Source organism: Cnephaeus nilssonii (genome assembly GCF_951640355.1).
Source record: "Cnephaeus nilssonii genome assembly, chromosome: 8".
In the NCBI taxonomy this organism is placed as follows: domain Eukaryota; kingdom Metazoa; phylum Chordata; class Mammalia; order Chiroptera; family Vespertilionidae; genus Cnephaeus; species Cnephaeus nilssonii.
Window position 1 is genome coordinate 42209576 of NC_137079.1, and position 1059551 is coordinate 43269126.

At 39.0% G+C, this 1059551-nt stretch overlaps 4 protein-coding genes and 2 pseudogenes across 11 annotated transcripts; 3 read left to right on the forward strand and 3 right to left on the reverse strand.

Moving 5' to 3' along the window:
- Nucleotides 1-4440: 4440 nt before the first annotated feature.
- HS6ST3 (heparan sulfate 6-O-sulfotransferase 3) lies at nt 4441-702824 on the reverse strand (the record flags this gene model as incomplete). Its single annotated transcript, XM_079778744.1, has 2 exons — nt 701652-702824; nt 4441-5149 (listed from the first exon to the last, which is right to left on the reverse strand). Exons 1-2 carry the CDS (start codon nt 702377-702379, stop codon nt 4441-4443), a joined length of 1437 nt encoding a protein of 478 aa, XP_079634870.1. The 5' UTR covers nt 702380-702824.
- On the reverse strand, nt 384143-389291 carry LOC307104429 (nuclear prelamin A recognition factor-like; annotated as a pseudogene). The gene is made up of 2 exons: nt 389247-389291; nt 384143-385399 (listed from the first exon to the last, which is right to left on the reverse strand). The product of its transcript is annotated as a nuclear prelamin A recognition factor-like (transcript).
- LOC307104430 (nucleophosmin-like) lies at nt 512449-522438 on the forward strand (annotated as a pseudogene). Its single transcript has 4 exons — nt 512449-512907; nt 513342-513561; nt 518153-518307; nt 522268-522438. The product of its transcript is annotated as a nucleophosmin-like (transcript).
- Nucleotides 702825-744462: 41638 nt separating the features above from the next.
- Nucleotides 744463-911383, forward strand: UGGT2 (UDP-glucose glycoprotein glucosyltransferase 2). Of its 2 annotated transcripts, none has more exons than XM_079778742.1 (39): nt 744463-744698; nt 749319-749401; nt 752075-752205; nt 753075-753187; nt 756492-756666; nt 759804-759900; nt 772761-772833; nt 775240-775340; nt 779550-779649; nt 782545-782605; nt 790604-790695; nt 793334-793484; nt 809490-809609; nt 810496-810581; nt 811098-811233; nt 819591-819722; nt 828932-829096; nt 829447-829570; nt 829667-829765; nt 832067-832161; nt 834276-834482; nt 837662-837793; nt 840707-840831; nt 843152-843247; nt 846489-846591; nt 848711-848790; nt 853130-853313; nt 862816-862974; nt 863359-863444; nt 871572-871656; nt 878611-878690; nt 881325-881423; nt 882953-883037; nt 889470-889652; nt 891234-891394; nt 892031-892145; nt 894791-894907; nt 900546-900672; nt 905347-911383. In XM_079778742.1, exons 1-39 carry the CDS (start codon nt 744544-744546, stop codon nt 905367-905369), a joined length of 4536 nt encoding a protein of 1511 aa, XP_079634868.1. In that variant the 5' UTR covers nt 744463-744543; the 3' UTR covers nt 905370-911383. The 2 variants fall into 2 exon arrangements, with proteins under 2 accessions (XP_079634868.1, XP_079634867.1); XM_079778741.1 differs by having other exon boundaries at nt 906630-911383.
- DNAJC3 (DnaJ heat shock protein family (Hsp40) member C3) lies at nt 910382-986137 on the reverse strand. The gene is made up of 12 exons (XM_079778743.1): nt 985901-986137; nt 967796-967906; nt 954619-954743; nt 942551-942625; nt 934284-934436; nt 932564-932745; nt 931958-932077; nt 928767-928872; nt 928562-928682; nt 914048-914180; nt 913145-913293; nt 910382-911548 (listed from the first exon to the last, which is right to left on the reverse strand). Exons 1-12 carry the CDS (start codon nt 985980-985982, stop codon nt 911391-911393), a joined length of 1515 nt encoding a protein of 504 aa, XP_079634869.1. The 5' UTR covers nt 985983-986137; the 3' UTR covers nt 910382-911390.
- Nucleotides 986138-1002853: 16716 nt separating this feature from the next.
- Nucleotides 1002854-1054252, forward strand: DZIP1 (DAZ interacting zinc finger protein 1). 5 transcript variants are annotated; one of them, XM_079778829.1, is made up of 23 exons: nt 1002854-1003103; nt 1003730-1003827; nt 1004179-1004392; nt 1005142-1005405; nt 1005659-1006078; nt 1011906-1011990; nt 1014802-1014926; nt 1018290-1018451; nt 1021513-1021650; nt 1024210-1024272; nt 1030224-1030364; nt 1030799-1030847; nt 1032017-1032073; nt 1033453-1033509; nt 1037938-1037997; nt 1042690-1042832; nt 1045453-1045615; nt 1045910-1046039; nt 1046618-1046671; nt 1048300-1048493; nt 1049813-1049943; nt 1051079-1051253; nt 1053074-1054252. In XM_079778829.1, the coding sequence occupies exons 4-23, from the start codon at nt 1005403-1005405 to the stop codon at nt 1053148-1053150; spliced, it is 2427 nt and encodes an 808-aa protein (XP_079634955.1). In that variant the 5' UTR covers nt 1002854-1003103; nt 1003730-1003827; nt 1004179-1004392; nt 1005142-1005402; the 3' UTR covers nt 1053151-1054252. The 5 variants fall into 5 exon arrangements, with proteins under 5 accessions (XP_079634955.1, XP_079634951.1, XP_079634953.1 ...); XM_079778825.1 differs by having other exon boundaries at nt 1005521-1006078; nt 1053074-1054251; XM_079778827.1 differs by having other exon boundaries at nt 1004184-1004392; nt 1005521-1006078; nt 1053074-1054251.
- Nucleotides 1054253-1059551: the final 5299 nt, after the last annotated feature.

A 1059551-nucleotide genomic window follows, 5' to 3' on the forward strand; every position in this document is an offset into this window, starting at 1 on the left:
TTCACTCCTATTAACAGGCTCCCTCACTAGACACAGGGGCTTACGGGCCAACTCTGCCAGTCTCCTTGGCATTATCTAAGTCACTGCAGTTCCATGAAAAGGTAAGGGAAGGTATAAATCAATAAAGGTTTAGATTCATATTTTTTTCAATTCCCAACCCCAAATCTGATGCTGAGCAGCACAAAATAGTAGGAAAGACTCCAAGTCAAAAGACTGGGGTTCCGAGCGACTTTCTTGTTAGTAAACTGTAATCTTTGGGAAATCTCTCAACATCTCTGAATTTCCATGTCAAACTACCTAATGGGTAATGTATAGAGGTCCTATTTAACATATAAGAATGTAGTGAAGATCAATGAGATACTAAAGGTAAAAATGTTTTTAAAAACATTAAATGCTATATAGAGTTACGAATTTTAATCCTATCTATTGTAAAACCTATGACAATTTAGATGACATCAAAAAGCACTTGATGCATTTTTTAATTCCCCTTTGTGTCAGAGACTAATAGTTTTATCAGTATTAATTTTTACATTATTTCATTGAATAATAGGACCTTCATATCAAGGCACATGGCAACCAATAGTAAAGACATTTCATGCCTTTCTTTGCTGCTAAATGTAGCTAATGGCTAGGTGCTAGCCCATAAGATGTGGCTATAAGTGATATGTGCAACTGCCTTCCATTTCCCCTCTTTGTTGTCTTAAATGTAGATGAGACGGCAGGAGCTGCGGCAGTCATCGTGGGCCAGGAGATGGAATCTGCCCATTAGGACAAAAGAGCAAGAGAGTGCCTGGGTTTCTGGCAATGTCACAAACCAGCTGTCCAAACAGTTTGTCTTTTCAGTGAGAGGACAATTCTCCCATATTATTGAAGTCACTAACATTTTGAGTTTTTTGTTAAATCAGCCAAATGGAAAACCTATCCAATCCAATAAACTACTTATAGTTACTTCTTTATGATCTATGCTCGCCTCCTTGCCAGGTCTATCTGGTAGACCTTCTCTCCCCTATTATCTCTAGACAGACTTTTGAACAAATCCTCATTTTTCAAACCATCGATCAAACTATGTATGACAGTTACCTCCTTTAGATGAGTAAAAAAACATGTTTGTATAAATTTTAACAGCACATGTGATATCTTTAACTGCTGCCTAAAACTAATTGCTAATGATATTAATTACTATAAAAAGGATCCAGATAATTCTCAGGGCAGGTTTTCTCTGGTTACCAAGAGGAGGCTGCCAATAAATGAGGAGGCAGAATAGCCTCCTTAGTCCTTAATAATGATAATAATAATTTAAACATACACAGATACACACACAGACACCTCATCCCAGTCTCATTACTGGGGCTGCCATTGCCAAGAAAAGGAAAGGAATGTCTACCTCAGAGTTGCAGGCGTCAATAAGATGTGGCACTCTCTGGGGAATTCTCTCTCTACTCTCTCTCTCTCTCTCTCTCTCTCTCTCTCTCTCTCTGGCTTTTAACACTAATGTAGCTGGAATTGATTTGGTTTGGGATCTGAAGGCCGACAACTTCCCCTGGATCCTTAGGCCCACATGCCTTTTGTTGGCATCGCTTTCCTGAGCTTCACTCAGCATGTAGGTGTGCAGTCAATTTTCGGAGAACAAACCGCATCCCCACCTCTTCATTTCTATCAACATAGGACCCCAGGGATATGACAAGTGTGCTGCTTTAGAATGAAATGATATGAGGGAGAAAGCCCTTGTCGGGCTTTTTAATTTGCTCAGCACTGGCCTCGGGCCAACACGAAGAGATGGTTTCTCCTCTGAACATCCTGATAGCTGGTCTCCAGTGGAGCACCATACATCACGCCTTTAGCAGCAAGGCCATGAAAGCCTTTTGATATCAATCCTGAGGTGCCTAAGGAGCAGTGTGAAGTTAGCAGAGGCTGCCTCCAAGTCTCAGCTATGCACGAATTCCCTGCCAAAAACTTAAAGTGAGTTTAAAGGAAACAATCTGAATGCTTTCCAACTTGTTTTGATTTTCCACATGACAAAAGACTAGATTATCATTGTGGGGTGTGTGTGTGTGTGTGTGTGTGTGTGTGTGTGTGTGTGACAATAGCAGGCAGAGGGTAATTTGCAGACCTGCCATCCTCGGCAGAACATTAGATGTTAACATCAAAATGTGAAGAGAGAGCGAGCTTCTCATTAATCCCAGCTGCAATTCTCCTTCCCTCCCTACCTTAGGAACAAATCATCGGAAAAGAACACATTAATATTTTGTGAGCCTAACTAATCTCTACCAAATAATAAGCAATATTTACTTGGCCCCTTTAACTCACCCTCATGAATGGCTGAAAAAGTACAATTGCTTAAAAAAGTCATCAATCTCTCAGTTTATTGATGTGGACAAGGCTGGACTCACCCAAGGCCCCATGGCTCTGCTCTGGGTCACTGCCACCTGTTGCTGTCCCAGTTGTGTCACCCATATGGGAGAGAGGCATATACTTCTGGGCAATAATGGCTGGATTCTTGCATGACTGGCCGAAAGCGTTTATCCCATATGAAAATCATGATGGAGTCCAAAGAGACTGCACTTTGCAGTCAGCCAGACCTAGCATACAATTCAGGAGAAAGCTACATTTTGTCAGTGGGTTTCACTTTACTCACCTATGAAATTGGGACTAATAATATATACCTGGTTGTGAATGCATTTAAAGTATGAAAAGGGCCTCCTATAGTTCCTGGCAAAAGGGAAGTCCCCAAAAACGCCTTCCCTCACGTGACAGATGAAGCCAAGGGAAGTGAGAGAAGAGTCTACGTGACTTTTCTAGCCTCCCTTTGATGGAGGCACCAGGCTTCCCTCCGTGCAGGCAGTCAATCCATGAATGCCTGTGGGTTGATTGACTCTCAACCCCAGAGAGAGTATTCCGGAGGATGAGATGTGGCTTATACAAAGCTGGCTTACACATCAAACATGTTGGATATCAATGAAATAGGCTTTTAAATCTGATTAAGGAGTTTCACTCATTTTGCCTTTAGCTCCTTGAGGGGATTGATCAGATAAATCTGTTGTGAAACTTACTACTCACTCTGATCCTCCTACTGATTGGTAGGTAGGCAAGGGATCGAGATTTCCTCTCCCATACTTCTCCCCTTATTATTCAAAAGCATTGTGTTATCATCGTTGTGATTGGGAAAAGGTGAAAATATGAAACATTCAGCGAGGCTGTGTATTTTGGGGGGTTCAGTTTTATACACTCTAGCCAGCGCCAGCTGTAGCCAGTATCTAACAACAGGTAAAGACCACGTGGGGAGGAAAAAGTTACCAGGCTAGAAATATTTAAGATTTGGGGAGGTAGAGTCTTTTTAAACTCCCAGGATAATCGCCCCATTGTGTTCCATATCTCCTGGCCTAAATCAAAATTATTATTTATTTAAGGACCTCAAATATGTTTTGTATACCTGATAGCTAACATAAGCTCATATTCTTCAAGCCAAATTCTTTTAAATGTCTTTCCCTCTGTGATAGTAAAATTTCAGACCTGGCAGTACCATATCAGAGAAGATGACTGCTCCAAAGAGGTAAAACTTGGCAATGTTCTTTAAAAAAACACACACCTAAGGTCTGTAGCCAGTTTGGAAATGGTAGGCAGGTATCCACCCTCCAACTTCCCCCCAACCCCCTTATCATTCATTCCTTCCATTGAAAATACAACTTGGTAAAGAGTTCTCTCCATAGGCATTAGTTAATAAGCACATTTTCTCCCAAATGCCCCTACCAACGTTCATTTCTCAGGGGCCATGGGCACCCTGACCTGCATCCACTTGCAGTTCCCTAAAATGTGGGGAAGGAAACATGGCTCAGGGCTGGGATGCAGGGCTTTGCCGGATGTGAGTCTCTAGTGATGGTCGATAGTAGGATAATTTTGTTTTAAATGACGGCAACAAAACACATTTCTCTTCTTCTGATTTAAACCTCAGTCAAATAGAGTTCAAAGACGACAGCCAACAGCAAAGTAAGGGTTGGCCTAAAAACCTCATCAAAGGGACTGAAAGGGACTTCTTTTTCTCTCTCTTTAAACAACCAGTATTTCCATTACAGAGACAGTATGAAACAGACCAGTTTCAGCAGAACATCCAAGCCAGGGTTTGGCTTTTCATGTCTGCCTCTGTGGGTCCAGCCACCCAGAGTGTAACCTGCATTGTGCCAAGGAGATTGCAAGGACACTGTTTCCTTTTTGGTGCTTCTCTCCTTGACCTTCTGAAGTAGTCTGTCCTGGATGCATTCCTACCCTACTCCATATCACAGCTGGGAAAATGTCAGGAAGAAAAGAACAAGACCGATCCTCTCCACTGGATAAAGATGAAGGAAAAGAGGAAGCAGGCCTCCAACTCCGGCCACATACCGCCAGATGTCCTCAGAATGGCCCAAGCGTCTCCAAGGTAACGCCACAGGGAGGAGAGGCAGGGGGTCACCATCTCACCACCTGACTGTTGTAGTCCTCAGTGACGGCCCCCTCTGTGTTCCCATCTTCTTTGGGCCACCGGTGGCTCCTAGACTCCCGCTGCAGCCTCCGCTCCTCCCTCCTCTTTTGCCGGTCCCTCTGGTGCTCCAGCTGCTTGGTGTGGTGGTAGCGCTGTTGGAAGAGATCTTTTGCGTACTCATAAAGCTGCATGTCCAGGAAGTTGAGCTCCTCAATGCGTTGGCGAGCACCGTCATTGATCTCCACATTGGAAGCCCGTGTGATGTTGAACTGTGTGAAGGGAGAGATGAACTTGAGGTTGAATGTCCTCTCAAAGAGAAACTGTGTCTTCCTCTGGAATTCTGTGAGCCCAAAGAAGGCCATGTTCTTCAGGTTGTTTTTCGCGCTCTGCAACAGGATGGTATTTCTTTCGCTCTCGTTCATGAAAGTCAAGTTGTAGCAGCCCACCAGGCTGAGGTCCGCCAGCATGCGCACCTGGCGGTTGTTAGCCAGGTTGTAGGTGCAGTCCATGAACTCTCGCAAGCTAACCCCAGACCAGTCATCCCCAGGGTAGCAGGTAGGTAGCTCATCGGGGGTGGGGCTTCTCCCATCACACATGTGGAGAGAGGTTTTCCACGTGGCCCCTCTCTGGACATGTTTCCACTCGCTCAGGTAACGGGACACTGGATCACGCAACATTGTGATGTAATAGAAATTCCTGGAAGAAATTAAAGGAAGAGTGTCAGTCACTGACAACTATAACTCTGGGATTCTGAACCTTTGTAGTCAATGGCTCTTCTGCCAGATGTTCATGTGAAAGTGTTTTCCGGGATTTGCACGGATCAGGCAAATGTTCCCATATGTGCATATTTCCATAAGCACATGTGAACCAGTTTTCAATATTAAGTTTGCTGGGCTTTTCCTCCCTCCTCTAGTGAGGGGAGGGAGAAATGGGGGAATAGATCATTCATTCATTCAGCAATTATTCACTGATAAATTACTACCAGCTATTACAATAGCTGACATTAAGAGAATACATCATGATATTTAAAATTTATTACCAATCAAATATCTATTTGATTCTTACAACAAACTTTTGTAGTAGACATGAGACTATTTGTTAGGGAACCATGCAAGGAGGTAAAGTGATTTGTCCAAGGTCATGGGCATAGAAAGGGCAAAGCTGGAAGCTAAGGCTTCTATTTTTCTGTTTACACTGCTGTTCTAGATTACAAGGGAGGTGGGGTTGGGAAGGATGAGCTGTATGTGAAGACTAATATTTACTGAGTAACTATTATGTGCTAGAAACTGTACTACGTATTTTATGGATACTGGCACAGATAATCCTGAATACAACTTTGTAAAATGAGATTTTTTTAATGAAACTGAGAACACAGAGACTGAAAAAGGTGAAAAATGTAGCCTAAGATCCTACAGCAAGTTAATACTTGAAATGCAATAGAATCTAGGCCTCTTTGATTTCATAGCCCCTGTGCTTTCCTGTGCACCAGATTGACATTTTAAAAACAAATATGCAGTGGGCCCCTGGATCCGGGTGAGCCTGGGTCCCGGGTCTGGGTGAGGCCGTAGGCCCCTGGATCCGGGTGAGCCTGGGTCCCAGGTCCGGGTGAGGCCGTGGGCCCCTGGATCCGGGTGAGCCTGGGTCCCGGGTCCGGGTGAGGCCGTGGGCCCCTGGATTCGGGTGAGGCCACACGACCCGGGGTCTGGGAGAGGCCACGCGCCCCTGGGTCCGGGTGAGGCCACGTGCCCCTGGGTCCGGGGGAAGCTAGATCCCGGGTCCAGGCGAGGCCGTGTGCCCCTGGATCCGGGTGAGGCTGAATCCCGGGCCCGGGAGAGGCCACGCGCCCCTGGGTCCGGGTGAGGCCATGCGCCCCTGGGTCCGGGTGAAGCTGAATCCTGGGTCTGGGCGAGGCCGTGTGCCCCTGGATCCGGGTGAGGCTGGGTCCCGGGTCCGGGTGAGGCCGTGGGCCCCTGGATCCAGGTGAAGCCGTGCCCCTGGGTCCGGCCGAGACCAAACCAGAGGGAGTTGGACCTGCATTACCACCATTTGTCCACCATCCAGAGCTGAGGGGTCAGTGCCGACATGTACTCATAAGGAACTGGTGGACATTGATATTGGGTCTCAAAAGAACTGTTGGTCCAGAAAGAAACTCACTACAGACTGATTCATTTGCCTGTCAGCATAACTATTATTGCTCGTCGCACATTCAATTCTTATAAGTATATCTCTAGTGACACATGATTTCGCTCATCTAGGGGAAATGATGAACAACATAGACTGATGAACAAGAACAGAACCAGAAACAAGGAGGCATCGATCGGACTATCGGGCCTCAGAGGGAGGATAGGGGAGGGCGGGGGGAGGGGGGAGAGATCAACCAAAGGTCTTGTGTGCATGCATATGAGCCTAACCAATGGTTAAGTTCAACAGGGGGTTGGGGCATCCATGGGGAGGGGTGTGGGATGGGAATGGGGGGATGAGGACAAATATGTGACACCTTAATCAATAAAGAAATTTAAAAAATAAAAAATAAATAAAAAATAAAAAAATAAAATAAAAAATAAAAAAAACAAAAAAACAAAAATGCAACAAATATTTAGTGAATGCGATTAATTGCCAGGTGCTGTGGTTATAATTACAGGTCTTATCTCATCTAAAGACTTTCAATGGAACTTTGAAAAGAAGTATCATATATAATAAAAGGCTGATATACAAATTGACCGAACGGCGGAACAACTGGTCTCTATGACACACACTGACCAGCAGGATGCAGACGCTCAACACAGGGTCAGTGCCCTCCCATAAGGGGAAGGCTGCTCAGCCAGAAGCCGGGCTCACGGCTGGTGAGCGCAGCAGCAGTGGCGGGAGCTTCTCCAGCCACTGCAGCAGCACAAAGGATGTCCAACTGCCAGCTTAGGCCCACTCCCCGTGGGGAGAGGGCCTAAGTTGGCATTCAGACATTCCCCAAGGTTTCCCAGACTGTGAGAGAGCACAGGCCAGGCTGAGGGACCCCCTCCGAGTGCACAAATATCATGCACCAGGCCTTTAGTATTCTATAAACTATTCACTCCAGAATGATCAGGTAAAGATCAGGGTACCTCTGGCTTAAAAGGACAAAAAGAGAGTTGGAGAAGTCAGCAGAAAAAGACACAATAGTAGACATTAAAGAAAACAAAAATAGATTCATAATGAGAAAAATCCTTCTCATAGTTTCAGCAGTTACCAGTGGAATGGGCTGCCCACTTTGTCAGCAGGAGTAACACTCAGAATTTTCCTGGGCAAAGTGTCCTGAAACATTCTGAAAAGAGCACCATACTTCACTTGGCCAACTAAACTGTGTGTGGTTTTTTTAGTGCATACCTAATAAAAGCCCTGACAAAAATAAGGAATTTAAGGGTACAATGTTTTTTATGCTGTTAGAAACAGCATAAAGATTGAGGAACTATAATATTTCAAATTATACATTTACTATATTCAGTTATTTTGAACGTCTAGCCAAATAATTTTGAAGTGTGCTAATGAAACTTCAAAATCTTAAGTAACACTCATTTCCCGTTATATTAGGAGGCAAAATTTACTGGAACTGCCCCAGACAGGCCAGCCTGAGCCCCTGCTTTTGCCAGCCAACACTTTCCATTACTCTGTTGTCTTTTCCTGTGACAGAATGACAATTCCATCAGTGGGAGAAAATTTCCCAAAAGGTCAGTAGGGAGAGCAGAAAACAACTGACACAGCTTCTGGGCTCCACAAAGAAATGTTGACGATAAAGTTTTGCTCAGAGATATTACTATGGTTGAATATTATGACATGTCATTATTAATCTTGCTTTGGGCCTATGTTGGGACTTGTTCACTTTCCAATTTTACAAGCAGAGACTGGCTTTTAATTCATAAGCAAATTTCATTGTAAATGTAGAAACACAGTAATGTTGATGATGTAACTCAGGTGTGGGTTAAGGATGCCAAACAGAAGAATTTAAGTCAGAGAGACCTATGCATTGGGTCAAATAAGACCACACATGAAACATTTATTATTTCCCTGTTAATTGGGCAAAACAGAAAACATAAAAAAGGATTTAAATTAAAAAGATGATGGCAAGCAATTGATAAGTCTCAACCTCATTTATGTCTCACATTTGGACACAATCCACATTTTTAAAGTAATCATATCAGCTGGAGGATTTTAGGGCTGGGAATTGTAATGGTTTGTGACATAAAAGTTCCACTGGAATCTGCTCCTGGAATCCTAGAAGGCTTTGTCTTACTTGGGAAAATTGGCCATAGAGTTCCTGATGCCTTCATTTCATTGGAAATTGACACAGTCTCAAAGCAGACTAAAACTGACATAAGCTTGAAATTGTCTTGGTTTCAGATTTAACTTTATTCAGTTTAACATTGTACCTAATAATGACTGACAAGAGAGTAGGGCCATGTTTACATGAGTAAAATTAAGTCCCAAATGTCTACAAGTTCTACTAGCCAAATAGATAAGAGGCCCATTTGTAACTAAAATTAACTCTGACATCAAGACATAAAAATGTACGAGTGGAACATTTATATTGATAAAGTTCAAAGCTGTTCCATCTCATGGGTTTGGAATGGAATGGCTAATAGCATTTGGGTTTTGCTTTATCAGACATATTCTCATGTATGTTTTGTTTGTTTCAATCCTGCAAAGCAGTCAAAATGATAAGATAGCAACAATAGTAAAAATAAAATAATAGGGTTGAAGAAGAATCACTATTGAAGAAAACCACCCCACAAAATTTGATTAATTAAATCATAATTCTCATTTCAATTTTTTTCTACTTTCAGTTGCTTCTCTATTTTCAGACAGAACACTGCAAAAATCACTGATGAAGTAATGTTCACCTCCATGCGTCATAACCATTTTTTATTAATTAATTAATTAATTAATTAATTTTAATCCTCACCTGAGGATATTTTTCCCATTGATTTTTAGAGAGAGTGAAAGGGAGGGAGGAGTAGGGAAAAGACAAAGAGAGAAAGAGAAACTCACATGGACAGATTGCCTCCCACATGCACCCCTGCCAGTGCCAGGGATTGAACCTGCAACCAAGGTACATGCCCTTGGCAGTGAATCAAACCTGAGAAGAGTTGGTCCATGGGTGGGTGTTCTAACCACTGAACAAACTGGCCAGGGCACACACCCAGCCTTTGTTGTGTACAAGCTTTGCTCCAAGGTCATTAATCTCCTCCCCACCTCAAAATAACGAAACTCATTTTCTTCTGCTCCCATAACCTCCACTTCAGTTTCTAAAACACTTATAGGGTCAGGACTACTGAAATCTGCAACTTTCCTTTTTAAGCCTTACTTATTCAACAGCACAATGGAGTTTCCGTAAAACAAAGAAAAGGGAGGAAGTACAAACAGTTACCAAAAAAAGCCTGTTATGGCCACAATGCAGAGGCCTTTATGCCCTCCTGTTCCTTCTAACTCAATCTCCTAAGCCTAGACAGCATCATCTGTTCATATATTTGTTCTTACAGTTAACCCAAACTCTGCCCAGGTTTTGAAATTATAAATAAATAAACTATTATGTTCCCCCCTCATCTATCCATTCATTCATTCGTTAGCTTTCCAAACATTAATTGAGCGCTCTCCCCCCGGTAATTGCTAAGTACTGGGGCTAGGAATCAGGACGAAGAGATGGCTAAGATGTTGTCCTCAAAGAGAATTCAGGCACCCAATGATTTTGGTAAAATAAAAGAAATTCAACCACCAACTTAAGGAGATTTCTGCCAACCTCCCTGGACCAGAACAATCCCTAAGACAGGTAACCTTGTGCCAGTGACAGCATCCTGTCAGCAGGTTTCCCATTAGCCACCTGCTTTGTTGAGAACTTGGGTGAATTCATGTAAGCATGTCTGTAAAGCAATTGCAACTCTTTAGCATTTCCGTTCTGTGGACCAGTATCCATGTACTCAGGTAGATTAGGGCACTGGTGCCACGGTTGCTTCAATAATCATTTTAACCCATCATCATCGTAGGAGCCATCATGGCTTATTAAAGTCCTAAGACACAGAACACACACTTTTCATGGCTGCTTTAGAATCACTTTAGCATCTTGCACTTCCGTAAGGTAATCATGTTAAAAAAAACAAAACACCTCTAAATACTGTACAAGGGTGTTACTGCCTTCCCTCAATCTTTGCCTTTTCCTTTGCTCATTTGCATCCAATTTAACCTTCCTGGCCAAGCTCAAGCCTCTTATCCATCTTCCCTGACTTTCCCAGGCTCTAGGATGTGCTGCATCACCTACCGCACTTTAACTGGTATGTGAAAGTCCTGGTCGCATCTACCCTTTAAGTTTCTTTTTGATAACTGGACCTAAGCTTTGTGTTCCAGGGCACCTAACACAAATCCTGCTCATAGCAAATGTTCAATAAATGATGCTACGCAAAATAAATGAGCATCATATCAGATAAATGTATTTTCATGACAAAGGTTAATATTGCCTTCGATAAATGACTTTTTCTCTCCTAAAAACTTCAAGGACAGGCAGTCAGTATAGACTTTGGGTAGAAAGTTGAATATTCCGTACAACAGGTAATTAGTAGCAATGAGATAGGTGCTTTTTTTTTTAAGTGTTAAACTTACTAGTTTTCTTCTCCACTGCAGTTTATTGTATAATTGCTCAGTTCTTTCATTATTAAGTCATTAAATTAACATGTGCTTATTGAGGGTTTGTTAATGTGAGGAGTCACTCTAGGAAATGTGAAGAACATCCTATCTAATAAAGAGGGAATATGCTAATTGACCCTCATGCCTTCTCAAAGATGGCAGCGCCCACAGCCAATAAGGATGGAATATGCTAATTGACTGCCCCACCCTCAAAGATGGCAGTGCCCACAGCCAATAAGGAGGAAATATGCTAATTGACTGCCCCACCCTCAAAGATGGTGGTGCCCACAGCCACAAGATGGTGGTGCCCAGTCCTCTCAGCCCCGCTGGGAGAGCAGGTGTGTGGCAAGGCTGGGCCCACCCCCAGGAGGGCCCGGCTGCTCCGCACGCCTGCCTCCAGAGTCCCCCAATCCCCTTAGCCCCCCAGCTGCCCAGGGCCGGCCGAGGCTCAGGTAACCAGGGCCGGCCGAGGCATGTGCTGCCGATAGTGGCAGCAGCAGAGGTGTGATGGGGTGTTGCCTTCCCCTGATGGCCAGGTCGCCTCCTGCCCTGAGGGCTCCCAGACTGTGAGAGGGGGCAGGCCGGGCTGAGGGCCCCCCCCCTCCTGTGCATGAATTTTCATGCACTGGGCCTCTAGTACAAAAATAAAATAAAATGCTCTCAAGTATTGTGGGTGCAAGGGTGGCAGATTAGAAAAAGGCATTGATTAGCAAGTTACGGAGGTAAGGAGTGGACACAGAAGATTTAAGAATGTACAGAAAGCAATGTGGCCTAATTACACCAGGAAGTTCATATTGTGCATTTTCAATAAACATTTGCTTAATAAATGAATGAATGGAAGGAAGGCATAAACTAGAAGAGGATGCTGAGGCCAAATTGTCATGGGCTCTGAAAGCAACTGTGAATTGCCAAAATAGGAAATGTGTTTATTTAGGAAGATTCATTCAGCAACAGGGTTCAGGGTGGACAGCAGTAGGCCGGGGGAGACATTCGGCAACCTTGGTGAGAGACCAGCAGGGAAGAACCCAGGAATGTGGGTGTGGATAAGAAAGTCTCCTGACAGATTCCAGAAATATCATACACCCAGCTGTCATTGTTCCCTCTGCCTTCCTCATTATCAGCTTCCTCTGCATTACCTTTCCCTCCTCAGTATTTTCTGTTTCCCGTTCAATCCTGTAATGGAAAAGAGGCAGAGCTAATGTGCTCATCAAAATGGTGGAACAAGAAGTATAAGTAGCTGGAATGACTCTGCCTGTGGTATTTTAAAATTCACCTTTCTTTTTTATTGCTAAATAATATTCCATTATATCTCACATCTTCTTTATTCATTCATCTATCAATGGGCACCTGGGTTGCTTCCATATCTATTGTAAATAATTCTGCAATGAATATAGGGGTGCATATATCTTTTCAAGTTCGTGTTTTCATTTTCTTTAGATCAATACCCAGAAGTGAAATTGCTGGGTCATATGGTAGTTCTATTTTTAATTTTTTGAGGAACCTGCATACTGTTTTCCATAGTGGCTACACCAATTTGTAATCCTATCCAATAGTGGGAATGTCCACTTTTCTCCACATCCTAGCCAACACTTGTTATTTGAAATTTTGTCATTTAAGTGCTTGGCAATTAAGTCAGATAGAGAAAGACAAATACCATATGATTTTACATATATCTAGGATCCAAAAAACAAAACAAACAAAACAAACACAGATTCATAGGCACAGAGAACAAACTGATAGTTTCCAAAGGGGAGCAGTGTAGGGGATGGGAGAAAAAGATTAAGGAGAATTAGACGTGCAAACTTTCAGTTATAAAATATAAGTCATAGGAAGGTTATGTACATCACAGAAAATATAGTCAATAATATTGTAATAACTGTACAGTGACAGATGATTACTAGACTTATCATGGTGATCACATCATAAGGTATATAAATTTAGAATTACTATGTTGTATACCTAAAACTAATATAATATTGTATATAAGCTATACTTTAATATGGAATTTTCACTTTTATGAGGCTATGACTTGCCTAGCCAATGAGAATATACCTGAAAGAACCTATAAAATGCTAGGTTCACAGGGGAGGTTTAATAAATATACAGGGTGGCAAAAGTAGGTTAATAATAATAAATAATATAATAATAAGTAGGTAAATAATAATACAAGAATAAACTCTGCTTTGTGTACTCATAACTGTAAACCCACTTTTGCCAACCACTGTATTCCTTCCACTACTAGCTTAACCCTTGTAAAATCAAGCAACAAAATTATTATCTCCATACTCCACACTTCTATGCATTCATAAAAACTAGCTCAACTAAAAATTCCTCCAGCCTGCCTTCTGTGATACCCTCAGTAGAAGGCATATCTGTCCCCCTGAAACCTATGCCTCTCATGCTTTATCTTTTTATTAAAAACTAGAGGCCAGATGCATGAAGATTCATGCAAGAATGGGCCTTCCTTCCCTCGGCTGCCGGCACTGCCTTTCCTCTGGCCAGAGCCACCTTTCTGCCTACCCACACTGCCCAGAGGCCCGGAGTGGCTGGGGCAGTGCGGAACACCTGCGTCCCGCCCCGCCCCCAGCTGCTCGGTGTCTGTGTATGCAAATTAAACTGCCATCTTTGTTGGGTTAATTTGCATACTCACTTCTGATTGGCTGGTGGACATCACAAAGGTACAGTCAATTTGCATCTTTCTCTTTTATTAGTGTGATTTTAAATGTTTAAAATTATAGTTGACATGCAATATTATGTTAGTTTCACATGTACAACATAGTGATTAGATATTTCATATTTTATTATGTGATCATGACAATAAGTCTAGTAACTGTCTGTCACTATATGTGGTTATTACAATATTATTGCCTATATTTCCTAAGCTGTATTTTACATCCCCTTGACAGTTTTTGTAACTGCAAGTTTGTTCTTTTTTACCATTCCCTCCAACCCCTTCCCATCCAGTAACCATCAATTTGTTCTCAGTATCTATAAGTTTGTTTCTATTTTGCGTATTTCTTTATGTTGCTTTTTAGATTCCACATATAAATAAAATCATATGGTGTTTGTCTTTCTCTGACTTATTTCACTTACCATAATACCCTCTAGGTCCATCCATATTGTTGCAAATGGTAAGATTTTATTTCTTTTTATGGCTGCATAATATTCCACTGTATTTACATACTTGCATGCTTTATCTACATTCCAGTGACTAGTGACTGTCTTATCCCTTAAGTAAGCTTTATGCTTTACTCATCTTTCTTTCCCCAAAGCATATGATAAATGACCTCATACACCATGATGTATATAAGGTGTTCAATGTTTGTGAAATGAATAAATATATAAATTTTATTAGTTACTCTTTCAGTAATTCTGATGGTGATGTGCTCAGTAGATCAAACTTGTTGGTGCCTTAACCAACAAAAGTGGTCCATGCGAAGGCTTTCTCTTAGGCTAGATCTTGTGAAATGTATGGGAAACAATCAATTCCTCTTCTTTCCTCTTGCCCTCCAGACTTTGAAATGAGTTTTCCCTACATAATTATGTTTTGCCAAAGCTCAGTGTCGCACAATGAATGAGAAATTGTAAGTTGGACTTGAAGGGTGTCTAAAGGAGATCTTTGGTCCTCACCATGGAGCATGCACAGACAACTGGTACATCTTCCACATAAGCTGATGTGTGCATTTCCAAAACGTGAAACTTAGCTCCCCCTCCACCCTCCTGTACTGCGTGCTGGAGTCATTTTCCAAATGTTCAGAATGGAATTAATTTCTTGACTCCCTTTAGAGCTATATACTCATTACGGGCTGCCCAGTCTTCATTATCTCAGTCGAGTATTATCTGACTAAACTGTATCTGATAGGGGGAATTGTGGCAGCTAGAGCTTAGCAGTCAGACTGCCCTTTGACACAGTGATGAAAAGGGCTTTTGTTCAAGCCTTGAAAACAAATTAAGGAATTTAAAAATGATGTGCTAAGCAAATGGAATATTGGGAACTATAATTGTTAAGTATCATAATAAAGTTTAGGAGGCCGACAGTGGTGTGTATCAGAGTAACTGGGTCCAAGGGTGTCTGGCATTATGATATTATGATGGGAAAATGCAGACATGTGCTGGTTATCTTACCTCACAAGAAGCCTTGCATCTGCCACACACACGCACCTTTCCCCACGAAGCTTCCCTTACCTCCACCCCCACGGTGACTTACAAAGCAGCTAGACCCTTTAGGCTAAGGCATTGCTATTTTACTTAGGACCCAAAAATCTAGACTCTTTTCAGTTGGAAAGAAAGAGAAGAGAGGAATGCCTGCAGTGCTTCCCTTAGGAGGAAAGAGGCTCTGTATTCCTTTTCTTACCTGTGTGCCTGATAACTTTAAAGGGAGAGTAGGATAGATGTAGCTGGTCTGGCTTTTTAATTTTTTTTACCTCATTAATTTCCCTCCCTTCCTCCAGTTAGAAGTGCAATACGTTGTCATTATGGAAAATATGAACAATGCAGAACAGAAGAAAAAGAGGCAAATAAAAATCACCTATAATCACTGCTCAGTTATAACCACAGTTAAATATATATACATATATTTCTTTTACAGATTTTAGATTATAATGTAGGTGATATTTTAACCTGTATTTTAAACTCAAACATACAGGGTGAACATCTTTTCCATTTTATGTAATGTTCTTCCATAAAAGCATTATATTCCAATTATGGATGTCCCATAATCTGTGTGACCAATCTTGTTTTGGACAATGAGGCTGACTATATTTGGAAGAGTACACTAGAAACAATAATCTGATGAACATCCTAAGCCAGAAATACTTGGGCAGAGAATAAATTGCTAGGAGTAGACTTTCTGAGTCAAGAATATTGTCCCTATTTCATTTTCAAAGTGCAAAAATACAACCGACCACAGTCAACATGACAGAGGACAGGGCCATTGCATGAGGCCCGACATCATCAAGCACCAGGGGACAAGGCCCCTGGGAGCCAGGGGAGGGCGGCACACAGGCTCCTGGCTCTGCTCCCTCTGGGCTGGGCCAGAGCAGGAGCCTATGAGGGACATTCCAGGACAGCCCGAGTGGGGTTTGTGACATAGCGATGAGGAAACATTCTCCCCAAAAAGATCTGTTTATTTTGCACTTAATGATCGGCTGGCATATCACATTAGAGACTAGACATTTGTGGAATCAAATCCCGCTGCATCAGCTCTGCAGCTGTGTTAAAGCTGACATCTGGATCAGAAAGATGGAGGTCCCTGGCCCGGGCATATTTAGCGCTGGTCCTCAAAGAAACAGCCGCTTGAGCAGCAGCTTGCCTACACTGTCCAGGTGTCAGCCAACTCTAACGAAGGGAAGTCACGCATGATACAACCCAACCAAACAGAAGCATGGAATAGAGGCTTCTGGGGGACACTGGTCATTTCTCAGTGATGATCAGCCGGCTCCCAGATCCCCAGAGAAAGGGTTAGTATTTATCAATAGGATAAAATTTTAAATCCTGTCATGTTGCTGCTTTATATTGATGTGAAACCTATGAGCCTCCAACTCGCTAAAATGCCATGACTTTCGGGTGGTTGTCATATTTGCTTTCACTTTTCCCCAAGCGGCTGCTGTAAGAATAAATTTCAGGGCAGGCATGTTCCAGGGACTTGTTTTTGCTATCTTTGCTGAGCACAGTTCCTCCCAGTACAGTTTCAAATGTGCCAGGGAGGGTCCTGCTCTCATGCATTATTCAGAGACTTCCGTGATTATTTGGTTCAGAGGTGCCCTGCTCTGCGCGGCCTCGCTGGGATTTGGGCACGAGGACGTGGCGAGGCGCTCTGCTCTGCAAAGCTGTGGTTTATGCATGCGGGCATCCAGCTGAAGCCTGAAGCCGCCCCAGAGTGAGATAAGGCCCAATTCAGTCTCACTCACAGCTCTAATCCCAGCCGGGCAAAGCAGAACACCAGATAGTACACTCAGATTGTGTTATCGGGCCATTCGTGTGCAGCCGGGCTCGCTCTTTAGCTAATTTCACAGGCGCTATTTTTAAGGAACGTGAGACTTACACAAGGTGGAACTGACCAGGTGTCTTCATTGCAATTGTTTTGCACTAGCCAATTTGGAAAGGAAAAGAAGGAAATCAGGATATTTAAGAGCCAGGCACGTGTTCCGGTATTTAGGTTTATATCTGACAGCTTTGATACAGATTTTCCTAAAGCATCATGGAACTGAAAACAAAACAAACAAAACAAACTAACAAACCTCATATCTGTCCAGAGTTTTCCATTTTTTTTCCATAAAGGATTATTTTGAGTTAGGATCTGCCTAAGATTCTGCTATCAGGACTGGGCAATCATTTTAGCATATTTAACAAAATACCTAAGAGATCCCCACTTAATTCCATGCCTTGCCAGTTCTCAAAGAAAGAGTGCTTAGAGATGATCCCCTAAGTGATGATTAGGAACAAGCTAACTTAAAATATGGAAAGTGCATGTGAAATAAAAATCGATAGCAATAGAAATAATAATAATGCCTAACATTTATTGCCTGCTTACTATGTCCAAGTGCTGTGTTCTGAGTGCTGTACTGCATTGACCAATTTAGTCATCAAAACAACTCTTTGCGTTACGTAGTCTTTTGGATGATGTCTGCAGTTTCACCAAGTGATGACAGTTTTGACAGTCTCTTCCATCATCTCGTACGCATCAGGCTGTAGAGATGCAATTTGTGACTTAATGCTGCAGTGGTCTGGGCTTTCTTGAATTCAAAGCTCCAGAAGCAAAACGAGCATCTCAGGGAAAGGGATTTGTGTTTCCCTGTGGGTAGGTAGGCAGCAGGAAACAAGATTGAGGGAGCACTTTGCAGGGTCAGGGGGACACAAGGCACCTGGCTCCTCTCAACGTCAGGCGTGAATGGGTGAAGAAGGTCCTCTAGATATTTACAGTGCAGAAGTCCTAGATACAGTTTTCCTGAGCTCAGCACACCCACAAAAGCGCATAACAAGTTGACACTTGAGGAAAGGGTATTAGAGGCAAGGGGGGATTGTAGCAGCTCCATTCTTTTCTTTATTTTTTAATGTGTTCTTATTGATTTCAGAGAGAGAGGGAAGGAGAGGAAGAGAGAGGCAGAAACATCCATGAAAGAGAAACATCAGCCTCAATCGGCTGCCTCCTGCATGCCCCCGCTGAGGACGGAGCCCACCAACCCAGCCTACGCCCTGACCTGGAATAGAACCAGCAATATCCAGGTGCATGGGTCGACACTCAACCACTGAACCACACCGTCTGGGCCAGTTCCATTCTTTTTTAACACTCCCAAGGAATTCAGAAGCCAAAAGCTGTAGTAATCCCAGGACAATAGAGGGTGGTTAGAAATAGTGGTGCAAGAGAATTCAGATAAAGCCAAAGCTCATGCAGTGCCATCATTCTCTTTTTGGCTTTAAAATGGGTTTTTGCTTTTTTTTAACACAATGCTACAGAGACTCAGAAATGTGTTCTGGAAGGTTGCTGGATTCTGAAGTTGGCTGTTCTAATGCCTTTATTCAGAAAGAGAAGATTCAATGAAAATAGAAGTCAAACTCTACTCATTTGGACAGAGCATGAACATGTAATTTCAAACATGTTGGAAACTTCACTTTAAGGTGCAGTGGGAAGAAAAAGGGTTTTGAAGTTAGAAAGGTCTGGGTTTCAATTTTGGGTCCATCTCACATTTGATGTGAGCTGGTTAGCTTATATGACCTCTGGCAGCCTTAGTCTCCTCATCTAATCAGCAGGGTATAAATGCTTACTTTATAGAATTGTAGGAATAAATGAATATAAAAAAATGACTATAAAGGGTTCAGCAGTAACTGATACACAGCAGATCCTCAATATAAGTGCACACTTCCCACTTCCACAACTTCCCTTCCTCCATGAATATCAGAATCTCAGGAATTACCCCAATACAGTGACATTTTTAAAATTTAAATAATAAAAGCTTTGTTAATAAAAAACAGCTGATAGCTCTTTTCTATTTGTACAACATACAGTTTTCAAAACACTTTCCTCATCCATTATTTCACTTTTTCTTTACCACAAGACTGTATCAGAGGCAGGATTTTACAGATGAGCAAATCAGTGCTCAGCGATATACAAGGATTTTCCCAACAACTAAAGGCTAGCAGAGCTGAGACTTTTCTTCTTCTTCCTCTGCTACAATACTAGTCTATTTATTTAAAAATATTTGTTGATTGCCTAGCCGGCATGGCTCAGTGGTTGAGTGTTGACCCATGAACCATGAGGTCACGGTTCGATTCCCAATCAGGGCACATGCCTGGGCTTTGGGCTTGATCCCCAGTAGGGACCATGTAGGAGGCAGCCAATCAATGATTCTCTCTCATCATTGATGTTTCTATCTCTCTCTCCCTCTCTCTTCCTCTCTCTGAAATCAATAAAAACATATTTAAAAAATATATATTTTTTGTTGATTATGTATTTTATACCAAGCACTATGATAGATTCTTGGGATATAATGACATACAGGACACAGCCTCATCTCAAGGAACTGGCCATGTGGTAATCTTTTGATGACCCCACCCTGTCTTATTTTGCTCTAATATAGTTAATTGTTAGAAAGCATGACATTAGCACATTATTCTAAGTTTGGAGATGTCCCAGATTTGTATATTAGCTCATTTGCTCTTTGAAACCCAACTATAAAGGGGAACCCCTGAAGAACTAGCCAGAAATACCAGGATATGGATACACCTTCAGGTAATAGTTAAAGTTGGAGAAAATATCATTCTGACATAATAAATGCTTGTTTCTTCATAGGCAATGTTGTGGACTTCAATCCGGAGGCACATAGAGGCTGGTGGTCTCTCTTTGTGAATGCATAGCCACAGATGATCATTCATTAGAGGGTTGCACAATGGTGATAGTCTAACTCAGTGGTCGGCAAACTCATTAGTCAACAGAGCCAAGTATCAACAGTACAGCGATTTAAATTTCTTTCGAGAGCCGAAAACTGACTTCTGTGCATGGGCCACGAAGTTTCAATCGCACTGTATGTGCGCGCCCGTATGTGATATTTTGTGGAAGAGTCACACTCAAGGGGCCAAAGAGCCGCATGTGGCTTCCGAGCCGCAGTTTGCCAACCACTGGTCTAATTCAATCATTTCTTTTTCATTTTGGCTGCCAGGCTTCTGTCACGAGAAACTTACCATATCAACTATTTGATCCTCCAAGGTATAGTTTTCATAGGAAAGGTAGATGAGTGCTTGACTCATTCTAATTACTGGTTTTCAAACAATAGGTTGCTTTCCTGGACTCCTCCAATAGGGATTTTGTTGATGCTGTTTGTTTGTTTTTATATCATTACTAGAGGCCCGGTGCATGAAATTCGTGCGGGGACGGGGGCAGGATGTCCCTCAGCCCAGCCTTCACCCTCTCCAATCTGGGACTCCTTGAGGGATGTCTGACTGCCCATTTAGGCCCGATCCCACCTGTCTCCAGCCTGATCATCCCCGAACCACTCCCCTACTAGCCTGATCGACGCCAAACTGCTCCCCTGCCGGCCTGGTCACCCCTAACTGTCCTCCCCTGCAGGCCTGGCCGCCCCCAACTGCTCTCCCTTGCTGGCCTGGTCACCCCTAACTGCCCTCCCTTGCCAGCTTGGTTGCCCCCAACTGCCCTCCCCTGTAGGCCTGGTCCCCCTAACTGCCCTCCCCTGCAGGCCTGGTCCCCCCCAACTGTCCTCCCCTGCAGGCCTGCCCCCGTGAACTGTCCTCCCCTGCCAAACCAGTCATCCCTAATCGCTCTCCCCTGCCAGCCTCATTGCCCCTAACTGCTCTCCCCTGCTGGTCTGGTCCCCCCTCAACTGCCCTCCCCTGCTGGCCTGGTCGCCCCCAACTGCCCTCCCCTGCAGGCCTGGTCGCCCCCACCTGCCCTCCCCTTCTGGCCTGATCACCCACAACTACCCACCCTGCTGACCTGATCGCCCACAACTGCCCTCCCCCGTGGCCATCTTGTGGTGGCCATCTTTGACCACATGGGGCGGCCATCTTGTGTGTTGGAGTGATGGTCAATTTGCATATTATCTCTTTATTATATAGGACTAGAGGCCCGGTGCATGAAACTTGTGCATGGGGGGGTGGCGGCAGTCCCTCAGCCCGGCCTGCACCCTTGGGGGATGTCCGACTGCAAGTTTAGGCCCGATCCCCGGGGTTGGGCCTAAACTGGCAGTGGGACATCTCTCTCACAATCCAGGATGCTGCATGCACCAGTGACCATACTTTTCATACAGGTGAAAGGCATCTTGCTGTTGTATGGGCAGCTACATTTTTTTGCCCTGATTATAAAAAGTAGTACATAACATAATCCTTCTGAGGCAGTAGTACCATTTTCCCCATCTCCTGGGTGGAAAAACTGAAGCAGAGGGAAGTTAAATAATTGGCTTTGTCACACAGTTATGAGTGTCAGAATCAGGGCTGAACCCAAAATGTAAAAGCCAGAGTCCATGCATGTCATCGCATCATCCTGTTTTTTCAGTGTTAGAGTAGCCTTGCCAGGTTTTAACCCTTTGCACTTGCTTGCTTTTTTCTTGATTCCTTTATTCTACTCGGGATTTAATTTTTTAAATACCCCAGATTTTACAAAGCACAGCAGTAGAATAAAAAACTGGAGTTTCTTTTCATACAAACTTATTTATTTGGATTTTTTTATATTTCAAATTATTGATACATTCAACGAGTAATTTGCACTCGACATCTGAGTGCAAAAGGTTAATTTTTAAATCTAAGAGACTGTTCCCAATATATAGGGTAGGATCCCTGGGCCTGGCCAGCAATCAGGGCCGATCTGCAGGATGACCAGCAGGCAGGGCAATTGGGGGCCCCCCGCTGGCACCCGCCTTGGCTGGCAGCCTGGTGCTGCCCACTGGCCGGCCCCACCCCCTGCCACCACCACCAGTTGCCTTCCTCTTAGGGGCAGATGCTCAATGCAGGAGGCAGCTCTGGTGGTCTGCCCCCTGGTGGTCAGTGCACGTCATAGGGACCGGTCATTCCGCCAGTTAGTCGATTTGCATATTAGGGTGTAATATAGGACTAGGGGCCCATTGCACAAATTTATGCACCTTGAAAGGAACTGTGGGTCACAAGGCTGCAGTGGGCATAGGGGCAGGTCTCAGCCCATCCTCTGCACCCCCACCTAGCCCCTCCTGCTGCGGCCCCCAGTCCCCTGTCTGCCAGCAGCCCCGCTTCTGCCACCACCGCTCCCATGCGCTGATAGTGCCGGCCCTGCTTGCACCCGCTGATGGCACCGAGTTATTGGGGCCAGCACCAGCAGTGGGTGCAAGCAGAGGCTCTGGCGCTGGCTGTGGGTTCGAGCAGGGCTGGTGCCAGCAGCAGGTGCATGCGGGGCCATTGCCGGCAGCGGGTGCGAGAGGCAGCTGCCAGCCCCGATCATCCCTCAGGAGCAGGGGGAGGTAGAGAAGCCCTGAGGGGCAATCGGGGCCGGCCACCACCTCTCACAGCTGCTGATGGCGCCAAGCAATTAGGGTTGGCACCAGGCGCCAACAGCGGGTGAGAGCAGGGCCAGCGCTGGCAGCAGGTGTGAGTGCCAGGTGGGACCATGACGCGCGGGAGCAAAGAATTTTCAGTAACCACCAGAGGCTCGCCCTGATGACAGCAACCAGCGCCCACCTTGGTCTGGCGCCCCTGCTCACCTGCTCCACCATCCCACCACGGCCAATGCCCGCCATGTCCCATGCTCTGCCGCCTGCTGCCGACGCCCACCATGTTCCATGCATGCCCCCTGATGGTCAACGCACATCAAAGCAACCGGTTGTTTGGTTGTTCTGCTGTTTGGTCTATTTGCATATTAGGGTTATATATATATATATATATATATATATATATATATATATATGACTCTAAACATATTTAATAAGTTTCAACACATTGCAGTCATTATCCTTACTGATGCTCAAAGTATCTAATTTGGGGCCAATAGGAGATTATTCAGGTGGACACCAAATCCTTTTGATACAACCCTGTGGCCATTTATGCATATTTGTAAAGGCTCTTTCACATTGCAAAAGTTCCATATTTAAAAAGAAAATGATGGTGTTAGAACTTGAAATTTTCTACAGTCCCTAAAGAACAAAGTGGTTTTTGCTCAGCATGTGATCCGGCCAGCTTTAGCTGTGCCACAGTCTCCTCCCTCCCTCCCTCCCAAGCCCTGGAACTGCTGTTTGTGCTAATTACACTGGTGCACTGAAGAGGAAACCCACCAGACACCGTCTTTCACTTTCGTATGTTCTACTTAGGCATCAACATCAGGGGTTTTCTGTTTCGTTTTTCCTTTTTCTTTTTTGTTTGTTTGTTTGTTTGTTAATCCTCACCTGAAAATATTTTTCCATTGATTTTTAGAGAAATTTGAAGGGAGGAGAAGAGACAGAGAGAGATAAACATCAATGTGAGAGAGACACATTGACTGCTTGCCTCCCACATGTGCCTGCAACCCAGGTGCGTGCGCTTGACCATAATTGAACCCGAGACCCTTCAGTCCGTGGGCTGACACTCTACCCATTGATCAAAACTGGCCAGGGCTTTCTTTTTCTTTTTCTCCTTAACCTCACATTTTCCTCCATGCTAGGAACAATAGGAGGGCTAGTGATTCATTTGTGACTAGATTCCAATGTCGTACCACAAACTATTCTAGGAGAATGCAAATTATACTGGAAGTAACATGGAGCCCTAATCAGGTTCCTTCCAAAATCCACTTCTTCATGATAATAGCCTGAGTTCCTTCCAGAAGCCCAGCTCACCACATGGACGCTCAATGGGATCTTTCAGCCGCACTGGGTTCCGGAGCCCTGCTGCAATTCTGCCTAATTAATAAAGCAATGACAGAAATTTGGGAAAATATATGCACAAGCATTTAAATCTCTCTGAGAAAAAAAAAAATCAATTCGTTCTGTCTAAACTTTGCCTTGGGCGCTCCCTTCATCAATTCAAGTGTGGAGCACAGTGACCTTAAGTTGCAAATATTTTTCTTCAGGCATGATTGAAGCATCAGAGGTAATAACTTTCAGCATTCATTTCTTGGAGATTTAAAAACACTCAAATGAGGACACTTATTTTCCTACTTTCCTCTGCTATATGTAAATCTGAGAAAATAATCTTTAAGACGTTCAAAATAAATGTAGCTTGGGGCTGTTAGAGGTGGCTTTTACCTTTGTGCAATCAATACATAGATTAAAAAGAATGGGGGGCCTCCCTTAAGAAGCAGACTAATGCGACTGTAATACCCTCATTTTGTAAACTTCCCTAAACGCCCCCCCCTCCATATTATTTCTCTTGATGATAAGAATCTGAGTTTAATAATCAGTAAAAAAAAACCAAGCATCCTTTTTCTTTTAAAATTGACACTGGCCATCATCTCTGAGTCCTTCATTGAAATTATATGAAATATGCTGATGCTAATATAAAATGAAAAACAACTCAAATCATAAAGCAAGCAAACAAATATAACCAAAGAGAGAGCTAGAGAGAGAGACAAGATAGAAAAACACAGTTAAAAGCTTTTCATTCTTTTTTAGTTTGGATTTATTATAGCCACAAGGGGGCTCTCAAATCTTTCCCAACACTAGGTTAAGTGCTGAGAGCTGTTTTTCTAGTAATTAATTTCCACAAATCAATATTACCTATTAATGTACATTACAGAGACAAGCTACAGACTTCTGACACTTTACGCTCAAGTTAAAGAGAGAGAATTTGCTATAAAAATTCTAGGGGCCCGCAGTGATTGTAAGTCAAACCCAAAATGAGTTGCACCTGTGATTTCCTGTGTCTGCTCTAGCATAAAAAATCCCAACACTGCAAATTTCGTCAAAGGTTAAAACTGAATTTGAAGCACTGTGCATATAATGGAATACATTGACCTCTGATGGATTTTAAAGGCTATCCCCCTCCTTCTGCCACATCATGCACCCCCAAAACAGCCATGGAAGCTGACACACAAAAGTGAAAATGCAGTGACCCTCTCCTGGGCCAGTGGGAAGTTGCTAGAGCCATTAGCTCTGGGGATTTTCAACTCACGCTGAGAGCTTGATGGTGCTGATGGTGTTTACAGCCTGGATCACAAAAGACACTTAGAAGGAAAGAGGGTATTTTAATTTTCTGTTCCAGGGCCACAAGATAGGGGCAGAATCTAGTGCAATACTTGGGCGGAATGGGAGGTTTCAGCCAGTAAAGCAGACTGGAAATGCAGCGTTCTCCAAAGCATTGACTAAAGAGAGAACAGCACCTATCACCTCTACCACAGGGAAAATACGGGAACAGAAGTGCTCCAAAAACATTGTCCGGTTAGTTAAAATACCAAAATCGCCTTCGTACACATTCAGAGCTTTGTGAAATGGCTTTCAGATGACTATCTTTTCTCTAGTGGAAATGTTCCCAAAGAAAGGTAAGGACTGGTGACAGTTCTGCCCCTGGGTGTGGCATTTGAGGTCCTTCTCCCTCTGGGCAGCTTGCTCTCCTAGAACTTGGAGCCATGGGAAGGGTAAGGGAGGACAGAGACAGTGACTCAAGCAGCACAATTGTCCCTCCTGGTGAGAGTTTCCCTCATCATGCTTCACTTTCATTCATTTCTTGGAATTAAGAATTGTCATTGAGTAAATGTCTGTCTCAGGAAGCCTAGTGTTCTGCCTCTAACACAGGCACCCAAGAAAGGTGTTCTGGAAAAACAAAGTTCTCCCTCACGAAATCCTATGTTGCTTGGCATATGCCCTAAATACAAACTGAACTAAATGTGGATGTAAGCTATGTAGAATTTCAGCCAACACTGTTATCAGACTAAACGGGTCCATTTGCCTGCCCACATCAAAGCCCAATAAGACACAAACATGAGTTTGCAGCTAAGAAAGTAGGGTTTATTTTTAGAAAGTGGCCCATACCTGGACACACAGGTGAGCTAATGTTTGAAGACCTGGCTACCCAATGGCTTCCAGGGGTTGGTTATATAGGGGAAAAATCATTCATCATGGTGACTAAGTTAGGGTCATGGTCAGGGTCATGGTCTCTATTAATTGGTCGGCAGTAGGATAAGCAGGAGCTGATCAGTGCCCCTGGTCCTGATGTCAGCCATGGCATCTCTTTGTCTGGTTTCCCTGGTTTTTCTGGGCCTGGAGCTTGAAAGACAACCGAGGCCTGGATGTTATCTCTAGTTTGACTGAAATTCTGTCTCTGTGGTCAACAGACCCCAAGGTTTTGCTCCTAAGATAATTTGATGCTGATCAGAACCTCGTTGTCCTGAGGGCTTAATGCCTGAGGGAGTGGACATGCAAGGGAGAAGGAGTCAGGGTGCTGGATAGGCCAGTTTGAATCAAAAGGAAAGAATGGAGAAAAGGTCATATTAAAGATATGAATTCTCTATGTAGTACAACACTTTTTAGAGTTAGTGCTTCCCCAAGTTTAATTCCCAGTTTAAATAGCAGTAGTCCCTCTTAATTTGCCTAAATTATTTCCTTTTAGAATTTCAAAAGGAGGCATCTTTTTTTTTCTAGTTCTAATCCAGACTTCCATTTAAATCCTTCCTATTCATCGCTTTTCAAGTTACTTTTGTGCTTTCCCACATCTATCCTAGAATTCTTTTCTCTCCTTCATGCACCCTCCAAGTGCTGATCTTCTTTCTAGTGGAACATCCCTGGTTAGAGCATCTGGCCATGACCTGGGATTGAAGTTTATAGTGTAGGGTTCATGAATCCAGATGAGAGCCTGTAACTGGGATCTGACTCAGAGCCCTGCCCCTCCAGCCCTAGGACTGAGGCAGACCCTGTGAAGGACAGGGATCAAGCACCAAGGAGGTAGAAACATGCGGCTCCTTAATGGATCACAGGGCATTTTGTTTTTGGACAAAGCACATCCAGTCAAGTTTAAATATAGTTTTTAAAATACATTTTGATATACATGCTTAAAATAACTCAAGGTGGTAAAGAGAAGGAATTTCTCACCTCTAGGCTAGAGTCCACTATTATTGGAATTAGAATTATAGCATTATTGGTTGACAACTTTATGAAAAGCAGAGTTTCACCTAATTGTTGGAGTGACCAATATATCAAAGCTTGAAGAATAAAAAGTAATGGTTACCAAGGCTAATGATTGTTAGCAAGCAAATGTCCCTTCTGTGGAGACCTTCACTGTCTTCACGTGCTAGGTAGGAGGACAACACTGATGAAAGGTATTTTAAGAATCAACTTTAGAATTCTTCTCAGTAGAACTGTTTTTGCTTAGTGACATAATGTACATCGGTGTTTCTATATAGAAAAAGCTCTATGCTTAGCAGGGAGTGGCGGAGGTCAGATAAAGCAAGAACTCAGATACTTTCTAAAAGAAGCTCTCTTGAATTGGGAGTAAAGGAAAGTAGGAAGGAAAAAGAGGTTTCAAGAAAGAGCGGGAGCGATGTGTCAAGCATCACGGTGGAGGCATGTGGCCAGCAAGAAGTTTCTGGTAGCAAAGTGGTTGAAAGATTTGAAGAATGGCGATGACTAATATTAACTCTTTAATTAATATCTGTGAGGTTCTGTAATATAAGCCCTCTTTGCAACCCCAAACCATGAGTAAAGTCTGCTATACAACAAGCATCTTGTGTGGGTGTGGATTGGGAAAATCAAGGGAAAGAGGCTGAATTCTTTAGCTGGGCCAGCATGGGAATGGCACTGAATTCAGACTATCAGAGCCAAAGGTGACCTTGAAAAATATGAAGTCCTCACAATTCATAAAAAATTTGGGGATGTTATGTGCTTCTATCCTCCAGGCCCTGATTCCAACTCTACCACTTCAGTCCACACATTAGACCCCAGCCTCACCACTCTAGGGCCAAGACTCCCCCATTACCTAAGTCTGCTCTGAGCATATTCTTTCTGATCTAATAGAAACTGAATTTGCTAGTTTGGCTGTGACTTGGACTTGAGACCCAGATATTAGTGGTTCTTTCATGCTTCCCTCTTCAATTTCAAGCCTTAATATTTTTCATATTTTCAACAAGGTTTTCTTTTGGTAGCAAAAGACTAAATTAAACTGGTAGGTACAAATGGTTATTTATCATATGGGTTCAGCTTTCTAATTTGTTTTTAATGAGGTCATCTATTCATATGTTTCTTATTCATTAATTCATTCAACACATACTTATACACCTCCCATGCTGCAGCCACTGGATATTCTGTTCTATGGAGTAATTCCATCTTTTTGTACGTCGAAAAAAATGTATTTGCTTCCCAATATAGAAAGGTTGAATAATATTAAGCTTTTCTTCGATATTCTTTTCACACACAAAAAAAAACTGTGCTTTTCATATTTACATAGAGCTCAAGACATCTATTGAACATTTTCCAAAGATTCTTTAACACTCCAGCCAAGTGGGTAACAAAGAATTGCTATTCTGATTCAAAGATGATTTAGGAACTGGGCCCAAATCATATGAGACGTAGAAAAGCCTTTTAAAAATAGGACCATTTCTTCCTGATCCTCTCTGCCAGGGCAGCACAGACCCGGGTCTCCTGATGGGGCCTTACTGCTTCCTAGCTAACATGCTGAGTGGATATTTCCTTTGCTGCCTGAGGTAACTAACAAGAATGACTTTTCATTGCTGCTGTTGGTTTCATACCAGTAACAATATTCATTTTACTTCATTAACAAGAAAAAGAGTCACACTGTCTAGGGGCCCTCTGCTCCTTCATACAGAACATTGTTTCCTTATCACTTGTCCTAAACAGACCCAGTGGAGTTGGGAGGTCTCCAGAGAATTTGTTTTTGGATGGCCCCTATTATCAGCACTTAGTGCATTGTTTGCAGCACAGAGGCCTGTAATTAAGCCGCAGAAAAGCTTGAGTTGTAACTTCTTATTTTTGACTAACACAAGCAATAAAACAATGTACCTAAGCTCTTCAGCTACATTTGTTGTTGTTTTATTTTATGTTTCATGGACAGGTAACAGCAAAGCAGATTCCCTCACCCCAAAATACACCTCCCCTTCCCCCCCAAATTCAAAGTTGGAAGCAAATTCCTCAAAATCAGGGCAACTTATATTTTCCCTGTTTCAACTTAATAACTAATCCATTTTTTTAAAATATTTTTTTATTGATTTCAGAGAGGAAGGGCGAGAGAGAGAAAAAAACAGCAATGATGAGAGAGAATCGTTGATCAGCTGCCTCCTGCACGCCCCCCACTGGGACTTGAGACCGCAACCCAGACAGGAGCCCTTGACTGGAATCAAACCTGGGACCCTTCAGTCTTCAGGCCGATGCTCTATCCACTGAGCCAAACCAGCTAGGGCAACAATTAATCTATTTTTAACATTGTCTTCAGATTTGCTCATTAGACAGAATCCAAGCTTTGACAACCCTTACTTGAACAAATTATTTAACCTTTCTAAGCTTTACTTTCCTTGTGTCTAAATGGTGATAAAAATAGTAGTAACCTCAAAGAGTTTCCTTGTAAGGATTCAATGAGACACATATGGAAAAATCTTAGTGCAGAGCTTATCACATGGAAAGCTTTTAATAAAGGTCAGATATTCTCATCATTCACAAAGTTTTATGATAATAATAATAATAAATAATAACCCAAACCCATGGAGCACTCTGATGGGCCCAGCAGGGGAGGAAATGGGTCTGCTTCCCTTTTCTATCTTCCACCTCTTTGTCTCCCTTGCCTCACTGAAGGAAGAGAAGGAGTTTCTAATAGTATTTGTTAGAGCCTGGGACACAATGGAGCCACATTTTTCTGATATGAAGAACTACCAAACTTTCAAAGTAAGCCACATGGTGAGATCACCCTGGACTTCCTTCTTTCAGGCCAGGTCTACACCACTTTCTCGAAATCAGCTTTTACCTTCTTTTAGTCTTGCAGGATATTGGATGCATTCTCAGCCCTTAATTCAGAGGAAATTTGATTTGTATTTACTATTTCTTCTTTGATAAGGAGCCCCAGTTGTAGCATTCTTGTGTGCTGGCCATAATCTACATTAATAAAGGGGTAATATGCTAATTAGACTGGATAGACCATATATCTTCCGGACAAAGCCATGGTGGCGGGGCTGAGGCAGAGGCAGTTAGGGGCAATCAGGCAGGCAGGCAGAGTGGTTAGGGGCAATCAGGCAGGTGAGCAGTTAGGAGCCAGTGGTCCTGGATTGCAAGAGGAATGTCCTTTAGGACATCCAGGGATCAGTCCTAAACTGGCAGCTGGACATCCCCCAAGGGGACCCGGATTGAGAGGGTGCAGGTCGGGCTGAGGGGTCCTCCCCCTCGCCCCTTCCCCCCGTGCATGAATTTCATGCACCGGGACTCTAGTACTATCATAATATACCAAGATCTTGCTCAAAATCCATCACCCCAGGAACTGTGCTAAGCTCTATGGAAACATAACCTCATGTAAGCTCCATACTCTTCATGTAGGAAGGTGTCATTAACTTCACCTTTCAGAGGACCAAGCTAGGTCTAGAGAGGTTATCTCCACTGTCTTAAAGCTAATAAGTCTCAGAGCCAACACATAAATCCAGGTCTGTCTGACTGCAAAGCCAGTGTCTGTAAGTCTTACATAGCTCTGCCTCATGTGCACTAGAATTTATATTAAGTACCAGGGATACCATGATCATTAAAACACAGCACTGCCTTCACAGAGCTCATGGTTGAGTCTGGGAACTCAGAGTCAATACAATGTCCCTCCAAGTGTGGTCTTCAGACTCCCTTCACATATGACCTGAGCTACTTCTTAATGTGTATGTTCCTAGTCCCCTTTTCTTAGTCCATTTGGACTGCTACAACAAAACTACCATAGAATGGATGGCTTAAACCACAAGAACTTATTTCTTACAGTTCTGGAGGCTGTAAAGTATAAGATCAAGGTGAAGATAGATTTGGTGTCTGGTAAAGACAACTTTCTGGTTCACAGACAACTTGTCTTCTTGCTGTGTCGTCACATGGTAGAAGGGGTGAGAGAGCTCAGCAGCTCTCTTATAAGGGCACTAATCCCATTCACAAGGACTCCACCCTCAAGATCTAGTCACTCCCCAAAGGCCCACATCCTTTTACCATTACAATGAGGGATAGAATTTCAACATATGAATTTGGCAGAGGGATGTGAACAGTTAGTCTATTATACCCTTTTACTCTATACATGCAGAATCAGAATCCTTCTGAGACAAACCTGAGGATTCTGCATTTAAAAATATGTTGCCCAGTGATTATTAAAGTAATTAAAAGTTGAAAACTACTAATTTTAAATGTAAAAGCAAAAGACAAGACAATAATAGCATATTCTTTAAAAATCTCCCTAAAACATTAATCCATAAGGATATTCTTTTTGCCAAACATCTCTTTCTAAATTCTTAGCCTGAATATTTTCTGGGGTTGCTTAAATCCACCAAACATAATTCTTAGTTAGGAAGAATCATGCTAGTATTGGATTACAATAAAAATTTTATTACTAGGCTTCACTTTTTAAAAAAGAGGACATTATTACAGGGCTAACAAGAACCATTACTCAAACATGATGAATGCAAAATGAGAGGTCCAAGTGCTTTTTCCTTGAGTCTAGAATATTAAGCCAATAGCTCAAATGATTAGAGGTGAATCTATAAATTCTCCCCAGATAAGCATGTAATTTCTTTGGAGATTTTTGTGGTTGTTGTTGTTCTTTTTTTTAAAGGAGAGTAATGCCACCAGTTTAAGTAAACTTCTTATGGTCTCACATCCTGTCTGCATCCTGCCTTGGCCTAACTGGGCTCCCTTCTCTAATCTCCTGGGACCATTGCTTTCAGATGAAACATCAAATTAACTTCTCACATCTAGCCCCTACTCCAAACCAGTATTAAGTTCCTGAGGAAAGTTTCTGCTTCTTACTCCGACATGAAAAATTCACTGCAGTGTACGCTTCCTCATCTTTTTTAAAAGAAGAGATTTCTTTACTGCTGAATCAGTAAGAATAGGCGGGGTCATCTGCAGTAACAAAAACAACCCCTAACTCCCTGTGTTTTAAACAACAAAGCCTTATTTTGTGGGTTAGTCAGGTGTCTATGGTGAGTTAGCAGAGCTGGCCCTCTTATACACCTCAGAGTCAGTGGGTGAAGTAGCCATTTTGAACATTTCTGGTGGCCATACCAGAGGATAAAGAGAGCTGGACAAGACCCAGATTTGCTATTAAATGCTTTGACCTAGACGTGGCACATGTCCCTTTGGCCCTCCACTCACTCATAAAACTAGTCACATGGTGCCATCCAACCACAGTGGAGTCAGGATGTTCAATTTCGTCAGTGGCTCAAGTGGGAAAACATGAATAACAGTGTCCACGACCAGCAAAAGTACTGATTTATATCCTATCATTACTAAAGGCTGAGCTCCAATATCTGCTCTGTTGCTTTTCCCACACAGCCTAGCTTGATAATAGTAGTATCTTTTCCCTTCACTCTAAGAACCTTTATTTTTTGTTCCATTTATATGGCACTGTTATATCTCAACATATAATGGGTGTTTAAGAGCATATCCAAGCATTGATTACCTTTCTAAATTACATTTAAAATATGGCTTCTATAATACTGCACTCCCATTTTATACCACTATACAGTACATTGGAGCTTTGAGTTCCTTGTTTATCCAGTTTAATTCTTCAGCAATTATTTCTCATACTATTTCCTTATTTGTTGGTTTTAGCCAGCACTTATATTTTATCAAGCACTCATTGGATATATTTTTAATGTTTTACATATATCTCAAATATAGGACAGGGCCTGACAAAGAAAAAGCACCCAATAAATATCTGTTGAATAATTCATTCTATGTTCAAAATGACCCTAAAAGCAAGTATCTGTATTTTGGAGATGAAGAAATTGATGGAAGCTTAGAGACGTCTGGCAAACAATGTAATATAATATCTATATTATAAAAGGCCAGTGGCCGTAACTCCATAACAACGTAACTACCAAAGGACCGGTCACCAGGAGGTGCATGGATGGGTCTCACGGCGTGGCGGGTCTGGGGTGGCCTGGGGTCCTGCCAGAGTGGCGGGTCTAGGTCTCGTGCAATTTCGTGCGCTGGACCTCTAGTTCTCATATAAAATAAAACTTATTTTATTAAAACTATTAAAAGGATATTGTTTTGATTTAGGGCAGAATTGATATTTTTTAAACTTTTAATTGATTCTAGCTGGGTTCTTTATGGCAATCAAGAGAAGCCAACTCCAGCTAACGTAGGCAGAAAAGGAATTTTTAGGGAAGGAGGTAAAGGAGAGTTTGTAAAAACAGCAAACTGGGTAAAGAACAGGTTCAGAAAGGAAAAGCAGGATCTAAAGGAGGCAAGGCCCTGGTGTAGTCCCAGGGCAGGAAGTCTGCTGCAGACGCCACGGTTGTGGGGCTCTACACCCTGCTCTCACTCTCTGACCGTCTTCAACTCTTCTTGGAACTATGAGCCACTTTCTCAAGATTTGACAAGCTGGTACCAGCCTGACAGAGCCTTCTCAGGTGTCTGTGTCAAAGATGCCCAATTGTGCAAGATGGGGTTCTGCCTCTACCCTATCTTGATAACCCCAAAATAAGAAGTGTAATAAATGAACCAAATGGCAAATTTCCAATCATTCACTTGATCTACCCATTATATGCTCTTAATTGTGGTAGATCAAGTGAATGACTTCTGAACAACACAGTTCTGGTCTCAGGGGAGATAAGCCATATGCACATGAAATAATAACTTAAAATATGTTGAGATATAACAGTGCCATATAATGGGACTGATCAGACTCCACAATCTGGACTGGCATTCCTCACCTCAAACTGTGATTAATACACTTGTATCAGACATGAGAAAGTGCATCCACAGAAATGATCCATTAGGATAGGTATAATTGCTATTTTAATCTCATAAAGAGAAAACCAAGTCATAGGTAGGTTACTAACCAGAACAACAACACAGAGTAAGTCAGTGGAGGCAGAGCTTAAATTTCTGTTCATTTTATCACATAAAACATTTCAATCTATGTTAGAATTCAGGGAAGATAAAAAATTTATTTATAAAAGATAGAACCAAGTTTTCTTTATCTATAACACTGCTTCACAACTTCTTTCATCTAACTGCACATGTAAAAAATGATCATTGTTGTACAGCCTTCTGCGATAAATGAATGAGGTTGCTCAGGTAAATCCAACGCCAGTTAAATCAAAACCCTATCAGATCCCACAGAAAGCATCAATATTTTAGATCATCCTATGTGAGAAGCTCTGATTTCAAAAAATAGCTACATGGGAACAATTAAAGAAAGCATTTTCTAACCAGTGTATCTGGGAGTATATTATCAACCGATACAGCCTATGACCAGAGAAAAACTCCCCAACATTAATTTCGTGCCTGCTATGGACCAATCATCAGGTTAGAGAAAGACAGGCCCCGCATGTTTGAAGAGTCCAGATTTTTATAGCCAACTCAAAAAAGCAAACAGCCAATTACTGTGCAGTGTGATGTGGTCACAGGTCAAGGAATGCTGGCGGCCACCAGAAGCTGAGGAAGCAAGAGAGACTCTCTCCTAGGGCCTCTGAAAGGAGCACAGCCCTGCTGGCACCTTGATTAAGGCCCAGTCTGGCCTCCAGATTTGCAAGAGAATGCATTTCTGTGGTTTTGAGCTGCCAACTATGTGGTCACTTGCTGCAGCTTGAGCTATAGTGTTTTACTGTCAATGTGGGAGTGCTGCTGCTTAAAACCCCTTCCTCTGACCAGCCCCAGGTTAGAATTCCCCAAAATGAAGTTATGTGACATTGGGAGGTGGAAGTGTGGCAGCAGCTGTTACACTGTAAAGGTCATTGTTGGTTAGAAGCCAAGGTATATGCACAGGTGTAGGTGGGTTCTCCTCTGGGCTCCCTCTTACCCTCTCTGCACCCACACCTCAGTCCTGACCGCTGGCCTTGCTGACCTACCATGCCTCCATACCCTCACAAAGCCAGTAAATCACAAGAAGTCAAGATCATTGCATAGGCTTCTACACCAACCACCCCATGACCCACAGTGTCGGCTGCACATGACTGTCTTCAAGATCTCCCTGTAAGTTTCAACTCATTCATCCGTTCCAGATCTGATTCCCACAATTGTGAAAGTTCTTGTTTGTACAGTAAGTTCTTTAATATGCATAGTGTTTTTGCTTTCCTGATTGGATCTTGGCTTATCCATATGTGTGAGCTGAGCTAGGCCTGAGCTAGCTAGGCTTTAGCCCAGTGATGGGCAACCTTTTGAGCTTGGTGTGCCAAACTTCGCCAAAAAAATGAGCATAACTCGGGTAGTGTGTCACTTTGAGGAAAAAAACATTATTTCGCAAATGTTTCATCCTCAGGAGCAGCAAATGTTTCATCCTCGGCATGCGGCTGCCTCAGCGGCCGCGTGTCATCAGAAATGGCTACGCGTGTCAGTGCTGACACGCATGTCATAGGTTCGCCATCACTGCCTTAGCCTAATCCACTTGGAAGGAGGAGAAGGCTATAAGCAAAGGTACTAAATAAGAAAGCTAGGGATGCTGAGTACGGTGACTGCATGTGGTGGTTGAGGGGAGAGCTAGAGGTGATATAGGATGACTCCCAGGTTTCTGGTTTGAGGTTAGGGGTGGAGGAGGGGTGTTTATTAGTTTGCTATGGTTGCCATAAGGTACCACAGAGAGTTTTAAACAAACGTCACAGTTCTGGATGCCAGAGTCTAAGATCAAGGTGTCAGCAGAGCCACGCTCCCACGGAAGGTGCTAGAAAATCATCTGTCCCAGACTTGTCTCCCAACTTCTGGTGGTTTGCTGGCAATCTTTGGTGATTCTTGACTTGTAGACATATCACTCTGCCTTCAGTTCACATGGCATTTTCCCTGTGTGCATGTCTTTGGGTGTTCATTCTGCTAAATTTCATTTTAACTGCTCACTTAATTACTGATACCTATTAGTAGATCATATGCTCAGTGATGAGCGGGCCTGGCTCTATTTTGTTTCCATTATGCCTCTAATACCTGGCATATCTCAATAAAATTTCTATGACCAAGTGAATATATCAGTTAATTGAACTTTGGTAATTAATTATTCTGGGGCTTGGAAACATTTCAAAATTGTTTCATGAGGAACAGTTTGGTTCTGCCCATGGACTTTCTGTGGAAGAATTTACAGTGACCTGTTTGCTTATGTGTCCTTATGAGCCTCCACCACATTTACAAAGTGGAATCAAGCTGGATTGAACAAGTGATATAGACATTTGCAATTCCAGGTATTTGTCAGGGAGCTTAAATACTTAATAAAATCTCTGAAATTGAATCTGTGGAACATTGCTTTGAGACTAAAACTACTCGTGCCTCTAGAGTATCATTGGGTTAAGCCAAAGCATTAGAATCTTTCACACATGAAACAACATTGCTTTCTATAGAAGATCTTTAACCAACTTCACTTGGACATAAATAACATTACACCAACTTTACAGGTTTCCTAATGCTATTTAATTCTATTAAATTCACCATAAAACTATGAGGATATTGTTCCCTATATTGCATTGGTGACCCATGGAGCAATATTAAATTCTATATTCTACTTCTTATGGAAAATGTTTATTTTTATCATATCGAATCTTGGTTTCCTTACCTGAAAAATGAGAACAGTAATTGTATCTGCATCATAGAGCTTGGGACAAGATAAAGTGGAATAATAACAACAAAATGCTTCCTTAGCACAGTACTTGGCACATAATAAGCAATTAATAAGTATTGACTATTTGTCACCATCATCGTTGTCATCATCATATCATATTACCCTTTTTTCATTTATGATTGGAAAACACCAAGGAATCTTCCTGACCTCCTCTACCAACTAAAATTACTTTATGGACAAATAACCTTAACTGCATCTTAATTTTTCACTCTCTTTTCCCTTGATCCAATTTTCTCATTTACATATTTCTAAGAACATTTTTGTTTCTACTTTGAGACACTGGCTTACAACCTTTGTGGAACAAAGTGAGTTATTAATACATACACCCGTTACATACATTAGTTTTCAAAGGGCAAAGATGAATCACAGAGAGGTGAAATGACTTCCACTCGAAGAAGCAATGCAGGAAAAATCCCTGTGTTCTAAATCTTAGCTGGAGGCCTTTTTCTCTAGAAGGCCACTGAAACTTCTCTTTCTCTGAATTTCCACACCCTCCCATCAAAGAGTTTGATGTGGTTTTTACCGCATTCCATGCTACTTATCATTGACATGAAAGCTTTTCTTCTTATTTGGCACACAACCTGCATTGAGGGAAGGAAGGGCCCCTGGAGAACAGATCACAATAGCTGGAAAGAAAGAAAGGATTCCTGGAGTGTTGTGTATGACCTAGGTAACCTAAATATCACATAGCCAACTGATATAAGCAGGGATTTTAAGATGATTTTTAAACAAAACCAAAAAAAAAAAAGTCGCTTTTGCTTTATTCCTGAGTAGCTGTGATTAATGTGTGGGGTTATGTAGAGGGAACAGCCAGGCACAGAGGCCTTGAGAATGTATGGCTCTGAATGTATAATAAACATAAGGTTGTAAATACATTCGTAAGCCCCAGGCTGTACCCTTAAACACTCAAGACACCTCCTACGTCCCTCTTTATACCACATGGCGTCGGGAGCCACATAAAAGATGTTTGGGGCTGTCACCTACCCTACATTTCTCTGCAGAGATTGGCTTTTCTCTGCTCCGACCACTCTAGTCGCATCTTTCCACCTCCACCACTACCATCTCCACTCTAGCTTTACACTCACATTTCCTCCATTTGGATCTGGTAACTCCAAAACGTGTGCCCAGGCACAATAGGACTGCAAACCCCACTGGGATGCACATACAAGCACTGTTCCACTGCTCAGCCTCCAGGCTTACATGTCCAGGTTCCAGGATATACCAGTAGAAATGTCCAGCTTCCTGCTAAAGTCGGAGGCAGAGATGGGTCCTAAATATTTTTCCTTCAGATAAGCTGCTGCTGCTACTAAGGGGAGGGCCCACTTCCCTCTCACTTCCCTCCCACAGTCCGTCCAGTTCTGCAGGACAGCACTCTTATTAGGAATGTCCTTTTATGTTCATTCTCCACCACCCAGACCCACACACTCACCATCTAGGGGAATAGTCCACATTACTTAATATGTACCTACATTAGAAGCCTATACAATAGAAACAGAATCACAATGTTCCTTTCCCACTGTCAAAGACTCCAGTTGCTAGAATTGTTCTGGCCCTAGCACAAAACTTCTTGCTGACCCACTCTTGGTATTGAATTTAAAACTATAAACAAATAAACAAATTATGGCAAGATTTCAAATTTGAACATAGGCTGTTTGCCAGAAAAATATTGAGTTCCCATTTTGGCTATGCTTCAGAGTCCCTTTTTGGTCTTAAAAGAAAAACAAAACAAAACACATTTTCTCATCAATTTGTGCAAAGTCATTCTCACCTGCCCTTCTCGGTACAGAGAGGATTAACGGCTTCCATTTCCTAGAAATACTCCAGTCCCTCCCAGGTAGTAAGTTAGGGATATGGGCCCATTAGCTGCAAATGTGGCTCTGGTGGCCTTAAAGGATTAATATACCTCCCAAACCTCTTAACTTACTGGGACAAATCTGGCTCAATGAGTTAATGGGCTAATTATTTAATTGTCAACTCTGCAAATATAAGAGGTCTTGTTATTTTGCACTTTATTAAATGCTGGAGGATTAACAATGACAGGGAGTACACACCAAGAGGATTTGAAAGAGGTTGGATGATTGTGACGCACAATGTTGGCTCTTGCCAAGAAACTCTTGTCCCACCTCTACTGGAAGAGTGAAGTGACGATGCCGTTTATTACATCCCATGGGTACCTATGGCAACCGGAGTAGTTGGGAAGAAATTGGAATCCATCATGTGAAAGTCCTTTCTATTGTGAGAATGCCTGTACCAAAGCAAAATGCAGCGTCAGGGTAGTTGGAGAACTGTCCGTTTCCATGCCATTGAGTGAGAGAGAGATCAGGTAGTGATGTTTGATCTGCAGATTATCTAGATATGTAGAATGTGAAGTACTTTATAGTGAAGCTTTATAATGCCACTTGCAAATATGGTTTACTTTAGAGCCAAAGAAAATAGCATGGGGACAGTATTTGAAAATATGAATATGCTATAAATAAGAATGAGGTGAGACCAGCACAGAGTGTCTGAGTTGCAGATACTATTAACAAGGGGGGAGTCATTGGAAGATGTTCAAATTGTCAGTCATGATCAGAGATTTTACAACTCAGACAACTTATTTCTAAGGAGAGAACTTTAAAATTGCAGGAGCCTCTGGATGATGTGGGAATGTGTTCAACCCCTTAGCATACCAGTGCTTTTTGACAAATTGGAAATCCTACACAGAACAGTCACAGACCAAATGATAGATAAACATTGCTGGTACCACAGAAAGCATGTTTAATTTAAGACTTGCCAACAAAGTAGCTAATTAGACTTTGGGGAAAAAGGATGTCTGAAGAATGGCTGAAAAGTTCTTAAAGTGAGGTTTTGTTAAAAGGAAAAGTGACTTCAAAATGAAACATACACAAACACTAATATGTAGTCACAGATATTGTGCCTAATATACTCCTTGAGAGACAGGTAGACCTTCTTGATTGCCTATGCAATAGTCATCTTTTCATGATGTCCAAGTGCTGATTTTTTTCATGTTTCCAATTCTCTCTCCTTCCCCATGAATCAGGTAGATAGATTCTGTAAAGCTAAGCCATTAGGATCGGTTCCTGCTGTCAAGGTGGGTAGGTTACAGGTAAGTAGCCAATTTTGTTAATGAGGTGTGAGAGGATGTCAACTGGAGGGCTTCTGAAAGTTTTCTTTCCTGGTAAGTTTCATAAGTCAGAAGTATCTCCTTTAGTAATGCCTATTGGTGTTGTGTTTTGGTATGCTTCTATAACTACTTCAGCCATCTTGCAATTATATGAAGAAACAGCTTTAGATGAAGCCAGCACAGAGGAGAGCAAAGAGAACTGGAAGGAGCTTAGATCCTCAATACTATCTTGGGCTACTGATCTTACTCTGACATAACTCTGGAGTTCCTTTCATTGAGATGATAAAACCCATTATTTATTCTGGTTGAATTGCATTCTCTGCTGCTTGCAGCAAAAGGCAGTCTACAAATCACCCCCACCCCCAAAGGCTATACCATGACTCCAAATCCCAGTTTGCCAGAGCAATGCTAAATATCACATTATACTTTTTTAAGTGCACCTGCAATAGAGTCAGACATGGGGGTAGGATTCTGACTCTGCCATTGACTGAATGAACTCGGATAAGTCACTGAAACTCTCTAAGGTTCAAGTTTCTGTCTATAAAGTGACAATAACCACTCACTCATACGGGACTTACAAAGATTATGTAAGAGAATGCATGCAAAATGTACTCAATAAATAATACCTAAAATACAAACACACATACCTTCTAAAAGCAATTCTGACAGATGTTTTGAAATAGGAAACAAACCAAGTGAGAAAATAAACACTATTCAAGCAGCAGGATAAATAAAACTAGAAAGACATATGGTATATTGGACAGCATCTGAGTATGAGACTCAAAGCTTTTTTTTTATTTTTACATTTAATCCAGGATTAAGTGCAAAAATATTGCTTTTTCTCAGGTCTCTTAGGAACCTAGAATTTGAGGGGAAGGTCCCTTAGGGACCTAGGATCTGAGGGGTACTCAATTGTAGGGTCCTTAAGATTGTCAGGCAAGGATCAAACAATGAGACTGAGATGAAGTAGCCAGTAATGTAAGTAGGGCAGGAATAAGTTGAATATGCTGAGCCAACAGCCAAGAGAAGAAAGCGTTCATGAAGAATAGAGTGAACAGTGTTGAATGCTTCTAAGAGACTAAGTACTATAAAAACAGAGATGTGAACATGTGGATTTCTGTGGAGGAAGATGATGAAAACATAATTGAAGTGGGTTGGGAAGTAAATGACAGTAGAGAAATTGGAGACAATGACTGTAACACCTTCTATATTTTACTAGAACAGGATAAAATGTAATATAGCAGTAACTAGAGGTCCACCAAAGGTGTGTTTTCTTTCTTTTCTTTTAAGATCTAAGATGCTAGAGGTTGTCTATATGCTGATGGAGTGATACAGTAAAGAGGGAGAAATCGATGGAGCAGAAAGAAGGGAGATGATCACAAGAGTAAAGTCCTTAAGAAGGAGAGATATTGAGACATCTGGCCTTAGGTAGAAGCTAGGACATTTTATTCATTATAATAAGACTAGAGGCCTGAGAAAATATTAACAGTGTTGGAGGAAACCAAGATGGTGGCATAGGTAAACAGCTGAACTGGCTGCCTCGCACAACCACTTCAAAACTACAACTAATGCCCTAGGTGGTTTGACTCAGTGGATAGAGTGTCGGCCTGCAGACTGAAGGGTCCCAGGTTTGATTCCGGTCAAGGGCATGTACCTTGGTTGCGGGTACATCCCCAGTTGGGGGTGTGCAGGAGGCAGCTGATCGATGTTTCTCATTGAGGTTTCTGATTCTCTATTCCTCTCCCTTCCTCTCTGTAAAAATCAATAAAATATATTTAAAAAAAAATAACTACAACTAAAAGACAAAACGGATATCATCCAGAACTATGGGAAGGCTGGCTAAGTGGAAATTATACAATTAGAAGGAAAGAGAAAAGCACACTGAGACTGGGAGGAAGTGCGGAGTTGTGGAAGTAAAGTGCAGAGGTACGGAGGCCCGCGCGGAAAGGGACTAGCAACTGAGTACACTGTTGTCTTTTTCAATCGGGAGGGAGACACAAGCTTCTGACTGCTCTGAACTCCAGTTCCAGACGAGACTCTGGAGACCCAGACTCATATGGGGAGAAACTGGACTGTCTGGCATTGGGATGGAACATGAGGGCAGCTTTCTCTCAGAGGTGATTGCAGCGATCATTGTTCCTGCACAGTGCTGCAGGACACAAGGACATGGGAACCTCTTTGGGGCAGGGCTAACGGTCAGCCATTGCTGTTTGCTCTACCCTGGTGATTCCCTGAGACACCGCCCCACCCAATTTACAACCCCACCCAACCTATGCTCAGAGGCTTTTGCATATGAATGGCCTGGCCCTTTGCAATCTGAAACCTAACATACTGCAGCTGGGTCAGAGAGCCCCAGAGCCTCCAAAAGAAGGCCCACGGCTGGACAGCAGCTTGCATTGCTTCACAGCTGGGCCTCATCTGGGCACCTACAAACCCCAAAGAGGAGGAATCTGCAGATCTCTCTGTAGCTCCTGCTGGGTGGCCTCAGGCAGTGGCTGACTGCACCTCCTTGGAGATCCAAGAGTCAGTGTACCCAGTGGTCAGAGTGAGACCATCCAGATTACAACTCTTCACATCCATAATAGACACACTCAGGGGACAGACTCAGTGAGCGCCAAAGCCCCACTAAAGCAAGTCTTGCCTCATAAGGGTGTCTCCAGCACAGAAGTTCTCCCATCGTAGACACAACTGATCCTCACAGCCAATTGGCTTGGAGGTCAATTCCTCCCAGTGATACCAACAACAATCAAGGCTTAACTACAACAAGACTGTACACACAACCCACAAAGGGGTGCACCAAGAGTGTCCACCTCAGGTGATTGGGGAGGCTGAGCCACTGGGCCCTATAGGACACCTAGCACACAAAGCCACTCTATCAACACAGGGAAGCAGCCAAAATGCAGAGACAAAGAAATAGGTCATAAATGACAGAAATGGAGGAAAGCAAACTACTGGATATAGAATTCAAAACCACGGTTATAAGGTTACTCAAGAATCTTCTAGAAACCTCCAATAAATGTAGTGAGACCCTCAAAGATATGAAAAAGGACCAACTAGAAATTAAGCATATACTGACTGAAATAAAGAATAATATACAGAGATCCAACAGCAGACTAGAGGATCCCAAGAATCAAGTCAAAGATTTGAAATATGAAGAAGCAAAAAACACCCAACCGGAAAAGCAAAAAGAAGAAAGAATCCAAAAATATGAAGATAGTGTAAGGAGCCTCTGGGACAACTTCAAGCGTACCAACATCAGAATTATGGGGGTGCCAGAAGAAGAGAGAGAACAAGATGTTGAAAACCTATTTGAAGAAATAATGACAGAAAACTTCCCCTACCTGGTGAAAGAAATAGACTTACAAGTCCAGGAAGTGCAGAGAACCCCAAACAAAAGGAATCCAAAGAGGACCACATCAAGACACATCATAATTAAAATGCCAAGGGCAATAGACAAAGAGAGAATCTTAAAAGCAGCAAGAGAAAAACAGTTAGTTACCTACAAGGGCGTACCCATACAATTGTCAGCTGATTTCTCAACAGAAACTATGCAGGCCAGAAGGGAGTGGCAAGAAATATTCAAAGTGATGAATAGCAAGAAACTACAACCAAGATTACTCTACCCAGCAAAGCTATCATTTAGAATTGAAGGTCAGATAAAGAGCTTCACAGATAAGAAAAAGCTAAAGGAGTTCATCATCGCCAAACCAGTATTATATGAAATGCTGAAGGGTATTCTTTAAGAAGAGGAAGAAGAAGAAAAAGGTAAAGATAAAAATTATGAACAACAAAGTGACAACAAATACATATCTATTAACAAGTGAATCTAAAAATCAAGAGAATAAAAAGTCTGATGAACAGAAGAAACTGGTGAATATAATAGAATCAGGGGCATTGAAAGGGAGTGGACTGACAATTCTCGGGGGAAGGGTGTGTGGGTGGTGCAGGAAGAGACTGGACAAAAACCGTACACTTATGGATGAGGACAGTGGGGGGTAGTAAGGGCAGAGGGTGGGGTGGGAACCAGGTGGAGGGGATCTATGGGGGGGGGGGCGAAGAGGAACAACTGTAATAATCTGAACAATAAAGATTTATTTTTAAAAAAAAGACTAGAGGCCTGATGTATGAAATTCGTGCAAGAGTAGGCCTTCGCAGCTGCAGCAGCTACCTCGATCCCATGGCTGCAACCCCGGCTTCTTCTGGAGGGTCATCTGAAAGTTCATCTGGAAGGATGTCTGGACGGTTATTCCACTGTTCAGCCATTTGATCGATTTGCATATTATGCTTTTATTATTATAGATAGGGGCTATGGAGTGTGTGGACAGATGCAGGTACTTTGGTGATAAAAAGATGAGTAGATTTCTATCGGTTGGCTTCCATATTGGACAATAGACAACATGACATAAAAGTTAAAAGATAAATAATCTCCCAGAAATGGAAAGTCTGGTTCTGATTTCAAAGTTTTGAGCTTGGGATAAAAGCATAGAATTCTGAGAAAGAATGAATTTGCCTCTAATTAGAGAATACTTTAATTGCTTAGACACTGAATAACTTAGATGAATAGCTTCTTTGGAATAGATACAGTACAAATGCTTTGGGTCAGGATAGTCATGAATTTAACAGGAAAATCAATTCTCTGACCATTGCCCAACTACTTGGTGTTAGTACAATGCAGTAGAAAGCACACAATTTGGGGTCCCAAGACATGAGGTGCATCTCCAGCTTTAAAACTAACACACATGATGCAATATTGAGTCAGTACTTCACCTTCTCTGCACTTTAGTTTCCCTACATACATATAAAATTAGTCTGAAAATAATTTGCATCTAACATATTTGATATGAAAATTGAATTATGTAATAATAAATAATAATACACCTTATAGTTATTAAGGCTATTATTGATTGGGTGCCTGGTATGGGGAAGTATTTCTTTTTGTTAAATTTATTGGTGTGACTTTGGTTAATAGGATCATATAGATTTCCAGGATACATTTCCACAATACAAGTTCTATATATTGCCCTGTGTGCCCACCACCCAAAATCAAATAATCTACCATCACCATATATTAGGCCCCCTTGGGACTATACTGTAAGGCTTAACTCACTATGTATACTGTTATGGGCTGAATTGTGTTCCTTTGCCCAATTCATATGTTGAAGACGTAATGCTCAGTATCTCAGAAAGTGGCTATATTTGGAGATGGGGGCCTTTATCAAGGTAATTAAGTTTAAATAAGGTCATTAGGGTGGGCCCTTATCCAATATGACTGGTGTCCTTGTAAGAAGTGGAAATTTGAACACACAAAGAGACACCAGGGGTGCAGCCCCACAATAAAAAAACCATATGAAGACATAGAGAAGGTGACCATCCGCAAGGCAAGGAAAGAGGCTTGAGAAAAAATCTAAACCTGTTGAAAGCTTGACCTTGGAGTTCCAACCTCCAGAAATGTGAGTAATAAATTTCTGTGCTTAAGTCACCAGTTTGTGGTATTTTGTTACAGCAATCCTAGGAAACTAATACCTCTATGTTTACACACACACACACACACACACACACACACACACAATCTCTTGTCTTTAACTCTACAAGGTGGATATTATTATCTTCAAGTTACAGATGAGGACACTGAGACTTTTTAGATTAAATGACTTCCTCAAGGTCACATATAATAGGTAAATTCTTACAAAATGCATGTTAATTATAGGATCACTCTCTTTTAAAATATATTTTTATTAATTTCAGAGAGTGGAAAGGAGAGGTAAAGAGAGAAACATCAATGATGAGAATCATTGATTGGCTGCCTCCTGCACGCCCCACACTGGGAAGTGAGTCCACAACCCGGGCATGTGCCCTGACCAGGAATTGAACAATGACCTCCTAGTTCATAGGTCAATGCTCAACCACTGAGCCATGCCGGCCAGGCCTATAGGATCACTCTTAAAGTTAATGGTAAAAAACTGAAGTTATAGAAACAGAAATTTAAAAACATAACCTTTGATTTGCTTGTTTCCCATAATCACACCATTAGATTCCAAGCTTACATGTTTTGATTCCATGACATTTTTTTTCAGTTATTTCCAGAGTCCCAACAGCACCATCTCTTCAAGGTTTATTAGAATTTTTAAACATCTTTCTTATTGCACCTTTTATTGGTCCCTCGTTGCAATTCCATCATTCAAACTCAATTAACCAGATTGTTTATTCTTCCGGCCTTTGTTCCCATGTCAGCTGGGATCACTCCAGGGGGGTTGCTGCTTGCCAGTTCAGCAATGAGGTTCTTAGATCAGAACTCTGAGCAGGACCCTGTCACTGGAAAAGCGTTGCAATCAGATGGAGCCTATGTCAGTGGAGCTTAAGAGCCCATGGCTTTGCAAACATCTGCGTTCTCTGCTTTCCCCTGCAGCATTTCACTTCCATTAAAAGTGGAGCCTCAAATATCCCTTGTGCATCCATGCCTGGGCACTGGGTGACTTCCAGTTGAAGGGTCAATAAATATAATTAAATGGCTCCTCCAACTGGATCTCATTCTCTAAGCATCTTCCCTGGGAGGGCCAACCTTCTCCATCTCATAAATAGATTTTTTTTAAACATAAGGGTTTTGAAAGGTTGCGGATGTCTTCAGCCTATTGATTTGCGTAGCTTAATGTCTGGCAAGTTGTACTCAGGGTCCTCAGACTCATAAGAACACTCCCTCACAGGCAGAAAGTTAACAGATAATGTTCATTGCATTATTCACCTGTCCAATGGTCCCCTACTGAAGAAATGATCATCCACTCAGCTCTCCTCCTAGGCAGGTAATGCCATGATCCATTACAAAATAACAGTGAGAGAAAAATAGTGGTAGCTAGTTTCTTGAGCAAGTATTATATGACGAAGCATTTGTTTATATCTTATATACCTTAGACCTAATTCTTGCAATAACATAGTAAGCTACCAATTATTTTTTAATTGTATTTTTTAATTGAATTTATCTGGGTGGCATGGTTAATAAAATTATGTAGGTTTTAGGTATACAATTTGACAATACATTATCTTTATATTGTATTATGTGCTTACCACTCCAAATCAAGTCTCCTTCCATCACCAGTTTTCCCCTCTACCCTCTTCTCCCTCCCCCCACCTCCCTTCCTTTTGGTAATCACCATATTGTTGTCTGTATCCATGAATCTTTTGTTTTTTCTTTGCTTTATCCCTTCACCCTTCTCACCAGCCCCCAATCCCATTCCCTCTGACAGCTGTCAGTCTGTTCTCTGTATCTATGAGTCTGTCTCCACTTTGTTAGTTTATTTTGTTCATTAGATTCCACATATAAGTGAAATCATATGGTACTTGTCTTTCTTTGGCTGGCTTATTTCACTTAGCATAATAAAAGTTAACATTTCCTTCTTTTTTATGGCCATTCAGTATTCTATTGTGTAAATATACCACAGCCTTTTATCCACTCATCTACTGATGGGCACTTGGGCTGCTTCCAAATTTTGGCTATCCTATCTAATAAAAGGGTAATATGCAAATTGACCACACCTCTGCTACACCCACAAGCCACACCCACAAGCCAATCAGGAGCGAGTATGCAAATTAACCCAAACAAGATGGCTGCAGCCATGGAGCTGCAGCAAGCAGGAGGCTTGGGTTTCCCCGGCAATGGAGGAAGCCAAGCTTCCCTGCTGCCCTGGCAGCCCAGGCCTACACTCAAGGCTACAAAGTTTCAATTATAGAAGATAAATAAATCCCAACAAAAATGGTTGTGGCCAGAGCAAGCAGGAGGCTTGGCTCCATTCAAGGCTACAAAGTTTCAATTATAGAAGATAAATAAATCCCAACAAAAATGGCTGCGGCCATGGAGTGAGCAGGAGGCTTGGCTCCGCTCAAGGCTACAAAGTTTCAATTATAGAAGATAAATAAACCCCATATACCAGGGCCTCCACTTGGGTCACTGGGGGGCGTGGCCAGCTTGCAAACCACCACAGGCCCCTCGCCCAGGCCACCCCACGCCCCCAAGGGAACCCCCACCCTGATCTGGGACATACTTCAGGGCAAACCAGCCGGCCCCCACCCATGCACCAGGCCTCTATCCTATCTAATCCTATCTAATAAAATAATTATATGCAAATTGACCTTCACTCCAACACACAAGATGGTTGCCCCATGTGGTCAAAGATGGCTGCCCCCATGTGGACACAAGATGGCCTCCACAAGATGGCCAACAGGGGAGGGCAGTCGGGAGGGACCAGGCCTGCAAGGGAGGGCAGTTGGGGGCGATCAAGCCTGCAGGGAAGGGCAGTTCGGGGGGAGGGAACCAGGCCTGCAAGGGAGAGTAGTTGGGGGGACCAGGCCTGCAGGTGAGGGCAGTTGGGGGGGGGCAGGCGTGCAGGGGAGAGCATTTGGGAGGACCAGGCCTTCAGGGGAGGGCAGTTGTGGGGGGGGGCCAGGCCTGCAATGGGGAGCAGTTATGGGGGGACCAGGCCTGCAGTGGAGGACAGTTGGGGGGAACCAGGCCTGCAGGGGAGGGCAGTTAGGGGTGACCAGGCTGTCAGGGGAGCAGTTAGGCATCAATCAGGCTGTCAGGGGAGTGGTTAGGGGGTGATCAGGCTGGCAGGCAGAAGCAGTTAGGGGCAATCAGGAAGGCAGGCAGGCAAGCAGTTGGGAGCCAGCAGTCCTGGATTGTGAGAGGGATGTCCGACTGCCTGTTTAGGCCCGATCCAGGTAGGGGTCCCAGATTGGAAAGGGTGCAGGCTGGGCTGAGGAACACCCCCCCCCCCCCCATGCACAAATTTCGTGCACTGGGCCTCCAGTTTTAAATAACACTGCAATGAACATAGGGGGTGCATATATTCTTTTGAATTAATGTTTTGAGTTTCTTTGGATATATTTCTTGAAGTGGAATTGCTGGGACATAAGGCAGTTCCATTTTTAATTTTTTGAGTAAACTCCATACTGTTTTCCACAGTGGCTGCACCAATCTGCATTCCCACCAACAGTGCATGAGGGTACGCTTTCCTTTACATCTTTGCCAGCACTTGTTTTTTATTGATTATTAATGGTAGCCATTCTGACAGGTGTGAGGTGATATTTCATTGTGGTTTTAATTTGCATTTCTCTGATGATTAGTGACTTTGAGCATTTTTTTTCATATGTCTATTGGCCATCTGTATGTATTCTTTGGAGAAGTGTCTATTCAGCTCCTTTGCCCATTTTTTAACTGGATTGTTGTTGGGTGTGTTTTTTTGTTTGTTTGTTTTTTTGGTGTTGTGTTTCATAAGTTCTTTATGTTGGATATTATCCTTTACCAGATGTATCAGAGAATATGTTTTCCCACTCAGTGGGTTGTTTTTTTTTTCATTTTGTTGATGGTTTCCTTTGCAGTGCAAAAACTTTTTAGTTTGATGTAGTCCCATTTGTGTGGGGGTTTTTTGCCTCTTGTTTCCCTTGCCTGAGGCAATTACTTCTCTCATTCTTAAGAAAATCAAAGCTTGGTGAATTTAAGTTATGTATTCAAGATCTCAGATTGTCTCTCTATCTCCAAGTCTCATGTCTTTTCATTCTATTAAGTTTTCTCTCAGCCAATCATCACTGACATTCCAAAAACATGAGTTTTCTTTAAAAAGTTACCCTTTGAAACTTCATTAAGTTGAATGGTGCTTTCTTATACCAACAATCTGAGATACTCGCCTGCTTTAGAAGTCTAGATGTTCAGTGATCCTTTGAATTGTGTGGTTTATTGCCATATCATTCAAAAGAAATGACAGTATGGTTCACTTTAAAATTTTCTTTTGCATCTGAGATTTTGCCAAGATCTGTTTATCGCTGTCATGTGGAGAAGGAAAATATGATGAGGCTTGAAACGTTCAAATGTGAAGTTTCTGTTTTCATATTCAAATAAGGGCCAGCAACAAATCAAAAAGGCAAGATTTCCTTTTCGGGGATTGACTTGGACAAACGAAAGGCTGAATAAATGCTGGATAAATTAGATGTGGTAACTGATGTTTAGACTGTGTGAATCTTAATGTTTCTGAAAGGTAACAGACAGATTAGAAACAGTTCTTCTATCAATACTAATGGTAACATCAAGGATTATGATGATGGTAATTTGGGTATGTGTTGTCTTTTTCTTTTCCACCTTCTCAAAGCCATCAATAGATTTATCAGGAAACAAAGCCTACAGCTGGACATGTATGGCGAGTGCCATTGTGCTGGACCACTATGCCTCATCTCCAACAAGCAGCAGCCCCTCTAGAAAGTGCAGCTCTTTGCCATTTGGTGGAGATTGCAAAGAATTCAGTCAGATGCTTGTTGCCATGGGGATAAGAGTCAGGAAAAGAGCTATTCAATGAAAACTGGTCTCCCAACATAAAACCCTTTCCTTTAGATATGATTCTCTTTGGGCTTTCTGGGGACCAGCTTGAAAATAATTTTCAAAGAGTCAGAAACTTAAGTGAGGAAAAGCATAACCTTTAATCATTTGTTATAGTTAACATCCCTATTGCAATTTTGTTTGAAAATATAAGGCAGGTATTAGTGAATGAGTAAAAGAATTATCAAGTTTGTAAAATGTTGATAGTTCAGCAGTTAAGAGAATGAGGTTGGGATTCAAAGAGATGAGTTTCAAATCAATTTCTACCACTTATTAGCTATGGGGTCTTGGGGAAATTATTGAGCCTCTTTTGTCTTTAGTCTCTTTAACTGTATAATGGAAATAATGGTGTTATACTTATAGAGCTTTTGGAAGAATTAAGAGCCATAGAGAATATCAAACATTCTTCAAGTAACTGGCACAAGGACAACATTAAAATCAGTAGATTTTAGTATTAAAATTAATTACTAATATTATAATATTGTGATGACAAAACTGGAAAATTATGTTGTCAATAAGTTAAAATACTATGTACTTCCAAAGATAGTAAATAGGATAAAGAAGAATGAAGGGCTTGAGAGATAATAAAAGGGCTTGTGCTGGAATGACTTTAATATAAATAGAATTTTTTGGACGGTGGGGTGTTTTAGAAGCCGCTAAGCTGAATATTTTTAAAACCATGCAGTAGGATATTCAGGTGAAAGTCACAGATGAAAATCAATATGCTTTGCCAAAAATATAAATAAGAAAATTCATCAGCTGGAAGAAGCATTGCTACAATGTGCATGTTGCCTCCATCTGGAAGAAAAATGCTAGAAAGAAACTTAATATTCATGACTGACACATTTTCTTTCTACTGTCAGTCAGCTGGAACCAAAATACACAGCTGGTTAGAAAGCCTATCTCTACTTCATGTTTCATCTGATGACATTATACATCAAATCAAGAATTGTGGGCTGAAACAACACTCGCATCCTACTTTATTTTTTAGACGGTGGTACAGTGACCCAAGTCTGCCACGATGTAGCCTGTTTCCTTTCTTCACCTTTCAAGTTCTTATAAGAAATAAACACCAAAATTCAAAAATATAAGTCCGCTTATCAGTCAAAGAATAAGGAAAGGAAAAAATACACACTTATTCAAATATCTTACTTGCAGGCAAAGTAATTTGTCAAATGGAAGATTCATTTTTGTTTTCAGAACATTGAAGTTATGTAGCGATATCTTAAAATATAGTTTTTGGAAAGTTGGCTGTAAATATTCAGGAAATCTAAATGTCGGAAAGAATCTTTATTATTTAAAATATGGCTATTTTTTATAGATTGTAAATTTTTGGAGTCAGATCCAATCTTTCCTTATACAGTTTCCTAGAATTGTAATCTGCATGAAGGAGTATTTATCAGACAGTTTCATACACACATGGAACTCATTTGCCTAATTATAAGTTCAGGGCCATACATTTCCACATAGGTGAGTGTCTAACATTTCACCATTTAATCTGTCATCGGGGATTGAAATAAAAGAACTGACACATGAAGGATGACACTGAAGTGTCTGGTCTCTTCAGAAAAAAAAGATCAGTGGCCCAGTGCCATTTGTCTGAGAGAGTAGAAGGTGACATAAGTGCTAAATCAGTAGAAGCAAAAGTAGTCAGGTAAATGCATGCCTAAATCTTCCTCAAGGACTGCATCCCTTCTTAGTGTGTCATTGTAGTCAATCAATAAGAAAATACCTGGGTGATGACACAACTAAAATGGAAAGCATTATTATCTTTAAACAATATTTTATGAGGAATGTAATTCTGAGAACAATGATAATATCCTTATTCCTTCTCAAGGGATTACTTAAAACTAGCATAGAATTTCCAGAGTACTGTAGTGGAAATAAATCCCTAGCTCTTGGGCCTTCTGAGAATTGATTGTAGATTTATATATCTTTGCTTGCTATCGTATGGCGCAGACTGTAAAGATCCCCGGATGATGAAGTGTGGTTGTGATCCTGCGGTACGAGAGATTTAATTAGACATCGAATGTGCAACGCCTAATGATGGTTGTTTAAATTACCAAGGCGCACACTGCAATTCTCCAGCCCACACGCTGGAAGGAAGCATGAGGTAAAAATCCCGTAAATTCCCTTTTGACATAATGGGATACAGGGAAATATCATGTTACCAATGGCAAGCTCACAACTCACTAACTCTTCTTCCGTAATGTTTTGTATTTCACAGATCATTGCTGCTTATTCTCTGTCTCCCAACTACCAAGTCTGCTCGCCATCACATTGATCAATTTAATAACTTGGCTAATTCACCTTAGAATAATGTTTCTGTTTATAGAAGTCTAGCTTCTGTGGTGAGCAAGAAACGCCCAGGAGTTTGCAGGGAAGCAATGATAGCAGATGCTGGAATGAAGAGGTGAGCCTCTCAAATAAAAAAACAACAACTCCCAAACAACCCCTACGTCCCTGTTTGTCAGTCCTCTGCATCCGTGGGGAAGTGGTGATTAGAAGCCAGCTGTGTGCAGCTGTGCTTCTCCAGTCAGCCTGTTGAAGTGGGAGCGTACAGAGACGGCATCTCATTACCATGACTTGCAGACTGTAAGGTGACAAATAATGTGAGATGAATCCTTTCAACTACAGGTAGGGGCTACTAGGGTATGTTGATGAGACACAAACTCACTGGCTTCTCAGAGCGAAGCAATTTGACTCACTTCCCTCCATCCTTCTAAAGTACAAAGATGGACCACACATGGCCAAAGAGAAGCAACTCTTGGTCCAACTCAACAAATTGGTGCGGTGCCAAGAGGGAAGGAAAACTTGCTGATTAGAGAAGGATTGATGGCTGTGAATGTTTCTCAGGTATAAACCATCTGGACAGGTGTCTTTTAACTAAGATTAATAAACATATGTCAGCACAAGTTTCTCATTACAGAGGCATGATACTGAAAAATCAAAATCTTCAAGTCAATCGGGTAGGCGGCCGCAGAGCAAAATCTCTCCAGATAAACAAAGCTGTGCCAGCTGGGGTAGGAAAAGCTGCCCTTACTACACCTGAAATATTATATGTCCAAGGTATACTTTTTCTCTGGAAAAGTGAACGTGACCAGAGTTCTCTCTGTCAGGCCCAAGCACAGGTTATAAAATGTCTTCTCAGTTGGCACCCTGGGCTCACATGGACCAAAGCAACATCCTGGCCTCTAAATTAATTCTTGAAGCCAACTATTTCAGGGCTTTCATTGTTGGAAAGAGCAACCATTTCATAGGGCAACTACACAAAAGTTGAAAACAATGGTGACAGATGTAGAAAGAATTTTGTGGAAGACCAAAGGGTAACACACATGGTCAATTCAAACTTTAATTTCTCCCAGAATGTAAAAATGGGCCAGGGCCGTGAGCTCCCAGGGAAACCATTGGAGCCATGGTTTGTGTTTCAAATTCAGAATCAAAGTATATTTCTACCTATAGCTCATGTGTGTGGATTTATCACTGAGCATTAGTTTAAATCTTTCTGTGAAACTGTGGGCAAGCTCTTTTCACAAAGACTGCTAAGTGCTTAGAAAACAGTGTATCTAACCTCCTTGTCCACAAAAGATAATTTTTAATTTTTCCATTTGCTTGAACTTGTATAGAATGTAGGGTAATGTGTGTGTGTGTGTGCATGTATATTATATGCACACATGCATATTATGTGAACATATTTATGTGTATCCTATATAATAAAGAGCTAATATGCTAATTAGACTGAACAGCAGACCTTCCAGACGAAGCTGGGGCTGCAAAGGCCAGCTGAGGCAGCTGGGGCTGCAAGGGCCGAGCCCCTTGCACAAATTTCGTGCACCAGGCCTCTAGTATATTATAAAATATATGTTAATATATATGTGGCATAGTATATATGTTTGTGCATATTATTTATATATATAAAATATAAAGACAGAGAAAAATAACCATATTATTTTGCTTCATAAAACCAGTATGGTGATGAGAAGAAGATAGGCACACCCTTAACAAGGACTTACAGGAAGTCACCATGAACTTAAAACAGTCATCAGGAACAGAATGTCAGAGATCTAAAACACATGATGTTACTAGAAAATGGCACGAATGTGCAGTAAAAGCAGAAAAAGAGAAGGACAGAGAAAGTCAGGGGTGGTCAGTGTTCTATTATCAAGGTAAAGACACTCCTTCCTGCTCTACCTTGCCACACACATAAGGTTTTTCACATAAGAAAGAGAATGGTGTTATTTTCCCTGATTACACACACTATTACCTGTTATAGCCTGGCATAGTCACAGCAACTAAATTTCACTTCATGTGTCAAATTTGATTGCTTGGTATGGTTGCCTGGACCTCTGTGTTCAGAAGGATTCTGAAGTGACATTGAAGAGAACAGGGATAATCAACGAGTAATATCTGCTCTGGTTATAAGACAGGCAGATGGTGATCACACAACACATACTTGCCATGATTCATTTTGTATCTAATAGGTATTTATTAAATATTTATCATTAACAGCAAAGAATAGATATTAGCATACCAGATGCCAAAAAGATCAAAGGTCAGAATTTAGAGGATGGCAGAAATCATCAAAGAGAAGTTTCCTAATGTCATGATAACTATATAGAGCCAGGTGGGTTCTGGGAGCAGCAGGGGGACCACTTTGTAAGGTGTGTAATTTTCTGGCCACTTTGCTGTACATCTGAAGCTGGTACAGAATAATACTGAATGTAAACTGTGTCTGAAAAATAAAAAAATAAAAAATAAATAGAAATTCAACCAGTTGAAATTGGCTACTGCATGAGGAAGTCATCTCTCAACCTAAGAGGATCACAAATCACATGGCAAAATGTGAGGACCTGGTACTAGAAATAGCCATTAAGAGCCAACACAAGAAGCTGCTTCAATGGCAGTATCAGAGAGAAAAAGACAAATTTTATTTTTTTGAGGGAAAGAGAGAGAGAGAGAGAGAGAGAGAGAGAGAGAGAGAGAGAGAGATCAATTTGTTATTCCACTTATTTATGCATTCATTGCTTCTTGTATGTTCCTTGATGGGGACTGAGCCCACAACCTTGGTGTATCAGCACAATTCTCTAACCAATTGAGCTACCCAGTCAGGGCTAAATATTTTTTTTTAAGGGAAGGGAGTGGTAGATTCAAGAAAAAGTTAGACAACTATTTTTCCGAATGCTGTGAGGGAATTAATAACCCAAGTTGATTTGAATCAAGGTGGGGCACCCAAACCAACTGTGAAAATAGCTCTCAAGCCACATTATGAAGTCAGGATGCACAGAACCTAGGACTGTGTATTTGATTATATCCTTAAGAGAATCTGACACATGAACAGTATTGAAAACAAACAATGTTTTACAGAATGTCTTTTGAAGTTCAATTTGGACAGAAAATATTTTGAAATAAATAAAAACCATGTCTGCATGAATACTGTACTTGGCACAGTACTTAGAATGCAATAGAAACTAAATAAATATAGGTTGAATCTGAATCTTGAGTCAGAATGCCTTGGATCTGGTTACATTATCAATGTGACCTTGAAAAGTACTTTTAACTCTGACTCTAATTCTGCATATGTTAAGTGGGGATAACACCTACCAACAATATTTTCGTGAGAATTATTGGTGTCTAGAATTGTGCAGGTTATAGCAGATGTCCAATAAAAGATGGCTTCCCTTCTTCCATGCGCCTCTTTCTCTCTGTGTATGTGTTCCTTTGTTGCTTCTCTATTTGTGCGAACCCTTCAGTTCTGTCTCATTTCCGGCCATTCCATCTTTTGCTTACTCTGTCTGGCACTGGAAAGAGAATCCAAGCAATTCTTCAAGCACAAGCACAGTCAAAGCCCTCTGCTTTCTTTGTCCACTTGTGATATTGGATTGGGAGACAGGCAGCTCAGATCCTGATTGGTTGAACCAGGTGGAATGGCTGTGTTTGTTAGATCACAACTGATTGAATGAGGTTGAACTCATTTCATGTTTCAGCTTTGTAGCACAGATAATCCCAGTTGTTTCCTGATCTGCTAGAGATTAGATTATTTTGGAGACCTGTTTTGGTCCTAAATTCTGTAATTCTAATTAAGCCCATGATTATCAAAGGCACACCTTTTCTCACTTGAACACGGCTGGGTCACTGAAAAATTTCTGGGAGGCTCTTTCCAGAGTCACTGTACCAATATGCAAAAGAGCTTTTCCAAATACTGTATGCTATATCAAAAGCATTCAATCCTTGTTATCTGTGAGGCAAATTTTATGGTTTCATTGTATGAAACACTATTTCTATCATTTCCTTGAGGATGCGCTTGACAGAAGGTACAATGAAATTAGAGAATCAAGTATAACTAATCAGATCAGTTGATAAAGTTCTAGTTTTCACATTCAATTTGAGGCACCTAATTTATAGTTCCTTGAAGATAATATATAACATCTATAAAATGCATTTTGAACAATTCTTTTTAGCCTACTAGTTAGTTGTCTGAAATAGAAATCCATTCTCTACTGATTTCTAAGCAAAGCCAGTTGGGTTTACCTGCCTTCACTCAAGAATAACATTACCATGCTTTAGCTGAACCCTGTCTTGCAACATTGTGTCTATATGTGACTATATTTTAGTACATGCTGTGTTATCCACTTCTGTACCCCTACCTTGACAAGAATAAATAGGTTAAACTTTAAATGTTACATGTCTCAAAAGCTCATTTCCTGAGGAGGAGACTACAATTTCTTCCTTTCTCCCTTTCTTTGCTAACTCCAATTCTTGAAGCATCAACTCTCACCAGACAGGTCAGTTAAGCTGGTCATATTCATTTCGGAAGGGTTTTCATTACCACCATTAATCTTTCCCCAGATCCTCAGGAGGGGATAAAGCAGATATCGATACAAATAAACATGCAATTTATTTATTCATATCAAAGCTCCTTTCTTCTTGGCAGGATGTGAATTTCAGCCTCAGTCTCTAATCTCCCAACAGTGATGAATCAAAAGGCTACAGCTGGAAAATCTACAAAATATTAAGATTTAGGAGGCCCTCAGGCCCTGGCTGTCCTCTGCTCTTTCTACTGAGTCTTTCTTCCGGGCATTGTCATTAAACTCATTGGTAAGTGCTGGGGTGCAGCATGGGGAAAGTTTCTGAAGATCAATGACACACCAGATATGATGGTTTTAAGGCACCTTCTCAGCCCAATCAATAACAGCTTTAATGCGATCTTGCGATGCAAAGTTCTTATCCCCATCGCTTCCAGGCTCTGTTGAATCAAATCTTGTCTTTCTATTCAAGAGTTCTCATTGCTGAAAACTGCACTGCTCATCCCCCAGTAAAAGGAATTGCTTTATATTGTCCCAAATTGCCTGACCAAGATTCATTGGTCACAGCCTGTTCATAAACTAAGGTATCAATGCCTAAGCCCCTGAAAGACTCTTCCTCCCATAAGAGAAAAAAAAAATCTTCATTTTTCTAGAACCCCATTATTGGTGGCAAGGTGTAGGGGGATTAATAGTAGAATTTACAATCCTATATAATAAAAGGGTAATATGCAAATAGACCAAATGGCAGAACAATCGAACAACCAATCAAAGCGTAATATGCTAATGAATGCTAAGTCTCCTCAACTGCTCGCTATGATGAGCACTTACCACCAAGGGGAAGACAGTCAACTGGTTGACCAGTCGCTATGACATGCACTGACCGCTAGGGGGCAGACAGTCAACCAGTCGGCCAGTCGCTATTGCATGCACTTGACTACCAGGGGGCAGATGCTCTGACCAGTAGGTTAGCTTACTGCTGGGGTCCAGCCGATCGGGACTGAGCAAGATGGGCCGTACACACCCTGGAGCCCTCCCGCAATCCCTCCCCGGCCTGATCGTGCACCAGTGGGGTCCCTCAGCCTGGCCTGCACCCTCTCGCAATCCGGGACCCCTCGGGGGATGTTAGAGAGCCAGTTTCAGCCTGATCCCGCAGGCCACTCCCCTTGGGAGGGCGCCAGATGCAGGGCTCATGGCTGGTGAGCACTGCTGTGGCAGTGCGAGCCTCTCCCAATCAGGACTGATTGGGCGTGAGCCCGCGGCAGGCACAGTGGGGCCTGGATGAGCAGGAGCGGCAGGTAGGAGCTGCAGGAGGCGTTGGATTGTGGGTTTCGGCCTGATCTCTGCAGGCCATCCAGAGAGACCCCACCCATGCACAAATTCATGCACCGCGCCTCTAGTCTATAATAATAAAAGGGTAATATGATAATTAGACCGGACATCATTCCGCACGTCCTTCCTGATGAACTCGGGGCCAGAGGGAAGCAGCCTGGGTCCCGGGTGCCTGCAGGCAACCCAAGGGAAGCCAGCCTGGGTCCTGGGTGCTGGAGGGAAGCTGGTGCCAGCAGTCGGGGAAGGAAGGCCTACTCTTGCATGAATTTTTGTGCATGGGGCCTCTAGTTTCTTAGTAAAAAAATATAAACTGTTTTGAATTTCAAACTCAGAGAAAGAAATGAAGACCAAGTGGAAAATGTCAAAGATTTCTACAGCCTGTATAACACAAAAATATTGGATAGAAAATGAAGAATTCAGTCAGGCTGCTTGATGGTTAGAGTGTTAATGCCCTAATGGGACTAGAGGTAAGAAAAGCAGAATCATGACCCAATATGGGGACAGATCAGCCGAGTTCAGAAGCCCAAAGGCTATAGCTACAGCTGTCAATTCCTAAGAAAGAAATGGTCCTAACACACAATCTTTGTGCCCTGGGAGTAAGGGCTCATTCAGTGCAATACATTGTTTTTATATTTTTGTGTCATATTCATGTATCCACCTAAGATCATTAGTTTCTAGACTCTTTGTTCCTTCAACAAATAATGTCTTCCATTTTGCCCTCATTTGGTCACATGGTTTGAAATAATTTACTTTATTTACATGTAAATTATTTGGGGCCTGGTGCCTCTGCCCCAAATTCTCATTCTTACAGATGAGAATTTCTGGCCTCTCAGAGTTTATCTTTCCTGCTGTAGATAGTGTCTGCTTATTTTCTTTTTCTCTCTTCAGAAAGAGGACCCAGAATATCTAGATTAAGGTATTTGGAGGGCTTTCCCGCTCTACTTAAAGCAAGTGATTTCAAGCGACAGACTAGCCTTATTCAATAAAGCTGTCCAACTTCCAAACCTCCCTTTATATGTACGTTCACCACTTCAGAGCTGGCTAATGGCCACTTAGCAACTCACTGCCACATGTCCATGGGCAAGAAAAGACACTGAAACAGAAGAGGAACAAAGAAAGTTCGCTTTCTCTGGCAATGATGTGATGTGTTCATGGCAACCATTTTGAAACTATGGATAAAACAGCCGTCCTTAACTCTGGAATAATTTTACTGCCCTCAGTTTCTTATATAAGTCAATGGCCTTCTTTGCTTAAACATTAACATTTAGGACCAGAGGAGACTGGTTCAAGGGCAGCATCAAGGCTAGATTGGTAAATTGACTATGTTCTCTGAAGTAAAGCATGAGACTGGAAAACACACACACACACAGAGTGTAGCTGAGGCAAGCTTGAAAGTTGACAATCAATATGGATGCTAATATATCACAAAATATGCCTTATCATTTCTACTTGTTTTCCTAACGGGTATCTAAATTATCCACAGTCTTTTCTGTTTCATATGAGAAGTTTATATTGAAGGGAAGTAGATATTGGATATGAGATAATTATTTGGGAACATGCTTATGAATATAAGATTACTTCTTCAGGGTTTTAGTCCTTGATTTTTCCTTCAAGATTTGACAACTGACTAATAATAATGCCAATAAACACCAACAATAACACACTTGTCATTCCACTATAATAGGTAAGTGGAAGCAATTTTAGCTAAACATGACCATCTCTTGAAAATAAGATTTGGATTTGTGAGAAATGAAAAAAGAAAAAAAAAAGGTTCATGTTCTCCCTAATAATGGGAAATAGATTATTTTTGAGGCCCAAAGACATCATAAGTTGTTTTGAATTGGGCTTTGTCTCATTATTGATATATTTTCATTTGTTGAATTGCGACAGAGTTATGATCTGCCCTGGTTTCTTATTGAGAGTTCTGTCTCTCCACTTTTATAGTACGTACTTTTTCAAAAGAGCAAACTTGCAGAGCAATTTGTCTAAGAAGTTACAGCTACTGAATAACGAGAAACTGTCATGAATACTGGGAGCAAAGCTTTGTCCTTGGCTCTTCACTTCGGGTAGCATTTGGGAGAATCTAGATCAAGGCTACCAAGTAGAGTTGGGCAAGTTGTTCACTGCACAAGGGCATCTGGCCAGGGGGAAAGGGGCTGAAATGGGGCCCATGCTTTGCTTGCTCAGCCAGATACCCTGGCATGGGGCTGCATCCACCTGGAATTTTACTGATTTTCACAGAGGCATTTATGCACTAGTAGTGGCCCTTATTTAACTTGAGGGCTAGCGTTGATTAGGGAAGCTCTGAAACGTTAAGATTAATTTCTGCTATGTAAAGGGCAGAAAGAAGAGAGTGTTTCTATAGGCAAGATGCAGGAGTTGGAAATAGGGAAGGGAAAAGTCCTTATTGTGAGACAGGCTTAACTACCTGCCTATAGATAAATCAAAATCGGCTCCTTCTAGACTCAGTTTCCTCATCAGTAAATTAGGTGTAATAATGTTTATGGAGCAAGGTAACGTGTATCATATAGTAGCTGGTACTTAATAGGCCTGCAACGCTTGGTGGCAGTTGTTATTGCTGCTGCTGCTACCATTTCCAGGGCTATGATTAATAACTCTTCATTCGCCTTACTTCCTAGTAAGACTGTCATTCTGCCAGAATCAGCTCATCCATACATACATGTGCAGTTATTATACTCAGGGGGGCGAGGACACTAGCTCAGCTTCACGCTGTCTTCTGCCTGTTGTACATACATAAGAAGGAAGCAGAGCCTTAACTTTTCCCAAGAGAAGCTAGGGTGTGCTGCAGAAGAGCTGGCTTGGTCTCATCCTGGACTGGTGTTCTCAGCCAGAGGGCTGAGGGAAGTCTGTGAACCCCTATAGCTATAGGAAATATTTGAGAGTCCATGAGTTTGAAATTCTCTGATGATGAATCTCTAGCATTCACTCAATTCTGAAAATGCCTCCCACCCAAAGGTTAAGAGCTGCAGCTCTGGACTAAGGAAAGAAAGGACCAGAACTAAGAATGATTATTTCTCCCTTACTCCAGGAAATGGAGTTCTTATCTGGAATGAATGTGTCAAGAAACTGCCTTGCCCAGCTTTTGCCTCCTTTTATCTCTTTCTGTAAGGCTTGGGCTGTCCAAGGCTGCTGGTTCTTACTAATGCAGGACAATCGCTCCTCACTTGAGCTGAAGCAAATACTTGGCATAGAATCAAGAGTATTTACTATTGCTTTCTGTATGTGCTGTCAGTCTCCGCATTGGTCGTTAATCCCTACTATCTACTTTCCTTCCCAGATTCTTAATCCTTGATACTTTGTCCATTTGGTACGTCCATTTTCCCTTGCTATAACTGCATAGTTCCATATTTGAGCCCTGCCTTAGGCACTGTATTTCATGTGTGCCCTCTGCCTACTCTGCTTTCTGATCTCCTGCTCCTAGTTCTTTGCCCTCGGTTCCTGCTCTACTCACACTGATAGAATCAAAACAGACTTTTTAAATTAACATGTTATTTAGCAATACATTCCCATAACTGCATTTCCATTCTGGGATTGAACAATAGGTCATCGAGACCTGCAGTTTATGATTCATTGTGGCTTCTTTCTAGTCCCTCAATTTGAATCACAATCTTGGTGAGCTAGACCACAAGGATTCAAATGCCCTTGCAAAAACAAACAAACAAAAACCACCCAAAACAAAAAACCAAACAGTATAAGATCAGTGATTTTAATAATGCAAATATGCTTGCTTGGTCTTGGGCAAGCCCAAAAGTCAACAGGCCATGAGTTATCTCACCTGTGTTCATTGATCTGCCCCCATGTTCATTCCTGCACTGTGTGTGGAGCATTCCATTTGTCTATATTTTTATCTCTAATCTCTTTTTACATCTTGCATTTTCAACAAGTATCATATCTGTCCTCTCATGGATATTCTGCTAGCTCCTCATTCTCAAAATGTCCAAACCCTCAATTTACTGTCTTTCCCCCCAAATGACCTCCAAACTCATATGCATTTTTCACACTATGCATTTTTCACACTATAGTCAGAGTGATCTTTCCATCATGCAGCTCTGATATAGTTATTAGCTACCTCCAAAAGTTCCAATCATATCCTATTCTCATAAAATAAATTCCTGTAGAGTGAAGTCTATTTCCCATAGAAGGAATTCTCATAAAACATATTTCGAACTCCTTTCTTTCCTAAAGAACAAATTCTAAACTTCTTAAGATGGCCTTTAAGACCACAATCTACTTGAAGGGGAAGAACCATACTTTAACCAACATTCCAGTAACTTGGAAGGATGCTCTTCTGAGTGAATGCCAATTCATAAACAGGTATCTATAAAAGTGGAGTGAATTTCTTAACATCCCTTAGCTATTGTTCATATAATGTTTCTAGCAACATGCCTGGCTCACAGAAGATGCTTAATAAATATCATTTTATTTCCTTATACCTGTAACATTAGCACAACTTTTCAATATTAATTATCACTATCGGGAGAGTCAGCCACTATCATTAGAGGCAGCTTCCTGGATGGGTACCTTCATGAGAGGCAGCAACTATCTTGAGAGGCAGCCACTATCAGGAGAGACAGCTGCTACCACAAGAGGCAGCAACAGGAGCCAGACTATGTTGGGACAGGCATCTACAGACCATTTCTGGGATAGGTAATAAAAACAAGATGGAAAATACAATATGGTGTCAAATGGTAGAAAAATTAATTCCAACACAAAATCTTTAATTTCTTCCTATTTATATTTATTATAAACTAGAGGCCCAGTTCATGAATTCGTGCACCAGTGGGGTCCCTCAGTCTGGCCTGCGGGATCGGGCTGAAACCAGCTCTCCAACATCACCTGAGGGGTCCCGGGTTGCGAGAGGGCACAGGCCAGGCTGGGAAGGGACCACAGGAGGGCTTCAGGGTGTGTCCAACCTGTCTTGCTCAGTCCCAATCAGCCGGACCCCAGCAGGAAGCTAACCTACCGGTCGGAGCGTCTGCCCCCTGGTGGTCAGTGCACGTCATAGCGACTGGTCAACCAGTCGACTGTCTGCCCCCTGGTGGTCAGCATAGGTCATAGCAAGCAGTTGAGCGGCCTTAGTATATCATTAGCATATTACACTTTGATTGGTTGAACAATGACTGGACACTTAGCATATTAGGCTTTTATTATATAGGATATATTTCTAGTACAGTATAATATTCTGAGTATTTGATGACCGTGGCCCAACAATTACATGATTCTTTTGTCCTGGGTCCATTTTTTGGTCTCTGCCTATATAACATTATTATTTTTGTTAGCCTTTATCTGGGCTTGCTTAGAGTACAGAATAGCACTGGAATCTACCATTTATGTTTCTATTATACTCTGGAATTAGGCATATAACAAATCCTATTAAATTAAGGCAAACCTTTTACCTCTGGAAGGTGAATCTCCAGATTGGGGATGGCAAGGGGCCAGAGGCAGCTAGTCCAATAGCATCAATTCTGATAGCCCTGCTGAGTTTCACTATCCTCTTAGGTTTCTCTCACTTTGATTAGTATGGCCTGCACCAATGTGGCTGCCAGATGTGTGCTATTGTCCAAATAAAACTGCCCTGTCCATGAACCCAAATATTTTCCCGTGCTGTCCCTCAGCAAGGCTAAAACAACATGGATTTTTTTTTTTTAAAAAGGACTTCATCAAATATAAAAGAAGGAAAATACAACAACAAAAAGTACAAGAAGCATAAACTCAGTCATGATATTCTTTATAGATTTGTGATATTTCATATTTAGTATTTCACAGTCACTGTTCATTGCTCATCCTTGGTAGAACTAGAACTTAAGGGGAAGATGCCTCCCGGCAAAAACACTATATATAGACTTCTGGTAGTCTTACTTCAGGTTAACGCCCAGTCTTTGGAGGATTTTTTTCAGTATGGTTGTGATTGTGAGTATCCAAGCAGTCATGTCAGGATCTTCTCTAATTGCCTGGGAAAGAATGAAATGCCTGCTGTGTAACAGAACAAAGTTGCCAAAATCATGGAGGGTTTGGCACATTGATAGAGGAAACAATGAATATTTGTTTATTGCCACTTTCCTAAAACGTTCATCTGCTCTATCAATTTGGGGCTGGACTAATGAGGTTTCTCTTTCCCTAACCGCTCATCTATTTTGGGTCTACTTATTTTATAATTTTATGAATAGTTGAGCAATACATCATTAGAATGCTTATCTAGGTTTCCCTAATTCTTGAAAAAAAAATGACTCTTGCATTTGATATATCATCAAATTTGCTGATTCAGCAAGGGCCATTGGATTAACTACCTCCTCCAGTGCTACCCTTCTTTCAGAGACAATGACTGATTAAACATCTGTCACCTCATCAAGACTATTCTTGATAGGGTGACCAAAGCATGCACACAAAAGCCCCCTAAAGGGTGAGCTCAGATTTTAGGTCTCAGCTCAACCTTGATATTAGTGAGTACCGTTTCAAACTCTTCTACTGATTTCTGACAGTTACTATACAATAATTAATCAATCCATAATTCAATACCAATCTATTGAATATTCACTGCACAATAAAATTTACTAGTTTTTTTCTAATATCTCCTATTTTATTCAAACCAAGAAAATCATATGCTCTTTGTTTTTTATTGTAGTTTTCTATATATTGCAGCAAGCAAAATTTTGCCTCATAAAGCCATTATTCATCTGAAATAAATGTAATATCCAAATACGAGTCACTCGGTTCTATAAGGTAAGCATGTAAGTAAAACATGAAAAGTGTTAGCTCTCATTTCTATTTATATATTTCTGATCACTTAAAAAGAATATGCCAACATTAAAATTATACTCAAGAGAAATTGTTTGAGAATTTCTAAATGGCAAAAAAGTACAATCAGGATCCATTTTTAATTAATAAGTTCTTCTACTGGAGCTCCAGTCTGGCTGCTACAAATAAGTGAACTGCACTGGGCAGAGAAGCCAATATTTAGAGGGAATAGCTGTGTGCACACATAGTTCTGGACAATTTATTATTCTGTGCAGTAAGTGGCTTGGCCCATAATTCACAAGTTGAGAATTAATGAGAATATCTGTCCCTAATACCCATAAGAAAGATAAGGACTAGTATAATGTGGTTTATCCAGTACTTCTGAGACTTTCAAGGGCAGGAGTGAAAGCATCTGACAGCAAAATGCAAGAAATACTGCACTGACCTACAGACTTCCTGCTCTCCCATCAAACCAATCCATGTGGATAGGCAGTAAGGAGCAATTCACTCTGAATAACTGTTCCCAAATAATTAGGTCCTTTTTAATCGCTGGCATACTTAACTTAATGATAACATCGTGCAGCTCCAAATAAGAAAGGGGAAGAGTAGGGATAGTAATTTATTTCTTCCTCATAACTTGGCCAGCAAAACTAGAAGAGGTATAAAATATTATAGTACATATCATATTCAAAACTATATATAAAACATATATTGTATATAGTCTATTCTAATATATGTATTCTGTTCAAAACTATGTATATATAAAATGTGTATATGTGTATATATATATGTATATATATGTATATATATGTGTATATATATATGTGTGTATATATATATATGCATATATATATGTACACACACACACACACACACATACACACACACAGCAGGGTGATAAGAGTGAGAAGCAAATTAAAGGAAGAAAATCCCCCAAATGACTAATTGTTTATCAATTTATCTGCTTTTATTACCAACCTTTAGAAAGTAAATATATGCTGGGGGTTTCATCAGAGCAGTAATAAATATTAATAATTACCAATTGACTAGAGGTTCTAAATGGTCCTTTTAAAACAATGTGTCAGCAATACTGTGTTCCTAGTAAGCACAGAATGGATGTCTGCATTAACAGCTTCTCCTCTGTTTGGGTTTTTAAAGTCAGGGATGTTCTCAATGGTCTATCCTAATGGCCCTCTAACTCTCCCTGCTATTTCTTTGAAGGCAGCTGAAATGTCTTGTAAAGAAGATGTGTTACCAGTCTGCGCTGAAATGAACCTACCAAATCTCCCACCTTAAATAAAAGCAGAGAGAGAGAGAGAGAGAGAGAGAGAGAGAGAGAGAGAGAGAGAGGAGAGAGAGAGAGAGGTTTTCAGGCACCTGACAGTGGGGGTTGTGGGCCCCTCAGCCAGGGGTGGTGCTCCTGCAAGAGGTTGTGAACCAGCAGCAGCATCACCTCACAGCTGGAAATCCCCAGGCTCCACCCATGGCCCATCCACTGAACTTCTGGAATGGAGCTCAGGAGTCTCTGTTTACAAACTGCAGGAGATGTGTTTGCTCACCGAAGTTTCTGAAGTGTTGGTCTAGAGTTTGGGGTATTTTTTTTTTTTACTCAATATTGTGCTGTGACTAAAGTGAGCATATGCAAGCAGATGTCAGAGGCTAAATAATGTGATTCCTGGCCTTTTAGATTTTATAGAAATTGGCTCAGAGGATCAATGGCATTGTTGTGTACTAACTGAAGAGTTCGATATTGCTTTTTATGAAGGGCATGCTCATGGGATCAAAGAAAGTGTCTTTTTCCCCTTCCTGCATTGTGGCTTATGTGGCAGGAAGGAATGCATTTTATTCTGAGTTTAATCACACTTCAGAGTACAAAAAATGGAGTTGGAGCATTCATGTTAAAATTCTATACCTTCAAATAACTGTGTCCGAGGAGAAATGAAGGAAAGGATAGATAAGAATACAAAAGTGACATAGTCAGAGTTTGTGATCATTTGCTCAGAAAGGCTTATGTATGTACTGCCTGCAAAATGCAGGCCCCAAATCATGGTTGGCAATTACTTTTCTACACGGTCAACTAGCTAAGGGAGCGAGTGACGTGTTCTCCATTTTACATAGTGTTCATTCCCCTCTCCCTTAATCCGTTGCCTCAAAGGCAGTTAAGAGCCATGTCTGCCTGCTGAGCAAGGGCAACTACCTTCCAGGCATCGGCAAGGTAAACAAAGAAAGGGGGAAGTTGGAGCTAGTGATTATAAAAATAATGACAGCACTCTTCTAGGTGCTTGGAAAAGAGGAGGAGTCTCTCAGACTTCGAAGTGTCTGCCTGAATAAGGAACAACAAAAAGGTACTACTGTGCCACCTCAGGTCCAGCCTCATTCCCGTAGCAAAAACAGGAGAGTAAACAAACTGTGGCTTCCCCGGGGGGCAGAAGTTACCTGGTTTAAATATTATCTCCTTCCAAGGATGCAACCTCCTAGAAACTTTATTTCTTTAATATGAGCTTTTCTCTTTCTTTCCTTTTGATTCAAAATGGCCTCATCCAGCACCTGACTCTCCTGCCTCCTTCCCCTTCTCGTCCACTCCCTTAATCATTGAGCCCTCAGGACAATGAGGTTTGAATCAGCCTCAAATAAACTTAGGAGCAAAACCTCTGGTCTGTGACCACAGGGACAGAGTTTCAGTCAAACTAGAGATGGCATCCAGGCCTCAGTTGTGTTTCAGCTCCAGGCCCAGAAAAACAGCAAAACCAGAGAAAGTTGATGCCATGGCTGACATCAGACCCGGTGCACGGATCAAACCACCCCTACCCTAGTGCCGACCAATCAGTGGAGAGTGCAACTTTGACCACAACCCTGACTCCCTTGGTCACAATTAATGATTTCCCCCCTGTATAACCATCTGCTGGAAGCCATCTGGGAGCCAGTCTTTGAGCATTAACCCACCTGTGTCTCTGGGCATGGGGCACTTCCTGATAATAAACCCTCACTTTCTTGGCTCCTGTTTATGTCTTATGTTGAAGTCCACAGGCAAACAGACCCTTTTAGTCTAGTAGCAAGGACTCAAGGCATTTCTGGTTCCAAGCCAGGTCCAGGGGATAGGGTTGATAAAGTTCTATAGATGCCTTTATTTTTTTTTTTTCACTCCTCAGCTAAAGTACAAAACAATTATACAGTATCTTGCCCAATTATTAAATTTCTGAGCCAATTGAGATTTGAGCAATATGTGAATTTGGCTGGCTTTGAGCCTCAGCTTGCATTCCTTAGTTCCCAGTCTAATTTGTTCATACTCATCCATTCCACATGGCTTGAGGCACTGTGGTGGGCAGTTAGACAGACATGAGCAAAGCAAGGACAATGGGCCAGGCAAAGAAGGTCACCAGGATGGAAAGCCCTGAGTGCCCAGCAAAGGACAATTGTAGGGTGGGACCTCGCCTCCTGGGTGTTCCTTTCCTCCCCTCACCTATCACTGGTCATGCAGTTTGGACCCCCTGACTTTTCCTCCCTAGACATAACATCTAGGCCTCAGTTGTATTTCAGCTCTAGGCCCAGAAAAGCAGCAAAACCAAACCAGTGACCCCATGGCTGACCTCTGTAGTCAAAATCAGCTGCATTGGATAATAACCCCCTACCTTGGCACTGACCAATCAATCAGTGTAGACCTAGACCCTGGAAGAACACTCCTGGAAAACCGCTGAATATTTTATTGAGATCATCCCGAGACCTCCTCTAAATCTCCACCAGTAAAACCCTTAGGATGGAGGACCCAGCAATCTTCCTTGCCCCTCCCAGGAGCACACCCATGCCTTTCCCTTGCCCTCCTCCTCCCTATCCGCCCCCCCCCCCCCCACCCACAAGGCACATAACCATTACTTTCCTCACTCCAAGGACCCTTCCTTTACCTCTATTACTTGTACCCTAAGCCCATTTCTTCTACAAATCACTTCTACCTCTGTGGTTTTCCAAATAAATGTTCTCTTATAGTTTGAGCTTTGGCTCTGAATGTTTTCCTAGCCAGAACTCAAGCACCAAGGTTGCTGAACCCAGGTCCGATCCAACGCCATGGGTCTAACACCTGGTGCCTTTCCAAGCACCCACAACAGCACCATTTCTCTCCAAACACCACCCAGATCTCCAATGGGCAGAATTTTTTTCAAAATCCTTATTTGTAACAACATGCGTGCACTCAGCTTTATTTCAGGGTTGCAGTTCCAGAGTTTATCAGACCAACATGGAAGTAGTACAAGACAGATAAACAGGTTACAAAAGGGCAATATTTTTTGTGTTTGCAATCCTCACCCCCAGCCCCCAACAAAGCCACAGTTTCATAATTTCTCACTATCACACAGTTTCCAAGCCAGTGGTAATGAGAACAAGGCAAACGAAGCTTTTGCCAGGTAGACAGAGACACAGATGATTTTCCTTATCTTAAACTCTAAGGTTGGGGTGCATGTATTTCTGTGTCTGTGCTTGTGTGTGCGCACATATGCACATATGGGTATGAGTGTATTGCATACAGGAGGTATTTGGTATATGTTGGTTGACTGAATTATTGAAAATATTTGTTGAATGCTTGCTAGGCAACTAGTTTTGTCCTGTAGTAGATGTTAAACAAGAAGACCAGGCTTGGGATTTTGACATGGGGTTGAGGATTCTAGGCATGATAGCATCTCTGTAGTCTCATAGTTAATGGTTACTTACTAACTATAACTTAGTAATGTAGCTCAAAGCCTTTGGTGAAGAGATGCCAAAAAATATAAGGTAATAATTACACTCTGCAGCAAAATACCTTGAAGTTGCAAATGCTTCCCGTACTTCACTCATAAGTTAGCTCAGTTCAAAATCAAGATATCTGATGTACAACATTGTGCCTATAGTTAGCAATATTGTATTTTACACATAAAAATTTAAGGGGATAGATCTCATGTTAAGGGTTCTTATGCTAATAAATAAAATTAGATAAATACACCAAAGAAATGTATGTTATTCATAACAATAAAAAAAAAAGCAAGTTACCATATTTTCCGGCGTATAAGATGACTTTTTAACCCAGGAAAATCTTCTATACTCCCAGTCGTCTTATACGCCAGAAAATACAGTACATCTGAACTGGAGTGAGTTACACCTTTTTGGTAAGTATGTTATTCTTTCAGATCAGTGGGGTTCTTATGGGGCAAAGTTAGTATATAATTTCCTGCATGCAACCAGAAAAGGTCTCCAATAATCTTGTTGAAGGGCAAACAGCCTAGCTGGGGATGGCCTCAAAGCCATAAATTGTATTTTGGTAACAAAGGAGGGATTATTTTAATCAGAAAATAAAAAGATGGAAGCTGTTGCAAGGTTGCCTCAGAAATCTTTCTCTATGACACCCCAAAGGAAGCTTATCCTTAGAGAAAACGGCAATTCTTTTGATGGATTACAAGTGAAAGGATTCTCCTTAAAGATGTTAGAGACTTCTCAAGTCCCACAAACAATTAGCTGCAATCATGTAATCAGTCATCTCCAAATGTTATCCCACCCAGGCTCATAAAACTTCTACTTAATGATTTTGTCAGAAAACTCTCCTGGAGGGAATTTCTGCCTGAAGAAAGTCAGGGGAGTGGGGTAGACAGACTTACTCCAAGAATCTTCCTAGTTAAGAGACTGAAATAACAAGCAAAAGACAATTAGCACATATAATCAGGACTTTGAAAATTCTTTGCCCCCATTGAAGGTTTTAAAATTCCCCCTTTTAAGATGATTAACACCAGACTGTCACATTTACTTTTCAAAGGGATATAAATAGAAAGTTGCATTATATGATTTTTAAAATCATTTGTTTTAGTTTGTAAACTGAGGTTCATAATTATCTCCCACTGGATAATTAATTGTTGCTCTTCCATGTAAATATCAGAAAAAGAAAGGAAAGTTTTTAATCTTTATATTTTTAACCTCAATTTTTCTAACTTTTTTTTTTTTTAACAACCTCAGGGCTACAAAAAGAAATGGAGCAGAGACCAAGTTGCAATTCTGATTGATTGACAACAGGCTGTAGTTTATGTTCAGAATGTGCACAAGGAAATTTGGAAGAATCTGCCTCACAATCAAATAAAAATAAGCTGCTACCCTGCTTTCATTAACTGTAATAGCATTTATTACAGTGTCATTTCTACATCTCAGATGAAACTTTTATCTCAAAATAGATGTCCTCATCTCTTTCTGAGACCTGCTTCATAGTAAAACAGCTGCCAACACTCATAAAGGAAAAAAAAAAAAAAAAAAACCTCTTTAAAGCTCTGAGGCTATATTTAGTACACAAAGCTTTTGTTGAATACATTACCATATTCTTCGCTAGCACTTGGTTCCAACATACAAGGTGAACATAAGAGCTACATTTTGCTAGATAGAGAAATTGAGAGAGAGAGAGAGAGAGAGAGAGAGAGAGAGAGAGAGCAAGTCACTGCTCACATAATCCACGATAGTACTGTCAAACCCAAGAGAAGTCCCTGGAAAAATGACAATGCCAGGACCAGAGGGACCTTTCAGTCATCTACTGCAATCTCTCCACCAAGCAGGCTGAGGCTAAGAGACATAATGTGTGACTACCGAGTGCTTCAAATATAGCTAGTCTATCTGAGGACATGCTATTGGGTAGCATGTCCTCAGATATACTATAGCAAGAGAGGCCCTTCCTATAGCCTTCTCTTCAAAACGGGGTTTAAAGACATGGCTGGTGGGTTAAAACTCCAAATAATTAAAAAGACAAAAGTCAGTCACAATTAATGAAATCCCCAAAGCTTTCTGAAATCAACCACAAACACGCCAGACATTCCAGGGGAAAGTGTTCAGTAAAACAAAGACCTACAAAGACCAACAACATTTGTGAGGACTTACATGCTTCCTCAGTGGCCGAAAGGATGAGGAAGAGTGGGAGTGGCACAAGAGAACAGCCAGGGAAGACCTTGTCATTCTGACCTCTCAGCCAGCAAGAATTCTGCCTGAACAGAAAAGGTGTGAAGGAAAGCTTATCCAGATGCAATTAATGATTAATTAAAGGGGGGTCTGCTGTTAACTCAAGATGGGGGGGGGGGGGTGCGCAGAAGGGACCAAGAAGATCATCCTGCCCATCTCCTTCCCCCATCATACACAAAATCGATAGGAGAGGATGAGTGGACAGCAGACACTAATCAAGGATATTGGATTTTTATTGCTATGTTAGCAAGTTGGAGGATGACCTTGGGAAGCACACTTAACTGGCTATCTCACTTGCTTCCTCTATTTAGAGAAATGATAATGAAAGTTGGTTTTAGGTGCTTTGGGAAGATAAAAGTGTAAGATATAATCATCACTTGTTCCTTTTTTCCCTTTTCCATCAGGCCATACTTCTCTCTCTAGTTAATAAGACCAATCACTTTCAAACCAGAGTCTAGTTTCCTGTTATGGAATCGTTCTTTGAAAACAGTCAGGCTTAACACTTATTTTAGCTTCTTTGAAAATATAACAATTGGAGCTAAAATTAGTGTTGTTCCTGTACTCAATAAAAAAGACTGAGATATTTAATAAAGGAACATGAGAGAAAGTCCGTAGAAGCTGAAGAAGTGAATATGAGTAAATGTTGAATTAAGAATACTATGGCCAGGCCAGAGTGGCTCAGTGGTTGAGCATCATCTGAGGAGGTCACGGGTTCAATTCCTGGTCAGGGCATATGCCCCTGTTGCGGGCTCGATCCCCAGTGTGGAGCATGCAGAAGGTAGCAGATGGATGATTCTCTCTCATCATTGATGTTTCTATCTCTCCCTCTCCCTTCCTCTCTGAAATCAATAAAAATATGTTTTTAAAACAGGATACTATGAACTGCCAAAGGGTTTTGGGTTCAATTCCCAACCAAGGGCATGTACTTCAGTTGCAGGTTCTGTGGACGAAAGGGGCCACATGCTAACCTGACAAGCTCAGGGAAGGCCTGCATGGCGGTCTTGCAAACTCAGAGACCTAAAGTAACCACAAAGGATGGTCTGAAATTAAACTTTAATTAAAAGCAGTTACAGTGGGTAGTTACATCCTAGGCCGGTATCTTCACTGACAAGGAGCCTATCTGTCTTTTTGCATCTATAATAACATACCCTTTGAAATGTTTAGGTAACTTGTAACTTCCCTTTTACTGGACCCTTTGGGGCACAACCTAATGTGCTGGGCGCCAGTACAGATACCACAGATTCCTTTATTATCATGTTAATTGTTCCTGCACCCACCATCATTTTACTTTTTATCCAATCCCTGGGGTTTCCCTGCTTTGCTTTCTCCTGCCTGTCTAGTCTATTACAAATGGATTTCATGTAACCCACCTATGTCCCTTTCCTTTAATTGCAATGTATAAATACAGATGTAACCCGCCAATCTCTGGAGCATTATCTCAATTTGTTGAGGTTCTGCTTCCCGGCATATGTCTACAGTTTGGCTTAAATAAACTCACAAAAATTATTTACAGGTCTCAATGGTTTTTTTTTCGTTAATAGTTCTATCCCTGGCCCCAGTCAGGGCATATATGGGAGGCAACCAATTGATGTGTCTCTCTCACATCGATGTTTCTCTCTCTCCTTCTCACCCCCTTCCATTCTCTCAAAAAAAAAAGGAAAAATCCACAGGTGAGAATTAACAACAACAAAGAATACTATGAACTATTTTTTTAAAATATATTTTTATTTATTTCAGAAGTGAGAGGGAGAGATAGAAACATCAATGATGAGAGAGAATCACTGATTGGCTGCCTCCTGCATGCTCCTAACTGGGATTCGAGCCCACAACCTGGGCACATGCCCTTGACTAGAATTGAATCCAGGACCCTTCAGTCCACAGGCCGACTCTCTATCCACTCAGCCAAAGCAGTTAGGGCTGAACTATTCTTTTTTGAAGTGCAAATGATTGTGATTCTGTAGGTATAACTAACTGCACACCACATTTTCCTTTGAAAACCTGCTTATCTTCTAACTTCAAGGTTACCACATATTAAATCTGACAAGCTCAGGGAAGGCCTTTGTGGTGGTCTTACAAACTCAGAGACTTAAAGTATCCACATAAGATGATCTAAAATTAAAACTTTTTAACTAAAAGTGAGTCATGGAAGGTAATTAGGTCCTAGGCCAGTATCTTCCTTGACGAAGGTCAGTCTTTACCTTAAATGAGCCTGTCTGTTGTCTTTTTGCATCTTTAGAATGTCAAGGTAACTTCCCTTTTTTGGATCCCTCAGGGCACAACAACCACACCAGAGACCATAAATCCCCTCATTATTATAGTTATTGTGTCAATTGTTGACTTTTAACTATCTTGTACCCACTGTGTAAAAGATGTATATGTCTATCATTTGACTTTTTATCCAATCCCAGAGGTTTCCTTGCTTTGTTTCTCCCGCCTCCCTAATCTATCACCAATTGGTTTCATGTAACCCACTTAGGCCCCCTCTTTTGCTTGTAATGTATAAAACTACCATTCTCTGGAGCATTTTGTCAATCCATTGAGATTTTGCTTCCTGGCAACTGTCATCAGTTTGGCTCAATAAACTCTTGACACTAAGAAAAATTATCTTTGAAACGCATACTGCTGCAATATGGCTTGTATCTTACTTTCTTTTCCAACTTTTCCCCATTTATTTATTTATTTTTTAGTTCATCTATTTAGGAAACTAGATAGTGCTTGCTATACAACACTGTTCTAAGCACTTTACAAATCTTAACTCATTTAATCAACAACATTAGGAGGTGAGTAACTTTATTCCCTCCAATTTACAGAGGAGGAAACTGATACCAAAGGAGGTTGAGAACCTTGTCCAAGACATGGAGCTCCTTGTGGTAGAACTGGGGTTTGAACCCAACCAGTCTGGGTCTCGCAACCATTAGGCTGTGCTGCCTCATTTTAGATATATACTTATGCCAAATTAAAAAAAAATGTAAAATTGACTGGCTTGACAAACTTTTTAGTAGGCCATACTTTTTTCTCAGTGCTGCTTTCTCACACCCTCTGTCCCCACTCTCACTTCATTTCCAAGGACTCTAAATGGGCAACATACCATAATCTCATATATACAAATCATTTGTCACAAAAAGAGCTAAAGCAGCACTTGAACAATGGCCATATTTGGAGACCATATTGGTACAGAAATGTAAAGGACAGAAATGAGAGAAGGCACAGTAAAAGGAAAGGAAGATGTGGAGGGGACAAATGAGAGAGGAGAAAGCACCGGGGAAGGAATGGAGAAATGCAGGAAAGAAGCAATACCTGTCAGCTTTGCGAAGCCTTGGAAAATGCTCAGTTCTCACAAGATAAATATAGTAAGTGCTAATTATTTAGAGTCAGTGACTTGAGTGTTATAGAACAGGTTGGACTTCAAATAAATATACCTTGTTCTGCCAAAAAGAAGCAGTCTTGAATAAGGCCATTGAGACAATGAATAATCTTTTGTTAATTTTATTCACAAGGTCAAGGACAACCTGCAGAACTAAGAATAAGGCTCCCACGGGAGTCTAAATGGGACCAGCCTACAACTGAGATCAGGACAGCTGCAAACATAACCTCCCACTGCTGAGTAAGTGCAATGTGAAAGGTGTAGGGTTTGTGTCCAAACAACTCTCAACACCTAGGACATTTTAAAATAACTGCTCCACTCTGATTTGATGGTGTCTACCTAAATATCTACATATTTTAATTGCAAGCAATAGGACTTTAATCTAATTTGTTGACATATATGTTTACTTCCTTTATACACACATTTATTTTTCCAGTTTTAATGAGATATAATTGACACACATTACCATATAAGTTTGTTGTATAGCATAATGTTTGACTTACATGTATGTGAAATAATTACTTCAATAAATTTAGTTAGCGTCCATCATTTCATCTTATATATAAAAGCCTAAGCAACTTTTTATGACTGAACGACTGGAATGGCTGGTCGACCAGTCACTATGACTTGCACTGACCACCAGGGGGCAGACACTCAATGCAGGAGCTGCCTCCTGGTGGTCAGTGTGCTCCCGCAGCCAACCTCCCCTGCTCAGCCGCCCTCCCCCGCCTCCCCCATAGGCCTCGATCACCGGCCAGGCTGAGGGACCCCACCTGTGCATGAATTCATGCACCAGGGCTCTAGTATAGATATAATAAAAAAGAAAAAGAAAATAAACATTTGTTTACTTATGAAAAATTAAGATTTACTCTCTCAGCATTTTTTAAACATACCATATAGCAGTGTTAACTATAGTCATTATGTATATTACATCCCTAAGACTTGTTTATCTTATAAATGGAACTGTGTACCTTTTAACTACCTTCCTCCAGTTTCCCTCCTGTGACACCTCCCCAGACCCCTGTCTCTGGTAACCATAAGTCTTATCCTTTTTCTGTTAATCCTCACCTGAGGATTTTTCCCCCATTGATTTTTAGAGATAATGGAATGAGGGGAAGAGAGAGAGAGAGAAAGAGAGAGAGAGAGAGAGAGAGAGAGAGAGAGAGAAATATCGATGTGAGAGAGACACATCTATTGGTAGTCTCCTACACATACCCCAACCAGGGCTGGGGATCAAACCTGCAATCGAGATATGTGCCCTTGACTGGGAATCAAACCCAGGACCCTTCAGTATACAAGCCAATGCTCTATGCACTGAGCCAACTGGCTAGGGCAAGTCTCATCCTTTTTCTATGAAATTCTTGGTTGTTTGGTTGATTCTTGTTTGTTCATGCCTCTTTTTTTTTTTTTAAGATTCAATATATAAGTGATGGTGAATCCATAATATATATAAAAGATCATGTGATTTGTCAGAATTTAAATTTGTTTACAATTTGAAAATAAACCAATATAATTCACAGTGTTCATTAAATAAAAGAGAAAAAATATATAATAATCTCAATAGATAAAGAAAGAAAACTGGCAATATTTAATATCATTAATCAGTTAAAAAATTCTCAGAATTACAAAGGTGGTTTGACAATAGAAGGCTTTAAATACAATTTATCACATTAATACATAAAATTAGGAAACAATCATGTATCCTCTTAATAGATAAAAAAATCCATGATAAAATTGATTTACTAATAATAAATAATATTAGTAAGCTAGAAATAAAAAGGAACTTCCTTAACCCAATAAAGAGTAGTTCCAAAAACCTAGATCAGAAACATTCTTAACAGTAAAATGTTAGAAGATATCACTTTAAAATCAAGAGCAAGAGAAATATGCCCACTAACTGCTGCTGTGCAAGTTGTATCAGGTCCTTTCTTGTGTAGTAATACTCAGAAACTAAAATCCTATATAATAAAAGCTTAATATGCTAAGTGTCCAGTTGTCAGGTTGGCCGTTCAACCAATCAAAGCGTAATATACTAATGATATACTAAGGCCACTCAACCGTTCACTATGATGTGTACTGATCACCAGGGGGCAGAGAGTCGACCGATCAACCAGTCGCTATGACATACACCGACCACCAGGGGGCAGACGCTCCAACTGGTAGGTTAGCTTGTTGCTGGGGTCTGGCCAATCAGGACTGAGCAAGATGGGCCAGACACACCCTGGAGCCCTCCCGTGGTCCCTCCCCAGCTGGCTAACCTCCCATGTCATTCCCCAGCCTGTATTGTGCACTGGTGGGATTCCTTAGCCTGTCCTGCACCCTCTCACAATACGGGACCTCTCAGGGGATGTTGGAAAGCCGGTTTTGGCCCAACAGTGGAATGACCGGTTGCTATGACACGCACTGACCACCAGAGAGCAGACACTCAACAAAGGAGCTGCCCCCTGATGGTCAGTACACTCCCACAGGGGGAGTGCCGCTCAGCCAGAAGCCAGACTCACAGGGAGCAGGTCTAAGCCATCAGTCAGGCATCCCCTGAGGGCTCCCAGACTGAGGGCACAGGCTGGGCTGAGGGACCCCCCACTCCTCTGAGTGCACGAATTTTGTGCACCAGGCCTCTAGCTTAAATATAAGACATGAAATGGTAAAAGCAAAAGGTATCATTTCTCACAGATGATATAATTAACTATTCAGAAAATCCAAAATAATTAGAGACATTAAATTAGTAAGAGAATATAGCAATCTGGCCAAAAATAAGATCAATACACTTAATCTATATACTTTCAATAACAATTAAGAAAATCTATTTTTAAAAAAGATACTATTTAAAATAACAACATAAATATAGAGTATCTAGAAATCTAACAAAAATTTCAGAACATTATGGATACAATTTTTATAACTTTATTGAAAGACATTTAAAAAGTCACAAATAAAGAGATTTAACATGCTCAGGGTTAGGAAAGCTCGCTACTAATAAAGGGTGCAATTCTCTCCTAATTTATCTGAAGATCCAAACCACATAAGAGTTTTACCTGTGATTCTTCCATTGATTTTTAGAGAGAGTGGAAGAGAAAGGGAAAGACAGAGAGAAACATCGATGTGAGAGAAACATATTGATTGGTTGCCTCCTGCATGCGCCCTGACCAGGGCTTGGGCCAGGGAGGAGCCTGCAACCAAGGTATGTAACCTTGACCAGAATCAAACCTGGAACTCTTTGGTCTGCAGGCCAACACTCTATCCACTGAGCCAAACCAGCTAGGGCCAGAATATTGCAATAATAATCCCTGTTTGTCCCTGGGGCTTGTGCAGAACTAGGTAGCACATAGAGAGGTACTTTCCAAAAGATGTTAGTTTAGTTGGACCATGTAACCATCCCTTTGTGACTTTTTACCAGCTGCCAAGCTTTGCAATAAAAGGTAATGGCTATAAGATCTCTTCAGTGGTATCAAGCTAATTTAAATATGTAAATGAGAAAATTTAGAATACTTGGTTATTTAAACTGTCTTTCTATTATAAGTGATGACATTTATTATAGGCAAAATACTTGAAAGAGATTTCTGTAGTTACTAAAAACTCTACACAAAATAATATCTCCTTCAATTTAATCATAGAATAGTATCCTGAGAGCCACGAATTTTAACTTTGATTTATTCTCATGCCCATGGATTAGGGTAATTGATAAATCAGTTTATTTATTGAATCCAGATTACGATATATAGGGGTATTATGAATAAATTAAATGCAGCAAAATAAAGCTAAAGAAAGCAGAGAAGTAAAATTACAGCAAATAAAAATAGAAATTAACTAGAAAATTAAAAGACAATAGAACTAAGTAAATAAAGCTAAATATACAGAGTTTTAGCCAATCTGATAAAAAAAGGAAATATAAATATTTGAAAAGTGGCATTACTACAGATACACAGATGATTTTAAAAATTATAAGAGTGTACTATGTACAATCTTATGCAAGTACATTGGAAATATACATGAAAGGTCCAGTTTTTAATGAAAATGTAAATTCGTTACCACATCTGACTCAAAAAGATTTAAATACTTCAGTGGACAAATGACTATAAGTGAAATTATAATTTAGCCAAATCTCTACCTTGAATTAAGACCAACCCAGATTTTAAAAAGACAATGAAAAATACCTTTCTTACTTAAACTATTCCAGAACTTAGAAAAAGATGGAAAGTTTCAACTCACTCTACAATGCTAATCTAATACAGACTTCCAAAACTGGACAAGGAGAGCACTCAGTGCACACACACACACACAATCCAAAAATTCATCTCATTTGTGAGTTGAAGGCAAGAATCCTAAAAAAAAATTTAACAAAGTATTTGAATTTAACAAATCTAAGCAGTGTACTGGCAAATTAATAAATATTTGCATTTATATTTATATATACATATATATGTAACTATACATATCATATATATGTATATATAAAAAACAAGACAATTAGACTGTATATATTGTTCTTTTTTCATTTAAAATGTGAAAAGAATATCTTGACATTATATCCTCAACAACAGTATTTTATTATTTTCATAGTATACCATTGAAATCACTATTTAAGGCAAAGTAAAGAAATAATTTACTTGTGTTGAACACAGCATATTTGCAATGATATGAGGGGGGAAAACAAACACCTGACAAGTACTCATTTTATACTAGTTTTAATAGCTTCCCAAGTAACTGTGGTATCAACTGTTTATTTTTTATTTTAGTGAGAGACCAACATGACAGAAAGAGAGGGCAGACAATGAGAGGTAATTCCAAAGATCTGGCGAGCTAAAAGTATTTATATGTTGAGGCTATTTTATTTCCTAAACTAAAGGGTAATAGGAGAGGAGAGACCAGAAATTTGTGGGGGGAATACCAAATGCCAACTCAAAGGAAGACAATTAGAATGACAAGAACTTATACTGTTACGCAACAGCTAGTACCAATCAGACTCTACCAGTTGCTTTACAAAAGCAAAAAAACAAAACAAAACACACACACACACACACACACACACACACACACACACAAACATGATGATTATTATTATCCACTTCATGACATTTTTGAGTTTCTACTATAAGCCAGGTAGAGCAATAAACAAGACACAATCACTTGATAAAGCTTGAAAATTTACACTGTGATCGATGAGACCAGGCAAAACCTTTATTCAAAAGAAGGCATAAAAAGAGAGCACATAAGGATTGCATCCGAGACATTTACAAATATAACTGCATGACTTAGATTGGTTTTTCTTGCATAGGAATAGCCATTATTAAAACATAATTAATAGCCAGCACCAAAGTCTTTTCCTCCATACTAACTGAGAAATTTTTGCTTTTGGCTTGTGGTTTTCCTCTCCAAATGTATTAGAAGGTTTTGCTAGTATTATTCCCCTTTTCATGACATCTTACACCCCCAGTCACAGAGTGCACAGCCCTGACCCATGCCTAGTCAAGCAAGCATTGGATCCTCATTTCTCTGTTTGTAATGATGGGTCCAGAACCGTGGTCGGCAAACTGCGGCTCGCGAGCCACATGTGGCTCTTTGGCCCCTTGAGTGTGGCTCTTCCACAAAATACCACGGCCTGGGCGAGTCTATTTTGAAGAAGTGGCGTTAGAAGAAGTTTAAGTTTAAAAAATTTGGCTCTCAAAAGAAATTTCAATCGTTGTACTGTTGATATTTGGCTCTGTGGACTAATGAGTTTGCCGACCACTGGTCCAGAAGAAGATACAGAATCCAAGCAGAGCTACAGAGAATCTTATCCTGGGAGTTGGATGAGATCTTTTTGAGACACCAGTTCTCTGTGAAACAAGGACATAGGAAATCTGGGGATGCCCGAGGCCATCTTTCACGCCATACGGAGAGTGCTTGTTTACAACAGCAGAGGATGAAGGAAACACAAGCGTGAAAGAGATAAGCTAAAAAAGAGAGATAAACCAAGAAAAATGCCCTACATCATGTGTGAAGCGGATTCACTTCCAGCCTTCCCACTTATGTGAGCCAACAAATTTGTTTTTTGCCTTAGTTAAAATTTCTGATACTTACAATTAAGTGCCTCCTGAATATATTGCCCTGCTGTCTGCCCTGCTCCTGAGACTTCTATATGTGTAGGATTCATGCAACACTCAAGCATCACCATTTTTTTTATTGCACTGTCCCCAGTGTCCCTGAGTCTCCATGTACTTCAATTGAACCTTTGTCATTATTCAGAACTGCCACACTATAAAACGCTATCCTCTAATAATTATGGAGATGCACATATTCATTACTAGCTGGATGATGGAAAACCAACAGTGACAGATTGCATAATATAATTAGGTGGAATAAAGTTTTTAAAAGACTCTCTTTTTTGGGGGGAGTATTATTGAAAATAAGCTGAGTATTCTATATAATACCTAGCTAAGCATATGGCACATAAAAGAGTAGATCTTGTTAATGATTTTCATTGCCACTATTTTGAAACACATGGTATTCTTATATATTGATCGGTTTTTATTCAAAATAGACAAAAAGGGAAAAACCATACCATTTCAATTCTGCCGAGAGCTAAATATAATTGATCTTTTTTCTTCACATTTATTTTAGCCTTATGCTGCATTTTTAGGAAGCATATAGAATTAATTAAGTGTGATGAGGGACTGAAATGTTCTGAGACAGCATTGGGATAATAGAGAGGTAAAGAGCTGGGCCACTGTTAATCATAACAACATCCCACTTAAAAGCTGGACTGCATCAGCAATCTGCTGTTGCCATATTGATTTCACTTAGCCCTTCTGGATGGAATATCAGGGAGATTTCCCAATGTAGAATCAAGACAGATGGTAGGGAGGTTGGGAGAAAAAAATAGTCTCGCAGTGTAATGGAAGTCAAAGCAAAGCTTTTTTGAAAAATATTATTATAATTCCTTGACAAACAACTGACATCAAACCAAAAACATCTATTAATACCATGGCAAGAATCATGGCATAAGAACTTGTTTACTTTTAATCGATGAAGTTAGGTCTTGCAGGATTATTGGTATGACTCCTTTACAGGTGGGTTCCTAAAATCACTTTATAAATCAAATCATATAATACCATTAATTAGATTAGGATTTCAGGGGAAATCTTGACTGAACATGGAATTTTCAAAGTAACATTTGATTACCAAGCAAGTGTATCAGTTATTCTACCCAAAGCATTGGAAGTAATTAGTTTAAACTAGTTAATTCTAGATAGTTACTACACTCTACCTTCCTTGTGTATATCTTTCCCTCACTATTCTTTTGTGATCTTTTTTTTTAAAATATATTTTATTGATTTTTTTACAGAGAGAAAGGGAGAGGGATAGAGAGTTAGAAACATCGATGAGAGAGAAACATCGATCAGCTGCCTCCTGCACACTCCCCACTGGGTATGTGCCTGCAACCAAGGTACATGCCCTTGACCAGAATCGAACCCGGGACCCCTGAGTCCTCAGGCCGACGCTCTATCCACTGAGCCAAACCAGTTAGGGCTCTTTTGTGATCTTTTAATTTTAAGAGGAACTAAGGTAATTCCTACTTTCTGTGATTTCAAAAAGGGATTGTTAACGAAAAAAACCATTGAAACCTGTAAAGAATTTTAGTGAGTTTATTTGAGCCAAACTGTCGACATATGCCGGGAAGCAGAACCTCAATGAATTGAGATTATGCTCCGAAGAATGGTGGGTTACATCTGTATTTATGCATTGCCATCAAAGGAGGGACATAGGTGGGCTACATGAAATTCATTGGATAAAGTCAAATGGTGGGAAACCCCTGGGATTGGACAAAAAGTAAAATGATGGACACATACTTAGGTGGGTACAGGAACAATTAACAGGATAATGAAGGAATTTGAGGCATCTGTCCTGGCGCCTACCACATTTGGTTGTGCCCCAGGGGCTCCAGCAAAAGAAGGAAGTTACAAGTTACCCAGACATCTCACAGATATGTTATCTTAGAGGCGAAAAGGCAAATGGGCTCAGGAAAGAAGATCTAAGTTGATCTTTGTCAGGGAAGGTATCAGCTTAGGAATGACTGCCCACTATAACCTGTTTGTAGTTAAATATTTAATTTTCAAACCATCCTTTGTGGTTATTCCAGGTCTCTGAGTTTGCAAGACTGCCACGCAGGCCTCCCCTGAGCTTGTCAGGTTAGCATGTGGCTCCTTTCGTCCACACATTCCCCTTTTGGTCATAAATCAATCCAAAGGATGCATTGATGACCAACCTTTTGGTTGGATAATGGAGTCCCACGGTGCTAGGAAGGCTCATTCCTAGGATGTCTCAGTGTCAGCATGTCTTGCTGAACAGGTGGACCACTGGGGATGGAGCAAGACCATAACCTTAGATGGCATTTAAGGTCGAATTATATATTTTAAAAAGGCAGGTAAATGGGAGGCAGTCAAATCCTATATGTCCTTGTTAAAAAGTATTCTGGATCATTTCTAATTTTGAGCCACCATGATCCGAGTCTTTTTGCTGTTTGTCTTACGTTTTGCTTTTCTGCATCTAATATAACATTTACATATCAAGAACAAAAGTAACAATAGTAAACCAATAATACTGATTAGGAACAGAAAATGTCTAATACTAGACAAGGAAAATTCTAAGGGGAACAAGCATCACAGCTAACCAAAAAACCCTTTACATGTATTATCATAATCTTTTATTAAGCTAATTATGCTTTCCTCCTTCATCCACTGTCATTTGTACCTTATGATATGTTTGGCCAAATGAATTAAGACTCTACTATTTCATTATCTAGAAGCTCTAATTTTCTTCTGGCCAATTAGTTCCCATAAAAATGGCTTCATGGGGAGGAGTTCAATTTCCCAATACATTGGTTTTTCAGTATCAATATTATCACAGATTTTATGAACACCAGGCAAAGTCATTCTGACTATAATTTCAGTATTACACCATATTCTAGTATTATTTAATGTAAACTTGGTGATATTACAGTAAAGATTGCTTTTAACCCTTCCTAGCAAAAACGCCCCTTTCCTATATACTATATTGTTATTTGTTGGGGTAGATACAATAAGCCAGGACTGGGTGAATTCAGTATTCCATATGGATTGAGGGCATAACCATTCACTTTTCCAATTTTCAGACAGTGAGATGGGTTCACATTGTTTATTATTTTTAAATATGGCCCATCTACTTCCCATTGGAAGTATTCTAGTATTATTGAGGATGGTCCCTATGCCGGCCAGTTGAACTACTGGGAATTTAAGCCTAGGATTTAACTCGCACCTGGGCTTTTAAAAACACAATATTGTAGATCACATTTCCCATTTAAATTTTCCAAATTCCTGGGGAACCATATGAGTCCCATAAGTGTCTGGCCTGGGCTTTTGCAGCCATTATAGTTGGCCATTGTTTCATAGCCACTTCAGATTCCTTGCATTAGCATAGACAACAGGCCCAGTTGAATTAGGGCACAAGCACATTCCTATTGTTGGGTTTGGACATGAGTTTAGTCTGTCGAGCCTGTTCTATCCATTAAACTAAGGCTTTATTATCTTTCCATGCTGCTTCCCACTGTTTTTCCTTCTTCCAGAAACAGCATTCCCTCTATGTGACCTATTTGAGATAAAAATCTTTTTCTAATGAATGACATTCTTCATTAGCTACATACAACTTCAGCTTGTCCCGGATACCAAGGCCAGCCCCTACTGCTCCAAGTATTCCCCTTTTGCTTCTTTTAGGGGGACCAATGTTGTTGGATCCACCAGGAATGTTGTTGCCATTGGGTAGCTATGGCTTGGGAGCAGTTAGGGTATACTGAGTGGAGCCCAAAATGTTGAGTTTCCCATGCCATAGTTAAATGGGGAAGGTGACCCCCAAATGAGCTAGAGTTTGAGTATTCATAGGGCTCCTCAAACGTCCAGGACACAAGGACAGTGGGGTAATTATAAACATATCTACCCACCAAGTGATGTCAATAATTTCTGAAATAGGGACCCATTGATTTCTTTCTTGCTTCACAGACATCCAGCCACAAGAGCATGGCTGGTGAGTCCGAGGACATGGTATGCTATGACAGATAGGACAGGCTGCTGCAAGCCTTTGGCCATCATATCCAGGTGTTTTTCTTAGCTATTCATCACCCATCTCTATAGCCATACAATATTCATCCAGATTACATCCATATACAATTCTACCAGTGGAATTATCAGGGAGATATTCTTGGAGGTATTTGCCTAAGGTGGGTCCTTTATAATAGATAGAGCCAAAAAACAACAACAACAACAACCAAAGCTTATATTGATAGCAGAAGACCAATGTGTGGCTAACAAGGCATTAATTTCACTATCATACCTGATAACCAGAACATCATTGTGTAGTAGGTAGGAAAGGTTAGCAGGTACCTAAGTTAAATTTTTCATATCTAATAAAGAAAGAGGTCTGGGGAGGTAGACATTGTTTCCACTAGGGAACCATAAGGAGGATAATAATAATATGAAAATCATTTTATATACATTCAATCAATAACAATCAGATGGTATAAAACAAGGTTCAAGCAGTATCAGTTTGTGAGCATACAGGCCTTGTTGATGTCGTCTTGGGATAGCTGTCTGCCTCTGTGGTCGGCGACTTCTCGTCCTCGAAAGGTCTCAGCTGTTCCTTGTCCTTGAAAAGTCTTTGATCTCCGCTGCAGACGGAGATGGGTGTCGGAGATGGGAGTAGACGTCCACTCACAGTTAGGTGCCTTTTTTAAATGAGAAATGTGAATCCATGAGCTAACTCCTTTAAGTTTAGCTGCACATGGGTTAGTTAGTAATACCTGGTAAGGTCCCTTCCAACGAGGTTGGAGAGAATCTTTTATTTGGTGTCTTTTCCAATACACCAAATCTCCTGGTTGTAAGCCGTGATCTTTGAAATCTTCGTCTCCCGGGAGCGCACTGTGAAATGAATCTGTTACCAATTTGTTAGTTCCTATAATGCAGAATGTCTGCTCTTTACTTTTCCCTATATTCAGGAAACAAGAGATTTAAGAGTCAACAATATTTTAAATAGAATCATAAGAATAATTATCTTCAATTCATTTAGTCCCATAGTTGTTTTTGTTTATTTATTCCTTGAAGTTCTATACATCTTCATCCAGTTCAAAATATGACCTGCTTAGAAGCCTGCAAGTTAGAGTAAATCTGAGTCCTTTTCATGGATTTTTCTAGACATATATACCTACAAATGCATCAGAATAAAGCTGTCCACAAATGACAAAAATTTAAAAGTGGCATGGTTATAGATTTGATAAAAACTTTGCTTTTCTATAAAATATAACATTCCAAGACAACAACTTCTTGGTAAGTAATAATCCCTATAAAATGACATAGAGAATAATATAAAATTTGTATACCTTTAGATTCAATTATAATTTCAACATATAAAGAATAATATGTAAGAGTTTAAAATGAGGCACATGGCTTATTGCAAGCAGTGTATTGAGCATTGAAAATAATACATAAACTCCCAATATGTGAAACGCAAATACCCAGAGTATCACTGGCAGACGCCCCCACAGGGAATCATGACTCTTGGCTTGCCAGTGTCCCTGACTGGACACATGCTACCCTCCTAAAGTTTCCTGTTTGAACTTAGCTCTGAGAATTTTTGCAAGTTTCTTTCTGAAGCAGAGTGCCTTAACAACGCACGTGACCTGTCCTTGCTCTTGATTGGAGCTCAGGCACACGGTCTTTCCCGATTGGCTAATTCAAAGGGAGGGGTTGGCCCTTGCTCTTTCAAGGGGAGCAGCAAGCCATGCGGCCAACATGGCGGCTGCCAAGTCACAGTCCAAAATGGAGGCTGTCTAAACTATTCTTTGACAGAGAAGATGATTTGTTTATTCTCACAACAAATAAGGAAAGAGCAAACCAAATCCCTAAAAGATAGACAGCCACAATTATTATTTTCAGACAAACAGACAGAAATCTCACTAGCTGTTTCTGGAGGCTGAACCCTGAGAGGGAGAGCAAGAAGAGCCCCCAAGATTAATAAGAATTCTTGGCAGCTGCTGGGACGTTCTTGCAATCTCTCTCACGCTTTCAACCCCACCACACACAACTAGGCTTCCCCAAAGCGGGAGTTGCCTCTTCTTTCAACAAATTAAACAACAACAAAGAGACACAAAAACATCAACACTCTTATACAGGCGCGCAGAAAACACACTAAGAATTTACACCAGAGAATGTCTAGCATTAAAATTACCAAAGCAGTGTCTTTTGTCCCCGGTTCGAGAACTGCCCCTCTCTAGAATTTCAGTACATTCCCAAAGGACTATTCAAAAATGGTTGTAGACATTTGTTAACTTCAAAATAGTTCTGAAACAGTCTCTGAAAATCTTTTTTATTAATTTCCATCTTATTGGAAGAAAATTTTTTCTTAGAAGCTTCTAGTTTCCAAATCAAGATACGCTTCCCATATACTCATTCACTTTAATTTCAGAGCCGGCATTTTTTTTTTTTTTTCCTGCATGCAAAATATTAACATAGGTACCCCAAACAAACTGCATATTTTTTCTTTCTTTTTTCTAGCCATTCCTCAGTTAATATTTTCTAGTTAAATTTTCTCATTTCTGTTAAGTACTTGCAAGTAAAGGCTTCTTATCAGGAGTATTAAATGAGGGCTGGGGTCTTGGGAGCTTCTAGCCTTGGAGGCACAATTTCCCATGTTAAATTTTTTTATTTTTGGATATCTGTAGTCTGAGCAAACTTTAGATATGTTATGTAGTAGGTCAAATGTGGCCTCAGTTTCTCTCCCGGCTGTCTAAAACCACAAAAATTTTTGGGGCCCGGGCATACCAAGTCTTTATGGTGGCCCCCTAGAAAAGCCATTTAGTTAATTACAGTTGCGTCGGAACTTCCAGATGGGGCTCCTGAATTTCTGACACTTCCACAAAATTCTTAGTCACCTAAGAACACCTCAGAATCGGACTATTCTTTAAAAATAAAGAAAATGTTGCCCCTTTATCTTCGGAGCTGAATGAGTTCAGCTCATTTATACGGCGAAAGTTACTTTTGCTCAGACTCTCAGCAATTCCAATTGAAAAGCCAAAATCAAAACCAGCCACCCATTTTTTTCCTCCAGTCCCGCCTTAGCCTGGGTTCTGCCAACCCTTAACCTGGGGTTCTGTCAACCCTGGTTCCACCTCGAGGATTTTAAAACAGCTCAAATAAAGTCAGACCCTCTACCAAAGCGAGGGAAGGTCCTGGATCCAAGAGACGACTCACCCACGTTCACCCAATGGGCGGAGAACCGGTGGGCTCAAGGGGCCCTTTGCTGGATCCTAGCTCCAAGTCCAAGTCCATAGGATGATCCTGGGTGAGTTTTCTTTGGAATCCTGCCGACTACGCCAAGTAATGTTAACGAAAAAAACCATTGAAACCTGTAAAGAATTTTAGTGAGTTTATTTGAGCCAAACTGTCGACATATGCCGGGAAGCAGAACCTCAATGAATTGAGATTATGCTCCGAAGAATGGTGGGTTACATCTGTATTTATGCATTGCCATCAAAGGAGGGACATAGGTGGGCTACATGAAATTCATTGGATAAAGTCAAATGGTGGGAAACCCCTGGGATTGGACAAAAAGTAAAATGATGGACACATACTTAGGTGGGTACAGGAACAATTAACAGGATAATGAAGGAATTTGAGGCATCTGTCCTGGCGCCTACCACATTTGGTTGTGCCCCAGGGGCTCCAGCAAAAGAAGGAAGTTACAAGTTACCCAGACATCTCACAGATATGTTATCTTAGAGGCGAAAAGGCAAATGGGCTCAGGAAAGAAGATCTAAGTTGATCTTTGTCAGGGAAGGTATCAGCTTAGGAATGACTGCCCACTATAACCTGTTTGTAGTTAAATATTTAATTTTCAAACCATCCTTTGTGGTTATTCCAGGTCTCTGAGTTTGCAAGACTGCCACGCAGGCCTCCCCTGAGCTTGTCAGGTTAGCATGTGGCTCCTTTCGTCCACAGGATATAGCCTGATGAAGAAAAGTAGAATTTTGAGGTCAAGGGTTTTAATTCAGTCCTATCATGTGTTAAGTCTTTGAACTTAGACAGGTTACTTAACCTTTTTAAGCCTTCAATTCCTCAATGCAAAATTGGAACTATATCAAATCATGTTAAAAATTAGATACATAATTATATAAAAGTGCCTGAATTAGTCCTCTTACTTTCCCTTAGTCTTGGAAAGAAAATACATTCTCTCTTTAAAGTGGAAGTGGGGCTGAATAATTTTCAAGTGGGGTTTTTTTCATCTTATATGAATCTAATGCATATCTTGGGTCTATACGTGGGGATTGATTGGCTACTTATGCCTTTTTATTTTTTTATTTTACTTTATTTTTAACTAGAGCTGACAATTTATGTCTATGAGGAAGGACAATTCAACCAGAAACTGCTGCTCCAACACATTGCTTGTGCTTTGTCTTTCTGCAGCAATGGAAAAGCTTGAAGATGAAAGTGAGGCCGCAGGAACAAGGCCAAGCAAGAAGAAGCAAGGTTCCAGAGGAAGTTTGCTTCCACCTCATGGCCAGCAGCCAGATGGCAACACGAGCAGTACTGGAGTCAAAATGGGAAGTTTCAGGGTGCGTATCAAAACCACCTCAAGTGTGGGACAAGCTGGGGATCTAACTTAATGCATTGAAATGTTATGAGATACTGAATATACATGAACTATAATTGGCTCATTCTGGAAACTCTTTGCCTTCCACAAAGAAGTCTGGCCGTGCCCTCTTCCATCGGGCTGAAGCCAGTTCACTATTAACCGTTACTTTCAGGACTTTGGTGTATTTCCGAAACATAAGTGTTTCCAGCTCAGCTCTGACATTTAGCTCCATGAGAGACTTTATTCATCTCTTTTAAATGGACATGGAAGCATGTATGTCTAGCAAGATGAGGGGTCATTGCTGTAACAACTTGGTTGGGCACTGCCTTAAATCTCAGGACATTTTGTCACAACCACTGTTGTGCACTTTGTTCTCTTTTTGCCTTTTCATCTTCTCCTACTTCCTCTTCTAGAGGTCTGTAAGCAGGTTCAGTTAATTGAGGCTATAATGTTTGAGCCAGAAGGTGCATGAAAAAATATTTATTTAAATGTCCTCATTTTTACAAAAACCAGGAAGTCAGGTATCTTGCAAAGGCCATAGGAATAGTGGTAGAGATAGAAGTAGAACTCAGATGTCATGAGTGATCTTTTGTACTTAACAAAGCAACCTATCTTCTTAGATACGAATCACACAATTTTCTGGGTACTAACTAGGTTTCCAATAATAAATGTTGGGTTAATATTCATTCCACAAGTAATTGCCAGGTAAGACATTTGATCAGTAAGAAACCAGATTCTTTTGTGAGGTTGATATAACATAGAAAACAATCTGGTTTATATGTCACCATTTTCTCCTTGTTTTTTTTTTTTTTCTTTTCTTTTTTTTTTTCTTTTTTAGACTTAAGAATTGTGAAACAGCACAAGTGAATGGAAAGAGCTTACGTGAAATATGCTGGCAAATACACAGGCAACAGATTTGGTTTTGATGGGCAAATATGGTCACCTTTTCCTCTTTCATCTTGGCTACTTTGACACTTCAGAAAGTTCTGCCCTCTGGATTACTGTGGATTTGCTTATGCAGAGTCAATATTAAAAATCTGGTTTGTCAAAAGAAGTCTTTTCAGAACTGAAGACAAGCTGTTCCTTTCCAACTGAAAATGTCAAACACTTACTCATACGGTTCTTACCAGACTTAATTTATATGAGCAACTGCCAGTCCTTAAACTCACCCCCATGCAAGTGCAAATGAGAAGCCTGCTTGTGCAGTCATTAATATCAGTTAGTTTTGTTTGCTATCCTAAATAGAAAATCATTTCTTCCCTCCATGTGGCAGTTACTGAATTTACGCCATCATTTACTTTAAAATCTTCTAGTTTCCAAATATCTCCATTGTTTACCTGCAGTGTTTTTAAAAACATGCTTACTTTCTTTATGGTTATCTAAAATTTGGCTTTAAAAAAATACACATTGTTTACAACCTGACTTGTAACTTGAATTCATATTTTCCAAGTCCAGTGAAAATTATTATACTTTTTACCAAAAGATTTAAAAAAATAAAAATTAGGTAAAATTTCATTTGTACTATGTTTCCAAGCAATAATATGGCTTGTATATTAACATCTATGCATTTTCTTAAGGACTCAATTGTTTTAAATAGATGATATATGACTTTCACAGAAATATTCTTTATATGAGCATTCTCAGATAATGAGAGAGTTAACAGGAAAAATGACATGTACAAGGTTGGGACAGATCAAAGCAAGGTTTTAAGTGAAAATTAAAAAAAAAAAGAAAAAGAAAAAAAGAAAGAAAGAGGAGCAAGCTTGGCCGTATAGAATGAGTCACTTAATTCAGATAGAGAAGAGGTTATCAGAATGCATGATTTATAGTTCCATGGTCCAATAAATCACGGCCAGGAAAAGGAGTTGTAAGGTATCAAGCATTTCCTGTGATATGCCTCTTTGAGCATCAGATTGATAAATCTTCAAAAATTGGTCCCTACACCCAAATGTATATTGTAGCAGAGAGCTGTCTTGAAATCTCCAAATTCACAACACCCTCATTGTCAAACTAACAAAGACGAGACCACAAGCTTTACTTGGGTCTTAATTCACACCGTACAAGGACTAAGGGCTCCAGAAAAACTGTAAAGAAACATGTCTCCCTTCCCCCACTTCAGGAAGAATAAAAAGATCAGTCATTCACTGAGCAGGATTTCCACTGTCATTATGGGATTTTTACTCAGTATGCAGTGATTTGACAAGAGAAAAATAGGGGGTGTTTAATGGCCATGTTCTCCAGGGAACACTGGGTCATCTCACGGGTTTTCCCTCCCAGTACAAATGCTGGGTCCAAAGACTGCCAAGAGGCTGAGCGAGTCAATATCAGGATCATCCCAGTGACTGTGTAATATCGTTAATATTTTTAAAGGGCACATTTTGAACCTCTCAACTTTTTTTCACACTCAACTTTTCCGCTCTTTTTTTTGGGGGGGGGGGGAGGGGGAGGTTGCACATGTCATTTTATCTAATTATCATAACAAACTAGCAAATTAAGAGTTATCTTATGCATTTTTATGGATGAAAAAGCCAATGTTCAGAGAAGCCAGGCTGCTTACAGAGTTAGTAACTGTCAGAGCCAGGTTCAAATCATAGTTTTGCAATCACAAAACTATTTTTTTCTGAATATCTAACTGCAAATGTGTCACTTGACCAATGAACGGCTTATTTTTACAATGTATGTGGCTGGGGAGAGAAGGATAGAAATATTAGGAACATGAATTTTGCTGATTATACTTATATTGGCTCATTTTTAAAATTTTGGTTTAGGGCCCTTAAAAAATAAATTACATTATCTACAGGAAGTACATGGATTCACTTAAAATAATTTAGCGAAAGTAGTCCTTTTTCACCTCTTCCAATTCTAATGACTTTCTTTTGAGACTCCTGATGAATAACTCAGAACAAAGAATGGCTTGAGACAGCATAACTTAACCACTGGTTTGACTATAAAGAAACCTACCACTCTCCCAGGATTAATAAAGTCACACCTGATCGTGCAAGGTTCCAATGAAACATGGAAGGAATTGGAGGTTTTCTTGGAGATCTCATACTCATTACTGCAGCCATATGAGGAAATGTATTACCACTTTAAAAAATCAGACACATTTCTCTATAAAGCATGGAGGATAAGAGAAAAGTTGGAAGGCACCCTACATATTTCCTGAAAAGATTCTTTCTCCACCCAACCTTGGCAATCTGAGCTAGTTTTTTGTCAAGGATGTTGCCAGTCCTCAGCATTCCCTCAACTAACATTTTATTGGGTGTAAGATTGCAGCTTCATGACACTCAAGTTCGTGAGCTATAGCAAAAACAGGATGCAATTTCCCACTGAAATATGATTCATATAGAATGTGTCTTCATCTAGAGCACTTTAATAAGAAAATGAAATTAATATCTCAATCATAGTAATATAACTCTATTTTATTAAAATTAACTTAGAAATTGGCATTTTCTAGGAAAAAAAATAACCGCAGAATTTAAAAGAAGCCTGAATATGCAGCTGAAATATCATGCACCTAGAATTGCGGTATTTAATTATGTGCTCTTTTAAAACGTATGGAAGCTGGAAATCTTACAGCTGTTTGTAACAGAATAATGTGACTGTGGTGGCCTCAAGTGCATTGATTGTTAATATCGTCCTGGTATATCTTTTCCCCCTCCTTTACCTTTAATCTTAATGTGCCCTTATGTTTTCACTGTGTGCCACTTGTAAACAGAATGTACTGAATTTCGATTTCCTTTTATCCAAACTCATATCTCTGTATTTTAAACTAGAGAGTTTATTCCTGTTATACCTACTGAGATTATCAATATATTTGAAATGATTTCTAATCACCTTTTTTATTGTTCCTATTTATTCTGATCTTGGTTTATTTTTCTCCTTTTCTCCCATAATTTGGATTCAGTTTTTTAAATTCCACTTCCCTACTCCCTGCCACTGGTTAAGACATGACACTCTCTATTTCTATTCAATAGCCATGTATACTTAATTAGGCTTTGTTCAGAGTAAGCAAAGCCCTTTGTACTTTTAACATCATTATAAGTACAGACGCTCCTCAGCTTATAATGGGGTATGTCTCAATAAACCCATCATAAGTTGAAAATGCATTTAGCACTAATTTACTAAACATCAGAGTTTAGCCTAAGCTACCATTCACATGTTCATAACACTTAAATCAGTCCACAGTTGGACAAAATCATCTCAGTGCCATTGCTCAGCATCGCGAGACAGTAGTGTATTGTATATTGCTAGCCAGGGAAAAGATCAAAATTCAAAGTACACTTTCTACTGAATGAGTATTGCTTTCACACCACCATAAAGTTGAAAAACCGTAAGTCAAACCATCATAAGTCAGGGACTGTCTGCACTGGCTTCATACATCCTCTTTCTATGGGCTGCTGGTATATCTTCAAAGGTGACAAAACCCGGTCTTGCTTACGGAGACATGGGATATTTTGTTAATGTTGTGAAACCAAAGAACCACACAGAAGGCAGAGCAGTGTAGGAGAGATGCAGGTACACCCATCACCCTCCCATACTGAGTCTGTGCTGAATTCATCCATCAGCCAGCCATGTGCTCAATGAGCAGGTCTTTGTTGATTTCCACTCAGGTGTGAATATATTTCTTGATAATAAAACCAAATTGCTTTATATGTAAGGAGTTTTTCTTCACTGACTATATTGTACATTTCAAAGGAACAAAGATGTTAGCTTCCATTTATTTTTCTACTTTTATTTTTTTAATCCTCACCCTAGGATATGTTTTGTATTGATATTTTGAGAGAGAGAGAGGAAGAGAAAGAAAGAAAGAGAGAGAGAGGAACATTGTTGTGAGAGAGAAACATCGATCCATTGCCTCTTGAGCGCACTCCGATGGGGCATCAAACCCACAACCTAGATATGTGCCTTGACTGGGAATCAAACCCACATCCCTTTTGCTGTATGGGACCATATTCCAACCAACTGAGCTACCCGGCCAGGGCTCTTCTATTTGTTTTCCATCTTCTCACTCAGTAGTTCTCAAATTGTAGTGAGCATCAAGATCACCAGGTGAGTTTGACAGCCTCAGGGGAGGCCTGGAGACTCGCATTTCTGACAAGCATTCTCTCAAATGAAGATGAAGCACAATCACACAGGTATAGTCTGTCCGGTCATTTCTGCACACAGTGATGATCCATAAATATTGACCAAGGTGAGGTAGACAGGTGCACGAGAATGGGTGGAGATAGAAGCCTACATTTCTGTAAACCAGTAGTTCAGGTCCTAGCTGACAAGGCCCTGATTGGTGTGGTGTGCAGCGTAAAAGCTACTCAAAAATAATAATAACCATGGTTACATTTTATCTTTATATTAATCTGACCCACTTCATCTTATAAAGTTGTACCAAGAACTTGATTCTTTCCAAATCACCTCTGGCTGAGAAGCTCTCATAATAGATTAGGCCAGGTAAGAAAGCAAGGGACTCCCTGAGACGGGGAAAAGGTTGCTCAGAAAAATGATACACATTAAGAGAATTTCAAGATTTTAATAATGCTACATAATGTCAAATGGCAGTCAATTATACACTTTTCTAGAAGAAGACATGTTTCTGGTGGTAAATTATTTTCCATACAGAGCATTACTTTAAAAAATAATGAAGAATAGATTGTTTTCCTTTGTGGATTTATATTTCAGTTGAAGGGGACAATGCTTAACGCTAATGAAGCCCCTTTGCTTAGCAACAGCATAACTGCTACTTCGAACTTTCCACAGCTATGTGCTAGCTGGTATCTGGCACTTGCTTAATCTAGTATTTTTTCTGCCCCTGTCATGTTGCCAGAAACACTGAGTCAGTCCATTCTGTGAGCAGCTATCCATCTGCTGACCTGAGGCTGGCCTCTGTCTCCCCCTTAGTGGAGAAGATGCGACCTTGTTGCTGTCACTCAAGAGCTATTTTGGCTTTGATCTCAAAAGCCCTGTCTGTCTGGACACCACTTTTCTGCAAATTCTCTTAAAAAGTGGGACAGTGGAATAAGAAAGAATGAACTAGTGACGGAGAATATCACCAATGTTCCTCCCACTGACGTATTAAAGTACCATATGATTAGTGGAGACATGTCCAAGATCAAAACAGTGTTGGGAGGCCTCAAAAGGGTATGGAACATTTCACATTCTTGGTTCAAAGTCTGTTACTCCATCCCAACTCACAGCTGAGATTAAAGCCTTTACCTTTATTTTAAAACTATTTGTAAATGATTTAATTTGATTTTTTTTAAATATGTAACAGCATAAAATTTAAAGATAAAAATGTACAGAATAAAAATCATTTTTACCTTACCCATTTTGTCCCCCCCCAAAAAAAAATCCAGTTGCCCTCCTCAGAGAAGCCTTTGTCACCATTCTCGTGTATCCTTCCAGAACTGTGCTATGCCCATATGCAAAATTAATAACCCTCTTAACAAATATTTATTTAGCACTCAGTATGTGTCAGGCATTGACTATGGTGAACAAAGAGCCATTTTCCTTGCCTTCAAGGAGTCTACATTCTAGTATGGAAAAACAGACAGTAAATAAGATAGATATGCTAATTTATTGTCTATTAGAAGATGATAATTACTATGAAAAAATTCAAACAGGGAATGTGAGTAGGGAATTTTGGGAAGGTATAGCAATGAGTGACAAAATTTAAGGGTGGTCAGAAAAAGCCTTATGAACAAAGAATATTTGAGCAGACTTGAAGGAGGAGAGATAGTGAGTTCAGAGTCTATCTAGGAAAAGTACCCAGGAAGAGTAAGTTTGGGAGCAAAGAATGAGAAATGAGATTAAGGTCCACAGTGGGCCAAATCAGGCTGAGATTTGTCACTGTAAGAAAGTTGGCTTCTATGCTGAAGGAAATAGAGAGCCACTGGAGGGTTTTGAGTGAATAGAGACATGATCTGACATATATTTTGCTGGATGCTTTCTTGAGAATAGCCTGAAAAGGAGCAAGAGTTGGGAGAGCAAGAAAGAAGCTCATTGCAATAATATAGTCAATAGATGGTGACTGTTGATGTGGACTAAGATGTCAGTCATGGAGGTGGTGAGAAAAGGCCAGATTCTGAATATATTTTGAAGGCAGGATCAACAAGAATAGACTAAGGCTTGCATATGGGCTGCGAGAGGAACTTGGGAATCAAGAGTGACTCTTAAGCCCAGCTGGCGTGTCTCAGTGGTTGAGCATCGAACTATGAACCAGGAGGTCATAGTTTGATTCCTGGCTCAGGTTGTGGGCTCTATACCCAGTGGGGAACGTACAGGAAGCAGCGGGTCAAAAGTGAGTCTTAAGGATTTTAGCCAGAATAAGTGAATGGAGGTGAGATAGGAAGCCTGAAGGAGAAATAGAGTTTTTAGGGGGAAGATGAGAAGTTCTGTCTTAGATATCAGAGGCTTGAGATGTTTATTAAACATGGAATTGGAGATGCTAAACAGACAGTAGGATATACAAGTATAAAGTCAGGGAATAGATTTGAGCTGGAGATAAGAATTTGAGAGTCAAAGGCAAATTGATGTTATTCAAAGCTGTGAGTTTAGAGGGGACCCCACATAAGTAAATGTACATAGAAAATAAGATGGAGCCCTGAGATTCTCCAACAGTTAGTCATGAAAGAGTTAAGGAAGAAAAAGCAAGGAGACTGAGAAGGAGCAACAGTGGGAAGGAGGAAAACCAGTGTGAGGTGTCTGTAAGTTAAGGGAAGAAAGCTATTTCAAGAAGGGGGCATGACAATTCTGTCTAATGCTGCTAAACAATTTATCAAGACCAAGGTCAATGGTAATATTGATGAGAAGAGTATTAGTGGGACAAAAACAAATTAGAATGGACTTAGGAGTAAGAAGCAGAAGAGAAACTGGAGAAAATTCCTCTTATAAACAATGATATATGATCTGCATCTTGGAGGTATTTTCCATCTCAATATAAAGAAAAGTACATTTCATGAAAGGTTGCAGCATATTCTATTTTGCCAGTGTACTATAGCGATTTAACCACTTCTTTTTTGGGCATGATTTACTTATTTTAAATTCTTTTGATGTTATAAAAATGCTGCAGGGAGTGTCCTTGTATATGCAATCATCTTTACCCTGTCCAGGTGAATCTGTAAGGAAAATTCCTGGATGTGCAATTGCAATCTGATGGATGTTCCAAATGGCTGTGCATAAAGGTTTTGCCAACCTATAGCCATGTCTGAGTGATCCATATTTATCCAACATATGGTGCTAGCAAATACATTAAACTTTGGAATATGATGTGGGAAGCAGAAAAGTGGCCTCCTAAAAATGCTCACTTCCTAATCCACAAAACCTGTGACTATATTGCTTTGCATGGTAAAAGGATTTTATGATTAATTTAAGGATCTTAAAATGAGGAAATTATCGTGGATTATTCAGGTGGTACCCATGTAATCACAGGACTCCTTATAAGTGAAGGAGGAAGGCAAAAGAGTCAGAGAAGGGGGTGTGAAAAGAAGTCAGGACAAGCAGAGATCCGAGCGATGTGACTGCTGCCTCTGAAGGGGGCCTGGGGTCTGCAGGCAAATTGAAATCCCCTAGAAACTAGAAAGGCAAACAAACCGATTCTCTCCTAGAGATCATAGCTTTATTAATACTAGAGGCCCGGTGCACGAATTTGTGCACAGGAGGGGTCCCTTTGGGTGGCCTGTGGGGATCGGGCTGAAACCTGCAGTCCAATGCCGCCTGCAGCTCCTACCTGCCGCTCCTGCTAATCCCGGCCCCACTGCACCATCTGTGGGCTCTCGCCCAATCAGTCCCTATCCGGAGAGGCTCACACTGCCACAGCAGTGCTTGCCAGCCCTGAGCCCTGCATCTGCCTCCCTCCTGAGGGGAGTGGCCTGCAAGATTGGGTCAAAACCAGCTCTCCGACATCCCCCAAGGGGTCCTAGATTATGAGAGGGCACAGGCCAGGCCAAGAGACCCCATCGGTGCATGATCGGGGCTGGGGAGGGACCACGGGAGGGCTCCAGGGCATGTCCAGCCCATCTCACTCAGTCCCAATCAGCCAGACCCCAGCAGCAAGCTAATCTACTGGTCCGAGCGTCTGCCCCCTGGTGGTCAGTGCACATGATAGCGAGCAGTTGAGCTGCCTTAGCATATCATTAGCTGCAGCATATTATGCTTTGATTGTTTGAACGTTTGACCGGATGACCAGACACTTAGCATATTAGGTTTTTACTATATAGGATCATACAAATTTTCCTCCATTTTATGTAATCTGAAACAGTTTGAATAGCATCAGAGTTATCTATTATTTAACATTTCAGTAGAATTATGATTTGAAATAATCTCTTACAAAAGTTGATCTATATAGTTGTTTTTTTTATTCTATGATTTCTTACAAATACTCCTCCTCATCTATATTCTTTCTTATGTTTGTATAGAGTGGAATTAAATAATCTCTTATGATTCTTTTAATTTCTACTGCACTTATAGTCATTGTCATTTTTTTGTAGTTTGCTTTCTCCTCTTTCTCTGTTTAAGTCAGCTAATAATTGACCTTTTTTTCTATATCAGCTTTTAGATTTACTTATTTTAAAATGTTTCTATTTTCCCATTCATTACAATGTTTTAATCCTTCATAATTATTCCATTGCTTTTCTTAGAAGTTGAAATTTTTTGCATATTAGTGAATTATTTAGTGCTATGACTTCTTGGAACATGACTTTCGGTGTATGCAATAGGTTCTCACATATGCTTTCATAAAACTTTTCTGGATGTTCTATAATTTGGGTTTTGATTTCCTTATTTTCTTAAGGACTAGTTAAGAGAAATTTTTGAAATTTCCATATGGCTGTTTTGTTGATTCAAATATAGTTATATTTTGAAATTTCTCCTTTTATTGCATTTGATCAAAGCATGTTTTTGCTCTTATTTTGGCTTTGGAGAATTTGATGACGTTTTTTATTAATGACCAATACATTAATTTTTGCAACTCCATTAATTTTGCAAATATATATTCCATCTTTTAAATTGTTATTTAGGTTTTCTACCCTTAATTATTTTTTGTCCATTTGGTTTATTGATGACTATAATAAATAACTTAAAGTCTCCAATTTTGCCTTCTATTTCTGGTGATTTTTATAATGAATCTTGATGCTCTTCTTTTTAATGATTAGATATTCACATTGTTAAGTGCTTCATTGTGAGCTGTACTTTATGTCCTTAGAAAGTGTCATTTTTTTTGGTCTAGATTTGCCCTGCATTCAAATTCACCCAGTAACAACATTGTGGTCAATGTTTCATTTTTGTTTGCACCTGCCTGGGATGTCTTTGCCTCTCCTGTGACTTTTTCCCTTTGTTGGTTATTTGATTTTTGGTCTTTCTTTAATACAGAATGTGGGTAAGAGTTGTGTGGCTGAGAGTTATTTGATCAAAGAATGGTTTGGGTCCTATTTTAGCTTTGGCAAATTTGCCCAAGTTTTATTGCTTTAAAAAAATTCTCTGTGCTCCTTTGTTTTTTTGCCAAAGGGGATTTTCTTCATACAGCAACCTAGGCTCTGAAAAGAAAAAATGCAGGTAAATAGCACATCAGAATTTTGTGGCTAATGGACCCAGCTGAGCAGTCTACTGCTCAATTGAAAGCCTGATGACTTTACTTTCTTTGTCAACTTAATGTATTATGTTCCTAATTTGAATGAATATAAATGTCAAAAGCCAGCATCCAAAATAGCCCTGCAGCATCTCAACCTTCAGCTTTTAGGGAGAATGCCAGAGTTTATTCTCTAAGATGCTTCTCAAGTGCTAATGATTAGCACCTCGAAGCTTAGAGGCACTCATGACTCCTCATCTGAAAAAAAATACCCATTAGCAGAAGCTACACGGTGTGTGTGAAGGAAGGAAAACAAATTTCTCCAGACACCATGTCCTGGCAAGAGAATCAAACGGTGGGTGTGCTGTCACTTGATCATTCTCTGCATTGCTGCTGCTTCAGGCATTGCTCATTTTGGTTTTGCAGGAGCCAATAATTGCATTAAAAAGATGGCCAAAAGATAACACTGACTGATGGAGAGAAAACATGCCTGGTTTAAAATACTCATAATTTATAATCAACTGTGCTTTAACAATGGAAACGTGTCATTTAAAATGCTCTGTATATTTAATCTATTCTGAGGGAGCAATTATATCTATATGAAATTCTAATGATTTGAATGTAATGTTCATCAAAGGGTTCTCCATTTTAATTTCAGTCTCCTCCTCTTTAACAAATAGTTACTTTAATCTATAGGAACTGCCTTCCTGAGTACTAAATGATTATTAAATGTCAGTGTCTGGATAATGAAGGTGAGGCAAATGTAGGAGCAATTATAGTTTTACCATTCCTCACTGCTAGACATCCGTGAGCAGTCTGCTTTAGAACATTAACCTAGGAGGAGAATCCCTGACCAAGCTGGGAGAAAGCAGTCTCTCTTTTTCCCTTGCAGCAATAGTGCAGAGTGCAAATATTCATCCAGCGAGTATTTGTGAGTGCCTACTGTGTGTTAGGCAATGTGCCAGAGACTGCCGGGTATAACTGAAATGACAGATTGGTCCCTGTCTTAGTGGAGTGTGTGGTTTAAGGGAAGCAGACAGCTCATCAGTAAATAAGGGGGTTGGATTTTATTTCAAAAAGGAATATGCCCCTGCAAGGTGTAAGCAGTGGAGTGGCAGGATGTGATTTGCACTTTGAAAAGGTGAAATCTCGCTGTTCTGTAGGCGGGGAACTGGAGGAGGGCTAGGCTGAAACAGCTTCAGAGACATAAAACCTATTGCAGTGATTCAGGCGCCAGGCACTGAGGTGGCCGTGGGTGGATGGGAGGAATTCTGGGAAAGGTGGCCATAGGACTTGCTCTGTGCTGTTTGGGAGTGGAGGAAAGAGGAAACCAATCACAGGTCTCTTCCCAATTTCTGACTTGAGCAATGTGGCAAAGGGAACCGTTTCCTGTGATTAGGGAAAGGGCACTAGGACTGTGTCCAGAGCCCATCATATGCCAAGAGTATGCCTAGGGCTTTACTTAAACATCCACAAAACCTCACACATTACATAGTATCCCCCTATCAGTGAAGAAACCGAGGCTGGAAGCAGTTATGTAACTTGCTTGAGGCCATTTATCTAATGAGTAGTAAGTCAGAATTTAACCGTATTCTGGCTTCTAAGCACAGACTCTTTCCCCTCTTCTGCCCTCTTGAAATAATTTAGGACTTTTAATTCCTCCCCCCGCCACACACACACACCTTTTTCTTCTTAATTATGTCCTCTTATGTGCTATGATAATTGGCATTGGTCTTCCTGTAAATATGAATTTATTACAAGATATGGCAAATCCTATAAGAAATTTAGTAGGACTAGAAGGACATCTTTAAAACTAATTAATATTAAAGTTGCTATAGAATATATATGTAGTATGTGGATTCCTTTCTTGCTTATTATCTATATTAGCACCTGGATTAAGGCAGTGTCTAAACTATCAAAAGAAATGTAGCATCCTTAAGTACTTAAAAGGATTCAAGAAAGTAGCTAAAAGCTGTTTTAACAAGTCTGTTACAAAAAAGATTTATGTTCTTTTTTTGATAGGGCTGGAGAGAGCCAAACACACTGAATAAAGCGCATGGCAGACCTGGTGACTTAATTTAGTTCTGCTAATGTTTATCTAGTGCTTATTATGTGCAAGGCAGTCTACTAGATTCTGGAACACTAATCACAAAATTAATTTAAAATGACTGGGTTTGAGCAATATCCGGAGAATTTTAAAATAGCTGGCAAATCCTTAGAAAGGAAATAAAACTCTGATAAAGGATAACGTCTTGAGCTGCAAGAAGATGACCAGAAGAGAGTAATGGAAATGAATGTCAGGTTCAGTGTGAACTACAACTTTATTAACAATCTGGAAGAAGATGTACATTAATGAAATTTCTAGATGATACTAAATAGGGGATTGTCAAGCATACCAGTGAAACAGAGATAATACTATGTGCAAAGGCTAATAATAACAAGAAATAAAGGTCAGGCATGCAGAAAAGATTTAACTGCATGAAATTCCATATTAAAAACTGCCGTATTCTACAAAAAGAATAAAGATTTTTAAAAAATCAAATAAAGCTAATTGCATTGAGCATGTACCAGAGGTGTGAGAAACCAGTAAAATAATAAAAACCCAGAGACCAATGTGTTATATATAGAGAGAAAATAAAGAGGACGTTGGAAAACCAATTGCTAACCAAATGAACTAAACATATTTTATGATTCTGTGAACATAGAAAGTATAAACCATTTTTAAAGCTTCAAACAAAGAGTAAACCAGAAGTCAAGAATGAAAGTTTACTGAATGAAGAATCTCATGCCATGCAGATTCTGCTCCATCTGTTTGTAGTTCAGGGTACAGAATGGCCCATGCTTTCTCGCTACTTTTTTGAAGGCTCCATATCAGCTGAGAGGGTGCAAGAATTGCCCTACATTTTTAAGTCAGTAAAGGTACTGTGCTTATAGCACCTCTGGAGGTTGGGATTCCAGCCCAGGGTGGCGTTCTACTTACCATCCTAGAGAAAACATGCCCTCCTCATCCCCACCCCCACCATGGGCATTGTCGTTAACATTGAACCTAGAAAACTCTTCTTTCTTTTTTTTTCCGTTCCCTTGCTTGCAGATATACTAATTGTATTATATAAATTTGTCCATTAGACAATGACGGGAGGCTCAGACTCTGCTCCTCAAGTACCCTCTGGGCATACTCCTGGAGATGATTCACAGTGCTCACCTAAACATGAAAACTCACAATTTGATATTAAACAAGTGTCCGGCTCTTTTGCTCTCTCTCTTTCCCACCTACACCAAAAGGAGGTAATTTCAATTACCATTACCACTTTGTTTTAGAGTTTTGGTTGTAAGCCGAATGGTACAAAGTACTTTTTTTTTCTTTAAGCAGAACTAGCTTTTATTTGGCAACAACTATAAGCCAGGCCTTTTGCTCATGTTCTCTTGTATACCATATAATAATCCTCTGACATAAAGATCACCAACTCCATTTTTAGAAAGTACTTCTTTAACAAGATATAATAGAAAACTTGTGGCTCTTTCTTCAGTGCGATTATTTTTCATGTGTTGGGACAGAAATGGTTGATTAAAATCATGATTGTGGGAAGGTTCTATGTTCACTGGGTTCCCAGATAAAGCTTTTCAATATTTGAGCATATCAAACTGTGAGCATGGTGACAAAAAATAAGGTGAGGCTTGGACCTTATAACACTGGAAGGACTCACTATTAAATTCATATTTAGCATAGTGCAGCCACTCTATGAGAAGACAATGTTAATATTAGAAACACGTTTTTTATAAATACTTAAGGCATTTCCTGTTTAAACTCAATTGTAGGGTATTTCTCTGTTTTATCTATATTTCAGAAACACAAAATGATCCATGGAAAGTGCCCTGAACTAGAAGGCCTGAATCCTGAAGTGTAGACATGGGTCTGATACAAATTAGGTACATGAATATAATATTGGGCTTCTTTAATTCTTTCAATATATTTATTGAGCACCAACTGGAAGTAATCTCTCTTCTGAACTTACATAATAATGAAAGTATACTTTGCCCTTCCTACTTTTTTTTACTCATTTACTCAACAAGTATTTATTGAGTGGGAACATTTTGCCAGGCTGTGTCCTAGTAGGCCACTGTTTTTACCTTTAAGAAGTTCTACAATTTTATAATCAGCGGAGGAGACAGACAAGAAAATAGACAATTAAAATCAGTATAACTGGAGTTATGGAGAGAACAATACATGTAAGAAAAATGTCCAAGAACAAGGAGGAAACCACCCTAAAAGATTAGAGAGAACATTACTTGGCTTCTCACTCTGGGCTCGGAATTGTGCCAGTTCCCATTGGTTAAACTAGATAATCTCAAAATTATGGGGTATTAAACCTATTTTCTAGTCCCACCTAAAAGTTTTTAGATGCAAGAATTCATTTCCAAGTATATTAACTGTATCCAAGTATAAAATTTAGTAATATTTATAGGAAGACCAAAACCCAACAAAATAAAAGTTACAATGCTTGGAAGCCACCCAAAAATTACCAGGCATGCGAAGAAGTAAGAAAATACCACCCATAATGAGGAGAAAAAACAATCAAAACAGATCCAATACTGACCAAGATATTAGAATTAGCAGACAAGAATACTAAACAGTTACTATAACTGTACTCAACATGTTCAAAAACTTAACCTGAGACATTGCAAATATATAAATAATACAAAATGAGCTTTTAGACATGAAAACAACAATCTACTAGGTGGGAAAGACCTCAGATAAAAAAATATACTGGGTGGGATTAATCACAAATTAGAGACTGCAAGAGAGTATTAGTAAATTAGAAGATATAGCAATAGAAACTAAATAAAACAGAGACAGGGTTTATTATTATTTTCTGATTAACTTGAAATGGGTCATAATTCTAAATGTTAAAACCTTAAACTCAAAAACTAACAGAAAAAAATAAATAAGAGAAAATCTTTGTGGTCATAGGTTAGTAATGATTTTATAAATGTGACACCAAAATCACAATCCATAAAAGAATAAAATGATATATTTTACTCAAAATTTAAAATTATGCTCTTCAAGATACTGCTCAGAGAACTGAAAGACAAGCCAAATATTAAAAAATCCCACATCTAACAGGATTTGTATTAAAAATATATAAAAAACTTGTAAAAATCAATAAGGAAACAAATAACAGTAAAAAAAATAGGCAAAAGATTTGAAGAGATTCTTTACTAAGGGAGCTATATGTATAGCAAATAAACACATGAAAAAATACTCAACATCATTAGTCATTAGAGAAATGCAAGTTAAGACCACAGATACCAGTACATATCCATTAGATACTACGCTCTTCTGTACCAAAAGCTGGGGTCGATGTGGAGTAAGTGAAAATCTCAAGCACTACTCTTTGGAACATAAAGTGGTGCAGCAGCTTTGGGAGACAGTTTGGCAGTTTCTGAAAAAGTTTAACCTATATCTACGATGTGACCCAGCATGCCATTCCCAGGTATTTACTCAAGAGAAATAAAAACAAATGTTGAGCCCTGGCCAGGTAACTCAGTTCCAGCATCATCCCAATACATCAAGGCTGAGAGTTCGATCCCCAGTCAGGGCACATACAAGAGTCAACCAATGAATGCATGAACTATTGGAAAAACAAATAGATGTTTCTCTCTCTCTCACACAAAAAAAAAGAAAAAAAAAAAAGAAAAAGAAAAAAAGCTCATTCATGGCTTGCAAAAACTGATTCTGGGAGCTTTATTTATAATATCCCTAAACTAGAAACAACCAGATTGCCTACCAACAGGTGAACAGATAAACAATTATGGTTTATCTATACCATGAAATTTTACTCAGTGATAAAAATGAATAAACTATTGATGCACACAAAATGTGAATGAATCTCAAAATAACACTCAGGGGAAAAAAGCCAGACAAAAAGAGAGTATATATTTTATAATTTCATTTGTATAACAGTTTCCAAAATGAAAACGAATCCATAGTCACAGAAAGAGGATCAGTGTTGCCCGGATGAAGGTAGGAGGGGGAGCCAATGGAAGGAATTACCAAAGGGCACAAGGAAACTATTGGCGGTGACGGACAAGTTCACTATCTTGATTGTGGAGATGGTTTCATGGTGCTTATATGTTAATGTTGATCAAATTGTACACTTTAAATATGTACAGTTTATTGTATGTCAGTTATATCTCAATAAAGCTGCTTTAAAGATTATAGCTGTAACAAAAGACACCTACCTTACTTCATTCCCCTTGCTGCTTCCTTACATGTAATCACTATTAAAGTTGACATGTATCTATTCAGTGCCTTTTTTCTTACTTTTTCCACATTTTTGTGTACCTAGACAATATATACTAATGTTTTGTGTGTTTTAAGTGTACATAAATGTTAACATAATGTGCACATTATGTTTTATTGGCCTTAATCTCTCCAGAGTGTTGTGAAGGATATATGAGCTTCACTTCTGAAGCGGTCCCACCTTCTGGGAAGAGGCCAATATAACCTCAAGAGGGGAATAAAGCAATGAAGATAAAACGTTTCTAAAATGAGAAAAATAAGACTAAAAAAAGAGGAAAGAAAAGATGTGATAAAGAAATTGGGAACAAGGAGGTAAAAAGAAAATCTAATAAAGTATTTCACAGGAAACATCAAAAGAGTTCTAGGATTATAAAATAGGAATTAAAGGAATTCAAAATGAGACCATTAAAAAGATCTTTAAGAGGCTAAAGGAAATGAAAGAAAGATGAAACAGGAATTTCATGGAAAATGATTTACATACAAACTACTAGATAAACTCAGGTCATGTTGAAAGGTCCAGAGAAAAAAGGCACTGCCAGGCAAGGGTATGGGAAGATATTATCCATAGAGGGTTGTGAATGCACCATAGGAATTAACCAGATGTCTAAAACTGAAAGATTTAGAACTGCAAAGAGAGTTTATAAGTGGCAATAAAAAGTGGATATGAGGACAGCTCAAGAAAACCAACATTATTGAAAGCTTTATCAGAAACAGGTTCAGCTATAAGTGTGAGAAAATCCAAAATAACAGTGGCTTCACAAGATGGACTTCAGCTTCTCTCTTTCATGAGGAAATCCAGAATCAGGTGCGACCAGCATTTCTGCTTTCTTTCTTTCTTTTTTTAATATATTTTTACTTATTTCAGAGAGAAAGGGAGAGGGAGAGAGAGAGATAGAAACATCAATGATGAGAGAGAATCATTGATTGGCTTCTTCCTGCATGCCTCCCACTGGGGATTGAGCCAACAACCTGGGCATGTGCCCTTGACCAGAATGGAACCCAGGACCCTTTAGTCCACAGGCCGATGCTTTATCCACTGAGCCAAACGAGGTAGGGCAGCACTTCTGCTTTCATTTCATTAGCTGCAACTTTGAGTGATGGCCATACTCAGCTTTACGGAAGGTTGGGAGACATAGTCGTCATTTATAGTGGCCATGCACCAGCTAAAAATTAAGGTTCTGCCATTAAGCAAAAAGAAGGGAGCAGAGACATTGGGTAAACTTTGCTACAAACTTCATTAAGCTAAGTACTATATATAGTAATATAAATTATATCTATCTATCTATCTATCTATCTATCTATCTATCTATCTATCTATCATCTTCCTGCTCCTAAATAAACCCTACAAGATGATTATCATTATCTTCACTTTAGAGGTGAATGAAATGAGGTATCAAAGTTTCAAGTAAATTACAGAAAGTCACAGTAGGATTAAAGTGTAGATATGTCTGGCTCCAAAACACATATTGTTTTACTTTTAAAATGGGAAATTTAGAAGAGAACCAAGATGGTGGCATAGGCAAGCACCTATATTCGCTGCCTCCCATAACCACATCAAAATTACAACTAATATACAGAACAACCATCATCCAGAACCACCGGAAAGATGGCTGAATGGAAGTCCTACAACTAGAGAAGTAAAGAAGAAAGCACACTGAGATTGGTAGGAGGTGTGTAGGCACAGAACAGGCTGGGCTAGTACCCACATGTGTGACTTTTTTAATTGGGAGGGAGATCATCCCTGCAAAGGCCGCTTGGAGGAGCAAGGAGTCCCAGCCCCACACCAGACCTCCAGCCCAGGGTCCCAGAGCTGGGAAAAGAAGTCCCTATGGACAGTAAGAACTACAGGCTGTAAAAATCAGTGCAGATTGGGGCTCAGTAACACAGAGGCTCCTGGAGACCCAGCTGCTCCTCTTAAAAGGCTGACACACAAACTGCACTTACATGATTTCACTTCCTCTGAGCTCCAGTGCCTGGTGAGGCTCTGAGGGACCAAGACACATACAAAGAGAAACTGGACTATCTGGCCTGAGGGCAGGAACTCGGGGGTGGCTTTCTTCCAGACAGAGGTGCTTACAGAGGTCATTGTTCCCCTGCTGTGACCTCCCTGGTTGCAGGGATGACTGGCAGCCATTTCTGTTTGCTCAGCCCTGGTGATTCCCTGAAACCCCACCCCACCCAATTTACAACCCCACCCAAGCTGTGCACAGCGGCTTTTACATATAAATGGTCGGTCCTTTCTCAGCCTAAAAACCTATCAAACAAGCTGCAGCTGGGTCAGGGAGCCTCAAACCTATCAATAAAAGCCCCAAGACCAGGCACCAGCACAGCCTGCCTCCCTTCACAGCTGGACCTCGTCTGGGCACTTCAAAACCCCATACAAAGAGGAGGAATCTGCAGATATCTCTGTAGCTCCTGCTGGGTGGCCCCAGCCAGTGGCTGACTTTGCACCTCTTTGGAGATGTAAGAGCCAGTGTACCTAGTGGTCAGTGTGAGACCATACCAGATTACAACTCTTCACATCCTTATGCGACACACTCAAGGGGCAGACTCAGTGAGCACCAAAGCCCACTGGAGCAAGTCCTGCTCCATAAGGGTGTCTCCTGCACAGCTGCTGTACATTGTAGTCGCAGCTGGTCCCCATGGCCAGTTGGCCTGGAGGTCAATTCCTCCCAGTGACACCAACAGCAATCAAGGCTCAACTACAACAAGACTGTGCACACAGCCCATAAAGGGGTTCACCTAGAGTGTCTACCTCAGGAGATTGGCGAGGTCAGGAGATTGGGGAGGCTGAGCCACTGGACCCTGTAGAACACCTACTATGCAAGGCCACTCTAGCAACTCAAGGAGACTGAGAGCAGCTTTACCCAATACATAGAAACAAACACAAGGAAGCACCCAAAATGCAGAGACAAAGAAACATGTCACAAATGAAAGAAATGGAAGAAAGCCAATTACTGGATAGTTCAAAACCACAGTTATAAGATTACTAAAGAATCTTCTAGAAACCTCCAAGGAACTTAGTGAGACCTTCAAGGATCTTAGTGAGAATGCCAAAAAAATGCAAAAGGACCAGAAATTAAGCATACACTGACTGAAATAAAGTATAATATACAGGGATTTAAAAGTAGACTAGAGGATCCCAAGAATTAAATCAATGATTTGAAATAAGAGGAAGAAAAAAACACCCAATCAGAAGAGCAAAAAGAAAAAAGAATCCAAGCATAACAACATCCGAATTATAGGAGGTGCCAGGAGAAGAGAAAGAGCAAGATATTCAAAACATATTTGAAAAAATAATGACAGAAAACTTCCCCTACCTGGTACAAGAAATACACTTATATATATATTAGAGGCCCGGTGCATGAATTCATGCATGGGTGGGGTCCGGCCAGCCTGGCCAGGGGGAGGGGACATGGGCAGTTGGCTGGCCTGCGTGCTGGTCGAACTCCTGGTCGAGGGGACAATTTGCATATTAGCCTTTTATTATATAGGATATACACTGAGTGGCCAGATTATTATGCGTTCAGAGATCATAATAATCTGGCCACTCAGTGTAGACTTACAAGTCCATGGAGCACAGAGAACTCCAAACAAGAGGAACCAAAAGAGGACCACTCCAAGATACATCATAGTTAAAATGCCAAGGGCTAAAGACAAAGAAAGAATCTTAAAAGCAGTAAGAGAAAAACAGTTAGTTACCTACAAGGGAGTGCCCATACGAATCTCAGCTTATTTCTCAACATAAACTATGCAGACCAGAAGGGAGTGACAAGAAATATTCAAAGTGATGAATAGCAAGAACCTACAACCAAGATTATTCTACCCAGTGAAGCTATCATTTAGAATTAAAGTTTCAAGTAAACTACAGAAAGGTCAGAAAAAGAGCTTCACAGACAAGAAACAGCTAAAGGAGTTCATCACCACCAAACCAGTATTATATAAAATGCTGAAGGTTATTCTTTAAGAAGAGGAAGAAGAAGAAAAGTATAAAGATAAAAAATATGAATAACAAAGTGGCAACAAATGCACATCTATCAACAATTGAATCTAAAAATCAAACGAATAAAAAAATCTGATGAACAGAATAAACAGGTGAATGGAATAGAATCATGAGCATGGAAATGGAACAGATTGATAATTCTCAGAAGGAAGGAGGTGTGGGGGGGTAGGAAGAGATTAGACAAAGATCTTGTATGCATACATGCATTACATATGGACACAGACAATAGGGTGGCGAGGGCCTGGGGCAGGGTCGGAATTGGGTGGAGGGGAGCCAAGGGGGGGGGGGTGGGAAGAAGAGAGACATCTGTAATAATCTCAACAATAAAGATTAAATAAATAAATAAAATGGAAATTTAAGAGTTGTGACCCTGGGAGAAAAAATCTTGAGAAAAGCATAAATGTGAATGCAAAAAGGAGGTGGGAGACCCAAGTAAAATGATTTAAATTGTATAAAAAAAAACACACGCACAGGATAGCTTATTAATAATTTTGTGTTTGTTTTTTTTAATATGAAATTAATAAGTAATATCCATGGAACATTTTTTTGCCTTTGTTAGTGAAAACCTGGGTTTTTAACATCTATTTTGTATAAGTTCATAGTCCCTTACATATATGCCAAATCCCCAATTCCTGAAAACCAATTTTTCTCCCTAAATAATTTATTGGCAAAACTTAATTTAAACTGATGTGAGATTCTTTGTTTTTATTATTTAACTTATTCTGTGTGACTATTCAGAAGTTTCACTGCAGTAATATTAATGAGCTTGACTACAGGGATAACTGTACAAACCCTGGATGCAATATAATACATGGTATATATACAGTACTACCTTTAAAAGTCTGAAACTTATTATTTAAGAAATAAGTTTCACCCTAAGAGTTCAGATAAGGTAATGTAGACTATAAAAATTTTTTCTATTGAAAATCAATAAGGTAATATCTGTGAAAATACATGGGGATGACTTAAAAATTCATAAATGTGTAATATATTATTACTAGTTCATGGCCATATTGGCTCATTTGCCTTTAGCTCAGTAAATGAAGACCTGAGATGTGTTTTCTTCCATAAAAAGAATATGTCTGTAAATTTCCCCGGAATGTAAATTTCTTAGACATTATTATTAGATAAATATTGTGATTTATGCTAATATTCTAATTAGCTTAGTTCAATTTGGTTGTAGAAATATCTTCCTCAGAGACAACACTTTACGTGTGGTTAATCCCCGAAGACTCCTGACTGGAACACAAATCACCAGCAGAGGCAAATATGAGGTCATTAAGTAGATAAAGATATAAAAATGCTGTGTCTTGTTCTAAAATAATATGTCTAAGCACCTGGCACTCAGATGATATGTACCATAAAAACACATAAACACCTTGTTCTTCAACAAGAAGAATTATCATTAGCCTCGGTCTATAGCAATCAGCATGAGAGGGTTTTGAAGAATTTAAACTTTCTGCAGAGTCTGCTTGTTAATTCACAGTTCCGAGGTCTCCACTATCAGCTCACCATGTGTCATTTCATAAATTGTATAGTTTTTCTTCAGTTCCTGCAGGGGTTATCATTACATAGTCTTTCATTGAGCTCTTATAAAATATATGCAATGAAGAAAGAACATGAAGATGTGCTAATGTGAATTGTTTTTTTAATGACACCCTTAAACACACGATAAAAATGACACAATACACTATTTCCTATGTGAGCAGCAAACTTCAAAATACTACAAGGCACATCTATGTCATCATCTTAGAAGCCAAAGGCCTATCAAGATAGGAGGATTATAAACAAAACAAAACCTTCCTTATTTCTATATTGCTTTTCATCAATAGAAGAAATTTCCTTTCACAGTACTTGTTGTCTTTTAATACGTCAAGATGAGGATAACAGCAATGGACGATGAAAAAGCAACAAAAGAGGGTATCAACGGTTTCTTCAGTGATAATTACCATAGCTAAACAGCTATACTAGCTCACCTGAAAATAAATTAGGGAGAACATAGGAGACCACTAACATGTCACTCAAATGGTCCCTCTTAGTTCATTTTGTTCCTGACCCCACACACTCCAAAGAGGCAAAATAAATAGAATGCCAAACCTAAGGATGGTATGAGGATGAATGCATGCCTCTCCAGCTGGATATCTCTGGATGCTCTTAGGGGTGGGGGAGGGGCAGCTTCAAACCATGCAGACGCATCTTTTGAGATTAGTCCCTCCTTCCATATTTCATTACCACCTATTGTATGCAAGTTGCTATGAGTAATACAAAAGGAAGGAAGATAACTGTGATCATGTAGAGTTTATAATCTACTTGTCTGAAATAAAAGTAGAACAAAACCAAATTTCATAGAAGGCAGTTTACATGAGTGACCACTAGGTATTAGAACCAATATACACTGTAGGAAGTGACCCAGGACTCTTCCAGAAGCCCTGTGACTTTTATCACTGTGGAGTGTCTGGGTGACCTAAAGAGGAAGGCCAGAAGGAGGAGGAGGAGGGAAAAACAGATGAGTCAGATCCTTTGGCATGTGGGGCCCCAAAGATACGTCCCTCCAATTTGTCAGCCAGGGTTCGAGAGTGCTTCTGTGAGTCAAGAAGCAATGTGGCTGTTTGGGAAGGTGTGAGATCTTCAGCACATAAGAGAGAAGGAAGAGACTCAGAGTATCAGAGAGACTGGGATCTCAAGGCTTTCAAGAGTCTGTGGGTATTCTTGTTCTGGACTTAGCTCAAATAATCTCTTAGACCACTTTGTGGAAGGCAGACTCACAGGTATAGGTAACACCATAGATGCTGAATAATTCAACTACATTTTCTTTAGTCCTGCAAGCAAGAGCACCATAAACCTGTAGAAAGACTGATTCAGGGGAAAAGCTGAGTGCAGATCACATAATGTAAACCAGTAATTATGTTGGCAATTACTCATTTTAAAGTCTAAGCAAGCTGGCTTTAATAAACCACAAACCACATATCACCAATACTCTCCTTTTTATTACAATAAAATAGCACTTTCCAGCATGTAATTGCTTTATAGACCTAGAAATAGAATGTTGATGAGATTATTTCCACAGGGTTCAAATATTTATGAAAATCCTAATAATGTTAAAAGTCAAAACACAAACATTAACAAAAAAACATAAAAGGAAAGTCTCTCTGTTGCTTTTGCTATTGTCTTTAAACCAAGAAGGAAATTGCTCTCACATTTTCTGGTTTCTTCAAATAGGAGCTTCTTATTTGCCATTTTTATAGAAAAGATTTTTATAGAGAAATTTGGATGGTATATATCTGGGCTATTTCTTAAAGTAATAAGCTTCTTTTTAAAGGTGAACCTTTACCAAAGCTCTTTACTAAAAAGCTTCACTATTTAAAGAAAGATGTAGCTGGAAGGAGAGAAAGGGATAAAAATTAAAGAGAAAGGAGGACAGAGATGGCTGATGAGTAACGTGGAAGTAGTAGCCACACAAGGACTAACGTGTAGGCATTTTCAAAATGTCTTCATCAGTTTGGACTGCTGTACCAAAGTACCATAGACTGGGTAGTTTATCAACAACATAAATGTATTCTCACAGATTTGGATATTGAAGCTTGAGATCAGGATGCCAGCATGGTCAGATCTGGTGGGGGTCTTCCTCTGGTTGCAGACTGCTGACTTCTCATTGTATCCTCATATGGTAAGAAGCAGAGAGGAAGCAAGCTCTCTTGTCTCTTGTAAGGGCACCAAACCCATTTATGAGGACTCTACCCTCATGACCTCATCTAACCCTAATTACCTCCCAATGACTCCACTTCCTAATACCATCACAATGAAGGGTAGGATTTCATCGTTTACATTTTGGAGGGGGCACATTCAGTCCATAAAACCAAATGTAGCACTCATTCGTTCTTTCATTTAACATAATTTAATTAGAGCCTCTTCTGTGACCAGCATTATTTTTTTGGAAGTTATATCAGTAGTTATTCAATTCTTTTTTTTTTTAATTAAATCTCTTATTACATCTCCCTATGTAAAAAAGATTAAAGAGGTATTTTTATGAAGCTAGGTAAATGTCATAAATTCAAGCTTACAATATTTATTTTGTACAGTAAATCACCAAGCTGTACAGCTATTTATATGAACCCTAAAATTTGAAATTGGTAGTTATAGAAGAAAGCATCCAATTTATTTTTTAATCCCTCCTTTTTTGTTGTTGTTGGTTACATAATATATTTGTAAAAAATCTTGATTCATGTCAAAGAGAAATCACAGCAGGGAACAATTCCTTAACAGCATGACAGCATGTCTTATAATTTCAGGGTACTCTTCGATTAAATAGAAGCATAAGGAAAACTTTGATCTGAGGTCTCCACAAAAATGATTTAACCTGGAACTTATTTGTAGGTTCAAAGAGTCATATAATGACTAGAGATAAAATGGTGAGAAACTATCTTTATCGCTCTTATGGAATTTATATCTGGCAAAGGAGATAGACATTAAACAAAATTAATCACACAAACTACTGTTTAATAATCCTATCTAATAAAAGAGTAATATGCAAATTGACCATCACTCCAACACACAAGATGGCTGTGGTATAAGTGGTCAAAGATGGCTGCCCCCATGTGGACACAAGATGGCTGCTACAAGATGGCCAGCAGGGGAGGGCAGTTGGGAGGGATCAGGCCTGCAAGGGAGGAAAGTTGGGGGTGATCAGGCCAGCAGGGGAGGGCAGTTGGGAGGGACCAGGCCTGCAAGGGAGGGCAGTTAGGGGTGACCAGGCCCACAGGAGAGGGCAGTTAGGCATCAATCATGATGGCAGGGGAGTGGTTAGGGGGTGATCAGGCTGGCAGGCAGAAGCAGATAGGGGCAATCAGGAAGGCAGGCAGGCAAGCAGTTGGAAGCCAGCAGTCCTGGATTGTGAGAGGGCAGTCGGACATCCTTCGAGGGGTCCCAGATTGTAGAGGGTGTAGGCTGGGCTGAGGGACACCCCCCCCCTGCCATGCACGAATTTTGTGCACTGGGCCTCTAGTCATTGTAATAAGTGCTACAGGGTGCTATGTGAATATGTGGCTAGAAAGCTGACCAAGATGAGGGATTTAGGAAACCTCCGAATTGAATGACTGGTTGGGTGTGGAAGGCTGGGAAGAGGGAGATGGAGCCTGAGATGGGACCCCTGAGTGGAGTAGGCTTGTTACCATCACTTTATTTTGCAGAGCAGGGGCATTGTATGTTTTATCTGCCATGTGTTAACATTTGAATTTCATGCTTCTCAGTGTATTTTATCATATTTTTAACGTACAGCTAAATGATGTATTAAATCATGAAATTTGACCCACATATGTGGAACCTCTAAAGCACTTCTCTGAGATCCTCCTTCTGATACCTTCCCATCAGAAGTCCTTGGGGACACACACCAGGGTTAAGTCCAAATCCACCACTATAGTGGAATACCAGTGATTCCTCGCTCATTGAAATGAAAGCAATATGGCCTACCTCATGAAGTATTGAGGATTAAATAAAATGAAATGTGAAAGGCATCTTGCTCAATACTTAATAACTAATAGCCATGTAATATGTTACATATAATTCCTTATCTCTTTCTTTTATTACTCTGCAAAACACATTAAGTGCCATTTTCTATGTAAAAACATGTAGAATGTGGTATACTCTCAAAAAGTATTAGGAAGGAAAAAAATCTGAAGAAAAAAAAAAAGCCTGAAAAATATGGTACTTCACACTTATGTGGACTAGACACTTTACTCTCTGCAGTACCTGCTCCCACTGGAAGCATAATCTATCACTTGTAGAAGGGCCAATGCACTCCCATTTTGCTACCTAAACACTAGTCCATAGTATGCATTGTTAGAAATTTGCTTCATGCAATTGGACAGCAGAAACGTGATCTGCCACACATGTGTCCTCCTTGTAGGATATTTGGTCCTGTCCAAAATGTCTGCCTGGCCCACTGCAAAAGGTCCTTGGTATTTAGTACTATCCAAAACACCCATGGAGACATTTGGTTCATGCCAAAATCTCCTTGATCATGTGCCATTACTAGTAGGCTACCAAGGCAAACAGAGTTATTATTGGCAATACAGCCACACCGCAATTATTGAATAAAACATGGTCCTATAAATCAAAATTATAAATAATTTTGAACCCTGGGATGCTTTCTAAGCGTGGATGTCTTTGACAAAACCAAATACCTAGAACCATTTGGCATGGACCAGATGTCTCTGTGGATATTTTGGACAGGACCAAATGTCTGCTAACCTATCATCCCTACTCTATTAAACTGTACTCTCTTTCTTGATTACATGTTTTCCAGATTTATGGACTCAAAAATTGAGTGATGTACACTGCTTACAAATTACTCCTGGATATTTAATGACATCCCACACATAAAGAACTAGATATTCCTATGCTGTTCAACTTCTAATTTCCCACCAGAGCTCCACGTTTTGGATTTAGACTTTGGATTTTGCTGTTGGACCCAATAGTCAGGCTCAGTGGATGAAGGAAAGTGACACCAGGCATTCTTCTATTACAGTATGGCATCAGTTCACTATCTTTGTGGCTAACATTTACTTGCTCTTCTACTTGGGCCACTTACCCACACTAACGGAGGGGTCAAGAGAACTTGCTATCTTTACCCTTATTTTTCTTCTTCTTTTCACTTGGGTTTTACTATATGCTGTGTTTGAAAAGTCTGAACCATCCGTGTCCTTTCTGGAATAAGAACAGAAATAAAATGGCAAAGAGATAGGCATATATTTACATGGAAAGCTAGATAGATGTTAGTCAGATAGGTGATAGCTAGATTAGGTAGGTAGATAGGTAGATAGGAAAGAAGAATGAAGAGAGGAAAGAGGGAAGGAAGGAAGGTGATAGAGTTGTAGACAAAATTCTAAAGATGCCCCCACCCCCAAGATTCTCCTACCCTGGTTATTCAATTAAGCACTAATTTAGGTGCTGCTTTAAGGGATTTTGCAGATGTAATTAATGTCCCACCTGGGTTTGATCTAATCACGGAAACTCTCTAAAGCAGAGAGCTTTCTTCAGCTGATAGCAGAAGAGTATAAATTTGAAGGTTGAAGATGAAGTGGGTCACATGAGCAGAATACAGGTGGCCGAAAGGAACAGACAGTAACCCCTAGCTGACAACCAGCAATGGGGCTTCATTCCTAAAACCACTGGAAACAGAATTCTGTTGATCTTCTGAGTTACTTTGGAATCAGATTCTTTCTCAGAGCCTCTAGGTAACAACCCAGCTTGGTTCACACCTTGATTTTGGTCTTGTGAGCCCCTGCATATAGAACCTAAGTCCACCCAGACTTCTGCCTACAGAGCTGTGAGCTAAACTTGTGATAATTTGTAACGCAGTAACATAAAACTGATACACATAGACAGACTGACAGAAAGATATCACTGCAATCATTTTGAATTAAATATTAATTGAAATGACTCAGTGACATGTTAGGAAGACAATTGGGTGGTGAGCCCAGATCAAGTATACTCTCTTGGTTATTGCTAGAGAGAGAAGTTATGTTGCACACTTGTTTGTTATTTCTTTCTAACAAAATTTCAACCCCAGTTTAATATAATGTCAAAGATTAAAAAAATTTTTTAATAAGTAATTTCATGATGATGGGTTATGCTTTCAAGTAGTTTCTTTCTCCTAGGCTTTTGACTTCTGTGAGGTAATTTAGTTATCTGTCCAGATTCATTACTACTTAAAAAAAAAAATCTTTCCTAATCACATCAGCCCCTCAAATGGAATGCTTGAAATTATGGAGCATTTGAACAACTCAAGGAAATAATAATGGTGGGTAATTCAAGAAATAAAGGCAATTAAAATTTCCAGGAAAAGCAATATGAGAAGGAAATGAAACTATGATTCACTGCTTGGATCTATTTTAACCCACATTAAATAATCACAATAATATAAATATTCCTCATTGATTTTGATCTTTTAGAATTAGCTCAGAGTCCAGAAAATTTAATTATGATTATGGAACAGAATGTAGATGTTATTGATCTGAATAATGTAAAAGCACACACACAAAAAAAAAACATCTCAGAGGCACAAGGATGGAGAGTGGGAAGAGGAACCCATCTTAGAAATAAGAGGAGCAAGAAGCTATTTATACCTGATGGAACAAGGAATTAAGATTTAAGTATAACATGTTTCTTAAAATTTAATGCAAGCCAATAGAGAAATTGAACATCTTGATATAACTATATTTTAAAACTGTGGAGGAAAGGTGGTAAGTGGTATAAGTGAGTACAATCATTAACTTTCATCCTGGGGGGATAGATAATGTTTCAATTAGTAGAATTTTTACCTTAACTAGAGACACAGCAGTAATTGCTAGAAGGAATAGCTGAAGGTGGTTAATAATGTTGCCTCTGGGAAGTGATGCAAGGAATGGAAAAGAGTTAGAAAGGACACTATTCTGTGCTTTTTAAAATTTAAAAATAAAAATATTTCAAGAATTCAAAAATTAGATAATAACATAATAAACATCCAAGTACACCTAGCTTTATCAAATTCAGTATTATTCCATATTTGCTCTAGATATTTTCTAAATAAAAAAATGGTAACATTTAAAAAAATTAAAACAAGTGAAATACAATTGAAGAACCCAATGTACCTCCCTCATCCATTGTCTTTGGTCCATCCATAAATGAAAGGCTAGCTTGAGGTTGGTGTTTCATTCCCTTGACTGTTTTGTTGCTCCTTTTATAGGTATAAATCCATAGCATTCATGGTATTATTTAGCATGTTTTCAAACTTTAAATGACCAGTTTGCCAATATTTCCTTCAACATTATTTATTTGATATATGTTGCTCTACTCCATTTCAGATGTTTGTTTCTTTTGGTATTTAGTATATTTAGCCAAATGAGATTTGCATTTTATGACTATTCTACAATTTACTTATTAATCCTTCCATTAATGGAGACTTGGCTGTTTCCAAATACTCACTATTATACTAGTAAACAATTATGAATAGCCTTATAAATCTATTTGTGTATTAATACACATGTATAAGGGTTGTTCTTGCCAACATATTACATCTAAAGCAGTGATGTTAATTAAAATTCCTACCAGCCATACATGAGAGTTGCTGTTGCTTCACAATCTTTCCAACTGTTGGCATTCTCAAACACATTAATTTTGCATACTTGATAAGGTAAAATGGCATTGCTTTGTATCATTCTGCCTAGACCTAGTCATCAGGAAGGGAGAGCACCTTTTCATATGTTGGTCAGATATTTGAGTTCCCTTCTTTGTGATTATTCTACTTGTACCCTTTACTCACTTTTCAATTCTGTTGTTTTTTGTAGGTAATAGGCAGAAATTATCTATACACTCAGGACACTAATCCTTTATTGTAAGATACATTTCCAATATTTTTTCTACATTGTCTTTCTACTTGGTTTGTGATATATTTTTATATAGGTATTATGCATATTTAATATATCCTGATTTATCTATCTCTGCCTTTAAAGTTGATGAGGTAGATTAAGAAATCTCTTCCTACCCAGAAGTCATAAAATAGTCTCTGATATTTTCTCTTAAAAATTTTTAAGCTTTTCATTTTCACATTTAATTCTTTAATCCACATGGAAACTATTTGGGGCCCAAATAGTGATGTCCTTGTGGATAACCAGTTATCCTGGCATCACTTACTGACCAGCCCATTCTTTCCTTCACTGGTTTATATGCTACCTCTGTCGTCACGTTTCTATGCATGTGAAGGAGGTGCCTAGGCTATTTGCTCTGTTCCAGTAATCATTAGGTCTTCTGAAGTAATTATTTTAACCAATATGTAGGTTAACTTTGAAATAATAAATATATTAATAAAAATAGAAAATCTAATCTGTTTTTTACTTTAAAGGTAAAGAATTTTCCCTTTTTGTACTGGCTTTGGAAGCACATATACTAAAATTGGAACATACAGAGAAGATTAGTATGGCCCCTTCATAAGAATGACATGAAAATTTGTGAAGCATTCCATATTTTTGCAGGAAGAGATTAACCAAAGAACTTATATGCACATATGCATAACCCATGGACACAGATAATAGTGCAAAAAAGGCCTTGTGCAGGAGGGTGGGGTAGAGGGGGTCAATGGGGAGAAAAAAGGGGATATCTGTAATATTTTCAATAATAAAGATAAATAAACAAAAAAGGAATTTTCTTTTTCCTTTTTGTTTTAATAAAAGTGCTTCAGTAAAACCATGGCTGGCTACTTCTACAAAAGCACTACCCCAAACAAATTACTTTTACAAAGTCACAAAATTGTCGAATGTGCATGCTTTGAAATATGTATTTTATTTAAAACAATGGGTAAATTACTCAATAGCATAATCTCATCCCTTGGTATAAAATAAAATTCATATATGGGAGGTGTTCACGATGTATTCTTGGAGAGGAGTTATAAACGAGTTCTAATGCATCTATTGGAGCCATTAAGCCTTGCTGGGTAAATAATGTGTGTTTTAAACATCCTTGAATCTATATTTACAGTCATATGATAAATGGTAATGGCTCTAAAGAGAAATGTTAAGATCTAATGGACATTTAAAACAGCACCTCAATATGTATTTATGCAAGGGATCCAAAGAGATTCAAAAGCAGTTTAGTTCTATTTGATCAATGGCGATCAATGGTTTTGAAAGATGTAGAATATTTAGAGTCTATATTTAAAACTCCTATAATAAGAAGGTCTACAAGCTGATGGTTATAAATGTTTCTTTGTAGCTTGGGACAGATGTGTAATTCTGAAAATATCCCATTAACATCACATCAAAAACAGGCCAAGAAAATTTAGCACAGAAAAAGATGACATTTCACAACAGTAAAGTTGTGGTACCAAACAAGAAAAGCTGGTGCATCCTTTTTATATCCTCAAATGGATTTTGAGGAGTCATTTCAAGATAATTTTCTCTAAAAATAATATTTGAAATTTTACTGTTTTGAAAATTTCAATTTGATCTGCTGAATCCTTTAAATGCACTGGTTGTGTGGGGAGGGAGAGGATGCCATAGACTAGAATTTGCATCAGATTCTTGGAAAGCCTTTATTGGCTAAGAGTGACAGGAAACTGGGGGACATTTAGAAACTATCCAACAATTGCCTATCAACATATGAAATAGTCACCTTGATTGATTTGGATGGTATGCCAACACTTCTTACTCTGAAAATATGATTATTTGACATTCTCACAGTATTAAGATGCAGTGTTGGTGGCTACTTCTTTCTCTCATTCTCTGGCCACACAACACCACCCCTCAATCTTCACCCTGGAACAATAGGCACCATATGCTCTTGCTGGGGTGAGTCTGGTATCTCATTGAGTTCAACATATTGAATTCCAGTCCAACGGAGTCTATTACCATGAAACTCAAAATTCCATAACTCCAAATTACCCAGGGCTGCCCAATCCATCTGCTCCCTGCTGTATTGATGTTCCAAGTTTGTTCAAGGCTATCACATCAGGAAGTATCTACAGAGATACTGGTGTCAAGAAAGATGAATCTGTATTTCTTAGGGTTCATTAGTGTTCATGCCCTAAAACTGTGTCTAATTCTCTCTACCACTTACTTCATTGCAAATCAGTTCAATTTAACAATTTTTCATGAATCTAGGCAGCCCTTATACAATCTCCAATCTACAGATCACTGAATGAAGAAAAATCAGGACTGGTTCATTCAATAGGTAAGAAATGAAATCAGACTACTTCTGGCTTATGTATCTCTGGACAAATGTGCCATATTAGACTAAAGCATCTGTTAGCCCAGAACACTGGATTTCTAGACAATCATACATTTTATATTCTACTGGGTCAGAGAATCATAAGAAATCCTAATTTCACACATAGAAGACTAAGTGATCTACTCAATCTATTGCAATTATATTTGATGTCATTCTTTATATAGAACACACCAGAATTTATAAAACAAATAAGATTGATCACAATCTGGATTATAAAACCACAAGGTAGGGATATAAATAAACATGGAGTCATAAACAGTAACCCACAGAGAGAGTGTGACACAAAATATATTGGAACAAACAAGAAAGTCTGGAATGAGCCACTTAATGAAACATAAATAGAAAATATGTGGGAAGACAGCCTCTGGAAAAGTCCTTTGGATATGCAGGTGCTTAATTGATGCTTCGAATGGTGGCTTAATAAGGAGACATGTTTAGAAGTTAGGAAAAATAAATATATGTATGCACAGTAGAAACCAAGAGGTTCACAGAAGGACATGAACTGACAAAATCCAGAGAGAATCAAGACAGGTAAAGATGAGGACCATATTGCCATAATTTCTTATATTCCTATTTTCATACAGAGACTTACTTAGTAAATGTATATATTTCCCAGAAATAAAATGATTCATCTCCATGTTAAAATGTGTCTTTCTTATTGTTATTTTATTACCATATACTACTTGATTAATAAGTTATACATATAGTTAGGAATTTATGCATTATGCATCATTAAAGTGCCTAGTTACTTTATTTTCACTACACAAATATCTGGTGTTCTGGCTGGCCAGGCTCTGAGAAGTTGGGAGAATGGGTCATTCAGGCTTGGCCATTAGGAGATATAAGCTGAAGTGTGGTCAACAGGTCTAGACAGGTCAGGCTGAGGTTACTGGTCAGTGCAGGTAAAGGTCTAAGAAAGAAAGAATGGGACATAGGCTGCTCACCTTCCTTTGGACTGGGCAGGTTACACACAAGGCAGGAGCAGAGGTAGGACAGACTTACGATGAACAGAAAATGTTTGTTGGTGAGACCAGCTAAAGACCAGTCAAGGTATGAAATCATTGAGAAGGTGAGAGAAATGTGTTGTTCTGATAACAGCGTGGTTCATCCCAGGTCCAACTGGCCAAATCCACTCTTGTTTCACCTTCAAAAACAGGGGCTGTTTATTTAGGGCAGAGGTAGATATATTTAGATTCCTAATTATAAATTATCCAGAATTCTCCAGGAGGCCCTCACCACCACTAGAAAAACATTTCTCTGTGCCCCATCAGGGGTCTCTCAGCTTGGATTTGTGAAGGGCTGTTGCATGGGAGGCAGCACCTGCCAGAAGGTGAAGTGTGACATGGGTCCCACTGCAGTGGGGTCAACCTGCTTCTCTTTATGGCAAGAGGGGCTGGGGGTGGGACTGTGCCTGACGCTTGGTAACCATTTAATAAACATTAGTTGAATAGCATATGAAAAAGTGAACTATCTGCCTAATCTATGTATTTATTGCAGAATAGAGGTCCGGTGCACAGATTCATGCACAGGTGGGGTCCTTTGGCCTGGCTTGTGAGGTTTGGGCTGAAACCGGCTCTCTGACATCCCCTGAGGGGTCCCAGATTGTGAGAGGGCGGTTCTCGGGTGACGCACCACCGAATCAGGCTCCCTCCTCTCCAGTTCCAGGTGCATCACCCGAAAATCGAAAATCGCAGCTGCCAAGTCACCACAGCTTGGCAGCTCCTGCGTTAAGCGTCTGCCCCCTGGTGGTCATTGCACATCATAGCTACTGGTTGGGGGGTCGGTAGGTCGGACGGTTGCTTAGGTTTTTATATCTATAACTAGAGGCCCGGTGCACGAAATTCGTGCACGGAGGGGGGTTGTCCCTCAGCCCAGCCTGTACCCTCTCCAATCTGGGACCCCAGGGATCGGGCCTAAACGGGCAGTTGGACATCCCTCTCACAATCCAGGACTGCTGGCTCCCAACTGCTTGCCTGCCTGCCTTCCTGATTGCCCCTAACCGCTTCTGCCTGCCAGCCTGATCACCCCCTAACCACTCTGCTGCCAGCCTGTTTGCCCCCAACTTCCCTCCTCTGCCGGCCTGGTTACCCCTAACTGCCCTCTCCTGCAGGGTTGATCACCTCCAACTGCCCTCCCTTGCAGGCCGGGTGCCTCCCAACTGCCCTCTCCTGCTGGCCATCTTGTGGTGGCCATCTTTTGTCCACATGGGGGCAGGATCTTAGACCACATGGGGGCAGCTATATTGTGTGTTGCAGTGATGATCAATCTGCATAGTACTCTTTTATTAGATAGGATAGAGGCCTGGTACAGGGGTGGGGGCCAGCTGGTTTGCCCTGAAGGGTGTCCCTGATCAGGGTGGGGTTCCCTTGGGGCGTGGGGCAGCCTGAGCGAGGGGCCTGTGGTGGTTTGCAGGTGGGCCACGCCCGCTGGCAACCCAAGTGGAGGCCCTGGTATCTGGAATTTATTTTCCTTCCACAATTGAAACTTTGTAGCCTGGAGCAGAGCCAAGCTTGGGGCTCCCTCTGAGGCCCGCAGCCATTTGTGTTGGGGTTATAATTGAAACTTTGTTGCCTTAAGCGGGTAGGCCCGGCCAGGGTGTGCGGAAAGCTTTGCTTCCCCTGTTGCCGGCGGCAATCCTGGCCTGCTCTCTCAAGCTCCATTCTGCCGCCATTTGTTTGAATTTGTTTACTTTCTATAATTGAAACTTTGTAGCTTGAGTGGAGGCTTAGACCTGGCAACGGCTGGCGGAAAGCTTGGCTTCCTCTGTTACCTAGGAAACCTTGCTCTCAGTGGCTGTAGCCATCTTGGTTTGGGTTAATTTGCATACTCGCTCTGATTGGATGGTGGGCGTGGCTTGTGGGTGTGTCGGAGGTGCAGTCAATTTGCATATTTGTCTATTATTAGATAGGATAATAAAAGCGCAATATGCTAATCAGACCGGACGTCCCTCCTGATGTCCTTCTGGATGACCTTCCGGACAAAGCTGCAGCAGTGGGAGCCAAGGCAGAGGTGGCTGCCACTGCAGTGGTGGGGGCCAAGCCACTTGCATGAATCTCATGTATCGGGTCTCTAGTATATAGATAATATCCCCATCGTTACTTGCATTTACCTGAGAAAGGCCAAGGCCTGATAGAGCCCAAGTTTATCACTTTTGCCTCTGGGATCTGAAGCAGCAGCTCTGGGTGGGCTGTGCTCAGGAAGCCTTGCTGCTGAGTGCAGCTTTCAGGGGTGACCCTTCAGGCTGAACTCTGCTGCCTCAGTCCCCAAATGAGTGAGACCAGTTCAGCCTGGGTCTGCACTTGTTTTTATATCTATATGTATTGTTAGATAACACTGCTTAATACTTTGTCTCCCTTTAGCTATTCTTGTAGCCATTTTCAAAATCTTGAATTGTATATTTAGTGGGCTAATTTAATATAGTGGGAAAATTACAATGATAGTCATTACAGTAGACATTAATACCACTAAGTGATTATTTACTATATATACTAGAATTATGTTAGTTACCATATCCTCCTTACCTCTCCAAGTGATTGAGAAGCAGCACAGAGTTGCAGTCAAGGACAAGGACTGTAGACTCAGATACAAATACAGCTTTACCACTTAGAGTCCTTTGAATTATAAATTATTTTCTTACAGCTTCTCCAAGTTACAAAATGGTAATCATAATAAGAAAAATGGAGCTTTCTATTTCAGTTTACCACTTCACATAGATATTAAAATTAAAGAGTATGTTATAATGCTTCACCTTCAGCAATCTATTTGACATTTATTGATTGCTTACTGTCTTAGCTCAGGCTGCTATAACAAAGTACCATAGACTGAGTGGCTTAAACAACAAACATTTATTTCTTACGGTTCTGGAAGCTAGAAGTCTGAGATCAGGGTGCCAGCATGGTCAGGTTCTTAATAAGGACCCTTTTCCTATTATACAGACAGCCACCCACCTGCTTAATCTTACATGAAATCTCTCTCCTACCTCTTCTTATAAGGGCACCAATCCCATTCATGAGGACTCCACCCTGAGGACCTAATTACCTCCCAAAGTCCCTACCTCCTAATACCATCGAACTGAAAATTAAGGCTTGGACATATGGATTTTGGGGAGCATAAAAATTTAGTCCATAACACTTATCATTGGGAGGAAATCCACAGTTACAAAGATGAATAAGACACAATTTCTACCCTGAAAGGAACCATAGTCATAAGCAGTGTGCTTGTGTGCATGACAGTGAGAAAAAAAATAAAAAGGAAACAGACTGAGAGAGCATTGAGAGAGAGAGAGAGAGAGAGAGAGAGAGAGAGAGAGAGAATTTTTTCTTCTATCCTGTCTTCCATCCTATCAATAGCTGAACAGCATCTACTTTGTGACAGTGGCTTCTGAATGCAATGTTGACTCATTGCCCATATACTGTGAAGTAGCAAACAAGTAAACAAGAGTTCTGGAAGGATCTCTGGCTGCTGTTTTCTTGAACTCATGACACCAGCACTTAGTGTTTTCTTCAGGATGACTGAAAGGTTCAGAAATCCAATATCCCTAGGAGTTATTTCATTAGATTTTCTAACTTTAAACCCATCTGGAATGCTCTTATTCCTTTGCAATTCTTATTGACTGACACTGATTATGCCATCAGCAAACCTCGCTAATTCCAGCTCTTCTTTTAGATCATTAATGGTCAACAGAGGACCTGAGATGGTTCACTATTAACTTCTTTTTATTCAGAGGACTTACATTGAATACGTTTCCTTTGTTTTTCACTGCATGCTTAGCTTGGGTCTCTACAGGGAAAAGAGGAGGAGAGTGAAATAAACAAATCTGGATCCTTCTAACATTCTTCCTACATGTACATGGGCCCTGTGATTGTCAGGGCATCTCTATGTGAACTGAGCGCAGAAAGCAAGGCAAAAAATATTCAGTCTATCTGGCTCCCAGTGCACATATATAAAAAACCATGAACCACGGCCACAGTCTGAAGGTACTTGGGGCTCAGCTCTCCAGGGTCAGCCCTCAGGCTCAGGCCTGACTGGATGCATCACAATGTCTTAGGGAGGCCTGAAAACACAGATCCACAGCCCCACCTCTAGAGAAACTGATTGGGTAGATCTGAAGTAGAGCTCAGGAATTAATTTTTTAAAAGATGCTCAGGTGATTCTAATGCAAACCTAAGTTTGAAAACTGTTGTTATGGAAAGCTTTCAACATCTCTCCATTGCTCAAAAGTGGTAATAGTTGGAATGAGAAGAAAAATTATTTGTTGGTGCAGCCAGAACTACTCAGCCATGTGAGCATTCAGAGCAGGCTAATAATTTGTCACTCCTCTAAACTAGTAGGCACTCTAAACTAACAGGCATGAAATATTGTTCTGTTAAAAAACAATAACATTTATATGTGGGAGAGTTTACATAGGGGATGGCAGGAGATGGGTTATTGGTCAGCCTTATGACTTCCTAGCCTTGAGACATTCAGCCCTGGTCCCAAACTCACAGCCTCCACACCCCACCCCACCCCACCCCACCCCCAATCTCCCTGTAATCCCCAGCAAAACAAAAGCTTTGCAATTAAATGAGTTCACTTTCCTGAGAAGAAATTGACCTGACCATTAGTTATAACCAAGCTTGTCTCTTGGGAGGCCACTCACCAGCTACACTTAACCTACATGGTACTTTTCCTGGTTAATATAAGATCTTTCCTTGTTAAATTTCCAGTGATGTTTTAGGTTTCAGAGGGTATTTTTGGCGTATTTTCATGTCTTTTTTGTTTGGAGACCCAGGCTATTAACAGCTCTGCCTGCTCTTCAGTCCATTTCCAAATGTAATAGATAACCCCAAACCCAGCTTCCAGGGACTGCCTACTCATTTTCTGGTTGGATGATCCTGGACAAAGAGAAGCATGCTCATTTCCTCTCTGCTCTGTGGGGACAAACGTATTAAAAATGTGAGGTTCCTTATTTGTAAAGAGTAAGAAGACAATTCAAGATTACATTTTGTGGAAAGTCGAGTGAGGAAAGTAATCAGTGCATTATTCCAAAAGAAAAGATCCCTAGATTAGTCTGGACTTGGCAAACTCTCATATTAAAAGCAGAGACATAGCCAGGTATCTAGGAGGGAAAGAGGAAAAGAGGGTGAGGGCTAGTGAGAAGTGTCACTGTCACCTTCCTTTGGGTGGAATACACAAGAGTTTAATTGTGAGACCTATGGTAAAAGATTTGGTGAGACCATCGTCACCTGTCCAGGTGTGTAGAGCACCAGTAGAGGGGATAGATAAATGCTTACGTGGATTGCTGGAGCTTTTCAAGCAGGCTGGGTTTCTGCCTACCTGTAAGGTTTCCTGTGCACTGCAGGTTAAGAGTTTGCTGTGGGGGAAAAAATGTGCATAAAGCAGCTCCCTGAGGATCTAAGTCATGGAGAAGAGATGAGGCTCAAACTGAAGGCCACCCACCTTCCAGTTTCACATGTGGGCTCATGGAAGAGCGGTCAGGATCTGGGTGCGAGGGAGAAACATTAAGAGGCTCCGATACCCGAGTGAGTTGGTTCCAGTACCTTTTTGCAGAATGTGTATGTAACTTCTGATTTAAGACACTCTCGGGAAGGAAAACATGCTAAAATGCACAGTATTCCATAAAATATATCACCTGCAAGAATTTGGGTAAAAATCACATTGAGAGAAGAGTTCAGTTGAATCATTATGTGGACCACTTTACCCTTCTAAAAGTCATCCTTATGTTGGTTCATTATGCAATTTTAAAAGTCCCAAGAAGTTAGAGGGGAAGGAGGAAAGATTTGGTGGAGCACAGAGGTTTTTGAGGGCAGTGAAACATTTTTGTATTATATGATAATGATGGCTACATGCCATTCGTCCAAACTTATAGAACATGCAACACCAAGAGTGAATCCTAATGTAAACTGTGGACTTTGGGTCATAATGATGTGCCAATGTAACTTCATCAATAGTAATGAATTACCACTTTGGTGGGGGCTGTACATGTGTAGGGACAGGGAGTATGTGGGAAATTTCTGTACTTTCTGTTCAGTTTTGCTATAAACCTAAAATAGCTCTAAAAATAACGTCTATTTTTTAATGCTTTAATATAATTTTTTAAACAAAATTTTTTGCTTAATCAGTTTCTGAAAAGAAGCCAGATAGTACCCCATGGGATCCCAGGCAAACAGATCCTTAACAGCTCCCTTCCCATCCCTGCTAGAGACCACAGGTTACCTATATAGCTTAGTTAGTCTCCTGACTCAAATCTCCCTGTGGACCTGGTTTCTTAGCCTGCTTTTCAGCCCAAACCTCAGAGCATCCAACTCAAGAGCCACATCTTAATTTCAATATAGAATTTTAGAAATGAAATAGGAATTATAGGGGAATATAGGCATGTTTAAGGGATTTTTAGAATTGGGGTCCATGGAAAAAATACAGGGCTACAGACTGGGAGAAGTTACTAGTACATTTGCATTAAGACAAGGGAAACTGGGAGAAGGTACATTTCCATAACACAAGGGAGTGGCAACAGTTACATTTGCATAAGAAAGGGGAACTGGGAGTAGCCAAAAGGTCTATACTTACAAAATAAAGGAGGAAGAAAGCCCTGAAGGAATAGGAGGACAATGAGGGAGGAGGATTTTTGGAGTTACTATAGTAACCAATTCAAAAGGGAATATTGACCAATTCAAAAGAGAATATTAACCAATCAGAAGGGATATCAGAACACGGGGACTTGCAGCCTTTATAAATGATGGAGACAGGAAGTTGGGGGGGGGGATCTTTCCCCCTCCCCATGTGGGCGTCTGTACTTGTTCTTCAATAAATCTCCACCTTGGCAATACCATCTTCTGTCTGTGGATTCAATCTTCAACTCTGGCCAACAAAGAATCCGGGAACCATCCTGCCCAGGGGAACACGGCATGTTCCAGTCCAAAAATCACATATCAGAAATATTACTTCTACATAGATTAAACAATCTCAATATCTGGTGTTTGCTCCTGATGAAATCATACCTTTGATCATCTATAATTATCTTGCCACTGGAGCCATCCACATCAATCTGACTGATCTAACTACTGATGTTTGCCCTCGGCAAGATGTTGAGGACAGACTGGTTTGGGAATGAGTCCCATATATTATCCAGATTAGATCCGGAATTTGTATGAAGAACCCACCGAAGGACTTCTGGGCTGGGATTTATTGTGGAGACAAAGGGCAGACTCTGTAGGAATGCAGGTGCAGAATGCCATATGATGTGTATGAGAGACGGGCTCACTGTATGCTATTATAACCCACTGACCTCTGTTTGCTTTGGGGCAGGTTGTAGAGTTGCTTGAGATATTTAGGGCAGATTAGAAGTGCCTACTTAGAACTACTTTGAGGGCAGGGACTAATACCAGCATGTTTAAGCCAAATTCTTTTATAACAGAAGATATATAGCATCCTTTAAGTGCCCTAGTAGTGAAGTAAATAATCCCAACAAACAGCAAACAAAATATAATAGAACGATTGCCAATGAGTAGTGGTAACACTGATGCCTGAGAATTGGCTGCATTTTCTTTGTTATCCCTACCGTAGACATGTGAAAATATTTGCAGCAATTTTATGCTGAACATAAAGCAAGCGCTCAATCAAGCTAAGTGCCTCTGATGAGAGCATAACATTATTTTCATTCTCCATTTTTAATTAGGATGCACTAGAAAATTACAGGTTGGTTACTCTTCTCACAACCTTAGCAGATGCAGATGAGCAGAGCTGCTTTGCAGGTTAACACTAAAAGTTCTCAGTGCCATTTGTTAAATACAGTTCTTAAGCAAGCCAAGTAAAAGAATCAATGATGGACGATGCCAATGTCAATAGATCATTTAGAAAAGTTAGCCTTTAGTGGAAACTATCTCATAGATATGCATGGCTTGTTATTTGGAAGCAGAAACTCTGGTAACAGAGCTTATGCGCTGTATTAGAATTTGATTTTAATGTGCATGTAAGCAATACAGAGAGCAAATATTTTGAAACTGGGAGAGACTGGACCTTGAAGATCCTATAGTTGAATCACTGTATTAGACAAAGAAAGAAGTCTTAAAGTAGTTGAATGGGCTACCTAAAAGCCAAAGACACAGAGAAGAAAACAAGAGTAGTACCTTCTATAGTTTAAAAATACTTTCCAGAATATTATTCCTGTTGTGGAAACTGAGACTCACAGATTTTTATTGACTTGCCCAAGTCATTTACACCCTTCATTTCTCACTCCCTTTGCTCCATATCTAGCTAGTATGTCTTGTGAACTTGAATACTCATGGTAGGGAGATATTTAAAAGCCCCTTTAAGAGATTCATATCCAATGATTTTTGTTTTATTTCTCTTGGACACTTTCTGAAATTAAAAGATTGGATCCCCCAAATTTATTTTCTTTTTTCTTTTTTTGGTTAATTCTCTCCTGAGGATATTTTTTCCATTGCTTTTCAGAGAGAGTGGGAGAGAGAGAGAGAGAGAGAGAGAGAGAGAGAGAGAGAGAGAGAGAGAGACATTGATGTGAGAGAGACACATGAACTGATTGCCTCCTACATGTGCCCCACTAGGGATGGGGAGCAAACCTGCAACCCAGATAAGTGTCCTTGACCAGGAATCCAACCTGGAGACCCTTCTGTCTGCGGGCTGACTCTCCAACCACTGTGACACACCAGCCAGGGCAAATCTCCAAGTTTCTCTTTTCTATATATACAAGCAAATGATTTGTTTTATAGATTTTCAGGAGCGAAGTAGACAGCAGGTTTGAAACAGCTGTGCTGGTGCCCAAGCTGGTATCAGCAAGAAAGAAGCGGGCTGTCCTCATTATACCCTCGTAGTTTCAATATTGGATTTTAAAAGTAAGGTAGGAATGTGTTTTATTGGTTAATAATATTGATGTGGCTCATTTGTGTACTCATTGGCAGTATTTCCTTTAAAAAGTACCAACTGAACTATCTGGAAATGTCCTCAAAGGGCTATTCTGAACATGAAACCACCAGAATACTTTGTCTGAAAGACTATAAATACAGGCAGAAAAATCATAAATAAAGCAGATTTCTTTTGCATCATCTTGCTGGATGACTGAAGAGAGCTTTGGACATGAAGGGAATGTTCTTAATGGTCTCTTCTACATTTATGATTCTTCCCTACAACTACAATAAAACAGACAACCAATATTGCCTCTAATTTACTTCACCTAAACATTTAATTCCATACCTATAACACAGCCATACATACTGTTCCTCTAATCATCTTCCTCTTCACATTCTCTCTCTGTTCATCTGTTTGGGAAATCCAATGGTAATCTTGATCCAGCCTCTATTCTTAAATCCATTGCCTATACTATATGTTGTTTTCTTCACTTAGAGGTAATTCTTGCATCTTTCATATCTCTGTCATTAAATTATATGTAATTTGGACATGGGGACCTCCTTTTTATTTCCAAGAGCCCAGTATTCAGTAAAGTGCTCTGAGTATTAAATTTTGATTGACTTTCCTTCCCAGCTCTGTCAGTTCCATAGTATCAGATTTAATTTTTATGCCCAGAAAAACAAAAGAAAATCTAAAGTAAGTTAAATATATGTATTTAACCACTTCCAATCATTATTTAAAACCCAGCCTCTTCTAGCTTTATCCTTAAATACCATAATTAGGATTTGTCTATACATAATGTAGAATCTCAATGAGCTACCACATTATTCGATGAGTCATTCTCTGCAGCTTCAGACCGGTAATTAACATTTCACCTGTCTCAAATTGCGCGTAGTGTCTTAGATAACATGAAAACAAAGTGAAAGGCTGGATTTAATAATACACCATGCCAGTTGTCATGATAGAAATGTTGTGACTCTGGTAAGTATAGTACTTCTTTTGTTAGATGGTAATTTTGATTGACAGATCCACCCAACTATTTAAAATAGCTGATTATTATCCTACATGTTTCTTCTCCCAAATTCAGCTAAAATAAAATTGTTCTGCTTATTGTGATGATCCAACAATTCTGTAAGTAAACCATCACCCTTAAATTGTGACCATGTCATTCCAGAAGGTAAATTTCCACCAGCTCCATTGTTTCTTCTGGTGACTAAATAGGACCCTGACGTTCAAATGCCCTTGTCTTACAGAAGTAAGGAATTTACACTCATTAAGTCATTATCTAGCTTAAACCCAACAAAATAAGAGTGAATCATTCACTCTAGGGGAAATGTGTCATCTATTTTAGACCAAAAGGAAACAATTTTGCAGATGACCTTTTCCAGTGTAACAAGCAGTCCCTTTGGAGCCAGGAGGAATTAAGACATCATCTTCCTTACAGTGGATAATTTTCCTTTCTCTCATACACAGACCCAGATATGGTAAGATGTCAAGCAAGGAACCCAAGTTGTTTCTTTTTACTTTTATGGCTAACAAATTTATTAGTTTAAGTTTCAAATATTAGCTGAAACCGGTTTGGCTCAGTGGATAGAGCGTCAGCCTGCGGACTCAAGGGTCCCAGGTTCGATTCCCATCAAGGGCATGTACCTTGGTTTTGGGCACATCTCCAGTAGGGGGTGTGCAAGAGGCAGCTGATCGATGTTTCTAACTCTCTATCCCTCTCTCTTCCTCTCTGTAAAAAGTCAATAAAATATATTTTTTAAAAAAAGAAGTTTCAAATATTAAGCTAAAAGTCAGCATTCACACACACAAAAAATGTTGACAATATACACAACGGGCTGTTCAAATAAAAAGAATTGATTTAAAGCTTTGGTGAGGTCCTGAGTGAGGAAGGTATGTCTTAGGGTCATATAAATGAAAAATAGTTTAGAGGCCCTTAGACTGCCAATAAGTTTAATAGGATGCAGCAAAAAGTGCTGTCACCAAAAGGCTAATGTGATCTTAGTCCACTGCTCAGTAGAAATAAAGTATTTCAAAGGACTTATGTAATAAACCTGCATGATTCAGTACTGATTAGGCTACAAATGGTATTTTCTGTTTGTTTTTGTGTATCACACTTAAAAAGCATAAAAAACATATTACACCGGTCTCTAGAGAATATCAGAGTATAATATAAAAACACTCCCAAAGTAAGTAAACTAACCCATCATTTCACTATCCAAAGATAGCCATTAGCTAGTAGAACTCTGTTATCAAAACCATTTTCCCTCCTGGTTTTAGTGTAAAGGCATTGCACCATTGTCTTCAAGCATGCATGGTTGCTGATGAGCATAACTTAAAGGGACAGAAATTTTTTCCTGGCCAACGTAAAAAAGAATGTTAAAATTAAAACAAATTAAAAATAATAATGAAAAGATAAATTAAGAAAAAATAACAATAGTATCCTTAGATGAAATGGGCTTTCTCATCAGTAGACCTGTTTAAGCAACTAGCTGGTATGCTATCAAGCAGCAAATAGCTGAGCTGTTGAACCAAAAAATTTTTAAGGATACTCCCAACCCAGAGCTTCTAGGAAGCCGTTATTTCTGTGCAGATGTGTGTGTGTGTGTGTGTGTGTGTGTCCTTTATTTTGATAAAGTTGTTTTTCCCCATAAGATTTAAAACTATGTGCAGGGAAAGAAGATATGACTGCCTGCAGCTATGAGAAGGATATTACTGCTTAAGCTCAGTTGCTTTTAGGGTTTTAGGTCTGTGGGTTATAAATGGCTGCTGAGGGCAGCAGTGAATGTGTATTAAGGGTCATATCTTGGCCTGTGTAACTTTAATTTAAAGATGAGTCTGTGTGACAGGGCTGGAGCCAATTTCCAAATGAAAGATGTTCAGAGATTGAGAATGTGAATATGAAAGCAGTTGTTCTGGCTTTAACCTCCATGAGGTCACACTAGCTCTGCCTAATTTTCCCTAATTTTCCCCAAGTTGTGCTTAGAGCCAATCATCATTTTACCTCAAAAATAAATAACTGAAACAATTTGGAATACGCAGGAACTCCAATGCAACTCTAAAGAAACTCGCTAATTTTTAAAATTTTTATATATTTTATTTTTTTTCCATTGCCATCTATCCCCTCTATACCCTCATAAATCTCCACCCACTCTAACTAAATATTTTTGACACAGCAAAATTACGTATATCTGACATTAGAGAGGTTGTTATATACTCAATGATGAGGCTGGGATCTGTTGTTGTTTCCACATTAAAAAAAAAAACAACAACAACAAAATAAAACACACAGGTGAAACAGAACAATGAACTTTACAAGCAGTCTTACCGACATAAAAGTAAAGTAATATATGGAGGGTCAATTTCATCTTAGATAATTAAAATGAAATTATGAATTAGGATTGTGGATGGATATCAAATCTTGAGTGTCATTGTACTTGAGTATGAAACTTCCTTTTTCAAGTGGGGATTATTATTTGGCCACAAATGGCGTTTTCAAGCACAAATTCTAACATGGGCTTGGTAAATATAGACCAGCCCTCAAATAGCACATTTGACAAAGCACCAGTCTAACAACAACATCTCTCCTCCTACACAGTAATTTTTGAGAGTGGTAATTAGATTTACATAATTCTGAATACAGACATCAGATAAATAAAACACAAAAGGATTAATAGGAGACTGGAATTAGTAAATAAGTGAATGGAAAAATATACATTTTTGCTTACTAATTTTACCAATAATAGCTATGCCAGAAAAAGAAAGAAATGAAAAATGAACATCTGTTATTCCATGAAACATTATTAATATTCATATAGAAATAGTTGCTCCTGAATCATTCAGTATGGCATCTTAATGTAGTTTAATTATTTCCATCTACAGGATTTGCACAAGCTCTCTGAAAGCAATCTGTGATTAAAGTTCCCAACAGATTCAAGAATCTGTAGTCATCCCAATAGCGGCAAGCATCCTTAAATATACTATGAAATAAGCCCCCAAGGCTACACAACCCTGCAGAAATAAAGAAATTATTTCTTTCCTAGAAATACTTGTTTGAATGAATCTAAAAATTTCAGTCATAGCTGATTATTGGATGAACAATGTTTAGCAGTCCAAGTATTAGTCTTTTTCTAAGTCACAATAAACATGAATTAGTTCAGTGAGGGCAGTTGAAGTAAAAGTACGCTGTATTTAGGCTTAGACTCAAGTCCAAATGCTATTTCTCTCACTTGCAACTGTGTGACCTTGAGTTTACATTGTTTCACTTCTCCCATCATTTTTTTTCCAATATAGAGTTAAAATATTAATATCTACCAAATGGCGATTAATTAGAATAAGATTTAAATGAGAGGAAATAGTCCCTTGATTAAGAGTTAATTAAGAGCAGATATTCATGTAAGAGTTAATTTCTTTAGAGCACACATCCATCAAATTTGTTATTTTTCTTTAAAATCTTCTCTCTGCTGAGTTAGTATTCAGGTTGTTCCAATAATATAGGATGAGAAAAGGCGAAAAAAAGAAGAAAAAGGAAAATAAAAATAGTGAAAAAAGAAAGAGAGGAAAGAAAAAAGAAAAACTAAGAGTTGCCTGAGTTGGCTAGCAATTTCAAAATATGTTAGGCCAATCTTGCTATCTTACAAAGTAAAAAACTTAAATTATAATATACTAGAGGCCTGGTGCACAAAATTCATGCATGGGAGGGGGTCCCCTCAGCCCAGCCTGCACCCTCTCCAATCTGGGACCCCTAAACTGGCAGTCGGACATCCCTCTCACAATGCTGGACCACTGGCTCCTAACCACACACCTGCCTGGCTGCCTGGTTGCCCCTAAGTGCCCCCCCATGCCTGCCTGATTGTCCCTCACTGCCTCTGCATGCCAGCCTGATAGTCCTTAACTGCCCCCCCCCCACCGCTGGCCTGGTCGTCCCTAACTGCCCCACCCCTGCTGGCCTGGTCACCTCCAACTGCCCCCCCTGCTGGTGGCCTGGTCGCTCCCAACTACCCCCCTCTGCTGGCCTGGTCTCCCCCAACTGCCCCACCCTGCTGGCCTAGTCACCCCTCACTGCCCCCCCTGTCAGCCTAATCACCCCCAACTGTCCCCCCTGCCAGCCTAGTCGCCCCCAACTGCACGCCCCCCCTGCTGGTCTAGTTGCCCCTAATTGCCCCCGCCCCGGCCGGCCTGGTTGGCCCCAGTTACCCCCCTTGCTGGCCTGGTCCCCCCAACTGCCCCTCCCACCCCCCACTGGCCTGGTTGCCCCATGCAGCCTGCTTGGTCAGTCGTTTGATCATCCTTCATTAACCCCCCTGCTGGCCTGGTCGTAGGCAGTCATCTTGTGAGGGTGTGACAGTCAATTTCCATATTACCTCTTTATTATATAGGATTCATTTCAATCCCAACCAATTATCCCCTCCTTCTGTTCTCTATATATGCCTACCAGTTGTAAGAAAAGATACAATGGGATTCCTTCATTGACCAACAATTTGAAAAACTATGGAGTTCAGATGAGTGAGGGGAGGGACATATGGAAGCATGCTCCCAGTCTTACAGTTAGCAGCCCACTTTAAATCCCTTATCTTCAGTAGCCTGTCACCAGAGCAATCATTTACACATGGCCCTCTGACAACTTATCAATCACAAGACAGCTGCAAATTAAATATTTTGGCTGAAAACACCCCCTCCTTATGTCAGGACACATTAATTTGAAATAAACATTTTGCTGAGATGTGAAATGAAGCAGATCCATTAAAGGCTACTAATCATATGTTTTGATTTATTACTTTCTGATGTAGCATTTGCTGTTGTGCCTTCACCTTAGTAGTTGACCAAGGTGATGAATTCTCCCTGGGACCGAAAGGGAACTGGAAATTATTATAGAGGGCTGCTGTGTGCCAAGGACTGTGTTAGACACTTTACTTTTTCTATTTCCCTATAATAATCTATTAGGTAGGCATTTATTCCCAATTTCAGAATTGAAAAATGTGGAACTATCATAGCTGAGCAGTGACAATAAGAATGAAAGCCATATTCAGATTATTTTCTTACATCTCTTGAGGGCATTCATTTTACAAGGGACAAGACCTTCCCACGTGTTTGGAATAGGTTTTCTTATTTCACTGTTCCTGTGTAGTTTCCATGCAGAGTAATGATCTCTGCACAGAGGCACTTTGAAAAGTGATCCAAAAATGCATTTCAACAATTTCAGAAGTCCTTGACAGTGCTTGAAGGGTAATCTCTGTTCAGGTAAATGGAGGTAAACATTGCGAGATACCAGAGCCAATAGGACTTCCTCAGTATTCCCATCTGGCCTGGGAGATGACTTTCATTTCAGATGATCCATGAAGGTCCCCGGGAGCACACTGGAGATGTGTGTGTTGTATTTATAAGACAGTCCATTATCTGGTTTCAAATACCAAGTCGGAAGGGAGTCATGCAATAGTGTCTTGGAAAGCTTTTGTTATGAAAACTCAAAATACCAATCTATCAAACAAAGATGGCTTGATTGCATTTTGAATAGTAAATCATACACAGCCTACTATGCCTGCATATAAATTACAACCTGAGTAATGAAACCAAATGCTCTAGCATTCTTGTACTTTCGCCTAATGTTTACAGTCCATCGGTTCTTAGTTGCCAGTTCTTTTCTTAAGGATACTTTTTAATTTACAGTTTTATTTTATTTAATTCAAAGATTCATTCATGTTCTTAAATCTAATATGATGGGATCGTATGAAGCCCATTTTGTGAGAGCTGTGTCAAATACCTCAAAGCTATGACATTGCAATGTTCGGTGCTGAAGAGGTGATTTCTGTCCATAGCATCCATCAGAAGTTTTCTTCACTGAAATTCAAAACATGATCAACTAAAGGACACCTAGGGCTTTTCTCAAAATGAGCCAATTTTTCCTTTTTGTATTCCCTGTGAATGTTCAGCCTAATAGCTGGTTTATAAAATAGCTGAATTATCAACATGGATAGAAAATCAAAATTGGATGTTGCATATTATAATAAAAAGGAGGTGCCGATGGCCAGCATCATTTGAAAGTTAGTATAATATTTCTCAACAAGTATCTATTGACAGAAAAAAACACCAAACTTCAGAGTGCTGAACAGCAAAAAATAACCAAGGAAGCCGTGTTCCACTTTCTAGGAGGATGGGCCCAAAATCGGACTCTGTTTTCTTCTTCATACTTATGCTTAGTTCTATATGTCAACCAACCACACAAACAATTATTAAAAAGAAAAATAAGTCCACAAACCAATTGGTATTCCTTATGAGGAAGCAACCAAGTAAACCGCTTTTTTTGGAGATCCCTTTACTAAATATAAGCTAAGAAATTGTGCCTGTTCTTTTACTTATTTATTTTTTTTGGAGGTGGAAAATTTCTTTATTGATAAGTAGGTTACAGTGAAATAAATAGAGTGATGTTTAGTTGGGAAATAAAAAGTCCAATTAGAATCTTAGTCTCTCTTCACCTCCACCTCTAATTCTTGGCTTCTGCCTTCTTACTGGTCCCTTTGGGTGACGAGGCCTTGACAGGCATGCCAAGTCTTCTTGGGCCCTTGGGGACCTCTGTCTTCTAGGTACAGGTACCGTCTTGGACCCACTGTCCTTAGGGGCAGCAGCGGCCTTGGCTTTTGACTCTTCCCTGGTTCCCTGAGCAGCGTCCTCTTTAGGGACCTTGTCCTCAGTCTTCTTTTTGGTTGGGGAAGCTGCACCATTCTGGCTCTTGGTAACCGTGGGTTTTTAAATTTTGAGTCCAGCTTCGATTTTCCTGTAGGCCTTGGCATCTGCCGGGCTGTTCTCTCTACCTTTAACCCAAGGGATCCTCTGACACCAGGAGGGGCCTTTGTGGCCGTGCCTGGCTGTCGGGGCCCACCCTGGCCTTGTGCAGTCTTGCCTCTCTGTCCTTGGTGTGGCCACCGTTCCTGGGGGCCTCCTCCATGGCCTCATCAGGTCTCTGGGGGGGCTGACATGGTGGGTATCTATTTGGACTGGATTGTTTTATGTTTTTGGGAACTAATTTGAAGCTTCCAGTGTCCCCCTTGGCCTTGGAGCTGGTGGGACAAGGAGAACGCATTGCAGACCAGCGTCCAGGGCCCGCTTCCGCAGGTCCTTGAGCCAATGGCATCTACCACAGGGAACTTCCGCAGGACATAAACCTTAATGGCCACCACTGAGGGGTCCAGGGGCTGCTCTCCTGCCTGCAGGACCTCCAGCACCATGTGCAGCACCAGTGGGTGGTGGTGTGGGCTCTGATGGCACTGTGGCCCTGGCCTGACTTTTCAATCCCAGACTACCTGGATGTGGAGGTCATGGAGGTTAGGGAGGCAGAGGAGATCAGGTGTCGCTGGAGGCCACGCTCCTGGGAACCATTGTACAGGTAGATGCAGAGGCAGACATGAGGCTGCCAGTGGCCTGGCCCCAGGACTCGAAGTAGCCCCTGATTGGCTGGGAGGCTCTGAGCTACTGAGTGGGGTGGGAGGGCTAGGATGGGGCACTACAGCCCTGCCTTGGGCACTTATACCCCAGCTTAGTCTGTGTGGCCTTGGATGAGTCACTGGACTTCTCTGGGTCTTAGCCCCCTGGTGAAATGATGGGGGCTGAGATGCTTGGTCCCTCCTGCACTTGGTCCCTCCTTTGCTCACCGAGGCTATAGATGGGGAGAGAGAGAGAGAGAGAGAGAGAGAGAGAGAGAGAGAGAGAGAGAGAGAAAGGAAGGAAGGAAGGAAGGAAGGAAGGAAGGAAGGAAGGAAGAAAGAAAGAAAGAAAGAAAGAAAGAAAGAAAGAAAGAAAGAAAGAAAGAAAGAAAGAAAGAAAGAAAGAAAGAAAGAAAGAGAAAGAAACAGCATTACTCCCAATTATGCTGAATTCTAAGCAGAGTGAGAAATATTGCACATGATCAACATGTTTTGTTCTGGAGATGGGATAAGCATAGGGGTAATCACCTTCTTGGAAAGTACAACCCAAGTTGGGAGGACAGAGTGGGTGGGAGAGAACCCTCCCATGCCTGTGGCAAAGTAAAGGAGTGTCCACCCCCAAACAAACCTGAGCCCAATCCCTTCTGGGGAAAAAGGGGTGCATGAACTCCCCCTACTCCACAGGCCCTCACTTCTCTCTGCTTTCAGCCCTAATAAGAGCCGTTCTGCATAAAGTACAAGTGAAAAGATCTGAAGGTAACATATTCCAGATTATTATATACTGGAGCTCGGTGGAGGGAGGCTGTGCCCCTGCTTCCCCTCAGTTGACACCCATCATTGGGAGGGAGCTGTGGGGAGACAGGAATACACAGAGTAGCAGGCCTCATTCCACCCCAAAATGGAAAGGATAAAATAGCTTTATTGGGGAGAAGGTAACCATCTTGCCCACCGCCCCAATTCCTGCCACTTACATACTGTCGAGGTCCTGAGGGAATCTGTGGGTATGGAGGGAGCAGGGGGTGGGGGTAGGACTGGGGGCCTCCTTCCAGGCAGGTTCTGGGGGTGGAGGCAGTGGTAGGGCAGCCTGGGCCATGCCAGGTTGAGGTGGGTGCAGGGCACTCAGCAGGGCTGGCAGTGAGAACAGGGGCAGCAGCTGTGCCAGTGGTGGTGGTGGGGGGCAGTCCAGGGAGCAAGGCCTTCGTTTCCCAGGGCCTGCCCCATGGGAATGGCTGCCTGCATAATCTTCTGGTGCACCTCATGGATCTTCAACTGCAGACAGACCACGGGGGTGGGGGGTGGTGGAGAAGATGTCTGCCTAGAGGGCCTGGAAGGCTGCAGTGGCCGGGGCTGATGGGGAGAAGGCAGGGTCCTGGCAGAGCTGCATGACCAGGGTTGCGCTGGTCCACAGAGGGCCACTGTGACAAGTATGGCACTTGCTCATATTCCAGCTTCCTTGGTACATCCTTGGCTTCCGTACCTGTGTGGTCAAAGGTGAAGATGTCCCCCTCGCACTTGGCACCCTTGGGGGTATTAGGCTCTGAGCTGGAGTGTTTCTTCGTCTTGTGCTTGGGTGAGGTGGGGTCCTTGGGATGGAGTCTAGGTCAGTGGAGTTCTTCCTTTTCTTGTCTTAGGAGCCCAGGATGGCCCAGGGTGAGGTGGCCAGATACCGCAGGGTAGGTGAGGGCAATACCTCCTCAGGCCAAAACTCAACTCGGGCAGCTCAGCATAGTGTTGTTAACGTCTACTTCTAACAGAACCTTGTCCCCAGAGTCAAAGGTCTTCTTCAGGGGGTGGGGCCCCACCATCACTGTCTTGCATGTATCAGCCGCCTCCTTGCACTCAGCCTGCTACTGCTGCTGTTATCAGGGGCTTTGCTGGAACTAGGCGGAGATGAGGCCGGACTGGGAGGGGTAGGGGGCTCCCCAAGACTCTTCAGGCCCAGCCAGGAATGTGCTAGTCTAAAGGTCAGCTGGGGAATTTGCTGGCCATGGTCTCAGGGCCCTTGGTGCTGGTCACTCCTCAGCAGGTGGGGGTGGTGGAGGACTGCTCTGGGCAGTAGGATTATAAGTTCAATAAATATTCATTAACAAAAACACACTTAAATTCAGAGATTATGGATTTGATAGCCGATAGCTTTAGAGAATAAACCTCTCTATCAAGTGAGCATCTCTTCTCTATTATTCCTTCAGCAGTATCTCTCAAGACCTGAAAAGGTGGGCAGCAACTAAAAACAAAGAAAGTACCTTCGGTCTGCCATCGTTAGGATCTGGACTAAACTCATCCTACCTCTATGCTACCAGCTGGAGGAAGCCACACAAACCACAAATAACAAGATGCATTAAAATAGAAAAACAAATTTTATTTACATATAAAAACACAGCATTCAGACAAATTCCTACAGCATAGCTTAGTACCACCAGGCAGAAGTTTAAAAGGGTTTGGTTGACAAAACTGGAGCCGGAGAGTCAATAGATCTATTAGACAAATGATATGAATGCGTAAACCAGGGTTTGACTATCTCATTCACTGTCTTAGTCAATTTTTAGTGATAAATTGTACTGTCAATCATCATGGCTCACTGGCTTTTGCTTCTTCATTTATTATCCATGCCCCTAAAAAGACAGACGGGTCTTAATCTTTGCCATCCCCTGCCCCCCTCTTCCCCCCCACCACCCCGCATTTTATTCCTCTAGTCCCAAAGCTACCAACCAGCATGCCTGCCCTCACCTGGGATAACATTTAGATCCATTGAGCCCATTGTGTGAACTGCCTCTTGGATTGACATGCACACTACAAGATCATTTTAGAGATGGAAAGTGTTTCAGATTTTTCAGAGATTGGCTCATATGTGAGTTGGAAATATATAATCATTTCTGCCCTTCATTGCCTACAAATCTAAAATACCGAAGTGAGCTCAACTGTGAGCATGTTTAGAGACATTCTGCATATTGTAATCATTCTTCAAATTCACCCTGTCTAGATGTGTTACAAACATAAGTTGCCCAAATTCAAAGTAATTGACTTTCAGCCAACTGTGACCAAATCACAAAAAAAGAACACGCCATGTGTTGCAGCGTGGAATCCCATCCCAAACCCAGAAGTTTTCACCCCAAGGAAACTTTTAATAGCCTGTTTTGAAACCACACACATATTCTACTGTGGATAGAGATAATATATTCACTGGAGGTGGAGGCTGTAAATTTGTCTCACAGCACAGATTATTTTTTAACAGAATTATTTTGTCTATTTGTTATACTGAAAGTACTCACAAAATGAACATTTTACCACCATATTTGTAAAAAAAATATATATAAATAAATGTTCTTCTAGCTCCTTCAGAATGTATTTGGTATTTGCTCAATGTTTCTTTAACAGAAAGGAAAAAAGAGAACCTGGAGGGAAGGGAGCAGTAAGCATGCATACATTAAATTGTACTTTTATCTCCCGTAAATAGTAAATACCCAAATCCACATTTTACTATATCTGATTATCACATGCATTGGACTCTACAACGGGAAATGGTGTAAAAAGTAACTATACACAATAGATGCCAAATAAAATGTATCTATAACATATGGCTGCGAATCCCATTTCTTAACACCAGTGTTATACGGAGTTATCTTCTAAGTCTGTTTCCGCAATAAAAAAAAATTAAGCTCCAGAGCTATAATTTTACATACGGACAACGATTAGAGAACTGGAACAAACATATGGCATTTTAACTTTTCTTGACTGTAAGCGTGCTTGCTTTATCAAGGAGCCTTTTCTGTTTTATTATTTAGTTGCACAGATCATGAGCTTCTTGATGGAAGGGGCTGTCTTGCGCATTCAGTGTCTTAGGAATGGAAGTTATTAGATGTACTAAATTAAAACAATAACAGCAGCAATAAAAAAATGACTATCAATCCTTCTCAGACGTGCCTAGCCAACACAAAATGGAACATTAAGCCTGAATAGGTTCAGTTGCCTTGCCTTCGATAGAAAACTACAATAACTCAAGACGTTTTTAGATGGCTTTGGCCTCTACGCAGTATGGACTAAGCACCATTTCAGCACTATTTACACAGGTAATAAGCTGTAATTATTAAAGGAAAATATGTGCATTGCTGTGGGCTAAACCACAATCTGGAGTTTCACATCAATAAAAATGTTTTTTCACTTGTGACAGTTATTTTCCTGGCTCGAAAGATCATCATTTACTTGAATAATCTGGCAAAGAGGAAGTTTTTCAAGCTGTGTTTGTAAAGAAAATGAGACCCCAAATTGGAGGAGATGTTTATGGTAATGAGAAAGTGTGATGATGTGTTGTGTGTAACTGCAGGCAAACGCCTTCCTCCTCGTATGAAAATTTAATGATGGGTTACTTTTCCAATGGGTAAGTAATAACTTAGGTGAGTAAAGTTGTACACTCCAAAAATGAAATTATTTTCAGCTTTAAAATATAACCCTGATACTATATACCTGCAATTTTGTCTGCCACTGTCATTAACTGAGCATCTTAAATGAACAGCTCATTCTCTGAATTACTCTCTGGCCCTTACAATTTGGCAGGGAGTTAGACAACATGACACAGATGTGGGCTACGTTTCTCAGTTCCTTGGAAGTTCTGGGAAATTATTCTGGGTCAATGAGGGAAAACAGAAATAAAATGCAGTAGTTGTCATCTTTCCCAAGGTGTGTCTGAGTTTAAGAAATTATATTTTAACTAGAGGGCGGGTGCAGAAAATTCATGCACTGGCGGGAGGAGGGTCCCTCAGCCTGGCCTGTGCCCTCTCACAGTGCAGGAGCCCCATGATCCATTGCCTGAAAGAGGTAGGCCCCGCCCCACCCATCTAGAGCTCCTCAATGGATTGCCCCAAAGAGGTAGGCCAGAGCTGCGGGACCCGCCTCCGCGCCCCACGGAGCCACAGGACCCCGGCGTCACCATGCGGAACCACGGGACCCGTCTCTGTGCTGCACATGCAGTGTCAAGGCCCTGTCCACCCATGTGCACACGCAGCCCCGCCACCCACGTGCACCCGCTGTGCATGCAGCCTCCTGGTGATCGCTCGTCATGGCGTGAGGGCATCACAGCATGAGGGCATCATAACCATATAGGCTTTTATTAATAGGTTTAGAGGGCCAGTGCACTAAATTTGTGCATGAGGGGCGGGGGTTGTCCCTCAGCCCAGCCTGTACCCTTTCCAATCTGGGACCCCTCGAGGGATGTCCAACTGCTGGGATCAGGCCTAAATAGGCAGTTGGACATCCCTCTCACAATCCAGGACTGCTGGCTCCCAACTGCTCACCTGCCTCTACCTGATTGCACCTGACCGCTTCTGCCTGCCAGCCTGATCACCCCTAACCACTCCCCTGCCAGCCTGATCGACGCCTAACTGCTCCCTGGCCAGCCCAATTGCCCCTAACTGCCCTCTCCTGCTGGCCTGGTCACCCCTAACTGCCCTCCCCTGCCAGTCTGGTCGCCCCTAACTGTCCTCCCCTGCATGCCTGGTCACCCCTAACTACCCTCCCCTCCTGGCCCAGTCACCCCTAACTGCTCTCCCCTGTTGGCCTGGTCACCCCCAACTGCTCTCCTCTGCTGGCCTGGTCACCCCTAACTGCCCTCCCTGCTGGCCTGAACGCCCACAACTGCCCTCCCCTGCTGGCCCGCCCCCCCCCAACTGTTCTCCTCTGCCGGCCATCTTGTGGTGGCCATCTTGTGTCCACATGGGGGCAGCTATCTTTGACCACATGGGGGCAGCCATCTTGTGTGTTGGAGTTATGATCAATTTGCATATTACTCTTTTATTAGATAGGATTACTTGAGATATAATTCTACTTATTTTCCAGTTTAACCCCATCATGGAAGAGATACAGTGTTAGATGGGTGGACATAATTCCATTCTGTCTCATTCCTACAGAATGGAAGATCCTAATTGCATGATGCCTCAAATATTATTGACTAGGGGCCCAGTGCATGAATTCGTGCACCTTGAAAGGAACTGTGGGCTGCAAGGCTGCAGTAGGCACAGGGGTGGGTCTTGGCCCATCCTCCTTGCCTGGCCCCTCCCACTGTGGCCTCTGGTCCCCTGTCTGCCGGCAGCCCCACTCCTGCCGCCACCACTCCCATACGCTGATGGTGCCGGCCCCAGTCACTTCCACAGGGGCTGGTGCCATCAGCGGGTGTAAGCGGCAGCTGCTGCCCCAATCACCCCTCAGGAGTAGGGGGAGGTAGAGAAGCCCTCAGGGGCGATCAGGGCTGGCAGCCGCCTCTTGCACCCTCTGATGGCCCGAAGTGATTGGGACCAGCACCGGGCACTGGCAATGGGTGTGAGCAGCGGTTCTGGGATTGGCTGCAGGTGTGAGTGGGGCTGGAGCTGGCAGTGGGTGTGAGTGGCAGCTCCAGCACTGGCAATGGGTACGAGTGGGGCCGATGCCGACAACAGGTGCAAGTGCCAGGCGGGACTGTGGCGCACAGGAGCAAAGAATTTTCAGTAACCACCAGAGGCTCGCCCCCATGACAGCGACCAGTGCCCCACTTTGGTCTGGCAGCCATGCTCACCTGCTCCACCATCCCGCCGCAACCAAAGCCCACTATGTTCCGCACACACCCCCTGGTGGTCAGCGTATGTCAAAGCGACCGGTTGTCCGGTTGTTCCAGTTGTTCCACCATTTGGTCTATTTGCATATTAGCCTTTTATTATATAGGATGCTCAGCACATGTTAATTAAATTAGTGAATTAATATCTTGTTTATTGTCTATGTATTAGCTAACACAGATAATACATGCTGTTGGTATGAAACTCACTACATAAATGCATGATTAGAAACATAAATTTGTGCTAATGATGTAAACTTGAGTAAAGCCACAAAATACAATACAAACTTTGTCCTTCCACATTCCTAAGCCAGATATTTAAGAATTAACCTTCCTTTCACAATCAGTCATCCTATTTCTATCTTTTTTTAGGACAAAAAAGAACAAGAATGAGGTAATAAGAGAAATAAACTATCCACATATAAATCCTTGTGTCTTAAATAAAATAATCAATTTCTGGTCTACTTAGTGCCAAAATGATTGGTTTGACCTGCATTATCACTTTCCATGGGCTTGTTTTAGAATCATGGCAGAGAGAATAATAGTTAAATGATACTTATCTATTAAAAATAGAAGACTCAGATGAAGAGAGCCAGCCCCTGCCAAATAGATCACTGCTGTGGGCTGTGTACTGACTACTCATTTTATGTATTGATCACACTTTTCATCCACATTTTTATGCTGCATGCTAAATAAGCAAATAAAAATAATGCTGTGCAAATAATGTTTGTGTTGTGTGTTTACACACACACATACACCCACAACCACATATGTATTAAATGTACAGGGTGGGCAAAAGTAGATTTACAGTCACTCACATAGAAAATAATACAATAATTAATAAATAATAATACAAGAATAAACTGTTTTGCATATTCACAACTGTAAACCTACTTCTGCCCTACCCTATATTACACACACACACACACACACACACACACACACACACACGCACACAGACGCACACACACATGCGTGCACACACAGCATTTTTCTACTATGGCTGTCCCAGCAAGCAGCTCATAAGTACATCCAGTACCTCTTGCTTGGATGTGTCTTCTGCCAGCACCCAGCTGCCTGTCACACACTGCCGTGGAGTGCATTGTAATTAGCTGTACATTTCATGCCTTGGAGCTGCGCTAGCAAGTGGTAACAGGTTAAGGCTGTCAGTTCAGGTGTCAAGGGTGTGAAAGGATCTTAAGTGCAGGGATGACAACACAATGAGAATACTTCAAATCCAGGAGTCATTCAAAGTTTTGTCTGCTATCAGCAACAGGCTACCTGGGGGAGAGAATCCATTTCTAGCATCAACTGGCATACCCCTCACTGCCATGGGCACACTGAGAACTTAGTTCGTAGGCTTGAGTTTTGGAGAAGCCTCTAAAATTAGACACACGTCTCCTAGGCCTGATTCCACTTACATTTCTGACTGTAGGTGAAGACTTCAATTCTAAAGCATTGGATGGTCTCAAATAGCCAATGACCACATTTAATTCAGATACTTAATACAGTTCAAAAATTAGACATCTTCTATTGCCTCTCCACACAGTATCTCCAGATATGTAAAATGTAGTTTAAAACACATCACCTTTTGATGAATTCATGTAGAAACCAGTGAAAAGGAATATTAGGGGAAAATCAAAATACAAAAGAGATATGAGGATAAAAGATAATTATTTTACCCTGGTTCCTCGAAATTCTATGTAATAGAAAATGTAGAACTTTTTACTCTAGGAAAAATAGTTTAGTTGTTGGGACAATAAATGTATGTGTGAAATCAGTGTTTAACCTGTTACAACCATACCTACTTTCTCCAAAATTACAAATGCTTAATTATTTCTACATACGTAAATATTAATGTGCTTGTAGAAAATGGCTTAGCTCTCAATGCGACCTTTCAGATTTCTCAGCATACAAAGATCATTTCAATTAGCGAGATATGCAGAGTAATGCGGCACAGAAATGCCTGCTTCTATTAAAAACAAACACTAGCCTTCAAATCTATACACTCACATTTCAGTTGTTTTCAGATCCTCTGTGGTTAGTAATTCACATATTGCAAAGTGTTTATAAACTGAAGATAATATAGTATTGGTGATTTATTATGCTAAATGACTTAGGAATTGTTTAGGTTTTGCTATCATTATGAAGGTTTTCCCCCTACAAAAAAGTAAGATTCTTTCTTACTTTGTTTGTTTTTTTGTTAATCTTCAACTGAGGATATTTTTCCATTGATTTTTAGACAGAGTTGGAGGGATGGGGGGGGAGAGAGAGAGAGAGAGAGAGAGAGAGAGAGAGAGCGAGAGAGAGGAAGGGAGAGAAAAGAACATTGATGTGTGAAAGACATATCAATTGGTTGCCTCCCATACACACCCTGACCAGGGCTGGGGATCGAGACTGCAACAGAGGTAAGAGCCCTTGACTGGAATTGACGCTGGGACCCTTCAGTCCGTGGGCTGACACTCTATCCACTGAGCCAAACCAGATTCTTTCTTAAGCCAGCATGAGTCCAGTACAACAACTAGAAGTTAAACATATGATGTGAGAATATTTCCCTAGGACCAAAGATTGTTTCACAACAATACAATGACATAGCCAGATAAACCAAAATCCACTAGTACAAATGGCTATCAGTCCTATTTCCACAATGCTTTGGCTAGCAGTTTCTTGAAAGAAACTGACAACAATAAGTGAATTATGAATGTATTAAACCAATGATAAAATAATTCCAGCTAGGATTCATGGTCTTACAATGTCTTAATGTACACGCAATAGAAAAGAGACTGCTTTAACCATGGCCGAGTGCTCAGTTGGTTGGAAAGTTGCAGGTTCGAATCCTAGTCAGGGCACATACCTACCAGGTTGCTGGTTTGATCCCAGGTCATGGCATGTATGGGAGGTAACCAATTGATGTTTTTCTCTCACAATGATGTCTTTCTCTCTCTCTCTCTTTCTCTTCTTCTCTCTCTCTCTTTCTCCTCTCCCTCCCTTCCTCTCTCTCTAAAAATCAATAAGAACATATATTTTTTTAAGTTTAAAAAGAGGACTACTTTAGAGAGTTGTCTCCATCAGTAAAAATGCTGCCAGAGCACATTTAATTAAAATATCAAAATGTGGCAGAGAAACATAATTTGACAAATAAATGTGAATATCATGCATTGTCACTCAGCCTTTCTAATGAGATTAGAGTCTTTCTTTAATTGACATTTCCAACTGAGGCACAGATAAGACAGATTTAAAGGGAGCAGTTATATACAGCTGGACTCTAGCTGGATGAGCAAGTGTTTGACATTTAAATATCACAAACGATATATTACATGCTTCCCTCAGTAATGCACTGTCAATGTTAAAAAGGATAAGCAGACACTTTAGATATACAAGGCACAGATAATAGCACAAGTGGTGCAAATAAACCTGATGACTGCACTGTTGCATCAAACAAACCTTCATGAAATCACTCCCATTCAATGCTTGTAGGGCCTTATATGAAAAAGAAAAAAGCCTCACATACTAGTAGAATCCCTAAAGGTAATTTAACTTCTTGTTTATAAAAAGGAATGGGAGGATATAAAGTTGCTTCTGAAAGTGTGTCAAGGATTTTTTTTAAATAACGCTAATAAGGTGCTTTTCTGGAATTATTTTCATTTGGCACTAACAAAAGACATGGGAAAAACCCATTAACTAATGCAAGGTTGCATCATGATCAAGACAAAAGAAATAAACCTATCACTTATTTTAAAATATCAATACAAGAGCCTCTTTCATTATTGGACTTTAATGAGGTTTCCACCATGAATTCACCTTAAGCACTTCAGCCTAATGAACAAAATTTGCTATTATGAAGTCTCTTTTGTATCTGCTCTAAAATCCAGGTATTGTGGCTACAGGATCTATGCACCATCCACTGCTTTCAGTTCTCTAAGAGTCACTGGTGGCCTCCGGAGTCAAGTCATTCTCCTCCATTTGCCCAGTTTACAGCTGCAGTTCCTCTGATAATACAGCAGATACCAAAGAATCATTGTGTTCCTAGAAATCTTTAAACATAATTACACAGGAACAAAAGATAGACTAAACAGAGAAGAGGAATAAAGCACTCAGCTTCAGGAGGCAAAGTTTTACTGAGCATGGTGAATATAAAAAGAAAATAAATGATATATAGTCATATGCTTTAAAAAAGTTGTGAGGATTAGACAATTAGCTAAGTTGATAAGAAAAACAAATAAATGATGAAATGGATAGTGTGGCAATTAGTAAGTACAGTTAAGGTAAATCAAAATATGAATCTAAGCAACTCTATATTATTGTCAATTCTTCATGTCACCGTTGAGTGGCCAATCTTGCATTTATTTGGTTTTAAGTGTTAGCCTGAAAGCTATAAAATGTGTTATGAATAGGAGTATTATCAAACATCATGGACCAAAGCCCTTAAAATATTTCTATACATTAAAGAACAAAGTATAAACACTAAATACATGTTTTGATCAAGTATATTCACTTAAATTTGAAATGATATTTATGAGTGTAGTATGACTCAAGTTCTCAAGGAGCAAAAAGAGATGTAATCAAATATTTACAACACAGTGTCATAAAACATATAAGAGAATTGAGTGCAAAGTGATATGGGCACAGAGTTGCTAATAAGATCCCGAAAATAAATCTCTTTTAACAAGAAATATAGCACAGGGAATGAAAATGACATGTAACCTTCTCCTTCACTTTAATTTTTCTTGAACAAAAGAGTGTGATATATATGTGTACAATACATGCGCGCGCACACACACACACACACACACACACACACACACACACACACCTGAGAATCACTCATGGCCATTGTAGAAAGAGCAGCCAATCACATTCTGCTTAGTAGAAAGGCTTTCATTTCGGCTAGATGCCACATCCACCGGCAAAAAGTGGGGAGACACAGAGTCAACCAAAATGTAATCAACAGAATTCTGACTAATTAACTTTCCCTTTCAATGGTATTTGTCTTGCATTTTGTTTCATCTTTATTGATGGAGAGCATCTATCCTATCAAGATACAAATCAACCCAACTTGCCTTAATACAGGAAAATAACTCTCAAAAGACAACAATGTAGATGTTCTTATACTTTACTCCATATAATGTAATCTAAGACTCAATTCATGTGGCAAGAAACTTTTTCTTTTGATCTGAAAATTTCTCCAACCACCTATAGAGATGACCTCAGAGATGTGCTCTAGCTCAGAGATCTGTTACATGCATCATGATCTAGTATTTGAAAAAAAGTAAACATAAAGACAACTTTTCTCTACGGTGATCTTGAACTTCCTCCTGTTTCTAGTTCACTTGGAGACATTTTCTAATAAAGAAAACCTGCTGATTACCACACCCAACCCAAGACAAGAGTGCTGAAAGAACCAAAATAACTTTTTGAGGAACAAATCACCGCCATCTAAATTACTGCTCTGACAGAATAATGAATCTCACAGATGAAAGGAAGCAGAAGGTGTCATTTATCTTGACTTCACAAGACTAGTCACCTTTTCTTGGTCTTTTCTGAAGAACACAATAATACATAATTTAGGAAATTATGACTTAGACCTCAAAAACCTCGAGATAGACAACCACAACCTAGGGATGGGGACTTTAAAAACAATAATTGTTTATGTCTCTAGGGGGTAGAATGGAAATCATAAAGCAATTTATCAGGGAAATGTATTGAGCCTTGGACTATCTACAATTGATATGAAGAATTCATATCTTAAATCATTCAAATTCATTTAATTCAGTAAGTATAAATTTGTTTAGTGGAACTGTAATGGAGTTGAATATTGCATTGGGTGCATCAGTTATGGTGTTTATGCTGTGAGAGTTTTTTCTGGTCAAGCAGCTCTGCCTCCATAGAGCCTGCTCTGGGTTGAATTGTGTCCCCTCATCCAGGCTTATAATTTTAATTTCTAACCCCCCAGTAGCTTAGAATATGACTGTTTTTAGAGATAGAGTCTTTAAAGAGGTAACTTAATTAAAATGAGGAGGGCTCTAATCCAGTATGATTGGTATCTTTCTAGGAAATTTAGATGCAAACACACACAGAGGGGCAGATGATGTGAAGATTCAGAGAGAAAAATTCTCTTGAGAATGGGAGAGGAGACAAAAATCAGTGATATCACCCAATTTTTTGAAAGCAGAGCTAAAATGCAAGTCTGTAGTGTGTGGGAGGGAGGAAGGGGATGCAGCTAGGCCAAGAAGAAGTGAGCACTGCTGAACCACAGAAATTGGAGGTGCCATGTGTTTCTAAGGCTCTTCTCCATCCCAAGGAAGGAATGTTTATTTCTGCTGAGACTACATCAGATTATGTGAACTCAGTAACAATGAGTCTATTTGAGGGCCATGTAGGAGAGGCCTAACGGAGGCAATAAGTGAAAGTCTGTTCTTCCCCACTCAACTCCCACAATGCGAGCAGCCTGGCTCACACACTCCAGGAGTAATTAAGAGGGTTCTTCTCTGAGAAAAATAACCACCTGTATATATAGTAATAAATAAAAAAGAGAAATTGACACTTTCAGGACACCCAGGACCCCCCTTCCCCCCAAAAAATGCTGAGCCATTAATGATCACCTTAAAAGTTTTTTATTGCCTCACTATTAAGTATAAGAAAATATTTAAACATTTGAAAAATTCTTCCCACATAAAAGAAAGTGGTAAAAACAAACTGAATTTTCTTCTAAAAATAGCACTTAAAAAAAAGAGGTGATATAGAAAGTTTTAAAACAACTAACTAAGAAATTCTCAGAGATGAGAAAACATTGTGGTCATGAAACAAGAATTGAATGCTATTAAAAGGAATAATACAATATTATATATTAAAAATTTCATATTAGAAATGGAAAATATTAATAGGAGGATTGGAAGATATCAGATCCATTGAAAAAAAAATCTTCCAGGAACTGGAACAAAAAGTTTAAGAAACAAAAAACACACACAAAAATATAAGTAAACCAGAGGATTCACCTAGAAAGCCCTGGGAGAGTCCACAGTGACAAGAAGGAGTTCTTGAAGAAAATAGGTAGAATATTAAAGAACAAGTGTTCAAATAATCAATAGAAAATATTCCTGATATAAAGAACACAATTTTCTAGATTAAATTGTCCACAGAATGTCTACAAAGCAAAAGATTAACAAAACTAACACCAAAACATATTAGAAATAAAATTCTAATTTAAGCCACTAGTCTGTGGTACTTGGTCATAATACACTTGAGAACTGCATTATGGTAACGGTCCTGTTGAGAACCTGGATCCAGGACATACTTGCAGTTAGGCCTAGATCCAGTTGAAGGAAAATGGCACTGTCAATTATCTTGGGAAGAAAACAAATCCTGGCACAGGAAATGAGCAGTCCTGGAAATAATAGGGGAGAAGAGTCTTCCTTCTGATTTGAGTTCTAAAGGATTTTGGAGGGAGTGGATGATGGCATTCAAGCCTGGACTCTAAGCTCTGAAAACATTTGGAGCACTCCTAGTAATGGGTTGAGCTAGCTCCCCTCAGCCCATGTGGAAGCAAGAAGGAAACTGACCCAGTAGAGATTATATTAAAATTAGATTTGGACAGAGAGGGGTGGTCCCTTTTACTCATAGTTATAAGCTACTCTCTGCTGGTACTTTCATTCTTCCTAAGTGTCCAGTTAACTCAAGTTCACAGCCTATTCCTGTTACACTGGAGCTCTGATCCCAGTTATTAGAAGGCATGTTCAAGGAACAACCAGAGTGGACCTCCAAGGAGACAGGAAGCACTTATAAAATCTTTGGCCACACAAACACAATATTTTTCATTTTTGTTTCCTGCTCATTATTTATTTGGCACAAGGGGCCCCCTCTTCCAAGAACCAATGGATTGTTCAAAGACCTAAGAAAATATTTGATTACCTGAAACAAAATTTGATTCAAATATATAAAAGAGGAGTTCAATATTTTATTTAATGAATTGAATTTCTAACGTTTCCCATCTATCTAACCTCTATTCAATAACCATAGATGAACTCTCCATGGATGATCTAGAATCAATAGTCCACTTGTGCACTGGAAGACATCCCTTCCTTGGCACTTCCTTTCTCTCTAGCATCATCATTTCTTTCTTCTACTGAATAATTTCCACTGGTATACATTCTTGCCATAAGATCTCATACCTTAAAACATTTTATTCTTGAGCTCATATTCCCCTCTACTATCACCTGTTCTCTATTCCCCTTTATATTAAAGCCTCTGAAAAGAGTGTTTCTATTCAATAGCTCTGCTTTTCATCTGCCATTGTCGCTGGAATCTACTTAAATAGCCATTGTCCCTATTACACTACCCAAAATGACTGCCAAGGTCAACAAGGAACTCCTCTTATTCAACCTCTAAATAGCACTAAACACAGCTGGCCACACAGATCTTCTTAAAGCATTCCCCTAGTTTTTCTATTTCATCTCTGGCCTTGCTTCTTTTGAGTTTTCTTTGCTGGTTCATCCTCCAGTTTTCGGATCTCAAAATGCTAAAGTGTCTGAGGTTCAGTTCGTCCTATATTGACTTCACTTTCTATATTTACTCCTTATCAGGGGTGGGGAACCTTCCCTTATCTGCTGAGGGCATTTGAATATTTATAGCACCATTCGTGGGCCATACAAAATTATCAACTTAAAAATTAGCCTGCTATATTTGGTCAAACAATTAACTCACCACTAATGCCTTGGCAGAGCCAGACCAAATGATTTTGAAGGCCTTATATGGACCACAGGCCAGACGTTCCCCACCCCTGCCTTAGGTGATCTCATGTAATCCCATGGCTTTGAAATTAATCTATAAAGTGATGGGTCTCAAATTTAAATCTCTGGCCTCAATTTGCCTCTTCAACTCCACACCAGTGTATTCTATGCTACTTAAGCCTCAGTTTCCTGCTCCTACTCCCAACCCCACTTCTTTCACATTCTTCCCTGCCTCAAGGAACAGCAGCACAATTGGCTAAGGAAATCTAACTGCTATGATGACAATACCCTACTACTTTTACCTTAGGACATAAAGTCTTAATTATGTTCCTCTCTTATCAGAGAATTTTTAATATTTTTAAATAATATTGCAGCATAACAGCCTCCATCTTGGGTAAAAACTGCTGTTTAAAATTTAACCCTGCTATTCTGGCTTCTGTAAACGTTTGCTTGCTTAAATAATAGGGAAAAATAAGACTACTCCCCATTCCAGAGAGGCCATAAACTATGCCCCAGACAGAATCGTCAGTGCTGGCGCCAGGCCAGGCCTTGAGATATGGTCTCATGGCCCTGTCCCAGCACACAGGACTTTTTCTCAGAAGGTCTGGAAGTCTCTTTCCAAATTTGGAAAACAAAAAGCTGAAAAACATATAAATAGGAAAGACTTCCACCATATTGGGCCCCAGAATTTGAGAAGCAAGATTTCCTCTGGGCCCACTAGCGCTAGCGAAATGAAAAGGACTCCAAATAAATTTGGCTTATTGATTAAGGTGTCTTCTGATTTACAATATAACAATATCCCTTTCAGAGAAAAATAAGGATATAAATATAAAAAACTTAAGTGCTAAAGAAAAGAAAGAAGGTTATCTATCCAAGCATAAGAAAGTTGAACAATTAAATCACATATATACTCTGCTTACCAACTCTTCAGAAACTGAATGAGAAGATACAGGTTTAAAGCATTACGGGAGAGATGGATAGAGGCCTGAGGGAATGCTTCTTCCATGTGAGTCCAGATGGATCCTGGCGAGAAATGGGCCACTGAGGAAGGGAGGGCCACATTGTCCCTCCAAGCGTTGACAAGACTTGGGTAGGCAACAATCTGTTCTGGAAGATCTTAAGACAACATGACCTCCCTGGAGGGAGGAGGAAGGATTCAATAACCTCCCGAGGGCCCACGAAATGCTCAGATTTACAGTGCGCCCTTACATAACCTACACACTGGAGACACGGTGCAGTGCTCATGTAACATTAAACCAGGCACCATCTGGGATCTTCCTTGGCTTCGGCAAACTCAGTGGCATACAGGGTTTTCACCTAAGGAGGTGTACTCATGTATGTGTGCCTTCAGCAAATTTTATTTTATTATTTTATTTTCATACACAGTGCCCTTCAAGTTTCCTTTTCAGTCTACCCAAATAACAGGTTTTAGCACATCAGGTGATATTTTGCTTCCTGAAGCATTTAAATTAATTTTCTATTACCAATGCAAATGTGTACTTTCCAATTTACCCACTGCACAATAAAACCTAATTTAAAGCAATTAATGTTCATTAATGGCCCCATCTGCATGTTTATCGCTTTATCCTTAAATACTTGAAACATGGTATCCATATTTTATAGCACACTTCTTATCAGCAAGAATCCTTATCCTCAAGGGTAAATGTAAGACTAATGTGCCAGGATCTCATTTCTTTATAAGAAAACTACACTGCTTTTTTATTTTTTTGCAAAAGCTCGATGAACAAGACGAATGTGCACAATACTTAATGTACCTAATACAAAAAAAAGAGGGTCTGGACTCGTGTGCTCAGCTCCCTCTGTTGTCTTCCTTTGCCCTCAAAATGTGTGGCGCAGCAGTGAGTGTGTGCCCACCAGCTCTGCAGCCCTCCCACAGGTTTTTTTTTTTTGGTCAGGAATGAGAGGAAACGGGATTGAATGCAGCAGCAGCAGCAACTCTGTGAGGTCTTCCTACCTTGGCCCCCTGAAATTGGACAACACCTTGTATGTGAGTGACAAGTCACACGATGTCACAAAGCATTCTAAGCACATGTGTTAGCATTAGCCAGGCACTGCTTTGCCACTTATTAGCTGCGTTAGTTGTGTGCACTTGAGGACACTGTTTGACCTTTTTGAGCATTATTTCTCTCATCCTGCTGATTAGGTTTTTCTTAGGACTTAATAAGGTAACATGATAGAAAATAAAAGCATGTCGTGAAGAGGGTAGGTTCCACCCAACCAGACTGCCTGGGTTCAAATCCTGGCTTCACCTCTTACCAGCTGTGTGTGAGTGGGTATGAGACCTCTCTGTTTTCTCATGTGAAAAATGGGTATTATAACTGTTACCTATCTCAAAGCATTCTTGCAAAGATGAAAATGAGTTAATATGTTAAATAGCTTAAAACAGAGGTTGGCAAATTGTACGGATTTGGTGAATGTGCGAAAAAAATAACAAAACAAACAAAAAAACCCCACAAAATAGTAGGTACTTTGGAAATAACAGCTATTTTATTAAAGGCTTTCCCTTTAATAAAAATCACAGTCTGTGATGCCGAAATGTGGCCTCTGGGCTTAGAGACAAGAATCCTGGCACAAGGGCTCATGCAGGTGGCAGTTCTCACCACCCCTCTCCCCATCCTAGAAAAAGGCAGAGTAAGTACCCTCTCTGTGACACAATTATGTCTAAAGCCCTGACAGCCAAATGCATGTATAATGCTTGAAAAAAACAAAGAGAGAGAAGAAAAACAGGGAAAATAATCAATAATATGTTTACACCATTGTAATAAGAAAAGCAAATGAGTTTGGATGGAATATTTATATAATTTTGCTGATCCAAGATCAACCCATCTGATTTCCCTATTCATTAAAAAAAAAGGCTATTAAATGTTTCCACACGTGTGATTTCAATGAAATTTACATTTATAAGTCATTATCATTTGGTGAAAGGCAAAATGATACTCGGCTTGTCACTGGAGGGGCAGATGGGGATGGAGTTTAGGAAGTTGACACACTAGCTGACAAAAATGAGTAAAATTTACGTTCCAACCAACCTAATGGCAAGCAATTATCTCTGAACTAGGATAACAAATGTGCCTTTATCCTCAAAAGATGACATGTGTTATAGAAGTTTCCAGAAGGCATGTTTTCTCTAACAAAATAACTGCTTCTGTATTCAACATTTAGTGTAAGGGTTTAATTGGATACTGACCCTTTCAAAAGATTCTGTTGTAAGTTAGTTAGATAGAGAACAGAAAAATCTACCTGAAGTTGTCTGCTACTTTCTGTTATCTATTTTTCTGTTTAAATATTGCCTTACAATGTACTTTTACTTTATATTCAATACCATTTATAGATTTTTGCATTAGCAAAATATAAATTGCTCTTTGTACAACCATAGTCATATTATCTTATGAGTATCATAAATAAAACAAATAGATATGGGGATTTGGTGTTTAATTTGACTTGAAAGGCTATATTATAAGAGAAAGATGTTTTTGACTCTATGATTAAATGACATCCTATGTAACAAAAAATTGGCAAATATATAGGCATAATTCATCACAGGTGACATTATATAATTAAATTTTATTAATATAAAGCCTTAAGACAATTTAAATGCCTTCTAGTCTGAATTTATAATGTTTTGACTTACAAATTTATTCAACATAAGAAAGTAACCAAACTAGATACACGGTCCTATCTACAAATTACATATCTTGAAACAAGATGAAATACTTATATGAATGACTTCTATTAACTTATTTTCATGAAGGCATAAAATATAACTACTACTTGATAAAGAAGTAAAATTTTGAAAATTAAGTTACACAGAAAGTCCAGAAATATACATCTACAGCCTATTACACATGGAAACAACCAGTTATTATGTAAATCAAATCACTTACGTTAGAAATAAGGAAGCTGAAGCTCAAAAAATGTTGATGTCATATTCTAGCTGTGCTATCAAGTAACAGCAATGATAAAGAGAAAATGAAAATATCTTCACCCATTTTAAAATTAACCATAACTATATTTTAATAGTAACAATAACTAATCTAACAAAAATGTTGGAAAGAAAGCCATATCAGAAAAATGTCAGCATGAATGTGCTATATTTCAATGAAATGACAATGGTTTGGTCAGATCGAAGGAAAGAGCAAAAGAAAGGAATAGGAATAGAGATAATATTGAGTACCTGCCATATGGCAAAATCAACAGTAACATAACTTATTCAAAAATATTTAGTTCAAAATCTGTCTTAACACTCACTAGTCAGTGCCATTGGGTGAATCAAGCCCTATGAATCTCTGATCCCACAATTCAAAGTGAAGCTTATAATACCTAGATCTATTGTGAGGACTAAACAAGAGAGTTTATGTAAAGTATTAAATTATTCCCCAGTATAGCAAGACTATCATCCTCTTCGATCTTCAGTGAGTTCTATTACTTAATGCTCATGACCAAACCATGGCACAAAGTCAGGGGCAGAGCTGGCATTCAAATTAGGCCTGTGTGTAGTCCAAAACCCAAGCAATTCTCATTTTTTAGCCTCAAGACACTTATTTATATACTGGCTTGGGTGAAAGTAGGTTTATAGTTGTGAGTACCTGCAACACAGAGCTTATTCTTGTATTATTATTAATAATTATATGACTTTCCATATGAATAACTGTAAACCCATTTCCCCACTCTGTAGATAATTTCCCTCTGCTGGGGATTCTTCCCCCACTCCCCTACCTTAAATCTCCAACTATTGTAAAACCCCATTCTTCTTTCACATTCATTTTAAATACAACTTTTTCTAGTGAACTGTCCCTGGAGCTGTTAATACATGTTCTTTTAGTACCCTGATATTTTTTTCTTTGTTGTACTTATTAATAATTAAAATTAATTAGTCCTCCAATTATTTTTAACTAGAGGCCCGGTGCACGAAATTCGTGCACGGTGGTGGTGGGGGGGTGTCCCTCAGCCCAGCCTTCACCCCCTCCAATCTGGGACCCCTCAAGGGATGTCCGACTGCCCGTTTAGGCCCGATCCTGGTGGGATCGGGCCTAAGGGCAGTCAGACATCCCTCTCACAATCCAGGAGTGCTGGCTCCCAACTGCTCGCCTGCCTGCCTTCCTGATTGCCCCTAACTGCTTCTGCCTGCCAGCCTTATCACCCCCTAACCACTCCCCTGCCAGCCTGATTGATGCCTAACTGCTCCCCTTCCAGCCTGTTTGCCCCTAACTGCCCTCCAGTGCAGGCCTGGTCACCCCTAACTGCCCTCCCCTGCAGGCCTGGTCACCCCCAACTGCTCTCCCCTGCAGACCTGGTCACCCCCAACTTCCCTCCAGTGCAGGCCTGGTCACCCCTAACTGCCCTCCCCTGCTGGCCTGATCGCCCACAACTGCCCTCGCTTGCAGGCCTGGTCCCTCCCAACTGCCCTCCCCTGCTGGCCATCTTGTGGCGGCCATCTTGTGTCCACATGCGGGCAGCCATCTTGTGTGTTGGAGTGATGGTCAATTTGCATATTACTCTTTTATTAGATAGGATAGAGGCCTGGTTCATGGGTGGGGGCCGGCTGGTTTGCCCTGAAGGGTGTCCCAGATCAGGGTGGGGGTTCCCTTGGGGCATGGGGCAGCCTGGGTGAGGGGCCTGTGGTGGTTTGCAGGCTGGCCACACCCCCTGGTGACCCAAGTGGAGGCCCTGGTATCTGGGTTTATTTATCTTCTAAAATCGAAACTTTGTAGCCTGGAGCAGAGCCAAACCTCCTGCTTGCTCCGTGTTGGTAGCCATTTCTGTTGGGACTTATGTATCTTCTATAATTAAAACTTTGTAGCCTTAAGCGGAGGCCTGGGCTGACCAGGGTGTGCGGAAAGCTTGGCTTCCTCCATTGCCGTGGGCAACCCTAGCCTCCTGCTCTTTCCTTCTCCGTGGCTGCCACCATTTCTGTTTGGATTTATGTATCTTCTATCATTGAAACTTTGTAGCCTTGAGTGGAGGCCTAGGCTGGCAAGGGCAGGCGGAAAGCTTGGCTTCCTCCATTGCCAGGGAAACCCAAACCTCCCTCCTGCTCTCTGTGGCCGTAGCCATCTTGGTTGAGTTTATTTGCATATTTGCTCCTGATTGGCTTATGGGCGTGGCTTGTGGGAGTAGCGGAGTGATGGTTAATTTGCATATTACTCTTTTATTAGATAGGATTACTGTTTCTCTACTAGAGTGTAAGCTTCATGAGAGCAAGGGTCATCTCTTTCTAGCTGGCCATCATGTCTCCAATTCCTAGCAAGGTATCAGGAACAATATAGGCATTCAATAAAAATTTGTTGGGTACATCAATGAATGCATGAATGGATAAAGAATAAAGAGGAGCTTTAGATTGGTAAGTGTTTTTATCGGTTTTGCTTATTAATAGCAAAGTGTTGACCATAAAAAAAAAAAAGCACCTGTTATATGCCAAAATCAAAGAAACATTTGGAGAAATTTAAGATACAACAGAGAAATTATGAGAGGTAGTGTAGGGTCCCTGAGGATGTCAAAGGACTTGATTCAGGTCAGAGGAACAAGAATTGCCTAAGAAAAGGAAGAGGAACAATTTTGACCTTGTGATAGAAAAGAAGGTCAAAAGATAACTGTAGATGCAGAAATATTATCAAAGGAGAACCCTTATTAAACATGATATTCTCTGTAAAGTAGGAGGTGGCATTAACATATATGAATGAGTGATTGGAGGGGCATGGGTCTTGATATTTTAGTGAAGAGAAAGGGAGAATGTACTGAGTGAGAGACACAGGAATGCCAGGAAACATCAATCATTCAGATGATGCATTTTTAATGTTACCCATTTACCCAGGTTTGGGTAGTACTTTCTACAGCACAGTTCAGTAACTAGGGTCTGGAAGACAGATGGTTACATTCAGTAGAAAGATGATAATGATGATGATGATGATGATGATGATGATGATGACTGCTACAAACACTGACTCATTGTTACTCTATCAAGCACTGCCATACAAAGCTGTGTCTATGAATTAATTACATTTTTTTACACATGCGACACATGCACACACAATGTGGTATACATCCATTTTTACAGATGAGAAACTGAGACTTTTTTATACAATTTTCTTAAGGTAGAATTTACATACCATAAAATTCAACTATGCACATATACAACTAAGTGATATTTATAAATTTATAGAGTTGGCAATCAAACCCACAAGTTAGTTTTTGACCATTCCATCACTCCAAAAAATTTCCTTGAGCCTGTTTGCACTCAATCCTGCTTTAACCCCAAAACCCAGGCAACCATGATCTGCTGTCTCAATAAATTTACCTTTTCTGAACATCTCATATCAATGAAATCAAATACTATAGAGATTTGTGTGTTTGTGTGGCTTCTTTACTTATGATAATGGTTTTGTGGTTCATGCAGTTTTATATATCAGTATTTTGTTCCTCTATTATTGCTGAATAGCATTTAATTAGATGGCTATACCACATTTTGAAATTCATAGGCATTTGGATTGCTTCCAGTTTCGGGCTATTTTGAATGATACTGCTGTGAACATTCACGTGCAATTATTTGTGTGAACATATATTTTTACTTCTCTAGTATAAATTCTTAGAAGTGGAATTTGGAATCACAAGACTATGTGGTAAGATTATGTTTAACATTTAAAAACTGCCAAAATATTTTTCAAAGTAGATGTGCCATTGTATATCCCCACAAGAAACGTGTATGTCAAATACGTTTTCTGTGTCTACTGAGATAGTCATGTAGTTTCTGTTCTTTGTTCCATTAATATAGCTATTTACATTGGTTGGTTTTTAGATAGAAAACCAGCTTTGCATTCCTAAAATAAATTCCACATGCTCATGGCATATAGTGTTTTTTATATGCTATTGAATTTGTTTTGCTGATATTTTGTTAAGGAGTTTTTTAATCTCTCTTTATGAAGGATATTGATCTATAGTTTTCTTTTCTTGTGATGTTTTCGTTTGGCTTTGGTATCAGGGTAATTCTGGCCTGAAAAAAATGACATGAAAATTGTTTCCTTATTTATTTTATGAGTTTGTAAAATCTGGAATTTCTTCTTTATATATTTAATAGAATGCACTAATTAAGACATGAGAGGCTGGGCTTTTGTTGGTGGTAAGATTTGAAATTACTAATTATGTTTCTTATTCAGGTCTTTTCTGATTTTCCATTTCTTCTTGAGTGCATTTTGGTAATTTGTAGACACAATTTCTGCTCTAATCTTTATTATTTCCTTCCTTCTGTTTACTCTGGATTTAGTTTACTTTTCTTTTTCCAGTGTTTTACGGTGGAAGCTTAGGTTATTGAGATTAGAAACTTTCTTCTTTGGTGTTATAAGCATTTAGAGTTCTAAAGTTCTAAACATTCCATATATTTTATCTGTTTTGTTTGTTTTCATTTAAGTCAAAATAATATTTTTATTTCCCTTTTAGTTTCTTCATTGACACATGGCTTATTTTAGAAGTGTATTAAAAATCAACAAAAGACAAGTGTTGGCAAGGATGTGGAGAAAAGGGAACTCTCGTGCACTGCTGGTGGGAATGCAGACTGGTGCAGACTTTGTGGACAACAGTTTGGAGTTTCCTCAAAAAATTAAAAATGGAACTGCCACTTGACCCATTGATCCCACTTCTAGGAATATATCCCGAGAAACCAGAAACACCAATCACAAAGGATATATGCACCCCTATGTTCATAGCAGCACAATTTACCATACCTAAGATTTGGAAACAAGTCTAGGTGCCCATCAGCTGATGAGTGGATTAAAAACCTGTAGTACACCTACACAATGGAATACTATGCTGCTATAAAAAAGGACTTCTTACCATTTGCAACAGCATGAATAGACCTAGAAAGCATTATGCTAAGCGAAATAAGCCAGGCAATGAAAGATAATTATCATATGATCTCACTCATATGTGGAATATAATGACCAACATAAACTGATGAACAAAAATAGACCCAGAGACACAGAAACCTTGAACAGACTATTAAACCTCAGAGGGAAGGCAGGGGAGGATGGGGGATGGGGAGAGTTCAATCAATGAACTCATATGCATATATGCATAACCCAAGGACACAGACAGTGGGTGGTGAAGGCTTGGGGAGGGGGAGAAGTGGGGAGGAGAGGGCAATGGGGGAAAAAGGGACATATTTAATACTTTCAACAATAAAGATTAAAAAAATTCTCAGATATTTGGCACAGATTTCTCTCTGTTCTTAGATACATGTACATTTATAGTTGATATATCTTTCTAATGTATTAATCCTATTAAATTTATGAAATGTCTCTCTTTGTTTCTAATCCTATCTAATAAAAGAGAAACATGCACATTGACCGTACCTCTGCTAAGCCCACAAGCCACGCCGACCAGCCAATCAGGAGTGAGTATGCAAATTAACCCAACAAATATGGCAGCAGCCACGGAGCTGGAGAGAGCAGGAGGCTTGGGTTGCCCCTGGCCATGGAGGAAGCCAAGCTTCCCTCCTGCCCTGGCCTGCCCTGGCCTCCGCTCAAGGCTACAATGTTTCAATTATAGAAGGTAAATAAATCCCAGATACCAGGGCCTCCGCTTGATGGCTGGCTTGCAAACCACCACAGGCCCCTCGCCCAAGCCACCCCAAATCCCAAGGGAACCCCCACCCTGATCTGGGACACCCTTCAGGGCAAACCAGCCGGCCCCCACCCATGCACCAGGCCTCTATCCTATCTAATAAAAGAGTAATATGCAAATTGACCATCACTCCAACACACAAGATGGCTGCCTCCATGTGGACACAAGATGGCCGCCACAAGATGGCCAGCAGGAGATGGCAGTTGGGAGGGACCAGGCCTGCAAGGGAGGGCAGTTGGGGGCAATCAAGCCTGCAGGGGAGGGCATTAGGGGTGACCAGGTCGGCAGTGGAGGGAAGTTGGAGGTGACCAGGCCGGCAGGGAAGGGCAGTTGGGAGTGACCAGGCCTGCAGGAGAGGGCAGTTAGGGGTGACCAGGCCTTCAGGGGAGGGCAGTTAGGGGTGACCAGGCCTTCAGGGGAGGGCAGTTAGGGGTGACCAGGCCTGCAGGGGAGGGCAGTTAGGGGCAATCAGGCAGGCAGGGGAGCAGTTAGGCATCAATCAGGCTGGCAGGGGAGTGGTTAAGGGGTGATCAGGCTGGCAGGCAGAAGATGTGAGGGGCAATCAGGAAGGCAGGCAGGCGAGCAGTTGGGAGCCAGCAGTCCTGGATTGTGAGGGGGGTGTTGGACATCCCTCAAGGGGTCCCAGATTGGAGAGAGTGCAGGCTGGGCTGAAGGACCCCCCTCCCCTGTGCACGAATTTCATGCACCAGGCCTCTAGTATTTATTATATGATGGTTTACTTTGTTTCATATTAATATAAATACTCCATATTTATCATGTCTAGTTCATGCTAAATCTTTTTCCAATTTCTTACTCTTAAGCTATTTGTATTTTTGCACCTAAGTTGTGTAACTTTTAGACAGCATAATCACACCACAAAACACCAAAGAAAAAGTCACTTTTTTCTCCTTAATTAGCACCCTAACGATTTAAGTTGTAAAGCTAATGAAGACACTATCTACCCTAACCAAGAAGTTAGAAGACTGGAAGTCTCTTATGAATTAGAGATTTGTCCCGGATAAGGTCTGTTTCCTAATGAACAGATTAAAATAGCTTTCCCAATAAGCTAAAATGATGTTATGCTTGTCAAACTTTTATTTATCAATGACAAAATGTTTTTATATCAATTTTCATGTAATAGGTTTTGTTATTATTATAATTCTGGAAGATAGGTATTATTGAGTCCAAATTACAGCTGAGACCTATCTGTACAGTTAATAAGTGGCAGAATCTTGATTGGAATTCAGTTCTTTTGATGCTGTATTAATGTACCTCACATTACATAACAGAGGTTCTCTTCATTAAAAATTTAATTGTCTTGCTATTCTTACAGCACTTGTATGGAACAAGGGTGCATAATGATTCAGCATACGTAAGAGAGAAAATACATTTAATAATTGAGTTTGCAAGCCATAAGCGATTAAATAAATTTTAGTGCAATCATAAATTAAATCCTATCTATCCATTAAAAGAAAATTATGTTGAATATTTATTATCCATAACATACCAAGTAGAAAAGAAAATGTGTAAATAGCATAGATGGTCCAGAAATCGATGCACACACATACAATCAATGGATTTATGACAAAAATGTCATTAAAATTTAGTAAAAAAATAATTTATTTTCAATAAATAGTTCTGGAGGAATTAGATATGTATATGAGAAAAAAATAAATCTTGTCTCATTATTTCAAACTATATTTTAAAATGACATGAAATGGCCCATGAACCTAAATGTTAAGAAAATACAAAACATTAAATTTCTAGAGGAAAACAGAATATTCTCATACCATTGTAGGGTAGAAAACAATTTCTTAATTAGTGCATAAAAGCAATATATGTAAAAGAAAATGATAATTATGATTAATTACATTTAAGAACTAATTTATCGAAAGATACCAAAAGAGAATTAAAAATAATCTGAGCCTGGCCAGGTGGCTCAGTTGGTTGGAGCATCATCCTGCACACCAAAAGGTTTCGGGTTGGATTCTTGGTCAGGGTACATACCTTGGTTGAGGGTTCAATCCTTGGTCGCAGTGTGTATGGGAGGCAATCAATTGATATTTCTCTCTCTCTCTCTAAAAAAATCAAGAAAAATATATCCTCAGGTGAGGGTTTTAAAAAATCTGAGGAGAGAAGATATTTATAATACATACATCCAACAAAAAGCTAATATATAATATATCTCAAAAAATTTCTACAAAGTAACAAGCATTGTACAAAAGATAATATCCAAATTAAAAATCAGCAAAAATCAATACAATTGATCATCAGAAAATGCAAATTAAAATAACCATGCAATACCACTACATCCCCTTTGGTAAAGCTAAATCCAAATGACCGATAATACCACTTATTGTCAAGGATGTGGAGTAAATGGAACATTCATATCTTGCTGGAGCAAGACTAAACTGGTGCATCGACTTTGAAAAACTGTTTGCCATTATCCACTAAAGCGACATATATGTTAACACTATGATCTAGCAATCACACTCCTAGGCATATACCCAAGAGAAACAGGTGCATATATCACTGAAAAGTCATATACAAGAATGTTCACAGAAGCCTTATTCATAATAGCCAGAGGCTGAAAAAACCCCAAATATTTATCAATCGAAGAATAGATACATTGTGACATACAATAGAATAGTAGACAGCATTAAAATTTATCAAGTTAATGATAGATGAAATAAGGGGGATAGATTTTATATACATTATGCTGAGGAGCCAGACACACACACAAAATACAATGTGATTCCATCAAGAATATATAGAATAGGCATAATTAATCAATGGTAATAGATGTATAAAAAAATGTTACCTCTAGCGTGAAGGGATACAATGAAACATTTTGAATGCTAGGGATGTCCTTGATATTCATGTGAGTGATAGTTATATGTGACGTCAAAGTCAGGTGTTGCTTAAGTTTTAATGTATTTCCTTATGGCCAGTGCCTCTTAATTGTTTTAATGGGTTCAAGTCTGACTTGAGCTACTAGCTATGGTGTGGAGCTTTTTCTTCACAATTTTCTGGATGGTAATTTTGAATACTGAATTTTTACTGATTAAAACAAAGTTTAAGAACAGATACTTTTCAATCCTCCTCCTTTCACCTCTTTTTCTACCTCTACTGCCAGATAAGATTCTGAAAGTCACTACTGAATACCTATGGGGTTAGCTTGACCATTAACAGGCAGCTTCTTGATGAAAACTCTTTTTGCAAAAGTCACCAAGTCATCTTTAAACCACCAGCACTCACAGCAAAGCATTCCTCAAGCTTCTAAACAATTTCTTTCGAAACAATGATAAGGGGATATATTCTCGCTTCTTAAAAGTGAATGAGTTCTAGATAATGTCTTTTTTCTTTTGCTCCTTAAAATTATTTTTGTTACTTTCATAATTTTGAGTTTTGATAAATAAAAATAATAAATGAATATGTCCCTTTTTGTTTGGGCTGAAAAAAATATTAGCATTGGCTGGGGTTTACCTTTTTTCTTTTCTTGCTTTGCCATTTGAGGTATGTCTCCAAAACACACAGACACACACACACAGACACACACACACACTTATTCTATCACTCTCATACACACATTCAAACTTGTACACACACACACACACACACACACAGACAGACACACACACACACACACACTTACTCTATCACTCTCATACACACATTCAAACTTGTACACACACACACACACACACACAGACACACACACACTTACTCTATCACTCTCATACACACATTCAAACTTGTACACACACACACACACACACACACACACACACAATTAAAAGAAGTCAGAATAATCCATTTGGCCATGACACATCTAGGTTTTGGTATCCTGCATCCAGTGGTGAGGTATTCCAAATATGGCTTTAAAGCAACCGTGAGACTGTTTTATACATAATAGACATAAAATCAGTCAGTCTGAAATTAAGGGTTAGAACCTGCCTAAAGTTTGGAGCTCAGAAAAATCAGCCCTAGTTTCTCAGTATAGCCAGTTTGTTTTAGAATGTAAGCAGGATCCCTATGCTATCTTATTGCCCCTCCTTTTCCTTCCTCCATTCCACTACAGTGGGGCTCAGAGTGAAACACTGGCCAAAGGGGAAAGCTTTATTGTAGCACTTTTCTTTCATTCTTTTTTTTCAATCCTCACCTGAGGATATTTTTCCACTGATTTTTAGAGAGAGTGGAAGGGAGAGGGAAAGTCAGAGAGAATATTGATGTGAGAAACATTGATTGGTTGCCTCCTGCAGGAGCCCTGACCAGGGCCTGGGCCAGGGAGGAGCCTGCAACCCACATACATGCCCTTGACCAGAATTGAACCTGGGACCCTTCAGTCTGCAGGCTGACACTCTATCCACTGAGCCAAACCGGCTAGGGCAAAGGGCCTTCCTTGAGCTCCAAATCTTGGCCCCAAACACACCTCTTCCATGCAACCATATTTTAACTTCCTTGCCTCTCTACTTTTCTGGCCTTTATTTTAGTTGTAAAATGAACATAAGTTTGAAATATGGTCAGAATTAGTTCCAACAATGTATTTCTAGTCTATCTTTTTGAAGATGAGTTCACTATCTAATAACTTCTGAACTTGAACTTTTGAGTTGTGATAAGAATAAAAATGAGGTCCCCCTTAATAAATGAAAGGGTATGAGACATAATTAGGATATTGTAAAACATCCTGAGAAACCATGGATGGAAAGCGTTATCGGAGAATTAATTACTAATTGCATTAGTGGTCTTCTCTGTTCCACTCAGCATATAACTTTAAACTATATCTGGCATCTAGGCCCATTATTGTAATGTATTTTCTTGCATTTAAAAAATATCAAATGAGTTATTTTTAATAATGCTTTTTTTCAAAGGTAGATCAAAGACAATCTTCATAATTCTCTTAGGTTATGAACAAAGACACAGAAATATTAGTCTAAATTGGAAGCTCTCAAGGGGATTTTATCTATTACTATATTTTATACATTATCTAATTTCCTCTTGGCAACCACAGATTCTGAATTATAATTCTGGTAATAATAATAACAATGAAAATGAGTGACATATTTTACTACAATTAACTATGCTCAGCCCAACCCTTTGTTCTTGAGATGTGGGATCTTTCAGAAAATGTAGAGACTTGAGCAGCTGATAAAAGGTTGACCAGTAAACAAGGTTAGGAGACACATTTTTACTCTCTATCAGTGTTCTCTGACTGTTCTTTCCCAGCCATTCCTACACAATTTCCAGGAATAGAGTGTGTATCTGGTTAGTATGGAAGGGACAAGATATTTGAGTGCTTGGTAGTGTTTCATTTTACTTTTTATCGACAATGCCTGGTTTTCCTCAGAACTAGCAACAGTGTTACATACCTCAGCATACAGTCAGAATGTTCTTATTGGAGAAACTCATTATAGGTATATCAGAGGGTCTTCAAACTATCATGTAAATGAAGTTATATATATAATTTCCAAGAAGACTATTTTAGGATAGATACAGATGAAAAAAAAAATGAGCAAAAATCAGCAGCCTTTCCTTTGACAGCCCATTCACAAGTTTTGAATAAGAATCCTATATAATAAAAGCCTAATATGTTAAGTGTCTAACTGTTTGTTCGAATGTTTGGTCGCTATGATGCACATTGACCACCAGGGGGCAGATACTCCGACCAGTAGGTTAGCTTGCTGCTGAGGTCTGGTCAATCGGGACTGGGTGAGATGGACAGGACACACCCTGGAGCCCTCCTGCAGTCCCTCCCCAGCCCCAATCGTGCACCGGTGGGGTCCCTCAGCCTGGCCTGTGCCCTTTCACAATCTTGGATCCCTTGGGGGATGTTGGAGAGCCTGATTCCAGCAGGCCAGGCCAAGGGACCCCACCGGTGCATGAATTCATACACTGGGCCTCTAGTTTAAAATAATTATGCTGCTTTCAATTGTATTCACCCTCCTGGAGATAAGCAGTCATTGTGTGCATTCCAAACTCTTTGGTAATATTCTCCATTACACTAGACTTTGAAGCACACCTTCTAATACATCTAAAATGTCCCCTGGTTTAGTATCCTTAAGGAAAGTTGACAACTCACCCATTGTTAGGGGTTCACAGTTTCTCTAGTCCCTGTCATCATGAGTGTGTTAGACTGGGAAATTCAGTTGAATTGAAAAGCATAAAGTAAGAAACTAAGATGCTCACTTTGCTCTCCCCTTGGCAGAGAGAAAATATAAACTTAACGATGTCCTAAGGGCTGAGGTGATCTTTCCCCCCCACTTATAAACACGTTAAAAATCACGAAAATTGCTGGTGAGCCAGCTAAGACAGCCAAGAAGTTCCTCCTTCAACATTTCATATGTAAACTCTTGAGGGAAAAAATTGGTACTGTCCTTGTCAAATTAAATAATCACTTCAGACATGTTAACTCCAGGCATTTTCTAATAATGATGGCTTTAGGAACAGGCATATCTAGCATGTGTAGAAAAGATAAAGATGGGATGTGTGTTCTTACATTGTCAATTAAAAATAAGCCATAGAGAGCCTGGTTCTCTCTATTTTTTATTTGTTTGTTTGTTTCAATCAGAATTTTTTTTTCAAGTAGTGATTTTAAAAACAAAAAATATTAAAGATTTTAAACATCGCCTACTACTCAGCCTCTTTCTTTGGGAGGGAGTGGAAATTAAAAATCAAACACACACTGTGAACAGATAATTGGGTTTTCCACTACTCTTGGTTCAAGACCAGAATGAGTAGTAAAGTTCTCCTGCCTCTGCATTTACCTCAGACAAGATTTTAGCAAACCAAAGACCCTAAATAGTACTGACATTAATTTTTTCAAAAATGTTTCTACTTTCTTGCAGAGCAGGAAACTAGCACAGTTTAGCCATCAATGATGATTATTACGATGTGACTGGAATTTTATGATAGCATCAGAAAATCCTCCTCACTACCACTATCAGAGATGCATGTTGTTGTTTTTTTATTGTTGACACTATTACAGATGTTCCCCATTTCCCCCTCGTTGTCCCCCTCCAACCTGCGCCCTACCCCCAGCCTTCAGCACATTATTGTCTGTGTCCGTGCGTTATGCATATATGTTCCTTGGTTAATCTCTTCCTATCCCCACACACCTCTCCCATCTGAGATCTGTCAGTCTGTTGTATGCATCCATGCCTATGGTCTTAATTTGTCAGTTTATTTTGTTCATTAGATTTCACATGTAAATGAGATAATATAGTATTTGTCTTTCTCTGACTGGTTTATTTCACTTAGCATAATACTTTCCAGGTCCCTCCATGCTGTCTCAAAGGGTAAGAGATCCTTCTTTGTTATAGCCACATAGCATTCCATTGTGTAAATGTGCCACAGCTATTTTATCCACTCATCTACTGATGGGTACTTGGGCTGTTTCCAGATCTTAGCTATTGTAAATAACACTGCAATGAACATAGGGGTGCATATATTCTTTCTGATTGGTGTTTCTGGATTCTTAGTATACATTCCCAGAAGTGGAATCACTGGGTGAAAAGGAAGTTTCATTTTTAATTTTTTGAGGAAACTCCATACTGTTTTTCACAGTGGCTGTACCAGTCTGCATTCCCACCAACAATGCACTAGGGTTCTCTTTTTTTCACATCCTCACCACCACTTGTCGTTTGTTGATTTATTGATGATACCATTCTGGCAGGTGTGAGCTGATATCTCATTGTAGTTTTAATTTGAATATCTCTGATGATTAGTGACATTAGAGATGCTTATTTTAATGGCATTTCTAAAGAGCAATGACAGATGAGGAGGAAGATGGCCCAGCAAAACTTTTCAAAATGCACAATTTTAGAGTAATTATGAATCCTATTAGTAAATGCAGCAATATTGTCAGAATCCATACCCCACCAAAGGTTCTCATAGACTGGAGACATAATTCACATCACAGAATACCAAGCACCTGTTTGGCTGAGTCCAATCTTCCATTCAAAGAAATGTATGAAAAATCTATTCTAATGTACTGTACAATCAAGAACAAATAGGCAAATAGGTAGTGAAGACCTAGAAGTAAGGACTGGGTGGAGGACTGGGTAGAGGAAGGTTAAGGGGGGGAATGGGGGACATTTGTAATACTGTCAACAATAAAATGAAATAAAAGAAGAATAAATAGGTGAGATGCTTTCAAACCATAAGCCTGTATATCAACAATTCAATATAAGGTGATGATGGTTATTTTAACCATCTGTGGTTTCTATTGTATGTACCCAAGTACAGGAAAGCAGTGTCATTACTTAAAAATTAAGAATGAGAAACAAGAGATGGGCAGATAGACAAAAGGGAGAAGGAAGGGAGAGAAGGACAGCAGGAAAGAAAAGAAGATAAAAGCAAGGAAAGGAAAAGGAAGAGAAGGGGTGGAAAGGAAAGGAAACCAGCAAAAGTGTGTTTGTGCATCTCCTCTTAGACCGTGGACCACAGATGGAGGCTTACTGACCTGATGACTGGCCAGGAGTGAATTACCATGTCTGAATGAGGGTGAATACATTTACACTTACGGAAATCTGTTTTTCACACAACAGAATCACCTAGCATGCCACCTTTTCCTGTGTTCCAGAAGGCCTAACCTCTTCCTGGAGAGGGTTGATCCACGAGATGAAAAGAGAGTTTGTCACTAATAAGAGGGTTGGCTTGACAGGCATGGTCTCAGAATATCTGTGACAAAAGGATGGGAGACCTATGGAACACTCTCACAGTTCACAGCAAGGGGCCTGTGTCAATAACACCCATGTACTGGTATAACTGCTTTCCACGCGTGGCCCATGTCCTGTACTCAATAGCCCTGACACCATGATGCTTTTGTCTATACTTCCTGTTAGTTAACTAGAGAGCTTTCTCAATATATTTAGTCCAAGGTAAGGAATTGGGTAATGTTAAGCTTCTATTATGTACCAGGGATTGCATACCAAATTTTATATATATATAAAATTATATTAATTATATATACACATACACACACACACACACACATACATATGGAGAAAGAGACACTACACTATATACATTAGTAGAATTTAATAATATATGTCTATATATATAAAAGCCTAAATGACCATTACAACCGGTTGATGGCTCGACTGGTTGCTATGACATGCCCTGACTACCAGGAGGCAGACACTCAACACAGGAGCTGCCCCCTGGAGGTCATTGCGCTCCCACAGTGGGAGCGCCGCTTAGACAGAAGCCGTGCTCACAGCTGACTAGTGCAGCTATGGCATGGCACCAGGCCCTGTCTGGGGCTCCTCCCTGGCCGCCTGCCACTTTGGCATTGCTACATCCCTCGGGAGATGTTGGACTGTCGAATTGGGCCAAAACCAGCAGTCCGACATCCTCCAAGGGGTCCTGAATTGCGAGAGGGTGCAGGGACCCCAGAGGTGCATGAATCCGTGCACCGGGCCTCCAATTATATATATATACTGAGTGGCCAGATTATTATGATCTCTGAACACATAATAATCTGGCCACTCAGTGTATTTGTATCTCAAATGGGTATCAAAAGTATTTTAGACTTTCGATAGAATACTTTTTTCAACCACCTATTTGCCCTGAGCTTTCTATCAGCCAGTGCAAAGGGGAAAACTGATCAGGTGCATGATTTATAGTATCTTTGATATGAAATAAATGAAGTACTCAAGAGAAGTGCACTGAGTAGCCAGATTATTATGCATTCAGAGATCATAATAATCTGGCCACTCAGTATATATATATATATATATATATATATATATATATATATAGAGAGAGAGAGAGAGAGAGAGAGAGAGGCCTAGTGCACGGATTCGTGCATTGGTGGGGTCCCTCGACCTGGACAGCAATCAGGGCTGATCGGTGTGGGGGAGGGGGCGGTTGGCTAAGGGGAGGGACTGTCGGAGGTTGGCCAGCTGTGGGGAGGGACCACAGGAGGTTGGCTAGTCACCTGCAGGGAGAGACCACAAAGTTTGGTCTGCCATGGGAGGTTGGCTGTGGGAGCACACTGACCACAAGGGGGCAGCTCCTTTGTTGAGCGTCTGCCCCCTGGTGGTCAGTGCATGTCATAGCAATCGGTAAGCCAGTCGACTGGTCATTCAGGCACTTAGGCTTTTATATATATATAGATTAGAATTTAACTTTATATATATGCCCAAGACCAGGTATTAAGCTTCTACATATCTGGTGTGTGTCATGATAGTAACATATGGAGCCAAAAATAGATACACTCATTCATTCCACAAAAATTTACTGAAGACTTGCTATGAACAAAGAATTAGACCACACACTATTGGGTAGAGAACCAATGAGCATACAGTTTTTGTAATCCAAATGAGCCTTCTAGCCACATGAGGGAAAAGGCATATACATAACTTACTGAATTAAAAACAGTTTGAAGCAAATGCCCTGATACAGACAAAACAAGATGCTGAGAAGAACTTAAAAGAAAAAAAGGATGATTGTGATAGAGTCCAAGGGTGGAAGGGGACAGAGAAATGAGCTTATTTTAACAGGAAGAGGAGTAAGAGTTGTGCAAGCCAACAGAGAAATGTGAGTCAAGACATGAGATAAGGAGGGTAAAACATGCTGAAGAATGGCACGTAGATTCACTTATCTAGAGAGGAATTTGCAGCAAGGTAGCCAGGCCAGGGGTAACAAGAGGAACAAGGTTGTCTAATGTGTGAATATCATGCTGGGTTTAGATCAGAAGATGGTGCAATTACTGATGTGGTCAGCTATTGTCATATTTTAACTAAGAACTGAGTATTTTAACTAAGTACTGAGAGATAAATATAATTTCTATAGTCAGAAGTGTGATTGAAAAGAACATTCCAGAAAAAGAGAATGGCATTAAGAATGGAGTAGAGATAAGACCATATAATATGGACTTAGGGAATGGTGAATGGTACAATTAGAAAAAGAAACTTTTGCTCATTCCTGACACTTGTTAGAAGCTCAATAAATATTTGTTGAATGAATAAATAAATAATTGGTCATATAGAAGGGAGAAAGAAGTTTCAAAATATGGTTTGGGGTCAAACCCTGAATTCTGGACTAAAAAAAAAATCAGGGCTTAATCCAGTAGCCAATGGGAAAGCTCTAAAGGGCTTTAAAAGGAAGAAGTGATAGGATCAACACTGTGATCTGGAAGATCAATCTGGTATTGAGATAAAGGATGGATAAGAGAGGGTGTATCAGAAAGAACAGACTATTCTTGTATCACAGACTCAAGTTAATAGGGATTTAGGTAACAGTAGGAATGTAATGCATAAAATGATTAGAGGAAACATCAGATAGGCAGAACTACTGTATCTACTATTATCACATAGATTTACCCAACTTATCCACCCACACAGAGCAGGGCTTTTCAGACTTATAGATTAGATAGATAGATAGATAGATAGATAGATAGATAGATAGATAGAGATATAGATATATAGATATAGATATAGATAAATAGATATGAGGGATAGAGATAAAGATAGAGATAGATAGAGACAAATATGCATATGCCACAGACCTCCAGGCCTACTTTGGTTATTCGGGTCTTCATACTTTGCTTCCCCTCCTGCATCATCCTTATATTTCTGTTTTTTTACCCTTTAGTGCTATTGCCTGTTTCCAAGCAAGTTTCTACATGCCTCTTGGACTTAAAGGAAGTTCTACTTCCCCGACATCATATTCAGTACTCATTCTTGTACTCTTTCTGTTTCTGGTTGTTTCAGGTAAACATATCCCTCACCCCAGCTCCAGCCCCAGCCTCTGGATAAAACCCTAAAGGTGAGCCACTTGCTCAGAATGTACCTTATTCCTTGAGCTCCTCAGAGGTAAACCCACCAAGGAAGGATTTAGGAGAGGAAGGACTTCTGTATTGTGTGGATGTGGGAAGAAAATAAGAGTCAAGGATGAATTAAGGCAGATCATTCATTCACGGATATTTATAGAGTTTCCACTACATGCCAGTCATAGTTCTTTATGCTTGATATAAATCAGTAAATAAAACAGCCAACATCCTTTCTCTGTAGCTTGTTTGCAGGTGGGGTAGACAAACAATAGACATGATAAATGTATAAATGATGTAGCATGGCTGAAGATGTTAAGTGCTATGGAAAAAGCAGGCTCTGGGGGAATCAGAGCCGAGGGAAGAAGTGGGTAGGATGCTATAGTGAATAAGGCTGTCAGAGTGGGCCTCATGAGGAAGGGGGTATGAGCAAAGACTGAAAGAGACAAAGGGACTTAGCAAAATGAGTATCTAGGGGGAGAACATTCCAGTCAGAAGGAGCATGTCTAGCAAGTTCAATAAACAGCAAGAAGGCCAGGATAGCTGCTTCAGCATAAGCAAGAGGGGGTATAATAGGAAATGAGACCACAGTAAATCTGAGGCAAATCTTACTGCTTTTCCAGGCAATAATAAGAACTTTGGCGCTCACTCTGCATGAAACAGGAGCCACTGAAGCATTTGAGTCAAGAAATAATATGATCTGACTTACATTTTAAGGATTACTCTAACTGTGCATTGAGAAAAAGTTATAAAACATAGAAACAGGGAGATCCAGGAAGAGGCTCTGCACTAATCCAAGTGAGACATGACAATTGAGGTGGTGAGAAGGGAGCAGAATCAGGATATAATTTCTTGGTAGAACTGACAGGATTTCCTCCTGACAAATTGGATAGGAAGTATAAAAGAGAAAGAGGAATCAAAAGGTCCCGTTCTCCCCACCCCCTCCCCACCCTACCCCTTGAACAACCAGAAAGATGGAATTGCTATAAATGAGACAAAGAGGACTGGGGTTGGGGCAGATTTGTACAGACAATTAGGAGTGCAGTTCAGCATGTGACAAGCTCGAGATGTCTAGTAGATAGCCAAATGGGGATGCTAAGTAGGCAATTTGACGTAAGGGTCTGCAGAGAGGTCTGAGATAGAAATATAAATTAGAAAGTGCTCAGCATAAATACTGTATGTAAAGTCATGAGACAAGATGAGATTATCAAAAAAGGAAGTATAGATGTGGTAGAGAAAAAAAGGAAGGACAAGGACTGGGTCCCGAAGCACTCACTGTAAAGAGATTGAATGGAATTAATGGTGCTGTGCCTAAGGGAATAAGCAGAAATCCGAGGGTGGTGGAGGAGGTTTGGCTGGATAGATTAGTTCTATCTGTATAAGTTTTGTTTGAGGTGTAACTATGGTGTGCTGGTAAATACTTAACAACCTCCTCCAGGGAAGGGGAGTGTAATTTGTAGTATTTAGCAATTGTTCTGGTGTGAATACTCCCATCATGGCCAACTTTGAACCACCAACTTGAAGTCATTGCATTGAGTGACAGCTGGAAATAAAGGACATCAGACCAAAACAAATATTTATTAAATATATTTTGAGAAATCATCTCCAGAGAGATGGTCATTATGTCACAGGAAAGGATGAAGTCTTCAGAGGGTAGATTGTGATAAACAGGAGAAAACTAAAGGTAAGATGTGGGTAAACGTTCAAACGCTGGTGGGGCTCAGATTTCCAAGTAAAGAAAACAAAGTAAGAGTTCCAGAATGATGTTCCAACCTAAGATCATTTTGCCACTGTTGCAAAGTATCTGTTCTTTCCTTTTTTTTTTTCTACTTTTTTCCTGGCAAGTGAAAGTATATGAGATTCAGATACAAAAATTTTTCCTTTTAGCCTTTCAGGGAATAGGCACAAGTTCTTCACCATATCTATATAAGGATTTCAGTTTAAAATTATTCAAGAATAATTTTACCTACTTTCAGCTTTCCTTAAAATAAAATGTCATCAGGATATCCACATATTCAGCATATACACCATTTGGATTTTCCAAATGGTCAATGTAGTTTCCTAGATATGTTCAAAAAAATTTTTTAAGTCAGTTGATATTTTGTACAGGGCACTACACTTAGCGAAAGGCATGTTTCACTGATTAGTAATAAGAAAAGCCATTAGGAAAAGGTGGTACTAGACAATTTGCCTTTTTGTGTGTGTATACTACCTAACTTTATTAATGAAGAATAGCATTAAAAGTGTATGGTTATTCTTAATTATTTAAATACAAATCATGGTATGGACAACTAGACTTAAAACAATGAGTCATATGATATAACTTTAAAACTGTATTTAGCTTTGAGGTAGAGTATGCTAATTAGATTTCTAGAATTTTTAAGGACAGTCTCAATAGTTTCATAAATGCTCATGTAATTGTCAAACCCTGTATTCTAATTTTTTTCATTTAAAAAACATGAACACAATTAGCAGGTTTGCTTTGGGCTGAATTAAATTTAGATTGCACGCCAGTGTCCGCTGGATGGTGGAGAGAAGCCTACCTACATGTAAGAATTCCTTGTGGAAAACACACCGAAAACCTAACCCATATGCTCATTGGGTTTGGAAAGCTCAGCAGTTCAACCTTGCTGTAATACTAAACATTTTCTCAAATTGCCCTAGTTCTTCGTAGCAGTTCTGAGTCAAATGAGCTCTGTGTTCTCAGAACATTGAAATTATTATGACTTGAAAAGAAAAAAAAAAAAAGAGCTAGTTATTGCATTATTCCCGATTGAAATTCACGTTGAAGACAGAGAACCATTTCCTAAAGGCAGAGCGCTGGCTCACGGTCTGGGGACCTTGTGCAGCCTCCCTCAGGGCCCATACGTGAAATGAGGACAATACGGAGACCTGTGTGTTCACATAATTGATCCACTTCTATCCGCATAAAGGGATGAGAAAGTCTCAAATTATTAACAGTCCAGTGCTTTTACAGCTCCCACCTACCATGCACTCATCACTTTCAGATTTCTCCTAATTGAATTACTGAGATCAGACCAAATGACCTTAGTTGTCCAAGCACTATTTATCACATTTTATTTTAAATGAATTGCATTATTAAATGAAAATATTCTCTCCATCCATTTTCCATCTTATGGCAATTACAGCCTAATTTTCCTGTGACTTTTCCTTTCAAGAAACAACTATTAACTTTCAACATAGGCAGTGACCTTGTTTGGATGACTCTGGACCCTCAGGTGACCTTGTGGCAAAAATTATAGAGGCATCAATTGGCAAGTTCACCAGCATTCAGCAAAGTATGAAAAGGGTAAGAGCTCTTCATTTCCCAGCACTAGCATTCATCATGGAAAGTCACATAAAAAGAAAGGGCAAATTCCAATGACATGCATCCAATAAATTGGAGACTCTTGTCACAGTAAACGCCAACTCAGCAGTTTATAATCACAATGCATACCAGGGCTACATTACTTACTTTTTAACCCTCTAAACTGGGGTTTTCATTACTGGCCCTTTCCTGCCTTCCTTTTTTTTTAACCACTGAAAATCCTAAGTTTTGCATGAGATCATCTTTTTTAAGCTGTTGAGTTTTTTTCTTGGCTTTTCCCAACAAATCCTTTTTGCAATGGCATCCAATCAGGAATCATAGGTTGAAGAAATCTGAAAGGCCACTTAGTTCCAAGTAGACCACTGTGCAAACTGAACTGAAGTACAGATGAAAGAAACTACCAATTAGTTTGTCAACTATTTTCAGGTACAACAAACCCCGAACTCCTCTTAGTTTACATGGCATTTCATCCCCTTTAAGCTGGTGAATGGGGTCCAAATTCTCTTGTTTGAATTGAAGTTAATGTTGAAACCAACAATCAAGATAAAACATCATTCCTAAATATATTTATTTACGAACTAAAAGAATATAGTTCAGCATAGATTGTATCAGTATCAAGAGAGTGCCCACACTATATGATTTCTCTATTAAATGTGCTGAATTTTTTTCAGGTAGTATGAATCCTAAGTGCATATAATAATAAAGTCAAACACACTTATAAAGCTTTCAATGCATGTTCAGTTTCCTCAATATTGTATTTCACCTAGGTGGAATATGGGAGGCAGAGCAGTAACATAGAACACTGGGGAGGAAATCATGGGGTAGGGCTAAGGTACAGCTCTCTGACTCATGAATTTCATTCGACAGTCACTCAAACTCCCTGGGCCTCAACTCCTCTTTCATAAAACTATTTCTGAAGTCATGTAATCATATAGGTTATGTTGCTAAAAGTAAACTCCAGTTTAACAATAGGCTTTTGTTCTCCTTCTCCTGAAACAAAACACAGGAAAAAAAACAAAAACAAAAAAGGCAACAATAATACAACTTGCTTCAGTTTATACCTAAGATGGTGCTGAATTTTCCATGTTAGCAGTCCTACTCCCTCAAGCACTGTGAGGGCATTTAGCCCTTGCAAGAACCACTATAGTGTTAATCCATGCTGGAATCCTCTGATGATGCTCTAAAACCTATTAAATAATATATTTCTTTTTTTTTTTTTTTAAGTCTTAGGTTTCTAATCTCTTCACGATTTACATCTAGTGAGTAGTGAGTGTGTCTGGTACAGTAATGATCCAGATTATAAAGTAGAATACTCCCTCCAACTAAAACAGTTTCCTTGAGATGATCCTTCAAGTAATTGCCATTTATGGAAGTACGTCATCTCTGAAGAAAGATCCATAGAGAAAACTATTTCTAGAGAGTTCTTTTCTGAAGCATGGTTTGTCTGCTTGCTATACCAACAAGTGAACAAAAGGATTCAAAAGAACAATTTTGTTTTCTTAAAAAGATGCTCTGATGACATTTCTGATCCTAAGGTACAGCCATAAGTTTCTGCTATTGATTTTCACCTCTTCTTTTTAAAAATTTATCTTTATTATCGAACGTATTACAGATGTCTCCCTCTTTCCCCCCATTGACACCCTACTCCCTTCCCCTCCCCAGGCTTTCCCTGCACTATTGTCTGTCCATAGGCTATGCATATGTGCATATAAATTCACTGGTTAATCTCTTCCCCTACCCCCCCACCCCGTTTCCATCTGAAATACAGTAGTCTATTGCATGCTTCAATGTCTCTGGATCTTTTTTTCTCATCGGTTTATTTATTTACTAGAGGCCCGGTGCACGAAATTTGTGCATGGGGGGGGTCCCCTCAGCCCAGCCTGCACCCTCTCCAATCCGAGACCCCTCAGGGGATGTCCAACTGCTGGTTTAGGCCCGATCCCAGGGACATCCCTTTCATAATCCAGGACAGCTGGCTCCTAACTGCTCACCTGCCTGCCTGCCTGATCGCCCCTAACTGCCCCTTTAAATAATATGTCATTTGGTTGTCCCTCGCTAATCCCCCTGCTGGCCTGGTCACCCCAAGCAGCCTGCTGTTCAGTAGTTTTGTCGTCCCTCATTAATGCCCCTGCCAGCTTGGTCACCCCACACAGCTTGCTGTTCGGTTGTTACTGTGAGGGTGTCCTGACCAATTTGCATATTACCCTTTTATTAGTATAGATTTCTTTTCACATCTAATATTGAGTTTGCTGGCCACATGTTAGGAAGCCAGTCCTCACTACAGCCCAAGCTGAACATCAGTCAGTTTTTCCAGGCTGCTTCTACTCTCTAAACTCCATACCCTGAGGCAATGCCCTAATCATCTCAGAGCCCTGGCAAATCTCCATGCCCACAGGCAATGGTAGTCTCAAAACTAGACCCACTAACAAGACTGCCTCCTGCCCATATGATGTTATTTCAGGGATCTCCAGGGCTTTCTGCTTTAAAAACAAAATTCCACTTTTTCTCACTGATGCTTCAAACTCCTTTAAGGGAAGAAAGATATGTTTTGACTCAATACACACTTTCCTGTGAGAGAAAACATATGACCAGAAATCTATATAATTGATTAATATGACATAATTGATTAATATCAAATCTCTTCCTGAGAATGGGCTTTGTTGAGGAGTTCAATGGCAGGTGAAATAAGAAAAATGCAGTAAAAAAGGTGAAAGAAACCAGATATTTTGCTTTCTTTTTGCTTCATTATCATTTGTAATATGATAATAATGTTCATCTCATGAGGCTATTGAGCTAACTGATAATGATAAACAAACACCATTTATTGACTTGTTCAATAGTGAGAGATAGCCCCCATGAAAATGCTGATAAAAGCAATCCAAAAGCCTCTTCTCTATGAAAACACTGTCAAAAATTATCAAAATTGACTTCTTTGTAACTCTGAATATTAGATATTAGTTAAAGGCTGGCAGCAATCCATAGACAATTTTTTTAAAGGATGAATCACATTAAGAAGACCTAACCTCAGAGTGTCTTAACTTGCCCTATTCTCACCCTTCCACTCCCAGATTTGCAATACTCTTGAAAACTGACAGCCACAATCACATTAAAACCAGTATGGCAGTCATGGGAAGGAGCAGAATGAGGTTGGAGCTTTTTCCACTCGCCATTCCTAGAGAATTGGTCATTATTTGACCTATCTAGTAGTTCCCTGGAAGACTCCACTTGCAAGGCTCTCTTTACATGGCATGACTTTAAGCTTACCCAATGGGAAAATGCTTTTTTCCCCAGGGATGTTTGCCAACAAACAAACAAACAAAAACCCAAAGGCAGTTGTTTAACATTGCAACTACCTGAGGCAATTGGTAATAGTTGAGACAATAGGCTAAACAAAAGCTTAAAAGGAAAACATGGTAATGAGGTGAATCCTCAACATATTCTTGGAAATCTAGAAGCCCATGTGCATGTGGAGAGCACTGCATCTGATGAGGACTGTGTGCATGCTCAGGAAGACCTAAGAAAGTCTAACCTCTTGCTAAACTTGAGGTTCTGTGCAAGAAAAAATTAAGGCTAGTAAAAAGCAGCCTCACTGGGGTGTTAAAGTTGTTCCCCAGCATACATACAGAGTTCCATACAAGGAAGAACACAGAATTTGTTCAGAAAAGTCATTTAAAAAAATAAACAACAGAAACAAATCCTGGTGAAGAGATAGAATCTGATTTTCAAAGTTGACACATCATATCAGCTAAAATATTCAGTTTTCCACAAAAGCAGCAGACATGCAATGAGACAAGTAGGTATAGCCCATACATACATGGGGGGGGAGGGTGGACGGCAATCAGTAAACACTGTCCCTGGGGAAGGCCAAATTTTGGGACTTACAACAAAGACTTTTTAAGTTAGCTATTTTAAATATAGTCAAAGCAATAAATAAAACCATGTCTAAAGAACAAAAGAAAAATGTGAGAATGATGTTTTACCAAATAAAGAGTGTAAATAAATTATAAAAAGGAATCAAATAAATATTCTGGAGATTAAAAGTACGATAAATGAAAGGAAAATTTCATTACAAGAACACAACTCAGATCTGAACAGTCAGAATAAAAAATTAGTGAGCTTAAAGATTGATCAATTGAGATGATCTAGCCTGGGGAACAGAAAGAAGAAATAAGGGAAAATAAACACAGCTTTAAGAGCATCAAGCAGACCAACATGTGCATAATGGGAGTCTCAGAGGGAGAGAAAAGGGGAGGAAAAGGGGGCAGAAAGAATATTTGAAGAATTAACAGATAAAACTTTCCAAATTAAAAAAAAATTAATCTACCTATCTAACAAGCTCAATAAACTCCAAATAAAAAATTTCCACAGCTAGAAGTGAGAGGGTTAACTTGAAATGCCGACAGATAGGGCAGGGGTCCAGTGGAAAACAAAGGCAGGTGGAACATAGGCAGAGGCAGACACGGCAGTTTGAGCAGCCTAACCACAGGAACCAACCAAGCAGAAATAATAAAATGTTTCTGGACTCAAATCGGGAGGCATGGGAAAACAAGGGAGGGCCTGCAGTCACAAGGTATACTAACGCATAGAAACAGAGAAAGTTCACCATAGGAACAGAGAAAGAACACATAGAAACAGGGAAAGTTCAGTATAGGAACAGAGAAAGAACACATAGAAACAGGGAAAGTTCAGGTCTGTTGCTGAGCAAGAACAATTGAGGAAATCAATCAGGTGATGACACAGATAGACGTAGAGCAGGCTTATAGCAAATATATACCCCTGGACTACAGGGCTTTAACGGGCAGTACATTATTGGGACTCCCTCCTCTTGTGGGGAGCCTGAATCTGCTTGTAATAAACTTTCCACACTTTTGCTTAAATCTTCTGGTCTGCAGAGCTCATTCTTTGGCATCGGGAGACACATCTCTGGGAAAACACCTCGGCTTGCCATTCTGGTCATCAAAATGATCATAATCAAATGGTTGGAAGCCAAAAACAAGAGAATTTTGGAAGTTTCAAAACAGAAGCCACTCATCATATTCAAACAAGGGCAGAAAAGCAAGAAAATAATTTTTCTCAATTTTGTATCTGTGACTGTCTTAATTTCTACTTCATTTTTGAGGCTAGTTTTACTAGAAGTAGAATTTTTGGTCGATAGTCTTTACCTTTCAGCACTTTGATTATGTCATCCCATTGCTTTGTGGCCTTCAGGGTTTCTGAGGAGAAATCAAACTGGAATAAAAGGATGCTAGATGGTAATGTGAATCTATGTAATGGCATAAAGGACATTGGTAAAGGTAATTATATAGGTAAATATAAAAGACAGTATAAATTGTTTATAACCCATTCTTTCCTATTTGACTTAAAACACAACTGCATAAAGTAATACTTGTAAATATGTGTTGTTGGGCACAAAATGTTTAAAGTTATAATTTCTATGACAATAACAACAAAGGAAGGGAAGACATGGAGCTATATAAGAACTAAGGTCTGTATATTATTGAAATTATATCGATATAAATCCAAACTAGATTGCAGTAAATTAGGATGTAAATTGTAATCCCCAGAGCAATGACTGAGATAATAACTCAAAGAAAATATAATAGAAATAACAAGGGAATTAAAATAGCACACTAGAAAATATCCATGTAAACTAAAAGAAGGCGGTAATGAAGAAAACATTAAAGACATAAGACATATTGCCTTGGCCAATGTTGCTAAGTGGTTAGAGCATTGGCCTACATACGGAAGGACTGCAGGTTCAATTCCAAGTCAAGGGCACGTATCTGGGTTGCAGTTTCAATCCCTGGCCCCAGCTGGGATAAGTGCACGAGCCACCAATTGATGTCTCTCTTTCTCTTCTCTCTCTGCCCATCCTTCCCTCCCTCCACTCTCAAAAAAAAAAAAAAAAAATCAATGGGAAAAATAGCTTTGGGTGAGAATTAACAATAATAACAACAAAATATATACAGAAAATAAATAGCAAAATGGCAGATGTAAAACCTACCTTATCACTAATTTCATATAACATAAATTAATCAAACACTCCAATTAGGAAAAGGAGACTGGCAGAATAGATGAGGAAAAAAATAGGATCCAATTATATGATATCTACAAGACACACTTTCAAAGAAACAAATAGGCTGGAAGTAAAAAAGATATATCATGGAAATAGTAACCAAAATATAAGCATATTTTATCCACACCAATTGACCCTTTGGTATTTGGTCATGTCCAAAACATCCATGCTTAGAAAAAGTCCTTGTGTTCAAATAGCCCATAACACTTATCTCTGCTTTTGGTTAATAGGATTAATACACAAAAAATACTATCATGGTTTATTGGTCCAATAATTGTGTTGTGGCTGTATTGATCATAATAATCCTTTTCACCTCAGTAGCCTAGCTAGTAATGGCACATGGGGTTAGAGAGATAGAGCGGGGTTCGAATCTTGCAGAAGAGTGGAATTTATAATAACTATGGACCAAATGTCTCCATCAATGTTTTGGGCAGGACTAAATTTCAAGGACCTTTGGTATAAACTAAATGTCACCATAGATGTTTTGAACAGGACCAAATGTCCTGTAAAGGAGATACTTTTCTTTATTGTATTGTCCATAACCAACATGCTCCTAAAACCTCTCCCTCCTCCTCCTGCCACTCCTCCTTATCTTTCTCCTCCTCCCCCTCCTCCTCCTCCACCTCCTTGTCCAATTTATACAAGGTCCTTACTGTAATTCACTCTCACAGCATCCTATTCTCTTTCTTCATAGAACTTTTCACAATGTAAAATTATATATTTCTGGGGCTGAAGATGGACAAGTAGGAAAGATAAGTAGTGTGAACAACTCAACCTGGTTTGCCTGAGACTTTCCCAGGAGTGACACTGGTAGTCACAAGTACTGAGAATCATCTCAGTCCTGTAAACCCAGGGTGGTTGGCCATACAAAAGAATAAGCAAACTACAAATGTTTCTTCACTCATGCCACACAACTAGATATTTCACCCAGAAATGAAAAGAGCTATCACCCAGAAGATAAGAGTATTACAGCCAACCCTCTTTCCCCCAATTACCTCAAATGGCTTATAGCCCAGAGGAGGTATTTGTATCTACCCACTATAAGGCATCCTTCTCAGTCACCATAGAAACAACATGTATAAACTAAACATAGATGGGGTTTTATCCTGGGATTTGAACAAACAAAAACAGAAACTCTATGAGAACTCACTACCCTTTGGGGAGGAAGGGAGAATGCATTATTTGTTTACCTGTTTATTCTGCTTCTTCCCAGAAGCTATTTATATTTACTCCATAAGGGCAGGGGCCTCACAATTTTGCATTATTATTCACAATTGAATATGCAGCATCTAGCAAATGCCCAATACTTGGTGAGTATTCAATAAATATTTAAACCAATGACTATGTAACTTCTCAGGTCTTGCTCTTAATCACCATCTATTACTTGCCTTGATTTAATACTTTAATTCTCTTGCCTTAATTCAATACAAGCTAATAGTATAAACTACTCACAACATCCCAGGCATAATGTTATTGCAATTCATCAACAGAACAAGCTTTTGAGGTAATAATTTCCATTTTTTCAGATGAGAAAACTGAGGAAAGGAGAGATTAAATAACTCCAGGACCTCTAATGTGTGCTGTAATTTCTCAACTCTGTCCTTCATGTGGCAAGAAATATTTCTGTATCCACAGTGTCAAGTACAAAATATCAGGTACTTAAATGTTCCTCCAGTGCCTCCAAAATACTTTATTATCCCAATCTGGTAAGTCTGGCACAAAGGCAGTCTCAGCTGGGTCCCTCTTTAATTAATATGAATTTTATTAATTAACAAAGAGCTATGTACAGCTACTGTAGTTGTAATAATGACCTCTGAATTCATCAAGCACCAGCAAATTTTGAGTCCACCATCACTGAACTTGCCAACATTGTTTTTCTTCTTCTAATTTCTAGGAGGCATCAAGAAAACCCTTTTCATTCCTTTTTTTTATTTCTTATTTTATTTTATTGTATTGTCCATAACCAACATGCTCCTAAAACCACTCCTCCTCCTCCTCCTTCTTAAGAGAATCCTCAAGTGTACATGCATATTTAAACTAAACTCCCTACAGCTGAATACAATTTATCTTCAGTCGAGAAGAGAAGAGGGAGGAGCACAGAAAACTTCAAATGTATATAAATTCATAGCTAGCTTCTACTGAACTCCTGCCCTTGTCAACTCGTTTAGAACACAATTTTCCAAATGCCAATGCTTTCTGGGATTCAGGGGAGGGTAAGAGAGCTCTTTCATTTCATTAGATTTGTGTCAGCTCCATTCTGGGTTTCTAGCAATAGGAACTCTTGGAGAAAATATGCTGAGCTCCCCTTCAGGGCTGGGCTGCTGCAACTCTGGCATCACAAAGCATGTGCCAGAGAGATAGGATGAGAAATCCAGTTGATGTGCCCAGACCCTACCTCCGGTGGCCTGCTGCTGTTTTCTCAGTAGCCAAAGCTGCGGCCAAGATTGCACACTTGGATCCAAATTCTCCCCTCAACTTAAGAGTAGGCAACTTCATCCAAAGTCAGTAGGTGTGGAGTATGTATCTAAAAGTGACATTTGGCAATAGAGCCAGTTAGTCTTATTGGCCACATACTTACTATGCAGTAAATGCCTTTCTATCAATTTCTGCACAAACGTGAGCCTGTTTGCTATTATCAGATGGCAGCGCTAGCTGTACAATTTTCTCACTTTTTAAAGCTTTTTGTGTTTTGCCAGTCAGGAGCACATCTTGCAAGTCCCTGGCAAACACAGTGTACTTTCATCTTGGCTTCAACATTTGCGGAAGCCAGATGAAAGAAACGTCTCCCAGGGAAAGCTTTGGATTTTATCAACTTATTGATGAGGTAGTCCTCTGCCTCTCCAGTCAGGTTTTGAAGGAGTTGTGTTTCCTTAATTGAAGGAGTAAAGTGCAGAAAAGGGTAAGTGAAGAAAAGAGCCGAAGGTTCACCTCATTTAGGGAGTATTGCCTGATCCTTCCCTCTGCGCTCCTCCCTCAGGCTGAGTTGGAAGTTTCCACATTCCATGTGCACCTCATATCATACTGAGTGAAAGTGGGGTTTACAAGGTACACAGATCTCCGACTGTCCAATGAGGGCTAACGGAAGCAAGGCCAATAAAGAGTTTATCTCTGTATTTCTGGCATATAGCAAAGAAAGAGTTTGGCAATCAGGTCAAGAAACTTTGTTGTCTACCTACTCTGTGTTGGGCACCTCACCTCCTCCCAGGAATAGAGTGGGACTGCATAGTTCTCCTTTTGAGGAACTCAGAGTCTACTCAGGACACGAATGCATAAGCATAACAGTTATGCACAATGTGAGTAGAGGTTACGTACAGTATGACAGAGAACAACAGCAGTGTAATCTTGGTGGTATAGTTAAGACTGCTGGGAGGAGACTGCCAGAGCGAGGCCTGAAAATAAACAGGAATAAAGTCAAGAATTAGCAAGTAATGGAGGGGTTCTAGGGGTTCTAGCATGAGCAAGAGGGCATGGAACAAAATGGGTGGGTAGAGACTTATAGGTGGTTTGTTCTGTAAATTTCAAGGGCCCAGCTGGGAACAGCAGGCCACTAAGATTGTAGAGGTGGGCACTGTCCAGGTAATCAAGGATTTTTGTTTAAGTTGATCATTTTTCAGAAAGACAGACATTGAAAGATTTCAACCCTAAGAGAAACAGACTTATATCTGTGTTTTAAACAGTTTAAATTGGGAACTTAATGAAGGGCATGGATTTTATTTGGGCAAGACTGAAAACAGGGAGCCCAACTGGGAAGCGATTTTAATCATCTTGGCAAAACACTACAGGAGCATACATTAGGGTAGTGGTATTAGTGCTGAGATTAAAACTGTGCAAGAAATATTGACAAGGCAGAATGGGAAGGACGCTGTGCTGGGTAAGAGTCAGGAAGTAGGTATCTTGAGGTATTCATTGGGCCTTGGGATATCTGAGCTTTGAAGTCAGAAATTAAGATTAATTATGTGACTTGAAATTTATAGGAGTAGAAATAATCCTTGAGAGAAGATGAAATTTCCCATGAAGAACTTGTTAAAAGAGAGAAGCAGCAGCTGATAATCTTTGAGGGAACAACCACCATTTAGGGTTTAGGCTGACAGCAGGTACCGCTGAAGGTGCTGAGAAGATATTTCAGAGACCTGCATGTGATGTGAGACAAAAAGAGTAGGAATCCTGGAGGCTCAGCATGAAGATTTTCATAGAAAAGGTAAAAGAAATTTGATGCTACATTGTGGAAGAGGTAATATTGAGTCATATCTAATAGCTTTGGCAAAAAGGAAGTCTTTGAAGACCTTTTCTGCTTAATATTGTTTAAGAAAATATGTGAATGAATCAATGAGACCATGTCTTTGAGACTCTATGACCTTAGGATGTGAAGAGGAAGATATCATTTGTTGTGTGAAGGTTGAACTTCAAAGGAGCCCAAATCGCTAGCCTAACAAACCCTTAAAACAAGTGATTCTGTTGCCAGGCTTTTCTTACTGACCTTTCTTCTCCATGCCCCTTGCCATGCATATTAGCAATGATAGATGAGGCCAGTGTTAAGGTGGAAATGCAGATGCCAGGGACAGGCTCCCTCCATCACTTGTCACAAATAGGACTCACTTCCACATTTACATGCATATTTGGGGTCACAAGTTGGCAGACTGTGTTTGGAAGCATTAAGAACTAAATGCCAGGAGGTCGGAGCTTTAGTACCAATCAGCTCTTTGCCCAGCTCAGTGCCTCGAGCTAAGTCCATTAAAATATCGCTGGGCCTCCATTTTCTCATTCTTGAATTGCAGAAATAGACTAGTGAACTTCTAACTTTTCTTCTACTTTAAAGATTTTCCGGAGTCTTCAGTGTATAATGCGTTTGGAGCATAGTGCATTCACTCAGTAAGTGCTCAACAAAGATTCAGTCGCTAATTCAGTCCTTTGAGACTAAAAGTTTTATCCTTAAGCAAACAGAAATGTGTGCAGCTTGTTCCTGAACCAAGCTGAGATTTATTTTGCTTTCTGCAGTTGCTCTTCATATCTGCTCTCCCTGTTGTGTTTGTACATATGCCTGCACTTTATATTCCTGCCTTTCTCTCTGGCAGTCTGAGAAATACTGGTGGTCCCTGCCAATGCGTACACCCATGCTGACTGATCCATGGAATGGTACCTAAATCCGCTCCTCCATATTTTGAGTCACGGCAGGGAAGAGGCACACTGCCAATTTTGCAGCTTCTGGTGTTAGAAGAGTGACAGGAAAGCAAGATGAAAGAATCAGAAAAGAATTAGAAGGGGCTCTGATTACAAGTGTGGTTTGCAGCACAGTGAGAGGAGAAACACAAACAAATGACCTGGCTGATTTCACTGTAAACATGCACATCTCATTCACACATTCGCAACTTTCTCCATCTACTAATGTCTTGCCTGGTGTATTCAGACGATGCACCATATGGACAGAGGCAATGTTTTCCTTAATCCTTAGTGTAGTGTACAGCCTGAACTATCCAAGTTCCATCACCAACACTAACAATAAAATGAAATGGTATTGCTGCTGAAAAACTGATTTGCTTTCAGAATGGAAGCTGCGAAGGGAAGGGATCCTGTTTATATTATATACTGTTCTCAGAACTCACCAGGCAGTGACTGTATGGCAAAGCCAGAGAGCCCATCTTCCTTCACTGATATCAAACATTTAAGCTCTCAGCAGTTGCCTAAATTCTCCGTGTTTCCAAGGGTTGATGCTTTGGAACTGCTTCGCAAAGGTATTTTAACAGATTGAATTGCGGGAAGCAAACAATGTTCTGATGTTCAGAAATAGAGTTACATTAGTGCATATTCTGGGGCCTCAAAAATAACCCCACTACTGTCCACCTGTTCATATTCTTGACCTGGAACAGTTCTCCATTACATCACATGTATAGAATAGTCCACTCACTCCTATCTCAATGAACCTGAACTCTAACTTTTGTGTATTTCAGATAATCTCCACTGGGTTTGCTAAATGGCAGCCTTCTCACTCTGGTTTGGCATTCATAGCCCCCTTGGTTTTATTTCAAGGAAATTTTCATGAACCCCATAGCACTGATTCTGAAACCTATCATTGCTGGAAATGTTGAAGAAATATATGATACCTCAATGAAATTGAACTGAAATTGTCTTTTTAAGAAATTTGCAATACTATTTGGAGCTATCTGGAGAAAACCTTGAGTTGTTGTTTAAGAAAGAAAACATAAAACCAAAGTATACTAAAGTTAATTACATTTTAGAAATTTTGCAACATGTCTGGGATATCAGTATATAACTGTGAGATGTTACAGACAGGGGCTGAGAACCAATCCCTAATACTAGAATATTCCCACAGAATGACTGGTAGTAAGATCGGTAAAGAGAAAAAGAAAATGGAATAAGTAGCTATTTCCTTTCCTAAACAAATGCCATTGTTGACTCTAAAAACTTTATTGTTTACCTTATTAAATTTTAATAAAAATGTTATTATTGCTATACCATTTGATCTAAATGGGACCAAAGGCTGCTAAAACTTCTATTTTTAGAAAGTGAAGAATTGATAGATGATATCCAGACACAAAGGAGAAGAAAGATCCATAATCTATGCTGGAATAAAGCCACTCTGAAATACTGAGAAATGCCTGGGAAAAGATGAGGTGTTTGGTGTATGTCTGACCCGCACTTGAAATGAAAGGGGCCTGCCTGAAATATTGCCACTACCTTCCAGGTCATTTGATTACAAACCAGTTTTTATAACCTTATTTCCTCATAGAAAATCATTAACAATCTCTATATAATATGCATTTAAACTCACATTTAGAATGTTTCTCCCTTGATTTTACACTTAAGAACACTGAAAACCATTGATTTCTAATCATAATGGTGAGTTGCATTTCTAAAAAATGTAAAACTCAATAAAATAAATTTCATTCATATCCTTCATATATAGTATATATATCCCATTTAGAGAGGACTTCCCATTTCTGATGGCAGGCTAAATTTTCTGTTTCTCTTTGAAAGCTCCCAAAACCATCAAATAAAATCATCTTTAAAACATAGCTTTTAAAGCCATCTCAGAGCTCATGAGGGGAAAAAAGGAATCTCAGATGAATTGAATTCCTCAAATGAAGTGAAAGCCAGATCCCAGAGAGGCAAGTCAGCATCAAAGTCTCAGCTGTCCTGAAGGCATTGGCTGAATTTTGTACCTTGACTCTCTATTTTGATGGTTTGTCAGGGCACAAGAGGTACGAGATAGATGCCAGGGTTTACTCAGAGGGAGGAATTTAATAGAACGCTACCTAAAGCTGAGATTCCAAAGTGGAAGAGTAAATGATAAACAATCCTCACCCTCAGGGAAGGATAGTAAGGAAACTTATCTGTCATGATTTGACCCTAGGTATGAGAAAAAATAAATCTCCCTGAGAATTGGTAGTCACAAGTGAATCCCTGGAGAGAATGGGATTTGTGACCACATTTATGCTTTCTGTATGTATTGAAAAATTGCAAGCATAAAAATGAATTAAATGTGCAGCCAAATTGGTGGTAATCCCATATAACCTCTCTAGCGGAACTCAATATCACAATGAAGCTCTAATAGTTCTCACAAATAATTCCAAGAAAAAACAAGGAAATCACAATAAAAAAGATTACAATACACACAAGAAACTGCATACCAAGAATGAAAGATGGCAGAATAAACTCTTAACATCTCAGATATTGAATACACAATAATATAATTGTAATAAAAGACTCAAAATCATAAAATAAAATTATATTTTAAAACACAAGTCAAGTTTTAAAAGAATATATTAGAGTCACTAATTTTTAAAATAATATTTAAAACTCAGTAGGAAAGATTAGCAAATTAGCTAAAGAGATAATTAATTAACTTGAAGATAAACCTGAAATAATACCAGAGAGATATTAAAATTTTTAAAAGTTGAAAAGAAATAGAATAGTCTGAGAAAGTTTGAAATGTATCTAAATGGCGTTTCAGAGAGAGCTAATGAATACAATTTGGAGAAGGAAATATTGAAAAAATAAAAACGAATATTTTCAACAATTTTTGAAAGATACTAAACTCATATCTAACAAGCTCAATAATGTCAAAGCAGACTAAATAAAAAGAAATCCACAAGTAGACATACTGAAAATAAAAATATAAACAGTCATATATCACTTAACAATAGATTATGTCCTGAGAAATGTGTTGTTAAGTGATTTCACTGTTGTGTGAACATCAGAGAGTGCACTTATCATAAACATAGATGGGATAGCCTACTACACAAGCAAGCTATATGGTATAGCCCATTGCTCCAAGGTTACAGACCTGTATAACATGGTACTTTACTGAATACTGTAGGCAATTGTAACACAATGGCAATTATTTGTGCATCTAAACATAGAAAAAGTACAGTGAAAATATGGTATGAAAGATAAAAAATGCTACACCTCACAAGGCACTTACTATGAATGAAGTCTGCAGGACTAGAAGTTGTTCCATGTGAGTGAGTGAGTGAGTGGTAAGTGAATATAAGGGCCTAGGACATCACTGTATACTACTGTAAACTTTATAAACACTGCATCATAAGCCCTCCCTTACATCTTTTCAGCAGGGCTAGAAATAGAACATTGGAGCTGTCAGTGCCGCTCCATGAACAAGGATGTGGCCTACATAGATTGATTGGAAATATTGAGAAGAAACCAGTGGGTAAGACACAGATCATCAGAACAGTAACTGTCAGGAGTCAGTGGATGGTGGTCTGAGGATCAGTAGGAATAACAAATCAAGATAGAGAAATAAAGGCGTATAGAAGATTATCATGGCGATGTTATTTTGGCTATTGCCTATTGGAGTGATGGTGAACCTATGACACGCGTGTCAGCACTGACACGCGTAGCCATTTCTGATGACACGCGGCCGCATGCCGAGGATGAAACATTTGCTGCTCCTGAGGATGAAACATTTGCGACTAGAGTCTTGGAGTTAGTTTTTTCCTCAAAGTGACACACTACCCGAGTTATGCTCAGTTTTTTGGCGAGGCTTGACACACCAAGCTCAAAAGGTTGCCCATCACTGGCCTATTGGAACAGTGATCAGATTAAGGAACTTTCTGGTATCCATACAAAAAGAGGGTATTTAGCATGGAGAGAGTATAGAACTGAGAACTCAATATTTTGACTTTGAAATTTTGTTTTTGGTCCCATTGACCCTATCTGGCACAAAAAGCTTTCTCTGGCATTGAACTGATGAAAGAAATAAAACTTATTTATACTTTAAATCATTAGAACTTGAACATATTTCCAAAGTACAGAAGCAGGCTAGCACCACACTACCACAAAAGCTTTTACTCAAGTAGCAGTGGCACTTAATACTTGTTAGGGTAGCTCCTGGCATCCTACGTCCTTATAAAGAATCTTAGGTCCTCAGAAAAGAATTAACAGAAATGCACTCTGAAGACCATCAGGCTAGATCTGGGAGGGCTGTAGCACCCTCTGATTATGTATCAGTGAGGGGACAGGCTCCTCTGTGCTGAAACAGGCCAGTGGCTGACTGATTGGGATGTAACCTGTGCACTCAAAATTGAGGCGCTATGAGTGAGAGGGAATCTATCACCAAGTCCTACAGATACTATTCCCATCAGAGAAATAAAATTCCTCCTGAACCACATATCCTCCTAATCCTTATAGGAAATTCAGCTCCATTATAATCATATGGGACCACCATCACATATGCAATCTGTTATTGGCCAAAATGTTATGTGGCATATAACTGTAACACTGAAAATGAAGAAGAGATTATATGAAGAAGAAAAATCACTTACAAAGGAACAATTATACTAATGGCTAACTTCTAAGCATAGCAATAAATACCAGAAGACAAAGTGTAATACAGGGAGACAAAGCAACCACCACTCTAGAATTTCATACCCAATACAACTAACTTTCAAGAACAAGGGCAAAATAAGGACATTTTCAGAGAAGTAAAACCTACAAGTGTTCCTCATATATAGACTATACTTAACTGCAACTCTAAAGGATATGCTTCATGAAGAAGGAAAATTAGTCCAGATGGAAAGTCTAAAATGCAATGTGGAATCCTAAATAAAGGTATTAGTAAATACATAATACAGGGAGAAAGAAAGTAAAAATTAGTTAGACTGAGAAAATAAAAAACAACAACACGTGGCCATTCAACATCTAGAATAATAGACATAGATAAAGCCACCTGAAAATTAACAGAAAACTATATATTTCCAAGTATATACATAGCTACAAACTATCATGACAACCCTTTCTTTGAGTGACTATTGAATTTTTACTCACTGAGATGTGTTGTTCTATTAAATCATTAACTATCATAAAACCTTTTATTTTTAGAAATCATATCAGAAAAAATAAAACATCCCATTGTTCTCTATATGATCTAAGTCACTTTGACACAGAGGCAGCCTCAATTTCCAATCCAGAACATTAAAACATGGGGTCTCTAGACACAACATTATACATGAACTGTAGCTTTCAAAGAAATAGGACCTCAGATCCACTTCAGAGTCCAGACTTAATGCTAAACACTTTGCACATAGCCCTACTTTGCTTTGAGACTATCCAAACACGGCTTCATTTAAATTTCACCTAAGCTACATTATCCCTCAAAATCCTATAGTAGCCTCTGTCATTTAATTTGGTGAAATGCCCAACACTTCTCCTGGTGAGTGGTCGCTCCCATTGCAATGATGCAATAAACCTGACTTTGCTGAATAAAAGTCAGTTTCCAGCAATCTCAGTCTGATTGAGCTAGGACAGGAGACAAGGAAAATCAAATCAAATAAACCAAAATATAGAGTTATATTTTTAGTATTTACAGAGTTATGTAGAGAGGACGAAAAAGGGGGTAAATGATACAATAGAATTATTTGGTTGGTCTGAAACTAAATAGGGAGCGTTTTCAGAGATGATAACTTCTTAGAGAAGGCTGGTCTTAAAGAAAGAGGTTCCTTTATGCTCTACTACGGACATGGAACCAGTGGCAGAAGAGCTTAGAGAAAAAGCCTCCTTGCTTCATTTGCAGCTGCACGTACATTTCCAGACAAGGACAGCTCCTTGTTCACTGTAGGCAACCCACGGGGCTCCCAGAAAATTGAATGCAGCCTGTAACAAGTGCCAAAGCACACTCGGGGATCCAGCTGCTTCCCAGATCTAGGGCTGAGCTCCTGGGCTATATTTTCAGCAGCAAACTGGCAGTCATAAATGTCAAGCCCTGATCAGCATAATCTCCTTACTTCTTCCAGCTTAGTTCACAGCCAGTGAAGGTGGCATCAAGAAGATTTCCTATTTTGGAAGAAAATAATTGCTGAACTCGGATTAGCATAATATTAGCGTATTAACGTTCTATATGGCTTTTATCTCCACCAGGTTCAAGATTACTTAAGCATTTGAGGGAATTAGATTTCTTTGTAATCAAGACAAAACATAACATTTTGGTGCCTTCTCTGATAGCTAAGCGTGGTGATTTTTCAGGTGGGGTTTCGAACAAGAACATATCTGGTATAATGCCACAGTAAAAATAATTTAAAAAGTGAAGCATAATGAAGATATAGCTCTTCGATATCCTATTTTAAGAAACCCCCACTTCCCCCCTTGCCTTCTTCAGCGCCTATGGCTTCGACCTTAAACAATGAAAGTAATACCTACAAGGCCTGGGGAGGCTATTTAGAGTGTCTAGTTACTGTAAACTCGGAGGAAAATTATGCATAAACCAAGCACAACTGCATTTTTAATAACTTGAAAATTGTTCTTGTCCTAACTAGTTCATCTTTAGATTACTATACCTTCCTGGGATCTACCAGTCAATGTGTATGCTTTTCTAAGCATTTTTTTAAAATGCTAAATATGTTGATTTTCTTGACTAAAGCATATTGAATAAAAATATCAAAGAGTGTGTGTGTGTGTGTGTGTGTGTGTGTGGTAAGGGAGTGATTCTAAAACAAACATGAAGAGATTGAGGACACAACTTTTTTTTATAGTACAGTTTGGGGTGCTTAAAATAATTCAGATAGGTCACGCATGGATACCCTCTCAGCCCCAATAGACAGCCTTATCACAGAAGACGCAACGTGCCCCTCACCTGCCAATCTCTATAAGTGTCAGCCGTGAACAAAGAATATGACAACCAGCTTCTCAGCAAGGGAAGGGATCTGCCAATTCACCTACTTGTATATTTCCCAGATAGGAAAATTTAAAAGGTTTCAAGTTGGGAAATTTGGTTGTTTACACTGATCCTGCCACTGATATGTTGCTGGGGCCTGTTGCTGATATCCTGTCAACTTTGTCCAAACCACCCAAAAAGGAAGCTGTAAGGGTACATGTGCCATTACTGTAGAATATGGGATATTAAAATAAAAAATATTCCAGCTCTTTGATTTCCTCTGATTTTGTGGGCAATACAATAACCAGAATGAGATAGCTGAAACCAATAAAATCTGATTTATAGCATTAAAGGCAATCTTTACAGCATTTATGGTACATTACATCTAAAATCCAATTTCACAGGCTGCTGTTTGAAACTTTCTGTTCAATCATAAATACACTACATACACCGTACCTCAGTGCCATGGAGTTAGATTATATAACTATCTGTATCCCAAGAAGGTACATATTAAAATTTGGTTACTATGTTGGGGAGTGAGCTCGCAGTCATTTTCCTAACCAACTCTTCAACCAAAAAGATCTAGTCACTTGATAAATACTGAAAATGCTAGCACTAGTATCATTAACCAAATTTAAAAAAAAAATAAAAGATCAAATAACTCTTCATTCTGGAATAAAATTAATTGAAAAGAAGCCATAGAAAAATGGGATAATCAATTGATGGTGCTGAAGGATACTTGCATTAATGTGGTAAGGTACATTTTCAAACCAATGAGCAAAAGAACTTCCTTGCACCTTGCATGACACCATCAGTATTAAGAGAGACACATGGCTAAGTCTATACACGCTACTTTGGAAATATAACCTTAAATGTCTACATTCATATACTTCAGTGGAGAAGACTACATTCTGTTCAATTACTATAATCATTGTCAAAGAGAGGACAAAAAATGCAGTTTGACTTTCAGAGAACTGTCATTTGAATCTTAAGCAACTTCACATTGGTTTTAAAAGGTTTTTGTCTTTAAAAAATTCAGTTCTCCATACGCTTTGCTTGCCATGTATTAGATAAATGTAAATGGAGGGGCTGGAATCCTTGCCTGACCTGACAAACAAGCAGACTCCTGCTTTGTGAGAGAATGCACCCCTGGGCACTTAAGTTTTGTTTCCTAAATAGATTTCAAACTCATTGTCATCCAGGAATGTGTACCATGCACTCATTATCTGGCTTATGTGCTATCCTGGTAAGTTATTCCACAATATAATTCAGGATCCAAATGTAAATGACAACAAGTGGCAGGAGGAGTGAATAGACTAAATGGCAACAGAACTAACACTTATTAAGCCTCTGGCATGTGCCAAGCATTGTACTTTGCCAGGAGTGCATTGGGATTCTGTGAAGGCCTGAAGCAAATACAATTTAAGGATCCTCATTAAGAAAAAAATAATATAAACTTCAAATACAAAATTAGGGTGCACACTTATTACTATTATTTTAAACTTAATATTATTTAGAAGGGACTTGTACAAGTGAAGGTCCAACACTTAAGCCTCATTAGCAACGTGGGAAAAGCATCTCAAGATCTTGATTTTCACATGTCATTTCTAATCCTCACAACTGTCCAGCAAGGTCAGCATTATTTTTCAGAGGAGGACCCTGAGATTCAGATGGGTTACCATAGATGGCTGAGTTGGGAATCTGTTCACTAGGATGCAAGCTCAAGTTTGTCTATATTGAAACTCATGTATACCATTAAGTTTCTGTTTAACTTAACTGAGGTTTGAGTTGTATTACTTGGACTTCCCTGAGTTAGGATGGTATTTTTAGTTGTTTTAGCTCCCAGAAAAATCTTCCCATTAAGGGAAGATCTAAAGTGGTAGTGCTGAGACTTGAGCATGAATTAGAATCACTTGGAGGGCTTATGAACCCACAGATTATGGGGCCCCACCTCAAGGCTTTCTCATTCAGTAGGACTGGGTGAAGTCTGAGAATTTCCCAGGTGATATGGATGTTACTGATTAGAGACCATATTTTTAGTCACTAGTTTTGACCTAGAGAAACTGAGTTAATTCCAGTATTCTGTCCATCCATTGTCTTCCTCAAGTGAAACTACAATTACCGAAGTTCAGATTTACATTTAACAGCTCAGCTAGAACTATACCCAATCCCTTCATGAAAGCCTTGGGCTGGATTAACAGTCTGGAATCCAAAAGATGCCAAAAAGGAAGACCATTAGTGAAGGTTTATGTTGGAAGCACAGACTGATTCTTTAAATTCAATCCAACCATGATAAACTCATTGTATTTAAATTAGTCTCACTATAGCATAATTTAAAATTGTTAAATTACTGTAGTTAAGCAAGCTTATATAATGCTCTAATTTTTCTGTAAACTAATAGAAAAGTAGGATCAATGAATACAATGAGAAGCCAAGGAAAGAGAATCACCAAGTGTGTGTGTGTGGTGGGGGGTGGACTAAGGGACTAAGGGCATGAAATGTCACTTGAAATTGAGTTAGTAGGGCTTAATCAAGGTATTTAAATGCATTCTACAACAGAGTACAACTTATATTCTGTATTTAAGCCTGATTCAATATAATAATGATGGACTTTTATTATATGATAGTTATTCAGTGATGCTTATGAAATGATTGTAGACAAATTATCACTATGACATACTACTAAAGTCACATCCATAAATTAGTTTAAGATGCCAGCACTAAGTATATTAAGGTTCAGAAGACTTCAGTTCACTTTGAACTCTTATATTTCTTGAACTTGTTTACAGAAAGAAGAGATGACCTTTTGCCACTAGTGTCTTATGAATATTCTGTAGTAAGCATCCTATGTATTTGTCCTTTGGTTGGAAGCCTATGAAGCTCTTCGTTCAACAGTTACTGACACCTACTAGGTACCAAGGATATACAAATTAAGATACTGATCTAGCTTTCAAAGAATTAGTCAACGACATTATTCTCTCTTACTACTTAGAGAAAGAAAACAGAAATAGTACAACTACCCAATAAATCATCTCAGAGACAGAAAAAAAAATAATTTGAGCTTTGGGTTCATGGTGAGTTTTCTGTTGATAGTTTGTATAATCTATACAAATGGATGGTCAAAGGTTCATAGTTTTCTCAGTGATGTTTGTATTGGAGAATTTCTAGGAAATATTACAAATATAGTCTCTGATAGAATATTTTCTGCTTTTAGGAGCATTTGTATATGCTGGCATTTACATAGAAATTATTTAAAGAGTTGGAATTGGTGGTTGATAAAGAGAAGAAATTAAGACTTTTCCCAAATAGAGACAGAGTTTCATAAAAGAAACCACTGATTTTCTGAGGAACCAGTAATAAAATATAACCTTTGATTTAAGGTTTTTAAAAGTTCTGTATTTTTCTACAAAATGTACCATTAATGGAAATAAATCTTAGTTCTGGCTTCTAGTCAATTATCTAGTTTGTAGATCAGTATATAAAAAACTGAATTCCCAACAATTATCACGAGATGCAGGTATCTATACTAATAAAAGGGTAATATGCAAATTGGTTGGGACACAGTCAAAGTAATGACCGATCAGCAGGCTGTGCGCAGCAGGCGCGGGTGGGCAGGGACTTGCAGCGCTGGGGACATGATGGGGGCTGCCACTTACCCAGGACTAGCCCTGGGCAAGCAGCAGCGGGGATGGGGGCGGGGGAGGCAGGCTGACAGCAGCGGCTGTGAGCACTCCCTATGGCTGCTGCCACTTGCCCAGAAGGACCGCAGGTTCCTTCCGCCAAGTGGCAGCAGAGCTGCTCTGCCGGGAAACCTCCACACCGGCAGCGAAGGCAGGTGAGTGAGGGAAAGCCCAGCAGCAAAGGCAGGTGAGCGAGGGAAAGCCCAGCAGCAAAGGCAGGTGAGTGAGGGAAAGCCCAGCAGTAAAGGCAGGTGAGTGAGGGAAAGCCCAGCAGTAAAGGCAGGTGAGTGAGGGAAAGCCCAGCAGTGAAGGCAGGTGAGTGAGGGAAAGCCCAGCAGTAAAGGCAGGTGAGCGAGGGAAAGCCCAGCAGTAAAGGCAGGTGAGCGAGGGAAAGCCCCGCAGCGAAGGCAGGTGAGCGAGGGAAAGCCCCGCAGCGAAGGCAGGTGAGCGAGGGAAAGCCCCGCAGCGAAGGCAGGTGAGCGAGGGAAAGCCCCGCAGCGAAGGCAGGTGAGCGAGGGAAAGCCCCGCAGCGAAGGCAGGTGAGCGAGGGAAAGCCCCGCAGCGAAGGCAGGTGAGCGAGGGAAAGCCCCGCAGCGAAGGCAGGTGAGCGAGGGAAAGCCCCGCAGCGAAGGCAGGTGAGCGAGGGAAAGCCCAGCAGCGAAGGCAGGTGAGCGAGGGAAAGCCCCGCAGCGAAGGCAGGTGAGCGAGGGAAAGCCCCGCAGCGAAGGCAGGTGAGCGAGGGAAAGCCCAGCAGCGAAGGCAGGTGAGCGAGGGAAAGCCCAGCAGCGAAGGCAGGTGAGCGAGGGAAAGCCCAGCAGCGAAGGCAGGTGAGCGAGGGAAAGCCCAGCAGCGAAGGCAGGTGAGCGAGGGAAAGCCCAGCAGCGAAGGCAGGTGAGTGAGGGAAAGCCCAGCAGCGAGGGCAGGTGAGCGAGGGAAAGCCCAGCAGCAAAGGCAGGTGAGGAAAAGTCCGAGCTCCATGGCTAAGAGCTCCCGGCCTGGCCACACCCCACCTTGGCCTCCGGCACCGTGGGTCAGGGGTTCTGAGTAAGGCAGCTCCTTCCTACGGCTCCTCAAACTCCCAGGCTACCTCCATCTCCCCTCAATGCCCCTCGGGTCAGGGTCGGCAATTGGTGGAGGCCTCCAGGTGTCCGGGCAACCAATGTAGGGAATTCCCTCTAGCAGCTGGACCCAGTGACCCAGGGCCGGAGGGAGACCTGCAGCCTCCCCTGCAGCCAGGAGAACCATGGAAGATGCAGTCTGCCCCTCACCAGATGAGCACACCCAATTGGTTAAGCATGGGGAAGCTCACGGCCGATGGCCGCTGCCACTTGCCCAGGGCCAGCCTGGGGCTCTGGCAAGCCGCCGATGGCTGCTGCCACTGCAAGGGCCCGAGGCTCAGGCAATGAGGGCCAGGTGAGGCTCAAGTAAGCCGCAGTGGCTGCGATGGCCGAGGCTCAGACAGCCTTGGGGCCAGCAGTGGCAGCAGCAGAGGCGTGATGGGGGCGTCGCCTTCCCCTGATCGCAGGGTCACATCCTGCAGAGGGAGGCCAGAGGCAGCAGCAGCGAGGGGGTGATGGGGTGGTGCCTTCCCCTGATCAGCCTGTCACCTCCTGCAGAGGGAGGCCAGACTGTGGTTTAGCCATCAGTAGGACATCCCCTGAGGGCTCCCAGACTGTGAGAAGGGGCAGGCCGAGCTGAGGGACCCCTCTCCCCTCCGCCCCCCCCCCCCCGTGCACAAATTTTGGCATCGGGCCTCTAGTCTATAATAATGAAAGCATAATATGCAAATCGACTGAACAGCAGAATGACCGTCCAGGCGACCACACTATGACTCACACTGGCACCAGGCCAGTCAAGGTGGGTGCAATGCGATTGGTCAGGGGGCCCCGCCATTGCCCCACAATCACACCGCAGAGGGAGGCCCAGGCCACCGGCTGGTGGGGCAATCAATCTGGGGGGGGGGGCTCTGTGATCACCCCAAACAGGGAGGCCCAGGTCACCCTCTGCAGGGCGATCAATTGGGAGATTTCCGGACTGCGAGAGGGTGCAGGCCACGTTGAAGGACCCCTCCCCCGAGTGCACAAATTTCGCACATCGGGCCTCTAGCCTTTACATATAAGAGATTCCGTAAGAAAATAACCATATGCCGGAGAGAAACCAAGATGGCGGCATAGGTTAAACACCTAACCTACAGCCGGGCACAACAATATCAAAAACACAACTAAAAGTCAAAACGGACATCATCCAGAACCACAGGAAAGCTGGCTGACTGAAATGCCCACAATTAGAAGGAAAAAGAAAACCACAAGGAAAATCAGAGAAGCCGTAAAAGCTTGAGGTATGGAGACACAGGCGGAGACACGAGCCCGTGCGCGTGTGGGGAATACGGAGCCGGAGAGGAAGGGGCGGCTGACGGCCTGGCTGGCGTTCTCTGGCGGGAAGGAGATAAAAGCGCCAGATTGTGCTGAACCCCAGCTCCGACTGCACTGAACCCCATTTCCCGGCGAAACCCTGGGAAGCCGGGCTCATGCTGGGGGAGTCTGAGCTGTGGGACGGAGGCACAGAGGAGCTGCGCCGGAGCCGCGCACGGGAATGTGCGCAGAGGAGGGTCTGTTGCCTGTGCCGCTGGATTGCCCTAGCGGGAAGGAGACAAAAGCTCCGGACTGTGCTGAACCCCTAGTTCCAACTGCACTGAACCCCAGTTCCGGGAAAGACCCGGGGAAGCCAGGCTCATACTGGGGAAAGCTGGGCTGTGGGGCAGAGATGCAGAGAGGCCGCGAAGAGCAGAGCACCGGAGGCGCGCACGGGATTGTGCGCGGAGGATGGGCTGTTGACTGTGCCGCTGAGTCGCCCTGGAGGGAAGGAGACAAAAGCGCCAGACTGAGGTGAGCCCCAATTCTGACTACACGGAGACCCAGTTCCGGGAGAGAATCTGGGAATCCAGATTCATTGGGGGAGAGACTAGACTGTTTGGCAGCGCGCGAAACTCCAGGGCACTTTTCTCTCAGAGGTGTTTGCTGGGAGTACGGAGGGACACAGGAACCTCATAGGGCGGGGCTGACAGGAAGCCAAGGCGGTAGGCTCCGCCCTGTAACTCCGCCCCATCCAAGCTGAACACAGAGGCTTTTACAATTTTGCAAGTCTAGTTGAATGGGGCTGTCTCCCGGCATAGACACAGCTGATCCTCACAGCCAATTGGGCTGGAGGTCACATCCTCCCAGTGTACCAACAGCAATCAAGGCTTAACAACACCAAGACTTTGCACTCAGCCCACAAAGGGGGATATCAAGAGCGACCACCTAGGGAGATTGGGGAAGCTGAGCGATAGGGAGGCAGCCAAAAGGGGAAGGCACCCAAACAGGTCACGAATATAAGGGATGCTGTAATTCCTGCTGAGGGGCCACAGGCAGTAGCTGACCTATACTACATTGGAGACCCAGAAATGAGGGCATCTAGTGGTCGGTGTGAGATGACACCAGACTTCGACCACTCCCATAAGGGACACATTCAAGAGGCAGACGCAGTGAGCGCCGAAGCCTTGCTGCACCAAGACCCGGCACATAGGCGTGTCTTCCGCACAGCAACTCTTCCTTTATAGACACAGAGGGTCCGCACGGCCAATAGGCCTGGAGGACAATTCCTCCCAGTGACACCAACAACAATCAAGACTTAACTATACAAACAAGGACCAAGATGGAGGCATAGGGCAGAAGCCTGATTGCTGCCTACCACAACGGTTTTGAGACTACGACGGGAGAGCAGAGCAGACACCATCCAGAACCACCAGAGGGCTAACTGAGCGGATGCTATACAACTAGAATAAAAGAGAGGGGTACGCGGGATGAAGCTGATGCCGGTGACCCAAAGACCACACTTTAAAAACTACGGCTTAGGCGACACAATGGCGGCCTGGAACGTGCTCGGTGCAGTTCCCCCAGCGGTCTCCGGCTGAGGGGAAGGCTTCACTCGCTGCCGAGCACGGACAGACGAGCCCCTGGGAGACATGGGGCGGGAGACTACGCGCTTGCTGACCTCCGAGTCCTTCAAGAATCTCAACACCCCGGAAGCGGCCAGGTGCGCACGCTCGGCGACCGGCCACCGCTGCAGACCCAAGGGCCGACGCAGCCACCCCGGACCAGCCCGCCGCCGCGCACCGGGCACACCGGAGCTTCGCCGAGCCCGCCGCCCAACGAGTTCTGCGGTGGCTGCCCTGGAACTCTGAGAAAATGGCCGAAGGAATTGCTGAGAGGGAATTGACCAACAGGAATTGGGATCAAGAAGACGAAACCCCGCTGGGTCCCGGATCCGGGTGAAGCCGCGTGCCCCTGGGTCTGGGTGAGGCTGGGAACTGGGTCAGGGTGAGGCTGGGCCCCGGGTCCGGGTGAGGCCACGTGCCCCTGGGTCCGGGCGAGGCCATGCGCCCCTGGGTCCGGGTGAGGCTGAATCCTGGGTCTGGGCGAGGCCGCGCGCCCCTGGGTCCGGGTGAGCCCTGGGCCCCGGGTCCGGGCGAGGCCGCGGGCCCCTGGATCCGGGTGAGCCCTGGGCCCCGGGTCCGGGCGAGGCCGCGGGCCCCTGGATCCGGGTGAGCCCTGGGCCCCGGGTCCGGGCGAGGCCGCGGGCCCCTGGATCCGGGTGAGCCCTGGGCCCCGGGTCCGGGCGAGGCCGCGGGCCCCTGGATCCGGGTGAGCCCTGGGCCCCGGGTCCGGGCGAGGCCGCGGGCCCCTGGATCCGGGTGAGCCCTGGGCCCCGGGTCCGGGCGAGGCCGCGGGCCCCTGGATCCGGGTGAGCCCTGGGCCCCGGGTCCGGGCGAGGCCGCGGGCCCCTGGATCCGGGTGAGCCTGGCCCCGGGTCCAGGTGAGGCCGTGGGCCCCTGGATCCGGGTGAAGCAGTGCCCCTGGGTCCAGCCGAGACCAAACCAGAGGGAGTCGGACCTGCATTACCACCATTTGTCCACCATCCAGAGCTGAGGGGTCAGTGCCGACATGTACTCATAGGGAACCGGTGGACATTGATATTGGGTCTCAAAAGAACTGTTGGTCCAGAAAGAAACTCACTACAGACTGATTCATTTGCCTGTCAGCATAACTATTATTGCTCGTCGCACATTCAATTCTTATATCTATAGTGACACATGATTTCGCTCATCTAGGGGAAATGATGAACAACATAGACTGATGAACAAGAACAGAACCAGAAACAAGGAGGCATCGATCGGACTATCGGGCCTCAGAGGGAGGATAGGGGAGGGTGGGGGGAGGGGGGAGAGATCAACCAAAGGTCTTGTGTGCATGCATATGAGCCTAACCAATGCTTAAGTTCAACAGAGGGTTGGGGCATCCAAGGGGAGGGGTGTGGGATGGGAATGGGGGGATGAGGACAAATATGTGACACCTTAATCAATAAAGAAATTTAAAATAAATAAATAAATAAATAAATAAAATAAAATAAAAAAAAAGAAAATAACCATATGCCATATAATTTCAGTATTTAATATCATTCTTTTTTCTAAAATAACTTCTATAAATTTACTTTTTACTACACATTTCTTAGGCAGATGGCTTAAAAAATACACACACAAAAAAGAATTCTAGTTGGTGTCAACTGTTTCTATTAACCCACAATATCTGGAAATAATTATTTTGGTCCTCTTTAAGAGTTGTTAATAGACAACATTATTTAGTATAATTAAGCAAAGTAAAAAAATCCTAATAGAAGCAGATCACTTAAATGATACAACTGCCTTACCAAAGAGAACTTCAGGTCACATATATTGAAAAGGGCCAATGTTGATATAAAACTAGCTTTTAGTACATTTCATATGAAGAGATGTTATTGCAGAATGCTTAATATGACAAGTCCAAATGTACTTCATAGGTGTCACCAGGTCTTAAAACCTTCATGCTTCACCAAAATCTTCTAAAAGATTCTTCTAATGATTATATTTATTCTTCTTCATTTACTTTCAAGTTCAAGTTAAATCTCAGAAATTTCAACTAGAAGGGACCTTAGAGATGATTTCATCTCTCCCCTTCCAACTCATTTTCAGATATGATTTATTGAGACCCAGAAAAGTCTGGTGATAGGTCCAGTGTCTCCATCCGGGTGTTGAAAGGGGCAAGATTGATTAAAATCCTGGTCGCGTGACTCAGGTGCTGCTCTCATTTTGCCACTTGATCAATGATCTAGCATGGTTCCCTGATAACTTATTTGGAATTTCATACTCTCAACAGCTAGCTACCTGAGTGCATTGCATCAGGACATTTGAAGAGCAGGTAAAAAAAGAAGCAGGGAAATGTTCATGGAACTCAGAACTAGCTATGCTTTGTCTACATCACAGAACTATTGTAAGGATCAACTGGTAAAATGTAGGTAAACTGTTAAAACAGCAGGTTTTGTAAACTGTAATGAATGATACAAATGTAAGAAATTTTTAAGATCATAAAACCCAAGACATAGCTATTAGAAATTTTCTTAAAGAAAAACCTAGATGTCATGTCAAGATGTAGGGGATGCCACAAAATATCTATGCCAAATTTTACCCATAAATAAGCTGATTGGATACATTTTAAAGATATATTAAATATATATTGTTAAGAGTAATCTTATACAAATGTAACTGAGGTGGAAATAAACCTGAAATTCAGCAAAAAATCAACCAGCATTTTTAGAATTTTGGCTGCTTTCTAAAATTTTGCCAAAATGTTAATTTTAAGAGGAAACAGTGAAATAAAACTATAATTTCACATTTTTACTTAATTAAAAATACATTTTAAATCACTTATAAAACAGCATATTATTTTATTTACTGTCAGCAAATTTTATACATATGCAGTTTTGAGCCTCCAATGGTCTTATAGCCATTTATAGAGTTAATAAGGAATTGGATTCTCAAAAATTGATAGACTTTTACCCTGTGAAAGACCAAGCTGAACAATGATTCACAACATGGTAAGTTTCCATTACTCAGGCTTTTTTCTCTGTCTGGAAAGTCTTCTATCCACCATCGCCACTAATACCCCCATCCTTAAGTTGCCTCTACCCTTGAGTCAGCCTTGCAAATACTCATTAACCTTTAAGACACCTAACAACCTCTCCTCCACCAAACCTTTCTTGTCACTTCTTCCTCTTTACCCAATTCTCTGAACACATGGCTCTATGTTCCTGTTATATCCTAGAGATATTTTTGAATTTACTTATTTACTAGTCTATCTCCTGGACTATGAACACCGTAGATATAGGAATACCTTACAGGTCTTTATACTCATAACACAATGCTCGGCACTTGCCATGATCACTATCAGCTCAGTTTAACAAAGCTAACATTCCTCATCAAATATCTTTTTACTGACTATTCCCCACAGTGTAATTAAAAGGAGGCAATTTTAGAGACAAGCTTTCTTTTGATTAATTTGCTTAACTCAGCACATGACCATAAAAAAGCAGTCAAGTATTTAATATTTAGTGTTTACTGCTGAGTTTACAATAATAGTGTTTTAATAGAAAATGGAATCATGCAGGCTAATAAAAAAATTCAGAGTGCTTTAAAAAAAAAGAAACAAATGATATTCTCGAAAGAAATAATCTATGGTGTTTGAACAAAAACAAACTTTCTGATTTCTTTTCTTTCTAGATTTCCACAAGTTTCTGAATATAGGAAAGAAGTGCTACACTGCCACCTCAAATTAATATAGCCAAAGATTATTTATTCATTAAATATTGGGCCAGACCACATTCTAGATGCTGGGGAAGCAGCAGAACAATGAAGAAAGCCAAGTCTCTGCTTTCAAAAGACACCAAAACTTAGTGTTGACTAGGAGTGCTGACTGCCTGGGTTTGAATCAAAGCTCTACCACATACTAACTGTGAGATGTTACTCGTATGTAATTTACTGAAACTCTCTGCTACAAGTTCCTAGTCTATAAAATGGGAATAATATTACCTATGTCATGGGGGTTGTTATGAGTTAATATGTGTAAAGTTCTTTAAAGAGTGTCTGACATTTTTGTTACAGGTGTTGGACAAAATTTCAAGGACCTTAAATTCTAACAAAAAGAGACACACAAAACAACTATATTACAGGTAACCTGGTGATTACTGCTGTGAAGAAAATAAGAGGTGCAAGAGAATAGAGGATAGAGATGGGTCATTGCTATTCTGTACAAAGTGCCCTCTCTCAGGATGATTCTCTGAGAATCTGATTTTTGAGCAGGAACCTAAATGAGTGAGAAAGGAGCTCTGCATTTTGGGGGATGAGCTTTCCAAGATGCGGGACCCACAAGTGGAAGGGCTCTATGGGGGAAGACTTCTTAGAGCACTGAGAGAACAACAGGAGATTAACCAGAGCCAGTAAAGCAGGGAAAGTAGCGGGGTGTGGGGGGCGGGGGGAGAAGGAGACTGGCCCAGGGCCAGGTCACAGTGGGACGGAGGGAGTAAGGTCTGCCAGGTCATGGGAAGGACGGCACTTTTTAACCAGCATGAGATGAGAAACCACTGAAGGATTTAGAATGAAAGTGTAATGTTATTGGACTTTTGTAATAAAAGGTAACTGTAGCTGCTATGTAGAGAAGAGACTTAGGGCTGGGATCAAGAGTAAAAATAGGGAGATCAGTGAGGAAACAACAGCGAGAGATGATGTATCTTGGCTGAAGATGATTGCAGAAGAGACCATAAGAAGTGGCCATGCCCAGCTGGTGTGGCTCAGTTGTTGAGTATCAACCTATAGGAGGTCATGGTTCCATTCCTGGGCAGGGCACTTGTCCAGGTTGCAGGCTCCATCCCCAATAGGGGGCATGCAGGAGGCAGCAAATTAATGATTCTCTCTTACCATTGATGTTTCTGTCTCTTTCTCCCTCTCCCTTCCTCTCTCTAATCAATAAAAAAAAATATTAACAACAACAACAAAAGAATAAATGGGCAGGTTTGGGTTATTTTCTAGGTATAGTTCCTAGGATTTCCTGACTGAGGGATCTAGGGTGAAATAGGAGTCCAGGATGATTGAAAGGTTTTTGGCCCATGCCTCTGCAAGGATGGAGCTGTTATCATTTGAGATGTGCAAACTAAGAGAAAGTTTTATCTGACACAAGTCATATATTTTCCTCCTTAGAAGTCCTCAATGGCCCCCACTGACTTTGTGAGGTAGGTCCATTTCGCTGGGCATTCTATTCAAGGTCATGCCTGTTGACAACCACAGTCTTGTCTCCATCCATTTGGCTCTTTCTGCTCTCGTCAAGCTTGATGGTCCCCAGAACATGACAATTTCATTACTTTTCATGATGTTCTCTTTCATGGAAGCACTTCCTTCTCTCAGGTACCTAGGAAACACATCCTTCTGTAATTGACTCAGAAATCCAACTCTCTAATGAAGCCTTCCCTGATATTTCCTGGCAGAAGGCTTTGGGTTTTGTATTTTTATCATAGATATTTCACTTCATTTTAAATTATCTTATATAGCTCTTTGTTGTCCTGTTTCAACAAATAGACTGAAAGCTCTTTGAAGGTAGAGATCACGTTATTTATGTCAATTGGTCCATAGTTCTTAACACACTGCTTGCATCAACTAAGCATTCATACTTTTGTTAAATTAAAATAAATATCTGTACCTCTTAAAATATCTTTTTACATGAAAAATATCTCTTTAAATTATGTTAATTTCATAATTTTATTCTTATTTCATTAAATAAATCTCTATTTTTAAATTGTTCTTCATTTATAATATATTGATAGATAAATTGGAGAAGAAAAGAAAGAAAAGGAATAATGAAAGGGAAAATTGATATGTCTCTGATATTTTGCTTTTGTTTTTAAACCTAATAACATATTGTTGGCTAATGATGTAGGTAATTCCCATGAGCTTTACATGATAAGGTAAAATTTTTATTCTATGATATTCTAGTATATAGTTCAAGCAATATGTCTTAAGTTTTTTCTTTCTTTCTTTCTTTCTTTCTTTCTTTCTTTCTTTCTTTTTTTTTTTTTTTTTTTTTTGTGTTCAGCACAACTACAAGCCTCTCTGGGAAACCAGCTATAATGCAAAGATTTGGTATTATCTGTCTCTTCCTTTTAAAAAAACTACAAATTATGCACTTTGAGACATGAGGAAGTAAAACATTGATTGTATAGAACATTTCAGTGGAGTAGAAGATATTCTAATTAACATGATAATCAACAAAGGCCTTTTCATGGGAACAGATTGCATAATTGAACATTCTTTATGGATTTTTGTTAAATATACTTTACTCTCTGAGGGACTTCATGCTTCTGGCACTATTTCTCCTTTCTGAACACCAAGGTATAAAATTAAGACAAAAGAACAAAGGGAGAACCTAAAATTTACTTATAATAGGTTATTGATTGAATACATAAGGCAGGGGTGGAGAACGTTGGCAGAAAAATTGTTTCCCACCCCTGATAAGGGAATAATATCAGTTCCTGACTCTTCTGGATGCTAATTAGAATTAATCATATCAGGGACACTGGAAATTAGTAGTGGCCTGAGAAATCCTCTAACATTTTTGATAGTCATACATAAGCCTCACTCTTCATCCCAAATTTTTGATAAAAAAATTAAATAATTCTATTTGTGGCAGAAAGATCACCAACTTCATTATCTGAAATAGTTACCATTAATTGAGCACAAACTTTGCCAGGCATGGAACTGAACATCCTATATAATAAAAGGCTAATATTCAAATCAACTGAACGGTGGAAGGACCAGTCGCTATGAAACAAACTGACCACCAGGGGGCAAATACTCAACACAGGAGCTGCCCCCTGGCGGTCAGTGCACTCCCACAGGGGAGCACCACTCAGCCAGAAGCTGGGCTCATGGCTGGCCAGTGCAGCGGCAGTGGCGGGAGCCTCTCCCGCCTCTGTGACAGTGCTAATGATGTCCCACTGACGGCTTAGGACCACTTCTGCAGGGAGTGGGCCTAAGCCGTCAGTTGGACATCCCTCAAGGGCTCCCAGACTGCGAGAGGGTACAGGCTGGGCTGAGAAACGCCCCCCTCCACCAGTGCATGAATCTCATGCACCGGGCCTCCTCTAGTTTTATAAATAAAATAATTTAATTTTTACAATAATCCAGAGGGTAGCTAATTCTTTCCCCAAAATAAATAAATTGAAGCTTAAAGAGACTAAGTAATTTCCTCAAAGCTACAGAAGTTATTAACTGAGTTCAAATCCCAATGTAGGAGCTAGGATTTGAACCCAGGACATTTGATGCCAAAATCTATGCCCATAGTAATTCCTTTATGTTAATACTAGAGGCCTGGTGCATGTATTCGTGTACTGGTGGGGTTCCTCAGCCTGGCCTGTGGGGATTGGGCCAAAACCGGCTCCCTGACATCCCCCAAGGGGTCCCAGATTGCGAGAGGGTGCAGGCCAGGCCGCAGGACCCCACTGGTGCATAATTGGGGCCAGGGAGGGACTGTGGGAGGGCTCTAAGGTGTGTCCGGCCTGTATTGCCCAGTCCTGATTGGCTGGACCCCAGCAGCAAGCTAACCTACTGGTGGCAACGTCTGCCCCCTGGTGGTCAGTGTGTGTCATAGCAACTGGTCAAACAGTCGAACGAACGGTTGGACACTTAGCATATTAGGCTTTTATTATATAGGATATCTATTTCCTGAGATCCACCTAAATTTCTATGTGCCCTGCACTGTGTTGCCACTAGGGATACATTAGTGAAGATCAGCACAGTACTTCTCTCCTGGAGTTTACCTAATACCTCCAGGAAAGAGAAAGGAAAATGACTATTATCATGCATGTTTTCTTGAACATTTAAGGGAAAGCCATATTGCCCTTCCTAAGTCATTTTTAATCTTCACATTTTATTAGAAGCATTAAAATATTAGATATTTCAAATTAAAGTATGTTTTAATGGAATTATATCCATTAAATTCACAGGTAAATTTCCATAAAACATAATGATTTATTCCACTGTCACATTCTTGCTTTGTAATTGAAGAAAATGTTCCTATTATTTTGAAAATACATAATTCTATCTGAGAGGACCTATTGATGAATCTACTGGCACATACTGGGAGGCAGCATCAGCAAGTTCTGACCCCGGCATTGCCATGATGGACTTGGGTATGTAGTGACAACAACCCATTACAAACTGAGGCCTGCATATAATGCACATCTTCTAGTAGAGAACCAAGTCTGTTATCTAGCATCTATGCTTTGTAGCTCCTGGAAACATTTTGCAGTGTCATCCCTCTGAACACAGGTTCCCAAAGACATCCAGGTAGTCTGTTTTGAAATTACATTTTACAAGGATGTAAAAAATAAAAATGTCCAAGGGATAACACACAAAAAACAAAACAAAACAAAAAACAACCTCTCTTTAGAATTGGGTGCTATCCAACCAGACATTTTTACATTCATATTCAACCAAACAGAAATCCTTGACTTCTTATATTGGTCAATTTAAAGTATTGACTTGCTTAATATTTTTGGATTTCTTTTTTGCTTGGTCTTTAAATTTTAATGGAAGTTTCTATTGAAAAAAGAATTCATAATAAAGCACTTGTGTTATGCACTGGGATGGACTAGTGTCAATGACATTAGATTCTCCAGGTAGTAATAAGGGGGGAAATTGGGTGTGGGAGATGATATGATCAATATGTGGGGCTCAAGAGCCTTAGGAAAGTATAGTACGTAATATTTCATAGACACACTCTAAGAAGTAATAAAACCTATAGCTTTAACTTATCCACTCCAATAGAAAAAAGATACAAGTGAAATCTGATGGTATTAAAATGTGTGCCTCTAAGATGATTAATTTATTTTAGACATGATGATTAGTTCACTGTCATTTTTTTTCTAGAATTTAGTCATTATTTCAAAATAATATTAATGCAGCATAGGCTCCTGTAATCCATAGGAACATTGTACTAGTTATTCTCCATTCCCTCAGCACAACATACCCCTTATCTTTAAAGGGAATAATATATTTCTGCTGATAGGTAAGAATACCCTCAGTTTCCATAACCTATAAGAACTGGAGTGGAGGCTTTTAAAATCTGTTGATAAATTATTTAAAACTGACTGAGCTAGAAAACCACCAGGAGAGAAAATATTTGGTAAATGATGTAGAAATCCTTTTTAAATTTTTGAAAATAATCAATACTGGAATATTTTAAAGCCCCTTCCCTTTTCTTTTCCACCTCTCATCTCATCCATCAATTCTCCAAATGTCAGCTTGAACCCTCTGGCCAAATCCTCTTTCAGGGAATCTACTTGTGGAAGTGGCACAGCAGGCATTAAAGATGCCATTAAACTGACATCTGCTCCTGGACACATGAACCTTAAATGGCCCGGCAGCATATAATGTGCCATGCCAACTTAAGAGAAATAAAAAGACAGAAGCACGAGAACAGAAACAAATTAAAAATGTACTTAAATGAAATTTTAATGTCAATGTGTGCACATGCATGCACACACACACATTAATATGCTCAACTTGATTTAGATTCATGTCACTGAGTACAGAATTGGAATACCATAAGCTCTATTCTGATAGTGACATATGTTTTGCATTATTTTTAAAGAACGAATCCTTACACTCATTTTGCTAAAGTGTTATAATATCATTGATGTAATTTACATCTCTGAAACATTTGGTCATAAGAGAAAGCTTCTTTTCTTGTTCTTTTCAAATAAGACCAAACACACCTATCTTATATACACATCGCCCAATACGCAGTGTCATCCCAATGAACTAAAATTCTTTCCTCAGCACCTTGACCTCAGTATCCCCATCTCTAAAATACAGTTGAAACTAATGGAAAGTTGAATTACACCCACTACCTCTATTTTAAAAAGTATTTTTACAAAGTAGCAACTTGTCTCCACTCAGTAAAAATGATGGATTATTGTAAAGTGGGAAAAAATTAATGAGCAGATGAAATACCAACCCATTAGTCATTAAAATATTGCACTGGGTTAATTCAGCAAATAAAAATGGAGAAGAGAGCAGATGGCCATTTATAGTTCTCTTGATTTCTTAAAATACTTCCTTACAGCCAGAACTGCTTCTATATTTTACTTGAAATGCACAGCTCTTACCATATGCACAGTAAGCAAGCATTCATGTGACCTCATAAACTTTTCATGTAACACAGCAATGATTTTTATGATTTGGTTAAAGGAACACTATATACTTACAGAGTAAGTTATTCCCATATCCCCGATATTCTGGGGATAATTTGAATTTCCTAGACTCAGTAGATCCTTGTCATCATTATCTGGTTTGAAGTAGGTTCAAGTAGGCACATGGGTAAAATTTCACAAAAGAAAGTGATCCAGCTTTGTTATAAATGCTGAAGTATGCCAAGCATACATAAAATCATTACAGAATAGCCAGTGTTTGTTTTAAAGTAACACTTTTTTCCCCTTATATCCAAATTTTGTAAGTTACTGCTTCTTAAAAATTCTATTTTCATGTAGAGCTAAAGGATCTCTCACACAAGTAAGCTGAATCCAATATGCTGAAAAACTGGCAGTATCTATTCATAGCTGAACATATACATATTCTATGGCCTACCAATTCCACTCGTAGGTATATACCCAATATAAATGTGTTCACATACCCACAAAAAACACAAATATGAATAGTCAAAGAAGTACTATTTGTAAAACCAGGAAACAACCCAGATAGAAGCAATCAATAAATTGTAAAATACTTATACAATGTATAATAAGAGGCTATGAAAATCAATGAACTACTTACTGCTATAACAACACAAGTAAATATCACAAACATGAAGTTGAGCAAAAGAAAGCAAACACAAGAGCATGTACTATATCATTCCAATTACATAAATGTCAAAGGTTGACAAAATCACTCTGTGATGATAGAAATCAGCATAGTGGTTGCTTTGGGAAAAAAGTCAGGACAGTGACTGGACAGAAAGTGGGCTGTTTGGATGCTGGCCATACTCTATTTTCTGATCCAGGTGGTTGTTACATAGGTAGATTCCTGTTGTAAAAATGTATTGAGTTATCTTTTTATGATTTGTGAACTTCTTATTTAGGTATGATAGACTTCAATGTTTTAAAAAAGTTTACTATGAAAGAAAGGAAAAGTCCTCTATATAAGTGCCAAGAATAGCGAAGAAATTATGCCATGATTAATAGCAAGAACTATATTTCACTGCAAGTAACACAAGTGATATAATACAACAAATATTATCGAAATATTTTTTATAAAATTCTCCAATCTCCATATTAAAAGAAAGTCTTCAATAACTTCTCACTGATACCTTTACCCTGTTATATAGACACTAGAGGCCCGATGCACGAAATTCGTGCAAGAGTAGGCCTTCTTGCCCCTCCCCCCCACTCCCTCACTTCCCAGCTGCTTGCACCGGCTTCCCTCTGGCACCCAGAACCCAGTCTTTGTCTAATTAGCATATTATGCTTTTATTATTATAGATGTGATGCTTCACCCAAACATTGGACCTTGTTCCTTCTGCTGAGTAACCTAACGTTTATTTGTGAAACTTCTTTCCCTAATTTTCCTTCATGTAGTTTGTGCCCAATGATGGTCTTCCCAATTCTTCAAGTGAGTGCTGGATGGCTCAAGCCAGTTTTCTCCATTGGCCATTGTTCTCACTGGGGCAGGACAACTCCTTGTTGTATGGGACTGACCCATGCACTGTAGTATGGCTAGCTTCCCTGGACCTTACACAAGATGCCTGCAGCCTACTCGGCCTGTGATTCTTATTACATGTGTCCTGGTGTTCATGACTAGGCCTCTCTATAAGATATCAGAGACAAGAGACCAGGCATAATGACTTTTCATTGTTACTCCACTTATGGCTACAGTGCCTGTGGAATGCTAGCTTTTCAACAAAACCCATTTGAGTGCATTTGGCATGAATTCAATAAATGATCATTGAGCACCTTTATGTGCCAGGAATAGTTCTGGACAATAAGGATACATCAGTCAATAAAATAGACCAAATCTTGTACATATTGTTTCTCTTCTAGTGAGAAAAAGAGATGTTAAACAAGAAACACTACAGAGAGCGGTAAGTGCTATGAAGGTATGAAAATAGGATAATGTGACAGAAATAGAGTGAAAGGAGGCTGGTTGCTTCAGTGGTTCTCAATAAGGGGTGTTTTGTCCCTGGGGATATTTGATGAGACATTTTTAATTGTCACAACTGAGCATATCTAGCAGGCGGAGGCCAAGGATACTGCTAAAAATCTTGGAATGCACAGAACAACCCCACAAAGAATAACCCAGCCCCAAAGCTCAATAGAGCCAAGTTTGAGAAACTCAATGTTAGATAGAGTGCTCAGAGGAGGCTAATACCTGAATAATGTGAGAGAGCCAGGTGAGCAAAGTTTTAGAGAAAGGGCATTCTAAACCTATGGGACAGCAAGTGCAAAAGCCTTAAGGTACAAATCAGTTTGGGTGGTTTGAAGGAAACAAAGAAAGGTTAAAGGGGCTGAACTTAGCCAGGAAGAACAATAATACATTCAAGACAAGTTTGGGCAGGTAATAGTACAATCAAGATAAGGTTGAGCAAGAGGTCTGGACTAGATCATTGAGGGCCTTGCAACTCATGGTAAAGAGTTTGAATTTTATCCTAAGACAAAGGGATACCCCTAAAATTTTTTAAGCAAGAATGTGACATAATCAGATTTTTAAAAAACACCCTGCCTGCTGTGTGGAGAATGGCTTGTAAAAAGTGAAAAGAAGGGGGTGAAAAAAGATTATAGCAGTGTTCCATGAGAAATAGGATAACCTGGATGCTCCTATGTATACAGTTGCCAAATATAATACAGGATGTTAAGCTAAATTTGGATTTTTAGATGAACAATGAATAATTTTATATAACTATGTCCCAAGCAATATTAGAGACATATTTATACAAAAAATTGTTGTTTATCTGAAATTTAAATTTTACTAGGCATCCTGTATCTTTATTTGCAAAATCTGGCAACCCTCTGCATGCATGAATGGATAAAATAACTGCATAGGTAAACATCGAATTATATATACTTGGAAAATGAGCCAACCTGCTATATTTCTCAAATTCAAAACTAAAAGGCTCTACATGAATGGTTTCTGTATGTGGAAGAGGTATCTGTTCAAACAGATATTGTTTGTACAGGAAATCAATTAAATACCTAATCAATTTTGACATTTGTATTTCCTGCTTATTAGTTTAAAATCTCCAACTAGCTCAGGTGATCCCTTTTTCAGTATCTCAGTACAAGCGGGAAAATATATAATACATTGGTTCTCATTGCCCCCCAAGCTGTTTTCTAACTCATCAACCTGGAACTTCCAAGTTCAAAACCTTGGAGTAGACTTCTTGTATGAATTTTATTTTCATAGGTGAACTAATAAAATTTCCAACTTCTGTCAATCTTTTGCAATTTCTCTTAAATTAGACTCCCTTTTCCAGTTTCCGTATATCTATTTTTGTCTCTATCTGATTCTTGATCATTTCTTGCATGGTTACCCTGACTCTTGTATTCACTATTATCATCATGTCACTCTCAGGTTTAAACCTTCCAATATTCCTTGTTATTGTAAAGACTGTAGACTGGTCATTTTTAGGCTGTATCAGGCCAGTAGATATCTTTAATTTGGTTTACACAGTATAATTCCATTGTATGTTTGAGTCAACATTTAAAATTAAAAGCATTTTCTTAAAAATCTGTGTGTCTGGCTGCAGTCAAAAGATCTGAAGATATGGCCTCACCAGATCTGCATTTACTCATGGCTGCAACAGCTGAACTTGAATAACAACTTTCTTCTTTAGACAGAACATATAAGTCCTCACCTGCTTAGGTGAGTTGGCTGGAATTGTGACTGGAATTGGATTACATCAAACACGTTTATAGCAAGCATTACAACCTCTAAAAAGCACTTTCCCTGTTCCCCACTTCAGTCCAAACTCTCAGGCCAATAGCCCCAACAATCTGGTTTGTCCCCTGCTCTTTCACCTCCGCTAGCCATGAGAGCTTGAGTCCACATTTTTTCTTCATCCAGATTTTTTCCTTATTTTGATTTGCTATTTAACATTGTTTCTGATCAATCTCAATACCATTGTTCTTTACTTTGATATTCTTTCTGAAAGTTAACATGCATATATTCTCTAGGTGTTTCTTAGGCACTTTTCATGCTTACCAAGACTACCATGTCAGCTCCTTGAGGAAAAGAGCCTTCCCTGCTGTTTCTTCTAGCAGTTCTGGGCATCCCAAAGGAGTCCAAAAGTAGTTGTTGCATGAAATGACTATACTGCAATCTAATCAGCATATAAAGAGAAAAGTGGGTCTGAATTTATTCCTTTTTTGAATGGTATACAAGTAGGATTTAAACTGTAATTTTTCCTGAAATCAACTATTTTAAAAAATAGAATGTAAGAAATTGAAACTAAGCTTGCTCTTTTAAAGTTTCTGTTTAAAGTAATTTAATAAAACCTCTCTATTAAACTATACTATTTCATTTCATTCCACAGATATATTTGATTCTATGACCAATAAAAACTAAAAATTTCACTCATTTTGCTCTTACTTCTTAGGAGATTATTAAAACGGAGAGATCCAATTTTCCATCATTTTAAGAAGGCTGATTATTTAAGTATTAAAGGCTTGAATTGAGGAAATAAAGCATTCTCTGGCTTTGTATGTCTCTATTATAAACATAAGGGAATAGATGAGAAGTCTGATTTCTAAGAAAAATATTTCTTACTATGTGAGCAGAAATCAAAATATATTTAAACTGTTTTATAAACAATAGTGAGGTTTTAAAAATATATTAATTGATTTTTTAAAATTTCTTCATTGGTTTTGGTATCACATAATTTTCCTCATCCCCCTATTCCCATCCCAAACCCCTCCCCACATATTTAATTGATTTTTGAGATAGAGAAAAAGAGAGATCACTTTATTATTCCACTTATTCATGCAGTCATTGGTTGATTTTGTATGTACCCTGATTGGGGATTGAACCCACACCCTTGCTATATCAGAAAGATGCTCTAACCATCTGAGCTAGCCCACCAGAGCCTAAAGAATTGTATTGTGAGTTTTAAATAATTTACTTTAGTCATATGCCTTAAAATTAATAATATTTAAAAAGAGAGGCCCTAAAACCAATACTTTCTCATCAAAAAATTCTTTCCATTCAATAATTACCTAAAGAAAGGTTTTTAAAATGTTCAAGGTCAAAAAATAATTAGAAAGCTATCCATTCACAGTAGGGATTAGCAAACAATCTGTGTTTTCTTAAATCAGCTCCTCTTGATGTGTTGTCAGGATCATGAGGCATGACAAATTTTAAATGGGCTTACTGCTGAGAACTCATCCATACGGTACAACCACACACACACGCACAAACACACACACACACACACACACACACACACACACACAATTCAAAGTAGTGGATAAACCAGCACTCATGTATGGCTTGGCTGCTTCCATCATAAAGTCAGTTAGCGATGATGAAAATAATGAACATTATAGATAAATCTTTTAGGAAAGGCTCGGAATATGGAAGGAATGGAATATGAAGTGGTGCAAGTGAGTTGGTAAAAAAACAGGAAAAAACACACAAAACAATGTCTGCAATTATATACTTTTAAAGAAATACAAATCAATTATTTTAAAGTAAATAAAAGTAACCACTTAAATACTACCAAATATAAGTCCCGCAGGACTTATTTTTTTCTGTGTTCTTTATAAGCTTATACCTAATATGAAGTTACTTAGGAAGATACTTAATAAGCTATGTGAAATACTAGATTGTGTTCTTTATAAGCTTATACCTAATATGAAATTACTTAGGAAGATACTTGTTCATAATCAAATAAGAAAAAACAGTCAAATTGAATGTTTGAAGGCAGTATAGAAGAATTTTGGAGAAAACTATTTATACTAGTATAAGGACACTAGTTTCTGATTAGATTAAGTCATAAGGTATCATAAAAAATGAATAAAAGTCAAAGAAAATGTGAAAAATCACTAAACAGAGAAAATGAATGATCAACGAATATAAGATAGCAGGTCTTAATTATCCAAGGGAGACTATAGTGTTCATTACTCAGCACAAGACTTAATTGATACCAGAACATTTGCATAAAATCATACCATATCACATTAACACTTAAAAATGATTGCAATGAGTATCTAAGGCCTGTCACTCTAGAAACACCACCAGAAAAACCCTGTACAGTGACTTGCCCAAGTTCACTCACTTTGTCAGTGACTGAACTTATATGCAGATATGCATAACCCATGGACACAGACAACAGTGTGGTGAAGGCCTGGGCAGGGGCGGGAGAGGGGGGCTAGAAAGGGTCAATGGGGGGAAAAGGGGACATCTGTAATACTTTCAACAATAAAGAATTTTTTTAAAGAGTAGACTGGGAGATATTGAGCAGGGGACAGGATTAAGAAAGTGATGCTAAGAGATACTCAGTTTCAAACTTCTCTAAACATCAATGTGCAAAGGGAGGTCCTAAGAAATAAGACACCTTGCTCGAGTTACAGTGAATTGGTTACAGAAATGGAACTAGAGCCCTGTATACCCTACTAGTCTAGGGTTCTTTCCTCTGTACCTTATCCTTGAGTGTGTCTTCAGAGTGAGGTGTCCTTGTTACATTGAAAAAAGTTTTTCACGAAATAAGATAATAATAATAAATGCAAACACCGTACTACACAATCTGATATAGGTGATTTTTTATAATTTGGTATAGTTGTACAATGAGCCTATTATTGCTTTTTGTAATTAGAATAGATAGACAGCCAGTGCCTTAGTATCTTACTTACATGTCTTTAATGCACTAGTTCATCATGGGCAAACAGGGACCCAGGAAACACCAATAACTTATGAACTTCAGAATTAAAACTCATGTCAAGCACTGGCTGAATTAATGTACTAAATCTTCACTGACTCAGACCATATGGGAGGAATGGAATATGAAGTGGGGCAAGTGAATTGGTAAAAAAACAGGAAAAAAACCCCACACAAAACAATGTCTGCAATTACATACTTTTAAAGAAATACAAATCAATTATTTTAAAGTAAATAAAAGTAACCACTTAAATGCTACCAAATATAAGTCCCGCAGGACTTATTTTTTTCTGTAAGGTTTACTTTAATAACTGAATAATTCATCTGTAATTAGAAGACAAATTGTTTATATGCAAATGGCATCAGAAATCATTCAAAAATGCTTTAGCATATTAAAAATGTACAGTTGAATCTTAATTATTCCAAACTTCACATGAACAACTGCAAAGAGTAGAGAGGTAAAATTTAGTCTAGTTCTAATTAAATTATCAAAAGGTCTTATAATAATAATGATTTGATTACCATAAGTGATAATGATAGTAATAAGAATTCATTTCCTTTTCACTCCTCATAGAGTCCACGCCTATTTTCGAATTAAGAGCTCTATGTACTGAGGGTACGTAGAGGTGAAGGGACTTGCCCAAGATCTAGCAGCACTAAGTTCTACAGCCTGGACTAGAACCCAGGTCCTCTAACCCTTGCTAAGCACCCTTTTGCTCTTCCATGTGCTCTCCATGATGGAGCACAGGGAGTTAGGCCAGAGAAGCACTAAGGCCATTTATTGCTCCCAGAGTCTATATTTCTGTGCTTTAGGTGAAAGGTCCACATTACACATATGCAATACAGGCTCACACTGGACTTCAGGGACTCTGGATTTCCTTTCATTGGGTTGTTTTCAGTGTTTCATAGGTCAGTACCTGTGCTCAATACTTAAATCCTTGTTGATATGAGGTTGGCATACATATTCAAACTATCTTTGGTTCCTGCTTCCTACAACTCTTTTTTCTAAACCCCAGGTTTTAATTCATAGTACTTTGATTAAACCATTACTCTATAGCACTAGCCACAATCTGTAGTAATTTCTTGATTAGCTACCTTACCTATTAGATTGCACATTCCTCATGGCCAGGGTCATTGTGTTATTCCTTACTACATTTCTGTTATTCCGGGTCACCTTAATCTTGTACCTTTATCAATATGCTGTTTCCCAGTGTCTTGCACACTGTTGGACATAGAGTAGGTGTTGTATAAAGGCTTATTGACTGAATGAAAGTGGGAGTAGTCAGGACTTAATGGATAATTAGATTTGTGTGTATTGAAAACTCTCCTAAATGTAATATGATGACCTAAAGTCTCAACTCCTGACCTTTTATTTAGGTTACAAACTTGAGTGCATAAATCTTTATTCAATTTTAATATGCTATACACTTAGATTTCAGCCTTACAGTAATCTGGGATATTAATTCCACCAGCACTTTCAATGGAAGCTATAATTTATAACACTGGAAAACATTGTTGTGGCTTAATTTTCAAAGGTGTAAGAATACAGATGACATTAAACATTAACTAGTCAAAGAGGTATGAGTAAAGAAACTGTACTATGTAAAAAGTTAGGGCCAAAATTAAGGCTAAACCATTTCATAATTAAAACAGGATGAAACAAACAAGTGTCAGAGGTCATGCACTAATCAGAAAGGACATAAATCAAACCAGACACATTTATTGCTTACAAAATATCTTCAGGCACTGGCATTGTAGCTCAGTTGGTTACAGAATGTACTGACATGCCAAGGTTGCAGACTCAATCCCCAGTCAAGGCACATACAAATATCAACCAGTGAATCCATAAATAAGTGGAATAACATGGCAATGTTTCTCTCTTTCTTCCACCCCTTTCCTCTCTCTCTCCCTCAAATCAACAAAAAATATCTTCAACTTCCTAAAGTATCATAAGTATCAATTATTTATAAAAACACTGGAAGTATTGACACTGTATATTTTTATAAAATGAAGCATAAAATAATAATGCTTCAATCTTATACAATACCTTCAAGAGGGTCTTGTGAAGTTTTAGATGGGCAGACATTAATGACCGCTCAGAAATGGTATTGTTTGTGTTAATACCTCAATCTCTTCTCTATTTAAACACTCTCTCTTTCAGACAGTATTTAGTGAGATCTAATCTTGTCATGCTCAGTGACCCTGAGTAAAGTTTGTCTTTCTCTGGGCCTAAAATTCCCTATTTAAATAAAAGGGTTAGAATAACGTACTTTATTTCCCTTTAATTTGATATTTAATATTCAACTATTTCTATTTCTAGGGTTTATTTTATTTGTTTTCCTTGCTCTTACTTCTCACTCAGAGGAAACCGTTGGTGGTCTAATAAAAACATTTGTGACTTTTAGCATATTTGATAGCTGCAAAGGCAGTTTATTTAAAAAATGTATCCATTGTGGTGCTTCCAGTCTCTAGTAATTTGATGCAAAAGCATTATCTCATATAATAGAATATCCAGAGTGTAGATGGGCTCAGGGCTGGGTAAAAGGTATTACAAGGACCCAGGTTCTTCCCATCTCTCTGCTCTGCCATCCTGGGTGTCAGTCTCCTTTTCTGACTTACAACAAGATGGCTTTTCTAGGTCAAGGGTACAATGGAGAATACAAAGGGAGACCAGACACATAAATCAAATCTCCTGGGAAGAGGTCATCATTCTCCTCCAAGCTAACAGTCAATATCTCAGCTAAGCATCTTCTCCTTTCTGTCATATTATTAAGGTAGTTTGTCAAGTACCTATTGAATGCCTAGTAGAAGTCCAGTACGATGCTAGGAACTGTTAGTGACACAATGAAGAGAAGTATAAAGGAAAACCCATTCAGCCTTTCACTGCAGGGTCATGACTAATTCTGAAAATGCAGTTCTTCTGTTTCAGAGACTCAAAGCAAGACAGACATACTCTTTCCATGAGGCTAATCCAGCCCTACCTGAATGAGACAGTGTGACCTCATTCTTACTTCTAGAACAGAGCAAATTCCCCATTTTTAAAATGTTTTTATTGATTTTTAGAGAGAGAGGAAGGGAGAGAGATAGAAACATTGAAGAGAAAGGAACATGAACATCAATTGGCTGCTTTCTGCACATCCCCTGCTGGGGATTGAGACCACAACCCAGGCATGTACCCTGACTGGGACTTCGACTCGTGACCTCTTGGTGCATGGGTTGATGCTCAACCAACTGAGCAAATCAGGTTGGGCGCAAATTCCATATTTTTAAATTTCATACTTAAGAATGATTTTTTAAATAAATTTATTATCATGGGCTAATGATAACATTGTTCTTGAGGTGACTAATGCTCACCAGTGAAGACTGATGCATTTCAGATTGCAGTGGATTGCAAACCATAATTGTTTGAGATATACAGAAAATTTTCAGCAAGAAAAACACAGTATAACACCAAAACATAATCATAGCATATGGTATTTATAATCCATTGCCAAGCTCACTGTTCTCAGATATGACCTGTTTTGAAATGGCGACTATTGTATTATAATCTAAAAATGGAGAAGGCAATGAAATAATCATAATAGCCAGGCCCTTGAATATAAACATTCACAAAATCAAATTGCAGTATTTGTTTTTTAAAAAACACTGTGGTGTGAATACATCACAGAATATCTAACAAATTCTGTGTATTGTATTTCCAGTAATGTTGTAGTAACACTCATGTACGTAGCTTCTGGAGCATATGAATAACAGTTTCTCTGTGTTGGAGACCTGGTAGTGGAACTCCTCCTGGGTCAGAGGGTCTGCACATTTTTCATTTTCATAGATGCTGCCAAATTACCTTCCAAAATGGTTGTACTGCATCCCACCAGCTGTATATGACAGTGTTTGTTTCACTACATTCTCACAAACACACCATATGATAAGGCATTTTCATTTTTACCAATCTGGTGGGCAAGAAATGGCATCTCATTTATGTCTTCATTTATACTAGTACTTCCCAGATTCTCAATAAAAAAACTTAAACATTTTCTTGTATGTTCATTTTCTTTCAGAAAAATGCCTGTTTGTTCTGTTTGCTCATTTTTCCATAGGGATATTTTCAATTTTCTATTGACTTTATATGTTTTTCATTTATATTTTGGTTCATGTGGGTTAATGCCTCTTTTATTCCTTACTCTCATTTTCTTTTTTTCCAGTTTTAATGGGGTATGATTAACAAATAAAATTTGTGTATATACTTAAGCTGTGCAACATGATTTTTAAAGTGATACAACATGATGGCTTAATATACTTATCTGGCACATTGTGAAATGATACTCACAATCAAGTTAATTCACATATTCATTGCCTCACATTGCCTCACATAGGAATGCAGATGCTGATTTCATTTCCTTTGGATATATGCCTAGAAGTAGGATTGCTGAATCATATGGTAGTTTGACTTCTAATATTTTGAGGAACCTCCATTATGTTATCCATAATGGCTGTACCAATTTACATTCCCACCAACAATGTACAAAGCTTCCTTTTTCTCCACAACACTTGTTAATGCTTATCATTTTGATAATAGCTATCTAATAGGTATGCAGTTATATATTTTATGATATTGTGGTTTTGATTTTTGTTCCACTGGTAATTAGTGATGTTGAGCACCTTTTCATGTTATTGTTGACCATTTGTATGTCTTTTTTGGAAAAATCACTGTTCAGGTCCTTTGTCCATTTTTTAGTCAAGCTATTTGTTTTCTGACTTTTGATTTGTAGGATTTCCTTGGATATTTTGGATATTAACCCCTTATCACATATATATGGTTTGTAAATATTTTCTCTCATTCTGAAGGTTGCGCTTTCACTCTGTTGTTTCCTTTGCTGTGCAGAACCTTTTTAGTTTGATGAAGTCCCACTTATCTATTTTTGTTTTTGTTGCCTATGCTTTGTTGTCATATCAAAAAAAAACAACAAACAAATAAAAAACAGTCATTGGCAATGTCAAGAAGTTTTCCCCCTATGTTTTCTTGTAGGAGTTTTATAGTTCAATCGTTTTGAGTTAATTTTTGTGTATGGTATAAGATAGGGCTCAATTTTATTCTTTTACATGTGGCTAACCAGTTTTCCCAACACCATCTTGAAGAGCCTATTCTTTCCCCATTGTGTATCATGGCACCGTTAACAAAAAACAGTTGACAATATACGTTTGAGTTATTTCTGGGCCCTCTATTCTGTTCTATTGGTCTATGTGTCTATTTCTATACTAGTGCCTTACTATTTTGATTAGTATAGTTTTGTAACAAACAAATAAAAGGCATCCAAATCAGAAAGAAAAAAGAGGTTAAATTGACACAATCAATTCCAATAAAAACTGTTATATCTAATAAACAAATTCCAAAATTGCAGAATACAAAAACAATATACACAAACCAATTGTATTTTTATATATTAACAATAACCTATCTGAAAAAGAAATTAAGGAAACAATTCTAATTACAAGAGCAACAAAATGAATTAAATATTTAGAAGTAAATTTAACCAAGGAGGTGAAAGATCTGTACACTAAAAACTATGATACACTGATGAAAGAAATGTAAGACAAAACTAAACAAAAAGGTATCTTAAGATCATGGATTGGAAGACTTAATATTATTTAAATGTCCATATTACCCAAAGCAATCTACAAATTCACTACAATCTCTATTAATATTGTAATAGCATTTTTCAAAGAAATAGGAAAAGTAATCCTAAAATTCATATGGAACTACAAAAGACACCAAGTAAACAAAGTATTCTTGATAAAGAAAAACAAAGCTGAAGGCATCACACTTCCTGATTTCCTTTATTCTCATTTTACCAGGGTTTGGAAGAGGAGAGAAGATAAATGCATGTGGCCAGCCCATTATGTCAACTACAAGTTCTGAGCTCTCTATACTTAAGACCCTCTCCACCCATTATACAAGCTGGTGTAGGTACTGTAGATGCAGCTGGAATGTCACCATGGCCTCTTGACATGTCCCTCTAATATGTCACCTATTATAATACTTCTAATTTATTCTCTTACCAAAGAGTCGGATAGAGAGAATGCTTTTATTATTGAAATGCACATGGAAATGGATATTTTCCCATGGATTCAACAGGAATTTCAGTTACTATGCATTCTTTAAATAATTTGTGTGTTTCGTTTTTTAAAATTTGTTCTATTCTTGATATGTTTGATCATTATCCCAGAGGTCAACTGAGTAACTTATTTAGATTCATGAGGAATAGCTTACTTGTTTTAAAACTAGGAATGAGAATGAAGAAAGATTCAGTGTAATGAGATAGTCTATCATTTCTATAAATTGAATTAAGAGCTCTTTATTTCATATTTGCCCCTATCATTTTATTGTGAAAGCATCCCCATATTAATTCTCATGACCTTGTGCTTTCTTTTATTTTCATGTATATGTGTATTGCTATGGGTTCAAAGAGTCATTCCAGGTCAGATAGGGAATTTCTTTTGGTTTTGTGACTAAATGATGCTTAAGCAGTATGCCAATGAGACATTCATTATACAAGGTGCTTAGGCAAAGCACCCAATGATCTGTGAAGGAAATAGAACTTCATCTTTGGTATTTAAAAGTACTTTCCAAGACAGATTATTGCAGTACAACATAAAGGGAAAAATATTCTCAAGTAATTTTATAAGACAAAAGAGTAGCAAGTATGTAGTATCTTCACTTAAAAACACATAAACTGCATGCAGTCTGAGTTATTCCCAGAGTCCCTGAATAGGTAGAAGAAAAGTTCTACAAAATGCATCAGCCAGAAGTACTGTGCGAAATTGCCCAATTACTCATGCTCTATAGAAACTTTCAAAATGCAGTTCACACTACTTGCCGAACTTGTTAGTTTATTTTCAATTGCAAGGAACAACAGAGCAGTTTCTTTTTCCTATTTTTGGGCAGTGAAAACCAAGCAAGGTCATAAACTAGATATGTATCATTATCATTTATATCTGAAGAGGCTACAGCCAATTATATTATTTCCTGTGTTATCTGCAGGACAAAAATAGGTGCAAGAGAAAAGTCAAGATGGTGTTTACACACAGGCTGGTCACACTGATATGGCACTGAACTCAGGGTTGGGGCCAAAGCGATAGGTGGGGAGCAGTTGGGGAGGTACTTCTTGAGGTCAGTTCTCTTCGAAAAGCCCATCAACCCAGAAGGAGTCTGTATCATAAAGGAAGATGATGAATTTTGCTATCAGGCATGTGTCTCTAAAACATGGCCATTAGCAAGGCACTTAATCTTATTTTTAATAAGGGTATGATAATATATACTCCACAAGGACTCCATGAAGGTTAAGAGATACAACCCTTGAACATGGGTAGCACAATGTGTTGCACTTAAGAGGTGCACAATTAAGTTCCTTGTAACTCCTCCTTTCATGCCCCATTATGGATCCCAATCAGATGACTAAGTGTCATTAGCATGCTGGGATGCTACACTAAAGACACACTTTCCAAACCTTTGAGCATCATATCCTTTGGGACGATTAGAGGCTTCCTACATGTATACCCTCCCTAGAGCTTCTGGCAGTAAGGTCTGAAGATGATGACCAGTTTTCCTTTCCCTTTCTTATATACTTCAGTCTTCTTCATAAATGTAACTTGAAGTATTTTTCCCCCGTGGCTATAGTGCTTTTCAAGAATAAAAGCAAATACCTGAAGGTAGGATAGCTTTCTAAAAAAACTTTTTAAGACTAATGGGTGTTCATTCTAAAGGACTGAGGCATCAAAATAACTTTCAAGCAAAACAAATGCTGTTGCTCTGTGGTTTGATTCCTTTAAAAGTTTTTTTCCACTCTTTCTTATACATAAGTGTGACCCTTTCGCCATGTATTCAGGAATGGGGTTTGAGACAATGTGATAGAAAGAAGTCCAGCCTTGCCTTAGTCACCACCTAACCTAGGTCACAGGACCCATTTTATTAAAATCTCTATTAAGATGACTGGAAGTTTGATTTATTAGAAAAATTAAATGAGGATCAAGAGAACATATTTTATTGGTTGAATTGCTGACTAGCTCTCCATGCTGAGGCTCTTTTTCTGTTTCTTCTACTTGGATCCATTGTTCAGTGCAGCCCTATTTCCAGTGGCAGCTCCAGCTTCCTCTTCCTTACAGAAGGCATCAGATACCTGACCTGAGAGTTTCTGTCTGGATCTCTGATCTCAGCATTTGCTGCTTTCTCTCTCTGCTTCCCCATGAACCACAAGCAAGGTTCCTCTTGCAGCTTCCAGACCTCTAAGATCCCTACATTTTCAACCCCAACCACTATCTGCTACACGAAGGGCTCCTAGCTCCTTACCTCTGGGTGAAAGATGCGGCTCCCAAGCACACCATCCTCCTGCCTGCTGCATGTACACGATGAAACACAGCTGACTATTTTGCTGAAACTCAATAGCTAGGTAGATTTTTCTTTTTCTGTTATGATCCTGAAAGAAGTTTAATTTGCTTGGTCATTTAAAAATTAATTTTTAAGAATAAAATAAGAAAGACTTTGGAAATTGTGTGGGAAATAAGACTAAACTTACTGGTTAAACCTTATTTCTGATGTTCAGCATTTTATTTTTAAAGAGTTACCATTTATTGAGCTAAGAGCTCAGTGCTAAGTGTTAACTTAATACAAATCATCTCATTTAAATCTCACAAGACAACATTATTCTCAGAGGTGATTAAGCAACATGTCCAACATATGGCCACTAATAAGTCCAGTACATGTCTTTGAACCCAAGCAAGTACACCCAGGAGCCCACATGCAACCCCCAACACCAACATCTTTAAACGAATAATGTATCTGTCCTTCATCAACTAGGTTAAATAAATGTTAGGGTTTTTCTCACTATAAGCTTGTGAAGGGCTTGAGCTGAAACTCTCATAGATTTCAACTCAGGAATACGCACAAAGGAATCTTGAATCCATAGTTTTTGATTGGGATGATAATAATTAAAAATAAAATTGTATGAATGATCATAGGGAATACTGATTAGACCAATTTAATGAAACCTCCATCACCACTCCACTAAAGATACGTTTTAGTATCTTGATGATTTAATAGAAGATTGCTATATTGCAATTCCCAGCTGCACAAAACCTATTCTCAAGCATGATCATTATAATCTCGTGCTTTATTAAACATCTGAAAGAAATGGCATAATGGCCCTTCAAGGACAGCTCCATTAGGAAAAAAAATAGAATAATCTAGAGCATAATGTGTTTAAAATGCTTTTTAAAAATAGTGTTGTCATTAAGGTGATCAGCACCTGGGTTATTCTCAGTGAAACAGCCTGAGGTTTGCTGATTAAAGAAACAGTTACACCCTTTTCTTGGCCCATTAAATGAACCAAAGATATAATCTACCCAAGTCTTCCTGTGGCCCAGTTTTCATTAAGATGGAAATCTTCAAAAGCCAGTTAGATATCAATGCAATAAACTAGGTTGGTAAATAGAAAAATGGAATGGTACGTAGCTTTATTGACTAATAAAATTTAATTGAGTATATATATTCTCACTTACAAATTGGTCAAAATGGCCCCCTAATTCAGTTAGACACTAACAGAGCTGCCTACTGAAGTTAGAACACAAATTTTAAAAAAAGCACAAGCCCAGCATACTTAATTTATAAAAAAGCACAAGCCCACCATACTTAATCTTTGCTTGTCCAAAATTACATCAGACATGCAGAATGAATCTTGACCAATAGTCAATTAATATTCCCCAATCCACATCTAAGATTACAGGTGGGACTCTAAAAAGAAATAAAAAATCTAAAAGTCTGAAATAATAATAAAATTTTAAAAACTTATATTTCTCTTATGACATAAAATTTATAAACAACTTTCACATCTGTTTCCATTTTAAAATCCTCATATCAACAATAGTATGATTCCCATTTTTCAGATGAGGAAAATGAGGATCAAAGAGATGACATGACTTACCTGAGATGACATAGAGCCTAACAGCAGATTCTCAGCCAGAATGTTAAACTGACATTTGGCTTTTTATACTATGCTATCTTTTTTAAGTTAAAAGTTTCTTCTTACCTGGCACTGGCCATACTGCCCAAATTCTCCAGAACATTATTACATGCTTTGTAAATTAATCTGTAAATGGTTTGTGAAAAATGAACCCCTTACACGCAGCAGGCATCAGGCAGTGATAACTGTTATCTACCTGCTGTGAGACTTAAGGCAAGTCAGTAAATCTCTTTGAAACTTAACTTTCTCTTCCTAATATGAAAATAATAACATTCTTGTCTTTGAGAGAAATCAATGAAATAGCACGTCGGAAAATCTCTCAAGAACTTGGCAAGTAGTGAGTCCTCAAGAATGACCTATTTAAGATGCATCTCAGTTTGAACACTATATGAACCTACATGATAATTAAAGCTGTGAAAGTAGTTTTTTCTTTTTTTCTTTTCAAATGTGGGATTGTTGGAGGTAAAATAAGTAGAGCGTGGACTTGATGGCATGCTCATTTATAAAATAAGAAATGAAAGAGCGTTGGGAGGAGACAGAGACAGGTAAAGAGCAAAAAGGTAAAGGCTGAGGGAAATAAAAAAATAAGAATTTAAAGAAAAATGATACCCCACATATGTGTGTATCAGCCTATAGATGACAATAGAATGGTCCAAAGCAGACAGAGCATTTACCTACTTATTAAATCTTCCTGATAACCCTATGAGATAGATAGTATTGTTATTGTCTCTATTTTACAAAAGAGTAAATTGAAGGATAGAAGGGTTAAGTATCTTACCCAAGCTCACACAACCAATAGGTGACAGAAATGAGATTCAAACCCTGGCTCTCTCACTCCAGAGTCTATGGTCTTATTCCTGTGCAATTCGGCTCCTGGTCTGAGCTGGGTTAGTCAAAGGCAACAGAGAGATAGAGAGGGTACTGAAATACTCAATTACTCAACTAGGGGCTATCTGTCTTGAAGACAAACCCCCCCTGAGTGTGCTAAGGTTTGCACATACCCAGTCCAGTGCAGCAAGTCACTAGGAGCTTGGGACTATGAGACTATAATGTAGACACTGTTCTTTGTGCCTTTGGCAAGATTGTTGAGTGATCACACATGTAGGTTGAGGTTGAGTGGTTGTGGCTGAAAGACACTGAATTTTCCCAGAAAACCATTCCAAACATTGGGCTTGAGAGGCCAGTCTTTCGAAAGATCAGGGAAGTCTGGGAGAGCTGGCTGCCAGGTTTCCATCTCAACGTGGTGTTATTCAGGGTTTTTCTTAGGCTATTCTTTGCCCTCCTTACTCATAAGCACTGCCATTTCAGTTTATCCTCAGTAGCTGCTTAGATATCTTACCACCTGTCTTTACCACGCAGACCCTAACCGTGGAACCTTTCAGTACTGGCTCTGGTTGGAGCTAGTTCAGAGTGGGTTGTACCATTGTCAGCTGCATGACCTTTAGACTCCTTTTCATTTAACTTCCTTGAGTACATCACCATTTCTAGAGTTGGTATAACAGTATCCACCTCCCAGGGAATGTGTAAAGATGCAATGAGATTATATCTGGTAGCCTATAAACATTTGATGAAGCAAGACATCAGTAGCTAATATTACTTTTGAACAGCTGGACTGACTCTTTCTAGACCTTGCTGCTGGTGAATCCATCTGAGTTTTAAAGATGACCTATAAATCACCTGAATTAAGTAGTTCAAAAAACTGGATGTGACATCAGATATAGGACCATCTCTTTTCAGCATACCCAACAATGGCACTTGGCTATTGCTGCTGCTACCGACAAAAATGAATGTAGCCAAAATATCCTGACCATTATTATATATCATTAATGTCACTTTTAGCATTGGAAAATTGCTTTTCTGTCATTTTTATGACTAATGACTCACCCGTGCCTGGGACACAGTACTATTGTTCGCTTTTCTCATAGAAGTGAGTAGTTTGGAATACACAAAAGCAATGGTATCCAAATCAGAATAAAAACTGCCTTACTTGTACTGCATAGCCCAACCAAGCCTCATCAACCAGTATTAAAATAAATCATTATTTTCTAAACAAATAATCTTCTCAACTATCCCTAATGTATACCCAAGGAGAAATTTGTTTTAATGACCAAGGGTAATTTGAATTGACAAATTTAGAGATGATGAGTTCTGGACAAATCTGAGCTTGATTATGGACATTTAGATATCAATGTATACAAATAGATACCTAAGAATAGAGGTAAAATCTATATGAAATATTGCTTATGCTGGAAAGTATAAAAGCTTTAGGTTAAAGCTAAAAAAAAAAATAGGGACCATAACTCAAATGACCTAATTACACACCTAGTTAGTACAAAAACTAGCATTAAAACCAAATTTTCTTTCCTCTAAGTCCAGTGTTGTTTCTAAAGCATTATAAATACATACGCATGAAAACCTATGGCAGTCTTATTACTTTATGAACAACCACCTCCCCTAGCCCCCACCCCCACCCCTAATACCAGGGAAAGCCTAGCTGCACTTCTCTCTACATTTAAAAATAGACCAGGAAGGGCATTTTACAAGTACTGGATTGATCAAATATCCATTGTCATTGTACTAAGAGGGGTCCACATTCAAGGGATTAAAACCCAGAGAAAACTTGACCTTCAGACCCTTACTGAAAATTTGCTTTCCCCTTAATTCTTATGCACAGGAAATCAAGGTATAATGATCTATGGCGTTAATTTAAGGTGGATGAAATTCTGAACAAATAAATTCATTGAAGCAATTTTCTTGCTAAAAAATCTAGAATTTATTGTCTCAGTCTGGAATTTATTGTCATTAACATCTATATGTGAAGATTTTCAGACAAGAATGTATTGTCTTCTACATCTCATTCTGGTTCACTGCACTGTATTCCATTTGGGACTTTTTTTTTAATATTAAGAACCATCTGTTTAAAATGACTTTATTAATTCCTTTTGGTGTATTTTTGACTTGTCTATAAATTACAGGTCATAAATTTTCTAACAGCTCTAGGCAGAACCTAATATGAGATTCTCAATATAGAAGTGGTATTTTATATATACCCAAGTAATTCACATGTAATGGAAGCCATGTTTGCTAACACCAAGATCACTGGTGGACAAGCTCTGATAACACAGAAAACAATGGACCTGTAGAGTTTCCATTAGGTCTAGTGAACTCTGCAGTAAGGTTGCAGTTTTACTCTCATTATACATCTCCATCTTATCTCATTGTTTTCTTCAAAAATATCATAATTGATTTGAACCTTAAGGCATATGTTTTCTAAGAAGTTTTCACTCAGCCCATTATTATTCCTTTATCATAAACGATTTGGCCACTGGCTCTGTTTCCATTGTGTTCAAAGGAACAGAGGGAGAATAAGGTGTGATACTATTTATTTACAAATATCCACTTCATTCTGCAGAATATATCTCACTTTTCAACTACCACACTCTATGAAATCCCACAGTGCCTTTTCCTAGCTCATGACAGAAAGTAGCTAAGGGAGCTTGGGACTATGATGTGGGGCTACATGCTGGGAGGAGGGCATGAGCAGCTAATGAAACAGAGGCTTTTAGGCCTAGAAGCTGATGAGAACGGCCTTTGCTGCCATTTTACAGGTTCCTTCCCTGACCCAAGGCCCACAAATAAGACCATGCCCAGACTCTTCCTCAGAGAACCCAAATAAAAAGTATCTGTGCAGTGAACACTGGTTTTGCTATAGCAAAGACAGGGAACTTCTGTCAGCTACTTTTTTTTAGCTTATTTACATTATGAAAATGAATATTAATGGATGGATGTACTTGTTTGTCTATTATATTCTTATTCATCTTACTTGTTGATTTTTATTGTTCTATCTATATCCCATTGTAGTTAATTTACCCAAACATATTTAAGTCACATATGTATATATATTTTTTAATGGAGAGAAAGAAATGATAGTTTCTCCATGAAACTCTGATTTCTTGCTTAGTAATACACTTTCCTGGTCTTCATCTATTCTGAGTGGTTCTTTCTCTGTTGCTTTCTATTATTCCTCCTTTTCCTTTTGTGCCTTAAGATAATATGAACTCCAAGGTTCTGACCTCTCTTCTGTCTTAATCCCTAACATATCCCCTGAGTCATGGCACAATATTCTAATTACTTGAATATGTTCACACCTATTTCCAGCTAGCTGTCTAGTCAACCTATTGGCATTTCATTCTTTGGCATTCATTACCTAGCCTAGTCAAGTGCACGCACAAATGATGCACATCCACACTCAGCACCAACTCCTCCTTCTAATTTCCCTAATGCTATTTATTGTACCAATATTCTCTGAGTCAATCAGATTCAAACCATAGCCATTTTTATTCTTTTTTTCCATCACCAAATTGTTACCATCACAGGCATTTTATGATGGTGTCACAATTGCATATGATTTCTGACATGGCCTTCTTCTGTGAGTCTCCATTTAATTCATTCTGCTAAAACTAAGCAACTACTTTTTAAATGTATTTTTAATTGATTTTAGAAAAAGGAAGAGAGAGGGAGAGAAAAAAAAAACACCTATCAATAATGAGAATCATCCTGCACGCCCCCCACTGAGGATTGAGCCCACAACCCTAGGAATGTGCCCTGACCAGGAATCAAACTGCAACCTCCTGGTTCACTGAGCAACACTGGCCAAGCTAAGCACCTCTTGATTGTATTAATCTTATGCATAAAATATCCAGTAAGATTCGGGAACTACCACACAAAGCTTCAATGAAATTTAGTGGGATTAATCTGACACTTAAGACTCTGCCCAATGTAGACATCTCTGTGCAAGGTTACCTTCCATTGTAGCCTTCTGTCTCCTTGTTCTAAATACCAAAAAGCCTAGAGAATGCTTCCCTATATGTCCACCTGCTCATTCCTCAGCCTTACCCCCTTCATCTACATTTATTGAAATTTTACCCTCCTCCAAGGGATAACTCAAACAAGATTTCCTTTGAGAAGTTTCTGTGCTTCCTGGGAATCACTTTTTCTGCCCCTACCCTGCTGAGCCACTCTAGACAATTCGTACCACATCTCTGATACATGGCCTTGACTTGTCCTCATTTGTCCCCTAGTCATACCTCATCACCATAGTGTCAACATATTCAGATGGGAACTGTGTTTTATTGACCACAGTAACTTGAAGAGCATCCATCACATGGTCTTGTACATGGTAAGTGCTCTGTAAGCACATGTTCAATTTTGAACAATAGGCATTTGAGTTCCAAGGAAGAGGGGAAAAGTGCTATAAACCAAGGAATAGAGGGATCCTAATGTACAACTAAGAGGAGATAAGGAAATAAACTGTGTGGGTAAGAGTTGCAAGAACCCCTTCAAATACACTTTGAAGTCCAGTATCTTCAGTGACCCTAATATCTATACCACAGGGAGGACCCATGGTCAGGGTTCTCCTTTGCCAGCCCCTATCTCACTCCTGTCCGTACAGCTGGTCAACTCAAATGCCTGCTATTTTCCAAGAACCTTTGCTACAAATTCTGTTCTAAATTTTTATTTCAGCCTCTATACCTAGGCTTATTTCTACTTCCATCTAAAATTCCAGTTCTGGTGACTGGATCCCTTTGTTTTATACCGTTGCTATGCCTTATTAATCTTCCCTGCTCCCAGTCTCCTGAGTTTTGGATTCGAGTTTGTGTTTCTCAATACTGTCTTCACACCTCCTCCAGCATAAACTCCTACACCTGAACCTCAGCCCAGTGCCCTCTACCTGTTGAAGCAGCTATTGATACCAAGTACCTGCCTCCTGTAAAGCCACTGTCAAGCTCCAGCCACTTGTTCTGATGCCCGAGTGGTCCTTATTATGAAGGCTCCCTTGTGTTGGCTCTTGCTGGCCTGGATACCTACGTTGGCAGGCCACTCTAGATTAGCTCCAAAAGCAGGCAGCTGGATATATGCCCACAGAGCAACTAGCACCTGGGTGGGAAGGTCTGGATTTGAACCACTGCCCTCAGACCCTTCCTGCTCTAGTTGACTTGGATATGACCACAGATGTGACAAATTGGCAGAAGGACAGCTATAGAGAACCCAGAAAACACACAGCAAAACACCATGTCCTTTCAAAGCGGTTGGGATCATGCTGCCTCTAGCTGGATGTGCCCTCAGTAGACCTTGCAAGGTTGTGGTCAGAAAAATACAAAGGAACATACATCAGTAAAGTGGAACATTTTTAAGAGGAAAGATTTTGAAAATATCATCATAAGCTGCTATATTTCTGTAATAGGTGCATAGCATGCATCTAAGCAATAAATATATGCACTTTGAATTGCTCCAAATCCATTGAAATAAACCAAATTTCATTTTTAATGCATGCAATAAACTTTTTCCCTAGGATATCAGTTAAGATTGCTCTGACTTAAAAACACACACCTAACAACTGACTTGTTCTGTATTCCTATAGCTCCGAATAAATAGATCAACTAACTTTAAAGTTGGCAGGTTTACAGTTCTCACAGAGAAGAGAAATTAAAACCAAACTGAAGATAAATTGTAAGTATTTTTTTATCTTTATGAAGTCTTAAAATTACAGAGCTGAACACACAAGGTCAATACAGAGCTGGCAGAGAGCTGAAGTTAGATGTTTCTGATGCTAGTTTTATTTTCTAAAATGAAAAAGTGTGATTTAGGGGGCGGGGACGTGAGCTGAGCAATAGGCAATGATGGGCTCTGGGTCTGGTGCTCTGGGCTAACAGCTCATCCTGAGTAAACATTTACAGGCAAATCCTCAACTCAAGGTGCTGATAAATCCCTTCCCAGAGACATGTCAAAATATGAATTGTGAAATATAGTGTTTTCTTAAGCATTTGCAAATAATTCTGTCTTTGTTTTGTATGTATTGTCCTGTGCATTTGCGTTTCCTAACCCACCAGGACAAAATTTCTGTTTTCCTTGTCTACAGCCATAATCCCTAGGTCAAGAATAATGCATGCGGCAATTTTTCAATGAAAATTGGCTGAATGAATCCATTTTTACTTCCTACTATGACCTCCTCAAGGGAGCTCACAAACCTTAGCTCTTATTCCATGCTCAAAAAAATCTTTTTGCTTGTTCACTAAATATATGAGGGCATCCAAGCACTGTAATTTAAGGTGTCACTTTCAAAGGTAACATTTTATTTTATCAATTTGAAAGCCTGTCTCTAAGCATGAGAAAGAATATTCATTTTCCTTGTACTAGTATTTGTCCCTGATCACTAGAAACTTATTAACATTTAATTGTCTTGAATTTGAATTTGGTTTCCAGGAAGCTTCAAAGAATTAGCACACTCTGAGTAAATCCTTGTAAGATATTAGTTTTTTATCTCAAAGGATAGTTAATTTAGCTTGTTTACATGACAGATTTGGACAGAGTTAAAGGTTAAACTCTCACTTGAAAGTCTAAATATAAGTGACAGTTGATATTAATAATTTTATAATTACTGAAACTATGATTAGAATTATCTAAACATCTTGTGCTAGTAAAAAGTGTCATTTGGTTCCAACTCATTCTTCTGGGAGATGACCTGACTTTTGAATTTTCATTACTCCTAAAATTATCAGCTTCAAAACAGCACTTATGAAAAGAAATTAGCATAAACCTTTAAACGAGTTTTTTTTTTTTCTGAGAAGCTACTTGCTCATATAAAATTCAAAGTCAACAATGAAATTACTTAAATTAATCATTCCTTCGTTCACTCAAACACAATTATTGTGTGTCTGGTGTATGTTGTTTACTATGCTAGGTTCTGGGGATGCCAAAAAAATAAAAATAAAAGATCCAGAAGATGTTGTCCCTATTCTTGAGGATTCTAATAGGGGAGTCACATTTCTATTTATTGATTTAATGAGCATTGGTATTTACAAAGACAACAAGTCTTGGGTTCACATTAGGCTTGAGAAGCTCCAGGAGGATAGGAGCCAGTCTGTGCAGCTCACCATTGACTCTCCAAGGTCAGGGGTATTAAGAAGCATGTATTAATGTGTGACGTTGGTGCTAGTGACATGGGAACAGAACAACACACATTGTGACAAATGAGATAATGAAATGCACACTGTGCTTTATTTTCTGGAAGGAATGTCTAAGTCTGCCTGCAGAAACCAGAGAAGGCCTCTCAGAGTAGGCACCGCTGGGCCAGAGCATGGTCGTGCCAGATGTGAGAGGGTATTCCAGGCTGGCAGAACAGAGTGAAAGCAGGAAAGAACATGGCATGCTCTGAGCCCACAAATGCTTTGGTACAACTGGCAAGGAAATTTGAAGAGTTCTGTGACATAATCAGTATTTTTCTCAGATTTTCTAATAAACAGTTACCTAGGCCTTTGGGCGCTAAAGTTGATTTTCTATAATTATTAATCAAAGGACAGAGGACCTTTCACTATATAAATTACAGAGTTTAATTATAAGCTTTCTTTTCAAATATTTGTATTTTTTATTACTTCCAGAAAAAAACAGTTTAACAATCTATACTAATAATAGCCTAGGTCAGTGGTCGGTCGGCAAACTCATTAGTCAACAGAGCCAAATATCAACAGTACAATGACTGCAATTTCTTTTGAGAGCCGAAAACCGACTTTTGCATATGGGCCACGACGTTTCAATTGCACTGTACGTGCGCACCCGCACGTGGTATTTTGTGGAAGAGCCACACTCAAGGGGCCAAAGAGCCGCATGTGGCTTGTGAGCCGAAGTTTGCCGACAACTGGCCTAGGTGGTTGTCACGCCCTCACGCCATGATGCCCTCATGCAGTCACAATCCCACAGTCCATCACCAGGAGGCGGCATGTGCAGTGGGTGCGCACGGGTGGGTGTGGACTTGACATTGTGTGCATAGTGTGAAGGCGGGGCCTGGCGGCCGCTCCTCACGACCAAGCCTGGGGGTCCTGCGGCCCTGCACACCACAGAGGCAGGACCCCTGGCTCCAGACTACTTCTTTGGGGCAATCCATAGAGGAGCCCTGGATGGGTGGGCAGGCCCTACTTCTTTGGGGCGATAGATCGCAGGGCTCCCACACTGTGAGAGGGCACAGGCCAGGCTTGGGGGTCCCCCTCCCCGAGTGCACAAATTTTGTGCACTGGGCCTCTAGTTTCTATATAAGCCTAGAACCAAATCAGAGCCACAGCTGTTCCTTGATGTAATGAGGATTTAATATTCTAATCTTCTATACTCTGAAAAAGTCAGCATCAAAAACGCCAAACCTCATGCCACCTTTTCTCCCAGTTTGATAAACTATCTCAACTGTGTACTAAAAAACACACACAAGTAAATTAACATATGCATCCAAACAACTGATAAACAGTGGTTCCTGAAGGCTGTAGAGGTTCTTTATTTTGGGTGCATATCCAAAAATAATTTCTACTGAGTGGCTAAGGAAAATAAAACTTAAAAGACAAGGGAGGTCTGGTCATCCCTGAGAAATGGAGGAGAGAAAACAGCCCTCCTCCTTGGGATGGAATATTGGGGATGAGGGATGGTGGAGACAAGACAGTGCAATTTACAGGAGGGCAACAGGGTGCCAGTGTATCTCAAACTCAGCCAAGGATGGAGTGACTAAAGCTCTGGGATGCTCAGGTTGAAACACTGAATCTAGAGGAATAATGACAACTGTCTTCTAATGTTGTAGGGAAAGTGGGAGGGTGACTTTTATGTGTCCACTTGGCTGGGCCACATATTTGGCCAAACATTATTCTGCGTGGTTCTCTAAGACTGTTTTGGGATGAGATTAACATTTAAATCAGTAGACTGAGTAAGCAAGTTGCTTTCCCTAGTGGAGGAGGGGGCTTTATCCAATCAGCTGAAGGTCTGAATAGAACAAAAGACTGACCCTCCTGAGAAAGAGAAGAATTCTGCTTGATGGCCTTCAGACTGAACAGCAGCTCTGCCTGGATCTACAGCAGGTTCCAGCCTTCAGACTTGAACTGGGATGTCAGCTGTGCAGATTTTGGACTTGTCAGACTCCATAATTATGTAAGCCAATTCCTCATAATGAATCTCTTTAGATGATAGGTATATAGGTAATCCCCAATTGGTTCCGTTTCTCTAGAGTACCCTGACTAATAGTGAAAGTAGTCATGAAGGGGATATACCATGAGAAAATATGAAAAATTGAGAAAGTATAAGACATTTTCTGGTAACAATGGATAGGCCAGTTTATATGAATAGAGTTCCTATAGGGGTATTGTGGAGAAGAAGATGGAACAGTTAAACTGGAGCCATGAACATATAAGTGTTGACTCCCTGAAGATCTTTGAGCAAGATGGGGATGTAATTAACATATTGTTTTAGGAAGATGTGTCTGGATACAGTTGTATAACCTCCTGGAGGAAAAACAGACTAGAGGCCCCAGGTCTAATCACACACTGATGCAGTGCGAACCCAATTTGGGCTCAGTTGGTTGAGCATGTCCCCTGCAGCAGGAGGTTGCTGGTTCAATTCCTGGTCAGGTCACATACCCCCGTTGCAGGCTCAATCCCCAGGAGGGGGCGTGCAGGAGGCAGCTGATGGGTGTTACTCTCTCATCAATGTTTCTATCTTCCTCTCCCTCTCCCTTCCTCTCGCTGAAATCAATAAAAACATATATATTTTTTTAAAAGTTAGGTTGGCCGGGGTGGGGAAGGGAAGACACAGTTCAAGTAAAACAAAATAATTGAAGAAAATGTAAGAAGATGATTCTTCTATAAACATTACAATTTTTCCAATTTCCCTGCATTTCTCCTAAATAAAGCCCTACAGTGGAAGAGAATTGTCAGGACTTCCTTGGGTGCCTTTGTGACAGCTTCATTTTTCTAGCAAATCTCTATGATTAAAAAGAAAAAGGATTCCCAGGCCTTAAAACACCCAGTACTGTTAATTCTTTTAAGCCAAAAGAAAACTACAGACCAAGCAACACGAAGACCTAAAATTAGAGCTTCGCCCATTGCAGCAGGTAAATACACTACTCATAGATATGCTGGCCAAACCCCAAACAACTCAGGTGACAAATAAAGATGAAGCAAAAACAATCAAGGTGGCAGATAAAGCATATGACTGTAGAAAAGGCAGAAGTAATTTAAAGGCCTAAGCTGAATTCACTCTTTCTTTCTCGTAGGCCTTTTCCTTTTTGCCAACAAAGAAACCACTAAGATTAATCTTAGGGAAAACTATTCTATCACGTTTAAGTTTCAAAAGCAATTCTAAGAAAGTGATAAACACCATATTCATTTAATACCTCTAATTTGACTCTAATAAAGATATCTACTAATGACAAAACTCTGTTTCCAGTGCCTTTTCAGTGGTAAAGAAATACTAGACTTAGGGGTTGGGCAAACCCCCAAAGGAGAAAAGAGATGCCAGTATTGCTGATGATTTGCTATGAGCTGTGGTTCGTACCAAGTTGATGTTAACAGCTGCCTGATCTTACCTTAACCTTCACCCACACTCTACACCACCTCAAGGTTCTCTCCGGGGTTAATTTCTTCCAGAGAATAGTTACGGTACCTTACTGAGAGTAGCTCTCCCCAATATCTCTCACTTCCACTCTGTTCCCGGGCACTTATTAGTAACAGCCAGCTTTCACCTAACTTACTCCCATAAAAAAGCGCAACCGTTGCCAGGGACAATGATACCACGATACTTTAAGAAGTAAAACCCAGATAACCGCTGTACCTTTTCCCTTCTGCAATTTCCTGTTTTCTCTCTAGCCTGAGGGGTGGGCTACCTAGAAAATACTAGTATTCTCCTCCTACTGTTATTTGTAGAAAAATACACAAGGGCCACAGAGCTGGAACAACAGTGGACATTGCTGGCCCTGTAGAAATCTTCCTTTCATAGTCCCAGGCCCATGCTGAAATATGTAGTCTAAAGTAAATGTCCATTGTGACTTGGGAGTTTATTTTAAATTGAATCTTTAATATGCAAATGGGAGATTCACCTGGGACACCATAAGAATGAAATCTATCCTCCATCCTGTCATGCACTTTTACATTAAAGGGAAGAAGAGTAATTTTTAACACACCCCTACAATGGTTTTATGCAAATTCTTAAAGCTAGGCAAATTATTTTTGTGTTAAAATTTCTCAACCCCATAAAAACAGGAGTGAATTTATGTGGCATTTTAAAACGATGTTAGGCACATTGTAAAGCGATTTCATCTCATTTATGTAGAAGAGTGAACATAAAAACAGGACATGGCATAATTAATGATGAAATAATTTATAGCAACCTACTCCTTTTACATAAACACTTATGTATTTTCTGTACTGTGGTGCAAATTCTTTTCTTCTAGACCCCCAACCTCTGCCCTTGCCACCGGAGAGAAAATGTCATCAGGTGAAACACACAGTAGGCAGCTTAAATTCCCTAATACACATATCACACACAGTTCTCAAATTGGCTGCACACTAGAATTTCTGGAGAGGCCTAAAAAATACTGATACCTGGGTTTCACTTCTCAGAGGGTCTGCTTTAATTGATTTTTTTTAAAGATCCCAGGTAAGGCTAATATATAGTTTGGGTTGAAATCTACTACACAAGTATTTTAAGATTGTTAGGCCAATATGAAATTTAAGCCACCCCTGTTAAATAAATTGAAGAGTAAACTCAGAGGCCTTGAGAAAGGCTGTTCCATTTTCAATTTACTCTGCAATTTATGATTTATAGCAAGTTCAAAAAATATTTATTGAGCACCTACTGTATGCCAGGCACTGTAGTAAGCCCTGGAGACACAAGAATAAATAAGACAGACATGCCCTGTATTCACAGAGTATAGAGTTCACTAGATATTTGTAGGCAGCTTTTTCAACTTCCTGTGTTTCAGCTACTATTCTACCTGTTCTTGATATTTACAGACTATATCAGGTATTTCTTGAAGTAGGTATTGAGTTTTCTACTTGGAACTTCTTCTTTTAAATTTCTTACAAATACAGTTGAAAACTAGTGAACTCATATATCTTTATAACACCAATAAGAACACAGGTGATATAAATTGATTTTGAAATTAATTATCATTTCAAAGAATCACGTGAAATATACATAGGACACATTATAGGCTTATGACAATTCGACCCTCTATTAAGAAGTCTATAAGAGACATAAAAATCAGCATAAACTATACTGACTGCTTTTATGATAATACATGTCTGATCTCCATCAGAAGTGTTGACATATAATTTTTCTCCTTCCCATGATTATTGATGTGGGTTTGAGTGTAATTTGAGTTAAGCTTTTCACAACAGTAGTTTTGTCTGTGAAGGGAGTGCAGAATAGTAAATATGCTCCATCATTGGTAGGATGTCATTTAATTTCTCTTGACTATGATCATCTGAGACATCTGCTCACTGTGGTTTGATGAGGTAAATTGAAATAATTGCTCCATTCTTACATGGAAAAACATGAATACAATGAGCAGTGTTATCAAACTTACAATGCAAATAAGTAGCAGAAATTTGAGCAAGAATTGATTCAAAAGAAACTCATATTTTAGTCCTGCATGGAGCTCACCACAAATTTCTCATGGCTGACCCAGGTTGCATAAATAATGCCAGTGGGACCTATTGGTATACAGAGATGTTCTCAAACATTTCTATTATATATTTACCAGGTAAGGAGTGCATTTTCCATTTTTTTAATTAACAAAGATTCTTTTAATTCTCTCTAGAATACCAATTTTGAAAGAAGTTTCTGTATTGTTATAATCTCCAAATATTTCTTCTATTACAAGCTTCATTTCAAAGCAATACATATGTGAATTCCTAACAAGGTACACTTTTAAATAGTAGAATGAGTCAGATTTCCTCAAGAGCCCGGGTCACTCTGGGTACATTGCTGAACCTTCCGGGCCAGTAGGGGACTACCTGTCACGTTCTGTCAGTTATCCACCAGTGAAGGTGGCCCTGAGAAAATTGATGCCAATATCATGCATGCACAACGAGGTAAATTATGAAGGACTCCAAGCTGGGAAAAACTCATATTTTGGAGTTTTTTATATTGTGGATCAAGAAGGAAGACAAACAAAGAGTTGTCTTGAAGATGATAATAATAACTAAAATAATAAAGACAACTAACAGTAATTTACATTGTACAGATCTGTTCAAATCCCTACTTGAAATTTTCCATGACAAAGCACTCACCACTTTCTTAAGTATGTTGTTCTATTTTTAGCTGGTTCTAGTAAAGAATTCCTGTCTGTCCATCATTACTTCTCTTGTACAACACAGTTTCCATCTATTAACTCTTCCATATGCTAGCCATGTAAACATCTAAAGAAACGTATCATTTCTATTACAAGCATTCTCCTTCTGTGTTAAAGTCCTCAGTTCCAGAAACAGTTCATTGTATTATATAATTTCAGATGCCCTTTGATTTGATTCAAACTGCTTTGAATGCTCTCTGGTTTGTAATTATCCTTGTCAGTGAGTTCATCTCCAAATTAGACACAATATTCCAGACTTGAGCTTAATAGGACAGATGTCTGTGGGAATATGTCTTCGCTCGTTTGGAGCACTTGACCTTTCGTTTCCATGCCGCATTGTGGACAGAGAGTAAGTTCATGGTCTACTGAAGCCCTCGCGGTCTTTTTTCATATCAACTGTTGTCCAGTCATGTTGGGGATTTCCAACCCTGAATTAGTGCAGATAAGGTTTAGTGTTTAGTACTTTATATTTGTTACTGTCATATTTCATATCTGTGGTTGAAATACATCATTCCATCCTATTAAAAATATTTAGATTCTGTCATCTATTCTCGGGCTTGCCCTGTTCAACATTTAAAAAAAAAATAACTTGTATAAAGACTGTTTTAAAATGCATTTGCCATCCTTCATAGTTTGTGTCTTACACAAAACTCAGAAGTCATTTCTCTCACCCACTCTTTCCTGAAATGTCACATGGACTGAACTGATTCCCTTCATACAAAGAGTAGAGGAGAATGTCCTGGTCAGGGACATCATGCTTCTCTTTTGATTATGCCATCTCTGAGAATTTTTATCAGGATTGAGTGCCTATTTGGATTACTCAGTGGATGACTTCCAAAATGAGCAGAACTATTATACCACACACTGGTCAGAAGTCCTTGAACCAACCAGATCTGGGAAAGTAGGGTGGGTAAAGTCTCCCAGGATATTATTATAGACTAAATAAATCAGGCATTGAAAAATGTATTGCTGTAGGAGGCTGTTTGTCTGAAAAAAAAAAAAAGAATAGGAAGAGAGATAGATTTCCTGTCTATGAGTGGGAGTGGCATTCCTTAAAAGGAGCCAAAATGATGGGTATGTAATGATATGGATATGGATATGTGAGGAGTTTAAAAACTATAGTGTATTTTTTCTATAGCATTAATCACTATCTAAAAGCATTTTGTTTATTTGATTTTCTTTAATTGCACTCTCCTACCATCAAAATATAAATCTCCACTTGAGCAGGGACTCCCATGATATATTTTTCTCAAGTGCCATACCATCTAGAACAGTGCGCAGAAAGGCTCTCAATTACTATGTGTGACTATAAGGAGATGCCAGAGTAATACAGAGCAGGACTTGAAAGTGGCAGAGCAATGACCTACACTATATTCCTGAGAGAAAATATCTATTAAAGATGGAAACTTATTTGTCCTTTTCCTTTACTGAACACCTGAATAGCCTTGAATGGTGGTCATGTGAGCAGTCAAGAGATAGAGTAGTAGAAATGAATGTAGTCACTTTCACATTCACCACTCTGCTGAAGTTCATGAAAAGGAAGATACAACACATATAGCATACTGAGGGCAGGAGTTGTTAGAAACATGACCAGAAATGAAGTTAATAACCCTGATTGCGTTAAGAATATGAGACCAGGCTCTGCTTTCCCAAATGTGCCAGGAGAGGTTGACGCTTATAGAGTGGGAGACTGCCACTTCATTTAATTATGCATTTACAAAATCATGAATAAACATACCAAATGGGACTACAGATTACCTTTAAGGTGACATGAATTAATACTTTACATATAGGTGTTCAATCAAGGGTGTCTATCTTATTCTATTATGATGCCATACAATTTCTCTCTGTTCACCACAAGCAGATACATATTGCTAGAAAAGCTGCTGGTTATCTTAATGAAATGAAGATACACTGTGTCAATAGTTTATGGTTTTCCCCTTCATCTGCCAGTCCAATAATCCTACCCACAAATATGAGGAAGTAACTTTGTCACATCTTGTTCTTAATGAGCCAGGAACCAGCTCTTTCTTGTGTAATTGTTCAAGCATAATTCGTTAAGTATTTGTTCCAGAGGATTTTGCGCTTGGGATCCTTGAATCAAAAACATTTTCAGATATGCATCTATAATCCACAGGTGGTAAAACATATTTTGATCCAATAACGTTAAGAAAAAAGTAAAACAAAAAAAAACTATCAGGAAATGTACACATCAAACTTTACCTCAATAGTCTTAACTTTCAATTGACCTTCAAAGAGCAATTGGTAAATTGTGGCACTACCTTTAAAGGAAATAATACAATAAATTGTCTTACTAAGAAAATTACTTTGAAAATAATTTAGCATTGGTGAAGATACTTTACATGTTAGGCCCCTTGGTGACTTTTGGACATCACAGTTACAAGCCATGGCATAATGGGCAAACATTCCTATAGATTTCATGAGGTCACACAGTATTGGTCGATTTGAAGAGGCACCTCCCATCTGGCCCTGGGCAGATATAATATCATCCCATTTTCATAGGCTCCTCAGTACAGTTATCATTCTCATTACAATTTTGCATTTTTACAGCACCTGTAATCATAGCTCCCAGGCACTATACATTGCTAATTTATTACACTCGTTTCAATTTTGCTAGTTAACTCTCAGGTCCCCTGATGTGTGAAGCCCTAAAATCAGCAGGAAGAACTAAAACTCTTAAACACTCAAACCAGTGTACATTGTCAGGAGTGAGGAGACCTGGGTTCTCATATCGATATTTCCACTAACTGGCTCTTTGACTAGAGGAAGTCATTTCTTACTTCTGGTCCCATCTTCCTGTGGATAGAATGTCAGATTTGGACTAAATGGTCTCTAATATCCTCTTCAGTCTCTAAAATTTTCTGGTTTGTACATCAGAGTTCTCAGGAAGATGTGTCTGACATATGTCAGTGCATAGATATGGATTAATCTGTTCCTGAGGTCACTCTTACTCCACACTCTTTAAGTGCATCATCCATCCTGGTGCTTGCCAGCTGACAGCTCCCTGTGGAGAACTCCATGTCAAATCTAATTCCATAAGGTCCTCAGAACCAGAAATAAATAGGATTGCCTAGGGCTAATTTAGATGTCCCAAGCTAAGCAAAGAGAAATGATTCCTTCATAAGATTTATTTTAGAACAAAAATGGTTTGCAGAGTGAAGTGAAGGAAATGGCATTAACTTACAAGAGCATGTTAGTTAGCAACTAATGACATAGCTTAAAATGTCAATTTAAGAGATTATCCTTGGCAAAGAATCCATTAACCAAATTTAAACAATGCTGATAAGGTCTCTTTGGCTGAGGAGGAATTAGGGATATTGGTTTAGATAGAGGGGCTCAGAAAACACCCCTAAATGTTTCTTGCCCTTCACCTGCTTATAATTTAGCAGGAAAAGAAAGAATCAAACATTTAAGTGAAGGGACAAGTTGAAAAAATAAAAAGAAATGTAGGAACTGATAAATATTTGGAAAATCTTGAATAAGTTTTATACCCAAGTGCTGTAAAGACCTTAGAGTGAGCATTGGAGTAAAGGTAGAATTTGTCTGAAAAATGGCTTAGGAGACATAAATACAAAACATATATTAGAAAGTATCTGGGAAGAAATGCCATCAGGTTGACCTTATCAAAGAGTCCATTTTGTATTGAAATTTAGAGTTGTGCTCACCACACAGCAAGACCAAATCTGCTGGAAAACTTCAGAACTCTGCCTGGCCATCCCGAAACTCAGTTTTCAATGCCATGTCCCCATAAAGGAACTCTTCATGGAGATCGGGTTTTAGCTGACAGCCACTGCCCACTTGCAGGGTCTGTCAATGATCAATACCCAACACTTTTTTCTTGCTGTCTATCACAAAGGCACCAAGAGTAAAGGAATAAAGTAAATTATCACCCAGAGGAGGTCCAGGCCCTGGGCTACAGAAAAATACCAAGCGCATTTACACGTGGGCCACAGGGTGAGGGCTTGAGTGAATGAAAAGTGGAAAATGCAAAATCAGAGCTGTACTTGAGAATATTATCTAGGGAACCAGAATAGCAAGTGGATGCATCAAGATACAAAAGGGAGCCCTGAACAGTTTGGTTCCGTGGATAGAGCATTGGCCTGCGGACTGAAGGGTCCCAGGTTCTATTCTGGTTAAGATTTATCTTTTTCTTTTTTATCATCACCCAAATACAATATATGTTTATTGAGTTTCAGAGAGAGAGAGAGAGAGAGAGAGAGAGAGGAACATCGATTGGTTGCACCCATACAGGGGAGCCCTAGCCAGTTTGGCTCAGTGGATAGAGCATCGGCCTGCAGATTGAAGGGTCCCAGGTTCAATTCCAGTCAAGGGCACATGCCTGGGTTGCAAGCTCAATCCCCAGTAGGGAGTATGCAGGAAGCACCCAATCAATGATTCTCTCTCATCATTGATGTTTCTATCTCTCTCTCTCCCTCACCCTTTCTCTCTGAAATCAATAAAAATATATATTATAAAAAACAAAACAAAACCTGCAACCTGAATATATGCCCTGACCGGAAATCGAACCCATAACCATTTTTGTGTATGGGATGATGCTCAACCAACTGAGGCACACCATCCAGGGTGAGAAGATTTTTTGTAGTTTAAGTCTTGCTTAATTTTTATATGCTTTAAATATTACTAAAATCAATTTCCACATACTCAAATATTTCACTATGATATCTCATAATATTTTAAAACAAAAACTATTTTCCTCTCAAACATTTATAATGCAAAAGATCTCCATAATTAATACATAAGGCAAGAGAGAGGCATGACCACTGTCTTTTTTTTCCTTCAAAGTGTGATTAGAATTACTTCATAAATTATTCACATGTTCTGCCAGAATAATAAAACAGCATCTCTTGCTCCATAAATCACATTAGTTATTTGGAGAGTGTAGTAAAGTTCTTTTAAAATGTTTCAATAACACGTAAGACAAGGCACCTTGAGCTATGATTAGCGTTTGGTTCATCCTATTTTGAAGTATACAGTGTGGGTATCATGCTTGCATTAACATCTGCTTCATCTGCACCTATTTCAGCTGGAGCATAACCTTTAAGGTATGCCAGGCCTTCAGCAGAATTGTGAGGTTAAGGGAAATAGTCTCTTTATCTCACCCGCCCCCCAATTTTTCTGGTACCCCTCTTTCCCCTTTGAAAGCACCCACAAATTACATCAAGCTGACCCTGCATTTCACCATAAGCCTTTGTAAACAGAGGCAGACTCTCTCCCGCTCTCATTTATAAAACAGATTTTAACATCCAACCTACCATCAAAAATTTATCAGCCCTAAGATAGGTTTATTTATTAGCATTCTTGCTTTTTGAGACACGTTAATAAAATGAACTGATCCACATTAAGATGATTTTTTCCTGTTGCATTATAATTAACATGTAACTATGAGAATAGCACTCTACTAGTCATTAGATAAGTCAATTATACAAGGGTATATGAAATGTCCCTTGTCCTGAGAGAAGTTTATAATTGTCTGATCTATAGGGAAAGAAAGAAATGCCCATATTAGAATGAATGGTTTGAATAAGAGAGCAACCCAGAAAAATAAGTGCCCAATATAGGATGAACGTGGAAGTGGATGTAACTGAGAAAGGGGATCTCTTTTCAATCATGGTCCTGCTAGAAAATCTTCCCCAGGTCTTTGAGGCAAGATAGAAGTGCTTTAGCCTAACTATCAGAGTATGAGCTTCTCAAAGGCTTTATACACAAAACCAAGGGCCTAATAAATGTTTAAAGAATAATTTTTAAATGAGAAGAGGCTAAAAAGGAGGAGCACCAGGCAGGTAAATAGAGGAGTCTTTCCCCCAAAAGTAGGCTATTGGTATCCTTCTGAAACCACACACGTTAGGTAACCTCCAATGCGAGAGTCTTTTTCTAGCATCATCATTATGGAGAAAGTATTACTCAACACAGGCTCTGAGATCTCCTAGGACCACATTCTACCTGGCTGTTTCTGATTATCCTGAAAAAAGAATGGCAAGCACCACCCATCCCTTGGGGACCATAGTTTTCCACTTTGCTAGGCCAACAGAAGTCAGCACTCCGGGCATCACTTTGCCTCTCCCCCTCCCCAAGCACCAATAGAGAAGAGCCGCAATCTCCAGCTGTCTTGAAAGAAATGAACGCCTTTAGCTAAGAGTGCCCTTTATATTTGCTCATTCAGGATCTGCACAGAGTTCTTCTGTAAGCATCCCTGTGTGTGTAATGCATGTGGAGAGAGAGCATCTTGTTTTTATGTTGTCTATAATAAATTATAAGTGTAACAGTGGGAGCTTTCTCAATACTTTTTGTAAATGCAGCCAGAGGCTATTAAGTGATTGGTGTATCCAATAAATATAATTAGTAAATAGCAAAAATAACATGTTTGTAAACTGCCTTTGGAAACATGTGATTAGACCAAAGACAATGATTTCTGCCAATGCTTTAAAGTGTTTTCAAGAGATACGAGAAAAATGCTTCAACAATTTCATAACAACATTGAAAAATTTCTATGTAAATCTGTTAAGAAGGCTGACTGTATATTTATTTAGTACAAACTCCTTTTGAATGCTTCACGTTGAAAATTTAAGTGTAAGGGTATGCTTAAGTTGCATCATAATTTTTTTTCACGGAATAAAAATGTGCTTGATTATTGACTATAAGTTTTTAAATTGGCATTTGATGAGGTTAAGCAGAGTTATAAATATACCTCCATGTGTAGAGTGCTCTCAGACTATAGAGTTTTTCCTCAATTACTAACGCTTGAAATTACTCCAGCAAGTCAATCAGTTTGGAGCAAGATGAATTCATCTTGCCCTTCTCTCTTGTTGGCATTATGAACGGGAGTTTGTTCCTTCCCGGTGATGTGCTACTCACTGTCCAGCAATAGAAACTGAAGAGTAACCTAAACCCATTGATTCTTCCCCCAAGAGATGCAGAGCAATGTTTACTTGTCCCTTACTCATCTTCCCTTATCTCACACATGATTCTGCAAAACCTTATTCGTTCATTTCTCACATCTCAGCCTCTCACATCCAATCCACATTAATGACTCAAGAAACTCACTTTTATATGTAACTTCCTGGTAAAGAATCTAAAATGGATCTCTGCATTCATATCAGGCCACAAGTTTAAACCCTACCTAGCTTTCAAGATTCTACAAAATGTAGCTCTGTCCAGACCTACACTTTCTACTCAAGTCAGGCTAGTCTCCTTAATATTCCCCAGACCCACTCCCAGGCATGCCTCCATTGCTCATATCATTAAGGACTCTTCTTTAATGGCTTGCCCTAAGAGCTACATGCTTTCCCAATAAGTCAGATGTCTCCATACAAACCCAAGCAGGCCCACATTTGAAATTCTATGCATTTATGTTCTGTTCTGCATTTCTCTGGCACACTATTCCTGTAAGTGTGTCTTTTTTCTTGTCTTCCCAGGCACTAAGAAATTTCTTCTGGGAAAAGAGCAAATTTTATATTTCTCTTGCCTCCTCCACAATACCAAGACTAGTGCTGAGCCAAAAGCATGTGAATAATGATAACTATGATGACAATGACTATAAACTATGATGGTAACAAAGGTATATTGATTCTTTGCTTATGTGGCAAGCCCTGTGCTATCCAATGTTAATAATTTATTGCATTTTAAATCTCATAGCAACTACATGGGATAGCTATGCTTCAATGTGCCATTTAAATCATGATAAAATGGAGGTCTATAAAGGTCAGTTTGATTAGTTTGCTAGTTAATCAAACCTGAATTTCGAAGAGGTAGGTATACTCAATCGTCCTTAATATAGTCAGTGTATGTATCTGGATTACATTGGGAAATACATGGCTCTTAATCCTATTGATACTGTTATAATAATCTGGTTATTAATGAACAGAAAAGGAGTAAAGGAAAAACTTGATAATATAAGCATGCCATTTATACAGTTTTGCTAAGTTAACACTCTCCAAGTCTGTTCCCCACTGATCAATGGGGAAAGGGGCTGGACAAAGGCAGTTTGGACTCATACCCAGTAAGGTTTGAGTAACGTGGGAAGGTACTTACCTATCTGTCAATCACCCCTAGGAACAGGTAAGTGGCCAGAATAGGTATGGCCACTGCAAGGGCACAAAACCTGAATATTTAAACTCATAGACAAAGGAGCATATTCTCTTGGCTCTTGCCTCCCCTGCTTGCCTGTGCTCCTGGTACTTCTGTTGCAGGGGGTGCACACACCTGCATTCACCCACATGGCCCAGGGCCAGGTGGACTCCACACAACAGACTAATGAACTTTAATTAGCCTGTGGCTGAACTGGACTCAGCAGCAACATGGAACAGAAGCTCTGGAGACTGGCCCTGCTTTTGGCTCTATGGACCCCCAGCTGCGCCTTTCAGGACTGAGTTAAGGGGCTGGGACTTTGCAACCTGAGGATATAACTCCACACAAATAAATTATTTTACCACATCTCATGCTCCCAGTGGGGCTTCTGAAAATGCTTATTTCAGCAGTACCCCAAGAACCCCACTGGCGATGGAGAAAACTGCCCCATTAATTTCTCTGGTAAACACTATGATCAGAGCATTCAATTGAGTTTCATGAACATTCATTTACTCACTGATTCATTAAAAATGTACTAATTAAGCCGACTCTATGTGCCATATCCTAATTTCTAAGTTCTGGGGATAAAAAAAAAAAATTACTAAAATATGGTCACTGCCTTCAAAGAGCTCACAATCTTGGCATTTCACAAAATTACATCTATCATCTAATTTCCCATGAGTTGGAGCCTGGGAGAGAATAGCTAAGATGCTAGAGAAGGAACATTTTAAAAGCAATCAAGATCCAATAGTCATTTTAGGCCCTGGATGATAAACGCCTGATAGGCGTTAAGAACAGTGAGAAAGGAAAAAGGTGTATAAGGAAAAGTAGGTTGGGTAAGTGACTGGGAGAGCTCTAGCAGAACCTTCCGGAAAAGCAAAGACCCAGTAAAGATTTCTGGGAAAATAATCTCTGGACTCCTGGGGCAGTGTGCTAAAGCCCATATTTATCTGTCCGTAGCAGAGGTGTGAATGTGTGCAAAGACCTCAAGGCCAGATCAAATGAGCCTATGCTTCTTTCCAGTTTGGGGGCCTTTGGGGATTGCTTTAATACCGAGCACTTAGTCATCATGTTTGATGGCTTCAGTGGCCTCATTTATCAAGGATCTATAGTTAAATTTAATTTTCCTGTGAGTGGAGGACAGCCATGGCAGCCAGGCTCCTTGTTGCTGATCTGCCCCCGTTGATGCCTTCTGAAGTGGAAATGATGGATGCCACATGTTCTGGCTGTGATTAAATTTGCTTTGACAAAGCAGCATGGAAATCTGATTTTCTATAGACTTCTGCATTTCACCTAGTGCTGAGTAAACAGATACAGAACATAATGCTTCTAAGGCTGTCAGGCCGATAGCTAATTCATTGTGCCCATCTAATCAGGTTGTCCATTAAATTATTATTTGTCAATAACATGAAGGATCATTTTTGAAACTCTGAGGAATGGGAAGCTTGTTTTTAAGTAAATAAAGGTGGAAGACTTGACAATGTCCGGGGATTATCCTAGGAAGATCCCAATACCTCATCAGTCTCCTTGTCCCCACATCCCTGAAGAATCAAAGAACCGTTTAAGAAGTTTTTAGTTTCACTTCACTTGGCTCCCATTTCAAATGCAAACAACATCATCCAATTACAACAGAGAATGAAGCTACAAACACTGACACATTTGCTCCCCAGTTTATTTTTAAAGGAGAATGAAGCAGAAAATCACGTTAAGTATGCATCCTACGTTAGAGCTTTTAACCTCCTGCCTAGAAATGCTGTGTGCAGACCACCTCCTGAAAAAGGCTTCTTCCACTTTTGAGAAACACTGGAGAGACCTGTCTCATCTGCAACCAAAAGTGGCAGAGAGTATGATTGTTAAGGCTCATTCTTTATTTTTTATTGTTTGAAGTATTACAAATAGTAGTACATATGTCTCCTTTTTTCCCCCATTGACCTCCCCCCGGCCTCCCCTACCCCCCAGTACATGCCCTCACCTGCCCCTCCCCCCCCCAGTGTCTTGTATCCATTGGTTATGCTTATATGCATGCGTACAAATCCTTCAGTTGATCTCTTAATGCTCATTCTTTTGTCCCATCAGTGGTATAAGTATAGAATCCAGGTTCCTTGTAATATTAGGAAAGGTCTGCTTTGTTATTCTAGCACAGCTTTCCCTCTTCAGTCCTGCTCACACACCCAGATGTCTGCACTTCCAGAACTTATATTCTGGAGTTCAGGCCAAGCACTTTCTCATCCTCCTGTGAGTCCTTCATGGAACATCTAGGCCTCTATCAACACTCTCCTTTTGAACTGACCCCTTGCCAACTACCCTCATAGTCTTGAAATATATTTGCTAACTAAACCCACAGCCCTGATATTTTTCATTATTACCAAGAAGTTCAGATTGTGCAACACACTTGCATATTCACACTCACAACCTAGACATGTGTCCTGATGGGGAATTGAACCCACACTTCTTTTTTTTTTTTTTTTTTTTTTTTTGTTATACAGGTGACACTCCAACCAATTGAACCACCCTGCCAGAGTGAGCACATTTTTTAAGCTCTCTAAGCCCACACTCCTCATGGAAAAAACTATGTATACATCAAAGTGCAGCTTCAGGAATTAAGTGGAATAATGTATGTGTAGAAGAAGCTATTTTTTCCCTCATTAGTTAGCTCTTGTGACCCATCAAATAGGGATTCCCCTCTCAGGAGTACTAGAGTACCAGCTATCAGTCTTCTTGTAAGTCATTCTCGCCTTTCCAGAGAAAAGGGATGACTAAAAGATGTGACCTGGCTGTTCTTTGGATCCAGTTGGAGTGGGCCCTAAGGACAGCATGGGGCTGATGTGTCTGGAATGACCTGTGGTTACTTGTCTAGCTCACCAGCTTTTGGAAGAAGGAGAGAAGGGATTGCATTTAGAATAATACAACTGTATTATTCCATCCAGCTTTACCTGTAATAAAATTGATCTGACAGTGTTTATTTCTCAAAGGGGAAAGGACTCAGGAGAGAAACAGCACCAATTATTTATTACATACACTAGAGGCCCAGTGCATGATTGAATCATGCACGTGTAGGGTCCCCTACATGCTTTCGCTTTTCTCGGTGGAGCTGGGTGCCTGTCCACTGGTGCCAGAGCAGACAGGCACCCAGCTCCCCCACTTTTGATGGTCCACGGCCGCTGAGGGGGGCTGCTGCGGACACCTGGCTACCCTGCCGTTGAGAGGCGCAGTTGGGTGTCCGCATCAGGCCCCCTCAGCGGCCGCGGATCTGGCCGTTGAGAGGCGCAGGGGGTGGGAGTCCCACCCCCTGCGCCTCTCAACAGCAAGGTAGCCCCCTCAAGTGGCAGCAGATCCGTGCCTCTCAATGGCCGGATAGGCCACCCCAAGTCCCGCCCCCAGCCTCCCGCCGCCCAATCGTGGGCGTAGCGGAGTGATGGTAATTTACATGTTACTCTATTATTAGATAGGATTGCCTCAACAATGAAGACTGACGCTTAGCAGCTATTCCATTGTGGAAGGGAAAAAAGGGGGTTCTATGGAAAGTAACCTACTTTACAGGGTGGTCTGATTATAAATTCCTAACTGGGCAGGTCATGGTGAGTAGCCACACCTCATGCCTGTAACTTCTTTACTAAAATTCTTAGCTTTGCATTAAGCACCCCTGTCTATTGTTTATGTGCATTTAGGTTTACACACCTTTGAAATGCCCCTTTTCAGGCCCCTCTTATTAATACATGACCACCTTTTCAGACCCCTCCTTCTATAGCATGCTGGAGAGCACAAATAATCTTAACCATCCGGTAATCCAATCCCCACTGTGCTTTCTCCCACCTTCATGTAATCTTCCGTATGTTCCCTCCTCTATCTCAAATGCATAAAAGAAACTGCAAACTGTTATTCTTGGAAGCATTTATCTCAGTCTGTTGAGATCTTGCTTTCAGGTGTAGCCTCTGTTTGGCTCAAATAAATGTTTATAAAAATTCTCTATGGGTTTGAACATTCTTACATCGATACCATTCCTAGTGGATTTAATAATAAACAAGTACTTTTATGAGATACAGAATGGTGGTAATGTTTTTTTATCTCATTTAGCCTTCACAACACCCCAGATAGGCAGGTTGGGCAAATAAAACCTCCATTTCACACATGAGGAAACTGAGTTTCATAGGTGTTTGGTGATTTGCTCAAGTTCACAAAACTAGTGGGAGCCAAGACAAGAACTAGGCTTTGCAACGCTCCCTCAAGTGCACTTTCCACAATCCACTGCTTTGTCCCTTATGTGTGTCCAGGAGGAGCGGCATCCCTACAGCAGTCCCCTGGGTCCTGAAAGTCCCTTGCATTTCTCAGTGAAAGTTTTCTTTTCAGCTTCAGAGACCTCAGGTCACTATGCTACTTCCTTACTCAAAATCATTTTGTTGCCAATATCCTGGCTCCCTCAAGGAAGCTGGCATTTTCATAATATTTACTATAAAGAGGGGCATGGATTGGCCAATGAGACTGTCATAGCCAGAAGGATGGTCCTAGCTGCAATGATACTAATTGGTCACAGTCCACTCTCCGTCCTGCTGACCTGCACTGGAAGAGCAATACATATTAAAAAAACACAAAACAACAAAACAGTTCAAGGCTTAATGTAATGATCGGGACTTGAAATTTATGAAACTGACACCCAGACAACAACACTGAGATGGTCCCAAAACACTGCTCGTCTAAAGTCTGAGCTTGTAATCATCTTACAAATGACTAAATTTTTATTTATTGACTTTTAGAGAGAGAGGAAGAGAAAGAGAGAGACATCAATTTGTTGTTCCACTTATTTATGCATTCATTGGTTAATTCGTGTATGTGCCCAGAGCAGGGATCAACCTGAAACCTTTGCCAAGGTATTGGGACAATGCTTGAATCAACTTGAAAAAGAATCAAATCTCCCACAGTATGCCTGAAAGGCAAGAAGGGACATCTGTAAAACATGGTTTAATCCAAGGGAAATTCCACTTTTTCAAATATCAATTTGCCACCAAGCAGGAGAATTTGAATCTTTCATGGCCTGGCTGTATGAACAAGGTGAGAGAAGGGGTTTGCAAATTTTTACTTTGTTGCAAATAAATTCATTGTTTATTAGAAGAATGATTAGAACAATAGTGAGGGCAGAGAGATATGGCTAGAAACAGATTTAGAGATAGTTTCTGATCAGCATAGAATGCTGCTCTGAAGATGAGACATTGATAAGCCACGAGGGGTGTTCAAAACCCTTGCCTACTCAGTGTGGCCAATGAATCAGAAGCATAGGATTTGTGGGAAAAGTCTTAGAAATGCAGAATCACCAGATCTACTAAAAACAGAATCTGCATTTTAATAAGATTCCAGGTAATTCTAATACACATTAAGATTTGAGAAGCCCTGGTTGGTTATGGTTTTAAAGATAGGGATTGGTAGTATCACATCTGTGTTTCAGCAGGCCTGGTAGGGGGTTTGGGAGTGGGGAATCAAGAATGCATGGAGATAAATTATCAATAAGGAAAGACCACAGCCAATTGTGATTTTATGGTAATGTACAGATGATGATAAAGACCAAACTGTTGTTGGAAAGAGAATGAAGGGAATAGATTTGAAAGACATCAGAAATAGAAAGACTGCATTTGTAGAGTAATTAGATAAAGAAAATCTGTGTAAAGAAAGATTTAAGATGAAGTTCTAAGGCTTCTATTCTGGGTTATCTGTCAAAGAAGGGGTTGTTCACCTTGTGTTCATACCTGGCACAGAGAAGGAATACATTCCATATGAGTTTTAATGATTGCATGCTCCAGCTGGAGCACAGTAATATCCTACCTAATAAAAGAGTAATATACAAATTGACCCTAACTCTGCTACACGCACAAGCCACACCCACAAGCCACACCCACCAGCCAATCAGGAGCAAATATGCAAATAAACCCAACAAGATGGCTACAGCCACAGAGAGCGGGAGGGAGGCTTGGGTTTCCCAGGCAACAGAGGAAGCCAACCTTGCTGGCCTAAGCCTCCTCTCAAGGCTACAAAGTTTCAATTATAGAAGGTAAACAAATCCAAACAGAAATGGCGGCAGCTACAGAGCTGGAAAGAGCAGGAGGCAAGGGTTTCCCCTGGCAATGGAAGAAGCAAAGCTTTCCGCACACCCTGGCCGGCCCAGGCCTCCGGTTAAGGCTACAAAGTTTCAATTACAGAAGGTACACAAACCCCAAAAGAAATGGCTGCCGGCCATGGAGCGAGCAGGAGGCTGGCTCCGCTCCAGGCTACAAAGTTTCAATTGTAGAAGGTAAATAAATTCCAGATACCAGGGCCTGCAAACCACCACAGGCCCCTTGCTCAGGCTGCCCCACGCCCCAAGGGAACCCCCACCCTGATCTGGGACACCCTTCAGGGCAAACCAGCTGGCCCCCACCCATGCACCAGGCCTCTATCCTATCTAATAAAAGAGTAATATGCAGATTGACCATCACTCCAACACACAAGATGGCTGCCCCCATGTGGTCAAAGATCCTGCCCCCATGTGGACACAAGATGGCCACCACAAGATGGCCAGCAGGGGAGGGCAGTTGGGAGGCACCAGGCCTGCAAGGGAGGGCAGTTGAGAGGGACCAGGCCTGCAAGGGAGGGCAGTTGGAGGTGATCAACCCTGCAGGGGAGGGCAGTTAGGGGTGACCAGGCCGGCAGAGGAGGGAAGTTGGGGGCAAACAGGCTGGCAGGGGAGCAGTTAGGCATCAATCAGGCTGGCAGCGGAGTAGTTTGGGGGTGATCAGGCTGGCAGGCAGAAGCGGTTAGAGGCAATCAGGAAGGCAGGCAGGCGAGTGGTTGGGAGCCAGTAGTCCTGGATTGTGAGAGGGATGTTCAACTGCCCGTTTAGGTCCGATCCGGGCCAAAACAGGCAGTCGGACATCCCTCGAGGGGTCCCAGATTGGAGAGGGTGCAGGCTGGGCTGAGGGACAACCCCCCCTCCGTGCACGAATTTTGTGCACCCGGCCTCTAGTCCTATATAATAAAAGCCTTATATGCAAATTGTTCAACCAGGATTTTGACCGCTCGCTATGATGTGCATTGACCACCAGGGGGCGGTAAAGAACATGGTAGGCGTCAGTGACACAGCGCTGGCAGTGGGCGGCAATGGAGGCACTGCTGGCCTTGATGGGCCCTGACGAGAGTGGGACCATGGCAGGATGGTGGAGCAGGTGAGCAGGTGGCGCCAGGCCAAAGTGGGTGCAAGCAGGGGGCCCGATTGCCCCACTGATCGCCCTGCAGACAGCAACCAGCGGCCAGCAGGCCCTGGTCGCCCAATTGGGACTGGGCCCCAGGCTGAGATGGGGAAATGTGGTGGGTGGCAGCAACCAACCTCCTGCAGTGCCCGGGTGGGGGGCTGCGACATCTCGCTGGCTATCTGGGGGCAGGGGTGATGGGGACAGAGGTGGAGGTGCAGTGAGAATGTGGATTGTCTGCAGAGCTTGCTCTCACTCCCCCTGCTACACTCCCCCAGGACACCAGGGCTCACTCGCTGGGGAAGCCCCCATGCTCAGGTGTTGGGCGCCCACGAGTAGCCCACCTCACACCTGTGCGGCCTCTTCCAGGTGAGCTGGGCTGCAGCCACCAGGACCACAGGGGCCGGTCGGGCTTCCTGTAGGTTTGCACAAGAGCTGGTCTGCGAGGCCAGCTGGGAGAGAGCGCGCTGCCTGCCTGGTTTCTGTTAGGTGCCACGGAGTGGCCCAGAGGCCCATGCTGCAACCCGTTGGCTGCGCTCACTATATCTCCACGTGGGGATTTAGGCGCCGTGACTCAGGTGGAGGGGGGCGTGCGGGGGCCCTGGGGTCCAGGTGCTGCCCAGGGCTCAGAGGTCATCTGGGAACTGCCCTTCCACACCAGAAACTTGTGCTTTGATCACCAGCCAGGCCTAGGGATCGCATCCATGCACGAATTTCGTGCACTGGGCCTCTAGTTTTGTATATAAATGAGACCTTGTCATATCTGATGTTTAAATTCTACTTACCACTTCTCATTATACTTAGAATACAATCCAAATCCTAACTTGGGATCAGCAGTTCTCAAATTGGCCTCAGGATTTCAAATCATTAGTAACAAACAAATTCCTGAAAAGTATTGAGGACCACAAAGAGCTTTTGTTTAAATATATTGATATCTACTGTAGTTTCAATTAAAACTGGGAAATATTAAAAATATTAATTTACAAATTTGTTTATAAATAGTAATAATAAATCTAGTGCAAGTGAACATAAATAAAACATATTTTTAAAAAATCTATACTAACTTCCCCCATAACCAGTGAGAAGTATGGTTTAATTTTTCAAATCATCTTTAATATCTGGCTTAATAGAAGACAGCTAGATTATCATATTGCTTCTGCATTTAATATTTTGTTTTATTTTTTAATTTATATTTTTTTCAATTACAGTTTACAGACTCAGAGATACAGAGAACAGATTGATGGTTGCCAGAGGGAATGGGGGGAGGGAGGAGGTAGGGGATTGGGTGAAAAAGGTGAAAAGATAGAGAAGTAGAGTAGAGATTGGTTGCATTTGATCTGTTTTGATATGTTATTTTGGTTGAAGGATATGAGGATATCTGGCTCCCCACAAATAAGTAGTTGGAAATAGAGAAATATTTTAATGCCACTTTCAGATAATTGTGGATATTTTTCTTTGGTATACATGCAAACGTGATGAGTGGTAGTGTCTTATGGTTAGCTGCAATGTGGAACCTGAAGCTTTATCAATTAAACTTTTATAAGATACTAGAGGCCCGGTACATGAAAATTCATGCACTGGAGATGGGGTCCCTCAGCCTAGCCTGTCCCCTCTCACAGTCCGGGAGTCCTCAGGAGTGGGAGGCGATCCAGTGATCAGGGGAAGGCGACGCCCCCATCACACCTCTGCTGCTGCCACTGCCAGCAGCGCAAGCCTTGCCCGGCCCTGGTTACCTGAGCTTCAGGTGACCCTGGGAGGCTGGGCAGCCACCATCTGAGGCTTACCTGAGCCTCGGACCACCCCTGGGTGGCTGGGGGGCTGAGGGGTCAGAGGGACTCTGGAGGCAGGTGCACGGAGCAGCCGGACCTGCCTGGGGGTAGGCCCAGCCGTGCCACACGCCTGCCACCTCAGTGGGGCTGAAGGGACTGGGCGACGCCATCTTGTGGCTGTGGGTGCTGCCATCTTTGAGGGCGTGGCAGTCAATTAGCATATTCCCTCTTTATTAGATAGGACTAGAGGCCCGATGCACGAAATTCATGCGCGGGTATGGTCCCTAGACCTGGCCTGCAATCAGGGCCATCTTCCCCAGCTGCCTTCAGCTGGCCCCGCCCCCCGCCTTCACCCACCCCCAGTTCTCCATTCACCATCAGGTGATCGGTGCCTGCTGGCCAGGGAAGGAACCAAGAGGTGGTCAGTGCACCTCATAGTGACTGTTCCAGTGGTCGTTCTGCCATTAGGGTCAATTTGCATATTACTCTTTTATTATATAGGATAGAGGCCTAGTGCACGGGTGGGGGCGGGTAGCTTGCCCTGAAGGGGGCCCCGGATCAGGGTAGGGATCCCCACTAGGGGGCAGGGCTGGCAGGGGTGAGGGGCCACGGAGTTTGCAGGTCGGCCCCATCCCAGATCAGGTGGGTGTCCCCGCTGAGGGACAGGGCCAGCCTGGGTGAAGGGCTGCCGGGGGTTTGCAGGCCGAACATGCCCCCGATTGGGGTGGGGGTCCCTGCTGGGGGCGGGGCCGGCCTGGGCAAGGGGCTGCTGAGGGTTTGCAGGTCAGCCAAGCCCCCGATCGGGGTGGGGGTCCTCTCTAGGGGGCAGGGCTAGTCTGGGCAAGGGGCTATGGGAGGTTTGCAGGCTGGCCATGCCCCCGGCTTTGTCAGGAAGGATGTCCGGAATGACATCCGGAAGACGTTCGGTCTATCTGGCCTAATTAGCATATTACCCTTTTGTTAGTATAGATTATGTAAAATACATTGGTCTCTCCAGCATTTTGAATGAATATTCAAAATGATTTTTGACATTCTGCATTGGTCATTGAAAACCATCAGTTCTTGGAGTTATCTAGAACCTCCAAATGTTGGCATATTTTATTACATAATATTAAAAAATCACATTTGTTGTTAATATTACCACCAATCTCATTAGTAAATTTTTTTAAAGTATTGGGCACCTGTCATGGAGGCTGATATAAGTTTTCCAAAAATTCTAATTTTCTCTTGAGAGCTGAAATTTTATCATCAGCAACAATAATGTCATTTGTTTCTCTTGAAGTGATAGACTCACCTTTGAAAGGATAGGTTCATTTTTGAAAAAAATATCTGCCAAATACCTAGAGCTAAGGAACCATAATTTGGAAGACATTATTTCAATTGAAAATAATGTTCCATTAAAAGATTGCCAGTTCAACTCACTATAATTTGCACCAGTGCTTTTCTGTGGGAAAGCCATCATATTGGAGTCTGCTACAGAATTATTTAACATATACAGTACTTCTCATTTCATTACAAAGAATATTAAAAATATGTGTACTCACAGCTCAAGATTTAATGCAATTAATAATGACACTGCTTTAGCAAGGTCATTCTTAAGTGAACTTGGCATTATGTGTACAGATCCTTAATGGCCATCAAGAATTCAGTTTAGTGCTCCTGCCTTAACAGGCAGCAGGCTCCATCATTGCCTTTCCAGCAGAAGAACAAATATTAACACAGTAAAATAGATTTGACCTTACAGATGCCCCTGAAAGGTCTTGGGAGCCCCAGGGATCTGTGAAGCACACTTTGAGAACAACCCTACCTGCTTTTTCAAGGTGTCTCCTGCCACCCACTGCCCCAGCCACAAAGACTTTCTTGCCACTTCTTGAACAAAACGAGCTTGTTCCTATCTCGGGGCGTCTGTTTGCAGCTTCTCCTGCGGGTGATGCTCTGACCTTCGATGTTTATGCAGGCTGGCTGCTCCTCATCACTTCTAGTTTCTGTGTAAGTGATATCTTCTCTAAGATGCGTTTCCTGACCCCCCCTGTCCACATTAGGCTCCATCTTCCTCAGCAGGGCCTCAGGAAATGTTCTACCCCCTTGCCCTGTTCTCCTTGGTCACCTCACTCCTCAGTAAGCAGAACTCTCCGAGTGTTCACATGCTTGTTGATTGTCTGCTTCCCCCACTAAAAGATAAGCTCCTCGAGAGCCAGGACCTTGTTTTACTCACCACTGCAGCTCCAACGGCTAGCATAGTGTTTGCCATATCATATACTCACTAAAAACTTGCATTATGAATAAATTAATTTACTTTTAAAATATAGTCCCTTAAATGCTGTTACTATGTTATCTTAGAGTGAATAAGGGAGAATCTTCTGGATCAGTGCTGTTCAAAATATAAGCCACGGATGTAATTTTCGATTTTCTAGCAGTTACGCTAAAAAGAGTAAAAAGAAACAGACGAAAGTAATTTAATAATTGATTTTATTTAGCCCAATATATCTGAAATATTATGATTTCAAAATGTAATCAATATATAGTTATTATGCTATATTTCTTATTTTTAGTACTAAATTTTTGAAATCGGTGTGTATTTTACATTTACAGAACATTTCCATTCATATTAGCCATATTTCAAGTGCTCAGTACCTACTGTGACTGGCGCTGTAGTGGAGAGTGTAATCTAAGGAAAGGTGGAGAGAAACAAGATCAAGGCATTTGCTTTCTTTCAAATCTAATGGAATAGAGAAAAATTATAAGCAGTAGTAATAAATAACAATAATAATTACCACCTGCTACTAAATAAAGGAAGACTTCAACTTAATACCCTGAGTTTTGCAAAATGATGGCCAAGAACGAGAAAATTTTTGTAATAGTTCCTCACTCCTAACCATCACCACTGCAACCCCTAGAAACAGTAGTGGGGAAAAGTGTGTGTGAGTCACCAATTTACTGAGAATTTGCACTAATACCTCCCAATTTGGAGAGGATTAGAAGGAGGAGGGGAGCAGGCAGCCCAGCCCTTAACTATCACTGCTGGATCTCAGCAGAAGTAAAATAAATCCTCCGCAGCACCACACGGATAGGGGATAATTCTAAGTCTCCACACAGCATCCAGGTGACCTTTCTAAAATGCAATTCTGATCATGGCACTCACCTATTTTTAATCCCTCACTCGTGCGCCTCATCCTCAGGAGAAATTCTAAACTCGTCAACACATCACACAGAGCTCATTACGGTTGAGCTCGTGTGTCCCTGCCCGGTCTTCATCCACTTTCATCTGCTTCCCCTCTGTATCCCAAGCTCTCACAACAGTAAACAAGCTGCAATCCTCTAAATCAGCAGCCTCTGTACCTTTCATGAGCCACTCCCTTTGCCAGAATACATTCTATCTTCTCAATTCCTGGCTAACTCCAAAAGCCTTCCAAATTCAACTCAGCAACTTACCAAAAATCTTTCCTATTCCCCCAGTTTATCTAATGATGTGTCCTGGGGTTTGAATAGTGTCCCGGGAAACCTCTAACTTAGTGAATACACAGCATGATAATTGTGGCTCTGCTTGTACATCTTGCTGAGTGAAGTACAACATCAGTGAGCTCAGGCACAATGTCTTTCACTATTTTGTCATCAGAGCCCAACAACATGCCTGGTTGATAGCTTACACAGTACATAGTTAAAGAGTAAGTGAACTGATATGTTTAGACTTGTCATTTACAGGTTCTCTTCACACTTCTTACTAATAGGTACATTACAAAATAAAATTGACAGTGAGACAAAAACATTCTAACTAGGTGGAATAATAATTCCCAATTGAAATTCTTTCAAAGTCACAGATTACATCTAAAATAATTGATAGCAAAACAGATGGGTAAAGGCCTAAAATCAAGATTGGTGTGTGTGTGTGTGTGTGTGTGTGTGTGTGTGTGTGTGTGTGTGTGTGTATGTGTGTTACTGATACATTAGGAATATATTCAAAGCTTTTGTGTCAATATATTTTCAGGAGCTGGTGTTGGCTATAGAGGTAAGAGCCAATTTTCCTTGTGAACTCCCAGAGCAGCCACAAAGCACAGAGTCTGCTAGTGACCAGGAGGAGTGGGAAGTGAAATAGAAAATAAGATGTGTAATTTAAAAAATACACTACTCCCTAATCTCCTGTCTCCATCCTAGCAGGCTCCAACAATGAGCAGCTCAGATTTCCAGGCAAATCAAACTAAAGATCTTTCTCCTTTTCTTTCTTTTTTTTACAAAAACTAAATAATTTGCCTGTGGAAAATTAGTGTGTGTAGAGAGAGGGATTGAGAATCAAACTTGTTAGCTTATTTCACACCAAAATACTCTAAATTTACTTGGATAAAAGAAACATAATTCAGCCCTAACCAGTTTGGCTCAGTGGATAGAGCGTCGGCCTTCGGACTGAACGGTCCCAGGTTCGATTCCAGTCAAGGGCATGTACCTTGGTTGCAGGCACATCCCCAGTAGGGGGTGTGCAGGAGACAGCTGATTGATGTTTCCCTCTCACTGATGTTTCTAACTCTCTCCCTCTCCCTTCCTCTCTGCAAAAAATTAAAAAATATATATTTAAAAAAAGAAACATAATTCAGTCAACAAAAGATAACTTTCAAAAACTGAATTATTATTTTTATAGATATTTAAGAAGATATTGCTACCATAGATTACAATGAAAAAGAATCATCTAAAGTGAAAGAATATAATTATCTTTTATAATTATAAGTATGCAATTATCAAGATAAAAATTCAAATGAATTAGAAATTATTTTTAGGAAATTTCTAGCATGGAGATAGAAGAAAAGGAGAGAGAAAACATAAGATAAAATTTAAGAGAAGAAGATATTCAATCCAGGAAAGTCAACATTGAAACAATAGGAGTTCCAAAAAGAGAGAACAACAACAACAAAAAAAAAAAAAAAAATGGGGGGGGGGGAGGATAGAATCATATAAATAACAGAATAAAATTTTTAAGACCAGAATAAAAAATAAAAAGATTCTACACCTCGCCACCTCCTTATGAAATTTTAGAACAATCAAGATTAGCAGAAAATTCTAAGAGTGTCCAGAGGAAAATAAAACATGAAGATTATCTACACAGTAATGAGTATTAGGTTTTTCACTTTCAACATTAGAGGCTAAAAGGCAATGGAATGGTACAAAGTACTGAGGGGACATTCCATTGTCCTAGAGTTCTATGCCAACCTGAATCATAGGGTTAAGTGTGAGGATAAAATACTAACATGCTCAGGCATTCAAAGACTCAGAAAATCTCCCTCCCAGGCACCCTTTCATAGGAAGTTATGAGAGAGTGTGCTCCAACAAAGAGACTTGCTTTGCTCACCTTATTAAAAATTGCAATCCTCAATAAAAAGAAATAAGCTATAAAGCCACGATAAGATGTGGAGGAAGCTTAAATGCATATCTCTAACTAAAAGAAGCGAGTCTAAAAAAAAACCACCTACATACTGTATGCTTCCAACAATATGACATTCTGGATAAGGCAAAACTGCAGAGATAGTGAAAAAGATGAGTAGTCACCTGGAATTGGAGACAAGGGAGGGAGGGATAAACAGGTAGAGCATAGGGGATTTATTGAGTAGTGAAACTGTTCTGTGTGGTGCTGTAATTAATGATGGATACAGGGCATTATATGTTTGTCAAAATCCACAAAATGTTCAACAGGAAGCAAGAACCTTAACAGTATTCATTCATCCATTGTAACAAATGTGCCACATTAATGCAAGATAATAATAAGAGGACCATTGTGGCATAGTAAGGTTAAGTAATTTGCTTAAAGTTTCATAGCTAATACCTCACATAGGTGGAATATAAACTCATTTAGCCTGACTCCAAAGTTTGTGCTTCTATCTATTATACCATACTGTTTCCTAAACTGTAAATGAACAAGTAAGTGTCACCTCAGGTAAGTTTAAACTTCCCAAGGGCAGAACTATTTATTATTATTCATCTTTCTATATCTGTCAATGGCCAGCTCATTGCCAATCACATCATCAGAATCCAATGAATGGTCAGACCATGCACATAAATACTGATTAATTTATTCCTCTGTCCCTCAGTGGGTCTGCCCAGGTACGAGTTCAGTTTAGACATAGTCATTCAAAGCATGGAGACAAGACCTAACACAAAATAGCCAATCTCTGACCTATAACTTAGGGATAGTGTATAGGTCACTGGGTGAAACCATAGTTCTTATCTAGCAGATAGACTAGCAAGCATTACTAATTTCCTACCAAACAACTAGGAAACTGTTGGAGCCAGTAAGAGCAGAGACCACCATACGTTAACAGTGATTCAAATGCAACACTGACCATGTTTTAGACCCAGAAGATTCTCCAATATTTTCTCTGCTCACTAGGAACACATCTTCTGAAAGTCAGGGAGAATGAACTCCATTATCTTGTGCTAAGTAAATAGCTTTTAAACAAGTATTTTTTAAAAAAATAATTTTAGGCAATTTACCAGTAAAAAATAAAATAAACCAGAATGCACATATTTGGACCATAAACTCTCTATTCTAAAGTCATTTTCAGCCAAAATGTGAAAATAAATGTTTTCTGAAGGCTCATACATAGAAAGGAGAGGGAAAATGTTCCAGAACATAGAAACCTGTTTTTTTTAGAAATAAATAAAATGATTTTTAGCATGAATGCTGCTTCATAAAACAGTCTGAAAACTGTAAGATGACTTTGAATGAAGGATAGGCATTATAAAATGTAGCACAATAAATAAAAAGTCCAAAAATACTATTTGACATTTCCCTTTCTCATGATATTTCTTTTAATAGGAATACAATATAGATGAATAATGTCATTATTGCTGCCTTAATCCAGGTATTCTAATTTCTACAACTTAAGAATCTAGTTTACTACTCATTTAATATAAATAGCTAATTATACTAAGCAAGTATGCTTGCAGAATTTATTTTTACCACCTGAGGGGGAGGAAAAAGAGGTGGTAGTGATGTACATACAATAACATTCTTTTGTGATATTTTTATAAATAGACTCAAAGTTGCTATATAACATACCTAATATACTAAATATATTAAATAAATAGTACTGCTCCTCTTAATATCATGCTCTAAGCAACTAAATTAACTAGGACTATTCCAACAGCTTCTCATAAAGAAGAAAATAAGAATTTGCAGATGCCCTCTACCTCATACAAAACATATTTAATTAATATTTGAATGATCTTAACCAAAATGAAATTCAGAATGTTCTAAGTTTCATTGATTTTCTTTTAATAAACATCTGTTTTAAAATGGTGTCTTCATCATGGAAAAGGAAGCATTTCAAGAAAACCCAAAATGATCAGAGAAAAGAGAGGTTTCAGTAAAGGTGCATGGGTCATTACATTTATCTAAGCTTCTATATCAAGGAAAATTTAAAAGCCATTTAAAAGCCCAATGTGGTATATTTGATTATTGTTCCTATTCTCTGGTCTTCAACCCCTGCCTTGCCCTCCATGGGAGGCATATACTTCTCTGCACTACTACTGAGTTGACCATAAAATCTGCTTGGGACAGTGGAATACAGGGGGAATGATGATATGCCAGTTCTGAGCAAGGCCTCTTTCCCCTCTGGTAGCCTCCAATCACTGCCACAAAGAGAGTATGTCCTTGGTAATCCACTGGTCACAGAAGAATGATAAACACAAGGAGCTGACCAGTACTTCACCATGGCTTTAAAGCAAGAGTAGCTAAACCCAGACCTGATCAGAGAAACCCAGAAATCTCACAGATTCATCTGTGAAAGAAAAAAAAAAATACTTACTGTTGTATGCCATTAGATTTTGGAATAGTTTGTTACACTGCCTTGTTGTGACAACAGCCAAAGTTAACCCAATAATTTTAAAAACTATTTAGGTTTTCAATCCACCAAGACTAAAATAAATGCAATTTTTTCAGTGTGTTCATTGAGATTCTACTCCAAATGATTACTCTGAACTAGATTCTTTCCTTCTTTTCCTATGCATAGAGAAAAAAAACCCCATGAAAATATAAGTTAAATCTTCATTCAAAAAGTAAGGCAAATTTAAGAACATGTAAATTTCATAAAAATATATCAGGGATAGAAAATGTTTTCCTATCTAATCAATATTTATTGAGCATTCAAGTGCTCAATAGATGTGGGAATATAGAGACAAATAATACAGGTTAAGTAAATAAGGTAGTGTCAGCCACTTAATAAGTAGGATATAAATGTTAATGCTGTTGCTATCTTCTTCATCATCATCATCATCATCATCATCATCATCATTTAGACAAACAGCAGAGTATATTATAATAAAAGTGTAATGCAGTAACTACTAAATGGAACTCTGCACAAAGCTGAAATAGGAGTTTATAGCACAAACAGTCTCAATCTGCTTTAGGGAGTCTGGAGGTAGCTCTTAAGGTGAAAATAGGAAGATGCCTAAGAGTTTGCAAATACAGGTGCATGGAAAAGGCACTGTAGCACATGCAAAGGCACAAAACATGGTGATGATGATAAAGATAGCAACAGTATGTATATATGAATGTGCTCAGCATGTGTAGAATCAATAAAGCAGAAGGGACTCTACTAAATGGTAAGCAAGACCATCTCCTTCAGGCCTACCTTTACCAAGTGTTAGGGTCACCAAAGGAGGAACATATGAGGCCAAAAGGGATAAGGAATTATGAATTTATTAGGTCATCTGGGAAACCAGATGGGCTGAGCCCCAAAATGGCACCAGCACCCAAGGACAGGGAGTCAGAGATTTTAAAGGACTCTAGGTGAGCTTTTTCTGGGCAGAGAATTCTCTGGGCAGGTCTGGATCTTTGCAAGGTCCGGAGGGGAAGGATAATGGTCTTAGCAAGTGGAATGTGGTCTAAGCAAAAGGGAGTGTCGGTTGTGAAGTGGTCTAAAGGTCAGTTCCCAGGAGAAGGTATTGATTCAATTATCTGATCATACCTAACACGAAGGACCTCACAAGCTCAGTGACTCAAATGATGGTCCGATCCCTACGATTTGGACGAAGGGACTGCATACTTATTTGATAAATATAATTGCTTTATTCAATTCATTAAGAGGAATTACAAGAAACTTCACAGATCTAATCTTTATTAGAGCTGCATCTTAGTGATTTACTCAAGTGTACAAATATTTGGTATTCATAAACAAATGTTATATTTTTCCTCAAGTTAATGTAAAGGAGTATAGGGAGGGGGAGGCCAGCTGCCACACCAACTGCAAAGCTTCTTCCTCCAAGGCAAAGGTGCACATAAAGACAGATTGAATTCGTACCAATTTCAGAAAAGATGCTTTGTTTTTAGTGCATAATCGGTGTTGCCTTGAGGTAGCTGACTTTCAATTGCTATTCTAGGTTCTTTATTATAAATTACTGTTAGTTTTACCTTTGTCATTGTTAGCACTTTTCTCCTGAATTGCTTGCTACTGGACAACATCAATTGCATGTACAACGGAATCTCTAATTTAGCTTGTCAAAAATCAAACTCTTTAATTAATAACACCTCCTGAAAATAACTAAGTAAATAAAAAGGTACTTCACTTGGGGTTACTGTACTAGTATGCTCCGGCTGCCATAACAAAATACCTCAGATTGAGAGGCTTAAAAAAACAGAAATTTATTTCTCACAACTTGGAGGCTGGAAGTCCAAAATCAAGGTGACAGCAGGGTTGGTTTCATTCTAAGGCCTCTTCTCTTGGCTTGCCAATGGCTATTAAATGTTGTGTGTTTACATGACCTCTTCTTTATACATATGTGAATAAAGATCTCTCTTTTTCTTTTTCTTTTTTTTTCAATCCTCAGTTAAGGATATTTTCCCATTGATTTTTAGAGAGAGAGGAAGAGAGAGGGAAAGACAGAAATATCGATGTGAAAGAAACACATCGATTGGTAGACTCCTGCATGAGCCCAGACCAGGGCCTGGGCCAGGGAAGACCCTGCAACCAAGGTACATGCCCTTGACTAGAATCAAACTTGGGACTCTTCAGTCTGCAGGCCATCGCTCTATCCACTGAGCCAAACTGGCTAGGGCTCTTTTTTTCTTTTTGTAGGACTAGTAATCCTATCAGATTAGGGCCCTATCTTTACAACCTCACTTAATCTTAATTACCTCCATAAGGCCCTATCTCCAAATATATTCACATTGAGGATTAGAGTAGCAATATATGAATTGGTGACACATTTCAGTCCATAGCAGTTATCTATGATGAATTGTATCACCAGTCACTCCAGTGACTAGCCCAAGAAAAACCTTGGATATGGACTGCTTTAATTTTTTTTCTCACATTGAATTTATCACCAAATCTTGCTGGCTCTACCAAATCCAGTCAATTCTACCTTGATCCACTCCCATCAACCTAGTACAGGCAGTATCATCTAATCTCAAGGTTATAACATTCCTATTTATCTCATTCCACACCTACCCTCCCAAAATCTATTCTCTACACAGCAGCCAAATGGATCCTTGGCAAAATAACAAATTATATGATATTGCTCCTCTACTCAGATACCCTCCCCCACCGGCTTTCCATCCCACAAGGCTCATGAGCACACTCCTGACCACCCCTCCAATTGCATCTCCTCCCACTGTCCCCTCACTTGCCTCATTAGAATCACAGTGCACTCCTTACTCTCCCACAAACTTTAAGAACATTCTTCTTAGGGCTTCTGTACTTACTCACCCCTCTGCATGGGAATCTTTCCCCCAGATAATCACATAGCTCAGTTTCTCATTTCACCTCACTCAATTCAGCTCTCTAGGAAACCACTTCTCTCTTTAACCCTCTTCAAAATACCTGCTTACTTTAGTTTAACGTAGTACTTAATATAATATACTTATGTGTTTATTATCTATCTACTCCCATTAGAATGAAAGTTTTACAAGGCAGGGTGGTTCCCCTACACCGCACCCCTCCCTGCCCCATTCTTCATTTTCCTCCTTTTTCTTCTTCCCTCTATCCTCTGCCTAGAGCAGTACCTAGATCATACTATTTATTTATTTATTTATTTATTTATTTATTTATTTGAGAAAGGAATAGATTTACATTGTTAGTGTTTCTTGGTTAGTATTACAATATGTAATGATACATATTGCATTAACATTACTGTAACTTACAATTACTAATAACTAGACTTTAAGATACCTATGAGCTATGATATAAACCATCCAATTCCTCACTTGTAAAGATGCAAACCTAGCACTCCATGTTTGTTCATACTTTATCACTGTATTGTTGTTGTCAAGTTATTTTTCCACTGGAAAGTAGGATCTGACAGCATTGACCACAGATAAAATGTTTGAGAACCATTGTGCCAACTTATAATGAACAAACTCTCAGCAAAAGAAATATGAATAATCCTTTATAATTGTACATAAATCTATCCTTATTTACACAAATGTAGTTTGTGTGAAGTATGCAATACACTATATGAACACATCTATATAATTTGAAGTCCTGATAAAGATGAAGAATCACCTGAGAGCAGGTGAATACCTCTTTAAACCTTAAACAGGACACAGATGTTCTCCAATTTATGCATATAGTCTTGAAAGGGATGTCCCCAGATCCTTAGATTGGAGTAATGAAATATAAAGTCATGACCATACACACATGAAAGGTGGGTGATGATGCTATAAATCAGTGCTATGGAAAATCATGGAGAGTTTGCTGAAGAAGAACTCATGCCACAAACCTATTTCTATTATTTATCATCTATCTTTCCCTCAGGGGGGACCAGGGCATATAAAGCAAAGGAAATAAAGAGGATAGACATCCAAGAGCCACATGGCAGCAGTATGATATTGTGACCAGAAGAGTTTTGTTCTGGGCCATAGCAATCTCTTCCCAATGAGAGAAAATTATCCCTAGTGAGATTGAGTGAAAAGAGACTTCAGACTATTTCAGCTCCATCTAACACCCTGATTTCATTGTTCCCATTGCTGCATGAGAAATCATCTAAAAGGGTCTAGTAACACAATAATGTATAAAATCTTGGAGAAGGAGGAGAAAAGGAACAGAGCAAAAGGCACCTTGGAAATATATTATATATATTACAACAGGCAATATACAAGGACCAAAGGCAAAGTTCAGATAGTTCTCTGTTGCCTCAAAGATATTATTGGCAGCATGATAGTTCTAAAGAAAATAGCTCAAAAAGAGATACAAGAGTTCAAAGAATAGTTAACACAACATAAGGAAATATAAGAAGCTGGCAGAGCTCAGAGAAGAGGTGGAAGGGAAAGAAACATTAAAAAAAATGACAAAAACTGGAATTAATACACATTTTTTAAAAGTAAGGAAAATCATGGTGAAAATCATGCAGTACAAAATAGAAATTAGCAAAGATATTTCAATGATTATGGCAATGAGCATAGACATGAAAACTAAGGAAACTCAAAATGAATATTATTGGTATTCAGAAAGCAGAGAACAGGAAGAAAAATGGAGGGGGGGTGGGGGGGGGAGTTCAATGACATAATAGAAAAAAAAAGTTCCTAAAATAAAGACTTGTATCTTTAGATCTTGTCCTAGGGGAAAAAAAGCTAAAATAGATCAAGGCCACAGTGTATTATGGGAAGCCATTGAACTTCAAGGATAAGGAGAGATATTATATAGAAATCCAATAAAAAGGGGGTGGGGGAAGTCATTTAAAAGAGGAAAGATACAGTTTGAACTCAGATTTAGTGAAAGCAGGTCACACTACCATGTAATAGTGCAGTAGCCCACAGAATTTCAAGGGAAATTAAAGGCTTTACAATAATTTTAGAATCATCCAATGGGAGTAACAGAAAGATATTCTCAAGCTTACAAGAACAAAGGAAAAGCAATTACCATGAAGCTTTTCTTAGAACTATCACTGCTTCTATAGTGGAAGATCTGCCCATATTATAGGAAACAAACACACAAACAAAAAGAAATGAGAGATTACAGATCAAGATGATGAGAGAAAGAAAATAAACTATCCTTATTATTTATAGACTAGAGGCCTGGTACATGAATTTGTGCACTGGTGGGGTCTGGCTGACCCGCCCCGATGGGGGCCCATCAGGCTGGGCTAGAGAGGTGGAGGGGCTGTGGATGATTGGCCAGCTGGGCCCACCCCCAATCAGGGTGTTGGGGCTGATCAGGGCCCAGATCAGGCTGGTTGGCTGCCTCAGTGTACGTCATAGCCACTGGTCATTCCACCATTCCGGTCTCTGGATTCTTATATATATAGATGATATAATTGACCACACAGAATAACCAACAGAATCAACAAATTACTAGAACTAATAAGAGGTTTCTCTGAGGTTGACAGATACAAGATCAACTCATAATAAAAACAGTAGTATAGTTTTACAATAACAATAAACTGCTAGAAAATATAACTAAAAGTTAATATACCACAAACAATAAAAATAAAATTATAAAGTGTCTATGAATTTTAAAAGAATTCATAGATCCTTAAATAGAAAAAATTTAAACCTATTGAAGGACTAAAAGAAGACATAATTGATGAACAGTTATACTCTTGGTTGAGAATAGTTAATATTAAGAAGAAACCAATCTTCCCCTAAACAAGCTAAAATTCAATGCAACTAAAATTAGAATGCCAGCTGAATTTTTGGTGGATTTTAATGAATTCAATCTAAAAATTTCAATAAAGGTTCAGTAATAGCCAGTTCAACACTGCAAAATAAAAGCTAAGAGAGGGAACTTGCAATAAGAGCTATTTTTTTTTAAAACAAAGTCAGTAATAAATACAACATGATACTGGGACAAAAAAAACAATATGCTACTGTTTTTATTAGTCTAAAGTTGACATCTTAAATCAGTGGATAAATCTATATATATATAAAAGCTTCATATACCAGCTGACTGGCCACTGACCACCAGGGGGCAAACGCTCAATGCAGGAGCAGAAAATACAAGTATGGAAACTAGGAACATACTGATGAATCTCAGAGGGAAGGGGTGGGGAGCATGGGAAGAGATTAATCAAAGATCTTATATGCACACTAGAGGCCTGGTGCATAGATTCATGCACTGGTGGGGACCCTCGGCCTGGCCTGCAGGGATTGGGCTGAATCTAGCTCTCTGACATCCCACAAGGGGTCCCAGATTGTGAGAGTGCACAGGCCAGGCCAAGGAACCCCACTGGTGCATGAATTCGTGCACCGGGCCTCTAGTATCAGTATACAAAGTGAGTAATGTTAGTAAAATTAACTCACTATATCTTGAAAAACAAAATTGTATTCCTATCTAACAGTGTTTACAAAAGTGGGTTTCAAACCCAAATGTAGGAATTAAAACAATAAAGTTAAAGTAAATGATGTAGGAAAAGATTCATAACATAGAAATGCAGAAGGATTTCTTTGACATAAGCCCCACACACTGACATAAGTAAAGTTGATGGATTTGATTAAAGATTTTCTGTTCAATCAAAGACACCATGTGCAAAACTAACAACAACAACAAAGATAGAGAGATGCCTGCAATCTAACACCAATAAGAAAACTATATCTAGAATTCCCACAAATCAAAATGAAACAAAGAAAAGCAATAAATCCATTTACAGGCATTTGAGTGGAGGAGGAACCTCAAAGGCTAGCAAATTCAAATTCATTATTACTTAGAGAAATTCATATTCAAATAACATTGAATATTCCTTTAAACCCATCAGACTGACAAAATCTGAAAAGCTGCCTAATGTCAGATGTTGTAGGGACGTGGGAATCTGAGAATGTACTACTGATAAAGTTGACACAGCTGAAGTCATTCTGCAGCACTGACTGTCTAGTTAGGCAAATCAATCATATATACATCTCTGACCCAGTAGCCCCTAGGTATACATTCCTGAGAAATTGTCACAGTTACATGAGGGACATACACAAGCATATTTATCTCAGCATGGTTAGTGAAGGCACAAAGTTGGTCTCAACCATACTTTTCATGAATATAGCCCTGAAAATATAAAATGTGGAAAAGTTATAGTAAATATAAGGCAACTATGCATCTTGGTGGTCTGGGTCAGTCCCAATGCATGTTCACTGGTATAATTATTAACAGGGCCCTTTTTAGGCTTAAAAATGTCTCTTTTTGGACAATAAATTACACATAATTCTGTGCAGAGATAAAAGCACCTAACTAGATTACATACGCAGAAACATGGATAAAACCTTAAAAATATAATGTTGAGTGAAGAAGCAACAAATTCTATTAGGTCAATACAATGTCACTTATGCAAAATACAGTAGTACACATTTTACAAGGAAGCAAATTCACATGTACCAAACACATGGGATATTCACCAAGCACATTAGAACGATTATAAATGGGGTAGTCTAAGGAGAATGAAATTAGGGAATAAAAAAATAATAAATAAAAATATCAACAATAATAAAACAATAATAATTTTTAACAAAGAGGTACTGTATCATATTACCTATGGAACAGAATTAACCCATTCTATCAAACTGAGGTCCAAAATGACAGAGGCAGGAGGATGGCTACTGCTTAACAGATCCAGACAATTATAGAATGAATCAAAGCAAACCCTAGAAATGGAAAACTAGTAATAGAAAGGCTTGAATTAAGCATTCTATTCATTTAAATATCCATTATGGGATTAAAATCATCCAGCAAAAGGTAAATGCTATAAACCTTGATAATATAAAATCTAATCATGAAACTAATAAAAATAGTGGGTGGTGAGGTATAAAAGGGTAAAAGTGTGCTAATTTCCTCATCTTTCATAGCAGGAAGTGAATAAAGTCTAAATTTTAAATCTGTAGGTATAATAAGAATTATGATTTCAACTTTAACAAAAATAGATTTAAAGTTCTTCATTAACTCTTATTCTTAACTTAGGATTCTGTCAGATTCCAATATTCCTTGTGAAGGACTTGCCTGAATTCCAAGTCCTTTATGTTATTCAGCTTCTTTTCCTGTTATATAAAATTCAACTGAATAGTTAACATTAAAATAGTATATATGGTATAATGCATTTTAAAGTTATTTTGATTTTATTTTTATCAATTTCTCTACCTATCTCTTAGGGTAACATCTAGAATATTAGTAATGGTTATATCTGAATGTTTGTTAGTTTTCTTAGTCTTCTTTAATTGTTTAAATTTTCAAGATGCCTGTAGAATTTTACAGAAACAATAAAAGTATTACTAATAAAATGAGAGAAAAATAGGAAGTGGTGACAATAACTAGAACCCTTACTAGCTGTTAGGTTACAAGCGGAAGTAGAAAGATAGGGAAAGAGAATCAAGTTCTGTATGTGAAGATTTCTCAGGATTGTATATTAGTTACAGGAAATTTGAAAGCAAACCTGAGATCCTAGTTGCAAAATTCTACCTCCTCTTCCAGAGATCAGATCTATCTTAAGTAAGATCTCAAAAAGGCATAGCCAACCAGGGTCTGGCCTGACTCCATTGTTCATTACCGGAAAGGCAAAACCACAAGGCAGAGTGAATAGAAATGATGTCAAATTTGTCATTGACAACCAACCACTCTCCATTCTGCTCAGGACACACCTCATTACATTTTACATTAAAAGGTAAGGCTAACCAAAATAGTGCCCATGACTGATGCACCAAATTGCCATGCAGAATTTTCCAACAGAGGCTGCAGTGTAGCAGTTCTTAATGTCCATAGTTATTTGAGTTAAATGAAGTCTGACGTATTCTCACATGGAAATAGTGAGGAGAAACATATTTTTTCAGTCTATTAAATTTAATTCACTGTGTATGTTTTCCTTCCTTATCAGCAGTTTAAATTAATTTTTCTCATTGTCAACAGGCTGACACTCTCCCCACATCTTTAAATCCGAGCACACAGTATTTGCTAGGACTATCCATTCCCGCAGGTGTGGAAAACAACATGTTCATTCCATTAGGTCTTAGCAAGGCTCTAACAATTATACAAAATAATTTATCCCTTGACGATCAGGTACAGCTGTATCTAACTCCTCCTGTCAATTTCCATTTCAGCAGCAGAAATGGTGATGTTCTCGGGAGAGGAGTGATTGGTTTTCAGTTACACACTGTTACAGCTGGAAGTCATCTGAAAACCATAATGCCAGCATATGGATAACCTGTGTGGCAGGATAATAATATTTCTACGTATCTTACAAGTGCTTACCCAGGACTACAACAATGTAATCAGTTTCATGGGGGAGAGAAATAACATGGATCTCTCCATTCACTGATTGCATTGAGCACTGAAATAATGATCACCGTCTAAATGGAAGGGCAGCATTCAATAGGAAAATAAGTGATAACTGCAAAGAAAGGTTTCTTATCATACTTAAGAGATGAATTAATGGCAGACAGCTTAGAGAGGCAGCATTCATGGGAAGTTTCCCCATTCATACATAACATGCAGTGAAAACACGTTTGCCATTTTTAAATCAGGAACAGTTCCTGGAATCAAAAATACTGTTTTTGAAAATTAACACTCATTCCAACATCTCTCCCTTCATTTTATTTTTCATCTGCAAAATGAGGAAGCTGATACTTTCTCGTTCTTACTTTTTAGGGGTATTTTAAGGACAAATGAAAGAATAATGTAAAAGTGCTTAGAGCTTTTGGAAGAAAAGTTCTCTGTTAATCCAAGCTCTTACTATTATTATCCCTGGCAACTAGACAGTGGTTTCAAATTATAAATCTAAAAGCTTTTTCAGACATCTATTATTCAAATCTTATTTTTAAAAAATCCTGTATTATTTAACTCCTTATTAGAGGTGGGTAAACTGAGACCTAAAAAGAATGAGAAACCTCCTCAAGGTCACAAAATGGCAGAGCAGGTAAAAGAAATATTGATTGTGTATGCAACATCCCACATACACAGCAGCAAAATGAAACTCAGAATCATTAATATCAGAAAGGGCCTGAACCAGCAGCTTTTAAATTTAAAAAATATCCAATTAAAAGCACTAATCCAGCAAATATCTTAGAGAACTTTGCAGAAAAAACATGCATCAACCATTTTTTTGCCATTTCTTTATGTGACTCATTTATTAACACAAAGAGAGATGTACTTCCATGTATATATTTTATTTGTGCTTATGAAAGGATTTTTAAAACAGCCCCCCCCCCAATTTCTTCATCAAATAACTAGAGATCTAACCATGTGAAGCTGTCTTGATTTGCAATGTATTTTTAGACAAGATGAAGGCAAGTAAATATCTTCCTGCAAACGTTATTTCCCTCAACTCATTTAAATCCAAATGTTTTCAGAGTGCTTTGCATATGTCAGTGTTCTCTGGGTGACAGCGAGGGCAGTAGGGAGATGTGGGGCCAAAATGCATGTTTAAGCCCACAGTCTCATGGCAAACTCAACAACACTCAGTTCTATCTTGCGGAACATTCTAACTTATAACCTGAGTTACGCTTTGAGAATTCTTAGAACTATCTTCCAAACACAGAGCTCCAACTAAAAGGACTCATTACTGGGATGAGCATGGGGAGAGCAGTCCTACAAAGGGGACCACTTTCTGACCTACTTGCGGTTCTTATTAGTGCTTTTTCATTTCATGGAAGCCTGCCTCTTCATATTTTCTTACATGTTTTTGATGAATTTAAACTGCAGCCTGCCAATCTTCGGGGAATTCTCCCACGTGATTACACGGGATGTAAAGAGGCAATTACAAAGGAATAAATTTGTTCCACATTACACATATTTTCAGCTGCTTTGGAAGATATTTAGAAAATATGTGAAATTTTCCATCTGGTTGGATTAGCGTTATTTACACCTTATAGGAAGGATGGCACCAAACTTTAGTACTTGAGTGTATATACAGTACTTTGGTCAGAGTTTACTCATGTGGGGCAATATCTTCCAAAAGTGGCAGGTAGAGAAACTGGACTTTCAGTCATTTGTTATTTTGAATTTTATTTTTACATTTCTGTTCACTTTGAAATTCTGATATTATTTTATTATTGTTGCATAAGAATTATACAACAGAATTTTACACATTTTTGTAAGCTTGTGTATGACTAGTTAACTTCTTTGACACTGTCGTCTGACATCACAACATGCTCCAAGAAAGAAGTTAAGAAGAAGAAGAACAACAACAACAACAACTATATATATATATATATATATATATATATATATATATATATATATATATATCATTCACTAAGGGGGAAAGGTCCTATTTGATTATGTGAAGTACTTTGGGACTAGGTTGAAGCAGAGGAGAGCTAAAGCACTCTGAATGTAACTGACATGAGGCGTCTGCCATCCCATCACTCTGTAACATAACCACTTTTCCTCCTCCTTCTCTCTCTGTTAACATTTTCTTTCTGTGCCTCCCTACTTCTGACTCTGTCTCTCTCTGTCACTCGATGTCTCCTTTTCCTGTCTACATCTGAAGGCATGCTGAACTCTGTTGGCAACATTCATTGCTAAGCAATTGCTAACACCTGTTCAGAACCTGCTTCAAATATCTGCAGTTTCAAGACTCCTCACAACACATCGGCAACCACAGTCACCAGCCACCAGAGGCAAAACACTGTATTAGTTACAGATGCAAGGGTTGCAGTGTTGAAAGTCATGCTGCTTGGGTTCAAATCCCACCTTTGTCACTTATCAGTGATGTGACCAGTGGGCAAGTTACTTCAGTTTGCCATGCCTTAGTTCATCTTCTGAAAAGTGGGAATAATAGTAGCAACTTCTTCATAAGGTTTTTGGAATCATTAAATATATTCACAGATATAAAGTATTTAGCACATGGCATGGCACATAATAGGTGCTTAATAAACGTGAGCTATTATTATTAGCCCTCTGCTCTGCTATCCCATTCAAGCTGGCTTCTTTGCCGTTCTAGAGCGCACCACGCTCACACACATGCTCTCCCCAATGGTGATCCCTATCCCACCAGGCGGGAATGTCTTCCCCACGTTCCTACAGTTTCCAATCCTACCCTTTCCTGTTAGGCTCACCTCCACCATGAGCTCTTTTGGGGATATGTCAGGTCACAGTGATCTCCCCCTACTTCTTCTGTACCATTTACACTCTCGTGTCTTTTCATTGTATATTAGATACTCCAATATGCAGTCCTCTAATGGTTTCCCATGTATTCATGTTACCTTCATAGCTAAATACTAGCACAGGCACTGCCCTGATGTAGGTCTCATGGGGCAGACACTGACCAATGGGAATTCTAAACAGGTGTTGATTTACTCCTTTTTGAACATCCTAAAGGGGACTGCTGTGCATTTAGCAAAATAAAAGTGAAACTTTCCAAATTTCCTCTTTCTTTTCATTTCGTTCAGTCTTAGCACTTAGAAAACAAGCTATGCATATAAGGAGGGGTTCCAGTCATCATACAAAATGAAGCTCACTAAAAGCCTATCTAAGATAAAAGAGCTCTTTTGTGACCAACATAGACAGTAGCTAAATTTAGTTATGTGCTTTAGTGATTTAGTTAAGTTACATTCCAGTTGTAGTCAAGTGACCTAATCAATACTTTCCAGGGATGGTAGCTTACACCATCCTATAGAGGAGACTCTCATGACTCAATTAACAGAGGCTTTGCTAATTAGTATAAGGAATGTTAGAATGGCTTTTCATTGACGAAATTCATTGTTTGTTCATCCACACAAAGGCTGTTAAAACTGGATTCTCATTGGTGTACAACACACATAGTTTGGCTAAAATATTTTAGCAAGATTCCCATCCTCAAATAAACAAGGTATAAGAACTGCTGAGGCCAATCACCTGCACCATGAGGACCAGCGCCTGTGGCTGCTTCCAGACATGGTATTGGGAGACCTCAGTTGCTACCTACAGAAGCCTGTATAGAAAGAATCCTTACTTTGGAATGTTGTATCTCTTACACCAGGGACTTTCTGGCAAGGCTGCATACCCTAAAAGAATAGAGAGCTGAGACTTCCAATGTACAGAGAAAGCTGTATATCTGCCTTTCCCCTGCTTGATAACTAATAGATTCTTTAAATAAAATTTGTAAAAATGTTCATTTGTGAGAGAATGTCAGGAGAAATGCAGTATTTTGAACCGTTTCTCTCTACATGTGGAAATTTTGTATCTATTCCCATTTAGAGCATCCCAAACTGCCAAATGAAGGAAAAGACTATGATACAAATGTGCACACACATGGACAAAGCAAGATATTCTGGCCCTTTACTAACCAGAGAGCTGTGGAAATACAACCAATCAATCAACTAATATTTACTGAGTGCCTGCTAGGTGCCCAGAATCGTGAAACTACAAGATATCAGAAATTGGCATTTCAGATATCACCTAAAATAAATCTCCAAACTGGTCAGGAACAGTAAGCTAACTGAATACTGCAGTCTACACAGTGAGTTAGGGTACCTGAGGGTGGCTAGAACATTGTTATTTATTATTCCAGCTTTCCTTGAGGGGGAAATGTTAGATATCTGTCATACAAAGCCTTAACAAACAGTCCATGATTTATGGTCCAAATATTTGGTTATAGGTCTAAAGAGAGAAGAAAAATATAGAAGGCATTTAAGTAAGAGTATAAGGAGCAACGTGACTTATGTCTCATTTTCCTTGAAATTTTGTTCCATCCAATATTACACTTCTATGTTAGATTACAAAAGTTTTGTGGTCTGGATGTGTCAAAGGCCAAGTTCACAAGTCCTAAACAATTGCATAAATTCAGCTGAACTGATTTGATGCTTTACAGGACTTTAAAGCATCAAATGCTTTAAATGGATGCTTCCTATATTCATCAGGATTTCTTAGCATATCAGAAATGTAATAGATAAGTTAGAAAAACAGTAAATCATGTATAATGTGTTATTCTTATGTGTGTTGGGAAAAGGCATCATAACATGGATGGAAAGAACCCAAACTCTCTAGCAGAACATAGTTCATATAGGTGCATGGAGCACTCACCATAGGCCAGGCTTTGCTCTAAGTGCCTTAAAAACAGTAATCCTCACATCTACTCTATGCAGTAGGTCAGTAGTATTAGCCCCATTTATAACTAAGAAAGCAGAGCACAGCACAGTTACATAATGTGCCCAAGCACAGCAGCTAATAAGCGACAGTATGTGGAATTTGAACCCAGAGAGAATATGACTCCAGAATTCACAGCATCCATTCAGAAGATGTAATGAAGGTTAACATAAAAGGTATATACAGTAGTAAGCACTCGATACATTTACTCTACTTTCCCTTATTCAGAAACCAATTTTAGGTCCTATGTGTATTCAAAGTACAGACACCCTTCTGTTTAGCAAACAGACCATTAGGTTCTAAACAGCAGCACTGGCACAATATACTAATGACCTCATCAACCACGGGCATCAGAACTTGACAGATGTGGATTGTCCTCTCTCTCTTTCTTTCTCTCTCTCTCTCTCTCTCTCTCTCTCTCTCTCTCTCTCTCTCGTCACCCCAGAGACATTTTGTAGTCAGAAAATATATGGGCTCTACTTTTTTCTATCTCTACCTTCCCCCACAACTCCTTCCATTCAAACTTTCACTCTACCAAATTAAAATAGAGATCGCCCTGACATGTCATCAGCTATAAGGCATTTCACAGCTGGAGAAGCTTACAGTTGCTGAAAACATTTAAATAATATGGACACAAAGTTCTTCTTTGCACGCCAACTACAGTTATGCCATGTGGCTCTAATATTAGTGGACTGTTGTATATTAATAGATTTCATATTGATCTGGTATAATATCATTAGCTCTATGAATAGAAACCCTCTAGAAAACATATGCCACTGAGTGCTAATCCATTAAATATGGGGCTTTTCCTGCCATTTCCAGGATGGTAGGCAGGCGTGTTGATGTGTTGTCATGGCACTCATCCTGAGCAGTGGCTGCCATCAAGGGTCTATATTCTAGGACTTGTGGTTGGTCAAAACAACTTATCCTGCAGACCTTCGTCTCTCATCTGGATTACTACATTAGCCTCTACCTTTGACCCCCTCCATATATTCTCAACACATCAGACAGAGTGATGCTTTTAAAGCATTCTGCTCACAGAAATATACCCAAGAACACTGAAAACATACATCCATACAAAAACCTGTACATGAATGTTCACAGCAGCATTATTCATCATAGCCAAAAGGTGGAAACAATCAAAATGCCCACCAACTGGTAAGTAGATAAACAAACTATGATATCTCCATACAATGAAATATTATTTGGCAATAAAAAGGAAAGAAGTACCAATATATGTTACAAAATAGGTGAACCTTGAAAACCTACAACATGGATGCTAAATGAAAGAAGCCAGTAACAAAGGACCACATATTGTATGATTCCACTTACGTGAAATGGACAGACTAGGCAAACATATGGAGAATTCAACAGGAAAATACATGATATGGAGCGAAAATGGACAACCCAGGTGAGCCCAGTCCAGATTTTCACTTTGTCTGGCATCTCACCTGGGGGTGGTTAGAAAAATTGGAGAGGGATGTGGGAGCAGGCATATCGCTTTCTGCACGGCCTCTCCAAGAGTCTCATTTGACAGAAGTAGTCTCAAGTAGTGAGATCTCGTACTTCCTAGCTTCTAAAAGGAGGGATGACCCAGAATGTTACATCGGCCACATGTTATTGATCAAAGCCAGTCAGAAGACCAGCCCATTCAAGGAGAGGAGATATAGACTCCTCCTCTTGGTGGGTAAAGTAGCATGAGCACACAAAGGGGAAGGAGTTGGTGGAAGCAAGGTCCACAGGCTTTACAGAGATATTTCTAGGAACATCAGACATTCTCTTACATAGTCTTCACTTCATTCCCAGGGAGAATGAAATCTGCCCAAAGTCAAATATCAACTGAACAAAATATGGCCATTGGAATCAGGCACCGTGCATTTAGGAATAGGAAGAAAAGGATCTGAGGTATAATTGGATTGGAGCACAGCCTTGTTCTTGGAACTTTCTTTAGTGTGGTAAGTGCTCTCTTTGGCTCATTGCCCTTTCTACTCACCCTCTTCCTCTAATGTAGTCCAAACAACCAAGCAGTCCTGGAATCACCTACCACTTATGAATCCTCTGCCTCTGTTTATTGCCTCTGGATGCTGGATTGCCTCAAGAAGGCTCAGCCAAGGACATCTCAGCTTGGAGAAGAGTGTTCACGCTGCCTGTGTCCAGGCCTCATGCTGAAGGAGTGAGAGAAACCACTGCCCTGTTCACAACAGGAGCAAGTATTTGAGAATAAATCCAAACCTTAGTGAATTTAAAAAAAAAAAGATACTCGCTTTGATATATATATATATATATATATATATATATATATATATATATATTCACAAATCTATTATTATAGGCATGCAAAAGGATGTATTGAAAAATATAGCCTGGCTGGCTGATGTGGTTCAATGGTTAAGCATCGACCTAGGAGGAGGTCATGGTTTGATTTCCAGTCAGGGCACATGCCTGGGTTTCCAGCTCAATCCCCAGTGCGGGGGCATGAAGGAGGCAACCGATCAATGATTCTTTCTCATCACTGATGTTTCTATCTCTCTCTCCCTCTCCCTTCATCTCTGAAATCAATAAAAAAATATTTTTTAAAAAAATAATATGAAAATTCAGGTCTTGGCCACACATTTAGACAACTACCAATTTGTGAACCTATGAAGCTATATCAATTACCCTCCCTTTTCTCTGAGTTGAAATGATATTGGAGTCTTCATTAAATGGCTCTTTAAGTAAAGAGGCAGTATACTCTTTTCATTAAGCTTTTAATAATCTAAGATTGAACAAGACTACAGAAATCACTAAGAGAAACCATCAACAAAACAAAAACAATCTCTCCACTTACTCTGGGGCTATTTTCCCCCTCAACTCTTTCCACCTAAGATGGAAAACCACAAGCACTCAGTGTTTAATATACTGTTAAAATTCTAAGGAGGAAACAGTAAAGCAAAGGTGTTTTCTCTTAATGAAGTCTGTTATAAAATATTGGCAATAGGGGAACTGCTAACTAACCAAAAAAATAAAATAGGGGGAATATATTTTACCAGTGGAAACAGCCTTTAAGACAAAAATTCTCATGACATAGCATCCTCTATGCCAGCATTGCAAAGGAGATTTCTGCCCTGGCTGACATTGCTAAATGATTAGAGCACTGGCCTTAGGACCAAAGGGTCACAGGTTCGATTCATGGTCAAGGGCATGTACCTGGGGTGCAGGTTGGTTCCCTGGCCCCAGTAAGGGTGCATACAGGAGTCAACCAATAAATCTCTCTCTCACTGTCTTCCCCTCTTCCTCCCTCCCTCCCTTCCATTCTCGCTAAAATAAATAAATAAATAAATAAATAAATAAATAAATAAATAAATAAAATCAATGGGAAAATTATCAAAAAGAAAAAAAAGGGGGGGGGGGTTTCCAATTCCATTAACAAATTCTGCACCAATGAATTCTTGAATCTATTTAATAAGAATTGGGTGTTGTAAATGAGATATTAAAAAAACAACAACACATTAACATCTCCCTTAAAGTGATGGTCGAAAAAGAAGCAGTGTAATATCAGTCAGGAGGAGTGAAAATGATGGCAACACAGAATGAGAAGAAAAGAAGCAGGGCAACTAGGGGAGGGTAAGATGCAGGAGTAAGGACAGGAGAAATGGGAAGTTTAGAGTGAGGTAACAGACACACCACTACATGCAGTCAAACTCTATTTTGTCCTTAGGGAAAAATATTCCCAATTATTCTTTATAATGCTATATGCCTTAAGCATGTATCAAAGATAGGTCTCAAAGGAAGGTCTCCCAACAACACAGTTATGCTGAAGCACAGATTATTATTGGGACCAGTAGCAATATAGAGGTCATCCCATTACCTCTATGTTAATATCCTCTAATAATGTGGTTCCCCCTGGTGTATGTGCCAGGGCATGTGCTCAGAAGCACACTGTCTCTTTTTCTTATGCCTTCCTTTGAATGTGTGCATGAGTTCCTGGTGATTATGAAGCTTGATGTTGCAGAATTTCCAGTGGAACTTGATAAAAATGTTAATTCCTAGACCCTACCTACTTTTAGAGATCGTGATGTAGTAAATACATAGCAGCTCCAGGCATTTTTCATTGCAATAGGCTCCCGAGGTTATTCTGATACATCACAAATAATGAGAATCACTGGCACAGTGAATAGAGATTAAGGACTGTATGTTTGAATCCTGGGCCTGAACTAATGGTTTTTAAGCAATGACCATGAAATATTAGGTAAGTCACATAGCCATTCTAAAAATTGTATTTGTTTAAAAATGTGACATGTTGACATTCATACCTTAATAATTCATATTTCTCATAACTTCCTATACTTGCCTATGTCTTTTTGTCATTCTACTAATTTGATTTTGAGCACATCATTTGAAGTTCAAAAGGCATGGCTATTTAGAGAGAGAGAAAGAGAGAGAGACAATTTAGCCTTTTTTTAGAGTCTTTTGGCAAAGCAAAACCACAACATATTTAATATTTTTCAGAATTGAGGAAACATAATTCAGTTCATAAATTGGAATATTAAAACTTTCCTCATTATTATAAAGGTTAAGAGGGTGACATTAATTTATTTAAACTGATGAATGCCAATACCACTCTGAAGAAAAGTCACCCCACACTTCCTGTGCCACATAGTGTCAGAAAGGAAAATGATAACATCTACACTGAGTGTCCAGATTATTATGATCTCTGAATGCATAATAATCTGGCCACTCAGTGTATTTGTATCTCAAATGGGTACCAAAAGTATTCTAGCCTTTTGCTGGAGATCAACCACCTATTTGCCCTGAGCTTTCTATCAGCCAGTGCAAAGGGGAAAACTGATCAGGTGCACGATTTATGGTATCTTTGATATCAAATAAATGAGGTACTCAAGAGAAGTACACTGAATGGCCAGATTATTATGCGTTCAGAGATCATAATAATCTGGCCACTCAGTGTATATTGAGGATGGTTGTGAAGAATAAGTGCAATAATGAGTAGCTTTAAACTCTGTAAAACATTCCAAAACCTAAGTGATTATCATTATTAGGTATACAAGGTGAGGCAAAGTAGGTTTACAGTTGTCTATATGGAAAATAATACAATAATTAATAAATGATAATACAAGAATAAACTGTGTTTCACGTACTCACTACTGTAAAACTACTTTTGCCCCATCTTGTACTAGTATATGAAGCAATGTGCTCTGTTAAGATTTATATATATATATATATATATATATAGAGAGAGAGAGAGAGAGAGAGATATCAGAGAATTACTTTGACATTCTTGAGGAAAACGTTGAGAAAGATGAATAGAGATACCGAGTCATTAAAGTATTCTCCCTCAGAATGGTGGACCATCTGGAAAATGGGTATAATCAGACCTTTTGTGTTTTAAGAACAGGAAGAGAAAAGCTGCCCAACCTCTAGGTACAGGTCTCCAGGGCATCAAAAAAAACCAGTAGATCTTGGGAAGCCATGACCTTGGGAAGCCAAGTGAAGGGCATCTTTCTCTGAGCCTGGCTCTGAGAAATTAAAGTTTTCCCCACTCAAAAGTCAACACTGGCACAGTGCCCTTAGCCAGTGTGGAGATGCGAATTAGCAGCATCTGTCATAGCAGGGAGCATGATTTTGTCAACAGTCACCCAACTTGGCAGCCATAAGCAATAGCATTAGCAAACTGAAGAGGATTAATTCTTTCCTCCTTTATAATGGAATTGGGACTGACCTTTCAGCCCCCATTTGGATTGAATAAGCCCTCAGGTTTCATGGAAATTTTAAGAGAGGAAAGACCCTCAAAAGGGAAGCTACTGTACTTCTTTCAATATATAAGACTCAAATCAATTTTAATTTTAAAGTCATGGAAGATTTCATATATAGGGTCTCAGTAAAGGATATTATTAAAAAAGATTAATGTTTCCTTAGAAATGGTGAAGTTATTGTGGGATTGATCATCTATCTATAGACACTATGACCAAAATTCTACAAGGAAGAAGAGAGGTAACTGAAGGACTTGTATGCATGCATATAAGCATAACCAATGGATGCAAGACATTGCGGGGGAGGAAGGGGTGGTGAGGGCATGTGCCGGGGAGTAGGGGAAGCCAGGGGAAGGTAAATGGGGGGAAAAAAGGAGACATATGTACTACTATTTGTAAGACTTTAAACAGTAAAATGAAATTTAAAAAAAGAATATATATTGGTGGCCCTGGCCGGGTAGTTCAGTTTGATAGAGCATCATCCTAATATGCCAAGGTTGTGTGTTCAATCCTGGTCAGGGCACATGCAAGAATCAACCAATGAATGCATAACTAATTGGAACAACAAATTGATCTCTCTCCCTCTCTCTTTCTCTCAAATCAATAAATAAAAATGTTTTAAAAAGAAAGAGAGAGAGAGAGGTAAAGAACATCCCAAAAGGCCAAGCACTCAGCTTACTGAGGAGAAATTGAAGGCTGTGCACCCTAACATAGGACTAGGTCAGGAACAGGGAGGAAGATGTACCTATGATGCAGAGTAGCATCACACAATAGCCTTAAAGCCAGCCTCTCAACAACTGTTCCTTAATAGAACAAGCTTTAAAGTAAAATGAGATGCTAAGCTCTCTGAAGCTGGCTGAAAGAACTGAGATTCTGTCCAATTGCAATAGAAAGAGTGTTACTGCATGGGGAATGTGAGGATTTAGCCACCAAAGCAGCCAGAATAAACCAATTCCATGAAAAATGTAGACTAACCAACAAAACGGCATCTTGTTCTCCAAAATATTTCCTGTTGCACACACCAAACAAGTCAGTCCAAGACTAATGACGTGGCAATCAGCTGCTAAAATATCCACTGCTGGTATTAGTGGAGAGAAATGGTGCGCCTGCACTTAAGGCGCGTAAGGGAAATGAATGCAACACGATTATAGTAATTAGTCATTAGGGAACATTGTAGTTCATTATTAATAATTATGTATAACAAGATATTGTAAAAATTAAGTTACGAAATTTTTATTAAAATGTTTCTTACATACTGTTTTATTGGCTGGGCTGCAAAAATACTCATTGTGGGCCACATGCGGCCCTTGGGTCACAAGTTTAACATGCTTGCTCTAGATCTAGAATATAAATAAACTTTTGAGAAGGATAAATGTAGGGGCCCCAGAATCACTAAGGCAACCTCCCTCATAAGGGCAGCCAGAATTGGAGTCCCAATAATCAAATCTGGGTTGAAACTAGTTCTATCGACCTCATTCTTAAACAAGCTTTTCATTTTTCTGTTGAGTATAGACTTAGAAAATAAGAGTTTAATAATGTATCTGTCACACCTGGAGGAATGAAAATCACTGGCAAAGAGGATGTCTCCTGAGTTACTGTGAAGATTTAACATAAATGACACAACTTACTGTAGCTTCATTCCCAAGGCCATACCTTCACAGAATTAGGTAGCCACGCTGACACAGTTAATATTTGCTAAATATGACTCATTTACTAACTACCAAGCCTCTATGGATCACATGCTAACAGCATGGGAAGCAGAAGAGCTGTATGAGAATGTCCGGTTGCAGTTATCAGAAAGGGATGAGATTTTCAGTGCTGGACAAAAACATGTAGAAGAGATTTTCAATTCAGTCAAACTCAATTAATTTTTATGTTCCAGGTACAACTAACTAGGTACCATGCACTTCCAAAGAAAGCACAGACAAGTCAGAAAGACAAGGTGAGAACATAATCTTGGTGGTTACTGAAATGCTTTTTCCAATTACTGGGCAGAAGTTAAAATGAGGGATGACTCTAAGCAAATGTAAGATGCATATTTGTTTATTTTTATTACTCAAGTAAGGAGAATAGTTTGGAAAGTACCATGGAAAAATTTATTTATAAACATTAACTATGATTCATGTTGCACTATGAATTAACTCTCTGGTTGGGAGACAATAGGCAAGTGATTTTTAAAAAGTTACCCAAGAGATCCCTAAGATATACCTGTCAGCAAGAGTGGCTGGACTTGAGAGATCTAGAAATGAGAGCAAAATGAGCACAGGCATCATGACCATAATCTCACCAAAGGCTTTATTTAGCAAACTAGAAGCCTGATGCATGAAGATTCGTGCTAGAATGGACCTTCCTTTCCCTGGCTGCCAGCACCCCCTTCCACTCCAGCCCAGCCCTAGAGCCACCTCTTTCACTCTGGCCTTGCCTTCCCACACTGCCCAGAGGTCCTGAGAGATCAGGGGGTGGGGCAGAACACATGCCCCAGTTGCTCAGTGCCTGTGTATGCAAAGTAACTACCATCTTTGTTGGGTTGATTTGCATATCACTCCTGATTGGCTGGTGGGTGTAGTGGAGGTACGGTCAATTTACATGTTTGTCTATTATTAGGTAAGATGACTGAGTCTGGAAGAGGCCATGTGTATATGGTTTGGCTAGTAGGAAATATTGCTCACAGGTAGGGTATAACTTATTACCCCAGTGAGGCCCACATGCCTTTTAGTGTGCAAGCTAGGAATATAGGCAGGTGATGGCAAATAATCCACTGATGAAAAATGTCACATTCAGGAGCAGGAAATCCCCACTTTCACTTTCACGTTCCTCTCTAAGTCGCATAACCATACATCTGGACTGTTCTGGGTATTTTATGCACATTAATACTACAATTACAAAGTTGCTAATAACCCTGTAATAGGACAATCCCTTTATTCCTTTGAAAGTAAAGTATCTCTCCATTTTCCTGCTCTTTTACTAATGGTAGTCTGAAATGTGTCCCAGAGTCCTTCCAACCTGCCACAGAACACTGAAACATTACCCATGGGAAGAAATCCCAGATAGTTGGCATATAACTTTGGAACAACTTTTAGCAATCATCACAATTATTATTTTAGCTTTTCAAAAGGTGTTTAGTTAGCAAAATGTAATAGGATAATTCCCTCAAGTAAATGGAATCTCCTTTGAACTTAACTAGCTACCAAGTATAATATTTGAATTAATATGGGTCTTCTTCAGAACTGGCTCAATAAGGTAAATTATGTTAAGAACTTATACCCTATAATCATATTATTATATTATATTATATTATATTATATTATATTAATCATATTATTTCCCAGTATGATTATCAAGGAAGTTATTATGATAAGTATTCAGAATGGTCCACTAGCTTTCACAAGCCACACACTCATGTCCTAAATACACAGTAGCAGTAAGGGTCTTCCTGTGGTCCACCATAGATGGCTCCTCCAGGCTGTCCAGATGTTGTGCAATATTGATTGCTAGGACAACAAATAGTACAATATGCTCCAAGATTTGAAGTAGCAAAGCCTGGCTGTGTTGATACAATAATAGGAACAGAGCATGGGGTGATCTATAAGTTCATCTATGACCCTGCAAATGCTGTAAAAAGACCTATATTTAATGGATTACCTCTCTGTAGATATTCTGGGAAGTTCTAGTTATAGACCAAAGGATACAGATGAGCCAGTAAAATATGTCCCTCAAGTGACATCATAATTGTGAAATGCATTTGTTTAATACTTAAAAAGACAAAGTGTGTAACCATGGCATTTAATATCCTCAGCATTTTCAACACTGTGATACGTGTACTAGTATTAATACTTTTAATATATTCTTAGTCTGGTCAATGCAAAATAGTTATCTCATAAATCTTTCAGCATTGTAATACTATTTAGATTTTACGTATTTTAATACCCTTAAAATTCTGCCCTGCACATTTATTTTTATTTATGACCCTTAATATACATTGAAAATATTTGTTTATGGTTGAACTCTTTGCAACAATTTAAACTTCAGTCCATTTTCTGAGGTTTAGATCTGTATGCCATGTACCATTCTTCTTTTTAGGAGTCTACCATGAAAATACATGTCAGATGCCCTTATTCTGTTGTACACATAAACATGTAACAGTTCTAGAAATAAGATTCTGGGTCTGAACTAATTATGGACATTTTCCTATTGAATTAAGCTCAGCTGCTGCTAAATTCAAATATGTTTTAAAGAATCTAACTCCATGAATTGATACCATTGATTATAATTATTACTCTATATAAATGAAAGACCTAACCCTCAGAAATTTAAGATACAGGGATGGACAAAAGTATGTTTACAGTTTTAATAGAAATAAATAATACAACAATTAATAAATATAATACAAGAATAAACTGTTTTGTGTACTCACAACTGTAAATCTACTTTCTCCCACCCTTATATTTGTCCTTGTATGAGGCTACTGAATGCATCTCTGGGTGTCTTTAAACAATAAGGAAGGTTCAGAGTTGAGTATGAGTGGAAGGGCTAAATGGAGCTAATTTGCTCTACATAAGAAAATAGAGTGCAATTTATTCTTATACATAAGAAGGAAGGAGCAAAAGTGAGAAGAGAGAAGAAAGATTGGCTGAGTTACATGGAGGAGGACATATTAAGAATACTATCATCTGCTATGATGTATATATACTCTTTCCCCCCAAATCAACAAACTCTGCTCCAAAAATATGTGAAATATAAGAGTACCTGTGTGTGCATGCCTGTGCTATTTAGACAAGTTAACACCAGTTCCTGGCACTTGGAAAACCCTTAATGAATGTTAACTCTTATTATGGTTCACATTAATATTATTTACCATTTACAATGTTGCCTGAAGATAGAGACACTATTACAATACACAGAATAAGTGCTATTAAAATGATGGGTTTCTTTTAGAAAATTTGGAAAAACATTGAAAAAAAATTCACCAGGAACGACAAGAGCTAGTTATTATTACTAAAAACAAAATATAATTCTAAGTCTCATAGCTGGTAATTAAAATTAGAAACACGTTGTTTTTGTTTTTTACTAATTTGAGAAAAAAATATATGTTTGTATACATAGAAAAAAATTCCTGGCACAAAAATCTCATGAGTTTATTGTGTATCTTGACGAATTAAGAGTCATCTAGTAACATGAAGAGTTATTTACTAATGTAGTTTGTTCTGTAAGTAGTCATTTTGCTATAAATAGCCTGGATAAAAGCTGAGATATAACGTTGAATCATAATTTCAAAGGCAGTTCTTTGGGGATGAAAGCTAAATAGAGGCTAGAAATGCTATTTCCTCTTATTTTGATGATATAAAATACATCTTAGAGAAGCTAAAGGAATGGTTTGGTTAACATGCCCATTGTTATATCATTTATTATTTTTCATGAATATTTCTGAGCATCATACACTTTGATAATATGCCTCCTCAGTACATAAGACACACTTGCTCCAAAGACCACACATACTATCTTAGACATAGGCTACCATTAAGCATAAATTCTTGAATTTTTTTAATCTATTTTCACCATGAAGCAAAAATAAAATGTTTATTAAGGATTTCAAAATTTTGTGTTGAAAGATTAAACATATGTGTTCTAAAAGTCATATTGATGCAGAAACCTTCAAAGTGACCAATAACATGATTTTAATTATATGTGAGTTCTACTTTAAAAAAGAAAAACTACTATACAGATAGATGGTAGTGATTATTCATAATATAAAAGATGATTTGATCAACAAAGGTTTCATGGTCCACATCCTTACTTACCAAGTGCATTTTCCTGATCTTTATAAATAGTGAATACTTGATGGAGAAGAAGCTATAGGGGGGAAAAAAGCTTAGCCTTGAAAACATAAGGCAGCATTGCCAATGGACATTCAATCCAGTTAAAACAGAAGTCAATGGGGAATGATGAACCAATTGACAGTCTAATGGTCAGGAACCCATTCCTCTTACTGAAGTATCCTTATATATGAATACCAACACATGATCTAAATAATACACATAGTGTATGGCATCAATAATTTAAAGATTTCATCTTAGAGGCATCCTAAGAGGCACCTGTTTTCAAATTCAGGAACATACTTTCAGCATATCAAAGTGCAGCAGTAGACAAATAAATAATGTTTCTCACTAAATACAACTGACGCACAGACTATAAGCAGCAAGGCTGCCCTTTCTTACCTGTACAAGAGAGAGAAGCCAAGTTCACAGCGTCCATTCACATCAAAGAGAGGGAGCCGAAGGGGGAGAAAAAAAAAAGATACAAAGGATCATTTTGAGTAAAAAAGTATGGGTGACAATAAAAATGAAACCTTTTACAAAGAAAACCATTCATTTCCTATACAGAAAGCATCTAATTGTGTGGATTTTTTCAGTTAAATTGTTTTTTTCTGCCAACTAAACTTGAGTTAATTTGTCTGTAAGGTAGTTGATCTCTCATACTAGTCACTCTCAAGTGGCACACAGCTATTTCTATTCACAATGACACATGTACAAAACCAGTCTCACATTTTGAACATAAGCAAGCAATATAGAAAACCTTAGCAGAAACATTGAACACGCCTTATGATATCAATGAACACACATTCAGATGCAGAATTCTGAGACAGGAAGATGGCTGCAGATGGGAAAACAGGCTGCAAGATAGTGTGTGAGTGAGAGAACGAAAGGAGAGAGTGTGGACGTGGGGGGAGAGTCTATTTGTGAGTGAGGGACAACTATATTCCAAGGGACTGTTGGGGACTGCCGTACCGGTTCCCCTGACCGGGTAGCCCCTACTGCTGCTGAAATCTCTCATGGAGTGGCCAGCTCTGCCGCAGAGACTGCACCATCTTGAAGGGGAGAGTGGCTGTGATCAGAAGCCTAGCCTTACCTTCAACCAGAAAGAATCAGATACCTGCCAGGACCCTACAACTACAACACCCAGGGACCAGCTGCAAACCCACGAACACCGGGTCTCAAGCAGTTGCGAATACGCAGATGCAGACGAGCCCTGCACATTCTCAAAGAAAGGTTAAATATCGCCTAGAGAAAGGTGAGGTCTGTGATCCAGGCTGGAGGGAGAAATCTGTGCCCCACAAAATCCACGGCCATTGGGGTCAGGATAGCCCGCGAATGTGGAAGGGGGTCCACAAGGCTGCTGGCAGAAGGGAACTCTAGAAATCAATCCATAGCTGGGCTGGACACAGAAAGGCAGCCGTAAGTTCTACAGTATACCGGCTGCACAGTGCCAAGGGAAAAAGACGTGTGCAGAGACATGCGCAGAGTTACGCGCAGTGCTGGGGGAAAAACTCATGAGTCCACGAGCTTACTCTGGCTTTTTTTCCCCTCTTTAAATCCTTGCTTTTGATTATTAAGCCCAGTACATAGGATCTCCTAATTAAAAACACTCTCAGAGACTGCAGGGGAAAGTTGTTTTTGTGGAACCTGGGAATCAGAGTGGGGAGAAATGATCAGAAAACCAGCTCTGGGGCAGTCCATTCCCCCAACCCAGTATTAAGTGCGGCAGGGAAAACAAAAACTAAATACTGGGTAGAGAGGACTTATAGCCCCAGATGTCAATACAGAAACACTGCCACCCAGGGGTTGAATCACAAATTGACTCTTACGTAAATACATCTAAAGGCAGGTTGAGAAACAAAGAAATACCACCTGCTTGAAAACAGGATGTGGTTTACCACAAAGAGGAGCAGTGGAACTCAGGGAACTTCAATACTGTCCTGACTACCTGACAGAAAAGAGGTGTGTCAAACAGAACAGTAGAGGAAGTGAATGACATTCACTACTGCACATTTTTATTTTTTATCTTTTACTTAAGAAACTAATTTTTTTCTTTTTTTCTCACTTGATTTTAACTTTTTAATTATTATATTTTTATTTTTAATTAGTATTATTACTACTATTATTTTTACCTTTTTTAAAGTTTCATTTTATTTTTTCTTTATTTTGTGATTAGTGTCCTATAATCTATTTTCATTTTTCCTTTAGCATCATTTTACTCTATCTCAACTTTACCTTTATGCCAACGCTCTCTTCCTCACTTTTCCCACTTTGTTGTCCTGTTTCTCTTACCCTATTCCTGCTTTAGATTTTCCCTATTCCTTCTTTTTACCCCCTGTTAAAAATTCATTCTACTTATATATCTAATTTCCAATCCCCTGCTCCAAGTATATACACACTTCTCTCTTCTCTTTCTTCACTATCCAATTTTTCCTCTCTTCCCTTTATTTTTCTTTTGTTTTATGGTTTTCGTTTTATTTTGCCCTTCTTTCTTCTGTCCTATTGTTGTTGTTTGTTTGATTGTTGATTAGTTTGATTTTATTGTTTGTTTGTTTGTGTGATTGTTTCTCTTTTTTTTTGCTTTTGTTTTTCCTCTCCTTGCTTGTTATTAGTTATTGTTTGTAGTTTGCATTCATCTCTGGGTGTTTGTTGTTTGCATTTTTTTGGGGGGGTTAGTTGTTGTTCTATTGGAGTTTTCTCCCCGTATAAATAGTTTTTCCCCTTCTTTTTTTATTCTCTTTCTTTTCTATCTTATTTTTTTCCTTTTCTCAATATCATTTTTGCACTCTTTTTTTTTAAATCTCATAATTCTCTTTTCTCTGGTGGTCACCTTTATTTGGGGTTATTAGTATCGTGAATACATTTGTGTTCAGTGCCTTGTGTGATGTGCCTTTAACCCTTTTCACTCGTTTGCTTTTTCTCAATTCCTTTATTCTACTCGGGATTTAATTTTTTAAATACCCCAGATTTTACAAAGTGCAGCAGTAGAATAAAAAACGAGTTTCTTTTCATACAAACTTATTTATTTGAATTTTTTATATTTTAAATTATTGATACATTCAATACAATTCCACATACGAGCTGCTACCGATGCTAACCGTGTCGAGTCACACTCAACATCTGAGTGCAAAAGGTTAAGTCAATGCAGGAGAGAGAGAGCCACATAAACAGACACCCGGAGAGGAGCAATAATGGGGAGACAAAGAAACAGCCCGCATATGAAAGAAAAGGAGGCATCAGCAGAAAAGGAAGTAAACAAAATGGAGGCAAGCAATATGTCAGAGAAAGAATTCAGAGAAATGGTCATAAGGTCACTGAAAAGAATGGAAGACAAATTCAACAATATGTGTAACAACCAAGAGGAAATAAAAAATGGCATCGCTGCTATAAAGAACTCAATAGAAAGCATCAACAGTAGACTAGAAGAAGCAGAGAAGAAGCAGAGGACTGCATCAGTGAGCTAGAAGAAAAGGTAGAAAAAAATAGCCAAACAGAGCAGCATCTAGAAAAAAAAACTTAAAAAATAGGAGAAGAGCCTAAGGGAACTTTGGGACAACATGAAATGAAACAACATCCGCATAATAGGGGTGCCAGAAGGAGAGGAAACTGAGCAAGGAATAGAAAACTTGTTTGAAGAAATAATGACAGAAAACTTCCCTGATATTGGGAAGAAAAAACTCACACAAATCCAAGAAGCTCACAGAGTCACAAATAAAATGAATCCCAAAAGACCGATGCCAAGGCACATTATAATTAAATTGGCAAACACCAATGACAAAGTAGAAATATTAAAAGCGACCAGAGAGAGACAGAAAGTTGCCTACAAAGGATCCCCCATCAGACTAGTGACTGATTTCTCAACAGAAACATATCAGGCCAGAAGAGAATGGAATGAAATATACAAAGTCATGCAAAGGAATACAAAGGAAGGGTCTGAATCCAAGAATACAGTACCCAGCAAGGCTATCAATCAAAAATGAGGGGGAAATCATAAGCTTCACAGACAAAAAAGGACTAAAAGGGTTTATTACCACCAAGCCAGCAATGCAAGAAATGCTAAAGGGTCTGCTGTAAAAAGAAGAAATAGGAAGCGAAGAAGGAACACAGATGTAAAGAATAAAAATGGCGACAAACAAGTACCTATCAATAATAACTTTAAATGTAAATGAATTAAATGCCCTGATCAAAAGACATAGGTTAGCTTAGTGGATGAGTAAACATGATCCATATATCTGCTGTTTACAGGAAATCTACCTCAGAAAAAAGGTCTCACACAGACTGAAGGTGAAGGGATGGAAAAAGGTTTTTCAGGAGAATGGAAATGAAAAAAAAGCTGGGGTAGTAATACTTATATCTGACCAATTAGATCTCAAAGTGAAGGACATAACAAGAGATAAGGAAGGCCACTTCATAATACTAAAGGGAGCAATCCAACAAAAAGAAATAACTCTGGTAAACATATACGCACCCAATACAGGAGCACCCAAATACATAAAAAAAAAACAAAAACCTTTTGGAGGCTACCAAGGGAGAGATTGACAGCAATACAGTAATAGTAGGGGACTTTAATACCCCACTATCACCATTGGACAAATCCTCTAAACAAAAAATCAGCAAAGAAACATCAATCCTAAATGACTCACTAGATCAGATGGAATTAATTGACATTTTCAGAACATTTCACCTCAAAGTCGCAGAATATACATTCTTCTCAAGTGCACATGGGTCATTTTCAAAGATAGACTATATATTGGGTCACAGGCAAAGTCTCTTCAAATTCAAGAAGATAAAAATCATATCAATCATCTTCTGATATCACAATGGCATAACTAGAAATCAACTACAAAAAAAAAAAATCAAACACCTGGAGGCTAAATAGCAAGCTATTAAATAATGAATGGGTTACCAGAGAGATCAAAGAAGAAATAAAAAGCATCATGGCAACAAACAACAATGGAAACACAACAATCCAAAATCTATGGGACACAATGAAAGCAGACTTGAGAGGGAAGTTCATAGCTCTACAAGCCTACTGCAAAAAAAACAACAACACAAGAAACAATGGTAATAAATTACCTAGCCCTACAACTCAAAGAGTTAGAAAGAGAGCAACAAGAAAAGCCCAGGTTAAGCAGAAGGAAGGAAATAATAAAGATCAGAGTGGAGATAAATGAAATAGAGACCAAAAAAACAATACAAAAGATCAACTAAACCAAGAGCTGGTTCTTTGAAAGGATAAACAAGATTGATGAACCTCTAAGCAGGCTCACCAAGAAACAAAGAGAGAGGACCCAAATAAACAAAATCAGAAATGAAAGAGGTGTAGTAACAACTGACCCCACAGATATACAAAGGATTGTAAAAAAATACTATGAACAACTCTACTCCAACAAACTGGACAACCTTGACAAAATGGACACATTCCTTCAAATATACAAGCTTCCAAAACTCAGTCAGGAAAAATAAAAAAACCTGAATAGGCCGATAACTACTGATGAAATTGAAACAGTAATCAAAAAAGCTTCCAGCAAACAAAAGCTCTGGATCAGATAGCTTCACAGGGGAGTTTACTGAACATTCAAAGAAGAACTAAAACCAATCCTTCTCAGACTATTCAAAAAAATTGAAGAGGAAGGCACACTACCAAGCTCTTTCTATGAAGCCAGCATTACCCTAATCCCAAAACCAGATAAAGACACCACAAAGAAAGAGAATTACAGGCCAATATCCCTCATGAACATAGATTCTAAAATTCCCAACAAAATTCTAGCAAACCGGATCCAGCATTACATTAGAAAGATCATATAGAAAGATCATACACCATGACCAAGTGAGATTTATTCCAGAGATGCAAGGATGGGACAATATCTGCAAATCAATAAATGTGATACATCACATAAACAAATTGAGAGACAAAAATTACATAATCATATCAATTGATGCAGAAAAGGCATTTGACAAAGTCCAACACCCTTTTCTGATAAAAATGCTCAGCAAAGTGGGAATAGAAAGATCATTCCTCAACATAATAAAAGCCTTATATGACAAACCTACAGCCAACATCATACTCAGTGGGCAAAAACTAAAACCATTTCCCTTAAGACAAAAACAAGACAGGGATGCCCGCCTTCACCACTCCTGTTCAACATAGTACTGGAAGTGCTAGCAACAGAGATCAGACAACAAGAAGAAATAAATGGCATCCAAATTGGAAAAGAAGAAGTAAAATTGTCATTATTCACAGATGACATGATACTGTACATAGAAAACCCTAAAGACTCCATCAAAAAAATTATTAGACTTAATAAATGAATTCAGCAATGTAGCAGGATATAAAATTAACACCAAGAAATCTTTGGCATTTTTATACACAAATAGTGAACTTACAGAAAGAGAGTTTAAAAAAACAATCCCATTTACCATCGCACCAAAAAAATTAAGATACCTAGGAATAAACTTAACTAAGGAGGTAAAAGACCTATACTCAGGAAACTATAAGATGTTGAAAAAAGACATAGAGTAAGACATCAACAGATGGAAGAACATACCTTGTTCATGGATTGGTAGAATCAACATCATTAAAATGTCCATACTACCCAAAGCAATCTGTAGATTCAATGCACTCCCTGTTAAAATACCAACGGCATATTTCACAGACCTAGAAAGAACTCTCCAAAAATTCATCTGGAATAAAAAAAGACCCAAAATAGCTGCAGCAATCCTGAGAAAGAAGAACAAAGTAGGAGGGATCTCAATACCAGATATTAAGCTGTGTTACAAATCCACTGTTCTCAAAACTGCCTGGTACTGGCACAAGAACAGACATATAGACTAATGGAATAGAATAGAGAACCCAGAAATCAACCCAAACCACTATGCTTAATTAATATTTGACAACGGACATCCACACAATGGAATACTATGCCGCTATTAAAAAGAAGGAACTTTTACCATTTGCAGCAGCATGGATGGAACTGGAGAGCATTATGCTAAGCGAAATAAGCCAGTAGGAGAAAGATAAATATCACATGATTTCACTCATATTTGGGATATAATGATCAACATAATTTGATAAACAAGAATAACTCAATCTAGAAACAAATGGTAGGGGAGGTTAGAGAGCAATCAAAGGACTTATATGCATGCATATTAGTGTAACCAAAGGACACAAACACTGGGATGGTGGGGGCTTGCCTGGGCTGGGAAGGAATGGGGGAGGGGATCAATTGGGGGAAAAGGAGACATATGTAAAACTTTAGACAATAAAAATAAAAAATAATAAAAAAATTGACAACGGAGGCAAGAGTATACAATGGAGTCAAGACAGTCTCTTCAATAAATGGTGTTGGGAAAATTGGACAGATACATGCTAAAAAATGAAACTAGACCACAAACTTACACCATACACAAAAATAAACTCAAAGTGGATAAAGGACTTAAATGTAAGATGGGAAACCATAAAAATAGTAGAGGAATCCACAGGCAGCAAAATCTCAGACATATGCCGAAGCAATGTCTTCCCCGATACAGCTCCTAGGGCAATGGAAACTAAAGAGAAAATAAACAAATGGGACTACTTCAAAATAAAAAGCTTCTGCACAGCAAAAGAAACCATCCACAAAACAACAAGAAAGCCCACCGCATGGGAAAACATATTTACCAATGTTACCACCGATAATGGTTCAATCTTCAACATTTATAGGAAACTCATACAACTTAACAAAAGGAAGATAAACAATCCAATAAAAAAATGGGCAATGGACTTAAATAGTTACTTTTCGAAAGAAGACATAAGGAAGGCCAAGAGACATAGGAAAACATGCTCAAAGTCACTGATATCCAAGAGATGCAAATCAAAATGACAATGAGGTATCATCTCACATGTCAGAATGGCTATCATCAACAAATCAACAAATGACAAGTGCTGGCGAGGATGTGGGGAAAAAGGAACCCTCCTGCACTGCTGTTGGGAATGCAGACTGGTGCAGCCACCGTGGAGAACAGTATGGAGTTACCTCAAAAAACTAAAAATGGAACTCCCATTTGACCCAGTGTTCCCACTTCTAGGAATATATCCCAAGAAACTAGAAATACCAATAGCAGCACAATTTACAATAGCTAAGATATGGAAACAGCCTAAGTGTCCATCAGCAGATGAGTGGATTAAAAAACTTGGTACATCTACACAATGGAATACTTCGCTGCTATAAAAAGGAAGGGACTTCTACCATTTGCAACAGCATGGATGGAGCTGGAGAGCATTATGCTAAGTGAAATAAGCCAGTCAGAGAAAGACAAATGTCACATGATCTCACTCATTTGTGGATTATAATGAACAACATAAACTGATGAACAAAAACAGATCCAGAGACAGAGAAGCATCGATAAGATGCTCAAACCTCAGAGGGAAGGTAGGGGAGGGTGGGGGTAAGGAAGAGAGATCAACCGAAGGACTTGTATGCATACATATAAGAATAATCAATGGATACAGACACCAGGGGCGGGGGGTGAGGGAATGAACGTGAGTTGGGTGGGGGGACTATGGGGGAATAAGAAAACATATGTATTACCTTAATCAATAAAGAAAAAAATGCAATTCTGGTGGTTCTGAGTTACTTCACAACAAACTGATTATAACTAAAGAGGGTCCAAATTTATCCCTTATTTACCTTATATGAATCCTTTCCAGATAATGCCTCATTCTTCCCCAATCACCCTGTTCCTTTATCCAACATTTGCCAGATTTTACATTCCCAAATCTGGAAATGCTGCCTATTTGTAAAGTCTGGCCCAATGGCACTTTTGCCATCCCGATTACTGGCTGTACAGTTGAAGATGCCATGGATCAGATGAAGGCGGCTCTAATTCCAGGCTCCCAGCCATTGATATTAGTCACTCTGTACCTTTAATCTATCCATTCAAAGGTTCCTACTGTACAGAGAATTAACAAGGAAGTACATACATTTCTAAAAAGAATTTGGGAGCTATGAAGTATCTTAAACAATATGAACTACATCAGAACAACTTCATATGTGTTCATAACACTGTTAATTTCATTCATCTCTCTTCTTCCATCCATCCATTTACTAAAAACCCTTTTTTTCTGTTTTAATTTTCAATTACAGTTGACATTCAATATTATATTAGTTTCAGAGTTACAGCATGGTGATAATAATCACCCATTATATAGCAGGTACTGTGCTAGGCACTAATGTGTAAAAAAGATACCAGAAAAAAATCTCTCAAGGATGCTCATATCTTGAGTAAAACATATCTGTGAGACAAAGATACACAACAATATAATATGATGAGTGATATTACACTGAGCCAAAAATCTGTATACTCCAAATTTCCCAAACTGAATATATTTCCTTATTTTGAGAGTATACCTTATCCTTCCTTAACTATGAAGCTAAACATCTCTTTTAAAAATAAAAATTGGGTTATATTACAATGCTTATTGAAAATGCTTTAGCCACTTCAACATGACCTGGCATGGATGGCCTGGCATGGGTGCTCTAGATTTATCCACCTCTCCCTCCTCATCCTAAACCACTGCCCCCCTATTCTCTTTGCTCCAAACACACTTCCCTCCTCTCAGTTCCTCAAAGATGCCAGACACTGTCTACCACTGGGCCTTTGCACCTGCCACTTAGTCTCAGTGGAATATTGTCCTTTAAAACTCCACCTTTCATCTGGGTAATTCCACTCATCCTTTAGATCTCTAGATCACTTCTCTGACTCCCACACCCTCCAAATCTGGTCAATTCTGTGGTGAAATACATTCATTCATAAAACCACATTCCTTTCCTTTAGAATTTAGATCTCAATTTGTTTTTATACTTTCATTAGCATGATCATCAATGAATGTAAGTTCCATGAAATGGAGACTACATTTCCTGCTGCTAATTAGTTATCTTCAGTACCTAGTATCTGGCACATTGTAAGTATTCAATAAATGTTGCTTATTATAAAATCTATTGATAAATTAAGGGTTTCTTTTAGTGTATAGCATGTAAAAGTAATACTATAGAAAAAGTACACATTTTTGAGGGGGGGCATCAAAGAAGTCAGAACAAGGTTATCAGTATTTAAGGCATGGGCATAACTTAATTTTTCTACTTAACAATTTTTCCTATGGTCTCCTTTGAATAGAATATACCAACAACCCAACGGAACATACCTATGCAGGCTAATCTCTCTGTTAAGTTTTATACTTTCCCATAGATTTCTATTTTACCTACTGCCTTATATTTAATGATTGATTGAACTTGATGTGAAGAAAGACCATTACCTTTGGGATCGAAGGAAAGTCATTTTGAAAGCTGCTCAGGATGTAGACAGATTAAGGTGCCTCAGCCCAGGAAATGACCTTAATCAAGTCATTTGATTGTTATGGGCTTTTAACAGCACTGCCAAGGAGACCAAATAAAAGTTAGTTCCCATAGGACAGAAAATGTTATATCCAAGCTGAGCTTTATGGAAAATAAAAATGTGAATCCTAAGTTATTGAAAAATATTGTCATAAGAGCATAGCATACATTCTGTTTGGTTTCAAGGAGCCAGATATGAAAGCTAATGATCTCAGTATCATAACTAGCCTCTCAATCCGTCTCCACTGGGAGGGACAGCAAAGAAAGCAGATAGACAGACCAAAATAATGAGCTGCACTTGCCCCAAGAGAAAGGACCCTGAAGGTCAGTGTTATAGGTAACTAGTAAATATCACCACTGGTGTAGAAACAGATAACTCTCTGGGTTGTTATTAATAGGAATATTTATAAAGTGTCCACAGTGCATGAGAGGCATCGTGAATAATAGACTTGAGGACAAGAAGGGAGACAGAGAAAAGAGCATTTTGCTGAAACTTTCAGCAGTCCTAAGGGATTCTCCCTTTCCTCCCATTTGTATTCTTTTATTTTTGGAGTTGATGAAGCAGAGGGTAGAGATCCAAGAGCAAGGAAATAAGCATGTTGTGAGGAAGACAACTCGAACAGGACACAGAGAAGAACAAAGAAAGGAAGAAAGACACAAAGGTGAGCTAGGTGAGAGCATGAAAATTTTAAAAATAATTAGTTTCCCTTTAGAGCTCATCGCATAGTGAATTCCAGTTTCCAAAGCACTTTGCGCACTCTACTTTATGCCACCTCACATCAAGGTTGTAAAACAGACCAGGCAGGGATCACCACCCTGGTTTTTCTGTTCTACTTGATCACCAAGGTTCCGAGAGGATGCAAAATGCCCAAGTCCCAGAGCCAGCAGAGAGGCAGGACCAGTCTGCACCATGTTTCTGACAGCAGAATGCATCTGGGAAGGGCAACAAAGAAACGGCACGTATTGAGGTTGGTAGAGCATGAGCCTGTGTAACTGCTGGTACTATTACCTGCCTGTGGGTTAAGCAGAGCAGCTTCTGGTAAAGGAGAAACTCTTAAGTTTTGTTTTTCTACTATTAACTCAATCTGCACACATTTGCTGCAAGCCTAGTATGAGCCTGTCTTAGGGAAAAATGGAACCTGAATCCTCCCTAAACAAACTTACCACTTCCCTCTCTGCTTACACAGAGGAAAAGGCAAGCACAGTTCTTGTTGTGATTGCTTTTTGGGATCAACAAGCATGTGTTTTGTTTTGTTTTTGTTTTGTTTTTTCAATTTTCACTTTACATCATAACTTTTCTCCACAGCCTTGACAAGAATTCTAGATCATGTGCTCTTGGATTTCAAAAATTTCATCTGACTTTAATTTGATTAGTATAAAGCATAAGACAGAAATGTTCATGGTATATTTGGTTGTTGATTAAGATCCTGAAACTTATTATGCAGAGGAAATAAAGAAATGTTTGTCCTTATTAAAGCCCTGAGTCTCATGTTAAAAATAGAAGAGAGGGGTTTTTAGATAGAGAAGATATTTTTGTAATTAATCAATCTTATTTATGGTTTGGAATGAATCTAAACAAAAGATGTCCAAAACACTTAGTTTCTCTTTAGCACATTGCCATTTTAAAGTGATGTAAACATTTCATAAGCACCTGGGTGCTATGAGCTCCAGAGTACATTCAGGCCATGCTAAAATGAATCCAAAATCTGGGTCAGTCCACACAAGGATTGAGGATTGCTGGTGAGTCACTTCCCAGTGTTGCACAAACTTCCCATAAACCATTTTTAAAGGGAGACTTATGTCAAGGTGACAGAAGGTGGACAGGAGTCAGGGTAAAGGTAGTGAGGTGAGGAGGACAAGCTCCAGAAGCTTAAAGGACCCAGCAACATGCATAGATACTCTCTAGTAAACATTGATATCGTCTTCAGGACTAAGCAGCCAAATTTGTAAAAGCCACCAAGATCTGCATGCCCTCTCTCATCTCATGAATCGGCCCCAAACTTGAAAAGCTAATCCACTGCTGTCACATAAGCTCCCTTCACTCTACCCACACACATACATATGTTCTTAAAGTGCAGAACTTCCTAGTCCTTGGGGTAGACAATACTAGTGCATTCTTGCTCTTGGATTGGTCCATATGATTTATTCTAGCCAATGAGATAGAAGCAGTGAAAAGCTCAAGCACATCTCCAAGTCTTCCTCTTCCACTGTCCTGATGATTGCAGAAGAGTTCTCGTGTGGAGATTAAGCTAATACAAGGTTGGAGCAACTGGATCACTGAGCATGTTGAACAGATGCCTGAAAGAGTTGCCTCAACCTACAATGGACTCCGTGTGCAAGAAATGAGCTCTGTTACACTATAGAGATTTGGGTGCTGTCTTTTTATAGCAGTGTAACTTAGTTCAGCCTGACTAATTCAGTCCACTTGTCCATATTATTAATCACCAAGTTCTCCTCATTCCATCTCATTGATAGTTCTCAAATCCATCTAATTCTAACCATTGTTACTACCTTATCAGGTTATCATTCCCACCTACCTATTAATGAAACAGGTCTCCTTGCCTTAGGACTTGATCCATTCTAATCCATTTCCGGTACAGCCAGCGTCATCATTCTAAAGTGTAAACAGGAATCTTTTGTTCCTTTACCTAAAATCATTCAATGGTTCCCTATTGCCTTGAGGATAAAATGCAAACTCCTTCCCATGACCTTCCATGCCCTCTATAGTTAGACCTCTGTTTACCTTTCCATTCGCATCACTTGACATTCTATTCTCTAGGGTCAGTCCTATCGATGTCTGATCTCCAGGAACTACCAAGGTGTGGACTCATTGTTCCTTCTCCCTAGAATGCTGTTATCCACCCAGTCCAACTTTCTCTAAGCTAATTCCCTAGAAACCTGTTCAGGCAATACCTCCTTTCCTGACTTTGTAAGGCTGAAGTGAGTGTTCCAGAGTCAACCTCTGCTCACCCCTGTCAATGCTCACTTCTTCAAGGAGCATGATTGCCCATCCCCTTGACACTCTTCTGCCAGAGTGAGAGCTCCTTGACACAGGGACTGCTTTCCAGTCATCACTCCATCCCCAGGACTAGCACACAACAAACTTGTAACAAATATTTGTCAAATGAAAAAATGAGTGAATGAATAAATGCTTAAATCCAAAACATCTCTCTTCCAGCTTCCTCCCCTTCTCAGTGATCTCAGGCATAGAACAAAAGGAAAGAGGCAGGAAAAAGTTAAAGTCTGCTCAATCTGGCTTTAAATTTTCCCACTACCACTTGGAAACTGTGTGACCCCAGGCAAATAACCTAATCTTTCTTAGTCCCAAATCTCCATTTGTGAAATAGGAGTAATCACATCTCCATTATGGAGTAGTAAAAATTGGAGTTGTGAACATAAAACAGCCACAGACGGAGAGGCACAAAGCAAATGCTATATATAAATGGTAGGTATAATATTATTCTTGTTGTTATTATTATTGATCATATAAAAACTAATCTGATGGCAGCAATGGAAATGCACTTACTTGGAAGTGAGATCAGCTTTCATTTCAAGCAGGAACAAAGAGCAAACAATTAGACTGGAAATGAGTCTAGGGAACTATACGGGGATAATGGACTCTTACTCGGCTCCACTGCCAGCTTCCTCTGTCCTCCTCATTCTTTATATTTTTCTAAATACATTAATTTTTAAGCTATTCCCAATATTCCTTTTTGTTTCTCTTAGAACTCCTGCTCTTATGGCCTGCATCCTGTATTCTCCATGCTCCCTTCTCTTATCATCCTTGAAACTCCTCTCTGCACATTTCCCTTTTTACATCCTGAGAAGAAGAAGAAGAAGGCTGCTAATGAACACTAGTAAGACTGAGCAATCAATCCTTCCTTAAATAGTAAGTCTACATTCCAGGTCTTCAAAAGTCTACATCTGTCATTCACTCAACACACACTGAATGAGTACCCACTGATCTAAGCCTGGGGCATTGAGCTAGGTGCTGTTTTTTTGTGTGTTTTTTTTTCCTCTAAACAAACATAATTTATAAACTATTGCCCATACCTAATTAGAATAAAATGTCTTCAAGGAAAAGCTAGTCCCCTTTCATACTCAGGCCTTCCTGGTACCCAGGCAAAGAGAGGGGTTTTTATTTTGTTGTTGTTGTTTTTCATAAATCATGTAGCAAATTGGTTTTACAGTATTTAATTTGCAGCATATATGAGACTTGATTTTTAATGAAAATTAGCTATTCCTTTGAGTGAGCCATAAAGACATGAATGCATAGATGCCATTTCTGCTACTCTAAGAACCTGAAACTACCCACATAAGTGCATTTAGCTCTTTACCCTAAATATCTCACAGCATAGAACAATGTCACATATTAAAGGACATAGTCATTTCTGAATTATTTTACTGTGTGCAATTTGAGGTTGTTATTGCTAAAAAGGTCTGATGATCAAAATAAAATTCAGTTTATATCTCTTTATTATTCCCTATCCCATCCCCCCACACTGCCTCCTGTATAAATTAAATGAGGCAATAGTATCATAGAGAGTAAACAGGTCAGGAAGTTCAAAGATGTACCTTCTAGTAGTGCTCATTAGAGTGTGGTGTGTAGGGGACATTGGCCTCTGTTACTCTCTGATTCCTCATAAAGAAAGTGGAAAGAAATGCTACAAGATCAATGTTTTACTAAAAGGGGTTATTTAAAAAAACAAACAAACAGAAAATCAACAAGTTGTTAACCTTTTTCAATAACTGATATTCAATATTAAACAGCCCTCACTTTCACAAAACTCCTCCTTATGACTTTTTCCAACCCTTGGTATGTGTGAAATGCTCTGAATTATTTCTAGAAACTCAAGTACACTATCAAATCAAGGTGCTGTCATGGTAAGCACCCATCCACTATTCTTTGATATGAACTCTTCCTGAGATATTGGTTTTCCATTGTTAACAGCATGAATATATTTCTCCTTCTATGATTCAAGATATTACACCACAAATAAACTCCATCCTAGTGAGTCACATTTAGCCACATTCACAAGATATAATGTCACCACAGGTAGTAAACACTCTCAAGGAAAGATTCAAGTCTTAGATCTCTGTCTCCATAGACAACCCATTCATCGGATTTGTTTAGGGGATCCTGAGTAGCTGTGGAGGAAAACTGACCTAATTATCTGTGCTCTTGGAATGTAAAGGCTCCTGCACAGGCTCTTACATGTCCATGCCAGATTTATTCCTTAAATTTAAGAGCTTCCATCAGCTATGAAGAAGCAGCATTCATCCCTTTCAATAAAAAGATAGTTACCTCTTATTTTCAGATGGTAGTTGTTTTTTTCAGGTAAAACTCTACCAGCTGCCCAGATCCCTGTGCATCTCAGCAGGGAAGGTTACGTTCTTCTATTGCAGGTTGAACATGAGGGCTGAGAGGCCAGATTGAGGTTGGTTGGTTTATCTGTCTGTTTTATATCATGGTTCTTCCTGCCTTTTCTCCTTTTGAACATTTGTCAATGAGGATTTTTGGATGAGGTTAAGCTAATCATTGTAGGTTCCATTTCAACTTCTAAATCCCTCATTTTGGAATATGACTGCAGATGTCTTTGCAACTTACCAGGTTTACTATGGGACAAAGCTACAATGATTTCACCTAATCTTTTTCCTGTGACTATTGTGGGATGAGTAAAGTCCCTAATTAATTAGCATATCCCATTACCAAAACAAATTCAGGAGGGTTTGGTCTTTATAATACTGGCTGATGGGTAATGCTGCTATTTTCTCAGGCTACCTTTTAGCCAAAGAGCTTCTGCTGACATGTGACTTAACAGACTGCTGATGGTCAAGGAGCAGACAGAGTTTCCCAGGAAAATAAAATAAAACTTGCAGAACTAGCTTGAAGGACACATTACATATCTGTTATCAAGAAACTAAACTATTATGTTTGTACTAGAGGCCCGATACACGAAGATTCGTGCAAGAATAGGCCTTCCTTCCCCTGGCTGCCGGCAGCTTCCAGCACTGGCTTCCCTCCAGCACCTGGGCTGTCACTCTGGCCACCGCCTTCCACTTTTGCTCCTGCTGGAGCCACCTTCCACCTTCGCTCTGGTCCTGCTGCCCTCCTGTAGCTCCCTCCACCCCCCGCGCCCCTTGTCATAGCAGGTGTCCTGTCCCACCCAGGCTGCTCCGTGCCTGCATGTGCACGCTGCCCAGAGGCCCGGAGCGGCTGGGTCAGGGCGGAACTCCTGTGTCGTCACCATGGTGACAACGCAAGCATCCCGGCCCAGCTGCCACCATCTTTGTAGCGTCAATTTGCATATTCCCTCCTTATTGGCTGTGGGCGCTGCCATCTTTGTCATAAAGGGACGGTCGATTTGCATATTATCCTTTTATTATATAGGATTTTTATTGATTTCAGAGAAGAAGGAAGATGGAGAGAGAAATAGAAACATCTAATGATGAGAGAGGATTATTGATCAACTGCCTCCTGCATGCCCCTCACAGGGTACTGAGCCCACAACCCAGGGCATGTGCGCTGACTGGAAATCAAACCATGACCTCCTGGTTCATAGCTCAATGCTCAACTACTGAACCATGCCGTCCAGGCAGGAAACTTTGATATTGAATATTGGAGCAGGAGTTTCCAAATGCAAAATATTAAATTAAAAGGCTAATTTAGAAAGAAAACAATAGTCTCCAAGGTGAAAAAATAGATTACATTTCAGCCTTAAATCTTACTTTTTCTGCTTGGGAAGATTCTAACTATTGACTGCATCCCTATAAAGTATTATGTTTCAATAACCAATCAATTAGCAAAGTTTTTAGTGTTTGAGTTCTCATCCAAGAATTGCTTTTAGCTTCTACTTGCTCTTATAAAATTGTTTAAAAATCCTGTGCCTTAGTTTCTGATCTGAAATTAAAAATATGAAGAGCAATTCAATAGTCATTTGAATGAAATAACTAAAACAAGTTGTAGCTTGAGACAATAAGTGTTGTAGGTTACTACAGTTTCCTTTTCATTCCTTTCCCATTAACTTGACCAAGCCTTCCTGGGGCAAACATTCCAGAGAGGTCATAATTCTGGATTTTTCTTCTTGATAGCCAAATTATTTTTCCACTTAGTGAGCTGACCAAAACCATGCAAAGAACTCCAAACAATTCACCTATTACATTAAACTTATGTTGCTGTAGACTAAACGCTATTTTCTTCTTCGCATTCTCATAAAAACATTGTGCAGTAACTTTGCATTAAGTCAAAGATACCTCCGAAATCCTATAAGTAGGCCACATGGATTTGGCACTACTCTCTTCCTAGGGCCCCACGCTTGCTCTTCCCTTATGGGACCTGTCTCCAGTCCTTATCCTTTGAAACATTCCATATCCACCTGCATATAATAATTCCGGTCTCTAAGCTAATCTATTCAATCCTAGTACTACTCCCCACCCCCATCCATCCTTTGCATCAGACACTTTCTCTATCAGAAGCAAGACTCATCTTCCCCAAGCTTTAGTTTCCTTTCACTGTGCTCCTCTCCAAACCTAACACATTGCCATCACTAACAACCTCCTGTGATTAAAGGAACCGGCACTCTCAGTACGGTGCTTGATGCAGAGCAGTAACATTAAGATGTGTCCAACAGGGGGGAAAAATTGAACAAAGGGGTACATAAAATGAAGAGGATTCATTGACCAGCAAAAATCAATGAAGCAAAAATGGACCATTTTCCTCTCATTGATTTTCCACTGCTCATTGTGTGTTGACAGCCATCTCTGCAACTTTACACTCCCTGTGTAGCTCCCAGGGAGGCCATGTGACAACATGGGAACGCTCACAACTCTTGGCCAGGCGCTTCCTAGTCCACAGGGTTATAACAACATACTGGAAAGAAATTCACCCTGAGGAAACAATCACAGTTTCTGACGCAAGAGTTAAATGCAGCCAACACAGTCTTGAGCAAGGCTGCCCTCCCTGGATTCGGAAGAAATCACACTACAGCCCTTGCTCAGTGGCCTCTTGACTTTGCCTGGCCAAGTTCTCAGTTATGCAGTCCTGGGGGAACCAAGACCTACCCTCTTCCGGACTCAACCGCTCAGTATTCTAGAGAAATCGCATCTCACAAAAAGTGCCATCCATCATCTGCAAAAGCCAGGAAGTTTTAAGTCCCTGCCAAGAGCAGGGGCAGATATTCTGAGTAATTGGATGCTGCCTCTGTAACCTAACTGCCGCCCGAGCAGCTGGAGACAAGAGGTGAGGTGAGGAGAAACCTTCTCAGAAGAGGATGCCAGACACTTTGGATTCCATCTCCGAGGAAATCAGGTGTGTGTCAAACTCCCTGCCTATTTTTAAACAGCACATGCATTCTAAAACAAGTCAGCATAGACTTTTTTAAAGACGTTATTTACCAAGATGTGTCATGCAGTCACTTAGGCTCCAGAGAAGCTCAGATAAAGATAAACTCCTTTTGATATATGCCTAGAATATGGAGGAACTCCGCTCTGGCTGCATTCATCGCCCTTTGTTTTTCCAATAGGAAAATGACTTAATAACAACGAAGTCCTCATTTTCTTATTAGCATTCCACCAGGGGTACTCAAGGCTGTGCACTCAACTACAGCAGTCAATAATAGATCAAGAGTGCTCCTGTGTAATTAAACCCACCCATGTTCAGACAGATATCATGTGACAAGGTAGTAGCCACAAAATATTTACAGGGAAGTTGGAATGGCACAAATTTGACTTTGGGGAGGGACTAAGGGTTTGCACCTGTGTTTACAGTATTCAATATCTAGATGCTCTCAATGAAAGAATAATGCCTATAAAATTGAGGTAACAATGATATATTGGTTAAGGTTTACCATCCTTAATTTTAAAAATAAAATATATCTAACATAAGCTTACTGGATGAACCCAGAGAATAAGTTGTTCCTCAAGTAACCAACCACCACTTTTCTTTCCTTCTCTTTCTTCCTTCCCTCCTTTCACCTTCTTGCCTTCTTGTTCTTTCCTTTCACAGACATTGATTTAATGCCTCTAGGTGGCAGGCCCAATGCTACAAGTTGACTGAGGTATTACCATACCTCTTGAGGAACATTCAGCTCTGTCTGGAGGAGCAGATAAAAGCAATGATACATCAAAGAGGAATAAATATAATGATAGAGAGAAACACAAAATGCTAAGAAGCACAGAGAAGGGGCATTCTGGGACAGAATCATAGAAGGCTTCTAGGAGGAGGTCTTTTCTTGAACTTAGTTTTAATTGTTAAGGAGTAGTTAGCTAGATAAAAAAAAAAAGCAAGGATAGTCAGAAATAACAGCATGAGAGAAGGTATGAAATAACATGCTAGATTCAACTGTGATTGAATTTGGCTTCAGCCAAAATGTACATCTATGAAGAGAGATGAAAGAAAAATGAGGCTCAAGACAGCAGCCAGAGGCAATTACAGACCTAGCAATCACATATACCAAGCTAAGGAATTTGAACTTTACCTTAAAAATTAAAAATTCATTGAAATTGTTTTAGCAATTTAAGACTACAGTAGTTGAACTTGCCCTGTCTTCAGCTTTAACCAATAGAATAGGACAGCTGCCACATCTGATCTCAAGCCTTCAGAAGCATCCTATATTTCTGCTCAGGTTTCTACCTAGGAGGAGAGAGTATCAGGTAGCCTCTGTTCCTTCATCCCAGGCCCTGGAATGAACAGACCCAAATCTGCTTGCACCAAGCCCAACCAACCTCAGCCAAAATCAGCCAGATCTCAGCTCCTCTGGACCCATGAACAAACAAAAACATTACACATTGTTATAAGCTCCTGAAATTTGGGCTACTGCTTCTTATATTGTCTTATTGTAGCAATAACTGACTGATAAAAGCATGGAGTCCATTCTTCCCACTTTTGAAATCAAAATAATAAGGTGATGGTCAATTAAGACTCTATAAGAAATCCATTTCTCTTTTATAAGGACAATACAGGCATACCTCAGAGATATTGCAGGTTAGTTCCAGGCCATGCTAATAAAACAAAATCACAATACAGAGAGACACATGAATTTTGGGAGTTTCTCAGTACATATAAAAGTTATGTTTACACTATACTATAGTCTATTAAGTGTGCAATAATAGCATTATGTCTAAAAAAACAATGGACATATCTTAATTTAAAAATACCTTATTGCTAAAAATGCTAACCATCATCTGACCTAAGCAAGTAATAATCTTTTCTCTGGGGAAGGGATTTGCCTTGATGTTGTTGGCTGAGCAGGGTAGTGGTTGCTGAAGCCTAAGTTGGCTGTGGCTATCTCTCAAAATAAGACAACAATGAAGTTTGCTCATCGATTGACTCTTCCTTTCATGACTGATTTTTCTGTGTTGGTGTTTGACAGTATTTTACCCACAGGAGAACTGCTTTCAAAATTGGAGTCAATCCTCTCAAATCCTGCCACTGCATTATCAACTAAGTGTACAGAGTATTCTAAATCCTTTGTTTTCATTTCAACAATGTCCACAGCATCTTCACCAGGGGTAGATTCCATTTCAACAAACCACTTTTTTTTGCTCATCCATAAGAAGCAACTCCTCATCCATTAAAGTTTTATAATGAGATTGCAGCAATCCAGTCTCCAGCCTTGACTCTTAACTCTAATTCTCTTATTTCTTTTTTTCTCTGTTTTTATTTTTATTAGTATTTCTTTTATGCTGAATTCACTCCTGGGCCATAAGTTTTTTTTTGTTTGTTTGTTTGTTTTTAAATATATTTTATTGATTTTTTACAGAGAGGAAGAGAGAGGGATAGAGAGTTAGAAACATCGATGAGAGAGAAACATCGATCAGCTGCCTCCTGCACACCCCCTACTGGGGATGTGCCCACAACCAAGGTACATGCCCTTGACCAGAATCGAACCTGGGACCTTTGAGTCCGCAGGCCGACGCTCTATCCACTGAGCCAAACCGGTTTCGGCTGGGCCATAAGTTTTTGTTTCTTCAGTTTCTTCTGGGATATCTTTTTCTGAGCAACTTCCTCTTCTGGTTTAGGAATAATTTGCTCTTTTTCACTAAGGATCATCTATCTCAATGTGGCAGAGAGAGCTCATGCATGGGTTAACCCGTGCATGAGCTCTGTTACTTCGGTGCCACAATTTTGGGGCTTTGTTCACCTGGATGTGTTCAATGATCAGAGAATCTACATCTTATTCCTTAAGCTCAGCATTACTTCCTGCATTTTTAAGCATGTGCAGCAAAAATTCAGCACCCTTTTTTGGCCACTGACTCTGTGTCCAGCTCTACTGTTTGCCTGGGCACACCTACCAACTCCACCATTATGATGGAATGGTACACACGGCTTCTGTAAAGTGACATCATTCACATATGTCAGTGATGGGCAACCTTTTGAGCTTGGTGTGTCAAACTTCGCCAAAAAACTGAGCATAACTCGGGTAGTGTGTCACTTTGAGGAAAAAACATTATTTTGCAAATGTTTCATCCTCAGGAGCAGCAAATGTTTCATCCTCGGCACGTGTCATCAGAAATGGCTACGCGTGTCAGTGCTGACACGCGTGTCATAGGTTCGCCATCACTGACATATGTGGTGGCTTTTTGAATATGCATATCCTTGATGGCCTGGGAAATTTCATGAGTCTTCTATAAGTGAACACGCAAATTTGAACCTCTTGATTTGCATGATTCTGGGTCATGTGAATAGTAAACCATTTTCAGAGGTCACCACTGGCAACTTTCAGGAAGAGTAGTTCTCTTATTATTTCCACCACATCTGCAGTTATTTCCTCCACTGAAGTCTTAAACCTCTCAACGTCACCCAGAGGGTTGAAATCAACTTCTTCCAAACTCCTGTTAATGTTGACATTTTGACCTCTTCCCACGAATCATGAATGTTCTTAATGGCATCTAGAATTGTGAGTCCTTTCTGGGAGGTTTCAATTTATTTTACCCAAGTCCATCAGAGGAATCAATATCTATGGCAGCTATAACCTTATAAAATATATTTTTAAATAATAAGACTTAAAAGTTGAAATTACTCCTTGATACATGGCCTACAGAATGCATGTTGTGTTGGAAAGCATGAAAACAACATTGATCTAATTTTACATCTCCATCAGAGCTCTTGGGTGACCAGGTGCATTGTCAATGAGCAGTAATATTTTGAAAGAAATATTTTTCTAGGCAGTAGGTCTCAACAGTGGACATAAACCAGTAAACCAGGTAAAAACAAATGTCCTGTCATCCACGCTTTGTTCCATTGAGGGAGGACAGGTGGAGTAGATTTTGTATATTTCTTAAGGGCCCTAGGATTTTCAGAATGGTAAATGAGCACTGACTTCAATTTACATCACCAGCTGCTTTAGACCCTAACAAGAGAGTCAGTCTGTCTTTTGAAGCTGTGAGGCCAGACATTGACTTCTCCTCTCTAGCTACAAAAAATCCTAGATGGTATCTTCTTCTAATATAAGGCTGTTTCATTGGCACTAAATATCTGTTGTTTCGTGTAGCCACCTTCATAACTTATCTTAGCTAGGTCTTCTGGACAGCATACTGCAGCTTATTCAGCAGCACTTGGTGCTTCACCTTGCACTATTATGTTATGAAGACTGCTTCTTTCCTTGAAACTAATGAACCAACCTCTGCTAGCTTCAAGCTTTCCTTTGAAAGCTTCCTTACCTCTCTCAGCCTTCACAGAATTGAAGAGAGCTGGGACCTTCATCTGGATTAGGCTTTGGTTTAAGGGAATGTTGTGGCTGGTTTGATCTTCTATCCAGATTGCTAAAACTTTCTCCATATCAGCAATAAGCTTGTTTTGGTTTATCATTTGTATAATCACTGAAGTAGCACTTTTAATTTCCTTCGAAAATTTTTGGTTTGCATTCACAACTTGGCTAACCATTTCCTACAAAAGGCCAAACCCTAATTAGTGTTTGACATGCCTTCCTCACTAAGCTTAATCACGTCCAGTTTTTTATTTAAAGTAGGGGATGTACAAGTCTTCCTTTTACTTAAACACTTGAGGGCATTGTAGATTTATTAATTGGCCTAATTTCAATATTGTTTTGTCTGAGTGAATGGAAGGGTCTGAGGAGAGAGAGAGAGAGATGGTGGAATAGCTGGTCAGTGGAGAAATCAGGACACATACAACATTGATTAACTTCTCTTATATGAGCATGGTTCATGATGCTCCAAAACAATTACAGTAGTAACATCAAGAGGTTCCAGTCAAGATGGCAGGGTATATAAATGCAGTACTTAAATTTTTCCACAACCACATAAAAAATAATAACTAAAATTCAAAATAACCATCATTCAGAACTGCCTGAAATTTAGCAGAACAGAAGTCCTACAACTAAATATATAAAGAAGAAGCCACATCAAGATGATCACTGGTAGGAGGGTCAGAGTTGTGGAACAAGCACCAGGGACACAAGGGAAAAAACTGAATTCTCTGATATCAAGACGAGGGCTGAAGGGGCAGCTTTCTCCTAGACAGAAGTGCTGGCAGAGGCCATTGTTCCTTTGCTAAGCCCTCTCCCCACAGAACTGGCAAGCAGGCAACATATCCGAGTCTCCATTAATCTGTTAGCCCCACCATGGTGATTTCCTGAGATCCTGCCTCACCCAACCTGCAGGCACACCCAAGTCATTTCCAGTGGCTTTTCCATACAGCCTTTCCTGGCTCATGCTTTGGACTTTCCTAAAATCTTTTAAACAAGCAGCATCTGGCCTCAGAATGTTCCATACCTTTCATTAAGTGACCCCAGGCCTGGCACTAGTGGTAGCTGGCTTCTGTTCCCTGCTTGGTCTCTCCTGGGCACCTCCAAGCCCAGCACAAGTAGTAGCCATCTGCAGATTTCTTTATGCCCCGGGCAGGGCACAGGTGGCAGCTGACCTTGTTCTGCACCTCAAGGAGACCCAAGAGCCAGTGTACCCAGTCGATGGCTTCAGATCACAACAAAGCACCATCCAACTACTTCCACAAATGACACACTCAAGGGGTAGACTCAGTGGGCACCAGAACCCTGCTGATGTAAGTCCTGCTCCATGCGATTGGCCCCTGCACAACTGATCCTCCATGGTGGTCACATACAGTCCTTGCAGCCAAATGACCTAAAGGCAAATACCTCCCACTGAGGTGCCAACACTAATCAAGTTTCAACTAAAATAGGAGGGTGTACAGAGTTTACACTGGGGGTGCAGCTGAAGTGCCCAGCTCAGGTGATCAGGGAGGCTTTGCCACTTGGGCCCTACAGGACACATACTAAATAAGGACATTCTACCAAGCCCATGAGACATAGCAGCTGTACTTGATACATAGAAACAAACACAGGGAAGCAGCCAAAACGAAGAGCTGAAAAAAACATGTCCCAAATGAAAGAACAGAACAAAATTCCAGAAAAAGAACTAAATATGATGGAGACAAGAAATCTACCAGATGCAGAATTTAAAATTCTGCTTATAAGGATGCTTAATAAATTTAGGGGAAGAGTAGATGAACTTAGTGAGAACTTCAACAAAGAAATAGAAAACAGAAAAATGGAGATAGAAAATGTAAAAAAAGGACTGTCAGAAATAAAGCGTATATTAACTTAAGTGAAGATTACATTATAGGGATCAGCCAATCAGAGAAAGGCAAGCATCACACGATTTTACTCATATGTGGAATCTAATGAACAAAATAAACTGATGAACAAAACAGATCCAGAAACATAGAAACATGAAACAGACTGATGATGACTCTCAGAGGGAAGAGAGGAGATGAGTCGAAGGGGCGGGGGAAGGGAAGTTAGTGGCAGAGATTAACCAAAGAACTTATATGCATAACCCATGGACACAGACAATATTGCAGTGAAGGCCTAGGGGGGAGTTCAGGGCGGGGAGAGGGGAGCAATGGGAAATACAAGGGGGATATCTGTAATACTTTCAACAATAAAGATACATTTTTAAAAAAGAATACATTATAGGGAATCAACAGTGGAGTAGATAAAGCAGAGTAAATCTCAGATCAGAGATTTAGAGATAAAAATGCAGAAAACACCATCAGAACAGCAAAAAGGAAAAGAATCCAAAAAAGATGAGGTTAATATAAGGAATATCTGGGACAACTTCAAGTGTACCAACATTTGAAACATGGGAGTGCCAGAAGGAGAAGAGAAAGAACAAGGATTTGAAAACCTATGTGAAAAAATAAGGATGGAAAACTTCCCTAACCTGGTGAAGGAAACAGACATACAAGTCAAGAGACAAGATGAACTCAAAGAGGCCCATACAAATACACATCATAATTAAAATGCCAAAAGTTAAAGACAAAGAGAGAATCTTAAAGACGCAAGAGAAAAGCAGTTAGTTATCTATAAGAGTGCTCCCATAAAACAAAGTTTCTCAAAAGAAACTTTGCAGGCCAGAAAGGAGTAGCAAAAAATATTCATTGATGAAAAGCAAGGACCTACAACCAAGGTTACTGTACCCAGAAAAGCTATTATTTAGAATCAAAGGACAGGTAAAGAGCTTCCCAGACAAGAATAAGCTAAAGGAGTCCATCACCACAAAATCAGTATTACATGAAATGTCAAAGGGTCTTTTTTATAAAGAAGAAAAAAGATTAAAAATATTAATAATGGCAATAAATATATATTTATTAACAATTAATATTAAAAATGGCAACAAATATATATCTATCAACAGTTACTTTAAATGAGAATGGATTGAATGCTCCAATTAAAAAGCATATGGTGGCTGAATGGATAACAAAGCAAAACCCTTACATATGCTGTCTAAAAGATTCTCACCAGATTGAAAGACACACACAGACTGAAAGGAAAGGGATGGAAATAAATATTTCATGAAAATTGAAACAAACAAGAAAAGCTGGGATAGAAATACTTTTACCAGATAAAATAGACTTCAAAATAAAGGCCATACAACAAGAGACAAAGGAGAACCCAGCAATTCCACTTTCGGTTTTTATCTGAAGAAACCAAAAACATTAAATTGAAAAACTATATATCCATTATATATATGCAGCATTATTTACAATAGCCCAGATATAAAAGCAACCTAATAGATAAATGGATAAAAAAAAGAGGTGCATATATAAATGGAATATGACTCAGCCATAAAAAGAATAATATAGTCATCTGCAACAAACATGGATGGACCTAGAGGGCATTATACTGAGTGAAATAAGTAAGACAAAGGAAAACAAGTGCCATATGATTTCATTTATATGTGGAATCTAAAAAACAAAATAAATGAACATGCTGAACAGAAACAGGCTGTTGCCAGTTGCCAGATGGGAAGGGAGGTGGGGGATGAATGCAAATGGTGAAAGGATTAAGAAGTACAAATTGGTGGTTACAGAATAGTCACAGGGATGTAAAGTCAAGCCTAGGGAATGTAGTCAATAATATTGTAATAACTATGTATGGTGTCAGATGGGATACTTATCAGGGTGATCACTTCCTAAGTTATATAATACCTAATCACTGGGTTGTACACCTGAAACTAATATAATGTTGTATGTCAACTGTAATTGAAAAATAAAAATAAATAAATAGTAACATCAAAGATCGTTGCTCACAGGTCACCATAACAACTTTAATAATAATGAAAATGTTTGAAATATTGAGAGAATTGCAAACTCATGGCACAGAGAAATGAAATGAGTGAATGCTATTGGAAAAAAATGTTGCCAATAGATTTTCTTAAAGCAGGGTTGCCACAAAACTTCAATTTGAAAAACATGCAATACCTACAAAAAGCTATAAAGTGAAGCACAAGAAAACGAGATATGCCTGTATATACCATTGTGGAAATAAGGGAGGTGTAGAGGAATGTTGAAGCTCTCCTGGATAAAATCACTCCTTGTCAGTGAGAAATATTAGTGCTTTGAGCATTTAGATTGCTTAAGAAAATGAGAGAATACTGGGAGCAAGAGATGTTCAATCTTTCACCAGATTTTTAAGTGAGCATGAAATGGACATATATTGGAGTGCCTGTTCATGATTCTCCTTCCTCTGTGAGTAGCACACAGCACCCTCGGGGTGCGTCCCTGAAGCCATGTTTCTATCACTTGTCCCTATTCCCCTTGGCATAGAGGACAGGATGTAGCAACTCAGAGGAGGAAAAGAGAAGCCAATAAGTAGGTAAACCTGGTCTATAGATAGGGGGACGGAAGTGGGGGGAGAAATGGGGCCAAAACACAGAAAGAAGCAGACGCTAGTAGTTATTTGATCTTGGAAGGCAAAGTGCATCCAAGATAAATTGTTTTGGTTCCTACAGTTGTCTCTTCCTGTTTTAAGTCCCCATAAGGCCTAGTGACATTTCCTGCTTTTTGACCCAAGATTTAACTCTGATTCGCAATAATAAATCCTGCATTTGCTTAAGCTCTAGCAAAGAATTGTTACTTGAAACAAAAATAAACTTAAGGAAAATAGGTATCTATTATGCTCCATGATGTAAATGCAGATGCTAGGGAGTACTTTCCAGACTTGGAGTAGTCCAGAAAGTCATCTTGAATGATCTGATAATTAAGGTGAGTTTCAGTTCACAAGTTTACCAGAGAGGGTGTGATTAACTAGGTCAGATGCCATCTAGGTGTCCAGTAAGAGTCTAAGAAATGGCCTCTCAGTTAAGCAAAATGATCACTGGGTAATATTGAGAAATATTTTGTGGAGTGATCAAAACAGAAGCTGATAACAGTGAGTTGAAGAGAAGAGTGAGAAAATAGAAATCAGGGAAGACAACTTTAATAACACTTTTAAGAACCATGACTATGGAAGAGGCAGGGCTTTGAGTGGAGGGGTATGAGGAATGGAATGAGGAGTTGTTTGTTGCTTTGTTTGTCTTGGTGGGAAACATTTCACATTCCAGACATGAGGAATGGGTGTCACAGGCTGACATATTTAGAAGAGGATACCTTTTATGGGAAATGATGAGCAGAAGGAATAGTACAATGTAATCCTATATAATAAAAGCCTAATATACTAAGTGTCCAGTCATCCAGTCATCCATTTAACCAATCAAAGCGTAATATGCTAATGATATGCTAAGGCTGCTCAACTGCTTGCTATGACATGCACTGACCACCAGGGGCAGACAGTCAATAGGTTGACCAGTCACTATGCGTGCACTGACCACCATGGGGCAGATGATCCGATGGGTAGGTTTAGCTTGCTGCTGGGGTCCGGCCAATCGGGACTGAGCGAGACAGGCCAGACATGCCCTGGAGCCCTCCTGTGGTCCCTCTCTGGCTAGCCAACTTCCCACGTCCCTCCCTGACCCCAATCGTGCACTGGTGGGGTCCCTCAGCCTGGCCTGTGCCCTCTCACAATCCGGGACCCCTCAGGGGGGCACACTGACTGTCAGGTAGTTCCATCCTATATAATAAAAGCCTAGTATACAAATTGTCCCCTCGACCCGAGATCTTCTGGGAGTTCAAGCAGGGGGCGGGCCAGCCAGGGGAAGGGAGGGAGGCCCCGGCAACCCCTAGGGACCCTACCAGTGTACAAACTTTGTGCACTAGGCCTCTGGTCTATATAATAAAAGCCTAAGTGACAGTTATGGCAGAACAACCAGAACAACTGGTCACTATGATGCGCACTGACAACCAGGGGGCAGACACTCAATGCAGGAGCTGCCCCCTTGTGGTCAGTGCACTCCCACAGGGGGCTTGCTGCTCAGGCAGAAGCCGGGCTCAAGGTGACAGGACTAAGGAGCAACGATCCGAGCGGTAAGGAGGAAGCAGGCGGGCAGTAAGGAGTGAGGGGTCCTGGACTATGAGAGGGTGCAGGCCAGGCTGAGGGACTCCCCCTGCCCCCAATGCATGAATTTCGTGCACCAGGCCTCTAGTTGGGAAATAATGTGTAAAGGAGATAAAGACAGTATACTCAAGAAAATGTAAGTTTAGTCAAACTAAACTGTTATTATAAACCAACTGCTTGAGAGGAAATTATTTGGGGGGAGGGGGTAAAATGCATCCTCAAATGGAATGCCCAAAAAGTAATTACTATTCCTAACTTACTTATCTCCAATGCCTCACCAACATGATCCTTCGGTAATAGATTCATATTTCAAAGTACAGAATGAAAAAAATGTGCCAGCTAGAAATGGCACAGAGATAGTCCTCTCAGGTATAACAGAAATTGGAAAAGAGAATGTGGGGAGATTTTTTACACTACTAAATTTACAAAGTTGGTTTCCTTTTTATAATTCTCGCTTCCAAAGAATACTGAATGCATACCAAGTAAGTGAACATTTATTTTGTTGACTTTGAAAAATCTCCAATATGTGTGTATATTTGATAAAGGATTCCCTTATTAAAATTAATTGTGGTTTTAGACACAAGAAAATATTAGCATAGCAAAAGAACTACCTATTGTGAAATGAGCAGAATATAGAAATAAAAGTGTTGAACCGACTACATTTCCTAGAATCTTAAGTTGAATGCTTTTAAGCCACTGCCATGACCCTGCCACCACCATCATCTTTACTGTCATCATCATCACTGTCACCATCTCCATAACCACCCCCCAACATCACCACTGCCATCATCGTTACCATCACCATCACTATTACTACCACCACCACCACCATCATCAGTCATTACTACAAACCATCTCCCCTTCCATTTGTACCACCATCTCCATCACCACCACCACCACCATCACCATAACTACCACCTCATCAATATCATCACCACCATCTGGTTTCCTAGTATGATTTTTGAACTATGAGTTGCTTTATGAATCAGTAATTTTAGATATGGCTCATTTAGTTGCACAAAGTTCTGTGCTACTTTTTCTCCTGAAACTCCCTTTTTTCTCTATCTGTAAAATAAATACAATAAATATACGAATGTAGGCTTATGGCAGAGGTAGCAGAAATGGAGAATTAAAACTCAGGGCGAGAGGTGAAGGAGCAGGATACCAGGTAACCATGCTGCCACAATGACCTGACTCTCAAAGCACACTGGCCAGCTGCAGGATGGATTCGTGATAGAAACTTACAAAAACAGCATGTGCAGCCAGGGCTTTATTTTTAATGTCCCAGCATTGATCAAAAAAAAAAAGGGGGGGGGGCCTCGACTAAACCAATGATGGAGAAAACTAATTTCATGGTAAAATAATTCTAAAATGTATTTAAGGTGCATGGGCAAGACCACTTTCAAAGAAATCTGCATTACAAAACATGCATGGGAATTGAAGACTCCATTCAGATAACCTCTGGCTGCTAAAGAAAAACTGTTATTCTTTAGCTCTTTCCTACTATTTAGGGTAAACAATTTTATGAGGGAGGAAAAGCCTCCTTACCACATCTGCCCTTGTCAAAAGAAAGTCACAGCATGGTGTAAATATTTTGTTTTGTTTCTTCCATTAGCAAACCTTTCTTTCCTAGTAAAAGACATGAATAAACAAGAAGAAAACATGGTGCTCAAATTATTTACTAGCTTCCTTGAAGGAGATCAATATGGAAAAGTAATCGAAAATGGCTTTTTTTAGGTCTTGCCAAAGAGGAGCTCAGTGAGGGCTTACCTTCCTGTGAAATGTTGTATTTTACACTTAATGCCAAAAGATCCAAGATAGATATTTTACTTCTTAAAAACATCTCAAATTCTAAATTATGGCTTCCACCGCCTTTGTAAGCAGGGCTCCATAGTGTATATACAGATTTTTCTTATTGTTTATAATGATGACATCTACCCTGGCCTGTGTGTGTTGGATGAACGTAAACTTGCAGTGGGAACTATCATTCAAACTCAGCCTTGTATTAGCATATCTTTTACTTTCCGTTTCCTTGTTTTTCTTACAGAAAAAGATGATTGATCATACAGTGATGTGTGTGTGTGTGTGTTTTGTGTGTGTGTGTGTGTGTGTGTGTGTGTGTGTGGCCCATTAAGTGAAACTGAAATGACCATACAAAATTGTTCAATTAAATGACCACATAATCAAATAAATGTTCCATCACTTCAATTTCTCTGTTCTTATTCACACTTATTTCATTTTAAAGACATCCAATTTCTTACTTCCCAAGCCTTCTCATATTTATGAAAAAAGGTGCCCATTCAACATGCCTAGCACATCATGCCATACATTGTACATCTGTTTCCAAGCCTGATTTGTTGTGTTCTTAAACTTAAAGCTAGGTGCTCTCCTTTAGGATCATATGCAGACATTTAACATGCAAACAGTTGCTGGAAGTCAATAATAAGCTATGTTTAAAGAAAACAGAAAATTTAATCATTAGGAAGACACAGACCTTGGATATCAACATGAAGAAACAGAACTGAAAAACACCAAATACACCACAACACCAGGAATGGGTTTTTCATGAAGTCAGTTCCAAATTCCTGAGTTTCAGTTGGAGTCCAGACACTGACTAGTGTTGTTTCAGGCCATACCTAGCCCTTGCACCAGCCTTGTTCTGGGCTTTATTTATCAGTGAACTTCAACTCCATGGCATAGACGGTACAAATAATGGGTTGAGAATTGGGTTACCTGGTTTTTAAATTCTGACTATGCACTTTAGTAGCTATGCGACTTTGGACATATGATCTCAATTTCCTCATTTGCAAAATGGTGCCAAATAATACACATGTGATATAGTTGTTATGTAGACTATGTGAGTTAATATATGAAGACTGCTTATCATCTAGGAAATGCTAAATTAATTCTGTGGTTGTAATTCTCGTGCATCATAACAATTATTATTTTAAATAAATATTGTATATATTTAAGGTGAACAACAAGAATTTTTTGTGATTGTGTGGTAAGAGAACCTGAAATATTATCTTTTAGCTAATTTCCAGTACAAAATGCATATTATTAACTACTAGAGGCCCAGTGCATGAACCGTGCATGGGTAGGGTCCCTAGGCCTGGCTGGCAATCAGGGCTGATTAGGGACTTCCAGCTGCTGGCTGGGGCCTTCCTTCCCCTGGCTGTCGGCCGCCGGCCGAGGCCATCCTTCGTTCTGCGCCGCCCCCTGGTGGTCAGCGCACATCATAGCGAGAGGTTGAACTCCTGGTCGGTCAAACTCCCGAGGGGACAATTTGCATATTAGCCTTTTATTATATAGAATAGTCATGATCTCTCGACTTATTCATCCTATATAATGTTGTACCCTTTGACAAACATCTCCCCATTTCCCACACCTCCCAGCCTCAGTATCCACCACTGTTCTCTCTGCTTCTGTATATTTGAATGTTTTTTGATTCCACTTATAAGTGAGATCATGTAGTATTTTTCTTCTGTGTCTGGCTTATTTCATTTAGCACAATGTCCCTCATATTCATCCATGTTTTCACACAGGTCTAATCTTCTTTATTAAAGCTGAATGATATTCCACTGCAAAAATATACCACAATTTCTTTATCCATTCAGTCAATGATAGACACTAGCTGCTTCCATTATTTTGGCTATTTGTAAATAATGCTGCAATGGCACAAAAAACTTGGGCAACAAAAGCAAAAATAAACAAATGGTGCTGCATCAAACTAAAAAGCTTCTGTATAGCAAAAGAACCAATCAATAAAATAAAAAGGTAACCGATGGATTTGTATAAACTATTTATAAACCATATGTCTGATAAAAGGTTAATCCAAAATATATATTCAAAATATATAAGGAACTCCTATAGCTTGATAGCAACAACAAAAAACCCAATTTAAACATGGGCAGAGGACCTGAACACACATTTGTATCCAAAGAAGTCATACAAATGGCCAATAGGTATAGGAAAAGGTGCTCAACACCACTAATTATCAGGGAAATGCAAATCCAAACCATGATGCGGTATCTATCACCTCACACCTGTTAGGATGGCTATTATTAAAAAGATAATGGATAAGTGCTGGTTCTGGTGAGGAAGTGGAGGAAAGGGAACCTTGTATGCTGTTGGTGGAAGTCAATTAGCATAGCCATTATGGAAAACAGTATGGATGATATTAAAAAAAATTAAACATAGAACTACCATTTGATCCAGCAACTCCACTACTGGGTATATACCCAAAGGAAATGAAATCAATACCTCAAAGAAATATCTGTGCTCCCATGTTGATTGCAGCATTATTCACAGTAACAATTATTATTAAGTGGCTGGCTGTTCCTTGAGGGAAATGCCCTGTACATGTGTGTAGTCTGAACAATACCTTGTTACACGGTAGGGGCTCCATAAATTAAACCTGCTTAACCTCCGATTTTTATCAGAAACTTGACTGAGGTAAAGATGAAAAATGACCAGGACCAGGAGCACAATTATAACAGGATTGTGAGGATTCCAAAAGGATCCCCTTTTACAGCATGGTCTTGCTTCTCTTTTCCTAGAAGAGAAATTAAAGAGAAATGGGAGTAAGGACAGATTTAAGCAGGAAATAGCGCCAACTGCTAATATGCCGTTCCTGCAAATTGCCCTGCAGTCTTTACCCTTCACATTATATCAAGTGGAGATGCTTGAATGGTAACTTCCAATTTAAAGGCAAATAGAACACAAAGAGAGTTGGAAAATATAATCGTATTTTGAAACCTATCATAAGCAACAAGGATGAGATCTGGGTGGGTGATACTTTAAGTACAAGCAAGCATAGTGGACTCAAATAGGAGAGGAGTTGATAAATAAAACCAGTAATAAGCAAACAAACCCCTAGACAGACCACCTATTGACTATGCCCCTTTTTCCACCCAAAATGAGAAGCAGGGCATGATGTCACATTGAAAAAGAATAAGAAAAAACCCCCAGAAAACTCCAATCTCACTCTGATCTCTGATAAGCCTGCCTCCCATTTGACTTGCAAATGGAGTCAGACAAAAACAAACTAAAAAGAAACATGTACAGGTTAAATACCTGAAACAAAGGAAACTAGCTTGGAGTGACACTGCACATTTTTTCTAACGTTTTTCCCTTAATATTTCTTGCTAAGGAGAACAGAAAAATCAAATTCTACTCAGGGGTCACCTTTTTCTTCTACAACCAGGAAACGTTCATATGTGACACACGTGCTGAATGTTTTCCAACTTAAAATATGGTAACAGGATATGTGACATATCTCTTAGATTATCATTTTCATTTGAGGAACATAGAAAGAGCAAAATTCAAAAAAATAAAATAAAACGCTCTGTACTTCATGGCCCAGAGAAAGTATTGTTAATATTTTGGTTTATTGTTTCCTTTTTAAAATTTTCTATGGTAAAATTGACCATAATATAGAGAGAACATATGAACATTTTAAAGAATTATAACAAAGTAAGCACCTATGTAAGCACCATCCACTTTCAAAAATAGAAAATGGTAGCATACCTTAGAAGCTCTTGGTGCGCCAATCCCAATCGCCCCACCCTTCCTCATCTTGTCTCCATCCTCTTTCTCTGAGCCTAGCATCTGTTCTGTCACCTGTGGGTTGCATCCCTAAATAATATTTTAAAAGTGTTTTTTTACTTTACATAAATGAAATCACCCACTATGTATTAATGAAGGCTTGCTTCCTTTCATTCATTATGTTTATTTAAGATTCATCCATGTTTAAGGCATAAGCTGTGTTTCAGTTATTTTCATTGCTGTGTAGATTCCCACTGAATGAGTAAACCCATGTGTATTTCTTGATTCTATTGCCAATGGCCATTTGAGTTCTTTCCATATTTTGCTTCTCAGAATGTTTTTATGTATATTTCCTGGTACAAGTATGCAAATGTTCTCTAGGGTTTCCACAAAGCAATGAAGCCACTGGATTCATGAGTTTTGTTCAGGTTCAAACTTACTAAGGAATACCAAAGTGCTTTCCAGAGTAGTTATACTAATTTCTAGCAGTCCCTATCTACACCTTAACATTTAGTGTTACCCAGCTTCTTAAAATTTTTACAATCTGATGGATGTGAATAGTTTTAACACTGATAACTCTTGAGTTGGAGCATCTTTTTCTACCATCTTTGCTACTTGAGTTTTTTTGTATCTCTCTCTCTGGGTATGCATGTATATACACACTTGAGTGTAAATTGTCTTGCCAATATCATAGTATATTTATCATGGATGCTATGGATAACTATGTGCTATTTCAAATTAATCAAGGGAGATAGGAAGTTTCTATGGCCATCTAAGCCTTTAAAATTTGAAGTAAATAAGCAATAATTAGAAATAATATCATGGTTAATAGTGCCACTATTGACATAACTGTCCAAATTAGAACCAGAAATCATTTTACTTCTCTCACTTTCCATTACTCTACCTACCAGTAGGTAATCAAATTCTATTCAGACTACTTCTTAACCATATTTTTAGGTCTAGAAAACTGGTTCCTTTCCTTTCATGATACAAATACATAACTACATATTTATATGTTCTACTCCTGAAAGACATCTAGGTTGTTTCCACTTTTTAGCTTTACCAACTATGATGCAATGAACATTTACATATAACAGTACAAAAATTTCTCTAAGATGTATATTAAAAATGGTATTTAGATTTATGAGTGAACGTTTAAAGTTATTGAGAAATCCCAAAACTGAATGACGGTTCTCTGCTGCTATCATAATACTCTATAGTTTGGTAGCTTTAGTGGATGGATAAAGGTTTTTAATTTTCATTTCCCAGCCTATCATATGTTTGTGAGTCTTTTAATTTTCTTTTTCCTATGTTCTATTAGATTGTCTTTTTTTTTTCTTTTACTGAATTAAGGAAGTTCTTTTGTGTTAACTGGATATAATTCTGATTACTTGCCAGTTGTATGTGCTGCCAGTTTGTGGCTCGTCTTTTCACCCTATTTACAGTGTCTTTTGCTAAACAATATCTTACTTTTAATATGGTCAATTTAAATCCTTACTTTATGGTTTGAATTTTTGTGTTTTGCATCATGCATACCTTTGCCAAAAATAAAAAAACAACAACAACACATTTTTCTATTTTGTGGTCATAAAAACATAATCCTGTATTTTCTTCTAAACTTTTCATAGTGTTCTCCTTCATGTCTAAAATTTTAATTACTTTCAATTACTTTTTGTAAGGAGATAAGCATCCATTTTTTATCTTATCATATGATTAATTATTTGCCCTATTATCATTTCCATGTACAGCCATTCTGCAATGATATCTCTATAAATAGTTTTCATATATGCCTGAGTCTGTTTGGGCATTCTTCATTTTACTCCATGGGTCCACATAATAATCCTGTGCAATGTCTAAACTAGAATATAAACTTAAATAAGCCTGATTATTTGTAAGAGTTTGTATCCCTTGTTCTTCCTTAGGGTGCTTTGGGTATTTCTTATACTTTTTTTTTTCCAAATAAATTCTTTAAAAAGTTCACCTAGTTATACAAATACACACAATTCTGTTGAGGTTCTTATTAAATTGGAATTGAATCTATAAATAAACTTGGGGAAAATTAGTATCTTCCTACCAAGGACTCTAAAAATAGTCTCCATTCACTTATATATTCTTTAAATTTTTAGGAACAAAATTTACGATTTTCTATATTTGTTCCCTAATTCTATTTTTCTAACCCCACACATTATTTAAATGGGAATATAGACTTAAAAAACGTTTATAGGTTTATTTCTTATTATATTATATATATATTACTTCTTGATGTTAGCATAAAGAAATATAACTCACTTGTATAAAATGAGTTTATAGCCAGCAACTTATTAAACTGTTTTATTCATTCTAGTAATTTTTATGTCTTTGTGAGGTTTCTACAAAGATAAGCTTTGAACAATGACAGTTTTGTTTCTTCCTTACAATCTATATTTTTTGTCTTATTACATTGGCTAAAACCTCCAATAAAATATTGAAGGGAAGTGATGACAGTGGACATTCTTACCTTGCTCTTGACCTTCAACTTCAAAAGAGTTCTTTCAATATTTCACCATTAGTTGGATTTTTAATATAGGTTTTCTATAGATTCCTTTTATCAGACTAATAAAGTTTCATTATTCTCCTACTTTGCTAAGAATTATTCTATTTAAGTAATAAATAGATACGGAACTTTACTGAATATTTTCCTGAATCTGTTATTTAAAAAATCCTTGAGTTTAAAAAAATTCTTCAATGTGTTTGTATGATATATTACGTTCATCAATTTGTTAACATTAAATAACTTTACATTCCTGAGATAACATTATAAGCTATCTTTTTTAGATGTGTCTAGATTACATGTGCAAAATCTTTAAGCAGATATTTACATCTTTGTTCATGAGAAGAGTAGCCTATAATATTTCTTTCTTCTAATGACCTTGCTTCCTTGCCCAGTTTTTGTATCAAGTTTATCCTCACTTCATGTAATAAGTTTGAGATTGTTCCCTCTTCTTTCCTCTCAGAAATAATATATGTAGCATTGGCATTACCTGTTCCTCATCTATCTGGTATAACTACAGGGTCCTGATGTGATAGTTCAAAGTCTCACAGATTTGGCCAAAACCCTCACACTTAGAGCTCATCCACTTTGCAAAATTCAAGCTTTATCTTTAGATTTTGCCTCTTCAGGTTTGTTCCTTTTGTGTTAGCTCAGCAAAAAAAAAAAAAAAAAAAAATTCAAATTTTTTTTTTTTACTAGCCTGTGGTTATTTTAATCAGGTGGTCTTTCATACTGTCAGAAATCATATACCAGTGGCTATGTTCTTCTAACATTTGATCTGTCTTTACTTCTGAGAACATATCTAGTCTACCCCACCTACTATATGCCAGGTCTACTCTGGTATATAGTAGAGGCTTTGGTAGAATTTATTAAATGAACAGATGAATACTACAACTGTGTCCAACATATTTAGCTACTGTCCTTATCACAATTCATTATAATTTTTACTTACATGTTTGTCACCATTGCTGAACTGTCAGCTTTTAAGAATATAAAGTTGTTTATATCTGTTTTATGTCTCCTTATCTCCAATGTCTAGAACATACATTAATGAATATACAGATAAATCAATCACTGTAGTTAATTTGAATATATGTAGATTAAATTTTACCCAGGTGCTTTTTAACCTGCTATCAAATAGGTAATTAATGCAATGCAAGGAAACTAAGATGTAAATTATTGAATTCTGCAGCAAAGTAAATTTACTGTCATTTAATTGGGTGCATCTCTCATTTGTAGAGTTGCTTATGTAAATCTCAGATAATTAAAAGCCTACAGTGAGTTGTTCGATAGTACTTACGATAGCTTTTTTCCTATCTGCCCCAGGCAGCTGGTTTTTGGCAGTAGATGCCTAGCTCACATGCATTACTTGAACATAAGTTATACTTCTTGACATGATGCTCTGAACCTCACCATTGAAAGAGGGATTGAAGTAGGCCTATATTGAGCAGGCACCCTGCCAGACCCTATTTCCTTAATCAAAAACTACCTGCAAATAGAATTTAGAGTCATATGAGCTGTTTTAATTCTTAAAGCCACTGTTACATGAAGTAATAGCCTCCCATAGTTTACTACGAAATATAAAGACATAGAAAAATCAATATCCATGCACATGTATTTCTCTGAAGAAAAACAAATGCACCTGCAGTAACTGACAGCATCTAGTCTCAGAGTGTGTATAGGCAGACCAGGCCAACGGCTCGGTGACCCTGCTATCTTCAAAGTCTGAAAACAGTAAGATGTTTCCTAAACCTGAGAGCTCAGATAACATAAACCAAAATGTATATTTACAAACCATCATGGAGTCTTACAAAAAAACATAAAAGCCCTGAGAAGAAAAGTGTTCTAGGATAAAGCTTAATTACCAAATTAAAATAATTTTCTCTCTCTATAAAACCATCAATAACGTAAATAACAAGTAGAAGAATTCCAAACAAATAAATCACTTTCACAGTTAAACTCCTTTATTTTGTTCAAATTCCTGGTAAATGTCTGGGAGTCTAAAGCTAGACTTCTCTATCCATTGCTGGGTTAGCTTTCTGCTCTCACACACGAATAATGTCACAGTGGCTGGGTTAAAACCACAGAAGAATGGTTTAATCCTGTAGAAAACAACACTCTTTCACGGAAATTATTTTTTTGGCTGTGTGTCATGAATCTTGGCTCTATCTTTAGTTCCAAGTAAAGGAATCTAATAAACCTCTTGCCTTTATTAATTGCAATATAGTGCATTTAACTAGTCAAAATTACTTAAAGTAAACCAACTTGCTCATTAATCATCACTACACTCACAAAGAGAATCCAACAAACAACCTTTCAAAAGGATTCTCAGGTCAAACTTCAAATCACTCCTACAACTTTCAAACACTGAATTTTAAAGGGTGGTTTACAAATATATTCACACGCTATAACCAGTTAATTAAAGCAGATCTTAATTACACCATTATTCAATTGACCATTTTTTTAAGTTATAAAAGCCAATGTGAATGCTGATCAATCTCTACAGTGTGGAGGGCATCATTCTCGGGAAGGTAGGAGTTACAGATATTTTTGTGCCTATAGCTAGGAAAGGAATGTACTAGGCAATCTTCATAAGAATTGTTGAAAACAAGCGGTGCCTGGAACCAATTCCAGCATGTAATAATTACAAGAGTTTCACCAAAAGGTTGGTGAAGCTTGGGTGGCTCAACAAGGGTGAGTCATATATGTAGTTTACCTGTTGGAAACCGCTAAACGGCACTTCCCCCAAACCTGAATAGGATTGTTAACTGCCAGACAGCTCAGGGCATTTTATTGCCTCCTGTTGGCCAAACACCTGAACAGCTGTAGGCTATTCCCCAAACTGACAATGCTTCTGTACCCTTTGATACCTTACCCAATGAAGTGTATATTTCCACCCTGCCTTGGGACAAATTGTGTTATAATAAAAGCATGGGGTCCTAGACAAGGAGAGAGTCTTCAGTTTCCTTTAGCTGAAGATCCTCTGACCCCCAATGCCTTTCAAAATTATCTTTCGTCCTTGGACTCCTTCTTGAATCTACGCGCAGCCCCTTTCTCCAGAATGCTGAACCCTTTGTAAGGCTGGGAAAAGAACCCCGACAAAGAGGAAAATTAAAATCACCCTTTCACCTGGGGGAATATGTAGGAATAGACATATTGCAACACACCAACAGTAAAAATCGGAGAGCCCACCTTTATTCCTAAACTGCATGCCTAGTCCTGAATCAAGGATATAAACTGACCTACTTAGAATCGTACCTGTACTTTCAGATATACTAAGCATTTCTCCTTATTGCTGTATACTCTACCCTGAAATTAGCATGCCTTTCAGTGTGTTGGACTTTTCCAATGCAAAGATGATCCTCATTATCAGCAACTAAATGATGATCTTGACATCCCTTTTTTGAGGTCATTTATGTCTTTTGGGTTCTGAACAAGATAAAATGTATATCTTTTTTCTTCCTTTGCCTGATGATGCCTACAGAAATTTGTTTTTTCTTCCTTATTTATGATAAAATTAATAAAAATCAAATGAGTATGAATTCTAATCTCAGAAGGACACCTTTCACCGTGTCCCAGTCTCTCCTGTCAAGTCCAATTACAAACTGTGAATGCTTTCCCCCTTTTCACACCACCTCTTTCTTACAAACCCCTTCATTTCCATCAGTGCCTATTGCAGTCTCCACTTCCCTGATGGTTTTAATAATGTTCCAGCTCCCTCAGAATATGTATAGTAGGAAATGGAAATATGATCTGGGAATTTCAAATCTCAAAACTGCAATTCAAAGATCATTCTTTTTTTGTCTTTTTTTTTTTTTTTGTCTTGAGAACCTGACAAATGTAACAGATTGAGCAGGACAGTCTCTTAGAACCTATTCCAAATGTTAAAAAAGAAATTCAGATCAGAGCCACAGCACCTTGAGTCTGAAATGCAGCTGCTTGCCAAAGCTTGCTTCCTCTCCATTACTTCCTACTTCTTTCAGTGAGTCTGAACTTTATCCCAGCACTTGAAGAAATGGCTCCATTAAAAGAAAACTGAGCAAAAAACATCTTTTAAAAACATATTTGTGTGTTTTCCTCTAAGATGGGAGTATCATATCAGAGGGCACACAGCCAATCTATATACCTTATATAATTTTGTTACTATAAGTATGATTGATTATATGGATTAATGCATAAAATAGAAGGATATACAGTGTATTCTTGATTCCAGGTTATCAGCCAGTTACCTTTGAGCATGGTAAGGCTCAGTAAATGTTCCTGAATAAGTAAAGGTAAGATAGTATGAGAATACATAATACAAAACAGGATTTAGGTTAACCTGGATAATGATAAAAGAAAAACACTGTTATGCTATTAGCCAAAATGATTCTCTTTTTATCATTATATTTATTCAGTTCCTAAAACTATATACAATACTGCCAAAGAAAAAAGTTATCCATCAGAATACAGAATAACATGGAATAGGGGTATTATCCACAAACTAAGGTCCTCTTAGAAGTCTTATTGAGGAAAAAATATTAAAAATCAAGAAATATTTGACATATTAAAAAATAGAAGAACATAAAAACAAATTTTACTGTGAAAAATTGCATACATTCAATTTATATAGCAACTAAAATATTTTAAATCTTACTCAAGAGTATTGAATGATGAAATTTCCAGGCCTAAATTAACAGAGCCACTTCTTCTTGATACAGAAATAGGTTCCTATTGATCAAATTCAGCAGAGGGCAAACTAAGCAGTCTTGTCTGGCCATCTGTATGTGTTTTGCCAACTCAGAATATCCCTAAAGAGGAACAGAAGTGCTTGGAATCAATACTGTCCAATCCAATTTTTTTCATGGTTATCAAAGAGAGTTCGGTAATCAAGAAGCAATTCCATTAAAATGTCCAGCACCTATTCTATAATCAACAGGGACCCAGGTGATTCTTTGTTTATGAAATACTATTTGTGAGTTCACTTTGTACATCACATTTTTATAACTGCCACATTGTCACCTAGCAAATAATCGTTTTCTCTACCACCTGAGCTGCCAGAGGTTGCAAGTTAAGGGAAAATCACTTTATAATGTTTGAGGTTTGAGTTCCTTTTAAAGAGGCCCATCCTGGTATTATGAAGCTTGTGATGTTAAGCATTTTTTGCAGTTTAATGTTTCCCCCAAGTGTTTTTTTTAAGATAGAAGGAGCTAGCCTTTATCCTTTAAAAACTATATAGATATTTATTGATTTTAGAGAGGAAAGGAGAGGGAGAGATAGAAACATCAATGATGAGAGAGAATCATTGATGGCTGCCTTCTGCAAGGCCCCCATTAGGGATCGAGCCTGCAACCTGGGCATGTGCCCTGACTGGGAATCAAACTATGACCTCCTGCTTCATACATTGACACTCAACCACTGAGCTATGCCGGCTGGGCTCCCCTAAGTGTTTTAAAGATAAATGTCAATCTGGCCATATTCAAATAACAGAAATTTTCCATTAAAAAGATACATAAGTTTGACCCTTGAAATATAATTTAGAGCAAGGACAAATAAAAGGAGGGATTTAACCAGGGTGATTAAGTTAATTGTAATCAATCTCTGTGTAACTGATGGAATTTAAAGTTAAATGTATCAGCATATTTGCCTATTATTTTCATACTTTGTTAAAATATCGCAAATACAAGTTCTAGAGGTTAAAATGATTTGCATTTACTAAAGATTGTTATCATAATAATTCATAAAGATTAATTTATTTCATTCACATGCAATCATCATAAATATGTACAATGGCTACATTTTGCAAAGAAATACTCAACACAACAACCAAGTTATTAATGTGTGATTGAAAACATTAAAACCAGGACTGTGCATAATATCAATGACTTATGCCAAAAATTAGATGTAAATATAAATAAAGTTTTATAATTTCATATAATTGAAGTTGAAAGGGAAAGCAGATTAGACCAAGAAAATCTCAGTTTAAATACCACCATCACTGGGGCAGGTGGGGGAGGGGTGTGGTTTTTGGAAAGTTCCTAATTAAGGAACTTTCTCAGATGACTTTAAAATAAATTAAACAGAAGTGAAATAGTCTTCTAGGCACTTAAAATCTAAGACTTCTAGAACTGATAAAGGACATGTATAATAGATGCATAACAATAGATGTTTACTGACTACATAAATAAAATTAAATATTGTGTAACATCCCTAAAAATGCACTTGCTTACACTTAGGAAAATGCACTTATACATCAATAATTTATGTATTTGGGGTAGAGGGTTTCTTGACATTCACATCTGGATATAGTGGGTGACTTTAACTTATCTAAAAACTGATTGCATATAGATAATGCATATTCTGATTAATCTACTCTTTGTCATTTTTACACAGCAGAAATGATTCATCACAAAGGGTCAAAATGCTGATTATACAACTAGATCAATCTAGTCTTCTCCAGTTTTATACAACAGTAATTACAACAAAAGGATCAAAACACTGATTACACAGTCACTTTATAATGGTATACTTACAGTATTCATTCTGCCACACCCAGATAATAAGACAGAAAACTAATTTCTTCTTCCCAAAAATTTACCTAGAAGAGCTGAGTTTTTATAATTCCACTGATGTCTCAAAGTCCAAGTAAACATATGCATAATAAAAAGCATTCAGAGAAGCTGACTCCTCTACAAAAGATAATGCAGCTTCATCACTCTGCCAGGAACAACTCAGAGACTATTTAACTCAAGAGGCCTAGGTTTAGGCATCAACTTTTAAAGGATATTTTTCTACAGTAATTCCACTGTCCTGGTTACTTCTGTTTCAAGGAAGTACAGGCTGTCTGTTTCCACTATAAAAACCAGCATTAAAGTGTTTTAAACTAACATAAAATCCATGAGATAGCTTGACCATGGATAAACGTTCCTGATGGTTTATAATAAAGACAAAGTTGTAAATCTAACCACTAAAATTTTATTTCAAAACTACACTGAAAGTACTAAAAATAGCCCAGCTATTCGTATTCAAGTCCTAAGTACGTAATTTCTTTTAAACTTGTTCCATCTATGAAGTGCTTGGGAAACGAGTATGTTGCCTGTATAGTAGATACTCAATAAATGTTTGATAGACTGACTGGGGCTCAATCATTTCCTTGCATGCTGAAAACATGATTTTATGGAGCGAATACTAGTACTTACTGGAGATACTGCTACTCTGCTAAGATGCCTTGCTTAGTTTTACTTCATTCCAATTTCATGCCAAATAAACAAAATTTGTGTTGTTATTAATCCTCACCCAAGCATATTTTTCCATTGATTTTTAGAGAGAGTGGAAGGGCGGAGGAGAGACAGAGACCAGAGCCAGGGATCAAGCCTTGACCAGAATAAAACCCGGGACCCTTCAGTCCTGAGGCCGATGCTCTATTCACTGAGCCAAACCAACCAAGGCCACATAAACAAATTTTAAAGCAAAGTGGTCTTGGTAAAATCAGTGGTCAAACTGACAGACAAAAATTTAGAGAAGAAAGTTGTGTCCTGACTCAGAAGTCAGATAAAGGAGAAAATTACATCATACATCCTCCCATACACAGTTAACTCCTTAAACTTCAATTTATTTCAGTATGTCAAAGACACTGTATACTCTTCTCCTTGGCTGGCATGAAAAGAGACATCTTTTTTAGTGTTTAATAATATCATTCCTCGGTAATAACAGAAGTGGCAAAAAATAAAAATTAGAGGCAAACTAGCTACGTAACCACTGGATGCAAAGTCTTAAAATGCCAACACTCTTACTATTCCTAACCATTGTAATCAAGATATGAGAATGCTACTGTCCATAGTGACCCACAGTCAAACTGACTGCAGTTATCTTTTCTAATGCAAATGAGCCTCTCCATCTATTAAAACACACAGACACACACACAAATACTTAAACCCTAAATGTTTTAAGTTGTAGTCAGAAAGCCCTGCTGCTTTAATAGACACCCATCCAAATGAAGAAGGAGTATCGTACAAGAGCAGATTTACTAGTGGTGTTATAATCAGTGCAACCTAAAATCATTGATCTGACACTTATTAGTATTATGAATAAATCATTGTGCTGCACAGTAATTAGGGATAAATGCTAAGTCATTCACATAAATGACTAAAATTAATGTTAGGTTTACACAGCAAAATCAAATTTTCATAGTACTACACTTTTCATTAAATTATCCCCAAAACCCATGTCTGCTATCATATTATAGTAGCTCTCATACCCACATTGAAAAGGCAAAGGTCTGAAATCCTAGTTCCTCATGGCTGGTGGACACTTCCACTCTGAATTACCAGAGACCCCACTATGATTTCTTACTGGCTCAGATCTGAGGCACATACAGTTCCTAACACATGCCCTTGTCTCCCCAGGCGTCCTCAAACTACGGTCCGCGGGCCACATGCGGGTGTTTTTGCTGTTTTGTTTTTTTACTGCAAAATAAGATATGTGCAGTGTGCATAGGAATTTGTTCATAGTTTTTTTTTAAACTATAGTCCGGCCCTCCAACGGTCTGAGGGACAGTGAACTGGCCCCCTGTTTAAAAAGTTTGAGGACCCCTGCTCCAGACCGTTGATCCACAGGCCCGATGAAAGCACCTACTGTGTAAACACATTCAACTCGGCAGCATCTCCTGGCCAGAGAGTCAACACTACTAAGGTAGTAGAGACCCTACGCTCAGAAAGCCCCGGATGAGCTAGGTAGGGAGTGAACAGTAGGAGTGAAAGTAAGGAAGACAGTCTTCCCTTTTCTATCAACTTCTCTTTAAAAAATCTTACACAATTCCTTCCAATAAAACCCAGGGAAAGATACAGAGAATAAACTTAAGGGTGGGGCAGCAAAGAAAGGAAATCACAGTTACCCTTAAGATAACTCTTTTCTATATAAATGTTTTGATCAAGCCTGGCTTACTTAAAGAGTCAGCAAAAGTTGTCCAAGAAATATTTAAAATTTCAGAAGTGGGGGGAAGAAGGAGTTTTGTGTGCTGGGGGAACTTTGATGCAATCCTAGTTTCCTGTCATTGATTTCCAGGTGTGTGATGAAGTCTGAGAGGTTCTTCGAAAGAACAAAGTAACCGGTGGTTAATGAGGGAACTTGTGGCTGCACTTAAACTATTATACTAGAACTGGTTTTCCTCTCCCTCCACGTGCCACTAAAAAACACCAGAGAAACGCTATTTGTGGAGATGCATATTGAGGCAGGCCTGTCATTTTCACTTGGTAGTGTTGAGACACAATCCTCAAAGGTGTTTCTACACATCTTTTTTTTCCTTTATTGATTAAGGTATTACATATGTGTCCTTATCTCCCCATTGCCCCCCTAACCCCCCACTCATGTCCTTACCCCCCCCCCTGGTGTCTGTATCCAGTGGTTAGGCTTATATGCATGCATACAAGTCCTTTGGTTGATCTCTCCCCCTTACCCCCACCCTCCCCTACCTTCCCTCTGAGGTTTTACGGTCTGATCAATGCTTCTCTGTCTCTGGATCTGTTTTTGTTCATCAGTTTATGTTGTTCATTATTTTCCACAAATGAGTGAGATCATGTGATATTTATCTTTCTCTGACTGGCCTATTTTGCTTAGCATAATGCTCTCTAGTTCCATCCATGTTGTTGCAAATGGTAAGAATTCCTTCTTTTTTACTGAAGCAATAGTATTCCATTGTGTAGATATACCACAGTTTTTTAATCTACTCTTTTGCTGATGGGCATGTAGGCTGTTTCCAAATCTCAGCTATGGTAAATTATGCTGCTATGAACATAGGAGTGTATATATCCTTTCTGATTGGTGTTTCTAGTTTCTTGGGATATATTCCTAGAAGTGGGACCACTGGGTCAAATGGGAGTTCCATTTTTAGTTTTTTGAGGAAACTCCATACTGTTCTCCACAGTGGCTGCACCAGTCTGCATTCCCACCAGCAGTGCACAAGGGTTCCTTTTTCTCCATATCCTCACCAGAACTTGTCGTTTGTTGACCACTCTGACTGGTGTGAGATGGTACTGCATTGTCATTTTGATTTGCATCTCTTGGATGATTAGTGACTTTGAGCATGTTTTCATATGTCTCTTGGCTTTCTTTATGTCCTCTTTTGAATAGTGTCTCTTTAGATCCATTGCCCGTTTTTTGATTGGGTTATTTATCTTCCTTTTGTTAAGTTGTATGAGTTTTCTGTAAATTTTGGAGATTAAACCCTTATCTGAAATATCATTGGCAAATATGTTCTCCCATGCAGTGGGCTTTCTTGTTGTTTTGTTGATGGTTTCATTTGCTGTACAGAAGCTTTTTATTTTGATCGAGTACCAGCTTTGGTTCAGCCTAACTTTTCAAGGGTGTTTGTATAGCAAACAGCCTTAGAAGATAAAGATAGTGTTTCCCTCCAGGGCAAAGGCTGGTCAGGTTTATACACAATCCATTAAAAAATATTGGGTTTCATACATATCCTCAGTAGTCCTCAGCTGTGCTGAAAACTCACTGTGTTGCATCATCTACCTGGGCCACTCCTCATCACCTTCATGAAACTTGGGGCAGGGAAGGTGGGTACTGGATGCAGGTGAGGGAGAGTAGGGAAGAAGGAGAACCAAAGTGAATATAAAGTTCATGCCACTTGTTATGTTATCAGTAATAAAGTCCTTTGTCTCTAACCCAAGGATTTCATATCTTTTGCCAGCATCCATGAAACTGTGTTAGCTTACTTATTTGTTTGTAAGTAGACAAAATCTCATTCCTGTAAGAGTAAAGTCTTATCCCTGGATGATAAGACTATCCTCCTACATAGCAATGTAGGAAGTTGTTAAGAATTCTCCAACCACCCAGGGGAAAAAATAGGAATATGTTTTGTCCCAGTGTAGGTGGGTCTGGTGCTAAAGGAAGAATAAATAGCCAGGTAAAAGGAATTTCTCCAAGATCTTGGGGATATCCATATTTCCCCAAATCTAATAATTCCCTTTATTGTGCATTAGAAAAATGTATATTATTTTAAAACACAAGACTTTTTTTTTGATTCCTGATAGAATTAGAATAGTTGGCAATTCAAATAAAATTAAGACGTTCAGAAAACTAGGATAATCTTAAAAATCATTTTTAAAAAGAAAATACTAATGACATTAAAAGTAAGATTTGTTATTATCCCATATTAATTTCTAGTCTGCCCACAAAATATCAACATTAAGCTCAATAATTTTCCTGTCATTTTTTTGCAATTTTTTGAAGTGAGAAAGGAGAATCTTTATAATTCTCTGGAGTATGAAAAAAATATCTCCATCAATACTTGGGTTTCTACAGCTTAACTGTGTCATTTGGTTGGAGCACAAACTCAATTGATATTGTTCCAAAAGGTAGCTGTTTACCCTCAAGTTCTGAGCTTGTATGAATTTCATAGGTTTACTATTGAGATTCTGCTGATGATTATGGTTCTCCTTGGTTAATTAACACTGTGCAACATTTAATTTTGCATTACATAAATACCAGTAAAGAGTGAAAAATAAAACTAGATACAAGTTTTATGTTCATTGCAATGCACAAATTAGGCCATAGAAAAACCCCTGGCTGGATTCAGAGTTTTCTTGTGCCAGCTAGAGTCTTAAAAAAAAAAGTTAAATTATTTTTCACCAATTCAACAGAGGTAAAAACGATCACATAAAAACCAGACAAAACAAAAACTAGTCAATGAGGCTGCTATACATATAGCTTTATACAAATGAAGGGCTATCAAAACATTTCAAAATGTCAAAAATTCATTTAGAAATTTACAGTATCTTAAAAAAAAAAAAAGCCACCCTGGTAGAAATTTGCTTTTCTGTAAATATAGCCTCCTCTCATTATCACAAAATTTTCAGTCTTCTAAATTCCTAGAACTGTCTCTATAATGCTAATTTGCAGACTATAAGCAGTCTATCAGTGTCATGGCCCAGAGGTGGCCTCCTTGATCAGATGTTTGAGAAGATGTCATAGAAGGACAAAACTGTACAAAAACAATCACAATGTACAAGACAGTATCTCAGAATCACTTTTAGATATGCATAAATCATAGATGTGTTTGTGTTAGGTAATCACTACTAATAAAGCTGAGCAGATAATTAAAACTTCAATATGTAGCTAAAAATTTTAAATGCAGCATCTGAATTAAACTAATACTATTGCTTAGAAAGCAAAGATAAGGCATTTTTACATTTTCTAGATCTGATACAAATAGGGCTGGATAATATGACTGTGTGTGTTGCCCTTTAGACTAGAGCAAAACTAAAACACAAAGAGATACAAAAAACATCCTTGCTTATATTCAAAATTCAAAGTAAAAGCACATCTTGGGTTTTTTAAAGGATAAACTATGTTATCTACCTCAACATCATCTAATTTTCATCTTTAAGTTATAGATAAAATAAGTAATGTGACTATCATCTATCCCTTCTCTTTTCCTTGTTAACACAGGTGATTTTTTTTTTAAAAAATTAATTGATTTTAGATAGGGAAGAAGGGAGAGAGAGATAAAAATATCAATGATATCAATGATGAGAGAGAATCATGGATTGGCTGCTACCTGCATGCCCCCTACCTGGGATCAAGCCTGCAACCCAGGCATATGCCCTGACCGGGAATCCAACCAGTGAACTCTTGGCTCATGGGTTTACACTCCACCACTGAGCCACTCTGGCCCAGCATCATCAGGTGATTTTTAATGTTAGAGGAAATAATGTTCTATGACACTCAAAAAAACAACAACCAGAAATAAACTAACATAGGTATAGCTACAGTCATAGGAGACTGAATCTGCTTCCATAATATTGATTGGTCTTTTGACATAGCAAACATTGTCTCATGCTCCCAACTGGGGTCTTCACATGGGGGTTTGAAGGCACCTTCATTATGACTTCACAAGCTTTAGCCCAGTGTTTGTCTAGTATCTGCATGCTTGATACCTGCCCAGACTCTTTTGTCAATAACATAATTTCACCTCTTTAGTAGAAATGCCAAATGCTCTATGACAGGCTACAACTGTGCATTCGGTTACAGCTATTTCATAATGAGCAAGGACAGTCACTGCCTTTCCCTCAGCAAAGAAAATATTGCTACAGCATAATTTCTTATTAATCACAAGCACAGTTTCTAAGGATGATTTAGCCAGAAACCTCTTGGGCTATTTGTATGCTCAACACAATCATCTCAGCTTCTTATGGGACTGGTAAATCTTTGCATTGAAGAATGAAAGAGAGGTGGCCCGTTTCTAGGGTATGGAAAAAATATTCAATAGCATTCTAATCCAGCCAGAAATAATAATAAAAAAAACAACAACATAGAGGTAGGCAAGCAGGGGTCTCTATTCAACACAAAGTGTTTAAAGACATCTTAATCTAAAAATAAGCTGGTCTTACAATAATTCTATAAAAAGTCAATGTATGGTGAGATATTTCACTATCATCAATGTTCTGTTGAGATGAATACACAAGTTTTTAAATAAATCTCAAAACAAATCATAAAAGTTCCTATGGCAAATACCAGGGGGAAACAAGAAAGTTCCAATCCATCAAAAGGCTCATAAAGCTGATAAAAAGCCAATTGGACACCCACCAATAATGATTTTGTTTAAGCCAACTCAAATTTATTAGAACTACCTCTCAGAGAGTGAGTTTCCAGATTCACTGAACTACCACTGAGCAAAACATTTGTCTGAGGTCAAAGCAAGGCAGGCACTACACGGAAAAACTAGAAAGATCTTGGGAGCAGAAAGCACAAACATGAAGAAAGGACATTTATAAAAATTACTAACTCACCTGGTCTGCTCTGTCATGTGTTTTTTCAAATCCAGATCTGTACTTGATCTATAGTTTTTATAAATCCAGTTATAGTTTTAACAAGCAATATAATGTAATGTTTCTGTACTTTTTATCTGTACAGAAACTCTAACTCTCAAATTTATAATATATTTTTATACAAGAGAAGTGCAATGGAATTACCCAATGTTGTTAAATGTCTTTGGACATGTTCCGAAGAGGTAAGTCTATTGTGATAGTTACATAGCCTACAACCGGATAATAAAGAAGATCTATATTGATAAAGCCTTTGAAGATTTAAAGATAGGTAGGTAGGTAGATAGGTAGGTAGATATAAAAATATATCTATAAATAGATACACACATGTATACATATGGGAAATATGGTCTTCTGGAAGTTTATTTATTTACTTCTGATTTAACTATGGGCCCATCCTATAAAGAGATCTGTTTAGTAGTATTATTTGGTAACAATGAAACCATTGTCCACAAGGTAGAGTTCAGTAAGGGGGATGAAAGACTGAATCACAAGAAGCATCCTTTCTTATAGGAATGCTAAAAGAACTAGAATCATATAAACTGGTAGCAGAGATATAATTTTTATTTCTCTCAGCCTGACATGGTAAATGTCATAAAGAGCATTAGCAGTGTCTTCCTGGGGTGGAAGGAGTGAGAGAATCTTTCACCAATAATAGTTCATCTCAATATGACCTGAGATGAATTTGATCCCCAGTATGGGACATGCAGGAGGCAGCTGATCAATGACTCTCTCATCCTTGATGTTTCTATCTCTCTCTCCCTCTCCATTACTCTCTGAAATCAATAAAAATACATTTAAAAAAAATAAGAATCCTCAAGTTTGTAGGACAGAAGTCAAGATAAAAGGACGTGGGAAGAGTAATAGCTCCTGCTTCAACCAGCGGTATTTACTATACCATGGACAATTAGGGGAAGGGAAGAGTCTCCACAGTGGTAAAACTCAATTAAGTCTTCAGGAAGAAGAGCACCTACTCCTCAGGCTATAATAAGATGGAAATAAAGAAAACACCATGGAGATAGGACTACACAAGGGCAGGCCTTCTGGTAGCTGAGAACTGAGACAAAAAAAAAAAAAAAAGAATTGGGGAGAAAAAAGGGGTGGAGGAAATGCCTGGCTTTGGACAGTTAGTTATAAATGGAAATGCGGGAAAGCTGATGACCCTGTTATGTTAGTGAGCTTTGTGTCCAGAAATCCCTCAGCTGGTAAATTTGTTGAGAAGGACTGAAGTATATGTTAATGCTTTCCTGAGTGTCCTGACCTGGGAACCAGGGGAGTCCAAGAATGGAGTATGGAGTATGGAATATGAAGAATGGAATGCAGTATGAGCAGATCACTGCAATGAAATCTGGTAATGCTCTACTACAACAGTAAAGAAATTGAGGGCTATAGTTAGGAGATTGACAAGTTGGAGATTAAGAGATCTTGGGGAACACCTAGGAAAAAAGGTGTGAAAAATGAGAGGACTTCCAGGCCCGGCTGGTGTTGCTCAGTGGTTGAGTGTCAACCTATGAACCAGTAGGTCACTGTTCAATTCCCTGTCAGGACACATGCCCGGGTCACAGGCCCAATCCCCAGTAGGGTATGTGCAGGAGGCAGCCAATCAATGATTCTCTCTCATCATTGAAGTTTCTATCTCTCTCCCTTCCTCTCTGAAATCAATAAAAAAAAATATATTTAAAAAATAAAGAAAATGAGGTTTCTGGTGGGATAATAAGATCAGTGCTAGTTTCACTAACTGAACTAAGAAATGCAGAAGGACCACATTTAGAAGGCAAACTGCTTGCCTCTCTAGGCCTAGTTTCCTTTCCACGTCTATAGCATGTTCTTGTGAGCCCTAACATCCTTACCAGCATTGGCTGTCTCTGCAAATAAGAATTCATCAAGAACATTCCACTTTCAACTAATGAATTTTAGCCACATAGCTCTCCTGGATCCATCAATATGTTTACTCTTTTCCACTGCCAGAGCTGAGTATGAATGTGGGGAAAAGAAACCCCTGGAATAAGAATAATGAAGCCTACTTTAATGGTGTTAGGAGTACCAAGTATTATCTTTTAAGATGGTGGTCACACCTCAGATCTGTCAATCATGTTCCCTTATCATTATGAGAAGAGAAAAATACTCCCACTTGTAACCCTGTACCGCTATTTTCACACAGAGAATTCTTTCATTATTAAATAGCAGAGAAAATAGAAAAGCATACATATTGGAACGTATTACTGTTGGGTAAGTCAATACACATAGTAAAATGCTGCTGATTAAACTTAACCCCCATTTCCTGGTCTAAAAAGAAATCCTAAACATCAAAAAGTAATTATCTTACTCTAGAACTCATTATTTTTTATAATAAGTATAGATATTGCAATTGATAGCTGACTTGCATGAATTCCATAAATAAACTATATTTACTTTAAAAATTAACATTAATTATAACAATTTAAATAATTATTTCTACTAAAACAATATGGAGGAATATATATATATTCCTCCATATCGTTTTAGTAGAAATATATATATATATATATTCTTACTAAGTGATATATTGATAATAATGGATTTAGTTGCTCTATATAGAAGGCATTTTAGGTTTAGCAACAGCAAAATATAATCTAGAAGATTTCACATTATTTTAAAAACATAAATGTTAAATATAAATGAACAAAACTGTTTGGTTTTCATCAATGTTGGTTACCCACACTGATGGCAAGCATCCCTCTGACACACTTTTTGCCCAATTGATTGTTTTATTTCGTAAAAAACATAATCGCTTTAATGTTTTCTTCTTCAGTAAACACTGGGTGATATCTGGTTCAATGCTCTACAGCATAAAATTATGCCAAAGAAAAGCCAGTGTAATAGGTTTGACCTATTATTTTTACCCATTTCTTTCCAATTTCCACAACCTATTCTGGCATCAAGCATCTCTAATACAGGGTAATTCATTTCAGACTTTACAAGTGACCCCTAACTATGCAGAGGTCAATCACTATATTTGATGTCTCCCATTTTTTTAACGACTTCTCCTGACATTTAGATTATGTTTTTATTTAGAAAGAGTATAGTATGCGTTATATGTTCTGATCCTGAAACAATATGTTTATGAGTTTCAAGTGTAGTTTGAAATTGAGAAAAAAAAATCTTAGAAAATGCTGTTTCAGCAAATGCCATCTATTCAGCCTGCTTACTTCCAGATGAAACTACTAGATGAAACCTTTGGTCTCACATCACTATCCCAAGAGATGGCACATACATAAATAGCATAGTAACAATATGTTTTATATGCCATATAATTACACACTTGATCATGTTCAAATCCTTTTATTGCCCATAAAATGGTGAACTCTGTTATATATATATATATATATATATATATATATATATATATATATATATATATATATTCCTACATAAGAAACCCTATCATGTAGGTATCAGAGTGAATTCAGAAAGCCTGATACAAAATGGACTATGTACAAACCCATTTGTGTTCTATACATAAAAATTAAATGTCATGATTTTAGCTTAAGAAATTAAGATTAATTAATTAATTATTAGTCTGTTCTTGATACTCAAATTTTTTTCAGTTCACAGAAATAAGAGTGAGATTTCACTGTTTAAGTCCATTTTAATTAAGCATGTAATGGTCATTAGTGAGAAATCCTCATTATAATAAAACTTCCTTTTTGGCTCCTTCCCATATCAGGGCCCACTCCAGAATAACTGCTCAGTGTTTTGAAGTCTACATGCCGTGTGATATAGGCTCATGCTCTGATCACTCCCAAGAAGCCATTAGGTCTAACGGTGTTAAATTACACAGCACTTCCCTTCATACAGCCCAGCTCCATGTGCCCACTGTATTAGGTAATTTATTTTTAAATTTTGACCTAAGTACACATGCCCTTGATTTAAAAAACGTGTTCCAGTGGATCTATAATGAGAAGAATACTCGATACTTTCTCTATACTCTATACTTTCTCTACCTCTCCTCATCAGCTTCTCCCAGCTGTTAACAGAAATCTAGGAATAATGATAGTGTAGGCAGTTCATAGTGTAGGTACAGACATTTATATATGTGAACACTTCAAGCAGTGTCAGGATCATAGTACAGACTATGTAAGTGTAATCTGTGATGAGGAATGCTTTTACAGTTTCAGGATCATCAAGATCAACAACAATTAAAAAAAAAATCGACAACAGTTACTAATATATTCTGTCCTGTAACTAGAATTAAGTCTTTGCCTTAGGGTCGACTCCAGATGTAGAACACAAGTAAAGAGCACTTTATTACAACCTTGGGGAAACTGTTTACTTCTCCATTCAAGCAGCACATATTTACTGAGCATCTACTATGGGCCAGATAGTCTTGTACATGCTGGGAATAGAATGGTGCACTAGACCAACATAGTGCTTCCATTCCAGTCAGGCAGAACAATGAACAAGCAAACAAATGAATAACATGATTTTAAATAGAAATTGTGTTATGGTTTCCCATCATGCCCTATGACTTTTGAAAGAAAATATTCAAAAAATTAATCCTTTTTTTAAAAAAATAATAGTCCATGGTTGCTCAAAATTAGCTGGCAATTTTGGTTTACTTCCTATTTATAGATGCCTTTCTATATCTTTTTCTTACTTAGTTCTTGTTGGAAATACACTTTTCTGATTTGTCCCTTAATACCATTCAATTTATTCATTCTTTCTGTTGATTAAAACCTTTCCATTTATCTTGAAGCCCAATAATTTCCTAATCCCGTGGTCGGCAAACTGCGGCTCACGAGCCACATGCGGCTCTTTGGCCCCTTGAGTGTGGCTCTTCCACAAAATACCACGGCCTGGGCAAGTCCATTTTGAAGAAGTGGCGTTAGAAGAAGTTTAAGTTTTAAAAATTTGGCTCTCAAAAGAAATTTCAATCATTGTACTGTTGATATTTGGCTCTGTTGACTAATGAGTTTGCCGACCACTGTCCTAATCTGATGTGGGCTAGTTATTTCATAATTAAACTGGACTTTCTTGTAAAGATTTTTTTTTTTGAGAATTTCAAAATTAATTTTTATGCTCTATTTTTATTATGCTCTCAAATATTTTCCTTGTTGTTAATTATACTCTTTATTATAATGAATCCATTATTTTCCCCAAATCCTCCCACTTGACATCCTCTTTTCTCTTCTCCCCTCCATTCTCCTCAGATGTCCTACAGAAATGTCACCCAGCAATTTTCCTTTACTGTATTCTTGAATGCACTCTTTTTTTTGAAGCTTATAACTTTTTTTGAGTTCTCACCCTCTTCTTGCTGCTGTGTATTGTCAAGTAACTTCCTAAGAGTGCATGTCTGAAAATGACTTTATCATGGCCTCCTGATTGATAATTTATCAGGATATAGAATTCTTGACTGAAAAGCTTTTCTTTCAGATTTGAAAGTAATGTTCCATTGACTTCTAGGATCCAGTGTGCTGATGGACATCTGGAGAAAATTTGGATTTTTTTTTTTAGGTCTCTGCTTAATTCTCTCTATTAACCTTGATATCATAAAATTTTAAAATGACATTGTTACTCCACTCAGCCCTCTTTTCAATGTGAAAATTTGTAACAATTTTTACCTCTGGGAAATTTTCTTATATTATGTAAGGTTTATTGCCATCAAATGTTTCACTCCTTAATTCCTGGAATTCCTATTAGTTGAACACTGGAGAGACCTTTCAGATCAACTTCTATGTCTCTTATCTTTTTCTCATGTTTCCAGTCTCTTGTCTTTTTGCTCTACATTCTTGCAGATTTCTTAAAATATAATTTTCAAATCTTCTATTGTATTTTGTATATCAGTAATATATATTTTTGTTTTCAGGGCTCTTTCTTTTTATATTGTTTAAAGTATTACAAATAGTAGTACATATGTCTCCTTTTCCCCCCATTGAACTCCCCTGGCCTCCCCTACCCCAGGCACATGCCCTCACCCCGCCCCTCGCAGTGTCTTGTGTCCATTGGTTATGCTTATATGCATGCATACAAGTCCTTCAGTTGATCTCTTACCCCCCACCCCCAGCCAACCCTCTCCCACCTTCCCACTATAGTTTGACAGTCTGTTCGATGCTTCTTTGCCTCTGTACCTATTTTTGTTCATCATTTATATCAGGGCTCTTTCTTATTCTATGATTATTCATGTTTACAGCATTTTGTTCCTGTTTTATAGATGTAATATCTCAAATCTCTCTGAAGATACCAATTATAACTTTTTATTTTACATCTGTTCTGAGTTCTGAGTCACCTGCTTCCTTTAGGTTCAGGTTTCCCATGTTTTTGTAGGTCTTTCTTTAATTTTAGAGACTTTCCTTAGCTATCTTGTGCTTCTTTGCTGCTCATTCATAATAATAATGGTCCTCTGAGTTCATGGGTGAGCCTTGTCAACTGGAAAACTCCACTTTGGAGTGAGCAAATGAGAAGCTGCCATTGTGTGAATGGCTCCCCAAATACCATCATGCGTAAAGCTTTACTTTGTGGCACAACAACCCCTCCAGTTTTCTTGGTTCTCCCCATCACTCCCCAAAAAGGTGTGTTTAATTCCATTTTTTATCTACCCAGTAATAAATACTGGAGAAAAGGTGGTGGTGGTGGTGGTGGTGTGTGTGTGTGTGTGTGTGTGTGTGTGTGTAAAGGGATTAATTAATCTACTTAATGATCTCTATTTTTAGCTACATTTCTCATTCCCAACCTCTTATATTTTCTCAGGTTATAGTCTTGCTGTGGTTCTTTTGGTCAAGCCTCTGCAGTTGCCAGTGCTCTGATTAGCTAATCATCTTCCATTTTACATCATCTAGAAATCTGTGGAACTCCATTTTCCTCTAGTAGCCTTCTCTTCACTTGTATGTGATGATGCCATTCTTACTCCTTCAGTGTTATATTAATAAATCCTCAAAAATAAGAGAAGATAAAGTGTGTGTTCGGCCTGCCATCATAAACCAGGAGCACTTCTGTGTTTCTACATAAGGGAAAATTAACTTCACAGTTAGCCTCAAAGACACAAAGAAGATACAGACAGGCAGTATCGGCCTGAAGAATGCTTACCAGTATTAAGTGGTGCATATCAATCAGTACATCAGCATATCAGCAAATCAGCCCAGGCCAGTGGACGGCAAACTGCGGCTCGTGAGCCACATGCAGCTCTTTGGCCCCTTGAGTGTGGCTCTTCCACAAAATACCACAGCCTGGGCGAGTCTATTTTGAAGAAGTGGCGTTAGAAGAAGTTTAAGTTTAAAAAATTTGGCTCTCAAAAAAAATTTAATTCGTTGTACTGTTGATATTTGACTCTGTTGACTAATGAGTTTGCCGACCACTGGCCCAGGCCTTTTTAAAATTGTCCCAGATCACCATATCCAGAAGAGAGTTCTGCCTATTCTATTTTTGTCTGGTTTTGACTACCCATCTAAAGCAAAAGACGAAATTGACCATTGACTACCCAAAATGACCCAAATTGGCTGAAATGAATTTAACATATAACTAGAATCCTCTTACATGCAGAATCATCTGATTAGGTTGTTATAATAGCAGATCTAACTCTGGATAACCACATAACTCTTCACCCTCTACCCATGTGTCTAATTTAGGGATAACAGCTACACAGTGCCTACTCTGAGCCAGACAGCATTTCAAGTATTTAACATCCTAACTCAATCAATCAATCATCACACCACCCTACAAGGTAAGGACTCTTACTACTCCCATTTCAAAGTTTTCAGGAAACTGAGGTACAGAAAGGATGAGTAACTTCCCCATAGCCACAGAGCTGTTAAGGTGAAAGAGAAAGGAAATCATATTACAATACAATGAATAGAATGTATTAAGACACAAGAACCAGCCTGAACTGAAAACAGACATCAGTCCCTGGACACAGTGGAGTATATATTGAATGAATGGCAAGAAATATAGGTCTAGAGCAGTGAAACTCTTAAAAGATGAATGTTGCTGACATTTGTAAAGAGTAAAAAGTCATGACATCATAACAGAGTGTCCCCCAGTGAGTTCATTGTTAAAAGTGTTACTCCTCCCTGAGACAGGTCAGAGATTTCCAATAACATTTATCTGTGTCTCTGACTGTCAAAGGAATTTATTGTGCATTTACACAAGCAAGAAAGAAAAATTAGAAAAGAGACCAACCCTCATACTTTTTAACGTGAGGCATATCCCCAGTAGGATTACTGGGAAAACAAAAATTCTCTTTAAACAATGTAAGCATCTTTTCATCAGATGTATTAAACCATCAATATCAGTTTTCTTTTCCCTAACACATCATGAACTGACTACAGCAAGAAAGATACTGAACAAGAAAAGGCAAAGGTTTAATCTAGCATAATAAATCTAGCTTTGCATTCAAACATTTTCTTCATTTCTGAAAACATGTTGATAGCTCCTACCAGCCCTGTTTCTGATCACTTGTTTCCACCTCCAAACAGACATGAGGAATCAGAGTTGTCAAATCCTCTGAATTGAATTCAATTTCTGTGTGTTCAGTGGTACCTTAGTTCCTCTGGGATGCAGACATGACAGAGATGATGGGGAAGAGTGGAAATGAGAAAGAAGTGACAGCACTCTCCTAGCGTCCAGAAAACAAAATCTTCAAGCCAAATAAGACAAAACATTGAAGAGGTTAAATAGTGACTTGAAACTGATGATATTCAGCAACTAGTAAGCAACTTCAGTGAATAACGTGAACAACAAGAAACTGAGGATGGAGAAGAAGAGGTCAGTGTAAACTGGGGTAATCAGGGCTATCTCCAGGAAGGAAGGAAAATTAATGTCATGCAGGAGAAGGGGCCTGGTTTGGTTATGTGTGAAGAAGCAGAGAGGCTTCCTGAGTTGGTAACAGCACTCAAACAGCAGGACTAAGAGGCAACTATAGAGACAAAGAGGGAACGAACTACAGGATGGTTTAAGTTTTGAAGAATATTCATGACATGTTTGGTAACTATCCTGACCTTCTAGACCACTGCCCTGAAGTCTGTTCCCACAATGAATTTGTGTGGATAACAAGAAGACTTAAAGGAGAAAAACAGAAAAGAAAAAGAGGCCATTTCCTCCACCTTTAATATCCTCCATTTGCAAATTTATCAATAAATATATTTGAGTGTTAATTTTTGCTATTTGTTCAGGTTTCCATAACAAAATACTACAGAGTTTATTTTCTCAGTTCTGGAGGCTGGAAGTCCAAGATCAAGGTATCAGCAGGTTGGTTTCTCCTGAGGTCCTCTCTCCTGGGCTTGCATATGGCTGCCTTCTCACTGTGTTCTCACATGGTCTTTTCTCTGTGCACACACAACCCTGGTGTCTCTTTGTGTGTCCAAATTTCTGTTTCTTATAAGGACAACAGTCAGATTGATTTATAGAATTCTTGTAAAAATGTACCAGGTAATCAATCTCTCAGTCAAAATTTAGTAATAGGCATACTTGTCTAGCTTTGGAAAAATACAGCAATATTTGTATACTCTACACTATATAAAGATGTCAACCTTGCTCAATCAAGGAACTAGAACACTATGTACAACTTTGTTGTAGACCCTTTTAAAAATCAGAACTGAGAATTTTATTGTTGGCCAATTATTTTACCTGATATAAAACTATAGAACCCATGAAAATGTGTTTTAAAAAAAGAATAAGAGTAAACAGTCTGTGGTTTGACTAGTCCCCAGCCTAATTTTTCTTGCTATTTATTAGCCAAATAGGCCTACTTATTATTTCAAGTCAAACAGGGAAGGAAAATTTCCCATGCACTATTCACTTATGATTTTCAGTATTTTAAAAAGAGCTTAAAGACCTTTTATTTTATACAATTGCCAGTAATCATCTTTATAGTTTTATTGGTATTAATTTCATCCAGCTCATTTAGAATGTCAAGCCACATATGCAACATAGTAATAAAGTTATTATTACTGCATAGAGATATAATTATAAGTAATTTTGATTCTCTCATTTTTGTTCTCTCACTTTCTTCGCATTTCTGCCCATTCTCGTTTTATAAGAATGAAGATGAGTTTACTGACCTTTTGATAAAGAACATTTAGTATGAAGAAACTGATGAATTCCTCCTGATTGAGGCCTGTGAAACTTATTTTCTAGCTCCATTGACTTTTTCAGAGCAAGCCTGATTATACTATTACAGATAAACTCGGAATTCAGAGGAGAATGCAAATGCTACACAACAGTAAATACTTCAAATAATATTGAGCCCCTTTAGCCAATGAACCATAATTCAATATAATGTTTTCCCCTTTATTAACAATATATCAGAGAATATATTTAAATGAAAAGAACAAAGGGATTAGGAAAAATGAAATTTCTCATTATTTGTTAAAGATGTGATGACATAGATCATTAAATATAATACAATCAAGTTTTTCAGTATTAGGTCAGCAATTTTAAATATGTAGTAAATGTACTCTATGCCCACTAAAGCAATTTGCATATTCCTATAGGCCTCATTAGCCATAATTTGAAGGACTTTGTGAATCTATTAATTCTTACATGAGAGCATACTATCTGGGCCAAGGTGGAGATAAGGTATCATTTTGGAAAATATTTTAGTTCCAAATGTAAAAGAGAAAACAGAAAAATAAATGGAAGGTCCTATTTCCAGGACAGGTATTGACCCAGTGCTTTTTCTACACTCCCTTCTACACGAAGAGGGATTAAAACCTGGAATCTTAAGAGGTAGGAAAACAAGCTTGTATAGTGGAGAGATGAGATGGTGGGACATACTTTTAGTGCTGACCAGGCTTTTGTGCTGGGAGAGACACAAGTATAGACCATTGAGTTATGCAAATGAAAAACAAAGAACATACTGTACAGTGGAAAGTTTGAGAAGTTGGGGCTTTGAGGAACTAAGTTAGCCTGAAAGAGACGATTCTGTAATCAGCAAGAGTTGTACCTCTGAACACAGTCTTCTAATTGGAGAATAGTGCTTGCCAACCATTATTTATTCTGGTGCATGTTTATTCATGCTGTTTGCTCACAGGTAAGCAGAACCTGAGAACATTCAGATGGTAGAACATCTCTGAATAGAAACTGCTGTATTAGTCTTGACAAAGCTCCACCTAGAAGTCTAACACGTGGCATTATGCAAAAATGAAATTCATAGACGCTGAGAAATGTCTAAGTAAAAAACCTGCCCTTTGCTTTTGTAAATTAGAGAGAGAAGATATAAGGAGGAGGTTTATTAATGTAGGACTACAGCTTTCTGGAATGTGACTATTTTGGGGGAGAGAAAGGTTCAAACCACACCTCTATGAGGGTGGGATTTGAAGGGACTGGGTATTCCTACTGTCAGTCACCCTGAAGAGACAGGCAGTGAGATTTGGAGAGTGGGACCAAACCAGAAAGAGGGAACTCCATCCTCTCTCTTGGTGGTGTTTTCTTAGACCTGGACCCAAAGGAGTCTACCTCAAGGGTATTCTTACATAGTGGAGGATATATGCCTCTCATGCATGAAGACAGGCAGGGGGCTGGCAAAAGAGCACCCTTTAACCAAGCAAGGCAGCACTATGTAACTGAGCAGGGAAGCAGCTTCAGATGGCCTGGTTGAATGGGCCAACCTTTGAAAGGAAGCACAGCAAAGCCAGTCTGGATGGTGCAACTCCTGGGTTGTCACTGGGCTTGTATTATAGGTAATGAGTAGAAGTCCAAGGTGGTAAAGAGAAGAGCAGAACTCTCTGAGATTAGCATAGAGGGCGCTGATGCAGCAGTAGGAGTCCAGGTGCCAACATGCAGATACTTGTGATGAAAACTCTAATCATGGCAATGGTGAGAACTGTAGCCCCCACAGAGCTGAAGTCAGCTCTCTGCAGTGGAACAAAGAGCCAGACAGTGCTCTGGCATCAGAGGCTCTTGGAGACACAATCCTGGAAAAATATTAGGGGGTCCTGAAGAATCCAGAAGGGAGAGAGTTCATCTACTACAGCAATCCAGGCAAAGAGGGCAGTCTGAATTCAACTGTTAAATGTGACATCATTGTATTTCCCATTCTGGTGAGACTGCATTACATTTCAAATAAGTAACTCCTATGAAGCCAGAAATTAGGGTAATTCTAATTTCATAGACAGAAATTTAAAGACTATGTGATTTCCTCAAACTAAAAAGGGTAATACCAAAAATTAGAGCCCAAATCTGCTAACATTCACAGCTATGCTAAGGCACTAGCTGTAATGTTGTCTCAGAAAGTGAATACACAGCAGGCACACACTACATCAGAATTGTGAAAGTATAGCGATCAACGTCAATTTGGATTCTATGAATGAGCCCCTAGATTTTCCATGCCTTTCTGTCAGGGTTTATTATCTGTTAAGAGGTCTAAATCTACAACAGAAAAATATTTCTGTGAAATCCAGTAACACACAGTGGTTAACCATAGCTGAATTTTATAAACAATGATTTGTCGAGTAATTCATGCTTTTCCCCAAACACAAGCCCCTGCATTATTCTGACAGCAAAAAGAGTTTACCTAGCCCCTATACTTTTCCACTGAATCTACAGCATATTTGCTTTACATGGATTCTTAGATGGTTAGGAATTTAAGCCCCAAAACCACTTTGTGCTGAAAAATGTAAAGTCTTAGAGCTAAAGGAACTTATAATACCATTTTCCTGGACTTCAAATAATACCACACATGTAACAGTTCAGATTTAGCAAACGACACTGACTGTGCTCTTTGGGCAACATCTCAATGTTGCTAAATTTACATTAGTAAATCTGTTAAAAATTATAGTAGCTCATTTAATCCTTCAAAATAATGACAGGGGGTTATGGAGAGATTAACGTGGAATTTGTATGCTTATATGCATAGTGCATGCACACAGACAATAGTGTGGTGAATGCCTGGGATGGGCTCATGCAGGTGGAGTGGGTTAATGGGGGGAAAAAAACCAGCACATCTATAATACTTTCAACAATAAAGATAAATTTTTTTAAATGACAGGGGTTAAGCTCTGTGTCCAAGATCATCCAGATGAATGGTAGAAGCAGATTTAAAACAGATGTACTTTAACTCCAAGACCAATGTTCTTTTTTTTTTTCAGTTTTTTTATTAAGGTATTATATGTGTACATATCTTACCATTGCCAATGTTCTTTTTATAATTATCATGCTTCTTCCATCTGTAACCTTTCTGGTATTTAACCCTTGTTTCTGTCAAAAATGTTTTTATTCTATTCTAATCTAAATCTTACTCATTGCCATTTAAGCATATTAACTTGAAATCTGTTCTTGTAAAGTTTTGAAACAGCTGGTCAGTGTCCTTGGTTTCAGAACTCCCTCACATACAGCGCCTGGAGATAATTAAATCCCTCCATCAGCAATTTCTTCTTATGATTGAGTAAGCCTTTTCAATGATTACTTTAAAAGATTTCTGTGCCTTTAAATATCTTGCAGCATCCCCATATCATGTTGACTTTTACAGCTGGAATACTGGCACATGATTTTTTTTACAGTTATTTATAACTCCAAGGACCAACCCTTCCCCCATCCATATCACGTTCTTTAACCAACTGAGTTCCATTTAATGCATAAGCAGCTTGGTTCTCCCATTGAGCATTTTGATCTCATTGAGTTTCATTATATCTGCTGTGACCGTTTTCTCTAATTTGCCAAGAAGCTGTTTCTATTTCTAAGGAGCAATGCAGATCATTTTCCATCCTGGTAATCCTTTGCCTCTGCTATTTTAGTGCATGTCTCTACTTGAGAAGCACCTGCTATGGGCTAAATTCTGTGTGCCACCGCCCCCCCAACAAAAAAAATTCATATATTGAAGTGCTAACTGCCCCATTCCTCAAAATGTGATTATAGTTGAAATCAGTGTGTTTAAAGGCAAGTTAGGTTAAATAAAGTCTTTGAGGTAGGCTCTAATCTAATGACTGTGCCCTTATAAAATGAAGAAATTAGGTCACAGACACATGTACACAGTTAAGACCATGAGAAGACTCAGGGAGTGGATTGCCATCTGCAAATCAAGGAGAGACACCTTAAAGGATATCAACCCTGCCAATATCTTGATCTCATACTTTTAAACTTCCAGAACTGTGAGAACATAAATTTCTGTTGTGTAAGCCCTCCAATCTGTGGTACTTAGTCTCATTTCACTAACTATATTATTTATTATGTTAAGAACCCCACGCATACCAGTATTATGTACGCTTAACAATGAAAAGGGCACATTACCCTAAAACTGCATCAACTCAATCCATAAGCAGGCAGAAGACAGTCCTTCATGGTGAGGCATTCTACAAAATAACTAAGCAGTGCTCTTCAAAGTGTCAAAGTCAAGCAAGGAAGGAAAGACTGACAACTGCCACATAATGGAGGAAACTAAGGACACATGACAACTAACTGCATTGTGGGATTCTGGGTTGGATCCTGGAACAGAGAAAAGATGTTACTGGAAGACTGGTTAAGTCACATAAAGTCTGTCCTTAAGGGTTTCTTTTTTAAATCTTTTTTTTTGCATACTTTATTGTTTATTAAACTTAAGATTATAACAACATTTTGGGTGTGGTCATATCATGCACTTATCCTTGGTTGTAAACCTCTTCAAGGTATTCTTTAGTTAATAGGACTGTACTGACAAAACTGTACTTGATAAAGGTATTATTGTTATGCAAGATATGAACACTAGGAAAATCTGGGCAAGAGGTATATGGAAACTTTCAGTTTTATCTTTTCAATACTCTTACAATCCTAAAATGTTTCAAAATAAAAAGTAAAATAATAATAAATACATAACAATGTATACTAATAAAAGCCTAGGTGGCCCTCGTGCATGACATCATCACAAGATGGCCGCCACAAGATGGCCACATGCACAGCAGAGGCAGGGCCCGGCGACCATTCCACGCAGCGAGGCCTTGGGGTCCCGTGGCTCAGTGTGGCGTGGAGGAGGCCAGTCCGGGGGTCTCCACCACCTTGCGTGGAGGAGGCAGGTCCTGGCAGAGGAGGCGGGTCACGGCAGGGGAGGGCAGTTGGGGTGATCGGGCTGGCAGGGGAGCAGTTAGGCATCAATTAGGCTGGCAGGGGAGGGCAGTTGGGGGCGATCAGGCCAGTAGGGGAGGGCAGTTGGGGGTGATCGGGCTGGCAGGGGAGGGCAGATGGGGGTGATCAGGCCGACAGGGGAGCAGTTAGGCATCAATCAGGCCAGCAGGGGAGTGATTAGGGGGTGATCAGGCTGGCAGGCAGAAGTGGTTAGGGGCTGATCAGGCAGGCAGGCAGGCGAGTGGTTAGGAGCCAGCAGTCCCGGATGGTGAGAGGGATATGGTGGTTTAGGCCCAATCCCTGCAGTCAGACCATCAGTCAGACATCCCCCGAGGGGTCCCAGATTGGAGAGTGCCGGGGGTTTTTGTCCCAGCCTTACAAAGGGTTCTGCATTCTGGAGAAAGGGGCTGATGCGTAGATTCAAGAAGGAGTCAAAGGATGAAAGATAATTTTGAAAGGCATTGGGGGTCAGGGAAGCTTCAACTAAAGGAACTGAAAGACTCCCCCTTGTCTAAGGACCCCATGCTCTTTATTTAACACAATTTGTCCTAAGGCAAGGTGGAGATATACACTTCAAAGGGTAAGGTTTCAAAGGGTTTACAGAAGCATTGTCAGTTTAGGGAATAGCCTACAGCTGTCCAGGTGTTTGGCCAACAGGAGGCAATAAAATGCCCTGAGCTGTATCACAGCAAGTGATTAGGTTTGGGGGAAGTGCCATTTAGCCATTTCAACAGGTAATTACATATGTGGCTCAGCCATTGTTGGGCCCCCCAAGCTTCACCAACCTTTTGATGAAACTCTTGTAAGTATTACATGCTGGAATTGGTTTCCGGCAGGAGAGGGTGCAGGCCAGGCTGAGGGATACCACCCCCCATGCATGAATTTCATGCACCGGGCCTCTAGTATGTTATAATATAACTATATTTTAAATTATATATTTTAAACACATATTATAAAATAATATATGATACAAACAGAATAAATGAACCAATAAATAACCACCAGGAGAGTAAACCTACATGTTTAAACACTGAAGTATCTTCTGCGATAAGCTGTATATTAAAGAAAAGAGAGAAAGAGTATCTAATATTTATTGAGATGATAGTCTCATGCACTTAATCCTCACACATTACTCTCATCTGTAAAATGTTACAACTGATGAAACAGAAGCTCAAAATATTTAAGTAACTAATCCAGGTCACATAATAAGTGAGAGACCTGAATTTTATACCTAAGTCCATTTAAAACCAATAAACAATACTTTTTTTCTACTGGTTAATAATTTATATGTCCCCACCAACTAAATATTCATCTAATTGTATATATTCTAATTCCACAACTCCCATTCTTGACTGCATAATGGAATCACCTGGGGAGTTTTAAAAACTCCTGGGTCTCATATCCTACCCCAGGAAATTCCGATGTAATTATTTTTGGATTCAACCTGATCTCAGGATTTATAAAATATCCCCAGATGATTCAACAGGTAGAGAAACAACATCTTTACTAGTATTTCAATATTAAGGTCATACAGAACAGAACTGAAACCTCCCAAAGACAGAGCATTGTAACTACCATCTGTCCAGGAGTACACACATATAATCAAAATCAATTAAATTTGATTTGTGCAACATATTCTTCATGGGAACAACAAAAGAAGAAGAAATTCTTTAAAGGACACATGGAGAACAGGGACCAGCTTTAGAAGGGCTGTCATCAGCTAATTGCAGATAGTGCCAAGAATTTAGAGGCAGTTGACTTAGGAAATGAACCTCAAAACTCTTCCAATACAGAGAAGAAAGTAGCAATCTTTTGACTACCAGAAGTCAAATGACTTATTGTCTTTGATTTTAATTTCCTCTGGTCCCTTGAAAATGGCAAAGGGAAACTATCAAGCTTTGTAAGACTCTAATTGAAAATAAACATTTTCCTACTTTTGAGTGGAATTAAAGCTGGAAAAAACTGAATAGCTTCAAGGTGAGGAATGAAACAGAAAGCACCATCAAGAAGCCTGCAATGAGGGTATTTGAAAACCATTCTGTTTGCTGAATTGTCAGCCATGCAAGCACTTAGAGGCAATTACAACCCTAGAAAACAAATAAAAAGTGTGTAAGTAGGCACTCTGATACTTCTTCCTAATTATAGGGTTTACGAGCTGGATTCTAAAAACACAAATAGAGGCAATGAGAACAATAGTAACCCTGAAATGAGGTTATGAAGCTTATTAACTTTACATAATTACACAGCTGTGACAGGTTGAAGAGACCCCTGCCTGGAGCACAGTTCCTCTCTTTGCACTATTACAGCAAGGGTGCCACCTTTTTATTTTAGCTTTTTAAAAAATATAGTTTAGGTTGAATCATATGGAACTGCCAATATTTGACCTGCAAAAATGTCAATTCCATATTCTGAGTTACAATATGAAGATCTCCTTCATCTCCTTTGGGTTTCTCAATGGCACAGACTTATTTTATAGAGCTTTAAAAACATTGATATCACCAACCAAAAGTTGTAAATAATAGAGGGTGCTAATGAAAGGCTTATGTAATAAACGAAATTCACCTACCTAAACAGAAAAGCTAAATTTTCTAATATCTAATTGTACCTGCAAATCAGCTATCTGCAATTGATAAAGAATGATTACTGCCCGGCCCGCGTGGCTCAGTGGTTGAGCATAACCTATGAGCCTGGAGGTCACGGTTCGATTCCTAGTCAGGGCACATGTCCAGGTTTCGGGCTCCATCTCCTGAGTGGAGCATGCAGGAGGCAGCCAATAAATGATGTTCTCTCATCATTGATGCTTCTATCTCTCTCTCGCTCCCTCTCCCTTCCTCTCTGAAATCAATAAAAATATATTTTTTTAAAAAGAATGATTATTTAATCTTCCTCTTGATTTGTTTGTACAGAGCTTTGGAAAGCCAGGGGTGTTAGAGATCTCTGACTGTATTTGCACAGGAAGGAAGGAAGGAAGGAAGGAAGGAAGGAAGGAAGGAAGGAAGGAAGGAAGGGAGGGAGGGAAGGAGGGAAGAAAGGGAGGGAGGGAGGGAAGGAAGAGGAGACTTGTAATTACTATTTTATATCCAGAACTTACAAATGTGAATAATTGATTTTCAGTTTTTTAGATATGAGAAAGAAAATCTAGAAAAACAAGGGAAATCCACAAGAAACACGTGGGCTAATTCTTTGGTATGTTTTAATTTATTAATAATGAAAACCTGTGCATGAACTATGTCAGGCAAGCATTTTATCTTGAAAAGCCATTATGCACTTGGCAGATTGTTCTCATGTATGCCAAAGAGAGCTTTCTCTAGGAAGTTGCATTCAAAAGAAGCACTCCAAAGTTCTTCAAGGCTTCAGGCAGCACACGGCAGGACATCATAAAAGCGCACATTTATTTAGTGCTTGCCATGTTTGCTGTTCTAGTGCTTTAAATATATTAGCTATTTAATCCTCACAATGATCTAAAGAGGATGATAGTGTTTACTCCATTCAGTAGAGAAGTGAGGGGCATCAATAGGTTATTTGCCCAAAGTCACACACTTGTAAAAGGCAGAGACTGGGCTGTGTCCAGGTGGTCTCATCCCAGAGCAGGTGCTCAGACTCACAACTCTTCTCCTGCCTCACATGGTAGATCATGCCAGCCAACCTGCTATAATGTATCTGCAATTATATTCTAGAATTATGTAACCCAATTGTGCATTATTTTGATACTAGAGGCCCGGTGCACAAAATTTGTGCATGGGGGGGGGGGGGAGGCAGTGTCCCTCAGCCCAGCCTGCACCCTCTCCAATCTGGGACCCCTCTCATAATCCAGGACTGCTGGCTCCCAACTGCTCGCCTGCCTGCCTGATTACCCCCTAACCACTCCCCTGCCAGCCTGGTTGCCCCCAACTGCCCTCCCCTGCTGGCCTGGTCACCCCTAACTGTCCTTCCCTGGAGGCCTGGTCACCCCCAACTGCCCTCCCCTGCTGGTCCGGTCACCCCTATCTTCCCTCCCTTGCCGGCCTGGTTGCCCCGAACTGCCCTCCCCTGCCAGCCTGGTCCCTCTCAACTGCCCTCCCCTGCAGGCCTGGTCCCTCCCAACTCCCCTCCCCTGCTGGCCTGATCACCCACAACTGCCTTCCCCTGCCAGCCATCTTGTGGTGGCCATGTTGTGGTGGCCATCTTGTGTCCACATAGGAGCAGCCATCTTGTGTGTTGGAGTAATGGTCAATTTGCATATTACCTCTTTATTATATAGAATATATAGTAAGATTAGTAGCACCTTCTTAAATGTTGTTTGATTAAAAAAAAAAGTCATCGATCTTCCATACAGGCATACATTATAAGTTTCTTTTATTAAGTTTATAACTTCAGGGTTTATTGCAAATTCATTGTATAAAAAATGCTTATAAAAAAACACAAAATGTGCTCATTAAATGTGTACTGTGTTTCTAAATGAAATAACTAGCAAGCAAGTGACATTATAGTTTATAATTCTTTTAATTTATATGATTGGGTTTTGTGTTTGGAAACTAATTAATTGAAATCATTTATAGGTATAACCATTTTACAAGAATTGGTTGAACCCAAGTTTTATCAAAATAAGTGAATATGAATTGAGATGTTTTTATTTTAATTGGAACTATTCCATTGTTCTGGAATTCATTTGTTGGGTAATGTCAATGGCAAAAAAAAAAAAATTATCTCTAATAAGTGTGGTCATTGTAATTGGATTTCCTAATACAGAACTAGTGGAGAATAATGATGCTTTATAGGAAACATACACCAGTAATATGAATAGGAACCGTCCCCGTGGTAGTTTTGAATCCAGTTTTGATGAAGTGTAAAATTGGGATAACAGGTTTAGCATATTTAATGCACGTGAATAATTTGGGTTATTGCATCCAAGACACAATTGCATGTTTGGGAAGGAAGTTTGGAACCCCACAGGTTGTGTTATTACACAGTCACCTAGAGTGCTGCAGTAGTCTCATAATTGGTCTCCCTAATTTCATGTTATTCCCCACCTGTAGTCTATTCTGAATACAGCAGCCAGTAAAACCTAACTTATTAGTTACTCTCTTGAAGTGTACCATCACAGAAAGAATCCTATATAAAAAAGATGTAATATGCAAAATGGTGAAGCATAACGAATGACCACGTAATGACTGGATCACAGATCAGCAGGAGGGTGGGGCAGCGAGCTACAAGTGGGCAGCAGAGAGCTACAGAAGGGGACAGGGCAGCAAGCTATGACGGGGGAAAGGGAGGCGGGGGGATCTAGAGGAAGGCGGGGCAGGGGTGAAGAACTACTGGAGGGCGGCAGTGAGCTACTGGCAAACTACTGGCACACGGATTCATGCGCAGGGCTACTAGTAAAATATAAAAGGCTTACCAGTGCCAACAAAGCCCAGGTTCCTTTCTGTTCTAGCCACACTGGCCTTATTGTCAGCCCTCAGACTTGCCACAGGGACTCCCATCACAGAGCTTTGCACCTGCTGTCCTTTCTGCCTGAAATGTTATTTCCAAAGAATTTCAAATGGCCATTACTCTCACTTTATCCAGTGCTCAAATGTTACCTCTTCAGAGACCTTGCCTGTCCACCCATCACAGTCACTCTCATGCCACCTCAGCATACTCTCCAGGCAATTGACCCATTTTATTTATCACTTTTCATTACCTGAGAGCATGTACCATTTGTTTGTTGTTTGTTTGTGTCCTGTCTTCCCAGTAGAAAGTAAATTCATTTAGAAACACATTTATTTTGGGAGATGGGGTAGAGGAGGACCCAGGACAGTGTTAGGTATATAATAGACATTCTCTAAAAATTTTTGGAATAAATTAATGAATGAATCTGAAAAACTGAGGGTAAGTTTATGAATGAATAGCCCATTCTGGCTTACAGTGAAATACCAGAATTAGAATAAAGAAGAGACTTTCATCTGAAAAAAAAGTTTGCAGATTCATAAGTTCTATTTGAATAACCACTTTTCACTAATCCCATAAAACATTGGGTAAAATAAGTGGGTTCCTGAAAAATAATAAAGGGAGACTTTTAGTATTTTTTTCTATTACCCATGGAGAATTTTTGTTTTAATTCCACATATATTTCATTTTACTGTTAAATATGTATGCTTCTTTTAATGTCCACATTAGAGGTATATTACTTACAATGTTATGATAACAGTACATAAGCTAGGTTGTAATGCTAGATGCTTAAGAAAGCAGGTAAAAAAGATAAAACATGCTTTAAAAGTAAAAGATAAATGGGAGTATTTATTTTTATTATTACTTCTTTCTAGTTTGTTTTGAATCCCTCTTATCATATGCTTCACTAGCTTGAGTTTAATTCTGAGTATATGCACGCCTCATTTAGAGGATAGGAATAAGGGATGGTGTGTGCATGCCTAGATAGGTGCTTTAAGAGAATTAGTGCTAATGCAAGTCACATGACATGAAGTCTCCATGGAGATGCATCACAGTGGCAGTTGTTCCTTCTTCCTCCTCAACATCTCCTGAAATCACTTTCCTCCATGGTTTCTTCCAGACACCACTCTTAACTGTCAAACATCCTGCCCAATCTGCAGTGATGTGTGTGTGCCCCTTAAAATGCAAGGGACTTAGACCAACCTCTAATTTCCCAATATTATCTTCTATTTTCAAGAACATCATTTAGAGGACACTTAGGTCACTATAAAACCCACATTAAAACATCCAAAAAGATACTCTTGCTTTGCAAAAAAAGTTCACCAGAGTATAAGACACGTGACAAAGAAAAGGAACACTGCTGACCAAACCCTGTGTTACAGAACTGACTCAACTCAGAATAGCACAGTGGGCTCATTGGCTGAGAGAGTTTACAGTATGATGTGCTAAGGCTGTCTGGCCAGGAGTATGTAGTAGTCTGCCATAGCTCTCTCTGGCTGAGAGTGCATGGAAAGAGCATATATTACCAGTGTGCTGTAATTTTGTTTTAATTACAAAAATACTTCAAAGATAAACAGTGCTAAAATGAATCAGTGTTATGCAGGGAAGCATGAAACGTGCAATATATTCAGAAAGAGGTGATAATTATTTCACAAACGAGGAAACAAATTATGTAAAGTTTTGAAAAACTGAATTGTGGAGAAAATGAGCTAAGGCACAAACACAGGCATCCATATAATAAACATTTACTTATGTATGTGCAAGAGAGGGATATTTAATCAATACCTGATTTTATAAACTCAACGTGTAAAAATGAGAAGACATTGTTTTTTACCTTGAAGAGCTTGCAATCTAGCATGAAAAACAGATGTGCAAACAAACAATATATTGACTGTTTTATTAGAGCTGTCTGCAAAATACTATGGGAACTCGGAGGTAGAAGACATCCAATTCTTCTGGATGAGTCAAGAACACCTTTAGTAAAGATTACCAAGAACAGAACCTAAGAGGATGAGTGTGAGCAATTAGGTAAATTGGACACAGAGGGCTTTCCAGGCTGAAGGAATAGCATGTGCCAAGGTAAGACGCAAAATGGTACTGCAGGTGACTGCATGTCACTAAGTATAACAGAGGTCAGATAATAAAAATGCTTTATGTACCATGCTAAGTAGGATCTTGGTCTTCATCTTGAGTAAAACGGAAAGATATTGAAATATTTTAAATAAAGGAATGCTATGATCATATTTTCAATCCAACAGTAGCAGAGTGTAAAGCAGTGCTGCCTTCTTCCCTTCCCTGGGAATCTGGGACAGACAATACCCTAAAGTTCTCTACAGAGGAGAGAGGAAGTCATGAAAGAATGGATAAGTTAGTACTTTACAAATTTCTCTTCTCTTTTATCTGTGGTAATAAAGCAATCCTAATTTTATAGCTAACCTAGGCAAAGGGTGTTTTTGAGCAACAATCCAAAAAACAGGGTTTTAATAATTCAATGGTAATTAATATTAACACTTGTTATTAGCTTTCTTATGTAACTCTGATTTCCACCCATAAGTAACCTCCAGCAGAATCTAGTATTGGCCAGGAACTCTCAATAAAACATCACAAAGAATAAATTATATGTGAGTACATTGTCTTAAAGTGGGAGAATAACAAAGGTTCAATTTCCTGAAAGGAGGTGAAAACTGTAGTTCGGAACACATTCCCATTCACTTACTGTGTAAACCTCAACAAGTGGTTCACACTCTCAATTTCACTCCCTTCAGGCAAAGTGGGAATAACTACACTACTCTCTCACTATGCAGAACTGTTTCCCAAACCAAATGAAAAACATGCTTATCAGTAAAAAGTAAAAAGTATCTATCTATATGGCATTACTGGTCTAGGTTATGAAGATCTGCTCAACATACCAGTGCACATAATATAAGATGGAGTAAAAAGTGCAAACCTGTCATGAGACTGTCATAATTCCAATACTAGTGCATATTTAATCATCGATTAAAAGCTATTTTTAAATATTTAAAATGTGAATTTGTTCATTTAATGGCAGCTCTTCCCCCAGATATTCATCAACTAGCAAAATAAATAAAAATTTGAAAAAAATTCCTTGTCCTCTAGAGTCCAACTAAGTGTAATATTACAGACATGAATCTGATAAAAAGAAAAAAAGCAGGATGGCATAAAGGATGGGGGAAAAGGAAGAGGAAAATGTACAAAGATCCCCAGAAAAATAGACATAACACAGGACTCTTCCGAACACAAAAACTTGACTCCCCCCCGCCCCCCAGCCGCCTGCCCTTAAAGATGTACCATAAATCTAGGTACTCATCAGGTACTTCCCTGGACTCTTCCCCCAGCCCAGCCAAAATGAAGTTGGTGCGAGTGCAAAGTTGCAGGACAGGTAAATGCCAGCTGTATGTTGTTTGCTGCTGTTGGCTGGAGAGCTTGAGGAAAACCGCCAGCAGAAGGGGAGTGGAGAAGTAGTCCACAGACAACTTGTGACTGTAAGGTTGTGCCTCAAAGTGAAATACAAGATTGTCATGAATGATGTAGTAAACCCTTCTGTTATGGGGTTGAATCTTGTCCTCCAGAAGATATGTTGAAGTCCTACCCCTGGTACCTGTGAATGTGACCTTATTGGAAATACTGGAGAGTCTCTACAGGTGTAATAAAGGTAAGATGAGACCATTTGAGTGGGCCCTAATTCAACATGACTGGTGTCATTAGAAGAGGTAAATTCCATGTGTACACAGAGACACATGAGGCAAAGAGAAAGGGGCTGCCAAGGATTGTTGGCAAACACCAGAAGCTGAAAGAGGGGAGGAAAGATTCTCCACTAAGGGTTTAGAGGAAACATGGCCCTGCTGCCATCTTGATTGGACATCTAGATTCCAGACTTGTGAGACAATAAACTTCTGTTTTTTAAGCCACCTAGTTTGTGGTACTTTCATAGGGCAGCCCTAGAAAACTAAAATACCCTCTTATGCAAATCCATCTATCTACCTTTCTCTCTCTTTATCTATCTATTATCATCAAAATACCATACCAAGTAGAGCTGGTGCTTTTGTAAGGACTATACCACAGAATCCAACCAATCTCTGCCCAGGCCAAATCAAATTCAAACTGGTCAAACTGCTCTCTTTTTTAATAGGCTGTTCCATTTTCTCCCTATGCATTTACGTAGCTTCAGTATTAAGGTTTCCTCTTGCTACAGACACTAGAAGGATGGTTTCACATCAAAATAAAAAAGGAACTCATAATTAATCATTTCCATTTGTTGACTAATTATATTTTAACTAGAAAGCATTCACACTAAATTGCTACAACTGAATATTGTTATGATCTTTTTCTTGCCTCTGTAATTATAGAATGAAAGGCTTTTCTCCTCAATAAAGGTATTTCAGGCATCTGCCTATTCAACTGACACTTGAAGAAGTCTGACTTAAAAATCTGTAAAAGACCTTAAGACAGTTAATCAATCAAGAAGACATTTATGGGGGACCTCCATGTCCTGGTGCTGAGCTGTATGCTTCCAAAGATGCAGACATGCGTCAGGTCTCTGCCGCCTTGAAAGGACTGCCAATCAGCTGGGAAAGGCTTGGTATTCAAAAGGCTGGGACCAGCAAGTTTCTAAATTCCACAGCAGAAAAACAGGAACCGGACGCAAAAAACAGAAAGGGAGGCCCCGTTGCCACCTGGTAGAGTTCAGACAGCTTGTGATTTCGTGTTTACCCACACTGCTGCTTCTTGCATATCTCTTCCAGCTATTTTTTCTCCAGCTCATTATTCAGAACCCCTGGGACAAGGTCAGGACATGCAGGTGGGCTGATGGAAGCACTGAACTCTTTGCATCTCTTATGGTGCCTACTGGGATATAGGCAGAGAGAGCATGTTTGGACTGCTGAGCCCAGCACTCAGGGGAACAGGGTTTATCTTTTCTCCCTGCTCTAAACCCAAAACTGCATTCCCAATTTGGGATTACAACTCATCCAGAGCTAATTGACAGCTCAGAACTCACTGATAAAGACAGAAGACCCAATTTAACATCTATCTATCTATCTATCTATCTATCTATCTATCTATCTATCTGCCATCTATCTATCGTCAATTCTCATTATTTACAGCTTCTGTATGTGCAAAATCAACCACTCCCTAAAATTTATTTGTAACGCCAAAATCAATACCCATGATGCTTTTGCGATCATTCACACCACATGCTCAGAGTGGCAAACCCCACAGGCTTGTCCCAGGCTGAGGTTGAACAAGGCAGCACTCTGCTTTCTTCTTTCAACTCTCATACAGCAAATAAGTGCCTTTTTAGTGCTCTATTTAGTGCCGTGTCTTTTTTACATTTTTGTGCTCTTTGTTGGTAATTTTGCTGCTGACAATGGCCCCCAAGTGTAGAGCTGAAGTGCTCTCTGGTTCCCCTAAGCACAAGAAGGCTGTGCTGTGCCTCACAGAGAAAATATGTGTTAGATAAACTTCCTTGCAGGCATGAGTTATAGTGTTTTGCGTGAGGTCAGTGTCAATGAATCAGCAATAGATATTAAATAAGGTGTCTTTAAACCAAAACAAACATAAAACCAGGTTGTGTATTGATCGGTTGATGAACATGCTGTGACCAGAGGCTTGCAGGAATCTGAACCTGCATTTCCCCTAGGAGCAATTAGTACTCACCAATTCAGTGTTTGCAGCAACTTTATAGAACACAGTTATCACAAACAACAATAGATTCTCTCTTGTTCTTTCTACATATACATGTGGGTATGTGTGTGTGTGTGCGCACGTGTGTGTGCGCGCGCGTATTATGTATACACAAAGTTGAATATATGTGAAAATGACTACATGAATACATATATAAATACACATGTGTATATATTTATATTGTTATACATATGCTATATTACATTATGTTACATATTTTTCGCTTTGCTGGGCCCTGAATAAATGGAAGTCAACAAAACAAATATGGCTCCAGCTCTCTTGGGCCCTGAAGTCTAGTAAAGGAGTAAAATATTCATCAGCAAGCTCTTTGGGGTTGCTAAATCAAAAGCCACAGTCTCTAATCAGCTTCATCAGTGGTAACACTTAATGTGTTTATCTTCACTGTTTGATTCCTCTCTCTCTCTCTCTCTTCCTCAACTGGCTCTGAAATAGGGCAAGGAAGAAAAGTGTTGCAGGGGAATGTAAGCTCAGTGGAGCAGGAACCTTTGCTTATTTTACTCTGAACCTCCAGCTTCTAACACAGGTACCTCGCACATGGTGAACACTCGATAAATGAATAAATTTATTGGTCCACTAAACACACCAGCAGTTGGTACCTGTAAGAAAAGGGAGCAGAAGAAAAGTGCAAAATAAAACTTCAAAACAGATACACTTATAATTGTTCGAATTCCTGTCCCCTTGCTAAGCATTTTTGAATGTGTGCTGGCAGCCAAAAGTTACCCCATGCCTCTGGTGATGAGCAAGCAGGTAGGCCCTCTAAGAGTGGAAATTTGTAAATGAGCTATCCCTCCAAAACACTTGGCTAGTTGACTTTTCTTTGTGCCTACCAAATTCCTTTATGTTCTCCAATCAATCAGTGTATTCAGTTTTTAGTTCTCAATCAATTTGGCCTGCATAACCAGCAATAAAAATACTTTAAGCACTTCACTTGAAATGATCAATATCATAAATAAAAAAATCATCCATAAGATATTTTTGTTGTTTTTTAAACTCATAACCCTATACTTATTAAATGCAATATTTATATCAACCCAGCTATTAATCTCAATATAAGGCTAAAGAAGGTATTCCCCATCCAACTATGCAAATGGTTAAAAAATTTAAAGGGAAAAATAATTTTTCAATTGACTGCAAATATATTTTAATGCACGCATCCCAAGGTATTGGCAACACCAACTGGATGAGAAGAGGCAATTTGGCCAGGTGCCATTTTGCCACTAACTAAAAAAGCTAAGGACTGCTCTGCAAATCTCCTAAATAAAAAAGCAATCTAGTTTCTGGCAAGGAGATCAGCAATGGCCATTTCATATAAATGAATCTGTCATGATTTCATTTGCGCACAAGCTCGATCATCCAAAATAACAGAAACAGCAGGCTGTGGCGTGGCTTTTCTTTATCTGTTTTTGATAGACTGCTTCTCCCTTTTCTGCCCCAAATGATGTCTGCCATTGACGGAAAACTGTACTGTGAAATTGCAAGAAAATTATTCTCAATTTTAATAGCCAACTAACTTACCAGAGAGAAATTGTACCTTTTATTTTGTTAGTGCTTTACAGATTCCTAACACAAGATCTTCCCTTTATATGTCTTCATCAAAATAAGATAAGTGGAGTATGACAGGCTGTAAAGCACATTCTTTGCTTATTGGTATGCCCACCTGTTCCAGATCATTTGCAGGGCTGCCAGTAACAGAAGGAAGTGGCATAAATGAAACGTCTTTTTTTTTTTTTTCAGTAAGATTCTCTTGCAAGATCCACAGAGAACATCAACCATTATTTTCTAAAGCCAATCAAGGGTCTTCTGTGCCAATATGCACATCTCCACAGCTCTGCAAGCTGGTCTTATTTCCCCCAACTCCAGCTATTCCAGTCACGAGGTGCCTAAGCTGCTTCATTAGGCAGATTCAGCAAAGACAGAGTTTGGAAATGGTGTGCCCTTCATTCCAAACAAAAGCAGAGCGCTTTATTTTTCCTTTCAATGCTAAGGCAATAAAATTGCTTAGCAAGAGGAGAGTGGAAGTGCATCCCTGGGCTGGAGAGGCTTCAGGGTTGTATTATAATGTGTCCTTTTCATCAACAGGACTTGGGGTCTCACCGTAGATTCTTGAGATTTCCTGGGAAAAGAGTAAGATGACTCTTCCTCCCTCCCCCCTCATCGGCTCCCACCCCATCTGTACTGAATATCATGTTCCCAGACAACTTCCCTCAGGAACTGTAATATTCTGATTAATGATACACTGTGAGAAGATTCAAAATGGTTGAGCAGGTCATCCCATTCCCTAAAGAACCATTATTGCAAGACAGCAATATCCTAGCCAGAATTTTTCAGTTATGTGTAATATATCCTATTTTTAAGTCTACATTTTTGAGTAGTTAATTATTATAACTATGGAGGCTAAGTTTAAAAAAAAACACATCAAATATGCTGACTGGAAAAATGTTTCTGCTTTTGTTTTGTTTTTAAAGGGACAAAGAGTTTAATGTCTCACTCAAATATCATAGCATTCTAAGAAAGGCTCCATCACTTCTTGTAAAATACACCATTTTTTAAACACCTAAGAGTCACTTTTGTGTAAAATGAAAACGAGCCCATATTTATTCAGCAAGGAGAAACACTGTGTGGAGAAAGAGTACTAGAACATGCATCAAGGAATTTGAATTGTTGAAATCCCAAGACTAGCTAAAATTTAGGTTTAATAAACATACCTCTTTGGACCCTGTATTTTGCATACACAAAATATAAGATCAGACTAAATGATGTTAAAATTCTTTCAAAGTCTAAACTTCAATTATTCTAATCAGCTAAGGATCAATCTGAGTAAAAATAATTTCTTAATTATTTTTATTTAACACTTAGTAAACCACAATGAAATATACAGTACTTTCCCTCTGCAGGAGTGATCTATGTAAAATTTTATTTTATTTTTGTTAAAGTAAAGTTGACAAATAATATTATATTAGTTTCAGGTGTTCAACATTGTGATTCAACACTTAAATATCTTATGAAATATCACCACGATAATTCTAGTACCCATCTGTCACCATACAAAGTTATTATGCTATTATTGACTATCTTCCTATGTTGTACTTTACATCCCTGTGACTTATTATTTTTATAACTGGGAGTTTATACCTCTTGATCCCCTTTACCCATCTTCCCAACCCCCTCCACTCTGGCAACCATAAGTTTGTTCTCTGTATCTATGAGTCTGTTTATACTTTATGTTGCTTGTTCATTTTGTTTTTAAAAATTCCACATATATGTGAAATCATATGATATTTATCTTTCTTTGTAGGACTATTTCACTTAGCATAATACCGCTAGTCCATCCACATTGTCACAAATGGCAAGATTTCATTTTTTATGGCTAAGTAATAGTCCATTGTATATGTATATAGGATATCACATCTTCTTTATCCATTCATCTATCAATGGACACCTAAACTGCTTTCATATCTTGGCTATAGTAAATAATGCTGCAATGAAAATATATCTTTTCCAATTATTGCTTTTGTAAGATAAACACCCAAAGAGGAACTGCTGAATCATATAGTAGTTCTATTTTTAATTTTTGAGGACCCTACATATTGTTATCCATAGTAGTGACACCAATTTATTAGTACACTCCCCCCAACAGTACACATTGGTTCCCTTTTCTCTATATGCTCACCAACACTTATTCATTGTTGTCTTTTTGATAATAGACATTCTGACCAGTGTATGGTAATATCTCATTGTGGTTTTGATTTGTATTTTCCTGATGATTAGTAATATTGAGCATCTTTTCATGTATCTGTTTGCCATCTGTATTTCTTTTATGAAGAAATATCTATTCAGGTCCTTTGCCCTTTTTTTAATCTTATTTTTTTTATGTTGAGCTGTATGAGTTTATTATATATTTTAGATATTAACTACATATTGGATATATCATTTGCAAATATTTTCTCCCATTCAGTATGTTTCCTTTTTGTTTTGTTGATGGTTTCCTTCTCTGTGCAAAAATATTTTAATATGATGTAGTCTCATTCACTAGTATTTTTTCTTTTGTTGCCCTTGCCCGAGGAGACATATCCAAAAAGATACTGCTAAGACCAATGTCAAAGAGTTTACTGCTCATGTTTTCTCCTAGGAGTCTTGTGGTTTCAGGTCTTACATTTAAGTCTTTTATCCACTTTGAGTTTATTTTTTTTGTAACGTGTAAGAAAGTGGTCCCATTTCTTTCTTTCCTTTTTCTTTTTTTTTTATTTTCTTTTTTGTTGTTGTTGTTTTGCATGTGTCTGTCCAGTTTTCCTGGCACCGCTTATTAAAGACACTGTTTTCCCCCCAGTGTATATCCTTGCCTCCTTTGTGGTAGATTAATTGACCATATAAGCATGGATTTATTTATGGACTCTCTATTCTTTTTCACTGACCTGTGTGTCTATTTTTGTGCCAGTAGCATACTGTTTTGTTTATTATAGCTTTATAGTATAGTTTGAAAGTAGGGAGCATTATTCCTCCAACTTTGTTTTTCTTTATCAAGATTGCTTTGGTTATTTGGGGTCTTTTGTGGTTCCATATAAATTTTAAGATTACTGGTTTTAATTCTATGAAAAATATGATTGGAATTTTAAAAGAGATTGCACTGAATTTGTACATTGCTTTGAGTAGTATAGGCATCTTGACAATATTAGTTCCTCCAATTCATGAGCACAGTATATCCATCCATTTATGTGTGTTCTCTTCAATGTCTTACATTTTCTGAGTACAGATCTTTTACCTCCTTGGTTAAATTTACCTCTAGGAATTCTACCCTTTTAGATGCAATGATAAATGGGATTGTTTTCTTAATTTATTTTTCTACTAATTAATTATTAGAGTATACAAACACAATTATTAACTTGCATACTAATTTAGTATCCTGCAACTTTACCAAATTTGTTTATTAGTTCTAACAAGTTTTTTGGTGGAATCATTAGGATTTTCTCTATATAGTATCCTATCACCTACAAATAATGACAGTTGTACTTCTTCCTTTCCAATTTAGATGCATTGTATTCCTTTTTTGTGTCTGGTTGCTGTGGTTAGGACTTCCAATGCTATATAGAATAAAAGTGGTGAGAGTGGGCAACCTTCCTTGTTTCTGATTTTAGAGAAAAAGTTTTCAGCTTTCAACCATTGAGAATGATGTTTATCATATACTAGAGGCCCAGCACACGAAATTCATGCACAGGTAGGGTCTCTAGGCCTGGCTGGCGATCAGAGCTGATCTGCGGGGTAACTGGCAGGGCAATCGAGGGGCCCTCGCTGGCACCCACCTTGGCTGGTCTGGGGCCTGTTGGCTTGGGGCAGCTCCTGCATTAAGTGTCTGCCCCCTGGTGGTCAGTGTGCATCATAGCGACCAGTCGTTCCGCATAACTACCTGTGCACGAATTTCGTGTGCCAGGCCTCTAGTATATGATAAACATCATTCTCAATTGATTTGCATATTAGGCTTTTATTATATAAGATGGCCTTTGTTATATTCAGGCATGTTCCCTCTATCCACACTTTGTTCAGAGTTTTTATCATAAATAGATGCTGAATTTTTTCAAATTCTTTTCTGCATTATTGAAATTATCATATGATTTTTATCCTTTGTTTGTTTTGTTATTGTTGTATCACACTGATTGATTTGCCAATATTGAACTATCCTTGCATCCCTGGAATAAATCCCACTTATTATTTCATCTGTTAATTTATCTCCTAAAATGCATTATTAAAATATCTTATTTCTTTTTTTTTCTTTTTTTTAAAATATATTTTATTGATTTTTCACAGAGAGAAAGGGAGAGGGATAGAGAGCTAGAAACATCGATGAGAGAGATACATCGACCAGCTGCCTCCTGCACACCCCCAACCGGGGATGTGCCCGCAACCAATGTACATGCCCCCGACCGGAATCGAATCTGGGACCCTTCAGTCTGCAGACCGACGCTCTATCCACTGAGCCAAACCGGTTTCGGCAAAATATCTTATTTCTTAAAGGTATGACTAAACAAGGTCTGTAAGTCAAGAATTTTAAAACTGTAACAAAATTTTAAAAATTTACCATACAGTTTCAAAGAGCTATTGAAAGTTTTGACTTTGCCATGTTCTGGAAGAAATTTGGCTATAGCCCAGTATCATTTATGTAACACTGTATTGCTTGTGTTTAACATAATTGCAAATATGATATTCATTCATAATTGAAACCTAAGCTCTAATAGCTTATTTTTCATCTCCTCAAAAACTAGCTATAGGAAGAAAGGAATTCTACTATGGATTTTGGTAAGTAAAATGCTAGACAACATCAATAATCAAAATCATTCACAGGACAACTATATGAGGCATAACTAGTTGGTAAGTTTCTAGACTGGTGATGTTTGAAAATTTTAGGAGATGGTTTTAGACCCCAAACAAAGTCATAACAATTATCACATAATGCATATTCAAGCTTTCATATCCACCAAATGCTATATTATTTGCACAACTTTAACCTTTATAAGCAAATTCAAGAAGGATTTGAGAAGTGACACAAAACCAAACATGAAGCAAATACCTGGATGCTGTTAAAATTATTTAATTTTAGTAAAGATTTCTTCTAAAAATAATGTTGCTGTAATGTCCTCTATCAATTCTCAAACTTAATATTTTACAAGACAATGGATAGTTTGAAAAATTTTAAGTGATATAGCATAAAATAATACACTGGTTTTCTATATCTTTCACCCCCAATTTCTTCTCTGACCACATTTACTAAGTCTAACCTGTGTGCCACAGTGATACTAGCTTATTTTCTGCTCATTCTAAAAATAAAATTAGGTGCTTTAACCAATTAAGTTTTACATTATGTATACCCTTTCACTTTATCTCCAGATTATTTTCAGAAGTGTTTGAAGTATGGTGACTCATAAATTTAAGAAACACTTTGACTAATCAATGAATAATATTCATAAAGAGATGAAACAATATTGAATCTAAGGCTTGAATCTCATTTTTTCAATTAAAAACAATGTGAGCTGATAATGACAGTAAAACACAGAAAGCATCACTTCAAAAAGGCCTTTCAAATAAGAGAAGAATCATATAATATGCACATAAATGGACATGTTATCTAGGCCTAAAACAAAGGTAGCACATTATCATTCTCAGGAGAAGGTAGAAAGTAACAGAGGGAGAGTGTGATTTGGGGAAGGGTGGGGAGAAAACCACATGAGAGTTATCTCTATATTTCATTCTTTCTACTTTCTCTATTCAATTGTTTATTTAATAAATATTAGTTAATACTATGTCTAAGGCTTATATTTACACTAGAGGTCCGGTGCATGAAATTTGTGCACTCGGGGGGGGGGGCGGGGGGGAGCGCGTCCCTCAGCCCAGCCTGCACCCTCTCGCAGTCCAGGACCCCTCAGGGGATGTCCGCCAAAGCTGACAGTTGGAAATCCCTCTCGCAGTCGGGGACCCCTCGCTCCTTACTGCCCGCCTGCTCACTGCTCCTTACCACTCAGCTCGCTGCTCCTTAGCACTGCCATGGAGGCAGGAGAGGCTCCCGCCACTGCCACTGCACTCACCAGCCATGAGCCCTATCTTTCTGTGTAGTTGTCTGTGGGCCAACTGGCTCTCTTCTTTCTCACTTAGGGCAAGCAGCATGTGAGGGCAGAGTGCACTGTTGTGGAACGCAGAGGGCTGCCAGGAGCTGAGGGGAGTGGCCGGGCCCACGGGGTGAGAGGTGGACACAGAGGATGCTATCTCACCCAATTGTGGGGTGGGCTGGCCGGCCTTCATCTGCCTGACCTGACCCCACCCAGGGAGGGACCGAGCAGAGTGTCTGCCTCTCCATTCTCCATCCTCCATCTGTGACACCTGTCAACCTTGCCAGGCCTCCCCCAAAGTGAGTTCAGCTCAATCCCTGAATGTAAAAGGGCCCGGGGGGGGGGGGGGGCGGGGGAGGCTCCACTCCAGTGCCCCCTGATTCCCAGCGACAGGACCTGGTCGATAGGACCTGATCTCAGGATGGTGGCCACAGCTGCAAGAACATAGATCTGTTTCAAGAAAAGTTGGGAATGCAGACTTTCGTATGAGCCCCTATTCCAAAAGGTGGCAGTTTATTCACATTGTGGCAAAGACACCTTCAAGAGTAACATAAGTGGGTAAAGTCAGGGCCAAACCGGGCCATTTCCCCATCCAATCTCTCTGAGGCGCATGGGCAGAACCAAGTTTCAGCTCTTCGCAGGACACTTCTGGGGGGGAGGGGGGGGGCGGTTTAAGCCTAAAGGACAGTAGTCTGTCTCCATTCTTGTTCTTTGGAATTTTTTCATCGTCGGATAAAAGGATACATACATTGGGGCAATCCTCTTGAGATACAATATTCCAGTTGCACCCATGTGATGATGACAGCGCCCCACAGAGGGAGAGAGCCGACTGATGGGGAGCAGGGAATTCTGAAAACCAAAGCAATGACAGAGATGCTAAGCCTGACCACTTGATGTCCTGGCAGGCTGCCCTGGGCCCTGCTAGGCGGTGTGCAGGGCTGCCTGGGCCCAGGGGGTGTCGCGCCCCACCCCCCGCCCCAGCCACTCCTAGTACAGCTCCTGCACATGGGCACGGGTCCCCGGGGCCACACCGGGATGGCAGCATAGATGCCTTCCATCTGCCGCAGCATTGCCCTGTCATCCACCTGGGCCTGGCCCCTGCCACTTAGGCATCCCCAGCGCAGGCCAGGACCTCCACGAAGTGGCAGGGGAATTTGCCCCTCTACAGCTTCAGGACCACTTCTGGATGTTCCGAAAGCTGTAAGCAGCCTCAAAGCGTAGCAGAACCTCTCTGTCCCTTTCAAGGGTGACCTCCTGGAAGTCTTTGTTCCTCAGGGTGCGGTAGGTGAGCACCCCCTCGTCCTCACTGAACAGCTCCTTGGCCATGTGCCTGAAGGTGTGTGCCAGGTGCCCGTTGGAGCTGGCACCCTCGTGGAGCCTCACCTCCTTCTCCTTCATGTCTCCAAACAGTGTCCACGGCGGCGTCATTCAAGGCGAGGTCACTTTGCTCCATTATCTGGACAATTTCACTTGAGGTTAACACGCAGTCAGCACCCTGGGAACTATGTAAAGCTGTGGGAACATCATCTCAAAGGGCCTCCAGTTTCTTGTCATAACACGGGGCCACGATGACGTGGAAAATCTTGTCTGGGGACAGGTTCTGCCATCTGGTGAAGTAATCCTTCACCAGAGAGCCCATGATCTGCTGGGGAGACTTGGCCATGGAGAGGTGGGGGTGATGGGGGGACCCAGCACACGCTCTGCATATCTGTCCCAGCCGGGGCCGGCGGAGGTCAGCATGGGTAGCTGGGGCTCTTCCATACGTTGCTGGCAGTACCGACGCACAAATTCCTTCTGACTCTCCAGGATGCTGAAGTCCGCAGCTATCTTCACGTCAAAGACAGTGCACCCAAGGCTTTTGAGGAAGCTGAAGAACCTTCTGGATGCATCAGTGACACTGAGGCTGAATTTAGCAGCAAAATAAGGCAGAGACTGAGGACACACGGACACTGCCAGCACCCTGTGCTGTGAGGTATCACATTTCTTATTAAGGTTCAGAACATGGAAGAAGTCCTTGGTATTCTGCTGAGAAACTTGGACTCCTTCCTCTGCGGTCACACAACTGTCACACGCCAGGCAGTCACTCAGAAATATCTTGGCATCGGCCAGCTTTTGGAATTCTCCCTTCTCTCCGTTCTCCCCAGTTCCGCCCCACCTCCGCCACCTATTGATTGGAGTCTGAGGGCCAGGAAGAGGGACCAAAAGACCTGCCTTCCAGCTGCTCGCCAGTCCCCGGCCGCACCACTCACTCTGGTTTCCTGTTAGCCATCCCCTGATCAATGGGAGCCTGTGGGCCGGGGGAGGGACCAGGAGGTCTGCCTTCTGCCTGCTCACCAGTTGCTGCTGCCATGGATTCATTGGAGCCTGAGGGACCCGGTTGGTTTCCCATTAGCCATTCCCTGATCAATGGAGCCTGAGGGCTGGGGTATTGACCGGTCGTCTGTTTGGTTGTTAAAGACCCTGGCTCTTTATATATATAGATTTATATGTACATATATATTACATATACAAAGACATATTCCAAAATGGAAATTTGTAGGTTTTAATGAAATGTATTTCTTATAAAAACTGACCTGGAGATATTTTATTGAATGCCTACAAAGTACTGAATCAAAGAGATCCAATTGAAACCAGCCAATACTTCTCTCACTCATTTTCTTTGTGGCTTTGACACTATCTTATTGTGGAAATTCTCTTATTTATGACTTATATAATAGATTCTATTAACTTGCCTGTCAGCTTCTCTGCATATTACACTTGACCATTTATTTCTATTCAAGAACCTTCTTAATCCATCTTATTATCTGTTGATTTTTTCACAATTACATCAGCCACCCATTTTTCTTTTTTTTTTTCTTTTTTTACTTTTTTATTGATTTCAGAGAGGGAGAGGGAGAGAGAGATAGAAACATCAATGATGAGAGAGAATCATCGATTGGCTGCTCCTGCACACCCCTTACTGGGGACCGAGCCCACAACCCGGGCATGTGCCCTTGATTAGAATCAAACCAGGACCCTTCAGTCCACAGGCCGATGCTTTATCCACTAAGCCAAACTGGCTAAGGCTACTTTTCTTTACAAAAACTCTCTCTAGGATATGCTCTCATTCCCATCCTTGACTTGGAATTTTTAACTCCAATCTAGATTGCCATCCTGGGCCCCAAAGACATTTCAGTCCACTGCTGGGACTCTCTTCTTAGAAATGTCTCATATCTGCACCACGTGCACCACCTTTCTCTGTTTCTTAATCTGTTTCTCCTCCTACATTTCCTTTCTGTACAAAGAGTACCACCAATCCCCTGTGACCTAACCCTGAAACTTCAGGTCATCTTAATCTTGCCTATTAATAACCCCTCCCTTATTCATTTTTCATCTAGTATTATTGTTCCTATCACTTTTTAACATTTCAAATCCATCTTCTGTTCCTCCTATTGCCACTTTCTTTGTCCCCATCTTTATTTCTCACTTGAATTTCTGCAATATCTAACTGTCCTGCCTCTAATCAGATTTCCGACCAATTCATCTTCCAGGTTGGTATTGGAGCAGCCTTTCTGCAACATAAATCATAGTGTGTCACTCCTGTTCTATGCAACCTTAATTGGTTCTCATATCTTGCAAGATGAAATCTTGATTCAATACAGGAATTGGACCTTGTTCACTTAGTTTACTCATCTCCTGTTACTTCCCCACATTTTCTTTTGGCTGCAGCCCCACCAAAATTCTTACACTCCCAGAATTTGCCATATCATCACTCTATCTGAGTATTTGCAAATATCTTTCCTCCGCTTACCCTGTTCTTTTCCCCATTTCAGCCCACTTAAGTCCTAATATATTTTCCATGACAACTCTTTGACTCCTGTGTCTGACATAGAAGCATTCCTCTCAAAAGAACCTGCTCCCTCCCTGGCAGGCAGCACTAGAGAAGCAGCTCCTCACTTCACTGAATGTTAGGGGGATCTGTGGTCTAGTCTCCAAATAAAATCTTTGCCTAGTTTCATTAAATTTTGAAACTAGTTATTATCTTCAACATGTAGATCTTCCTAAAAGACTTTTTTTTCTTCTAGAATAATTTACTACATGCATCTCAGTTTTACCCTTGAACTCTAGTTGTTCTTCACTTAGTTGCATGTTTTGTTTTGATTTTCCCCCACCAATGATGGTTTGTGTATTCTCTGATAGTGAGGTTGAAGAACTTTCATCTGGAAATTCAATATCTTCATTCTTAACTCAGTGCCAAGGTTCACTTATAATTTTAAATTGTGTAGCAAAGTATTTCTCATTACTTTTTAAAATATATATATAGTTTTATTTTCCTATCATTTTTTAATTATAGGGAATTTGGGAAATATGACCTTCATAATATAACTAAACTTTTGCCACAATGATTAGCATTTAAATGCATTTGTTCCTAGACTTTCTATTTATCTTTATTGCTATTTTAACAAGGTGATATATTTTATATATTGAACAGAAGGTTAGGAGGCACTTCTTATGTCCTTAAATATTATACCTAAATGTGGCTAACTAACATTCCATTGGATAAAATTGGAATAATTTGGCTAACTAACATTATAACTAACAAACTATAATTTAACACAATTGGAGGTAATACTGCAAAAAAATATCCCAGCAACATATTAGAGTGCTTTTCCCATAATTTATCTCCAAGGCAAAGATTTTTTTAAATCACTATCAGCTTGATATTTATGTAATATGAGGTATCTAACTATGTCTTTAATTTGTTTTCTTTAATTTTTATTTTATTTAATATCAGTAAGGTTGTACATGTTTTACATACTTATTAACTTGCATTTTTTAGAAAATTACTTGTTAATTTCTTCTGTCCATTTTTAATTGTGAAATTTATTTTTTCACATTATATCTTATATTATATTACAATATCATGGATTTAATCTACTGATAGATGTTTTGTGTTTTTACAATTTGCCATTTGTTCTACAACTTTGTGCATGGTATCTTTTTATTCTTTTGATTTGTAGAAGCTAAAGTATTTATGTAGACATATCTATCATTATTTTCATTGTTCTGCTCACTGCTTTTTTACCCAGAATGCCTTTTCCTCTTTATGAAGAAAATATTAGCCTTATCGTGCTTTTATAATTCCTTTTTTTTCTTTTTCTTTTTTTACATTTAATTCTGTTATTCATTTGACATTTACTTTAAAAAATTATTTGAGGTAGAAATGAAACTTATTCACCACTAAAACTAACCTCATTTTCTACTTATTAATCACACCTTTATTTTTGCACTTGTTTTAAAAACCATATTATCATACACTATTTGTGTGTGTAATAGAACCTTTTAGGAGTTTTCTTTTTCTGGACTCGTTTTCAGGTCTTAGTGATTTTGTGTCCTTGAATAAGTCAGTTTATTTCTTGATGTTGAATTCCATTGTCTGCAAACAGAGCTAGATCTACTTGCAGATCATTTTAAAGATTAGAGATGATTCATATGAAATTCTTATCACAGCACACGGGAAATGAGAAGCACTGGATAAATAGAAGTTCCTATTTATTGTTTGTTTTATTGATCTATATTTCATCTTATGCTAGTAACACAATGACAAACACATTCTCAAATTTAGCATATGCTCTGACACATCAGCCATGGGAAAACTCTTGACATATTTACTTACCACATAAGCCTAACTACCAACGATCTCCACCTAAAAGTCATAAATTTAACAAATACTGGAGTACCTGCAATGTGTAAAACACTGAATTAGGCACTATAGGGAATGCAAAGATAAATGAGAAATAGGAGCACTGCTCAGCATTTTTCTAACCCCAGCTTGCTTCTATTATGCACAATGTAAATTTATTCAACCAATTACTTATTAGCAGCCACTATGATCAGACACAGTGCTAGAAGTTGAATGTAACTATGGAGTATTCTGTCCCAGATTCCACATACAAACTGACCGTGCATATGTTAGATATGAACAAATATATCCCATTTGGGGAATTCATTGAGATAACCTCATTTCAAAATTCAACTCAAATACCTTCTCCTTCAGGAAGTCTTCCATGATTTCCCCATTAGAGGTCATTGTTGTTTACTCATACTCATCTTTTGTTCCTCTTTATTTCTCTCTTATAGTTGCTCAAGAGACATATTCTTCTGGCTTTCCAGAGCATTTGAAAAAAATTCTATTAGAGCATTTTTGTCTTGAAACTGTATTTGTAGGCCTATCTGTTACTCAACTCCCTCCCCTCTTTAGGCTGTCTCCTGAAGGTCAGAGCTACACCTTTGTATCCCTAGCAAACCACTACCTATTCAATAGTGTAATATATAAATGATGCTCAGTTTCTTTCCTGATTTAGGATATGATAATTGAATAAACTTATCATACTGCATCTTATATTTTAGCTCTGTGTGTATTTGTGCAATGTGCTCCTGGCCAGGAAATATTTTTCATTCATTTTTATATATCCAGCTATACCATGTTGGTCCTTATGAAGCAAAGCACAAATATTGTACTTTATTTATACACTATCTACTTTGAAATATGAATACTAGGGGGAGAATAGAATATATTTACCATCATCAGTATTGAAAACAATGCTAAAAATCCCAAATATTATCAATATTGAAGTTTTGAGTTGTTACTAAATCTTTCCTGAATCCTGAGGTTTGAAATTTTATTTAACTCCTAAAATTCTTAATTATGTCACTTATTAAAATTTTTGTAATTGTCTTTTATCATTTCTCCTGTTACTTAAATTCAATATTATTCTTAAATTTTTCAGGTCTTATTCCCCCCTCTGTAATTGTAATGTAACTTCCTTACGGACAAGGACAATTTCTTATTTTGCTTTACATGTTCCACATCAACTAGCACAGTTTCTTGATTTCACTAGGTCATCAAAAATCTTACTTATTGATTTAATTCATTAAAACTTTATTCAGGGATATATTTAATAGATTACCAAAGTGAGTACAACCTATCCAGCTTGGTGTTTCAGAATCAATTTTGTTTTCAAAACCCCAAAGCAATGACTTATTCATTCAATAAGTAATTTTGAGTACATGTAAGATACTGTGCCAAATATGGTATATGAAAGATAAACATTTATTGAGTTCCTAATATGTGCTCAGTATTGGGCACTTTATATGTTATTGCTTATTTAATCATCACAACTCCATGAGATAAATATTATTATGATTCCCATTTCATCAGTTAAAAAATAATAATAATAACAAAGCTTAAACAACTGGCCTAAATTTTAAAAGGTAGTGAATAACTGAGCAAAAATATAATCCAAATTTATCCAGGGCCAAGCTTCACATCTAACTATTATGCTATATTGCCTAAAGATGTATGTAAGAATTTATCACTGAAGAGATAAATTACAGTTTATCCTTCATCAGATAAAATTGATAGAAACTTTATAAATAAGTCACTTCTTTTAAGATTAAAATTTCACAAAGAATATTTTAAGTTTCAATATTAGCAAATTATTGCATTAAGTTTCAATTTTAACAAATATATTCATTTCAACATTATCTGTATTTAATGTCAAATGCTATGAATAATGTAACTTTTTGTAACTCACTACACTATAGACTGTTAATACAAATATCTTGATACTGAAATGGAGAGAAATTATTAGGATGCAGTTTCCATTAAAAATAAGAAAGCTATATTTCAAATATACAGTTACATATGTATCTGGTTTACAGAACATGTTTAATTAATGTTGACCTAATAAGTCAATATGAAAAGAGAATCACAAGAGATTCCCTCTACAATCAAATCAAAAACCTATTTAAGAGTACGTTCTGACAACTGAAGATTCTAAATACCTGATATGCACCTTTACCGAACTCAAAGATCTTCATCCTCCCCACTCCCAAAGGCACAAAGACATATTATCCTATATAATAAAGATGTAATATGCAAATGTAGCAAGAGCTACAGGAGGGGGCAGGGCAGCAAGCTATGAGGGGAGGGGGGGAGTGGGGGAGATACAGGAGGGTGGGGCAGCGGGCGGAGAGCTACTGGAGGGAGGCAAGGAGCTACTGGTGAGCTACTGGCGCACGGATTCGTGTGCAGGGCTACTGGTGCTTAAATAAAGTGTCAGTGTTGCTCTTTTATATTTTATAATTCTTTGACCTGAAAAGAGCACTTGCATTTCTAAAAAACAAGCCATTCCGAAGAAAATTGAGAATGAATATAGATCCAGTTCCTATCTTACTGTTAGATTTGTCTACACTGAACAGTTCCCTGGTTGTGAAATGTAAATGATAGCTAAAACATTCTGTTAATTTCAAAGTTCCAATGTAAAATGGATTCACACAGCACTTTAGTGTTCCGGTTTACAGCTAATGGATAGCACTGGTTTTTCCACAGACATAAAAACAAGCTATTATAATTCCATGAAGCTATGTAAAATGTGCAGGAATAGGTATTGGCTGTATTCACTAGTATTTGAGAAGAAAAAAAAATCAGCATACTGAGCCTAAGAATTATGGTACAAGGTCTTATATTCTTCAAAATTGAATGTTTTCTTTTCCCTTTTTTATATTAAATAGGTCATAATTACCTATGTGTAATACCAGATTGTCTAAATAAAAATATAAAACTGATTAGAAAAAGTTGAAATTGTAATTAAACTGCTCTAATCCAAAATCAACACAATAGTCTAATGTCCTTGGTATTTCAGCGGCTTAAACGTTGTGGAACCTAGCGTAAAAGGATTACAAATTTCGAGGAAACTAAATTAATCACACAGCTAAAACATGAACTGGGGAGGGGGGGGGAATGTTTACAGTCTTATTCAACAAACTTGAAAATTGTATTTTCTATTGTCCTAAGTTTCCAAAGTTCAAAGGTTTTCTTATTTACTGGACAAGTAAACAGCCCTGATAGCTTATGAATTTGATCTCTTTATAAAGTAACTATAGGTCACTCTAAAGGCAATTGCAAGAAAATGTGAATAATCCTCTGAACTGCTATTCCAAACTTGTCCCTCTCAGTACTGTCAGGCCGTTTAGCAACAGTCATTCCAAAGAATGTTATAGGCGATCTTTTTGTATTAAGAAAGGCCATTTACACCAGCAAAGGAGGTAGAAAATGTAGCACCCCTATAGATGTACTTACTATTATAGAAAAGGGGCTTCAAGTAGTCTGTCAAAAAATCTGTCATTACTAAGAAGTACTCAAGTCTGCTAGCAAGCTCCTGAATCAGATTTTATTCCATCAGCTGATGCTCCTTATGTGTCTAGAAGCAAGACATGGTGTCAGATCCTGAGGCAAAAAAATGAAGTGGGAAGGATCCTTCCCACTAGGAGTTCCCATCAACCATGACCAAACATGGTAACAACATATTTCCACATATAGCAACATCTTCATATCCTTCACCCTCCCCCAAAGTAAAACATTAACATCTGTTAACATTACAAATGCCAATCAACTAAAAATTTAGAGCTATCTGTTTGTACAAACGATGGTGTATATAGAAGTAAAATGTAGAAAGAGCCCTAAACTTGGGGGGGAAATACATAAACAAGATATTTTCTTCCCTTGGCTCTCTCTGAATATAGTACCACAATTTATTACCCAACCTTCATTCCCCCAGCACTCCACTATCCTCTGATTCACTGTGGCTCTAGTGTGAGGTATTGGCTGCCTTTTTGCTATTTTTTAAGGTGCTGACCTTTCATGAGTTTCTTGGCTGATTGGCCTGATTTGGCATGAAGAACTCCCCAACTTTTCTTTCCAAACTATTTTTTCCTACATTGCTCTATAAAATGTCTTCCATTCCTCTCATGCCACAACTCTCACTTATTCCAATTTTTCCCCAATCCTTCATCACACTGACAGATGAGAGTCTGCAACAAAAGGTTCAGAAATATATCAGCCCACTCTTTAAAATGTTAACTAATTTCTCTCACTGTCAAGTAAAGAGGAATATTGAGCTGGGTCTTTCCAGGCCAGGTGATGCCTCCTGAGAGCACATTAAGGCTCTTTTGGAAACTACCTTAAATTTTTTTAGGTCATACAGTATATAACACTAAATTGTATCCTGAGGGCATATATAAGGTACTGAGCAGCTTCCAAAGGGATTCGTCTTATTCCTAGGGAATAGTTTTTTTTCCCCTCCCAAAATAATGTTATTTAAAATGAAATAATTGGAGGATGACTTCACCAGTCCTTTATATGGAATTTGGAAAGGGTGTTAAAGGGTTAGAAATGTTATAATTGTAACCCCTCTCATATGAACAACAGATGTGGAAAGAAATCACTATTCTACAGAAACAGTTCATTTTAAAATAAATCAATTAAAGACATTACTGAAGACAAATAAAAACATCGAGATATTTCTCATTTATATTCAAAGCTAAGGATTAGGAGAACAACCCAATTACTCATCCAATCTGCCCGTTTAAGCACCTGTCAACTAAAGGGATTAATATGCCTTATGTTTATGGAATTAGGGGCAGCTCTGTCACAGTCTTTGCCTGAGAGCCATTAACAAACACATTTTCTAAGTATGTATTAACATTCCTTAGCTGTCACTACTGTAATGACCCTGATATAAGCTAATGAAAGCATTCAAATTTCACAGCTATGGTGGTGTACTTAGAAGGTTATGCCCTGCCCGCCCCCCCTCCCGAAAAGAAAATTGCTCCCCCACCTTAAAAAAAAAACAGTTGTTGCAAATATCCAGTTCATAGAAACTAATTATTCTTATATTCTCACAGGGATTTTTTTTTTATCCTTGAAGAGACAAATTAAAACAACTGTAGGAAGGAAATGATTAAGTCACAAAACTGTAAAAATGTAGAGAGCCACATAATGTAGAATCTGAGTTATTAGAGATACCATATGTAGCATCTGCAAATGATTATCACTCTCAGATGGTAGCAACACCTGCCTTGGCTCTGGTTTTGGTGTGAAACTCTGAAACAAAGGTATTGATACTTTACTGAGTCTATTTGAAGATGAGTAACCACTTTGGCAGTGATTTCCTTCCTTTGACAAATGGAAAAAACACATAAACATTCGGTATGTATATAAATAATTTAATTCAAATCAAATAAGAATAATCAATAATAAAGACAAACCAGTTAAAAATTGGCAAAATTCTTGAATCCACACTTCACAAGGGAAGATGTATGAATGGCCAATAAGCATATGAATAGGAGCTCCTCATCACTAGTCAACAGGTAAGTGAAAATGAAAACTATAATGAGATCCTCTTCACACCCACTAGCTTGGCTGAAATGGCAAATTGAGGTCAATGAGGACTTGAAATTGGAAATCTCATAAATTGCTAATCTGAATATAAAAATGGTAAAACCATCTTGGAGAGTTACTTTTTTTAAAAGCTAACATGCACCTAGCCTATTATATCTGGTGATTCCATTCCTAGGTCTTACCAAAGAGAAGGAATCATGCATCCATGGCAAGATCTATATTAAAAATATGCATTGCAATTTCATTCGTAAGAGCTCCCAATCTAGAAACAACCCAAATGTTCATCAATAGGAGAATGAATAAACAAGTTGCATATATAATGAAATGTCCCTCAACAATGAAAAGGATTGAACTACTGATACATGCAGCAACATGAGAATGTAAAAAATATGATGCAGAAAAGATGCAAGACACGAATACATCTTCTATGATTCTATTTTTCTGGAGTTATATAATAGGCAAAATTAATCTTTGGTAATAGAAATAAGAATTTTTTTCCTCTGAGAGACAGGAGATTGACTGCAAAGGGACAAAGGAACTTGCTGGGTGATATAAATGTTCTATATCTTAATTGGAGTATATGTAACATGAGTGTGCACAGTTCTCAAAGGCATACAATTGTGCACTTAAAATTGTGTGTTTATTGTATGTAGAGTATGCCTCCTTAAACAAATGCAGACCTAAGAATGATCAGTTACATTAACACTGACCACTTCAAACTGCTAAATGATAATAACTAAAAAGTATATAGTTTGCATATATGCCAGCTGTTCTAAGCAGTTTAGATATATTATCTCACTTAATCCATTTAACCATCTTAAGAGGGTAAATGCTATCATCCACATTACACAGATGAGAATCTGAGAGGCTAAATAACTGATCCAAGGTCTTATAACTTGTACATCCATCCACATCTTATAAAAAGAGTTAATAAGTGTAAATATATATTTATATCAACTTTAAAAAGTCCTAAGTAGTTCAGAGAGTTTGTATTGATGAGCTCTTTAATACACACATTACACAAATTTACATGGTAAATAAAAAAGTCATTAAAGAGTATTTCTGACTTCTGAATGTATATGCTTGTGATAATTAAAACGGTCAACAAAAAAAAGCTATATGAAACTGAGAAAATATAATTTTTATCAAGATTCATTGAGTATATTCAGGCATATTCAGCCTGTAGAGGCAGGACAAATGTGTATAGCTCTGGGAGAATTATCAATTACTAAGGGACATCTACCAAGGGGAGTTGGAGGCCTGATACAGCTGGCATCTTGAATGGTGACTTGGATGATGAGAAAACAAAGAATGCTTATTAAGTCTGCATTGACATCTAATTAGGAGAGCTAGAGGGTCAAACACAGTTTCATGACCCCTACAAGTTGGAGTTAAAAATAGAATGATGGTTAATATTAACAAACATAGGTCTTTTCAATTAGGGAAAGAAAAAGAACACAAGGTACAAAAGAAAAGTCTTTTGTTAAAATATTGCTGGTAAAAGGAGGGGATGAGCCTCTTGTCTACTCTCCCAGTTTCCAAACCATTGTAATTATTTTGACGTCTTCCCTATACTTGCTTAAAATAATTAGACATTTAATAATCAACATATCCTTAATTAGAGACACTAAGTTTCATATTCAAAGAATTTCATTCCAGATCAGTGTGCTCGAAAAATGGTGGTTTTTTTTGTGTGTTTTTTTTTTTTTTTATATTTTAACTCTTTACACTGTCTTTACACTATCTTCATTATCTTGCAAATTAACACTGTGGGTCTGAAAACCAAGAGGTCAGTTACTTGGAGGAGGAAAAGAAAATGCCCGGATATTGATGGAGTATAATGCAAGGACATTTTACACAATTATACACACATGCACACAAATCGTACAAACCACAACATATCTTCCTGCTCCAAAGTTTGCCAGAGAATTATGCTACTCTCCCAATTCCAAAACCACAAAGCTTTGCACCATTGGAGGTATTTTTCTTCAGTCCTTCATATTAATGCCTCTTCTCATGTCTCTTATCCACTGTGGCCTTGTCTTTCCACAGCATCTCCTTCCTGATATTCTCCTGTTATTAAGTCTCTAATTACAGCCATTACCAACTCCCCAGTTCCCATCAACTGTAATAAGTTCCCGTTATCAACCCTTTAATTATGTCCATTACCCACTTCCTTATCCACACCAACCAATTAATTAATCAGTTAACAAACATCAAATTAATACCTATCAAGGTGCATCACTAGATACTGTAGTGGATAAAAACTGGCACATGACACTCTTCTCTAAACTTAAGAAATGCGAAGTCTATTTAGGGATTCAAGAGTATGAGTACAAGAGTGTGTTTGAGTGTGTGTATGAGTGTGTTTGTGAGATTTCAGCACTAACAAATCAAAAGGAGTATTTCCGGTGTGTTGAGATGAGCAGAAGTGCTCCCCATTGAAGGGATGGAGGACTTGAGCTTCCCTGTCTCAAGGAAGAGCAGAGTTCAAATGTGTAGTGAGTTACATGGACAAAGCCCAGAGGTGGACATGATAAGGTCAGCTGTCCTTGAAAAGAAATTTTGAGTCTGGAGTGGGGGCTTATAGGGCTGAAGCACTAAATTAGGCTACATCACTGAGGAAAGACTCTAAATAGCAAGGTGTAAGAGTTTTTACTTATTCTATAGGCATAATGAGTCAATGACTCAACTATAGCTTGCATCCCCTACAGTACACACACACAGTGAACATTAAACGTGGGTCTCCCAGTCCTAAGTCAGAAGCCAATTTATCGATAGCCCTTGAGATGATGATGACACCAGGCAGTGGGCATGGGTGGCTCTTAGCTACCTCCAGGCCTATCTCCACTCTGACAACTAGTGGTCTTCTGTAATGGGCATGGGTCTGATTCAGGCCAAACACAAAAGCATTTTCTTTGCATTGGTACAATGAAACTTTGGGCATTTCCTCACTTCTACAAATAAAGAATATAATGAATATTTATATGAATTCAAGATCTCTTTCAGCGTAATCTTATAAAAATATCTATGAAAAGCTCATAATGTACAAAGACAAAAGAATATAGTATAAATGAGATTCAATTTTTTCAACTATAAAATAAAAAGGCAAGACTAACATTTCTTTGTCTAAAAGTATCTGTTTTATTTTTGTAATCACACTCATATTTTAAATTTGTTAATAATTAAATATTATTAATAGTCATTCAAAAATTTTAAAACTAGCTTTTATTTGGCTCTAATTACAAATTAAATTTAAGATATATTTTTGTATAATACTAATATGGTAAAAATGGATCCAAGTAAGATAGGTATTCAGAAATTTGTGTAGAAGGGTATATTAGTTACTTACTGCTATGTACCAAATAACCAAAAATGTAGTAATAAAGTTGACTTCAAACAACACATTTATTATGTCAGTTTCAGGGGGTCAGGGACTGGGCACAGCATACTGAGTCCTCTGCTCAGAGTCTCAGAAGGCTGGAATTACGGGGTCAGCCAGGCTGCATTAATTTCTAGAGCTTGGCGTCTACTTCCAATCTCATCAGTTCCTAAGGTTCCTATCTATGTGATGGATGTCATCCAGGGCCACTCTCAGCTCCCAGAGGCCAATGACACCTCCACGCCATGTAGCCTTCTCCATTGGCCTTTCACAACATGTCAGGGCTAGCTGGAGAATCTGGCATTCCCATCTGCTAAGACAAAGCCCACAGGAGGGACATCTTATCACCTTTGCCAAATCTAACCCCCACCGATTGCTCCAGGGTGGTGGATTATATAAGGGCAGGATTCATTGGGGGTCACCTTAGGGAATGTTTCCAAAATGGGGAATGCAAAACAATTGGGCTACTACACTAACCTATGTTCTTTCAATTATTTTTTTAAAAAAAACTTTAAATGGATAGTTAAGAACTAAAATGAAAATGGAAGGATGCTATTGGAAAACTTTCTTGTAACAGTAGCTATAACAAGAACAAGAGTAGAAAGCACATGTTCAGCACTCTTACGTAGTAAGCATTGTACACATTATTACACTTAATAGTCACAATAGCTCTATGAGGTTGGATTATTATCCTCAACTTACAGTAAGAAAAGTGAGGCAAAGACAGGTTAAGTGGCTTATACAAGGTCACATAACTAGAATGAAGTACACCCTGCTTAAAATGCATAAATTCTGTTTCCTATACAAAAGCAAAGGGAATGTCTAGTAGTTTGGTAAATCTAGTAACTAAATTATACATCAAATCATAATAGGCTCAAGCATCAGTTTCCTCATCTATAAAATAGGTAAGATAATCTTCTAAGGTTATTGTAAAGATAAAATGATAATAAAATACATAAAGCACTTTACCCCAAAACTGATACTTAGTAAATGCTTAAAAAATGGTATCATTGCTCTTCTGTTTATGCTCTCTGTAAACTCTAAAGTATTATACATATGACAGTACAGACAAGGATGCTGAGTTTAATAATGTTTTATTTGTTTGTTTTTATTAGCAGGAAATTTTCAGGATTCTTTAGTAATCAGCTCACTACTTTCCTATGATTAAAAGGCCCTCAAGGAATAAAAAGGAATAAATACTCCATCTATCTTTCCTTAAGAGAAGCAATAAAACTCTCTTCTCCACAAATAACTTGAAATTGTAAAATACATTTTTTAACAATTCATATTGGTGGGTCAAAGAAGCAGACTTCTTATATGCTTGATAAGAATGTTTGATGTAGCCTTTGTTAAAATGTAAAGTGTTAAGATAGACAAAAATGGATTATTCAAAAGAATGAGTGGATCAATGAAAAAATAATATATTCAGAAATATTTAATATGTTGATTATATTACAGGAGATTATAACTGGTAAGTCATCCTTAATAATTCTACAGCATGCTTTAAAATTAGATACCTATATTATAAATCAGCTAGTTTTAAAAGGCAGATATTTCTGAGACCAGTGATGACTGTATATTTCTCCTTGAATTCCTTGGCTTTGCCTTGAGCATAAAGTTGTTTTTCATTTTTAATTGTTCCTAATCAAATCAATGTTTTCACCATTTATAAGTGTTGACCTACCATAGGATACTTACAAATAGGACACCAATGACCTCGCCCAAGGACCATCTATAGGACAGAGGCAGGAGGGCCCAAAGCAGTGCTGTGCTAATAAACGTTTAACAACCAGTCTTTGGTAGGGGAAATATTTGCCAGTTTCCATGGACAAGTTCAAGGTACCTAAAGGACGATCAGGAGATGGGAAATGGCTTTGGCACACCACATGGCCCTAGTGGGAAGATCAAAAGGAAGCCAGTAAGAAAACATTAAAATGCAGTTTACTGCAGTATAACATATATCTATATGCTGAGAATTTGGAATTTCCAAACTGGGTTGGATTGAATTAATTTGGGAAGACTTCAAGGGGAAAGATAGGATTTTTTTTTCAAAATAAAGATTGGAAAGAATGTACTGTAATTAATCAAACTACAGATAGTCTATAACTGTTCTCTCAAGTAACCCCTAATTAACCACAGAGATAGTTATCATTTCCCCCATTTTACCAATAAGAAAATAGAGGCTCCAGCAAACGTTCTTATAACTAGCAAGTAAAAAATCCTTCCATCCTTTTGTCCCTTTCATATCTCATTCCTTTCATAGCTTGTCCCTACATTTCTTTCTCCTTCCTTTCTTACCTCCTTCCTTCTCTTCCTCCTATCTCTTGTGGTCCTCCTTTACTAAATATTTATCTAGTATTTACTATGCCCAAGAAAGTGTGCCTAGAACCAAGTATATAAAGTAAATAAGTATATATTTTTTAAAATTTTGTCTTCAAGGAGTCAACACTACTGAGATGGAGAGGGCAGGGGTCATGACAAACAAAACATCTAGTTTTAATGAGATAAGTACAATAATAGCAATGTGAACAGGAACACTAGGGTAGAACACATGAGTTAGAGGTTACTACCCAAGTCAGTATTCAAAGTCTGGTCTCTGGATGCTTTCTGTTAATGCATTGCTAATGGTAGTTGATATGCTTGGAGGAAAGAACCACATGGGCCCAAAAAGAGAGAGAAAAAACATACTCATATTATAACAGCAGACTTAGCATTAGATTGCCTACTTAGGATTGAGAGTAGAGTTTAGTCTGCTATTAAAGATAAATTTGACTTAACTAGTTTGTTTCTTTATGAAAATATTTTTTAGACTTAACAGGGGTGCTGTAAAACTAATAAGCACTCTTCTTTGTTGTTTTCCAGAAGTGTATACTATAAAAAATTTACACTAGTATTATTATAAAAATATAATTAATCTTTTAACTCAGATGCTTAAAAAAGGAAATACAATTTCTTCAACATCCTCTTCCAAATATTATAAGTCCCATTAGCCCAAGTTTTCTTTTAGAGAAGACCACAAAGCATTAAATGAGCACATGAAGACTTAACAGAAAGATCTTGGTGTAAATAGGGAAAGGCGGTGATATTTTAGTGGTTTAGCCACCTTCTCCATTCAATTTTTTGCTACTGTTAATAAAAAAAGTAATAAAATACATCCATTAGTTTTCACACAGTATATAAAAGTGAATGCTTTCTATATTTGATATTATAATTCTCTCACCTTTGTGTATATTTCTTCTTTAAAAGATCTAAGCCTCATTTGGTACAAAAATGAGTTTGAATTTGCAGTATTCTAATACTATATTACATCATAGTATTAGGAAATGTACCATAAGGTAGGAAAAATTCAAATAATAGAATCATAATCTAAGCCCTTTATTTCAAAGATTATTGGCAATAATCTATATTCATGCCTTTCTTCATGTTCTTCCCAATGAGAACTATACAATTTTATACAAACCATTTTCCTACCAGAAATGCAACATCACCCGTAAAGCTAATTTATCAAACTTTAGGTGTAGCTTTATAAAATGACAGCATGCTAACTTAAAACTGAGACTACAAAGGATGAAAAAGCCCCTACCATGTCAAACGCCAAAATTAAAGCAGGAAAGGAGTTAAGATTGGAAGAGAGACTTAATTCCTTGCTAGAGCCTGAAAGAGTGGCTCTATTCTTTTATCCCTAGATGTGTTAGAAGCCTAAATACTACGAACTCCTGATTACCAGTTGTGGCCATTCCATTCTAGAACAAAGCAGGAAAACTGTTGAGTCTATCTCTAATTACAGTACTCCTCTTTACAGGGAATTCATACAACTTAACAAAAGGAAGATAAACAACCCAATCAAAAAATGATCAACGGACCTAAATAGATACTTTTCGAAAGAGGACATAAGGAAGGCCAAGAGACATATGAAAACATGCTCAAAGTCACTAATCATCTGAGAGATGCAAATCAAAATGACAATGAGGTATCATCTCATACCTGTCAGAATGGCTATCATAAACAAATCAACAAATGACAAGTGCTGGCGAGGATGCGGAGAAAAAGGAACCCTCATGCACTGCTGGTGGGAATGCAGACTGGTGCAGCCACTGTGGAGAACAGTATGGAGTTTCCTCAAAAAACTAAAAATGGAACTCCCATTTGACCCAGTGGTCCCACTTCTAGGAATATATCCCAAGAAACTGGAGACACCAATCAGAAAGGATATATGCACCCCTATGTTCATAGCAGCACAATTTACAATAGCTAAGATTTGGAAACAGCCTAAGTGCCCATCAGCAGATGAGTGGATTAAAAAACTGGTACATCTACACAATGGAATACTACACTGTGGTAAAAAAGAAGGAATTCTTACCATTTGCAGCAGCATGGATGGAACTGGAGAGCATTATGCTAAGTGAAATAAGCCAGTCAGAGAAAGATAAATATCACATGATCTCACTCATTTGTGGAATATAATGAACAACATAAATTGATGAACAAAAACAGATCCAGAGACAGAGAAGCATCGATCAGACTATCAAACCTCAGAGGGAAGATAGGGGAGGGTGGAGGTAAGGGGGAGAGATCAACCAAAGGACTTGTATGTATGCATATAGGCCTAACCGATGGACACAGACAACAGGGGGGTGAGGGCATGAGTGGGAGGATTGGGGGGGGGGGGGCAATGGGAGGATAAGGACACATATGTAATACCTTAATCAATAAAGAAAAAAAATAAAGACATGATTTTCAAGCATTAAAAAAAAAGGTGAGCCATTAAGAAATTTAAGCAGTAAAAGAACCTCAGCTACAAACAAACCTTGCTTCCCCAATGCAGATAGTAGAGAGTGGCAGCTAAGAGAGCACAGAGATTACAATCTGCAATAAGAGGTTAAGAGTATTGGGGTAAAACATATTTCAGTTTTACTGTATTTGCCTAATCATTTAAAATTGACACTTTATAAAAAATTTCAAAGGACATATGACTAAGACCATTCCTTCCCCGAAGTTAGGTTGATTATTGAACAATTTTCTTGTATCAGAAGCTAGTAATGGTTACCAGCATCTGAGATGTCAACCTGTGACCTCATCCACTAAGAGGAAATCTTGGTCTGTTTAAGCTTTGGCTGCTCATTTTCCTCAAACACCCTCCCCCCGCTAAAATTTTAATTTTAACCTAGAAGTTGACAACTAATATTTTATAAGGGATGAGAGGAGTTTTTATTCTTACTGTCTCTATACAGCCCATCTTCCTTCCTTGTCACAGGTTCTGCAGGCTGAATTCTCTCTCCAAAAGAGTAACTTTGCATATTCACTACTAAAAGCAGCCACACACTTTAAATTCTTAAGTGCTTAGCTTTCCCTTCTTTAAAAAGCGGAATTATTAAGAATTTTACTGGCAAGCAATCAACCTTTTATATCCAAAAATATATACTTGTCTATGAGCATTATTTCAAAATGTATAGCATCAGTATGAAGGTAATAATTATTAAGAAAAAACTCAGCCTTTAAAATTAAAGGGAAGGAATTTAACTGTAGTTAAACTATTCACCTCTTACGTGTGTATAACATTTAAAATAAATCTTCACAAGTTTAGTAGTTTCTTGGATGATTACAATAACCTCCCATCTGGCATCTCCCTGGGTCACCCCCTTGGCTACTCCCATCCCTTTATAATCCATTCTCCATACTGGAAGCTGAGTGGCCCTTTCAGAACCCAAATATGCTTATGTAACTTCCAGATTAAAAATCCCTGAATGAGTTCTTCAGATATTTCAGATATTTGCAAGTATTTTATTTCCATTCAGGTTGGAGGAGGATAAAGTGGGAAAAGGGGTTCAAATATATGGTAACAAAAGAAAACTAGACTTCAGGTGGTAAATACACAATAGAGTACACAGTTGTCAAATTATAACCTTATACACCTAAAACATATAATGTTAATAACCAACATTACCCCATAAATTCAATAAAAAATATATAAAACCCCTGAGTACCCTTCTACTGCTTGTAGGATAATGACTGAAACCATCAACATTGTCTTTAAGTTCCTTAGGGTTTGCTTCGTTCTATATCTCTACCCCTTCCCTTATTAATCTCACCTATACTTATTGCTCTTTGGCCATAGAAGTTACTTTAAGTTCCTTAAATTTGTCATGTTCCATTCTGCCACAGGACATTTGTGCAGGCTACACATTCATTTGGTACATTCAAAATTCTCTCCTACCCCTATTCCAACTTCCTGTACCCACTGAGCTTCCACTAACTCTTTGGTTTTCAGAATACATGTCACTTCCTCAGCATGCCATCACTTCCTTCAAACCAACACTCTAGACAAGGGGTCTTTGTTACAGGCTTCCATAGAATTATGTTCTTCTCCTTCACATACTGTTTCATTATCATGTCTAATTATTAAGAGTTCTCTCCTGTTATGGATTAGGACAGGGGCCTTGTCCTCTCCCTGCTTATCATTGAATCTCCATCATTGACCATCATGCCTGGCACAGAGGAAAAGTTCAGTAATTATTTATTGAGTTGATTACTCCATCAGTCCTTTCTTATGTGGTTGGTCAAAGGATAAAATAACAGTAGAGCCATGCTGGAAATTTGTAAGGAGTCAGCCTATACATATGGATTGAAGTAAATTGTTTATACCACATACAAAATGCTTAAGGAACTACTGTTTCTGTGTGGGTAGTATTTCTTCTTAAGTAGAGAGTGTGAATAGAATGTCAGAAAGAGAATAATGAAAGGAGAGAAATGGACAAAGTTGGAAAAGCAGTTGCTGCCACAGACAGTGGGTCTGATCAATTGATCTTTCTCTCTCTCCCAAGTCAATTTAAAAAAAAAATTTAAAGTGAGCCTAGAGGTGACACAGCCTGAATGAGAGCAGCTAAAGGGAAAGGGTAAAAAGGTGCACATGTTGGCATATACTTAAGAGGTGAAAACCAACAGGGTTTGTTGACAGATAGAGTGTGGTAGATGAGAGAGAAAGGGAAGAGTCTGTTGAAGACTTGAAGAATGATCTAAGCATATCGCATAGCACCTTTAATTATCTACAAATATTTTTTAATGTCTATGAGCCCTTATATGCAGATTGTGTGCTCATGGAAAAAAGATCATTCAATGCATGCTTATTGGATGACTTAAATATCCTACATAATATTTTGAGTGATACTAAAATTACAGATAATTTAAACAAAAGTCTTTATTTTGTATCAATACTAAAGACATTTTCAAATTTTACTGAAAAAAAATGGCAGAGAAAAATAGTTTCAGCCCTAAAGAGATCTTGTCATCAATACTATTAAAAAGAGTAGAAAGCAAGAAATTTCAAGCCAAGTTCAAAAGTGACAGTTTGGTTTTGGTGACCTCTTATTTGCCTCCTTTCTGAGTTGGTCTTCAGTAAGCACATATTTATTTAAAATGTCCATTTTTCCCTGATATATGGGAAGAGTAATGGCTTAAAAGATAGAAAATCAGAGTTCAAATCTTAATTCTATCAATGTTAAAATCTTGGCCAAGTACCTTCAGCTATCTAGTCCTGAGTTTCCTCATCTATAAAATAAAGGGTCTCAACTAAATGGTTTTTAAAATCCATTTCCACCCATTGTGCTAATTAAAAGCTGAAATATTATATACTTATATTCTCATACATAGTATTTTTGTAGAGGAATGGTGAATTTAAGGGACCTGAATTCACTAATGACCTCACTAGGTAAATGACTTAACATATTTTTTTTAATGCTAGGCCTCAATATCGGTGTGTTCCAAACAAAGAAAAAAAAACACCATATATATATATATATATATATATATATATATATATATATATCTCCACTGGGGCAGGTTTTTAAAAATAATTAACAATTATTTATGTCAATTTGTTACACATATTTGTCTAACCTATAACTTTATTAAATGTTTAACAAATTCATAAGATTTACACAAAGCTTTCTCAGCCATGTTAGGTTAAGGATGCAGCCAATAATGAAAAGTTTTAGGAACTTTTCAAAAAGTACAGGATGAATGACATTTCCTCCTTTCCTATTGTCAGAAATTTTAGCTATGATCACATTTTTCATCAGCTCTAGGCCTATGGGCCCATTCTAATTTGAAGGTTTGTTTATACAACCTACTTTGTTAGCAGAGGCTTTTGAAATCATTTTAGTTAATTATTCCTCATAACCACCATCTTTCTTAGTAAATTAATATTGCCTTATCATATGCATGAAGAATATATTAGGAAGAAATGTGATGGCAATCCTTCAAAAACTACACAATACACCATCTTCATGAATATTAAACTCTTCGTATTACAATCCATGGATTCACAGCTCCTAGAACCATGTCCTTATTACTCAACTTATTACTCAACTAACTCAACATGGCTTTCTTGATTCTTTATGGATATTCACATAGAATTATTTCACACTTGCACTGTGATTAAGCTCCACAAATGCAAATGTAACAAACACCCTAATTTGGATGTGACCAAAAGTACATGATTAAATACCTTGAGGTTTATTTTCCATCAAACAAATCACAGATGAAACTACGGCAGTCAAGACAGATCAGAGGATAGTTGACAGTTTAAAGGGCATCAAAGTTGGCCAAATAGTTGTTTTATACCAGAACTGTTGGTAAATCTACTGTTGAGGGCTCTGTGGCTCTAAAGAATCAGAAGCCAAGACTACACCAGATGGCCAACAATCAATAGACCTGGCACAATCACCTGCAAATGGCCAATAATACACAATATTGGAGAAAAGACAGGTTTTATGGACTCCCTGCTTAGGGCATCATGTAAAACTTCTGTGCATTGGTAGATCCAAAATAAATAAATAAGTAAATGAATAAACAAACAAGCAAACAAACAGTGATGCATGAAAGATTTACTTTTCCTAATTGATTGATCCTGCTTGGGTCAGACAATATTTGGGGCCTTGGGGTAACTGGAGTGATCCAGTTGGTCCATGACTATAAACATGTTTTTCCTCCAATATAGAATAATAAAGTACAATGCAAAATTTAAGAAACCTTTATAAAATGTCAGCCTCCCCACTGGAGTCTGTTCAACATGGATTTTGGCTACATTATAATTATTTGCCTTCCAAGCCATCTTTGTGATTTCCAAGATAAAATGTTTTAACCAACATGCACATACAGATGATAAATAGCTTCATGAGATGAATGGTTCCTGTACAGAAAAGCATAATGGTTCAACCATCTAATCTTATATGCAGAAAGGGGGTTTAAATGATTAATTTTGTAAATGTCAATTATTTGCTTTGAGGATCATCCATGGCTAATTTAAAAATCTGAATCACAATACACCCCTGATTATCTATCTATAGCATTCAAGGTTATACTCAGGAAACACAAAGTGATCATGGGCTTAGACAAACATAATAGGATGATATAAAAGAGTGATTGTTCAAAAGTCATGTAATTCATTCCAAAGCTATACATTAATGTCTTATCTATGTCACAGTTTTTTCCAATGCAGAATATTGCCAAGAATTATATTTATTTGAAAAAAGAGTCAAAAGCTTTAAAATAAATCTGGCATTACAACAACAGACTCAAGTCCTAACTGTTTCTTAAGCACTTGCCTTTGGCCTACTACATTGCTTAATGCTGTAACAAACAAGAAAAAATGGTGAACAACATATATATGTTTTAAGGGAACTTAGAGTTTTATTGGACAACAAGACTCACATACACTCTGGCCGGTTTTGCTCAGTGAATAGAGCGTCAGCCTGCGACCAAAAGGTCCTGTCAAGGGTACGTACCTTGGTTGCAGGCTCCTCCCCAGCCTGGGCCCTGGTTGTGGTTTGTGCAGGAGGCAACCACAAATCGCTGTGTTTCTCTCACATCAATATTTCTCTCTGTCTTTCCCTCTCTTCCACTCTCTCTAAATAACAATGGGAAAATATCCTCGGGTGGGAATTACAAAAAAAAAAAAAAAAAAAGAAAGAAAGAAGAAGTAGAAGACTCACATACATTAAAAAATATCATAGCATAGCATCTTACAAGGCTGAATATTAGTCGTCATCAAATCAGGCTTATAGTTTATAGACTACAGTGCTATAGGAATTCAGGGAACACAGATCACCATAAGCAGAATTAATCAGAGAAGATTCCTTGGGGATGTGGACCATGGGCTGCCCTGAAAGAAGAATCTTCTACTTCCTTCATACACCCAGATCACCTGGCACAGTGCAGGAGTCACATAACAACTTTCTGAATTTAACTGAAGGGAATGTAAGGTTTGCAATAATGAAATGGAAGTAAGAGAACATACAAGCCAAGAGAGCAACTTGAAGAAAAAACGTAATAAATCAGTATCATCTATATGTAATTTTGCTTAAATGTTTAACCAGAACATAACTATGAGGAAACCTCAGACAAATCCAAATAGAGGGACATTCTAAAAAATGCTTGTTGTGAACTCTTCAAAAATATCAGCGTCATGAAAGATGAAACAACATGCAGGAGTGTTCTAGATTAAAGGACACTAAAGAGATATAACTACCTAATGCAATGCAAATTCCTTGATTGGATCCTGAAAAGGGGAAAAAACAGCTATATACAACCACACCTCCAAACTAGAAAAATGTGAATGTAGGTAACAAAATGTGAAATTTAGGTAACAATATTAAATCAGTGCTGAATTCTTGGGTGTGATGATGTTTGTGTAGGAGAACGTCCTTATTTTTAAGGGATGCAACTGAAGTATTTAGGGGTGATGCATTATGCCTGCAACATAGCCTCAAATGGTTTGAGGGCAAATAAATTTATAAATAAACATGCACCCACAAGGCAGAGATAAAGCAAATATGGCTTTGGTGAATCCACTGGGGGAAAAAAAATAGTTATGGGGAGTGAAATAATGAGTCAGATGGGACTAGAGTAAGTGGATGGGTGGTACTGAGAAGTGATAAGACTGGGGCTAAGTTCTGAGAATAGGAAAAGAATAAATAACTGATGGAGATCTTTTCATTACAAAATGAGGAACTTGGCCTTGATTTGGAAAAATGATAAGGACACAGAATACACAGTAGTCTTTGGCTTAAAAGTAAAATAATGACTTTACATGTTAGGCAAATAAATATGACAGCATTTGGCACAAAGCACCAGAAAAAGAATGAATTGAAGGCCAACTAGAAGAGTTTCTCATAATAACCAAAGGAACACAATGAAAACTTGGGCTCCATAGAAGCAGAGAAATGATACTCAAGAATAGATCCAAGAATCAGTAGGAAAGATACGCATGGATGGATTGCTTACATGGATGATGAATTCATCTAGGACTGTTTCCCTCACCAGCTTCCCCCAAATCTAAGGTAAACCTCCTTGTCACTCCTGATTACACTAGAATTTGACCATAGAATAACCCCACTCCAGCTGAGATCTCTCTCACAGGAATCAAAGTCTAAGGAGCAAGTTAGGTCCAATAAACAGCAAGTTTCAGGAGAACAAGGACTGTGTCTGTCTGGTTCAACATCAATGCCCAGCATCCACACAAGAATCAAAAGTAAAGACACAAGCAGGAAAAATGGAGGTAAAAAATACCAATGAGATTGCCATGGAGATTCAAAGAAATGGAGACATATGAAAGGAGCTCACTTGGGGTGAAGGAATCATTCTCCATGTTATTTAGAGGTGAGAGTACGTGAGTGGAAGGAGAAGTGCCAAGTTATATCAGGAACTGTCTGCAACAAGTTTTCTTCCAAGATTGTTTTGATGTTTTTGTTTAAAATACAGTAGCTATACTTACATAGTTTGTCCAATTTCCTGTCAAATCAATATTTATTCATACAAATTAATCTTATTGCTTTGTCCCTGAAGGCATTTGGTCAATTTGTGTCACTATAAAGCAACTTTCCACAATTTTTTCTCCTGTGGATCTTTTTTCTTCCTATATAATTTATTCCTTTTTTTCTTTTCTTATTACATGATTCATTTTTGTTTAGATTTCAATTCCTTTCCAGCCAAATCATGTTAGAACTTTGTGTATTTTTCTACATGCATTATGTGTACATTATAAGAACCCAGATGGACTTGAATTTGCATCCCAGGTTTGCTACTTCCTGAATAAATAACTTGGACAAGTTACTTAACTTCTATAAAATACTCATACATACCTCAGACACACCTTAAATAAGATAATTCATGCAAGTTTCATTACCTGAAAAATAATAACCACTGAAAATATAATATTTTAAATATATTTTTAAAAATTATATTAGAGAGGAAGGGGAGAGAGAGAGAAACATCAATCAGCTGCCTCCTGCAAGCCCCCTACAAACCCCAACCCAGGCATGTGCCTTGCCTGGGAATCAAACTGGTGACCTCTTTGTGCATGGGATGACACTCAACCAATTGAGCCACACTGGCCAGGCAAAAAAATAATTTTTATTATTCTAATTTTAATTACTATTAGTTATATGTTACTACTAGAGGCACGGTGCATGAAATTCATGCACTGGTGTTGGGGGGCACTCAGCCCAACCTGCACCCTTTCCAATCTGGGACCCCTCAGGGGATGTCTGACTGCCAGTTTAGGCCCGATCCCTCTCACATTCCAGGACTGCTGGCTCCTAACCACTCGCCTGCCTGCCTGCCTGACTGCCCCTAAACCGCTTCTGCCTGCCAGCCTGATCACCCCCTAACCTCTCCCCTGCCAGCCTGATTGCCCCCAACTGCCCTCCCCTGCAGACCTGATCACCCCCAACTGCCCTCCCTTGCAGGCCTGGTCGCCCCCAACTGCCCTCCCCTGCTGGCTATCTCGCTAGAGGAGAGCTGGAATTACTACCCATATGATTTTAACTCATTCCTACAACCGATGCCTTGCTGCAGTGTAAAAAGTTAGCAAAGAGGAATACTAATTGAGGCCTTCTGACATGAAATAGTTGCTGGGGCAGGGGAAGACTTTATATTTCTAAGGGCAGGGAAAAGTCTTTTGACAAATATTGATACATATTATTTTTGGAGCTAAAATTCTCCTTAGGGAAAACTTATTTTAACCAGAAAGAACCACTTTAAAGCCCTTTTTAATTAAATGAATCCAAATCAAGTTCCCAATGCTTTATCTTTGGGTTATACAACAGGATTTAAACTTAACTAGAATCTGAGCTTAATAGTAAGTAAGTGGATGGAATTGCTTTGTCTCTCCCCTTAGCCATTGCTTTATAAAGGTTAAAGGTTATTAGAAGGGGGTTATTCACATTTGTATCTTGGAGGTATTCTGGGAAGCAAGGTATTGAGAATGCAAAGTCTTCTCTATGATGTTCAATGTTACCAAACCCTGCCAAGTTAGCCCTGGCTAAGGCCAAGTTGGAGAAGCCCCCGAGAACAAATTCACCATAAGAAAGAGGAATACCTCTGGCTAAACTTAACACCAGGTTAGGGAAAGAACATTCTCATTGATGGTCACAGCCACAGTAGCAGACAGGACTACTTAGCAAAAACAAAAACTCTCATTGGCAAAGGAAGCAATAGTCCCAACAGCCTGGACTTAAATGAGAAGACTAAGGAGATGTGGCCTTTGGTTTTCAGTAATCACCCTTGGCAGTCTTGGATATAACTTAGGAGGAGTTTCTGAGAAGGAACAAAAAATTAAACTTACTGTTAGTAAGGTGGGATCTCAGAGTTATTACCATTTAAATATTGAAATAAATATAGCATTATTTGTAGTCACAAGCTGAAAGACTATGGACACCTTATTGTAATCCCAAATAAGGTTATATTAACAGATCCAACTAAGGCTCAGTCAGAGGCCCCTTTTGAAAAATATAACTTCAGGTCTCAAATAGCCTCCACTTTTCATGGTTCACTTCTCCCTCTGGTATCTCAAGTTCTTAGGCGTTGTCTCCCATGTGCTGTGAGCTCCCCAGGAGCTGTCTCAGTGCCACCTCTGCACTGGAATGAGTTGCCATCTGCCCTGAACTGTCTTCCTTACTTTGGTATTTCAATGCTCTGGGGCTGCATTGTGTATTATGAGGCTTGAGGCTGCACCAGGTCTGGGACTCATCCTCAATCTCCTTCACACACTACAGGTCCACTAACATTCACCCCAAGGACAACTCACAGTTCTCAACCACTTTGTGTTCACCGCACTTGGCCAGCTGGGAACCGCTCCTCTTCCTCCATGTTCTGTCAGAGGTCATAGCTCATGTTTAGCCCCCATGATTTGGCCCTTTTGGGTTTTATACCAACGGGTGTTCACCTTTTAGGAACAAACTATCAAGGGCCTGGCAAAGAGCAGGGTCAATCAACAGCCACGCACCTGACCTAGGCATGGCTCCTCTCTGAACTTCAGCCTCTGTTGACAAGTGTCCCTCCTTGTTCCATAAATTTATTCTTCCAGGATGGATTATTATAATCGCTCTTCAATTGGGTTCTCTTGAATCTCAATCATTGACACTGCATGTGTTTTTTTGTGTAGATTAGGCCCTTTACCCCATATAAATCAGTTGGTACAAATATACACCACTCTATGAGGGTATGAGAGTGGGTTTCTCACACTTAGTCTGTAGATTCTGCAAGAATATGCTATGATATGCACAGTCATACACACAAACACACACAGAAAAATTTTAAATAGATGAATGCATTTTTTTTCACTTTGGTCTGGCTATTTATTCCCATTAATAGAATGTACCAAAAAGAAAAAATCTAAATTAATCCTTGATTAAGGTAAGTGGATAAGTAGAAAGAAGATATGTCCTTAATTATGTAGTTCTTCATAACTTCGACCTTATTTGTCAGATGCAAATATTGATTTGAGAAGTAAACCAGCATGATCAGTCAGAAATCTAACTGATGTCTGCTATTTATAAGGTAAATTTGATTATATTCACCCTTTACCAGAAGTATGTGGCCCTTGGGCTTTAATTACTAAACTGATATGACTAAGTTTGACAGTTATGTTGGTTATATTATCACAAATCTTCCTAAAACTCATTAATTTTCCATGTTAACACACAGTCCTTGACTTTAAAGGAAAGAAAGAGAACTTCAGTAAAAATTTAAGAGAGACCTTGACTTATGCAAGGGAGTTTACCAAGATTTTTTTTCAGAACATTATAGTCAGAATACAGGCAATACTTCCAAAATCATATTCAGTACTAGTTTATTTAAGAACATTGCATATTTGTGGAGTATGTAGTTAATAAGACACATTCATTTAAAGTCATACCTCTTACAGTGGAAGAGATATGGCTGTGATGAGACGAAGTGAAGTCATCACTCACAATGTGGTGTAAGACCTAATATTAAGATTCAATATTATGTTCTGTGTTGGTAAAACTGGCCTCACTGCAGGTTCCTCTCCACACTCTGCATCTGCAGAAAAGGTCTTCTAACCATACAATCCTCCTATCAAAGCTCAGTTCTTGCTTCTCCTTGAGTAGTTAGTTGCAGTTTCCCGCCAGCCCCCAAAATTATTCAATCAAGTCAATCACATCCTCCCACAGAGTCAGGAGATACCTCAACCTTCCTGACACTGAGAGCCTGGCTCCCACAGCCCCTGGTTGTTCATTCTGTTCCTGAGCACAAGCCATTTGTGACCCTACATAGTGCACTGTCCTCCTCTCTGGGTTGTGAGTATATGCAACTAAGAAATTATCCTTAATTTCATCTTTCCAGTGTCAGGTGTCCTGTGTTCAGCCATCCACATAACCCTAGGGCAAGGGCTCCCTCAATTCACCAACAGGGTAAATAGGAGGATGATCAAAACATAGAGCAAGCCCATGGCAGAGATGATACTCCAAGCCAAGCTTTCTGACTCCAAACCACTGCTATTTCTCTCCCCCAGAGGTATTCATACCACATGATGATAGCACTTAGGGAGAAATTTCTATGGCCACACTCTGTGTGAGCTTTTATCTCATTTAAGCCTCACAACTATCCTGTGAAGTAGCTACTATTATTTTTCCCTTGGTACAGAAGATGAGATTAAAGCACAAAGAAGTTGAGTAACCAGCTAGTGAGTGGTAGAACTGGGATCCCACAGCACCTTTAACTCTACTGCCCAAAGAACTACTGGCATCAGAATGAATGAGTCCTCTGGTAAATGTATTTTACATAAACAATCTCACCAAATGAAAATACTTGAAAAATATAAATTTATGAATGCAAAGTTGGGTTTTCAAAGGTTACTATGACTTCAGTTTTGCCAACCACCACTAAGTAAATAGTGGTGTCTATTGAGTGTGCAAATTGAAGGATAGGCCTGCCCCAAGCATGGTTAAGAAAGAGCATCACACAATCCAGATATCATTATCTTCTATAGTCACAGTTTTTATTAAATTTCTTGAAAAAAGCTTAGTATATTTTAGGCCCTCTCTTCTTAAACTATTCTCATTTTCAAACAAATATAATTATACATGACTAGAGGCCTGGTGCATGAATTTGTGTACCAATGGGATCCCTCAGCCTGGCTTGTGGGATCAGGCTGAAACTGGCTCTCAGACATCCCCTGAGGGGTCCTGGATTGGAAGAGGGCACATGCCAGGCCAAGGGACCCCACCGGTGCACAATTGGGGCCAGGGAGGGATGTGGAAGGTTGACCGCGGGATCGATCCAGGGTGTGTCTGGCCTGTCTCGCTCAGTCCTGATTGGCTGGACCCTAGCAGCAAGCTAACCTACCAGTTAGGGCATCTACCCCCTGGTGGTCAGTGCATGTCATAGCGACTGGTCAACTAGTTGACTGTCTGCCCCCTGGTGGTCAGTGCATGTCATAACAAGCGGTTGAGTGGCCTTAAAATATCATTAGCATATTATGCTTTGACTAGAGGCCCAGTGCACAAAATTTGATCCTGGTAGGATCGGGCCTAAACGGGCAATCGGACATCCCTCTCACAATCCAGGACTGCTGGCTCCCAACTGCTCACCTGCCTGCCTTCCTGATTGCTGCTAACCGCTTCTGCCCACCAGCCTGATCACCCCCTAACCACCCCCTGCCAGCCTGATTGATACCTAACTGCTCCCCTGCCAGCCTGATTGCCCCTAACTGCCCTCCCCTGCAGGCCTGGTCACCCCTAACTGCCCTTGCCTGAAGGTCTGGTCCACCCCAACTGCCCTCCCATGCATGCCTGGTCCCCCCAACTGCTCTCCCCTGCAGGAATGGGTCCCCCCCAACTGCCCTTCCCTGCAGGCCCAGTCGCCCCCAACTTCCCTCCTCTGCCAGCCTGGTCACCCCTAACTGCCCTCCCCTGCAGGCTTGATTGCCCCCAATTGCCCTCCCTTGCAGGCCTGGTCCCTCCCAACTGCCCTCCCCTGCTGCCTGGTCACCCACAACTTCCCTCCCTTGCAGGCCTGGTCCCTCCTAACTGCCCTCACCTGCTGGCCATCTTGTGGTGGCCATCTTGTGTTCACATGGGGGCAGCCATCTTGTGTGTTGGAGTGATGGTCAATTTGCATATTACTATTTTATTAGATAGGATAGAGGCCTAGTGCATGGGTGGGGGCCAGCTGGTTTGCCCTGAAGGGTGTCCCGGATCAGGTTGGGGGTTCCCTCGGGGTGTGGGGCGGCCTGGGCGAGGGGCCTGTGGTGGTTTGCAGGCCGGCCACGACACCCGGCAACCCAAGCAGAGGCCCTGGTATCTGGGATTTATTTATCTTCTATCATTGAAACTTTGTAGCCTTGAGCGGAGGCCAGGGCCGGCCAGGGCGGGTGGGAAGCTTAGCTTCCTCCATTGCTGGGGCAACCCAAGCCTCCTGCTTGCTCCAGCTCTGTGGCCAGCCGCCATCTTGGTTAGGTTAATTTGCATACTCGCTCCTGATTGGCTGGTGGGCATGGCTTGGTGTAGTGGAGTGATGGTTAATTTGCATGTTACTCTTTTATTAGTGTATATTGGTTGAATGGACGACCAGACACTTATCATATTAGGCTTTTATTATATAAGATGTGTCTAGTTCAAGCTACCTGTGCTCAGATTTCCTGAATCTACCTTCTATGCTTTTAGCTGAACATGTTACCAGCTCAACATCTCAGACTCAAACTTCTATGTTACCAGCTAAACATCTCAGACTCAAACTTATCACACTCCCAACATCCATTTCTTTCTCCTCAAACTAGACAATGACCTGCTTGTGAATAGTGACCAGGTCTTACTTATTTATTTTGTATATCACCAAACTCTAGCTTAGTCCCTCAATGTTTTTTGAAAGTGAATAAATAAGTTAATATAAAAGTAAATAGAGTCAAGCAAGGAACCATTTCTTTTTTAAAATGTCAAGGTGTTAGCAGCTACTTTATTTTGTCTAAAACTAGTTATTTAATTAGAGTCTGGATTTTTTTTCCTGAACATTTTGACAAATGTTTTAAACAGAATTTGCAGTTTTCATATACAGGGATAAAGCAGTTTCCCAAAAATATTTTTTAAACCTGTCAACTTAAAAAAAGTATGATAATTAGAACTAATATCTATTATACAATTCATATGCTTTTTATGAATGCAAATACATCTACACCTGCACCTGCAAGTGCAACTGACCAAAACAGTTAATGACCAACACTAAAACAGAATCTTCTATGAAGCAGCCAGCTCCTTAGTAAAAACAGAGTGCTCAATGACCACTCATTGCAGGGTGTGGAAAAGAAAATTTCTGCCTACAGTCTCTCTCAAGTCAGTTTTAATCGCAAGGTTATGGTTTTACAAACATCTTATTATTCTTTATATATATATATATATATATATATATATATATATATATAATTTTTTTACAGAGAGGAAGGGAGAGGGATAGAGAGTTAGAAACATCAATGAGAGAGAAACATCAATCAGCTGCCTCCTGCACACCCCCTACTGGGGATGTGCCCACCACCAGGAAATGTGCCCGCCACCAAGGTATGTGCCCTTGACCGGAATCAAACCTGGGACCCTTCAGTCCACAGGCCAACGCTCTATCCACTGAGCCAAACCAGTTAATGGAACATCTTATTATTCTTATATAAACTTGATTTAAATAAATTTCCTTACTTTTCCTTGATTCTCCAAACAAACAAACAAAACCCATTCTTATATATACTAGGCTATGTGAAAAATTCTAGGAAATTTTTCTTACATGTAACTTTTTGATAAAGCACAGACTTGTCCTAGTCAATATTTACCCTGTTCTCAAACTTTCAGTTTGTAAGAATCACCTAATGATGTTATTAAAGTGTAGATCCTAAATCACACACCAGAGATTGTAATTCAGTAGATCTGGAATGTGGCTGAGAAAACTGTATTTTTATTGAGTACTGCCTGATTTGGGGGTTGTATCAGCTATATTTGAGAAAATATTACTTCAGAAAATGTGAAGTCAGTTTGAACAGCAGACTAAAAATAAAATTTTTGCAAGGCAATTTGTGGCAATGTGGAGAATGATGTCAGGGAAAGTGGCTGCAGCCAAGAAAACCTGTTACAATAATTCAGATAAAGTTTATACAGAATTGAAGAAGAGCACAGGATGGAAAGAGGCTAGTAAGAAAAATATTTAAGAGGTTCAATAATCTCAACTAAATCAACAAGACTTACTGATTCAATAGTTAGGCAAAATGGGGTGAAAAGGAAGGGAAGGGAAAATGGAGATACTGTAACAATATCAACAATAAAAGAAAGATAAAATTAAAATTTAACAGAAAAAAAAAAGAATACACAAAACTGCAGAACAACCATTATTCAGGTCCACCTAAAATCAAGCTAAATGGAAGTCCTACAACTAGGGAATTAAAGAAAAGGCCACATTAAGACTGCATCTGGCCTCAGTGAGCCCCATACCTCTGGATAAGTGGCCCCTGCCCCAGCACTAGCAGTAGCTAGCCTTAGTTCACAGATTGGACTCACTAGGGTACCTCCAAGCCCAGAACAAGTAGCAGCCATTTGCAGATCACTTTGTAGCTCAGGCCAGGTGGCCCTGTGCAAAATACAGGTGGTGGCTGACTGCACCTCCCCAGGGGGCCCCGAGCTAGCACACCCAGTGGAAAGCTTCAGACCATGTCGAAGTACCACCACCCACCCAACTACCCCCACATGCAACACATTAAAGGGGCAGACTAAATGGGCACCAGGACCTTGCTGACATAAGTCCTGCTCTGTGGGGTGGCCCCCTGCACAGCTATCCCAGTGGGAAGTTCATCCACTGTGGTTGAAGGTCAGTGATCAGTGGTCACAGCCAGTCGTTGCAGCTGATTTTCCTGGAGATAAATCCCTCCCATTGATGTGCCGATAACAATCAAGACTCAACTATACAGCCCACATGGGGGTACACCTCAAGTAGCCAGCTTGGGCAATTGGGGAGGCTGTGCCACTGGACCCTACAGAACACCTACTACATTAGGCCATTCTACAAAGTCTGGGAGACAGAGCATCTCTACTGAGAACATATAAACAAACACAGGGAAGCTGCCAAAATAAAGAGAAAAATAAACATGTCCCAAATGAAAGTACAGAACCAAACTCCAGAGAAAGAACTAAACAAAATGGAGACAAGCAATCTACTAGATGCAGAGTTCAAAACACTGGTTATAAGAATGCTCAATGAATTTAGTGAGAACCTCAATCACATAAAAAAGGAACAGTCAGAAATGAAGGATACATTAACTGAAATGATTTACAGGGAATCAGCAGTAAAGTAGATGAAGTCAAGAATCAAATCAGCAATTTGGAATATTAGAAAGCAAAAAACACCCAATCAGAACAGCAAAAAGAAAAAAGAATCCAAAAAAAATTAGGATGGTGTAAGGAGCCCCTGGCATAACTTCAAGTATACCAACATTCCCATCATGGGGTTGTCAGAATAAGAGAGAGAGAGAGAGAGAGAGAGGGAGCAATAAATTGAAAACATCTGAAAAAATAATGACAGAAAATATCCCTAACTTCGTGAAGGAAATAAGACATAAGAGTCTAGGAAGTGCGGAGAGTCACAAACAAGATGAATCCAAAGAGGCCCACACCAAGACATACCATAATTAAAATGCAAAAGGTTAAAAATAAATAGAGAATCTTAAAAGCAGCAAGAAAAAGGCAGTTAGTTACCTACAAGGGAGCTTCCATAAGACTGTCAGCTGATTTCTCAGCGGAAACTTTGTAGGCCAGAAGGGATTGGCAAGTAATAGTCAAAGTGATGAAAAGCAAGGACTTACAACCAAGATTTCTCTATTCAACAAAATTATCATATACAATCAAAAGACAGATAAAGAACTTTCCAAACAAGAAAAAGCTAAAGGAGTCACCACCAAACCAGTATTATATAAAATGTCAAAGGGTCTTCTTTAAGAAAATAAAGATCTAAAATATGAATAATAAAATGGCAGTAAATATATATCACAATTGAATCTAAAAAAAAAAGAAATAAACAAACAAGCAGAACAGAAACGGATTCATAGATACAGAGAATATTTTTATGGTTGCCTGATGAATGCAGGGTGGGTGAAGGGATGGGTGAAAAAGGTGAAGAATTAAGAAGTACAAATGATTGTTACAGAAGTGTCATGGAGATGTAAAGTACAGCATAGGGAATATAGTCAATAATGTTCTGAAAACTATATATGATATCAGGTGGGTATGAGATTTATCACGATGATCATTCAGTAAGTCATGTAATGTCTAATCACTGGGTTGTACAACTGAAACTAACATAATAATGTATGTTAACTATAATTGAAAATAAAAAATAATACAATTTAAAAAATACTATTCACATCATTTTTTAAAACAAAATTTGGGGTTCTCTGTTTTTGTTCTAACTTATCCCAATACAGTAAAATGATATGAACATGACTAACTTTGTAAGTAATGATTCAATCTATTAATCCCATAAAAACTCAGCAAATAAAGTAAAATAGGTTTCTTTTGAAACTTTCCCCATTGTAAAGGAGGAAAAATTCTACCAGACATTTTATTGTACCTCTTTCTCTTTACCCAAAGTTGCATGTTATTCTATAATAAAACATTTGTCTGATTTTGACTACCTCTGGCCCTATAACATGTTGCTTTGTAAACCTGTTCTGGGTTTTCTCTTTCTTTTCAATGGTGTCACTTTTTTTGTCACAGTCACTTAATTTCCTTGTTCTTTTTATAACAATGCTTAAACTGTTTTGACTGAAGATGTGCACCAGATGGAAACTGCACAGATGTCAGCACCTGTATGCTAAGTCTGTGCATTCATGTATCATTTGGTTCATTGTTTTACAGATTTTACATTCATAGTAGGAATCGTTGCATCTTTAGAGAAAATAGCTTAAGAACTCCTTCCTTCTTTCCTTCCTTCCTTCCTCTTTCCTTCCTTTCTTCCTCTCTTCCTTCCTCTTTTCCTTCTTTTCTTTCCTTATTTATATAAGAACTCCTACTATTCGTTAGCGCTCCTTGTGCCTAGTAAATCTCATTAAATGCAGCAAAAATACTTGAGAACTACCAGCAATAATTACATATGTGTGTAGTTTTTTAATTTTAAAATTAAACTACATTGTCTTTAAAAAGAACAACCTTTTAACTCTCTTTTTTTTAAATAACTTTTTATTGATTTCAGAGAGGAAGGAAGAGGGAGAGAGAGATAGAAACATCAATGATGAGAGAGAATCATTGATTGGCTGCCTCCTGCACATCCCACACTGGGGACATGTGCCCTTGACGAGAATCGAACCTGGGACCCTTCAGTCTGCAGGCTGACACTCTATCCACTGAGCCAAACCAGCTAGAGCCAACCCCTTAACTTTCAATAAGTCAAAGTTTCTAGGGAAAGTAATAACAGAATAGAGGGAATAAATAAGCATTTATTGAGTATATACTATTTTCAAGGATTTTACAGTATTTCTCATGACACCCTCACAATAATTCTGTGATACTGGTATTACAGGTGAAGAGCTTCATAAATATTCAGAAACATGCTTAAGACCACAGATAATGGCATACTCAGTAAATGTCATAGATGCTGGTAAAAGGCAGATCAAGGATTCAATGTCTGGTTATGTGAGGCTCTTGCCATGGCCCAGTCTTGGACATTTTTGAAGAAATGCAATTTTTTCCCAACAAAAGATTACAATTCATTTTGAGAACATGATAAACCTATGTCATGTGAACAAATTTATCTCTGGATCGAATCACTTTGCAATCTGAATGCTTGACATGAAGGACAACACAATGGCTCTCAAGCATATGTCTATTTACCAAGAGCCTCTAGAGGAGTTTACAGTAACAAATTAGCATCTGTCATTATTCATCCAAATGCAATCTTAGATATCAATCCATAAAAAGCACAAAAGGTACTTGTAGTGTACATATGTTCTCTAAAAGATAAAAAATACATGTGTGTCTCAGTTAAGCCATTGAGGCTAGTTTCTTTTTTCTAGCTTACTACCTTGAATATTATTATCCACCCTTTTAAGCTCCATCTGCTCTTATGACTCGATTCATACCACCTACTTGGTAGAAGCCTCAATTATATTAATCATTCAGGGTTCCATATGCTTCTGGGGGCATGGTTACCATATTGCCTGACTAGCAAAGCTCAGAAAACAGATTATTAAGGAAATGAAATGCCAGGGACTCAAAATATTGAAGACAAAAATACATAAATAAATCCAGAGAGAAATCTTGGCTGACATTATCATTGAAATATAGTCTTAAAAACATACACACAGAGAAGCTTTTATCTTCCCAGGGCCTCCCACATCACTAATTGGATGCTAGTGTCACAAATAGTAATATCCATAAAGAAAACCTTCACTAGTAATATCTAAGTTGTTTAAGTCCATAAAAGATATTATCCACATCAAATAAATACTAGCAATCAATTTTCATTCAAAGTCAAGTGTAGATAGTATATTACAATTTTCTAGAGTTTAGGTAGCAAATGTTAATTGGCTTTTATCTCATGTCAAGAGATATTAATAAGCAATAAAGACAAATAATTGACAACCAAAATAAGCACCCTGCTACACCAACTGACTTAGGTCACAAGCTTGAAGACAGATTCTTAGTGAGCTCATGATTATTTATTAAATCTGCTTTATTAAAGAGCAATATGATCTGTTTGGAAAGATTAATTCATTTTTGGACATCTAGCTATACACTCTACTAGGCACTGAGATACATCTGGAATAAACCAGAGCAGATTCCTACCTTCAAAGTTGTAAAGAAAATGAGTAAAGTGATGGGAAGCAACTAGGAGGTGAAGGTGAATGGATCAAGGGGCAGGTCTTTACAGAGTGGTCAGGTAATGTCAACTGAGAAGCTGACATTTTTGCTAAGTGTTAATGAATGAGAACGGAAAAGCCAGAGGAATGCCATGCAAAGGAAAGAGCAAATGCAAAGACGCTGAAGCAAGAAAGAGCTTTCTATGTTAAAGGGAAGGGAAAGGTGCCAGTGTGACTAGAGCATGGTGAGCAAAGAGGAGGTTGGCTTGTGATGAAGGTAAAGAAGTGGGCAGGGGCAGTTCTTCCTTGCGTGACATGAAAGACTTAGAAATGATAAAGGTTGGTAAAAAGTTCCTTGTAACTTGGTTCATATATAAAATTAGTGCAGTCTATCTGGGCTAGTGAGTAACTTAGAAGAAAAAAATAATAAAACTTTAGAATTGAAGAAAAATTATGGATTATCTATTCCATCCCTTGTTTCCTAGGTATTAACCAGGAAGGAACAGTGTTGTCAGTGAAGAGGACAGTCAGAACTCCAGGTTTTCTGACATCTAGTGACCATTTCATGACACCCACAGGCTTACAGTTTTTTATCATGGAGACTCTACTGACTTGGTCCTAGTCTTTGTTCCACAGCAAACATCCACTGGCTGAAGAAAGATACTCAAGCTCTTCTCAGAATACAGAAATTAAAAAGAACAAGAGAGTGGTACTGCATGCTTATGGGAGGAATGTCTTAAAGGCCCTCACAATTGGCTCTTTCTTAAAAAAAACTACAGCTTTAAATAGGATCTAGAGAAAGAGACAGGGACAAAGATAAAGCGAGGGCCACGCAAAGGAAATATTTGATGAAATCACCAAGAAAGTGAAAACCTACCAAATGAAATAGCATAATTTGGCAAAGACATGGGGTTTGCCAGAGATGTAAAATAAACATATAAAAGCACATTAAAAAATAATCTTGGGTAGAGGGAGGCAAAGGAGGGGATATGGGGAACATCTGTAATAATGTCAATAATAATAATAATAATAAACTTTAAAATTTCAATATTAAAAAATCTCCAATTATTGATTGTCAATTAGATCAGAGTTTATTCCTAATATATTTTAAAACCCTTTTCAGGTTTTTTGACTAATCAATACAAGCAAACAAAAATACTATAGAGTGTAAAACAATAATGTCACAATATAAGGACTCATGATAGGATACTTGCTTGCGGAAAAGACTAATAAGGGTTAAGACAGGGCCTCCCCTTCTGGAGAGAAAGAACTTGGACTGGTCTGGACAAGATGTTTACCTGATTGGGGGCAAGAAACTAGACCAAATAACTTTGCAATTAATGCTCCTTCTAACAAAACTAATTCATTTTTGTTCTCCCTGAATGCATGATTAACAGGGTCAAAAAATGTTTAAATATATTTTATTGATTTTTTACAGAGAGGAAGGGAGAGGGATAGAGAGTTAGAAACATCGATGAGAGAGAAACATCGATCAGCTTCCTCCTGCACACCCGCTACTGGGGATGTGCCTGCAACCAAGGTACATGCCCTTGACCGGAATCGAACCTGGGACCCTTCAGTCCGCAGGCTGATACTCTATCCACTGAGCCAAACCGGTTAGGGCAACAGGGTCAAAATTTTATAAGAGAGAAGGAAAGCAGATTTAAACTAACATCATGACAAAATAAAATAACTGCAACTTAGTAGTTGTGATAGTCAGGCACAGCAGTGTTTTTTATGTCAATATCAGTGTGCCAGGCAATCCGTGATTTGTATACCCCGGGGATTACAGTGGGAGAAACCCAGCCACTTATTTCAATCAAATTGATGAGAACAGACATGATTGAAATAAGCAGAGAATGCTTGAGGAAGATTTTGCTTAACACTCACAGCTTTACATAAAAGTGTCCTCTTACATCTGCTTAAAGCACATATTTGTTAACATCATGAGCAAAAATCCAAATGGTCTTGTTTTCAAATTGGTGAGGACTGCATCTTAATGAAACACAGAAAATAGGAGGCTTGCCTTGGCCAATCTGGCTCAGACGGTTGGAGCATCCTCCCATACACCAAAGGGTTTCAGCTTGGATTCCCGGTAAAGGCACATACTTAGGTTGCAGGTTTGGTCCCTGGTTGGGGCGAGTATAGAGGCAATTGATTGATGTTGCTCTCTCACATTGATATTTCTCTTTCTCTCTCCCTCTCTTGTTCTCTCTCTCTCAAAAAATAAATAAATTAATTAAATAAATAAAATAAGATAAAATCAATAAACATGTCCTTGGGTGAGGATTAAATTTTTAAAAATTAAAAAGAGCCAGGCTGGTGTGTCTCTGGTTGAGTGTCGACCCAGGAACCAAGAGGTCACCAGTTTGATTCCGATCAGGGCACATGCCCAGGTTTCAGGCTCAATCCCCAGTAGGGGGTGTGCAGGAGGCAGCCACTCAATTATGTTTTTCTCACATTGATGTTTCTGTCTCTCTATATCTCTCCCTTCCTCTCTCTCTAAAAAATCAATAAAAAACACATTTTATAAGAAATTAAATTACCCTCATAAAGCATCATAGTGATGTTATAACAACAATTGTTATTTATACTCGTTTTTTAATAAAAATAATACAGAGCCAAAATCCTTTTTTAAAATGTGTTTTTTAAAATGTACATATAGTACTATTCCATTCAAATAATGTAATATTTGAAGATCATGTACTTTAGTTTAAGAAAGGTAGGTGTCTTGGGGGTGTTAATGGTGGTCCTCAAAATGATATGTCCATATCCTTTAGGTACCTGTGAATGTGATTTTGTCAGGGAGAAAAAAAGAGTCTGCAGATAGTAGAATTAAGGATCTGGAGATCAGATCATCTTGAATTATCCAAATGGGCCCAAAATCCAGTGTCAAGTCTCCTAATAAGAGACACACAGAGGGTAAACATGGAGAGAAGAGAAGGCCACATGAAGACTGGAATCAGAGACTGGAGTGATAGAGCCAAAAGCCAAAGAACACCTGGAACCACCAGGCTGGGAGAGCAAGGAAACCTTTCCTTCAGAGGGAGCACAGCCCTGCCGACACCTTGATTTTGGACTTCTGACCTCTAAACCTGTGAGAGAACAAATTTGCTTGTTTTAAGCCACCAAGTTTGTGTTCATTTACTACAGTAGCCCTAATTAAAGTAGCCCTGGTAGTATCTTTCTGCTCTTTTCCTTGATGACTATAAAAGCACTATTGCAACATTAAAGAAATGTTTGACCTGAAGATCAAGACAAACCATCTATATGCTCAATCAAATATAACAGGTATTTTCATTTTAGCATAGTCCTGTTGTCTATATAATTACATTACTGTCCTCAAACTATTCACATGATGATTGTCCTTTCTTTTACCAGACTTTACATCATAAACATTTTCATTGTGACTATATGGCTTTCAAATATATTGAAATTTCTGCATAAATTCCACTGAATTGGGATGCCATATAGTACTTAAATATTTTGCAAGTTTTGTAGACCCAGACTGATTCTTATATTATTAATAAATTACTTTCAACTATAGTTAAACACAAGTCCTAGATATTTTTGATGCCTTTTATATAGAGAGAATCATGCAGCAATATCCATCAGTCAATCACCCAACAAGTATTTCTTGAGCTAGAACTAAGTACCAGGCACTGTTCCAGGTCTTAGGAATGCTGCAGTAAAAAAAAACAAGAAAGTTTATGGGCTTTTGGTTTTATAACAGCCAGAAGGAAAATTGATAAAATGTTTTATAAACACAATAAACTGATAAAACTGATCAACAAAGAAGAAACAGAACTCTTAGCAAACTAGAAATGGAAAGGGACTTCCCTAATATATAGAAGGCATCTCTCAAAAGCCTACAGCAAACATCATGCTTCATTGTTGAAATGTTATTTAAGCAACAAGCATTTCCTTTAAACCCAGCAATAAGAAAATGATGACAATGTCACTATTTCTGCTTAACATTATGCCAGAAGTCCTAAAAACATTAAAAGACAAGGATGAGAAAATACAGAATTAAAAAGAAAGAGATAAAACTAGAATAGTCTGCCAAAAAAATGACTATCTATATAGAACACCTCTCCCAAATATCTACAGATAAACTATTAGAACTAATGAATGTAGTAAGATGGCTTGATATACGATATTAAGGGACTGAAACATTTCTTAAAAAAGGTACAGAAAGCATAGTTATAAAAGAGAAAAATGATGATTTTGACTATGTTGAACTCAATCATTTCTCATCAAGCTACTATAAAATGATATTTGTAACACATAAAGTTGATATTTTCACATTTGAGTCTTGCTAGGAATTAATATAAAAAATATATGAAGTACTACATGCTGATAAGGAAATTTTAAAAGAACCATTAGAAAAATGAGTAAAAACCTTGAACTGGCCTTTTATGCAAATAAAAACTCAAGTAGCAAATAACACAGTAAAAGATATTTAGTAATCAGGGACTTGCCAATTAAAACCACCAAGAAATACCAATTTAAACACATTAGATTGGAAAAATTCTAAGGGATTACAATAGTATGTGTCCATGACATGGAGTGGAGTAGAGTCACATGTAACCCAATGTCCATTGCCAGAAGGATGACAAAATCATACTGCGCTATAGTCATACAAATGGAATACTACATAGCAATGAAAATGAATGAAATACAGCTATGTATGGCAGGAATGACTCAGGAATAATTTCAAGTGTAAAAAGTAAATTGCATAAGATAATATAATAGAGTATAATATTATTATTTATAATACCCCAAATGCAGCAAAAGTAAGCAATATATTTTTATAATATACAGTGGTGGACAAAACTAGGTTTACAGTTGTAATACAAATGAATAATTCAATATTAATAAATAATAAAACAAGAATAAACTCTGTGTTTGGCATACTCACAAGTGTAAAGCTGATTTTGCCCACCCCTGCATGCAGAGGGTATAACAATAAATATTTTAAAAACAGGAACGATGAAAACAAAATCCATAACAGTGATTATCCTTGAGGGACTCAAGAGAAACACATAAGCAAGTCCAATAGTCATGGTAATACTCTAATTCTTAAGTTAAAAAATTTGTTCATGGGTTTTCATATTATTGCTATGCTTCATAACCTACATATATGCTGTAAAAATGTTTCATGTATCACAAATATTACATAGAAACCTTTCAAACGAAAAATTAAGAGTAAACAAAAGGATTGACAATATTTAATTGTTCTAAGGGGAGAAAAAAGTTGCAAATAAACAATTACAAAATATTGCTGCTGAAAATTAGCATATAAGAACTGTGATTTTCAACCCTATTGTACATTAGAATAACTTGGAAACTTTTTTAAAAGAGCAATGCCTAATCGCCACTTGAGACCAAAAAAATCAAAATTTATGGGACTGGAAACCAGTCAACTCATTTGTTTTCCTTTTGGGTTTACCTTCACCATTTGCCAGATGATTCTAATGCCCAGCCAGGGTGATAAATCACTGATCTAGACCAATCCTCCTATTTTCTGTTGATAAAATAAAGCCAAAGAGAAGTGATGTTATATTAGCGGAAATCCCAGGCTCCAAACCACCCACTAACTCATCAATATAATTATACTGCCAGGAAAGTTCATCAAACTTGTACTAAAATATTTTTTTAAAGAGCTAGAAAAAGGACAATATTTCTTAAAAGCTCTCATTCTGAAAATAGTCCCCAGTGCTCTGACATTCTAGCTCTCCCCACACATTTTCTCTAGGCAAAATTTATATAAAGCTTTATCTTTTCCCCCTGCTTTTCTTGGTTGGGGGGACCCACCCTGCTTATATTCTTTGCTCCACTTTGAACTTTCTAAAGTGCAGTGAAGCCCCAGAAATCACCCTGGAGAGTTGTCTAACAGCCTCATCCCTGCGCTCATCAGTCTTTTTGAGAAACTGTTGCCCAGATGACAGAGCCAAGCGAGGTGCTGATAAATGTGCCCGGCTGGCAAGAAGGAGCACAGATGAAAATATCACTTTCAGCATCTTCTTTCTCTAGGCTTCACCCAGAAAGGCTTTGGTAGTGACCCAAACGATGGCTCAAACGTGGGATCCCTGGTTATACTCCCATAGAGCCAACAGACAGCTGTTAACAATACCTGAGGCAACTGGGTATGTTAAGGCATCTGCTTTCTGCTTCACTGTGCAGAAAACTGGAGAAGGGGTGGGTGATCTTTTCATTCAATAACCAAATGTCCTTCTGCCCACTCTCCTGCAGCTGGTTCTGGCAGGGGAATTGCCACTTGATGGTTTTGCTTGATGTACTTTCAATCTCTCTCTCTTACATGCTGCAAAAGGGTTAGCCCCACTAATGGAAGATTTGGTTTTTTGCTCTAAGGAAATGGATAACGAAGCTGAAATGCATGTTTATGAAATGCATGTTTATAATTGCACACACACTCCACTCCCACATCCCCTCCCCTACACTCAACCTCAAGGAGGCACCATTTTTCTCTCACACACTTGATCCTCCTAAGTTCAAACACAGTACATTGTGATGGAGTTTGATGTCTCTCCCAGACTCTATTAAGATAAATGTTTCCTGGGAGCAAAACATGTCCTGTACACATGTATGCCAAGAAATATGAATTAGGAAATTTGTAAAGACTTAGATTGCTAGTCATAATAAACATTGGCACGTGCCAGTAGGTTGGATATGTCCTGCTCTTGAACCTTTGTAAATCCTCCCAATATCATAACTAACTTACTCAAATTTAGTCTCCTTTCCTTTCCCATGTGAATCCACAATGTTTTGTCTAAACTCAAAAATGAAGAGAAAGAGGAAAATGAATGGACTAATTCCCAACACAAATTCTAAATAATTGATAGCTAAGAAGAGAAAATATATAAATATGACTGACAAAAATCACATTTTTACTCAGTTTTACTATATTTCTGTTAAAATAAAGAATTATACTGTAGATCCTGAATTATACCACATAATTTAAAATGAAGGAGAAAATTATGGCTTTTTAAAAGCTCTGAACATCAGGTTTGCTGGCTCGAGGCTGAATTATATTTATGATATGAGAAGTCCTTTTTTTCATTGACCATGTCTACCAGCTGAATTGAAAACATTTCTAATATAATACACATTTCTAGACAATATCCTTTAATACAAAGAAGCCTTCATTTTATTCCTGAGTTCTAAAAATATTGTTTTTTATCAGCACCCATCTTCAATCCAGACAGAGTGGCCCTATGTCTGAAGAACCCTTTATTTTGGAATGGATAATAGGTTTCAGCCTTCAACTATAGAAGGTGAGCCTCACATAATAAAGGAGAGAGAAACTTAAAGTTTATGAGGAAAGAAAAAAGAAGTTGCTGGCAATACTAGGCTCTGTGGGATGGATTAGGGTGTAGTGAAGTGGGGTGGAGGTGAAGAAACCATAGGGAATGTGGGAAATTTGGGAAGTTTTTGAAGTGAAATACTCTCTTTGACCTCATACATTTATGGGGGGAGAGGGAGGATACTGTTTCAATTAACTTAGTTAGTAATAACAGGAAAGGAACAAATGGGGAGGCCAAATATTATAGGCATGCCATTTGGGCAGCTTCACCAGGAAGCTAAAGCTTTATACTCCCCAGGGAGCCACCAGTCTATTTCCAGAATTTTGCTGGGGTAAGAAACTGGGCAGGGAGGAGAATAGATGCACGTGCAGTAAGTTGAGGAAGGTACTTGTCTGTCAGTCACACCTGGGGACAGATCATTGGCCATAATGGGCGTGGCCACTACAAGGGCTAGAAATTTTGGATATTTAATCCCCTAAACAAAGGAGTTCGCTCTCTTGGCGTGTTGTCCTTGACTCCTGGCTTGTAGGGCTCTCTCACTCCTGCTTCCTAGCATTCTCCTGTGTGGCCCACGGCCATCTGGACCCCACACACAATGGATTAATGAACTGTAACTAGGCTGATGCTGAACTGGACCCGGCTACATGGATTGGAAACTCTGGATACTGGCTTTGCTTCTAGCTCTGCTGAAACCCCAGCTACACTTCTATAACCGCACTAAGGGAAATGGGACTTCAGACAGCCCAGGGGCATAATTCCACACAAATAAAAATCACTCATTCCCCCATGCAAGTCTCAGAAAATTCTTTTCCTCAAGGTATCGTAAGGACCCCACCCCCAGCACTCAGTGGGGAAGATGATACCCCAATTTCCCTGATAACAGGGGGACTAAAAATCATGAAATGAGTTTTTGTTGAATTACCAATACAAACTTAAAAAAACTGAGTGCTACTCCATGTGGATGTAGAGTTAGAATAGAATTGGGGTTGGGGGATGGGGGAGAGAAGAGTGGACAGTTGGTAAAGGGATCAGGTTACAAAACATACTGGATCTCAAGACAAGTCCAGCCAATTAAACTGGAAATTACCAGCTACTCCTCCTCTGTAACTTCAGTGTAACTGAGATCTAGACCATTCTGAGTTGTTTGCATCAACAATAATAATGGTTAATGTGTATTTCTGTTCTTAGATTTTGCAAAGAGCTTCAATATATCACGTTTGCATCCCTTTCATTTTCATCCTTGTTAAGCCAACTAGTATTATAGAACAGAAAAACGAGCCAGTAAGAACTGAGGAGCAGGCAATTAGGAGTTTATCTCAGAAAATAAGCATGATAAGATTGTACCAGCCTCACAGTCAGCAGCTATGATTTGACTAAAGCATGGATCAGTTTTTAATTAAACACATTAAAGACAGGGAACAAAACATGCAAACATCATATTTGCAAAAGTAAAGCTGAACCCTATCATCCTGTAATCAAATTTAAAAAGCAAATCCTTTTATCGTTCATTTTTCAATAGTGTTTTCATAATATCACTGTTATCTAAGAATATTATCTTAGAGATATATAAAGTTTTACCATACAAAAGTAAGAAATTTGTTTTGCTTCAGCCTTTCTCTTATAAAAATAATTTTAAATATTGCTCTTAATCTATGTTATAACAAGTACTATCTTCCTTTATACAACAAGAAAATGAAAATTGTAATTATTCAGAGTGTAGCAACTTATTCTTTAAAGCCATGTTTTTAAGTGATGGTTCTTAAGAATCATCTGGGGTACTGACGACTGGGTTTCACCTGCAGAATTCTGGTATAAGGGCTCTGGTACATCCTGGGCATGGTGAATTTTTTAAACTCCCTAGGTAATGTTGACGTGCACTCAAGATTGAGAGCTACTTCTCTTCACTCATGAAAGAATTTCTGGGCGTGAACCCTAGATTCTGAAGCCTTAAAAGGCCCCCAGGTGATTCTTAAAAACAGTAAGTTATAAGAATATGAAAAAATGTTTTTGACTGACATATACCTAAAAAGGATTCAAAGATACTCAAATGCATAACAAAATTCAGTATCCTCCATTACTTTAATTCCCTCCCTAGAGAAAGACAGAACTAATTCAGTAATAGATATGATTATTTTAGATATCTCTTTAAAGGGCCTTGGTGTTTCCAAAAGATTTCTTTGTAATTTACTCTTAATATGGTAACAACTTTGTGTGATAGTTGTATTATGATCATCGTATTTAAGTATTAGAATATTTAGGATCAGGGCTTTGACTCACCCAGAGTGAATTAGCTAGTAAGTTGTAAAATTGGAACATAAGAATCCCAATTTCTTCCTGAAATATCTGCTCTTTCCTCTATATGCAGGATAACCATATTTTTCCAAAGAAAATCATAATTCCTGGCCTTAGAACAATACTAACCTTAAAAATATACTTTATACTCATGACCTCTCCTTAATCTTCCTGTTTTAGAAAGTTACAAATCATAGTTTTTAGAAACAATAGCATTTACATGCTGTATGCTTACATGTGACAGTTGACAAAGTGTTTTCACAAATAAGAGTCATACAATATAAATAGAACAGTATAACAAGTATAATTTGAACTCCTTATTTATAGAGCTTTTGTTTATACCCATTGGTCCCCAGAGCCTAGCACAGAGCAGTAAAAGAGATAATCTAATCAATACTTGTTCAATGAGGTCGGGCATAATACTGGTGTCCTACCTAATACCCTTTCAGTGCCAATGTGCCAGGCTGGCATACTATATCTGAAAAGAGCACTATAAAAGCCTTGTGGCCACAAAATACATCCTTTTAGCTTAAACTACCCAGAGTCTCCATGTTCAATTTCTCATGCAACATAAGAATGGTATATTGTGAAAATGATTGTGTTAAAGTGAAATATTTGAGCATCAGGAAAGGGGAAGTCCACCTCATAGTCCCAGCAAATTTCATCTAAAATATCTCTGCCCAGACTTCTACCATTTGACTCATGGTCACCATGACCCAAAAGATGGCCTAAACTTGGCCTACCAAATGAGAGTGTCCAGTCCCACCCTGCTGGGTCACTTTTGGAAGAAAAGGAAGAATGTTTCAAAGAACTTGCAGCACATCCCTTTACATAAATACTTATAAAATCTAAAAGTTTATCAGCTCTTGGAAATGCTGTATTATATAATGTTTACTAATTAGAAGGGAGAATATGAGTGACTTTTAAAATATATTGAGATAATCTATTCCTTTCTCCTTATTTGACACTAGAGGCCCGGTGCATGAAAATTCATGCACTGGAGCGGGGGTCCCTCATCCCGGCCTGCCCCCTCTCACAGTCCGGGAGCCCTCAGGGGCAGAAGGCGACCCAGCGATCAGAGGAAGGCAATGCCCCATCACACCTCTGCTGCTGCCACTGCCAGCAGGGCAAGCCTCAGCCGGCCCTGGTTACCTGAGCCTCAGGCCTGCCCTAGGCGGCTTGGCAGCCAAGATCCAAGGCTTGCCTGTGCCTCGTGCCGGCCCTGGACTGCTGGGGGCCTAAGGGTGGGTCCAGCCGCACTGTGCGCCTGCTGCCCCCCACACCCCAGCTGGGCTGACAGGACTCCAGCAGCAGGCACAAGGAGTGCCAAATTCATGCACTGGTGAGGTCCCTGGGCCTGGCCTATGGGGATCAGGCTAAAACCAGCCATCTGACATCCCCTGAGGGGTCCTGGAATGCGAGAGGGGACTCTGCGAAGTTGCTGTCACTTGGCAGCTCTTGTGTTGAGCATCTGCCCCCTGGTGGTCAGTGTGCATCATAGCTACTGGGTGGTCAGGCAGTCGCTTAGGCTTTTATATAGAGAATCCTGTGATATCTCTAAGATGAGTGCAGCCATTTTCTTTAAAGTCTTAAGATATTTTTCTTCCAGTATTTTTCCTCCTACTTTTTGTTATTGTGATAAAATATACATAACATAAAATTTACCATTTTAACCATTTTTAAGTTCAGTCACATTAACTATATTCACAATGTTGTGTGACCAACACCCTATCTATTTCCAGAACTTATTCATTATCTCCAACAGAAACTCTATATGCATTAAGCAATAGCTCCCAAGATTTTTTGTTGTGGCAGAGAAGGCTAGCCTGTCTAACAAAATCCCTTCCACATTCCCCAGTACTCTTGCAGTTATATGTGGCCATGCAATCAGTCCTTGTCAATTAAGTCTAAGGGAATGATGTATGCCACTTCTGGGTCAAGTTTCTCTTCTTTAAACTTTTCATTTTGATATAACTATAGATTTACAGAAAGTCCTAAAAATTATACAGGTAGGTTCCATGCCCACTACACACAACCTTTTGTGCTGGGAATATGCTTCATAATTCTAATGTAATATTAAAAACCTAAACATTTTTACAATCCATAGACTGTATTCATATTTACAGGCACTCATGTGTGTGTGTGTGTGTGTGTGTGTGTGTGTGTGTGTGTATAGTACAATGCAATGTTATCACATGTACAGCTTCATGTAATGGTAGTGGTACCACCCCAATCACAGAACTGTTCTGTCACCCATGCTATACCTTTGTAGTCACAACTTCCCTCTCTCATTCCCAGTCCCTGCCAACCACTAATTTGTTTCCACATCTACAATTTTGCTCTTTCAAGAATGTCATAAATAGAAGTATACAGCATGTAATCTTCTAGGACCAGCTTTTTCATGCAGCATGCTTTAAGGTTTAACAAATTTGTTCCATATAGCAATGGTTTATTGCTTCTTATTGCTGAGTAGTATCCTGTAGTATGGATATACCACAGTGTGTTTAATCATTAACCCATTGAAGGATATGAGGGTTGTTTCCAAGCTTTGACTACAATGAATAATAAAGCTACTATGAATATTCATGTGCATGTTTTTTGTTGTTGTTTGTTTTATTTTTCACTTGATTCCATCTTTTCATGAAATCTTGGCAGCTGGACCTTAAAGGTTATCAGTTTAGACTCTTCCCAAAGCAAGAAACTCCTCTACATCACAAACAAGCCAAGAGCCCACTCTCTGTTTTCAGCACTTCCAGGGATGGGTAACTCAGCCTTGTGTTGTCTTCAAAGAGTTGAGACTGTCAGATGGGAAAAGGCTAGTGAGGTGTTATTTTAAAATAATGTGAATTAGGATCCAAACTCAGATGTGGGAGGATGAAACCATCTTAGTGTTCCCTAACAGCTTTTTAAAACAAAATCTTTAAAAACTTCTTACATTTATTATTATATATTATTCAGAATAAGAGGAAATTTTAAAAAGTCTTTTAAAATGCGACAAAAAACATTTTTTATGGTAAGATCAGCATAGCCTTGTGAAAAGGCAAGCCATCAGGTTGGGCTGGAATCATAGTCTTCTATTAATAAGTGTGTCAATTAATTACTGTTAACTGGGACTTCTCCATTTGCAATATGAAGATAAGAGAGTGCCCCTTGCTACTCACAGGTGCTCCACATCAAGTAATTGTATCAAAGCATTCTCTAAACTGGGACCACCAACTCTTTAGCTATCAACAGCTTCATTATTCATATTATCACTAATTATTTAACTACTAGAGGCCCGGTGCATGAAATTCATGCACTGGGGGGTTGTCCCTTAGCCCGGCCTGCACCCTCTCCCAGACCGGGACCCCTTGGCGGACATCCCTCTCACACTCTGGGATCCCTCGCTCCTTACCACCTGCCTGCTCGCTCCTTACCGCTCAGTCGCTGCTCCTTAGTGGCAGGCTCCTTACTGGCAGGCTCTTTACCTCTCGGCTCATTGCTCCTTAACACTGCCATGGAGGCAGAAGAGGCTCCTGCCACTGCCCCTATGCTCGCCAGCCATGAGCCCGGCTTCTGGCTGAGCGGCTGCTCCCCCTGTGGGAGCGCACTGACCCCCAGGGGGCAGCTCCTGCATTGAGTATCTGCCCCTGGTAGTCAGTGCACATCATAGCAACCAGTCATTCTGGTTGTTCCACCGTAACGGTCCCTTAGGCTTTTATTATATAGACTACTAGAGGCTTGGTGTACGGATTTGTGCATGGAGGGGGCCCCTCAGCCTGGCCTACACCCTCTTGCAATCTGGAACCCCTCGGGGGATGTAGCAGTGCGCCAACCAGCAGGCAGGCAGGGAGTAGCCCAAGTTGGGGCTGGGCACCATGCCACTCACGCTCATCCTGGCCTGCTGCGCCTGCCACCAACACTTGGTAGCACTGCCGCAGAGTTGGGAGAGGCTCCCGCCGCTGCAGCTGTGCTCGCCAGCTGTGAGCCCAGCTTCTGACTGAACGGCGCTCCCCCTGTAAAGCGCACTGACCACCAGGGGGCAGCTCCTGTGTTGAGTGTCTGCCCCCTAGTGATCAGTGTGCATCATAGTGACTGGTCGACCGGTCTTTTCGGTCATTCCGGTCGTTTGGTCGTAACAGTCGCTTAGGATTTTATATACATAGATAGCATTCTTACCTAGAGTTACCAATAATAGTTTAGTCCCTTGGTTAAGCACTCATAAATACCTAATGTATACTAGTAAGTGGCCTTTTGCATATAAATGCCCTTTGCCTCCTCTTGCTTTTTTCTTTTAATTATACAAAAACATCATTAATCAAGGTTGTCTGTCTCCTAAGAATTTCAAAATAACCATTATGTTCCCTATTTTGTTTAACCTCTCTATAGTGGTTCATAACAATGGCTCCCCCAAACTTCAGCTTACCTTGGTTTCAATAGAAGCCTACCCTATAAGGATGTTAGCAGCTCTTTTTCTGATAACGAGTGATTGACATTTTTTCAGTGCTCTCCCCAGTGCCTCCTGCCTGTATGACTAGCATAGGTTTGCCTTGCTCCTCTGCTCCTTTCCCACAGCCAGCTTGAAGGTCTAATCTCTCCCAAAGCCCTGGAGGGATTCAACATTTATCCCATTTGTCTTGTACCCCAACAAAGGAGCACCGAGTTAGACATTTTCTCCCTCTCCTCTATTTTTGTCTGTAGGTCCACAAAGTACTCAAAGGGTGCCCACCTTTTTGGCCCAGATGCTAAGGTATCCAGGTTCTTTTGGTTTCCTCCCTCCAGAGTGGAGTCTCTTTTAAACTGAAGCATCAAACCTCTTTTAATCTCAAAGTGGAGTTTCCTTTAACCTCCCTAGGAAGGTCCCTAACTGTTTGTCTTCTTGGATTGTGCCAACACTCAATCCTTCAACAATGGATCTAGCTCTTACTCTCCTAGACTCTGCTTAGGAGCAACCCCGAGCTGGCCAGGCATACTGCTGATTTCATCTCTCGCCTGTCTTTTTGAAGTGTGTCCTCACTTTCTATCTGGATGACCTTGAGTAAGTCACTTCCCAGACTTTCCCTTGGACCTGAAGTCCTGCCCAGTGGTGGGATGGGATGGCTATCGTGTGTCCCTGTTCTTCCACCTCACACTGACTCCAACTTTATGGCTAGCTTCTCTTCTGCCAAGTCTTCCGTTGGCCCTGCTGATAACTAATAATGGATAGAATTGTTTTGCAACTTGTTATTTTTGGAAGTGTTAATGCACGTTCTGATGCTCTACCTTATTAGGCCAAATCTCCTGGAATTTTTCAGTGCTTTTAGGAAGTTCTGTTCAGTGGCACAAAGTATTCCAGAACCTGTGTGTCAATGAGAAGACCTGTCAATTTCATTCACTGAAGAAGGCTTGTTAAAGACAGATTGCAGGGCCCCAATCCCAGAGTGTCTGTTTCACTTGCATTTCTAACAAGTTTCCCAGATACTGAAGCTGCTGGCCTAAGAACCACATTTTGAGAACCAGTTAATGGTTAAAAGAAAACCTTTAATGAGGAACCAAGGTCTTCTTTAAAATTTACCAATTGATTAATTTGCCTATGTAAGAAAATAAGTTTTCCACATTCTTAGATGAAAATCAATCCAAAAATTTTGAAAGCAAATGTATTTATGATGAGCTGTCCAACACTCTTGACAGTTAATTCTAGAGCACAAATAATACCATCAAATACCAGCAGTTTTAGGAAGAAAAAAATGACCATGAGTAAAGCTGCCTCAAAAGTACATTCATTCACATTAGCAAAAATAAGAGTCCTATTCGTCTTACAGAATCAAGATGTTCAGAAACACCCTTCCCTAAACTTTGTAATTTTGCCCCGAAGGCAAAGATGAAGTCATTACCAAGAACCCACTAAAGTATCTACCAGAAATAGTTCAAGCCACTAATCCATACTTAATATTTTTCTTTTCATCCTGTAAAATTTCAAACCTAGAGAATATTATAATAAACAACTGCGTATCCTTCTCTTCTATTCATCAATTATTTTGCCACATTTAATTTCTCTTTCTATATATTTTTCCTTCTGATTGCGTCATCTAAGAAAATATTTTCCTACATAAATATAAAACCAACATTACACCAAAGAAAACTAACATTAATTCAATTTATGTCCCGTTGTACAGCCTATATTCAAATTGTTCCAATTGCTCCTAAAACTCTAAAATGTCTTGTTTAATATTCCCTACCACCCCCTGCCCCCTTTTAAAGTCTAGTATCTAAATTTCATGAATTAAATTTGATTGTTAGGTCTCTCTCACTCTTTTTAATTTTCATATTCCTCCTACTTTTTAGTGTGATTCATGATATTATATTTTTTAAGTCCAGGCCAGCTAGTTGTCACAATGTTTCACTTTCTGGATTTGTCTGACTGTTTCCTCATTAGATTTGATTTAACATATTTGGCAAGAGTATTAATTAGGTGATAGTCCATCATATCAAGAGGTGTATAAATACCATATTATTCTATTACTGATGATACTAAGTTTGATCACATGAATAAGGTGACCTCCACTATAGGTACATTTTTCATTTTCTAAGAGGTAATCTGTGAGGAGAAACTTTGAGACCATGTATGTATTCTGTTCTCAACTACCTTTTTCCAAAAGGTGTTATATCCATTGACATAATCCTCAAATGATCAACTATTGAATTGGGGGTTATAACACTGTGATTTTCTTATTCTGTCTTTTCTTCTATAATTAATAGTTAGCATTCTTCTGTTAAGAAAAAAAAAAAAGAGGGGTGTGGCATGCCAGCATGGCCAAGGGTGAACCTGAGGAGGGCCGGTGAAGGATTGAAGAAAAGACAGACGAGAGAATACAGCTGGGGCTCGGTGGATCTCCTGTGCCTGGATGAGGACACAAAAGACCCAGCCTGCAAGCCGATGCTTTATTTTATAGTCTGATTAAAACAAGGGCATATTAACATGTATACAAATGTTCTTGTTTTGGCAACATTTGCTGCACCTCCCACAGCCCATTAGCTACTTAGGAAAGAATTAGGAAGGTCTGGCTTAATTATGCTAGGAGAGCTCTGTACTCCAGTCTGGGACTTGTTTGTGGCCCTGCCACAGGTCAGCCCGAGGCTTGACCCTAGAGCCGCTCCCTACAGAGGGGGTCTCTATACATATACATGTATATACATATATTCATATATATCACTATAGACTGACTCATGCTTTTACTTTTATTTAATGTATTATAATCCATTATTATAATTATTAATTTTTTTATTTCAAATTGTCCAAATTTGGTCAGTTATATCTATTTTTTGTCAATCCTAGAGGTAGACACATTCTCTCTTTGGTTAGTTTTTTTATTTGCTTAGTTGCTTAATTTTTTCAATGGACTCTCATTTTAAATGGATTTTGATATTTTCTATGAGAAAGTAGGTAAGTGTAAAAATTATTGATCATCTGAAGTTAGCTTCATCAGAATAGTCTGGTACTGCACTCTAAATATTGATTTACAATATGATTATATACCTGATAGAAAGTAATTCTTTAATTCCATTTTAATAGGGTTTATTTTTAGAGTACTTCATTTAAATAAATTACTAATGCTAATAGTAAGTGGTGTAATAAATTAAAAATTAACCAGAATCTCATAATCCCTATATTTTATTTTTTTATTTAAGTCACCACTATGCATTTTACATTGTTGTAATAATAATACATATATTATTACTTGTTGTTTTACCTATAAGTAGACATAAACTTATATATGGAATTTCATATCAGATACTATAAAGTCAAATTGTTTCACAGACTAAATTTTTAATTATTAATTTTTATTTAAAAAGTGGTATAAACACAGACCAAAAATAGAAAGTCATTAAGTACAAGATGGAATATAATAAATTATATTTCCTTCTACTCAAGAACCCTGTCTTTCCCTCCTCAAAATCACCTACTTTTCACAGATTCTTGAAAAAGATATTCCAGAAATTTCAAATATATAGAAATATATGCAGGTGAATCCTTTGTCGTTGCTGTTATTGCTAAACAAATGAGAATTTACAACAACCAGTGTTCTGCACTCGACTGGTCCCTCAAAGTGAATTGGAGAAACTTTTCATATCAGCACCCCAATCAGCTAACTTTCTTTACGAGATATATACCTAGTTTTTCACTGGTTTTACTATAATTTAACCAGTTCCATATTGGTTGAAAGTTTTCATTTGTTTATTTGATTGTTTTTTGCTGTTTCAAACAATGGTGCAGCAAACATAACTGTGCACATATCTTTGGGTACATGTGAGAGTATGCATGTAGATGAAATATCTAGTGCTAAAATTACTCAGTCAAAAGGTCAGGATATATTTTATTGTTAGAGATATTGTCAGTATCTCTAAGAATTACCTCTTTCCCCTACACTCTTAGTAATACTATAAAGCAGTGGTAGGCAAACTCATTAGTTAACAGAGCCAAATATCAACAGTACAACGATTGAAATTTCTTTTGAGAGCCGAAAACCGACTTCTGCGCATGGGCCACGAAGTTTCAATCACACTGTATGTGCACGCCCACACGTGGTATTTTGTGGAAGAGCCACACTCAAGGGGCCAAAAGCCACATGTGGCTCGCGAGCCACAGTTTGCCGACCACTGCTATAAAGTAATGAAATTTTAATATCTGCCATATGCCAATGTGATAGGTGAAAATTAAGTTTAATTTCTTCAATTTAAGATTGAGCATTTTTCATGTTTATATACTCTCTATATTTTTGCCAATCACCATCTCTGTGGTGTTTTCATTGAAATATACATCTTTGCTTTATGTAAGAACTATTTATAAATGTGGAAATTAGAGCTTTGTTAGTTGCATCAGTGAAGATATATAATTTTCCCTAGTTTGTTGTTTATATTTTGATTGCTTATGGTATATTTTCCATATGTAGTCACATTGATCTACATAATTTTGTCATTTTTCTAGTATGTAGACAATTGATTATTCTGCATTTTTCAGGAATAAAATCATATCATCTGCAAACAAGAATAATAATTTTGTTTCATATTTTCCTTTTTATAGCTATTATTTATTTATAATTATTTATAGCTATTATTTTATAATTGAATTGGCTGATGTAATAAGTATTAGCTTTAAAAAATGTTTTATGGCAAAAGACATGCTAAACAATTAATATTCATCAATTTGATTTCTTCCATTATTCTGAATATTCTTGTCAAAGATTGCTATCTTAACCAATGTGGTTGAAATAGTTAACATTTTTATAATATTTAATTTTAATAGAAACATTAGAAATTAATTTAATTGTATCAAGTAAAACATTTATTTGAAGCTCTTAATAATATGAATAAAAAATGTAAGATGATAATCATTGTCACAGTTCACTATCTTTCATTGACTATTCTTAATCCTGCTTGACCTTTAACCAAAAAACTTCGTTCTAATCCAAGGAAAGTAGAAATTAGAACTACATAAATAAATAAAAAATGTGCTTCTAAATGAAAAGGGTTAAAATTGAGAGGAAGCAACAGCTTGACATTGCTTAGGAAAATAAAATCTTCCCAAATAGATTTTTCTTTTAATACATTTCAAAAGTTTTAAGTTGAGAAACAATTTCTGAATGACACAGGATAAGAAGAAAGCAATGAGGAATATTTTTGAGACCCAGGAAAATGAGATCGCTACAGGGGAACTGATAAATTGATTTTTTATTATGTTAGGAGCTTATAAACCCTCTCTTCATTGTGCTGCACTAAGAGAATACTAGCAGTTGTTAAAACACCCTCCAAAGTTTTCCAATTTCTTTATTATGGCTATGTGAATGAAAGGAAAGCCAAAATAACATCCAGGTAAGTAAAAGATTCATTATTACCTGAGTTAAAGTGTCAATTTTTTCCTTATCTACTTCTAACAGAACAACATCTAGCACTTTATATATAGTAGAAGGCAAAATGAACATATAAACTTAGAGTTGGAGACCCTACATTTTGCAGATTCTAATTCTAGAAACATTAACTTGCATGCAAATGATAATTCTGCCTGAGAAGACCCTCTTCTGTGCTTTACAGATAAATGTTATGCCAAGACTTCCCAAAGTGACTTATCACAATGCCAGATTTATAAGGCAGGTTTAATCAACACTAGCAGAATCATTGCATACCAAACACTGCAGGATTTACAAGAGTACAGACCGTGACGGTAACATGTAAGCTGGCTTTTTCTGTGCTTAACTTGGAACCACAGACGTGATCAGCTTTTACCTTTTCAAGACTTAACATCTGTTGTGAGCATGATGAAAACAATTGGCTGGGGAAATTGGATGTATTTCAATAGTAATTTCAGTGGCCTCACTCAATGTAGCTACAGGATTGATATGAATAATGACAAGAGCAAGAAAGACTATTTAATCCAGGCAAGGAAATGTTGACTGTTATGACTCTGCAGATTTGAAATCTACAATTGGGACACAGCAGAATATTCTTTTCTAGGGAATACCCAATTATAACCTTCAGAAGCACAATGTAAGATTTACTGCAGCACCCTAGTCAAGAACTAAGGAGAGAAGGTTTCATCTTCACCTACTATACCATCTGAACTGGGGTTATATGATTTTGGTTAAAATAAATATTTTGTGAATTTTCTGTACACCCTATCATAACTCCAGTCAACATTTCCACCAACAACATTATTTGATTTCCATTGGAATAAATTCTCCTTCGTCTTTACTTAACACACATATCAAGGTCTTGGCATTAACAATTCAACCCTATTTTCTTTGTAAAATTTTCCCTTCCTTCTTTACTTCTGCTGAACTGACATGCACAAGGTTGTTTAATTTTTTTGCTGTATGTTGCAATAAAGTCCAACAACACATGTTTGAAAAATAAACTTGCTTTGAAGAAAGATAACTGGCAAGCTAAAACTTGCACCAAGCCACACCATCAGTATATTTTCAGAAGTGGAGTGAATCTCGATCATCATGGGGTTGATATATAATACCCCTGGTTATTTCCTTTTTCAGGAGGTGTTGTGGCATTCTATTTAATTTTTTTTAATGTTATGCACTAGTTTTGGAGAGAGTTGTTTGGAAAGGGAGAAAAGTAAAGTTAAACAAAGAACAGTATGATTCTAAAACAAACAAACAAACGCACCACAATAACTTCCTTAAAAGTATAATTTAAAATACACAAACACACTTGACTCTTGACTGGCTTATTTCAAATTGTGGAAAAAGCATAAAAACCAGAGAATACTTTGCTTTTTAACTTTCACTTAGCAGACCAATCCCCATTAAAAACTCAGAAAATGTTAACTGAAAATTGGATTACTACTTTAAAAATGTTATTGCAAATATACAAGGAAATATAAAGTCAAACATTGGCTTGAACATAAAATTAAAGCTTTCATTAAAGTTTACAAATTTCTGTGTATAGGGAGTATAACATTTAGGGTAGCCAGTGAAGGACAAAGTGTTCCAGGACATAAATTGTCATGAAATCTTAATTTTGTAAATCTTAGACTTGTTGAATCTCTTCACCTCTTGTGGTCTGTATTCAAACATTCCTGACTTTTAGTCATGACATAATTACTAAAACTCTATAAGTGCCACATGTGACTAAAGACACTTTGATTAGTTATCAGGCTTTTCTTCACTTTTACTCCTCTTTGAGCAAAAAGTCCAGTCTTTAAGAACATATGTGGCCTGCAGGGATCTAGATCAATGAGACTGGCTGTTCCCATAAGTGTCCACCACTCTGAAGAGTGCCTTGGGAAATCAGTGGAGACCTTTCTGAAGCTGGGCTGCTTTAGCTGTCCTGAATGCCTGCTTTCTGGGTGGCAAAATACATGCCTACAGACCTTGTAAAGATCAGTCAGAGACCCTCTGTGAGATAGCCTTTTACAACACAACATTCAGAGATTTTTCACTGAATCCACAAGTACACAGTTTGGCTTCAGTAACCTTGACAAATGGTTCTTTGGGGGAAAATGCTATGGAAGGCATATTTGCCAATTATGTCACAGAGTTAAGTCTCATCTTACATGTTAGTCATTGATTAATGCTATTTCAAATGCTGAAGTACTTTAAAGCACATTCCCTCAGACCCTCTAAATATGATAACTCGTGGTTCTCAATATTATGTGAATAGCCAGCACATACTGCAGCTGATTAATTGGAACCTCAATAATAGGTCTTCAACCTAACTCAAATGGATTTTGAATGTTACACCTCCCTAGGTGGCTTTCTCTTTTGCAGAATCAATATCCAAAATTCTTGAATTTTCCAGTAGAGTGTTTTTATAATACCGCAGAAAAGCAAGTGTCAGTAGTTTTCCATGTAGATTTCATGGGACAAACACATCCTCCTACATTTTTGCTGACTTCATTGATAAAAATTCTCTGATTGCATATTATTGGCATTTAAATTCATTTATTTCTTCAACAAATACTGAGTGGTTATTCTATATCAAGGAATGTTCTAGGTGCTAGAGATACAGAATGGATAAGCGATTTATGCTCCTTGCCTTAATCGGCATAAAGCACATTGGGATACAAATAATTAAACACTAGCTCTTCAGTATAAGCATTCTGAAATGGAAAACACATACAGGGGTATCAGCCTCATCATGGTGAAAGGGGAAAATGAAGAATTGAATCAGGTAAAGTATCTGTAAGGAGTGTCATTTAATTGGGATCTAAAAGGTTGTTGGGTGAAAAGATATATAGCATAAGATGGAAAAGGACAACAGTAGAATTTTTCCTAATCACAAAACACACATAAAATGTTCTGTTCCTCTGAATTCTAAGGTAAAAAACAATGCGGTATCACAGCCCAGCATCTTTTCTGATTATATTATTAATTACTATTAATGTTAACTGTGGTCCAGTAAGAAGGAAGGGATTTATTATAGATTGTAAATATTGGGTGATCCTACAGTATAAAATTCTAAAATTCGCCCCAATTGCAAAGTTGGAATATGTACACAGGAATGCTTTCATCAGGCTACTGGTTTCATTAATGAACAATGACTAATGAAACAATGATAATTTCCTGAACAATGACTAATGAAACAATGAAAATTTCATTGAGCCCAGGCCTTAGGTGGAAAAGAGGCAGCAAAAAAACATAATGAGGGTCTGGCCAGTGTGCCACAATGGTTGAGGATTGACCAATGCAGCAGGAGGTCAGGGCACATGCCCGGGTTGCAGGCTCGATCCCAAGTAGGGGGAGTGCTGGAGACAGCTGACCAATGATTCTCTCTCATCATTGATGTTTCTATCTCTTTCTCCCTTTCCCTTCCTCTCTGAAATAAATAAATAAATATATTTTTAAAAATCATAATGAGGCATGAACATAGTTTGAATAAATATATTTTTAAAAATCATAATGAGGCATGCTTTTGTTGGCAATGCCATTTCATAACAGAATGGAAGGTTGGGCACAAAATTCCTTGGAAGCAGTTATAAATCTGGGCTATAGTAGTTCTTTATTACTTGTGTAACAAATTACCACAAAACTTAGCAGCATAAATCAATCATTATCTCATAGTCTCTGTGGATCAGGAATCCAGGCACAACTTATATGGGTCCTCTGCTTCCAGATCTCTCACAGGCTGTAATGAAAGCATCAAAGTTGGGGTCTCATTTGTAGCCTTGACTTAAGAAGGAGTCACTTCAAGCTTATGTAGCTGTTTGCAGGATTGTTCTCCTTGCTGGTTGTTGGCCACCCTTGGTTTCTTGACATGATGAGCTCTCCAACTGGCAGCTTGTTTCATCTAAGCACAGGGCAGGGAAGCTAATAGAGTCCACTATCAAGATAAAAGTCACAATCTCTTGTAACCTAATCATGGAAATAACATTCCTTCAATGTTGCCATATTCCATGTGTTAGAAGAAAGTTATTCAAGGGGAATAATGAAAGTTACTCATTCATGCCAGAAGGCTTGGATTACAGGGAGCCATCTAAGTGGCTGTCTCCCTTACAGGTTGACTGGTGGTTCACTCTTAGTGTGGGTGGGCTCAGTGTAACATGTACTCAAGTTTTAGCACATTTCAAATTATCTAGCAAGACTATACAAACATGGAATTACAGTACCTGTTTCTCTTGGCTTTATTTTTTAAAGTAATATTTAGTATGATCACAAGCACAGCTGGTTGCAACAGAGGATTTTACTACAGACAAGAAATCAAATATTCCTTAATCTCTCCATGCAGGATACAAATTGAGGTATTGAATGCCTGTTCTTTTGCTCATAGATAGATGAGGATTCTGATGACAGGATCTTTTGGCTTTCTCCTTGTATTATTTGCCTGTCCACATGTAAATAATAAGGACAAAACAGGAAATTCTTTTCAATTGTGTCAGGATCAGATTTGAGCAAAAGTAATAGAACACAGGTGCATTTTCTAGTAAAATTATCTTCAGAGTACAATACAATATGGTAAACACTGTCCTCTAGTACACATGACGGAAACACAAGGAAATGTAAATGGTAAAGATGGGCATGGCAAAAGTAGATTCTACTGGACAAATAAAATTGTTACACACCTCATGCTTTTTTAAATCAATTAGCAACATAACATCCTCATATTGTTCCAATAAATAATACTGGGTATTAAACACACACACACACACACACACACACACACACACTTGAAAATTAACCTAGTCACTAAGATAAACATGCTTTAGAAAATAAGCTGTCTAGCCTGATAACAACAAAGCTCTGAAAGAACAATATGAATAGAAATATTTCAGGTAAATTGCTAGAGGCTATATTTTGTTTTCTAAGTAATTGCATTTTTCAAGGATTGATGATAGCCTTATGAAAAACAAGGCACTATGAGTTCACTTTAGGGAAGATTTCTCTGTAGGCTACCTAATTCAATACAAATATATCTCTACAACAAAACAAACAGCAAAATGTCTCTTAGCACCCCTTATTCTAGTGTGTTTCTCAAATGCTGCCTTAATCAGTACTGTGGGGTGAGATTATTACTAACCCAAATGTTTCTTCAACATGAACTCTGAAGATAATTTTACTAGAAAACATACCTGTGTTCTATTACTTTTGCTCAAATCTGATCCTGACACAATTGAAAAGAATTTCCTGTTTTGTCCTTATTATTTACATGTGGACAGGCAAATAATAAAAGGAGAAAGCCAAAAGATCCTGTCATCAGAATCCTCATCTATCTATGAGCAAAAAAAAAAAAAAAACACAAAAAAAAACAGGCATTCAATACCTCAATCAGCAGGCTCATCACACTGATACTTAGAATGGTGTTCCAGATTGTTCACAAGCAATGACCTTCATAAAACGGAAACATCTAATGTGAAAGTAACATCAAAAAGGGGAACTGAAATACAAACTCAACAGTTCTTTGTGATAGAGGACAGGTCAGGGTCAGTGTGTGCTACTAACCAACACAGGAGAGAATACAAATTCGATAAACATATACCAGAATGCAATAAGCTCACTCACTATGTTTAAAAAGTAGCAAATCAATAACAAAGAGAAAGGACAGTGGCAATGCATAACCAAATCTATACATATTCATAAAGCAGGATAGTGTCCTATGATACAAATATCATAAGCTTTGACATCCCAAGTATTTATCAACTGCCAACTGTCTGACCTTGGGCAAGTCTTTTAAATTTTGAGACTCAATCTAGGAAATGATGGCAATTATACTTAGCCTACAAAAGATATTTAAATAAGTATATCTTCCCTCCTGATTACTTCTATAGTTTTTTTTTTCAGTTTTGTTTAATTATAAGTAAGTTACATGAATAAAGAAAAATTATGTTGATTATTGAAGATTATTTAGACAAATTATTTTCTCTGAGACATAATTTCCTCATCTGTAAAATATAGATAAAAACAGTGCCTATCTTAGGACAACCTTATAGCATTCTTATGAAGATAAAAGTTTTAATATTTTTTAAAAGCTTCACTGGCATCTACATATACACCTATATAACATATACTATAGGATGTATGTTTAATAAAGTAAAAATAAATAAAACATAATAAATGGGTGAGTAAGGGATACTGTGAATATGGAATAACAGGGAAGAAAATAAGAGAAGTGGAAAGATAATTAAAAGTTTAAGAGTTAGAAAGAAAAAAGAATAGGGGGGGGGGGAGAATAGTCATAGGTCATAAGAATAATAAACCTTGCCCTACCTCCAAAAGCTATGAATATGTTATGTGATATGACAAAGGAGAATTAAGGTTGCTAAATAGCTGAGTTTAAAACAGATTATCCTGGATTATCCAGGTAGGCCAATGTAATTACAAGGTCCTTTAAGGTGGCAGAGAGAGGCTGAAGAGATCTAGAGAGGACAACTGAACCTCTCACTGCTGGCATTAAAGATGGAAGGGGCCAACAAGCCAAGAAATAAGGGCAGTTTCTAGAAGCTGGGAAAGTTAAGAAAATTGATTCTCCCCTTGACCCTTGAGGAAAAAAATGCAGCCTTGCCAATACCTTGATTTTAGCTCAGTGAGACAAGTATTGGACTTCTGACTTGTATTTCTTCTGTAATAATTTGTTACAGCAGCAAAAGTAAACTAATACAATAAGGGTGAGGGGTAGCAAGACAGCACATCTCTCAGGCAGAAAAGGAACAGACTCATGAGTCTGGTTGTCACTGATAATAAAAATTGAGCAATCCCTTCTGTTATTATATAATTCCCTTCAGATGAAAGAAAAGTTTCCATGACTCTTTGGCTCGTTTGTTGGTTATGACAAGTCCTTAAGAGAAGAAAGAAGTAGTGCAATATTGAGTATACTGAATACAGACGTGGAGTTTGAAGACATGACATTTAGCCCTGAGTTACTTAGAAATCCTTTCAGAAATATATCAGTTATTTCTAAACTAGAGTTACAGATGGAAGAATTTCTTCTTGAATGACATGAAGCCCAACAACAGTGAGAAGAGCAGAAATGTGCCCAGATAAATGATCTGCACTTGGCACAGCATGGCTTCTCTCTAGATAGGGTGAAATTTTTAGCTGATAATTAAGCACTAAATGAACCATTTGAAAATTTCAGTGCCATGAGCAGAAGAAAATTAAATTAAATCAGAATTAACATATTAGGTCTGGGTTGAGTAAAGACAGATTATTGCTTTGTCTGAATTCTGTCTTGTTAAGGAGAAGCTATTCTTCAAGACATTCAACTCTAAAACACAATTCCTAGGATGACGTTAGCAAGTAAACATGATAATTGGATCATTTTTAAGTTCAAACTAATTGCAACAGAATGTTCTGTTGGTTACAAGGGCAATGCTTAAGGGAAACTATATGAACATGTTTGTTATTCAGTTACACTCAACACCTACTGTTGAGCCAGACCTATTATGAGGTGCTCAGACTAATAGCTAACTACAGGCCCAGGGTGCACGAAATTGTACATGGTTAGGGTCCCTAGGCCATCTTCTGCCCACTTGCCAGTCCCTGCTGCCACCCCCTGGTTCACCATGATTCCCCGATCGTAGCATGGTTCCGGTTCCCTGGAGCCTGTGGGCTGAGGGGAGGGACCAAGAGGTCGCAGTTCCACCCTCTCCCCACCCCACTGCCACTCACCTTGGTTTGCCGTGGTTCCCCATTCTCCAAGCTGAGATCGAAGCCTGAGGGCCAGGGGAGTAACCAAGAGGTCTTCGTTCTGCCCGCTTGCCAGTCCCACCCCGCTGCCACTCACCTCAGTCCCCCGTGGTTCCCTGATAGCAGCATGGCTCCGGTTCCCTGAAGCCTGTGGCCCCGGGGTGGGAGGGGGGGGGACCAAGCGGTCACCGTTCTGCCCACTCGCCAGTCCCACCCTGCTGCTCCATTTTCCGTGGTTCCCCATTCGCCATGCTGCGATGGGAGACTGCGGGCCAGGGGGAAGGGACCAACAGGTGCTCAATGCACCTCATGGTGACTGGTCATTTGGTCATCCTGGTCATCACAGACACTGGCTTTAGATAAATAGATAGATAGATAGATAGATAGATAGATAGATAGATAGATGATAGATAGATAAGACACAGTCTTTATCCTTCATGGAAGTCATAGTTCAGAGAAAGAAAATGGGGGTGGGTAAACAAATAACTAAAATATGACAAATAATATGCAAAAAAATACAAACTGCTTTTGAGTCTCAATGAGTTCAAATGTGGAAAGTAACCATATGTTTATAAATGTTCCAATTTGTGAATCACAATGTTTAAAAGGGGGAGAGGGGGTATACTCAATAATATTGTGATAAGTTTGCACAGTGACAGATGATTACTAGACTTAGTGTGATGATCACATCGTAAGGTATATAAGTGTCAAATCACTATATTGTACACCTGAAACTAACTTGATATTATATACTAACTAAACTTAAATTTTAAATCAATAAGTTCTTAATATTATTTTCACATTAGAGACCTTCATGAATCTAATGAAAATCATGAACCTTTTTTCAGTAAAAAACTAATGTGTTTGGTTGTCATTGATGCTGAAGAGTAAAAAATAAAACCTTTCTATTAGTATGTAATTCCCTTTGGATAAAAGGAAAGTTCAGTGAGGGGAGAGTGTAATAAATACAAACATACACATGGATGCATTTAATTTCAGAATATTTGTCTGAACTGATTTAGAGTAACCTATGTCAACTAAAATATGTAAATTGTAAGTCACTTCTACATATGGTAATTAAAATAGATATATTAAACAATTCTTTTAAGCAAATTTTATATAAAAATTTCATACTAATGGTAGAGGAGAATGAAAATGTATTTTATAAAGTATGGGAATCTACTCTTAGCAAGCAAGACATATCCCCAATGTTTTAATTTTTAGTTTTAAAAAGTCCGTAAGAATTTTTATCTAATTCCATAATATAACTATGTTTTTATTATTTGAAAAGTTTTAATACTTACCATTTAAATAGTACTTAACATAGCCCCTAAAATTCAAAGAAATATTCCAGGAAAGTTGACCCCCTGTAAATATATGTCAAGTGCCATATTCACTCCAGGCTTCACAATATCCCTGTACATTACCACACAGCTCCAAGGTTGAGAGTATCTCAGTTTGAAATGCATCACAAAGAACTTGGTAGAGTGGTCTATTCATGGAAAGAATTTGTATATAATGCAATTTACAAAACAAAATAACTTTATATATGGACTGCATCACATATATTGGAAATTATACATACACTAGAGGCCTGGTGCACGAAATTCGTGCATGGGGGGGGTGTCCCTCAGCCCAGCCTGCACCCTCTCCAATCTGGGACCCCTCAAGGGATGCCCGACTTCCGGACATCCCTCTCACAATCCAGGACTGCTGGCTCCCAACTGCTCGCCTGCCTGCCTGCCTTCCTGATAGCCCCTAACCGCTTCTGCCTTCCAGCCCGATCACCCCCTAACCACTCCCCTGCCAGCCTGATTGATGCTTAACTGCTCCCCTGCCAGCCTGATTGCCCCTAACTGCCCTCCCCTGCAGGCCTGGTCACCACTAATTGCCCTCCACTGCAGGCCTGGTCCCCCCTAACTGCTCTCCCCTGAAGGCCTGGGTCCCTCCCAACTGCCCTTCCCTGCAAACCCGGTTGCCCCCAGCTTACCTCCTCTGCCAGCCTGGTCACCCCTAGTTGCCCTCCCCTGCTGGCCTGATTGCCCACAACTGCCCTCCCTTGCAGGCCTGGTCCCTCCCAACTGCCCTCCCCTGCTGGCCATCTTGTGGCAGCTTTCTTGTGTCCACATGGGGGCAGGATCTTTGACCACATGGGGGCAGCCATCTTGTGTGTTGGAGTGACGTCAATTTGCATATTACTCTCTTTTATTAGATAGGATATGAATGTACATATATTTACAAATTGCTTCACTTTAGGATTCACATGGTGCAGAGTTGCACACACTGAAGAAAAACTAGTCCTACAAAGTGAAACAAGAGCCCTTCCTCATAGCAGATGAAAGCATCCCTCAACTGCAAAACAATTTTAATGGATTAAATTATTAATTTTAATTTATCATTTTAATCCACCCATTGAAAATGTAGTACTTTTTAAATTAACACCATTAATATTTTAAGCCACTTTTTAAACATAGTAAATGTTTTTGAAAGTAATGCATCAGATTTTCTCTTCTTCATTTGAAAACTGGCCTCTTTATGCACACAGATCTAAATGAAAAGAACGTTTAGTAGATTATTTTATTACACAAACAATGAATGCCATTTCCCCCATGTGAAAAATGGCTGATTTTTCCACATATATCTAGAGATGACTCAATTTCAAACACCTTATTGGTTAATTCAGTCATTATGTCTGAGAATAAAATATCCAACATATTTGTAAAAAAAGGCTGGGGGTTTAGAAAAGCTTAAGAATGAAAACAGTGATAAGTACAGGGTGGGCAAAAAGTAGGTTTACAGTTGTTCATATGGAAAAGACATGCAGGCTATTACTATAATAGTACAAACATAAGCTCTATGTTTCACATACTCACTACTTTTGCTCTGTATATATTCATTCAAAATTATTTACTGAACATCTCAGTATATAGCACTGTGTTAGGCCATGAGACTGGCTATAAAATGCATTGTGATGTACAGGCAGAGTACACGGTTTGATATGAGAAAAAGATACATAAAGGAAACAATACAGGAGAGAAGTGTTGGCATACTCGGGAAACCTCAGACTGAGTCTGAGGACCCCAAAGGTGCCCACTCATTTCTGCACATCTCAGGAGGTCACACAGCAGTGTGTCTGTCTCTGCAGGGGAATTGTTATCAGAGTCTGGACTAGCACAGTTAACCTTGCACGTTCCCTCGGTGCCAGGCACTCTGCCACATGCTCCACACACCCTACCTCAGGTAATTTACCTATCAACATTGTAAGGTACGATTATTATCATCCCCACTTTATATTTGAGGTGCAGGAAAGCACTTTAGAAAAAAAAAAATTTATATTCCATGAACCCTTTCTCAGGGTGATACTAGAGGATGTATTCTACCAAAATGAAGAAGTAAACCTAGACAAATCCAGGATATAGGGGATTCGATATAAGTGATAGGCCATGTAGACTGATGGCATAAAGGAAAACAGAGACTCTGGAATAAAGCTGAAAGCAAAATCCAGTAGGAATTTCTTCAAGGAGAAAAATAAAACTGGACTGGCTGGTATGGCTCAGTGGATTGAGCATTGTCCCATGGACAAGAGGTCCTGGGTTCAATTCTCAGTCAGGACACATGCCCAGGGTGCAGGCTCGATCCCTAGGAGGGGGCATGCAGGAGGCAGCCAATCAATGATTCTCTCTTATCATTGGTGTTTTTATCTCTCTCTCCCTTCCTCTCTATCTAAAAATCAATAAAAAACATATTTTTAAAAATAAATAAATAAAACTGATCAATTACTTCATGTGCTTGTATCTACTGAGAAGAAATTGAGAAAATTCTTCTGTTAAGAGTTGAAAAAAAAGTAGTGACTGGTTATAGAAAACTGATTAAATAAGTAATGAAACAATAATTAATTTTAGAAAGAACAAAAGGTTATATACTAGTTACACTAGAGGCCCGATGCACGAAAATTCATGCAAGAGTAGGCCTTCCTTCCCCTGGCTGCTGGCACTGGCTTCACTCAGGCACCCAGGACCCGGGCTGCTTCCCTCCTCCAGCCGCCCACAGGCACCCGAGACCCAGGCTGGCATCCCTCGGGTCCCGGCTTCGTCAGGAAGGATGTCCAGAATGACTTCCGGAAGACGTCCGATCTAATTAGCATATTACCCTTTTATTATTATAGATAGTGCTTCTATACTTCTTGGTTAACTTGTCATAGTGTTTATAATATTACAATCCCAAAGATTGACTTAGTAATATAATAATAAAATAACTTCAGATATTGATTCATGTAAATTCAGGATGCAGATATGAAGCTAAACTCTTATCTTTTTCCTATACCAATATATTTATTTGCTAGAGGTGTCTGAAATATGTGTGTATATGTATATGTATATGTATATGTATATGTATATGTATATGTATATGTATATGTATATGTATATGTATATGTATGTCTCTGCCCTTGGTTCCTGGCAGAGCTCCTAAAACCCTTGTAATTTCCTAAGTGATAAGAGCACTAGAAGTGTCTTTTGTTTTAATATTTGGTCTTTCACCTCAGTTCCTGAAACATGGCTCCTAAATCCCTTGGAATTTCTTAGTGATAGGACTGTCTTGTTCTAATGAGCTTCAGGATGGGAGATGGTCACCAAAAAGACCAAGTCATGATTAAAAGCTTGTAACTTTCTAACCCACCCTCCCCCAACCCATTCCAGCAAGGAGAGGGGACTGGAGATTCAGTCAGTAATGGATCATGATGAAGCTCCTGCACAGGGACCCTGCCAGCCTCTGTCCCCATGGAGTTGGGGTGTGTCCTTACCCTCAAAGTATGTGGATGTGTTCGCCAATTCAGAAGCTCTCTAAACTGCACACTTCTGTAATTTTTTATGGAGACTTTGAGACCCCTACCTTGGATTTAACTGTTTGCTGGGAAACAAAAGGATATGATAAAGAATGCAGATGAACAGCCAGTGTCATAGAGAATTCCTTGGTGTGTGGGGAAAAGCCATACCTGAGGTCTTGGAAGTATGAATGTGGCAGCAGTGTGAGAGTAAAGGAGAAACACGGGAGGGGTGTGTTTCCCTACTCAGGTTTCCATAATAAATATCACAAACTGGGGGCCTTAAATAGCAGAAATTTATTTCCTCACAGTTCTGGAGGCTAGAATTCTAAGATCAGGGCATCAGCAATGTTGGTTTAATTCTAAAGCCTCTCTCCTTAGCTTGTAAATGGCCTCTTTCTTCAGGTGTCTTCGCATGATCTTCCTTGTGCATGTTCATGTCCTAATGTCATCTTATAAGTACACCAGTCAGATTGAATTGGGGCCCATCCTAAGAGCTGGATTTTAACTTAATTACCTCTTTAAAGGCCCTGCCACTTAATATAGTGACATTCTGAGGTACTAGGGATTAGGGGTTCTAAACATATGAATTTTGGGAGAAAATAATTCAGCCTATAACAACCAGTAGGTCAGTAGATAATAATCTAAAACTAGAAAATTGTATTATAAATATGGAGGCAAATAGTACAAGAAGCTGAAAGAATTCAAAGTAATTGTCTCTGCAGAGTGGAAATCGGGGGAACAGAGGATGAAGGAATTATGTTTATTATGTCTTATAGAGCTAGTTGTCTTTTTTTAAAGCACACTTAAATACAGTAAGAATAAGCAAATTGAAGTATCCTACCTAATAATAGACAAATATGCAAAATGACCATACCTCCAAAACACCCACAAGCCACGCCCACCATCCAATCAGAGCGAGTATGCAAATTAACTCGACCAAGATGGCTAGCTACAGAGAGCAAGGTTTCCTAGCTAACAGAGGAAGCCAAGCTTTCCACCTGCCCTTGCCAAGCCTAAGCCTCCACTCAAGCTACAAAGTTTCAATTATAGAAGGTAAACAAATTCAAACAGAAATGGCGGCAGAATGGAGCTTGAGAGAGCAGGCCAGGGTTGCCGCCGGCAACAGGGGAAGCAAAGCTTTCCGCACACCCTGGCTGGGCCCACCCCCTTAAGGCAACAAAGTTTCAATTATAACCCCAACAGAAATGGCTGCCGGCCTCCTTGGAGGGAGCCCCAGGCTTGGCTCTGCTCCAGGCTACAAAGTTTCAATTGTAGAAGGAAAATAAATTCCAGATACCAGGGCCTCCACTTGGGTTGCCAGGGGTCGTGGCCGGCCTGCAAACCACCACAGGCCCCTTGCTCAGGCTGCCCCATGCCCCAAGGGAACCCCCACCTGATCCGGGACACCCTTCAGGGCAAACCAGCTGGCCCCCACCCCTGTACCAGGCATCTATCCTATCTAATAAAAGAGTAATATGCAGATTGATCATCACTGCAACACGCAATATGTCTGCCCCCATGTGGTCAAAGATCCTGCCCCCATGTGGACACAAGATGGCCACCACAAGATGGCCAGCAGGAGAGGGCAGTTGGGAGGCACCCGGCCTGCAAGAGAGGGCAGTTGAGAAGGACCAGGCCTGTAAGGGAGGGCAGTTGAGAGGGACCAGGCCTGCAAGGGAGGGCAGTTGAGAGGGACCAGGCCTGCAAGGGAAGGCAGTTGGAGGTGATCAACCCTGCAGAAGAGGGCAGTTAGGGGTGACCAGGCCGGCAGAGGAGGGAAGTTGGGGGCAAACAGGCTGGCAGCAGAGTGGTTAGGGGGTGATCAGGCTGGCAGGCAGAAGCGGTTAGGGGCAATCAGGTAGGCAGGCAGGCAAGTAGTTGGGAGCCAGCAGTCCTGGATTGTGAGAGGGATGTCCGACTGCCCGTTTAGGCCCGATCCCACCTAAACGGGCAGTCGGACATCCCTTGAGGGGTCCCATATTGGCGAGGGTACAGGCTGGGCTGAGGGACAAACCCCCTCTGTGCATGAATTTCGTGCACCGGGCCTCTAGTTTACCATAAATGCCATACCAGTCATTCTGTGGTTTGAACAGATGTTAGTTATCTGCCTGGGTGGTGTTTGGCTCCAATGACACATTTGACTGCCGGCTTTGCCAACTGAGCAGCACAAGAGCTTGTCCCAATGGCACTGGCTTCCCTTTTCTTCCCTTCTGTCTTTGGTTCTTTGGTACCACTGTAAATAGGACTCTATTTGCTGCCCACACCAGCTCTCCTTTAGCTATAGCTGGATGAATGTTTCCATGGTGATTCTAACTTCTGCAATAAGACATCTATGAAGGGGGAGTTTGGACTGGTACACATGGCCCCAGTTGACTAAATTACTGCCTATGGAGCATACTTTTATAAGTCAGATGGGGATTTGTGTGATATTACTCTTTATATTTTAAAGTTTATCTTTATTGTTGAAAGTTATACAGATGTACCCCTTTTTCCTGATTGGCCCCTTCTAGTAATATTACTCTTTAGATTTATTCTCCCAGTCTCTTTGATAGACTCCTCTTTGATAGGATTTTAATGACTTGCATAACTATTCTTTCTTTTTCGCAAAAGATGTATAGAAAACAAATAAAAATATTCTCTCTCTCTATTACTCTGTGTGTGTGTGTGTGTGTGTGTGTGTGTGTGTGTGTGTGTCTGTGTATGTATGTGTTTGTGTGTGGTCGAGTACTCTCTTCTCTTCAGTCTCCTACAGACTTGGTCTTTCTTTAGGGTATTGGTACCTGTGAATTAATAAATCAAAATGTTTGACATTTGAAAACACTGTGAGTTCTAGTTAGTTTACCACCATTTTCTTAATTATTTATGTCTTAAACATCATAAATTATTGTGTCCCCAAGCATCTGGTAATAAGCTGAAAGTTTTGCCTAATTGGTAATTATATATTTTTTGTTATTAATCACATTTTTATAATTATTTTTATATCAAAACTAGAGGCCCGGTGCATGAAATTCGTGCATGGACGGGGGTTGTCCCTCAGCCCAGCCTGTACCCTATCCAATCTGGGACCCCTGGAGGGCAATCAGACATCCCTCTCACAATCCAGGACTGCTGGCTCCCAACTGCTTGCCTGCCTGCCTCCGTGATTGCCCCTAACCGCTTCTGCCTGCCAGCCTGATCACCCCCTAACCACTCTGCTGCCAGCCTGTTTGCCCCCAACTTCCCTCCTCTGCCGGCCTGGTCACCCCTAACTGCCCTCTCTGTTGGGGTTATAATTGAAACTTTGTTGCCTTAAGGGGGTGGGCCCAGCCAGGGTGTGCGGAAAGCTTTGCTTCCCCTGTTGCCGGTGGCAACCCTGGCCTGTTCTCTCAAGCTCCATTCTGCCGCCATTTCTTTGAATTTGTTTACCTTCTATAATTGAAACTTTGTAGCTTGAGTGGAGGCTTAGGCCTGGCAATGGCAGGCGGAAAGCTTGGCTTCCTCTGTTACCTAGGAAACCTTGTTCTCTGTGGCTGTAGCCATCTTGGTTTGGGTTAATTTGCATGCTCTCTCTGATTGGATGGTGGACGTGGCTTGTGGGCGTGTCGGAGGTATGGTCAATTTGCATATTTGTCTATTATTAGGTAGGATACGCCACCATTGGGACAAACCCTTAACAACAACAAGCCTGAGTGGCTTCAGAAACTTTTCAATCCCTTTCAACTTGCAAGTGCTCCTGCAATATCTTACTCTGAATATAGTTCCTACTTTATCTGTTGGTTTGGTCCCAAGGCTCCCCTGCTTGTGGGGATAGCACTCATGATAGGCCACTTTCACAAGCCACATCCAAATAGCAACAACCAACACCCTCCCCTGTTATTAAGATCCTCTGCCTCAAGGAGACAACAAGATGCTCAACAGCCATATATTGACCAATTTACACAAAAGTTTTGGGTGATGTTGGATGGTGCTTTCTAAGGTCATTGAGTCCCTTGAATACTTGTCCTCCCCTGCCACTCATCAACAGAGCTCAGAAGCATCAGTCAGGTATTTGAACAACTATAAAGAACATATACCTGCTATAATATAGTGTTGTTGTTTATTTTTAAGTGCTGTCTTGATCCAGTTTTGAGGCCCTGGCTAGAGGTCAGTCAGCCTTCCTTCTTGCCCAGGGAAGTAAGTCCACATCCCAACCATTGCCCTGATCATGTCTCACACGCCAGGCTACAGTGCACCTGCCCTCATCACCCCCGGGCAGGTACCAGACAACAAGTGACCAACGCAATACCCTGGAGCCTGTAGAATTATTCAAATTATCAAATCCATAGAGAACCCATGAAACCTAGCTAACCCCACCCCATTTGCCATAAGCTGCCCCCTGCTGCTCTAGCTTGCTGTTTCTCTGTCCCTGGGAACAACCCGCCTGTGTAGCCCTGCCAGGAAGCCTGCTCTTGTTGGGAGCGGTAAGGAACCGAGTTCTGCCTTCATCTAGCTGAGGGTCAATGTGCTGTAACCCACCATCAAAAGAATCTTGAAACCTTATAAAGCACCTACACCAAGATCCACATCTTGCAGAATTTGCCGATAATGATGCATTGTGTCCTTCCACCCCTGGCAATTTCTTCTGCAAATCCCAGAACTACTGCTACTCCAAAAGCTTGTCAGCAGTTGGGGAAAGCTAAAGGCTTTCCCAAAGCTCTCAGCTATCCAGCACTACAGAACTCCAAAAACAGGAGTGACCTGGTGCTCAGACTCTCCCTCTCCTCTGGTTGCCTTTCCTTTGCTTGTCATTGACCTTACCACAAGTCCTTACTTACCCTCTATGGAGTTATCACTTTAGATTAATGACCTGCCAGGAAAGGTCACAAGTACTCTGTGGAAGCCACCCTGTACCTCACCCTAAATTATAAACACAGAATCTTAGTCGAGAGCTTCCTCTGCTCTGATTCTGAGCTCAGTTGTCATATGTGCAGTTGTGGTCCTAAATATTAGCCTATGACCCAAAATAAGTCCCAGCAATGTGCCTGCAAGCAGATGTCGTCAAATAAATGCTTACCCGTGTGATCCTGAGAGAACATATAAATAGGCACCACATAAGCCAGTGCATATTTTAAATATGCAGCAATCCCCTGAACACAATGTGAAGTGCCTTCAATTCTGTTTCACAGCAATCCCTTAAGTCATAGCGGCATTCTCCAATTTCTCACAAATCAAGCAGTACTTTCTAAAATTAGATATATAAAAGGACCTCCCATGATTAAGAGAAACTAAAGCCAGAAGAAAGCAAGAAAGAACACCTGCAGAAACCAAGAGAGCATCTCAAACAGTGCCATGCAGATGCTAAATTCTTGGGAGGAAAAAAAAAAAAGCACATATCTAAACTTTGTCAGGTTCCACAAAGACTTTCAAGAGGCAAATTAAACAGATTGTTGGAGTGTTATAGGTTATAAAATGAAATAAAAAATGTGAAGAGACTTTCTCAAGGTCACCAGTTAGTTGGTAGTAAAACTAGAGCTAGAACTAAGACCCAAAATTTACAAGGCCAACAAGAGCCATATATACGCAGACCTTCGGTATCTTTATGTATTTGACAAAACTGTCATGTATCTTTAAAACTGTGATATAAAATTTGGGGAAAAGAAATCTGAAACATGAAAGAATATAGCCAAATATATCAGATATGTTTAAAAGTTATGGATCTTCATAAATAGAGTAAATTGGATGATATTAAATATTACTACTTGAGCATAGTTTTCCCACTGTCTTGTCTATAATTCACTTGGTATACAAGGTTCCTTCCAAGTTCATTATCATTATGGAATTTTAAGCCACGGGTCTCTTCTTAGATCTTTTCTTTCTTATAATAACTTCAAACTAAATCAAGTACTTTAAAAATACCGCTTTGTGTATATATTACCATGTTTTTAAGGTGCATAATGAATACAGCAAAGAAAAGAGTTTAACATACAAATCCACTCTTACTGACATTACAGTCTGTCAATTTAATTAATTTCACAATGTCCTTAGAACTTTCTCAACCAATTTAAGTGATCAAATTTAGTTCCTCAAAAAATAACCCTTACTCCCAGACTCCATTCATAGTCCCAATGGTTAATGTTAAATGTTTAAGATTATGTAAAAATATTTCCTTACTTCAGAAGAACTTAATATGGCATGAAAGACTGTTCTTATATCAAATAAAAATTTTAAATGTATGAAAATATTCACTAGGGAATGAGATGAGAAAGTGTGTTTCAATTAGATATATGTTTGTGTTTGGTCTTACTGGAGCTTGTTTGTGAGTTTTCTCTGTGAATGTGTTTTGAATATATTGTTTAACCCAAGTATCTCCTTAGTTCTTTGAAGCCAAAGATCAAAAACTGTGTCATTTAATAAACTTCTTTACGTATAAAAAAAAGAATGAAAGAAAGAAATGTCTGGAGTACCATTTATATAAATTGCAATTGTAAAGTGATTATTTATCAAAAATACTTCTTAGAGTCTAGCTTCAAATAGTTAAACATAACCTGTCCTTCTGTTTGTAAAGTCAGCCTTCTAAATGATATATGTAAAAAAGCACTAAAAGTATAGTTCTTTTTATTAAATGTCTGAGAATGTTACTATATCATAATTTAACCAGCGAATAAATGGTAGATGGAAATTTTCTCCAGGTAATTAAAGTCTAAAGCTCTGGGATTTAAATAAATTATCAGTCCCAAAGTAATATGTCCAAGCTATACACAATAATAAAAATTTAAAAATGTATTAGTTTCCTAGGGCTGTCATAACAGAATACCACAAACTAGGAAGCATAAACAACAAAAATGTATTGTCTCACAGTTCTAGAGGATAGAAAAGGAATGCAAATGGCTTCAGCCATTCCTTGGGCTTGAGGTGTTATTCTCCCTGTGTCTACACATAGTCTTCCCTCTGTATGTGACTTTGTGACTCTGTGTCCAAATTTCCCCTTTCTGTAAGCATAGAGTCCCTATCCCACCTTAATGATCTCAATGTCTGCAAAAAAATTATTTCCAATAAGGTCACATTTACAGGTACTGGGGGTTCAGACTCCAATATTTTTTGTGGGGGGAGGGCAACATTTCAACCCAAAACAGGTACTAACTTCGCATCATGAAATCTAATAGCATTGGCAATCACTTCCCTTAGAATTCTTTAAGAAAATTAAGGAAAAGGATAATTTATGCCCCTCTCTTAAAGATATTTATGAGGCCTTCAGTCCTATTGGTGAAGCCACACAATAAAGCTTTTGAAGATGTCTAGAGAAGGAGTTTCTGAAACTTCTATTAGCCTATTCATGCTAAACAGCTGCCTCTTGCTTTTCTGTTGGAGTCTAGCTTTTCTGCCCTCTATGCAAAAAATCTTCATGACTAGCATAGAGGCACAGAATATCGTTAAGTATCCTTCAGTTTCTCAGCGTGGTTCACTTAAAGACTTGTCACCTCTTGTCAGTAGGGGAAAGGGGTAAGTTATTAAAAAAAGAGGCCCAATTTAAATCCACACAGTATTCATGTGGCAAATATTTATTGAGTTTTCTTTATGCCAGGCATTGTTCTGGGCTTTGAATGAAATGGACAGAGATCCCTGTCCTCATGAAGCTTATATTCTATGGGGGGAATAAAAAAAGAAATAAAATAAGGTATAAACTATATAGCATGATAGTTGGTTATAAATAAAGAAGGCAAATAGAAAGTAACAGAAGGCAGCAGATAGCCACTTTAAATGGGTTCTTCAGAGAAAATGATGCTGAGTAAAGACAGGGAAAACGGTATGGTAACAAACACTCCTAGTAGAAGGAACATGAAGAGCAAAGACCCTGAGGCGTGTTTGTGTTCTGGGAAATAGCCAGGAGGCCAGTGTGGCTAGAACAGAGTGAAGAGGCCACTAGAAGATTCAAAGTGTTACAAAACACTTTTTGTTGGTATTGTATTGCATTAAATAAGAAAACGAAAAGAAGACTACCCTATATTTCTTTTTTTTAGTTGAATTTATTATACAGAGTCAACAAATGTCCACTGATTACCCATCATAACCAGGAAGGGATGAAAAGGAGTAACCATGGAGAGAATAGTTCCTGGACCAAAGAAATAATTTTTGTTGTATTCCTCAGCGCTCAGAAAGTGTCAGAAATCCACATTACAATATCTGAAGGTATGAGGCAAACGCTGATCTGATCTAGAGCACCATCGATACCCAATTGAGCTGCCATAATGGGCCACAGAACAGAGCAAGCAGTCTCTGCGAAGAAGCAGGCTCACTGAGGCACCAAAGGTTTGCGGCAACAGAATGACCCAATATTCTACTCACTACAGAAAATTGGGTTCCAGCATCATCGCTTTTCCCTGAAACCCTGCAACCAGCTGATGGTCTATGCCCGTGGTCAGCAAACTGCGGCTTGTGAGCCACATGCGGCTCTTTGGCCCCTTGAGTGTGGCTCTTCCACAAAATACCAAGGCCTGGGCGAGTCTATTTTGAAGAAGTGGCGTTAGAAGAAGTTTAAGTTTAAAAAATTTGGCTCTCAAAAGAAATTTCAATCGTTGTACTGTTGATATTTGGCTCTGTTGACTAATGAGTTTGCCGACCACTGGTCTATGCTGACAACTACTGACAGCATTAAAGTCAGCTAAAATGCCACCCTGAACAAAAATAAATAGGACATTCTAATGTCAGTGAAAATTTTAAGTGGGAATCAACAGTGTGATGAATCTCAATCCGATCTTAAAGAGAACAGGGCCTGTTTTCAAACCTTCTGTATTTCTTTGTCAGCTTTCTGTACAAATTTATGCCTCTGTGCAGCCTATTTCCTTCCTTAACAACACTGCTATGTGCAGTTGTGAAGAGTAAAACTTATCAGAACTGAATGTCCTCACATCTCAGTGAAAACTTCAGGGTAGGAGACTATATAACAAGAGGCACTGTGAAGGTTTGGAATCTCTTCCTCCAACAGTTCAATTTTAGGTCAAGAAATACATTGAAATGTACTTAAGGGCTGTAAATGAGAAGTAAACAATTTTGGAATCCAAAGGGAGAAAAATATAAGACAAGCATCTTGCTAAGAAAACAATGAGCAAAAGATCAAAGTGTATGCATGCCAATGAGCATAACCAATGGACACAGACAGTAGGGGGGTGAGAGCCTGTGCTGGGGGGTGGAAGCGGCCAGGGAGAGGTCAATGGGAGAAAAAGGAGACTTATGTAATACTTTAAACAATAAAGAATTTAAATTTAAAAAAGATCAAAGTGTTCACTTAGGCACCAGAATGACTTTTAAGGACAAAAGAAGAATTCCACACAACACCATGATATTATGTGAGAGAGTTCTCTGATAGATTTTTTTTTTTTTTAAAGAATCATTTGAGGAGTAACCTAAAATGCCACTGCCATTGAAGCACTCACAGCAAACCTCATCAGAAGCCAAAACCACAGACTCCTATCTGATGTCCTGGGAGAACAAAGAAAAACAGTCTCTGGGGCAGCACTCTTGTTTTTCCAGTGTTCAGAGAGCTCTAGCATTGGTAAGATTCCTGACGCCTAGTGGAGAGCTATAGAGAGACTGTTCTCAAGTGTTACACAACCACATTTTACAATGCACCTGCAAAAGGTTTAACAAGTTTATAATTATTGGTTCTGGTATTGACATTGTAATGTTGGGCCAAAGTATAGACTTTTATTCTAGTGTGACCCAACAACAAAAATCCAATTAAAAGCTAAGGGCAAGGAGCAACTGGAACTCTCATACACAGCTGTTGGGAATGGGAAATGGTGCAACAGCTTTGGGGAACCGTTTGGCTGTTTCTCAAAAAGTTAAATATAGAGTTACCATGTAACTCAGCAAGAGTAATAAAATATACAACCATGCAAAAACTTGTACATAAATGTACATGGCAATATTATTCATAATAGCCAAAACATGGAAATAACCCAATGTATATCAAATGATGAATGGATAAATAAACTGTGGTATATCCATGCAGAGTAATATTATTTGATATTAAAATGAAGTGTCAATATATGCTACAACATGGATGAACTTTGAAAACATTGATAGAATTAAAAACCCAATTATGAAAGATTACATGTTTTTTAAATTCCATTTATATGAAATACCCAGAACTGGTAAATCCATAAAGACACAAGATACATTGCTTGTCACCCAGTGTTGGGGAGGTTAGAGGGAAATGGGCATGAGGTTTTTTTGGACTGATGAAAATATTCTAAAATTAATTGTGTTGAAGGTTGTACAACTTGGTGAGTAGACAAAAACCACTAAATTATACACTTAAAATGGATGAAATGTATGGTATATAAATACTATCTCAATTAAGCTATTATTTTAAAAAACTAAGGACAGATATTAAGCCATCATTAACATTTTTCTTTATGAATATCTATATATGCCAAAAGTTGTTTTTTTCTTCTTGAGTGCTATCATTGGAATTTGGGCTTGACAGGTAACCAACATATAAAAAATGATTCATTGTGATTTAAGAATGCCTGTCCACTTTTCCATACTGCTTTCTATATAATACAGAAAGTTGGGGAAAAAGAGAAAGGGGTAGGCGTGTTTGTTCCTTTGAGGAGAAGAAATGTCCAGAAGCCAGAAGAGTAGCATCTGCTCCTGTTGGCTATGACTAAAATGAATCTCTAATTTAGCTTTCAACTAAAATTATCATAATTGAAATAAAAGTAACAAACTGGATGTGACTTGCAATTTTCTCATCATTTAGGAGAGAAGAGAACAAATGGTAACTTTAGAATAGTGGCTTCTTCCATGAAGGGTAGCCTTATAGTTTTGGATGGACAAGACCCTCTCCACTCAGAACTACAACTCTTCCCAGATCCTATAAATCCTAGATAAGTAAGTTGTATTTGGAGAAAATCCAAGGAGGCAATGGAGATGAGTACTTGGGGATAACGTGGGACTTAGGGAAATTATGGGTTTTTTTCTTTTTTTCACTATGCTTTTTGATTATTTCTTAGAGACTTTCACATGCTATCAATCCTATTCACAAACCTACACACACTACACACATACATACACAGATGTATGTTGTATGCTGTGTATGTATGTATTTATATATGTGTATGTATATAATCTTGTATCTATAGTGGTCCACAAGTACTTATTTAAGAAAACAAAATAGCATTTATCACAAATAAGAGTTCCAAATATGTGTTCAATAGAAACTGCAAATATTAACATGATACTGATAATTTAAAAAATACAACCAGAAGTGAGTACTCCAGGGTTCTGGAAAAAAGCTAAGTGTTGGCTTGCTCCACAATAGTTTCAACTCTTGTTTTTCTTACAAAAGGAAAAAGGGGGATGTGGTCTTATTATAAAGGACACCCACTGACTTCATACACAACTTGGAAAAAGTCACATCTCTCGTGGGTATGTATTCTACCTACTCACAGGACTAGCAAGCTCACTATTGAAAATGCAGAGGAACACAGATATCCTCAGCTGAAAAGTACTAAGTCTGTGAAAATACATATAATTGTATGATTAGTACAAACAGTCCTTTATTTAAAAAGCGGCATTTTCATTTGTTATATTGGGTGACAGGAGAACCAAGTAAAAAGGAAAGAAATGAATAAATAAAATAGGGAAATTACACTCCATATTACACAAAGCTTTAATTTCACCATGTGCTTTGACATATTCTGTACAGAAAGACTTGCTGGATTTTTTTTCCCATTTGTTATCTCTGAAACAGGAACCTATCTAAAAACCTAAATGTAAATGATGGCAGCTATTATTCTGAATAGAAATAAGGTGTTTAAAAGCTTATTCATGCACTTTGAGCAATAGATCCCTAGCTATTAGGTTAAACAATGTGTTATGTTTATTCTTATTTATTCTACAACTATTAGTAATAATTGACTATTTTTTAATTTTTCTATTCCCACAGAAATGATGATGGTCTGTTTCTTTCTGTTTCTTTGAAATGGCTTGGGTCATAAGCAACCAATATCAGTTGTCAAGATCTTAAAGAAATATGTCTGAAACTCACAGGAATAATTAATCTAAATTCTTTGTGCAGACACTGGGTGTAGTATGATATGAGTCACTGATTTTCTCCTCTACAGTTGATATATTCAGCAAGAAGAAAGGCTTTTTGTTTAGTGGCAATTGTACTTTATTTTTTCCCAAGGTCAAATATATTTAGATAAGTTTTGTTTATCCAAAGATAGATCTAATGCCAGACTTTGGAAATTTAAGAGTTTCTGATACATTCTGCTTTGTTAATATTTGTGTATTATTGGTAAATTTTTTGCTTTGTCTAATTTATGTATTTATTATACTTTGCAATATAGCATGTAAACAAAAGAATATATGAAAAATGTATAAGTGTAATGGTATAATTTAAGGGAAAGTAATAAAATGAAATACTTGCATCTGACTCTCAGACCAATTAAGTAGAACATTCCCATATATCCCAAAATTATGTTTACTACTTTCACATGTAACTACAGTTAGTAGTTAGGTATCTGTTTTTACATTTTACTTAAATGGAATAATATCTAATTATACTGTGTTCTGAGAATTGTTTGTTTCACTCCACAATATGTTTTTGTAATTCATCCATATTGATAAGTGTATTCTGTTGTTCATGATGTTGGTTTATTTTTTTCACACAAAACACCCCCTCCAAAGATAAAATACTGATTTGCCTCATATGAAATACACAGTTCTCCATTTCTCTCTTTCTTTCTCTTTCTCTGCACCCTACATTCACATCCTTCCCTCATAAAAAAAAATCATTCCTTATAGAGCTATTCCAGTTTGTTTATTTGTGGGGTTTTTTGTTTGTTTTTGTTTTTTGGTGTTTGTTTTTAACTTGGAATGATGTCAACTGAGAAAAATGCTAAAATTTTTTACTGTATAGGTCTTTCTCCTTCTTAATCATGCCACCAGAAATAACTAGCAGCAGCTGCATCTTGCCACCTGGGTTCTTACCTCCTAGTCACCACAGTGCTAAAGAAAGGCCTGAAAGAAAGCACAAAGCTAGCCTTGAGCTGCGGGAGGAAGGCATGTCTGAGTTAGGGCAAAAGTGAATGAAAATACTATCCTCCTAAGAGCTGCCCTGAGATTTGGGTTTAGGAAAATACCTGAAAGTATGGATCTTCAGAAATGAGTGGGGAAATCATACTTAGTATTAGAAATAATCAAAATTTGGGAATATTGGGAAAAGAGAGAAGCCAGGAAGTTGATATAATAATGTTGGAGCAACATTTGGGGTAAAGGTATTCAGGTAAATTATTCCTGATGATGGAATAGAAGAGTGTTTTTTAAGAAAATATCTGGAAAATAAAGTTAAATTTCCTTGCATTCCTGAATATGGATCTCCCCAATATCTTAGTAAAGTGTACTATGATGGTTTCATTGTGGAAGTTAAGAGGATGAATTTCAGATCTGGCATAATGTGGAGATAATAAAACAGAAAGCATGGCATGTAAATATGAACCATCAACAGCTAAACCTGTGAAAACAGGAGACTGGAGACAGAGGTGAACTTGAGAACCACACCTCTACCCCAGCCTTGAAAACGCCAAAAAGCTTGGAGAGGGTTTTGTACTAGTACTCATGCTCAGTGCGCAAAGGTGGCTCAAGTCAATCTTATCTTCATTTTAAGAGACAAGGAGACTCCAACTGACATCTCAGTGGGAAAGAACAGCAATATATTAACATTTTTTCTGTTTTCTGAGAATATCATAAATTTAGAGAACAAGGCAAGATTATGAACCAGAAAGTTACTATTTCTGTGATAAAATGTAAGAAAATAATAGAAGTTCAGAAATGGAGTACATCAGTGAAGAGGAAAATAGTTGAAACCATCATGTGGGATGTAAAATATTTACCCTACTTAGGAAGAATCTTTGAAATTTAGGAAGATAGGCAAAAAAAGGTAAAGTATTGTTGGAGAAAAGTGGGTAAGAATTGTGTGAGATAAGATAAATAAATGAGAATTGTCTACTACCAAATGAATTCAGCACTCAATGAAAGTATAAGTAATATGGGAACCAGAGGAAGGGATGATTAATTTTGTCTGACAGAAGAGCTCTCTAAAGAGGTAGCTATAGAGCCTTTTAGAATGATAAGAATTTAAATAGACAGACAATGGAGGAGAATTTCTGTTTCTCACAAGATAGCAGATAAAATAAACTTCCTAATATTGGATAAAATTCTTTATAAAAAAAAATTCCAGTGCGTGGCTGAGCTTGCAAGGCAATAAGAAGGTAAAGGAAATCCTAAGAAGGTAATAGAAAGCAAGAACAAGAACCCAAGGTATTAAGTAGGCTTTCAATCCAGCCACTACCCTACCCTATACCCTAACTTCATAATGAACCATAATGGAAATTGGAAATATTACATATCAAAACCTGGGAAGTCCAACTAAATCATTACTTAGAAAAAAAATGTATAACCTGAAATGTTTGTATTAGGAAAAAAAGGCTGAATATTATCAGGCTAAGCATACAATTTAAATTAGAAGCATAACAGAAAAAAAAATTCCAAAGAAGCTGAAAAGCAATGCTGGGTCAGACTGTGTAGCACTGTAACGGGGCACTAAGGAGCTCTATTTTGCTCTCTAGTGAAGACGGAGAATGTGTGCTCTGCAGGAGGGGACAGGTGTTATATCAGTCAGGAATCTTTGTAGGTGACAAAAAAACAACAACAAAGCCGATTAAACATCAACAACAAAAAGGAACCTACTCGATGATGAAAATGAATAAGCTAAGAGAGATTTATCTAGGGGCTCAAACAATGTTCCCGGAATCCTCTCTCTCTCTCTCTCTCTCTCTCTCTCTCTCTCTCTCTCTCTCTCTTGAATCCCACCCTCCTCTACATTTGGTTTTTATTCTCATTCTTCTTTGTGGGTAGATGGTTGCCAGGAGCTACAGATCCACATCTTCCCTGGATTTACCCAGCCCCAGAAAAACCTCATTGTATCTCATGTGTCATCTCAAAATCAATTACTCTGAGCAGGACATTGCACAATGTCCTATTTGGACAGACCTGTATCATGTCCACCTCAAATACATGGACCTCAAATATCTGATATGTGCAGAAGAGGGAGTATGTCTTCTCAAATGAGAGCCAGTTTACTTTTAACAAAATGAACAGCCAAAAATGAACAGCCACTTCAACCTGCTTTAAACCCTTGTTTCCTGTGACTACTCCAGTGACAGTATCAAAGAATGAGTGAAGTAGCAGCCTCTTCGCTTTGATGAACTTCATCTTCTATCTTACCCTCTTAACACTTCTGGAAAGTACTCTCCCAAATGCCAAAGTTTAAATTTCCTGTGCTTTGATGACTTGAAAGATATGTGTATGTTGACATTCCACTGTTCTAGAGGCTGTGGCAGCTGAAAAAGAGGCCAGAAATTAAAAACGCATATCAATATTACCAAGGATCTTTATTAAACCTCACAAATCTACCCTCCCTGGCAATTCCCTAACAATGATTTAGAGTTAAATACTTAGATTCCTTTTATAAATATAGTACATAATATGGTGGTATTTTACAACTTAATGTCAAATATAAAAATAGTTATCAAAGCCACTCATTAGAATAGTTTGGTTATTTATCCTCTTGAGTTATCTGCACCTGAGGTAAAAAATATTTCTGAATTTCCACTTACAAATATGACTACAAGATTTAGATAGGGCTTTTTGTGTGTGTGTGGAAGGTGGTTATAGGGATCCACTCAATTCATACTGGGAAAGGTAGGTGTAGCACAAATATCATAATAATTGCTGGAAACCCTCTAGTTTCCAACAAAACAAAAACATTATTATAAGTGAACAATAGCTAAATATTATCAAGGCTAAGCCTTTAAGGAAAAAAAGACAGGAAGAACTCAAAACAGTGTCCCATGCAATGTTAAAGGATGTAGCATGTGACATATCCCCTCGTGGGTGTTTTTTGTGTGCGTGCATGCATGTATGTATGTGGGGGCGGGGGGTGGGGTAGAAAAGAAAGGGAAGCAGCCAGAAACTCCCTTCATTGCCTTCGCTAATTGTATAGACAACATGGGCACGTCCCATTTCTTTCATCACTGGTTGGTTGAGTTAACTTGTTTTCTCCTGCTCATCTATATTCTGAATTCTTCCAAATTCCTGTCTGAACCCACAGGGTTGAGACACCCCTTCGGCCTGCTGCAAATCCAGGACTGTTAAGCAAAGGATAGATTCATTGACAACAGAAGCATACGGTCCTCACAACACAGTAATAAACAAAATTTTGTTTTGATGATGTTAAAATTATTCCAATGTCTTTGAAAAAGATTGCTCTCCCTGTTGGATACATGTATATTTATGTATATGTGTATATGTTTCTGTTTATATTTAAATTTTGAAGAAAGATAATCAGCCTGACAAAATGCAGAGATCTTCAAAGAGAAAGACTTTCTGAGTAATAGGTACCGTGTGTGTGTGTGTGTGTGTGTGTGTGTGTGTGTGTGTGTGTACTATATACAGGGTAGGGCAACAGTAGGTCTACTATTAGGAGTGCAGGAGACAGTTTATCATTATTTACTTATTTATTATTGCATTATTTTTCATATGAATAGCTGTAAACCTACTTTGCCCCACCCAGTATGTATATGAGAAGGGGTTTATAAACAACATAAATTTATTTCTCATAACTCTGGAGGCTGCAAGTCCGAGGTCTGAGAGCCAGGCTGGTCAGGTCCTCTTTCAGGCTGCATATCACTTACTCTGTCCTCGCATGGTAGAAGGGGCATATTTTTAAATACAGATTTGAATAACCAAAATTAAAATAAAAATCTTATAAGATCTACCACCCATGAATAATCACTGCAGGTAATTTGAGGATCTTTATTCTATACATTTAGAAACATTTTATGTGAAGTATATTTAATTAAGTACAATATACCTACTATACATAAGTTTTGTAACCTACTTTCCCCCTTAATATTTTTAGCTATTGATTTTCTTTAAGAATACTTCTCTTGTGTAAAGTCTCTTATTTTAGTTTAAAATAAGGACATTAATGTGTTTTTAAAAGCCTGAAGGCAGGGTTGAATAGGAACATAAGTTCTTATTTCATTTTTTATCAAAGTTTAATTCAAATGATAAATCACAGACAGAACATGTGAAAACTGACAAACTCTGGACTTTGCACCAAAACAATTACTCTTTAATTCAGTTTATTTTTTTAATCTTGTTTAAGCCACAGACCTCTTTGAGAAACAAATAAAAGTTTTAATCCTCTCTCCAGAAAAATGTACATGCATGCAACATTTTGCAAACTATTTCAAAAAATCTGTGTTTATATTAAATCCATCTCTGGAGCCCCAGTGGACAATTGAACTTGCTTTAAGTACCCCAGTATATGTAAAAATAGAATAATCTCACTCAGAACAGGAAATTCAATGAAATATTAATAAAAACGTTAGCACCAACCTCTTAAAATGTTACATTTACATTTTTATCACAGTTAAAAATGAAGCCTCCCATCATTTTGATCATCATGGATGTTGACTATCATCTCTCAATTAGGCAGTATTTGCTGAGCACTATCATGTGCCATGCTCAGCATGGAACCAAGTAGATGCTGAAATAAATGCCCTCTCCCTCAGAAATGTATGACTAAGTGAGAAAAACAAATCATAAAACCCAGAATGTGATAAGTGCTAAGTTAAAAGTATGCCAAGTCAGATGGCATCCCCATGCGTAACCTAGAACAATATTAGAATACAATTCGAGGAAAATAAATATTTGTAAACTGTGCCAAGTATATATTTGAGCAGAGAATTCACTTAGAAAATATTTTAAATTAGCTTTTCCACAGTGTGAAGACTATATAAATACTTTGTACAAATATAGGAGAAATATGCCAAATATAATTTCTCTTTCTTTCCCTCTAGACAAAGTTTACTCTTCCTAATCTTCCTAGGAAATTCCTTGATTTCCTACCAGTAAAACTCTCTTCAGTCAACATGTGTATGCAATTTCTTTACTGTAACAGACTATATCATGCAAGCCACACGACAGCAAATTGTTATGGACAGAATCTTCGCTTCCCAGAATAGCATGCATATTTATGAAGCTGTGAACTTGAAAAGAACAAGCTCATCTAAACCAAACATGGCTGGTGAGAGGAGCTCTTGCTGGATCCCAGACCCAAGAGTTTACAGGAAGAAAGGAGTAAGGTTGGAACAGAAAGGGAAACAGAAATGAAAATGGCTTTTGAGAAATTACCTTCCAGAGTTAATAAGTCTTGCACTATCTTTTAATAAGTCTGACACCTGATGCAATACCTACCAATTAATTACTGACAAAGAAGAGGAAACAATGTTGGTTATTTTAATGAACTTTACACTAATTTTTTAAACTGTCGACAACTCAAGTGTCTTATTTTGGATATTGAGTTGCCCATATTTTCTGTTTTCCTAATGCCTCGCATCTACAGCATTGTCTTGGTAGCAGCAATAAATATTTTCTGTCTAATTATAATTATTTGACTAAGAAAAAAAGAAATGAATCTCAATTACTTTTCCAGTAGGATAATGAATACCAAATCCAAAGATCATCATCACAAATGCTTTCAACAAAGCAGTATATAAAGAATTGATTGTGTTCCTTTTAATGTAACATCTAATGTTGTCAGTTAAGCAAAATGAAAATTATCTAAGGAATCAGTTTTCTAAATATAAGAATAACTATTTTCTTAAAGATTGAAAAGTATAAAGTATGAGACTGACATTTTAATAAATGCTTTCTCTCATCTTACTGATCACCATATTAAAGTAGTAATTCAATGTCATTACTTCTTAGTATTAATACCCTCAATTCTTCATCTTATCTCTTTAAAATAAATTAGTTCTCAATTTCTCAACAACTGATGGAAGTGATGTAAATCCAAAAAGCAGCAATTATGCAATAACTAAAGTCAAAACTGTTTCCCCCCCTCTCTAACAGCTTGTAAGCATAATTAATCAAATCAAGCTTTCCTCTCATCCTGAAGAGCTATAATTTCAAACAGAAAATTACAGCATTCTTGCCATAGAATATATAAAGTAAATGAAGAAAATATGTACATCAAGTAGGAATTTGTTCTGAATAACAAATTTTATTTTATCAAATCCCACTCTGCTGCATAAATTAATATCCATGTTATAAATACTGCCCATTGAAGGGGCTATCTTATTAGCAATTGTGAATAATTCAAAATACAATAAATTAAAATATTTTGTCACAATAAATCAATCAAAAGAACAAAATAAATGGACACCTCATCCTCAGGAATAATCTCAAACATATCTAAAGTATTATATTAATGGTATACCTTACCAGGTTTTTATAAACAGATTTATAACACACCTTATAACAAAAAGTAGCATTAAAAAAATAGCTGTCCCTAGTGCACTATTGGTGAGAATGCAAACCGGTGCAGCCACTGTGGAAAACAGTATGCGGTTTCATAAAAAAATTTTAAATGGAACTGCCTTTTGATCCAGTGATCCCACTTCTGGGAATATATCCTAAGAATCCTGAAACACCAATCTGAAAGAATATATACACCCTATGTTCATGGCAATGTTATTTGCAATGGCCACAATATGGAAACAGCCCAAGTGTCCATCAGTAGATGAGTGGATATAAAAGCTGTGGCACATTTATACCATGGAATACTATGTTTCTGTACAAAAGAAGGAAATCTTACCTTTTGTGATAGCATGGATGGACCTAGAGATTATTATGCTAAGTGAAATAAACGAGTCAGAGAAAGACAAATATCATATGATGTCATTTATATGTGGAATCTAATGAACAAAATAAACTGATGAACAAAATAGAAACAGACTGACAGCTGTCAGGGAAGGCGGAGACTAGACGAAAGAAGGTAAAAGGATTAGCCAAAGAATATATATGAATAACCCATAGACACAGACAACAGTATAGTGATGGCCAGAGGGAAAAGGGGACAGGACTGGGTAGAGGTGGACAAAGGAGGGGGAAGAATGGGGAGTATCAACAATAAACATAAAGTTTAAAAAAATGTCCATAGTGTTCCAAAATGTCCACAATTAGTGTATTATCAACTTCTAGTGAGATATGCCTCTTTTTTTTTTTCAATTTTTCCAGAAAACAAGATTTAATCATTACTCCCATTGTTTGCAGAAATATGTGGTTATTGCTCTCCCAGTTTTGGAGATTCACTATGACTATGTATCTAAATTATTGCCCAAGATGATGAATGCCGACAAAAACTGAAATAGTAATTTGCCACCCAAGGATGATATTAGAGAGAGCATTTTCTTTCACTGAAGCATATCTTAAAATCTCTCCTCTTTCTTAAGGACTAATTGAATGTAGAAGACTAACAAATTTCATGGCTTACTACCACCCTTTCCTACATAATTATTCCCCTGGGGGTTAAAATGTTATTAACTCATCTACTTGATGTATGCATTTTTTTTATTTTAACATTGATTAAACTGTCTGTATCTGCCTTGTAGTTATTTGAATCAGTGTATCCTGCCTACTTTGCACTCAACCCAAGACCAGCTCAAAATAAGGCACTTTCAAAAGATGTTTGCTATAAATTATGATGATGAAAATTATTTGTTAAAGTCAAGATTTCTTATTATCTAAAATTCAGTTTTATAGTGAGGTAAATATATTTTCTCTTAAATGTGAAGAGCTTATTTATTTGTCAAACACTTCCTTACAGAAATCGTGGAACACACGCACACAAAGCTACCGACTTGCACGCTGAAGCAAGAAGGGCATCTGTGCAGCACAAGCACACAGGCTTTCTGAACAGAGAAACTGGTTCAAAGAGCAGAGTCCCTCACCGGCAGCCAATGGGATTCTTGTGGTGCTCCTGGAAATGACAAACTAGTAACTAGCATTTTACTCTAAGAGGGACAGTATTTAACTCACTTCCATGCAGATCATTTGAAGCAAAAGTAATTTGGACTCATTTTCACTAAGAGGTAATAGCAAACCGTGAGCTAGATAACAATTCATAGCAAAGCCATAACAAACCAATCTTGAATCAATTAGGTATGTCCAAGGTATATTATGTAAATTCTTATGGGATGCATGTAGATTACAATACAAATCACGAAAAATTATTTTTATCTATAACAACTGCTAAAGATATTAAACTACTATATTAATGATTTACATGGGACTTGGTATTAGATTCTAAAATTACTTATACATTATTTTATGTAAATATAATAATGCAAAAGAACTTACATTATTTTCATATTTATTAGAAATTCCATATGCAATATGTATATTTACATGTTAAAGTCTGTACAGATCCTAAAGCATAAATTGTATAATTTCTGGAAATACAGAATTGTCTAAAATTTAATAAGAATAATGCAGAAAACTCTATAAATGATATATTTTATATGTTATCAAAGTACAGTGTCTATGAAATATAAATATTAAAACATTCATGAAGTGTCTTAAAACTAAATGTTTTCTGAGGATATAAATGTGGATTTGTTCAGAAATTATTTATAAACATATCAGGCAAATATGAATGATAATATTTGACAACTAAATTTATCATTGACAATAGAGTTCCCGTAACTTATTTTTCTAAATAAAAAAGTCATTAGGTTTACCAGCCATAATAAGATCCAAGCTCACAATGCTCAGAACCTACAGATGGTAATTAATTTCAGAGCAGTTATTAAATACCTCTAATCTCTTGATAAATCAATAAATTTGGAAGGAAGGAAATATGGAAAACTCAAAGCAAGAAAATCATTAGAAAAACATCCAGTAGTGACACGCATGTAGTTGAGCTTTGAAGCCTTCCAACTTGTACATTCTCTGCTTAGTCCTCTTTCCCAGGCAATCAGTGAGCTCACAATGCCCTCCAAAGACATCCCCAATTCCAAAATTATCAACCTTATACGCTCCCACCACCATTATCCCTATTAACTAAGGCAGATCTCCACTAGAAGGTCACTTGATTATACCTTGGCACTAATGAATAACAATTAAATGCTCGTTAGGTCTAATCATGTCTCTGGTGCAAAGAAAGGCATTTTGAATCAAATAAATGTCTACATGGAGAACTAGAGAGAAAGTATTAGAAGCAAGGGAAACTCTAGAGCCCCTTACTTTTTATTCTGGATGAAAGCAAATCCCCCCTCAAAATAATCCACCAAGAAATATAATTCCTCAATGACTAAATAGTAGTATGAACATCAATCTAGAATCTGCATTAGGTAGAAAACATGGACCAAACTTCAATATATTTGAAAGCTGCAAATTAAAATTTTAAGAAAAGTCTTCCTAGTACTAATTAAAATCTCAGATGAGCCCAACCAGTGTGGCTCAGTTGGTTGAGCGTCATCCCATGCACCAAGAGATCACTGGTTTGATTCCTGGTAGTCAGGGCACATGCCCGGGTTGGGGGTTGGATCCCAAGTGGGAGAGTGCAGGAGGTAGCTGATCAATGTTTCTCTCTCATGCATGTTTCTATCTCTCTTTCCCTCTCTAGAAAAAAAAAATCAATAAAAGCGTGTTTTTTTAAAATCTCAGATGAATCTGGTAAAATCTTAAAAAAAACAAATGTGAGAAAAAATCATAGTCAAATCCATACAAAACACTAACTCAATTGTTTCACAGATGTATCATATACTTCGCCTTCATTTTTTCAAATTTCTACAGACCTATCATATTTTCCCAGTTCTCAAATATCTTTCCAGTGCCATATATGGGCTTTGAATCTCTCCTTATCCAGAATACATTTCTCTCTCCATTTTGTTTCTTCCTATTCCTCAAGGTCAGGGACTCTTCACTCATCCTCCATAGCAGCCACAGAATGCCCTATGCAATAAATATTTTTTTTTATTGACATGAATAAAGTATTTCACCTTCAGTTGGAAAGTGGGCTAATAATTTTGCAAAAAAAGCAACAATAGCCCATTTTCGTTCCCATGAAACTGGATCGGGAATAACAGTGTGCAGCCCAGAAGGTCAGGACACAGGAGCATGAGAGCAGGCCCAGATCTCTTAAGGCACCCTCTTGATCTAAACCTCTAAACACCTCTGATTCTTCAATAAACGTATGAAGTTGGACCTTGCTCTTTCCTGGCCCTGTGAATTTAATATTCACAAAATTATTAAAATATAGACCTTCATAGAATTTTAGGCATCAAAATTTATCTGAAATAATATTAAACTATATTTTAAGAGTAGTAGTGTATTTTTTAAGTAATGGAAATTTCCAATTCAACATTCTAGAATAGAAGTCAGAAAAATATTTTTAATTATAGTTGAGATACAATATTATATTAATTTCAAGTGTACAACATAGTGATCACCACAATAAGTCTAGTAGTCATCTGCTACCTTACTAAATTATTAGGATATTATTGACTATATTCCCTACTACTGTACATTACATCCTTGTGATTTATTGCATAAGTAGTAGTTTGTACCTCTTAATTTCCTTCACTTTTTTTGTCCATCCCTCTACCTCCCTCTCCTCTGGCAACCATTAGTTTGTCCTTTGAATCTATGAGTCTATTTTCTGTTTTGTTTCTGCAATGCGCCAGACAATTAGTATTTTAGACTTTGTGGGTCATGTGGTCTCTATCACAACTACTCAACTCTACCATTGTAACACAAAAACAGCCATAAGTAATATATATATATATATATATATATATATATATATATATATATATATATAATCCTAAGCAACCTTTACAACCAAACAACTGGAATGACCAGTCAACCAGTCACTATGATGTGCACTGACCACCAGAGGGCGGACGCTCAATGCAGGAGCTGCCCCTTGGTGGTCAGTGCACTCCCACAGGGGGAGCGCCACTCAGACAGAAGCCGGACTCATGGCCAGAAGCAGACACAGTGGGCCAGGATGAGTGCGAGCGGCTCAGGCTCCTCCCTGGCTGCCTGCCACTTGGTGCACTGCTACATCCCCTGAGGGGTCCCGGATTGTGGAGGGCACAGGCCAGGCTGAGGGGCCCCTTCCCACTCTCTGTGCACAAATCCGTGCACCAGGCCTCTAGTATGTAAATAAATGGCATGGCTGCATTCCAAAAATAAAACTGTATTTACGAAATTGTGTAGTAGGCCAGATTAGGTCTGATGGCCAAGGTGTGCAATCCACTGTTTTAAAACAAAATTACAGGATTATAGAACCTTAGAACAAGAGCTAGTACTACAAACTATCTACTTTAGCAACTATTTTATAATCAAAATTATTCTATAGCAATAATTGTCCTTTGTAAAATACATAAAAAAACATTTCACTGAAGAAAAGTTCTAAATAAATAGAATAAAGAAAAAAACAAAAGTCACTTCTAATCTTGTGACACTGAAATAGCTACTACTGTTAACATTTTGGTATTTATGTTTCCAGTCATTACATATAAATCTCATATGTATAAATTTCATGTTTTTTCATATTATATATGCACTCTCTTACAAAGTAATTGTCATGCTGCATATTCAATTTTGTGAACCATTTATCTATTTAACAACTTTTTATAAGCATTTGCTCACATCCTTAAATAATCTTCAAGAGTATCATTTTAAAAGACTATGTAATTTTATCATCAGCTGCATATGTCATAAGTTATTTAATCTGTCCCTTAATATTAGACATTTCTTTCTAGTTGCTATGCTATTATAAATAACTAGACAATAAAATTTCCTTATGCATATACCTCTGTATGACAATCTGATTACTTCCCTATGGTAAATTCCTACAATGAATTGTAAAGTCAAAAAAAATTTTTTTAACTCTATGGCTTTGGATACACATTGCTAGGTTGCCTTCCTGAGAGAATTTATCAACTTGTATCAACTTATACAGCCATCATCAGTAAACTTCAATACCCACTGGCATTGAAGTTTATGATGTTCTTTTTCTTATACTGGCTAATTTGATTAGCTTAAAATGCTATCATATTATATTTTAATATGTATTTCTTCCATTACTGAAAAGGTAACATCTTTCCTAATTTTGGAAGATTCGTTCTTTCTTTTTTTTTAATCCTCACCTGAGGCTATTTTTTCCATTGATTTCTAGAGAGAGTGAAAGATACCAAGAAGGGGAGGGAAGGAGAGAGATAGAGAAACATCTACAAGAGAGAGGCACATGGACTGGTTGCCTCCCACATGCCCCCCTATTGGGGCTAGGGAACTTGCAACTAAGGTGCGTGCCAATGGCCAGGAATTGAACCTGGGACCCTTCGGTCTGCAGGCTGACACTCTAACCTGGCAAAACTGGCAAAGGAAATTATTTCTTGTTTTGTGAATTTCAGCTCTCACTTGAAAGACAAGGAAGATACTGAGATTCAGAGAGATAAATATTATCTCCTGGTTACCAAGTTAGAGAGACTGATCCACGACCAGAACTCTTGACTGATAGGCTAAAGCTCTTCCCATTGTACAACACTATACCCACATTACCTATCTACATAACATGTGCACTTGGATCGGTCTGATAAGTCTCTAAACTTGTTTCTAGTTCATCTTAATATTTAGGTTTAAGAGCAAAATAACCACAAACTTAATTTTCCCTTTGTTCTTTTCTCTAGCCTAAGTGTTTCAGACCAAGATCTAATGGAAAGGCAAATTTTAAAGTGAGCGTTTAATTTTTTTTTCTTGTGTGTGTGCATTGGAAAAGAAAAGCTAACACTGTACAAAAAAATATATGAAATAAAAACTATTCCCAATGCTGTATGGATTGTTCTTAGATGACCATCCAGCTTGTTTAGCCACAAACTACCTAAAACCTCTTATCCAGCATAATAATTAATAGCATCCTCTCTGACTCTAAAAAAAAATTCCCATTAATCATAGGTATACTTCAGAACCACTGCACAGAACAAGCAATTGTCTTTTTTCTGCTAGAACACGAGATCTCAATGACTTCTTTCTGAGGGTGTTTCTGGTATTTTTCAACATCAGCTATGCAAAGGATGGTCTAATCAACATTCTAAAACAAAATTCTCATGAAGTCATTAGAGTTTTACTACTAATAAGAATCTTTCAAAGTAATTTAAATGATTAATTTTTATTATCATTTAATTTTTAGTTTTGAGAGCTAATAGAGGAAAGGATTATTTTCTGAACATATTGAAGTATATATGTACCCTATATAATAAAAGGCTAATATGCAAATTGTCCCCACGGGTGGGAGTTCGACCGACCAGGAGTTAGACGTGCACTGACCACCAGGGGGTGGTGCGAAATATGGCAGTTGTCAGTGATGCGGCACTGGCAATGGGCGGCAGTGGAGGCACTGTCGGCCCCGATGGGCCCTGACGAGGGCAGAACTGCGGCGGGGTGGTGGAGCAGGTGAGTGGGAGGCACCAGGCCAAGGCTGGTGTGAGCGGGGGCCCCAATCACCCCACCGGTCACCCCACAGATGGACCCTGATCGCCAGCCAGGCCTAGGGACCCTACCCATGCACGAATTTCATGTACTGGGCCTCTGGTATTTATATAAAACTATAAAGTAACTTAATAAACAAATCAGAGATAAATAGTCAATAAATATTCATTTTCTCTAAACGTTTTTTTTTTTTTTTTCATAAAAGAAAGACTAATCTCTTCCACTGGTTTTAAAGTTCTGGAAATTTTATCTCTGTAGGTGAGACTTCATATCTCAATTTGGAATATTTTAGTTGTCTGGTCTGGGTTATAACATTACCAGCTTCCTTCAAAATATCCATGTCACGGTGGTTTTTTACCTCAATGCAAACCTGAGTATGCCACTCTGCTAAATGCTTCATGGACTACTGGTAGCCTTAATACTGAAGTGCAATTTCTAGCTTTTCCCCCAAGTCCTTTCATAATATGGACTTGCTGCCTCTACAGCCTAAGCCTTTGACATTCCTTAGAACACAACCATTGTATACTTTTTTTATGCTGTTGTGCTTTTTCCTGCTCTGTTCCATCATCCTGGAATGCCCTTCCCAATCAGTCCCATTTGGTGGCCATTTTCTCTAAGCATGGTGATTCTTACATATTTTCTAGACTTGGCTCAGATGGCACCATCTGTGGGAAGCCCTCTATGAACTGAAGCAGGTACCACTCCTTCATGTTCCTTCTCTACAATATCCTGAATAGCATCTAACATGTATTTATTCAAGGCATTATGCCAGACGCCAAGGAATGTAGCAGTGAATAAGATAGACACAAGCCTGCCTATATGGAGTTTTACATTCTAAACTTTCATCATGCCATTACATTGTCATTGTTGTTTTACTTGGTTACCTAAGCTAATATATTGCAAATCCCATGCAAACAAAGACGGCCTCATTTGTCTTTGTATTTCCCAGGGTATGGATTAAGGCTTGGAATTTAGTAGGAGTTTAACCTTCCATGAGCAATAGCCCAAAGAAAGATGACATCACAACTTCTAGTAAAAGAATCAGAAACCATTTCTCCAACAGGAGGGTTGGATGAATTAAGTACATTTAAACTTCTACCTTACTTTTTTAAAATTAAAATTTTCAAAATATTGTTTTCTCTACCATTTTGAATTTACAGGTTGAAAAGGTAGATTGATTTTTCCTTGGACTCCAATATATATTACTAATCTTCTATTTTTTCCCTGCAATATAAAATTTCTTCCACTTAATTCCAGGTGTTTGGTAGAAATGGAAGCTACCACCACAAAAAAATAGGTACTCAGCTTCGCTTCTGCTGAGCTGTTAGTTCCTGCCCTAAAATAGGCAGAGGACACAAAGGTCAACTAGGATAACCTCATTCTTTGTGACAGGTCAACTAATATCTATAAAGTTGAAATGGAGTTCAGTAATAAAAAAAAATTTGCAATCACTATAGAACAATTTGGGTGCTGCTTTATCTTGATTTAGGTAGCAGACTATTAGAGATTTCTCTGGATTCACAGAATGTGCACAAGAAGAGGGCAGAGCACTCAGCCTTAAAGGACCCTCTGTGAAATGAACAAACACAAACCCATGTGTTTGATCTCAGAGCTACTGTTCTTGGTCAGTGGGCCTAAGGAGAAAATGTACTGCATAAAACTTATCTTAGCATCAGCCTCCTAATAACCTATGAATGTAGGGATTTTTGTCTTTCCTATTTTCCATTTCTCCATTTCTTTCCCCACACCATATACTATGTGCCTTGTATGTAGACATACAAAACCATGGTCACATGAGTGCAAAAACACTTCTGTTTACCTCATTGGAAACTTTCTATTTCCTATCTACTGAAAATCCTGACACCTTAACATTTAAGCATACCAAAGAAGAATACATAACATAATCTTCATTTGAAAAGGTATCTCTCTATATTTAAATCTGACAAACTTGAGTATTTCAGTAATTGCCTGACTACATCATATCTAACCAGCTAAAATTAAGAAGATAATCATTGCCCCATCATAATCCAGAGTCCAGTGGTGGAATGGCCAAATTGCTGGTGTCATTAAGAAATTTTCACTTAAAATATGTAGCTGTGTAAATAATGTTTCATGAAATGCTTAAGCTTGGAAATAAGTGATTCCATTCATTTATTTATTTAAAATACATTTTTTTGAGCATGTACTGAATATAAGATTAAGTGGTAGGCATTGTGGGAAATAGAAAAAGCTGAATCAGCAGTAAGTTGTTACCAAGGAGCTCCTCCTCCCACAGGGGAGATTATGAATGCCAGTGGGAATGAGGATAAAATGTTCTAGGAGTACAGATGAGGCGTGAATATTGCACACTGGGGCAATCAGAAATGCCTTCAACTGGGACACAGCCTTTGTCTGTATGCTCAAAAATTGTGCCAGATGGGGAGGGGGAAATAAAAAACATGACATTTAAAATACTTTTTATTTTTTGCCCTGGCCAGTAGGGCTCAGTTGGTTGAGCATCAACCCATGCACAGAGAGGTCATTGGTTCAATTCCCAGTCAGAGCACACGCCCAGATTGTGGACTCTATCCCCAGTAGGAGCAAGGAGGAGGCAGCTGATCAATGGATTTTCTCTCACATGGATGTTTCTCTCTCTCTCTCTCCCTCTCTGTTCCTCTCTGTTCCTCTCTCTAAAATCAATAAAAACATATTTAAAAATAAATTAATTAAAATAAATGAAAGGCTTTTTTATTGATTTGAGAGAGAGAAGCATCACTTTGTTGTTGCACTTATTGATTCATTAATTGGTTGATTCTTTTATGTGCACTGACCAGGGATGAAACCTACAACTTTGACCTCTTTGGGACAATGCTCTAACCAACTGAGTTACTCAGCCAGGGAAAGGAACATGACATTTAGAAGAAAGAGCATTATGCAAGGCAGGGAGTCAGCAAAACAAGACTTAGAGAATTAATTCCATTTGCACAGACCACTGAAGGAAGGAACATTGTGAAGATTAAGATTGGCAAAGTAGGTTTGGGCCACATAATGGCATACCATGAACACCAAGCGGAGAGTTTCATTTACTTTAACCTATACTCTGTAGGGAAACCTGAAGTTTTTTGAGTAAGGATTCAGAGTTCAGCTTTAAATCAGTTAATTTGCAGAAGAAGAGATATTGCCTCTTCTGAGAAGAGTGGAAGAAAAAGCAAAAGGGTGAAATATAGAGAAATTTAGAGGTATAAAAGAGGGAACTAAAAAAGCAACCTCAATTTTTACAGGAAAATAAAATGGTCATTGTAGAGAGCAAGAAGACAGAGATGAGGTTAGGAACCTATGCAGAAAGGGAAGTGTTAGTTATAAAGACTTGTGGATTTATTGGGAATATGTTAGAGTAAGAGGAAAGGTTTCAAAAGAGATTCTTGTAAATATAGTTTAGAAACAGTAGATGATCAGTGTTTGAACAAAATGCTAAGTTTGGCAGGATAGTAAGAAGCTAGAAAAATTCCTGGGCAAGTAGAATAGGGAAACTGAGACAAGAAAATTAAGCAAGGCCAGACAGTTGGGGACAGCTTGCTGCCAACTTGTGAATCACAAGATATTATCTTCCCCAACTGAGGACTCTAAAGAGCAAATGGTTTATACCTCTTCTCCCTAACCAGAGAATATGTAGCTTAAATCACACAGGCCTGGGAAAATAAAGAACAAATACCCAATAAGTGTCATTTGTGCTAGCTAAACCCAAGGACAAATAAAATCTGGGGACAAACAACAAAACCCCATAAGCATTTGGATGATAACTCTTCGGGATACTGGGCAGGAAAGATAACTGTTAAGACAGGAAAAGGGTAGGGAAGAGGAAGGGGAAAGAAGGGTGAGTTTTACCTCAGCCACTAAACAAAGAAGTCAGCCATCTTAGGACTTGCCAAATAAGATGACCAGATATATGTACAAACACCCCAGGATAAGCCACAACAATGTAGAAAGAGACTTTGAAACCTAGTCTTCTATCCAACATATCTGGCAAGGAAACTTTGAAACTTATAGGGAGAAGGGTATAAAACCTCTTGAACCCCCATCAGGAAGGGCGCTCAGACTAGCTAAGTTGCTCACTTGTGCATTATGCCAAATGTATTCTTAATAAATCCGCTTGCTTTGCTTCAACACTGTTGTCTGTCACTCATCTGAAATCTTTCTTGTAAGATTGACAAGAGCCAAGGAGGGGACAGCACCCCCCCACTCCAAATCAGGGGACTGTCCAGTAACACTAAGGTCTCTGACTTTAGTAAAGCAAGCCATGAGAATATACAGAATATGATTAAGTGTACATTTTAGGAAGATAATCTTAGTACCAGCATTGAGGATAGACAGAAGAAAGGATTAACTGGGGACAACAATATCAGTTTGTAGACTAATGCATAAACCAGTTGAGAGATGAGGATATTTAATTAATTGTATTAATAAACCAAAGCATAATCACTTTTAAGATATTGAGAAGGGTAGATACAGCAGAGTTAGTTAAAGTGTTCTTTGTAAAACATGTGAAACTATGTAACCTGGAAAGATGCAAATTGGAAAATATTTGAACCCCTTCACTCAAAGCAGGTAAAACAGATAAATTTCAGGGTAAAGTAATCATAAGCTCATCCATTTAAAATCATTTTAACAGTTATAAAAATAGTAAATTATTTTATTAATTCTTTAGAATGGAAAATTTTGGTATTTTCTAAACACTGGGAGTTTTGTGCCAGCTTTTCTCTCCATAGTTCTGCAGTTCATGAAGATATGTAGACTACCATCAACTTCTCAGGTGTCTCTTCTGAAGGGTTATCCAGGTATCTAAAAAAATTTTTAGCTACACTAAGAATCCATTCTTAAATCTCTAAATCTAAACTCTCACCAAAGGATTCAAATATTAAGCTAGAAGGAATAGTCATTCCTCTAGAAAATAGGCTAACCATTCCTCTAAAGTAAAGCTGACAGTTTTTTATTTTAATACTATAGATTTAAAGGAGTCACAAGACCACTGAAGAAATCCTTTTAAGAATGTAGAGTATAAGTAGAAACTCTGTAGCATATGGGTCAGTCATATATTTAAAATTCAGAGCAATTTAATCCGATAGGATATTTTACATGATGAAAATGAATGTTCTATGTTTTCATTATTCAATGCAGGAGCCACTAACCACCTATATAGCTCCTGAGCACTTGAAATGTGACTACTGTGACAAAGAAACTAAATTTTGAATTTTATTTATTTATTTTTTAATTTAAATAATTACATTTGGCTAGTGGCTCCTATACTGAGGGCTCAGATCTAGATTAGAGTAAGGGCACACCCTTCAAAACTCAATCCCAAGGACTTAAAAACAACAGAAAATTCTATTAACATGTTTCCAAAGAAAGCAAAGTAGGGCCTCCATTAGCAACTGTTTATGGGAAATCAGAGCCCCTCCTCTCTATGTAGCTAAGTCATCTTTAATGACAATCAGCTAATCAAACCATGATGGTTCCCATTGCAAACTCAAGTCAGCAGCTAACATCAGACATCCTTGTTAGTGTATGCTAATGCTTCCATTTTATACTTACTAGACACCAAAGCTGTCCATAGAACAAAAAGTATAAACACAATGTTCAATAAAGCTTGGCAGGCTTTTAATAAGACACATGGGAAAATACTAATCCAGATTTCTGTAGGCAGATACTTCATAAAAGGTTAATCAAAGTGCTGGGCAATGTGGGAACATCTGTATCAGGCTCAGCACTATTTTTTTAAAGAGAGCTCAACATCTGCACTTAGGCCAGGATTATTCCTTTGGGACAACCCTGAGCCTTAAAACGGAAAGATTTGCAACTGCATCAACTGTTATTATGTTAACATGGCTTCTCTTCAGCAACTACTTCTAAATCACACTGACACTTGGTGGGGAAAAAAGAAAACACTTCTATGTTCTGATACTGAACATTTTTCTTTGTAAAAGAAGAAAATTAAGTGAGCGTAAATAATTAAATATTAAAATATATAAAGATATATCTCTGTTAAAAAGCTAAAAAATCTATTTGAGATAAACTAATAAGGTTTGAAAGTAAGTATTTTCATCCTATTTATTATATGTAGCCTGCTTTAAAGGTATAAATACTGGGCTATGGCCATCTGGTGAAACAGCTGGAGAGTAAAGCCTGGCCATTGATCACCCTCTGTGATTGCTACCATGACCCTGGTTTTAAGCACATACTATATATTTACAAAACAAGTGATTATAAAAATTCAACTGTTTTTTTTTAATTCTTGGGGTGACATTTATTAATAAAATTATATAGGTTTCAAGTGTACAATTATATAATACATCATCTGCCTGAATAGATACTTCCCCAAAGAGGACATACAATAGACATATGAAAAGATACTCAATGTCACTAATCATCAGAGAAATGCAAATTAAAACCACAATGAGATATCATCTCATACCTTTCAGAATGGTTATCATCAATAAATCAACAAACAACAAGTGTTGGCAAAGATGTGGAGAAAAGGGAATCCTCGTGCACTGTTGGTGAGAATACAGATTGGTGCAGGCATGCTGGAAAACAGTATGAAGTTACCTCAAAAAATTAAAAATGGAACTGCCTTATGACCCAGCAATTCCACTTCAGAATATATCTGAAGAAACCTAAAATACTTATTTGAAAGAATATATGCACCCCTTCCTTCATTGCAATGTTATTTACAATAGCCAAGATTTGGAAGCAGCCCAAGTGTTTATCAATAGATGAGTGGTTTGCCAAAACTGGTTTGGCTCAGTGGATAGAGAATCGGCCTGCGGACTGAAGGGTCCCAGGTTCAATTCCGGTCAAGGGCATGTACCTTGGTTGCGGGCACATCCCCAATGGGGGGGGGGTGCAAGAGGCAGCTGATCGATGATTCTCTCATTGATGTTTCTAACTCTCTATCCCTCTCTCTTCCTCTATGTAAAAAATCAATAAAATATATTTTTTAAAAAAATAGATGAGTGGTTAAAAAAGCTGTGGTATTGCCCTAATCGGTTTGGCTCAGTGGATAGGGCATCGGCCTACAGACTGAAGGGTCCCGGGTTCCATTCCGGTCAAGGGCATGGTGCCTTGGTTGCAGGCACATCCCCAGTGGGGAGTGTGCAGGAGGCAGCTGATCAATGTCTCTCTCTCATTGGTGTTTCTAACTCTCTTTCTCTCTCCCTTCCTCTCTGTAAAAAATCAATAATAATAATTCAAAAAAAAAGCTGTGGTACATTTACACAATGGAATATTACTTGGCTATAAAAAAAATGGAAATCTTACTCTTTGCAATAACAAAGGGGATGAACCTGGAGAGTATTATGTTAAGTGAAGTAAGCCAGACAGAGAAAGACAAGTACCAGATGATTTCACTTATATGTGGAATCTAATGAACAAAATAAACTAACAAACAAAATAGAAACAGAAACAGACTCAGAGAGACAGAGAACAGATTGACAGCTGTCAGAGGGGAGATGGTTGCGGGGGGAGGGGCTGGGTGAAAAAGGTGAAGGGATTAAGAAAAACAAAAAAACCTCATAGACACAGACAACATTATGATGATTACCAGAGGGAAAGAGGGTGAGGGGAGGTAGAAGAGAGTAAAGGAGAATAGTGATGGAAGGAGACTGGACTTAGGAGTGAACACACAATACAAAAACCCAATTGTTTGGTTTCGTGCTGACTCCTTTAAAACAACTCTCATTCTATCCCAAATAACAAAGGAAAATTTAAATTACAGAGATTACAGCAATCCTATTAAGGATCAGGCAGGGTTTCTATCACATGCCTTCATTCTATATGATATTTAAATAAACACATGTCTCTCATTCAGAAAGAAAAAGCCCAGCCCAGCTGGTGTAGCTCAGTGGTTGAGTGTCGACCTATGAACCAGGAGGTCACAGTTCGATTCCTGGTCAGGGCACATGTCTGGGTGGCAGGCTCAATCCCCAGTAGGGGGCGTGCAGAAGGCAGCCTATTAATGATTCTCTCTCATCATTGATGTTTCTATCTCTCTCTCCACCTCCCTTTCTCTTTGAAATCAATAAAAATATATTTTTAAAAAGAAATAAATAAATAAAAAGCCCATTTTCAATACCAACATCCACATTTTTATTATCTAAACTAGTAGCCCATTTGCAGGAAGAATCCTGCAAGCGGCCGCTGCGCCGCGTGCACTACCGCTGCCTCGCCTGCACCCGCGCTCCGCTGCCGCCCGCCCTGCTCCGCCCAGCCCTGCCCCGCCCCGCCCGGGCTTTCCCTCTGTCAGCCACCTTGCTTTCTCTTTTTCCTCCCTCTTCCTTCTAAGTTGTCTTCAGTCTTCACTCCTCCCTCCCTCAGTGTATGCAAATTAACCGCCATCTTTGTTGGGTAATTTGCATACTCACCCTGATTGGCTGGTGGGCGTGGCTTTGGCTGGTGGGCATGGCTTTGGCTGGTGGGTGTGGCTTGGGCATAGCGAAGGTGCGGTCAATTTGCATATTACTATTTTATTAGGTAGGATTAAACATATAGTCCATAACATCAGAGTATTTTTAAAGAATCTGAAAAGTAAAGTTACCCTACAAATGGCCATGGAATAAAATAACCTCCATTAGGCTATCCTACCTAATAATAGACAAATATGCAAATTGACCGTACCGTCACTATGCCCACGATTGGCCAGGAGGCGCGGGGGGCGTGACTTGGGGTGGTCGGGGTGGCTGATTGGGCCGGCAGGACACTGAGCTCGCGTCGCCAGCAGCGGCGTGAGCTCAGCGTCTGCACCATGGCTGTGCTGCGGCACAGAAGGGGCCTCTGGGGCAGCGAGCCCACGTCCCGCCGCGGACCATCAAAAGCGGAGGAGCTGGGTGCCTGTCCGCTCCGGCACCAGGATGGCAGGTTAGACCTAGGGGACCCTACACGTGCATGATTTAATCATGCACTGGGCCTCTAGTTTTATATAAGTGTATAAATACAATCTTTTTTCACAAACTCATTTGAATACTATATCCACCAGTTCCTTCACCTGTCTTTATTGTTCTATTTAAGTTAACTCCACTGTTTTTGGTTTTTGTCTTTTAACTTAAGTTATTGCTGTGAGCCAAGAAATAATACTGTAGTAACTGCAGCCACCATTGCATTATTACTTTATACCATAAATTAGGAATATTGCCTGAAACATGAACAGAAGAGATTCAATATACCTATACAGAAACTGTTCTGAAAAAAATAACCTAAATGTTGTACTAGTAACAAATAATGATCATAATATCAGTTCCCTAAATAGCCATTCACATAGAAGAACATATGTAATTTTCTATGTAGAATTATCAGGGTATAGACTCTTGCCTACAGATAAGAAGGAATAAATGACAAAACAGCATTACCAAATTAATCTAAGCTTGAAAACCCAAGAAAGGCAATGTCACTCCTCTAGACATTAATAGCCCTATTACTGGCTCCCCAAGATGCAATAGATCTTAAATCTTGAACTATAATTTAAAGATACTGCCACCATCATGCAACCTCAAAACTCCTAAAAATGCCAAGTTAAGAAAAGTACATGCACAACTAATATCCTCTATTAATCACCCCTTTTCCTTAATCTGGGGAATTTCTAATGGAGATGATGTAGCATCAGTTTCCTGTGAAGACCTTACATCTCCCCCTCCCCCATTCTGCATCACAGAGACAGTGGTCTCTGAACAATTTTCAGTTTATTTCCTTTTCTCCAGAAGCAATACTGAAATTGATCCTAAACTGCTTAAGAGCTGGTTGGAACATGAATATCTAAGAATCATGTCTTCATAATATTATTAAGAGAAAAACATTTAAGATTTATTAAATATTGTATTGATAACATAGAACTCTGAATAAATACCTCTATATAGGTAAACATGTGAGAGGTAGTATTTTTGTATGTATGTGTTTTATTTGGTGTGAGCTTAGGTGTATTATATGTGTACATACATGTGTACAAGTATGTAACACACATATAGAAATTTATTATGAGAGTCACCTAGAGATCAGTTCACCTAAGATCACTATATGAAAATATGGTGCTCTCTATGTATACCTGAAGGAGTCCATGCAAAGTTAAGTTGGATATACCAACTCTTAAGTGTTGAAATCTATCAATGCTCTTGCTCGACCTTGCTCTGAGCTTTAAAAATAAAGCATAAAGTCATAGAAAAACCCTAAAAGTACCAATATAGGAGCAGAGGACCATCAGTAGCCCTGACCTTCAGGAACTGTGATTACAACTGCTATTTTTTTCTGAAGAAACATCAAATAATTTTTAGATACAATCCTCCAAATATGTTGAATGGTTAAGTTCCTACTTGAACCTAATTGTTAACAATTTTGCAAGCTGTTCTTGCTCTATTTCAAGGCATTGTTTCATAAATATATATTTTACGTTTTATTAATAATATAAACCCTGATTGAGGGGATGGGTGTCATACCTTCTTAATATCTCTACATTATGTCTTTTTAAAAGAGAAACAATAGGATTCAATATCACTGAAGGTCATCATCCATTAGTCATAGAATAAATCTGTGTCTTAAAAATTAGGACATGATAATACAGAATATAAAAGCAGCAATTCATGTTTAGCATAAATTATTTTATCTAAGAAACATTTTGTTATTTAGGATTTTCATTCTAAATTTTGAAAACATTTGAAATAAAACCAAACAGAAAAATCTTTTATTTATAGTTGATAATTATGAAACAGATTAAAGTTATTCTAATAATCTCACTTTTATTCACCAAGTTGAATTCTGCATTAGAATGAATTTGCCTTGGGGACAAAGATTTTATCTCTCTTGGTTATAGTTCTATATTGTGCTGGCACATTGGTAAATTCAATAAATATATGTCAATCTACTGACTATTTAGCTGAAGTACTGTATATATAGTTTTATATCTTTAACAGAAATTTAAGTAAAATTAAGATTTTTAAAATACATCCATTTCTTTCTATAGATTTTTAAATGTCCTGAATAATTAAAAAGGACTGATTTTAATAAAACACTTCTAATTTAAATGGCTATTTTTAATAAAAAACATTTGAACAGATATAACCCCCTATATCCATGATGAATCATTCAATTGCTTGGGGAGTATTAAAAATTCTAAATTACTTTATCAAAACTTACTTTGTTAACATAAAGTGACAGACTGTCTTTTTCTTTAGGTAAAAATGCTAAATGAATATTAAAATAGTCAAAATTAACTGTCAATTTTTTAAGTAATATAAATCTTTTAAAATTATAAATATCTACTTTTCTGAATTTTAAATACTTCATATTAGCAATATATGACAGTTGTTCTAAATTGCCTTGCATTGAATACCATACTCAAATAAATTAATAAGAGTTCTATAATAAAAGTTTCCCATCATATGGGAATTATAACATATTTCAAAACCCATCTTAGATATTTACAATTGCAGAAGTCAAGGTTTTCTAAACATATTTTAGAACAGAAAGAACTTTTTTGCAGCACAGCTCTTAGCATCTTGCAATATCGCTTTTCAATGAACACCACTTTGACAAATGAGACAAACAGTATGTACTCAATAAATACTTGATGGTATGAACAAAAATGTGCTTTTTTGGGGGAAAATTATAATCATTAGCATCTTCCTGGGTGATGAGTAAGATCATTATTTTATATCAATTTCATTTGAATGGAATCCATGAGCTTTCCAAAAATCAATCACATTTTTGTATGGGTTTTCTGAACAGCACTTCTTTTTCCAGTTTTAAGTCATTAACAGAAAGCTCTGTCATAGCACCAAAAAACATTTCAATAACTCTTTATACCATTAGATCAAGAAATTTTTTATCTTCTGAGAATATAATTTTTTAATAAATGCATTTATCTTATTCACTTGTCAGGACCATCAGTGTTTTTATTAAAAATAAAAGTTTATTTTCCCAAACTAAACCCCAATCAGATATTTCATTTTCCTAGCAAGATTTCTCTGTCTTAAGGAAAACCTGTGTTATTTTTCAACTCCTAGTACATGCTCCAAAAGATAACATTTCCTATCATATCTCAAACATGGGCCACACAATGGATGCTAGAAGTCAGCATGTCTCTTTTGAGCTCCTCACACACCACCAACCCTTGTCACCAACACTAAATAAGATTAAGGCTAGCAGCATTAAGCCCTTATTCTTGTGTCATGACCATTTATTCATTTAACAGATATTTATTGGGCATCTACTCTATGTCAGAGACTGTTCTAAGTCCTGGATATACAATAGTGAATGAAACACATAGGGACCTCATAGGTCCTACAAACACATAGGGACCTCATAGGTCCTACCTACATACATAGGTCCTACATACAAAAAATAAACAAAATAAGTAAGTAAAATGCACAATATATTGGTCAATGCTAAAAAGAAAAGAAAAATAGGCATTGAAGACAGATTGAAAATGTCAGGGATGGGAATTTGAAAAATTAAAAAGAATAGTCAGGAAAGGCCTCACTGAAAAGGTGACCTTTGAATACTAGTAAATGATGAAAAAGAAAGGGAGCAAGCCAAGCAGAAGCCAGGCAAAAGGGCATCATTCAGCAAGGGCAAAGGCCCTGAGGTATAGTGTGGTTGGCCTGTGAGAGAAATGATGAGGTCAGTGTGGCTGGAGCTAAAAGAACAAAGGGACAGTGGTAGATGATGAGATCAGAGAAGTAACAAACCACATTATGTGGGGCTTTACACGTTATTGTAAAGACTTTAGCTTATTCTCTAAGAAGCCATAGGGAATTCTCAGCAGAGAAGTGAAGTGCTCTCACTTCCACTGTAATGGGATTACTCTGGCTGCTATAATGGGAATAAACCCAGATTGGAATGAGAGTAAAGTAGGAAGGCCAATTCAAGGGCTACTTTGTCCTAACGCCAGCATTAGAGAGATGATGGTTGCTTTAACCAGAGCAGTAGCAGTAGCATAAATGTAAGAAAAAGGTAACTCCAAGGTCTGGGCAATTCTTGACAATACTACACTCTTCTTGTGGCAGAGGCCTAGACTAAAAAATCTACTGAGGAGGTCAATCACCTTGTCATATCGCCCATTTGGATTTGAACTTCTTTAAAATGCCTTTTTATATATCCTTCTGCTATTGTAATGAATACTGTTGAGAAAATTTCCCTGTGGGCAAGAGACAAAACAAAGGGATTGACAACTCCAGAATCACAAGAGTTTGTTAAGGAGACTAGCAAACAGAAGCGCATCTTGGATAGCAAGCAGCAAGATGGCAGATCTGTGTACCCAAGAGAGGATGGGGCTTGCTATAGATAGCCAAGTGACACCTGCTAACACAGATGGTTTACAGCCAGGTGGCATGTATTTTTTAAAGAGCTGTATACCAGTAATCTAAAACAGTAAAACTTAAAGGGGCCATTCATCTGTGCAAGAATATTCCTTTCAGGTGATATGGACCCCCTCTCCCTGGATGAATGGACATTGGTCACATTAAGTGCCAGGAATGATTTCACCTAATAGATACAAATCTTCTCCTCTCCTCAGATCCCCTTGGTCATATTATCTGCCTCTTAGACCCCACTAACACCACTGGGGTCCAGCCAGTCACCAGCCATGCAGGCGTCAGGCCATCCCCCTTGGTCATTATGGTGGGTGTTTGGTTGACTAGTTGTATGCTTAGAGTTTTGGGACGTTTTGTCGCTTTCAGACTACAAAGAAACAATGAGGGTCATGAGAATTGGTATGCGGTGGAGCCATTAGCACAGTCTAATAACACACTTGGAAAGCTAACCAGTCATCAGACAAGCATTGACCAATAGGAAACAAGACACAGAAGGGAACTATGCAGATCATTTCCCTTCCTAGCACGCTCCCTGGACTTTTCCAAAGCTGCATTCCCTTTCAGCTCATCTGTGAAGTCCCATATCCTGAGCATATACACCTGCCAAGGAACTTGCTGTGTCTTACTGTGTCTTGTGAAGCAATTACACATCACTTCAGATGTTATCACATATTCTCTTGCTTCTCTTTTTTTAATCCTCACTCTTGCTAACCTGGATGTGTACTTTACAAATAAAGCATTATCACTTTAATCCTGTCTCAGACCCTACTTTCTTCGGAAACTGGGCTAAGAGACCCATCAACTTGTCAAACTTCTTTGATTATTATTATTGTTACATTTACATACCATATACATTAAAAATAAATCATCATGTTATGGTCTGTCTATTGTTTTTGTAGTATCTGCCATACTCAAATTTTTTATTTTTCTGTAGCCAAAGTTATTTAGTAGCTTCCTGATTTCTTGTCTTGGTTAGACAGGTCTCCAGAATCTGTATGCTACCACATACTAGTAAACTATTGGTTTTCTTCTAGAATTTTATCATTTAATTTAAATCTTTTTCTAATCCTACCTAATAAAAGGGTAATATGCAAATTGACTGTACCTTCACTATGCCCACGATTGGGCCGGCGGGAGGCATAGGGGGTGGGACTCAGGGTGGCCGATTGGGCCGGCGGGAGGAGCGGGGAGCGGGGAGGAGCGGGGAGCAGGGAACGGGGACTCGCAAGTCCCCGCCACCCGCTCCTCCTGCCGGCCCCATCGGCCAACGCTGAGGGGGGACCGATGGGGCTGGCGGAAGGTGTGGGTGGCGGGGACTCGGGGTGGCCGATCACGTTGGCCGACACTGAGGGGGGACCCATGGGGCCGGTGGAAGGCGCGGGCAGCAGGAGGCGTTCTGATCGGCGGGTGGCCAGAGCCAAGGCCTGGGTCCCAGGTGCCAGAGGAAAACTGGTGCCGGGGGAAAATTGGTGTTGGCAGCCAGGTGAAGGAAGGTCTATTGCACGAATCTTCATGCAACGGGCTTCTAGTCTTATATATGTATGAAGTAGTGGTAACCATTCTTTTGTGATTTCCAGCTTTGTGAGCACAATTTATTAATAAATCATCCTTCTCATAGTGAAATAAAATATCAGCTATATCATATATTAAGTTTCCCTATATACTGAGATCTAGGTCAGGGTAATTATTCTAGTCAACCCATTTATTCCCACACCATATTGGTGTTATTGCAGTTGTTTTATAGTACATTTTGGTATCTGGTAAAAAAAAAAAAAAAAAAAAAAAAGGTGGGGAGCTCTTCATTATTCTTCTTTTTCATATTTTAATTCTTTCTTCTCAGACATTCATTTTTCCTAACCTTGAATATTTTTTATTAAATTCTAAATATCACTTGAGATTTTAAATAAAATTGCATTGAGTTTATATATTATGAATAGGAATATTAGTCCTCTTCATTGTTTATGTCTTGCTTTATATCCTTCAATACTACTTTGTAATTTTACTCATATGGATCTTGTGATTTTCTTGTTAAAAATTTTACAATTTTTTAAAAATATATTTTATTGATTTTTTTACAGAGAGGAAGGGAGAGGGATAGAAAGCCAGAAACATCGATGAGAAACATTGATCAGCTGCCTCTTGCACACCCCCCACTGGGGATGTGCCCGCAACCAAGGTACGTGCCCTTGACTGGAATCGAACCTGGGACCCTTCAGTCCACAGGCCGACGCTCCATCCACTGAGCCAAACCAGTCAGGGCAAAATTTTACAATTTTTTGTTATTCCTGTGACTGACATACTTTTACCATTTCCATTTTAAGTGACCATTAGTATAAATCTTTAAAAAATATTTTTCTTGTAACCAGACTCTTTATAAAGTTCTAGTCATTCTTACTAACATATTTTGGGATTTCTAGGTATAAAAGAAATATCTTCAGAAAAAAAATGAAAGATCTTACTTTTAAAAAATATTTATCATTTAACTTTATTTTCCTGACTTTTTTATTTACTTCAACCTATAAAACAATGATAAAAATAACAGCAATTAGAAGGTATTCTTTTCTCTGTCTGGATTTCACTGGATAAGAATTTTGTGTTTTACTATCAAGATAATGTTTGCTGTTGGTCTTAGTAAATAGTTTTTATCATACTCTAGTATTTTCCTTTTATTTCCATTTTGCTTAACTTTTTATTAGAGATGGCTACTAAGTTTGTCAAAATGGTTTCAATAAACATATGAATTTTTCTCATTTAGTTTGTTGATGCAGTAAATATATTAATAGTTTTCTGACTATCTGATCATCCTTATCTGCATTGCTGGATTCTAGCTGCTAACATTTTGAGCGATTTAATCCAAAGTACAATTTTTTTTTAAATAATCACCAGAATAAATTGTAAGAAACCTATTTAAACTCAATTTTCAGTAATTTATTAAGAGGCAAAATAAAAAGGAAAACAACCTATAAGAACAAATTCACATGTATATATTTAAACAAAGGAAAAAGTCAACAATAGAGAATATAATTTTCAGATCAAGTTCAGAAAAGAGTGTAGTCAATAGTTCTCAAACTTAAGCATGGGTCAAAATCACTTGAAGAACATGTTAAAACAGATTGGCATGACCCATCCCACCATAGCTTCTCATTTTATAAAATCTGGGCTTTTAACAAATTCCCAAAGGATGCTGTCACTGCTGGTCTAAGGACAACATTGTGAGAACCTCTGCAGTACAGCACTGGAAGCTTTAAACTCTCTAACTGATTAGACCTTGAAGACTCAACTGCAACATCTGAAAAATGGAGATAACCATCATTCCCCATAAGATTACTGTGAGAATTAAATAATACAATGTATGCAAAGGATTTAAATGGAGCCTAGTACCTAGTAAACATTAAATAAAGGTTAGTTATTTTCATAAGAAAGTAAAAAATTAAAGAACAAAGAAGAAGAGGGAGAGGGAAGAAATAAGAGCTAAGAAAAAAGGAAGACTAACACACCAAATACCTGTTGACTTTTGGCATTTTATGTTGTCAATATCTAACATATAAAATTACTGGCAAGAGAAATTAAATTAAGAAGAAGAGTAGGAACACTCATGCCTGTATGAAGACAGGGTAAAAAATAGTATGACTTTCAGCCCCGAATCTTAAGTTCTCTGAAAAATAAAATAAGTCCCCAATGTTACTTTAAATTTCATGTTAGGTATTATTCCATTTTGAAATTTTTGCTAAATTACTTTCTGTATCAGTATAGTTCAATATTAAATAACGACATATTCAGCTATATGTGGGTAATGCTCTTTAAAGATCTTAAAATATCTCTAAAGAGATAATAATCCTTAAGGATCCTAAAATAGCCAAATATTAAAGTATTTCAAGATGTTATATGAGATTTTCCTCTATACTTTTATGGTTGAGGCTACTTGAAATTAGGTAACTCAGAATTATTTCATAGATATTAAACATTGGAAAGTACACCTTAATAAAAAGGATTCATTTAGATTTTAATTAGGAATTGGACAAGGACTTATAGAATGTTATATAGAAGCTCATCTGATTTACTTTTATGAGAAAACATTGGGGATTAGGAAATATGACTATTGGCGTCCTTTTCTACTATGCTGTGCCTTAGCAACAAGATCTCTGTGTTCTGAAGTCTCCAGAGAGAGGCTCTGCCCTTATGATGCTGCCATGGGAGCTGGGGGATTCAATTTCACTCCCAGATCATCTCTTTTCCTGCTTCACAAAGCTCAGCCTGGTGACTTCTCCCCACAACACACACACACACACACACACACACACACACACACACACACACACAAACACACACCTTCTCTCCTCAGGCAGGTGTGCCATCCTGAAATCAGGAGTATTAAGTGAAAGCTGATATACCCAGTGTTAAAACGCCCCCTCTTCCTCTCCACTTAGCTCTGAAGGTAATGGAGCCAAGCTTATGCAAGCATCTCTCCCATCAGGGGCGTGAAGGGGCCTTTTCTGGGGAGTATAAACCACCCAACAGAAAAGACTTAAGGATACTAAGTTAAAATTTTGGAATTAACATTTACTTAGCTATAATCAATGTTATCTCTTGGAGTGTATCCTACTGGATATCTTTACTGTTATCTAGATATCATTATGCCTATAGATCTATATATTCTACTCATATATGTTTTAAAAAATATGGTCTATAGCTATTTTGGGCTCTGCCTTTTTACTTATATATTATGAACATTTACATGATGTTAAATATTATGCAATATTTTTTTGCAATATTATTTTAAATGATTATATCAACAAGGCATAACTGCCTCCACCACACATACACATACTTAGAGATTTCAATCATCTTAAAGAAGCTGATAATTAAGGAACGAAATATTTCTAAATTACAGCAATTTAAGGGTTAAAAGATTGAGTTAAATAATGGAAGAATAAAAGAGAGGTTAAAATAAAGGATAGATAAGGAGAGATCCAACTGGCTAAGCTACCCAGAAGGCAGCTTATTCTGCTCTCTGAGATTGCCACTTATCAGACAATGTCAGCCTCAAGCTGTAGGTAGCCAGCTTGGGTACTCCCTGGAAAAAAAAAATGAAGCCAACTCCTATGAAAACAGAACTGAGCTGCAGAAGGAGCTGATAACTTGATTAAACCCCGATCTCTCCATGCCTGAAGCTAGAGAACCATAGAATTTGCCAGTCACATGAGCACAGAAATTCTCCTCCTGGCTTAAATTGATTTCAGATGAGTTTCTGTCACTTGCAATGAAAAGACATCTTGTCCTTTAACTAAACTTCAACTCTTCTATCTCTAAGCAAGCTAGAAAGAGTCTCAAATCCACAACACACCTATCATTATTTAGAATTATGATAAATATTGTGTTAAGTAATTCATTACATTCCTCAGAACACTAATTTCACTAAGAGACAGACTTTAGAACCAAAGACCCAATTCTCTAGTCTCCAACACTTTATTAAAGAACATGTAACATGGGCCATAGTTTCCGGAAGGGCTAAATAACTCTTCTTAAAGTGGAAGCTGATCGTACCTTCAAAGTTGAACACTGTGAATTCAGAAGTAGAGAAAATAGCACTAAGTAACAAGCACCTATTACTCTCACTGGAAGTAAAAGTATTGCTAAATAGTATATCTTTAAGAGGATCAGAAGTGCCCGTTGCTCCTTGAAATTTCTGTGCTGGAGAACACGAGGATGATAAATCATCTACATATCAGAGTTGTAGATCTTTCAGCTGAATATCATGTAACACATGATCAAAGTTCTGCCATGTAGCTTCCTGCTCTTTCCTCCCAGGTTGATTATCTTACACTATTAGAACCTTATCAAAGCCAAAGTTTCAGGAAGTGATGAAGTGCAAGACTAACAAAAATATACATTAAGTCCTACCACCCAAGATATCAAGATCTACATAGCCAACCTATATTAACAGTGCCTGAAAATTCCAGTTTTTTTAAAAAAAGATGACCAGTATTCTCCCTATAGAAATTGTGATAGAAAAGCATCTATCCAAGCACCTACGAGGGAAAACTTGGTTTGATATTTATTACCCAATGGTTTGTAAACAGGGACATTGCTCATCATTGTTCTTAAATAAAGGGAGTGAACCCCATAATTCTTTTCACAAATACCACCTTTCCAGAAGAAATAAATGTATGTTTTCAGGAAGACATACCTGAACTTAATAAACAAACTATTTTAAAGTAAGGCACCATCTGTTCATCAGCAAGATGAACAAGACCTGCGAGCCTTTTAGAAATGTGGAGCCACAGGCCCCACTGTGGACGTGCTGAATCAGTCTCCAGATTTTAACAAGTTCCCAAGGTGATGCTCATGCAAGATAAAGTTTAAAAAGCACTGCTCTACAAGGAACAAATGACAAGAATTTTTTAGAAACATAATTTTGTCTGAAAAAAAAGCAAATCATAGAAAATTATATATATATATACCCATTTTGAGATTACAAAAGAAATGAAACTAAAGCATGTAGTGTTTAGAGATTCAGACTTGTGTGATAAAAGTACAAATTAAAAAGCAATGTAGAACAGTGGGTAGAAGAGGATGGAGATGGAATAGGAAAGGACTTTTGCACAGGCCAGGTATGTGAAGTGCAAAGAATTTACTTAGCAGCCTTATAGGGTGTTATTAAGCAAGAAGAAGAATGACTTAATATGAGTAATAAAGAATGCTTTATTACTTAAGAGGGCAAAAGATTACAAGTAACAAATGCATCAATAAACTGATAGGTCAAATATTGATTTGCATTTTTCTTCAAGGAAAAAAAAACCCTCACCCTGCATCACTGACATCTTTCTGAAACATGAGAAGCAACTGGTGAGTCTGGGACAGCAGATTCTCAGAGCACAGTGAGGAAGAGACATTCAAGAGATGCTGAGCCAGTTATCCATCACAGACTTTTGGAGCTAGGGACAGCTGTGGAGTGAATGGATTTTTCCAGCTAACAATGATGCCCTCAGGTAACTAGGCATATGTTCCTTATTTGCAATTTTGAGTTAAACAATAAGACATTTTAAAAATTCATGCTCACAACAGTCCTTTGTGTAAACCCTGAATTCTAACACTCTACTTGCAAGGAAAGCAACCTGAGTGAGCAAATATGCAGCCTCAGGTTTTCATAATCCTAATCAGAACACTGTTTCAGTAACTTGCATTCAGGTCGGATGCCTTATGAGAAAGTGAATCTTCAAATCATAGGATCTCGTGTTTCTTATAAAAACCTTACATGAAGGGAGGAAGATGGTGGCTGGCAGGACGGCAGTGAGGAGGATAGTGTGAAAGAGTGAGGGAGCGAAAGGGGAGTATGTGGACATGTTGTATGTGTGTGTGTGTGTGTGTGTGTGTGTGTGTGTGTGTGTGTGTGTGTGAGCTAGGGACAGTTAGATCCTGCAGGACTTTCAGGGGCTGGCGGACTGGGTAGTCTTAGACTGCAAACCCCGCTGCCGCTTCAAACACTCCCTGGTGGCCAGCACTGGCACAGAAACCATGCCATCTTGAAGGGAAGAACTGCTATGACTAGGATCCCAGTCTCACCACTACCCAGACTGGCCTCAGATGCAAACCGGGACCCTACAGCCACTCTGGACAAAGACCTGCTACCACCGCTGCAGACCCACGAGACTCCATACATCCCAGCAACAGATTCCTGTGAGTCACAGAGCGCATCTGCCTCCCCTCCAGCCCACTGCAGCGGCCCAGGGCCCATGTGACCGTAGCACGTGAGTGGGCCTCCCGCCTACACAATACATGTCGTAATTACAATGGAAAACATTAACAACAAAGAGAGATTTTAAGGGTGTGTGTGTGTGTGTGTGTGTGTGTGTGTGTGTGTGAGAGAGTAGGTAACAGAGAGTTACCTACAAAGGATCTCCCATCAGATTATCAAATGATTTCTCAACAGAAACACATCAGGCCAGAAGGGAATGGAATGAAGTATATAAAGTGATGCAAAGCAAAGGATTGAATCCAAGAATACTCTATCCAGCAAGGCTATCAATCAAAATTTAAATGGAAATCAGGAGCTTCGCAGACAAAAAAATAAAAGGCTAAGTGAGTTTATCACTACCAAGCCAGCAAAGCAAGAAATGCTAATGGTAATATTGTAAAAAGAAGTAGAAAGGGAAGAAGGAACACAGGCATAAAAAGTAGGAATGGCTACAAACAAATAGCTATTGATAATAACATTAAACGTAAATGGATTAAATGCTCCAATCAAAAGACATCGAGTGACTGAATGGATAAGAAAACATGACCCATATATATGCTGTCTATAAGAGAGCCACCTCAGAATAAGGGGCTCACACTGACTGAAAGAGAAGGGATGGAAAAATATCTTTCAGGCAAATGGAAATGAAAAAAAAGCTGGGGTAGCAATACTTATATCTGACAAAACAGACCTCAAAGTGAAGGCCATAACAAGAGACAAGGAAGGCCACTTCATAATTCTAAAGGGATCAATACAGCAAGAGGATATAACTCTGGTAAACATATATACACCCAATGCAGGAGCACTCAAATACATTAAAAAAAAAACTTCTGTAAGATATCAGGAGAGAGATTGACAGCAATACAATCATAGTAGGAGACTTTAGTAAGCATTAGCATCACTGGATAAATCCTGTAGACAAAAAATCAACCAAGAAACAGCAATCCTAAACAACTCACTAGATTAGACCAGGTGGACTTAATTGACATTTTCAGAACATTCCACCCCAAAGCTGCAGAATATACATCCTTTTCTAGCATATATGGGACATTTTCAAATATAGAATAAATATTGGGACACAGGCAAAGTCTCTCCAGATTCAAGAAGATTGAAATCATATCAAGCATCTTCTTAGACCACAATGGCATAATGTTAGAAATAAATTACAATAAAAACAATCACAAAAATTCAAACACTTGGGGGCTGAATAGCTTGCTATTAACCAATGATTGGGTTATCAAAGAGATCAAAGAAGAAATAAAAAACATCCTGGAAACAAATGGCAATGAAAACACAACAATCCAAAATCTATGGGACACAGTAAAAGCAGTCCTGAGAGGAAAGTTCACAGCATTACAGGCCTACCTCAAAAAACAAGAAAAAGTGGTAATAAACCATCTAACTCTGCAAATTGAAGAATCAGAAAAAGAGCAACAAGGAAAGCCCAGAGTGAGCAGAAGGAAGGAAATAATAAAGATCAGAGCAGAAATAAATGACATAGAGACAAAAAAAAAATACAAAAGATCAATGAAACCAAGAGCTGATTCTTTGAAAGGATAAACAACATTGATGAACCTCTAGCCAGGCTCACCAAGAAGCAAAGAGAGAGGACCCATATAAACAAAATCAGAAATGAAAGAGGCAAAATAACAACAGACCCCACAGAAATATGAAGAAATGGAGATATTCCTAGAAAAATACAACCTTCTAAAACTCAATCAGGAAGAATAAAAAAATATGAATAGTAATCAAAAAACTTCCAACAAACAAAAGCCCTGGACAAGATGGCTTTACATGGGAGTTTTATCAAACACTAAAAAGAGAACTAAAACCTATCTTCCTCAGACTATTCAAAAAAATTAAAGAGGAAGGAACACTACCAAACTCTTTCTATGAAGCCAGTATTACCCTAATCCCAAAACCACATAAAGACACTACAAAGAAAGAGAATTACAGGCCAATATCCCTCATGAACATAGGTGCAAAAATTCTCAACAAAATTCTAGCAAATCGAATCCAGCATTATATTAGAAAGATCATACACAATGACCAAGTGGGATTTATTCCGTGGATGCAAGGATGCTACAATATCTGCAAATCAATAATCATGATACACCATATAAACAGAGAGATAAAAACAATATAATTATATCAATTGATGCAGAAAAAGCATTTGACAAAATCCAACACCCTTTCTTGATAAAAACTCTCAGCAAGGTGGGAATAGAAGGATCAGACCTCAACATAACAAAAGCCATATATGACAAACCCAGAGCCAACATCATACTCAAATGGAAAAAACAAAAACCATTTCCCCTAAGAACAGGAACAAGACAAGGATGCCCACTCTCACCACTCCTGTTCGACGTAGTACTGGAAGTGCTAGCCATAGCAATCAGACAAGAAATAAAAGGCATCCAAATCAGAAAAGGAGAAGGAACATTGTCATTATTCACAGATGACATGATGTTGTACATAGAAAACCCTAAAGACTCCATCAAAAAACTGCTAGACTTAATAAATGAATTCAGCAATGTAGCAGGATACAAAATTAACACCCAGAAGTCTATGGCTTTTGTATACACCAATAATGAACTCACAGAAAGAGAAACTGAAAAAACAATCCCATTTACCATTGCAACAAAAAAATTAAGATATCTAGGAATAAATTTAACCAAGGAGGTAAAGGACCTGTACTCAGAAAATTACAGGACGCTGAAAAAAAGAGATAGAGGAAGACATAAACAAATGAAAGAATATACCATGTTCATGAATTGGTAGAATCAACATCACTAGAATGTCCATACTAACTAAAGCAATCTATAAATTCAATGCAATCCCCATTAAAATACCAATGGCATACTTCAAAGATCTAGAACAAACTCTCCAAAAATTCATCTGGAATAGAAAAAGACCCCAAATAGCTACAGCAATCCTGAGAAAGAAGAACAAAGTTGGAGGGATCACAATATCAGATATCAAGCTATAGTACAAAGTCACAGTTCTCAAAACTACCTGGTACTGGCATAAGAACAGATATATAGACCAGTGAAACAGAACAGAGAATCCAGAAATTAACACAGCCATTATGCTCAATTAATATTTGACAAAGGAGGCAAGAGCATACAATGGAGGCAAGACAGTCTCTTCAATAAACAGTGTTGGGAAAATTGGACAGATAAATGCAAAAAAAAATGAAACTAGACCACCAACTTACACCATATACATAAATAAATTCAAAATGGATAAAGGACTTAAATGTAAGATGGGAAACCATAAAAATCTTAGAAGAAGCCATAGGCAGCAAAATAGCAGACATTTGTCGTACCAATATTTTTACCAATACAGCTCCTAGGGCAATGGAAACTAAGAAGAAAATTAACAAATGGGACTACATCAAAATAAAAAAGATTCTGCACAGCAAAAGAAAGCATCAATAAAACAATAAGAAAGCCCACTGCATGGGAGAACATATTTGCCAATGTTATGTCCAATAAGAGTTTAATCTCCAAAATTTACAGGGAACTCATACAACTTAACAAAAGGTAGATAAACAATCCATCAAAAAATGGGCAAAGGACCTAAATACCGTATTTTCCGGCGTATAAGACGGCTGGGCGTATAGAAGATTTTCCTGGGTTAAAAAGTCGTCTTATACGCCGGAAAATACGGTAGACACTTTTCAAAAGAGGACATAAAGAAGGCCAGGAGACATATGAGAACATGCTCAAAGTCACTAATCATCTGAGAAATGCAAATCAAAACAACAATGAGGTACCATCTCACACCTGTCAGAATGGCTATCATTAACAAATCAACAACGGACAAGTGCTGGAGAAGATGCGGAGAAAAAGGAACCCTCTTGCACTTCTGGTGGAAATGCAGACTGGTGCAGCCACTGTGGAAAACAATATGGTGTCTCCTCAAAAAATTAAAAATGGAACTCCCATTTGACTCAGAAATCCCACTTCCAGGAATATATCCCAAGAAAATAGAAACACCAATCAGAGAAGATATATTCACCTCTATGTTCATAGCAGCACAATTTACAATAGCTAAGATTTGGAAACAGCCTAAGTGCCCATCAGCACATGAGTTGATTAGGAAACTGTGGTACATCTACATAATAGAATACTACACTACTGCAAAAAAGAAGGAATTCTTACCATTTGCAACAGCATGGGTGGAACTGGAGAGTATTATGTTAAGCAAAATAAGCCAGTCAGAGAAAGATAAATATCACATGATCTCACTCATTTGTGGAATATAAAGAACATCATAAACTGATGAACAAAATTAGATACAGAGACAAAGAAGATCGAACAGACTGTCAAAATTCAGTGGGAAGGCAGGCGAGGGTTGGGGGGAGGGGTAAGAGATCAACCAAAGGACTTGTATGCATGCATATAAGCATAATCAATGGGGGGGGGGCGGTGAGAGCATGTGCCAGGGGATGGGGAAGGCCGGGGGGAGGTCAATGGGGGGGAAAAGAAACATATGTACTACTATTTGTAATACTTTAAACAATAAATTAATTAATTAAAAATAAATAAATAAAAACTTTACAGGAAAATGTATATATTCTTTAACATACATAGAGCACCCTAATCTTGTCAACGAGAGGTAGAGAAGAAACTAAACAGATATCATACCCAAAGATATAGGTTAAATTCCTGGCATCCCATTGTCTAGGGAAGAACAATCCTGGGTAAATTGGTTCATTCCACCCATCCTCATGCAATTTTCATTGGTTAACTGAGCATATCAAGTTTTTTCCATGTCCTGTGATTCAGCAGAGCCAGAAACATCTCTGATCTTCACCTACTTTACCTTCACCTGTCGTTAGTCGCTAGTTTGTGTTTCTGCCACAGCACATCCAGCTGGACTTCTTCTGGCCACCTGACCTTGACCGGACTTCCTGACCACTGACCTTCTCATTCTCTGGTGGGATACTGACTCTAGACCCGCCGCCCCCCCATGCATGATTGGCCAAGGGTGAGGACTCATGACATGCCTTCCCAGGCTCACTTTGCAGGCTAAAGTAGACACATAGAAGACCACATAGAAGATATTTTTAAAAGTTTAGAATAGTTACCGAGAAGAACTAGGAGATTAGAGAACTATAAAGGCTAACCCATCAAAAAATTTTATAAAATTTATTAAAATTAAGATTTTCCCAACCATCACAGAAAATTTAGAACTTCACATAACTAGTATCACAACTAGAGGTCCTAAGTTCAGCTCTGTCACCAAGTGGACCCACTAGAAGATTCTTACTACAAATCTTCTTGACCTTTCCTATAGTGTTGGTTGGATCATAAGAATAACAAGCAATTACACAAAATGCAATGACCTGGTGCTTTATGGGAAAAGTCCAAAAGAACTCACAGCTCTAAACAACCTTGAAGAGAACCCAATATAACTTCCTAGTTTTCTACTTTTAGAAATATGCCTATAACTACTATGATTTGTAACTACTACCAGGAGTAGAACCTAGAGCTCAGTCCAAAAATAATTCCAGTAATTTTATGATGTCTAGTAAATACTTCTCAGTGGAAGCAATTTACACTCCTCAGACTGGTGAATCTATGCTGTTTTTAAAGCCATCAGGACAAAAATTTCACAATGACCTTCTGAATTATGTTATAGGGCTTGAGTGATATTACCACACAATTCTCTAAATCACTCTTATTCCAATTATACTTATTTTCTTCTATTGGTGCTGACAAAGAGCATGCACACTTGTTTTTAATTCCTCATCACTGGAATACTCACATTCATGATAAATTGGCTGATTTTCTTTATAGAGCTCAAAGCAATAACCATCTTTAAAGATATAAATTCCTGTTTCTAAACTGGAGTATGCTAAATAGAGCTGTCCTTAGGAGAAGCAGCATATCAGAAACCAACGCCTATAATTCAGAGTACCTCTCCTGATTAATTTGATTTGAATGTTATATTGCAAACACTGTTTGTTTTATAAAGATCTGGTCTCTTAATATGTGTGGTTTGTCTCTCTGAAATTCCAGTATCTCAATATAGGGGTGGGCAAAAGTAAATTAATAATAATAATAAAGAATACAATAATTAATAAATAATGATACAAGAATAAATTCTGTTTCACGAACTCAGAGCTGTAAACCAATTTTGCCTGCTCCTGTATGAGGTGCTATTTTAGCAAATGACAATTGTATTGAAGTACACCAGCATAAATTTTGCTTAGACCACAAAGCCTCTTTTAAGATAGACTATACTAGACCTGTCCTCTATTTTACTCTCCAACAGAAAATACATCCAGCAGGTTTTGTGTTATGTGATACAAGACAGACAAAAACATAATTCACTTTATATTGATTACAAAATATATACTCTCTCTCACAACTCTGATTGTTCAAACAATTTAGAGAAAATTTACTTTTCTATTTCATTTGTTGTTGAATGGAACATATCCTGAATTTGTCATTTCTTCTTTCTTTACTCTGAATCTCTCATGTTGAAAGTAATCAGTCAATCGGTTTACAATATAACTCCTGATAAATTGCAGTTACACATCACTTCACTGATAGAAATAATAAACCTAGAATGGAGAAATGGTAGACATTTTTTAAATGGACAGAAGAAAAGAAGGTTTCATTGGCAATTTCTTGGCAAATACATCATCAAAGACTGGGATATAGGGCCAAGAAGAAATGGTTCATTTCTTGAAGAAAAAAATATTTCATCACAGCCATTAACCACCAGGTAAGAGACATGTCAAAAAAGAAAATTTCAGTGACACATCACTTTTGCAGAACCATCCAGGAGCTAATACTGTGCACAAAACAAGCTTTGTGTTGACAGACAATAAGAACCTGCCAGTGTAATATGTTGCCAAGCTACTGATTGAGGGCACTGAGGCAAAGAATTGACAAACCCAGAAGCTATGTCCACATACAATTGAAGCCACAAGAGCAAAAATTCACAACATCTTAAGGAGTTATGGTTCCCTGCCATTTTTTGTACAGTTTGACCATTTTCCAAAATGAGTCATATCTCCTATAAAAGTAAAATATAAATAATCTTTTCAAAATAGGATTAAGGGAGCACAAAAATATAGTTTTATGAGGAGACACTGAGAAGAAACCCCTAAACACTAAGCAACTGCAGACACATTGGGAATTTCCAACTGCTGCCAAATTATGCCCAGCACAGAATGAAAGGAACATACTGACTGAGCACCCTTTGATGTGATAGCCCAAAGACAAAAGAGCAGTTATGAGATAAACAAGGTAAGAAAGAAGAAAGGGGGGCAAAGCAGGGAAGTAGGTTGGCAGCTGACAGAAGCAGCAGAAATTACTGGCAGAATGGCTAAGGCTGGGCTCTGCATATATCCTCCTCAGCTTTTCATTCTCAATTTGCCAATTTACTTTTTGAAACAAACCTTTTCTGGTCCTTTCTGACAAGATTAAATTTCCCTCATAACAATTTCAGGGTATTCTCCTAACACCCTGAAACTTACCCTTTGTATCACTTATAATTTGTATAGTTATTTGTTTAATATTTCTATTTTCCTGCCCCTCCATTATAAGCTCCATAATGGTAGAAGTTTTATCTGTCTTATTCACTGCAATATCCACAGTATCTAGGCTGTGCTATATACCCAATAAATACTAGAATAAATAAATTGAATATAATCGTTAATGTAACTATTTGGAGAGGCAGGATAGCATAATGATTAAAGGCAAACACTCTGAAGCCTGACTGCCTGGATTTGAATTCGGTTTCTGCCATTCACTACCTACATCAGGGGTGGGGAATGTCCAGCCATACGGCCATATAAAGCCCATGAAAACATTTGGTCTGGCCCTGCCAAGGCATTAGAGGTGAGTTAATTAAATGTTTGACCAAATATAGCAGGCTAATTTTTAAGTCGATAATTTTGTATGGCCTGCGAATGATGTTATAAATATCCAAATGGCCCTTGGCAGGAAAAGGTTCCCTACTCCTGATTTACAAAAACTCTGGCAAGTTTCTTAACCTAGCTGTGACTTTGTTTCCTCAGTGCAAAATGAGGTTAATAATGGGACTTTCTTCACAACCTTATGGGAATTAAAAACATATAGAAATTAAATATTTGTAAAGTGATTAGAACAATAAATAGCCATGTTAATCACTATATAAGTATTAGTTAAATGATTATATTTGAATGTTAATAAAACTTATATTTGCTTGTAAACAATAAGAATTAAATTTCTTAAAATATATTTTTATTTCTTTCAGAGAGGAAGGAAGAGGGAGAGAGAGATAGAAACATCAATGATGAGAGAAAACCATCCATCAGCTGCCTCCTGCATGCCCCCAACGGGGGATCAAGCCAGCAACCTAGGCATATGCCCCTGACCAGACTCAAACCTTGGACCCTTCAGTCTACAGGCCAATGCTCTATCCACTGAGCCAAAGCAGCTAGGGCAAGAGTTAAATTTTTAGGTATGTTAACTATGAATCCAAATTTGGCATTCCCAAGTACAATAGACTACTACTTTCAACAATGTGATATGTTCCAGTCAATATAATTCTAAAGACAAAAATTACTCCACTGACATATTGAATAACTTGTTAAAATTTATCTTAAAGTGCCCAAAGAATAACAAATAATACATAGAAAAATCCATAAAAACAGATGAGAGAATGACATCAGCAAAAATGGCAGAACAAAGTCCTCTGAAAATTCTCTTTGCCATAAAAGTGATAAGAAAATTAGGAAAAATTTTCCAAAAATATTTTTTGATAACTTTAAAAATTAATCAAATGTTTGCAAGAACCTAGTCAGCATTTCTTCAAGACCTATGTGGCATTTTGACTTGCCATCCCTTGCCCTCTGGCTCACATTTGTGTTAAAAATCAGCCTCCTGGCAGTCAGCAGAGGGAAGCTGGAGCTCTTTCAAAGCCACATCCCAGAGAATTGTCATTATTGACCTGGTAGTGCCTCTTTGGAAAACCCCACGTGAAATCTGTCTTCTGTATTTGACCTGACTTGAAGTTTACCCAGCAAAGAAAAAAAGAAATTCCCCCCAATCCTTTCTCTTAGGGGTGTTTGTCAACAGACATTACAGAAAATTTATGGCTGTCTGTGGTAGTGAACAACAGTTAGGGCAAATAACAGACTAACTAAAAAGCCTCAAAGAAAAATATGGGAAATGAGATGTCCATAGGGACTTTGAAAATCTCCAACATATTCCTGGGAAACTAGAAGACTGTGTACGTGTGTAGTGCTATACATATGTCCAGGGCTGAATGTGTGCTCAGGAAGCTCCCACTCCTGGCTGATCTGGATGCTCTGTGCAGGCAAGAAGTAAAGACTGAGGCAGAGTTGTAAACTGTCTAGCTGAGTGTTGAAGGCATGTCCCAATGTGAACACAGATCAACTAGATATTCTAGAGATTAAAAGCTACAATAAATGAAACATAAAATTCATTAGAGGAGCTCAACATCACATTTGAGCAGGAAGAAGAATAAATCATCAAATTTGAAGATAAGTCATCTAAAATTATCCAGTCTAAGTAACAGACAAAAAGAAAAAGAAAAGAAAAAAAATGAACCAGAGCCTCAGATACCTATGAGACACCATCAAACATACTAACATATGCATAAGAAATGTCCCAAAAGTAGAGGAGAGAAAGAGGCAGAAAAATATTTGAAAAAAAATAATTTCCCCAAACTTCCAAATTTAATAAAAAAGTTATATATTCAACAAATCCTAAATCAAATAAATGCAAAGAGATTCAAACCTAGACACATCATAGCCAACACTCAAAAGACAAAGACAGACTCTTGAAAGCACTGAGATAGAGAAGCAACTCATCATGTACAAGGGATCCTCAATAAGATTAACAGCCAATTTCTCATCAGAAACTTTGAAGGTCAAAAGGCAGTAGGATGACATCTTCAATGTGCTGAAAGAAAAAACAACTATCAAACAAGAATTCTTTGTACAGTAAACCTACCCTTCAAGAATGAAATAGAAATTAAACACATTGACAGATAAACAATAATTGAGAGAATTCAACACTAGCAGACATGACTTACAAGAAATACTAAAGTAAATCCTTCAGGATGAAATGAGAGACACTACAAAGCAACTCAAAACCACATAAAAAACAAAGAGTGCTGGTAAAGGAAACTATATAAATAACTATGAAAGACAATATAAATGTATTTTTGTTGGTGATGCATCACTTCTCCTATCTGATTTAAAAGACAACCTCATAAAGCAATGATTATAAATCTGTGTTAATGGATTCCCAAGGGGGTGAGAAATGCAGCTACACAGGATTAAAATTATTTTATAATACTAAAATTAAACTGGCATTAATTCATACTAGATTTTTATAAATTATGAATAAAAAATGACCAGGGATATAAGATGGTACACAAGAAAATATTTAACACAAAAGTAGGCCATAATGGAGGAAGAGAGAAATGAAACCAAGAAATGTAGAAAACTAAAAATTAAAACAATCTCTGCCTTTAATTGGAATTTTCAATCCATTTAATTTAATGTAATTACTGATATAGTAGGATTTATATCAAAAGAAAGCTGGAGTAACTGTACTAATATCAGACAACATAGATTTTAAGACAAAATTGTTACTAGAGACAAAGCAGAATATTTTATGATAAAAAAGTCAATCCATCCAGAAAATATATAAAGTTATAAAAATTATAATACATGAAAATATAAGAAATTATAAACATATATCAACTTCATCCAAATATCTAAAGCAAAAACTGATAAAAATGAAGAAGAAAAAGACAATTAAAAAATAATGGTTAAAGCTTTCCACCACCTGCAGATACAACCAGAAGTCTGCAACCTAGAAGACAGCCCTCACCCCAATCTTGGATTCCCAACTTCCAGAACTATTGTGAACTAAAGGCCCAAAAAATTATCAGTTTAAGGTGGATAATGATATAAATGAGTACCAATTATCTTTAAGAATAATCAGCTTAGGGGCTGGTACAGGGGATGAATTGTACATTGTTGAAGCAGAGGCAATGAGTTATGAAAGCAGTCCAATTAAAGTAACACTGGTAACTTTGAAAATGTCTGTCCTTGGTGGCTTCAAATAACACTACTGTGGTCTCATGGTTGAAATGTGGTTCAGGGCCTGTGCATATTAGTTGACAGCACTTAATAGCTATAGAAGAAGATGCAGAGTCAGAAGGTAAAGAGGAGGATGTGAAACTCCTATATATCTGGAAAGCATTCTGCACTGATAGTTGTAGCAAGTTTCACACACAAAAAAGTAAAACTTGCTGTTACTGAAGATGTTGATGAAGATGAAGATGATGATGATAACGATATGATGATTTTGATGATGAAAAAGCTGAAGAAAAAGCTAAATTAAAGAAATCTATATGAGATGCTCTAGCCAAAAAAATGCACAAAAATCAAATCAGAATAGAAAAGACTCAAAACCATCAACACCAAGATCAAAAGGTCAAGAATCATTAAAAAAAAAAAAGGATCTCTTACCATTTGCAACAGCATGGAGAGATCTGGAGAGTATTGTGCTAAGTAAAATAAGCCAGTCAGAGAAAGATAAGTATCAAATGATCTCACTCATATGTGGAATCTAGTTAACAAAATAAACTGATGAACAAAAAAGATCCAGAAACATAGAACCATGGAACAAACTGATGAATTTCAGAGGGAAGAGGGAAGGGGGGTGGGAGGGTTAGGGGGTTGTGGCATGGGAGGTGAGAGATTAACCAACCAGGGAATTTATATGCACATATGCATAGCCAGGGACACAGACAAAAGTGTGGTAAAGGCTTGGGAGGGGCAGGTGTGCAGGGTGGAGGGGGTCAATGGGAAAAAATAACAACAGAAAAACAAAGAAGACATCTGTAATACTTTCAACAAGAAAGATAAATTTTAAAAAAAGAAAGAAAAAACTCCTAAAACACCAAAAGAACCTCATTCTGTAGAAGACATTAAAGCAAAAATGCAAATATTTTAAAAATGGTTCTCTTTTCAAAGTGGAAGCCAAGTTCATCAATTATGCGAAGAATTGCTTCTGATGAATGACCAGAAGGCTAGTCATGATCTCTGGCAGTGGGGGAAGACTCTTTTAAAAAATACTTTAGCCATGACCAGGTGGCTCAGTTGGTTGGAGCAAAATCCCATAAACCAAAATGTTATGGGTTCAATTCCCAGTCAGGGCACCTACAGAAGGCAACCTATCTAGGTTTCTCTCTCACATCAATGTGTTCTCTCTCTCTCTTTCTCTTTCTCTCTCTCTCTCTCAAATTAATTTAAAAAACATACCCTCTGGGGAGGGTTTAAAAAATTAATTTAAACAGTTTGTCAAAATTTCCTATCTTATTTTATTTTATTTCTGTAACAGTTGATATCTAGCTGCCCTTTTTGCAAGGCAGAGTGAGGACTTTCCCTACCATGTCTGATAAAAGTTGCCCAGGTTCCATTGCCAAGAATGTGTTGTCCAAAATGCCTGTTTAGTTTTGTGGACAAAAGGGGCCACATGCTAACCTGGCAAGGTCAGGGGAGGCTAGCATGGCAGTCTTGCAAACTCAAAGACCTAAAATAACCACAAAAGATGGTCTGAAAATTAAATATTTAACTACAAACAGGTTATGGTGGGTAGTCATGTCCTAGGCCAGTATTTTCCCTGACAAAGATCAACTTAGATCTTTACTGAGCCCATTTGTCTTTTTGCCTCTAAGATAACAGATCTGTGAAATGACTGGGTAACTTGTAACTTCCCTTTTTTTCCGGACCCCTCAGGGCACAACGAATAGCACCAGGACATTCCCTCACTGTTATTTTTATTAAGTTAATTTTCAACTGTTAATTATGTTAAATTATCCTGAATTCATCTATGTAAAAGAAGCATATATCCATCATTTCACTTTTTACCCTATCCCAGAGGTTTCCCCACTTTGCTTTATCCCACCTCCTTAATCTATCACCAATGAATTTCATGTAATCCACCTAAGTCCCTTTCCTTTGATTGCAATGTATAAATACAGATGTAACCCTCCATTCTCCCGAGCATTATCTCAATTCGTTGAGGTTCTGCTTCCTGGCATATGTCAACAGTTTGGCTCAAATAAACTCACAAAAATTCTTTACAGGTTTCAATGGTTTTTACATGAACAGTTTTTAAAGATGGAACTCCACCCTCTGCTTGGTTTTAGGTCTGTATGGAATTTTATGATAGGACATAGTAGTGGTGGTCAGACAAATGGAAATGGTGGGAAGACAAAATTATACATGTGAAATAAACTCAATATTTTAATAAAGTTAAAATAATAATAATGATTGGAGACTTCAATGTCCCACTTTCAACATGTATAGAACAACTGGGCAAAAGGAACAGAAAAATTTGAACACGATAAACATACTAGACCTAACAGTTCACTATATACATCAAGAGCAGCATATACTTCCCAGGTATCAGCACAAACAAAACGTTAGGATATAAAGCAAATCTCAATAAATTTATTAAAAGGATTCAACTCATACAAAGAATATTCTCTGGTCACAATTAAGTGAAATAAGTAATACCTATAAGTTCATTTGTTATTTAATATACGTGCAGACACTGTGAGGTAGAGCACTAACAACTCAGGTTCACCATGGTAATCCCCATCTGGGGCCTCTGTTCATGGTCCTCTGTTCCTGGAATTCCCCCTTTATTCTTCTGCAAATTTAAAGTCTATCCATCTATATTAGTTTGGATATAGGTTAGCTACTCTAATGGGGAAACCCAAAATGGCAACAGCTTAACCAAGACATTAGTTTATTTCTCTTATGTATAAAATTCTCAGGTGCCATGACAATTCTGATGAGGTAGACACATGTTTAGGCTCCTTCTTTCCTATCTGCCATATTTAAACAACACAGCTCCCGGCTATTTTATCTGTGTCCCACCCAGTAAGACAGACAAAAAGGAATAAGGGATGGGCATCCTTCTTGCTGTATGGAACAATCTAAAAGCTACACACACACTTCTGCTTAAAACCCATTGTACAGAATTCGGTTTCATGGCTATACATAGAGACAAGAGGCCTGAGAAGTGCAGCCTTCAGCTAGGCAGCTAAATTCTATTCCTGTCTAGAGAGGTAAGAACAAATATTAGGGGAAACTAGCAGTCTCAGCCATACCATCCCTCAAGCCTCCACTCAAGTTCCATGTCCTCCAAGGAGTTCAAGACGATTCAAGCTTTCCTACTTTTCCAAAATTACTTTACCTACAATCGGTTAACAAGTCACCTTGAAAGTCACTTACTATCCCCCAGCCAGCATGGCTCAGTGGTGGAGCATTGACCTATGAACCAGGAGATCATGGTTCAATTCCCGGTCAGGGCACATGCCCTGGTTGTGGGCTTGAGCCTTGGTGTGGGGCATGCAGGAGGCAGCCAATCAATGGTTCTCTCTCATCACTGATGTTTCTCTCTCTCTCTCTCTCTCTCTCTCTCTCCCCCTCTCCTTTCCTCTCTGAAATCAATAAAAAATACATTAAAGAAAGCCAGTTATTCTGTTTTATATATGTCCCGTCTGTCTGTTCCTCCATTTATATTATAAGTTCTTTGAACAAAGAATCTATACCCTATGCTGCTTTTGACTCACTTCTCTGCTTCTATGGTGCCTGGCACTGTGTTTGAAATTTGCTGGGTAATTCTATATTACTAGTTGATGATTAAAATAAAGCAGGCAAAATACCTGAATAACCCAAAATTACATTAACATTTCAATAAATATGCTTTGAAAAATATTCAAAATGTGATTGTTGAAACCCAGGAGTAAATTGATAAGTTGTAGTTCCTCCTAAATACTGCTAAAATAATTTACAAGGCTTTGAATAAGGTTAGATAACCTATTACTTATAGAAGTGTAGCTACTTAAAAAAAAAACAAACTAAGGTTAAAATTATAACTGATTCATTTTATTCACAGCTGATTAATTATAAGAGTTGATCAAAATTAAGCAGTTGATGTGAAACTTCAAAAGAAATTATTGATTCTTCTCATGAGCAACAGCCAATTAAAACAGTATGGTGCAAGACTACTCTAGTTCTTAGTATTCTAATTTTGGATATTTTCTCTTCATTTTTTTAAACAAAGAACATTATAAAAAGACTTCAAATTAGCTCTTGGCTTTTCCTATTCAATATCAACCACTTACCGAGTGCCAATCATTTTACTGAACCTTCTTTTAAAAAGACTTTTGCCAGTGGCACTGCAAATGAAAGGAGATGATGAGATAATCACAGCAAAATCCTACTCCGGTGTGCTGCCTTTTCTTCCCTGATGAAAACCCCATGGGACATTGTTATGTGGGAAAAGCACACGATGATTCCAATACCAGAAACAGTTTCTTGTCACACAAACTAATATGAGAGCACAAATAAGATGTGGATTGTGAATAAAAGAAGTTTAGGGTATTAAGATTGTCATAGGTCTTGAATTTCAGATATCCTACTGGCAGTTTTACTTTTGGGGGGAAAATTGAAATATAGAGTTTATTTTATAAACTGCAGGATTCCAAGATGGCTCTCCTAAGACATGGTAACCATGTCTTTAAAATATCTCCTATATTAAGTGAGTATTCATTATTATTTTAGACAAGAGGCCTGGTGCATGAAATTCGTGCATGGGTAGGGTCCCTAGGCCTGGCTGGTGATCAGGGCCGATCAGACTCCCAGTTTCCCAGCCTCCCAGCCTCCTCCTTCCCTCCTTCCCTCAGCACCCTGCTGCCGCTGGTCACCTGCCATCTTCCATGCTACCCCCTGGTGTTAAGCGCACGTCATAGTGAGCGATCAAACTCCTGGTCTTTCAGTCGAACTCCTGAGGGGACAATTTGCATATTAGCCTTTTATTATATAGTATAAAAAGTAAATGCACAGGCTATCAGAATTAGCTCATACATTGAAGGCTCTTGAAGTCTCCATATAATTCATTTCATTTTCCATTCTCAGAAACTGAGTACTTTTACCATAGTTGACCAGAGTCCCAACTATCACTGCATGTTTTTCAATTATTATGAGAACAGTATTCTAGTATTAAAAGAAAATAATTCACCCATTAATCTGTCACCCAATGATAACTGTTTTAATATTTGAATTCTCTCCCAGCCTTTATCCATGTTTTTCCATAGCTGCAATTTTAGTAAAAACATAATTTTATGTTCTGTTATCTTCACTTAAAATTAAAATAGGATTTGTAACATTTTCATGTTGATATATAATCATCAGCATTATAATTTTCATGAATGCATATATTCCATTTAATTAACACAATATACTTAACCATCTATCTATTCCAGAGACATTTCAAAAATCTGTCACCTTTCTGAAGACTTGCAGTTTTAAAAATTCAGGCCCAGGTTGCAGGCTTAATCCCCATGGGAAAGGCAGGGGGAGGGGTGGCATCCAGGAGGCAACTGATCAATGATTCTCTCTCATCATTGATGTTTCTATGTCTCTGTCCCTCTCCCTTCCTCTCTCAGAAGTCAATAAAAAACATATTAAAAAAAAAAAAAAAGACTGGTAGGAGGGGCAGAGAGGTGGAAGGGCTGGTCCAACACCCCCACATGTGATCATTTATAATTAGGAGGGATATCTTGGCTCTGCAAGTTCCCCTGAGGAGCAAGGGATTCCAATTCCACCCCTCAGCCCACGGTTCCATTGCCAGGAAGAGAAGTCCCCATAATTTGTGGCTATATAAACCAACAGGGACTGTGGCTAAGTGGGATGAAGGCTGCTGGAGTCCCAAGCAGTTCCTCTTAAAGGGCCCACACGTGGACTTACTTGAAATCACTCCCTCTGAGCTCAAGCAGCTTGAAAGAAAACAGGGACATATGGAAGGAAATAAATTGTTAGGCATCAAGGTAAGAGCTGGGGGGCTGCTTTTTGCCAAACAAAAAATGCTAGCAGAGGCTATTGTTCCTTTGCTGAGCCCTCCCCACCCCCTTCAGAGCTGGCAAGCAGGAGCCATATCTGAGTCTCCATCAACCTGGCTCACCACTGTTTGCCCCACCCTGGTAATTCCTTAAGACCCCACACCACCCAAGTCATTTCCAGTGGCTTTTCCATACAACTGGCCTCTCTTGCTTCATGATTCGGACTTTCCTAAAATTTCCAACAAGCAGCATCTGGCCTCTGTGTAACCTGCACCTCTTGCTAAGTGGCCCCAGGTCCAGCACTAGTGGCAGCCACCTTGGTTCACAGCTTGGCGATCCTGGGCACCTTCAAGCCTAACACAATAACAGCCGGGTTTGGGTACGTATGTGCTCAATAAATGTTTGCTGGGTGTTAAAAGTTAAAGCTAATCAGTGGGAAAGATTAGGGGATGGGATCAGAGAATGGCCTGATGGTTCCATATAACTGGCCTGTTAGGAGCAGGGTGCTAGGCAGGGTAGTGTTATGGTTCCAGCTCCATGGAGCAGGAAATAGGGCTGAAGGAAGGAACAAGGCAGGAGTTCTGCCTCAGTGGGGAAAAGATGGACTGCTTAGACAACTGGGGTAGCAATTCATTTCTGACACCTAGCGAAAAGACAGAAACAGGCAAAGCTCCCCTTGCCACCAACTGAAGGCAGGTAGACACTACCAAGGCATAATGGGAACAGTGGGCAGATCCAAAAGGAGCTATGCAAACTCACTCCTCCTCACACTCACAAGGCTATATTCAGGATATGCTTAACAGGCATGAAGAGACTTGCAGACCTAATTTTATGTGTGTTTGGGAGTTAATCCAGAACCACTTAAAAAAAAAAAAAAAGAATGTTAGTGGCATTTATATTATTTAACTTCAAGGCTACTGACATTTCAGAAAAGCCATGATTGTCACCTTGAGCCTTACATAAAATCTAGGGAAAACAAAGGAACACAACTTCAGTAAACAAGGATTTCAAAGAAGAAAGCTTTTAAATAAAATAATAGCTTATGGATGTGTGTTTTACTCTTTTTAAACACTGAATTTTTACTGTGGATACATAATCCATTCTTAACAACATCATGTAAATAATGAGAAAGTATAATATGACACTTTTACTTTGGAAACATAATTCTATTGATTAGAAATGTCAATAGAAATGGAGGGGATGGGGGGTGCATACACGGAAATTCTCTGAAAGTGAGAATGAAAATGCACTGCCTGCTGTATGACGCAAATTCCCCAAATAATTATTGGTAGGGCCCATTGCCATCTTGTTGTATAAACATAAATGAGCCCAAGATAACACCCAAAGCTCAAAGAGTAATGACAAAGGTGGAAGAGATGGTCTAGTCAGGCATGAAATTGATTTTATAATAACAAATATCTGTTGCCTTCTATGTGCTAAGTAAATAATTCAGAAGCAGGGGGTAAAGATAATAAAAACAAAATCATTAACTGCTTCTACTAAATCAAACACAGAAAGAAACCCATTGTCATGTTGACCCTGAAACCTGTTTAATGGCTAATTAAAGCAATTATTTTCATCATGACACAGCCCTTAATCATAGGTACCTTCAAAGTTATAGAAGAGTTTGGCTGGTAACCTTGTTGGGAGCAGGTTTTCCACTATCTCCCCAAAATTTACATGGAAAATATGAGACAGGAGAGGAGGACAATAGGACATGAACTCAATGCTGAGGTCTGCAACCAAATCATAGACCACACAATCAAACCTTTGAAGACAGGTTTAAGATGACATAATCTAACTCTTCAGTTTGAGGTGGGGGGTTTTTTATTTTTATTTTAAAAAGGGTTAAGTTAGCTAACTGCAGATAGTGGAAGTTTATGGCCAGCTTTAAAAAGTCACTTTGAATGTCATTACGTCATTTATGTTCCCACAGCTCAGTTTAGTTAATTAGAGTATACTAGTAATTCTATGGAGAGCAGAATTTCTGGTTCAATGCCCATGTGTGTCAGTTAGCTTTAGTAGGCCCCTTGGCCCCACAACTCACCATTTTTCTACTGAGATATTTTCAAAAATGAGACTTTTATCCAAAAATAATCACACACAAAAAAATGAATATAGGGAAAAATATGATAAATTTTCCCAAATTCCAGCAATAACACAAGAAAAAGTTCTAAGCAAGTACATTAATGGTGTTTGTCTATATCCAAGAACACATATGAAGTAAACATACAAAGTTTTGTGTGTGTGTGTGTGTATGTGTGTGTGTCTTCCTAGCACCCCATTCTCCTACTCTTCTCTGTATCCCAATGTAGTTCCCAGGAACGCTGCCTTAAATGACTCAACCTCCTGGTGTCAGCTGGTTGATCGAGAGGTTGGCACCTTTCAAAAATGGAGCCAAACAGAAATCCTTGCCTGGGACTTTTGAAATTGAATTCAGAGAATATCTGTAAGTCTGTCTTACAGATATTGATGGAAGCAGTCAGACTCAGCATTTAGAAAGTTGCTGATGGCCCTGGTTTGCCCCTCCGTGGAGGAAACTTGGCTTTAGTGAGAGGCAAGGCCTGTACACTGGGACAGAAGGCCTGGCGGCATTTGATCAGATTCCCCAGCTCAGCTCCAGCTTTTACCTGTTGTTCTATATTTTAATATTTTTAAAATTCCAAGTGCTACAATATTCCTTTGTGTTTACCTGAACACTTCTGAGTTGAGTGTTTTGTCTGTCTGTCACCTGCAATCCAAATAATATGCTAGTATACACACCCATTGAAAATCAATAAATCATTAAAGAGAACGTCATTTTCAGTTCTGGCACTGAATGCAGGTATCTGTCTGAATAGGTTGTGCTACAGTAACAAACACCAGTCTCAGTAGTTTAAATAAAAATGGTTTCGTTCTCTAACTGACCATACTTCTTGTTTGGTCAGGGCAGTTCTGATTTATGCTTACTCTCTCAACTAAATTATTAATAGAGACTCCTCTAAACCCCAAAAGTGACCTGGCTTGAACAAAAAATTATATGGTCACACTATTTATTTCTTACTTAGGCTACCTATACACCACATGAGGCCAAGACTGATAGAATGATCACTATCTGGAACATTGCCCATCAACATAGTACAGGAAAAAGAGAGTTCTGGTGCCTTCAACTAGCAATTAAGTGCTCCAGACTGGAAGCATCACCTAGAAGCACCATGTCCCCTCTCAAATTCCTGAGCAGAGCTTGGCACAGCCCTACCTTATCACAAGGGGACCATCCTACAGAAAACCAAGAACTCAAATTTTTGGTGAATAATACTAATGACTTCCAAACTCCAATTCTCTCTTATTGTATATTAGTTTTCCTGTTTGCAAATCTACAATTTTTACTAATTTTTCTAATGAAATATTAGGTGGGTCCTTAGGTTAGATTAGGTCATGATTACTTTTCTTAATTTGTCTTTTTGACATCCTGCATTATTTCACTTGACATTCATTGGCTACCTGATTACTCAACATAGTGCTAACCCTTGAAGGATACACAATGAATAAAAAACAACCCCTGCCCCCCAAAATTTAAGCCACTTTTTAGTATTCTTTAGACTATCTTTTACTTTAGTCTATCAGTAATTTACAAAAATGATTTCTTTAAGAACTTCCAGAGCTAATATCCCTAAGGTATGGTTCACTCACCTGGTAAGACCTTTTAACGAAAATCTCCCTGCAAATGTAATATAGCATATTCTCCTAATTTAATTTTAACTGTCTAGCTTATATTCTTTTGCAGTGAAAACTCTGTTCTTAATTAAATAAGCATAATACAGAAAATCCTAATATAAAACACTTGCAATATACCTTACATAGAATTTACTTTTCCATTTTAGCTACTAGAACTCCCTCCGCAATCCAGAATTTTAATCTATTATGAGTGAAGCACTTGGATCTTAACTTTCCCCGATATGACTAAAGCTGAAATTGCATCATGATGTTCCTATTCCTGTTGATCCAAATCTCAACAGGAAATGGGGAGGAGGAATTCATGTACTTGTTGCCAGAGATGCAAAAACAGACAATGTGGATCTAGCACCAGAACTGGAACTTGCAGTGCATTTTCTTGCAGAATATTCTATAAAGTGCTGAGGTGTTACATTATTAGTGCTGTATATCAGCAACATTATGAGTGAAAAGAGCTTTTATGGACCAGTCTAGAGATCTCACTACCATTTATAGGCAGAAATATGTTTAAATTCCAAGCAATTAAGTAATACATTAGCTTTCAGAATACTATTTCAAAAGTTGGTTTATTTGAATACTATAAGTACTAGGTGAGGATAATTGAGTTAAATGTCCAACTAAATCCTTTGTTTTCAATTCAGTTACCCTTTATCATGGCTGCGTTATATACTTTCAACACCCTGGCGAACCATCATTCAACCGACATGCACTAAGCACCACTTATGTACAAGAGAATATTCTAGGTGCTAGTGATATGTTAGTGAGCAATAAAGATAGCTCAGTATCATCTCTGATCCCTTATGCAGAGGACCCTGAAACCATATTCTTCAGAATGCCCTTCCCAGCATGATGCCAGGTTAGAGTCATCCAATGAGAAGTGCCCACATGGGATTTGGACATCTCTGTTGGCAGTTGCAGGCCAATTCCTGGACAAAAGGCTGGTTCTTCTGAATCCCTAAGATCAGCAATGGCAGTTCCCACTGGGACTGGGAGATTTGCTGTGACAGCTTCTGCGCAGGTTCCTACAAGGCAGCTGCACCCAACGGCATGCTTCCCTGACCTTCCATCACGGTGAAAGCCTCTAATTCCTTCTATGAAAGTCTCCCTATTTGGAATTCCTAAATGGCTTCTGTTGTCCCAACCAAAATTGACTGAGAGATCAAAACCAACACAGTCCCTGCCTTAACATACTTACATTCTCATGGAGAAGACATTAAATAACGGTTTACACATAATTATGTGACTGTCAGTGGTGTGCAGAAGCCAGCTCCTGACAGTTGTCAGAGCTCTTTGCTAAATTTTCAGAATTTTCCAGCCAGTCATTAGCTATAGTCAATATTTAAAATTAAATTATATACTTTTAATTAATTATATGAAATACTAAAATAACACTTTATGTTCATTATTTCCTATTAATTTTCTATTTTCTATGCTTCTGAAATTATTTAAGTATATATTTACATTTTTATGGTGGCAATTTAATATAGTGGTTTGCTACTCTGCTTCTCTGCTCAACTTTATATTCAATGACAGCACCTTGGTAGCTTGTTATCACTGTGCTGGAAGTATGTATACCACTGAAATCAGCAAGCACTACAAATCAGGGCATCCCCCAGCCAATAGAGCAAGTAGTAAAATATTTACCAAAACATTACTAATAATTGAGATAATTACCAGAAGTATAAGTAAATATTAGCATAGAACAGGGAGACTCCACCATAGCCATGGATTTCAAGGAAACACCCCAAAGAAGTGACACCTGAGTTGAGCTCTGGCAGTTGGTTAGGTATAGGAGTGGGAAAGAGCACTCCAGGGAAAGAAGCATATGAACTCTATGAGAGAATAAGCTCTTGGTCCTGGCAACGAACTGAAAATCCAAAGGGATAGAATACAAAGAGAGAGGGTATGTCAGTTAGCCCATTCTGTTCAAATTTCCTTTTCTGACAGTCACCTTACAGTACTGTTATTTGCACATTTCTCTTTTCTGTCACTCAACAGACAATTCTGTTGAAGACAGAGGCCATGTTGTCCTTATCTTCCCATTGCCAGGCGCCTACCCCAGGTGCTTACAAGGCCTGAGCACATTTGTAAATGAGTGAATCCTTACAACACTAAGCCCAGTAAACATTAATAGTCAAATCTCCAGAAAGAGGGTAAAATTCATAATTCAACTTTTTAATTAAAGTAAATAAAAATAATATGTTTCAAGTCAAAAGAGACTAATGTGTATCAGGACTAACTATGTTAGAAGAATCAAAACTGAAGTTATAATTTGAACATATTCAACATTAAAAGATAGTTGTATTAGTCTTCTAGAGGTGCCAGAACAAAATACCTTAGATGGGGTGGTGGCGGGTATTAAGCCACAGAAATTGATTTCTCATAGTTCTGGAGGCTGGAAAGTCTAAGAACAAAGTTGAAGGTACCAGCAAGGTAGGTTGCATTTTGAGGCCTCTTTTCTTGGCTCGTAGGCAACTGCCTTTTTGCTGTATGTTCACATGACCTCTTCTGTATGTGCATATGAAGAACAGAGAGATCTCTGGCATCTATTCCTCTTTTATAAGGATGCCAGACTTGTCTGTTAGATCAGGATCTCATCCTCATGGCCTTATTTAATCTTAACCAATTCCGTAAGGGTCCTGTTTCCAACATAATCACATGGAAGGTTAGGGCTTCAACATGGAAGTATTGGGCTGGGTGGGGGAGACACAATTCAGCAATGTTGTTTAATATAAAAACATAAAACAGTTATTTGGCTCAAGATACAAAGAAATCATTCCCAAAATTACATCAATAATCATGACAGTCATTGCTGGATATAGATATAAGACATTCTCTATTATACAAAACTGAAATATGCGAACTTGAAATGATATAATTTAGCTATATCATTTATATTGCATGTACTACATCTTGTATACTATATGTAACTTAACATAAAAATTTAAAGTAATGCAACCCTACACACACAGACACATACACGTGTGCGTGCGTGCGTGCACACACACTTTAAAACCATCCATGAATCACATTCCTTCAAAGCTGGCAGTTGAGCTTCTTTGCTACTCTGTAAGGCAGCGGCACTTCTGCTGGTCTGCAGAAATATCAGAAATAAAAGTATGCCTTGAACCACACTCAGCTTTAGAGCCTGGGAACATTCCTGAATGATTTTGTGACTATCGTACTGCTATTTTAATGCTTAGTACTATTATAATTTACAATTGTTTTTACCTACCATAACAATATCCCAAAATGCATTGAATGGTGATGCTGTTAACTGTGCCCCCAAATCAAAATCCATGGAGTGAAATTAGCTGTGATAAAAAGCTTTGAAAAGGGTCAAGGTTTTATAGTATATTTATTCATGTGTTATTTTTATGTAATTTGATATACATAAAAAGTATATTTAAAGCAAAATTATACTACAATTGGAGTAGATTTATGAAGTCTGGGAACACATTTCCCTGCGTTCAATTTATTACAATAGGAAAATTAGTGTTGAATTATGTGAGTTTTGAAAAATGCAAAGTCTTTATGAACCTATTTCTCACATAAAATGTGACTGCCTCATGCATACAACTGAGAAACATGGACATCTTGTTATGCCAAAAACAGGGTGGGGGAGTACATCCCTGTGATTACTTATTTAAATAATCTATAAGAGAAAAACTGTGTCCATTTCCTTGATAGAATTGACTAAATTAACATAGGGAATGCTAGACTCAAAGGAAAGTTGTCTTTCGCTCTAGCTGAGCTCTCTTTCTAAAGTCATTTGACATGTGAGACACACCCCCATCCAGAATCATTAATGTACAATTTTGCTGGGAAGCATGAGGATAAGCAAGATGATCAGATGTCCTTTGCAGTCTGATAAATGTAGGTAATTGTTGGCAGTTCAGAATTTAGCTGTATTAGATTTTATCTTTTCCTTGAGCCTAGACCCTCTGCTCTAATCAGCTACCTCAGCCACTCAAGAGAATTATCTGATAAACCTTGTTGGTATCTGGCTCCAGACACACAATCCCTTCTCCCAGCAAGACTTATCAGAATGCAACCAAGGGCAATCAGACTATATCCTGGGGTCAAGGGTGGGAGCCCAACTATACCTGCTTATCTATCTCAAAGCCAGATTTTTTTTTTCCCCCAACTTAACTCATCCCTTATAAGCCCGTTCCTTTGGGCTCATTCACGGCCTACATACCAAGAATCCCATTTCATATCCATTCCTTCCTATCAAAAAGGTTCTCACATGTTAATTGCAAAAGTAAGCAATCCCCCCCTCAGGGACAATGTGCTTCATTCCACACACACTCACACACAATTATTGAATTTTCAGGCTAACAAAATTTCTCACCCTAACAGGAACCACCTTGTAAATGTTATAACATCACACTTACAAAAATCAGTCTCAGTATAAATTTTATAAAACAGTTTATATTAGCATGAAGAAAATTAAAAGATGTAATCTAATAGCTGAGTTCATTACCATACTGAAGGCAACCACATAGTAGTACACAGTATGGTGCCTTAACAAAGCCTGGTAGATTTTTTAATAACATAAAAGGTATTCATGTGGTCAGAAGAACAGATTTTCTCCTTTTCCACTGAGAAAAGGCAGAAAGGAAAAGACTTAAGTGATATCAGAGGAGGTTTAGTTAGATTTAAAGATTTAGAAATTGTTATTTAGGATTAGGTGAAGAAATCTAAAATAGTCTTTACTGTTGATGTGTAAGAAGAAACAGTCCTCTCTATTGGGAATGCTTAGAAAATGTAACTCAGGGTAGCCAGAATGATAATTCCTTTGAGGCAGTTACCATATTTATCTTGTTCACTTTTGATTTATCTGAACGTGCAACATATGTGGCATACAGGCTTTTATAGAATACATATTCAATAAGTATTAGTTGGTTGAATGAATGCCTAATCAAAATCTAAAGACAAATATATTATGTATAGTGTATTCATTTTAACCAATTCTTACTTATCACTATTGAAAGTGAGAGAGAGAAAAAGAGAAAGTGAGAGAGATCTTCGAAATATTAAGTGATGTGACCACAATTAAACAGGAGATAGTAACAGATGGAAAACTTGTTTTCCCAGCCGTAAGTGCTATCTGTTGACGTAAAAATATTCAAACCTGTAAAGAATTTTTGTGAGTTTATTTGAGCCAAACTGTTGACAACAGCCGGGAAACAGAATCTCAATGGATTGGGATAATACTCTGGAGAATGGCAGTTTTTCACTTTGTTTTATATATTACAATTAAAAGAGGAGAAGTAAGTGGGTTACATGAAATCCATTGGTGATATATTAGGAGGGCTGTAGAAAGCAGTGGGCCGGGGGGGGGGGGGGGGGTGAGAAGGAGGGGAGGACCTTTGGGATTGGATAAAAAGTAAAATGATAGATACATACTTTTTTTTCACTTAGGTGGGTGCAGAATAGTTAACAGTCAAAAATTAACATGATAACAATAACAAATAAGGAATTTATGGTCTCTGTCCTGGTGCCCAGGCACATTTGGTTGAGGTGGAGAGGGGAGTTACAAGTTACTGATATTTCATAGGTATGTTATATTAGAGGCAAAAAGACAATAGGCTCAGTTAAGGTAAAAATTAACCTTGTCAGGAAAAGTAATGGCCTAGAGCCGTGGTCGGCAAACTGCGGCTCGCAAGCCACATGCGGCTCTTTGGCCCCTTGAGTGTGGCTCTTCCACAAAATACCACGTGTGGGCGCCCACGTACAGTGTGATTGAAACTTTGTGGCCCATACACAGAAGTCGGTTTTCGGCTCTCAAAAGAAATTTCAATCATTGTACTGTTGATATTTGGCTCTGTTGACTAATGAGTTTGCCGACCACTGGCCTAGGGCATAACTACCCCCCATAACTGCTTTTAGTTAAAATTTTAATTTCAGACCATCCTTTGTGGTTACTTTGGGTCTTTAAGTTTGCAAGACCACCATGCAGGCCTCCCCTGAGCTTGTCAGGTTAGCATGTGACCCCTTTCATCCACATATCAATTAAAGAACCATGGAACTCTGCCCAAGGAAGAAGCATTAACTTATATTTTCCCCAGAAGATGATGAATCAACACATAAGCCCTCTGAGACCCAATAATTGACAGTAATTTCAGACTAACCAAACTACAATACCTTGTGTCCACTACTGGCCAACAATTACAGTGGTGATCTTACATACATGGTTATTACTTAAACATCTGGATTTCTCTGTGGGGTAAGGATTGTTATCTCCATTTCAGAGATAAAGAAAAGGCCGCAGATCAGTTAAGCAAACTGCCTAACTTTCCTCAGTTAGCACAGATTTGAAAGCCAGATATTTTCATTCTACTGCAATTCTCCTTCTACTATATCTTGAGAAACCATGGAATTCATTGAACAATTAAGCGACGTAAACATCCATTTCATCCTCCAAACAAGGACACTTTTTGAGGGATGAAAAACTATGAGAACAAGCAAAAACTGGCTGTTCTGGGCAAAGCCAAAGGAAGATCACCCTGGTCCTGTCCCTTTTTCCCTCCCTCCATCAGAACAAGTCTGCGACTTCACCATAATTCTAAATCACACCATCATAAAGCTTTACTGCTTTCTGGATCAGCCCATGAGTAGTTCTATCTGTAGTTCTTAATATTCCTAAGTAGGAATTTTCACTTTGCTACTATAAAAATAGCTGGAGTGTTTCGGGGATTCTAAGTGAATCAGAGTCAATAGTGCTGTAGAATATTAATTAAATTAGGACTGCTTAAAGCAAGTCAATTTCTAGTCAAAATTTTCAAGGAACACTAAACCCTTTTTCTGCTTAAGGTGATCTCAACAGTACTTCGCAGGGGGACTGAGAGAGGGGTGGAAGCAGGTTAGATGCTGAGACCCCAATCTCCTGCACAGTACCACAATGCCATTCTATATTTATTTAATGGCTTTAGACTGGGAATTTGAAAAGAGAAGTTATTAGCTAGGTAACGTCTCAGTAACTGGTAGAAAATGTCAATTCCTACTTATTATTGCTTAATTAGAACTTTTTAAAAGGTATTTTCAAATTTCAGCATTTTGAAATGTCAACTTGTAACACTTGCAAATAATTTTTTAAAGGCTATGAAACTAAGCCTTATATCTTCGCCTTTTAGAAATAACACATGGGGACCCTAGCTTGCTTTGGAGAACATCTAACCCTCTCATCTTGCAGAGTTCACTCTCCTGTACTGTAAAATAAAGCTGGAAAAGAGGTTTGAATTGGACTTAACACAGGTTTGAGCTGAGTCGAACAGTCAACTTTCTGTTTTCAGTCATCTATGATCAGCCTCACACTTAATTGACAGGGCATCTTTTTTTTTTTCTTATGATTTTTGAAATTTTCTTTTTTAGAGAGAGAGGAAGGAAGAAGGAGAGAGAGAAACATCAATGTGAGAGCAGAACATGGACCAGCTGCCTTCTGCATACCCCCTACTGGAGATCGAGCTCGCAACCCAAGTATGTGCCCTGACCGGGAATCAAACCAGCAACCTTTGGATACACCGGACCAACCCCACCAACTGAGCCACACCGGCCAGGGCTAGACAGGGCATCTTTGAAGAGAGGCCAGATTGTTTATTATTGTTCTACTAGGAGCCCGTTGCACGAAGTTTCGTGCAATAGACTTTTCCTTCACCTGGCTGCAGGCACCAATTTTCCGCCAGCAGCAGTTTTCCTCTGGCCACCTGCCAATCAGAGCGCCTCCCACCAGCACGATCAGCCACCCAGAGAGGAACTCCGATCGGGAGGCGCTCCGATCGGGGCGGTGGCCAGAGGAAAACTGCTGCTGGCGGAAAACTGGTGCCAGCAGCCACGCAATCGGCCACCCCGAGTTCCGCCACCAGCGTCTTCCACAGCGCCGGCCGTTTAAGCCGGTGGGAGGAGCGGGGGTCGGGGACTTGCGAGTCCCTGCCCCCCCCCCCCGCTCCTACCATCAGCCAATCGGCCACCCTGAGTCCCGCCCCCCCCCGCCTCCAGCCGGCCCAATCGTGGGCGTAGCAGAGTGATGGTAATTTGCATATTACCATTTTATTAGGTATGACTAGAAGCCCGGTGCACGAAATTCGTGCACGGCGGGGGGTTGTCCCTCAGCCCAGCCTGTACCCTCTCCAATCTGGGACTCCTGGAGGGATGTCCGACTGCCCGTTTAGGCCCGATCCTGGTGGGATCGGGCCTAAACGGGCAGTCGGACATCCCTCTCACAATCCAGGACTGCTGGCTCCCAACTGCTTGCCTGCCTGCCTTCCTGATTGCCCCTAACCGCTTCTGCCTGCCAGCCTGAACACCCCCTAACCACTCCGCTGCCAGCCTGGTTGATGCTTAACTGCTCCCCTGCCAGCCTGTTTGCCCCCAACTTCCCTCCTCTGCCAGCCTGGTCACCCCTAACTGCCCTCTCCTGCAGGGTTGATCACCTCCAACTGCCCTCCCTTGCAGGCCTAGTCCTTCTCAACTGCCCTCCCTTGCAGGCCGGGTGCCTCCCAACTGCCCTCTCCTGCTGGCCATCTTGTAGTGGCCAACTTGTGTCCACATGGGGGCAGGATCTTTGACCACATGGGGGCAGCTATATTGTGTGTTGCAGTGATGATCAATCTGCATATTACTCTTTTATTAGATAGGATGATACTGAAAACAGAAGTAATCTAATTTGCTGCAATCCATGCGCTGAGTGAATTGCCCCCATATGTAGACAAGCCAGGACCAGTCAAACACTCACATAGAAATCTGAGGGTTTTCTGCAGCTAGGGAGAAGTTGGCATTTTGTTGTACAGCCTTTGGAGCACCTTTCAGTGAAAGTTAGTTAAAAATGGTTGTGTGAACCAAGCACATTTCCTTCCATGATCTTTATTCTGGAGACCTCATTTCCACACCTCTGCCAATATTTACACAGTCAGTCCAGGGAGCCATAGTAATATCTGTCTGAATGTGGAAGACAGATTCTTTACTAGTAAAAATTGCATTATCTGAGATGAAAACAAACAAAAATTTTCATTGGCATAGGTTTATGTTCCAGGTATATTGTCCAGCCAACTGTACCCCATCTGACCATCCAGATAAAGCCACTAATACCACAACATTTTCATACAGCTAGGGGTAGGGAGGAGCATCCCCTACCGTAGCTGGCTCCTCTCCCCATGAGGTGGGTCAAGAGTGGCTCTCACTCCTCAGAAGACCAGGCTCCATCCTGAGCCCAGATATATGGCTGACACCACTGTGAATTCCTTACCCCTCATTGATTAGGAGCCCATTGTCAAAGAAGCTGTTTTTCCCTCTGGGAATATGTTAATCAAGACACTGTAAATCAAAATGAAATATCCAGACCTGGACCTTGGTCAGTGCTGCTCCGTTCTTGTCCAAATCTGTTTGTATTTTGTTTCTTTTGTAAGCCAACAGTTTAGGTAATAAATATCTGAATCTTGATTCCTGCCATTGGTAATCTATATCAAATCTTTTGTGTTTCACTAAATACTTAAAAACTATCTATCTCAGGCATTAAAAAAATATTAATTTTCTGAAAGTTTGTTCACAGTCTTTAAATAATTATTCCACCTGAAATATATATACTCATGGTTTTATATCTTAAGGAGAAAGTTAGGGCTGAGAGGTATACTCAAGCAGATCAATATTTTCTATCAAGATCTAGTATTATCTAATTATAATAAATACTACAAGATCAATTTATTTCCTATTAATTATATTAATGTGGGTGTTTATATCAATTTTCCTGTCCTCTGCAAAAGTTAAGTCAACTGTAGAGTACAGACCAGGAGTCCTTGAACTCTCATATGGACAAGGGATAGAACCCAGAGAGTTCATTAATTTGAATAGAAAAAAAATGCATCTTTATTTTCTCGACCTCCAGTGGAAATTTAACATTTCCTTCAACTTTGAATGTTGGCAACATATCATCACAGTATTAGTCAATTCTGTTACTGGGTTACCAATAGAATTAACATATATTTTCATATCACATTAAGTTATAACAGCTGTATATTCATCATTACTTCAAAATCATGGTACTTAAGACATCTCCCCCCATACCACATTTTTTTGTTCAATTTTGAAAACAGTGTTTTAATATAAATTATTTCTTTCATAATCATATGTATTGTATTTTATGCATTTAAAAGCATTAATCTGAGAAGTCATTCAGAGGCTTCTACAGTCCAACAAAGAGGTCCAAGGTATAGAACAGGTTAAAAATCAGTGCTAGGCACTCATATTTAATAAAATTAATAAATGCAGGGACATCACATAAAATAAAAAAGCTTGCTATACTCAAGTGCTTTAATAAACAATACTGTATATCATATTCCCTGTTTTGAATTAACTGTGGATTTCTATTCTCATTAGTTCTAGTTCTTTAAGAGGCTGAAAAGAACGCACCCTCCCAGTTATCTGGCAGATGCAGTGGTATAGCAGTCAGGTGGGCTGAGTGAGGATTAATTACTGCTATGGTAAACCCAGGATGGGCCGATGGGTACACAGCCAACCATGCTGCTTATGAAGACAATCCACAGAAAATCTTTCTCTTATTATTTTTTTGCTGCCTGATTTTTCATTTTATTAAGTATGGTTATGAACCAAATCATTTATTGTGTGAGGGAACAATTACATTCTAAGTTTTATTATAAATCCCTTGACTTTTCCCCAAGAAAGCACATGCTGTCCTCCGGGACATAAGACACAGAGGGCAGAAATATCCACCTAGACTCTTCATGGTTTCAGACTTACCCAGATGCTTAAACACCTCTGTCTGACTATTTAGCCAAAAAGTCCAGACCAGGACAAAACAAAAGATACTCAGACAGATATTAAAACTTTGTCCTAACAGTTTGTGTTTTTTTTAAAAAAAAAAAAAAAACAGGTCTGGTTCAGTGGTTGAGCATCAACCTATGAACCAGGAGGTCACAGTTTGATTCCTGGTCAGGGCTAATGCTAGGGTTGCAGGCTCGATCCCCAGTTTGGGGCATGCAGGAGGCAATCAATCAATGATTCTCTCTCATCATTGATGTTTCTATCTCTCTCTCCCTCTCCATTCCTCTCAGAAATCAATAAAAATACATTTAAAAAAATAAAAAGTAAACAGAAAGTGTTTGCTTCTATTGATCCTATTCTTTTAATATTTTTTTTACCTGCTACTTTTTTTGTCCTACCTTCATTTCAGTAGAGACAAATAGTTCAATGGTCCTTCTCAGTGTCCTAGGGATGAAGGTATCTACTTGTGATGTTGTTGACATCGTACTTTTAAAACATTCCTGAGTGACAGATGGTGGTCCACCACTCTGATGGCCTTCATTCTTTCCAGATAAACACCACAAGGGATAACTCTTCTCACTGTCATGGTAAAGTACATTTACTTCTAAAATGATTAGAGGACTCCCATCTGCCTTTTTCAACACAGTTGATCCTTTCCTGTTTCTTCTAAGAAAAACTTGGTTCCAATGACCTGTGAACTTGCTGTAAATCCCTAACACATCCACCAGACCTAGCTGATATGAAATAGTCTAGGACACACAATACCTTTATTTTCATATTTCAATGTAAAGCAAGCAAACAAAACCAACAGGGACCATTTTCCCCATAGATCCACAGCCTCTATACATAGGGTGTCCCCCAAAAATGTATATACACTTAACAGCTGATAGGTCAATCTTTATTTTAAGATTTAACCCATTGGAATGAATAATTATTCAAAGTGTGTATACAATTTGGGGGACACCCTGTATTTCTATCTTCACACCACTAACCAAGCTTTGAAGAATGACATTTTTAAGGACCCTAAAGTGCAACTATTTCAATCTCCAGACTTCGTAGATAAAAAAAAGTTAGACCTAAACAGACTGAGTGATTCATGCAAAATCATTCAGCTGCCAGTGCTGAGGAAAACACATTTCCTGTGGTTTTTCTTCATTTCACCACGGCATCTTCTCACCCTCAACTTAGAATCTCTGTTTTCTTGTATTTATGGACATTTAATATTGGGGGGGGAAAAACTATTATCAAGGATATTTGCTAACATTTTTTAAAAATCAGTATATAATCTATTTATATTTTATTCACAGCTCCATATCCCCTTTTGCAATTGGCACTTTCCTATATCTTATTTTAGTTCAACAATTTGAAGCCTAACATTACTTACAAATGCATACCTAAAAAAAATTCCTACTTGGAAGTGTTTATATTAGCTTTTCAACTACTAAACAAAGAATCAATACCTGTTATTAATTATTAAAATTTACTTTTATTTACTAATGAATTTTTATGAAATTAAATATAAAAATTTTAAGGTACAACTCAGACATTTTTAAAGTAATTGATTTGTTAAATTGAACAATCTTTCAAAAAAGTGTTTAAACATATGAATTCATGTACTTTTAAATAAATCCCGTTTGTTTTTTTAGCATAAATCTAGGAAGTCACCCTCTGTAAAGTGGATTAAAATGAGTAAATGAACTAACCTATGAGAGAATTCACCCAATGGAAAATATATATATATTATAAGCCATTCAAGATGGAATCCTAGAAAAACAGTGACCAAATTATTAAACAAGGACATCAAAGAATATTCAATATAGTAGTAGTATGGAACACTTTGCTTCATTTTTGGTTGTAATAACAAAAGATATTATAAATGAAAGGCTCATATTCTTGACTCATTTTGTTCATCTATAAAATTCAGATGGAAACAATACAGTCACCACCCAAGTAATGACACCACTGAGAAAACAATATTTTATGGAAAATGTTGCTAAATATTCAAAACATGGCTTAACATAGCTGTTAGTTTAAACTTCATATTGTAATATAAAATTTTTGGAAATAAGAAACAAAAATTGTATCTCTCTTTGTCTATAGCTACTCTCTGACAGGAAAACTAACCAATGGTTACTTTTTTTCCTAATTAAACAATTGCAGGTTGAAAAGGGAGAAGATAGATAGAAAATCCAAAATTAAATAATAAAAGTTAAATGTTTGTAAAGACCTAAGATAGATAAAAACAATTAAAGGAACATATGTTAGAACATAGTGGCTTTCAATGTTAAAAAAAATTGTCTTTATAGTTAAGTTAGAAAATCTTAAAAAATGCAAAGTATTTTCCATGGTTCTTAAAATATAGAAGAACCTCTACTTCTACAAACCAAACCACCATTGGATTTCTCTAGATTGTATATCCAATCAGTCCCAAGTCCTATCATTCTCATATCCTAAGATTTTTTTGAATCTATCCCATTGCTCTCCCCAGAGCCTCTCTCTATGTGTTCCCATGTCCTCTGTCTCACTTGGAATACCACCATCATCATGTAGCTGACCCTCCATGTGGCAGCCAGAGGGCCCTTTCTAAATCTGTTCCCGTCTGTCCTTGGGTAAAATCCTCTGTAGGTTCCCCGTCACCTTTAGGGTAAAGTTCAGGTGCCTGCCTTGATTTGCCTGCTTGCCAACCTTTTCACTCCAGATTCCACCAGGCCCTCACTTTCCCCAGACCTGAAACACACACTCTTTGCTTTCCAGATAAGAAAAAAATCTTGCAGTTCACAATATGCTCTCTCCTCCCTCTGAGTTCTTGCAAATGTAATTCCCTCTACATAGAGTACCCTTCCCTGTACTATATCTTCATGATGGACTTTGCTCAAATATCTCTTCTGTGAAGCATTCCCAGACTTCCCCAGTTAGAGTGAGGCACTTCCTCATCTTTGTGCTACTAGTACCTCACACAGGCTCTACAATGTACTCATTATACTGTATATTCTTTCCTTCAATGCTATAAGTCCACATGGGGAGGGGATCGGGCCTTATTGACTTCTATTTCTCAAGTTCTTAGTATAATAACTGACAAAGGATGGATATTTAATGAATGTATGATGCATGAGTGAATTTAGTTAAACTATTATTCATTCAATATTGAATAAATATCTAGTACCTACTATATGTCAGACACTGTATTGGGTACCTGAGATGTACTAACAAACTATGATCAAGAAACATTCTAGTGAATGGCAGGCAAAAGGAAATTGCCTATACTAAGTTCCACAGCTGCTTTAACATATAAGATCCCATTTCATCCTTACTCTGACTGTATCCATCCTATTTCTCAGACAGGCTCTGAGAGCTTAACAAATTATTGAGGTGCATAAAATTAATCCCAGAGCCAGAATCTGAATACAATTTGACCTAATTCCAAAGCCCATAACCCTCTGTATCTTTGTATTTTTTTAATGTTTATACTTGGGCTTTTTGTTGTTGATTTTAAAAAAATATATATTTGACATGAAAATTGGGAAATCTATTACATGGATACTGTAATAAGATGACCCTGCTCGGATCACTCTGCAGCATTGGGTCTCAGACCATTCTACCCAGGATTTAGAAACAGTCATTGCGGATGCTGTCTGACAGTGCTATGAATGTTTTCATTTTCCTGTTTCATTCAGAGAACTCAACAGTAGACATATTAAATCCACTATGGTCTCATCCAGACTTCAATAAAGACCCATCATTTCAAAACCTCTAAGTTCTGAGGCTGGACCACTGTATTTAACTGATAGAATGAATTGTCAAAATCAAATGGAATTTAATACTTTCTGACAATGATTATGATATATTGATGATAGTGGTGACAATATTAACAATAGCAAAAATGATTACAGCAGCATCCCTGAAAAATTCACAGCACTAAAAAAATAAAGGAAAGGAAAAATTGCATGTGTCTCTTGGGCTCATTATCCCAATAAAATACTGGCTCTTATAACACAGAGATTTCCATCTTCAAATCTCCTGAGGAATGTATTTCCTACTGTTATTCTCTCAAAAGCCCCAGTGCTGTCTTATAGCCCTTACGTGAGTTTTTTTGTTCTTTCCTTTCCTCCCATATTTATGCCTGTGAGCATTTTAAGCTTAATTATCACCAGCACCTGATTATATGTAGAAATTCTATTAATATTTTACTTACAAACACTTATATAGTTCTTGCTAAGTATCATGCAATGTTATAAGCATTTTACAAGTATTAATCCATTTAATCCTCACAACCTTGCTATGAGGTAGGTACTATTATTATCCACATATTATTAATGAAGACACTAAGGAGAAAGAATTTAAGTAAATGCCAAGGTCACAAAATTGATAAGTGTGCACAGCAAGGAACCAAAGGCAGGCCATCTGGCAGCGAAAGTCCTTGCTCTCACCACCAGGTAGGCTGTTTCTCAGATAAAGTTGATAATCCATACAGAAATCCTGGAATGGAATATCAGCATGGGACACTGGATAATCTTTGAATGATCTTTGAATTTAAATCATAGAGTTTTATATTCCAGGTACAACACTAATTAAACCCCTCCTGTGGCTATACTGGTAGATGGTGAAAGCTTTTCTGGGGGCAGATGTTATGATTAGGAGAGGGGAATCCTCTGATATTCTGATAAAGCTATTGATCTCAAGGCCTGGTACCACTGTTCAATTAAGGACAGTCAAGGGGCACTAAAAGCCTGCCTCCGGAAGGATCTCTAATGCTCTGAGAAAGGCCATCCTCAAGAACAGGCCACTCATTTAGAATGTGGCTATGACATTAATTCAACAGAAACGCTAAACCTTAAATTAAACCAGATCCCCAGTGAAGAACATCAGCCACGAATAGGGTGGCCATCTATCTCCGTTTGCCTGGGACAATTCCAGATTTCACCTGTGGTCCAGGAAATAGTCATAGTATGCTCTTTCACTCGGGCTGTGTGGAGATGGGCCAAGGGGGGAGAAATGGGACATCTGTAATAGTGTCAACAATAAAAAATAAAGTTAGAAAAAAAAAAAAGCATTCTAGTTTGGGTGATAAAATATGTAGCAACCCTTACCATAGATAAACAAGGGTTGGTTGTAACTCTTAATACAACTAGGAGAGAATTATCTCTGCAGATGAGCTTGCACAGCTTATCTAAAAATCTTTAAACTTACCATTTGTTTCACAACTCTTCATCTAAATTCAATTCAATTACTAAATCACCTTAAAGATCCTAAGTAGGGGGAAACTAACTAGTAAAAAAGACTTTTGAACTATGTAACAACCAGTACAAAGCCTCATAAAGTCATGAAAGACATGGTCCCTGCTATCCAGATGTGCACCATCCATGGATTCAGAGAAAGCGGATGTCCCATCACTGGCTCCCACCACAGAAGCAGCACTGTGCTAAGCCCTGTAAGCATAGTACTTAATCCTCACAACAATACTATGAGATAGGAATCAGTAGCTTCTTTTTAGAAAAAGAAAAACAGGCTTGAAGGTCACAACTGATACAGTAAATTAATAATTAGGACACTGTTGAAATAACATGGAATTTTTAGCTCCCATCCCTACTGCACGTTTGCGATGACAGAATGTTTTAATATACACATGACAAGAGTCTTCAAGATTCATAGGACCTTGACTTTCATTTACTGTACAGTGGAACTCCACTCCCTCTCTAGTACCAGTTCGGTGTATGTTTCTGCTGATGAAACATCAGGTTAAGGTATGGCCTGATGGCACTAGCACTGTCGGTACGGTAGCATTTATGTAAGTATTTGAATATCCAGTTGTTGTTTTTATATACCAGAGTAAAAGACAGAAAGATGAAAATGTTAATACTGGTACTAATGCAATTTGGGAAATGTGTGTTGTATTTAAGCATGGAAAAGCAAGACATTAAAAGCTCCTGGGACATAAGCTGATCAATTGTGAGTTTATTTGTAAAGGAAACAGCAATAGCCCAATAACATACATAAAATGATCAAACTAAGGTCAAACATTGTGTCTACAATTTGAGGTCCAGGGGTGGAGAAAATGGAGAGACCTATAAATTTGTGAATTAAGAATCAATACCAGAAAAGCAATTAACTGATTCAGATGCAAAGGAAAACTCAACTCCACTAAAGCTGTTGATATGAATAAAGTTTTCCACAAATTTCTTATCAAGAGAGACAAAGACAAGTTTCAACTTTCTCACAGCAAATTTTGTATGTAAGTCCCCATTAAGGTCAGCATCATAATTGCCTGCTGGATCCCCTGAAAAATTACAACCAGAAATCCGGCCACACTATTAAAACACATTTCTTCTATCTCCCAAAGTCATGCCAAGTAATTTGAGATACCTAAAGCCTTAAGTAGGAAATTACTTTTAAAATAAAGTCACATTATATGTGTTTACTACTTAACATCGTTTTTAGCATATTAGACAAATACACATACACTGTAAATTTTTAAAAGAACAACCTAGGGTCCATATACCACAATTAGGGATTTTATAACATTTTTCACTTCTATGAGATGGTCTTTTTTTGACTCCTTGCTATTAACCTGCCAGTCTGAGTTACTCAGCTTCTGCCCATGAATTCCATCCTGGTTTTCAGGAAGACATTCTATAATAAAATAGGATAAAATGAAAACTGTTTGCTTTCACAGTACGTCTGTGGTAGGGGAGGTCCCACAGCCCTAATTTAGACCAGGGTCTCCCTGGGGTGGAAACTGGCTTATCCCTGAGCCTTCAGTGTTTCCCCTTATTCCAGTTGGACAGAAGGAATTAACTGCTTATTGAATAAATTTTAGAGAATCTAAAAACTTAAGGATATTTCCAAAGGTAAGAAAAATAGAATGTCTTTTCTAACCTAACATCCACCATTCACTTTGACTCACTCTTTTCACAATTGATGTTTAAACAGCTGAAATCTACTTATAATTCTCACTGAATGTTGGCTTTCTACTCACTGCTATGGAGAAAGCTATAAGGTCAGAAATCAACCTATTCAGCTTTTCTTCTTTAGGTTTTCAGAACACACAGTCTTCTTTTTTCTGGAACAACATGAAGTTCCTTCTTCTAAAGCAATTTTTTTTTTCCTTTGAGGCAAAAAGTCTCCTTTCTTTGGTTCTTCTGAGCTAGATAGTTTCTGGGCTTCTCTCTGGAGTCCCTCCATCCCTTTGAGCTTTTCCACATCTTTAGACCTTAGAGGCCTAAAATGACATCACGTTCTTTGGCTGATTCCAACTGAGCTTCTGGCAGAAACTGTGAAGATTAACTACAAACTATCTTTTTAAAGGGCTCTTGGAAATAGGATAGATCACTAGGCACTAATCAGGTAGGCTGTCTTCAGTGTATTTGTTAAAAGAAAAAAAAAGTATATTACAGAGCAATATGCTCTGTGTGGAAAACTATATTTATAATCTGTATACATCCAGAAAATGAAAGGATACATTCCAAATATAGCAATTAAGGACAAAAATTGTCCTTTTCATTTTCTATACTTATGCAATCTTGGAAATATAAATAATAACATGTTTATTTTGTAATTGAAACAATAAAGAAGCAATAGTTAAGCTTTTCCAGTATATGATGCCTTCTTGACGTAAGACCCTGCCTTAGACACCAGAGATGTAAAGATAGAGCCCCACCATGATACAGCTCATCATCTCTGGGAAATGAACACATTTAAAATAATACTATCATCAGTTTGATCTAGATCCAATGAGTAAATAAATACTAGCTATTTAATACTTAGAAATAAAATGATTTATTCACTGGTACCATTGAATCCTGCAAAGGAATTTAAGAGTGAAAAGAAAGATGAACAGGCAGGTGGGTTTTGGTGGAAAGTACACAAGCTTTTTAGGCAACAAGAGCTACATTCAAATCCTCACTGCATCTTTTATCCACCATTAGACATAAAGTAAATAACCTCATCTCCACAGCAATCATTCTTAAAATCTAGCCTGCATAAGTATTATAGGAATATGATTGTAAAAAATACAGATTCCGCCCTGGCTGATTTGGCTCAGTGGCTAGAGCATCGGCCTGCGGGCTGAAGGGTCCTGGGTTCAATTCTGGTCAAGGGCACATACCTGGGTTGCAGGCTTGATCCCCAGTGGGTAGCATGCAGGAGGCAGCCGATCAATGATTCTCTCTCATCATTGATGTTTCTATCTCTCTCTCCCTCTCCTTTCCTTTCTGGAATCAATTTTTAAAAAATACAGATTCCTGGAGAATATCCAAGAGTTTCTGATTCATGAGGTCCTGGACAGGACCCAGGAAATTGTATTTCAACAAACACCACAGCTGATTCTCTGACAAACATTTCCCCATCTGAAACACACATGTGGCCTACCTCCTTTAGGTTTTGGTGGCATGTGAATCAGACCAAATAAAGATGGTTCTACTTTTCTAAGAGTTCTAGAAGTCAGTAGACATACCTTCAAGATACCATTGGAATCAGCTGGAAGCTGATCCTCTCTGGTGGAAGCTCTTGCCACTGTCCAATGACTAGTAAGATTTTCCAAGGCATGGAGGTGGAGATGGTATTAGTTTCCTAGAGCTATTGTAACAAACTACCATGATCTTGGTGGCTTAAAACAACAGAAGTTTATTCTCCTATAGTTCTGGAAGCTGGCAGTTCAAAATAAAGGTGTTTGTAGGGCCCCATTCATCTGAATGCTCTAGAGAAGTATTGCTTGCCTCTCCCAGCACAAGTCCAATCTCAGCCTATGTCTTCACATAGTCTTCTCCTCTGGGTCTTCTCTTCTGTCTCTTATTAGGACCTATGACATTGGATTTAGGGCCCACTCGGATCCAGGGTGATCTCATCTCAAGATCCTTAACTTAATTATATCTGCAAAGTTCTTTTTCCAAATAACACCACATTAACAGGTTCCAGGGGTTAAAGTACAGAAATATCTTTTGGGACACCACTATTCAACCCACTTCAGGGGTTTTATAGTTTTGTTTTGTTTTCAATCTGACCTCTGCTGACATTTTGCAGTTTCTAGATCATCTTTCATCCTACACATGGCATATAGCCTCTATCTCTACATTAACAAAGATACACACACACACACACACACACACACATACACACACACACACACACACACACACTAGAGGCCCAGTGCACCAATTCGTGCACTCAGGGGAGGGGGTCCCCTAAGCCTAGCCTGCGCCCTCTCGCAATCCGGGAGCCCTTGGGGGTTGTCCAACTGGCGGCTTACTAAGCCCTCTTCCCATGGGCCTAAGCCATCAGTCAAACTTCCTTAATGCTGCTGTGGAGGTGAAAGAGGCTCCTGCGCTTACCAGCCATCTTCTGGCTGAGTAGCACTCCCGCTGTGGGAGCGCACTGACCTCCAGGGGACAGCTCCTGCGTTGAGCAGGATTGGGCCGAAACTGGCTCTTCGACATCCCCCGAGGGGTCCAGGATTGTGAGAAGGCACAGGCCAGGCTGAGGGACCCCACCAGTGCATGATCAGAGCCTGGGAGGGACACAGGAGGTTGGACAGCCAGGGAGGGACCGCAGGAGGGCTCCAGGGCATGTCCAGCCCATCTTGCTCAGTCCCTATCAGCCAGACCCCAGCAGCAAGCTCATCTACCAGTCTGAGTGTCTACCCCCTGGTGGTCAGTGCATGTCATAGCAAGCAGCTGAGTGGCTTTAGCATATAATTAGCATATTACACTTTGATTGATTAAACGGCCAGCTGGATGACTGGACACTTATCATATTAGGCTTTTATTATATAGGATATGGAAAATATTCATAACATAAAATTTATCATTTTAACCATATTTTAACCATTTTAAGCATACATGTCAATGTCATTAAGTACATCTACATTGTTGTGCAACCATCACCACCATCCATCTTCAGAGTTTTCCCATCTCCCAAACTGAACCCCTTACACATTTGCATCCCTTAAACAACAACTCCACCTTTCGCCCTCCCCCTACTTCCTGGTAACCTCTACCTATTATCTGTCTCTATGAATTTGACTACTTTAGGTATAAGTGAAACCATAGAATAGTTGTGCTTTTGTGTCTGGCTTCTTTCACTTAGCATGTCTTCCAAGATTCATCATGTTATAGCATATATAAGAATTTCATTCCTTTTATGGCTGAATGATATTCCATTATATAGATATACCACATTTATTTATGCATTTATCTGTTTATGGGCATTTGGGTTGTTTCCACCTTTTGGCTAGTGTGAATAATGTTGTTCTAATCTAATTGTCTGTAGATTAGTAAATTCACACATAGAAGGCTGTGTGTATGTAGCAGATTATATGAGAGAGTTGAAGACATTTATATTGCAAAGAATATACACAACCTAAATTTTACTATCACACTAACCTGTCCTTAAAAGTCCTTTAGCCCTTTCTGCCATTTATACTTCTCTGTAAGTTTTATGGCCACTTTCTCCTTTGTTTCTTTCCTTTCTTCTCCTACTCTTTTTCTCACCTTCCCTTCAAACCTGAAATCTCTGTTCGTCATGTGTCCAGGGTCATTTAGTTACCTTTTCTTGCTTTGTTTTCTGTCAGCCTTTTTCCTCAGGGTCTCAATTTGCAACATCAATTGGCTTACAGGGTATTTTCCTACCCAAAGTCCACCGCCTCCCAAGAGGGATTTATGGGCTCCACTGTAAAGATAGCATCTTCCCTGCTAGGTTACATTTTAACTGGGACAAGTCATTAGAAAAGCAGCTACTTGGAAATGAGAGACAAGAGGATGAAGAAGAGAATAGGGTTTAAGATGAAGAATTCAGGAGAGGAATGAAAACAAAAGCTGTGGTCAGGGCACAGAGGAAAGAGAAGACTTAAGAACAATAACCCTTTAGGAGATAGGATTATTAAAAGAGACTGAAAAAGACACAATGAAATGGAAAGATATTCTGTGTTCATGGATTGGAAGAATCAACATAATTAAAATGGCCATATTACCCAAAGCAACATATAGATCTAATGCAATCCCATCAAAATCCCAATGTCATTTTTTAAAGAAATAGAATCATCAGATTTGTATAGAACCACAAAAGATCCCAAAGAGCCAAAGCAATCCTGAGAAAAAACGAAAAAAACAAAACAAAAAAATAAACACGAAGCTGCAGGTATCATGATATCTGACTTTAATTTTTACTACAGAGTTATGATCATCAAAACAGCATGGTATTAGAAGAAACACAGACACACAGATCAGTGGAACATAATTGAGAGCCCATAAATAAAACCACATGTATATGAGCAGATAATTTTTGACAAAGGAGCCAAAAAACAATGTAGAAAAGAAAGCCTCTTCAATGAATGGTGCGCCAAAAATTGGAAAGCCATATGCAAAGAGTGAAACTAAATTACAGTTTGTCCCTATGTACAAAAAGTACTCAAAATGGATTAAGGACCTATAAGAACTGTTGAAATAATTACATAGAAGAAAATATAGATACTAACTTATGGACCTCGGTTGCAGAGAACATTTTATAAATTTGAGGATTATGTCAAACTAAAAAGATTCTGCACAGTGAAAAAAACTGAACAACAAAACAAAAGACAGCCAACTGAATTGGAGATTATATTTTCAAACAACAGCTCTGACAAAGGTATCAAGAACTCATATAACTCAGCACTAAACAATCAAATTTTAAAAATGGGCAGAGGCCCCGAGCAGACTCCTCTCCCAAGAAGACATACAAATGGCCAACAGATATATAAAAAGATATTTAACTTCACTAGCTACTACAGAAATGCAAATCAAAACTACAATGAGATACCACCTCACACATGTTAGAAGGGCATTATCAACAAAACAGGTAATAACAAGTGTTAGAGAGGTTGAGAAGAAAAAAAAGATCCTTGTTCACTGCTGTTGGACATTTAAACTGGTATAGCCACTATAAAAAATTGTCTGGTGGTTCCTCAAAAAAATTAAGAATAGGGTTACCATATGACCCAGCAATCCCTCTTCCAGGTATCTCCCTGAAAAAGTTGAAAACATTTATTCACAAAGATATGTTTTCCCCTATGTTCATTGCAGCATTATTCACAGTGGCCAAGACATGGAAACAACCAAAGTGTCCTTCGATAGATGACTGGGTAAAGAAGATGTAGTACATATATACAATGGAATACTACTCAGCTACAAGAAAAGATGAAAGACAATGCCATTTGCTACAACATGGATGGACATTTAGAATATTATGCTAAGCCAAATAAGTCAGTCAGAAAAAGCTAAGAACTATATGATTTCACTCATATGTGGGATATAAAACTGAAACTCATGGACACAGACAACAATGTGGTGTTTACCAGAGGGAAAGGGGTGTGGGATGTAGGGAATGGGAGGGGGCTTAATGTATGGTGATAGAAGATGATTTGACTTTGGTGGTAACCACACAGATCTTGTATCATAGAAATGCACACTTAAAACTTATATGATCCTATTAACCAGTGTCACCCCAATAAGTTTAATTACAAAAAATAAATAAATAAACATTAAAAAATATTACAGGAGAAAGAAATTCAGTAAGCATTTGAGAAAACTATCAAGAAATCCACACAAAAAAAGAAAGAAATCCACCAAAGATTATAAGTATATTGATGGATAGAATAGGTAGCACATCAATTATACTGGATGGCAATTGTGAACATCAGTCATGTTAAAGATTTCAAGATAATTTGACTAGTATAGACTACTACAGAATTTATATGTTTGTGCTCAGAACAGAAATATAGGCATGCCTCATCTAAATCCAATTCTTTTATGAAAATTTGTTGCATAGTAGTTTCCAGGTGGTGGGAACCTCTCACTCCATTATCTTAAATTGGGAAGATTAATATGTTCCCAACACATCCAAATACCCCTCCAGATTCCCCAAATATCAATTAAACACTTGGAAACATGTTATAGCAATCAGAATTCACCCAGGACTTCTGAATAATATAAGTAAAATCATTTGAAACACCAATTGCCTAATTTTTAAAAATATAAGAAAGGATTTGGAGGGTATGTTTGTATGTACTACACAAGGGATCCTTTCTTCTAATAGCAAATAAAAATTATATTTTCCTTTTACATGAGCAAGGACTATATACTGTCATGTAAATAAACAATGGTATAACATGTTAGAGATAGTAAAGACACTATCTAAATTAGAGCCCGGTGGAAAGTGCTCCCAACTCTGGGTAGAAAGAAACTGAGGCTCAGAAAGGGCCAGATGCTCAGGAACAAAGATTGGGAAGATGACTAGAGACAATGCAAACACTTTTAAACAACCTGACCAAAGGGCTTCAGACTGCAGCCCACCCATTCTACATCCTCTTGCCTGATCTCAACAACAACAAAAGGTTTTTATTGTACACACATGCATATTGATTATGGTGAGAGGCTGATTCAGACAGTGAGTGTAGGGTCAAAGTGTCTACAAATCCTGACGGCAAATTTTTAATTAATGCAAGTTTATACACTTGTATACTTCAAAAGGAAAACAGACTAAAGGGAATGAGGTGATAATCTTACATACTCTCACATTATATTAATTCGGAATTAAATCCCAATTTTCAGTTCTATCTCTAAGGGATTAATCTTATAGAGCTAACATAGAGTGAGAATCCAGCTGGGAGGCATATTGAAAACACAATTAATTCTATAATTATAACCTTAAAAGATTACATAAAATTAAAAGTTCTCTCAATCTAGCTGAATATACTAAAATATGAAGCTGCAGTATGCCGTGTGTACTTTAGCTTCCCAGATTCAACAAAAAAGAATTATATAAAAAAATAGCCTCTGTTACAGATTAATGGGTTTTTTAAGTAAAAAATAAAATACACACACACACACACACACACACACACACACACAGTGAAATATTATTCAGCCTTAAAAAAGAAGGAAATCCTGTCATTGTCAAGAACATGAATGGCTCTTGAGGGCATTATACTAAGTGAAATAAGTCAGACAGAGAAAAATTAATACTGTATGACTTCACTGTAAAAAAAAAAAAAAAAGCTGAATTCATAAAAACAGAGAGTAGAATGGTGATTGCCAGGATCAGGGACATGGGCGAAATGAGGAGATGTTGGTCAAAGGGTATAAACTTTCAATTCTATGAGGAGTAAGTGCTAGGGATCTAATGTCCAGCATCATGACTATAGTTAACAGTACTGTATTGCATACTTGAACGTGTCTAATAGAGTAAACGTTTTTATTGTTGACACTATTACAGATGTCCCCCTCCCCGCTCCCCACTTTGCTCTCCTTTACTCAACCGCTGATCTCTCGGGGCTTCACCACATTGTTGTCCATGCATATATGCTCTTAAATGTTCTCACCATACACTCACAAAGGTAATTATATGAGGTGATAATCATTTTACATACATACGTCACATTGTACACCTTAAACTTACACAATGTTGTATGTCAATTATAGCTCAATAAAGCTGGGGGTAAACTAGGCTCTGTTGTACTATCATGTTATTTGATTTTGGCAGTTCAAAGTTGTTCACTACAAATTAGGAAGGAGGGAGGGAGGGGCTCCTCTCAAACAGGTGTTTCCCTACCCCAAATCCTGTTAAATAGATACATTGCCACCAAAAGGGAAGAACCCAAGGACTGGAGAGGTGTTCTGGGTGAAGTACAAGAAAGAAAAGGTCCTCTGGAAATTTTTTCTTGAAAGCTAAGATTTTTAAATATTACCATAATAAAAGAAAATGTTTTATTGGCTTTCCAAAATGTACCTCTCCCAGCCAGCGAGTAATGAAATACAAAGTAATCTCTCTAAAATATGTCTAAATCTCTAAACACACACACACACACACACACACACACACACACACACACACAAATGTGAATATGTGAATACTTGGCTTTAGCCTTTCTTCTTCTTCTTCTTTTTTTTTTTAATGCAACACAGTCCTCCAGGTTTGTTTTTAGCAGACACTAAGCAAAATCAATTACCATTACCAAGAAATAGTCCCACTGAAAGATTATTTGTGAAGCCTATCACATCTTTTACACTATCTGGCCCATAAAGTTATAAATCCTTTCCCAACAGAAATCCATTCTATAGCGAGGAAGAAGCTAAAGTTCTATGCAGTCCAATCTTCTCTGGGGATCTGAAGACAATTTCACACTTCTGTTTTTAAACATCTTGAAAAATCCTTACATTTGCTTGAAAGGGCAGATTGCTGTTCCCTACACACACACACACACACACACACACACACACACACACACACACACGCAGAAAACAAACACAGTAAATTTAGAGAAGCTACCACGGCAGCTTCTGTGGTAAATATATCAATCAAGACTATATTTGTAAACCTTTTTTGAAATGTCTGTCTTAAAATCATGTAATCTAAAAACCAGGGTAAAGAAATCAACTTCCATAAGCTGTTTTGTCCCTGATTCCACAGGACTGCCCCCAGGCCAGAGCAAAATGGTAGCGGCCTAACCATTTTTTTAAAATAACCACTGCAAATGTCCTTGATAATACATTTCAATGTTTCCACCTATTAGCATCAAAAAGTTCATCCTGATAACTAACCAAATTTTCTTCAATTGCAAAACAGTATCATTCTCAGGCAAGGAGGGAAAAAATGAGGAAAGAATTCTCTGAGTCAGAAGATCTGTTTTCACGACCTATATTTGCTGTGTGACTTCATGCTAGTTATCTATGGGTCCCTGTTTCCTGACTGTTACAAATTACTGAACTAGATGGTCTTCAGAGATATGGTTCTGTTCTAAAAGAGAGAAACTAAATGATTATCACAAGCCAAACAGAACAGTCACATGTGTAGGTATGATACATAAAATTCGTATTTTAGATAGCCTTCTTTTACTCAGACTGACCAATTCTAATCTGTTTTCACATTTCTGAAACTCTATTCAGTTTGTTCTTGTAGAGAATAATATTTTTGACATAGTAACCGATGTGGATTTTTTCCTTCTTTATTTCCTATTAGCCCAGGACACTCCCCCAACTCCCACATTATTGCAATCTAGGAGACAGGTAGACATTAAGGAATTTCTAAATCAGAGAAGAACCAAAGAGTCAAAATCTTGACTTTAGCATCTGAAAAGCCAGGGACTTCACATGAACAAGAGACTTATAATATGCTGTTTTTTAACCCCACCAGGAGACTACTCCAGTTTGCATGGGGTGTGTAGGCACCCTAAATGAGAACAGGGAGTTCCAGAATGGTGTGGAAAAGGCTCTGGGAAGATCTAGACCCTGAAGACCGTATAATCAGAACAAAGAAGGTTTGCAGCAAGCTGTAAGGACCAATCCACAGAGTCCAGAGAGAGGACCAGAGTGGGCCTTCATGTCTTAGTATCTTCAAGATCCCTCAAAGTAAGTTGGGACCTATGAGGAAGCAGAAACCATGCACTGAGTTGAGGAAACACTGAATTGACAGCTATTACCTTGAATTGTCAAAAGACTTGAAATGGAAAAAAATTAAGTTACAGCTTTTGGAGACCCTAAGGTTGTGGTCTTAATGCCATGACTCTTGCACTCGTCTCTACGTGATTCAATTCTCTGAATCTTGTATAAGGAGTAAGGTCCAGCCGAAACCGGTTTGGCTCAGTGGATAGAGCGTCGGTCTGCAGACTGAAAGGTCCCAGGGTCGATTCCAGTCAAGGGCATGTACATTGGTTGCGGGCACATCCCCGGTAGGGGGTGTGCAAGAGGCAGCTGGTCGATGTTTCTCATCGATGTTTCTAGCTCTCTATCCCTCTCCCTTCCTCTCTGTAAAAAATCAATAAAATATATTAAAAAAAAAAAAGGAGTAAGGTCCAAACTAGACATGATGACTGAGGGGCCAGCTCTAAGAGCAGTCCAGGAATCACCTGGTTGTTTGCAGTGTTTTGTGGTGATTCCAAATCAGCATTGGAAGCCTGGTTTCGGTCATAGGAGATGATTTAGCAACAGCACACAAAATTAGCACCACAGTAGCTGATCACATTCATCTAGGTGGGTTATGAAGTGAAATCTCACTGCTGCTGAAAGAGATTAAAATTAATGCTCAGTACATGCTGTGACTTCCTAGCATAGACAAGTGAATAACATTTAAAGCTAATAGTTATTAGCAGTAGCCAAAATTTTATTTCAAAACACAGTTACACCTAGCTCAGAGAGAAAAATGCAATATATGCAGATTTCCCTTGAGGGAAACTGACAACAGTTCATTATCTATGTACAGAACAAGTCATATTTGGCAGACTTCTGTTATGGGCCACCCATAGACTTTAATTCCTAGCAGGATGCACATCAACAATTAGCACCAGAGGCTTCAAATTTCAATTCTATTTCTTCTGGTAAAAGTTTAAAACTAGTTTATATAATCCTCTTCCCATCTGTGAATTACCTAGAACTAGATGAAGAACACAGTTGGGTTTTCCTCCCCTTTGATTAATACCAAAATAGATGGACTACATAACAACTCAATTTGCTTTATATTGTGATAGGATTAAGCAATTCTTTTTTAAAATATATTTTTGTTGATTTCATGGAGGAAGGGAGAGGGAGAGAGAGAGATAGAATCATCAATGATGAGAGAAAATCATTGACCAGCTGCCTCCTGCATGCCCCCTACTGGTGTTTGAACCTACAACCTGCGTATGAGCCCTTGACAAGAATGGAACCCGGGACCCTTCAGTCTGCAGGCCGATGCTCTATCCCAGTGGTCAGCAAACCACAGCTCGCGAGCCACATGTGGCTCTTTGGCCCCTTGAGTGTGACTCTTCCACAAAATACCACGTGCAGGCGCGCACATACAGTGCGATTGAAATTTCGTGGCCCTTGTACAGAAGTCGGTTTTCGGCCTGGGCGAGTCTATTTTGAAGAAGTGGCGTTAGAACACTCAAGGGGCCAAAGAGCCGCATGTGGCTCGCAAGCCGCGGTTTGCCGACCACTGCTCTATCCACTGAGCAAACCAGCTAGGGCAAGCATTTCTGACTTACCACAGTGACATCTTCTATTCCCCATAAAACTTTCAGGAAATCAATTGCATCAGTTAGGAGTAAATTAACACAACTTCTTTATTGCTGTAATATAGTGGTCATAATTACAGAAAGAATAATGTTCCCTTTTCATGCAAAAGATCTCCACTCTGCAATTGCTACAAGGTTTCTATTGCAAAACTGATTTTAATAATATAACTTTATTTTAGCATAAATTTATTAGAACAAAGTGATCACTTTGTCAAACCTCCTCCCTACTCAGTACAACTAAGTTTTTCTAATGTCACAGAGCTGCAGCTCAACAATCTGCACTACTGAATTCATATCATTGCATTCAAAATGGTGGAGGCTAAAAAACATTCCTACAACTTGAAATAATTAGTTTTTTCATTTACCCTGCATGTAAGGGTGATGTAATTTTCCCCAAAGGAATGGTTAAAATACTGTGCTAACAGTTCAGGCTAACTTTTTAAAGCAGCATTATTATCTCCCTACATTCATTTTAATTTGAATAAATTAAGATTCTCAAGGGGCCCTTTTTCACTTTGTTTATTCTGAAGGCCATAGCTCTCAACATAAAGTCTTAGTAAAAGGAAATAATGACATTTCCAGAATCTCTAGGCAAAACTCCTCCTCTCCAGTCCCCTAAAAAATGAAAAGTTTCTAAGAGAACAGCTGGAATAGCTAAGCCAATTTATTTTCAACCTAGGTTCTCACATAAGTCAAATATAAAGTGTGATAATATTAACCAACTTGACAAGTACCCTAGAGAAAATTTAAACTCATAATTTTTTAAAAGAGTATCTAATACCTTCCAAAGAACTATTAATTTTTATGTAAAGATGCTCATATTAAAAATAAAATCTGTGAGACTGGATATATAACTGAAAAGACACCACAGTCCCACACCCCAGGATGCTCACAAATTTAAATGACTGTCTAATTACACAGCAGCAGCAATTAGCAGCCTTGTCAATTATTTAAAACTGACAGCTTTGTTGTTCTAAAAAGTGCTATCCTATTTCAAAAGGGCCAGTCAACAGACTGATATCATTAAGATGGTTTAACGAAAAGTTCCATTATTCAAAATAATTCAATAAATGTGGCAGACTGGGATATCTTAATGATGGCTGAGCATTATGCTGAGCACCTTGAGAATATCAAAGTTTAAACCATGATTCTTGCCCTTAAGGATCTTATAGTCTGCTAAGAAAACTAAGAACACTCAAGAAACAATCAGCAAATAAAAATGGAATTTTTAGCACTAATACTTGTCATAGGGATTTTTCACTGTCCAATGCAGTAGCAACTAACTGCCTATGGCTATTAGCACTTAAAACATGCCTACTCCAAATTGAAATGAGCTCAAGTATAAAACACACACTGAATTTTGAACTTAGTACCAAAATAGGATATAAAATATCTCATTAATAATTTTTTATATTGATCTCATGTTAAAGTGACAATATCTTGGATATATTAAGTTAAATAAAACATATTAAAATTAATTTCAACTATTTATTTTTACTTTTGTGAAGTGGCTACTAGGTAAATAAAAATTACCTATGTGACTCTATATTTGTAGTTTGTATTTTTTCTCCTACACGGGGCTGGTAAAAATTATAAGTACAACTGGAGTGTGGAAATTTCACGGAGGGGGCTGGCCTTTAAATAACCTAGAGCACTTGGATAGCTCGAGTTAGGAGGGAGATAAGTTCCAGGCAGGAGTTGGAATGTTACTAGTACATTTCAGGGCAGAGGGGAAGTTGGCCTGAAAGTGCATTTGCAGGTTTGGATATTTGGGTTGAGACCAAGTTTTTGGTCAGGCAACGGGGCACACACACACACACAGTCTCTTCATAACTTCTCATCTCACTTCTTGTGCACTTTATAAGCAAACTCAATGTAAGATACACCATACAGATGTACAAGGTACATTTATAAAACCTTCAGTGGGGAAGCAAGAAGTTGAGATTCTATCTGCCATTCTCAAAAGTGGATAAATGATTTATCATCTCTGCCTCCAGTTATCCCCATCGTCTCTTAATATTATGTAATTTCTGGTAATTGTCTTAATGACTATGTTATTTATTGACTTTAATAATTTCCTGCCAATAAGGACTTAAAGAATATTACATACCTAACAGATTGATATCACGCTAGGATTATGGTCAGCCAACCTGGAGACTGGCTTCTCACCCATCACTTGATGCTCTTGTTCACCACAACAACTAATTCAAATATTATACTCTCTTTGGATATGCTCTCCCCCTCCTCCATGCACTCTCCTAAATGGCCTCACCTCCAATCCCACAGAGAAGGCCTACTCACATCTAGCCAGCCTTTTCCTGCTTCCTTTCCTTATTACACAGATGAAAGTAGCAGGATCTTTAAATAAAGATACTTCTGGGGCCCTGGCCAGTTTTCCTCACTGGTTAGAAGATAGGCTCACACACTGAAGGGTCTTATGTTTGATTCCTAGTAAAGGGCAAGTATCTGGATTGCAGGTTCAATCCCCAGCTCTGGGTAGGGAGTGTGCAGGAGGCAACTAATCCATGTGTCTCTCTCATTGATGTTTCTCTCTTTCTCCCCTCTTTCTCTTTCTCTTCCTCCCTCTCTCCCTTCTACTCACTAAAAATCAATGGAAAAAATATCCTCAGGTGAGGAGCAACAACAAAAAGATGCTTCTGGGAATCTAACCTATGCCTTTTCCCTTTCCACTCTGATTCCCCTCTCTAGATCAGTGGTCCTCAAACTTTTGTTCTCACATACCCACTAAAATAATTTAGAAAAACCTTTCTCAAATTTGTAACTAGACATCCAAAAATTACCATATAATTTCATACAGAATATCATTGGCAGAGGATATAATTGCTTCCATTTTGTAAATTTTGTAAGAACATTAAAAAGCATAACCGTGATTTCATTCTTCTAAATATGTCCAATGTCTAAACCATGTGAAATCATCACCCTGATTTCATTCCCACCTTTATCCAGTTAAAAAAATGCATAAATAAGCTCTTCTTTAACATTAAAATATGTTATATAATTCTTCTTTCTCTTGGAACTCATAATTCTGTTCTACTTCAACAAAATTTCAACCCAATGTAATATATTTTATGCTTGAAAGTCTTTTATTGATCACCTTATCCTATATCTTGCAAAAAATATGTTGGTAAACATAGTGGGTTTTTTTTAATATCCTAGGAGCATACATTTCTAAGTGATAACATTTTTCTTCTGGATTGAGCTTTCATTGAACTACCATCACATAAAATTGATAAACACAATGTAACATATTTTATATTTTGACAGATATTTATTAATTATATAAAACAGGATGCATATGGAACTATTAATTACTTAAAATGATTTTTTCAATTATTTCAAAGGTCCCTGGATAATATAACTTATTCCTGGAATCAGACAATGTTCTGCATCAAGATTATTCCTGTTTTTCATTTTCTATGTGAGTGCCTAGAACATTTTTTACACAAGTATATAGATAGAAATGGAAGGAGTTTTATTATAGCAATGTCACTCAATTCTTTAAACTACTTCTGAGTTATATGCCAAAAATCCAATAGTGATTTAGCATCAAAAATTATTTTTAATGATCTATCAGGTGACAGTTCCATTAGGCATTCATTTCATTTCATGGAGATGAAAAAACAAGCAAACAAACATAGGAAAATTTACCTGAGTTACAAAAGGATTTATCACCCATTTGGGTCATTCACTTTCTCCAGATAAATGTTATTGATTTTCGTGGGGCCCACAGAGGTACTTTGGCAAGTAGGAATAAATTGAAGGTTTTCCCTTCTCTTTTCAATGGCAAAAGAACTCTGTCAAAGGAGATATGGGGAAGAAGAACCTACTTGACCACAAAAGGATTCTCAGAAATATTGATCTTAGGAAGACAGCATATGGAAACTGAGGACCTAGCAAATGGCTTCCCTTAAAATTATTTGTGTGCCCACATAAATCTTGGAGTTTTCATGTACACCCATAAGTACCTGTATGAGTGCCTCAGTATGAACACCATTGCTCTAGGCCTTTACTAAAGCCCATGACTTCAGTTACAATATGTCTAAATGCTGATAACTTTCAAGCATCTATCAGATCAGTCCATTCTCCTGAGATTCAGAACCACCTATCTACCATCATGTTGGCCATTCTAAGTCATAAACATTTCTTCAATCTACCCACTAGTTTCTATCCCTAGCTGCCCTTGTCCAAGAAAGTCACCATACTCTCTTGCCTGGAATGCCATATTGGCATCCTCACTCACTCATATCTCTGCATTCAATCCTATTTCTTTCCCACCCGTTCTCCACACTACAGCTAGAATGATTACAAGATAAAATAAGATTGGGATCATGTTCTGACCCTCCTTAAAAATTTTAGTGGCATCCCAACATTTAGAATAAAGTACCAACTTCTTTATTATGACTCACAAGGCAATCCAATTCTGTTCTCCTTAACTCATCTTTGCCATTTTTCTTACCAGCCAGTCTGGACTTCTTTGCATTTATCAAAGGCTTCAGGACCTAAATACAAGCTTTTTCCTCTCTCTCCTTTTCCTACCTCCTACACAAATGAAAGGCTCAGTTTATATGCATAACCTATGGACACAGAAAATAGGGTGGTGAAGGCCTGGGTGGGGGGTGGGGGCAGGCTGGAGGGGGTCAATGTGGGACACAAGTAATACTTTCAACAATAGAGAATTATTTTTGCCCCAGCTGGTTTGGCTCAGGGGAGACCGTTGGCCTGCGGACTGAAGGGTCCTGGGTTCAATTCCGGTCAGGGGTACATGCCTGGGTTTCAGGCTCAAACCCCAGTAGGGAGCATGCAGGAGGCAGCCGACAAATGATTTTCATCATTGATGTTTCTATCTCTCTCTCCCTCTCCCTTCCTCTCTGAAATCAATAAAAATATATTTTTAAAAGAATTATTTTTTTAATGAAAGGCTCTATTTAACTGTTATTTCCTCCAGGAAGCCTTCCTTGATCGCTATTTTTAGATAAGAACCTCACAGTTGATTCGCCTGTGGTTCTATTAATTCCTTTATCACAGTATTACATGTTGCTGGAGCAACCTGTTTAATGCTTCATCACACCTTGAGACTATCAACTTTATACTGCAAGAACCATATCTTTCTTACATACCTAATAATGAACCTGAAGTATTGTCTATATCTAGTACTGAACCTGAAATGTTCTAAGTACTACATAAATGAATAGTTGGTGAATAACAAAACATTTTCTAATTAAGTCATAACCACAATTTTATTATCAGTTTATTCATCATTCCCTAACCCAAAATTTGTTTGATATATGTAATTCTCCATTATCACTTGAAGGCAAGTTTAAAGTTTCTTTCTGATGACTCATTAAAGCATCAAATATTCCAAAGTGACTAAATATAGAGATCTAAGCACCAATGGTTTACTTGTCTATTGTGTTAATGGTGCTGTTAAGGAAAAACCCAGCTCTCTTGAGAGGACACCATTTATACCTTTTACCAGTATTCCATTTAGATAGAATTATGTCAGCCATCTACAAGGACCCAGGTAGAAATTTCATTGATTTAAAGGCTTTCCTTCCCTGAATGTTCTAAAACAGCTTAAAATAGAAGTTAGTAATTTCTGACAAATTTCCATATACTATATTAGTGTCTGCCTTGGCTTTTATATATAATCTTTTTGTGTGATAATGTTCATTATTTTTATCTGCATGCTCACAGTAATTGACTATTAAGCACTTCAAATTTCTTTTGTACAGTAAAAATTAGCAAAAACTAATATATAATAGGCTTTAAGAAAACAAATGAATGCATTGCAAAAAGTACAGTTAAATTGTATTCTCTAACAGTGTTTGCCTTATTAAACCACCCATTACAATTGCCTTTATGGATAGCATCTTTCACATAAAGTAGTGCAATATGATAAGCCAACTGCTGTTAAATGATCAATTTCATTTATGTGGCCAGATAAAGGAATGCCTTTCATATCAAAACTAAGGCTTAAGACAATCAACAAGGGAATTCTTTGTTAGTCAATAAACATTAGTCATAAAAATAATTAACCTTCTAATTCACCATTTCCATGGTATGCATTCATGCACTTACTGATACATACGTAGATACTGAGGACTGACATCTGCACAAACGTTCTCCATTTTAATGTCTTTGTGGTTCCTGTTCTTTATTCTATCTTGAGTAGTTTTATGAATTCTATTTTTGAGTCAGGTTGCCTGAAGAGATTTTTTAAGTATAAGCTCTCCCACAAAAGGTAAAGAATACTGAGCTCCCAGTTTTATTTCCTCAGACCTTATTGCCCTATTTCCTCATCCCTGCAAAGGTATAATCATTTTGTCATTTCTCAAGTTCTAAACCTCACTGTTGTATTTTCCATTTCCCCATATGTGCCACCAATCCTTACCACTTCGCCTGTGTCACCTGGGCATCACAGCAATCATTTTATAATCTGGATCACTTTTATCTTATCTCTTCCTATCAGCACCAAATAAAATCAAAACTTGGCAAATATTCATCTATTCATTCAACTCACAAATATTTATTGAACGCATACTATTTACTATGCACAAGCACTGCACTAGATAATGGGGTAAAAGACTGATCAAAGGAGTTTCAACTTTGACCTCAGGTGCCTTCCGGGCTAGCAGAGAAGACACACCAATAAACACATAAATATCATGATTAGTGATCATAAGGGTTGTAAAGGAAACTATAATGGTTCTGTGTGGGAGCATAATTATCTACTTCATCAGGATGTTGAAGAAAGCATCTTGGAATGAATTACATTTAATCTGAGACCTGCAAAATGAGGTATCAGTAGCAAAGGAGATGGACATACAAAATAAGATTGGAATGACAGACCAACGAGTTTTGTAAGTTATACATAGTAAGGAGTCCTTAGTTCATCTAGGAGGCAAAATCAGATTCGACTTTTTAAAAAGGCACTTTTGGCTGAAGAATGAGTGAAAGGTCGCAAGATTGGGAGCAGAGAGAATTAGGAGGCTGTGGCAGTAGTCCAAGTAAGAGACCATGCCATGGCAGTTTAAGATGTAGATATAAATAGATAGTAGTAGAAGGTTTTGAGGTAAACAGAAAGTGAAAACTATAGATTTTAGTGACAAATTGTATGTGAGAGGTGAAAAGGACAAATTAAGTATGACTTAGAGTGTTTTTCTCAAACAACTGGGTAGATGCTAGTAGTCCTGATGAAGATAAGGAAGACTAAAAGAGGAACATGTTTGGAGGAGAATGGAATCCAATGTTGCCTTTTGGGCATGTTAAGCTTGACAAGCCTATAAGCCAATCAACTGGAGATGTCAAGATAGCAGTTGGAGACAATATTAAATTCACAGGTAGAGAGTGAGATCTATTAGAGAGAAAGTATATATATAGAGAGAAGGGGGGAAAGGCCCAGGTTTAGCTGATGGGAACATCAAATTTTTAATGCAGAGGAGAGAAAAATCACCAGTAAAGTAAGAAAAGAACAGAAAGTGTCTGAGGTTAAAGAAGCGGAAATGAGATCATGTTTTAAGAAGGAAGTAGCCAACTGAATCCAGTGCTGAGTGAAGTTTGAGCACAAAATAGAGCAAAGATGTGGCCACTTAATTAGGCCATGTGAAGGTCAAGTGTGACCTTTACAAGAGCATTTTCAGCTGACCAGACTGGAGATGAAGCATTAGAGACAGTATGTATAGACAAATTTTTAAGAGGGTGATTACTAAGAAAACAGGAATGGATCCAATGTTTGAGAAGAATATAAGACCAAAGATTTTACTTTTGTTTTTATACACTGATTTAGAAGTGAGGAAAAGATCATTGATACAGAGAAAAGGGTTAAGATCGAGAAGGAAGTCCTGCAGAAGACAGAAAATTGGGAATAGAATCAGGTGGAAAGTAAAAGAATTCGCTTTTGTACTAACAGGGAAGAATAATGCAAATGAGTTTATGGATTTGGTAATGAGAAGACAAATAAGTATCTTACTAATGGCTTCTATCTCCTCAGTGACATAAGAAATAAGGTCACCAGCCACAGGAGAAGAGGTGTGAGAGATATGAGGATAGCAAATGACATGAAACATCCATTTCAGAAAATGGGAAAATAAATTTACTGGAGAAATATAGTAGGATAGCAGTTTAACGCTAAATGGCTATTTGACATTTGTGATCATACATTTAAAATTTAACCAGACAGTCCTCTTGTATATTTTTTTGCTTGGGTGTTGGCAAGGAGATGGTGAATGGCAGATTCATAGTGTCAGAGTTTTTCTAGAAATAAATCACAAAGAAAGAAAGGTTAAAAAAAAAGTTAAGGGATTTTTCAAGAGAGTTATTATGGTAGACAACCGTGGAATCTAAGCTGGGCAAAGAGAAAAATGAAGAGAGTATGGTGGTGATGAATGAACAGTGAGAATGTATTGGAGAGTGCAGTTGAAGAGATGATTGTATAAAATGGTAGCAGACTACATTGATGAGTAGATGGGTGTTATAGTCACTGAGAATCAAATAATAAAAGGGTTCAGGAGGGGAATAAGACTATGAATCAGGAGCTAAAGTCTTCAATGAATGAAGAAGGATGACCAGGAGATCAGTAGATGATAACATGCATTTGGGGGTGAAGGTGGTATATATCTATTTGGTGTAAAAATCGAAAGATCAGGTGTTGTTAATGTAGGTAGGGGGAAGGATCAGTCTGAAAACAGTAAGAAAGAAAAAGGGAAAAATCAACCTCGCCTCTCCATAAATTTTTTGAACATTTCATTTAAAACTTGTTTACTGGCCTTTTGAATAGAAACAGAAATTTATTTGCCATGAAGGATGATCCCATCATACATCTGCTGGAACAGCACATGGCCTCCTCTTTGCTGATTTCACGTTTAGCCCCAAAACAGCCTGCCTGTATTTGAGGTTCTCAAGCTATCAGTAAAAATAGTTTCTGCTTAATGGGGCTACAGAGACCCACCTTCAAACATCAGTTGATTGGCTTTCTTATTATCCTGCAGTTCAACCATAGAACTCCCTAAAAGCCAGATTTCCAGATAGTCCTCTTAATATGCATGTTTCTATTAGTAACCACAAATAATGACAAAATATCCAGTATCCATGCAACATTCAGACGTACATATTTTTCCCATATTGTACACACTATTTGTAGAACTGCTTCTTTCCACTTAACAATGTGTCGTAAGGATTTTCCAATAACATCAAATATTCTTCTATAACATGATCATAATAAATGCATTGTATTACATTAGATCCATCAGCTGAGATTTATTTAAGCAATGTGCTAGTATTCTATGTCTAGGTTGTTTCCAAATTTGGGATATTATAAATAATGCTGTAATGAACACCCATAGGCATAATAAATCTTTGAAGACATCTCTAATTATTATTTTTGATAATAAATCCCTTGAGGTAGCATTATATGGTCATAGAAAATGGATGTCTAAGACTTCCCGTGTACCTTGCCAAGCTTGGGAAAATTATTTGTTTCCTTTCTTTATTTTGTTTAATAGATGAAAAAACAAGGACTCAAAAGGAAGGGTCTTATTCATAAGTCAGCATTATTCCAGGACCCGGGTCTGCTGGTGTGCCAAGATCTGTCCATTCCATCACGCACTAGGTAACTGTATTCCCTACACACACTTCCCCTAAGCAACCCTTTCTAGTTTCTTTCTGCACCTGCACCCTGAATGATAATTATCTTCCCTGCTGTCATTGTGACCAGTCAGTCCTTTACACAAAATCCCCCAAAGCTCCCTGGATTAAATATACGTTCCTTCACAATTCGGATTGCCTATTTACAGATTTGCTCAGACCCCATCCCTAACCTCCCAGGGCTAACTCATTATTAGTTTGCTTCCCAAACTCTCCAAATCCTTCACTCCTGTCAAATTTAATTTCAGAATTAAAGCTTCCAGGTAAACACAAACTGTTATCATTTTATCTTTTCTATTGTACTTCATTATCTCTTTTTGTTATTTTTCCAATTTCCTTCTGCTTTCTCTTATACTCATAACTGGTTTCATTTTGATTTGTTAGGTATTTTTTCCACTCCTCATCACTGTCCTCTTTCCATTTCAAATCTATTTTTGCTGGAGCTCTTTAAACTATAGTTTCTTTCTTATTTCAAACCCTTCATAATAAAATGAATGCTCTGTATTTGTCAAGTTCAAAATTACATTCCCCGCTGGCTATTGCTTTCAATAGAACAGTAACAGTTACTACACAAAACTAAAGGAATATAAAGAACAAAGAACCAATATTGCAATATTGTTAACATCTTACCCATTCTGGTAAACATGACAAGCCTTTTGCATAGGGTATGTTATATAGCTTCAAAACAATAGGGCCTCTTTCTGGATGGAAATTCTATTTTTGATGGCCTGATAATGGTCCCAATTTGGCAAGAAGTTAGAACTTCATTCTATTGTAATTTTCTGTTTTCTAATTTGTATGGAAAAGATATATTGCCACAACACAATTACAGGAAAAAGTATTATCTAAATAAAATCTAATGTTTTCATAATGGAAAACATATATTAATCAAGTATTAGATTGTTCTACATTGTCTATCAAAAAAGAATGCTTAACATATCTATCAAAATTCTGGAATTAATCCTTCTTTAAAGTTTTCCTGTTTGATATGCATAAATAAGCAGACCTTTTTGGCCAACCAAATCATCCTAAAATAGGGCTAAGAACTCCAAATCATCCACCCTGGGATTAGGTTTACCGATTCCCTTCCAAAAACTTTTTTCACTCAACTCTCAGTCAGAATCCCAAGAGCAGTCAATAGCATCTCTGCCCCTTCTCTTTGCTGTCATCTTTCAGCACTTGGACAAGGCTAATCCTCTTTAGTTATCAATCATTTCTCCCATTCTCATCTTCATACTGCTCTTCCCTTTCTCGTCCTTCCTCCTGGTTTCTCCCACAGCCAGTTCCTCTCCAATCCTTTTCTCTGGGCTTTCTGAAAACACTCCTCCCCACTGCCACTCTAGCCCACACCCTCCCACTGCATACTGTCAACATCATCTCGGAATGCTCAGATTCTCCCCCAACCTGTATAGATCCTGCTTTTCTAAGCATTTGTTTCCCCCTTTTAGCTGTCTATAGTGGAAAATCTCTTACACCCCATACATACACAGCATTCTTGTGCAGCATTTTCTCTGCCATTTCCAAACCATTACTTTCCATCCTGTATCATGAGCCTCAGAGGCTCATGACATCTGCCTATTCCATCCTCAACATCTTCTTTATCTCGTTATTATGATCCTGTGATCACTCTCACAACTGATGAGGACTTTGGCATCTGTCTTTCTCCAGCCCTCAACATTGCCATCTATCTGAACAATCTTTTTGCAACCCTGACAACCACTGTTGGCTCTCACACTCTCAGAACACACAATCTTACGACATCTCACTTTCTCACATTTACACCTTAAATCTCCTTCCCTACGCTACATGCTCTATCTCTTTCTAAATCAAGAGTAAGTCAACATGTCACATTTCTTTAGCAGTCCTACCACAGCCCACTTTGGACCAACTGTCTATGTTCACCTCCCACTCAAGCACAGAGAGAAACACTGATGGAAACAGCACACAATCATTTACATTGGTGCCAGTAATGTGTTAATTTAAAACTTTAAGGGGGAAAATAGCTTTTATTTGCCCTTTATGACTGGTCAATTCATAAGCTAAGGCTGACTGACTACAAAGGGCCTTAATCCCTCCATATTCTCTATTATCATCAAAGCCCCTCTTCCAATTAAATACATAAAGTAAGTAAAAATGGTGAGTATATGCAAGTGCAGCTTCTAGAAATTACCCTGGTTTTTTTGCTACTCAAAGTTTACTGCATGGGCCTGTAACATCAGCATCACTTGAGTCTTGGTAGCTTGTAAAAAATTAAAGCTCTCAAGCCCTATCCCAGACCTAGTAAATCAAAATCTACATGTTAACAAGATCCCCAAATGATATATTGATATATAACTACATTAAAAGTTATGGGAAGCACTGTCCTGGCCCTACTTGCCTACCTGCTCTTTTCTCCAGTCTCTCCCTGAACACACACACACACACACACACACACACACACTCTCTCTCTCTCTCTCTCTCTCTCTATATATATATATATATATATATATATATATATATATATATATATATAGAGAGAGAGAGAGAGAGAGAGATAACGCCCATCTGGTATAAAGCTTCTTTTAACATATATATATATATAAAGATATGGGGGATCCACTGGGAAAATCCACTCTCCTAACTGGCTATTCCCACCTTACTCTTTATACCTCTTTTTCCACTTCACCTGAAGTAGTTGGCCTTACCACCTCTTTTACAGACAAGAAATAGGTCATCAGATGGGAACTCCCTGGGCATTTAAGTCCCTAATCTCTAAAGTTGTCAGTCTCCTTTTTAAATGCATGACATCTTCACCAAGTGCACTCGAAGGTCTGTTGGAGACAATAAGACCTTGTGATGAAAAGTCATTTATTTGCTAATAAATATTGTAAGTACTGCACATTGTTATTTATAAAATTATAGAACACTTTTGTCATGTTCCAAAATTTGTTTTAGGCCATTGGAGTGAATAGTTTAATTGCTTATGACTTTATAGATTATTATTTATGTATGAAACAAAGCAGGAAAACATATTGAGGATTTATGTTTAGAGAGGACTTCTTTAGTATGTTACATTTCTAAAAGTAAACATATTTTAATGAATATTTAAGTAATATTTAAAGAAACTAAAGTAATGATACAATCATAGTTTTCTGCATGTTGTCAGTGCCAAAAATAAAACCATTTTGATGGTAAAATTTTTTTAAAAAAATTTTTTAAAAAGTTGTCCATCTCCACAAAGTATCCTCATCTCTTTCTGTTCATCTTGAATCCCCTTCCTATCCAAGGTAATCCTTCCACTCCCTGCTAAGCTCTTGCTCCATGAACTACTTCCTTTCTCTGCTATATCAAAAACCCATTGGTCTTTACTCTTGACTGGCTCCATCATCTCAGTCTGAAAACATGCTCAGATAACGCCCATCTGGTATAAAGCTTCTTTTAACCTTGAGTCCCCCTCTAAGCACAATCTTGTCATTTGCTTAAATTCAGGTGTGATATATATTGATTTCAGAGAGGAAGGGAGAGGGAGATAAACATCAATGATGAGAGAGAATCATTGATTGGCTGTCTCCTGCATAGCCCCTACTGGGGATTGAGCCAGCAACCTGGGCATCTGCTCTTGACTGGACTCAAACCTGGGACCCTTCAGTCCGCAGGCCAACGTTCTATCCACTAACCCAAACCGGCGAGGCCTCAGGTGTTCTTTTTAAAGTTGCCTACACTGATATTTCCACTTCTCAGTTCCCATTCTATCTTCCATGGTCTTCCTTGCAGCTCCTCTGCTCTTCCCTGAATATTGGCCTCCACCAGAGTTCCATCCTGGACCTCACATTTCACAAGGCTCACCCTCCCTGCCTAGTTTCCTCAGCTCTAAAGGCTTCTACTATAATTTCATACTGATTGGCTCCCAAATCTGTATCTCCAGACCCATATTTCATGAGGGGGCTGGATAGTTACACTTAGAACCTCAAATTCAACATCACTGAAAACTAAATTTACCTTTTATCCCACCAAATCAACCCACTTATCCCCATCTGGCTGATGATCACACAACTATAGTGTCTGAACCAGTACTCTGAGTATTTACTAAGACTCCTCTATCCCCTCATGCTATCTTTTTCATTCCCATTCTCACTTCCTGCTAACTTTACATCACTTTCCACGTGGTTTAAAACAATGGATTTTTAATTTGTTTCCTTGCCATCTACCTTCTATACTGTGCCCAAAGTGATGACCAATCTGGTCATATCACTATTCTGCTCAGAGTCCTTCAACAACTCACCAATACCTACAAGATAAAGTTCAAAAACTCCTTAATATGACATGAAAGAACTTCCAAATTCTAAACTCTAGCACCTTCGTATACTCTTTTCCTGCCAATCCAACAAGTGCTTCCTATGATCTAGCCATGGTGATTTACCTGCCTTTCCTGAATGCACCACATGCTTTTCCAACTCTACCCCTTCTGGTAAGACTATTCTCTCCTACCTGGTTAACTCATACACATCATTTGAAACAAAGCCCAAATGTTGCCCACTCTGTGAATTATTTTCTTGCTCTAGCCCCCCAAGCAGAGTTTAGTACTTTTTCCTGTGTGTTCTCCTTACAAATAATGTTTCCCTTTATTTTAGCACTATCACTTGGTGGTACTAAGAACCTAATGGGGTCTCCCTTTGAGATGGCAAGTCCCTCGAAGACTGTAATTATGTTCTATTCTATTCTTTATATCTCCTATATTCAACTGTTATGGGCCGAATTATGCCCTCACCAAAATTCATATGTTGAAGTTTTAACCCTCAAATGGGGCTTTGGGTGGGAGTAATTAGATTTAGATGAGGTCATGAAGGTGGAGCCCTTTTATGGGATTAGTGACCTTTGAAGAAGAGACACTAGGTCTCTCTCCCTCTCACTCCCTCTCTGTCATGTGAGGAGACTAAGAAGGTGGCTGTCTGCCAGCCACGAAGAGGAACCACATCTGCCAGTACCTTGATTTTGGACTTCCCAGCCTCCAGGGCTATGAGAAATAAATGTCTGTTACTTAATCCTCTCAGTCTATGGTATTTCATTATAGCCACCAGAGCTGATTAATACACTAGCACTGTTTTTAACTCACAGAAGGTGGTGTAATAAGTGATTATTGCATGGCCAAATGTATATACAGCAATGAAAAAATAGCATGTGTCATTCAACAACCAAGTGATAAGTCTCAAAAAATCAGTACCTCTCCTGGGTTTACTAGCAAAGAACATGACATACAAAGTAAACTGATAATTAATCTTGACTTTGGGTATATATTTGACTATAGAAAAGAGCAAAACCAATCTTTGAAGTGGCTTGATCTTGGTTCTCTCACTATCACCTCCTGCAACTCTTGCTAAATTCAAAAACATATTCTACCAGTTCTTGTCTGAGTTCCATGTCTCTCAGGACCTCTTCTTTCTCACAATTCCCCCCAACCCACACTGCTGCTCTCACATCCACACCCACACTCCTCTGTGAAAATGGTTTCTCCTTAACTCATCCCTCCCTCTCCCTGGCTCCTCTTCCTTCTTCCTGGGCTGGCTAGAGAACGAGTATGGTTTGGGTTTTAGCATTTAACTACATTCTGTTTTATGATATTGATATGCTTTTATGCAATTGACTTTTTCTTCATCTGAATGAAAAGCTCCTTGAAGACAGGAACAACACAATACTCTAAGTACAGCACTAATTATGTAGTACAGAGTTTCATGAAATACATTAGAACGGGGTCAGCAAAATGGCCCATGGGCCGAAAGCAGCCCACCCCCTGTTTTTGTGTGGCACACGAGCTAAGAATATTTTTTGCATTTCTAATTGGTTACAAAAAACATAAAAAGAAGAATATTTGTGGCATGTTAAAATTATATGAAACTCATATTTCAGTATCCATAAAGTCCTATTACAACACAGTCGTGTTTTTGCATGTACATATGGTCTATGACTGCTTTCATGTCAAAACAGCAGTTAAGTGGTCACAAGGGAGACCTAAGCTTTGTATGGCCCACAAAGCTTGAAATATTTAATATTTGATCCTTTACAGAAAAAGTTTGCAGATCTCTGCATTAGGAAATTGAAGCTATTGAATTAAGTTCACAGAGTTTATTAAAATCTTCCCAAAAATACCTTCCCCCCTCCCAAAAAAAAAACACACACACAAAAAAACACAACTTTTAAATGAGTAAGTAGAGGGTGGGGAGAAATTGTAAGTCTTCTCCTGGACTACCCAATTGCAGAACTGTACATAATCTGATATTGTGAGATCACAAAGCAACCTGAATTCAGGAGAGAAGGGCATGTCCCTGTATCATTTGCACTAAAAAAGTGTGTCTAAATGTGAGGCAGCAAGCAGTGAAGGCCTCCTGCACCCCTAGACAATCCATTCAAAAATTAATGTAAGAAAATGTAAGCCCTCGTTGTACAGAAGGAATATGAATCATGGATCGGAAACAATGAGGCTTCTTGTCTAATTAATCATTTTTATGCACTTGTCTCTCACTGCGGGATAGGGATCAGTAAAAAAAATGACCCAGAAGAGCTGAAACTTCCATAGCTGCCTTTGCTTCCTGCAATGCTGTGAACAAATGAAAGTCAAAGCCAGAGCTGTCACAGCACAGAGATACTTGGATCAAATGATGAGAAATGCAAAACTTGGAGACTTCGGTAAAGTTAATAAAGTGCTGCCTTTACCCCGTTGTAACATCTGTACTTGTCCGGCCACGGCCATATAGGTGCTAACACATTAACTCAATCAGCTTTCTACCTGAAATCTCAGCTTAATTAGGACCATTTATCAAAATGACACCTGTTTTAGAGGCCAGATCAAATTGATTACCGTTGTTCTGCAGGATCTCTACAAATGCTGTTAGTACCTATTTTTAGAGCAAAAGATGGGTAAATATTTTTCCCAAAGATTGTAGTAAATATAGTCTGTTGACAGAAAAAAATATATATCTGACACGTGAAAAATATCCACACTTAAAAGGTAAAAATAAGCATATTTTTACTTTTTCGTGGAACCTGCAAAATATGAGATCCTGCAAAATCAACATTTTAGGGCTTATTCTTTCAAAAACATTAGTAAAAACAGTTCTAGCTTGTGTCATGATAAAGTGACTTATCTTAACAACCATGAATTTAACTGGCCCAAAATTTAAATATAATAAAAATACTTATGCAGAATATTAACTAGATAAAGTCACCATAGAGCATCAAGAAGCTACTGACTCTAAAGGTTAATATTTAATGTGAATTATCTCAAGATTATCTAGGTTCAATCAATAATATCTATTTCCAAAATGCTTTACCTGTAGCCCTGATCGGTTTGGCTCAGTGGATAGAGCATCGGCCTGTGGACTGAAGGATCCCTGGTTCGATTCCGGTCAAGGGCATGTACCTTGGTTGTGGGCACATCCCCAGTAGGGGGTGTGCAGGAGGCAGATGATTGATGTTTCTCTCTCATCAATGTTTCTAACTCTCTATCCCTCTCCCTTCCTCTCTGTAAAAAAATCAATAAAATATATTTTTTAAAAATGCTTTACCTGTAATATACCTGACAAAAATATAACTTCATATTTTGGTTTAATATTTTTTACTCTATGTATATACCGTATTCATACACACCAAGGTATGTAACCTAGATTAAGGCCTCCAAGGACATAACTGTGACATTATATGTTTTTACACAGAAAAATATTATATTGTATATGACAGAATTTGAAACTATAGTGTTGTCACATTCAAATGGTATGTGTTTAGAAGAAATTTCACATTATGACAAACATATAAACAACAACAAAACAAAAGATAATGTAATATGTTAATTTCCTCATCTAAATCCTGAAATTGCTCAAGATAGTTCTCCTTTGAAATGTATATATAAATCCAGTTGTTCATTTGTTCATTTTTATTGCTTTAAATTCTTTAAGTTAGTCCACCAAATCCATTTACCTATTTATTTTTAAATTATAGTTGACATACAAAATTATATTAGTTCAGCTGTATAACATAGTGATTAGACATTTATATACTTTATTAAATGATAACTGATTAGTGTAGTAACATCAATCACCAGACATAGTTATTACAATATTATTGACTATATTCCCTATGTTGTACAGTACATGCCCATGACCTATTTTATAAGCAGAAGTCTGTACTTCGTAACCCTCTTCATTTTTTTTTTCACCAATCCTCCTACCTCCCTTCCCTCTGGCAACCATCTGTTTGTTTCTATGTGACTATGAGTTTTTTTAATTGAATTTATAAGAGTGACATTGGTTAATAAAATTATATAGGTTTTAGGTATACCGTTCTATAAACATCATCTGTATATTGTATTGTGTGTTCACCGCCCAAAATCAAGTCTCCTTCCGTCACTATTTATACTCCCCTATACCCTCTTCTTCCTCCCCCAATCCCCTTTCCCTCTGGTATCATCATACTGTTGTCTGTATCTATGAGTCTGTACCTTAAAAAAACAGGGGGACACATTCAACATAATTACCTAAAGTAATTCTATATATGCAGTGAGAAAAAAAATAATAAAAAGCATGATGTTTATTACCAGTAAAAATGTTCCACTTTAGGGGGAGAAAAAACACAAGACTTTTAAAATATTGAATTCTTCTTAGTTTGTGGACTTTAGATATTATTTGATAAATCATGAAGAGGTTTCCAAAAGGAATATTCCCAGAATAACTTGTTGTTTACACCTCCTACTATAGGTATTTTGTAGTAACAGCATCAGCATTTCTACATACGCATGTTCCCAGGTCACTGAATTAGGCCAAACCCTATTTGATGCACATTTACTTCTCAAATGGCCTTGTATATGGGTGTACCTCTCAGGTATGACCAATTAAGTCTACTGACTGCAAAGGAAGTCTGTGATCAAAATTCATATTTTAAGCTCCCAAAATACTTATGATGCTTGGAGGAAATGTTTTACTTTCAGTGACTCCCTCAATTGCCAACTTACAAGCTGATATATTGCTGTGCATAAACCATGCATTCAACTTTAGAATAATTCAATTACGCTTTGGAAAAATTAAACACACTTCCAGTGGCAATGCAAACATGCTCCATTTAAACAAACATAAAAGTCTGCCCAAATTATTTAAGAATAACCTAAAAGAAATCTGAGTAATGCATAACAGAGAGGACACGCCTTTTTAGAAAGGATCCCTGCAGCCCAGCCAGTGTGGCTCAGTGGTTGCACTTTGACCTCTGAACCAAGAGGTCATACCCAGGTTGCAGCTCGATCCCCAGTAGTGGGTGTGCAGGAGGCAGCCGATCAATGATTCTCTCTTATCATTGACTAGAGGCCCAGTGAACGAATTCATGCACGGGGGGGGGGGGGGGGGGGTCTCTCTGCAGGGATCGGGCCAAAACCTGCAGTCCAACGCCACCTGCAACTCCTACCTGCTGCTCCCGCTCATCCCAGCCCCACTGCCCCTGCTGCAGGCTCGTGTCCAATCAGTCCTAATCAGGAGAGGCTCGCACCGCCACAGCGATGCTCACCAGTTGTGAGTCCTGCATCTGGTGCCCTCCCAAGGGGAGTGGCCTGCAGGATCAGGCTGAAACCAGCTCTCCAACATCCCCCAAGGGTTCCCGGATTGAGAGACGGTGCAGGCCAGGCCAAGGAACCCCACCGGTGCATGATCAGGGCCGGGGAGGGACCAAGGGAGGGCTCCAGGGCCTGTCTGGCCCCCGTCTCACCCAGTCCTGATCAGGGCCCTGAGCTGGCGGCTGGGGAGGGATGTGGGAGGTTGGCCAGCGAGGAGGGACTGCAGCAGAGCTCCAGAGCATGTCTGGCCCATCTCATTCAGTCCCGATCAGCCGGACCCCAGCAGCCAGCTAATCTATCAATCAGAGAGTCTGCCCCTGGTGGTCAGTGAATGTCATAGCAAGTGGTTGAGCAGCCTTAGCATATTACACTTTGATTGGTTGAACAGTCGACAAGTCACTGGACGACCGGACACTTAGCATATTAGGCTTTTATTGTATAGGATGTTTATATCTCTCTCTCCTTCTCCCTTCTTCTCTCTGAAATCAATAAGAAGAATTTTTTAATGCAGGGGTGTTTTGTTCATTTCTAATAGGTGACAAACAACTGATCTCAAATTTCTCTAAAATAATATCTAATGTCCACAAAGACCCATATTAGAATTTGGTGCAAGTTTCAAGATCTTAACTCTTCCCTGTCCAAATCAGCAGTACTCACAGTGATGGGGCTCTAGACTCTCATTTGGAATCATTAGCCTTAAGAGCCACAGGACACCGGAAAGCACTGTAGAGGCTAATATCCTGATATAGACATTAGAACATCTTGAAAACCCACAGGTGACATGTGAAAGGAGTTACGTGTGCCACTAGGATGGACAGCTTGCTGCTGCGGGCTGAGTCATGCTCTTATATATTCAGTTAATTTATGCTCTGCAAAAAGGAGAAGAGAAAAGAAGAATGAAAATGATCAGGATATTTTGCTTGAGAATATATAAAGAACTAGCTTCCATCTGAAAGAAACTGCCATGGTTTAGAGACAGAGAGAGAGACTAGAGTTCCTCAACGGGACATCCCAGGATAGCATTTTTTACCTTTATATGGTAGCAACTTTCAGGCGGTTATATAGTTATTGCCAAAAATTGTAGTGTATATGTTATTGCAACATCTAAGCAATTTTCTTCCTTTTCCTACCACCCCCTAAGTTAGATACAAATAAAGGAATAACCTAAAAATGAAAAAAACATAAAGGTTTTTTCCTGCATTCATTCCAGAAAGAACATCCTAGGGATTATTTTGTATCACCACAAAGTATAGGTTTTCTGTTCTGAAAGCAATTGCTCTGTTCCCATCATGAATGTCAATACCAGAGATGGTTCTTAGGATCAGACTCGGGCCAGTGCATCAGAAAGACACTCTGCATTCTTCTCCCTGCCAACATCAATGCGGAAATTAGCTGAATGGTGTCAGTGGAGGGTTTGAGCCACTGTGGGGACAACCATATTGTAAAGGGCATTGGAACAAATTGTCTTGTTCTACAGTTGGGGGCTGTAATGCAACAAGAATGCCTGTGCATTGTCACCTCGGCCACAGGGCATTGGCTAAGCAGCCACAGTTACATTTTCTATTGCAAAATAAGGGTGACTCATCATCCCATCCATCTCTGCTTCCCTCCTCCAACTTTGCTCACAATTTACCCACTCTTGTCCTGACTGGATTACACAACTGACACACTAATACTGAAAATTCAAACAAAAAAATTATTTTTTGGATTTGACGAAATCAATATTCCAAAACAAGCATGCTTACAACAAGAGAGTACTTAACATACAAATGCATTCTACACATCAAAAACAAATATTACATGGCTACACGCTAGTTCTAAATTAACACACAGAATGCCTTTAATCTTGCAGTTTTGAGATGTAATAGACACCTTTTACAAAATTCATATCCATAAATCCAGTGAAATACATCTACACAAGCTATGAGAAGACTCATCCCCTCCACAAAAAGAGTCCTATCATTAAACTGTGCAAGCTAAAGTATGCTTCCAGATAAATGAGAAATTAATTTCTGAAAGGAAAGGGATGGAAATCAAGAAATTAATGGCATAGAAGTCCCAAGTTTTAAGCAACCTAATTATTCATCCAAAATTTGCTAACACACACAATAATTCTCTGTAAATAAATGCATTTTAATTATTCCATCACTGACTCAGTCATCAGGACAATTACTAGTTGTTAGATCTGAATAATATGCTCCTGTTTAAACAGTAGGGCTCTAAGAGTGAAATCCTCCAGGAAGGAGGTAGACAACCAAGCCCATTTACCTGGGATGAATTCCGTGGGCAATTTTCATTAAAGCAAGTTAGTTTTTGCTGATCCTGTTAACTCCTTGCTTGCATATTAACTTTGCTCCAGCTATTTGGCCTCTGGTTTTCTCTGAGCATTACTACGTCCTTTAATTTCCTGTGTTCCTAATCTTCAGCCCAGGGAAAATGAAACTGATGTTGTTCCCTCAGAAATGTTGCTTGTCACCTTTCCATGCAGACATCTGTAGCATCTTCTAAGGCCTGGAAATTATTAAAATACATTTCAAGGCCTTTACTCCCTTGTCTTATGTGATTTTTGCCTTGTTAGAAAGGAAATCAATTTATTTCCTGTTACATCATAAAATGGCTGAGCGGGGGAATTATATTTACTTCAGCATCTCAGGATTTTCCTATGAAGTTTTAACTAAAGAATTGAGATGGGTGTCTTATGGTTGCCCACAGAAAAAGAACCTTGATTTTATCCCATAATACCATCCATTTCACCATCTGTATTTCAGAATTTGAGCAATTTTAAAGTCATCATGTTACAGTTTCTTGTTCAACCATCTAGAATCAATGATAAATTTTAAAATAATTCATCATCCTAATAGAAAACTTAATATTATAACTAATATTTCTTCCCATTTTGAGGGGGAAAATATAACCATTTTTTTCCATGAATCCATGCTAAAGAGACAAAAATCTAAACTAAGAGACTATGTCTTACTCATCTTTGTATTTCAGCACCTCAGTACATGTAATCTGCCAGATCGCTCACACCTTACAACCTGCTGATAGACATGCCATCTATCTAGAGTTACAGGGGCCATGTGTCAATGGCCCCTTTCCCTCTGGTCTTTGAGTTTTTTGGAACTACCTCTTCCCTTGCTAGACTCCAGAGGCCATCAGTTTACCCATGCCACGCCTTTCTGTCTGCACCATATTTACCTCTACTATTTGCTGCCTGCTGCATGAACTTTATTTAGGGCTTTTAACCGAGTCCATTCCCCCAAATCTTGCTTCTCTACCCCCATTCTACTGCAGTTCAACAGAACATGCAGCTCAGTAACAAATTCACTGGACAAATATTTTTGGAAGCTACCATTAGCATTGTTTTCAGTGCCTGCAACACTATTGTATTTTAGACAACCACAATCCATAAGCTTGAATTCTACAGATGAGAATAAGCCATAAGCAATGAAACAAATAAATAAGTGACTATTGCCGGGAGTGTTGATCACCTAGAGTAATTCTCGTATTTGCCCAGCACAAATAGTGACAATTCAATTATTATTCCCCCAAAAGACTATCCTCAACTTTAACTGCTTTCTAATCATTCAAAAGGGAAATGTGCCATAAACCAATTTCCCATCAACAAAGAAGCACCTATTTTCCCTGTAAAAAAAAATATGTTTTGCTTTATTGTTTTGTTTCATGGTGAACAGAGGGCAGGAGAAGTATTTGAGACCCAAGGAAAGCACATTTTCTTCTTTACCAGCTATTTGTCGGCTCATTTCAATCTAATGTATAATAATATTTAAGATGTACAAATGTTAAAGTATTCTAAATTAACCAGACATATCAGTCAGAATTGTAGCAAGAAACAGAAGGAAAACACAGATCACTCAGATTGAGTAATGTCAGAAAGGATGAGAAAAGGGACTTCTTACAAAGACGGACCAGATGCAGGGCAAATAGAGAAAGTGCAGGGATAGTGTGGTACCCTGACTGGTAACAGCAGGGCTGTCATCACCACTGGGCCTGAACTGAAATAGATGCAGTGGCCACAGGACCTGGAACGAGAGGGGATGCGTGGAGAGGGCTGCCTGACAGGCACTGTGAACTTGGATCAAGGGACCAGCCAACTCATGACAGGCTTAACTTTACTTTTCTGCTTCCTTCCATCAATTTGATGCTCCCCATGACCAAACTCAACAGTTACCCAGAGGCAAGGAATGCTTTGATGTGGTCTGTATAAATCAGCTTCCTAGGGGTTATGGAGTGAATATTTGTGTGCCCCCCCCAAATTTCACATGTTGAAGCCCTAACTTCCAATGTAATGGTATTTGAACATGGAGCCTTTGAGAGGGTTGGATGGGATCATGAAGATGGTACTCTCATTCTGGGATTAGTGCCCTTATAAGAGGAAACACTAAAGAGTTTCTCTCTCTCCACACCCACACACCAAGAAAAGCCATGTGAGCACACAGCAAGAAGGCTGCAATCTGCAAGCCAGGAAAAAAGCTCTTTTTAAATACCAAACCCTGTTAGACCCCGATCTTGGACTTACCCATCTCCTGAACTGTGAGAATTTTAATCTCTGCTGTTTACACCACCCAGTATGTTTTATTTTGTAATGGCAGGCCAAGCAGACTAATACAAAAGAAAACAAAGCAGGTGGAAAAGGGCAGGAAGATGGATCTAAAGAGGCAAGCAGACAATATTCAGTATGCTCACATGCATTTTATAAAGTTGTTATATGAATTGGTTGATATTTCAAGTATTAATTCAGTCAGAAAACATGTTATTGCTAAATATATGGTGTACTGACTTTCTTTTAGCCACCTAAGGATAGAAGTCCTCCTCAAATGTTTTTGCCAGCTTGCCAAAACTATTAACAGCCAAGTAAAAACTTTTAAAGGAGCTGGCAAAACAAATGTTCATTTTTTGCTCCAGTATTGTTACAGTTTTAAGAATATTTTTGATATTTAATTTCTCAGTGAGATCAGTGTTCTGTACTGGATCACCATAGTTTCAGTATCCATGCATTTATTCCAAACAGGATGCTTCAACCCTAAGGCATAAAAAATGGGACACTCATGACATTGTCTGACCACATTAATTTCAATGATTACAGGATTAATTCATAAAGCCAGTGAAACAGCTTAAAATTTTTACATCATATGGCTTAGCTGCCTAGTATGTAAATTTAGAGAAACCCTGGGGCAAACAAAATGTCACAGATTTATTAGGGTATATAAAACTATTATCAGGAAAATAAGTTAAAATAAAGTTTCTTAAAAGTTTGTTGTTGTTTTTAAGATAAGGTGTCCATATGGAGCAGATCGTCACAAACCCAGGACCTCTAATAAGCTCATAGTTTAGAGAGAAAGAAAGTCACCACCATTTCTAATTAAGTGGCAGAAAAAAAGAAAGGTGACTTTAGATGTCTGTAAGATAACTGCTCTTCCTTACACCCTTTAAAAAAATGTGTCTTTCCTTACAACTTAAAAGCCAAGAAAACAAATCAGAAAATTTAAAGCTATAATAATGCTTTTAAATTGTCTATTTAAAAAGGTCTTTCAAGAATATTTTCCCTCCAGATGATCTTTAGCAAAACCCTTTAAAATGTATCTAATATCATGTTGATTATCTTCAGGGAAAGGATGACAAATAAGATTCATTAAGCAGCTACTATGTGCCCAATTCTAGGTTGGCTGCTTTACATATAATCTCATCTCATCTGAACAATGACTCTCCAAGATAGACATTATTTTCACCATCTCATAAAGGCATCTGCAGGCTCCTTTGTCCATCTCCAATTCACCAGAGCCTAAATAAGTGCTTGGTACTCAGCAGGCACTCAATACATTTTCTTGGAATGAATGAATAAATGAAGGATGCTACTAGAATTTAAAAATGCCACCTACAATAATGTGAGCTTGGGTCTATCTACCTCCACCATCCATGTTTTTATCAACATACCATGTTGAAAAAACAGAGTAAAATAGAGTTCAAAATACAGTCACAGTAAATAATCACCACAAAATACTGTTCTTGGAAAATGAAACGTTTATCGCCTACAGAAATTTGTTCGTGTTATTTAGATGGTGTTCCATGTTTACAATACCTTCACAAAGTGGATAACAAGAAAGAAGGGGGGATAGGGGGAAAATGCCAAGAACTTAACAAGGCAATTATCTAAGGCCGGAACTTTAGGCAGAAAGGGAAAGAGAACAAGACCATTGGTGAACCAGGTAAGCTATCTGAGTTTGTGTGATTCTAGAAATATATACTTATATGTAAGGTTCTTAATCTAGGCAAACTATTTAAAGGGAAGATGTACAGGAACCTTCCAGAGGTCACAGTTGGTCCCAGGGGATAGCGAGGGAGGCTATTGGTGCCTTTGTGGAAAAAACAAAGCAGCACACGAGCCCTGACCAGTGTGCTAAGTGGTTAGAGCATCAGCCTGTACACTGAAGGGCCGTGGGTTCAATTCCCATCAAGGGCACATACCCAACCCTGGTCTGGGAACCTGTGGAAGCAACCAAACGATGTGTTTCTCTCACCTTGATGTTTCTCTGTCTCTCTCCCTCTCTCTCTCTTTCATCCTAGGGTGAGGGTTATTTTTAAAAGCAGCACACCCAGTCAATGGTGCTAGATTCTTGACTGAAAATGTCCACCAAGAAGTCCTGTGGGCTGGGACCAGAGGGAAAAGCAAAAATGGTGATGAAAACTGTCCCTGCCAAGAGCAGTCAAAGCCCTGATGAAGAAAGAATGGCGCACATCCAGGCTTGGTTCAGCACCAGGAAAGTCCATCTGTCAAGTGACAGACAGCAGCAAATAATGCCAGATAGCACAAGGCAAAATTACTCAGAAGCTTCTTAAACCACAGCCGCCAAGTGGCAGGCCACATTTCTTCCTCGCAGTCTCTCTCCACAGCCAGCCGGTTCCTGACTTGTGCTTTTAAACATATCCGCAGTGCTTATCTTCTCCCCACATGGCAACAAGTGACTTGGGTATCTGACATTTGGTACCTGGCATGTTCCCAGAGGAAACACGAGGTGCCAGATAGAGCCACATTAGTAGAGAGAGAGAGGCACTGTACACAGTCATTTTCTGCCAGATCTCGTCCCTCAGCCCCTCCACATCTTTCCCTGTATCCACACTGCTCTCTCCCCAGAGGTCACCTGTATAGACTACAGCAAGGGGCCCCTTCCCCCTGGCTTTCACTTGGGTTTGGCAGATGGGGAGCCTAACGGGTATTAGAGAGAGAGAGGTCTAGGTATTTATTCTCCTGACTCCCTCCCTGTAGGGTCCCCTCAAGCTGCTGTGTCCTTCATCTGACAGTCAGTGGTCCTCTCGAGGTGGCCTGATCCACACTTCTCTCTCCACTCTGTTTTCAGGAACCTCCGCCTGGGCCCTGTGCTGACCCCTTATCTCTGTGGACACAGAGATGGTGAAGAGCATGGCTGCTGCCAGTTCTGAGTCTCTAAATTATCGTGGATCTTCTATCCTGTATCTTTATGAGTCAATTCATAAATAAACTCACCTTGTATTATTTTAATTTGAGAGCACCATTTCCTTCATATCTTTCATATTAGGACCTTGACTTACATCAATGTATTAATTCATTCAGAAAATATTATTAAACACCTACTGTGTACCAGACATTATTCTATGTACTGGAAATATAGCAATAAATAAGAGGTATATATACAGTAAATATATATATATACACATACATATAAGTACCAATTAATAATGCGAATTTTATAATCAAAGAAAACACGATAATTTCAAGAGAAACATCAAAAGTGCTTTATTCAAAGTAATGTCCATCGCTAGCTACACATTTCCCCCAACTTTCAGGTAATTTGTGGATACTGTCCCGAGTAGAACTTTTCTTGTTTTGAGGCAAACCATTCAGAGACCCAATTTTCCACTTCTTCGTACATTTTGAAGTGCTTCTCAGAAAGTGCATGGACCATCAATCGGAACAAGTGGTAATCTGAAGGAGCAGGGTCTGGTGAATACGGCGGGTGGGTTAATACTTCCCAGGCAAGATCTTTTAACATGTCTTTAACTGGTTTTGAAGTGTGTGATGGTGCGTCATCATGAAGCAAAACTACTTTGCCGTGTCTTCTGACCCATTCTGGTTGTTTTAGGATCAAAGCATGGTTCAAATTGATTATTTGTTGTTGGTAGATATCAGTATTAACGGTTTCACCTGGTTTTAGAAGCTCATAATACACCACACCTTCCTAATCCCACCAAACGCAGAGCATTGTCTTCTTTCCAAAGCGATTTGGCCTTGCAGTTGATGTTGATGGTTGACCTGGATCAACCCATGATTTTGTGTGTTTGGGATTCTCAAAATAAATCCACTTTTCATTGCCAGTCACAATTCGATGCAAAAAAAGACTTTCTTTCATGCTGTTGAAGCAACATTTTACTGATGACTTTTTGGTTTTCCATTTGTCTTTCATTCAGTTGATGTGGCACCCATTTTCCTTCCTTTAAAATCTTTCCCATTGCCTGTAAACGATCAGAAATTGTTTGCTGAGCAACGCTTAATCTTTCTGCAAGTTGTTTCTGAGTTTGACACACATCTTCATCCAATAATGCTTATAATTGTTGGTTTCAAACTTTTTTGGTTGGCCTGGACGTTCTTTGTCTTTCACATCAAAATCATCACTTTTAAAGCGTTTAAACCAGCGTTCACAAGTATCTGGAGATGGAGCATGTTCACTATAAGCTTCCAGAAGTATACAATAACTTTCCGCAGCACTTTTCTTCAAAATAAAGTAATGAATTAAAACTTCCTGCAAATGCTTTTTTTGGGGCACGAAATGCGACATTTTTAAGCATAAAAATATCTATGATGTTAACACCTTCAGCAAATTTGATATATGAAGTTTTGAAGCTTGCTGTCAATACAACAAAATAGCATACATATCAAATTGCATATATATCAACATATGTGTAACTCCATCTATTGGGAAAAATCCACATTATTAATCAGTACCTGTACACACATATATAGTCACACACAAAAACATGCGTATATACTGCTTCTAAAGTTAAACTATTTGGTTTCAAAATCTTGCCCTATTCTTAACTAGCTGTAAGATTCTGTGAGAATGTGCCAAAACTCTCTCTGCCTCAGGTTATCTATTTATAAAGTAAAAATTAGATAGATAATAAGATCTACTTCCTTAGGTTATTGAGAAGATTGAGTGAGACAATACAAATGAAGCTTTAGTGATAAGCAGCTAATAAGACCTGAATAAATAGGAACAATTTTTACTGTCTCCCAGAGCTTACATTCTGATGTATGGGACAGATAAGTGAAAATGGGCTTGGTTAAATCATAAAAAGACAATGGTGATCTTGAGTGCAGTACTTCAGTTCTCTGAGATTCAGTTTTCTCACCCATTAAACGAGGAAAATAAACCCTATCTTGCAGCTTAGAGAAGCATTAAGTTAGATTACATATGTAAAACACCTAGTGTAATATGTCACTCAAATAATGCTCATTGTCTTCTATCTTTTTATTCCTTAATTCAGATCCCTTGCTTCTTAGAGTGGATAGTTTTCCAGATGGCTTCTCCTATAGTGTCCCCTTGAAAATTGCTGGCTTCGGTCTTGCTCCCTGACACCCCACAGTGGCACTGAGGCGGGAGAGGATAAGCCATCAGAGACGAAGATGGGTATGGTTCCAGAAACACACTCTGGAGTTACAGATGGGCCCAGAACAGGAGGGAACATGGGGGTGAAGTGGGGAGAGACACAGGCAACTCTATAGGCAGAGGGGACCAGGAGAGTCCAGGCCCAGGGGCAGGGGAAACAAGGCAAGTGCTGACAGAAAATTCAACTGTTCATGCTTCTTGTGTGTGTTTTTTCCTTCCCCAGTGATTTTTTCCTTTATTTTTAGTACAATTCCGTTTGAAAATTGTCACCTCCCTTAGTGTGCTAAGAGAAAATAGGAATCGGCAGACCGCTCATGCTTATGCTGGGATAATACAGGGTGACCGAGGTCACCTCTATGGTAGGAAGGAGACTAGAATGAAGGTAGCCTTCAAGTCTAAGAGGAGGACTTTGACAGATTGTGTCCCCCATCTCCACATCTCTTGCCCCTGCCCACCCCATGATGACATGTCATTTCTTTACAGAGGAAATATTTAAAGTAAATATGGTAACACATCAGCTTGTAATAATGTGGTTATTGAGTCATACATGTCTCTTTGTTTTCTATACTTCTTTGTATACATGAAGTATTGTAAAAAACAAATAGAAAACTCTGCCCTTGGGAAAGAATCACAATCTTCAACAACTGAAAAGCACAATAACATCTCTCTAATCATTATTTATCAGTGAGGAAAAAGAAAAGGAAAGAAACCTTGAGTGGCCAATATTGAGACTCAGTGAATCATGTTGTACTCATTCAGTGGAATTTTATGGAGTCTTTAAAAGGACTACTTATAGTGTGGATTATGTGAAAAGATAAAGCAAAAGATTTATACGCAATGCAAACAAACAAAATGTGCTAGAATGTCAGCATTAATTGACCAGTAATTGCATCATCATAATAATAATTAATGTGTGTAGTAAGGTTTATTTTATATTGCTTATGTAGGTTAACTTACAAATTCTCAGAATACATGTAGGATTAAACACTAATATTACCCCATTTTATCAATGAGGAAACTGAGAAGTTACAAAACTTGTCAAAGGTTATACAGCTAGCAAGTGGCAGCAATGGGATTTGAGCCCAGGCAGTTAGCTCTTGAAACATGCACTTAACTACTATGCTATACTACCTCCCATAAACAGACTAATAATAACAATAGCTATCAATTGTTAAGGGCAATAATCATCTAGGTTAATACTCACAACAACCCTGTGAATAGCTATTACTAATCCTATTAAAACGATGGAAACCTCAGCAGAGAGAGGTCAAAGTAATTCACCCAAAAACACAAAGTTAGAAACTAAGCAATCTAACCTCACTCCATAGTCCACGTCCTAATCATGACACAATACATTAATTCTTCTTTGCACTGTTTTCTAAATCTTCTGCAATGAGATTATGTTACTTAGATTTTTAAGAAGGAAAAATAAACTGCAAAAGGAAAGCTACTTTTAACAGCAAACAAAATTTTTAACTACAAATTAATGTACCATTTTAGATAAAAAACAAAATTTAAGCTCCCACTTCATAGCTTCCCTTGAAGTCTTTTTTAATATTCATTTCTCACATTATTGTAAAAGAGTACATACAATTTTATATTGCTAAGAAATAAATTTGACTGTTAACACTTGGAAAAGGCATTTCTTTATGCGACTGGTGATTGGTTGGATAAACTCACTGCCCTCGGCAGTTCATATTGAGGATTCAATTTAATGGAATGACCAATGATTTTTTTCTCCAAGCTATCCAACTTGTGTCTCATTACCCATTAACAACCAAGAATTGCTAATCACTGGGTGAGCTGAAAGCCTTGCACAGGCACAAGACAAGTCACAAAAACAGCCTTGCTTCCTCAGAGAATATTGCTTGTATGCAGCATCGCAAAGTGGACAAAGCAGGTCCATGATATTTTCAAGCTGCTGTAGTAACGCAGACATTTAGAGAGATGAAGGGCCTGAAAAAGCAAGCTGCCGTTACCACCATCCTTCCCCATCCTGAAACCTTGTTTCATGTCTGAATACCCCCTCCCTCCCACTCTAGTAAAATGGGGCTAGTGAGGGAAGGGGTGGGGATCAGAAATAATTCATCCAACAAATCACATGTAGGCTGGAACCAAATATCTGCCAGTGCTCTGCTCACTTGCTAAGCAGCATGTCTCCCTTTTGTTCAGGATCCAGTTGTATTTCAATGATCTAAACCTCAAATTCTTACTTTTGCTCTTAAAGTTATAATGGTCATCTTCATTTACTTTCAAATAATAAGCCTCTGTATTTGATTTTCTTTAAATATTTTTAGAGCTAGATATTTCTAGTATTTGTTTGTTTCCTAATTATGCTAACTGGAGAGAACAACAAGGCTACCTATTCACAGCTCTGGGCTCAGTTACATTTGCTACCATTCTGGGCCCTCAATAATGTACATCCACAATCTATATAATAAAAGCCTAAGTGACTATGGCGGAATGACCAGAATGACTGGTCACTATGATGCACACTAACCACCAGGGAGCAGATGCTCAATGTAGGAGCTGCCCCCTGGTGGTCAGTGCACTCTCACAGGGGTAGCACAACCGGGCTCACAGCTGGCAAGCGCACCAGTGGTGCTAAGGAGCAGTGAGCCGAGTGGTAAGGAGCAGCGAGCTGGTGGGAGGTAAGGAGCAAGGGGTCCCGGACTGCGAGAGAGATGTCCAACTGCCAGCATACTCCCGATCCCCGTAGGGAGCAGGCCTAAGCTGGCAGGTGGACATCCCCCGAGGAGTCCCGGACTGTGAAAGGGCACAGGCAGGGCTGAGGGACACCCCCCTCCAGTGCACAAATTTCATGCACTGGGCCTCCAGTATTTAATAAACTATAAAATAATGGATTGGGGGATAGGTAGCCCAACCTTAGAGGCTAATCCAGTTAATACAGACATTCTAAGCAGTAAATGTGTGTGTGTGTGTGTGTGTGTGTGTGTGTGTGTGTTCACTGTCACAAAATTATAAATTTTACTTAGCAGGACTCTAAAGGTTTGTAGGAAATAGATCACGATGGTAGGATTACTCCCAAAGAGAGAACCAGTCAGAAATGAAGTGAGATTATACTTCCTGGGGACTTGGTGGGATATGTGAGCAACTGTACCTCCATGCAATTCCTCCTTACCAGAGCCACCACCCACCCCTTCCCCAAATGAAACTGTGCAAAAGTTATTAGCTCACTAACATGTTGGGTGTAGATTTTTTTAAAGAAATGGTTAGTGGGTAGAATTCTGGATTCTAACCTGACTGGTGCAGACTTATAAATTGATAACATATGGTTTACAAGATTATAAAAGTAGAACATAATCACAAAAATGCAAACTGCAGAAATGAAAGAGCAGAGAGTAAAACTCTACAAAAGTTTCTTAATGACCTGAGTGAGAGAACAATATCTTAAACAAAAAGCTAAAAGGAAAAGATTGATAAAATAGATTATGTTCAACAAAGCCACCATTTTTTTAAAGTAAATTGAGAAGCCCAAGAGGGGCAAGACCTCTACCATATATGTAACAAAGAATTAAAATGCAGATATATAAAGAATTTTACAAATCAGTAAGAGAAAGATCACATTATTATAGGCTGAATGTTTTTGTCTGCCCCGCCCCCCTCCAAAATGGATACATTGAAATCCTACCCCCAATGTGATAGTATTAGGAGGTGGAGCCTTTTGGAAGGAATTTAGGTCAAAAGTGTGGATACCTCAAGAATAGGATTTGTGCCCTTTCAAAGGGACACCAGAAAGCTCTCTCATGCTCTCTCCACCATGTGAGGACACAGTAAGTAGGCAATCTGCAACCTGGAAGAAGACTCTCATTAGAACTCAACTGTATTGGCACCCTAATCTCAGACTTCCAACCTCCAGAACTGAGAAATAAATTTCCATTGTTTATAAACTACCCAGACCTAAACAAGACAACCATCAAAAAAGGCAAAGGCTATTTAAAAATAATTCATTGACGAAAAAACTTAAATGACCAATAATCATATGAAAAGATGATTAACCTTATTATCAGGGAAGAGCAAATTTAAAAAGACAATGCGATACTATTTCTATATGCACCAGATGGACAACAAAAATTGAAATTCAAAAATCTGATGATACCACTGCTGGTGGGGATGTGGAGCAACTAGAACTCTTTTACACTGCTGATGCAAGCATAAATTAGAGAGCAATCTGGTAATATCTGATAAAGTTAAAGGTATGTGTGCATCTATGACCCAGCAATTTCACTCCTAGGTAGATGCCTTAAAGAAAATCTCCGTCATGCATACATGGTAATGCATATTGTGTCAAGAATCCAGAGTATTGGGAAAATTAAAATGCCCATCAACAAGATCATGGATAAGTACAATCTGGTAAATTAATATAATTAAAAAGTATAGTATAATAAAAACAAGTAAACTATATCTATATGCATTAATGTGATCAATCTCTAAAACACAATGTTAAGGTAAAAAACAGATTGTGAAAGCATAGCAGGTGTCATGATGGCTTTGTCATACAGTTTATAAAATATCAAAAACAGTCATCTCATTTCTGTTTTAGCTGTACACATAGTAAAAAGTATAAAAATATGCAGAAAACAATCACAGACTCTTAAGATAGTGATTGTGTCTAGGAGAAAAGTCATGAGACCTGGGAGGACCCACAGGGATCTTCAACTGTATTTGTTAGGTTTTATTCTTGTTACATTATTCTCTGTACTTTTTTATAGATATAAAACATTTCACAATAAAAAATAGAGAGTAAAAGAACTCCACTAATCAAGGTAGGTGTAATGGGTGAAGTAAGGACACAGAGGTCTATGACACATTTTCTGTAACATTATTCCATTATCAGAATATCCAAACTTAGCATTTGGAACTCATTTGCAAAGGTTAATGTATTTTGCTTATCTCTGAAAGTGACTAAATGCACCTAACTTAAACACATAAGTATTAAATCTTCCTACAGAATGATTTCATCAATTCCCAAGTTTCTCTTCTTTTTGTAGAGAGAAACTGGTTTTTTTTTAGTGAGACAGATATATCCTGAGATTCACCATTCACTGACATCGAAATGTCCTGCTCTGGGGCAGGAGTCAGTTAGAGGCCACAGAGTAGATGACATTAACTCACTTATCATGGTCTTCACCTCAACTGTCATATCACAGATGGGATAAAGGAGACACCCCAACACAGCAATACACTGTAGAATCTTTAAGTCTGGGCAGAATTAATAGTTAAGAACATATCCCCAGTACAGTTAGAAGAAAGAGCAAACACAGGGATCACAAAAAGAGTAATATATGTGGACACCGCAGTGTTGCCTCCCAATACTGAATCATGCCCTTTTTATGGCTGGATGATGGGAAATAGATGATGAGTACATGTACTAGGGGGCTACATTTTAAGGAAAATTTGTGGCTGTCTTATAAAAATCCCAATGGGTTCAATTAGATTTTTTTCCTTTGAAAAGTCAATATGTGGATTTGTAAAGTCCAAGATAAGCCAGTACAAAATGGCATAAGAAATCCCTTGACCTAACTCACAGTTTACACATTAAGTCAAACCAAAAATAAGTTATCAGCTGCTCTGTCAGTATAGAAAAATCAATACTTTCCTATCATACCATCTGCTTTTGTGGTGCAAGATAATAAATTTAGCAGGGAAAATTTTCTTCTCTCTTTGGATTCTGGAGAGAGAAAATATATTTTCAATAGTTAATCTAGTCACTTATTATATAGAGCAATGAAAAATGAAATGTTATTATTTGAACATGTGAGCTTGCTATGTTTGGTAATAGAATTCTTCACCACTGAAGCTGCAAACCTGTGTTACATCTATGATTCAGGGCACTTCACCTCCATCCTCCTGCTATCCTACTTCTTGCCCTTTTTGCCCACAAAAGGGTATCAGCCAATCAAGAAAACAAAATAACTCAAACTCTAGAAAGCAATTTAGCATTTGGGACCCGTTTTCAAACCTAAATGTATTTTGTTTTTCTCTGAAAATGGAAAATTGACTACATTTATATAACTTGAACACATATGAACTAGATCTACAAACATATTAAGAGAATTTTTCTAATTTTCTTAAATTTTGTAGGAAAACACTGTTACTGAGACAGATACACATTGAAATGCATCATATCCTAATTTTGCATATCTTTTGAAGAAGATAAGTTAAATATGACTTTAACTTTTAAAACTAGACAAATAGACAACATGGGTGGACCTGGAGAGTATTATGCTAAGTGAAATAAGCCAGTCAGAGAAAGACAAGTATCATATGAATTCCCTCATATGGGAATCTAATGAATAAAATAAACAAAATAGGAACAGACTCATAGAAAATAGAGAACAGACTGACAACGGTCAGAGGGAAAGGCGGGGTGCAGGGCTGAATGAAAAAAAAAGTGAAGAGATTAAGAAAAAATATCATAGACACAGACAACAGTATGGTGATTACCAGAGGGAAGGGGAAGTGGGGGGAGACAGAAGAAGGTAAAACAGGGATAAATGGTAATGGAAGAAGACTTGACTTGGGGTGGTGAATACCTACTACAAAATACAGATGATGTATTATACAATGTACACCTGAAACCTATATAATTTTATTAACCAATGTCATCCCAATAAATTCAATTAAAAATGAAACAAAGAATACACAATAGAAACAGGCTTTTATAGGAATTTTTAAAACAATGAAATACATATTGGATAACTACTCCATGCCTAGCATATATAATGACATCATGTTTTCTTATATGTGTTGCATTAAAACTGATGCCAGTATTTCAATTCTATTCCTCTTTTCTTCTATTTCAAAAGTTCTATGAAAAAGCTTTCTTTTAATTTTTACCCTAGAGATATTTTCCTATTAATGTGCCTGGCAGCAATTGACCAGTCAGATAAAAGCTCCTTTTGATGTAGGTTTTTAAGTTAGTAGGGTATTTCCAAATTGGTAGAATCATCCTAATCAGGAAATAGTCTGATTTGAGAAATTAACAGAACTTTCTTGCTTCTCGTATACTATACGATGCCATGAAAACTATCCCTTCTGTAACTTCCTTTCTATTTGCCTTTTATCTTGTCCTCTGGGGTTGTTGAGAGTTAATATCTATAAAATGTTTTGTGTTTTCTTGACAAAGAAAAGGCAAATGTAAGAAGTATATCTCTACAATGTGTAGACATTTTGCTGAGTTCCATGCAATCTGAATGTAAAATCTTAAGTATCCCAGAATCATACTGTAAAGACAGCCACCTATGGTGCCATACTTCCACAAGAAAACAGCATTCTCTTTATTATCTCTCCTTTTTTTTTCCTAGAGGAAAAGAAAATAAAGATTTTCAGTGTAAGGAAGCATCTAATAAAACAATAGAAAACAATACATTTAAAGGGTTTTGACATTCTCACAATATAAAAGACATTTAGACAATACATAACTCTGTTCTCTGAAGATTAAAGCTGCTAACTCAATTCTGCAAAGTAAGAAATGGATTCAACAGTCCTGTTGTACATATATTTATGTAAACATGAAAAAGCAAGCTGAGAATCATAGCCATGGTGCGATCACTAGGGATGGACATTACTCTGCCTTACTATCTGTGGTATTAACAACTATTCCCAAACTAACAAAAGTTAACAAAGAACAATAATAATTCTCAGTTCACCTAGTGTCCTTTCAGCTAAGGATATAAAGTACATTATTTACATAATAGCAAATAAAAGGATTGCCACCATTTAACATTGGCTAATGTTGTGTTTGAGTAAAACATCAAATGAAAATTGCATACTATCCTTGTTCCTCCCAAATTCAACCAGGTTAAATAAAATAAATATTAATCCACAGGCCTCAACAATAATCTGTCTAGTCATCAAAAGGAGACAAAATATTTTATTCTAAAATACTTGATATTACTTAGTCTCTGAAGAATCAGTCAAACACTAGGACATTAAGCAGAGTATTAAAATGTTAAATGTACATTTTTAGCAATCCCATTTCTGATCATTCATCATACAGAAATAATTGCTTATCTGTGTGCATATCTAGAGACAACTAATGTTCAATGCAGCAGGAATACCAAAAATTTAGACATAGCCTGGAAGTCCACCAATAGCAAAATGATTCAATAAAATGTGACATATAGATATAATAGCTCCTTTGTAGCTATGAAAAAAAATGATTTTTAATGGGAAATGTCTATGATATAGTAAATGAAAAATGCAAGTTGAAGACCAATATATTCAGCATGAGTGAGTGGTAGAGGGTAATAATAAAGAATATGTGGAGGAGAGTGTCTTAATATTTTATTACTTTAGAATTATTAAAGTAATATGTATTTTTGAAATAGTAAAAAATAAAACAACAGATGAAACTATAGCAGGGGTTTGGTGAGTGTCATCCATTCTTTTTTAATGATTTGCCAAAATGTGCACATTTTTAACCAAAATTAAATCTTATGACACACATTAATCTGAAACTTGCTTTTAATACTTAACACGTTATAGGATGAATGTACCCAAACTTTTTCAACTGGTATTCAACTGGTCTCCTTTTGATGAATATGAATATCTTACTTTTTCTTTAAAACAATATGAAATATTTTAAGATATGGGAATGAGTATAAATGTTAAACAGATAGTAAACTTTGAGATGTGAGATTAGAGTAATGTGCAGAGGCTCTGACTAATTTCATATCTTTATGTAGTACCAATAAAAGAGTATAATTCTGAGTGGTATTTCATATTTTATGTATTTTTCAGATATTTTAATTATGAACTCTACTTTGAATGTAGGAAAAAGACAAAATCCATTGTCCATGTTTCCCTCTCGGCTTCATCCAAAATATTTGTCATATAGTACATGGCTTCTAGCATCTTTCCCATGTCAACAAGTTAACTCACAAGAAAGTAGTCCTGGTTAGAAAGGGGTGTGATGCTCTAATTGGAAATATAGTTAATTAAAACAGACTAAATCTAGTTTAAGATAGTTGAACAGAATGGGGTCTAGATTAAAGGAAAGATCAAGCCCAAAATACCTGCATAGGGAGAAATGTGGCTGGCACCATGAGTAAGAGACAGACAGTAAAATGAATGAATGATAAATAAATTTGATGAATGAAATGGATGAACGTGAGAAGACCTTTATCCAATGATCAGTCTCTTGAATCTTCTCTATGACCTACAATGAGTTTGCTTCCTAAGTTCATCTTGAAGCTTATCACATGCTGCAGAAGATCTCTGAAAAGTCAGAGACACAGTAATAAAGAGTTGAACTGACATTTACCTAGAGGAAAAGAAAGGCTTTCTGTTCTGGTGAACTAAGTAATTTTCACAACAAGTAAGTCAATTCTAAATCCCCATCAAATCAAATCAAGATTGGTGTATCTAACCTTTGAGATCATTTCTTAAAACTTTTAGAGATAAAAATTCCTTGAGAGCTCTTGGGATGGTAGAGGCGATGGAAAGAAGTTAACACAGATCAGAGCTGCCTTAGGGGAATTCTGAAAGGAGCAGTTGTAGTTGGACAAGATGGCTGTTCCAATTCAGGATCTCAGGGTTGTAGCAGGGATGTTGAAGTGCATATTATCAGAGGCCAGTGAGTAAAGTGCCTTGGGATGGGGGAAATGCCATGCAACATCATTCCAAGATGAGACAGCAGTGCTGATGGCTGCAGATGATTGGGGTAGTAGGGAGTAAGGACTAAGGCATCTGACAAAATTAGTGCAGCTGCATAAAGAGGAAGTGAATGGCAGAGGGAACAGCAGCTAGAAAGTATTTAAAACTTTTATCAGGAATTTCAAATGAATGTGAGAAGCACCTGAATAAGAAAAATACATTCCCCCTCTACCCCCTTGAATCGTTTCATAGGGCATCAAGGCATTAAAACACAGTTCACTGGTGTGGTTCATTACAACAAGTTTCATTGGTGCCAAGTCAATTCATTTTTCTAAAAGTCCTTAGAAGGGGATGAAATAATCTCTTACAGCCTCTGCAATGTATCATGGCATTCAACACTATGCAGGTACTCATCTTAGAGTGCTTATTTTAAAACAGGTCTATATGGAGATATGCTGTTCAAAGTCATCACAATTTTAATTTTAACTAAATGTTTTATTTTATTTCACAATATATAAATTCTCAATTTTAAGGTCACAATTCCTTTGATACAGCATTCAGTATTTGGCATGCACACACATACACATATACATATACAAAGAAGTATTTTTTTCATGCATTTACAACACTGAAAAAGTTAAACGAATATATAGATAGAAACCTATTTTATATTAAAACCTGAAATGAAACTGCTATTCTTAGCATCTAATAAATATTAAATATCCACCCTCAACAGTTTCATGAAAAAGCACTCATATAGCCTCCACATGGTGCTTGTTGCATGCCATAAAACAAGTGAATTGGAGAGTCCTCGGCTCATTATTTACTACCTTTCCATTCACATCTGAAGCTTACACTCTAAGAATAGTACTAATGCCAACATATTATATGGTTCATAGAGCCATGTACCTCGAGCACTGGAAGAGATCCTTTGCAACAGAATTAAAAGTTAATGTAGCATAATTCATGCAATGGCACCAAAACACGACCTCCATAAAAATGATGGATTTTCACTTTCTATATCAATTTCTAAATTTTTCTGTTTCGCTAAATTTCTTGTGGATTTCACAAGTAAAGACCAATATTAGTCACAGAAACCTGGGGTGGAAGATATCATTATTCCAACCAGCCTAATCTAGTATGGCTTCCTCCATGCAAGGGATTTAGAAATTTGAAATGGAAACTAATTGGAAAGCATATCTGCTCTCATCTGAATTTCTGATGATGCCATTTAGCAGGCCACGCTTCCTTTTAGGCAAGGAATTCTGCCCCTTATATCAGGTCCCAAGTAGCTCCATCTATTTAGCCACCATCATCAGAAATTCTGAGACATGCCAGAGCTCAGAGTGAAACAGGTGCATCTGTATACAGCCGTCTAATGGATGCACAGCCAGTCCCATGCACAGCTGGGATGTGGTAATAGATGGTTGGCAGGCTGTCATTTATCAACTATGTCTCTAATCTCAGAGATAACCAGGCAGAATACTATGGCCATCTGCCATGAATTCACAGCCATAAGTTTTTTGGCCTGGGCTTTGCCCTGACTACCCCATGGGTAACACTAGAACACACACAAGAAGGAATGAAAAGATCAGGCTGGAGATGAATGAAAGTTACAGTCCAAGGCCAAGTTGGACCATATTTTGAAGAAAAGGTAACTTGTGAAGAATTCCAAACATGAAGCACTCTGGATGGGGCATACAGTATAATCTGTAGTCATCCATTCAATAAATACAGCCAGACACCGTTCTAGGTACTTGGGATACATCAGTGAGCAAAACAAAGATCTTCGCCCTCACGTAGCTTAGAGAAGACACACAAAAGCAAGAGATACAGAAAATAGAAAAAAATAAAGTTATAAAATAATAAGTAAGAATGAAAATGAAATAGCAAAATAAGGAGGATTGAGTGTGCTGGGGTTTAGGAAAAGATGGCAAACTATAACCTTAGGTAGGATAGTCCAGGTAGGCCTTATTGTGAGACTATGATATTTGAGCTTTGACTTAAAGAGGACTTGATGCAATTAACCATGTGAATATCCAGGGGAGGAGCTTTCCAGGTAAAGGGAGCTGCCAGTGCAAACTCCTAAGGCAGGAGCATGAGAGGCCTGTTGAAAGAGTGGGTGGCTGCAGTCAAGCAAGTGGGAGATTAGTAGACAATGAAGTCCCAAAGGTAACTGGAATCAGACCATGTGGGCCTTGAGAACCAGTGTAGGGATGTTAGATTTTACTGTGAGGAAAATGGGCAGCTATTACAGAGTTGACTCTATATAGAGTTCAAATGATTAGTTTACTTTTTGTCTCCACCTCAAAATATGGAAGGCATTTTGGGGACATTGAGGAACAGAGCTAAAATATCTTGAAACATTCTACTTCTAATACTTTATCTTAATGGAAGTGATATTTTAAGTGAGAATATAGAACTAAGCATGCTCTATAGTTCCTGAAGATGTTTTATTTGGTGACTTAAAATACATGGATGTAATTCAGTGTCTGTATCATTTTTCCACTCTTAGAAGGGCCATAGAAATCTGTTACTCTGAGAAGTTTTAATTTTAATCTTATTCTCATTTGGCCTGCTAGCAAGCTTCTCAAGTAATCACATGAAACCAGAATCTGCAAGTCCTTTGACCTTTACACTGGCTAAAAGGCACTCCTGGGCTTTTCTTAGCAAATATGAATAAAATTATCAATGGTTGTTTCCTTGTAGGCCTACCTTGTATATTCCAGGTCTAATTTTAAAATAAAACATATGATAATTTGCAAAAGTGTCAGCCTGGTCTTAGATAATGTTTAGTCTACCTTTTAAAATTACAAATGAAATGATATACACAGAAGTGATGCAGAAATCAGACCCCCCCAAAAAATATCAATATATGTTTAATGGTTCGCATTTCTTTGTGGCCAACACTCAGTTATTAAAATGAATTTATGCTGAATAGGCACATGACTACATAATAGCATACTAATTCCCATCCAGTGAGCATATAATTAATTTTAAAAGTAATAATTGAGATCCTGAGGAAAACATGTAAATATCAAGAGATCCTCTGTGGTTGTTCCTTTTTAAAGTAAAGCAATCTGTAACCTATATACAAGATCTCACCTTCACTTTAATTGTGCAGCCATACACACAAAGAATACAATTTCATGTTGCCAAAGTCCTGTTTTAACTCAATAAAGCAAATTAATTTATATATTGTTAGTGTCTACATGTACTTTGGCCCTAACAGCCAAAGAACATTTTTAATCACCTACTTATAAAATATATTTAGATCACCTATCATATCATTTTCAATAAACCAGTCCTCCGTGAATCCCATAGATCCATCTGGAGGTCACATGAAGAATAATAGAGCCAGCAACATGAGACTTAGGATGGTACAGAAACACTCGTCAGAATGTTATATTTCAGAGCAAGGAAGGCATTTCTTAACCCTGAGAAACAAAGGCTGTGAGAGGTTTAGCAGCTGACCATTGAGAGGGCTGCAGGAGAAGCCACATACTTGGGGACAAGCCAGGTTTCAATTCAAGTCAAGGAGATGGGAAAATATTTGGAGATATAAAAGGAACAGGAAGAGAGAAGAGTGGAGGGCTGGTTCATGATGACAATGGTGTGGGCATGATAGTGACCAGAGAGACTTGGGTTTGTAGCATTAATAATAATATAAAAAAAACAAGAATGTGAAGCATGAATAAATTCAGCCCCATAGTGCTTGGGAGTGATGAACAATCAGGCTTGAGAGGATTCCACTGTGGCCCACAATGGTGCCCAAGAGCTATGGTGCAAAGCTGGGCTTTGATTTTCCCAGTGTCCATTGCAGTGGTGGTCAGTAGCAATGAGCAAATATAAGCCACATGGCCCTTCACCGAAAAGGTAGGTTGTTTGTACATATAGTTGGTACTTTCCAAACCTGGGCCCATGGCTACCACTCTCAATGGCCTCATAATTGACAAGGGTCAGACAATGAATGGATGAGCCGCTAGCCTGGAGATGATTCCTGTATCCTGAACCCAGTGGTGGCTGGTACAGGAAACCTGCTTCCCTAACTCCTTTATACCGTGGACTCCTGTGTGCCCAGAGCTCCTCTGTTGGCCCTTCATGCCTGTTCATACTGTCCCTTGTGCCTTTTCTCCCATGTTTTATATTTTTATACTTTTCTTCTAGATGCTGTTTTGATTAACTATAGAGTTAACATAGACCTTACTGTGTTTCTTGTATACATTTGGTGACAAAAAAGACAGAAGTTTCTTTCTTTCCTACATAAAAGTAGTCCAGGGAGGCCATTCAGGTCTGGTCTGACAGATTCATGATGATATCAGGGACCCAGTTTCCCAGTAAGTAGCTTCCACCCTCAAGATCATCATTTCTGAGTTGTGGGCCAGGAAGAAGGAAGTCAGACAGAGAAAGGCATCCTACTGGGTCAGATCCATTTCAACAACACTCTCAAAGCTTCACACAACACTTCACTCACAACTCCCTAATGAGAATTCTTACATGGCCACATCTAGTGGCAAGCAAGGATGAAAAAAGTCGTCTGTCTCCGATGGTAATATGGTTAGCTAAATACTGGGGTCCTAAAACAAAGAAAGAAGGAGAAATGATTACTTGGTAGAAACCAGCTTTGTCAGTCACATCTGTGGAGCTGTTCTTCACTTGTAATCCTCTTGACAAAGGTCCCTCAGAGACCTCTACTGCCCACCTGGGACAGCTCTACCCATTAGCACTAACATGCTATAGCATGAGCATCCTCTTCCTATTGCTCTGACTGCACAATTACCAAGTTACTAACCACCATCAACATGGTCCTCAAGACACACCAAATAATTAATCAGTCCTACACCTCGGGAAGTTATCTATTCTCTCTATGCTACTTACATCAACTGTACATGGGAATTTTAAATGCCTACCGAGGATCTGAAGATGGCGGCATAGGTAAATGCCTGTACTCGCCACCTCCCACAACCACATCAAAATTACAACTAACATACAGAACAACCATTATCCAGGAGTGCTGGAAAGCTGGCTGAATGGAAGTCCTACAACTAGAGAAGTAAAGAAGAAAGCACACTGAGACTGGTAGGAGGTGCAGATGCGCAGAATGAGCTGGTCCAGCACCCACACATGCTGCTTTTTAATTGGGAGGGAGATCATCTCTGCGGAGGCTGCCTGGAAAAGCAAGGGGCCCAGACCCTCACCAGACCCCCAGCCCAGGGTTCCAGAGCTGGGAAAAGAAATCCCTACAGACAGTAAGAATTACGGGCTATAAAAAACAGTGTGGATTGGTGCTCAGTGACACAGAGGCTACTGGAGACCCAGCTGTTGTTTGTAAAAGGCCGGCACCACGAACTGAACTTACAAGGTCCTGCTTCCTCTGAGCTCCAGCACCAGGGTGAGGCTCTGGGGAACACAAACACATACAAGGAGAAACTGAATTGTCTGGCATCAGAGCAGGAACTCGGGGGTGGCTTTCTCCCAGACAGAGGTGCTTGCAGGGATCATTGTTCCTATGCTGGGACCTCCCCAGTCGCAGGGCTGACTGGCAGCCATTTCTGTTTGCTCCACCCTGGTGATTCCCTAAGACATTGCCTTATCCAATTTACAACCCCACCCAAGCTGTGTGCAGCAGTTGCTGCATATGAATGGCCTGTTCTTTCTCAGGCTAATATCTCTCAAACAAGCTGTAGCTGGGTTAGAGAGCCCCAAACCTATTAATAAAAGGCCCAAAACCTGGCACCAGCACCAGCCTGCCTTGCTTTCTAGCTGGGCCTCTTCTGGGCACTTCAAAACTTGATACAAAGATGAGGAATCTGCAGATCTCTCTGTAGCTCCTGGTGGGTAGCCCCAGGCAGTGGCTGATTTGCACCTCCCTGGAGACCCAAGAGCCAGTGTCAGAACATACCAGATTACAACTCTACACATCTATAAGCAACACACTCAAGAGGCAGACTCAGTGAGCACCAAAGCCCCACTGAAGCAAGTCCTGCTCCATAGGGGTTTCTGCTGCACAGCAGTTCTCGCACTGTAGTCGCAGCTGGTCTTCACAGACAATTGGCCTGGAGGTCAATTCCTCCCAGTGACACCAAAAGCAATCAAGTCTCAACTACAACAAGACTGTGCTCACAGCCCACAAAGGGGTGCACATAGAGCTCCAAGCTCAGGTTACTGAGGAGGCTGAGCCACTGAGCCCTATAGAACACTTACTACACAAGGCTACTCTACCAACTCAAGGAGACTTAGTAGCTACCCAATACATAGAAACAAACACAGGGAAGCAGCCAAAATGTGGAGACAAAGAAACACGTCACAAATTAAAGAAATGGAAGAAAGCAAACTACTGGATATAGAATTCAAAACAATGGTTATAAGGTTACTCAAGAATCTTCTAGAAACCTCCAAAAAATGGAAAAGGACCAGACAGAAATTAAGCATACACTGACTGAAACAAAGAATAATATACATGGATTCAACCATAAAGTAGAGGATTCTGAGAATCAAATCAGTGATTTGAAATATGAGGAAGCAAAAAACACCCAACCAGAAGAGCAAAAAAAAAAAAAGAATCCAAAAATATGAAGATAGTGTAAAGAGCCTCTAGGACAACTTCAAGCGTACCATCATCTGAATTATGGGGGTGCCAGAAGAAGAGAGAGAGCAAGATATTGAAAACATATTTGAAGAAATAATGACAGAAAACTTCCCCTACCTGCTGAAAGAAATAGACTTACAAGTCCAGGAAGCAGAGAACCCCAAACAAGAGGAATCCAAAGAGGACCACACCAAAACACATCATAATTAAAATGCCAAGGGCAAAAGACAAAGAGAGAATCTTGAAAGCAGCAAGAGAAAAACAGTTAGTTACCTACAAGGAAGTACCCATACGACTGTCAGCTGATTTCTCAACAGAAACTATGCAGGCCAGAAGCGAGTGGCAAGAAATATTCAAAGTGATGAACAGCAAGAACCTACAACCAAAATTACTCTACCCAGCAAAGCTATCATTCAGAATTGAAGGTCAGATAAAGAGCTTCACAGACAAGAAAAAGCTAAAGGAGTTCATCACCACCAAACCAATATTATATGAAATGTTGACAAGGGTCCTCAAACTTTTTAAACAGGGGGCCTGTTCACTGTCCCTCAGACCATTGGAGGGCCGGACTATAGTTTAAAAAAAAAAACTATGTACAAATTCCTATGCACACTGCACATATCTTATTTTGAAGTAAAAAAACAAAACGGCAAAAACACCCGCATGTGGCCCATGGGCCATAGTTTGAGGACACCTGCTTTAAGAAATGGAAGAAGAAGAAAAAGAAAAAATCAGAAATATGAACAAGAAAATGGCAACAAATACATACCTATCAACAACTGAATCTAAAAATCAAAATAAATGAATAAGAAATCTAATGAACAGAATAAACTGGTGAATAAAACAGCATCAGAGGCATGGAAATGGAACAAACTGACAATTCTCAGAGGGAAGGGGGTGGGAGGATGGGAAGAGATTAAACAAAGATCTTATATGCATATATGCATTACCTAAGGACATAGACAATATGGTGGCAAAGGCCTGGGGCAGGGCAGGAATCAGGTAAGGGCGGGGGTGGGGAGAGAGGGACATCTATAATAATCTCAACAATAAAGATTAAAAATAATAACAATAAATAAATAAATACCGAGTGAGGCTGTTGTGGGGATTTCAGTTAACACAGAACATTTCTTCTTCCTGTTTGATTTACCTTCCAGACAGTAGACAGGTGAGGGGACATTCTGAGGGGAGACATTTAGGGAGATGACAATCAAAAAACCAACAGACAATATACATGGGTCAAAATCAGAATAGGCAAGGCCAATAGTGACAGACCAGCTAAGAAAAGTGACAAGGACAAGGATGCAGAAACCTGATAAGAGGAGGGATATGAATAGGAAGGGGGAAGCCAGGCACTTCTTGCAGGGTGGCCCTCGAAATTCTGTGGGTGGCTGCCTCAGCCTTTTATACAGAGTGCAGAGAGGAAGCAGTTAATATGCTGACCCAGCGTGACACTTTCTACTAAATCACTCTTCATTTTCACACACATCTATGCTCTCAGGAATATACTGGGAGAGTACAAAATTATGCCTTACACTTCAGGAAAAAGCACACAAGTAAAAGCAGATCTAAAATAGAAAGAAATCATTTGCTTCCTCAGATTGATGATTTAAAGCCTATTCTTCAGAGCAAAAAAACATTGCTTTAAACTAACATTTATCAAAAGCATATTCTACTATGTGATACACACTGCTCGAGGTTCTGAGTGTTTTCATTTCATTTAATGTGATGATGACTTTATGTGAGAGAGACAATAATATCCCTAACTAGCAAACAAGGAAACTGAGGGGTTACATTGAAGGTGTCAATGAACGCTTGGAGTAACTGGGTGTGGGGATGAATGACAATTTGTGGCAATGGACCAAGCGATGCTTTTCAGGCACTGGCTCTACATCAAATGCTCAATAATGTTGACCACCATGGCGAGGAGCTCACATCCAACCTTATAACCCTAAAAAAACAAGTACAGAGTGATCATCCAGAGCCATGTTTTACATCAAGCAATAGAGCCACACACACACAGTGCTTCTTGCAGTTATTCACAACGAGGTCGTAGTTCCTTCCTGACAGAATTTATGCACTCACTCGAAGATATGTAGGGCTGTGAAGATGGATTAAGCATGCCACTGGGAGTGCACGTATGCACAGAGACGAGAAGATGCTCAGGGAAGGATAAACTATTTCTGCAAAGGTTTTTTTTCTTAACCTTCGAAGCTATACAGTAGTTCCTTTTATCAAACAAAAGCTCCAAGATGGCATTAAAGATTTTCTCTGTTATTCATTGCTATTTTCAGGAAGCAGGAAAGTTTGCAAAAAACATGTTCCATCTTCCAATGTGACATCCTCAAATAATATAATTTCCTACGTGGGTCTGTTAATGTTATTTTTGTTTCCTTTTTTAGTTGTGACATTTCAAAAAGCAAATCCTTGAAACTGGCAGACAAATCTTGAACTAGTAACAGTGAAGACATCATTTCCACCCAACATATTGCTCTCTTGAAGAAAATAATGGTTTTAGACCTGAAATCAATAAAATTGCATTTTAAAATAACCCTTACATATAATATTCACATTAATTCCATGAATAGCACATGACCTCTAGATTTAATCAATAATAAAATGTTAATTAAAGCTTGGAAATGGGATCAATTTATCTAATAGGAATGACAGATAACTGTTATAATAAAGGCTAAAGGGAATAAAAAGAAAGGAGGAATATAATAAAATGAATTTCTTGGTAAAAAGAAAGTCTAGAAAATAGGGACCTTGATATTTTCCTGAGTTCATGATTGACAAAATGCATTAAAGGAATTATTTTAAAAATTCAGAGACCAGGACTAAATATCTTCAAATATATTCTGTCTTATTTATATCTCACTTTTTGATTTAGTTTCATGGCAATCAGGGTTAGGCAAGCACAATATACTTCCTGTGAGAAGATTTTTGTGTCCTTTTTTAAAATTTATTATTATTATTATTATTATTATTATTTATTGATGAGAGAGAGAGAGAGATTGGCATATAGGGATGACACTCTAACCAACTAAGCTACCTGGCCAGGGCAATATAAATAATGAGATGAGGATGCCAAGGAAACAGTTTCAAGGTGTGAAATGGCAGCAAATAAAGAGGCTTTGGGAATGTGCTGGGGAAAACACTCCTCATAGGAATATTGTGCAGATTATTGTGTAGAGAATTACATAAAACCCTGAGCACAGTGCCTAGCACATTGTTGTTATTACTGAAAAGCAATAAAATTATTCCTAGAATGCACATTTGGAAGCTTCATGGGCTCCTCAAGGAGTTCCACTTAATGAAGTAGCAGATTACCAAGTGTATTAATTAGCTCTGTGTCCTGGAAGAGTTTATTCAATTTCCAAAATAATAAGATAGCTAGAAAGGGGCTTAATGAAATCCCATAAGAAACTTCACTACCTCTCTTTCTAAATTCCCTGTACACTTATGTAAAGAAACTACCAACTCATAAAAACATAGGCTAGGTCATTATGGTGTTCTCTCTCTCTCTCTCTCTCTCTCTCTCTCTCTCTCTCTCTACCCAAATGCAGCTCTGACAGTTCAGTGCCTCTCTTCATCCTTACTTTCCCCATCACCTATTCCACTGATCTCCCAGAAAACTTATACCAAAGCTCCCTTCACTTTTTGTAACGCTTGCCTTTGTTCAACCATGTGGTTCCTCAGTTTTAGTTATTTATACTTCCTTAATAACATCTGCAAGAAATACAGAATCAGGTACCCTTTGGGAGCCTAAAAATGCTGGAATGGAATTGAACTGTCAAGCAATGTTCCTTCTGATTTCTTTAAGCTTTGAGTAGATGATTCTACTCTAGCAATAAGAACACAAACATCTTTGCTAGTGGCAGGGTAGAGGTGGGAAAATCCACTGGGCTCATTTGATCCCACCTAAAACCTAAGAAGAGACCTCTGGGGTATGGCAACCTTGATTTCTCTCATTTGTCTCTAAACAGAAACCTGGGATCAAAGGAATCAGAAAGACCAAAGGAAGCACTAGAGATAGGGCTAGAGTGGAAAAAGTAATGGACTTGGCATTTTTGCAATCTGCTAGAGAGAAACGTAAGCTGCACAAAAGAAGCAGGGGGTGCTCCAAGACCTTTCTGAAGACTCTTGAATGCCACCACACTTGAAGAGCTCAGAAAAACTCTTTCCTCCAACCTCACCACATATTGTCCCATTTTTCACTTCTTCCCAACATTATACTCATTCTAATTGAATATATTTCTCTAGTAATTCACTATACTAAGTATACCATTTGGTTGGCATTAGAAACCCTTGATGAAAATAATCATATCTCTATTTTAGTACTTTTGATAACAATAGTAACATTTGTCAGGCATATTTCAAAGCAATTTCATTCTCACTTACTCTTCACAGTAATGTTAAGCGAAATAAGCCAAACAGAAAAAGAAAAATACTGCATGGTGTCATTTATATGTGAAATCTTAAAATAAAATTTTTAAAAAGCCAAAAGCATAGAAAGAGAGATTGGAAAAGTGGTTGCCAGGGCTGAGAAATATGGAGAGATGGTAAAAGAGCACAAATATTCAGCTTTAAGATGAGAAAGGACTGAGGATCCTTCATGGTGACTATAGTTGATAACACTGTATTGTACAATTGAAATGTGTTAAGAGAATGGAACTTAAATATTCTCACACACACAAAAAAAAAAGATGAATGAGTTCATTAACTAGATCAGGCAATCTTTTCACAATGGGTATGTATATCAAATCACCACAAAAGAGCTAACAATTTTGTCAATTATACTTCAATAAAGCTGAATTTTAAAAAATATGTTACCAGCAATTAGAAAATGCCACAGTTAAATTTGAACACAAGTCTCTGACTCCTGAGCATGCACTGGGTAAGTTACTTGACCAAAGTCACATAGTGAGAATAAGATTCAAACTGGTGTTCTGACCCCAGACTCAATTTTCTCTGTGCTGCACTGAGCCATCTATGCTCTCTATCTTGAAGGGATGCTCCCTTTTTCTATTTGCCTAACCCTACTTCTGTTCCAACAAACAACATATATCCCGAGGTTTAATTAACTCAACTAGCTTTTGTAGAGCACCTTTTATTTACAAAGCACTGGCTGACCCATAGAGGAAAAGATGCTCTTTCTTCAAATTTTTGGCTACTTAAATTACACACATATATTCATCTATTCAATCAACACATATTTTTAAACATCTACTGGTTCTAGGCACTGTGCTAAATCCTTGAGATGCAAGTGAGTAAGACAGACAGAGCTTACACTCTGAGGAAGACAGACAGGAAAAATGTGGAATGATGCTAAAATGGGAAGGAACAAGACAAGAGGCAATAAGTGTAGATGTGAAGCAGTTAACCCAGACAGAGTTGTCAGGGAAAATTATCCTAGGCCTTGGAGGGTGAACTGAAGTAATTCAGGTGCAGGAATGGGGAAGAACTAAGCATGCCTAGTTATGGAGGTGGGAGGACGGTGACACGTATATAGTGCAGTAGGACTGAAAGAACAGTTACTGTTAGTAACTGTGCAAGGTGGGGTGGGGTAGAGCATAAGACAATTGGAAACACCGAATATCTTTCTCAATGGGATTGACTTGACTGAAGTTGCATTTTAGAAAGATCACTCTAGCAATGAGATGGAAACCAGGCTGGAAGTGGGCAAGTCTAGGGCACAAAGACTACCCTGAATGGTGATGGCATGGACTGGGGAGGTAGCAGTGAGGTGGATGATCAAAGAAGCTTTTGGAAAACAGAAATAGAAAGTCACAGAGATTGATTGGACATAGGAATAAAGAAGAAGGAGGAATCAAGGATAATGCATAGGCTTCTGGCTTAATGGTGGGGCCACATGAAATGTGGTGGACTTGGACCATATTTACTACAACCTTCAAAATACATCATGTCTGAATGTAGCCTCGCTCCAAGCCCACCTAACTTAGACACTTACCAGACTGGTCTTCTGTATGCTCCTCATACCTCAAGTTTGTCCCTCCACCCCCAACCACAGGTCTTTGCACCAGTTGTTCTCTGTACCTGAAGCAGATTTTTTCAAGATCTTCACATCACTGATTCCTTTTTGTCACTGAAGTCCCTAATGAAATGCCACCTCCTCAATAGACCTGCTTGACCACCCTGTCTGTTGTTTTATTTTTATTTTACTTCTCACTAGCTGTACTTCATTTCCTTGTTACTTACTACCTGCTTACTGCTGTCTCCCCCTTCTAAGTGCATATTGTATAAAAACAAGAAGCTTGTTTTGTTCATTGCTGAACCTCCAACACCTCAAGCAGTACCTACTATATGGTAAATAGTATTATTTGTTGCATAAATTAATGCGTAAATAAGTAATAAGTGCATGTATGAGTGGGGAACTCATACAGAGAGACAGTTTGAGAGGCATGAAGACTTCAATTTTGACAGGAGACACCAAAGGAATATATACCAATAAAATATAGGTTCCATCTTGAAGGTAGTTAATATGCAGCTCAGAACAGACTCTGTGCCTGAGAATAAATTCAATCATCAATATACATATGGTAACTGAAGCCATGGGACTAAAGGAGGATGCCCAGGCAAAGAACAAGAAAGAAGGCAAGGGAGTCAGCACCTAGAACTGTACCTATCACATAGTAAATACTTCATAAGTATTTATTGAAAAAATTAATAAATGAATGGATGCATATATTATAGTTAGTTGCACACATTCATGATCCTTTACACTATATAAGTTTCATTTGAACATCAAGTTTGGACCATTTATCTTTTTAACTATAGTCTACTACATGGTTCAATGAGGGAATTCACAATATATTATGAATGTTTGTCACCTAATTTATTCTCTAACATCTAGCTGGGTCCAGAAGATCTGAGTCAATATGGGTTGAACTACGTCATTGCTCACAAATATCCACTCTCTCCTTTTGCCAGTGACCCACCTCTGTCCTATAGCATTGTCCATGCAATTTGCTTCTGCCAATGGCCTGTAAGTAGACATGAGGTATGTTACATAATGACATGTCTCTAAATCCAATTGTGTAGTTGATTCAGCCTTTGGGGTTCAAAGGCACTACCAGGAGATATCCTGGGTAGGAGTTGCTCCTTTCAACCTGTGTTCTAAAATGATAACACACATGGAATAGACGCACAGTCATCCAGAAGCCTGTACCTAAGCCACAACCCATCTACAGCCATAAGTAACATGACCAAGAAGCAAGTTGTTGCTGATGTCAGCCACTGAGATTTGAGGATTATTGCTGCAGCAAAATTTGACTTATTCTTTAATTCCCAGAAGACAGTGAATGCCTCTGGGGTGAAAATAAGTGAGTATGGACCTCAAAGACAAGGATCTCATAGACAAATTCCTTATCAAAAAACTCTCTCGAGAAATAGCCCTACACTCCTTCCTACAAGGGAGTTAAATCCAAGAAGATGTGCTTTTTACCTTTCCTAGTGGAATGTGTCACACTGAAAATTAATGGATAAATAGTCTAGGAATTTATTTTCATTATTAAGTGGAATTTTATTTGAATTTACTATTATAGACTCTATTATGGCCCTCATGTTCTATTTCCCCACTTTGTATTCAGCCCCCACTCACCATCTGTTTTGAATGTTTTCATTGCCAAGCCTACAGTTCTTTAAGCTCCTCTGAAAGAAAACTCAATAAAGCTATAAACATAAACGAGCATTAAAATTAAAATAATGATAATTAAATAATCAATTCTCATTTCTTTTACAGTCCTATAATTTCTATAGATTTAATCAAGCCATGAAATTTTATTTATAGGAAATTCTAGATGAAGAAAAATGAACTGAAATACATTTTTCATTCTTGCTTAATTAAAATGTTTTTCTTGAATAAAACAATATAAATACCTGTATTAAGAAGCTTATTGCTGCTGGTTATAGCTACATAATTTTAATGATGTGACAATATGGATCTTAATATTTTGTATCAAACATTAAATAAAATATGAAATAGTATATTGGGAGAAAGTTTTTAAATTAGCATATGTTATCTAGACTCTTATATCCATATCTTTTAATGAACTCTTCCAATTATTTACAATAAATATCCTAAATGCAGGCATCTGATAGCAATAACAATAACATATAGATAACTATAATGATAAAGCAAACATACCAAGAAAATGGGCTAAGAATTACTTTGCCAATGGAGTCGGGGAAGGGGCTGGGCAGAGGTGAGCAAACGGAGGAGGACAGGGGGACATCTGTAATACTATCAACAATTAAAAAAATGACAAAAATTACTTTGCAGTAATTCATAGTTTATAAAGGAAGTGATATACCATTTGGAGGAGTAATATGACAGATACCACACAAGGCACTTTATATATACTCCCTTTCATTAACAACATTTAAGTAAGAAGCATGTATACTTTCTCTGTGTTACTGATAAGAAAATTAAAAAAGAATTAAAACCTTGACCAAGATTTTACTTAATTTTCTAGAAATTTTACATTATTTTAAAACAAAAACAGTATTATATATAAATTGTAACGAAGACTGATATTCAACTGTATCCAAAAAATACTTTGAACATCACACTTGCTAAACTATAGCCCTATGTATCACAATACATGTCAAATTCTCTAAAGTTTATTACATGAAACAGAACATATGGTAAGCATTACTTGTGATAGGGCTTAAGTAATCATCCTGGGATGAGGGCCAGTGCTATATCCATGACCCAGTGCTCCAAAGGAAAGGGGACACCCCAGAAAATAGGCATGAACCTGTTTCTTATACATATGAACTGTAAGTAATTCTGTATATAACCAGCAGCACTCTATAAATGAAATTATTAGAATTTGAATGTCTAAAAGTTGGCAGTGGCCAGAAGAGGATCAATGGTAGATAACACCCTCTATTTAGAAGAATGTGAATTTATATACAGGTGTTCATTATCAATGGAGAGAAAGAAACGGTCACTGAATTCTGCTACCTGGGGAGCAAGCTCTTTGACAGCAGCTTGACAGATAAAGAAGTAGCCAGCCAAATCAGAAAAGTCAACATGTCCTTCAGAAGGCTGGCAGACAGAACACCAACATGGCATTGATCTACCAATCAAAGGGTGGTTCCTGGTGTCAACTCCACAATGCATCAAGGTGGTAGAGATCTGCCAAAAATAGAGTTTTGAAAACTGGTCATATGAATCATGGAGTCACATAGCCAACAATCAAGGGCCAGAACCTATTATTTGACCCAAATGTGAAGCCATGGGCACTACAGTCACATCACATAAAACATGGGCTTAAAGTCAGATAGACCTGGGTCCTGAGCTGGCCCTGCCACTATTAACTGGGAAATCTTGGAGAAAGTGGCATTCTGAGGATGAATGTGAAAAATGCTTTACTTTTGTGGCAAAAAGTAAATGAGATAGCATAGGCAAGATGTCTAGCACATGGCAGATGCTCAATAAATGACAATTATTTATGTTATTAATCACTTGATCAGTGTGGAAGTGGGGTTCTCAGCAGTACATTTACTATTAACCAGATTCAGGAAAGAAATGTAATATCACAAAACTTGCTGCAAGTTGACCATTTTCAGGCAAGTATGAAAGACAGCAGAAAAGTGTCTTAAAGGCACACTGAAGCTCAACCTCAAACAGTGCTTTTTCCTGCAAAATACTGATAAACAGCAGCTGCCGCTGCCACCAAACTACAGAATGTGTTAGGATGCCTCCCTTGTAGCAACAGTATTGGATAGATTGTGAGAAGAAAGCCTGAACCTCCAGTAAATCAGATCTGATCATTGCTAAGAAAGCCCTGTGTCATAAGCCAAGAAACTGTTTTCATAGCAAATAATATTGCAGAAACTATTAATCACAGTGGTCTCCTCAATCACATCCACACCTCACGACTAGCATACTCACAGCTAGCATCACCTTTGAACCTGAAGGAAAATAAAATAAAAAATCAATCCATTGTGAATAAAGGTGAAGAACACCTTTGTGAGAGTTATGAGTATTCATACATAGATCTAAAAATAGGAAGAGACTTATCTATCAGAGTCTGATGAAAAATATATATTTGAAGGGGCATTCAAGAAAAAAAATGTAGCTTCCCATAGAGAAGTGTTTTACACATTTGTCCACAGAGTCAAAAATAATATAAAACAGTGCCCCTGCTGTACACAACTTACTTTGGATTTTCAAATACTTTAGATAAGATTTTGAGACCTAGGGAGTTTTATACCCACACACAAAGGTCTCCTTAGTGGAAAGGCATTCAGACATTACTCGGAATCACATCAAACTTTCCACACAGCAACCACAGGTGCATAATAATTAATGTAAAGTTAAAACTTGTGTACATGTGCCATAAGGCTCAGCAGAAGAAAGATCACTAGAGACTGGTTAAAGAAACATTCAACCCTAGCTGTTGTGGTTTAGTTGGTTGGATATCGTCCCATGCACCGAAAGGTGGCAGGTTCGATTCCTGGTCAGGGCACATTGTTCGGGAGGGAGGTGCAGGAGGCAGCCAATTCATGTTCTGTTCTCACATTGATGTTTCTCTCTCTCTCCTTCTCCCTTCCTCTCTCTAAAAAATGAGTTAAAAATTTTTAATTATAAAAGAAACATACAGACATCATCTACCATCATATGTGCAGTCTCTTTCAAAATTCCTCCCTATTGATGAGACCTGATAGGGCGAATTCTAGTGAAATGTAGACAGCTCCACCTACCTTAGACTGTAAACTGTATTCTTTGTTCTCTGAGCCATCTTACTTTTCTTCTTTCTTTTTCACTCTTTTCATTGCACATACCAAAGGTGAGGCCTCTAGAAAAATACTCAGACTACTTTGCTCATTGTCATAAGGAAAATATTATAAATACACACACACACACACACACACACACACACACACACACACACACACACATACTAGTATATCAATATACACTGAGTGGCCAGATTATTATGATCTCTGAATGCATAATAATCTGGCCACTCAGTGTGTGTGTGTGTGTATATACATACATATGTGTGTATATATATATATATATATATATATATATGAGGCCTGGTGCATAAATTCGTGCATGGGTGGGGTCCGGCCAGCCTAGCCAGGGGGAGGGGACATGGGTGGATGGGTGGTTGGCTGGCCTGCCTGCTGGTCGAACTCCTGGACAAGGGGACAATTTTCATATTAGCCTTTTATTATATAGGATATACACTGAGTGTCCAGTTTATTATGCGTTCAGATATCATAATAATCTGGCCACTCAGTGTGTATATGCACACATACATATGCTTGTGTATATACTTATATGCACATCATATATGTACTAGAGGCCCGGTGCATGAAAATTTATGCACTGGAGGGGGGGGTCCCTCAGCCCAGCCTGCCCCCTCTCACAATCCGGGAGCCCTCAGAAGTGGGAGGTGACCCAGCGACCAGGGGAAGGCAACACCCCCATCACACCTCTGCTGCTGCCACTGCTGGCAGCACAAGCCTCGGCTGACCCTGGTTACCTGAGCCTTGGGTGGCCCTGGGCAGCTGGGCATCCACCATTAGAGGCTTGCCTGCGCCTCGGGCAAGCCCTGGGCAGCTGGGGGGCTGAGGGCGGGTCTGGCCACACTGTGCGCCTGCCGCTCCCCCTCCCGCCCCCCCTGGCGGGGCTGAAAAAACTGGGGGACTCCGGCAAGGATGAGGGGACTGGACGCCGCCATCTTTGTGATGGTGTGACAGTCAATTTGCATATTCCCTCTTTATAATATAGATATACATGTATGATATATGAATAAATATATACACATACAATGTACACATACATATATATGCATATACACACATACACAGACACATATTCATACATACACATAACACACCTATACATATAGTATATTACTTCATTTAGACCTACTCCACTTTTGTTAGCATCTCTGTCCAGTTTGGGAGGAGTGGATGTACTCTATGTGAATAAATGTTTCCAATTGCAAACATCACATGTAAGTACCCTCCACAGGTTCAAATGCATGTTCAACAAAAGCAAACAGAAAGAGACATGGAGTCAAATTCAGAAAGCTAAATAATTGTAAATGTCTTTATTTTTTCCATCTCTAAATCCAACTGCTACTGAAAAATTATGTGGAGTATATGTATATTTGTCTGTTTCTGTCTATTGACCAGAGCCTTAGTCAATCCATTTGTGAGAATATTCAACCAACTTGTACAGGTTAAACTCACCATGATTTAAAAACATAACGATAAGAATGTATGTTGTTATAGCACTTCAGAATATTCAAAATGGTCCCTGTCCCTCAGCTATGGTACAGTGAGTAGACAGAAATCATGCCAAAGACAAAATAACAGACATGTAGCCAATGGGCCTTTTTTTTCTTTTGTTTAGTTCCACCTTTACCACTCACTCTCTCTAGAATATCAAAAATAAAGTTCCTCTGCTCTAAAAGACAGATTATCATACCTACTTTACCAGATAGCTATGAGGCATAAAAAGAAAATACTTTGTAAATGTTAAAGCACCCTACAAGTAGAAAATTAAAAAATATAATCTTTATATCTATGCTAAAGTGGATGGTACAGGTTTCATTATCCTAATTTCACAGTAAAGAAACTCTGTGATCATGTGACAAAGAGCAGTCCGCAACATCCAAGTTGGTAACTGGCTGATCCTACTGGCTTCTCTGAAGGTATAATTCCTCAGTTGTTAAGATCATATATTAAGTTATTAAGATCATATGTTTGAAATACCTTGAAACAAAGTACAAACACAATTTTTCAAATCCATGTTTTTATGGTATGATGAGCTATATAATATATCTGAAACATTTTAAGAAATTATTTTTAAACTGTTAAAGTGCAAAAGGTTGTGAAAACATGTATTTTTGTTTACTTATTTAATAAATTCATTGAATGTCTACCATGTTCTTTACTCTGTGTTGGAGGTCCTGGGGGTTTAGCAAAGAAGATGAGATCCTCATGGAGTGTGTATTTTCCTACAAAAGAGAGTCAATGAACAACCAAACGAACAAGGAAAAAACAATGTGGAAACTATGCTGAAGAAAATAGAGGGGTGAGAGCAAGAATACCTGAAGCCAGAGTGGAAGGCAAGGGAGGATTTGTTAGAACAGATGGTGACAGAGGCCGTCTGTGAGATATGATCTTGCAGGAAGACCTTGAAAGACCAGAAAGGCAGCTGAGAGAAATAATGAAGGAAGAACATTTCACGCAGAAAGAGCACCAAAAATCGTTTGGAAAAATATAGTTGGAAACCAGTTAGGAGTTGTCACAGGAGTCCAGGGGAAAGAGGATGGCAGTCTAGCCTAGAGCCACTGTGGCCCAGACCAAAAGCAGTGGATCGAGTAGAGATATATTTTGTGAATAAAATAACCTAGATTGGGGAATGGATTAAATGAGAGGAAGGGGAGAAAAACCAAGATGGCGGCATAAGGTATACACCTGTACATGCTGCCTCTCACAACCACACCAAAACTACAACTAAAAGACAAAATGACTATAACCCAGAACCACGGGAAAGCTGGCTGAGTAGAAGTTCTACAACTAGAAGGGAAAAAAAAAAAAGTACATTGAGACCTGGTAGGGCGTGTGTAGGGCATGCAGAGGCGCGGAAAAGCAGAAGTACAGAGGTGCGCGAATCGGGCTGGCGACTGGGTGCACTGCTTTTTTCAATCGGGAAGGAGATACAAGCTCCCGACTGCTCTGAACTCCAGTTTCCAGCGAGACTCTGGGGACCCAGACTCCTACGGGGAGAAGCTGAACTGTCTGCCATCAGGTCAGAAAGTGAGGGTGGCTTTCTTGCAGAGTTGCTCACAGGAATCATTGTTTACTGCACTGGGGGAGGGACGCGGAGACGTGGAGACATAGAGACAGGTGACTGGTAGCCATCACTGTTTTCTACACCCTGGTGATTCCCTTAGACCCCGCCCCACCCAATTTACAAACCCACCCAAGCTGTGTGCAGCAGCTTTTGCATGTGAATGGCCTGCCCTTTCGCAGCTTAACCTAACAAACTGCAGCTGGGTCAGACAGCTCCAAAACTTCCAAACCCCAAACAAAGAGGAGAAATCTGCAGATCTCGCTATAGCTCCTGCTGGGTGGTCTCAGAAAGTAGCTAACTTGCACCTCCTCGGAGATCCAGGAGCCAGTGTACCTAGTGGTTAGTGTGAGATGACAACAGATTTCAACTCCTCACATCCATAAGTGACACACTCAAGAGGCAGACTCAGTGAGCACCAAAGCCCCACTGAAGCAAGTTCTGCCCCATAAGGGTGTCTCCAGCACAGCAGTTCTTCCATTATAGACACAGCGGGTCCTCACAGCCAACTGGCCTGGAGGTCAATCCTCCCAGTGTACCAACAGAAATTAAGGCTTAATTACAACAAGACTGTGCACCCAGCCCACAAAGGGGTGCACCAAGAGTGTCCACCTCAGGTGATTGGGGAGGCTGAACCACTGGGTTCTATAGGTCACTTACCACACAAAGCCACTCCATCAACACAGGGAAGCAGCCAAAATGTGGAGACAAAGAAACATGTCACGAATGAAAGGAATGGAGGAAAGAAAACTACTGGATATAGAGTTCAAAACCACAGTTATAAGGTTACTCAAGAATCTTCTAGAAACCTCCGAGGAACTTAGTGAGACCTTTAAGGATCCTAGTGAGAATGCCAATAAAATGGAAAAGGTCCAGTCAGAAATTAAGCATACACTGTCTGAAATAAAGAATAATATACAGAAATTCAACAGTAGACTAGAGGACCCAAAGAATCAAATTAAAGATTTGAAATATGAGGAAGCAAAAAACACCCAACCAGAAAAACAAAAAGAAAAAAGAATCCAAAAATATGAAGATAGTGTAAGGAACCTCTGGGACAACTTCAAGCGTACCAACATCTGAATTATGGGGGTGCCAGAAGAAGAGAGAGAGCAAAATATTGAAAACCTATTAGAAGAAATAATGACAGAAAACTTTCCCTACCTGGTGAAAGAAATAGACTTACAAGTCCAGGAAGCACAGAGAACCCCAAACAAGAGGAATCCAAAGAGGACCACACCAAGACACATCATAATTAAAATGCCAAGAGCAAAAGACAAAGAGAGAATCATGAAAGCAGCAAGAGAAAAACAGTTAGTTACCTACAAGGGAGTACCCATACAACTGTCAGCTGATTTCTCAACAGAAACTATGCAGGCTAGACGGGAGTGGCAAGAAATATTCAAAGTGATGAACAGCAAGAACCTACAACCAAGATTACTCTACCCAGCAAAGCTATCATTCAGAATTGAAGGTCAGATAAAGAGCTTCACAGACAAGAAAAAGCTAACGGAGTTCATCACCACCAAACTAGGATTATATGAAATGCTGAAGGGTTTTCTTTAGGAAGAGGAAGAAGAAGAAAAAGGTAAAGATAAAAATTATGAACAACCAAGTGACAACAAATACATAACTATCAACAAGTGAATCTAAAAATCAAGTCAATAAAAAATCTGATGAACAGAATAAACTGGTGAATATAATAGAATTGGGGGCACAGAAAGGAGTGAACTGACAATTCTCGGGGGAAGGAGGTGTGGGGGGTGCGGGAAGAGATTGGACAAAAATCTTACACCTATGGATGAGGACAGTGGCGGGGGGTAAGGGCATGAGGTGTGGGGGGGAATTGGGTGGAGGGGAGCTATGGGGGGAAAAAGAGGAACATCTGTAATAATCTGAACAATAAAGATTTATTTTAAAAAAATAAATTAAATAAATAAATAAACGAGAGAAAGGGAACTTACAAATTTTGCATTTGAGTACCTGCATGAATGTTTTATAAGTAATAATTAGAAAAGATGAGATGATCTAGTTGAGGAGAAAATATCTAGATAGATGATATAATAGAAAGTTATCAAAATTACTTTTTATTGTGATAAAATAGACATAACAAATTTTACTATCTTAACCATTTTTAAGCATACAGTCCAGTGGCATTAAATACATTTACATTGTTGCACAACCATCACCACCACCCATCTCAAGAACTTACATCTTGCACAATGGAAACTCTGCATCCATTAAACAATAAATTCCCATCCCCATCTCTCCCCCGACCTGGGCAAGCACCACTCTACTTCCTGTCTCCATGAATTTGACTAGTACTCTAGGTACTTCATAGAAGTAGAATCATACAGTATTTGTACTTTTGTGTCTGGCTTAATATCCTCAGGGTTCATCCATGCTGTAGCATGTGTCAGAATTTCCTTTAGAAGAGGAATGTGGCCATGGAAAGAGTAACAGAGTCTAAAACGCAGTCTATCTGGGCCTCAAACTGAAAGAAGCAGGGAATAACTGGGCTCAGCTATGCTCTCCCTGGGGTTATACTTGAAGGAGGATAGGGACTGATATATATAACCTTTAGGACTAGAGAGGGGAATTAAAAAACACCTCCAGGTATCCACAGTAATTTAATGTAAGACACATTGAGTAAAGTGAAGATCACCCAAAGATTTTTTTTCTCCTGAAGCATCTAAGTTTCTACAAGTCACTAGCATTGGGGTGAGACCCTGTGGAAATCAATATATTTCACTTTAGTTCTCTCACCGAACATGAAGCTGCACCTAGACAATAGCAAAAGTGAAGAAAAATCAACTGTTATACAAGCCCCCTCCCCCAATAAGGGCTTTAACAGAGCACTCTATAATTTCCAACCTTATATTTGCAATTCAGTCATTTTCCAAGAAAACGGAAGTTATCAAAATGATTGTTATTATCCACAACATTTGGTAAAAGAAAAAAAATGGGGCCATGTTCCATGTTAGCCTTCATTGCCATCTAGGATCTGCACTCAAACAATGTCTATCATTTCCTTAATTCACCAGGAGGAGCCTACTGACACAACATGGAAATGTTTCGTCTCCAAATACTGGATAAAGAAAAAAATTGTAGAAGACTTTGAAAGGAACCTGATCATTTAGGTTTGAATGACTGGGCTGGCTATTTTTCTGCTATTTTACTTTATTTGATTCCTAATCTCACAAAGGTCTGTAGTTCAGGTGAGAGCCTTCCAAGATAAGAAGGCAAGACTATGACATTATTTTGCAACTAAGTACTGGTAGGAGGAATTTTGTTAGAGATTTTATTTGCTTACACACATCAGGTATATTACATTTGATGTGAGGTCTGCTGCAAATTGCAAAGGGTTCTTTGCCTATATTCACAACAGGTACTGAATAGGAAGAAAAGGCAAAGCTGTGATATCAAGTTCTTTACAAATCCACAGCCGATACAACGGCAAATGTAGTATAATTCAACTAAAATAAAATCAATACTCTTCATTAACATTCTACTCCAAAGCTTAAGAATATTACCCATGAATATCTAATTGCCGTTTTCCCTCATAAAGTTCTATTTTGAAACCTCTGTCAAACTGAAATTGAGCTCCCTGATCACATTAGTGAGCAGAATTATTTTAGGAATAAAGGATTCTTGTCTTAAATCATTTCGACATTGTCTTTACGGCCCAGCATACTTTTAGCAACTGCTGGCATCACTGTGCCCCAGAAGTCATAATGAATTGCAGGATTCGACATCATTTTAGCAAAAGTCAAGGGTTGACAACATAGCAAAGCTTCAGAAACTCAATGTAATTAAAGGAATCATATCATGCCTTCCACAGCATACCATGCCTCCTGTGTAGTTTTTCAAGACAGAGTTTTTCAGCAAGAGATTCTGCAAAGCAGATCGTCTGCAACTCTGCCAGCCACGGTCTGTGAGGAGGCAGGAGGATGGCTAGAGAACCTGGAAGCTTCTGGCTACTGAGCTCAACCACGGCAGAAAAAAAATCTCTTCTTTCCTGGGGAAAATATTTGGAGGGAAGTTTTTCCAGTCATTGCTCACTGTGATAATTACATTTGACATTTTAGGAGCACGACTCAATAGCGAAAACATACAAATGTAAATGACTTGCAGTAAGAAATGCAAATGGGCATACATTCAAAAACCAACTGCCCCCTCTTCTGAGGAAATGTGCCTCCAAAGTTTCTCACAGTTGCAAATTAAAAATAAAAAAGTTCTGTAATATATCATGAATTTTGAATAGAAATTTTTTTCAAATTTATAGCAAATAAAATCTCTTAATTCAATTACGTTGAGTAACTTATGTAATAAAATAACAACATATTTTTCTACCACATGCAGAGTAAAATTTAAAAACTGAAATCCAACAAGCCACTACTGTTCATTAATAATAAAGGCTTGTGATAATAGAACATTATTATCTTAAGCAGAACTTTTTTTATATATTCTTTTTTTTCTTTTTTTATTGTTTAAAGTATTACAAATAGTAGCACATATGTCTCCTTTTTTTTCCCCAATTGACCTTCCCCCAGCCTCCCCTACCCCCGGCATAAGCCCTCACCCCCTCCCAGTGTCTTGCATCCATTGGTTATGCTTATATGCATGCATACAAATCCTTTGATCTCTTACTTCCCCCTGCCCCCCAACCCTCCCTAGCCTTCCCGTTAAGCAGAACTTTTTTTAAAATTAAGTATGTCATGGTAAATGAACTCTCCATAGCACCATAAAAAGAAAAGAAGAAAGGGAGGAAAAGAGGGAGGAAAGGAGGTGGGGAAGAGAACAGCAGGAGGAGGGAAAGAAGGAAGAAAGGAAAGGAGGAAAGAAGGGAGGGAGGGAGGGAGGGAGGGAGGGAGGGAGGGAGGGAGGGAGGGAATATTATATTTGACTAGAGGCCCGATGCACGAAATTAATGCAAGAGGCTCGGCCCTCACAGCCCCAGTTGCCTAGTGGCCCACCCCACCCCACCCCCACCGCACCCACTGGTCATTCAGGAAGGTCTTCCAGAAGGTCGTTCCACCATCCGGTGTAATTAGCATATTAGCTCTTAATTATATAGGATACTTTGATACAAATTGTTATGGTCAGTTCAAACATCAGACTCATCACTTGATACATAAGGACAAATTATTTAATATCTTTAAGCTTCAGAGTCTTAATCTGTAGTAAATAGAGATAGGACAGGTACCTGCCTCATAGGATTGTTGTGAGGACTAAAACAGTTACTACATATAAAAGACTTGGCTCAGTACCAGGTATATATAAGTACTCAATCATTCTTATTGTTTACACATCAAACGTGTGCCATAAGGCAATTAATCTCATGGTTTTCAAGATCCTCTTGATATCATTAAGAAGAGTTTAAATTTTTATCAATATTAACACTTTCTTTTTTTTTAGTGCAGTGTTTTATTATATCATATATCAGATACCATGCTTATTTCTGTCTTTCTAGAAGGAACCCTAAAGTTTTATGAATAAAAACTACACTTTTATTTTCAAAAGCAACAAAAACAATTATAATTGAGGTAGAAGTGTTCTAACAATAATGCCCAATATCGGAGAAGGGAGGCAGACCTAATTTTCATTCTCCTCTTGGTAGGAAGCTGACAACTATAAAGGAAGGCATCAAGCTGCTGGCAGAGAGAGTCACAGTGAGGCATGAGGCATTCGGTTACCTGCTTTGGACCCCCTACTAGCACATGAACAGGGTTCTGTTGGTTGGCTGGTGTGTGTGTGTGTGTGTGTGTGTGTGTGTGTGTGTGTGTGTAGTAAGAATCACATAATTACGTCCTAAAAGTAGGAAAAATAAAACATAAATAAGGGTGCAGAAGGTGGGGGGAAATAATACATAATAAATGAATTATGTTCCTAACCTAATGGAAGAGACAGACACCTAACTATAATCTAAAACAAACTGTAGTGAGTACTATTTTAGGGATGCCCAGTAAAAGATGATAATTTTTAGAAAGAGTGACTTAGTTAGTATAAGTCCCCTGAACATTGACCCAAGGGACCATGGGTGATCTCTGCAAGACTCTTAACTCCAAGAATGCAGGGACCTCCTTTATCTCATTCACCATAATGTCCCCAACATCTAACAGAGCCTGGTACATACAAGCACTGATACGTATGTGTTGAATGAATGACAGGATAAATAATGATTTCAAGATTATGAGCCCAAGGAGTGAAAAGACAGCATTACCGGGAACTTCAATGGAAAAGACAAAGACAATGCTAGTTTGCAGCAGGGAGAATGGGAAGGATAAAGAGTCTGGCTACTGATGCAGTGATATTTTTGCAGACGACAGAGTTAATAGTGACCTTCAACGGTACAGTCTTATCAGAGTGGTAAAAGTTTAAATGGGATTCAGACAATTAAAAATGCAGCCTGGATTTCTTTTCTAAAAGTTACTTTGCCCAGGGCACACTCATGCTCAATTCTAACTTTCCTAGTGGAGATTTTATCCATTTAGCTCACAGATCTTAGTTGAGTTTGTCATTTTCCAACCTGGAAATTTCACTGTTCAAACCTGTTTCATTTTCTTAATTTTTTAATTTTATTTTATTAATCTACTAACTTCATCTGCTGAAAGACTCATTTATTTCCTTTGTGTTAGCCAGTCTCTCCATTTTTTAATATTTGACTCAAAGCCAATATAATTCAGCTTTTAAAATAAACCTCTATGTAATACTTGGTCAACAACTTTTAGAAAAATAAGTGAAAGATCCACCTATAGTTTTAACTTCATCAGACATGTATTTCATGAGGCAATAGGGTTTTTAATCAAAGGAGAATTCTAACCCTCCATTCCTCTACTCCTACCTGTAAAAAAGTATTCTTGGTCTGCATAAGAGCAAGGACAAAGCCATTTCCTGGGAATCTGATGGGAATGGTGCTTAGACACAGAAAGATTCACTTCAAACTAAGGGACTTCAGGTAGAACACATTCCCCAGTGGGCTGTATAATGATAATCAGGCTAATTTTACTGCAAGACCTATTTTCAGAACACTCCCCACCCTCATAGATACTGACAGCTGGGACATTTGCCTCAAAATGAAACCTAAGATATGCTCTGAAAAGAATTTATCAAGGCAGATTACAGTTCCAGGGCAGGACTGGGTGCCCCAGAAGTGAAGATCTGCATGGAGCTCAAATGTCAGCCCTCCTCACAAGAAAGAGGTCTTGCAGCTAAAGAGCCCCACTGAATCACCCCCGCCCGCCCCCCCAAAAAAAAGGAAGAAAGGAAAAAGCAAACACACAAAAAATATGCTGGCTACATATTTTGTAACCCAAAATGGTTTTTCCTTCTTTATTCTTTCATACTTTTAATTATTAAAAATTCTAAACATATAAAAAGGGAGTATACTATAATGCATCCCCATGTACCCAACACCCATCTTCAAAAGTATTAATTTGGGGCCAATCTTGCACTATATATACCCCAATCTATATAATTGTTTAGAAATTCCCAGACTACTCTATCAGTAAACACTTAGGTATATATCTCTACAAGACAAGGATTCCCCTTTCAAATCATAACCACAATACCTAAGTCACAGCCTCCCAAAATCAACAATTCCAGGATATCATCACCCAGTGTTCATACATTTAATTGTCCTATAAATAATCTTTTTAACATTACAATTTGTCTATTTGAATCAATACCCAAACAAGGAGCATATATTATGATTGATTGATAGGTCTCTTGGTTTCTTATAATCCATAGATATCCTTTCTGTCCCTTTTTTTCTTTCATACAACTTAAATTTGTTAAAGAAATCACATTATTTGATCTGTAGAGTTTCTCAAAGTCAGGATTTTGCCTACTGCCTCTACACGGCATCACTTAACATATTCCTCCATTGTCCACATTTTGTGTACATTGATAGATTTATTGAAAGCTTAATCTAATACTGGTTCTTTTTTTTTTTTTACAAGACCACTTCAGACATGGTATGTGCACCTACATCCAGAGGAACATAATTTCTAGTTGTCTCTCTTTTTGCAAAGTTAGCAGCCATTAATAGTGACTGCCTGAATCAAGTCATTCATCAGGGTTACATAAAGATGATATTCTTGGTCTACCACTCCTTCATTAATTTGGAATACTTCTATAAATATAAGTTTCCCTTCATCAAATATTCTACTATCCTGGGTTATTTTTTAAAATAATTTTTTGTTTATTTCAGAGAGAAAGAGAAAGGGGGAGAGAGATAAAAACATCAATGATGAGAGAGAATCATTGATTGGCTGCCTGCCTCCCGCATACCCCATAACCAGGGCATGTGCCCTGACAAGGAATTGAACCATGACCTCCTGGTTCATTGGTCGATGCTCAACCACTTAGCTACACTGGCTGGGCTGGGATACTCTTTATATAAGAAATGCAAGATAAATGCCTTCTCTTTATGTACCAATTTAAAAAAAAAAATGAGTTCTGTATCTTACAAAAATGAGCCATGTATTTGAGAGATGGGGTATTGGTGAAAATAGTTGTTTGATTATGAATCCATGGATTTAAACATATTTGATATGTTTAAATTCACTATAGTTTTTTTTTTTTTTAAGTGGAAATTGTCCCAGTTTTGTCCAATAGGAATCCATATAAGCTGGCTCCTGAATCCTTTTGACATGACCCAGCAGTCTTTGGTAGCTTCCCTGCTTTATAGAAAGACAAGATATTGCAGGCTCATCTTGTATATTTCTTACCCCTGCCCAGTAATCAGCCATTTCTTCAAGTTCTTTCATTTTAATGAAAAATAGTACTTAAAGACCACAACCTTGATGCTAGGGATTGCTACGAGTTGGTCACCGTTACTTCAGTTGTTCAATGGAGAGAGCTACTAATACATACAAGGTTGTACCAAAAACATGTATACACACTCTAACAGCTGATAGCTCAATTGATGTTTCTTTCTTTCAGGCCAGATTAAGCTTTGAACAAAGAAAATTCATCCTACAATGCTATTGAAAGTTTGAAAACCCAGTGGAAGTACAAATACTGCCTTTATAATTATTCAAAAGTATATACACTTTAGGAAGACACCCTATAGATGCATTAATACATATAAATACATGTACATACATACATACATACAATATATCTCACAATTTCATAATGATATTCCCCATTCAAAATTGGGATAACAGAACTTTAAACTTAACACTATTAATCTTGTGTATCTTAACACCCATTCTCCATGCCAAAAATACCAATCCTCAATAACACCAACATAATTGCTAGTTTTCTTATTGTATATTACTACTACTGATATCGAGAATAACATCAACAATATAATTGCTAAAAACAGTTTAAGATATTTTTGAATTATTTTTGCCCTGGGGCATAATCCTCTAAGGATATACAGATCACTATGTTTTAAAGCACTTGGAATAGTTCATCTCTGTCAACTGAATATACAATCAGATTCATTGGTCTCATTTTACTATCAATTTGGGGGTAGTTGGAGGTTATCTTTCAAATTTTGATTTTGCATTATAATTATGTAAAACATGTACATGGTTCCAAAGTCAAATTTACAAAATAGCATCACCTTATTCTCTCTCCCCAAAAGCTAGCTTTTTTTTAATTCCATGGTTTATCCTTTCATTTCTTAAAATATAAGCATATATATATATAATATATATAAGCATATATATAATATATATATATATATATATTATATATATCCCCTTCCTCAGCAATTATCATACTATACACACTTTCTATACCTTGCCTTTTTTATTAATCTAACAAAATATCTCATAGACCACTCCATATAATATCTTTTTTATAGTATCATCTCACTTAAGGGGCACATGAGTTATTTCCAGGCTTTTACTACTGCAAATAATGCTACAAATAATATCAGTAGTCATGCACATTTTCATACTTTTACATTTATTACAAGTAGTTAGCCCCTTCATTTTAAAAGCTAAACAGAGAAATAAATGTCACCCAAAATTTTAAAAATCAAAATCAAAACACAAGAACACTGTAAGGTAGGACAATAACAACTGACTCTAGAGAAAGTGATAATAATAATTATTTTTTAAATTAATTAATAATTATTTTAAAACTCAGAGAGTTTCAAGGGTATAGTGCAGTCATAAAATAAGAATAAACTGCTTTAAAATTTTCAGAAGTGGGAGAACAAGAGTGATATTAGCTTTTTTTGTTGTTGTTTTTAGCCAAATTCAATAGAAGGGCTGGAAGATCACGTTTTTAAAAATCTCACAAAGTATAGAACAAATAGTCAAAAAGTTTAAAATCTGAGAGAAAAGTTAATAGGCTTAGAAAATCAATTCGCTATTATAACTATCTAATAAGATTTCCAGATGAAAAGAACAAAGAAAGAAAGAGGAGGAATTGTTTTTAAATAGGCAAATACTTCCCAAAGCTGATGACATGGAATTGAAAACCCACCAAGTGTCAATCAGAACTACAACTTTACCCAGCCTTATAAAATTACAAACAATAAACAAAAGGAGAATATTTTAAATTTTTAAAAAGAAGGGGGTGGGGTGGGAAACCTATTATAAAAGGAAAAGAATGAGACTGGTATCAGACTGTTCATAAACAACACTGGGTAATTGGGAAAAAAAATGCAGTATTACCTATTAAGTTCCAAGGGAACATTACTCAAGCATCTGTAACTCCACCCACCTAAACAGAAATATAATAACATTTTAAAGTAAATCCTATATAATAAAAGGCTAATATGCAAATCGACTATACAGTGGAACAACCAGTTGCTATGATGCACACTGACCACCAGGAGTGGTCAGTGCACTCCCACAGGGGGAGCACCACTCAGCCAGAAGCCGGGCTCACGGCTGGCGAAGTGGTTGTGGCGGGAGCCTCTCCTGCCTCCCTAGCAGCGCTAAGGATCCCTCGGGGGATGTCCTCTTGCTGGCTTAACAACCCCCGAGGGGTCCTGGACTGCGAGAGGGTGCAGGCTGGGCTGAGGGACACCCCCCCCCCAAGTGCACGAATGTCATGCACCGGGCCTCTAGTATTAAATAAGAGAACAAAATGTTTACAGACACATATCCCCCATATACTCCTTATGAGAAAATTACAAAAAAGACTTCAAGAAAGAGTGTATAAAGAAGCAAACTAACCTAGCAGTGCCATTAAAAAAATTCTAAGGTGGCAGGTATGTAAGTCCAATAATAATGTCTTTAAAATAAGAATAGATTTCATTTAATAAAACCCATAATTTTTACACTGGAAGATCTAATGGCATGGTGAAGAAGACATATTCATTGTGTCAACAACTATAAAACAAATTTATTAGAAGCTCCAGGAAAAATAGAAAGTTGTGCCCTAAAGCCATGTTCTAAATTTGAAGCAAACTTAAACTTTGGCCTGATTCTGAGAAACTAATACAGATATTTTTTAAGAGGAAATTCTTTTGACTATAATTCCTGGACCTTCTCCTTTGAGAAGCCAGAGTTCAGTTCCACAGAATTACATTCTTCTCTGAAGGTCAGACATACAGTTGATTCTACAGTAAATAATACTTACTTGAATCATAATATTGCAAGTGTGGTATCTTGTTTTTCAGTTTTCAACAATTAAATATATAAATACTGAAAAATATAAAAGGAATTGAACTAAAAATAGAAAGAGAGAAAGTAATCTAGAGGTATTAATTACATATTAAAGTTAGAAACTTGAAAATCTAAAACTAATATACATGGGTGAACATGGTCAAAAGGTATAAACACCAAATTATAAGATAAATAAGTCCTGGGCATGTAATGTACATCATGACAACTATAATTAACCATACTGTCTTGTATATTTGAAAGTTGTTAAGAGAGTAAACTTCAAAGTTCTCATCACAAGAAAAAGTATAACAATGTGTGGTGATGGATGTTAGCTAGACTTACTGTGGTGATAATTTTGCAATATATATCAATTCAATTATGTCGTGTACCTGAAACTCATATGTCAATTATATCTCAATTTCAAAAATAAAACATTATAAATTGTCTTACCTTATAATAGACAAATATGCAAATTGACCGCACCTTCGCTACACCCAAACCACGCCCACTAACCAATCCACGCCCACCAGGAAACCATTGCAGGGACATTGGGGTGTGGCGGAGCCCAAGGCCGGGAAAGCCTCGGGCGGAGGCTTTCCCGGCCTTGGGCACCAGAGGGGAGCCTGCACCGATCGCAGGAAACCACTGGGGGTCGGCTCCTGCGATCGGTAGCAGGGACGCTGGGTACCGCCGAGCCCAAGGCCAGGAAAGCCTGGGGCGGAGGCTTTCCGGGCCTTGGGCACCAGTGGGGAGCCTGCACCGATCGCAGGAAACCACTGGGGGTCGGCTCCTGCGATCGGTAGCAGGGACGCTGGGTGCGGCCGAGCCCAAGGCCACCGCCCGGGGCCAAACCCCGACCCTGAAAAAGGCAGAAGGCGGTGGCCACAGCCAAGGTCCCCGGTGGCCTGGGTCCCCGGTGCAGGCAGAAAACTGGTGCAGGCAGCCAGGTGAATGAAGGTCTATTGCACAAATCTTCGTGCAAACGGGCTACTAGTATATACTATAAAATATTATAAAATTATGTATAATTTTGGAGGGGAGAGGTGAGAATGTATAAGATAAATTCCTCTTTCACAACCGGAATTCAATAGATACTGTCTAAAGTTGATAAATTAGGGAATAAGCATATAACCTATTATAAATATATAAGCAGAAAAATCTAGAAATGATTATCTCTGGGGAGTAGCACTAAAGTTGGGAAGCCATGTATGTTTCATTCAATACCACTCTGCATGCTTAGAATTTTTCATAATATTTTAATTAACAATAAAATGTGAGAATGAATAAATATGAACCGGTATTTACATGCTTTCCTTTGCAACATGTTTCCCAGAGCACTGAGAAACTGAAGACTATTCTTATCTGCAGAAAGTCTTCCAAGAGTAGTGTTAACAGGTGATAATTTACTCTGATGTTCAAAACACAATGTGTCAGACATGATTTACCTATAGCTAACACATGCCCCTTGGAGTCTGCTCAGCATCCTTCTGTCCATCAATCCCTTGCTCTCTTTTCCAACTACCTGGTCATAATAATAATAATTAAAATACATTACTATCTCTTGTATGTTGTCTTTATTATATGATCCTTTTTCTGTCCTTAAAATTCTAGTGTAATATTTTACTTTTCTTTCACAGAAAGTGAAATTAAGTTGTTTAATTTGGAATGCTATTCCCAATTGATTTTTCTCTTAGTAGCTGCCAATCAAAATGAAAATGATCTTTTTGCTTGAACTAAATAAATTGTACTGTCCTCTAGACCCCATTATTTTCCAACTGGAGAATTTACCTCTTCAAAGAAGCCAAGTCTTGTTTGTCCTCAGAGAAATCATTTTGCACTACACTCCAGGCAATGTTTGAGTATTCAATGATTCCACCCTTCTGTTAATAGTTTTATATCCTTGATAAGTATGCAAATGAGACTGATCTTTCTGTAATTCTCAAGTTATAGGAGGGAGTTCATGTTAGAAAATTTCAGGTACTCAGATACAATGACTTATCAACTCACACAGTTTGACAAATATGTTAATAATGTTATCCTTGAATTAATTAGGACTCTTGGTTGCATTGCATCAGTTCCTTAATAAGAGTGATTTGAAACCCAGCTATCTTTAAAACGACTAAGGTAAACTCTTAACCTCTGTGAGACTCAGTTTCTTCCTCTATAAAATGGGTATAATACCACCAATTTCACAGTTACATCCTTCATCCTATCTAAAATAATATCTCCATTATTCTCTTTCCCCTTTATCCGAGTTATTTTTCTTAACTGTATTTTTATCTCTATTTGCCATTACTCTTCATATCTGTTCTTTTCTTTGTTTATTACCTATCTCCCATACCAGACTACATATTTCTTGAGGACAAGGCTCCACATGCTTTATTCATATCTATATCTGCAGCCCTTAAAACAATGCTTAGCATAGATCAGCTGCTCAATAAATGTTTCTTGAATGAATGCTTGAATGAAGAGTATTGCTGAATGATTAAAATGATATAATGTATGTAAAATGTTTAGCACTGTTAGGAGATAAATATTCACTAACTTGTCTGAACTCAACTACTTAATAAGCAGAACCATTAAATTTATTTGTGTTTTTTGCCTATGGGCAACATGAAAAAAAATTTACTGAGAAGCTAAGGGCTCCATGAACCAATAAAGTTTGTATGCCTCTGCTGTGTCAGTTACAGACAAACCACATTATCACATGCAGACTAGAAAATAAATTTCATAATTTGCCAAGAAGTTCTAAACTATGGTGGCCCACTGAGAGAAGAATATTGTTCAAAAGAAATATTCAAGGAACCAGAGAAGCCTGAGCAAGCTTCTTGGATGCTGAGTCAAAGAGTGGGCAAATGAAACTCTTGAAGAGTATTCCATCCCACAAGAACAACCCCTACCGCTCGTGCCATTCTTCCCTAGGTACAAAGAAAGAAAGAAAAGACATTTTGCGCACACCATTCCAACTCTGAACTGAGAATCTACTCAAGCAGGACCGATGCAAGAGGTGGGTAAGTGAAGGAAGGGGAAGGAAAAGGCTGATAATTGTGGAAATTCAGGTTTCATGCTTATTAGTACTTTGCCCTCAATCACCTTCTATAAAGTTTCATATTCATATTAATAAAATTATTCAACTTCTAAGCATTTCTTATCATTCCTGATCCTAAAACTATGTGATTCAGTGGTCTTAATCAAAAATCTAAATTCTACATTTTTTCATTAAAAGATATTCATCTAATACACAGGATATCCCCCAAAAATGTATACACACTTTAACAGCTGATAGCTCAATTTTGAAGACTGCCTTTATAATTATTCAAAGTGGGTGTATACATATTTGGGGGATACCCTATGTAGATATATTTAAAGTCCCTCTGCTTGCAGTCTGGCTTGACATTAAATCTTTCCCAATCTTTAAAAAAAAAAAAAAAAGTACTTTCAATACAATCTCATTGACCGTGTGTGTGTGTGTGTGTGTGTGTGTGTGTGTGTGTGTGTGTGTGTGTTCCTTCCACCAAGTTCTTGTCCTACATCAAGGCCTTACTTGCTGTCAATTTCCCAATGATTCATTTTTGGTATTTTTAGGTTTCTAGAATACAAAAGCATTTCTACCACTTCCAATGCTTATTAGTTATGCAGTCAAATAGGTTCACTATATTTTCATCCACACTTTCCTCCCCCACATCATTGCCTTCCACCTCATTGCCAGTGAGGCCTTTATCAATCTGTGTCTTAAGTTTCTTCTTACTCATCATTACTCTAGTCATTAACTTTTAAAAAAAATCACTCTCCCACCATTTTTAAACTTCAGGAGATCTGCAAACTTAAGAAAATTCCTTGGCTTCATCTTTGCTTCAGCAGGAAGCTCACCATCGGGATCACATGACATGACTTATTTTTAGGCAACAGGAAGAAAATGTTAAGAGGGCTCAACTGCATGGATATCAAGTTGCTAGTCTCATTTAAGGTTTTCAGTTTGCTGGGAGGCAGCAGGCCAGGTTCAAATCCTAGCATCACCACTCAGTAACTGTCACCTTCAGAAAGACACTGAACCTTCCTGATTCCCAGTGTCCTCATCCGTAAGATGGTGACACTATCTTCTTCACCTTATGGTGAAGACTGAATATATGTGAGTGACAGGTGGAACACATCACACAGTGTCATTTTTCTCTTTTTCCTTCTTGTGTTATTTATTCTTGGTACTGTTAATTATCTGCCAATCAATTAAACACTTAAGTTATCAGTATGGATTCTCTGATGGTCCTGAAACAATAAAAGTGGAAAGATTAAAATACAAATCGCAGTGGGTTTTGTATTTGACTGCTCTACCTCATAGCCATTCCCCTATCCTTCAACAATTCTACAGTCAATAAGTCTAACTAGGTAAGTGAACAAAAGAAGGAAACCACGTGTATTTAGACAGATACCCGAGCTTCTGAGCCCTGCCCTCCTCAGATTGTGCCTCCACACATTTTGAGAGCTCATCTTTAGATCAGAAGAGATCGCGTGAGGTATTACAAATTCTCCTGGTGGATTATACACATGCTCAAGGTTCCTTTCCACTTTGTGACTCCAAAACTCTACCAAGAGAACTTCTAAAATTCAAAGGGTGCCAAACAATTTTCCAACAAGCAGTGTTACTTAAATAAGGGACTTGGGTTTACCTGGAAAACCTGGGATTGTCTTCATTATAAACCAGAATGAGAAAACAAAAACAAAAAAAAACAAAAAACACCACAATGGAAATCAGAAACTCAGATTTGAAAAATCAGCTTTGAAATTCTAGGATAAGGTTTCAGCCCACCGCAGAGCTAGGTACAACAGCAGGCCATAAATAAACCTGTGAGAACCACTGCCTCTCAGGAAGGGACATTGCCACTTTCAGCACTGGTTATCTTTGAGAAAGGGGTGGGGGGGCGGGTAGAGAACAATAATTAAAGGAAAAAATAACAGATGTGGATTAGGATCATAAGCTGCTCCCTGCTCTCAGTTCTAAAAGAGTAACTTTAAACAAACTGGTCAAAGATGTGCCTTTGTGCTCCAGAAACATTCAGAAAAGGACTCATGGATGTCTGGAAGATAAGGATTCTCCATATTAATAATGTGATTTTCTTTAGGGGCTCAGAAATTATCCTCACTGCTGGCTGCCATAGACATTTTTCCTTATAGACAGCATGTACATATTCTCCTCACACACCCTAGGGAGTGATTAATTAGCACCATCATGGGCCCAAAATAAATAGGAGACTAGTCCTCACTGTCTAAAGGCCCAGATTATTTTAACATTCCAAGAGTAACCAAGGCAACCAGAGTTTGAGAAACACAGTATTACTGCCAATAAAACTTTCTAATTTGTTCGATTTTCAAGACAGTTATTCTTTAAAACTGAAAAAATTGTGTTAAGTTTTAATGACACTTGGAAAATTTTTCAGTATTAACTTCCAGCTTTATAATCTAACTAAGCCCACTCCAATAAAGCTTAATCATCACCAAACATTTCTCTCACACACACACACACACACACACACACACACACACACACAGTATATATATCAGAAATGCCGTATCTTTAGCATACATTTATAAATAGGCCCAAAGAGAATTTTTCACAGAAATGTTAATAATTTTCATAAAACTCCTCACATACTGCATGACACTTGCATATAATATTTTAATTAATTACCTATTCAGGAAGCACTTGGGTACTTGTGCAATCCAGCATGATTAATGCAGCCTTAGTGTGAGGACATAGTAAAAATTGCCTAATAAACCCTTCCTCAACATGCTTCATATTTTCAAAGCACTAAAGCTCAGTAAATGATCCAGGGGCCGGCAGAAAGGCTCCAATCTGTCCTGCACAAGATCTGGCCTCTCTGGCCCAGTCTGATTGAGGCCAGGCAAGCCGCATAGGAAATCCTTGGGCTCTGAGGAAAGACAGAGCAAGAGCACATGGCACCCTGCAGCGCCCAGAAGCCAATTTGAAAATATACCTGTGTCCTTCCTACTAAACAAACACCTGAATTATGATGGCTGTGGAGAAGTCACTCTAGCAGAGGGGAAAGAAGAAATGGAAGATGTTCCTTTCCTAACAATCGCTACTACTTATTTGTGCCTACTGTGTGCCAGTGCTGTGCACTCTGCAGACTTTATCTGATACATTCTCCAAAACTCCCTGCAAAATATGCATGACAAATCCATTGATCTGATGGGAAACCTGAAGCTCAGAGATAAGGCGCAAGGAGTTTTTGCAACGACAAAGTTTTGTAACTTCAAAGACCATCCCATGCCTCTCCTTTAAAGGTACTAAACTGGAAAATCTATAATATGTTCATAGTGATTTTTATTTTCCTACTTGATAGACACAAGGGGTTTTGAGAGCCTCACTTGACCACTCACCACATCTTAGTGCAAGGAGCTTAGAGGAGAGAGAAATTCTCCACGTGGTTGCTGGCTGACCACGCGGCGACCCGTGAGCCGTCCCCAGTGAGCCCAGGGGTTAGAGCAGAAATCATTTGTTGGCCATCAAAGGACCCACAGAAGCGACAGGGAAGAAGTGTGTAAACAATTGCTATAACTTTCTTCACAAGTACTCCATCCTCCAGGTAGTGGACATTAGGGGTTGAACGTTTCTTCTGTGTTTTACTTTGTTTTGTTGATTTGACTTTCCTTTTGGGTGGATGGGTTAAAAGGTTAATTCTAGATATGTTCAGTCTTGGTGGAACTCATTACCCTACTTTCCATTACCAAAGCCAAAGTCAGAGCTCACACTCTCCCCACTATACAAGGCCAGGGCATGGATATGTGAGAGAGCTCACACCTCTCCATTACCCAGTGTAGTGGCCTTGCTGATGCCAATCAGATATTCCAGCCCAGACTTTGACTCTGGAGCAAAACTGAAGGAATAGCCAGACTTTAGGTCACAGCAACTACAGAAGTATCTGGTGGTAACCACATCTTTGCCCAGCAGTAACAAAGTTCTGACTATACTGTCCCTGCCAAAAGTTGCGGGGGCTGCTTTCTCAAGATCTGCTAGATATGTTTTTCAAATCTGATTCTTCACCTCCCATCAATTCTGTGCATTTTCCCAATTAAGCAGCCAACATTGATTTGTTCCTTGCAATCAAGCAAATCGCACACACACACACACACACACACACACACACACACACACTACACTATAGTAGACTGCATTACAGTTCTTAAATATTAACCAAGATGGCCTTCACATACTCCTCAACTTAACTAAGCTTTAGACAGTTTTCCTCCTGACTCTAGGCCCCTGACCTCCCACTGAGAAGCATTTACTTCAAAAACTTGTAAATTTTCAGAATTGTAAATTCTTTCTCTGCCCAAGTGAGATGTAAACCTTTTTTAAAGCCTCTTACCAGTTTTTTTACACCTGAAATGTTTTCCCAAAGACCTGGGAATCACCACTTGGAAATATAATCCTCAAAGAAGATAGGGCCCCAATCCCCCAGATTCTGAAATGGTAGATAGAAACCTGAGTTAGGTAGGATTCCTTGCTCCAACTTATAAAACTGCCTATCATAAAGACATGAAAGTTTATGTTTCCTTTTGGTAAAGCCAATTAGCAAACACAGATGGCCAATGATCCCCACACCACCATTCCATCTCTTAAAACCCTCCCACCCTTTGTTTTGTGGAGTTGGGTGCAGACTCAGTTCAGGTCTCCTTCTCCTATTACAATAGCTCTAAATAAAACCTTCCTTGCCTGATTAACTTTGTCCAGTGTAAATTTTGTTTGGACAATGTCCACTGCCCCTACTAAAGAGAGGACCATATTCCTCGCCCCCACTGACACCAGGTTTGCCAATGAACTTGCTCTAGTCAATGAAAAGTGAGCTGAAGGGATATGCTTGCAATAACCTCACCTATAGTGTGCCCAGTCTCCTCTTCCCAAGATAAAGGCTGATGTACCCATCTGAGTTCTCAAGACAACAGGAGCACAATCACAGCTGATCCACGTGTGCACGTGTGGCATGAGCAAGAGATACATCTTGGCCATTGTAAGCCATTGAGATGATGGTATCATTTGTTACTTCAGCACAACCAGCAATCTTAACTAGTCACATTTCTGGCATTTGGCACTGCAAAGGGGAAGTTCTAGAATGAACCAATTGTCTCCTGGAAGCCTGCCCTCTGACATTGCCTTTCCTAAACTAGTTTAGTGAGCTTCAGAAGCCCTCCTGGACAAGACATCCCAGAGGGAGTACAGGGTAAACTGCGGGTCTTTAAAAGCAGCCTGCGTACTGCACCAAAAGAGGTAAGCTTGTGTGAGCAAGGGGCCAACCAGGTCTCTGAACAATCCCAGAATATGTTTCAAGGAGGCCTTTTCTCAGTGTTATTCAAAATACTCTGTTATTCAAAATTCCCCCTAAAATAATTTTGAAAAAATTTATGAATTCCCTTTACATATTTTAAAACTGCCATCCAAAAATTTTCACAAGTTTGAAAATTAACTTGTTAATAAAAGATAGTAAATATTAAATATTTTATAAGACAAAATAAGATAAGGATTGACTTTAACTGAAATCAATGTTTTATGACATACTTGATAAAATGGGTTTTAACTATTGTACTGAAAACCACACTGAATCTAAAAGAAACCACATGAAATATGTATTTGTAGTTTTACCCAATGTATCTTTAAAATGTTATTAGTCCTGGAAAACATGGATTTGATTTTTTTTTTAAATCAGCACCACTAACCTACTTTGTAAGGCCCAGCTTCATCCTTATCAGAAATATATGTAAGCTACAGAAAGGCAAGAAACCCACCAGGTTTAAGTGTCCTTGATTAAACATTAAACAAGCCCTTCTCCAAAAACCAATATTTCTCATCATCCCTTTCTTTGGTGCATGGGAGGTCTCTAATCCTGGGGCAAATGCACTCTATTAATATTTCACATAGATGAAAAGTAGGCCTTTATTTTGTAAAGTGATGGAACAAACATACAAAAGCAGGAAATGTCTAAGGCAATTTTAAAAAAGAATAAATGTGGAAATTGCGAATTTTGAAAGCAGCGTGTCACTGCAAATTCTTAAAAATACCCATGCATGAGTACCCTTGGAAAGCATGCATGCCCATGTTTGAAGAATGTGTTTTATATATGTATAAAACACATCTGGTGTGTTTGTGACAAAGAAGCAGATGGGCAGGCGAGTTCTCAGTGGTGCTTTTGGATTCACAAGACAAGTTTGAGCAGAAAGCCTAATCCCATGTGAAGTGACTCCTCCCTGAGGCCAGGGGTGAGGCCTCACTGCAATGCAATCCACAGCAGCTACCGTAAAACACCAGGAATCATTCCTGGGCACCCCTGAAGACTGAGAATTGTGTTTCCCGAACTCAAATCATGTATCTTAGAATGCCAGCACGACCACAAATGTTTTCCCAGCTTTATACATATTTAAGAACTCATAAGTAATATACCTAAACTCCTCTACTTAAACACACACACACACAAACACACACACAAAAAAAATAAAAAATAAATACCTGCTACTAACTACACTTTTGAATAAAGAACTGTCAACATTGGCAGATTCAGAACTTCTGCTGAGAAGAATTTATCATAATAGAATGATCTCTAAGAACATCATGTCATTGAGTAGTAGTTTAATAATGATATATTCCCAGGCTGGGGGGGGGGGGTGTAATTAAGCTACGGATACATTAAATATTATTATAAATATCATCATAAATTAATCTTATAATTATTATTTCAATGACATTTTCTAAAAAAAACACACAAAAAACTATAGTTCAACATACCACCTAGGCAGACACCAAGAAAAATATTGTATTCTGCCCTGCTTTTAAAAAAACTATTTCAGAAATACTTACATACCAACAATCATTGAAATGTCACAGAAAAAAATATATGTCCACTGCCTCATGAAAGCAGCATGTTACTTTAAATGCAAAAGAACTACTTTGTAAAATTAGTAACTCTCCTCTATCAATAACTCTATTCCTTTAAGAATTGGTGACTATGATGATTCTATCCATGTTAGAAGTTTGGGGTCAAATCCTAAAATAATGTTTTATTTAAGTTGACATCAGATTACTTGAGTGACCTTTTATTTGAGTAATTTAGTATCCATGATGATTTAATTACACATTTCTTTTGGAAAGGATGTGGAATAGAACAAAAACAAAAAAAAAAACAAAAAAAAAACCCACCATATTACTGTTTATATGAAGAAAAAAATCCTATATAATAAAAGAGAAACATGTAAATTGACCATACCTCCACTATGCTCACCATCCAATCAGGAATCAGCATGCAAATTGGTCCAACAAAGATGGCAGGTTAATTTGCATATGTGGGCACCCAGCAGCCTGGGTCCCGGGAACATCCTTGGGACTCAGGCTGATCCGAGCCTGTGGGCCCTGAGCGGTTGGGGTCGCAGAACGCCCCCGGCCAGGAGTGACCTATGGGCACTGGCGGCTCGGGTCCCGGGACGAGCGGCTGGGGGCACCAAGCGGGCTGGGTCCCGGGACAAGCAACCAGGGGCACCAAGCGCAAGTGCAAGCAGGATGGATGAAGTTCCCGCCCCACAGCTGCCTGAGCCGCGTCGCCATGCCGACACAGCGGAAGTTCCCACCCTGCAGCCGCTTGCGCCTGTGCCAAGCGGCCCGGGGCCACGCCCCCCAGCCCGGCGGACACAGAAAACGCACGGCCACCGGGCTTGGAGGCGTGCCCCCGGCGGCCGGAGACACACCCCTAGCCCAGTGGACACAGACCAGGGGATCCTTTGCACATGGGCTGCAGAGGAAAGACCTTTTCTTTTCTTTTCTTTTTAAAATATATTTTATTGATTTTTTTTTACAGAGAAGAGGGGAGAGGGATAGACTGTCAGAAACATCAATGAGAGAGAAAAATCAATCAGCTGCCTCCTGCACACTCTGCACTGGGGATGTGCCCCCAACCAAGGTACATGCCCTTAACAGGAATCAAACCTGGGACCCTTTAGTCTGCAGGCCAACGCTCTATCCACTGAGCCAAACCAGTTCGAGTGTAAACACGTTTTCTGACCGCTCATTGGCTAAGCTCCCTGTACACCTTGACTTGCAGTGTTCTTGGTAACTTGGGTAATAAGAATCCAAAAAGGTGATCTAGGGTTTTTCAACAACACCCCTGGAGAAAAAAACGAAGGTCCGCTGCTGGAAAGGCTGAGAAATGTCATATCCTGCCCTAGCCAGTTTGGGTCAGTGAATAGAGCCTCAGCCTGTTGACCGCAGGGTTTGATTCTGATCAAGGGCATGTACCTAGGTTATAGGCTCCTCCCTGGCTGGGGCCCAGGTCAGGGCTCATGCAGAAGGCAACCAATCAAAGTGTCCCTCTCACACTGATGTTTCTGTCTGTCTCTCCCTCTCTCTCTCTTCCACACTCTCTAAAAATCAATGGAAACATATCCTCAGGTGAAAAAAGGACGAAAGGAAGGAAGGAAGGAAGGAAGGAAGGAAGGAAGGAAGGAAGGAAGGAAGGAAGGAAGGAAGGGAGGGAGGGAGGGAGGGAGGGAGGGAGGGAAGAAAGGTCATATCCTATGAAAGACACATCTTGAAAATGCCTAAAGAAAGTTGTCATTTTTTCATGGTGAAGGGACTGGAGTCCATGTTGATGAAATTCCTTGGTGGCTGCGGTGGCTGGCAGTGGCTACAGCAGCAGGGTGATGGGGCTGACGCCTTCCCCTGATCAGCCCGGTTGCCTCCTGCAGAGGGAGGCCAGACTGCGGCTTAGGCCCGCTCCCCACAGGGTGCAGGCCTAAGCCAACAGTAGGACATCCCCTGAGGGCGCCCAGTCTGTGAGAGAGGGCAGGCTGGGCTGAGGGACCTCCCCCCCGACCCAGTGCACAAATTTTGTGCACCGGGCCCCTAGTTAATAATAACTAATGGTTAGCTAACATATTAACTAAATAACATAATCCAAACACAAAATATAAAAAAGAACAGCAAGATAACATAAAATACAATTCCTTTCATCTTAACTGTGGTACATTTTTAGTGGGACATACCTGGTACCTCTTTGTGCCACAGTCAACTTTATTTAATAAGTTAAACCACACAGTCCAATAATAAAAATCAAATAGAATTCTTCAAATCACATTTTATCATATTTTCCATTAAATTATGCACTTAAATTCTTTCAAGTACTGTATTTGAGATCTTTTTACTACCTCTCCTCTGAATGTTCACATAGCTATTTTTCCTGTATTTCCAAGCCCAAACATTCAAAACCAAACTGAAATGCTTTGCCCACAACTTTCTTTTTCTTCTTGTATTCAGTAGCCCCATCACCTATTTATTCCCTTAGGATGCTTCTCAACTCCTCCATTTTTACACCTGATACCCAGATATTTAAGTGCTACAAGTTTTTTACATATTCATCTATTCAATTCATTCTTTTATATTCCCATTATCCCATTTCTCCCCATTTTTGTCTTTTGATCTGTACTTTCCTCTTATCAGATGGATGTTGGAATTTATGAATTCATCCTCCACATCTCTTAAATTTTCTATCATTTCTCCCCATATCGTTATCTCTGTTGGATCCTGGGAAAATGCCTTAAATTGACCTGCCAAATTTGGTTTACTATTTGTGGCCCATCAGCTATGTTTTCATTATAATAATTTTAATGTTTACTTCCAAGATCTCCAGATGAGCTTTTCATAAATGTTTATTCTTAATGTGTAAATATTTGTTTTGGAATGGGTTTTTTTTCAGTTTTAGACATTCATTTTTCAATTATAGTTGACATACAATATTATATTAGTTTCAGGTGTACAATACAGTGATTAGACCTTTACATACCTTCAAAAGTTATTGCCTTGATAAGTCTAGTACCCATTTGACACCATACACAGTTATTACTATACTACGAAACTTATGCACATTAAAAGGGAATTAATTAGAGGAAATATTTTAATATTGCTATTTGCCCTTTCTCTATAATAAAAGTGTCAGAGATGAAAGAAAATTAGTAAAATGTATATGAAAATCTCCCTCCTGTCAGAGTCTGGGGTGCGCCATGGGACCTAGAGTCAAGTCCCTGCCCACTACCTGCATGCACTTTGAAAACGCAGGAGACCCAGACCCGGCTGGCCCCACCCCCATTGGGTGAGACCCAGACCCGGCCAGCCTCACCCCTGTCAAGCCCCTCCAGGCAGGGGGGGGGGCACAGCCTCAGGTCCCCTGGCCTAGCGCCAGGGCGGGGGGTGCAGCCTGAGGTCCCCCGTCAAGCTCCACCGGATGAGTGGCATGGCCTGAGGTCTCCTGGCCCGGCGCCAGTGTGGGGGGCACAGCCTGAGGTCCCTTGCCCAGGCCAGGTGTCATGCAGCCTCAGGTTACTGCTGTTCGGTCGTGACATTATGGTGTCCTGGCTAATTTGCATATTCTTCTATTATCAGGCGTCCTCAAACTACGGCCCGCGGGCCACATGCAGGTGTTTTTGCCGTTTTGTTTTTTTACTTCAAAATAAGATATGTGCAGTGTGCACAGGAATTTGTTCATAGTTTTTTTTTAAACTATAGTCCGGCCCTCCAACAGTCTGAAGGACAGTGAACTGGGCCCCTGTTTAAAAAGTTTGAGGACCCCTGATATAGATAGATTATTTACTATAATCTTTATGCTGGTAATTTACATTTGTGTGACCACTTTTATAACTGATAGTTTGAACTTCTTAATCTCTTCACCTTTTTCACCCATCATCCCAACTCTCCCTCCCATCTGGCCATCATCGATTTGTTCTCTGTATCTATGAGTTTGTTTTGGTTTTGTTTGTTCATTTATTTTGTTTTTTAGATTCCATATATAAGTGAAATCATATGGTATTTGTCTTTCTCTGGATGACATATTTCACTTAGCACAATACCTTCTACATCCATCCATGCTGTCACAGAGGCAAAATTTCATTCCTTTTTATGGCTGAGTAATATTCTATTATATTTATACACACAATCATTTATTGATGGATATGTAGATTGCTTCCATTAGCTATTGTAAATAATGCTGCAATGAACATAGTGGTGCACATATCTTTTTGAATTAGCATTTTGTTTTATAAATGTAAAAACATTTATCACCCTGAAGATATTAATTTTTTTTTTCATTTTAAAGCCTTTTCAGACTATTCTATTATCTCTGTTTCCTCAGGAGTAAATTCTTGTGTGTATTAAGTCATATCTTAATATGATCTCTTTAATGATAGTGACCTTATTCAGGTCTTTGAAATTCCCTAACTTATTTTTTGTGAGAGAATTTTTCTGTGTGCTCTTATGTGTTTCTGCTTAATCACATGTTTTCATAGAGATATCTATTTGCTGGTTTTATAATCTTCCCTTTTACATATTTCCCTGAGTTTTGTGGGGGAAGGGAAAATTTCAGTATGTGCTTTTTTCATCAATCTTGAACTTAAAGGTCTTTTATCACCTGATCAGGGGATTTGGGCAATAGCCTCCTAACTCATCTGTCCTCCCCAGCCTCTCAAGTCACACTACAATGAATGTTATCCTTAAAGGTTCAGCTAAGGACCTAATCATTGAGTTTGGTGTTGCCTAAAAATCAATAAAATGTGCTTCTAAATCCTTTACTCCCAAGAGAAAAAAAAATAACTCTAAAGTGGAGATCTTAGTAGGCACTACAAAGGGTAAAACCCTTAAATTTTAGACCTATTTTCTTTTCCAACCTACTTCTCCACTGCATCTCTTCACATACTATCCTCTAGCCATCCTGACGATGCAGAGAATCTATGAAATTTTATGCTTCCCTGACGTTGATGAAGCTCACTTCACTTCCATGTCACATTATCTTGTCAAGATCCAGATAAAATGCTAATATCTCTTCTATAAAACCTTCCATATGTTATGGACATTTCATGATCTGAGCCTCCATTAGATATTACCCATATTCCTATTAGTGTACTTATCTCATTCTTCCTTAATGCATTAGAATCCCCAACTAGGTAATAACATCTTGAGGCAAAGGTTAGTTATTATTTCTTTCCATATTTCAAACAGCACCTAGTACAATGTTCAGCATATAACAGACACTAAAAACTTTTTTTTAAATGAAAGATAACCCTAATTCCAATTACTAGAAATGCTGTTTAGCAAATATCCTATATAATAAAGAGGGAATATGCTAATTGACCCTCACACTTTTGCAAAGATGGCAGCGGCCACAGCCAATAAGGAGAGAATATGCTAATTGACTGCCCCATCCTCAAAGATGGCGGCACCCACAGCCAATAAGGAAGGAATATGCTAATTGACTGCCCCCCCCTCAAAGATGGCAGTGCCCACAGCCACAAGATGGCCGGCACCCAGTCCCTTCAGCCCCATCGGGGCGGCAGGCACGCAACAAGGCTGGGTCTCCCCCTAGGTAGGCCCAGCCACTCTGTGTGCCTGCCTCCAGAGGCCCCCAGTCTCCTCAGCCCCCCAGCTGCCCAGGGCCAGCCCGAGGTGCAGGCAAGCCTCAGATGGCAGCTGCCCAGCCGTCCAGGGCTGGCCTGAGGCTCAGGTAACCAGGGCCAGCTGAGGCTTGCGCTGCCCGCAGTGGCAGCAGCAGAGGTGTGATGGGACGTTGCCTTCCCCTAATCGCCAGGTCACCTCCCACCCCTGAGGGCTTCCGGACTGTGAGAGGGGGAAGGCCAGGCTGAGGGACCCCACCCCTCCAGTGCATGAATTTCCATGCACCGGGCCTCTAGTACATTCATAAAATTAAACTGAAAGAGTTAAGGAATTAAACTTAAGAGAAATGAAGACTTTCAAACTAGGATTCAGTATCATAGCTTTAGAAATTTCCTCTTCTTGAATTTCTGAACCTATATCAACCTCAAGTACCATCTATCTCCCTTTGTTAAAGTGATAGCCCAGCCTTCTGGGTTTTACTGCATGCCCTTCATTGCATTTACCACCCTAAAGTACAACTGTGTGTGTACATGTCCATGCTACTATGGATTATAACCCCTCTGAGAATAGAAATCAGATACAGAGACTAAATAAAAGTGTGCTGACTAAACAAATGCTTAAATACCACTTTTTCCCTTATTTGTGCTCAGAATAGCCCCAAGCTATAAGGAAACCTGCTATTATTCTCATTTTCCAATAGACAAACCAGAGTAAATGGAAGTTAAATCAACTCATGGTCACAGGGGAAAGGAGCTTGGTAGCAGAATTAGCTCTTCTTGAAATTAATCACTACCTTTCTAGATATTTCAACATAATGTTAAGCATCCACAGTCAGGAATAGAAGAATGGGGAAACTCAGATCTCTTTACATAAAAGCAATAGCCCTCCCAATAATCTATATATATAAAAGCCTAAGCGACCATCTGACCATTCAAACATCTGACTGGTAGCTGTGACGCGAAATGACCACCAGGAAGCAGATGCTCAATGCAGGAGCTGCTGAGCTGTGGTGACTTGGCAGTGCAGTTATTGGGTGACACATCTGGTACCAGAGAGTAGGGAGCCCAATTCCAGGGTGTGTCACCCAAGAACCGCCCTCTTGCAATCTGGGACCCATCAGGGGATGTCAAGAGCTGGATTCAGCCCGATCCCCGCAGGCCAGGCCGAGGGACTCCACCGGGCCTCTAGTATAGTGAATAAAACTGACCCTTAAGTAACACATAGAGTTCTGTGTCATCATTCTACCAGCTTCCAGAACATAACTAATAATATAAACTAAGTTGTCATCTATACACTGATAAGCACAGCATAATCATTTCTAGGTGTCCAGAACAACCATATTAATGTAAGCTTTTCCTTAAAGAAGGATTATAAAGAGCTATAAATATCATCTGATTTAGTGTATGTTAATTTCTACCATATTCAACATTTTCATTACACAGAACATCCTCTACTACAAATAAGATGCTTCTACTAAAACCTCCCATAGCTATTTAGAATTTGTTATTATTGCTCTTATTATTCATTTTACTAACTTCATTGGGTGTTTACTATATGCCAAGCATGTTGCTAAGAGCTACATAAATTATTTCATTTACTTCTCATAAAAATATTATGAATTAGGAACTATCGTTACTGCATTTTAAAAGAATTGAACTCAAGATATGAAGTAATATGCCCAAGGTCATGCAGCTAATAAGAGACTGAGGTGGGAATACTTCCTAATGCTTTCTAGTGCCACAGCCCTGGCTCCTACACTCTACAGACACTGCCTCCCATTAGTATTAACTAAAAGGATATATTTTGTCAAATATTCTCATGAGTTTGACATTATTATCACATTGAGCTATAAAATTGCTTTTGTTGACCAAAAATGGTTCAACCTAGTAAGAACTTAAGATGCTAGTATCTGTAGCTTTTGATTTCTTGCCCATGTATTAATTTTATTTTGTACAGTGAATGTATTTAATGATTCCTAAAATTACGGTTATTAAAAATTACAGTATAACCAATAAAACATAAACTCCAGTCAGTCCCTTAATTCCCCAATGCTGATCACAGATTGATAATATGAGAAACACACTGAAAAGATGTGTGGCCAGGAATTCTCCCCCTAAGAAAACCAGTTCCAAATCAGCACATGCTAGAGCTATGGGCAAAAATTGTTTTCTGCAAACTTGCAATAGTTTTATTAACATGGTATTTCCATTTCCTTTAAAATGAAAGCAAAAAGACAAACTAATTCCAAGAAAAGAGAATAGAATAAAATAAATACTAGCAAATGCTCACATTTGGGAGCAAATGCTCCTTTTGGTTAAGATAATTTAAAAAGTAGGGCATTCATGCAATCCACTCTCCTCCTTTATTGATCCCTTTGTCTTTCCGTCTGGTCTTAAAGGGAAAAAGTGTCCTGCTCTTTCTTCAAGGACTATTCCTCCCATTCGTAGTCTTTATCCCACTCTCCATCACCTCTTCTGGAAAATTCCTCCATAAATTTTTCCCTCTCTGTATCCTCACCTGCATCCCCCCTCCTCCTGCCTTTAGCTCTCAGATCAAACATGAATATGTTCAGGTCTCCTGGATCTATATACACACAAGCCCTTCCCTCAGAACTCTCTTTCCCTTCCTCCTCTTCTCCTCCCTGCCAAAATTATTAACAAAGTGGTATGTTCTGCCTATACTTCTGCCTCACCTCCCACTTACTCATCATCCTTGGCTTTTGCTCTCACCTCTCTTAAATCCTTCTCAGGAATGTCACAAGTGACCCCTAATTACTATTCTTACCCTATTTGATGTCTCCCTAGATCACGTTAATGTGGTATGCTCTCTCCTCAAAGCCCTCGCTGATATCATTAATACCCAACTTCCCTGGTTATCTTCCTGTCTCTATGACTGTTCCTCTCAAAGCCTTCCTTCTTTCTCCATCTTAGTCACAATTTTTTCTCCTTTGGTCCAAGAGTTCAAACTATTCCTCATTTGTCTCTTACCACACTCTCCTCCTCTCTCCCCAATATACCACTTTAAAATACTGAAAGCCATGTACCTTCTCTCTCTTAAAACCCACTCCTTATTTTTGACCTTAGATCCATTCCATCTCCCAAGTGGAAACCACCCAGCATTCTGCAGTCCTTTCCCAACCTGTCTACAGCCTCCTCTCTTTTCATTCCTCACAGACAATCAATCAAACATGGAGGCAGACCAGGGTCCTCATCTTGGATGGCCCACAGCACATATACCTTATACATAACTAGAGGCCTGGTGCACAAAATTCATGCACAGGTAGGGTCCCTAGGCCTGGCTGGTGATCAAGGCTGATGGGGGCCTTCTGCCAGCTGCCTCCTAGGGCCTTCCTTCATTTCGTGCCACCACCTGGTGGTCAAAGCATATCACAGCGAGCAGTTGAACTCACGGTTGGTCAAACTCCCAAGGAGACAATTTGCATTTTAGCCTTTTATTATATATAATGTTTTCTTTACCTGATATAGGCCTTAATGTTCAGATTCCTGCTCAAGTGTCACATGTGTTATGAAGCTTCTTCTATCTCTTCCTAAGAACATTCATTTCTTCCTTGGTGTTCTCAAAGCACTTTGTGTATACTGGTAATTTATATTGGTACCATAATAATTTTGAGTACTCCTGCCCCCATTCATTTGGGTTCCTATCTTCATTGTTCCTTAGCAAAGGAGACTGTGTTGTATTCCCTATTCTATGTCATGTAACATTGAACAAGTACCTAGCTCATAGGAAGTCTTCAAAGATGTCTGTTTCATTGAGCTGATCCATCTGCCTGGTGTTGTTTATAAAAATTCCTAGTTAGAGGAAAGGGCTTATATTAAGTAATTTTTTAGTCCCTTTGGACACAAATAATTCATTATGTGAGACATCAAAAAAATTCGAGGGAATTAATACAACATTTTTCTTCCTGAAATAAATGTTAACACCAAATATGATCCTTTATGGTTCTTGTGCAGAGAAGGTTACCTCCACTGAACAAACAGAATAGCTTCTCTTGAGAACACCAGTTTCCAATGTCAATCAACTGCTCACTACTGCTTTCCTAATTCCTACTTTAAAAGTCCAAAATGACAAATTATCTTACAGGTCCCTGCTCAAATACTTGATTGTCTTCTGGAATGTCAGTGCTGAAGCCTATTCCTACTCAATTTGGCCTCACTTTAAACCAATGGAAATATCTCTTCCTGCCAGCTTACATTTTATTTTATAAAATTCTTTGTCTCCTCTCTTACTTTTCAGGATAAAATTTCTTTGATAAACTTCCTCTAATTTCTAAACCTTGGGGAATTAAACTCTCCATAATTATGTTGTCCCAATTAATGGCAGGAAAAAGAAACTAAGTTCCAAGTAAGATGACAATAAAAATAAATACTGGAAAAATGATAGCCAAAGACTTTTCCAGCAATAACATTTAGTAAATGTTATCAAATACTTAAGAAATAACAAAGTAGGTTAGTGACTAAAGATGTTATTATCCAATTTTAATCCTCATCAAAACTCTGCAAGGTAAATGTCATTATCATTGCTTAACAGATCAATAAACCGAGATTCAGAGAGGTTCAGTAATTGCTCAAGGTTAACCAGATAATAAATGGCAGTTCCTTGCCATATGTTGGAGTGACCTGAAGTAATTTTCTCAGGAAAAAAAATTTGACCTGCCTGAAGGTCACTGCCTCTGCTCACTGACATGTGGTTTCTTGTCAGACACCATTATTCCAGAACAGAACTCCAATCCTATACTCTGCCTGCATTTACACTGTGTGCTGTGCTAAGAGCCTTAATACGTTTTCCTCACGTGAGTATTGAATGAGTTATGAATGGGGCAGTATTATTTATTGCCTTACAGATAAGGAAACAAATCTCAGGACCTGAAGCCTCCCAGTTAGTGGAGCTGATTAACAGTGTTCTCAAAACCAACTCTGCTGTCTCCTTCAACTACAAATATGGCCCACACTGCCCTAGATCAGCAGGATCTTGCTTGAGAATATTACCAGAAACTTGGCACTACCATTTTGAAATTTGGTCTTAACAAGTCATTTTTAATTCTATTGGTCTTCTAGATCTTCTGAAACATCTCCTCCTATCATACCAACTAACCAAAGAGCTGTGTACCTTTCACTCTCTGGATTTCTCATAGCAACGCCTGCTCTCGCTGATTCACCTTTGGGTTTTCAGGCACTGTTTGCACTAAGGGGCACTGTAAGAAACAGTAGGGAATGGTGTTAAAGTGTCTGTGCTATGAAACTAGTCTGTTGGGTTCCAATCCCAGGACTGCCACTTATCACAGTTCTTACTACATAATAAAGTTCAAAAATATTAACTAGATATTTTACTGAGATGACTACATATTGTGAGAAGAGAGAAACAGAAGGAAAACATTTGAACATAGTTTCATGGAAGCTGAAGAGAAGGCATGTTTAAAGGAGTTGAGAAATCATGTGCCTGGTCTCTTGCAAGGTCACTCTATTAGTCTGCCAGAGGCTGCTATAACAAAATACTACAGACTAGATAGCTTAAACAACAGACATGCATTTTCTCACAGTTCTAGAAGCTGGAAGTCCAAGAGGAAGATTCCAGTTGGTGTCTAGGGAGAGCTTTCCCCTTGAGTTGTAGACAGCTGCCTTCTCTGTGTGCTCCCATGGCCACACCCTTATGACCTCATTTAACCTTAATTACTTCCTCAGAGGCCCCATCTCCATAACAGACACACTAGGACACTGGGAATTAAGCATGAACTTGTGAATGTTGGGAGGGCAGGGGCTTTCAATCCATAACAGTCTCTAAAAGGTTTGGCCTAAAGTAGGTCTTTGGTGAACTTAAAGTTTTCATCCATGCTGTTGCAAATGGTAGGAGTTCCTTCCTTTTTATAGCAGCATAGTATTCCATTGTGTAGATGTGCCAAAGTTTTGTGTGTTTTTTAATCCACTCATCTGCTGATAGGATGGAGCTGGAGAGCATTATGCAAAGTGAAATAAGTCAGTCAGAGAAAGATAAATATCACATGATCTCACTCATTTGTGGATTATAATGAGCAACATAAACTGATGAACAAAAACAGATTTAGAGACAGAGAAGCATCAATCAGATGCTCAAACCTCAGAGGGAAAGTAGGGAAGGGTGGGGGTAAAGGGAAGAGATCAACCAAAGGACTTGTATGCATGCATATAAGTATAAGTGATAGACGCAGACAACAGGGGGTGAGGATGAGGGCAGGACTGGGGGCATGGGAGGATAATGGGGGAATAAGGACACATTTGTAATACCTTAATCAATTAAAAAAAAGTTTTCATGACTTTATTACTTATTTTCCAAACACTGTAGCAGGTTTATGATTCCTCCCTATTTATTCAGGGAAACATTTTTGGAAGATTAAATGCAATCCTAATTTTCGTATGTTTTGACAGAAAAATAGTATATTAAGTTACAGACCACAATAAATGAACTGTACTTATGTTGTTAGTAGCCATAGAAAATAGAAGTAGTTGGTATGTAGAGAAATGTTTTTCTATCAGTTTTTCATTATTAAAAATTACTGCCATTCCTAGCCTTTAAAAACAATTCTTAACCTTTTTTTAAAAGAAAACTTGCCAGAATAGCATGGACATGAATTTTCATTGTATAAATTATCCCAATCAAAATTTGTATTAACCTCTGACATCTTCATCCTCTCCTACTGCTGAATCTAGGGCTAATTAATACCTATTTAAGCATTCAGCTTTTGCCCTGGAGGCCAAGATAAATTTGTCCACAAGGCAAGAATATATTTGCCCAACAGTAAATCTCAATGAGGTGAGAATGCCCTATTTTAAATTTTATAAAACATTTTATATAAAATATAACTATGGCAAAGAAAATTTGGAGAATGTAAACAGAGAAAAAATTCATGATACCACCTCTCTTAGTAATTATCACTATTATACAGAGTTTCCTTCAAGTTTTTTTTTCCATTCATACTTTTATAAAACTTTAATTATTGTGTATAAATAATTGTATATTATTTTTATAAATTAACATTACTATAAACAGTTTTAAGTTTTACATATGTACATATGTATATTAAGTATTGACTGCACTATATGTATCTGAAAGATTATTTCTCCATGGTGGCGGACATTACCTGTTGCCTCTAGTCTTCCTAATTTTAAATAGCATTACAAGGAACATTTTCCTGCTTTTGTATTCTTTTCTTATGTTTAATTTCCAAATTAAGTATTTGTTTAACAAGTATAAATATTTATCTGATTCTTGATACATATTCTCAAACTGCCTTTAAAAGGGTTGCACCAATTTTACTGCCATCAATATTGTTGGTAAGTAATCAATGTCACTTGACCCTGATTCTCTCAGCAAAAAGTTTTCCTATCAAATAGGCAAGAAATAAAGTAGATACATGGCTGTATTAATTTTACTTTCCTTATTACAGAGAACATTTGTCTTTTCATGGTTATTTTCCAGTTTTACTTTTCCTGTGTGAGTCATCTATTCATTAGCTTTATCTGTTCATCTGTTAAAAGCTTCATCTTTTTTCATTGATTTGTATGAGGCCATCTCCTTTACTCATAAAATTATTTAGTACTAAAAGTAAGAATATTAGAAGGATCCTTGACATTTTACTGATGTTATACTAAGCTGAATAGTGAAATCAGACACTAATAAATTAAAATTAAAATATCTTGGGAACACTTCACCAAGTTCTGACAGTATTTGAGGGACAATTTGGAGGCTTTAATAGTCTTTTGTTTCACTGAAACTTACCTGTTATAATTATACTTACCTTTTGAAATTAAAATAAAGGGTTTTTTTCTACAAATATGAAACGCCAACCAATTAAAGACCAATTTTCTTATTCCCTATTCCTCCCCTGACCTTTTAATGCATTACTGTAACAATTTAATTAACACAAATAAAACTGATGATATTGCCACCCTGAAACTGATTCTTACACCAAATCCCAAATTATCTGACATTATTGAATATTAGCATTATTATTAATCACCTCCATCCACTAAAAAATTACTAAGTGCCAGTTGGCATGCTGTCTTAGATAAATTATCTCATTTTATTCTCAAAACAAACCTTCAAAGCCATATTAGCCATTCCAATTTACAATTGAGAAAGCATGGGCTCAGAATGGCTAAACACCTGCACAAGACCAGCCGGCTAACAGGTGATGGAGAGGGATACCAACCCAGAGCCTGTGACCCTAACAATTAAGCATCTGGCCTTATAGCATGCAGCCCTTACCATGGCAATATTGTGTACTAACTGCTGATTAAAAGAAATTTAGATAAGGATATTTTATCAAGGGCATTTAGTATATTTATTCTGGTTGGAAACTCCTCAACTGATACCTCCATTAATAAACATAGCACCACTGGTTACATTTTTTAGAGCTTAGCCTATGTAACGACTAAAATTTAAAACAGAATTTTCATACTAGTAGTTTTAATAGCAGAAATAACATTTATGTAAATGTAAAATTCTCAAATTAAATAGTTGCTTGCTTTTAATATATTTTGCATGCAGAACATTAGATTGATCCAGAAAAACTATATGTCCTGCAAATTGAACCAATTGCTTAATCTTCTAACCACTTTCAGAGGAAGTAAAACCCCCCTCCCAAACAATAGGGGAAAGAATGGGTACACTCTATCCACTGAGCCAGTTTGGCTCAGTGGATAGAGTGTCGGCCCACGGACTGAAGGATCCCAGGTTCGATTCTGATCAAAGGCATGTTGCAGGTTCCCCAGCCCTGAATTCGGGGTTTGCAGGAGGCAACCAATCAATGTCTCTCTCACATCAATGTTTCTGTCTCTCTCACATCAATGTTTCTCTCTGTCTCTCCGTCTCCCTTCCACTCTCTCTAAAAATCAATGGAAAAATATCCTCAGCTGAGGATTAACAAAACAAAAAAAGCATGGGTGTAAGAAACCTGGCCCAGCTGGTAGGGAGATGGCAAAGAAGTATTCTTTCCTATTGGTTTCAGATAAAGCATGTTTCTATGGAGACCTGGACTTTAGGCTGCTGACCTCCAGAACGGTGAGAAAATACATATCCATGTTTTAAGCCAACCACTTTGTGGTACTTTGTTAAAGCAACTCTAGAAACTAATAAAGTTTTTTTAAAATAACATTTACTAATTTTTTTCTTATTAATGGACATCCTTAGTGTCTATAAGGCATCTACTTAAAAATTGGTTCAAGTCATTAAACTTCATGCCATAAGGAAAGGGTGATAGATTTGCTATCCACATTTCCACATTTCTTCACTCAAGTCCCCCTTAAAAATCATTAAGAATAGTTTTCTAGCCCTAACCAGTTTAGCTCAGTGGATAGAGTGTCGGCCTGTGGACTCGAGGGTCCCAGGTTCAATTCCAGTCAAGGGCATGTACCTTAGTTGCTGGCATATACCCAGTAGGGAGTGTGGAGGAGGCAGTTGATCGATGTTTCTCTCTCATCGATGTTTCTAACTCTCTATCCCTCTCCCTTCCTCTCTGTAAAAATTCAATAAAATATATTTTAAAAAAAGAATAGTTTTCTACTATAAGGTGTTACTTTTAGCATATTGGAGCAAGGATCATCAATAATTGGCATTCTAATTTGAAAGTCATCAGGGTCTGTCTATTTCAATGACCTTGGATCAATTTATTGTCAAGACTAGTTTGTTTTCCTGCCCTTCAAGCACATTGCTTCCTATTCCATTTTCTAACTTATACACTATATTTATGATGAATGCTAAATGTTCTTTACAAACAACTGAATTCTGCTTTTGGTTTTGTTGCCAGTCCTCTTCTTGGCACCTAATAAAGAGGCTGTGTTTTCTCAGTCTTCCTTTCACTTTATGCATACCTAAAGAGTATTTTGTCATTTTGGGTGCATTTCACCTTCTATTCACCATATGTTTCCTGGTTTTATCCTTACTTGCCTTATTTCTGGTTTAATAGTCCTTTCTAATCCTTACTCTCTTGGGCATTTGAAATCTGCACTTCAGTGTAGCTACCCAGGTTTCCTCTGTTCTTTCATCCTCTTGCCATCCTTATAAGTGTTGCTTTAAGAAAAATCTAGTTTGCATGGATCCTTCTACTTATGCATCCTTTCTTATAACTTATTTAAGCTTAATAAAGTTGACTTTCCTGAAATTTACTTTATTTACATTACTGTTTTTACTTTTTTGTCTCATGGTTCAACTCCACTGAACAATTCAACACTAGCTAATGCAAGTGTTTCCTTATTAAACGCACTAAGCTCTGTGATCTGTGGAATTTAAAAAAAAAAAAAAAACTTTAAAATAAACCATAACATACTTGAAAAACAATATTTCCAAGAGATTTCTACACAAGGTGAGTACATGTGGATATGAATTAGTTTATAAAATTGCTTTTCTCCCAGGCTATCATAAGACCCCTGGCAAGCAGAGCCAGGCGAGAATGAGAAGAATGGTACATAAACTCTATGACATGATTTGCAAATATATCTTACAGAAATCCAAAAAATATACATTAAAGCACACCTATCAGGAGTTTCTGTCTTATTTCCTTAAACATCAAAGTTTGCTAATCAATTTAAATTTGTATTCTTTTTTTTAAAATAAATCTTTATTGTTCAGATTATTACAATTGTTTCTCCTTTTTTCCCCCATATCTCCCCATCACCCAGTTCCCTCCCCGCCCCCCGTTGTCCTTATCCATAGGTGTATGATTTTTGTCCAGTCTCTTCCCATACCCCCCACACAGACACCCCTTTCCCCCTGAGAATTATCAATCCACTCCCATTCTATGCCTCTGATTCTATTATGTTCACCAGTTTATTCTGTTCCTCAGATTTTTAATTCATTTGATTTTTAGAATCACTTGTTGATAGATATGTATTTGTTGTTCATAATTTTTATCTTTACTTTTTTCTTCTTTTTCCTCTTTTTAAAGAATACCTTTCAGCATTTCATATAATACTGGTTTGGTGGTGATGAACTCTTTTAGCTTTTTCTTATCTGTGAAGCTCTTTATCTGCCCTTCAATTCTGAATGATAACTTTGCTGGGTAGAGTAATCTTGGTTGTAGGTTCTTGTTATTCATCACTTTGAATATTTCTTGCCATTCCCGTCTGGCCTGCATAGTTTCTGTTGAGAAATCAGCTGACAGTCGTATGGGTGCTCCCTTGTAGGTAACTAACTTTTTCTCTTGCTGCTTGTAAGATTCTCTCTTTGTCTTTTGCCCTTGGCATTTTAATTATGATGTGTCTTGGTGTGGTCCTCTTTGGATTCTTGTTTGGGGTTCTGTGCACTTCCTGAACTTGTAAGTCTATTTCTTTCACCAGGTGGGGGAAGTTTTCTGTCATTATTTCTTCAAATAGGTTTTCAGTATCTTGCTCTCTCTCTTCTGGCACCCCTAAAATTCGGATATTGGTACGCTTAAAGCCATCCCGGAGGCTCCTTATGCTATCCTCACACTTTTGGATTCTTCTTTCTTTCCGCCTCTCTGGTTGGGTGTTTTTTTCTTCCTCATATTCCAGATCTTTGGTTTGACTCTTCGGGTGCGGTGGTCTACTCTGTATATTCTTTATTTCGGACAGTGTATGCATAATTTCTGACTGGTCCTTTTCCATTTTTTTTGGTATTCTCATTTAGGTCCTTGAAGGTCTCTTCAAGTTTCTCAGCGGTTTTTAGAAGATTCTTGAGTAACCTTATAAATATGGTTCTGAACACTGTGTCGTCCATTAGTTTGCTTTCATCTATCTCTCCTACTTGTGACATACTTCGATGTCTCCACATTTTGGCTGCCTCCCTGTGTTGATGGAGTGGCTTTGTGTGGTTGGTGACCTATAGGGGCCGGTAGCTCAGCTTCCCCAATCACCCTAGGTGGTCGCTCTTGGTACTCCCCTTTGTGGGCTGAGTGGAAAGTCTTGGTGTAGTTAAAAGCCCTGATTGCTGTTGGTACACTGGGAGGAATTGACCTCCGGTCCAATTGGTTGTGAGGGCCTGCTGTGTCTATAACGGAAGAATTGCTGTGCTGGAGACACAGTAGGGCTTTGGTGCTCACTGAGTCTGCCTCTTGAATGTGTCCCTTATAAGAGTGGTTGAAATCTGGTGTCGTCCACACTGACAGAAAAGTCACTCTCACTCTCCAACTGATGGCCGAGAGTCCCGTAGGCGTCTGGGTTCCCTGCGTGTCCCCAGAAACTGGAGTTCAGAGTGGTTGGGATTGTTGGTATCACTGGCAGGAATTGATCTCCAAGCCAGTTGGCTATGAGGATCAGCAGTGTCTCCGCTGGGAGAGCTTCTGTGCTAGCTTGGATGGGGCAGAGTTTCAGGATGATGCAGACAAGCTTTGGTTTCCCATCTGCTCCGTCCTAAGAGGAGCGGTTTCTTCGTGCCTGAATTAATGGCTGCGCGCCTCTGAGAGAAGGCAGCTTTCGAGCCTCTCCCGCTGCCAAACAGACCAGTTTCTCCCCAACCGCAGCTGGATTTCAGTGCAGTCGGGAGGTTTTGTTTTTCTCCCAAACGAGAAAGCTAGCCACGCAGCATCTGCTGCCCTCCCTCTCCGTGCGCTGCGAGCAAGCCTGCCGTCTATTCAGCTGCCCGCCCTTTCCGCGCTCACGGATCTCCGCACCTCCACAGCTCCTGAGGCTCAGTGTCCCCCTCTCTTCTTTTTTCTCTAGTTGTAAGTTTTCCACTCTGCCAGCTTTCCGGTGGTTCTGGATGGTGTGCGCTCTGTTTTCCAGTTGTAGTTTCAAAATTGTTGTGGTAGGCAACAGTTAGGTGTTTACCTTATGCCGCCATCTTGGTTTCTCTAAATTTGTATTCTTTAAAAAGAATTTTATTTAGAAGCAATTTCAGGATCACATCTAGTCCAAAAAGTACATAAATTTAGATCTTTTTAAACAGAACTGTTTGATGGTGAACACAAGCTGAAGAAAAACTAGGGTTTTTAAGAGTTCTCACCTTGAACTTTCTCTCCTGCTTATGTCTCCTAATTCTAGTGACAATCTTCTGTGCATTAAATAAAAGCTATGAGTGCTTTTTTATGATTAGGACTGTCAACTGCATAGAATTATGAATAATGGGTCATTACATTTGTGTGCTAAAACTCTGGCCACTGATATTTCTGATAACTACTTTTCATAGTATACTTAGCAATCTTACTAGTAATATAATCAATATTAAGATTGAATATTTTCTAATATTGAATATTTTCTAATACACTGAAAGACACACTCAGGTAAAAATTATGAATATGTTATATACCAGATTTTAACATAAATTATTATTAACTAGAGGCCTGGTGCATGAAATTCGTGCACTCGAGGGAAGGGGGGGACCCCAGCCTGGCCTGTGTCCTCTCACAGTGTGGGAGCCTGTAAGATCAATTGCCCCAAAGAGGTAGGCCCCACCCACCCATCTGAGGCTCCTCGATGGATTGCCCCAAAAAGGTAGGCCGGAGCTGCGGACCCCCCAGGCCTCGCGGTGCGGAGCCACCGGGCCCCACCGCCTCCATGCTGTGTGAAGCCACGGGACCCCCAGGCCTTGCTGCACGGAGCCGCTGGGCCCCACCGCCTTCACACCACACACACAGCATCATGTCCCCACCCACCCACATGTGCCCGCTGCTCACGCAGACTCCTGGTGATGGATTGTGACAGCGTGAGGACATCACAGTGTGATGGCATGACAGTGTAACAGCGTGACGACAACCTAGGCTTTTATTAGTATAGATTCTCATAACAACTCTGTATGACAAATATTTCACCCTCTATGAACTGATCTATACTAATAAAAGACAAACATTCAAATTGACCGTCCCTCTGCTATGCCCACCGGCCAATCAAGAGTGTATATGCAAATTAACCCAACAAAGATGGCAGCGGCCACAGAGCTGGAGTGAGCAGGAGGCTTAGGTTGCCCCCAGCGACCGAGGAAGCCAAGCTTCCCGCCTGCCCTGGCCACTGCTGAAGGAGTGGCTGGGGGCCGGGTTGCCAGGGGGCGTGGCCAGCCTGAAAACGGCCCTCAGCCCCTTACCCAGGCTGGCCACGCTCCCATGGAGTAAGAGTCCCTGCTGGGGAGCCTGGCCAGCCTGCAAACAGCCATCAGCCCCTCACCCAGGCTGGCCAGGCACCCCAGCGGGAACCCCCACCCTGAAGGGGGTGTGGCCAGCTTGAAAACGGACCGCAGCCACTCACCCAGGCTGGCCACGCCTCCCCAGCAAGGACCCTCACCCCATGGGGGCATGGCCGGCCTGCAAATCACCACAGGACCCTCACCCAGGCCGCCCCACGCCCCAAGGGAACCCCCACCCTGATCCGGGACACCCTTCAGGGCAAACCAGCCAGCCCCCACCCATGCACCAGGCCTCTATCTATACTAATAAAAGGGTAATGTGCTAATTAGACTGGGAGACCTTCCAGGAGACCTTCCGGATGTTCTTCTGGACAAAGCCGGGGCCGAGGTAGAGGCGGTTAGAAGCCAAGAGGGGAGGGCAGTTGTGGGTGATTAGGCCAGGATAGGAAGGCAGTTGTGGGTCATCAGTCCGGTAGGGGGTCTGTTGGGGGTGAGCAGACCAGCAGAGGGGACAGTTGGGGGTGAGTAGGCCGTCAGTGGGGGTCAGTTGGGGGTGATCAGAACAGCAGGGGGGCAGCAATTTGGAGTGAGCAGGCCAGCAGGAGGGCAGTTGGGGGTGAGCAGGCCAGTGGGGAGGGAAGGTTGGGGCGAGCAGGTTGGCAGGGGGGGTGCAGTTGGGGGCAAGCACACTGGCATGGGGGGCAGTTGGGGGTGATTAGGCTGGTGGGGGGGGGAACATTTGGGGGCAAGCAGGCCGGCAGCGGGGGGCAGTTGGGAGCGAGCAAGCTGGCAGGTAAGTGGTTAGGGGCAATCAGGTAGGCAAGCAGGTGAGCAGTTAGGAGCCAGTAGTCCTGGATTGCGTGAGGGATGTCCAACTGCCGGTTTAGGCCCAATCCCTGTAAACCAGCAGTAGGACATCCTTCGAGGGGTCCCAGATTTGAGAGGGTGCAGGCCGGGCTGAGGGACACCCCACCCCCCACACATGAATTTCATGCACTGGGCCACTAAACTATCTTGCCCAAGTCATGTTAGTAATGGCAAAGCTGGGATTTGAACCCCATTGTCTGATTTCAAAGCTTTTCACTAAATCAAACTGCCTTTATTTTCAATTAAGTTTAGGAGTCCCTAAATTAATGAAAGCATACATACCATAAATTAAAACTAACAGTACATTGAAAACTTGATTTTAGTTAACAGCTTTTGGTCAAAACATTTTCCTAACATTAATAAGAAAAATATTGACTCATCTAACTTCTGTTTCTTCAGGCACTTCCCTCTACCATCCAGCCTGATTAGGATACTGGTAAGCACTAATATGAACAGAAGGTAGACAGAAGTAAAAAAAAAAGGATGAAAATCATAGGGTCTGAATGATCTACAAGCTGGGTTACCATCTCCCAGATAATCATGGGTAAACTGAATTAAATGGTTTATTATTTAGAGTGAGTCTAGAAAGGGAAAGCAATTCATTTTCAATTTCAAACAATAGTCCATGTTTGTTTGTTTTTTTCAGAAAATTATGTTCACTTGAAAAATAAAAAAATTATTTCAAATACTTAAATAAGGCTATTTTTAGATATCTCTTCAACTTAAACAATTTAGAGATTCAATTCTAATCACTTGCAATAAACCACTTATATGTACTTAAGGTTATTCATGAGAATACCCTGTCTATTTAATATATACATATGCGATCACTTGCCTAGATATAAAGAGGTTGAGAACATTTATGTATTACTATTTTTCCTCCAAGATTTTGTTTTGATCTGTGAAAAGTTTTGGGGAGCTCTGTAAATTTTGAATGCTCATTATCTTATCGCAGAGTGATATTAGTTTCGTTATGCGACAAAAGTGAGGCATTCAATCACTGCTATCAATAGGATCTGTGTTCATGCATAGAGACATTTCAAATGAAGTGAGAAACATTTGCAGACTACATTATGCTATGATAGTGAATGATTTTAAAAGATGTCAAGTTCTGCTTAAGGAGTTTTATAGAAATAGCATCTACATTAGAGAGATTTGGGGGAGGTAAAAGATGTAAGTCATCAGAATTTCATTTATTTTTAAATACAATTAAGCGCTCAGAAAGCATTGTCACTTTAACTTTGAAATATCGTTTTGTAAAGACATTACTAAAATATCATATTACAGTTTCTCCATTTTCTAATGCGTCCCTGAAATGAGTTCACTTTAATTAAGTGGGAGGATTTATGAAGAAAAACAGACTATAAGCACAAAGGAAAGATAAAATATTTAATTGCATCAATTGTACTTTCATGATATGCCATTGTTTCTGACATGTATTTATCAGATTTACAAACTTCCAGAACAATACTATAAGATGTGGCATGTGTCTCAGAATTACCCGTAGCTACAATTGACATACCTTTGCCACAGGCAAATATACACACAGGGTGTTCCCAAAAAATATATGCACACTATAACAGCTGATAGCTCAATTTTGAAAATGAAATGTATTTTAATAAACACTTTTTTATAATTGTATTCAAAGTGTGTGTATACATTTCTGGTATTCCCTATATTTACGATATATACCCTTCTGATTGTGCAAAGTACCAATCTTGTGAATATTATATTACATGTAATATCAGCAGTTTTTTAATATTATATTACATGTAATATCAGCAGTTTACATTTTGGTTGAGTACTGAAATAACTGCCTTAGGAGTAACTGGCTTTATTGCAGATTCTTTTCAATCAGTCTCACTTTGCCTGCACTAATTCTGAAATTTACTAGTAGATGCAGAATAATATATTATTACTTCTTTGGAAGGAAGTGTTTTCCAGAATGACCTATCCAAAAGTGGGAAATAACACTACTAAAAATAAGAAGAAAAACTGTGAGATAATTTTCATATATTTTTCATAGAATGCAATCTTTTTTAAATGACCTAAACCCTAATTTTAATGGAAATTGATAACTATATTCATCTGTAATGTTACTTTCATTTCCTTCTAGTATATCAACAGGGGAAAATACTCCTTTCTTCTGGTCCAAATTATACACTTGGTTCAAGGCCCAAGTACCACACCCAAAAAATGCACTGAAGTTTATATGCCCTTTGAACACTATTTGCTCTTTTATGTATTTTATATGGCACTGAGCAGAATCCCACTAACACATAATAGGCAATTACTATTTTGTTATTGAGAAGTAAAAATCCTACCTAATAAAAGGGAAGTATGCAAATAACCATCACTCCACTATGCCCACAATTGGGCCGGTGGGAGGCTGGGGGCGGGACTCGGGGTGGCTGATTGGGCTGGCGTGAGTCCCCGCCCCCCATTCCTCCCACCAGCCCCAACGGCCGGCACTGCAGGAGGACCCATGGGGCCGGCAGAAGGCGCCGGGGTGGCCGATCACGCTGGCAGGAGGCGCTCCGATCGGCAGGTGGCCAGAGGAAAACTGGTGCTGGCGGAAAACTGGTGCCGGCAGCCAGGTGAAGGAAGGTCTATTGCACAAAACTTCGTGCAACGGGCTTCTAGTAAATATATAAACTTCAATTCTTATTTACCTTACACATGCTGTGAGTCCTATGCAAAACTCAAGAAGAAAAGTTATTCTTTACTATGAATATTATTTATTTAAAAATGATCATTTCCTTACATCTAACAAATTATTTTAATTTACATGTGCTTTTTTTTTTGCTGAATCTTTTAGTAATTCATTAAAAAAGTTTTTATTCCCAACTGACAATAGGGAATACCAGCTCATCCTTAATTCATTAAGTGCCATTTTTTACCACTTGCATTTGTCAAATTATAGGATTCATTAGAACAGGGATGTAGAGCTATGGCTTTAGCTCTTTTTGTTCTGATCCTTTTTTCATGCATTCTTTCTTTTGATTTGTGACCTTCATTACCATGAGAGCGCACTTACTGCTTTCAGTTCAGTTCCAGGAGGATAAGCAGTCAGATACTGTAGGAATTATTTTACATACCACAGTTATTAACATGATTACTCAGAGAAATTATATTAATATCCAAGGCACTCCACTTTTGGAAAAAAAGAAAATGCTTCTTTAATCAGAATTTTTCCTTTAGCATAGAGAACACATCCTTAACCATTTACAGTTAAAATCCCCAAGGGAAAGTTTCCTCAGCAAAGTAAAAGTGCATTATAAAGAGTTTGTTGTAGATGTAGATCCCACAGTTCACAGATTTGTTATTTTCATTTTTTTCTGATTCTAATAAAATGTATTCTGATGATACTAAATTTAAAAAATAAGAAATTTATAAATTAAATAAAATCACCCATAATCCCACATATCCAGAAATAACCATATCATTTTAATGTTCCCTTCTCTTTTTTTCTATTCAAGTTAAAGGTTTTTTGTGAGTGTAAATTTAAGATTATTCTCTATAATTTTATGTCACTTTTTTTCACCTAACATTATATCATGAGCGCTTCCCCTAGAATTAAATATTCTTCAAAAGCCTTATTTTAATTTTAACAGAATATAAATGTACCATAACTTATTTTAATACCTCTTTACTAAAACTCTACAAAATACAAACTATAGTGACAGAAAGCTAATCAGTGGTTGCTGAGGGTGGGGGAAAATAGTGCAAGAGAGAGAAATTCTAAAGGGGCACAAGAAACACTTGGAGATAACACATATATTCATTATCTTGGTTGTGGTGATGGTTTCGTGGTATAAACATGTCAAAATGTATCAAATTTTATACACTTTACAATTTGCAGTTATTATACAATCATGCCTCAATGAAGCTGGTAAAAATAACCTTTAAAAATTCTCTTACTGTTGCACAGTGGTTTGGTGCCGGGAGCCAATTCCAACATGTCATAATTACAAGAGTTTTATCAAAAGGTTGATGAAACTTGGGGGCTCAACAAGGGCTGAGCCACATATGTAATTACCCGTTTGAGTGGCTAAAGGGCACTTCCCCCAAACCTGAATAGGATGATTGCTTGCTGCCAGACAGCTCAGGGCTTCTTAATCTACATGTTATTGCCTCCTATTGGCTAAACACCTGAACAGCTGTAGGCTATTCCTCAATCTGACAATGCTTCTGTAAACCCTACCCTTTGAAGTGTATTATCTCCACCTTGCCTTAGGACAAATTGTGTTAATAAAAAGAAGGGATCCTGAGTCAAGAGAAAACCTTTAGCTCCTTTAGCTGAAGCTCCTCTGACCCCCAATGCCTTTCAAAACTATCTTTCGTCTTTGGACTCCTACTTCATCTACGCACAGCCTTTCTCCAGATTACTGAAACTCCTTCTTAATGCCAGAACAAGAACCCCAGCATTAATGGCGCCCAATGTGGGGCTTAACCCTGGCAGCACCAACAGTTTGGTGTCAATGTTTAGCTATTATGAACAAAATAATCTACTACTTTATTTCAAAGAGAATACAATTTTGTATATTTAAAACTAATTCATGGATTTGATGAAGAGACATTTTAATTCTTTTACAATTCAGAACATATTTTATTAAAATTTCCTAAAACTCGTTTTACTAAAATATTTACTACTGCACATAAGTTTAGGACTAAAAGGTATTTGGGGCAAAGTTAGGTAACCTACTTATTGTTATCATTAGAGATCACATTAACTGAAGACTTTCCATGAGCTAGACACTGTGTTAGCATTTTACATTACACAGCAATTATCTTCTTTCTTGTTTCTTTCAATTAAAATAGGAAAAATGAAGTAAAAATATGACAATACTAAGTAATGAGGTCTAGAGGAAGCTTACCTCCAGAATTAAAAGTCCTTTGGATATGTTCAGCATTGTTCTTTTAAGTTTCAAGCAACAAATGAAATGCAATAACATGCAGGATAAACCTCCAAAAACATTAGGGTGAGTGAAGAAAGCCATAAACAAATGGATAAATGTATGATTCCATTTATATGAAGCCCAAGAATAGGCAAAACTAATTTATAGCTATAGAAGTCAGAAAGGAATTTATCTGGGGAGTGGGGTGAAAATGGTGAAGAAATCATTTAAAAAGGAGTATGAAGAAATTTTCAGTAAGTGGCTACACGTGTATATGCATTTGTCAAAATTGGTCACACTAACCATTTAAGATCATGCATTTTATTATATATTTCCTTAACCTTAAATAAAATTGGGATAATATAAATATCTGGGAAGCTAAGTATTAGCTGTAATATGGTTCCAATCCAATTTACATTTTTTTGCCTAGCATGACCCTAAGTTATATTCAATTAATCCTACTGGATACCAAGACAACACCACCACCTGGATGGAATATAACCAATGCTAGATAGTACTGAGGAGAAAATATTTCCTTTTCCCCATTAAAATAATTAAAATTATATAAGGAAATTCATTTCAAATTCAAATACTATCTTTTGAAATAAGCTAATCATGTCATTTAAAATCCAATATAAAGCCAGAAGTAAAAACAAACATAAGACCAAGAAATCATAGAACCTTCTAATCTTCTAAAATTAGCCTATCATGGTCCACTTGGAAGCAGCATGTTGTATGTTTGAACAGTTTTCATACATGAATTGCTTTTCTTCCATAAACGCAGCCAAAGCTGGCTCCCTGTAAATTCCACCGATTGTATCTAGTTCTGTCCTAGTTAGCAACCTCCTCTTCCGTGGCAGCCCTAGAGACATCTGCCAATAGCAAACAAATTCCCTTTAATTTCCTGTTATAATTAGACTAAACAATTTCCTCAACTGTTTCTTCTTTAGTATGATTTTTTTTTAAATATGTTTTTATTGATTTTTAGAGAGAAAGAAGGGAGAGGGAGAGAGATAGAAACACCGATGAGATAGAAACATCGATCGGCTACCTCTTGCATGCCACCTACTGGGGGCATGTATCCTGACCAGGAGTCAAACCAGTGATCTGTTGGTACATAGGACAACGCTCAATCCACTGAACCACATGGGCCAGGCTATAGCATGATTTTTAAGTTGCCCCACCTTTCTGTTTTTACAGTATACTGTTATTGATCCATAATATCATTCATCCATATTTCTATTTGATATTTTTTAAAAAGGAAGCCCATTGGTAATAATCATAGTCCATGTGTACCCCATAATGTGAGAAAGAAAAAAATCAAGACACATCCAGGATTCTACCATAAACCTGCTGGAGGGGTGGCAGGTCAAACTTAACATACAAAGCAGACTGAGGTAGAAAAGATTTCAGAAGCATAACTGTGGTCAAGCCTCCTTCCAAAATGGTCTTTTGGCAGTTTCCTTAGCAATGCCAGGCCTCAGAGGTGGCCTTCCCCTGCTGATCTCTTGTTTGAGTAATGCGGCACACTGTGAGCACCTTGCTTGCCCCTATGTTTTTGTCAGACACAAAGGATGTGAGACTAGCCAGCTCCTAATAAACAATTGGCTGATATGAAATACAAGGAGAGAAAAACTTACTAATTCTAATATAAAATGGGCCTTTACTATAAAGAGGATCATTAGAGGACTTGGATAAGAAATGTATCATATGCAACCCTGCAGGTATCAATTTTCCTGGAAATCAACACTAAAGAGTTATTAGAGCTATTCTACAAACCCAAAGGAGCAACTGTTAGGGACAGCCAGGAGAAAAGCATCTAAACTCTGTGATTACTGAGAATTTCCTTGCAATTTTCACCCCCAGCAAAATATATGTGTCTGTAACTTTAAAAAATAATAATAAAAGAAATTAAAGGAACAAAATACAAAAGGAAAACAAGAAACAGACAAATAACATGAAAGGGTTTTGAAGATCACAATGCAAAAAAACTAGTAAAATTAAAACTTATACAATAGATAAAACCAAAACCTCAGAAATAAAAAGAGAAAAAAAATCACATTGTTAAAATATAACTGGATAAAAATAATAATCAGAAAAAGAGCAAAAAAAATCAAAGATAGAAAATTTAAGGAAGATTAAAAAAAGGTAAAACTATACACTAAACAAAAGAGGGAGTAAAAAATGAGACAAGTAAAAATGAATAATTACCACATGCTGGGGTTCTTATCCCAGCATTGCAAAGGGTTCAGCAATCTGGAGAAAGGAGCTGCGCACAGATACAATAAGGAGTCCAAAGACGAAAGATAGTTTTGAAAGGCATTGGGGGTCAGAGGAGCTTCAGCTAAAGGAACTAAAAACTACCCCTTGTCTAAAGAACCCATGCTATTTATTAACACAAATTGTCCTAAGGCAAGGTGGAAATAATACACTTCAAAGGTTAAGGTTTACAGAAGCATTGTCAGTTTGGGGAATAGCCTACAGCTGTTCAGGTGTTTGGCCAACAGGAGGCAATAACATTCAGATTTAAGATGCCCTGAGCTGTCTGGCAGCAAACAATCCTATTCAGGTTTGAGGGAAGTGCCGTTTAGCCATTCTAACAGGTAAATTACATATGTGGCTCAGCCCTTATGGAGCCCCCAAAGCTTCACAAACCTTTTGATGAAACTCTTGTAATTATTACATGTTGGAATTGGTTCCTGGCAACCATGTAGAATATTTTAAAAATAAGAAATTCAAACATTAAAAAACAGAAAACTGTAAACTACTAGGAAAAGCTCCTAGACATCAGTTTGACAATGATTTCATAGATATGACACCAATAGCACAGACAACAAAAAAAAAACACAAGTGGATCTAAATCAAACTGAAAGCTTCTGCAAGCCCCGCTGGCATGGCTCAGTGGCTGAGCATCCACCTATGAACCATGAGGTCACAGTTCGATTCCCAGTCAGGGCACATGCCTGGGTTGTGGTTCTGTCCCCATGTGGGGCCTGCAGGAAGCAGCCAATCAATGTTTCTTTCTCTCTCCTTCTCTCTCCCTCACTGAAATCACTAAATATATATATATATTTTAAAGTTCCTGCACAGAAAAGGAAGCAATCCTGCAGGGTGAAGAGGTAACCTATGGCATGAGAGAAAATATATGCAAAGCATGTATCTGATAAAGGGTTAATATCCAATATATATATTAAAGAGCTCCTACAACTCAGTAGTTAAAAAAAATAAAAAAGCCTAATAACCTGATTTTAAAATGGTATAAGCTCTTGATAGACTTTCTCCGAAGATAACATACAGGTACAGATGGTACATGAAAAAAAATGCTCAGTGTCACTAGTCATCCGGGAAGTAAAAATCAAAACTACACCGAGATATCACTTCACAACTGTCAGCATGGTGGCTTGCAAACTGCTGGTAGAAATACAACATGGTGCAGCCACTATGGAAAAGAGTATGACGGTTTCTCAAAAAATTAAAAATAAAACATATGGTCCATCAATCCCACTTCTGAGTATTTGTCCAAAAGAATTGAAATCAAAGAGATTATCACTCTTTTGTTCATTGCAGCACTACTTATAATAGCCAACATATGGAAAGAACAAAAATGTCCTTCCACAAACAGACAAATGGATAAAGAAAATGGTGTGTGTAGGTGTGTGTGTGTGTGTGTGTGTGTGTGTGTGTGTGTGTACAAAATGAAATACTATTCAGCCTTAAAAAAAAAAGAAGGAAATTCTGCAATATGGATAAACCTTAAGGACATCATGCTAACTGAAATAAGACATTCACAGAAAGGCAAATATAACATGATTCCACTTATATGAGAAGTATCTAAAATAGTCAAATTCATAAAATCAAAGAGTGGAATCTCGTTTTCAGGGATGGGGAAGGGAAATGGAGAGTTACTAATCAACAGGCATGGTTTCAGTCAAATAGAATGAATAAGCTCTAGAGATCTGCTATACAACTCTGTAACTATAGTCAACAATAATATATTGTACACTTAAAGTTTTAAGAGGGTAAATCTCAGGAAAGTCCTTTCTACAATAAAATAATAAAAATTAATATGATAAAGAAATAAAAAATAACAAAAGTAAATAGCAAAAAAGATCGTTTTAAAGGTAAAATATCCTAAGCATTAAGTGAACTAATAAACTAAGACAAACAATCTAAAGGAGGATAAATGGAAACAGTTTAAATGAACAGAATAGATTCTTTATATAGTAAAATAAGATATACACTTCTCTTAGATGCTGTTAAGAACTCACTTTGAGTGCAACGCAAAGGCAGCACATCTCCTGCCGATTTGACCTTCCAAGACTTACAGTTCCTGGCAAAGGATATCAAGACAGTTATCATGGAAAGCTGAGGGCAATGAGCTGATGAAAGCCTAGAAAGATCAGAAACAGCACACTTCTCATGGCAGATGCTCACCCAAGCCCTGACATCAACTGACCCCCAAATACCTTGCTTAGGGGTAAGAAGAGGGAAACGAGGAAACAACGTGGGTAAGATTTGAACATTTAGAGTAACTAGAGAGAGCGAGGCATCAGAGAGTCGGGAGGTGAAACTCTGAGAGCAGCGATAATTGAAGGAGGAAGTTCCAGACTAGATGGGATAGGATAAAGAGCTCAGAGAAAGCTGCAGAGAAATTCATTAAATGTAAATCCTTTTATAAGCAGTTTTTTAATGCAATACTACAGAGCTCACTGAAAAGCCCAAGGCTTAACCAATAGGGCCAACAATGAATGCAGATTTGGGGATATAGTTGCTTCTGGCATTACTTCGAGAAAAGGGAATCAGGGGAAAGACAAGTTCACAATGGCTGATTATTTTTCCCCATAATATTCACCCCATGTTTCATAGGCCCTAAAACTTCCCCAAGTATGGCTACCCCTCTCCCATTACAGCATATATAATTAATCACTTTCCCAGAAATGATTATTTTTGCCTATAGGACAATGTAACTAGTTTTAATGTAGCAAATCCCAACCCACGCAAAGAGTATAATTAACCCTCAGCCATGGTTCCTTCTGGGTACATTCAAAGTAGTAGCAAAGAGTGTACTCCTGCTATCTTTTAAAAGCCCAGGGTTCCAGGCCATCTAAAACGAAGGGCTGGATGGAGAGAGGGACAGCAACCAGCTCTCTGTTTATACACACGTACATCCTTTCAACCAAAGAAAACTGTCCTGCAATTATCTCCTTTAATTAAATATATATATATATCCTGCCAAATAAAGTTTAGAAACTCCTAAGATAAGTTACTGTATTTACCAAAGTTACCATCCTACTCCCCAAAATTACATACTCTTCATTATGGAGGAAATACGTTTAGAATTCTTAGCTATTATTTTCCCCTCTTGAACTACAGAGCTAGATTAGTCAAACTAACATATCTAATGGGAACTGCCATTGAAGACATACTGTGTTGGTTATGGCTGTCATAACATACTACCACCAACTAGGTGGCTTACACAACAGGAATCTATTGTCTCACAGTTCTGGAAGCTAGAAGTCTGAGATCATTGGCTGGGTTAGTTCCTTCTGAGACCTCTTTCCTTGGCTACAGATGGCCCTCTTCATGCTCATGGGGTGCTCTTTCTGTATGTGAATCTATCTCCAAAGTTTCCCTTTTTATAAGGACACCACTCCTATTGGAATAGCTTCCACCATAAAATAACCTCACTTTAACTTGGAAAAGACCCTCTCTCCAAATAAGGTCACATTCTGAATCCTTAGGTTAGGATTGCAATAAATGGACACAATTCAACCCATAACACTGATAGTTGGACATATGACCATTACCACTACTTATAATCATCATTCAGATAAATTTATTCAAGATAGGACTAAATGCTCCAAATTAACTTTGATTCTTGGTTCTCAAGCATTCTTGTTTCCATACAAACTAACAAAGATACAGATCCCAGGGACTTTAAATGACTTTGTTGTAAAATCACCAAAGACAATGTTTCAACAAATCAAACTCCATATTATATACAGCGAACTATGATGTAGCTTCCACTCTCTGCAATTTAGTTATTAGAGGATGCATCATTGCCTGCCATGCATCCTCCTTCAGAAGTTAGAAATGATCTTCTTACAAAAACTGAACCAATCATGATCAGAATAAACCACTCACAATATTGCCTATAACACCACCAAAATTGTCATTTTTAAGAAACAGCTTTGAAGGAAACATTTCAGAAAGTGAGACAGAAAAATTTTTATTTCCAGAATTATTCTTAGGAAGAGCACAGAAGAAGAAAAAAAAAAAACACTTTGATTATCTCTTTAGGATGAAGGAAAAGATCAATCCCAAGCACATTCAAATTAAAAAATGACTGTTATTAAGTTCTCTGCATCAAATCAGGAGGGGAATGTGTGTTGCTCTTGATAGAAAAAGGTAATGGGAATGAAGGGAAGACTGAGAAAGGAGAGAAGCAGGGAGAGGGGAGAACTTGGAGATGTAGAGTCTGCATGGTATAAGATGTAATCCCCACATGAAACCCCAAATTGCCATAAACTAACAAATGAAAATAAGGTCCAGGAACTTGAAAAGAGCTGAGCATTGTATCCATGTGGGGCAAAACCATTCAGTACTCTCCTGGAGGAGTCCCGTAAGAAGGAGCCCCTCAGCTGGCATCTAGTTATAGGAATTAACTTCTGCCATCAAGTTATCTCTAAGGCTAACACGTTAAGGTGAACCCACCCTGAGTGCACTGTGATACAGCATCATGCAAGGCCAGCAACTATCTGAAAGAGAACATCTATCAGACAGTCAAAAAAAACCCTGCCTCAAAATATTCTGGGCCACCGCACTGCTGGTACCTCATGAGACAGAACCTAATACTTAATCAACTCTACTAATTATAAGCACATTCAAAACTGCTTTTAGAATAAAGTTCTGATCCTGCCTGTGGGTCCTCCTACAGCCAGAAAGCTTACACATTGACTAGAGAATACAGATAAGGCTCTTCAATTTCCATAACAAAATGTTGGCTTTCCTAACATAGCACGGTAACGGACATACACTCAATAAATGTGTATCAGAAGCAACTCAGGAATTTGTTAACAATACAGATCACCAGGACCCACCCCAAACACACACAAGCAAAAACTCAGAGATAAGGTTAGATAAATATATTTATGTGATTCTGTTGCAGTAGGTGTGGGATCTTCATAACCTCCGAGACTTATGCTCGCTGTCACCTCCTCATGCTTCCATATGCTCTTCCTCTAAAGCAGTCCAAGTCACCAGAATATTACATGTCCACTTGGCTTCCCAATCAATCAACAAGCACACAGGGGTTGATGAAACCACAAAGATGTGTGAGAACTTCCAAGGAGAGCAGAACTAAGGACATATATCTAAATAACATCAACATTTGAAAGGCATCTGAAGGAAAAAGAGAACTTTAGAAAGACAAAAGAGGTAATAGAGAGCTAAAAGGAGAATCAGAAAAGCATGATATCAGCTTTAACCAATAATCAACTAATCATACCCTGGCATGTAGTCCATGAGCCTCTGCCTCAAGAGTAGAAATTCAAGGTAACCCTAAACACCAGCCCAAAGAATTATCCATCCTCATTGACATCAGATGCTTAAAGGCTTTTTAAGTCTAAGTTGTCTATACATTCCATTACTGAAAGGAATGAAACAATCGCTACTTAATTTTATCTTTTATTTATCATATTTAGTTAGTTATTTCCCATCTATTCAAATAAACAAGGAATAAGGAATGCCAAAACAAGGAAGCAGGTGGGGCTCATCGGCCAAAAAAGCTTGGCTGAAAAATGTTGTCCACAGAGACCTTTAATGCTTGGAATCAGATCTCCCATTCAAGTCCCCAATGGCCCCCTTGTCCTAAAGGATGGTCCTCTTGAGATGGTTAATAACTGCACACCTAAAGTCGCTGTTCCTGGCAATTCAGTGGAACAATGGGTTAGAAATTGCCATCAAGAGAGCAATAAGCCCTACCTCTAAAAACTATTAAGGAAAGCTCCCTAACATTTTGCTTTTTTTTTTAATACCTGAGATGATTCAGTCCCCATATGACAAATATGAGAGCTTAAATCCATAATCTTCAACATGCTTAACCTTTGGCCAAACCTCCTAATCAGCCCATGCATGCAGCAACTAACATCTCTATAAGCTCTGCATTTTTAATTTTCTAAAAACAAACAGGTGATCCTTTTATATAATGTTTCCAAGAGGGAGGCACAATTGAGGATCCTTATTTATAACTAGAAGCCCGGTGCACGAAATTCGTGCACGGCGGGGGGTTGTCCCTCAGCCCAGCCTGTACCCTCTCCAATATGGGACTTCTGGAGGGATGTCTGACTGCCCGTTTAGGCCCGATCCTGGTGGGATCGGGCCTAAATGGGCAGTCGGACATGCCTCTCACAATCCAGGACTGCTGGCTCCCAACTGCTTGCCTGCCTGCCTTCTTGATTGCCCCTAACCGCTTCTGCCTGCCAGCCTGATCACCCCCTAACCACTCCGCTGCCAGCCTGGTTGATGCTTAACTGCTCCCCTGCCAGCCTGTTTGCCCCCAACTTCCCTCCTCTGCCAGCCTGGTCACCCCTAACTGCCCTCTCCTGCAGGGTTGATCACCTTCAACTGCCCTCCCTTGCAAGCCTGGTCCCTCTCAACTGCCCTCCCTTGCAGGTCTGGTCCCTCACAACTGCCCTCCCTTGCAGGCCGGATGCCTCCCAACTGCCCTCTCCTGCTGGCCATCTTGTGGTGGCCATCTTCTGTCCACATGGGGGCAGGATCTTTGACCACATGGGGGCAGCTATATTGTGTGTTGCAGTGATGATCAATCTGTATATTACTCTTTTATTAGATAGGATAGAGGCCTGGTGCACAGGTGGGGGCCAGCTGGTTTGCCTTGAAGGGTGTCACAGATAAGGGTGGGGGTTCCCTTGGGGTGTGGGGCGGCCTGAGCGAGGGGCCTGTGGTGGTTTGCAGGCCGGCCACGCCCCCTGGCAACCCAAGGGGAGGCCCTGGTATCTGGAATTTATTTTCCTTCTACAATTGAAACTTTGTAGCCTGGGGCGGCAGCCATTTCTGGGGTGGCAGCCATTTCTGTGGCAGTTAATTCACCTTCTACAATTGAAACTTTGTAGCCTTAAGCGGGTGAGCCAGGCCAGGGTGTGCGGAAAGCTTTGCTTCCCCTGTTGCCGCCGGCAACCCTGGCCTGCTCTCTCAAGCTCCATTCTGCCGCCATTTGTTTGAATTTGTTTACCTTCTATAATTGAAACTTTGTAGCTTGAGTGGAGGCTTAGGCCTGCAACGGCTATGGAAAGCTTGGCTTGCTCTGTTACCTGGGAAACCTTGCTCTCTGTGGCTGTAGCCATCTTGGATTGGGGTTAATTTGCATACTCGCCCTGATTGGCTGGTGGGCGTGGCTTGGCTGGTGGGCGTGGCTTGGCTGGTGGGCGTGGCTTATGTAGCGGAGTGATGGTTAATTTGCATATTACCATTTAATTAGAGAGGATACTTTGAATCCTCAGCAAACTAACTTTTCTGGAATAACCTTCATAATGATTTTTTTCATCATATAAATATTTTATATGCATTCTTCACTCATGAAAATTAAGAGATAGCTGGATATAAGAAAATCATAACCGCAACAACTCTGCCCTTCTCATAAGAGATATCACACCAAAACTCCTATGACAATACACTCTACTTGATAATTCCAGACCCCTTCAAGGGAAGAGAATTTATACGTACTAGTCATACTCAATACCATATTTCCTCAATAATGGAAACTAGTTGAGAAATTTCTTCAGCTGCTTTATAGCTCTTGATAAGAGGGAACAGAAAGTTTTCTCCTTTTTAAGTTTTTTCTTTAATCTTTATTGTTGAAAGTATTACATGTCCCCTTTTCCCCCCATTGACCCCTGCTAGCCCGCCATACCCCAGAAAGTTTGCGTGAGTTGGCCTAAAGCAGTTCAAAACAAACTAACCAATATGAAGAGCTTGAACATTGGCTCTAATTCTTCTTTTCCAAAACCTTTCATGAGACTTTGACCAAAAAAGTCACCCATTCACGATACCATTTGTCCAATGCTCACTCTGTTCAAGCTGAACACTTTGTACTCACCAGATGTTAATAAGTGAGGAAATCTATTGCACTTGAATAATATGTGCTTGCTCTATTATTTAAAAATACTTGATTTTTCTAAAAAAAAGAAAAGCAAAATAAATAGAATATTTTTGTAGAACTCAATAAATGTTATGCATAGGTAATAAGTAAGCTAATAGCTTAAGACAAGAGACAGAATTCATAGGATGCACTAAGTATAGATAATAGTTTGTGAGACATAGGCATAAATGTTAAATACAGATAGGAAGTTAGTAAGTAAACTGTAAGCAAGTTAAAGATAGAATAAATGGAATTTATTATGGAACAGGCAACAGTATAACTTTTTGATTGGAAGGCTCAGAAAAAACAAGTCTTAAGGTAAAAAATCGCACCATTGTGGGTTGATAACTATGTACTTGCTTTTGCGTCTCTCTGATAGAGCAAATATGCCCCCAAATACCTTCCATCTCTCTGCTGGGTCCCCTTCCTCAAACCCAGTTCTCATCCTTGTAACCACACCACCAGTTTGGACGCTGATGCAACAAAGAAAAAGACAAGACATATGAGCATTGTATAACCAGAATTCAGGTTGTGGGTTTCCTTTCGCATACTATCCTAAGTGCAGTAACTTACCCCATCTTTTTCCTCCTGATTCTTATTATATGTGTTTCATTGATTTAATAAACCATGTGATTGGAGTATCTTAAGTTTATCCATGAGCCCTTCTGTTTGGTGGTCTCTGGTAGTGAATTGGGAGGCTACTATTGCATCAGTGTCATTTCCCATAAAACAATGTGAGGAAATATATTAGGATATGCATAAAATATATATAATATACTTAGAGGCTTTGAAAAAGAATAATTATGATTATATTAGTAGAAATATAATATACTATAATAATAGATTTAGAAGAACATGTTCTTTAATGTTGTCTTGTGACAACTGAAGACAACAGTCAAAGACTTAATTGGAAAGAAGCAAATGCATATAGCTTAGTATCTGGGATTTGGGGGTCAAATGCAAATGCATATAAGTAAGTTTGGGGGCTCCTGAGATCAAATCCTGACTTTACCATTTCCTATCTTTTTTCCCTTGGGCAAATTTTCTCTTTGTGCCTCGACTTCCTCATCTGCAAAATAGTGATAACAATAGTAATAAAATAATAATAATAACCCTACCTAAAAGGGTTATTATGACAATTAAAGAAATTACCAGCATGTAAGTCTCTTCAATATTCAGATCATAGAAAATGGTTTATATTTTTTTGTAATTGAAAAAGAGTGAAAGTTAGAATATGACCAAAGGGAACAAAGTCTTGGCTGACATGTTTTTGTATAAACCTTACTCCTCCCTTATTGCCATGGTAATGAGAATCTCATCTCATGCTAATGCAATTATAATGGGTAAAAATAACAGCATATACAGCAAAAGTAATCAATATGAAGTCACATGTAATCTTGTGAATTCCTCTTCAAGGTTGGGATAGATTTTAGGAGGACTTGTGTACCAAACAAAGAGTGAGTTCATTTGGAGAAGGGCTTGGGTGGTAAATGAAAAGTGGTCCAGCCCTAGCTGGTTTGGCTCCGTGGATAGAGCGTTGGCCTACCTACTTAAAGGATCCTGGGTTCAATTCCAGGTTGCGGGCTCAATCCTCAGTAGGGGGCGTGCAGGAGGCAGTCAATCAATGATTCTATCTCATCATTGATGTTTCTATCTCTCTCTCTCCTTCTCCCTTCTTCTCTAAAATCAATAAAAATATATTAAAAAGAAAAGTGGTCCAGGGAGTCCAGCAACTGGAAAACTTTGGGGCCCAAGGCCAGCTGCTTCTCCAAATAGAATGACTGCAGCCAATAAAAATAAACCAAGTGTTCATGAATCTGTAATGCTCTACCCATAGCCACTGTTAGCAGGAAGAGACCTTGGACTAGAGGAGAAATGAGTTCACTCTTTGGGTGGCTGTTATAAACTGGCCTGGGCTTTTAGAAATTGTGGCCATCTGCTGCCTTATTTTCTTTCTCCAGGAAGAAAGATGACCATGAGGTGTCAAAATACATTATAACTTAATCAGAGCAATAAGAATATGCCTTTTCTATACTTCTCTCCATTTCATACCTCTCAGGGTGACACTTACCTCAAATAATCCTAGCCTCACTCTACATTTGCTTGGCTCCTTAATAAGTCTCTAATAAACTATACCAAGAAGCCCATAAAACATACCTGCTCAGATATATCTCAATTCAGCTAAATTAAATATATCTAAGTCTAAAGTATTAGTAAAATCAGTAACTCTCAATGGCACTCTTTAAAACCCCAAAGAGAAATGAAGGCATTTTTTAAAACCTTAGAGTGGTTGAGAATATACTTACAAATAACTGAAAATGTTCTTCTGCTAGGTGTGCAAACGAATTTAAATCCTCTGTGACCAGTGTTAGCAGTATCTATTTTAGAAGGTCTGAGATTTGGAAAATGAAATTCTCGGTGCCCAAGTTTTATTTGTCAGTTTGCTATGCAGCCCAGGACAGGTAATTTCATTATAGGCCAATGAATCTCCATTAGCTTTAGAATCGCTTATATCCATCCCAAACCTTACCTGGTTTCAAGATGAGACTGACCTGCTGTGTCTTAATGTATGGCTTTTCTAATGCTTTTGTAACACATGTCTTTCAGATACATCAGCCTCCCATATTTTATACATGAACTATTATGCTCATGTTAGGACTCTTGTGTGCCTGAACTGGTAATGGTTCCGCCAAGCTTCATGCAAAGAAATTTAAATTGAAAAAAGAAATGTTTATAATTTTGTGTTTTTCATGAGGGAGCATAGTTGCCTAAATCACAAGAAGACAATATTAAATAAAGTATTACTTCAAAAAATTAACATTTATAGATTTGTCTCTTTATAAAAATTTAGAAAAAATATGATGAAGAAAATAAGAATTATTCAAAATGCTCCCAACCAGAGAAAAATAGTTTTAACAATATGATGTATAGAAAACAAATTGGATGAATATACATATGTACATTTATATATTTTAGATAATAGGAGTCAGAGCATACATAATATTTTTAAAACTGCTTTTTTTTAGTAATTACTATATTGTATCTTTTTTGTATCCTTAAAATATTCAAGAATATGCTTTAAATGGCTACAGAAATGACATAGTCATTGGGTTCATTTCCTAGGGCTGCCATAACAAAGTACCAAAAACTGGGGTAGCTAAAAACAACACAAATTTATTCTCACACTTCTGGAGGTTAGGAATCTGAAATCTAAAATAGCAGTTATTTAATGCCATTTTACTATTTATTAAGAGATTAATTTTTATTACATTTTTCAGATGTGTGAAGCACTAGAATATATGGATTTATTTGATGTTATAATTATGCTGAACTCATTACTATAATAATTTTTAGTTGATTTCTTGGGGTTTTCTATATACATAATCATGCATACATTTAGTAAGGTAAGTTATGAATCTAGTCCTTCACATTCTTCCATGCATAGTCCTGCGGCAAGCAACTCTAATATCATTAATTTGGAATACTAATAGAAGGTCTTTCAACACTTTTCTTAAATTCTCCTTATTTCTTCTCTTCCAGGATAGAGGGAGTCTCTCTACTTCCTTCGTATGATTTTCATCATCACTTTTTCATTTGAGATCAGTATTAACTTGCTAGGATTCCATAACAAAGTACCAAAGACTAGGTCCATTAAACAACTGAAATGTATTTCTTCACAATTGGAGAGGCTAGAAGTCTGAGGTCAAGGTATTGACAAGGTTGGTTTCATTTTGAGGCCTCTCTCTTTAGCTTGTAAATGGCCATCTTCTCCCTTTGTCTTTACACGGTCTTCCCTCTGTGTGTCTGTGTCCTAATCTTCTCTTCTTATAAGGACACCAGTCATATTGGATTAGGGCCCACCCCAGTAACCTCATTCAAATTCAATCACCTTTTTTTTTTAAATCCTCACTCAAGGATTTGTTTTTCATTGATTTTAGGGAGAGAGGAAGGGGGAGAGAGAAACATCCATGTGAGAGAGAAATATTGAACGGTTACCTCCTGTAAGTGCCCCGACTGAGGATCAAACCCACAACCTAGGTATGTGCCCTAACGGGTAATCAAACCCACAACCTTTTGGTGTATGGGACGATGCTCTAACCATAACTCTGTGAAGAATAGCTACAGAGTTATGGGCTGAATTGTGTCTCTCCCAAATTCATATGTTGAAGTCATATTTGAGGTGCTGAGGTTAGGACTTCAACATATGAATTTGGGAGAGACACAATTCAGCCCATAACTCTGTAGCTATTCTTCACAGATTTACCTCAATCTATTTTCTAGATTCATACAATTCATTACAATGCATAAATTAAATGTTTTTAATTTAATCACTTATGTTACAATGTACAACTAATGTAAATCTTTACTGCAGGCTCTAAGTCTATTCTCTGTAGCCTGTCTTTTTTTTTTTTTTTTTGTATTTCTGCAGCATTTCCATGTACTGCAGTCATTCATCATCACTGCATATTTTTATAGATATTATGTCTTTCCTATCTTTTCAAGTGGATATCATCATTCAACCTTATCTCTTTGTGATTCGTGATATTTGTTTTCCATCTCTACCAGCGCAAATGCCTCGTCCTGAAAATGTGTTCTTCCTCTTCGGTGTTAAAATACTTTCACAGTGAGATATGGTTTTTTATTTTAAGTTTTCATTTATTGTTTTCAAAGGTTATTTTCCCTTTGTGATACTTATTATAATTTTTGTAATTCTTCTGCTATTATTGTGATATGTTTATACCACAGGGGGCATCTTACAATGTTAATTCTTCTAGCATGTTCCTGGAAGTCCTTGTCTTATGAAATATTCAGGCCAAAACAGTCTCTTTCATGCTACAGAAATTAGGACTCTTAAGACTCCATTCAGAATAACTCTCAAAGCACATAAGGAAGTAAGAAGCAAGGAGAGAGAAGGGAAGAGAATTAAATTACTAATACCTACTACATGCTAAAAATTTCATTTCACAATCTCATTTAATACTCCAACCTAAAAATTGGATTAAATTATTTATCTCATTTTACAAATGAGTAAATTGAGGCTCAGAGAACGTAGTAACTTTCTCAAGTTCATATATGTAGTAAATGATATTAAGCTTAGGGTCAAAATTAATTTGTAGTCTCCAAAACCTATGCTTTTCCCATGACTTCATATAAACTCCCATTGACACTCAAATACATTTTTACTTAATTTGAAGTTTCTCTGAGCCTCCCTGCATAAGAGAAATGATGAGAACATGTCAGATGCCAATAAAATCACAGTAAGATGGTCGTTCTGCCATTTGGTACCTCTCTAGCCTTCCTGTTTAATCAATAGTTTAAAATGGTGGTGGGCAGGCATTCACTGGAAAATTTATTACAATTTAGCATTTGCTATAATGAGTGAACTAGCAGATATTTTAAATTTCAGTTCAATAAATGTATGGCTCAGTGACTGAGGGTCAATCCATGCACCAGGAAGTCATGGTTCAATTCCCAGTCAGGGAACATGCCCGAGTGTGGGCTCAATCCTCAGTAGGGTTTTTGCAGGAGACAGTCGATTGACAATTCTCATCATTGATCTTCCTATCTCTCTCTCCCTCTGCCTTCCTCTCTTTCTAAAAATCAATAAAAAATATTTAAAATAAATAAATAAATGTATATTGAGCACTGTCTGCATGCCAGAAACTACTCCAGTTTCTTAAAATACATGGATAAATAAGACATCCATTTACCACTGAGAAACTTACAGTTGGGGTCAAGTGAGGAGGGGAGAGTGCTACACATTAAACATGTGCTGGGAGTTTGCCATGTTGTTATTCCTTTCTCAAAGAACCTTCCCCAGACTCCATCTCTACTGATTAGAAGACCACCATGTGTACATCACCACTATACTCCCTCCTACCACCCTCGCACTCCAGTTGGACAGATGAGGTGGGCCAACCAGTTTTCTCAGCCAAAAATTTATAATTGGGCCTATAAAGAACAAGTCAGGTCGTGACAGTATAAAAGAAGCCAATGAATGAAGAGAATATGTGGTCATGTCAGTGATGGAGAACCAGTATTCATGCATTCCTGCTGCCCAGTTCCTGAAGTTGAACAGATTCTTAAGACCCTTCCTGACACCTGCTGTTCTAGTGTCCGCTTTCCAGAGATATCACTGTGTCCTGCCCGCATCTTAAATAAACACCACTTTTAGTGTGAGCTAGTTAGATCGGTTTCTGCCACTAAGAAATAGGTGAGCGCCAACTAATGCAAAAATGTAACTATAATATAATAAATGCTATCACCTATATCAACCAGTTCCATGTCTATGCCAAGAAACAGATCCTAACCTAACCTCAACAGACAACACCTGTACTGAGTCTTGAAAAACTAGTAAGCATAAATATATTGATTGCCTACAATGAACCAGAATGTTATAGAAATGAGTGAAATTAGACTCCTTGTAGTTACAGTCCAGTGCCAATCAATGGCTTTGCTCTCTACACAAACACTTATGAGAAGTCAATGTCTATTTATTATGCATTAGGTGATATTTTGTGAGAAGAACAATGTTTTGTTTATTTGGGGGATTTTATATCCTTTTACATCTTATTAGATTCAACTGACAACTAATACTGATATAATGCTTTATGCATGCCAGGCACTTTTCAAAGCATTTTACAAATATTAACTCATGTAATCCTCACAGTTCTATAATGTAGGCACTATTAGTATGCCCATTTTACAGATGAGGCACAAATATGTGAGTAACGCCCCACAGTTACTAAGTGGAAGAAAATCAATAAAAAAATATTTAAAATAAATAAATAAATGTATATTGAGCACTATCTGCATGCCAGAAACCTACTTTAGTCAGACTATAGAAAGTAGTCTGACTATATGTCAGGAATAAAAAAAAAACTTAGTACAGCCAACTTTTTTCATTAAGAATCTTAGTTTCCCTAGTCGGTTTGGCTCAGTGGATAGAACATTGGCCTGCGGACTGAAGGGTCCCAGGTTTGATTCCAGTCAAGGGCACATGCTCAGGTTGCGGGCTCGATCTCCAATGTGGGGCATGAAGGAGGTAGATGATCAATGATTCTTTCTCATCATTGATGTTTCTATCTCTCTCTCCCTCTCCCTTCCTCACTGAAATCAATAAAAATATATTTAAAAAAGAATCTTAGTTAATAAGTAAACAACTAGAAAAATATTCACTACATCTGTAAGCAATGCAACTAAAATACAAGTTAAAAAATAATATGCAACTTATACCTACTAAATTAGTAAACATTAAAAAATACAAGCATAACATCCAGTCCTCATGATATTATGGTGAAATGTGTTCATTTATAAGATTGTAGCCTTCCATTGCTGATTTACTGGTATAGAAAGTAGTCTGACTATATGTCAGGAATAAAAAAAATTGCTCATTGACGTTTGTACCAGGAATCTCACACTTGGGAATTTATTCAAAGGAATTAATTCAAGAGAAAGAAAAAAAAAATATGTACTGAGATGTTCCACCATTATTTTAATAGCAAAGAAATGGAAACCCAGGGAACACCTAGGAATTTATTTATTTATTTATTTATTTATTTTTAATTTCTTTATTGATTAAGGTGTCACATATTCATCCTCATCCCCCCATTCCCATCCCACACCCCTCCCCACGGATGCCCCCACCCCCCTGTTGTCCTTAACCATTGGTTAGGCTCATATGCATGCACACAAGTCCTTTGGTTGATCTCTCCCCCCTCCCCCCACCCTCCCCTATCCTCCCTCTGAGGCCCGATAGTCCGATCGATGCCTCCTTGTTTCTGGTTCTGTTCTTGTTCATCAGTCTATGTTGTTCATCATTTCCCCTAGATGAGCGAGATCACGTGTCACTAGAAATATACTTATAAGAACTGAATGTGAGACGAGCAATAATAGTTATGCTGACAGGCAAATGAATCAGTCTGTAGTGAGTTTCTTTCTGGACCAACAGTTCTTTTGAGACCCAATTTCAATGTCCACCAGTTTCTCATGTGTACATGTCGGCACTGACTTTTCAGCTCTGGATGGTGGCTAGGAATTTATTTAGATGGTAGGGGAAATGAATGGTTAATCTATGGTAGAATAAATTGATGAAATACTATTTTCCCATTAAAATGATAATTATTAAGACCGGCATGTTGGAAAATTTTGAGGCACTGTTAAATTAGACACAAAATAATATTTATTCAGTGACCAACTTTGTATCCCTATTGTTAAGTTTTATAAAGAAATATAATAAAATGAAAAAGTGAAAGTGTGGGTAATTTTAATTTTTTCTTTATTATTATTAAAAGCAGCATGGAGTAGTAGTTAAAAATGCGGATTCTCAGATTACTGGGTACATATCTCAGTTCTTCCACTTAGTAACTGTGGGGAGTTAAAAGGATGTAAAATCCCCCAAATAAACAAAACATTGAGAATGTAATAGTTTTTCTACCATTCTGAATGCCTTTAAAGACAGTCATTAATCCTTTCCTGTCATACTTTATATTTTTCCTCATCTGCTTATTGGGGTCCTGGAAAGCAAGGTCCTAAGATGCTGCTCAGTGATACCTGGGCTCAGAGTTGGCTTTCTCCCCATAGATGAAGCTATGACCTTGAAAAGGGTGAGTCTGGCTCAAAAACCAGGAGGGCTTGATAGTTGTAAATGCCCCCTTAAATTTTAAGGGAATTCATTTTACGTAATTTATCCCTGGATGTTGACTTAAGCTCTGAGTACAAAAAAGGCTGAGGAGCAGCAAGATTTGAGCTTCTCAGATCTGGAGGAACACCACCACCCCCCACCACCACCACCACCACTGTGGGGACAGTGCCAACAAGTCCACCTTACCAGAAGCCCCACACACGGGAAAGAGCTGTTGGATCCACTGCATCTGCTCCTGCTCTCCGTGACCTCCTCATCCCAGCAAACCCTGTACCCTCAGCTAAATAAATCAGGAATTAATCGAATGTGCATCTGCGGTATTCCTGCCAACCCAGACTCATTGGAAACTCTGCCCTCCTCTTTCCTATTTTACTTCAGTTACATTGTTTTCACTGTACACAGTTCAAATATTTACTATCGATAACTCTCAGGCTTTCCCTTGTGCTTTCTTTCACCCTTTCCTGTTTGGGAAAGGATCACTCTTTTCAAGGAACTCAAATATGCGTAGTTTGATATTCTCCCAAAGCTTAAATTTCTTTTTATGCTTAACTACTAAATTCATTTGGAACATAGTTTCTTATATGAGACATGGATCTGAAAGAGTTTGCTGTGTTTCTAAATGTTGTTGGGAAACTGGTTATTAAGTGAGTATTCCTTTCCCTCTTCTGTGATAGCTACTACATCATACATTCAATTCATAAATGTCATTGTACCAATTTCTGGGTCTTGCCACCCTATTTATGAATATTTCTATCTGTGTATCAATAGATGCAGTTTTAATTGTCATTTCTAACATGGTTTATATTTGGGACTAACTCTACCTCATTTGTCTTCTTTCATAATATTTCTGGTATCCTGTGATTTCTTTTTTTCAGAATGTTTTAGAATTAATTAGTCAAGTAAAAGAATAGATTTTTTTATTCTTGAATTTAAGAATTTACTTTATAAACATTTACCATCTTTATAATATTCTTTCTTCCATTCAGGAAACACTTCTCTATTCTTTGTTCAACTATATATATCTCCAATAAAATGCTGTCGTTTTCTTTACACAGTCACAGTGATCCCTAAAGAAACTATTTCTAAGTATTTTATATTTTGTCACTATAGTGAATGAAATGTTTTTCATTACATTCTTTAGACATTTCATGCTGATATACAATATCTCTGTTTTACAGAGTTGATATAAGTAACAGCCTTTGAAGAATTTTTCTGTATCTTCTACAAAACCATTGTGAAAACATTGTTCATGATGTCAACCCATGTCCCTTTAAGCAATAAATTCCTTCCAGAGGTCAGAAAAAGGTGTTTTGTTTTGTTCCTGAAACAAATTTAACCCAATGACAAATGCTCTCTAAGTATTTTATTATTTGCCTTAGCAATCAAGATATTAAAAGCTTAAGTTCATGTTTAACTGCACAAATGAACTCAACTTAGATGCTTGGCACACACGTTTTTCTGTTCCTTTTAATTTGTTTTGGTTTTACTTGTATTTTTAATTTTTCTATTTTAATTCTGTAATCCACCTTAAATTGTCTTTAGAGGTCAGCAGTTAGCCTAGGAAGGTTATGTACCTTAATATGCACATTCACAAGTAATTAAGCTATATGATAATTGAATAGTATTGTTCATCTGTTCCTAATTATATATGCTAAAAACAGTGTAATCAACCTTATTCCTCCAGGACACACTGTAAATCTACCCGTTTGTATCCCACTGAAGAAAGCATTTATAGCATATGAAGAGTGATCCCCCAGGTCACCTTTAGTCCTCTTATAAATTAAAGAAAAATACAATCATTTTTCATAAACTAGCGTACTTCTAATATTTTTTGTAATAAATCATTTATGGTACAACTTAATTACTGGTCAATGTGCAGCAAACAGCATGTCATCAAGACATATCCAAAACACAAATGGGTAGAAATGAGTTTGAAGAAGTTCCTTGGCAAGGTTAAGTCGTGAGCAGTTCTTGAATCATAGCTTAAGCCTTTCCTGCTGCTGCAGGCAATGCCTTATCTCTTTACTCTGCTGTCAATGCACCTCACTGCACTGGCCATTACAGCACATCCCTCCTTACATTATAATTGTCCATGTTTTAGCCTGTTCCGTCTAAGTTCTGATTCACCTTTTAATCTCCAGCGCCTAGCACAGTACCTAGCACTTACAATCGACTCACATTGTGTCTTAGCTGCTAAAATTGTTGTCTCCCATCAAGAAAGTGACCTTTTTTTTTAATCATCAGGGCCTTAGCCACCTCTGCATGCCCAAACATGTCATACTATCAAACATTATGTGTAAGGACTTAATAAGTACATGTTGCTGTTCATGTTCACCATTTGTATTCTCCTATTCTAGCTTTTGGGGGCCATTTTGGGAATCTCATTCCTAGGCCCTTATTTGGTACTTCTTGATCTTTGGAACTTATCATGCTGCCTTCAGTGCTCTCCAGAACAGAGTGAGAGAATATCAGATTATGAATAAATGTAAGTAGTTCTCCCACTGTGGGAAGAATTGAGCTTTAGACAAAACACAGGCCAATCTACCAATGAACAAGGCCCTTTATGCATATAAGCAATGCATAACCTTTTGGAAACTGTCCTAATTATCCCCTAATTCATCCTTCTCCCAGCCCATCTCATCAAAACCACAAGTGGTCTGAAACAGTGCAACCCTCTTTATGAAAGTGAGTTATCTCCTCAAGAAATCTTTATTTCTCAGAAATCTATCTACTCACATATTGAATATGATCTGCTGAGTCTTCTGGTGAACATGTTATTCTTCGTAATCCTTTACCCCAGGTTCTATCACCATGGGCCTCCAGACCTCCAGCACCAGGCTCGTTACTTTCCTTTCCAAGCGTACTTTTACCATCATTCTTGACTTCAACATCCACATGGATAATCCATTCAACATCTTGTTCCCACCATTCTTCAATATTCTTAGCTCCAATTATCACTTCTCCCCCCCATTTACACTTCATGCACCCATTTACATAATTCATATAAATTATAGCACCCACTCCAGCATCCCAATTTCAAACACCCTGATCTCTGACCATTATGTCCTATAGTCAAGCACACTTACAGCAGCAACTCCTACAATTCCCCAACCTCAGCAAGACCTCCACAATCAATTCTTGCATCCTTGCTCATCTCCTAACCAGTCTAAGTTACATGTTCTGGCACTAGAAATGCTCCCTTGCAAACAGCCATAACTCCCTTGCTCCTTCCTTGGTAAAACCCAAATCCTGGTTGAATCCAACTATGCACTTACTCCATGCCTCTATCCGAACAGCTTAATGTTGCTGGAGAAAACTACAGAACCATGTTAAATGGACTGCTTTCAAATTTATAATCACAGGTCTCAAAACAGAACTCAATACTGCCAGACAGCTTACTTCCTAGGAAATTTGTTTTCCCAACTTCTGAGATAATTATTCACACCTTCTCTGCTCTCTTCAAATTTCCAACATTCCTTCCTCTTAGTTAATGACCTTGCTTCATACTTCATAGGGAAAGAAGATGCAATCAAATTAGAATGATCTCATTTTTCAACTATCAATTCCCCAAGCTTCCCAGATCTGTGTTCAAATATTCTGTATTCATTTCTGTCAAAAGGGGAAGAAGATAGATGAAATCCTGTTCTGTTATCAGATCATCTCTCATCTTCTTAAAAACATCACTCCTACAAGCACTCCTCTTTGCTTTATCATTCCCGTTAGCAGCATTCAAACATGGCCCAGGGTCTCTCTCACAAGGCTGCAATCTCTGAAGACTAGACGGGAGCTGAAGGATCTCCTGCCAAGCTCACTCACATTGCTGTTAGCAGGAAGTTTCAGTTCCTCGTTATGTGGGCTTCTCCATAAGGCCACGCAAAACACAGCTTCACCCAGAGCACAGGATCCAGGAGACAAAGAGAGAGAATACCAACACAGAAGCCACAATCCTTTTATAACCTAACCTTAGAAGTGGCAGTTCATCCTTTTGATTGAATTCTATTCATTAGAATCAAGTCACTGAAGTCAATACTAGTAGCGGGGAAAGGAATTAAGCTTCCCTCTTGAAGAGAAGAGTATCAGCTCTGGCCGTGTGCTCAGTGGTTAGAATGTCAGCCTGCACACCAAAGTGTTGAGGATTTGATTTCTGGTCAAGGAACATACCTGGTTTGCAGGTTCAAATCCCATCCCCTGTTGGGGTGCATGTGGGAGGCAATCAATCAATGTGTTTCTTTCACACCATGTCTCTCTCTCTTTCTCCCTCCCTCCTTCCCTTCCATTCTTTCTAAATATTAATGGAGGCTAACATCAAAAAAATCAACAAACAAATGCTGGGGAGAATGTGGAGAAAAGGGAACACTAGTTCACTGCTGGTGGGAATGCAGACTGGTGCAGCTACTATGGAAAACAGTATGGAGTTTGCTCGAAAAATTAAAAATGGAACTTCCCTTTGATCCAGCAATCCCAATTATGGTAATATATCCTAAAAACCCCAAAACACCAACCAGAAAGAATATAAGCACCCCTATGTTCATAGCAGCGTTACTTACAATAGCTAAGATTTGGCAACAACCCAAGTGCCCATCAGTAGATAAATGGATAAAAAAGCGGTGGGACATTTACACAATGGAATACTATGCAGTTGTAAAAAAGAGGGATCGATTACCATTTGGGAAAACATGGATGGACCTGGAAAATATTATGCTAAGTGAAATAAGCCAATCTGAGAAACACAAATATCACATGATCTCACTTATTTGTGGTATCTAATGAGAAGAACGAACTGACAAACAAAATAAGACCCAAAGTATGCAGGCATGGAACAGACTGACATACCTTGATGTGGGGTTGGAGGGAAGAGAAGAGACAAACCAAAGAACTAATATACTTATAGGCATAGCCCATGGACACAGGCAATAGGGAAGTGAAGACATGGGGGGAGGCGATGGTAGGGGCTGGGAGGATGAGGGTAAAGGGGGGAGGGGAGATACTTGTAATACTATCAACAATAAAAAGTACATTTTTAAAATAAAAAGCAAAAACCTTAAAAAATCAGTGGGAAAATTACTCTTGGGTGAGGATTAACAATAAAATAATAAAATAAAGAGAAGAGTATCAAATATGGACATATTTGTAAAACCATCACTGTTTAAGTTATTCTAAATTTGATACTAAATCAAAAATAATTAAATAATTTTCTCTGTCCAGCATATATTCAGGGCCCTCTATATACTGATTTATGGCCATCCCAATATCACCCTATCTCTTCAGCCAATTCAAATCCTTTATTATGTGCCTTCTTCATTTCTACAAATATTCACACTCTTCCTTTCTTTTAACATACCTTCTTCAAAAAACTTTTATATATAGTTCTGGTTATAATACCATGAATTGACTTAACTGTTGTGATGTAAATATTTCCAAGTCATTTTGCCTATGATTTACATAACTATGATTTCACTCCATAACAGGACAAGTCTTCTCCTCTGTATCCTCTCCAATGCCTGGGAATTGAATCAGTCAATATAGCTAGCTAGCTAACTAGCAACAGAAAGAAATGACTTCAAAATAAAATTAGGTATTTTTATATCTCTCTTGTCAACCAGTCAATTACAACATTGTTTAAATACTGTATAAAGAATTGGCTGTTTCATGTTTTGCTTGGTTAATTACAATTCTACAACCCTTCCCGTCTCTCCCTCCTCTTCCTATATTCATGACCTCCTATAGCTTAGAACCATTTGTCTTAAAGACTTGGCCCCACTCCAGTCTCTGGAACCAATCCACAATCCTGACAATGGATGTAAGGGCACTGATCCTGGACCTAGTCTCAACCTAACTTTGGACCTGTACTCTAAAAACTGGTTTCTATACTGTGTCAGAACCCACTTTTTACCATTTTATGCTTCTGTTTAACTAGATTCTTTGTCCTATATTTGAGTTTAATTCTTGGTAACTGTTTTAAGGATATCCAGGATTTGTTTTAATCATGTATGTTAAGTAGATATGTGAATGACTATCAAAGGTTTTTTATATTCACAGATTCCTAGAAATAGGAGGCACAGCATACCCCACCCATGTGCTACCTGGGGAAGCACCAGGGTCATTCAGGAAGTAGAGGAAACTGGGGGAAAATGTGGGCAAGAGCCTTCATTACGGTTTCCAAAGGAAGGAGCAAGCGAGTCAGGGAAAGCAGTTTTAGGGTTGGCTAATTTGAATAATTTCAGTGGGCTCTGGGTTCTCCTAAATTGTCTGGTTCTTGGCCATAGTAGGGCATGGGCAATAGTGATTAGGGCATGGACAATAGTGGTATCAAGAGCATGATAAAGGAAGTGGCTGCGGGTATGCATTCTAAATTGGTTATGAAAGGCATGTTCATTTACTATCTCTAGAAATGAGCTAACCCTGTGAGGGGCAATCCCTCCAGGGTCGGCAAAACCCAAGATATCAAAGCATGAAATACAAAAACTAGAAAACAAGGTTATTATAGTAACCCACATAGGTTTGACCTTTGTCCTGCCTTGCTTCTGCCTGTTGTCTTACTAGCAGCTCAAATAGCTTTCAAATACACACAACATCAACACAGCCTAGGTATTAAGAGATATGGTTCTGAAATCGTATCTTGGTGAAAATACCTAACTGCTCCACCAATGAGTAGTTCTGCACCATGGGTAAATCACTTAACAGCCCTGAACTTCATTCTCTCTTCTGTATAATGGAGATGATAATAATACCTACTTAATGGAGATGATAATAATACCTACTTAATGCAGGTACTTAGATACATAAGGCACTTTGCCTAGAGCCGAGTAAACAATCAAAATGTATCAGCAAACATCAATTTTAGGATAACTTCCTCAAAAAGGTAAAGCAATATTTCTATTCCCTCTGATTTCCTTGAAATTGTATGTGATTGATAATAGTAGATATTCAAGAAATATATGTTATGCCGAGACCAGTTTGGCTCAGTGGATAGAGCGTCGGCCTGCAGACTCAAGGGTCCCAGGTTCGATTCCGGTCAAGGGCATGTACCTTGGTTGCAGGCACATCCCCAGTAGGGGGTGTGCAGGAGGCAACTGATCGATGTTTCTCTCTCATCGATGTTTCTAGCTCTCTATCCCTCTCTCTTCCTCTCTGTGAAAAATCAATAAAATATATTAAAAAAAAAAAAGCAGCCCTCCAAGACAATAAAAGCAGCAGAGATGTGTAACTTGCAGTGGAGTTCAGTTTATTAAAAAAAAAAAAAAAAAAGAAATATATGTTAAAGTTGACTGAACCAACAAAGGGATGAATAAAAAAAAAGAATAAATGAGTAATTCCAATTCTTTGACCAATCAAAGAAATGCCAGACTTTTAATAAAAGTAAATTAGTATAACTGACAGGCTAGAACTTAGGAGTTGAGGTCTGGATTTAAAATCTATCTTTATAGTTTAATCCTATGTGCCTCTCTAAAACAGGATGGAAATATTATTGGTAGCCTCTCCAACATACACTCCCCCAGCCCCCTACCCCCGTTTCCCTTTCTGAATGAACTTCTTTTTTGTTCTGCTGTCCACTTGGAACTCAAGGAAGTGTAACCCTATCCTCATCTTAAAGAACAAATCCTAGAGTCCCATACCCATTGCCAGTGATTGGCTTAGGAATGAGAATGTGACCCTTTCTGGCCTAGTGGTCCATTTGGCCAGGAAATTCTGCAGCCAACTGAACAATTGTAGCCTTCTTGCAGCCATAAAAGAAGCCACCTATGGCCTAAGTCAGCAAGTTCAAGATGGCAGAGTGAAGATATGGAAAATACCTGGGTCCTTCATAAAATAACAATAGCTAATATTTAATAAGTGCTTACTATGCCTCAGATATTCTTCCAAATGTTTGTGTGCATTAACTCAGAAGACCCTCATCACTAATACCAGGTAAACGTTTCATCACTGTTACAGATTGAGAAATGGAACCCTGAAAAGTCATGCAATTTGTGCAAAGTTACAAGGCAGAAAGTGACAGAGTCAGGATTTAAAACCACAGTTGGGCTTCAGAACTTATAGTCTTTGCTCTCTGCTTCACTGGATCTGAAAGAATCAACCAATTCTCTCTGGGCTTGTTATGAGATATGAAATGTCTTATTATTAAGCCAATTTGAATTTGAATTTTTGTTAAATGCAGCTGATGGCATCCTACACGAATTATTCATGTGTAAAATGGGGATACTTCTACATTGCCTCATAGGATTGCTGTTAACATAAAGAGTTCAATAAATGATAATGCCCCCTCTCTTCTGGATCACATCATACTGACAGTCATCACACATCTCATAGCGTACTAAAGTTCATCCAAGACTCCACCTCAGCCCAAGACTTTTAGGTCTTCACCCACGCAAATGTGTATATCCTCTTGGAAGTGACCAGGCATGTCTCACAAATGAAAACCAGCTCATTATTCAGCAAAATTATTCTCTGATAGATCTCTTTTGTAACAGTAGAGGCCCGGTGCACGAAATTTGTGCATGGGGGAGGGGGGTGTGCCTCAGCCGAGCCTGCACCCTCTCCAATCTGGGACCCCTTGAGGAATGTCCGACTGCCTGGGCAGTCGGACATCCCTCTCACAATCCAGGACTGCTGGCTCCCAACCGCTCACCTGCCTCTGCCTGATTGCCCTTAACCGCTTCTGCCTGCCAGCCTGATCACCCCCTAACCACTCACCTGCCAGCCTGATCAATGCCTACCTGCTCACCGGCCAGCCCAATTGCCCCTAACTGCCCTCCCCTGCCAGTCTGGTAACCCCTAAATGTCCTCCCCTGCAGGTCTGGTCACCCCCAACTTCCCTCCCCTGCTGGCCCGGCCACCTCTAACTGCCCTCCCCTGCTGGCCTGGTCACCGCTAACTGCTCTCCCCTGCAGGCCGCCCCCCCCACACACACACAACTGCCTTCCCTTGCAGCCCTGGTCCCCTCCAACTGCCCTCTCCTGCAGGCCTGGGTCCCCTCCCCGCAACTGTCCTCCCCTCCAGGCCTGGTCTCCCCCAACTGCCCTCCTCTGCCAGCCCAGTCAACCTAATTGCCCTCCCTGCTGGCCTGATTGCCCACAACTGCCCTCCCCTGCAGGCCTGGTCCCCCCCAATTGCCCTCCCCTGGTGGCCTGGTCCCCCCCAACTGCCCTCCCTTGCTGGTCTGGTCTCCCCCAACTGCCCTCCGCTGCAGGCCATCTTGTGGAGGCCATCTTGTGTCCACATGGGGGCAGCCATCTTTGACCACATGGGGCGGACATCTTGTGTCTTGGAGTGACGGTCAATTTGAATATTACTCTTTTATTAGATAGGATAAACTAGATTCTGAAAGATTTTTTTTCTAAAGTAACTTCTTGATTTCGTCGTAAGTAAATGCAAAACCAAATATGTGCTGAATAGCACAGTGGAGTAGCACATCCTAAATCAGCTTAAATAAAGAAGAGTTACATTCTTAGCTCACTTTCAGGACATATTAACCAGGTAGCTATAATGTATAGCTGTCAAATGAAAATAATGAATAAAGTTCTGAATATAAAACTAAAAACATCAATTTTAGGATAACTTCCTCAAAAAGGTAAAGCAATGGAAAAAAGGAACTTTTATACCTTGATCTGTGCCAGATCCCTGGTAAAAAAGTTTTCTGATGGTCTAAGGAAAAGAAGTGTGCATTTTTAATTTAAATCTTTATTGGTGAGAGTATTATAGATGTCCTTCTTTTTCCCCCTTAATTGCCCCCCTCCAACCAAATCCCATCCCACCTCAGGCCTTTACCACCCTATTGTCTGTGTCCATGGGTAATGCATAGCCTATATAATAAAAGGGTAACATGCAAATTGACCCTAAAGGTGGAACGATCAGAACGACTGCTGGACCAGCCACTATGAGGCGCACTGACCACCTCTTGGTTCCTTTCCCCGGCCAGCAGGCTCTGATCACCTACTGATGAACAAGGAACTGGGGGTGGGTGGCGGGGGATGTGGGTGGTGCCAGGCCAAGGCCCCCACCCCGCCAGTCACCCCACACACAGAGGGCAACCCATGGCAGGGGCGGGGCTGGTGAGCAGGCAGTAACAGCTGACCTCTCAGTCCCTTCCCCCGGCCGTCAGGCACTGATCACCGTATAGCAAAAGGGGAACCAGGGGTGCGTGGCGGCAGGTTTTGGGGCCGTCTGTGGGTAGCCGGGAAGGATGGCCCTGATCGCAGACCAGGCCTAGAAACCGTACCCGTGCACAAAATTTGTGTGCTGGGCCTCTCGTCTATAATAAAAGCGTAATAGGCCCAGGCCACCCTCTGCACGGCAATCAATCACAGAGTCCCAGCCGGTTGGGCAGGGCCTTCCTCTGCTGGGCGATCAATCACGGAGCCCCATGATCAATCGCCCCAAAGAGGGAGGCCCAGGCCACCCAGCTGGCAGTGTGGGTGGGTGGGGCCTCCCTCTGCAGGGTGATCAATCTGGGGCCCTGCGATCGATCACTCCACAGAGGGAGGCCATGCCACTGGCCAGCGATGCTGTGGTGGGTATGTGGGGCAGACCAGCGATCACCCCACAGAAGGAGGCCAAGGCCAGCCAAGTGATCGAACCCCACGCCTGTCGCCCATAGAGGGAGGTGACCGGTAGAGGGGATGGGGGGCAGTGCTGCACAGATGGCAAGCAGTGGCAGCGGCAGGGGCTGGGTCAGCTGCCAGCAGCCGGGGGAAGGAAAGCCCTGATAGGCCCTGATCACCGGCCAGGCCTAGGGACCCTAACCAAGGGGTCTGGATTGCAGGAAGGCTCCGGCTGGGCTGAGGGACAACCCCTCCCCCCCCCCGTGCACGAATTTCGTGCACCAGGCCTCTAGTATGCATATAAAATCTTTGGTTAGTCTCTTCCCACCTCCCCTCCCCACTTACCTCTGAGATTCTTCAGTCTGTTCTATGTTTCCATGCCTCTAGTTCTTATTTTATTCATCAGTTTATTTTATTGATTAGATTCCTTGTTCATTTATTGATTTTTAGATTCAATTGTTGATAGATATGTATTTATTGCCATTTTATTGTTCATATTTTTATATTATTATTATTATTATTATTATTATTATTATTATTAAAGACCCTTTAACATTTCATGTAATACAGTTTGGTGATGATGAACTCCTTTAGCTTTTTATTGTCTAGAAGCCCTTTATCTGACTATCTGACCTTCAATTCTAAATGATAGCTTTTACATAGAAACAAAGACAGAGAAGCAGCCAAAATAGGTCCTTGCTTTTCATCACTTTGAATATTTCTTTCCACCCCCTTCTGGCTTGCAAAGTTTCTGTTAAGAAATCAGCTGACAGTCATATGGGTGCTCCCTTATAAGTAACTAACTACTTTTCTCTTGCTGCTTTTAAGATTCTGTCTTTGTCTTTAACCTTTGGCATTTTAATTATGATGGGTCTGGGTGTGGACTTCTTTGGGTTCATCTTGTTTGGTACTCTCTGCTTCCTGGACTTGTATATCTATTTCTTTCACCAAATAAGGGAAGTTTTACCATCATTTTTTCAAATAAGTTTTCAATTTCTTGCTCTCTCTCTTCACTTTCTGGCACCCCCATGATGCAAATATTGGTACACTTGAAGTTGTCCCAGAGGCTCCTTACACTATCTTCATATTTTGGATTCTTTTTTTCTTTTTGCTATTCTGATTGGGTGTTGTTTGCTCCCTCATATTCCATATTGCTGATTTGATTCTCAACATCTTCTATTCTACTGTTGATTCACTGTAAATTATCCTTCATTTCAATTAGTGTATCCTTCATTCCTGACTGGTCCTTTTTTATGTCATTGATGGTGTCACTAAGTTCCTTGAAGTTCTCATTAAATTCCTTGAGCATCCTTATAACCATAGTTTTGAACTCTGTACCTGGTAGTTTACTTGCTTCCATTTCATTTACTTCTTTTTCTGGAGATTTCTTCTGTTCTTTCATTTGTGACATGTTTCTTTGTCTCTACATTTTGGCTGCTTCTCTGTCTTTGTTTCTATGTATTAAGTAGAGCTGCTATGTCTCTAGGAATTAGTAGGTGTCCTGTAGGGCCCAGTGGCTCAGCCTCCCCAGTCACCTGAGCTGGGCAATATAGGTGCACCCTTGTGTGGGCTGTGTGCACTGTCCTATTGTACCTTGATTGCCTTGATTGCTGTTGGGGTCACTGGGAGAGATTGACCCTTGGACCAATCGGTTGTGAGGACCAGCTGCGACAACAGTGGAAAAGCTGCTATGCAGGAGACTGCCCTACAGAGCAGGACTTGCTTCAGTGATACTTTGGTGCTCACCAAGTCCATCCCTTGAGTGTGTCACTCATGGATGTGGTAGGGTTTTAATCTGGCATGGTCTGAATCTGACCATCAGGTGCACTTGCTCTGGGGCCTCCTGGGAGGTGCAAAGTTAGCTAATGCTTGTGCCCTGCCTGGGGCCACCTGGCTTGAACTACAGTGCAATCTGCAGATGGCTGCTATTTGTGTTGGGTTTGGAGGTGCCCAGGAGAGGCCAAGCTGTGTACCTAGGCAGTTGCTGCTAGTGCTGGGCCTGAGGCCACTTATCAAGAAGTATGGGGCATGCTGAGGCCAGCTCCTGCTTGTTTGAGAGGTTTTTAGAAAAGTCTGAAGCCTGAGTCAGGACAGACCATTCATATGAAAAGGGCACTGCAAACAGCCTGCAAGTTGGGGGGAGGGGGTCACCAAGAAGAACATTGTAAGCCAGGTTGATGGAGACTCAGATATGGTGACTGCCTGTTGGCACTGTGGCAGAGAGGTCTAGCAAAAGAGCACATTTTTCTGGGAGAAAGCTTCCCTGCCAGCTCTTGCCCTGATGCCAGACAATTTAGTTGCTCCCTGTATGTCCCTATATCCTTTCAAGCTGTTGCCCCATCACTGGATCTCAGAGGGAGTGAGTCCAAGTAAGTCCATGGGTAGGCCCTTTAAGAGGAACTGCCTGGGACTCCAGCAGTCTCCTTGTAATTCAACCACAAACCCTGCTAGTTTTCACAGCCCAAAGTTATGAGGACTTCTCTTCCTGTCACTAGAACCCTGGGCTGAGGGGTATGGTGTGAGGCTGGGACCCCTTGCTCCTCATGGGGACCTGTGTAACTGAGGTATCCCTCCTGATTAAAAAAAAAAAAAATGCCACACGTAGGTGTCAGATCAGCCAGTTCTGAGTCTCCATCTCAGTTTCAATGTGGTTTCTTCTTTAATTCTCTAGTTGTAAGGCAGAATTCAGACAGATTTCACATGGTTGTGAATGCTGGTTGTTTTGTTGGCTTAGTTGTTTTTTTGATGTGGTTGTGAGTAGAGGGAAGAACCATGTTTAATCTATGCCACCATCTTGACCCTCCATGACATATGCCTTTTGATAAGCCTTTTATGATCTATTACATCCTGTTTTAAAAGAGACTGGTCATTACACTAACAAATTGAGCTGAATGTGTATTTTGCTTTATCTTTCAACTGCATCTTTGTCACTTCCAATTTTTGAAACTCTATAAAAATTATATATTCATTGCATTTTCCAAAATCCAACTTTCCTTCCTTTTCCATTTTATTTCAAAAGGCTTCTCACTACCAATGTAAATTTAAAATTGTATAGTACTTTATGCTTTCTAAGTGCCCTCATAGTCATTTCCTTAAACCACAATAACTGTAAAAAAGGAAATAGGACAAATATTCTTATCCAAACTGTCCAATAAATTAGTGAATTTATTTATGGTACCCTTTTTTCATAGTCCCTATTCTAGGAACTGAAAATACAGAAGGAAACAAAACAGTCACATCTTCAGGAAACTTAAATTTTGGCAAGAAAGCCACACAATAAATAAGTAAACAAGTCAATGAGGAAGCCTAGATTCAAATACTGTGGTTGTTGATCACAAATTTAAAGCTCTTTTTAGGATACCAAGTTGCTTCTCTGGTCCAAATTAGCTGATGCAATAGATCTCTTTGCCATGAATTTTGGCAGTTTGATTTATTGAACTCAGATCTCTTTGCATTTCCAAAAGGTCTCAGATATTTCCCACTCCTCTGAAGTAATTGAGTGGACAACTGCCAAAACAGCATTAGTAAAAAATACATTCAGAGCATTATTACAGATAGTTAGGAATGACCATCCCCAATTCCCCCAATAAAAGAGAATTTTTGGATTTAAAAATTAACTTGAAAAAGGAAACATATACATAACTGGAAAAATAAATACACATAAAATTTTAAAATACAAATTAATATCTTGCAAGAATCAATGCATTTAGTTACCAGCAGTTGTCTGGTTACACGATGTCTCTATACAGCATTTCAAATGACTCCCCTTTGCCTGCTTCCCATCTCACAGCACTCACTAGTAAGTTAACTTGTCCATGTATCATTAGTAATTCATGACTTATTTGTGAAAGTGCAGGGACAGCACTACTACAGACCTAATACAATGAATATCTTATTAGGAAGAAATTAACAAATGAATTGTTGCCAATCAATAGGTGCTGAAAAGAAAATTACAATGATAGTAAAGCCTAAATAATTTATACACAATATTGATTTTTTCATTACATTAATTATTCTTTATAGCACACATAAGGAACTTGGAGAATAAAACTTTCCAAGCAAAAAAAATTTATCTTCAGTGGTGTTGTAGGCTTAAGTCTGAATTTAAAAGGCAAATAATAGGGCCATGATAGTTGACAAATATTTTTAGATTAAAAATGTATCAGAAACGTATTTGCAAATGTTATCACTGATAAAGGTTTAATCTCCAACATCTACAGGAAACTTATACAACTCAATAAAAGGAAGATAAATGATCCAATAAAAAAATGGGCAACGGACCTAAATAAAATCTTTTTGAAAGACAGAAGGAAGGCCAAGAGACACATGAAAACATGCTCCAAGTCACTAATTATCCGAGAGATGCAAAGCAAAATGATAATGCGGTACCATCTCACACCAGTCAGAATGGCTATCGTCAACAAATCAACAAACGACAAGTGTTGGCAAGGATGCGGAGAAAAAGGAACCCTCGTGCACTGCTGCTGGGATTGCAGACTGGTGCAGACACTGTGGAGAACAGTATGGAGTTTCCTCAAAAAACTAAAAATGGAACTCCCATTTGACCCAGTAATCCCACTCCTAGGAATATATCCTAAGAAACTAGAAACACCAATCAGAAAGGATATATGCACCCCTATGTTCATAGCAGCACAATTTACAATAGCTAAGATTTGGAAACAGCCTAGGTGCCCATCAGCAGATGACTGGATCAGAAAACTATGGTACATCTACACAATGGAATACTATGCTGTCATAAAAAAGAAGGGATTCTTACCATTTGCAGCAACCTGGATGGAACTGGAGAACATTATGCTAAGTGAAATAAGCCAGTCAATGAAAGAAAAATACCACATGATCTCACTCATTTGTGGATAATAAAGAACATTATAAACTGATGAACAAAAAGATAGATACAGAGGCAGTAAAGCATCAAACAGACGATCAAATTACAGCGAGAAGGTTAGGGAGAGGTGGGGGAGATAAAAGATCAACCGAAGATAAGGACTTGTATGCATGCATATAAGCATAACCAATGGACGCAAAACACTGGGGGGTGAGGGCATGTATGGGAGTGGGGTGGGAGGGGCAGTGGTAAGATATGTACACATATAATACCTTAACTTAAAAAATGGAAAAAAATATATCAGAAAATAAATTTGACACCTCCAGAATACCTAAGTTCCTTCATGTTGTCCAATGATTTTATACATAAAATGTTTGCTATTTATCAATAGGCCTATTGATTGGAATGTTTGTTAATGGGAATATTAGAATTAAAACTGTCTGTTAACCCACCTCTTTCATTGCATATACAAAAGGCACAATGACAAACTCAATAAAGCTCTGTGGGAAAGAAAACCTTCTCTGACATCTCTCCCAGATTCTTTAAGTGAACTGGACTTAAATCCAGTTGAATGGAGTACAGGTTCCTTAGAGCTAATAATTTTCACAGCCAGCAGAAAACAATTCCTGATGCAATTTTACCATGGCAAGTAACTTTCATAGAGGCAAGGACATGAAGGTGATCCTCGGGTTTACAGCACATTGCTGACTCTAGCCATGTCACAAAAAGAGAGGATTGTGTGCAAAGGCTGTAGGCAGGGTGTAGTTGGGGGGAAGGGAGCAGGGATGGGGAAGACAGCTGAAAGTTTGTATGCTCTTCATGGGTGATGTTCCCAGCAAGTCAAATCCCCTCTGATGCCTGGGAGAAATGAACTTAACACATATGTACCAATCCCAACAGGTGTACTTGGTATGGATGATGCACTGAATATTGTTTTGTCATCTACAAATACATATGTTGAATTGTTTTGCTCATGGCATTTTGACTCTTTGAATTAAAGCAGTTATTGATAGTCCTTGTATCAAGTTCCCTGTGCTAAGCCTCTTCAGATATCAACTTTATTTAACTACTGGAAGCTCAATGCACAAAAATTCTTGCAAGAGTAGGCCTTCCTTCCCCCGCTGCCGCCGGCACCCGGGACCAGGGCTGGCTTCCCTCGGGCCTCAGCTTCATCAGGAAGGACATCCAGAAGACATCCAGTCTAATTAGCATATTACCCTTTTATTATTATAGATTTTTCAGTATCTAATGTTACAAGATTCCAGATTCATAATGCTTTACACTGAAAGTTGCTTGTATGCATACTTTCAAGCATCTCTTATCTCCCCTATACTAAATATGGAAATAGTGTTTCAAAAGTCATTTAAACTAAAAATATTAGAATTGTTTCAAACGTAGTATGCCTTTTCTTTCTCACCTTTTGCCTTCAGAGACTTAAAACTGCAAACCTATTACTCTTAATTTTCTAAATATTCTTGGAATAAAATCCAGCTACAGAAAGCATCTTATTTTCTAAATACGCTTTTGCCAACTACAGCCAGTTTTGCAAACTATTTTGTCATGCTTTAACTAATACTGTTATATAATTTCAAATTCATAAAATACTATACACAGATGTAATATAAAATGTGTACTGTATACTATGCATCATAATACAGCTCTAACTGCCCAAATCTGTCACTATTACCAGCTGACTCTAGGGTACTTACATGACAAAACACCCAAATTTAGCATTATTTTTATTACTCAGCAAAAAGTCCCTTGTCAGTGGTGACTGCTCCTGAGCTGAGTGTCCTGTTGCATTCACCTTTCTTTAGGTGGAGACTTAACAGTCCATACAGAAAACATGTGGTGCATATATTAAAAGAAAGGGTATGTCTTATTTGTAGAACTGAACGAGGCATCCATAAATGAATTAGAAGAAATTTCAAACTATTTTAAGGCACTGTGCTAGTTATTCTCCATTTCCGTCCTCCATTTTCCATCTTTCTCTGCCTTGTTGTTGGCATGGAATGTATCAAGTAGCTCTCTTGTCCTTTAGTTTCCAGATGGATTCAGCCAAAGGAAGACAGTAGGAAGAGATGGATGGATAGAAGGTGAAAGTGTCAAGAAAGTCCCTCCCCTACCCCTTCCTCTGTGCCTCATCTCTATATTTCCGGCAGTAGCTGCTTTCTACAAACAGCTCCTATGGGGAAGTCCTTCCTAGCATGGAGACTATAGCTCCTGTCAGGCTCCAGCAGACAGTGGATGCTGACAACATGGTTCTCTCCCTCTGTCTCTTAACCCCAGGGAGGTTAACTGTCTCCCTTTATTCCTAGTTGTGAAGTATCTCAGGTCCAATGTTTGTGCCTTTACCCCATCCATACCTCTGTAACTAGTCCCTTTGCAATACCTGATTGTGCCTCTGTTTACTGTCAAGATGCTGACTAATACATAGCAACCTGATACTGAAAAAGAATGTAAAAGAGCATTAGCAGCATTTAAATACACCAGCCCTCTGAGTCAGATAGCCTCCTAGATAGTTGATTACTTCCCATAAATGTACTAATGAGACAAACACTGCACACAAGATAAATTTCTGACCTCTACTTTCATTATTACCTTCTTTCTGATTCAGTTCTTTTAGGATTTCATTCTTCACCTTGACTACTTTTGTCCTTCTCTCCCTCCTCTGTAGCATCCTTCTAATTTACACTCCGCATTCACTGTCTGTTCTCTCTTCCATGGTATGTCACCTTGTTTTTTACTGTACTATACTGATCTTACCTTGAAATTTACACACACAGGTTAAGTTACTGCATATCTATCTGTAAAGTCATGTTTACTCATCTTTCTAGGTCTATGTTTTCATTTTTGAAGTAAACATATAAAATTCTACAAATTCATAATTAAGGCACACAAAATATGGAAACTATCATCCAGGTTTACAGTCAGACATCCATAACCTTGAATTCTTTGAGAGAAATACCCTGTAAAACCTAACAAATAAATATGGAGGACATCAAGGTGGTTAGCATTTCTACCCTCTTATGTTTATAAACAAACTAGAGTGCACGAGCAACCATGAACATAGTGTTAAGTGCAAGATTCTGACAACAAATGACACAATACTTAGCAATAAAAGCATGGTAAGATATTAATCATAGCAATGAACTACAAATATTTATGTGCCCACAGGCAACCAATTCAATTTCACTGCAGGATTGCTTCACTTATTAATTTAATTGTATGTGTTTTTAAACATTTTTGTTACTGTTTCATTAATTTTCCATAAGAGAAAATATAATGATATGCTGAAGAAAAGAAAGACAACAAGTTTCCATTCAATAATATTCATTAAGTGCCCATTGAGTATTCATGATATCTTAACAATTAACATTTACTTTTATCATTCATGGTTTTAAAAGTTTAAAAATTCATTTTTGCATCATTCAGGATGAAAAATTCCAGATTCAAAAAGGATAGTACAGGTTTATCTATCATTTTATTTTTACACAAAACAGCAAGAACATATATAAGATTAGTCCAATGAGAAAATAATAGCTAACTCTTCTATGTGTCAGGTTCTGTGGCATTCAACATGAAATAGTACTATTCCTCCCATTTTGCAGAGAAGGAAACTGAAGTATGAAGCATGGAACTGACTTGTTCAGGGTTAAATGACAGTAAGTGGTTGAGCCAGATTAAACTCTAGCTAGTTTGACTTTACAGTCCATGCTCTTAAACATTACCCTAATTAGATTCACAAATTGAGCATCACTACAATTTTCAGTCATTTTCAGTGGTTGATAAATTTGTCATTGATTTCTTCCAATTTCTCATGAGGACTTTTTTCCTAACTCAGGGTCTCTCCCGTTGCTCTCTAATATCACAATCTCTAGCCACAACGACCTCGACAATCTAATTTAGACCAATAGTGATCCAGAGTCTACATTTATACTTTTTCATCCTCCCATCCTACTTCAAAGTTCCCATGCTCTCCGTTTAGGCTATTTTTTCCAAAGTGAAAATGAATGATGAGATTAGCCTTCCCAAGAGGCAAGTCTATAAACTTCTGATTTGTAACAACATTTTCAAATGATCCAACAAGCCCTGGTATCTATGCTTACTTTTACTTCTGTTCTAGAGAATCGGGAGAGTTGATATCTTGTTAATTATGGAAGGCAACTATAAAAGATTTGTACCTGAAATAAGAGAGTCATGATACAAAGCTTTTAATAATTCCATCTTTAAAACCACCATCTTGTCAAATTATGCTGATGTTCTTACAAGGTAATCTAGAGCATCTTTTATATGTCAGTCTCTGTCCTGGGAACTTTACATATGTTTTACTGAGCAACTATATTTGCTGGAGGAAGATATAAACCAATAACACTGTCTAAGTTAAATGTTTAGTAGACTTCCCAATAGATAGTTAAATTCTTAGCTATACTTAAAATAAAATTATTATCAGGCAATTAATATCAACAGAGAATATATACATGATATCCATAATTTAACAAACTCAAAAACAAGATAAATGATTACTACAAAATACTAATTTGGGTTCCCCATTTAATTGTTTTCATACTAAACCTATTTCTTGGCCCAATAATTAATTTATTTCATGACTCTTAAAAATCACATTAGGATTTGCCAGTCTCAATTAAACCTGTTTAATTCATTATCAAGCATAAATAACTTTCAAATGACATAAGCCTCTGATTGTCCTTAGTCAAAATGAGATGATAATAATTAGCTTTGGGGAATAATAATATAAGAGTCTAAGATAAAGCAAATCTACATTGTTAGTGGTTAAATTTACCTACCTTCCAATTATCACATAAACATTCATATTTCTCTAAAATCAACCCTTCCGAAAATTCCAAGGTAACCAGCAAGAAAAAGGCAGAAAAATAAACCACCTATTACATTTACCACTCCCACCCTTATTTCCACAATTCAAAAAACTAAATGGGTTTAATTCAACCTCCTTCTGATTTACAGCAAATATTGGTGGTTTGAACCAGAAGCAATACATTAAGAGAACATGTAAGTGGATATGGAATATAGACAGCACAATCTCCTATCTCCTTAGTTTCTACACCGCACACAAATCTGATGGTGAAAATTAACTTTCTGTGCAGTTCAACATTTCTAATTACAAGAGACATCAAAAAAGATTATGCTCTCAAAAGCAGTATGGGCCATAATATTCTAGATTGTCTTTGAAACAAAGCTCTGTGGCCTCCTTATATATTTTAGCCTGCTGTCTAAAGGAAAAGCAATAACTAGATGATGTTTCAAAGTGGTTATGGTTTTTTGTGGCAAGTTGTGTTATATTTTCTCATCTTACCTTTTTACACTTATTATTAAGCATACATACTAGTACACAGGGCCTATTTATTGCTCTTGGCCCTGAATATATAAAACAGTCTATGCTATCAGACTGTGCTTGGCCAAAATTTCCTTGGTAGAAATATTGACAAATGCTTGAAAACTGTTTAGTTCATTTATAATCCTATTGGTTTGTTTGTTTGTTTTATTTTTGTTTTGTTTGCCTGGGACAGGAAAGGGGAGGAGGAAGATACCATTAGCTTAGAGTGCAAGCCTTAAAATAAAAGGCCATATGTTGGCCCCGGAAGGATTTCCTTTTACAACATCAGTAGTTAATTATCCATGTCTAAAGTTTTCACTGCTGTGGAGCACGCCACTTCACAAAAGGGTTCATTCTCATTTTAGACAGTTACAAATTGTATAAAGTTCTTTCTTACTCTGAGTTGAAATCCTTATCCCATCACTCCTGTCTCACTTATGCTAGTTCTGTCTTTTGGAGAAATATTAAACAAGTCTCCATCTTCCACATCTTCCTCCATTGAGCATTTAATGACAACTTTTATGTCTCTTTATTTTTCCCATCTCCTTATTAAATATTATCATATGACATGGTTCCCAGATGCTACAGATAAATAAGAGCTGTAGCTTGACTTAAAATTTATTCTGTATGCTCTGGCCAGTGTGGTTCAGTTGGTAGAAACATCATCCCATACACCAAATTCTCTCTCTCTCTCTCTCTCTCTCTCTCTCTCTCTCTCTCTCTCTCTCTCTCTAACTTTTTAATGTGTCCTAAATAGAATATAAAATGCAAAGAAGAGAACTGAAGTTTCATTTATGTACACCTATAATGGACACAATTGGAAGGACTGTCTAGAACAGTGGTTCTCAACCTTTCTAATGCCGTGACCCTTTAATACAGTTCCTCATGTTGTGGTGACCCCCAACCATAAAATTATTTTTGTTGCTACTTCATAACTGTAATTTTGCTACTGTTATGAATCGTAATGTAAATATCTGTGTTTTCCGATGGTCTTAGGTGACCCTGCTAGCGGTTCTCAACCTGTGGGTGACAATAGGTTGAGAACCGCTGCTGTAGAGCCTAACACCATTGGAAAACACAGATATTTACATTACGATTCATAACAGTAGCAAAATTACAGTTATGAAGTAGCAACAAAAATGATTTTATGGTTGGGGGTCACCACAACATGAGGAACTGTATTAAAGGGTTGCGGCATTAGAAAGGTTGAGAATCACTGGTCTAGAAGTTAAGAACCCAATGGTTCACCCAGGAGCCATGTCTATGCTATTCTTGTGATCACACACACACACACACACACACACACACTCACTCACCTACATCAGTCATGGGGTGGATCTGTGATACAAGGTCAACCTCATCTCCCTGGCCAATTGATTTGCTTCAAATGAATAGTCACAAGTTCCAACCTGGACTATAAAGAGTCATTCCCCAATATTGCAAGCTGAAACTCAGACAAGACCTGCTTCCCTCTCAGCTTGTGGAGGTATTAGATATGACAGCCATTTACCCATTTTGTAGAATAAGCCAATTGACAGAATGAGGTCCATATGCAAAAGAATGTGGGGAGAAAGACTTCAAATCTCCAGTTACAGTCATTCTTGAAACCAACTCTACCCCTACCTTTCCTATTGCCTGGTTTAAGCCAATAATTCCTCCTGACTGAACCAAGTTTGTGTTATTGTTATACCATTTGCAGCACAGAGGGTCCTGTCTAATACAATATTCATACAGTTCAAACTACTCTAATAGGACCAACAGAATGCAGGTCATAAGAGAGAAAAATTGCCATTCCACCCTACAAAAGGTTTGGATGGAATCTCTTTCCAGCATTATTTAAGAATTAGAGTGATACTCACTTACCAAAGAAGATTAAGGTCTATTTTCCTTAAGAGCCTAAGCTCAAAGGGCTGACATTGTTTGTCCAAAACTGTATTCCTAGAACTTCAGAGTGCCTGGCACATAGTCGGTGAATAAGACACTCTCCACTATACTTTTCATAGTAAACAGTAGGCAAAACATTGGACATAAGTTACTGAAATGAAGACATGAGTGCCCTGGAAAAAAACATATCATTTCACATCCTTAAGATTAGATTACCAACTCGCCATATAAATAGTAGGACAAGAATATCTCTCCAGTCTTTTTTAGCCATAAAATGTTATGATTCTATCCATACTCAACAATGCTAAAGAAGAGTCTTCAAAAGACCTAGGTATGCTCAGGGGGAAAACATACTGTAACAAAGAAACATGTAATTGGAGAGAAAAAAAGCAAAAGAATATAATGGGAAGCAATCCTCAGTGATACAATAAAAGAGGTCTTCAGTTATGCCATCTTTCTATTAGTTTCCAATCTTGTTCTAACCAATTTTGGTGGTCAGAAATGCCCTGGGTGCTGGATCCAAACTACCAGCCACCAAGCTTTTCTCCTTCCTGGGCCTTATGCATCTCCCTTTAGAGTTGGCTTCCCACCTCTCACTTCCTCTCAACATTCCAGACAGTGTTTCGTGTCACCAACAGAAGATATACTCAATTATATTTTTTCCCATCTTGTCCCCTGCAATGGCTGATGCCCAAATGTCCATAATTTTCCATTTATTTCTGGTGTTTTGAACTTAGGATTCTGTCTCAATATAAAAAAAATCATAAAATGGCATCTCTATAAATTACTGGGGGCCATTTACACTAAGAAGCTCTAAGGAACTGACCTCATATACTTCTAGGGAAAATATTCTTATTATAGTTACAACTAATGTCTAAGTATTACTATATACTTGCATATTAATAACTTTATACCAGCATATTATACTATGAATATAAGTTAAGCACTTTGAATGCATTTTCTCACTTAGTTTTCATAACACCTCTGCGATAGAAGTACTAATAGCTACCTATGTTAAAAGATGAACAATCTGAGGCTCAGAAATAATAAATTATTTCTGGTTGTACAGCTAGTAAGCACAGGAACCATATCCATCTGAATCCAGAATCCTTGATCTGACCAATTACATGACTCACAAAAGCACTGATCCCTATGGGAAATTGGGAATGGGGTGCCCAAGAGGGGTACCAAAAGCAAAGAGACTAGGAAACAAAAATCACCATGCTCTACTTCTCGATTTGGCTTTGAGTCAGCTCTATTTGAAGAAGAACCTTGTTCCCATTATGTAGCAATAGATTATCTGCCATTTTGCATTGTGGAAATGTACCCTCCATTATCCAGGCTAATCTAGTTGAGTGTAGAATGTCGTACACAGACATTCCAAAGACAGACAACTAATTCAATCTTCTGTGTGAGGAAGATGCTACTGAACATCTCTTCAATTTTTTTCTCCATAGCTTTTGATGCAAGGCACCTCACATATTCCTTCCTACAGCATCTAGAGAAGAAAAGTAGAGTACCAGAAAAGGGAGAGAAAGAAAAAGAAGAAAGATTATAAGAAGTGCTCCCCCCCAAAAAAAAATATACACAAAAATTAGAATTACAAAATAAGTGAATCAGTGCAGGGTGATTATCTAGTAACTTGAGTATCAGGAAGAAATGAATGTTTGTGGCTCATTGCTAAACAAAGAAAAGCATTGGACTGTGCATTAGAAACCATATGTTCAAATAGTCAAGGTGGCATTTTTCTACATCACAGAGGACAGAGGTATTGAGTATTTCCTTTATAAGTGAGACCTTACTGCTATAATCTATGCTGAGTCTGTAGCAGCAGCATCATTTCACCATTAAGCAAAAATCCCATTATTTTTAGATTCCATAATCTCTAATTCCTCCAAAATCTTAAACCTATTCACTACGACTTATATACATCAGTAAAAAATAATGCTGATACCTACTGAAGGGCCATTAGACATTTCTATGTGATAATCAAAGTCACTAGTTTGAGTGAAATGGAAGCTGGGAATCAGACTATCAAACTCTTTGGGGTCATTCAGGAATTAATACATGAAGGTCTAAGTCCAAAAAGTACAACTTTGGGTAAAACGCAGCAGAGATTCCCTCTCACTGAAATAATAGTTTTGTTTGTTAGGAAGTATAGAAGTAATAATTAATTGGGAAATTGTCTTAAACTAAAATAGAGGGGCAGGATCTAAAATACTACACAATTAGAAATATTTAAAAGTAAAATATCCATAAAATATACTAAGGAAGTCTAATGCCTTCATTCCAAGTCTAACTATTTTTTATTCTCACCAATTTCCATTAAACAGGGAAAGGAGCAGGGAGGAGAGAAAGTATTTGAAAAACTGCCAGAGTAAAAAATCCCATAATGAAATTTTGCTCATTCTTGGAGAAATGAAGTAGAATTAGATGCTTCAGTGGTGGTGAATTCTAGAATCTGGGTAGCTGCCAGTAAATGAAGCTTTTCCATAATGTCAAATGCAAAAGCTATCTGATATCAACATATTGAGCTTGAGTTTTTAAATTCCTATTTCCTTACACCAAATTGTTTGAAACCTTTGAGATAAAAACTTCAATAAACTAGTGTTCCAAGCTTTTAATATTTCAGTCCCTTGAGCAAGCATGTCAGATTAATCTTCAAATTGCAATGGGCAGAAAGAACATTCAACCAAATTCTTAAACCCATGCCTCTCTCAAAGGATGTTAATAACGTAAGCAGTTTCATTGGCTATTAAGATGTCAAACTTTCCTAATTCTCAGCAGTAACCATACTTAAAGGGGGGAGGGGGGAGGCCAATCTATCCTGAAAGGAAGGGATTTTACTTACTATATATTTGTATCCACTTAGCATTTAGCACATTGCCAGGCACACGGAAGGCATATAACAAATACTTTCTGAATGAGTTGATGGATTGGCCTGGGGGAAAGTGGAAATCTTGCTGAGAACAGCATTCAAAATCCTGGCATTGCTCAGCAACAAAAACCATTTCCAGAATTAGGGTTATCAAGGTAGGAGCAGGAATTTGAACATGTATCTTCAAAGTGTCATCAAGAGGATTGTTTCCAGAGCTGGCGAGCAGCCACCTAAGAGCCACTTACAGAGGACTTAGACTCCTCTTCAGCCTCACCATACCTGGAAAACTCCTGCCCTGCCTCTCTACCCCGACTCCTCTGTTTTTTTTACTGGGTTGGGTTTCCACTCACAGAAGTTAAGTACAAGATTCTACCTCGCTGATCTAACTCAGGCCTCCTGGCCATTCCAAGGTTTTCCAAGCATTGCTCAGAGGGACGCCACACCATGCTAGGCACGAGGAAGGAGACACACAAATGGCCTGGGACACATTTGAAGGTGAAAGGGGGAGAGGGAAGCAAAGAGGGTGAAGATGGGGAGGGGGGGGGGACTTCAAGACCAAGGAACCATCCAGAGGTTTCTTGTCCCCCTCCCAAAGCCTCTGCCCCCACCGCTGAGAGACGCCGGGGGAACTACCAGCCCAGCCCGCCCAGACGGCGCCGGGCGGCCAGCGGTGGGGATTGGGGAGGGAAGGGCGGGGAGGTGGCAGGAAGCCCGACGGGGCAGGGGGACGGTACCTGGTGTGGCTGTGGTTGCGGGGAAAGTCTTTTTTCTCCATGATGGCCGGCACACAGTTGGTGAGCTCCGTCCAGTCGGCGTGCAGCCCGCAGCTCCAGCCCGTGGAGAAGCGGGAAAAGAGCCAGGTCTCCTTCTTGCCGGGCCGGTGGCAGGTGCACTTCTTCTGGCCCGCTTTACAGCTGCACGGCTGCTCCAGCCGGATGTTCTTCACCAGGTGCCGGCCGAACGTGGTGCCCCCGGTCTTCTGGATGTGCAGGAACACGATCACGTCGCGCCCTTTGATGTTGAAGTCCACGAAGCGGGTCAGGTCCTTCAGGGTGAAGTTGAAGCGCGGCACGAACCGAGGCAGCGAGCCATTGTCGGGGGCCTCGGGGTCCGGCTCCTCTTCCTCCTCTCCCTCCTCCTCCTCCTCCTCCTCTCCCTCCTCCTCCTCGGGGTCCCCTGGCTCATCGTCGTCGTCCTCGGGCGCCACGGCCCCCCGAAGCCCCTCGGGCGGCCCCCGAGGTGGCGGGGGCAGCTGAGGACGCCGCTCCCCCTCTTCGAGGGGCACCTGCGTTCGGCGGGCAGGACCCGGGGCGGCGGGCTGGCCGGCCTCCCCCGCGCGGGGCTGCTCCCCGAAGTTGGCGCAGGAGCTGGTGCAGGAGGGGGACACGTACTGATACATGATGACCACGAAGAGGAGAGTGAGCACGGGCGTCAGCAGCCACTTGTTGAACCTTTCATCCATGGTCCCGTCTCAGGCCGGCAGGCACAGCGGCGGCGGCAGCGGCGCGGACCGGCGTCCGCTCGGAAGTTTCGGGGACTCAGGGGCGCGGCTCCGAGCCCGCCTCTCCTCCTCCATGCCCCCGACGGACGCCGAGGCGAGCGGCTGGCGGGCGGCCCCGCGGCACTCCGGCACTCGAGACTGACGGAGCCGGGCCTTCGGACCGAGCGGGTAGGCGGGCGCCGGCGAGTGCGGTGGCGGCGGCGGCGGCGTGGGGCGCCCTGCGCTCCCGGGAGCGCCCGGCTCGGCCCGCTTCTGGCTCCCGCCGGGGCGCGGGGCGCGCTCTCAGGCGACTCGGGGCATCCCGCCGCCCGCGCTCGGGCACTCGGGCGCTCGGGCGCTCAGGCGCTGGGTCGAGCGGCTCCGGTCCTGGACCTGCCCCGGGCAGCCGGGCAGCCGGGCAGCTGCGGCCGCGAGCGCGGGGGCTGCATGAGGCTCGCCAGGGCGCGGGCCAAGGGCGAAGGCGCGGCCGGGCCCCGCCGCCACGGCCGGCCGCGGGCACCGCGCTCTGCACGCGCGCGGGAGCCTCTGCCCTCCGATCGCGAGGCGCGGGAGCCGCGAGGGCGGACGGCGACCGCCGCAAGTTTGCGGAGGAGCCCCCGCCGCGGCTGCCGGCGAGGCGCCCGCCCGTGCAGAGCCGCCTCTCCGGGAGAGGAGTCCCGCTGCTCCGGGTCGGTGTGCCCGGGCGCGGGCACGCAGACACACTCGCACACACTGGCTGGCACCGCCACAACCCGCCAGCCGGAGTGACAGGAGCCCTGCTACCCGCAGCACAAACCTGCCCAAGGTACGGAGCATGCGCCGAAGCTCCCCCAGCCCCGGAGGAGTTTCCAGGGGAGGAGTCCGCCGCTCCGCGGGGCTCGAGGTGGCAGCTGGCGCCGGGAATCCCTTCTGCCTCGAGGGAGGAGAGGTTTTGGGAGAAAGGCAAAGGCGGAGGGAGCCAGGAGAGGCCCCGGAGGAGAGCGTGGCTGCTCTCCGGATCTGAATGTGGAGAGAAATCTGGCCGGCCTATCGACAAGAATAACACCTGCACACCGCTGGGTGGATTCTCCTGGACAGGACTTCACATGAGTAGGCTGGTCCCTTGTCCGCAGAGGAAATTGCCTCCAGACAGCTTTTAATTTCTACCCAAAACATTCTCATTGGTGCTCAAGTTTTTTCCCCTGTCCTTCCTTAACTACAAACTTGGTGTGTCCAACTCTACAACTTTATTCAGCCAGCATCCAGTCATGGTGAGACGCCATTGTCCATTAGGCGTCTACGGTGAATCAATCAGGCTCTGTGTTCAACCCTCGGTTCATTTCTTCCAGCCCAGACAGCCCTTCCCACAACCAGGCAGTACTGACAGAGTAAGAGGCGCTTAGGGGTCACCTGCTAAAATTCATCCTGCTAATGCACGTTGAGGTACTAAATATGCAAGACTCACCCCTTCCCCCCAATGTGGGCGATAAGACCTACACTTACCTGTATTTCTTAACATAAATTAGCTCTTAAAAAAAAAACTTTATTTTTTTTCAAACATCTAAATTTTGCATGTTTCTGTATTTCAGATAATGGATGTTTGTACAATCAATTGGAATAAATTCCTGGTCTTGTTTGATCCAAGTGGAGAGTGTCAGTGTATTGAAGACCAAGACAATGCAGTTTTATCCCCTGGCCCATACTATCATGTCCCTCCTGGCTACCCGGCCTGTCCCGGTCAACCACACCTGGCATTCCATGCCTTCCTATCAGCCAACTTTCCCACCTGGCCTCCTGATAGATCTATGAGGTACTTGTCTCTTCCTGAGACACTGTGCTGATCTCTTTCATTTGTTAGACTGTCCCCTTGGCAACCATCACTTAAGATCCAGATCTGTTTCAGGGACACTAAGGCTTGCCCATAGGAGGTTATTTTTCATTTTCTAGGCAGGTGGGGGTTCACCTTAACAAAGCTTCCCTCCTCTGCTTCCTCTCCTCTTTTCAACTCTATAAACAGCCACAACCAGTGCTTTTCCTGATACTGTATGACCTACATTAGTAAGAAAGGTGTGAGGTAAGATGAATCCGCTTCTTTAAAGCTTACTAGATTCTTTTCCTTTCATTTAAAGTTTAAAATCCTTTTAATGGCACCCCACTACTCTCCCAAGCAAGAAATTGAAATAGAACCAAAACCCCGATAAAACCCAACAATTATTCCCTAAATGCATCTAGTTAATGGTGTCCTTATTTTGAAATACATACATTTGCTTTAGCAAAGTAAAAATTTATCACATTTTCATATTTCTTTATTTGAGAAGTTTCTCATTTTTTATAAAATCACTTGCTATCACATGGATAAATATAACCTTGTTAGTTACACAAATGTATAACCTGAGTGCAGGTGGCAATTTGTATAGTGGAAAGCACTTTCCTAGCCATTATCTCATCTGCTCCTCAGAACAACACTCTAAGGCGATCAGAGGAGCATAATATCCCATTTCAAAGATTATGAAACTGAACCAAGGAAAGCTAGGTGAAAGCAGAGCCAGGACTAGAAACCACTAATATCCCTGAAATACGTTCAAATCACCTTTGAAAAAATCCAATGAACATCAACAACAGAGCCCATAATTTCCTCTCTCCCTCTCAAGACCTTTTGAGTCAAGAGACAGGAAGAGGCAAAGGAATTGCAATAGAGCAATTGAATTATTTTGCCTCTCCCTCAGGCTTTAAGGCAGTGGTCGGCAAACTCTTTAGTCAGCAGAGCCAAATAGCAACAGTACAACGATCGAAATTTCTTTTGAGAGCCAAATTTTTTAAACTTAAACTTCTTCTAATGCCACTTCTTCAAAATAGATTCGCCCAGGCCGTGGTATTTTGTGGAAGAGCCACACTCAAGGGGCCAAAGAGCCGCATGTGGCTCCCGAGCCGCAGTTTGCCGACCCCGGCTTTAAGGCAAAGCTGAGCAATCCCCACACCCTGAAGTATTTTGGACCTAGTCAGAGAGTTCCCATATAAAGGAGAAAGACAATACAATTTAACAGGATTATAGCATTGCTAAAAGAAATTATCTAGGAGAATTTCAGAAGAAAGCATTATAACAAACAAATGTAACAGCTATGTTGCTAACAAAATATGTTTCCATAAATAAATGTACCTTTAACCCTCTTCAAAAAAACATTATCCTAGAAGACCTCTTTTTGCTTTCAGTAAAATACCCAAGGAGGCACCAACATTTCCCTGGGGTAACCACAAGGAAAACAATGCACAGAATCAAGCAATGACACAGTTAATTCAGGCATGGAACCAAGTATTCGTTTTTAATGATGGGTAATGTTGGTGGTGTGAACACTGTCCCAGGAGTGGCCTCCCTATCACAGTTGTGGAACTTGATGTGAAACTAATCAGAGCTCTTAAATCATGCAATAAGCAGGCTTTCTTATCTACAATGGCAGACCTCACATTCAGGTGAAAATAAATAGAAATTTTCTAAAATTGAATGCTCTCCAGGTGAAAAGGAAAAACATATTTGCATTCAGCCTACTATAGTTACTCCATGATGACACCAGCTGGCAATTGTTTCTGGCTAACAGATTGCAGCTACTACGATTCCTACACAAATTATTAAAATAATAAAAATAATGTTTTCAAAGAGCTTCCTTCCACTTCCTTTGCCAGTCTAGCAATGAGCTTAACACTTTCTGTGAAGCAATTTGTTCACCTAATTTTATGCCTTAATAAGCTTTACTACAATTATTTTCTTGTCTGATTCTCTCTCTGCCTTAACTTTAGCACTCTTCCTCCCTGTTCCTCTCAAATATTCTCAAACCCGTTAACAACATTGCACTCCCCTGGGATTCAAACTTTTGATTAGAACAGTCCCCATTTAATCAAGTTCAATTGGGAGATAAAATTGCATCTCAACTTCTCCATTTTCCCTTTGGTGCCAGAAACTGCCTCTGAGATTGTTGAGGAAACCCTGGAGAGATTAACAATCCAAACGATCACAGAGAATAGTTTTAGATTCCCTAGATTTGCACACAGTAATATAGAGGTATGAATGCCCTTCAATACAAATGAAAAACAAAATAGATTATGTAAGTGATTGGCAGTGTGAATCTCTCCTTCAAGAATACAAAGTGCTCTTATACACGGAAATGACTTTTTTCATTTTTGTAAACAAACCAAAAAAAAAAAAAAAAAAAGCCCCTGGGGTAAGCAGTTTTGCAAATAACCAGAAAAGCAATGGCTTTCTTTTTCCTGAGGAAGTTAAGCAGAGAGTTTATATAGGCAGGGCAAACTGTGGAAAGAATGTGATACATACTGAATATGTTCCAGTTCACTACACGATTGTAACTTTGGGGCAACCATAACCCTACATACTGCTTTCCTTGAAGTTCTATTTATATTAACAGTTTATTCTTTGCTTTATTGTATAACACTCTTCATTCACCATAGGTAGCTGCCTGTGAATGATGAATGGAAACTAGACTACCTGTATGCATAATGTATTCATTAACTTATTATAGTATAAACAGATACAATAATCTTTTCATAGTAGATATTCACTGATTTCTTCCACAAGAGCTTGTCAAGCATTTACTCTGTACCAGGTGCAGTTCTGAGTGCTTTGTTTATACAACATTAAACAAGACCAATAAGGACCCTTCCACCATATATATCTTACATTCCAACAATGGAAAAATAAATGATGAATCAATTACCAAGATTCATTCATTTAATCCACAGATATATGTATTGAGTCCCTATTATGTTGTCAGTTATTTTTAGGTACTTGGAATACTTTAGTGAACAATAAAGACAATATTTTTTTCCCCTCAAGAGTTAAATGCCAGCAACATAAAATTGTTGGGCCTGTGGGCCATGGTAGAAATGGGTAGTCACTAAAGGATTTAAACAGTTTTAAAGGGGTCATTTTGACTGCTTTGTTGAGAATGGACTGTAAGAGAGCAACCATAGAATGGGAAAACCAGTTAAGTGGTTATTCTGTAATCAAGTGAGAGATGATAATGACTCAGACCAAGACAAGGTGGTAGTAGAGAAGGCAGCCGAAAGTGGTCAGAGTGCCCGCATTTTCAAGACAGAGCCATCAGCGTGTTTCCTGGTGGAATGAATGTGGGGTATAAGAGGAAGGGGGAGCCAAGGATGATGCCAAGGTTTGGGGCCTATACAACTGGAAATATGGAGTTACCATCAATTGGGGTATCAATGGAGACCATTCCAAGTGCTATCAGGTAAATAAGGAGGGTCATATGACAAAGAATAAATGACGGGTGGTGAGAAGGAGGCAGTCAGAAAAGACTTGTTATGCAGAGGCAAAGGGGATGAGCTATGAAGGATTGGAATGAATGAACCAGCCGTATCAAACATCCTGGAGAAGAGCTTTCTAAGCAGAACAAGTACAAAAGTCTGGAGTGGGAAAGACCTTGGCAGGCTCAAGGTAGAGAAAGGACGTGGTAGTTGGGGCCAGATCATTCAGAGCCATGATAACAGGAGCAAAGTAACCACTGGGGAGTTTTAATCAAGGAAAAGTTATGATGAATTGATATGAAAAGCTCACTCATATCCATGAAGAATAGATTAGGATTAGGAAGAGAGAAAGCAATTAGGAGGCTGTTGCAGTTTTCCAGGCAAGACATGGCAGGGGCTTGGGCAAGAATGAGTGGAGAAAATAGTTTACAGTCATGAGTCCACAAACAATATGGACTGATGTAACTTCCTTTATTTTCTAATAGCAGAATGAAACTTTACTTTTTTGTTTCAAAATATTTTTTATTGATTTCAGAGAGAAGAGAGATAGAAACATCAATGATGAGAGAGCATCATCAATTGGCTGTCTCCTGTATGCCCCCTACTGGGGATTGAGCCTGCAACCTGGGTATGTGCCCTGACCAAGAATTGAACTGTGACCTTCCGGTTTCATGGGTAAATGCTCAACCACTGAACCACATTGGCTGTGCCAAAGTTTACCTTTAAGTTTCTATTCCCTGAGGAAAGAGAAAAATGAAAAGTATCCAACTTAACTCAGTCACTTCTTAGTTAACCTCTGTCTCTTTGGGGTAGATGTTCAAGTTCATCTTTTCTCATTGTCTTTCTGCAATGGTTCTCAATGTTTCTAATGCCGCGACCCTTTAATACAGTTCCTCATGTTGTGGTGACCCCCCACCATAAAATTATTTTCGTTGCTACTTCATAACTGTAATTTTGCTGCTGTTATGAATCGTAATGTAAATATCTGTGTTTTCCGATGGTCTTAGGTTCTACAGAACTCGCCTAAGACCATTGGAAAACACAGATATTTACATTACGATTCATAACAGCAGCAAAATTACAGTTATGAAGTAGCAACGAAAATAATTTTATGGTGGGGGGTCACCACAACATGAGGAACTGTATTAAAGGGTCGCGGCATTAGAAACGTTGAGAACCACTACCTAGGCCCTAGGGTGATCTAAGCTAAGGGAGCTTATGTAGCATCTTTGCTTTGGCTGAAGGAGATGTGGTCTATGGGAGTTTCCTTTTCTCACAGAGCTCCCCACAGTATGCAGTTAGGCTCAGCTGAACTCGGGTTACGTCTTGATTTCTGCTGGTTCTTCTGCTGCCATTTTATAACCTCAACCATTATGTCCACATGATCTGCATCTTATTCAACTGAACTGTGCCTTTTATTTTGTCTGCCAGCCCTTTAAGCTCTTCTATGGCCTTTATCAGGGGCATGTTTGCAACTAAATCAGTATCTCAAACCTATCAGCCCCAGCATTTGCTTTTGTTGAACAAATATTTTGAAATAGCCCTTTTTATAATCCCAAGTTAAATGGGATAGATAATGGTACCTACCTACACACAAACTTTTGCAAAAAAATATAATATAATGCCCTAATTGTAATGTAAAGAAGTTATAGAAAGAAAGTACTAATAATAAAATACTGTGACATGTAAATATTCATACCTGACTACAGCAGACAACATAAAGTAGTGAAATGTTTGTCTCTTAAATATCTTGTTTGAATAAAAGAGAAGTTCACAAGCCATCCCTTTCAAGAAGAAATGGAAAGAGCAGAGGTGTTAGTGGATACTAGAATTAAAATAATGGTAGGATAAGTAAGAATAGACCTGACTTACAAATATACCTATGATAAGAAAAAAAAAAAGAGGGGAATAACCTTGAATGAAGCAGAGATGACAACATACAGATTTTTGGAGGGAGGAAAACAGGAAACATGATTCTCATAAATTAGCTAGGTCTTCTTTTTAAATGTCAGGTCAAAGGACTTCTCTATAATATATCTCAAAAAAATTTCTATCTTGAAATTCCACTACACATGGAGGCTAACCCAATTTATGAAAATAGAATACTTGAAAGTCACATGGAGGCAAGACAATTCTATCATTGCAACCAGCAAATAAATGCCAGTCAAGATGCCTCATTTTTGTGAGAAGCCCAAATACACCCTAGGCATTGATACCACTCCTGCTGAGAATCTAGTAACTTTCTTTTTTTTCCCACCAGTCAAAATAAATCCATTTGGGGAGATAAGAAGGCCAAACCAGTACATTTTTCCTTACTCAGTCAGATTTTGGTTCTTGACAAGTAAAGTCGTATTTTAGAATTCTTTTTCTTTAATGATATCTACTTTTTGTCTTTAAAAAGTCTGATTTTGTGTTTGAAAACAAGACTTTCAGACATTAATTACCCAAGGTCACATAGCTAATAAATGACAGTACTTGGATTTGAGCAAGATGGTCTAATTAAGAGATGGAGAGAAGTGCTTGATTCAGGATAGATGTTGGAAGCCAAATCAATAGGACTTGCTGAAAGATTGGATGAAGAGGAGTTAACAAGGGATGAATGAATGAAAGATGATTCTGAGGTTTATCATTTGAACTACTGGAGGGCTGACAGTTCTATTTACTGAAAAGGGGTAACATGAGAGAGAAACCAGTCGGGAGGCTGGGATTCGGGGGGAGTGAATTCTGAGTTCTGCTTTGGATAAGTTAAGTATAAAATACTAATGGGACAGCCAAATGGAGATATCAAATATATAGCTGATTATAGTATCTTGAGCTCAAATATGAGAGGACAGGAGATGAAATTGTTGTGCTTTTAATAAATAGATAACACACAGCAGTGAATGCTCTATAAATAGTTGTTGAAAAAAATATGTAAAAGACTAAGTAAGCAATTAATATGGTCCATGAGAGAAATGAGACACAAACAAAAAGAATGACAGTAGAATCAAAGAGAAGAGATTTGAGATACATTCCAGAGGTGGAATGGCATCTAGTGACTAAGTATGAAGGGAGGAAATTGAGGATGACTCAAAGTATCCCAGCTTAGAAAGCTACCTGGATGGTAATGCCATTAATATGGAAGGAGAAAGAGAAAAAGGATTGGGAGAAAAAAAATCAATGCAGATAATTATTCGTTCTCTCAGCAAATTAAAATGTTTGAGTTTTTCAAATGGATTTGAGTTTCAAAACATTTACATTTCATTTTAAGGAAGCAGGCTTTAAAAATATACTTTCATTTTTCTACAGCAAGACAGATAACCTTAGTTTAATTATTAGCTTTGGAAAGAAAAGCCTAGGTAACAGTATATTTTAGAAAGACTATTTTCTCTTTTTTTAATGTTTCATAGGGTAAATCATTTTGCAACGCTCCTCTTTTCTACATTGGCAATGAATTTTATTCCCCCCTCTCTCAATCTCTCACTATCTCTCAATATCTCTATATCTATTTATCTCTCAATATCTCTCACTCTCTGTCTAGAATGATGATAGGTAGATAGATAGATAGATGATAGATAGATAGATAGATAGATAGATAGATAGATAGATAGACAAATGATAGATTCTATACATCTTGTGGACAAAAAAAGGGGGGTTCTATGGAAAGTAACCTAACTGGATAGGTCATGGGGGTGGTCATGCCCCAGGCATATAATTTCTTTACTAAAAGGTTTATCTTTGCCTTAAGCAAGACCTGTCCAATGTTTCTGTGCATCTAGGTTAACACACCTTTGAAATGTTCCCTTTCAAGCCTCCCAAGAGAACCATAATCTTAACTATCCTATGATCCCATCCCTGAGTTGATTTCTCCTACCACCAGGTGATCTTCCTTTCCTTCCTTCCTTAATTTCAAATGCATAGAAGAAGCTGCAAAACTGTTATTCTTTGAAACATTTGAGATCTTTCTTCAGGCATATTTCATCAGTTTGGATCAAATAACCTCTCATAAAGTTTCTCTACAGGTTTGGATATTTCTTACTTTGACAATCTCTACCTCTATCCATATGTATCACAAGAAATCAAATATCTAAAACGTGTTCTAAAAAATATTGTAGGTGGCTGTTCTTTGCTCCAAATAATGACATTTTCCAGAAACACAGATAGTCTGAATGTTCTCTGAGGAGAGAATTTAAGGAAGACTCTTTTTAAAGCACTTAGCCCAGTGCTTTACACTTTATAGGCATCTGAATAGATGTTCTTTGAATAAGTTAAGAAATAACTATGCTCTCCTTTTCAACTGCTGAATGGGTTTCCACAAACTCCCTTAACAGGTGCCTAGTCTCAAACCCCTGATACTTCTTGCTCATGTCTTATTTAAAGTGAAGTGAGCAATGACTCCTTTGGCAAATCATTCAATTGTGTTCCTACTAGTAGTAACATTCATTTTAGTATGACCTTTTCCCACCATTTTAACTGATGTTCCTAGGATCTGATGAATTGTACTACACAAAAGCAAAATTCTATTATATATACATATACATACATACATATGTGTGTGTGTGTGTGTGTGTGTGTGTGTGTGTGTGTGTATATATATATATATATATATATATATATATATATATATATATATATATATAAACTAGAGGCCCATTGCATGAAGATTCGTGCAATAGGCCTTCCTTCCCCTGGCTGCCGGCACTGGTTTTCCTCCAGCACCTGGGACCCAGGCCTTTGCTCCGGCTGCAGCAGAGAAGCCAAGCCTCTTCAATCTTCAGTCTTCACTCTGTGTCTTCAATCTTTGTTGGGTTAATTTGCATACTCACTCCTGATTGGCTGGTGAGCATCATGGAGGTACAGTCAATTTGCATCTTTCTCTTTTATTAGTGTAGATACTTATATATTCATTTATCAAAAAGACTGGTCACCTTGGAAGCATATTGGCTATTGGGAAAAATTATGTTTGTTACCTTTTAATGGTTATTAATATAGAATCTTATTATTTCAAAGCACTTTTTAAAAAAATATGTTTTTATTGATTTCAGACAGGAAGAGAGATATAGAAACATGATGAGAGAGAGAATCATTGACCGACTGCCTCTTGCACGCCCCTCAATGGGGATCAAGCCTGTAACTTGGGCATGTGCCCTTGGCTAAAATCGAACCTGGGACCCTTCAGTCCACAGGCCAATGCTCTACTCACTGAGCAAAACCAGCTAGGGCTATTTCAAAGCTTTTAAAATTATTTCTATGTTTTCTCTGAGAAATCAGACAGTAAATACTTATGGTCCTCAGAGCATGTTCTTAAAACTTTGAGTTCTGTTCATTATTGTCCTTGTTTTCTATTTTATCAAGAAAATATATTCTAAATGTTCAAAGAAAACAATTTAATGTAGCTATAAGCCTGCCTACCCAAACCCATCAAAGTCCAATACAGAACCTCAGAAGTGTATGTCCATTTTTATTCAATTGATTAATAAAAGTATTTGTTTTTAAAATCATGCTGTGTAATAGATGGGTTTTTTAATCCAATTCATTCTTAGTTGTGCTCTAGACACCCAAATTCAATATACATTTTTGCACAAAAAGTACATTAAAACAGTTGCACTTTCATTTTCAGTATAGTTGTCTTCTGATCATTCTTTCCCGTAAATTGCTCTTAAGCATTTAATGCTAATTCTCCCCAACTATTGTTAGTTAAGTGTTGTTCTTGTGATTTTTATAAGGCAATGATACATCATTTAAGTGTCTAACTCTAAGGTGCTGTCCTAACGTAGCAAATGCAAAATCATCTCATTCCTCTAAAAAAAAAAAAAAAGGAAATTGAAACATTCGTCTCTCTGAGCCTTTTGCGGGGGAGTTCTGTTTGCTTAAAGCACAAAATGACAGAGCAAGATAAAATGATGATGTCCTTCACTTGATGGCTGCTTAACCAAATCAAGCCACCACCCAAGGAGGAGTGGGCTGGGGAGGTTTGCTTGCTTGTGGAGAGTTCAAACCAACACTATATCTTTGATGGCTGCTCTTCCTGGGTCTGTTTTACCTGCTCCTGTTCTACTTCGTAACTCTATCTGTTATGGCTAGACTCTACTATCAGCTCCCTTTTCTCACTGGACTACATGTCAGTGGCCAAGACCCATGCCTCCCCAGCCCACACATACTTTCCATTCTTAGCAACGTTCCATCAGGAATATTCTTCCACACCCTATCACCTGATGATCCAGCTTGCCCTTCCACACTCAGCTGAAACATCTCTTCCATAAAACAGCTTGAATACTCTGCCATCCTTCTGTTGCAGGTAAAGTGAAATATTCCCTCCTTTGTTCCACCTCACCACAAGTATGTAGCTCTGTTATTATACTGAATAATTAAATTGTGTTTATATGACTGGCTCTTACGTGAGATTTTGAATTCCTTGTAGACAGGCACTATTGATTGTTGATATCTGTATTTATCTAGATGAGGTAAGCAGAATTCCAAGGGACTCCTAGTGACCCTTGCTTGCCCTTGTACAATCCCATCCTGTTGAGTGTGGGCAGATGCTGTGATTATGCTGTGCTATATGGCAAAGGGAGGTAATCCTGGTTAGACCCGAGTCCTTTAATAGCAGAAAGCTTTCGCCGGCTGATTGCAGAGGAAGAAGTCAGAGAGATTCATTCCTGCTGACCTGGAAGAAGCACGTATAATCATGTTATGAACTGCCCGTGGGGACCACGTAGCAGCAAATGGCAGGCAGCCTCTAGGAGCTGAGAGCTGTCCCTGACCAATAGTCTATATGACTTCAACCACACAGCCTCAAGGAAACAAATTCTGCCGAAACCTGAATGAGCTCAGAAGTGGACTCTTCCTCAGTACCCCCAGACAGGCAGTCAGCCCAGCTGACACCTTGATTTTAGCCTTATAAGATGTTGAACAGATAACACAGCCATGAAATGCCTGGACTGATGGCCTACAGAACTATGACCTACAGACTGTATTGTTTTAGGCTGCTATGTTTATGTTGTAATGGAAAAGTAATATACCACCCCAGTGCCTGGTACATAATAAAGTATTGATTTGTTAATGGTAGATGCTTTGAATTAATGACTGAGGTTATGGAAGGAAGGAAAGAAGGAAGGAAGGAAGGAAGGAAGGAAGGAAGGAAGGAAGGAAGGAAGGAAGGAAGGAAGGGAGGGAGGGAGGGAGGGAGGGAGGGAGGGAGGGAAGGAGGGAGGGAGGGAGGGAAGGAGGGAAGAAAAGAAAAAAGAGGAGGGAGAAAGAAATATACTATTTAGAAGAAGAATTTGTATTGTGGTCCATGCAAGTACAAATGAATTTTTAGAGAATGAATAGACAATTTCTTAGAATGATTGATGGACCTTCCTGAGCTGAACAAGGGTGATAGATATTTTATGTCAGTTTAGATTAGTTTTTTCTGTTCATGTTTCCTAGCTTCCATTTCATTCCCCATCCCATTTCTAATCTATCCTTGACCATTTTGTCACCCCTAACTTGATCCCAACTTGTCGGGTGAGAAAGAAACACAGCCCTGATAACTGTCCACTGGTAGCTGGCCCAGTGACTACCAGTAGGCCATAGCGTTTTCCTGTGAATATAAACAGCCTCCCATAATTTCAACATCAGGTGAGGACTCTCCATGATTACGAATAAGACAAAAACAAGACTCCTCAAAAATGTCTGGCCAAAGATCAAAACAAAGACACTGTGCAACCACAAAATGACCAAACCTCTCCTTTCCCCCCCAAAATACAAATAACAACTGCTTCTTTTCCAATGATAACTCTAGCTTTGCTCCATTCCTCCTCCCCCTAAATAAAAAGTATTAAGATACCCATTCACCTAATTGTTGAGCTTTCTGGAAGACCCCAATCCAGACCTCGGTTCCTTTTGAATCCTTCTCCAAATCATTTAACACACACCCAAGTCTTAGAATAAGCCCTTTTCTCAACTCCCTGGATTTCTCCATGGCCCCATACTTTTTTTCATCAAGTTGAGGATCTAGAGCTTGATGTCTCTCCTCCCCACCCCCCCTCCGATTATGGGATACTCCAAGGCAGAGTCTGTGCCTTCCTCTTCTTTGGATTAGTTCTAGTACCTAGTTCGTTGGCTGCTGCTCACAAGGTACTTCTTGAATAATTGAACAAATAAATAATTTTAAGTGACTCTTATTTTTCTGTGCCACACATGCCACTGGACTGCAAAGACTGGATTATACCCAATTGCCATAGGTGATTTGAGGTCTGTGACTATTCCTAATCACTCTGTTGTTAGAGCTCCTAGGTCCTTCTCTCTTCTCACTCTAAGCCCCACCCACCAAAAGCCTCACCTGTGGCTCTAGCATTAATATTCCACATATACACCAGAAATTCGTAGACTGTTCTCTGCCTCCAATGCAAACCTCTCCCCTCAACTGCACCTGCTTATAACCAACTGCCTTCCCAATTGCTCTATTTGCTTGTTTAACTACTATCCCCAACTCAGCATGTCCATTACCAAATTCATGATCTTTCCTTTATGTGTCCCAAGTCAATGGCAAATCATCTTAAACCAGCAACCTGAGAATCATTCCTGACAATTCTCTCTCACCCCTCATATTTAGTCCATTTTCATTTCATATGGATTTTACCTTCTAAATACTTATCAAAACATTTTTCTTCCCATTAGCATGATAAGCTAAGATACCATTATTCACTGCTTTGGTTCACAATTCACTCTAACTGGTCTCCCTGTTTTTGCATCTTTCAATTTATTCTATACCTTGAAGTCATAATATACTTTTCATGTATCTGATCATATCATTCCCCAGTTTATAAGACTTAAATGGCTTCTCGGTGCTTTTAAGATAATGACCTAAATCCTGAACATGGCCCTCTCACTCTCCTCATTCTTTGTGCTATAGTCACACAGTCTTCTTTTATTTTCTAGAATGTACCATGCATATTGCATTCTGCCTTAGGGCCTTTGCATATATTGTTTCCCTCTTAGAACACCCCTACCCTACATAATTCAACAAGTTAATTTCTTCTTATTCTTCAGACCTCAGTTCAAATGTCACTTCTTCAGATAATTTCTTCTTGATCCATTCCACCACTATAACTAATCCTTCTCTTGTATGGCTCCTCCTCTTCTAGGACCATGTACCTTCATTCCATAGCATTTTAGCTGTTTTCAATGTACATTTTTTTGTATGTTACTTGATTATTTTCCCTCTTCTTTACTAGACATATTTTGCAAAGGGCACTAATGATGCTTTTCCTAATACTCATCAGTCTACTAGTAACTCCATGGCTAGGGCAGTGCCTGGCACACAGTGGACACTCAATAAATATTTGCTTCATGAATAAATCTAGACTTTCTGAATACCCTTACCCTACTCGTCTACAGAGACAACTTTAACTCTGCCTTGATATACTTGTATTAGGAAAACTGACATTCCCATTTTTGAAAAAAGACAACTCAATCTGTATTTGAACAAAGAAGTTAATAAAGCCTTTCTGCATTTTAAGGATGCCTGTGAGTTGTGTTCTAAAGTCTCCTTTTGCTTTTGATAGCCTCTTGTGTCTTAGATGTGTTATCTGCTCCTCTAAAGTCTCCAAAATCCCCCATCCATTCTTTTAGAAGTGGCTTAGTATAAAAGTCACTGAGAACTGGACATTAATTTATTACTGTATCTCCAATAGCCTCTAGGGGGAACCAAAAATAATAGCTATCTCAGCAAAGACCTCTAAGAGAATTTGCTCAGTATTCACTAAAATAGCAATACAATAAAATAAAATAAAAAGAAGAAAAGGAAGCACTATTTGCTACAGAGTTATATTTATAAATACCCCTTTGCTGTGTTTTAGGGTAAGGCATGAGTCTACTCTCCATGTTGGCTCAGGCTAAAGGCCTTTCCTTGACTCCTTGAGGCTTCCCCAAATTCTCTCCCTGCACCGTACATTACTATAGATTTTCAACCGGTGTGCTGCAAGAATTTTTAAAACATGCAACACCTGATTATTTCGTCAGGTGCACTGACCTTTTTCCCCTTAGATTGGCAAATAAAAAATGACAACAGCCAACACAACAGCCATCCAGTGTGAATGAATCAAAATTATACCTAGTTTTTTGTCAAAATTTTGCCTAATTTTTTTACAATGCATTTTTTGGTGTGCTGCAGAATTTTAGTAATTAGTTTGTGTGACATGAGATTAAAAAGGTTGAAAATCGCTGCTCTAGAGGACAGTGAATGAGTTTTTCAAGTGCTTTGGAATCAAACTTAAAATGACTCATTGCAACAGCAACTTTCTTAGCAAGACTTGGATTTTATCTCAGAAACTTAATGCAAATGCTTTGTTTTATTCCATAAAAACTGCTAATATGTTTTAATCTTCAAATATTTTGTCCAGAACACTTTTACTAAAAAATGATATTTCAAAATGTTACGTCTGTCTTGTAGTTTTGTATGACCTTTGACACAACTCTTTCTCATGCTGCTATATATACACCAGTTTTACTACAGGGCTGTGAAGTTAGTGTATCTATTCTTTTTTTTTTTTTTTAATACTCACCCAACGATAGGTTTTATTAGCTTTTGTGAGGGAGAAGGATGAGAGAAAGAGAAAAGCATCCATGTGAGAGAGAAACATGGATCTATTGTCTCCAGTCCACACCCTGATAGGGGAATTGAACCCGAAATCTAGGTATGTGCCCTGACTCTGGATCGAACCCACAACCTTTCCATGTATGGGATGACACTCCAGCCAACTGAGCCACCTGGACAGGGCTATATATTCACTTTTAAACATTAACTATTCCATACATGCAAAAGTGTATGTGATATCAGGTACAGTTTTTAAAATCTACCACCCAGCTTAAGAAATAAAATATTATCTGTATCCTTAAAGCCTCGTTATTCCATCCTAAATTTCCCTTCTTTTCCATATATTCAAATGCAAAGTTCACTTCTTACCATATGATTTCACTTATATGTGGAATCTAATGAACAAATATACTAACAAACAAAGTGTAGACAGACTAGTGGATACAAAGAACAGACTGAGCCCTGACTGGTTTGGCTCAGTGGATAGAGCATCGGCCTGCGGACTGAAGGGTCCCGGGTTCAATACCGGTCAGGGGCATGTGCCTTGGTTGCGGGCACATCCCCAGTGGGGGGTGTGCAGGAGGCGGCTGGTCGATGTTTCTCTCTCATCGATGTTTCTGACTCTCTGTCCCTCTCCCTTCCTCTCTGTAAAAAACCAATAAAATATATATTTAAAAAAAAAAAAAAAAGAACAGACTGACAGCTATCAGAGGGAAGGGAATTGGGGGCTGGGTGAGAAGAGTGAAGGGATTAAGCAAAGAAAAAAACAACTCACAGCCGAAACTTGTTTGGCTCAGTGGATAGAGTGTCGGCCTGCAGACTGAAAGGTCCTGGGTTCGATTCCGGTCAAGGGCATGTGCCTTGGTTGCAGGCACATCCCCAGGGGGCGGGGTGTGCGGGAGGCAGCTGATCGATGTTTCTAACTCTCTATCCCTCTCCCTTCCTCTCTGTAAAAAATCAATAAAATATATTTAAAAAAAACAAAAAAACTCACAGACACAGACAACTGTATGGTGATTGCCAGAAGGGAGAGGGGAGGTAGAAGAAGGTAAAGGGGAGATAAATGGTGATGGATGGAGACTTGACTTGGAGTGGTAAATACACAATGCAATATATAGATGAGGTATTGTTGAATTGTATACCTGTGTAATTTTATTAACCAATGTTACCTAACACATTTAATTTTTTTTAGTTCCCTATTTTCATTGTGGGACATACATGTATCTCTCAACAATCTATTGCTTTGTTCTATCTGTTTTTTAACTTTATGTAAGGGGACATATCCTGTACATTTTCTTCTGTGATTTGCCTTTTCACTAATCATTGTGTTTTTGAGATTAATCTATGTTGATGCATACAGCTATTACTTATTCATTTTCTCTGGGATCCTATTATTTCTTCCAAACAGTGTCTCAAATCAAAATTTCTCTTCTTGCCAGAGGGCACAGGGACAATATAAAACTTAAAAACGTGTACAGCCATAAGTATCTATCCATTCTTTCCACAAGGGAAATATGGAAACTACTTCTAATTATTACCTCAGGTTACTTACATTTTCTGGTTCTATAATAACTTGCACTTTATAATTCTCTTAATTTAAGACAAAGGTAGATAACAGTGTGGTCCACCCCCCTTCCATTTACATGAAAACCTTTAAAATGACAACTTTTCTTTCATTTCCACACAATTTTATTGTGTAAATGCATTTACCAAATGGATGAGCACCTATTACAATTTAGGTATTGAAGTACAACAGTATCCTCTAAATGATTTTTTTATTATATTTTATCTTGTTTGTTTTAGAACTATGTTTACTGTTGCGATTTGTTGTTATCAATGTTACCTTTCAATGCTGTGTTATTGGAAGGAACTTTACCCACAAAAGAGCTTTAAAAAAAGTAACCCATGAGTTAGAAGATTCAGGTAAAAAAATAAAATTAAAAGCAAAACTATTTTTGATGACTCAGGTATGGGTCATATATGTTTACTGAGCACCTGCTAAGTGTACTGATCCAGGATCTAGATGGGGCAGAGGGATGAATAGTACAGGATCCCTTCATAGCAGGGACTCACACTCTCTCAGCAGAGAAAGACCTGTAATACAAGGCAGTGGGTAATGAGGGACTTGGAAAAGCTGCAAACAAAATACAGAAATCGGAATTAAGAGGAAAATCATTTCCAGCCAGGGAATCAGAGAAGGTTTTAGAGGAAAGGTGGCATTTAAACTTTGTTGTTGTTCTTTCTTTCTTTCTTTCTTTCTTTCTTTCTTTCTTTCTTTCTTTCTTTCTTTCTTTCTTTTTTTTACTTGGCATTTAAATTTTGGAAGATCAGTTGGATTTTGATGGCTGAGTGAAATGGAAGTGACAGAGAATGTTAAGGCTGAGAGAGTGCAAGCACAAAAGTGCAGAGGTAAGAAGGAAAAAAGTGAAGAAAGCAGTAAGTAACCTAATTTGACTGTAAAAGATAGTTTAGACTGCAGTGGTTCTCAACCTTTCTAATGCCGCAACCCTTTAATACAGTTCCTCATGTTGTGGTGACCCCCAACCATAAAATTATTTTCGTTGCTACTTCATAACTGTTATTTTGCTACTGTTAATGAATCATAATGTAAATATCTGTGTTTTCTATGTTTTAATATCTGCTGTAGAGCCTAAGACCATCAGAAAACACAGATATTTACATTATGATTCATTAACAGTAGCAAAATAACAGTTATGAAATAGCAACGAAAATAATTTTATGGTTGGGGGTCACCACAACATGAGGAACTGTATTAAAGGGTCGCGGCTTTAGAAAGATTGAGAACCACTGGTTTAGAGGATAATAAAGGAAGCGATTCCTATATTTTAAATAATTTTTTCACATTGTTTCTTCTCTACATCTTATAGAGTCAGCTCTGCTCTTACCTAATGCCCAGACACATGTGTTGACATAACAGATGTGCATGTGCGCATATACATACATACACACACCCACATGCAATCTGACCTTTTCAATAGTTTGGTTGGAAATTAATATGGGGATTTCATCATTCATCCCATAGAGCAAACCTTTCTTATACATTTCTTTTTCTCCAGAAGTCCCATGTCACATTGAGCTCCACATTTCTGCAGACGTCCCCATCCAAACCTACCTTCTTCTTCCCATAAACTAGATGTTTCCTCTGAATGTCTGCTTCCCTTTTCATCATGAAGAGCCATCTGTTTTTCAGTTTCTCTAATTTTTTCCCCACCCAGCAGCAAAGAAGGCCTAGTAGCATCAGAGTAAAAGAAAAAAGGAAGAGAAGGTAAAAAGAAGGGATGTGAAGATAGAGAAGGAAAAGAAAAAGAAGGGAGGAAAGAAAGGAAAGGAAAAGAGACAAAAAATATTTCTTCCCTAGAAAGATAGTAGAGCGAGGATCCAAAAACTTGCACTTTAAATATTCTCTCAACAAGCACAAAACTTGGTGTAATCTCCAGCATTCAGACAGTGTAGATGAATTGGAGGCCATTAGGGTCCTCCTGCCAAACAGCAGTTTGACATTATGACTTCAACACTGGTATCATATTTTCAATTTTTAAAATCTTCCACTAATTGTCATACTATCATTCAGGTGTTTTTTTTTTCTATCATTCAGGTTTGTTTAAGCTTAATTCCTACCGTTTCATTTGCAATAGCCTTTGCTGTCCATTACTTTCTACCACATACATCTCTTCTTGTTGCTTTTTCCCATGGGTGACATAGTCAGGCGGACCATGTTTTGAATATTCATGGATCAACCTGTGCAATGAAAACACAGAACACCTAAAACAGCTGTCAACAATGCTACAAAATTCTGTTTCTTGGATTAAGACCATAAGATGCACCTGCAGGTAAATGTTATTACATTCTTTTTTCCTTTGTGGGCACCTATTAAGCAAAGAGATATTGTAGTCATTGATTCCCATAAACTCTGTTAATAACCAACAGCATCAGGTGCATGCAAGTAGAAGGTGGTTAAGCACAACCTGCTACTGCCAAGAACAGTCCCCTGGAGCCTCTCCTACCTAATCGTTTACTCTCCTACCTAATCGTTTACTCTTACAAATATACAAGACAAGAAAGTGAGTGCAGAACTCATGTAAAACCCAGGGGGAGCAGAGAGTAATCGGAAGCTCAACTGCTTAAGCTTCCTGGATCTCTGGAGAAAAATCGCTTCTAAACAATTACAGTACATTTTATTAGCATCATCTTCTCAGCCAAGAAACAAAATAGTTTTTTATTAATAAGCAAAAAATAAAGCAGAAATGGTAAAAGTAAAGTAGCAAAGTTTGCGTTAAATTGTTTATTAAATAGTGATCTGTTCCTTTTTCTAAGATCAGCTTACAAAGAATTTACACATCCACTTGAAAATGTGAATTTCCCCAATTCAATGACAGTGTTTTATATAATGTCAAATTTTAGCCCTCCCAGTGTGGCTCAGATGGTTGAGCTTCCTCCCATGCACCAACAGGTAGCCGGTTTGATTCCTGGTCAGGGCACATGGCCAGGTTGTGGGCTTGATCCCCAGTAGGGGTCATGCAGGAAGCAGCCGATTGATGTTGCTGTCTCTCTCTCTCCCTTTCCCTTCCTCCCTTTCTCAAAATAAATCAATAAAAATATTTTAAAATTTTAGACAGTTCCAATGGAGCCTTATTATTGGCTATCATCATAATTTCGAAATATGTATTATCCAGCTGCTGTACCTAAAAAAGTGTTTATTGACAGAAGTCAACTTATTAAGAATAGCAAAGACTCCAAGGAAACTTGGGAATCACTAATTAGCAGACTGTTACCACTTTTGTGACTTGGTGTGTGTGTGTGTGTGTGTGTGTGTGCGTGTGTGTGTGTATACGCATGCACGCATTATCCTAAGAAAAGGGGTCTTAAAGAAAACAAGATGTTTATGGAAATTGTTAAGCAAAAATCACTTTGTCTATGAATAAATATTTTCTCAATATGAGAGCCTGAGTAGTATACTAGAAAAAGACCTGTCTGGGAGTCAGACAGAACCAGGCTCTGTCACTGGCTGAGTGATCTTGATTGAGTACACATCTCCACTACTGTAACATAGAGATAGTCCCCACTAGATCACAGTGGGATTGAAAGGATTACTAGTAGAAGAGTTGATCTTTGAAAAATGTCTGTTCTCCTTTTCCCTCTCTTGCCTATCCTTGATCAATTAGCATGTTCTGAACATTTGCATTTTGTTGGTGAACAGTAAAAAACCTTGTCTCTAAAGTGGGACTAATCTCTGCATAATGTGGGAAGATGCTCAAAGAAGCACAAGAGCTTTTAATGGGAGAATTTGCCTTTTCTCGCTTGTTTGTTGGGTTGTTTGGTATAGCGGCAAAGGAGAGGGATTATAGATTGGTGTGATTTTTTTCCAACCAAAAGAAAATGAGAGAATACTTACTCTTCCCTTCTCCTCAAACTTATGAAGCACACTTAGGTCTATTATTCAATTATATTTAATCACTCCAAGAATTAAACAAAGTATGGGTCAACTTTTGTTTTAAATTTTCCATTTAAGGCATGAACTGGCACAGGGATTCATATTCTGAAAAGATTAGATTCTCCTGAACAAAATGACTGTGTATTTGAAGTAAACACTATAGAACTGAATTCTGTGAGTTCTTTTAGTGTTAAAAAGCAAACAAGTATTTGATCATTGTCTCCTTATGTTTTTTTTAATAATTTTATTTCCCCCATAGATATCATAAATATTTCCAAAATATTGGATTCAGTAAGACATTCTCCATTTTTAGCCATTCTGTAAAGATCATAAAGATGAGATTGCCCAAATTCTTGTCCCATCCCCTAGTGGGACATTTCAGCTAACCACTCATATTAAAAGATTAAAACTTCCATAAAGACAAGTCCTTCATTGATACAACAGATCACATTCAGTAGAGAATAGGAATTTGCACAAAATTGGCACAAATTTTGTTCCAACTTCAGGCTTAAATGTTCATACATATAATCCTCAATACGTCCTTATGCATTTCAAATAATTAACTTTTTTATTTTGCCTGACTCATACTATACAAAGTGCTTTTAGTTTTCTTAACTTCAGTAAAGTGGCCATAACATAAAATTGTTGCAACTTTTTTTTTCTTTATTGATTAAGGTATTACATAAGTCTCCTTCTCCCCTCCATTGCCTCCCCCCCAACACACACACTCATGCCTCACCGCTCTAGTGTCTATGTCCATTGGTTAGGCTTATATGCATGCATGTAAGTCCTTTGGTTGATCTCTCCCTCTTACCCCCACCTGCCCTTGCCTTCCCTCTGAGGTTTGACGGTCTGATCAATGCTTCTCTGACTCTGGATCTGTTTTTGTTCATCAGTTTAATGTTGTTCATTATATTCCACAAATGAGTGAGATAATGTGATATTTATCTTTCTCCAACTGACTTATTTCGCTTAGCATAATGCTCTCCAGGTCCATCCATGCTGTTGCAAATGGTAGGAGTTCCTTTTTACAGCAGCATAGTATTCTATTGTGTAGATGTACAAATTGGTGCAACTTAAGCAAGCCACTTAGCCTCTCCTTTTTCTCAGATTGTCTCATTATATGTGTTCCAAACTCTATTAATTATGTCCTAAATCTTTACATGGAGGGAGATGGACAAATCAGGAATTCAGTTGACCCCACAATTATATAGGCTTTTTGGACCTAGTCTTTAAAATTAGAAAAGCCCTCAAAGACTTGCCTCTGGTGGATATATTATCTAAGTATCTAGAGACAATAGGTTATGGCTTAACTAATTCTTCCATCACCACAAACTGCAAGCTACCAGCACTTCATTGACAATATGGAGGTAAGGAACTCTCACTGCCCATTACTCTGCCTCATCACCATAACCAATTCCATGTGTCCTTCATTTCTTGTGAGCCTCTGTTGCATACAGCCCACTTCTGTTCCAGTTGACAATAATATTTTGATTGCAAGGAACAAAGAGTCAGTTCACTTCATATTATATGGAAACTAGAGGCCCAGTGCACGAAATTCGTGCACAGGGGTGGGGGGCTGTCCCTCAGCCCAGCCTGCACCCTCTCCAAACTGGGACCCCTCAAGGGATGTCTGACTGCCTGTTTAGGCCTGATCCCGGTAGGATCGGGCCTAAACGGGCTGTCAAACATCCCTCTCACAATCCAGAACTGCTGGCTCCCAACTGCTCACCTGCCTGCCTTCCTGATTGTCCCTAACCGCTTCTGCCTGCCAGCCTGATCACCCCCTAACAACTCCCCTGCCAGCCTGATTGATGCCTAACTGCTCCCCTGCCAGCCTGATTGCCCCTAACTGCCCTCCCCTGCAGGCCTGGTCACCCCTAACTGCCCTCCCCTGCAGGCCTGGTCCCCCCCCCCCAACTGCTCTCCCCTGCAGGCCTGGGTCCCCCCACCCAACTGCCCTTCCCTGCAGGCTTGATTGCTCCCAAATGCCCTCCCTTGCAGGCCTGGTCCCTCCCAACTGCCCTCCCCTGCTGGCCTGATCCTTCCCAACTGCCCTCCCCTGCTGGTCATCTTGTGGCAGCCATCTTATGTCCACATGGGGACAGCCATCTTTGACCACATGGGGGCAGCCATCTTGTGTGTTGGAGTGATGGTCAATTTGCATATTACTCTTTTATTAGATAGGATAAAGAGAATGTAAAGCTCAGCTTATTGGAATCCAGAAGTCAGACAACCAGTTCTCCTAAGACTGTGGTCGGCAAACTGCTGCTCACGAGCCACATGCGGCTCTTTGGCCCCTTGAGTGTGGCTCTTCCACAAAATACCACAGCCTGGGCGAGTCTATTTTGAAGAAGTGGCGTTAGAAGAAGTTTAAGTTTAAAAAATTTGGCTCTCAAAAGAACTTTCAATCGTTGTACTGTTGATATTTGGTTCTGTTGACTAATGAGTTTGCTGACCACTGTCCTAAGAAAACAGAAAATGTAGCCCAGGTGACTCATGGAGACTGATTTGTTTCCTAGAGCTGCCATAATAAAGTACCACAATCTGAGGGGCTTAAAACATCAGAAATGTATGTCTCATGGTTCTGGAGGCTAGAAATCAGAAATCAAGGTGTCTGAAACCTATAAAGGAGAATCCTTCCTTGCCTCTTCCTAGCTTCTGGTTATTTGCTGGTAATTGTTGACATTTCTTGATTTGCAGCTGCTGCACAGTTATCTCTGCCTCCATTGTTATCTGACATTCTTCCCTTGTGTATCTGTATCTTCATATGGTATTCTTCTATTCTTCTTATAATAACAGTTATGTTACACTAGTGGCCCGGTGCATGAAATTCATGCACATTAAAAGGGAATTAATTAGAGGAAATATTTTAATATTGCTATTTGCCCTTTCTCTATAATAGAAGTTGCAGAGATCAAAGAAAATTAGTAACATGTATATGAAAATCTTCCTCCTGTCAGAGTCTGGGGCACACCGCGGGACCCAGAGTCAAGTCCCCGCCCACCCGCACATGCCTCGAAATCGTGCAAGACCCAGACCCGGCCGGCCCCACCCCCATTGGGGAAGATCCAGACCTGGCCGGCCCCACCCCTGTCAAGCCCTGCTGGGCAGGGGCACAGCCTCAGGTCCTCTGGCCTGGCGCTGGGTGAGGGGCGCAGCCTCAGGTCCCCCAGCACACCCTCAGGTCTCCTGGCCTGGCGCCAGGTCAGAGGGCACAGCCTGAGGTCCCCCGGCTTGGCACCAGGGTGGGGGTTGCACTTTGAGGTCCCCCGTCAAGCCCCGCCAGGTGGAGGCATGGCCTGAGGTCCCCCATCAAGCCCTGCTGGGTTTGGGGGGCACAGCCTGAGGTCCCCTGGACCAGCACCGGAGCAGTGGGCATGGCCTGAGTTCCCCTGGCCCGGCACTGGGGCAGGGGTCATGGCTTCAGGTCCCCTGGCCCAGGGCAAAGGGCGTGGCCTGAGGTCCGCAGCCCATCACCAGGGCAGGGGGCAGGGGGTACGGCCTGAGGTTTCCAGTCAAGCCCCGCTGGGCAGAGGGCACAGCCTCAGGTCCCCTGTCCCAGCCCGGCGCCACGCAGCCTCAGGTTTCTGCTGATCGCTCGTTACGGGAACCCCGCCTCCGCTGTGGACGCAGCCATCTTGTGTTATGGGAACCCTGCCTCCACTGTGGGCGCAGCCATCTTCTGATGGCGTGAGGGTTAATTTGCATACTACCTCTTTATTATATAGGATTAGGGCTCGCCCTGACAACCCCATCATATCTTGATTACATCTTCAAAGATCCTATTTCCAAATAATGTCACAATCACTGGGACCAAGGGTTGATACTTCAACATATATTTTTTCATGACACAATTCAACTCATAACAAACATTGACCTAGATGGTGGTTTAGGACCCACTCTAGTAACTAGTAAACCTTGCTGCCACCTCAGGGAACAAGATTTTATGGATTCTTATTGTATTATTTCTTATTCACATGCTTTAGCTCCTTTATTTTCATCTCTTTAAAAATTTTGTTGTATCTACCAATTACTCAACTTTATCTGAATTTCACATTGAAAATCAATGAAAAATATGATTATTCTAGTAAGTTATCTATTCTTTTTGTGTGTGCAAAGCCCTCAATCCTAGTCACCACTCAGACCTTTGATAAGTCTGCACATTATCTGGCCAGGACACAAAGAATGCCTTTAATTATAGAGTAAAATTATTAAATATAAGTTATGAAATTTAAAGAATTCAGACATACACCATAAATCCACCTTGCCACAGAGATGTATTGTGATATAAATTTAACATATACTGAAGTGATGCATAACTATCTGTATGTTAATGTTGCTTAGGGAATCATAATTTTTAATTACCTGAATTTTACACATTTAAATTTGCATATATATTATTACATTAGTTCAGCTTTAAAGATTATATATGTACTATATATATGTGAAACATGATAATGTGTATATGTGTAATTATAATTGAACTCAAGGGATCCCCATAATGATTCAATAACAGGGAGAGAAAAAAAATCAAAGCCAAAAGCAATAAATCATTTAAATTATATGTGTAATAGCTTGTGGCTGCAGTTTTTTAATACATATTCATTCATGTGTGCCTTTTATATTTTGCATTGATTTAAAAGCTGTTTCTTCGATGTTTTATAATTATGACCTCATGTAAATCTACTCAGTTGAAAATTTCACATATTCAGATTAATGGAAAAGATATAAGATGTTCATTTACATTACTTAAAAGTAATTTTTATATGTTTGCCATAGTTATGCTCACTATAAGCAATTGCATGGACTCAGTAATTAAATGACTGTCGTTTAAATGCTTTGTTTAAAATCATGAAAATGATAAGTTGCTATATAGACTCAGTGTTTTTGAGAAGTATTTAATTCATAAGGAACTTTTTAGTCTACCAATTTGAAATGCTATAATCAAAGTGTGACTTATTGTATTTCCCAAAGCATGAATCAAGTATCTTGATTGCCTGATAATGTTTTGGTTTTAGTTATTAGTTTATATTTTTTTGGTTTTACGCATTTGAAATATCTGAGTAGATTATTTTAATAGGGGATAAGCCTCAATCCCCATTTGGTTAAAAGCTGAATATGAATCTAGAACTTGGGCAATACGTCTTTCCCAACTTCTCTGGAAAGGTTGCCTCCAGAAATTTCTGTGGTGCATTGAATAGCAACAAACGAAAAATAATGTTACTGCTGGGTTTTGCTTGAGTCTTGTTTTTGCTTGAGACTCCATTTATACATGGCATGAGAGAGCCATCTACAGAAAGTTAAGAAAAGAACTATCTCCAACAATAAGAATAGAAAGTCTAAGGATGCCTGTTAAGAGACACTATTCTATGGTAATATGTTAAGCATCCTGCTGTCACACATTGTTACACAGGCTTGGAGCCTGGAATGGGCTCAGACAATATTAGGCAGCTCTGAGAGACTTAAAACCACCTTGTCATAGTAATACAGTACAACATTCACACTTACCTAAAGTCCAAAAATATCTGATATCAGGCCACAGAGAGCAGGCAGTTATCAAGAGTCTGGGGCAGCAAAATCAGGAAGCAAGCCGTAGGTTTGACACAGGAAGCCCTGGCCCCTGAATTCCTTAAAGGGAGCGAATTTTGTATTTATTTTTTGTTTGGTTGGGTTATTTGTTTGTTTGTATATTTGGTTGGTTGGTTAATTTATCATTGAATCCTCATGAGTTAGCTCAGGCTTTGAAGTTCAGGTTCAATAAATGTTGAATGAATGAACTCTTGCAGCACATAATATAGGTGATTTATGCCTAAATCTGGAGTGACCCAAGACCTGAACAATTTGACTGGATAGGCATGACAGCCATGTCAAATAAACTAGAAGCTAAATAATAATATTGGTTGCTATATAAATACAACTTTAAGTCCTGTAGTTCTTCTTCTAACCAGATTGTTGTCCCTATGTCCCTTCTATAAACTTTAGAAGGACAGAAACAATCAGAATGAACTTTCAACAATAAAGAATTTTTAAAAAAGAAATAATCAGAACGATGCTATCCTATATAATAAAAGTAGTATGCAATAAATAAGTAAGTATATAATAAAAGTAGAACTCCCCTCGGAGTTCTCCAGAGAGTTCGACCAGGGGGCAGGCAGCCGGGGGAAGGGAGGGAGGCCCTGGCTGGCAGCTGGCAGCCGCTAGGGACCCTACCAGTGCACAAATTTCACGCACTGGGCCTCTAGTTTAATATAAGTGAGAGTGAACACTTACTAAGGGTCGTGTGCTTGAGATAGCAACTATTATTTTGCCTATTCTATAAATTTATTCATTCAAGAAGTATTACTTGATGTAGATTGTGCATTTTTCAATGTTATTACCTGGTTTGAATCATTGTGCTATGGTTATGTAAGAGGCTAACATTTGGAGATAATGGTGAAGGGTAAATAGAACTCTGTATTGTTTTTTGCAATGTTTTTGTAAGTCTGAAATTTTTTTAAAATAAAAATTTGTTTTAAAAGTATTATTTGAGCACTCTCTGTGGGCCAGTCAGTGTTCCAGGTCCTGGGGACAGCAAAGTGAAAAGAACAAAGAACCTGTTCATGGGATTTAGAAACAGAGACAAAAGAACTTATTCCAGGGCCCCAATACATTGTCATCATGCTATGAGTACACTCATAGTATCATATAAAGAACATTAAGTATGCCTGTGTAGGAGAATTAAATGGTGCAAATAGAATTTAGGAAATAACCTATAAACATCATGAGACAGAAATGAAACAATCGAAATAATAGTACAATGAAATCCTACAAATCTTTCATTTAGTTTTAACTATTTTAACATGTTGCCAAATATATACACTTTTTTGTTGAATCATTTGAAAATGGGTCATAGACATTTTAAATTTCATGTATCTCATAAGAATAAGAAGTCTGTTCACCTATATAACCATAGTTTACTTATCAGATCTAAGAAAATTAACAATTCTACAATATAATAGCCAGTTTATATTCAAATTTCCCCCAAATTGTTCTTGATAGATATTTGTTTTTTCAAACTGGAATCCAGTCAGGGCTCACACATTGCATTTTGTTGTGTCTCTTGAATCTTTTACAGCTCCCACCATTTTCCCCCATAAAAACATTAATTTATAAAAACTGGGCTAGTTTTAATATAGAGTGCTCCCATTTCCTGAATTTGTTTCTTTCTTTCAATGTTGTTCAACTTGTTCCCCTCTTCCTTGTATTTCTTGTAAACTGTGAGTTAGGTTTGGAGATTTGAAAATATTCAGGTTTAACATTTTGGCCAAAAATACTTCATAAGTGATATCGTGTACCTCTACTTCATCAGAAGGCACATGACATCACTTGGTCTCACTCTATGAGATGGTAAATTTGATCTCTCAGTTTAGGCAGTATATCCAGATTACCCTGCTGTAAACATAAAATTTTCCCTTTGTAATTAATCGATGAACTCTGTGGTGATATTTTCACACTGTTAAAATATAACATTCTCCAAAATCATTTTACCCAATGGTTTTAGCACCTATTCACGAGTCATGTCTGTGAGAAATGCTCACCTGTCTGAATTCAAATAATGGACTCGGAGACAGAAGTCTGGCGAAAATGAGACTTTTAATAGGTTCTCAAGAGCGGGTGTCCAGTTGTACAGGCACACGTGGAGTAGTGATCACAACCCATTTATCCCCCTGAGGTGCGAGAGTCCCTCCTCCGGTTCCTCATTAGCTGATACTATGGGGTTAATAATGTCCTCATACGTTGCCTAGGTCTTATTTTCTCCTATTGGTTTTTTTTTGTTTGTTTGTTTATTTTTAATGGGCTGAGGCCTTTTCTAGTTGTCTCCACCTCCCACTATCTAGTTGAGGTGGGTGCTGGGAGGAGAGGGGTGGTTCCCACCATGATGCTAGCGCAAGTACACACTTCTTTGTTCTTCTATCCTCATCCATCCTCCCTACATTTTGTTTGCCCTGGGGAAATTCAGTAACCATTTCCATTAAAAGTTGACTATGCTGGAGATGGATCACAGAGGCCAATTCCCTACCTGTCTGAATCAAGTATTACATTGGAGGTTTCAAATTATCATTTTCTGATATTTTATCATTCCTTTTCATTTATTAGCTTTCCTTCTCCCACCACCTCCACCCCTATCCTCTCTCCCCTCATTTTTTTCTTGAGTATCACTATGGATCTCAGGATAATTTTTATTCAATGTACTATAATTAATTACTGACATCTTTTATTTCATTTATCAGAAATTTGGCTAGTAGGAGCCTCTTCAAGCTTTTTCTGCCTATTTGAATTCCAACTTACCCCTCAACTCCTATTTCATATTATTTTATCTATGAAGTATTTTTTACTTGGAGTATTAAGTGCCCTCTTTCCCTGTTCTATTGTGTGTTGCTTATATCTTCATTATCATAATCAATACTTTTATATGATAAGTATTTATAGGTTTGTCTTTCCACTAATCTATAAGGACCTTAAGAGAAGAATCATATTTATAACTGGTATCCCCAGTACTCAGCATGGTGCCTGGTGAATATGTATTATAACTGATGAAATGAATCAATTATTTCTCTTGTCCAGTTTATTATTCCTCTTCAAATTTGTTCTCTTATTTTTTCTTTTTATCCCCCTTTTCTTCTATTTTCTTTCACTTCAGTTTTATTGAGGTATAATTGACCTACAAAATGATATGATATTTAAAGTTGCATATCATGGTGATTTGCTATACATATACATTATAAAAAAAATTCCCCCCATCTCCTTAACTTAATTTCATCCAATGAAATTTTCACAACATTTTCACATACTTATCATTTATGTGTGTGAGGACATTTAAGTTCTACTCTCTTAGAAAATTATACAATGCAGTGTTATTAAGTATAGTCACCATGTCATATATTAGATCCTCAGACTTTATTCAATCTTGTAGCTGAAAGTTTATACCCTTTCACCAACTTTTTCTGTTTCCTCAAACCCCCAGCTCCAGGCAACCACTTTTCTTTTTCTGTGAGTATTTTATTTTGTTTTGTTTAGATTCCACATACACATGATACCACACAGTATTTGTCTTTCTCTGTCTGGCTTATTTAACTTAGCATAATGCCCTCAAGTTCTATCCGTGTTATCACAAATGGAAATTTTTTTTTCTTTCTCATAGCTGAATACTATTTCTCTCTTTGTGTATTTTCTTTATCCATTCATTTGTTGGTGGACATTTAGGTTGTTCTACCTTGTCTGATTAGGTCATCAAGGGGCAAGACTTTCTTTCAAGAGCAAGAACAATCTCTTCAGGAGCTTTAAAGATGTGGTAGTTGCCTAAAACACCCAGTGATATCCTTACAGAGCTTTTGTATGTAGTTCAAGAACTTCAAACTCAAGCACTACGCTACTTTCTCACTGGTGCTCCCCTGGCTCCCAGGTGAATCAGAGGGATCAGAAAATGAAGGAGCTGACAATGTTCTATTCCTAGTCTTCTGTGACATAGCAAAGAACTTGTTTTGATAACAGGGCTTTTCACATTGGATTGTAGGATAATCCTCAGTTCCAACCAATTGTTGAGCCAACTAAGGGCATTTTTGTAGTGCTACAATTGGTAGAAACCAATTTTAAAGAATAAATTAACATTTCTGTCTTACAGAATTGTATTGCCTCATAGTTAGAATTTAGGTAAATAATTTCTGATGAACACTGGCTGATATGGCTTTTGAAACTGGCATAATGCCATTGTTATCAGTGACAAAATGCTGATGTCTTCTTTTACCACAAAGATGTTTCTGTTCCAGCAATTAATCATGGACTGTCACTATCAGGGCCTTTTAAAACTTAGTCAACAAAAAATAATAGCTAATAGTAGTCTATGGAGCATTCTAAACTTTCCAGAGTGCTTTGAAATGCCTGTTATATTTTAATCTTCTTCTTCAAAAATATCCATGTTTTGAACCCAGCTGCATATATCCAACTAACCATAATCTATCTCTATTTGGATTCCTCGCAAGTTTGGCAAGCTCAACATGTCCAAAATTCATCAATTCTCCTAGCTCAATTAATGTCAACACTATTCTCTGCCCAAGCCAGAGTCCTGCGGATCAACACTTATATCATTATTTCTTTAATAATGCTAAATTCTGAATCCAACGCCTCAGTAGCCAACTGTTATGAGGGATACTGCCAATGTGTACTATTTCTTTATCCTGGTGAAGGTTACATGAGTGTGATAAATGTATGAAAATTCACTGAGCTGTATAAGTATGATACAGGCACTTTTGAAACATATCTATATATGTAAAAAGCCTAAGCGACCACACAACTGAAGGACCGAACAACCAGTCGACCAGTTGCTATGACACACACTGACCACCAGTGGGCAGATGTTTAATGCAGGAGCTGCCCCCTGGTGGTCAGTGAGCTCCCATAGCCAACCTTCCACAGCTGGCCAACCTCCCACAGTCCCTCCCCCTCACCAGCCACACAACCCCCACCCCCCCCCCCCGCATCAGCCCCAATCACCAGCCAGGCCAAGGGGCCCTACCCATGCACAAATTCATGCACCAGGCACGAGATATATATATATAGTAAATATATGTATACATATATTGTTCAATTAAAAAGTTAATTACATAAAATATAATTGATTAGCCAGCTATCTTCATATCAGGATTGATCAATAGCTTCAGTATTTTATAAACCTCTTCATTATGTTGAGTTTTGTTTTCAATCACACTCAGAGCCAAAAGTGTTCTGATCACAATAGGTGATCATCAATGACCAGCAGAAAGTCACATACTCATTCTTATTCATTATGGAGAGTTGGGATTCTATGGATTTGTTTCATGTCATTGTGATAATGTACCACCTCACTATGAAACAGTCTCTCTTCCAATGGGCAACAGTTCATCCACCCTAGGGGATAATTCCTGTCAGCTCTCTTTTGTCACCACACTTGTTTAATGCAATGAGAGGCAGTTTAGTGAGACAGAGAGACATTTTGGTGTCACTCGCATCAATATGCTGATGCAGGAACATCAATATGCTGATACAGGCTCAACTCAATGCCAGCTGGTATCACTATTCAACTCTTCCAGCCTGGCTGAAATAGAGATAAAAATGAAAGCCAAATGCTTAAATATAAATCCAGACAAAACAGTCGAGAAACCAGTAGGCAAAGAGACATCTTCTGAATCAATGGCATAAATTATTCTGACATTTTGAATTATAGGATCTTAGAACATAAATTTTAGGTGAAGATATGACATACAGCTCTCAGTAGGATTTAATAAAAATCCACACTAATGTTCCCACCAGTTTGGGAAATGTCTGAATAGAAAACTCTGTTATGTAAACACTGAGAATGAGAAACTTATATGATCTCATAAAGCACCTATTAATGATTTAAATATTAATTTTAATATGAAATATTTATATATTATAAATATAGAATACAATAATGTAATTAATTATATAGTTGCATTTTTAGTGCCTACCATGGACTAGGTATGCACAAAGCATTTTATATACATTACTAGAGGCCTGGTGCATGAAATTCGTGCACTGGGGGTGGTCCCTCAGCCCAGCCTGCCCCCTCTCACAGTCTGGGAGCCCTCAGGGGATGTCCTACTGATGGCAGGGGGAGTGGGCCTAAGCCACAGTCTGGCCTCCCTCTATAGGAGGTAACCGGGCTGATCAGGAGATGGCGCCACCCCCAACACCCTGCTGCTGCTGCCACTGCCAGCTGCCACAGGCACCAAGATGTTTTCATCAACACGAACTCCAGTCCCTTCACCATGAAAAAATGACAATTTTCTTTAGGCACTTTGAAGATGTTTATTTCATAGGATATGGCATTTCTTTCTTTTTTTAAATCCTCACATGAGGATATTTTCCCATTGATTTTTAGAGAGCGTGGAAGAGAGAGAGAAAGATAGAGAGCAACATCAGTGTGAAAGGCACACTTTGATTGGTTGCCTCCTGCATGAGCCCTGACCTGGGCCCTGGCCAGGGAGGAGCCTGCAACCTAGGTACATGCCCTTGATCAGAATGGAACCCGGCCCCCAGCCGCAGCCACAGGACTGGGCTGGAGGTCAGCCCCCCCTGCAGGTTTGTGTCTCTGCTGCTCCGGTCCCAGCAGCCCAGTGCCACAGTCGGCCCCCCTGCGTGTTGTTCTCTCTGGCTCTGGGGTCGGGTGTGGGCCACCCTGTCTGTTGTTCTCTCAGGCTCTGGGCCCGCGCCAGGCCCCTCCTCCTGAGCTGGTCGTGACCATTATGGCATCCTGGCCTAATTTGCATATTACCTCTTTATATGTATAGATTTTATTTAATGTAGTTTTATAGAGAGTTTTTATGATACATCACAATGAAATAAAAAATAGTGAGAAGTTCACCTAGTCCATGTCAATGTTCTTAGAGTTTCTATGGTCTCTGTTGTTTTCTGAGTATCTATAAAGTGTGTACATTGGCATTTTAATATTCATTATTATAATCACATGTTAAAATATTAACATAATGCACTGAAATAGCTAAATCCTGAATCCAACCCCTCAGTAGCCAAATGTCAGGAAATTTGGCCCAAAATGACTGATGTTCTTCAGGCAGGCATAATGGCCTAGCCCACCTCTAAGCTGTTTCTGAGAAGTATTTTCATATTCATCCCACCTATCTGTAGAAGGTTCAGCCCCAGATATTTTGGATGCCAAATGATTCAAAATAAAAAAATCCCAGAGGCATGAGAACAAAGGGCTAGTCTAGGGGGTGGTTATACAGTTTGGGAAGAGAAAGCAGGACATCTGAGCTGAAGGTACTGGTGCAAAGAAAAAAGCCTGAAATACAAGGAAAAGTATTATAGAAGCCGAGGATGGATAATGCAGGGACCCTGTTAAGCAGAATAACCTGTGCCCTCTCAGGATGTGCTCCAGGTCCCTTTTTCTTCCAGTGTAGTTACAGCTGGGACTAGTGAATGGCCTTTGAGCAGACCAAACAGCTCTTTCAGAAGGTACTCTGGCAACTCTAGCTTAGGTTCAGAAATGCATTCATACTAAATTAAAAATAAATGGTATCATATTAACAATGGAAGGGGAAATAAAAAGAGGGAAGAGAAAACAAAAAAGATACTGAGCCCAAAGTGGAATGGAGACAAAAATAAAAATAAATAAAAAGGTTGACTAAATCTGCTAACATTATAAAACATCCTCTTACTTCCCCCCATCTCTCTGCCCCCTTTAATATCTCCATCTGAAACAATATACACAAAAACGAATTTCCTATTTGATGTGCTACTTAAACTGCCTCCATGCTTCTGTCTTCCAGAATTTCTCCTTCCTAAGTCTAGAGTTGAAATATACGATCAGGAGCAGATGAGAAGGTAAATGGGAAGAAGGAATTTTTCTTAGCTAGGCAAGACTGATCAAGTTTTGGGTTTGAAATGAAACAAATTGTTATTTGATTATATTAAGATCAGTTGCTGGGTCAGGAAACTGTTAAACCAAAATTACACAAATGACGTAAAATTTTTTGGCTCATGATACTTGATACAACTAATTTTAGACAAAGTGATTTTTAGCACTTACAGCTGCAAATATAACAGTTCAAGATAACGATCAACACTAAATTTTGATATTTTGTTACTTTTGAATTATAGTATTTTTAAATAAAGGGTGTGTTGTTTTTTTTTAACTCACTGCTACTTGACCTTCAAAAGAGTCTTCAACCAATAAAAACACATTATGATATATTAGGCTAGAAGAAGACTACTTATGGCAGACTGTCCATTTTCTGATATTGGCTTACAAATTTTCCTCTTACTTCTAGAATCTCACTCCCTCTAATTTCCAAGCTAATTCATTGCCTCAAAACTATTTTTCTGAAAGTAGAAAGGATACATGGTATAGCAATCACAGCCAGCTTTCTACACAAATCACATCACTCCCTAATTCCTTAGTAACAGAATCCCAATTTTGTTGGTAGAAACAAGGAAAATGTGCCTAGCTATAAAATCACATTGTGCAAGGGGTGGCCAGGTGGCGAAGATTTCAGAGGAAGTCATTTGCTAAGAGTTTTAAGGAAGTTTATTAAATATTAGAGGCCCGGTGCACAAAATTCGTGCATAGGGGAGGGTCCCCTCAGCCCAGCCTGCACCCTCTCCAATCTGGGACCCCTCGGGGAATGTCCAACTCCTGGGGATTGGGCCTAAACCAGCAGTCAGACATTCCTCTCACAATCTGGGACCGCTGGCTCCTAACTGCTCACCTGCCTGCCTGCCTGATCGCCCCTAACTGCCCCCCTGCCAGCCTGATCACCCCTAACCGCCTCTGCCTGCTGGCCTGATTGCCCCTAACTCCCCCCCGCCCTGCTGGCCTGGTCGCCCCCAACTGCCCTCCTTGCCTGCCTGGTTGCCCCCAACTGCCCCCCCACCAGCCTGGTCGCCCCCCAACTGCCCCCCCTGCCAACCTGGTCGCCCCACACAGCCTGCTTTTCAGTCATCCATTGGGTTGTTTCAGTCGTGACGGCCCCTGGCTTTTTTATATATTAGGATGGACAACTCAATTTGCACCCTGTGTAACAGTCTTAGTATATTTGTTCTTTTGTGACTTGCATTTGAACTGACATTGTGTTTTGGGGATTCATCCATGTTTATCTAATAGCTATGACTCATTTATTGTCACTGCTGATTAGTATTCCATTTTACAAATAAACCACAATTTATTTTGTCATTCTATTTCGATGGACTTTTGAGCTGTGTCCAGTTTTTTTGTTATTACAAACAATAATTTTATAAGCTTTCTTGTATATGTTTCCTGCAAAACTTTCCCTAGAACAGAGGTTGGCATACTGTGGCCCATGGCCCAATATGTATAGCTTATGTGTTAAACACAGTCTTTATGTTCTTTTAATGAAGAAAAAAGAAAAAAAGAAGAAGATTTTATGACATATGAAAATAGGAATTCAGTATTCATAAATAAAGTTTTGGGGGATATATCCATGTCCATTTGTTTATATATCACCTGTGGCTGCATTAATGTTACAATAGCAGAGCTGTGGTCTATGTCATCTATACTTCCTTCAAAGCATAGTCACACCATCTATTCTGAGGCTTATCTTGAGATTGCCTTCTCCTTTAATTCCTGTCATATTTATTGTAAAGTGCCAGTCCTTTAGATCTTGTCACATAAAATGCATTTTAATTTACTTTTTATGTACTCTCCTACTTTCCCAACTACATGAAACAGTCACTTGGGTTTGAGACCATGTTTCATGACACAAACATAAAGCAGCTGCTCCACAAATGCTTATTTTTATTGTTGATAGTCATGACAGTACTTTTCAGATGCTTCCCTAGGGACTAAAAGCATTTGTGCCACTTCACAAAGTCCTAGATTTAAACATGGGAAATAATTTTAATAAGAAAATTTATTTGTTCAATACTATTTCTTAAAAATGTGTCTTCTTCTTCTGGACTTGCATCAAATTTTATTATCTTCTATCTGGTATATGTTTTTATTTCCTTACTACACTGTAAACCCCTTGAAGACATTAACCATTTTATTCATCTCAGTATTTTTCCCAATATCTTATACAGTCACCTTCCCTTTTAATGAATTCGCGAGTTTGCACAAAACCATACTAACCTCTACTAGAAGATGTAAAAGCAGAATATGTCTGTCTTTCACCCACATGTTTCAATCTTATGCATTTTGGTGAAGAAACAAAACAAATAAATGCTTGATTATAAAATACTGACCACATATGTAAGGCTGTTAGATTTCAAGTTCTTATATTATCCTAAATCAGTGGTCGGCAAACTCATTACTCAACAGAGCCAAATATCAACAGTACAACTATTGAAATTTCTTTTGAGAGCCGAAAACCGACTTCTGCGCATGGGCCACGAAGTTTCAATCGCACTGTACGTGCGCGCCTGCACGTGGTATTTTGTGGAAGAGCCACACTCAAGGGGCCAAAGAGCCGCATGTGGCTCGCGAGCCACAGTTTGCCGACCACTGTCCTAAATGATCAATTTAAAATTATATATCTCTCACACTTAATTTACTATTTGAAAGTCACTGTAATAAACTATACTCAAAAGTTTAATCAAATTTACCTGGTGTTAGATATTTGTGAGGCATTTGTAATCTATTTTTAATAAAATATACAAATGTATTCTAAAAATTTATTGACACTAAAGTAAATGAAACTAATCAATTACTCATTTGGGTATGATTTTAGTGTAATTGTGCCTAGAGATTTTTAACATAAATCTACAAATTCTTCTGAACTGGAATGAAGAGTAGGACACCTTTGTGTATATAATATATTCAAAATTAAAAGTGAGAATGAAGTCTTTCTTACAGTAAGGAAGCCCTACAGAGTGATAGTTTTAAAAAGCCATTTCAGCTGTGAGAGTTTATTTAGGTGGAGAAAATTAAAGTATTATTATATTACATGATAATTTGGCAGTAACTTTATCTTCACATAGCACCACTATTTTCATTAAATAAACCTAGTGTGTGCTGTACCTAAAAAAATTCAAGATGATTTATTCTATTAAACACAATAGTCTTATTATAAAGCACTCATTAATCACTTTTTCCACATACAATGAAAACTGCTATCATCATCAATTTTCATACATATTACCCCAATATGAATAACTTTGAATAACATTTTGCTAAAAAATACTAAAGCACAATTGTGTCCCTGAATTATATTCACTTCAGAGCCAATCTGTGCTCAAGGATTATTGATAATGAATGTTAGAATGCTTTGCTGCTCCACTAACTTGAGTGACCTTTGCTGAGTTACTCAAGTTTTGCATTTTAATTTTTCTATCTGTTCATAGAAATCACATAGAAAAGAGACTTTAATGTTGGTTCAAAACCTCTGAAGTTCCCCTGGTAAAATATGAAACTGGACCTGTACGCAGCGGGCAAAGAGAGACCAAAGAAGGGTGGCAAGTTTAATAAACAAGAGAACGAATGTACTAGGCTTATCTTGGGCAACTGTAAGATAAGTAGATCTTTGCACCTGCTCCCAGAACCTTAAGAGTTTATATAGAGGCTTTAATGGGGTTCAATCCAGATGGTCTCAATAACAAAAATCTCTACTACTGTGGAAAATGTGGGTGGAATGTAAAGTATATTCCAGGGACAGGATAGGGGGAAAGGAGCCTCTGATTGCCCAGGTCCACCTCTCAGATCAACCTCACCTCCTCTCCTGATGACCTCCCTTAACCCTCAAATATCATCCAGTCCTACTACTCTCTTTTGTTCGGCAGATAAGGAAACAAGCCCAGGGATGGCCAAGTTTAGTGATATTTCGAACCCACTTAGATTTCTAGGAAAATACTATGTAAGCTAAAATGTATGATAATCTACACTAATAAAAGAGTAACATGCAAATTGACCGTACCTTTGCGATGCCCACCAGCCAACCAGGAGTGAGTATGCAAATTAACCCAACAAAGATGGCGGGTTGATTTGCATATGCAGTTTGCCTAGTGGCCAGGGTTGGGGCGGGATGCTTACGTTGTCACCATGGCGATGACGCAGACGTTCTGCACTGCCCCAGCAGCTCCGGGCCTCTGGGCAATGAGTGAAGACGGAAAGGCGGCTCCGGCAGGAGCAAAGGCAGTGCCGGCAAGCAGGGGAAGGAAGGCCCATTCTTGCACGAATCTTCATGCACCGGGCCTCTAGTTACATAAATAACTGACCCTGGATTAAATTAATTTCATTCTCTTTAAAAGAGGAATATAGCATTCCTCACTATTCTAAATTCAAATATCCTGGAATATATGTTAACTTATGTTTTAGTAGTGCCCTTTAATAATGCCCTAGCTGGTTTGGCTCAGTGAATAGAGCATCAGCCCACCGACTAAAGAGTCCTGTGTTGGATTTCCAGTTAAGTGCATGTACCTTGGTTGCAGGCTCAATCCAGCAACCAGTCGATGTCTCTTTCACATTGATGTTTCTCTCTGTCTCTCCCCTCTCTTCCACTCTCTAAAAATCAATGGAAAAATGTCCTCAGGTGAGGATTAACAAAAAAATTTAGATTTTAAAATGAAAATTTTAAAAAATAGTGCATTTGTGTGACATTTTTGTTTTTGTTTTCATTTTTTGTTTTGTTTTTGTTTTTGTTTTTTTAATCCACACCCAAGGATATGCTTCCACTGATTCAGAAAGAGAGGAAGAGAGGAAGAGGGAGGAAGAAATGTCAATGTGTGAGAGAAAGAGAAGCATTGATGTGAGAGAAAAACATCAATGGGTTGCTTCCGATATACCTTGACTAGGTACTGAGCCAGCAACCTGGGTATGTGTTCTGACTGGGAATTGAACCCTTGACCCTTGGGTAGACAGGATGATGCTCTAACCAACTAAGCCACACCAGCCAGGGCTATTTATGTGACTTTTGATAGGAAAGTCATTTCTTAAAGATTTGCAACCCATCAGATAAATGCTAAATTTATATTCACTGTCAATATTTTGGGTCCTTCATCCCAAAATTTCAGTAAAATATTAAGTCCAAAAATAAGTGGAAATAAGGAATTAATTAAAGCAAATACTTGTGAAAAATTCATAAAACATTTTTTCTATTATGCTCTATGGATAGAAATGAAACTCCTTTCTCATCTGCTTTAGCTTTCTGCCTACCTATCCATAAAACAAGGACTCTTCAATATTTATTGAGCCCCAATACATGTACTGTGCTAGGTTCTGCAAAGGATGCTAAAAATGAATAAAGTATGAGCCCTTGGGGAATACACCATCTCTAGTCAGAGAAGTAAATAAGTACTGTATTCAAATTCTAAAGTGAGAATTATAAGTGGTATTTGACAGTTAAAATAAAGAGCTTATGAGAATTTAAAGGAGGGATAGATCATACCAAGTAGGAGAAGCCAGAAAACGAAGGCTAAGCTTGGGAAGTGAGACCTGACTAGAATTTCCAGAGCAAGGTCTTCTAAGGAAAGGTATATTCTAAGCACATCAGAGGAAATGTAAAAGTGAAGTGCAAACGTTTTGGCAGGTTCGAGAGATCAATCTCCTATGGGGCAGGGAAATAACGGGGGGAGGGGGGGGCGATGGATCGGTACACCCCCTAAATGATTTTTCCCAGCTGCTGCTTCTCTTTACCATGTATTTTAATATTTATAAGTTTACTATCTTCTGAATAGGAAAAGAATCATTCCTGACTAGAAGCCAGAATATTGAGGCTTCACCTCCACTCAGTTAAAAAAAAAACACAAAAAACAAAAAAACAAGCCCTAGCTGGTTTGGCTCAGTGGATACTAGTAGAGCATCAGCCTGCGGACTGAAGGGTCCCAGGTTCAATTCCAGTCAAGGGCACATGCCTGGGTTGCAGGCTTGATCCCCGTAGGGGACGTGCAGGAGGCAGCCAATCAATGATTCTCATCATTGACATTTCTTTCTTTCCCTCTCCCTGCCTCTCTGAAATCAATAAAGATATATTTAAAAAATAAATAAAACAAAACAAAAAACCTTAAGTACTTTGCTTGATGAATCATATGTACTAGAAAACCAGTTAACTCTGTTGCAAGTTTTGTCTTTGAAACTGATGTAATATAATGCATGAGCTTTGAGGTCAGCCAGTCCTCGAATGAAATCAAGACTTAATCACAGCCCCGCTGGAGTTTCTCAGTGGTTGAGCATCAAGCTATGAACCAGGAGGTCACGGTTTGATTTCAGTCAGGGCACATGCCTGGGTTGTGGGCTTGATCCCCAGTGTGGGGCGCGCAGGAGGCAGTCAATCCATGATTCTCTCTCATCATTGATGTTTCTATCTCTCTCTCCTCCAGTCCTCTCTGAAATCAATAAAAATATATATTTTTAAAAAAGACTTAATCACAGTATGTGTAATTTGGGCTGATAATAACAAAAGCAACTATCAGTTTTCTATGCATTTCACCTGTCCCTCTTCTCCAACTTTAATGCGCACAACTATCACCTGGGGTTCCTGTTCATCTGGGGATTCAGATTCAGTAGGTCTGGGGTGGGACCTGAGATTCTGCATTTCTAACGATGTTACGGGTGATGCTGACGCTGCTGGTCTGTGGACTACTTTTGAGTACAAAGGCTAGAAGCATGGACCCCAGTCATCAGTATCAGCACCTCCTGGAAACTTATTAGACGTGAAATGCAAATTCTGAGACCCCACACCAGACCTACTGAATCAGAAACACTGAAACGAGGCCCTGTGTTTCAACAAACCCTCTCAGTTATGTCACTGGTTTTCCAACATGATTACAGCACTCCAATCACTGGAGGAGTGGCGGGGGAGTGTTAAATACTATTGATGCTCAAATCTCAATCCCAGAGAATCACTTGCAATAGTGCGTGGTGTGGTGTGGGTTTGCAGCTTTCTAGAAGCCCTACCAGGTGACTCTAATCTGCAATGAAATTTGAGAAATCGCGAGGTAGGTGCTTGAATTTCGGTAGGCCTGCTTTTCCGCATGTGGATAATATCCACGCTGGCTCCAGATTTTGGCATTTCCAGCCAGCCTGAGTTGGCCGGAATCCCAGTTCGGTCTCGGGGAGCCAGTCTCCCCGCCTCGGGTCCCACAGCCTGTCTGTCTTCTGTCGGGGGACCCGTTCCGGACCCGCCTGAGCATCAGCCAAGCGGCTCCACATTCCAGCACCGCCAACACGTACGTGGATGGCGCGTCCCTCGGAGTCAGCCCGCCCGGGACACCCGGCCGCGCATGCGCCCCGCACCCGCCAGGCCCGGGCCCGAGTAACGGACGCGAGCTCCCCCCACCGGAAGTGGGCGCCGGCGCGCCGGGAGGAGCCGGCCGTAGCGTGGCGGCTGCGGGCTTTCGGCTCCGGGTTCGAGCGGCTCGCGCGTCCCTCTCCGCGTCATGGGGAAGGCGGCCGGCGCGGTGCCGCTGCTGCTCCTGGGCTACGCGATGCTGTGGCTCCCGCTGCTCCGCTCCGGGACGGCCTCCGCGTCCAAGGCGGTGACGGCTCACTTGGCCGCCAAGTGGCCCGAGACCCCGCTGCTGCTGGAAGCCAGGTGGGTGCGGCGGGGCCCGCGCGGAGCCCGCGCGGAGGGAGGACCGGCGGGGCCGGGGGCGCTGGGGCCTGACGGCTTCTCGGAGCCGCCCTGGCACCGCCGCTCCAGGCGCGCTCGGGCTTGGCCCTCGGAGCCCCTCGGAGCATCGCCTCCTCCCCGCTACCCGGCGCAGCATCGTTTGCAGTTCCTCCCCCCACCCCGCCCCCCACCCGCAGATCCTACTTTGCCTCGCCCGCGAATTTTAAAAATTTCGGGATTTTTGTTTAATGCGTTTGGAATTTCTTAACATTTACGAAAGGGAAAAAGAGAAGAGTGGATGGTGGAGTGTAGCATTTACCGCAAGCCCTTCAGTTAACGTGGGCAGATCTTTTTAGGAAACCCAGCTGAAGCACCCAGGGAGGCTTCCTGTGCACAGGACCGCTTCCCACGTTATTCTTTCCATCTCCTCCGACCTGGGATTAGTCCGCAAGGTGTCATTTACCGTGCAGAAACAAAACTGGCTGCTATTCAGTTTTGCTCTTAGTATTCCAGTAAGCCGAATTTTAACGTACTTTAGCCAGCATGAAGTTTTAATGCAAATTACTTTTGTCGTTTCACCGAAACAAGAGTTTATGATCCTTAAAAGAGGATCACTTCACATCACAATGCATACGTAAGAAACTAAATCAGTTCTTTTATAATTGACATTTAGCATTCCATGAGTTTCAGTTGTGCAGCATAATGATTTGCTATTTGTATGTATGGTGATCACCACAATGAGTTTAGTTAACATGTCACCATAGTTACAACATTTTTTTCTTGTGATGAGAACTTTTAAGATCTCTCCGCAGTTTTCAGTATGAAGTTCAGTAGTAACTACAGTCACCATGCTGTACATGACATCCCTTGAATTATTTTATAGCTGAAAGTTTGTACCTTTTGACCAACTTCACCCATTTCACTCACCTGCCCCCCCCCCCCCCATCTGTTCTATATTTGCGGGAGGGAAATTTCACACATAAATGAGGTCATACAATATTTGTCTTTCTCTGTCTGATTTAATTTAGCATAGTGCCCTATCGGTCCAGCCATGTTGTACCAAATAGCAGAATTTCTTTTTATGGGTTTTTTTTTGGTTGTTTAAAAAATTTAATAAGCCATATGTATAAAGCACATAAAAAGCCTGGCATTCAGTAAACATCGTGATTATTTTTTTAAATAAATCTTTAGTGTTCAGATTATTACAGATGTTCCTCTTTTCCCCCCATAGCTGCCCTCCACCTGATTCCCCTCCCCCCACCCCATGCCCTTACCTCTCGCCACTGTCCTCATCCATAGGTGTAAGATTGTTGTCCAATCTCTTTCCGCACCCCTCATGCCCCCTTCCCCCTGAGAATTGTCAGTCCACTCCCTTTCTATGCCCCTGATTCTATTATATTCACCAGTTTATTCTGTTCATCAGATTTTTATTGACTTGATTTTTAGATTCACTTGTTGATAGATAATTGTTGTCACTTTGTTGTTCATAATTTTTATCTTTACCTTTTTCTCCTTCTTCCTCTTCACAAAGAATACCCTTCAGCATTTCATATAATCCTAGTTTGGTGGTGATGAACTCCTTTAGCTTTTTCTTGTCTGTGAAGCTCTTTATCTGACTTTTAATTCTAAATGATAGCTTTGCTGGGTAGAGTAATCTTGGTTGTAAGTTCTTGCTGTTCATCACTTTGAATATTTCTTGCCACTCCCATCTGGCCTGCATAGTTTCTGTTGAGAAATCAGCTGACAATTGGATGGGTGCTCCCTTGTAGGTAACTGTTTTTCTCTTGCTGCTTTCAAGATTCTCTCTTTGTCTTTTGCCGTTCGCATTTTAATTATGATGTGTCTTGGTGTGGTCTTCTTTGGATTCCTCTTGTTTGGAGTTCTCTGCACTTCCTGGACTTGTACAAGGGTTCTTTTTTCTTCACGTCCTTGCCAATATTTATCTCTTGTCTGTTTAATGATAGCAATTGTATAACAGGTGTGAGGTGGCATCTCATTGTGGTTTTGATTTGCATTTTCCTGGTGATTAGTCAAGTTAAGCACCTTTTCACGTTCCTGTTGGTCATTTGTATATCTTTGGAAAAAATGCCTATCAGATCCTCTGACCATTTTTTAATTGGATTGCTTGTTGTTTTTTATGTGGAGTTGTATGAATTAATAATATATTTTAGGTATTAACCCCTTATCAGATACATGATTTGCAAATATTTTCTCCCATTCAGTAGATTGCCTTTTCATTTTGTTGATGGTTTCCTTTGTTGTGTAGCATTTTAGTTTGATGTAGTCCCACGTGTTTATTTTTACTTTTGTTGCCTTTGCTTTTAGTATCAAATCCAAAAAAATCACCAAGACCAAGGGTAAGGAGCTTACAACCCATGAGTTTTTTTTTTCTAGGAGTTTTATGGTTTCATGTTTTATGTTCAAGTCTTTAATCCATTTGAGTCAATTTCTGTGTATGGGGTAAAACAGTGATCCAGTTTCATTATTTTGTGAGTGGCTGTTCAGTTGTCCCAGCACCACAATTGAAGAGACTGTTCTTTCCCCTTTGGTTGGCTCCTTTGTCATAAGTTAGCTTACCATACAAGGGTGGGCAAAAGTAGATTTACAATTGTAATATAAATAATATAATAATTAATAATAATATAAGAATAAACACTGTTTACATACAACTGTAAATCTATTTTGCCTACCCCTGTATATGCCTGGGCTTATTTCTGGGCTCTCAGTTCTGGTCCATTGATCTGTTTGTCTGTTTTTATGCCAATATCATATTGTTTTCATTATTATAACTTTGTAAAATAGTTTGAAATCAGGCAGCATGATACCTCTAGCTTTGTTCTTCTTTCTCAAGATTACTTTGGTTTTTCTCTTTTTAAAACTTTGACCAAAGGTAATATCTTTTGGAAGGTGAGGAGCTGATTTAGATGGCTCTCAAGGATATTTACTTCTCTGAGATTAATCATGAGTTACTGGCATTTTGCTCCTGAAAGTAATTCTAGAATAGTTCCAAAAGTGCTTAGAGCAGTGATATATATTGAGTAAATGAGTGTAAGTGAATATTTTCTTAAGGTAATCTCTTTGAAGGTTCATGCTTAGATGTATAAATTCTGGCATATGGAAGAAGTCTTTTTCCTATGATTGCACACTATGAGCATGTCTGCAGTTGTTTGATCAAGTCAATTAGGTATTAAGTGTTGCTCCCCACTTTACTTAAGGTTTTTTAGCATCTCTGCCCTTTTCAGGTATATTCTGTTTAGTGTTCCAGTTGTTTCCTCTATTTTTATCTTCTTTTTTTTTATGCCATTGTGAGTTGGATATCATTAATAACAAGAGTTGTTTTGAAGTTACTTAATGCTTTAAATTTCTATGCTTCATGTTGACCAGTGTCACCCCAATCAACTTAGTAAATATTTAAAATGAAAAAGAATTTTATATGCTTGCATGTTTATGTTGATGAATTAATCAGTTTTGTCGACCTCCATTTAGTAACCATCTCAGATTCACAAGAATTAGTTCGTCTGCATGTGTGTTTAATGTCTTAAATACTTTCCATTTATATTACGTTAGTTTAAGTTTACTAAAGAGAGAGAGAGGGGTGGGGAGATATATGATAGGTGGGACTAACAAAGAATCTGTACCATGTGTTTGGTGACTGTTTCCTTTCTAGTTTAAATAGTTAAATCTATTTGTTGCAGGTTGTTTGTTTGTTTGTTTGTTTGTTTAAATATATTTCATTGATTTTTTTTTTACAGAGAGGAAGGGAGAGGGATAGAGAGTTAGAAACATCGATCAGCTGCCTCCTGCACACCCCCTACTGGGGATGTGCCTGCAACCAAGGTACATGCCCTTTCACTGTGGAATCGAACCTGGGACCCTTCAGTCCACAGGACGACACTCTATCCACTGAGCCAAACCGGTTTGGGCTTGTTGCAGGTTTTTTGTGCTGTGTTCTAAATAGGAGTGAATAGTCTTTCACTTATTTCATTATTTCCAAAAGGTTTTATTGGCTTTGGCCTTTTTTTTTTTTTACCTACCATCTGTATAAAAATGGAATTTTCTTTGGGCTTCATACCCAATGCAATACATCAACTTCCTATTAATTTTTTATGAAGGTATTATCTAGGTTTTAAATAATAAAAATTGTCTACACAAATAAGTAGCTAATTAAAAATTATACATGATTTTAAAAGTGTTCATAAAACCAATTTTTGTGCAAAACAATTTTTTCTTTTTACTTTTTAATCTCAAAAATACTTTAAAATTATGCTTCTTAGTACTATTTCACATGGAGAAACAAAATAAATAATCCATATTTTAGTTGTAGCTAATAATGAGGAAAAACCAAAAATAATTTCTTATGCAGTCTGTTCTGGTCATGAGTATGTACCTGTGGTTGAGAGTAATATCTCAGGTAAGAATCATCAATTTGCTCTCTTTCTGCCTTATGATAAGTAGAAATCAGCAACTTGACATTAATTTTGTGGGTTTTTGTTTTGTTTTGTTTTTACCATAAGTTATAATTTGGTTCTAAAGTATAGTTTATAGTATCTAAACCACTTTTTAATTTTAATTTATTAACTGATTACTTTTATTTTTTAATAGTGAATTTATGGCAGAAGAAAGTAATGAAAAATTTTGGCAGTTTTTGGACACCGTAAAAGAATTAGCAATTTATAAGCAAAGAGGTATGTCATGTGCATATTTTAACTGGTAAGATTTGTATTTATATGCACACTTTGGATATGTTTAATGATAAAGGTTAAGTGTAAATGTTTAATGGGATTAATAAATCTGAATATTAAGTTTGAAAAGATGTTTTAATGAAAACTGTTTTAAGCATCCATTTCCAAAAATATAAAGCTTTAATTCTTTATTATAAGAAAGCTCAGCCCTGGCCAGATAGATCATTTGTTTGGAGCATTATCCTATATACCAAAAGGTTGTAGGTTCGATTTCTGATCAGGGCATATCCTAGGTATAGGGTTCGATCCCTGGTTGGGCATGTAGAAGAGCAACTGATCAATGTTTCTCTCACACATTGATGTCTCTCTCTCTCTCTCTCTCTCTCTCTCTCTCTCTCTCTCTCTCTCTCTCTCCCCCCCTCTCTTTCTTTTCCCCTTCCTCCTTCCCTCTTTCTCTAAAAATCAATTTTAAAAAAATCCTCGGGTGAGGATTTTTAAAAATCCTAATATATAAAAACGCCTGGTCTGTAACGACTGAAGGCTCGACTGACCGGAAGTCAGTCCTGCAGTCAGTGCTGGGTTGCCGTGGTGACCTCCATGGCAGCTGTTGATCAGCCCTTGCCTCTCTCTTTCTCTCCGGGCCTAGCCAGCAGCTGTGCCTCTCTTTCTCTCTGGGCCTCCACCGGGGCTGCTGATCAGCCCCGTCTCTCTAATCAGGCCCGGAGATAGGCCTGGAGATGCTTCCTGGCTTAGAAACCAACCAATCAAAACCCAATCTCGGTGAACTGCGAAGGCAGAACCTAAGGTGGGGGCTGAGGAAGGGTTTTAAGGACAACAGATGTTGGTGTAAGGTGTAAGAAAGCGGTTCAATTTTTTAATGACCAGTTTGGCAGTATAGTGCATATGGCTGGCTATCAGTCTAGATATAGGGATTATGTATTTTTGTCTGCCAAGAGCATCTCCTCCTGCTGAAAAAGGCTTTCCCCCCCATTTAAGCAATCCTATCCTATACTAATAAAAGGGTAATATGCTAATTAGACCGGGTTGACCGGCCATCTTCCAGACGTCCAACTTCCTTCCGGACAAAGCCATGGTGGTGGGGGCCGAGGCAGAGAGGGCAGTGGGGGGTGAGATCAGGCTGGCAGGGGAGGACCATTGGGGGCGAGATCAGGCTAGCAGGGGAGGGCAGTTAGGGGTGATCAGGCCGGCAGAGGCAGTTGGGGGCGAGATCAGGCCGGCAGGGGAGGGTAGTTAGGGGCAATCAGGCAGGCAGGCAGAGGCAGTTAGGGGCGATTAGGCAGGCAGGTGAGCGGTTAGGAGCCAGCAGTCCCAGATTGCGAGAGAGATGTCCAGTTGGAGAGGGTGCAGGCTGAGGGAACCCACTCGCCGTGCACGAATTTCGTGCACCGGGCCACTAGTATCATATAATTAGCAATGTTTGCATAATGCATTATAATCAAGAAGAAATAGAAATTTTTTAATTGTTTTGCTTATTATGTAGATTTATTTGAAATAGTATTAGTTTTGCAATAGTAATATTGATTTTTTTTTGCCAAAATACTCAAAATTTTCAAGAGATTTTTAATACTTTCCATCAAAAATCAGGGAACTAGTATGTTTTCATTTCACTGTCTAGAAAATGGAGTTAGGCATTAAATATATATATGAGATTATATATCTATATATACATGTACCTTTAGAATGAACAAGTGTTTATTAATGTGTTTCTTAGGGAAGGTCACTAGATTTAAAAAACTGAATTAGGTTTTAGCAGCAGAGGCTAAAAGGTTACCTATTATTTTAAAGAATGGTTATTTTCCTGTCTCTACAAAGAATAAAATAAATGATATTAACATGGAATCCCTCAAGAGGGAATTCTTTAGCTTTTTAGACTTAGAGAAAGCATCTTACTACAGTAATTAAATAGTTTATTATTTTATTCTTTAATAAATGTAAGGTAAAGAACAGTTTAAAATGTTTTAAGTGTTCATTTACTGGAGACTATTTGGTTCATGTGGTGGTGAAGTTCAACAATTTTATGATTTCATGAGCTAGGTTTAAAAAATAGAGCAGACATGCCTTCGATGATATCTTAAACTGAAATCTTTCCAAAAACAAGTAATTTGCTCTCTCAAAAAATATTTACTTCAATTCATTATTTAATAATCATTTGAGTCAAGAGAAGCTAGGCATTGCTTTAGATACAGGGAATATAAAGATGAATAAATGTGACATGTTATTTGAACCGCCATAATGCAGTGCAGAAGACAGCAAAACAGCTAAGTATTCTATGAGGTGATAAGAGCTTTAAGAGGGAGACATCTATAATATTATCAACAATAACAAATATTTAAGAAGATAGGATTAGCTGATGAACAAAAATAGATCCAAAGACAAGAGGCAGGGGAGAAGGGGGTTAGAGATCAACCAAAGGACTTGTATGCTTGCATATTAGCATAACCAATGGACACAGACTCTGGGGTGGTGGAGGCCTGCCCTTGGGGGTGGGAGTGGCTGGGGGGGTGTTAATTAGGGAAAAAGGAGACATATGTAATACTTTAAACAATAAAAAAATATATGATTATTTGATATTAATTTAGCATTACAGTGAGAGAGATGTGCCAATGTGTTGAATACAAAATATTAACATTCTTTCCTTTTGCATTGTTTTTATAGAGTCAGGTTATTCTTATTACAACTTAATCCTGAAGAAAGCTGGACAATTCTTAGACAATTTACATATCAATCTCTTAAAGTTTGCTTTCTCTATAAGAGCATACTCTCCAACTATTCAGATGTTTCAACAGGTATGTAAAAATTCCCAAGCTATCTATGACAAAGAAGCATGCTAGCAATGTAGATGAATCTATCTTAGGTGAATATCTTCCTTTCAAAAGGATCTATACACTTATCATATCTGGTTCCATAGCTTATTATTGATTATATTATTATTGCTATCATTGATTATAATATAATCCATCTATATAAAAGGCTTAGCGACCGACCGGCTGACCGGCTGGTAGCTATGACATGCACTGACCACCAGGGGGCAGACGCTCAACGCAGGAGCTGCCAAGCAATAGTAACTTTGCAGAGTACCCTCTCACACTCCAGGACCCCTCGGGGGATGTTGGACTGCCGGTTTCGGTCCAATCCCTGCAGGCCAGGCCGAGGGACCCCACCTGCCGGAGGAACTCTGCTCACTCCGAAGATGCCCTTTGAGTCCCTGTGCCGCCCCAGGTGCGGCCATCCAGGGAGGGACCATGGGAGGCTGGCTCTAGGGCGTGTCCAGCCCATCTCACCTGGTCCCTCCCCGCCAGCCACCTTCTAATTTATTTCCTTTCAATGTGCACGAATCCGTGCACCAGGCCTCTAGTTGATATATAATTTTATAGTTATTTGGGATAAGGATTTTAGGACAAATCACCATTAAAATGAACTATATAGAAAATTTTAATTTGATGAAACTTTTCAACTACTTTGAAGCACATATTTCTACTATAAAGTTGATTCTGTTAAAATATTTAATTCTGCCTGCATATAGATATTTTTTACTTTAATTAGAGCAATAACTTAATAGTAGTCGATGAGTTATTATAATCAAAGTAATGTGAGTTTTTAAAATCATATTGTAATTATGAATTACTGTAGCTAAATATAATCTTTGAAATCTTAGATTGCAGCTGATGAGCCACCACCAGATGGTTGTGATGCATTTGTGGTTATCCATCAGAAACACACCTGTAAAATTAATGAGATTAAAAAGCTGCTGAAGAAGGCTACTTCAAGGTAAATTAATGAAAGCCTTCAGTGAAAGAAGTGCTTTATGAAAAGAGTTGAGGGTCAAAATAGCCTAAATTTCTTATAATACAAAATTTTAATATTCTAAGATATTATATTTTAAAGAATATGCTATATATTGAAAAACTGAATATATATGAGCTGGGAGTCTGAGTCCTTTTCTAAAATATATAAGTACTTTCAGTATTTTGTGTTAACTAGCTTTTGACTTTAGAGTATAAATTATACAAGAATGCCATAAAATATGAGATATGTTTTATATAAACCATAATCAAATGGAACCTATGGATTTATATGGGCTATATCTCTTTAAATATAAACTGAATGTGTACCTTAGAAACAGAAAATTAATAATAAAAACAATAACATAGAAGTTTTTTTTTTTAATATGTTATTCAAAACTTTTTTTAAATTTCTTCCAAGTATTTCATACAAATGACTACGGGGAGTAGCATATGTAGCATTCTTGTGGGCCCATTTTCACCCCCATAGAATATAAGGACCACAGGGAACTGATGCAAACAAACTCATGCTGCTTGTGTGCCATGAGTAGTAAAGCTCTTTGTTTCTGAACTAGAAGTCTCAGGTCTTTTGCCAGTATCCATGAAACAGTAAAAGGCAGACTTGTTAGCTTGTAAATTAGGATGAAATCAATTCCTTAGCCTGACAGAAGCCATATGTAGTATTAGATTCATACCTTTTTTCTGTGAACCTTAGGCACTACATTTCTAACAATTTTGCCACTGCTAATTTGTATTATTCCCTTTATAATCTTAGTGAATTTAATAAATGAAAATTTATATTTTTAAATGTAATCTCTTCATATTTCAAGTCTATTTTTGCCCAACCAGTGTGGCTCAGTTGGTTGGACATCATCCTGTTGCTCCAGGAGGTAGCCAGTTCGATTCCTTGTTGGGGCACATGCCCACATTGTGGGCCGGATCCTCAGTGCCTAGTGAGGGCGTGCAGGAGGCAGCCAGTTGATCTTTCTCATCAATGTTTCTGACTCTCTCTCTCTAAAAAAATCAATAAAAACATTTTTTTAAAAAAGATTATTATAGCTGTGGATTAAAATTTTTTAACCTGTGGTATATCCAACCAATTCCTGAATTAATCATAGAAACATACTTTGGAAGGTATGTGTATATTTGTATATAGGAAGGCACTTTCTGTAATGATTCGTGAACAGTTGGTAGATGAGCTCATTTTTTCTTTTATATTCAACTTCAAGATTGATTTACTAGCATTGTTTTATTAGCAGCCTTTCTAGTTACCAACAATAGTAAATTATTTGAAAACATTCTTCCATACTAATTTCAAAATGTAAGATACCCTATATAGATTACTAAATGTTCCCTGGCCAGGTAGCTCAGTTGGTTAGAGTGTCACTCTGATAGGCTGAGGTTGTGTGTTTGATCCCTGGTCAGGGCACATATAAGTAGCAACTAATAAATGCATAACTAAGTGGAACAATAAATCAATGTCTGTCACTCTCTCCCCACCTACCTCTCTCCCCCTTTCTTTCTAAAACCAATAAATAATTTTTTAAAAAAATTACTAAATGTACTTCTACAGTACTGATTTGATAAAACTCAAATTTTTAATGATAAGCCACTTAACTTTGTCTCATACGAGTTCAAACTTATCAGTTGAAATTAATGAGAAATATTTTGTTTGTTTGCGTGTTTGTTAATCCTCACCAGAGCACGTTTTTCAATTAATTTTTAGGGAGAGTGGAAGGGAGAGGGAAAGTCAGAGAGAAACATTGATGTGAGAGAAACACATCGATTGATTGCCTCCTGCACAAGCCTTGACCACGGCCCAGGCAGGGGAGGAGTCTTCAACCAAGGCACGTGCCCTTGACAAGAACCCTTTGGTCCACAGGCCAGTGCTCTATCCACTGAGCAAAACCGGCTAGGGCAAGAGAAAGATTTTAATAATTTCATCTAGTTTAACATTCTTTTTCACTTTTTTTTTTAATCCTCACCTGAGGACATGTTTTTATTGATTTTAGAGAGAGAAGAAAGAAGAGGGAGAGGGAGAGAGAAACATTGATGTGGGAGAGAAACATCCATCAGTTGCCTCCCATACGATACCCTACTGGGGATTGAACTCACAACTTGGGCATGTGCCCTGACCGGGAATCAAACCTGCAACCTTAGCATATCAGGGCGACACACTAACCAACTGAGCCACATCGGCCAAGGCTCTTTTTCACTTCTTAAATTTTTTAAAATATGTTTTTATTGATTTTTTTTTTTAGAAGAAGGGAGAGGGGGAAACAGACAGACAGGCAGACAGACGTTGATGTGAGGCAGAAAACATCAATTGGCTGCCTCCTGCATGCATCCCGACTAGGAGTCGAGCCCCAAACCTGGGCATGTGCCCTGACTGGGAATCAAACTTGCCACCTTTCAGAACATGGGGACAATGCCCAACCAAATGAGTCACACTGGCCAGGGCTCTTTTTCACTTTTTTTTAATGTTTCTTTAATTATACTTGAGGATTTAATGAATTGTTACTTATATAGGGTGGGGGAAAGGTAAGTTTACACTTGTTTGTGTGGAAAATAATACAATAATTAATAATACAAGAATCAACTCTGTTTTGAGTACTTAGAACTGTAAACCTACTTTCGTCCCACCCTATATTAAGTACTAACAATCTTTGTATGATATAGTGCTTTTGATTTTTAAATAGTTGAAAATGAAATGTGAAGCTATAATAATAAAAATTGTATATAAATTGAAGAAAATATAAATTTTATTTAATTGAAAATTATGTTGCTATTATGTTAGTGATTAAAGACAGTGAACCTTGTTGGAAAAGAAAATACTTTTCATATTCAATTTTGAGTTAACCAAATTGCTTTTTTTTCTGTCACTTAGAAGTTATGTGCACAAAGTGCCACAGGAAATTTAAATTCTTTTTCTGTGATAATATATGTGTATAGATAGGAATATAATATATATACATTATATATATTATATTCCTATCTATAATAATAAAAGCGTAATATGCTTATTAGACCAGATGACCTTCCAGACGAAGCCGGGGCTGTGAGGGAAGCCTGGGTCCTGGATGCCAGAGGGAAGCCCGGGTCCCGGATGCCAAAGGGAAGCCCGTGCTGGCAGCCAGGGGAAAGAAGGCCTACTCTTGCATGAATTTCATGCATTGGGCCTCTAGTAAATTATAAAGTGTCATGATATATTTCTCATATGCTCTTTACTTTCAGTTCTTTTAAAAGTTTATGTGGGGTTTTTTGTGTGTGTTTGTTTTTTTCCATTTCAGGCCCAGACCTTATCTTTTTGAAGGGGATCATAAATTTCCTACAAATAAAGAGAACTTACCAGTGATTATTCTCTATGCAGAAATGGGTACCAGATCGTTTGGTAAATTTCACACAGTATTGTCTGAAAAAGCTCAAAATGGAGAAATTCTGTATGTTCTTCGTCATTATATTCAGGTACATGTTTGTTTTATTTAAGATTATTTTGGGTATAAAAATACATTTCATGATCTTACTAGATTTTACATAATAATTTCCATTAGGAATGTAATTTAAAGATTTTTTAAAACTGACACAACTATCACACTAGCACAATACCCTCACGTTCCGACCATTCATATTGTACCAAATGGCAAGATTTCATTCTTTTTTAAGGCTGAATAATATTCCATTTTATACACACACTACATTTTCTTTATACATTCATCCATTGATGGACAAGTAGATTATTCACATATTTGGCTATTTTAAGTAATGCTGCAGTAAACATGGGGTTGCATATATCTTTCCTAGATAGTGCTTTCACTTCCTTGTGATATATACTCACAAGTAGAATTGCTGGAGTATATGAGAGTTCTATTTAGCTCGATTTGTAATTGTTTGAGGAACCATTATATCTTTTCTATACTGGCAACAGCAATTTCTATTCCCAACAGTGCACAAGGGTTCCCTTTGCTCTACATCCTCACCAAAACTTATCTCTTTTTTTTAATAACAGCCATTCTAACAGCTGTTGTGATATCTCATTGTAGTTTTGATTTACATTTTCCTGATAACTAGTGATATTGAGCATTTTTTCATGTACCTGTTGGCTATTTGCATGTTTCCTTTAGAAAAATGTCTATTCAGGTCCTTTGCCTGAATTGGACTGGGATTTTTGTTTGTTTTGCTATTGAGTTGCATGAGTTCCTTATATATTTTGGATATTAACCCCTTATCAGATATATGATTTGCAAATATTTTTCCCTATTGCATAGGTTGCCTTATTTTGTTAGTTTCCTTTTCTCTGCAAAGGATTTTAGTTTGATGTGGTTCCCCTTGTTTACTTTTGCTTTTATTGCCTTTTTTTTTTTTTTTTTTATCAAATCCAAGTAATTGCCAATTATAAAGAAAACAAATTCTGGGAATGCAATGTACAGCATGGTGACTATAGTTAACAATAATGTATTATATATTGGAAAGTTGCTAAGAGAGTAGATCTTAAAAGTCTCATCACAAGAAAAAAACAACTGTATGTGGGGTATGGATGTTAACTAAACTTAATGTGGTGATCATTTCATAATATACATATACATAGATCAAAACATTATGTTATATAACTTACTTATATAGTGTTATATGTCAATTATATCAGAATAGGAATGGAAGTTGGAGATTGAGAAAGATAAACATATATCTTTTTAAAACGATGTCTCCCAAGTGATTCTAATATGGCCCCAGAAGGTATGCTCATCTATTGAGAATCAGTGTCCCTAGTTATTCTTTGGAGAATATGACTATTAAATATACTTCTGTAAAATCATACTGGCTACTTTATCATACTGAAACTCTCTGGGCACTTTGTAACATCAAATTATAGCCTTCCATTTAATGAGTGAAATATTGTGCAATCAAAATAGTTATATTGTCAGTCTAATCAACATGTAATTTTAATAAAAATAGACTTATTTATGATACTTTTTGAACAGATACATTTTTGTGTGGAAAGAAGAAATAGAATACAGATTTTTTTTCACCAGTTGATTTAGCCTATGAGCATTTTTGGTTTGCAAACCTGAATTTATTAAACTATAATTCAAATTTTATATTAATACATTTTCATATGGAGAAAGTAAATATGGATTTAATAAACATTTATCTTTATAACTGAGGAACTAATAATACTCCAGAACTTATCATGGAAATTGGTTATGTGAAATTACATTTCTTTTATGAACTGTAAGAAAATATGTGGACTTAGAGCTTTGGTTCACTTAGCCACCAACTGATTGTCTTTGTGGGTGGATAGTCACAGTGTATTTTTAAATTGAGCTGTATAAAATTGAAAAGACTTTAAAAGATTTTCAACTTCGTCAGATTACTATAATTATAAACAACCTAGTTTTCTCATGCTATCTTTCATTATAGCATATGCCTGAAAAATTAGCAAATTAAATTTTAGTGTGGGCAGCAGTATTAGATACTTGTCTGCATATCTGAAACTAATTCTTACATCATCTTATTTGGAAATAGAACAGTCCAGGAATAGTCACTCTGGTAATATACTTACCATTTTTAAAACTGAGGAAGAACTTTAGAGGGGAAAGAAGAGAATGAAAAGAATAATATGCTTGTAAGATTCTCCTTCCCTCTGATTTCTGCCTCTTCCTCTGTCATGTTTAGGGTTGCAAAATTACCCCTATGCAAACCTGAATTAAGCAAAGACACAGAACATTTTCAAGGAACTTTGCTGAGTGCTAGGTTAAACTGGTTTCCTAACCTTTGAAAGAATATGCCAAATTATAATGATTGTAGCACAACTGATAAGAATTTCAGTCCAGAAGCTATAAAGAAACTTAGACATCTTCAACAATATTATGTATATGCATTCAGCTTGCTTACCTTTAGAAAAAAAGATGGTGACTTCTCTTCCTTGATAAAGTACATTTAATATTTGTCCTTTATTGGAAGGGGGAAATGAGATACCAAAATTCTGATTTTAAATTCTTCAGATAACTCAGTTTTAGGCAATTGTTACCCTTTATTGCAAGAATAGATAAAAATTTGTGGCATTTGGTATATTTCAGTCATTGAGAAATAATGGAGAAAAATTTAATCAGGCTGTTCAAGGCACTGAGTTTTTTTTGTCTCCTTTGTGTCTACTTTCCAGTATTTGCTTTTGGCAACACTTCAGTTGTTCTACATCTAGAAAACTAGCAAATGAATGCCATTTGCTGATTTAGCAAATCTTCTGTGGTTCCCAAAAACAGTACAGTTTTATTGACACTTGATTGTATTAGATCCTTGTTAATTAACTCATGGGGGAGAGAGGAAGGTACCAGGGTAAAATAAGAAAATATAAGATATATTTTCATCATAAAAGAGAAATTAAAACAGTATAGTCATGACAAAGCTTTTAGAAAGAAGTTGTCATCAACCAAATCCTTGATAGACTGTCCAGAGAGAGTGTAAATATCCCCCAAGTAATTTTTATAGAGATTTAAATATTTTATTAGTAATTTACCCTAATATCCTAATACACAGTTATACTGAAATGAAAACAAGATATTAGAGTATTTTCTCTTTTTTTAAAAAAAAAATCTATGTTTGAACAGAAACCAACCTCACGGAAAATGTACTTATCTGGATATGGTGTGGAGTTAGCAATTAAGAGTACAGAATACAAAACACTGGATGATACTCAAGTTAAAAGTAAGTTTTCTCTCTGTATTTGAGTAGAATGAAAATTTGGAGGCTTATATCCTTTTGTTTTTAAAAAATTTTCATAACTAAAATTCTCGTGTTAAAAGAGGCTGTTGACGGGGTAGACATATTTTTCTTGAGTTTGGAGTTTTGCTTACACCCAATGGATTACCAACCATTTTTAGAAATGTATTTTAAAATGATAACATAAGGCACATTGAGGCATTAGGCAAAAATGCTTATGGTTTCAGGTGACTGGCCCAGGAGCTCTGACATGCCTAATGTGCCCAGCCACCCACCAGGGTGAGAGTGAGAGGGCTAAGAGATCAAAGGAGATCAATAGCTCAGTAAATCTGAAATTCATCAGTAACTCATTTGCCTTAGGAATGTTTGTCTGAAGTATTCTATATAATAAAAGCCTAATATGCAAATTATCGCCTTGACCGGGAGTTCGACTGCTCACTATGACATGTGCTGACCACCAGGGGGCGGCACGGAACATGGTGGGCATTGGCGATGCACTGAGACCACTCACTCGCTGGCTACCTGAGGGTGGGGGTGACGGGGATGAAGGTGCAGTGAGAATGCGGGATGTCCGCCGAGCTCACTCTCACTCCTGCTACTCATTCTTGCCATGGCTTGTGCGCCGGAGAAGCCCCCGTGTTCAGGTGCTGGGCACCTGTGAGGAGCCCACCCGCGTGGCCTCTTTCGGGTGAGCTGGGCCATAGCCACTGGGACCACAGGGGCTGATCGGGCTCCCTGTGGGTTCACACAGGAGCCGGTCTGTGAGGCCAGCCAGGAGAGAGTGCACTGCCCGCCCGGCTTCCGTGCAGCGCCGCTGGGTGGCCCAGAGGTCAGCTGGGACCTGCCCTTCCATGCTAGATGCTCACGCTTCAATCGCCGGCCAGGCCATGGACCACACCCATGCACAAATTTCATGCACCAGGCCTCTAGTTTATTTATAATGAAATTAGATTGATGGCATTTTTTATTTTCTTTCTTGAAGTGGGGTGGGGGATATTTGTTTATATGAAGTAGCTTGGTTAGATTTTTGATCTACAAACTAATCTGCTTGTAGTCCTGGGTACTAAATGAATGCTCTAGACAAAGGACTCTGGAGATCAAAGAAAAACTAAAGAAGTTTCATATACTTATGAAAATCTTTTATTACCTCATTCATCAGAAATTTATATCTTATTCTTCATTAAGAGTTTTAAATTCTTTTATATGCTCTCAGATGTGGCTTCTGCTTCAACTTTGTTTTTCTGTTCAGGATCTGGTCCTGAAAGCCTGCCCTGATGTAGACTTAGCTGTGGCTGCTCCTAATGAATGTGTTCCCAATAAAGATCTGTATTACTGTGATTTAAGTCTTGTTAGTTAAAGAGTTGCTGGAAAAGTATAGTAGAAATAATATTCAGATTTTATACATTTCTATATGGTTACGTATCTACACTAATAAAAGAGAAAGATGCAAATTGACTGTACCTTCGCGACACCCACCAGCCAATCAGGAGTGAGTATGCAAATTAACCCAACAAAGATGGCGGGTTAATTTGCATATGCATGCATCGAGTGGCCGGGGGCATTCCTCACCACCCCAGCCGCTCAGGGCCTCTGGGCAGCGTGGGAAGGCGGGGTCGGAGTGGAAAGAGGCGGCTTCGGGGCCGGAGCAGAAAGGCGGTGCCGGCGCGGAAAGGCAGTGCCGGCAGCCAGGGAAAGGAAGGCCCATTCTTGCACGAATCTTCGTGCATCGGGCTTCTAGTAGTTTTATAATGCTATATAATTTGGTACCTTATTTAAGTCATTTTATTTAATGCCTACTCTTTTTTAAGACATATGTAACATATACTAGTATAGTAACATAAGGCATTTTCAACCTTTCTTTGAGCTTGTAGAATTTTCTTTAAAAAGTGAGGTGATGTCAGGCTGGTGTAGGTCAGTGGATTGAGCATTGTCCCGTGCACCAGGAGGCAAGGTTTGATTCCTGGTCAGGGCACATGCTGGGCTTTTGGGCTCAATCCCCAGTAGGAGGCATGCAGGAGGCAACTGATCAATATTTCTCTTTCATCACTGTTTCTATCTCTCTCCCTTCTCTCTCTAAAAACATACACGATAAAAACATAATAAATAATAATGAAAAATGAGGTGATCACATGTATTATCTATATTACATATATTATCTATATTACAAATTACATACTAAATTCTGTCATCACCCTTTTATATGTATACTAGAGGCCCAGTGCACGGATTCATGCACCAGTGGGGTCCCTCGGCCTGGCCTGTGGGGATTGGCCTGAAACTGGCTCTCTGACATCCCCCAAAGGGTCCCAGATTGTGAGAGGGTTCAGGCCAGGCTGAGAGACCCCGCCAGTACACAATTGGGGCCAGGGAGGGACCACAGGAGAGCTCCAGGGCGTGTCCGGCCCATTTCGCCCAGTCCTGATCAGCTGGACCAAAGCAGCAAGTTAACCTACCAGTGGAAGCATTTGCCCCCTGGTAGTGAGTGCACATCATAGCAACTGGTCAAATGGTCAAACAAATGGTCAGACACTTAGCATATTAGGCTTTTATTATATAGGATTTAGAATATATTGTCTCTCCATTCTAGTTGCCACTCCTTTAGTTCAGTTCTTTTTTTCCTCTGTGTACATGTATTAGCTTCTAACTGGCCTTCTCTCTGATCTTTGGTCTTCAGTACCCTCAACCCCCAAAACCTCCAAAATAGATTAGTCAGTTTAATCTCCACAGTGCTTTAAGATTGGGTTTCTTGTCATGAAAATCTGACTTTGTGACTTCACTCGTTAAAATCACTTAGTGGCTTCCTGTAACCTCCCTCCTGAATTCAAGCACAGAAGCATAGCAAAGAAAGCTGTTCACACACTGGCTTCTTTCTGCCTTATCACTCTCCCTCGGCCCTCTCATTTATATCATCTGATCCTGCAACACTAAACTATACAGAATAACTTCATGTTCCCTGGTTACATCCATGTGTGACTCCATGCCAAGCCTTTATGGCCTCTACAGAGTACTTTCATCTCTTTGCATTTGCCATTCCTTTTGGTGACACCTTCCTCCTTTATCCCACCTCTTTCATTTCATCTAAGGCCTACTCATCTCTTCAGACATACGCCAGTCAGTACCTCTGAGATGGTTGCCTGTTTTCTTGTTTTGTCAGAGGATGGTTTTTCCTTTTCTATATTCCATAGGGCCTGTGCTTTCTTTCAGAAAAGTTTCACACACTCTATTAAAATTGTTTATTTGTCTCTCTCCTTTCCACCAAGTGGAGTTTGTGTCTCTATTTCTGGGGTCTATCCCAGCAGGCATTAGGCATCATAGTAGCCAGTCAATATATTTGCTTGATGAATGAAAAGGAGGGAAAGGAAGACTACATCAAAGCACCAAAGGTTTTTTGTTGTAGTTCTAGAGATCCAGACCTTCATAAGAGTAAGGAAGGAGTTTACTTGATGAGCTCTGACAGACTCTGTTAGAGAGCAACCCTATGCTGTAAGAAGTCACAAATTCTTATAATCCCAAATGCCTTTTGTATATACCACTCAGTGCACTTGGTAAGTGCAGTTATTGGTAAGTAAAGAAGAAGTGAGGGTAAGGGATAGGAATATAAAACATTACATCTTTATATTTTGAGACCATGAGTTTTTTTCTAAAGATTTCTTGATTATTTTTAAAGGCATGAGAAATGTGCAAGAACTATATTTATTAGGGCTTGGATCTCTTTCCTGGTTTAAGATCTCAATTCAAGATTTGTTTCAGGCCCTTTGGTTTATCATTCTGGTTATAAAACAGAACATTTTTTAATGGTTAACTATTTAATAAAGCCCATTTAAAAAGAGAGTGCACAAAATCTCATTCTGGATTCTGGTAGAGTCCTTCACCCACAGAGCGAATGTAATCTTTCTTGGGTGCAGCACTCTCCTCTTTATGGCATTAGCCTGGGGGAATGGAATAGCTCCACTCACTAGACTCCCAGTGGCCCCATCCTTTGGAGCTTGCACCCTGCTGAAGAGTCAACTACCCATGCCAGAGTGTAGTGGTCCAGGCAGACTCAGGGGGTATTAGTGACTGAGTTGTATGGCTTTGGAGCCATTGCAATGCCCCACACTTTCCTGTGAACCTGAGCTTGGTAGCCTCCCCAACATGGGAGATCTGCTAGCTCCCCCTTCTGGGCTCCTGGTGGCCCCACCATACGACTCCCACTGGGGCCTCACCCTGCTGAGCTCAGGCTCCAGGCAAACTGTGGGATAGGCTGAGTTGTGTGGTTCTAAGACCTGGACCATTTTTTTCTCCCACACCAGACTGGTGCAGAGCCTTCCCTTAGTTTGTTTGGGCCTGATAAACTCTGCTGACCTCACCCTGACAACTCCCTGTGACCCCATCTCACCAAATAGGTTTGTGGGCATACATCAGGGGTACAGCTAGACTTGCTATACCCTAGGACTTTGGCTGAGTGGCCTCATAACCAGCACTGGCACCTTGCTCAAACATGTATCAATCAGGTAAACACCACTCATGCCTACTTGGCGATTCACTGAAAACCTACCTCATGCAACTTGTGTACCACCAGAGGCAGATCTCGGGGTACCTTGGGCCTTTTGTTGACCAGTCCCTGGGCTTGGTGCTGGTGGAAGCCGGCCTTGGTGTGAAGGTTGGTCATTTTCATGCACACCAAGGCCCAGCAGAGGCAACCACAAACTGTGGATTGCTTTGTAACTTCAAACAGGATGCCCAGTGCCACTTACAGGCAACGTCTGGCATTGACCTGCTCCAGCTCCCTACCAAAAGGCCCTGGAACAGATATACCCAGTGGCTTCAGACAACATCTGAGCAGGCTCTAATTGGCCCCACAAGATGCATGTCTAAAGAGAGATTTAAGCAGGCATGAGACCCCGCTGAGGCAAAATATGCTTTGTGTGATCAATACCTATACTGCAGCTCATTCACTGTGGTTGGAGTCAATCCTCAAAATCAGCCAGCCTGAGGGTCCTGCCCACACATTAACAGACCAACAGCAGTCAAGATTCAATTACAACAGAAGGATCACATACCCTGTACAAGGGACATTCCTGGAGCACCCAGCGCATGTGATCAAGGAGAGTGCGCCATTGGGTCCTACAGGATGCCTACTACATAAAGCCATCCTACAGAGACATAGCAGATTGACCTAATACATAGGAACAAACACAAAGAGGCAACAAAAATGGGGAGACAAAGAACATTCCCCAAGTGTAAGAGCTGGAGAAATCTCCACAAAAGAACTAAATGATTTGGAGGCAAACAATTTACCAGATATGGAGTTCCAAAAATGGTTATAGGGATGCTCAAAGAATTTAGTGAGAACTTAACAGCATGAAAAAGAACATAGAAACCATAAAAAAGAAACAGAAATGAAGAATACAATATCTGAAATGAAGAATACACTAGAAGAAATAAATAGTAGGTTACATGAAGCAGAGGATCAAATCAGCAATTTGGAAGACAAGTAGAAACAAACACCCAATCAAAATAAACATCATGGCAACAAACGACAATGAAAACACAACAATCCAAAATCTATGGGACACAGTGAAAGCAGTCTTGAGAGGGAAGAGCCTACTGCAAAAAACAAACAATGGTAATAAATTACCTAACCCTACAACTCAAAGAGTTAGAAATAGAGCAACAAGAAAAGCCCAGTGTAAGCAGAAGGAAGGAAATAATAAAGATTAGAGTGGAGATAAACGACATAGAGACCAAAAACACAATACAAAAGATCAACAAAACCAAGAGCTGGTTCTTTGAAAGGATAAACAAGGTTGATGAACCTCTAGCCAGGCTCACCAAGAAGCAAAGAGAGAGGACCTAAATAAACAAAATCAGAAATGAAAGAGGAGAAATAACAGACACCAGTGAAATACAAAGGATTGTTAAAAAATACTATGAACAACTCTATTCCAACAAACTGGACAACCTGGAGGAAATGGACATATTCCTAGACAAATATAACCTTCCAAAACTCAGGAAGAATCTACACATTTCAATAGGCCAATAACTATGGAAGAAATTGAAGCAGTCATCAAAAAGCTTCCAGCAAACAAAAGCCCAGGGCCAGACGGCTTCACAGGAAGTTATACCAAACATTCAAGGAAGAACTAAAATCTGTCCTCCTCAGACTATTCCAAAAAATTCAAGAGGAAGAAACACTTCCAAGCTCCTTCTATGAAGCCAGCATCACCCTAATACCAAAACCAGATAAAGACAACACAATGAAAAAGAATTACAGGCCAATATCCCTCATGAACATAGATGACAAAATCCTCAACAAAATTCTAGCAAATAGGATCCAGCAGTACATCAGAGAGATCATACACCATGACCAAGTAGGCTTTATCCCAGGGATACAAGGATGGTAAAATATCCGCAAGTCAATAAACATGATACATCACATAAACAAATTGAGAGATAAAAATCACATAGTCATATCAATTGATGCAGAAAAAGCATTTGACAAAATCCAACACCCATTTTTGATAAAAACTCTCAGCAAGGTGGGAATAGAAGGATCATACCTCAACATAATAAAAGCCATATATAATAAACCCACAGCCAACATCATACTCAGTGGGCAAAAACTAAAACCATTTCCCCTAAGAACAGGAACAAGACAGGGATGCCCACTCTCACCACTCCTATTTGACATAGTACTGGAAGTTTTAGCCATTGCAATTAGACAAGAAGAAGAAATAAAAGGCATCCAAATTGTAAAAGAAGAAGTAAAGCTGTCCTTATTTGCAGATGACATGATATTGTATATAAAAACCCCGAAAGACTCCATCAAAAAACTATTAGACTTAATAAATGAATTCGACAATGTAGCGGGATACAAAATTAATGCCAAGAAATCTATGGCATTTCTATACACCAATAGTGAACTTACAGAAAGAGAGACTAAAAAAGCAATCCCATTTACCATCGCACCAAAAAAATTAAGATACCTCGGAATAAACTTAACTAAGGAGGTAAAAGACCTATACGCGGAAAACTACAGGACACTGAAAAAAGAGATAGAGGAAGATGTAAACAGATGGAAGAACATACCATGTTCATGGGTTGGTAGAATCAACATCATTAAAATGTCCATACTACCCAAAGCAATTTATAGATTCAATGCATTCCCCATTAAAATACCAACAGCATATTTCACAGACCTAGAAAGAACTCTCCAAAAATTCATCTGGAATAAAAAAAGACCTCGAATAGCCACAGCAGTCCTGAGAAAGAAGAAAAAAGTAGGTGGGATCTCAATACCAGATTTCAAGCTGTATTACAAAGCCACTGTTCTCAAAACAGCCTGGTACTGGCACAAGAACAGACATATAGACCAATTGAATAGAATAGAGAACCCAGATATCGACCCAAACACTATGCTCAATTAATATTTGACAAAGGAGACATGAACATACAATGGAGTCAAGACAGTCTCTTCAATAAATGATGTTGGGAAAATTGGACAGATACATGCAAAAAAATAAAACTAGACCACCAACTTATACCATACACAAAAATAAACTCAAAATGGATAAAGGACTTAAATAAGAAAAGAAACCATAAAAATACTAGAGGAATCCACAGACAGAGAAATCTCAGACATATGCCGAAGCAATTTCTTCACCGATACTGCTCCTAGGGCAGTGATGGGCAACCTTTTGAGCTTGGTGTGTCAGACTTCGCCAAAAAACTGAGCATAACTCGGGTAGTGTGTCACTTTGAGGAAAAAACATTATTTTGCGATATTTATAGTTTAAATCACATAAATGTATAATTGTTATATATAATTGTATTTAATAAACCAAAAACTAAATATTTAACTTACCTGCTTAGTGACTTCTTTGTTCATCTGTCAGTCGGTTTCTTTTGTTGGTCTTGATATTATTTAGCTTGTGTGGGGTGCCATGAACTAAGATAAGTGAGGGGGAGGGGGAATTCTTTAACCTGCCTATTAGTGACTTTTTTTGTTGCTGAATTTCATTGGCTAAATCTTCAATTGAAGGTTGGTATTTTGTACACTTCAGGCCCAAGAAAGCGCTACTAACTTCATCTGTCAATTTGTTTCTTTTCTTGGTTTTGATATTATTTAACGCTGAGAATAAGGCCTCACAAAAGTATGTAGAGGGAAAATTGTGAGTAAAGCCATTGCTATATTTTTCAGGGTGCTAAAAGTATCTGGTAGTCGGTTCCAGGCACTCCAAATTTCCTGTTCGTAGTGGCACTCCTCTTGATTCTCCAAGCAGCACCTTTCCAGATTCTCAAACTTTGACCTCAAGTCGACAAACACCTGAGCCCAGATACTGTCTTGAAATTCTGCAAGTTGCATCTCCAAATCATCAATTTGCATTCATTGGAAACCATTTAATTCCAAACTACTGTAGACTACTACATCAGGATACTTAATTATTTTCATGGTCTGTTCTAGACTTTTAAATTGACTAAATCTATCACTAAACTGGTCAAGTAACGAGTCTAAAACATGCTGGTACTTCATATGCAAGAGTTCCATTTCATTTTGTACAGCTGCACTGGCCTTCTCAAAATACTTTGTTACTCGAGGAAAATACTTATAAGTTTTAGTTTCTACATCTCGCTTGAAAATTTTAACTTTACTTTCAAAAGCTTTTATGTATCCAAACATAACATCAATACTTTTGCCAAAACCTTGTAACTTTAAGTTCAGTTCATTAATATGAACAGAGAGATCTGTAAAAAACATCAGGGTGTTGACCCACTTATCATCATTAAGCTGAGGAAAGTTTCCCAGATCCTTATCGTCAAAAAATACCTTAATTTCTTCAAAGCACTCCACAAAGCACTCAAGAACTTTGCCTCGGCTCAGCCATATTACATTATTGTACATCAGCAGTCCACTGTAGGTGGAATCAACCTCCAGTAAACGTGCCGAAAATTCTCGCTTGTGAAGGGGGCGAGCAGCTATTAAATTAACTATTTTTGTAAGAACTGACATTAAGTTGTTTAAGTCGGTGAATCCTGCCTTGGCACATAAAGCCTCCTGATGGATAATATTATGAAAAGGCACAATCGGATGTCCAATAGCTTCTGTAAACAATTTGACAAATCCGACTTTTTTCCCCACCATATTTGGTGCCCCAATGCTTAGGTCACGAAATGTTTGTATGAAAACCTTACATATTTCGCTTCCTGATTTACTTGTTGACACTGATACTAACTTCATCAACTCTTCTCTCATTGTGAGACCATCAGAATATTGACCAATAATGGCCAACTGAGCATGTGATGTGACATCAGTACTTTCATCAATAGAGATCGAAAAATATTTACACTTCCTTATGTCTATCTTTAATTGATGTTGTACGTTTGTGTTCAGTCTCATTATTTGGTCATTTATGATATTTCTACTGAGTGGTAACTCAGATATTCTCTTAATAATTGCATATTTATTCTGCATATCGTGAAATAGAACTGGTGCACATCTTAGGAGAGTTTCTTTAATAAATTCTCCCTCACTGAGCGCTTTTCCATGCTGAGCTATAGAGTGAGCAATGCTCAAACTTGCAGATGTTAAATTTGTAGAGCCTTTCATAAATTTAAGGATGGAATTAGATTGGCTCTTACAAAGGTGTAGCTGCCTGGAAGTGTATTCCTTCCTTTCATCCTCACTTTTTTCCAAGAGCTGGGAATGATTAGTTTCAAAATGTCTATTTATATTCCACGTTCTGTTTATTACCGTTTCAGTACATAGAACGCAAAATGATCTGCCATTTTTTTCTATAAAGCCATACATCTCGGTCCATGTCTCTTGAAAGGGTCGGCCACTGCTACTACCATCCCTTTACTTAACCTTAGTTTTTTATTTTTTGGGTTCTCCATCAGGTGGGCAGTGACAGAAGATAGAATTATAGATAGCTTGTTAGGCCTGCAGGCAATTAGGGGTTAACTAACCTAACTAACCACAAAATGGTGCATATAACTTTCTTTTAGGAAAGGGCAGGGTTAATAAGCAGAAATAGGGGTTAATAAGGATGCACAACAGTAATAGTGGTGAAATGGAGTCTGCACTATGGAGCAAGATGGTGTTCCTTATGTGAATTAAAATGGCTGCCGCTATTTCTAACGGCGGGAAACGGCACCTATAGCACGCCACAAACCCTCGCCTCTCCCACCCTCCCCCTCACTTATCTCAGTAATGATGGATTAGAAATCCATGACACCCCAGAACAGTAGATAATGGTTGCTGTGGTTAACTGTTATTTGGTTACTGGTAATGGCAGGGCCCCCAGAGATGCGTCCCCCCGCTGCGTTCCGCTGCTCCCTGCTCTGCCAGCGGAAGTGAAGGCAAAGATCCCGGCTTAACCGGAAGTCCCAGAACTAGACGCTCTGTGCCGGACTTCTGTTGTTTTGGCCTACAGACCTCCGGCACAGAGTGTCTAATAGGGGAGGATGAAACATTTGTGACTAGAGTCTTGAAGATGTTTCATCCTCAGGAGGAGCAAATGTTTTATCCTCGGCATGCGGCCGCCTGAGCGGCCGTGTGTCATCAGAAATGGCTACGCGTGTCAGTGCTGACACGCATGTCATAGGTTCGCCATCATTGTCCTAGGGCAATGGAAGATAAAGAGAAAATAAACAAATGGGACTACATCAAAATAAAGAGCTTTTGCACAGCAAAAGAAACCATCAACAAAACAACAAGAAAGCCCACTGTATGGGAGAACATATTTGCAAATGTTATCACTGATAAAGGTTTAATCTCCAACATCTACAGGGAACTTATACAACTTAATAAAAGGAAGATAAATGATCCAATAAAGAAATGGGCAATGAACCTAAATAGAATCTTTTCGAAAGAAGACAGAAGGAAGGCCAAGGGGCATATGAAAACATGCTCAAAGTCACTAATTATCCAAGAGATGCAAATCAAAACGGCAATGCGGTACCATCTCACACCTGTCAGAATGCCAATCAACAAATCAACAAAAGACATGTGCTGGCAAGGATGCGGAGAAAAAGGAACCCTCGTGCACTGCTGGTGGGAATGCAGACTGGTGCAGCCACTGTGGAGAACAGTATGGAGTTTCCTCCAAAAACTAAAAATGGAACTCCCATTTGACCCAGTAATCCCACTTCTAGGAATATATCCCAAGAAACTAGAAACACCAATCAGAAAGGATATATGTACCCCTATGTTCATAGCAGCCCAATTCACCATAGCTAAGATTTGGAAACAGCCTAAATGCCCATCAGCAGATAAGTGGATTAGAAAACTATGGTACATCTACACAATGGAATACTACACTGCTATAAAAAAGAAGGAATTCTTACCATTTGCAGCAGCATGGATGGACCTGGAGAGCATTATGTTCAGTGAAATAAGCCAGGCATTGAAAGAAAAATACCACATGATCTCACTCATTTATGGAAAATAAAGAACATTATAACCTGATGAACAAAAAGTTAGATACAGAGGCAGTAAACCACCGAACAGACTGTCAAATTAAAGGGAGAAGGCTGGGGAGTGTTGGGGAGGAAGAGATCAACTAAAGGACTTGTATGCATGCATATAAGCACATCCACTGGACACAAGACACTGGTTGGGTGGGTTGAGGGCATGTGACAGTGGGTAGGGGAGGCTGGGGAAAGGTCAATGGGAAAGAAAAGGAGATATATGTACTACCATATGTAATACTTTAAACAATAAAATAAAATCAATAATTAAAAAACACCCAATCAGAGCAACAATAAAGGGGAAAGAATTTTTAAAAATGAGGATAGTTTAAGAGACCTTTGGTACAACATGAAGCGTAACATTTGCATCATAGAGATACCAGAAGAAGAAAGAGAACAAGGGATCAAAAACCTATTTGACGAAATAATGCCTGAAAACTCTAAACTGGTGAAGGAAAAAGACACAGTTCCAGGAGGCTCAGGGAGTCCCAAACAAGATGGACCCAAAGAGGCCTACACCAAGACACATAATAATTAAAATGGCAAAAATTAAAGACAAATAATCTGAAAACCAGCATGGAAGGACCTGTAGAGTATTATGTAAGTAAAATAAGCCAGCCAGAGAAAAGACAGTACCGTATGATTTCATTTATATGTGGAATCTAATGAATCAAAGAAACTAACAAATAAAATAGAGACAGACTCAGAGATAACAGAGAACAGGTTGATAGATGTCAGAGGGGAGGGGTTTGGGGCTGGGTGAAAAAGGTGAAGGGATTAAGCAAAAATCTTATGTGTGGAATCTAATGAGCAAAAACTAGTGAACAAAATAGAAATAGATGCATGGATGCATGGAACAGACTGAGAGCTGTCAGGGGAGAAGAGTTGGAGGGCTGGATGAAAGAAGGTGACTAGATGAAGCAAAAAAACATACATACTGTATAGCACATAGACACAGACCATAGTATGATGATAGCCAGAGGGGAAGAGGGTGGGAGTAGGTGGAGGTGGGCAAAGTAGTGATAAATGGAGACAGAAAGAGACTGCTTTGGGGTATGGGTACGGGATACAGTGTGCAGATGAGGTTTTCTTGAATTGTACATTTGAAACCTGTATGGTGTTTTTTTTTTGTTTTTTTAAACCTGCATGGTTTTGTGAACCAATGTCACCCTAATAAATTCAATTTAAAAACAATAAATAAATAAATAAAGAGTACACAATCAGGAATGCAAGCATGTGCACATGCAGGTATCATTAATCTGATCCATGAAGGAAACACAAAGTAAAACAAATGTCATTCAGTTTTATTTCGAAGTCTCCTGATATTTGATTACATACTGTTTTTCCATTCTGAAAATGTTTTTATTTTATTTTGGTTTGTTTCCCAATTATAGCTGTGACTAATACCACCGTAGAAGGTGAGATTGAAACAAATGAAGTTCAAGGATTTTTCTTTGGGAAACTAAAGTAAGTCTGAAATGAAATAAAATTATATTAATATACTCTTACATGTGCTTTTTATGGGAACTAATTCAATATGCTCTGTTGGCTTATGTTTCACATTTTAAAAATACACATATAATTGTTTTTATTATAAAAGTAATACACAGTTAATACAAAAAAGCACAAAATTGAAAAGTAATCACTAATTCAACAGTGTATGATTAGACAATAGGAATTGAAAATGATCGAAATTATCTCTGGCAAAAAATCTAAATCAAAACTTATAGAATATTTTATAGATATAATGGGTTACAAAAATCATGGTTAATATTTAGCATGAGCCCTAGCCAGTTTGGCTCAGTGAATAGAGCATCAATCAACCTGGGGACCAAAGGGTCCCAGGTTCGATTCCAGTCAAGGGCACGTACCTTGGTTGCAAGTTTCTCCCCAGCCCAGGCCTTGGTCAGGACTCGTGCTGGAGGCAACCTATCGATGTGTTTCTCTCACATTGATATTTCTCTGTGTCTTTCCCTCTCCCTGCCACTCTCTTTAAAAACCAATGGAAAAATATCCTCGGGTGAGGATTTAAAATACATATATATATTTTATGAAAAAAAATCATAATTTTTACTCCTCAAAAGAAGAGAAAATAATTTCTTCCCCTAAATTTCTGTGCTGCAGATTCCCATATTAAAAAGCTTTTAATGTCTCATCTTAATTTCATATCCATGTTTAAGTAAACTTTGAACAATTAAAGTTGTGCCCCCCTTTTTTTCCTGCATTACTGATTGAAGACAAGGAATAGGATGGTGAGTACTCTCTGGATATTCATGAATGGGGATCATTGTAGCTTTATATTTTCTCTTATTTACAAGAAGGGAAAGTTTATGATTCCAATATAAAGGCAAAATTAATGAAAACAAAAGGACTGATTTTATTAATATCTTTAGTTCATGTTTAATATTACATAAAGGACACTTAGGACACTTATCTACTCTGGTGAGTAGATAACCATATAGAGTGAGGAGAACATTTTTGGAGACTATGCTAATTTATACAGATGACTGAGTTACAGCTCTAAACTGTATTGGCCAAGCGGTATACTAGTGGCCTTAAAAAGTTAATGCATCTTGCAAAATGGATTTATTCTAATTAAGGTATTTATTTAGTAGATAACAAAACATTTTTATTTCATTTTTAGCTGTGTCTCAACATCTTAGAATCTATAGTTCTGTTCTTTTTTAAGCATACCTTTTTATGGGAATAAATTGTGCATCCTCCAAAAAGCCTTTGGAATCCTGGGATATTAGTTTTTTTAAGAGGATACACTCAAAGTTAGTTCTTATACTGTTACTCAATTGATTTAGGGAAAAATAATTTTTTCTTTAAGGTATTGTATGAATAATGTATTTTGACCTGAATTACATAAATAAATTTAGCAGTGAAAATTATTGATTATGATTAAATATGAAAAACAATATCTCTGGTAAACTTAATATTACTCCATTACTTAAAATTTTGAGAAATGAGGGGTTAATGTAATTTGTAGTGAATTTTTCTGAAATTTTGTTGCTTTTTCATTATGAGACCAGTCATAGTCAATCTTGATTTATTTTCAATATGTGGTCCTACATTTTAATCAAATCGCAAGATATTGACACTGTAGTATATTTATTTGTTGTTATCTATAAGATTAATGCATTTCTGTATATATGTTCTATATATTTCTTTTCATTTCACTTTTTAATATCTTCATTTCTCTTTACTCCTGAAATTATCTATTTTATAAGTTGTGATGGTAGCTAAAGTATTTTTTAAAAGGAATTCTATTTAAATCTGAAATGGCATCATGGATTTCATGAGAGATAGAAGATTATACTTTAGATTGTATGTATAGTAAAATGTCATTCTACTACATTATTATTTGGCATTCTCTAAAAGATACCTAGATGTGTTTAATATTAGGCAAAATTATCTTATATTTTTTATACATTTTATACATGGAACTTTTCAGAAATCATGTAAGCTCTAAGATTGTATAGGGAGCATTTATGTTTTTCCTTATAAAATATTTTTTATTTTAAACTATAAAAGCAATACTTTTAATTTATAAAATGTTAAAATAAAAAGTATATAACATAAAAACTAATAATTTAGCCCTCACCCTTAGGACCCTTTTAGGTAATGTTAGCATGTTAACAATTGAGAGAGGTTTTTTTGTTTTGTTTTATATATTGACAAAAATAGACATATATCTCCCTCCTTATTTATTTTTAAGTTCTGTGGATATGGTTGCATCATGATTTATTCTTTTAATGATGAACTATTAGTTTGTAACTAATTTGGAAGAGTTAATTTCAAAAGCATACTACTTAAATAGTGATTTATAGTAGGTGATGATAATTAACATTACTTACTACTTTAATGCAGAGAAAGATACTCAGATCTCAGAGATAATCTGACAGCATTCCAGAAATACCTGATTGAGAGTAGCAAAGAAATGATGCCTTTGAAAGTCTGGGAACTACAAGGTATAGTATTCTACTTTAACATAGCAGTTTGGTAACTGATCTCTGTTTTATTAAATAAGCTTTTATATAACATGATGACATAAATTATTTTATAGAAAGAAATAATTATTATGATGTAAATAATATAAATTATTACATTACTTCTTGTGAAAATAAATATTTAATAAAAATGTTATCCATCAAGCAAATTATATTTTTTATGTCTATAAGACTTAAAATTATATGAAGTGTAGTTATTTGATATTATCTAATCATTTTTAAAGTGTACACTGATTTATCTATATTAAATCACATTTCATGGAATCTATAACATTGATTAAAAATCCTAACTAGTAGGTCAGGAGAAATCACATCTAATCATTAGTTTTCTTCTATTTAAAATTTGGATCTTAATAGACTGACTATTGCATGTTTTACTATTCGCTTAGAACAGCTTCTGTGCTGGCATCCCATAAGCAGATATTTTATGGCCAAAATTTAGTTTGGATTGAACAATAACTCTTTTCAGCTTGTACTTTTTTATTATTTGTAATTTTTAGTAGGTAATGGGGTCGTGTTTTTCTGTGTGATCCATAACTTTCATCACATCTCTCATCAACTTTTAAAACTTTATAACAGCTTATTGAGATACTAGAGGCCCGGTGCACAAAATTCGTGCACAGAGGGGGGGTGTCCCTCAGCCCAGCCTGTACCCTCTCCAATATGGGACCCCTGGAGGGATGTCCGACTGCCCGTTTAGGCCCAATCCTGGTGGGTTTTAGTATATTTTCAGAATTTTTAACTGTCACCACAGTAAATTTAGAGTATTTTCATCACTCCAAAGAGAAAGTAATGTACATGTTAACAGTCACTCTCATTTCTCCCAATTCCTCCAGCTGTAGGCAAGCCCCAGTCTACTTTCTTTTCCTTCAAAATGTACTCCAAGGGATCCATATTTTAGAAATTATAGTTGACAGAGTGCTTTTGAAGGCTTGTAAACAGAGAATACGCATAGTCAGCTTACTTTTAATTAACCTTCGTAGTCTCTGTTTAAGGGATTTGAATGGACTAGAAACAAAAAACCTAATTAAGACGTCACTGAAGTAGTGTAATGAGGGGTTGAACCATGACTATGGTAGAGGAATCGAAAGGAGAGCTGGATTTGGCAAATATTTAGGAGATAAAAGGAGTTAAAAATGGCATTAACCCTTTGCACTCGCTTGCTTTTTTTCTCGATTCCTTTATTCTAATGCTAACCGTGTCGAGTCACACTCGACATCCGAGTGCAAAAGGTTAATATTTACAGCTTTGAGAGAATATAAAGCCTGGAAGCAGGTTTGTGTGTTGAATATAGGGCCCAGAAATGAGACTGGCATTACAATGATTGACTTAAAAGTGATTGTGACATATCCAGATGACAAGGGCTAGTTGTGGGGTGAATATAAAGTCCTTAAGCTAAAAGGAGAGGATTTTAAAAGTTGAAAATCATAGCATCAAGTTGTTTAAAAGGAGGGGGTGCTAACTGAAAGTGGAGTGTGACCAAATCAGTGTACAAGGAAGGGTGCTGTGGTGCTCATCTCCGTGTGGACAGTGGGTCCCATGAGGAAAACATGGTGGGAGGATGAGAATGGAAGAGTACATTATAAAGCTAAGGAAACACATGCTCAAGAAAGAGAGAGTGATCAATACCTTTTCTCCTTTTCTTTCTTTTTTGATTGATTTAACACAATTTATTGAGTGTCTGCTAGGTTTCAGCCATGTCCCTACATCCATGGTTTCATAATTTTGAGCTGAGACCTACATAGTAGTAAATATACTTTACATTGAGACTCATACACAAGTGTATAATGTCTGAATACTTAAGTATTCTCAAAACCAAAAAAAAAAAAATCTTCAGCATACAGTATGTATGTTTACTACATTTTATCTACTCCAACAAAACTTTCTTTTATTCTACTATATTTCATTAGAAAAAAAACTTCACATTACTCATTAACTTGATTTCACTGTTACTCATGGGTTCCAGCTGACATTTTGAAAAATATTAAATTCAGAAGATAAAATGAAGAGTTAAAACAGATAACCATGTTTCCTTCAAAGGATCTTAGATAAACAGAATAATTTCAAAAACCAATATAGAAAGTACCATTTTAAGTGCTGCCAAGTAAAGATACATAGATTATGAAGGGTATATGCCAAGAAGATCTTAATTGGTGTGGTGGGGGTAGGGAAAAGGGAACAGAGAGGGGAGGCTTTCTCCAGAGTGATGATTGAATTGAAATTTGAGAAGGGTTTGGAATAAATTTGAAGGTGGGTTATTTAGAGAAAATATAAAAAAATCTTTGTGAGATGTTGAATATGGAATGGCAGGGAGAAGGAGATATCAAGAACAACAGCTAACCCTAGCCGGTTTGGCTCAGTGGAAAGAGCATCGGCCTGTGGACTGAAGGGTCCCAGGTTTGATTCCGGTCAGGGGCATGTGCCTTGGTTGCGGGCACATCCCCAGTGGGGGGGTGTGCAGGAGGCAGCTGATCGATGTTTCTCTCTCATCGATGTTTCTGGCTCTCTATCCCTCTCCCTTCCTCTCTGTAAAAAGCAATAAAATATATATTTTTAAAAACAGAACAACAGCTATATTCATGGTTTGCCCAACTGGAGGGACAATTTTGTGGTGATATTTGCTGAAAATAGAAGACTAAAGAGTACCAGGTTTGGGCAAAGATGAAGCGGGACTATCACAATTTCAACATGCTGCAGTTGAAGTTTCCAAGTGGTAAAACCAAGAAGGCATTTAAAATAGGGGTCTGGATTTTAGAGTCAAAGTGTAGGCCTTAAGTAGCAATTTATGAATCATCTAGGTATGGAACAATTTAGACAAAAGCAAAAATGTTAATAGAATCTGTTACTTAATTTCTTGTTATTTGCACTCTGATTTCATAAGTGAATTTTCAGGGGCTTTCAAATAAATTACATTAGAAAATTGGTCATGTGAAAGGGAAGTACACTCATGTTATAAGAAGTTTTAGAAGACTAGTTGTGCTATCAACCTGAGTAAAAGATAGTTGTCCATGGTCATAGTAATTAATGATGGTGATTAATGATGATAAAAATATTAGCCAATACTATGTGTTTAGTACAGTAATGGGCTCATTATATGCATTATCCTAATTTTTTAAATTCATAAAATATAGATATCCCACTCTCCCAGAAGAGGAAATTTCAAGAAATGGACACACAAAATAATTAAGCACATATCAAAAATACCTAAAACAAGCAGGTCTATCTCATTTTAGAGCCTAAATTCTTCCTCTACCACTATATTGTACTTTTTTTGGTATAACATTGTGCAGCCAAATGCTGTTATGCAACATCTTTGATCATATATTTCTCTCAAAAGAAGTTGTTATATCAATCATATAAGTAATGACTCTTAAGATTTCTCAATAAAAAAAGCATATATTCCTAAATGTATGCACACCAGTTAAAAATTATGTTGCTTATAAATGTCTTTAATAGTAATAGAATAATAAGAAACATAACATAAAGAGTCTTATTTGTTATTTTACTGTTCATTCACTCGTTCATTCATCAGTATTTGTGGAGCACTTATATATGAGATACATTTTTTGTGTGAAAATATTTAAGTTCTACTTTGCTTCTGGCATATTGAAGACTGCCTATAGTAAGCTACAAACATTTTTTCTTTCATAGAACTGTCATTTCAAGTACAATAATGCTAAGTTTAGGATTTTATTTTTATTGTAGTATAAAAGTAGAACAATACTGAAAGAGTATTTACTGAGTTAAACACATTGGGTCCTTCTAAAAGTTCTTTTCAGAATTGGTTCTTTAAACTTTTTTTTCCTTCCTCTTGTCATTCTTTTTTATCAAAGCCTTTCCTTGCCTATTTAACCTAAATATAGAAAAAAAATAGCTTTGCATCCACATTTCTTTTCATATATCTCTTTTTGAAGTTATACTATAATTTGTGGAAAACAAATATTAAGTATTAAATGATAATTACTGATTTATAAATGTGAAGTTTACCTTAGTAGGAATAAGTGATACCTTTCCACTTAAAACTTTTGAAAACTGTTAATATAAGGGTGTCTTCATGTCTATATAAGAATATATGGCCAGAGGGGTTGAGTAAATTACTTATATTACATGGAAATGTCTATGAAGGTATGGCATTATGCTAGAATTTTAAATGTTTTTTTTCCCTTCTAGGTCTTAGTTTTCAAGCAGCTTCTCAAATAATGGCCACTCCAGTTTATGATGCCTTAAAGTTAATGAAAGACATTTCACAGAACTTCCCCATAAAAGCCAGGTATAGTAAAGTTTATTAGTTTGATTATGACCAGAATTCTTTCCATTACATAAAATTTATTAAAATAGCTGGTTTCATTTAACATAATGATGTCAGTTAATTCTAGTATAAATAGTGTTTATGAAATCAGGATCTTTCTGTGTTTTGTATGTTGTTGTTTTTTACCGGAGCAGAATATTGGCTTGTATATGCATGTGTGTATGTACTGCAAAATAGAACTCTTGAATTAGAGGCAAATGGAAAGGAAAAAATAATTCATTAAACATACATATAATTAAATATAAACAGTGAGGCATGACAATCCAAGAAAAAGTTTGTTTAAGCAGTAAATAAAAAGGGAATTTTTTTTCTGTTCACCATGGAGGATGTTGAAAAGTATTATTCTAAATAAACCTATGCCCATTGTATAGCCAAATCTTCTTGCCATTTCAGATTCCAAATAAGTAGTAAGGTCTTAATTGTATGGAATAGCTTATGGAATACTTTTTGCCAATAGGATATCTAATTGAACTGCTTCCGGAAATGTTACTGTTATATTTTACACATCTTTCAGTTCACTAGATAATACATTGGCATATCTAAAGGTAACAATACAGATAATTCAGGTTTCCAGGTATTGTAAGGATTGACAAAATCACAGGACTTCGATGCATTTGTATTTGGATCTGGAATGACAGAATGTAAAATTACAGGCAACCAGTAAAATATAAAGTAAATTAGCTTATATTGAATGCATACAACATGTGACAAGTGAAACAATAGTGGTTTGTTGAGAGGAATCCTTGGGCTCTCAGCATCCCTTCTTAAGCAGTGCATGCTTGCTAGGCTTCTATTTGTCTTAAACACTCTTTTGTACATTTGTCCACAGTACAATTTACTGAATGCTATCTAGATATTCTTTACCTTGGTAAGATAAATAAAGAGTACATAGTTGGCCACAAGATACCAAGAACCTTTTCATGGTACCCTGAAAATAAACAGGTTTGTCACTTAATTTAAATATTAAGAATGAATATATTGATATGACTCTTTCCATTTTAATTTAAACAGCCAAAAGTTTGAGAAGACAGTATTATGAAACATAAAATATGTATGTGTGTATAAATATGATGTTTAGCCAGATTGCTCCTAATTAAGAGTAGCTTTTGAAATTACTCAATTAAATACAAATAAAGTTAAAATAATTTTAGTTTTAAGAAGACAGTTGATTCGCTTTTGGACAGTAAGTTAGTACCACTATTGTGGGGTTCAGCTGCTACACTCTAGTTTTAATTCATAGTTGGCTATTAAAAAATTTACAAACTATGCTAACACTGTTAATGGCTACATTGTAAGCTTGAGCATAACTCTAAAACACTCGGTGAATAATTGGTAAATGTTTATTGAAATAAAATATTTACTAAATTAATGAAAAACTTGCATTATCAAATTTATGTAATTTCTCACAAATGCTACTAACTTTTAGGAGATTACGCACACTTATTGTGGATTGTTTTAAGTTACACCTTTCTGCTTGAGTTGTTCCTAAAGCAGAACTTTGTGTTTACTGTCTTTTAAATTTTAAATCATTTTCTTCTGTGCATAAAATTGACATATATAACTAAGCATTCTTAGGAGTTAAGTCAAGTAATAGTCCTACTTTAAAAAATTTCTTTTATAAGCTATTCAGGAGTGAATATGTGAAGTAAGTATTATCAGTACTTTATAACTTACTAGGGGTCCAGTGCACGAATTCATGCACCTTGAAAGGAACTGTGGGCCTCGGGGCTGCAGTAGGCACAGGGGCGGGTCTCGGCCCATCCTCTGTACCCCTGCCCAGCCCCTCCCGCTGTGGCCCCCAGTCTCCTGTCTGCCAGCAGCCCCGCTCCTGCCACCGCCGCTCCCACACGCTGACAGCGCCGGCCCCGCTTGCAACCGCTGATGGCGCGGAGTGATTGGGGCCAGCGCCAGCAGTGGGTGCCAGCAGGGCCAGTACCAACAGCGGGTGCAAGTGGCAACTGCTGTCCTGATTGCCCCTCAGGAGCAAGGGGAGGTGGAGAAGCTGCTGCTCACACCTGCTGATGGTACCGAGTGATTGGGACTGGCACCAGGCTCCGGCACCAGCTGAGGGTGCAAGCGGGGCCGGCACTGGCAGTGGGTGCAAGTGGTGGCTCCTGTGCCAGCAGCGGGTGCAAGCAGAGCCGACACTGGCAGTAGGTGCGAGCACCAGGCAGGACTGTGGTGCACAGGAGCAAAGAATTTTCAGTAACCACCAGAGGCTCACCCCAGTGATAGCAACCGGTGCCCCGCCTTGGTCTGGCGCCCCTGTTCACCTGCTCCACCATCCCACTGCAGACAACTCCCGCCATGTTTCACACACGCCCCCTAGTGGTCAGCACACATCATAGTGACTGGTTGTTTGGTTCAGTTTTTCTGGTTGTTCCGCCATTTGGTCTATTTGCATATTAGCCTTTTATTATATAGGATGTTCTAAGGTAAAGATCCCAGATTAATCAAAATTGTTTGTGTGAAAATATTTTGAAAATTACCTGTTTATATTGATACACATGATGACATTGATAATTTCATGCAAAATTTCTCTTTGTGAGAAAGACAACACAAAATTGCATTTTTTATCAAGTATTTTTGAAAAATAACTATCTAGAATTAAGCAAGTCTGACAATACCTAATGCATTCAATTAGTACACATGAACTTTTGACAGTCTCTGTTCCATCTGAATCACATACCCTTGTCAAATGAAAGCCATTGTACCACTTGTTAATAGGCTATATAGAGATGTCATGAAGCCTTCGGAGTTGTTAGTTTCTTACACAAAGTATTATATTACCTTGAATTATAGATTAGGCCTAAACATTTAAGGAGAAATGAGTTATAACATTATTTATTTTCCCAGATCTCTGACCAGAATTTCTATAAATCAACATATGAAGAAGGAAATACAGAAAAATCAACAGGTTTGAATTCCTTTTTTTTTTTAAGTTTACTATAGTCATATCATTGTTTCAGACTTCGGATCTTCAGTTTTCATACAAAAAAGTAAATGCTCATTTGTACTTTTTGATTATTAAGACAGTTCAAGTTTTTCCATTTTTGTACTGTCTACTACAGTCTGTAATTCTTGCCGGTAGTTCCTGACATATATTCTACTTACCTGCTTATTCACCCTATACTCCAAATCTTTTGCTGATGTAGTGTGGTTTTCTTAATAGGATAAAGAATATGAGTTAATTATTGTTTCTCATAATTAGTTTTTGTTTAAAACTTTGAGGAGCAAGTCAGGTTTAGACCACTGGAACATTGCTGTGATCCTATAGTGTGTAGGACATGATTGGTAATTTGGTAAGATTCTTCCAAATGGTTTCTTAAATTACCTTAAGACCCCAACTGATCCTAATTGTGTTAATACTTGTGAAGTGCTTAGAACATTGTCTGGTTTTATTACATAAGACTCGTTTGGTTTTAAGTAATACAATACCAGCTGCACAGGGCCCCAAAAAGTAGTTTAATCTTCTCCCATAAAAGACGTCTTAAAGTATGTGGCCACAGGCAGAGTTTTTCCCTTTTCTGGTTGCAAAATTGCTGCCACAGCTCCTGACTTCTTACATGAATTCTAAGCAGAGGAGGCATCCTCACTAAAGCCTTCCTGGAGCATGTAAGCCAATTTTGACTTTCATCTCATTGGCCAAAATGTTGTAATGTGGCTCTCCCTAACTGCAAGGGAGGGTAGAAGAGTCAGTTTTTACTTTTCTAGTAATTGAGGCAAGCAGAGGAGGAGTGGGTTAGGGATGGTGCTAGATGAGCCAGCCAGCAGTGCCTGTCACACCGAGACAGAGTAAGCTCTCAATAAATGTTAGCTGTTCTGATGGTGACAACTACAATGTAAAGAAGTAGATGCTTAGTTCACTGGGCATGGGTGTTAGAAACCATACACATCATCCCTGGAAGCATGTCACTGTTACATCTCATCCATATACAGCAACACTACAATTCCTGTAAAATATAACTGCTGCAAAACATGTAACCAGAGAGTTCACACACACACAAAAATAATAGTGGTCTTTGAATATGGAAAAACATTATCTATCTTCATTCATAATAAGAAATACAGATCAGAGTTATACTGAGATACCAGATTTACAGTATTCAAAGTCTGATAGTGAAGTCTGTTGGTAAGTCTATCTTTTGTGTGTTGAAGACAGCAGGGAAAACAAGATATATATTTGTATGTATTCTTATTTGCTTAAAGGAACACCAGAAAAGGGTGAACAAAAAACTTTGAGGGGGAAGTAAAACAGATAATCCTGTGGGCCATGGGTAGGGGCTGGAGAATAGGGTCGAAGGTCCTAAAATGAGCATAAGAATTCTTTGTGTATAGTTTTGGTTTTTGTTTGTTTTTCTTTGTGTATAGGTTTTTATATAGTTTGACTTGGCACTCATGCAAAGATTATTGAGGAACTATGACTGCTGAGGTTGTATAGTGATTGTTGGTTTGGTTTGATTCAGAAGAAAACAGAATTAACGCCAAAGTACAGCAAATTTCACTATGAAGTTAATGATTCTGGTTATTTTGCACAGAGTTCAGCTTTTGGTGATTTAAAAATAAATGTTAATCCAGTGTGTGTGTTTTATTTATTGTAAGAGCTGTTATGTTCCATGACATTTTTTATTTGGAAGGAAGGGAAAAAATGGGGATATGGTCAGGTACTCTAGTAACTTTTTAATTTTGCTTCAGCAGTATGAAACATTGTTTTAATTACATAGTAACATAAAAAAAACAGATGAGATACTTAAATACAGAACCTAAATAAAGGAGTATACCTAATCCAAAAAGAAGTTCACACCTCTTCTAATTATGTCAACTGATTACTTAGAATGTATAAGAATTTTAGAGTTGTAGAAAAATTCACTTGATTGGAATAACTTCTCCAAAAGTTCCTCTGTAAAACATTCTTTTAGAGAATCTTTATTTTCATATCCTGAAAAAAAAACAAAACACCACCTTCCTATATTAAGACTTATATCTGATTTGACTTCACATTTTACATTTAGAATGCATATAGTTTCTGTGTGGGGTGCTCCAGAATTGTTTATAAACCAATTTACCATTATAAAGCTCAACCAGTCATCTGATATCCAAACAATTGGAAATTTTTAGCTTCAGGTAATAGCCCAGCTCCATTGGTTGTTAAAGGGATATGTTACAATACCATATTTTTCCATAGGAATTTATATTTGTTTCTGCTCAAAGGCTAAGAGCACTCTCAACTTCATTCCACATTAAATAAAAATTCTGTGTATATTTTTTTGGATCTTAAAATAGTGAGAAATCTAGCCTCAAATCCATATGAAGGTAAACCAGAAGCAATGAATTCTTATGGAAGACTTGTTCTTCCTTGCAACCAAGGTGAGATCACCAAGTTTCTGTGCTGTTTCTGCAGGGCGTTTTGTTTTCTAGGTCACCTTTTCACTGTGAGTGTAGCACTTTTTTGTGTGCACAAGGTTGTTTCTAACCCTACACTCTGCACTCAGTGAGCCCAAGGGTTTGCTTCCTGTCCTTCTGAGACTAGACTTTAGAAACCCAAGCTTTAGGGACCTAAAATTGTTCACATTCTTGAACGTGTGTTTCTACAACTTTTATGCTCATAGGTGAAATTTTTACTTTTAAAAGCTGAACCATTCATTTAGAGGACATTATTAGTATTTTAATCTAGCATTTTTTATATTTCCTATTAGGAGGAGGATTTCGGGATCTCTGGTTCATCATATTGCTGGAAACTGAATTCTTACCCCTTGATTTGAGAAAGGCTTCCTGAAATCATACACTCAGGGTAATTTGCCAGGATTTAGATTACCTCTCTGAAGGGAAGGAGAAAGGATTTGTCTGTACCAGTCTCCAAGAGACTGACAATATTTCAGCAATTAATTTCAATTTATTACCCTTTTTGAGCATCTTCTTTGTTCAAGGGACTGTGCTTGGCTTAAATATTCCTGAAGGAATTAGCAATGTAGGGTAGATTGTGTGCTTGGTGTACTGTCCATTTATAATTGAGTTGCCTAAACCAAATGAAGTCCTTGGCGAGCTCAAGACAGAGCTAAAACAAATCAATATTTTACCTATGAACCTTCACATGTTAGGGTTTAATCCCTTGGCAGCATTCTGCATAAATCCAGTGGAAATATTTTCTCTCCTGTTACAAATCTAGTTCCTCCTCTCTTCTCTCTGTGTAACTCACCTGTCATGGTGAGTGATAAACATACAGAAAAATTTACCTCTGTCAAGTCTTCTCTGAATCTCTTCAAGTTAATTTCATTATCTTTCTTTCTAGAATAGTGAATACAAATTTCTATTAGGTCACTTATCATGCAATCTCTTTAAAATGCACTGTTTTACAATTGTTTTTTCTCCTAAACCAATTTACCTACAATGACAATAGTAATAAAGGCCTTATTTGTGAGGACTGTACATGTGACTGGACACAGGTATAGATTACATTTAAACTTTATAACAAACCAGTGAGATAGATGTAAATACTCCATTTTACAGATGAGACGTATGGAAACTGATTACCTTTGCACAAATTTTACCACTAGTAAGTAGCAAGACTAAGACTTAACATAGATCTGACTACCTCACCGTGATCTTAATAACTATGCTGTTCTGGGAAGGACAATACCTTTTTTACTTTTATTATTACCATAGTGCCTGCAGTAGGCCCTTGATAAATATTTATTGAATGAAAAGAAAAGACAGTGAACATTGAAACACTGCTTTAATGGAAACCTTTATGAATTTAAAGTGATCTCCAAGTATTTATGGTACACATACACCTAAGTTTTGAGTCCTAGAATGTTCAAGAACTAGAGGCTGGTGCACAAAATGTATGCATGGGGGTGTGTGTCCCTCAGCTCAGCCTGAACCCTCTCCAATCTCGGACCCCTCGAGGGATGTCCGACTGCCCGTTTAGGTCCTATAGTGATCGGACCTAAACGGGCAGTCGGACATCCCTCTCACAATCCAGGACTGCTGGCTCCCAATTGCTCGCCTGCCTGCCTTCCTGATTGCCCCTAACCACTTCTGCCTGCCAGTCTGATCACCCCCTAACCACTCCCCTACCAGCCAGATTGATGCCTAAACTGCTCCTCTGCCAGCCTGATTGCCCCTAACTGCCCTCCCCTGCAGGCCTGGTCACCACTAACTGCCCTCCCCTGCAGGCCTGGTCCCCCGCAACTGTCCTCTGCAGGGCTGGTCCCTTCCCCCCCCCCCCAACTGCTCTCCCCTGTAGGTCTGGGTCCCCCCCAACTGCCCTTCCCTGCAGGCCAGGTCACCCCCAACTTACCTCCTCTGCTGGCCTGGACACTCCTAACTGCCCTCCCCTGCAGGCTTGATCGCCCCCAACTGCCCTCCCTTGCAGGCTTGGTCCCTCCCTCCCCTTCTGTCCTGATTGCCCACAACTGCCCTCCCTTGCAGGCCTGGTCCCTCCCAACTGCCCTCTCCTGCTGGCTATCTTGTGGTGGCCATCTTGTGTCCACATGGGGCCAGCCATCTTGTGTGTTAGAGTGATGTTCAGTTTGCATATTACTCTTTTATTAGATAGGATAGGAATGTGCCAACTAACAAATTTAAGTGTGTGAGCGCACATATACACACTCACAATATACCAGGTGTACCGGTTAAAAATGCGAATTTTGTAATCAAAGAAAACACGATAATTTCAAGAGAAACATCAAAAGTGCTTTATTCAAAGTAATGTCCATCACTAGCTACACATTTCCTCCATCTTTCAGGTAATTTGTGGATACTGTCCCAATAGAACTTTCCTTGTTTTGAGGCAAACCATTCAGAGACCCAATTTTCCACTTCTTCGTACATTTTGAAGTGCTTCTCAGAAAGTGCATGTGCCATTGATAGGAACAAGTGGTAATCTGAAGGAGCAAGGTCTGGTGAATTCTGCGGGTGGGTTAATACTTCCCAGGCAAGACCTTTTAACATGTCTTTAACTGGTTTTGAAGTGTGTGATAGTGCGTCATCATGAAGCAAAACTACTTTGCCGTGTCTTCTGACCCACTCTGGTTGTTTTAGAATCAAAGCATGGTTCAAATTGATTATTTGTTGTTGGTAGAGATCAGTATTAACGGTTTCACCTGGTTTTAGAAGCTCATAATACACCACACCTTCCTAATCCCACCAAACGCAGAGCATTGTCTTCTTTCCAAAGCGATTTGGCCTTGCAGTCGATGTTGGTGGTTGACCTGGATCAACCCATGATTTTGTGCATTTGGGATTCTCAAAATAAATCTGCTTTTCATCATCAGTCACAATTTGATGCAAAAAAAAGTTTCTTTTGTGCTGTTGAAACAACATTTTACTGATGACTTTTCGGTTTTCCATTTGTCTTTCATTCAGTTGATGTGACACCTATTTTCCTTCCTTTAAAATCTTTCCCATTGCTTGTGAAAAATCAGAAATTGTTTGCTGAGCAACATTTAACCTTTCTGCAAGTTGTTTTTGAGTTTGACATGCATCTTCATCCAATAATGCTTGTAATTGTTGGTTTCAAACTTTTTTGGTTGACCTGGACATACTTTGTCTTTCACATAGAAATCATCACTTTTAAAGCGTTTAAACCAGCATTCACAAGTATCTTGAGATGGAGCATGATCACCATAAGCTTCCTGAAGTATACGATAACTTTCAGCAGCACTTTTCTTCAAAATAATGAATTAAAACTTTCCGCAGATGCTCTTTTTTTGGCACAAAATTTGACATTTTTAAGTGTAAAAAATATCTATGATGTTAACACCTTCAGGAAATTTGACATATGAAGTTTTGAAGCTTGTTGTCAATACAACAAAATAGCATACATATCAAATCGCATATATATCAACATATGTGTAACTCCATCTATTGAAAAAAATCCACATTATCAACCACTACACCTGATAAAATGTAGGAGTCAAGGAATCATTGCATCATGAAAACTTTAATATCACATACTGAAAAATCAAAATATTCAGGTATCTGTGTCTCAAATCTGTCATGAGATGCCCATTACTAGATCAGGGGGGCAAACTGCTACCAACCTGTAAGTCAAATCTAACCTGCCACCTGTTTTTATAAATAAAGTTGTTTTCTTTTCTTTTCTTTTCTTTTCTTTTCTTTTCACCCCCTGATATTTGCCCCCCCCACCCCACTCCCATATATGCCCTCACCCCCCAGAGTTTTGCGTCCATTGGTTATGCTTATATGCATGCATATAAGTCCTTTGATTGATCTCTTATCTTCCCCACCTCTCCCTAACCTTCCTGCTGTAATTTGACAGACTGTTTGATGCTTTACTGCCTCTGTATCTATCTTTTTGTTCAAGTTTATAATGTTCTTTATTATCCATAAATGAGTGAGATCATGTGGTATTTTTCTTTCATTGACTGGCTTATTTCACTTAACATAATGTTCTCCAATTCCATCCAGGTTGCTGCAAATGGTAAGAATTCCTTCTTTTTTATGGCAGCATAATATTCCATTGTGTAGATGTACCATAGTTTTCTGATCCAGTCATCTGCTGATGGGCCCCTAGGCTGTTTCCAGATCTTAGCTATTGTAAATTGTGCTGCTATGAACATAGGGGTGCATATATCCTTTCTTATTGGTGTTCCCAGTTTCTTAGGATATATTCCTAGGAGTGGAATTACTGGGTCAAATGGGAGTTCCATTTTCAGTTTTTGGAGGAAACTCCATACTGTTCTCCACAGTGGTTGCACCAGTCTGCATTCCCACCAGCAGTGCACGAGGGTTCCTTTTTCTCTGCATCCTCGCCAACACTTGTTGTTTGTTGATTTGTTGATGATAGCCATTCTGACAGGTGTGAGATGGTACCGCATTGTTGTTTTGATTTGCATCTCTCGGATAATTAGTGATGTGAGCATGTTTTCATGTGTCTCTTGGCCTTCTGTCTTCTTTTAAAAAGATTCTATTTAGGTCCGTTGCCCATTTTTTTATTGGATCATTTATCTTCCTTTTATTAAGTTGTATAAGCTGCCTGTAGATGTTGGAGATTAAACCTTTATCAGTGATGCCATTTGCAAATATGTTCTCCCATGCAGTGGGCTTTCTTGTTGTTTTGTTGATAGTTTCTTTTGCTGTAAAAAAGTTTTTTATTTTGATGTAGTCCCATTTGTTTATTTTCTCTTTAGCTTCCATTGCCCTAGTGGCAGTATCGGTAAAGAAGTTCTTTTGGCATATGTCTGAGATTTTGCTGCCTGTGGATTCCTCTAGTATTTTTATGGTTTCCCGTCTTATGTTTAAGTCCTGTATCCATTTTGAGTTGATTTTTGTGTTTGGCGTAAGTTGGTGATCTAGCTTCATTTTTTTGCATGTATCTGTCCAATTTTCCCAACACCATTTATTGAAGAGACTGTCTTTATTCCATTGTATGTTCATGTCTCCTTTGTCAAATATTAATTGAGCATAGTGTTTGGGTCAATATCTGGATTCTCTATCCTGTTCCATTGATCTATATGTCTGTTCTTGTGCCAGTACCAGGCTGTTTTGAGAATAGTGGCTTTGTAATACAGCTTGAAATCTGGTATTGTGATCCCTCCTACTTTATTCTTCTTTCTCAGGATTGCTGTGGCTATTCGGGGTCTTTTTTTATTCCAGATGAATTTTTGGAGAGTTCTTTCAAGGTCTGTGAAATATGCCGTTGGTATTTATTGGGGAGTGCATTGAATCTATAGATTGCTGTGGAAGACATGTCATAAATAAAGTTTTATTGGAACATAGTCATGGCCCTTTTTTTGGCTGTTTTCGTGCTACAAGGACAGAGTTGAGTGGTTGCATCCGAGATGGTACGGCCTGCAAAGTCAAACATTTACTATCTGTTTGCAGACTCCTGACATAGCTGAATATTATTATGTCACTGGGTTAGCTATTTATTATTTTGCTCTATTTCAAGGATCTTCATAACAGATTTGAAATTCAGCCAGGTGATGCTCATCTGTATATAAATGGACTTCGTGTTGACATGGATGCTCTTGATCCCTTTAGGTAAGTACTGAATTATAGATACAAATGATAACTATGGTTTATATAAAGGTAAATATTGTCCTGAATGTAGTATTTGTCAAAATTCAAATAATCACTTTAAAGGTCAAACAAATACATATTTTTGATTGGATAAAACACCTGTTATTTTTGTAGAATACTCTCTTAAGTGTCTTAGAATGTTAGAACTGGGAGAGAACTTGTAGACAATTGTTGAGAAAACTGTACTTGTATCTGTCAGGAAGGAAATTTGAAATTATAGAATTCAGGTGCTATCTTTTCCCTTAGGTTAAAAAAAAAAAAAAGAGGGGGGGGGCGGCGAGTAAGTAATTACTTTGCACTTCCTTCCTACCTCCTGTTTCTCATAGCCTTTTTGGTTTGTGGAGAACTGATACTATGCACCATGGCCTACCCCTTCTTCCTCTGATCCTAAAAGAAGGAAGGAACAAAGGTGTCTTGATATCCCCATTTGTGTAAATTTTTCTGTATCTTAATGAAGTTATCTGGCTCAGAATTCTTTTGGCCTCTTAGTAAATATGTATTTTAATGCAAGCAACATTAAGATTCAATATTATAAAATCAATTCAGTATTAAAATTCAACTCAGTAAGTATCTTAGTGCCTACTTTTCTATAGAAACAGGTTGATATTTGGTGAACAAGATAGAAGTCTTGCCTAAGTGAAATTCAGAGAGATTTATAACTCCAGAGATTTAATTTGTTCTTGATGGAACATTTGGACAGTGGATATCAGATTTCTTCATGAAAGTGATATTTAAGCTAAGACTTAAAGGATGAATCGGGCAAATGGAGGAGTAGAGATTCTGCAAACATGGTATATTTGAGAAAATGGAAAATCTAATATGGACAGACTGGAGTGAGGAGGAGGTGGAGGAAACTGAACTCACTGAGGTGGGTAAAGATCAGATGTGGAACCACATTTCAAATTTTGGCCTTCTATCTCAAGGGCCAGAGAAGCCAGTGAAGGGTGCTAAGTAAATCTAAAGATAGTCACTAAGTATTTAAAAGAGAAGCATGATAAATTATTTAGAAATAGAGAGTTAGAAGTTTTACTGATAAGTAAATCTAGCATATTTAAAGAACCTGTGTGGGGTTTTTTTTATCAATATACAGAATTCATGATGTAGGAAGAGCAAGGAGGAAACAAATACTTGTTGAAGGCAACAGTATGCCCAGCAGTAAATTAATGTAATACTAATACTCTATAAAGTGATTATGACTATTATCTTTATATAGATGGGAAAACGAAGACTCAGAGAGATCTCATACAAAGATAGTGACTCAGCTAGCAAATAGTAGCAGTATTCAAAATCGCATGCTTTTCCAGCGTACCTTGTAACTATCTAATTTTCTATTAATGCTTTTCCTTGGAAACTTGGATGAGGTAACAAAGATGATAGCTACAAAATCCATGGTGAACATTTAAATTCTACTATGTAAAAAAGTATCTGATCAGTAAGCATCATGAAATTTTTAACATGGAGAGAACATTGGCAATGCAATCCAAATTTTTTTATTTTATAAGTGAGAAATTTAGACTTAAGAACTTCAAGAAGCCATACATGAGGTAGTGTTTCAGCCCAGACTAAATCTTATTTTTAGATTGGTAATTTGTGACATACAAACTAGTGCTCTTTTGATCACACTTGTCTCCTAATAGATTTTATTTTGTGAGTAAAAAGTTTCCTTTGTAAAGCAGTGGTCAGAACTATCTAGGAGATAGACATGCAGAGCTAAAGTTATACAGATCAGCTTTAAAACAGCTTATAAAATAGCTTTTTTAGGAGTTTAGATATTAGATCTCTACTTTTTAAAATGTGGATATCTATAGTTCTCCCTGAAAACTATATTCTAAAATTCATATAGTGCTTTATTCTGATTCCATTCATTTCTGAAAGGAGAAGTCAATATGGTTATTTATTGATGTTATTTTTAGCAATAATACTTTCTATCATGTTTAAGAGCTGTCAAATGATATATGTTATTAGGAATTTTAATATGTATTCTAAACAGATGTGAACTTTCGTGCTTTCTCTATACTAATTATTTTATAATTTAGTTTTATTTTTGCTTTAAAATTTGCTGCATGGTAGAACCATCTCTCTGCAACTGTTTTACTATATAACAGAGCAAATCTTGACATACCCTATTTTTATTATGATCCTGATTGGTTTGACCAGACGTTATTATCAAAGCAATTTTTTTTCTATACTAAAATTTTATATTTTAGGTCATGTTTGATTTTGTTTTTGTAGTAGATTTGTCAAAAGAGTAACAGTATATTTTTCCCTTTATTGTGGGCTTGCTCAGGAATGAGCATATTCTTGCTGCTTTGGTAAGGAAAATATAATCAACATACCTTGTTTCTTGTCTTATCTTTTAAATAAGATTTTGTTAACCACTAAAAATAACAACAGGAACCCTCAACATAACTTTAATCTGGATAACTAATTAGAACTATTAGCCTTATTTGTTAATGAGTTTAAATATACATATTCCTGCTATTAATAAAAATACTGGTGAAACTTGTTTCTAGTGCTTGAGAAAGCTATAAACTTGATAGGATTATTTTATATATTGGAAAATCAAAATAAAACTTATCTCTTTTATTTAAATATGAAGGATTTTGGATATGCTGAAGCTAGAAGGAAAAATGATGAATGGCCTTCGCAAGCTTGGGATAAACGGAGAAGATATGAGTGAATTTTTAAAATTAAATTCACATGTTTGGGACAATAACTATGTATTAGATATTAGGCATTCTTCAATAATGGTAAGTGCTCATGTAATTCCTGTTTTAAAACTTTTAGTAGATTTAAGACTCAGTATAAAGCCAAATCTTATCAGGCATCAGAATAAATTTAAGCTGTTTGAAAGAGGTTGTATAGCAGAACTCAGAAGAAGAAGTAAAAATGCTGATTCATCCCCTCTCACTCTCGTATCTTCTTTCCCCTTCCCCATATTCTCTGCATTTCCTCACAAGAGCACCTGCTCACTAGTTCAGTATCCTTTCCAGCTTTAAAGGTAAACACAAAACAAACAAGAACAACAAATTTACCACATGAACAATAGCAACAGTTAACATCTGAGGAACATAAGATTGCTACCTTAATATAATGAAAATCTTACCTAGACAATTTTAAGTGAGCTCTTAAATTCTGGTCTGTGTAATGTACGTAGCTGATGAAGTTTTTGAAATCTGATCACATCGCTCTCCTTTGCTTAACGCATAAAGAAAGTCCTTAGTATGGCCTATGAGGCTATAAATGGTCTACTTCCTTTAATTTCTAAAACTATGAAATATTCTTTTCACCACTATCTCTTCTATCAGGCTTGGAAAGCATGTTTTCCTCTCTATCCAGCCAACTCTTCTTTTTAGACTTCAACTCCAAGCAGTACTTCCTGAGAGAAGCTTTCCTTAACTATCCTAGATAGTTTTTTAATATACACGTTATACCAAGGAGTCTGAGAGTACCATCAAGTTTGGTGATTTGCTAAAAGTATTCAAAAAGCCTAGAAATTGTTATACTCTTGGTTATGATTTATTAGAGCAAAAAAGTACAAAGTAATATCAGCAGAGGGAGAGAGGACATGGGGTGGAGTCCAGAGGAAACCAGGTGCAAGTTTCCAGGAATCTGCTCCTCATGTAGTTGTACAGGACATGCTTAACCCTTTGTACTCGCTTGCTTTTTTCTCGATTCCTTTATTCTACTTGGGATTTAATTTTTTAAATACCCCAGATTTTACAAAGTGCGGCAGTAGAATAAAAAACTGGAGTTTCTTTTCATACAAACTTATTTATTTGGATTTTTTTATATTTCAAATTATTATACATTCAAAGAGTAATTTTAATCTCAACATCCGAGTGCAAAAGGTTAATTCAATGTGTGACAATACATGCAAAGTGCTACTTACTAGGGAAGCTCACTTGAGTCTGGGAGTTCAGAGTTTTGAAAAGGAGTACCATAGGCATCGAATGGCTTGTGACTGATCTTAGCCGTTGAAGCTCAAAGGAAAAGTAGGTGTTGATACATCAAGCATGCAGCAAGGCCCTAAGCATGCAGAAAACTCTATCAGTAGAACATCCCAAGAGCTCAATTCCCAGAAGCCAACCTAGAGAACCTTTATCACAAAAGCAGGCCTTTCTTGAGAATGTGCAAGGTGTGAGCAACCCAGGCCTGCTGAATCAGCTAACTGATTTCTCTCTCTCTTTTTCTCTTTCTCTCTCTCTCTCGTGTATATATATATATACATAATTATTATGTTATAGAACTACAGTCTCTGTATACTTAGCACAGTTATAATTTTTTATTTATCCTATGATTCTTTGATGTCTTTGTTTTTTTCTAGACTATCTAAACTTCATGAAGGTAGGAACTTTATCCATTTTTTTTCTCTCACCAATATATCCCTGATATTGGTAGGTACTCAGTAAATATAAATATTCCTTCAATGGTTAGTTAAATATTTATCTCATTATAAAACATAATTTTTAATAATGAAACTCTGGGATCATTGTAATTATAACATACTCAATATAAGAATGTTCTTATCAGCATTATGATTTAACATTATTATAAAAAAAATAACTACTAGAATGAGAAAATAAAAGTGTTACATGACATAAGATTATGTAACTCAAACTCCCCAAAGAAAGCCATTATAATTAATGAGACTTTAGTAAAAATGGGTTTGAAGTGACAGTAAACAGGTCAAAAGCCTTTTTCCCAAAAGCCATTTGGATAACAAAATGATTTATAACAACATAAAATTTTAAATTCCTAATACTATCTTAATAACTACTATGCAATAAGATTATCTTAAGATTAATAATAAAAACTGCAACTTGAGATAGAAAAGGAAGATAAAGGACTTGTGGAAAGAGAGTGCTAAATGACATAGCCTTTTTAAAAATTCTGGCTGCGGTGCCCTTTCAGTGTTCTTATGCTCTGAACTAGAAATGATCATAAAGAAATAGCAGGAAATAGAGAAAAGTCTTTATACCCAAAGATATGATCATCATTGCATATTTTTAAAACAAAGTAGAAATGAGTTATATACAAAACAAGTGTTGTAAATTATATATCCCCAATATTGAGTATTATTCAAACATTAATATTATGTTTGTAAATATGTTTTAATCAGAGGCAATGACTGTATTCGCATGTTAAGTAAAAAATATGGACATATGAGGTCATCATGTGAAAAGATGGACATAGGATAAGAAGCTAAGTTATTAATGGGTGATGTGATTTAATGGGTAGTTTGGGATTTTTTTTTCATTCTTTTCTGCAAATTGCAAATTTTTAGCTGTAGCTATGTATTAGACAAAAGTAGGTTTATAGTTGTAATACAAATAAATACAGTAATTTAAATAAGAATAAACTCATGTACTTACAATTGTAAACCTACTTTTGCCTACCCCTGTATGATCAGAAAACATGTTTTTAAGAGGAAAAACATAACCTCTCAATGTCTTGCTAATTGTTTGATATAAAAAAATCAAAGGGTTTTGCTCTGAAGTATCTATTATTGCGGTTATTTTTGTCATACCTGAATAGCCTTCCCACTTACAAATTTAGTACACCATCTAAGAATCATGGAATGATAGCAGCACCATGAACATCAAAGCCCTCAGACTCAGGAAAAGTCAGTTAAATTATTAATTAGTTATTATTCATATTTTCTAGAATACTAAATGACTTGTTATCAAGGTTTATTGTAGCTGCTTTTACTACTCTTCAGACTATATTCTTTCATTGGCAAGAGTCTCCTTTTATTTGGATATTTTTAAGCTCAATAATAGATTTTTTTCTGAAAATGTTTTATCGGAAAACGGAATGACCCTATTATAATATTAATATTTTATGCCTTTTATTTTAAGCATTTATGCTTTTTAACATTTTTACAACAATGCTGGGAGTGTGAATCACACTGAGAAAATGAGGGTAGAAATGTTCAAGGCTATTCTGGACAGAAGAAATAGATCAATAAAGGAACTTTGCAGCTCCATTTATAAAATAATATCCTGGTCCTCTGGCGGTGGCAGTAGAGGCCGGTCACTCCTCCTGGGGAGGAGCAGCGTTGCTGCTGTTCCCATTACCCCTGCTCTCTGCAGAGTCACATTCCCTTGGATAAAATTTCCTACTATACTGCTATAAAGTCTCCTACTTGCCCAACACTCGATACCTTCAGGAGGCATTCTTTTCTAGGAGCTATCTGAAAGTATCACAAAGTAATTTTTTACTGAAGTAAAATACAAAAAACATAAGATGGGCTCTTTTAATGATTTTAGGTATGACATTCAGTGTCATTAAGTACAGTCACAGTGTTGTACAACAATCACCATTATCCATTTCCAGAACTTTTTTATCACTCCACACAGAAACTATACTTATTAAACAGTCTCTCTTTCCTTCTCTGGTAACACCTCTGTTCTACTTTCTGTCTGTATGAATTTGGCTAGCGTAAGTACTTCGTAAGTGGAATTATACATTATTTGTCTGTTTATGCCTGGCTAATTTCACTTTGCATAATGTTTTCAAGGTTTATCCATGTCAGAATTTCATTCTCTTTTAAGGCTGAATAATAGTTTAATTTTTAAATATCTTTTTTTACATATTGTTAAGGGAAGTTTTATGTCTCAAGTGCTTATATTTTTCACTTTGAGTAAAAAATTATTTCTGAGACTTTATTCTTTAGATACCTTTAAAAAAATAACTGGCACAAAATGCAGAGTTCTGCGATCTCAGCACTCTGTTCAACTTGGTCTGTGAAAGCAGCAAAATCAATCCACATAAGCTTTATTTTTGCTTCATAGCATTTGCTGCCACCCAGTATAGTATACATTTATTTGTTTATTTATATCTTCCAGTGGAATGTAAGCCCCATGAAAACCAACACAAACATCAGATCCTGTCACATTGGAAGCACTCAGAAAATTTGTTGAATATCTTAAGGTCAAAACAGTTATTCATGAATGAAAGTAATACATTGCTTTTAATTCTCACCCCGCACCCCCCCCCCCCCCGCATCTGTATCCCTGCTTTTTATCTTTACAGAGAAAGTTGAGTAACTCAGTTACATCACTTCAGACCTCTGTAAACACCTCCCCCAAAACAAACTTTGGCAGTTTCTTTCTTTAAAGTTGCTATATGACAGTGAGTAAGAACTCCAGAGGTCATAGGGTATTCTTCCATCCCTGGTTTACCATTCCAGGTTTTTCTGTCCAAAAACATCAGGAGTCGCAATTTAAATTTTATCTAGTTTAGCTGTTTGTTTCCACCCTTGCTATAATACTTCAGGTATCACTAGCATTTGTCAAAAGTCAACAAAAACCACCATATGATTGAATGTTTGGCTCTGTTGGATTGTAATTCCTTTTCAGTCCACTGCACCAGACCACTCAAAGTAAAGGGGACTTTGTTAATATTCTACCAAAACTACCCCTACCCCCAGCAGCAACTATTTTCTATCCTATTATGTTGTTGGTGTAGTCATATTCCTGGGGTTCTTATCCTTTTTTCATGTCCACTTTAATGTTCCCAAGTCACCCTGGCCATTTGTCATTATATCAGAACAATTTGAAATTTTAGTTACTGTCACCGAATGATAGTGACATCATTTTTTTTAAAAAGCACCGGTAGACATGGGCAGATGATATGAGTTCTTTAACCAGGTTAAGAATGTTAGAACGTAACTTATTCCCTGGCTGGTGTGGCTAAGTTGGTTGAATGTCTTCCTGTGCACCGAAAGGTCACCAGTTCAATTCCGATAAGGGCACATGCCCAGGTTGCAGATTCAGTTTTGGTCAGAGTGCATGCAGGAGGCAGCTGATCTCCTTCCCTCTCCCTTCCTTCCTCCCTCCCTTTCTCTCTCTCTAAAATCAATTATCAATTATACTAGAGGCCCATTGCACAATATTCATGCAAGAATAGGCCTTCCTTTCCCTGGCTTCACTCCCAGCCACCCGGGAGCCAGCAAGTCCTCGCTTCTGTCTGGAGCACTCCCCGGCCGCCCAGGAGCCGGCAAGTACCCGCTTCTGTCCGGAGCACCACTCCTATAGCTCCCTCCCCTGCCCCCCTTCCTCTCATAGCAGGAGTCCCGACCCTCCTGGCTGCTCCGCACCTGCATATGCAAATTAACCTCCTTCTTTGTTGGGTTAATTTGCATACTCACTCTGAATGGCTGTGGGTGTAGCGGAGTGATGGTTAATTTGCATGTTTCTCTTTTATTAGGTCATATATATATATATATATATATATATATATATATATATATATATGTAACATGCTAATTGATTGTACCTTTGTGACGTCCACCAGCCAATCAGGAGTGAGTATGCAAATTAACCCAACAAAGATGGCAGGTTAATTTGCATACGCAGGTGCTGAGCGGCTGGGGACAGGGTGTTCCGCACCACCCCAGCCACTTGGGGTCTCTGGGCAGCATGGGAAGGCAGAAAGGTGGCTTTGGGCTGGAGCAGAAGGGCGGCTCCGGGCGGGAGCGGAAAGGCTGCTCCGGCCAGAGCAAAGGCGGTGCTGGCAGCCAGGGGAACAAAGGTCCATTGTTGCACTAATCTTCATTCGTGCATTGGGCCACTAGTATATATATAATCCTATATAATAAAACTAATATATGAAATGAATGGCAGAACGACCCGTTGCTATGACACACAATGAACACCAGGGAGCTGCCCCCTGGTAGACAGTGCACTCCCACAGGGGGAGCGCCACTCAGCCAGATGCCAGACTCACGGCTGGCAAGCACAGCGTGGTGGCAAGAGCCTCACCCACCTCTGCTGCAGGCGGGCGGTAAGGAGCGAGGGGTCCTGGACTGCAAGAGCATTGGACTGTGAGAGGAATATCTGACTGCTGGCTTGGGCCTGATCCCGGGGCGGACAACCCCTGAGGAGTCCCAGACCACGAGAGGGCGCAGGCCGGGCTGAGGAACCTTCCCTCCCCCCCCCCCCCGCCCCCCGAGTACACTGGGCCTCTAGTATCCTCTCTAATAAAATGGTAATATGCAAATTAACCATCACTCCGCTACATAAGCCACGCCCACCAGCCAAGCCACGCCCACCAGCCAATCAGGGTGAGTATGCAAATTAACCCCATCCAAGATGGCTACAGCCACAGAGAGCAAGGTTTCCCAGGTAACAGAGGAAGCCAAGCTTTCCAATAGCCGTTGCAGGCCTAAGCCTCCACTCAAGCTAAAAAGTTTCAATTATAGAAGGTAAACAAATTCAAACAAATGGCGGCAGAACGGAGCTTGAGAGAGCAGGCCAGGGTTGCCGGCGGCAACAGGGGAAGCAAAGCTTTCCGCACACCCTGGCCGGGCTCACCCGCTTAAGGCTACAAAGTTTCAATTGTAGAAGGTGAATTAACTGCCACAGAAATGGCTGCCGCCCCGGAGGGAGCAGCAGGCTTGGCTCCGCTCCAGGCTACAAAGTTTCAATTGTAGAAGGAAAATAAATTCCAGATACCAGGGTCTCCGCTTGGGTTGCCAGGGGTGTGGCCGGCCTGCAAACCACCACAGGCCCCTCACTCAGGCTGCCCCACGCCCCAAGGGAACCCCACCCTGATCAGGGACACCCTTCAGGGCAAACCAGCTGGCCCCCACCCCTGTACCAGGCCTCTATCCTATCTAATAAAAGAGTAATATGCAGATTGATCATCACTGCAACACACAATATAGCTGCCCCCATGTGGTCAAAGATCCCGCTCCCATGTGGACACAAGATGGCCACTACAAGATGGCCAGCAGGAGAGGGCAGTTGGGAGGCACCCGGCCTGCAAGGGAGGGCAGTTGGGAGAGACCATGCCTGCAAGGGAGGGCAATTGAGAGGGACCAGGCTTGCAAGGGAGGGCAGTTGGAGGTGATCAACCCTGCAGGAGAGGGCAGTTAGGGGTGACCAGGCTGGCAGAGGAGGGAAGTTGGGGGCAAACAGGCTGGCAGGGGAGCAGTTAAGCATCAACCAGGCTGGCAGCAGAGTGGTTAGGGGGTGATCAGTCTGGCAGGCAGAAGCGGTTAGGGGCAATCAGGAAGGCAGGCAGGCAAGCAGTTGGGAGCCAGCAGTTCTGGATTGTGAGAGGGATGTCCGACTGCCCGTTTAGGCCTGATCCCACCAGGATCGGGCCTAAACGGGCAGTCGGACATTCCTCCAGGAGTCCCAGATTGGAGAGGGTGCAGGCTGGGCTGAGGGACAACCCCCCGCCGTGCACGAATTTCATGCACTGGGCTTCTAGTATATATATATATATATATATATATATATATATATATATATATATATATATATATATATATAAATGTAACTTGTTATCCACAATGAGTCCCAGAGTGTTATGCAAGTTTCCCAAGTCCCATAATGATGTCATAAATCATTTGACCGTAGATATGTGTACTTATGGACTCTCAGTTTGATTTTATTATCAGTCTCTTATCTGTATGCCCGCACACTGTTTGATTCTTATAGCTTTGTAGTAAGTTTCAAAATTGGGAATATGAGTACTCCAACTTTGTTCTTCTTTTTCAAGATTGTCCTGGCTGGGACCCTTGCCTTTTATTATATAAGGACTAGAGGCCCGATGCACGAAATTCATGCAAGGGGCTTGGCCCTCACAGCCCTGGCTTCATCCAGAAGGTCGTTTGGAAGGTCGTCTGGACGGTCATTCTGCTGTTCAGTCTAGCATATTATCTCTTTATTATATAGGATTATAGCAGCATTTTCAACCTTTTTCATGTCATTACCCACATAAACTAATTACTAAAATTTTGTGGCACACCAAAAATATATTATATTTTTGCTGATCTGACCAAAAATAATTGGTATAATTTTGATTGATTTACAAAAAATAATAATAGTAATTACCTACCCTTTTTGCTCCAAAGTAACTTTAAAAAAAGGTGCCTCTACTTGTATATAAGAATTTCTAGTACCAAGAATTAACCAATCAGACACAATCTTATCATGCAACGTGACCAATAAGATGCAATTCTATTATATGAACTATATATTTATGGTTCAAGACAAGTCTTTCACCCTATATGGCTATTGTTGCATTGACTGTTGTCATTTTTTTATCTGACAATTTAAAGGAAAAAAAGGTCAGTGCCCCCTGACTAAATAGTCAGGTATTGCATGTTTTAAAATTTTTTGCAGCTCACTGTTAAAAATCATTAAATTATGAGTTAATTTGTCTATTTCTGCAAATAAAATGAATTTGGAATTTTTATTGAGATTTTTGTTGAATTTGTAGATCAATTTGAGGAGTGTTGCTATTAAAAATATTAAGTCTTCTGATTCATGAACAGGAATGCCTTTCTATTTCGGTCTTTTTTTTTTTTAATGATGTTTTGTAGTTTTCAGTTAAAAGTCTGATACTCGTTAAATTTATTTCTAGGTATTTTACCTTTGTTAATTCTATTGTAAATGGAATTATTCTATTATGTTTATTTTAGGATTTTTCATTGCCTCTTAATTTTTGTTGAAAACTGGACATTTTGAGTACTATAGTGTGGCACTTCTGGAAGTCAGCTAGGGTTTGTTGTTATTGCTGTTGTTTTTGTTATTTGTTCAGTGGCTTCTCTGAGCTGATTTTGAAAAATCTGTATCCTTTTTCATGTGTGGCCATAGCAGTCTCTATTATGTTAGCCTAGTCATCTATAAAATATTGGACAGAGATTTACTTAAATGCCTGGAACCAAAATGTCTCCCAGTCTTTGTGGCAGATGAAGGGAGGAGGAGCAGCACATTTTGAACACCCAGCCAGGCAGTTTGCATCTCTGCCTTAGCCTTCACTTTTCCTGCCCCCGCCCCAGGCCTTCACCACCCTATTATCTGTGTCCATATAAGTTCTTTGGTTAATCTCTTTCTACCCCCTCCCTTCTTCCCTCTGAGATTCTTCAGTCTGTTTCATGTTTCCATGCCTCCGATTCGATGTTATTCATCAGTTTATTTTGTTCATTAGATTCCTTGTTCATTTATTTTGATTTTTAGATTCAGATGTTCATAGATATGTATTTATTGCCATTTTATCTTTTTTATATTCCTCCTTCTTCTTAAAGAATACTCTTCAACATTTCATGTAATACTAGTTTGGTGGTGATGAACTCCTTTAGCTTTTTCTTGTCTGTGAAACTCTTTATCAAACCTTCAATTCTAAATGATAGCTTTGCTGGTAGAGTAATCGTATTTGTAGGTCCTTGGTTTTCATCATTTTGAATATGTCTTGCCACTCCCTTCTGGTCTACAAAGTTTCTGTTGAAAAATCAGCTGACAGTCCTATGGGCACACTCTTGTAAGTAACTAACTAACTGCTTTTCTCTTGTTGCTTTTAAGATTCTCTCTTTGTCTTTAACCTTTGGCATTTTCATTATGATGTCTTGGTGTGGTCATCATATATTCATGTTGTTTGGGACTCTCTGTGCTTCCTGGACTTGTATGTCTATTTCTTTCACCAGGTAGGGGGAGTATTCTGTCATTATTTCTTCAAAAAGATTTTCAATATCTTTCTTCCCCCGCCCCGCCCCCTCTCTTCTGCTTCTGGTACCCCCATGATATGAATGTTGGTACGCTTGAAGTTGTCCCAGAGGCTCATATACTATTTTCATATTTTTGGATTATTTTTTCCATTTGCTCTTTTGATTGGGTGTTTTCTGTTTCCTAATATGCCAAATCACGGATTTGATTCTCAGAATTCTCTACTGTTGATTTTCTGAAAATTATTCTTTATTTCAGTTATTGTATGCTTAATTTCTGACTGGTCCTTTTTCATGTCTTTGATGTTCTCACTAAGATCCTTCAAATTCCCACTAAGTCCCTTGAAGCTCTCATTAAGTTCTTTGAGCATCCTTATAACCATTTTTTTAACTCTCTATCTGGTAGTTTGCTTGCTTCCATTTTATTTAGTTCTTTTTCTGAAGATTTCTGTTCTTTCATTTCTGACATGTTTGTGACATGTTTCTTTGTCTTTGTTTGCTGCTTCTCTGTCTTTGTTTCTATGTATTAGGTAGAGCGGCTATTTCTCCTGGAATTGGTAGAGTGTAGAAGGTGCCCCATAGGGCCCAGTGGCTCAGCCTCTCCATCACCTGAGCTGGGCACTCTAGGTGCACCTCTGTGGGGGCTGTGTGCACACTCTTGTTGTATGTGAACCTTGATTGCTGTTGGCATCACTGGGCAGAATTGACCCCCTGGCCAATTGGCTGTGTGGACCAGTTGCAACTATAGCAGAAGAGCTGCTGTGCAGGAAACATCCCTGTGGAGCAGGACTTGCTTCAGTGGAGCTTTAGAACTCACTGAGTCTGCCCCTTGAGTGGGTTGCTTGTGTATGTGTACAGTTGTAATCTGGCATGGTCTGAAGCTGTCCACTGGGTGCACTGGGTCTGGAGCCTCCCAGAAGATACAAAATCAGCCACTGCCTGTGCCCTGTCTGGGGCCACCTGCCACAAGTGACAGAGCAATCTGCAGATGGCTGCTACTAGTGTTGGGCTTGGAGGTGCCCAGGAGAGGCCAAGTAATGTACCAAGGCAGGTTGCTGATATTGCCAGGCCTGCCTGAGCCACTTATTGAGAGGTATGGGGCACACTGAGTTCAGCTGCTACTTGTTTGAGATATTTTAAGAAAGGCTGAAGCCTGAGCCAGGACAGGCCATTTATATGGAAAAGCCATTGCAAACAGTGTGGGTGAGGCTTCAAATTGGGTGGAAATCACCAGGGTGAGGCGAACAATGGGAGCCAGGTTGATGGAGACTCAGATATGGAGCCTACTGGTCAGCTCTGTGGTGAGGGATGTTTCAGAATAGAAACAATGACCTATGTGAGCACTGTTGTCAGGGAGAAAGCTGCCCCCGAGTTCTTGCCCTGATTTCAGACAATTTAGCTCCTCCCCATATGTCCCTGGATCCTTTCTGCTGCCTCAGTGCTGTACCTCAGAGGGAGTGGATCCTAGTAAGTCCATGTGCTGGCCCTTAAGAGAAACTGACTGGATCTCCAGTAGTCTCTGTGTCACTCAGCCACAATTACCGCTGGTATTTATGGCCCAACATTATGGAGACTTTCTTGCTAGCTCTGGAACCCTGGGCTGCAGGGTCCAGTGTGGGACCAGGACCCCTTGCTCTTCACAGGTGGCCTCTACAGAAACAATCCCCCCCCCCTTAAAAAATGGCACACATGGGTGTTGGACCAGCCCTTCGTCACCTTTGCTCCTCCTACCTGTCTTAATATGCTTTCTTCTTTTTAATTTAGTTTAATTTTATTGTTTAAGGTATTACAAATAGTAGTCCATATGTCTCCTTTTTGCTTCCCCATTGACCTCCCCCTGGCACATGCCCTCCCCCTCCCCTCTCCTCCGCCCCCTCGCCCCCCCCCCCCACCAGTGTCTTGCGTCTGTTGGTTGTGCTTATATGCATGCATATAAGTACTTCGGTTGATCTCTTACCCCCCCAACCCTCCCATACCTTCCCGCTGCAGTCTGTTGGATGCTTCTTTGCCTCTATTTTTGTTCAACAGTTTATAATGTTCTTTATATTCCACAAATGAGTGAGATCATGTGGTATTTATCTTTCACTGACTGGCTTATTTCACTTAGTATAATGCTCTCCAGGTCCATCCATGCTGTTGCAAATGGTAAGAATTCCTGCTTTTTTATAGCAGCATAGTATTCCATTATGTAGATGTACCACAGTTTTCTAATCCATTCATCTGTTGATGAGCAATTAGGCTGTTTCCAAATCTTAGCTATTGTAAATTGTGCTGCTATGAACATAGGGGTGCATATATCCTTTCTGATTGGTGTTTCTGTTTTCTTGGGATATATTCCTAGAAGTGGGAATACTGGGTCAAATGGGAGTTCCATTTTTAATTTTTTGAGGAAACTCCATACTGTTCTCCACAGTGTCTGCACCAGTCTGCATTCCCACCAGCAGTGAAGGAGGGTAATATGCTTTCTTCTTTATTTCTCTTGTTATAGGACTTCCATTTTAGCCAGATTTCAGGCAGTTTTGAATGATGGTTGTTCTATTATTTTAGTTGTAATTTTGTTGTGGTTGTGGGAGGATGTGAGTACCATGTTTACCTACACCGCCATCCTGGTTCCTCTCCCACCGTCACTTCTTACTAGCACAGAGCTTCAAAGTCAACTATAGGTGAGAACTTAGGGCCTTCTCAGGTCTGTCCTGAACATGTGCATATTCCATAGTCTTTTAAATTTCCAGGATTATATCAGAACTTCTCAAAGCCTCATTTCCCAAAACATCTCATCCCCCAGTCTTTCCTTCCTAGGTTTTTTATTACTCTGTTGTTTGTCCCAGATGTTTTTTATTACCTCAAGCAGGAATGACTAAAACTTTTGCCTGTAAATTCCACAAGTTGGGGTAGCAATTTTGTCACTAGACAAGTTACGTTAGGCAGTATAAAGACCCCGCTTTCCAGCAGATTATCAGACAGTTCAAATAAAAAATTACAATGCTTTCAGAATGAGGTGTGTTCTACTCCCTCAAATATTGGTACTGGGATGTGAGCTGTCATTTTCAAAGCTTGGGAAAAGGAGATGGAACTAGGTAGGGTAAGTTATAACACCACAAATCTCACTGTTCTTAGTGAGATTCAACCATCTTTCCTGAATAAGCATTCACAAGGTTGCTGAAAGCTTCTGATTAGTTTTCATAGTTCTTCATATGTTGATTCCCACAGATTTTCCAGTATTTCATTGTTTTTATATAAGGGTGGAGTTTTATAATATTTTAGCCATTTTAGCTGTTGTCATTCCCTAAAGAAACTCCAAAAGATGTGAATTATAAATATTTTCAATTCTTTGCTTCTCTCAGAAAGAGTTATCCTATAGCACCATGACCTATCTTGAGTTTATCTGTTGACCTATATTAGCTCCTTAAGAATAAAAGCGATTTCTTATAGATTCTAATCTATGAATGATAATATCTTTCATTCAATATCCTGGTAGCCCAGTAGATATAAAGGTAAGAATTATAACAAACAGAACTAATGGAGGTAGGTCATTAAATATCAGTGCCTGTTCTGCATGCAACTTTGTGAGGCCACTCTACCAGTTGTGAGGCCACTCTACATAGTTGCTCTGGGCCTATTCCAAGAGATTTCCAGTATTGTTGCAGTAGTTCTCCAGAATGGATCAGGGTATCACCTCAATTTATCTACCTAACACTCATGCTTTAAATTAGTCCATTGCTGTAGTTTTCTAACTTTAGTACTTGAGATAAGAATCACCTAAGGCACTTGTTTTAAATCAGGGTTTCTGATTTAGCAGGTCTGAGGTGGAGCCAAGGAATGTGCATTTTAAATAAATAATGACAGGCCAACAGAGGACTTTGGCTCAGGTGGACTAGAAAGTCCTGAACGAAAAAGTGGCCCCAGCCTCATTTCGTGGAACAGCCAACGGTCACCCTATCCAGCACAACAGGAGCCAGCCGCACCAAGAGCAAGACAGCAGGCTAATGATGACCACAGCCTCAACAGCCAGCACGAATCCGTCTGAAAGACAACGAACTCCATCTAATCAGACTAGAACACTTACATCCCCTAGCCTCCTCCCCTTGCTGTTTTTGCGCATAAAATTCAACCCCAAGGACAGTGGAAACCGAGTCCTAACCATCCCCACTTGTGGCTGCATCCCCATTCCCTCTAATAAACTCCCGTCTTGGTCACTGTGTCCACCTATATCCTAGAGCAACTCCAACCTTACAAATACCTCCAGCTATTTTGATCCACATTAACAGTGACTCTACCTACAATCATTATCAAGTTTAGTGAGACTGATACATAAAGCATAAGGCCAGTTTCTCGCTTAAACTAAGTAGGAGACCAGATATTTACACCCTCTACATGGTGCCTTTTCCTCCTCTAGCCTAGGATTTCCATAGAACAATTAATTAAACTAGATACTGCTGAGTGAGTCTACAGAGATTTCCAATTCATAGGGGATTCCTACCAAGTTGTGACAATCTTTAGAGCTGTTCCCATTACCTTCACATCTTAGCAAGAATTACATCAGAAAAATAAGACACTCTAATTACTGACTTATCCACGGAGACCAAAATTCTTCTTTTCATCTCAGTACTACCAGGACAAATTACAGTGGCAATGAACTGACTGCACATCCCCATCATACTTATTAACCACTAAAATAGAAATTTTCCTAGCTGTCCACTTTTATCCCTCCTTCATTAAATTAACTCCCTCTTCACTTTCCTGTCCTCTTCTCTGGAAGTCAGCTTTTCTCATCCCTCTTTGTGTGTATATCTTATGTTCTGTCTTCTCTCTAAAAGCACTGCCTCTTTGTTAAGCCCTCCAAAAACTCAAGTCTTTATGAATGCAAAACCTCTTCATTGTATTTTAAACTAGAGGCCCGGTGCATGGATTCATGTACCGGTGGAGTCCCTCAGCCTGGCCTGCGGGGATCGGGCTGAAACCGGCTCTCCAACATCCCCCCAGATTGCGAGAGGGCGGTTTTCAGGTGATGCACGCCAAAATCGTGCTCCCTCCTCTCTGGGTCCAGGGAGTGGGTGAAGCAGATTTGGGGCCGACATTGCCCCAGCAGCAACCCAATCCATGACCGATTCCTTGAGGAATTGGGCTCCCTCCTCTACTGGTTGGAGCGTTTGCCCCCAGGTGGCCATTGCACATCATAGCTACCAGGCGAATAGTCAGATGGTTGCTTAGGCTTCTATATATATGGATATTGCTTTGTCCCATTCTTTCCTTTCTCTGGGACTTTAGCTACATGTATACTAGACCTTTTGCCTGTGTTGCTCATCTCCTACACTTTGTTTTGATTTTGTATTATTTTTTTCTGTGTAATTTAATTAGTATATGTTCTATAACTTTTCAAAAGCATTTTATTTTTCTTATGTCCAAGTCTTTAAATTTGAGAGGGGAAGTATAGGACCTCATTGCCTTCTATACTGATAATTAAGATAAATATTTATCTCTTAGTTTCCAGAGAATAATTTTTATATAATTTTATTTTTTAATATAAAAAACAGTCTAGTAAAAGGGAGTCAGTGTTTTGGGTATAAGGCTTCTGGTAAATGGCCATCTATACTAATAAAAGCATAATATACTAATTAGACTGGACATCCACATGACCTTCCAGACATTCTTCCGGACGTCCTTCCAGACAAAGCCACAGTGGCGGGGGCCAAAGCAGAGGCAGTTAGGGGTGATCAAGCTGACAGGGGAGAGTGGTGAGGAGCGATCAGGCTGGCAGAGGAGAGCAATTAGGGGCGATCAGGCTGGCAGGGGAGAGCAGTTAGGGGTGATCAGGCTGGCAGGAGAGAGCGGTTAGGGGCGATCAGGTCGGCAGGCAGAGGTGGTTAGGGACAATCAGGCAGGCATGCAGAGTGGTTAGGGGCAATCAGGCAGGCAGGCAGGTGAGCGGTTAGGAGCCAGCGGTCCCAGATTGCAAGAGGGATGTCCGACTGCCCTGCAGGATTGGGCCTAAACCGGCAGTCGGACATCCTCCAAGGGGTCCCAGATTAGAGAGGGTGCAGGCCGGGCTGAGGGATCCCCTCCCCCCCCCCCCAGTGCACAAATTTCATGCACTGGGCCTCTAGTAGTAATATAAAATTGTTCTTATTATATGTTCCTTGATTTAAAAATATTTAACTGACTTCCTATATTTAATCAGTCTAATATAGAAAAGTATGCATATATTTTCATGTCCTTCTGATAAGTGAAATCTGCCTTTGAAAATGATTTAAGTATTATCTTAATATAACTAACAGATTTCTATATTCTTTTCTAGTGGATTAATGACTTAGAAAATGATAATTTGTATGTTACATGGCCTGCAAGTTGCCAGGAACTTCTGAAATCAGTATTCCCTGGAAAAATACCTTCCATAAGGCGTAATTTTCATAATTTGGTGAGTTTCATATTTTGACATGTACATTTTTTATAAAAATATCAGCATTCTTTTTGGATTTTCCTGCTCTTAATAAATAGGCATCTGAGAAATAAGGAAGAAAATATTTGCTTGATGCAACAAGTTTGAGTGGCTTGGCTGAGTAGGTATCAGAAGCTAGCAATGTCACATAATCTGCCTCTTGTTACTTAGCGTTCCTGTACTTTAATGATACCAATATTAAGTTAATGGTCAATTTTTACATTTCCTAAAAGGAATTTATGATAGAACTTTTCTTCTATATTATAATGATTAAATAACTAATCATTCTTATAACTAGTGATTAAAATTTTATACATTTCAGGGAAAAATACATGATTAGCATGTTATCATCCTAGCATATAAATTCATTATTACAACATAAACAACCTATGAACTTTAAATTATGGAGAAACACCCAGGGTTTTGTTTTGTTTTGCTTTTAGCATAGGAAGTGAATATCTTATTTCCTACTTCAACCTGGAGCAATCAGTTATATTAATGCTTTTGGGGGGTTTTTTTGGTCAAAATTCAGTTACTATTTCCTTTTTCTAAAAATGTATCACAGAAAATCCAGTGAACATTTAAAATATTTCACTTCTTATAAAAAATATTTACTTTATTCTGTGTTTCAAAAAGGGAATGAATAATATGTTATTAAATTCCATTTATTATTATTAAAAATCCTTCATAAATTGAAATTCTTATATCCACATTTCAGAATTCTTTAGAGTTGCTAGAAATTTCTTTTTAAAAACCTTGAAATTGTATGCTTTTAACTGCTGAAATTAGATTAAACTTTAATTTTATGAAAATCTTAAAAGTGTTTCAACAAAATAATGATGAAAAACTGTCTACTTTCTTTTAGGTTCTGTTTATTGATCCTGCTCAAGAATATACCTTGGATTTTATCAAACTTGCTGAACTTTTATATTACCATAAAATTCCTCTTAGGTAATTTTCAATTAATAACAAACTGTCAAATGATGGAAATCCAGTGATTTTCATTTTGTATTATATAGAGTATTAATGTATGATTCAAAGCAACGGTTTATCTCTAGCGCCTGACACAATATAGCTGTGTGTTATGAAGTATCATATACCTTTATGATAGACTCTGTTAATCAAAGCTGCTTGGTAATCTTGTCTATCTTCCCAAGAGAATGATCTGATCATTTTGGGAACTTAAAGATGGACCCATTTCTCTGTGGTTTTAAGAGTACACCAGAAAAACGGGCATTTGATAATGCCATCATCAGAGAGTATATATTTTGGAAGAATCCATCAAGTATGAAGATTTTGGTGAATAGGCATTACAAATCAAACCTTTTCAAATAATATTTCCCTTTGTCCCCATTTATTAACACAGTCTCTCCAATTGGATGTTATAGTCTAATGATGTTTTAAAATCATAGTTTATTGTGGTTTAAAGGGATAATTGTGACATTCCTTATTCATCTTTTTTTCCAGAATTGGTTTTGTGTTCATTGTTAATACAGATGATGAAGTTGATGGAACAAATGATGCTGGAGTTGCTCTTTGGCGGGCTTTCAACTATATTGCAAAAGAACATGATGTATCACAAGCATTTATTTCCATAACAAATGTAAGTTTATGTACTAGCATAATTTATTTGGAATTTATAGTGTGTTTTTTGTATTACTATAATTATTATTATATTAATATTTCAAAGTGTATAAAGAACTATTGTGAGGATTAATACATACGATGGATTTGATTCTTGCCACTCCCAACTGAGGTACATAATACTGTCCCCAATTTAAAAATTATGCAACTGAGGCTCTACCAAAATATATGATCTTGTTTAGTCAATAAAGGGATTTAAATTGTATATATTAAATTTAAAGAACATGATTAGTCAGGGAAGAATTCTTTAATAGATCCTGAGTAAAACCATGAATAGAAAAAAATTATTGCAAAGTAAAATATTCTAAATGACAAAGTATATAGATACTTTCTAGGGAATTTCAAAGGAGAAGGAGATCACTTTATAATAGTAAATTAGTGTGGAAATGGTAAGATTGATACTGAGTCTGACAGATATTGTATAAGAAAAGTCAGAAACTGGTAAGAACTTAATTAAGGAAGCATACGAGACAGGAGAATTATTTCATAATTGAGGTTTTGAAACTATTATAATTCATCATGAAAAAATATAAATGTACTTTTAAATGATTATTAATAAAGTTAGGTTGTAACTTTAAAAAATAACTTGTATTCATTTTTAAATTCATTGGTCTTTAGCTTATCAACCTTTATTGTAAACAAGGAGTGCTTCTTCTTCAGACTGAGAAGAAAATTACCAAAGCACTGTAAATTTTCTACCCTATAAAATAAAAGCCTAATATGCTAAGTGTCCGGTCATCCGGTCTTCCATTCAACCAATCAAAGTGTAATATGCTAATAATATGCTAAGGCCAGTCAACCACTCGCTATGATGTGCACTGACCACCAGGGTGCAGACACTCGACCAGTCGACCAGTCGCTATGACGTGCACTGACCACCAGGAGGCAGACGCTCCGACCAATAGGCTAGCTTACTGCTGGGGTCTGGCCAATCGGGACTGAGCAAGATGGGCTGGACATGGCCTGGAGCCCTCCTGCGGTCCCTCCCCAGCTGGCCAACCTCCCGCGTCCCTCCCCAGCCCTGATTGTGCATCAGTGGGGTCCCTCGGCCTGGCCTGCGCCTTCTCTCAATCCGGGCTAAGGGACCTCCTCTCCCCCCCGCCCCCATGTATGGATTTTGTGCACCAGGCCTCTAGGTAAATATATAGTCTCAATTACAGTAACATTGAAAAAGAATAAAATACTTAGGAATAAATTTAACCAAGGAGGTGAAAGATCTTTTTACTGAAAATTATAAGACATTGATGAAAAAAATTGAAGAAGAGACTAATAATTGGAAATGTATTCCATGATCATGGATTGGAGAATTAATATTGTTAAATTGCCCATACTACCCAAGTGATCTACAGATTTAAGCAATCTCTATTAAAATTTCAGTAGCATTTTTCACAGAAATAGATAAAACAGTCCTAAAATTCATATGGAACCATAAAGACCCTGAATAGCCAAAGCAATCTTGTGAAAGAAAAACAAAACTGGAAGCATCACATTTCTGAATTTTAATTAATATTAGAAAGTTATAGTAATCAAAACAGTATGGAACTGGCATAAAAACAGACACATAGATCAATGGAACAGAAAATCAAGAAACCATGCATGGATGGTCACTAAATTTTTTGGTAGAGCCACTATGGAAAACAGTCTGGTGGTTCCTCAAGAAATTAAGATAGGATTACAATATGATTCAGCAATCCCACTTCTGGGTATATAGTCAAAGGAAATGAAATCATTATCTCAAGGACATTACTGTACTTCCATGTTCATTGCAGCATTATTTACAATTGTCAAGGTATGGAAACAACCTAAGTGTTCATCAATGGACAAGTAGAAATACACACAACAGAATATTATTCAGCCTTAAAGATGGAAATCCTGCCATTTGCAACATGGAAGAACCTGAAGAACATTATGCTAAATGAAATATATCAGACAGAGAGAGTAAAGATAAATACTGAATAATATCACTTATATGTTAACTCTAAAAAAGCTGAACTCATGGAAACAGTAGAAAAGTGGTTGCCAAAGGATGAGTGAAATGGGTAGATGTTGGTCAAAGGGTACAAACTTTTCAATTATAAGAGGTATAAATTCTGGGGATCTGATGTACAGCATGGTGGCTAAGGTTGAAAATGCTGTATTATATAAATGAAATTTACTAAGAGAATTTAAGTGTTCTTACAAAAAAGAAAAATAAATAAATGTCTGTTTTAATTAATTTGATGGTGGGAATCCTTTCATAGGATTTTTATCAAATTATGTTGTACACTTTAAATATATTATTATTTTATTTGTCAGTTATACTTCAATAAAGCTAAAAAAGTAAAATAAAATAGAAAAATAAATGTAATTAATATGGAAGAATAAAGCCCCAGAATTGCTGAGAATCTCTTGAGGAAGAATAAAATGTGTCTGGCTGTACCAGGTAATATCCATAAAGTTATATTAAGACAGTGTGGTATTGGTTCAAGGGAAAGATATATATACCAAAGGGGCCTCCAAAACTGAAGAATACAGAAGTGATGTTATAGTAAGTCGGAGTGGACTTTCAACTGCTGGTGTCTAGACAATTGATTATAACAATACAAACATAAAATCTCACACCTTATATAAAATTTATTTCAGCTTAAAAGTTTAGTGTGAAAAACAAAGTATTAAAACTTTTAGAATAAAAATAGGAACCCAAGGGAGGTCAGAGTTTCCTGGATTACACTTAAAAAATCATGAGTCTGAAGGAAAATATTGATAAATTTAGCTGTATTACAAGTGCATATCAACGTTTTATCAAATGATATCATAAAGTAAGGGGAAATAAGTTCCAAGCAAAAGAAGTATTTGTAATATATATAATCAAAAGATTTATATTCCATGATATAAAGATTTCCTACAAAAAAAACAAAACAGGGGGAATGACTCAGCACATGAATACTGAAGGTTGTCTTCTCTGCGCTGTCTCTGAGGAACCAACAGCCCCAGACTCTCCTCACACAGTTCTAGCCACTCCACGAGAGCCCAAGAGAGAGGAATGGAGAGGGAGACAGAGAGAGAAACATTGATCTGAAAGCAAAACATCTGTTCACTGCTTCCTGCACCCCCCTCCTGGGGATCAAGTCCACAACCCGAGCATGTGCCCTCACCTGGAATCAAACCGGCAACCTTTATTTGCAGGGGAGCCCGCCCAACCAACTTAGCCACACCTGCCAGGGCTATTTAACTCATTTTTAAATTGTTCATTTACCAGTCTTATATCATTGGCACCAATTTAGTAAGAGTTTGTATATAGAATGGAGGAAATCAGTTTTATTTCAGGGACCAAATAGATTATTATATACATGTTTTATTTATGGCAATACAATTTTGCAGTTTTCATTTTTTGGTGACTGCATAAATAACTGGCCTATATTTTATTCTAACTGGATAACATTTATAGAGTGAGAAGGAAACACTGGCTGTATGTTACATTTAATTGCTAGAGGACCAGTTATTTTGTGATGTCGCAGCAACTCAGGTTGAGGATCATTGTGATGGTGTGAAGAATTTATCTGCGTAGGCCTGCCATGACAGGTTTGAAGCTGCAGTGTTCAAAATTATGCAGATGTGGAAGGCAGCTGAAGAAAAGTTTATTTGAGATGGCCCATGATTCTTCAGAAATTTAAATTGTTTCTACTAAAATGGATGAAATGATTCAGAAACCTCCATTAGATAGACATTATGTGATGACCCATGCCCTGGGGATTTGGAGTTGAGTATGATTGAAGAAAACACCTATCAGGCTTTGTGAAATAACCTTGATAAAAAGACCATGTTACATATTTTGTCCCTTTGAGCCAGATGAAGATAATGATTTTCTATCTATGACCTTTCCCAGAAAACTGTGGAAAATATTTAAAAGTGTTCAGTTGAAGTATATTTGTAGGGATGAGGATGGACCTTCTATAGTGATTAATAAAGAACTCATTAAGAAAGAAGTTTTGGAAAGAAAGGCACCTTTCAGAATATTTAAAACTGATAGTATGAAAAGTTTACTTCAGCTTAACCTTTATGGATTTAGTAAAATGTGACAGAATTTTCAAAGACCTGCTTCTCTACCTGACAAAAGAAAAAGAAGTCTCTGTTTTAATCAAGTTACAGCTTTTTCATAATTCTGAGTTTAAATGAAGCTGTCCCCAACTTCTAGTAAGAATGAAAAGAAGAATAGGGATTAAAAATGCTTCTCCAGCATCTTCATTGTTTCAAGATTTCAACAAGAAGCACTTTGGAGTAGAGGGTCATGTGACTAACATGCCTCCATGTAAATGAATTATATTTAACTAGAGGCCGGGTGCATGAAATTCATGCACGGGGGGTGGGGGGGTGGGGTGCATGAAATTCATGCACGGGGGGTGGGGGGGGTGAGGTGTGTCCCTCAGCCCAGCCTGCACCCTCTCCAATCTGGGACCTCTCATGTGATGTCCGACTGCCCGGAAGGATCCGGCCTAAACGGGCAGTCAGACATCCCTCTCACAATCCAGGACTGCCGACTCCCAACTGCTGGCCTGCCTGCCTTCCTGATTGCCCCTAACTGCTTCTGCCTGCCAGCCTGATCACCCCCTAACCACTCCCCTGCCAGCCTGATTGATGTCTAACTGCTCCCCTCCCAGCCTGTTTGACCCTAACTGCCCTCCCCTGCAGGCCTGGTCACCCCTAACTGCTCTCCCCTGCAGGCCTGGTCACCCCCAACTGCTCTCCCCTGCAGGCCTGAGTCCCCCCCAACTGCCCTTCCCTGCAGGCCCAGTCACCCCCAACTTCTCTCCTCTGCTGGCCTAGTCACACCTAACTGACCTCCCCTGCTAGCCTGATCACCCACAACTGTCCTCCCTTGCAGGCCTGGTCCCTCCCAACTGCCCTCCCCTGCTGAGGGATGTTGTGGTGGCCACCTTGTGTCCACATGGGGGCAGCCATCTTTCATGACATGAGGGCAGCCATCTTGTGTGTTGTAGTGATGGTCAATTTGCATATTACTCTTTTATTAGATAGGATTAATTGTTTAAAAAGAAAACTATAATAAGTGTAAAGGAAAAAGAGAAACTGGCGTTAAGTGATTGTGAAATAGTCCAGGATGAATCAAATGAGGACCTAAATAAGGATGGGAATTTAACGACAGATACAAATAAAATATAGAAAAGGCAAAAAAAAAAAAAGGGAAAAGAAAAAGAAAAAGACAAAACAACCCAAGAGAAGAAATACATAAAAGATTATTTAAAATACAAGAGGATACATTAATGATAAATTAAATTTATTGAAATCAAAGCAGTAAGTAAATATTTATTACAATTAATGGTAAATAAACAAGATAATTATTTCAGAAATGAGAAAAATAAAGACTACCCTGAGATATTATTTTATACCTTATAATTTGGCAGTAATTAAGAAAGCTGGCAATTTATGTTGAGAATGTAGAGCAGTGGGAATGCCTTTACACTATTACACTGCCTGTAAGAGTATGAATTGGCCCAACCACATCGAAAACCAATCTGTTAGTACTTCAAAATTTTAAGTTACATTTGCATGCTCTTTGGATACACACACACACACACACACACACACACACACACACAATAAATTCTTTTATCTGTGCCATAGGAAAGTATTCTTAGCTGAATCATCTGCAATAGCAACAAACAGGGGAAAAAAAAAATATATATATATACACACACAACACACACATACATATACATTTTTGTATACGTATATATGTCTGTGTGTGTGTGAGTACAGATGTGTATCAGTAGTAAAAGAGATGGGTAAAATTTGGCCTGTTCAGATAATGGAATATGATATGCAACAGCACATTTGTTAGAAGCATAATGACATTATAGAAGGCTAACATATTGCTATACATTTTGAAGTTCAAAAGCAAACAAAACTATAGTGCATGGGAATACATTCAGGTAAAAATCTAGCACTTAAAAGGTAAGAGAATGGTGAATACAAATTAGAGGATGCTTGCATCTGGGGAGCAGAGCAAGATGGGATTGGGAGGGAAGGTATACTTTAGCAGCACTGATGATGTTCCATTTCCTGGGTTATGTGGTCTGTTCATGGGGATTGTCCATTTTATTATTTACTAGTGGCCTGGTGCACAAAATTTGGCAGTTGGACATCCCTCTCGCAATCTGGGACTACTGGCTCCTAACCGCTCACCTGCCTGCCTGATCACCCCTAACTGCCCTCCCTTGCTGGCCTGATCTCACCCCCAACTGCCCTATCCTGCCAACCTGATCTCACCCCCAACTGCCCTCCCCTGCCAGCCTGGTTGCCCCCAACTGCCCTCCCCTGCTGGCCTGATCTCGCCCCCAACGGCCCTCCCCTGCCGACCTGATCTTACCCCCAATGGCCCTCCCCTGCTGGTCTGATCTTGCCCCCAACTGCCCTCCCCTTGCCGGCCTGGTTGCCCCCAACTGGCCTCCCTGCCAGCCTGATCTCGCCCCCAACTGCCCTCCTCTGCTGGCCAATTTGGTTCTAATTGGTCAGTTTCTATGCCAGTCAGTGTCAAAAGCTACACCTCCTAGGCAGCCATTGGCTCCTCACAGTTGACCCAGATTTGGTTCTGATTGGCCAGTTTCTATGCCAGTCAGCATCTCTGGGCCTATCAACGGGGACTGATCAGAAAGGTGGGGCTGATCAGCAGCCCCAGTGGAGGCCTGAAGAGAAATGGACACAGGGCTGCTGGCCAGGCTCTGAGGGAAAAAGAGAGGCAAGTGCTAGTCAAAAGCTACCTCAGACGCTACAGATCAGTCCCTGCTTCTCTCTTCAGGTCTCTTTCCGGGCCTGATTCAAAGCCCCCTCAGCAGTCACTGCTGGGTCACTGAGCCTGCAGCCTCAGTAGGCAGCGCTGGGTCACCATGGCAACCCAACGCTGACTTCCGGTTGGTCAGCCTTTGGTCGTGATCGGTCGTTACATCCTGGCTCTTTATTATAGAGATGCCTCATAATATATATACTTTTATTTTGCTTACCAAGTTACATGACAGTTTTGAATTTTTAAAAAATATATAAGAAGATGGACTTGTTATGTATCTAAGTAGCTTATGCAAGACATTCTGGCTACCTTAGATACTTAGGAATATCTAATATTTTAACATAATTGATTAGTAAAATGATTAGTCTCAAAGACTTTTCATATGTAATTTTTGCTTCATTCAAAAATCTTATTTTTTAATTCCTATTTATGTTTTACTCTGAAGCCTGAACTTTTCACCTTTTTTTTTTTTTTTAGTTATTAGAATCATAGTATGTTCTGCTTTGATATGAGGAGAAAATACCCATAAATTGAGATACTCAGAAAACTAAACTGTGATCTAATTACAGACCTGTGCTTCCTAAAGGAATAGGTTACAAAGTTTACAGTGATAAAAGGAAAACAAATAAGAATTCTAATTCTTCATTATGAGGAATAACATGGGGATTCTGTCAGCCATAATGTGAGATTGTCTTTGGCAGTATTTATTTGAGTTGGGACTAAAAAGAATGTTCTTAATTGATCTATCAAAATGCTACCTAATGGTATTTGTACTTACTAGTTCCTTCTGCTTGGAAGTTTCTTTCCCCAGAATGTCTTTTTGGAAAAAAAATTATTTATTGGGGTAACATTGGTTAATAAAATTATATAGGTTTCAAGTGCAATTCTGTAATACATCATCTGTATATAGTATTGTGTATTCCCCAGAATGTCTTGTTAGCTCACTGTTCATATTTACTAGTATGTCTTGGCTAAGTCATCTGCTCAAAGATGACATCTCTCTCGATGCAAAACTGTCCTTTGCCCTATGCCTAGAACAGTGTCTGGTCATAGTAGAGGATCTATAATGAAGGGAGAAATGAAACAAAAAATAATAATAAAGGAGTAACAGCTTACATTACACAAGTGCATTTAGATGTTTGAGACTGTGGAAAGAATGGAAGTGCAGAGAAAATCTAATCATAGTATTTACTTAAGAGCAATTAGAAATGAAAAGAAAGCATTCTGAAACTAGTCATTTAAAATATTTTATACGTATCTTTTTAAATAAGGTAACCATTTTATTAATAATCAGTGGTCAAGATGGAACATAACAAATTTATTGTTATTTGTGAAAGCTATAGAATTCCACAAAACCGTTTATATTTCAAGATGATATATTGTATGGTTGGAATGATTAATTTACCTGTATGCATAGGTTAGTATTCATATGTATATAGTATATTTAGAACTTACAAAATGTAAAATATATTTAATATAGAAATGTATATGCATGCTAAGGGAAATGAAAATTAATTATAATATCTTTATTTCCACAGATGTACCAAAAAGTGAAGAATCAAAATATACTCACGGTGGATAATGTGAAGAGTGTTCTCCAAGATAAATTTCCTCATGCTAATATTTTGGATATTTTGGGAATTGATTCTAGATATGATAATAATAGAAAGGTAATTTGGTTTTTAAGTTTTCAAAAATATGATCCAAGACCCTTTTATTATAATCTTATGAATAAATTATCTTAATATAAATAACTCACGATTTGGATTTTAGTCCCTCAAAAAGAAGGGAAATTTTAGACCTGTAAATGACACATGTTGTGTACAGTATTTACATTTCCACAATTGACTTTTTGAAAAGTGCCAAAAAAAGGATAGTTCTAAGGATTTACAGGGGAGAAAACTTAAGCATAGAATTTTAAAGGATATAATTTGTGCTTTCTTAGGAAGAAATAAAGCTGGATTTTTAGATAAACATTAGGATAAGAATCAGACTTCAGAAAAGCATCATTGGGGTTCTATTTCTAATGCTCATATGGTTCTCAACATTTTTCAATGGGTTTTTGTATTTTATAAGTGTTTCTTAAAAAAAAAAAGATCTGATTTTGACACTCTTATATGTAAAATTCCTCAATAGTAATGGTAAAGTACAGAATCACTAGCATTGTAGAGGTCCTGCCAAATTTGGCCCCTTTTTATAATTCTTCAGTCTCATTTCCTACTCTCTTTCTTGCTTTTTCTGTTTCAACCATGCTGGCATTATTTCAAGTTGATTATATCAAGAACTAGAGGCCCGGTGCACAAAATTCGAGCATTGGGGGGGTTGTCCCTCAGCCCAGCCTGCACCCTCTCCAATCTCGGACCCCTCGAGGGATGTCCGACTGACCATATAGGCCCGATCCCAGTGGAATCGGGCCTAACCGGTCAACGGAATCGGGCCTAAACGGTCAGTCGGACATCCCTCTCACAATCCAGGACTGCTGGCTCCCAACTGCTCACCTGCCTGCCTTCCTGATTGTCCCTAACCACTTCTGCCTGCCAGCCTGATCACCCCTTAACCACTCCCCTGCCAGCCTGATTGATGTCTAACTGCTCCCCTGCCAGCCTGCTTGCCCCCAACTTCCCTCCTCTGCCAGCCTGGTCACCCCTAACTGCCCTCCCCTGCAGGGTTGATCGCCCCCAACTACCCTCCCTTGCAGGCCTGGTCCCTCTCAACTGCCCTCCCTTGCAGGCCTGGTGCCTCCCAACTGCCCTCCCCTGCTTGCCTGATCGCCCACAACTGCCCTCCCTTTCAGGCCTGGTCCCTCCCAACTTCCCTCCCCTGCTGGCCATCTTGTAGTGGCCATCTTGTGTCCACCTGGGGGGCAGGATCTTTGACCACATGGGGGCAGCCATCTTGTGTGTTGGAGTGATGGTCAATCTGCATATTATTCTTTTATTAAATAGGATAGAGGCCTGGTGCATGGGTAGGGGCCAGCTGGTTTGCCCTGAACGGTGTCCTGTATCAGGGTGGGGGCTCCCTTGGGGCGTGGGGCGGCCTGAGCGAGGGGCCTGTGGTAGTTTGCAGGCCGGCCACGCCCCCCGGCAACCCAAGTGGAGGCCCTGGTATCTGGAATTTATTTATCTTCTACAATTGAAACTTTGTAGCCTGGAGCGGAGCCAAGCCTCCTGCTCGCTCTGTGGTGGCAGCCATTTCTGTTGGAATTTATGTATCTTCTACAATTGAAACTTTGTAGCCTGGAGTGAAGGCCTGAACTGGCCAGGGCTGCAGAAGCTTGGCTTCCTCCATCGCCCGGGGCAACCCTAGCCTCCTGCTTTTCCAGCTCAGTGGCTGCTGCCATTTCTGTTGGAATTTATTTACCTTCTATAATTGAAACTTTGTACCCTTGAGTGGAGGCCTGAACTGGCCAGGGCTGCAGAAGCTTGGCTTCCTCCATCACCTGGGGCAACCCTAGCCTCCTGCTCTTCCAGCTCAGTGGCTGCTGCCATTTCTGTTGGAATTTATTTACCTTCTATAATTGAAACTTTGTACCCTTGAGTGGAGGCCTCAGCCTGCCAGGGTGTGCGAAAAGCTTGGCTTTCTCCATTGCCAGGGAAACCCAAGTCTCCCTCCTGCTCTCTGTGGCCGCAGCCATCTTGGTTGGGGTTAATTTGCATACTTGCTCTGATTGGCTGGTGGGCGTGGCTTGTGGGTGTAGCGGAGTAGTGGTTAATTTGCATATTACTCTTTTATTAGATAGGATGGGTCACCACCTTCTCATCAGAGGGATTTCACATGCGTGTTTTCTCCATATTTGTAGATACTCCCTCCCTCTTCTCCAGCTCATATTAGCTCTTGGCTTTAATATTACATGAGGGGAAAAGTAACACTTATGGAAAAACTTCAGGGAAGTGTTTTTAAACCCTTGAAATCAGATTAAGTTGCTCTATTATATGCTAAAATAGTACCTTACACTCCTGTGTAATCTTATATAATAAAAGCCTAATATGCTAAGTGTCCGACCATTCATTCGACCAGTCGCTATGATGCACACTGACCACCAGGGGTAGATGCTCCGACCAGTAGACTAGCTTGCTGCTGGGGTCCAGCCAGTTGGGAGTGATCAAGACAGGATGGACACACCCTGGAGCCCTCTCCGCAGTCCTTCCCTGGCCGGCCAACCTCCCATGGTCCCGATGGGCCCCAATCGGGACTGGGTGAGATGGCCCCGATTGGCCTCGATTGGGACTGGGTGAGATGGGCCGGACATGCCCTGGAGCCCTCCTATGGTCCCTCCCTGGCCTCTAAAATATTTCTTCTAATTAATTTCCTTTCAATGTGCACGAATTCATGCACCAGGCCTCTAGTGCTAACTATAATTAATTAGAGGCCCAGTGCATGAATTTGTGCACAGGTGAGGTCCCTAGGCCTGGCCAGCGATCAGGGCCAATCAGGGACATCTCGCCAAGTCCCAATCGGGGCTGGGCCAATTGGGGGCGGGCTGATTGGGCCTGCTGGCCAGCGGGAGGGACAGGAGGTGGGACCGCGGGAGGTTGGCCTGCCTGGGGGAGGAACCGTGGGAGATTGGCCAGCTGGTGGAGGGGATGGACTGACCAGGGGAGGGACCGCAGGAGGTTGACTGGCCAGCCATGGGGAAGGACTGAGGGAGATTGGCTGGCCACAGGAGGTTGCCTGTGGGAGCGCACTGACCACCAGGGGACAGTTCCTGTGTTGAGCATCTGCCCCATGTCGTCAGTGCGCATCATAGCCACCAGTCATTCTGGTAGTTCTGTCGTAATGGTTGCGTAGGCTTTTATATATATAGATTGTTCAGTACCTTGACTTTTCAATAGACTGAGGTCCATGAGACCAGGAATCATGTATCTTATTGGATGTTGTAGGCCCAATGTCTAGTGAGCAGAACATAGTGTGTAATCAGTAAATATCTGTTGAATGAATTAATGAGGAGGGAAGGCCATCTGAAAGTGAGGGTGTGTGTGGTAGTGATGGAACTTTAAGAGAGCTATGATGTTTTAGAAATTGCTGCTCTGGAAACTACGAAAGGGTCTAGAGTAAAACCATGTAAAAGAATTGCCATGATGCTTAAGCTTACCATAAGTTTCAGGGGCATCAATCTCAGTTTTAAAGAAAGTCCAAAATAACTGAGCAAAGGAAGGTAATTGGATAAACTACTCTAAGTTTGAAGTTTCATAAATTGGGTATAACATTTGCCCAGAATAGCCCACAAGTACAATCTGTGGGGTACAGACTGCGTAGAATAGGACATGAAGCCAAGAAGCCAAAGGATTGGTGGTCTCAATGTGATTGAAAAGACAGTGTTGTAGGAATTATGGATTTTTCTTTTCTTTAGTTATACTAGTATAAGAATAGTTTTCCAAATAGTTATTTTTTAAAAATATATTTTTATTGATTTCATAGAAGGAGAGAGAGAGAGAAACATCAATGATGAGAGAGAATCATTGATCTGCTGCTTCCAACACACCCCATACTGGGTGGGGATAGAGCCCACAACCTGGGCATATGCCCTGACCGGGAATTGGACCATGACCTCCTAGTTCATAGGTCAACACTCAACCACTGAGCCATGCCAGCTGGGCGCAAATAGTTTTTGAAATGAGAAAGTGTTTTATTGGTTTTTCCCCATTACTATGTTTTCATATAATTAAAAACACACCTAAAAGACAACCAACATGAGCTTTCTTTTAGAGCCAAGTTATGTAGAGGCATCTCTTTTAGTAAAGTTATTTATGGCATTATGTAAAATTGAGAAAGAATTCCTTTTTATGAGTATTCTTTAATTATTCTGAATCATGGAGTGGAAGGAACAAAAATTTCCTGTAATGATTATGTAAGCTTATGGAATAGAAACACGGTGAAATTTTATATATTAGGGATCTGTTTGCACAGGGTGAAAGCAGAAGGTTGCAACATTTGGGTTTTAATATCAGCCTGCTTAATGGGTTAATTATAGGCATCCTGGAAGTTTTCCATACTTACACATTATGTTTTCATTTTTCTTTCTTTTCTTTTTTCTTTTTTTAATAGATGTGGTTTCTTTACTTCTTGTTACTAAGTGGTAGAGTACAATTTCTATTCATGCTTATACTCCACAGGCACTAAAACTTCTGCAAATATCATATCTCCTAAGCATGACTGATAGATGCACAATGTTGATACTAAGGATCATTTCTCATTCAAGAGTAAAAATTTCTTTTTCTGGTTAATTTGCCCTTTTTTTAATTGGGAACCACTTACTTGATTTTTCACTAAATTGTTGTATATGCTCTGTTTCTTAAGGAACCTCTTCTGGTTCAAATTAATTAGCATTTAAAGCCTTTTGCTAACGCTTACGTTCCTGAGGACATTAAGTGTATTGAAATAAAATGCATTCCTATGAATATCTAGATAGGAAATATTTAAGGTACTCACTTAATTTTATTTAATATATTTATTAAAGTTTAAAAATATTGTTTATAACGTAACTTGCATATGGAAGAAAATGTATTTATTTATTTGATTATTCTAGGCAGTATATGCTGTGATATTAATGCACTTAAGCTGAGATAATATTACATAGCCAAAATATACTACTTATGGGTTGCCATAAAAACACCTGAATAACATGATGTTAACCTTACATATTGGTATGAACAAACCAATATTACCATTTCCTATGTGGATATAAATTTAACTTTCAGCTAGACTGTAGGTACTTCAAGAATAGGGATCTTGTCTTCTTATTCTTTTGTATTTCTCAAGTTGTGTAGCATAGCTTAAGTTTTAGATATTATTTGCTGAGTTTTTGTTATCATAATTGAGGATTGAGATCTTTTCTATCTCCCTGCCTTTACTTAGTCTCCCCTTAGTCCAGTGGTATTACTTAAAATATCTAAAAACTGTTGTAGCTTCAAAATCAAATGAAACCAATCAGAAAGAATCAACCAGGGCTGATGTAGGAGCCAGTTACCCTGTAGTGGCTGAAACGTGTTGACAGGGAGGGTCTGGGAAAGAGGTCAGATGGTTCTCATGGGGGAAACCACTGTGCCACTAGTACAGGAGCATTTCAGTCCATTAAGAATTCATAGGCCTGTGCAGTGCATACCAGCTGGTGAAGAGATCTGTTGTTAACACATTTTGGTTAAGTGAATATTTAGAGTGTGTGTGACTTTTTAAATGTTTCTTGTTAGTAAGTCAAATACTATGATTGCCTTTTCATTTCTTAACTTTTATTTGCTTTAAGAATTACTCCACATTTTTACTCACTCTCATAGATTGATCAAATAACCAATTCAGAATTCTCCTTGCAAACATAGCAATTAATAAACCAGCACCTTCCCTTGCACACATCAGCCCCAAGAATGCCCTTCTGTAGTCGTTCCTGCCTCTTTCTCTAAACTGAACTTGTGCCTTTGATGCTCCCCTTCATAGGACCTCTGGTTTTGTGAACACTATCCCAAAATTACTCTAAATATTTATCAGTCCCATCAAACCCTTTTCCACTTTACTCTACATGCCTAGGAAATCATTCTGACTCCTACATCACAAAGCAAATAAATGAGTTTAGGCCTTTATTCCATAAACTCATATCCATGTAATTTTCTCTCTCTATCCAATCCAAACTTTATCTGTATTTTTGACAAATATTTATTGAGTACTTATAATGTTCAAGGCACAGGAGGTTAAAGAATAGAGTCCAACAAAGATCTCTTGAAAATTCAAAATAAAATAAAAATGTAATAGCACTGAGACAAAAAAGTGAAAAACAAGAACGAAAGGTAAACAATTAGAGACTCAATTTAGAAGAGTCAGAAAGAACAAATAAAACAAAGGAAAGGAAAGCATCACAGAAATAGCATGAAGAAATCCCTGTATTGATGGACATGAGTCTTCATTGGAAGAGGCCCCTAGGTACACAGCAGAATGAAAGAGAAGGGCTCTGGAATGGGAATAGGAATCCTTCTCTGAAGCAGTGGCATTTAAGATGAGTCCTGAAGTAGAACAAAGAGTTGGCTGAAAGAAAACAGGAAGTGATAGTACTAGTAGATGAACATTCAGGGGGAAATGTTAGGAGGTCCTGAGTTGTGAAGAAACTAAGAGAAATTGGTGTTGCTGCTGTACAGATAGCAAGTTTGTGTTATGTAGGCACTGAAGGAAATTTCCTAAGACAAGGCTGGAGAAGTAGGCCCCTGGCCTGATTGCACAGGGCCTTGTGAACAATATTTAATTTGGACTCAACAATACAAGACCTTGGAAACTGAAAAAACTGAAAAGATATTAAGTGACAGTGATAATGCTTTTTAAAAACAACAACAACAAAACATTCTCCATTGTTGAGAATGAATCATTGGGGAGTAAAATTATATGTGGTGAGACAGATTAGGAAACATGTAGGTAGGAGTTCAAAATGAGAGATGAACTTGAGACTTTTGGAAGTAGAGGCAGAGAAAAATGGACACAATTGAGTTAGGAAGTACAATCCCAGACCTGCTGCTGGATTGAGTAGGTAAAGGAGAGATGAGAAGTTGTCAAGGTCTACTCCCAGGGTTCAGTTAAGCAACTAACTATAGAAGGGTTGTGATGCCAATCTCAAGGTGGAAAGGAGTGGAGGGAAAACCAAATGGGAAATAAGGTCAGAAATACTGTTTTTCACATATTGAAGTTAAGGTGCCTGTGAGATTTCCAGAGTAAATATGAAATAAATGATTAGATATATGTGTCTATAGCTCAGGAAAGAGGTGTGGGTTAAAAGTATAAAATTTAGTGTCATTGGCTTATTTTTGGTAGTTAAAACTTTTGTAATGAACAGCTTGCCTAATTGGAAATGATAGAGTAAATCAAAAGAGAGCCTGTATTTCTAGCAGGGACATCTTTCTTGAGGTCCATACCCAGATATGCAACTGCCTCGTGGATTGATTGCCCATAAGCATCTTAAATCACAATAACCTATAACCAAGCCCATGATCTTTGTTACCCCAAACCTTTTTCTTTTTTTGCCCTATCTAGAGGGTAGTATCATCATTCTCCCAGGACACCTATGCCATCCTAAACTACTTATTTCCTCTCATACTCTCTGAAACAGTAGATCCAGTTCTGCCCACTAAATATTTTAGAAACTGCCTCATTCTCACCTGGCCCGTTACCACTGATTTTTGTTCTGGCCCTTGCTTTTTCTTTCCCATGCTACTGCAGTAGCCCCCGACCCATCATTCCCAGTGCATACTCCCCCACCTTCTTCCATTGTTGATACTGTGTTCTTTTTTAAATAAGAACATCTGATCATATGTCATGAATCCTCTTCCTAGATAGAATTGATTATACACTCTTTGCACCTCTGTATACTATAATCACACCTGTTTTTAATGTATCCATCTCTCCCTCTTTTTTTTTTTAAATATATTTTATTGATTTTTTACAGAGAGGAAGAGAGAGGGATAGAGAGCTAGAAACATCCATGAGAGAGAAACATCGATCAGCTGCCTCTTGCACACCCCCTACTGGGGATGTGCCCGCAACCAAGGTACATGCCCTTGACCGGAATCGAACCTGGGACCCTTGAGTCCGCAGGCCGACGCTCTATCCACTGAGCCAAACCGGTTTCGGCAATCTCTCCCTCTTTTAAAGTATGTTTTCTTAGGAAGGAGTTTGAATATTATTTATATGCATTCATAGCCTAACATATAGTAAGTGCTCAATAAATGCAGAGGAAATAGTCCAGTGGTTAAGAGTTCAGTTCAGACTCTTGGTTAAATCTAAATACAAATTCTGTTTCCAAAATGTAGTAGCTATGTGACATTGGAAGTGAATTTATGTTTTCATATCTGTTTCATCACCTTTAAAATGGAAGTAATCAGAATACTTAGCTTCATCAAGTAATTGAGAGAGTGTTGGCTATAATAATTATAATAATGCATAGTACAGAATAGCAAATGAATGAAGTGTGCAGTGATGCTTTATCACTCAGAAGACAAAATCCCGATGTTGAAGACCTTCATGATCTGGCCTCTGCCTATCTCCTCTGACCCATATCTGACAGCTCTCCCCACTGTAAACAAAGCAAATTACTTGCAATTGCCTAAATGTGCCTTATTCTCTCTCCCTCCCCCCACTTGCTTGGCTGTCTCTTTTCACTTGGAATGTCTTTTTCCACTTCATCTCCCTAGCAAATTTTGCCCATCCTTTGATTTTTTTGGTGTTACCCCCTAGCAGAGTCCTTCTCTGATACCTTCCTATCCATCACAGACTTGGTTAGATGCTTCATTTCTGGGCTCCCATAGATCCTTGTACATGCCTGCATTTTGTTTGTAAATATATGAACCACTTGAGGGAAAACTTTCAGTTCTATATTCACAGGGTCTAGCCTAATGCTGGTGGCATGAATTGAATAAATGCTTATTAAACAAGTATATATAGGGACAAATGAATCTCTGATCCTGGTGAATGATATTTTAAAAAAAGTAAATATCATAGTTCATATCAAGGGTCAGCAAACTATAGCCCATAGGCCAAATCTAGCCCTCCCACTGCCTGTTTTCATAGTTTTGGGGGACATAGCCATATTTGTTTGTTCTTGTGTTGTATATCGCTGCTTCTGCACTGCACTATAACATCAGAGTTGAGTAGATGTGACACAGACAAACCTGATAGCTCACAAAGCCTAAAATATGTATTACTAGTATCTCGCCCTGCACAGAAAGTTCCCTGACTCTTGCTCTATGAAGATTTTCCTTTAAACAATCTTTTAAAAGGCTGGGTAAAATTATCAAAATTAACATTTTTTTCTCTGGCATATAAAGATGTGGCAGTATGCCTTCTTTTTCTTATGTATTTCTTTTTTAGAGAACCATATTCTGTTTAACTCTGATATTTTTTAACTGAATAGGCAGGAGCAAGCTTTTATAAGATGACTGGCCTGGGTCCTTTGCCACAAGCTCTTTATAATGGCGAATCCTTTAACCATGAGGAGTTAAATATTCAAAAACTAGAAAGAGCTCTTCTTCAAAAAATGATGGATATGACCATATATTTACAAAGGGAAGTTTTTATGGTAGGTAAGCATTTATGAGAAAATATATGATGAATGATATTTATAAATGACTTTTTGTATTAAGAAATATTTTAATAGCAAAAGTTTATTTTGTAAAAATTTTCATCCTGATCATTTAGTAGTGATTTTTAAAGTTATAATTAACTTTATCTGTGCATAATTACATCTAAAAATTTAATTGGAAAGAAAATTCAAAGTTTTACATGAAAATTTATTATGAGAATCCTAAATAACATATTATTTATTGATTTATTTTATACTGAGTATCTTTAAATGTAATCTCTGCATAACTTTAAAATATATGCATATAAATTGCCTCTATTACCTAAATAATATTTTTGTTATTTTAGGGCACATTAAATGATCGAACAAATGCAATTGATTTCTTTATGGATAAAAATAATGTTGTACCCCGTATAAATCCTTCGATTTTGTACAGCGAAGGGCAGTACCTTAATTTAATATCTACATCAGGTAAAATAATTCTCCTGTTTTCTTTTCTACAAATGCTTATTGAATTGTGAATGTTTTATTAATTCATTATTTATTATTTAATATGAAAATTTTCAGTAACTGCAGATGTTGAAGATTTCTCTACTTTCTTTTTCTTGGACTCACAAGATAAGAGTGCTGTAATTGCAGAGAACATGTATTATTTAACCCATGAAGGTAATAAGCATATTTTATTTCCCTGAATTTATTCTTAAAGTAGCAAAATGTTGTAATTTTAGTAAGGTGTTTGTATAATACTTTTTTTTTAAAATCCTCAGACAGAGTGGAAGGGAGGAAGGAGGGAGTGAGACAGTGAGAGAGAAACATCGATGCGAGCGAGACACAGCAATTGGTTGCCTCCCACAGGTGCCCTGACCAGGGTAGGGGATTGAGCCTGCAACTGAGGTACATGCCCTTGACCCAAATCAAACCCAAGATCCTTCAGTCTGTGGGATGACGCTCTAACTATGGAGCCAAACCAGCTAGGACCATAATACATGTTTATATATTGATATTTGACTAGAGGCCTGGTTTTCAATTTGAGAGCTTGTAATTTGTTAGGATATAAGGATTGTGCTATCCTAGCTAATTATAAATGCAGAAGGGGTTCATCTTAGTTTTTTTGCCTTTTTTTAAAGCAAGCTATAACATGTGTATCCCCACTGGAGTGACTCAGTTGGTTGAGCCTCGCAGTATGCACCAAAAAGTTGCCAGTTCCATTCCTTGTCAGGGCACATGCCCATGTTTCAGCCTCAATCCCCAGTAGGGGGCGTGCAGGACACAGCTGATAAATATTTCTCACATCAGTGTTTCTCTGTCTCCCGCTTCCTCTCTCTAAAAAAATCCATAAAAACATATTAAAATAAAAAAAATATGTGGATGTTTTGCTTAGGTTTGGGAGTCAAACCAAAGGAAGGGAAACCAAGACAGGAACATATTTGGAAATAAGAATTTAGCCTAGATAGGGAAGTCTGCAGTGGGGCCATACATTTTTTAATCTTATCAGATAGATAAGATAAGATAGGTAATTATAAGATAGATGAGATAATTAAAGTTTGGTTGGTTTTTGTCTTGCTTTATTTTATTTGACCTGCTTAGCTGTAGGGAGAAAAATGAGAGCCAATACATAAAAGAAGGCTTATTTGTATCTCAGTATTAAAGCAGTAACTTTCTAACAATGACAGTGATCTAAAGATGGAATAAACTATGTTGTAAGGAGTAAATTTTTATCAGAGAGAGATTTAAGCAGAGGCTACACAACCAGTTTTGAGAGTGGTAAGGAGTGAATCCAACTTTGGACCAGATGGCCCCCAAATTACTTTCTAATTGATTCATGATTTTATGTTCACAAAATGATCTGTCTACACACAATCCAACAAATAATGAAATGTAAAATAAAAGTTCCACTTTATGGCAGGCTAATGTGTAAAAATGACGGGAAAGAAAAGGAGTCAGAAATAGGAAATAAAAGGATAAATATTTGTCAGGTTCTGGGGTGTATTTCTGGGCATCAGAGTAAGTTAGCCTTTAAATTTCGTGCAGCTTAAAAATACTTTATTAACAGAGAAGCATCGTAAGTTCCTCTTATTTGCAGTTATGTAAATGTGTAAAGAAATAAAAAATTATAATTTACTTAGCACATTTGAAACATTTCTTCATTTACTACTGTATGGTAAAAGGGCTGACATTGAGAGGGCACCAGAATTCTTTACCTTTAGTCTTTTAAAAGAATGTGCTATTTGCTGATCTACAGAGCAACAAAGTTTTTATAACTGTTTTAAGTGGGTCATGTGATCTAAAAGGATAATTTTTCTATAGATTTTAATGATGACCAGATAACTATTATTTCAAATGTTATATCCTGAAGCTGGATGAAATAAATTCATTTAACTGAGACGTAAGAATTAAAAATTGTTTCTTTCTGTGGCATCCAAATTTTCAAATTTTTCAGAAAAAGAATTATACTGATATTGATGGCACGAGATAATGTGAATTAGACCAAGTTAATAAAAGCCAGACATTTTGAATTAATGAATCATAAACTAATAAGATATTGCTGTTTTTAGTATCTACTAATAAACCTTATTGTATCTGGGTGTGTGTGTTTTTTATATATGGGGATATACATATCAGTTTCTTAATTTATTTTTTTACAAATATAGCTAGAAGGCAGTTTTGCTTGCCAACCCTGGAACCATGATAAGCATAATACAACTTTCTCTACTCATAGAAGTATCCCATAGATGTGTCCTTTAGGGACTGTTCTTTCTTCTTGGTACCTGAGTTTATATAGAGCTTATATCATGAATTACATTTCTAGCATTTTATGTCACTGTGCGTGTATAATTTTTAACATTTGCTTATTTTCCAAAAGACTAATTTTAATATTGTTGTTTTTTAATTTTAACTGGATATGTCCTCTGCTTTTAGTTTTATTTTAAAAATAATTAGTTTAGCTAAACCATTTGAAACTTTCAGATGAAGATGTAATTTCTTCCATTACTCTCTGGATTATTGCTGATTTTGACAAACCATCTGGGAGAAAACTGCTTTTGAATGCATTAAAGCACATGGTGAGTAAGTTTACCTAGATAAAAAGCACCCAAGAAACATAAACCAAAATATTTTATGAAATTGCTTTGTATTAACTAAGTGTAAATTTACTGATGTATAACAAATTACCCTATAACTTAGTGGTTTAAAGCAGTAAACCTTTATCTTCTCACAGTTTCTGGGATTTAAGAATTCAGGAGTGACTTAGCTGAGTGGTTGTGGCTTGGGGTTTCTCATGAGGATGCAGTCAGGATTTTGGCTGCTGCCACCCGAAGGCTTTACTGGAGCTGGAGGATCAGCTTCTAAGATGGCTCACTTGCATGGCTGTTAGCAGGAGACCTCAAGTTTCTCACTGGCCATGAACAGAATGCTTCTTCCTGTTGCCACGGAGACCACTTTTTAGTGTTGCTTAAGTGTCCACACAAAATGACAGCTGGCTTTCCCCAGAATGAGTGACAAAGAGTTATAGATGGAAACCACAAGTCACAATGTCTTTTATGATCTAGTCTCCAAAGTCACACACTATATTTCCACGCTATTCTGTTTGTTATGCAGATCACTTCTATGCAGTATGAGAAGGAACTGTAAGTCTGAGTACCAGGAGTTGGGAATCATTGGGGGCCATCTTGGAGCCCTGCTACCACATTAAGAATAATTAATACATTTAAAATGAAACATAACATCTGCTAGGAGATTTCACATCATATTAGATAATCTCAGAACACATTCTGGCTTTCCTCAGTTGCCTGCAGACCAGCACATTTCAAAACCGGTTGTTTGGGATCTATGGAACAACAGTCAACTTCTGCCTTCTCTTCCTTCTCAAGAATTTCTGGGAGCATGTTCTTTGAGAGGCTCACAAACTGCCCTTCCCCCAGTAGTTACATGTATATGGCCCTTCCATTATGCATATGTTGGTATGTTTAATGATGTTCCACATTTCTCTGAGGATCTGTTCATTCTTTTTACAGTTTGTTTTTCAGATTGTATAATCTCTATTGATTCACTGATCTTTCTGCCAACTCATATCTATTGGACCCTTCTAGAGCATTTTTCATTTTAGTTACTGAATTTATAACTCCAGAATTTCCTTTTGGTTCTTTTATATAATTTCTATCTCTTCATTATTATTATCTGTGAAATATTATTAAAATACCTTTCTTTAATTCTTTAGACATGGTTTTCTTTAGTTCTTTGAATATATTACATCTATTAAGTCTAACAACTAAGGCCCCTCAAAGACAGTTTCTAATGCTGTGTGTGTGTTTTTCACCCTTGTCTGAATCATACTCTCTTGTTACATTGCATGTCTCATAATTTTTTTATTGAAAACAAAACATTTTAGATAATACACCATAGCATATTTGGATACTAGTGATACGCCGTAGCATATTTGGATACTGGTAACAACACCCTCCCCCCTTTCCCTGGGCTACTTGTTGTTTGTTGGATAGTTTATTGATTTATCTATTTTTAGTGATGTGAATGAACTAATTCTGTAAAGTCTATTGCCCTCTCATTGTATATCTCTGATATTCTTGCTCAGGTTTTTTCCCCTTGTTTTTGTCTTTTATCTTGGTTTCCTGGGGAATATCTCTGGGTGAGCACAAGCCACTTACTGGTAAAAGGTTGTGCTTAAGTCCCCATAGCCAGTTAGATTTTTATCTTTACTGTTGGATATGTGTGACTGATTTAGAGACTACTTTCACAGTTCAGAAATGTTATGATTTTGCCTCACATTCATCCATGGAAATAGTATCTTGGAATTTACCTTTTTAATTACTCCTGAGAAGTATCTTTGACAGTGCTCTATTTTTTGACCTGGGTGGTTGTTTTATGGGTTAATCTGCGTTTTTGTTTTGTAATTTTGTTATTTCATAGACATACATACACAAGAAGAGGTTAAAGTATTGCATTATAAAATAATCATTATGCAAAGAGGTGAAGCAGTTGGAGTTACTAAAATTATTGTTTTTAGGCTATTTCAGTGATAGGTCATCTTCAATAGTCAACATAGAATTTGACAGTGAAAGATGTATAGTAAAGTATAAACTTGATTGGAAAGATAAAAGTTCAACTGTAAAAAGATATCTAAGACACAGATTTTTTTTTCACCTATAAATGTGTTTTTCAGAAAAAAAGTTTTCATAGTCGGTTGGGCGTTATTTATAATCCTACATCAAAAATAAATGAAGAGAACACAGCTATTTCTAGAGGAATTTTGGCAGCTTTTCTTACACAGAAAAACAGCTTTTTGAGAAACTTTCTCAGGAAACTGGCAAAGGAAGAAACTGCTACAGCTATTTACTCTGGAGATAAAATTAAAACATTCCTTACTGAGGTCAGTAACTTTGTTTGAAATAATAAGTATGTATTGAATATTTCAAAAGAATAAATATGCTTGGAGATAATGTTACTGAAAAACATCAGTTAATAAATATAATCATTTGGGGATAATAAATATTTCTTTAAATGGGAAAAGATAAATGTTAAATAATATGACTTTGCATAGAGGTATTTAACAAATTAGATTTTATATATTATCTACTAGACAATGGAGATATACTTGTGAACAAGAATAGAGTCCCTGTTCTTGTGGAGCTTACATGGTAATGGGAAAGACAGACAAAGTAAGTGGTATTGGAAAAAATAAAGAAACATAGAGGGTAGATAGTTTGAGGAATGCTCTTTTAGCTGGAGTGGTCAGGAAAGGTATTTCTACAGAGCCTACATTTGGGCAGGACTCCAAACCATGGAAAGTCTGTGAGAAGAATGTACCAGGTTCAAGAACATAGCAAGTCTAAAGGTTTGACACAGAGACAGTCTTGGCAGACTTGAGGTATAGCCAGAAGATCATTATGACCAAAATAGAGAGAGATGTGCAGAGTACTAGCACATGAGGTCAGAAATATAACCCCAGATATCTCAAGCACTTATAGGCCATAGTAAGGGATTGAAATTTTTCCTGAGTATAATGGCAAGTCATTAAGGAATCTTGAAGAGGTGAATAACCTTTAAAAAGATGACTATGGGTAACATGTGAAGATTTGATAGTAGGTAGACAAGAGTGGAAATGGGATGAACATTTAGAATGCTATTGCATTTCTTGCCTATAATCTAGGCAAGAAATAATGGTATGTTGAACTAGATAGGAGAGGTGGAGATGGTAAAATGGTTAATAAATAATGGTTATATTATGGTCAATAGTATTAGTTGCTCAAGTGTATGTGACGTGAAAATAATAGGCTAGGATTTTGTCTTGAACAGCTAGACTTAATGGTGGTATCCTTATTTATTTATTTATTTATTTATTTATTTATTTATTTATTTAGAGATGGGGAAGTCTAGATTGAAGAGAAGATTTGGACACATAGGGCCTGGGTCTAGAGCTAAGTTTTGTACATGTTAAGTTGCAGAAGCCTGTTGAACATTCAAGTGGAAATGTTGACAATTGAGTAAATGAATGTAGAAATCAATGAGGGATTGTCTTTTTTTTTTTTTGAGAGTCAATTTGAGGGTTATCAACATTATATATAATTTCAAGCTAAGAAACTAGATGAGAAACCTCAGAAGTGAGGATGGGTAGAGACCAGAGAAATTGAAAACTAAGCCCTGGAACATTCTAAAATGTGGAGGAACACAAGGAAAGGATGATCCTATAAAGGAGATGGAACAGCCAATGAATTAGGAAGGTGACCAAGAGAGTATGGTATCCTGGAAGCCAAATGGAGAATATATTTCAAGTAGGAGATGATCACCTATGCCAGATTTTTCAGAAATCCAACTTCCTAACTGACCATTTTATTTATTAAGGTGATCCTTGGTGACTTTGATAAGAACAGCTTCAGTGGAATGAAAAGCATAAAAGTGCACTAGATTCAAGAGAAAATAGAAAATCAGGAAAAAGAGATAGCAAGTATAGTTTTTTAAAGAAGTTTCTTGCACACTGAAGGGAGTTTTCCGTAGCCAGAATGGGACTTGAGGTCAAGGAAATTTTTCTAAATTTGGGAGATGTCACTTTTCTGTATGTTAATGGAAACAATCTATCCAACAGTAAGAAAAGGATCATATAGACAGGGGAGCAAAATTCTTGAGAAGTTAAGAGGTGCTGAGATCCAATCAACAGTGTTAAGTGTTGGTTTAAGAACAGGAATGGTTCATTTTAACCAGAAGAAAGGCAGACTATATGGGTACAGATGCAGAAGGGTAGATTTATTTGGTGGTAACAAGAAAAGTATTTCTCTTCTGATTACTTTCATTTTTCAAAAGAAAGGCGGATCATTAGTTAAGTATTAGAGTGTTAATAGGTGCTATTAGAGGTTTGAGGAAAGAGGAGAAAATGTCAAATATGTTTCTGTTACTCAGAATGAGAAAGTGAATTCAATACGTAGTGTGGGAAGATTTCTGAGGGCCCACTTGAGATTAATGACCACAAATTGAAAGTGAGGTCAGCCTTGGTTGCATGTTTTTTCCAGCTTTATTTACACTGTTTGGGTCCAGTTGAAGAGGAAGCAGAGTTGTATTTTGCAAGGTGAGTGTAACTGAGGGAAGCATTCCAGGGAGCTGAGCATGGAAGGTTGATGTTACAGTAAAGGATTCCGGGGTGTAACTTGGGTGGGAGGGAAATTATGATATGGGAAGTATAATGGACAATAAATAAGTGGTAGGGTCAGTGGACTGAAAGTGTGAGTAATGTTTAGTAACAGAATGAGTGAGCTGGAAGGTCAGGAGCTTGTGGTGAGAGCCGGGATGACTGAGATAGAGATTTTGGGAGTAAGGAGATCTAGGGCTGCACTGTCCAATACTGTAGTCACTAGCTACATGGAGCTGTTTTAAACTTAAAATTAAATTGAGCTTTAAAATCAGCTCCTCAGTCATACCAGCCACATGTCCAGGGCTCAATAACCATTTGTGGCTGTGGCTACCATATTGGACAGAAAAGGGGAAACAATTCTATCTTCTGAACTTGTTAGAAGTTCAGGATTTAAGGCTCCAACCTGATCTACTGAAGGGGAAACTTCATTTTAACAAGGCACCAAGGTGATTTGGATGCACATAAAAACATGATAAATATTGATATGAAGAAGTGTGTTAGTGTGAAGATGTAAGGAACTTATTTGTGGTTAATTTTCTGTGAATACCCATAAATTTTATGACTCTGACCGTGGGTTACTTTTGTATTTCTGAAGTTAAATGCACTATTACTAACTGGGTTTATATCTTTTCTGGAATGTTAAATTTTATTTAAATTGATGTTCCCTAGCATTACCAATCAGTAATCCACCTGAAATTCTCAAAGAATGAATAGCAAACTATCTACTTGTAAAAAGATATACAAATATTGTAATTGACTTGGTAGAGAAAGATTTCTTTTTTTAAAATGGTTTCAGGAGAAAATAGTACTTTTTGTCACAACTTAGTATAATTTAAATTTTACACTAATATATTAAAGTAAGCTTTGTTAAAAATAATTTAATATATTTACTGTTCTCTTATTCATTTCATATTTCCTTGCTTTAGGAGATGGATAAGAATGCTTTTGAGAAAAAATATAATACCATTGGGGTGAATATTTTTCGAACTCACCAGTTGTTCTGTCAAGACGTACTTAAGTTGGGTCCTGGAGAAATGGGTATTGTCAGCAATGGGAAAGTAAGTAGAAAAACAGTTGCTCACTTTTCTCAGTGACATTGTGGTACAGGGGTCTCAAACATTTTTCCGTCACAACCCATGCGATGTAACACACACAGAGGATGGTATTTGTATGCTGGACACATGAGACAGTTCTCAGCAGAAGTAAATGGTGCTGAAAGGGTTAATTTATGGCACAGTACCTATCACTTCATCCCTTCCCCCATTGGTGAGAACCTTGATTGCAGGGAAGAGAGAATGTTCTTGTGGGGCTAACTTTTATTTTGTCCTAATATAAGTACTAGAATAAACAACTTAGTACACTTTATAACATTGTGATTGAGGACCACTGTTAAATAGTAAGTATAGAAAGTACATTGTGAAATCTTACTCTTGTTGTAACCTTCTTACAATTGTTTAATAACAACAGTACAATGTTTTCTATTGAAGTATAAAGTAGTATTTATCAATATAACCTTTAAACATCTATAGGAAAAGATTACTCGCTCCCACCATCCTAATCCTATCAAATAAAAGAGTAATATGCAAATTGACCATACCTCCGCTATACCCACAAGCAACGCCCACCAGCTAATCAGGAGCGAGTATGCAAATTAACCCAACCAAGATGTGTTAAAAGTGCTTTCAAAGTCACCTTAAAAATGATATCAAATTTTAAGGTGATGAAATGTTTATATGTATACTTTTAGTTTTATAGTGCCCATTTTTTTTATTTTTAAGAGCCATGTTTTATGTTTAAGGTGAAACATGATATCACCTATGACATGAGCAAATAAGAAAGATTCAAGAACTATACTTCATTAAGTTTTAGAAATTATTAACTGCAGAACCAGGTGAAGGAGAAGTGAGAAAATCTGCAACCATTTCATTCTGGCCTTTTTACTAAGAAAAAAGAATATTCTGCTTGACATATTTTCTGGTTGTCATTAAGTACGACTGTTTAATGCATGACACTATCTCAGGCCCACCTTCTACATCAGGGTATGTGTTCATAATAGTCTGATGATTTCATGTATTAGTTTCCTCAGAAAATGCTAATGGTAGTAGCATTGGTGGTAGTTATGATGGACTAGCCATCCTGAGAAATTAGGTATGTGGTAGTTTGACAGTTGACCCCCTCTGTACTTACTGGTTTAAAGCTAACCTACATGACCTTGCTGAGCTCCAAACCATTATACAGTGTCAGATGAAGATTGGTTGGTATTATTAAGCAACTAGAGGCCCAGTGCACGAAATTCGTGCACGGAGGGGGGGTGTCCCTCAGCCCAGCCTGCACCCTCTCCAATCTGGGACATCCCTCTCAAAATCCAGGACTGCTGGCTCCCAACTGCTTGCCTGCCTGCCTTCCTGATTGCCCCTAAATCGCTTCTGCCTGCCAGCCTGATCACCCCCTAACCACTCCCATGCCAGCCTGATTGATGTCTAACTGCTCCCCTGCCAGCCTGTTTGCCCCCAACTTCCCTCCTCTGCCGGCCTGGTCACCCCTAACTGCCATCCCCTACAGAGTTGATTGCCTCCAACTGCCCTCCCTTGCAGGCCTGGTGCCTCCCAACTGCCCTCCCCTGCTACCCATCTTGTGTCCACATGGGGGCAGGATCTTTGACCACATGGGGGCAGCCATATTGTGTGTTGGATTGATGGTCAATCTGCATATTACTCTTTTATTAGATAGGAGGATAGAGGCCTGGTGCACGGGTGGGGGCCAGCTGGCTTGCCCTGAAGGGTGTCCTGAATCAGGGTGGGGTTCCCTTGGGGCGTCGGCCTTGGTGATGGGCCTGTGGTGGTTTGCAGGCCAGCCACGCCCCTGGCGACCCAAGCAGAGGCCCTGGTATCTGGAATTTATTTACCTTGTACAATTGAAACTTTGTAGCCTGGAGTGGAGCCAAGCCTCCTGCTGGATCCGTGGCTGCTGCTTGGATTTGTTTACCTTCTATAATTGAAACTTTGTATCCTTGAGTGGAGGCCTGGGCCCGCCAGAGTGTGTGGAAAGCTTGGCTTCTTCTGTTGCCGGGGAAACCCAATGGTAGCCATCTTGGCTGGGGTTAATTTGCATACTCGCCCTGATTGGCTGGTGGGCGTGGTTTGTGTAGCAGAGTGATGGTTAATTTGCATATTACCCTTTTATTAGAGAGGATTATGTGATTTGTCTCTTGGTTTTTGCTCTTTTATGCCTTGCCATATGTATTAACTAGAGGCCCGGTGCACAAAATTCCTGCAATGGGGGGAGGGGTAATCCCTCAGCCCAGCCTGCGCCCTCTCGCAGTCTGGGAGCCCTTGGCGGAGATCCCTCTTGCAGTCCAGGACCCCTTGCTCCTTACAGCCCACCTGCTTGCTGCTCCTTACTGTTCGGCTCGCTGCTCCTTAGCACTGCTAAGAGGCGGATGAGACTCTTGCCACTGCCGCTGCGCTCGCCAGCCATGAGCCTGTGAACCCGGCTCTGGCTGAGCAGTGCTCCCCCTGTGGGAGTACACTGACCACCAGGGGGCAGCTCCTGCGTTGAACGTCTGCCCCCTGGTGGTCAGTGTGCGTCATAGCGACCAGTCGACTGGTCATTCGGTTGCTTAGGCTTTTATATATAGATTCATGTTTACTCATATGGTCTACAATTTATAGATAAACAGAAAATAAAACTAAAGAGTCTTAGGTTTTTGGGAGCATTATATTTCAAATGAAAATAATTTGCTACTTTTTGTTACTTTGACTTTTTGTTTATGCAAATGTTATTTGTATTATGAAAGTGAGAAAATATTTTTCTCTTCTATTTTATCCCAGTGGGCTTAGTAAATGGTGGGATTGAGGGCCACTATCTCTTTAATCTGTAATCAATTTTTGCTTAAAGAAATATCTATTTCATGAGAATATATTTCATGAAATAATCTTTTAGAAGATATACAATGATTCCCTTTATTTTAGTTCTTAGGACCTTTGAATGAAAATTTCTGTGCAGAAGATTTCTCCTTGTTGGAAAAGATAACATTTACTAATTTAGCAGAGAAAATTAAAGGCATTGTTGAAAATATGGCAATCAGCTCAAAGAAGTAAGTATGTAAAATCATAAGAGCAATTCATTTTCAGGTTTGGTATTTTCCATCTCATAGAGAATATAAATAAATAATAAAAGACATCCATTTACTCACTATCCAAACTATAGATGTTAATATTTTGTTTTCTTTGCTGTGGTCTTACTGTTTCTCTGTTTCCCTCAATCTCCTCCCTTCCCAAGAGGTAACCAGTTTTCTAAAGGTTGTGTACCAGACTCCTGTATTTGTTTTTCTTTTTACTTTTGCTTTATATGTAAATATGCACTATCAGTTTTGATTGTGTTGAATGCTTTTACTTCTTTAGAGAAATGCTAATATACTGAAGACTCCTTTTGCTATCTACTTCCGTAGCAGCTTTATCCACGTTCATTGAAATAGAGCTTGCTCATTCATTTTAACTCCTTTTTAGTATTTCATTTTATGAATATACTAGTGGCCTGGAGCATGGATTCATGCACATTGAAAGGAAATTAATTAGAAGAAATATTTCAATATCGCTGTTCACCCTTTCTCTATAATAGAAGTGTCAGAGGTACGTTTTGCCAATAGTTGGTCTTCAGACATATTCTGTCGACGATGCTGCTTTCTTTCAGCTTCAGAATGTCATCAAAAACAACCAAATTCATGATCAACAATGACAGACCGAAACACACGTGTGCGATTGGCACCAGTGAGAGCTTTATATGTATCGTGCATGCGCGAGTCAACGTTTATTTTTAAATTGTCAGTGCGCATCATATGTACTGGCCAGTTGGACAGTCAGACAGACGTACGGTCACTTAGCCGTTTATATATATAGATTGAAGTTTATTTATATGATCCATTACTAAGGTACAGTGAACTTGGCTTTAGCTTTTTACTGTTACAGAAGTGCTATAATGAACCTGCTTTAATGTCTCCTTGTGCAATGTGTGAGTTTAGAGGAGTGTGTTTGTTGGGTTGTAGGGTATGCTTATCTTCAGCTTTAGCAGATATTGCTAAATTTCGTCTTTTAAAGTAGTTGGAACAATCAGTACTCCCACCAGAAATGTATGAGTTCCTGTTTCCCCAAGTCCTCACCAGTATTTGGTGTTATCTGACTTGTAAATTTTTCCCATCTAATGAATGTTAAATTGTATCTTATTTTAATTTGCATTTCTTTGAGCTCTAGCATAGTTGAGTATCTTCTCATATGACTATCTTCATTCATGCTTGTTCTCCTGTAAAATACCTGTTCATATATATTACTTAGTTATCTGTTGGGTTATTTTCTCCTGTTAGTGATTTGTAATAAACATATTGTTTATGATTCTGTATATTAATCTATCAATTATGTGTTCTGCAAGTACAATATTTCATTTTGTGGCTTGACTATTTACTTTTTTATTATAAAACTAGAGGCCCAGTGCGTACTGGTAGGGTCCCTAGCGGCTGCCAGCTGCCAGCCGGGGCCTCCCTCCCTCCCCTTTCTCTCCTCCCCTCCCCCCGTTGCCTGCTGCTGCCACTGGCCAGGGCCTCCCTCCTTTCCCCCGGCCAGCCCATCCCCCTGGTTGGACTCCCGGTCGAGGGGACAATTTGCATACTACATGTTTATTATATAGAATGTTACCACATATGTAGAGGTTTCTTATTTTAATGAAAAAATATTATCAGGGTTTTTCATTCATAGTTTGTCTATGATTTGAGAGAGAGGACGTGTAAGAATTTTCCTTAGTCTGAGTTCATAAAGATATTCTTTTATTGTCTTCTAAAAGTTTTACAGTTTTGCTTTTCTTTCTGATTTATATCTTTAATTCTTGGATTTTTCTATTGTTCCACTGGTCTGTTGCCTCATGCCAATCCCACACTCCAGTTACCACAACTTTATAATAAATTTTGATAGTAGATAGGGAAACTCCCCCTTTGCCTTGTCTTCAAAATTTTCAGTGTAAATATGATTAGAACTAGCATAACCAGTTCTACCAAAAACATCCCTGGAATTTTTATGGGAATTTATTTGAATCTATAGATTAGATTAAGGAATTGTCGTCTTTATATAATATTGAGTTATCCCACTTATTAAAAAAATACATGTATATTATATGTAGCTATACAAATACACATATGTATTTATAATATAAATAAAATACAGCTATATTAGGTGTGTAATTTATATATAAATATATATGTGTGTTTGTAGATAGATAGAAACACTTATTTGGTGTGGGTTGTTTTTTTTAAGTGTTCTTCAGTGAACCTTCAATTTTAAATTCCCCTTTCTCAGAGCATTAATTGTGACACAAAATACGGATATTTCTCTTTCTGAAAAACTCATACATTGTTTATCTTGTTTATCTAGAAAGAGTGACCTTGTTATGAAAGTTGATGCCCTTGTTTCCTCTTTGCCTACACGTGAATCCCGTCATAATGTCAAATTTTTAACAGAGAATCACAGGTAAGAATATAATAGTGCTGTTCTCTGTCACTGAATCCTGTATTCAATTATGGTTTCCATTTGTATTCATAATATGGCAAAATTAAAGAAGAATTAAAAGTTCTGTGTTAGAAAATAAATGTGTTTGACAAGATTAGGAAAAGAAATTCCTGTTAAGTCTACATTGCGGTAAATAAAGGATGATATATATAAGATATAGGATTTCGAATTACTTTATCGTAAACTTAAAGTGGATGACACTAAGTTTTCTGATCTTACGGTAGATGCAAACTTATGTTGCTTGTATTTACTATTAGAAGATAAAACATGCTTTAGCTCTTAAAAGTCTATCCTTTCAGATGTCTTTACATATGTGAAAGATTTGCAGTGAAATATTTAATTTATTAGCAATTAAATTAAAGGTAATGTAAACTTCACTTGAAACATGGGTCTTCCAACATTGGGAAATAAAATACATTTTATTTTACATGCAGTTGATATGATTTAATGTTAAAATAAGAATGGCAGAGCTAGACAATAGATCCTGTTGGATAATTTTACTGCTAAAAATTAAGGACGATATATCAGATGTTTTAAATTAAAGAGACCATCTACAATGGTTAATTCCTTTAGTTTTTTTTTTTTTTTAATATTTTTTTATTGATTTCAGAGAGGAAGACAGAGATAGAAACATCAATAATGAGAGAAAAATCATTTATCGACTGCCTCCTGCACACCCCACACTGGGGATTGAGCCCACAACCTGGGTATGTGCCCCAACTGGGAATTGAACTATGACCTCCTGGTTCAAATTGCATTTATTGGGATGATACTGATTAATAAAATTATATAGTTTTCAGGTGAACACATGTATAGTATTATTCTCGGGGAAAATTTCTTTCTAAAGAGAAATTATCTGGCACTATCAGGAGTGAGGTTTTTTATTTTTGTCAGATTACTGAGATTCAATTCTTTTAGGTATTTTAAACAAATCCAATGGAATTCTTTTTACAAACTTTTTTATTTCTTAAGTACTATGTGCTGAAATCATTCAACACAAATTATTAAAACTATCATTTTAAATGTTAGTCACTATACTATTCCCATTAAGTTATATTATATTTAGGAATTTTTATATGTTTGAGACTATTTACTCATGTTAAATGTATGACACATTGATCTTTTATAGTTTACTAGAGGCCTGGTGCACAAAATTCGTGCACTGGGGGGGGGGGGGGCGGCTTAGCCTGGTCTGCGCCCTCTCGCAGTCCAGGATCCCTCTCATAGTCTGGGACCCCTTGTTCCTTATTGCCCGCCTGTTCGCTGCTCCTTACCTCTTGGCTCGCTGTCCTTAGCGTTGCAATGGAGACGGAAGAGGCTCCCACCACCACCACTGTGCTCGCCAGCCGTGAGCCCGGCTTCTGGCTGAGTGGCACTCCCCCTGTGGGAGAGCACTGACCACCAGAAGCAGCTCCTGCATTGAGCGTCTGCCCCCCTGGGTCAGTGCACATCATAGCAACCAGTTGTTCCGCTGGTCGTTCCGCTGTTCAGTCAACAAATTTGAATATTAGGGTTCTATTATATGGGATTGTTGCTATAGTCTCTCTTTCTCTATTTTTCACATTTATCAGTGTCCTGCTGCTTTTGGCCTACTGCTCTATTTTATGTAGAGGGATGGACATAGTGTGACTTTGTGACAGTGGTTTACAATTCCCCATTGTCTTTTTTCTGCTTATTTCTGGGGATTGGAATTCTGATTCGTACTACCTCACAGAATTGGTAGTAGTTTGAGGGGGAAAACTTAAAGCAGCAGTAAATAGATGCCTACCTTAGCCATAACATCTTATAAAGCTTACAGAAAGTGACCAGTAAATTTGTAAAATTTTCATCAAGATAACTTGCTCAGCCGGCATGGCTCAGTGGTTGAGCATTCACCTATGAACCAGGAGGTCACAGTTCGATTCCCGGTTGGGGCACATACCCAGGTTGTGGGCTCAATCCCCAGTGTGGGGTGTGCAGGAGGCAGTCAATAAATGATTTTTCTCTCATTATTGATGTTTCTATCTCTGTCTTCCTCTCCCTTCTTCTCTGAAATCAATAAATATATATATATATTTTAAAAGATAACTAAAGGAATTAACCATTGTAGATGGTCTCTTTAATTTAAAACATCTGATATATCGTCCTTAATTTTTAGCAGTAAAATTATCCAGCAGGATCTATTGTCTAGCTCTGCCATTCTTATTTTAACATTAAATCATATCAACTGCATATAAAATAAAATGTATTTTATTTCCCAATGTTGGAGGACCCATGTTTCAAGTGAAGTTTACATTACCTTTAATTTAATTGCTAATAAATTAAATATTTCACTGCAAAAAGTCTAGATACTTACAGTCTTTCTATACTAAAGGAGACCTATCTCCCTGTAATTTTACATGTATACATTTTATGTTGGAATATTGTTATTTTTGTAATATGTAAAATATTTAATTTAGACATCTCAAAAATAAATGGATTTTCATATTATTATAGTGTTAAAATTGTCATTCGCCTGCAATATTCTGTACTTTTAATTAAATATATACTTTTAACTTTCAATTACATTAAATATATAATTGATTATCTCCCATTGGCCTTGTCTGTGCTTTTAATTATTTCCTTCACATTAACTTTTAAAGATTAGTTCATATTCTAATTTAGAACTTGGATCAATGAAAGACAAAATGGAAAGGACAGAGGGGAGGAGGTTCGGAGAGTATGACTGGGGTAAAAATAACATATGATGAATCTGGGGGAGGAGGTTCTCCTGAACTTTTTGTTATAATATGTCGGGGGTTTTTAAATACTAAATTTAATAAAAGTGCTTAATAGTTAATGTTATTCTCAAATCTGAGAAAGTATATTCAACTAATAAAAAAGGCATCTTGGTTTTATTTTTATATCCTGTGATCCAGGAGAATTTGGGGGGCTTAAAATGATCAGTTTTCACTATAATAGTATTGTCCTTTGAAGAGTTTTTAAAATCACTCATTCATAAAAGCTTACTTTCATTTTTTCTAATTCTTTGCAGTTTTCTAACTTGCTAACACAAACATTAGAGTTTTACATTTGCATTTTCTTCTGTGAAACAACCAGGATTTTTAAAATCTAGTGAGACAGAAAGCAATTTATAACAATGTATATAGCTTAGATTAAGGTTAATTGGTAGTAGAATAAATTTAACTGATCATCATTTACCTTTTATGCTTTATTTTCCTAGCATTATAAAGATCAGTCCTCAAGAGAATGATATGTTCTTTGATGTTATTGCTATTGTTGATCCTTTGACAAGAGAAGCACAGATGATGGCACAGTTATTGATTGTAAGATATTGTTTTTGTTATATATTTACATATATTTACCATATTACATAGTACTTTTTAAAATTTTATAATTAATCTTTTTAAGTTTGTTTTCAGCTATAATTAAATATTTGTGCTCTTGATTCTATTCCATACAACATTTTAAATAGGTTGTCGTATTTAAATGTATAAAATGAAATGATAGAGCTGTATATGGGTTATTATGGCAGTACCAAAGTTAGGTGTTGCTCTGGACTTAATTGTTGAAACCCCCCTGCCCCCACCAAAAGAAAATTTCAGGTGTTGAAGCCCTACCCCACAATGTGACTGTATTTTGAAATAGGGCCTTAGGAGGCAATTGAGGTTAAATGAGGTCTTATAGGCTGGGTCCTAATATACTAGGATTGATAGCCTCACAAGAAGAGATCTCTGTCTCCTCACTGGCACAAAGAAGAGTTTATGTGAGCATAATGCAACATGGCAGCAGTCTACAAGCCAGGAAGAAAGCTCTCACCACAAACCAGATTGGCCAGCACCGTGATCTAAAATAAGTACCTGCTGTTAGGCCACCCAGTGTGTGGTATTTTGTTATGGCAGCCGAGCTAACTTCCTGTCTTCAAGTGTGAAGATTGGCTTCTGAAGAAGCTGATGCCTAAGCTTAATTAGGTGAAGCTTAAAGTATAGTAACATTACCAAACAGGTGACAAGAAGGGAAGAGGGAATGTGAAGGTTCTATTCAGTAGGTTTGGCCACTGTAACAAAGGCCAAAGTAACAGTATCTTCAAGACTGAGTTTTAATTCTCTCATCTCACAGTCCAAGTATAAGCCACTTAAGTTGCTAAGGCAGCTCCATAGTCGAGGGACTCAGGCACACCCTGACTGGTTGTTCAGTCGTCTTCATGAAGCAGCTTCTATCTAGAAGTCTAAAGCCAAGTTCCTAACGTCATCTCTATTTCTGCCAACAGGAGGGGAGAATAAGGACACAACCCCTAAGTTGTCCATATTCCATCCAGTCACATTTCACTGACCGGAATGTAGGCAGCCATCTCTGGATACAGCTATTCAAAAGGGAGGGTGGAGACTCTGCATCCATCTGAAATTCTTTCACTAAGGAAGTAGGGGATAGTGAATATTAGGAGACCACTAGCAGACTCTGAAAGGACATTATAGGCTTACCATTTGAACAATTTTAAGGTCCAGATTTTGATTCAGGTTTCAGTAAATTTTAATAAAGTAGTTCCATTGGTAGGCTATTTTTTTTTCTTGGGATGTTCAGAATTTTGGGGGACTCCTATGTAAAATTACTCAATGCTTTTTTTAAAAGACACATTGAAAAAAATTATTGGAAGTGGAAACTATTTTTCCTTTGACAGTTGGCTTCACTTTTGGAGATAGGCAAAAGTAATTCAATATTAAGTCTGTTGAAAGATGTAAGTGATCAAGCTGGGTCATACTGGTGTAGAGTCTATTGAAACTTCAAAATGCAATTTCTCTCAGAAATTAGTTTGCCCTAACAAACCTGCATTCTTTCTGTTCCATGTATCTGTTTTTTTCTTCTCCCTTTACCTTCATCCTTTGTTTTCTACTGTCTTTCAAATTTTCACTGACTTGTTGCCTATCTAGAGGTGGCAACTGTCAAGATTAATAATTCTCCTACTTCTATGCTCCAGGGAAATGAAAAGAAAGTATTTCATCTGTATGTAGCAAAGAACTACCTACATCTCTTACAATGTAGTTGAAGTAACAAAGGCTCAGGATCCCCATCGTTGTGAGGCCACCACTTTGTATTTGCAGGTCAAGATATTTATAATTAGTTACTTGTTCTTTAATACTAAGGAAATTCAGATACCATGAAAGAAAGTCATGTTTGGCAAAAGGTAGGCAGCATAATCCTTAGGCAATGAAATCAGTGGTTTAGACTCAAATCTTACCTCTACCATGACTTACTGTGTGGTCTTGGGCAAATTACTATATATCCCTGTGCCTCAACTATAAAACTAGCTACCTCTGAAGGATGTTCTGGGGATTAGGTGAGATAATGAATATGAAGTGTTAATGTAGTGCCTGGTACATAGTAAATGCTCAATCAATGTTAGTTATTAATACTAATTTATCAAATAGGGGAATTTTTTTCTAACAGGTACTTGGAAAGATTATCAACATGAAGTTAAAGTTGTTCATGAACTGTAGGGATAAGCTTTCAGAAGCCCCTTTAAAGAGGTGAGTCTAACCGAACATAATTTCATTTCAAAAGATTTGAAAAGACTAAAATGAAAAAGGACCATAATTACTGAACTTGTTTTATTTGTTTTGTTTTGTACCTGTTTTATTTTTCTTCACAGGATGGTTAATTGAAATAGATCAGAAGATCAGACATAATTTATTAACTTTAAATGATATAAAATTAAAATAACCTAACCAGTAAAATTGAACCAATCTAATTGCAGAATTTACAGTCTAATTGCAGATTTATGTTTATCCATGGGTATTTTTGAAAATGTGATTTAGAGATACCTATTTAGAAATAAGTAGGAAATAACAAGTGGGAAGTAGGTTGAATTACACCATTTTTGGTTTACCTATACTTTCAGTACTTTGAGCTAAATTATCAAAATGATCTTTATTATAACATCACAATTATTATTTGGGGGTATTTAGGTATGACTAGTTTCAAATAATTTTTGAATGATACAAAAAAGATTGTTTGTTATATGCAAATATTTCTCATTAATACGGTTCTGGTGGATAAACATCCTATACTCATGAAGCTAATAGACTTCTCAGTGAGTGGCTAAAATAAGATGAAAGCATTTGTTGCTATGTAGAAAGACATGATGAAATTAATTTGAAATACAAAAGATAAATGAGAATTATGAAAACAGCATATTCACACAAGTATGAGTCATCTCCATAGTATATAAAACTATAAAAGTTTTGAATATATAATAAAGAGTAGGAATATTGAGTATAAGAAGCATAAATCATTAGGAGGGAAAGAACTTGACTTCTCTGTGGTGAAATAACACCTAATGTACCAGATCGATGCTTCGAGTGGTGAATAATGCTGCACAGGACAAAAATGTTAAACTGTGTTCAACTATGAGTTAAACAGAGTCTTATTTACTCAGTAGCATATATCAAGGAAAGTAGTGAAATTCCCAGCCCTTTACTTTTAGAGTAAATAGTGTCTCATCCTTCTCAGAGATGATGGAGGTCATGGGCAGGAATTCCCTCAACTTCCTCTAAAGCCTGCACCATGGCCTTCCTGTGTGTGGGGGAAGAATGCGCTCTCTCTCCTCTGGTTAAATACTCCCTCTCTGTTTTGATCCCATGCTTTCTCATTTGTTCTGGATCCTTGCTTTATCACATAGTCCCTTTGTTTTGTACCTTTAACCCTTTGCACTCACTTGCTTTTTTCTCGATTCCTTTATTCTACTCAGGATTTAATTTTTTAAATACCCCAGATTTTACGAAGTGCGGCAGTAGAATAAAAAACTGGAGTTTCTTTTCATACAAACTTATTTATTTGGATTTTTTTATATTTCAAATTATTGATACATTCAAAGAGCTGCTACCGATGCTAACCGTGTCGAGTCACACTCGACATCCGAGTGCGAAAGGTTAACCTCTCTACTAGCCTTTTTCAGTCCAAAGAGTTATTCGGTTTCAAAAGCACAAACTGCCCCCTTAACTTCCTCTTCTCTGGAGTTCTGGCTTTTCCTCCTCTTCTCCACTCTTTCTCAATCTCAGCTTCTTTGAAGAGTGGTCACACCCCCCTCTTCATCTCTCATTCACTGTACCTCCCACTGCAGTTTGGCTTTTCCTTCCTTTTATTTAATCACAAAGAAATTGCTATTTGCATTATCCACGGGATACTTTTTACTTGATGACATTTCTGCTGCATTTGACAGTAGCAAGCGCTTGTTTTGTCCCTCTGCTTCATGACTGTTCTCTCCAGTGTCTCCTCTCCCCCTCTCCTTTTCTGACTCTGCCTTCCTGCAATAAGCAGCTTCAGATATGGCTGCCAGGGATCACCACCTCCTGGGATCCCCACTCTGTAGATTCTCCTTGAGAGTGGACCGCACCAAATGATTTGCTTCTAATAAGTAGAATATGGCAAAAGGGATGAAATGTGCCTTCTGCAAGCCTCCTATCTAATAAAGAGGGAATATGCAAATTGACCATCACTCCATCACAAAGATGGCTGCACCCACAGCTGAAGCCAAGTTCCCATAAGGAGCCTTAATGAGCAATCAGCAGGGACCTAAGGCTACGCCCTCCCCTGCCCCCTTAGGGCTTGACAGGGGACCTCAGGCTGCATTCCCCACCCGACAGGCTTGACAGGGGACCTCAGGCCATGTCCCCCCTCCAGGCGGGGCTTTACGGGAGACCTCAAGGTGCGCTTCCCATCCTGGTGCTGGGCTAGGGGACCTCAGGCTGCTCCCCCTGCCCCAGCACCAGGCTGGGGGACCTCAGGCTGCGCCCCCCACCAGGTGGGGCTTGACAGGGGACTTCAGGCCACACCCCCTACCCCAGCATCGGGCCAGGGGACCTGAGGCTGCACCCCCCTGCCTGGCTGGGCTTGACAGGGGACCTCAGGCCGTGCCCCCCACCCAGTGGGGCTTGACAGAGGACCTCAAGGTGCACCCCCAGTGCTGGGTCAGGGGAACTCGGGCCGTGCCCCCCATCCCAGCACCAGGCCAAAGGACCTCAGACCGCACCCCCCGCCCGGCGGGGCTTGACGGGGGACCTCAGGCCATGACCCCCACCCCGGCGCCAGGCCAGGGGACCTGAGGCCACACCCCCCACCTGGTGGGGGACCTCAAGGTGCGCTTCCCGTTCTGGTGCTGGGCTAGGGGACCTCAGGCTGCTCCCCCCGCCCCAGCGCCAGGCCGGGAGACCTCAGGCCATGCCCCCCACCAGGTGGGGCTTGACAGGAGACCTCAGGCCATGCCCCCCACCCTGGCACCAGGCCAGGGGACTTGAGACTGCGTCCCCCTGCCTGGCGGGGCTTGACAGGGGACCTCAGGCCGTGCTCCCCACCCAGTGGTGCTTGACGGGGGACCTCAAGGTGCACCCCGAGTGCTGGGTCGGGGGAACTCAGGCCGCGCCCCCTGCCCAGCAGGGCTTGACAGGGGACCTGAGGCTGAACCCCCCTGCTAATGGGGCTTGACGGGGGACCTGAGGCTGCGCCCCCCCGCCTGGCGGGGCTTGATGGGGGACCTCAGGCCATGCCCCCCACCCAGCGGGGCTTGACAGGGGATCTCAGGCTCTGTCCCCCACCTGGTGGGGCTTTATGGAGGACCTCAAGGCATGCCCCCCACCCCGGTCTGGGCTGGGGGACCTCAGGCCATGCCCCCCCGTCCTGGCACCGGGCCAGGGGACCTGAGGCTACGTCCCCTGCCCGGTGGGGCTTAACAAGGGTGGGACTGGCCAGGTCTGGATCTAGCCCAATGGGGGCAGGGGCTGGCTGGGTCTGGGTCTCACGCGATTTTGAGGTACGTGTGGGTGGGCGGGGACTTGACTCTGGGTCCTGTGGTGCGCCCCAGACTCTGACAGGAGGAAGGTTTTCATATACATTTTACTAATTTTCTTTCATCTCTAACACTTCTATTATAGAGAAAGGGCAAATAGCAATATTAAATTATTTCCTCTAATTAATCCCCTTTTAATGTGCATGAATTTCGTGCACCGGGCCACTAGTTAGGTTATAAAAGGCGGACTTTTGTCCTGCTGGCATTCTCTCTTGTTCTTATGTGCTTCTCTGACGAAGCATGCTGGAGATGACCTTGTGGAAGGAACTGAGGGTGGTCTCCAGCCAACCACTAGTGAGGAACTGCAGCCCTCATTCCAGCGGTTTTGAGGGACTGCATGAGCCTAGAGGTGGATCCTTCCCCCTTCAAGCCTAGAGATAACTACAGCATAGCTGACACCTTGACTCCAGTCCAAAATAGTGGAAGTCACTATTAGTAATATAACTAATTTTTATTATGTGTGATATTGGGGGATAAGGCTAAAATACTTTAAGACTCTAAGTCTGTTAATAACCAACTGCTTTCATCTCAATCCTGTTTGTTTTTAATTGAAATATTATAATTGGTTACCAGGGTTTCAGCTTGAATTTTACTTAGTTTCTGGTTATTTCTCTTCATATTATTAATGGTACTAAGAGCTAATATAATGGCTGAAAAATAGACCATGGTCAAATTTGAAGAAGGATCAGTGAGTGAATACAGATCATTAACTTCTAGAACCTGCATAAGTCAGTATCTTAAAGGAATTTTAACCATGTTCATTAAGAAATAATTAACAAGGATGTGTGTGTCTGTGAGTGTATATACATACATACAATCTTATAACAGGTAATAGTGTAAACAAAATAATTATCTACCATTTACAAGCATTATCTCTTCTGAAATATAGTGTGGTTTTAGTCTTTTTAATTTAATGCTTTCTTGTCATATTTTTAAACCATTTTCAGTTTTAGAATATTTTAGCTAGAGAAAATCTCAATTTGGGTCAAAGTATGTTGTTTTATTTTTTTATGTTCTTTCGACAGTTTTTACCGATTTGTTCTGGAACCAGAACTGACATTAGTGACTAATGACCTCATTGAACCAGTAGCAAAATTCTTGGATATCCCTGAATCACCCCTTCTAACCCTCAACATGATTACTCCTGAAGGCTGGCTGGTTGAAACAGTACACAGCAACTGTGACCTTGATAATATCCACTTAAAGGACGTAAGTTATCATATAAACTTATATCAAGAAAGAGGAAAAAAAATTCTTATCAGCTACTAACTGTAGCAAGTGAATGATCTTACACCAGCTGCTCACCAAAATGTTTTCTTTATGATTCTAGTTCCTTACCCAGTCTTCCCTTGGATTTTTTCGTTTCCCTAACTTCCAAATTCTGCTTCTCTGGTTTTCTGGGTTTCTAGATGTCTTCACCGTTTTAGTTGCTTCAGACTCCTGGTACACAAATGCTGTTCTAAGATGAGCAATGTAGAAAATACGGAGGCGGAAGCATGACAACGTAGGACAATACCACTATGTCCCTATTTTGCCCTTCGAATTTTATTTTTATTTTATTTTATTTATTTTTTAAATCCTCACCTGAGAATATGTTCTCAGAAAAGAAGGGAGAGAAGAGAGAGAGAGAGAGAGAAACGTTAACGGGTTGCCTTCCATATGCACCCCTACTGGGGATCAAACCTGGGTTATGCCCTGACTGGGAATTGAGCCACACTGACCAGGGCCAGGTTTTGTTTTTAACTGGAAAGGAACAGTTACATCTGAAACCCTTTTTGCCCCGCAGATCATAGCTAGAGAAGGCAGTCCTAATGAGATAAGAGTAAAAAGCAGGGAAGAAAGTCCCTCATGTACTGCAGGCTGTGTGCATTGCTTTCCATCACCTTTAGTGTGATCCTTGTCTAGTAAGTGACCAGACTTCTTTTCCCTTCCTGGTGTCGTTTAGCCCACAACACACAAAAAGTGAGAAGACTGTTTAAAAAAACACTGAGTCTTTCAAACATTCCATTCAAAATGGGAAAGGGATTCAGACACTACAAAAAACAGAAACATTTCAGCGGAGTTTACATAGAGAACAGGTATCCAGAAACTGGAGAGAAAATACTTCTTTCTGATTAGCCTTTTGCCTGTTTCTGCACAGCCACTGACCTGTTTCCAACAGCTCCTTAGAATGTAGCCATTGCCTTGACCTAGGCATAAACATTTAACCTCTTATAATTTGGTTATAATTGTTCATCAGATTTACTTCTCATGCTTCTTGTGTGTTGCCCTTTGCCTAAAGATTTTCCTTTTAGGCAAATTTCTTCTGATCCACTCATGAATAGATTCTTCAGGATCCTAAGTTACTTCCCTGGAACATGTATTCATCAATACCCCCAACTTGACCTGCCCAGAGAAGAACCTGAATTCAGTCATAGCAATCAGCTGAAATCAGTCCTTCAAATCCAGGGAAAGAATTGAAGGACAGAAAAGTAGTAAAATTCATGAGAAAACTGAGAAATGAACTTGGCAAGTAGTTAAAAAAAAAAATTCTGTTTTTTCCACAAGTTTTAGCTCTTAAAGGAGTCTATTGGATTCTTTATTAAGAGAGTTCAGTAATACACTTCGATAAGGTAACTTTAAAGATTCTAACCAAAGGGTAAAGAATTTGTGTTGGGAGAATTAATGCAGCTTAGAAAAGATTTTAAATCAAGTCTGCTGGTAAAAAAATTACAGCAGCTGTTAAACAATTAATGGAGATTAAACATTTCTTGTGAGTGGCAAATATAACAAGGTCTTTATAGAAGCTATTTAAGTGAAAAGTAGCTCTATTTATTTTAGAAGACTAAAATAGAGAAGTAATTTCCTCTCTCTTCACAGGCTATATGAATAAACAGAAGGAAATTATAAATTCTAGCAGCGATAAAAGTTAACTGCCTCTGAGGCTCTTCTCTTCCACTGTACATACTCAGAATATTCCCTGCAACCATCCTTCAAAAAGAGTAAATAACAAAGACATTTGCTAGAGCAGAAACAAGGAGTTGTAGGTAAAGGATAAAAGTGTACCATTGCAAACCTGAAACTAACCATGAGAGTTTTGTCACCACACACTAGCTTGTGTAGGTACTCTTTGCTATATCTACTTCCCAACATAAATACCTTTAAAAAAGCTTGATCTAGAAAAATTCTCCCTTACCAGGACTTTGGTCTACAGTCAATATTTAGAACAGGAAATAAAATATAAAGGAGATATAAACATAAAAAAGATTACTAGCTTTCAAATTCTTTTTTTTCCCCACTGTTCGTATTTACTTATTTATTTACTAGTGTCCTGGTGCACAGATTCGTGCACATTGAAAGCAAATTAATTAGAAGAAATATTTTAATATCACTATTCGCCCCTTTTCTATAATAGAAGTGTCAACCAAATTCATGATCAACAATGACAGATTGAAACACACATGTGCGATTAATGCCAGCGAGAGCTTTATATGTATCACGCATGCACAAGTCAACTTATCCTCTTATATTTATAGATACACCTGCTTAATTAGACCTGCTTTCTGATTTAGCTAACTTTTTCCAGCTCAGTGAAGCACCCCAACTTCTCTTTCAGGTTATTGTCAGCAACACAGCAGTAAATATCAACACAAAACAGATGATTATTGTAGATTATGCAGGGAGAACAAAGGGTAAAATATTTAACTGTAGCAGTGTTTGACTATATTCTGCGTGGTGAGAAAACCTAAAGTCATTTTCAAGTTCCACTATTTCTTACTTCTTTTCAGTTTAACATTTGGTTAAACTGTAAAATGTTTGCACCTGACTATAAAGCAAGTCGGATTCCTGGGCTGAAGAAACTCTAAGGCGGCTAGTCGCTATGGAGAGGAACCCGGGCATTGCTATGTGACATCATTACCCAGCACCCACAGTGACCGTTTCCAGGCTGGGCTGGGCTGGGCTGTGGGCCGCATTTTGCACAATGGGGTCTTGGCATTGTTGGCTATGATTTGGTGGGGTGTTGCTCCGGGGTAGTGGCAGGCCTGTGTCCTACTTGAGAGAAGCTGAGTGTTGGTTTGTCGGTGCCGGGTCCATGGTGCCATTTATTTTTAAATGACCAGTGCGCGTCATGGCAGCTCCTGCGTTGAGCATCTGCTTCCTGGTGATCAGTGCGTGTCATAGCTACCATTTGGATGGACACTTAGCCTTTTATATATATAGATTATTTAAATTCTTTTTTAAAATTTAAATTCTTCATTCTTTAAAGAATAACATGAGTCTCCTTTTTCCCCCATTGACCTTTCCCCAGCCGCTTCCACCCCCTAGCACCTGCCCTCACCCCCCTACTGTCTGTGTCCATTGGTTATGCTCATATGCATGCATACAAGGCCTTTGGTTAATCTCTAACCCCCTCACACTCCCGCCTTCCCTCATAGGTTGAACAGTCTGTTCGATGCTCTATGTCTCTGGTTCTAATTTTGTTCATCAGTTTACGTTGCTTTATTTAAATTCCTTATTGTTGAAAGTATTACATGTGTCTCCCTCCCCCACACCCCCATTGACCTCTCCCTGGCCGCTCCCACCCCCAGCACATAGCCTCATACCCTTACTGTCTCTGCCCATTGGTTATGCTTATATGCATAAATACAAGTCCTTTGGTTGATCTCTTACCACCACCACCACCACCCTCTCCTGCCTTCCCTCTGAAGTTTGATGGTCTGTTCTATGTTTCTATGTCTCTGGATCTATTTTTATTCATCAGTTTACGTTCATTATATTCCACAAATGAGTAAGATCATGTGATACTTAGCCTTATATGACTGGCTTATTTTACTTAGCATAATGCTCTTCAAATCCAAACATGCTGTTGCAAATGGTAAGAGTTCTTTCTTTTTTATAGCAGCATAGTATTCCATTGTGTACAACAGTTTTTTAATCCACTCATCTGCTGATGGGCACTTAGGCTGTTTCCAAATCTTAACTATTGTAAATTATGCTGCTATGAACATATAGGGGTGCATATATTCTTTCTGATTAGCATTTCTGAGTTCTTGGGATATATTCCTAGAAGTGGGATTACTGGGTCAAATAGGAATTCCATTTTTAACTTTTTGAGGAAACTCCATACTCTCTTCCACAGTGGCTGCACCAGTCTGCATTCCCACCAGCAGTGCATGAGGGTTCCTTTTTCTCCACATCCTTGCCAGCACTTGTTGTATGTTGATTTGTTGGTGATAGCCATTCTGACAGGTGTGAAGTGGTACCTCATGTTGTTTTGATTTGCATCTCTCAGATGATTAGTGACTTTGAGCATGTTTTCATATGTCTCTTGGCCTTCTGTATGTCCACTTTTGAGAAGTGTCTATGTAGGTCCTTTGCCCATTTTTTGATTGGATTGTTTATCTTCCTTTTGTTAAATTGTATGAGTTCCGTATAAATTTTGGAGATTAAAACCTTATCAGATGTCACATTGGCAAATATGTTCTCCCATGGGTGGGCTTTCTTATTATTTTGTTGATGGTTTCTTTTGCTGTGCAGAAGCTTTTTATTTTGATGTAGTCCAATTTGTTTATTTTCTCCTCAGTTTCCATTGTCCTAGGAGATGTGTTGGTAAACATATTGCCACGAGATATATCTGATATTTTCCTACCTATTGATTCTTCTAAGGTTTTTATGGTTTCCTATCTTACATTTAAGTCTTTTATCCATTTTGAGGTTATTTTTGTGTATGGTGTAAGTTGGTGGTCTAGTTTCATTTATTTTTCATGTATCTGTCCAATTTTCCCAACACCATTTATTGAAGAGACTGTCTTGACTCCATTGTATGCTCTTGCCTCCTTTGTCAAATATTAATTGAGCATAATGACTTGGATCGATTTCTGGGTTCTCTGTTCTGCTCCATCCTATATAATAAAGAGCTAATATGCAAAAGGCCATCACGCCCTCACGCCATCACACAGTAATGTTTCAGCACTCAACACTGGGGAGAGAGGAATGGGGACCAGCAAGGCACAAATGAGCTCACAAGAGAGAGGAATGGGGACCAGCCAGTCTGCAGCCCTGAAGAGGGACAATCTGCCCGCCCCACGGTCCTGGGTGCCAGCGGCTGCACCTGTGCCTGTGGCCCAGGAGAGGGGCAAGTTGCCTGCCCCACTGTCCCAGGTGCCAGTGCCTGCGGCTGCAGCCCGAGAGAGGGACAAGCTGCCTGCCCTGCAGTCCCGGGCGCCTGTGGCTGCAGCCCAGGCAAAACCGCCTGCCCCAGTTCCCTGCGGCTGCGGCCAGCCCTGGTGAAGCCGGCCGGGTCCTGGGTGCCTGCGGCCAGCCAGAGGGAGGGAAGCCTGGGTCCCGGGTGCGGGGTGAGGCAGAGGCGGTTAGGGGTGATCAGGACAGCTGGGTAGCAGTTAGGGGCAATCAGGCAGGCAGGCAGAGGTGATTAGGGGCGATCAGGCAGGCAGAAGTGGTTAGGGGCGATCAGGCTGGCAGGCAAAGGGGTTAGGGGCAGTCAGGCAGGCAGGCAGGTGAGCGGTTAGGAGCCAGCGGTCCCAGATTGCAAGAGGCAGTTGGACATCCCCCGAGGGGTCCCATATTGGAGAGGGTGCAGGCCGGGCTGAGGGACCCTCGACCCCCCATGCACGAATTCATGCACCAGGCCTCTAGTTGGTCTATATGTCTGTTCTTGTGCCAGTATCAGGCAGTTTTGACAAAAGTGGCTTTGTAATATAGCTTGATCTGGCATTGTGTTTCTTCCAACTTTGTTCTCCTTTCTCAAGATTGCTGTGGCTATTTGGGGTCTTTTTTTATTCCATTCTAGAGGCCTGATGCATGAAATCTGTGCAAGGGGCTTGGCCCCCACTGCTGCTGTGGCCACCTCTGCCCTGGCCCCCACCCACCACAGTGGCCGCCTCTGCCTCGGCCCCTGTGGCTTTGTCCAGAAGGTCATCTGGAAGGACAGCCAGAAGGACGTCCAATCTAATTAGCATATTACGCTTTTATTATTATAGATGAATTTTTGGATAGTTTGTCCTAGGTGTATGAAATACGCCATTGATATTTTAATGAGGATTGCATTAAATCTATAAATTGCTTTGGGTGGTATGGACATTTTAATGATATTGATTCTACCAATCCATAAACACGGTATATTCTTCCACTTGTTTATATCTTCCTCTATCTTTTTTTTTTCAATGTCCTGTAGTTTTCTGAGTACAGGTCTTTTACCTCCTTAGTTAAATTTATTCCTAGGTATCTTAATTTTTTTGTTGCAATGGTTAATGGAATTGTATTTTTATTTTCTCTTTCTGTGAGTTTATTATTGGTGTATAAAAATGTCATAGATTCCTGGGTGTTAATTTAATATCCTCCTACGTTGCCAAATTGATTTATTAAATCTAGTAGTTTTTGATGGAGTCTTCAGGGTTTTTTATGTACAATATCATGTCATCTGCAAATAATGACAGTTTTACTTCTTCTTTTCCAATTTGGATGCCTTTCATTTCTTTTTCTTGTCTGATCGCTATGGCTAGCACTTCCAATACTATGGGGAACAGGAGTGGTGAAAGTGGGCATCCCTGTCTTGTTCCTGTTTTTAAGGTAAATGGTTTTAGTATTTGCCCATTGCGTATGATGTTGGCTATAGGTTTGTCATATAAGACTTTTATTAAGCTTTCAATTCTTGATAATAGGAACTGATTTAACTTAAATTAATTGAACTTAAATCACCTTTATGCAATTATTAGGAAAGTTAAGATAGTCACTAAGAAACCTCTTTGAAAACAAATTGGCTTTTTTTAAGACATATTTTTATTGATTTCAGAGAGGAAGGAAGAGGGAGAGAGAGATAGAAACATCAATGATGAGAGAGAATCATTGATTGGCTGCCTCTTGCATGCCCCCCACTGGGGATCGAGCCCACAATCAAGGCATGTGCCCTTGACCGGAATCGAACCTGGGACCCTTCAGTCCCAGGCTCTATCCACCGAGCCAAACTGGCTAGGACTGTTTTTGATGTTATGGTTTTAATGAGTCAAAAGAATTTATATCTGTTATACAAATATATAGGGATAAGACAGTGGTCGGCAAACTGCGGCTCGCGAGCCACATGTGGCTCTTTGGCCCCTTGAGTGTGGCTCTTCCACAAAATACCACGTGCGGGCATGCACATATAGTACGATTGAAACTTCATGGCCCATGCGCAGAAGTGGGTTTTCGGCTCTCAAATTTCAATCGTTATACTGTTGACTAATGAGTTTGCCGACCACTGGGATAAGAGACATTTTCACATTAATATCCTACATAGTAAAAGGCTAATATGCAAATTGTCCCCTCAGGAGTTCAACCAACCGGGAGTTCAACCGCTCGCTATGACATGCACTGACCACCAGGGGGTGGCATGGGACGAAGGAAGGCCCCTGATGGCAGCCAGCAGAAGGAAGGCCCCTGACGGCAGCTGGCAGCCGGGGGAAGGGAGACCCTTTCTGGCAGCCACTAGGGACCCTACCTGTGCATGAATTTCATGCACTGGGCCTCTAGTATATTATAAATAGAAAATACTATTAGTCACAGATTGATAGAATATATTTGGACTTTGCCCTAATGTTTAATTCATACTGAAAAAAAGGCCCAGCCAGCATGGCTCAGTGGTTGAGCGTCAACCTAACGGTTTGATTTCAGGGCACATGCCCAGGTTACAGGCTCAGTCCCCAGTGTGGGGCATGCTGGAGGTAGCCGATTAATTATTCTCTCTGATCATTGATGTTTCTATCTCTCTCTCCCTCTCCCTTCCTCTCTGAAATCAATTAAAATACATTTTTTTAAAAAGCTTTCCTTCATAATCACTTTGGGTCACATTTTCCTTGTCTGTAAAATGAAGAGTTGAACTAGATGATCTCTACAATATTCTCATAGTCTGAGACTATCGCATGAAAATCTTTTCATACAGACTAAATGAATGCTATAAGGGCTGTAGACACAGGTTAATGAAGTATATGAATTTCACTACTTAGAATAGTAATGAGTCAACCACTAATTCAGAACCCAACCAAGGCCCAGCCAGTGGGGCACAGTGGTTGAGCATCATCGACCCAGGAACTAAGAAGTCACGTTTAATTCCCAGTCAAGGCTCGATCTCCAGTGGGGGGCTTACAGGAGGCAGCCAATCAGTGATGTTCCTCTCTCATTGATGTTTCTATCTCTCTATTCCTCTCCTTTCTCTCTCTCTAAAAATCAATAAAAAAATTTTTTTTAAAGAACCCAACTAAGCCTGGCCCAGTGTGGCTCAGTGGTTTGAGTTTCAACTTATGAATCAGGTGGTCACAGTTCAATTCCCAGTCAGGGCGCATGCCCGGGCTTGCAAGCTCATCCCCAGTAGGGGTCGTGCAGGAGGCAACCAATCAATGATTCTCTCTCATCATTGATGTGTCCGTCTCTCTCCCTCTCCCTTCCTCTCTGAAATTAATAAAATATTTAAAAAATAGTAATAATAAAAATAAAAAGAACCCAACTAAGGTTTTTGAAACAAATACTGTTTTCAAAGAAGTCACTTATTTCTTGTTCTTAAAAACAACAAAATTTTAAGGGCTGGACTCAAGAAAAATATTGTATACAAGTACTATAATTATTTTCTGTGGTAATTACAGACAAAGAAAAACAAATATGATAGGGAATATTTTCAAATACTCTGTATCCTAAACACACTATTGTGAAATCAAATATAAATGCATCAGAGTCTTATCTGCTCAACAAAATTGCTAAACTATATAAAAATCACTTACCATTTTATTTTCATGCTTGGATATTTTTTCATTTGAAGTAGAGAAAAAGTTTTGGTCCTACAATATTTATTGTAGCATTTGCAATAGAGGAAAATCAGGAAATAATTGGAATGACCAGCACTTAAATGATGTTTATAGAAACAGGGATATGTTCCTAGGAAACTATCTATAATAAAAGCATAATATGCTAATTAGACCAGACGTCCTTCTGGACGACCTTCCGGATGAAGCCGTGGTGGTGGGGGCCAAGGCAGAGGTGGCAGAGGCCCCCGGCCGCTGCGGTGGTGGGGGCCAAAGTAGCCGCTGCGGCAGCGGGGCTGAGCCTGTTGCATGAATTTTGTGCATCGGGCCTCTAGTATTTCATGAAAAAGCAGGTTACACTTTCTTAGGAAAAGTTTATGAAAAAAAGAAATAGAAATCAATGATTGATGTGTTTATGAATGTTTAGTCTGTACGTGATTTCTATTTTTTTCTCTTTTCCACTTGCTTATATTTGCTAAATTTTCTTTTTGAACATATGTTTTTTTTAGTGCAAAACAATTAAACATTAATATTTTTAAGTTACAAGAAAGACAATCGATGGTGATAAGTTGGCTTTCTTGCCAGGTCTCAAGAGGGAGCTCTAGGGCAAGAGCAACAAAGCAGATCCTTTAAGGAGTTTTCCATGTAAATCTGTTTGGAAGAGATTTTTAATGCTACAACTCTATGACATCTCTCCTGCTTGTGATATTGGCAAATATATCATGAGGCTGGAGAAGAGCTTGATACCATGGTAAAGGAAGAAAATTTATCATTAGCTTTGGTTTTCAAGAAATTGGTTCAACTGTTAAGTTCACCAATGTAAAAGAAAGACTTGAAGTTGCCCACCCAAAATGCATTGGCTAGTATTAAAACAATCTCATTTAGTTATTACAATATTTGTATTATCGGCATTACATATTTTTGGCATGTTTCCTCCACAGATTGAGAGAACTGTTATAGCAGAATATGAACTAGAGTACCTACTACTTGAAGGACATTGCTTTGATAGAACAACAGAACAACCTCCTCGAGGTCTGCAATTTACACTCGGCACAAAAAGTCAACCTGTTGCAGTTGATACAATAGTGATGGCCAATCTTGTAAGTATTATAAAGACTTAATTGATGGTATTACAATTAGGTGTTTTGGTAAAATCATTAAAATTCGATGTTTTGGTAAAATCCTTTGTTTTTCTAATAATAAGATAAAATAATTTTTATCCTGCTGTTGCTGAATAGCTTCCAAAAAAATAAAATTGAAACATTGAATAAGGTAATTAAATAATACAGAAATGAAGAGAATCATATTTTCAGAAAGTGCATTTATAGGTTATTGCAAAATCTCCTTCCTTGGAATTCATTTGTAGAATTCATTCACCCCACAGTTAATAAACACTTTCTTGGATGATTAATGTATAAACTTTCTTAAACAATTGTATGTGTGTTTAGTCATATAACTATGATCATATTTTTCTCACTTAAAAGGGATATTTTCAATTAAAAGCAAACCCAGGTGCTTGGATACTGAAATTACGCCAAGGAAAATCTGAAGATATTTATCAAATAGTTGGGTGAGTTATAGAAACCACTTTCAAATTTTTATGTATAAATTAGTTTTAGTGTGATATAACCAAGATCATCAAAACAACTAAAATGTTCACAAGTACTATCACTATAAAACAACAAAAACCTGGCATTTGTTCCCAAATTTTTGTTTGTTTTATTTCAAAAATATAAAAGGTAGGCCTAATGTATATATCTTGTTCTTTATTTTATCTCATTTACTTAACTGTTTTCTATACACTTTTTCATGTATTAGCATAATTAAAATATTCATCATTGAATGACAATATAATGTGTGTTGTAACTTAGCCATTATCCATGGGTTATGTTTAGTTTTCCATTTTAATAAATAAGAATTGGTTACTTTCATAGTAACTTATGTGCTTATCAGTGAGCATAGTATATAAAGCAGGGATTATCAAACTTTCTCTGTAGGAGCCAACAGAAAATACTTAGAGAAGATTTATGGTTGTGAGTACACAAAACACAGAGTTAATAAAGCTGTTATAAAAATTATAACCTGCATGTCTTTTTCCATACGAGCAACTGTAAACATACTTTTGCCCAACCCTGTATTTATTGAGCACTATTATTATACCAAGAACTGTGCTCAACAAAGATAATATTGGAGTTAAGTTTATTGTACTTTTTTTCAGTTTTTCCCCCTTTCCTTATACTGTGCCTAGCACATAGTGTCATTCAACAGATATGCTTAATAATTTATGAATAGGGAGGAAGGTTGGGATAAGTTTGTTTGACATTAGGAATGAGATAGTACCTCAAAATAGTTTTGAAGAATTATAGTAACTTACTACTAGTCATACTACAGACAAAGCATTCCAGGAACAGGAAGGGGGTGCATATCTTTCATCTAAAACTCTTAGTGCTATATGTGTTTTAGAATTAGAATTTTTCAGATTTTAGAAAATTAATACAGTACACATCATATATTATGCAACATCAGGCAGTATCTAAAAGCACTTCATCACAATAACATTTCTGTTGCAAAATGTATGAATGTTTACATTAAAAGGATATATAATGACTATAAGAAAAATATAAAAACAAGCCACAGACTGAGAGACAAATCTCTGCAAAGCATACATCTTACAAAGAATCCTATCTAATAAAAGAGTAATATGCAAATTGACCATCACTCCAACACACAAGATGGCTGCCCCCATGTGGTCAAAGATGGCTGCCCCCATGTAGACACAAGATGGCCACCACAAGATGGTTGGCAGGGAAGGGCAATTGTGGGCAATCATGCCAGCAGGGGAAGGTAGTTGGGGGGCACCCAGGCCTGCAGGGGAGGGTAGTTGGGGGCAACCAGCCCTGCAGGGAAGAGCAGTTGGGGGGACCAGGCCTGCAGGGGAGGGCAGTTGGGGGGAACCAAGCCAGCAGGGGAGAGCAGTTAGGGGCGACCAGGCCGGCAGGGGAGGGCAGTAAGGGGTGACCGGGCTGGCAGTGGAGGTAATTGGGGGGGACCAGGTCTGCAGTGGAGGGCAGTTGGGGGGAACCAAGCCTGCAGGGAAGGACAGTTGGGGGGGACCCAGGCCTGCAGGGAAGGACAATTGGGGGGAACCAGGCCTGCAAGGGAGGGCAGTTGGGGGCGACCAGGATGGCAAGGGAGAGCAGTTAGGGGTTACCGGGCCAGCATGGGGAGGGCTGTTGGGGGCGATGAGGCCAGCAGGGGAGGGCAGTTAGGGGCGACCAGGCCTGCAGGGGCGGGAAGTTAGGGGCAATCGGGCTGGCAGGGGACCAGTTAGGCATCGATTAGGCTGGCAGGGGAGTGGTTAGGGGGTGATCAGGCTGGCAGGCAGAGGTGGTTAGGGGCAATCAGGCAGGCAGGCAGGCGAGTGGTTGGGAGCCAGCAGTCCTAGATTGTGAGAGGGATGTCCGACTTCCCCGTTTTGGGATCAAGCCTAAACGGGCAGTCGGACATCCATCGAGGGGTCCCAGATTGGAGAGGGTGCAGGCTTGGCTGAGGGACACACACCCCCTTGCAAGAATTTCGTGCACCGGGCCCCTAGTTTAAATAAAAAATATATAGAGAACTACCAACAGTAAGAAAACAACCTGAAAAATATACAGAAGACTTGAGTAGGCACTTCACCAAAGGAGGCATGGTTAGCAAATAAGCACACGAAAAAGATGCTCAACATCATTAGTTATTAGAAAAATGCACATTAAATTCACAATGAGATACTGCCACTCATCTATTAGAATGGCTAACTTTAACAAGACTGACACTACCAAGTGCTGGCGAGGATATGAAGCAACAGGAACTGTCATACACTATCCGTGGGAATGTAGAATAGTACAGCCACTTTAGAACAATTTGGAAGGACCTTAAAAATTTTAATACACACTTAAACCATATGATCTAGGCATTGCACTCATAGATATTTACCTAAAACAAAAGGAAATATATGTTTATACAAAGATACACAATAATGTTCATAGCAGCTTTATTTGTAATTGCCAGACACTGAAAACAACTCAAATGTTAACAAGTGAAGGAATAATCAAAATGTGGTACATCCATACAATGGAATATTACCCAGCAGTATACAGGATGAACTATTGATAATACAGTGACATAGATGAATCTCTCAAAATAATTACCCTTAGTTAAAGTTAAAGAAGTGTGGCCAAATAAAAAGAGCACATGCTGTATGATTTCTTTTATAAATTATAAACCATTAGGTAATACAAACTGTAGAAACATAAATCAGATCACTGATTGCTTAGAGGGAATGGGGAAGACAGGTAAAAGCAGGGGCACATATTGGAGATAAATAGAAGAAAGCACAGATCCTAGCCTTCCACATTTCCCAGAGTGACAGTTAATACATTGTAAGTACTGTAAAATAGTGCTATGGGGGTACAGAAAATAAAGCAAAATACACTATAACATTTATACTGATTCTTGTAAAAAACATAGTTTCAAGATATAATTTCAAAAACTATTCTGTGCTTTGCTCTAACTTCTTTGATCTTGTACTGCCAGAAATTCAGTGTTTCTAAATCTGTCACTACTGTTTCACCATTGCTTTTTGCAAAGGGAAAGCCCTTTGGTATTGGATAAACTGTGATTCAAACTCCTTCTCTATCCCAGCTATCTGTATAACCGTGTCTGAGTTTCTTTACCACCTGGAGTCTTTCTTTCCACATTACAAAAGGTGATAATCCTACCTCCTTTGTGGAGTCTTGGTAAGGAATAAATGAGAAAATCATCATAGAATGTAGTGGCTCACATTGAGTGAATGTCTATTTTCTTCCCCACTCATTCCTTACTACTTCACAAATTTTGCAATCCTATATAATAAAAGAGTAATATGCAAATTGACCATCACAAGATGGCTTCCCCCATGTGGACATAAGATGGCCGCCACAAGATGGCCATCAGGGGAGGGCAGTTGGGGGGGACCAGGCCTGCAGGGGAGGGCAGTTAGGGATGACCAGGCCTGTAGGGGAGGGCAGTTAGGGGCAATCAGGCTGGCAGGGGAGCAGTTAGGGGCAATCAGGCTGGCAGAGGAGCAGTTAGGCATTAATCAGGCTGGCAGGGGAGTGGTTGGGGGGTGATCAGGCTGACAGGAAGAAGCGGTTAGGGGCAATCAGGAAGGCAGGCAGGCGAGGGGTTGGGATTCAGCAGTCCTGGATTGTGAGAGGGATGTCTGGGCAGTTGGACATCCCTTGAGGGGTCCCAGATTAGAGAGGGTGCAGGCTGGGCTGAGGGACAAACGCCCCCACCCCCGTTCACGAGTTTTGTGCACCAGGCCTCTAGTTACATATATTATTGTATATTATGTATATATATGTTGTGTAATATATATATACAATATCTATCTTACATAATGTGTATAATATATATTATGCAAAACTAGACATTATATTAGGTTCTATTTTATCTACTTTACCATTATTTTCTGTCATACACAACCTATAAATTGATCATTTAGAGAGAAAATAGCCCGTGATATCATTAAGTACAACTAATATATTAGTGGTAAACTAATTTTTCTCCTTCACAGACAGCTTTTGAGGGTAGAAATAATTTCAAATTTGTATTACTTATAAACAATAAAATCATAAACTTCTCTTCGTCATAATTTACTTAATTTTAAATGTGATTGATGTCACTAAATATCCAGAATGGAAAAAACATAAATAATGCTACTCTGTAATAAAATTTATTTGAAATTAAAATATCAATAATGACAAATAGGTCAATATAAAATATGACAAAAATGGAAAATCTGTTTATCCCAGTTTATGATGTCATTGTAATTGGTATTACATTTAAGAAAAATGTTCTTGAAATATGCTGAAAAGCTAGCTAAAATAATATTGGTATGAGTTTCTAAGTCCAGATTTTAAAACAATGGCTAAATAATTTGATAATTGAAAATTTGACTTTCTGTTTGTTAGGCATAATCCTCACATGTGTACTCTTTATTTCTGTCCATCTTGTAATCTTTAACTGCAGACTACCTACCCTGACTCAGTGTTGATTGTCATTTACCTTGAATACAAAAATACTCAAAATTATTCTCTCCAAGAAAATAAAATCTTCAAAATTCAATTAAAATTAGATAAATGCTTCTTATATTTCCCTAATTAAATTATAGAAAATATTATATACTGTACACATATCTATGGCTTTCAATGTGCAAATTTATTAGGGTAGACTTTTCACTTGAAATCTTCAGTAATACCGATTGCCAAGTTACTATTTATACATAATTTTAGTTTGATACCTGTGAGAGTGAACTCCTTCTCCTATGCTTACTTACTATAGGATACAGAAGAGATTTCAAACACTTTACCTTATTTACAGTTCCTTGAGCTGGTTCCTTTGTAACCTAGTTTTGCACTCTCTGACCTGGCAGTGGTTATAACTCACTGTTTGTGGAGTACTTTTGTGGGCTCTGAGAAGGTCTCTGTTGCTGTATTTCACTTTCCTTTGATTTCTTGATCTCTGTTGGCGCATCTTTTCTAGCGGCTTCTCTAACAACTTCCCACCTCCATCATCCTGTGTATACCCACAGCCTATTTTTGTTGAAGTCTCTACATATCTCCAGGTTGCCATATTGGCAGGATGCAAGACTACACCACAGTAATAAATAACAAAACATAATCTCTGCCCTGTTTTGCCATGTCTAAAACATGGGAAATACGCATCACTTGCCCAGGAGTTCAGGCCAGTCTCAAAGGCAGCAGCACTCCACTGGTTAAAGCAATAAGTCAGTTCTCAAAGGCCAGATTCTAGCCCATGGTCCATTTTAATTTTTCCAGACAGGAGCCAGACTTCTGTGTCTCCCAACTTCAAAAAAATTCATTGCAAAGTGCTTTCATTTTAAAGCATCTATCTGACTAAGTTTGAGATTAGAAGGCAATATTCCCCATGAGGTGTAATCTGCCAACAGCTCCCAGAGAAGGATTAAACACAGGGAAATTGATTTTGACTGTAATAAGGAGGATTGGAGGAGCAAGCCCTCCAGAAGAGCTAGCTTCCAGGAATGGATAACAGAACAAAGCCAAGGAACTGAGGAACTGACCAACCAGAAAGAGCGGATACCTCTCCCAGGATTAGGAAAGTGAGGAAGCACCAAGCTACTACTTACAGGACGTCAGTACCCAGAAAGCTAAGAGATTGCACACTTAAACATTAATGTAGAAAACTTCTGTCTTCATGACTTTGCTTGCTCGAAGAAACCTAGCCAAGCATTACCCCAACCTCACTTCTAAATTCCAAATCACAGGCAAATGTGTTTCTCTGTTTAGCAGAATCTAAACCAAAACCATAAAAAAAAATCTAAGAACAAGAACAACAAAAAGAGTTTTAAGCTTTCTAGCTTCTACAGCAGGAGTCCTCAAACTTTTTAAACAGGGGGCCAGTTCACTGTCCCTCAGACCGTTGGAGGGCCGGACTATAGTTTAAAAAAAAAAACTATGAACAAATTCCTATGCACACTGCCATATCTTATTTTGAAGTAAAAAAACAAAACGGCAAAAACACCCGCATGTGTCCCAGGGCCCGTAGTTTGAGGACGCTTGTTCTACAGTATATGCTCAAAGGTGGAATGGGTGTTGCCAACTATGTCATAATATGCACTACATTTCTACACATCCTTTTTTCAGATCCTAACAGCCTAAACCTTCTTTTGCTTTTCATAAATATTGATAATAGCGTTTTAATTTTCTTGGAATATTTGAAACAAGCCTTCATCATTATCTTTCACTATTTAGTGTTTTGAATAAGAATTGAGAGGCAGTGTGATTTACTTTACCTCTACAAAATTTGAATGATGTTTATATGTAGAATTCTAGGGGAAATACGAATTTTTTTTTAAATAATGCTTCCTGACATGTCATATATTCTTTCATTTTTAACTAAATGGCTTTTACTGAGATACAATATTCTCAAGTCTTATTAAGAATATAAATTATTTGAATGCTCCCTCTTTTCCTGCTTTAATTTCTTTATCAATAAAGTCCATGTTCTCTGACTGCTTAGCTTGTTCCTTTTGTTTAAGGTACTTACTGTCCTCACATATCCAGTGATGTTTAGAGATCTAATAGTGCAGCAGTGCAGAGTCAAACTGCCTGGGCTGTTTGGATCTAGGATAATTGTACCTTCCTTAAATGATGATTGTAACTGGAGAGTGTTTGAAATAGTGCCTGAATGGAGTAAATTTTCATCACTACTACTTCTGCCACTTGGTGGCAAGGAGGTAGTTGCTTTAAATGTTGTTTGGGTTTAGCTGCAGTGTTGTGCTTCCTGGCTCTACCCTGGTCTCAGGGGATGGCAGACTCAATGGCTGAAGTTGTTGATGCCCTTGAGTACTGTTTGGGACTGGAAGCTCTTAAAAGTTTTTACAAAATTTGGCATTTCTACTGCATAAATTGAGATACTTTCTATTTTCTAGTGGTAATTGCTGGTCAGGACTGTGTCTTGTACATTGGTTTAACCACCTCAGCTGATGAATTGGGAATATGAGGGAGTCAAAGGCATGTCTTAGTCAACATACTAGTAGTGCTAGAACCACCCCCAGCACCCCGGTTTTTATTTTAGAAAAAAATGTTCAAGTGTATAAATCTGACTGAACTTAAAGTATCTACTAAATAATAAAAAAATAAAGTATCTACTAATTTGACATCTGATTGCTTTCCCTCTGACAAAATTTAATTTTATTATAAATCTTCTTACAGTAGCATTTTTCAGTACATAATGAGTATAGTATTCAAAACATAATTATTGAGCAAAGCTGTTGATTTCCTCAGTTTTGAAATTTAGACAATGAATCCCATATAATAAAAGGCTAATATGCAAATTGACCGAACAGCAGAATGACCGGTTGCTATGACATACACTGACCACCAGGGGGCAAACGCTCAACACAGGAGCTGCCCCCTGGTGGTCAGTGCGCTCCCACAGGGGGAGCACTGCTCAGCCAGAAGCTGGGCTCATGGGGAATGGCCTAAGCCGTCAGTTGGACATCCCCCGAGGACTCCCGGACTGTGAGAGGATGCAGGCTGGGCTGAGGGACCCCCCTCCTCCCCCGAGTGCACAAATTTCGTGCACCAGGCCTCTAGTATAATATAAAATTGAAACATTCAAGTGATGTAGATGGACATCATAGGCATTTTCAGTCTTGTGAGTTTAACAATACACTTCAAATTTTAGTATTTGAAAATAGCTGATAAATACTGAAAAGTTGTTGGACAGTATGGGATTCTTTTGATTATGATTTATAAACAATGTAAAGTCTAGAAAATGTTTTATATTTTAATTATCATTGAAAATATCACAGATATCTGAAAGATTTGACTTTTGTGATAATCGTGGTATACACAGAAAAGATGAACAGTAATTTGAGCTTCCTGAGTAATTAGGCAATATTAAATTTAGAGAGTTACTTTTATATTGTGTTAATTTGTACTAAGTTAAATTGATTGGACAGTTTTAAAAATTGTAATGTATTATAGCACATCTTAATAGACTAGAAATATAAAATATATGTACACAAGTGATATTATACTTGTATTTATTGCAAAATGCATTTATTTCATGTTGTATATCTTTTCATGAACTGATGATAGATATTTACATGTTTTTCTACTTTTAGGCATGAAGGAACTGACTCTCAATCAGACCTAGGAGATGTCATTGTTGTATTAAACAGCTTCAAAAGCAAAATACTGGAAATACAAGTATGTGAGACAGAAGCTACTTATAGGTTTTGTTCTTAATATTAAACTAGAGGCCCGGTGCACAAAATTCATGCACGGAGGTTTGTGTCCCTCAGCCCAGCCTGCACCCTCTCCAATCTGGGACCCCTCGAGGGATGTCTGCCTGCCCATTTAGGCCCAATCCTACCAGAATCGGGCCCAAATGGGCAGTCGGACATCTCTCTCACAATCCAGAACTGCTGGCTCCCAATTGCTCGCCTGCCTGCCTTCCTGATTGCCCCTAACCACTTCTGCCTTCCAGCCTGATCACCCCCTAACCACTCCCCTGCCAGCCTGTTTGATGCCTAACTGCTCCCCTGCCAGCCTGATTGCCCCTAACTGCCCTTCCCTGCAGGCCTGATCGCCCACAACTGCCCTCCCTTGCAGGCTTGGTCCCTCCCAACTGCCCTCCCGTGCTGGCCATCTTGTGTCCACATGAGGGCAGGATCTTTGACCATATGGGGTCAGCCATCTTGTGTGATGGTCAATTTGCATTTTACTCTTTTATTAGGATAGAGGCCTGGTGCACGGGTGGGGGCTGGCTAGTTTGCCCTGAAGGGTGTCCCGGATCAGGGTGGGGGTTCCCTTGGAGCGTGGGGCAGCCTGGGCAAGGGGCCTGTGGTGATTTGCAGGCCGGCCACGCCCCCTGATGACCCAAACGGAGGCCCTGGGATCTGGGATTTATATATCTTCTATAATTGAAACCTTGTAGCCTTGAGCAGAGGCCAGGGCAGGCCAGGAAGTTTGGCTTTCTCTATCGCCAGGGAAACCCATGCCTCCTGCTCGCTCCGTGGCCACAGCCATTTTTGTTGGGATTTATTTATCTTCTATAATTGAAACTTTGTAGCCTTGAGCAGAGGCCAGGGCCGGCCAAAGCAGGTGGAAAGCTTGGCTTCCTCCATCGCTGGGGAAACCCAAGCCTCTTGCTTGTTCCGTGGCTGGCCACCATCTTGGTTGGGTTAATTTGCATACTTGCTCCTGATTGGCTGGTGGGCGTGGCTTGTGGGTGTAGCGGAGTGATGGTTAATTTGCATGTTTCTCTTTTATTAGTGTAGATTTTATCTGTTTTTAATTGATTGATTAATTTTTATTTTACAACTAATTTCATAATTTTACTACCTAAAATGTCATATTGGAATGATTGTAATGAAAGAAAGAAGAGGATTAAATTCATAAAGGAAAGCAGAGAACTTGAAGATAGAAAAAAAGAAATGATTTTTTTTTAAGTTATGATATGTCTACTATATCTACTGTATCTGTAGCCATATAATGTTACAAATTATGCTCTAGAGATGATATCTGGAATGCAGGTCGAAAAACTAGCCCTGAAAACAAAACAAAACAAAACAAAACAAAACAAAAAACCCATTTATTTCAAAGAGAGAGAATGAGTTTTTAGTGATGGCAGGTTGGGTTTTTTAGACCATCCCACCTACTTATAACTAGTAAAAATATTGGGTAACTTTTTTTTTTTTCATCTTAAAAGCATTGAGGAGCTGACAATAATGAAATAATAAGGAAATACAAAATTAAAGGGAAAATAAGAGCCTTAGTGAAGTAAGCAAGCATAGAAACTTCGCTTGTCCTGAGAAAGCTATTACCCTGAGAATATTCGTCCATCCTAGTACACTTGAACTATCATTTTGGTTTGAGGGTGGTGGGGACAGAAATTCAAATTCTGGACCCACATAAATTGGGTAATCTATTAGAAGACACTCTTTACAATAAGCTGGCTATAGCTTCAGGATAAGTATTAACCATAGTCAATTATTCCACACAGTCTTTTAGCCTAAATTCATATCATCCAAGTAGTCCAGGGAACCCTGAGCCCTGAATTTGCGCTATAATAGGTCAAGATTGATTGATAAGGCCCTACAGGTATCTAGCAGAAACATCCACATATCTCTGGAATAAGATTACTATAACCAACAAGGAAAACCAGCAGAAGCAACAACAGAAAACAGATACACAAATACTTCATATATTAGAATTATTGACACAGACTCTGAAACAACTATGCTTATAATGTTTAAAGAAGTAAAAGACAAGCTTGAAAACAATTGCATGGAATAGGAAACTATAAAAAGTCTGTGTCTGATTTTTTTTTTTTAGTAGAACCTCTAAAACTGAGCAATGCAATTACCAAAATTAAGAATTCAGTGGATGACTTTAACATGATTGAAAAGAGAAATAAGTATCACAGATAAACAGGGATATTAAGAAAAGAAAAAGAAAATATAGCACAGAGCATAAAAGGCAGAGAATAGAGTGAGAAATATGAGAGACAGGATTGCATTTACACCCAGCTATTACTATCTGTGTGATCTTGGACAGATTGCTTAACCTATTCCTTTCTCATTTATAACATGGGGTTAATTATAGAACTTATTTTATGTATCTTTTATAAGGATAAGATATTTTAGCTTTGTAAGGTGCTTTATGAATGTTGAAAAATAAAATTAACTTAAATGGAGTTTCCGAAGAGAATAAAAGAAAGAATGAGGTACAGGTAATATTTGAAGCAATAATGGCTGAGAATTTTTATAAATTGAATAAAGAAGCCAATTTGCATATTCAAGGAAGATATTTAAAAGGAAATCCACTCCTTTACTCTTGTTGATAAAACTGCAAAAAAAATGAAGACAAAGAGAAATCTTGAGAGTAATCAGAACAAAAAAGAAAAATTACCTTCAAACAGCTATAGTATTACAGTTGATTTCTTGGGAGTAACAATGAAAGCCAGAAGATACTGGAATGATATTTAAAAGCACTGAATGGAATAAGGAATGCCAACCTAAAATAATTTACCCTGAAAATACATCTTTTGAGAGGAAATATAAAACAAGGTATTTTCAGAAAAATTACAAACTGAATTTGCCATCAGCACACTCATACTAAAAGAAATTATTTTTTAATATGTTTTTATTAATTTCAGAAAGAGGAGGGGAAGAGGGAGAAAGATATAGAAACATTAATGATGGAAGAGAATCATCCATCAGCTACCTCCTGTATGCCCCCTACTGGGGGTCAAGCCCACAGCCTGGGCACATACCCTGACCAGGAATTAAATTGTGACCTCCTGATTCATGGGTCAATTCTCAACCACTGAGCCACACTGGCCAGACCTAAAAGAAATTCTTAAAAGTTGTACTTCATACAGGAAAAAAAAATTACCTCAGATGGAAGGTCTGAATTTAAGAAAAGAATGAAGGAAAGAAAATGGTAAATATGTGGATTAGTCTATGAGCAGTAAATATACGAAACAATAGTAAGTATCTTATGAAGTATTTTAAAATATATAAAACTAAAAATCATAATAATATCATTTAAGCCTTAAGAAATAAGGTTATTTGCAATAAAATATAAAGTTTTAAATATTTATTAGGGTAAATGTAATGATTATTTTGAAACTTTAGGACAAATAAGATTTTTGTGATTTTTAAGATAACCACTAAAAGAATGGAAATAAGGGATGATGTCATAATAAAGAGGAAAAATAGAGTGAAACAAATTAATATAAATGGATTAATAAAGGAGAAATAAAGTGAACATATGGGACACAGAGAAAGCACAAAATAGTTAGAATTTAAGATAATTATATTAAATGTAAATGGGCTAAATGTTCCAATTAAAAGATATTCATACTGAATTTTTAAAAATCTCAATTATATGTTATTTGCAGAAAGCACATCTAATACAAGGGAATACAGCTTCAGGGTGAGGATGAAAATAAAATACAACTATAGCAAAAGTATACTAGATCAATAATAACCTAATCAAAGCTTGTATAGCAATGCTAATACCAGAGATATTAAACATTAAGACAAATAATAGCCGAAACCGGTTTGGCTCAGTGGATAGAGCGTCGGCCTGCGGACTTAAGGGTCCCAGGTTCGATTCCGGTCAAGGGCATGTACCTTGGTTGCGGGCACATCCCCAGTAGGGGGTGTGCAGGAGGCAGCTGATCGATGTTTCTCTCTCATCGATGTTCCTAACTCTCTATCCCTCTCTCTTCCTCTCTGTAAAAAATCAATAAAATATATTTTAAAAAAAGACAAATAATATTACTAAAGGTAAAAAATGTGTGTGTGTGTGTGTGTGTGTGTGTGTGTGTGTGTGTATGAAATAGAATTACAAGAGAAATTGACAATTTTCTATCATATTTGGGATATTTTAACACACATCTCTTAGTACTTGATATACTACAAGCAGACAAAAAGATCGAGATATAGATTTTGAACAGTGTAACTATAAATTTTGACCTGTAAACATATATAGAACATAACGCCTAATAACACCAAATGAATAATCTTTCAAACACACAGAAAACATTTTAAAAATTAGCTTTACAAAAAAAAAAATAGCTTTACATTTAGTTGACAAGCAGGTTTTAGCAAATTTCATAAGAATGAAATCAGATTATGTCCTCTGTCTACAATGCAGTAGAGTAGAAACCAATATTAGTGATAACTAGTACCCTTAATGGTTGGAATCTGTACAGTCCAATAGCAGTATGTTATCAAAGCTCTCACCTTATATATTGCCTAGATTTTAAACTGTAGTTTACCTTGCATCCCATATCATAATCTATTCCTGTGTTCTTTATCCTGTGATCAGTTATACATGTTGCTCACACTCATCTTTGATACTCTTCTCTGATCTTCCACTTTCTTTCTCAATAATAACTTACAGTCTCTCTTTGAATACATTTCCTTCTGGCCATTCCAGATGAAAACCCCATAAAGCCCAGACCAGCTGCTTAAGATACTGACTTAGCTCAAGCCCTTTAGGACCAGCATTTTAGCTAGTTTTATCCTAGCCCTACAAACAGGAGAGAAAGTTTATTTGGTGTGAGGGTGGGAAGTACAGTTTCATCTTTGACCACGAAAAATGGTTTAAGTTTTCTTTTCCTTGAGCTGAATTTTGCACTCTATGTATTGGTTGTAATTTGACCTGTTGGCCCATAGTAGAGAGCAGATCGAAGTCTTTCACCATAGCCATCAAATCTTTGAGGGTTAACCATTCTATAGCCTAGCCATCTACTTGTTTTTTAGTAGCACAGTTTTATCCCCTCACCATCCATCTCTCAGTATTACACAAAAAGAGAGAAGGAAAAAAAAAAAAAAGGGAAGGAGAAAAGATAAGCAGCATTGAGGATTAGCCCATGAACTTCAGTAGCCCACTAGTAGAAATTCCAGAAAGAAGAAAAAGAGAAAATGAAGAAGGGAAAGTATCCCACAGATAAAGAGATTAAGATGTGTCAAAATGGTCCACAAACTAGGATGAATGAAAAATGTCCCTCCTCCAAAAAGAAAAAGAAAAATGGCCCAGCCCTAGCCCGTTTGACTCAGTGGATAGAGCGTCAGCCTGCAGACCAAAGGGTCCTGGGTTCGATCCCGGTCAAGGACACGTACATCTGTTGCAGGCTCCTCCCCAGCCCAGGCCCTGGTCAGGGCACGTGCAGGAGGCAACCAATCAATATATTTCTCTCCCATCGATATTTCTCTCTGACTTTCCCTCTCTCTTCCACTCTCTGTAAAAATCGGTGGAAAAATATCTTTGAGTGAAGATTTAAAAAAAGAAAGACAGAAAAATGGCCCAAATAAGATCACAATAACTACCAAGGGGAAAAGTCGGGTCACTGCAATTGAATAACACAAGTACTAGCATCAGATTTGTCGTTTTCAAATGGATGTTACGAGACAGCAAAACAGAGTATTTAATGTTTTGAGGAAAATTGTTTTGAACCTAGGATTCTTTAGCTGAATTCTTAATCAAATTTGAAGACTAAGGTTGTTTTCTGAAATGTGAAGATTTAGAAACATTACTTTTCACATCTCTTTTTGAAGTTATTTGCCAACACAGTGAAGATGAAAACCAAGAAAGAAGAAGATAAGTATTTTGAGAAATGGTGACATTAATCTGAAAGTTAAAGCAAAGAAAACCTAGAAATAAACAGGCAGTTAATTGTTGAGCTCCAAGAAAAAATGTCTTCAAGAAGACAGGAATTTTAGCTAACTAGCATGAATAATAAACTGGAAAATATTGGGTATGTGGTAAAGAAGAAACATAGCTCACCACCAGAAAAAATAAGTATAATAAAATTCAAAAAAAAATATTTCTCTATGGTGGAATGTACAAAAGCAGAATCAATTTAAACTAGCAAGTCTCCTACAAGTGGCACAGTGGTCATGTTATTGTACCTCCACAGAGGAAATATAATTGTAGCAGCCTTTCAGACTTTTCAGTGAATAATATTTACATTGTCACAATAAGCACTATTGACTGATTCTCAAGATGAAGAATAAACAGCATAGTGGAAAAGATATGTTTACTGGACTAAATGAAAATATATTTACATTTATAGTAAAGTAAAGGTGTTTAGCTAATATAAGTTGGGAGGTAGAGGGAAAAGGTAGAGATATTAGTATCCTAATCAACAGTATGAAATAGGAATTGTTGAAGTTGTTGGAATAGAAAATAGAGATTTAAATATTATTTAAAGTTAAAAAATAGTTGGTAAGAGAAGTAATGATGAAGATATTGCTATCAAAACTTCCAGACAAAAGGGGCAGGGTGATATAAGTAGGGTGAGCTGCTCTTCTTTCATCATGAATGAGTAATATATAAATCCTGTGAATCCAGATATACTAAGTATATCCAGGTATGTTTAAAGTTGATAAATCAGTAAGTACAAATATAAATACACTATTTAGCAGTATGAAGCTAACCACCAAAGAACTAAAAACAAGGGCTTAAACTGGTCATTGAAACCAGATTGTGTCTATAATGTACTAAGATATTTTCTGGCTTCATTTACTGCCACTGTCTTAGATTTACAAGGGTCACCCTGATAAGTAAGTTTCACTTTCTAACCATGCAGCATAATATTTAAAGCTGAAGAATTCTAAAATTTTTCTTCACCATGCTATCTAGGTGCAAAAAAAGCCAGACAAAATTAAGGAAGATATCCTTACTGATGAAGAAAAAAAAGGAATGTGGGATTCCATTAAAAGGTAATTACTAATGAATATGTTAACACATAACTATTGATCCATTAGGAATCTAGTATATGGAAACCCTACAGATGGTCAAAATTTAAGTAAAGCACAGATCCTCTCCTCTAAGAGGGATAAGATAGATACGTAAGTTTTAATAATACAAGATAGGAAACTGGGGCTGTAAGACAGCTGGAAATAAAGTGCTATACAAACCAAGGGAGGAAAGGGCTATATCCAGTTAGGTGGAAACTCAGAAAAGACTCCATGGAGAAGTGTGTAGCTAAGATGTGTTCTAAAGCAGCGGTTGCCAACCAGTGGTCCACGAGATCCGAAAGGTTGGTGGCCGCTGTCCTAAAGGATTAGCAGGTTTTCAAAAGTTGAAGATGGAGTGAAGGTGCCTGGTTATATGAAGATTGGGTATGTTACTCAAGGAACAGAAAGTAGCCCCAATTAGCTGGTACAGTGAATATGATAGGGAATCTATAAATTAGGTTGAGACCTTTATTATTAGTTCATCAAAAAATTAATATATTGACTCACATTACCTACAGAATCCAGGAGTAGAGCTGACTTTAGGCATTCAGGTGATATGGTCTGGAAACTCTTCCTCTCTTAGTTCTGTTATCTGTGCCTCCTTCATTTTCAGTTAACTTTAACAAGGAAAAGTTTGCCATCTCCAGTGGGAAGAGATTGCCTCTTTCCAAATAGTACCAATAAAAGTTCCAAAGCTGACTCATTAGTCCAGCTATAGCCACGTATCCCAAACTGAGGTGATCACTGTGACTTAGGTCATATGACTATCTTAGAGCCAATGAGAAGAACTGTCCCACCTGAACTTTATAGAATGAAATTGGAGGAAGAATGCCTTCCCCTCAAAATACCAGGTTATTGTTATTGAAATGTAAAGGATACTAAGCAGACGGAAACAAAATCTGCCGTAGATCCAGACTGTAGAGAACTTAGAGATTTGAACTTAAATTTGATTATGATGGAGAACAAGATTATTTTGGTCAGGGCTAAGAAATAGAAACTTTAGGCCAAATAGATTCAACAACCTAAGCAGATTTTATTATACTGATCAAAGCACTCCCATCTTGAATTTTGCCCAGTTGAGGTCTCTTTTTTGATAGTTGACTCCTTGTTCGATAAGAAGAATCATGTTATTGTGCTAGTAAGGCTCAAACTCACATTTTGAGATGATTTGATTGAAGAGTAGGTATATTTGATGGGATAATGAAACATTATTATTTGGGCATTTAAAGAGTATCTGTCCATGAGCTTCCGTTAAAGCCAGAAGGTAGACTGAATGAATAAAAATAACTGTTCAAGGATAGCATAGCAACTTACTTTACCAAAGGGTACCAAAAACAAAATGATGCTTTGTTACAGAGATGGCAACTCCTCCAAATATGTTTCGTATATTGCTTTCACTTCTTTTATCTTAGATTTATCCTAACTTAGAGTGATTTTTTTTCTCACTGAATCAACTTGTGTTTTTCTTATTTTGGAGATTACCATAAAAATATTTGAAAAATGCTTTTGTCATAACAATTCCTATTTGGCAAAATATAATCCATGATGATTGTAAGTTGTTTAGCTTTCCAAATTTTAGTCATTTTAAATATCTGTGCATATAAAAATGAGATTTTTAATTAAATAAAAATTTTAAATAGAAGGAAAAAGAAGAAATTAATATATTATGAATACCTTAAGTAAAAAATTCAGTCACTTTTGAACATGAGATGGGACATATAAAAGGCTGATCTGAGTCCTGAAAGTGGTGAAAATGATAGCTGGGCCCAGAGTAAGCCAGTGAATGGATGTGGCTCCCTAGTGCTCTCTTGCTCCTCATGGAGGCACACCCAGAGTGTAGCCCGTGTGGAATGGTGACTATAACTGGCCAGAAGAATCTCAATTGTAGGCAGCTTTTATTTATAACATTTTATCCTAGGGGAGCCATGTCACCAGCACTCAAGGACCTACTATTACCACATAGGAAATGTCTAACTGCTGTAGTTATACACTTGTACAGTCTGTTTCTTCCCTCACTATTAGCCTATTTTAAATGTCAGTTCAGCCCTAATGGTTTGGCTCAGTGGAAAGAGAGTTGGCCCACAGACTGAAGGGTCCTGGGTTTGATTCAGGTGAAGGGCATGTACCTCAGCTGCAGGCTCGATCGCCAGTCCTGGTCTGAGTGCCTGTGGGAGGAAACCAGTCGATGTGTCTCTCTCACATCCATGTTTCACTCTCTGTGTCTCTCCCCCTCCCTTCCACTATTTCTAAAAATCAATGGAAAAATATCCTCAGGTGAGGATTAAATAAATAAATATCATTTTATATGGCCATGGCATGCTATAACTCATTCTTTGTTCTCAAAAACATTTGTAACTCAAAAAGATTCAAAGATATTACCTCATTAACCTAGAGACAGTATAATTACATTCTGTTTTAAATTTTTTATCATAAAAACTTTATTTTAATGTCACATGTTTTAATATTAATTCATAATATTTAGAACTGGTTTCAGTGAAATAACTTTACTTGGAAAGGCAATCCTATTTTTATTACTTATCAAATTTAGCATTTAGGTATATAAAGTTTGCGGATATATTTTTAGAAACCGGCAATCACTACTTTTTTTATTCCAAGTTTCACAAGAAGTTTGCATAAAGAAAAAGACAAAAAGGAAACAGACGTTCTGAACATTTTCTCAGTTGCTTCTGGCCATTTATATGAACGCTTTTTAAGGTAGGTATACTTTTTATCTAATGTTTTTAAACCTAGTACATTTACTTGGTTCAAAAAGAATTTCTAAAGTTCAAAAGAATAAAATTATATACAGTGAAAAGAATCTCCCTCTTCCCTTTTCTTGATACCCAGTTTCCTTTCCCACAGGTAACCAATACTATTTTTATGTCCTACCAAAGATGTGTAGACAAGTAAATATATTTTTTTTATTTTGTAAATTTATTTTTACCCAAATAGTATCAATGTTTATACACTGTTCTGCACCTTGCTTTTTTTCACCTAAAATTATGAGGGAAGTATATTTTAAAATATAATACATTTTATGAATTTGACTGATTTGGAATACTGATATTATTTAAGACTAGAAAATGGACATATTTTATAACAATATAATTAATAAAAAGTATATATTGTAAATTTCCCTTTTCCAATGAAGAAATGCCTTGTTTTACATAAAAGGAGGAGGGGCAATGAGAGGAGAAAAGCATATTTACAAACCACAAAGCACTGTTGTTGTTTTAACTGTTTATATAGAAGAATCTCAGAGAATGCCTCAGAAATGTTTGAATATGTGTTTATATTTTAAGATGGAACTTTAGATACCTTCTCCAGTCAGAGGACTAGAATTCAAAACAAGTGCCCTGTACAGTGAATTTATCAATATAGACAGAGCATTCAGCTCTTCACGTTTTTCACACCTGATGTTATTGACACAGTAGAAGAGCCAATATTAGACTGTAGTTCAGCTCATCAAGACTATTTCAGATTAGTTTGTTTGCAAGCTGAAACAGTCAAAAAGCAAGCAATTTCAGGTATAACAAATATATGTATACAGATGCTACTTGACTTATAATAGGGTTATGTCTCAGTAAACATGGGAGGGGAGGATGTCCAGCTGTAGGCTATATAAGGCGCGGGAAATCATTTGGTATGGCCCTGCCAAGGCATTAGGAGTGAGTTAATTAAATGTTTGACCAAATACAGCAGGCTAATTTTTAAGTTGATAATTTTGTATGGCCCTCGAATGATGTTATAAATATCCACAGGGGTCTGGCAGAAAAAAGGTTCCCCATCCCTCATAATTAAAAAATGTATTTAATACACCGAACCTACTGAACATCATAGCTTACCCTAGCCTACCTTAAATGTGCTCAGAACACTTGCATTAGCATACATACAATTAGACAGAAACATGTCATGCCATTGCCCAGCATCCTGAAAGAGCATTAAATCATATATCACTAGCCTAAGAGAAGATCAAAATTCAAAATTTGAAGTACAGTTTGTATCGCTTATACCATTGTAAAGTTGAAATTCATAAATCAAACCATCATAGGTCAGGAACCCTTGGTAAACATATAGTCTTACACATTGCATACTTGATGATAATATTTGAAGGTCCTTCAGTTTATTTCTTTATAATACTTAGTGAAAATTTTCTAATAATACCTTTAAATATTTAAAAGCCTCATGCAAAGTAGGATAAAGTATTAATATTAACTTGGTTGGTTTAATGCTCTTTTTTACAGAATTATGATGCTTTCTGTTTTACGTAACACCAAAACACCAGTGAAATTTTGGTTCCTAAAAAATTATCTCTCACCAACATTTAAAGTAAGTCCATTAATCTTTTTATTATAGAATGGTTAATGTTTGAATAGTAAATTCTTTATATTATTGTAAGTTCATATAACTTTTTCTTTTCAGAATGAGTTTTGAAATGTATATTTACTCAAATTTTTATCTTTATTAATTTTTTTATATTTTTTAATTTTTTGTACAGCCCAGTGACCAAACATTACATAACTTAATACTTGATCATCCCAATAAATCTCGCACCCATCAGCACCACATCTAGTTATTAGAATATTATTGACTATATTCCCTAAGCTGTACTTTACATCCCCATAACTGTTCTGTAATAACCAATTTGTACTTCTTATTCCCTTCACCTTTTTTTTTGCCTACCCACCACAATTCCCCTCCCATCTGGCAACCAACAAAAAGTTCTCTATCTATGAATCTGTTTCTATTCTGCTTGTTCAATTTGTTTATAGATTCAATTGTTGATATGTATATATTTATTGCCATTTTATTGTTCATATTTTTTATCTTCTCAAGACCCTTTAACATCTATACTAATCAAAGGGTAATATGCTAATTAGACTGGACATCCTTCTGGACAAAGCCATGGTGGCGGGGGCTAAGGCAGAGGTGGTAAGGGGGTGATCAGGCCAGCAGGGGAGAGCAGTTAGGGGGCAATCAGGCTGGCAGGGGAGAGCAGTTAAGGGGCCACCAGGCCGGCAGGGGAGAGCAGTTAGGGGGCGATCAGGCTGGCAGGCAGAGGTGGTTAGGGGCGATCAGGCAGGCAAGGGAGCAGTTAGGCGCATCAGGCCGGCGGTTAGGGGCAATCAGGCAGGCAGGCAGGCAAGCGGTTAGGAGCCAGTAGACCCGAATTGTGAGAGGGATGTCCGAGGGGTCCCGTATTGGAGAGGGTGCAGGCTGGGCTGAGGGACACCCCCCCAGGCACGAATTCCTTGCACCGGGCCTCTAGTTTCATTTAATACTCGTTTGGTGGTGATGAACTCCTTCAGCTTTTTCTTGTTTGGGAAGCTCTTTTTTCTTTTTTTTTTTTTTAATAAATCTTTATTGTTCAGATTATTACAGATGTTCCTCTTTTTTCCCCCCATAGCTCCCCTCCACCTGATTCCCCCCCCCATGCCCTTACCCCCCGCCACTGTCCTCATCCATAGGTGTAAGATTTTTGTCCAATCTCTTCCTGCACCCCTCACACCCCCTTGACCTCAAGAATTGTCAGTCCACTCCCTTTCTATGCCCCTGATTCTATTATATTCACCAGTTTATTCTGTTCATCAGATTTTTTATATTGACCTGATTTTTAGATTCACTTGTTGATAGATATGTATTTGTTGTCATTTTGTTGTTCATAATTTTTATCTTTACCTTTTTCTTCTTCCTCTTCTTAAAGAATACCCTTCAGCATTTCATATAATCCTGGTTTGGTGGTGATGAACTCCTTTAGCTTTTTCTTGTCTGTGAAGATCTTTATCTGACCTTCAATTCTGAATGATAGGAATCCAAAGAGGACCACACCAAGACACATCATAATTAAAATGCCAAGGGCAAAAGACAAAGAGAGAATCTTGAAAGCAGCAAGAGAAAAACAGTTAGTTACCTACAAGGGAGTACCCATACAATTGTCAGCTGATTTCTCAACAGAAACTATGCAGGCCAGAAGGTAGTGGCAAGAAATATTCAAAGTGATGAACAGCAAGAACCTACAACCAAGATTACTCTACCCAGCAAAGCTATCATTGGGAAGCTCTTTATCTGTCCTTCGATTCTAAATGATAGCTTTGGAGGGTAGAGTAATCTATATATATTTACTCAATGTATATTTACTCAAATTTCTGTTTTTTTTAATCATTTTTAAAACTTTGGTATTCATCATTTTTTATTTATCTTAAGAAAATTTCTATGCCATTTTTATTTAAGGAAGTATTTAACCCTTTGCACTCGCTTGCTTTTTTCTCGATTCCTTTATTCTACTCGGGATTTAATTTTTTAAATACCCTAGATTTTACAAAGCGCGGCAGTAGAATAAAAAACTGGAGTGTCTTTTCATACAAACTTATTTATTTGGATTTTTTTATATTTCAAATTATTGATACATTCAAAGAGTAATTTTAATCTCGACATCCGAGTGCAAAAGGTTAAAAGGACAGCAGGAGATGGCTTATTTTTAAGTAAACTCAAAATCAGAAGGATTAGTGGTTTTTCATGATAATGATAATTTAATAATATTTAGCAATGAAAAATATGTACAGATTGTCAAAAAAAAGAATTAGATTCTTTTTACGAAGATAGGCAGGAACCGTAGTATCAAATGAGCACTGTACCATAGAAAATACGTAGTCTGACATGATAGTACCAGGAACAACAAGCTCCTTTATCTTTGTGCTGTGCATTTATTGGTGTGGTAGTACAGACACTATATTTAGAAGTCTGAGTCATTTTATATTTAGAAGTTTTCAGATGGCCAACATATGTTCCCCTTTACTCACCCCTACAATCCTGCTGCAAAGTATGCCCTGTTCTTTTCTGTCCTCCCTACAAATTAATTAGATTCTATGAAGTTAGAGTCTCATTTAGCAACAGTTCAAAGGAGTTCACTTTTTCTAAACCAAAACCAGTGGTAAAGGCAGACATAAAAATAGCCAACCATGCTTTTATTCCTTAATATTGCACATTAAGGCACATTGCTTAACTTACCTACATTATTCAGTTGTGGTTCATAAAGTCCTTGACCAGAAAACCAAGACTCAGAAATTATATAACTGGCCTACATAGTCAGGAGGTATCCAAGAGCACTCTATGTCCAATAATTCACCAGCCAGACTCACAAAACTCAGAAAAGCAATTATACTCACAGTTTTAGCTTATTACAGCTACAGAATAAAGACTAAAATCAGCAAAGCAAGGAGATGCATAGGACAAGGTCTATGGAAGACCAGACCTAGAGTTTCCAGTTGTCCTCTCCCAGTGGAGTCGTGGACAGAGCTTATTTCTCCCAGCAAAAATGTGTGACAATACATGTGGGGTATTGCCAACTAGAAGCTCACTCAGACTTGGGTTTCCAGAGTTTTTATTGGGGTTGGCTACATAGTCCCACCTGATGGCCGCAGTGGCTGACCTTAGCCTCCAGTCTCTCTAGAGGTTGAGCTAATACCTAGTGGCCCAAGGTCCCTACTATAAATCACATCTTTGGAAAGATTGGCATGACCAAGGTGCCCAGATCAATCAAGGCATTTTTATTAGGTAGCACATTCCAAGGGTACAGGTTACCTCCCAGGAGGCAGGTCAAAGATCCCAACCTTTTTTAAAGCAAGATTTGTCCTTTATAGCACAGATACAAGATCAAACAGCTAATTAGAAACATAGCTGAGATTTGAACTCTAGCATTCTGACCTCAAAGCCCAGGTGCTTAACCCTCATGTGATCATTCAGCAGTAGACAAAAAACTGCACAAGAAACCATAGACATAACCAAGAAGTTACACTAGGTTTCACTAAACTTTTAACATGTTATTCTACTAGGAAAGTGGGGATGTAACACTACATAAACTGAGATGATACTATCTAGAGTCTCTTAGTGGGAAATGATATTTACTAGAAATACAGTGCTACGTCTGGATAAAAGTCTTGTATTACATGGTCAAAAGTAATACCATATCTGAAGTAATATTTTCCTTTTTTGTAATTTTGTTGCTTTCCCTCAAAATTTTAATCTTTTACAACTTTTCGGTGAATTATACTGTGTACAAATCATAAGTATGCAGTTTGATGAATTTTTTACAAACTTAAAACACCTGTGTCTACATCTCTGTGTCCAGCAGCCAGAAACAGAAACAGAAATTATGAAAATTTTTCTTCAATTAAAAAAATGCCTCCTCGGGGGGGCAAGAAGAAATAAATCAAATAACTTGTATACTTATATGCATAGCCCATGGACATGGGCAATAGGGTGTGAATACCTGGGAGGGGGGGTAGGGGTTTAGAGGAGGAGGTAAAGATGGGGAAATGGACACATCTGTAATACTGTTAACAATAAAAAATATATTTTTTAAAATGCCTCCTCTTTTCCTTTAAATATTTGCTAAATTATATCTACTTAGGGAATAATTCTTTCCTGACCACAGTATGTAAAATTACAATCCCTTTTGATTTATCACTCTATTTTCTTTCTCTTTTTATTTTTTTCTATAACTGTCTTCAATATGTAAATTACTAACTTTATTTTCTGTCTATTGCCTCTAAAATGAAAGTTTGTAAGGGCCATGATTTGTATCTGTTTTGTTCACTATTGTATCCCTTGGCCTAGAATAGTACCTGGCATGTAATGCATGCTCAGTGAATATTTTTAAATATATATTTGCTGAATAAAAAAGGTATTTTTAATTTCATCTAATATTTTTAAAATTTTGAAACCAAAGTAATGATTCCCAGAAACTGGTCTAGACATAATTTCAACATTTCAATTCACTGATGCTTACAGTAAGGAACATAATTTAAATCTACAGTGTTCTTACAAAAAATGGAGAAAATTAAACTAAGGGTATAATCAGAAACTAGCTACAGATGAGAACTGAGGAGATGAATGCAAATTCCATGTTTGCTAAGCCATCTCACCCCACTCCTTTATCATCCTCCCTCTCAGGTTTTGGGATCTTAGCAAACTTAACCAACACTATTTCATTAACTGCTCTGCTTTAAGTAGAATAAAATACTCTAACCCTGTAAAACACTAAATCAAATATGAAATTTTTAGACCACAATAACTACCTTGTATTTTTAATCATTAAATTAATCATAAATCTCAAACATGAAACTCATGTTAGAGAATCTAATTTATCAATTTACGACTCATTTTATGTTTTTTTTGTACATCCTCTTCATCTTTTTATCTCTCTGATGAACAAACATGTTTGTATACTGGTATACAGGATGGGGCAAAAGTAGGTTTACATTTGTGAGTATGTGAAGCACATAGTTTATTATTATATTATTATCTATTATTGTATTATTTTCCATATGAACAACTGTAAACCTTTTGCCCTATCCTGGATATAAATTGTTTGATGCATAGGTATTCCAAGATCCAGAGGCTTTTCCTTCCATAGTCAGGTGTTCTCAAGTCTAATGTTAGTTGTAAAAATATGGGAACATTTATCTTAGTTAATAAGCTTGCTAATTAATATAATAGATCTATTTTTAATGTCAATTAATTAAATGGTTGTATGTATACTTGTCTCTTTATATTTGCCAGCATTTTCATATTTCTCATTAATAGGTATAAGTTGTAGAAGTAGTATTTAGACATCAATTTGTAACCACTTTATAGTAAACGCTATCTTTTATTTATTTTATTTTTTAACTAGAGGCCTGGTGCACTAAATTCATGCACAGGTAGGGTCCCTAGGCCTGGCCAGCGATCAGGGCCGATCAGGTTCCCCGCCTCCTTCCCTTGTCACCCATGCACCGCCACCATGAGGTTCCCCCGCCTCCCCGCCTCCTCCTTCCCTCGCTCCCTCAGCGCCCTGCTGCTGCTGGTCATCTGCCATGTTCCACGCCACCCCCTGGTGGTCAGCGCACGTCATAGCAAGCAATCGACCTCCCAGTCTCCCAGTTGAACTCCCGAGAGGACACTTTGCATATTAGCCTTTTATATATATAGCTTTATTGGAGTGACATTGGTTCATAAAACCATATAGATTGCAAGTGTACAACTCAATAAAACATCTGCACACTGCATCCTGTGTCCATCACCCTAAGCCAGTGATGGTGAACCTATGACACGCGTGTCAGCACTGACACGCATAGCCATTTCTGATGACATGCGGCCGCATGCCGAGGATGAAACATTTGCTGCTCCTGAGGATGAAACATTTGCGACTAGAGTCTTGGAGTTAGTTTTTTCCTCAAAGTGACACACTACCCGAGTTATGCTCAGTTTTTTGGCGAAGTTTGACACACCAAGCTCAAAAGGTTGCCCTAAGCAGTCTCTTTTCGTCCCCATTTCCTCCCCTTTGCCCACCTCCACCTAATTCCCACCCCCACCTAGTCCCCACTCCCTTTCCCCTCTATCACCATACTGTTCTCTGAGTCTATGTATTATATATATACGAAACTCTACCTTTAAAAATAATAACTTGCCGAAACCGGTTTGGCTCAGTGGATAGAGCGTCGATCTGCGGACTGAAAGGTCCCAGGTTCGATTCCGGTCAAGGGCATGTACATTGGTTGCGGGCACATCCCCGGTGGGGGGTGTGCAGGAGGCAGCTGGTCGATGTTTCTCTCTCATCGATGTTTCTAGCTCTCTATCCCTCTTCCTTCCTCTCTGTGGAAAATCAATAAAATATATTTTAAAATAAATAAATAAAAATAAAAATAATAACTTTTTCTCTAAAACAAAAACTGCTTTCTTCCTTAAACATATTCTTTGATTTGTGTGTATGTGTATTTTTAGGAGGTAATTCCTTACATGGCTAAGGAATATGGATTCCAATATGAACTGGTCCAATATAAGTGGCCTCGCTGGCTTCACCAACAGACAGAAAAACAAAGGATTATTTGGGGATACAAAATTCTTTTCCTTGATGTCCTTTTTCCTCTAGCAGTGGACAAAATCATTTTTGTTGATGCTGACCAGGTAAATAGATGAACTGTTGTTTTTATTAGTACTTAAACTCTTTTTAACAGGTCTATCTTAGTATAGGGACTCAATTTATGTTGCTGGTATTTATCATTATCTTTGTTGCCATGCTACATAAACAAATAAGATATGATTGTGATACAAAGGCAAAGCATCTTTTAAAAAAAACTCAGAATTCCAGGGGAAAATTAAAGGTATTGCAAGGAAGACCATTTGTTATTTAGGACATGGCAGTTTTCTCTCTGAAGTAATAGTTTTTTAATTTTGGTATTAAAAATAAAACAAATACTTATATTAGTCATAATAAAAGTTATATGAGTTCCTATGAATATGAGCTGATAGTTGTATAATGAGCTATTCTTGATGGAAAAGTTAGCAATTACACACAACTCTCACTCTTCCATTTGCAATAGTATTCTTTGGCATTTAGCCAGAAACCAAATCCTCATCATCCTATCATTTAACGGGGGGAAAATGTCCCAAAGTTGGCCCAAAAAAACAATTATGGTTCTCAGCTTTCAAAATTTATATATCCAGAAATTATGACTTTTCCCCTTTCCTCCTTGCATACCTTTGTAATCATTAATGGCCAAAAAAATTGAAAAATACACAAATTTCTAAAATATAACAGTAGCATGTAAATACTAATGTTATATAAATTAAATGTACAAGGTAGTATTTATATTTAGGACAAAAAGTATATTTTCAAATTCTATATTAGATTTTACTTATATCATAAACTCTTATTTTTGTATTATTTTCCAAATTGATAAATGTGAATCCTTATAATTAAAAACTAAGAAAGCAGGCAAATGCAGGTGGTGATCTAACATTTATTTCTCCTACCTGCCCACAACATATACAGTGATATTTCTCCAGCAGGCTGCCGTCTATTAAAAAATGAAACATACAAACATTATTGCATTAAAGCCATTGAAGGTAATCAGGAGATTTTTTCGTTATGATTCAGACTAATAGTTGCCAATATATAATAATGGAGATTTATCATAAAAATGATTTTGAATTATTAATTCATGCCTTGAGAAACTTAGAGCTATGCACTTGTCTAATATTTGGTTCCTTCCCAAAATATATTTCTTTTAAAATATATTGATGAGCCCTAGCTGGTTTGGCTTAGAGCGTTGGCCTGAGGACTGAAGGGTCCCAGGTTCGATTTCAGTCAAGGGCACATGCCTGGGTTGCAGGTTCAATCCCCAGTAGAGAGGGTGTGCAGGAGGCAGCTGATCAATGATTCTCTCTCATAATTGATGTTTCTATCTCTCTTCCTCTCCCTTCCTCTCTGAAATAAATAAAAATATATAAATAAATAAAATATATTGATAAAATGATGTAATAATTATTCTTATTAATGAGTCATGTTGACTAGGTATACATATTTTAGTGTTTTTTTTTAATTTGTGAGGACAAGAGAAAAAAATAGAAACTTTGTAAACTCATTAAATGGAAGAACTGGAAGAAAATATAGTCTCTATATTTCTACAATAATGTAATGATTTGAGATTTACATAATGATTTTATTTTATAGTCTTCATCAAAAAAATTATTTTAATTACTTAGATTGTGAGACACGACCTGAAAGAACTTAGAGATTTCGATCTGGGTGGAGCTCCTTATGGGTATACTCCATTTTGTGATAGCCGCACTGACATGGATGGATATCGTTTCTGGAAGAAAGGATATTGGGCATCACATCTTTTAAAGAGGAAATACCATATCAGGTAAGAAAATCTGTACTCTTACCCTTTAGTAAATAAATTAATTATTGAATCACCAATATTAAGTTCTCTTAGAAATTATACAACAATGGCAACCAATTACATAGTGCTTTTACATGGCAGTCACTCTTACAAGATTTTACATAATTTAAGTCATAAAACCTCTATGCCAACCTTTTGAGATATTGTTGTTATCCCCATTTTATAGATGTAGAAAGTGAGGCATATAGCACTTAATGTAACTTGGCCAGGCTTACATAACTAAACCAAGTTAAACCCATGTGATATAGCTCAAGAAATATGCTCCTAACTACCACAGAAGATTTAAATTTGGTTTGTCAAATAACTAAATCAAGATACTGACCTCAAATCTATTATTGTTTTGTAGGGCCATGAGTTTCATGAGATCTTGGAAAAATTTGAGGTGACTTTAAGAGGATATGGATCCTAACAGTATTATAACAAACTTCAAACCCCTTGGAAACAGTATTAGATGTTGGGAGCAAATTTATAAAAGGATTTATTATTATTAGATCCAAGGATATCTAGGGTTAATATTAAGTAGACAAACACTGGGGGGGGGGGGGGATAAAATTCTATAAATAACATAGGCTATCAAGGAGTACTCAATTTTTGCAGTGCCTTATACGTAGTGGATCTCAAGCGGTTCAGAAGAATTGCAGCAGGTGACAGGCTCCGGGGCCAGTACCAAGCTCTCAGTCAAGATCCAAACAGTCTTTCAAACCTAGATCAGGTAAGTAAAATGTTCATAGAATAATTATCAGTATGAAGATATAGACTGCCCCAATTCCCAGTTTGTAGACTTCAAAGTTTTATATTTTCAGCCTTTTCTTTTTATAGAATTATCTATTGAAAATCTAGACTTACATATAATTTTTTTAACTTCAAGCTCAACATTTTAAAAAAATAATAGTATTTTATCTTCACTTTTCCATCCTACGACTATTGTCTACACAAAGATTTGTACATGAATAGGCACATATATAATTGTTCAACAGTATTAAGGGCCCCCTTAAGACTCAGGTTCATGAGGTTAAGATGAAAACAGCGTGGTTTGTTTGTGTGTCCATATGTTTTGCAAGCCATGTTTAGTTGCATGGGTGAAAGTGCAGAGGTTTGGATTTAACCAGGACTATAATTTTTCCAAGTGAATACAACTAAATGAAACAAGGGTAAGACAATCGAGAGTATATTCAAGGGATTAACTATAATGATTAACTATGGAAATTAAGTTATGAAAGCAAGGGAGCAAAGATATCAAGGGGTGATGATAATGAAATAGGATCAGTTGATTGGAGGTTCGAATGGTGATCAAAGGATTTTGATATCTGAGTACTAGGTGGAGTGAGCTGAAAATCAAGAGGTGGTCAGAGAGTGGGATTATGAATTTGAAATTGAAGAGGACTTCTAGGACATGACCAAGTGAAAAAGTGGCTGGGATAAGATGAAAGACCAGGTTATTTAAGGAATGGATTCCAAGGAAAAGGGTTTTGAAAGGAACAATGTAGCTTTTATTCTTACTATTATTGAATAGATTTTCCTTTTGTATAGCAGTGTTAGGTTTACAGAAAAAATATTGAGCACAAAGTACAAAGAATTCCCATATTTATGGGCTCTCTATTCTATTCCATTGATCTGTTTGTTCTTTTGCCAATACCACATTTTCTTAATTACTATAGATTTTTATAGCAAGGCTACTAGTTCAGTAGTATAAGTCCTCTAACTTTGTTGTTGTTCTTCAGTATTGTGTTAGCTATTCTGGATTTTTTGCCTTTCCATATAAACTTTACTATCAGGTTGGTCAATATCCACAAAATAATTTGCTGGGACTTTTATTGGAATTGGAATTGCATTGAATCTATAGATCAAGTTGGGAATAATTGACATCTTATCAATATTGAGTCTTTCTATTCATGAACATGGACTGTCCATTTATTTAGATCTTCTCAGATTTCTTTAATCAGAATTTTATAGTTTTCTTTCCTCATATAGAGGAACATATTTTGTTAGATTTTTACCTGGGTTTATTTTTTTGGTTTGTTTGGTTTGGGTACTAATGTCATGATAATGTATTTTTTATTTCAAAGTTCAATTGTTCATTGCTGGTATATAGCTAATTATTTTTTTAAGACTTTTTAAATTGATTTTTAGAGAAAGAGGAAAGAAGAGGGGGGGAGAAAGAGAAAAACATCAATGTGAGAGCGAAACATCAATCAGCTGCCTCCTGCACACCCCCTACTGGGGATTAAGCCCACAACCTGGGCCTATGTCCTGACTGAGAACCTAATCTGCAACTTTTCAGTACATGGGATGACGCCCAACCAACTGAGCCACCTGGGCCAGGGCACAATAGACTTCTATATATTAACTTTGTAGCCTAAAACCTTGCTACAGTTACGTATTAGATCCAGGAGGGGTTTTTTATTGATTCTTGGGACTTTCTGCATAAATAATCCTGGCATCTGTGAACAAAGACAGTTTTATTGCTTCCTATCCAATGTGTTTATCTTTTATTTCTTTTTCTTGTCTTGTTGCATTAGCTAATACTTCCAGTATTGATGTTTAATAGGAGTGTTGAGAGAAGAACCTTAAAATTGTGAATCTTGGAGCTTAGATGGTTCAGCTCACACAGGTACCCCTTGTGCCCTCTGGGAGAGAGAGGACGCATGCCCTTTGCTCTGGAATGTAAACCAACATTCTCTGGGGAGAATAAGGAACGACTCTATATCCCCTGGCATATGAATAAGTATCTCTGGGGAAAATGTCTCTAAATCTCTCCAGAGGTCACTATTGTTAGATTACTGGGCTCATCTGCCATTTCAACATCCTTTAACTCAGATTCCAGCAATCTTTGCTTAGAAAGCCCTGAGCAGGCAGAAATGTGAAAATGTTCATGGGTCATTGTTTTCTAACAGGAAAATGGAAGGTCCCCTCAGAATCTGGAGAATGTGGTAGTGACTGACATAAACAGTAATAGCAAGCACAGTGTGAGTGATTGACCCTGGGGTTTCAAGGCAGATAGAGGTCGTCTATTTGGGGAATGTGAAATGGTGAGTTTCTAGGCCTTCTTCTTCAGCCTTGAAGCTAGGGGTCAAGTCCAGGTCAGGTGTGGACGTAGTTCCCTTGCATGGGTTTATTCATGACACAAGATGATTGGGTCAAGTTAAGTATTTAAAGTTTAAAAATAGATCTCAATTTTACATGTTTTTAACGATCTATTTATACTTTAAATCAGTGGTCGCCAACTGGAGGTCCATGGACCACTGGTGTCCATGAGGTCCAAAAGGTTGGCGATCACTGCTCTAAATCACATCTTCACCTTCTTTTCCTCTGACTCCAATCCCTATACCTCTGTTTAAATATTTTCTTTCTCTGTAGGATCTTCCCAATAATATGATTTACCAAGTCGCCATTAAGTCTCTTCCTCAAGATTGGCTGTGGTGTGAAACCTGGTGTGATGATGAATCCAAACAAAGAGCCAAAACAATTGATCTGGTGAGTGTCTGTGGTTATTTTCATTTGTGTATAAGCAAATATGATAATGTTCAGCAGAAATATTTTATGTTTTACAAATGGAATGGCACACACCTGACATACTGCTGCTCAGTATAGTATTTACTATGGTATTTACTTAGCTTGACAAGTATAGGATGTGTCAGAGGGTCCCTAAGTCAACCCCAGGTTTATGATTTCTCTTCTTAGTTTAGTGAAGAGGACTCACAGGACTGAGAATATAGTCATGCTGCTCAGCTAGCATGGCTCAATGGTTGAGTGCCAACCTATGAACTGGGAAGTCACAGTTGGATTCCTGGTCAGGACATATGCTCGAGTTTCAGGCTCAATCACCAGTGTGGGGCATGCAGGAGGCAGCCAAACAATGACTCTCTCATTATTGGTGTTTCTATCTCTCTCTTGCTCTCTTCCTTCCTCTCTGAAATCAATAAAAAATATTTTTTTAAAAAGAATATAGTCATGCTCATGGCTATGATTTATTCTAGTGGAAGGATACACAGCAAAGGCAGCAAAGGGAAAGGTACATAGGGTGAAGTCCAGAGAAAACCATGCTTCCAAGAGCCCTCAGCCTGTGCAGTTACATGGGACAAGCTTAATTCCTTAAGCTGCGAAAATTTTCATAACGCATATGAACTATCGACCAGGGAAGCTATTGGAAACCCAGTGCCCAGGGTTCTTATTGGGGACGGTCACATCGGCATAAACCATGTTGTTTGCACAGATTAGTCACAGTGAGCCTTTCTTACCAGGGAATGGTGGGAGCACTCCTGAAATGCAAGTTCCAGACGCAAGCCACGGGCCAGCCTTGCAAGCAGGCCTTTCTAAGAATGGCAATCTCTAATACTTTCAACAATAAAGAATTTTTAAAAAGAGAATAGCAGTCTCAGGCCTGCTTGTTTAACTCTTTTTGCACAAGGGCTTTGGAAAGAAAGGCCGAGGGCTGACATGTTCATGAGTTAGCTATCATCTTAGCATATCATCAGTTTAATTTTCTTGTTAATATTTCTCCCAAGTACACATAACCAAAATAATTGCCTTAACTCAAATTATGCAATACATGTCTATTTTCTTATTTTTGAGAAGAATTTTAATTACATTTTCCTTTTAAGCACTTTATGCTACACAGTTTAACTCTCCGAGACATGAAACATTTCAAACTTATTCATTATCTCTAACAGTTAAAGATATCATCATTCTTTTTCTGATCATATTGTTTCTATGTACTAATTTAAGTATAAAATATCCTATCTAATAAAGAGGGAATATGCTAATTGCCCTGCCCTCAAAGATGGTGGCGCCCACGGCCACAAGATGGCGGCGCCCAGTCCCCTCAGCCCCACCAGGGCGGCAGGCATGTGGAAAGGCCGGGCCTGCCCCCAGGTGGGCCCAGCTGCTCTGCACGCCTGCCTCTGGACTCCCCCAGTCCCCTCAGCCCCTCAGCCGCCCAGGGCTGGCCCGAGGCACAGGCAAGCCTCGGATGGTGGCTGCCCAGCTGACGCCTGAGGCACAGGCAAGACTCAGATGTCAGCTGCCTAGCCACCCAGGGCCGCCCGACGCTCAGGTAACCAGGGCCGGCCGAGGCTTGCGCTGCTGGCAGTGGCAGCAGCAGAGGTGTGATGGGGTGTGCCTTCCCCTGATCGCCAGGTCGCCTCCCACCCCTGAGGGCTCTCAGACTGGGAGAGGGGAGAGGGGGCAGGCCGGACTGAGGGAACACCCCCCTCCAGTGCATGAATTTTCATGCACCAGGCCTCTAGTTTGTGTATAAGATCCTCACTGAAGAATAAACTGTCTAAATATTAAAATTCATAAAGTTTTTGAATTTGAACAAAATAAGACAGAATAATAAAATATAGGGATTTTTTTCTAGATATGTGTAAAATTGTAAAGAAAAAAATAGCATGCCAACATGTTGGAATGCAACTGTAGATGCTAGAAGGTAACAAAAACAAGATGGCATGCCCTGGCTGGTTTTCTCAGTGGTTAGAGCGCCAGCCCTGTGAACGGAATGGTTGCCCATTCAATTCCGGTCAAGGGCATGTACCTCAGTTACAGGCGCAAATCCCCAGCCCCGTCAACCAGTCCTTATTCTCTCCCATCAATGTTTCCCTCTCTGTGTCTCTCCCCCTCCCTTCCACTCTCTCTAAAAATAAATGGAAAAAATATCCTCAGGTGAGGATTAACCAAAAAAAAAAACACCAAAACACACACACACAGAAAACAAATTAGATGATATTAAGAAAGAAGCAAGAAAAAAAATAAATAAAAAACAAAAAAAGAAAGAAGCAAGGTCTCACATAGCAGAATTTTCACTGATACAATGCATAGGACAAGAGAAACAAAGGAAAAAATAAACAAATGAGACTACATCAAAATACAAAGTTTCAGCAAAAGAAACAAGCATCAAAATGAAAAGGGAACCCACTGTATGTGAGAACATATTTGCCAATGATACAACTGATAAGGGGTTAATTTCCAAAATATATTAAGTACTCATAAACTCAACAAAAGGAAAACAAACAACCCAATTAAAAAACTGGCAGAGGACCTAATAGACACTTCTCCAAAGAGGACATACAGATGATCAAGAGACATATGAAAAAATGCTCAATGTCATTAATTATCATAGAGATGCAAATTAAAATGACAATGAGGTACCACCACACCTGCCAGAATGGCTACTATCAGTAAATCAACATATAACAAGTGCTGGTGAGGATGTGGAGAAAAAGAAACCCTAGTACATTGCTGGTGGGAATGCAGACTGGTGCAGCCATTATGAAAAACTGTGGAGTTTCCTCAAAAAATTAAAAATTGAACTGCCATTTGACCCAGTGATCCTACTCCTAGGAATATGTCCTAAGAAGCCTGAAACAGCGATCAGAAAGAATGTATGCACTCGTATGTTCATAACAGCACAATTTACAATAGCTAATATATTGTTTAAGGTTGTGTTGTAACATAAAAGGTTGTGACTTATACCTTAGTGACATGAGATACCCTTGGGGTCTTTAGGAGCACTTAAGTTAACTTGAGCTACTGTAATAAACCCCCGAATGTTAGTGGTTTCGCCCTCTCCCAAGTACAGATCTAAGTGGGTGTCATGTTTGTGAGTAGCTCTCTGTGTATCATAACTCAGGGAATAGTCTCTGTCCAGCTTGTGGCTTATTCATCCTCTAGGGTCATCATCACCTGTATGCATCTCTCCAGTGTGGCAGTCATGTGCCACATGTGGCCAGCGAGCACCTAAAATGTTGGGAGTATGAACTTAGATGTGCTATGAGATGTAAAATACCAGATTAGGAGAACTCGGTGCAATAAAAATAATGTAAAAATATCTCATTGCTGATTTTTATATTGATTACATATTGATTGATAACATTTTGGACATAGTTAAATGCAGTATTAAAATTTATTTCACTTGTTTCTTTTACATTTTCACATGTGGCTACTAGAAATTTTTAAATTACATATGCAGTTTCCATAATTTTTCTGTTGGATAGTATGATCTGGAGTAAAGGAAAAAGGGAATGTGGAGAATGCATCCTGACTCTTAACTGCCTTAACCCCTTGGTGGGACTTGCTCGTGTGGTCACATGATAAATGTCATTCCTGGGTGGCCAGCTATGTCCTGGAAATAGGTCTGCGTAGGAAAAGGACAAGTGGCATAAATTTTGGTGGACAGCTTAGCCAGTTCTCCCACAGAAACACTTAAAATAAAAATGAGAAAACATGCTATTTTGAACTAGCTTCTTGGGAAAAATGTTAAGGGAATGCAGAAAAATTCCAAGGAAATGGCATAAGGGGAAGGAAAAAGATGCATAATGGAACTAAAGGTGAGACTCTATTTCAGTAAAGATTTCTCAGTCTGGGCATTATTGACATTTGGGACCAGATAATTCTTTGTTAGGATGTTTAGCAGCATCCCTGGCCTCTACCCACTAGATGGCAGCAGCACCCCACCACCTTCAGGCATGACAAACAACCAACCGTCTTCAGACCTTGCCACAGTTCCCCTAAGGGGCATGATAGGCCCAATTAAGCACCACAGATCTAGATTGTAGGGGGGAAAAATTGTATTACCAAAAAACTAAGAAAAACATAGTATTTTTATTTAATAGTTGCTGACACAAAAAGAGGGAAAATAGTTTCATCTTCACATTATAGAACATATTGCCTGTAAAGTTAATTTCCGCAAAGAAAATCCTATTGCCACTACTTCAGAAATATATTACTGTAGAAAGAAAATTCCACAGTGGAATAAACTGATAATATCTGGTGAGGAAAGGATTAAGATGACAGGTTCATGGCTCATAATTAATAGCTTTCCCATAAGGCATGGGGGTGAGCAAATTTCAGCAACCATAAGAATATGTCACATGGAAGTAAGCCTCAGGACACGTTTTCTGTTAATGCTTTGTAATGAGGAAATGGATGTCTGTAACTTTGTGAAGCCTATGCTCCTCTCATTGTCTTTCCTGTCTCAATGAAGGACATTCCATTCTTTACTGTGCTCAAGCAAAAGACCATCTTTGATGCATCTCATATTCAGCCCATCAGCAACTCTTGTCAGCTGAACCTTCAATACATTCAGAATCAGATCCTCTCAACCGTCTCCTATACCTTCTGCCTTTAAAAAAAAAAAAAAAAGATCTTTTTATTGATTTCAGAGAGGAAGGGAGAGAGAAAGAGAGAGAAACATCAGTGATAAGACAGAATCATTGACCGGCTGCCTCCTGCACTCCCCACACTGGGGATCAAGCCCGCAATCTGGGCATGTGCCCTGACCAGGAATTGAACCGTGATCTCCTGGTTCGTAGGTCAACACTCAACCACTTAGCCACACTGGCCGGGCCCTTCCGCCTTTTAAACCTTACTTTCCCAAGAAACTCTATAGTAGAGTCAGTTGTTACGTAGTTTCAATTGACCCTATATTAGTGGAACCTTGAAGATGATCTTGTTTAATTTCCTCCTCTGTAGATGAAGAAACTAAGATCACACACACACATACACACAAAGTTAAGTAACATGTATGGGTCTTACTCTGCCAGTAAGTTGGACCCATGTGGACTGAGATTTATGGACTACTCTGAATTTCACAACTATTACTATTTGGACAAATGAGTTCCAGTTAACTGACTTTTAATATAGCCCCAATTGCTGATTAGAACAGAGGCATATGAAAGGGAATGAATGCTTTTGCTAAAGAAACTCAAGACTTTTCTAAAGGCTGACAAATGGTTTTGTCTGTGGAAAATGTAAAGTATATTAAACCAAATTTTTAGTCCAAAGATAAGGTAAGAAAGTATTTATTAATATAGTCTGCTATGTTTTTTTTGTCAGAATGGTCATATACCATGCGAGTGTCTTTAAACAATTTTTTTAAAATTTCTGATTGACATATTAGCATTGAACACTTACTGCTTTCAGAAACTAAGGCCTGTCATTTCACTTGTTCCTGCCCATTAAATGAATTTCAGTATTTCAAGGACGTAGGACTTAGGACTGTGCTCCTTATAAAATGCATTTTGTTTGCTCCAGTTAGACAGCAGAGTCCTCAAGTATTTCCTTTCTGTTTCTGGAGCATGGTTTTTTATTAACAAAACTTTATTTAAACTTTCAGTGCAATAATCCCAAAACAAAAGAACCCAAACTGAAAGCTGCTGCCAGGATTGTCCCAGAATGGGTGGAGTATGATACTGAGATACGACAACTGCTAGATCACCTTGAAAACAAGAAGAAAAATGCAAGTAAGTAATCATTCTGTGGTGGCGTCTGAACCACATGTTGCATTAAATGAAACTAGAATATTTCATAGTGAAGTTATCAAGTGATTAGGTCAGAATTTCTCTAAGAAAGTCTATGACATAATTAAGAATATTTTTATGTGGACTAAGCTCACAAATTTAAAATATGGATAAAGCCTGGCCAAGTGTGACTCAGTGGTTGAGTGACATCCCATGCACCAGGAGGTCACTGGTTCAATTCCCAGTCAGGGCACATGCCTGGATTGCAGCCTCAATCCCCAATAGGGGTTGTGCAGGAGGCAGCTGGTCTATGTTTGATCGATATTTCTATCCCTTACTCCCTCTCCTTTTCCTCGCTCTCTAAAATCAATAAAAACATATTTTTTAAAAATATATGGCTAGAGAATCTATTCCCCCATGGATATAGCTTCAATTCATATAATCTGTACCACATAGATGCGTAGTATACAAGTCACCTCCTGACACAAGATAGAGGTAAACATAAAAATTTTTTTAAAAAAGTTTATCTTTTAAGATCACACTGAATTTCCCAAATATGAAAATCCAAGCTCTGAAGTTTAATAAAAAGCCTTACATAGCTAACTAAGAATATTATCTTCTCTCTCCCAAATTTAATCTCATAGAAAATAGAGGTTTCCCACATGTTCCTGATTCTAGTAGCCTTATTCGTTGGCTGGAGGGTGGCTGAATTAGATCTGCTTCCATTCTTAGATTTAAAAAACTGGTTACCTTGGCATTTAATCTTCCTACATAAACCTTCAACTGATGTGTGCTGAATATTCTTTTAAGCCTCATAATTCCCTCTCCTTGCCAGTGTCTGTCTCCCCTTTATTCTTTACTCCTTTTTAAAAACAGCACTAAGGCCCTGGCCTGGTGGCTCAGTTGTTCAGAGCGTTGTCCCATACACCCAAAAGGTTGCAGGTTCAATTTCCAGTCAGGTCACATATGGGAGGCAACCGACTGATGTTTCTCTCACATCAGTGTTTCTCCCTCTCGCCCTCCCTCTCACTCTGACATCCATAAAAACATATCCTTGGGTGAGAATTAAAAAGAAGAAAAGCACTGAGCTTTTTCAGTCAGTATGTTAAGAGACTTTCACGGGTTATATTTGTTACCCTCACAATAATTCTTCCCAGTAGTTCAAAATATAATTTTTATTTTCCTCAGCTTTATTTTTTAGAGAAGCTAAAATGTTTATATATAAACTTCCTTACATAAGCATGAAATTGTTTCATCTTGACTTTGTGTTTTCCTTAACAAAACCAATGTGTTCTGAGATGTTCCATATTTAAAACATACCCATGTATTTTTAATAATCTGTTTAAGTTCAGAAGTAATATTATTCTGTAAGTGGTATAACTTTTTAAAAGGAGAGAAAGATAATAAGTCAGAGGATAGTAGAAGAGAAGGAAAGGAAGCAAAAAAAGGAAGGAAGGAAGGAAAATTTACATAATTACAAGTGCACAAAACTGAATCAAATGTTTCTCTTATCAAACTGAAAAGAGTTAAAGGATCAAAATATCCAGCATTAATGAGGGTGTTGACACATGAACACGCATTCACACATCATGTAGTAGCTGTATAAAAACTTACAATAAGTAAACCCTATGACCCAGCAGTTCACTTCAAGAAACTTACATTTAAAAGAAAACTAATACATGTATACATGTTTGTTATAGCATTGTTTTAATAATGAAATAGAAATAACCTGTCCATAGAGGATTGATTCTATAAACATTGATACCTACAAATGTAGTGTAGCCTTCCAATAGAATAGAAATAAATGTATTTGTGCTGACATCATATTTTCAAGTTAGAAAAATAGGTTATAGAATATGTATAAATATGATTGGCCCCATCTTAAAGAAAAATGCATGTCTGTCTGTATATGGTTATGTGTATAAGAGAAGTTTTACAAAAGGGATTATTGGTTTCTTTACTTGATTTGTAAACATAATAGCTGCTCATTATGAACATTAAAACAACATGGAAGATAGGGAATAAAATTGGAAGTCTTCTTATACTTAAAGAGGCAACTATTTTTAAGGATTTGGCAAAGTTTCCCTTGCTTTGGTGTAAATGTGTCTGTTTCTCCAAGAGGCTTATTGGAGGGTTGATTGATAGCTTTAGGTATATTTGCATGCTGTAGAACTGGCAGACTTCCCTCTAGATGTATGTGCATGGAATAGATCAAAGCCCATCCCACAAAAAATCTGTCTCTCTCTTCTCTCTCCTTCCCCTCTCCCCTCTCTCTCAATAGATTATTCAATTCGTTTTTAACCCTTTGCACTCGCTTGCTTTTTTCTCGATTCCTTTATTCTAATGCTAACCCTGTCGAGTCACACTCGACATCCGAGTGCAAAAGGTTAAGAATAGTCTCCTAGCCCTGGTTGGTGTTGTTCAGTGGTTAAAGCCTTGGCCCATGCGCCAAAGGTTTGATTCCTGGTCAAGGGCATATATCTGGGTTGCAGGTTCAATCCCTGGCCCCGATTGGGGCATGTATGGGAGGCAACCAATTAATGTGTCTTTCTCACATTGATTTCTCTCTTCCTTTCTCCTTCTTCCTCCTTCCCTCCCTTGTCTTCTCTCCCTTCCATTCTCACTAAAAATCAATGGGAAAAATATCCTTGGGTAAGGATTAATAACAACAACAAAAGTCTTCTACTTTATCACTTGGAATAAGCAGGCTGTCAGATTTCCTCTGGTATGCAGTAGGATGGGAGGGGAGCAACCAGCACAGATACTCCAGACTAGTCCTTCAGTTAATTGCTTCTGTCTGACTCAGTCCCCACCAGCGTTTCTGTTAGGAGGCTCCCCCGGCTTCCAATGTCAGGAACACCACCACATCTCAGCTGTTTGCTTATGTATTCAGTTGCATACTATCTTTTCCATTTTTAGAAATTCATTAATAATTCTGCTCCAATGATGTTTCATAACCACTTCCCGCATTCCCTTTTATATTTCTTTACTAGAGGCCTGGTGCATGAAATTCGTGCACGGGGAGGGGGTGTCCTCAGCCCAGCCTGCACCCTCTCCAATCTGGGACCCCTCAAGGGATGTCCGACTGACCTCTCACAATCCAGGACTGCTGGCTCCCAACTGCTTGCCTGCCTGCCTGCCTGATTACCCCTAACCACTTCTGCCTGCCAGCCTGATCACCCCCTAACCACTCCCCTGCCAGCCTGATCAACGCCTAACTGTTGCACTGCTGGCCCAATTGCCCCTAACTGTCCTCCCCTGACAGCCTGGTCACCCCCATCTGCCCTCCCCTGCAGGCCTGGTCACCCCCATTTGCCCTCCCCTGCAGGCCTGATTCCCCCAACTGCCCTCCCCTGCAGGCCTGGTCCCTCCCAACTACCCTTTCTGCAGGCCTGGTTGCCCCCAACTGCCCTCACCTACCAGCCTGGTCACCCTCACTGCTCTCCCCTGTTGGCCTGGTTCCCCCCAACTGCCCTCCCCTGCAGTCCTGGTCCCCCCCAACTGCCCTCCCCTGCAGGCCTGGTCCCCCCCAACTGCCCTCCCCTGCAGGCCTGGTCCCCCCCAACTGTTCTCCCCTGCAGGCCTAATCGCCCACAACTGCTGTCCCCTGCCGGCCATCTTGTGGCGGCCATATTTTGTCCACATGGGAGTGGCCATCTTTGACCACATGGGGGTGGCCATCTTTTGTGTTGGAGTGATGGTCAATTTGCATATTACTCTTTTATTAGATAGGATTATCTTGAAAGTAGAATTTAGTGGCCCTAGCTGGTTTGCCTCATGGGGCTAGAGAGTCAGCCTGCGGACAGAAGGGTCCCAGGCTCGATTCTGGTCAAGGGCACGTGCCTGGATTGCAGGCTTGATACCCAGTAGGGGATGTGCAGGATGCAGCCGATCAATGATTCTCTCTCATAATTGATGTTTCTCTCTCTCTCTCTCTCTCTCTCTCTCTCTCTCTCTCTTCCTCTCCCCTCCTCTCTGAAATCAATAAAAATATATTTTACAAAACATAAAATAAAAAGATAAAGTGGAATTTAGTGAAGATATAAACATAGTCTTCCATCTCGAATTATGGTATAGAATACATTTAATTTGTATTTTAATTTCTACCTGAGAATATCATTTTGAATTCTCAGTGCTCTTAAATCAATTAGTATGTGACAGTTCAGTGATGCAGAAAGAAAAGAACCCATTTTTTGTCTCTAAGAGTCTTCACTGTTATTCTCATATTTGTGTGGTACCTGTGTCTATGTTTGAATGCTCTCTTCTCCCATCATAGAATACCATGTATGTCTTTTGCTCTTTGTTGTTCTATTACACTAATACTTTGTGCAGATGAGTAATCTACTAGTATATTTCATGGCCTCCTTGCCAGGCTGGGTGCTAGGTCCTAGAGATAACAGATAAACAAGGCATAGTTCTTGTCCTCCAAGACTACTGGGAGCTCATTTCTAGGAGGGGACAAAGGTAAGTAGTCATGATACAGTACAATCTAACCGATACCATAATGTACAGAGAGCTGTTCTCATGTCACATAATTGAACCAAATAGATAGTACTAAATTAACCAACAGAAAGATCCTCAGTCAGCACCTGTGCTTTTTCTATGTCTCAGACATCAGTGAGGTTTAAGCTAATTTGATATTTAAGATTTCAAGAAAGAAACTTTCCTCCCCTACAGTTTTGACACATGATGAACTCTAGCACTGGCTTTTATGAGAAAGAAGATGAAAGTGTGACAAGAAATCTGCCACCTGCTGGGAAAGTGTTGAACTACTGCTAAGACTTTTGGAAGGTTCATTAAAGATCAGTGACATATTCCTCAATTTTAAAAATATTATTTAAAAATACATGTACTTAATTATTGAATAAATTTAAGTTATATAAGAAATGACCACTGAGTATTTAAATCTAAGTTTATTCCTTTTTCCTAATTGCTTAAAACACTGATTTTACCAAAGTGGTATTTTGCCAGGTGACCCAGTATAAAACATGTCTGACTAGGGGGATTTACCAAACCATCTACATTTTTGTGTATTTCAGCTCTGTGTGCATTTATATTTTCTTATTCACAAAATGCATTTAAAATTAGAGAAAGGAAAGGGATGCATGGTTATCTCTGAATTTAAAAAAAAGTAATCCCATTTATACCTTATCTGTTGTAAAATGCAAGGTAGTGTTGCACTATAATGTTACTTTATCTTAAATTATATGTTTTAATCTTATGCTCTATATTTTTTAAATATTTCTAATTTTTATTTCATAAAATGATACTTATGGGCTTATGGGGTATGTGCATATTTTTTTAAAAGAACTACTTTTATAGAAACTAAGAATGTTAACTTTGTTTTCCTGTATTATTAATAGGAGAATAGGTATAGTCAGTGTTCAAAAAATATCCAACTATTCTAGAATCATGGGATTTGGGGACTGGAAGAGAGTTCAATGTCATTAGAACCCCATCCCCTGAAGAGACTAATGTAATAGGGCAGAGGTGAGCATGGGAAATCATGATTGTTTTAAAAAGCTCCCCAGATGATTCTGTTGGTAAGTGAAGTTTGGGGAACATCCAGTAGAGTTTAGCCCCCAGCCAGTGTGCCAGCCCCCCTTACAAGGCCCTGTCAAGTAGAGCCTCAGGCCATCTCTGAACCCTCCGGGCCGATAGAGACAGGGTGGTCCATCTTTGGACAATTCTGTATAGGTAGGTCCCCAGTGAGCCAGAGCTGTCTCCCTTGAGCACTTCTAAACAAGTCTAGTTCTTCTCTATTTGACAGCCCAGCCCAGAGTATTTGCAAATAAGTTCTCTGTTCCCAGTAGTTTCATTCATTGCTAATAAGAGATCACAAGACCTCTCCCTTACCTGGTCACCCTCCCTTTGTTATGTGTTCGCATTTGTCTATGATAAAATGGAGTGTGCCAGATATGGCCTACCTGATGGAACTAGAATGTTCCTGTGGTTTCCAGGGATCCAAAGGGATGCTATCAAAGGCCTCATGGGTAACTTGGCCTGAGGTGACCAACTCCACGTACTATCTGGCTCATTCCTCTTTGAAGTCAGGAGTAACATCTGAGCTTGATGAGAGGTAAGAAATTCTGAGTTCATGGTTTAGTGTTTTGTGCAGAAGCCCCAACTGCAAGATGGTACTTTGTTTTCCTTTACTGTCAGCCTGTTTCCACTTCTGTACGATTCCTGTGGGAAGAAGGATGGGCTAGGCAGACACCCGATTCCCATGCTTATTACTATCACGTCCAATTTGCTAGATTGAGCAGAAGCTAAAATTGCAGAATAATATAAAGTCTTGATGGCTCCCTTCCCAGCTTGTCTTGTGATTTGAGTGGCTAAATTTACATGTCTCATTTCCACATGGCTGATACCTTATATCTAAAAATCTAGATTTATAAATATTCTACAGGGAGCTTCCTCTTTGTTCTCCTGGAAGCCCTTATTGTCTTCAGACTAGGGCCAGTTGTTCATATATTGCAAAGATACTAAGAATTTGCAAACTTTGAGCTTTCTGGGAAGGTCTATATAAGCATCCTAGCTGTCCTTTAGTTTTAGGGTATGCAGAATCTAGAGTTAAGAAAGCTTCTTTTGTTGTTAGAAATGTGATTGAGATAACAGTGTGTCCCCTACCACCCCTTTAAATAATTTAATAGAAATGTAAAAATCTATAAAAGAGCATAATATGCTAATTAGACCAGACATCCTCGAAGCCATGGCTGCAAGGGAAGCCCAGGTCCCGGGTGCCTGCTGGCGGCTGGAGGGAAGCCAGTGCCAGCAGCCACGAGAAGGAAGGCCTATTCTTGCACGAATTTTGTGCATCGGGCCTCTAGTTATAGAATAAAAGGGAAAGTCTTCAAACAAAGCCAATTTGAGATTTTAATTGTATTGAAGTTTAAGAACCATCCACTTGAATGCCCTAGGACTTTCTGAAATTAAGAGATTTTAGCCATTTCTGCATTTGGTGCTCTGATCTTCCTTAGCTTGTGTTCAGGAGCCCTTGTAATCACTGATAATGTGTGAAATAAAGTGGGAAAACAGACTTCTCCAAAAGACTAAAAATTAATCAAAAGCAAAAATGTACTGATTTTGACCATAAATATTTTTATTAAATGTGAAAATACAAGGGCATAAAAATAGTACCCATATGTGTAGACATGTCTGAGACCCATTTCAATTAATTTTCAGTTTTTTATTAAAACACTAAACTGAGATGGATTAAGTTACTTAGTCTTCTCATTCAAAACCAACTATACAGCCGTACAGGAGTACTATTTTAACTCCCCAAACATCTCCAGCTTTTACACTCTCCACACACTGCTTTCCACTGCAGGTAAGAGGTTCAACCACAGATGATTACAACAAAACCTGTTAACTATACACAAGCCACTCGGTGGCTAATTTTACTCTTAAATCATTCAGCAAATGAGATCATTCATAAAAATTAAAAAAAAGTATCCCCACCTAATAACATAATTTGCAATTACAGAATAAACTCTGCTACTTTAAAAGGAATAATCTGACTTAGAATAAGGATATTATGCATTGATAGATTAGCATTTGCCTTCTTTCTTCCTTCCTTTATAAATATGGAAAAGTAAATTACGTTCAACAAAGTTGCATGGATCTCTCTAGGTTATACTATTGATGTTTACTCAACAAAAAATCTTTGCAAGGCCTGTCACCAGTGCCCTGTACTTTTAAGGCAGTCGGCTCTAACAAATACCTGAGGAACCATTTTTAACTTAGGCATCTCATGCATTTTTTTCCATGGTAAACCTCACAATTTTTGACCAGCTTCATGCCTTTAAAAGGTGAATCTTCCATTTTCCACCATGAATAGAAAATTGTGCCAATTTTAAATTGTGATTCTATTAACTTTTTTCCTACTCAGTTATCAGTATTTTTCTCTTTAAAATTTGGTGGATTGTTTGCATTTTATTATCAAAGTCCCAAAAAAGTTCTGTTTCCATATTGATGTTTAGAATAAACTTTTAATACTGACTAAAGAGAAAGACATTTTAAAATTAGTAGTTATATCCAATTCACATCAGTAAACTATTAAAGTTGTTCTCAAGTTTTCATTTATCCATGGTAAGAAAGCACGAACTTTCAGAAGTGGGCAATAAATTAATTTATTCTCTTTTCAGAACTTTTTCACATTTTATAGGCTGATGTGTTTAATACTTGCTGCTGTGGAAAAGATCCACAATGTACAGACCAGAAATACTTCACTTGTGGAGCTCTCCAAAAGGGAGGCGTTAAGAAGGGAATATAATACAGGTGAGGTGACGTGCCCCTCGGCATTCACTTTCCCAGAAAGAGCCATGAAGGTTACCGGGCACTGCAGTCTCCAAGGAGACTTGAGAGTGGTAAGTGCAAGTGGCCCCCAAACCAGTCGAATGCTTCCTCAGCCATCGCCTTCCATTGCACAGCGATCCTCAGGCCAGCAGAGACTCACTGTCCTCTACACGCCCACGTTTTCCTCAGTCACGTAAGGAGACAAGTGACCGTCTTTCCCTTCGGGTGGATGCCAGAGACTGCTGGTGCCCATCCAGGCTGGAATGTAAAGGTCATCGTTTTCTTCATTAACAGCAAGACAAATTCCAAAGGATTAATTTCTCTCAGTGGCGTTGGCACTTGGCATCACAGATTTTACTCTCTTCACTGAAAACAGGCAAGTAACTCTGCACATTTAAATTAAGTCCATGGTAAGACTTTATAAACAGGAATTACGGTTATTACAAGTGGAGAAAAAACAATGTAAACAACCTTCTGGGCAGCAATTGGCAGGCAGCGAGGTAACCTGTGTCCCAGATGCATTGCCCATGTGGCCCAGCTCTCAACCCTCCGGACTTTTCATCCTCTCCTCTGAATAGAAGGGCAAGTAATTTGATATTTATTTTGTTCTCATGTGTGTGGAAATCCTTTTCTTGAAAGTAGAGGCCATTGCTAGATATCAAAGAGGTCACAGTGACATCATGTATGAAAGAACCAGATTGAAAAAAATCTCTGATATAATTAAGTAATGAGATTACTGAAATTAAATAAACAAAAAGGAATTTCCTTTGGAAATTATTTTCACATTAGCTTGAATTTTGAGACATTAAAACAAAATGAAAGCTGCAAGATGTTCACTAGTTTTCAAAATGCATTGTTAAGTTTATTGGTAAGAAATAGACTTCTAAATAAATGCAAAAAGCACTTACGTGTTTTACCCAACTCAACTATGTGATTTTTGTCTCCCAATTAAGAAAACTTTTTCCACATGTTTCAGGATGACTGTGGAAGAAAATGATTTGTGCTTACCCGTTATGGACATTATTGGTCAGGATGCCTTCTAGAACTAAAACTAAAATGCTTGATTTCATAAAAACAATATCAGACTTGTATTGCTTAAAATGCTTCAACATGCTTTGAGGCAAATAGGAAAACCTTTCCAGAGTAAAGGTACTAATTCTTATCTAAAGTAATTCTCTTAGATTTTAAATGCAGTATCAATAGTTCCATAAATATTTAATATTCTTGATTAAGGTAACACTCTTTTTTTTAGAGGAAAAAATTATCAAATAACAAAGATTGAATAGTTCATTTCTTCCAAGGTAAGAAGAAGGAATCCCAAGAAGAGATGCCATCTTGATAGTGGAAATATAGCCAGAGCTGACTAGATCTGTAAGCCTGTATTTTTTTTCAGGCAGGTAAAGCAGCGGGTCTGCTGTTTCATGCCCACTTGAAACAGGCCCCACGTGGGCGTTACTACAGAACAAGAGGGTCGGCCAGGAGGTAAGAGAACCTGCCCCACTGTATGTATTAAAGGTGGGCAAGAGGGCATTCTGTTGATGTTAACTGAGCAACTTTATATTTCAATTCTGTTATAGGAAACGGTTTAACTCTCAATTTCAGTTGTTGAAGCAGTTCACTCTGCATCTCAGCAAATTTATTTTACATAAAAGCACTGCTATCTTCTCTGAACCTATTTTATGCATAACTTTTAAGTTAATTTGTTATGTGTCATGTTAAACAAAAGGCCCATAGGTTTTATAATTAATTCTATTTCAGTGGTTTTTAGTATTCTCTTGCAGAGATACTCAACAACACAATACAAAGTATATGCTTACCATCAATCCAAAGTCTAAACCTGGCTACATCGACTACCATTGGGTAACAGGTTCTCTAGCATGAGCTCTAGTCCCTTCCTCCCCCCAGTGTCAGCCATATTCATGTTGGTGGGGAGATGGAAATGCATGCAGATTAAAGGAGGCTCTGTAATTTAACAAATATTTGCAAGTGACTGTATTGACCAAAATCTAAACAAAATTGTCCCTAAGAACCAATAGCTCAAAATGTTAATATTCTCTTTAAGAATACTGAAATATAACCCATTCTCATGAAGGTTACGTACAGGTCCTTCTTATACATATAGGCACTGACATACTATGCAAGGCTGTGAAGAAAATCATTTCTACATGCTGCAGCATAGAAAAACACAGACCAGGTGAGCCTGCCTCAGACCACTTCCCAGACATTCCTCAGCTCCTGGCCATAACAAACCCATCCACCTCAAGTCTAAAATGGAGAACAGATTTTTCTTATTAAAACAATTCTTTGGTCATGGACAAACTAAAATTTTTGAATTTTTTTTCTTTAGGATCCTGGAACAAGGTTTGTTTTTAATCTTTAAAAAATTTTAAGGAATAAGAGCAAAAAAAAAACAAACGGCTGGTTTAATTGAAGTGGAATTTAAATCTAAAAGGTCCGCCTGAGCTGAAGGGATTGAACCCTTGCCATGAGTTCCAGCTTCTGTGGAAAGGGTTGCCACCACCTCCTTGTTGGCTCTCTGCATCCAGGGGGTCTTCTCCATCATCAAACTTCTTCCTCATTTCTAGAAAAGAAATCAACAGAGTAAGACTCGGGTATGGACTAAGATGTGGAGGAGGGGGTTGGAGGAGGGGGTGGACTGAGGGACTACTTACTTTTCAGTCATTAAAACAGGTATGGCTGACACTCAAAAATAGGCTCTCCTAGATCAGAGCTTTGGTCTCAGGAAAACAGACTAGAGAAACACCAGTCACAGAGAAGGGGGTGAGGGCCAGGGTTGAAAATGGTATCATTGAAAATCAGGCCCCCTAAATCTTCTCTTCTCACAAGAAGCTACCCAAGGAGATGCTTCTCTGGAAAAAATAACTGCAGAGAAAGAGGCCTCCAAAACAGCCCTGTCACCATCCTGAGCCCAACAATGAAGTCAGCCTGGCACAAGCTTTCTAAAGCCTCACTATTAAATCTGAATTTCCTCAGACATGAAGGGAACAAGGCCACCTCCAAGGCTGTGCCTGTCAGTCCCGAGGAAAGTCCCAGATGAGCCAGAGACCAGTGCAGGCAAATGGGAGAAAGGAACACTGCAGGTGGCAGGAGAGCAAGCTCATCCTCAGAGATTAGAAAAAGCCATTTCATCCTTAAAATAAGAATGGGGGCTAAGAAAAGGGAACCAAGAAAAAAAAGAACTCATAGTAATTAAAAATGCAGTTCTTTTCTCCATGGGCACCTCTGTGGCTGCCGGTCCCAGCTCCAGGGGTGCTCAGCTGCGGAGCCCCCCACCTGTGCACTGTGCAAGCCAGGGGACAGAACCACTCCAGAGAGGTGGTAGACCCTCCTCTGCAGAACAAAACCACCACAGTATGTAGCCTACTAATTAAGTACACTCTGTCTCCAATGCTTGATTATAAATTAAGAACAAAAAATTGTTTCACTTCAGGTGCATAGCATAAGTGAGGTGTTCAAGAAAGATTTGTCAAATGGGCATACAACTTGATTTCCTTCTATTTTTTTCCTTAATTTGTCTAGCTCAAGCCATAGCTTTTGCTCCCACTGACATGGAAAGGCACAAGAATCAGCAGATACTAGCTTAACATTAAGTTCCCCCTGGAAATGTCAGTGTTGTTCAAAAATACCTAAATTCTTAGCTCTTTCACTCTTATTTCCCAGGTCATTTTAGCGTGTGTTAAAGAACACTTAGCAGCCAGTAAATCAAATGAACATCTAATTTAGGACAAGATTCCTGGGGAGCACACACTGGCAGGCAGCTTCTCTCCCACCACTGCACAGTCCAGCTGGTTTCCTAATCGAGCTCCTGTCAGTTTGGTATGAAGAATTCATCCCTGAGCTATGAAACTGGGTGAAACCTAAGAGATCCCCTCACTGTTGTGCTTTCATATCACAGATGAAAAAAAAGAGGAAGGTCAAATTCAGGATTTTTCATTTACTCCACCAAGAATATGTGGGTCCCTGAGTCTGACGGGGCAGGCATGAAACTGGACTTCTGAAACTGGCAAGCCCACACTAGTCACCAGCCCGTGAAGTGAGCCCAGAGCTGCCTACCATCCATTCCGACACTGCCGCTATGACAGGCAATGGAAGAGGGAGGCTAAGTCACCGATTCAGCCATTTCAAGATAATAGAAAATGTTAAAGGCAAGTGCTACCTGGATCAGAGAGGACCTCTTTAGCAGCTGCAATGTCGATGAATTTTTTCTCAGCTTTTTTCTTTTCTTCTTCATTCTGGAAGTTATCTGGGTGCCACTGCATTGCTAATTTTCGGTATGCTTTAATGATTTCTTGCTTTTTAGCATTTCTGAGGGGTATTAAAATTTATTAATAATCATTAGTTAAGAAGTGCCCAACACTTCTGGATTAGTTTACTTAATAAGAACAATTACCTAAAAGAATGTTTATTCAAGGAAGGTGGTCTTACTCAAAAGTACATATTGACTAAATTAAAAATCTTAGTACCTACAAGTTGATTCTTAAAATGCTACTTTATTTATAGGCCTAGATACGTTTTCTTTTCCCTATCCCCTCTCTCCCTCCTATCCCCACCAAAAAAAAAAAAAAAAAAAAATTCACTCCTAACTCATTACCTTTAAGAAATATAGGCCTAGCCCAGCCGGTGTGGCTCCATGGTTTAGCATCAACCTATGAACCAGGAGGTCACGGTATGATTCCCGGTCAGGGCACATGCCCAAGTTGCAGGCTTGATCCCAAGTGTGGGGCATGCAGGAGGCAGCTGATCAATGATTCTCTCATCATTGATATTTCTCTCTCTCTCTCCCTCTCCCCCTTCCTCTCTTAAATTAAAAAAATATATATTTTTTAAAAGGAAATCTAGGCCTAGGATCTATTCCTGCTACAGTGTCATATCTTTGTCACCAACTACTAATTCTCCATTATTGCATTACTAGTCTCTATCATCAAAGAAAACTGTAATATATTCAAAATAGTTTTATGATGTTAGGCTATTAGGAAAGGAATCTGAGAAAGAGGAGCAATGATTAGCTTTAAAGCAGTTGATTAAAAATAAAAATGCAAATTTTAAATTAATAATTCACCTTTTTACTCCCAAGATTTTATAATAATCTCTTTTTTGTGACTGTTTCAATAGTCTTTGTGCTTTCTCTAGACCTTCCCGAATCTGCTGGTCATTTTCATTGTGTTCCTGAGCAGTTTCATAATCCTGAATAGCTGTCAAAATATGTTTAAGATAATGCTGTTAAGAGAAATTACAATTTATAACACCTTTACTTATCCTGCAAAATTGGCATTAAAGTCACCATCCCCAATCCCTTCACACTTTTGCCATTACTACTAAGAGCCTAAGAAGTGGTAACCTTAGTGATTTTGTTCACAAACTTACAAAAGATATAATTAAGAATTTAGTAGCTTATTACTCTCATTCAATAAAATTCACTGCTGTTTGTATACTTTCCCTCCCACATTATCTTACCCATACCTTTTAGCCTTGTAGATGTTTTAACATCAGCACTTGAAACAAAGCAATCTTACCATCAGTAAGATTAAAGTGATTGTTACACAGGAAAACAAGACAGTGGCAAAGAAAATCTGCTTGGTCAGCTACGGTCCACAGTACAGAAGAATTAGAGGCTTAGAAAGGGAGCAAGAGGAACCATCAGCAATCAGAATCACAAAGTCACCCACAGATTTCAACACAAACTATTACAACCTGATTTTTTTTTAAGTATCAATCAAAATAGAAACCCACCTTCAGACCTGGTATGGGAGGTCTGATAATGCATATTGTATCCTTTCTTTTAGATTATTTAAAATATTTTTTAAAACAGGCATTTATCTGGATACCTAATGTCACGCAGAAAGGAGTGTCCTTAGAAGGGTTGGCCCCCCAGCAGCATCTGGAAAGTTGGATTTCAGGAGTGTTCCCAACATTACCTGATAAGACTGGCTCACCACGCCAAAACTCTTTGTATAAACAACTGTGATGTATATGAAACGTCTTATTTCCTTCTGAAAGGCTAGAATTTGGGTATGAACTAGGCAGCCCCCTGGTAGAGAGCACTTCACACTTGTTGAATTAGCTGGTGCTGTATGATTTCACAGACGCTTGGAATCTTTCACCTGGTTCCCTCTGAATTTTGCCCCACGAGCCTTTCCCTCTGCTCATCTTACTTAGTATCCTTTCCCTGGAATAAATCTTGGTCTCAGTACAACTACATGCTGAGTCCCATGTGTCCTCCTGAATCACCAAATCTAGGGGTGGTCTTGGGAAGATCCAACACAAATTTTTCCCAGAGTTCTCCCTGGACAGACATCTCAAATAATATATTGTTGGTTTCAAATTCTAGTGTTTATGGAAATGCATTTCATTGTGGAAAAAGATAACTCTCTGGATAACTTGCCAAGATAGATAATCCAAGATAGATAATGTGGAAAAAGATAACTCTCTGGATAACTTGCCAAGATAGATAATCCTATAACTTAACCTTGGGCAAAGTTAAAATGAGAAAGATATTCAAATTTATAAGCCTGAACTACATAGAAAAATGAACCAACACTACCTTTTCCTCCCCCCCATACCCCCCCACACGAACATAGGGGGGCTGCTTTAAGCTTTTCTCATAATTCCTGCCTCAACATATTAAGTATTAATGAAACATTAAATACCAGTCACCCAATCCATAGTGACATCCTAAAGTATCTTTCCAATTTAGTACATAAATCCATCATAAATAGTAGCAAGGTTTAACTTTGCAATTAATACCCATAGCACTTGATATCAGAACCTAGTAAGGAAATTACTTTGAAGAAATTTAATACATGGGGAAATGTTTCAATATATGCAATTTTGTACTTATACAAACTACACTTAAAACATGTTTGCTTGCATTCTTAAGTGTTCACAGTATCTCCCCAAAGTAGTCTTCTATATCCTATCTTAAACTTAATATGGATGATGTAAGACTTTCCATGGATATAAACTAGATAATTTTTAATTATATTTCAGATTCTACTCTCTGAGGGAATCCTAAAAAAAAAAATACTAAATGCCATCTAGTTACGTATATGCCATACACTAGCAGCTGTGAAAAGTAGAGTAAGCCAGAAATACTAAGGCCCCAAATTAACAGTATCCTATCCTATCTAATAAAAGAGTAATATGCAAATTGACCATCACTCCAACACATAAGATGGCTGCCCCCATGTGGGCACAAGATGGCCGTCACAAGATGGCCAGCAGGGGAGGGCAGCTGGGTCTCTTGGCCTGGCCTGTGCCCTCTCACAATCCGGGACCCCTCAGGGGATGTTGGAGAGCCTGTTTCAGCCTGAACCCTACAGGCCAGGCCAAGAGACCCCCCACCAGTGCACGAATTTGTGTACTGGGCCTCTAGTATTCTAATAAAAGCATAATATGCAAACTGACCATCACTTCAAGACACAAGATGGCTGCCCCAATGTGGACACAAGATGGCCGTCACAAGATGGCCTGCAGGGGAGGGCAGTTGTGGGTGACCAGGCCAGCAGAGGAGGGCAGTTGGGGGTGACCAGGCCTGCAGTGGAGGACAGCGGGGGGACCCAGGCCTGTAGGGGAGGGCAGTTGGGAGGGACCAGGCCTGCAGGGGAGGGCAGTTGGGGGAGACTAGGCCTGCAGGGGAAGGCAAGTGGGGGAGACCAGGCCTGCAGGGGAAGGCAGTTGGGGGTGACCAGGCCTGCAGGGGAGGGCAGTTGGGGGAGACCAGGCCTGCAGGGGAGGACAGGTGGGGGAGACCAGGCCTGCAGGGGAAGGCAGGTGGGGGAGACCAGGCCTGCAGGGGAAGGCAGTTAGGAATGACCAGGCTGGCAAGGGAGGGCATTTAGGGGCAACCAGGCCTGCAGGGGAGGACAGTTAGGGGCAACCAGACTGGCAGGGGAGGGCAGTTAGGGAGGACAGTTAGGAGCAATCAGGCCAGCTGGGGAGCAGTTAGACGTCGATCAGGCTGGCAGGGGAGTGGTTAGGGGATGATCAGGCTGGCAGGCAGAAGTGGTTAGGGGCAATCAGGCAGAGGCAGGCGAGCGGTTGGGAGCCAGCAGTCATGGATTGTGAGAGGGATGTCCAACTGCCCGTTTAGGCCCGATCTTGGTGGGATCGGGCCTAAACAGGCTGTCGGACATCCCTCAAGGGGTCCCAGATTGGAGAGGGTGCAGGCTGGGCTGAGGGACACCCTCTTCCCCCATGCACGAATTTCATGCACTGGGCCTCTAGTATCCTACCTAATAATAGACAAATATGCAAATTGACCGTACCTTCGCTTTGCCCGCGATTGGCCAGGAGGCGCAGGGGGGCGGGACTCGGGGTGGCCGGGGTGGCCGATTGGGCCGGCGGGACACTGAGCTCATGTCGCCAGAGGCGGCTGGAGCTCAGCGTCTGCGCCATGGCTGTGCTGCGGCACAGAAGGGGCCTCTGGGGCGGCGAGCTCACGTCCCCCCGCGGACCATCAAAAGTGGGGGAGCTGGGTGCCTGTCCGCTCAGGTACCCAGCTCCCCCGTGATCGAAAGCGAAAGCGTGTAGGGGACCCTACACGTGCATGATTCAATCATGCACTGGGCCTCTAGTATTACATATTAGCCAATTCAGTTTCTAACCTCTGAATATAAAACATCTTATTCTCCCAAATTTTTTTCTTCCATATTCTCCTCACTTAATTCTTAAGGAGCAATGTGAACAACCAGATCAAGATGGCAGGCAGTAAGCAAAGGTATTTGCCTGCCCTCTATCCCACTATCCCACCAAATTGACTAAAATTAAAATAAATTTAAGAAAAGCATAACCATGGCAGTACTGAAAACAGTAGAAATGTTTATCTGTTTCTGGAAGAGGGAAAGCAAATGGGATCATATTAACAGTGATTTAACCTAAGTAGAAAGAATACACATTGAGAGGCTCTATCAAATTTGGAGGCTGTTCTATTTGGCCAGGGATCCTCAGTTTAGCAAGCAAGAGCAGACGTTCCCTTTTTCCCCTTTTTATGTGGAGCAAATACAGCATTAACCCTACCAGGGCCCAAGACCCAGCCTCCAAGCAGAATGAGGGTGTGCATCTGGAGGACCCCTGAGGTGGCTGCTGGGACCAGGAAGAGATGCAGAACTGAGCCTGCAGGCACTTGAGACCTCCACAGCAGACCCAGAACAAACGAAGGAAAAGTCGTTCTGTCCAGAAGTTAAATACACCAAAGGACTCCACCTGATAAGGGCAAGATGGCAAGCACTGCAGGGGAAGTCCTCCTGTGAGCAGGTTCTGCCCCTTGCAGTCTGCAGTGACTCCCCAATAGAGAAGCACTTGAAAACCAAACATGCAGTTGCAAATGGCTTCCCTCTTTCATTTCACCAATCCATTAGCAAATCCTCCACCAGCTTCCCTTCCAACAGAATTTAACTACTACTCACCATTTCCACAGTTACCACTGTGAAGAAGTCCGTCATTGACACACCTGAATAGCTGTAATAGCTTCAGAACAGCTCTCCTCAGCTTCCATCCCTATTTTCCCCTAAAAGTCTGCACTCAAGATTATATCACACCTCCAATATAAATATGCCCCATGGAACACCAACTTTCTCATGGGGAGAATGAGAGCTGCGCTTTCAACAAAACAATTCACACTGTACAAGGGCTGCAAATATTAGCTAATATCAGCCATACATCTAAAATGAGAGGGGGAAGCAAATAGTGAGAAAGGCCCAATGGCAAGAGATCATAGAAAATGCCAGCAAAGTACACTTTTTATGAGTATGGGCTCTCCCTGAAGTGACAGCCTGTATCCTTGATTATTACAAGAACCATGAAATCTAAAGCCGACTGAGTGAAGATAAAGCAGAGGTCTTACTAGAGAGAAGATGGGAAAGAAGGGACTGCAATGAGGGAGAATAACAGATAGCCCTGGGCAGCACATGTCAGGAAACTCAGCAACTATGTGCTCTCTGAAGGTGAGGGGCTCACCCTGAAGTGCAAAAGATATGCCCCTTTGGTGTAGCAAAGGAAGTGGGCAGAGGGGCAGCAGGACTGGCAGCAGACGACCTCCTGGACACGGTTTGGTTCAGAGAAGCAGAGAGGGCATGGCTATACAGAAAGGCCATTTTAGCAGGAAGCAGAATGTCTGTGGAAACAGTGAAGCAGAGAGTATTGCAATTAAGTACAGAAGGCTGCCCTGTCCCCAACACCCCCTTACACACATTCCCCCCAAAAGACTTTCCCACAGATAGATAGAAAAGGGCAATATAACATATTTGTGGTGGGTAATATTTTTTTAGCATCAATTCACAGATATTTAATTTTTAAATTAAAACAGGAAAAGAACACTGAAACTTACCTGATGAACACACATCAGGACAACAGCCAAAGAATACATGAAAATTCTGAGCAAATATTGACATGAATATTTAAATTTTAATTCAATCACCCCTAATAAGGATAATTAAATCACTAAGCAGAGTAAGAGCTCAGTAAAGAGAGAGTGAGACAGGGGGAGATAAAAATATGAGTAGTCAACACTCAAGAAAAATAAAATACAATAAAAACTCACATAAGTGAAGACGAAATGAGGAGCACAAGGTAGAAGCATATGAGGAAAAATTAAGGACCCAACGAAATGAAATGGAAATAGTTCAAAAAACTAGAGAGAAAAAAATGTAGCTACAGATAAGCAAAGAGTAATCTTTGAAGCAGAAAACTAACAGAACAAAACAATTCAGATCAAATTTAAGAAAACTTTTCTAAAATTAAAGACAAACCTATATAATTCAAAGGGCACACTAGGTACCAGGGCAAACAGGATGAGAATGATCAACATTAAGATAATATCCTAGTGTAAGTAACACACTTGAAAGATAAGGGCTCTTTGGGTGGCCAGACAAAACCAAAATCCTGGCCCCAGATTTTCCATAGCAATATTCAGTGCCCAGAAAGAATGTAACAGTAACTAAAATATACAGAAAAATTCGTGAACCAAGAATTTTATTATCTAGCCAGCCATCCTTCAAGTACAAAAGGTACAAACAGCTTTGAACACAGAAGAAATCAGGAAAAAAATTTCCCAGGAGCCCATCAAGGAAACTACTATGGGATGAACTCACCAAGAAGAGTCTAGAGAAACCACAGCCAAAGGAGGGATGGCACACATGGAATATATTTAATACAGAACCGAGACTGAAACAAAACAGAAAGAAGTTCAGTGCTAAAGAAGAATGTTTGCCCTGACAAGGCAGGAGGGATACAGCTAACAAAAGATGGGAGAATTCATGAATTCCCCCAATTACAGGTGAAGCAATCAGAAAACATCACTACTGGTAAGTCAAAGGCAAATACTAGAGAGAAATTCATTAACAAGCATTATATGGTAGAGGAAAAGGAAAGAAGAGGAAGAAGCATGCTAATATTCTTCCTCATTGCAGGAAACTAATAAATACTGTCCAGAGGAAGAGGGCAAAGTTAACAAAACTATAAAAATAACTAAGAAGAAAAATACAAACCTTCCTAGATATCAAAATATTATACAAAACGATACAGGCCAAATAGCAAAATTTCACAGCAAAACAGAATGCCAGAATTCAGACCAAACATGTCTGTCATATCAGTAAGTGTAAATGTGTTTAACTCACCTATTTAAAAGAATTACATATGGGATCACAAATCAAAACACAACTCTATCCCAGAGATATACCTGAAACAAAGTGATTCCAAGATGTTGGAAAAAAAAAAAGTGTGGTCAAAGTTTCACCAGACAAATGCAAATAAGTTTGGTTCACAATCTTAACATCAGATAATTAGAATTTAGGTAAAAAACATTAAAGTGGGGGGGGGGTTATAATGCTAAAGGCTAGACATCATAATGTGACACAGAAGGAATATCTGCATAAAATAAAATAATAGCAACATTTATGAAGCAGAAATAAGATACTAGGACAGACTTCACTTGTAGAGGGAGACTTCTCTGTTCATAACAGCTAGTGGACAAAAGGCGAGAAAAGGAAGACCACAATATAAGGTAGATTTGAGTGATATGTCAAACTGTCTCAGAAACGAGAGTGTTCACCTCTTTCCAAATCTCTATAACTCATGAAATCAGCCATTTTAGATTAAAAACAAAGAAACCAGTAATAAATTACAAAAGATAGGAGTACTAAAAATATTCTCCAATCACAATGTTATAACACTAGAAATTAATGTAAAAAAATAAAGGAGTTTCACGCCTAAAAATTTAACTCACCAACTCTTAAAGGAAAAATATAAAAATAAAACCTGCAAAATATCTAAAAAGTAATGATGAAAACAATACTGTTCAGAACCTATAAGACATCTCACGAGGTGTTAACAGGATTAATTTATAACCTTAGTGGTTCAATAAGAATTACAAGAAAAAAATGAACCAAGTAATCATGATTCAAAGTTAGAAAATAGAGGTGAATTATAGGACAAAAAAAAAAACAAACAGAAACTAATGAAACAAAATAGGACTGAAAAGTCAAAAGCTTATTTATTGAGAAATATCTATAAATACCTCTAATTAAGAAAAGAAAGCTAAAATAAGTGAAAAATAATCCTGGAAGAAATTAAAATGAGACTACTTTGCTAAATTCTGTACAAATAAATTTGAAAACTCCAGAGAGTAACTCAATGCAAAAGAGATAGATTGAAACAGAACAATTGTCATAAAAAAAGCCATCTCCCAATTAAGCAGCAGGCTTTCCATGGAGATACCACAACTTAAAAAGAAAATTCCAAATAATTATTTAAAACTACCCTAATTAATAGTTTGTTATACATAAAAGTCTGGGTTAAAAATTATTTTTCCTCAGAATTTTTTGAGAATATTGCAATACTCCCTTCTGGAATTAATAGGGGGAGAGAGTGGGAGAAAAGTTCATCAGGAATTTAAGTCTTAAATGTGTGGGCTGCTAATATCAGAGCTTCAAAATGTATAAATAAAAATTGGACACTTAAAGGGAAGATAGGAAAGTTTACAATTTCCAAAAAGGTAATTAAAAGATTTTAACAACTTTCAGCAACTGCTGGGGAAACCAACAGAAAACATTACACCTTACAATTACAAAATACACATTATTTTCAAGTGCACATAGGACATTCAGCAAGATATTATGCTGGACTACAACACACATCTACATAAGTTTTAAAGGAAACAAATCTAAATAAATTTAAAAGAAAGGAAATCACACAGGTATGTTCTCTGGAATTAAATTAGAAACCAATAATCAGGCCCAGCCAATGTTGCTCAGTGGTTGAGCACTGACCTATGAATCAGGAGGTCACAGTTTGAATCCCAGTTAGAGCACATACCCGGGTTGTGGGCTTGGTCCCCAGTAGGGGGTCTACAGGAGGCAACCAATCAATGATTTTCTCTCATCATTGATGCTTCTATCTCTCCCTCTCCCTCTCTAAAATCAATAAAAATATATTTTAAAAAATAATAAACAGGTACCTAGGAAACCATCAAATACAGGGTGGGGCAAAAGTAGGATTATGGTTGTAACCACTTTTCAATACAATAATCAATTTGCCCTACCCTATATTTGAAAATTAAACTACATCTAACAAAAAAGTCAGAAGGAAAATTAGAATACATTTCAAACCAAATGATAATGAAAATAAAACAATGTGAGAGCCCTGACCAATTTGGCTCAGCGGATAGAGCGTCAGCCTGCGGACTGAAAGGTCCCAGGTTCAATTCCGGTCAAGGGCATGTACCTTGGTTGCGGGCACATCCCCAGTAGGGGGTGTGCAGGAGGCAGCTGATCGATGTTTCTCTCTCATCAATGTTTCTAACTCTCTATCCCTCTCTCTTCCTCTCTGTAAAAAATCAATAAAATATATTTTAAAATAAATAAATAAATACAATAAAACAATGTGAGAAGTACAGCTTTTAATGCTTATCCTATCTAATAAAGAGGGAATATGCTAATTGACCCTCACACTGTCACAAAGATGGTGGCACCCACAGCCAATAAGGAGGGAATATGCTGACTGCCCCACCCTCAAAGATGGCAGCACCCACAGCCAATAAGGAGGGAATATGCTAATTGACTGCCCCGCCCTCAAAGATGGTGGCGCCCAGTCCCCTCAGCCCCGCCAGGGCGGCAGGCGTGCAGCAAGGCCGGGCCCACTGCTCTACGCGCCTGCCTCCAGAGTCCCCCAGTCCCCTCAGCCGCCCAGGGCCCGCCCGAGGTGCAGGCAAGCCTCGGATGGTGGCTGCCCAGCCGCCCAGGGCCGCCCCAGGCTCAGGTAACCAGGTTCCGACAGAGGCTTGCACTGCTGGCAGTGGCAGCGAAGTGTGATGGAGCGTCGCCTTCCCCTGATCACCAGGTTGCCTCCCACCCCTGAGGGCTCCCGGACTGTGAGAGGGGGCAGGCCGGGCTGAGGGATTCCCCCCTCCAGTGCATAAATTTTCATGCACCAGACCTCTAGTCCTATATAATAAAAGCCTAATATGCTACGTGTCTGGTTGTCCAGTCAACCATACAATCAAAGCATAATATACTAATGCTATGCTAAGGCCTCTCAACCGCTCGCTATGACGTGCACTGACTACCAGGAGGCAGATGCTCTGACCAGTAGGTTAGCTTGCTGCTGGGGTCTGGCCAATTGGGACTGAGCAAGATGGGCCGGACACGCCCTGGAGCCCTCCCATGGTCCCTCTCCTGCTGGCCAACCTCCCACATCCCTCCTGGCCCCAATCATGCACCAGTGGGGTCCCTCGGCCTGGCCTGCACCCTTTCACAATCCAGGCTGAGGGACACCTCCCCCTCCTGAGTGCACAAATTTCGTGCACCAGGCCTCTAGTATTACAAATAAAAAGAGGACTAAAAGCAATGATAATTCCACCTTAAGAAGCTGGAAAAGCACAAACCCAAAGTCAGAGGAAGGTAGAGACAAAATAATAAATAAAAATCATAGAAAATATTAACAAATCCATAAATAGGTTTTTTCAAGACCAACAAATGTGACCAAACTCTAACTACACTAATCAAGAGAGAGAAAGGAAAGGGGGAAAGCAGGAGAGAGAGAAACATCGATTGGTTGCCTCCCATACACGGTCCAACTGGGGTTCAAACACGCAGCCTAGGTATGTGCCCTGACTGGAATCAAGCCCGCAAGCTTTTTAGTGTACAGGATGACACTCCAGTCAACTGAGCCACACCAGCCAGGGCTTTATCACTGTTTTATACATATTCATCCTTAGACTACAAAGGGAAAGTTTTATCCAAGAATTCATAGAGCTTCATTGTCACAGAAGTGTAAGCAAATGTATTTCTGACATTAAAAAGGGCTAAATAATTTAAAGACAAACTTCCATAAATGTAACTGCTTCCTTCAGGAGGTCACAGTTCAATTCCTGTTCAGGGAACATGCCTGGGTTTTGGGCTCAGTCCCTAGTAGGGGGTATGCAGGAGGCAGCCAGTAGATGGTGTTTCTTTCTCATCGATGTTTCTCTCTATGTATCCCTCTTCCTTCTTCTCTCTCTAAAAATGAATAATAAACATTTTTTTAAAAAAGGAAGGATATTCTCACACATGCTGCTACAACAAGGATGAACCTTGAGGACATTATGCTAAGTGAAATTAGCCAGTCACAAAAAGACAAATTTTGTACACTCCACATATAGGAGGTATCTAAAGTAGTCAAATTCAGAGAGATAGAAAGCAAAATGGTGGTTGCTAGGGCCTGGGAGGAGGTGTGGGGAAGAAGACGGAGTGGTTTAATGGGTATAGTGTTCAGTTTTGCAAGATGAAAGGAGTTCTGGAGAATATCTCCACAACAATGTGAATATACTCAACACTACTGAACTGTACCCTTAAAATCAATATGGTAGATTTTATGTGTATTTATTTATGGTTAAAAATAATAAATCGCCATGGCCAGCATGGCGCTGCGGTTAGAGCGTCAGCCCACACACTGGATGATCCCAACCAATCCATGTCTCTCTCACATAGATGTTTCCCTCTCTCTCTTTCCCCCCGCCCCCGTCCTCTCTCCCTTCCCCCCTCTAAAACTCAATGGAAAAAATATCCTCAGATGAGGATTAAGAAAAAATAAATAAATAAAGTAAGTAAGTAAAATGGCAAAGCCAAACTCAAACTTAGGACTAATTCCAAAATCCACAATCTTTTCACTCTGACCTTATCATTTAACTACATTTATTCATTCAGCAAATATATGAGTACCTGCCTGTGTTCCAGGCACAAGTACCAGTTAATAAAGACACAGGTAGCTTAAGTTCAAGTGAGTATAACTGCTTATCTCATAAGGACACATAAATCACCTATATTCAAAGGAAATTTGCCAACCACTCAGTATTGCTTCAATGTCAAATTGTTCCTCTCAAAAACTATTAAAAGAATCAGTAATAGAAAGACAAAGAGCCCCCTTCATTTTTCATGGTCTCAGAGGCATCTTCAAACAATTTACCTTACTTGCTTCCTAATGAGTGTAATACAGTACTCTTTCCCGATAATTCTATGTAAGCCCAAAATTAATCTCCATATTCCATTATCCACTACTCTAAACCTATTTTTCTTTATTCATTATATACCTACTATCATTTTAAATTGCTGATTTACTTTTAAAAAGGTAATAGTAATAGGATATGGAAAGCCTTCATATTTTAACTGAGGGTTTCAACATGTTATTTAGCCTAGTTGAGTAAGATTATTAGCCATTTACATCATTTACTAAACCTCTGATTCAAACCTAAACAAGTCAAATAATACCTTTCAGTTTCAACTAAACAGGCCTCCTCACCATCCCCCCAAATTTAGAGACCTAGCAATCTCCAGGACCTTGCCTAAATTTCCATACCTGAGACTCAAACAATATTACTCTTGTAAAACAATAATTCAGAAAGGTACCAGTGTATAATCTAAGCCCTCCCCCGAAGGCAAAGAATAAACTCCTCGGTAATGGGGAGATGAGGACACATATGTAATACCTTAATCAATAAAGAAATTAAAATGCAAACAATAAAATAAAATAAATTAAATACCCCCCCCCCAAAAAAAGAATAAACTCCTATTTACAAGAAATTTCTAAAGGAAAAAACAGACTTTAAAGACATCTGTTCTATTAAAGTAGTATTAAGCATCTTTTTCTTCAAGAATTAAGCTGTTCTGAAATCTATATGATCCTATTAACCAATGTCACCCCAATTAATTTTTTTAAAAAGTTGTCATTTCCCTAAAAAAAAAGTCAGTTTGACATTCACAAAGGCATCCTGGCCAGTGTGGCTCAGTTGGTTGAAGTGTCACCCCATAGACCAAAAGGTTCGATTCCCAGTCAGGACACATACCTAGGTTGCAGTTTGATCCCCAGTCAGGGCAAGTATGGGAGGCAAGGGATTGATGTCTCTCTCTCACATCGATGTTTCTTTCTTCCTTTCTTTCTCTCTCTCTCTCCCTTCCCTCTCTCTAAATCAATAAACATACATAAATAAAATAAATACATACATACATACATACATACATACACACACAAAAAAAACTATTAAACTCCCGAAGATAACATAGGAGAAAACCTAGATGGCCTTGGGTATGGAAAGGATACAACACCAAAGTCACAATCCATGACAGAAATCATTGATAAACTGGACATTATTAAAAGCCCCTTTCAAATTATATTTAGCAGCCAACAAGATTTAACCTTTTTTTACAGCTAAGTTTTTTATATTCTGCAGCTTCTCTAATTTCACAATTAGAGCTGAGGATTTATATATAGACTAGAGGCCCGGTGCATGAAATTCATACACCTCAGCCCGGCCTGCATCCTCTCCAATCCGGGATCCCTCTCGCAATCCAGGACCACTGGCTCCTAACCACTCACCTGCCTGCCTGCCTGCCTAATGCCCCAAACGGCCCTCCCTTGATGGCCTGGTCGCCCCTAACTGCCCTCCCCTGCTGGCCTGCTCGCCCCTAACTGCCCTCCCCTGCTGGCCTGCTCGCCCTTAACTGCCCTCCCCTGCCAACCTGGTCGCCCCCAACTGCCCTCCCCTGACAGCCTGGTTGCCCCAAACTGCCCTCCTCTGCCAATCCGGTGGCCCCAAACTACCCTCCCCTGCTGGCCTGGTCGCCCCAATTGCCTGATCGCCCTTAACTGCCTCTGCCTTGGCCCCCACCACCATGGCTTTGTCTTGAAGGAAGTCGGACGTCCGGAATATGGCCGGTCAACCTGGTCTAATTAGCATATTACCCTTTTATTAGTATAGATGCAAAAGTTCCTTTGATGAAACATTCCAAAAACTAACTGGAATGAAAATTGTACAGTACTGAGTAGACACAATAGCTCAAAAGTGAAAAGAACAATTATGTTAATTGACTCTTCCATATAGATTACCTGCCTTACCAAAGTGTTCTTATATACATTAAAACTTATACTGACTGCATACATTTCAAGCTTCCATCAGACTTCAGACTATACTATAAATATGTCCCACCAACAGCAGTAACCAGAGCTGTCATCACTCCCAGGAAACCACTTAGGAGCAAATTCTTTTCAAATTGTAGAAAGCAGAAAAACTGAATAATTACTTTGCCTTAAAAGAGAGTACCATAAACCTTTCTTAATTAGAAGTGTACTCATCTCCTTCTTAGGATAGGTTTTATCGTAGTTGTGATGCATTCTCATTGCATTTAAAATTTTATCCACGATTACCACTTACGACTATTTTTGCATTACATTAAAATTAATATGTATTATTTTAATAGCCATATTCTTTTATTAAATAAATATTCGGTACCTAATTGAAAAAATAGAGTACCACAAACTAAATTTCACCAGAAAAATACTCCGTTTTCAATTTAAAATAATTTACCTGATTTGCAATGAAAACTTTGCAATAAGGGCAAAAAGGCTTACTTCTTTTAAAAACCATCTCATTTAAATGTTCATAGCATATTGTCACATAAAAAAGTCTAGTTTTCAAAACATGTATATTAGTATATATGCCTTAGTTATCTTCCAAAAATAGGGCACTGCCTTTATTCAAGGTCCTTACAACAGAGAAACCTCCGTTACTTCAAACTGAACAAAGCAGGGTAAGCAGCTATCCTAATGTTATTAAATAGCTTAGGGGTCACAGAAGATCATTGTCTACTTAGGAATATATGACATAAAAATGTATGCTGCATGTATAATATGTATACTATTTATGCATATATGTATTTTCTAACATGTATAGAATATAGACTATGTATAGAAAAGAGTCTGAAAGAGATTAATTTCAAAATGAACAGTGATTACCTCTGGATGATATAAAATCTATAATTTAAGTTTTCTATTTGTTATTTATCTTTTCTAACTTATCTAAAAGAAAGGCTAAATTTTTTTTTAGACTCCACTGAACTGGTTTCAACAGCAGAACTCTTTCCTTATATGGTATACCTTTCAAGTTCTACTAAGGAAGAATAATTTTGAAGCTCTCTACCATTTTTCTAAAATGGTCAACATTTCCTGGTACTCTGGTAAACTTGTTCTAAACAATAGGATGTTAAACATATGCTAATTTTCACATATATCAATTTTTAGATTCTGAAAATCCAATTCCTTATAGATTTACCTTCATCATACATTTCTTCTATTAAATAGGCCTCTGCTCGGTCTTTCAGAGCATTCACATTGTCGGGTTCCATCTGTAAAACCTCAGAACACACTCGAATAGCTTCAACAGGCTTCTCATCCTAAAAGTAAATGTGAGAAAATGATTTATGGTTTCTATTCCATATGTTGAGTTTCTGCATTTCTGAGAATGGGTCAACTGTTACCTTAGAAAAGCAGTGGCAAATCCTTTCTTTTGAACGAATTGTATATTCGGAAATACTAGGCTCTGTTTTCATGACAGATTCATACTTGCTGGTCGCATCTGTGTATCTATTAAATGAGCAAATCAAGATGAACAACAAATTCTATTTCCAGAGCCACAGAAAAAAACCTCTATTCTTCACTATATGTTGCTTAATCTGTTTACCTGAATGAGCACATGCCTTCAAACACTGCTTTTACTTACTAATCTACAGTAGTAAGGAATGCACTACCTGCGATAAAGAGTTAAGATATAAAACACATGGCCACAGAAAATGATAACTCAGAGCATACTTGTACCAATCAAACCACCTGATGAATTTCTTTACAGAAAAATGCTCATGATTTTGAAACTGAATAAAACACCTTGTTAAAGTCTGACTTAATAGAGCACTTATAGCAAAGCAGAGATAAGGTTTTATTTTTTGGTCACTCTAACTTTCATGAAATCATGGAACCCATTATATACATGCTTATATTATATAATGAATGTTAATATTCACAACTAAGTACACAGTGTACATCCTTGCAGAAGGAACCGGTTTAAATTGCTAACTTTAATAGCTAAGAACAATAAAAGCTATTTTGGCATTTTTAAAACTGTTGAAAAGTACTAATCATGTTACACATCCTGTTATTTTTCTCAGTAATGGCAAACTAAAAGATATATAATATGGCACATTATTCCCAAAGTGCTACAATCTTCACTTTTAAATTCAGATGACTTAAAACACAGCTTTAAATGTAATATTTAAAACAGAAGCTAGCTAGCTATGTCAAAATCTTAGTAGGGATATGGTTCTAAAGTTTTCCATGATGATAAAACAGCTGTAGGAAACTGCACAGAGTATGTGAGGCCTTGCTTTACTTCTTACAACTACATGTGAAGCTACAATTAGCTCAAAATAAAAAGCTCAATTAGAAAAACTGCACCTCATTTATAAAAACAAAAACTTATCTTCTGGGAAGGTGGAATAAATGTACTTTCCCCAATTTATTCACCTAGGTACAAATGAATACCCTAGACAGTAGACATTTTTTTAAATAGTAAAAGACTAAGAAAGGGAAAGATGGTAGACAGCTAGGACCTCTAGACCTGAGGGAAAACAATGTGGTAAGTCCTTGGGTTTCTCTTTTGCTTCATATACCCCAGACTTGGAGCTGAGGAAGCCAGCAAGCAACCCAGAAATGCTAATGGATACAAATACACACACATACATCAAACAAACAAACAAAAAGCAAAAACCTGCTGCCCCAAGCCAAAAGACCTGGAAAGAGCAGCTTGGCAAGACAGAATAATAGCTCTACTTCAGCCAAACACCAGAGAAAATTATGGCACCACCCCCATCAACGCCAGCAGGTCGTGTGGAGAGCGCCCAGCCTTCTTCCATGGTTAGACTAATGAGCTGTGCCCACACCCATACCAAGGTGCTGTCATAGAAGGCCAGGTGAAGAGCCAGAACTTTGATCCATGGCTGAAAATGAGTCCCCCCGAAACTCTCACCTGCACCAAGCTGAAGCAAGAAGCCCTCACACCTCAAGTATCAATGAAGGCTGAGTGGGAAACTTCGACCTCCACTGCCCACCCTCACTTTGCTGGAACAATATCAGAAAAACCCAGCCAAAACAGAAAAAAAAAAACCCAGTCTTATATGTCCAGGTTTCAATTAAAAACCACTCCCATACCAAGTAACAGATCTCAAACTGAAAGAGACAATAAATTTGAACACTAACAGGACAGACATGTTAGAATTATCTGACAAAAACTTTAAAGCAGCCATGAAAAAAGCAACAATGATAAACATGCTTAAAGCAAAGGAGGAAAAGAACCCCACAAAAAACAGAATGGCCCAGATGGCTTAGCTCAGTGGTTAAATGTCAACCCATGAACCAGGAGGTCAAAGTTCAATTCCCCTCAGGGCACATGCCCGGGTTGTAGGCTTGTGCAGGAGGCAGTCAACAGATGATTTTCTCTCATTATTGATGTTTCTGTCTCTCTCTCTCCCTCTCCTTTCCTCTCTATAAAATAAATAAAAACGTATTTAAAATGAAAAAAACAAAAAAAAAAACAACCGTGCCTCAACAAAGAAACAAAAGATATAAAAGAATAACCAAATGGAATTTTTGCCTCAACAAAGAAACAGAAGATATAAAAGAATAACCAATTTTTAGAATTGAAAAATAGAAAAACTGAAATAAAAGGGTCACTGAATGTGCTCAATAGCTGATTGAAGGAGAAAGGAAAGAATCAGTGAATTAGAACAACAGAAATTACCAAATCTCAACAGAGAGAAAATAAATTGGAAAAAAAAAAGAAGAACAGAGCCCAGGAATCTGTGGGGCTATAACAAAAGAGTTATTAACCTTTAAGTCAATCAGAGTCTAAGAAGCAAAGTATAGAGAGGGAAGAGCTCAAAAGCACTCCAAAAAATATTAGTTGGGAACTTCCCAAATCTGATAAGATGTAAACCTACATATTCTAGAAATGAAATAGACTCCAAAAAGGATAAACATAGGAAATGCACATTGAGGCACATCATAATTAAACTCATGAATACTAAAGACAAGGGGGGAAAAATCTTATAAGAAGTCAGAGGAAAATGATACTTTATCTTTAGGAGAAAAAAGCAATTAAAATGACAATGGATTTCTCATCAGGAATCATGAGGCCAGAAAAAAGTGGTACAATTTTTTTCAGGTACTATAACAAAGGAACTGTTATAACCGAGATTCCTATACCATGGAGGGGGGAAAAAAAATAACTTATACTCTGTATATATCTCTATCACTCTAGAGACTACATTACCTTTTAATAATTTATATGTCTGTCTCCTTAACTATACCAAAAGCTTCTTAAAATAAAGAACTAGTCATATGCATTTCTGCAACCCCAGGACATAGTCAGTGCTTGATACAGGAGATACTCAATAAGTATTTGGTGAAATATAAATAAATCTGGTAAGAATACTATGCAGTTACTATTATTTATATTCTGCCATATTTTTTTTAATGTACAGTTTTTGTTAAAGCCCAGTGTTAAAATAACTCCATCCTGGATTGCTAAGGGGTAAAAAAGCAAGCAGTTCAATGGTTGTTTTGTGCCTACAAAGGACACATGAGGGAATGCTGGAGAGTCTAGACAGCATATGCTTACCTGCCATCTCTGATGAGTTCTTCAGCTGACTCAATCAGCTTATTAAGTTTCTTTACTTGTTTATAGTGTGCAAAACACCTTTTATGATCCTGGTCCAGTTTAAGGCATTCCCGAACTTCACTGCTCATGTATTTAAAAAGAAGAAAATATTCCAAGTCAAAATAATCAATGAGTAGTTCTCCATACTAAATATAGAAATTACAATAAAAGGTATTTTGTTGTGTGTAACAATTAAAACATACTGGCTTAATAATTTACCATATATTTGTATATGTGGTATTGGAATATGCATGCACACACTTATTAATTCAAATTCAAATGACTTAAGTAGGGTTATACATTAAATACTCCATTTTGTTTCTACAAATAATAATATCTCTATTTATTTTAATAAGCATAGTTCATGAAAATAAACTATGTGGAACTAGAATAACTTGAAATGTATAAATAGAAAATAGAATATAAACACAAAATATATAAACATAACAGAAAATAAAAACAGCCTTAACCACAATTTTATTAATTTAAAATTAAAAAGAAAATAGAATTATTATGTTACTGCCAACAACAAAAGGATGATGAGATGTGTGAGCCAGTAGAATGCACCTGAGGGATAGTTCATGATCTCCTAGTTGATAGTACAGTGTGCTGATTTTATAAAAAGCCTCAGTATTGTCATTCTTCAATTTTGATGCAGCTTTTAAGTCACTTATTGCTTTCCTAGGTTCCCCTTCTTTTATAAAACACTCAGCTCGAAGTTCCCGTAGATCGGCATCCCAAACACAAACCTTGAGAAACAAAAGAACTAGACTTTAAGGAAGAAACAATAAATTATGCACATTTATACTTACACCCCACATATTTTACCTACATATTTATCAATATAAAACATCCTCAATTAATGTGGTAACTTCTATATGGTAAATAGTATTTAAAAATCTGATACAATTTAGATATGACAAAAATTAGTAAATGTAATAAAATAATTTCTCTAAGAATATTGTAAATAAATTCTAACAAGGGAAGGATATACATATACTGACAAGGCCCTTTTCCTACCTCCTTCAATGATATAATTGTAAAACTTTGAAAATAAGAACGCATGGCATTTACTAGTATAAGGTTGTTCCCAATGAAACATATTTGATTTTGAAGAGGGTATTCTGTAATTGGATTTTTGTAACCAACAATTCTAATTTCTAGTAACAAAAAATAAAAATCTAGGTTCTAAATTTGCAAAATATTTTTATTCTACTAATAACTAAGTAAAATTCTCTTTTGTAAAATGTCATCTTGAAATTAAGTCCTCATATCAGAAAAAGAAAAAAAAAAACAATGTGAGAAGGTGGAGGCTTCATTTCCATTTTATTGAACAGCTTACCATGTGTAGTAAATGCACTGGTATTCTTCAAAATGTAAACCCAAAAGCTCACCAGTAAGGTCTGTGGACGTGTCTGTACACATTTCTTAAAAGTTATGCTAAAGTCATGTCAACTTCTCACATATATTAAGTTATCAAAGATAACATTGGACATCAATTAAATATGAACAATACGTTAGTTCAAAATGGACAGTTTGAATACTGGAAGGTAAAAATTGTAACTGTATTTTTCCTTAATAAAACATTTACAAAATGATTTAGCAAAACATGAATTCTACTGAATCACATCACAATTTCCTCTATAAAATTGTCAAAGTGCACATTCTACATAAAAGTTTACCGCAAAAATGAAATGTAACTGTATATCAAAGTCTTATAAAAATGATAAATATGAATTATGATTACTTTCATATGAATATTTTAGTAGACTTCCTTCTGAAACCACTTGTCATTAGTAAGTCCTTCAGAAGCAAGGAAACTATAGACTTTGTTTTCCCAATCTAGAACTGTTTGGATCCTATCAACTCTTTCATCTGCCTTCTTCCCTAGAAACTTCTCACTCTAAACACTCCTCTTTCCTCCCAAACATTATTTTTCCTTTTTCTTAACCAACTCTTTCATCTTATACCCCATTATTTAACCTCTAGAGTTTTCTTCCCCATTCCCTAAAAAAAAAAGTAAAGTAAAAATAGCAAAGCAAGCAATGTGTAAAAATATGTAACTCTCGTTTCATAGCACATTCATTACATTTACTGAAAACTTCAGTTACAAATTTTGTTCTCTATATAGACCATGTTTCTCTTAACAGCCAAAAGCCCAAGGACAGTCTGATTTTATACTATTTAGGTTTTCTGTGGTACATTACACATCAAAGTATATAAAGATGCCTTATTGTTAAAAGCAGTGAGTGTTAGGCTTGTCAGCTGCAATACTTAAGAAACTTACCTCTAAAATCTTGTCAAGGGAGGTTATAGCACCAATATAATCTGAGTTTTCAAAAGCATCAAGGGCCTGTGAACGCAAACGCTGCATTTCATCTGATTTTATAAGTTGGGACTGGGCTTCCTTTTCTTCATTTTCACTTGGATTAGATTTGAGCTATAGGAATAATAAATTAAATTAAACAGGGTTTTCCATCTCTTAAGTCTAATACCCATAGTATACACAATGATCTAACCATTCCTAAGTTCATTGGGAAGAAAGGATTGAGACACCAGCAAACCTGGCTTGTCTTGTCCACTGACTTGCTCCTGGTGCTGACCACCATGGAAAGCAACAGCAAAGGCACCTCCCACCAGTGTGGTGCACATGAGTGAGCAGTGGAGCAAAGGTCAAAGACCTGGACCCCCATATACAGGAAGCAAATACGTTTAGGAACATGAAAGGGTAGAGAAGAATGGAGAATAAAGGAAAGCACCATTCTCACTTTCTTATGTATAGCTCTAGAGAAAATAATGAGTTTTATGTATTTTGCTTTCTAGTTATACTTAAGTATTTTTTTAAAATATATTTTATTGATTTTTTACAGAGAGGAAGGGAGAGGGATAGAGAGCTAGAAACATCGATGAGAGAGAAACATTGACCAGCTGCCTCCTGCACAACCCCCACCGGGGATGTGTCCGCAACCAAGGTACATGCCCCTGACTGGAATCGAACTCGGGACCCGACGCTCTATCCACTGAGCCAAACCGGTTTCGGCTATACTTAAGTATTTTTAAGTATAAAATAATTTTACCAAAATAATAAAAAAAAAACACAGGGAAAGAGAGACAGAGAGGGCATTTTTTTTGAGCTTATAAGACAGAAAAGCATTTGATGCTGGAGGGGCTAAGGTATAATAAGAAAGAATATATAAGGAAAAATAAGAGTATTAGTAATACCTTATTTAAAAGGCTTAACATGTGGTTTTAAGAGGTTTACACCTTGTCTCTTTTTATTTTAAACAGGAGGCCCGGTGCATGGATTCGTGCACCAGTGGGGTCCCTTGGCGTGGCCTGTGGGGATCGGGCTGAAACCAGCATTCCAACATCCCCCTGAGGGATGTAGTAGTGCACGAAGTGGCAGACAGCTGGGAGGACCCGGAGCCTGGGCTGGGCACCGCGCCCCTCCTGCTCATCCCAGCCCTGCTAGGTAAGCTCACTGCCGCTAGGTAAGCTCATTGCCGCTCTGCTGCGGTCTCCACGCACCAGTCCTAGGGCGATACCAGCACGCCCGTGACCTAGAAGTGGCTGTGGGCTCACGCCCAGTGAGTCTCGCGCCGCTGCAGCTGCACTCACCAGCCGTGAGCCTGGCATCTGGCACCTGGCAGTCAGCTGAACAGCATTCCCACTGTGGGAGTGCAGTGATCATCAGGGGGCTGCTCCTGCATTGAGCACCTGCCCCCTGGTGGTCAGTGTTCATCATAGCGACAAGTCGAATGCTTAGGCTTTTCTATAGACAGATATTTTTATTGATTTTGAAAGAGAGACGAAGGGAGAGGGGGAGAGAGAGAGAGAGAGAGAGAGAGAGAGAGAGAAACATCAATGTGAGAGCAGACTATCAATCAGTTCAGCTGCCTCCTGCACACCCCCTACCGGGGATCGAGCCTGCAATCCAGGCATGTGGCCTGACCAGGAATCAAACTGGCAACCCTTTGATGCACAAGATGATACCCAACCAACTGAACCACACCAACTAGGGCCCTTGTCTCTTTTTAAACAACATCATCCATGTATAATGTATATATCAACAATTCACTAATTTTGGGTGTGCAATTCTATAATTTTTAATAAATTAACCATGTATGCAACCATCTCCGCATTTTTAGACCATTTATGTCACCCCAATAAGATCCTTTGTGTCTGTTTACAGTTCATCCCCGCTCCCAGCCTCGTCTCATACACAATGACTCTTAATAATTTGTTCCTCCAGATGGAAAACATTAAGCTTAATAGCTCAGAAAAATGAGGTGCTACATTAAAAAGCTACTGACTTTAAACAACATAAACTGATGAACAAAAACAGATTGAGAGACACAGAAGCATTGAACAGACCGTCCAACCTCAGAGGGAAAGCAGGGGAGGTGCATGCATATAAGCATAACCCATGGACACAGACAGTACAGGGGGTGAGGACATGTGCTGGGGGGTGGGAAAGGCTGGGGAGAGGTCAATGGGGGGAAAAGGAGACATATGTAATACTTTAAACAATAAAGAATTTAAATTTTTTTAAAAAGCTACTGACTTTTTGGGGGACTTTTTTCTTTAAGATTAGTTATGTAATAATTCCTGAAATCTAATATTTTTATTAAGATGAGAATTGTAGTTGCTAGGTTCCAATTTTGGGTGCGGTGAAGACAATAGTTGATTTCTAAAAATGTCTCTCCTTCAATTGGCCCATCATACTGCTTCCCCTTTTAGTGGATTTATTTTGTAAAAACACCCCCAGAACCACCTGGTAGGAGAAAATACTCCAAAGGAGAAACATTAAAATTATTATCACTTGATAGAGGCTCTATATTTCTCCATTTGTTTTTAGGATACTTTAGGTATTCTATTTCATCTGTATAGCCTCTGGCTTTTGAAGGAATAGACAGGACTCCAAGTAGTCATAGGTAACTAGGAAGGAATTGGTCACCTCAGCTTGCTCTGGCTGGGGGTGGACTGTTACTGCATGACTGAGTTATTCAGCTGAAGGTGAGTTGCATTACAGCCATGGATTGCTTGCCTATGACTGTCTTATCATCCTTAATAGGGTGGTCTTGAATACTTCTGATAGACCACATTGGAAGGAGTACAAATGTGTGTGTGTGCTGTCTCTTTGCTCTCGGTAAAAGTAGAAGTTTATTGATAACTTGTTTTCTATATGTTCACCACTGCTCCCTTTTGGATAGATTGTATTGGAATGTATTAGAGAGTGCCTCTTTTGGATGGAACTTGCATCTTTCCTCTCCTAATCTTTACAGTCTAGTCTCTTCCACACAATTTTTTTGTTGTTGGAAGGTGAGAGAGGGGTAAGTCAGTGGACAAGGCAAGCTGTAAGCTTTAAACAATTGCCACTTATATCAATCTAGCACACATAAATGTTTTCTGTAGTGATAACATTTACACAACATTTTTATTTTTCCTTTTAACTAACTTTATTTTCCACAACTAGGTCTATAAAGCAACACCATCTATACTAATAAAAGGGTAATATGCTAATTAGGTCAGACATCTTCCGGACATCCCCCCAGACAAAGCCACAGCGGCTGTCCAAGGCTCAGGCAGGCCACGGATGGCAGCTGCTGATGCGAGGGCCGGAGGCTCAGGCAACGAGGCTCAGGCAAGCCGCGGCGGCTGGCAGTGGCAGCAGCAGAGGAGTGATGGGGGCATTGCCTTCCCCTGATCAGTCAAGGGAGGCCAGATTGTGTCAGTAGAACATCCCCTGAGGGCTCCCAGACTGTGAGAGGGGGCCAGCTGGGCTGAGGGACACCCCCCAAGTGCACGAATTTTTGTGCACCGGGCCTCTAGTATATACTATATAATTCTTGTTAATGAATATTCTTTAGTATCTTTGAGAAAATATTTTCCTTTCATAATACAGATTTTTCTGCAAAAGTTGTTTATATTTGCAATGTTAACAGTATTATATATGACTAGAAACATTTCCTTCAAATTCCATCAACATTAGGCTCTATATTATTTACTTATTTTTGCTTAATGTGACAGTGGTCACTCTAAATAGTTCCAATGTTTATCTCCTCACTTAGAAAGACTGAATAATATAGGTATTGGCTTTGAATTTGTACCTCTGTGCTGTTCACCTGATAACATTCTTTTATCATTTGTCCAGCAGAATCTAGGTTCTAAATACTTAAAATTCAAACAATTTAATAGAATGTTAACTGATAAGTTCTTCTCAATAGTCCCATTTTATGATCCTGTCTCCTCCTCTGCCATCTACTGGTATACCCTTGGGACACTATACTTCTATCCAGACAAAGGATATGAATTTGAGATTTTCTAGTTATTAATCTGAATTCTAAATCCGGGTATTCCAGATAACCCAGACACACTTCAAATAAAACTTAACATAAGCCCTGGCCAGTGTGGCTCAGTTGGTTGGAGGATCATTTGATATACAGAAAGATGGCAGTAGGTTTGATTCCTGGTCAGGGCACATACCACCTAGGTTTTGGGTTCAATCCCAAGTCGAATTGGGACATGTACGGGAGGCAACTGATCAATGTTTCTCACATTGATGTTTTCTTCCTCTCTCTCTCTCTCTCTCTCTCAAATCAATGAAACACATATCCTCGGGTAAGAATTTTTTTAAATTTTTAAATGCTTAAAAATGTGTGAATTCTGTACTTGTATTTTTCTCTAAACCAAATCCAATATAATTATTCTTACACACAAAACTATTCCATACATTTTTTTAAATATATTTTTACTGATTTCAGAGAGGAAGGGAGAGGGAAAGAGAGATAAACATAGGAGAAAAATCTTTGAAACCCAAGTCTTGGTGAATAAGTCTTAGGCAGAATACCAAAACACTACCCACAGGGAAAAAAAAGTTAATAAATTAGACTTCATAAAAATCTTAAAAACTTTTGTTCTCTGAAAGATCTGGTAAAAAGTTGACGAGAGAGACTGGTAGAAAATATTTGCAAACCACATATGTGATAAAGTATCTAAAATGTATCTAAAATATGTAAACAACTCCCAAAATACAATAGTGAAAAAGCAAACAACCCAATTAGAACATAGGCAAAAGACATGAATAGCCATTACACAAAAAAGGACTTATAGATAGCAAATAAACACATGAAAAGATCAGTAGTCATTAGAGAAATGTGAATTAAAACAACAATGCACTATCACTAAACACCTCTCAGAATGGGTAAAATAAAAAATAGTAACAATACCAAATATAAGCAAGGATGCCAAGGAACATAAAATGGCTTAGTCACTTTGGAAAGCAAGTTGGTGGTTTCTTATAAAACTAAACGTGCAATTACAACCCAGAAATTGCACTCCTGGGTACATATTTATCCCAGCAAAATGAAAATTTACATTTATACTACAACCTATATGAAAATGTTCAGAGTAGTTTTATTCATAATAGCCAAAAAGTGAAAACAATGCAAATGTCTATCAATTAATGAATGGATAAATAAAATGTGTCCTACACATACCATGAAATACTCAGCAATTAAAAGGAATAAGCTAAGTGATATATGCAACAATCTGGATGACTCTCCAGGGAATTATTCCGAGGGGGGAAGGGGAGTCATTTTCAAAAGGTAACATACATACGTACACAAAATTTTTTAAATATCAAAATTTAAGAAATGAGTAACAAATTAGTGTTTGCTTGGAGTTATGGATGAGGGCTGAAGAATTATGGAAGAGAAGTAGGTGTGGTTATTAACGGGCAACAGCAGGGATCAACAGGAGGGATATCATTCTGGCAATAAATAGTTCAGTACCTTAACTGGGGTGATAGATATAAAAAAAAGGGTACAGAGTTAATACACACGGACAAATGAACACTAGTAAAACTGTGAGAACCTAAATGGACTGGTAGATTGTATCAATGTCAATATCCTGGTTGTAGTATTGTAGTATCTATACTAATAAAAGGGTAATATGCTAATTAGACCAGATAGACAGGACATCTTCTGAACGTCCTTCCGGACAAAGCTGCAGTGGCTGCAAGGGCCAAGGGCAGGCAGCCGCGGCAGCCAGCAGTGGCAGCAGCGGCGGGGTGATGGGGGCGGTGCCTTACCTTGATCGGCCCAGTCACCTCCTGCAGAGGGAGGCCAGACTGTGGCTTAGGCCCGCTCCCTGCTTAAGCAGTTAGTAGGACATCCTCTGAGGGCTCCCCGACTGTGAGAGGTGGCAGGCCGGGTTGAGCCCTCCCCCTCACCACCCCGGCCCCAAGTGCACGAATTTTCATGCACCGGGCCTCTGGTAGTTTTATAAGATGCTATCATTGGGGAAAACTGGGTATTGAGTAAAAGGTACAAAGAATCTCTGTGTTAATTACAATCTCATGGGAATCCACGATTATCTCAAAACTTTAAATTAAAAATTAAATATTCAGTACTGATGTGCATTCTCATGGAAGAATCCTATAACAATAACAGCAAGGATAGTGTTAAGAACACACCAGCAGAAGCATGACTGTCAGAGAACAATCTAAAAGTGAAAAGTGACATGAAAGTTCCCCTTCTTGTTTCTGGGAGGTTTTCATATTGATCACAGAAAGGGCAGTAATTAACCCAACACATACCCAAAGTCCCAAACACTCACTTTTCCAAAAAGATACATTCAATGCCCACTAAGGATTAATTTATGATAAAGCTTTATTATAAATTGTGCTATTTCTCCCTAGCTGGTTTGGCTCAGTGGATAGAGCGTTGGCCTGCGGACTGAAGGGTCCTGGGTTCAATTCCAGTCAAAAACAGGTACCTCAGTTGCAGGTTCCCCAGCCCTAGTCAGGGTTTGTGCAGGAGGCAGCCAATCGATGTGCCTCTCCCTCTCTAAAAAATGTATATGAAAAAATATCCTCAGCTGAGGATTAACAAAAAATAATAAATAATTAAATAAATAAATTGTGTTATTAATGTGTGATTGAAAAAAAACAAACTCTAAGCAATATAGTTTTCTTTTTAAGAATATTTGTTAAAAGGAAAAAAAATACATACTTGTGTTTTATCATTTATTTATCCATTTGACAGATTTTTATACAACACTTGCTATATACAAAGGACTGAGCTAGAGAAAGGTATGCTCCCAGCACCTCTGTATCTCCACCACTCATCCTTCAGCCTGCTCTCAAGTAGCAAGGAAGATTAGATCAACAGAAAATGACATCCAATGTTATTGAGATCATGAGCCAAGCTTCTGATTCAAAACTATTATGTTTTCTAGATTTTTCTGCATATGACTGAGCATTGTGGTAAGGCTATGAAAATGTTAGAAATTTTAATTTTATTGTCAGAGTGGATATCATCATAGTACCTAAGCATTTTGATAAACTACAAAAATGCAAATAATGAACTCTACATGTATGGCCTTTCTAAACCATTCCAGAAACAAATCCAAGTAGAACAAAAATTCAGGTCTTAAAACAAGCCCAAGGAAGGCATAAAGACATTGGGCTAGCTATCTCTAAGTCATTTTTCAGGATATACCCCTTTCAATTACATATTATCTTACATTCCCTCAAAAAATCCAAAATGCTTTATGCTTCTTTGGACAGAAATCAAATATATAACATTATACTGTCTAGCAAAATGAAAGTTTGTTAAATGAACAAATGAAGTGGGAATACAGAGTTCTCTGTTTTCTTCACCCAGTTTCATAACTTTTCATCTCTGCGTGGTACAGGTTCTTTTAGAATAATAATACAACAAAGCTAGTTATGAAAGGCTGCTAGCATTAGCAAGTAAAAGGTCAGTTTGTCATAGAGACTCTGGAAGCTACTCTGTCCTCTTGAATGAAATCCTCAACAACACTTTACACTGCGTAAAGTAGCCATATGGGAAACAGAAAAAATCCCTTTTAAGAATCTGTTTCATGGCCCTGGCCAGTGTTGCTCAGTGGTAGAGCGTCAACCCTCCCCACCGAAGGGTCATGGGTTTGATTCTCAGTCAAGGGCACATACCTCATTTCAGGTTTGTCCCATGGTCATAGGGCAGGAAGGGGGGCATATGGGAGACAACCAATCAATGTGTCTCTCTCACATTGATGTTTCTCTTCCTCCTTCTCTCTCCTCTTCCCTCCCTTCCTCTCCCCCGACCCCTGTCCTTTCTCTTTCTCCATCACTCCCTTCCACTCTAAAAAAAAAAAATCAATGGAAAAATAACTTCCAGTGAGAATTAACAAAAAAAAAGAATTTGTGTCATTATTCCTTTCAAATCAAATAAAGGTGTTCCCAAGTTACTTAGAGCACTGTTAGAATAGCTCAGCTGACATCCCTAGATTCTCACAGAAGACAAAACAGAGTATGTGAGCTACAAAAACTGAGTCAGGATTATGTATTTATTCCTCACACTTTACCTACCATCTATTAAAGTGATTCTTTGATGTCAGCCACCAAATATTAATTCAAGAATTGTGATTCTTATATACACAAATGAAATGTTTTCCCTTTTAGATATAAAATTATTATTAAATGTCTTCCTATCATATATATTCACTCAAAATAACATGTTCAAAGAGCCAAACACAAATTTAACTTACCACTTTTTTAAAATCATCTTCTGCTTCATCAAGTTTTCCTTGTTTGAGTAATAAATGGCCTCTCTGTAATCTTGCCTGGAAAAAAAAAAAATAGAAAGGGTGTTCTGAGTACTATGCATTTCTAAATGTTCTTTAAACACAAAGAATAAAATTAAATAAGCTAATGAAGTATTAATGAAATAATTATTTTTCAATGCCTATTTGATTTGGCACTCTAAGAATATTTCCTGTAACCAACAAATATTTTTAATTTTTGATAAAGTATGCTTCCTTAAAAATACTTTCTGCTATACCCAAAATGTTGAAAACATGTCCACACAAAATCTTGTACATGAATGTTCACAGCAATAGCCAAAAAGTGGAAAACAACCCAAATTCCCATCAACTAATAAATCAATAAGCAAATGAATAAAATCCATACAATGGAATTATTATTCAGCTATAAAAAGAAATAAAGTATAAGAACCCTGAAAACTTTATGCTAAGTGAAAAGAAGTCAGACACAAAAGGCTATATAATAGTAAGATTTCATTTATGTGAAATATCCAAATTCCATAGAGACAGAAAAATAAGTGCTCGCCAGGGGCTAGGGAAGATATGGTAATGACTATTAATGAGTACAGGGTTTCTTTTTTAAAAATATATATATTTATATGTATATATATATTTATATATAAATAAATAGATACACACATATACGTACACATCAGCGAGGAAGGGAAAGGGAGAGAGGAATAGAAACATCAAAGATGAGAGAGAATCACTGATCAGCAGCCTCTTGCACAGAGGACATGTGGACATGTGCCCTGACTGGAATCGAACTGTGATCTCCTGGTTCATAGGTGCTCAACCACACTGGCCGGGCTACAGGGTTTCTTTCTGAGGTGATAAAAATGTTCTGGAACTAGACAGTGGTGACACTTGCATAACCTTATGAATATATGGGCAGTGCCCAACTTATGATGGTTCAACTTTAAATAATCAGCCTGAGGGTCAGACTCACCCACAGGTGTGCCAGCAGCAATCAAGGCCCAACTACAAAAGGAAGGCACATATAACCCATACTGGGGACACCCCTGGAGAACCTGGCTCAGATGGCCAGGGAGACTATGCCACTTAGACCCATAGGACACCTTTTACATAAGGCCACTCTGTCAAGACCGGGAGACATAGCAGATTTACCTAACATATAGAAACAAATAAAGTGAGGAAACAAAGAAACATGCAACAAATTAAAGAACAGGACAAAACTCCAGAAAAAGAACTAAATGAAATGGAGCACTCTACCAGATAAAAGAGACAAAATATTGGTTTAAAGGATGCTCAATGAACTTGGTAGAAGAAAAGATGAACTCTGTGAGAAGTTCAACAAAAAGATAGAGGACATTTTTTTAAAGGACATAGAAACCATTAAAAAAACACCTATCAGAATTAAAGAATACAATAACTAAAATGAAGATAATAGTAGAGGGTATCAACAACAGATTAGATGAAGCAGAGAATCAAATGAGCAATCTGAAAGAGAAGGTAGTAAAAAAAACCCAATTGAAACAGCAAAAATAAAAAAAAGTTTTAAAAAATAAGGATAGTTTAAGGAACCTTTAGGACAATATCAAGCATACCAACATTCATATCTTAGGATTAAAAGCCTATTTGAAGAAAGGGGTTAAAAACCTATTTGAAGAAATAATGACTGAAAACTTCCCTAACCTGTCTAAGGAAATAGACATAGAAGTCCAAGAAGTGCAGAGAGTCCCAAACAAGATGAACTCAAAAAGGCCACAAAAAGACACATCATAATTAAAATGTCAAAAGTTAAAGACAAAGAGAGAATCTTAAAAGTAGCAAGAGGAAAGCAGATAGTTAAGTACAAGGGAATTCCCACAAGACTTATCAGTGAACTTGTCAACAGAAACTTTGCAGGCCAGAAGGAACTGATATTAAATAGTCAAAGTAATGAAAAGCAAGGATTTACAACCAAGATTCCTCTACCCAGCCAGGTTTATCATTTAAAATCTGAGATAAAGAATTTCCCAGACAAGAAAAAGCTAAAGAAGTTCATCACCACCAAACCAGTATACAAAAAAATATAAAAGGGACTTCTTTAAGTAGAAAGGACCAAACATGTGAATAATTTAGAAAAGAAAAAAAATCTCACTGACAAAGGCAAAACTTCAGTAAAAGCAGTGGATAAATCCTATATAATAAAAGCCTAATATGCAAATCGACCGAATGACAGAATGACTGGTCACTATGACACACTGACCACCAGGGGGCAGATGCTCAACGCAGGAGCTGCCCCTGGTGGTCAGTGTGCTCCTACAGGGGAACGCCTCTTAGCCAGAAGCCAGGCTCACAGCTGGCGAACACAATGGTGGTGGCAGGAGCCTATTCCACCTCCATTGCAGGAGGGTGGTAAGGAGCGAGGGGTCCCGGACTGCAGGAGCCATGTCTGACTGCCAACAAATAGATGGACATCCCCCAAGGGGTCCCAGACTGCGAGAGGGCACAAGCCGGGCTGAGGGAGCCTCCACCCCCAGTGCACGAATCTTGTGCACTGGGCCTCTAGTAAATTATAAAGCTAGTACAAAGGTTAAAAGAAGATGATGTGCCGAAACCGGTTTGGCTCAGTGGACAGAGCGTCGGCCTGCGGACTGAAGAGTCCCGGGTTCGATTCCGGTCAAGGGCATGTACATTGGTTGCGGGCACATCCCCGGTAGGGGGTGTGCAGGAGGCAGCTGGTCGATGTTTCTCTCTCATCAATGTTTCTAGCTCTCTGTCCCTCTCCCTTCTTCTCTGTAAAAAATCAATAAAATATATTTTTTAAAAAAAAGATGATGTGTAATTACAACAATAAATTTAGGAATACACATAAACATACATAAAATAAGTGAAAAATAATGCCAAAAACAAAAACATGGAGGAGATGAGTAAAAATTGTACTGATTTTAGAATATGTTCAAACCTAAGTGACCATTAACTTAAAACAGACTACTTTAAACATGTCTTGGTATATACACTGAGTGGCCAGATTATATTATGATCTCTGAACACAATAATCTGGCCACTCAGTGTATATAATAAAAGACTAATCTGCAAATTGTCCCCTCGACCAGGAGTTCGACCAGCAGGCAGGCCGGCCAACTGCCCATGTCCCCTCTCCCTGGCCAGGCTGGCCGGACCCTACCCATGCACAAATTCATGCACAGGGCCTATAACACACACACACACACACACACACACACACACACACACACACACACACACTGAGTGGCCAGATTATTATGTGTTCAGAGATCATAATAATCTGGCCACTCAGTGTATAAAGCACATGGTAACCACAACCAAACATCTACAAGAAATATATAAGAAATAAAGAGAAAGGAACCCAAACATAACATTACAGAAAGTCATCAACATACAAGGGAAAAGCCAAGAGAATAAGAAGAGAGAACCACAAAAACAATCAGAAAACAATTAATAAAATAGTAATCACTACAAACCTATCAATAACTACTTTAAATGTAAATGAACTATATGCTCCAATCAAAAAACATGAGGTGGCTGAACTGATTAAAAAACAAGGCCGTACATATATTGCCTAATAAGAGACCCACCTCAGATCAAAAGATGCACACTGACTGAAAATAAAGGGTTGGAAAAAGATATTTCATGCTAGTAAAAATGAAAAAAAGAAAAAAAAAAGGTTGGGGTAACAATATTTATATCAGACAAAACAGACTTTAAGAAAAAGGCCTGGTGCGGCTCAGTGGTTGAGCATCAACCCATGAACTAGGAGGTCACCAGTTCGATTCCCAGTCAGGGTACATGCCAGGTTGCAGACTCAATCACCAGTAGGGGGTATACAGGAAGCAACCAATCAATAATAATTCTTCCTCATCATTGATGTTTTTCTCTCTCTATCCCTCTCCCTTCCTCTAAAAATCAATAAAAACATATTTTTATAGAAAAAAAGCCATAACAAAGGATAAAGAAGGGTATTTCATAATGATAAAGGGATTAATACAACAAGAATGTATAACTATCAAAAATATCTACACACCAACACAGGAGAACCCAATATATAAAGCAAATTTTGACAAATATAAAAGGAAAGATCAGTAGTAATACAGTACAGTAGGGGTCTTTAACACCCCACTGGAATCAAATAATGGATCACCCAGACAGAAAATCAACAAGGAAACTGGCCTTAAATGGCACATCAGATTGGAAGGATTAAGTTGATATTTTTAGAACATTTCACCCAAATGCAACAGATCATACATTCTGTTCAAGTGTACACAGAACACTTTTCCAGGATATATAACCTGTTAGGAAACAAAACAAGTCTCAGTAAATTTAATAAGACTGAAATTATATCAAGCATCTTCTCCAATCACAATGGTATGAAATTAGAAATAAATCACAAGAATAAAACTGAAAAACACACACAAGTGGGGGCTAAATAACATGCTACTAAACAATTAATGGGTTAACAACAAGATCAAGAAGAAAATCAACATATACCGAGAGACAAATGAAAATGAAAACACAACACCTTAAAAATCAATGGGACACAGCCAAAGCAATTCTAAAAGGAAAATTCATACCAATGTAGGCCTATGCCAAGGGACAAGAAAATTTTCAAATAAACAATCTAACTTTATATATGGAGACATTAGAAAAAGAAAAACAAAGCCCAAAGTGATTACAAGGAAGGAAATAATAAAGGTCAGAGTGGAAATAAATGAAAGAGACTAAAAAAACAACAGAAAAGATCATTGAAACTAAGAATTAGTTCTGTGGAAAAAAAAAACAATATTTAAGGACCTTTAGCCTAATTCATCAAGAAAAAGTGAGAGGGGAGGAACCAAGATGGCAGCAAAGTTAAACAACTAAACTGCCGCCTCGCACAACAATTTCAAAAATACCACTAAAAGACAAAACATCTACCACCCAGAACCACGGGAAAGCTGGCTGGTGGCGGGCAACGGGGTGCATGGCTTTTTTTCAACCCGAAGGGAGACAAGCTCCCAATCACTCTGAAATTCAGTTTCTGGGGACACTCGGGGGACCCAGACACCTACGGGGAAAAGCTGGACTCTCGGCCATCAGGTCGGAAAGTGAGAGTGACTTTCTTGCAGAGGTGCGCCCAGCAATCAGTGTTTACTGCGCTGGAGCGTGGGACGCAGGGACTTGGAAACGCGGAAAGGCAGAGATGGCTGACGGCAGCCATCACCATTTGCCACGCCCTAGCCTAGTGACGCCCTGAGACCCCGCCCCGCACATTCTACAAACCCACCCAGGCTCCACACAGCGGCTTTTGCATATAAATGGCCTGCCTTGTGGCAGCTTAACCAAATAAACTGCAGCTCCAGTCAAACTGCTCCAAAACTGCCAAACCCCAAGCAAAGAGGAGAAAACTGTACTTCTTGCTGTAGCTCCTGCTGGGTGACCTCAGATAGTAGCTGACCTGCACCCCATTGGAGATCCAGAAACTAGGGCATCTAGTGGTCAGTGTGAAACGACACCAGATTTCAACCACGCTCGTAAGGGACACATTCAAGAGGCAGACTCAGTGAGCACCAAAGCCCTACTGGAACAAGTCCCGCCCCATAAACGTGTCTCCAGCACAGCAATTCTTCCTTTATAGACACAGCAGGTCCTCACAGCCAATTGGCCTGGAGGTCAATTCCTCCCAGTGACACCAACAACAATCAAGCTTAACTACAACAAGGCTGTACACACAGTCCACTAAGGGGTGCACCAAGAGCGTCCACCTCAGGTAACTGGAAGGCTGAGCCGTTAAACCAATAGGACACCTAGTACACAAAGCTACCCTAACCAACTCAGGTTGGCAGCAAAAAATGAGAAGGCAAGGAAACAGATCCCAAACGAAAGAAATGGAGGAGAACAAACGAATGGACATAGAGTTCAAAACCACGATTATAAGGTTTTTCAAGAATTTCATGGAAAAGGCCAATAAATTTAATGAGACCCTCGAGGATATGAAAAAGGACCAACTAAAAATGAAACATACACTGACTGAAATAAAAAATATTATACAGAGACCCAACAGCAGACTAGAAGAACGCAAGAATCAAGTCAAAGATTTGGAATACAAAGAGGCAAAGGACACGCCTCCAGAAAAGCAAGAAGAGAAGAGAATTCAGAAAGTTGAAGGTAGTGTAAGAAGCCTCTGGGACAACTTCATGCGTACCATCATCTGAATTATGGGGGTGCCAGAAGAAGAGAGAGAGCAAGACACTGAAAACCTATTTGAAGAAATAATAACAGAAAACTTAACCCACCTGGTGAAAGAAATAGACTTACAAGTCCAGGAAGCACACAGAACCCCAAATAAAAGGAATCCAAAGAGGACCACACCAAGACACATCATAATTAAAATGCCAAGGGCAAAAGACAAAGAGAGAATCTTACAAGCAGCAAGAGAAAAACAGTTAGTTACCTACAAGGGAGCACCCATACGATTATCAGCTGATTTCTCAACAGAAACTATGCAGGCCAGACGGGAGTGGCAAGAAATATTCAAAGTGATGAATAGCAGGAACCTACAACCAAGATTACTCTACCCAGCAAAGTTATCATTCAGAATTGAAGGGCAGATAAAGAGCTTCAAAGGTAAGAAAAAGCTAAAGGAGTTCATCACCACCAAACCAGTATTATATGAAATGCTGAAAGGTATTCTTTAAGAAGAGGAAGAAGAAGAAAAAGGTAAAGATAAAAATTATGAACAACAAATACATACCTATCAACAAGTGAATCTAAAAGTCAAGTGAATTAAAAATCTGAAGAACAGAATAAACTGGTGAACATAATAGAATCAGGGGCATAGAATCGGAGTGAATTGATAATTCTCAGGGGGAAGGGGGTGTCTGTGTGGGGGGTGCGGGAAGAGACTGGACAAAATCATACAACTATGGATGAGGACAGCGGGGGGGAGGTAAGGGCAGACGGGGGGAGGGAACGGGTGGAGGGGAGATATGGGGGGGGGGAAAAGGAGAAACAATTGTAATAATCTGAACAATAAAGATTTACTAAATTTTAAAAAAAAAGAAAGAGAGAGAGCCCAAATAAAATCAGAAATGAAAAAGAAGTATCAATAGACATCACAGAAATATAAAGGATTATTTTTAAAACACCATGAAGGCCCTGGCCAGGTGGCTGTTGGTTGGAACATCATCCTGTACACCAGAAAGTCTGCGGGTTCAATTCCCCATCAGGACACATGCCTGAGTTGTAGGCTCAATCCCCAGCAGGGGGTGTGCAGAAGGCAGCTGATTGATGTTTCTCTTTCATCAATGTTTCTATCTCTCTCTTCTTCCTTCCTTTCTCTGAAATCAATAAACACATATTAAAAAAAAAAAAAAAAAGATCATACACCATGGATCAAGTGGAATATATTCCTGAAATGCAAGTTTGGTTCAATATTCACAAATCAATTAACATGATACACCACAAAACCAAATTCAATAATAAAGATCATATGATCATTTAATAGGTGCAGAAAAAGCATTTGACAAAATCCAGCATCCATTTATGATAAAAACTCTCAGCAAAGTGAGGACAGAAGGAACGCAACTCAACATAATGAAGGCCATATATGACAAACCCACAGCTCACATCTTACTCAAACATTTTCTTTAAGATCAGAAATGGGGCAAGAATGTCTACTTTCACCACCTTAATTCAACATATTATTGGAAGTCCTAGCCATAGCAATCAGACAAGAAAAAGAAATAAAAAGGCATCCAAATTGGAAAGAAGAAGCACAACTGTCATTATTTGCAGATGACATGCCAAATATAGAGAACACTGAAGATTCTACCAAAAAACTATTACAATTAATAAGTGAATTCATTAAGCAGGATACACAATTAATATTCAGAAATAAATTCTATTTTTATACAGCAATGACTACCAAAAAGAGAAATTAAGAAAATAATACTATTTACAATTGCATCAAAAAAAATAAAATATCTAGGACGTTAATAAGTAAGGAACTAAAAGACCTTAGAAAACTATAAGACACTGAAGAAGACACACAAAATGGAAGGATATACAATGCTCTTGAACAGGAACAATTAACATTGTTAAAATGTCCATACTACCCAAAGCAATCTATAGATTCAATGCAAACCCCATAAAAATACCAATGGCATTTTTCACAGAACTAGAACAAATAATTCAAAAATTTATATGGAACCTAAAAAGTCACTGAATAGCCAAAGCTATCTGAAGGAAGAAGAACAAAATTGGAAGTATCATGCTACCTGATATCAAACTATACTACAAGGCTATATAATCAAAACCACATGGTACTGGCACAAAAAGAGATTCACAGATCAATAGACAGAACAGAGAGCCCAAAAATAAACCCACACCTATATACTCAACTAATCCATGACAATGGAAGCAAGACTATACAATGGGGTAACAATAGTTTCTTCAGTAAATGGTGCTGGGAAAACTGGACAAATATATGCCAAAAAAAAAAAAAAAAGAAACTAGGCCACTTTCCTATACCATATACAAAAATGAAATCAAAAGGGATTTAAGACTTACATATAAGGTCTAAAACCATAAAACTCCAAGAAGAAAACATAGGCAGTGAACTCTTTGACATCGCTCTTAATAATATTTTTTTGGATATGTCTCCTCAAGCAAGGGAAACAAAAAATAAACAAACAAATGGAACCACATCAAACTAAAAAGTTTTTGCACAGCAAAGGAGACCATCTGAATGGGAGAGAGTCACCAATGATACATCTGATAAGGGGTTAATATCCAAATTATGTAAGGAACTCAAACTACTTAACACCAAAAAAACAAAAACAAACAAACAACAAAAAACAAAGAATCTGATTTTTAAAAATGAGCAGAGGCTCTGAATAAACATTTCTCCAAAGAGCATATACAGACAGCCAAAAGACATGAAAAGATGCTCAACATTACTGATCATCAGGGAAACGCAAATCAAAATCACAATGAGATGTTACCTCACACCTGTCAGAATGGCCATCATCCAGAAATCAACTAGCAAGTGGTGGTGAGATGTGAAGAAAAGGGAACTCTCATGTACTGTTGGTGGTATGGTGAATTGGTACAGCCACTATGGAAAACAATATAAATACAACTACCAATTCCACTTTTGGTACTGATCTGAAGAAACCCAAAACACTATTTTGAAAACATATATGCACCCCGATGTTCACTGCAGCATTATTTACAGTAGCCAAGATATGGAAGCAGCGTAAATGTCCACCAACAGATGAACAGACAAAGAAGATTTGGCATTTATTTATATACTAGAGGCCCAGTGCATGATTGAATCATGCACGTGTAGGGTCCCCTACACGCTTTTGCTTTTCGCGGTGGAGCTGGGTGCCTGTCTGCTCGGGCACCAGGCCTTTCAGAAGCCTCCGGCTTGGTGCTTTTGATGGTCCGCAGCTGCTGAGGGAGGCTACCCTGCTGTTGAGAGGCGCAGGGGGGCGGGAGTCCCGCCCCCCTGCGCCTCTCAACAGCCGCTGAGGGGGGCTGCCGCGGACACCTGGCTACCCTGCCGTTGAGAGGCGCAGCTGGGTGTCCGCGGCAGGCCCCCTCAGCGGCCGCGGATCTGGCCGTTGAGAGGCTCAGGGGGCGGGAGTTCCGCCCCCTGCGCCTCTCAACAGCAAGGTAGACCCCCTCAGTGGCAGCGGATCCGTGCCTCTAAATGGCCGGATAGGCCACCCCGAGTCCCGCCCCCCAGCCTCCCGCCGCCCAATCGTGGGCGTAGCGAAGTGATGGTAATTTACATGTTACTCTATTATTAGATAGGATACACTAGCAGCCCTGTGCACGAATCTGTGCGCAAGTAGCTTGCTGCCGCTTGCCTCAGCTGGCCACCCGCCCACCACCTCTGGTAGCTCTCCGCTGCTCGTAGCTCGCTGCCCCACCCTCCTGGAGCTCTCCACCCTCTGCCCTGCCCTGCTGGAGCTCTCTGCCTGCTGGCCCGCCCTCCTGGAGCTCACCCCGCCCCCCTCCCCTCTTCTCCTCCCCTCATAGCTTGCTGCCCTGCTCCCTCCTTACCCAATTGGTCATTACACCTCAGGGCATAACGGATAATTATCATATTCCTCTCTTATTATATAGGAGGATTGGAGTTTTACTCAGCCATAAAAAAGAATGAAATATTGCCATCGGTGACAACATGAATGGACCTAGAGAGTATTATGCTAAGTGAAAAAAGTGAGAGAAAGAAAAATACCACTTGATTTCACTTATATGTGGAATTAAAAAAATAAAATAAACAAAATAAACAAACAAATAAAAAAACTCACAGATACAGAGAACAAATCCATGGTTGCCAGATGGGAAGATGGTTGAGGGGGAAGGGTGAAAAAGGTGAAAGAAATTAAGAAGTACAAAATTAAGAAGTATAAAAATCATGGGGATGTAAAGTATTGTATAGGGAATAGAGTCAATAATCTATAATAATAAAAGCGTAATATGCTAATTAGACTGGACAGCCGAGCGACCTTCCGGACGTCATGCCAGATGACCTTCCAGATGAAGCTGGGCCTTCGAGGGCTGTGGCAGCCGCCATGGCTGTGAGGGCCAAGCCCCTTGCACGAATTTCGTGCATCAGGCCTCTAGTATTCTAATAACTATGTATGGTGTCAGATAGGTATTTGACATCACTCTTAACAATATTTTTGTGAATCCTTTGTAAAGTATATAAATGTCTAATCACTGTGTTATATATCTGAAACTAATATTGTATGTCAACTGTAACTGAAAAGTTAAAATAAAGTTTTAAAAGAGAGAAACCACATACATGTTCCACTAAAACTTATATGTTACTTTTATGATAAAGTTTCCCCAATTCTCTGTTAAATGCATCAACACACATAAAAAGCAATATTAAAGCTTCTTCAACCAGCTAATAGCTACTATAGTATTAGGATAATGAACTACTTAACCTTTGTGAAAGGTTGTGCTTAGCTAGGTAAAGTAATATGTGAGAATAAACAAGTCATCTTTTCTGTCAATAAACAGTTTAGACAGCCGCCATGCTGGCCACATGACTTGCAGCTCCCTGGGGGCCACCATCTTGAAACAGCAAAGGCCAACCTCTCCCTTTGAATTAGCCAATCGCACAAGACTGTGCGCCTGAGCTCCAATCAAGAGTGAGGTCACATGTGTCAGGAATTAAAGAGCCAAGCAGACTGCCTGCTTGGTATGCGCATGCTTCCAGACCATGTGTGTGCACCCTTCTACATAGAAGTAAAGATGTTTGCCTTGCTGCCTGGCTCCCGAGTATGTTTTGTGTGCTACCAGGACCCCTGAATTTGGGGGCTCGCCTTATTTCTTACAAATAGATTAAAGAAAATTAGATACTTGGGAATTCCATCTTAAAATAATAGTAATATTTCAAACCAAACATTCACCCATATCTAATTATCTCAAATTCATTTTGAAATATGGCATGATATAAACAATAAATAAGTTATCAAATTAATTTCGAAACCATCTAATTGGTCCTATTATTTTAAGCCATTACACTGACCTGCCAATTGTCAAAATATCCCATTAGGTTGTAAATTCCTCCACTTCTGAAGCCTATGTGTTGGTCCTAGGGGATAATTCTGTCTAATTCACCACAAACCACTGCTTAGTTATCTCCTTTTCTTTACTGTTCCTGCTGACTAATTGAAACTGTCATTAGTAACCGGACAGCCTCTTAATTTAACAGCCTGAGTCAACTCATTTCTCAGCCTCACTTCTTGCCCTGCACTTCATCTTCCACACAGAGGTCTTCCTAAATGACAGAGTGAACATCACTGCCACACTTCTAAAAATTATCTAATGTACCCACTGTTCCTCTTTCACAGACCTTTGATGTCAGCAACTTTGGAAGGCTCTTATTGCCCAGTCCACTACATCATAGTGGCTTTCTATATCCTCCAGCTATGCCTACCCAGCATGCCAGTCCTCACCTTTACAAACAAATTACCTCTTCCAAGTTCCTTTAAATTAAACCTTAAAGAAAGTTTAGATGCACTTACTGCAGTGAAATCCATCTTCAATTCAATCACTCTAGTTAAATCAGGAAGTGCTGCTTTTGATTTTCCCATAGCTAAAAAGGCAGTAGCTCTTCGATAGTAAGCAACATAGTTATCTGGGTCACCATCTGAAAATTAAAATAATAAATATTACCACTCAGTAATTTATTTAAAAAACCAAGTCACCTGAACAATATTAGAATTTGCAATTCTATTAAGAAATGGTAATTAAAAAAAGAATTTCTTCATCAATAATGAATCATGTTGCCTAGCAAGATCACTGCAAATAAATCCAGAACAGGGGTCATCAAACTGGTTTCTCAGCCAAATCCAATCCACAAACTTCAAGTTAAAAATAGTTTTTACATTTTTAAAGAGTTGAAAAAATATTCACAAAGCCTACAATATTTATTATCTAGCCCTTGAGAGAAAAAGTTTGCCCACCTCTAGTCTGAAATACTATGTTCAACTCATAACTTTGTCTTTACTGAAATTTTCGTAAGTAAAGTACTGATTGAAAATATGGACTATGCACTTATTCACAGGATTTTAGAAAATTATAGACTTCCAATTAAATTGATACTATGCAACCTCTGCTCCCTCACAAAATCCAAATAAAATGGCAGTGAAGAAATAAAGGTACAATGCTTAGACAAAGAATGAATGAGACTAAAGAGCAAGACTAGATAAGTCAAAAATATCTGAACAAAGGAAAGCAGATGGATGAGTTAAGTTTTTGAGCTAAGTCCACTCTGCTCAGCACCTACAAATTGGGGAAAGAGTGAATCCAATTAGAAGCAAACCTCATGCTGCTGAACAATCCTTCCAGAAAGCAACTTTGAAATCCTATCTAATAAAGAGGGAATATGCAAATTGACCGTCATGCCGTCACAAAGATGTGGCACCCACAGGGGAGGCGGGATTCCATAACACAAGATGGCTGCACCCACAGCAGAGGCCGAGTTTCCGTACGAGCCTTAACGAGCAATCAGCAGGGACCTGAGGCTGTGCTCCCTGCCCAGTGGGGCTTGACGGGGGATCTCAGGCTGCACCCGCCCCCCGCTGCTCCCCTCACCCTGGGCCAGGGGACCTCAAGCCGCGTCCCCCACCCCAGCGCTGGGGGACCTGAGGCTATGACCCCACCCAGCACTAGGCCAGGAGATCTGAGGCTGCACCCCCCACCCAGCGCCGGGCCGGGGGACCTGAGGCTGCGCCCCCCACCCAGCGGGGCTTGATGGGGGATCTCAGGCTGCGCCCCCCCACCTGGCGGGGTTTGACAGGGGATCTCAGGCCGCATCCCCACACAGCAGGGCTTGACAGGGGACTTCAAGGCGGGCTCCCCACCCCAGCCCAGGCTGGAGGACCTCAGGCCACGGCCCCCACCCCGGCGCCGGGCCAGGGGACCTCAGGCCGCGCCCCCAGCCCAGCAGGGATTGACGGGGAACCCCAAGGCACTCCCCCCACCCCGGTGCCGGGCCGGGGGATCACACCTCCCGCCCTGGTGGCAGGCCAGGGACCTGAGGGTGCACTGGGGGACCTGAGGCTGAACTCCCCACCCGGCGGGGCTTGACAAGGGACCTGAGGTTGCACCCCCCACCCGGTGCCAGGTCAGGGGACCTGAGGCTGTGCCCCCCCGCCTGGCGGGGATTGACAAGAGTGGGGCCGGCTAGGTCTGGGTCTCGTGAAATTTTGAGGCGCCTTGGGTGGGCAGGGACTTGACTCTGGGTCCCGCGGTGCACCCCAGACTCTGATAGGAGGAATATTTTCATATACATTTTACTAATTTTCTTTCATCTCTAACACTTCTATTATAGAGAAAGGGCAAAGAGCAATATTAAAATATTTCCTCTAATTAATCCTTTTTTAATGTGCACAAATTTCGTGCACCGGGCCACTAGTCCATACTAATAAAAGAGTAATATGCTAATTAGACTGAGGGCTTAGCAGGCCACCTACTCCCACTGCCCCCATGCCCCTTGCTCAGGCCACCCATTCCCCACTGGGGACCCCCAACCTGATGGGGGTGTACCCAGCCTGAAAATGGCCCTCAGACCCTCACCCAGGCTGACCACTACCCCCAGCAAGGACCCTCACCCAATTAGGGCGTGGCCAGCCTGCAAACGGCCCTCAGCTGGTCAGCCTGCAAACGGCCCCTCTCCCAGGCCAGCCACGCCCCCCAGCAGAGATTCCCCACCCTGATGGGGGTGTGGTCGGCCTGCAAACTGCCCCAGGCCCCTCGCCCAGGCTGGCCCCACCCCCCAAGGAGACCCCCACCCTGATCTGGGACCCCCTTCAGGGCAGACCAGCTGGCCCCCACCAGGCCTCTATCTTCTATACTAATAAAAGGGTAATATGCTAATTAGACCGGGAGACCTTCTAGAAAAAGCCATGGTGGCGGGGCTGAGGCAGAGGTGGTAAGGGCGATCAGGCCGGCAGGGGGGGCTCAGTTGGGGGTGAGCAGCCAGCAGGGCGGGGTAGTTGGAGGTGAGCAGGCCAGCAGGGGGGTGCAGTTGGGGGTGAGCAGGCCAGCAGGGGGGTGCAGTTGTGGGTGAGCAAGCCGGCAGGGAGGGTCAGTTGGGGGCGAACAGGCCGGCGGGGGAGGGGGGCAGTTGGGGACGAGCTGGCTGGCGGGGGGGGGGGGACAGTTGGGGACGAGCAGGCTGGCAGAGGGGGTGGTTGGGGGTGAGCAGGCCAGCAGGCAGAGTGCTTAGGGGCGACCAGGCAGGCAGGCAGGCAGGTGAGCAGTTAGGAGCCAGCAGTCCCGGGTTGCGAGAGGGATGTCCGACTGCCAGTTTAGGCCTGATCCCACAGGGATCGTGCCTAAACTGGCAGTCAGACATCCCCTGAGGGGTCCCAGATTAGAGAGGGTGCAGGCCAAGCTGAGGAACACCCCCCTCCCATGCACGAATTTCATGCACCAGGCCACTAGTATATATATAAAATGTTAAAAATGATCTTTATCAAATCTGGCTATCTTATCTTTAAATAAATACACACACACACACACACACACACACACATGCACACAGAAGTCCATCATTATAAAATTTACCACTAAAAGTTCTACCTTTCAAAGTCCTGTCATTTGAAAAACATTACAATATGGAAATCTATATGGCAGAACAGTATACCATGGTTTTGAGCAGTTGTAAATGGCACTGAAAACTACCTGAAGTGCTGCTGGGGGAATGTGAGGCAGGAGGAGAGAACACCATATGTGCAAGAAGATATACAAATAGTCAATCAGCATATGAAAGATGCTTAACATCACCAATCATCAGGGAAATGCAAATCAAAACCACATCAAGGGAGAACCAAGATGGCGGCAAAGGTAAACAACTAAACTGCCGCCTCGCACAACAATTTCAAAACTACAACTAAAAGACAAAATGTCTACCACCCAGAACCACGGGAAAGCTGGCTGAGTGGAAGTTTTACAACTAGGAAGGAAAGAGAAAGGAGCACAAACGCTGAAAAACTGAGGTACAGAGGCATGCGAATCGGGCTGGTGGCAGGTGACTGGGCACGCGGCTTTTTTTAAACCCAAAGAGAAACAAGCTCCTGATCACTCTGAAATCCAGTTTCTGGGGACACGTGGGGGACCCAGACGCCTACGGGGAGAAGCTGGACTGTAGGCCATCGGGTCGGAAAGTGAGAGTGACTTTTTTGCAGAAGTGCGCCCAGAAATCATTGTTTACTGCGCTGGAGCGTGGGACGCAGGGACTTGGAAATGCGGAAAGGCAGAGACGGCTGACGGCAGCCATTGCCGTTTGCCACACCCTAGCCTAGTGATGCCCTGAGACCCCGCCCCGCACATTCTACAAACCCGCCCAGGCTCCACACAGTGGCTTTTGCATATAAATTGCCGGTTCTGTGGAAGTTTAACCAAATAAACTGCAGCTCCAGTCAGACTGCTCCAAAACTGCCAAACCCCAAGCAAAAAGGAGAAAACTGTACTTCTTGCTGTAGCTCCTGCTGGGTGACCTCAGACAGTAGCTGACCTGCACCCCATTGGAGATCTAGAAACTAGGGCATCTAGTGGTCGGTGTGAGACAACACCAGATTTCAACTACTCTCATAAGGGACACATTCAAGAGGCAGACTCAGTGAGCACCAAAGCCCTACTGGAACAAGTCCTGCCCCATAAACGTGTCTCCAGCACAGCAACTCTTCCGTTATAGACACAGCGGGTCCTCACAGCCAATTGGCCTGAAGGTCAATTCCTCCCAGTGACACCAACAACAATCAAGACTTAACTACAACAAGGCTGTACACACAGGCCACAAAGGGGTGCACCAAGAGTGTCCACCTCAGGTAACTGGAAGGCTGACCCATTGAACCAATAGGACAACTAGTACACAAAACTACCCTACCAACTGTCCCCTCGACCAAGAGTTCGACCACTCACTATGATGTGTGCTGACCACCAGGAGGAAGCGCGGAACATGGCAGGCATCGGTGGGGTGGCGCTGGCAGCAGGCGGTAGTGGAGGCACTGCTGGCCCCGATGGCCCTGATGAGAGCGGTACCGTGACCAGTGGCAGCGGCGTGGGGCGGGACCGCCGCCCAGCACCCAGGCGCTGAGGGAGCCAGACGGGAGTCCGATCACCCTGCCAATCGCCCCACAGACAGCAACCAGTGGCAGCAGCAAGGGGAGGGGCTGCCATCAGCTCCCAGGCACTGAGGGAGCCAGGCGGGGACCCAATGACTCAGGCGGACGGGGGCCAAGCAGGGACCTGGGGGCCCAGGTGCTGCCCAGGACCTTGAGGTCTGCTGGGACCTGCCTGTCCACACCAGACACTCTTGCTTTGATTGCCGGCCAGGCCCAGGGACCACACCCATGCACAAATTTCATGCACCGGGCCTCTCTTGTGTGTGTGATATGTATGTATATGTATACATATATATCATATATATGTGTGCATGTATATATATGTACACATATATATATATCTTACTGCACCTAACACCACTCCCAATATCAATTATTTATATAGACACTTCAGTCTAGAGAAAATAAATTCCTTGAGTGAATTCATTTTTGTGTGTCCACAGCTAATACCTGGTCCACAGGTACTGAAATGAAAGGAAATGAAAAAAAAATTCCTGATAAGTGCAACAAAGGACACTCACACATCAATGCCAACACTGAGACCTGTCTGGGGCAAGCAAGGGACCCAAAGAAGTCAGCAGATACACACATGACTCTTAAGCAGACATGTCTCACCAGGATATTCAGACCATTCTCCCACATGAAATTAGCAATGGCATTTTCAAAAGCAGATGTGGCTTATTTTAAACTTTCAAGGAAAGAAAAGAATGCTTATGGCTAGCTTTGGGGTATTTTATCAAGAAGGCACCATCAGTAAAAATTGCACTGGACTTTCATTTGGAAAAAAACTGACAATTTCACACAAAACAAAAAGAGAGCCCAGTGTATGGGAGAAAATATTTGGCAATAATACATCTGATAAAGGGTTAATATCCTAAATATATAAGGAACTCATACAACTTAACAAAAGGAAGACAAACAATCCAATTTAAAAATGGGCGCCCTAACCGGTTTGGCTCAGTGGATAGAGCGTCGGCCTGCGGACTGAAGGGTCCCAGGTTCGATTCCGGTCAAGGGCATGTACCTTGGTTGCGGGCACATCCCCAGTAGGAGGTGTGCAGGAGGCAGCTGATCGATGTTTCTCTCTCATCGATGTTTCTAACTCTCTATCCCTCTCCCTTCCTCTCTGTAAAAAAAATCAATAAAATATAAATAAATAAATAAATAAATAAATAAATAAATAAAATAAAAATGGGCAAAGGACCTAAATAGATACAGATGGCCAAGAAACATATGAAAAAATGCTAAGGTCATGATCATCAGAGAGATGCAAATTAAAACAACAATGAGGTATCAGCTCATACTTGTCAGAATGGCTATCATCAACAAATTAACAAATGACAGGTGCTGGCAAGGATGTGGAGAAAAGGGAACCCTAGTACACTTGCTGGTGGGATTGCAGACTGGTACAACCACAATAAAAAACAGTATGGAGTTTACTCAAAAAATTAAATATGGAACTGCCATTTGACCCAGTGATCCCACTTCTAGGAATATATCCTAAGAAACTCGAAGCACCAATCAGAAATAATGCATGCACCCTATGTTCATAGCAGCACAATTTACAATAGCTAAGATCTGGAAACAACCCAAATACCCATCAGTAGATGAATGGATAAAAAAGCTGTGGTTTCATTTAAACCATGGAATACTATTGCAGCAGTAAAAAATAAGAATTTCTTACCCATTGAGACAGCATGGAGGGACCTGGAGAGTATTATGCTAAGTGAAATAAGTCAGTCAGAGAAATACAAGTATCACATGTGGAATCTAAGTAACAAAATAAACTGATGAACAGAGTGGATCCAGAGACATGGAAGCATAGAACAGAGTGCGGAATCTCAGAGGAAAGGCAGGGGAGGGTGGGTTGGAGGGAGTAATCAACCAAAGACCTTGTATGCATGTATGCATAACCCATGGACACAGACAATAGGGTGCTGAAGGCCTGGGGAGGGAGGCAGGGGCAGGCTGGAGGGGGTCAACTGGGGAGATAGGGGAACACATGTAATACTTTCAACAATAAAGAATTATAAAAAAGAAAAAATTGACAGTTTCAGTCTGTGCAGGAAAACCTCCAAAGAGGATTATGTATGACATAACTTTTGTATTAAGTATTTGATTATATACATATTTAAAATGTCTGTATAAAATATATCTGGGGCATTCACTTTCACTTATTTTACTATTCAATTTTTAGGTATTTTACTATTCAGTTTTTAGGTATTTTACTATTCAGTTTTTAGGTATTTTTAAGACATGAAATGGAGTTGGGACCTCATTTCAATGTATAACACTGAACCTACAAAAATAAGGAATCGAATAACAATGGTTCAATACATGAATCAAGTAACAATTTGCTTAGTGGTATAGAGTCACTTGAAAGGCAAAATAGAATAGCCTGGCTCTTCACCTTAAAATACCAACAGTTCTTATAACTAGTGTCCCTTCCTATATTGTTGTATATAAAGTAGCAACTGAACAAGAATTAGTTTAAGAAATTCGTGCTTTTAAATTTGGCATTTAAACCACACACCATTATCTTAATAAATATAAGATTTGATAACCTCAAAAAAACCACTTTTCCTATTATCCACTCAATATACAACATAATTCATTATTTAAATTACTTGCAAGCCTGCATATAAATACTTAATTTCATTTTAAAACATGTCATTCAAATTGTTACACTCATTGATTAGAAATTTGAACATGAGGGAAGAATTTAAGGTTTAATCCTAAAACTATGAAACAATTCAAATATGAGAAAATAAGCCCTAATAAAGAATATACAACTACTATCTGGAGAAAACACATCAGGAAGTCAATTACAAATGATGTTGTAAACAGTGGTAGCAGGAAGCAGAAGAACACCACCCTTGCCTGAGCACAAAAATTTTTATTCTGGCTCCCAGCTAATCCAACTCTACCTCCTTCATTCATTCAAACTTTAACTGGGCACAATCAGATATTAAAATTAAAAAATGACACAGTAGTAATGAGATAGTACCTATCCTTAAGAAGTTCACAATCTTTTGACCTGGAATGTGACCTTTGGAAGGTCACCAGAGTATTCTCTTGTTTCCTACTGTCTAAATGTGAACAGGAATGCTCATTCCCATTTCACAAGTGATGTTCAAATGTCATGAGAAAGCACCATATGTTTAAGTGACAAATAAAAGTAGACTTGGTGTGGTTTTTTTTAATTTGGCAAAACTACATAAATGTAACACTGTTGTTTTTTTACCAAGCAAATGGAGAAATGTATCATTTCAGACATGCCCACTATTTAATCTACTTCAGACATTCATTCCTGCCAGATAGGCTTAAGACACTCTGTAAGGTCTATCAAAGAAATGATTTCACACCCTAGAATACATTTCAGACACACAGAACATAAGACATGATGTGGGAATGAGAGGTGGGGCCATCTTCATACCTGCATTGTAGTTTTCTTTAATGATAAATCTCTAAATAAAACTCCTTCATCACATTAAAATGGATGCAACTGTTTCAGAAGACTATTTGAAAAGTGATAAACTACACTCTTTCTTAAATCAAAAATGTTTCCAACAGATCAAGACTATTTCCCAATCAGTTCTAAATCTTAAAACCCCTGGCCAAAAAATATTTATATGACAGATACAAAAATATTTCAAACTAAATCTCTGACAGATCTGTACCACAAGGTAGAAATAATTACTTGTGTTACTATGCAGTTTTAATAAATAAACCTTTTATTGTGTAAAAATGTAATCATAAAACATACCAAGCCCAAGTAATTTCCAAAACGTACCAAGTAATTTTTCAAAAATAAAAATGGAAGGGTGTCACAACATAACATAAATAATGTCTGCAACATTATAAAAAAATTATTCATTGATACACAACATTCTGCTGGCCAAATTCAATGAAAAACTTTAACATCATCATTAAAATGTCCATACTACCCAAAGCAATCTATAGATTCAATGCACTCCCCACCAACGGCATATATCACAGACCTAGAATGAACTCTCCAAAATTCATCTGGAATTTAAAAAAAGACCCAGAATAGCTGCAGCAATCCTGAAAAAGAAGAACAGAGTAGGAGGGATCTAAATACCAGATATCAAGTTGTATTACAAAGCCACTATTCTCAAAACTGCCTGGTACTGGCACAAGAACAGACACATAGACCAATGGAATAGAACAGAGAACCCAGAAATCTACCCAAACCACTATGCTCAATTAATATTTGACAAAGGAGGCAAGAGCATACAATGGAGTCAAGACAGTCTCTTCAATATATGCTGCTGAGAAAATTGGACAGATAACATGCAAAAAAATGAAACTAGACCACCAATTTACACCATACACAAAAATAAACTCAAAATGGATAAAGGAGTTAAACGTAAGACGGGAAACAATAAAAATATTAGAGGAATCCACAGGCAGCAAAATCTCAGACATAGCCGAAACCGGTTTGGCTCAGTGGATAGAGCGTCGGCCTGCGGACTCAAGGGTCCCAGGTTCGATTCCGGTCAAGGGCATGTACCTTGGTTGCGGGCACATCCCCAGTAGGGGGTGTGCAAGAGGCAGCTGATCGATGTTTCTCTCTCATCGATGTTTCTAACTTTCTATCCCTCTCCCTTCCTCTGTAAAAAATCAATAAAATATATATTTTTTAAAAAATCTCAGACATATGCCAAAGTAATATCTTCACCAATACAGCATCTAAGGAAATGGAAACTAAAGAGAAAATAAACAAATGGGACTACATCAAAATAAAAAGCTTCTGCACAGCAAAAGAAACCATCAGCAAAACAAGAAAACCCATTGCATGGGAGAACATATTTTTCAATGTTATCTCCAATAAGGGCTTAATCTCCAGCATTTACAGGGAACTCATACAAATTAACAAAAGGAAGATAAACAACCCAATCAAAAAATGGGCAAGAGATCTAAATCGATACTTTTCGAAAGAGGACATAAGGAAGGCCAAGAGACATATGAAAACATGCTCAAAGTCACTAATGTCACTAATCATCCGAGATATGCAAATCAAAACGACAATGAGGTACCATCTCACACCTGTCAGAACGGTTATCATCAACAAATCAACAAATGACAAGTGCTGGCGAGGATGCGGAGAAAAGAGAACCCTTGTGCATTGCTGGTGGGAATGCAGACTGGTGCAGCTACTGTGGAGAACAGCATGGAGTTTCATCAAAAAACTAAAAATAGAACTCCCATTTGACTCAGTGATCCCACTTCTAGGAATATATCCCAAGAAACTAGAAACACCAATCAGAAAGGATATATGCACCCCTATGTTCATAGCAGCACAATTTACAATAGCTAAGATTTGAAAACAGCCTAAGTGCCAATCAGCAGATGAGTGGATTAGAAAACTGTGGTACATCTACACAATGGAATACTACATTGCTGTAAAAAGGAAGGAACTCCTACCATTTGCAACAGCATGGATGGAGCTGGAGAGCATTATGCTAAGCGAAATAAGTTAAGTCAGAGAAAGATAAATTTCACATGATCTCACTCATTTGTGGAATATATTGAACAACATAAACTGATGAACAAAAACAGATCCAGAGACAGAGAAGCATCAATCAGATGCTCCAACCTCAGAGGGAAGGTAGGGGAGGGTGGGTAGGGGCGAGAGATCAACCAAAGGACTTGTATGCATGCATATAAGCCTAACCAATGGACACAGACACCAGCGGGGTGAGGGCATGAACGGGGGGGAAGCGGAGGGGCGAGGAATGGGGAGATAAGGACACATATGTAATACCTTAATTAAAAAAATAAAAAACTTTAACATAAATTTCTAATCAAAGATGAAGTTAAAGCAATCAAGTACATTACAAAATTTAGAAGTTGGGAGGTATAAACACTTTTATGAATAAATAAACATTTAACAAACTTTTTATATAATTAGTTTAAAGCAGGGGTCCTCAAACTACGGCCCGTGGGCCACATGCGGCCCGCCGAGGACATTTATCCGGCCCGCCGGGTGTTTTTGCCGCCGCTGCCTGTCCTGCTTAGCAGCCGACTTAGCAGTGCGCATAGGAATTTGTTCATAGTTGTTTTTTTAAACTATAGTCCGGCCCTCCAACCGTCTGAGGGACAGTGAACTGGCCCCCTGTTTAAAAAGTTTGAGGACCCCTGGTTTAAAGCAATGTATTAGCACATAGATGACATTTTAACACAAAAGATTAGCATTCACTATGAAGTAGCACCGCCCTATGATCTGCAGCAATAACTTGTGCATAACTTGTTAGTCTAGAACAGTGACGGGCAACCTTTTGAGCTCGGTGTGTCAAACTTCGCCAAAAAACTGAGCATAACTCGGGTAGTGTGTCACTTTGAGGAAAAAACTAACTCCAAGACTCTAGTCGCAAATGTTTCATCCTCAGGAGCAGCAAATGTTTCATCCTCGACATGCGGCCGCGTGTCATCAGAAATGGCTACGCGTGTCAGTGCTGACACGCGTGTCATAGGTTCGCCATCACTGGTCTAGAACAATTCACTGTTAGCTAAAGGCTCTCACCAAATCACTGGGTTACCTGAAGCAGTCAACGTGGCCATACTAAACGTTATGTTTGATAAATGAGACAACTGCAAGAGGATCTACACTTCTTTTCTGATAAACACATATCTCCTAAGAGATTCAGTAGGCCATGACACCACATCACCCTATCACTATCTGCTATATATTGTCATCATATATAATTTAAACTCTATTTTCTATAGTTAGTTATGAACAACAGTGTCATACATAAACTAAAATGATGAATGTCTCAAACCACATAGGTCTTCCTCAGAAATTATGACATTTGTACCATTGCTACTCATCAAATTATGAACCAAGTGACATAGCTATTCGAATTCTGTATGCAACCAGTGTTTTACTTTTTCTCTTTACTGAATTTCACAAAAAATTACTTTAGTTTTACAAGTTTACATCTTTCAGTGAAAACAATAATATTTTATTGGGTATTTTGGGGAAGAGCCAGCTCAAGGATTCTTGAATGGCAGTAATGCTAAAGAAAACTAGGGAGCCCTAGCTAGTTTGGCTCAGTGGATAGAGCATCGGCCTGAGGACTGAAGGGTCCCAAGTTCGATTCTGATCAAGGGCACATGCCCGGGTTGCGGGCTCAATCCCCAGTGGGGGGCGTGCAGGAGGCAGCCAATCAATGATTCTCTCTCATCATTGATGCTTCTATCTCTCTCTCCCTCTTCCTTCCTCTCTGAAATCAATAAAAATATATTGAAAAAAGAAAAAGAAAACTAGGGAGTCATTTTAAATTATTTTAACAAGAGGCTCAGTGCACGGATCCGGGCACCAGTGGAGGTCCCTCAGCCTGGCCTGCATCCTCTCGTAATCTGGAACCCCTCGGGGGATGTCGGACTGCTGGTTTCGGCCCGATCCCTGCAGGCCAGGCCGAGGTGCACAAATCCATGCACCAGGCCTCTAGTATGCATATAAGATCTTTGGTTAATCTCTTCCTGCCCTCCCCCCTTCCCTCTGAGATTCATCAGTCTATTCCATGTTTCCATGCCTGTGCATTGAGTGTCTGCCCCCTGGTGGTCAGTGCGCTTCATAGCTAGCAGTTGAAGAGTCAAATGGTCGCTTAGGCTTTTATTTAGATAGATAGAGAGATGATAGATAGATAGATAGATAGATAGATAGATAGATAGATAGATAGATAGACCGACCGACCGACCGACCGACCGACCGACCGACCGACCATGGCCCATAATGCTTCCATTAATTGTGGGATTAAAGATTGCAAATAATAGCCCTAGCCTGTTTGGCTCACTGGATAGAGCGTCAGCCTGCAAACCAAAGGATCCTGGGTTCGATTCTAGTCAGGGGCACATACCTCAGTGGCAGGCTCCTCCCCGGCCTGGGCCCTGGTCAGGGTGCATGCAGGAGGCAACCAATCAATGTGTTTCTCTCACATCGATATTTCTCTGTCTTTCCCTCTTTCTAAAAATCAATGGAAAAATATCCTCAGGTGAGGATTTAAAAAAATAAAAAAGAATGCAAATCATAAAGTATAAAATAGGTAGAAAGCATAACTTTCTGAGGTTGTAGGAAGAATCAATTATTTTTTAAGACATGCTTTATCTAAGACAATAACTGAATATTTTTTAATTACCATGCTACAGCACTTAAGACAGTTCAAATCACCAGAAAAGTAACTATTAGATTGATTATCTCAAGTCATCAAGAAAATTAAATTGTATTTAGTAAAATATTTTAAGAGGCAGAAAATTGTGTAATGCATTGAAAAAGGTTTCCTATCAAAATTATCTTGAATTATTCTTGGTATTTATTGTAGCAAATCTCAGTTACTACCTGGAACGTTCTCTCATGCTAAATACACATGCATTCAAGTGTTATGCACTTATTTTACTAATCTATTTCACTGAAAATTCTGCAAATATTTTTAAGTGTTATATTTAAGCATTAAATAATGTTTAATTTAAATGTTATTCTAAAAAACAGCTATTAATTAAAATTTACTAAGATGGCCACTGAGTTTTTTACTTCCAAGATACATACCTACTGCAGCATGAAATTGTGATAACGCATCAGCCAGCTGTCCAGCGGCAAGCAATTTCTTCCCCAATTCAAGATGTTTCTCAACATCTGCATTCACTCCACATTCGGCACCTAAAAACAAATTAAAAAATAAGTTAATTATCAATGGACCAAGATTTAATTCTAAAGAATAAAATGTTAAAGCTATAATTATCTGTCTCAGAAATTTATCAGATGAGAAAAGTAAAAGGAGCTGAAAAGTGACCCAAAGAAAGTAACAATGAGGCACAAGCATGCTTCATTTTATAGAGTATAAGCAACCCAAAAATATACCATATTAACCTAGTCAATGAAAAGAATGCAACCAGTCTACAAAATATAAGGGAAACTATACAACACAGTAGTAGTAAATCTATATTGAACAACGAAATTACAACTGCTTTGTTAAACTAGACTCTCACTTTAATGAATATTGAGACCACTATAATATTCAAGTATTTGCTGAGCACCTGCAATGTACCAGGCACTATTCTAAGTATTTGAGATAAGTGCAAAGCAAACGAAAAAAATGCGCCACTCATAGTGCTTGGCATTAAAGGAGGAAACAGACATAAGAAGTAAATTACACAGCACGTTAGGGAAAAGTACTATGGAAAAAGCAGAACTGTGTGATGGGGGTCAGCAGTGCGGGGCTTCCAGTTTTACATGAGGTGGTGAATGGTGTGCTTCACTGAGAAGCTGACATTTGAACAAAGATTTAATTGAAGGAAGTAAGGAAGTCAACATGCAAGTATCTATGTAAAGAGCTTTTCAAGAAGAACCAGGTCATGTGTCAGAAACAGCAGGAAGGCCAGAATGGCTACCACACAGCCAACAGGGGAGAACATAGTATAACATGAAGTCAAAGTAGAGGGTCTATGTCTGGCTTCGGTTTCACTCTGGGTAAAACGGGGAGCTACTGAGGAATTGTGAGTAGAATAACATGATCTGCCTGGCAAAGCCAATTATTATAATAATGTGCTGCCCCTCTGCTTTGAATTCATCTTTTAGTACTTGGCTGTAAAAAAATGACTTTTTAAGCATTTCTTTATAAAGCACAATGTTACACTTTGTTAGAAAAGGGCACTGAAGGGGCATTGCAAGGACACCTTCTGGTTCCCCTTACTGCCTTTACTTTTTTCTGGCTCCTGCTTCATGGTACGCATGGGAAGGACATCCAGTGGTACACTGCCTTATGGCTATATGCCCAGGGATCCAGTCCCTCAGCAATCTGGCAGCCTTGGTCAGACACCACCTCCCTATAAGGACACCATGCACTCGAGGCTTCATACCCACAACAGCATCCTGACTCCCCATGCACACAGCTAACCAACCTGGGCTCACCTACTAGTATACTTGAGAGGGTTGCTTCCTGCCTGCCCAGATACTGTGGACCAGCTCTTGCCCCAGCCACTCAGCAAACTGTTCTACCAGCAAACTCAGGTTGCAGCTATACCTTCTTCAATGAGATCTGAACCCCAGCCAATTGTAAGAATATCCTTTAGAGTTCCCTAATTTACATGTTTATAGTTACTCTCCTTTCACAACTTAACAATTCTTTATATTAAACTTCCCCTTTTAAATTACTATGTGGTTTCTGTCCCCTGAGACAACACAGACTTATACACATTGGTAATAGGAGTGGTCCCAGGAGACAGACTCACAAAGATGGAATTTGACAATTGTTTTGGTCATGCCCTGAGCTTACTAGTAAGTGCAGTCGTGAGCTCCTTGACAATGAGAAACATTATTAGCAATCCATTGCAGGTCTTGGAATAAAAATTAATCAAGATATCACTGTGGTTTGCAGTGAGCAAGTGCTAACTGAGGCACATGCCTTGGAAACCCAAATGTCTGCTGCTCTAGACCATAAAGAATTGTGATGTGGGGGAAGATTCTTCTGAGTACACTAGGTCACTTAGGAAAAAAAACAAAAACAACAAGCTCAGGTCTAACTCTCAGCTCAATTCTCTAAGAGCGCCATAGCAGCTCTAAAACAATCTCTTATTTTTTGAAACCACAGAGCTAACTCAACTGAAAATAAAACAAAAAGTTTACTTTTGAGGGTTGTTAAATTAAAACAATAGTTGAATTTACAGTTTCACCCAGTTTCTCCTCTGAAATTTAGGACATGCATTAGTAAACAATGGAATTCTAAAACTTAGAATGAAGACATTTAGTTTGACCCAGATGAAACTAACCAACTTAAACCCCTTCTGAGCCTCCCTTACCAGAAGTAGCTCACTCTCCCATATCAGAGAAGACTAGCCTTCCACCGCTTAAAATTGCTAGCATAACCTTACCTAGGGCAAATACCATGAAAGGGGATATCCATTTTCATTAAAGCCTACCCTAACCACTCCCAATGTCACTAAACAGGTATACACTATGACCAAAGGAAATAGATCATACAGCAAAAGAACTGTAAGACTTTCATGATAAACTAACAGAAACCCTTGGAACATGTGTGGAAGTGGATTCTAAAGGTGTTAAACCAAGCAGGGTGAAATATAACACTATATCTGGTCTAATTCACTGATATGTGCACACTTACTATAGCAGAGGTCAGCAAACTGTTACTGTAAATAAAATTTTACTGGAACACAGCCATGCTCTTTCATCTCACATTTTCTATGGCTTTCATGCTATAATGGCAAGGTAGAGGAATTTTGACAAAAACCATATGGCCCATAAAAACTAAAATATTTACTATCTGACCCTTTACAGAAAAGATTTGCAGACTCCTGTACTGGAAATCCCAGATTTAATTATATTAGCTCATGCAGATGAAGGTAGCTCTAAAACTTACTTGGTTGGCTGACTCAAATTGGACCCAACAATGACCTATGCTTTCATAAAACTAAGATTCCAGAGAGTTTCTTAGCACAATAAGGAGAGATTCAAAACCTTTACGAGACAGGAAAGTTAGACTGGATTTATCATTTACACACCAACCTCCCACTTATGTTCCAAACAGAGCCCAGCAGACACTCCATTTACTAATGTGTTCAGAAATATATTAGTATACCAACTGCAACCTTTTCAAAGCTCTGTGGTCACTCTCCTTTGTAGGACAGTATGAGTTTAGGGCAGTGATGGGCAACCTTTTGAGCTTGGTGTGCAAACTTCGCCAAAAAACTAAGCATAACTCGGGTAGTATGTCACTTTGAGGAAAAAACATTATTTCGCAAATGTTTCATCCTCAGGAGCAGCAAATGTTTCATCCTCGGCATGCGGCCGCCTCAGCGGCCGCGTGTCATCAGAAATGGCTATGCGTGTCAGTGCTGACACGCGTGTCATAGGTTCGCCATCACTGGTATAGGGGATGCCACCATTGAGATTGGCTTTCTGATTTCAATGGGGATGATGGGATCCTGAAGTAGCTGAAGCTTAAGTAGTACCACTTCACCACTATAGACCAGGTGAGCACATCAACTATAAATGCATCAACTACTGAGGAGAATCTTAACAATCAGGTATAAAATGACTTTGTGGATATCAGTCAACTTCCTTCCCCATGATACCGGTGCCTATGCAACGGACCCATGAACAAAGTGGCCATGGCAGCAGGGATAGAGGATATGAATGGGCTCAAAAAACACAGCTACTCTTTACCAATGCTAATCTGGCTGACTGAGTACCTAATCTGACAACACTAGAGAACAAACTTGAGTTCCCAATACAGCACCATAGGGGTGAAGGTGGGGGGACAAGCCAGCCACCTGGTAGCAGATTGATTATACTGGCTCTCTTCCATATGGATCACCTTCACATATTCAGCATATGGATTTTCCTGTAACACTTCTGCCAGCACCACCATGGATAGACTCATCATCATGGCATTCCATATAGCTGTGTATCTAATCAATAAACACATTTACTCATTTCCCAGCAAAGAAGGTGCAGCAATTTGCTCATGCCCATAGAATCGGTCTTACAACATGCTCCTTCACCCAGAAGCAGCATGCCCATTTGAAAAGAGGAATGGCAGCACTAGTTGGGAGACAAAAACCTAAAAAACTATTTTGAAGGCTACAGGTTACACTTTCGGTGACAGACCATCAGATGGTGCTATCTCCACCCCCCCCGCCCCCCCCATAGCCATAATACAGGAATCAAGAAGCAGAAGTGGGAGTGACTCCTTTTATTATTACACCTAATAATCCACTTGTACAATGTTTGCTTCCAGTCCTGGCAACGTGAGCTCTGATGCTTTGGAGTTCTTGCTCCCCAAAGGGTAAATGCTTCCACAGAGGATATACAATGGTTCCAATGATTGGAAAATTAGAATGCCACCTTGCCATTTTGTACCCATTATGGCACTAAAACCGACAGGCAAAAAAAAACAAAAACATGTTTTTTAAATGTCAACTACTAAAGACCTTTCTTGCCGCTACACAGTGGTGGTTACCCAGAGGATTCTCTAGGGCAGTGGTTCTCAACCTTTCTAATGCCGCGACCCTTTAATACAGTTCCTCATATTGTGGTGACCCCCAACCATAAAATTATTTTCGTTGCTACTTCGTAACTGTAATTTTGCTACTGCTAATGAATCGTAATGTAAATATCTGTGTTTTCCGATGGTCTTAGGCGATTCTGCTAGCAGTTCTCAACCTGTGGCCCACAGGTTGAGAACCGCTGCTGTAGAGCCTAAGACCATTGGAAAACACAGGTATTTACATTATGATTCATAACAGTAGCAAAATTACAGTTATGAAGTAGCAACGAAAATAATTTTATGGTTGGGGGTCACCACATGAGGAACTGTATTAAAGGGTCGCGGCATTAGAAAGGTTAGAACCACTGCTCTAGGTCTTAAGTACTTCCAATACCAAAGGTTAAAGAAAACTACAGAAAACAGAACAATTTAGCACTATGATCTCTCAGGAATAAAAGTTTTGGTCACACCATCAAGTAAAGAAGCCAGAGTAGCTGAGAGCAGAAGTATGGAAGAGCAGTGAAAAAGAAAGCTATACGTATCAACAACCTCATTACCAGACACAAAGACTGCAGTAGCTTTGTATATTTTCTCTTTGCTTGTTATACACGTTATTTATTTGCAAATACAGTCAATCCTCACAATTCACAGATGCTGTATTTGTGAATGTGCCCAATAATAATTCATTTGTAACCCCCTAAAATTCAACTATAACCCTAAAATTAATACTTGGGGCACCTTGGCAGTCATTCACGGACATGTGCATGTGCAGAATGATGAAAAACTTGAGTCACTTGTAGTACAAATTCCCAAGTCAAGTAAGGCGATACTTTGCCTTCTTTCTGTTCTGAGTTATAAATAAGTGACCTTTTTATGGTATATTTAGGATAGTGGTTTTCACATTTTCGTACTTTTTGTTCACTGTTAAAATGGCCCCCAAGTATAGTGCTGTCTAGTGTTTCTAAGTGAAAGAGGTTGTGATGTACTCTTTCATAGAAAATATGTGCTAGAAAAGTTTCATTCAGACATGAATGATAATGCTGTTGGCCATGAGTTCAATGTTGATAAATCAACGATATATATTAAATATTTTTAAACATAAAACAAGTTAAAGTTTTGATCTGTTGACAAAAATGTAGTGACCTGAGGCTTACAGGATACTATTCAGTGTAGTAATGACTTCACAGAACATAACTACCACAATAACTATACAGAATCAACTGTATTGACCATATTTTCTCTAGTTTGCATTTTTACTTTATATACAATTGTTGAAATTAACTTTACAATTTAGTCTTTATGTAGCTAAATGCTAAGTGGGATAGTAATAAGATAATAGTAATTTATATAGCCAGTTATGGACATAAGGACTTAGAACTGTGTCTTTTCAATTGGGGTACAGGTGGGAATTTCTTCACTTATAAGAATAGTTGTATCTTGCTAGGTAGGAAATACAGTCGTTTCATTGTAGTGGAGTTGAAATGTGTGTAGAAGGGTGCATATGAAAACTCAGTAGCCAAAGTATCTTTCTTTTACAATGAACAGGATGAAAGCTATGATGCTACGGGGACATTGTAGGGGAAAAAATAAGAGCAGTAATCACTTGGAAAAGTGGAAGGATAGACTGTGAAGGGGCAGAAGAGAACTTTCTGGGGGTTCAATAATATTCTCATCTTGATAGAGGTATGTGTTACACAGGTATATGTAGTTATCAAAATTCAGCAAATGCAACTTAAAATATGGACATTGCTCTAGCCAGTGTTGCTGAGAGGTTAGTGCATCAGCCCTCACACTGAAGGGTCATGAGTTCGATTCCCAGTCAAGGGCACGTACCTGGGTTACAGGAAGGCAACCAATCAATGTGCCTCTCTTACATCAATGTTTCTCTTACTCTCTCTCTCTGTTCCTCTCTGTGTCTCTCCCCCTCCCTGCCTCCCTTTCACTCTCTCTAAAAATCAATGGAAAAAAAGATCCTTGGGTGAGTATTAACCAAAAAAAAAAAAGGACATTTTATTATGTATGTAAATTTTACACCCAAAACAGCTGTTTATGATATGTATGTTAAAGTAGTTAGGGACATGTGTACTGATGTGATTTTTAAATGTACTTTTTTAGAAAAAATAATGGATGGATCGAGAAATACTCAGATGGATATGTGTTAAAGTCAATTATAGTAATTATATTAATGGTAGAATCTAGGTGATGAATAGTGTATACTATAAAATTCTTTCAGCCCGCAAAACTTTTAGTAATAAAATGTTGGGAAAATATACAATAAAATCAGTATTATGATGGGGGAAACACACACAAGGTGCTGTGAGGACACAAGTTAAGGTACCAAACACGTATAGCCAAAATTAAATACAATTTAAAATTCAATGTCTCAGTCACATCAGTCACAGTTTAAGTACTGCATAGCTAATGGCTAGTACATGGATCAGTACAGATTATTCAGAACATTTCCCATTATCACAGAAACTTCTCGGACAATGCTTCTGAGGTGACAGGAGTTTTCCTGAGGTCTCACCTGAAGCCTGAAGGAAAAATGGGAAGAATATTTCTATGTGAAAAGGCTGAAGAGGGAAACCAACATTCCAAATGCAAAGAACATCATATTTAAATGCCCAGTAGTCAAAAAATTAATGAGGTTTTCAAAGACATTAAAGCCAAGTATTGCAATAGCTCTCCTCTCCATCATAATTTAATTATTCTGGAGTGGGTCACTTACTAGTTAAGTGCTAGGTGATTACAGTAAATAGCCAATAGAGAAGGCAAAAGCCAATAAAGTATCTGTTACAATTATCCAAATGACATTATGGTGACTTGACTGTGTAGTAGTGGTGGAAATAGAGAAAAATAGACTGTTTAAAGAAATGTCAGACAGAAAGAAGACCACCTGGCTTGTACTGACTGGATATGGAGGTCAAGTGAAGAAAGAGCATGAGTCCAAGAGGATACTCAGTGCAACTATTTGAGCAACTGCTTGCCATTCTAGTCATCAAAAGCAACTGAATTCTTATTTCATCTAATACAAGCAAAAAGCTGAACAAAATTCACTTTATCTTGCTAAATGCCCTACTAAACAAAGTAGCTTTTTTGGCTTTTAGTATTCCTAGTCTGAAGTTTCTGTGTAGTGTCTTATTACCTGGGCTGCCTTTTGGACCCCCCTCCAAGGAAAAAGGAAAAACAAGGAGGGAAGGCGAGAGGAAACCTTAACTTGATGGCCTCAAAAAGTTAGGGTCCTGCAGAGCCCTATTTGTTTTGGGCAACAATGTAAAGAGAGCTAGGGTATTTAAGAATATGAGTAACATATGGAGAAACTGGTTGGGTGTTTTCAATGAGCTGGGAAAGCCTTTTCTTTTTCTCATTTAAAATGAGGATATAGGCTCCTACTCTGAAAATTCACTATACAATATAAATTTAGAAACTGATTATATTCATAGAGTGAAAATCACCTGTAGTTCCACCCAACTCCATACCATATCCAGAAATATAACCTGCTTTTCATAATGAAGACTGTAGAAATGAATGTGCTTCATTTAACAAATGTTAGTAAATACATACTAATATATAAAACTGTGGCCATAGGAAGAGATGAATAGGTTAGTCTCTTCCAAAGAGTCAATGAAGAGATTCCCAAAGGCTTTAGCCATTTATGAGAACTCCTCAGCCTGCAGGAGTCTCATAATTGACTCTGGAGAAAGATAGGCTGCTTGCTAGCATTACATTAGAGAAAAAAGGGGGACATCTGTAATCCTCTCAAAATTAAGATTTTAAAAATTAAAAAAAAAAAACACATAAAAAGGACAGGATTGAACTGGTGGGCAAACCACATCCAGGAACCCTTCCCAGGGAAAGCAGGCCATGGAGGTGGCTGCAGTTCTTTAAGTGCTCCAACTCTGATTGATACACGAAAAAGGAAGGGGCCCTGGGTATGTCCCAGCGTCCAGCCTGGCAATCAACCTTCTGCTACAATCAGCAAAGATTGGCATTGAGCAATTCTGAAATATAAAGACAGAACATTAAATCAACCTTTAAAAACTAACACCAGCCCTGGTCGATATGGTTCTCCAAAAGGGTGCAGGTTCAATTCTTAGTCAGGGCACATGCCCGGGTTGTGGGCTCCATACCCAGTAGGGGTTATGCAGGAGGCAGCCAACCCCTCTCACATCAATGTTTCTCTCTCTCTCTACCCCTCTCCCTTCCTTTCTCTCTAGAAAATCAATTAAAGAAAACCAACACTCAACTCTCAGTAAGAAAATTAAGGGGGAAAAATTTAGTGGAGCAAATAGAAAAAAATTCTAAAAATGAATATAATTGACATTCTTACAGAGTTAAAAGGGTGCAACATTCATTAAAAGGAAAAAACAAAAACAAAACCAAGTATTTATGCACTGGCTGCTCTACCAATGAAGAAAAAGATAAACAAGATAATTTCTAAGAGCCATGATAAACTGCCAGAAGAAAAGAGGAAGAGTCCTTAAGACAAAGGGGCTATAATCCCTGAGAAGATAGTGTTTGTATTAAAACATAAGGGAGTAGGGGGATTTTGAATGACAAGAAGCCTCCAGATGCCAAAACATTACTAGGCTCCCAAGGAGTACAAAACAAGTGCAAAGGGCTTAGGTAGGACCAAGCTCCACTTCAACCAATCCAAAGTAGGCTCCAGCATGTGAAGAAGGATAAAGGATGTAGGCAAGACAGATCACATTGGGCCTTGAAGGCCACAGTAAGAAATTTCTATTTTATTTCTAAGTGCTAAGAGAAGTCATTAGAATGGAAGTCATTTAGCCAGGAACTGACTACCTGATTTACATTTTAAAAAGATCACTTTAGGCTGGCGGTGTGGCTCAGTGACTGTCAACCTATGAACCAGGAGGTCACAGTTTGATTCCAGGTCGGGGTGCATGCCCAGGATGCAGGCTCAGTCCCCAGTAGGGGGTTTGCCGATCAGTTATTCTCTCTCATCACTGATGTTTCTGTGTCTCTCTTCTTCTCCCTTCCTCCCTCTCTGAAATCAATGGGGATATATATATTTTTTTTAAATATCACTTTAGGGGGTAGTGTGGAAAAGATATTGGAGGCAGGCAAGAATGGAAAAAACTGTAGTGGTGTGAACTAAAGATAACAAGTTGCATTATAGTATACACTATATTCTGATTTCATTTATGCTTTTAAAAGAAAATACAACATGTATTTCTGTATTGTCCAACTTTTTCCATTAAGAATGTATTCACGCACTACTAATATAATAAAAATTTAACAAAGTAGACTTAGGAATGTGTTTTGTTAAAGATGTTGCTGATTAAATAATCACTTGCAATTGAAAATTCTTAAAGAATATCCATAAACAGTATCCTATATAATAAAAGGCTAATATGCAAATCAACCCAACATGGGAAGGAGCGGTCATTATGACGCACACTGACCACCAGGGGGCAGACGCTCAACACAGTGTACTCCCACAGGGATCTTCCCTCACCTTCTTCCTCCAAATCTAGCCCCCATGCAACTGCCAATCCTTCCAAAATACACTCCTAATAAAAATTCTTCAGTAATTTCACATCACTGGCTAGGTTTAAACTAAATCCCTTCAGATCTAAAGGCAAACAAGACCCTTCATAATCAGATCCCATGATGTAGGTCCAACCTTATAATCTCTCATTCCTCCACCTCTTACTTTATATTCCCATATCATAATGAACTGGTTGTATTTCTGTGAACATACTATGTGCTCACACCACATACCTCTGCACTTGGGAGTTTCATGAAAAGGTTCCCACTTGCCCACCAGGAAAATTTCTACTTCTCCATCAGGATCCTGCCCTCAAATGCTGACTCCTTTTGTAAAACCTTCCCAAAGTACGTTAGTGAGATGGTAAGAAAAAGTCCCTTCTATGTTCCTACTATACTTTGCATCCCCACACTCACAAGTACATGGCTTCACTTTGCAATAACACTGTCGCAATATATTGATCTTTACAGTTTGCCTGCCTCTCACAATGCCCAGCCCCTCAACCTCTCAACTCTCAGACCAAAACCAAGTGTGAGAATCTATCTTTTCTTCCTTACATCACCTAGTTCAGTATCTTGAATGACGTGCACTCAATATTTATTGAATGAATGTAACTACTTTTCTTCTTACTTAAATATATAATTCATCAAAATTACAGAGTCTAAGATATATAATAGTTATAAAATCAAACTAATAAAGATACTAATATGTAAATTGTGGCTATTTTTGCAATGTCTCAACTCTATTTTGAGCCATGGATAATATTTATTCTTTTGCCACATCCTGGGAGACAGTGACAATAAGAGCTGTCTCCTATTTTCTGAGAGATAAAGCTACCAAATATCATGCCATTTTCTAATCAGCATTAAATAATAGGCTTCTCCTTAGACAAGCATAACCATAGGTCAGCAAAATATACAGGAAGGGTTGGAAAAAGTGATGGAGTAGCTAGGTCTTTCACTAAAGTTATTAGAATCTGTCATGTTTTGAAGAGCAAAAAATAAAGAAATTTAAATTGAGGGGTTAAAAGTATGATGTGGTAAGAGTCACAATCAATACTGGAAGAACAGGTTGAAAAAGGCAAGAACTGGTGGTCAGAAATATTAAGTTTCAAGCTGAAGCCAGCTCACAGAGGCGGTAGCAAGCTCAGGGATGCTTATTCAGGTTGGAGCACTCAGAATATGAGGAATGTTAAGATCATTCTAGAAAGAAACATGGGCAAAAATGGCAAAGTACTGTGTATAAAAGATCAAGCAAGATGGCAAGATGCCAGAAACACAGAAAACAGTAGAATCTGGCCACAGAAAGACAGAGCAGAAAGTTCATTATCTTAGCAATTCCATAGTTAAGTGAGGACCAATGACCAGTTTCAAAAAAAATACACTGATCTGGAAACCTTAAGAATCTCTTTCCAATCACCCAGATCTAAAAAGTGGTTTAGTCTACAAAGCCAAAGTAAAAGAAAGAAAAGGCTGAGTAGTTATGTACATCTGAACAATGATATCTGAAAAATGCATTAAAATCTTCCTATGTAAACTAGGAAAATAAAATTTATCGTAACCAGGTTTAATCATTTTCAATAGACATTAATCTGTCTTTGCTTTAATGAACTGTGAAGGCATAAATATTGTAATGAGATACCTTACTCAAGGAATTTCAACTTGGACAATAAGTTTAGAAGAGTCCATGCTAAAACAGCTCAAATAGTCAACTTTATTCATCCAATTAAAAATTATTTATTGCCACCCTGGCCAGTGTGGCTCAGTAGGTTGGAGCATCATCCTGTGCACCAAAGGTCTCAGGTTCAATTTCAGGTCAGGGCACATGCCCAAGTTGCGGATTCAATCCCTGGTTGGAATGCAGGTGGGAGACAACCAGTGGAGTTTCTCTGTCATATCAATGTTTCTCTCCCTCCCTCCCTTCTTCCCCCTACCTCTCTAAAATCAATAAAAACATATTTTTCAAAAATAGAGAAATTGGAATTTTCCAGGAGAACAGAGATGCTTTATCCATGTTAATATAAGAAAAGTAGAGGGGATAAATGGTGACAGAAAAATAAAAGTAGCAGAGTAGGAACAGATACAAGTAGGCTAGTGAATTTAGTGATAGAAAGAAAACTGCCCTGTGATATCTTTCATTTTCTCAATAAAGGCAAGATCTAAAAGAATGAGGTAAAGGAAGAAAGGAGGGGGGGGTTAAATTGGAGATTTAAGGAAAGAGGAAAAGGTTTGAAATACTGGTATTCAAAATAGACATACTAGAGAATTGTAGGTATGTCGGCAGTATTAAGTATGCATTTGAAATTGAGATTATATGCTTAAAATGAGACCAGTAGGCAAGGTTATCTCCATTTTCCTCCCCCCATATTCAGCTCTGAGGTACAACAAAGTTGGTGGTCAAGTTGGATTTAATCAGTGTCAAATTCTGCCAAGTGAATAAAACAAAGCATACAGGGGGGCAAGGAAATTAAAGGGTGTTTGCAATGGAATAACTTCAAGACAGAACCACTAAATCTATACTGAGAAAGTAGGGAAGAGGACATGGATGCTTCACAAAGCATGTCTTATACCCCCAAGTGGTCTGTAAACTCAACAACAAAAACTGTGAGTTCCATACTACGTATACCTCACCAAAGAGCACTACAGTTTAAGCCTGTGCTGACTAATTGAGTATTCCCCATATTTCAAATTTCCAAATGACAGAAACTCATCAGACGTTTTTTCAAGAAGCTTTCTAAAGATCTCAAAATAAAAATAAATCTGTAGGGGGTAATGGTAAGATATGTGGGGGTAATGGTAAGATATGTACACATATAATACCTCAATAAAAAAAAAAATAAAGGAAAAAAAAAATCTGTAGTTGAAATGTGTTAGTTCTAAAGAGCAGATGACATGATTCCCATGATATTTCCATATAAACGAAGATTAATTGCTGGACATTAATCAAAGGAAAACTATAGCAATAGAAAGTAAACTTAACCACAATTAATTCACTTCATATGGAGAAATAAAGCCTAATTACTTCAAGGCATCCTATCTTAGAACAATTCACCCTGACCTACAGAATTAAAATTACTTCATTTCTAGGCACTAACTCAGCAATGCTAACCTGTCAAGTGAATTGGAACTTTGGCACTACTGCTAACTATAGCCTATCTCATTAAAAGAATTTAAATTAATTCTAGAAGTTACCTGATCATCTGCTAGAATACTTAGTTTATATAAATTACTGAAAGTCATTCATTTTCCCTATTATATTTATTCTTCCCATCCTATATAATAAAAGCCTAGGTGGCATCACGCCCTCGTGTGACATCATCACAAGATGGCCGCTACAAGATGGCAGGCAGGGGAGGGCAGTTGTGAGCAACAGGCTGGCAGGGGAGGGTTGGGGGCGAACAGGTCAGCAGGGAAGGTCAGTTGGGGGCAACCAGGGAGGGCAGTTAGGGGTGATCGGGCCGGCAGGGGAGGGCAGTTGGGGGCAACCGGGCCTGCAGGGGAGGGCAATTGGAGATGACCAGGCCTGCAGGGGAGGGCAATTGGGGGCGATCGGGCCAGCAGGAGAGCAGTTAGGCATCAATCAGGCTGGCAGGGGAGCAGTTAGGGGGTGATCAGACTGGCAGACAGAAGAGCAGTTAGGAGCTAGCAGTCCTGGATTGTGACAGGGATGTCCGACTGCTGGTTTAAACCCACTGGTTTAGGCCCAATCCCACAGGGGTCCCAGATTGGAGAGGGTGCAGGCCAGGCTGAGGGACACCCCCTCCCCCATGTACGAATTTCGTGCACCAGGCCTCTAGTATTAAATAATATCAAGAAAATCTCAGAGAAGACAAAACACTTTTAGTAGGTATGTTCATATAAAATCACCATCTTTTATACTTATTCATTTTAAACTATTCTTTTCCTTATGGACAAAAACATGGTTTAGTTAGGTCAGTTGTGGGAAGGCAGGGGGCACCTGATCCAGGTTTCTCTTACATATGGATATTTCTCTTTCTCTCCCTTCCTCTTTCTAAAATCAATAAAACATATCCTCAGATGAAGCTTAAAAAAAAAAAAAAAAGAGGAAAGGAAGGGGAAGGGGGAAAAGAAAGGGAAAGGGAAGGGGGAGGGGGAGGAAAACTGGGTCTAGATACTGGGTCCAGGTAGCATGTTAAGGAAGAAAAAGAGATAAAAGAAGGTTTGATTCCCAGGCTGTGTTCCTACTGAAGGCACCAAACAGAACCATTAGCAAAGAATTAAAATAGCTTCCTTATCTGTAACATGAGAATACTAAAGTATATTCTACTAAAGTTTTCTCTCTGCTACAAAAATTCCATTCCTAATCTAGTGTTTTGGTCTTCCCTCTTTCAAAAGTCTTTTTGAAACGGTGTGCTAAAACTTTCAATTCATAAAAATATTACATATTTTCTTTCTCTGAGTCATGTCAACTTATGGAACATTCAAACCTGTAGAGAACTTTTGTGAGTTTATTTGACAACTCAACTGTCGACAATTGCCAGGAAGCAAAATTTTAACAGATTGAGAAGATGCTCCAGAGAATGGCAGTTATGAACCTTATTTTATACAATACAATCAAAAGAGAAGAAGACGTAAATGAGTTATATGAAATATATTGACAGCCTGTCGGTGTTGCTCAGTGATTGAGCATGGACTCCATGAACCAGGAGGTCATGGTTCGATTCCTGGTCAGAGCACATGCCTGGGTTGTGGACTGGTAGGGGACATGCAGGAGGCAGCTGATCAGTGATTCTCATCACTGATGTTTCTCTCTCTGTCTCCCTCTCCCTTCCTCTCTGAAATCAATTTTTAAAAAAATTTTTTTAAAGAAAGCAAAATGACACACACACTTCTTTTACACGGGTGAATACATGTTAGTTAACAGTCAACAATTAACATTACAATAACAATGAGGAGAGTCTGTGGTCTTCCCAGAGCTATGCCTCTGAAGGGTCTGGAAAAAGAAAATTACTTTAACATTCTGCATGCTATTGTATATGCAAAAATAAATAAATAAATAATAGACAGGCTCAATTAAGGTAAAGATTGACTTTTTGTTAGGGAAAAATACTGCCTTAGGACATGACAACCTGCAATAATCTGCTTTTAGTTAAAAAGTTTTAATTTCAGACCATCCTTTGTGGTTACTTTAGGCTCTGAGTTTTCAAGGCTGCCACGCAGGCCTTACCTGAGCCTGTCAGGTTTAGTATGTGGCCCTTTTCATCCACAGTTACAATGAACGAGGCGGGGCGGGGAGGGAGTTGAATGTTTTTAAATCAGAAAAAACTAGGCCAACTAACCTACTTATTGGTGACACTCTCCATCCTATGCAACTCTGTTTCACATTCACTCTCTCAAACCCACTCTCCTTTATTTCTTCTTTCTCCAAAGCCTCAGGCACAGTAGTGGAATCATGCAGCTCTGAATGCTTCCAGGACTTTGATGTTCCTGAACCCAGCCTACCTTCAATGAATTTAAGATCTTTTTCCTTTCTTTCCTACTACCTGTACCAGACAAAGATCTTATTTGGGAAAATAGGAGCTAACAGTCTGCTAACACAAGTCAGAGATTCTTTTTGAGTTCCATTACCAAACTTAGTGTCTCGTACATAGAAGACACCTAATTTAACTGTTCTATGTAACTTATTATACCCGTGATTCTCATCAGTGATTTCTCTTTAGAAATGCAAAATGTCAGCTCCCACCCAGACCTACTGAATCAGAAACTCTTAGAGAGGGGACCTGAACTCTGTTTTTAAAAGCCCTCCAGGGTGAGATCCTGATGCACACTCAAAGTTGAGAACTGGCCCCAAATGGTTTGGCTCAGTGGGATAGAGCATAGGCCCTCGGACAGAAGTGTCCCGGGTTCAATTCTGGTACCTCACTTAGTTGCAGGCTCGATCCCAGGTCAGGGTGCCAATCGATGTGTCTCTCTCAAATCGATATTTCTCTGTCTCTGTCTCTCTCCCTCCCTTCCACTCTCTCTAAAAATCAATAGAAAAATATCCTAGGGTGAGATTTAGCAGAAATAAGTAAATTGTGAAAACAGATCTTTAAAAAAAAAAAAAAAAGTTGAGAACTGCTGTATGAAACATGCCAGGAAATCACCTTCTTGTGCATTACTACTGGTAGCAAACAAGCAAAAAAATTGATTTTTCTCAGCTGCCACCACTTAACATTTGATTGGGCCCACGTGATGCTATCAACCATTTAACTTCTGTCTCCAGCCTGTACACAGATAAACTTTAGAGTCAAATAACCTGAGTTCAATTTAAAGATCTTAGAGTTAATAGCTATGTGACCTTATACATATTCTTTAAACTCAGAGACTCAGTTCTCTCGTCAGTAAAGTAGGAACAATATCGCATACCTCCATGAATAAGAGATCGCTTACAGAAAGGTGCCTGGCACACAGCAGACCTTCATTAAATTTACGATCTTTTTCCTTTTTGCCCTACGGCCTGTACCAAATCCCTGCTACTTTACATAGGTAATGCTCCTAAAGAAGACAGCACTCTGGCACTCCTTGGAGAAATGTCACCAAGGTCTCCTATACAGAAAAGCTCTCCAGCGTCGTTTTTTCTTATGTAAAGTATCACAGAATGTAAATGAAGTGATAGAATCATATACAGAACAGCAATTCTAAAAAGGTAATCCAAGAGCTAGTGGGAAAAGCAAATCATACAAAAGCGTGCACCTTTTGCAACGTAAAATGATTGGCATTAAGCAGAACATAGGCAACTTTCTCTTTAGTGGCCGAAATAAATCAATGGTAACTGGACATAAATGCTACATTTGGGGAGGAGGGGGGTTTGCATTAGAAAATCCAAGAGATCTGGGATACATGACCCGTATTAATGTGGTCCGGGCATTCAAATTCAAATTCCCTAGATTTTCTGGGGCAGCATCACTGTCAAATTCTCTATCTCAATCTTGTCCCCATACATGTTCCGATTTTTGGTTCAAAATATATATATATATATATATATATATATATATATATATATATATAGTCACTAGGGGCACTAAAACAATAACAACCAAAAAATAAAAATAAATAAATCGCTGCCATATATGAGCCTTAAAAATTGGAAAATATTACTTTTTTTTTTTTTTAAGTTTAGACTTTTGAGGGGATTTTACCGGAAACAATTCCTGGTTTCAGCTCCTCCCTCCCTCTGTCTAATATAAAGTCTCCAATTAAAATGTTTAGTTTTACCTCCATAAGGTAAAACGGATCAGTGCATTTGATATGTGATTATACTCGATTATTTCGCACAGTAACCAAAGTAGGGGCTTTCATTCTTACTCCTCCCGCTGATATCTAAGATGGGGCAGACAGCCCTCTATTTTTGACATTCTGGTTACAGTAACCAACATCCCAAGCTGTAGGACTTAAGTGAAATTGAAACGTTCGTACCTGTTTAAGGGGATCCCCCTCCCCAGAAAACACGGAAAAGGAAAGCCAGCCCTAACCCGAAGGACACCAGGCCAGGAGTTGTAAAACCACAAACTTGGCGCCTTGCTCTCCGAGTGCATGAATTCCAGCACCGCAGCAGCCTACCCACTGCTATTCAAGACGCAGAATAATAAATAAATACCGTGGAGGTTACTCCCTTTTAACAGTCAACACCGTCCCTTCCCTGCCCTCGGCGGGCACACTTCCTCCCGCCACCCGCGGAACTCCGAGGCGAAAGCAGGCTCCCCCTTGGCTGCCTGGACCGCCTCCTCCCGGTACCACGGACCCACAGCGTCGCCAGTCGCCGGGCGAGGGTCCCACGCGAGGCCGGACCCGAGGGCTGCTCGGGTCTGCGCGCCCCACGACGCTCCCGAAGTCGCTCCCCGGGCCCCGCTCTCCCCGCCTCCTCGGACCCCTTCGGCCCCGGCTCCACTCCAAACCCCCCGTTCCCGCCCCGCGCCGGCCGGCCCCGGCACCTCTTCCCCCAAGGAACCCGGAACCAGGCACCGGCCCCCACCCAGGGGCGGGCTCAGGCCCCGGCCGAGCCGCGCCGCCCCGGCTGCCGCCCACCGCCCCGGGCGCCCGGAGACTCGCGCCCGGGCAATGGCGAGGAAGTGCCGGGGGACCTGGCCCCAGAGCCCGCTCCTCTCGCCAGCGCAGGGCAGGGCCGGGCTTACCTTCGTACTGCAGGTCCACTAGGACGAGCAGGAAGGGGAACACCGAGCCCAGTCGGCTAGTCACACAGCCGGGGGCCACCATGTCCGAGGGCGCGGCGGGGAGAAGAAACAGGAGTGCGGGGCCCACACGTCCCCGCTGGCGCTCCGGCAGCAGCTGCGCCCGCCCGCCCGCCGTCGGCTCTCGCTCAGGCCTAAGCGGCAGCTGGAGCCCACCGAGGAAAGCAGCGGTGGGCGGGGCCCGGGCGACGCTACGCCCCCAGCGCCGCCGCCGTCCAATCGCCTTCTTCCTGTCCGCTCTTCTACTGGGCTCGCCGGGTCGTGGTTCGCGCTGATAGGCTGCGGAGGCCATCGCCCCGCCCCATCTCTGATAGGGTAACGTGGAAGCACGAGACAAGGCTGCGTCCGCCGGTTGTGGAGCTGTCAGGGTGCTCGGGACGGCCGCGGGCGCGGGGCGGGGAAGGCGGCCGGGAGTCTGGGTGGCAGCCGCCGAGCCCGCATGCGCAGGGTGCGAAAGCCTTTTTGGATCGGTCCGGCGTGCTGCGTTAGCGAGGAGGAGGAGGAGGTCAGCCATGCGAGGTTTTTCCGGGGTGCTGTTTGGAGAGGAAGGTGAAGCCGTGGCTTTGAGATGAGAAGGCGAAGCCTCCTCCCAAGAAGGGAGCTTTAAAGCCCCTAGAATGGGCTGGTTACCACGAGGAATCAGAGTCCGCTACCTGCCCCTGAGCATCTCTGAACAAATAACAGACTTAACTGGAAAAGAAAAAGCTCCAGAGAAACGGTCAGGAGAAGCTGGATGAGCTGATGGAGGCCAAAGCATTTCAGGGGCAACTAGAGAGACGTACACGTTACTGACCTAAGCCACCTAATGAGAATGCCTTGGAAGTTTGGGGACCTTCCCCCACACCCCGACTGTCCAGTGGACCAGCGTGTCCAGAAAAGAGAGCAGCATCCTGGAGGGGTCTGTGAAGAAGAAACCAGGTTGGCACCGCAGCTAAGAGAGCAAGGGGCTCTTAAGAGTGTGGCCAAGGTCAGCTATAAGGGAAAAAACACCTGTTAAAAGGGATCGTGCATCTTCTGCTCAGCAGAGGAGACTCAACGAAAGAGATAAGATCTTGAACAAGATAAAGTTCAAGTTACTTAATTTGGCATTTTGTTTGTTCACAGTCATTTTACTCTGACGTCTCCAACACGCACACTATACCCAGTGGTGTTTTACTTGAAGTAAAACAGTAATGCTTTTCTGTGTTAAGCATTGTGAAGTGAAAACATATACCTTTATCAATGAACTAGAGGCTGGGTGCATGAGATTCATGCACTGTGGTGGGGGGAGGGGCCTCATCCAGGAACCCTCGCTCCTTACCACCCACCTGCATCGGAGGCGGGAGCTTCTCTGCTTCTAGCTGAGCGGTGCTCCCCGTGAGGGAGTGCACTGACCCCCAGGGGGCAGCTCCTGTGCTGAGCATCTGTCCCCTGGTAGTCAGTGCGCATCATAGCTACTGGTCTTTCTGCAGTTGGGTCAATTTGCATATTAGGGTTTCATTATATAGGAGGATATGTATTTGCTACTTCTGTGCTACTTCACACTTTTAGAAGAACTCAAATTATAAATAGCATAGTGAATTCCTGTTTTCCCTGAAGCTACACTAAGGAAAGTAAAAGGAGAAAGGCTTATATTCCAAAGGAAACTAGTGCAAAGGAAATGGTTTTGAGGAAAGAAACAAACCCAAGTCTCTGTTTAGTTGTGGTGGAAAATAGTACGTGTATAATATAACTAGTGGCCCAGTAAATGAATTTGTGCACATTGAAAAGAAATTAATTAGAAGTATTTTACCAGTAATATTGCTTATTCGCCCTTTCTCTATAATAGATGTGTCAACCAATTTCATGATCAACAATGACAGATGGAAACACATGCATGCGATTGGCACCAGCGAGAGCTTTATATGTATCACGCATGCGTGAGTCAACTTAGCCTTTTATAGATATAGAATAAACTTGCTTAATTAGACCTGCTTTCTGATTTAGCTAAACCTTTTCCAGCCCAGTGAAGCACCCCAACTTCTCTTTCAGGTAATTGTCAGCAACACAGCAGTAAACACCAACATGAAGCAGATTATTATTATTGTAGATCACACAGGGAGAACAACGGGTAAAATATTTAATTGCAGCGGTATTTGACTATATTCTGCGCAGTGAGAAAACCTGAAGTCATTTTCAAGGCCCACCATTTCTTCTTTTCAATCAGGTCAAGTTTCTAAGCTTTCTAAATCTTTGTTTTACAGCTAATGAAAAGAAAATAGGATTCTACTGAGTCTCCCATCTACCTACTCCAGGACTTCTGTGAGGATAAAATGAGATGAGGCACAGGAAAACACTTCACAGACATTTGGTTACAGTGTAAAATGTTTCCACCTGGCTATAAACCAAGTCATGTTCCTGGGCTGAAGAAACTCCACGGAGGCTAGTCCCTAGGGAGAGGAAGCCGGGTGTTGCTACGTGACGTCATTACCCAGATGGACACTTAGCATATTAGCTTTTTATATATATACTAGAGGCCTGATGCACAAAATTCATGCAAGAGTAGGCCTTTCTTCCCCCGGCTCCCAGCACCAGCTTCTCTCCAGCACCCAGGACCCGGGCTTCCTTCGCAGCCCCAGCTTCATTCAGAAGGATGGAAAGACATCTGGTCTAATTAGCATATTGCACTTTTATTATTATAGACTACAGGCCCAGTGCACGAAATTTGTGCATGGGTAGAGTCCCTAGGCCTGGCCGGTGATCAGGTCCGATCGGGGCCTTCCGGCTGCCAGCCGGGCCTTCCTTCCAGCTGCCACCCGGGGCCTTCCTTCATTCCACGTCACTCCCTGGTGGTCAGCACACATCATAGCGAGTGATCGAACTCCTGGTCGAACTCCCGAGGGGACACTTTGCATATTAGCCTTTTATATATATAGATGGATGTGAAGTGCATAGGATTCAGATCCAAGAAATGTATCCTCAAACCATAGCCATTATCTAAATTATCTTCATCTGTAAAGTGGGTATGATCTTGATTACTCCAAAGATTTGTTTTGAGCCCTGCTGGCATGGCTCAGTTGTTGAGCATCAACCTATGAACCAGGAGGTCATCATTCGATTCCCAGTCAGGGCACATTCATGAGTTATGGGCTCCACCCCCAGTAGGGGTTGTGCAGGAGGCAGCTGATCCAATAATTCTCTCTCATTATTGATATTTTTATCTATCTCTTCCTCTTTCCCTCCTCTCTGAAATCAATAAAATTTTTTAAAAGGTATGTTTTGAGGTCTCATGAAGTGTAAAGATTCTTGTAAATTATAAAGCGTTAGACAAATGTTACTCATCCTTTTAACAGAATAATGAAGAAATTCCTCTATGGAAATTCCTTAGAATATACATATACATATACATATATTTGGTTTGCCCTTTTCCTTCTGACATCACAAGGTAGTGTTAATGACAAAAATGGCAGATGATTTTAATGTCTACAAGTTAGTGAATACAACATCTAAATTATGTACTGTGGTCAAGGCAGCCAACAAAATGCTGAATTTAGATCATGAATCATCACCAGAATACTGTCTGTGATTCTGGTCTTAAGAATAAAAGCAGAAATAGCCCTAGCTGGTTTGGCTCAGTGGATAAAGTGTTCACCCATGGACTGAAGGGTTCAGGGTTCGATTCTCGTCAAGGGCATGTACCTCAGTTGCAGGCTGGATCCCAGATCCTGGTTGAGGTGGGTGTAAGAGGCAACCAATCCATGTGTCTCTCACATCATTGTTTCTCTCTGTCTCTTCCCCATCCCTTCCACTGTCTAAAAATCTGTAGGGAGCAGCTCTAGAGTTAAGCCTCAGATTGACCTGTGGCAGAGCCACAAACAAGTCCCAGCTTAGAGGGCAGAACCCTCTTAGCATAATTAAGCTTGACTTTATGGCCACCCCCTAGATCCTTCCTGGGTAACTAATGGTCTGTGGGAGGTGCAGCAAGTGCTGCCAAAACAAATGAAACTCGCAAGAACATTGTAACTATATTGACTACTACCTTGTTTTTCTCTGACTATAAAATAAAGTCTCAGCTTGCTGGCTGGATCCTTCTCTGTGGCCTCATCCAGGCACAGGAGATCCACCGAGCCCCAGCCATATTCTCTTTGTCGGTCTTTTCTTTAATCCTTCGCCGCCACCCCCCCTCAGGCTCACCGAACCCTTGGCTGTGCTGGCACAGCACAAAAATCAATGGAAAAATATCCCCTGGTGAGGATTAATAAAAACAATGAAGAATAATAAAAGCAGAGCTAAAGAAGTTCTAAGAATGGCCCTAGCTGGTTTTGCTTAATGGATAGAGTGTCGGCCTGCATACTGAAGGGTCCCAGGTGTGATTCCGATCAAGGGCACATGCCCGGGTTGCCAGCTTGATCCCCAGTAAAGGGCATGCAGCCAGTCAATGATTCTCTCTCATCACTGATGTTTCTCTCTCCCTCTCCCTTCCTCTCTCTGAAATCAATTTTTAAAAAAATGTTCTAAGAATGAAATTAGGCTATTAAAAGGGAGTTTTAAACTCATTATTTTTTTATTTTTAAAGATATTTTTTATGGTTGATAGTATTATAGATATTTTCCCCTAAACTTATTCTTTAAAAAACAGGAAGTCACCAGAGGGTTTTATACAGAAATCTGTCATTATTGAATTTAAATTTAAAACAGATTGTAGAACAAGCATGTCAAACTCAAAGACTAACACAGGCCAAAAAACAAGGTTTAAGTTTATGTGGGCTGCAAAAAAACAAAAGCTTCAAATAAGTGTAGGTTTATTTCAATAGAGACATACTGAATACAAAGGGCTGAAATAAATGAGTAATCGTTAACATAAAATAATAGAACATTTTAATAAAAATTAATATCTTTTCTTGAACATTAACTTACCAGACACTGAATAACTGCACAAATTAATAAGTGTAATGCAAATAAACCTATTTTTCTTGTTCTCTGAAAGTGAAATATCTCCTGTTGCACACACCAAACAAGTCAGTCCAAGACTAATGATGTGGCAATCTGCTGCTAAAATATTCACTGCTAGTATTAGTGGAGAGAAATGGTGTGCCTGTGCATAAGGCACATAAGAGAAATGAATGCAACACGACTACAGTAATCAGTCATTAGTGAACATTGTAGTTCGTTATTAATAACTAGAGGCTGGTGCCCGGATTCATGCACCAGTGGGGTCCCTCAGCCTGGCCTGTGCCTTCTCATGATCCGGGACTCCTCAGGGGATGTAGTAGTGCACAAGCAGCAGGCGGCTGGGGAGGAACCCGAGCCCAGGCTGGGCATCACGCCACTCCCACTCATCCCAGCACCGCTGCACCTGCCGCAGCCCCTTGGTAGCACTGCTGCAGAGGCTGGAGAGGCTCGTGCCACCGCAGCTCCCTCTGTGGGAGCTCACTGACCTCCAGGGGCAGCTCCTGCATTGAGTGTCTGCCCCCTGGTGGTCAGTTCACATCATAGCGACCCATCGACCAGTCATTCGGTCGTTCAGTTGCTTAGGCTTTTATATATAAAGATTATGTATAATAGGATATTGTAAAAATTAAGTTATGAAATTTTTATTAAAACGTTTCTTATATACCGTTATATTGGCTGGGCAGCAAAAATATTAATTGTGGGCCGCATGCGGCCCACAGGCCACGAGTTTGACATATTTGTTGTAGAGGGACCAGCAGTGTGCCCAGTTAGGAGGCTACTGCAGTAGGCCAGGTGAAAGATGATGGTAGCTTGAACTATGTGGTAACTACAGAGATGGAGATGCAGAGAAGCAAACAAATGTGGCATGTATTTTGTGCTAATAAATGGGATTGATGGGAGTAGGACCAAGTGACTTATCAGGTTACCTTTGTTCAGTTAATTACTCTCTAACTGCAATACAAAAGTGTAGCCTAAAATATTTTTATACTAATTAGGCTCTGAAAAAACCAACTGGCAAGAGTACATAAAATATAAAAGATTCACTTATTGGACTTCCATTACAAATTCATAGCAATGGTATGGAAACTAAAATGAAAAAAAAAAAGCAAACAAAAGGACCTAGCTGGAGCCTAAGCCAAGATAAATATTTCCATGGGCTAGAATGGGAGGTGGGGCGTGGGGAAAACCACAACAAAGTCATGTGTAGGCAGAAGTCAAGGTCCCTTTCTAGATCTAGAAAGGGATCAAAAGTAATGCAAAGACAGTCTCCTATTCTTGGTGCTTTTACCTCATTTCTGGTAGCTCCCAGAAATCTTTGGTATTCCTTAGCCTATAGCTGCATCATTCTAGCCTCTGTCTTCTCCTTTGCATGGATTCTTTGGTATGTCCTCTCCGTTGCTTCTTAACTAATTACATCTGCAAAGACTATTTCCAAATAAAGTCACATTCTGAGACTCTGAGTGGACATGAAATTTGAGATAAGGAGCATTAACCCACCACAATAATTAATAAATAATATTGAAAATTAAAAAAACACAACTAGTCCCTGAAGTTAAAATTAAAAACACACCCTAATACACCACACACACACACACACACACACACACACACACATGCACACGCGTGTGCGTGCAAACCTAATGGATAGAATAAGATCTAGAACACAAAGTGAAAGAATTAATATTATAATGCCAGGAACCAATTCCAGCATGTAATAATTACAAGAGTTTCACCAAAAGGTTGGTGAAGCTTGGGAGGCTCAACAATGTGAGCCACAAATGTAGTTTACCTGTTGGAAAGGCTAAAAAGCATCTCCCCCATGCCTGAATAGGATAATTGTTAACTGCCAGACAGCCCAGGGCATTTTATTGCCTCCTGTTGGCCAAACACCTGAACAGCTGTAGGCTATTCCCCAAACTGACAATGCTTCTGAACCCTACCCTTTGAAATACCCTTTGAAGTGCATATCTCCACCTTGCCTTAGGACAAATTGTGTTAATAAATATAGCACGGGGTCCTTAGACAAGGAGTAGTCTTCAGTTCCTTTAGCTGAAGATCCTCTGACCCCCAATGCCTTTCAAAGTTATCTTTCGTCCTTGGACTCCTTCTTGAATCTACGCATTAGTCCCTTTCTCCAGATTGCTGAACCCTTTGTAATGCTGAGACAAGAACCCCGGCATTATAAGACATTTTAAAACATATTATTATTTTAAAAAATGTTAGACTAAGCACACACAAAAATCCTAGTTATGATTAGAAATCCTTAGAAAATATGAGCAAAATTTTAACAAATTTTTGTCTAGCACTTTACTTAATAGCTCTATATGAAGAGAGAGATGATGATCTGCCTATCAATAGGAAATATTTTCAAATGTATGGAACATTTACAAAATCTACCAAATAATAGTTCACAGAGGAAATTTTACAAATTCCTAAGAATTATTATCATACATTTCATGTTCTCTGAACACAATGCAATTAAATTGAAAGTCAACAATAAACAGATTTTTCCAACTCATGTACTTGGGAGGAAAAAAAGTATGTCTCTAAATTAGTCACAGTAAAGGCAAAATCATCACAAAAATTCCAAATTATGCAAAACTAGATGATAATGAAAATGCTATATTATAATGTGTGGAATGCTGCTAAAGCAAGTATTTAGAGGGCAATTCATAGCCTTAAGTGCTATGACTGGAAATAGAACCAACAACTCTCAGTGCATGGGACGATGTTCAACCAATTGAGCTACACCAGCCAGGGCTCAAAGCATCTTTTAATGAAATACATAAAATTAACACGTAAATGAAAAATCATTTCAACAGATTCACTCTTTAGATACAATACAGTGCTCATTAGTGTTTAAAAGAAAAAATCTCAGAGAAAAATGAAAACAAACTGCTTTAAGACAATAATTATTGGTGTTTATCAGAATTTCTATTTTGAGGATGGTAGTGTCAAATCAGTATTTCCTTCTTTCCTTCTTGGAAATCACCCAAAGCCAAAATGATAACTAAGAGAAAAGCAAAGTACAACCTAGGGCAAAATGCAGGAGACTGTTAAAACTCCAATCCCCAAAGTAGGAGGGATGACAATCAATACAGGAATCAAAAAAAGGATGCCTGCTAATGCACATTTCAGAAAAATTCAACAAGATACTTCTCCAGGGTTAGAGGCATATCCTGTAGTGAAAAACCCAAATTCCTTGTTTGCAACAAGGAGAATGGCATGCACTAGTTGGTGACAGAAGCTTCTTAGATTGGTTCCAAGAAGCAAAAGAAGAGAAGAGAAATGTTATGTGATGAGCAGCCTGTATCCCTTTTCTGGAGAAATAAAAGCTAGACTAATTCATACAAAAACATAGATCAGAAGGAAAATTGTAGCTGGTGTGGAACACAGCCTGATTTCTTCCTCTATACAAACTTCCTACAAATGTAGTTTTAGGAAAAATTCTCCTTATTCAAAGATAAGTAATTTAAAATGACAAAATTGAACGGCCAATAGCACATGAAAAATTGCTCAACCTGATTTGTCACCAGGAAAATGCAAATTGAAATAATAATGAGATACCACTATACACCCTCTAGAATGGATTACAATGAAAAATAATTGACAAAATCAAGTGTTGCAAGCATTTGGAACAACTGTACCTTTCAAACATTGATGGGAGTGTGATATGGTACAACCACTTTGGGAAATTGTTTGATAATGTGCTCAAAGTTAAATCTTTATTTACTCAATGACCTAGAAATTCCACTGAGGTATTGATCTTAAAGAAATGAAAACACATGTTCACAAAAGGCCTGTATAATAATTTACAGAGCAGTTTTCTGTATAATAGTCACAAATTGAAAATGCTTCATTCTCTACAAACTTTGATAAATTCATCCTTTCAATAATTTTTAAAATGCAAACACATACTCTGGTTTCTCTTCAAATCGCATAAATCTTTCGCCTTTTTAAAAATGCAAACATAACACTATGCAATGTAACAACAATGTGAATATACTTAACAATACTGAACTGTACACTTAAGAGTGGCTAAAATGGTGACATTTTTATGTATATTTTACCACAAGTTTAAAAAATAATAAAATTATGTACTATATAATTCCATTTACATAAAGAATTTCAAGAAGAGCTAACACTAATCTATAGCGACAGAAGTCAGAATAGAAATTAGTTATGAGTTGGTAGTATTATCTGTGAAGCAAATAAGGCAGCTTTCATATTGAAATTGTTCTATATTTCAATCTAGGTGATGGATCACAAATCATTATATATTTATGTGGTACATATACTGTGAAACATATATATATATACATGTATATACATATACATACACACACACACACATATATGGTGTACACTTAATATTGAGCACTTTCCTATATATGTATAATATATCAAAAGAATAAAGTAGAAATAAAGAGTCTAGAAAAAAAATGGAGAAATAAAAATAGGATTAATTGAAAGCTGACAAAACTCAGGAAAGATGTGGAAGAAACAAAAGTTATAACAATGAGCCGAAACCGGTTTGGCTCAGTGGATAGAGCGTCGGCCTGCGGACTCAAGGGTCCCAGGTTCGATTCCGGTCAAGGGCATGTACTTTGGTTGTGGGCACATCCCCAGTAGGGGGTGTGCAGGAGGCAGCTGATCGATGTTTCTCTCTCATCGATGTTTCTAACTCTCTATCCCTCTCTCTTCCTCTCTGTAAAAAATCAATAAAATATATTTTTTTAAAAAGTTATAACAATGAAGGTCAAGTTGGAAATGAAAATCCTGCTAACACCTAGTAAGAGAACTAGGATATAGGATAAGAAAAGTAAGCAAAATGAAATTAAGTAAAATCTTAAAAAGATTTCAATTAGAGTGGTGGCTACCTGGGTGTGTTAACTTGTGAGAATTCAACTGAGCTATACATTTACTATTTATGTGGTTTTCTATATGTCTAACATACTTTAAATAAAAATGTTTATTAAAATAAGGATTGACAGAAAAAGAGTTGATGTGGAACATAGGCAAACAATTTCCAATTATACATTTCAGAGTTTCCAAAGGAGAAAATGGAAACAAGCAAATAAATGTATCAAAATATAATGTAAGAAAAATTTCCAAGAAAAAAGGAGGACTTGAATCTGTACATTAAAAGAACACTTTTTATACCAAGAAAAATTCTCAAAACTATCAAATCTTGAAGCATATCCAGGTAAAAGTAAATTTTTTTAAATTCTAAAGAAAAAGAAGTAATACTATGGACAGCCAGACAAAAAGTTCAAGTCATTTATAAGAGGAAATAAATTTAGGATGGGTCAGTCATTTCTAAACATTCAATGCTATGAGACAATTGAGCAAATCTTATTTAAGAATAAAGGCCAGCAGTAGCTGGTTTGGCTCAGTGGATAGAGTGTCAGTCTATGTACCAAAAGGTCCCAGGTTTGATTCTGGTCAAGGGCAAGTACCTCAGTTGCAGGCTCCTCCCAGGCCTGGGCCCTTGTCAGGGCATGTGCAGGAGGCATCCAATCGACGAGTTTCTCTCACATTGATATTTCCCTCTCTCTTCTACTCTCTCTAAAATCAATGGAAAAATATCCTCGGGTGAGGATTAAAAAATAATAATAATAATAAATAAATAAAATAAAATCCACATCACAAAAAGAAAAAGAACAAAGGCCACAGATCAGCAATTTTGGATATGCAAGAACACCAGAATATTGTTCCTATGAGCCATTCCTAAATAATTTTTTATATTCATATATTATATTTGCCTCTAAGAGAAATGGTCTCTTGAGGTTTCATTTAAGAGTAGATTCTTTCCCACCCTCTTTAATCACAATCCTAAATTTCTAGTCTTCCACCAGATCGGGTTAGATTCTTACTGTCAGAGCCACAATCATATTATTTAGCTGATATCTTTATCAAAGTTTCATTGAACAAGAAATGTTTTTACACGTATCACTTGTTTTTCCTACCTTTTCGTTTTAACATAATTTTACACTTAAATGTTACAAGGATATTCTCTGGGCAGATGCCTGCCTTGAGGATATTGTAGAACCTGCAGCGCTCCTTTTCTACCATGAGGAGACAGGACACATCTAAGGTTACTACACCGGGCAGGAAGACGCGTGGGCACCTAATAACATGAAGCTGCCATACACACCCACACTGCCTCCTTCTGGCCTTCCTTTATTTATTTATTTTTGTTGTTTTTGTTAATCTTCACTGGACTTTTCAACTGATTTTTAGAGAGAGTGGCAAGGAGAGGTAGAGACAGAGAATAACATTGGTTCCCTCCCACATGGATCCAGCGTGCAACAGAGGTATGTGCCCTCAGCCCGAATCAAACCTGCGGCCCTTCAGTTCTAGGGCTGGCGCTCTAACCACTGAGCAACCGGATAGGGCTGGGATGCCTTTAAATGAGACATATTAATATGCCATTATAAAAAAAAGTTACAGCCCTAACCGGTTTGGCTCAGTGGATAGAGTGTTGGCCTGCGGACGCAAGGGTCCCAGGTTTAATTCCGGTCAAGGGCATGTACCTTGGTTGCGGGCACATCCCCAGTGGGGGTGTGCAGGAGGCTGCTGATTGATGTTTCTCTCTTGTTGGTGTTTCTAACTCTCTCTCCCTCTCCCTTCCTCTCTGTAAAAAAAAATCAATAAAATATATTTTTTTCAAAAGTTACAAAGCTAGTACAAAATATCTTCTGAGACCCTTCATCCAGTCCCCAACTTGCTATCCTATATAATAAAGAAGGGATATGCAAATTGACCATCACTCCACCACAAAGATGGCGGCGCCCACAGTGTAGGCAGGGGTTTCCATAACACAAGATGGCTGCACCCACAGGGGAGGCTAAGTTCCTGTAAGGAGCCTTAACGAGCAATCAGCAGGGACCTGAGGCTGCACACCCCCCACCCCCGTGAGGCTTGACAGGGGACCTCAGGCTGCACCCCCCACCCTGGCACCAGGCTGGGGGACCTCAGGCCGCAACCCCTGCCCAGCAGGGCTTGACAGGGGACCTCAGGCCGCGCCCCCCCACCTCGGTGCCAGGCCAGGGGACCTCAAGCCGTGCCCCCCACCCTGGCACCAGGCTGGGGGACTTCAGGCTGAGACCCCCACCCAGTGGGGCTTGACAGGGGACCTCAGGCTGCACCACCCGCCCCAGTGCCAGGCCAGGGGACCTGAAGCCATGCCCCCTGCCCAACGGGACTTGACAGGGGAACTCAAGGTGCGCCCCCTCCAACCCCAGTGCTGGGCCGGGGAACCTCAGGCTGCTCCCCTGATTTGCTTTATTATTCTCTTTCTTTTCTCATTTATTTGGAAGTTGCCCTGTATTCCTAAATACTTCAGTGTGTATTTCCTAAAAACAAATATTCTCTTACAATACCACAATACAACTATCAAAATTGGGGAAATAATATTGATACAATACTCAATACTCTTGGTATCAGATTTTATTAAAATTTTAGCATCTGCCCCAATACTGTCCTTAATAGAAAGTTAAAATCCCAGATCATGAGTTGTATTCAGGTGTCATGTTTCTTAAATTCCCTTAATTTGAAACAATACCTCAGTCTTTCCTTGTCTCTTATGACCTTGACATTTTGATGAGTATAGGCCAGTTATTTTGGAAATGTCTGTCAATTTGGGTTTGCAAATCACATTGCAATTTTTTTTTTTGGTACTTAATCTTCCATAAAAAAATGAACATTTTTATTTTCTCAATGAATATAAAAGGATATTTTAACACCTTGGGGTACATTTAGTTCCTAGAGTCTTTCAGTTCAGCAAGCACAGAATGCCTTCTTAGGGGACTGATTCTATGTCCTAACAGCAGTTCAGGTGATATTGTCTTGCCCCAAGCTATTTTTGGCATTTCCCAGGGTGTTTTGTTGTTATCAGATCTTCTCCTGTTGTTCTATTAGCTCTATTGCTGTCACCTCTATGATTAATCTCAAAGGGCAGCCTAATATGCCTATATGCCTTGGTCCACTCAGCTTAAAAAAATACTGAATTTGTTATAAAGGTTCTTTCCTGGAAAACTAGGGCAGAGCAAAACCATTATACCCAAAAGAAAGAAAATACATAAACCTAGACATGCTGAACTATTTTGAGCAGTTTCCTTATTCTTGCATAACTACAATCTAGCCATAGATTGGTTTGGATGTTGGAAGTTACTCATAAAACTGCAGTCTCCTCGCTTTGCCTTAGTGCTATCTGGGTGAATTGCCACATTAAGCTGTTCAAATTTTTAGCCTGAGGTAGTTTCAAGTTGACACCAAGCAAAATTTTAAATCTTATTCTTCTTTGTAGATCCCAAATAGTTCTTACCATCTCTGATCTATCTTATAGTTCTGTAGTAGATTTTATTATTGTTCCACATTATTTCCTTTCTTATAAAAGGATTTACATTCCTGGCTGTGCCCCTGTGAGTTTCAGTGACTTGCTTTGAGAGTATACTTCCTTTCTCTATTCACATTTGGATTTTATCACGTGATTTTCTTTGGCTAATTGAATGTGATTAGAAGTAATGTACTTCCCAGCACAGATACCAAGAGACAACGTTATGATGTAACTATTATGATGTAACTATTCTGCCAAAAGAAAAGCATGTCCCAGATAGGGGTTGTTACTTTTATCTGGGTTCTGTAAGGAGACCACATGGAGTAAAGTCACAACAAACATATAACAACTGATATATAGCATAAACAATAGCCTTTTCTATCATAAATACAAAAATTTCGGGGACTGTTATCTCAGCATGATCTACTATAAACCAAGTAATACCATTTCTGCTTACCAACCACTGTATATGAGTTCCTGTAATCCATCTTGCCCAGTTAGAATAAAGACTTGATGAGAGAGAGAGAGAGAGGGGGGGGGGGGGATTAGGACCGATTCTTGAACTGATTTTGTGGGTTGGGTTCAGAGCCTTTTATATGAAGATGAGAGAATTGATCAGAAGATAGTGAATCCATGCAAATGGCAACATTTAAAAAGATCTATAATACTGAATGCAGTGGTTCTCAAAGTGGGACCCCCAGACAGTGGCATCACCTGGAAACTTGTTAGAATGCAAATTTTCTGGCCCCAGCCCAGACGTGCTAAACCAAAAACTTTAGGGGTGGGCACAGCTATCTGTGTTTTAACAAGTCTTCAAGGGGACTCTGAAGAAAATTTGAGAGCAGTTGAGGTAAAGGATTTGAAGTCCTCAAACCACCCTGAATTAATTCCTCATTCTGCTTTCTTAGCTGAGAAAGCTTTGTCACCTTTGCATGTGAGAACTAACAATTTTCCTAGCAGGAGCCAAGCCACATTGTTGCTATGGCAACCAGAGTACAAATTTAGCATGGCCTTGGGGGTAAGAGTGTGGAAGTGAGGCAATCTTGGATATTGGTACAGAATAGTTAGAAATCTAAATGTTGTAGAAATTTATTAATTTACATCACCCGCAAAATTGGAAGAATGTTTGTGGGAATAGATTTTGAGGTTGCTAGATCAAGGAGCATGGTCCTTATTTTGGATCAGGTAAAACATATAGTTGTGGCCTGGCTGGTGTGGCTCAGTGTCGACCTATGAACCTGGTCAGGGCACATGCCCGGGTTGTGGGCTCAAACCCCAGTGTGGGGAGTGCAGAAGGCAGCCGATCAACGACTCTCCCTCATCATTGATGTATCTATCTCTCTCTCCCTCTCCCTTCCTCTCTCTCTCTCTCTCTAAAAAAAAAATAAAAAATGTTTACCTATGAACCAGGAGGCCATGGTCTGATTCCTGGTCAGGGCACATGTCCAGGTTGTTTCTACCTCTCTCTCCCTCTTCCTTCCTTTCTGAAATCAATAAAAATATCTTTTTTAAAGAAAAGTATAATTGTGAGCACTTACCAGTGATTGTGCATTCAGTGTGTAACAAGCTAGGGAAAGATTGTTCAATGTAAACGTGCACTGAACTTTGTCCCCCAACAAATTACATAACAAAAGTCAGAAATCCCTTAACAAGTATAAGAGAAGGAATTTAAAAACTTCAGGAAATGGGGAATAAAGGTTTGGATAGATTTTGCTCATCTAGTCCAGGCACCTCCTCACATATTTGATACAAGCTTTTATTTTAGTAATAAAACATATAGACTGGTATGGGGTATCAGAGTGGCTTTAGTGTAGATGCCAAGGCCATTATAGGTAGTGCAAGCAAAAAGGTAACTCTCAGGTAAATGCTTGCAAATCATTGAAGGAGTTAAAGGAGTGTGGGGTGGTGAGTGTAGCATTGGAACTGTTAAGTTCAGGCCTTTGATCCTCTGATAAAAAAGCCATTGTAGCCACTGCTGTCTGAACAGCCACTTGACACATTGCAAGTTGTGACTAGACATTTTCTCATACTTGCTATTTTCAAACAAGAGAAATAGGAACAATTCGAAATAAATTCAGCTACATTTTTATTTGCTTCCCCTAAGTATAATCAATATTCATCAATATTTCTCCTTTGTAAGGATCATATCTGTCTACAAAACCAAATATTTATTTGAGCACATACTAAATGTGCTCAATGTGCTAAACACTTGAGGATCTCATAGTCTGGTAGAGAAGAAAGATACCCAAATAATTAAAAATTTTAATTAATTATCACAGACACTACTCAATCATACCCAACTATCACAGTCACTACCCAACCAGTGATAACTGGTATAAAGGGTTTAAAAGGATGAAGATGTATGATTGCTGCTATGCCATGTCAACTGGTTTATCTTCTTTTTTCCAACTCTACAAATGTGGGATAATATACTGACAATGGGGCATGGGGAATGCAAAGAACTCAAATGGTGTATCATCAAACAATGTTAATTAAGCAATTATCACACACATGCGCGCGCACACACACACACACACACACACACACACACACACACACACCTCATAGGATATTGGCCTTATTTACCTTTTAGTACCTGAAATTTCTATCTAGAAATATTTGTCATACCACTATGGAGGATTTTTAGAAGGATCTTGGATTCTCTTTCAAATTTAAGCATTTTAAAATTAGACAAATTTTAAAATCCCACCAAGGCTGTCCTAGGCCTTATGATTTCCAGTAAAAACGAAAGCATGGAATTCAACATAAATACTTAGTGCTGTATTACCACGTTGGAAGAATTTTTGCTAAATAAAGTATGGTACAAAGTTGACTCAGTCCAGACAAAGCACAAGTAACCCGTTGTTGTACAACAAAAATTCTGTAGTTACTCTTTTTTTAACTGAAGAACAATTTTTTTTTTTTTTTTTGCTACAGCAGATTTTGCAAAAGATGCATCAAATTTCTCAATCTGAGTCAACCTCATAGTTGTTAAAATGATTGTTAAAAATGCATACCTTCTGGGTTACTCGTTATTTTAAAATACTGAATTTTGCCCCATTGTCAGACCATATGTTCCAACTTTACTAGTAGGTTAAATAAATGGTCACACTACTCTTAACCCACAACTCCCTTCTCCCCACACCGTGGAACTTCCAACAGAGATCTATGCCGCTCCTCCTAAAGTGGGCATAAGTGAGAGGCACCGAAACCTAGTGTGCTTCACTTGCCAAGTGCCCAATCCGTTTTCCACGTCACGCGTCACTCAAATGCAGGGCTGCATTACGCAGCCTCTTCAAGGTCCCTTGCATTTGCCCATTTCTGCGATTAAAAAGAGTCTCTTCTTGGGAGTAAATTCACGTAAAGCCCCTATATGACATTAGCTAGCTGAAGGCCAGGCCAACCGCAGCGTTAGAGTGAATCTGGTTTCTCTTTGAAAAACCTCCTTGGATCGAGCATCCCACACCCGCCACCGAGTGGGCCCGGCACCACGTGTCTGCACCAACAGCCGGATTGGCCGAGCGCGTTTTATCGCTGCAGTCTAGACGTGCAAGGTCCCGCCCAGCTGCCAGAAGAGCTGGGGAGCGGAGAGAAGAGGCCAGAGAAAGATCGCGGAGGGGCGGGGGCGGGAGGGGGGTGGGGGATCCAGAGGCGTCAGCGGCCTGGAATCTGGGAGGGCCCGGAGCCGAGCCTGGCGGCTGCCTTGCCACAACTTGCCCAGACCAGACAGGCTTCAACCTACATCTTGCAAGGAGCCGGCTCGCCGCTTCCCGCTTAGCTGCTCCTGGGCCGCCGTGGACCTGCCCGCACGAGCAGCGCACCTGGGGTCTGGGTCCCCAGCATCGCCCCCGCCCGCTTGCAGCGCCCGGCGCCCGCCCTGGAGCGCGCAGCTGGGGTGAGCCGAGACCTGGGATGCGCCAGGCGCTCCGGGGAGTCCGCGGCAGATGGGGCATCTGGGTGTCGGTGCAGCCGCGTCCTCTTCCCGCTCCCCAGGCTGTGAGCAGAGGCGCCGCAGACCCCGCTAGCATGGCTGCCGCAGCCCCCATTCCCATTTGCCTTCAAAGCGGCGACACCAAGGCCCCCGTGGAGCCAGCGTCTCCCGACCTTTGTCTTTGCGGGTTCGGGAGCCTGCCCCGCTGGCGGCCCCGCTGGGGGGATGGGGGACAGAGGGAACGGGAAAGCGTGCCCCCTTCATTCCTGGTCCGGCCATCTTGCGGACCAGATTTAACCAAGGAGCGAGAATGGCCAGCGCCGTGGCGCCAGAGTGGGACCAGAGTGGCGGCGGCGAAAAGAAATGGGTGTCTCGGGCCCGCGTGCCTCCTCCCTAGACTGCAGTGGGGGCTTGTGGACAGTCTCCCACGTTCAGCTCCAAGGGCTTGGTCCTAGAGCACGGCAGAAAATAACAGGGATGAGGGGTGGGAGCTGACATTTACTTTGAGCGCCTAATTCATTTGGTCCTTTATCCACGCGTTCCTCCGGCAAATTCTTAAGGCCTCTGCCTGCCTGTCTGTCCTATGCCAGGTGCTGGGAATATAACGGTGAGCAAGAGAGACCTCGGCCCTTGTTCCCGCTGATCCTGCAGCCCAGTGGATGGAGTCCACAGCCTACAGACCTGCCAGGTCGGTATCCTGATCCCCTGTGAACTGAGGCCTAGTGCTGACATAACTTGTTCTAGGTCAGGCAGCAAGTACATGGAAGACTCAGACTTTGAACCTAGATCTTTAAGACTTTTATGCTGGGTGCAGTGAATCTGTAATAGCTCCCCCTGCCCCCCAAGTTCCATTAAACGTTATTTGGATGTATGGTATCTATGAAGTCCTATGAAGTGTATGCCTGTTTCCTGGATGCTTTTATGTAGGCTTACTTGTAGTTACAATATCTGGAAAGCGGTAAAAATATTGGATATATTACAGCTATGCTTCTGGTTACTCTGAATTGTATTTTTCTTTCCTCTGTTCTTTGGCTGTTAGGAAAGACAAAAGTTTTCCTGATGGTTGGTCCAAGCCAGGGCTCCCTGGTGGATTGAGGAATGTCTGGCTTTTCCTCAGCTCATTGATCTCTATGGTAGCCACGGGCAGCCCTCAGAAGACCCCAAGAATGAGAGGCCCGAGGTCTACAAGTTGCTGCTAGAAATTTTTTAGCCTCTCCAAAAAACAGAATGCAGCTGCCACACAAGTTTGTAAGGTAGATACCAGAGCCCTGTAAAACTTGATGGTAAAGCTGATGGTTAAAGTTCCCCTCCATGTTTTTTGTGTTTTTTTTTTACCTTCACATTTTGAAAAATGCATCCTTTTGGAAAGACAAAGTATTAAATATTCGGGGAAGTTTTTTGGTTTGTACTTCTATCAGAATGTTAACTTAGGTGGCCAACCCGTAGAAGAAGAGAGGGTCCATTTTAAAAAGTATCTTTCGTGTAAGAAGTGTAAAAGCGTATCATCAAATACAATTAACTACCCCACAAATTTATTGAGGTATCATATACAAAATGCACCCTTATTTTCGGTGAATACAACTGATGAATTTTGTCAAATGTATATGCCTGGGGAATCAACAAAACAATCAAAATAGAGAATATTGTTTATTATACTCCAAAGTGTCTTTGTGCCCTTTGGAAGCCAGTCCCCCTATATCCCAGTTAATTTTACATAGTTTCATTGCTTAATGTTTTTCTAAACTATGTGTAAAAAATAAGGATGAATAGATATTTCTGATCATAAAACCTAAAGCGAAAATAGCAGTGAATAACCTGAGCATGGCAACTGGGACCCACAGGGCCCTGGGATGTGGATCCCTGGGCTTTAGGGACATGGCAGGTCCTGCCCAAAGGCCAGGGAGGGTGGCGCCCCGGGGAGCGGACGCTCCGGAGGTGCCGTCTCTGGGTGGACGGGTGTGTCCACTCCGGCTCGTCCAGGAGTTCTTCTCTGGTCCCACAGGGCCCTGGGCGCTCGCTGACCACGAGGGGGGGCCGGCGCGCCCTTTGCTCCCCGTCCCTGGGGCTGGGGACGCTGCCATAGCAACGGCGGAGACGCTCAGCGCTTAGGCCGCTGCCTCCACCGCCGCCGCCTCCTGAGAGCTGGCTTTCTCCTGATCGCGAGGAGTGGGGCGGCGGCGGTCCGGGAGGCGGCCCGGGCCCAGGAGCTGAGTCCACCCTCTCCTCCGATGCCAGCAGAGGTGGTGGCCAGTTTGCTGCAAGCATGGTAAGAGCTGGACGCCTGGACGCCCGTCTGCGGACGCCAGGCGAGGGGCAGCCGCGGGAGGCGGGGCCCCGGGACTCAGCTCCCCTGCCACTCCCGCTTTGTCTCCCTCCCGCAGCCCTTCCACAAGCAGGTCTACTACCCCCTCACCAACGGCCTGGAGGCTTCCGACGCCTCCGGAGGGGCCGCGGCAGGCGCGGCCGCCATGGCCTGTTTCCCTCCCAGCGCGGCGACGGGTCCCCTGCCCTTCTTCCAGTTCCGGCCGCGGCTGGAGAGTGTGGACTGGCGGCGGCTGAGCGCCATCGACGTGGACAAGGTGGCGGGGGCTGTGGACGTGCTCACGCTGCAGGAGAACATCATGAACATCACCTTCTGCAAGCTGGAGGACGAGAAGTGCCCGCACTGCCAGTCCGGGGTGGACCCCGTGCTGCTGAAGCTCATCCGCCTGGCGCAGCTGTCCATCGAGTACCTGATGCACTCGCAGGAGTTCCTCACCTCGCAGCTGCACGCCGTGGAGGAGCGGCTGCGCCTGAGCCTGGCCAACTGCGAGCAGAGCCGGGAGCTCCTCAGCAAGCAGGCCGGCGAGATCAAGTTCCTCAAGGAGGAGTGCAAGCGCAGGAAGAAGATGATCGCCACTCAGCAGATGATGATGGAGGCCAAAGCCAGCTATTACCAGGTGTGTGGTGATTATAATTCATAACCCCCCCCCCACAAAAAAAAACACCTCAATTCCCACTAGCTGGGATATTGATAGCCCTTTGTATCATTTTGTTGTTGTTGTTGTTTGCTTTGTTTTTGTTTGTTGGTTTGTTTTTTTGTTTTTTTAAGATCTGTACTGTATATTAGAAAAACAGCATGTTTAAATGAACCAAAACAGAAATTTTAACTAACAGATGACATGGTTCATTGTTTTCTTTAGAGTACCATAGGATTAATGATTAAACAGGTAACGTGGTCTGCGGTGCTTTATTTAAGCCATGTACATGCTGGCTGTTTAAGAAGCTGTTTCCTTCTCCTAATACCAGTAAAAATAAACCATGTACAAATCGCAACTGAGATCGGCCCCCAAAATGTGGAATTATTACATTTGTGGATTTTTTCTCAATTTTTTTTTCAAAATCTTTGCACATTTACAGAAAAGTTGCAACAATAGTGCAGAGAACTTCCATATACCCTGCAACCAAATTCATCAGTTATTAACATTTGCTTATTTCCTTTGCTTCTATACATATTATTGAACCATTTGACAGTAAGTTTTAGACGCCTACGTATTTCAATGTGTGTATTTCCTAGGAACAAGAAAACTCACTAATATCACAAGAGTATTTTAAAAATAAAAAATACTTCTTTTCTGTTGTTAATCCTATTTCTAAGGCAGAGTCTTTGTGTAAGAAATAGTATTCCTAAACCTCTTGCTACTTCTCATTGAAAAGCATGATCTGACTATTATTAAGTTTCTAATTACTGTAAGATCTGTTATAAAGCCCAGTGATGGTAGATCAGATAGTGTTGGCTTTGGGGCCTGACAGACCAAGTTGTTGATGTGTATCAATAATTTATTTTTTAACTGGCTAGTATTCCATTGTGTACATGTATCAAAGTTTGTTAACCTTTAACCTTTGAATGATGTTTTGCCTGGTTCTAGTGTTTGGCTATTACGAATAATTCTGATATGAACATTCACGTGCAGGTTTTTATGTGAACTTATGTGTGTGTGTTTTCTATAGAAAATTTAAGTTCACAGCAAAATTGAGAAGGTACAGAAAGTTCCCATATACTCCCTTGCCCCCACAAATGCATAGCCTCCTCCATTATCAATATCCTCCACCATAGTGGAAATTTATTGCAATTGATGAGCCTATACATATTGACAGATCATTATCACCCAAAGTTTATAGTATATTTATGGTTTACTCTTGTGTTGTATATTCTATGGGTTTTGACAAATGTTTAATGACCTATATCCATCTTTTTGGTAGGATATGTAGTATTTTCATTGCCCTAAAAATCCTCTGTGCTCTGCCTATTCATCCTCCTTGCCCTCCAAACCTGGCAACTACAGAATGTCCTATATATAGTTGGACTTATACAGGATATAGCATTTTCATATTGGATTCTTATACTTAGTAATATACATTTCAGATTTAAAAAATATGTTTGTATTGATTTTAGAGAGAGAGGAAGGGAGAGGGAGAGATAGAAACATCAATGAGAGAGAAACATTAATCAGCTACCTCCTGCATGCCCCCTACTGAGGATCCGGGGCATGTTCTCTGACCGGGAATCAAACCCAGGGCCTCTTGGTACATGATCAACGCTCAACCAACTGAGCCATACCGGCCAGGCCATTTCAGGTTCTTCCATGTCATTTCAAGGTTTGCTGGCTCATTTCTTTTTAGTGCTGAGTAATATTCCGTTATCTAGATGGACCATAGTTTATTCATTCACCTACTGAAGAACACCCTGGTTGCTTCCATGCTTGGGCAATTATTAAGAAAGTTTCCATAAACATCTTTATGAAGGTTTTTGTGTGGCCATAAATTTTTAATTCCTTTGGGTAAATGACAAGGAATGTGTTTGCTGGGTTGTATGGTAAGACTGTGTTTAGTGTTGTATGAAACTGTCAAAGTGGCTCTACCATTTTGTATTTCCACCAGCAGTGAATGAGAGTTCTGGCTGCTCCACATTCTCACCGCCATTTTGTCAGTGGTCAATATTTTGACCATTCTAATAGGTGTGTGGTGGTATCTCATTGCTTAAATTTGCATTTCCTTGATGGCATATTATGTGAAACATCATTTCATATGCTTATTTGCCATCTGTATCTTTTCTCTGGTGAGGTGTCTATTAAGGTCTTTGGCCCATTTTTCAGTTGGGTTATTTGTTTTCTTCTTGTTGAGTTTTAAGAGTTCTTTTTGTATAACAATTCTTTATCAGTTGTGTGTTTTGCCAGTATTTTCTCCCAGTCTGTGTTTTGCCTTCTCATTCTCTTGACATTGTCTTTTGCAGAGCAGAAGTTTTTAATTTTAATGAAGTTCTACTTATCAATTATTTTTTCATGGATGTGTATTTGGTGTTGTATCTAAGAAGGCATCACCATACCTAAGGTCATCTAGGTTTTCTCCTATGTTATTTTCTAGGAATTTTATAGTTTTACATTTAAGTCTGTGATCCAGTTTGAGTTAGATTTGCACAGGATATCAGTATATATGTTCTGTGTCTAGATCCATTTTTTCCCTTTATATATAGATGTCCATTTGTTCTAGCACCATTGTTGAAGAGTCTATCTTTGTTCCCCTGTATTGCTTTTGCTTCTTTGTCAAAGAGCAGAAGACTATATTTATATAGGTTTATATCTGGGCACTCTATTCTGTTCCATTGATTTGTCTATTCTTTAGCCAATACCACAGTGTCTTGATTACTCTAACTCTATATAGTAAGTCTTAAAATTGAGTAGTATCAGTCTTCCAACTTTGTCCTTTGTCAATATTGTGTTGACTATTCTGGGTCTTTTTCTTCTTCCTATAAAGTTTAGAATCAGTTTGTTAATATTCACAAAATAACTTGCTGGGATTTTGATTGGGATTGCACTGAATCTAGAGATCAAATTGGGAAGAGCCGGCACCTTCTCATTTTGAGTCTTCTTATCCATTAACATGGATATCCATTTACTTAGTTCTTTGAATTTGTTCATCAGAATTTTGAAACTTACCTTATTTAGATCTTGCACATATTTTGTTAGATTTATACCCAAGTATTTCATTCTTGGGGAGTGCTGATGTAAATGGCATTGTGTTTTTAATTTCAAATTTCACTTACAATTGTTAAAATATAGAAAAGCAGTTGACTTTAGTATATTAACCTTATATTCTGCAACATTAAAATACCTGGTTATTAGTTTTTGGTCAATTCTTTTGGACGTTCTACATGGACATGTTGTCTGCAAATAAAGACATTTCTGTGTCTTCCTTATCAGTCTGTATATCTTTTATTTCATTTTCTTGTCTTATTGCATTGTATGGTGTTGAAAAGCAGTGGTGAGGGGATATCCTTGCCTTGTACCTGATCTTAGCTGGGAAGCTTTGAGTTTCTCACCATTAAGTATGACGTTAGCTATAGGTTTTTGTGGATATTAAGTTGAGAGTTCCTCTCTCCCCTGGAATTTTTAACTCTCAAACCATCCACTCTCATCCTCAAGCAATTCATCAATTACAGTTTAGGTTTTCTTACCCTGCACTGGTTTCTCTGTTGTTGTTTTTTTTGCCGCTGAGTCTCTGCTCTGGTAAACTGTGACTCCAGGTCTCTCCAAGCTCCGGGTGATTTGCCCTGTGTTCTCCCTTCTCCCTTCTCTTACAGATCTAAGAAGAGTTGATTTTTCAGTCTGTTCAGCTTTTTACTTGTTGTTAGGATGGAGTGGTGACTTTCAAGCTCCCTACCTGCCCATCCAGAAACTATAAACCTCTTAGATTTGTCTTGTGTTTTTTTTTTGTCATACAGAAGTTTCAACATACAGTAGTCAAAATATGAGTCTTTTCTGTTTGGAATAGGAACCCCTTCTTACCCTGAGCTCATGACTATTGTGTGTTATTAAAATAGTTAAAGTATTATTTTCATTTTTGGAAATTAAAAGTTACTTCTAGGGTTTCTCATCTTTTTTTTTCTCTCCAGTGCTGTGCATAGCCCCAGAGCTCACACTTACACCTGAGTCAGTGTGGGAAGTCCCTAAAATACTGTGAGACAACTAGAGCATGCATCATAAGCAGAAAAGGATGAAAAGATTCTTTGAAGATTCTCTGAAATGCAATGCCGAGAAATATGCCATAACACTAGTTTTCTGCAACACCAGAATCTGACGTTGTGATGCAGCCATACTAAGAGTAAGGCAGTACAGGAATAGCAGAGCATGTAAATAGCACAATGGAGATGAAACAGTGGAATCCAAACTGAGAGAAACTCTGCAGGACAAAGGTTCAGTTTCTTCAGAAGAATTGCAAGGAAAAAAGAGATGGAGCAGCAATCTATAGTCTAAAAGAGAACTAAGGGATGTAACAATCAATTGCAAAATATGGCTTTATTTGGATCCTGATTTAAAACAAACTAAAATTTTTTTCTAAGACAATGTGTGAAATATTGGGGAAAACAAACAAATGGTCGGATATTTGTTGAATATAGAGGAATTAATATTCATGTTTTAAAAGGTAGAATAGTGATATTATGATTGTATTAAAAGAAAGTCCTTTTATGCCATGACCAGTGTGGCTAACTTGTTTGAGTGTAGGCCCGAGTACCAAAGGGCCACAGGTTTGATTCCCAGTCAAGGGCACATACCTGGATTGCAGGTTCGCTCCCTGCCCCAGTGTGTGTGTTTGTGTGGAGGGGAGGGGGCGGCAGGGGGGGGGGGGCGCGGAATGCAGGAGGCATCCAGTCGATGTGTCACTCTCACATCAATGTTTCTCTCTTTCTCTCTCCCCCTTCCTCCCTTCCATGCTCTCTGAAAAGCAATGGAAAAAATATCCTCAGGTGAGGATTAACAGCAACAACAAAAACACCCTCCCCCACAAAAAAAAAACAAACCAAAAAACAACACACCAAGAAAGTCCTTTTAGAGATAAATTCTGAAATATTGACAAATGAAATATATAATATCCAGGATTTATTTCAGAGTAATCTAGGGGTGAGGATATAGATAAAACAAGTTGAATTTTTGCTTAAATTTTGAATCAGTGTTTAAATGGAAAATAGAGATCTGGTAGAATTGATTCCCCCCACCCCACCCCCGCAGTAAATTCATTTTAGGAGGCTAAATATTTCTACAGCATTTGTTTAATTATTTATTAATGCTGGGCTCCGGGGACAAAGCTGTGAATAATATAGACAAGAGTCAGTGCTCTTAAGAACCCAGAGGGATTAGGCAGGAGACAATAAACAAGTGAAAGTAAATAAATGTGAAAATGTTAACTAGTGATACGTCCAATGATGAAAATAAGACAATGTGATGGGACAGTGACTGGCAGAAGGACCATCCTCGAAGATCTTGTTGAGGACGTGCCTCTCATCCCCAGTGTGGAAAATGCTTCAGAAACGACATCCTGAATGTCAAGTAGGGATTAGTCAGGGGAAGATCTAGGGAAGGTTCAGGCAGGGAACCAGCCCATGAAAAGACTCTGAGGTTGGTCCACTTGAGAGACAGACAACGACTAGCATTGCTGGAGTGTCCCCACAAGTTGGTGGTGATAGGCTAGGCACCACAAGTCTAATGGGAGCAGCGTTAGGGCTTCCAGAAAGCACCATGATGGGCTACTTTAACTGTTAAGTGATAGTTTCCAGAACGCCCTTGTTTTTATATTTGTCTTTTTAGTCATACTTTCAGTATCCCTTGCCAGGATGATATCTTTTGGGGGAAAGCCCCCAAGAGGTAGTGCTTCAGGTGCCTGGATTTTAATGGAAATTAGGTGAAGGACACTCGTTGTGGCCAATTTGATTTGTTACTATCTCCTTTTCAGTGCCATTTTTGTGACAAGGCCTTTATGAACCAAGCCTTTCTACAGAGTCATATTCAGCGCCGTCACCCTGAAGATTCTCACCTTGGTAAGTAATGAGCTCAACTTTAAGGAGCTGTTTTCTTTCTGGTAATTTTTTTCTTTTTCCAGTGCATTTCTCAATCCTTTTAAAAGAAAGTATCGCTGTCCTTGTCCATGCACAGAGCCCCTACTATGTGCCAGGCACTGTACTAGGGGTGGGGATACAGCCCCAAGTGAAACAGACTAACTCCTGCATTCTAATGGGAGGGGCAGAGGAAACACACTTAAATGAATGAGTGATTCTTTTAAAATGGTGGCAAGTGCAATGAAGAAAATAAGTCATGAGAATGGGATGGAGAATGACTCTCGGGTAATCAGCAAAGGCTTTACTGAGGAGGTAATATTTGATCAGAAACCACAATGATGAGTAGGTCCCAGTCTGGGGAAAATCTGAGAAATGAATGTTCTAGGCCAGGGGTGAGAGACATGAGGGAGAGGTAGGACATTGTGTTTGAAGACCAGACAGAAGGTTGGTGGAGTAGAGTGAGCAACGCAGTGATATGTGGTGATGTCAGAGAGGAAGGAGCCAAGTCCCGTGGGGCCTTGAATGCCCTGAGCAGGAATGTGGGTGTTTTTATAAGCATAATGGGAAGCCATGGGAGGATTTTAAGTATGGGGGAGACACAATCTAATTTGTACCTGAGAACGACCCCTCTAGCTGCTGGTGGAGCATAAACTGTCGGGGCAGTGGTGAAAGCAGGTAGAAGAGTGAGGAGGCTGAAGAGTAGCCTAGGTGAGAGAAGATGGCAACTGGACCACGATGGTACCGGGGAAGATGGAGGAAGGAAAGACAGAGAGGGTATATTTGAGGCACAGCCCACAGAGATGAAGCAAAGGCGATCCTGGGGTTTTGCCTGTATGTTTGGGTGAATGGCAATGATGTTTTCCAAGATGGGAAACCTAGGGGCAGGAGGCAGGTTGAGGGAGGAAGGAGAATGGAGAGTTTGTGTTGGCCATGGGTAAACTTAAGTCACACATACAATTGCCATACAAGTGAAGATGCTGGAGGTCTAGAGGTCAAGGTGGAGGCCCAGGCTGGAGATAGAAACATGGGAGTTGTTAGTAGAGCTGGGTTGGATGAGGTCACCTAGACAGAGAAGAGAAGATAGCTAAGGGCCAGCTCCAAGGCTCTCCCAACAGTTTATAGCCCTGTCAACAGGATATGGCCCGAGATTGCATTTTGGGAGCTCAGGAGGAACAGCTGAGGAGAGTTAGAAATAGCAGTTATGGAGGCAGGAGAGAAACCCGTGGAGTGTGTGATCATGGAAACCAAGGGAAATAAGTGTTTCAAAAAGGAGACAATAGTCAGTTGTATCCAATGTTCCTGAGACACAGAGTAAGATGAAGGCTGAGAATTGACTGTTGTTATCACTATGGCTACTGGGGAACTTTGACATAGTAGCTTGGGTGGATTGGTGGGGACAAAATTCTGAATGGAGTGAGTTGAGCTGAGAATCAGGTGAGGACATGGGCAGATCTTTAATTCAACAGTGTTTTCTGGGAAGGAGAGCAGAGACATGAGGCATTACCTGGAGGGAAACGTGGGATCGAGGGGAAATGTTTGTTTTGTTTGATGTGGGAGATACTCAGATGTGTTTGGATACAGGTGTGAATTAACCGGTGTGTAGAAGGGGAAACTAAAGAAGCAGGAGAGGGAAAGGGTTCTGTGGTTTATCAAGGAACCAGGTTTCCTGGTACTTAACATGCTCTCTAAAGTAAGAAATGCAATATCTATGTGTCCACAAGCAGATCAAAGCATTCTGTAGACTGCTATCGTAATCCACAGAAAATCTTATTATAATCTTACGTATTTTTAGTATATAGACATGTGTACTTCTGGCTTGTTGCTCAGTGCCTACTTTCCTTTCCCTTTTGGGCCAATCTGTTTCCATTTCTGCCTATTTTTGGTAAATAGATTTATTTAGGAATTAGCTGAGCTTTATGTAAACGATATGAACAGTTTTTAACATTCCATTTATAAACCATGGTCTACTAATATAATTTAGCAATATGTTGGAGAAATTGGAAAGATTAAATATTTTAATTAATCTACCATTCTTCAGTGTGAAACTGACTTTCTTTCTCTTCTGTTTCAGTATCTTATTCTATCTCATACTCGTTTCAGAGAGCACTTCACACTCTGAAATGAGTATTATTTCTTCAGGTCATCTTTGAGATTCTGACTTTCTACTTTGGTTTCCATACCTTTCATGTCTACTCTCACAGACACATGTATATCCATTCAGTCATGTGTACATCTGCATGTAAGTACATGTACATAAATATTCCTCCTTTCACTTGTTGCTTCCTTTTACAACTTTTCAGTACCGCGTTTTTGCCCTGCTGACAGGTTACGGCCCAAGTTTGCCAGCCTCTTCTTGTTTTAGCACTACAGGGGTTCTCAGGGGAGTTCGATGGGAGCAGAAGGATGGTGACCTCAGAGATTTCAATATGGTGGTACCTGCAGGGAAAGCCATTGCTTCCCTTCTCTGATTGAGACAGGCATCTCGAGGAAGGGCCCAGGGTTATTCCTTGTCACCATTAATGCTCCCTTGTCACCATTAATGTCTCTGTGGGATAATCCAGCCTCCACAGGGTGGCTGGAAGAATCTGCTAAAAACAACTCAGTGCCCGCTAATGCAAAGGACTGCAAACAAACACTAAGTATCAAAAATTGGCTCATGTGGCATAGAAAAAGGAATCTCCCAAGTAAGAGCACTTTCCTTTGTCTTATCAATAGAACTCTACCCCGTAAGTTTGCAGATAGGTTTCATATGCATAGTTTTCATAGTTTAACAAGATATTTCTGTTGCAACAGAATATAAGAAAAAGGAGCTGACCCATAAGCTCCAGAATGAGATCGACATGTTGAAGGAGCAGCTGCAGCTCACCAAGTCTCAGTTAGAGGCTTCACAGCACGCCCACGCCGTCAGATTCTCTGAGGTATGAGACCAAATTTCCAAACAACGGTATGTTGGGAAGGTTTGGCAGTCATTCCTTTTAGATGTTTGTAGAATTCACCAATGAAGCCATCTCTTCCTGGGCTTTTCTTTGTTGGGAGTTTTTTGTTTGTTTGTTTGTTTTGGGGTGTTTTTTTACGTATATTTTTTAAAAATATATTTTTATTGTTTTCAGAGAGGAAGGGAGAGGAGAGAGAGAGACAGAAACATCCATGATGAGAGTGAATCACTAATCCGCTCTCTCCTGTATGCCCCCTACTGGGGATTGAGCCCACAACCCGGGCATGTGCCCTGACCGCTGGTTCCTGGGTCAACGTTCAAACACTGAGCCATGCCAGCTAGGCTGTTGGGAGGTTTTTGATTACTGATTCAATTTCCTCACTCCTTATTGCTCTGTTCAGATTTCCTATTTCTTCATGATTCAGTGTTGGTGTAGGTATGTATGTTTGAAGGATTTTACCCATTTCTTCTAGATCAGGGGTCCTCAAACTTTTTAAACAGGGGGTCAGTTCACTGTCCCTCAGACCGTTGGAGGGCTGGACTGTAGTTTAAAAAAACTATGAACAAATTCCTATGCACACTGCACATACCTTATTTTGAAGTAAAAAAACAAAACGGCAAAAACACCCGCATGTGGCCCGCGGGCCATAGTTTGAGGACGACTGTTCTAGATTGTCCAATTTGTTGGCATATAATTGGTGCTGGTAGTTTCTTATTATCCTTTGTAATTCTGTGCTATCAGTTGTAATGTCCCCTCTTTCATTTATAATTTTATTTGAGTCCTCTTTCTTGGTTAGTCTAGCTCAGTGGTTGGCAAACTCATTAGTCAACAGAGTGGCAAACCGCGGCTCGCGAGCCACATGTGGCACGCGAGCCGCAGTTTGCCGACCACTAAAGGTTTCTCAATTTTTTCAAAATACCAATTCTTAGTTTTGTTGATCTTTTCTGTTGTTTTCCTATTCTCTATTATATTGATTTCTGCTCTAATTTATTATTTCCATCCCTTTGCTAACTTTGGGCTTTGTTCTTTTTTTTTCTAGTTATTTGAGGTGTAATATTAGGCTGTTTATTTGTGATTTCTTTCTTAATATAGTTGTTTATAGCTATTAAAGTTTCTTAGAACTGCTTTTGTTGCATCCCATAAGTTTTAGTATGTTGTTTCCATTTCTTTTCTCTCAAGATATTTTTTAAAAAAGATATTTTTATTGATTTCAGAGATGAAGAGAGAGAGAGAGATAGAAATATCGATGATGAGAATCATTGATTGGCTGCCTCCTGCATGCCCCCTACTGGGGATTGAGCCCACAACCCAGGCTTGTGCCCTTGATCAGAATCCAACCTGGGACCCTTCAGTCCATAGGCTGATGAGTGGACCCTTCAGTCCACTGAGCCAAACCGGTGAGGGCTCAAGATATTTTTATTTCTTTTTTTTTAATGTATTCTTTGATTTATTGTTTGTTCAGAAGCGTGTTGTTTAATTTTCACATATTTGTGAATTTTCTGCCTGTTACTAATTTCTAGTTTCATACCACTGTGGTCAGAAAAGATGCTTGAGCCCTGGCTGGTTAGCTAAGTTAGAGCATCGTCATAATATGCCAAGGTTACAGGTTCAATCCCTGGTCAGGGCACATACAAGAATCAACCAATGAATGCATAAATAAGTGAAACAACTAATCGATGTTTCTCTCTTCCTCTCCCTTCTCTCTCCCTAAAACCAATTTTAAAAATGAAAAAAATTAAAAGAAAAGAAAAGATGCTTGATATAATTTCAGTCTTCTTGAATTTGTTAATACTTGTTTTGTGATCTATCCTAGAGAATGTTCCATGTGCACTAAGAATGTGTGTCTGCTGCTTTATGTTCTGTATATGTTTGTTAGGTTAATTTGATCTATAGCAGCAATTTTCATACAGTGTGCTGCAAGAATTTTTAAAACATGCAATATGCAATACCTAACTATTTAGTCAGGGGCACTGACCTCTTTTCCCTTAGATTGTTAAATTTAAAAAAAATGACAACAGCCAACACAACAATAGCCATCTGGTGTGAATGAATTAAAATTATACCTATTTTTCTTGTCAGATTGGGAAAAACCTATTTTTTTGGTGTGCCACAGAATTTTAGTAATCAGTTTATGTGTTCCATGAGATGAAAAAGATTGAAAATCGCTGATCTATAGTGTTGTTCAAATCCTGTTTTTCTTCATTGATTTTCTATCTGGATGATCTATCCATTGTTGAGAGCAGGGTATTAAAATCCTCTATTATTGTATTGCTGTTTATTTCTCCTTTTTGTTCTATTTGCTTTATATATTTAGGTTCTCCAATGTTGGATGTATACATACTTATAATTCTTATATCTTTATGATGAATTCACCCCTTTATCATTATAGAATGACCTTCTTTGTCTATTGAGATTTCTTTTTAATGTAAGCATTTACAGCTCTAAATTTCCCTCTGGGCACTGATTGGCTGCTTCCCTTTTTTGGTGTGTTGTGCTTTAATTTTCATTCATCTTAAAATATTTTCTAATTACCCTAGTGCAGTGGTCGGCAAACTCATTAGTCAACAGAGTGGCAAACAGCAGCGGCTCGCGAGCTGCAGTTTGCCAACCACTGCCCTAGTGAATTTAAGGGTATGTCATTCATTCTTCACATATTTTTACTTTTCAGTTTTTCTTCTGTTATTGATTTCTGACTTTATTCCAATGTGGTTGAAGAATATACTTAGCATGATTTCAATCTTTTAAAATTTATTGAGACTCATTTTGTGGCCTAACACATGGTCTCTTCTCTTCTGCTGAATCTCCTGTGTGCATTTACCAAGACTGCATATTCTGTTGTTGAGTGCAGTGTTCTGTCTGTATATGTTTGTTAGGTCACGTTTGTATATAGTTTGCTCAAGTCCCCAGTTAGGTAAAAAAAACAAACCCTGAAGATCATTGAGAAATCAAAGTCTGATTTGAATTTACCTTATATAGATATGAATTTGTGTTTTGGGGGGTGAGATACCCAAATTGATATGGAATCAAGAAAGGCCAATAGACTTGGTCTTTTAAAGTATATTTACACTTTATATATTATTGCATGTCTACACTACAAGTTCACAGATCACAGAACTCTTGATACTTTGGGCATTTGTATTTTAAGGATGTAAGGATGTATATTGCCTTTGGTTTGTAAAAATTGTTGTGTACAGACCTGCCATTGTATGAAGTGTTATTGCAAGCCTTACTGAAATATGCAATACTAGCTGACACATTTGTGGTGAAGCTGTGCCCCTTGATTTAAAATTGTATATATTTGCTTTACATCAGAACTTTTAAAACCACGTTTTAAAATAATTTCAGGAATATGAAATTCAGAAAACAAAAGAGGAAGAATTTCTGAAGTTATTTCATAGGTGGAAGGAAGAAGAAAAGGAGAAATTTGTTGATGAAATGGAAAAATTCAAGGAAATGTGCAAGAAGGAGTTTAAAGAATTAACTTCCAAGAATTCAGCATTAGAATATGTAAGTATTAACCTGAGAAGTCCTCATAGTACTGGTAGAATTGTTGCCTTGAAAGGTGGTGTTAGAGCGGCATTATGACTACTTGATCCAAAAGTTTCTGAATTGTGCCCAGGCCCAGACACCCCTCGTCCCTGAGAGTCCTGAGGGAGCTCGAAACATACAGAAGACATAGCAAGTCAGAAAAGTAGGAGCTTTGTTCATTTGGATGATAGAACAGGGTCCCTCTTTCATTAGCCAGTTAAGTTTAGAAAAGCTTAAACCATAAACCATTCCCTGAGTTTTGGAACTTTCCAGAAAAGGCTGACACAGATCACCAGTGTGGGAGGGAAAGGAAGCCAATTAATTCAGAAAGACAGAGGGAGAACCTTTGCCAGGCCTGGCTGGTCTGGAGCAGGCAGAATGTGGCTAAATGAGCCCCTCTCCCCTGTTGGAGTGGCCTGGCCCTGGTTACATGCATAGATGACAGAGACACGCCTCACTGGGCTGGGACCTTCATCTCCTGTGAGCTTCTACAGATCGTGGCCACTGTCATCCAGCTAAGAATAATTGGAGGTTGCTGGACAGCTCAGTGCTAAGTGATCCTTAGGGAAAAAGAAACAAGGGACACAAGGGAAGATCTTTGAGCTCCCTCTAGGGGCCCACACATTGTATAAACTAAAACAGAGGGATATTTTTGGGATACTGCTAAGTTCCTTCTCTAAAATGCACCCTGAACTCTCACATAAGGGTAGGCAAACCACCTGTGAACCAGATCTGACCCACCCCTGTTTTTGTATGGCTCTTGAGCTAACAAATATTGTTACATTTTTAAATGGTTGAAAAAGTCAAAAGAAGAATATTTCGTGACATAGGAAAATTATAGAAAGTTCCCATTTCAGTGTCCACAAGTACATTTTTTTAGAACACAACCATGCTCATTCCTTTACACTTTGTCTATGGTGCTTTTGTGCTGGGCCTGTAGAGTTGAGTGGTCATGACCAAGACCCTATGCATCTAGCAAAACCAGAAATGTTTGCTATCTGGCTCTTTACAAGAAAAATATGACAGCCCCTGTCATACCTTTATGGGCAGAAGGGTAACAATTAGTGAAGGTGAAATGGATGTTTATGGTACTGTTCTTCTACCTTTCAAAGTTGTAATTTTAAAAAAAGTTGGGGGGAAATAATATCGATGGCTCTCTGTGTCTTTTCTGTAGGGATTCCTTCAGGAAACTTCCTGTGGGTTTAGTTAGCCCCATATTATCTTTCCTTGGTTGCTGCTCTTCTTCCTAAGCATCAGAACCCACAGGCAGTAGTACTCTCTATTCATGATTTCCTCTACCACCCAGGGCCCTCTCCAAAACTCATACCTGTGGCTCCTTCTCAAAGGGGTGCCATATTACCCACAGGAGTGGCTTTTGATACTAACCAGTTTAAGACTTACTTCTTATGTCTTCCCTATGAAAGCCACTGCCAATTACCATTCTTTTGCCTGAGATTCCTCCATGGGCCTGTCCCCTCTTCCCTGCCCCTAGGGTAATTTGTAGAATAGGACTTTTCCCCACAGCTTAAAAAAACAACCCTTTATTGAGATATAGTTCACATACCATACAGTTCACCCACTTAAAGTGTACAATTCAGTGGCTTTTAGTGTTCACATACTTATGCAACCATCATCATGGTCATTTTAGAACATTTTATTACCCTAAGAAGAAACCTTGTAACCCATTGACACTCTTCCCATACCATTCCTCACCCCCAACCCGTGGCAACCACGGATCTACTTTCTGTCCCTATGCATCTGCCTATTCTGGACATTTCATATAAATTGAATCATACAATATGTGACCTTTTGTGAGTGTCATCTTTCACTGGTATAATGTTTTCAAAATTCATCCATATTTTAATATTTATCAGTATTTTTATTTTTTATTGCTGAATGATATTCCATTGTCTGGAATAACCATATTTTATTTGTGTATGCATCAGTTGGTGGAATTTGTGATGTTTTCCCTTTTTGGCTATCAACAGATTTTAAATTATTAAAAATAGGGTATTTTTTAGAATAGAGTTAGGTTTACAGAAAAATTGAGCAGATAGTTCAGAAATTTATATATAAGCTCCCCTTTCCTACATTGTACATTTTTCCATATCCTGACATCTTAAATTGGTGGATTTGTTACAACTAACGAACCGATATTGATGCACTTGTATTAATTAAAGTTCATACTTCTTTCCGATTTCTTTGACTTTTACCTAATGTCCTTTCTCTGCTTGAGGATCTTATCTAGACACCACAGTACATTTAGTTGTCATGTCTGCTTAGGCTCCTGTCTGTGACAGTCAGATTTGTTTCTGATGACCTGGACAATGTATATTGTAGGATGCCCCTCTATTAGAATTGATCTGATATTCTTCTCCTGGTCAGACTGGGCTTACAGGGTCTGGGGAAGAAGACCTCAGAGTTAGAGTGCAATTTTCATTCATCACATCAAGGGTATACACAATCTAAATGATTTATGGTGTTGATATTGACCTTGACCACCTGGCTGAGGTCGTGTTTGTCAGGTTTCTCCATTAAAAAGTAACCTCCCCCTATTTCATACTGTTCACTCTTTGCAAAGAAGTCTCTATATGCAGCCCAGTAACATACAGTATTACCTTCTGTGCTTACTGCTAGTAACTTTGAGACTAACATACAAGCGAAGGGTAAAATTAAAATGTTATATCCCTAATGGATTCACAGATGTGATCCTGGATGAAGCTGGCCTCGTCACTAAATTATCTTGAGAACCAGCTGCGCCCAGTTCCTTTGTTTCTGGCAACTGTTACATGCCAATCAAAAATTTTAAGACACATTGCCTAAGACCAGAAAGTTAGGTTTTCCTTTCCCTTTTTAATCCTGTGCATGTTCCTTTATTGGAAGAAACAAAAGAAGAAAACCACTGGAAAGGAGAAGTAAGAGCATCCAATAGGATAGTCAGATTTAAAACATGGGTACACGCTCCCCAACTTTATTTTCTGTTTCAGTCTTACAAAAATATAAACATTTATATCAGTGATTTTTGTATTTTATTTTATAGCAATTGTCAGAAATCCAGAAGTCCAATATGCAGATCAAGTCCAACTTAGGTACGTTAAGAGATGCCCACGAGTTTAAGGAAGAGCGTCCTCAATATGCCCAGGATTTCCAAAATGTGATGCAATTTCTTGATAGTCAGGTATGTGAAAGCGGGCAATAACTGTGGCTGAGGCCTAATTTTTCTTAGTGAAGTAATTTACAGCAAGCGTCTTCTATAGAAAAAGTATTTATGTTTTTCAGTGACCATGAAGGCAGCTGATTCTATTTTCTTGTCTTCTAATCCTACCTAATAAAATGGTAATATGTAAATTACCATCACTCCGCTATGCCCACAATTGGGCCAGCGGGAGGCGCAGGGGGTGGGACTCAGGGTGGCCGGGGTAGCCGATTGGGCCAGCGGGACGCGAGCTCAATGTCTGCGCCATGGCTGTGCTGCGGAACAGAAGGGGCCTCTGGGGCAGCGAGCTCACGTCCCGCCACGGACCATCAAAAGCGTGGGAGCTGGGTGCCTGTCCGCTCCGGCATCAGGCCTTTCGGAAGCCTCCACCGCACCGGAGGCTTCCGAAAGGCCTGGTGCACCAGCAGCCAGGCACCCAGCTCCCCCGCGATCGAAAGCGAAAGCGTGTAGGGGACCCTACACGTGCATGATTCAGTCATGCACTGGGCCTCTAGTACATGCATAATTCATAATAGGTGTTCACTAGCTGCTTATTGATTAACAGATGTGGATACAAAACAGTTGGCAAAATTGCTTCATTTTCCCTTATGATAATAGCTACTTTGTATTGGTTAACATTATCTCAGTGTCTATTCAGATGTAGGTCTCAGTTTCAAAAGGCATGGAAAAGCATATGGAATATTTTTAGAGCTAAAATATACAAACTGCATTGGTGAACTGATGACCTTTTACATTTATCAAACATAATTGCAGTCACTTGGAAGTGAACCTTCATAATCAGCACAGTGTACACACTGGCTATTTGGTCATGCTGGTTTAGGGGGACATTGTGTATTACCAGGAAACAAATAGAGATCAAAGTTTACAACTTCAGGATTATTTTAAAAAGCAATAATAACTGGGGGAAGGTCAATGGGGGGGGGGGGATAAAGGAGACATATGTACTACTATTTGTAATACTTTAAACAGTAAAAAATTTTAATAAAAAAATGAAGAGCAATAATACCATAGAAGCTTCTAACTAATTTCAGAGAGAAGGAGGGGGTGAGGGGAGTGGCAGGGAGTGACTAACCAAAGAACTTTAGTGCATATATGCATAGCCCATGGACACAGATAATAGAGTGGTGAAGGTCTGGGAGGGGTGGGTGAGAGGTGGAGGGGGTCCATGGGGGGAAAAACTAAGGGGACATCTGTAATACTTTCAACAATAAAAATTTTTTTTAAAGTAATAATACATCATTTTTAAAAATAAGCATGTTTTTGAAATACAAACAACAGTCACTGCAGCTTGCTTTGCCTCTCACATCTTGCTTCCCTCCCACAAATCTACTGTCCACGTTACAGCCAGGCTGACCATGTCACTGTCCTGTCTAGAATTTTTCAATGGCTCCCTATTTTTCACAGAACAAAGTCTCGAATCCTTTAGCCCGCACTCCAAGGCCCTGAGGATCTGGACCCAGCGTCCTCTGCCACCTTCCTTGGCTTTCCCTTGACACTCCCAGCAGCACCAAACAGCCATGGTCCCAGAACGTGGCATTCTGGTTTCTGCTTTTGCTCTTGTGGCTTTCTTTGTCAGGCAGCTCCCAGTTTCAGGGCCTGCAGTTTACTGATTCCGCGGGGGCCGCACCTCTTCAGAGAGTTCTTCTGGAGTCGTCCCCCCAGCAGGACTCGATCACATGCGCATTGTGTGGGAATTCTATTGTTCGGTCCACCTCCCTCCTGTACAGGGAAGGACCTTCCTCTCTGTCCTGCCCAGCGTGGTAGGGGACCAGCTGTTGACAGTTGCTCCCAGCAGGCTGGTCTCTCATGAATTAAAGGACCCAGTTATAAAATCCTAAGGTCCCACCTAAATATCTCCTGTTTCCTTCCTATGAGCTGTGTTGTCAATCCAGAACCCATGGACTTAGAAAACTTCGTGTTTCCCTCTAGTTTCTTAGGTTGGCCAGTTAGCACCAATATGTTCTAAAACAAAATGTCATTGGAACACAGCCGTACCCATTCATTTAGATTTTTATCTATGGCTGTTCTGCTATCACTAGAAGTAGTGACCCAGTCATCTGACTCCCAAGAGCCTAAAATACAGGGATGGGCAAAAGTAGGTTTACAGTTGTTCGAATGGAAAAAGACATGCAGATTATGATTATTACAATAGCTTTATCAACTCAAGTGAATGTCACAATGCAACTGTAAATCTACTTTTCCCACCCCTGTATTTACTATTAGTCCCTTCACAGAAAATGTTTGCTGATACCTGCCTTAGAGTGGGGGTGGGCAGGGGCTGGGTGGAGAGGGGTCAAGGGAGGGGTTAATGGGGGACATCTATAATACTGTCAGTAATTAAAAAATAAATTAAAAAGGTACAAATGTGTTTAACCATTTTGACTGTATATATTCTAAAAATGCCTGCTAACATTTTACCAAATAGTTGGGTTTCTTAGGTACCACTAAAAAGGAAGCTTTCATTTTGAATAGATTTCACTGTTACAGTTGCACATAAAGTACTCTTTTACTGTTTCCTAGGAAAACAAGTGGACAGCTCGCGTTCAAGCTCTTCATCAAGAACATGAAAAAGAGAAGGATCAGGTAAGATTAGGAAACCACCTCTATGTTCATTGCAGCATTATTTACAATAGCCAAGATATGCAAGCAACCTAACTGTCCATCAATAAACAAATGGATAAAGAACATGTAGTACATATTACAATGAAATATTAATCAGCTATAAAAAAATAATGAAATCTTGCCATTTGTGACAACATGGATGGACCCAGAGTGTATTATGCTAAGTGAAATAAATCAGACAGAGAAAGGTAAATACCATATGATTTCACTTACATGTAGAATCTAAAAAATGAAATAAACAAAGAAAACTCATAGATAAAGATAACAAATTGATAGTTGCTAGATGGGAGGGGGGTTGGAGGATAAGTGAAAAAGGTGAAGGTATAAAGAAGCACAAATTGGCAGTTATAAAATAGTTGTGGGGGTGTAAAGTACAGCATAGGGAATAAAGTCCATACTTCGATATAATAAAAGCCCAGCAACCGAATGGCGGAACGACCAATCAACCAGTCGCTATGATGTGCACTGACCACCAGGGGGCAGGAGCTCAATGCAGGAGCTGCCCCCTGGTGATCGGTGGGCTCCCACAGTGGGAGCCCCGCTGGGCTGACTGGGATGAGCAGTGCTCCCACAGAGGGCTGGCAGGCCACGCCCCCACCAGTGCATGAATCCCGTGCACCAGGCTTCTAGTATTGTAATAATTATGGTGTCATATGGGTACTAGAATTATCAGAGGATCACTTCCTAAGTTATATAAAGGTCGTATCACTATGTTGTACACCTGCAAGTAATATAATTTTGTATGTCAACTGTATCTGGAAACAAAAAACAAAAAATAAACCAATGACCTATAAATGGGTCATTTTTGCAAAGAATATTTGCTTTTCTTTATAATTAAGATAGTATTTTTTTACCTATAGTTTGTGAAGAAATGTATAGCAAAAATTAAAATTACTTATAATTTCAATACCAACCATAACCACTGCTACTGTTACTTAATAAATTCTTCATTATTGAATACATTTCTAATTTTTTTCATACAGAATGGCAGTCTAAATAATTTTTAAATAAAGGCAAGGATTGTTCACATTAAAACCATTTTTATGAAAGCAAAATTTAATTATAACACTGATTCCCTTTCAGCTGAGTGTATAGAAATTTATGTGTCAAAATGATTTTACAATAGTGCAAAAATTTTTTATTTTTTCACTTTCAATTGTTTGTATTTTGTAGCCTTTTGGATCCCCTGTGTCTATGTGCGGGTGGCTTAAAAGCATATTTATTTCTCACTGTTCTAGAGGTTGGGATTCTGGGTGTTAATCAACTCAATTCATGGTGGGAGCCCTCTTGCAGAAGGCCATTGTGTTCTCACATGGCAGGGTAGGGGTAGGGGTAGGGGTGGGGGGAGAGAAGGGAGGGAGGCAGAGAAAGCTCAGGTCTTTTATTATAAGGGCACTAATTCCATCCCATCATGAGGACCCTACCTTTAAGACTTCATCTAAACCTAATGACCTTCCAAAAGCCCCATCTCCTAATACCATCACATTGGGGGTTGGGGCTTCAGCATGGATTTTGGGGGGACACAAACATCAAGTCTATAAGGCCAAGGGAAAGGGCTGTGCAAACTTGAGCCATTTTACATTTCTGCCTCTTACACCCTCCTCTGGCCTTGCTTTACGTGTCATCAGCAACTGCTTAATCTAAGTAGGTAGTCCCCTCCCTTTATTATTCTCACCACTTCATGAGTGTAGTTCTGATCACTATTTTAAACCATCTTTTGCTTATTTGTTTACTTGTTTAATTTCTGCTTCTCCAGCCAGATCCCTAGCCCTACAAGGAAGGGGTTCTATTTAGTTCTCCATTATAATCCCAACATTCAACAATGTGCCTAAAAAGTGATTGAAATTCGTTAACTGTTTTGCTAGATCTCCAAAAAGGGATCATTCAACCATGTTTCTGAGGATGGAGAAATGCTAATTGTAGGGTTTGGAAGAGCAGGGATGAAAGAGTTGTCTGTCCGTATGAGCATGGCATTTGAACCCATGCCCTCTTAACCTTAGGGCCTTACTGCCTTGCTTACTTCTCAGGTGTTGGGCACTTAGCCAGCAGGGGAGGGGAATAGACAGGGGCATCTTAGCCAGCTTTTCTGTAAGAATGTTCTAGCTTTTTTTTGAGATGCTCAAAGGTGGTAGTTCCTAAAGAGGGTTGCCCTTCAGAACGACCCGAGGCTCTTTTCCAGAATACACACGTGCCACTGTACAACATGAGATTCCCCTTCCATAGGTAAGTCTGGGATAGGCATATTTGGTTGGGGGAAAAAGGGAGAGACACCAAAAAACCAAACCTGGTCAGTTCTGTCTTGGATCCATGTTTTGAACCACTGCTCTTAGATTATTTGAAGTTCTACTCTTATTGTTCAAGGCATCTTAAAGCACTGGTATCTAGGGACAGAATTAGGGTCTTCCTTATTAATAGGGGTTAGTTTTAATCCTTGGTCTTTTAAGGAAAGCACCTTGTATTCCAGGCAGCTGTGGGGAAGTCAGTGGCCTTCCGGCAGAATAGAATGCACGTTGCAGAGTTTTACACTTACCACTGCAGGTCATGATAGAGAGGAGCAACTGCTGGTTCTGAGTGAGGCGCCTCATTTCACGGATTGGGAGTGCGGAGTGTTTGTGCCGCCGCTAGGCTATGCTGCTTCCTTGTCTGTTGGTTTTGTTTGTTCAGAAGCTGCTGACTTCTGCCTTCATTTCCCTTAAACCCTAACAGAGGGGTGAATTCAGTCAGTTTAGTAATCTCTGCCTGAGACCTAACTATTAATTATTCCACATGATTGGTGCCTACTGTTCCTACAATGCACATATTGTATTTCTCTGTTTAAGGGAAATTGCGTTTGCCAGCTTTTTATTGCTTTACCTAGATTGTTGGCAGTCGTTTTATTTTTATTTTTAAATAACATTGGTAGGAGTTCAAAGGGAGTCACAGATAAATGATGGTATACCCTTTTGACCCAATTGGGAAATTGTAGAATGGTCAGGAAAGGAGGATGGTATGATGTGATAGGAAAAAAAGCCAAGACTTGAAGTGGTAGAAGGTCATAACAGATGGGCTCAAGAGCTACAGGTTTGTTGAAGTAATATATGGCTATCCTTTGCTTAGATGATCACATTCCTCTCTCAGTGAACTTTTATGTAACTTTGTGGTCATTTTTCTTTCTTTCTTTTTTTTAAAATATATTTTATTGATTTTTTACAGAGAGGAAGAGAGAGGGATAGAGAGTCAAAAACATCGATGAGAGAGAAACATCGATCAGCTGCCTCTTGCACACCCCCTACTGGGGATGTACCCGCAACCAAGGTACATGCCCCTGACCGGAATCGAACCTGGGACCCTTGAGTCCGCAGGCCGACGCTCTATCCACTGAGCCAAACCGGTTTTGGCTCATTTTTCAATTCTAATATCAAAGTGGTATCATCCCCTAGGTTTTCCTATGTCCTCTTTCTTCTTGGGGGCTTGGAATGACTCCCCATATTATTGATCCTAAACCTCTACCCAGAACCCCAGACATCTTTTCTGGCTTTTACTTCTATTTTCCAGCTCAGTGTTTCCCAAACTGCTTTTGGGGGCACTCTTCCAGTTATTTGTAAAAATGTAGAGAAGATTCTTGACAATGTCCTCCTTGGAGGAAAATTCTTGGCATCCATTAGGAATGAAAGGTTATTTTCAGTCCTCACTCAGGAAACCTTTTTAACTTGGTTTGACCCAGTGTTTGTCCAACCTCATGCAAGCACAGAGCGCCTCAGATGGGGGACCCTGCAGTGTATTGATTGAGAGCATTAACTTTTGGTTGTTGTTGTTTTTTTTAATGTGATTGGACTATTTTTAGAGCAGTGTTAGCTTCATAAGAAACTGAGCAGAAAGTACAGAGAATTTGTACACACTCCCTGCCCCCATACCCGGTAAGCACAGCCTCCCCCACTATCAACATTCCATACCAGAGTGGTACATTTGTTACTATCAATGAACTTACATTGACATGTCATTATCATCCACAGTCCAAAGTTTACTTGAGGGTTCACTCTTGGTATTCTATATTCAGTAAGTTTGGATAAGTGACACGCATCTACCCTTACAGTTTCATACAGAATACTTTTACTGCCCTAAAGGTCCTCTGTGCTCTGCCTGTTCATTCCTCCCTTCCCCCTAATCCCTGATCTTTTCACTATTTCTGTACTTTTCCCTTTTCCAGAATGTCATATAGTTGGATCCATACAGGATATAGCCTTTTCAGATTGGCTTCTTCCACTTAGTAATATACACTTAAAATTCCTCCAAATCTTTTCATGGCTTGGTAGCTTTTTAATGCAGAATAATATTCTATTGTCTGGATGGACCACAGTTTATTTACCCGTGCATCTAGTGAAGGGCATTTTGGTTGCTTCCAAATTTTGGCAATGTTGATTAAAGCTGCCATATACATCTGTGTGCAGGTTTCTGTGTGGACATGAGTTTTCAACTCCTTTGGGTAAATACCAAGGAGCACGAATGCTGGATTGTATGGTAAGAATATGTGTGGTTTTATAAGAAACTGCCAAACTGTCTTGTAAAGTGGCTGTACCATTTTGCATGAGTTCCTGGGGGCTGCTTGATTGCGTACAAGTATTATTTATTAATATCTTTCATAACATAGACACTACATTTGGGAGTGTTGACTTTGAAGCCTTGCAGGAAAGTTCAAGTCTGGGCTCTTCCCCCTCTAGCTGTCTGAGTCTGGACCAGCAGCTACTTTACCTCTCAAGTGATTAGCACAGCCTCTAGCACAGGACCAGTGATTGGTAAAAATCAAGCAAGTCAGAAATGCTGCTCCAGAAGCCTTTTGTCTCCCCCACAGGCGTGGTTACTCCCCTCCCCCGCCCCCCTTTATTTGATCTGTACATCTCTGTCTCCATTCCCACATCGTAGGCTTGGGATGGCCTCAGCTCCAGTTACCAAATTTCTCTCCCCACCCCCCACCCCTTCTGTTTAAGCAACTACTGAAAGAGCTTTAAGAATCTTTTCCTAGCCCTAGCCAGTTTGGCTCAGTGGATAGAGTGTGGGCCCCGAGGACTGAAGGGTCTCGGGTTCGATTCAGGTCAGGAGCACGTTCAATTCTGTTGCAGTCTCTATCCCGGGCCCTGGGGGCCCAATGCAGGAGGCAACCAACTGATGTGTCTCTCTCACATCGATGTTTCTGTCTCCCCCCCTCCTTTCCACACTCTCTAAAAAATCAATAGAAAAATATCCTTAGGTAAGGATTAACAAACAAACAAATAATCTTTCCCTAAATTACTAAAAACAAATTATTCTTGAATTCTTTTCATTTAATATATGATCCCCCCCTGACACTAACCTCTAAAGATGAACCTATCTATGAATCTTTGGATCTCTCTGTCCTTTGCATCTCTTCCTTTCTTTCTCTTCTTTCAGTCATTCCTTCCTTCCTCTCCTCCTTCTCTTTTTTCCTCTACCCTCCTCCCTCCACCTTCCTTTTCTCAATAAGTATTCATTGAGAACCCGCAGAGCCAGAGATTGTGCTAGTGGCTGGACATGTAAACATAATCAAGATGGGCTCTCTCGCCCAAGGAGTGCACATTTGCGCCAGGACAGCACATGTGGACGTGGGAAGGACAGGACTGCTTGGGGTCGCAGTCGCTCTGTGGAGAAGCCTTGACCCTTTGTCATTGATCATCCCTGTGTTATTTCATGTAATGTGTCAAGTTCACTCAGCTGTTCACATTATCAGTGATGTCTGTCAGCTTCCTGGGAACAGAAATGAAGCCCCTTGTCCAGCCAGGGCCTTGGTACCCAGTGATCAAAGATTTACTCCATGACTTAGTATGCACAGATAACATAAGGCCAGGCATGCACATATAAAACTGCAGAAGACAGTTTACATGCAATGTGCAGACTGATGCCTTTCTTAATTCTTTTTCCAGCTCCTGTCACATATAGAGAAACTTCAAAATTTAATGATAGACAGTCTAAATGCAAACAATGTTTTCTACAAGAAAAGGATGGAAGAGCAAGGGCAGAGACTCCAGGAACAGAACGAACCGATTACCAGTCAGAGACCACAGGTATTTTTGGCTACCAATGGGCACTGGTTTTCTTTAAGCAGTGCAGCTTATCTAAGAACATGTGTTTTATTTTAGAACATTTGTAAGTTGGACAAAGATGGAATATTTTTTCCTATAGTTGTTTGTAAAAGTAAATTTAATCAAATAATTTTAAATTTAAAAAATACTATAGAGCAGATTTACTCAATTAGAATTCAGAACAAATTTGAAGGTTGATAAGAATTTCCTTTAGTGATTACTTTGAGAAGCAGCTGAGTCCAGATGCTGCTTTCATAAAACTTTTGTCTCCTTGTCTTTAAAGTCCATGTGTCCTCCCTTGTCTTTGGAGGATTTCATGAGAAGGTTAATTTACTAGGTCCAGTGTCTATCTATTATCCAGTATGTCCCTATCTGATTTCAAACATGTATCCCTAGAAGATTGTTTTTCTTTGCAGATAAAAGAATTTACCAGTAAACCAGTAAACAGTGTCATTGAACCCAAAGGTAAGTGGACCAGGATCCCAGTGCTGGAGGCAAGGCAGGCTCCCTCACCATTGGCTGGGCATCAGAAGAATGTGGGGCCCGGTGGTTAATGGGTGCTAAGATGGCATTCCTCTGGTTATTTTAATTTGAGAGATCCTTTATTACAACCTAGAAAGTTGAAGAATTTTAAATACCTAAGTGATTATTGAATGGTCTCCTATATTTTTCATCAGAATATTGTTATGTTCAGTAACCGTTTTCCTCTGTACGCATGTGCAGTCGATGGAGTGATGATTAAAAGGGTCTGGAGACAGACTGGGCTCAACTCCCATCTCTGCCACTTTGTAGCTTTGTGAGTCTCTGCCTCAGTTTCCTCAGTTCTAAAGTTGGAATATTAATAATAACTATATCTTAGGGTTGTTACAGGGAGGACATGTGAAAAGTACGCCTATTAAACATTCATTAGTGTTAGCTATTGTTATTGATAGTAAAATCAATTATTTTAAAGTATTGGAGAGAGAATAATTGCATTATTCTCAGTTGCAGTTGTTTGGGGTTACAGGTTTGTCCTAAGCATAGCGAGGGCATATACCACCTACTACTAACTGTAGCAATGATAGCACCCATGTCTGTGTCATTCAAGAGAGAGTCTGGATGGGAGACTGGCAGCCAGAAGTACAGGGTCTCACAATAAAACATAAAGCTTGCCTTCTGCTGATCTCCTTCCAAGTGACCCCAATCTTGTTTCCTGCACGTCTCAGGTTGTTAAGGCACCTTGTCTACTCAAGAGACTAACTGGGATTGGAAATGGGCATATGAGCTGGGTTTTCTCTGTTTCAGGGGCCCTCAGGAAAGACATTGACCTGCACACTGGTTTCCTTCTTGTTTTGAGAGAGAGGTTTGGGAAGGGCCATGGTTCCCTATAACTTCTCTTTGAATAGTGAGAGTTCAGGTAGTGAGGAATACCTGTATGATTACTTAAATAGCATAAATATTTGTCTGAAAAGTATTTTTAGGAAAAGTTAGCTTTTAAGGATTTCTGTTAAACATCTCTATTGGGTGAGTCGCTATATGTTGGTAAGTGCCGTTTATTGTTTTGTGGGGGGAAAAGATTAGGGTAAGTGCTGGCAAATATATATACCATAGCTTGTGATTTTTGTTATCCATTTATTTATTTTTTGTTATTTCAGGGAATTCTTTAATCTGGCAAACTGTTGAATCTAAGCCACCTGCCCAAGCTGTACCTAGTAAGTTTCCATCGTAAGCTCAGGATTCTAAAGATATTTTCTAAAGTGCTAAACCAATACATAACTTCTACTTATTTCTAGAGACTTTTCTTTGAAAATCCATGTTTGCAGATTACATGATAATATGTTTTAATTCCTGGCTTTCACCTAGTTCTAAAACCAAGATTGTAAATATTCCCATGTCTCTGTGGTTATGTTGGTTAGCCATTCCTATTATTTTGTAGCTCACCTAATAAAGGGATGACTACAAATTCTTTGGCATCACTCCAGTTCATACTCTGGGGTTTCCCAAGGTAACACACTGTGAAGAAGTGACTGTGTGGCGGCCACCACACGTGGCCTCCCTGGGACTCTCGGTGCCGCAGGCTTTGAAGTGATGTTCCCTCTGTCACTCAGTCAAGTTCAGCTCAGCACAGCTGTCTCCTGGAGCAATCAGGATTTGGTTATAATCCAAAAAGACATAACCTGTACTGTTTAGAATCGAACAGATTGTTTCTTAATTTGAGATATTTTTGTTTCCAATTAGGGAAGGGTAAGGGTGGAGGAAGTAAGGGAGCAGGTGATCCTGGGCGAGAGAGGATGTGTGAGTGAACAGGGATGTAAATATAGGGCAGACCTGCACTGAGGCTGGGCACCGAGTGGCTACCTTTTATACGGGCCCAGCACTGTGTAAAGAGGAAAGAACATCGATGAATGTGATTGGGAATGTGGCACTATTGGCTGGAAAATGCTAATGGTTTTAACCACTCATTCCTCTGAGATGCTTCTTGAGGACTTTTTTATGTTGCTTTTGGAATCTAAAGAGGTTGAGAGGTGCAGAAGAGGAGATGGCAGTTTAAATGCCAAGAGTAGGGCCAAGGGGAGAGCAGAAGCTATATCTTATGAAATGAAGAAAACAATACATTTCAGAGAAGGATGGAAGGTTAAAAGGCACTTGGTTATTATTATAAACAATCTGTCCATACTTTCATTATACTTGGCATAATATTGGAACAATAGTGTGTTCCAATAAAACTTTATTTATAAAAACAGGTGGCGGGCTGAGATGTCCCAGGGACTTTAGTTTTCCAAACCCAGTAACTTTCACTGGTGAAAATTAACCAGCCTAACATAACCAGTATCCCAAAGAGGCATATTTTGGGGTGGCAAACTCGACTCCCCTTCACACAAATCTGTGAATATCCTAAAACCCATGGAATTGTGTATTTTAAAAGAGTGAATTATATTTCAATGAAACTATTATTAAAAGTTGGTTTAGATTAATTTGAAACATTTGTCCCTTATGATCTGTATCTGTCTTGACTAATTTGAGTAGTATTTGGTTTTCATCGTGTTCCGTTGCTGATGCTTTAATTAGAGACTTTTCTATGCTGTTTCAGTGAGTGCCCCAGCCCCACAGACTTTGGATGCTAAGTCAAGTCTAACAATGGCACCTGGTAAGTTTCAGCAAAGTCTGGGCGGTTTATGTACGATTTCCACCCTGAGTTAGATTACTTATTAACTGAAAGTGCTTTTCTGTGGGGGTAATTACGCAAAACAGAAAACATTTTAGTGAATGCAAAACAGTTAATAACACTTCAATATTCCTATTTAATATCATAAACTGAACATACCCACCAGAGCCATAAAGTATAAAATGTGTACGTTGCTGGACCTACAATCAGAGATTTTTAACTTTGAGTAGTACTTTCACCATTTATGATTTTGGGTGGAAAGTAGTAGGTATTGGGTGAGAGGGTGACTTTCTAGACCAGCCAACCAGTACATGCCACAGGGCATATGTGACTGTTTTTATAACTTTCAGTGTGGCAGCATGTCAACTTTTTAAATAAACAGTTTCAGCAATTGGTTGGGAAAAATCTAAAAAGGACATGTGATGGAAACCAAAGAAAAAAAATAGGACCCACTGGGTGAAATTACTGCCAGGATTCAGTTGTTGGACCAGACCACCGGAGTGATAATTGTTAATTAACATCACCCAATAGATAGGGTGAATATTTGTAGCCATATTTTACTTTTGTATAGTTAAGAGCATACAGTTTTTTGTAGTATGTCTTTAAATGTGCTATTTTCCTATGGTCTGCTGTAGATTAAAAATGAATAAGACAGGAGGGGGACCATCTTTTTCCTATTTACCTAATGATTACTTCACTCCACATTTGTTTTTTTTTTAAATCCATGATCAGTCAAGTCGAACTTTTTGTCTTCATAAATATTGTGGTCTGCACATGATGGCCTTTGTAATTGTCCTTTTTACCCACTGAATAACGCGTGAAGTATTTATTGCCCCTTATTTTTTTCTTAAGATTATTTCAGATGGACTAGTTCCCTTGAGCATGTGTTCACAATATGTAATGCAAATGTAGTGCCTGCTAAAGGATGCATGCAGTTTGTATGCTAAGTTACCTGGGGTTAAGTTCAAGGGTCCTGACAAATCTGTTGGTTCTAAAGCAATGTGTTCCATGTGGACCTGCCCTGATTCCAGGGCCACAGGAAGCAACCATACCCTCTTGCTGGCATCTGCTTGGATTGAAATGCTAGTTTTAAATGCCAGCCAGCCAGGCTTGGCACGGGGCCTGCAAACCTTGGATTGGGATCAAAGCTGATTTGTGAGCATCTCGATGGTCAGGAGCAAGGCGGAGGCTTGGCTGGGGCTCACTGACCTACCCCAACCCACCTGTGTCAGAGGTTGGGGGGAGGGGTTAGTTATGTATTGCATAACATTCATTAGCCTAATTACCTCTGTCTTTCCTTTTGTTCCATCTCAACGCTTGGTGAGGCTCCTCTCCATAAATAATGTCATGATTACTCGTCATCTCAGGTTGGGTTCCTCAAGAAACAGACTCTGAGGGGGAGGTTTGCAGGGGGGAGGTTTAGCAGGCAGCGCTCTCAGACAACACCCGTGGGAGTCGCGGGACTGAGAGGTGCAGCTGCAGTGGAACCCTCGGCAGGTCCTACCAGGAGCTTTAAAGCTGGGATGGCACTTCCAAACTTCCCGGATTGAGGTGACAGTATCGGGTGTGGGTTGTCCCAGGAAATGGTGTGTGTTTGGGGCGGCTGCTCCCTTCAGCTGAGACGAAGCAAAAAGTAGAAGCAAAAGGTAGCAGGAAAGCACTAGGTGTGAATTCATGGTGCAGATGAGTTAACTGGCTGAGCATAGAGTTTGCAGAAGAGATTTGAAGGAAAGAAAGTTGGTTGAGACTGTTCATGGTTACCACTGAGCTGACGGTATCTGTTCAGGGCTGTTCCTGTGGCATTGTGTAACCACTAGGTGTTCTGCAGCTAGACGAGGCTGGATTGGAGAGCTGGGCTTCAGGAAGCTTAGCCAGACCAGAGTGTATTCATAGAACCAGAGTTGGGGAGATTAGTTGGGGATGTTGGCAATAGTCGGCGTGAGATTCCTTACCTAGGAATCCAGGTATGGTGAGGAAACCAGAGGGAGTGGACATAACAGCTGTGCAGTGGAATTGGTGGAAAGACTGGACAAGTGATTGGGGGGCAAGGGTGAGGACAGGGGCAGAACATGATGAGCTCAGATGCCGGGTGGATGGTGGTGCTGTTTAGAGAATCCGGAAGATAAACCCAATGAGTGCCAGCTGACTCATGAAACAATAGGCTTAGGTTTCCCTGCCTGCCAAATGGGGAGATAGTCATGGCCACTTCGGTGGGCTGTGGAAAGGGTCGAATGAGGCCGGGCCTTTGGAGCAGCAGCCACTGAACAGGCACTGGCTCATTGTTAGCTTGAAGGGTAGGGACAATGAAGCCCAACAAAGCCAGCAGTGGGAGAAAGGGCTGAGTACAGTTTTTCTTCTGGAGCTAATGGTAGGTAACTGGTAGAAGTATTTTTCTGGAAGCGTCCAGCAAGTTCAGAGGGGAGACTCAATCCTCTGGGTGTTTCAGCTCTCATCCTGGAGCTCAGGACAGGAACTGGGACCTTGGGAGTCTGGACCCTCCCCCCTCGGGACATCAGCCTGCTTCTTTAGGGAGCTGGGGTCTGGTTGACCTCAATTTCTCAGCCTCTGTAGTAGGAGCCCGGGTTCAGGGATCTCCTTCTCCCCCAGGACCTCGCCCTACGTACCACAGCAGGAAAAGTCAGAATTTTGACAGCTCACCCTGACTCAAGAGAAATAAGTCACAGAATTATCCCTGTAATATAATGATAATAAATATGCACATGATTTTTTGTAGAACTTTCCTCATAACCTTACTTTTGTTGTTTTCATGAAGTATAATAAAATATATACCATGTGATAGTAAAAACCTGTGATTGTCCTCCTAAAATTTCTATTTTCAGCAGTTCAAACTAGTAAAATAGTCTATTTGTAGATCTTTAAATTTCGGTGCTGAATAAGAAATTTGAAAGCACGTGTTTTGGTGTTCAGCAGTATAGTACATGGGTGGACTTAAATGCTCCTTGGCAAGGCTGTGCTCCTTTTTAAAACTGAAGTGGACTCCTGCTTACTAATAGTCTGTGTTCCAAAAGTTCACTTGAAAGTACATTTGCAACCTATATAATCCTATTAACCAATGTCACCCCAATAAATTTAATTTTAAGAAGTACTTTAAAATGCATTTCTCTTATATAGCCAGTGTTAGATATGTTGACTACGGTTGCTGACCAATCTGTAAGAGCCTATTTATATATATCTAAATGTAACATATATATATATATATATATATATATATATATATATATATATACTCAATTGTATGTACCTATGTATATATGTGTGCATGTATGTGTATTTGTATATGCTTAAAATAGAGTACCAGAAATACCCTTTAATAAATTAAAAGCCCGTCCTTGAATGTAGGAGGTATTAAATATGAGCTAATATATGCAAAACACTTAGATCCATGCCTGGCAATCTGGTGAGCACTCAGTAATTGCTGGCTATTATTATTCTCACCTGTCATGTACTCTGGGGTTTGGTGGTAGAATGAAATGACCTCTGCCCTATCGGTACAGGTGGGGAGCGCCCTGGGGAGGTGCCCTGTGTCAATCTGCAAGGTGACGATGAGCGAACCATGCATCCTCCTAGAATACATAAGACTCCCTGGTTACATTTCAATCCTTGTCTGCCTGACTGCCATGGTTAGACCTTCGGCCAAAACCCGACCTTCCCCATGAAGGAACTTAGCCTTTGTTGATAGAATGGGGTTTAGCTTTATCCATGCTGGTTGTGGGCTTCCTTGTGTCTGCACAGTAACCTTTCCTGGGGAAGGCGCCCTGAGGCCTTGTCTTCCCCACCACTGTTCTGGGGTGGGACTGGGAAATGCCCCTCTTCCTCTCCTCTGTCATTTGTCTGCCGCCCTGGTGCCTCTCGGAGCAGAACTGGGACTTGAAGTGTGGTTTAGGGACAGGGAGGTATTCAAGAATGTGTCTTTGTCCACCTGCTGACTCTAGGGCCACCTGTTCTTGCCTTTTACCATCCTGGTCCTACCACTTTAAGGTTCGTGAGAAGTGGGAGTCCTAGGGCCCTGGAAATTTTTTATGTTTTTATCTTTGAAAATTGAAATATTTTCAATAATTTTCTGTTTAGCCACCTGGTCCAGTAGTATCCTTGTGCATTTAAAGAATAATATCAGGCATGAGGTTGATGAATGTGAAACGTTAATTTAATTTTTAAAATATATAATACCCTAAGAATGGAGTTAATGGAAAATATGTAGAAAGAGAAGATACCAGGAAAAAAGTGAGCAGCTTTAACTGACTGCCTCAATATTTTTCCCCAGTAAATTCTTGCTCTTTTTGACAAGATTAGAATACTGTGGGACTATAGCTTTCAATATTGTTTGAAAGTAAACTGATTTTACTTTGCTGTTGTCCTGTTTGTACTATTCTTATTTTTCCTCATTAATAGAGCAGGCATTCTCATCGCACATACTGGAACCAATAGAAGAACTTTCAGAGGAAGAAAAAGGTAACCAAGGTCTTGATCAGGGTTTACACCTGCATAGGTTATATTTAGATGCAAACACCAAGTCTTGAAAATATGATTCAGTGGTTTTTAGCACACTGTGTCAAAATTAGGGAAGATGTTTATGTTTGGATTACATTTTCAATCTATATATCGTGTTTTGTCATCTTATTCCCCTAATATGCTGTTATATTTCCCCCCTGATTTATTGTATTCTTAGCATCTGAATAAGTTAATTTGGAAAAAAATAAGACTTTATGCCAATGCAGATATTTTCTGATCATATGACAAGTCGACACGTGTTGTGTGCCAGTTGATATGAAAATATTTGTATCACAGTAATTATTTCTCATACCCTGAATCTGTGAAATGTACGTGTGAAGTGCCCACTTCAAAAATTATTTTCAATAGAAAGGAAAAAGCATAACATTTAAGCTCTGAATGTGGAATATGTATATGCAGAATAATGTTTTTGGTGGAATTTGAGAGCTATGACAGGTTCAAGGAGCTAATTAAAATATTACTGCCTACTCATTTTATTTGGCAGTTCTAAAAACTATTTTCTAGAAATTAATGTTTGAAGCTTATGAAAATTATTTTACATTATTAAGAGAATTTTCCACCAAACCAGTATTACATGAAATGTTGAAGGGTATTCCATTAGAAGAGGAAGAAGAAGAAGAAAAATAAAAGGATAAAAAAATATGAACAATAAAATGACAATAAATACATATCTATTAGCAATTGAATCTAAAAATAAAAATAAATGAACAAGAGATCTAATGAACAAAATAAACTGGTGAATAAAAGAGAATTAGAGGCATGGAAACATGGAACAGACTGACGAATCTCAGAGGGAAGGGGATGTGGGGCGTGGAAAGAGAGTAACCGAAGATCTTACCTATGGACACAGACAGTAGGGTGGTCAAGACCTGGGGCGGGGTGGGAACAAAGGGGAGGGGGAGCAATGCGGGGAGGCAAGGGGACATTTGTAATACTCTTAACAATTAAAAAAAATTTTAAGAAGTATTTTCTAATGCTAGACTTGTAGTTTCTAAAACAATTATATTTGAATCCATTTATCATAATTTTCTCCTTAGTAATGATAATATTTTATCATATATCACTTCTTTCTAAGACAACAAATTATTAATATTTATATGGCCTCTGGTTTTGCCATTTTTGTTAGGAAGAGAAATAAAATTATATATCCTAATACACAGAGTCTTAATATTTGTTATAGCTTCAGTATTCTCTAGACTTTATCCCAAAAATTTTTAACAAGGCTGCAAATTGAGAAATGACTAAATCAGGCATATCCATAATATCTATATGATGTATATTTTCATTTAACTTTCAAGTAGCATGCTTTTTCTTTCTTACATGTCATTTATTGGTGTCTGGAACACAAAATACCTTATTCTCTGAAGAAGTCATGAAATGTATCAGGAGGTTCATTAAAAAGGTCCAAAGTTTTGAAACTGGAGCCTCAGGTCATATCGTTCACACTCATTTTGAAAATGAGTCAGCTAGGTTCCAAGAGGAATCCTGATTTGTCCACCATCACCACTTCGGTTCTAGTTTCTACCCATTGAATCATTCTGCCCATGTTTCTTTTAGAGTTCTACCCGGAAAACTTGAGGCGTGAGTTTAGGACCATTGATGGCAAATACCATCATTGATTGTTGCCAAATTTCGGGAATCAGATTGGGAAAGAAAATCTTCGCCACCATCCTTGGGTTCACACACAGCTCTGATGGGAGGTGGTACTGAGGACCATCAAAAATACCCCAGACCCCTGGCCGGTGTAGCTCAGTTGGTTGAACATCGTCCTTCATACCAAAAGGTCCCGAAATCAATTCCCGGTCAGGGCACATACTCAGGTTGCAGGTTTGATCCCGGCAACCGATCGATGTTTCTCTCTCACATTGATGTTTCTTCCTCTCTATCTAAAATCAATAAAAATATATTAAAAAATAAACAAACAAACAAAAACACCCCAGAGTCCAAATGTACTGTTACAGAAGCAGTGACCACATCCTTCTAATGAAGCAGTAATCACATCCTTCAGGTGCCTCTACAGAGCTAGCACGCTGGCAGCAGATTAATTGCCATCAATAAGTTCCTCAGCTTGTGCTAACATTTTGCAGATAATGCCTGTGCAACTAATGCCCTAGGCAGTGGTTTGCAAAACACTGGCTATTACCAAGAAGTAACTCATCAGGAAGACTCTTCCTTACTATTGACAGTTGTGTAGAGAGGCATACTTGATCTTGCTGTTTATAGGGTGTTAGAATGTGAGGACCAGGAGGTGGTGTTAGAGGCCATTTTTCAATTCAGAAACTTGAAACCAGGATTAGGAGCTTGCTCCAAGTCATTGAGTTTAATTAGTGACAATGCTGTGCAGCCTTGGGGGAAGTCTCTTCACCTCCCTGGTTTTGGTGTCCTTCTGTGAAAAATGAGGAGGCTCTTTACTAGATGATAAAGTCCCTTCCAACTCAAAAACTCTGCTTTTGTTTTTCACTGTTTGCTTTGTGCTACAATTATTTGCTTACCACAAATGCTGTGTTGTACATCTGATGGACCCATCACAGGTGTGGGCTATTGCGCATTGGACATCTGCTTTCATAGGCTTTCACATCTGTAATTAGAGTAAGTGCTGATATGTAGAAAGTTTTGCTTTGTTGATCTTGGTGGGCAATACATGCTTTAATTAAAATCTTCAGCTGTTGTTGGTTTTCAAGTGATTGATTCCATCTTTTCCCAAAAACATGATTATCATTTTCCTGTCCTTTCTCTTGCTTCCGAAGTCCAGCTCCAACCTTTTAAGAGTCTTTCCAACCAAGGGTTTTCTGATTTTTCATAAATGGCTTTCCGAAACCATGCCAACATACAAAGTGAATTTGAGAACAGAAGGAAATGTTTAATCTGTGGTCATTGGGGAAACCAAGTCACCAAAAGGAACTTGTCGTCATGGGTGAGGGTGAACCCGGGTCAATCAACCAATGAATTCAGCGACTACTATCAAAGACCTAATGACTCTTCTAAACTGTAACCCAGCCATTCTTGGCTTCGGTTGACCCTTGCATGTCTCCTTGCGCCCCGGGGCAGACAGGGGCCCAGACTTTTCTTCAGACTGTGCTTCTGTGCAGTTTCTTTTATATCCCAGGTACCAGCCATAACATTGTCTCTGCATAATCAGCACAGGAGGTGCTTGTATTTCAGTGTTAGCTCCAGGACTTCCAGACTGTCTCTTGGTACCTCTTTTTATTTTTAGCCCTATAGGTGGAGAGTCGGTGGCCAACTGGCAGCCAAAGTCAGTGACACAGGCATGGCTGTAGCTAAGCCCTCTAGATTAAAATGCATTGTCAGTTTCTAGGACAGAAGCACCTTTTTTAGGGTGGTTTCAGAATACTGGAGAACAATGGTTGGGAAAAGAGCAGCATACATGCTGAGAATATAAAATGTGAGATTACTTCTGACTTTTAATCATATACAATTTTATCATTTGATTTAGAAAGTCGCAATAGCAAAGTATATAAAAGCATCATCATGCAAGATTTCCCCTCCTATTTAATGTACAAATAGTAATTTGACTAATTTTGCTGTCAGCAAAACCGTTTATTACTGAGCAGACAATATTCTTTACCACTGGAATTGAGCTAGTGTTTAGAAAACATCTAAACCAAAGGCATTTTGTTTAAGATCTACAACTCTAAGTGCTTTGGGCACCTAAAAATCCCATCTGCTGAAATGAATGGAGCGGGGAAAATGGAGTGTCTGTGGGGGCCCTCCTATAGTCCCAGACCCAGGCAGTGGCATTTGGTGAGACTCTCCTGTTTGGAGACGAGGAGGTTAGACTCCAAAATGATAATACTGTTGTATTCTCCCAGATCTGCCTTTGCACCTTCTCTAAGGGTCAGAGCTGCCCAGCATTGGGTCTCTTTCATCAAGCTTTCAATTTTCTTTGACATAAGGACTCAGTTCTTCAAGGTCACACACCCCTTCTCCAAACTCTCTTTAACTAGACATTTTTTAGTGGGAGCAATAAAAGAGGAATAGGGAAGGAAAAGTTGGAAGAACCTGGCCTGTTATTTTTCCTTTGTTTTAAATTATAGGTTGTTTTAAGCAAAGGATGTGTTTCCCAAGACTTCTGTTAACCTCTTTTTCATTTTGGTAAATATTTTAAGAGGGGTAATTTCACATTTTGAAATTTCATATGAACTTAACTTCTATTAAGTTAACTATATAAAAACTTAGTTATTTAAAATAAATTGAGCTTTTTCTTCATAAATTGATACATAAATTCTAACTGGATTTAGGAAAAATGAATCATTCAGGAAATAGTAAAATAATTTTAGAATAAAACTTAGTTAAACTTCTAAATGTGTTTTTTTTCCCATTGTGCTTCTATAGAGACAAACTTCTTGCATTATTTACCTAGATATAATTCAGTTAAAGGATCAAGAAAGAGTCTTTAAAGACATTTGAAGTTTTGAAGACGACTTAAAGTTTTAAAAGCTACAGTACTTAAGCATTAGACATTGTGCTGAATGACTAAAATATCCCCAAACTTAAAAGATTACAAATGTTTACTTGCTGTTTAAAAGTTGTGTTTTATCATTTTCTACTTAGAGATTTAATGTATTTGTTTAATTTCTTTTTAAAGCATTTTTTTTTGAAACTTTATTTCAGGAAGGGAAAATGAACAGAAATTTAAAAACAACAAGAACCATGTCAGGAAAACTTGGAAGACTAACCCCTCTCTCACTAAGAAAATACGAACAATCCTGGAGCAGAATTTGTTGGGGAAATTGGAAAGCTTGGGGATTAATGCAGTAAGTTTACTCATTTTTTGAACATTTGCTGGTTTTTTGTTTTGTTGTGTTCTCTAAATAAGGAAGAATCAGAGATGAGAAGACATGTCAGTTCTGTCCACACTAGGACACTGGAGGTTAATGCACCTTTCCAAGAGCTTCATGAATATCAAATCATTTAAACATAGAAACAAATCTCTGAGGTGAGTGACAATAGTATCTCCATTTTAAGAGAGGTTAAGTAACTTGCCTCAGGTCACACAGCTAGCAATGAAGGAGCTAGGGTTTGTATCTTGGCAGCTGCAGTGCTGTTTACATTCTGCTATTAACTTCAAATTGTTGCCTATTATAAAATCAGCACTTAAGCAATACTTGTTAAATGAATGGGTGAATGAATTATATTTCATGTTTTTGCCAGATTGGATTATTCATGTACAACATGTTATACCAGGTGTACCTGCTAATAATGTGGATTTTGTAATCAAAGAAAACACGATAATTTCAAGAGAAACCTCAAAAGTGCTTCATTCAAAGTAATGTCCATTGCTTAGCTACACATTTCCCCCATCTTTCAGGTAATTTGTGGATACTTTCCCAATAGAATTTTTCTAGTTTTGAGACAAACCATTCAGAGACCCAATTTTCCACTTCTTGGTACGTTTTGAAGTGCTGCTCAGAAAGTGCGTGTGCCATTGATTGGAACAAGTGGTAATCTGAAGGAGCAAGGTCTGGTGAATACAGTGGGTGGGTTAATACTTCCCAGGCAACATCTTTTAATGTGTCTTTAACTGGTTTTGAAGTGTGTGATGGTGCGTCATCATGAAGCAAAATTACTTTGCTGTGTCTTCTGGCCCATTCTGGTCGTTTCATGATGAAAGTGTGGTTCAAATTGATTATTTGTTGTCGGTAGCGATCAGTATTAACGGTTTCACCTGGTTTTAGAAGCTCATAATACACCACACCTTCTTGATCCCACCAAACGCAGAGCATTGTCTTCTTTCCGAAGGGATTTGGCTTTGCAGTCGATGTTGATGGTTGACCTGGGTCAACCCATGATTTTGTGCATTTGGGATTCTCAAAATAAATCCACTTTTCATCGCCAGTCACAATTTGATGCAAAAAAGACTTTCTTTCATGACGTTGAAGCAACATTTTACTGATGACTTTTCAGTTTTCTATTTGTCTTTCGTTCAATTGATGTGGCACCCATTTTCCTTCCTTCAAAATCTTTCCCATTGCTTGTAAATAATCGGAAATTGTTTGCTGAGCAACATTTAATCTTTCTGCAAGTTGTTTTTGAGTTTGACATGCATCTTCATCCAATAATGCTTGTAATTGTTGGTCTTCAAACTTTTTCGGTTGACCTGGATGTTCTTTGTCTTTCACATTGAAATCATCACTTTTAAAGCGTTTAAACCAGCGTTCACAAGTATCTTGAGATGGAGCATGTTCACCATAAGCTTCCCAAAGTATACGATAACTTTCAGCAGCACTTTTCTTCAAAATAAAGTAATGAATTAAAACTTCCTGCAAATGCTCTTTTTTTGGCACGAAATTCGACATTTTAAGCGTAAAAATATCTATGATGTTAACACCTTCAGAAAATTTGACATATGAAGTTTTGAAGCGTGTTATCAATACAACAAAATAGCATACAGATCTAATTGCATATATATCAACTTATGTGTAACTCCATCTATTGAAAAAAATCCGCATTATCAACCGGTACACCTGGTATATATTCTTTGCTTTTTTACATTTTTATTGACATACATAAAATATATAAATCTTAAGTGAACAACTTGAATTTATGTACCTATATATATGTATTTACATATGGATGTGTGTAGTGTTTGTGTAAATAGGTCTGTATATACACATATGTATCTATGTGTAGACATGTGCACATAGATATATATAGGTATGCATGTGTGTGTGCACACATGTATTTCTGTATGTATACATATATGTATATATGTGTATGTGAATTTGTGTGTGTATGTCTCTGAGTGTGTGTGTGTGTGATTTGTACCTACCACTCAGATCAAGACATTGATCATTTTCAAAACGCTTTCCTTAGTCAATATCACCCCTTTTTCTTCAATAAGAGGTAATGGTTATTCTGACTTAATTTTGCTTGTTCTTGAACCTCATGTGAATGAAATCATACATCATGTAGCATTTTGTATATGAGTTCTTTTGCTTATGATTTTGTGTATAAGATTCATATCTGTTGTTTCACTTAGCAGTGGTTTGTAGTATAGTATGCATTTTATTGTCTGAATATGCTACACTTTATTTTCTGTTGATGGACATGTGCACTTCTAGTTTGCGGCTCTTTTTGACCATTGCATTCTTACACATGTCTTTTGGTGGACATAGGCATTCTTTTCTCTTGGATATATCTATCTGGGAATGAAATTTCTGAGTTTCGTTTTAATGGGTATAACCAAATAGTTTTTCAGTGTTTGTACCAAAGTACACTATCCCTATCAGTGCATGAGAGTTTCAGTTGCTCTTTCACCAACTCTTAGTGTTGTCAGTCTTTTAAATTTCCATAGGCTCTTTTTTTCAGGTGGCGTTTGACCATCCCTTATCCCATCCTAGGATAATTGACTAACTTAACATGTTATTCCTTCAGGATACACGTGGTATTCCAAGCGATCAATTGAATAGAGTGCTAAGAACCATGGAATCAAAAAGACATAATCAAGAAAGACAGATGCCTAACATTCAGCAAATTCGAGAATCCCTTGAACATCAGGTCAGCTCTAAAATTGAGGAGAGAATAGTACTGTCTTCAGGTAAGGCTGTTACTAACTGCCATTTCATTTCTGCAGATGTAAGTGAAATTGAACAACCTTTTCATAATTTTAAATGGTTCACAAACATTGGCACTTAATTTGCAACTTTATTGTTGTCTGAACCATTAAGTGTTGGTTTTTGTATTTTGTTTTTACATTTAAGAGAAATCCTGTAGTGTGGGCTCTAGACCCTAGAGATGGGCTTACTCATTTCAGTGCCAGCATAAACAGTATTACAGTCTTTTCTTCTGCTTTTCATGCAATGAAGACTCATGAGTAACACTACTATTCCAGACAGGAACAGTGGTTCTCAAGGGGAAACCCTTTCAACTGGAGAAGTACCCAAAGCAGTACAACTTCCCCCCAAAAGCAGACAATTGATCAAACAAAGACCTGTGTTCACTGATAGAACATCTGTCCCAAAGTGAGTATTTTCCAACCCTAAAATGTTCACATTAATGCTTATCTTAGCTTGGGCTGCCATAACAAAATAACCATAGACCAGGCAGCTTACACAGCGGAGATTTGTGTTCTTATGCTTCTGGAGGCTGGATGTCCAAGATCAGGATGCCAGCTAGTCAGTGAGGGTTCTCTTCCTAGCCTTGTAGATGATTGGTTGCCTTCTGGCTGTATCTTCACATGCTCTGGTCTCTCTTCCTCTTCTTATAAGGCTACGAATCCCCTCACGAGGCCCCCACCCTCATGACCTCAGACCTAATTACCTCTCAAAGGCCCTTTCTCTAGCTACCATCACTTTGTTGGGGGTTAGGGCTTCAACATGATTTTAGGGGGACACAAACATTCAGCTCACAACAATGTTTAACCCAACAGAGAATCACAGTTGCAATTTCTACCCATCTCTCATTGGTACTGGGAGACTCTTATTGCTCACCCTCTTCAATATACGTTAAAAGCAAAAATAACCAATTCCATGGAAATATATGTTAAATTACATTATTCACTCATGCTGTTTAGAAATAGTTTTCTTTTGTATTTTTTTAGAATTAAGAAAAATATCATAGAAGATCATTTTCCCAGAAAGTCTTCAAATATTACGTGAGTAGAGTACTTGGGTGGGGAGAGGTCATTTAAAAAATTGTTTCCACTGCACATCCCTTTCATTGTAAATTAGTATGCTCATTGTGGTTAACTGAAGCCCTAATTATTAAATGTCATAATTAATTTGTTATTCCATTTTGGTGTTTCTTTGTTTCTTTATTAGTTTTTACACAATATAATGGTGCTTATCACATTGTGGCCCCCATTAAGAAGTGGAACCACCCTGAGTCACTTCCATTATCCCCCTCAGTGTCTAGAAACTTTCAATAACCTTGATAAATTAAAGGAATGATGTTGCCTTTTAATGGCTGGGTCCATGCTGGTGTGGCCAGATGATATTTTAGCATTCTAAGGCTCTCTTAGGGTACTAAGAATCCTAGTTCAGTCAGTCATTAACTGTGTGCCATTTATTCAGTTGAGTACCAGTTTTAAGTTCAGTGTTTTTTAAAAAGATTTTCTTTGTGGGGTTTTTTGTTGTTGTTGTTTTGTTTGTTTGTTTGTTTGTTTGTTTTTAGAGAGAAAGGAAGGGAAAAGGAGAGGGAGAGGGAAACATCAACATCAGAGTGAGACATCCATCATCTGCCTCCTGCATGTCTCCTACTAGGGATTGAGTCTGTAATCCAGACATGTACCCTGACTGGGAATTAAACTGGCAACCTTTTTGTACATAGGACAACACCCAACCCACTGAGCCACACCGGTCAGGGTTAAGTCTCAGTTTTCTTATCTGTAATATGGGATGATACTGCCTTTTCCACAGCATAGTTATATAACTTAGTAAGAATATATGAAAAGGGCTTGGCCTCAGTGCTTGGCACTTGTGGATACTCAATAAATTATAGGTATATTACTGTTATTATTTATGAGGAAAACTAATTTTATAATTGAATTTCATCATCACTGACTTATCTAGAGATATAGATACTATAAATCTGTACATTGAGGCATTATGTACATATATAAATATATAGATAGATAGTAGAGGCAGTAGAAATATAATATAGTAGAGACAATATAAATAATGCCTTACCCTGCAAAAGCTCTTTTCATGTACATAATCTCATGGGAAGAGCTTTATTTCATGGGATAGAGTATAACTAAACCATGTCTGAAATCTAAGTGTTCAGTGAATATTTTTTAAGTGAATGAACACTGTTCTGAACTTTCATTTCACTTCAAAATGGGGTGACAATTCATGTGATTATACAAACGAGATTGTAAAAGTGCTTTGTAAGATACAGTGTAAAGGTAAGTTATAAATAATGACACTATTTTTAAAGGTGGAGTAGTTTTATGGCCAAAAATATATTTTTCCCCCACTGAGGAATATTTTTTCTTAGGTATGTAATAACCAAGAATGCTAAGAATATACAAGTTTGGATTTAGAGAACTGTCATAGCTTCAGTCCATTATGGTATTTATGCCAAATGGTTGTCAGGTCTGGATTGGAAATGACTCCCCAACCTTTTGCAGGAGTCCGGGCCTTGCCTCCATCTCTTCTGCGGCCGCACCCTTGGTTTGTTATGCTCCTGGGAATTACCTGAGAAAGTTCCCCCTTTAAGAGGCATTATCATTTATAAATCCTGAAACTTGTGCAAACAGCACCCTCTGTTTGATTCGTGTAGGTCGCCTCCCTTTAGTTCAGAGGAAGACTTGGATGCTGGCGACCTCGTCCAGGCATACACATCCCCAGAGTTACTTCTTGTGCAGCCGTCTAAAAACAACAAGAGCAGCTTTGGAAGGAAAACTGTCAAGAGTGACACTGACTGGACTGAAAGCAGTGAAATGGAGGACTCTGATATTTCTCCCAAGCCCATGGGTGAGCTTTAATCATTAAAAATCCTTTCGGAAATTTTGTTTAGGGCAGTGGTTCTCAACCAGGGGCAGCAAGCACTGGCAGTCTGAGCTGGAAATGTGCTTGAGGAAAGGACAGGGCTTATCCAAAAGCTACTGCCGCCTCAGGAAAATGGACAGGGCTTAGCCACGAATGATGTTCACATGGAAGGAGAGGAAGGATTCGTGAATGCCTGGGTCTATTAGTCTCCTAGGGCTGCTATCACCACGTACCACATACTGGGGGCTTAAATGAATGTATTGTCTCATAGCTTGCAGGCTGGAGGGCCAAAATCAAGGAGGCCGAGTTGGTTCTTACTGGGGCCGCAGGGAGCTCTCATGTCTCTGTTCTCGGCCTGTACTAGTAGTTGTCTGTCTTCCTATCATCACATGGGCCTCCCTCAATGAGTGCCTGTGTCTAGATTTCCCGTTTTTGTAAGGGCACCTGTCATACTGGATTTGGGCTCACCCTAATGACCTCATGGTAGCTTCATTATCTCTTAAAAGGCCCGGTCTCTAAATAAGGTCTGAGGTATGGGGGTTAGGACTTCAACATATGAACTTAGAGAGATACAGTCAACTAATAAAATTGGGTGACTATAAGAATGGCTATTCTAATACATTCTGTGGCCTTTTGGAGATGGGGCAAGTCTAAAGGAACATGAGGTCTAAGTCTGTAACTGTTGTTAATTTGCTGAAGAGAAGTGGTATTTTAGGTTCATTTAAAAAAAATTCTGTTTAATAAAATTTTTTAAATATATTTTAACCATATCAGATGTAACTTAGTTTATGGTATTGTATATAATTTGTATACACATATATTTGTATAATTGTCTAAAATATAACTAATTCATTTAAAATAATTAATATTGTTTTTGAAAATACCCATATGAATATTTTATTCATGTAGGTTACCTCACTGAAATTAACGTTTCTGATCAGAACTTGAATGAGACCATCCTTCTTTGATTTAAAATGAAAATTTTTGGTGGGCATAGAAACCCACATACCTGAAACCTATATGTTCATGTTGACCAATGTCACCCCAATAAATTTAATAAATAAAAAATAATTTAAAAATAAATAAGATAAAAATTTTTACTGCTCCTAGTCTAGAGGGCCATTATTTTTTAAGGAAATTATAAGTATTTAATGTAGCATTTTTAACCCCAAAATACATCAATTGAGTTTAATAGTGCATAATTATTTGCAAAGCTTAGACTCAGAATTTCTTGTTATGTTATTTTGGAACTGAAGATAGATACAAGTTTTTTAAACTTTCCCTATTTTCTATTGGTCATATAGGAACCTCCATTAAAACATTAACTGAAAAAGTTGAAAAGACAGTTTCAAATCAAAGAAATGTGAGTAAGCCAGTTGGTGGGATTAATGTTGCTGAAGCATTCATCAAAAAAGAATTTAAAGAAGAACTAAAGGTGAAATAATTTTTACTTGCTAAATATAGAGAATTTCATCTTAATTTTATTTTTTGTAGTATAGAGGTTGAGATTTTTACCTTTTCTTGTTTTCAGTATTGCCTTTCAGTATTCCCATTCCATAGAGAATCAAAGATATTGGAACGATAACTGGTAATAATGTCGTATGCTTATCAAACTATAGCTTTTCAGAATCCTGTCCTGTGTGTTGATGCTTGCAGATATTAGATGCTTTGTCCTCAGAAACTTGTGACAGCCTAGAATCTGGGGCCTCTAGATCTGAATCTAGGGCCTTTTCTGCTGCCATGGTGTGACCTGGAAGTAAAATAGGGACTTTTCAGGGTTTAGTCCAACTCAGTAGTTGGTGGAGAAGTCCTTCAGTAGTTGGTGGTGAACCGAGTGGAGGACAGAGCCCGAGCTCCTCCTCTGCCTGAACAGAGGAGAGGCCCTAACACATCCCGAGCAGTTCTAACGCCCAGGACACCAGTGTTTCTGTGGAGGGAAATCTCCCTTTGTATTTCTGGCACGGCTCAGACATGTTGACAGGGTCTTCTAGTGGTAGTCGTTCTTTGCTTCATTTTTCACTTAGATTAATTCTTTTCCTGTTCATCTATGGAATCCAAAGCATTCTGTCAAACTACTTTCATTAGTTAGTGCTATTTGTTTTACACAAGCCAAATATGACAAAAAGCCATGTATGTATTTCAAGGCAGAGCTCACGTGCCTCCCTTAGAAAGGCTGTGGTAGATAGGCCAGCTCCTTTCGGGTAGGGGCTATTCCTGCAGGGTCCGCATGCGGATTAAATGTCATTATCGCAGGTAAGAGCTCCAGAGCTGCCCTCGCTCCTACTTTGGGGAGTATCCTAACTTTATTTCCAAAATGCAGTGTTTCTGGAGTTTTCCAAATTTATGATTGGTAGAGTAGAAAACATACATTTCCATGGCAAGAAACAAAAAGGGTTTTCTTTCTTCCATTTTCAAAACACGGATTTCTAAATCCATTTCCAGAAATGACCAGAGCATGGATCCTCTGAGGTTCCCATCTTCATATCGCTCAGTGTTAGCAGCTCATCTGGCCAACAGAATGACATGTGCCATTTCTTTAGGAGACATTATTCTCCATGTATTTCTTTTAGTGCTCAGATGTGGATGATGACGACTGGGACATATCATCCTTAATAGAAGAAAAATCTTTGGGGAAAATAACCGGGAAAGAGCAGAGAGAACCTCCGCCTGTGAAGAATGAGTCACATTTGGCTCAAGTGCCAACTGCCTGGGGTGCACCAACTCCTAGAGGGCCAAAGAGAGAAGGTGTGCTACTTTGGTGTCTTGCAAAAACTCAGTCCATTTTCTAATTACTGTGTTTCATCTTTATAAATATATAATTAAACTATGCAAATATATTATCTGTTGGCATAACAAAGACCTCGATGCTTTATGTTATTTTAATAAGGACTGAATATGCACAACTTACTGATTTGTGTATATTTACTAATTATTTTTATTTACTTTTGTTTTTCATTTTTTTAAAATACATTTTATTGATTTTTTACAGAGAGGAAGGGAAAGGGATAGAAAGTTAGAAACATTGACCAGCTGCCTCTTGCACACCTCCTACTGAGGATGTGCCCACAACCAAGGTACATGCCCTTGACTGGAATTGAACCTGGGACCTTTCAGTCTGCAGGCCGACGCTCTATCCACTGAGCCAAACCGGTCAGGGCTTTATTTACTTTTAGAACTAATCTTTAGTATTTAAATTTTTACGTTATTTTTGAAAATGCCCATATAAATATACTCTTCATGCAGATGCCCCATAGAAATTAAAATTTCTGATCATGCACTTGGATGAGGCCATTCTTCTGACAGTCTTCCTGTGTTATTCTGTTTACATATTAAGTATTTTTATTGTCTTTGAAGGAAGATTTCTCTTGTGGCATTAAAGCCAGTGGGATAAATGACAATGAAACCATTAGTAGAAATTGTTTCTGGATAAGTCCTAGAGTCTGCATAAGGCCAGAAACTTAACTCTTGATGCATTAAATTTTTAAAATTAGAAAATGTAATTTATGGTTTTTATCAGAGTAATTCTTGCACATGGTGAAAGTCAACTCGTACAGGAGGGCTTCCCCACCTGTAGTGCCCCATCAATCTGCTGTTAGTGCCTCTGCTTCTAGACTTATCAACTTGAGATATTAACTGTCAATGTTCTATTAAACAGATGAAAACTTGGCTCATTTTCTCCACTCACACCTCTCATTGGTATTTTTGTACCCATGTTTGTAATTTTAAATTAACACATGTTAATATCAACATTTGCTCGGGCCACTTGCAGCACTCTCTCTCAACCACCCTGCTTTGTAAAATGAACCATTGCTACCTCTACCTTTCACTTCACCTTTTCCCTCCACCAATGTGTCAACTGGGCCTTTACTCTCACATTATTGTCAAGTCATAACATCGACCTCTGATCTGGAACCGTCATTAAGATACCTGTGCTTCGCCTGAAAATCGATTCTAATAGTTGAAAAACCAAAAGGCCATGTTTACGGTACAGCGACTCCAAGTTCCCAGGGCAGAGAGGACTCTCTCAGTACATTTCCTTTGTCTTCTCCCTGCGCCATGACCCCAGGCACCTCAAAAAGAAAACTATCTAGAATCAGACTCAAGTGGAATCCACTAACTATTCAACGACTCAAGACAGTCTTTAATAAACTTTATATTTAAGCTCATCTACCCTAGAGAATCTATTTTTACTACTTAAACCCTATTTAGCTTTTTTATTTTATTCTTCTTTCTTTGCCACCCACTCACTCAGCGTTAATAACAAAAACAACAAAAGCGAAGTAAGTGCTGCCAGCATCCAGGCCACATGCTGAATGCAGGGAAGGAGGGATTCGGGCAGCAGCTTCCACACAAGGGTCCTGGGGAATGCCCTGGAGATGGGGCCATTTCGCGGTTGCACTGCACTGTGGCTCCTGCACAGCTGTGCGAGCTGGGGGTGGGGACTGGTGAGCAGACCTAGACCCTGAGTGATAAACTGCGGTAGGAAGGTATGGATTTTACAGGCTGGACAATGTGCTTGTTTAATCATCGGGGCCTCCTCTCCCTCCTCCTCTCCCCCTCCACAGGCCTTCAAGATGAATCAAGCACACTGAAAAGCAGCTTAGTAACTGTGACTGACTGGAGTGACTGTTCAGATGTATAGCTGTAGCTCCACAGGTCAGAAGATCCAGGGGCCAACGGTGTGTCCGGGATCGCAGTATGTCAGTAACTTGCCAACGTGATACTAATGCTCCTGCCTTAGAGCATGTTCCACAATAACTAGGAAGCTGATTCAGAGAACTCTTTAACGGCACCTGATACAGTATTGAAACACAAATTGTCAACAGATTTTGAAGCATATAAAGTGTTTAAGACTTCTGCTTAAAAATGGCGTGTCATTTGAAGTCATAAAAAGGTTTTTCTTCAGAACGGTACTCTAGCGTTTCAGTGTATTTTTTTTTTCCAACTAATTTTTAAGTGAAAACTTTTAATTACAGCAGGCTTCGGTTTGAATTAAAACTTTATGTCTTTCTTATGTATGTTATCACATTGGAAGTGTTTTATTATAAAATTCTGTTCATATCCTTAAAACTGAATTAGTGTAGTTAGTGCAATTTTAAAGGTAGATTGATTATTTTTCTTATAGAAGTTTAGAACTATAAAAATATAGCTAGGCCCATGTTAAATACATTTTCCAGAAGTACCTTTACCACATTCAACTTTGATCCATTGTAAGCATGTTGTTATAAAACAATTATTTTATAATTTTAAATACCATTTCTGCAGCATAATGTTTAGCTCGGATATTTTATGAATAAAATGTTGCTATTTTCAAGATGGATTCAAGAATTAGTTCTCTCATCTTCTCTAGCTAGACCTTCTCCACCAATAAACCTTTCTTTGATCCAAACCCTGATCTATTGAGTATTGGCCTTTCTTTTGAAGTATTGGCACACGAGCCTTGGGCTTGTAACAAAGGGTGAGCCAGCCAGGAGCTAGAGTTCCTGGTGGATTGGCCTCCACTGTGCTGACCACCTAAATTGTGCTGTACCCACCCCACCCCCACCTCACCCCCTCCTGCACTTGTCATATTTGGAGTAAGGAAACATCTTTGGACTTTGGTCAATTGTCTGTGTGATATAAGTAACCTCCCCAACCCCCGACCCCAGCAGTTTGGTAAGTGATACCCTTGTAAGCAATTTTGAAGCATTTAACATTTAAAGTTTTCTCCCTGCCTAATCCCTCAAGAAGTTTGGAGACTCTGAATGATTATTATTATTTTCACGGAACATGGTTGTTTGCATAACATTCTATAGGAACCTGTTTTCTTTATAATAGGACACAGATTAGAAACCCTTGATGAGGCTTTGACTGGAATGTCGTGTTTGAAGGAGACATGCACAGACTCTGGATCTCACCAGAAAGCTCTAAGGAATTAAGGTTGACTTCTGAGGCTGATCAAAGCTCCTTGGAAAAACAGCCTGGTACCATGGTTCATGGCAGTCTTTCCAGGTAAGGAACAAAGGTTGCTTTCCTGGGAGATGGCAAAGGAAGAACCTGAGGACATTTTGGGGGACCTCGAGAACCTGAGGAATTCACCCAAATCTATAGGTATTACAGGCAAATGCTGATGGCAAATATATGGCTTGGCTTCTCAGCCCTGAGGCTAATCTGGAGATTCCTTATGAAATTCCAGCAAAGCAGATATATAATCAATTGCTGTTCTTATACTTATGCAAATCACAGACCAAATTTATTGAAACTAGACTTATGCAATGGATTAGTCTTAACTCGGCTGTCCTATATAATAAAAGCCTAAGTGGCAATGTTGTCACAAGATGGCCACCAGGGCAGGGCAATTGCGGGCGATCAGGCTGGCAGGGAAGGGCAGTTGGGAGGTGAACAGGCCAGCAGGGGAGGGCAGTTGGGGGCGAGACCAGGCCTGCAGGGGAGGGCATTTGGGGGCGACCAGTTCAGCAGGGGAGGGCAGTTGAGGGCGACCAGGCCTGCAGGGGAGGGCAGTTGGGGGCGAGATCAGGTCGGCAGGGAAGGGCAGTTTGGGGTGATTGGGCCTGCAGGGGAGGGCAGTTAGGGGCGACCAGGCCTGCAGGGGAAGACAGCTGGGGGCGACCAGGTCTGCAGGGGAGGATAGTTGGGGGCGACCGGGCTGGCAGGAGAGGGCAGTTCGAGGCGATTGGGCCATCTGGAGTGGTTAGGGGCAACCAGGCCTGCAGGGGAATGGTTAGGGGGTGATCAGGTTGGCAGGAAGAAGCTGTTAGGGGCGTCCAGGCAGGCAGGTGAGCGGTTAGGAGCCAGCAACCCTGGATTGTGAGAGGGATGTCCCAGATTGGAGAGGGTGCAGGCCAGGCTGAGGGACACCCTCCCCACACACACACACATGAATTTTGTGCATCCTTCAGGGATCAGACTGAAACTTGCAGTCTGACATCCCTCGAAGGGTCCCGGATTGCAAGAGGGCGCAGGCCAGGTGAGGGACTCAACCGGTGCATGAATCCGTGCACCAGGCCTCTAGTCTTTGATAAAATGAGGGTGATTTTTAGAGAGAAATTGTTTCAATTGAAACCATAATGTACAATTGTGAATATTAGATTATAGCTTGGTTAACTATCCTCAAAATTTTATTTTTTTCACCTGTGGACAGGACTGGATCCTGAATTTTTTTAGCAAAAATGTTTGGTTGTAGCCTTCTTAACTAGTGTTTTACTTTTCTCCCTTCCTTTGCCCTGGAGTTATTGAGAACTAAACTCTATTCTGAGCCTTGCACATGCAGACTGTAACTAGATGATATAATGTAAATTTCGGAGAAATCTTCACAGCAGCTCACATGTGACGGTTTAGGGGACTGATGCTGTGTAAGCCACACAGACAGCTGATGTTCGGATTGCAGATCAGTGCAATCTGTCGAATTTTCACTGCCTGCCTTCATTCCCGCAAAAATGAAGCTCTGAGCCTTTCATCTGGAGGTCTTCTAGACTGACAGCCTTACAGACTCAGAGACTGGCGTATGGTTTGCTTTGATCCTTACTTAGGATACATGTATCCTGGCCTACTGTTTCTTTTACCATTGCTGTGGTCTCTGCTTGTAAACTATACACCCAGAATGCCTCCTCTAAGGCTCAGGTGGGCATGTGAGATTATAAGGGCCAGAAGAGAGGCAACCATGGGCAGACAAATCTTACTACAAGCTAATCCTCCCTCTTTGTTGAACCTGGGCCCAGATGCTCTATTTCCCTCAAGATTGAGGAATGAACAGAATGGGGGAATTATAACAATGAAATTCTTCTCTCTGATAGCCTTCTTCTCTACTAGCTCCTACTACAGATATGTTAATTAACTAGCAGAATCCAGCTTGAGCCTTGAGCAGCGTGTCTCCCCCACCCCCCACCCCCCAACCCCCCCTCCTTCCCGTTCAGCAAAGAGGTGAGGAAACATGCACAAAGTAATGACTGTTTTTCAAAGATTCAGAGGAGTCGCCATAACTGGACTCAGACCAGTGGGCATCAATGGACCAACTGGGAACAAAGGGATTGAGAAATTTCGCACTTTTCCTTGGATCCCCTTTGAGGCTTACCTGTCTATACCAGCACCCAACCCTGGCCTTGCCCTCCTCCCTTTCCTTAGGAAAAATAGATGCCTGGATTCCAGACTCTCTTAAGGATTTGATAGTTTCCCCATCTTCTAGTCTGAGATTTTCTGACAGTGCCAGGTACTATGGTTGATTAAAAATAAGCTAGGACTTCTCCATCAATAACCTTTACTTGCTAAAAAAAAAAAAAAAAAAAAAAAGCTATTTTAAGTGTCAATTTATCAAAATATTAATAGAAAAGATTGTCATTACTGAATTCATATGTATATGTAGTTTTTGTTCCACTTTTTAAAAATGCCCAACCCATGTTTTAAAATGCCTCAAAACTAATTTAGTTCTATTCTTAACAATGGCATTGTCAATGGTCAGAAAATTCATATAAAGTGTTTTTGCATTTTTCATACTTTATGGTACTATCTGTACTCTCTTTCCCAAAAGTAACATTTTAACTGTATGGTTTGTTGGGTTTTGGGTCTCTTCATTTTGTCATCCTTTTAAGTAAAGCCCTCCATTACATCATTGTGACTGTGGCTGAGTTACTAGAGATGATTTCTGAGTTAAACTTAATCTTGTTAGGGAATCTAAGCTTGCCTTGTTGGCTATGCCATATAACACTGATCTAAAGTTAGAACAATTTATCTGTTTCTGTCCCCTTCCTCCTGTCTTTTCACTTGTAGTTCACTGTCTTCCTTTTACAAACTTCCCACAGGGACCATTTTATGTAAATGTACACACTTTATATGTAAGTTTCTAAAACTTTTAATAAAAGCTGAATAAAATTTTGATGCAGTGGGACAGAGATAAGCAACCTACAAAACCACACTGTGCCTAAGAAGGCACACAGGCACACGAGCCACTGCGTTCATTCATTCAGTTGTTCATTCATTCAGTCATGAGATCTTAAGCTACTTGGGCTTTATTTTATTTTGTTTTGTTTTGTTTTTTACATGCATTATTAGTTCACTTAATTAGATAAACTTGGAGACATAGTTATTGGGATAATCCTCAACCTAAAGATAGTTCTGTGTCTACCAGGGTTGGGGAAATTGATGAACTTCTGCTAAGTACACCCAACATTTAAATTTAGTCGCTACATCTGTGTTGTAAAACCCAATGCTTCAACTTATCTGTTTAGTTCTATCCTTTTGTCCTACTAGATCTGGTGTGTTCATTTTTCTTTGGACCATCACCTTATATTTCCCTTCACTGAGGCACAGCTAACATGTCGCTGGTCACTGGCAGAGCTTTTCCGTACTTGTACTCCCTCTTCTCTCTAAATTCCTCAGGAGCTAGAATAGTTCTGTGACAGGCACCTCTCACAGACACCAGAGAGGTGCTAGCAGACAGCCCCCTGAGTCAGAGGGAGAGGGCTGTCCCGGCCTCGATTCTTGTCATGCTCATAGGAATGAATTCAAACACGTGACTCCAGATAATTGCATTGTGATGAAGCTAACTTTTTTAAAAAAAATAAGTAAATGAATGTATTAAAGAAGCAAGGCAAACAAATCTACTAAACTACATCTGAGTCTGGTGAGGGTTCAAGTGGTTATATACCCTTCTGTCTCTAGATGTTAAAATTCCTTTGCTAGATATCCTGGTACAGGTTAACTCTGAAGGTCTCTCTCCCTCTACTTTGTTATGGCTTTCCCAGAATTTATGAGAAAGACCTGGCAATTAAATCCCAAGACTGCTGGCTTCTCTGTTTAAAGAGTGGGATGAGATAAGACTGCACTTTTCCTTTGCCCTCTTCCCTCCTCTCTGCTGTCTTTCAGTAGTTCCAGGGTGATTTAAGGTATGTATTCTCTAGTCGCCTTAAAATTCCTCCTCCTCTCCCCCTTTCCTTTCCCTTCCTCTCCTGCAGTCTTCGGAATTTGCTCTCCAGCATTCTGGGTTGGGGGAAGATAAAGGTTTGCTATTTACAATCTGGCTACAGGTGGCCAAACTGTTGGGTCTTATTTTAATTTTCTTCTCTCAGTTTCCCTATTCCTCCTGCCTTGGAATTTTCCTACCTTCTTACTGTCCTATAACTGTTCAGTACAATCTAAACATTATCTTTACTAGCACAACTCTGAAATTTTAAAGTTTGTTTTAAATACACTGAACAAAACCCTGCCCCTATACAGCCAGTGGTACCTAACTTCCCTTTATTGCTTCCAGTTTATTTGTATCCCTGGAAAAGATATTTCAAGTATTATCATGGTTGAAATGGTTGAATACAAACGCACACGCGCGCGCACACACACACACACACACACAATTTTGGGGGGTAACAAAAGTGTTCATTTCCTTTTCTTTCCACTGAGCACCTCCAAACAATGTGATTTTCCTTTTAAGTCTTCCACGCTTCAGAAAAAAATGTTATTTTCACTTATGCTGTGATTAGTACTGGAAAGTGTCTTGCTCACAGATAACACAGATACCAACTCTTATGCACAGCTTGAAACTATATATTTTACCCTTGACTGCCTCAGTTCAGAGTCTTTGATTTGTCACTGACTGTGGCAAGTCACTTAAACTCTTTCATTTCCTCCTCTGTCAAATCAGGATCCTAATGGTACTTTACTAAGAGGGCGGTTGTGAGGCTGAAGTGAGTTAGGGCATGTAAAGTGTTCGGAACAGTGCTGGGCGTGGTAAAAGGGCTGGTTCTAGGAATAACTCATTGTCTTTGTTCAAAAATCACTGGAGCAATTTACATATTTGAATAATGGTCTCCCCCTTACCCAGTTAGTTCCGCACACAGGACCTAAGAGATGTCAGAACTTGGCCCGTCGCTTCTGTGGGAGGCAGGTACCCCGCAGGCTTCAGGACTTCCTTTGTTGGCTTCAAAGGCAGCCGTGACCAGCGCTTCCAGCTCAGCTCTTGCGGATGCTCCACCCCAGAGTCTGCTTTCTGAATCAGAGGAGCCTACGCAGTTATTTAAGGTGGACTAGCCAGGTAATGGGCCATAACGTCTTGGC

Excerpts from the sequence above, each read along its gene's own strand:
- DZIP1 (XM_079778825.1), top strand. Across the intron at positions 1,021,651-1,024,209 it reads TGCAATTTCTTGATAGTCAG|GAAAACAAGTGGACAGCTCG; the intron begins GTATGTGAAAGC and ends ACTGTTTCCTAG. Across the intron at positions 1,046,672-1,048,299 it reads AGAAAGTCTTCAAATATTAC|GTCGCCTCCCTTTAGTTCAG; the intron begins GTGAGTAGAGTA and ends TGATTCGTGTAG.
- UGGT2 (XM_079778741.1), top strand. The coding sequence starts at position 744,544 with ATGGGGAAGGCGGCCGGCGCGGTGCCGCTGCTGCTCCTGGGCTACGCG. Across the intron at positions 775,341-779,549 it reads GAAAGTCTGGGAACTACAAG|GTCTTAGTTTTCAAGCAGCT; the intron begins GTATAGTATTCT and ends TTTCCCTTCTAG. Across the intron at positions 843,248-846,488 it reads TTTTTAACAGAGAATCACAG|CATTATAAAGATCAGTCCTC; the intron begins GTAAGAATATAA and ends TTATTTTCCTAG.
- DNAJC3 (XM_079778743.1), bottom strand. The coding sequence starts at position 985,982 with ATGGTGGCCCCCGGCTGTGTGACTAGCCGACTGGGCTCGGTGTTCCCC. Across the intron at positions 934,437-942,550 it reads AAGATGATTTTAAAAAAGTG|CTCAAATCTAATCCAAGTGA; the intron begins GTAAGTTAAATT and ends TTATTCCTATAG. Across the intron at positions 928,873-931,957 it reads GAACTCATCAGAGATGGCAG|ATACACAGATGCGACCAGCA; the intron begins GTAAGCATATGC and ends CTCATTTAATAG.